We start from the raw sequence: 1,062,721 nt of genomic DNA, 5'->3' as shown, positions 1-1,062,721 counted from the left end.
GGAGAAAAATGGAAAAAAAGGGGAGAAGGGAAACAACCCTAAGGAGGAAAGGAACTGACAAAGGGATAGGGTGGTCTCAAGTAGGATAGTAATGTTTGGAGCTAGAGAAGAGTAAGGATAGCCTAAAAGCATACTTGCACAACATTTTGGAGGAGGGTAAAACTAAAGCCACTTTTTTTTTTCAGAAAAAAAGTGGTTTGTTGAACATACTATACGCAGGCTGAGCAATAACTAGAATATATATATATATATATCTCCATCCATCCTACCTTAAGCACTTATATTTTCCCAAACACTTAAAAAAAAGGTCTCTGCCTGGCCAACTGGAGAGGAATTTCTAGGATGCATTTCCCTTGCGGAGTTGATACTTGGAAGGTTATGAAGTAAAAGGGAGAAGAGGTGGACTCAGCGGGGTGAGTAAGTCCCCTGGTGTGTGAGGTCGCTGCAGCAGGCAGTGCGTCACGTGTAGGGAATGTCACAACACCCAAGCTTAGAGCCCGGCTGAGTCAAAGATCACTTCCCGGTGTTCTCATACAACATCCGCAAATGGAGCAGATGACAGTTTCAAAAGCCCCTCTGTCTGCCTCAGGTGACTCAGGAGTTCTGTTCCAACTCATCTAAGGCAGGATGTGGACATGGTGTTAGTGGAGAAACGGGCCATCTCCTGGGGTCATAAATATCAATACCTTCAAATTGGTCTTTACAAGTCCCCATTGGTTCCCAGAGTCTCCTGCATTTTAAAAAATATTTTTATTTAGCCGGGCGTGGTGACACACACCTTTAATCTCAGGAGGCAGAAGTAGGATTACCGTGAGTTGGAGGCCACCCTGAGACTCCATAGTGAATTCCAGGTCAGCCTGGGCCATACAGAGACCCTACCTCGGAAAAACTAAAAAATCATATATATATAATATATATATGTATATATTATATATATATATAGTTTTTATATAATATAATATTTTTTCTTTTTTTTTTTCTTTTTCAAGGTAGGGTCTCACTCTAGCCCAGCCTGACCTGGAATTCACTATGGAGTCTCAGGGTGGCCTCGAACTCACGGCAATCCTACCTCTGCCTCCCAAGTGCTGGGATTAAAAGCGTGTGCCACCACGCCCAGCATAATATATATATATATAATATTTTGCCGGGCATAGTGGCACACGTTTAATCCCAGCATCTGAGAGGTAGAGGTAGGAGGATCGCCATGAGTTCGAGGCCACCCTGAGACTGCATAGTGACTTTCAGGTCAGCCTGAGCTAGAGGGGACCCTACCTCAGCAAACCAAAAAATACATATTTTTATTTAATTGCAAGCAGAGAGAGATACAAGAGTGACAGGATGGACACACCAGGGCCTCCAGCCACTGCAAACGAACTCCAGGTGCGTGTGCTACTTTGTGCATCTGGCTTTATGTGGGTACTGGGGAGTAGAACTCTGCTTGTTAGGCTTTGCAGGCATGTGCCTTAACTGCTGAGCCATCTCTTCTCCAGCACTCTCTTGCATTTTGACCTTCTTAGAAACCAACAAAAACAGTATAGGAAAACAAAACAAAACAGTATAGTGGTTGGGCTATTGCCAACCTAATAAAGAACAACAACAAAAAAAAAGGTCTCCTGTTCTCTTTTTGGTTTGTTTGTTTTGGTTTTCAAGGTAGGGTCTAGCAGTAACTCAGGCTGACCTGGAATTCACTATGGAGTCTCAGGGTGGCCTCGAACTCAGCAATCCCCAATAGACTCCTTATTGAAAAAAAAAAAATGAAGCCGGGCATGGTGGTGCATGCCTTTAATCCCAGCACTCGGGAGGCCTAGGTAGGATTGCTGTGAGTTCGAGGTCACCCTGAGACTCCATAGTGAACTCCAGGTCAACCTGGGCTAGAGTGAGACCCTACCTAAAAAAAACAAAAAAAAAAAATGGTGGCACACACCTTTAATCCCAGCACTAGGAAGGCAGAGGTAGGAGAATTGCCATGAGTTTGAGGCCACTCTGAGACTACATAGTGAGTTACAGGTAGCCCAGACTAGAGTGAAACCATACCTTAAAAAAAAAAAAAATGTTACCTATTTATTTGCAAGGGAAGGGAGAATGGGCACACTAGGGTCTCTTGTCAGATGTATGCACCATTTTGTGCATATAGTATTATCAAACCCAGGCCATCAGGCTTTGCCATCAAGCATCTTTAACCACTGAACAATCTCTCCAGCCCTGTTTCTCCTTTTGTTGAGACAGAGACTTGCTATGTAACCCGTGCTGGAGCTCACTTCAATAATGCTGCCTCAGCCTCCATATCTTGTCTGCGTTTCTTACCTCCACCTCATCTGTGTGTCTGGGTTACTGTAGGAATGCTGATTGAATGTAACCCCCCCCCTTCTCTTCTTACTCATATATAGGGTCTAATGTAGCTAAAGATGACCTTGAATTTATGATCCTCCTGCCTCTTCCTCCCAAATGCTGAGATTATAGGAAGTGCCACCATCCCCAACTTTGGGCAGTGCTAGGTAGTAAACCCAGGGCCTTGTGCATGCTAGGCAGACACTCTTCTGTCGGGGTTGTATACCCAGGCCTTATCACTTCTTTTTTTGTTTTTTATTATTATTTTTTATTAACAACTTCCATGATTGTAAACAATATCCCATGGTAATGCCCTTCCTCCCCCCAACTTCTTTTTTGTTTTGTTTTTCAAGGTAGGGTCTCACTCTAGCCCAGGCTGAACTGGAACTCACTGTGTAGTCTCAGGGTGGCCTCAAACTCATGCGATCCTCTTACCTCTGCCTCCTGAGCGCTGGGATTAAAGGCAAGTGCTACCATGCTCTGCTGCCTTATCACTTCTTAATTTCACCATTGAAAAAGAAAAGAAAGTCTTGTCCTAAAATCTTCACTTCCCCTCTCCCCCAATATCAAAGCTTGTCACTCAAGGAAATCTATATTTATGCCTCTAATTTTTTTGGGAGTCATGAGAGCAGGAAAACTTACGGCACAGTTTTACTGACTGTCTACAACATCATCATATACTTGTCAGAAAGCTTAAAGAGAAAAAGATGCTTGGGCTGGGAGATGGTTCAATGGGTAAGAGCACTTGCTATATACAGCATAAGGACCCAAAAGTGGGGGTAGGGAGGGAATTACCATGGGATATTTTTTTATAATCATGGAAAATGTTAATAAAAATTTTAAAAAATAATACAGAATAATACAACATTTAAACATTTAAAAAAAAAAAAGTGAAGCCGGGCGTAGTGGCGCACGCCTTTAATCCCAGCACTCGGGAGGCAGAGGTAGGAGGATTGCTGAGAGTTCGAGGCCACCCTGAGACTACATAGTGAATTCCAGGTCTGCCTGAGCCAGAGTGAGACCCTACCTCGAAAAACCAAAAAAATAAAAAATAAAAAAATTTAAATAAAAATTTTAAAAAGTGATCCCCAGGACCTACATTTTAAAAATCTGGATGTGTGGCTGGGGAGATGGCTTAGCAGTTAAGGCGCTTGTCAGAAAAGCCAAAGGACCCAGGTTTGATTTCCCAGTACCCACATAAAGCTGGATGCACAATGTAGTGCATGTATCAGGAGTTCGTTTGCAGTGGCTAGACACCCTGGAGTGCCCACTATCTCCCCGTCTATCTATCTGTCTATCTATCTATCTATCTGCCTCTTTATCTCCCTCTCAAATAAATAAATAATTTTTAAAATTTGGGTGTGGCTATGCACATCTGTAAACCCAGTGCTAAGTGGGGGCAGAGACAGAAGGATCACTGGAGCCTCCTGGTCTATCACTTTAACCAAAAAAGAGAAATTCCAGGTTCATTTAGAAACTCTGCCTCAAGGAAATAAGGGTGAAGTATAAAATGGAGGACACCCAATGTCCTAAGGCCTCTGCATTCATGTGCACATACATACATATGCCACATGCACGTACATAATACACCCAAAAAGCAGCTTTAAAAAGCTCATTGATTTTCAGGAATGAGGTTATGATTGCGTTCATACTAAGCCTGCTTCTTGCCAGTCATGGTGTCTCATGCCTATAAGCCCAGCATTGGAGAGGCTGAAAAGGAGGATTGTGGGTTCAAGGCTAATGAGAACCACATGGCAAGATTTTGTCTCAAAAAATAAAGGGGGCAGGGCTGGAGAGATGGCTTAGTGGTTAAAAGCACTTGCCTGTGAAGCCTAAGGGTCCCGGTTCAAGGCTCAATTTCCACATAAGCCAGATGTACAAAATGGTGCTTGTATCTGGAGTTTGTTTGCAGTGGCTGAAGATCCAGGTGCACCCATTCTCTCACTCTTTCTCTGTCATTCACAAATAAATTAAATTAAATTAAATTAAAAATAAATAAATAAAGGGGACTAGAGGAATGGCTTAGCAGTTAAGGGTGGCTACCTGTGAAGCCTAAGGACCTGAGTTTGGTACCCCAGTACCCATGTAATGCCCAATGTAGTGCTTATGGGTGGGCTTATGAGTTTATTTGTAGTGGCTATAGGCCCTAGCGCACCCATTCTCTCACTTTCTATCCATATCTTTCTTTATCTCTCTCAAACAAATAAAATATTTAAACTGAGCTTGGTGGCTCACACCTTTAATCTCAGCATTGGGGAGGCAGAGGTAGGAGGATCACCATGAGTTCAAGGCCTCCCTGAGACTGCATAGTGAAGTCCTGGTCAGCCTGGGCTGGAGAGAGACCCTACCTCGAAAAACCAAAAACAAACAAATATATATATATAATTTTTTAAGCCATGCATAGTTGCACATACCTTTAATCCCAGCACTTGGGAAGGAGAGGTAGAAGGATCGTTATGGGTTCAAGGCCACTCTGAGACTACATAGTAAGTTTCATGTCAGTCTAGGCTACAGTGAAGCCCTATCTCGAAAAACTAAAGCAAACAAAACAATAAGTAAAATAGAAAAGTGTTTTGAAGTTAAGAACATTGTAATCGAGTGGTTAGGGAGATGGCTCAGTGATTAAAGGTCCTTGCTTGCAAAGTCAGCCAACACAGGTTCAATCTCCCAGCCACCCACAGAAAGCCAAACACAAAAAGTGGTACAGGTATCTGACAACTCATTTGCAGTGGCAAGAGACCCCGATGCACCCACATGCCCACACACGCATGTATGTGCAAGAATAAAAAATGAATTTTAAAATGAACTTGGTGAATTTTAATGTAGTATGGGCTGGTCATTTTGAACAACTTAGGCCAGAAACACACAAAAACTGATATTGACTGAGCACCTATTGGGTGCCGGTCACTGAATATAGGATAGTGAGCCTTAATTTCTATGTCTGTATAATGAAAGGGTTTGATAAGGAATCTGTAAAGGCTTCCAGCCACTCTAAAATCTTGATTCTGGTGAAGCTGAGCGTAATCTCAGCACTTGGAAGACTAAAGCAGGAGAATCAGTTCAAGGCTAGCTCTAGCAAATTTGAGCCCATCCTAGACCACATGTAAGAAACCCTGTCTTGGTGGCTTAGTGGTTAAGGCACTTACCTGTGAAGCCTAAGTACCCAGGTTCGGTTCTCCTATGTAAGCCATATGCATATGGTTGGGCATGCATCTGGAGTTCCTTTGCAGGGGCTAGAGGTCCTGGCATGCCCATTTGTGCTCTCTCTTTCTCATAAATAAATATATAAATATATTTTTTAAAATCCTGTCTCAAAAATAAAAATAGAGCCAGGCGTAGTGGTGCACACCTTTAATCCTAGCACTTGGGAGGCAGAGGTGAGGATTGTTGTGAGTTCGAGGCCACCTTGAGACTCCACAGTGAATTCCAGGTCAGCCTGGGCTAGAGCAAGACCCTACCTCGAAAAACCAAAAATAATAATAATAGGACCCAGGCATGGTGACACATACCTTTAATCCCAGCACTCGAGAAGCAAAGGTAGGAGGATCGCCATGAGTTTGAGGCTATGCTGACATTACATAGTAATGGGGTAGAGCAAGACCTTTCCAAAAAAAAAAAAACAAGAGAGCTGGGCATGGTGGTGCACACCTTTAATCCCAACACTCATGAGTTCTATGCCACCCTGAGACTACATAGTGAATTCCAAGTCAGCTGGGCTAGAGTGAGACCCTACCTTGGAAAACAACAAATGATGAGTAAATATAAACAAATAAAATCTTGATTCTGTTTGTAGGTGGTACTAACAAGAGCCTGGGCCTTTGAGTCCCGTTAGTCAGTCCCTAATTATGTAGGTGGTAATACACCTCCTACACTCAAACTCACTGGATTCCCAGCACCCACTTCTAACCCCCACTTGACTGAGGCTCTGATTAAAGACCAAGAATTATCAAGGAAAAGCAGGTCACACTGTGGACTTTTAGAGTGTTTACTTTTGAGTCCTAAAAGGAAGGAAATCCCATTTCAAGAGATTCCTTGTTCTTGCAAAAATAGTGAGGACAGTAATGGGGGCAGGAGGAGGGAGGAGCTGATGGGGGCAGGAAGGGAGGGTTCCTTCCTAAATACAATGACTATAATCCCGGGAAGGCTGGAATTGCTAGTCCTGTGGTTTGCCAGGTTTCTGGAACTAGTAGTTATTTCTTTTTTGTTGTTGTTGTTTGCTTGTTTAATTCTTTTTGTTGCCGTTTGAGACTGGGTCACACTCTAGTCCAGGCTGACCTGAAACTCGCTCTGTAGCCTAGGATGGCTTCAAGTTTACAATGAATGATCCTCCTACTTCAGCTTCAACCTTATAATGATCCTCCTACCTCAGCCTCCCTAGTGCTGGGATTAAAGACGTGAACCATCATGTCCAGCTGGTACAGTTATTTCTATATGACTTTGTTTTCTCACACATGGATGTGTTTCTACCCCGGGCGGGGGGGGGGGGTGAGGAGAGAGAGAATCACTGAAAGAGAAAGAGAGGAGAGAGCTCTAGGAGGACCCAAGCACTCTGATTATAGCAATGTGCAAAGACAAGTGACTCATCACTCCATACAGACTGAAACATGTTTGGAGAGCCAGTGAGTGTAACTATGGTATTTAGGCTCATGAAAAGTGCCAGAATGTTTTTCTGAGTCTGCAATTGTTTTTTTTTTTCCCTCTGAAATACTTGTTGCTGTCCTTGCTGGTGCTGTAGATCCAACCCTGTGCCTTTTGAATGCTGGGTAGATGCTCTAGCACTGAACTCCACCCACACCCCCTAAAGCAGTTTTTAATTTTTTTTTATTTTTTGGTTTCTCGAGGAGGGTCTCACTCTAGCCCAGGCTGACCTGGAATTCACTACGTAGTCTCAGGGTGGCCTCGAACTTATGGTGATCCGCCTACCTCTGCCTCCCTACTGCTGGGATGAAAGGCATGCGCCACCAGGCCGAGCGCAGCCTTTAATTTTTGCCAGGCATAGTGGCTCATGCCACTATGCCTGGCAAAAATCATATATCACTGCAGAGGTTGAGGCAGGAGGGTTGTTTCAAGTTAGAGGACACTCTGGCCTGCACAATGAGTTCTAGGCAAGATCCCCAGCTGTAAATAAGTAAAACAGAGTAAGGCTCTGTTTTAAAGAGAGAAAAGCCAGGCATGATGGTGCACGCCTTTAATCCCAGCACTTTGGAAGCAGAGGTAGAAGGATCGCCACTAGTTCAAGGCCAGCCTGATACTACATAGTGAATTCCAGGTCAGCCTGGGCTAAAGTGAGACTCTACCTCAAAAATAAATAAATAGAGTCACCAGGCTGGCGGGCGAGCGGGCGGCTATAGCAGCATGAGCGTCACGGGGAACCTTACCTTTTCCGAGTCGCTCTGCTCTCTTCCAGGTTCGGTCTGGTGATTGGCATGGCCCGTGGAAATCAACGAGAACTTGCCCGCCAGAAAAATATGAAAAAAAAACAGGAAATTAGCAAGTGCAAAAGAAAAGAGGATAGGTTGACTACCTCTCAGAGAAAGCAGAGGTGAGTGGTACTAATAGAATTTACAGATCACCAAAGTTTTGATTGAAGTCACATTCACAGAATGAAAAGTATTCTTGAAAACCATGCTGGAACTGAACCTAACCCACAGAAAGGAGCAACAGGGCTCTGAGATCATGCAGCAAAAGCAGAAGGCAGCCAATGAGAAGAAGTCTATGCAGCCGAGAGAAAAATGATGATGGACTTTTCAGAAAACCTGGGTGCTATTGCCATCGGGGTGCATCATAAACACTAAGATCAGAATTTCTCAGAGTGACTAATCACTACATGAGTTATAACTTATCCTTATAAAAGGTCTATTTTAAACTTTACTTTTTAGCTTAGTGTGATGTTTAGAACCATTCTTTTTTTTTTTATAATTTTTTTTAAAATTTTTATTTATTTATTTATTTATTTGAGAGTGACAGACACAGAGAGAAAGACAGATAGAGGGAGAGAGAGAGAATGGGCGCGCCAGGGCTTCCAGCCTCTGCAAACGAACTCCAGACGCGTGCGCCCCCTTGTGCATCTGGCTAACGTGGGACCTGGGGAACCGAGCCTCGAACCGGGGTCCTTAGGCTTCACAGGCAAGCACTTAACCACTAAGCCATCTCTCCAGCCCTAGAACCATTCTTTAATGAGTAAAATGCTAACCATGTATGTGGAAAAATAAAATAAAATTAAATAAATAAAAAAAATAAAATAGAGAGGGATGGAAAGGTGGCTCAGAGGTTAAGGTGCTTGTTTGCAAAGCCTTCTGGCCAGGGTTTGACTCCCCAGTGCCCACACATAGCCAGATAGACAAAGTGGCACATGTCTGGAGTTCATTTGTAGTGGCAAGAGGCTCTGAAGTGCCTATACATCCTCTCTCTGTGTCTCCTTCCCTGTCTCTCTCAAATAAATAAATAAAACTATTAAAAAGAAAGAAAGAATAGCACAGTAATGAGAAAGAACATTTAACTTTGTTGGGAGAGTGATGGCCTGAGTGTTTTATGGAGGAGGACTAGGCCAGGTGGGAGGCAGTCTAGGCAGGGACTTCATTTGTAGGTTAATTTACATCATGATTCAAAGCACAGAATCAGGAACAAAGAAAATGTTATTTGTTTAGTCTAAAACTAATCTGGCCTGCTTTCTGAACCTTGCCAAAAACAACTGGTTCAAAGGAAAACAGTCTAATTGCATTATAGGCACTCTCCCCTTAGGTCATGTGAAGCTTCTCTTGTCTCCCTTGGTTAAGGTTGAACTGATGAGAATAAATGAGAGAGTAAGTGACCGGTGAGTACATCTATATCATCCACTGCAAGGCTTAAAGAGCACTGCAGAAGAATGGGTGGAAAGAATGTTAAGAGCCAGAGGGTGGGGAGGAGTGCTGTGGAATGCTGTCTTCTGGACATGTCCTGGCTGGTGCATTCATGACCTCACAGCCACTGCTGTTACTGCACAGACCTGCACAATATTGGGCCTATCAATATTCTGTCATGAAATGGTGAAGGAAGACAAAAAAAAAAAAAAAAAAAAACCTTGCCCGTTTTGGTGGTGTACACCTTTAATCTAAGCACTTGGGAGGCAGAGGTAGGAGTTCGGAGCCACCCTGAGACTACATAGTGAATTCCAGGACAGCCTGAGCTAGAGTGAGACTCTACTTCGAAACCATCCCCCCCCCCAAAAAAAATCCCAAAACCACATCAAAGTGAAAAGGAACTAATTGGAAAGAAGAAAAGAGAAAATATCAGGTTCTCTTCTTTGAAAGCCTCACTGCCTGGGTTCAAATCCCCATTCCCCATGCAAAACAAAATGCATAAGAGTAGCTCATGGACCTGGAGTTCATTTGCACTAGCAGGAGGTCCTGGCACACACACACACACACACACACACACACACACACACACACATTTTCTCTCCCTCCCTCTCTCTCTCTCGTTCTCTTTCTCTCTCTACTTGAAAATAATTTTTTAAAAAGTGCAGCCAGACATGGTGGCGCACACCTTCAATCCCAGCACCCCAAAGGCAGATCACTGTGAGTCTGAGGCTAGCCTGGGACTGCAAAGTGAATGCCAGGTCAGCCTGGGCTAGAGTGAGACACCGTCTCGAAAACAAAAAAAGGATTCTACTATTCTTATTGTTGTTATTATTATTATTAACAACATATTTTGTACAGATACATCATGTGTTGATACCCTCTTTTCCCTTGTCCCTGCCCCCATTCCACTGGGGACCCTCCTCAGTGAGGCTGCAGACATTCCCCATGGAGTTGTGGGTTATGCATTGTGGGAGCAGCAGTCAGTTTAAAAAAAAAAAAGGATTTTCATGTTTTTGTTTTATTTATTTATTTGAGAGAGAATGAGACAGAAAGAGAGAGAATGAGTGTGCCTGGGCCTCCAGCTGCTGCAAACGAACTCCAGATGTATGTGCCACCTTGTGCATCTGGTTTTACATGGGTACTAAAGAATTGAACCTGGGTCCTTTGGCTTTGCAGGCAAACACCTCAACCACTAAGGTATTTCTCCAGTCTCTTAATATATTTTTTTTCCAAGTTAGAGTCTCACTCTAGCCTAGGTTGACCTGGAATTCATTATGTAGTCTCAGGCTGGCCTCATATCCACTGTGATCCTACTTCTGCCTCCCAAGTGCTGGGATTAAAGGCATGCGCCACCATGCCTGGCCCTTAATATTTTTTAAACTAGGGGCTGGGCCGGGCGTGGTGGTGCAGATCTTTAATCCCAGCACTCGGGAGGCGGAGGTAGGAGGATCACTGTGAGTTTGAGGCCAGCCTGAGACTACATAGTGAATTCCAGGTCAGCCTGAGCTAGAGTGAGATCCTACCTTAAAAACCCCCCAAAATAAAAATTACAAAGTAAAAATAGTGGTTGGGGAGATAACTCAGAGGTCAAAGTTTCTCGTTTGCAAAGCCTGCCAGCCTGAGTTCAATTTCCAAGTATCCACATAAAGCCAGATGCACAAGGTGGTACATTCATCTAGACTTCATTTGCAGTAGTAAGAGACCCTGGTGTGCCCATACTTTCTCTCAAACTAATCAATACATAATTTTTTTAATGTGTAGCCCAGGCTAACTTTGAACTTCTGATCCTCTTGCCTCTGCCTCTTCAGCAAATTTCTACTGGAGTGCGCCACCACAACAGACAATTTTTTTAATTTCAATTTTTTTTTGACAACTTCCATAATTGTAAACAATATCCCATGGTAATTCCCTCCCTTCTCCTACTTGCCCCTTTGAAATTCCGCTCTCCATCATATCCCTTCCGCCTCTCAATCAGTCTCTATTTTATTTTCATGTCATGATCTTTTCCTCCTATTATGTTGGTCTTGTATAGGTAGTGTCAGGCACTGTGAGGTCATGGATCTCCAGGCCATGTTATGTCTGAAAGAGCACGTTGTAAGGAGTCCTACCCTTCTTTTGGCTCTTACATTCTTTCCGCCACCTCTTCCACAATGGACCCTGAGCCTTGGAAGTTGTGATAGAGATAAATTATTTTTAGGTAGGGTCTCACTCTAGTCCAGGCTGACTTGGAACTCACTCTGTAGTCCCAGGCTGATCTTAAACTCACAAAAAATTTCCTACCTCTGCCTCCCATGGGCTGGGATTGAAGATGCATACCACCACATCCAGCTAAAATATGTATATATTAGCTTTTTGGTTTTCTGAGGTTGGGTCTTGTTCTAGCCCAGGCTGACCTGGAATTCACTATGTGGTCCCAGGGTTGCCTTGAATTCATGGCAATCCTCTTACCTCTGCCTCCTGAGTGCTGAGACTAAAGGTGTGAGCCATCACGCCTGGCTAAGTAATATATATATTTTTAATTTTAGAGAAAGTGAGGGAGAGAGAGGGAATTGGTATGCCAGGGCCTCAGCCATTGTAATTGAACTCCAGATTCTTATGCCACCTAGTGGGCATGTGCAACCTTGTGCTTGCCTCACCTTTGCTATCTGACTTACATGGTATAGGGAGAGTCGAACATAGGCCCTTAGGCTTCACAGACAAGCGCCTGAACTACTAAGCCATCTCTCCAGCCCTAAATTATATATATATTGTTTGGTTTTGGTTTTTCAAGGTAAGGTCTTGCTCTAGCCCAGGCTGACCTGGAATTCACTTGTAATCTCAGTGTGGCCTCAAACTCTTGGTGATCCTCCTACTTTTGCCTCCCAAGTGCTGGGATTAAAGGCGTGTGCCACCACTGCCTGGCACCTAAATAATATATATTTTTGAATTTTTATTTATTTATGAGAGAGAGAGAGAATGAGAATGGGCACACCAGGGCATTCAGCCACTGCAAACAAACTCCAGATGCATGAGCCACCTTGTACATCTGGCTTACATGCATTCTGGGGAATTGAACCTAAATCCTTTGGCTTTGCAGGCAAGCATCTTAACTGCTAAGCTATATCTCCAGCCTGTAAATAATATATTTTTTTAAACAGCAAAAAAAAAAAAAAAATGCTGAAGGGACTGGGAGATGGCTTAGTGGTTAAAAGTGCCTGCATGCAAAGCCAAGTTGCCCGAATTTAAATCTATAGCACCCATGTAAAGACAGGCACAAAATGTGGTACATTTGTCTGGCATTTATCTGCAGTGCAAAAGACCCTCGCTCACCCACATACACAAACCTACATACACACACACTCATGCACACCCATTCTCTCTCTTTCATAAATAAATAATGTATATAAAGAAAATGGAAAATCCAGAAAGCAGTATGTATTCTTCAAAAAGCTGGGAAGATGGCTTAGCAAGGCCAAAGGACCCAGATTTGATTTCACAATACCCATGTAAAGCTGGATGCACAAGGTAGCGAATGCATCAGGAGTTTGTTTGCAGTGGCTAGAGGCTCTGGTGTGCCCATTCTTTTCCTCTCTCTGTCTTTCTATCTACCTCTGTCTCTAATAAATATATAAAATATATTTTTTGTAAAAAGATGAATAGAGCCAGGTGTGGTGGTACACACCTTTAATCTCAGCACTTGGGCGGCAAAGGTAGGAGGATTGCCATGAGCTCGAGGCCAGCCTGAAACTACAGAGTGAATTCCAGATCATCCTGAGCAATGGTGAGACCATGCCTTGAAAAAAAAAAATGAAGCCAGCGTGGTGGTGCACACCTTTAATCCCAGCACTCAGGAGGCAGAGGTAGGAGGATCGCCATGAGTTCGAGGCCACCCTGAGACTACATAGTGAATTCCAGGTCAGCCTGGGCCAGAGTGAGACCCTACCTCGAAAAATCAAAAAAAAAAAAAAAAAAAAAAAAGAAAGGAAGGAAGGAAGGAAGGAAGGAAGAAAAGAAAATATGTAAGAAAAAAAAGCTGAATAGGAAGACTGTGTCTTAAGGGCTGGAGCGATGGCTTAGTGGTTAAGGCACTTGCCTGCAAAGCTAAAGGACCCAGGTTCGATTCCTCAGGACCCACATAAGCTAGATGCACAAGGTGGCACATGTGTCTGGACTTAGTTTGCAGTGATTGGAAGCCCTGGCATGCCCATTCTCTCTCTCTCTCAAATAAATAAAAATATTTTTTAAAGAAGAAAGACTGTCTTAAAATAAGGCAAAATTTAGGCTGGGAAGATGGCTCAGTGGATAAGATACTTGCCTGCAAAAGCCTAATGACCTGGGTTTGAGTACCCAGGTAAATCTAGTGCACAAAGGGACATGCACCTGGAATTTGTGTGCAGTGGCTAGAGGGCCTGCGGCGCTCGTTCTCTCTCCCTACCCCTCCTGCCTCCCCATCTCCCCTCTGTCTCTCTCAACTTGCAAATAAATTAAAACAGAGCTGGCAGAAATTTTGCAGAAGAGGGGGTGGGAAGATTGTAAGAGCCTTGGGTTGGGATGTCATACCCACAGGCAATGTGCCCCCCTCCCCACTAATAACCGACTATTGCTCTCACAACACATAACCCACAACCCCATAGGGACTACCAGAAACCCCACTACGGAGAGCCTCTTGTGGAATGAGGGCAGGGAGGTAGGGAAGGATGGTACCAACACATGATGTATGTATGTTTTTAATTAAAAAAATAATAATAACATGGGCGTGGTGGCACATGCCTTTAATTCCAGCACTTGGGAGGCAGAGAGAGGAGGATCCCCATGAGTTTGAGGCCACCCTGAGAATACAGATTGAATTCCAGGTCAGCCTGGGCTAGAATGAAACCCTACCTTGAAAAACCAAAAACAATAATAATAATTAAAATAAAATAAATAATAATAATAAAAGCCAGGCATAGTGGTTCATGCCTTTAATTCCAATACTCAGGAGGCAGAGGTAGGAGGATCGCCATGAGTTCAAGGCCACTCTGAGACTACATAGTGAATTCCAGATCAGCCTGAGCTAGAGTGAAACCTTACCTCAGAAAAAAAAAAAAAAGAAAAGAAAGAAAAAAAGAAGGCTGGAGAGATAGATGGTTTAGAAGCCAAAGGACCTAGGTTCAATTCTTCAGTACCCACATAAGCGAGATACACAATGGGACTTATGATCTGGAGTTTGTTTGCAGTGGCTGGAGGCCCTGGCATGTTCATTCTTTCTCTGTCTACCTCTTTCAAATAAGTGAATAAATAAATTAACTAATTAAAAAAAAATAGCCATGCGTAGTGGTGCACACCTTTAATCCCAGCAGTCAGGAGGCAGAGGTAGGAGGATCACTGTGAGTTTGAGGCCACCCTGAAATTCCATAGCGAATTCCAGGTCAGCCTGGGCTACAGCAAGACCCTATCTCAAAAACCAAAATGATAGAGCCGGGCATGGTGGTGCACGCTTTTAATCCTAGCACTTGAGAGGCAGAGGTAGGAGGATCACCGTGAGTTTGGGGCCATCCTGAGACTACATAGTAAATTCCAGGTCAGTCTGGGGTAAAGGGAGACCCTATTTCGAAAAACCAAAAAATAATAAGTTAACTAATAATATGGCAAAATTACATTTTTATCCTAGGTGGGTCCTGTTGCCAAGAACACTGAAAGAGCAGATGTGGTGGCACATACTTGCAATTCCAGCACTCAGGGAGGCTGAGACAAGAGGACTGCCAAGAGGCTCAGGGGTTCATGGACAATCAGTTACATGATGAGTTTGACAGTAGCCTGGGCTTCATGAGACCCCCATCTCAAAATGAAAAATAAAAGTTAGGGATGTAGTTTAGTTGGCAGAGTACTTACCTAGTATACATGACGCCCTGTGCCCTATAATTGACCCCTAGCACTGTGGTGGCAATGTGCCTACAGTCCCACACCTGAGAAATAAAGGCAGGATGATCTTGTAGTCAAGATCATCTTTGGCTAAGTTCAAGGCCATCCTGGGCTATATGATACCTTGTCTCAATAAAATAAAACTGGAACCGGGTGTGGTGGCGCAAGTCTTTAATCCCAGCAGAGGTAGGAGGATCACTGTGAGTTCAAGGCCACCCTGAGACTACAGAGTTAATTCCAGATCTGCCTGGACCAGAGTGAGACCCTACCTTAAAAAAACAAAAAAATTAAAAAATTAAAAATAAATAAAACTGGACAGGGCATGGTGATGCATGCCTTTAATCCCAGCATTCAGGAGGCAGAGGTAGGAGGATTGCCTTGAGTTTGAGGCCGCGGTGAGACTACAGAGTGAATTCCAGGTCAGCCTGGGCTAGAATGAAATCCTACCTTGAAAAACAAAAGTATAATAAATAAATAAATAAATAAAAATAAAACTGGAACATCACTGGTGGAAGGCTATGTATATGAATTCATTCTGCAAACTGTAAAGTGCAGTTACAAAGGTTAATATCAACTTCTATTTCTCACACACAAAAAAATTAAGCAAGTCTAAAGACAAGGCCAATCCATGAGCTGAAAACAGGATATGAACAAATTGAAACACAATACTTTGCTGTTGAAAATGTTTTCTATTTAAGGTATACAGCTTATCTGAAAGAGAGAAAAAAAAAAAAAACCAAAATACAAAAAGAGGGGCTGGTTGGGTAAAAGGGTGGTGTCTGATCACAAGGGAAGTAGCCCATACAGCCTTTGTGACCTTTGTCACTTTTTTCCTCCACATAGTCATGTATGAAAATGACTCAGCTAGTCTAACACCAGTGGCTTATTTTTAGTAGGGACAACATAGCCCGTTGAAAACCTGAGCCTGGTATCATTGCCAGTCGCAGCCTCATCCACAGACAGACACAGAGGACAAACACTTGTTCATTCATTTCAAGTTATGTGTGACTCAAGGGGCACCAGAGAGTCTTCCTGTTTCACAATCCGTATTTGCTCTTTCCTTCTCCCATAGGGCCAGAAATTCCCAGCGGGAAGGTTACTTCTTGGGACATGAGATTTCAGCCTCATGATGTCTCTCAGCCAGCACTGAGTGGAGCCCAATTCCTTTTATAGTTGAGGAATCACCCATAGTTTATGGATGCATTGGAATTTGTATCCTGGGCCACTGACTCCCAGCTCAGTGTCCCTTCCCATTTCTGCTATTTCAAGTTCCTAAGTCAAAGGCCGAATAATAGCCTATGTTTAACATGAGACTTTCAGTCTGGAAGAGGATTTGTCTCTGGAGATGTCCCGGTTCTAATGCAAGTGAATTTTGCATGTAAGGAAAAAATAAATTTGGCCCCAGTGGCACAGGCCTATCCAAGCTACTCCAGAAGAGACAGGAGAATCATGACTTTGAGGTTAAATAGCAAGTTCTGGGCCAGCCTAGGCTACATAGTGAGACCCTGTCTCAAAAGACATAAAATTAAAAACAAAGCTGGGCACAGTGGCTCACACCTTTAATCCCAGCACTCGAGAGGCAGAGGTAGGAGGATTGCTATGAGTTCAAGACCACCCTGAGACTAAAAATTCCAGGCCAGCTTGGGCTAGAGTGAGACCATACCTTCAAAAAAAAAAAAAAAATACAGATCAGGCTGGAGAGATGGCTTAGTGGGTAAGGCACTTGCCTACAAAGCCAAAGGATCTAGGTTCAATTCCCCAGGACCCACATAAGCCAGATTCACAAGGTGGCACATGCATCAAGTTTCTTTGAAGAAGCTGGAGGCCCTGGCACATCCATTCTCTCTCCTTCTTGCTTTCTCTCAAATAAATAAATACAAATGAAATATTTAGAGCCAGGTGTGGTGGCGCATGCCTCTAATCTCAGCACTCAGGAGGCAGAGATAGGAGGATCGCCATGAGTTCAAGGCTACCTTGAAATTATAGTATGAATTCCAGGTCAGTCTGGGCTACAGCAAAGCCCTACCTTGAAAAAATCCAATAAATAAATAGATAAGTAAAATATTTTTTAAAAATATGGATCAACAACCAATTGGTAAAGGAAAAAGAAAAGCTCTGTAAGATGATTCTTCCTGAGACAGAAATCTTAGGTATATGTACATTTGGAAAGAACTTCTTTTTACGCTAGTCATCTCTTGTGTTATAATCATGAATATAAAGCTGAGTGTGGTGGCACGTGCTTACAAACCCAGCATTTAGGAGGTGAGGCAGGAGGAGTGCCACAAGTTTGGGGCTACCCTTGGCTATATAGTGAATTCAAGGCTATCTTAGGCAAGATTTTGAGATCCTGTCTCAAAACAGAAAAGGAAGAGTTGAGTTGTGAAGATAACTCAGTCAGTAAAGTTCTTGCCTTGCAAGCATGGGGGCCCCGAGCTCAATCCCCAGAACCCATGTAAAAATAGCAGGCATGAAGCTGGGAGTGGTATCACGTGCCTTTAATCCCAGCTCTCGGGAGGCTCAGGAGGCAGAGGTAGGTGGATCACTATGAGTTCGAGGCCACCCTGAGATTACATAGTGAATTCTGGGTCAGCCTGAACTATAGCAAAACTCTACCTTGAAAAGTAAAACAAAACAAAACAAAAACAAAAACAATAAATAACAACAAAAAAAGCAAGCATGGTGGTACGCGCCTGCAACCCCAGTGCTGGGAAGGTAGATCCTTGGAGCTGGCTGGCTAGCCACTCTAGTCTAGTTGGTGAGCTCCAAGCCAATGAGAGACCCTCTCTCAAAAAGAGGTAGATGGGCCGGGCGTGGTGGCGCACGCCTTTAATCCTAGCACTTGGGAGGCAGAGGTAAGAAGATCTCCATGAGTTCGAGGCCACCCTGAGACTACATAGTTAATTCCAGGTCAGCCTGGACCAGAGTGAGACCCTACCTCAAAAAAAAAAAAAAAAAAAAAAAGAGGTAGATGGAGCTGGAGAGATGGCTCAGCAGTTAAGGCGCTTACCTGTAAAGCCTAACTACCTGGGTTTGAGTCCCTAGTACCCACATAAAGCCAGATGCACAGTGGCGCATGCATTTGGAGTTTGTTTGCAGCAGTTGGAGGCCCTAGTGTGCTCATCCTGTCTATCTGCCTCTCTCCTATCTCTCTCTGCTTGCAAATAAATGAAATGATTTAAAAACAAAAGTGGTAGATGGCCTATCTGAGGTTGTTATCTGGCCTCCACATGAACATGCACATGTCTAACTGTGTAGCACCACACACACATATATATGTACATGCATGCATATCACATGCAAAAGGGCCTGGTACTCACCTTGGGATGACTCAGAAGGCACCATGATGCTGAGAAGTGGCAGACATGTGCTCAGCACTGAAATATCTCAATCACATCTTCCAAGGCTCAGGGTCCATTGTGGAAGAGGTGGCAGAAAGAATGTAAGAGCCAAAGGAAGGAAAAGATTCCTTACAATGTGCTTCTCCAGACACAACATGGCCTGGATATCCATGACCTCACAGTACCTGACACTATCTCCACAAGACTATCATAACAGGAGGAAAAGATGCTGTCATCAAATAAAAGACAGACTGATTGAGAGGGGGAGGGAAAAGGATTGAGAACGGAGTTTTAAAGGTACAAGGGGGGGGGGGTAGGGAATTACTATGGGTTATTGTCTACAATTATGGAAATTGTTAATAATAAAAATGAAGTTAAAGCCAGGCGTGGTGGTGCACGCCTTTAATCCCAGCACTCGGGAGGCAGAGGTAGGAGGATCGCCATGAGTTCAAGGCCACCCTGAGACTCCATGGTGAATTCAAGGTCAGCCTGGGCTAGAGTGAGACCCTACCTTGAAAAAAAAAAAAGAATTTAAAAATGGTTTGGAGGGATGGCTTAGCAGTTAAGGCACTTGCCTACAAAGCCAAAGGACCCAGGTTCAATTTCCCAGGATCCACATTAGCCAGATGCACAAGAAGGCACATGTGTGTGGAGTTCATTTGCAGTGGCTGGAGGCCCTGGCACAACCATTCTCTCTCCCTCTTTCTCTGTCAAATAAATAAATAAATAAAGGAATAAAGATTGTGTGTGTGTGTGTGTGTGTGTGTGTGTGTGTGTGTGTGTAAAACAGTGTTCGTAAAAAAAAAAAAAAAGAAAAAAGAAAAAGAAAAAGGTCTAGGGTACAGCTTAGTAGAGTGCTTACCTGGTAGCATGAAGTCCTGGGTTTAATCCCTAGCTCTGCATAAACTCAGTATGGACATACCTGCCTATGATCCTAGCATTCAAAGGCTGAGGCAGGAAGATTGCCATGAGTTCAAGTACCAAGCCAGCTAGAGCTTCAACATAGGAAGAACCTGTCTCATAAAACAATAATAGAGGAGCCGAGCGTGGTGGCGCATGCCTTTAATCTCAGCACTTGAGAGGCAGAGGTAGGAGGATCACCATGAGTTCAAGGCTACCCTGAGAATACATAGTGAATTCCATGTCAGCTTGGGCTGGAGCAAGACCCTACCACGAAAATATAACCAAAAATAAATAAATAAATAAATAAAAAGTAATAATAGAAACAAACCCAAAGAAAACAAATAATAATAATAATAAAAAGACCAGGCATAGTGGTACATGCTTATAATCCTAGAGGTTAAGGCAGGAAGATCAGAAGTTTGCCTCATATTGAGTTTGAGGCCAGCCTGGGATATCGAAATCCTGTCTTAAAAAAAAATTATCTGAGAGAGTGAGTAAGAGAATGGGTGTGACAGAGACCTTTAGACATTACAGCGAACTCCAGACTTATGTCCCACCTTGGGCACCTGGCTTACATGGGTCCTATGGAATTGAACCTAGGTCCTTTGGCTTTGCAGGCAAGCGCCTTAACCACCTCTCCAACCCATGAAAAATCTCGTCCTTTCTTTTTCTTTTTCTTTTTTTTTTTTTTTGAGGTAGGGTCTCACTCTAGCTTAGGCTGACTTGGAATTCACTATGTAGTCTCAGGGTGGCCTCAATCTCATGGCGATCCTCTTACCTCTGCCTCCCAAGTGCTGGAATTAAAGGCATGTGCCACCACACCTGGCATGTCTTTTTTATTATTTTATTTATTTGCAAGCAGAGAGATAGAAGAGAAACAGACAGAGAGAATGAGTGCGCCATGGCCTTCAGCTGCCACAAACTAACTCCAGGCCCACCCAGCTTTATGTGGATACTGGCTTTGTAGGCAAGCTCCTTAACTGCTAAGTCATGTCTCCAGCCCATTAGCCATGTCTCTGTCCCTGAAATCCTATCTTAAAAGCAAAACAAAAAAGACTAGAGGCTAGGATATAGCAAATGGTAGAGTGCTTGCCTAGCATGTGCAGGTCCTGAGTTTCCTCAGCAATGACATTAATGTTCATTTAGACCAGAATGTACATGCCCTGCCGATGAGCCAGGCCCATTTTTACCAAAGATTATTGGGTTCCTTTCCCAGCGATCTTTGCATCCACACTGTATTAAACTACCATAGGGAGATAGTAGACCAGTGGACCTGACTTCCAGAGGACTCATTCAACATGAACCTTCAGTATTTCCTGGGTCCACCTTTCTTTTTTTTAATATTTTATTTTTATTTATTTGACAGAGAAAGAGGGAGAGAGAGTGAGAGAGAATGGGCACACCAGGGCCTCCAGCCACTGCAAATGAACTCCAGATGCATACGCCCCTTTGTGCATCTGGCTAACGTGGGTCCTGGGGAATTGAACCTGGGTCCTTTGGCTTTGCAGGCAAATGCCTTAGCTGGTAAGCCATCCCTCTAGTCCAAAATTTTTATTTATTTATTTTGAGAGAGAGAATGGGCACACCAGGGCTGGAGAGATGGCTTAGCGGTTAAGCGCTTGCCTGTGAAGCCTAAGGACCCTGGTTCGAGGCTCGGTTCCCCAGGTCCCATGTTAGCCAGATGCACAAGGGGGCGCATGCGTCTGGAGTTCGTTTGCAGAGGCTGGAAGCCCTGGCGCACCCATTCTCTCTCTCTCCCTCTATCTGTCTTTCTCTCTGTGTGTCTGTCTCTCTCAAATAAATTAAAAAAAAAAAATTAAAAAAAAAAAAAAAGAATGGGCACACTAGGGCCTCCAGACACTGCAAATGAATTTCAGACATATGTGCCACCTTGTGCATCTGGCTTATGTGGGTTATGGGGAGTTGAACCTGGGTCCTTAGGCTTAGCAGGCAAATGCCTTAACCTCTAATCCATTTCTCCAGCTCACCGCCTTTCTTTACTCCTTTCCAAAGAAAGCATTTCTTTCTCTTATAACTCCAATTACTCTCTTCAAGTCTAGAGGATCTCCCTAGACCTATCTTAGCTGAGTAGCTCCCAGAAAACTCAATGCAAAACTAGGCATGGGAAAGAGAAAACAGAGGCATGTGAGAGAAAGAGCAGAGGCCAGTCATCTGACAGTAGTCAAAGCACTCCAAAGAGCTGAACTTAGATTAAGCTATGATTAGTGGGTGAAGAGGTAGAAGGTTAAAGTCTGAAGTACAAGTAGATGGCTTGCAACTAGACTGGGAAAGAGGACAGATTGTTGCATGTGATAGACTAGTGAGACAGAGGCTGACATTTCCACCTCACAGGAGGCCACATGTTCCCACATTTAGTAAGTCTCTCAGAGTTAGGCAGAGATATTGGACTAGTTCTGGCTAATGGGCTAAAAAGCGAAGTGATGAGAATCACCTCCAGGCCAAATCAAGTATTTAGAACTACTCGGTAGCCCTCTCTGATCTGTTGCCATGCACTTGAGCCTTGTACTGAGATGGCACAGCCACATGTTATGAGAGCTAAGCTCTCAGGGTCATTCACTGTAGGGGCATCTCACTGGAGAGGTGCAGGCCCTGAAGATGTTTCAAGGTGAATGAGAGAGTTTGGTTTTGCTAAAACCAGTCACCGATACCAGGGAATGATGGTATACACCTTTAACCTCAGTACTTGAGAGGCTGGCGTAAAAAGGTTATTGTGAGTTCAAGGTTGGCCTGAGTTACAGAGTGAGTTCCAGATCAGTCTGGGCTAAAGTGAGACCCTGCCTCAAAAAAATAAACAAAGGGCTGGAGAAATTTCTTAGTGGTTAGGGTGTTTGCCTGCAAAACCTAAGTATCCAGGTTAGATTCTCCAGGTCCCACATAAGCCAGATGCACAAAGTGGCACATGCATCTGGAGTTTGTCTGTGGAGGCTGGAGGTCCTGACATGCCCAATTCTCTCTCTCTCTCAAATAAAAATAAATAAATAGGGCTGGAGGGATGGCTTAATAGTTAAGGTGTTTGCCTGCAAAGACAAAGGACCCAGGTTCGATTCTCCAGGACTCACATTAGCCAGATGCATAAGGGGGCGCATACATCTGGAGTTCGTTTGCTGTGGCTGGAGGCCCTGGCACACCCATTCTCTCTCTGTCTCTCTTTCCCTCTTTCTCTGTCAAATAAATAAATAAATAGAAATAATATTTTAAAAATAAATAATTAAAACTTTTAAAAAGTAAACAAAAAAGATAAAAGCCAGTCACTGGGATTTGTGACTTCTTTTGCAGTGCATTATAATGGTCTATTCTGACTAATACAAAAGGTACTATAGGGCTGAACACATGGCTTAGTGGTTAAGGCCCTTGCCTGTGAAGCCTAAGGACCCAGGTTTAATTCCCCAGTACCCATGTAAGCCAGATAGAAGCACAAGGTGGCGCATGCATTTGGAGTTCATTTGCAGTGGCTGGAGGCCCTGGCACACCCATTCTCTCTCTGCCTCTCTCTCTCCCTCTAATAAAATAATTTTTAAAAAAGGTACTATAATGATAATGTTCTAGAAATAATACTTTGTATGTCGAGACACAAGTTGGAAAGGCTGAAAATGAGGAAGTGTTGGATCCACCTGGATTCGCCATTGGTAAAGACAAAAATATCACACCTATTTCAGAGGCTTCAGGTGGGAGTCATTGAGAGTCAAACCTCCTCACAGCAATGAGGGAATGAATACTAAATCACTGCCCCAAGTGTTGAGCCTCTTCATCCACACAGTCCCTTCCTCCAGCCCCAGAAAGGTCTAGCCTGAAGCCAATACTAGGGTCAGGGCAAGTGTAGAGACCGTTACAAGCTGAAAACCCATGGTTATACTTATTGTAGCTAAGCTTAGAAGTAAGCTGGGTGTAGTGGCATACATCTGAAATTTCAGCTCTCAGGAGGCTGAAGGTGAAGGAGCAGGCGGTCAAGGCCACCCTGGGCTATATAAGACCATGTTTCAAAAAATAATAAAAGTTGGGTATGATGAGTCATGCTTTTTAAAATTTCTTTTGTTTATTTTTATTTATTTATTTGAGAGTGACAGAGAAAGAGGCAGAGAGAGAGAGAGAGAGAGAATGGGCGCACCAGGGCCCCAGTCACTGCAAATGAACTCCAGAAGCATGTATCTGGCTAACGTGGGTCCTGGGGAATTGAGCCTCGAACAGGGGTCCTTAGGCTTCACAAGCAAGCACTTAACCGCTAAGCCATCTCTCCAGGCCATGACTCATGCTTTTAATCTCAGCACTCAGGTAAGAGGATTGAACTGAGTTCTAGGGCAGCCTGAGGTAGAATGAGACAGCTTCAAAACATAAAAAACTCAGAAAACCAGGGCATGGTGGCGCATGCCTTAAATCCCAGCACTTGGGAGGCAGAGGTAGAAGGATCGCTGTGAGTTTGAGGCCACCCTGAGACTACATAGTTAATACCAGGTCAGCCTGAGTCAGAGTGAGACCCTACCTTGAAAAAACAAAAAGAAAAAAAAAGTAAAAACTCAGAAGCCAGGCATGGTGGCGCATGCCTTTATTCCCAGCACTTAGAAGGCAGAGGTAGGAGGATTGCAGTGAGTTCAAGGCCAGCCTGAGACTACATAGGGAATTCCAGGTCAGCCTGTGCTAGAAAGAGACCCTACTTTGGAAAAACAAAAAGTAAAAAACAGGGGTTGGAGAGAGGGCTCAGCAGTTAAGGTGCTTGCCTGCAAAGCCTAACAACCAGCATTCAATTCCCCAGGACCTATGTAAAGCCAGATGGACAAAGTGGCGCATGCATCTGAAGTTTGTTTGCAGTGGCTAGAGGCCCTGGCGAGCCCAATCTGTCTTTCTCTTTTCTCTCTTCTCTCTCCTTGCAAATAAATTAAAATATTTTTTAAATCCCCCCCCCCAACAAACTAAATTTAAAAAAAAAGCTTCGGTAAAAGGATGGAAGCACAGCCATACTGCCACTTACTAGTTGTTTGTTTTTGTTTTTTTTTCTTTTCTTTTTTCACTCTAGCCCAGGCTGACCTGGAATTCACTATGTAGTTTCAAAGTCGCCTCAAATTCATGCTGATCCTTCTATCTCTGCCCCCCACATCCTGGGATTAAAGATGTGCTCCACCACACCCAGCTGACTTACCAGTTTTGAGGCCTGGCATAAATTAGTTAGCATTCTTTATGCCTCTATTTATCCATTTTAAAATTGTATTAAGTGGGACGGGGAGACAGCTCAGCTGTTAAAGGTGCTTGCTTACAAAATAACATTGAGAGTAGTGTCTATAGCCAGGCATGGTTGTACACGCCTATAATTTTAGCATTCTGGGGCTGCAGCAGGAAGATGGCTGTGATTTTGAGACCAGCTTGGGCTACATAGCAAGAACCTGTCTCAAAATTAAAAAAAAAAAATCCAAAACAGGGGTCTGGAGGGATGGTTCAGTGGTTAAAGTGCTTGATTGAAAAAAATTTTTTTTTTTTAAATTTCTTTTGTTCATTTTTATTTATTTATTTGAGAGCGACAGACACAGAGAGAAAGACAGATAGAGGGAGAGAGAGAGAATGGGCGCGCCAGGGCTTCCAGCCTCTGCAAACGAACTCCAGACGCGTGCGCCCCCTTGTGCATCTGGCTAACGTGGGACCTGGGGAACCGAGCCTCGAACCGGGATCCTTCGGCTTCACAGGCAATCGATTAACCGCTAAGCCATCTCTCCAGCCCTTGATTGAAAAATTTGATGGATTGGATTCAAGTCCCAGGCAGCTATGTAAAGCCACATGCACAAAGTGGTATAGGTGTCTAGAGATTGTTTGCCATCTCAGGAGGCCCTGGTGAGCCCATACTCTGTCTCTCTCTCTCTCTCAAATAAGTAAATGAAAAGTTTTTTTTTTTTTATTCCAAAACCAGCCATGCATTGTGGTGCATGCCTTTAATCTCAGCACTCGGGAGGCAGAGGTAGGAGGATCGTTGTGAGTTCAAGGCCACCCTGAGACTACAGAGTGAATTCCAGGTCAGCCTGGGCTAGAGTGAAACCCTACCTCGGAAAACAAAAAACAAACAAAAAAAAAAAAATCAAAAGCCAGGCATGGTGATGCATGCCTTTAATCTCAGCACTGGGAAGGCAGAGGGAGAGAATCACTGAGTTCAAGGTCAGCCTAGGACCACATAGTGAGGTCCGAGTCAGCCTGGGCTAGAGGGGAAACCCTGCCAAAATTACAGATTACAGGGAGGGGAAAGGCCTAAGCGAGGCCAGGGGAAGAGACTGAATAAAAGAAGGGTGGGGGGAGGGTCACTCAAAATTTAAGATATTCTGAATAAGACATATGAAAACCTACTTTTTTGGACAATGGCACATCCAGAAGCCATAGACAGATACTAGGAAATTTTCAGTACCAGAGATGGGATACCTTCCAGTGAGTTGTTGGCCAGGGAGGTCCCTGTTTCCTCCAAAACATTACAGGCTATTGCCAAGACCCTTGGTTATCCATGAGAAACAGATGATAAGACCCTATTGCTGAAGACTTCACATGCCTGGGCGGCAAGATCACTGAGAAATCAAGCTGGTGCTGAGCTGAAAACCTCTATCCTGTAGACCCGCCAATTGAAATCTGGAAAAAGCTGCTCTGCATGCAGCCCTATGGGAAATAGAGGTCATCAGCAATGAAAACAATGGACACTGGAAGCCTCCGTTTGCAGCCAGGCCAAATGACCAAATGGATGCAGTAGTGCCATGTCTGCTCTGGGGGAAACCAACTGCTCTCTAATTGTCCTGGAGGCCCGCTTTATGGGAGGGAATACATGCCTGGTACTGAAAACCTAATCAAAAGCCTAGGGCAGGGGAGATCATGAGCCTTAGGTGTATAAAGCCTGCTCTTGTCTGGCTAAATGCATATATTATGCTCAACAAACTGCCCAGTAAGCACTACACTTAATGTTCATACTCATATATTAATGCTACTCTCACTTTTGGTTACAGAAGCTTCTCTTTTCAGATGTCAGTGCCCACTGGGATGACCCAAAAAGCAACATAGTGCTGAGAAGAAGGGACGATGAGTTTCCAGCAGAACATCTCTATCACACCCTCTAAAGCTCAGGATCCATTGCGGGGGAGGTGGCAGAAAGAATGTAAGAGCTAAAGGAAGGGTAAGACTGCTTACAATGCAACTGTCCAGAGAGAAATCGGCCTCGATATCCATGACCTCACAGTGCCTAGCAATACTGTCACAAGACCCTCATAATAGGAGAAAAAGATAGTGACATCAAAATAAAAGAGAGACTAATGGAGAGAGGGAGGGGATATGATAGAGAATGGAGTTGTGAAGGGAAAAGTGGGGGAGGGTAGGGAATTATCATGGTTTATTGTCTGTAAGTACAGAAGTTGTCAATAATAAAATTTTACATGAAAAACAAGTCCAAAACAAGCTGAGCTTGGTGGCTTACACTTGCTACACTTGAAATGCAAGCACATTCTGGAGGTTGAGTTGGGAGAATCACATGAAATTCAAAGCCAGCTTGGCCTGCATAGTGAAAATATAATACACACACACACACACACACACACACACACACACAGTGGCCAGCTTCTACCTTTGCCATTTATTGCACCAGATTAGATGACAGTCCCAGTCCCTCACAGTGACTTTCCCCAATCAGCAATGACACAGAATTCCCAAAAGCTCCTTACCTCCTTCTCAGGAGGAGCCAGACTCAAGAGCACAGAGGAAGCAGCACATGACCTGTGCAAGGCTCCTCTGCAACACACAGCGATTGCCTCTTCCAGATGATCCCGCTGCGTGATTGGTCATCAGCCCCTGGAGTCAAAGGTGGGAGGGTTCACGCTTCATTCTTGATTATGGGCAGTGAAGATTCCCTGGAGGCTCATCCTCAATTAGCATTATGAATGGCCTGTCTTTGCCCTGCCTCCCAAGGTGCCCTTCTGTTTCTTGTGTGTGGGCATAATGTATTCGTTGCTCTGATTCTTTAAATCATTCATAACAGGACCTTCATGTCCTGAATCAATTCCACACTCTGCACGGTATTAGAGCTCATCTTGTTCACCTCAAATTGCATTTAAAAACAATTATGTCATATTTTCATCATCCCATCAAGATTTATGTGTATGCTATAATGGTCCCCTCTAGACATAAGACCCAGGAATATAGCCTCTTGTAATCATAAAGAACACACACGTTGTCAAGATCCCAGTACTGTGTAGATTGGCTTGACATCTTGGTTCCAGCTGCCTGAATGTGACCCAATTATTCTCCCCTTATGCGTCTCAGTTTTCTCACCTGAAAAACAAGAATAAGAGCCAGGTGTGGTAGCTTATGCCTTTAATCCCAGCATTTGGGAGGCTGAGGTAGGAAGATTGCCATAAATTTGAGGCCAGCCTGAGTGAGACAAAAATAACAATAATAATAACAATAATAAAGAAACCAGATGTAGGGCTGGAGAGATGGCTTAGCAGTTAAGGTGCATGCCTGCGAAGCCTAAGGATCCAGGTTCAATTCTCCAGGTCCCACATAAGCCAGATGCACAAGGTGGTGCCGGCATCTGGAGTTCATTTGCAGTGACTGGAAGCTCTGGCGTGCCCATTCTCACTCTTTCTCTCTTTCCCTCTCTGTGTCTAATAAATAAATAAAAATAAATCTTTAAAAAAAGAAGAAGTCAGATATGTTGGTGCATGCCTTTAATCCCAGCACTTGGGATGCAGAGTATAAGAGGATCACTGTAAATTCTGGGCCAGCCTGAAACTACATAGTGAATTCCAGGTTAGCCTGAGCTTGAGCAAGACCCTACCTGAAAAAAAACAAAACAAAAACAAAAAAATAAATAAATAAATAAAAATAAGAAGGAGAAGGAGGTGGAGAGGAAAAATGTGAGGATAATATCAGGGTGTGTGTGTGTGTGTGTGTGTGTGATGTTTGCTGGCTCTTGAACCCAGAGTTTCTCTGCATGCTAGTTAAGTGCTCTACCACTCAATTACACCTCTAGCTCAATGACAAAGTTTGTGTCATGTACTTGTGTCATTGAATGAATTGATACAAGTGAAGTATTTGTGCATGGTGGTACACAACTCTAGTCCCAGCACTCAGGACATTCAGGCAGGATGATTAGTAGTATGAGGCTAGCCTCAACCACACAGCAAGAGTTCAAGGCTAGCTTGAGCTACATGAGACCTTATCTCAAAAATAAACAGGGCTAGAGAAATTACTTAGTGGTTAAGGCATTTAAAGCCAAAGAACCCAGGTTTGATTTCCCAGGACCCACATAATCCAGATGCACAAAGTGGCACATGTGTCTGGAGTTTGCAGCAGCTAGAGGCCCTGGAACATCCACTCTCTCTCCCTCTCTATCTGCCTCTCTCTTCTCTCTCTCAAATAAATAAAAAATTAAAGCCAGGCGTGGTGGCACACGCCTTTAATCCCAGCACTTGGGAGGCAGAGGTAGAAGGATTGCCATGAGTTCAAGGCCATCCTAAGACTCCATAGTGAATTCCAGGTCAGCCTGGGCTAGAGTGAGACCCTACCTCAAAAAAATTTTTTTTAAAAATAGCCAGGTATGGTCGTGCACATCTTTAATCCCAGCACTCAGGAGACAGAGGTAGGAGGATCACCTTGAGTTTGAGGCCACCCTGAGAATACATAGTGAATGGTAAAGTGAGACCCTACATCAAAAACCACTGGAAAAAAAAAAAGGAGGTCTGGAGAGATGGCTTAGCAGTTAAGGCACTTGTCTGTGAAGCCTAAGGACTGAGGTTCAATTCCCCAATACCCACATAAGCCAGATGCACAAGGTGACACATGTGTTTGGCATTTGTTTGCAGTGGCTAGAGGCCCTGATGTGCCCATTCTCTCTCTGTCTGTCTTTTTCTCTGCCTCTCTCAAAATAAAAAAAAAAAATAAGGGCTGGAGGGACGGCTTAGCAGTTAAGGCATTTGCCTGCAAAGCCGAAAGACCCAGGTTCAATTCCCCAGGACCCACATTAGCCAGATGCACAAGGGGGTGCACATGTCTGGAGTTTGTTTGCAGTGGCTGGAGGCCCTGGGGTGCTCATTCATTCTCTCTCTCTCCCTTGTTCTATGTCTAATTAATTAATTAATTAATTATTTTAATTAAAAAATAAATAACAGGATGGAAAAATGGTTTAGCGGTTAAGGCGCTTGCTTGCAAAACCAAAAGGTCCAGGTTTGACTCTCCAGGACCCACCTAAGCCAGATGCACAAGGTGGCACATACATCTGTAGTTCATTGGCAGCAGCTGGAGGCCCTGGCGTGCCCATTCTCTCTTTCTGCCTCTTTCTCTCAAATAAATAAATAAAAACAAAATATATTTAAAAATAAATAAAGAGTGTTAAAAAAAAAAAAACACAAAATGGGGCTGGAGGGATGGCTTAGCAGTTAAGGTATTTGCCTGCAAAGCCAAATGGCCCAGCTTCAATTCCCCAGGACCCATGTTAGCCAGATGCAGAAGGGAATGTATGCATCTGGAGTTCGTCTGCAGTAGCTGGAGGCCCTGGTGCACCCATTTTCTCTCTCTTTCCCTCTTTCTCTGTCAAATAAATAAATAACCACAAAATGGCTGGGCATGGTGGTGCATGCCTTTAATCCCAGCACTCAGGAGGCAGAGGTAGGAGGATTACCATGAGTTCAAGGGCCACCCTGAGACTACATAGTGAATTCCAGGTCAGCCTGGACTAGAGTGAGACCTTACCTCAAAAAACCCAAAAAATAAAACAAAACCCACACAAATAAAGCACTTTGTGCCTGGCAAAGAACAACTCCAATAAATGTTGGGTAAGCGAGTCTTGATGGCCTAGGCCTATAATTCCAGTACCAGGAAGGCTAAGACAGGAGGATCACCTGGACTTTGAAGCCAGCCTGAGATAGAGAGTAATTTCAAGGCCAACCTGGGCAACAAAGTAAGATCCTAAAACCCCTACCTCAAACAAGCAAACAAACTAACTAACTTTACAAAAAACAAAACAAAAAACGTAACAAATGAATGGTAAGTGTCCTACCATTGAGCTACATGTGTAGCCCAAGTGTGCTGTCGGCGTTGGTGGTATAGTGTCTCTGTTTCTTTCTCATTATCTCTCTCTGAAATAAATAAAAATAAATAGTTTATTTTTTATCTATTTATTTGAGAGAGGGAGACATACAGAAATAGGCAGGTAGAGAGAGAGAGAGAAAATGAGCATGCCAGGACCTCTAGCCACTGCAAACGAACCCCAGATGCATGCACCCCCTTGTGCATCTGGCTTACACGGATCCTGGGGAGTCGAACCTGAGTCCTTTAGCTTTGCAAGAAAGCACCTTAACCACTAAGTCATCTCTCTAGTCCTGAAAATAAATAATTTTTTAAAGGGGTTAATAATCAGGTGTCCCAGTACTTGGAAGGAAGAAACAGGGAGACTGTCCTGAGTTCAAGGCCAGCCTGCGCTACCAAGTACTATCAGGCTAGTAAAACCTTATGCAGAAAAATGGGCAGGGCTGGCAAGGTGGTTCAGTAGTTAAATAAAAATTTTTTTCCTCAATTTTTATCAACATTTTCCATGATTATAAAAAATAACCCAAGGTAATTCCCTCCCTCCCCCCTCTTTCCCCTTTGAAATTCCATTCTCCATCATATCCCCTCCCCAAATCAATCAGTTTCTCTTTTATTTTGATGCCATGATCTTTTCCTCCTCTTATGATGGTCTTGTGTAGGTAGTGTCAGGCACTATGAGGTCATGGATATCCAGGCCATAATAAAAGATTAAAAAAAAAAAAAAAAGAGCTGGGCACGGAGGTGCATGCCTTTAATTCCAGCACTCTAGAGGCAGAGGCAGGAGAATCTTCGTGAGTCTGAGGCCGCCCTGAGACTACATATGAATTCCAGGTCAGCCTGGGCTAGAGCAAGACCCTACCTTGAAAAAAGGAGCAGCAGCAGCAGCAGCAGCTGCAGAGAGCAAGCAAGCAAGAGAGAAATGGCACACCAGGGCCTCCAGCCATTGCAAACAAACTGCAGATGCCTGTGCCACCTTGTGCATCTGGCTTACATGGGTCCTGGGGAATCAAACCTGAGTCCTTTGGCTTTGCAGGCAAGCACCTTAACCGCTAAGCTATCTCCCCAGTACTTATCACCTCTTTTATAACAGTTTTAATGCCTACAGATGACCTTTATTTAGATAAAGACCTGGCATCTTTTCTGAACTTAAAAAAAAATCTTTTATGTATTTATTTATTTGAGAGAGAGACAGAGAGAGAGAGGAATAGAGAATGGGCATGTCAGGGCCTCCAAGCCCTGCAAAAGAACTCCAGATGCCCCCTTGTGCATCTGTCCTGTGGAATTGAACTTGGGTCCTTAGGCTTTTCAGGCAAGTGCCTTAACTGCTAAGCCATATCTCCAGCCCCCTCCATTAGTAACTTAAAAAACAAATTATGCATCTTCTGCTCCCCTCCCCCCCCCGCCATCCATGTAGTGCTCTCTGCTGGCTCCTTTTCCCTCCTCCCTCCCACAGGATGTTCGGCCACCATGGTATTAGAGGCAGCAGTGCCCAAGAGGCAGCATTGGCATTTACAGTGGCAACTCCCACTGGCTTTAGCCATGGCGCTTTTCATGATATCCAGCAGCAGCGTTGCTATTATGGACAAAGACACCTTGGAATCAAGCAGATCCCTCCATTCCAGCAAAACCCCACAACATGACCTAGATGAGCTTCCTGAGCAGCCAGGTGGTGGCAAGGCCCCCTTCCGCCCGTCGGGTTTGGGGGCTGAAGAAAGCTTAGGTTTCTTAGATGACTGCCTGGAGGTGACCAAGTACTTCAAACTTATGGCTTCAGGTGACAAGGCTAAGGCAGGCTCCTCGGAATGGGTGGCTGTGGATGGGTCAGTGCCTCAGACACTGGCAAGGAGAATCCCTTCTCCAGGACAGTTTCAGTGTTGGAGAAAATGGATCTGAAGTAGTTTTGACTTTGATGCTGTTGCATAGGGGTGACCTTGGAAGCCATGCCACATGAGCGTTTGGATACTTTTGATGACCCATGTGATCTTTTTATCCTCCTACTCCAAGAAACTAACAAGGAGCCTCCACAGACAGTGAACCCAATTCACCAGCTCCCAGAAAGTTCAACAAAAGCTAACCAGGTTATTCCCTTTGCCTTCTGGCAACCTTTTTCCTCTTCCCCAGGGGTCCTGTCTTCCACTCCAGGTCATTCCTTTAGTTTAGACCTAGGCAGTGAAGATGATATTTCTGAAGGAGATAGGAAGCTTGACATGGCGCTTTACATTTCCATGACCCCTCAGTGCATAGAGGAGGAAGACACCCCCTCAGATAATGACAGTGGCATCTGTATGAGCCTGAGTCCTACCCTGCCTCTCCCCAGCACAGTGCCTCTACCTCTGGGGAATTTCCAAGTAGTCTGCCATCTCCAAGTGTTCCCCATCCCAAACCTTATGTCCCTCCTGGGGAGATGGCAGCAAAAGTCAAGGTTGAAAACTTGTATAAGAAGCTTTTTAAAATGGAGCAAAATAGGCCGGGCATGGTTGTGCATGCCTTTAATCTCAGCATCCGGGAGGCAGAGGTAGGAGGATCGCCGTGAGTTTGAGGCCACCTTGAGACTACATAGTGAATTCCAGGTCAGCCTGAGCTAGAGTGAGACCCTACCTCGAAAACAGCAACAACAAAATAATAAAAATAAAATGGAGCAAAATAAGATGGTAGCCGCTAGGTACCGACAGAAAAAGAGGGCAGAGCAAGAGACCCTTACTGGTGAGTATAAAGAGCTAGAAAATAAGAATGAAGCTCTGAAAGAGAAGGCAGAGTCTGTGGCCAAAGAGATCTACTATCTAAAACGTCTGATAGAAGAGGTCCATAAGACAAGGGGAAAAAAGAGAGACCCCTAGCTGGGTGCTCCAGAGTGTTTTGAGCTTATACACAGGAGTCTTGTGCCAACACTGTGTTGTAACAAATTATTTTATATTGAAAACATTATTTTATTTATTTGAAAGAGAGAGGGAGGGAAAGAGGCAGATATAGACAGAGAATGGTGCACCAGGGTCTCTAGCCACTGCAAATAACACATGTACCACCTTGTGCATCTGGCTTTATGTGGGTTCTGGGGACTTGAACTTGGGTCCTTAGGCCTTGCAGCAAGCACCTTAACTGCTAAGCTGTCTCTCCAGCCCTCCATTAGTAACTTTAATGTAACTCATGGTCCTCTAGCTGGCTCCATACTTGTGTTTTCTAATTCTGTATATATATTTATACAGTTTTATAATATACATAAAGTTTATACATATATATATATATATATATATATATATATATATATATTATATACATATGTATATACTTGGGGTTTTTTTTGAGGTAAGTTCTCACTCTAGCCTGGGCTAACCTGGAATTTCATTATGTAGTCTCTCAGGTTGGCTTGACCTCATGGTGATCCTCACCTCTGCCTCCTAAGTGCTGGGATCAAAGGTGTGCATCACCACTCCTAGGTCTGATAATATTATTAATATGTGACAATTTCTTTTTTAAAAAAGGATTTTATTTTCATTTACTTTTTAAAATTATTTTTGTTATTAACAACTTCCATGATTATAAACAATATCCCATGGTAATCTCCTCCCTCCTCCCACTTTCCCCTTTGAAACTCCATTCTCCATCACATCCCCTCCTCCTCTCAATCAGTCTCTCTTTTATTTTGATATCATGACCTTTTCTTCCTGTTATGATGGTCTTGTGTAGGTAGTGTCAGGCACTGTGAGGTCATGAATATCCAGGCCATTTTGTGTCTGGAGGAGCACATTGTAAGGAGTCCTATCCTTCCTTTGGCTCTTACATTCTTTCCACCACCTCTTCCACAATGGACCCTGAGCCTGGAAGGTGTGATAGAGATATTTCAGTGCTGAGCACTCCTCTGTCACTTCTTCCCAGCACCATGATGCCTTCTGAGTCATCCCAAGGTCACTGCCATCTGAAAAGAGAAGGTTCTTTATCAAAAGTGAGAGTAGTAGTAATATATAGGTATGAACACATATTTTCATATGAGCAATATATAGGTAAGAGAAGTGCTTACTGGGCAATTTGATGAACATAGTATATACAATTAACCAGACAGCAGCAGACGTTATACCCCTAGGGCTCATGACTACCCTTGTATTAGGTTTTCAGTATCAGGGATGTTCCCTCCCATGGAGCAGGCCTCCAGTCCAATTAGAGGGCAGTTGGTTTCCACCATCACAGATGTGCCACTATTGCATCCACTGGCTCATTTGGCCAGGCTGGCCAAATATAATAAGGCTTGCAGTGTCCACTGCTGAGTATCTTCACTGGTGATTTCTCTTTCTCCTAATGAACTGCATGCAGAATGGCTTCTTCCAGCTTTCTGTCAGCTGGTCTGCATGGAGGAGGTTATCAGCTCAGTTCCAGCAGGATTTTTCAGTGGCTTTGCAGCCCAAGTATATAGAGTCTTCAGCAATAGGGTCTTACCATCTATTCCTGGTGGGAAATCAAGGGCCTCAGCAATGGCCTGTAATATTTTGAGGGCATCAGGGACCTTCCTGGCCAACAACTCACTGGAAGGTATCCCATTCCTGGCACTGAAAATTTTCTAGTAACAATCTATGGTTCCTGAGTGTTCCATTGTCCAAAAAAGTAGGTTTCCATATGATTTATTTATATCCTCTTAGATTTTGATTCCCTCCACCTTTCCTTTACTCAATCTCTTCCCCTGACATCACTTAGGCCTTTTCACTCCCATTAATCTATTCTTCTACTTGCATATGTACAATACCATCCTATTAAGTTACTCTCTCCTTTCCTTTCTCTTCCCTTTATATCTCCTTTCTAGCTTACTGGCTTTGCTACTGAGTTTTCTTCCTACTCACACAGAAGTCTAATCATCTGTAGCTAGGATCCACATATGAGATAGAACATGCCACATTTTGCTTTCTGGGCCTGGGTTACTAACTTAGTATAATCCTTTCCAGATCCATCCATTTTCCTGCAAATTTCATAACTTCATTTTTCTGTATGGCTGAGTAGAACTCCTTTGTATAAATGTACCATACCTTCATTATCCACTCATCAATTGAGGGACATCTAGGCTGGTTCCATTTACCAGCTATTGTGAGTTGAGCAACAATAAACATGGTTGAGCAAGTATCTCTAAGGTAATGAGATGAATCCTTAGGATATATGCCTAGGAGTGCTATAGCTGGGTCATATGGTAGATCTATTTTTAGCTATCTTAGGAACCTCCACACTGATTTCCACAATGGCTGGATCAGATTGCATTCCCACCAACAGTGTAGAAGGGTTCCTCTTTTTCTGCATCCTCTCCAACATTTATGGTCATTTATTTTCATGATGGTAGCCAATCTGACAGGAGTGAGATGAAATCTCAGTGTAGTTTTTTTTTTTTTTCAGTGTAGTTTTAATCTAAATTTCCCTGATGACCAGGGATGTAGAACATTTTGTTAGATGCTTATATGCCATCTGTATTTCTTTTTTTTTGAGAACTCTCTATTTAGTTCCATGGCCCATTTTTTAATTGGGTTGTTTGATTTCTTATTATTTAACTTTTTTAGTTCTTTGTATATCCTAGATACTAATCCTTTATCAGATGTATAGCTGGCAAAGATTTTTTTTTCCATTCTGTAGGTTGCCTCTTTGCTTTATTCACAGTGTGCTTTGCCATACAAAATCTTTGTAATTTCATGTGGTCCCAGCAGTTAATCTGTTGTTTTATTGCCTGAGCAGTTGGGGTTATATCCAGAAAGTCTTTGCCAAGACCAGTATGTTGAAGGGTTTCCCTTACTTTTTCCTGTAGCAGTTTCAGAGTTTCAGGTCTGATATTAAGGTCTTTAACCCATTTGGACTTAATTCTTATGCATGGGGAGAGATAAGGATCTAGTTTCATCCTTCTACAAATACATATTCAGTTTTCCCAGCACCATTTGTTGAAGAGGCTGTCTTTTCTCCAATGAGTATTTTTGGAATTTTTGTCAAATATCATATGTCATTTATTTATTAGAGCCAGGGAGAGAGAGAGAGGGAGAGAGAGAGAGAAAATGAGCATGCCAAGGCTTCTAGCTACCACAAATGAACTCCAGATGCATGTGCTACCATGTACATCTGATTTACATGGGACCTGGTGAATCAAACCTGGGTCCTTAGGCTTCACAGGCATGTGCCTTTATGACTAAGCCATCCCTCCAGCTCAATATGTGACAATTTCTAAAGCTGACATTTATTTTTACATACCACATGCTTAAATTTTCATGGATTACTTTCTAGAGCATTCATAGAAATTCTGTGATGTAGGAGCTATTATCCTCATTTAGCAACCATAGAAAATAATGCTTACAGATGTTGAATAACTTGTCGAAGGTCACATAACTAAAAAGTGGCTGAGCCAAGAGTCACATCCACATGTTTTGAACACATGCCCATGTTCTTAAGCACTGTCATTATCATGTTTAACCATTACTATTGATATCTAATAATTTCCCAAGGAATTCTGTCATAAACATATTCCTTTGATCACTTTAACCCATGCTTTGGTTTTAATAATGTAAGCAGCCTCCTATTGGCCCCTTTTCTTCCCTGTCCAATCTATCCTTCAGGTGAATGGATGGTAGCTAGATTCATGAAAGTTTAAATAGTAGCTCTTCCCACATACTAGACTAATCTTTAATCAATTGTACCATGTCTTTAGTCTCTTTCTCTGTGATTGTTGCAGTCAGGTTCACATTGCTGATAGAAATCACCCAACCAAGAGCAGCCTATGGGCAGAAAAAGAGGTTTATTTTGGCTTACAGGCTCACGGGGAAGCTCTATGATAGCAGAGAAAATGATGGCATGAGCAGAGGGTGGACATCACCCCTTGGCCAACATCCGTGGACAATAGCAACAGGAGAGTGTGCCAAATTCTGTATTATCGCACCCACTACATTCTGCCTCTAGCTCCCATAAACTGATATCCATACATGATATAAAATACAATGTATTCAGTATGAGTTTTGGAGTTCCAATAGTTTTTTATCAATACTGATGTTCAAACATTCCCATAATCCAAGGCCTTTTACTGAGCCATAATACAAAAAAATAATCCCCCCAAAACCCATAATGGCAGAGAATAAACATTCACACTGTGTGGTGGTTTGATTCAGGTGCCCCCCCCCCCATAAACTTTGGTGTTCTGAATGCTAGATTCCCAGCTGATGGAGATTTGGGAATTAATGCCTCCTGGAGTCAGTGTATTGTTGGGTGGGTTCATGGGTGTTATAGCCAGTGTCCCCTTGCCAGTGTCTGGCACACTCTCCTGTTGCTATTGTCCACCTGATGTTGGCCAGAGGGTGATGTCCACCCTCTGCTCATGCCATCATTTTCCCTGCCATTATGGAGCTTCCTCTTGAGCCTATACGCCAAAGTAAACCTTTTTTTTTTTTCCCAAAAGCTGCTCTTGGTTGGGTGATTTCTGCCAGCAATGCAAACCTGACTGCAACACACTGCAAAAGATGGCATTGAGCACAGCAAAGAAATATTCAGCAAATACAAAATTTAAACAGGGTAAATATCAAACTCTGTAAATCCAAGTCCAACAATTCTAGCCAGTGACAAATCTCCAAGTCTGATAATTCTAACCAGCAACAATTCTCTGGAGTTCCAATTCCATTCCTCCAGCTAGGCTACTCATAGTCCTAGAAATCTTTGTTGGGCTGGCAGTTTTCTTTAACAGCCATCTTGTGGTCCCAGCATCACCACTGAGTCTTTATTGCAACCCATGGTTCATCCTCATGGCTCCATCGGGTCTCCATGCAGGCAATCCAGCAAACCTGCTACACACTACTCATGGCCATTTCCAAAACACAAGAACATGTTGCAAATTCAATGATCCTCTCTTTCCTACATTTTTAATACTCCATAATACTAGGGAGGGTGGCAATTTGTTAAAACAGAGGGGAATAAGAGATTTTGAAGAATAGAACACTCCTTGAACATTCAGTCCCCTTCAAAAGAATCTATATTCTTCTTATTGCCCCAATATCAAAGGTTATAATCGCTCATACAATTACAGCTGAACAGGCACCAGTTTTGGCCTAAAGATTTTTTTTTTTTTCTGTGCCATATCCCTCTGCACACACCAGTCCATTTCTACACAATGAAACCTTGCACAACTTCTCAGGACATGGCCATAACAGCAAGCCTCATACCAAAACTGCTTCCAGCCTAGTCCAGGCAAAGCTCTTTCACACCCTCACAAGCCAAATTTCACAATCCATAGTTCTTACTACATTCATGTCTTTCAACTCTGACCAGAATAGCCCATCAAGCTGTACTTACAGCACTGCACCACATCTCTTAGGCCAAGGTTTCAAATCCTCCCACATTCCTCTTTAAAATCAGCTCCAAAAGACCAAAGCCACACAGTCAGGTGTCTAGCAGCAACACCAATTACCATTGCAGTCAGGTTCACATTGCTGGTAGAAATCAGCCAACAAAGAACAGCTTGTGGGAAAACAGAGGTTTATTTTGGCTTACAGACTTGAGGGAAAGCTCCATGATGGCAGAGAAAATGATGGCATGAGCAGAGGGTGGACATCGCCTCCTGGCCAACATTAGGTAGATAACAGGAACAGGAGAGTGTGCCAAACACTTGCAAGGGGGAGCTGCCTATAACATCCATAAGCTCACCCCCAACAATTCACTGCTTCCTGGAGGTGTTAATTCCCAAATCTCCATCAGCTGGGAACCTAGCATTCAGAACACTTAAGTTTATGGGGGACACCTGAATCAAACCACCATAGTGATAAAGTTGCATTTCATCAAAAGTTTAGTAACTTCTGGGCTGGAGAGATGGCTTAGCAGTTAAGCACTTGTCTGCAAAACCTAAGGACCCTGGTTCGAGGCTCGATTCCCTGGGACCCACATTAGCCAGATGCACAAGGGGGCACATACATCTGGAGTTTGTTTGCTGTGGCTGAAGGCCCTGGTGCGCCCATTCTCTCTCTCTCTCTGACTCTTTCTCTCTGTCTGTCACTCTCAAATAAATAACTTAAAAAACAAAGCTTATTAACTTCTTAATTTTTTGCATTTTATTCATGTGCATGTTTATGTGTGTACATGGCAACACCAGGGCCTCTTGATATTTCAAACAAGCACTAGATGTGTATGCCACTTTATGTGTCTGGCTTACATATATGGCTTAGGAATTGAACCTGGACCAGCAGGTTTTGCAAGCAAGTGCCTTAAACTGCTGAGTCATCTTCTAAGCCATTCAATTTTTAAAAAAATATATTTTAAGTATTTTATCTACCTGTTTGTAAGGGAGACAGAGAAAGAGAGAGAGAAGCAGATACAAAGAGTGAATGGGGGCCAGGACCTCTAGCCACTGAAAATAAATTCCAGACACATGTTTCACCTTGTGCATCTGGCTTTATGTGGTACTGTGGAATTGAACCTGGGTCTTTTAGCTTTGCAGGCAAGCTCTTTAACTGCTAAGACATCTCTCCAGCCCTCAGCCCATCAAGGTTTAAAAAAATAATTTTGGCTGAGCCTGGTGGTGCACACCTTTAATCCTAGTACTTGGGAGGCAGAGGTAGGAAGGTCGCTGAGTTCGAGGTCATACTGAGATTACATAGTGAATTCCAGGTCAACCTAGGCTACAGCAAGACTCTACCTCAAAAAAAAAAAAAAATGATGGAGAATGGAATTTCAAATGGGAAAGTGTGGGGGTGGGGAGGGAGGGAATTACCATGGGATATATTTTATAATCATGGAAAATGTTAATAAACTGGGCGTGGTGGCGCACGCCTTTAATCCCAGCACTCGGGAGGCAGAGGTAGGAGGATTGCTGAGAGTTTGAGCCCACCCTGAGACTACAGAGTGAATTTCAGGTCAGCCTGAGCCAGAGTGAGACCCTACCTTGAAAAACCAAAAAAAAGGGCTGGAGAGATGGCTTAGCGGTTAAGTGCTTGCCTGTGAAGCCTAAGGACCCCGGTTCAAGGCTCGGTTCCCCAGGTCCCACATTAGCCAGATGCACAAGGGGGCGCACACGTCTGGAGTTCATTTGCAGAGGCTGGAAGCCCTGGCGCGCCCATTCTCTCTCTCCCTCTATTTGTCTTTCTCTCTGTGTCTGTCGCTCTCAAATAAATAAATAAAAATCAAAAAAAAAAGAAAATGTTAATAAAAATTAAAAAAAAGAAAAGAAATAATTTTGAATTTTAAGATTTCTTAAAAATATTTTATTTATTTATTTGAGAGAAAGAGGAAGAGAGAGACAGAGAGAGAGAAAGTGAGAAAGAACTGGTGTGCCAGAGCCTCTGAGCAAATGAACTCCAGATACATGCACTACCTTGGGTATCTGCCTTACATGGGTACTAGTGAATTGAACCTAGGTCCTTAGGTTTTGCAGACAAGTGTCTTAATCACTAAGCCATCTCTCCAGCCCAAGATATTTTTTTTTGGAGATAGGGTCTCATGTAGCCCAGAGCGAACTTATGCTCACTATGAAACTGAAAATGGTCTTGAATTCCTGATACCCCTACCTCAGCCTTCCAAGTGCTATAGGCCTGGACCACCGCACTTGGCTTTTATAATATTTAACATCATTAGTGTACTTCACTAAACACTACTCTTATTATTTTGGGCAATGAATTTATTTACTTATTTCTGTTTTTCTTTAGGGTAGGGTCTCACTCTAGCCCAGGCTGACCTAGAATTCACTATCTAACCCAAGGCTGGCCTCAACCTTATAGTAACTTTCCCAACTCAGCCACCAGTGCTGGGATTAAACCTGTGTGCCACAAGCAGTGAATCTATTTTTTTTTCTTTATCAGTTATGTACATACTCATTTTACATATTTATTTATTTTTGTGAATTTATGTTAATGACACTTTTTTAGTTAGGCCTGGTGGCAAATATCCTAGCACTTGATTGGCTGGTATAGGAGAGCTATAAATTCAAAGCCTTGCTTGGGATATAGAGTGAGTTCAAGGTCACACTGAGCTACTTAAGGAGACCCTGTCTTAAAATTAAAAAAAAAAAAAAAAAAGAGGAAGCTGGGGAGATGACTCAGCAGTTAAAGGCACTTACTTGCAAAGCTTGACAGCCCTGGTTCAATTCCCCAGTAGCCACATAAAGCCAGGTGCACAAAGTGACATGTGCATCTGGAGTTTGTTTGTAGTTGACACTGTGTGCCCATAATCACTGTCTCTGTGTCTGCCTCTTTTTCTCTGTCTCTCAAATAAATAAAATGTTTAAAAAAGTAATGCCAGGCTTGGTGGCTCACACCTTTAATCCAGAAGTAGGAGAATCGCCATGAATTCAAGGAACCCTGAGACTGCACAGTGAATTCCAGGTCAGCCTGGATGACATCGATCTACTACCTTGAAAAACAAAAAACAAGAAATAGAAAAATATGGTCGGATTCATAACTCAGTGGGAAAGTGTTTTGCCTCTCATGCAGGAAGTCATGGATTTAATCCCCAGAACCTCAAAACACACAACACATAGACTTTAGGTATGAAGGGCTGGAGAGATGGCTTAGTGATTAAGCGCTTGCCTGTGAAGCCTAAGGACCCTGGTTCGAGGCTTAATTCCCCAGAACTCATGTTAGCCAAATGCACAAGGGGGCGCACACGTCTGGAGTTCATTTGCAGTGGCTGGAGGCCCTGGTGTGCCCATTCTCTCTCTCTCTCTCTCTCTGCCTGTTGTTCTCAAATAAATAAATAAAAGTAAAATTAAAAAAAAAAGAATTTAAGTATGAAAGGTAGAAGGCCAATGATCTGCCATTGGAGATAGTCAATTCTCTTTCTGAATGTTTCAAGCAGAGTCTGATACCTTTTACTAAGGTTTCTGGAGAGGGGGACTGAGCAATATGCCGATACAACTTTCTTTCAGCTGTACGTTCTTAGAACTTTCTGATTTGGACTGTAGAATTTTTTTTGGTGGGCGGGGAGTGTTTTTTTTTTTTTTTTGAGGTAGAGTCTTCCTCTAGCCAGGCTGACCTGGAATTCACTGTGTCATCTCAGAGTGGCCTTGAATTCAGGGGATCCTCTGCCTCCCGAATGCTGGGATTAAAGGTGTGTTGGACTGTAGAAATATTTATCTGTGTTAAGTCCAGACAGGTGTGTGCAGAGGTGGGAAAGAAAGGTGAGGATGGAGTCACATAATTAGCATGGCTTCCAGGAAATGATGAAGCCTTCCTGCTTTCCAGTGCCCATCCCCTTTCCACAGCATCTGCATGGGCATGCCTCTCCCTCTCCTAATGTATTTAAAAAGTCACTTCAAAAGAACCTGGCTCAGAGATAATAACAAATACAATCAAACAAACAACGAAAATAAAATAAATACACCCGCCTATAGCACACAGCCTTTATGGAGTCTACCAATGGACAACACTGGAAGTCTCTAACTCAGGCTTGTGTCAGACCTACTGAATCCAACCTCATGTTTTAGCAAATCCTCAGGTGATATTTGTGTGTGTGTGTGTGTGTGTGTGTGTGTATGGGTGGATGCACAGGACCTCTAGCCACTATGAATCACTTTTCTCATCTTTTTTGTTTGTTTGTTTGTTTTTATTTAGTTACTTGAAAGTGACAGAGAGAGAAAGAGGCAGATAGAGAGAATGGGCGCACCAGGGCCTCCAGCCACTGCAAATGAACTCCAGATGCGTGCGCCCCATTGTGCATTTGGCTAACGTGGGTCCTGGAGAATTGAGCCTTGAACCAGGGTCCTTAGGCTTCACAGGCAAATGCTTAACCACTAAGCCACCTCTCCAGCCCTTCATCTGGTTTTTATGGGTGGCTTGGGAAATCACTAAAAAGATTTCTTTTTCCTTGATAGGGTCTTCTATAGCCCAGGATGGCCTTGCATTCACTGTGTAGCTAAGGATGACCTTGAACTCTTGACCTTCCTGTTTCTATCTCCTGAGAGCTGTAATTACAGGTGTGCACCACTATGCCTGTTTTTTCTTTTTATAATACAGAGCTAGGGGTTGAACCTATGCGTTCATGCTTGCTGTGAAAGCACTCTACCAACTGAGCCACATCTCCAGACCCTGAGCTATTTCCTTTGTTGTTGTTAGTTGAGGTAGGGTCTTGCTCTAGCCCAGGTTGACCTGGAATTCACTATGTAGTCTCAGGATGGCTTTCAATTTACAACAATCCTTCTACCTCTGCCTCCCAAGTGCTGGGATTAAAGGCGTGAGCTACCATGCCTTGCTAAATTTTAAAAAATATTTTATTTTTATTTATTTATTTGAGAAAGAGAGGGAGAAAGAAAGAAAAAGAGGCAGCCACTGCAAACAAACTCTAGACACATGTACCACCTTGTGCATCTGGCTTACATGGGTCCTGAGGAGTTGAACCTGGGTCCTTTGGCTTTGTAGGCAAGAGTCTTAACCACTAAACCATCTCTCCAGCCCTAAAAACGTTTTTTTTATGAAATAATTACAGACTCACATGAAATTGTCAAAGCCTATGTATAAAGAAAGTCTCATGTGCCCTTTGCCCTATGTCCCATATGACACTATGTGAACCCCAAGAATGTGAATTGGGAGTGATAGTGAATGCTTATAATCTCAGCACCTTGTGCAGGCTGAGACAGGAGGGTTCCTGAAAGTTCGAGGCCTGTCTGGGACATATAGTGAGTTAAAAGCTAAAAAATTAGCCTGAGTTGGGTGTGGTGGTGCATGCCTTTAATCCCAGCACCTGGGAGGCAGAGGTAGGAGGATTGCCGAGAATTCGAGGCCACCCTGAGATTACATAGTGAATTCCAGGTCAGCTGAGCCAGAGTGAGACCCTACTTTGAAAAATAGAAAATAAAATGGGAAAGTGAGGGGGTGGGGAAGGAGGGAATTACCATGGGATATATTTTATAATCATGGAAAATGTTAATAAAAATTAAAAAAGAAAAAAATAAAAAAAAAAGAAAAAAAATAAGCCGGGCATGGTGGTGCCTCAGGAGGCAAAGGTAGGAGGATCGCCGAGAGTTCGAGGCCACCCTGAGACTACAGAGTGAATTCCAGGTCAGCCTGAGCTAGAGTGAGACCCTACCTCGAAAAACAAAAACAAACAAACAAAAAATAAGAAAAATAAAAAATAAAAATTATCCTGGACTATATAGCATAAAGACAAAGACAAAGAAGAAGAGGAAGTAAAAAAAAAAAAATAGAAAATTTCCAGGCTTGGTGACACATCCTTGAGATCCCAACACTTGGGAGGTAGAGGCAGGAGGATGAGGAGTTCAAGAATAGCTTTGGTTACATGAGACTGTCTCAGGCTGGAGAGATGGCTGAGCGGTCAAGGCACTTGCCTGCCATGCAAAGGACCTCAGTTCAAGTTCCCATGACCCATGTAAGCCAGATGCACAAGTGTACATGTGCATGAAGTTCATTTGCAATGGCTGAAGTCCATGATGTATCCGTTCTCCATCTGTCAAATAAATAAATTTAAAAAAAAAAGAAAAAGACCGCTGGGCGTGGCATGATAGGAGGATCTCTGTGAGTTCAAGGTCATCTGAGATAGTGAGTTCCAGCTCAGCGTGGGCTAGTATGAAACCCTACCTGGAAAAAAAAAAAAAGACCATCTCAAAAATCAACAAAACAAATTGACATTGGTATGACCTACTGGGGTTTTGCATGTACTCATTCATGTCACGTATTTATAGTTGCTTGAATCTTTGTCATTTTGGTCATGGATAGCACAGGTGTGGTGGCACATGCAAAGGTAGGAGGATCACCATGAGTTCAAGGCCAGCCTGAGACTATATAGCAAATTCCAGGTCAGCCTGGTCTAAAGCAAAACTGTATCTTGAAAAAATAGTTTTTGTTGTGAGTTTGTGTGTGTGTGTGTGTGTGTGTGTGTGTGTGATTTTTTTTTTTTTTTTCATATAAGGTTTGCCAAGTAGCAATGAGTTTCTGGGCTAAAGTGATTCTTTTGCCTCTAGAGCACCTGGAACTATGTATAAGCAGGTATAATTGTACCCAGCTGCAATTGGCTTCATTTATTTACTTATTTACTGGTACTAGAATTGAACCCAAGGCATACTAGGTAAGTATTCTATCACTGTGTTGTATTTCTGGCATGCAAGTGGCTTTTCCAGTTAGTATAATTCCTTTGAGATCTATCCAAATTGTATTAGTTTATTTTTCATTTGCTTTTGAGACAGGGTCTCATGTATGCACAGTTGGTCTCAAACTTAATATGTACCATGGGGATGACTTTGAACTTCTGATCCTCCTGCCTCCATCTTCCTAGTGCTGGGACTATAGGCATTTGCCAACATAGCTGGTTTACACAGTGTGAGGATCAGGCTTTGTGTATGCAAGGCAAGCACTTTACCAACCAAATATACATATATATAATACACATTTTTTTCGCTCTAGGCCAGTCTGACCTGGAATTCACTCTGTAGTCTCAAGGTGGCCTCAGACTCATGGCAATCCTCCCACCTCTGCCTCCCAAGTGCTGGGATTAAAGGCGTGCACCACCACAACTGGCCCTGGAAAAATTTTTTTTATTTGAGAAAGAGGCAGAGAAAAGAGAGAGAATGCGCATACCAGGGCCTCTAGCCATTGCACATGAACTCCAGATGCATGTGTCATCTTGTACATATGGTTTCTGTGGGTCCTGGAGAATTGAACCTTTTTTTTTTCTTTTCTGAGGTAGGGTCTTTTCAAGCCCAGGCTGACTTGGAATTCACTATTTAATCTCAGGGTGGCTTCGAACTCCCAAGAGCTGGGATTAAAGGCTTGTGGTACCACACCCCACAAACCTGGGTCCTTTAGCTTTGTGGGCAAGCACCTTAACTGGTAAGCCATCTGCCCAGTCTGAAAAAAAATTTTTTTTTAAAGATTTAAAAAAAAATTTTTTTTTTTATTTTATTTATTTGAGAGCAACAGACACAGAGAGAAAGAGGCGGGGAGAGAGAGAGAGAGAGAGAGAGAGAATGGGCGCGCCAGGGCCTCCAGCCACTGCAAATGAACTCCAGATGCATGCGCCTCCTTGGCATCTGGCTAACATGGGTCCTGGAGAATCGAGCCTCGAACCAGGGTCCTTAGGCTTCTCAAGCAAGCGCTTAACCGCTAAGCCATCTCTCCAGCCCTTTTTAAAACATTTTTATTTATTTATTTGAGAGAGACAGACAGAGAGAGAAAGAGGCAGATAGAGAGCGAAAGAGAGAATGGGCATGCCAGGGCTTCCAGCCACTGCAAACGAACTCCAGACACGTGCACCCCCTTGTGCATCTGGCTAACGTGGGTCCTGGGGAACTGAGCCTTGAACAGGAGTCCTTAGGCTTCACAGGCAAGCGCTCAACTGCTAAGCCATCTCTCCAGCCCTGAAAAAAAAGTTTTTTCAAGGTAGGGTCTTGCTTTAACCTAGTCTGACCTGGAACTCATTACATAGTCTCAGGGTGGCCTCGAACTCAACAATCCTCCTACCTCTGCCTCCTGAGTACTGGGATTTAAGGTGCGCACCCCCACATCCTTTCTGGAAAACTTCTTTTTTTAAGGAGAGAGAATGGGCTTGTCAGAGCCTCTAGCCACTGCAAACAAACTCCAGATGCATGTGACCCTTTGTGCATTTGGCTTATGTGGGTACTGGGGAATCAAACCTGAATCCTTTGTCTTTGCAGGCAGGTGCCTTAACCGCTAAGCCATCTCTCCAGCCCTGGGAAAACCTTTTTGGAAGGAGGATCTTACTCTAGCCCAGGCTGACCTTGAATTCATGATGTTTCTCCTACCTCAGCCTCCTAATCAAATTAGCTATATTTTCAGCCCCTACTTTTTTTCATTTTTAAAAAATTATTTATTTATTTATTTATTTATTTATTTATTTATTTATTTATTTATTTGAGAGAGAGAAAGAATGGGTGTGTTAGGGGCTCCAGCCACTGCAAATGAACTCGAGTTGCATGTACCACCTTATACATCTGGCTTACATGGGCCCTGGGTAATTGAACCAAGGTCCTTTGGCTTTGCAGCCAAGCGCCTTAACCTCTAAGCCATCTCTCCAGCCCTCCCTTGTTTACTTTTTTTTTTTTTTTTTTTTTTTTGGTTTTTCGAGGTAGGGTCTCACTCTGGTCCATGCTGACCTGGAATTAACTCTGTCATCTCAGGGTGGCCTTGAACTCACGGGGATCCTCCTACCTCTGCCTCCCGAGTGCTGGAATTAAAGGCATGTGTCACCATGCCTGGCTCCTTTTTTACATTTTTAATCGCTGAATAATGTTCTATGGTAAAGATGTTCATAGTTGGCCTCACCTTTATTTTATGAAAGATATTTGTGTCATTTCTATTTGGGTTTTGACTATTGCTGTGAACATTTGTGCATAGAAGTGATAGACATTTTCATTTCTCTGGGATAAATGCCTGCAAGTGCAAATGCTAGGTTATTGAAGTACAAGTTTAGTTCTATAAAAACCAATAGTCTGGCCTGGTGCTGCATGCCTGAAATCCCAGTACTTGGGAGTGGGAGGCCAGCCTGGACAAAAGAAGGAATTTCTAGTGGAGGGGGGAAGGGAATTATTGTGGTTTATTGTCTATAATTATGGAAGTTGTCAATAAAAAAAAATAAGTAGAGAATTCCTATATCAAACAACCAGGGATGAGGATGTACTTCAATGGTAGAGTACTTGCCTACCATGGTCAAGGACCTTGGCTTGAGACCTAGCACCACTAACAAACCAGAACCAAAAACTACCATCTTTCAAACCCCTGCTGTTTTTGTTTTTTTTTTTTCGAGGTAGGGTCTCACTCTAGCCCAGGCCGACCTGGAATTCACTATGGAGTCTCAGGGTGGCCTTGAACTGACAGCAATCCTCCTACCCCTGCCTCTCTAGTGCTGGGCTTAAAGGTATGCACCACGATGCCTGATTTTGCTCTAGCCAAACTGACCTGGAATTCCCTATGCAGTCTCAGTCTTCAAACTCAAAGTGATTCTCCTGCCTCTGCCTCCCAAGGGCTGGGACTGAAGGTGTGCACCACCGTGCCTGGCTTGCTTCAGCTTTCTGAAAGGTAGAAGTGTTCCAACTTGAGAAAGAGAAATCACCAGTGAAGATACTCAACAGTGGACACTGCAAGCCTTATATTTGGCCAGCCAGGGCAAATGAGCCAATGGGTGCAATGGTGGCATGGTGGAAACCAACTGCCCGCTAATTGGATTGGAGGCCTGCTCCATGGGAGGGAATACATCTCTGATACTGAAAACTTAAAACAGGGGTAGTCATGTGTCCTGGGGGTATAAAGTCAGCTGGTGTCTGGCAAACTGTATATACTATGCTTATCGAACTGCCCCGTACACACTTCTCTTAAAGTTCATACCCTTATATTAATGCTACTCTCATTCTTGGTAGAGAACCTTCTTTTTTCAGATGGCAGGACCTTGGGATGACTCAGAAGGCATCATGGTGCTGAAAAGAAGTGAACGGAGTGCTCAGTGCTGTAATATCTTGATCACACCTTCCAAGGCTCAGGGTCTAATGCTGAAGAGTTGGCGGAAGAATATAAGAGCCAAAGGAAGGGTAGGACTCCTTACAATGTGCTCCCCTCAGACACAAAATGGCCTGGATATCCATGACTTCACAGTGCCTAGCACTACGTACACAAGACCATCATAATCAGAGGAAAAGATCATGACATCAAATAAAAGAGAGACTGATTGAAATGGGGAGGGGATGTGATGGAGAATGAAGTTTCAAAGGGGAAAGTGGGGGGAGGGAGGGTATTACCATAGGATATTTTTTATAATCATGGAAGTTGTTAATAAAAAAATTGAATAAAAAAGGAAGTGTTCCCACTTAAAAAAAATTATTGAGCTGGGTGTGGTGGTGCACATCTTTAATGCCAGCACTCAGAGGGCAGAGGTAGGAGGATCGCCATGAGTTCAAGGCCACCCTGAGACTACATAGTGAATTCCAGGTCAGCCTGGGCTACAGTGAGACCCTACCTCAGAAAACAAAACAAACAAAAGTACATACATGATGGGCATGTGTATGGTGTATTGGAGTGCGTGTGCCATGGTGAACGTGAGTAGGTCAGAGGGTAAAATTGGAATGTCTCTCTCTTCCTTCCGCTGTCTGTTGAGATAATAGATCTCTCTTGTCTTGCTATAGTTGCTGCTTGTGAGCTTCGGGATTCTCTTGGCACTGTCTCCCATTGCTGTAGGTTCCTTAGTATTACAAACACATGCACACTTTGCAGTAGGGTTAGCAAGTGCCTTTAACCATAAAACCATTTCCCCAGCACCCCCACAACCCACTTTTTATTTATTTGCATGCATGTGTATGGAAGTGTCAGGGCCTCTTGCCAGTGCAAAAGAGCACCAACCAGACTCCTACACCAGTTTTTTGTTTTTTTTTTTCCTTCAAGGTAGGGTCTCACTCTAGCCTATGCTGACCTGAAATTCACTATGAACTCTTACCTCTGCCTCTCAAGTGCTGGGATTAAAGGTTTGCCCCACTACGCCTGGCTTGAATCACATTTTTTAAAAAATATTTTTTATTTTCATTTATTTGACAGAAAGAAAGCGGGAGAGAGAGAATGGGTGCACTAGAGCAAACAAACTCCAAACACATGTGCCGCTTCGTGCATCTGGCTAACATGGGTCTTGGGGAATCAAACTTGGGTCCTCTGGCTTTGAAGGCATGCAGGCAAATGCCTTTGGCTAAGCCATCCCTCCAGCTCCCGACTGCATTTTCTACCTCTCAGTGTCCACTGTAACTCTCGGCTCTCACATCATCACCAGGCTTGTTGTCTTGGAATTGGACTTCATGTTAGTTGACTCGATAATCACTTTCTGAGAGAGAGGGGGATAGAGGGAGAGAGAGAGTTTTCTAAGCTTATCTTACACCGGGCTCAGTGCTTTCTTCACAGCACTTATTACACAATAGTATATATTATCTATCGAAAGTCACCTCCCGTGTGTGAATGGCGAGCACCTGAGAGAGATTGAGGCAAACGAACTCCAGACACGTACGCCACCTTGTGCATGTGGCTTATGTGGGTGCTGGGGAATCAAACTTCAGCCCTTTGTCTTCGCAGGCAGGTGCCTTAACCGCTAAGCCATCGCTCCAGCCCGGGAGTCATTTCTTTTGCTTCACAGGCCCAAGGAACGACTACCGCGTCTCAGGGTCGGACTTGACGCGGCGCGCGCGCCCCCTCGCGGGAGACCAGGTTTGCTCTCGAGCGCCGGAAGTGAGTCACAGGAAGACAGAGGCGGCCGCCGGCGCGAGCGCCTGGTAAACCTCCTGCCGGAAGTTACGCACAGGAAGGTCGCTCCCTGAAATGACTTCCTACCCCTCAGAGGAGGCGTGGACCGGCGGTGTTCCGCCAAAAGGGCTCTCTCCCGAACCCGAACTGTGCCGACGGGGTTCCGGGCGCGCGGTGCGGGCGCTGGGCGGGAACCACTAGGGCCCGGAGTGCGTTCCCGCTGCCGGCTGCTGAAGGGGTCCAGCAGGGGAGAGGAAGGTCCGGGGTCCCGAGGAGAAAGGGGGAGAACTGAGGGCTCGGGGAGGTAGCGGTGAGTTCCGGTCTGAGAGGCGGCGAGGGGGGTTGCACGAGCGAGAAGGGTTGGGAGTACCCGGGCAGGGGCAGAGCTGTCGTCTTGACACTCCACGCGCGCTCCTCGGTCTGTGGTGGCCTTTCCCTTCAAGCAGCAGGGCTGGTGCCTTCTTCTTCCAGTGCGGTGCTAGGCGCAGGGCTAGCGCCCAGGCAGTGCTTGATGAATGAGTGAGTGAATGGATGAATGAATAACGTGTGTCTGTTGGAAGTAGGGGCTGTTTCTGGCACTTTCATTTCATTCTGAATAACCCGTATTTGCCCCACCCTCCTTCATAGTTCCCCAGCCGAGTGATTGTCGTTTAAGGTAATTTCTTTGCTCATACTGACGTCTAGGTCCTATGCTTAGGTACCAAAGACAAATACAAGACATAACCAACTTTGCCCAGGTCTCAGACCAGTGGGGAAAGGGAAGTAGACACACAAGCAGAAACAGTGTACTAGATATGGAACCCAAACAAGCGTCATATGCCACTGAACTACATCCACAGAGCCATCTCTCTTCCCCACTTTTTTTAAACCAAGTATTTTATTATTTATTTATCGGAGAGAAAGAGGCGAGGGGACGAGGGGGGGGGCGGTTAGAGAATGGGCACACCAGGGCCTCAAGCCACTGCAAACAAGCTCCAGATGCATGGGCTACCTTGTGCATCTGGTTTTACGTGGGTACTGGGGAATGGAACCTGGGTCGTTTGGTTTTGCAGGCAAGTTCCTTAACCGCTAAGCCACCTCTTCAGCCCTCTTGTAATTTTTGTTTTGGGACAGGATCTTGATAATTTTCCCAGGTCTCCTTTGAGCTCATATTTGCAGCCCAGAAAGGTTTTGAACTTTTTTTTTTTTTCAAGGTAGGGTCTCACTCTAGCCCAGGCTGACCAGGAATTCACAATGTAGTCTCAGGGTGGCCTTGAACTCACAGTTCCCAAGTCCCAAGTTCTGGGACTAAAGGCATGGGCCACCACACCCCACAGGTTTTGAACTTTTCATCCTCTTCCCTCAGCTTTCAGAGTAGCTTGGATTAAAGACCCATTTTTTTTAGATAGGATCTCACTCTGGTTCCCGCTGACCTGGAATTCACTATGTAGTCTCAGGGTGGCCTCGAACTCACAGCAATCCTCCTACCTCTGCCTCCTGAGTGCTGGGATTAAAGGAGTTGGCCACCACGCCCGACTTTATTTTTTTTATTTATTAGAGAGAGAGAGGGCGAGAGACAGAGAATGGGCACACCAGGGCCTCCAGCCACTCATGGTGATCCTCCTAGCACTGCCTTCTGGTACTAACGGTCACCCCAGTCACCCCAGCCGGCCTTATTGCATCGGTTTTTTTTTTGTTGTTGTTTGTTTGTTTTCAGATTTTATTTTTTCGAGGTAGGGTCTTACTCTAGCCCAGGCTGACCTGGAATTCACTATGTAGTCTTAGGGCGGCCTCGAACTCACAGCGATCCTCCTAACTCTGCTCTCCCAACCCCAGTGCTTGAATTAAAGGCGTGTGCCACCATGCCCAGCTTCAGTCCCGTTGTTTTTGACGACTGTTTTCTTTTTCAGATCCACCCCCCCTTTTTTTCTGAGGTGGGGTCTTGCTCTAGCCCAGGCTGACCTCAAATTCACTATGTAGTCTCAGGGTGGCCTTGAACTCACAGTGATCCTCCTCCCTCTGCCTCCTGAGTGCTGGGATTAAAGGCATGTGCCACCATGCCTGGCCTGTCTTTTTGCTTTAGCTTTCCTAGTGCTTGGACCCCAGTTCCTGTCTTTTTCATTACATCTGAAGGTATCTCCTAAGTAGCATTTGGTTGGGAAATCTGGATTTAAATTCTCATTCTGGTGCTCTGGTCCAGAATCCTTCATTTTATCAAATGCAAGGGCTTGTCATGATATATTCTCTAAAATCCCTTTCAGTTGTAATACGATTGCTGTGACACGTCAAACTGGCTTGTGCCAGATGTTACTCTGTACATGAGTAAAATCATGTCAGTAAAATTTTCATCAACCTGAATTACTGAGAAAAATGTTGCTCTTTTCTCTCTCTCTTTCTCTTTTTTGGTTATTCGTGGTAGGGTCTCGCTCTAGCCCAGACTGACCTAGTATTCACTATGTAGTCTCAGGGTGGCTTTGAGCTCACAGTGATCCTCCTAGTTCTGCCTCCCACTTGCTGGAATTAAAGGTGTATGCCACCACACCCAGCTGTTTTCTCTTTTTGTGTGTGTTTCTTATTTTTAACATATCTTTATTTACATCAGAGGATTGGGGACACCATGGGTGATTAACAGGAGACTAGTATTTTTTTAAATGTTTTTAAATTTTTCTTCTTATTTATTTGAGAATGTGAGAGAGAAAGAAAAAGAGAAAGGGTGGGGGAGAGGAAGAGAATGGGTGTGCCAGGGCTTCCAGCCACTGCAAATGAATTCCAGACACATGCACCACCTTGTGCATCTGGTTTATGTGGGTCTTGGAGAATTGAACCGAGGTCCTTTGGCTTTGCAAGCAAATGTCTTAACCATGAAGCCTTTCCCCTAGCCCAACAGAATATTATTAAATCAAAGAAAGGGAAGCCAGTTGTGGTGGCATACACCTTAATCCCCGCACTAGGGAGGCAGAGGTAGGGGGATTGCATGAATTCAAGGCCACCCTGAGACTACATAGTGAATTTCATTCAGGTTAGTCTGGGCTACAGTGAGACCCTACCTGAACCCCCCCCCCCCCACACGTACAAAAAAAGAAAGAAAGAAAGAAAAAGAAAAATCCAAGGGAGGGGCTAGGGAGCTGAGTCAGCAGTTAAAGGCATTTGTTTGCAAAGACCTGCCAGCCTGGGTCCAATTCTTCATCACACATGTAAAGGCAGATGCAAAAGCTAGCACGTGTGCCTGACGTTTGTGCAAGAGAGCCTGGTGTACCCATGTACCCACACATGGGCACATGCAAACACCCATATGCAAATAAATCAGTACAATTTAAAAAAATCAAAAGGAATAGAAATGATAGTTCCTGCCTTTGGACATTCTCCTACTTTAGGTTATGAGTTTATTTATGAGGGTAACTGAGGAGGAATTGGGGTTTTACTAGAGAGACTTGGGGTAGATATGACAGGTTTAGGGCAGCTTTGAGGGGGTAATCGGCTTGGGAAGGATAATGATGTAGGTAGGAGATTGAGCGCTCTTTTGTTCCCCTGCTTACCCGCTCAGGACCATGGCCAATACTGAACGCATCTTCATTGCTACAAAGCCCGATGGGGTCCAGCTGGTAAGGGCTTGTGGGAACAGAAGGGATTCTGCCCTGTTAGTCTGAAATTTATGCAGCTATGTGGACTTCATTCTTCTTTTTTTTTTCGAGATAGGGTCTTACTGAAGCCTAGGCTGACCTGGAATTCACTATGTAGTCTCAGGCTGGCCTCGAACTAACAGTAATTCTCCTACCTCTGCCTCCCGAGTGCTGGAATTAAAGGTGTGTGCCGCCAGCTGTTTTGATTCCTTTGGAATATTGTTGGGAGCTATGAACCAAACCTTGGCCATGTTGACAGAAACTGCCATATAGCAAGTTAAGTTTCTATTTCTTCATCTAATGATCTATTACCAGAAATGAAGGAGCCATTACACCTGGGTGACAGCCTCTCCTGGTGCTGCCAGTAATTGATGAAGAAACAAAGAAATTACATTTAACCAGTAACCCTGTGATCTCTGGCCTGGTTATGATTCCTTCCCCCTACAACCCTGTAAAAACCCATGTGTAAAAAATAAACTTCGAGACCTTGACAAATACCTAGCTTGGTCTCCTTCTTGTGTCTGTTTGCCTCCCCCATTCAGGTTAGCTTCTCCCAGAGTCCTTGTTCAACTCCCCGCTGGCCGGGGCAGAATATAGGGAAACACTGGCTTAATGTCTGTTTCCCTCATCTCCTGTTTAGATGTTTCCATGGTAGGGTGTCTTGGAACCTGGAAGTCCTCAGTGAGTAAGCATGTTAGATGAATCTGGGAACAAAGCAAGTTATTTGGGACTTTCAGAAATAGCAATGTAGAATCCCACATGTTTGTTACTGCAGTCCTATCATTTCTGACTCAGCTAGGGGGCTTTTGAATTCCTGGTCTGTGGTCTCCAAAGCGCATAATTTTAGAGAACATTTCCCCCACTTTGAAGCAGGTTGTTTTTCAGCATGAAAAGTTTTGATCCACCATTTATAACCTGCTTAATTTCTGTGGGGCTTTATGGTAAAACTGTAATTTTATTTATGGCGTGGCTCCCCTGACACAGCAAAAGTCTGACACGGTTGTAAGACAACTATAGTAAATATGTATTTCTGTGTGTATACATAGATTTGCATATATTTATTTATTTGAGAGAGGGAAGGGGGAGAAAGGAAGAGGTAGAGAGAGACAGAGAATGGGAATGCCAGGACCTCCAGCTACTGTAAACAAATTCCAGATGCATATACCACCTTGTGCATCTGGCTTACATGGGTACTGGGGAAATTGAACCTGGGTCCATTGGCTTTACAGGCAAACACCTTAACCACTAAGGCCATCTCTCCAGCCCAACCATTTTTCAGCTTTTGTAGACAGGATGTCATTCTGTAGCCCAGGCTGACCTGGAACTTTAGGGATTCTCCTCCTTTGCCCACCTAAGTGCTGGGATTCCAGGGATGTGCTACCATGCCCTACTAACAGTATTTCACTAAATGCAAAAGATTGATTGATTGCCCAAGAGTCCTCTGTAAAGCAAACCCAAAAGAGAATTCTAATTCTCAAATTAGGGTGATATTCTTTTTCCATTAAAGGAATAAACTTTGACCCTTTTAGTGTGTTTTAAATTTAGTTTGATTTACAACTTAGTTTTTATATAGTATTTCATAAAAGGGGTAGGCTTATTTATTTAAGAGAGAGAGAGAGAGAGAGAGAATGAGATAGAGAAAGGTTGGGCACTCCAGGGCCTTCAGCTGCTGTAAATGAATTCCAGACGAATGTGCTACCTTGTGCATCTGGCTTATGTGGGTCCTGAGGAATGAAACCTGGGTCCTTTGGCTTTGCAGGCAAGTGTAGTAAGTGCTAAGCCATCTCTCTAGTCTTAGACTGTTTCCCCCCCTCCCTTTTTTTTTTTTTTTTGGAGGGAGGGTCTCACTCTAGTCCAGGTTGACTTGGAATTCACTGTTCACTGTTTTTTTTTTTAAAAAAAGTATTTTATTTACTTATTATTTGAAAGCAGAGAATGACACAGAGAGAGAGAGAGTGGGTATGGGTGTACCAGAGCCTCCAGCCATTGCAAGTGAATTCCAGATGCATACACCACTCTAAGCATCTGGCTTTAGTGGCTCATTAGGCTTGGCAGGTAAGCATCTTATCTAATGAGCCTTCTCTCCACTGTAGAGTGTTTTTTTTTTTTTTTTTTTTAGTTTTTCGAGGGTCTCACACTAGTCAAGGCTGACCTGGAATTCACTATGTAGTCTCAGGGTGCCTCAAAGTCACAGCAGTCCACCTACCTCTGGCCATTTTGGATATCCTGGCCATTTTGTGTCTTGAAGATTTCATTGAAAGCAGGCCTACCCTTTCTTTGGCTCTTAAATTCTTTCAACCTCAAGTGTTCATAGGCTGGAGAGATTGCTTAATGGTTAAGGTGTTTGCCTGTGAAGCCTAAGGACCCATGTTTGACTGCAGGTCCCACATAAGGTAGACACACAAGTTTATGCAAGCGTGCAAGGTTGCACATATGCACAGGATGGCACACACATCTGGAGTTCAATTTCAGTGGCTGGAGACCCTGGCACACCAATTCTCTCTTACTTTTATTCTCACTGTCATATTTAAAAAAAGAGTGCTTCAGGGCAGATGGTGGGCATAAAATGTGTACTTAGCCAGATATCAGCAGACATTACTCCTCTAGGGCTCATGACCTCCCCAGCGACAGGCTTTTGACTAGGTTTTCCATACCAGGCATGTATTCCCTCCCATGGAGTGGGCCTCCAGTCCAATTAGAGAGCAGTTGGTTTCCCCCCATAACAGACATGCCACTATTGCACCAGTTGGCACAAGGTGGCACATATGTCTGAAGTTTACTGGCAGTGGCTAAAGACCTTGGCATGTTCATTCTCTCTCAAATGAATAAAAATAAAAAATCAAGGGCTGGAGAGATGGCTTAGCTGGTTAAGGTCCAAAGAAACCTACAAAACCCCAGTGTGCATCAGATTGAGGGCCCAGGAGAATGCCTAAGAAGGAGGCCGCTTTGCCAGTGTATCCTAGGTTGGTGCTGAGTAACTAGAGGTTTGGGGACTTGATGAGGAGTGTTGTTCTGGATTGTCATCCACATGGGTGGTCACAGATGATCAGTTGGGTGCTGTTAGAACCAGTATTGTGATGCCCGGGGCCGAGATCAGCACCTCGGGGCTCAGTAGCAGTGCGCACTCATCTCAGTAGTGTACAGATGTCAGTAAGTTCAGGGAACCTTGAGGAGGGCTTACTGATTTCTCCAGAGAAGAGGCAACAGGGTGGCTGTTGGGGGCTGATTAAACCAGGGCTAGAATCTCCTTAAGCCATTTTGAGTTCGAGCTTGTGGGTTGGTTGTTTATTTTTCAAGGTGGGGTATCTAATACAGGTTGACCTGGAATTCGCTCTGTAGCTGTAGGCGAACCTTGAACGACAACCAATCCTCCCTTCTACCTCTTGGTATTCCACAGGAAAGCTACCCTAGGGTGTCAGCACAAGCCTGCAGCCACTCATCATCCAGATAGTCAGGGAGAGGAAGGGAATGTTTGACCTGGCAGGTGCCCAGTCAGGGGTCCAGGAATGGTTTATAGGAGGGTTTAGGAAATGTTGACTCGACCTGGGCTAGTTTCAGTATTTTGGGTAACACCCTAAAACATCTTTATTGTACTTGGGAATGAATATTCAAGGCCCCAGCTTGGGCTCAAGCCGGCTGGGAAAACCTTGCAGCTGGCTGGGTCACCGAGCGGTCACAGCACCTTGTAATTTTGGCCTGGACGCACAACGCAGATGTGGGCGTGGGGGTGGGAACCTATGGGGCTAGTGGTTTGTCAAGCAGAAAGTAGTAGGGATTTTAAATTGACGTGTTTGACTTCTATGAGAACCTAGAAACTTAAAAGAAATGTTTTATTTTTATTTATTTAACAGAGAAAGAGGGAGAGGGAGAGAGAGAGAATGGGCGCTCCAGGGCCTCCAGGCCCTGCAAGTGAACTCCAGATGCGTTGTGCCCCCTTGTGCATCTGCCTAATAATGTGGGTCCTGGGGAATCAAACCTGGGTCCTTTGGCCTTGCAGACAAATGCCTTCACTGCTACACCATCCCTCCAGCACCCCACTTTTTTAAAAAATACTGTAGATTGGACCCAGAGCCTCACTCATACTGGGTAAATGCTTCCAACCACTGGGCTATGTTCACTTTTCTTATTTTTTTTAAAATGTTACTTTATTCGTGGGAGAGAAAGGATGGGTGCACCAGGGCCTCTTGCTACTGAAGACAAATTCCAGAAACATGTGCCACTTCATGCATCTGGTTTTACATGGGTAGTTGGGGATTGAACTCAGGCCTGCAGGCTTTGCAAGCAAGCACATTTAACTGTTGAGCCATCTCTCCAGCTTTTTTATTTTTTTTTCAAATTTTTTTTTTGTTTTTTTTCAAATTTTTTTTTTTTGTTCATTTTAATTTATTTATTTGAGAATGACAGAGACAGAAGGAGGCAGAGAGAGAGAGAATGAGAATGGGCGCGCCAGGGCCTCCAGCCACTGCGAACGAACTCCAGATGCGTGCGCCCCCTTGTGCTTCTGGCTAACGTGGGTCCTGGAGAATTGAGCCTCAAACCGGGGTCCTTAGGCTTCACAGGCAAGTGCTTAACCGCTAAGCCATCTCTCCAGCCCTTTTTTTTTTTTTTAAAGATAGGGTCTCATACACCTGCAGGCTGGCCTCAAATTTGCTATGTAGCCAAGGATGATCTTGAACTTCTCATCTTCCTATTGGTTAATCAAGGTTTTAAAATTTTAACTTAATTAAATTTTTTTTCTAGGTACAGTCTTACTCTAGTTCAGGCTGACCTATGTAGTTTCAGGCTGGCCTCAAACTCACAGTGATCTTTCTACTTTGGCCTCCTGAGTGCTGGGATTAAAGGTGTGTGGCACCATGCCTGGCTTGGAGAATGGTCATACTAGGGCCTCCAACCACTGCAGATGAACTCCAGACGCATGCGCCCCCCTTGGCATCTGGCTAATGTTGGTCCTGGGGACGTGAACCAAGGTTCTTTGGCTTTGCAGGCTAATGCCTTAATTGCTAAGCCATCTCTCCAACCCCAAGGTGTTTTTAAAAAAATATTTTAGGGGCTGGAGAAATGGCTTAGTGGTTAAGGCCTTTGCCTGCGAAGCCAAAGGACCCTGGTTTGTTTCCCCAGGACCCACATAAGCCAGATGCATAAGGTGGTGCATGAATCTGGAGTTTGTTTGCAGTGGCTGGATGCCCTGGCGTGCCCATTCTTGCTTTACCTCTTTCTCAAATAAATAAATAAATAAAAATTATGTATTTTATTTATATATTGGAGAGAGATTGGGCGTGCCAGGACCTCCAGCCACTGCAAATGAACTCCAGATGCATGTGCCATCCTGTGCATGTGGCTAATGTGGGTCCTGGGAATTAAACCTGGGTCCCTAGGCTTCGCAAGCAAGTGCCTTAACTGCTAAGCCATCTCTCCAGCCCTTAAGGTTTTTTTTTTTTTTTTCTTTTGTTTTAAATTAATTCATTTTCAAGCAAACACTCACATAGACAGAATGGGCACGCCAGGACCTCTAGCCACTGCAAACAGACTCCAAATGCATACACCACTTTGTGCTGCTGGCTTTAGGTAGGTACTGGGGCATAGCACCCAGGTCATTAGGTTTTGCAGGCAAGCACCTTAACCACTGAGCAATCTCTCCAGCCCCGACCACCTTTGTTTTCGAGACAGGATCTCATGCAGCCCAGGCTGGCCTTGAACTGCTGATGCTCTTGCCTCCACCTCTGAAATGCTGAGATTACAGGTTTGCCACCAGGCCCAGCTCTGCTTTTTCATTTTAAGACTGTCTTGTTACATTGACCAGGCTGGCCTTGAACTCCCTTTGTAGCGGGGCGGGCCTTGAACTTTTGAAGACAAATCTTGGCAGGGTGTGTCTCGGGTTTAGTGGATAATGTGACCATAGAGGACTACAGCAGGTGGGGAGGTATCCGTTTCTTTAGAAGCAGAGTGCCTAATGGGGAATGGTATCTTCCTAGGAGTTGAGATAGGGAGCAGAGACAGGAGCAGATGGCCTGAGCAGTGTAGCCAGCGGGGAGTAACGCTAGGGAGGTTACGGGTTTAGACAGAGAAGGCTGAGGGCTTTCAGAAGGGTTGAAGAGAAAAGGAAGGGTGGATTTCAGGGGCGGGAAGGGCTTAGGGGTACCCGAGAGGAGAGAGAGAATCGGGCTGATCACCGGGTGGCACCCCGGCGAAGGCTGGAAGCCGAAGGTAGGCCCTGGGGCTAGGAACTCATGCCTGTCTGCAGGTTCCCTAGTGTAGCAGGTAGCGGGGCGCAGGGTGACTTGGGGAATCTCGGGTGGGGAAACAAATCACTTCCTGCTCGTCAGCCTTCAGCAAACCCAGCCAGGCCAGGGCGTGCCGGGCAGGCCGCAGGGCGGGGACGGAGCCGACTGGCCGCATCAGCCTTCCCGGGTTGGGCGGCGGGTCGTCCGGGGTGTGGCAGCCCCGCGCCCCGCCCCGCGCCCCTCCTTCGCGGCCCGCGCGGGGTCGGGTGGTCCTTGCAGTCTCTCCGCCTCCGCAGCGTAGCGCGTCGCAGCCTCCTGACCGCTCGCCAGCTCTCGGGTAAGCCTGGGAGGGGGCGTCCTCCCCCGTCTCCCCTTGCTCCCCGGCCTCCGGGTGCGCGGCCCGTGCTCCTGGCGAGCGTCCCTCCGCGGGCCGGGCGGGCTGCACCACGTGTCCCCGGGGCCGCGGAGGGCGGGCGTCCACGTGGCCCGCGCGGGGCCGCGGCCCGGGGCCGGCGGGTGTCGGCGCGCAGCCTGAGCGCAGACCTCTCCGCCCGCAGGACCATGGCCAACCTGGAGCGCACCTTCATCGCCATCAAGCCGGACGGCGTGCAGCGCGGCCTGGTGGGCGAGATCATCAAGCGTTTCGAGCAGAAGGGATTCCGCCTGGTGGCCATGAAGTTCCTCCGGGTAACGAGCCCCTCGCGCCCCCTGCCTGCCCCGCACTGGAGGTTCTTGCCCACGTCGCCTTTTCCTGGTCCTCGGCACCGAGTGCGCTGCCACGGGGAAGCCCTTTGAGCTGGGCCCCTCGCTGCGCGGCCAGGGTCCGCCTGCCGTGTCCCCAGCCCCTGGGGTGGACGGATGCCCTTGGGAAGAAGGTTAAGCGGAGGTAACGTGACTCCTGCCTCCGGCTGACGTCCCTCTCCTGCGGTGGCATCCGCCGTCGTCCGGCTTCGGGCCTCCGCGCCGAGCGTCGTCACCATCGCCCCGGGCGCTCCTCCTGGACCCGGCGAGTCCGTGCCCGCTCTACGTGGGGGCGTGCAGTTCTTTCTTCTTTAGCCTGAGATCTAGGCTCCTTGGCCGGTGGTGTGTTTCTTTAGCGTCGGGTAATTGTATTTGGCAGTGTTTGGGGCTCACATCCAAGCCCCTGCATTTGTTTTGTAAGGAATAAGGACTGATTTTTTTTTTTTTTTTTGAGGTAGGGTCTCGCTCTAGCCCAGGCTGACCTGGAATTAACTAAGTAGTCTCCTGGTGTCCTCTAATCATGGCAATCTTCCTACCTCTGCCTCCCGAGTGCTGGGATTAAAGGTGTGCGCCCCCACACTCGGCAGGGGCTGAAATATTGAGCCTGTGTGATGAGGAAGTTCTTTTGTCATGTGAAATGTTTAAAAGGGCCCTGCAGGGCTGGAGAGATGGCTTAGCGGTTAAGCGCTTGCCTGTGAAGCCTAAGGACCCCGGTTCCAGGCTCGATTCCCAAGGACCCACGTTAGCCAGATGCACAAGGGGGCGCACGCATCTGGAGTTCGTTTGCAGTGGCTGGAAGCCCTGGCGCGTCCATTCTTTCTCTCTCCCTGTTTCTCCGTCTGTCGCTCTCAAATAAATAATAAACAAACAAAAACAAAAAAAAAAGTGCCCTGCAGTGAGTAGGCCAGAAGAGTTGGTGATGTGTCTGGCACATACACTAAAGGTGAAGCCAACATTTTAACTTCTTAAATACTGCCTCAAATCACATGTGTAGAATCATAAAATTCTTACCATTGACATTTCAAGGGTGTCTTTTTTTTTCTTAATATTTGATAGAGGTGGGCCTCATATTGCTGCAAATGAACTCCAGATCCATGTGCCTGCCACGCTGCCATCTCCTCAACCTGGCTTTTTTTTTTTTTTTTTTTTTTTAAAAGACGGGGTCTCACTAAGCCTGGCCTCCAGCTTTTGGAGGTCCAACCTACCTTAGCCTTTCAAGTCCTGGCATGAGTCACCACACCCAAATGATATATTTGAGCATTTTTTCATTCTTTCTTAATAAAATAGTTGAGAGTATGGCACACCAGGGTCTCTTGATGCTGCAAACCAATTGCAGGCACATGCACCACTGTGTGTTTGGCTTTATTTATGTGAGTACCTTGGAACCGAACTGAGGCTGACATGCTAACTACTGAGCCATCTTCCTTGCCCCATTTCTTTAAAAATTTTTAAAAAATATATATTTATTGTTTTTTTTATTTATTTGAGAGCGACAAGCATTGAGAGAAAGAGGCAGATAGAATGGGCGCGCCAGGGCCTCCAGCCACTGCAAACGAACTCCAGATGCTCGCACTCCCTTGTGCATCTGGCTAACGTGGGGTCCTTAGGCTTCACAGGCAAGCACTTAACTGCTAAGCCATCTCTCCAGCCCTAATTTTTTTAAATAGATAATTGCTATGGCAGGGCCTCAGTTACTGTTATTGAACTCCAGACGCTTGTGCCACCTAGTGGGCACATGCAACCTTGCGCTTGCCTCACCTTTTGTGCATCTGGCTTAAATAGGATTTGGAGAGTTGAACATGGGTCCTTAGGCTTTGTAGGCAACTGCCTTAACCACTAAGCCATCTCTCCACACTGGTTGAGCCCCCCCCCCTTTTTTTAAACCTTCAAAATAGGGTCTCGCTCTAGCCCAGGCTGACCTGGAATTCACTGTAGTCACCATGCCCTGCTGTTTGAGCCTTTAAAAAATTTTTTTTTGCTTATTTTTATTTATTTGCGAGCGTCAGACAGAGAAAGAGGCAGATTGAGAGAGAGAGAATGGGTGCGCCAGGGCTTCCAGCCACTGCAAATGAACTCCAATGCTTGTGCCCCCTTGTGTATCTGGCTAACATGGGTCCTGGGGAATTGAGCCTTGAACCGGGGTCTTGAGCCCTTTTTTAAAATTTTTATTTATTTGAGAGTGACAGACACAGAAAGAAAGAGAATGGGCATGCCAGGGCCTCCCGATGCATGAGCCCCTTTGTGCATCTGGCTAACGTGTGTCCTGGGGAATCCGGCATCAAGCCAGGGTCTTTAGATTTCACAGGCAAGCACTTAACTGCTAAGCCATCTGTCCAGCCCCCCCCCCTCTTTTTAATGTGTGCTGGAGGAACACTGCCAGAGCCACGTCTGCAGCATGATGATGTCTTTATGATCAGAATAGTTTTTGTGTTAAAATGGCATCACTTTCATAGTGTGGTTAGGATTTTCTACTTTATAATTGGGCTGAAATATCAAACCTGATTTTTGAGAACCTGCCACACTGGAGGGCCCTGAGGATGGGCTACAGCCAGAGTCAAGCCTCTCCAGCCTGTTTTGTAATGTGATCCTCCTCTAAATGCCAGGCATCCGAAGACCACCTGAAGCAGCACTACAGTGACCTGAAAGACCGTCCTTTCTTCCCCGGGCTGGTGAAATACATGAACTCAGGGCCTGTGGTGGCCATGGTGAGTGCTTGTGGAGCGTCCAGGCAGGAATGAGGGTCACTGTTCAGTGTCTGTACATGCCTTTCTTTTTAGAGTTACAAAAACATTTGAGAGAGAGAAAGAACGGGCAGCCAAGGTCTTTAGCCACTGCAAACCAACTCCAGATGCATGTACCACTTTGTACATCTGGGGTACCAGAGAACTGAACCTGGGTCCTTAGGATTGCAGCTATGTGACTTAACTACAAAGCCATCTCTCCAGCACCTCCCCCCCCTTTTTTTTGAGGTCTTATTTGAGCTCAGGCTGACCTGGAATTCACTGTGTGGTCTCAGGATGGCCTTGAACTCACAGTCATCCTCCAACCTCTGCCTTCTGAGTGCTGGGACTAAAGGCATGAGCCACCACACAAAGAAAGGCTGAATTTCTTGTTTGACTTTTTGTTTTGGTTTTTCAAGGTAGGGTCTCACTCTAGCCAGGCTGATCTGGAATTCACTATGTAATCTCAGGGTGGCCTTGAACTCATGGTGATCCTGTTACCTCTGCCTTGCAAGTGCTGGGGTTAAAGGCATGTACCATCATGCCCAGCTTGACAGGTATTTTTGACCTTAATGCTACCTAGACTTAACACTTAACATAAAGTAATTTGCACCTAAGTATGAATTCTACATGAAGACAAATTCTAGTCCTATGTATCTTCCAGATAGCCTTAATGTCCCCATAGGAATGAAGAGGATGCAATAGACAGGCACTGAAATTGTGAAAGGAACTTCTTGTTCCTGGTGTGACTTTCTCTTTCTACTGTCCCTTTTATACCCACTCTGGCCCTTCCCACTGATCCTTCTGCAGCTATTACTTGATCCTTCTGTGACACACACACACGTGTGTGTGTTGACTCTTAGGTTTTGTTTATCCCCAAGTATGTATTCTACATCTGGGATGGAATTTATAAGCTATGCTGTCTGCTGGGGTTATTTGACAGCAGTGTCACTGGATTGATCCCAGTGAGTACCATTAGACAGGAATGCTTGTCCCTAACGGAAGATCTGTCTCAGTAAATCCTCTTTCTTTTGCTAAGGTCTGGGAGGGGCTGAATGTGGTGAAAACTGGTCGAGTAATGCTTGGGGAGACTAATCCAGCTGATTCTAAGCCAGGCACCATTCGAGGGGATTTCTGCATTCAAGTTGGCAGGTAAGTCCTGGGTGTGTATGTAGAGGGGAACAAAAGGGGCTTCAGGAAGCCATTTAAGTGGAGCATGAAACATTTTTGCCACATTAATTTGAGATAAGTCTGAACTCAGTAGATTAAAGCTTTCATGCAGCATAGGAAGCTGTGTGTGATGGTACCTGTGGAGAAAGGCTGTAGCCTCACCAACCTCTGCCCTCTTGGTGTTATATCTGTGGCTGTTAAATTTAACCCTTAGATTTTCTGTCTGATATAAAATCTGCACCAAGACTTTACAGAGTAAGGAGAGTCAAGTAGAATAAAGGGATTGTTGTTATTAATAAGCAGTTAAGGAAGCTGGGTGTGGTGGTGGTCTGTAATCCCCAGGGAGGCAGAGGTAGGAGGATCACTTTGAGTTCAAGGCCACCCTGAAACTACATAGTGAATTCCAGGTCAGCCTGAGCTAGAGTGAGACCCTATCTCGGGGGGAAAAAAAGCAATTAAGGTATTGGAGAGATGGTTCAGCAGTTCAAGGCATTTGCTTGCAAAGCCTACTGGCATAGGTTCAATTCCACACATACAAAGGCAGATGGGCAAGTGACAATGGCAAGAGACTGATACATGTGCATGCACATGGGAAAATGAAGAAAAATTAAATAAAAAATTAAAAAATAAGGGCTGGAGAGATGACTCAGTGGTTAAAAGGCACTTGCTAAAAAAGCCTGAATGCCTGGGTCCAATTCTCCAGTACCCATGTAAAGCTAGCACATGTTTGCATTTCCTTTAGGCCCTGGCAAAAACATGCCCCTTGCAAAAAAACAATAAATAAAACAGCTGGGCATGGTGGTGCATGCCTTTAATCCCAGCACTTTGGAGGCACAGGTAGGAGGACTGCCATGAGTTCAGGCCCAGACTGGGACCACAGTGAGTTCCAGGTTAGTGTGAGCCAGAGTGAGGCTCTACCTTGAAAAAAAACCCAAAAAACCAAAACAAAACAAAGGGCAATTAATGATATTGTATGTCATGGTTAAGTTGCATATCGGTTTTATAAGAAAATGAACGAGTCACATTTAGGAAGGCTTTCAGAGATTTGACTACTAATGTTTCGCCAAAAAAATTGAGGAAGAATTTTTTTTGTTTTTGCATCATTAGTACTTTTTTGGGGGGAGTGTGGGGTACTTGGACATAACGTGGTTAAACCTGAAGTCTTTATAGCTGGCTTTTTACGTATTACAGTCTAGGGTCATGCTAGATATTTCCTGTATGACTGAGCCAGATCCTAAGCCCCATAGTTGTAAAATAAAATACTTGGGTGCGTGTAATTAGGCCTGTTTCAAGTGGCAGTTTGACCAAGTGGCTGCTGCTGTCTCTCTTGCCTTCTAGACTATGGTAACAATAACTTTTCTTTCTCAGGAACATCATTCATGGCAGTGATTCCGTGAAAAGTGCTGAAAAAGAGATCAGCCTATGGTTTAAGCCAGAAGAATTGGTTGATTACAAGTCTTGTGCTCATGACTGGGTCTATGAGTAGAGGTGGACAAAACAAGGTCCCCTTTATTTAGCATTGCCTGATGAGTCCTTGGACGCACAGCTCTTCATTCCACTGACCAGATGTGATAGAATGCACCATTCTTTTCTAAAGCATATCCAATAAAGTACCCTTGGAACTGGGCAGTGTCCTGTATTGCTTGAAGCAGCTAAAAGAAGGGACTTAGTTCCTTGACTATAGTGGCACTATCTAAGCTTTCCTTGTGGAGGAGTGATTGATCTTTTCCAGAAACTTGGATACAGATTATAACACTGAGGTAAAGTTGTAGGTCTGGAGTTAGTATGGCACTCGTTGTTTATGCAGTTAGTAAAGAAATCAAACATCTCAAGCTGTATAGCTAATGTCCAAGTGTTTATTTCTGTAAGAAGGGTTTGTGAAAACTTGACACACTGAAACATAATCAGGTGGTCTGGATTTATAACTTTGTAATCCTTTTTTTAAAAAAATTATAGTCGGGCCTGGTGGTGCACACCTTTAATCCCAGCAGAGGCAGAGGTAGGAGGGTCGCTGTGAGTTCGAGTGAATTCCAGGTCAGCCTGAGCTAGAGTGAGACCCTACCTCGATACCCCCCCCCCTGAAAAAAATATTAGAGATGGGCAGGGGAGGGGCAAAGTGTAAGAATGGGCATGCCAGGGCCTCTAGTCACTGCAAAGAGACTCCAGACACATGTGCTACCATGTGTATCTGGCTTACATGGGACCTGGAGAGTCAAACCTGTGTCCTTAGGCTTCACAGGCATGTGCCTTGACTGCTAACGCCTCTATAGCTTTGTAATGGTAAGAGGAAGTAGAAATCTAAAGACAGGCAAACTTAAGGATAATACCATTAGAATGCAGGGTTAAACAAAAAAGTACATAAAAACAGTTAGTGGGGCTGGAGAGATGCCTTAGTGGTTAAGGCACTTGCCTGCAAAGCCAAAGGATCTAGGTTTGATTCCCCAGGACCCACGCTCCAGATGCACAAGGTGGCACATACATCTGGAGTTTGTTTGCAGTGGCTGGAGGCCCTGGTGCACCCATTCTTTCAGTCTTTCTCACTCTCAAATAAGTAAAAATTAAAAAAATACTTACGAAACAGTTAAGGTATTATCTGGCTCATAGCTGGTGCACATGTTCCAGCAATCTTGTTTCCCTTAACATGTTTCATTGGGGTAAGATATGTAATAATGATTGTTTCCTGGGCTAGAAGCATTAAGTTGTTGAAATATTCATGCTTTGTCTTTGAGGGTCATTTTCTTGAGTTGGCACTTCATAATTTGGAGGAAAGCTTTAAAACTCACGGAAATGGGTTTTCTCGTAAGAAACTGGTGGGGCTGGGTGTGGTAGTGAACACCTTTAATCCTAGCCCTTGGGAAACAGGCAGGAGGATCTCTGAGTTTGCAGCCAATGTGAGACTACATACCTCAAAGTATGTACTGAGTGAGACCCTACCTTAAAAAGCCAAAAGAAAAAAAAATCTGGTGGAGGCTGAACAATCTTGTCATTCAAGCAATTGAGGCAGAAGGATTGTCTTGAGTTGAAGGCAAGTGTGGGCTACATGTTAACTAACTGATCCTGTCTTGAAAAGTAAGACGTCAACCCATTCAAGACAGTACATACCCGTTTTGCTACAAGTAACTGACATGATGCCCTCAATACACTATTTGGTCTTTGCCCACTTCTGGCACACAGCTCCTAAAAAGCCCTTTGAAAAATTTCTATGCTGAGATGACTTGGGATGCTCCTAGATTTCCTAAAGATGAGGGTATTGGAACCAATCTGTGAATAATAGAAAGCTGAGGGTTTTCATTCCCATCTGGTATGGGTGGGGGAACAGGGACTAAACACCATTACCAGTGACCACAGACATATGATTGACCAACCATGCCTCTGTGATGAAATTACAGAAACCCAAAAGGACAGAGTTTTGGGGGTGCTTCCTGAGTTGCTTATAAGGGGGTAGGGGCCAGTGAATTCACAGAAGCTCCATGCTGCTGCTTTTCACTTATTATTTTTGTTGTTTTTTTCGAGGTAGGGTCTCTAGCCCAGGCTGACCTGGAATTCACTATGTAGTCTCAGGGTGGCCTTGAACTCACAGTGATCCTCCTACCTCTGCCTCCAGAGTGCTGGGATTAAAGGTGTGGGCCACCACGCCCAGTGTTATTTTTAAAAAATAACTTATTTTGAGAGGCGAGAATGAATATGTCAGGGCCTCCAGCCACTGCAAGTGAATGTACTCCAGATGCATGTGCCACTGGAGTTCCATGAGCTTCTTCCTCTAGCAAATCAAAACGTGGTGTAGTCAGTTGGCTAGAAGCCAACTGAAGTAGGTTTGAAAGTTAGGGAAAGGTTTGTGGTCTGATGATATCCCCTGGTGAATTTGTCAGAACTGATTCCCCTTCTCCACCCCAGTGTTCTACCAGAGTTATGTCCCTAGCTCAGGAAAGGGGAATAACTCCACACACCTGTTACCAGAAGTGTTAGGTGGGGTTGGGGGCCTAGTTTAGTGGTAGTCTGGGTGTGCCTGAGGCCCTGGGTTTGATCCCTAGCACACACACACCAAAAAAACAACCACAAAACCTAAAGTGCAATGTTCTGATCAAGATGACTTAATGTCTCCATAAAGGACACACTGACCTTTGTTCCTTTTAGGGCTTAGGGCCCTTTTCCTGTCTGCCTTGGAACCCAAGTTTAGACTCAGCTAGTTGGGACTAGAAAAGTTCTGCTCAGTGCCCACCTATTTGCTTTACTTAGTTAGATTATGGTGGGCTCCTGGCAGGAAGACCTGACCCAACTCCTCACAGGGTTTTCTGACTGCTGCTTACAGAATGCATTTTATATTTTGAATAAACTGTACACTGTTACATTTTAAATGAACTGTTCAAATATGGCTTAATTTTAACATTTTATTTTGTGTAAAAAAGGGCAAATTTAATGAATTATTTTCATCTTGTACACAAAGTTATAATTTTAATGCTTTTCACATCCATGCTGAAAATTTGCAATTTGGTAAAAATGAAAGGAACATAAATTTCTCTGAAGGAATTTTTTATGTCATTATATACACTTCATGAGAAAGTTTCAAACACTCTCTCAATGATCACAAGTTACCAGAAAATAAAAGTTTAAATTTGTACAGATATTGATCTATATATCAAATACATACAGAAATGATGTAAAAACCTTACGTAGTTTACTTTGACCTCTGTCCTCAAATGGTTTGCCCAAGGACAGATGTTTTTCATTTGTATAAATGACTGTGGCTTTATTTAAAATATGAAAATTAAAGGAAGAAACCCAGTTTAATCACAGTATATTTTAAAATCCCTCCCCAATATTAAAGGATCATTACCAAATATATAGCACCATAGTACAAATATTGATGGGTGAGGGTATTCACATCACACAAAATAATAAAAACAAACAAACACTGAAAACCCGTGTTAGTATCCGTAAAAGTTGATAACAACTTGAGCTTTCCTCAGACATAGCAAGGAAAAGGTTAAAGAGTTTACACTACTCAAAGTTCCCAGGTAATCCTAACAGGAAAACAAAAACAAGAAAAACCCAAGGTCAGCAGTACATTTTGAACCGTGAAAGAGAAATGGGGCTACTGAGTTGTACAACTGGAATTATGGCTAAGACCGAAGTCTCCTCTGCGTTAACTTCCTTTCTGGTTGTCAGGGCAGGAGGGAAGAGTTGGAGCAAAGCAGAGGGCTGGTTGTGTTTAGACTATAACATGTCCTTACCAACCCTTCAATATTGGTCACCAGGTCAAGATTAGAAATGCTTTATGAGTAGGTGGGAAAGTCTAAGCCTAGTTTTGTTACAGACTTGGAAGCTTATAAACCTGGCTACAAATGAGCATTTCACAGAATCAATTACCAGGACTGGCTGGCTCCCAATCACATCCCTCCTGGTTTCCACAGTTCCCCAGAGAGCACCTACACCCAAGGTACTGGTAGAGTACAATATACAACAGGCTTCTTGTACCAGTACCATGGAACCAGAGTTCTGAGTTTAATCCGCTGAGCCTGAGAATAAAGACTGCTGTAATCTCTGCCGTGGACCTCTTCTCTTCTAGGCATTAAAGCTCATGGAACGATTCTTCAAAGTCAAAAACACAGGAAGTATGAGGATGTCACATTTACAGTAGGTCCCTCAGCAATGTTGTTTAAGATAAATATCCAGTAATTTATAGTTGAATTCACATACACTTGACACATGAGAATTAACTTGCATTGATGTGATCTGCATTTATGCCCCCAGAGTCAGTATTAAGAAATGATGACATGCGATTCCATACATTCTTATACTATAAAGTAACACATTTACTTCCATTAGCTACTACAAAACCTTATGTTATTAACCCTTCTTGCATAGAATGAGGTAAACCTGTGCGTATTACCAATGCTATTATTCCCAAAAGTAGAGCAATATTTTAGAAAATAAACTGCTGGTTTTAAAATTTCTATGCATTTTAAAATTCAACAAAAATCTTACCTAAAATGGTCTCCTGGGGCTTTCCATTAAATCTTTTAAAGCATTCATTCCATAGGCTGAAGGACTGTAGAGGTTAATCATTTTGATTAATTCTCATTAGCCCTGCCTATTTTCTAGAGGAGATGGTCAGTATTAGCACTCAGAAGAGGCCAGGCTAAGACCCAGAAGCACTTCTAGAACAGATGCAATGAATTCCTGAGAGTTTAGTTTATGAACCTCACTGGTAAACGCTAGTGCTCTCTCATTCAGTCACAACTTGGTAGATTAGAAAATGCAGAGAGCAAACCTTTCACCAATTTACCCTTTTGTCCTACTTTTAAAGGAAGCCATGTAAATTTTAAAATTAGGGAATGTTCAAAATGGTCCAAATCAGTTATTGTAAAATAAATTCTGACAATTAAAGACAATTCATACTATATATATATATATATATAGTATATATATATATATATGCAATTTATATATATATATAGTATATATATATATATATATGCAATTTAAAAAAAATTAAATTCTCTTTTTAAACCACTTTTCTAAGAAATCCAGGACAATTAAAAGTGGAGCTGGAATGATTCTGAAATCTAAACTTATTTTGGTTTTGTGCAATCTTTAATCTAATTCTCTTGGTAATACAGAACATCTGTTTTGAGGTGTGGTTATTATAACAAGTTGAGATCTCACAGATGGAGCAGAATCCCTTTTGTAGTTGTTTTTTGTGTGTGTGGGGAGAAAAACAATAAAACTAGGATGATATTGCATTTTCCCCACTCTGTGTCATGTAGACTGAGATCTTATATACCTTTGTCAACCATTCCAGTTTAACACTTTAGTGTTAGGATAATTTTAATCATTTTGTACTAAAAGAGAACATATAAAACTATCCAGAGTTCTTCCACTTTCATGTAGAACTCCAAATAAATTTTCACAGAATGAAAACATCTCTGTACAAACATTTAAATGGGCTGCAACAAAGTGCCAGCAAGTACATTAGTGACCCCCTCCGTGATCTACATGGCGATGAGCCCTCCGTGCGGGGTTCAGTTGCATATTTCCGCAGCAAAGGAAGCTGGAGATGTGACTGGCCTGGCTTCTAAAATCCCAAAATCTCCCAAAAGGTACCAAGAAGGTTCATTTGTAATGACAGTTCTTTTGCATTTACAGCTATATCCTTCTTAAATTATTTCCTTCAATCCTGCTACCTAAGCTTTAATCTTACCAAAAAAGTTAGAATTTCAGTTCTTGTTAACAATGCACATAAATCCAAAGTTGGAAAATATTACAAAATTCTTTCAAAAGCTTCAAATACAACACAAAAATCGTCCATCTTTATAAATTGAAAAATTCCCCCACCAAAATAGTTTCCCCACCCACCTGAAAAATCTGGAACTGAAATTTTCTGTGTTTAGCAAAATGTCCCAGTAGAGTATCTAGCCCACTGTACAGCTGGATGGATTATAAATCAGTCATGTGTAAAATTCTTCCCCTCCCGCCCGTAGTTTCTGAGCGACCTCATGGCTCTTGTTTGATGTAGAAGTTGGCAGAACCATTGCTTTCCTGATCGGATGCTCCTTGGAGGAAGGTATAATCTTCTCCATCTAGCAGCTCCTCCTTTAGTTGCAATGGTGTCACTGCACAAGAGAGACAGAGAGGTTTGGGAAGTTACCGAGTCTTCTGGATATCCATATTGCTTTTAGTCTTCATGCTTTACCAACTTTACAGTTAAGAAGCCGTCTATATTTCTTCAGTAACTGTCAAGATGAACCCTGGAGAGCTGGGGTGTATGTAGCTCAGCGTTCATGCTTGTCTAGCATGCATGAGGTGTTATATTTGGCCCCCAGCACTGCCAAGAGCAAAAGGCAATGACAACAAAATCCTAGAAATATCACTACTTAATTAATCCCCTGTCCCCATCTCTTATGGTTCTGCAAGGGAAGGATGCTACCACTGGGCTCTACCCCTTAGGCCTAGTTTTAAGGAATGCTCAGAAAAGGAACAATACTGCACATTAGACACTATGGAGTGTCTTACAGAATGTTCAAGGTAATTGTGCTTACTAATTTGACTAAAATTATGATTAAATGCTCACTTTTAGGTCAATACCCATGTAAACTACAGTATTTATTGCCTTTTTTTTTTTTAAAGTAGGGTCTCATTCTAGCCTAGGCTGACATACTATGTAGCTTCAAGGTGGCCTCAAACTCACAGCAATCCTACCTCTGCCTCCCAAATGCTGGGATTAAATACCACAATTGGCCTTTACTCTTTTTTTTTTGTTTTTTGAGATAAGGTTTTGTCCTGTAGTCTAGGCTGGCCTTAAACTCAATCTTCTTGCCACTGCTCACCAAGTGCTGGGATCACAGGTGTGTACCACCATGCCTGGCTAGTTTTCCCACTGTCATTATGTATTGTTTTTAATCTTTTTTTTGAGGTAGGGTTTCACTCTACCTCAGGCTGACCTGGAATTCACTATGTAATCTCAGGGTGGCCTTGAACTCACAGTGATCTTCCTACCTCTGCCTCCTGAGTGCTGGGATTAAAGGTGTGTGCCACCATGGCCGATCTTCCCTTCCCTTCCTTCCCTTCTTACCTTCCCTTCCTTCCCTATCTCCCTTCCTTCTTTCTTTTCCTCCCTCTTTCTTTCTTTCTTTTTTGGTTTTTCGAGGTAGGGTCTCACTCTAGCCCAGGCTGACCTGAAATTCACTATATAATCTCAGGCTGGCCTCGAACTCATGGTGATCCTACTAGCTCTGCTTCCTGAGTGCTGGGATTAAAGGTGTGTGCCACAATGCCCAGCTTTTTTTTTTCTTTTTTGAGACAGTTCTCACTCTAGTTTAGGATGACCTGCAGATTTGGCTGGCCTCAAAATCTATCTACCTCAGCCTCCATAATGCTGGGATTAGAAGTGAGTTAGCATAACAAGCTGGTTTTAAATTTCTTTTTTAAAATTTTATGATTATTTACTTATTTATTAGAGACAGAGAGTGAGAATGGGCACACCAGTGCCTCTAGCTACTGCAAACAAACTCCAGAAGCGTGTGCCACCATGTGCATATGGCTTACATGGGACCTGGAGAATAGAACCTGGGTCCTTAGGCTTTGCAGGCAAGAGCCTTAACTGCTAAGCCATCTCTCCAGCCCCAATTTCTTTTTAAAATAGCTTTATTTATTTATGTGTGTGGGCACCCCAGAGCCTCTTACTGCTGCAAATGGACTTCAGATACACATACTACATTTTGTGCGTCTAGCTTTATGTGGGTACTGGGGAATTAATCCTAGCCTGGCAGGCTTTGCAAGCAAGTACCTTTGTGCACCATTTCTGTTTTTCAATATATTAATGTGGTCAATTTGTAACATAATTTTATTCTAGGTTTATTATCTGTTTATGAAGTATGTAGTTCAGTACTGCCCATGGTGGAGCTTTGGAACGTGCCATCTTTGGATAAAGGGAGACTACTGCATGTAAAATATAAATTGCAAACTGTATAGACTGGGAAAGAAAAAGTCAATTTCTAAGAATTAGGACTCCAGAGTATTTGTCCTGGCTTTGTTTTCTTTTTGTGGCTTTGGGGATTGAAGCCAGGGTCTTTTGCCTTGGAAGAAAGTGTTCCAGCACTGAGCTATGCCCTCAAATTTTTGTTTTTTAAATTTGAAACAAGGTCTTGCTAGGTTGTCCAGGCTGGCCCGGAACTTATAGTCCTTCTATCCCTCAACAGCATGGTGACACCCACAACCAGCATTGCTTTATTCATTTATCTTTGTGGTACTAGAGAGGGTACTGTTTTGCATAGGCTAGGTAAGTACTCTACCACTACACTATGTTTTCCAGGCCTTATGTTCTGAATTTAATTACAGATAATTACTTTAAAATATAATGGCGTGAAGGTATGGTGGCACACACCCGTAATCCCAGTAGTCGAGAGGCTTTATACGTCTTGAATTTGAGGCTAGCCTGGGCTATGTACTACATGGCCAGATGAATAAGACAAAACAAAATCCTAGGCTTCTGATTTTTTGGAATAATCTTTTGGAGGAATGACAATTCATCTCATCATACTTTGCAAGCAAGTGGCTTTACCCATTAAGCCACCTCTCTTGCCCTCATCTTACTTTGGTACTTGTTTTGATATTGGTGAAAAACTCAATAGTACAAAGACAAAAGGAAGGGAATATAAAAGCAAAACAAACATTGTTCTAAGTAAAACAAACACAAAACAAGCAAAAGTGTACTTCTTCCCTTCTTTGCTTAATAAAAATGCTATCATACTGAAGAATATCAAATATATAATAATCATTGTTCAAATTTAACCAACATACATTAAGAGTTAGGGACATCTTAACAACACCACAAAAATAAATACATGAAAAACAAAACCAAAGTTTCATTAAAGGTGCAGTACCCACAATAAAAGGTTGAAACGATATAGTTATATGATGATTAGATGGCTAATGAATGGAAATTACTGTGCTTCAGGATCAAACATGTTCCATTCAAACAGATGTGTTTTTAATGTAAGGTAGATAAGCTGAGGTTCTAAGGCACATCCTAAAGCTGTATTCATCTGTAGCTAACAACAAAATTCTGGATTAGAATCATGTTAAAATATGGAAATGATATACTTAAAAATCACTCAAGGTAAAGATGAAACAGTCATTCAGATGTGGAATGTTTTAATTTTTCATGGAATCTAAAATAAAGCCTATCTGGTATCATTTCTTCTTTCCAGGTCTAATTCTCAATGAATGATGGATGAAATATAATAGATCCTGTGACTGAATGTTACTTTCTATACAAATGCAAAATTTCCTTATTTGTTTTTAAAACTAATAGGAAGTCAATTTACTGACACTAATCACTAACATTTCAAGAGATAAATGGATGGAAATGACATTTTTCTCAGCTACAAAGCCCATGAGTAATAAAATCTAAACACCTAATTAAACCACAGCATTCAGATGTGAAGGCAACAGTGCAGTTCCTACAGGTTCACCAGAGTCAAATCACACCAAGTCCCACAAGGCACACCCTCAGCTCAGAAGACATGACATACTATTGGAAGAAGGAGGTTGGAGGCCATGTGGTTTTTGTCTAAATTCTTGCATTTTGCCAATCTCAGAAGTCAAGTTCAACATGTAAACATGAATCAGAATCTCTCACAAAACACAAATTATGCCTTCAAGCTTAACCAGTTTAAAGAAAATGCACCAAAAATCTATTAAAAATTCAGATCTATTCAGAACTCCTAGTGTTCATATTTAATTAGGTCAAAGAAGACTATTTTCATCATAAAGCAGCTGGAATGAAAAGAATGAAGTTAAAAATGAAATACAATGTTCTTTAGATAAACTTTCAAGGTTACTAAATTAAAAAGCAGGTAGTATTGTTATCTTAAAGCCAGGCTCTCACAGGAGGCTGACCTCAAATCCTGATTCTTAGCCTTTATTTCTTGAGTGCTGGAATTACTGGTGTGTGCCACATTTGGCCAAAACTTTGCATTTGTGATCCTAATTTGTTTTTCATGTAAAATAAATATTGAAATTTCTCCTAGGTATAAGGACATGAAAGTACTGTCAGAAAAATAGGTTGGAGAGTAGTAAGATAATCTCACATAACTGTTAGAGCTGTAGAAGTTAAGGAGCCCATCCTAAATTGAGGGGAAAAAAATAAGAGGCCAACAATCTCCAGGCACAAGCATATTAGTAAACAGAGAGAAGAAAACAGATAGGCACGAGTCCTACCTAGGTTTTTAACCTACAGAAGCATTTTAAAGAATGCTCATCAGTAAACAATTTAGCTTAAAAGCAATAGTTAAGCTATTGTTGAATATGACAAGCAGATACAAACTTGGTTTGAAGTTACATGAGCTGGATTCACGTCTAAAGTTACCATATGAAAGTGAACTATGTTTTAACGATGAGAAAGGGCAAAACTTTCTGTTGTTTTCTTTTAGTCTACTACCATGGCCTAATTGATTAACCTCAAAGTAAATGTCATTTACATAATTATTACTATTTATAAAGAAACCTGAAAGTGTGGAAATAAGATTGTATAGGTACCATATTTCCATATCTGTTATTCAGCTAAAATTATGGTAAACATTACTACCCCAACCAAAATCATTCCAATTCAACACATCCTTTCCATGAATGAGACACAGTGGAATGTTATGAACAAAGCCTTATTTATCAACATGATTACTCAGATAGACTCCTCAGGCCTATAGCTCTTCCCCAAATCCAATCAAAAAGAATTCTACAATGTAAAATGTTGAACTATTTAAATGAAAGCATGAAAGATCAGAAGTTGTCTCACAATGCCATGCCAAATTTACCCTGACTTGAAACTCACAAGTATTCCTAACCACAAAAACTTCTTCTGTTATGACTCGTTTTAGTGAAGTGACTATCAAGGACTAGTGAGAATGAATTTTTGTAGTTAAAAGAAAAAACAAAAGAAAACAAAACAACAATTAAAAAAAAAAAAAAAAAACAAAAACTTCAGTGAGTCAGCACCTATCATGCCAGACCATGTTTCTGTCTCCCACCACCCTGCCCAGCACTTGACCCTCTGTAGTACCTGTGGTTCTCTTGTGACTAGTTACCTGTTTTGAGGCTGGGCCTGAACTCTCGGCTAGTGCTGGGAGGTGGGAAGGCCTCCGGGGCTGTCTGTGCTGGCAGGGTTCGATATGGAGGAGGAGTCAACTCTTCGTCCCCAGAGAAGCTCCTCCGCACCCCGCCTGTCATTGGCAGGCTCGACAAACTGACAGGCTTCTTCCCAACTGGCATCTTCCTCTCTAAACATCAATTCAGACTGAAGTAAGATTTGACTTACGTGCGTGGTAAGAAAAGTGCATTGTAAAACTAGGGAGAGTGGGTTGCAAAGGACATTGCAAAGAGAACTGAGTATTTAAGGGTGTATTTCTGAAAACAAGGTGTATGTATGCAGGACATACACTTGTTAGGGGGTAGGTGGAGCTGCAAATGTGTCCATACTCTCAGGGTCTCATCATAATCCTAGTCCTGATCCTCAAACTTAAAACAAAACGAACTACAGACAGCAGTTGGAGAACAGCTGGATTATTTTCTTCAAAAAAAAAAAAAAAGTAAGTTTGAGAACTAAGTGAAAAGCCAATGGCAGAGAGGGCAGGTTGCCCCCTCCCCCTTGTAGTGCTAGGCATCAACAGTCTCATGTTAAGCAAGTTCTTTATCACTGAGCTGCACATCTAATTCAAAACTTGGAGGGTACCATTCCTTGGCTACGTAAGTCTAACTACTGTTTCTTTTTTAATGGAAAGATTAAACCTCAACAGCTTTACATGTATTATCTGGGTAGCAGAAATTTGATACCCAACATGTTCACCTCAGTTTTAGTTAACCATATATCCAGAGCACAACTGTGATTCTGAAAAGCACTTCTAAATTCAAAGCTCCACTTATTGCTTGTACTTTTTATGTTGTTTGTTGTCTTGAGTCCAGGCTGACCTGGACTCACTCTATAGTTCAGGCTGGCCTTGAATTCATGGTAATCCTACTCAGTCTGCTGGGATTAAAGCCATGAGCCACCATGCTGGGCATTGCCTGCACTTTTCTTTTTTAAAAAGATTTATTTTTATTTACTTATTAGAAACAGAGAGAAAGGGAAAGAGAATGAGAATGGGTGCACCAGAGCCTCTAGCCACTGCAAACAAACTCCAGATGCATGCACCACCATGTGCGTCTGGCTTATGTGGGACATGGACAATTGAACCTGGGTCCTCAGGCTTCGTAGGCATGTGCCTTAACTGCTAAGCCATCTCTCTAGCCCCTGCACATTTATTTTTAATGGGGGGAGGAAAGAAGGGAGAGAAAAAGAAAGAAACTGGCAAGCAGGGCCTTAGTTACTGCAAATGAACTCCAGATGTGTGGGCCACCTGTGCACATGCATCACCTTTGTGCATCTGCCTTACATGGGTTCTGGGGAGCCAACCTGAGTCCTTAGCTTTGCAGGCAAGTGCCTTAATCACTAAGCCATCTATTCAGCCCTGCCTGCACATTTATTTATTTTGGTTTTTTGAGGTAGGGTCTCACTGGCCCAGGGTGGCCTTGAAGTTATGGTGATCCTCCTACCTCTGTCTCCTGTGTGCTGGGATTAAAGGCGTGTGCCACCATACCCGGCTAATCTTATTTACTTGGAGACAGGACCTCATGTAGCCAAGGCTGGGCTTGAGTTCCTGATCCTCCACCATGTATCTCCCAAATGCTGGAATAATAGATCACCATACCTGGCTTTCTCAATCTTTTTTTTTTTGGTTTGTTTTTTCAAGGTAGGGTTTCACTCTATCTCAGGCTGACCTGGAATTAATTATGTAGTCTCAGAGTGGCCTTGAGTTTATGGTGATCCCCCTACCTTTGCCTCCTGAGTGCTGGGATTAAAGGCCATGTACCATCATGCTCAGCTTCTCAACCTGTGTGTGTGGAGGCTAGAGGTCAATGTCACGGTTTTCCTCAATTGCTCTACGCCTAATCTATTTCTTGGTTTTCTGAGGTAGGGTCTCACTCTAGCTCAGGCTGACCTGGAATTCACTACAATATAGTCTCAGGGTGGCCTTGAACTCATGGCCATCCTCCTACCTGTGCCTCCCAAGTGCTGGGATTAAAGGTGTGCACCGCCATGCTTGGTATGTATTTTTTGAGGCACTCTAAGCCCAGGTTGGTCTTGACTTTACATGGATCTTCCTACCTCAGCCTACCAAGTGCTGGGATTAAATGTGTCACCACACCTACTTCACTGTACCTGGGTTCACTGATTTGGTAAGACTGGTTAACCAGCAATTCCTGGGGATCCTCCTGTCTTTGCCTCCCAGCACTGGGATTGTAGGTGAGTACCACCATACTTCGCTTTTACATGGACGCTAGGGATCTGAACTTAGGCCCTCATGTTCATGCGCACCAAGTTATCTTCTCAGCCCTCAATCTCATTTTTTTTCAACCTCATTTTTTGAGACAAATTTGTTTATGTAAATTTGTCATAGGTTCAATAGCAAACACAAGCCTTCTTTGACTTAATAAAATGCTTTTACCAAGCTATAATATACTTTGAATTTTGTAAAAAATGAAACACCACCTGCAGTGCTTTGTTCAGCTTATAAACTCAAGAATACTTACATATCTTTCTTGCTGCAAGTAACAATCTATTTTACACCTAAGTATACAATGACCCAGGAAGAGTAATCAGTTATGTTTCAGAAAAAAAGAGATAAATTTGTCAGCAATATTCCTACATAAAATGAATATAGAAGCTAAGTTCTAGTGAGCTCACATTCAGCTTTCAACTGCCAGGCCAAAATCATGTGCAGTGAACAATTAAGACTTTCTAAGTAGAGTGAGAGGTAAAACACAAGGAAATATCTCCAACTCCTATCACTCAAGTAGGCCCTGAAAACTGAAATTTTAAAACTGGTCTGGAACAGGCTTGTGAGATTGGAAAGCCTCTTGGTAAAACATTACTCCTATTTTCGAAGGTTTCAGTTAATAACTATTCCTTTATAGCACAAAGTCCTTATTCACCAAGCAAGGCAATGCAGCCCATCGACTGTCTTATTTCTGTGAACAATAAAGACTACCAAAGAACATGGTGAAGAACTTTCAATGCAAAAAGACCACAGAGCTCACAATGGAACCAGAGCATAATAACCTGCCAGTCCATTTTGAGACAATAATAAGGGTTAGTAGCCTACTGCCACTGACAAGTTTGCCTGCCATGGATGATTTAGGTTTCTAAACCCAAATTTTCTTACTTTGTTAACAAGTTTTGTAGGAAAGATTTCTCTTTCTCCCCCCCTCTCTTTTTCTTTGCTTGGTTTTTTGAGGTAGAGTCTTGCTTTAGCCCAGACTGACCTGTAACTCACTTTGTAGTCTCAGTTGAAATCACATCAATCCTCCTACCTCTGTCTCTGTGCTGGGATTAAAAGGTGTGTGCCACTATGCAAGACTTTTTTTGTTCTCTCTCTCTTCCCTATTCCTCTCTCTGCCCAGGCTGGCCTTGAAATCGTAGCAGTCCTACTGCTGCAGTTCCCTGAGAGCTTGGATTACTGGCATGAGTTACTGTTTGGTAATAGGAAAAACAAACAAGAATAAAAACTGCCCCTTCTCAATACAATGCTACAATTTCTTTCTTATTTTCTTTTTTCAGTTTTTCAAGGTAGGGTCTCAATCTGGCCCAGGTTGACCTGGAATTAATTTTGTAGTCTCAGGGTGGCCTTGAACTCATAGTGATTGTCCTACCTCTGCCTCCGAGTGCTGAGATTAAAGGCATGTACCACCATGCCCAGTTTTACAATTTCCTTTTTGAAAATGCTTAAAAAAATATTCTCTTTATTATTGGAGAGAGAGAAAGAGAAAGAAAGGCAGATAGAGAGAATGGGTGCATCAGGGCCTCTTGACACTCCAAACGACCTCCAGATGCATGCACCACTTTGTGCACCTGCCTTACGGTGGTCCTGGGGAATCAAATTTGGATTCTTAGACTTCACAGGCAAGTGCCTTAAGTGCTAAATCATCTTTCCAGCTGCAGCCCCCTTTTCTTCGAGGTAGGGTCTCACTCTAGTTAAGGCTGACCTGGAATTCACTTCGTAGTCTAAGGTGGTGGCCTTGAACTCAAGGTGATCCTCCTACCTCTGCCTCCCAGTGCTGGCATTAAAGGCATGCGCCACCACACCCAGCCAGCCCCACCCCTCTTTTTTGAGGTAGAGTCTATCCGTAGCATAGGCTGACCTGGAATTCATTACATAGTCTCAGGATGGCCTCACAGTGATTCTTCTGTATCTGCCCCCCAAGTGCTGGGATTAAAGATGCACACCACCACACTTAGCTTCTGTTTTCTTAAAACTTGTTTTTGATAAAGGGTCTCATTCTGTAGCACAACCCTAAAACACCTGAAAACACACACACACACACACACACACACACACACACACACACACACACACCACTTCTTGAAATGGTCTTATGTAGCCCAGGCTAGCCTCAAACTTGTTATAAAATCAAGGATGACCTTAAATTCCAAATTCTATTATTCTTTGTAAATGTCAGATTACAGCCACATATCACTCACCATGCCTGGATAAAAACCACTGTTAATTCAGTGTCTTAGGGAAAAAAAATTCTGAAATTTCAAAGTCTTGTTAAATAAGAAGTTTAAACGAGACTGTTAAATTTGCTTTCTAGAAAGCTAATCACACCTGCTGCACTTTAGTGTCATGAAACCCACAGGGGAATGAATTCTTCCTATGAGCATACAGATAAGTTTGAGTGCACTCTAATCTCCCAATGGTCTGGCAGTGCTCTCTGAAATCCATTGACATAAACAGTTGTTCTACCAAGCAGTGGACAGATAAAATGATTCTGGGTCTGTGGGTGGTACCTACGCACAGAAGACAGGGCAAGAGAGAAGCTCTCTGTCTACATGAAGGCACAATTAATATGAGACTAGCTGGGGTTTCAGGCAGGCAGGAAACTTACTTTTCAAAGCACCATTATACCAATTAAGAGTCTTTAAGTTTCTCATGTAAAAAGAAGTATAAATGTTCCGTGGTTAAGGAGCTTGCCTGCAGAGGCTAGAGGTCTGGGTTCAATTTCCCAGTACCCACATAAAGCCAGATGTACAAAATGGCACATGTGTCTAGAGTTTGCTTGCAGAGGCAAGAGGCCCTGGCACACCCATTCTCTCTCATTCCTTGCAGATAAATAAAAATATTAAACTAAAATCAAGAGATTTCTTGTGCTACTTGCCTTACTAATGAGACAGATTAGCACTAAACATATGGCAAGTTAGCCAGAAATTGGCTAGTTGATACTTAGGTACTTTAATATTACAAAAGCATTTTTAAATGAAAATAAAAATAACCTTATTTTAGAATGAAATTCCTTCCTTCCTTCCTTCCTTCCTTCCTTTCTTCGAGGTAGAGTCTCACTCTATCCCAGGCTAACAAGTCTCAGAGTGGCCCTGAACTCACGGCGATCCTCCTACCTCTTTCTCCCGAGTGCTGGGATCAAAGGTGTACGCTACCACACCCAGCCTAGAATGAAATATTCTGACAAGTTTGATGTACAGAGAAACCTGTGGCTATCTATAGTGGGGGGGGGGATATATATATTAAAAAAATTTATATATATATTTTTTTGTTTTTTTGAGGTAGGGTCTCACTCTGGTCCAGGCTGACCTGGAATTCACTATGTAGTCTTAGGGTGGCCTCAAACTCACAGCAATCCTACCTCTGCCACCTGAGTGCTGGGAGTAAAGGTGTGTGACACCATGCCCAGAGGGAAAATATTCTTTAAACAATCAAATATAGCTGTCAACATATTTTATATTACTGTGACTAATGCCAGCCATCATTCATTGTATGAAACAATATAGTATAGAAAGGATTAAGTTTCTTTATTAGTTAGATTCCTTATAAGGATCATTCTAGAAATTTTACTTTCTAGGGAGGTTTATTAGGCTCTAAGTCTACTATAAGCATAATATGCCTTTTTTTGCTTTATTAGACAAAGTTAAAAATGGAGTAACTTTTGGTAGGTTTACATATTATTTCAAGAACCATTCTCAGGCCCTATTCTTTATCATGTGTGCTTTAACTTCCAGAGTAATCATTTCTGTCAATCCAAAGTTTTCCCATTACTGACAAGGTTTGCCTTTTATGTCATACTGCACCTTTAAGTATAATACACAAGCATCCATTCTCACAGGAATGTATTTGTCTATGCAAGAACACTGTGACCCCAACTGGTTAATAATTAGAAAATGTATGCAAATATCACATGGTGACCCACTTTTCTTGTGTCCTTTGTATTGCTGGGACTTAGCCTTTTTCTTCTGTTTTGATGAAGCTGATTGGTTTTCTCTTGATGCTGAAAAATAAAAGGGAAAATTGGTACCAGAGAACTGCTTACAATTCTAGATACAACTTAGATGCCTTTTCTTAAGCTTACCAAGTACATGCAACTTTGGAAGGGTAGACGGGCTCTCACAAAACCACGTGATTCTGCACCAGGCAGGAGTCTACTACTTACTCAACACATTTACACAAGAAGAACTTGTTTATTTATTTATTTATTATTTTTGTTTTTTTGAGGTAGGGTTTCATTCTAGCCCAGGCTGATCTGGAATTCACTGTATTCTCAGGGTGGCCTTCAACTCATGGCAATCCTCTTACCTCTGCCTCCCAAATGTTAGGATTGAAGGCATGTGCCATCACACCCACTATAAGAAGAATTTTTTTTAGGCTGTAATTTTAACTCAAATCAAAACAGTAATGGAGTTTTTTTGGTGACTGCTGTTATTCTAGGTCAGATTCTGTGATACTGTTGTTGAATCTTGGTATCTTACCTGGCAACCAATCAGACACAGGTATATTTCTTGTCCTGTGAGCTCACAAGATGATTCATGTGAGATAGTCCTCTGGAGGATTGCTGACTTTTATAAAAGGACACTTTTTCTGTATAGCAACTTACACTGTGATGCTGGAGGCTGTAGTTGATATCCAGTTAATTGACACCACCCTACAGGATAGAGGTCAGGGGACTCACAGTCTACCCACTGATCATATTCTTCTTCCCATCCATCAAAATGTATCCTCAAGAGTCGATGAATAATTCGAGTAACTGTGGCTACACATATTAAGCGTGGCTCCATAAGATCTACCGCTTCTAATTTCATTCCTACACGAAATCCATGATTTGGAACATCCTGACACAGAGAAACAAAACATTAAGATTTATGTACAGAAACATGCATGCACAAGGCTACTACCATCAAGAGAACAAAGAAAAACAGTGAAGCTAAATAACATACTTTAAAAAATTGGTTTATCTTTTTTGTTGTTGCTGTTTTTTTGAGGTAGGGTCTCGTTCTAGCCCAGGCTGACCTGGAATTCACTATGGAGTCTAAGCCTTGAACTCATGGCCTCTGCCTCCCGAGTATTGGGATTAAAGGCATAATCCACCACGCCTGACTTCCCAGAAACTTTTTAATTATGAAAACATTAGGAAGAAAAAGCATTTAAAAACTAGTAAGTACTGATTTTCATTTTACTCAGATTAAAAATGAAAGTTTATGAACAAGCAAGATTCTTTTCCTAAGAAAAACATTCATGTTCTATTGCTTTATTTATTTAATATTCATTAATAGTTCTAATCCAAGGCAAAGACATTTTGATCAAATAACAATTTACATTTGTGTATCCAAAATGCTATTATCACCATTTAAATTTACCTTATTAAATAGTTTTACTGGTGCTGCAATGGAGCCAGTTTCCCTGAGGTAGTCAAACCATTTAAAAGGAAGTTTTGTGTAACCTAAAAAAACACAACTGGTTTAAGTAGCAGTTTATTTAAAATTAACATAATATTAAAATTCATATAGGTAACTCAACACATGAATGCTCAGATTTTAGATGATATAATAAACTTTTTAAAAATTATTTGTTTGAGATAGGGTCTAGCTCTAGACCTGGAATTCACTATGTAGTTCCAGGCTGGCCTTGAACTCATAGCAATCCTCCTGTGCCTACCTTCTGAGTTCTGGGATTAAAGGCTTGTGGCACCATGCCCAGTCTAACTTTATTTATTTACTTATTTTTCTCAGTTTAACTTTAATAGACACTACAAAAAGATCACTGGGACTACTACACTATGGGTACATAATTTTATCAGATGCTATGTAACAGCCCAGCCCATTTCCACTAGTGGAAGAAAGGCTGACCTCACCAGTGCCTCAGGGAAGGCTTGTCTCCAACCACACAACATTTTTTGTTTTAAATTTTATTTTTATTTATTTACGAGGGGGGGAAGGGAGGGAGGGAGGGCGAGAGAGAGAGAGAGAGAGAGAGAGAGAGAGAGAATAGGTGCACTAGGGCCTCCAGGCACTGCAAACAAACTCCAGATACATGTGCCACCTTGTGCATCTGGTTTATGTGGGTACTGGGGAAATCAAGCCTCTCAGGGTCCTTAGGCCTCACAGGCAAGCACTTAACTGCTAAGCCATCTCTCCAGCCCCATTTTTTAAAAAAATATTTTTTGTTCATTTTTTATTTATTTATTTGAGAGCGACAGACACAGAGAGAAAGACAGATAGAGGGAGAGAGAGAGAATGGGTGCGCCAGGGCTTCCAGCCTCTGCAAACGAACTCCAGATGCATGCGCCCCCTTGTGCATCTGGCTAACGTGGGACCTGGGGAACTGAGCCTCGAACTGGGGTCCTTAGGCTTCACAGGCAAGCGCTTAACCGCTAAGCCATCTCTCCAGCCCCCATTTTTTGTGTTAGCTAAAAAAAAAAAATACAAAAGATTTTCTTATGGCTGCAAAAATATGCAATACTTCATGAATTTGCCCGTCATACTTGCACAGGGGCCGTGCTATCTTCTCCGTATTGTTGCAATATGTGCTGCTAGAGCAAGCATGACTTTATTTATTTACTTATTGTTTTCTGAGGTAGGGTCTCACTCTAGCTCAGGCTGACTTGGAATTCACTATTTAGTCTCAAGGTAGCCTTAAACTCATGGTGATCCTCCTATCTCTGCCTCCCAAGTGCTGGCATGAAAAGTGTGTGCCACCATGCCCGGCTTTTTAAATTTTTGATACAGAATTTCCTGTAACCAAGGCTAGCCTTGAACACAATATGTAGCTCCGGATGACCATGAATTTCTGATCTTCCTGCGTTTTATCTTCCAAGTACTAGGATTATAGGCATATACCATTGTGATGGTTGATGCTGGCTGCCAATGTGACAGGATTTAGAATCCCCATGAAAACACATCTCTGGGTGTATCTGTGAAGGATTGTGTGATATGAAGAATTTTCTAAACAGGTAATTGAGATGGGAAGACCCACATAGATATAAGTGGTGCCATTCCATGTCTGGGCATCCTAGACTGCATACAAATGACAGAGCCAGCTAAGCACTAGCATTCATTCATTCAGCTGTGTGCTTTCTGACTGCAACTTGAGTATAACCAGTTGCTTCACTTTCCTTGCCATGATGGACTAGATCCCCTTGAATTGTAAGCCCAAACAAACCCTTCCTCCAGAAGGTGCTTTTGTCAACGAGGAAGTAGCACATCCACCACCATTCCAGGTGACACGATAAACTCACTTGTGCTCTAACCCTGTTGGGCACTCTAAAGGTTATCTTCATTTTCTAGATGCATTGTACTAGCCTACTCTAATGCAAAAGTGAATCTCTTCTCTTCTGCTCACTATAAAGACAGACCTCTACCTTTTTCTTTGTAGCAATGATGCCTGAACCCAGGGCACTGTGTATGCTAGGCAAGGTGCTCTACTGCTGAGCTATACAACTCTGCCTCAGATTTTTTGCTTTTTTCAAAAAAAGTTATATTTAGCATTTTTATTTTTCCTTTAATCATATAGAACAAATGTGGGCTAATCAAGTCACTTAAACATTTTTTTATTTTATTTATTGTGAACAAAGAGAGAAGAGAAACAGAATTGGGCATGTCAGGACCTCTAGCTGCTGCAAATAAATTTTCAATGCATGTACCATTTTGTGCATCTGGCTATATGTGGGTACTTGGGAACCAAATCCAGGTTGTAGGAGTTTGCAGGCAAGCACTACAACCCCTGATCCATCTCTCCAGCCCCCAGACTTGCTTTTTAACTGTAGGCTTTTAAAATAGTCTAGCAGTCAAAACTCTGGACTATTTTTTCTCCCTTGTTGGAAAGATAGAAAACTAGCTGAGCAAGTATTATTTTTCTTTCCTTTTTTTTTTGAGGTAGGGTCTCACTCTGGCTCAGGCTGACCTGGGATTCACTATGTAGTCTCAGGGTGGCCTCCAATTCTCAGCGATCCTCCTATCTCTGCCTCTGTGCTGGGATTAAAGGCATGTGCCACCAAGCCTGGCTCAAGATCTTTTTCTTGAAGGTTAAGTATTCATTCAAAAATAAAAAATAAAAATAGCCTAAGTGTGTAATATCTGATATTGTAAAATGCACAGACACATGGAAAAAAAAATTCTAATGTCATCTAGTATAACTAGTTAAATACGTTACTATTTTAAAAGTGTTATTTGTTTGAAAGCATAGAGAGAGACACACACATGCCGGGATATTTAGCCTCTACAAACTTCAGATGTATATGCCACTTGTTGCATCTGGCTTTATATGGATACTGGGGAATTGAACTGGGGACAACAGACTTTTCAAGCAAGCTCCTTTAGCTGCTAAGTCATCCCTCCAGCCCTGTTTTTCTTTTCTTCCTTAAAAAAAAACAAAACAAAAAAGACAGAGGGAGGAAAAGGTAGATATAGTGAGAATGGGTGTGCTAGGGCCTCTAGCCACTGCAAACAAACTCCAGTCACATGTACCACCCTGTGCATCTGGTTTATGTGGGTACTAGGGAATCAAACCAGGATCCTTAGGTTTTGTGGGCAAGCAACTTAACTGCTAAGTCATTTCTCCAGCCCTGTTTTTAATGCAATATAATTTTTTTTTGATGCAGGCTCACACTCTAGCCCAGGATGATCTGGAACTATGTAGTCATACTGGTCTTGAACTCCTAAATCAGCTCCTGAGTGCTGGAGTTAAAAGCATCAACTACCTTGTCCTTATGTTTATGTCCAACACAAGACACCCTTGTTTTATGTTGCACAGGGTCTCACTAGTTGCCCTAACCTGTGGGAAGTCTTCCTCCGCTTCCTGAGTCTGGGATTATAGGTGTGTGCCAACATGTCCATTTAAGTTTTATGCTTTTAGATCATTCTATATCTCTTGTGTTTATACATTTGCACCATAGTGTGAATATATATGTGTATGTAGTTTTATTTGTTTATTTTTCGAGGTAGGGTCTTGCTCTAGCTCAGCCTGACCTGGAATTCACTATGTAGTATTTTTTGGTCTTGAACTCATAATGAAGTTTCTATCTATGCCTCTTGAGTGCTGGGATTTTACACACACACACACACACACACACACACACATTTACACACACATCACAAAAATTAGGGCTACACGTTAAAACTGAGCACAGAGACAAACTTAGAATGAGGAAAAAGCTAGATGTAAAAATAAAGCCAATTCTTGGGGCTGGAGCAATGGCTTAGCAGTTAAGGAGCTTCCCTGCAAAGCCTAAGGACCCAGGTTCGAAAGCCAGATGCTCATGGCATCTGGAGTTCAGATGCAGTTGCATCTGGAGTTTGTTTGCAGTGGCTGGAGGCCCTGGTGCGCTTATATCTTTTTCTGTCTGCCTTTTCCCCCACTCCACCCTCAAATAAATAAAATATTTTCTAAAAAAAAAAAAAAATTAGGGCTACATTAAATGTACACAGGTAACATGTTACAATAAAACAAAGCTAAAAACTGAGTGTTTAATACCAGGATGAAGTACCTCTAGGTGGAGTAAGTTCAATCATGTTAATTTCACAGAAACCAACAGGGAAAATAGAAGGAGAGGTTGCATGATAACAGAACCAATCAGATCCGTCTGCTGCTTCTGAGCCATCGATTCCAATCATCAGGAATCCATCAGCCAGCACCTTGTAAATAAAGAGAATCCCAAACAATGTGAAATTGCACACAAGTATTATAAAACAAACACCACACTACAGTGACAATCTGAAAGGAAGGAAAATTTATTGTATAAATATCCTTTCAAAGTGAAAAATAATTCCTTACCACATATTAAATAACAGAAATTAAAAGGAAGATTACTTAGAAAGGACCTCAGATGTTTGGGACGACCAATGACTAATGACTAATTGAGGCTAATGACTGAAATTGCTCTTTTACACTAGATTTACCCACTTAGTGTCAGCCAGGCTTGCAGTTCTAACTGAGTAATGCCTCCTTCTTCCTGGTTCAAACCTTTTTGAACTTCTTCAAGTTCCAACTTACCAATTTTGTCATGTTCCTCTTACACTAAGGCTGTATTGGTCCAATGGCATTTACTCCTTCCACCTACCTATTTACTTCTCCCTATTAATTGTCCATCATCCATCTGTCCATCTATCTTTTGTTTTTTTCAAGACAGTATCTCACTCTAGCCCAGGCTGACCTGGAACTCACTCTGTAGTTCCCGGCTGACCGAGCTCATAAGGATAATCCTAAATCTGCCTCTTGAGTGCTGGGATTAAAGATGTGCACTACTATGCCCAGTTTACTTTTTAATATTTTATACTTATTTATTGATTATTTATGTGTGTGAGGTGGGAGAGGGAGGGAGAGAATGGGTGTACCAGGGCGCAAATGAACATGTGCCACCATGTGCAGCTAGCATACACTGGTTCTGGGGAAATCACACTTGGATCCTTATGCTCCGCAGGCAAGCACCTTAATCACTAAGCCATCTTTCCAACCTTATTCATTTATTTTTTAAGTTATCATTTGTGCATATGTGTATAGGTGTACCAGAGCCTCCTGTTGCTACAAATAAAAGCCAGTTGTGGTTGGCTGAGGCACTGAACTTTGGCTGGCAGAATTAGCAAACAAGCACTTTTAACTGCTGAGCCATCTCCTTAGCCCCAGCTTACTCTGTTTTTGTTTTTTTGCTTATTTACTTATATGAAAGAGATCGAGAGTGAAAGAGGCAGAGATAGAGATAGAGATAGAGATAGAGATAGAGATAGAGAGAGAGAGAGAGAGAGAATGGGCACGCCAGGGCTTCCAGCCACTGCAAACGAACTCCAGATGCACCCCCTTGTACATCTGGCTAACGTGGGTCCTGGGGAATTCAGCCTCGAACCGGGGTCCTTAGGCTTCACAGGCAAGCGCTTAACCGCTAAGCCATCTCTCCAGCTTACTCTGTTTTATTAGCTCAGATTGTCGTACAAGCAGCAGTATCCTCTGTCACCTATATAGCCTTGAACTTAGAACTTCTTGAGTCTGTTATTATAAGTTTGTACCATCATGCCCATTTCTCTCATTTATTTATTCATATGAGAGAGAGGTAGAGGGGAAGAGGCACAGAGAAAGAGAGAATGGACGTGCCAGGGCCTTCAGCCACTGCAAATGAACTCCAGACACATGCACCCTCTTGTGCACCTGGCTTATGTAGGTTCTGGGGAATTGAACCGGAGTTTTTAGGCTTTGTAGGCAAACGCCTTAACTGCTAAGCCATTTCCCCAGCCCCTTTTTTGGTTTTCCAAGGTAGGGTTCCCCACTCTAGCTCAGGCTGACCTAGAATCCAATCTGTAGTCTCAGGGTGGCCTTGAACTCATGGTGATCTGCCTACCTCTGCCTCCCAAGTGCTGGGATTAGAGGCGTGCACCACCACACCCAGCCTATTTATTTTTTAATATGATAAACTTCTCCATGTTGACTAATTTACTATTAGGACTTTGTCTCCAACATACCATATCTCATACTGTTTCCTAATTTCCACTGTGGTAAAAATATTTTATCCTCAGTATATACAACAACAGCAACAAAAAATCATATGTTCAAGCTTAAAGAAAAGCCACAAAGATAATAAACTCTGAAGACTGTGCACCCAGAACCTTAATTTAAGGCTCATACGCATTTTTTTTTTTAACCATGTGCCACTTTGCATATGGCTTTATGTGGGTGCTGGGGAGTTGAACCAGGGCTATCAAGCTTTGCAATCAAGTCCTTTTAACCACTGAGCCATCTCTCCAATGCAAATATTATTTATTTATTTATGAGAAAGGGAAAGAGCAAGCTGTATGCTAGGGCTGCCTGACCCTACAAACTTCAGAAGCTTGTACTTTGTTCCTTTGACTTTACATGGGTACCAGGGAACTGAACCCAGGCTGTTAGTCCTGACTAGCAAGTTCCTTTAACCACTGAGCCATTTCTTTTTGTGTGTGTGTGCGTTTGTGTAGTATGCATGGTGTATGCACGCATATGTGCAGATGTGCTTGTAGGTGCGTGAAGGCCTGGAGAACATCAAATGCTCTTCTTCTATTGCTTATGTGCATATTTCCTTGAGACAGACTCTTTCTCTGAACACAGAGTAGTGGTTTTAGTAAGTCCCAGCAATTCTCTGATCTCTTCTCCCCCATAGGACTGAGGTTATAGATGTATGTGGCCATGCCCGTTTGTTAACATGGCTCCTGGGAATCAAAATCAGCCAGTCTCAGGCCTTCATGCTTATACCAAGTACTCTTACCTGCTCAGCCATCTCCCCAGTTCACTATGAATTCACCACCCCCCCCTTGGTTTTTCAAGGTAGTATCTCACTGTAGCCTAGGTTGACCTGGCATTCAATTCACTATGTTCTCTCAGACTGACCTTGAACTCATGGTAATCCTCCTACCTGTTTTCCAAGTGCTGGGATTAAAGGCATGGGCTACCATGCCTGGCTACTAACTGCAATTTTTTTGTATTTCTCTTTCTGTCCTTATCTAACCTGTTAAACTCACCCAGGCTCACACTCTAGCCCAGAATGGTCTTGAACTCCTAAATCAGCTCCAACTCATTTTCTCCAGTGAGTAAGTAGTCTTTGTGTCCCTCAGAATTTCTCTCTCTCTCTCTCTCTTTTTTTTTTTTTTTCGAGGTAGGGTCTCACTCTGGTCCACACTGGCCTAGAATTAACTATATAGTCTCAGGGTGGCCTTGAACTCTCGGTGATCCTCCTACCTCTGCCTCTGCCTCCCGAGTGCTGGGATTAAAGGCGTGCACCACCATGCCCGGCAGAATTTCTCTCTTTAAACAGAAACTTTATCGGGGCTGGAGGGATGTCTCAGCGGTTAAGACACTTGCCTGTAAAACCTAATGACCAGGGTTCAATTCCCCAGTACCTATGTAAAGCCAGGTGCACAAAGTAAAGTAGTGCATGGATTTAGAGTTCATTTTTAGAGGCTAGAGCATCTGGTGTGCCCATTTACCCTCTGTGCTTGCAAATAAATAATCAAAAATATTTTTAAAAAACCTTCAAAACAAATCATTTTGTATGTAATAAATGTAATTTATTTATCCATTTTGAGAGAGAAAATGTAAGAGTAGGAGGGAAAGAGAGACAGAGAGACAGAGAAGGGGTGTCTCAGGGCGTCCAACCACTGCAAACAAAGTCCAGGTGCATGCATTCCCTGTGCATCTGGCTTACGTGAAATCTGGGAAATCAAACCTGGATCCGAGGCTTCGCAGGATAGCGCCTTAACTGCTAAGCCAACTCTCCAGCCCTAATATATATATATATATATATATATTTTTTTTTTTTGAGGTAGAGTTTCACTCTAGTCCAGGCTGACCTGGAATTCACTATGTAATCTCAGGGTGGCCTCAAACTCACAGCAATCCTCCTGCCTCTGCCTCCCGAGTGCTGGGATTAAAGGCATGCGCTACCACACCTGGCTCAACCCTAAAAAACTTTAAAAAAATATTTTATTTATTTGAGAAACAGAGAGGGCATGCAAGGGCCTCTAGCAACTGCAAACGAGCTTTAGACACATGTGCCACCCTGTGCATCTGGTTTACACAGATTCTGGGAAATCAATCCTGGGTCCTTAGGCTTTGCAGGCAAGCACCTTAACCACTAAGCCATCTCTCCAGACCAGTAGTTATTTATTTGCAAGCAGAGACAGAGACAGAGAGAATGGGTGTGCCAGGGCCTCCAGCTGCTGCAAACCAACTCTAGATGCATGTGCCACTTTGTGTTTCTGGTTTTACATGGGCACTGGGGAATCAAATTGGGGTCATTAGGCTTTACAGGCAAATGCCTTAAACACTAAGCCATCTCTCCAGGCCGCTTTTTGTATTTTAAGTTTATTAACTTTGCTTAAGTTTGTGTATGTATGATGTCTTTTGTATATAGTTCAGAGGGCAACCTTGGGTGTTATTGGTCCTTGCCTTCCACCTTGTTTGAGACAGGGTCGCTCTTATTTATTTTTCAAGGTAGGGTTTCACTCTAGTCCAGGCTGACCTGAAATTCACTATGTAGTCTCAGGGTTGCCTCAAACTCACAGCAATCCTCCTACCTCTGCCTCCCAAATTCTGGGATTAAAGGTATGTGCCACCACACTCAACTATTTTATTTTTAAAAATTATTTTAGGGGGCTGGAGAGATGGCTTACCGGTTGAGTGCTTGCCTGTGAAGCCTAAGGACCCTGATTCGAGGCTCGATTCCCCAGGACCTATGTTAGCCAGATGCACAAAGGGGCACATGCGTCTGGAGTTCGTTTGCAGTGGTTGGAGGCCCTGGCGTGCCCATTCTCTCTCACTCTCTCTCTCTCTGCCTCTTTCTCTGTCTGCCACTTTGAAATAAATAAACATAAAACAAAAAAATTAAAAAAATTATTTTAGGGACGGAGAGATGGCTTAGCAGTTAAGGTGCTTGCCTGCAAAGCCAATGGACTCAGACCCATATAAGCCAGATGTACAAGGTAGTGTGTGTGTCTGGAGTTCATATGCAGTGGCTAGAGGCCCTGGCAAGCCCATTCTCTTTCCATTGGCCACTGTCAAATAAATAAATAAATAAATAATTTATATAAAAATATTTTAGGGCTGGAGAGATCGCTTAGCGGTTAAGCGTTTGCCTGCCTGTGAAGCCTAAAGATCGAGGCTTGATTCCCCAGACCCTACCCAGATGCACAAGGTGGTGCATGCATCTAGAATTCTTTTGCAGTGGCTGGAAGCCCTGGCATGCCCATTCTCTCTATCTGCCTCTTTCTCTCTCTGTCTGTTTCTCTCAAATAATAAAAATATGGGAGGCAGAGGTAGGAGGATCTCCGAGAGTTCGAGGCCACCCTGAGACTTCATAGTGAATTCCAGGTCAGCCTGAGCCAGAGTGAGACCCTACCTCGAAAAACCAAAAAAAAAAAAAAAAAAAAAAAAAAAAAAAAAAAAAATAAATAATACAATAAACAAACCAAAAAATTATAAAAAATATTTTAGAGCAGATGTGATGGTGCATACCTTTAATCCCAGAACTTGGGATGCAGAGGTAGGAGGATCACTGTGAGTTTGAGGCCAGAGTGAAACCTTATCTCAAAAAACAAAAACAAAAACAAACAAAAAATAGTATGACCTGTGTTTATTTCAGAAACTTTCACTGATAAAAGAAAATCTGGGACTGGAGAGATGGCTTAGCGGTTAAGTGCTTGCCTGTGAAGCCTAAGGACCCCAGTTCGAGGCTCAATTCCCCAGGACCCATGTTAGCCAGGTGCATGATTCTGGAATTCGTCTGCAGTGCCTGGAAGCCCTGGCGCGCCCATTCTCTCTCTCTCTCTCTTCCTCTTTCTCTGTCTGTCGCTCTCAAATAAGTAAAAATAAACCAAAAAAAACCTTAAAAAAAAAGGAAAATCTGAATAACCTGATAGAGCATTTAAAACATGCTAACTAGATCCACATTATTATTATTATTATTATTATTATTACTATTATTATTATTTTCAAGGTTGGGTCTAGCTCTAGCCCAGGCTGACCTGGAATTCATTCTGTAGTCTCAGGGTGGCCTTGAACTCACAGAAATCCTCCTATGTCTGCTTCCTGAGTGCTGGGATTAAAGGTGTGTGCCGCCCTGCCTGGCTACAACTTTTTCTTGAAACTCATCAGCTTTGCCCCCAGCCTCTGGAGTTATTCCGTTAGGGCCTTACTCTAGTTCAGATTGACATTGAACTCATAGTGATCCTCCTGCTTCAGCCTCCTGAGGGGTGGGATTATACACATGAGTTACTATACCTGGCAGAAGCCCTAAGATGTCTTAATTTAAAATACACCCATCTACCCACCTGATAAGAGAATGCAAATTCTTTTTAACTTTTGTTTTTGTGGTGCAGAGGATAGAAGCCGGGGTCTTGTGCATGCTAGACAACTACTCTATCACTGAGCTACATCATCCCAATTAAGATCCAGACGGACACATTTAATTTCAAACACATATGCTAGAGGCCTCCTTCTGGTCATTTCAACCTGGTTTCTCAAATTATATTTCTGCATTTTAAAACATTCTCTCTTACCTTTCTAATGGTTGCAACACATATTGTAGAAAGATTTAATGGGTCTATAGCTTCTAATTTCATTCCTTCCTTGAACCATTCTCCACTCTGGTCTACTTCTTTTACCTAAAGAAAGCATAGGTATTATTACAAATGCTATACTTTATTTTTTTTTGAGGTAGGGTCTCACTCTAGCCCAGGCTGACCTGGAATTCACTATGTAGGCTTAGGATGGCCTTAAACTCATACAGAAATCCTTCTACCTTGCCTTCTAAGTGCTGAGATTAAAGTTGTGTGTCACCATGCCTGGTTGTTTTTATTTAATTAAACTAATTAATTTATTTAACTTATGGTTTTATTTTTTGAAACATGGTCTCACTTGGCTTGGAACTTGTGGTGATTTTCTTGCCTTAGCTTTCTAAGTGCTAGGATTATAGGTATGAGGCACCATGCTCAGGTAAATGTTGTCTTCATTTTTATTTTTTATTTAATTTATTTGAGGAAGAGAAGAGAAGAGAAGAGAAAGTACATGTCAGGGTCTTTACCACTGTAAACTAACTCCTGAAACATGTACCACCTTGTGCATCTGGCTTATGTGGGTCATGGGGAATCAAACTTATGTTTTTGGCTTTGCAGGCAGATGCCTACATCACTAAGCCATCTCTTCCTCTTCAGCCCAGTGTTGTCTGTTTTGAGACAGGGTCTCACTATATAGTCCATGCTGTCCTTAACTTGCAGTGATCTGCCAGCCTCCTGAGTGCTGGGATTATTGGTGTAAGGCACCACAACCAATTTAAACATTGCCATTTTAATTATGCAAATATTTTCACATTAAAAACATTCACTAGATGTCTTCTACTATCTACCTTATGGTATGAATCAAAACCTCCATTAGGGAATAAGAGAGAATTTAGACAATACACAGAATTTAAGAATAAGGATTGTGACATGTATGGATTATAAATTTTTATCCTTTTAAGTATGCATATGTGATTGTGATATCCATAATTTTAGGAAAAGACCCACAACCCTCTTTCAAATCTAACTTACATATGAGGGTTCTTATAAAAACTTCTTACCTTAGCAAATAAATGTGGTGGTGTATCAAAATGTCCATCCTGTTTCTTTGTAATATCTACAAGGAAAAGTTACATACTAATCTGTCAGCATTTTGTGAGAAGATTAAAAATCACATTTCTTTGATGGGTTCAAGCTCAAAAGTTATGTGATACTCTCAAACATGGCAAGAAGACATGTCTTTACATTTCTGGTGAATAATATTCACTCATAGTCTTTTCTCTCTCCAGAATACATGTGTATATGATACTAAATACATTTTGGCTTATTACAATGCTGGTGTTTACTCTGTTAAGAGAATTGTAACTCCAGAAGATTATTATTATTATTATTTTTGTGGTACCAGAGATTGAACTTGGCTTCATACATGCCAGGTATCTTAATACTGAACTATCTCCTGAAACCTCTTCTCACTTTTTGCTTTGAGACAGTGTCTCACTAATTTGCCCAGAGTGCCCTGAATTTGCAAACCTCTTGCTTCACCCTCTTGTGTAGCTGGGATTAAAGGCCTGTACCACCAGGCTCAAAAATGTTTCAATGTGTAATATCATTATTTAGGCAAATTTAATCTTGCCATTTTGATTAAAATTAAGTGAACAGGAAAAGTCTATCTTTACATCTGATATAGCTTGGTTAAAGGAGACAATTGCAGATGTGACCAAAAGTGGTCATTATTATTTTTGTGGTGCGAGGTACCAAACCCACAGTGTCATGAATGAAAAGTGCATTTTTTGGGGGAGGGAGGACTTTTTTTTGTTTTTCAAGGTAGGGTCTCGCTCTAGCCCAGGCTGACCTGGAATTTACTACATAGTCTCAGGGTGGCCTTGAACTTGCAGTGATCCTCCTACCTCTGCCTCCCGAGTGCTGAGATTAAAGGTGTGCGCCACCACGGCACGCCCAGCCTACGCCCAGCTTTTTTGAGGCAAGGTTTCACTCCAGCCCAGGCTGACCGGGCACTCACTCTGTAGCTCTAGGGTGGCCTCAAACTCATGGGAATTCTCCTATCTCACTCAGCCTCAAGAGTGCTGGGATTAAAGACATGTACCACCATGTCTGGCAAAAAGTGCATTAAAATTATTTATTTCAGCAAAAGAGAGAGAGAGAAAGGGCATGCCAGGGCCTCCAGTCACTGCAAACAAACTCCAGACCCATGCATTACCTTGTGCATCTGGCTTACATGGGTCCTGGGGAAATCAAATCTGGGTCCTTTGGCTTTGCAGGCAATTACCTTAACTGCTAAGCCATCTCTCCAGCCCCAAAAAGTGCATTTTTGAATTGAGAACAAATGGAAGGAACATAAAGGACTTAGGATATTAATATGGCATAAACTTTCTATAATTATTCTGCAGAGAGAAAATGTCCATGTGGTACAATTCTGCCTCACTAACACTTACGACAGGAGTTTTTGTTTCAGATGCTTACCAGATCTTTTGAATCGATGGCCTATGCTTCGAGACCACCCGATGTGGTGGATTAAGGGACTGTGCATGTGGCACCAGAAGTCATCTGTCCTATCTTCACTCTCTTCGTAGACTAACCTTAATCTTCCTCCAATTACGCTTTCCACCACTGCCACTCGTGTTCGACATAAATGCCTCTTGTCGACCACTTCTACTCTCATGCACGGTTTGAAAGGGTACTGCATACTCTCTGAAACCTTTAAATGAAAGCAGAAATAAACAAAAAAATCCCGTTTGAAATTCATGATGAAGGTCTTTAAATAATTTTATTTCAATTTGCAATGGAGGGAGGGGAAGGAGGGAGAGCGGGAGCGAGGGAGGGACAGGGAGAGAGAATGTGAATGAATACGAGATCTGGCATGCAAATGAACTCCAAATGTATGTGTTATTTTGTGCATCTGGATTTATATGGTTACTAGGGTACTGAGCCTGCACCATAAGGCTTTGCAAGTAAGCATCTTCAACCACTTGTGGTGGTTTGATTTGGGTGTCCCCCCATAAACTTAGGTGTTCTGAATGCTAGGTTTCCAGCTGATGGAGATTTAGGAATTAATGCCTCCTGAAGGGCGTGTATTGTTGGGAGTGGGCTTATGGGTGTTATAGCCAGTTTTCCCCTGCCAGTGTTTGGCACACTCTCCTGTTCCTGTTGTCTATCTTATGTGGGCCAGGGGGTGATGTCCAACCTCTGCTCATGCCAACGTTTCCCTTTGAGCCTGTAAGCCAAAATAAACCTCTTTTTTTCCACAAGCTGCTTTTGGTTGGGTGATTTTTACCAGCAATGTGAACTGGACTGCACCACTGCTGAACCACCTCTTCACACCCAAACTTTAATGCTGTACTGAATATACTTGATATCTGTTTATTTATTTATTTACTTTGAGACAGGGTCTCACTCTGTAGCTTAGGCTGGCCTAGGACTCAATATATAGCTCAGGTTGGCTTCCCATTTTCAGCAATCCTCCTGCCTCAACCTCCCATGTGCTAAGATTACAGATGTGAGCCACTCTGGCAAGATACTAAATATATAATATAATTTATGAAATTACAACAACTCATTAATACTCTTCTTAGCAGCTTGAAGAGCTCTTTAACTCTTTGTAAAATCTTGTTTTTACCTTTTGTGAGAAATCAGGAGGAAGGGTTTTGGCACCAGTGAGTCTTTTTACTAGAAATGCTTTCCAGTTTGTATATTTATGTTGAATAGCTAGAACAAAAGAAATAGCCAGTTATGCTTTAGCAGAGAAGAATTGCATTACACATTAATTTAAAAAATTAAGGCAACAAATTTCTCTGAAAGACAGTGTTAATTAAATGCTGAAAGTAGATAAGAATAAAGGAATAAGTGTTTGTCTTGCTGGCACAAAAGTTACTTGACATCTTAAAATATTATTTTACTTAATGTATTATTTTGAGTTTACCATGTATGAGGTGGCTTAAGTACTGTGGTAGCTTGAATGTAAAGCGCCCCTCATAACCTTGTGTTTGTGATTAAGCCTCATACTCATACTCAATTCCTAGCTGGTGGCCGGTGGCATCTTGGGACTGTATAGTAGAATACCCTTGCCACTGCAAGTCCTCTTACCCTCTTGTTCCTTCCTGCCATGCCTTTCCCTTGAAACTGAAATAAGCTGAAATAAGCCCATTTTTCCTATAAGCTGCTTCCGGTCAGGTGTTTTGCCTCAGCTATGATGACAAAGTAGCTGCAACAAGTACACATATTTAAAATTACTATAAAGTAAATAAGCTACTCACTTCTAGGAGGAACAAGAGGTTTTCCACTGGCTGCACACCAACCAACTGGATGGATATCAGAACCACATATATTGCACCAGAAGTCCAGAGCAGAGTCATTTTCAAATCCTTCATATCTTAAGAGGGCATTGTAACCTGAAACCAACAAATAGGTTACTACACAGTAAGACGACGAAGCTAAAAGAAAACGACTAGAAGTGTGCATCTACAGCATGCTAACAAAAGGCAGCTCCACGGGGATCAAGTCCAGCTCCAGGGATTGGGATTTAGATATGGGACTGAGAGGCAGAAATTTCTAACAAGTCCCCAGTAATGCTGGTCCTGCTACTCCGAGAACCATTTATTCAAATGTAATCAGTTCAAGTCTTTTCAGAGCATGGTGCCTTTTAATTTTACCCATAATTTTGGGATCCCACCCACCCAAATTTAATGTAAATAAGATTGTTCTATCAAATGTGGAGTTTCTTTTTCTTTTGTTTTGAAACAGGGTCTAATGAAGCCCAAGGTTGCCTCATATTTTTATGTAGCTGAGAATGGCTTTAATGTTCTGATCTTCCTGCCTCTATTTCCCAAATGCTGGGATTACAGATGTGAGCCACTATGCCTTGCAGTAAATCTTAAAATGATAAAGAAGTAGTTTTGATAAATTAGTAAAACTCTGTCAGTTACAGAAACCCAACTAAAGTACATTTAAGGGCTGGAGAAGCCAGGTGTGGTGGCGCACTTGGGAGGCAGAGGTAGGAGGATCGCTGTGAGTTCGAGGCCACCCTGAGACTCCATAGTGAGTTCCAGGTCAGCCTGGGCCAGATTGAGACCCTACCTCGAAAAACTAAAAAAAAAAAAAAAAAAAAAAAAAAAGGGCTTAGTGGTTAAGGTGCTTGCCTGTGAAACTGAAGGACCCATGTTCAATACCCCAGATCCCATGTAAGCCAAATGCACAAACTGACACATGCGCTAGGTCACACATGCGCAGAAGATGGCACACAGGTCTGGAGGCCATGGCATGTCAATTCTCTTTCTCTCTCATAAAAAAAAAAAAGTACATTTAAAAGAAATTATGTAGGGCTGGAGAGCTGGCTTAGCAGTTAAGGTGCTTGCCTGCAAAGCCAAAGGACCCAGGTTCAATTCCCCAGGACCCGTGTAAGCTAGATGTACAAGGTGGTACATCTGTCTGGAGTTTGCAGTGGCTGAAGGCCCCGGCACACCTAATCTCTCTCAAGCAAATAAAAATTAAAAAAATCATCTAAACTAATAATTATATAGCCAATTATTTAATCTTACATTATTTGGATGTGGCTATTTAAAGAATCTTAATTTTTCTGTTGTATTTGAAAATACTAGGTAAAAAGTTCAATAACATACAAAGAAAATGCATGATAAGTCACTTAACCTAGGCAATTATGAAGCTTTATTTCCTGGGAAAACAAAAGTTACATCATATATACATACATATATATGTGTGTATAAACACACACACACACACACACACACACACACACACACACAGTTTCAAAATTAGAAAAACTCATGTTGGGGCTGGAGAGATGACTAGGCAGTTAAGGTACTTGCCTGAGAAGCCCAAGGACCCAGGTCTGATTTCACAGAGCCCACATATGCCAGATAGATGCACAAGGTGATGCATACATCTGGAGTTAGTTTGCAGTTGCTGGAGGCCCTGGCATGCCCATTCTCTCTATTTGCCTCTTCCTCTCTCTCCATAAATAAACAAAATAAAAATTCATGTTAATAGGTGATGTTTAACAATTTTTTATTTATTTGTGAGAGACAGAGAGTGAGAGAGAAAACAGAATGAACGTGGGTATACCAGAGCCTCTGGCAGCTGCAAATGAACTCCCTATACATGTCTACTGTCATGCATCTGGCTTTATGTGGTACTGGGGAATTGAACCAGGGCTGGTAGGCTTTATAGGAAAGTGCCTTTAATCGCTAAGGCAGATAAGGTAGATACCCAGCCCAGGTTAGAATTTGAGGCACAGCTGTTAGTGGAATAAAAAAGGGCCCATATGGGATAAAGAGATGGCTCAGTGGTTAATATGCTTGCCTGCAAAGCCTCATGATCAAAGTTTGATTCCCCAGTATGCACATAAAACCAGACACATAAAATAGCACATACATTTTGAGCCAGTCTGCAGCAGCTGGAGGCCCTGGCATGCCTATTCTGTCTCTCTTCTCTCTCTGCCTGTAACTAGATATGTTAAAAAGCAACCACCCAAGCTGGGCGTGGTGGCACATGCCTTTAATCCCAGCACTGAGGAGGCAGAGGTCGGAGGATCACCAAAAGTTCAAGGCCATCCTGAGACTACATAGTGAATTCCAGGTCAGCCTGAGCTAGAGTGAGAATCTACCTCGAAAAACCAAAACCAAACAAACAAACAAGCAAAAAACCCAGTAACAGCAACTCATAAAAACAACAATAAGGGACCATAAATGGCTATTTCAAGCTAGAAGTCAAATTTGGTTAGCATTTTATTGATTTATATCTATAATAAAAATTTACAGGATTAATTTTTTAAATATTTTATTTTCATTTATTTATTTATTTGACAGAGAAAGGGGGGGAGAGAATGGATGTGCCAGGGCCTCCAGACGCATGTGCCCTCTTTGTGCATCTGGCTAACATGGGTCCTGGGGAAGTGACCTGGGTCCTTTGGCTTTGCAGGCAAGTGTCTTAACTGCTATCATACCTCCAAGCCCAGGATTATTATTTTTTAAAAATATTTTTAATTTTTATTTATTTATTAGAGACAGAGAATGGGCACACCAGGGCCTCTAGCCACTGCAAATGAACTCAAGATGTATGTGCTACCATGTGCATCTGGCCTACATGGGACCTGGAAAATCGAAACTGGGTCCTTAGGCTTTGCAGGCATGTGTCTTAACCACTAAGCCATCTCTCCAGCCTCAGGATTAAATTTTTAATTAAAAAAATTCAAGGTCAGTTGTGGTGGTACATGCCTTTAATCCCAGCCCTCGGGAGGCAAAGGTAGGAGGATTGCTATGAGTTTGAGGGCAGTCTGGGACTACACAGTGAGGGCCAGGTCAGCCTGGGCTGGTGTGAGACCCTACCTTGAAAAAACAAACCAAAATCAAACCTTTTATTTTTATTATTATTATTTATTTTATTATTATTTTTTTATTTGAGGGTTAGGGTTAAGTTTTGTGTCAAGTTGATCTGTTCAGGAATCTGCAGATACTCCTCATAAATGGGTCTCTGAGATTGCTTCCAGGAGGGATTCACTAAAGGAGGAATCCTTCCTCCAAGTGAGCCCTTCCCCCAGAGTGGGTGGCTTTATCTAAGGAAGCTCTGGGAAGGAAGAATATGTATACCCCTCCTCCCACCTGGCTGCTGGTGCTGCTTGCTGCTTTCCAGTGTGGACTAAGCAGCTTCAGGGCACCTTGACTCCTTGCCTTCAAACTGTTGTTGCACTGCCTTAAGCTAATTCAATAAATTTCCTCTTAATACAATTCTTTTTATTGGTTCTTTTCCTCTAGAGAATCCTGACTGAGTGTGTGTGTGTGTGTGTGTGTGTGTGTGTGTGTGTGTGTGCGCGCGCGCACGCGCACAAGAAAGAGAAGAACGAGAAAATGAAATGTGTGGATCCAATATGTGGAGGTCAGAGAACAACTTTTTGGTTCAGTGTTCATCACCTCCCCCTTATCTGAGGTAAGGTCTTTCCTCATTCACAGCTCTATTTGTCAGAGTAGCTTGCCCAGGAGCTTCCAGGAAACTCTCACATCTCCTTTTTTTCTTTTTGGTGTTTTGAGGTAGGGTCTTGCTCTATACGAGGCTGACCTGGAATTTACCCTGTAGTCTCAGGGTGGCCTCGAACTTATGGAGATCCTCTTACTCTGTGTGCCACTACACCTGGCAATGGGTCTGCTTCCCTTCTTCTAGTAGGTGGAATTACAGAAGCTGTCACAGCTTCCAGCCTTTACACAGGTTCTGGGGATCCAAACTCAGGTCATCAGAGTTGCATGGCAAGCACTTTATCCATTAAGCCACCTCCCCAACCCTAGTTTTTTTTTTTTTTTTTTTTTTTTTTTTTTAATTTGAGAGCAATAGACAGGGAGAGAAAGAGGCAGAAATAGAGAGAATGGGTGTGCCATGGCCTCCAGCCACTGCAAACAAACTCCAGATGTGTTCAACCCCTTGTGCATCTGGCTAACATGGGTCCTGGGGAATTTAGTCTGGAACCAGGGTCCTTAGGCTTCACAGGCAGGCGCTTAACTGCTGAGCAATTTCTCCAGCCCCACCCTCCTTTTTAAATTTTATTGTTATTTATTTATTAGAGACAGAGAGGAGAAAGACAGAAGGATGCACGCGCATGTGCGCGCGCGCACACACACACATACGGGGATGGGGGGAGGGAGAGACAGCATGGGTGCTGGGTTCCAGCCACTGCAAACCAACTCCAGATGCATGTGGCACCATGTGCATCTGGCTTACATGGGAACTGGAGAATCGAACCTGGTTCCTTAGGCTTCACAGGCAAACGCCTTAACCACTAAGCCATTTCCCCAGCCCAACTATTTATCATTTTTATTTATTTATTTGAGAGAGCAAGAAAGAGGCAGAGAAAGAGAGAGCGCGAGTGGCAAGCAAGAATGGGTGTGCTAAGGGCCTCTGGCCGCTGCAAATGAACTCCAGATTCATGCACCACCTTGTGCATCTGGCTTAGTGGGTCCTAGAGAACCAAGGTCCTTTAGCTTTGTAGGGAAATGCTTTAACCTTAACTGCTAAGCCATCCTTGTAGCCATTTACAATTATTTAAATGCAAGTGACTTAAAACAATGAGGCACAAACAATGTGTTGTTGATTTAAATTAGTGTAGAGAAAAGCAGAAGCATTTAAAGATTGCTTATATTGGTTGGAAAGATGTTTCAAGGAAAAGATGGGGGACTGAATTGGATGATCAAAGAAAATAGAGCTTAGGACATCCTTGTAAGAGTTACCGGAGGCATAGAGGTAACAGAAAACATGCTGGCTGAAACAGAGCCTAGCCTCACTAGAACAGATCACTTATATTAGTGTACAATAAAACATTTTTGCAGTGGTGTACACTGTAGCTCACTGACAGCTTCAAATAGTGACCATCATGATATTTTATTTTATTTTATTTTTTTTGTGATTTTTGAGGTAGGGTCTCACTCTAGCCCAGGCTGACCTGGAATTAACTGTAGTCTCAGGTGGCCTTGAACTCACTGCGATCCTCCTGCCTCTGCCTCCCGAGTGCTGGGATTAAAGGCGTGCACCACCACGCCCGGCTCCATCATGATCTTTTAAAGACAAAGAGGCCACTAAAGGTGCTTGAGTAGAAAGGTGGACCTGAAATGACAGTATCAAGTAGCCAACACTTGTGGGAGTGCGGAGAGAAGCTATATGATAGTCTAGGCTATTGTCTGATTATTTTACTTTAATGGCCTGGGATCTACAAATGTTTTCTACATTTTTTAAATAGTTAGAAAACCTGAGCGAAGAATATTTTATAAGATCTGTCAATTATATGAAAGCCAAGTTTCAGTACTCATGAATAAAATTCTAGAGTCATACCCATACCCTTATGCATTGCTATAGCTGTTTACATGTTATAATGATGGAGAAGGGTAGCTGTAACTGACTGTAAAGCCCACAAAGCTTAAAGTGTTCATTGTTTGTCTTTTATAGAGAAAACTTGCCAATTCCTAATGTACCATTTATATAAAAATGTATAATTGATTTGGTAACACTTGCAAAATTTATAAACATGCTTTTAAAAAAGAAACGGTTTCAGATGTCATTGGCTTATTCTAGTAAATCATCATGTATGATTTTCACCTGCTAATTTTATAATTCCAGCAATCCAGAAGACTTTGGTAGGTAGGCTGCAGTCTGTATTGGGAACTTCTACTCTCACATTTTCTGAGATATCACCCCAGCAGGTCCCCATAGGCGCCTGTCATATAAAAATCAATGAATTATAATCTTATTGACACAAGAGTATAAAGCACATCATTCAAAATTAAGTATCATCATTAATAATAGAAATATTCAACTAAAATGATACTATCCATTCATTTTTTTAATTTAAAAATGTTGTTGCTATTCCCCATTATATAGAATTCTACTTGGAAAAAGTCAATGTCAGGACAAAACTCAAGATAAAAGATGCACATACTAGATTCATGTTGACTCCAAAATTCAACAGATCCAATACAGCACTTAAGTATGAACTGTTCTAAAACTCAGTAAAAAACTTGACAGGTGTCATGACATCAAGCTAATTTAAGAAATCTAGCACTTTAATGAATGAATATGCTTTAATCCTTAATTTTAAATGATCTGGCCAAAGAGCAAAAAGAATAATAATTCCAATCAGTGGGTTCCAACAACATGAACAGGAAAAATATTAAACAACTATCTAAATTTCCAACTTAAGTTAAACTAGATGTCTGTTAGACACAAGGAAAGAGCAGTGGAGAAGCTATTAAAAAGATGGAGCTGAACAGATTGTAGAGATGAAACCCATAGTAAATTGTTAAACAGTTTCCCATGCAGCAATTACTCTACAGAGAAAACTTTGAATGTTAGAACTGGTAATCTCTAGTCTCCACACCATGGGGTTAAGATGGGGGGGGGGGGGAGAGACTGAAAAAATTGACTTAAATGAGTATAACAAAGCAATTTCCCAAAAATGTTGCATATATTCCCAAGTTAACATTTTTGTGACATTAACTCTTAAACTGCAAAGCAATTCACAATCATTTGCAGTTTATGCAATGGTAAACTCAATAAGTGAGTATGAATATTCATAAATGTTGATAGTTTATGTGACCCTGCATATTCAGGATTTCATGAAATTTAGAATTTTGAACATTAACTAAAAGGATTAGGTGAGGTTCTAAAAAGATCTGCTAATATGCATAAGTCAGGAACAAACAAAATAGCCTCAAAGCTCAAAAAAAAAAAAAAAAAGGCAAACAAAGACATCTAAGAACTAGCAAATGTGGGTATCAGGCAAATGTACTCCATGGATAAAATGTTCCTCATTCGGTAGCTCAACAGGAGGGTTATCCTAAAACAGTCCCTACTCTTTCAATAGTTTATAGAGTTCCTGGAGGAGAGAAAGAGAATGTCAAATAATAGTAAACTAGGACAAATCTAGAAACAAAGACATGCTAACTTCTTATGTGCCAAGCTATTATATACCTTAATGACTTGGAGACATGTGCGAACACATGACTTTCTCCAGGAAACTGGATAAGTGGAGAGTGGAAAAAATAAAAGCCTCATTAAATTATTTTTTTTCTTTTTGGTGTCAGAGTCTTGTTATGTAGTTCAGGCTGCAACTTACTCTGAAGACCAGGCTGGTCTTGAATTTGCAATCCTCCTGCCTCAGTCTCCCAAGGGCTGGGATTATAGACTCATATCACTAGGCCCAGCTATCTTATATTGGATCCTTCAGGTTCTGCTATCTCCCATACATCACTCTAGACCATAGGGCCATCCCTATTGCCAGCAGATATGATCAGAAAAAGAGAGGCTAGAAGGAAGACAGGTAGCATAGAATAAACTGGCATAGAATAAACTGACATATGTTAATATAAATACTATGTACTCATTTCTGTGAGGAAGACCAATCTGAGCAGATAGACGCTGTTAAATGCATGCATAAAATTGCACTGAACTGAAGGAGGGCGTCTACTCCCCTCTGCTTAATTACCAAACCTGTGAAGTAGGCTAATTTTCACTAAGAGAGATGATTATGCTGATAAGCTAGCAGCACTGATACATGAATTTGGCATACAGGATTCCTTTTTGAGTTAGATATGACAGTCTGTTATGCTGATTTTTTTTTAAGTATTTGTTTGGAGAAAATATTGCTATTTTATTAAAGAAGCTGTCAAAATGTTTACTTAAAAAAAACAAAAAACAAAAGTAATGTTCTCTTGAGTGGGAGATCTTCTGTTTTGTCCCTATAGTCTGGATTGGTATAGGAGAAAGTAGCAGAAAGTGACATTTGTTCTTGCCTGTAAGGTTGTGGTTCTGCTAGACCCTCTTAAACCAATCCATATGGTTCACTCTATGAAAAAAGAAAATGCAGAAACAAAAACATCAACAAAAATGAGCACTTCAGTCATAGTATGTGCTCAATGTATTGAGATAATAGTGATTTAATAGATACATCTGCCCTTTTGCTAAAATGAATACTCTTTAAGTGTGGAAGACTAAATGACCCAGGGCTTGACAGCCATCTTCATCCAAGTCATCTGTCTTCTCTTGCTGGCAGGAGGGATACCTCTGAAAGTCTGGATTGGCATAGCATGAACTAGCAGAACCATCATTTACAGGTAACAACAAATTTACCTTCCAGACTCAGGACGCGAGGTCTACCTCAGGCTCCTCCCAAACAAGGAAGATCTGCTCCACCACTTCCTGTTCCAGGGCCACTCGTGAGAGCTATCTGGGAGCGACTCTCCTTCCCTGCAAAGTAAGCTGTCATCAGGTCCTGTAGGAGATGGCCAAATCCAAATGCTGAGGGGTCCCCAACACAAATGTATGATAACCCTCACCTGTCTGTCTACTGGTAAAAAAAAGTCTCACTTTCTTCATTACAAGAACAATCCTGGATAGTCTAACAGCCAAGATGGCTGGTATTCAAACTCTCTAAGGGCATACAGAATGCTTTAGAGCAGAAGTAAGGATTTCCCTCCAGAGCTGCCAATCTATATAATCACACAAAACCTTTGGGCTAAAGAGTATAACTGGGCAGAAGCTACACATGAAGTTGCACTTAGGAGACCGAGACCCAGAAAGAACCCATCCCCAAATAAATCCACCACTAAAATTCTAGAAGATATGATAACTAGCATGTAGCTATCAAAGACAGATGAAGTACATTTGCCCAAAGAAGAAGGAAAAAAGAAGCTGGATATGGTGGTACATTCCCAGCACATAAGGGGCTGATACAGGAGAAATGTAAGTTTGAGGCAAGCCTGGGGATACACAGCAACAATCTATCTCAACCTCTTCTCACTAAATAGAAAGAAAAATTCATTCATGCTCTCCTCTCCAAAATGTGTTTGGTACACATCTGGCATTCTAATACCAAAATCTATTTTGGGGATGATGGTATTAGTGAGATGGGGAGTGCAAGGAAGAGTATAAAGGAAAAGAGAATACTATGTATATTATATGTAAGGAAGCTGAGGCCACTAATTTGAATGGCTATAAAAAAAAAAAAAAAACCAACCCCAAAACAAAAAACCTCCATGATTTTTTTTCTGACACAAGGCATCATGCTATAACCAAGGTGGGCCTGGAACTTGCTATGATCTTCCAGCCTCAGCCTCATAAGTGTTGAGATCACCACATCTGGTTTAAAACTTCCAAATCAAAACAAAAAAACAAAGAGAAAGGCCATTATTCAAGACATCCTCAAAGGAAAAAAAAAAATCCAATGTCAGCCAGATGCACAAGAGGGCACACGCATCTGGAGTTCGTTTGCAGTGTCGCTGGAGGCCCCATGTGCCCATTCTCACTTACACCCTCTCAAATGAATAAATAAATAAATAAATATATTTTTAAAAAGTAAATTAGGATAAGGAAGGTGATTTTTAGTATATTAGAATTCACTGCTTCTGTAGAACGATATTCCCTCAAAACAACTAACTCAGATGAAGCACAATTTTAAGTTTTACTTTCCTTTAGAATATTCTACTGAAAAGTCTACCTTTATTTATAATGAAATGAAGTCTTATTATTAATTTTCAATTTTCAAAAGATTTCTGGATGGGTGTGATGGATAGCCTTTAATCCTTGCACCTAGGAGGCAGAGGTAGGAGGATTGCTGTGAGTTTGAGGCCACCATGAGACTACATAGTAAATTCCAGGCTAGCCTGGACTAGAGCGAAACCCTACCTCAAGAAAATATTCCTGAACGTGAGTCAGAGATCAAGGAGAGAAACACTAAAACAAAACAAGTAACAACAACAAAACCCCCCAAACAACTTTAGTTGAAAAAAGTTTATAACTAATATTCACCTGAGTAGAGACTCAGGAGTTTAGTGTAAGGTTGAGCCATAGCAACTGCACATATGCAAACAAAAGGCCTTTTAGGGGACTGGAGAGATGGTTCAGCAAGTAAAAGAGCTTGCTGCACAAGCAAGAGGACCTGAGGTCAATTTTTAGCATTCATTTAAAAAAGTAGGATGGTCACACATGCCTGTTACTCTAGCACTGAGCAGGTAGACAGGAGGATCACCAAGGTTTCTTGGTCAGAAAGTCTAACTGAAAAACCTAGGATCTCTAGGTTCTGCAAGAGACTCTGTTCTCAGGGAAATGAAGTGGGAGCGTGATAGAGAAGGAGACTTGATGTCCTTTTCTGGCTTCCACATATGTTCACATAGGTGCATGGATCTGTATGTGCATACACTCCTTCACACACTAAATATATTCCATACCCTAAAAGAGGGCTTTTGATTTTTCTGTTCTTAAAACCTAAAAACTAACTAATATACTCTACATTACATACGTTGCAAAGAAATACACATAACCTTGTCCCTTCAAAAATACTGCACTTAGCCAAGTGTGGTGGAGCATGCCTTCAATCCCAGCACTTGGGAGGCAAAGGGAGGAGGATTGCTGTGAGTTCAAGGATGCCATAAGACTACATAGTGAATTCCAGGTCACCCTGGGCTAGAGTGAAACTCTACCTCAAAACAAAGCAACAAACAACCCCCCACTCAAACCCCAGCATTTGGGAGACAGAGGCAGGGGGATTACATGAGTTTTACAGTGAAGTCTTTGGCCAGTCTAGGATAGAGTCAGATCTTGTCTTGAAAACTAATACCCCCAAAGCAATGCCTTCTAAAGTTATAGCATAGATAGGAATAATGATTCATACCTATGATCCTAGGGCTTAGGTAGCAAGGAAGGAGGATTGTGAATTCAGGCCAGCCCATGGGTTATGTAGCTTGTTTCAATCACACCCACCCACCTCAGCAAAAAAACCACCCCATCCCAAATCACATGAGTAAGCAAAAACTGACTGAGGGAATGAATGAATCCAGAATACATAAATGGCATAGGGTATTCTGTTATTATTCTGGAGATTCTTTTGTCTCACAGTTCATAGACATGGTTATTTCTTGTAGAAGTTTAAGAATTAAACGGATTGTGAGTTATGAAAAGTAGGCTAAAGCCTAGTTGAAAATTATTAATGTCGTCACTCAAAACAGTAGCAAGAGTTTCTTTAATAAAGAGATGAACTAGGGGCTGGGGAGATGGCTCAGTAGGTAAAGTGCTTATTGCACAAGCATGAAGATCTTAGTTTGGATCCCCAGCACCCTTGTAAAGATGCTGGGCATGGTAATGAGTCTGGAATCCCAGCATTAAAAAGGCTGAGACAGGAGGATTCCCAGGGCTTGCTTCTAGTTTGTCTAGCCCATTTTGTGACCTTTGAGTTTAGGTGAGACCCTGTTTCAAAAAGTAACTTGAAGGGGTTGGGGAAATGGCTCAGCCATTAAAGGCACTTGCTTGCAAAGCCTGCTGGTCCCAGTTTGATTCCAAAGTAACCATGTAAAACCAGACAAATTGGAATATGTCCGGAATTCATTTGCAGTAGCAAGAAACTCTGGTGTGTCAATACATACACAAATAAAATAACTTATAAGCTTTACCACTGAGAAGCTATTATTCTAGTCAGGTTTTACTTTTTTTTTTTTAAGGTACAGTTTCACTCTAGCCCAGGCTGACCTGAAACTCACTCTGTAATCCAGACTGGCCATAACTACCGGCAGCCCTCCTACCTCAGCATTCTGAGTACTGAGATTAAAGCTTTGAGTCACCACACCCAGCTCTCCTTTTAGTGTTACTTTTTTTTTTTTTTTTTTTGGTTTTTTCGAGGTAGGGTCTCACTCTGGTCCAGGCTGACCTGGAATTAACTCTGTCATCTCAGGGTGGCCTTGAACTCATGGCAATCCTCCTACCTCTGCCTCCCAAGTGCTGGGATTAAAGGCGTGCGCCACCACGCCCGGCTGTCTTTTGTTTTTCTGAGGTAGAATCTCCTTCTAGCCCAGGATGACCTGGAATTCACTAAGTAGTGATCCTCTTACCTGTGCCTCCCAAGTACTGGGATTAAAGGCGTGTGCCAACATGTTCGGCTTTTTAAAACTTTTTAATGACAACACTACTAGATATCCAATACACTTATCTTAAGTAACTGCAGTAGTACTTAGGTAAACTCTAGGCATAATTACAGCAATTACCCAAGACGACACAGTTATGATATACTTTGCAGAAACTTCTTTCCCAGAAGTTTAAAAATATGTGATGGAAAGAAAAATTATATACTTGAAATTGCATAAATTTTGTATCTAAGTGCTTAGGAAAGGGAAATATTTGGGATCTTGACTCCAGATGAGGGCAGGTTAAGATGAAGAAGCCAGCTGACACTTCCCCAAGGCCAGCTCATTTCAATCAGACAGCTCTGCTTCAACATGACACTTTGGAGTGTGCTGTGTTTGAGCTTGTAAATCACATTTGAAAGAAAATCTTCCAACAAGCAGAAAAAGGCTCCTATCCTGTGCCCAAGTGGGTGAGAAAGCAGATAAGGACTCTAGAAGGTAGCTCTATTGAGAAACCAGTGTCAGGACAGGTGTCTAGTATTAAAAGAATGACAACATAAGGCAGGGTTTTCTGCCTCCAGCATCTCCCAAAAACAAACTTCCTAAAGCCAAAGCTACCAACCCTTTTTAGAGACAAGACAAAGAAAATTACCTTTGGGGGAGAACAATAAAGAACCTACTTATAAAGAATAAAATTGAGTTTAGCATGAAGTCTGATCTTTTAAATCAAATGGTTTCAAATGAAGATGTTGATTAAGTAAGAAAGTTAGTTCTCTGTACTAAGATATGTAGTTTTCTCCATCTGATAAATAAAATGTAGGTAAAGAAAGGCAAGTGGAGCCAGCATTCAGGACGCAGAAGTATGAGGACCACCATGAGTTGAAGGCCACCCTGAGACTACATAGTGAATTCCAGGTCAGCCTGGACTTGAGTGAGACCCTAAAGAAAGGCAAGTGGAACAGGAAAGGATGGGGTCCGTAGAGCAGACAGATGCCTTATTTCTGAGTGAGAAAGTGAAGGATCCAGATTATCTTTATTAGTAAAATAGCTAAGGTTAGCTAATATAGTCTACATCACAAACATCCTATTTTTTTCTTTGAAACTGAGTTTACTGTTTTGTTTTGTTTTTTTTTTCATTTCTACTTATTTATTTGAAAGAGAGAGGGAGAGAGGGAGGGAGGGAGGATGGGCGCTCCAGGGCCTCTAGCCACTGTGCATCTGACTAACTTGGGTCCTGGGGAACTGAGCCTTGAACCAGGGTCCTTAGGCTTCACAGGCAAGCGCTTAACCGTTAAACCATCTCTCCAGCCCTTGTTTTGTTTTTTTTGAGACACAGACTCATGCAGTCCAGGCTCGTCTTGAACTTGCTTGTAAGACTGAGATCAGTTTCAAACTCCTGATTGTCCTGTTTCTGCCTCTCAGGGGCTGGGATTATAGGCAAGCATCTTCCAACTTAGCTCCTGAACTTGAATTTGTATTTATGAGTGGTTTCCTTGTAAAAAATGGAAATGTAAGACTAAAGTTCCTTGGATTAGTCAGTCTAATCCCACTCTTCTAATGCCCCTCCATATAAGCATAACTATCAGTTTAGCATTTATCTCCCCAGTCCTTTTTCAATTAAATGTTTTTCTTTTCTTTTTAAACCTGTTTATTTTTTAAACTTTTTTTTTTAATAGGACAATTAGTACCTAGCTCATAGGAAAAATAACACAAGAAAGCAGTTGCAAGGTAGACCATGTTTTTTTCTTTCCTTAGTATGTTGAGAGGAACTGAAACTTTCTATAGTACCATAGATTTACACTAATTTCAAACTGAAAAGCTATTTTAACTTGTTCTGACTGAAAGTTTAATCTTTAATTTTTTTTTTTTAATTTATTTACTTGAGAGACAGAAAGGGAGGAAGGAAGTGGGAGAGAAAGAGAGAGAGGAAATGGGCATGCCAGGGCCTCGAGCTGCTGCAAATGAACTCCAAATGCATGTGCCACCTTGTGCATTTGGCTTATGTGGGTCCGGGCGAAACTGAACATGGGTCCTTTGGCTTTTCAGGCAAGCGCCTTAACTGTTAAGCCATCTCTCCAGCCCGGAAAGTTTAATCTTTACAAAGTAAAGTTGCAAACAAAACCAATTTATTTATTATAGAGATTTTCTCACACAAAACTTCATTTAGTATAGTTCTTCATCAAAGATATGGACAGAAATGGAATATGCTTACAGGAATTTGAAATGCTATTTTAAAAATATCCTGACTACTTTTATAAAATACCTTGACCTGGTTTATGATACTAAAACATCAAAAGGAGATTTAAAGAAAGACGAAGGACATACAGAAGTAGAAAGGACACATGTTTCAGGAAACTGGGATGAAGAATTACTCTAAAGGAGAACACAATTTAATTTTGAACTTCTCAGCACCATAAAACAATATCTTGGGGGGAGAGATGAAGACCTCTTTGGTGTTCTCTCACTTCTCCTTTAGACCATAAGGCCTTATGTGCTGTGTAGATGCTCTATTACTAAGCTATAAACTCTGCTCTGTAGGTATGAATAACATGATATACCCATGTATGTATTCCACTAATGTGACATTGTTACCAATAATAAAGCAAAATAAATCACCTGCTTTATACATCATAAGCTTCCACTTCTAGGCTGTAGACAGCATGCCTTTAAGGGGTCAACGTATTTTTTTAAATTTTAATTAATTTATTTATTTGAGAGACAGATACAGAAATAGGTAGGTAGAGAGAGAGAGAATGGGTACACCAGAGCCTCTAGCCACTGCAAATGAACTGCAGATGCACGTGCACCCTTGAGCATCTGGCTTTTCAAACCAGGATCCTTTGGCTTTACAGTCAAATGCCTTAGCCACTAAGCCATCTCTCCAGGCCACTTTTATGAATTTTTAAAGAAAAATAATTATTTAATTTATTTATTTGAGGGGGAGGGGGAGGAAATGCACTACAAATGCACTACTGCAAATGAACTACAGACACATGCATCACCTTGTGCATCTGGCTTACTTGGGTACTAGGGAACTGAATCTGGGTCTTTATGCTTTGCAAGCAAGTGCCTTAACCACTAAGCCATCTCTCCAGTCTGCTTCTGTGAATTCTTTGTGAGCAGAGAGAAAAAGAGAGAGACAATGAATGAGAATGAATGGGTACACCAAGGACTCTTGCCACTGCAAACAAATTCCAGACACATGCACCATTTTGTATATTTGGCTTTACGTGGGTGCTAAGTAACTGAACCCAGGCCAGTAGGCTTTGCAAGCAAGTGCCTCTAACTGCTGAGCCATCTCCCTAGCCCCCAAGAACAAGTTTTGCATAACTAAAATTTCTCTATTATTTATTTTCTTTAGAAATTTTATTTACCCATTGAGAGAGAGAGAGAGAGAGAGAGAGAGAGAATGAGAATGAATGAGAATGGGTGTGCCAGGGCATCTGGCCACTGCAAACAAACTCCAGACACAAGTGTCTCCTTATGCATCTGGCTTACGTGGGTCCTGGGGTATGGAACCTGGGTCCTTAAATTCACAGGCAAATGCCTTAACCGCTAAGCTTTCTCTCCAACCACCTCCCTTGTTGTTTTACATGTATGTATATAGTAAACAGTCTCTTTAAACTTGTAATATGTAAAAAATATTGGAAAAGCCAGGCATGGTGGCATATGCCTTTAATCCCAGCACTGAGGAGGCAGAGACAGGAGGATCATTGTGAGTCTGAGGCCAGCCTGAGACTACATAGTGAATTCTAGGCCAGCCTGGGCTAGAAATGAGTAGAATGAAAATCTACTTTGGGAAAAACCAAAACAAACAAACAAACAAACAAACAAACAAACAAACAAACAAAAAACCTGAAAATAATCACAGATACTAAATGAAAGTGAAATAACTTGCCATAATGCATTTTGACATTACTTCATATGCTCTGAAAAGAACCTTCAATAATTTTTTTTGATGAAAAGTGATCACTTATCCAGCTTGTAATGCTATATTACTAATGGTTCTTTCTTTTTTTAGTGTGTGAGACTTTTACATTTGGAGACACAAACAAAAACTGTAAGAAAGATCATTCCTTTAAAAATCTAGTCAAATTACAACCATCTAGGAGACATATGTGATGTGCATGGTTTCTATTAGGTTGAGCCATATTGTTAATAGAACACTTTTTCTATGTCCCTGCAATGACATATATTTTAACATAAAAGTTGGATGAAACTAGTGGTTTTTCCCTATTCAAAAATCATTTCAAATTGCATTCCGCCCTCCCCCCCCCCCCAGTGTTGGGGATAGAACACAGAACCTTTAACATTCTAGGCAAGTACTCTATCACTGGGCTATAGTACTCCAAACTCTCTAAAACTGTAATTATTTTCCTTTTTTAAAAAAACATTTTGCTGACAACCTCCATACATATAACTAATATACCACGATTATAATGAAAACTGCTAGTTCTTAACAGGGATATTTTCCTTGTAATATGTACAAAAGTTATTTTTAGTTGTTGAATATTATGCTGAGTTAAAAAAATTTCCTTTTCAGGTTAAAATGAACACTTTCTAAAGGATAGATGCTTAGGTGTTAATAATGTACTTTCAGATTTAAACAGCAATTCAGCACTTCAAAAGAAGGTGAGAAATTTCATACTCACATGTTTAAAACAGGTAACTGGAGCTGCTATAAAGCTATTGCTATTGATGTAGTTTCCCCAGCTGAAACCTTCCATAGAGACTGCTGAAACAAAACAGATTCAGATATAATTCTCAAATCGTTACTTATAATAAGGCTGCCCCTGCTGTGAAACTCTGAGTGCCTGGGTTCAGATCCAGAGACCTTGTGTAAAAGCTATGGTGGGCTTCTGTAATCCTCCACCATAAATTTTTATTTTTCCTTAAAGATTAAGAACTTGCTTAAAAACCATGAGGTTTAAATCATTCAGGTTAAGTATTTATTATGAAATATTTAGGACCACAAATGTTTCATATTTCAGAGTGTTTTGGGTCTTTTTTTTTTTTTGAGACAGGGTCTTACTGTAGCCCAGGCTGACCTTGAACTCACAACAACCTTCCTACCTTAGTATTGCAAGTGGTATAACTAAAGATGGGTGCCACTACACACACCTGGCTCTGGGGGCTTTGGGTCTTGAAGCATTTGCACAGATTTTATTTTATTTCAGATTTTCTTTTTTTTTTTTAATTTTATTTATTTATTTATTTATTTGAGAGCGACAGACACAGAGAGAAAGACAGGTAGAGGGAGAGAGAGAGGATGGGCACGCCAGGGCTTCCAGCCTCTGCAAACGAACTCCAGACGCGTGCGCCCCCTTGTGCATCTGGCTAACGTGGGACCTGGGGAACTGAGCCTCGAACCGGGGTCCTTAGGCTTCACAGGCAAGCGCTTAACCGCTAAGCCATCTCTCCAGCCCAGATTTTCTTTTTTGATAGTTTTGAGGTTTAAGACTTTCTTACTTTTTTTTGTTTTTGTTTATTTTTCAAGGAAGGGTCTTGCTCTAGCACAGGCTGACCTGGAATTCACTATGTAGTCTTAGGCTGGCCTTCAACTTATAGCAATCCTCCTACCTCTGCTTCCTGAGTGCTGGGATTAAAGGTGTGTGCCATCACACCTGGCTTAACTAAGGACTTTAATGCACGCTAGGCAAGTAATCTACTACTGGGTAACAACTCCAGCCCAGATTTCAAATTTTCTTTCGTTAATGCCTACCATTTATTTTGTGTGGGTGTGCATATGAGTATTTGTGTATATTTGGACACACATGTGTGTACAGGTAAGTATACATATAAAGGACAGAGGCAAATGTCAGGTGCCTTCTTCAGTTATTTCTACCTTGTTTGTTTCTATGCATGAATATGTGTGGGCCTACATGTGTGTAGGCCAGAGGTTGACATTAAGTGCCTTCCTTGATTACCTTCTATATTATTAACAGCAAATACTTTATTCACTGAGCTAGTACACTAATTTTTTGTTGTTGTTTGTGCCAGGGTCTTGCGCTGAACCTAGAGCTCACCAATTTGGCTTGACTAGGTACTTAGTAAACCTTAACGATCCTCCTATAGGAGATGGCTTAGTGGTTAAGGTGCTTGCTTGCAAAGCCTAAGGATCCATGTTTGACTCTCCAGATCCCATGTAAGCCAGATGCACAAAAGTGAGGCAAAAGTGAGGTTGCACATGCCCAGTAGGTGGCACAAGTGTCTAGAGTTCAATTGCAGAGGCTGAGGCCCTGGTGTACCAGTTATTTCTAAAAGACTCCAGAGTAGCTGGCATTACAGGTATCACTATTATGTCCTGCTTTACTTGCTCTAACTGGCCTTACATTTTATTCTATTTATTTTCTTTCCTTTTATATTCCTATTAAGAGTCTTTAGCAGGATGTGGGGTCACATGCCTTTAATTCCAGCACTCAGGAGGCAGAGATAGGAGGATCACTGTGAGTTTGAGGGCACCCTGAGACTCCATAGTGAATTCCAGGTCAGCCTGGGTTATAGTGAGACCCTACCTTGAAAAACCAAAAATGGAAAAAAAAAGTCTACTAGGAGCCAGGTGTGACGGTGCATGCCTTTAATTCTATCAGTCGGGAGGCATAGGTAAGAGATCTTGGGGAGTTTGAGGCCAGCCTGAGACTACATAGTAAGTTCCAGGCCAGCCTGGGCTAGAGTGAGACCTTCTTCTACTAGGAATAATCCCTCCTTATTTTCCTGTCCCCAATCTTTTTGAAGACTGGCAAGTGGTCTGATTTTTGCTCATTATGTCCACAATGCTTCATATCACTCATATAGTTAACAGTCCATAAAGAAAAAAATAATAAATCAGGTAAAGTAATTAATATTAATGAATTGCCAAAATCACTAGGCTTGTTTATATATGTAGTTACTTCCCCTTACAATAGTTTACTGAAATCAAGACCATTATCAGGAAGCCCAAAGTTAAAATGTGAGTACTTAAAACTAGTATTAAAGATTTCACATTTGCTATATTCACCAGTATTACCTGCTTTTGTCTTTGCTTGATTTTGCAAGGTAGCTTGATACTGAGCATAAGCAGCTAGTTTAGCAACTAAAGGTTGTTTCTGAAGAACTTTAGCTTTCTTTGTTGGAGGCTTACCCTGAAACAAGAACAGTTAAGTAAATAGGATTCTCTTTCATCCCCCACAGCTAAAATTTAACATGACTGCATACTACTCATTTTGCTTAAGTAAATATTGAGGGTTTAGAAAATTATTAAAGCAGAAGAAATATACAAGAAATTTTAATGTAATTTTTTCTGGAGTTCTGCTATAATGTAGCTATTTAATGTGGGCAGCAGAGCTGGCACAGACTACAAGAGCAATATGCAAATTAATATGTTAATAAAAATATATCTCATAAAATGTTAAAATATAGGCTGTGGTGGATGCTTGACTTCTTAGAGTAGACAGAATCAGTGTTATTCTCTCATGCAGGTTGCCAAGCATTGCTACTTATATAGTAAGAGAAGAGAACTTAATGTTCAAGGAGCAAGTGACTGAGGTTTATACCTTTAGTGCTAATGCAAAAGATCAATGACAAAATGATCATGGCCAAATTCACAGTGTGACAAACTGCCATCCATTTGGGTACAGACCACTGCTCAGGATCTTTGGAAACTGTCTATCTGAAATATAGAAATACATCTAAGTGATGTATTTCCTTAATTTGGGGGTTTAAATAACTCATTCAGTGCTATGCAATGATCACAATGTTAAGCGAGAAAGGGAAAAATGTGACCATCAAAAAGATAATTTCAAAAATCAGTTACTTGGGCTAGAGAGATGGCTTAGCAGTTAAGGTGCTTGCCTGCAAAGTCACTGGACCCAGGTTTGATTTCCCAGGACCCATGTAAGCCAGATGCAAAGGTGGGACATGTGTCTGGAGCTCATTGGCAGCAGCTGGAGGTCCTGGTGCATCCATTCTCTAGCTGCCTTTCTCTCTATCTCATAAATACATAAAAATACAACATATTTAAACAGAAAAAAAATAAGTTACTTAATACCTTTAAAAAGTTGTTTATAATACAGTAACAACTTAGTCAATTTGTCAAGATTCTAGCATTGCGTAGGCATTTAAAGAGAGATGACTTTATTTTCATTCCATGAATTATTTTCAGAAAGGTTAGTTAGATTAACCATAAAATTTGTCAAGGTATCCAATTGGCTGTACTCAAAGCTGCCGTTGCCTAGCATGCACTAATCACTGAGATTATTCCCTAGCATTAAAAAAAGAAAAAAAAAAAAAGAGTGCAGACCAAGGACAATGGAAAAATAAGAGCGTAAATCCTTTCTATCCTAATAGTAACTTTATTTTGATATTAACTTAAAAGGAAGCAAAAGTTTGAGGGTCAGTATAAGAAAATTATTTTTACTTTCTGTATAAAAAGGTATTTAATTGTATTTATACTTATTTGGGAAAAGGTCTCCTGAAATCATTTACAAAAATAATTTACAGTTTATTTTGGACAGTATGCTTTTTCCATTTATACTATTCAATTTTATAAAATTTGGGATTTATACATTTCTTAAACATAGTACAGATGGGCAGAGCTGGAGTGCAGTGAATCACAGACAAATGACAGGTAAACAGTGATAGCCAAATAAAAAACAGATATAAAGAATGAGAAGGTTTCTGTACCGTTACCTGAAGTCTGGCCAAAATGCTTGCCTTCTTGGAGTTTGACGAGTAACTTCTTGAACAGGAAACACTGCAGAAACGTTTTGTTTTAGAGTAAAAAGCATCTCGTACACCAACCATTCCACACATCTCACAGGTGGCTAAAATACAAACATTGGTGTTAAGATCACACTAATAAAATCAAATTTTACCTAACATTTTAGTAGTTCCTCCTATATTGGCCTTCAAAGAGTAGGGATCGCACTACCAGACCCCGCTCTATTTACCTTTATTTTATTTTATTTTATTATGTATTTGAGAGAGAAAGAGGCACATATGAAATCCTACCACTGAGGCAGGATAATCTTTTTAAGTTTGAGGACAGCCTGGGCTAAGAAATGAGACCCTGTCTTCACCTAACATTTTCTGGGTGCTCATCATGTGCTAGGTAGGTATTTTACTAGTTCTTTTTATTATTATTATGTATTTATTTGAGAGCAACAGAGAGAGAGAGAGAAAGAGGGAGAAAGAGAGAGAAAATGGGTGCGGCAGGGCCTCCAGCCACTGCAAACGAATTCCAGATGCATGTGCCACCTTATGCACCTGGCTTATGTGGGCACTGGCAAAACTGAGCTGTGAACCGGGGTCCACAGGCTTCATAGACAAATACTTAACTGCTAAGCCATCTCTCCAGCCCAAGTGCTAGGTATTTTATATATGCTGGCACACAGGCATATTTCCTTGTATTATCAATTTCAGCTTTTGAAAGGATAAAAAACAAGATTAAAAAAAGTGGGCTGGGCGTGGTGGTGCACGTCTTTGATCCCAGCACTCGGGAGGCAAAGGTAGGAGGATTGCTGTGAGTTCGAGACCACTACATAGTGAATTCCAGGTCAGCCTGAGCTAGAGTGAGACCCTACCTCAAAAAACAACAACAAAAAAAAAGTGGGGCTGAGGAGATGGCTTGGTTGGTAAAAGTTCTTCTTTTCTTAAAATTTTTATTTATTTATTTATTTATTTGAGAGCGACAGACACAGAGAGAAAGACAGGTAGAGGGAGAGAGAGAGGATGGGCACGCCAGGGCTTCCAGCCTCTGCAAACGAACTCCAGACGCGTGCGCCCCCTTGTGCATCTGGCTAACGTGGGACCTGGGGAACTGAGCCTCGAACCGGGGTCCTTAGGCTTCACAGGCAAGCGCTTAACCGCTAAGCCATCTCTCCAGCCCTCGGTTGGTAAAAGTTCTTGCTGCGCAAGCATGAGGTCCAGAGTTCTTATCTCTGGCACCTCTGTAAAAGCTACATGTAGGTGGATTATGCCTGTAATCCCGGTGTTTGGAGGATAGAAACAGTAGGATAGCAGAGACTTGCTAGTCTAGCTGAACTGGTGACCTCCCAGATTCAGCGACTGATTCTGTTTAAATAAGTAAGTAAACAAACAAACAAACATAAAAGTAAAACATGAAAAAAGGGCTGGAGAGATGGCTTAGCAGTTATGGCGTTTGTCTGCAAAGCCAAAGGATACCTGTTTGATTCCCTAGGACCCACATAAACCAGATGCACAAGGAAGCCCATACATCTGGAGTTCCTTTGTAGTGGCTGGAGACCCTGGTGCACCCATTCTCTCTTGCTCCCTCCTGCCTCTTTCTCTCTCAAATAAATAAATATATTTTAAAAAAAGAAAAAAAAAAAGCCAGCTGTGGTGGCATATGCCTTTAATCCCAGCACCTAGGGGGAAGATCACCATGAATTCCAGGCCATCCTGGGACTACAGAGTGAGATCCAGGTAAGCTTGGGCTAAAGTGAGACCCCACCTTGCAAAAACATTAAAACAACAACAAAATCCCAAGATTCCTGTGCTGGGTGTGGTGATGCATGCTTTTGGAGGCAGAGGTAAGAGGATCATTGTGAGTTTGAATACAACCTGGGACTACAGAGTGAGATCCTACCTCCAAAAAAAAAAAAAAAAAAAAAAAAAAAGTCGTACTAATTAAGTTACTAATAAAACTGCTTTCTCTGCCAGAAAATACTCTATCATTGGAAGTATTTAAAAGGAAAACTTGAGCCAGGTATGGTGGTGCATTCTGGAGGCAAAGGTAGGATGATTGCCGTGAGTTTGAGGCCACTCTGGAGAATGTAGAGTGAATTCCAGGTCAGCCTGGGTTACAGCTAGACCCTCTGCACCACAAAAACAAAAGGTAAAAAGAATTTGCATTCACTTGGAATTTCAAAGGGGAATGTGGGGGGGGGGGAGGGAGGGTATTACCATGGGATATTTTTTATAATCATGGAAAATGTTAATAAGAATTGTGAAAAGAAAAAAAATTTTGCATTCTCTTGTCAGGTGGGTGGATGGGTGTATCTTAAATTAGGACATCTTAGGGCTTCTGCTAGGTATAGTAACTCATGTGTATAATCCCACCCCTCAGGAGGCTGAGGCAGGAGGATCACTGAGTTCAATGTCAATCTGAACTAGAGTTAGGCCCTAATGGAGTAACTCCAGAGGTTGGAGGCAAAGCTGATGAGTTTTAAGAAATAGTTGTAGCCAGGCAGGGTGGCACATGCCTTTAATCCGAGCACTCAGGAAGCAGACGTAGGAGGATTTCTGTGAGTTCAAGGCCACCCTGAGACTACAGAGTGAATTCCAGGCCAGCCTGGGCTAGAGCTAGACCCTACCTTGAAAAACCAAACACCCCCCCCCAAAAAAAAAAAACTTAAGAGTTGGATCCACTGGGGCATGCCTATTATGCCAGCACTGAGCAGGCGGAGGCAGGAGGAAAGACTAGAGTTCTGGACCATCTTGGGACACACAGCGAGACCCTGTCTCCAGAATAAATTAAAACAACAAAAAACATTGTAAGTAGTCATAGAGGGCAAAGCCCTATGCGAACATTTCTTTATAATCTATGATCTTTCACACTTCCAGTTTAAAGGGATATATTATCCAATTCATGACGACTAATTGTATTAGCCTTTTATTTTGTTCAACTTGCTTTCCACTAGAAGGACATACATAAAGAGATCAAATATAGGGCTGGAGAGATGGCTTAGCCATCAAGTCACTTGCCTGCCAAGCCTAAGGACTCATAAAAGCTGTAAATACTCACCCATGCCAGATTTACCATCTGGGTATGTATACACTTGCCCATTGTTTTTGATAATCGGGAGACTGGAAGGTAAAGGAGCAACCTCTTCTTCACTTTCCTCAGAGCTGGAGCTGCTGCTTGTGTCCTCACTGCAGCTATCATAGCCGTCAAACATCCCGAACGAGTCTCTGCTTTTCCCTTTGGATGGGTGAAGAATGTTCTCTTAGTAGAAGAAACCACTAACATGGCACAATACTCACTCATACATTCCCTTGAAAAGGCCTTAGCACAAATTCTGGCAAATGGTATTTGACAAATGAAGATTTAGCACTAAGAACTAGTAATGTTTTGTTTGCTTTTTGAGGCTTAGTTGGCCTCCAACCCATGGTGATCATCTTATCATATATTGAAATACTGGATTTTTGTGATAATATGGGGACAGTCACTATAAGACACAAGTCTATTCTCTATCATGTTACTGAACAGAATTAATAATGGTAGACCATGAATGTAAACCAGAAGATAATTATGTCAAAAGTTTTGTCTTTTTTTGTTTGTTTGCAGTAGGGTCTTACTCTAGTCCAGGCTGACCTGACATTCATTATATAGTCTCAGTCTGGTGTTGAACTTACAGTGATCCTCCTATCTTTGAGTGCTGGGATTAAAGGCATGCACCACCATGACTGGCTAAAGTTTTGTCTTTACATGTCTCCTCTAAGAGATTAGATGAAATGATTTCTTAATTTGCTTTTTAAAAACTTGTCTACTTTTTTGGCTTATATTTTCTTTGCAACTAAAATTTTTTAAAATGTATTTGACAGTTTTTGGCAAAGTTTTAAGTTCCTATACCAATACAGACTATCTATACAAAACATAGATTTTATTCTTTAAAGTCACTGTCAAGAGCTTATTTTTTTTTTTAACTTTTAATTTGTTCGAGAGAGAGGCAGATGGGCATGGCAGTGTCTTTGGCTGTTGTAAACAAATTAATACGCATACACCACTTTACCTATCTTATGTGGGTCCTGGGCAATTGAACCTGAGTTCTTTGGCTTTGCAGGCCAGCATCTTAACTGCTAAGTTGTGTTTCCAGTCCTTCATTTTTTTTTTTTTAAATTAATTATTTGCAAGCAGAGAGAGGAGAAAGAAGAAGGAAGGAATGGATATGCCAGGGCTTTCTGCCACTGCAAAAAAAACTCCAGATGAATATACCACTATGTGCACCTGCCTTACATGAGTAATAAGGATTTAAACCTGGGCCACCAGGTGTGCAAGCAAGCATCTTTAGCCACTGAACCATCTCTCCAGCCCCAAGAGATTTTTTTTTCTTTTCTTTTTTTTTGAGAAAGAGCCTCACCGTGTAGCTCAGGTTTTTCTTTCTTTTTCTTTTTCTTTTTCTTTTTTTTTTTTTTTGTTTTTAGGGGTAGGGTCTCACTCTGGCTCAGGCTGACCTGGAATTCACTATGTAGTCTCAGAGTGGGCTTGAACTCACGGCAATCCTCCTACCTCTGCCTCCTGAGTGCTGGGATTAAAGGCGTGCGCCACCACGCCCGGCTATCAGATTTTTCTATGTAGGCCTGGCAGGCCTTAACCTTGCAGCAGCTCTCCTGCCTCTGCATCTTGAGTGGTAGGATTACAGGCATTAACTACCTCAGCTGGCCTGGTGTTCTAAAAAGATTAGGACCCATGTGTGACTTTCCAGGTCCCATGCAAGGTCCGTAAGGTGACGTAAGCACGTAAAGTCCCTTAAGTGCTGAATCATCTCTCCAGCCCAACTCTTGTGGTTTTGTTTCTTTGGGTTTTTGAGGTTGGGTCTCACTCTAGCCCAGGCTGACCTGGAATTCACTATGTACTCTCAGGATGGCCTCAAACTCACAGTGATCCTCCTACCTCTGCTGGGATTAAAGGTGTGAAGCACCACGCCCAACTCCCAACTCTGAGGTTTTAATGAGGTCCTACAGCCACCCAAAGATGCACTTTCAGACTCCTTGTGACCTTCTGAATCCAGTTTTCATATATGCTTGTCTGTTTTACAGTAGGCAAGCTCAGTAAGCAAATAATGCATGTTTACTGAGCCTTAAATGTTAATAAAAGATCTCATTCCAACTCAATTTTCTGAGATTATCTTGAAGTTTCAAAGGAATAATATCACAAATGACTTAGTTTCAATAATTATAGCCTGTTAGTATTTTTTAAAAACAACAAAACAAAGCAATACCGTGCAGAGTGGTACACATAATCCCAGCATTCTGGAGAGGGGCAGCAGGATCATAACTACAAAGTTAGCCATGGTATTTACACCAACCAGTACAGTGCTGAAATACCTTTTAAGAGTCTTTAATATGCTTTCAGACTCTATGAAGAGGGATATATGATATGCAGGTTTTCCCAAATTATCTTGAAGGATTAATGTTTTAGAGAAATACTCTCTAACCTTTTCCATGGTCCTCGTACACAAAGAAAAGATATCATTATAATGTATAGAGCAGTAACTCCCTGTGTGCATCCAGGCCGAGACCTCTACTGCTCCAAGTATTTTTGGTTGAGTATTTTAACATAGTTATAAAATTCATGTCCCTTTTTGGGAGGTTATATTCTTAGAAAGGCTGTACTCTAAGTACATTTTATTTCACTGGGGTAGTGTACTGTGAGTTATTATTTTAATATGTAAACACACATATATAAATACAATCGATAATTGATTTTATTCCCTACATATATAAAACTTAGCACTTATAACTTAGGTGATAACTCTTATATGAGACCAAAAGTCCAGGAAAGGCTACAACTTCAATGAAAGGGTAGGTGGGAAAAAAAGCATATTTGCAAAAAGGATCTATAATTTTTTTCTACGCACACCCTAAGTGGAGAGAATTTTCAGTGTCTGGTATCATAGGTCTATTCACACAAGCAGTCTGTCCCCTTCCTTTCTATGTTCTGCAAATCATTTTAGGCAAGAAATTAAAGTGGTTGCTGGCCACTAGCATACATCAAAACCAAGTAGAAGCAATCCTAAATCATGTCAGATAACAGTGATCTACAATTAAGGTGGTTTAGCATTCCCATGGTTTTATCAAATATGAGTTTATAACCGATTTATCAAACTCACGACAAATAATCCAGTATGAGCAAGTATCATCCAAAATAGAGCAAGAATGCCACCTTCATTAAGCACTTGCACTGCCAGGAACAAATTAAAAAATGACCATACATAAACTGCTAAAGAAGAAATAAAAATATTTCTGACTGGGTCTGCTTTGCCTGTCTCTCTTTGCTCAGGCCACAGGGACACATGTGATTCTAGCATCCTCTTTACCCAGCCTGGTTTGGTTGTGGGGGGTGAGGTTTCTTGGTCTGGGGTGACTTCTCACTTTGATTATAGGCATGATTTTCCTCGGGTCTCCTAATCTACCATGTGTGTATTTTTTGCCCTTATACTCGAGATCTACCACGTAGGTGATTTCTCTAACTCTAGACCTGCTACTCATGTAATTTCTTTAAACTCAGGATGACCAAGACTGTAACATTCCTTATTACTCATTTCTCCTCTGGATTTCTTAATCTCTGCTTTGGTACTTTCCCTTGAGTCTAACCATTTGTCCTCCTAACTTCCATTCATAGGAAAGCACATGGCAGATGCCATGTGTGTTCCTCCTTCTAAGTCTCCCTACATATGCACCTAAGTTCTATCTTTCATGTGCTTGCAGCTCTACTCGTTTCCCCACCAAACCTCAATTTATCTTACATGAATCTTACAAACTATGCAGTGTTTCCATATGAGAGCTTGTTTCCTATTTCCCATGTATTTATGACTTTGCTGTAGCTCCCAATCTCCCTTAAATCAAACCCACAATTTGTGATTTCTCCATAAACAAACTTAGTAATTCGTAATTAAAAAGATATATATTTTTGGTTTTTCGAGGTAGTGTCTTGCTCTAGTCCAGGCTGACCTGGAATTCACTATGTAATCTCAGGGTGGCTTAAAAAGGCAATTGAGTCTGCAATGCTGCAAACAAAAAGAGAAAATAAAATGATAGAATAATGTAATGAATGTCTAATACAATTTTTCTCTTTTTTATTTTTTTTTAAAATTTTGTTCATTCTTATTTTGCCCTCTGATCTTGCCATATCTCCTCTTTCCTTTTCTATCATGGGACAGAACCTAAGTAAGCATAAATTGTTGAAGGGCTTATATCTTCTCTCAAGACACACAGAACACAGGTTAAGGAAAAAAAAAAAGATTTAGCAAACAGTAAAAAAGGAGTTAATTGCCATAGTAAGATACTTTAAAAGCACAAGGAATTGAGATTGCTTCAAGTTCTTTAAGCAAATTTAAAAAATTTTATCAGGAGAATATGTTCTTTTTATATGTGTGTGTGTCTATGTGTTTATGTGTGCTCATTGTACTTGCTTGTCGAGTAGTGTTTATGACTGTGACTAAAGAGATGAGACGGATGCAGGTGACACCCCTTTCTCTTATAGAGAATGATTTCAAGGAAATCAAAGACCTAAGCATAGAAATTGAAAAGGAAAAGTTAAATTTCTTTTACAGGAGTGAATTTGCTAGATATTTCTTCTAGGTCAAGTTCTTCTTACATAGAGGATTATTAAAAACAACAAAACTTCCTCTAAAGAGGTAACTTGTAATTTATCAATATTTAAAAAAAAAGATTATAATGTCCTGTTACTTAAAAGGGGAGGCAACTGATCTGACTTCTAAGCCAGCCTGCCTCAAGACAATAACACAATTTGCCTTAGTTACTTCTAATAAAATCATTTCCAAGTGTGTTATTGGTATTAATGACATAAAATTGTATTAAGACTACTTTCCTGTAGTAATAGGACTAATCAATTTGGTTTAACTTTTTAATAGCCTTATAAGAAAGATAATTAATTGCTCCTCGGCCTTTTGGCTAAGATCAAGTGTAGTATCAGTTTAATATACGATACATCCTCTATCTGAGGATAATATATTAAATGGATTTTTGGAGCTTGGAGTTGGAATAGGAGCTTGCTCAGTCCACTCCACCTATTGACCTGGTATTGTACTACCTCTAGGAACGGTGCACCCCCTCGGGAGAATAAAAAACAAGGAAGATAATTAATGATGGGGTGAGATGAATTGATTGAAGGAACTGGGAAGGAATTTTTCAATGATTACTTGTTAAAAATGCCTTTTGAGTGATGCTTAGATCAGAATGTTAAAGTATATAAATAAAGGTGTGCGGATGTAAAAAAAAAAAAAAAAAAAAGAAGAAAAAGAAAATTTCAGGCTAAACCTAAACACCATGCCTAAAGTTAAAGGTTTTTAAACTGTTTACAAACTTTAAGAAACAAAAAAACTAATTTTCAGGTTAAAATATGTTGGGTTAGCTTGCTTAAGTTTTATCAAATTTAAGTCATGGGTAAAACATAAAATTGTTTTATGTTAATAAAAATTTCTGTGGTATATAAAATCAATAGCTATCAAGTTTAAGCCAAAATCATTGGTTGTCAAATAATGTTTTTTTCTCTCAAAAAAATTTTTTTATCAAGGGTTATAGTAATATTTAGTTAACTATTTTGGCTCAGAAAATACCAGATGCTACTCTATTGTTTGTAAAGTAACTGTCTCAATTTTTGCATGTTAAGTCCAGTGCTTATAACAAAATTAACTCTTAAGACAGCCTCATGCTCAAACAATGGTCCTCATCTAAAAAAAATTATATATATATAATTCAAGCTCCATGGTTCTGTTTCCAATGTTCTCTGGGTAATTTGTACCCACACAGGTATCTGAACTGAAAAAAGATGTTTTCACACAGGTGCTAAGACCTTATACTGTCTTACTTGTTCTTTTCTGATAATTTCTAGGTTAAATTAGTTTATAAATCAATTGGTACTGTTTTCAATACTAGTAACAGGTTCTGCCTATATTTATAAATGTTAGATATTTAAAATATGAGATGTGCCTACTCCCTGTGCCTCAGATATATGGCTTATGCTGCCACAGTACAACAAAAACTTTAAAGATATTTCATTTCTTCCCGCCTACTGATTTTTGGTTTGCCTTGTTCTTCTTTTTCCAAGGCTTTAAGGTGAAGCATTAGGTCATTTACTTGCGACCTTTCTAATTTCTTAATATAGGCACTTAAGGCTATAAATTTACCTCTTAGAACTGCCTTCATTGTGTCCCAGAGATTTTGATATGTTGTGTTCTCATTATTGTTTGACTCTCTAAATTTTTTTGATTTCCTTCTTGATTTCTTCATTGACCCATTCATCATTTAGTAGTGTATTGTTTAGTTTCCATGATTTTGTGTATGCTCTATAGCCTTTCTTGCTACTGATTTGTAGTTTAATTCCATTGTGGTCAGATAGAATGCAAGGAATTGTTTCAATTTTCCTGAATTTGTTAAGATTTGCTTTGTGTCCTAATATATGGTCTATTTTAGAGAATGTTCCATGTGCTGCTGAAAAGAATGTATATTCTGGAATGAGTGCGCCTTCCTCCAACCGTGTGGCTTTTCGGGAGAAGCCATCTTGAGAGTGGGTACGTGGCGAATCAGGCTGGGTGCAAGCAGTGTGCTTGCCCCGGGCTACAGCCATGTTGCAATCGGGCCGGGGACTGTCGGCCGGTTTGCGGGCAGAGCGAGGCGAGGCGTGTCGCCATCTTTGAGGTGGGCAGGAAAAAAAACCTCCGTTGCTCCATCTTGCTTGTGGGCATGTGGCCAAAAGCCCCTGCGTTTGTTCCTGGATGACATCGTGGGGAGATGGAGGCCACGGAACCTGTGGTGGCGATCTGATACTGGATCACCCTCTTAATAGTCCTTTGCCCACCTCAGAGCTGCCATGCCCGACCACGAATGCAGGGATGGGGAAGCTGAGGCTCCGCATGTAAGACGACTTGTTTGTCCTCCAGATAATGAAATCGAGTTGCGGAGTGATCGGCCTTCTCTCCCCCACCCCCAAATTGGGAATTTCATGCCCGGGTCACAAGGTGTCCATATGTGTATCCTACCAATGGGGAAACTGAATCCTGGGAACAGTGACGATAGGCGCCTCTCCCAGAGACCATCCTAAGCCTGGAGCCAAGATCTTGTACACAGGCCCGGAGGACACCAGCAGTGGAGTGTCCCAAGTATAGGGGACAGGGGTCCCCCCAGCATCAGCTGCACCCGCGACACTACCCCAAATCTCGTCTGCAAAAAGAAACTCTGAACACGTCCCTGGTTGGGTTCCTGAATAAAATTATACGGATTCTTGTCAAAAAAAAAAAAAAAAAAAAAAAAAAAGGAATGTATATTCTGCAGCCTTTGGATGAAATGTCCTGATCTGTTAAGTCCATTCCTTCTATGACCTCATTTAGTCCAGATGCCTCTCTGTTTTCCTGGGATGACCTGTCAATTGATGAGAATGGGGTGTTAAAGTCACCCACCACCACTGTGTTTGGTGTTATCTGTGACCTTAGTTCTAATAGTGTTTGTTTGATGAATCTGGGAGCCCCCATGTTAGGTGCATATATGTTTAGGATTGTAATGTCCTCTTATTGGAGTGTGCCCTTAATCAATATAAAATGACCTTCCTTATCTTTCTTGACTAACGTTGGACTGAAGTCTACCTTGTCAGATAATAGGATGGCAACCCCTGCTTGTTTTCTAGGCCCATTTGCTTGAAATACCGTCTTCCAACCTTTCACCCTAAGATAATGTCTATCCTTTGTAGAAAGGAGAGTTTCTTGGAGACAACAAATTGTAGGATCCTGCTTTTTAACCCAGTCTGCAAACCTATGTCTTTTCATTGGGGCATTGAGGCCGTTGATATTAAGAGATATTATTGAAAGGTGTGTATTTATGTTTGCCTTTTTTTTTTTTTTTTGTGGTTCCGGTTCTACCTTTGCTCTCTTGTGTTAACTAGTATTTGAGTATTGCTTGTTTTTTCTAGGTTCCTTGTATGTGTGCTTTTCCTTTTCTTCAGCATGGAGGATTCTATCAAGTATTTTCTGTAGAGCTGGTTTTGTCTTCAAATACTCCTTTAACCTGCTTTTGTCATGGAATGTCCTTATTTCTCTGTCTATTTGAATGGATAGCTTTTCAGGATAAAGTAACCTTGGTTAACAGTTGTTATCTTTCAGAACATGGAATACATCATTCCAAGCCCTTCTGGCTTTTAAAGTTTGTGTTGAATAATCTGCTGTAATCCTGATGGGCTTGCCTTTGTAGGTAAATTGATTTTTCTCTCTAACTGGTTTCCAAAAAAAAAAAAAAAAAAAACTTTAAAGATAGGACAAAATGATTTTAGAAGCCCTTGTGCCATTCTTTAACTATTTCAGTAATCAAATGTGCTCTATATGAACATACATCCAGGCTGGTATAACTTCCTTTCTGAGTGTGTTAATCAACTAGGTAAAAGCCAATTGGAATCATTGGAGTAAAAAGTAAAATATTTTGGCCGGTGCTCCCATGTCATGAGGCCATTGTAGATGATGGGACACTTCTACACTGGGCCCTGGTAAGTCACCTGTCTTCCTGAGCAGGGAGGATATGGAGACCCAAACAAAATTGGTGTACAGTCTAAAACAGGAGAGTCACAACTGAGGAACAATCAGCCCTCCTGACTTCCCAAAGAAGGGAAAATTACTTGGCCAGTATGGCCCTGACTCATCCTAACAGGCAAGATACCAGTAAACTATGGGGCTACTCCTGTGTCCCTAAAGTCTCTTTGGAGAGCCATTAATGACCTCTAAAATTAATCCTTAATTAACTTTTGGCTATCCGCATGGTCTTAAACACTCAGAGAGAAATGTGTAACCAAAGATAAAAAAAATACCTTAAATGTATAAATGGCCCTTAACTTCTGAAATTAGCTACAGCCACGATGTTAGTTCAGGAACAACTTGCTGCAGGCCATATTGAACCTACCACCTCTCCTTGGAATACTCCTATCTTTGTTATAATGAAAAAGTCTCAAAAATGGAGATTGCTCCAGGACCTTAGAGAAATTAATAAGGCCATGGTACCTATGGGGGCCCTACAACCAGGCCTCCCCACTCCAGTAGCAATTCCTGTAGGATACTGTAAAATCATTATTGACCTAAAGAACTGCTTTTTAACAATTCCCTTACATCCTGAGGATCACCAGCATTTTGCATTTAGTTTACCTGTGGTAAATTTTAGAGGCCCTGAAGATAGTGGAGGCTGCAATTCTGAGCCAAAGGGTCACTTTTTTAAAAAAATTTTATTTATTTATTTATTTATTTATTTATTTATTTGAGAGCGACAGACACAGAGAGAAAGACAGATAGAGGGAGAGAGAGAATGGGCGCGCCATGGCCTCCAGCCTCTGCAAACGAACTCCAGACGCGTGCACCCCTTTGTGCATCTGGCTAACGTGGGACCTGGGGAACCGAGCCTCGAACCGGGGTCCTTAGGCTTCACAGGCAAGCGCTTAACCACTAAGCCATCTCTCCAGCCCCAAAGGGTCACTTTTATGTCTAATAAAAAGCCTTTTCTCGTGGTCATTTGTGCCACTGACTTTACAACCACCAGGGTGTTCTGGCAGGAGGGGCCCCTCTTCTGGGTCCATTTACTCTCCAAAAGTTTAAAATGGGGGATCTATATCCCATAAAAGGCTCTCCAAGAAATATCCTTCATCATGTCTTGTTTGTCCTAAACTTTTTAACCCTTGATACTCAAGGAAATTCAGCTGCTGATCGCTTTGGGCACACAAATACAAAAAATACCTTTGCCAAAGCCATGTGGAAAGATCCTTTAACTTTAAAATGGAATGGCCCAGACCCAGTACTCATTTGGGGCCGAGGATCAGTATGCTTGTCTGACACCAAAGAAAATGCTGTGAGATGGCTGCCAGAGAGACTTGTAAAAGAAACTGATGATCCTCCAGTGACATCTCACATATCCAGGGAAGAAACACTTTCCTGAGAGAATCTCCTTTTTTCCCTAACAGGACAAAGCTGGAAGGACCTCTACTTATCTTAATCCTCTTACTCACAATCGGACCTGTTATTATAAAATCATGCCTTTTGTACGTCAACAGATTGAAGACATTTAGATGCGGCCTTTACAGGTCCATTATCACAGACTGGAGCTGGCGGATCAGGGCATTGCCACTGAAGACCTACCACCTGCAGCTGTCACTCTCCCTTGATCTCACATTCTGTACTCATTTACTATACCGCTGTCTTCTACACCTCTGCTATTGCTGCGGTCTACCTGTCATGGCCAAATAGCTACCCCTCCTACAGGAGATGTATGAGGATCCAGACCTACGCATGTCATCTCACAATGAAGTGAGTGCGATATGGGCACCAACGTGGGTATGAGGCAAAGCACTGCAGGGGAAGGTCCTTATCTAATTGCTTCTGGATTCCCTGAGAGGTATACCTGGTTTGCATGGAGGTTGGTACCATAACCGTTATTACTATGGCCGTGCCTCACTCTCCAGCCACATAGGCCCTGCCTCCCGTCCCCAAAAGGTACCAAGGGCCAAAGATTGTGGGAAAAAGACATCCCACAGGAGGAATCGGGTCCCCACTCCCCCAGTTGGTTAATGCCCACCGCTGCAAAGTGGGCCTCCCCCTCTTTTTGTATAAAAGAAGGGAGGAGATGTTGGGAGCTATGAATCAAACCTCAGCCATGTTAACAGAAACTGCCATATAGCACGTTAAGTTTCTACTGCCTCACCTAATATTCAACTACTAAGGGATCGTATGCTTGGCTGAATACTCCAACATGCTGATGAAGAAAGAAAGGCATTGCAGCCCACCGCTGAACAGCGGGCCTCCCCCTCTCTTTTGTATAAAAGAAGGGAGGAGATGTCGGGAGCCATAGAGCAAAAGCCTCTCCATTTTGCCTGGGCCTGCTCATAAGCTGACTCATTACTCAGAAAGCTGGTCCATCCAGCTTTCTGTTAGGTACTTCTGGAACATTAGTCAGCAGACTGCTTACAGAATCTTATCTTTTGCAAAAGGCCAGTTTATGGTCAGGATGTGAAGCCTGGTGCAGTCAGATGTTAAGCCATTGAGGCAAGATTATATAAACACCTGATTACATCCCCTCTAGGTTTCCTGACAATTCCAAAGCCCCAAATCACGTCAGCCAGCTTATTCCCCCCACCCTTCTTCTTCCCCTATATAACCATTGTGTAAAAAATAAAGACTCTGAGGCCTTAACGAACATCTAGCATGGTCTCCTTCTCATGTCTGTTTGCCTTTTATCATTCAGGTTAACTTCCCCTCAGGTCCTTGTTCAACTCCCTGCTGGCCGGGACAGGGGAGGGAGGGAATTACCATGGGAAATTGTTTACAATCATGGAAGTTGTCAATAAAAAATAAATAAATGATTAAAAAAAGAGCATCTGAATGTTAATATAAGAAGAAAAAAAGAATGCTCCTTCCACTGCTGTGGTTTTTTTTCTATTTTTTTTGCAGTGCTGAGACTGGCTTCATGCCAGCGAGGTAAGAGCTCTACCAGCCCCCAAGAATTCTTTCAAAATTAAAAATAGAATTGTGTGTGTCTGTATGTATGCATGTGCAGTTGCATACACCACATGTAGAGGTCAGAGTGGAACAGGTGTCCTTTACTGTTTCTCTTCATTTTCCCACTGAGATGACCTCAACTGATGGAATTGCTCAGTGAAGTGGATGTTTGTTCAGTTTGGCTGACCAGTGAGCCCTAGAGAGCCTCCAGTCTCTGCCCTTTCAGCACTGGGGTTACAGGTGTGTATGACCACCCCCAGTTTTTTATGTGGGTGCTGGGGCTCGAATTCAGGTGTTCATGTTTGGGTGACAACTTCAAATGAACACTAGATCATGGTGTCAGTTTTTGCATCCAACTTACATGAGTGACTTGGTAACTGAAGCTGGGACAACAGACTTTACAAGCAAGCACCTGTAACTGCTGAGTCATCCTCCCAACTCCTTTTTGTTTGTTTAAGAATGAGTTTTATTAAGTCCACCTGGGCCTCAAATTATGTAGCCAAGCATGACTTAGAACTGATCCTGCCTCCATTTCCCAAGTGCTGGGTATCAATTTGCAAATTGCAGGAAAAAAGGAAGCTGTTTCTCTCCCCCCATCCCCCAGTTTTTCAAGGTTGGGTCTCATTCTAGTCCAGGCTGACCTGGAATTCATTATGTAGTCTCAGGATGGCCTCAACCTCATGGCGATCCTATCACCTCTGCCTCCCAAGTGTTGGGATTAAAGACATGTACCATCATGCCTGGCTGTCCTATAATTTGTTTCCATTCCTTTGGAAGATGTTTTGGAATACAGGTTTCTACTCTTTTATTTATGTATTTTTTTATAAGTAAGGTTTTTTTTTGTTCATATTTATTTATTTATTTATTTGAGAGTGATGGGGGGGAGGAGGAGAGAATGGGTGCACCAGGGCTTCCAGCCACTGCAAACGAACTCCAGATGCGTGTGCCCCCTTATGCATCTGGGTGGGTCCTGGGAAATCGAGCCTTGACTCAGGGTCGTTAGGCTTCACAGACAAGCACTTAACCACTAAGCCATCTCTCCAGCCCTTATGTATTATTGTTATTTTTTTGTGTGGGGAGGAGAATTTGGGCCTATCTAATGTTTCCTCGATAAATAAGAATATGCATTCCCATAATAGTGTGTGATGATGTGTTTATAGAATATTATATCTAGGGGTACTAAGATGCCTAACTACCTTTCACTGGTCATGTTGGTCATTGTAAAGTTCAGTTTTTCCACTGTATACTTACTATATTTCTCCCTGAAAGTAATTAGCAATCTGAGGACATAATTAAAACATGTACCTGTTATTATACTTCTAATTTAGCACGCAATGTTAATTCTTGCAATCCAAATTTTATCATGGTGGCTAGAAAAATGATTTTCCAACCATGGCAGTTAAGCAGTCAGCAAGAAATCCTACTACCATTCTCTTTATGTTATCCATCTACTCCATGTCTACTATTGTAAGGGTGAATTAAGTCCTCCTCCCTTCTGCCAAAAAGATTTGTAATTCACCCCTGTTCTTGATTATTTCAGTGCTCTAGTTATATCAGATTTGGTCACTAGGATCTTCTTGAAGTGGTCCTGTGATCTTCTGACATGCTACCATCAACTTTTGAGCACTTCCTTACTTTATGGCATATTAATATCCTCCAGGCTGCTCCAGCCTGAAATTAACTTCTCAAAGAACTATGGACCTTTTTAGTGGACAGTATTAGGAGTCAAGGTCTCACATTAGCCGATACTAATGTAGAACTCACTCTGTGCCCCAGGCTGGCCTTGAACTCACAGTGCTTCTCTGACTGCAACCTCAGGAGGACAGGAATTAAAGTCATGAGCTACCATGTCTGTCTTACACTAAACCTTTTTCATAAGTGTGTTTTTCTTAAGTATGTTCAAACTTTTTAACAATTTTATTTAGGGTAATTAGAAACCTTTTCCCCAGTTCTTTTTATTTTATGTAAGTATATAAACATGCATGTATGTATCTCCAAATTTTCATTTTGACCAGGGAGCTTTTTATCATGCAGGTAAAATTACATAGAGGGAGCTACCACACCAAAGCAGCCTACGGGGGGAAAAAGCCAAAAAAAAAAAAACCAAAAAAACAAACAAACAAACAAACAAAAAACCCTCAGCAAAATACACACTTTTACTAAAAAGTGTGGTGTATAGGAAATTGAAACGGCAGCGGAGAAGTAGGAGAGATCCAGAGCATCCAGAGCCCAAATAGGCTGGCAGAAGCTGCTCCAGCAGGTGCACCAGAAAGCCGCCAGGCTCTGCTGGAGCCCCAAGAAAAGTCAGGTGAGAAGTTTCCACTCATACCAGAGCTCTCTGCAAATTCAAGAAAAGTGAAGGGATAGCGGCAGTGAACAACGGAGGAGCAGATCACAAGGTAGATGAACATGTGGAACAGCGAGAGAACTAGAGCAGCATCTAGAGCAGCATCGGCTCCCTCCCCTTCCCCACCGCCAGTGCCCAGCTCCAGGGAACAGAGCAGCAGTCCAGGGACTCAGCCATGCCTACCTGAACCGACAGTGGGGACCCAAACAGGAGCAGAGGTAATTGGGATTACACCAGGGAAGGGTCTCTCTTGGTCACAACAGATCAGAAATCTTAAACCTCCTTGTTGTCAGGATTAAAGGTGTGGGTGGTGCACCACATACCCTAAGGGACAGTTAGAGGATCTGGTTGTCATAATACCTACTCTTGAATAAAAACTCTGAGAGTCTTGAGAGCCACACCAAATGCCTTAAGCACCTACCCTGAAGTTATATAACATCAGATTGATGCATCTCATAATAACCAGCTAACTAGAAAATCCAATCATTAAATAATCCAGGATGCAAAAATAATAACACAAGAAACACCAAAAATCAAGACAATATAAATCCACCAAAAAGTATTAACACATCAGAAATGACCTCTAGTGGGAACAAATTAGAGGAAATGGCTGAGAAAGATTTCAAAAAAATGATTATAAATATGTTCAAAGAAGTCAAAGAAGAAATCAAAGGAATGAAAGAGGAAATCAAAGGAAACAAAGAAAACACAGGACACCAATTTAATGAAATAAAGAGGTCAACACTATACATAAATAAGGAACTAGAAATAATAAAAATCAGTCAGAATTACTAGCAATGAAGAACAGAGTTAATGAAATAACAAACTCTGTAGAAAACCTCACCAGTAGAATGGGTGAAGGACAGAATATCTAAGCTAGAAGACCAGGTGACAGATCTAATACAGTCCAACAAAAAGAAAGACAAACTAATAGAAAAGAAATCTGAAATAAATGGATGATTTCCTTGATTTATATGACCTATGTAAATTAAAAAAAGATGAGATTAACCAGTTAAATAGACATAACAAGTATGGAGATCCAAGCAGTTATATATATACAAAAATCTCCCAACTAAAGACAAGGGTGTCCACTGTGCCCACTTTTATTTAATATAGTACTGGAAGTCTTAGCCATAGCAATAAGGCAAGACACACACATAAACGGGATACAAATTGGAAAGGAAGCAATCAAGTTATCATTCTTTGCAGATGACATGAGTCTATATTAAAAAGGACCCTAAAGACTCTACTAGCAAACTGTTAGAGCTGATAAACACCTACAGCCATGTAGCAGGATACAAGATAAATACACAGAAATCAGTTGCCTTCGTATATGTTATCAACAAACACACAGAGGATGAAATCAGAGAATCACTCCCATTTACAATTGCATCAAAAAAAAAAAAAAAATAAAGTACCTTGGAATAAACCTAACTAAGGAAGTAAAGGATCTCTACAATGAAAACTATAAAACACTAAAGCGAGAAATTGCAGAAGACACTAGGAAATGGAAAACATCCCTTGTTCCTGGATTGGAAGAATCAATATTGTGAAAATGGCAATCTTACCAAAAGCAATCTACACATTTAATGCAATCCCCATCAAAGTTCCAAAGGCATTCTTCATGGAAATAGGAAAAACAATCCAAAAATTCATTTGGAATCACAAAAAACCTCAAATATCTAAAATAATACTGAGCAACAAAAATAAAGCTGGTGGTATCACCATACCTGATTTTAACCTATACTACAGAGCCATAGTAACAAAAACAGCATGGTACTGGCACAAAAGCAGATATGTAGATCAGTGGAACAGAATAGAGGACTCAAAAATAAGTCCAGGTAGCTATAGCCACCTGATAGTCGATAAAAATGCCAAAAATACTCATTGGAGAAAAGACAGCCTCTTCAGCAAGTGGTGCTGGGAAAACTGAATATGTAACTGTAAAAGGATGAAAATAAATTCTTCTCTCTCTCCATGCACAAGAATTAAATCCAAATGGACCAAAGACCTTAACATCAGACTTGAAACTCTCAAACTGCTAGAGGAAAAAAAAAGTAGGGGAAACCCTTCAACATATTGGTCTTGGCAAAGACTTTCTGAATATAACCTCAATTGCTCAGGCAATAAAACCACAGATTAACCACTGGGACCTTATGAAATTACAAAGATTTTGTATTGCAAAGGACGCTGTGAATAAAGCAAAGAGGCAACTTACAGAATTGGAAAAATCTTTGCCAGCTATATATCTGATAGAGGATTAATACCTAGGATATACAAAGAACTCAAAAATTAAATAATAAGTCAAACAAGCCAATTAAAAAATGGGCTATGGCGTTAAATAGAGAGTTCTCAAAAGAAGAAATACGTATGGTATATAAGCATCTAAAAATATGTTCTACATCCCTAGTCATCAGGGAAATGCAGATTAAAACTATATTGAGATTTCATCTCACTCCTGTCAGATTGGCTACCATCACGAAAACAAATGATCATAAATGCTGGCGGGGATGTGGAAAAAGAGGAACCCTTCTACACTGTTGGCGGGAATGCAATCTGGTCCAGCCGTTGTGGAAATCAGTGGGAAGGTTCCTAAGACATCAAAAAATTGATCTACCATATGACCCAGCTATAGCACTCCTAGGCATATATCCTAGGGACTCATCTCATTTCCTTAGAAGTACATGCTCAACCATGTTTATTGCCGCTCAATTCATAATAGCTGGGAAATGGAACCAGCCTAGATGTCCCTCAATTGATGAGTGGATAATGAAGATGTGGCACATTTATACAATGGAGTTCTACTCAGTGGTGAAGAAAAATGCAGTTATGAAATTTGCAGGAAAATGGGTGGATCTGGAAAGGATTATACTGGAAAGGATTATACTAAGTGAGGTAACCCAGGCCCAGAAAGCCAAGCACTGCATGTTCTCCCTCACATGTGGATCCTAGCTACAAATGACTGGCCTTCTGTGTAAGAAGGAAAAAACTCAGTAGCAGAGGCCAGTAAATTAAAAAGGAGATATAGAGGGAAGAGAAAGGAAGGGAGGAGAGTACTTATTAGGTTGGTATTGTATATATGTAAGTAGAAGAACAGATTAACGGGGGTGAAAAGGCCCAAAGTGAGGTCAGGGGAAGAGAATGAGTAAAGGAAAGGTGGAGGGAGGGCTAATCAAAATCTAAGAGGATGCAAATAATCATATGGAATCCTCCAGTTTTGGACAATGGAACACTCAGGAGCCATAGATCGTTGTTAGAAAATTTTCAGTGCCAGGGATGGGATACCTCCAGTGAGTTGTTGGCCAGGGAGGTCCCTGATGCCCCCAGAACATTATAGGCCATTGTCGAGGCCCTTGGTTTTCCACCAGGAATCAATGGTAAGACCCTATTGTTGAACATTCCACATACTTTGGCTGTAAGGCCACTGAGAAATCCTGCTGGAACTGAGCTGATAACCTCCTCCATGTAGACCAGCTGACAGAAAGCTGGAAGAAACCGTTCTACATATAGTTCAATGGGAGAAAGATACCACCAGTGAAGATACTCAACAGTGGACACTGCAAGCCTTATAGTTGGCCAACCAGTCCAAATAAGCCAACAGGTGCAATAGTGGCAGGTCTGTCATGGTGGAAACCAACTGTCCTCCAATTGGACTGGAGGCCTGCTCCATGGGGGGAAACACATCCCTGATACTGAAACCTTAAAACAGGGGTAGTCATGAGCCCTAGAGGTATAATATCTGCTGATGTCTGGAAAAATGTATATACTATGCTTATCAAACTGCTCAGTAAGCACTTCTCTCAATATTTATACACTTATATTAATGCTACTCTCAGTTAGGGTAGAGAATCTCTTTTCAGATGGCAGTGACCTTGGAACGACTCAGAAGGCATCATAGTGCTAGGAAGAATTGACTGGAGTACTGAGTAACATCTCGATCACACCTTCCAAGGCTCAGGGTCTAATGCGGAAGAGGTGGCGGAAAGAATGTAAGAGCCAAAGGAAGGGTAGGACTCCTTACAACGTGCTCCCTCCAGACATAAAATGGCCTAGATATCCATGACCTCATACTGCCTGACACTACCTACACAAGACCATCATATGAGGAGGAAAAGACCATGACATGAAAATAAGAGAGAGACTAATTCAGATGGGAAGGGGATATGATGGAGAATGGAATTTCAAAGAGGAAAGTGGGGGAGGGGAAGGAGGGTATTACCTAGGATATTTTTTATAATCATGGAAAATGTTAATAAAAATTGAGAAAAAAAAGTTACATAGAGGGTTCAGCAGGGTGGTACATGCCTTTATTCTTACTTTGGAGGCAGAGGTAGGACGAGTGCTGTAAGTTCAAGGACCCTGAGAATAAATTCCAGGTCAGCCTGGGCTAGAGCAAGAGCCTTCCTCGAATATGAGCCCCCCCCTCCAAGTATAGTAAAATTGATCACTTTTTCTTTTCTGTGTTGGGAGATCAAACACAGAGCATGCTGAGCACAAATTTACCACTAGTAGTTAGGGTTAGAAAAATTTCCCTTAAAGCAATGCACAAAAAAACAAAAATGCACATATTTTCTTTCACTGTTTGTATGGTTTGCTTTTATATTTCAATCTCTTACCATATGGAGTGTGTTCTTACGTATGGAGAAGAACCTAACATTTGTTTTCAAATGGCTACCCAGTTGTTACCTCCTATATTAAGTCGTTTACCTGATTTGACACACTTTATCCTATAGCTACTTGTCACTAATAACAGGGACATGTTTTCAGAAATCCACATTTGAAATTCTGTTGTTGGACATACATCACCTGTATTTACATAAACCTAGCTGGCTTATACTACTATCCATATAGGCTCTATTACACAGGTGGTTGCTGTGCCAGAGTAATTCTCCACAATCACTTTATGTAGAGTTCACTTCTCACTCTCACAGTGTATGATGAACCATGGTTTTTAGGTTCTTAAACTATGTAGAGCAGGCCTCCAGTCCACATTTAACACTGTAGCCAGGTGCAGCCTTTTCTTTCAACATCACAAACTTTCTTTTGGCTGTGATTATCACTGGGGTTCTGGATATACTTCTGTCTAATCTTCCCAGGTCATTACATTTCTACACATTTGGTATAAAGCTTTCTTGAATTTTGGTCTTGTCTTTACTAAAGGAAATCCTTTGACACCACTGTTCTTATTCTTCAGCCTTGTGGTGATGGTAGCATGGGGACATGCCTGGCAGGTGAGCAATAATCATGACAGCCTTTTACTTTGAGTACTTAATCACCTTGAATTTTGTTTCCAGGTAATCATTTGATATGACCTCCTGTTAGTAATATTAGCAGTGGATATTGAATGGTTATGGGCCCTCATAAGCAGAAAAACACACTAGGATGGGTACAACAAAAAAATGCTAATATCAAAAGATGAAGTAAACACAAAATACCTGAGACTGTTGCCATGTAACATGGCATAGTGTTTTATAGTAAAATTTGAAAAATAAACACACTCCAAGAATACACACGCACTCACACACAAAACCAACCATACTGAAACACCACATTCTATGTTCAGTGAGGCAATGCAACTGTTGTACAGCATATACAGGAATATAAAATGGTATAAGCACACTGCAAAAGAGTTTCTTATGAACCCTTCCATTCCTAGATATTTATGAGAAATAAAAGCTTATGCCCATATAAAAGACATACACAAATGCAAATTGTGAGCAATCCAATTATCAATCCCTGGTCATGCAAAGACCATGTAAACACATAAACCAACAACACTATTATCAAGTATTATACATTTGTGCTATACTTTAATAATCTTATGGGACCACTGTGCTTATATAGCCCACTGTTGATTAAAATTGTGATAAGACATGACTATATTTCATTGATCTGTTATGTGTCAATATCCTGCTTTTAGAGTTCTAGAGGCTTTGTACAGCATTTTGGAATCTGGCAAGCTTCGATCTACTTCAGAGATCTTCTATTTTAATGTTTTGGTATATATGCATTTTTGAAATGAAATTTTAATATTAGCTCAGATCTAGACCAAAACATAAATGGATATCATTAAATTTATTAAGAGCTGGAGATAGAGCTCACTTGGTAGAGTACTTGTCCCAGCATTCATAAAGCTATGCATTTGATCCCCAGCACCACATAAACTGGTCATATTGGCTCAAGCCTACAACCCCAGCCCTCTGCATGTAGAAGCAGGAAGATCAGAAGTTCAAGGACAGCTTTCATCCGGAGCTTGAGGACAAAAAATAATTACAATGTTTATATTCATTTTCATGTAGCATTGGGAATAACTACTATTTCCTTTTGTGCTCTCTTTTGGCTTATTCTGTTCTTTCATTTAAAAAAATTTGTTTTCAGCTGGATGTGGTGGTGTAAACCTTTTGTCCCAGCACTTGGGAGACTCACTCAGGAGGATTACCATGAGTTTGAGAACAGCCTGGGGCTACAGAGTGAGTTCCAAGTCAGCTTGGTCTAGGACGAGGCCCTACCTTGAGAACACCCCACAAAAATAAATATTTTCACTGATATAAAGTGTTTAGGGCAATGAATTTTCCTCTCCTCACTGCTTTAAATGCATCCCACAGAGTATGATATATAGCATTCTATTATCATTACTTTTGGAAATTAAGGACTGGAGAAATTGCTCAGTGGCTAAAGGTGTTTGCTTGCAAAACTTGCCTGCCAGGGTTCAATTCATCAGATTCCACATAAAGCCAGATGAACAAAATATTGCACATGTGCTTGTAGGCCCTGGTGTGCCCATTCTCATTTTCTCTCAAATAAATAAAAGGAGAAATTGCAATTTGTTTGTAGCTCCTTTTAACCTAACAGTGAGGCTTTTTATTTATTTATCTTATTTTACTTATTTATTTATTTATTTTTCCGAGGTAGGGTCTCACGCTAGCCCAGGTCAACCTGAAACTCACTATGGAGTCTCAGGGTGGCCACGAACTCATGGCGATCCACCTACCTCTGCCTCCCGAGTGCTGGGATTAAAGGCGTGTGCCACCACGCCCGGCTTTAGGCTTTTTAAAATAAAGGCATACTTTTGAGAATATATTAATATTCAAGACTGCTACTCTAGAAAGCTTTCATATGTAATTTCCCAGTCAATTCTTCCCTTTATTCCAAAGTTCTCTTAGTGTTTACACATGCAAGTTGAGTGTCCTTTGAGATGCTGCTTTAGATTGGAAATATTGAAGCCGGGCGTGGTGGCGCACGCCTTTAATCCCAGCACTCGGGAGGCAGTGGTAGGAGGATCACCGTGAGTTTGAGGCCACCCTGAGACTCCATAGTGAATTCCAGGTCAGCCTGGGCTAGAATGAGACCCTACCTTGAAAAAGAAAAAAAAAAAAAAAGAAATATTTTAGTTCGTTTGGATATAGGATATATTCTCCAAAGAGAAATCAATAGATTATTATGTTAAAGACTAAGTATCTCCAGCCTGAAATGTTTGGGAGTATAAGAGTTTTAAATTTTGGAATATTTGCATATATGAAATATCTTGGGGAGGTGGCCAAATCTAAACACAAAATTAATATGTTTCAAGTACATGTTACACATGAAAGTATTTATTTAAATTTTTTGAGGTAGAGTTTCACTCTGTTCTACATTGGCCTAGAACTCATGGCAATCTTCTTGCATCAGCCTCTCTAGTCCTAGGATTACAGGTGTGCACTACTATGCCTGGCTTCTCTGTATTATTCTAACTATTGCTATGTTTTTAAAAGATATTCAATTTTAGTTGGGGGGGGAGGAGGAGGAGGGAGGGAGAAAATGTGCATCTGGCTTACATGGGTTCTGGGGAATTGAACTTGCGCCCTTTTGCTTTGCAAGCAAACACCTTAACCACTAAGCCATCTCTCTAACCCCAACTATTGATATATATTTTTAAAACTTATTTTAGAGCCGGGCATGGTAGTGCACGCCTTGAATCCCAGCACTCAGGAGGCAGAGGTAGGAGGACTGCCATGAGTTTGAGGCCACCCTGAGACTATCCAGTGAATTCCAGGTCAGCCTGAGCTAGAGTGAGAGCCTACTTTGGAACACCAAAAAAAAAAAAAAAAAAAAAAGAAAAAAAAAATTAAGAGAGAGTGAGCAAGCAAGAGAGGGGAGGGAGGGAGGGAGGGGGGGAGGGAATTGGCAGGCCAGGATCTCCGTCACCGCAATTGAACTCCAGATGCTTGTGCAACTTGGTGCTTGTCTCACCTTTCTGTGTCTGGCTAACATGGGATCTGGAGAGAAAACATGGGTTCTTAGGTTTCGCAGGCAAGCACCTTAACTGCTAAGCCATCTCTCCAGCCCTATTGCTATTTTAAAAAGTGTTTTTATTTATTTGCAAGGAGAGAGAATGGACGCACCAGGGCCTCTAGCCATTGCAAACAAACTTCAGACATGCGCACCACCATGTGCATCTAGTTCATGAGGGGTCTAGGGAATTGAACTTGGGTTCAATTGGCTTTGTAAGCAAGTGCCTTAACCTCTAAGTCATCTCTGGCATGCCAGGGCTTCTAACCACTACAAATGAACTCCAGATGCACGTGCCACCATGTGCATCGGTCTTACACAGGTTCTGGGGAATCGAACTTGGGTTCTTAGCCTTCGCATGCAAAAATGCCTTAACTGCTAAGCCATCTCTCCAGTCCCATTATTGCTATTTTTATAAAAGATCTCACTTAAGTTGTGTAGGTTGACCCTGAACTCACTCTAGCCCAGGCAGGCCCTGAGCTCAGCCTTCATCCTCTAGAATAGCTGCGGTTACAATCCTGAGCCATAAGGGCTTCTTTTGTTTATTTACTTCCTTTTTGTTCTCTTGCAATGGGTGCCACTGTAGTCCAGGCTGGCCTAAACTATTGACAATCCTCCTGCCTCAGCACATTGTCTCAACTAATAGGATAGGGATTATGGCACCTGGTTCATTCATTGAGTTTGGAACATTTCAAATTTTGGGTTCTCAGGTTATGTAAGGTCAACCTGCATTTAAGATTATAAAACTGTGTGTGGCATGTATATACTTGTAATACCAGCACCTGGAGGCTGGGGCACAACACTACATTCAAGGCCAGCCTGGACTAGAGAGACCCTATTTGAAGAAAAAGCTTATATAAATTTAAAAAAGTAATGAAATGTTTTGCATCTAATTTCTTTTTTTTTCATAAATTTCTACTGACTTTTATTTAAATCATTTGAGTGACGTAAACAGAGAAAGAGGCAGAGAAGGCAGAGAGAGAGAGAAAGGGGGGGAGGGAGGGAGGGAGAATGGGTGCATCGGGGCCTCCACCCACTGCAAACAAACTCCAGATGCATGAGCCACCTTATGCATCTGGCTTATATGAGTCCCGGGGAACCGAGCCTCAAACCAGGACCCCTAGGCTTCACAGGCAAGCACTCAAACCGCTAAGCCATCTCTCCAGCCCCCGCATCTAATTTCTTGTTATGACAAGTATAAATGGTAGGTGCATTGTTTTTTTTTTTTTTCTTAAATTATTGATTTGAGAGAGAGAGAGAGACAGAGAGAAAGAGTAAAGTGAGTACAGGCGTACTAGGGCTTCCTGCCACTGCAAATGAACACCATACTCTTGTCCATTTGGCTTCACATAGGGACTGGGGAACTGAACCTGAGCTGTCAGGCTTTGCAAGCAAGTGTCTTTAACCACTGAGTCATCTCTTCGGCCCCTACACTGCTTTTTATTGCCAAGGAATATCCTACTTAATGAAACATTCTCCATCTATATTTGAATAATGAGCAAAGTTACCCACTGACATTTTTGTGTAAAGTTTTCTGTGAACATATACAGCAGTGTCTTTGGATAGGGATATTTCAAGACTCTCAGAAGATACCTGAAATGTAGGTTAGTACTGAACTCAATGTAGATAATACAGTTTCCTATGCATACATACCCAAGTTTGTTTGTTTGTTTGTTTGTTTATTTTGGTTTTTCAAGGTAGGGTCTCTCTCTGGCCCAGGCTGACCGGGAATTAATTATGTAGCCTCAAGGTGGCCTTGAACTCATGGCAATCCTCCTACCTCTGCCTTCAGAATGCTGGGATTGAAGGTGTGCGCCAGTACACCCCACATTGATTTACTTTTATTTTTATTTACTTGAGAGAGAGCAAGAGTGAGAGCGAGAGAGAACTACACCAGGGTCTGTAGCAACTGCAAACAAACTGAAGATGCATGTGTTACCATGTGCATCTGGCTTAATTGGAAAATGGGAAATTGACTCTGGATCCTTAGACTTCTCAGGCAAGCAGCTTAACTGCTTTATCTCTCCAGCCCAGATAAAGTTTAATTTTTAAACTAGGCACAGTAAGAGAGAACAATAAATGAGAACAAGTATAGCAATATATTGTAGTAAGTTATGCAAATGTGTTCTCACAAAGTCTTATTCCATTGTGTTCACCATTCTTGTGATGATGCAATGCCTAGGTGTAAGATGAAGAAAGGTACATATATGTAGTAGATTTAGGTTACCATGTCAGGGTATTTGGACATAAGCCTATGACACTCTTGACAGGTGATCTAATAATCAAGGTGGCTACTAAGTAATGGTTGGATTATACAGTGGGTACAGATAGATCATGGATAAACTGGACAGAAGACATGACCTAAACAGAATAAACAAACTGTGATGGTGTCAGATAATAAAACTTGAATGTTGCATGCACAAAGGTCAAAACAAAAATTAAGAACAGTCTATGATAACTGGATTTAAGTGCTAGATAACTATTTAGCGCTTACTGGCATCTGTCTCACTCTACATCAGGATGAAAATCACTATCTGACTAGCAATTGAGTCCAAATTCCTACACTTTCGGATCCAATTTCTAGTTTGTCACTCTTATAAATTTGGATGTCACAATTACATGAGTCTAACTTTCCTTCTTTCCTAAGTAAGAAATGCTATCTTATTACAGAGGAAAGTATGATAATACAGTATGTAGGCATGGATTTCAGGAAGAGTAGCTATGAAACCTTAAGTGTGAACCTGACAAACTAATTAAAAATAAGATGACCTAATCACAATTATGTATGACATACACAGGCCTGGGGAATCTTTAAGATCATTATTACAGGAGCCAAGAAAAAACAAGAAGTTGAAAATACCCTTTTAATTATGTGTGTGTGTGTGTGCATGTGTGTGCTGTGGATTGACCCCAGAGATACACCCACAGCATCAAATAGCTATAATTTCTTTTTCTTTTCAAGGCAAGCCTAACAGACTGACCTTTTTTTGATTATGCAAGAGTGCGAGAGAGAACTGGCGAACCACTGTAATCAAACTCATCAATCATGTGTCACGTGTGACAGTGTGTGCTTGCATCACCTTGTGTCTCTGGTTTACGTGGGACATGAAGAGTTGAACACGTGTTCTTAGGCTTTGTAGGCAAGTGCCTTAACTGCTAAGCCATCTCTCCAGTCCAACAGCTATAATTTATATCCAAACAAGGGAACTGGTCTATAGAAAAAATATGGTTTCAATAATTAACCAAAGCCACTTATTCATGTAAACACAAACAAAATGTTACACAGGTTATTCAGTGTTATATTAGATGATACAGCCTAGAAACATTGAAATGAAATGATGACATTCTCTTGGTGTTATTTTGTGGTGCTGAGGACTGAACCACAGCCTTGTAAATGCTAGCCAAGCACTACCACTGAACTACAATCCAGTGTGTTCACCTTTTAAAAATATATTTGGGCCAGGAGTGGTGATGTACACCTTTCATCCCAGCACTCAGGAGGCAGAGGTAAGAGGATCACCACGAATTTGAGGCTACCCTGAGACTACATAGTGAATTCCAGGTCAGCCTGGACTAGAATGAGACCCTACCTTGAAAAAGAATATTTATCTGGGGCTGGGCATGGTGGCACATGCCTTTAAACCCAGCAATTGGTAGGCAGAGGTAGGAGAATTGCTGCGAGTTCGAGGCATCCTGAGACCACATAGTGAATTCCAGGTCAGCCTGGGCTAGTGTGAAACCATACCTCGAACCCCCCCCCCCAAAAAAAATTAGAATTGGCTACTCAAAAGACATACAATTACTGATGATGGCTGCAGAGTGGTCAAAGTGCTTGAAGCAAGTTTGAGGACCCAAATTCAGGGTGCCCTTGTAAAAAGTTGGGTGTTGGCGATGGAATTCTACACAGCAGTAAGAAAAAATGACACAATAAAATTTAAAGAAAAATGGTTGAACCTGGAACAGATCATTCTCAGTGAACTCACCCAATCATAGAAAATCGCTGCATAGCCTCACTCATCTACCGCTTCTAACCTGAATCTACCTGAGAGGCCGACATAGACCTACATAAGCATCTCGAGGACTGGACAATGGTGGTAGTGGTGGTGGTGGCACAAAATGACTCAAATGGCAATGGTACCATAAAATTCTACATCCTAAAAGAACTTTCACCAGGCCCTTAGAGGGAACGCCTGAATCACAAGGTCCTGGAGAGGGTACGATGAAGAATAACCTTAATCTTCTCCTGTTTCTGTTTTTTTTTTTCTCTCTCTCCCCCCCCCTCTTCTCTCTATCTCTTTTATATTACCTATCTTTTTTTTCCTTCTCTTCTTGGGCACTGACCTGTAACTCCCAGTACCAGCACGTGACCATCATACACAATGAGCTTTTAAAAATTTTTTCTTTATTTATTTTTCTTTATTTATTTGAGAGCAATAGGCGGGGGGGGGGGGGGTCGAGAGGCAGAGGCAGATAGAGAGAGTGTTAGAATCAGCGCACCAGGGCCTCCAGCCATGTAGACCCTTGTGCATCTGGCTTACATAGGTCCTGGGGAATTGTACCTCAAACTGGGGTCCTCAGGCTTCACAGGCAAGTGCTTAACCACTAAGCCATCTCTCCAGCCCCACAATGAGCTCTTGATCAGAGACCTACAAGGTTTCCAAAAAGAAGACAGATTTCTGTCAGAGTACTTGGTGACCCACAAAAGGTTAGTGGTAAGACCCTACTGCTGAAGACATCATATGCTGTTGGTATGGAACATGGTACGGAACCTGGCTGGAAACTGGAAAAGGGTCAGTCCCCAAACATTTAGTTTGTCTAGTGCCAGAAGGTGCTACATGAGTGACTGGGGGAAAATGACCAATATCTGTCCAAGCAACTCGTGGTCTAAACTACTCAGCAGCAAACAACCTGACATGATGCTCACACAAATGCAATAGCAGTGCATAGCCATGGTGGAAAACCAAATATTCTTCACTTGGCTAATTGATCTGCTCAGTGGAATGGATCCCAAAGCTGGAGCTGGGAAACAAGTCAGAACCATATTCAAAACGAGCCCATTCTCCATTACCAAGCTCCCACCAATTGTGGGCTACAAGAGGGCCTACACCTATTAAATTCTCTGTAAAAAACAAAGGTTATCCCACTTCTCTGGCATTATCTTCACTCTCTGTTGGAGAATTTGCTTCTCTTTTTCAGACGGATGTATATTCTAAGGAGAGAACCAGCCCATCACACTTCAAAAGGGCCCCAGCTGAAACTAAGAATAATTGGGTAAATGAGTAAGACTGCTGCTTTCTTGGTGAACCTGGTACCAGCACAAGGGTGAAGGAGATAGGCACACAGAACACTCAACTCCTACCAAACCAGGTGTCCAGAGGCACAAAGGCTCCCAAGACCTCATCATTGAAGCAGACCTAAAACAAACCCAATATGGCTCAGGGAAATTTGTGGGGGGGGGGGGGAAGAATATCAGAGCCACATGATGGGTCATGATACACAGAGACATTGCATCCCACTCATAACTGATGGCTAACCCCACAATACAAGACTCATATCCCCCAATGAGGAAGGTCCTTGTGGAGGGGGGAGGACAGGGAAGAGGCTAACAATGGTACCAACTTGACTGTATTAACTGAGTACAAAACTAAGAAAAAAAAAAAGTTGGGTGTTGGTGTGCACATCTGTAATCCAGTAACGATAAGGCAGAAACAGGAAGATCCCTGGGAGTTGCTGGCTAGCTTATCTAGTCTAGTGGATAAGCTCTAGATTTAGTGAAAAATTTTGTCTCAAAAAATAAGTAGTTAAGAAAATGTGTAGAGTGATCCTGGGACACATCTAACACTGACTTCCACACACAAACTTATGTACCCCTCCACATGAACATGCATACCATCTGCACATACCACACATGGAAGGCTAAATAAAAGACATGCAAGTCACATGTGGCAGCTCACATCTGTAACCACAGCACTTGGGAGGTTGAAGTAGGAGAATTTGAGGCCAGTGTGGGCTGTAGAGTGAAAGCCAGGTCACTGTGGACTAGTGAGGTTCTACCTCAAAAACAAAACAACAACAAAAATACAATTACTATAGAATATTGAGTCAGACACGTGGGTTAGAAGGTGATATTCCTCTGATAGGCAATAATCTAGCAATCAGAAACTTCAAGTCTCAATAAAGTAAAGTTCTACATGACATTAACCAACATTTATTGAACATTTTTATTATTACTATATACATTATATATATATGTATTTTTTGGTTTTCCAAGATAGCATCTCACTTTAGCTCCGGCTGACCTGGAATTCACTATGTAGTCTCAGGCTGGCCTCGTACTAATGGCAATCCTACTACCCCCGCCTCCTGGGGTTAAAGGCATGCGCCACCATACCATTTTTTTTTTTTTTTTTTTTTGAGGTGGGGTCTTACCGTAGCTCAGCATGATCTGGAATTCACTATCCAGTCGAAGGCTGGCCCCAATGCAATCCTCCTCCCTCAGCCTCTTGAGTACTAGTATTAAAGGTGTGCATCACCACCTGGCTTGAATAACATATTTAAATCATAATGTTTAGCACTACAAGGCTGCCCTACAACTAGATTGCAAAGTCAGATGAAATAATTGGGATAAAATGTAATGTGAGTGGGCTGGAGAGATGGCTTAGTGGTTAAGTGCTTGCCTGTGAAGCTTAAGGACCATGGTTCAAGGCTCAATTCCCCAGGATCCATGTTAGCCAGATGCACAAAGGGGCGCATGCGTGTGGAGTCCGTTTACAGTGGCTGAAGGCCCTGGCATGCCCATTCTCTCACTCTCTCTGTCACTTTCAAGTAAATAAATAAGAATAAACAAAAAATAAAAATAAAAAATGTGATTATGATATACTACCAGTTTTATAATAGTAGTGGGAATTTAATAATATAATAAAAAGAGGAAAGTTGGAAGACATCTTAACATTTCAATTACTTGTGTATCAACTCACTTTTATTTATTTATTTCAGAGGAAAGAAAGAGAGAAAATGAGTATGCCAGGGCTTCAGGTCACTGCAAATGAATTTCAGATGCATGTACCACCATGTGCACCTGGCTTATGTGGGATCAGGAGAATTGAATCTGGGTCCATAGGCTTTGCAGGCAAGTGCCTTTATAGGTAAGTCCTCTCTTTAGCCTGCAATTCAACTTTTTAAAAAGTCTTAATCACAGCTGAGGAGAGGTGTACAGAAACCTTAGGAAGGATGCAGAACTGAGTCTCACTCCATGTTTCATATGAAGAAAACAAAGCTCTCAGAAATTAGGCAACTTTTTTTTTTTTTAAAAGATCACAAGTTACAGGGAGAGGCCTCAGAGTTTGAAGACAGTTGCTTGCAAATTCTGCTGGCCCAGCCACCTTTAATCTCAGCACTTGGGAGGCAGAGGTAGGAGGATCACCATGAGTTTGAGGCCACCCTGAGACTACACAGTGAATTCTAGGTCAGCCTGGGCTACAGAGAGACCCTGCCTTGGAAAAATAAACCAACAAAAAAAAATTCTGCCACCCTATGTTCAATATCCTAGCTACTCATGCAAGGACAGATGGGTGTTTGTTTACAGCAGCAAGAGCCCCTGGTGTTTGTATACATGCCCAATCTCTCTCCTCCCCCTCATCCTCTCAAATAAATAAATAAATAAATAAAAATTAAAACTAGACAAAACAAAAATGCAATCACAAACCAGTGGTGGTGGTAACAGAGCTAGAGTCTAACCATTTGCTAGCTTTGTCCAGATGTCACTTGTACACTAATTTCTATATTATCAACACTCCAGTGAGAACCAGAGAGGAGCTAAAAACATCTATTGTACTATTACTTTTTTTTTGGGGGGGGGCGGTTGAGGTTGGGTCTCGCTCTAGCCCAGGCTGACACGGAATTCACTATGTAGTCTCAGGCTGGCCTCAAATTCATGGTGGTGGTCCTACCTCTGCCTCCCAAGTGCTGGGATTTAAGACCTTTACTTAACCATTTTGATAAAAACAAACAAAAAAAACTTTTTGGGGCATACATAGAAAGAGATTCCCGGCTGGGATAATAGCATACACTTGTAACTTTAGCACTAGGGAAGCTGAGGCAAGAGGATCACAAGTTCAAAGCCAGCATGGGTTATATAACAAGACCGCATCTCAGAAAAACTAAACCAACAACAGATTCCCAGACCTTACTGCAGATCTCCTGAATGGCAGGCTCCAGGACAGGGATGTGTATTTTTGTTGTTGTTGTTGTTTTTCGAGGTAGGGTCTCGATCTGGCTCAGGCTGACCTGGAATTCACTATGTAGTCTCAGGGTGGCCTCGAACTCTTGCGATCCTCCTACCTCTGCCTCCCGAGTGCTGGGATTAAAGGTGTGCGCCACCACGCCCGGCTGGGATGTGTATTTTTAATTAGCACCTTCAGGAGTTGAGTTCAGTGATTAGCTAAGCTGGGAAAACATTGTTCCTAAGACCTGCACATGCAGCTTAGAAGACACATGGCTCTTAAAACTGACACCACTAGGAAAACAGAACAAGAAATTATTGAGTCCTTCACTCTACTACCTACATTTAAAAAAAAAAATTACTTTTATTTATTTGAGAGAGAAACAGAATGAGAGAGAGAGAGGGGGGGGGGAGAGGGAGGGAGGGAGAGGGGGAATATGCTAAGGCCTTCAGTCACTGCAAATGAACTCCAGATGCACACATCACCTTGGGCAACTGCCTTACATGGGCCCTGGGGAATCAAACTTGGGTCCCCTGCTTTGCAGGCAAGTGCCTTAACTGCTAAGCCATCTCACTAGCCTCACAGCCTACATTTTAAGTGCTAAATAGTTGGATGCAAGACATTCCCATCACCGCAGAAAGCTCAATGCTGACTGATTTTAGGCCAACCCTTTAACTGGGCACTGAGAAAACAGGGCACAGTACGCTGTTCAACAAGTGCCATGGAGCTACACTGTGGCAGAAGTGCAACTCTAACCTAACCTGCCAGTGCCCTCTTACTGTATCATTGCAACTTTCTCACAAACAGGGTTTGTTCAAGAAAATTACTGTTTTTTCACCTTTTCCTGTGACTTCCAGGAAAGCAAGAAGACAAACTGTAAATTCATTAGGGGGGAAAAAAGTCCTTCATAAAAAGGTTTATTCAATAAACTTTTTTTTTTAAGGACCTGGGCATGGTGGTACACATCAGCACTCAGGTGGCAGAGGTAGGAGGATTGCTCTGAGTTCAAGGCCAGCCTGAGACTATATAGCAAATTCTAGGTTATCCTGGGTTACAGCAAGACTCTATCTAAAAAAAAAAAATAAAATAAAAATCTAAAGGTATTCATTTCTTATAGAAAATTAAGACATTTGGGCAGTAAGAATACTCTAGTAGAAGATAAACCCAACCTTGTAACCATTCAAAGTTAATCCCATTTAATTCCAGCAGATGTACAGGACTGCCAGCCTGGGACTACAGAGTGAGTTCCAGGTTAGCCTGGGCTTTAGCAAGAACACCCCCTCCACACCTCAAAAAAAAAAAAAAAAAAAATCTGAAAAAAAGTTAAGTCCTTCCTCTGTCTTGCATGCGAAACCTTGAGACTAATGTGAATATTATCTTCCTGTGAGTTTTAAGAGTTGAAGGTTAAATCTGTCTTTTTGTTGGCTTTTTATTTTTATTTTTTTGGTTTTTCGAAGTAGCATTTCACTCTAGACCAGGCTGACCTGGAATTCAGTATGTCAAGGCAATCCTGCTACCTCAGCCTCCTGAGTGCTGGGATTAAAGATGTGGCCCACCACCACTGGCTTCTGTTTTTTTTTTTTTTTTGAGTCAGGGTTTTACCACACAGCCCAGGTTGGCCTGAAACTCATTATGTAGTCTAGGCTGAGCTCATACCATGTCTCTTGAGCAGTGGGATTACAAGCATGCACCACCATGCCCAGGTTAAATATGGCCTAGTAAACATTTTAAAGATGAGAAAGTGTGTAACAAGGAACAATTCAAAGTCACTTTTCTGATTTTAGAATGTGCTCCATTCAGATCACTTGCATACTCTTGGCTTTTAGGAATTTAGTAGATTAACAGCTGTGACATTAATATGTTGTTTTTGCCCATAAACTACAATTTTACCTTCATTTGAACACTGTTTGGTTTAAACAGTTTAAAATAATATGCTTGATTTTCATTTCCAGAATAATTAAGGAACTAGGAGCACCTTAATATCTAGGAAGATTTAGCTAATAAGTTCCACATACAAGCAGTCATAAAAATACCCTTGTGGCCTCTTTAAAAATAAAACCAGTTGTTCCTGTCTAGTATGTTTAATGCAAATGTTTCCAAAGTCAGTCAACTTATGTCATGATGGTTCATGTTTGGAGTTAGGAGGAAAGCAACTTTGAACTCCATATTGATTAAAAATTTAAAAACAAAAATATATTGCTGTATTAATTTTCTTCATGTCTAGTATTCAATTTCAGTTTCAATTCTAGTGATCAGAGAAAATGGTACATGTCAAAGTTTATATAAAGTTAAATTGAATGGTTAGAAACCACCAAGTTAGTTATTAAGACAGACACTTATTCCAAGACAGCTTTCACCATAATCTGCAAGGAAATACAGGCTCTGAATATTGGGATCTAAATAAATATAAGCTATTTGCCTATTCAGAGGTGGTGGTGCAAAAGAAAAAAAAAAAGACAGCTTTTTTTTTTTTTTTTTTTTTTTTCTAAATGCTCTTTGGGTAGTGAGGCAAACAATCAAAAAAAAAAAAAAAAAAAACACAATTTAGTACACAGCACAAAGCAAGTCTCTGAATCCCAAGAGCTAGGGGAAGAAAAAATTTTAACAGAATTTTACAGGTTAATTTACTGGGAATTAAGGTAAATTTACTCACTGGCTTTTAAATCAGATGTACTACTTTTATACTATTGTCTTGACTTCTACTTCCTTATATTAGGAAGAGGGCAACATGCCCCAGGATTCTTATCACAATGAAACTTACAGGGACAGCAGCACAGCTCACCTAAAGAAAGATATCATTAGAAAAACACTGAGTGCCAGGATGTATTTGAAAGTGAACTACCAAGTGACAAATACTATTGTGTGTTAATATAGGGAGAATGATAAATACTGCATGGCAGTGCTGCATTCATTTCAAATCTCATTATGAGTTGTTTACAAAAAGGATTTGCGAAGAGTGGACTTTCTTTTTGAAGAGGAGACCAGTATGTGAAGAACACTGGTCAAAACGATGGAGGTAGTAGTTGTGATCACTCTTCTGCCAGATGATGTTTCTATCTGCTTCAGTACTATTCCCAAGAGAGCAATGTGAGGCAGCCTTAGGGAAAGTAATCGAGACAGCAAGCAAATATATGAAGATGGTGTTAAAACTTCCAACTTCAACTGTCAATTTGCAAATCCCCAGTTTCCTAGAGAATGGTTGTCAACCTTGTACAGTTGTGTGGAGCGGCACACTTGAAAATGACCCAGCAAAGTTTTCAGCTGGCCTTCAATAGCTCTGAAATCTCCATCTCCCTTCCTCCACTTTCCTGCTGTTCCTTCCTGGCACACAAAATATAGGCCAATGAGCAGTGGGTGGGTGAGGAGGATGTGAGAAAAAAATTTTGAGAAGTCAAAAAAAGGGCGGGGGGAGCAACTTAAGCAGGACATGAATGAGACTGCAGAGTCTAATAAGGAGTGCTGGGAGGGGGTTCAAGGAGAGGTCAGACTACCTACCACTTGTCAGAAGCAGGACAGGGGACGGCTGCTTGGGGTGACTTCTAGTGTCTCTTCTGACTCTGAAATGTTAGGAGTTTCATTTCACACGGGAGAACGGGGGGGGGGGTGTCTCAGAAGCACAGCCCCCCCTCCCCGCCTCGGAACCCTCTGGACGCAAGCAGCCCGGGTGGCGGTGGCGTCCCCCGCAGCTCGCCCACGGCTCCCTCCCGCACGTGCCCACCCCGCCCCCTTGCCACCTCCACGTGCAACCAGCCCAGAGCCCCGCGGCCCGGGCCCCACGGCGCCGTGTCACCGCCTCCTTCCCCCCGAGAGGCACGGCCCCCCCCCCCAAGGGAACTGAGGGGGGACTCCTCTCTCCCACCCTAGGCGGCTAAAAAAGAAAAAAGTCTCGGACAGATCCTGTCTTTCTCCTCGGCCGGAACGAGGGGGGGGGGTTGCTGGGAGTGGAAACGCGGAGGAATAACTTTCTCCTCGTTTTTTTTTTTGTTTTTGTTTTTCCTCTTAAAAGTGAACCCCAACGAGTGTGGGGGGGAACTGTGGGAGGGGGAGGGGAAGCACTGAACGTTTAACGGCCGGTAGGGGGAGGGGAGCTCCAGGGAGGTGGAGGGGGCGTGGGATGGAGAAGCAGGCCGGGCCGGGAGCGGGGTCGAGGAGCCGCGGGGTTCCCAGGGAGCTTGCGGGCGTCTCCCTCACCCCACCTCCCCACACACCCCACAACCTGGCACACAAAGCGGCTGCCGCGCTCGGCTCTCTCACCAGATCCTTTGTGTTTTCCATCAGGGCCTCATGGGTAAGGGGTTGTCCGCGCTCCCCGAGCCCGCGGCGCCCCCGGGCCCCGAGCTTGGGGGGGGCGCAGCAGGCACCTCTGCCCCCCGGACGTCGGCGACTTAAGGGGCCGCTTCCTTCCCACCCCCAGACCCCGGGCTGGGTCGAGACCCGCAACAGCAGTGGCCACCCCCGGATTTCCCCCCCCCTTTAACTCGGGTGGCCCCAGGATATCAACAACATTAGCATAGCCCTCCCTTCCCAGCGCGCCTGCGCCGTGACCCGCGCCCCGATTGGCCCACTTCCCCACTTACCCTCCTCTTGTCTCCTCCAGCGTGGGACCCTCGGCACGCTCCGTACTCTACGGACCGTACCAACACGGAAGCACCATGAGGTAAAAGGCAGGCTTGTGGTGGAGCCGAGCAGTTATAAGGTCAGGAGGAAGAGAAGTTCCTTTCGGTCACCCTCATGGGCTCTCTGGAGTATCCTTGAGATATGTTGCCACTGAGAAGTTGTGTTGGGAAAAAATACAACAAAATTTCCACTCCAGTCACGCCGCTTCCCCCTACACCCGGAAGATGGGCCCTCCCAGAGGAACTCCCACACGGGGCGGGGCCGCCGGGCCAGGGCGAGTGACGTAGGGAGGCTGAGTGCCAGTCACGTGGCCGAGGCCTGCGCACGCTCCTTCCGCATCTCCGATCCCCGGCGGCGGCGTCGGGAGAGACGTCCCCGCACATGCGCTGTGGGCCTCCACGTGAAAGACCGTGTCTGTTCTCCAACCCGACGATGCCGCCCGAACGCAAGAGCGGGGCGAAAGCAGATCGGAAAGCCGGCGCGAGGCCGGACCTTCGGAAGACCCACAAGAGGCCGGACCGGAGAACCAGGCCCGAGAGCGGCGGGAAGTTTCTAAAAGCTGTCCCGTCATCTCAGCGGACACCGTCTGCCCGGTCGGGCGCGGCAACCAACGCGGCCGCGGCTTCGGTGTCCGCGGAGGAGGAGAGCCGGCTCCGGCGGCGGAACCGCCTGACTCTGGAGGAGGACAAGCCGGCGGCGGAGCGCTGCCTGGAGGAGTTGGTTTTCGGCGACGTTGAGGACGACGAGGACGCGCTGCTGCGGCGGCTGCGGGGCTCGCGGGTGAGGGAGGCCTTACTACTTCGCTGCGACCGGGCACGCTCGGGAGGGCACGCCGTGGGCGGCGAGGCTCCGGAAGGGTGGGGCGGAGCCATCCTCGGCGACCTACGGCGGCGGGCGCTCAGGTGGGAGGGGTCCCCGAACGCGGGCGCCGAGGGGAGCCGTGGCGCGCTCCTGGCCAGGGGCTCGGGCCTGCGCGCCTGGGAGGGCGGAGACGGTGCCTTTCTCCGCCCCGTATTCGCCAGGCGTTAGGACTACACGAATTTGGTTTTGCAAACTGGAGTTGAGCATCTTTTTTTCCCGTGGTTCCGCTATCCTCTGCTGAAACGCGGCGTTGTCACCTGCCACATTTCATGCCAGGGACTCAAGGGTTGCATTTCGTTGGCAACTGTTGTGGGCACAAGGAGGGGTGGTCTCATGTTAACAGTTTCACCGCTCAGAAACGCGCTTTTGAGGAGGATCTTGTTATTCGTTTATTAATGTCTGCAAGGCTTTGGATGGCTGATACGCTCCTTAGCAATTGCAAGCTCTGTGTAATGATAATTTTTATTTATTTATTAAAGACAGAATGGGCACACCAGGGCCTCTTTCCTTTGCAAACGAATTCCAAATACATGTGCCGCTTTCTACACCTGGCTTTAAGTGGGTACTGGGGAATCGAACCGAGGACATTAGGCTTTGCAAGTAAGTGCCTTTAATCGCTGACGCACCTCTCCAGCCCTAATCGTAATTTTTGCACTGTCTGGCATTCCTTTTATTCCATGCTTGGCTTTTCAACCAAGGTAGGTTCTCAGGCATTGTTGTAGGAGCTGGAGGAGGAAACAGTGGGCAGAGTTGGCAAAAATACTCATCCTTTTGAAGCTTAGTAATAATAAAGAAAGAAGATAAAGGGTCTAAATAAAATTCAAGCATGTTGGTGACAAGTGCTGGAAAGGAAAATCAGAATCTTTGGCAAAGTAAAATATCGAGGGGGCCTGTGAAATTTTAGATGAGGTGGCCAAAGGAAACTGCATGGAGAATGACTGCCAACATTAGCCAAGTTAGTGCTGTCCTGGCTTATTCTGCCAGTTGCCAGACCTCCTTTGTGTTCTTATGGGAGAAGCTACAGCAGTCTAGTTGGGAGGTAGGTATTACCAGAAAAATGTCACTGACAGTTTTGTTGTCAAAAGGAACCCTCTGTGGAAGGAGGGCTTCGAGGGATTGTCAGGTAGCTCTAGTGCAATAGAAATCCCTTGGCCATTGCTGTCGTGTGGGTTGGGAAAGCTCAAGCTCACGTTCACTTCAAGGGATTTCTGCGGTCTGGATTTATTTTATATCTGATAGTATGTTGTCAGTTTTTTAAAGAATGTAAGTTTGTATGTGTACACACCAGTGTCTGTAAATGAGCCCCAGACACTAGGGTCACTTAAATTTTTTTTTTTTTGCTTATTTTTAGTTTATTTGAGAGTGACAAAGAGAGAAAAGGTAGCAGATAGATAGAATGTGCCACCTGGTGCATCTGGCTTACGTGGGTCCTGGGGAATCAAGCCTTGAACCAGGGTCCTTAGGCTTCACAGGCAAGCAGATAACCACTAAGCCATCTCTCCAGCCCTAGGATCACTTTTAAAGTCCCTGGCTGTAAGAGTTTGCAAGCAGGTGCCTTTAACCACCGAGTCCTCCCCAGCGTTTTAAATTTTGGGGGTGTGTGTGCATGCATGTGAAGGCCTCCTAGTTTGGTCTACTGCCTTATTTATAACCCTGACACTGAACCTGGGGTTCTTTGTTTATACTGGCTGACCATACAGCCCTAGCTATCCTCTGCCTCTGTCTCTCTCAGTGCTGAGGCTACAGGCATGTATAGTCATGTCTGGCTTTTTACAAGGGTCCTAAGGATTGAACTCAGGTCCTCATGCTTATACCACAAGTATACTTAACTGCCAAGCCATTTCCCTAGCCCCTGGTGTGAAATTTTAAGGAGGGAGAGACCAAACACAGAAAACAAAGATCTACCTTATAATAAGAGACAGCCATTATATTACCTTTGATTCTAGTTTGCCTTGGGTCTTGTAATTTTTCAACATCTATTTATTTATTTGACAGAGAATGACCGGGCATACCTGTTGTTGCTGCTACAAATGAACTGGATGCTTGTGCCATTGGCTTTATGTGGGTACCCTGGTCTGGCTGGCTTTGCAAGCAAGCGCCCATTTGGGCGACATCATTGGATTTGATAAGAAAAGCTTCCCTAACCTGATCCATTAGTTTTTGAGTTTTGATGTTTGCTTCATTTTTTTCATGTGTCCACTTGCCATTTGTTCTTGTGGAATGAGTGGTCTTTTGCTTTCAGTGTGTTGACTGTCCTTGGCTGTTCATCCATCCAGCTTTTTCCTCCACCGTTTATTGTGGTAATACTGTATTCCAATTTTTCTTCAGCAGACCATGCAAACAAAGCAACATTCTACCAGCCACCTAAGTACAAGGTGAGGATGTCTGCCACCGTGGTATAGATAAAAACTAGGTGGTTTAAAGAGTCTTGTGTTCTGTAGGGTCAACATCATGGACACTCAGATGACTCGGAAGTGGAAAATGAAGCAAAAGATAATTTTCCTCCTCAGAAGAAGCCAGTTTGGGTAGATGAAGAAGACGAAGATGAGGAAATGTAAGTTGTCTGTTTTTGAAAAATCCCTTTAGACACTTTATTTTTACTTTTCTTCTTTTCAAGGTAGGGTCTCACTGTAGCCCATGCTGACCTGGAATTCACTGTCGCTCCAGGTTGGTCTTTTAACTCCCAGTGATCCTTTTATGTCTACTTCCTGAGTGCTGGGATTAAAGGCGTGCATAAACACACCCAGCTGAGAATGTTATATGCTTAGTATTTTTTTTTCTTTTTGTCATGCATGTGTGTGTGTGGTGTGTGTGCGTGCTTGTGTGTATGTGTATGGTGTATGTGCATGTGTGTGTGCTTGTTTGTGTACTTGTGTGTGGGCTTGCATGTGGAGGCCAGAGGTTGATGCCAGTTGTCTTCCCCTCTGTTACTCTTTATCTTAATTTTGGGATAGTGTGTCACTGAACCTAGAGCTTACTGGTTTGCCTAGACAAACTAATCAGCAGGCCCTAACATCCACCTGTCTTCACCCCTGAACTGGAGACAGAGGTGCATGCTACTATGCCTGACATTTTATATGGGTGCTGGAGATCTGAACTCAGGTCCTTGTGCTTCTGCGGCAGACACTTTACCCACTAATCCATCTCCCCAGTCCCAGTATTTTAATTTGATTTTCTCTATGCAAAGTTATTTTGCAAACATTTCTTCCCACTTAAAAAAATGCAAACCTCTAAACAGTTTTTTTTTGTCGTTGTTGTTAGTTAAGAGACAGAGAATGGGTACATCAGAGCTTCCAGTCACTGCAAACGAACTCCAGATGCGTGTGCCACTTTGTGCATCTGGCTTACATGGGTCCTGGGGAATCAAACCTGGATCTTTTGGCTTTGCAGGCAAATGCCTTAACTTCTAAGCCATTTCTCCAGCCTGTCTAAACAGGTTTTTTTTTTTTTTTAAATAAAACATTTCTATTTATTTATTTGAGAGATGGCGTGGGGGGCAGATTGACAGAAAGAGAATGGGTACACCAGGGCCTCCACCCGCTGCAAATGAACTCCAGATGCCTTTGCCACCAAATCCATTCGTCTTTACATGGGTCCTGGGGAATTGAACCTGGGTCCTTTGGCTTTGCAGGCAAGTGCCTTAGCTGTTAAGCCATTTCTCCAGCTTGGGTCTAAATAGTTTAAATGGCTATTGTAGTTCCTTTGTGGATTGGTACATAATTTATTGAACAAGTGGATTTTTTCAACTTTTCCCTTTCATAGTGCTGCTGTAAACATCTTTATGAGTAAGCTTTCCCCCTAATTCCTTAATTTGAGGTAATCTAAATTTTTGAGATTTTTTTGTAATTTTTTATATTTTAAAATATTTTTATTTGTTTATTTGCACACAGATAGAAGAGAGACAGACAAAGAGAATAGATGCGCCAGGGCCTCCAGCTGCTGCAAACCAACTCCAGGTGTATGTGCCACTTTTGTACATCTGGGTTAATGTAGGAACTGGGGAATTGATCTCGGGTCATTAGGCTTTCCAGGCAAGTGTCTTAACCAATGAGCATTTCTCTAGCCCTTTTTGGGTTATTTTTTTCAAGGTAGGGTCTCACTAGCCCAGGATGACCTGGAATTCACTATGTAATCTCAGGCTGGTCTTGAACTCGTGGAGATCCTCCTACCTCCTTACCTCAGCTTCCTGAGTACTGGGACAATACCCAAGTCTATGGTTCTTGATAAATATTACCAAACTGCATACCAGCATATTTCCACATGAAAAGTATGGATTTCAAACACTTTTATGAGCAGAGAGTATTTTCCCCCAGACTTACTGGGAAAATTTACTTATTGGTGATAGGAAAACAATCTTACTTAATTTGTGTTAAGAAAATATTTTGATATTCCTACATAAGTATATTCTGTTAGGTCTTAGTAGTAGCTTGGGCTGGAGAGATTCCTGGTGGTTAAGGCACTTGCTTGTGAAACCTAAGGACCCATGTTCATTCTGTCTCCAGATCCCATGTAAGCCAGACGCACAGTCACACGTGCCTACTAGGTGGCATAAGCGTCCAGGGTTGGATTGCAGTTGCTGAGGCCCTAGTGTCCCAATTCCTTCTATCTCTTTCTGAAAAAAAGGTAGCTCATATTCCTCACATGTTGAGAATTTCAAACATTTTCTTGGTTTGCTTTTGGTGCTAGGGATTAAATCTAGGGCCTATACATTCTGAGTATGTACTTTGTCATTGAGCTGGCTATAGCCCTTAAACCTTTACATGTCATATTTATTGCACATTTATCCCAGCTTTCTGAGAGGTTCTAAATTTTCAGAGTCAAATCTTCCCATCTTTTACCTCATTGCTTTTACTTTTAACAATAAAATGTTCTTTATCAGAGAGATAATTTTTTGCTTATATTTTATTCTTCACAAACTTTTAAAAAATATTAAAACTGTAAAAAATATTTCTTTATTTTAGATAGAGGAATAGGGAGGGAGGGGGAGAGAAGGAGAGAGAATATGAATATGGGTGTGCCAGGGCCTCCAGTTGCTGCAGATGAACTCCAGATGCATGTGCCACCTTGTGCATCTGGCTCACATGGGTCCTGCAGAATTGAACCTGGGTGTGCTTTGCAGGCAAATGCCTTAACCACTAATACCTCTCTTCAGCCCTTTTTTTTTTTTGAGGTAGAGTCTTGCTCTAGCTCAGGCTGATACCTGGAATTTACTGTTCAAACTCATGGCAGTCCTCCTACCTCTGCCTCCCAAGTGCTGATATTGAAGGTGTGAGCCACCACACCCGGCTCTTTACAATATTTTAGGGTTTACTTTTGACCTATACTGTTCTATTAAATGTTTCCTCTAAATACTAAAGGGAGTACCAGTTTATTACTCTAAAAAGCACTTAAAATATGTTGTTTTTTATTTTCTAGGGTTGACATGGTAAACAATCGGTTTCGAAAAAATATTATGAAGAATGCCAGTGAAAGTAAACTTTCAAAAGATAAGCTTCAAAAGAGACTGAAAGAAGAGTAAGTGCCCTTTTCCTGTCATTTCCCAGGAGGAATATAACCACCCGTTGTTTTTTGTTTGCTTTTTCTTTTGTCTCTGTAGCGCCTTGGATAGCCACATATCCAAATAAAGAAATAGTAAGAGTTACTGCCCCCTAGGACTTCATGTAAGTGTTTATGGCAGGGGGATACAATGAAAACAATTTGAAAAACAAAAAACAAAGCTTGAAATACTGCTACTCAAAGCATAATGACTGATAATATTGGTAGCTAGCTTGTTCCTTTATATGTAGTAAATTATCTTTTTCAGCTTTATTTATTTATATATTTTTCCCCTGATATAGAATCTCATTGCATAGCCTAGGCTGACCTCAAATTTTAGGTCTTTCCTCAGCCTCCTAAGTGTTGGGTTTACTCATCAGCATGGCCTTGATCTTTTTTGTTGATGTAAACATTTCAGAAACTTAGGTACCAGTTGTTGCACTAGATGCTCTGTTTTATGTATTTGAGTGTATGTGTCCCAATCTTTATGGTATGGATATTGTAACACTTCATTCCTAAATTCCTAAGGTAAAGAGATTTTCTTTTGTGTTTATAGCATCATCATAGCTAATAAGTTACTAGTTATGACAACTCAATATTAATATATCTTGTTTTTGCAAGATTTGTTTTTCTCTTGAATCTCTTACTCTAAACTTGAGTTTTGTCTCCATGAACTTTTTAAAGGCTTGCTGTCTTTCAGAATGTCCAACATTCTGAAGTTTGCTTACTTTGTTGTTTCTGTGAGACAGGTTCTTGGCTTTGTAGGTAGGTTGTCCTTGAACATGTCATGTGCCCAGTCTGGCACATGACTCATAATCTTCCTGCATAGGCCTGTTTCACAATGACAAGATGACTGAAAGACTTTATTAATTAATTTATTTATTCACTGGTTTTTTGAGGTAGGGTCCAGATCTGACCAAGGCAAGCCTGGATTTCACTATATAGTCTCAGGACTCCCTTGAACTCACAGCAATCCCCCTACCTCTGTCTCACGAGTGCTGTGATTAAAGGCATGCTCCACCATGCCCAGCTAATTTATTTACTTTTAGATGAAATTCCCATCAACTGAACCATTTTAAAGTGTGAAATTTTTTTGTATTTAGTACATTTATTGTGCAATGTTGAAGTTTTTCAGTCTAGTTCTAAAACTTTTTTACTACCCTAAAGAAAACTTACTTACCGTTAATCATTCTTCATTTCCCCTTCCTAATCTATTTCTTCATCTTTTAAAATTTTATTTATTCTTTTGGTTTTCAAGGTCTCACTTTAGCCCAGGCTGAGCTGCAGTTGACTCTGTAGCCTCAGAGTGGCCTTGAACTCATGGTGATCATCCTACCTTTGCCTCTCAAGTGCTGAGATTAAAGCCATGCACCACCATGTCTGGCTTATTGTTTGTTTGTTTGTTTGTTTATTTGAGGTAGGTGTCACTCTAGCCCAGGCCAACATCACTCTGTTAGTCCAAGCCTGGCCTTGAGCTCATAGTGATCCTCCTACCTCTGCCTCCCAAATTGGAACTAAAGGTGTGGACCGCCTTGCTAGACTATGTCTGCATTTTGTCATGGTTAAGTAATACATGTTTTCTGTGAGTTTAGAGAATATATACTCTTGTCAGTCCTCTGGGAAGATGTATATATGTTCTTAATGCATCACTAGTTAGGAATTCCTAACTACTAGTGATGTAGAGTGTGATCACTGGGGGTAGTAGGCCACCAGGTAGCTTCCCTTTTGCAATTAGTAAAAAATCTGTGAAGTTCTTAGGCAGTGAATGAGTAATCTATTCTGCCAAGAAATATACTTAGTGGTTTTGAGCATTTATATTTGAAGAAGTGACTACAGTTAATATGTTAAGAGTTGCAAAGTTATGCTTATTTCTGTTTCTGTTGTTATTTAAGCTCCCATGTGTAGGTGCTACCATGCCCAGTTTTTACATGGGTTCTGGGGATCAAAACTCAGTTCCTCATATTTGTTCAGTTGGTGCTTTACCCACTGAGCCATCTCCACCCTTCAGGTTCTTTTTGTTTTGTTTTTATTTGCTTATTTTTTTTAACTTTTATAAGATTTTATTTTTATTTATTCATTTATTAGAGGCTGAGAGAGAGAGAATGGGCACACCAGGACCTCTAGCCACTGCAAATGAACTTGAGATACACATGTCCCATGTGCATCTGATTTATGTGGGAGCTGGAGAATTGAACTTGGGTCCTTAGGCTTCCCAGGATTGCACCTTAACTGCTAAGCCATCTCTCCAGCCCTTACTTATTTTATTGAGGGGGGTGCCTAGTGAGAATGGGTGAGCCAGGGCCTCTAGCCCCTGCAAATGAACTTAGATGCATGTACCATCTTGTACATCTGGCTTACATGAGTTCTGTGGAATTGAACCTGAGTTCTTAAGGTGTTGCAGGCACACTCTTTAATTGCTAAGCTATCTCTCCAGCCCTTGTTTTTTAAATGGTACTGGGGATTGAACTTGGGGTCTCATGTAGGCTAGCCAAATGTTTGGTTGAGCTGTGTCTCTTTTCTCTTTATTTTCTTATTTATTTTTAAATATTTATTTATTTGAGAGAGATGGGGAACAGATAGATAAATGGAGAGAATAGGCGCGCCAGGGCCTTCATCTGCTGCAAACAAACTCCAGATGCATGTGCCACCTTACGCATCTGGCTTACGTGGGTGGGTTCTGGGGAATCGAACCTGGGTCCTTTGGCTTTGCAGGCAAGTGCCTTAACTGCTAAGCCATCTCACCATCCCTTTGTTCTTTTTTAAAGTGTCCTTTTTATTTATTTATTTACTTTTTGGTTTTTCGAGGTAGGTCTCACTCCAGGCTGACCTGGAATTCACTATGTAGTCTCAGGGCGGCCTTGAACTCATGGAAATCCTCCTACCTCTGCCTCCCGAGTGCTAGGACTAAAGGCATGCGCCACCACTCCCGGCTTCTTTTTATTTATTTGTTTTAGAAATTTCATTATTTATTTGAGAGAAAGAGTTACAGAGAGAGAGGGAGGGAGAGAATATGAGCACGCCAGGGCTTCCAGCTGCTGCAAACAAACTCTAGACACATGTGCCACATTGTGCATCTGGCTTATGTGGGTCCTGGAGAGTCAAACGTGTGTCCTTTGGCTTTGCAGGCAAGCACCTTAACTGCTAAGCTATCTGTCCAGCCCTTAACTTTATGTTTTGTGACTGTATCTCGTTTAGTTGGCCAGGCTGGCTTTGAATTTGTTTGAGCCTTGGCAGGGCTCCAACTTAGATCCTCTTGCCTCAGCCTCCTAAGCAGTGATACTATTAATAGGCCTGTCACTAGGCCTGATTGATATTTGATGCAGCTGACACATTTGTACCAATTTGGTGCTTTGCTTTCTGGCATTTTGTATCATGTATTTTTGTTCTCAGACATTGGGTTTCAGCTACTGTGCACAGCTAATTAAAAAAAGTTTTATTTATTTATTTGAAAGAGAAAAAGAGGCAGGTAGAGAAGAATGGGCACACCAGAGCCTGTAGCTATTGCAAACAAACTTCAGAGGCATGTGTCACCTTGTGCATCTGGCTTTATGTGAGTACTGGGTAATCAAACCTGGGCCCTTTGGCTTTGTAGGCAAGCACCACCATCTCTCCTGTCCCTGGTATTTGTTTTAATGGTAGAAACTGGGGAAGAGATTCAAAAAAATACTCTTAAGGGTGATAAAGCCTATGTATTTTGAACATAACAGAGTCTAAAGCACTCAGTAGTTACAATCAAATATTTTTCTCTCTTCTGTCATAGATTCCAACATGCCATGGGAGGAGTACCTGACTGGGCAGAGACTAGCAATAAACGGAAAACATCTTCAGATGGTGAGTTGCTATCTCTACCGTAGTACATTTTCCATTTGCCTGTTTTGTTATTGTAGTGTAGAGCTTATTTATCCCAAGTTGAGTATCTCTAGTCTGAGTTTTGAAATGCTCTAGAGTCAGAAACTTGGGCACCAATTCTTTGAAAATTCAAGTGGAAATTTCTATCCTATGAAACTTTTCATGTGCAAAGTTATTAAAAATTGCATCAGTTTGGGCTGGAGAGATGGCTTAGCGGTTAAACGCTTGCCTGTGAAGCCTAAGGACCCCGGTTCGAGGCTTGGTTCCCCAGGTCCCACGTTAGCCAGATGCACAAGGGGGCGCATGCGTCTGGAGTTCATTTGCAGAGGCTGGAGGCCCTGGCGCGCCCATTCTCTCTCTCTCCCTCTATCTGTCTTTCTCTCTGTGTCTGTCGCTCTCAAATAAATAAATTAGAAAAAAATTGCATCAGTTTATCTGTAGGCAGTAAAAGGGTATGAGAAGCATAAATAAAATGTCATGCTTAACTTAGGCCTATCCTGTAGATATTTCATTATATATCTACAACTGTTCTTAAATCTGTGATCCAATGTACTACTTAGCATTTCAGATAAGGGATATTCAATATGCAGCATGTTAAATACTATAAGGAAAATAGAGGGTAGATTCATTTTCTTTCTTTCTTAGCAGAGCTATGCTGTATACTATGTCATATGATTAAGAAAATAATGAGTAATACTTTATCCTGATTCAGAGCCTCCTAATGACATTGGTAGCTAGTCTAGCTAGCTTTTCACTCATAAATGGGATGTCAGATCAAGGGCAGATGATAACCCATAAAAAATTGTCTTTCAATTCATTTTTTTATATTTTTAAAAACATTATATTAGTGTGTATATGTGTGTGAAAGAGGCACAGAGCATGGGCATAGGGCCTCTAGCCACTGCAAACAGACTTCAGACACATGTGCCACCATGTGCATCTATCTGTTCACGTGGGTAATGGGGAATCAGTCCTGGGTCCTTGGGCTTTGCATACGAGTGCCTTAAATCCCCTCAACTCCATTTTGAAAGTTTGATTTGTTTCTGTAGTTTCCTTGTCTTTAGAGCCTTTGAGTTTAGATATAGATATAGGTAGCTTAGCTTAGATCTGATTTGGGTACATAGAGTAATTTAGGGTCAAATTAATCTGTTCCCCCCCCCCCCCGCCAAACTTAGCCTGTAAAATCCTTTATCCTCTTACATACCTAGAAGTGGTACATAGTTTTTTTTTGCCTATATTTTATTTTAAAGGCGTGCACCACTACACCTGGCTTAAATTTTTTAATTTTCATTCATTTATTAGAGGCAGAGGGGTGGGGGAGGGAGGGAGAATGGGTATGCCAGGGCCTCTAGCCACTGCAAATGAACTCTAGACACATGCGGCACTCTGTGCATGTGGCTTATGTGGGTCCTGGGGAATTGAACCTGGGTCCTTTGGCTTTGCAGGAAAATGCCTGAATTGCTGGGCCATCCCTCCAGCCTCTTTTGCCTGTGTTTTATTGACCAGAATGAAATGAGGTCATATTAAATGTAAGGGAAGCAAGGAAGTATATGTAGATAGCTTTGTGCTCATGAGACAAGGGAACTAGCTTAAGCCCACAACTAATTAGTTTTGTACTATATAGGACAGACTAGTCTAATGTTTTATCAGAAGAGTGAGGTTAAAAGTTACTTGCCTGGGTTGTACTTTATGGGCACAATGGTGGTGAGAACCTGGTTTCATGATTCTTCCAACAAGTTACCTATAAATACCTATTTTTTTTTAAAATTTAATTTTTTAATTTTTTGGTTTTCCAAGGTAGGGTTTCACTTTAGCTCAGGTGAGAATTTCCAGAACTTTAAAAAAAAGTCATGTCAGAGTCAAAAACACTATGGAGGACTCTAGAGATGGTTCAGTAGTTAAAGGTGCTTGCTTGCAAAACTTGACAGCCCTGATTCTGTTCTCCAGTTGGTCTGCTGGATCTATTGCAGGGATTGTCTTGTTTCTTCCTTTCTGTTTTACTCAAGTATTTACTTAATGAGTATTAGCCTTCTTGTATTTCCTAATCAGTGTATTGGAAAGTATAAAGGAGTGATTAGATTTAGGACTATTCTTAGTATGTTTATTTCTGAGTTGGGAGCTAGGCTGGGGCACAAGCAATCTCATGGCCTTTTATTCCAGTTACAAATTGTGAAGATTCAAAGTGAGTTTCAGTTCATGAAAGTTTTTTCAAAAATGTAATCCATGTTCAATCCTATATATATAGTCTTGTGTGGCCCTGATTGGAAGCCTGGGATTCGTGAGAACCTTGTGAGAAACATACAGAGCTTTGTAATGCTCAGCTTTCCATCTGCTCGCTAATAGTTCTTAGTGCGTTTAGGGGCAAAGAAACCCTATTTTATCTCTCTTTGAGGTTCTTACACAGTCACTGACATTGATATTTCAGTCAGTTGCACTTCTAGTTCTTTTTTATGTGTTAAGCTAAATCTGCTGTCTGCCCCATTGCTAATTTTGTCATAATTATGAGTTGCTCTTTTTAGATGAAATGCTGGCTTTATTTAAACTTTTATCTCACTTCATTTTTAGTAGCCATCTGTGTGTGTTGGTCTTTTATTCCAGGAGTCAAGCTTCAATTTTTTTTAACTGTATACATTGTGCTGTGTCATCTTTTTTTTCTCCCTTTCAATATATTTTATCGTTTACTTTTTTTGTGTGTGTGTGTGTGTTTATTTTTTTGAAGTAGGGTCTCTCTCTAGCTCAGGCTGACCTGGAATTCACTCTGTTGTCTCAGGGTGACCTCAAACTCATGGCAGTCCTACCTCTGCCTCCTGAGTGCTGGGATTAAAGGTGTGCACCACCATGCCCGGCTTGTTTACTGTTTTTTTATATATAAACTTTACTATCAGTATTATTATGACAAAATTTATCATACTAAAATACATGGTTTCCACTTCTTTAATGGGAGACATCTTGATGAAAATTTAGCAAACCTAAATCTTTTGTCCTTGCTTCATACTTATCCATCAAGGGACTTGATTGTAATTTTATTTCATCATCATTACAAACTGCTGTAAGCCATACTGATTTCTGAGATGCAGAATACTACAAAGGGATGGTCTGAGATTGACAGTGAATATTCCTTGTCTTAAAGTATACCTCGGTTTGAAAGAGGACTGCGTTTTCTGAGATAACCATTTTCCTGATGCCACATTTATGAGTAGGGTGTACAAAATAGTACAAATATGTTTGTATCCAACTCACAGGGCAGCCCATTCCCAGAAACAATTCATTAGCATATATAGATTGTTTCTGTTGGCAGTAGAAGGCTAACGGAGACCATCATCCAATCCAAAGAATAGCTTTTTTTTTTTTTTTTTTTTTTAATTTGAGAGCGACAGACACAGAAACACAGATAGAGGGAGAGAGAGAGAATGGGCGCGCCAGGGCTTCCAGCCTCTGCAAACGAACTCCAGACGCGTGCGCCCCCTTGTGCATCTGGCTAACGTGGGACCTGGGGAACCGAGCCTCGAACCAGGGTCCTTAGGCTTCACAGGCAAGCGCTTAACCGCTAAGCCATCTCTCCAGCCCTAAAATAGCTTATTTTTAAGCTGATGTCCTCAGCACAAGGCCAAATCAAGACAGCAAGAAGAATGAAGATCTCTAAAGCTGTAGAGACATTCATCTTCACTGAGGCTCAACATTGTCCAGTACTGTTTTTAATTTAACAATTACAGCTTTCAAAAAGTGATTGGGATTGGGAGGCTGAGAGAGGAGTGGAGTTGGAAGTAGCAACATTTTGGGTAGGTAGGTAAAGGGCATTCTTGTTGATTCTAAAGATCAGCCTTGTGGGTTTATTTGACTTAGATGAAAGTGAAGAGGATGAAGACGATTTGTTACAAAGGACTGGGAATTTCATATCCACATCAACTTCTCTTCCAAAAGGAATCTTAAAGGTGAGAGTTGGTAAAGTTGAGATTTCCCAGCTTACCTCTGAAGTCTGGTCAGTTTTCTAGCTTTAGATGTATGCATTTCTTCTATATGTGGGAATTAAATGCTTGCTTTCGCTTCATGTATTCATGCAGGTTTGTCTATAAAATCCCTAGACATACTGGGAACATAATATCTCTTGATCATTTCTGAAAAAAATTACTGAACAAATATACTTACTAGTAAGTGTATTTATATGCATACTATGTAATTTCTTTTAGGTGATGGAGTAGTATGTCCCCAGTACTGTAGGGATCCTGTTAGATTTCTCCTTTGGTATTTCTGCAGTGTATTGGTAGCAGCCTTTCCTCCACTGCCACCATTTCAGCTAGCCTACTTGAGGGGCTTGGTGTGTGTGGTCTCTTCATTTCTACTTGACCTCTTCTTAAGCTATACTTCATAAAGTGTCAGGTCAAGTCAGTTGCCCTTGCTCTTTGATACCTGAATTTCTTTTGTAGTCTGCACTGCTCTCATGATCTGGCTTGTGCTAACGTCCTCAGTTTCATCTCCTGTCTTTTCCATTATTCTTTTCTTTCTTTCTTTTTTTCAAGGTAGGGTCTCATATAGCCCAGGCTGACCTGGAATTCACTATGCAGTCAGTCTCAGGGTGGCCTCAAACTCACGGCAGTCCTCCTGCCTCCTGAGTGCTGGGATTAAAGGTGTGCGTCACCATGCCCAGCTCCCTTATTCTTTTTTTTTTTTTCCCCCCCTTATTCTTTATACTGGGTTTTATGCTGCTGAGCCTTTGTCCTTGGTCTTCCTTCATCCTGTCTTCTGCCTGCTAGTGGCCAGTTGTATCTTATTTTTCTGCTTTAATAGTGTTTTAGACAGAACTGTATTTATATTGGTCTATACCGTTTATTTTTACTATGTCTAGTTTGTTCATTGTGGTAACCAAATTCTCCCTAGCACAATGTTTCAGTTAAATAACCTATCAAGATAGCAGATCTTTTTATATAATAAAATTTTTCTTTGCTGTAGAATGGTGTGTTCATGTAGATAAGGTAGGGACGTATTTTAATCACAAGGCGATAAGAGTGATGCTGCCCCCTCCCCCCAACAGTTCAGTTCAGAGTGCATTCACCTCCATTCAGGGGGCTGTGAAGATAGATAGCTCAGTTGTTAAAGGCGCTTATAGTGCATGCCAGCCAGGGTTCAAGCTCCAAGCCACCCATGTAAGCTGGAAGCAAAAAGTGGTGCAACTGTCTTGTGTTTGTTTGCAGTGGCAAGAGGCCCTGGCATGCCACCCCTTCCCCCATGCAATAAGTAAAATTTTTTTTAAAAAAAGGAAATTGAATTTCAAGGGGTTTGGAGACCTGGCTCAATGGGTAAAGTGATTGCTGTGCAAGCATGTAGACCTGAGTTTGGATCCTGAGAAACTACATAAAACCTGCGTGTGATGGTATGAGATACAATCCCAGCATTGCAGAGGTGGAGTTAGGAAGATCCTAGGGCTTGCAGGCTAGCTAGTGTAGCCAAATTGAACAGTTCTAGCTTCAGCATGAGCTCTAATCCCAAAAAATAAGGTTGACAGGCTTGGAGGGATGGCTTAGCAGTTAAGGTGTTTGCCTGCAAGGCCAAAGGACCCAGGTTAGATTCCCCAGGGCTCATGTTAGCCAGATAGACAAGGGGCCGCATATGCCTGCAGTTTGTTTGCAGTGCCTGGAGTTCCTGGTGCACACATTTTCTCTCCCCTCCACCTCTTTCTTTCAAATAAGTAAATAAAATATTTACAAAAATAAGTAAGTAAAATACCTATAAAAAGAAAAAATTATAAATGTATAAAAATAATTTTTTATAACAATATTTATAAAAATAAGAAAGGCACTTAATGCTGATCTCTGGCCTTCACATGCACACAAGTACATGTGCGTCCACACACACATGAACACATACATGGATACCACACATGTGCAAAAAGTAGTTTATATAAAAATTTAACTTGAGTGGTTCCAAATACATACAATGCTTGCTTTATTTTGTGTCTGTGTTATATGTTTGTGTGGTTGCATGTGTATGGTTGTACATGTGTTCAGATGTACATGTCTGTGAGCATGTAGGGGACAGAAATAAGTATTGGGTGATTACACATTATACATATCTCCCTCTGTTGCTCTTTATTTAGTGAACAGAGGTCTTGTGCTGAACCTAGAGTTCTGTGATTTTGGTAGTCTAGTGAATGAATATGCCCCAGGGATGCCATTTGTATCTCCCCAGTGCGGTGATTATTGGCACATGCCACAGTGTTGGGCATATTATGTGGGTTCTCAGACTTGTGTGCTAGCACTTTATCCACTGACCACCTCTCATCTCCTTGCTCTGTTTTTAAATGAACTTTTTATGTAGGGGAGGTATGCCTGTAAAAATAACAGTAGTAGCAGAAAATACATGAAGATTACTACCATAATTTTAAATTAGCAGCCCTGTGTTCTGAGAGGAGCATGGTGCAGATAATTGAGCTGTGGGCTTCTTGTACTTGGTAGGTGCCTTAGGATAACTTTCCCCAGCAGTGTGTCTTAGCCCAAATAGAACTGTCTTTGGGAAATGATTGTATGCGAGTACTCAAGTATTTATACTTTATTTATTTTATTTTTTTTTGAGGTAGGGTCTTGCTCTAGCCCAGGCTGACCTGGAATTGGAATTTGCAATATACTCTTAGGGTGGCTTTGAGCTCACAGCTGTCCTCCTTCCTACCTCTGCCTCTCAAGTGCTGGGATGAAAGGCATGCACCACTATGCCCTGCTGTATGCTAGTACTTAAAAAAATGAATGCCATTGTCTGTGTTTAAAAGTGTATTAGGTGTTTCATTATTGTGACAAAATATCTGACAGTATAATTCAAAAGGAGCAAAGGTTTTTTGTTTTTTGTTTTTTTTTTCTCTCAGTTTTAGATTTCAGTCTGTCATCCCCTAGCTTGTTTGTTTCTGGGCAGATCATCATGGTGAGGAGGGTGTGGAAAAATAAAATTGGTCACCTCATAGTGGCCAGAAAAGAGAGAGACAGACAGACAGAAGACAGAGACAGACAGATGGATGGGTGGATGGATGAAGGGGCCAGGGTGAAATACAGTCCCAGGCATATGCCCCCAGTGACCTTCCTACATCTAGGTCTCATGGTGAAAGTTTTAAGCCCTTTCAAAAATAACAATTTTTGATTTAGATGAGCCTGTGGAGAAGAGTTCACATTCAAGTCATAACAAAAGAACCTTAATGGTTTAATTGTTTCATTTCAGAAATAGTAAACATGGATTCTTGTGTAGTAAAATGACTTGCTAGTGGGCTTTTGGTTATTGTTCTAGTTTTTTTTTTTTAAATACTTATTTATTTATTAGAGGAGAGAGTGAGAGAGAGAGAGAATATGAATATATGTGGGTGTGTTAGGGCCAATGCAAACAAACTCCAGATGCATGTACCACCATGTGCATCTGGCTTACGTCAGTTCTGGGGAATGGAACCTGGGTCCTTAGGCTTTGCAGGCAAGTGCCTTTAGTGCTGAGCCATCTCTCTAAGCACCCCTTTAAAAAATTTTTATTTACTTATTTATTAGAGGAGAAAGAGTTTTAGTTCTCTATTATCAACTATATTGTTTCTTCCTTGATGCTCTAAGTAAGTAATGTTACCTTTTGAATCGATAAAATTCCAGCTTTATCTTTTCCACAGATGAAAAACTGCCAGCATGCTAATGCTGAACGGCCTACCACAGCTCGGATCACATCAGTGCAGTTCCATCCTGGTGCACAGGTGGTGATGGTTGCTGGATTAGATAATGCTATTTCACTGTTCCAGGTATGAAAATTTTAATATATTCTATTTATTTGAGTGAGTGAAAGAGGCAGAGGGAGAAGGAGACTGGGCATGCCAGGGCCTCCACCACTGTGAATGAACTCCAGATGCATGTACCCCCTGTGCAGCTGCTTTAGGTGGGTCCTGGAGAGTTAAACCGGGATCCTTAGGCTTTGCAGGCAAATGTCTTAGCCGCTAAGCCATCTCTCCAGCCCAAGTATGAATTAGAAAAAATATATATTTGAGAGCGAGAGAGAGAATATGGGTGTGCCAAGGCCTCTAGCCACTGCAAATGAACTCCAGATGCATGCACCCCCTTGTGCATCTAGCTTACATGGGTCCTTAGGCTTTTCAGGCAAGCACCTTAACTGCTAAGCCATCTCTCTAGCCCTCTCAGGTATTCTTTTTTTTTTTTTTTTCTTTTTCATTTTTCAAGGAAAGGCTTTATTCTAAACCTGGCTGACCTGGAATTCACTATGTAGTCTCAGGGTGGCCTTGATCCTCCTCCTCCTGCCTTCTGAGTGCTGGGATTAAAAACATGTGCCATCATGCCCGGCTGCATTTGTAACGAAGCCTACTCATTGCTAATTGTTACATATTGTAATAAAAGGTCCATGGAAATAACCAAAAGCAATGTCTTACTTCTTATAGGTTGATGGCAAAACAAACCCTAAAATCCAGAGCATATATTTGGACAGGTTTCCAATATTTAAGGCTTGTTTTAGTGCTAATGGAGAAGAGGTTTTAGCCACGAGTATACACAGCAAAGTTCTTTATGTCTATGACATGCTGGCTGGAAAGTTAATTCCTGTGCATCAAGTGAGAGGTAAGGATTCTGTTGGATACACTGCTAGCCATTCTCATATCCCTCTTCCCCCCAGCACTGAATTAATTTAACAGTATTTATAACTACTTTTTTCATCCCACAGATTCCTTTTTTCTTTTCTTTTTTTTGGTTTTTCGAGGTAGGGTCTTACTGTAGCCCAGGCTGATCTGGGATTCACTATGGAGTCTCAGGGTGGCCTTGAATTCATGATGATCCTCCTACCCTCTGCCTCCCAGGTGCTGGGATTAAAGGCGTGTACCACCATGCCCGGCTCAGATTCTTTTGTTTAAATACTTTTGTTTATTTGCAAGAAGAGAGAGAGGGGTGGGGCTGGGGGTTGGAGAATGGGTATGCCAGGACCTCCTGCCACTGCAAACTAACCCCAAATGCATGTGACACTTTGTGCATCTGGCTTTACGTGGGTATTGGGGAATTGAACCTAGGCCATCAGGCTTGGCAAGCAAGCATGCACCTTAGCCACTAAATCATCTCTCCAGCCCACCCTAAAGATTCTTTAGCATTTATTTAATCATAGTATTTGGAGAATGTCTTGTGTTGAGGTAATGTGCTTAAATAAAGTCAATGAACTGACTTATTGGGCACTTATAGTAATGTATCTTTCTAGACCAAAGCTGCAGTTACTAATACTTGGCCTGTTCATTTCTTAACATTTTTTTTTTTTTTTTCATGGTAGGATCTTGATTTGGTCCAGGCTAACCTGGAATTCAGTATGTATTCTCAGATTGGCCTCAAATTCATAGCAGTTCTCCTACTCTGGCCTCCCAAGTACTGGGATTAAAGGTGTACGCCACCACACCTGCCTTAATTTTTAAAATTTATTATTCATTTACTTGTTTCATTTGTTGCTGGTGGTCAAACCAAGCCTTTGGTCCTTGAGCTTCCTTTAGCTCTACTGAATTAAATCTCCAACCACTGATACCCGACTTGACTTTTTAAAAAATTATTATTTAAAAAATGTTTTATTTTTTCTTCATGTATTTGGGGGAGGGGCGAGAGAGAATATGCGTGTGTCAGGGCCTCTAGCCAATGCAACAAATGAACTCAAGATGCATACATCACCTTGTGCAACTGGCTTATGTGGGTACTGGGGAATTTACCTGGGTCCTTAGGCTTCCTAGGTAAGCACCTTAACTGTTAAGCCATCCGTCCAGTCTCTGTATAATTTTTAAAAACATTTTTGCTTATTTGCAAGCAGAGAGAAAAAGGTAAGGTTGGGTGGGAGAGAGAATAGGTGCACCAGGGCCCCTTGGCACATGGACTCCAGATGCATGCACCATTTTGAATCTCTGGCTCTAAGTGGGTACTGGGAAATCGAACCCAAGCCATCAGGCTTTGCAAGCAGGTACCTTTATCCACTGTGTCCTCTCTCCAGCCACTGACTTGGCTTTAATATTAGTGTTTGAGATAGTAGAAAGAGCATGAGTCAGGGAGCAGGATGACTTCTTTAGGACAAATTATTTCACTTTCCTGATAGGATATTTGGATGTTCTCATTTTAGTGGTCATTATTACAAATTTTGGTTTATATTTGTAATAAAGTACTACTTTTGGAGGTACTTATGTCATATATTTAAAGAAGAACTAAGTAAAAGTGTACTTGTTTGGGGCTAGAGAGATGAATTAGCAGTTAAGGCGTTTGCTTGCAAAGCCTAAGGACCCTGGTTTGATTCCCCAGTACCTGCATAAGCCAGGTGCACAAGTGGTGTATGCTTCTGGAGTTTGCAGTGATGGGAGGTCCTGGTGTGGCCATTCTCTTTCAAGTAAATAAAAATAAAATTAAGCTTTCCTTTTTACCTTCTGCCTTATTTTTTTCCTCCTCTGTATTGTCCTTCCTGTGCTTCCTCAAAATACAGTGACACCTTCATGATTCCTTAGGAAACTAAAGCCATTACAATGATGTTGGTTGGGTTAACATTTCTTGGGAGGTAGTGTTGGCAGTTACAGTGTAAGTGTTGTTGTAAAAGAACAAGAGTAGCTTTGCAAAGTTAGTGGGTAAGTCCAACTTTATGATATTTATATTGTTTATCTTTAGTGGTTCTAATATTTTCCCCATTTCTTGATACCATTAATGGTCCTTTTGAAGTAAGTTATTGGTTTAACAGTGCTTTAAGCCAGAGCTTCTCAGAAGGTGTTGTGCATGAGAGTTAGTATGGGAAGTGTCTGACTCTAAGCTGAGGTGGTACTGGATTGGCATTTCTTTTTTTTATTGACAACTTCCATAATTATAGACAATAAACCATAATACTCCTACTTTCCCCTTTGAGACTCCCCTCCCCCTCTCAATCTTTTGATATCATCATCTTTTCCTTGTATTATGATGGTCTTGTGTAGTAGTGCCAGGCACTGCAAGGTTATGGATACCAGACCATTTTGTATCTAGAAGAGTGCATTGTAAAGAGTCCTGCCCTTCCTTTGGCTCTTACATTCTTCCCACTACCTCTTCCACAATGGACCCTGAGCCTTGGAAGGTGTGATAGAGATGTTTCAGTGCTGAGCACTCCTCTGTCACTTTTTTGCACTATGGTGGCTTTTGAGTCATTCCAGAGGTCACTGTGGATTAGCATTTCTAGCATTGCTTAGGCACTGATGCTGCTCAATGGACTGCACTTTACTGAAAAGCTTTACCCCATCTCCTCATATTGAAATAGATAGCACTTTCATTAGTTTCTATTCTTATGTAACTTAAACTAATCAAAAGAATAGACCCTGATCCTTCTTTTTTTTTTTGGTTTTTCGAGGTAGGGTCTCACTGTAGCTCAGGCTGACCTGGAATTAACTATGTAGTCTCAGGTGGCCTCGAACCATGATCCTCCTATCTCTGCCTCCTAAGTGCTGGGATTAAAGGCGGTCGCCCCCACACCCTGCTTCTGATCCTTCTTTATTTTGTATCCTTTGAGGGAAAAATGTGCCCCAGAGATTGGTTAAGATATGATGACTGACCTTTACCATAGATCTGCTGGTGTGCAGCAGTATGTATCTAGTCAGCCTGGCATTTGTCTTTCCTTCTTGGTGTTTTCCTTTCTTTCCTTAGTAAGCATGGCTTGGTAGTGATGGTAACTGTAGCATTGATAAGTATTTCTTGTAATGGCTGTTGAGCACTATTTTCAGTCTTTTGTCATTACAGTGTTAAAACATAGATACTGTCACTTTAAGGGGCCCTGCTGTCGGAAAAGCCCCTCCCCTTAGAGACCCTGAAGGCCAGGTGCTATCTCCTGTATCACTTTCGTGACTTCTCCCACCTAGTAGTTAGTGTCTAAACATAGCCTCATCTTCAGAAACTCATAAAAAGCAAGAGCCTTTATCAAAATTGGAGAGAGAGACAATATATATGGGTCATGCCAGGGCCTCTTGCTGATACAAATGAACTCCAGACACATGCACTTTATGCCATCTCCCCAACCCCAAAAGAGACACTGTCTCAAAATAAATAAGTAAATAAATGAATGTTAAGCTCCCCCAAAATGCAGTGGGTGGATAGTGAAAAGTCTTTTATTTCTCCATGGCCCCCTCATTTCCCTGGAGATAGCCAATTATACCTATTTTAAAAATTAAAGAAACAGACTGGCAGAGAGAATTAGTATGGGCACACCAGGGATTTCTACTACTGCAAGTGAACTTCCAGATACATGTGCCATGTAGTGGATCTTGGTTTACTGGGGAAACTGGGGAATTGAACCCAGGCCATCAGGCTTTGCTAGCAAGTACCTTTAACTGCTAAGCTACCCCTTAAGCCCCTAAATGTGTTTATTTGTGAATGGAGCAGGCGGGGGGGATCATCATGGGCCTTCTGCTATTGAAAATGCCAGACACTTGTACCACTTTGTGCCTCTGGTCTTACATACTGTGGAATCAAATATGGTCTGGCAGGTTTTGCAAGCAAGAGCCCCCAGCTGCTGAGCCATCACCTCAGCTCAGTTGTACTTAATTTATGCAGCTTTTCCATTAGGGTCCTTTGTAATGGGATAACTTGGCTCTCAGTACTCTGATGAGTTGTTGTGGACCTTTCAGGCATGTTAGAGAGCCACGTTCCTTTTTCATTTTATTTTATTTTTTTCACTTATTTGAGAGAAAGAGATAGAAAGGGAGAGAGGGGGAGAGAATGGGCATGCCAGGGCCTCAAGCCACTGCCAATGAACTCCAGATGTGTGCACCCCCTTGTGTATCTAGCTTACATGGGTCCAAATTAGTCTCTTATTCATCATAGGTGGTTGACAAGTAGTTTGTCAACAGTGCAGTATCATTATCCTTTTAGTTAGTTAGCAGTGTTGTACTGCGACATTTGGAAATACAGGTAGTGTGTGCACTGATTCTCTGGTCTGCAGTTAAATTGCAAATGCTAACCAAGACAGTGAATTCTGTCTGGGCAAAGCCTGCCTGCCTGCCCAGGTTCAGTTCCCCAATACTCAAAGTCAGAAGTACAAAGCGGCCTATGTGTTTGGAGTTCATTTGTAGTGGCAAGAGGCCCTTGTGCTCCCATGGCTTATGTGGGTGCTAGAGAATTGAACCTGGGTCCTTAGGCTTCACAGGCAAATCTCCTTAACCATCTTAACTAAGCCATCTCTCCAGCCTGATCCTAGACATTGTAAAAGGTAAGAACTTGATTGTAGAAAATAGGCATATTGAAAACCATATTAAACCTTGATTGATTCATCTTTTTTCTTAGGTTTGAAAGAGAAAAGAGTGAGGCGTTTTGAAGTCTCCCCAGATGGATCCTACTTGCTTATAACAGGCGTTGCTGGATTTTCTCATTTGCTGTCAATGAAGGTGAGACATTATTAGTTACAACATGTTCTTTTTACATTGAACATAAGTGTAGAGCAAGGCTTAGGGTTAAGGACAGTCTTGAACTTTATCTCAGTGTAGGCTTAAATCTGCATCTCAAGTAGGGGAGCACAGGTAGAACTTTGTAGAAGTAATGGCACTTGGGAGAAATTTCCTTTTTTGGGTTGCTCTAGTGCAGGCTTACCTGAAATTCAGTATGATGTCTCAGGGTGGCCTCCAACTCATAGCACTCCTCCTACCTTTGCCTCCCAAGTACTGAAAATAAAGGTGTGCAACACCATGCCTGGACTATTTATTTGAGAGAGAGGGAGGGAGGAAGAGAGAGTGGGCGCAGCAGGGCATCTAGCCACTGCACATGAACTGCAAATAAATTCCAGATGCATGTGTCACTTTGTGCATCTGGTTTACATGGGTACTGGGGAATTAAACCTGTGTACTTAGCCTTCTCAGGCAAGCACCTTAACTGCTAATTTGTCTCTCCAGCTCCAATGTTTTAAAAAATATTTTTATTTATTAGAGGCAGAGAGAGTAGGAGCTCCAGGTCCTTCAGTCACTGCAAATGAACTCCAGATGCATGCACCACCTTGTGCATCTGGCTTACATGGGTCCTGGGGAATCAAACCTGGGTCCTTTGGCTTTGCAAGCAAGTATCTTAACCACTAAGCAAGCCATCTAGCCCCCAAATTTTTTGACAATAATAAAAACAGTCTACTTTCTAGAAAATAGAGAACAATCATGCAACAATTAGTAAATGTTTATTCTTTTAGACCAAGGAACTGATTGGTAGCATGAAGATTAATGCAAGGGTTGCAGCATCCACATTTTCTTCAGATAGTAAGAAAATATATACATCTTCCGGTAAGTTAATGACATGAGAGAAGCTCTGCATGTGTTTCTGCTTCAAATTTAATTTTAAAACAAACAAAAAATGGGCTTCATTTTTCAATTCCTTGTTTTAGTAAGATAATCACAGTTTTTGAATTCATTTTTGTTACTGTTTGTCAGATCATTTAATTATCAGAAATAGTGAAGGGCTAACCATTTGACATGTTTACCACTACTGAGAAAATTTATCAGGGATATGGTTCAAGGGACATTCACTGGCTATTCACTAGGGAATAAGAATATAAGTAAAAGGGTGAACTTCGGAATATTATGTACAGGAAAGAGTTGAGCAGGAAGAGAGTGAAGAGCCATTGGGCACAGGGTCATTATAGGTAGGCATAATGGGGTGAGAAAGGAAGATGAGTAATACCAAGTGCTATAGAAAAACTTAGATGGCCATTTCCACCATGGAAATATTTGTGGTCTTTTTTTTTCCCCCATACTATTTATCTTTTATCTTGCCTACACAAATCTTTCACCAAATGTTGTTTATCTTTAGCATTCTTCATATCATAAAGGACTTGAAAAGTAACCATACATGTTTTCTTAGTTTAAATTATAAGCCCTTTGTGGTCTGAGTCAGTTCACTCATTTTTTCTTTCCCCATCATTATGATTCAGAATTTGTTATGTATGCCTAGTCTTACATATTGGTTACTCTAATGCTTGTGGTATTTAAAAGAAAATATTTACTATTTATTTATTTATTAGAGACAGAGAGAGAGTGGGCGCTCCAGGGCCTCTAACCACAACAAACGAACTCCAGATGCGTGTGCCACCTTCTGCATCTGGCTCATGTGGGACCTGGAGAATTGAACCTGGATCCTTAGGCTTTGCAGGCAAGAGCCTTAACTAAGCCATCTCTCTAGCTCGTTGTGGTATTTTTTAACCCTTCAAATTTTTGTTTCACTAGTGTGAATGAAATATAGCAGCTTTTTCTAAAAGTTCAACTCAAACTAAGTTTGTGATTTTTTTAAAACAATATTTATTTGCAAGCAGAGGAAGACAGAAGAGACAGACAGACAAAGAGTATGGAGCATGCAAGGACCTCTAGCCACTGCAAATGAATTTCAGATGTGCATCTGGCTTTATGTGGGTACGGTGGGGGGGGGGGCTCCAACCAGGGTCATTAGGTTTTGTAGGCAAGTCCCTTAACTGCTGAGCACCTCTCTAGCCCCTAATTTTGTGATATCTAACTTTAAACCTAAGGATACTTTAGTTAAATGACTGATGTACTTTTATTTTTCTTTTCTGATGCACTTTCATGTGTATGCAAAATATTTTTGTTTTCTAGAAGGAGGGTTATAATGGATCTTTATTTGTTGTGCTTTGTGCTGTTAAAGAGAGACTAAAAGCGGTCAGTTCACTTGTCTTTAAAGTTTAAAGCAGCATTAGCTGAACCCTTCTTTTGGCTCTTTTATTCAGGGGATGGAGAAGTGTATGTTTGGGATGTGAATTCAAGAAAGTGCCTTAACAGATTTATTGATGAAGGCAGCTTATATGGATTAAGCATTGCCACGTCGCGGAATGGACAGTATGTGGCCTGTGGGTGAGTGAGACTTGTGAAACCTGAATCACATAGTGCTAATAAAGAAATGTTCTGAGCTGGGCGTGGTGGCGCTTACCTTTAATCCCAGCACTCAGGTAGACAGAGATGGGAGGATTGCCATGAGCTTGAGGCCACCCTGAGACTACATAGTGAATTCCAGGTTAGCCTGGGGTAGAGTGAAACTCTACTGCAAAAAACCAAAATACAGGTTGGGTATGGTGGTGTACACCTTTAATCCCAGCCCTTGGGAGGCAGCAGTAGGAGGATCACTGAGAGTTCAATGCCACCCTGAGGCCACATAATGAATTCCAGGTCAGCCTGGACTAGAGAATGAGACTCTACTTTGAAAAACCAAAATAAAATAAAATAAAACCAAAATACATAGGTAGATATGTGAAATGTTTAGAAATTGGATATACTAGATGGTGTATAATGTATAGATGAGTCAAACCCAGGTGGGCGTTTTGCTTTGCAAAATTGTGTGGTACCCATTACTACTAATAATGGAGTTAGGGAGTTGACCAGTTCTTTTTTTTTGGAGGTAAAGTCTTACTCTAGTCCAGGCTGACCTGGAATTCACCACTATGTAGTCTCAAGTTGGTCTCGAAGTTATAGTGAGTTTATCAGTTCTTTAGCAAAGAAAATGCTGTGCTACCTTAAATTTTTGTAAATTTTTTTGGAACTTAAAATAATTATTTGATATGTCAGATTTTCTTCTTACTGTGTTCAGCCTTTTGCGATTGTTGAAGAAGATTTAAATCTTGAAGATACTTTACCTTTTTCCCTTTTACCTAGCTAGGTGGTATAAGCCAAGAGCATACTTTTTGGGAGTACTATTGTTAATATGGTCAGCACATTAAAAAAAAAGTGCCTACTATGTTATTAGTGGATATTCAACTGAGGAAAAGATGACTTTTTCTAAATATGCAGTAATAAATATATTAATAAATACATGGCAGGAGGAAGAATTGAGAATTTACCAAATCGCTGAAGCTTCTGTAATTCTGTAAATTCAAGAAGTCATCTTTTGGGGCTGGAGAGATAGCATAGTGGTTAAGGTGCTTGCCTGCAAAGCCAAAGGACCAAGCTTCAATTTCCCAGTATCCACATAAGCCAGAGGCACAAGGTGGCACATGCATCTGATGTTCATTGGTAGTGGTTAGAGGTCCTGAAGTGTTCATTCTCTCTCTCTCTCTCGGCCTTTCTCTTTCTCTCTCAAACAAATAAAAAGATAAAAGAAAAAAATAGAATTCATCTTTTAGACTAAACACAGTTGAGTTATAAAGAAATTATAGCTAAACCTTCCTGGGGGCTAGAGACATAGCTTAGCAGATAAGGGGCAAGAATCTTTAGGTGAGAACTCAACGTGGGTGCTGGTATCCAGAAGCATCATACTCCTTAGAATCTAACAAATTGTAAATCTTTCTGGCACCATTTGAAATTGTTAAACTACTACCTTGGAGTCTGGGAAGAAAGGCAAATAGACTAAGCTGTGGACTTGAAGACCATGCCAGTCTCATGTGGGTGTGACTTATAAAAAGGGTGGTGACAGATAACTTGATTAACTTGATTGCCCTGATTAAGCTTTCCTTTCCTTTGCTCCTGCTTAGCCATGTGCCAAACCTGTAGGGAGGTGCATCTTTGCCTCTGCCAGTTAGTGCTTCTGACTTATGTGGGTACTGGGAATCAAGCCCTGGTCGTTAGACTTTGTAGGAAAGCACTTTACCCTCATTAGCTTTTAAAAAAGTTTGGTGGTAGACAGTCAGCTCTGTAGGAATAACGGATGAATGAGACACTTGACGTAAGCCTTGGGGCCAGTAGAGAAAGAGGTGATTGTAAAGGAGCTGGAAGTGAGAATTGGTAGGGTGTTGTCTTAAAATTTTTATTTATTTATTTATTGTTTTTCAAGGTAGGGTCTCACTGTAGCCCAGGCTGACCTGGAATTTACTCCGTATTCTCAGGGTGCCATCAAACTCAGGGCGATCTACCTACCTCTGCTTCCCAAGTGCTGAGATTAAAGGTGTGCACCACCATGCCCAGATTTAAGAATTTTTTTTTTTTAATTTTTTATTTTTTTTAATTTTTATTAACATTTTCCATGATTATAAAATATATCCCATGGTAATTCCCTCCCTCCCCACCCCCACACTTTCCCATTTGAAATTCCATTCTCCATCATATTACCTCCCCATTACAATCATTGTAATTACATATATACAATATCAACCTATTAAGTATCCTCCTTCCTTCCTTTCTCCACCCTTTATGTCTCCTTTTCAACTTACTGGCCTCTGCTACTAAGTATTTTCATTCTCACGCAGAAGCCCAGTCATCTGTAGCTAGGATCCACATATGAGAGAGAACGTGTGGTGCTTGGCTTTCTGGGCCTGGGTTACCTGACTTAGTATAATACTTTCCAGGTCCATCCATTTTTCTGCAAATTTCATAACTTCATTTTTTTTTACCGCTGAGTAGAACTCCATTGTATAAATGTGCCATATCTTCATTAAAGGTGTTTGCTTGCAAGCCTGGCATTCCAAGTTCAATTCTCTAGACCCATGTACCCATGTAAAGCCAGATGCAAAGTGATGTATGCTTCTATAATCTTAGTGTGCTTTCAGCAATGGGAGGTGAAGCCAGGAGAATCTTACTGGCTTGACAAACAGTAGCAAAGACAAGGAAGACCCTGTCTCAGGTGAGGTTGAAGGAGAAGGGACTAGCTCCAGACCTCTACATGTGCACTGTGGCCCACACTTGCTCATATACACACAAAATTTTATAAAGAATTTAGGGGGAGGGCTGGAGGGATGGCTTCGTGGTTAAGGTGATTGCCTGCAAAGCCAACGGACCCAAGTTTGATTCTCTAGGACCCAAGTTAGCCTGATGCACAAGGTGGTGTATGCCTCTGGAGTTCGTTTGCAGTGGCTGGAGGCCCTGGCGTACCCATTCTCTCCCTCTCCCTCTTTCTCTGTTAAATAAATTAATTAATTAAAAGTTTTAAAAAGTTAGGGGAAAATAGTTTTATAAGCCAGAAAATAAAATGTATTTTCTCATATGGTATGAACTACATACATATAGGTCTAATTAAGGAGTTCATGTGAATCAAATGAGCAAATGTATATATAAGTAGATTGGACCTTGAAGCCACTAAGTAATTATAACATGCTATTTGTGTTTTGTTATAATACCAAGGTATGAAATCTTTCATTTGCTGATTTTGAGTTCCTTATGTATTGTTACTGACTTAATCAGCAACCAGCAATTATTAAGTGAATAAATGAGTGTGTGTGTGTTTTAAGAATGAGAGTACACTTACGGGAATGTGTGTTTATCACTTTTGTGAGAATGATGGTTACTTTCTTACATCTTTAAGATTTGCATTCTACTTACAAATAAGATATACTGTGATCTGAATGTGTTTCCCAAAATTCAGTTAAAACTTATTTGCCAGTGTAATAGTATTGAGAGTGGCCTTGAAGAGGTGATTATTAACTCCATAAAGTGTTCAGGGCTAGCTTAGACTATATAAGACCCTAAAAGTCAAAATGGAAAAAAATGCTTGAGGGAGTGGGTTTAATTTGTTTTGCCACATGAGGGCACATTCTCCTGGGAAGAGGCAGTATTGCGATTTTATCATAGAAAGACTTGAACGCTGCCAGCTCCTTGGCATCTACTTTGCAGCCTCCAAAACTAAGAAATGAATGACTCAGTCTTAGGTGGTGGTACTACAGTAGAAGTGATCTAAGACCATTTTGAATTAAGTATCTGGATAACTTTCTTTTTGTATTTATGTATGTATATTTTCTTGGAGACAAGGTTTCATTTAGCCTAGGCTGGCTTAAACTCACCATGTAGCTCAGGAAGGCCTTGAACCCCTACTTCTTCTGCTTCTGTATCAGCCTTTTGAATACTGAGATTACAAGTGTGTCCCACCACCTCTGGCTTTATGAAAACCTTATTCTTTTTTTTTATTTATTTTTTAATTTTTATTAACATTTTCCATGATTATAAAATATATGAAAACCTTACTCTTTTTTTTTTTTTAATTTCTTTATTTGAGAGAGAGAGAATGGGCACAGCAGGCCTCCAGCCACTTAAAACACTCTAGACACATGTGCCACCTTGTACATTTGGTTTATGTGGGTCCTGGGGAATTGAACCTGGGTCTTTTGGCTTTTCAGGCAAGTGCCTTAACCTCTAAGCCATCTCTCCAGCCCAGAAAACCTTATTCTTAATGCTTGAGACATTAGAAGGTATGCCTATTGAGATTTAAAACAAATAAACAAAAAAAGCCTTCATTTATTTTGTTCAGTTTTGTTTATGACTGAGCATCTCACCTAGCCCTGGCTGACTTAAACTCACTGTGTTGCCTAGAATGGCCTCAGGCTTGTGGCAGTTGTCCTGTCTGAGTTTCTTACTTGCTGAAATGGCAGGTGTGAATCATCCACCTGGCTTAAAATTCTTGTATGTGAATGATTCTGTTGAAGATCTATAACACTAGGCTATTTTTTTTCCCCTTCTTTTCTCAGAGTTGAGTCTTACTCTAGCCCAGGCTGACCTGGAGCTCACTCTGTAGTCCCATAGCAGTCCTCCTGCCCCTGCCTCCCTAGTGCTAGGATCCAAGGTGCACATCACCATACCCTGCCTGGAATTTAATTTTTAAAATTTATTCATTTGTTTATTTGAGAAAGAGAAAGTGGTCACACTGGAGCCTCTAGCCACTGCGAACAAATGCCAGGCGCATGTATCTAGCTTTATATGAGTGCTGGGGAATCGAACCTGGGTTCTTAGGCTTTGCAGACAAGCGCCTTAGCTGTTGAGCTATCTCTCCAGCCCCAAGAATTTACTTTTTATTTTATTTTTATTTTTTGGTTTTTCGAGGTATGGTCTCATTCTAACTCAGGCTGACCTGGAATTCACTCTGTAGTCTCAGGTTGGCCTCGAACTCACAGCGATCCTCCTACCTCTGCCTCCCGAGTGCTGGGATTAAAGTCGTGTGCCACCACACCTGTTTCCTTTCTTTTATAATTAGCTGATTTATTTATTTATAAACACAGAGAAGAGAGTCAGACAGAGAGAAGAATGGACACACCAGGGCCTCCAGTCACAGCAAACAAACTCCACTCTGAGAACTACAAAAAAGTAGTGAACATTAACACCTTAGTTTAGCTTTACTGGGGATAATTTATAGTCAAAGGCTATGGCTATCCACTGCAAGTTTACTTAAATGCTTATCAGCAAAGCATTATATCCAGTGCTCTTAAAAAGTAAATTCTGGGCTGGAGAGATGGCTTAGCAGTTAAGTGCTTGCCTGTGAAGCCTAAGGACCCCGGTTCGAGGCTCGGTTCCCCAGGTCCCACGTTAGCCAGATGCACCAGATGCACAAGGGGGCGCACGCGTCTGGAGTTTGTTTGCAGTGGCTGGAAGCCTTGTCGTGCCCATTCTCTCTCTCTCTCCCTCCATCCGTCTTTCTCTCTATGTCTGTTGCTCTCAAATAAATAAATAAATAAATGAACAAAATTAAAAAAAAAAAAGTAAATTCTTAGCCAGGCGTGGTGGCACACGCCTTTAATCCCAGCACTCGGGAGGCAGAGGTAGGAGGATCGCTGTGAGTTCGAGGCTGCCCTGAGACTATAGAGTGAATTCCAGGTCAGTCTGGGCTAGAACAAGAACCTACCTTGAAAAACTAAGAACAACAACAAAAGAAAAACACCAAAAAAATAAATAAAAATAAAAAAAGAAAGAAATTGGCAGAAGGCTATGATGCTTTTCAGTATTATTTTGGAAGGTGCCACAAATAAAACAGTGGTCCAAAGAAGCAGCAATCATTGGGGAATGTCTTGTTATTTTTCACATACTTGAATGTTATGCAGTGTTGTAGGCAGTGGTAGAGTACTTGGAAAAAAAGTAAGGCAGTAAGCACAGTAGCAATGGCCAACTTAGTCTTTTTTTTTTTTTTTCTTTTGGATTTTCGAGGTAGGGTCTCACTCTAGCCCAGGCTGACCTGGAATTCATTATGTAGTCTCAGTATGGCCTTGAACTCATGGTGATCCTCCTACCTCTGCCTCCCACGTGCTGGGATTAAAGGCGTGCGCCACCACACCCGGCTTAACTTAATCTTTTTTTGTTCACCTTTGCATCCATCGCCGGGAGGGGTTGATACTTAGAATATATTTTTCTGAATTATTTTTATTTGAGACAGTGTGTGAGAATGGGCATGCCAGGGCTTCTAGCCACTGCAAACAAACTCCAGATACATGTGCCACCATGTGCATCTGGCTTACATGGGACCTGAAGAATCAAACCTGGGTCCTTAGGCTTTGCAGGCAAGTGCCTTAACTGCTAAGCCATCTCTCCAGTCCTGGAATATAGTTTTCAAAGGAGAAAAATAATTCTGTGCTCTCTTGGATTTTGTAATTTTATCAACAACAGAAAAGTTGCCAAGTTAATAGCTTAGCAGAACCAAAGTAGAACTGTTAGCATTAGTCTAGCTTTTGTCTTGCCAAAACTTGCCAGCTACTGGGATGTTTGCAATATGTGATTTCTGAAAATACTTGTTTGTGGTTTAAAATCTCTGTTCACCTAAGTTATGAAAATAAGTAAAAACTTTTTCAAAATCCATTTTCTTTTTCTTCGCAGCTCTAACAGTGGCGTGGTAAACATATACAGTCAAGATTCTTGTCTCCGAGAAACAAACCCAAAGCCGATCAAAGCCATAATGAATCTGGTTACTGGTGTTACTTTTATGACCTTCAATCCTTCTACAGAAATATTAGCAATAGCTTCAAGAAAAATGAAAGAAGCCGTTAAATTGGTAATAGTCTTTTTACCTTGTTAATTTTAAATTTAAATTGACAACACTGAATAGTAATGAGAAAGTAGAATGTTAGATTGTTTTATGAGGTGACTTCTGGTCCAGAGATGTCGCTCAGTTGGTAGACTGCTCATCTACATGTATAAGGTCATGGGTTCGACCCCTAGCACTGTAAAAATTGGGTATGGTAGCACATGTCAGTAATCCTAGCACTTGGGAGTTTGAGGCTATTCTTGGCTGCCTGTTTGAAGCCAGCCTGGGCTACAGGAGACTCTGTCTCACAAATAAATAAATAAAATAACATAAAAAGCATACCAAACCTAAAAAAAAATGACTTATTTTAGTCACTGTTAGGTTTCTGTTATAAAAGTTATTCATATTTGTACCTTTGGGGTGTTAAACTAGTGCACAATAGTCACCAAATTTGTATCATGTTAGTCTTTTAGGAAAGCTAGACTGTCCATTCCTAGTATTTCTTAAATAGAAGTTCTCATTTTCAGAGGTTTTTGCCAGCATGTGAATTAAGGCAAACACTTTATTCCTCCAGTTTTCTTACATACTCTGAAGATCTGTTATAAGAGTAGAGGCGGAGCTGGGCGTGGTAGCGCATGTCTTTAATCCCAGCATTTGGGAGGCAGAGGTAGGTGGATCACTGTGAGTTCAAGGCCACCCTGAGATTACGTAGTGAATTCCAGGTTAGCCTGGGGTAGAGCAAGACCCTACCTTGAAAAACCAAAAAAGAAAAAGAAAAGAAAAAAGAGTAGAGGCAGGTTGGACATGGTGGCACACATCTTTCATTCCAGCATTCAGGAGGCAGAGGTAGGAGGATCACCATGAGTTCAAGGCCACCCTGAGACTACAGAGTGCCAGGTCAACCTGAGCTAGAGTGAGACCCTACCTCAAAAAAAAAACAAGCACACAAAGAAAGAGTAGAGGCAGTTCTCAGAATTAGAACATAAATTAAGTCAGCAATAAGTTAAGTTTAAAATATTGCAATTCAAATAGCTAGAAATGACTTAAGAATGCCCATGTCAAAAGTCCCTTACGGGGCTGGGAAGATGGATCAGTGGTTAAAGGTGTTTGCTTACAAATCCTGATGGCCTGCGTTCAATTCCCCAATACCCACATAAAGCCAGAATTACAAAGTGGTGTGGATATCTGAAGTTCATTTACAGTGGCAAGAGGCATTGGTGCATACTCTCTTCCTCTCTCAAATAAATGAATAAAAATATTTTTTAAGAAGTGCCTTATGGGCTGGAGAGATGGCTTAGTGGTTAAGTGCTCGCCTATGAAGCCTATGGACCCCGGTTCGAGGCTCAGTTCCCCAGGTCCCATGTTAGCCAGGTGCACAAGGGGGCGCACGCATCTGGAGTTTGTTTGCAGTGGCTGGAAGCCCTGGCGTGCCCATTCTGTCTCTCTCCCTCTATCTGTCTTTCTGTGTTTGTTGCTCTCAAATAAATAAATAAATAATGAACAGAAAAATAAAAAAAAAAAAAGAAGTGCCTTACAGGGCTGGAGAGATGGCTCTGTGGCTAGGGTGCTTTCCTATGAAGCCTAAGGACCCATGTTCGACTCTGTAGATCCCACTTAAGTCAGACACACAAGGTGACACGAGCATGCAAGGTTGCACATGTGCACAATATGGCATATGCCTGGAGTTTGATTGCAGTGGCTGGAGGCCCTGCCGTGCCAATATGCTCCCTCCCTCTCCCTCTCTCTCTCTCATAAAAAAAATTAAAATAAAAAAAGATCCCTTATGGCACCTTCAAGTTTGGTGATTTAATGAAAGACATAGGACTCAATATTCGGTCATATTCATGGCTTAGATTTATTACAACCATAGAATACAAAACAAAATCCACAAAGATGGTGAGGCATGGTGGTGCACACCTTTAATCCCCATATTAGGAGGCTGAGGTTGGAGGATCATATGAGTTTGAGGCCAGCCTCCTTCAGAAAATAAAAAAAAATCAGCAAATGACAAATGGTACAGGTGAGATATCCAGGAATCCTTTCCCAGTGGAGTTGCACAAGGCACATGTGGTGCATCCAGCAAGGAAGTATGATCACACACATCCAGCATTTTCTTCCAGGGAGGATTACTAGAGTGTCCCAAGGTTTTGGTTGGGGGGTTATGTAGGCACCCTCTGTGTATCACTTGCATAGATTTCTAGAAATAATGCCAGATATTTTTTGTTGCTGTTTTTTTGTTTTGTTTTGTTTTGTTTTTTGAGGTAGGGTCTTACTCTAGCCCAGGCTGACCTGGAATTCACTATGGAGCCTCAGGGTGGCCTCGAACTCATGGCGATTCTCCCACCTCTTCCTCCCGAGTGCTGGGATTAAAGGTGTGCGCCACCACACCGGCGAGCCAGATATTTAGCATAAATCACTTTGTTGATACAGATGGATTAGGCCAGGTGCACCTTTTTCCCATTCAGTGAAGGTTTCATAGCTACACAGTGGAGTGTTTACTCAGGCCTTGATGAGAACACCAGCCTTAGGCCTATGTGAGCTCTTTTCAGTTCAGTTTAAGTTACCTTTAACCCTGAAGTTTCCTACTCTTTAGACAGAACCAATTTAACAGTATTTTGTTCTTGTATACTAGCATGTAACTTAGGAAGGGTCACAAAGAACTCTACAAAAATAGCTTTACTGTGTATATAAATCTTGGTTGGCAGTTATTTACTTTCAGTACTTGAAATATATCATTCTATACTTCCCTTGGTGTTAGGGTTGCTTATGAGAGAGAACTGATGTCATTCTGATGTATTTTTATTTGTAGGTGAGTTGGTTTTTTATTCCTTACAGCTCGCCCTTCCTTCCTTCCTTCCTTCCTTCCTTCCTTCCTTCCTTCCTTCCTTCCTTCCTTCCTTCCTTCCTTCCTCCCTCCCTCCCTCCCTCCCTCCCTCCCTCCCTTTCTCTCTTTCTTTATAGTATAGGGTTCTTGCCGTTGTCATTAGGGTTGCTTGCATGAGCATGGGTGGAGAGTTATTGATTAGCGTGCAGACAGCTTTCCAGTGGCTACACCACTGAAGGAAATAGGTCTTCCCTCCACCACCAGGTATAAACTGCTAGTGGCTCCTTTATTTGAGAGAGGGTATTTGTGTATAGGTATGTCAGAACAGAGAGAAAGAGAGAGGGAAAGAGTGTCTGTGTATGGGTATGCCAGAGCCTCTTGCTGCTGCAAACAAACTCAAGATGCATATGCTACTATGTGTGCGTAGCCTTATGTGGCTACTAGGGAATTGAACGTAGGTTGGTGGATTTTGCAAGCAAGCACCTTTAATTGCTGAGCCATCTCCCTAACCTTTTGCTAAGTTTTTCATTTCTTTGTTTATAAGGCAGGATCTCACTCACCAAGGCTGACCTGGAACTTACTATGTAGGTCAGACTGGCCTCAATCTCATGGTGATCTTTCTCCCTAGTGCTGGAATTAAAAGTGTACACCACTGCACCTGGCCATTCCCCCCTCCCCCAAATAATCTCGGTTTGCTTGTTTTTGTTTTTTTTTCCTTCGAGGTAGGGTCTCACTGTGGTCTAGGCTGACCTGGAATAACTGTGTAGTCTCAGGATGGCCTGGAACTCACAGCGATCCTTCTACCTCTGCCTCCTCAGTGCTGGGATTAAAGGCATACGCCACCATGCCTGGCTCAGTTTTCTTGTAGATTTTTTTCTTCCATATTGCAACATTGTAGCTATATTTCTGATTTTCTCATCACTTTTTCCTATCCTGACTCTCCAGGTTTTGGATTGAACTCATCTCCTTCCTTATTTATGTCCTGTCTAGGTAATAATCATTTTTCCTGTACACCTTTGAAGTGTTCACATGGCATTTTACCTATTCCAGTCTCTCACTTGAAGAGTTACAATCTTTTGGAGGAGTCATGTTGCCTTGCTTTTTTGTTTCTTGTTTTTTTTTTTTTTTTCCTGCTGTTGTTAAGATACACTTATCTCCTGATTTGTATATCTCTTCTGATTATATTCAGAATCTTTTTATTGAGCACTTGAGGGCTGAGTCCTACCCAGTACCATTCAGAGAGGAGAAACCAAAGTTCTGTTGACAACTGCATCAAACCTTGCAGTATACAAAGAACTGAAAATAGATTAAAGACCACTAGTGCATCACCAATGACCATAAAACAATGTAGTATATGCTATGATGTTGAACATTATTTGTTAATAGTAATGAATATATAAATTTGAGTACCTTATACTTTAATATATAAGTAGTTATGAATAAGATAAAGGAAGAAGGGAAAGAGAAAATAGAGGAGAGAAGCAAGGTTAAAGGAAAAAGAGGAAGAGTAGTGGAGAAGAATGTTGCAGAGTGGAAAAAGTATAAAAAATTTAAAAAAGTAAAAGAATACAATGAGAAAACAAAGATTTCTCAATAATGAAAAAGTTCAAGAAACAAAATTAGATAAATGTAAGAAGGGGAATGAAAAATAAAAACATGAGGTACAACAATAAATGCTAAGGCAGTACCACTTTTGGATAAGGTTTTGGGCATCTCTTTCTCCCTCACAACCAGGAAACCTTGCAGCCAAGCTGTGTTTGGCTTGGTTTCTTTTCAAAGCATTACCTGTCTTTTCACTTTGCAAGTGTCCTGTCAGTATCTCTGAAGTTTTGAAACTCTCCCTGCCTTGCTGTCTTCAAAATGTCTATTGTTTTCTTACCTGTCTTTCAGCGGGTCACTTGGAAGCAGCTTCTGTCAGTCATCTTCCCCAGAACCAGCATTCACACACATTTCATTTTCCCCCACTCTTTTTTTTTTTTTTTTAAGGTAAGGTCTCCCTCTAGCCCACACTAACTTGGAATTCACTATGTAGTCTCAGGGTGGCCTCAAATTCCTATCTACCTCTGCTTCCCAAGTACTGGGATTAAAGGTGTGCTCCACCTCACCGAGCACTATTACCTCTGTTGAGTGAATCATTTGAATGAAAACGTTCTAATTTAAAGCAGCTTTCAAGCCCTTGCTGTTCTAATGAGAGTGGAAGTTTGCTGGTTTGTATTCACCTTTTATCATTCTAATACTAATAAATTGCTTTGGAAAAGTGTGAGCTTTCTGTTTTGCAAAGGTACAGGGTAGTTAGTTTTGCGTAGTTTGCTTCAGTGATCATAAGAACCTTTATTTTTTTGTTTTTTTTAAAATTATTTTTTTTTTTTAAATTTATTTATTTATTTATTTGAGAGTGACAGACACAGAGAGAAAGACAGATAGAGGGAGAGAGAGAATGAATGGGCGCGCCAGGGCTTCCAGCCTCTGCAAACGAACTCCAGACGCGTGCGCCCCCTTGTGCATCTGGCTAACGTGGGACCTGGGGAACCGAGCCTCGAACCGGGGTCCTTAGGCTTCACAGACAAGCGCTTAACCGCTAAGCCATTTCTCCAGCCCTATTTTTTTGTTTTATTGTGGCACAAATCATACAAGGAATCATTAGTAATAGCCAAATCATATTTTTTAAATGGTAGTCAACCATAATATCTAATGGAAAGAAGCCAGCCATAACAGCTTCAGTATGCCTGTGAAACAGTGTGTGTGTCATTAAGTACAATTGCTTATAATGATCCAAAGCATTTTGTTAGCCCAGCAAAAAGCAGTGAATATAAATATAAGTCAGTGCACCAGCAGGAGACCCTGAATTCAAATTGCTATCACATGTACAATCTTAGAGAAAGTGTAGAACTTATCTAAAAAGAATTTTGATGTCTTGACCCTTAAGTATTCTGGCAGACATGGTGTTGGGGATTGGGATGGTTTGAATGTAAAATGTCTTCCATAGCCTCAAGTGTTTGAGATTAAGACTACCTCAGAAAAACAAAAAACAAAACATCCCCCCAAAAAACAAATAAATAATAGAAATACAGAGGGCTCCAGATTGCCACAATTAATAGCTGTATGATACCTCTTCCTTTGAACATGAAGGTACTCTGTCTCTTGGAAAGAGTTACCATCACCATCTGCTTGCATTAGCTGCTTCCGTGCCTGTGTGTTACCATCCAGAAATGGGTATGGGCCCATTAAGGCTGAAGGTGTAGGTTTGTCTTGCCTGTCTTGGATTCAGACATCTTTTCCTCAGACATAGACTTGGGAGAAACAGGTGTGCTCCTCATAACATGTAGGCCAGCTTTATTCTGAGATTTTGGTACTTTAAATCTGAACACAATTTGATTGAATGAATAGGTTTTTCATGATGCCATCGTCTTTGAGAGGCAATGACAAAGAATTGATGATACTGTTGAAAAATAGAAGTGTGAAGAGGAAATTTTATGATAACAGGGAGTTTTTTTTTGGGGGGGGGGTTGAGGTAGGGTCTCACTCCGGTCCAGGCAGGCTTGGAATTAACTATGTAGTTTCAGGGTGGCCTTGAACTCTCGGCAATCCTTCTACCTCTGCCTCCCGAGTGCTGGGATTAAAGGCATGCACCACCATGCCCAGTGCAGATGTTTTTTAAATCAGATTTTTTTTTGGTTAAATTGTTGTTTTTTTTTTTTTTTAATATATTTGTTTACTTGAGAGAGAATGCGTGCCATAGAGAAGGAAAGAGAAAGCATATGGGTGTGCCAGAGCATCTGCAGTTGCATACTAATTCAGGATGCATGTGCCACTTGGTACATCTTGCTTTATATAGGAACATTAAATTGAACCCCAGGCCAGCAGGCTTTGTGGAAAAGTGCCTTTAGCCATTGAGCCATCTCTCCAGCTCCTTAAAATCAGATTCTTCATGATGTTAAAATGTCTATTCCCAGTGATCAGATTTTACTGTTTACTGTGGGTAGTAAGCTAGAGCACTAATGGGTACTGCCAACGTTTATTTATTTTTTCAGTTTTATTTATTTTTTTAAATTATTTATTTATTTATTTGAGAGCGACAGACACAGAGAGAAAGACAGATAGAGGGAGAGAGAGAGAATGGGCGCGCCAGGGCCTCCAGCCTCTGCAAACGAACTCCAGATGTGTGCGCCCCCTTGTGCATCTGGCTAACGTGGGACCTGGGGAACCGAGCCTCGAACCGGGGTTCTTAGGCTTCACAGGCAAGCGCTTAACCGCTAAGCCATCTCTCCAGCCCTTCAGTTTTATTTTTGAGGTAGGGTCTCACTCTAGCTCAGGCTGACCTGGAATTCACTCTGTAGTCTCGGGGTGGCCTCGAACTCACAGCAATCCTCCTACTTCTGCCTCCTGGGTGCAGAGATTAAAGGTGTGTGACACCATGCCCAGCTGACCTTTTGTTTTCAGTTTTTTGAGGTAGGGTCTCACTCTGTTCAAGTTGACCTAGAATTCACTATGTAGTCTCAAAGTGGCCTTAAACTCATGGTGATCCTTCTACCTGTGCCTCCTCAGTGCTGGGATTAAAGGCGTGCACCACCAGGCCCGGCTGACTTTTTTTTTTCTTTTTTTTGAGAGATGGGGTCCCACCTTGTAGTCTAGACTGGCTTCAAACTTGTGTTCCTCCATCTTCATACTTCCAAGTAGAATGCACCATTGTACCCACTTCTGTTGAATTTTCAATTCATTCCTTTATTTGTTCAGCAAACATTTGTATCTTATGGCACCAGGCTAGATACTTCATTAATACACTTTTCTCCCTCCCTCTCTTCTTGATAACACATTAAAGATCAAATTTTAATTTTGGACTAGTTGGCTAGTGTGGGGGTTTGGTTCAGGTGTCCCCCATAAACTCAGGTGTTCTGAATGCTAGGTTCCTAGCTTGATGGAGATTTGGGAATTAACGCCTCCTGGAGGGAGTGTAATGTTGGGGGCGGGCTTATGGGTATTATAGCCAGTTTCCCCATGCCAGTGTTCGGCACACCCTCCTGTTGCTGTGGTCCACCTTATGTTGGCCAAGGGGTGATGTCCACTCTCATACCACCATTTCCCCTGCCATCGTGGAGCTTCCCCTTGAGCCTGTGAGCCAAAATAAACCTCTTTTTCCCAGAAGCTGCTCTTTGGGTGATTTCTACCAGCAATGCGACCCAGACTGCAACAGCTAGTTTTAGAGAATAGTACTTCCATGAATGCTATATTTAATGGATTTTATGTTTAAGCAAAACACAAGATTAAAAGAAATTTTTAAAAAGTAAGTTCCCAATTTTTGTAATTTAAGGATTTTTATGGTCTCCTGCAGGTTCATCTTCCCTCCTGTACAGTATTTTCCAATTTTCCGGTTATTAGGAATAGTAATATTTCCCGTGTTCAAACCATGGATTTTTCTCCCAGAGGTGGATACTTTGCCTTGGGGAATGAAAAAGGCAAGGCCCTCATGTATAGGTAGGTATTATTTATGGTTAAAAGTCAGATGCCTTATAAACGGTTCTTGAAAATGTGAAGAGTAATATGTGTCCCCAATTCTACAGTTACATACAATTAATTAACAATTGTAGCACATGTGGTGTGACTCACCTCATCTAACTGCATCTTTCTCCCATAAAATGTTACTAGCAGAAAAGTTCACCTGAGAAGTGAAAATGTACATGCACGTCTATGTGTAGTTTGTATATTATTTTTCCCCAGTTAGTGGTAGTTTTAGAAATTCAAATTGACAAAAAGAAGCCACTTTAATAATATTGCCACTTTGTTGGTGGTTTATGTTGAGATTAACCTTTGCTGATTTGACAAGTCACTGTATACTCCACTAGATTTAAGGGATTTTTGTTTTCCCTGCAGCTGTGAGCTATAAATATAAGGATGTTAAGCCCAAAGATATCTAAAAGTTATGTGCTCTGTCCTGGTTTCTTTTCTTCACCCACCATATTTGGCCGTAAAACAGGCACAAACAGAATCTAATTGGATCATTGCTAGAAGATATAGGTGACAAGGTGGATCTTTGGGGAGAGCTAAAGAGCTTTCAGTAGGAAACCAGGGATTTAAATCACAATCTCTTTGCTTTCTCCCTGGGTTGGTTGTGAGTGCTACAGAGAACCTGTATTTATGTTTGAATGCTTTAGGGAGGTCCTACAGGCTGAAGAAAAGGTGCAGTGTAAATTGGTAGTAGGATAGTTGTATAAAAAATATCGTCAACAGTGTGGTTTAAACTTCTACTTACTTTGAGGATAGAATGAATAATACCAGGACAATTCTGTCAGTCTGATTTGAGGATTAATACAGATTTTGTAAAAAGGAAGTAGCTTTTCTAAGTTTGGATTTTTAGCTGAGATTTTACCTCAAAGCCAGTAGATTTATTTATTTATTTATTTATTTTTTGCCAGAGCATTGTTCTCTAGAATGCAACTCTCCTAACTGTACTAGTGAGTTGGCTTGAAAGCACATCTGTTAGGTGTGGCTGATAAGGTGTTTTGCAGATCTCAGCTTGATGCTTTGGATCTACTTTACTGGTTTTATCTATTATCTGAGGTGTTAGGATGCCGCTAACTAAATTGAGGGGTATGGAGATACCTGCTTGCTGAGAATGACTCAGATCACCCCCATCTTTGTAAATGCATTTCATGATGAAGCTAACTATATTGTACTGTGGGTAATTAAAAGTTGTTGTTTGCTTTCTCAGGTTGCATCATTACTCAGACTTTTGAAGACATTATATAAGGTAAGAAAAATATATGTATATTTTTTAGTTTTTTGAGGCATGGTCTCACCTTAGCCCAGGCTGACCTGAAATTCACTATGGCGTCTCAGGGTGGCCTTGAACTCATGGCGATCTTCCTACCTTTGCCTCCTGAGTGCTGATATTAAAGGCGTGCGCCACCATGCCTGGCAAGAAAAAAATATTTTTAATAACAGCTGTAGATTGTAGAATTACAGCATTAGTTGCATTTGGCAGAGGTGCTACTTTTTCCCAGCTTTGTTTTTCTGCCCCGAGGCTGGCTGCATCCTCAGTTTAGGGGATTGGGTGGAAGTAGATCAGGAGCTGTCCAGCCTGACCAGAGCCTTCCTTGGAATTATCCCAAATCACAGCAGTTGACCTCTCTGAGGTCAGATCTCTGCTGTTGTATTCAGTGATTGCCATCAAAACTGTAATTACTGAATGTCTTTATCCACACAAGAGAATAGGCTTAGCAGAGAGATAGGAATCTACAGAATCAGCTGCAATATGCATGTGCTTATACCTCCTGCTATGTATTTGTTTCTTGGGAGATTATTAAGTGGCTCACCCTTTCTTATAGAACCTGAGAGTAGCTGGGCAATAGTTTTAAAACAGGGCCTGCTTCCCGTAAGGCTGCATCTTTGGCCCAATGCAGAGCTGGTCTTGAGGCTGAACTTTAGGTCTTCTCAGGTTCTCAAGGATTGAAGAACTTCTAAAGGTAGAGTAATTTTGAGCAGTGCTATATCCAAGAGGAGAAAAGTAGTCCAGCCACTCTGCCTTTCAAAATTGTGACAGCACATGTTGCTTGTGATGACCAGCAGTTGTTAATCAGCTGTATAATTTTTGTCTGTTCTTCCTCAGATCCAGTTGATCCCAGCAGAGAATGTCTTGGAAATTTTCCCAAATTGTGATAATATTTGGATAATGGTTTGTGGAACTGGCTCTTTTTATATTAACAATGATGTCTTAATAAACACATGACAACTTTGAACTGAAAATAACTGTATGTGGTTCTTTCCTTCCAGATACACACACACACACACACACACACACACAGAGAGAGAGAGAGAGAGAGAGAGAGAATGAAAATTTGGATGCATTTCTTTTAAAACTAAACATGAGAAATTAGAAACCTAGTCAAAATAATGTAGGAAAAGAAGGAAAGAGCAGGTGTGGTGATACATGCCTTTAATTCTAGCACTTGGGAGGCAGCAGCATGAGGATCCCTGTGAATGCAGCTCTAAATACATAAATACATAAAATCAGTATATAAGGGCTGGAGAGATGGCTTAGTGGTTAAAGTACTTGCCTGCAAAGCCTAGGGACCTAGATTTTGGTTCCTTATTTATTACCCATGTAAGCCAGAGTGGTTCATGTATCTAGAGTTTGCTTGCAGTGGCTAGAGGTCCTGGTACACCTATTCTCTTTATATATGTCTCTCTCTCTCCAATAAATAAATGAAAATAAAATTTTTAATTAATTTATTTGATAGACTGGGTGTGACAGTCCTGGGGAATCAAACCTGGATCCTTTGGCTTTGCAGGCAAGCCCCATAACTAAGCTAAGCCATCTCTCCAGCCCTAAAACAGTTTTCAACAGTATACAAATGGTAAAGTTACTCCTGACTTCCAGCATCTTTCTGAAATACCATTCTTTATTACAAGGAGTGATGGCTGTCCACAGCATAGACAGCAACGTGCCCCAAGTGTGGCAGCTTCAAGTTTCTGTGGCGTGTTAGTGCTTTTCTCTGTTGTGCTGCTAGAGGGCAGCGGTGGATCGTTCAAGTGAACTGACGGGGTGGGGGGGGAGGGCTTTTGCTTGTCGCCTTGTTTTTAGCTTCACCTAAATTACTGCTTTTTGTAGAAATTATACCAAGCTATATATTTTGCATGTGCTTTTCAGTTCCAGAATGCTAAGATTTACAGGAATTTGTATTTCTAGAGAACATGAAAAAAGTTTTAAATTCTAACTGTACTTTGTTAAATTCTCTAGATCATTTTTATACTAGAAGCAGAGTTTTAAAAAAGGATTACATCTCTAGCATCTAGTTTAATGGTTGGTTCATATATGAAATACATAATTTTATGAGCTTGAGGTCTGTTCTGATTCTATATAAAAGAAAAGATTATGTATAAAACAAAAGGTAATTGTGGGGTAGTAACTAAAGGCACATTTTATGTAATACCAGGGTGATACATGGAGTGGATGGAGCAAGCTCCTATTCCAACTTCTAATTCCAAAAATCCATTTAGTAATGGATTTAAAAAAAATCTTCAATTAAGATTTTGTTTGGCTGATAATACATGGAAGCATTGTTCTATTTTCAGACATGGAAAGCTATCCTAGAAATCTAACATGAATGCAGAAATTATGATACCTCTGAAATATTTTGATGTTTTATATACACAGCAGGGTTAAACACATTTAGAATTGGGACTCTTTTAGGGGTTAAATTGTAAAAAAGAGCTAAGGAAGAATGTTAAGGCATAAGGAGACATGGACTGTAGATAGCTAGAGGCAGAACTCAAGTCATTTTTAAAAATAGATGATGAGTTGAAAACAAACCATGAAATAGCAGCTGGCAAATGCCTTTTCTCATTGACAGTTAAGGAACAATAAAATTCCTTCATTGTATGTCCTGCCCCTTCTTCAGGAAGCATGTATGGACTTGGCATAGTAAACTCAAACCAAAATCTCAAAAGTCCCAGTAAGATTATTTGCTGTTACTTTTATATGGCCCTTATTCTTTTTAAAAAATATTTTCTTTTTATTTATTTGAGAGAGGGAAAGAGGCAGAGAGAGAAAGAGAATGTGCACACCAGGGCTTCCAGCCACTGCAAATGAACTCCAAATGCATGTGGCACCTTGTGCACCTGCCTTATGTGGGTCCTGGGGAATCGAACCAAGGTCCTTTAGCTTTGTAGGCAAACACCTTAACCACTAAGCCGTCTTTCTAGCCTTATATGGCCCTTCTCTTGCTCAAGCTTCCCTCCTCCTCTCCTGTCCGTCCTTCCTTTCTTTTTTCGTTTTCAAGGTAGGGTTTTGTTCTAGCCCAGGCTTACCTCTGGAATTCACTATGGAGTCTTAGGATGGCCTCAAACTCAGTGATCAGACTACTGTTCTTTTGGTGTCTAGGGCAAACATTCTGCCACTGAGCTACACACCAGCCATCTCTGGCTCTTCTTGGGTAATGCTATAATAGAACTTAGGAAAGGAGCAAAAGTAAATGATTGATTGTAAAGATTTTCTTTTTAAAAAGGTAGAGAATGGGTGTGGCAGGGCCTCCAGCCACTGCAAATGAACTCCAAATGCATGTGCCGCTTTGTGCATCTGGCTTTATGTGGGGAATTGAACCTGGATCCTTAGGCTTTGCGGGCAAGTGCCTTAACCTCTGAACCATCTCTCCAGCCCCAGGATAGCTTGTCTTACCATAACTTTGCCAGGCTTATAAGTCATTTAGTACTAGGTGCAGCACAGGGTAAAGTCTTCATGTATGTTGCATTATGGCTGATTATTCTTAAAACTCTGACATGGACTAGGGAGGTAGCTTAGTTGGTCAAGTGTCAGCCTGGCATCCATCTCCAGCACTGCATAAGTCAGGTGTGGTGGCACATGCCTGTAATTTCAACACTTGGAGGTAGAAGCAGGAGGATAAGGAGGTCAAGGTCATCCATGCTTATATAGTGAGTTCAAGTACATCCTAGGCTACATGTGATCCTGTCTTTAAAAAAAAAAGACACTTCACATAGTAGTAGTCTCTTCATAAATGCAGAACTCCTTCCTTTATCCCAGTCCTCATAGGCCTGTCAGGGCTGAAAATACAGAGCTGTAGGCAATGATGCGAAAGACCTTGCTGGTCCTCTGGCCTGACAGTGGGAGTGACTTGTCCAAGGTTACTTGACTTCTTAATGTCCGACCTGCACTTGGGATCAAGGCCTTGATACTCAAACCTAGGAGTCTTGAGTTGCACTTTAATGTTCTGTCTATTATAATAACCCGTACTTTTTCAGTCTCTGTGGGTACTGTCTGTGGTGCCTTGTCTCTCATCACTGAGAGGTGGCAAAGGCCTTTAGTGTGCTCTGAGAAGTTTCCTCTGTAAAAAAGTGTATTAATCTCCTATGATCTTAGAAAGTCCCAGAAGTTTCATTGTAAAATCTTATCTCTGGTTGTCTCAGGGATGGGGTGTGAGTAGAGACTATGCTTCTCCTGGTCTTTCCCAGAGGCTGTCCTGTCTTGAAGGTTTAAAGGACCTATGTACCAAGGTCTTCCTATATCCCTCAGTCTTTGCTTTTAGGTGTCCTTGAAATAGCTTTGCCTAGTCTGTGGGGTGATTGCCTCCTGTCGTATGTGCTCCATTACACAGTTGAGTACATAGGATCCTTCTAGAGATGTGCTAAGGACACAGAAAGCCAGCTAACTTGGCTTTCCTATCAGCCTTCATTTGGGAATGTCATTTAATCCTTCCAAGTCTCTGTTTCTACTCCTGAGAACAGGGAGAACAGTGGAGGCTACTGTAGGGGATTGGTGGGGAATTCAGAGGTACTACATCATATAAGCACATGCTCACTGTCTGGCACAGAGCGAGCATCCGCCAGATGCCAGCTGTTATTATTTGCTCCTCTGATCCTTACTGCAGCCTTGGGAGGTAGGAGGGCAGGTGCTATTAGCCCTCTTATACCCCTGGGAAGGCCCAGTTTCAGAAATGTTAAATGACTTGATCTGAGGTCACAAAGCTAGCAAATGGCAGTCAGGACCCCAGGTGGCCTGACTCCATCCACTGCTCCTTCCCCTTCTCACAGTGGCCTTTGAAATGAATGATATTTCCCTTGGGGACCTGCCTGACCGACATTCAGGTCTGCGAATTCTCTCTCCCAGCTGCAGTTCCTTTTGTCAGAATTCTGCCTGGTCTTAGTCTATGTAAACCCTTGCTATCCGTTGCAGTGAGAGTAGACATGGAACTCCTGGGAGGACTCAGGAGAGCCACGCAGTCACTGCAAGGCTGGTGGCTCTTCATGTGTGAGCTTTCAGTTGATGTTAGCTTAGCTGTCTATTGAGTGGAATTAACGCTGAGTCTTTCTGACTAGAAATAGAGCCCATCATATGTTTATGCATTTGAAAATGGAAGTATGATTTGAATTTTATAACAGGCATTATATATACAATGACACTGAAAAGATACTAATGAGTTTTTATGCTGTTGAACTCTATAGAAAGGATAACTTCTCATGCAAGGCCTTTCTTTGGGCATATTGCTTTCATAAATTACCAACAACAGCCCCTTTCAACAAAAACTGAGTTTCATTCTCTTTGCTGTCTGGTAGATAGTGGGTAGTGATAATTTCTCATTCTTTTATTTTCCTGGAGTATTAATTTCTGAAGTGAAGGGCTCTTTCATCTGTCTGATGGGTGACTGGGTATTTGCTGAGTCTCAGTTGCCACATCTGATATGATATCACATGTATAAGGAGTTCAGTGAGATGTAAAGGACTTTGCATATTACTGTGTTTGACCTCTGCTAGGTGTTTTGCCAGCTTGAGTATATGTATTTATTTTGCTGTGCTGGTGATTGAACCTTGGGCCTCATGAGTACCGGGCAAGTGCTCTACCATTGAACTGCATGCCTAACTTTATTTCTCTGTCTCATTTTCTACAGTCATTCACACTTACTCAGCCATAGTTACATTTATTATTTTGTCTATTCCTGAACCTGTGAGACATATGGGACAAATACTAATTTGAAATTAGATAGATGTAGCTACATTATTGATATAATCCTTTATAAGTTTCATTCCCATCAATTCTGTGCGAAAGGCCTCAGTTTATTATAGCAGTACTTTAGCTTTTTTTTTTTTTTTTTTTTTTGCTTTGTTTTGTTTTTTGAGGTAGGGTCTCACTCTAGCTCAGGCTGACTTGGAATTCACTGTGTAGTCTCAGGGTGGCCTCAATCTCATGGCGATCCTCCTACCTCTGCCTCCCACCCGAGTGCGCCACCAAAGTCTTTAAAAGCTATGCATAATGGCTCACGCTTGAAATCCTAGCATTTGGGATTACAACTGCATAGTGAGTTCAAAGTCATCCTGAATTACATTCGACCCTGTTTGTTTTGTGGACATGACTTTCTGGTGTGCTGCTTCTCCTGTGTGTGTGGCCCAATCCTAGATCTAGGGCAGTCCTTAGTCCTTCCCACAGTCCTGGGGAGGGCCAAAACCTTCCCTGCTTCCATATCTCCCAGTGAGTGCCTGGGGCTGATTTAGGGATCTGTGTGGGGCTGACCCTCTGCTTCCCTCTCCCCTGTCCTGTTGGATGATGGTATTAGTGGCTGTTGGTGGTTTGTCCCCACTTACTTGTATTTTGGGGTTTATGGGTATATCATGTTCAAATTTTGATCAGTGTTGCTATTTATAGTATTATCTCACTGCTGTGTTATTAATTTAGATGTGTGTTTTTTAGGATGTAGATACAATGTGCTTACTAGTTCTCTTTAGTAGAATAAAATACTGGGGAATTAACAATAAACATGTTTCTGATTATATTCTGCCAGATACTGAAATGATCCCAATGAAATAGGAATAGGTCCTTTGGTTTTACCTTATGTTGTCTTATTATCTCCATGTTTCTAGGCTAGTGTCAGAAAATTTATGGTGTCTGAGATTCTTTGGAACATTGGGACTAAGTTCATTTCATGACATCCAGAGAGGTCTCCTCTGACCTCCACCTGGATGCTGTGGTATGCACACACTTCTCCCCCCACCCCACCACCACACACAAATAATAGAAAAAAGCATAGTTAAATGAGATCATGTGGGTGAGTTCTAATGATTGACACCCTTATAAAAAGAGGAGATGAGGGGTTAGGAGAATGGCTTAGCTGTTAAGGTGCTTGACTACAAAGCCAGAGGACCCAGGTTTGATTCCCCAGGACACATATAAGCCAAATGCCATGTAACTTATCTCATGCATCTGGAGCTCATTTGCAGTGGTTAGAGGCCCTGGTACACCCATTTCCCCTATCTGCCTATTTTTCTCAAATAAAAACAAATTTTAAAATATTTTAAAAAGAGAGAGAGAAGGGATGCAGACACAGCCAGAGAGATGATCATGTAAGGACACAGCCAAGGAGGGGACCTCAGAAGAAAATAATCCTGTTTGCATCTTGATGTGACCTCCAGCCTCCGAAACTCATAAAATAAAATTCTGTGTTTAAGCCATTTGGCTGTGTATTTGTAATGACAGCCCTGGAAAACTCTCCACCATGGCGGTCATTTTCTTCTGTACGTAGATTCTAAGCACACATAAGTGGTCTATAAGTGCTTATTGAGTGCTTGCTAGGTGCAGGCACTTGGTAGCTCCTGGGGACCTGAGGTTGAAGAAGTTAACTTTTGCAGAGGAATTCATGGTCCTTGAAGAAAGTACTTCTGATGACAAGTGGGCTAGAGAGGTATCTCGGTGGTGGAGGACTTGCCTAATATGTGTGCAAGGCCCTGGGTTCAATCCCCAGCACTGCAAATTTAGAAATTGGTTCATGGGAAGCCCAATAGCTAGACAGCTGGTATCTCAGGTTATCTTGATGGATCCCCACGATATTAGGAGTCGTTATTTCCATCTTCCCCTAGCTTTAGAGACTCAGATACTAAGGTGGTAAGTTCAGAGGTTCAAGGTAGAAAGTGGCAGAAATTTGGACATTGACTGCTGCATCCCAACCACACCGTCTCTGCGACATGTCAGCTCTTCTGATGCGCTTGCCAGCTTTGACATATCAGCCAGTGGGAACAGGCTTCCTTGAACTGTCTTAAGCTCTGATAAAAGGCATCTGATATAAGAGGACCAGATCTAACAAGAGCTGTCTACCAAGAAGTCGTAGGTCAATGCCTCTTTAAAATAACTTTTTTGGGTATTGTCACAGTTGGAAAAATAATCTTTTGGGGGAAGTTCTGAAGACCACACTCAGACTCCATCCTCCACCTGCCAGGAAACTCAAGCCTTAATCATTTTTTTGTTTGTTTGTTTTCAAGGCAAGGTCTCATTCTAGCCGGGCTGATAGGGAACTCACTCTATAGTCTCAGCGTAGCCTCAAGCTCAGTGATTCTTCTGCTTCTGCCTCCCAAGTGTGGGGATTAAAGGCATGAAGGTTATCACTTACCTTTTTTTTTTTTTGTTCCATCACTGACTTTTCCCATGATGGGCAGATATGCCTCCTGCCCCCATCAAGCCCATGGAATGGCAAAGCTTGGCATAAGATGTTCTGACCCATGAAGTTTCTGATTAATAAACCTTGGGGTGCTTGAGGGATGGGTGACAGTGGCAGCTCTGCTAACAGAGACAAGATGTATATAATTGCCACTGACATTTGCCGCCACCCTAAACCCCCTCATTAGTATCTCCTGATGTTAACAATCACTGAGATAACTCTCCAGGGGCTAGTGTCAGCCACCTGAACTGGGTGGAAAAGGGTCAGGCTGTGAGGGCTCTTGTCAAAAGGGAGGGACATGGCTTGTCTCCTGTTGAAGCAGATCCCTTGTCTTGCTTCCTTGCTGCATCCATTGCTACAAGGCAAGATAAGATTAAAGAAAAAGAGAGAAATAAAACCGTGAGTAGTAAGGGAAAAAGAAAGGGGGAAGAAAGGGAGCTGGTATCTCTGGTACACTCCAGTTCCTTCTTACCTGTTCTGGATACCCTGAATCATCAACATAGCCTTGGTTTTCTTCAGGTTGGGAAAAGAAATAGACACCCAGGGAGGTTAAGGATCTTGTCTGGCTGCCCAGGTTAAGGGCTGTTAGGAGGGAAAGTTTATGCTCTTTACTATTCTAACACATCCCAACTGCGTCACTCAAATTCAGGGGTCAGAGAACCCACAGGCCAAACTCACCTGCAACCTTTGTTATGTATGGTTTGCAACCTAAGGGTGTTGCTATTGCAGTCACGTTTGCATTGCTGGCAGAGATCACCTGAACAAGACCAGCTTTTTTGGGGGGGGGGAGGGAAAGGGTTTATTTTGGCTTACAGGCTCAAGGGGAAGCTCCCTTCAGGGGAACATGATAGCATGAGCAGAGAGTGGACATTATCCCCTGGCCAACATAAGGTGGACAATAGCAACAGCAGAGTGTGCCAAACACCGGCTATAACACCCAAAAGCCCGCCCCCAACAATACACTGCCTTCTGGAGGTGCTAATTCCCAAATCTCCATCAGCGGGGCACCCATCATTCAGAACACCTGTTTATGGGGGACATCTGAATCAAACCACCACAGTTCCTTACTTTTTTTTTTGCATGTGTATGTGGTGTACTTGCATGGATGTACATAGGTGTGGAAGACAGAGGCTAAGATCAGGTGTCTTTTGTCGGCCTCCCTAGCACTGGAATTACAGGCACATGCAGCTTTTACATTAGTCCTGGGGATCCGAACTCATGCTTGTACAGCAAGCACTTTACCCACTGAGCCATCTCCTCAGCTCTGTTTCTTAAATTTTAATGGTTCAAATGATAACGTGATAGTATTTCCTGATACATGAAAATTATATGAAATTCAACTTCTGGTCTCCATCAGTAAAAGTTATTTATTTTTTTGCTTGTGTGTTTGTGGTATGTAGTGTGTGTGGTATATACACGTGTATGTGCACCTGCACTAACCCCTTGCTCCTGCTTGCAGTGTTTGCTTTTGTCTCAGGTGTCCAGAGCAGAAGGTTGAGTGTCCTCCATTGCTCTTCCACCTGTTCTTATTTGAGCCAGAAACTCTTACTGATCCCAGAGATTGCCCTTCTCTTCCACCCTCCCTCCCTTCGTCCCTTCCTCTTCCCCTGAGCTCTGGAGTTCCCTGGGTCTCTGCTCCCATGGCCATATCCAGCAATTTAAGAGAGTTCCTCAAGCTTGAGTGGTCTCAGCCTTCCTTAGGCCCTCATGTTTGCGCAGGAAGTACATTTGCCCACTGAGCTCCTGTCCTCAATGAAGTTTTCTTGGAACACATAGACCTTCTCATTCATTTACAGGTCGACTATGGCTGCTTTTGCCTTTTTATGACAGAACTGAATAGTAGTAACAGACTGGCACCAGAAAAATTAAAAATATTTACCAGTAGGCTTTTCACAGAAAGTTTGCCAAGCTTATTCAAACTGATAACTGGTTGTCCTGAATGACAGGAAAAGATGGGTCGAGTTCAGACATGGATGCACCCTCTATTGATAAATGGCTTTGTTAAATATGATTATGTATGCCAAGTTCCAGAAACATCAAATACTGTTCCATTAGTCAGGAACAGCTCCAATAAAGGTTTTAGGGTGTATAAGCATTGTGAACATTGCAGGAGAGATTGTTCATCTGCTCCAATGATTTGCCTTGGACGTACTTAAATTTTCAAATAAATGCCAGGGAGGGATTCTGAGTAGCTTGCTAATATTTTTGTCCCTTGATTACTATGTGTGTGATTACGGAGAGAGGAAGAGGAAAGAGAAGAAGAGCAGCTCAGAGTTTGTGGCTGTTTGTTAGTAGTGGTAGTACACATCATGTCTGCCCATTTCAGGTAAAAGGGAGGCAAAGGAAGGAAGAAAAGACAATCCCTGCATGCTGCTCCCAGGTTTTATTGAATCATGCTTTAGAAAGAACATGCATGAGTGAGCTGTCTCAATTTCCAATCCAAGAATGTTTGACTTTGTGTGATGAAAAATTCTCTTACTTGACAGATAACTAGCCAAAGAGAAGTGGAAGGGGAGGGTTCTTTCTGCCATCGAATGCTGCCTTCAACTGCTTCTACTTATGACCCCAGGGAGCTCACGGGCTCAGGGCCTTTGCCCCTTCAACCTTCAACCTTCAACCTTCACCTGGTTGATGAATCTCCTAGTGTCCCGGTTGACTTTCTCCACACAGTTGCTGGTTTACCTCATCCTAGGATACCTAGCTGTTTCTTCCCTGTCCATAGGACTCCCAAGGGCTCTTGCTTTTTAAAATAAATTTATTTGTTTTTTGAGAGAGGGAGAAAGGTTGAGAGAGAGATTGAGAATGGGCACACCAGGGTCTCCTGCCACTGCAAACAAACTCCAGACGCATGTGCCACCTTGTGCAGGTCCTGGGGAATCGGACCTGAGTCCTTTGGCTTTGCAGGCAAATGTCTTAACCACTAAGCTTTTTCTCCAGTCTGCTTTTTTTTTTTTTTTCCCCTTCCTTGAAGTCGGGTCTCACTCTAGCCCACGCTGACCTGTAATTCACGCTGTAGTCCCTGCTGGCCATGAACTCACAGCGATCCTCCTATCTCTGCCTCCCGAGTGCTGGGATTGAGGGTGTGCGCCACCACGCCCAGCCTTGCTTTTCCACTTCCATGTTCCCAGCATTCAAAATGGTGCCCATGCCAGAGTTGATTCTTACTAGTTACTAGATGAATAAATAGATGGGGCCCAAGGGTCCTTGCCAGGGAAGGATCCTACTGGGTCACCTAAGCAAATGATTCCCTTCACCTCTGGATGAGTGAGAAGGGGCACAGTATGCAGGCCTGTAGGGAAGTTGGTTGACCAGAGAGGGCAGAGGAAATAAGTCTAGAGAAAGTGAGAATTTAAGGTGTGAGTGTGTGTGTGTGTGCATGCATGCATGTGGAGGCCAAAGGTCTATATTGGGTGTTTTCCTCAGTTGCTCACTTTCTTTTTTCTTAGTCTGTGTAAGATGTGTTATGATTGTGTGTGTTGTGTGTGTGCACACACGTGCACATGTGCATGCCACAGCTTTGTGTGGAGGTCACAGGATAGCTTTTTCTGGGCTTGGGCCTCACCTTCTACCTTACTTGAGGCGGGGTCTGTTCTACTTGCTCACTGCTGTGTTCACCAGGCTAGCTGGTTGGCCAGCTTCCAAGAAGTTTGTTCCCCCTGTCTGCATCCCACCTTGATGTAGGCATACTGGGATTCCAGAAGCCTGCAACAGCTTCCGGCTTTTATGTGGAGTCTGGAGATGGGAACCCAGGTACTTAGGCTGGTGCAGTATGGGCTTTATCCACTGACCCCCCCCTCCATAGCCCCCTCTACTTTACTTTTTGAAAGAGCCTCTGGCGCTCAATGTGGAGCTCTCCAGTTTAGCCAGAGTAGCCAGCCAGCAAGTCCCAGGGATCCTCCTGTCTCCTCCACAGCACTGAGAGTACAGGCATAAGCTACCATGCCTGGCTTTGACATGGGTCCTGGGATCCAAAGATAGGTCCTCATGCTTGCTTAGCAAACACTTTACCCACCAAGCCATCTGTCCAGCTTCAGTGGAAGCTTTTACAATGAGCCAAAGTGTGGTAGGGCATGCCTGTAAACTCAGCACTTGGGAGGCTGAGGCAGGAAAGTTTGCAAGTTCAAGGCCAGCCTGAGCTATATAGAGCCTGTCTCAAAAACAATAAGACAAAGGCTTGCTGGTTGTGAGAAGAACCAACTTTGTAGCACCCAGGGGCTGCCATGACCCCACTTGGTCCTCATAATGGCCTGTGTGGAGAAGACAAACCACACTCAGATAATCTAACCTTTCTGATTATCACTTACTTGAAGCAACAACTAAGTGGAGATTCGAAGGTGACCTTTTCTCTAGAGCCTGGTAAACATTCTTCCAGGAGAAAATCAATCTATCTTTTTTTTTTGCTGGCAACTATACAGAAAACACACACACACACACACACACACACACACACACACACACACACACACACACACAAACCACTTCTCATTCCTGCTTTCTGGTAGGCTTGGGTCATAGGTAATTTTTTTTTTCGAGGTAGGGTCACCCTCCAGCCCAGGCTGACCCAGAATTCACTACATAGTCTCAGGGTGTCCTTGAACTTACAGCAATCTTCCCACCTCTGCCTCCCAAGGGCTGGGATTAAAGGCGTGCACCACCAGGCCCGGCCATAATATTGTTTTTATGTTTACTTTTGTTGTGTCAGAGATTGAACCCAGAACTGTGCACATGCCTGAGGTACACCGAACTCCAGCCTCATCCCCTGCAGGGTTTTTGGGACTACCGAGTGAGATCCAGGTCAGCCTGAGCTAGAGTGAAGCCCTAGTTGGTTTTTTTTTTTTTAAAGAAGAAAACAGCAAGTGTGCCAGAACCAAGACTGGGAGGGGCTTAGCCAAGTGTGGTGGCACACACTTTTTAAACATTTTTATTTTATTTTAAAATATTTTTATTTATTTATTTGAGAGAATAAAGAGAAACAGAAGCAGAGAGCGAGAGATATAGAGAGAGAATGGGCACGCCAGGTCCTCCAGCCACTGCAAACGAACTCCAGATGCATGCGCCTCCTTGTGCGTCTGGCTTATGTGGGTCCTGGGGAATCGAACCTAGGTCCTTTGGCTTTGTAGACAAGTGCCTTTACTGTCAAGCCATCTCCCCAGCCCAGCACACACTTTAAATCCCAGCACTCTGGAGGCAGAGTTGGAAGGATCACTGTGAGTTCATGGCCAGCCTGAGACTACATAGTGCATTCCAAGTCATCCTGAGCTACAGCGAGACACTACTTCAAATAACCAAACCAAGGAGACAAAAAACTGGGAGGGTCATTAGGACCAGGTACAAGGTGTGCCTGAAACGGGGTCAAAGTCATCCATAAGAAGCTTCCTGAAGCAGGGAAAGAATAAATGCCGAGAGCAAGGCCATAGCCCAACCAAAGGGTCTGAGCTGGTGGTTTCAAGTGGACTTGTGGGTCAGGGTGGACCATGATGCCTGTGGGAAGAAAGGTCTGCTTCTATACCATTGAATCTAGAAAGAGGCCTGGCATTTTCTCAGACAGTGTGTGGTACTCACTTTGGCTAGCATTTAGATCAAGGTCAGGGAAGTGGTGGCATTCACGTGGACCTAAAGGACTGGGTGAAGTTTGCATGAGAGACTGTGGAACCTGGCCTTTGTCTGATATGGACATCAGGAAGGAGTGGGACCAGTGCTCTCTTGGCATCACTCACAGTACTAAGTGCTGCACTATGCTGGGCACACAGTGGGTGGTAAGTTCAATGCATGGCACCACCGTCCATGCCCAGGCCCCAAACCAAGAGGCAGTGTTGGCACCTGCTCCTGACTCCCTCAGGTCATAGAGTCTGTCAGTGTTGTGGCTAGAATAACTGGAGTTGGTTCATTCTTCACCTCAGAGCCAATTGAAGGAGGGTAGGAGAAAGCTAGCTTTTGGTAGGTAGTTTCCGTTAGGGACTGAGGTCCAAAAAGAACCATAACATGCCACCCCCACATGCTGCCAAAAACATAGAACTCATCTGATCAAGACCCCTGCTGTCCACAGCCGAGTGCACTACTTGGAGAGATGGCCCAAACCGGCTGGCTCTAGAATCCCTCCTCCTCTCCCACAAAGGCTGCTGCCGTCTTCCCGTCACAGGCCCAGATCAGCCCAGCCTCACCTGAAGACACACAGGAGTCCAGCCTCGCCCACACGGGGGTGGGGGAGAGCATAAAATTGTTTCTTGGTGTGGATGGCTTTTCTGCTTGTCTCTGCTTTATAGTTTGGGGTAACTTCTCTCTGATTACATGCATGATTTTCCTCTGGTTTCTGAATCGACCATGTGCATATTTTTCTTACACTCCAGTTTCACCACGTGGTTGCTGTCACCAACTCTAGGCTTGCCACCTGTGTAGTTTCTGTAAACTCGGGGTCACCATGAGTAGAACTCTTCATTACTCATTTCTCCTCTGAGTCTCTTGGTCTCTGCTTTGATATCTGCCCTTTCAGTTTTTTTCCTTGAGCCTCACCATTTGCCCTCTTAATTTCTCATTTGGGTTCTTCCCAAGTTTCCCTACACTAGCTTCTGGATCCTACTTTCCAGTACCAGCAGCTTTACTCTGATCTCTCTTTAAAATCCTCAGTTTCTCTTAAGTCCACATGCTTGTGGCTGTACTCCAGTTTCCCCCCACACCCAAACCTCAATTTCTCTTAAATGAACCTTATAAACAGATGCAGTATTTTCACATGAAAGCATGTTTCCTAAATCCCACAATTTGTGATTTTTCCCTTAAACAAACCCCACAATTTGCAATTTCCCCCTAAATAAACTTAATAATTCATAATTTATCCTTCTTGAGTCTGTCTTTATTAACTCTTTATTTTTAAAAATATGTATTTATTTATTTATTTGAAAGAGAGATACAGAAATAGGCAGGGAGAGAAAGAATGGGTGCACCAGGGCCTCTAGCCACTGCAGACAAACTCCACATGCATGTGCCCCCTTGTGCATCTGTCTTACGCTGGTCCCGGAGAATCGAACTGAGGTCTTTTGGTTTCTCTCCAGCCCAATTCTTTATTAATAGTAGGACAGAACCCAAAAACTTGGGGTTCATAAATTCTGGAAGACCCCTCCTGAACCTCCAAATCCTGCATCACAACCATCCTAGACCATCACAGTATCTCCTACCACCGCTTAACCTGTTCTACATCCTGTATCCAGAGGCCTTTCCAAAATGTAAATCTGACCATATCCCTGCACCCTCCAGTTTTGCTCCATTCTTTAGTTCTCACCATGAATCTTGTTTTCTTTCTTTCTTTTCTTTTCTTTTTTTCAAGGTAGGGTCTTACTCTAGCCCAGGCTGACCTGGATATCACGATGTCATCTCAGGGTGGCCTTGAACTCATGGCAATCCTCCTACCTCTGCCTTCCAAGTGCTGGGATTAAAGGTGTGTGCCTCCATGCCCAGCTTTTTTAGTATTTTTTTTGTTGTTTATTTTTATTTATTTATTTGAGAGCGATAGACAGAGAGAGAGAGAGAAGGAGGGGGAGAGAGAGAGAGAGAGAGGGAATGGACGTGCCAGGGCCTCCAGCCACTGCAAACGAATTCCAGATGCATGAGACCCCTTGTGCATCTGGCTAACGTGGGTCCTGGGGAATAGAGCCTTGAACTGGGGTCCTTAGGCTTCACAGGCAAGCACTTAACCGCTAAACCTTCTCTCCAGCCCATTTTTTAGTATTTTTTTAAAAAATAGTTTTATTATTTATTTGAGAGGCAGATAGAGAGTAACTGAGTATGGGTGTGCCAGGGCCTCCTGCCACTGCAAACATTCTCCAGGTGCATGTGCCATTTTGTTCATCTGGCTTTACGTGAGTACTGGGGAATTGAACACAAGCCATTAGGGTTTGCACAAAGTGTCTTTAGGCGCTGAGCCATCCTTTCAGCTCTAAACCTCATTTTCTTAGGTAGGTCAGGTCCTTTTGTTATCTGCTTTCAAAGCATCATATGCTAGTCCTTCCAAGCAATTTTCATGGCTTTAATTGTACAATTTTTTTGTATGTGATTAATAGATTAGTTTCCTTGTGTTCTACAAGGCTCTAAATTTCATGAGGAAAAGGACAGTGTCTATTTTTTGCTTATCTATGACCCTGTTTCCCAAGCAACCAAGACATCCTGTAAGTTGGTAGCTGTTAACTGAACAAACAGATAAATCTGTTTTAGTGAATGAAGGACTTAATGAGTAAATGGATAAGATGATGCAGTAGGGAATAAGAACTCGTTGCTGGCTTGGGATAGAAGCAAGACAGAGCACCAGAGGAGACTTCCAGCCTTCTCAAAGGGCATGGAGACTCATTTTTACTTAAAAAAAGAGAACATCTTACTAATACTTTTAAAAAACATTTTCTATTATTCTAAGATGCTTCCTTAAAATGGAAGTAGTGAATAGCTGGGAATTACAGAGCCTTCCAAACACACACAAATTAGTTCCTATCTGAGTACAAATGCACAGACTAGAAATGACAGCATCTGAAGACTGTTTAGAACACAGAAGAGGGAAGGTGAGGAAGCAGGCGGCCCAGGATGGGCCTGTGCAGTAGAATAGGAACTTCTGTGGCCACTTACTGCCTTAGTGATTTTGGCTCTGGACCAAAGCCACCTGCTTTCTCTGGAAACTTTTCCCTCCACCTGTGCAGCTCCAAGGTGTCGTGCTCTCAGGGGCAGTGGGGTTTGCCTTGCTTCACAGATGGACCAGTGAAGCTAAGTGAGTATCTTAACTAGCCAGAGGCAACAGATCAGTGTTTTCACCTTAGCACAAGCTCTCCCTTCTCCCTTCCCAGGTGCACACATATAGCTCCACACTGCCCTTTCCTTAGCTGCTGCCCAAGTCCGTCCTCACCTTCCGTATCAGTTACTTTCCCATTGCAGCGAACAAACACCTGGCCAGAAGCAACTTATGGGAGGGAAGGGGTTTAATTCAGCTCCTAGTTTCAAGGGAAGTCTCATAGAAGGGGGAAGGCAGGCACCAGAAAGCCATAAAGCAAGTGGGCCAGGCTACTTGCTCCTAGTCACCTACTTCCCAAGTGACAATCTTCCCAAACAGCCCAACAGCTGGAGACCACATGCTCAGACAGATGAGCCTTTGGATGTGGAGGACCTTTCGCGTTCAAACCACATCACCTCACCTGTCCCACCAGGCTGGGATAAACACTTGGTTCCCACACCTCCTCTTTGTTCCTGTGCCTTCTTTTTCTTCTGGAGCAAGCTGAGGTAGGACAGGACATATGAGGTGGGGGTTATGGAGAGGGGAGAATCATGTCAATGTGTATAAATGGTGTGGTGGAAAGTCGCCAGGCTTTGGAGTCCTACATACCTGAGTTCAGATCACAGCTGATCTTGGGTTGTTTATTTTTTCCTTAGGCAGGTTCTCAGGCCCAGGCTGATCTGGAATTCACTCTGTATGTAGCCCAGGTTAGCCTCAAACCCACTGTGATCCACCTAACTCAGCCTCCGAAGTGCTGGGATTGCAGGTGTGAGCTGTCACATCTGGCATGAATGAATTTGTATCAGTTTACTCAATTTCTCTGAGCCACTACTTTCTCCTGTGCAAAGCAGTGCAGGGTGGTCACCCAGCAGTGTTGCTGTAAGAACTGAACACGTGGGGAGGCCAGCACAGATGCTGTATACTCAGGTGGGACTCCTGACTGTTCCTGTTCCTCTTCCTGTCTCTCCTTCAGGAACTAGCGTGGTACAAGAAGATGGACACATGTCTTGCAGCCAGACTGACCTGGGTGAGATTCTGGCTTGGCTATGGACTTGTGTGGTCTTGTCCAAGTAGCTTAGCTTTCTGGATCTTCCCTTTCCTCACCTATAAACTGGGGCTAGACAGTGGGGGAGGGCTCACCTTGCAAGTTGAGCATTGCACAAGGTACTGTGTGCTCAGTACACAGAGTAGGGGGCGGGCACAATTCATTGCATGCAGATTTCCTCTGCTGTTTTTTGTGAATTGATGGCGTGATTCACAGTTATTTGCCCATCACGTGTGTGTGTGTGGGGGGAGGGAGGGGTTTATAAAGCTCTCTCTTTCTATCACTCTCACTGAAATGTGAGCCCAGGAGTAGCCCTGAAGAATATTAACTAAGACATCTGCTTTCACAGCCTGTCTGCACAAAGGGCTATTTTGCCTTCTGCCAGTGTTGGGATGCCAGTGGTGTACCAAACCGTGGCTTTGTACAAGGCAGAACCTCAGCTGCTGACGGACTGCTTGCTGCTCTGTCTGAGCCACACAGCTTCCAAGACATCCTGTATGACACAACTCTCCCTCTGTTGTGGCAGGAAGCATAGTTCCTGGCACTTCATTTATAAAAATGGCCATTAAAAAGAAACCCAAGGGCTGGAGAGATGGCTTAGCGGTTAAGCGCTTGCCTGTGAAGCCTAAGGACCCCGGTTCGAGGCTCGGTTCCCCAGGTCCCACGTTAGCCAGATGCACAAGGGGGCGCACGCGTCTGGAGTTCGTTTGCAGAGGCTGGAAGCCCTGGCGCGCCCATTCTCTCTCTCTCCCTCTACTCTTTCTGTCTGTGTCTGTCACTCTCAAATAAATAAAAATTAAAAAAAAAAAGAAACCCAAGCCTCGCATCCTCAGCTACCCCTGGGGGTGGTTTTCACATCTGTCCACATATGGGGTAACGTATCCCACCTTTGACTTGCTCTTAGCAGCTGGAAACATGGAAAGGGTCGAGTGTCCACGTGTGAAGAGATAATGCCTTCTGCTGTCCGCTCACACCATCAGCTCCCCAGAAGCGCCCTGCATACCCAGTGTTGTAGACAGCTCCGTGTTGCTGGGATGAACTTCCGAACAGACACAAATTATGAGAGGAAGGGATTTATTGAAACTTGCAGATCCAGGGGAAGTTCCATAATGGCCAAAGAGACTGGCCCCCTTTTATAGATCCAAGCAGAGAGCAAAACCACCACTAGCAGCCAGGGCCACTCGAAAGCACAGACAGCAAAACAACAGGGGAAGGCAGCGAGCAGCCAGAGCTCCAACGGCTCTCCGCATACCTTGGGGTAGAAGTGAGATCTGCCTCCAGTGATGCCTCCTCCAGCCTGGCAGCTGGAGATGTGCTTTTTAATAAAAACACCTGTGTCTTGGGGGCATACATTCAACTACCACACAGGTGGAGAGTGGAGAGATTTCTACCAAACATGTTTAAACAAATCCTGGGTATTGGAGTCAGACCTATGTGAATTTAAGATCTAGCCCTGCTATTTTCTCACCTGGAGCGGGTGCCTGAGTCTATTGAAATCCCCTCTGTGTCGGCCGTGAGGTGGGAGAGGAGGAAAGTCAGCGCCGCAGAGGCTGCTAGAGCCGAATGCTAGCCTGTTGGCTCAGCATCTGGCCTCGGGCTCCTCCCCATCATGTTTTTCAGAGGTCTTTTTTTCTTTTCTTTTCTTTCTTTTTTGGTTTTTCAAGGTAAGGTCTTGCTCTAGCCCACACTGATCTGGAATTCACTATGTAGTCCTCAGAGTGGCCTCAAATTCATGGCGATCCTCCTCCCTCTACCTCCCAAGTGCTGGGATTAAAGGTGTGTACAACCACACCCAGCTCAGAGGTCTCTTGCAAGGGTAAGTTAATTAAATATGATAATGCTAAACTCTCTCCAACAGAGAATAGTTGGCGCTGGCCACCTAGCCTTAGGCTAACAAATCTCTAGGTCACTTGTAGGTAGTGCTCTAAGCGGCTTGACATTTATCTGTCTAAGCACATCTGCATACCTGTGCATACACTACACCACACACACACACACACACACACACACACATGCACACGCACATGCACCACATGCACGCACACACCACATGCAGGCAGTGAGCCCAAAGCTATGTTCTGACTGGAAGACCCATGCTCCGTGCCTTTGCCATCGATCCACTCTAAAAGAAAGGGCAAATATTATTATCTGGGGAGTAGGCTGGGGATGGAGTTGCGGAGAAGTGGCTGTAAGCATGCATCACCAGCTGCTGATCAGGACTCAGCCAGTCAAAAAGCAGCCAGATCCATATCTGAAAGCCCGGGGTGTGTCACCTGAACACTGGCAGTGAAGGAGGACTCACCTGATACAGTCACAACTACACAATGATAGTTAAGACATAGTACTACATGTAGCTTAGTAAGGAAGTGAGTGCCCATCCTAAAGTGTGTGACTAGGGCATTTACAATGTCCCCTTCCTAAATGCCTTGCTTTGCTTCTTACTGAGGATTAAATCAATTTATCTATCTATCTATCATCATCTATCATCTATCTATCTATCTTATATATGCCAAACAGATGCTTTACTACCAAGCCACATCCTCAGCCATTCATGTAATCTCTGGTAATTATTTAACCCAAGTCTCACCTATAGGATTAAGGAGTTAATTACTCCTGTTTCCATTTCCTGACATGTTTCTATGGCACCCTGGGTTGCAGAAATGTCCTTTTCACAGTTATATGATCAGATCAGGATAGGCAACACTAGGTCAGACAAAGAGAAAGGTACTTTACTACAGGACATTGTTTCCTGCCATGTGAGTCCTTGACATTTCCAAAATCATGTTACCACGTTTTTTTTTTGTTTTTTTTTCCCCCAGTAGGATAGCCACTTAGACTCGAAGGGTGACGCGGTGCCATGGTTCAGGATGCAGGCTTGAGAGCTGGACTGCCTGAGAAGCAGCCTTGCTTTGCCTCTTGCTACTTGTGTTCGATATTAACTGTCACTGCCAGCGCCACCATGAAGCATTTAGCTGCTTATAACACCACACCTGGTGTGTAACAAATGACCCTACACACGTGGTGCTTGAAACATGTGACAGGCGTGTTTGCTCTCTCACAGTGGCTGTGGGTCTGGAATTCAGGAGAGTGGAGCTGGGCCATCGTCTCCACGTCACTCACCAAGCCTTGGCCCCCAATCTGGGTAGCATCTGCCCCTTAGTTCACTTCAGTGCCAGCAGGATTCCTGTGGGCTGCTGGCAGGAGACTTCTCTTTGTCTCTTGCTCCATGGGTCTCTCCAACACAGCAGCCCGCTCCATCAAAGACAGGAAGGGAGAATCTGCTAGCTCGATGAAAGCCATGCTCTTATGTAACTCAATCACAGAGTGAGAGCCCGTCACTTTTGTTACCTTCTGCCGCTTCAAAGTAGTCACTAGGGCAGCCCACACTCAAGGGAAAATACTATATAGGTTATAGTTACCAGGGGACATGGATCAGTGGAGGTTGAGAGTCTGTCTGTCGCACCAGTGTGTGGCATGCAGTAACTTCACTCTTCTCAGCTGAAACATATATGAACCATATGATAATGATAATATATTCTTTATAAGGTTGTCATGATTAAATCATCATATATCAAATGACATTTGGCAAATAGTAGTACTTGTATAAATATTTTCTCCTATTATCTACGCCAGCATCTGGCACATAAAGAAAGCAGTGTGGTAGTTATTATCCTGTTGCTGGGACAAAACATCCAAGCAGAAGCAGCTTATGGAAGTAAAGAGTTTATTTCAGTATTACCGTTTCGAGAGGAAGCTTATCATGGCAAAGAAGAGCACTTTAGAGCAGACAACCAACTCACATCTTTGTTCATGGGCAGTGTATGTGAGAGAGCTTGAGAGTGACATGCCAGAATGAGCTGGCTCTGAATTCCCAGTGGGCTGGACTAATAAACCTCACAGCTCTCCCCCAGTGACACACCTCCTCCAGTAAGACTCTACCTCCCAAAGGCTCTACCAGCTAGAGGCCAAGCAGGAGACTTAATCATAAGGACTTGAGGGAAGCTATGAGGGACATTTTACATTCAAGGGACCACACACAGTAAGCTCTGGCTGAATGAATGCATCTAGGAGCGGACTTGAGTGTCAGGGACCACACTCTGAGAAAGTCTGCCCTCCTTAAGACGGCAAGGGCTATATGCAGCAAATTGTGTCGAAAACTAGAATAGTTCCTGCACTTGCTCAGTTCCTGGTCAAGGTCAGTTCCAAGGTCAAGCCTCCCAAGTCCCGGTTTGGATATCTGGGTTGAGATTTAAAGCTACAGAGAGATTAGATTGAGCTTCCCCTGTATTCTCTTTATCCCCCACCCCTTGTGCTTCTCTTCTCTTCTCCCTCTCTCCTCCACTTACAGCAATTCTCTCACTACACTGCCTGGTACACAGTTAATGCTCTGCAATGGCGCTGAGTGAGGCTGAGGATGACAATTAAGAATACTTCGGGGGCCTGAGTAACTTCAGAAATGAGGTGAATGGAAGGAAAGACATAGATGTCTACAGATGTGGGGAAAAAAAAAGACACAAAAGAGCTGGGCTTGGTGGCGCACGCCTGAATCCCAGCACTTGGGAGGCAGAGGTAGGAGGATCACCGTGAGTTCAAGGCCACCCTGAGACTCCATAGTGAATTCCAGGTCAGCCTGGGCTACAGTGAGACCCTACCTCAGGAAACAAACAAACAAACAAACAAACAAACATGACACAAAAGGACCACATTGAAGAGCCATGTTACTTTTTCCCTCTATATACCTAAGACTTTTGAGATGTTTTAATAATTGCTCTTGGGGCTGAGGCGATGTCTCAGTGGTTAAAGGTGCTCGCTTGTAAAATATGCCAGACCAGCTTTAATTCCAAGTACCCACGTAAAGCAAGATGCACAAAGTAGTGCATGTGTCTGGAGTTAATTTGCAGCCACAAGAGGCTTTGGTGCTTGCTCTCACTCTGTGTACATATAAATAAATAAATATATATATTTTAAAATCACTCTTAAAATCTTAACTATCTCAGTTTTTTTTTCTTAGTCACTGTATTCAAAGCAGATAGTCCTCCCCAGCTTTCTTTTCTGCAAATGGTTGCCTGCTATTTACTTTTAAGCAAATTAAAATTGATTTGCAGTTTGACTTTCAAGATATCTCTTGAGTTGATAAAAACAAGCGACATCTGCCTGGCGCTCTGTATTTGCAAAATGCTTTCCCAGACATGGCTCTTGGTGAAGTAGATGCTTGCAGTTTCCTTTATTTGGGGGTGGCTGGCACTCTAGTGTGGCTGGCTGATGGGAAGTGACTAGAACAGAGCCCGTATCACAACCTCATCATCCAACTCCAAGCGGACTTATTCTTCTTGCTCCTCACTCACTGTGGGGGGTATTGACTGGAACTTGTTTGTAAACCGTGGGACTTGATCTCAAGCCACTGTATGTCAGTGTCATGTGCTGGTTGGCACTGGGGGAACGGTGAGTGTCTTCAGTTTGAGGAAAGGGTCCTAGTGGGCTCCATGAGTCTCATAAGACACTCTCATGTTTTTTACTTGTGTCGCACAGTGTGGGAATGATGGAAACCAGGCACAGAAAGGGAAACAGTGCCGGGAGTGGTGGCGCACGCCTTTAATCCCAGCACTCAGGAGAGAGAGGTAAGAGGATTGCCGTGAGTTCAAGGCCACCCTGAGATTACACAGTGAATTCTAGGTCAGCCTGCATTAGAGTGAGACCCTACCTTGAAAAAAGAAAAAAGGAATGGCATCCTTGCTTGTCAGGAATGCTCATGTCTGTTGGCTTCTATCCCTTATGCTGACTCCTCCACAGCAGGCTGGGCACATGAACGTGACGTCAGCCATAGGACAGTTTGTCCTGGGTCTCAGATCTCTTGCTCTCTCAGTGCCCAGGGAGGGGCAGCGGTTACACCTCTGAATGCCATTCTCTTTGCTGTCTGGGATAGGCCAGTATCAAGCAGTTTTCCCTTGAAGATATGCTGGATCCAGAGACCTGGTCTCCCATATCCATACTGCTTCTGCCCAGAGGTTCTTAACCAGGGGTGATTTCTTAGTCCCTGAGGATGTATGGTAATGTCTGGAAACAGTTTGATTTGCCGTAACTTGGTGGAGAAGAGAGTTTGTTATTGGCATCAGGGATGTTACTAGTATGTCCTACACTGCTCAGGGGATGCCTTACCACAAAGACTTGGTCAGTACACAGCGCCGTTGTGCCCAGCTTGAGCCAACCAGTTTAGCCTTACGCTTAGGAGGTCCAATGGATCTGGGTGTCCAGATGGAAGAAGCGAGATGGGCGGGGCCATCGTCAACACCTCAGGGTGCTCCTTAGGGACAGACTTCCACTACTAAATAGGTTCTTCTCTCCTAGACATCCTGTTACTCGCCCTTTCCTATTACACAACTCCCCTGCCCCCCACCTAGCCTGCCCTTTTAATTCTGTTTGAAGTCAGTACTGTTAGACAGGGTGGAAGTGTCTTCAAAACAAGTCCTGTGTCTGGCCTGCTCTTGGCCGTGGTCTCATGGCTCTGGGTGGGAGTTCATGTGCTACTGTTTGGAGATTTAAAAAAAATATATATATATATATATATATATATATATATATATATATATATATATATATATATATATATATTGTAGCAACACAACCCATTTTACCTTTATAGTAATTGTTTTGGAATACAAAGTAATCATCCAGGACTGACCAACTTGCTTTACTAAGCGCTCCTTTCTCACTCCTGGCAAATTGCTTTGAGAATTGAACAAAGCCCGGCTCAATCATGCAGGATATCCATTCCAAAGGATGCCAGGGAAGTAAATCTCTGTTAAGCCAGCCCCAGTCATGCCTCCTTTGCCTTTTTCTCAGGGATCAAATGGGGAACATGTGCTTCATCCCACCTACCCCTTGTGTGGGGGGGTGGGCGCCTTAACCTGGGGCTTAACCTGGGCATTTGTGATGCTCAGGAGGGTGAATGGAAACTGTAACGACAGACTGTCTTATGAAAGAGCCTTCGCTCCTTGGGGCTTATGTCGGAGTTGGCACTTTCCACGGAGCTGCTGAACTTAATTTAAGAAGGAAGTCTTTCCCTGTCGTATATTCTGTGGAATGCTAAGTAGACACTGATTGAAACAGCAGTCAAATAAGTTGGGGGACTCATGTTGTTTACTGCAGGATTTCTCAAGGGCTTCACATTGTTCATAAGCTATATAAATTTGTTTTGGTTGTCTTGGGGTGATGCTAAGACATATCCTTTCTATTCATTTTTGCACTTGTTCAACACATACAGTTGAGCCTGACCTTGAGCCAGGCTCCATCTGTGCTGGTGCCAGCGATACAGAAATGAATGAGGCAGGAAATATACCCTGGGAGACCATCCTCAGTTTCTCAAACCAGAAATACCAACTGCTTGCTACTGCACCCCAACCTGCATGCTTGAACCCATTCACTGCCCATCACTGCAGTCCTTACTTTAGCTCATCTATGTCTCTTCTCGCCTCAGTGCTCCAGTCTCTTACTTTACAGATGGAGAAATACCTGTGGGAGGCTCTTTCTCCTCCTCTCTCCAGGACCCACCTGAGCCCGTAGAAGGGTGGTTTGGCTCTCGTGTCTCCTGCTCAGGGAAGTGTTGTAGTCGTCCATGTGGTTCCCCCTCTGCCTCTTCTTTCCTCTTCACAAAAATTGGCATAGTAAGCCGGGCATGGTGGCACATGCCTTTAATCCCAGCACTCGAGAGGCAGAGGTAGGAGGATTGCTGTGAATTCGAGGCTACCCTGAGACTACATAGTTAATTCCAGGTCAGCCTGGACCAGAGTGAGAACCTACCTCGAAACCCACCCCCCCTCAAAAAAGGAAAAAAAAGGCTGGAGAGATGGCTTAGTGGTTAAGCGCTTGCCTGTGAAGCCTAAGGACCCTGGTTCAAGGCTCGGTTCCCCAGGTCCCACGTTAGCCAGATGCACAAAGGGGGCGCACGCGTCTGGAGTTCGTTTGCAGAGGCTGGAAGCCCTGGTGCGCCCATTCTCTCTCTCCCCCTCTATCTGTCTTTCTCTCTGTGTCTGTCGCTTCAAATAAATAAATAAAAAATTAAAAAAAAAAAAGGAAAATAAACTGGCATAGTTGTATCTTACTGGTAGGCTATTGATACGGGTAGGACAGTGTCAAAGCTTCATGATGCTGGGATGAACATCCAGCCAAATACAGTTTGTGGGAGGCTGGTGTTTATTTCAGCTTGCAGATCCAAGGGAAGTTCCATCCATGGTAGAAGAAGCTGGCTCCCTTTCGCAGATCCGAGCAGAGAGAAACAGCCAGGCAGCAGACAGCAGCAGGCAGTGGGGGCCCTGCCAGAGCGCTAACCTCTGCGCACCTTTGGGCTGGAATTCAGTGCCAGGCCCCCGTAGCAGGGGTCAGCCTGCTAGGTGCTGAAGCCGCAAACTCAGTTTTTGTTTTTCGAGGTAGGGTCTCACTCTGGCCCAGGCTTACCTGGAATTCACTATGTAGTCTCAGGGTGGCCTTGAACTCATGACGATCCTCCTACCTCTGTCTCTCGAGTGCTGGGATTAAAGGTGTACACCACCACGCTTGGCCTGCAAACTCATTTTTAAAATACATACATAGACATATACATACATACATACATACATACATATATATTTATTTATGAGAGAGAGAGAGAGGAAGAGAGAGAATGGGTGCAACATGGCCTCCAGCTACTGCAAATGAACTCCAGATGCATGAGCCACCTTGCGCATCTGGCTTTATGTGGGTCCTGGGAAATCGAACCAGGGCCATCGGGCTTTGCAATAAGTGCTTTTAACCACTGAGCACTCTCTCCAACCCCCTGCAAACTATTTTTTTTTTTTTGTTTTTTTGAGGTAGGGTCTCACTGTAGCCTAGGCTGACCTGGAATTCACTCTGTATTCTCAGGGTGGCCTCGAACTCATGGTAATCCTCCTACCTCTGCCTCCCGAGTGCTGGGATTAAAGGCATGTGTCACTATGCCTGGTCTGCAAACTAATTTTTTTTTTAAATTTTTTATTTTTATTTATTTATTTGAGAGTGACAGACACAGAGAGAAAGACAGATAGAGGGAGAGAGAGAGAATGGGCGCGCCAGGGCTTCCAGCCTCTGCAAACGAACTCCAGACGCATGCGCCCCCTTTGTGCATCTGGCTAACGTGGGACCTGGGGAACCGAGCCTTGAACCGGGGTCCTTAGGCTTCACAGGCAAGCGCTTAACCGCTAAGCCATCTCTCCAGCCCTGCAAATTAATTTTTAATGATACACTCGAGTCTATGGGGCCGTGCATTGAAACTACCACAGACAGTATCCTCTAAAGCCCATGTACTAAAGCTTTGAAACTATTGGATTCTTTATGGGATGTAGCCTAAGTGAAAAGAAGTTAGGTCTTGAGAGTGTGCCCTTGAAGTAGCTGCTGAGGCCTCAGCCCCTTGTCCCCTTTGCTTCCCAACCACCTTGACATGAGCTGCTTTCCCTACCATTGCTACCAAAATGAACCTTTTCTCCTTGAAAGCTAATTAGCCCAGGTATTTTGTCACATCTTGTCACTTATGCTGAGCTGGTGCAGTAAGAGTGAGCTTCTAACAGCTAGTGGGGTTTGATTAACAAACTTCAAGTGACACACCTCTTCGAGCAAGGCTCCACGTGCCCAAAGCTTCAGAAGGGGTTTACGTATGAGGCTTCGTCCCACACACATGACGCTAAGGGGGATGTTTTCCTTTAAAACCGTCACATCCATTTTCATCTCATATCAAGTGAAAACAAAAACAAAAACCCTACAGAACCTCCAAGTTAGAAGAATCTGTCCCCGATTGGGAACCCAGTTGACACATAATACAGCGAGGCAAGTCCTTGTGAGCAGCCTCCAGCTAAGCTTTTGGGGAACAGTAATTCCATTTGGTGTTTGCCTACTCCTGGGGGCTGTTCCGTATTGACAGTGTGTCCCAGGCTGAGAGCGCTCAGCTCATACATCTAGAACACTGCCAGTGCCGCTCTCTGTAAATAAGGAGGAGGCCATAAGTGAGAGCTCATTAAGTTTCTCACTGACTGCCTAAAAGTAAATTAGGAAAAACAGAGTCAAACATTTGTGTGAACCTCAATCTTTTTGATGGTTTTTAAATTAGAAGAGCCAGTTTTCATGTGAAAAATTAATGGTTGCCATGTGCCACCTGACTATAGGACCAAGTGACACATTTGTTTTAATGGCCACTGTCATGTCTCTGGCTTCAGTTATAGGGCATCTGGGCTAGGAGGAGACAAAAGAGAGTGGGCCCTTGGGGAGCAATGCCGTGTTTCAGGCACTGTGCTGGGCTCATAACACACACCATGCTTGGAATCCCAGACACCCCATGCTACTGGAACAGCTATTTATTTAGTTATTCATTTATTTATTTGAAAGAAAGAGTGGTGGGGAAGAGAGTGGGTACACCAGGGCCTTCAGCCATTGCAAATGAATGCCAGACATACATGCCAGACAGATACACCACCTTGTGCATCTGCTTACATGGGTTGTGGGGACTTGAACCTGAGTCCTTTGACTTGTAGGCAAGCATCTTAAAGGCATCTTTCCAGCCCTGCTCTCTTTTTTCTTTTTCTTTTTGTTTCTTTCCTTCGAGGTAGGGTAGGGCTTCACTCTAGCCCAGGCTGACCTGGAACTCACTAGATGGTTTCAGGGTGACCTCGAACTCATGGTGATCCTCCTACCTCTGCCTCCCAAGTTCTGGGATTAAAAGTGTGCACCATTATGCCCGGTTCCTTGCTGTCTTTTTTTTTTTTTTTTTTTTTAAACAGGCGAGGTTCAGAGAGATGGAGAAACTTGCTCAAAGTCACACGGGAGATGTATAGGGCAGTCTGATTTGATAGTCTGTATATTCTACTAAACCCCACTGTGCGGAGGAAGAAAGGTTGGGCAGGAAGGTGGAGGTGTCTGGTAACTTCTGGCAGGGAGCCTGCAATGGAGGTGAGGCTGGAAGGAAGCAATGGCGGTTGAAGTGGGCATCACCTTCAATCCCCAAACCAAGTCCAAACACAAGAACTACCATTCTTTATATATATATATATAATCTTAATTTATGAGAGAGAGAGAAAGAGAGAGAGAGGGAAAGAGAGAGAGAGGACACCAGAGCCTCTGGCTGCTGCAAACAAACTCCAGATGCATGAGTCACATTGTGCATCTGGCTCGCTCACTCTTTCTTTCCTTCTCTCTCTCTCTCTCTCTCTCTTTCTTTCTTTCTTTCTTATTTATTTAAGAGTGACAGATAGAGAGAGAGAATGAGGCAGAGAGAGAATGGGTGCACCAGGACCTCCAGCGCATGCGCCCCCTTGTACATCTGGCTAACGTGGGTCCTGGGGAATCAAGCCTCGAACTGGGGTCCTTAGGCTTCTCAGGCAAGTGCTTAACTGCTAAGCCATCTCTTCAGCCCTTGCTATCCTTTTTTTTTTTTTTTAATTTTTTATTCATTTATTTGAGAGCGACAGACACAGAAAGACAGATAGAGGGAGAGAGAGAGAATGGGCGCGCCAGGGCTTCCAGCCTCTGCAAACAAACTCCAGACGCATGCGCCCCCTTGTGCATCTGGCTAACGTGGGACCTGGGGAACCGAGCCTCGAACCGGGGTCCTTAGGCTTCACAGGCAAGCGCTTAACCGCTAAGCCATCTCTCCAGCCCGGAAGTGGGATTTCATGGGCACACATGAACTCCTTTTTAGCTCCAGGATGGGGCTGCTGGACCCGACGTTTGCAGCTTATCCTCCTTTGGGTCATGTTTGAGCAAGAGAAGTAAAAGAAACGTCTTAAGCACATTTTTTCTCAGGTGCAGCAATACACCCATGGAACCCATGCCTTGGTGAGCTTGACTCCAGAGAAAGGGCAGGGCAGAGCAGGGACGTTGGTGGAATTTGCTGCAGCTGCAGGATCCTTTTAGGCATTTTGCTGATTGGTTTGAACTTTCCCTTGAACTTGGTAGTAGATAGAGGTGTTAAGGTTTCTCACAGGTCTCTCCTTTCATTTTGTTTCCTAGTTCTAATTACCGAGGTTCATGGTTAGTCATTTTGTAGCTGGGTGATTGTTATGTATGTTGCTTTCTTTTGGAAGCTTGAACCTCTTCAATGCACCTCAGGAGGCTCCCAGAAACCATATTTTTCTTCCTAATGGTGTTTGCTCCAGCACTGGCCTCATTGGTTGACTTTTAAAGATAATTCTTGAGGCTGGGGAGATGTTTTAGCAGTTAAGGTACTTGTTTGCAAAGGCCACCAGCCTGGGTTCAATTGCCCAGTATCCATGTAAAGCCAGATGCACAAAGTGGTGCATGTGCCTGGAGTTTGTTTGCAAGCCTAGTGTATTCATCCTCTCTCTTTCAAATAAATAAATAAATAAAAATAAATTTTAGGTCAGGCATGGTGGTGCACGCCTTTAATTCCAGCACTTGGGAGGCAGAGGTTGGATGATCACTATGAGTTCAAGGCTACCCTGAGACTAAACTATACCCTGAGTGAATTCCAGGTCAGCCTGGGTTAGAGTGAGACCCTACCTTGAAAAAACAAAAAAAAAAAATTTTTTTTTCCAGGATTGCAGAGATGGTTCAGTGGTTAAGGTGCTTGCTTTCAAAGCCTGTCAGCCTAGGTTGGTCTAATTTTGATTCTCCAGTATCCCTATAAAAGCCAGATGCACAAAGTACCATATGCATCTGGAGTTCATTTGCTGAAGCAAGAGGCCCTAGCATGCCCATTCTCTCTCTCACTCTCAAATAAAAATAAAGATTTTATCTTTCTGTCCCTCTCTCCTTGTATTGTAATGATCTTCCAGTTCATCCGTTGGTTAACCCATTTTTCTATGTATGTATACTCACATACACCATGGCTCTGAATTGGTTAAGGGCTGACCCTCACAGGTCCCTCATGTGCGCCTTGTAGTCACAGAAAGTGGAGAGCTAAACAGAAAATTAAAACATTGAGTTTATTGTTTCTCTCTCCCTATAGTGTTGTCCCCCTTCCCAGTGTGGGAGAAAGCAAGGAGGCCAAGTTTGTGCTTTAGAGCCCCAACTAGAAGTCAGACTGTAACACTGAGGAAAGGAGGTCTTGTCCCCTGTCCTTGATCTCTTTTATGGGTCTTGGGCCATGTATGCTGGCTGAAGGCATGGGACGCGTTGCTCGTCTTAACTAGCTTGTCCCTGGTCTATAGCACAGTCCCTAACAGCTGTTCCCAACTCTGCGATAAGCACACTGGATCTTAGCCAGAAGTCTGAAAAGTGACACAACTCTATGATAAGTAATTGTGGAATGGGAAACTTCTGGAAACCTCTCTGGGCACTTATCTACCTTCTTTCATCTCCTTCATCTCCTTCTTCCTTTCTCCCTCCCTCCCTGTCTTCTCCTCCTCCCCCCCCCCCTCCAAGGTAGGGTTTTACTGCAGCTCAGGCTGACCTGGAATTCACTCTGTGTTCTCAGAGTGGCCTCGAACTCATGGCGATCCTCCTACCTCTGCCTCCTGAGTGCTGGGATTAAAGGTGTGTGCCACCACGTCTGGCTTTCTCCCTCTCTTCTTCCTTCTTTCTCTTTCCCTCTCTCCCTTCTTCTTTTTTTTCTCTCTCTCTTCTTTCCTCAGATTTATTTATTTATTCATTCATTCTGGGAATAAAAACCTTGTGCATGTTCATGTTTTTCACCATTGAGTTTCATCTCCAGCATCTATTTTTAATTATTTTCTTTTGAGATAGGGTCTCACTTTCTATCCCACTATGGCCTGGTACTCTTAATTCTGCTGCTCCCATCTCCTGGGTGCTGGAATTATAGACATGGGCCACCATGTCTATAATTCCATGTATTTTTTTTGGGGGGGGGTTGAGGTAGGGTCTCTCTCTGGCTCAGGCTCACTATGAGTGAAGAATTCACTATGTAGTCTCAAGTTGACCTCGAATTCCCAGTGATTCTCCTACCTCAGTCTCTTGAGTGCTGGGATTAAAGGTGTGTGATACACATCTATGAGAGAGAGAAAGAGAGAGAGGGAGAGAGAGAGAAGGAAAATAAGAAGAAAGGAGAAGAGAGAAGAGGAGAGGGGAGGAGAGGATATGAATGGGCTCACCAGGGTCTCCTGCTACTGCAAAGGAACTCCAGATAGGTGCACCACATTGTGTATCTGGCTTAACATGGGTACTAGGGAATCGAACCTGGGCCATCAGATTTTACAATCAGGTGCCTTTAACTGCTGAGCCATCTCTTTAGCCCCATTTTTTAAAAAATTTATTTTATTGACAATTTTATACATGCATATATTTTGATTATTTTTACCTCCCATTACCTTCTGTTGTTCCCTCTTTCTCCCATTGAACCATTTCTTCTTTCCAGCTAGTCTCTCATTCCTACTTGTGTGTGTGTGTGTGTGTGTCTTACTGAGTTTTATTAGGGTGCTTGCATGAGCACAGGTGGGCTAATTCACCAGAGCACGGGCCCCTTACAGGGGCTGCACCACTGAAACAACTGTCTTGCCCGCTCCTAGCAATCATCAATTTCCAATAATGTCTCCGGGAGGAGTGGAGAACCTCAAAATTTCTGACTAAGTCTCACTTTACCCAACCACCAAATGGAGATGACAATATCACCTAGATGTTGAGGTGACAGGTCTAAGATACTCTCTGTGGGACTGGTTGAGTGGGTGGGAGGGAGTATTAGTGTGAACTGTGTTACCCTCCTGAATGACTTCTTAGTTTGGGCATCTCCTGGGAGTGGCTCCCTAGATCTGCCTTTCCTTCCCCACCCATCTTCACCTCCCTTGGTACATGTGGTCCAGCATCTTTGGCTACCAGGTGAGAAAGAAGAGTCGGGATAACACGATGTGCAAACCAGGGCCCTTTCTCAGGGAACTTCTAGATTCTCTCCTAATTCAATTTCTCTCTGGTTGGCTGATAGCTTGCTTATCCCTCCCAAGTGGGCACTGTGTGAGAATGGCTCCAGCTAGGGGGAGTCTCCCTAGGGGCATGTGACAAGGGGAAACCAGACAGGGATTTAGACCCACTTGGAAGACACAGGGCTGATCACCTGGAGATCCAGGAACTCCCCAGTTCTGAGGGTCAACAATTAAGGATTTCTTCTCCCTGTTCTTTTCATGAACACTTTTTAATTTTTTTTTAAACTGAGAGAGGCAGAGAGAGATAGAGAGAGAATGGGCTCGCCAGGTCCTTCAGCCACTGTAAATGAACTCCAGATGTGTGCATGTCCTTGTGTGCATGTGTGACATTGTGTGCTTGTGTCATTGTGCATCTGGTTTATGTGGGACATGGAGATTCGAACATGCGTTCTTAGGCTTTGCAGGCAAGCGCCTTAACCACTAAGCAATCTTTCCAGCACTCATAAACACTTTTCTTTCTTTCTTTCTTTCTTTTTTTTTTTTGAGGTAGGGTCTCACTCTAGCCCAGGCTGGCCTGGAATTCCCTATGCAGTCTCAGGGTGGCCTTGAACTTACAGTGGTCCTCCTACCTCTGCCTCTTGAGTGCTGGGATTAAAGATGTGTGCCATCATGCCTGGCTATGAATACTTTTTAAAGAAAAAGTATAAAACATAGTTAAGTATTCCTCTTCTAGACCTGGCTGGAATCTGGAAGAAAGCCAGTCAGTCCCCAGGCAGTTGGCCCACCTAGTGCTGGAAGGTGTTAGATGAGCTACTGGGGGAAAGTGGCCAATATCTGTCTGAACAACTCGAGGTCTAAGTGACTTAGAAGCAAACAGCCTGACATGATGCTCACACAAATGCAATAGTGGCACACAGCCATGGTGGGTAACCAACTGCTCTTGGATTGGCTAACTGATCCACTCGGTGGAAAGGAAACCATATCTGGAACTGGGAAATAAGTCAGAATTATATCGAGATAATGAGCTTGCTCTCCAATATCAAGCTCCCACCAATCTTGGGCTACAAGAGGGCCTACACTTATTAAATTCTCTGCTTCTCTTTTTCAGATGGAAGCAGGACCTGAGGAGAGAAAAAGCCCACCACACTTCACCAGGGCCCCAGCTGAAACCATATAGGAGTTGGGGAAATGAGCAAGAGTGCTGCTTTCTTGGTGAACCTGATATCAGCACAAGGGTGACGGAGATAGACACTGAGGACACTCAAGTCCTACCAAACCAGAGATCCAGAGACTCCTAAGAGCCCATCACTGAAGTAGACTTAAAACGAACCCAACATGGCTCAGGGAAATTTGTGGCAGACGAGGTGGAAAGATTGTTAGAGCCACAAATTGGGACATTACATACAGAGACATTGTCTCTTCCCCATAACTGATGGCTACCCCCAGAATGCACATGATAACCAGCATCCCTAATGTAAGGAGCCGTGCAGACGCCATTACAAGATGGCGCCGGTTTCTGGTTTCTTCTTGGTCACAGTTGAAGTAAATAAGCACAGTGCGCATGTTCACTTACGCAAGCGACCTGGTGTGGGCAGATGCTAATGAGGTATCCAGGGAGTAACCAATCACTGGCGGTCACATATCCTTTGGTAACCAATCATTAGTGGACATGCAGTCAAGAACCCTATATAACCCGTGGCCTTTCCTGGTTCGAGGTCTTCGCATCTAGCAGCTTGGCAGTTCCCAATAAAGTGTGTACAGAAGAATCCTGATTGTGGCGTCTTCCTTGCTGGCGAGGTGGGCACAACACCCTAACAAAGAGAATCCCTTTGTGGGGGGCAGGGATGAGGGTAAGGATGGTACCAATATATGCTGTTTACATACTGAGTATGTTCATAACTGATAAAAAAAATTCCTCTCCTAAAAGTACATGCCATTGTCTATTCACCCACCCATTATAAAAGTGGCCAACACGCATCAGTTTCCTACGTCTTCCTAGTGATGCTATGTTGACAGGAATGGCACTATTATCCTTATTTCCTCTCCAAATTCCTGTTTCTCCTCTTGTCTCTTTTTACATGCCCGTGGTATGTGTGTATGAATGTTCATATAAGTGTGTGGGTGCACACATATAAGTGTGTACGTGGAGGCCAGAGGTCAACCTTCAGTGCCATCTTCAGGAACGCCATCCACCTCCTTCTAGACAAGCTCTTGTTGGCCTGGAGCTCACCAGTTAGGCTATGTGGCCAGCTAGCTTCAGGGATCTGTGTGCCTCTTCTCTCCAGCACTGGTATGACTAGAACATACCACCGGGTCCACCATTTTACATGGGTTCTGGGGATGGAACTCAGGTTTTCATGCTGGTGATGCAAACACTTTACCAACTGAGCTGTCTCCCCAGAACCCCATTCCTGTTTCTAAGATGAGAAAATAAGATACAAGAAGTTGTAACTTGAGCCATAGGAGTGTAATGTCTGCTGCTGTCTGGCTAAGTTTATGCACTATGCTTATCAAACTGCCCAGCAAGCACTTCTCTTAATGTTCATACCCTTATATTAACGCTACTCTCGCTTTTGGTAGAGAATCTTCTCTTTTCAGAAGGCAGTGACCTTGGGATGATTCAGAAGGCATCATGATGCTTGAAAGAAGTGACAGGAGTGCTCAGTATTGCAATATCTCTATCACACCTTCCAAGGTTCAGGGTCTAATGCAGAACAGGTGGCGGAAAGAATGTAAGAGCCAAAGGAAGGGTAGGACTCCTTACAATGTGCTCCCCCCAGACACAAAATGGCCTGGATATCCATGACCTCACAGTGCCTGACACTACCTACACAAGACCATCATAATAGGAGGAAAAGATAATGACATCAAAATAAAAGAGAGACTGATGGAGATGGGGAGGGGACATGATGGTGAATGGAGTTTCAAAGGGAAAAGTGGGGGGAGGGAGGGTGTTATCATGGGATATTTTTTTATAATCATGGAAATTGTTAATAAAAATTTGAAAAGAAAAAAAAAGAGACTGATTGAGAGGGGGACAGGAGATGATGGAGAGTGGAGTTTCAAAGGGGAAAGTGGTAGGAGGAGGGAATTACCATGGGGTATCATCTATAATTATGGAAGTTGTCAATAAAAATAAATAATTAAAAAAAAAGAAGTTGTAACCTGCCCAAGGTCTCAGGTAGGAAGTGGAGAGCCGTCCAGGAACTCTGACACCTTGGTATTAGACACAACATGCCAAACTGTATAGGCCACATTATTTCTCTGCTTGTGGTGGCACAGTGACTTGTCCCAACACTGCAGTGACTAAGCACTGATGCTGGCTTGCTGAGTGACTGGATTTTGGATGACTTGTGGCTGCTTTAAAGTTTTCAACAGTGTTTTGTTTATTTTTTAAAAATATTTTTGTTCATTTTTATTTATTTGAGAGCAACAGACAGAGAGAGAAAGAGGCAGGTAGAGAGAGAGAGAGAGAATGGGTGCGCCAGGGCTTCCAGCCACTGCAAACCAACTCCAGATGCGTGTGCCCCCTTGTGCATCTGGCTAACGTGGGTCCTGGGGAACCGAGCCTTGAACCAGGGTTCTTAGGCTTCACAGGCAAGCGCTTAACCACTAAGCCATCTCTCCAGCCCGATTTTTTTTTTTTTTGAGGTAGGGTCTCACTCTAGTGCAGGCTGACCTGGAATTCACTTTGTAGTCTCAGGGTGGCCTTGAACTCATGGTTATCCTCCTACCTTTGCCTCCCAGGTGCTGGGATTAAAGATGTGCACCACCACGCCCGGCTAATAGTGTGTTAATTTTAATTGATGTTCATTTTTTAATAGCTTAAAAAATTTTTTTTTAAAATTTATTTATTCGAGAGTGACAGACACAGAGAGAAGGACAGATAGAGGGAGAGAGAGAGAATGGGTGCGCCAGGGCTTCCAGCCTCTGCAAACGAACTCCAGACGTGTGCGCCCCCTTGTGCATCTGGCTAACGTGGGACCTGGGGAACCGAGCCTCGAACCGGGGTCCTTAGGCTTCACAGGCAAGCGTTTAACCGCTAAGCCATCTCTCCAGCCCTGATGTTCATTTTTTAATTAAAAAAAATTTTTTTAAGGTAGGGTATCGCTCTAGCCCAGGTGACCTGGAATTCATTACATAGTCTCAGTGTGTCCTAGAACTCACTGCAATTCTCCTATCTTTGCCTCCCAAGTGCTGGGATGAAAGGTGTGTGCCACCACGCCTGGCTTCATCTTTTAAATTAAAAATATTTTATTTATTTATTTATTTATTTATTTGTAAGCAGGGAGGGAACAGAGATGGAGAGAATGTGCACACCAGGGCCCCCAGCCGCTGTAAATTAAGTACAGATGCATGTGCCATCCTGCGCATCTGCCTTTACCTGAATACTGGGGAATCAAGCTCCAGTTGTTAGACTTTGCAGGCAAGTACCTTACCCGCTGAACCATCTCTCCAGCCTATCAGGTATCATTTTTATAATGAAATAAGACAGTGAGTTGCACATAATCCCTTAGGCATATAATTTGCAGGATGCAAAACAGAAAGCCGGGACTTGTTTATGATAGGCCAAAGACAGGGCTTTGAGAAGCAGTGGGGAGAAGCCACGTTGACTTTCACCTTCATTTATTTCCCTGGCGCCTTCATGGTAAGTACCGGAATGTCCGCTGCCTTGCTCCACCTCTGCCACAAGATGGCAGTCACAGCACAAGGATGGGCCAGGCGGCAGCCTCCACGCGGACCGCTGAGCATCTGTCTCCCCAACATAGAGCAGGCTCTCCAGGGTTCAGAGGGAGGAAGGGGCCTTTAGAACAGAATTGCAAAGCCCACATCCCCCGCCGACCCGAAGCCCCGGCAGCTGGACACTCAGATGCGTCCATTTACAGTAACCCATCCCTCTTCCCAGAACACGGCAGCGTAGTCCATTTTGCTTTCAAAAGGAAAAGACTAAGAGACAGAATGACCCAGAGGCTTCTGGGCATAGGAAGGGTACTAGAGAGCCCAGAACATGGGCTGTTTATAGCCCTTGGAGTTGTCTGATGACTTGTGTAGATTCTTTTTGCTTCGTGGAAAGAGATCAGTGCTGGCCTTCAAGGTGCAGAGGGAGGAAACCCGTGACTTGGGGAGGGAAAGTGGATTCCTCACCTTACTACATTTCTGCCACCTGTGCTGCTCAGTGGAGAACTGGATTCAGGTGTGGAAAATGAGGGAGGGGCTCTCTCATCAGTTAAGGCCAGCTGCTGCCACAGATGAAATGTCAGGCCTCAGTGCTTTAGCACAAATAGTTCATTTCCTCGAATAATGTTCACCCTGGCTGATTGTGAACCAGCAACAGAAGTTCATCACAAATGGTGATTCAGGGACCCAGGCTTCTTTCTCTGGTGGCTCTTGCATGGCTAGCATAGAGCGTGGAAAGACTCTTAGAAGTAGAAAGATCACAGAGGAGCAAGCATGGGAGGTTTTATGAACTGTTCCATAGCTAGAGATGAGTGGTGCTATTTGGGAGAGAGCTCTGGGTGGGATTGGAACTCCCTAAACCAGTAACTCTCAAAGAATGCTCCAAACTACCAAGCGGGTGGCTTTCAAGTTCTCAAGTTCTTGTCTACAATTAGCAAAGAATTGAAAATGAAAGATTTATTGACACAGAGAGAAAACAAGAGGGAATTTGAAAAGCAGGAAAGCTCCCAAGCCAGGAAGAGTTCCCTGAGAAGGGAGAGAGGAAAATGGGGAAGCCTCATGTGGAGACTTGTGTCAAGTCTTTTCATAGATTAGGCATCCAATTAGAATGCGCCTCATGGCCAAGTTCAAATATATAGGAGGGCTATGATTAGTTGCTGGGTGCAGACTCAGGAAGGGCCCACACATAGGCGCCAGTCCCAGGAAAGGTTCAAGAGGAACTAGGAAGGACCTTTGTCACCACCTGGGGTCAGACTGAATCAGACTGGGGTTCTAGTCTCACCAGGGCAGGGTGGCATCTATGTTCTTTTGGGCTTGTGTTCCTGACTGTAACAGAAGGCTACCTTGCTCCTAATCGGTATCAGTACAGAAGCTGGGAAATGTTTTGTGTTGCTACCTCAAACCCGTTGTTTAGACTATAAAGCTCTTATCCTAGAGAAAAAAATCATTATTGTATAGATATTCATGGACAAAGATGTTAATTATTATAAATACCAAGCAATAAAGGATTAAAATATATGGTCTGTTCAAACAAAGTAGTACTATATAGCCACCAAAAATTGTGTGGTGTAAGAATGTTTTGGCCTTACAGTAATCTTGGTATTTTATTAAGCCATCATGGTGCTTTATTAAGCCATCATGATACTTTATTTCGTCGTGATGGTGTTTTTATTATTGATTAAGTGCTTTAGTATGTAGCAATCCCGAGCAGCTTCAGGGTTTGTGTGAGCCAAGAAGAATAAAGAACAGAGAAACATTATCTATTTTCATTTAAATGTTCTACATCTTGGAGTCATATATAAAGTATTTATTTGAAATATAATTATAAAGTATTTTTGTGTGTGCACGCACGTGTGTGTGTGTGTGTGTGTGTGTGTAAAGGTGTGTGCCCTATGTCCTGGAGGCCAGAGGCTCGGTGTTCTCCTCTATTGCTTTCCCACCTTGTTTCTCTGTGACAGTCTCTCATTGATCCTGGAGCTCCCCGTTGTTTGGTTAGATTGGCTGGCCAGTAAGCCCCAGTGATTCTCCCGTCTCCCTCAGAATTGAGCTTACAGGTATGTGTGGCCATGCCTGGCTTTTTACATAGGTGCTGGGGATCAAAGTCAGCTCCTCATGCTTGCACAACAAGTGCTGTTATCCACTAAGCCATCTCCCAACCCCCCTTTCTCTGTTTCTAGGAACATATTTCCCCAGAAGCGAAGTCTGTGATTGAATTATACCGCAGACTCTGTAGGCGACTGTAAATAGTCACTTCTTATCTCTCTGGTTCAGTGTCTGACTCCCTCCCTGAACCCCAACATCCCAGGGCAGCGGCTGTGTCAGGCTAGTTTACTGTGCTGTACACAGTGCAGAACCTGGAGTAGACCTTTGGTAAATATTTATTGACTAAAGTTGAATTGCACAAGATGATGATGTCCAATGCAAAAACAACAGGAGAGAGAAAACCAAGGAAGAAAGTGAACGTTCAGCGTGATCCCAGCCATGTGAAGGGCACTTTGTGTCTGCATATGAAAGCCTGCAAGAGAGCATCTCAGCACGACAGGATTGTGTCATCTTCTTTTATTCAGAATTTCCTCTACTTCCACCTCTTTTACAGTGAGTCATTTGCATAATCATTTACAGCTATCATTTGTAGTAGAGTTTAAAAGAACAAGCCATTTCTTAAAAAAAAAAAAAAGGCTCCTACCGGGTCTGGGAGATGGCTCAGCCCGGAAAAGCACTTGCCAAACAAGTGTGGAGGCCTGAGTGGGCCTGAGTTCCACCCCCAGTGACCGCCTAAAAAGGCAACCCTAAGCTCTGGGGCTAGCTTGTCAGTCAGTCCGTCAGACTGAAAAATGGCACCTCCAGGTTCAGAGAGAGACCAGCCTCAAGGACACGAGGCTGAGTGACAGAGGAGGGTGCCTGTGGCTTTTGCAGGCGTGCACAGATGGCACACACATCTGCACATACACATGTGTGTACTATGTATGCATATGCCACATACAGAGCATGCCACACATACTATACATATGTTTAAAAAAAAACTAGAAATAAGGGCTGGAGAGATGGCTTAGTAGTTAAAGCACTTACCTGGGAAGCCCAGGGACCCAGGTTTGGTTCCTCAGTTAGGCAAATGCACAAGGTGGCACAGCTGTCTGGAGTTTGTTTGCAGTGGCTAGGGGCCCTGGTGTGCCCATTTTTTTCTCTCTCTCCATCGTTTTCTCTCTTAAATAAATAAATAAAATAAAAACTAGAAACAAAATGTCTCTTCAGGGACCAAAACTATGACCATTTCAAGGAGGGGCATGCTGGGCAGGTGCAGGGAGCTGCAGAACTCCTGCGCCACGGGGTGCAGGTGGAGGTCAGAGGGTCACTTCAAGTACTGGTCCTCACCTTCCACGTTAGGTGAGGTGGGTCTCTTGTTCACATGTGCAAAATGGTCAGTCATTTATGCTTGGACCCCTAGTCTGAGAGCTGGGTCCGAGTCCAGCCTGGATGGAAGGGCCGGGGAGCTCCAAGGCAGGGGTCCTGGGGCCGAGGCGGGGAGAGGCAGTTCTGACACACTTCGTCCTGTGCCTTCCTGAACATGAGCTCGTCTGCCCTCTGTGCACACAGTTGCATGCAGCTCTTTCCTCCTGGAAGGAGAAGGGAGGCTTGTATGGCTCAGGAAGTTCAGGAAACTTATAGGACTGAGGAAATTCAGGTAGATGTCTCAGAAAATAAGATTCTGCAGCAACCAACCCTCAGCCTCGGCAAGCAGCCCTTGGTGGTTCAACACTGCACACAGGTCTATGGGAGGTAGGCAGAGGTTAAAAAGAAAGAAGTGGGGCTGGAGAGAGGGCATAGTACTTAAGGCGCTTGCCTGAATAGCCTAAGGACCCAGGTTCGATTCCCCAATATCCATGTCAGCCAGTTGCACAAGGTGGCACATGTGTCTAGTTTGTTTGCAGTGGCTAGAAGCTCTGGCATGTCCACTTTCTCTCTGTCTGTCCCCTGTCTCTCAAATAAATAAGTACATATTAAAAAGACAGAAGTGGAGCCGGGCGTGGTGGTGCACGCCTTTAATCCCAGCAGTTGGGAGGCAGAGGTAGGAGGATTTCCGTGAGTTTGAGGCCACCCTGAGACTACATAGTGAATTCCAGGTCAGCCTGGGCTAGAGTGAGACCCTACCTCAAAAAAAAAAAATAAAAAAATAAAAAAAAAAAAAGAAAGAAGTGGGTAGTAACCATAACCAGGCTAATACGTTTGGGCCCTCGGGTGCTGACTATGACATCTACCTGGGGCAGATCAGACCCTTCCAAAGTCTTGTAGGTGCTTTTAGAGTCTCTCCTTCAGGAGCAGTTCCTTTTCTCTGGAGAACTCCATTTTAAGCAAGTGCCTTTAACTGCTGAACTACCTTTCAGTTCCCTTTAAAAAAATATTTTTATTTATTTATTTATTTGAGAGAGAGAGGCAGATAGAGAATGGGTGCATCAGGGCTTCTAGCCATTGCAAATGAACTCCAGATGCAAGCTCTACCTTGTGTGCCTGGCTTACATGGGTCCTGGGGACTCAAACTTAGGTCCTTTGGCTTTGCAGGCAAGCGCCTTAACCATGAAGCCATTTCTCTAACCCCCTTGTTTGATTTTTTTGAGGTGGTGCTTCACGCTGTAGCCCAGGCTGGCTTTGAACCCCTGGTAAAACTCCTGCCTCAGCCTCCCGAGTGCTAGGTGGGAAACATCACATCTGACTTCTTTCTCTGTCTTCCCTCAGGCTCTCAATAAGGTTGTGAGGCTCTCAGCTTCTCCCTCATTGTAAATGTCTTAGATATTTAAAACCATGTGCCAAAGCCATCCTGCCACGAGCTGGCTCTTTATGAAGGCCAACAGGGAGGAAAGAGAGCCATGGAGGGAGCGGGAGCAGGGAGGACACACACTTCAGTCTGGGAAGTCCGGGGAGAGCGGCCGGCTGAGCCCTGAGTCCTGAGCTGTCGCGGTCAGAGACAGAGAAAACACTTGAATCTCAGAACAAACAGAAGCAGAGAACAGGATAATCTTCCCAGCAAATGAGGCAAACAAGTTCAGAGTCGAACACTCCGGGGTTGGCTGGGTTCTCGCTGCCGCCGCCTTCGGTAGGTTCCCCGCGAGCCGCTGCCGGAGCTGCAGGGAGCTGGGTGTAATTGGGAGCGCGGCCCGCTCTCCCAGGCCCCGTCTCTTCCACTTGTCAACTGAAAACCTAATCGTTCCTCTGTGCTGCTTGTTGGTTTTGAAAAGCACATTTTCAGAAAAGGCTGGTGAATAAATCTTTCATGAATATAGAATTTTCCAGTTTTCAAAACATTAGATTTGAATCAAATGAAATGGCTAATACCTCACTGCTTTTGGACTTATAAAACCCAGGAATTTAGTGTGCCACAGTCATAAATCTGAGCACGTACACAGCCCCCCAACACACCCATATGCACATAGACACACACTGCTGTGCACAGACACTGCTGATGTCAGGGGCTGGCAAGTGTGTGGCTTGGGACAGACGACTGCTGCGGCTGACCTGGTGACAGAATGTCTTCTGGAGTTGTTCTCAGAGTTTTTACGTGGAGTTGAAGAAGCTTGCAGCATCTCCCGCTGGCTCAGTATCTTCTTCTGGAGGATCTGCTCTGCTCCTGTTTCCTTCACAAGAATCCCACCCCGCCGAGTCTTAGTGTTGAACCAGGCACCCTTGGCCCACCACAGGAAGCCAGGCCAGAGTCCTTCTGCGACCAACTTCTCTCTGGTGCAAATTAGCTTTTCTTTCCCTCTGCATGGTCACGTGTGTGAGTATGCCACAGCAGGCATGTAGAAGTCAGAGGACAACCTCAGGCATAGGTCCTGACCTTCCACCTTGTCGGAGGCCAGCCTCTTGTTGTCGCACTGGCGCTTGTGCCCGGGCAGCTGGCCTGTGAGCTTCTGGGAGATCGTCCTGTCTCCAACTTGGATTGCATATACCCACCACAGTACCAGGCTTCTATATGGGTTTTGGGGATCCAAACTTAGGTACCTATGCTTGTGTGGCAAGTGCTTTATTATCTGAGCTATCTTCCAGTTCTCTCGCTCTCTTTTGAGACAGGGTCCTATGTAGTCCATGCTGGCCCTCTTTGTAGCTGAAGATGACCTTAAACTTGTGATGCTCCTATTTCTACCTCCTTAGTGCTGAAACTACAGTGAGTGCTACAATCCCTGACTTGATGTGATTCTTATTGAACCCAGGACCTTGTGCATGCTAGGCAGGCACTTGATGACTGGGCTATATTCCCAGCCCCAAATTAGCTCTGAAAACATCAGCCACACCTGGAATTATTTAGTATACCAATGCCAATTTATGTACTCACTGTTACTGTATGGGGGATTCATTAGGTTCTGGTTGTTAGGTTCAGTGCTTTTCAACCAATGTCCTATGCTTGCAACCCTGTGACCTCTGGAGATGTCCATGTAGGAGAGGAGTAGAACGGGAAGAGGCTAGATGTCCTCAGGAGCATGGGCTCCATGTGGAAACTGCATCTAGGAAGGTGAAGCTGGGTCAGGGCTCGTGCCAGCAGAGACAGAAAGCAGCACAACATGTTCCTGGCATCAATAACAGGATGAGCTGGCAAAGTCCAGTAACCAGGAGTGCTCACAGGACAGCAGACTGTTGGTTTAAGGTCATTAGTATGATTATTATATGGTTTTCTGAGGTAGAGTCTTGCTGTAGCCCAGGCTGACCTGGAATTCACTATGTAGTCTCAGGATGGCCTTGAAGTCATGGCGATCCTCCTACCTCTGCCTTCTGAGTGCTGGTATTAAAGATGTGTGCCACCACACCTCACTTGGATTTAAAGTTTTTTTTTTTTTTTTTAGGTAGAGTTTTACTGTAGCTCAGGTTACCCTGGAACTCACTGTATAGTCTCAGGGTGGCCTTGAACTCATGATGATCCTCCTACCTCTGCCTCCAGAGTGCTGGAATTAAAGGTGTGTGCCACCATGCCTGGCTTAAGGAGCTTTTTACCCCTGGTTATTTTACCTGGTGATTATGGAGCCACAGGCATGTTATCTAGACCTTCTGAGCCTCAGTTTCCTCATCTATGAAATAGAGAGAATAATTTGTGTCTTGTGGGGCAGCAGTGGCATCTGATGGAGAAAGGTAGGCAAAGCATGTCTGAGACTAACCCTGCATTAGAATGGTGGAGGTGAGAACAGTGAGAACCCTTCCCAGGGGCAATTGAGATAGGAGGGAGGGTGGTGTAGACTTTGAGAATCCAGTCACCAGGGAGTGGTCCCCACAGCTTAGAGAGGAAGAACAGTCAGCAATTCTGGGTGGGTGGAATGGAAGGGAACAAGGTTGCTAGGGAACTAGCCTGGGACCTGTAGGGATGAAGGATGCAGGATGCTAAATGAACATAAGAAGTCCAGGCTTTTCTGAGCTGCCAACTACTGGGGGTCACTTTGCACCATCTACTACCACCGACAAGACATTGTGTGTCTGGTGTCACCAGTCTGCTATTCTACAGGGGTCTGGAAATTGAGGCCCCAGGAACTTCTCTTTAAAAAAATTTTTTTTTTAAATTTATTTGAGAGAGAGAGAGAGAGAGAGAGAGAGATTGAAAGAGAGTGAGAGAGAGAGGAAGAGAATGGGCGTGTCAGGGCCTCTGGCCACTGCAAACGAACGAACTTCAGACACATGTACCACCTTGTGCATCTGACATATGTGGGTTCTGGGGAATCGAACCGAGGTCCTTTGGCTTTGCAGGCAAATGCCTTAACTGCTAAACCGTCTCTCCAGCCCAGGAGGAACACCTCTTTATAGACTATTCTCCAAGGGCTTGGAGACAATACGTTATGTTGTAGTGTTTTCCAAGCATCAGTGACTATCAAACATGTTAGAAACTATAGTTTGTGATGTACAGAAACAGCAGTTTGGGTGTAAATGGTCAATAGTCAAGCTCATATATGCATATAAATTATAGGACAAATCATATCACATAACCTGTGATCTTCTAATAGATATGCTTGCTGTGAACTTCCCTGACACTTGACACTTTCTTTGCCTTCGTTGAAATGAAAGAATCTCATAACACAATTGATAAACTGAGCACAATTCAAATCTCAAAGGAGCTTTAAAAAAGCCAAGGTAGTTTCTTGGGGTTTGATCATTGATAATCTCAGTAGGAGGCTAATTTAAGGCTCACACAGACAGACAGACAGTCTCTCTCTCTCTCTCTCCTTCTTATCAGTTATCTCCACACGATAGTCAAGACAACCACTTACATCACTCACTTGCATCCTCTCACTTAGCGACATCAGGGGAAAGTCAGAGTTTTTCAAAATATTGATGGCAAAATAATTCCAGAGAGATTTTGGTTGGCTTACTTTTGGCCACATGCCCATTGTTGACCAAATGGGAGGATGGGAGCATTCAGACTGAACTCCTAGGGAGAGGGTAGACTCAACCTCCTTTCTGTATTTCAGAGAACATTTCTGCTTGGAAAGGTAGGAGTTGGTTTGGAGGATGACTGCAGTGGATGCCTCCTGCAGTGCCTCAGTGTTATGGTTTACCAGCTGTCTACTTTCAGCTCTCTAAGGCAAGAGCTGTGCCTGTTACCATTATATCTTTTTTTTTCTTTTTTCCTGAGGTAGGGTCTCACTATAGCACAGGCTGACCTGGAATTCACTCTGTAGTCTCAGGATGGCCTTGAACTCATGGCAATCCTCCTACCTCTGCCTCCCAAATGCTAGGATTAAAGGCATATGCCACCATGCCTGACACCATTATATCTCTATTTGTTTTTTAAAAATATTTTAATTTATTAATTTGCAAGCAGAGAGAGATAGAAGAGAGGCAGTATGGGCATGCCAGGGTCTTTGGCCACTGCAAATGAACTCCAGATGCATGTGCCACTTTGTGCATCTGGCTTTATGTAGGGACTTGGGAATTGAACCCCTGTCCTTAGGCTTTACAGGCAAGCACCTTAACCCCTGAGCTGTCTCGCCAGCCCAATATTTTATTTATTTAAGAAAGAGAGTGGGGAGAGAAAGAGGCAGAGAAAGAGAGAGAGAGAGAGAGAGAGAGGGAGAGAGAGAGAGAATGGGCAAGCCAGGATCTTTAGCCACTGCAAACAAATTCCAGACGCATGCACCACCTTGTGCATTTGGCTTACATAAGTACTGGAGAATCAAACCTGGTTCCTTAGGATTCATAGGCAAGCACCTTAACCACTAAACAATCTCTCCAGCCCCCATTATATCTTTAAAACACGGTGTTGGGGACATAATATACATAAAATGTACATACGTACATATGCATATATGTATGTGTTTCCATTATTGGAGTAATAAGTTAGACACTTTAGCAAGTCAGTTGGCAAATTCTGCATCTATCATGGAACTTCATGGTGTTTATAGGGATACCATTGATTTTTAAAAATTGAGGTGAGAACTGGGGAGATTGCCCAGTGGTTATAGACACTTGTTCTAAGGGCTGGAGAGATGGCTTAGCAGTTAAGGCACCTGCCTGGAAAGCCAAAGGACCTAGGTTTGATTCCCCAGGACCCACATTAGCCAGATGCACAAGGTGGCGCATGCATCTGGAGTTCATTTGCAATGGCTGGAAGCCCTGGTGCACCCATTCTCTCCCTCCCTTCCTCTCTCTCTCCCTCTTTCCCTCTCTCACATAAGAAAAAAAAAATCTAAAAAAGAGATACTTTCTCTACACGCCTGCAGGGCAGAGCTCAGATTCCCATTAGCCATATAAAGCTGGATGTGAAGAGACATATGCATCTGTAATCCCAGTGCTTCTAAGGCAGAATTCTGAAGCCCACAGGACCAGCTAGTCTGTCCTTCCCAGGGGTAAAACAACAAGAGAGACCCTGTCTCCAACAAGGTGATAGGAGAGGACCAACACCCCAAGGTTACTCTCTGGCCTCCACACGTGTGCTGTGTCATGTGTGCAACCATACCAAGAACATATACATGTACACAAAAAAATCATAATTAAAGCAAACTGTCTTAAAGTGTATAATTCAGTGATACTTGATGTATTCACATTGTTGTAAAACCAGCACTTATATTAAGTGTCAAAACAGTTTCATTTCCCCAAATAAAATCCTACACCTCTTAAGTAGTCACTTCTCATTTCTGCCCCACCATCCTCTGACAACTGCTAGTATGATTTCTGTCTTCATGGATTTACTAGATATTTCATATAATCTACTATTCCTTAATAAAAGCAACTAATTTGTATTTGTAATAGGTATTTTTTCTTACATTTACCACAAACAGAAAATAGAATCATTTATTTTTATTTTTATTTTATTTTATTCTTTGGTTTTTCGAGGTAGGGTCTCACTCTAGCTCAGGCGGACCTGGAGTTCACTATGTAGTCTCAATGTGGTCTTGAACTCATGGTAATCTCCCTACCTCTGCCTCTGAGTGTTGGGATTAAAGGCGGTGCCACCATACCCAGTTTTTTAAATATTATTTTAAAAAATTTTTATTTTAAAAACAGACAGCAACAGACAGAGAAAGAGGCAGATAGAGAGAAAGAATGGGTGCTTCAGGGCCTCCAGCCACTGCAAATGAACTCCAGATGCGTGCGCCCCCTTGTGCATCTGGCTAACGTGGGTCCTGGGGAGTTGAGCCTCGAACCAGGGTCCTTAGACTTCACAGGCAAGCGCTTCACCGAGAAGCCATCTCTCCAGCCCTTTTAAAATATTTTTAAAGTCATTTATGTATTTAAGAGAAAGAGAGAGAGAGAGGAAGGGGCAGATGGAGAGAAACAGAATGGGCAGGCCAGGGCATCCAGCCACTGCAAATGAACTCAAGATGCATGCGCCACCTTGTGCATCTGGCTTATGTGGGTCCTGGAGAATTGAACTTGGGTCCTTAGGCTTTGCAGACAAATGTTTTAACTGCTCAGCCATCTCTCCAGCCCTGTTTTTATTTTTTTTATTGATAACTTCCATAATTACAGACAATAAATCATGGTAATTTCCCCCCCTCTACTTTAACCTTCACAGTGCCACTCTCCATCATATCCCCTCCCCCTTTCAATCAATCTCCCTTTTATTTTGATGTCATCTTTTCCTCCTGTTATGATGGTCTTGTGTAGGTAGTGTCAGGCACTGTGAGGGTATGGATATCCAGGCCATTTTGTGCCTGTAAGCAGTTCCATCCTTCTTTTGGCTCTTATATTCTTTCTGTCACCTCTTCTGCAATGGACCCTGAGCCTTGGAAGGTGTGATAGAAATGTCTCAGTGCTGAGCACTCCTGTCACTTCTCAGCACCATGGTGCCTTCTGAGTTATCCCAGAGGTCGCCACCATCTCAAAAGGGAAGCTTCTCTAACCAAAAGTGAGAATAGCATTAATATATGAATATGAACATAAACAGAAGTGCTTACTGGGCAGTATATACATTTAACCAGACACCAGCAGGTGTTATATCCCTAGGGCTCATGATTACTTCTGTCATAGGTTTTTCAGTATCAGGGATGTATTCCCTCCCATGGAACAGGCCTCCAGTCCAGTTAGAAAGCAGTTGGTTTCCCCCCATAATAGACATGCCACTATTGTACCACTTGGCTCATTTGGCCTGGCTGGCCAAACTTAAGGCTTGCAGTGCCCACTGTTGTTTATCTCCACTGGTGATTTCTCTTTCTCCCATTGAGCTGCATGCAGTGTAGGTTTTTCCAGCTTTCTATTAGCTGGTCTACAAGGAGAAGATTTTCAGCTTAGCTTCAGCAAGATTTCTCAGTGACCTTGCAGCCCAAGTATGTGGACTCTTCAGCAAAATAGGGTTTTACCATCTATTACTGGTGGGAAACCAAGAGCATTTGCAATGGCCTGTAATGTTTTGGGGGCATCAGGGACCTCCCTGGCCAACAACCCACTCAATTTTTTTTTTTTTGAGACAGGAACTAGAAATCTACATTTGCCTCAAACTGACAATGTAACCAAGGATGACCTTGAACTCCTGATCCTCCTGTCTCCTCCTCCCACATGCATGCACCACCCTGATATGTTTCAGAAAAAAAAAAACAAAAAACAAACCACAACACAAATTAGTTTAACTGAGAGAAGGAGGATTATTGACCCAGCTAAATTCCTTCCTGAAGCCAAGCCCAGTTGGGGTCTGGGGCCGGGATCTGAAGACTCACTGGAGCTCAAGTTTCTGTTCCTGTTTGTTTTCTCAGCTCAGGTGGGGCTTCCCTGCAGAAGAGAACCGTTGGCAGAAGTGCCTTCTCTGCACTGAGCAGAACATTGTCTCTTCTGTTCTTCCCACATTCCAAGGCGAACCAGCTCCTGGTCTCACTTCTCAACCCCTAGGAGAGTGAACCGGTCCATCCAGGTGGGACCCGGTGTCCACCCCCATGCTATTGTGTAGTCTCAGGAAAGTGCCTTCTGTCATCTGACACAGAGCTTTATGGGGAGCCAGGGGTGACATGGATGAAGGCCAGCAGGGAGTGGAACCAGCAGCGATGCCAAGGCTGGGGCCTCTCTGGAGACCTGCCTGTTGCTCGTAAGCCAGAGGGCTGCTCTGGCCTCCCTGAGCGTGGCTGTGATTGATTTTCTTTTAGAGGGTTTCATGGCCCTCCTTGAGATAATAAAAAGGACTAACATAGAATTCTTCCAGACAAAATCAATTGCTTTCTTTCCCCCCCGGCCCCCCTGCGCACAGAGGCAGTCTGCTGTTCCTCTCACTGAGCAGACTCCTGGAGCCTGGAGCCTGGGGACCCCGGGAAGCGGGTGGCTTGCTTTGGAGGACATTTGCTGCCGTAGTGTGTGTCTGAGTCTCAGGCCCCTCCTAGACCTTTGCTCCATTTATTTTGGCTCAGAAGTCTTTAAAGTTGGCTGGTCTCTTAGTGCCAGAAAAGAGGGACTAAGGTATGGTGGCAGCCAGTTACTACTGTGTGTGTGTTTATGTGTGTGTGCGTGGGGAGGGGGTGCTCCCACCTACTCCCCTCACAAAAGTCACCTTCTGAGAAGCAGTCAGGAGAATGGCTTTAGCTTTTTTTTTTTTTTTTTTAAATTGTTTATTTATTTGACAGTGAGAAAGACAGACGGAGAGAGAGAGAATGGGCGCGCCAGGGCTTCCAGCCTCTGCAAACGAACTCCAGACGCTTGCGCCCCCTTGTGCATCTGGCTAACGTGGGACCTGGGGAACCGAGCCTTGAACCAGGGTCCTTAGGCTTCACAGGCAAGCGCTTAACCGCTAAGCCATCTCTCCAGCCCTTTTTTTTTTTTCCCCCCGAGGTAGGGTCTCACTCTAGCTCAGGCTGACCTGGAATTTGTGATGTAGTCTCAGGGTGGCCTCGAACTCATGGCGATCCTCCTACCTCTGCCTCCCGAGTGCTGGGATTAAAGGCGTGCGCCAGCACGTCTGGATTTAGCATTATTTTAGACAGGATGTGGCATCTAGCTGCTGCAGGCTGTGTTGACAGCTAAGCAGAAGAGTCCCCTCCCCACCTCAGGAGAGCATGCAACATGGTCAGTCATTTCCCCAGTGGGACCTCAGGCTTACTACAGGCCTTGGAGCACACTCTGATATGGCTATGGACCAATGAGTGTGCTGGGTGACTAGCAGGGATTTTTGGGTGCTGAGTGAGAAGGCTGTTATTGTGTAGGAGGCAGAACAGTGGAGCTAGAGATGGGAGTTCCCAGTCCTTAAAAAAACTTTTTACTTTAATCCCAGCACTCAGGAGGCAGAGGTAGGGGGATCACCATGAGTTCGAGGCCACCCTGAGATTACATAGTGAATTCCAGGTCAGCCTCGGCTGAAGTGAGACCCTACCTCAAGAAACAAAAACAAAACCAAACAGAAGCAAAAACAAGAAACAAAACAAAACAAAACCTTGATATCGACAACCTGTATACTTATATACAAGGCACCATGATCACAATCCCCTTCCACCACTTTCCCCTTCCCCCTACCCCCTCTCTACTGAATCCCTTCTTCTTTCTAAATAGCACTTGTTCCATTTTGATATTATCGTTTTTCCTCCTGGCATGCAGGTTTTGTTTAGGTAGCATCAGCCACCGTGAGGTCACGAATGCCACGGCCATTTTGAATCAGGGAGATAGAATGACAAAGCACTCTACCCCTTCCTCTGGGGACTCCTAGTCTTCACCCTTGCACATCTCTTTTCTAACTACTTGGTTGGGACCAATTGTGTTAGCTCTCTGAGCTTCAATTCTTTGGGCCTCTAACACAATGAAGTTGCTGTGTATTCCCTCTCAAGTGAGGCTGCCTAAAAGAGGACTGAGATAATGTGAGTTTAAAATGATTATGAATAGAGAAAAACACTCTGTCTGGCTATGAGAGGTCTTCAGGTTATCGCCACACATTTGCTAGCTGATTATGATAGTCAATAATAATAGTAATCGTCACCAGTGATGCTCCACACCATCAGACTTTGAGGTAAAGGATGGGGATTCTGAGAGGGACTGGAAGACACTAGGGGAAAATTCCTTGTTGTACATTTTATATGTGGTCAGCTGTCAGGAAGTGGAGGGTCAGGCTTTGACCTTGTCTCCTGTGCAAACTCAAATCGCCCCATGAGTGTGAACTCTTGTTCTGTGGAACCTTACAATGTTCAGAGGGCTACAGGGAATTTACAGATATCTGATGAGCTCTGTCATGGATGCTGGGAGTATAGCAATGTTATTATTAGTTAGTGGTCCCACCACTAACTGGTACCACCGGGAGGAATTTAAATATGTATTTACCGCTGGCTCAGTGTTATCCTTGGGTCCCTAGGTTAATCTTTGGTACAAATATCTATAAAGGTTTACAGTATTTGTAGTTAGAAAAAGACTGGTCCTGTTGGACCATGTAAACTTCCCCTTCCATCTGCCTTTCCTGGGGTTTGGTGATCAAAAATGCTGGCTGTAAGTTGCTTAGGCTGTGTGGGGAGATGGATGCTTGACCTTGCAAAATTCAAGAGTAATTAACATGGGGAGGGGGTGGAAAGCAATTTGGATTTCTTCCATTGGCAGCTTTGCCCCTTGAGGATGTCTTGTGGTTGGGGAAATGACCCTCTAGGCTCCCTGTAGCATTTTTCTTTGAATAAATGACAAATATCCATCATGTAATACATCCCTTGCAACATGTCAGCCTGTCACTAATGACCTTATTGAAAAGAACATTTGATTTAAGATTTAAACCTTTCGTGACAACCGCTTTTAGCTTGGATACATACATTTGAAATAAAATTAATATGGTTTTAGCCTGGAGTCAAGTAGTAAATCCATAGGTTTAAGAGTCAAAATCTCCTCCCTCCCTCTTCAGTTTTTTTTTTTTTTAAACATATGTGCTTAACTCTTGTTGGGTCCTGGAAATATATCTGGATGGTTTCATCCATTTTTGACCAACTGATGGAATGTTCTCTGAGGTGTCAGAAGAATTATTATCTTATTTTAGGACTCAAGGTTGAAGCAGCAAGTGTCTTTTATTCTCTTTGATAGCTGTACATCATATTCTGACCTGATGATCTCATGGCTGAGGAAATGATTTAAGTCAGGAGAAGAGACAATGAATATTATAATGACATGTGGAAGCATCTGTAAAGCTTAAGAAATTTTGTGTCCATTAGATGCTCTACTGTACATCTGTCTGCAGGTCCTTAGTCTACACTCTCTTAACCCGTGATGGACAAGATACAGCTTTGACCTTGGCACCTTGCCTAAGGATGCTCAAGCATGTGCAGTGGTTTCTTAACTTGGCTCATTTGAAGGAATCAGACACATAAATGCTAACAGGCTTCGCTTTAGAACCATGGACACTGAAGCTACCTCCAAGTTCCTGGCAGCTTCTCAAGGAGGCCCTGGCTCTGAAGGGAACTGGCTGTCTGGAGAAGGTAACTTCCCTGAGAAAGGAACTTGGTCCCTTGGAATGGAGAAAGTTCCTGCACTGTACCATGACCCACCAGGTTCCATTGCAGGTGTTGGGCATACAACAGTGGACCACACAGGCATGCTTCCTGTACACTTGGTGGCTCCATCCAGTGGGGGAGACAGATAACTAAACAGGAAAATGTTAGAAAGAGAGGGAAGGAATCACAGGGCTTTGTAGGAATATATGACAGGGCATTTACAGAAAGCTTTTATTTTTTAAAAAGTATTTTTGTTGGTGTTATTTTTATTTATTTGAGAGTGACAGATAGAGAAAGAGGCAGAGAGAGATAGAGAGGGAGAGAGAGAGAGAGAATGGGCACACCAGGGCTTCCAGCCACTGCAAACGAACTCCAGATGTGTGCACCCCCTTGTGCATCTGGCTAACGTGGGTTCTGGGGAATTGAGCCTTGAACCGGGGTCCTTAGGCTTCACAGGCAAGCGCTTAACCACTAAGCCATCTCTCCAGCCCTACAGAAAGCTTTTCATTGACAGATTCCTAAGTACAGATAGCAAACAGTGATAATTCCCACCCCACCCCCACTCTCCCCTCTTCAAACCCACTCTCTGTTGAATCCCTTCTTTCCAACTCATCTCATTTCCCTTTTGATGTCATCATCTTCTTGTGATAGGAGATTTTACTTCATCTGGGGTTCTTGTAGGCCCTCTGGAGGAGGGCACATTTATGCTAAAGCCTGTGCTATTCACATTGGAAGTCTGGGGATGTAAGCTATGAGGCAGAGCAGGCTTATGCTCACACCACCTTGACTAGGGTGTCCAAACTGCTGTTACTGGCACAATGGAGCTGCCAGTCCAGCCACCCCTCTTCCCAGGGCTGTAGTCAGCACCAGCCACCCTCACCAGCCTTTCCAAAACATTCTCTTTCCAAACATTTATCTATGTTTAAAAAATATTTTATTTATGTATATGCAGAAAGAGACAGAGAAGAGAGAGAGAGACAGAGAGAGAATAGACACACACCACCATGGCCTCTAGCCACTGTAAACAAACCCCAGATGCATGTGCCATTTTGTGCATCTGGCTTTATGTGGGTACTAGGGAATAAAAATCCTGGTTGTTAGGCTCCGTAGGCAAGCACCTTAACCGCTGAGCCATCTCTTATGGCCCAAATATTTATCTATTGTACTTCCTTATCTCAGAGGCCAAAGTCCATATACCCTAGGAGCCCCCTTTTTCTTCTCTGTACTGGCCTTGTTGAGTCTTAAGATTTCCTGCGTGTGTTCAATGCTGGGGATAACTCAGGGAAGCCACTGAGATGAGGACTTGTCTCAGATGGAAAGTGTGTGCGTCCCGGAGAACTGCTACTGGGTGTTGGAGGAGGAAAGCCCCGCACAAGTGCGTCAGAACTCAGGAATGGTTCTAACCGTAGCCCTGAGCCTTCTTGGGAATGCACTATGCCCGTGGATGGCAGGACCAGAGGGACACGGCCGAGGACGGGGAACCGTGCACTGCCGGGATGTGACTCACTCAGGGCACAGAGGCTGAGGCCAGGCCCCGACTGCAGTGAGATTTTGTTTTGAAAAATATATTACTTTACTTTCTTTTTTAAAAAATTTTTCTTCTTCTTCTTATTTTTTTATTGACAACTTCCATAATTGTAGACACGACCCATGGTAATTCCCTCCCTCCCACCACTTTCCCCTTTGAAACTCCACTCTCCATCGTATCTCCTCCCCTTCTCAATCAGTCTCTCTTTTATTTTGATGTCATGATCTTTTCTTCCTGTTATGAGGGTCTTGTGTAGGTAGTGTCAGGCACTGTGAGGTCATGGATATCCAGGCCATTTTGTGTCTGGAGGAGCACGTTGTAAGGAGTCCTACCTTTCTATTGGTGCTTTTCTTTTTAAATTAAAACAATATTTACTTGAAAGCACAGAAAGAGAGAGAAAGAGAGACAGAGAGACAGAGAGAGAGAGAGAGAGAGAAAGAGAGAGAGAGAGAGAGAGAAGATGGACATGTCAGGGCCTCTAGCCACTGCAAATGAACTCCAGACACATGTGCCACTTTGTGTGTCCAGATTCATGTAGGCACTGGGAAATTGAACCCTAGTCATCAGGCTTTGCAAGAAAACACCTTAATCACCGAGCCATCTCTACAGCCCTGCAGTGAGATTTTGAGGGGCACTGTCTTTCCTGTATAAAGAACAGCCTGACTTTTCCCTTTTAACCAGGAAGTGTTTTCCTGAGGCTCTATTTCAGTTCAGAATGACTTCCTGAGAGATCTTCTAGGGTTCCCCCCCCGTGTTGTGTGTATCCCTCTGATCAGAGCCGTCTTTTCAAGGACCCTTCCCAAAGGGCTGTCAGATCTGTGACATCCTCTCCTTGCATTGGGCCTGATTTCAATTCTTGTCCATTCCATCTACTGTAGACTCTAGGGTGCTGGCTCTTCTTTGGATGTCCTGTCACACTTTCATCTGGGAAACTGACTAAGGTGCCCTCACTCTGAATCTAATTCACTTCCAGCCAGCACTTCACTTTGAGCTCCCAGTCCTGCTGTGAACAGGGGTCATTGTTCTGGAAAGCATAAGACAGGCTCATGAAGTGAGAGATTGGGTGTGGAGAGACACCACTGGTGGCCAGAAAGAAAGGACCTGTGTGAAACCCAGGGGCAAGACTGGCATCTGAGGAGTTGGAAGAAGGGAGAGGAAGCTTGGCTTCCTATGGCAGAGATGCAGAGGAATGAGCTGTGAGCAGATGCTCTTGGAACACCAGGGGCAAAAAGGAATGAGCTCTGCTTCCCTCGTTCCTTCATGATTGGGTAGAGAACAGAACCTGTGTCTGAGATTATGACTCCAATTCAAGAGACCCCCTAAAGGGATCAGTCTATGATATTTCCTCTTCACATAGGCGCCTCAGTATCTGCCTTGGCATTTCCTTCTCTCTCCTTCCACAGCCCGTCCACGCTAGTGGTGATTCTTCTGCCCAAGCAGCTAGAGCTCTCTCACACACCACCTCAGCCGCCTCCAGGATGGTGGAGGTCAGAGCCACTGTCAGCTTCCTCTCATCTCCATGGTAACCGATGCAAACCTGTCCCCTTTTCTGCTGTTACTACATTCATTGGACAGTATAGAACATGTCCTCCATTCCAGAAAGTTCTTTGGGACTGTGTGGTTAACTGGGATAATGGATAGAATATCCATCCATTCACTCAGGTAGTCAAGAAGTACAAATTTTATTTTCATAAAACTGAGTTTAGTATTTATTTCAAACTCTTATTGTTTTAGGTGAGAGGAGCTTAATAGTCTTTCTGGAGACCTTCTGCTTTTCCTTGTGGAGGCACAGATTCTAAGAGTCACAGGTAATGCAGAGGTCTGTCGGGGGAAGAGTGTGGGGCTAGCCCTGCTGGCCCCCCTGAGGTCTCTTCTCCTTGCTGGATTAGTAGTCCGTGAAGGACAATTGGTGCTAGAAATCTTGTGATAAAAAGAAGAAGCAACCACAGCCTCCCTTCTTCCCTCCTCACTCCTTTGCATTCCCCAGGGTCATTCGTTTTCATTTTTAAAATGCCATTTCTCCAGTCTCATAAATAATGTGCGTATATGGCTCTCTTGAGTTCCCCTCTTTAGATGTTCTCTGCTAATCTCTTCGAATGGTAGAGGAGAGGTGTTTTCACTTTTGTTCAACCACTTCAACTCTCTCTTCCTTCCAATCCAGTGTGTCACACACTTTTGCCAAAATGAAGTGTTTCATTATTCTAGTTATCCTCTCATTGTTCACTCTTGAATGGACTATGATATTTTCTTGACCAACTCTCCTAAAATGTTAATAGCTGTGACATTTTACTGGGCTTACATTTCCTTTGCATTTCTGTCTAAGTTTCCTCATTTCATCCAGTAATTATACTAAATACTTTGTGGTATGTATGAGCGTGTACACATATGTTCTTGGGTGTGTATGTGTACATCTTCATGTATGTGTAATGTATGTTCATGTGTGTGCGACACACATGTGGAGGTTAGAGAACAACTTTTGGGTGTCTGTTTTGGCCTTTCACCTCATTTGGAGGTAGGATTTCTCATTGTTTCCTGCTCCATTTACAGGCTAGCTGGCTCATGACCTGCCAGAGTCTCTACCTCCCTTCTATCCATAGGCATGCTGGGATTGCAGGTGCCCACCATGGTGTCCAGCTTTCCATGGACTCCAAGGACCCAAACTTAGGTACTCATGGCTGTGTGGCAAGTGCTTCATCCACTGAGCCCTCTCCTAGTCCTCTAAACAATGCTTTCCTTATAAATTACCTTTTTTTTTCTCTTATAAGCAGGATGTAAAGTTGTTTCCATTTACCCTTCTTTTTTAAAAAATTTATTTGCAAGGCGAGAAAGGGAGTAAGTATATGGGCACATCAGGGCCTCTTGCCACTGCAAATGAACTCCAGACACAAGTATCTCTTTGTGCATCTGTAGGCTTTGCAAGCAAGCACCTCTAAACACTGAGCAATCTCTCCAGTCCCTTTCCAGCCCCCCTAAAAGTTTCCATGTAGCCTGACTTTTTCCCCTTACCCTGTAGGTCTTTCTCCTGGGGTCCCCAGTCTTCCTCTCCAACTGGTGCCTTGACCTGTTACATGGCCTTATGCTGGATTGAGTCTTCCTTCTCTCTTGTGTCAGAAATTCTGCCTCTTCTATCTCAGAGCTCCATTCTCCATGACTAAGTCATTCATTTTGGTGGAGTACAGTGTCAAGCGGTTTTCCAAGACAGGTGTCCATGGAGGTGCAATTCCTGAGTATGTGAGTGTGTGTAGGTTTCTTTTGTTCTATTAGACCTGATGGATAATTTGGTTCAGGCAAAATTTTTCAGCTGAGGATAATTTTTAGTCAAACTTTTAAGATGTTTCTTCACTATTTTCCAGCTTTCAGTGTTGTTATTGAGAAGTTCTATACTACTTTATGGAGTTAGTGATGTGGGAGGAAGAGAAAGGAGAGACAGAGGCCGGGGAGAGGAAGAGGGTGAAGGAGAGAAGAGGGGAGAATGGAACAAAACAGAAAAGAGTAGGAAAGAGAAAGATGGGAACTGCAATGTCTTTTTAAAAAAATGTTTTTAAAATTTATTTTATTTATTTGAAAGAGAAATATATATGGAGAGAGAGAGAGAGAGAGAGAGAGAGAGAGAGAGAGAGGGAAAGAAAGAAAGAAAGAGAGAGAGAGAGAGAATGGGTGCACCAGGGCCTTTAACCACTGTAAACAAACTCCAGATCTATGCTCCACTTTGTGCATCTGGCTTATGCGGGTCCTGGGGAATTGAACCTGGGTCCTTAGGCTTTTCAGGAAAGCATCTTAACCTCTGCAGTGTGATGCTTGTTGTTGTGAGGTTATAAATGTGGCAGCTACTTCCTGACTTCCTGTTTAGAAGGCATCATCTCAAAGCTCTCCTCCCCATTTTCTGGCTTTTGCAGATATGTCTCATGTAGTGCTGAGCACTCAGCAGTCACTTCTCAGCACTTTGATGAGCTGTGGATCACCCCAGTAGTCACTGCTATCTGCAGAAAGAAACTTCTCTGACCAAAGGTGAGATCAGCACTAATCTTTGGGCATAAAAATAAATATTTAGGGGACAATTTTATGGGTACAACTTTGATGGAGTAACATATCCATTTACCAAACAGCATTAGTAGCTTCTCATATCTATAGGCTTTTGATTAGGTTTTCTTTACTAGATATATATTTCCTCCTGTGGAACAGGCCTCCAATCCAGTCAGAGAGTAGTTGGTTATTTCTGTGACATTCATGCCACTATTTCTCTTACTAGTGGACACATCTTACCTGGCTGGCTAAGTGGTGTAGTTCATGAGGGCCCATTGCTGGTTAAGACTGTCAATGACTTTTCTCCTCCAGCAGGCTGAATAGCTCAACACTCAGCTTTGATTTGCTCCTCATGTCCTTTTCACTCTTTCATATGTGATGCTTTAATTTTACAGATAACTTATAGTCTCATTAAGTAGGAATTTATGTATTTTTCTCACCTTGTTATTTTGGATTGTGTTCTGAGGCAGGAAAGGAGTAGAAAGGGTTTGCTATTAACCATTTTGAACCAGAAGTCTTTCCAGGAAATTTCCAGCTAGTCTAGGTTTATTCTTTTTCATACATTTTCCATGCCCTAAATCCAAACAGGTTTAAGATTTTCATTAAGAAGCCAAGAACTGGTACACTTCTCTATTTTGCTATGTGGTTCCTTCCCCAGAGATGGTGACTATAGAAAGAATACCCAGGCTCAAGGTAAAGAAGGACAAAGATGAAGGAAATGTGTGGACTCAAAATGATATTCTGCTACAAGAGTTAGATAGAAAAAAAAATTAAGAATCAGAAATTCCAGAAACATCAGAGAGGAGCTGGAAACAAAGTTGAGAGGCATGCTTTGAAATTTGAAATGGTAACAAGAAGAGTCCAACCTGAATGGCAGAAGAGAAGAACCATGGGTAGGGTTAGTAGGGAAAATCGTTCAGGAATCTTGCTGTGCCAACAATCTGATGACACAGGGAATACTCTAAAGAGATCATCTGACCATTCCTTTTACAAAGAGAGAAATGGAGGCTAAAGCAGGGAAGGGACCTGATCAAGATCACCTGGCCAGGTAAGAGCTGAGATGGACTCTGAACCTGGGTTTCACCTTTGGTACATTATCATCTTATGAAGCCATTCATCTACATTTGGTGACACTTCTCTTTTTAGCATTTGATAAATATCTTGGCTAATTATTTATTAACCTCTTTATTTCTAGAGCATAGGGACATGACTTTTACTGACATCTAGATGGCCTGCTGTCTGTGCTTGGTCTCCATACTGTCAGCTCTGGACAGAGAATAGATGCAGAATTGAGCTTGCAGCATAAAGCCAGCAGTAGTCTGCAGCAGGACTTTGGAGCCATTCACTTATTGTGAACAGTGTGGCTTCGTGGAGACATGCTCAGTCATATTGGGATGCATAAAGAGTACACCTTCTAGGCGGCTTCAGCAATAGTAATTTATCTTCTCACTGCTCTGGAAGCTGGAGGTCCCAGATCGAGGTGCTGGCAGGTTTTATGTCTCCTGAGACCTCTCTCCTTGGCCTAAAGATGGCCACATTTGTGGTGTGTCCTTCCTTTCCCTTCTTTTTTCTTCTCCTTCTTTCCTTCCTTCTTTTCCCTCTTTCTTTAATGGTCAGATTCCTAAAGACTAAAAAATTTTATTAAGGGACTCATTTTAACTTAACACCTCTTGAAGTCTTCATATATTTTCTTCATATATTTTCCATAGCCTAAATCCACAGAGGTTTAAGATTTTCATTAAGAAGCAAAGAACTGACACACTTCCATATTTTGCTATGTGGATCCTCCAGATATAGTCACACTCAAGTCCTGTGAGTAGAACTGCAGCAAAAGAATGATGAGGGACACAATTTAGCCTACAGACGTGTCTCCATCTCAGTGGTTGATGGGAATTTGTGTTTTAGGGAATAGTTTTTGGGAAATGGTGTATCATGTTAGCACTATCAAAGGGCCACATCTGTGAAGAGACCTGGACTAGTACCAAGGTCCATAGATTGTCTATGTCATGGAGTGATAAAATCAAGAGTATATGATGGAATGCAGTCACCGTTTCTCTGTTTCTTGGCTTCTCCCTTAGCTCTCCTTCTCTCTGCTTGGCTGTATTTGGTTTCATTTCCTTGTTTTCCTTGTAGAGAGGTTTTCTTTATGGTCCCTAAGCAGGATAATATTCCTTGTCACCTGAAGAATAAAAGACTCAAATGTCCTCTACTTGGATCACATTTATTAAGAGATACTTGCTTCCATTATTGGCTGAGCTTGCTACAATCCAGAAGTGGGAATGAGAGACATGAAGCATGTAAAGATAACACTGCAGAGAAGAGAGGAGCCTGTCACTGCAGTGATATTGAAGGACACACTGTCTGACCCCAGGGGATGCAAAGATGTTGGGAAGGGAAGGGTCTTACCTTTTTTTTTTTAATGTGGTGGTCAGTGCTGGACAGATGGCTTAGTAGTAAAGGCACTTACTTGCCTGAGAAGCCTATGGACTGAAGTTCAGTTCCCTAGTACCCACGTAAGCCAGATGAGCATAGTGGTACATGTGTCTGGAGTTTGTTTGTAGTGGCTAGAGGCAGAGGCCCTGGCACATCCATTCTCTCTCCTTTAATAAATAAACAAATAAATGTGGTGGTCAATGAGGTGTGGTCATGGAGAGGAGACTCAGGAGAGGCTCAGAAAAAAGCAAACTTCATCCTAGAAAGAGGATACCTGGTCTACTATACAGAACTACTTGAGAAAGCAATGGAGTAGTCAGGAAGCAGGAGAGGCTGGAAGAAGGAGACTCCAGGCCCATGCCTTTGCTGGAGTTTCTTCAGGGAAGGTGAGGCAAGACAGGTCAGGTGAAGAGTTTTGGACTGGCTATTTTGAAGAGTTACAGAGGTTTCAAAGTTATAGAGGTGGTCTCTAATTGCCTGGTATGTGACCCTGGGATAATTGAGGCAGAAGAATATTGCCTCATGGAATACATGGGCTAGATAGACTAAGTATAGTACTGAATTGAGAAATTTCCATGTTAAAGACATGCTCAGGGATGAGCATTTTTCTTTGCCTAAAGATTGCTAAACTTTAAGAGGAACAACCTTTTCCTAGCCAGAAAGGATTATGAAATTATGATTATGAGATGTCAAAATGCTACATATGGAAAATAAAAGACAAATAGACAACACAGTGTTCAGTCAGAGAAGCAGAATCCCTGGAGATGTGCACATAGGACAGAACTTGAGCTTTCTGAGTTGTGTGAGTTGCCTGACCATTCCTTATTAGGCTATTGTTTTGGGGGTTTTTGGGGTTAATGTCATATGTTACAGCTTGAAGTTCTTAGGGTAGGAAGTCAGGAGGGAAGATGGGTTTAAAGTGTGTTTGAACCAATGAGGGCAGATGAGAACACAGTTCACTCCTCACTGTCCCCATCTTTGGTGCTGTGGGCATCTTGTGGAATCTAGGGCTCTCCATCATAGAGCTAGACACACTCTGGCCCAGGGACAGGAGGATGTGAAGGAGAACTCAAGGGAAGAGGGGTTGGTCGTTGCAGATCCATCTGCTGTCCCAGTGCCAGGTAAATGACAATCTGCTGAGCTACAAAAGTAGTTGGTGATGTGCCCTAGCCTTCCACGTGTCAAAATACAGTATGATGTTTGCGTTCCTCATTTCAAGTCCTCCATAAAAATCCTTCTCATGGTCCATTCTGATATGAAGCACTCAAGGGGTGAGATTCTGGGAAGTCAGACCCAGCTTAGGTAAGCTGACACATTGCCGAGCCAACACATTGGATGGGAGGAGTTCTGTGTGCATGCATGTGTGTGCATGTATGTGTGTGTGTGTATGCACATTTGCAATATAGCCACAGCTGTTGGGGGATGTGTGGACAGTGCAGATAGGAGTTCTGGGAAGAGTCATTACGGAGTGGAGGGAGTGGTTCTGAGGATTGACATGTAGGAATTCCCATTCTCTGCTCACCTTCCCCACAAACCATTGTGGACTGCCTTTGACCTTAGCTCCTATGGAGGGCATGGGAATAGTGGATCAAACATTTTTCTTTAAAAAATTAAAAAAAATTATTTTTTATTTGCTTGAGAGAAAGAGGCAGATAGAGAGAATGGGTGTGTTAGGGCCTTCAGCCACTGCAAATGAACTCCAGATGTATGTCCCCTCTTGTGCATCTGGCTTATGTGGGTCCTGGGGAATCAAATCTGGGTCCTTTGGCTTTGCTGGCAAGTGCCGTAACCACTAAGCCATCACTCCAGGCCTCTTTTTTTTTTTTTTTTTAAAAAAAATTAACTTTAGAAAAGTTTGAAGTTGGGCTAGGGCAATCAAGATGATCATGAATTTATGGGTAGAGGTCACAAACACTTCAGATGCTAAGTGATGGCTTATGAAATAGCTGTGGTCCTGCTCAGCACTTCCTTCTTCAAGGCTTCCTGCCTTTAGAACTGTCCTGAAATTTGTTCTTCTTAAGAGCTCTGAATAGAGAATATTAACACCCTGATTTCTTTGTATCTAAGAGTAGTTGACCTTCAACATTCATCCAGTTGACAGCTGAGAGGTGATTTCAGGCTCGGTTCTGTGTGAGATTCTGGGAATATTGTTCCTAGACCTTGGAGAACGCACGGAGACTGAGCGGGTGAGGAAGACACAGAGTGGTTTGGAGAACAGCTTCTTAAGTCACGGCATGGTAAGAGGTTCCTCGGGCGGATGTTCCAGCCTACTGGTCTTGTTTCGCAGGGAGTAGAATAAGTACCAGCTTCCCTCTTGCACCCAGGACTGGTTTTCTCATCCATCATTGCTCATCCATCCTCATGAGGCCCTTGTCATCTGGACAATGAACCAAATAGGTTGTAAAAGGGAGATGCCAATTTGGGTGGGCTTTGAAAGGTGGACACTTTGTCCACCTGAAAAAGATGAGAGAAGAGACCAAAAAGGGCATTAGAGGCAGAGCAAGGAGTAGGCTGAGTGTATTTTTCACATGTTAGGCTGCTGGGCCTGGATTTTGGTTTCTCTGTTTCTACTGGTTTTATTCACTTGGTCCATCACTATACCATGCTGCCCATCACCTGTGAGAATATACTATTTTTTTTAATCTTTCTTAGTCAGCTTTGTAGAGCTGAGTCTCCTTGTTGCTCTATTTCTAGGAAATCTTGTCCTTAAAGGCAACAGAGAAGGATATAAATGAACTTTAGAGGTTCACTTAGCATCAAGACTGATTAACCTGAGAAAGGTACAGAGATGAATGTCTGTGTGCAAACAGGGTTGTTTTCTACACGTGTGTGTGTGAATGTCTCATGGCCTTATTTCCCTCTATAGAAGGTTGAGTTTGCTTTCTTCTTTATCATTGTCAGCTACCTTCTTGTTGCTGGGACCAGAAGCAGCTGATGGGAGGAAAGGGCTTATTTCATCTTACAGTTTCATCATGGTGGGAAAGACATGGCAAAGGAGGAAGCCTGGGGCATTACATCCTGTCACAGCAGCATGAGTGAGCTAGCTAGTGAACACCAGTAGGACTGGACTAATACACCTCAAGGTCTTTCTCCTGCAGCACACCTCCTTTAGCAAGGCTCCACTTCCCAAAGGTTCCACCAACTGGTGATCGAGTATGAGGTTTAATCATGAATGTATGTGGGTATAGGGATTGTTTCATATTTAAATCACACTCAAGAGTTGATCAAACTAGATCTCTTAAAAATATTCTATTTATTTATTTGCAAGGAGAAAGAGAGAGAGAGACAGTGAGAGAGAGAGAGAGAGAGAGAGAGAGAGAGAGAGAGAGAGAGAATGAGAATGAGTGTATGCTAAGTCCTCTAGCTACTGCCAATGAACTCTGATGCATGTATCACTTGGTACATCTGGCTTTATGTGGGTACTCAAGAATCAAACCCAGGTAGTTAGGCAATGCAGACAAACCTAATTTCAGAAACACTGATGCAGTGTGCAAGGAGAAATGCCTTTGGCAGACTCACAATGCCATCTCATATAGGGCCCAGGATGGGGAAAAGAGAGCAGACTGGCATTGGATTTTGCAAGAATAAAACCTATTTACCTTGAAAAAAATTAACTTAATTTCTCTCTTTGTATTTGCACATTAAATGGGATCAAATTCTGATAATCCATTTATGAGACACTTGCCAAAATGTACACTTGGCATTGACTGAGCATGTAAACTTCTTGGAGCTGCATGTGGTACTATTTCTTCCTACTGATAAAAATCCATCTTTTAATCCTCATAAAGTAAAACTCAATCCTTCACATCTGTAGATAGCATGTAACTTCTGAGAATGCATGGACAAAGGTACTAGAATGCATAACATAGGGCAACATAAAAGGTATCCATAAATTCAAAATATCTAAAATCAATGTTTACTCACAGTTATAACATGATGTATATATATATTTTGAGGTAGGGTCTGACTCTGGTCCAGGCTGACCTGGAATTAACTATGTAGTCTAAGGGTGGCCTTGAACTCATGGCAGTCCTTCTACCTCTGCCTCCTGAGTGCTGGGATTAAAGGTGTGCACCACCATGCCCGGCCATTTTATATTTTGATGTCCATTTTTGTTTTTTTTTGTTTTTTTGAGGTAGGGTCTTACTCTAGCCTAGGCTGACCTGGAATTCACTATGTAGTCTCAGGGTGGCCTCAAACTCATGGCGATCCTCCTACCACTGCCTCCCAAGTGCTGGGATTAAAGGCGTGTGCCACCACGCCTGGCTTGATGTCCATTTTAACTGCCATTGAAATTTTGAGATCCCATAGAAGTAACATTTGGTTCCTTTTTGCCACTCTAGAGAAGATTCTTTTTGAAAACTAAGAATCTATTTTCATGGTGTCCCCAACTCCAGCGATAAGCAAAGTCTTTTCCTAAGAATCACCTGGGGATGGACAATTCAGAGTAGATAACTGTTCAAGAGGGGAAATGAGATTTCTCCAGATACCCTGTCACCTCTAGAGCATGGTCAGATGGCCTTTATTGGTTAGAAATCAAATACCCTTTTTGGGGGAAGGTGCAAGAATTTTGGTTAAGCCCGGCTGGGCCTTCCTGCTGAGGCTGATGGTTAATGGAAGCGCATGGGGTTCGTTTATGTGCAGAGCTGGCTCACCATGCCTGTGTTCATAACCTGTGACTGCTCTAAAGGGACAGATTGAAATTCAAAGCATGCAGATCCTTGGATGTTTGATTTCAGGCACAAAATTGGAAACAGGCTGATAAACATACGCAGCACGAATCTCACTCCCCTTTTCTCTGTGTTCCATCACTCTGGGCTCAGCGGTGAGGCAGAACCCTGTCAGCGGTGGCCTACGACACCCCCCTCTCCAGCTTATGATGGAAATGAGCTCCACTGTCCCAGTGAAGAGTCCCTTAAGCTACCCCACGCCTGTGTGTTTGATAGATGAGCCGGATCTGAGCAAGCTCACATTCACTTGGCTACTTCTCTGTGGGGAGAGGTTGGGGAAAGCATACCTACACAGGACTATTCTCACCAATCTTTTGTGAGAACAGCCATGAGGTCATGGGACCCACAAGATATAAGTTATATTGACACTTTTGATACTTCTGGGGCACTATGACATGCTCCTTACAATTCTGGTCTTTCATTGATCAAATTCTTTCTCTGCCTGCTTTCTAATTCTTGGATTTTTTAGGGGCAGCCCACTTTTGCATCATTGAATGCTCAGACCACAGGGATTGTGTCACTTGTCTTGCTGCACAGTTGTCTCATATATTATAACGTGGAGTCACAATGAAAAGACATCCCAAAGTCCCCAAATCAACCACTCCCATGCATGCTTTGGGCTTCCTGAACCTTTGGAGGAAATGAACATTTTCAGCTTGGAGAGGCACAGTAGCCTGAATGGTGTCTTTTATTATAATATCTGGCAGCTACAGGGCAAAGAAGGTGGGAACTTGTGAAGTGAATGTGATAACCACGACACTATGGAAACCCTCCAGAAGTGAGGGCTTGTGATGAGAAATTCATGGAATTTAAAAAAAAAATTTAATTCAATTTTTATTTATTCATTTGTGAGAGTTAGAGAAAGAGGGAGGGAGAGAGAAAGAGAGAGAGAGAGAGAGAGAGAGAGAGAGAGAGAGAGAGAGAGAGAGAGAGAGAGGGAGAGAGGGAGAGAGAGAGAGAATGGGTGCACCAGGGCCTCCAGCCACTGCAAATGAACTCCAAACGCATGCACCTTCTTGTGCATCTGGCTAATGTGGGTCCTGGGGAATCAAGCCTCGAACCAGGCTTCACAGGCAAGTGCTTAACTGCTAAGCCTCCAGCCCAGGATTTTTATTATTAATGACTAGGTAGATCATTATTAAGGGTTGTTGGTATTCTAAGAACTAGTAAAACTAAATGATTATTTTTGTGTTTTCTGGGTCCTTTTGTACATGGGTGGTTGGAAATACATGTTTTAGAGTGAGTGTCCAGCCCTGATTGCCTTTTGTTTTTGTTTTTGTGTTTTTGGAAAGGTGTGGACTCAAGAGCCTAGGTCTTGCCTTGTGAACTCAGCTCTTAACTGCACACAGCCAAAGAGGATCTATGATGTGTTGAGGAAATCCATTCCCTAAACCCTGATAAATTAAAGGCTTCAGAGACTAGCTGAGTGGAATGGAATTGGACAAGGGATAATCATGCCATTTGGGACCAGGATTGGTGCAAAGGCTATGCTCAATTGCTTGGGGTAACTCTATAGTGAGCACCATCTAGCCTGAAATGGTTTCTTTTTCTTGCAAATGATCTTGGGCCAGAAGAATGCCCATGTGAGATTAGAGGTAACTCATCACACAGCTAAGAACAGGGTCTAAAAGAGAAGATGACCAGCTCTAGGGGGTTCAGTGAGTCTGCCCTGGAGGCAGAACATGTTTCTTACACCAAGCAAGGCACATCATGCAAGGGGTTCGCTGGGTATCGGTGTCCTGGAGGCAGGAAGAAGAGAAGAGGATGGATAGTCACCAAGGGCCTGCTAGATCCCGAGCACTGTTCGAACCATTTCATATGCATGTCTTGTTTGTCCTGTAGTAGTTCTAGTAAGCTACATAATGACCACCACAAATGTGTCCATATCCATCTATGTCCCCATCACGTCTGTGATGGCTTTTTCATTGCCAACTTGTCTGAATTTGGAATCATCTAGGAGACATACCTCTTGATGTGTCTGTGAGGACATTTCCAGAGAGGCTTACCTGAGGAGGGAAGATATACCTTGAATGTGAGAAGCATTAGTGTGTGGACTGGACTCCATAATAAATGAAGTGGGAAGACGGAGGAAGCCAGCTGAGCACCGGCATTCATCTCTCTCTCTCTGCTTTCTGGTTGTGGATACAATATGACCAGCTGCTTTGTTTCTGGAGCCATGCCTTCTTACCACGATGGGATGAATCCCTTACCTTAAGTGACTTATTTCAGGTGTTTTGTTGCAGCAATGAGAAAAGGAACTAATACATCATTCTAATGCCCAGAGTCTGGGAATATTACCTTAATGACAAAGAAGACTTCAGATGACATTAAAAGTTGAGATGGGATTGCTAAAGGATTCTCTAGGTAAACCTTGATAAAATCCTGAGACAGCATCAGGAGGGTCAGAGGATCACATGAAGAAGGAGAACTTAGTGTGAACTGCTCTAAAGATGGAAGAGGGGACCATGAAGCAAGAAGACAAGCAGCCACCAAAACTTGCAAAATAAAAAAATAAAAAAAGGAAATAGGTTCTTGGATTTCCCCTCGGAACTTCTAGAAGAACCACCCTTGCTCACACCTTGACTTTTTTTTGTGTGTTTTTCTTTTCTTTCTTTTTCTTTAGTCTTTTTTTTTCCCCCCCAAGGTGAGGTCTCACTCCAGCCTAGGCTGACCTGGAACTCACTATGTAGTCTCAGGGTAGCCTTGAACTCATGCCAATCCTACTACCTCTGCCTCCCGAATGCTGCGATTAAAGGTGTGTATCATCACACCCGACTCTTTTTTTCTTTTAATATTATTTTATTGACAACCTCCATACATATAAACAATGTACCCTAATCATAATCACCTCAGCTTCCTTTCCCCCTACTTCCTCATCCTACCTCGACTGAACCCTGTCTTCTTTTCAACTAGTCCCTTTTCTATTTTGATGCCTTTCCCCCCCTCTCTTCCATCCTCCATGCCAGCATGTTGATGGGCCCAATATTATGCAGGTCTTTGTGATGTCTTGACTTCAGTCCAGTGGAGCTTGATTCTGAGCTCCAGAACTGTAAGAGAATACATACATTTGTGCTATGTTAAGCCAATAATTTTCAGTATTTGTTAGAGCAGCAATAAAATATTATTTATTTATTTATTTGCAAAGAGAGAGAGAGAGGGAGAGGGAGATTGAGAGAGAGCATGTCAGGGCCTCTTTTTCCACTGCAAATGAATCCCAGATGCATGTGCCACTTTATACATCTGGCTTTATGTAGGTACTGGGGGATTGAACCCAGATTGTCAGGTATTGCAAGCAAGTGCCTTTAACCATGAAGCTACCTCTCTAGCCCACAATACTTTTTTAAAAAATATTTTATTTATTTATTTATTTATTTGAGAGTGAGAGAAAGAATAGGTGTGCCAGGGCCTTCAGCCACTGCAAATGAAATCCAGTCACATGCACTACCTTGTGTATATCTGGCTTATGGGGGTACTGGGGAGTTAAACCTGGGTCCCTAGGCTTTGCAGGCAACCACTAAGCCATCACTCTAGCCCCACAATATTTTTTTATCATTTCCATTTTTACTTAGTGAGGTCAAATAACTTGCTCAAGTTCACACAGATAGTAAGAGATGGAAAAAAGACTAAGGCCGAGCTGGAAGCCTCTGCTTTCTTCATTATGTGATTTTGCTGCCTGAGGAATCTGCTTCTCAGGCACATTGTTGGACACATAAGACTGTCTGGATCCAGTGGGGCAATGTGGGGCTATCTGGAGCCATAAGGATAGGTGGGATGACCGTTCAACATCCAACTGGGCAGAAACGCATGTGACCCCTACAGGTGCAGCAGCTGGCTCTGCCCAGCTAGATCTGGTCTCAGGATCACCTAGGTGGCCACCTCTTTCATGATGCAGAAGTGGGCTTGATTTATTATGGTGCCTTCCCTAATTTCATGCCGAAATGATTCAATTACAGCCACCCTCAGTACTTAGGAGAGGCTTCCCGCTGGCTCACGAAGATGAGACTGTGGGTGGCCTGGAGCATGTAAGGAAATTTCACCTTATTATTTATTAGAGGGGAAAGTAGCATTTCTCCCACTTTGGAGTAGGATAGTTAGTCATAATATATGGGAGAAAGAAGAGGGAGAAAAAAAAATCTATATTCACACCAAAATCAGACAATCATGAAAAAATATGACAATGTTTTGACTGTTTTCCCGGGCTGCTTTTTTGCCTCTCAACTCAGGGTTCTTCCTGCTTTGTTGAAGGAAATTTACTGACTTTTTAAGAATTTAATTTAATTTTTTATGTGTGTGTGAGAGAATTGGCATGCCAGGGCCTCTAGTCACCGCAATCAAACACCAGACATGTGCGCCAGCTTGTGTGCATGCGTAGACTTGTACACGTGTGCCGCCACGTGTGTGCCTGGCTTACGTGGATTCTGGGGAGTCGAACCTGACTTCATAGGCAAGCATGGCTTAATCGCTAAGCTATCTCTGCAGCCCAAAAGTTTACTGACTTTCTATCACTAAAACGGTGGCTCCCAGGTTTTAGGCATGTACTATGAGCCAGGCGCCTAAGCAACTGACTTTGAACTGAACACGCAAAGTGAACGTTGCTATGCTCATCTCACAGACCAGCTAACAGAGGTTCAGAGACTTTATGAAGGCAACATGCATAACTAGTAACCTAGGGTTAAAACCTAGGTTTTCTGATTTTGGAACTTTTATTCCCTCTAGAAGTGATATCATTTCTTTCTTTCTTTCTTTTTTTTTTTTTTTTTTTGAGGTAGGGTTTCACTGTAGCTCAGGCTGACCTAGAATTCACTATGTAGTCTCAGGGTGGCCTTGAACTCATGGTGATCCTCTTACCTGCCTCCCGAGTGCTGGGATTAAAGGCATGCACCACCATGCCTGGCCTCCTTTTGTTCTTTTTAAAAACTTTTCCTCCCTTCCTTCCTTCCTTCCTTCCTTCCTTCCTTCCTTCCTTCCTTCCTTCCTTCCTTTCTTCCTTCCCTCTCTTTCTCCCTCCCTCCTTTCTTTCCTTCCTCCTTCTTTCTGTCTTTCTTTCTTCCTTTTATCTATTTTTTCTTTTTCTTTTTTTTTTTTCGAGGTAGGGTCTCACTCTAGCCCAGGCTGACCTGGAATTCACTATGGAGTCTCAGGGTGGCCTCGAACTCACAGCAATCCTCCTACCTCTGCCTCCCAAGTGTTGGGATTAAAGGCATGCGCCACCACGCCCGGCTATTTTTTCTTTCTTAAAAAGAAAGAGAGAGAGAGAGAGAGAGAGAGAGAGAGAGAGAGAGAGAGAATGAATGGGCACACTTGGGCCTCTTCCACTGAAAACTAACTCTAGACACATGTGCCACATTGTGTATCAGGCTTTACGTAGGTACAGGGGAGTTGAACCCAGGCTGACGGGCTTTGCCAACAAGCACCTTTAACCAGTGACCCATCTCCCCAGTCTTCTTTTGTTCTTTTTTGAAGTACTGGGGATCAAACCTAGGACCTTGCACATGCTAAATAAGCCCTCTTCCACTGAACTGACCCAGCCCTTGGATCTTACTATGTAGCCCAGACTGTCCTTAAATTTATGATCTTCTTACTTCTGTTTCCTGAGAGCCTAGATTGCGGGTTTGTGCAACTACACACCAGGAAATGTGATGTTCTTTGTAGATATGTATGTAAGCACATAGGTGTGTGCATGTGTGTAATCTATGTATGTGTGTGAGCACATGGGTGTGCATGTGTGTAATATATGCCTGTGTGTGAGTGCATGGGTGTGAGCAGGTGTGTGCATCTGCAGGTTAGCAGGTGGCATTGGGTTGGGTGTCTTCTTAAGTATTTTCCACTAGATTTGATGGCAGGGTCTCTCACTGACTCCAAAGCTTACTGATTTGGCTGGTCTATCTGGCCAGTGGGCTCCAGGGATTCTCTTCCTTCCCAGTGCTGGGATCATAGACATGCACTGTCACACTCAGCTCTTCCATGGGCTGTAGGGAGCCGAGCTTAGGTTCTCAACAAGCACTTCATCCACCACATCACACTTGCCTTCCAGTACAATGCTTTTACTTGGCTGTTTTGTGGCTCTCTCCATACATATGGGTATCAACTGAGCTGTTCCTTCATGCAGCCAGCCGTCCCTCACCTCAAGTCTAGGTTCTCCTTTATCCTGGGCACTTATCCCACTCAGTGTCACGCATGCCAGTCTCTGCTCCTGCCTGTCTGGCATGGTTGATCGAGAGTAAAGGGTACATGCTGAGTGTCCAGTCCAGAGCAGGCCCTCCATCATGATTTATTGACTATATAAATGAATGAATGGCACACACACAAATATTGTCATGAAAATTGCCATGAACTTTAGATAGCATTTGGGGACAGCACTATAATTTGCAAAGTACATTCTAATATCACTTGAGAAATGTAGAATGCATGAAGGGTGGTGCAAGTGACTGGTTGTGATGAGTTTATTGGACAACCTATTGGTGCTCAGCAAACCTTTAAAAGATTTACTGTATCATGTGCAAGAAGGTTCCCTAAAATGATCAAATTAGTTTTCTTAACACAGATGTTCCCTGCAGATTGTCACAGAAGGCTGTAAAAACATTGCTTTGTTTCCAGATTGTATTTGAACTTTGTTTTCAAAGCATTCCTTTGTATGTACTTAATCTTTTCTTTCTTTCTTTCTTTCTTTCTTTCTTTCTTTCTTTCTTTCTTTCTTTTTTTTTTTTTTTTGCTCAAAATGTATTCTTCTGGGTCCATATGGGTGTAAGCAGTGAAGGGCAGGATGGTGTCTTGTTCCCTGCCATGTGCTGCTGGCACCTGGGACAGTGTCCAGCTCAGGAGGCTCTCGGTGACTATTGACAGCCCACTGATGGGCTTCTTTCTCCCACTCAGTGCAGTGACAGGATCTCAGTGGGACAGAGCGGTCATGTGTTGGAGCAGGGGGTGGTGCGGGAACCCAGCAGTGTCTCACTCCCAGCTAGTGGGTGCTGTCTACTTGCTTTGTTTGCCACTCCTGGTCCAGAAAGCCAGGTGAAACTCTCCACACAATATTCCCTGTATTTCTTTTTTCTTTTCCTTTATCTTTTCTTTCTTTCTTTTTTAATTAATTTTTTTGTTTATTATTTATTTGAGAGCAACAGACAGAGAGAGAAACAGGCAGAGAGAATGGATGTGCCAGGGCTTCCAGCCACTGCAAACGAACTCCAGACGCGTGCGCCCCCTTGTGCATCTGGCTATCCTGGGAAATCGAGCCTCGAACCGGAGTCCTTAGGCTTCACAGGCAAGCGCTTAACTGCTAAGGCATCTCTCCAGCCCTCTTTTTTTTTTTTTGATGGAGAGAGAGAGAGAGAGAGAGAGAGAGAGAGAGAGAATGAATAGGCACCCCAGGGCCTTTCAGCTGTTGTTAATGAACTCCAGACATGTGTGCTCCCTTGTGCTTATCTGTGACACTGCATGCTTGCCTCTGCGTCTGGCTATGTAGGACCTGGAGATTAGAACATGTGTTCTTAGGCTTCACAGGCAAGTGCAGCAAGTGCCTTAACCACTAAGCAATCTCTCCAGCCCCTCATATTTCTCTATAGCCTCCAAACAGGAAGCTCAAACTGCTCAAGGGTGCTCCAGTTAGCTTACTCATACCCTCCCTTATCACTTTCCTTTGCACCTGACTTCCTTTCTTCTCTTGTCTCCTGTCTCAAACTCCTTGGCCTGACCACAAATTCCATTCCTCCACACTGTAATCCTGGCTGTTTTTTTTTTTTTTTCCCCAGAGATGAAGACTCACCTGGATTTGAATTTCCTTTTCACCTACAATCTGACTGTGTGGTCTTGGTAAAATTTCTCAATCCTTCTGCTCCTCAGTTTCATCATCTGCAAAAGGAGGACAAGATCTGAGTCTATCAGAGGGCCCCAAGGAGTAGATGGGGCTGATACAGGGCTTAGACCAGACTAGAGCCTTATTTGCTACAGTTATGATCATGAAGATGAGTGTACTGTACTGTCCTTGGGCTCGCAGTGGGCCATCAGAAAGTGGCAGACAGAGTTTCAACAAAGGACAGAAACTTTGGCAATCTCCATGACACATGCAATGCAGTGGTGATGCAGACTACTTCCGGAAGAAAGTATTATTCTCTGTCAAGCAGGCAGAGCACCTGGAGGCGGGAAGGAGAAAGACATTCCCCCGCAGCCACTGCTCGGTGGGTACTGAACTGTGCTTGCTGGGTGCCTGGAGGCTCTTCCTGGTCTGACCATTTTGTTCTCTTTCTCCTCCTTTTCCCACCTGGGAGACCCTCGGGCTTTCCAGGGTCTCTATTCTCCTTACAGAGTCAGGGCTGCATCCTGAAGAACTTTCTCATAGATAACGTTCTAGGCACCACATGTTCTGCCAAGTCTTTGGGAGTGAAACCTCCATGAGACTCTAAACCTGGCTTTGCTATCATTGACAGCTTCTTAGAGGAGAACCCAGGGTGTTCCTGTCCTAATTAAGTGCTTCTCTTTCTGCCTTGCTAAATACTCTTAGAGAAAGGGTGAGTGTGGAAAGAAGAGAAGAGGGGAGCAGGTGAGCCTCACTCCTATCTCATGGGTCCCAGGCAAAGCAAGCTCATTGGTTGTGTATGATGTCAGCCTAGAGCAAGTGAATTGCCTGGATCCAGCTGCACCTTGGAGTGTGATTTCCAACCATGCAGCCAGAGCCTGACTCTGCTACTAAAAACCACCTGCTCTCATCAACATGCAGACCCTGATGAAAAGAGGCACTAATTTACAAGAAAGGTGCCAAGTAGCAGACATGTGTCAATACGAGACTTTCAGTTCAGACGAGGAAATAAATCCCTCTTAGGAATTAATGTCATGATTGACTTTGGAGCACATCAACTTGTTATGCAATTGCTCTCCATGCAGAGTGAGAATGTGGTGAAGAGGTACAGGTTACACACTCCAAACTTTATCCACTACCTTTCCTTGCCCAGCTTCCCTCCCTTTTCTTCTCCAGCTCATAGAAGGCTGGCCTGAGCTAGGGAGATCTGATCTATTTTTCTTTTTAGTGATGACCTGGAGTAAAGTAACTTTGATCCTTCAGCTCGCTGTATTAAAACTATGGCTTTAACGGGGTGTGGTGGTGCACATCTTTAATCTCAGCACTCGGGAGGCAGAGGTAGGAGGATTGCTATCTGTTTGAGACCACGCTGAGACTACATAGTAAATACCAGGTCAGCCTGGGCTACAGTGAGACTCTACCTTGAAAAACAAACAAACAAATAGACAGAAAACTATATGGCTCTAGCCACAAGATATGCCTTAGGTCTAACTCACATCTCTCAGGCTGTTCCCAGGTCTGTTTCTATGAGTTCTGATTACTATGGGGATGAAGGCTCAGGGTCTGTGGTAGTGGTTGTTTCATGATCTGTACTCAGACACATGTGCCACCAGTGACATTGTGTTCCCTCCCTACTTGTGGTTCCTATTTCCATCACGATCCTTCTCACCCGAGTTAAACCAGTGAGTAGTGATGGAGTGCAGAAACCTAGGCCCAGGGACCTTGCCTCTGGGAAGGAGGGGTATGCTGCGATTAGAACACATCACTAAGTCTCAGGAGTCTGAGTATTGTGGCTTCGAAGCTTTGATGTATTTATGGGCTGGCCTCTGTCACCCAGAGTACAGCATTATATCAGCCAGCGTGTTGAAGGTGCCCCCAGTGGTTTATGGCTGTGATAATGGAGTTGTTACGGGCCCCAGTGAGCTGGAATTTATCAAAGCTCAGGTTCTTTGTGTAGCTGGCTCTGAGATATTACAACCTTTTCCAACAACAGGGATAATAATGAAGATGAGAAGGAGGAGGAAGAAGAGGAGGAGGAGGAGGCCTGCTCAGTTTTTGCTACATTCCTGGCATGATTGTTAACATTGCACATCTGCTTCTTAAGTAGTCTTGTCAAGCTGGCATCATTTTATCACCGATTTATAGGTGGGGACACAGGCAGGTTGAAGTTAAGTGGTGTCCCCAAGGCCGCACATTTGGAAGGATTTGAGCTGTGTATTCAAAGCTGCGCAGTTAGAACCTGGAGCCTGAGTTCTCCCAGCTCTGCCTCCAGACACAGCAAGGGTGGGCCGTTCGTCTTTGACGCTGTCAGGCCCAGAAGACTCCGCTGTTCTGCGCGCATGTGAGCGTGCGTGCCGGTGCTCCTATGCGTGTGGAGCGTGGGGAGCGGGGTGCTGGTCCCCCTGGCCTTTGCGCAGCCCACCCTCACTCCCTGTCCTCTACTGCGGGTTTCCGGAGCACCTTCGGCGCGGAAGGCCAAGGAGAGAGGGCTCGAGGTCTTCTCCACCGCACAAGCGTTTCGCGGGCAGGAGCAGCCTGCCCTTCCCCGGGGACCGTGCTCAGCGCAGGGGCGGCTCGAATGCTCACACCTCATTTAGACCGCGGAGCGCGCTGCGAGGGAAGAGCAGGCTCAGATGGGGAAGGCAAGGAGCATGACTAATAAAAATAAGCCGAGGGACTAAGGGACTCAATAGTTTCCAGGCCAAGCTCTAGTCAAATTGGTGGATATTAATGCAGCTAAAGAAAGAAAGAGTCCAGCAGCAGGGGAGCTGGCTAAATGAATTATGGCACATACTTATAACAGGCCGCCATGCAGTCCTTAATTAATGAGCAAGAAGGATACCTGGTAACATGAGAAGTTACTTCCTAGAGATTTTTTTTTTTTTTTAATGAAGACAAAATGACCAGCAAATATGCACAACGTGATGCCATTCTTATAAAAGTGCATTGGTGCACATATGTATATGCATATTATGTATTTATGTGCATGGAAAGAATCTGGTTGTTTATATTCCAAAATACTGATTGTGCTTATCCTAGGGTTGTGGAATTGTGGATGGTTTAGAACACATTTTTTTTTTTTTTTTTTGAGGTAGGATCTTGCTGTAGCCCAGGCTGCCCTGGAATTCACTATGTAGTCTCAGAGTGGCCTTGAACTCATGGTGATCCTCCTACCTCTGCCTCCTGAGAGCTGGGATTAAAGGCATGCGCCACTACACCTGAACTAGAAACATTTTTGTTTTTTTGAGATAGGGTCTCACTCTAGCCCAGGCTGACCTGGAATTCACTATGGAGTCTCAGGCTGGCCTCGAACTCACAGCAATCCTCCTACCTCTGCCTCCCGAGTGCTGGGATTAAAGGTGTGCACCACCACGCCTGGCCAAATGTGTAGCCCAGTCTGGCCTCGAACTCCTGATCCTCCTGCCTCCGCCTCTTCAGCAATATCCTACCGGTGTGTGCCGCCACAACCAGCTAAAAACATTTTTTAAAACTGTTTTCTGTAGTAATTCTATGTTTGGAACAAATAAAAGTTTGTTAAAGAAAGGAAGCACAATCTATTCAAAGGGAAGTATTTAACATCAAGCTCAGGAAAACGGAGCTGAGGCAGAAACAGAAAAGAACTTCATACAGAAATGTTCTAGTCAATGAGCTTTGAATATGGGGCATTAGAATTCCAGGCCCTATTGTATTTTAGCCTCTTGGCTAAGTACTGTTGGAGAATTCCAGGCTCTCTGCTGGGACCAGAGAGGGAGTATGTGTTTTTAAATTTTTATTATTTATTAGAGACAAATAGAAAGACACAGAGACAGAGAGAGAGAGAGAGAGAGAGAGAGAGAGAGAGAGAGAGAGAGAGAGAGAGAGGAGAGAGAGAGGGAATATGAGTGAATAGGGGTATTGGTATTCCAGGGTCTACAGCTGCTGAAACTGAACTCTAGCTGCATGTACCACCTGGTGCATTTGGTTTTACATGGGTACTGGGGAATTGAACCTGGGGCATCAGGCTTTGCAAGCAAGTGTCTTTAACCACTGAGAAATCTCTCCAATCCCAACACGATTCTTCTTAAAAAAGTATTTGTATTTAATTTAATTTATTTATCTGATAGAGAAAGAGGGAGAGAGAAAGAGACAGAGAGAGAGAGAATGGGTGCACCAGGGACTCCAGCCATTGCAAATGAACTTCAGACACATGTGTCCCCTTGTGCATCTGGCTAAAACATGGGTCCTGGGGAATCAAACCTGGGTCCTTTGGCTTTCCAGGCAAATGCCTTAACTGCTAAGCCACCTCTCCAGCCATGATTCATTTTTGTCCTCACGGTTGTGTCTCACTCTAGTCCAGGCTGACCTGGAACTCATGCCGATCTTCCTATCTCTGACTACACCTGGCCATGGTTCTTTATTAAGTTGAGAATTTTAGCTGGGCGTGGTGGCACACACCTTTAATCCCAGCACTTGGGAGGCACTGGTAGGAAAATGACAGTGAGTTCAAGGCCACCCTGAGACTACCGAGTGAATTCCAGGTTAGCCTGGGCTAGAGCGAGACCCTACCTCAAAAAGGAAAAAAAAAGAAAAAAAAAAAAAGAAAAAATTGAGAACTTTAATATATGAACATACTATAATTTGATCACATTCTCATCCCATTTTCCTCTTTTGTCCCCCCTTCCTCCACCCCTATTCCACTGTGTAGCCTCCTCTTTCCCAGGAGTCTTTCCTCCATTTTGTTGCTTCATTCCTTTTGTCTTCCTCTATCCTCCATGTCAAAATGTTGATGGGCTCTTTAGAGCAGGATTTGGTAAATCATGGCCCAGGGGCTGAATCTGGCCCACTTCTTGTTTTTGTAAGTAATGTTTTCTTGGGAAACAGCCATGTTCATCCATTGATACATCTAGGGCTAAACAACAAAGCTGAGTAGCAGTGTAGCAGTCCGCTTGGCTTACAAAACCTAAAGAGCTACTCTCCGTTCTCTTAAAAACGTTTACTGATCCCAGGTGTAAAACATCATTGCCTTAGATGGAATTTCAGTGTGGGGAATCATAGTGTCAGAAAAGCAAGGAAACTCTTAAAAGGTTAAAGAAGGAAAGATTTGGGAGGATATATCACTTTTCAGCAAAAAGAAGGAGTTAATATAGACTTTTCACAGGCCTGGCAATAGCCCTCAAAGACCAGCCAGGAAATATTAGGAAATCTATAAATCTGCTTTCTTTAATTTCTTTGACTCTTTGGGGGATACAAAGCCATTTGAAGAGATTATGAGAAAATATGTATTGAATATCTGGCAAAAGGCCAGGTCTCAAGACGGTCCTTCTAAAAGCCTGGCTGGCGACAAGGCTTTCATGTATTATTTGTCCTTCCTGCCTCTGGCTCTGAATTTAAGTTCTAGAACTTGATGTTTCTTGTAAATCCATCATCTTCTATCGCCAATTGGTCCCTAAGCCTTGTCTACTCTGACTCCTCTGATATCCTTCCAGTCTGCTCCTGCCTCTCTGTCCCTACAGCCTCCGTCCTAGTCCATGTCTCATCTCTGTCTAGGATTGCTACAATCAATAGGCCCATCCACTCACTCACCCCTCCCTCCCTTCTCTGCATCCATGCATCATTCCGTCCACTTGAACTGTGACCCTGCTGTGCACCGTGACTAAGTCCAGCGACACAGTGCTGCACGTGGCGTGCTCTTTACCCTCAAGGGCTTTCATGACTGCATTTTGTTTCCAGCCTCACCTCTATCCAAGTTCTCTTTGCTTCCTGTTTGCAGGGAAATCTTTCAAAAGAAAACATTTAGGCTCCTTTGCAAATTGTAGGCACCCCTTGCATTTCTAGCCTTTTCTCTCACACATTTAATTTTTCATTTAAAAAAATTATTTATTTGAGAGCGACAGACAGAGAGAGAAAGAGGGAGGGGGGGAGAGAGAGAGAGAGAGAGAGAGAGAGAGAGAGGGAGACAGAGAGAGAAAATAGACACAGCAGGGCCTCTAGCCACTGCAATTGAACTCCAGATACATGTGTCACTTTGTGCATCTGGTTTTATGTGGTTACTGGGAAATCGAACTATGGTCCTTAGAGCCTGAACCTCTGATCCATCTCTACAGCCCCTGCCATTGGCTGTTTATAATGTCAGTAGTTTTATTCTCCCAACTCAAAGATGAGAAGTGCGAGGCTTATAAGGTGAAGTGAATGTCCAAGGGCTTTAGAATTGTCCCACAGTCCATTGTATGATTTGCTTTCAGGCTTGTTGTTCTATGGACCCATGAGACCCATGCAGGCAGGAGCCTGGTTTTACTCATCCTCACTGCCTCAAATATGACACATCCTCAGGAATTATCTATCGTATGGAGAAAGGTTGCTTTTCAATGTTGATGTACTTATCGATTGGTGAATTTACTTGGTACTAACCCATAACGGGCATACTCCACAATGGTTTAAGAACTGAGTCATGAGTCATTGACGGATGGATTGTTCTTTTAGGCTGAGTACATGACCAGCTGGACTTCCCAGTGGTATTTGCTGATGCTGCAGTGGAAACCTGCAGCTGACATTGCACTTGCCTTGCAAGCTGTTCTCTTTTGGTTGTTGTGAACATGGCACGATTGTCTTCACACAGCTGGGCTGCACCGTGAGCTGTCACCTGTCAAACACCAATGTGCTTGCTCCTGAACCCAAGATTTGAGACCCACCAGAAGTCACATGCTTTAATTTCACCTTTGGGAAATCTTTGATTTCGTCATTCAATAGGATAGGCAATAGCCCTGTTTGGGCTCAGAGAACCTGCAGTGCAGTTAGATTGATCCAAGTGAATAGAGCCTCACTCATGTGCTAAGCCCAGAGTGAGGTGTCTGTCAGTGACATAGAGATGAACAATTCACGGAGGGTTTGTACCTTGGAAAAAAACCAGCTGGGGTTGGGAGGAGGAGGTGGATGGTCAGCAAAGCCTGCCCGATGGGGTTGCTGTGAGGAAGGGATGAGATAGTGCAGGTAAAGCACACAGCTACCATGGGGCATGTGAGTAAGTGCTCCCTTAGGCTTAGTTTATGAATGCAGTACAGTGTGATGGGTGTCATCAGTGGTGACATGAACAAAATGCTATAGGATCACAGTGTCCAGTGGTGCTTGGGGAGACAAGGGGGACATTCACAGAGGCAGTGAGGCTTGAATAAGAATTCAGCGGGTGACTAGGTAAGCGTTGCAGTCCGGTTCACATTGCTGGTAGAAATCACCCAACCAAGAGCAGCTTGTGGGAAAAAGAGGTCTATTTTGTCTTACAGACTCGATGGGAAGCTCCACAATGGCAGGGGGAAATGATGGCATGAGCAGAGGGTGGACATCACCTTATGGCCCACATAAGGTGGACAACAGGAACAGGAGAGTGTGTCAAACACTGGCATGGGGAAACTGGCTATGATACCCATAAGCCTGCCTCCAACAATATACCACCTCCAGCAGGTGTTAAGTCCCAAATCTCCATCAGCTGGGAACCTAGCATTCAGAATGCCTAACTTTATGGGGGATATCTGAATCAAACCACTACATTCTGCCCCTGGCCCCCATAAACTGATATCCATACATGATATGAAATGCAATGCATTCAGTCCAACTTTAAAAGTCCCCATAGTTTTTATCAATTCCAATGATGTTCATACATCCCCATAGTCCAAAATCTTTTAACTGGGCCATAATGCCAAAAAATAACCTAAAAAAATCCATAATGGCACAGAATACAGACTCACACTACAAAAGATGGCATTGGGCATAGTAAAGAAATATTCAGCCAATACACGATTTAAAACAATCAGGGCAAACATCAAGCTCTGTAGCTCCAAGTCCACCAACTCTAGCCAGTGACAAATCTCCAAGACCGATAATTCTAACTAGCAACAAGTCTCTGGCATTCCAATTCCGCCCCTCTAGCTAGGCTATTCACAGTCCTGGAAAACTTCATCGGGGCCAGCAGCTCCTTGACAACCATCTCAGGGTCCTGGCATCTCCACTGGGTCTCCACTGCAATCCACGATTCATTCTCATGGCCCCATGGGGTTTCCATGCAGGCATCCAGCAAATGTGCTTCACTTTGCCCATGGCCATTTCCAAAACACAAGACCGTGTTGCAAACTCAATGACCCTCTCTTTCCTGCATTTCTTATACATCTCAGTACCAGATAGGATGCCAATTTGTTAATCCAGGGGAGGATAAAGCAGACTTTGCAGAACAGGACACTCCTTGAGCACTCAGGCCCCTTCAAAAGAGTCTACATTCTTCCTGTTGTCCCAGTGCAGGTCAGCTGGGCCAGTCTCAATGGTTGTAATCTCTCAAACAACTTTCAGGTGAATGGGCAGCAGTTTACCCAAATATTTTTCTTTCTGTGCCATATCCCTCTGCTCACACCAGTTTATATCTACGCAAAGCAACCCTGCACAACTTCTCAGGACCCAGGCATAACAGCAAGCTTCTCACACAAACTGCTGGCCCAGTCCAGGCAAAGCTCTTTCTCACCCTCATAAGCCAGACCTCACAGTCCATAATTTTTACTGTTTCAGGTCTTTCAACTCTGACCAGAATAGACCATCAAGCTGTACTGACAGCACTGCAAGGCATCTCTTAGGCCAAGGTTTCAAATCCTTCCACATTCCTCTTGAAAATAAGCTTCAGAGGGTCAAAGCCACACAGTCAGGTGTCTAGCAGCAATGCCACTCCTCGGTACCACTTTACTGTTGCAGTCCAGTTTGCATTGCTGGTAGAAATCAACCAACCAAGAGCATCTTGTGGGAAAAAGAAGTTTATTTTGTCTTACAGACTCGAGGGGAAGCTCCATGATGGCAGGGAAAACGATGGCATGAGCAGAGGGTGGACATCACCCCCTGGCCCACATAAGGTGGACAACATGAACAGGAGAGTGTGCCAAACACTGGTAAGGGGAAACTGGCTATAACACTGCCTCCAGGAGGTGTTAATCCCCAAATCTCCATCATCTGGGGAACCTAGCATTCAGAATGCCTAAGTTTATGGGGGACACCTGAATCAAACCATTACAGTAAGACAGTGGTGAGGGTAGAAGGGGCTTTAGAGAGTATTGTGATCAGCTTCTGGAGAGATGGCTCAGTAGTTGAGGCACTTGCTTGTATAGCCTGATGGTCCAGGTTTAATTCCTCAGTGCTCATGTAAAGTCAGATGCACAAAGTGGCACATGTATCTGGAGTTCATTTGCGGTGGCTAGAGGCCCTGGTATGCCCATTCCCCCTCTCTCTCATTCTCTCCCTCTCTGCTTGAAATAAATAAATAAATAAATAAATAAATAAATAAATAAATAAATAAATACTATTTTTAAAAAGGGAGTGTTGATATAAGGCTGTGCCCTGTTCTAAGTGACTCCATAGATTGTGTAAAAGAGTGGATTTTTAGACCATGCCCTGAACCTCTTAGTGGCACACACCTTTTAATCTCAGCACGCTAGAGGCTGAGGTAGGAGGATCACTGTGAGTTCGAGGTCTACAGAGTGAGTTTCAGGTCAGCCTGGGTTAGGGTGAGACCCTGCCTCAAAAACACCAAGCCAAACAAAAACAAAAACAAAAACAAAAACAAAAACACCAAACAAACCAAACCAAGCTCCCACCCCTAAGCCCCCAGACAGACAAAAGTCCAGACTGTGCCTTGCCCTGAGGGAATTCCATTTTACAAGCAACTTTTGGTTCTATTTTTAGGGTGAGGATAGCTCTGCTTCTGAGTGCACTCATGAATGGTGTCATCTGTCCATACCCGTGTGGCGCAGAGTAAGTGACCTGGGAGTAGAAAGGTGCCACTCTGTGGATTTATCAGATTGAATTGAGACTATAGATGTGCATGGTTATATTAACATCATATTAGGAAAATCAGGCCCAACAACTTCTTTTGGCTTTTCAAGGTAGGGTCTGGCTGTGGCCCAGACTGACCAAGAATTCACTATGTAGTCTCAGGCTAGACTGAATTCATGGTGATCCTTCTATGTCTGTCTCCATAGTGCTGGGATTAAAGGCATATGCCACCATACGTCTTGGCCCAAGAACTTATTGGAAACTCCAGACTGAGGAATGGGTATAGCTCTCTTACCTGGACCCCGTAAAGAAGTGGACACCCAGCACTGCCATGGTGACAGCCCCCAGTGACCCATCATCTGGCCACCTTGTATGTGCATCAAGGAGTGCTTGGCTGTTGTCGGGGCTTCCGCTTTGTTCGGTCCCTGCTGTTACCCCTGCTTACTCAATTGTCATCTGCCTGTCTGCTTGTTTATCTGTTGGAGCCCATCATTCTTTCATCTGTTTGTCTGGACTTAACCTTCACTTTACCTGTCACCTGTTGTTCAACTCCAGCCTCTCCTCAAGCAGATCAATACAGAGACTTGTGTATTTCTTTCATTTTCCCAGCTCTGGCTTTCTTGCCTCTTTTGAAACTTGTCATTTGAACCTTTTGAAGTCATTCTGTAACCTACACACACACACACACACACACACACACACACACACACACACAGAGGTGCACATATATTTTCTGTGTGATGTTGTGTGATTTGGAGTAAAAGCACTGTGTTTGCCTGGCCAGGTCTATCAAGGAGAGCAGGAGAATCTGGAAATTTGCGTCCATTGAAACCACTGTGCCTTGTGAATTTATTGCTTTTCAATAAATTATGACGTTGTGGAAAGACATAAGAGTGTTCATCTCTTTCTGACAGCACACTCATGACAGAGGTAGAGGAAACTACAGATACAAAAATAAATTTTGTTCTTTGAGAATAATAGGCATCTTTGGTGAGAATAGTAGAATGTACTGCAGGAAGAAGGAGGGGAGATGGAAAAGATTCTGTGGTGGGTAGAATGAGCTCCCCACATATCCACATTCAAATCCCCAGTCTTTGGGACTATGTTACCTTACATGCACAGGGAATTAAGGTACTAATCAGTTGGTTTTTCAGGTAATCTCAGTGCCAGTCATGGGTGTCCTTCAAAGTGGACGACAGATGCAGTGGAGGGAGTCAAGGGAAGGTAAAGTGAGAAGCATTTCCCTCACTTTGAACTTAACTAGCTTTGGAGATGGAGAAGATAACCCAGAACCAAAACTGTAAGTGACCCCCAGAAATAGTAGCAGGCAAGGAAGTGGATTTCTCCACAAGAGGCTTTTTTTTTTTTTTTTTTTTTTGTGTGTGTGTGTGTACATTTAGCCTCCAGAAATGAAAGGTCATAAACCTGTCCTAAGTCACCAAGGTTGTGGTTCTTTGTTTCAACAGTGTCTTAGTTTTTTTTTTTTGGTTGGTATCAAAGCATACCCAAAGCTGAGTAATATAAAAAGACAAGAGGTTTATTTTGGCTCATGGTTGTGAAGTTGTAGTCATTTGAACCAGATGTCCCCCATAAATTAGTGTTCTGAGTGTTTGATCCTCAGCTGATGGCAATTTGGGAGGTGGAACTTTGCTGGATCAGGTGTGTTGCATGGGGTGGACCTTGATGGTTTTGTAGCCCTACCTTATCAGTGTTAGTTTGGCTCACTCTTCTGCTGCTGTTACCACTTGTGAATGTCCAGCCTCTGTTTGTGCTATCCTTTCTTCTGACATTATGGAACTTCCCTTCTAGACTGTAAAGCCAAAATAAATCCTTTCCTTCCATCATTTGCTTCTGGTTGGGTGTTTTGTGCCAGAAAAGAGATGGTCACTACAACAGAAGTCTAACATTGGATGGTTGTATATGTTCAGCTTCTGCCAAAAGCCTCATGCTTCACCAACTTGTGGCAGAAGGGAAAAGGAACAGCAGGTGGCTTCAGGAGAAAGGGGCAAATAGGATTGACCGGACACTCTAACAGCCTCTTCTTGTGACAACTAACCAGTCCTGTGAAGTGGAAATAATTCATTTGTCAGGATGATAGCCTCTTGCTTGGATATCAAATAGTCTGTTATAGGCTTATGTGCTTGAATGCTTGGTCCCTAGCTGGTGGACCAGCTGGCAAGTTGTGGAACCTTTGAAAAGTGGGGCTTACCTGGAGGAAGTGGACCTCTGGAGATGAGCCTTGAGGTTTATAATTCAGCCTCATTTCCTGTCCCATCCTTGCTTCCTGATCCCAGAATGTGGCCACCCTAGGTAGAACCCTAGATAGCACAGTTCCCCCCAAAATGAAACTGGGAGCTAAAACAAATCCTTCCCCTAAATTTCTTTTTGTCAGATATGAATGGCATTTGGATGAGAGTGTGGACTGCAAACAAGGGTATATTTATGTTTAATTGATAATAAGAAATGGCTTCAAGGGCCCCAGAAGACACAAAATGAGGGAAGAAATGGCTGAATTCTGGACAGTGCCTTTATGTAAGACCTGGGTAAAAGTAGAAAAAAGACAGAAAAGAAATTGCCAGTGAAGTGGCTGGAGAATCAGGCATTCTGTCACAGACACTAAAGAAAGACAGAATTTTAATAAAGATTCAATGTCTAACAGTGGAAAAACTACAGAGAGGTTAAATATGCAGCAAGCTGAGAGGAGAAAGCCATTGGATATGGCATAAGACACATGATTACCAGTGACCTTTGTGAGAATAGTTTCAATAGAATGATGAGGTCAGACCTAGATGACAGTGGCTGAAGCATTTATGGACTAATGGAACAGCAAACGAGATACTCAATCCAAGCAAATGATACACATGAACTATGATTTTTTAAATAATTAATTAACATTACTTTAGAACACAAAGAATACATTAAAAATTAGAACAAAACAAAGCTTCCTATAAATAGGAGAGCTTTAAAAAAGTACAGGAACAGGGAGATGAGAGCAATAAGCAAACTCAGAAATGGAGCATATGTGATGTCAGTTCTGCAAATGAGTGGTTAGGTCTTGGAATCTAGGCCAAGGAGAGGAAAATCTTGCAAAAATACAGCATCCATTTATGATGTTTTCACCACCCAGTGCCACCATTTCATAGTTATTCCACTAGAGCTGAGAATCTGTCTTATGGACATAAGAACTTGTTTAGAGTCAGCATGACATAGTAGAAAGGGTTCTGGATTTCAATCAGAACCTTGCCTTGGCCCTCACTCCATGACTGAATAAAGGGTTGTGAACTTAGATGAAATTCTTAAGATTTTGTGGGGGCTGGAGGGTGGGTGGGGTGGGACAGAGACCCGAGACCCATTCCCTGAGATACCTCCTATTTTTTACATTGTCTGAAGGGCTCCACTTTGCCAGGAACCTCAGCAAAACATGATAATCCCAATGCAATGAGATCAGTTCTTTCCTGTATCCCAACTCCAGCCTTGTCCTGGAGATGGGATGAAGCAATTGATCCTGAGACACTTGGTAACTGAAACATTTGTTGTATCCATCTTGAGGTTGAGTAGCAGTGCTTGCCAACATGTATCTCAGGGACACTAGTCATTCCTCATGCCCTCTTAGCCATGCTCAGTTAGAAACTGATGACCTGGAGCTGAATAGGGTTATGACTGGATAGCACCAATCTTCCAGGAATGAAATAAACATTCTTAAGGGTTAAAACACAATGGATCACCAGACCCATGCTGTGGGCAAGAAGACAGGGAAGAGCTGGTTCGTTCCTTTTGCCCTTAAAAATAGCCTTTGGAACTGGGTGTGGTGGTGCACGTCTTTAATCCCAGCACTTGGGAGGTAGAGGTAGGAGGATCACCATGAGTTTGAGGCCCACCCTGAGACTATATAGTAACTTCTAGGTCAGCCTGAGCTAGAGTGAAACCCTACCTCGAAAAAACAAAACAAACAACAACAAAAATAGCCTTTGGTCTCAGGACAGCAAGGTCTAGAACTTGAGGATGGAGTCATGAGATAGAATGGTGGCAAACTATGGATGGAAAAGGACCTTTTCTAGTGAAAGACTGTTTCACTGAGGGACACAGATAAAATCTTCTTTCTCAGTAGCAGTAATTATTAAAGTTTTGGAGTCAAACAACTACAAGTTAACAAGTTATAGACAGTTGTAGGTGGGGTTGGAGATAAGAAGGTGTTGAAAACACCTTTTGGCTGGCTGAACAGTAGCATTCTTTTGTGGAGGAGGGGCTGGATGTTTGTGTGTACCTACTTGTTCTTGTGGATTCAAGGTGGTGCTGTCTGAATGGTTTTTCTTGGCTATCCTCATCTAAACACCAGCAGACTGCCTGCATAGTACCAAGGTGGCTGCTTACAACTTGCCAGCTATTGTGGTAACTTCTGGGGAAGGTGAAGGATGAGTCAGATGAGGCCTTGCTGCAAAGACATTAGAATCTAGGACTGACCTTGAACTGATGATCCTCCTATCTCAGGCTTTGCTGGGATTAAAGGCATGATCTACCTTGTCTGGCCCAAAAATTGTGTTAGAAGATCAAGAAAAAATATTATGTCTAGAGAATAACAGCATTGAGGAGAAAATAGGTGAATTAGAGATGAGTCATCCCTGTGTTTTTGGAAGGATATGTGTGAGGTGGAGCAGGGGAAGGGGAGACACTGTTATTAGGTATAAAAGGAATAAGGGACAATGTTCAATGTTTATGAAGAAGGCCAGAGATGTCTCGGGGACACTGTCCAGCTTTTAAAGAGCTCAGATGGGAAAGATGGAAAATGGGAATCAGAATGAGCCTGATGTTAATGTCCTAAGTAGTGGGATTTGTGTTTGTTTCTTTTTAGAGAGAGAGAGAGAGAGAGAGAGAGAGAGAGAGAGAGAGAGGTGTATGTACATGTGTGGGCAGATATATGCATGTGCATACATGTGTGGAGTCAGAGGAAGCTGTTGGCATTCTCCTGTATCACTCTTTCTCCTCATCTCCTTGAGACAAACTCTGTATTTGGAGCTCCCTACTTTTTGGTTAGACTGATAAGGGAGTGACAGTGATTCTCCAACCTCTGCTTCCCTCAGTGCTGTGGTGACAGGTATGAATGGTTATGCCTGGCTTTTTACATGGGTGCTAGCAGTTCAACTCATATATGTATGGTTTTCTGAGGTAGGGTCTCACTCTAGCCCAGGCTGACCTGGAACTCACTATGCAGTCTCAGGGTGGCCTTGAACTCAAGGTGATCCTCCTACCTCTGCCTCCTGTGTTCTGGGATTAAAGGTGTGTTCCACCATACGCAGCTCTTAAAATTATATTTTTAAAAATTTTGTTTCTTTATTTGAGAGAGAGAGAGAGAGAGAGAGAGAGAGAGAGAGAGAGAGAGAGAGAGAAAGAAAGAGGCAGATATAGATAGATAGAGAGGATGGGCATGCCAGGGCCTCCAGTCACTGCAAACAAACTCCTGATGCATATACCACCTTGTGCATTGGGCTTATGTAGATATGGTGATCAGCTCTCACTGTGTTGAACTACTAGGCTGAGAGGACCTTTCCTTGGCTTTCTGAGTGCTGGTGTATGCCATGGCATCTGGTCCCATTCATTCTTTTATAATGCTGTATTGCTCTCCTCATTGCATTGTTCTGTCCTATCTCACACTCAAGATTTCCAAATTCAGGGTTGGAGAGATGGCTTAGTGGTTAAGACACTTGCCTGCAAAGCCAAAGTGCCTTGGTTTGATTCCCCAGAACCCACATAAACCAGATGCACAAAGGCATGTGTCTGGAGTTCATTTTCAGTGGCTGGAGGACCTGGTGCCCCCATTGTCTCTTTCTCTTTCTGTCTGCCTCTTTCTGTCTCACTCTCTCAAATAAATTAAAAAAAAAGAAGATGAAATAAAAGAAAGATTTCCAAATCTAAATGCCAACTCACTTCCCTTGCAACAGGCAGGAGCTGAGCAGTCTCCTCCTTTCCTCCCATGTCTCCCAGTGACCTCAAAGCTGGAATTTCTCTTGCACCCTGGCACCTCTATGTTATGTAGGTAAAGTTCTTCTCCTGGCAGTTGGCATGCCAGAGGGTGCTTTTTTTTTTAAATATTTTTTTTTGTTCATTTTTTATTTATTTATTTGAGAGCGACAGACACAGGGAGAAAGACAGATAGAGGGAGAGAGATAGAATGGGCGCGCCAGGGCTTCCAGCCTCTGCAAACGAACTCCAGACGCGTGCACCCCCTTGTGCATCTAGCTGACGTGGGACCCGGGGAACCGAGTCTTGAACTGGGGTCCTTAGGCTTCACAGGCAAGCACTTAACCGCTAAGCCATCTCTCCAGCCCCAGAGGGTGCTTTTTAAAAAATTTAATTTAATTTGTTTTTGAGACAAGATTTTACTATGTAGCCTCTGTTGGTCTTGAACTTGTGATCTTCCTGCCTTCTGAGTGCTAGGATTACAAGGTCTGCCCTACCATGCTGGGATGCCAAGCCAGAGTTTTGACATGCAATGTGCCTATATCTCATGGGAACAAAGTGCTTGGAATCTTCTAAAGGAAGGTTCAGCAGAAAGGCTTTGTGGAACTCATAAAGGGCACAGTGACTAGTGGCTGTGGGACGCTGAGTGCTCTTCTGCTGGGGACACTGGAGAGAGAGCTTACTGCACGAAAAAAAGAAGAGCGTTTGAAAAAGCATTTGGCAAACATATTTCTAATTTCAGCACTTGAAAGAGATGTGAAGGTGACAGCAGATTTGTCCCAATCACCTCTCCTCACAGGTGACTTGGAACCATAGCAGTCAAGGCGCTGATATGTTCGCTGAAAAGAATGGGAAGGTCTGGGTGAACTGTGGAACACGGGTCACCACAGTACCACCAGCTTCTCCACCCACATGCTAATGGAGGAGTTGTGTGGGCTTATTTAATTGAAACAGTCAGAGTGGAAACTGTTGAAAACCTGCTGCTTCTATTTATTCTCTGGGTTTCTATGGAGAGAGGAGCTTTGAGTGGCGATCCTTTTCAAGTAGGATATGTGAGGAAAACTGCTTCCTGGTGGTCAGAGAGGGATCTGGGCTCTTGGGTGGAGTTGGTGACTGTACTTGAGTACTAGGTGCCTATGGGAAGGGGAAGAAAATGGACCTTTCATTGGGATTTGATTAATAGCACTGCTAACGATAAAATAATAATAGAGCTGGGTGTGGTGGCACATGCCTTTAATCCCAGCACTCAGAAGGCAGAGGTTAAGCAGATTGCTATGAGTTTGAGGCTAGCCTGGAGCTATATAATGATTGCCAGGTTAGCCTGGGTGAGAATGAGACCCGAAAAAACAAAACAAACAAACACAAAAAGTAAAATAATAACTTACACCCGTTTATTTATAGTTTTAACAATTTGAAACACATGTATATAATATAGTGTGTTTTGACCATATAGACTTTCTGTTAACCTCTCTTTTTCCCATCCCACTCCCACTGAATCTCTCCCCCCTCTTGCCATACACCGCAGAAGAGAATGACCCCCTCCCCCCGCAGCCATTAACTACCATTAGCTCTTCAGAAGCAGGAAGGCTTCATGTTTTACCCCCATCCATATTGTTTATTGGCCCCATCTTGTGCAGGTCTTGTGAGGTGACCATAGCTTTTAGGAGTTTATGAATGCAATGGGCATGTACTTCCCAAATGGCAGAGCACCATGGCGTTCCTTCCCACCTTCCAGTTCTTACATTCTTTCCATCCCTTCTTGTGTGATGCACCCTGAACCTATGAGAGGATTTTAAAATGCCCCATAGAGGACTGATCGCTCAACAGCCACGTACTTTCAGTGCTTTGACCAATTATAAGTATCTGCATTAATCACCACCCATTGCAAACAAACAAACAAACAAACAAACGAAACCAGTTTTTCTACCCAAGGCTAAGAGTAGAATTAATTTGTGGGTATAAACCTAAGTACTTAGAATACAGTTTGACAATACAACCCTAAGCTATGGACTTTTGGCCTGTTTTATAGCACAATTCTTTTCCATGGGGTGAGCTTCAAATCCAACCGGAGAGCGGTTGGTTCCCTTCGTAGCAGTTGTGCCACCATCGCACCAGCAGGTACATCTGGCCCTGCAGGTCAGTCTGGTAGCACGTGGGCTCGCCGCTGGGTGAGACCGCTGAAGACTCTTCTTCCCCAGCAGCTTGTACAGCAACTTCGGACACTATAAAAGCTAGACAGGAGGAAGAAGGCTTTCAGCCTCGCTCAGCGCTGGATTTCTCTACATCCCACAGCCAAGTGGTGTGTATTACCTGCAGCAGTAGGGTCTTACTGTTCAGTTTTGGTGGGCAATCAAGAGCAATGGTAATAGCCGGTAGTGTTTTGGGGGGCCTCTGGGGCTCTCCTGACCAACAACTCACTGGGGAGGAATTCCACACCTGTCATTGTTATTTTCATTTAATAGATCACCCATGGCCTCAGGGAGCAGCGTTCTTCATCCATGCAGAGCACCTCTGTTCGTTCATTATTTATTTGGAGGTAGGGTCTCACTGTAGCCCAGGTTGACCTTGGAATTTACTCTATAGTCCCAGGCTGATCTCAAGCTCACAGAGATCCTCCTACCTCTACCTCCTAAGTGCTGGGTTTAAGGGCATATGCCACCATGCCTGGCCTGGCCTCTTTTTTATTTTCTAGTTTTTCAATGTAGGGTCTCACTCTAGCCCAGGCCGTCCTTGAATTCACTTTGTAGTCCCAGGCTGGCCTCAAACTCACAGTGATCCTCCTACCTCTGCCTCCTGAGTGCTGGGATTAACGGCGTGTGTCACCATGCCTGGTTTATTTTTTAAGTTATATTTTAAATTAATTTGTAAAGCAGTAGATTTTCATATGGCCTTTTCATAGCTTCTACATTTTGATCAACCCCAGCACCCTCCCATCTTCCCCATTGCCCTGCCCGCATCCTTACTTAACCCTTTACATGCCAGGTGTACCCCCATTTCTTTCATGTCAGTTGTGTTCTATTAGCCTCTCCCCACCCCTTTTAAAGATTCTTCCTCCTCCTTTGGCCCTTTTCTAGCTTCCTGGTCTCTATCTTTGAGGCCATAGTCTAGAATTGTCAGAATTCTTCCTTTTCTTTCCTTTCCTTTCCTTTCCTTTCCTTTCCTTTCCTTTCCTTTCCTTTCCTTTCCTTTCCTTTCCTTTCCTTTCCTTTCCTTTCCTTTCCTTTCCTTTCCTTTCCTTTCCTTTCCTTTCCTTTCCTCTCCTTTCCTCTCCTTTCCTCTCCTTTCCTCTCCTTTCCTCTCCTTTCCTCTCCTTTCCTCTCCTTTCCTCTCCTTTCCTCTCCTTTCCTCTCCTTTCCTCTCCTTTCCTCTCCTGTCCTCTCCTGTCCTCTCCTGTCCTCTCCTCTCCTCTCCTCTCCTCTCCTCTCCTCTCCTCTCCTCTCCTCTCCTCTCCTCTCCTCTCCTCTCCTCTCCTCTCCTCTCCTCCCCTCCCCTCCCCTCCCCTCCCCTCCCCTCCCCTCCCCTCCCCCCTCCCCTCCCCTCCCCTCCCCTCCCCTCCCTCCTCCCCTCCCCCTCCCTCCCCTCCCCTCCCCTCCTCCCCTCCCCTCCCCTCCTCCCCTCCCCTCCCCTCCCCCTTCCCCTCCCTTTCCCTTCCCTTCCCTTCCCTTCCCTTCCCTTCCCTTCCCTTCCCTTCCCTTCCCTTCCCTTCTTTTTCCTTTCCTCCTCTTTTCTCCCCCCTCTTTCTTTTTTGACTGGGTCTCATGTAGTCCAGGGTAGCTTTGAACCCCGGGACTCCTGATCCTCCTATCTCTACATCCCAAGTTCTAGGATTTCAGGCCTGTATCATCATGCTTGGCTAAGCCTCCTTTCTTTCTTAGGGTCAGGAAGACATCAGAACAGAGTTGTGTGTGTGGGTGTATATGAGTGTGTTTGTGTGGAGGCCAGAGGGCAATCTCAGCTGTCACCCCCAGGAGCACTGTCCACCTTTTTTTTTTTTTAATTTTTAAAATTTTTTTTCTTTTTCAAGGTAGGGTCTCACTCTAGCCCAGGCTGACCTGGAATTCACTATGGAGTCGCAGGGTGGCCTCAAACTCACGACGATCCTCCTACCTCTGCCTCCCAAGTGCTGGGATTAAAGGTGTGCGCCACCACACCCGGCTGTCCACCTTTTTATTTTGAGACAGTTTCTTTTTTTTCTCTTAACTTTTTATTGACAGTTTCCATAAGTATAGACAATAAACCATGATAATTCCCACCCTATTCCCATTCTCCCCCTAACAAGTGCACCCTCCATTTAATCCCTTTTTCTTTCCAAGTAGTCTCTCTTATATTTTGATGTCATATTTTTACTCCTCTTATGAAGGTCTTGTATAGGTAGTGTGAGGTACTGTGTGAGGTCATGAATAGCAAGGTCATGAGACAGGATTTCTTACTGGCATAGAGTTCACCAATTAGGCTGGACAGGTTGGCTACTGAGTTTGAGGGATCTGCGATCTCCATCTTCCCAGTGTGAGATTACACTATGCCCGACATTTTTAGGTGGACATTGGGGATTGAATTCAGGTCCTCATGCTTTTGAGGCAAGTACTTTACCCAGTGAGCTATATCTCAAGCTACACACACACACACACACACACACAGAGTTTTTCTTTGACATGGGGTTTTGGTTTTAGACTCTTGAGCTCAAGTGATCCTTCTGGCTCAATCTCCTGAGTGATGGGATTAGACATGTGACGTCATCTCTGACTCTAGGCGGTATCTTGAGTGGGAGAATTTGGTAGTCCTGGGCAGTTGGAGGCCCTTTATGAGGTGATCTGAGATACCATATGCAGGGAGGACTTCATAGAACAGAAATGGGGACAAGTTCTTATTATTCTCTCTTCAGGGGAGGAAAAAAAAGAGTAATGGTGCCATAAGGCTTTGGGGTTTGGAATAGGCTGGAATGCGGTGTGGTTGGACAGGTAGTTCTGACGCTGTGAGTGGAAGTGAAGGTGAAGGCTCTGCTTAAGATTGTAGTGCCTTTATGGCATGGGGGACAAAATTGGATTAATTCTATAAAAAAATTTATTTATGTTTATTTATTAGAGAGAGAGAGAAAGAAAGAAAGGCAGATAGAGAAGAGAAAAAGCGTGGGTGCACAAGGGCCTCTAGCCACTGCAGATGAATTCCAGATGCATGTTCCACCTTGTGCCTATTATGTGGACACTGAAAAATTGAACCCGGGTCCTTAGACTTCACAGGCAAGTTCCTTAACTGCTAAGCCATCTCTCCAGCCTCAATATTGCATTCCTAAAGGGATGAGCAGGCAGGACAGGCACTAGCACATACCTTAAATATGGTGTTATAGATACCTTCTCGTTGCTGGGACAAAACAGCTACCTGAGAGCAGCTGATGGGAGAGAAAAAGAGCTTATTTTGGCTTACAGTCTGGAAGGGGAAGCTTCATGATGGCAGGAAAAGACGGTGGGGCAGAAGTTAGACATCACTTCTTGCCATAGCAGTTGGTAGAAAGCAGCAAGAAAGTGAGCTGAACTCTGGCTGGCTATAATACCCCCAAGCCCACCCCCCAGCAACATGCCTCCTTCAGCAAGGCTCCATCTCTCAAATTTCTGCCAGTTAAGGACCAAGCATTCAAAACACATGAGTGTATGGGGAACGTCTGATTCAAACCACACACACTGGTATTGTGATGGCTGCAGTGTTTATGGTGCCTTTCATGGTACAGAACAAAACAAGCTCAGAACTTCCTGCCACAGGGAATCAATAGAGGGACAGTCTCTACCGTGGGTGGCCACTCTCATATCCAACCCCACAAGCCTTTTGTCTGGTTTTCTCTCATAAAAATTCCTTGTCTGGGGACAACATAGGCTCATAAGTGTTTCTTTTGCTAATGGGATCCAGGATTTCCTTTGGGTTACCGCTCTCTCCTCAGGCTTAGGTTGAACTATCTGGATGAGGAGTGGGTGTGGGTCATGTGATCACACCTGACCAGTTAGACCACTAATTCCTCTAGCCTCAGTGGTTGGCTCATGTGTGGGAACATGGCTGGGATTTTGGGGGAGATACAGAGAGTGACTCTCTCTATACTGCCTTGGCCCTTGACAATGGAAAAGTGAGAGGCTCTAGTCACCCGCATCCACCTTGCTGCCATGAGGAGAGAACTTGCTTGAGAGTCAACAGATGTTGCAAAACCTCAAGCAAGAAACCAGTTTCTCATGTCATCAACTGAGTTCCTGGCTTATGTCAGGGTCCCAGCAGGAAGTGTTGCATGACTTTTCTGGGGAGGTGCAAAATAAACGTCTATTCACCTCAAAACAGGAAAGGTGCTGACAGAGCAAAGAAACAGTCTGTCAAATCCAGCTTGGAACATAAATGAATTTATTGACGGGAGCATGGGGGACTTCAACCACAAAAAAAGTCCCATCCCCTAGTGAATTATTATTTTTTATATGCTCATAAACTTTAATAAAAATATTGTTATGACAAAATTTATGATACTAAAATTCATGGTTTCCACTTTAATGGGAGACATCTTGATGAAAATTTAGTAAACCTAATTCTTCTGGCCTTGCTTCAAAGTTATCCATAAAGGGACTTGGTTCCAATTTTTATTTCATCATTGTTACAAACTGCTGTAAGCCATACTGATTTCCGAGATGTAGAACACTCCAAAGGGATGGTCTGAGATTGACAGTGAATATCCCTTGGTGTAAAGTATACCTGAGGTTGAAAGAGGACTGCATTCTCTGAGATAACCATTTTCCTGATGCCACATTTATGAGCAGTGTATACAAAATGGTACAAATATGTTTGTATGCAACTCACAGGGCAGCCCATTGCCAGAAACAATTCAGCAGCATGTATGTATAGATTGTTTCTGTTGTCAGTAGAAGGGCTAATGGGGACCATCACCCAATCCAAAGAACAGGTTATTTTCACATTGATGTTCTCAGCACAATGCCAAACCAAGACAGCAAGAAGAATCAAAATCTCTAAAGCCGTAGAGACTTTCATCTTCACTGAGGCTGACTTCCAACTCAACATTGTCCCTAGTGAATTATTTTTAACTTCATATAATTTAGTTTATATTCATGTGGAGCAGAAAAGAATGGTCACTGGAATCCCAGAGAGGGTCATGTGAAGGTCTTGTGACCTTTTCTCTGCTTCTTCAACAGAGACTGTTAACAGCCTCATTATCATAGACCTAGCTATGCAGGGTACAGTTGTGTTTGTTTTGTTGCCATGACTGTAGGCCAAAGTCTCCTGTAGGTTACCATAGCTACTCTGCTTCAAGATGGCAATAATCATATCAACCCTGAGGATGTAGCTATTCTACAAGATGGGACTCTCAAAAGGTGTTCTTGAAGAAAGGAATGAAAAAGCAGCATCTAGAGACAAGCGGCAGTAGGAAGCTCTTAGCATTCTTAGTTCTGAAGGAACAAGGTGTAGGTAGCAGTTTATCTTCTTGTTGTGGGACAAAACACCTGACCAGAAGCCGCTTATGGAAGAAAAGGATTTATTTCCAGCTTACAGTTTTGAGGTTGAGTTTCATCATGGCTGGGAGAGAGTGACAGACAGCCATGTGTCAACGATTCACAGCATCCGGAGGCAAGTAGAGAGAGTGACCTGAGTGTGGCAAATGGGGTTGAGCTATGACACCTCAAGGCCTGCGCCCAGTGATGTACCTCCTCCTGCAAGGCTCCGCCTCTGAAAGGCTCCACAAGGAATTATGTGTGAGGCTTTAATCACAAACACATGAATAGAGGGGACATTTTACCTTCAAATCACCCCATGAGGGAATGGAACAGTATTACTGAAGCCATACAAGAGGATGGTCTCCATGGAGGAATGCAGGCATTGTCCAGGATAAGGTGGTGAAGAAATTGGGATGGGCTTGGGGAAAGCAAATACTCTAATGTTACCTTCTGCAAGTCTTCCTGTATCTCACTGGTGCCTGAGTTGAATGGACCTAACGCCAGAGAGCAAGGCCAATCTCTTGGATATAGAGCAGGAAGAGAAAGGCAGGTCTGGAGTCATGAGGCAAGTAGAGAAAACCAGCACAAAGATGCTCTTGATGTCCTGTTCAAATCTTCAGGCCCAGGGCTGAATATGGCTCAGTGGTTAAAGGCAGTTGCTTGCTTGCAAAGCCTGATGGCCTGGGTTTGATTCCCTAGTACCTATGTAAGGCCAGGTGCATGCATTCAGGGTTTGTTTGCAGTGGTGAAAGACCCTGGCATTCCCATTCTTATTTTCTCTCTCTGTGTCCCTTCCCCTCCTTCTTTCTCTCCTTGCAAATAAATAATAGAAAAAGAAATCTTCAGTCAGGAGAGCCAACTTTTTGTATAAGCCAGCTTTGGATGCCTATTATATCATTTGTACTACAGGAGTCTTATGCGAAACATCAAGCTTACTAGCTAGCTCTTATTGCAATTGCTGGTTACTTTTTATTTTTCCTACTATGTGTGAGTTCTTGCAAGTAAAGACTTATTCCATATTCCTGTGTTCTCTGTGTGGTGTCTGGCACATTTCCGGCAGTTACTCAAGAGACTCTGGTTGAAATGCACTGAACTAATTTCCAGGCAGAGAGAACGCATGTGGGAGAACAACAGGTATGCTCCATCCGGATGCTTATTGCAAACTGGTGGACCACGCTGAGCTGTTTCACTCTGCTGTGCAGGCCAAGAAGTCTGGAACCCTTGGAAAAAGACTTAGGGCAACTTTGTGGGAGGGTAGATGGGGAGAAGACAGAAGCTCATCAGTGCTCCAGGCTATGGGGAGAGAGTCTACCCTCATGGACTTTGATAGCAGAGTAGCCAAGTTGCTATTTCTTAGGGGGCAGTGAGGTGCATATTCAGTAAGAAAAGCTGGAGCAGAATATCTGGGTTAAAACAACGTTACAAAGCCAGGCATGATACGGCATGCTTGTAACTCCAGCACTTGGGAGGCTGAGGCAGGAGGATTGATGCAAATTTAAGCCAAGCCTGGGCTACACAGTGGGTTTCAGGCCAGTTTGGGCTGCAGAGTGAGACCCTGCCTCAAACACACACATGAGACACATAGGCACACATAGATGCATGACAAAGAAATACAGCAACACGTGTATGTATACACCCACCCACCCACCCACACACCACTACAGATCAGCTGGTAGAATTCCCACCATATGGCATCTTAAGTGTGGGGTTGGGGTGTGCAGGTAGTGGAAAGAAAGAGTAAAGTTCCAATATAAAGTTGAGAATCCCGTCTAACATGAGCACCATAATTCAGGGGGAGAAAGAGTTTGTAGATGAGAGTGAACAAAAGTTCAGGGGAAGATTTTGATAGGCTGGGCTGAATTTGATGCTCATCCCTTCCACCAGTCACGAAAGTCAGAATGTCTCATGCTTTTTGCTCTACCAATGACCAGAGAGGTGGAGGAAAGGCTGGGAAGGCAAAAACTATGTTTTCTGATATTTTTACCATTCTCGCAAGTTAGGAGCCAGCATCTGAATCATGTTTCTCACAGATTGCATTGTAAAGTGGGGCAGATTTGGGCTCTGAGGAACCATAAAATGCTATCGGCCAGAAAAATGTAGGATATTTGTAAGCCACAGACTGAAAATACAAAAGGAGCACAGTTAAGCTCTGAAGGCATTCTGGGCCTTTAAGTGACTATAGCTTGAGGCAGTGATTCTCCAAGTGTAGTCTGGGGGCTCCTGGGGGGATTCTGAGACCCTTTCTGAGGGTCCTCAAAGTAAAGCTATTTTTATGATAAAACATTGTTTGCAGGTTGGAGAGATGGCTTAGTTTTTAAGGTGCTTGCCTGAAAAGCCCAAGGACCCATGTTTGACTCTCCAGTTCCCACAGAAGCCATACACACAAGGTGATGCAAGCACGCAAGGTCACACATGTGCACAAGGTGGTGCACACATCTGGAGTTCAATTGCAGTGGCTGGAGGCCCTGGCACACCAATTCTCTCTCTCTCTCTCTCTCCCTCTCTTGCATAAACAACAACAACAACAACAAAACATTGTTTGCTTTCTTCACTCTCATGAGCATATAGTGGAAAAGAGTGAAATGTTTTAAGGGCTGCCTGGCATGAGATAATGCTATATGCTGAGTGCAGAAGACAGCTATCAAAGATGTCTGCCAACATGTAGAAAAGTGCTACTAGATTACCATTTATTTATTTATTTTTATTTGTTTTTTTTGAGGTAGTGTCTCGCTGTAGTCCAAGCTGTCCTAGAATTCACTATGTAGTCTCAGGGTGGCGATCCTCCTACCTCTGCCTCTTGAGTGCTGGAATTGAAGGTGTGCACCACCACACCCAGCTATTTTTATTTTATTTTATTTTTATTTATGAAACACAGTGACAGAGTAAGACTGACAGACAGACTGAGAGAAAGAGAGAGAGGGAAAGAGAGAGAGAGAGAATTGATGCTCCAGGGCCTTAGCCACTGAAAACAAACTCCTTGAGCATCTGGATTATGTGGGTTCTGGGGAGTTGAACCTTAGGCTTCGTAGGCAAGTGCCTTAACTGCTAAGCCATTGCTACAGCCCTAATTTTATTTTACTGTTTTTCATTTTTGAGGTAAACCAACAGACTGGCCTTTTTTTATGCAAGAGAGTTAGCGTGAGAGTGAGTGAGTGAGAGAGAGAGAGAGAGAGAGAGAGAGAGGGAGAGAATTGGCAGGCCAGGCCTACAGCCACTGCAGTTAACTTCCAGAGTCATGTGCCCACTTGCGTGTATGTGCAAACTTGTGCACTAGCATCACTTTGTGTTTGGCTTACATGGAACCTGGAGAGCCAAACATGAGTCCTTAGGCTTCACAGGTAAGCACCTCAGCCACTAAGTCATCTCTCCAGCCCCTAATTTTGTTTTGTTTGTACATGTGTGTGTGTACATTTTAGATCTCTTACTAATATAAAGGAATGTCTGTCTGGCTTTATGTGAGTGACTGTGAAACTGAATCCAGGCTTTGCAAGCAAACACCTTTAACTGCTGAGTCATCTTTCTAGCACTTAATTTTTTTCTAAGTAGTTATTTCATAAAAATAGATTATTTACATCAGCATGCTATAGATTTGCTATTGTTCAGGATTAATAACACTGTTTTGGAGATTTCAGTTTTAATTTCTAATATGGTAAGCATTGATAGATTTAACTTACATAAACAAAACCTTTTTTTGTGTTCTCATGAATTTTTTTTATTTATTAATATGAGAGAAAGAGAGATACAAAAATAGATAGGCAGGGAGAGAGAGAGAGGGAGAGAGAGAGAGAGAGAGGGAGAGAATGGGCGCACCAGGGCTGCTAGCCACTGCAAACGAACTCCAGATGAGTGTACCCTTTAGTGCATGTGGCTTTCGTGGTCCTGGGGAGTCGAACTTAGGTCCTTTGGCTTTGCAGGCAAGCACCTTTAACTGCTAAGCCATCTCTCCAGCCTACCTCATGAATTTTTTAAGAGTACTAAGGGATCCTGGGATTAAACAGTTTGAGAGTTGCTGCCATAAGGTAATCTTAAACCCTTAGCAATGAGCCAGGGATGCAATTCCATCTTTTCCTGCTCATGTCTTCATTTCCAGCAATCTGTTTTAATACCAAGGCTGTACCGAGTGAGTGACAGTACTTGTCTTCCTGTGAAGATAGCCCCATGGAGACAGGAGAATCCTTCTTTCTGGGAGAAGCAGGAAGATCATGTATAGAATTTGGTCATATGGTTTTGTCTTAACTTCTAGTTCCTCTGGGCAAGTGATCACAATAAAAGCACTGTTTCTAAGCTGCCGTTTTCTCATTGGTAAAATGTAGGTGGTAGTGACTCACTGAAATTCTGTGAAGAGTTCATGGAATGTTTGTGAAACCATTGAGTCTCATAGCAGCTTCATAATAGGTGATCTGTTTACCCTATTCCTTTTTCTTCCCATCTTGGTCAGGCAAGGACCAGTCTCTGCAGAATTTTTTTGTCTGAAGTGGGTCACAAAGGTCGTTCATCCTGATATCTGGCCTGACCTTCTTTTTTTTGTTTAAAAAAAAACCTTAATTATTGTATGTGTATGTATGTATGTATATAAATATATATAAAATATAAATATAAATATATATAAAAATAAATAAAAAAATATATAAAATACATATATATATTACAACAGTCATACTCTTTTATTCCCTTGCCCTTTCTCCTATTACCTTGGGGGCCCTGCTCAGTGAGGTTATAGTATTTACTATAGGGTCATAAAGGCCTCATTCAGTCCCTGTGGATAGTGGGGTATGGGTGGCGGGTGGGACCATGCCTCAGAGTATTCCTACCTACTCTGAGGCTTTTACAATCTTTCTGCTCCCTCTTCCTCAATGCTCCCTAGGTCTGGCCTTTCTTTGCCCATGCATCTTGTCCTTAACAAAGCAATTCTCTGACTCATGGGACCCCCTGTTCTTTAGCTTTATTGACATTATGTTACATCTCTGGTTTTGTTTACTCTTGGTAGATGTAGTGAAACCACAAGGGGTAAGATATAGATATGCTTTAGTGGAATTCCACAAGCACTTATTTATCCTTTGAGATCAGCATTGGCTTGGATGGGATGGGGGAAGGCCGTGTTCTTTTTAAAAAATATTTTTAAGCACCTATTGGAATGGGGGTTAAATCTGCTAATTCAATTTATAATGGAGTATGTTTGGAAAGAGTTGTAGAGAAAGTAACAGTCTCTCTTGGACCTCACCACAGATTATGGTGGACCATATTCTATTGTCCCGTGAAGGGTTTTCCCTCAAAGTTGCTTACTCATAAAAAATTTCCACCCAAATTATCCTGATATATTCTTTAAAAATGCTTAAAATTTTTTTATGAGATATATATATATATATATATATATATATATATATATATAGAGAGAGAGAGAGAGAGAGAGAGAGAGAGAGAGAGAGAGAGAGAGAGAATTGTCACACTAGGGCCTTCAGCCACTGCAGTTGAACTCCAGATGCATGTGCCATCCTGTGTGCATGTGTGACCTTGCACACTTGTGTCACCTGTGCGTCTGGCATATGTGGGATGTGGAGAGCTGAACATGAGTCCTTAGGTTTTGCAGTCAAGTGCCTTAACCGCTAAACCATCTCTCCAGCCCTATCTTTTTTTTTTTCCCTATCTTGATATATATAGTCTTATTCCCTCCTCTCCGTATATTTTTTTTCTCTATAACAATCTAAAGCAGGCATATAAAGTTGAACTTCTAGAACATCAAGACCATTCTGTAGGCAATTAAATTTGAGTTTCTAACCTATTGTGCCACTCACTGGTTTTGTGAGTTAGATAAATGACCACCTCTAAGGCTTGGTTTCTTTATCTATGAAATCGAACATCATGGAGCTCAGGTCAGAAGGCTATTGGTTAAGGTTTAAATTACACGAGACCCAGAGTAGTTGGCATGTGGTGATTATTCAGTGACATTTCTTTTCACTCCTTTTTGCCAATTAGAATTTCCCCAATGCTGTATGGAATCAACCACAAGGGCTAAAGGATTAGAACTGCGTGCCTAAAATATGAACATTATAGAGGAGTTGTCGCTGTTTAATATTGTGTTTTAGTCTTCCTCATCCACTGAGCTGTGAACAGGAGCCTCATGCTCCTGCCACCATAGGTGCGAGCCACTCTTGCTTCCAAGCCTTCCCCACCATGATGGGCTGTGTCCTCAAATTGTAAGCCCAAATCAATCCTTCCTCCTCTAAGTTGCTTCTTGTCAGGTAGTTGATGACAGTGACAAGAAAAATAACTAATGAAGCAAAGTGGCACTTAGTGGTGGGGTTGTTGCTATCTGACCATGTGGATTGCAACCTTCTGGAACTGGTTTTCAGGATCATCCACTGATCTCTACTTATACCGTCATTCTAAGACTTCTTTAGTGTGCAGTGGATGATTCTGGTGGGGGTGTGAAAGACCGGAATGCTGATAGAAATGTGCACAGACAAGGCTGAGATCATGGGGCTTCAGAGGAGAAAGAACACTCCACCGGGAAATGGACTAGAGGTCATTTGTGTGGCATTCTGGCCAAGCATCTGGCTATACTCTGCTTAGATTCTGTAATTTTGAGTGGGGCTGAATTCAAAAGTAATGGACAAGTTTGTTTAGTGGAGGAAATTTCCAAACAGCATAGCACTTGGGCTCTGCAATGGTTATTGTTCACTGCATCTAGAGTAAAAAAAAAAATAATTGGCAGAAAGATGTGACAAATGCTGTTTGGTAAGGAAGATCCCAAGTAGGTTTAAAATTGTGGGTGGGTGTGGACAAAGCATCTGTACTTCTTAAAGATAGTAGTACCCTGGGCTGGGGAGATGGCTTAGCAGTGAAGGTGTTTGCCTACAAAGCCAAAGGACCTCAGTTTGATTCTCCAGGACCCATGTAAGCTAGATGCACAAGGTGGCACATGCATTTGGAGTTTGTTTGCAGTGGTGTGACCATTCTTTCTCTCTCTCTCTCTCTGCCTCTTTCTAAAATAAATAATTAAAAAAAAAGATGGTAGTACCTTTAGGAGACCTTGTTTGGAGGTTCCCACAGGGGAGCACAGCTGCTCTACACCCTTGCCTGAAGAACAGTCCTCCTGTATTCAGGCAAGGTTGTCCTCCTTGATGGAGAGCAGTTTTGGTAGAGACACACATGTAAGGGTGAGGCAGGAAGGGGACACCCATCTAGCTAGCTTGATCAGCTGAGTCAATTCTGGTGATCAGTGGGGTGACTGATGCCACAGCCAGATTGTCCTCAGTGCAACATTAGAAACCATGGACTTTGTTCTGGGTCAGCAGGAGAGGTGCCTTGAGGGTGAGACTCTACCCACTGAGAGCCTCAGGATGTAACAATGCTAATTCATTTGAAAGGAGAGTGCCTAGGAAGATAGTATTCAGGGTATCCTGCTAGAAAATGGCAGCCCAGGGAAGGGTTTACCCACATAGGCCAGTGCAGCTGTGGCTCAAAGAGGCCAGACTACCTTTCTGAAGGCAGTGGGACTTGGCTTTACCCACGTGATTCTGATTTTGCAGACAGGCATGAGGTGGAGTGAAGATGCCATGGAGACTTACACCCAGGTTTAAAAAAGCTGCTGTGGCCAGGTGACACAAGGCATCACCAGAGTCCCCAGTGAAGCTCCTGAGTGGGCTGTGAATGAGGCTGTGAAGGTAAAGTCCAAGTTGCAGTGGAGACGCCAGGACGCCAGAACGTGGGGTGTTTTACAAGGAACACTGTGGTCACCACGTGGAGCTGGCCCTTGGGAGGCCACGTGGGCTGCAGACAGTAGAGCTGCAGTATGGCTACCCAAACCTGCTGGAGCTCCGATCGTGCCACGAAGAGCCCCAGATACATGCTGGACATGAGATTCAGGCTTTGGTTTTGCCCTGATGAAGTTTGGTCTTGTTTTGTTCCAATCTCTCCGTGCAACTCCCTCCACCCCTCCCATTGGAATTGGCCTGTTTATTCTGAGTTATTGTCTGCAGGAAGTCTGAACTAATGTTTTTTCAGTTTTTTTAGGGGCTCATGGTTAAAAGCTTGCCTTCAACCTTGGAAGGGACTTCGGTCTTTTCTTTATTTCTTTTTCTTTTTTTTTTTTTTTGAGGTAGGGTCTCACTCTAGCCCAGTCTGACCTGGAATTCACTATGTAGTCTCAGTGTGGCTTTGAACTCATGGTGATCTGCCTACCTCTGCCTCCTGAGTGCTGGGATTAAAGTCGTGCCCCACCATACCTGGCAAGTTTTTTCTTATTATTGTGTGTGTATGTGTGTCCTATAGTGCACATATGGAGGTATGAGGGAAACCTGGGAATATAGTCCTAACAACATCTTTTTAAAATGTCTTCAATATTTTTATTTATTTATTTTCCAGAAGAGATATGTGTGCGCACGCGCATGCGCGCGCACCCACACCCACACCCACACCCACAGAGTAAGAGAATGCGAATGCCAGGGCCTTTCGCTGCTGCAAACAAACTCCAGATGCATATTCCACTTTGTGCATCTAGCTTTACATGGGAATTAGTAGGGAATTAAATCTGGGCCAGCAGGCTTTGCAAACAAATGACTTTAACTGCTGAGCCATTTCTCTAACCCAGTTAACAGCAGCTTGATCTTAGCTCAGAGAGAGCCATCTTGGAATTGTGTTATTTTTATGCTATAAATTTCAGACAATTTGTCATAGGAAATGCCTAGAGATGACTTTGAGAGTTTGGAGGGGTGCTTAGACACCTGGAAACTTGCACCCACAGTGCTTCCATGGTGTACTTGATTAGTTGAGTCAAATTAATTTCTTTGAACTCCTATTTTTTTCCATCTGCTTATTGAAGGCACTGCATTAAACCAGGATCTCTCTTGGGCCCCTTCCAATGGAATGTTTATATGTCTCTCTGCCTCATAACTGTCTAGTGGAGACAGTTGGAATGAGTAACTCAATGCTATCACTTGTACTTTGGAAGCCACCTTACATTTATCCAACAAGGTGGGACTTGCTGTGCTAATTGCTGGGAGTATAGAGACAAAGGAACCACTTCTGCCCTTGAGGAAACCAGAGTCTAGTGGGAGAGGGCGTGTGGTGATTTGGAAGGGGAATGGACTCATGCTCATCCCCGGCTGGCGGAGCCTTTGGAAGATGGGGCCTTGCTAGAGGAGGCCTATCACTGAGGGTAGACCTACAGGTTTATTAGCCCAGCTCTACCGAATATTCACTAGCTAGCCTACTCGGGCTGCTGCCTCCCAAATGTGATGAAAGGACGTGATGTCCAGCCTCTGCTCTGCCATGCTTTCTCAACCATGATGAGACTTCCCCTCAAAGCTGTAAGCTGAAATCAGCTTTCACACCCATAAGCTGATTTTGCTTGGATGTTTTGTCTCGGCAATGAGAAAGTAACTGCTATAGGGAGGAAGGTTAGAGCATGAGAGCTAGGCCGAGGGGAGTCAAGGGGCAGTGGGGGCAGGACTGTGGTGGCTGACTAATGTGAAGGTGACAGCGAGGCTACCAGAAATGGTGAGGGCAAGTGGTATTTAGCAGGAGGTAAGAGCGAGGGCCCCTTCCTCTAGCAGAGCCTGTGTGCAGAGACACGGGACTGTGGCTGACCGAGTTTATAGCCAAGAAGAAGGTTTAGGTTGTCTGGATGAGTGGAGGAGGGACCAGGGAGCTCAGACTATAGGCAAAAGCAGTTGTCTGAGCCTCAAGGATCTTGCCAGCCATGTCGAAGCCAGCAGAAAGCTCCAGTCCTCCATGGGAGCTTGGTAAGATGCCTTTTGTGTGTTGTGACTGTTTTTTACTTTGATATTTTAAACTAGTGAGGTTATGGGACATGCCAAGTTATTATTATATTATAGGCTTTGAACAGTGGGAAGTCTAGAGAAAAAAAAAATCTTAGTTCATTGATTCTGGAACTAAACTATCCAGAATTAAGTTTTGGTCCTACCATGTGCTAATTGTATGACTTCATGCAAAATGCTCAACTTTCTGATGCATTGGTTTTCTTATCCATAAAATGGGAGTAGAATTTCCTCTGAGAATTAGGTGAATATAATGGAATGCTTAGACTACTATCTAGTATATAGCAATTCTTGTTTGTACATGTCTGTTTGTTCTTACAATTTCTTTATTTTCGTTTAAAAAACCATTCTATTTTTATTTATTTATTTGAGAGATAAAGGGAGGAGAGTGAGAGAGAGGGAGAGAATGGGTATTCCAGGGCATCCAGCCATTGCAAACGAACTCCAGACACATGCACCACCTTATGCATCTGGCTTATGTGGGTCCTAGGGAATCCAACCTGGATCCTTAGGCTTTGCAGACAAGCACCTTAACAGTTAAGCCATCTCTCCAGCCCTCCTGTTCTGATTTCTGATAAGACCCCACACATCAGAGTCCATTTTGACATTGACTATCAATGACATACTTCGGTGTGAGAGAGGGATTCTTTTAGGCGCTGTACCAGGGGTCTCATTACTGTGTAAGGTCAGGTACCAAGGGGACCTTGTTAAAACACCACCTCTGTTTGGCAGTAAAGACTCCAAGGAGACCATTAGGATGACACTGTGAGGTTTTCGTGGCAACATTCTGTGTGTCCTCATGTCCCCAACCTGAGGGAGCTGGCAAGGTGGCCACTGGCAAGCTTGTGCGCAGACCCCAAGTGCACGGCTTTCTCCATTCTCCCTTGAGCAGGTCTGCCTGGCTGTTTGACCATGGGCAAGACTCTGTTTGATGCTTAACTTCTCACCCATAAACAGGGGATAATGATAACACTGCCTTTATCTAATGGAGAGAATTATTCACTCATGGTGTTGAATGAATGTGCTCAATCGGTGGTTGTGTTGTTCAGCTAAAATTTAGTAACTTGTAACCACCAATATTTTATTGTGTTGCTGTTTCTTTTCTATTTTTTAAAATACTTTATTTTTATTTATTTATTTATTTGTTTGTTTATTTGACAAAGAGGGAGAGAGAGAGAGAATGGGTGCACCACGGCCTCTAACCACTGTAAATGAACTCCAATTGTGTGCGCCCCCTTGTGCATCTGGCTAACATGGGTCCTGGAGAATCGAACCTGGATCCTTTGGCTTTTCAGGCAAGCGCCTAATCACTATGTCATCCCTCCAGCCCCTTGTGTTGCTGTTTCTTGTGACTGGGAATCTGGGCATGGCTTATGTGAGTCTCTCTGGCCTTCATTCCCTCTAGGGGCTGTAGTCAAGCTGTGATGAGGTGTGTCATCTGAAGCTCAATGGGACCAGATGGCTCCCCTGCTCCTGCATTATTTTGCTAGGATGACCATAACAAAATACCACGGACTTAGAGGCTTACACAATAGGAATCTCTCTTATCACAGGTCTTGAGGTCAATGATCAAATCCAAGATCAGGGTTGCAGATGTGCCCGTTTCTCCTGAGGCCTCTCTCTTTGGCTTCCTGGTGGCCGCTTATTGCTGTCTTCTCCCATGGCCTATTCTCTGTGCCTGAGCACCTCTGGTACCTCTTCTCTCGGTAAGGATGCCGGCTCTATTGTGGCAGACTTGGATTACTCACATATCCTCATTTAGCCTTAATTACCTCTTTAATGGTCCCTTTAATGGGGTAAGGGTTAAAGTTTCAACGTATGAATTTTAGGGGATGTAGCTTAGTTCATTTTGTACCACGGGGGCAGTTCTTTATAAGCTGGATGAGGGTTCTCATGGTGTGGCAGCTGGTACCACGGGGGCAGTTCTTTATGAGCTGGATGAGGGTCCTCATGGTGTGGCAGCTGGTACCACGGGGGCAGTTCTTTATGAGCTTGGATGAGGGTCCTCATGGTGTGGCAGCTGGTGACTTGGGAGATGAAAGTGCTCTCCAACCACTATTTGTAAAACTAATCCTGGAATTTCATCCCATCTCTTATGCTTTGCTCTACTTGTTAAAGCAGCCCACATTCAAGGAGGGACATGAGTTACATGAGGGTAGATGCTGTGGTTGAGTGAAATGTCTCCCATAGGCTCATGTGCTTTGAATCCTTGGTCCCCAGCTGATGGCAATTTGGGAGAGTTTTGGAGCCTCGGGGAGGTGGAGCCTTGCTGCAAGCTGTGTGCCACTGGGGGTGGGGTTTGTTAGTTCAGCCCACTGGGTGTTCATCCCCCCCACCCCGAAGTAGAGTCTTGTTCTAGTCCAGGCTGACCTGGAATTCACTTTGTAGTCTCAGAGTGGTCTTGAACTCATGGCAATCCTCCCACCCCTGCCTCCCGAGTGCTGGAATTAAAGGCATGTGCCACCATGCCTGGTTTGGGTGTTCATTTGTAACACACACTACTTCCTCTGAAGTGATGTGACACTCTGCTACCTTGCTCACATATGTTTTCCCTGCCATGATGAAACTTCCCCTTGAATCTGCAGGCTGAAATAAACCCTTTCCTTCCATAAAATACTTTCGGTTTGAGTGTTTTGTCCCAGCAATAAGAAGGTAAGTGCACAATAGATATTCCAGGAGGAAAGAATATTGGGGGCTGCCTTTGAGTCTGCCTATCACAATCCTTCACTCATGCACTACCCATTCATTGTATCTTCATGTGTTGACTGTTTTTCATTTTGATATTTTGAACTAGTGAGGCTATGCCCACAAGCTGCTATTATAGTGTGGGCACTAAACCATGTGAAGGCCTACAGAAAAATTTGTTAGTATATTAACTCTAGAGCTAAACTACCTGGCATTAAGTCATAAGACAAATAAAATTCTGTATTGCCTTCTGGCCAGGGAGAGAGGCCACAAATCTATAGCTATATCTACCATGTGAACATTCAGTATAAAAAATAGAGTTGTTGATATCATACTCACTAAAATGGAGTTGTGGGCCCATGGGAAAGAAAAGGTAATATTTGTGTCATGGATGTCTGCTCTAGGAACTACCTCACAGAACCAATCCAACCAAGTAGCCACTCTATCTTTATGACCCTTTTTACTTAATAACTGATGGTAGAGCTGTTAGCTATGACCTTGACCAGCTTTGGATATGAACTGCCACAGCTTACCAACCAGAGCCTTCTGGCTCCCACAAACACAAAGGTGCCAAGGAACTTTCCTTCAAAACAGCTTTATAGATTTCTCTGTCCTTATAAAGCCCCCAAGCTTCCCTTTGTGCTTAAACATGCAAGAAGTGGACTCAGCTTATGAGTCTTGGGTTACAAACTTATTCATATATTTTTAAAAAAATTTTATTCAATTTTTATTTATTCATTTGAGAGAGACAGTGACAGGGAGAAAGAGGCAAAAAGAGGGAGAGAGATCTCTCGGAGATCCTCCTACCTCTGCCTCCCGAGTGCTGGGATTAAAGGCGTGTGCCACCACGCCCGGCTAGCAAAGGAACTCCAGACGCGTGCGCCCCCTTGTGCATCTGGCTAATGTGGGTCCTGGGGAATCAAGCCTCGAACCGGGGTCCTCAAGGCTTCACAGGCAAGTGCTTAACCACTAAGCCATCTCTCCAGCCTACAATCTTATTCATTTATTATCAAATGAAAGATCATTTATTGGAGATTCTTTTCTGTTTATATTTTATTTATTTGAGAGCAACAGACAGACAGAGAGAGAAAGAGGTAGGTAGACGGAGAGAGAATGGGTACACCAGGGCCTCCGGCCACTGCAAACGAACTCCAGATGTATGCGCCCCCTTGTGCATCTGGCTTACGTGGGTCCTGGGGAATCGAGCCTTGAACCGAGGTCCTTAGGCTTCACAGGCAAGTGCTTAACCACTAATCTCCAGGACCTATTTTCTGTTTTTAACTTTGACAGAAGAAATATCTACTTCTTTATAGATATTCTGGATAATACCTCTATAGAAGTAGACACACCACAGTATGGTGTATTTCCATATAAGTATATATTTCCACTTATATTCCTATGTGTTTTAGGGTCAGATAGGGATTGGTACTCTGAAGGCAGATGGGACAGGATAAGAACTGGTGCAATGAAGAGAGGTGATGGAGAAGAGTAGTGGAGAGCTCCTTTGGGGGCTGCTGGCTTGCGGTAAGACTGAGCCAAAACCACATGTGTGAAAGAGCCTATAAATAGAGAGATGTGATGCACATCTGAGGATGTGCTATTGTTATTGTGGTCTTTTGTTGATCCTTTTCCCTCCACTCCTTCGTATAATCTGGCTTGTTAGGATACTAGTTTATGGTGTATATTGTTAAGACATAAATTTTTGTGAAGTGTCTTTTTATCATTTGGAATCCAGCTTCTTAGACTGTGAGTCACAATCCCTCATGGGGCTGTATAAATCAAGGTGGGGGGGGTCATGAAAAATTAGGTGACAATGAAAGGTTTTGAACATGCAATGACCAAAAATTAATCCAAAAATCAAAGATGTAATAAGGCTGCAGCAATTACCTTCTTTTTTTTAATTTTATTTTGAATTTATTTATTTATTTTATTTATTTTTTTGGTTTTTCGAGGTAGGGTCTCACTCTGGCTCAGGCTGACCTGGAATTCACTATGTAGTCTCTGGGTGGCCTTGAACTCTCGGAGATCCTCCTACCTCTGCCTCCCGAGTGCTGGGATTAAAGGCGTGTGCCACCACGCCCGGCTAGCAATTACCTTCTTTACCTTCTTGTCTCTGAGACAGAACATCTGACCAGAAGCAGTTTATGGAAGGAAAGGATTGATTTCGGCTTATAGTTTCTAGGGATAGTTTCATCATGGCAGAGAAAGCATGACAGCAGATAGACAGGTGTTCTATATTGACACACTGGGAGGCCACAGGAGTGAGCTAGCTAGCTCTGGCAAGTGGGGGCGGATTATAAATTACTAAGGCCCATGCCCAGTGACACACCTCCTTCAGCACGTTTCCATCTCCCAAAGACTCTGCCAGCTAGGGATTAAGTATGAGGCTTATTCACAAGGACATGAGACTATGGGGAGCATTTTATATTCAAACCACCACAGGAGCCAAGGTGTCTCTGGGAGTGCTTATCCCTGTTACTTCGTGCAGCTTCACAGTAGCCTTACTTCTGAGCACCCAACACATACACTTCACTCATGCCACGTAATACCAACGAATGCTGACTGAGACCTAGGCTCAGATCTGAGACTAGTGAATGTTATGAATAATTGGTTTTTTTTAAGTAGTATATACAATGCTTTCTGCTCTTATACAGACATAGTGGTTTAATTACAGAAAATAGAGACTGAACATTTTTCAACCATCATTCCTCAGCATGTAAGTAGCAACTTATTACGTCTTTGGATTGTGTTGTGTTGCAATGTTTGATTTTTAAAAAATTGCTGTTTGAGTTGCTGATTTAAGTTTTATAAAATATTGTTAAGTCAATTTTGGCTTAGAATTAGGACAGAATTTCCAAAATTTCTGGAATGGCTCTAAACATACTTCTGCCATTTTGTACTACAGATTTATGCAAATGATATTCTCAGCATAGATGATTATAAAATCAAAACATCTCTCAGCTCTGAAAATGTTGAAGATGCTCTTCATCCTGCAGTATCAAATATTCAGCCAAGATTTTGTTCTTTATCTAAAAATAAAGAAGCATATCTATCTCAGTATGCAAACATGCTTTCTCCTTGAATAAATGGTAAAATTACATGCATACTGAAGGATTGTTTCTAATGTAGATTTCATGTCTTAAAATATTTTATTCATTTATTTACTTGAGAGAGAGCGAGCGAGAGAGAGAGAGAGAGAGAGAGAGAGAGAGAGAGAGAGAGGGAGAGAATGGGCATGCCAGAGCCTCCAATCACTGCAAATGATCTCCAGATGCATGCACCACCTTGTACATCTGGCTTACATGGGTACTGGGAATTGAACCTGGGCCCATAAGCTTTGCAGGCAAGGGACTTAACCATTAAGTCACCTATCCAGCCCTGATACAAATTTCTTAGTGATTTTTTAAAATAAATGTTTGCCTTGTACCTATTTTATATATCTCTCTGGTTGATGTCACATAAAAATTTCTCAGGGAAAAAGGGTCATGAATAGAAAATATCTAAGAATTCCTAGGGTAGAATATCCTTTATTAAAAAATCTATTTATCTATCATCCATCTATTTTCATCTATCTATCTATCTATATCTATCTATCTATCTATCTATCTATCTATCTATCTATCTATCTATCTATCAAGCTATCTATCTGTTTCTGTGTGTGTGTGTGTATGTGTGGCATGTGTATAAATGTTAGTATATGTGGGTGCATGTGTGCATCTGTGAAGGTGCATGTGTACATGGGTGCGTGTGGTTGTGGAGGCCACAGGTCAACATATAGTCTCTTCCTCAGTCACTCTACGCCCTGTTCTTTAGGATAGGATCTGCCACTCTACCTAGAGCTCACTGTTTCAGCTAGACTAGCCCAGCCAGTGGTTCTCTAGCTGTGCCTCCCCAGTACTGGAATTTCAAGCAGGATCCATCAAGCCTAGCATTTCCTATGGGTGCTGGAGATCTGAATTCAGGTGCTCATATTTGTGCAGTGGACACTTTATCTACTGAGACAGATTTCTAGCCCAATTTAGGTATGTGCAGGCATACAAGCAACTCTTGGCTTGGCAAGTGAACACCAGACATTGGCACCGCTTTTTGTGTCTGGCTCACATGGGTGGCTTGGGAATTGGATCTGAGCTGGCAGGTTTTGACTGCAGCACCACTAGCTACTGAGAAGTCTTCCCAGCTTCTTTTTTTTTTTGAGAAATGTCTCATATATCTCAGGCCGGCCTTGAACTTTCTGTAGTTGAGGATGATCCTGCACTCCCTACTCTCTTGCCCTTACTTCCCGAGAGCTGGGATCGTAGGTGCGTGTCACCGCCCGGGACTAGGACATCCTTTAAACAGTCTCCACCTTTGGCCTGAGTCCTGTCTTTTGCCCTTGGTGTCTCCAGCCCTGTATTCTTTTTGTTTGCTTTTGTCTCATTGATGTTTGCTTGTTAATGCATCTTTTTCAACTTCCTGGTGTCATTTTATGTTCTTCTCTTATAAACAGACTATAATTGTACTTTTTCAAACCAATTGTAGGGTTCTTAGTTGTTCGTGGTGGCACTCAACCCTCTCACATATATTTGGAAGGCAGCTATACCACTAATCAACCAAACCACGCCGCTCACATGTATAGTTGTTATCCAGGATGTTTGTTCTCATCCCTGCCACTTAATTTCATGTGTTCTATTTGTTACATTTTTTGAGGGGGGGTACTCATTTATCTTTTACTTATGCTTGTTAAATTTAAAAAAGTTTCTTTATTCATTTTTTCCCCTCTGTGAATTTATGCTCAGTTGATGTTTATACTTAGCATATACTATTCATATTTAAGCATATTTCTATTATAAAATGAAGTGATTGTGTTCCACCAGTTTTGTTGGGATAATTGAAATTTTAATTTCAGTTTTTTAAAAATGCATTAAATTTATTAACTTATTTTTATAAAATGCTTCTTATATATTAAATATCAAGCTTATTAACTTGTTTTTGGTATTTCAAGGTAGGGTTTCACTCTAGCCCAGACTGACCTGAAATTCACTATGTAGTGTCAGGGTTCCTTGAACTCACCATGATCCTCCTACCTCTGCCTCCCAAGTGCTGGGATTAAAGGTGTGCACTATCATGCCTGACAACTTGTTTTTTGATGGAATACTTGTTTTAAGAATCCATTAACACTTGCATTGAAGCTGATTCCATTGAATTTTTTGGGACAATTTTGATCCCTAACTGCTTGATTACACCGATTATTTGGAAAAGTTTCTTTCTGGGGATGAGAGGCACACACACCTGTGATGCTAACATTTGGGAAGCTGAGGCAGAAGGATTGTAGCTGCTCATCCGAGGCTGGAGGCATTAACAGTCCCAACCTGTCCCTGAGGGCCTGGAGGATTCCTGGAGAGCTGCCAGTCTTAGTTACAAGTTGGAAGGCTGAAGAAACTGGGATCCCATGCCAGTAAAGGCTGGCTGCAACAGGGTAGATGTACGCACCAGCAAGGAGCAAGGGCAACTATGCCAACACACGGCTGCTTTTTCTAGAAACCTTTTTATAGATAGACTGTAACCAGAAGGCCTACCCAGTCTGAGGGAGGGTCTTTTTCACTCAGTGAATCCTTCCTAGAGATCTTACTTGATTCCAGAGCCAATCATGTTGTAAAGAGAGATTATTTATCATACAACCAACCAACCAACCAAACAAACAAACCAACAAAATCTATTTCCCCAGAGCCTCACACTTGGTGCACCATCCAGTAACAATGAAGGGGACAGATCACCTGCCCCGAGGTTTGACCTGTGTTTGACCAAGTTCTGCCTCTTTAGCCTAATTAGCATTACATGTCCTTGGCTTCCTCAATCTGAAATAAGAAGGACTTGGTTTTCAGCACTACATGGGCTTTTTTTTTTTTTTTTTTTTCATTTGGGAGCTGACTTCCTTCCAGACACAGCCGGATCTCTTGATCTCTGTGTAGGCAGCATATGTTGTTCTTCAGCAGTAAGGTCTGTGGTGGGGCAATCCCACTAAGGGGCCCCTCAGTGGAATGGGGCAGGGAGGAGGGGAATGATGGTACCAGCACATGATGTGTCCATGCAAAGTTTCTTCTTAATGAAAAAGAAAAGGACTTGGCAGGCTAGGGAGCAAGGTTAGGAGACTGAATCTGCAGGAATCTTGGGACACAGCATACACAACAGCTGGATGAACAGCTGGATGGGTGGAGAAGGAAGAGACAGAGTCAAAGCCAGACTCTCAGGTGGGTCCCGGATGTGAAGACTCTCAGGTGGGTCCCGGAGGCGAAGCCGGAGTTTTCTCTGCTTTTGCTTTTCAGCTGACAGGTGGTTTCGGTCTGTAGGTGGGGGTGGGGGGTGAGGGTGATGGGGGCAGCGGGGGAGGGGAGCTTTAGGATTCCCTCTTCAGCTAGGTGCCCCGGGAGACCCAGTGTGCTTCCTATGAGGATTTCCGGCCTGGCCTATGTGGTTTAGCTGTAAGCCGGGGACAGAGAGCTTGGAAGGAGGATTTGGGGTAGGGGACAGCTGGTTTCCTGGGAGCTCGTAAGCAACTGCAAGGGTTTCTGCTCTTGTGCTACTAGGTTTTGGGTTCTCTCTCCCTTCACCACCCTTTATTTGCCTGACCTTTTGGCTTTCTTTTCAATGCAACTTTAAAATCTTAAGATTTTCCTCTATTAAAAAAGTATAGTACTTCTTTCTTCTTTGATTTTAATCTGGGAGTTCAACACCTGAGCCGGCTCAGTTTGACGTGTACGTGAGTTGTACTTTTCCCAAGCATAGCGATGTCCTTGTGACTTTGCTTGGCTAGCTGCTGGCACATCTCTCGGGCATTCTCTTTGCTTCCTTCCTGTGGCCTTTCCACCGACAACGTGGTTCTGAATGCTCAGTGCCTGCATGAGGCTGAGCCAGGCTTGTTGTTTAGAGCCCCTCCTTCGAGGCTCATCTTTGTCCTGCTGGGCCTAAAGTGAGGCTTGGTGCACCCCTGGATTTGCCTGAATTCCCCCATTCCCACTCTCACAAGCTTTCTCTGTTGGATTATCGGAAACATTACAAATGCAGGGCCAAATCCCCATACACCCTTATGCAGCTTACTGTTGACGTCTTTTGCAATGCCACACTATATAGAAGCACTCTGAACACCAGGGTGTTCAGGGCTCACTACCTTTGCTACCAAAGCCTTTTTTTTTGGTTACTTGATCCAAGCCAGTATCCCACATGGTATATGGTCATTATAGCTTCTTAGCCCCCTCTCATCTGGGAAATTTTCTGTTTCCTGTTGCTTTTTATGGTCTTGAACATATTGAAGAGGACCCCAGTTTAAGTTAGGAGGGATGCAAGCTTTCCTGCATCCGGAAAGAAGCCCCAATCTCTTGAGGAGCTTCTGTTCGGTGAAAGTCCCTTCTTGCGTAAGCCATGTCTCAGGTAGCAGCACCAACGTCCTTGAGAAAAAGTAATCAAGGAAACAAGTTTTCTTCCTCATTCAGAAGCTAAACCTGGCAGTATTTAATTTCTTGTCTTCTCCACCTTGACTCAGCTTATGCACAGGGAGGGCATGGGCTTGGCAGGTTAATGATGCCTTTGGATAATGCTCTATGTATCTGTGTTCACGCTCACTGTAGGCTACCCAACTAGGCTAGAATTGGAAGAAAAAGCCCTAATTAAAAAGTATATTTACTTATGTGTGTGTGTGTGTATTGTTGCACCAGGGTCTCTTTCCACTGCAAAAATATGCCTATCCAGCTTTATTCGGGTTTTTGGAATTGAAAGTGGCTGAGCCATCTCCCCAGCCCCAGCATTTTTTTTAATAGGAATTGTACCTCTGGAGCCTGTTTATCCTTGTCTCTGTAGAACAAAGAGTCTAAATTACAGCAATAAACAATGGAAGCCCACTTGTTAAAACACAAAGAATGAGAGCCCACAGGTTAACAGGGAGCTTGTTTGCAGTCTCGTATCTGTGTGTGTACCGCCACCCCCCTCCTCAGCATGCTGGGGAATCTAGTGATGGTGACCGTCAAGGGAATCCTGAAAGAAAAGGACCCAGCAAAGGAGAAAGACATGTGCGGGGGAGGAGTATTTTGAAAAGTAGAAAGGAGCAGACAGCAATTCCTCCATTGTCAGATCTGATGTGTGTGTGTATGTATGTCTTGTGGTTGGCTGATCGATTGCAGTTTCTTTGTGGTTCTCTGTCACCTCTACAGATGTCGCTGGCTGGTTCCAGGAGAAGAGGTCCCTCAAAGTCTACAGCAGGATTGTGGTGGTTTGAAGGAAGTGTCTCCCCATCAGCAGAATCACGTGCTTTGAATACTTGGTCTTCAGTTGGTGGTCACTTGGGAGAGTTGTGAGTCTTTGGGAGGTGGAGCCTTGCTGGAGGAGATGTTTTGCTGGTGGTGGGTCTGGGGTAATACAGCTCAGCTCCACACTTAGTACTAGGACAACTTCCTTCCTGCTGCTGTGGAGGTGTGATGCCCGCCCTGCTTTTCCTGCCATGATGAAGCTTCTCTTCAAAACTGTAAGTAAAAATAAATCCTTTCCTTCTATAAACTTCTTCTGGTTGGGTTTTTTGTCCCAGCAATGAGAAGGTAATTGCTACAATAACTAACCTATTTTTCCAACCTTAGAAAAATCTCTGGGACTGCGTGAGGCCTGACTTGGAACATATAGATGGTGAACAAACTTTAGCACTTAAATATAACACACTGGACTGGGCTACAGAGCCCTTTGTTTTCACCCTGGCTTTGCTACTGACCCATGATGAGATTTTGGGCAACTCCTATCTTTAGTTTTCACACATTTAAAAAGTAAACGAGGGGGCTGGAGAGATGGCTTAGTGGTTAAGTGTTTGCCTGTGAAGCCCAAGGACCCTGGTTCGAGGCTCGATTCCCCAGGACCTACATTAGTCAGATGCACAAGGGGGCGCACACATTTGGAGTTCGTTTGCGGTGGCTGGAGGCCCTGGTGAGCCCATTTTCTCTCTCTCTCTCTCTGCCTCTTTCTCTCTCTGTAGCTTTCAAATAAATAAATAAAAATAAATAAAAAAGTAAGTGAGGGCTGGAGAGATGGCTCAGTGGTTAAAGTATTTGCCTGCAAAGCCTAAGAACTTGGGTTCAATTTCCCAGTACCCACATAAAGCCAGATGTACAAGGTGGTGCATGCCTCAGGAGATGATTTGCGGTGGCTAGAGGCCCTGGCACACACATTCTCTCTCTGTCTGTCTCTTTCATGCTCCCTCTCTCAAATAAATAAATAAAATATTTTTTAAAAAGTAAGGGAGGGCCAGACGTGGTGGCACATGCCTTTAATCCCAGCCGATGTAGGTGGATCACCGTTGAGTTCAAGGCCAGTCTTAGACTGCATTGTGAATTCCTGATCATCCTGGGCTAGAGCCACACTCTGCTTCAAAAAACAAAAAGAAAATCAACAGAATCAGCAACAGCAACAAATCTTAAAACGTAAGGGAGGAGGGAAGGAGAGAAAACTCTATGGTTCCTCCAAAGTTTAACAAATTAAGATTCATATTTAGCTCAGTCATGCCCAAAGAAAAATGTTCTAATGTTTCTGTCTGATGTCAAGAAAGCTGGACAGATTGGCCAACATCACACACACACACACACCGGTGAATTCAAGTGCTTCCTCTCTGCAGGATAGCTTGCCTCACCTCTCACCACAGGACTCCTTTCATGGTGGGCCTTGCAATGAGAAAGCTTTGCAAGGCCTCATTGTAATGGCGAGCGTGTTTTTGGGCTGTCCTGTCCCCAAGAACCCCGAGACCCATTGGAGACAATTATCTTCTTACCAGTAGTGCTAGTCTGGTCGGGTGCTGACCTCCTATAAACAAAGCATGGGCATGTGGCCCCAACCGGGGGAGTGGACACCCCTTTCCTGGAATCAGAAAAGGCCACAAGTGTTTGATGCTGCCCAACCCACTTGACCTGGCTCTTCCAGCTGTAAAATTATTGCTAGGCTTCCTGCTTTTGGAAGCTGCTTGTGCTCCTAAGTAGGATCCAGGCCTGGGGCCCAGACTTCTAGCTGATTCTGAGAGACCCAGTCTCCTGCCTTGCTTATGTTAGGTAAAATAAGCTTTTACTGTGCAACCAAAGAAGAATTTGGAGAAACAGAGAGAGGTAGAGAGTGAGAATGGGCATGCCAGGGCCTCTTGCCACTGTAAATGAATTCCAGATTCATGTGCCATTTTGTGCATCTGACTTTACATGGGAACTAGGGAATTGAACCTGGGATGGCAGGCTTTACAAGCAAGTGCCTTTAACTACTGAGCTGTCTCTTCAGCTCCCCAACTTCTTAAATGTGGGCTTGTGGTGAGGCTATTTGCTCGGAGACTCAGTTATTTCCAGGACTGCTGGCAAGTGCAAGCCATGCCATCCACTGATATTTAGGCTTTGGAGTGGACAGACTTAGGTCAAATCAGATTCGATGTATAGTGGCCTGTTTGATTACTGGCATTCTTGGATAACTATCCCAAAGTCCCTTAGCTCCAATTTTCATATGCATAAAATGAGGAAAACAATATTACCAGCTACAGAGATTGTCATGACTAAAGAAAACACATAGTAAGTGCTCAATAAACACTGATGGAGACTATGCTTGCAATTGTGAAAGCTTGGATTATGGAGCTGTGTTGGGCCCCGACTAAGGAGACACAGAGACTAGAATGGTAGTTATAACAGCAGAGTGCACTTGCGTAACACTCTATCCCAGTTACTGTCCTAAGAACTCTGCATATTAATATCCTTCCTCCTCACAACCGTCTACAGGGCAAGGTACTTTTATTGCTTTAATTACAAGTGAGGGATTGAGGCAGAGAGCAGTGGCGCTACTTTGCTCTGATGTTTTCTGTCTGTCCAGAGAAGGCTGGGCAGACAGGCTAATGCCACACAGGCCCTGCAGAACTCACGGGCTTCCTCCGCAAGCCTCACCTGGTCTCCAGAAGGCCTCGTCACGGCAGGCTGGATGGAGGCTCTTCATCAGTAGGCATGACTCAGAGGCCAGTCTGGGCTCCTGGTCTTGCTCTTGAAGTGAGACGATGCTGCATTTAGCACATATAGACGGGCAGCCCTGTGTCCTGTTGGTGAGTTAGGGGATCGCAGGCAAGCAGGGAGAGGCAGCGAGGTGAAAGAACACCGCTTTCAGCAAGTAAGGAATTCCCTGGTGGTGGTTCGCACCAGATGGGTTGAGATGATATGAAGACAAGCTTACTTGGCTACAGCTCTGAAGCTGAGGTGTATACATGCCACATTGTGTGTGTGTGTGTGTGTGTGTGTGTGTGTGTGTGTGTGTGTGTGTAGGTCAGAGGACAACTTTCAGGTCAGCCCTCATCTTTCACCTGGTTTTGAGGTTGGATCTCTCATCACCCCTTCTATCTCTGCCTCCCTGTCTTGCCATAGGCTCCCTGGGATCGCAGAAGCCTGCTGCAGCTGCCAGCTTCTCCATGAGGTCTGGGGACTTGAACCTAGGTGACTGAGTTGTGCAGCGAGCACTTTATCCATTGATCCACCTCCCCAGTTTGCTAAGTGCCTCGGCACTCCACAGAGCAGAGTGTTTCTGTTTCGTGGTGGTGGTGAGTCTTCTGTGGTTGAAGGGAGGACTGGCATTCCAAGCCCATTTCTTCATACCTTTCCTGCCCCTCCCCTGCCCCCTTGCCACCCATCTGTCATCACGCTTCCTAAGGAAATGATTCAAATACTCTTGTGAATGAGGCCATCTTGTTACCTGTGAGTGATGATGAGAAACACGCACTTTTACCTGGAGGAAGGGGAGAGGTGACATCGAGCTGCTTGCTCTGGTTGCCAAGACTTCTGGTGTCTGTGTAATTTTCATTCCCAGCTTTACCATGTCCCGTTCTCATGGTTGAAGGTGCCTGCTGCCAGCTGTCATGGACCCCAAGTCCCCAAGGTCTGGATTGCTGACATTCTCTGCTCTTTCCTGGATCTGCCAGTCACCTTCTCTTTGCTGAGCCCCAGGGGCTGATTTGCAGCTAGCTCATCAGTAAGAATGGATGACCAAGGCTGTGTTGTGTAGATCCCATTCCCTTGACCACCGAATGTCCAGGGGGAAAATTACAGAGGCCTGGCTATCCCTTTGGGACAGTCTGGTCTGGGCCTCGCTCTTGGGCAGGCCAGGGCTCCTGCACTGCGTCCGGTACATACGTATGAGGAGATCGGTTCTCCTTTCTCACAGTCCTCGGTGAGAGCTCTGGTGTCTGAGTCCACGCTTCTTGGCATGTTTAGCTCCCTTTGTGAAGGTTGTTATGCACTTGGCTATGGGGACCTGATGCTTCCAGGCAGCTGCTGGCTTCTGAAGCAGGTACTCTGAGATCCATTGTCAGTCTGCGCTCTTCTGCCTCAGGGCCCTGCCAGTGAGCAGCGTTTTCAGATCGTATCTCACCACACATTGCAAGGGTCTCTTCCACACTCCACATTGCCTTCCTTGAGAGATCCTACTTGTGACTGGAAGCACATAGCTTTTATCAGGGAATTCACTACATTGTTAATTTTTTTCTTGAGGCAAGTCTTTTTTTACATGAGAGAGAGAGAGAGAGAGTGAGTTGGTGCATCAGGGCCTCCAGCCACTGCAATCTAACTCCAGACATGTGCACCACCTTGAGTGCTTGTGCGACCTTGCACACATGCATCACTGTGCATCTGGGTTACATGGGACATGGATTCTCGAACATGGGTCTTTAGGCTTCGCAGGCAAGTGCCTTAACTACTAAGCCATCCCTTCAGCCCTGCATTGCTTATTTCTTTCTGGGCCTCATCAGCCAGTCTGCTCTAGCTCTTGCCTGGGTGGGTGGAGCTGGGTAGGAAGTACCATCATTCTAAGTATAACACTGTGTCTACAAAAACTGATTTTCATCACCAACTCCCAGGGACCCCTTTGCCTGTTCTCAGAACCTTACCCCTCAAGCCTGACCCTCTGACAGTATACACGGTCCCTTGTTATCCCCAAAGGACTGGGTTCCGGGAATCCCTGTGGATACCAAGATCCATGGATGCTTCAGTTCAGTTCTTTGCATAAATTGTTGTAGAACTTGTGTACAACCTATGAGCATCTCCCTATACCCTTCAAATCATCCTCATCTTTACATTACTTATAGTACCTAATACAACACAAATACTTTGCAAGTAGTTGCCTCAGGGTTTGATTTAGGAAATAATGAGAAGAAATCTGTACATGTTCAGTACAAATAAGACTCTGTGTGCACAAGTGTGTGTACGCATGCGTGTGCATGCGTGTGGGGAGGGCAGAGGACAACTTTCAGGTGGTGGTACTTGTCTTTCTGCTGTCTGAGGGACTCTCTCGCTGTTCACTGCTCAGTTTGCCAGGCTGGCTGCTCCATGAGCTTCCGGGAAGTTCTCCTGTCTCTGCTTCTCATCTAGCTGTAGACGTGCTGGGATCACCGAGGCTGGCTGCGGCTTCTGGTTTTCACGGGGGATCAGGGGACCTGAATCAGGTCCTCATGCTTGCACAGCTGGTGCTTTATCCACTGGCCCATCTCTCCAGTTTCTAGGTGTTACTTTAAACATATTTTCGATCTATATTTGGTCAAACTGGTGGATGCAGAACTGTGAATATGGAGATCTAATTATATGCACATTTATAAACACATGCATGCGATCTATATATATTAATGTATGGATTATGAAAAAAACTTCAAATTTTCTCTGTTTCAATATATTTATACCTTTCTATACATTATGGCTTAATTCTGAGATGTTCTCCACAGGCTATGTTTTGAACATTTGGCTCCACGTTGGTGGTACTGTTTTGGGAAACTGTGGAACCTGTAGGAGGGGGTCCTGGCTGGCATATCTGGATCACTAGGGATAGACTTTTGAAAGGTCTAGTCTGGCTCCACTTCCCGAACCACCAATATGTGAACAAGCCACAATTCAGGTTCACACTACTATGTACAGAGGTACTCCAGCCATCAAACCTTCCCACCATGATGTACTGATGTCACCTACAACAATGATATCAGTACCATTGTTGGAGGTGACCGAGGGAAGGATAAGCTTAGATTTTGTGCCTCAGTGTGGTGGAACTCTTTGAAAGGTTTGAAAAAGGACACTTAGAGTGCCAAGAGAGTGCATGTGGTCCATATGGCTAAGTGGGAGAGAAGGTAGAGAGGCTTGTTTCAAATGTTTGAAAGTTCTGAACCCAGGGATGACATTGGACTGAGGACAATGGAAACCATCATATATATATATATATATTTTAAAGATCTATTTTGTTTATTTATTTATTTGAGACAGAGAGAGGGAGAGAGAGAGAAGAAGAGAGAGAGAGAGAGAGAGAGAGAGAGAGAGAAAATAGATGTTCCTGATTTTAGTGGAAAAGCTTCCAGTTTTTCCCCATTTAGTAATATGTTGGCTGTAGGCTTGTCATAAATAGCTTTTATTATATTGAGATATGTTCCTTCTATTCCCAGTCTCTGTAGGACTTTTATCATGAAGGGATGTTGGATTTTGTCAAATGCTTTCTCTGCGTCTAATGAGGTGATCATGTGATTTTTGTCCTTCAACCCATTTATATAATGTATTACATTTGTAGATTTGTGTATATTGAACCATCCCTGCATCTCTGGGATAAAGCCTACTTGGTCAGGGTGAATGATCTTTTCTATATACTCTTGTATTCTGTTTGCCAATACTTTGTTGAGAATTTTTGCATCTATGTTCATGAGGGAGATTGGTCTGTAATTTTCTTTTTTTGTTCTATCTTTGCCTGGTTTTGGTATCAGGATGATGCTGGCCTCATAGAAGGAGTTTGGTAGAATTCTTTCTTTTTTTACTTCCTGGAAAAGCTTAAGAAGCAATGGTGTTAGCTCTTCCTTAAAGGTCTGGTAAAATTCAGCAGTGAATCCATCTGGGCCTGGGCTTTTTTTAGTTGGGAGATTATTGATAACTGTTCGGATCTCCACGTTTGTTATAGGTCTATCTAAGTGATTAATCTCATTTTGATTTAATCTAGGTAGGTCATATAAATCAAGGATATCATCCATTTCTTTCAGATTTTCATACTTTGTGGAGTATATGCTTTTATAGTATGTCCCTATGATTTTTTGAATTTCTCTGGAATCTGTTGTGATGTTACCTTGTTCATCTCTGATTTTATTAGTTTGTGTCTCTTCTCTCTTTTGGTCAGATTTGCTAAGAGTTTATCAATCTTGTTTATCCTTTCAAAGAACCAACTCTTTGTTTCATTAATTCTTTGGATTATTTTTTTTTTGTTTCTATTTCATTAACTTCTGCCCTAATCTTTATTATTTCTTCCTGCCTACTGATTTTTGGATTGCCTTTTTCTTCTTTTTCCAACGCTTTAAGGTGAAGCATTAGGTTGTTTACTTGTGACCTTTCTAATTTCTTAATATAGGCACTTAAGGCTATAAATTTACCTTTTAGAACTGCCTTCATTGTGTCCCAGAGATTTTGATATGTTGTGTTCTCATTATCATTTGACTCTATAAATTTTTTGATTTCCTTCTTGATTTCTTCATTGGCCCATTCATCATTTAGTAGTGTATTGTTTAGTTTCCATGATTTTGTGCATGCTCTATAGCTTTCCTTGCTACTGATTTGTAGTTTAATTCCATTGTGGTCAGATAGAAGGCAAGGAATTATTTCAATTTTCCTGAATTTGTTAAGATTTGCTTTGTGTCCTAATATATGGTCTATTTTAGAGAATGTTCCATGTGCTGCTGAAAAGAATGTATATTCTGCAGCCTTTGGATGAAATGTCCTGTATATATCTGTTAGGTCCATTCCTTCTATGACCTCATTTAGTCCAGATGCCTCTCTGTTTATTTTTTCTTGGGATGACCTGCCAATTGATGAGAGTGGGGTATTGAAGTCACCCACTACCACTGTATTTGGTGTTATCTGTGACCTTAGTTGTAATAGTGTTTGTTTGACGAATTTGGGAGCCCCCATGTTAGGTGCATATATGTTTAGGATTGTAATGTCCTCCTGTTGGAGTGTGCCCTTAATCAATATAAAGTGACCTTCCTTGTCTTTCTTGACTAACGTTGGACTAAAGTCTACCTTGTCAGATATTAGGATAGCAACCCCTGCTTGTTTTCTAGGCCCATTTGCTTGAAATACCGTCTTCCAACCTTTCACCCTAAGATAATGTCTATCCTTTTTAGAAAGGTGAGTTTCTTGGAGACAACAAATTGTAGGATCCTGCTTTTTAACCCAGTCTGCAAATCTATGTCTTTTCATTGGGGCATTGAGGCCGTAGATATTAAGAGATATTATTGAAAGGTGTGTATTTATGTTTGCCATTTTTTTTTTTTTTTTGGTGGTTCCAGTTCTACCTGTGCTCTCTTGTGTTAACTAGTATTTGAGTATTGCTTGTTTTTTCTAGGTTCCTTATATGTGTGCTTTTCCTTTTCTTCAGCATGGAGGATTCTATCAAGTATTTTCTGTAGAGCTGGTTTTGTCTTCAAATACTCCTTTAACCTGCTTTTGTCATGGAATGTCCTTATTTCTCCATCTATTTGAATGGATAACTTTGCAGGATAAAGTAACCTTGGTTGACAGTTGTTATCTTTCAGAACTTGGAATATATCACTCCAAGCCCTTCTGGCTTTAAAAGTTTGTGTTGAATAATCTGCTGTAATCCCGATGGGCTTACTTTTGTACGTAACTTGATTTTTTCTCTCTAACTGCTTTCAATATTTTTTCTTTGGTTTGTGTGTTTGGAAGTTTGATTATAATATGGCGAGGAGAGGTTCTTTCCAGGTTTTGTCTGGCTGGGGTTCTAAAGGCTTCCTGTATCTGTATTGGCACCTCTTTCCCAATTTGGGGGAAATTTTCTTCTATGATTTTGTTGAAGACACCTACTATGCCTTTTGAGTGAAATTCTTCTCCTTCTACTATGCCCTGAATTCTAATCTTTCTGATCTTTTCATAGTGTCCCAAATATCTTGAAATTCCCACTCAAACTTTTCTATAAGTTTGTCTTTCTCTTTTTTGGCCTGTATTAGATCTGCCATCTGGTCTTCTAGCTTAGATATTCTGTCCTCTCCTTCATCCATTCTACTGGTGAGATTTTCTACAGAGTTTTTTATTTCATTAACTGTGTTCTTCATTGCTAGTAATTATGACTGGTTTTTCTTTATTATTTCTATTTCCTTATTTATGTCTTGTATTGCCTTCTTTATTTCATGAAATTGGTGTCCTGCATCTTCTTTGATTCCTTTGATTTCCTCTTTAAGTTCCTCTTTGACTCCTTTGATTTGTTCTCTGACTTCTTTGAACATATTTACAATCATTCTTTTGAAATCTTTCAGGCATTTCCTCTAACTCGTTCTCACTGGAGGTCATTTCTGATGCATTAATACTTTTAGGTGTATTTATTTTGTCTTGCTTTTTAGTGTTTCTTGTGTTATAATGTATATATTTTTGCATCTTGGATTAAGTTAATGCTTGGATTTTCTAGCTAGCTAGGTATTCTTAGCTGTATCAATTGATTTGATGTTATATATTTTCAGGGTAGGAGCTTAAGGTGTTAGGTGTGGCTCTTAAGACTCTCAGAGTATCTACAAAGGTGCTCCTAGGGGTTGAGTTTCCCTGTTATGAGAGTATTCAAGTAGGCTGAGTGAAATAAAATACAGATAGATTCTAAAAGTTAACTAAACACTGTACCCATTCAATCAAAAACAGCCGCAAGTATGTATGCCAGAGTAGTTATTATAATAACCAGATCCTCTATCAACATAGAGGTTAAGATTTCTGGTCTGTTGAGGGATCCAAGTCAGCTTGTGACCAAGTGAGACCCTTCCCTGGTACAATCCCAGTTACCTTGGGTGATTTTGGTCTCAGTCAAGTTGCTGCCTGGGTCGTTGGGCTGCTGCTCTGATTTCTGGAGCTGGGCACTGGCTTTTCCTGCGGGGCAAACCGAGCCTGGCAACTGTGGCCCTGCAGATCAGCACCCCCGCTGCTGGAACTGCTGCTGCTAAAGGTGCCTCTGCTTGGTCTGTCAGCAGCTGAAGCTCTGCTGCTGGGCCCACCGCTGCTGCTGTCTCTGCTGCTGCTGCTGAAGCTGCCACTTCTGGAGCCACTGCTGCTGCTGAAGCTGCTGCTGCTGGGTCCACTGCTGCTGCTGCCACTGAAGCTGCTGCTGCTGGGTCTGCCATCGCTGCCACTCCTGGGTTTGCTGCCGCTGGGTCTGCTGCTGCTGCCGCTCCTGGGTCTGCTTTTGCTGGGGCTGCTGTTACTGGTGCTGGAGGCACTGATGTTGCTCCCGGACTCTGCTCTTGCTTGGGTCCCGCTGTCAGCCCAAGTTGGCATGGCTGGGTCCCGGCCGCTGCTCTGTTTGCTGGAGCTGGGCTCAGGCGGTGGGGGAGGGGAGGGAGCTGCAGCTGCTCTGGTTCTCTCGCTGCTCCACGTGTTCTTCTACCTCGCGGTCTGCTCCTCCGCTGCTCGCTGCCGCTCTCCCTTCACATTTCCTGAGTTGCGGAGAGCGCGGTGTGAGGGGAAGCTCCCGCACCTGGCTTTTCTTGTGGCTGGAGCCGAGCCTGGCGGCTTTTTGGTACGCCGCCACGGTTGGCAGAGCTGCTGGAGCTGCTTTTGCTGGCCTGTGCGGGCTCTGGATGCTCTGGATCTCTCCTACTTCTCTGCTGCTGCTTCAATTTCCTATACAGCTCACTTTTTAGTAAAAGTGTGTATTTTGCTGAGTTTTTTTGGTCTCCCCCCCCCCCAGGCTGCTTTTGTGTGGTACCTATGCCACCATCTTAACCGAAGTCCTCTGTTTTGGTTTTTGATAGTCTTTGTTGAAGCCCTAATAGCCCTAGCTATTAGCCCATTTACTGTGGGCTGTGCTGGGCCAGACTGATTGCTTTATGTATATTCTTTCATTGAATGCTCATATAACACTGTATGTAGATACTCTGAAATTTTTTATTAGCACATGTTAATTATACATAATAATGGGTTTCAGTATGACATTTTCAAACAAGTATATCTAACATTTTTTAATTGACACAAAATAGTTGTACATATTTATGAACTATAATGTGATAATTTGATGTATGTGTAATATTTTGATCAATGTGTAATTATTCAAATCAAGGTAATTGGCATGCTTGTCACTTCGTTTATCCTTTTTGTGTATTAATAGTATTCAAAATCATATTTTGAAAAATACAGTTAATTGTTATGAATGACAGTCATCCAACTGTGCTGTAAAACACTGGACCTTGTTTCTCCTATTTTGCTGTGTTTTGGTTGCCATCAACCATCCTCTACCCTCCTTCCTTTTCCTTTTCCTTTTTTTCCCCCCATCTCCTTCCAAGCCTCTGCTGGTAGATTTTCAGATAAAGACACTAAGATTCAAGAATGTGCCAAATCCAACTAGGAGAGTCAGAACTTGAACCTGGCCTTGAATGTTTAAGAAAAGATATCTTTGGAGTTAACCACTGTGTTTTACTTCCCACTGTCTGCCAGACCCTCCAAGGGCTTGGGACTCTCCAGGGGCTTGCAGTCTGGTGAGGACAGAAGAGCTTTCTGTTGGTAAGGTAAGTGCTGTCAGAGAAGAAGGCTTGGGTCCTGGGGAGGAAGCTCACATCAGTCTGGAGGACTCTAGAACAGCTTTGCTACTGAGCTATGGTCCAGGAAGGCTTCCTAGTTCTGGCTTCATGTGCCCAGAAACAGGCCTCTCCTCTCCAAGGACAGCATGTGCAGAAAGTGAAGAAGGAAGTGATGGCCATGTTGAAGGCAAGCAACCATATATATATATATATGTTTAAAAATATATTTGTTTTTATTTATTAGAGAGAGAGAGAGAGAGAGAGAGAGAGAGAGAGAGGGAGAAGAGAAGGAGGACAGAGAGAGAATAGATGTGCCAGGGCCTCTTGCCAGTGCAAACAAACTCCAGATGCATGTGCCACCATGCCTGTTGGGGGGAAGACCAAAAAATCTCAGCAAAATACAACTGGCTTATGTGGGTACTGGGGACTTGAACCTGGGTCCTTTGGCTTTGCCATCAAGTGACTTAATTGCTAAGCCATATCTCCAGCCATAATTTTTTAAATTTATTATTTGCAAGGAGACAGAGAGAAAGAATGAAGAAGGGAGGGAGGGAGAGAGAGAGAGAAAGAGAGAGAGAGAGAGAAATAAAGGAGAGAGAGAAAGACTGGGTACACCAGGGCCATGTAACACTACAAATGAACTCCAGACACATGTGCCTCTTTGTGCATCTAGCTTTATGTGGGAACTGCAGGATTGAACCCAGGCCTCCAGGCTTTGCAAGCAAGTGTCTTTGACCACTGAGCTCTCAAGCCTAGCAACTATGGTTTTGATCATTGGGACTTTTCTTTTGTTAACCAAACTATAGTTTTTATTTGAATTTTATCAGTATTTTTCCATTTCCTATGTAAGGTTCCATTTTTAAAAAATTTTGACAGTTTTATACATGTGTAAACTGAATTTTTGGGGGGTAAGCCCAATAGACTGGCCTCTTCTCCTCTTCTTTCTTTCTCTCTTTCTTTCTTTTGATTCTTTTTTTGTAAATTTGTATTTGTTTATTTGAGAGTGACAGAGAGAGAAAGAGGCAGATATATATATATAGAGAGAGAATGGGCGCACCAGGGCCTCCAGCCACTGCAAACGGACTCCAGACTTGTGCTCCCCCTTTTGCACATGTATGCCACTGCGTGTTTGTGTCACTGTGAGTTTGTCTTATGTGGGAACTGGATAATCGAACATGAGTCCTTAGGCTTTGCAGGCAAGCGCCTTAAGTGCTAAGCCATCTCTCCAGTCTGTAAAATGTATTTTAATCTTATTCTTCCTCCAATTAACTTCTCTTATTCTCTCCTGCTTCTACTAAAACCATTTTCCCCCCAATAAATCTCTCTTACTGTCATTGCATATTCTTTTGAAAAATGTTTTATTTATTAATGTTTTATTTATTTGAGAGAGAGAGAGAGAACAAATAGACATGCCAAGGCCTCCTGCTACTGCTAAGAAACTGTGGTTACATGTGCCACTTTGCACATCTGGCTTTATGTGGGTACTGGGGAATTGAACTTGGGCTGTTAGGCTTTGCAAGCCAGTGCCTTAACTGTTGAGCCATCTCACCAACCCTTCTTTTTTAAAAATTTTGTTTGTTTATTTATTTATTGAAGAGCAAAAGACAGAGATAGAGAGAGAGAGAGACTGGATGTGGCAGGGCCTCCAACCACTGCAGACAAACTCCAGATGCATGCACCCCCTTGTGCATCTGGCTAACGTGGGTTCTGGAGAATCGAGCCTTGAACTGGGGTCCTTAGGCTTCACAGGCAAGCGCTTAACCACTAAGCCATCTCTGCAGCCCTCACCAACCCTTCTTTTTTTCTGACCCACTGGTGAAATTAAGGTGTTTTGCATGAGCATGTGTGGGAGGTTATTTACTGGCAAATAGGCAAATTATCAGGGGCTTCTCCTCTGAAGAACGTGAATTCCCCCTGTAGCAATTACCAATAGCTATTACTAGTCTGTTAAGTGTGGGGTTCCATAAGCCCATCCCCCATTGTGGTGGTTGATTGTAAAATGTCTCCCACAGCCTCAGTGTTTGTGATTAAGCCTCATACTTAATCTCCAACTGATGGAGCCTTGGGGAGGTGGAGCCTTGCTGGAAGAGGTGCATTGTTTCAGATGGGCCATGTGGTAATATAGCCCAGTCCCGCTTGCCATGCTCAGCTCACTCTCTTTACCCCCTCCTTGCTTCTGTGGAGATGTGACACCCTGCTGTCTGCTCCTGCCGTACTTCCCTGCAATGATAAGACTTGCCCTTGAGACTGGAAACTAGAAACAAATCTGTTTCTTCCATAAATTGCTTCTGATCAGCTGTGTTGTTCTAGCAATGAGAAGGTGACTGCTACATCCACGTTTATGGAGACTTCTGAGAGAACTTTTCTTTTTTTAGATGCTTTGGCTGTATGGAGATAATACAGGATCTCTGAATGAGTGGCAGCTCAATTGCTTTCTTCCCTTTCAAGCTTCCCTAGAACAAGAGCTGTGGTTTCTAAGAAGGGCATGCTTGCCCCAGGAACCCTCGAGAATTCTGCATCGAGAGTGCAGCTGTAAAAGAAAATGCCTTTATATGCAGCTTGGCCTCTTTGGGAGGGCACCTCCTAAGTCACTGTGAATTTACTGCATGTGCAGGGAGGAAGGACACATTTAGGCTTCCCGAGATGGGAAGCTAAAAGCGAGCATCGCTCAGTGTGTCATCACCTTATATATCATAGCCAAGATGGCACTGATGTCATTCCGACTACAGGAGTTAGTACATAATAAGCTCCGAAATTGCCAGACCACAGGCTGCTACTCAACGCCTGAGATTTATGACACAAATCAGGAGCTGCTACATTAACTTTGCCACTGCCCATTTTATGCTTGCATGAAGTTCAAAGAGGGAAGGAGAAGCCTAACTCTGTCCGACGTAGCCAGCAACACCAAGGCCTCATAGGAAACCATGTTTGCTTCTGTACCTTTCAAGTTCTGGTCCTTGGTGTTGCCTCTCAATGGGCAAGACATCTTTGCATTAACTAACTCTCCTCTCTGCTCTGTCTTTCAGCCTGCTCAGGGGAAGCAGCTCATCAACAGGTTTAATTGAGGTTCCTGAGAAGTCAGGGAGTTAAGAACTCTTTATTTGAATGCAATAGCTATATCAATTTAGGATGCAATTACTGGTCAAATACACAGTTTCATACAAGTGGTTCTCACCTATTTGCAGGCTGTTTTTATTAAGTGTTCTGTTAGTGAAATAAGTCAGGGTTAAGATCTTAGACATCCAACACCAGAATGACAGAAAATATTGGTGTTTTATCTTAGTTCAGACTATTGTAACAAAATACCTTAGCATAGTGATTTATAAGCAATAAACATTTATTTCTCACAGTTCTGGATGCTGGGATGTCTATGATCAAGGCATTAGAAAACTTAGTGTCTGGTAAGGGCCCATTTGTCTTAATAGTACATTTGCTGTGAATTCCTGAGTTAGAAGGGAACACTGGTTCTCTTGGGTGTGTGTTGTAAGAGCACCAGCCTACAAATGAGGTCACTGCTTACATGATCTAATCACTGCTCCAGGGTTCATCCACTTCCCCTACATCATCACCATGGGAGCTAGGATTTCAACATACATTTGGGGAAGAGGACCACAAATATTCTCATCATAGCATATATTAAAATTAGCCAGGTATGGTGGCACATGCCTTTAATCCCAGCACTTGGGAGGCAGAGGTAGGAGGATTGCTATGAGTTCGAGGCCAGCCTGAGACTACATAGTGAATTCAAGGTCTGCCTGGGCTACAGTGAGACCCTACCTCAGAAAAACAAAAAGAAAAAAAAAAAACAAAAAAAATTGATCAGATATACAGAACTGTAAGAATGTGATTAACACTGAAAGGAATAATGTCAATATTCACTTTTTTTTCTCACCAAGTGAAGAGATTCATGTCTTAAATTGTTATAAACATTTTTCCATTCATTAATCAACAACAGGTCATCTATTATGCTAGGATTAGTTATTCTGAGATGAATAAGATGATGTCCCTGCCTTCAGGAATATTAGAAAAGAGTCAGTAAACACAGCTTTTTAAAGGTATGCAGTGCTATTATTGAGAATGGGGGAAAAAATCTTTAAAAATAGACCTTACAAAAATCATTCCAGATGAGCGGTGAGAGTACTGAGTAGGGTGAGGATTTAATGGAAGATGAAACTTATCAATAACTCTTTAAAATTATGTACTTTTATTTATTTGCAAGCAGAGAGAGAGAGAGAGAGAGAGAGAGAGAGAGAGAGAGAGAGAGAGAGAGAGAGAAGAGAGGCATACACAGAGAGAATGAGTGTGCCAGAGCCTTCAGCTGCTGCAAAAGAACTCCAGATACATGCGCCTTTTTGTGCATCTGGCTTCATGTGGGTACAGAGGGCTCAAACCCAGGTCACTGGGCTTTGCAGGCAAGTGTGTTTACCATGGAACCATCTCTCCAGCCCAATAACTCTTTCAAAAGGTTTGAGGAATAAGACCATAGGGAGGTAAGAAAGTAGCTGGAGGGCATATGGAAAATAAGAAGGGGGCTGCAGACATGGCTTAGTGGTTAAGGTGTTTGCCTGCAAAACCAAAGGATCCTGGTTTGATTCTCTAGGACTCACGTAAGCCAGATGTGCAAGGAAGCACATGCGTCTGGAGTTTGTTTACAGTGGCTAGATGCCCTGATGTTTCAATTCTCTCTCTCTTTCTCTGTCTCTTTCTACCTCTTAAATAAATAAATAAATAAATAAAATATATTAAAAAATGAGAAGGGCAGGATGAAAGGGATGTTTGTGTCCTTCCCAATTTCATATGCTCAAAATCTCCAGTGTGATGGTGAGCTTTGGGGGGCGGCGACGAGGTCAGGAGGATGGAGCCCTCATGAATAGGATCAGTGTCCTCATAAAAAGACAAAAGGGAGTTCACATACTTGGTCTGCTCTTCACCGTGAAAGGGTACAATGAATAGACAGCCACCTGCAAACCAAGAAGTGGATCCTCACCAGCTTCTGGATCTGTGAGCACCTTGGTATTGGGCTTCTGGCCTCCTGAACTGGGAGGAATACATTTCTGTTGTTTATGTTACCTAGTCTCTGGCATTTATTTATTTATTGTTTCATATTTTTACATACGTGTATGTGCATGCCACGGGTGTATGTGTGTGTGCGCGTGGAGGCTAGAGGACAGCCTTGGGTATCATTCTCAGATCTGTTGCCCACTTCTTTTAGAGACGGCATCTCTCACTGGTATGGAGCTCCTCAGTGGGGCTAGATTACCTGTCTCCATATTCCCAGTGCTAGGATTATAGGCATTTTTTTTTTTTAATGTGGGTAGTGGGGATCACTCTCAGATTTTTATGCTTGTAAACTAACTACTTTATTGACAGACATCTCCCCAGCCTCCTCTCTGGCATTAAAAAAAAATAACAGCCTGAAATAAGGCAGAAGGCTTTTAAAGATTTAAAGAAATGTATGTTTATTTTAATGTAGAAATTGGTAAGGAGGACAAGAGGAAGGAAAAGAGAGACTGAGAAGGAGAGAGAGAATTTAGATCTAGAGTGAGAATTATCATAGGTAGAAGGAGATGGCATCTATTTGATGGGTTGAGAGGTTTGTTACTTGGGATATTGTGGTTGCAAACCCTCCCAAGCTGCCTCAAGTAATGGAGTTTCTGGACAGTTGGTGTCAGGCATGGAAACCCATGAACAGTTGGATGACCAGGCTCCGGAAGGTCAGGCCCCAGCGGAACGGAGCTATGGATCTTTACTCCAGCGTCCACTGTAATAAGATGAGCAGCTCTATCACAGTAGATCACAGCTTTTTCCAGAGCCTCTAGTTCACATTGTGAGGAAAGAAGCCCGTTCAGCCCAGTTCATCTTTCCCTTTATGACCACTTCGTAGACTGCTGGCCAGTCTATGAATTGACTAAGCTTATGTCAAGAGTCACTTTGCAACTTGATGCAATAGTGGGATGTGTGTAAGGGGGGAAATCAACTGCTCTGTGATTGGACTTGAGGCCTGCTCCATGGGTGGGGATTCACATCTGACACTGAAAACCTAAATAAAAGCCTACGGCTGAGTAGGCCATAAGCCATAGAAGGGAAGCTGCTATTGTTGTCTGGTTAAATAGATCTATTATGCCCATGAAATGGCCCTATAAATACTTATGTCTACTCCTATATCATAATGATACTCTCACTTTTAGTTAAAGAAGCTTCTGTTTTCAAAAAGATGGTGGTGACCACCGGGTAAACTCAAAGGTCACCAAAGTGCTGAGAAGTGACAGTGGTGTGTTCACACTGAGTGAGACATCTCCCTCACACTTTCCAAGGCTCACGGACCCTTGTGGAAGAAGTAGTGGAAAAAAAGTAAGAGCCAAAGGAAGGGGAGGAGTGTTTTGCAATATTTGTCTCACAGATACAAATAGCTGTGGCATTCATGACCTCACAGTGGCTGAAGCTACCTACACGGGACATGCATAACAGGAAGGAAAAAAATGATGATGCCGAAATGGAAGAGGGATTAGCTGGAAAGAAGAAGGAACTTGGTGGAGAGGATACAGAGGAGGGGGAAAAAGGAAGGGCGTGGGAAGGAATTCTGATCATGTTATATTGTCTATATGTATGGAGGTTGTCAGTACAAAAGCTAAATAAAAAATTATCCTGCAAAACAACCTAGCAGTGTAGTAACAGAGAAACAAATGAGCACAATAAAGCAGGCATATTTGTCTGAATGATGAAAAAAGAGAAAGGGAGGGAGGAAGGGAGGGAGAGAGAGAGAGAGAGAGAGAGAGAGAGAGGGAGAGACACCTTTGAGCCAAACAGTGACTATTTTACCGTCTCCCTTCCAAAGAATAGGTGACTAATTTCCAGGGGATGAGGAGGATATTCTTAGATAGGTTCAGTTATAAAAAGAAGTTAGCTCCATCAATCTTTGTTTTTTTTTAAAAAGGCAGTTTCTCTAATTTTTTCTATTTTTATTTATTTATGGGGGGGGGAGAGGGAGAGAGGGAGAGAATGGACATTCCAGGGCCTCTAGCTACTGCAAATGAATTCCAGATGTATGCACCACCTTGTGCATCTGGCTTACATGGGTTCTGGGGAATTGAACCTGGATCCTTAGGCTCCACAGGCAAGTGCCTTAATCACTAATGCATCTCTCTAACTTTGTGTTTCTTTTATGTTAGCTTCCTTCCTCCCTTCTTCTTTCCCTGTACCCCTTTCCTTCGTTCCTTCTTTCCTTCCTCCTTCCTTTCTTCCTTCTTCACTCCCTTCCTTCTTCCCTTCCTTCCTTTCTTCCTTCTTTCCTCCCTCCTCTTTTTCTTTGGTGCTAAGGAGTGAACCTAGTACATGACAGGCAAGTACTGTACCACTGAGTTTCATCCTTCCCACTTTAATTTTAACAACACTTAGAGATAAACTTACTTTTATTCCATACCTGATTTTATTTCCTTCCCTAGCTTTGTCCTTTCTCTCTTCAGAGATACAATCACTGCTATGATCTTATGGATTGTATTGGAAAAAGGAATCTCTGTGGGATTGTGTCTTCCTATCCATAAACATGCTGTATTTCTTTACTCAGGTGTTCTATTAGGGACCTCAATAATGATCTATAATTTCTCTATAAAACTTGCACACACCGGGCTGGAGAGATGACTTAGCGGTTGAGTGCTTGCCTGTGAAGCCTAAGGACCCCGGTTCGAGGCTCGGTTCCCCAGGTCCCACGTTAGCCAGATACACAAGAGGGTGCACGTGTCTGGAGTTCGTTTGCAGAGGCTGGAGGCCCTGGTGTGCCCATTCTCTCTCTCTCCCTCTATCTGTCTTTCTCTCTGTGTCTGTTGCTCTCAAATAAATAAATTTAAAAAATTAAAATAAAAAAAAAGGTGTGTGCCACCACACCCAGTTTAAAAAAAAAAACTTGCACACACCTTGTTTACAATGTTGAATAGGAAATGTGATAATAATGATCTATTCTGGACTTCAATATGAATACTTCAAAGGTTTTATTAGGAGTTACAATATTTTTGTGGATTTTGGTTAAAGTGTCTTATTAGGTTAGGAAAGTTTACTTCTTCTTCTTCCTCTTTTTTCTTTCTTTCTTTTTTTTTTTTGGTTTTTCGAGGTACAGTTTCACTCTAGCCCAGGCTGACCTGGAATTCACTATGGAGTCTCAGGGTGGCCTTGAACTCATGGCAATCCTCCTACCTCCACCTCCCAAGTGCTGGGATTAAAGGTGTGTGCCACCAAGCCTGGCTCAGGAAAGTTTACTTCTATTCTTAGTTTGTGAAAGATTTTAATTCTTTTAAAATTTTATTTACTTATTTATTTGAGAGAGTGAGAGAGGGAAAGAGGCAGACAGAGAAAAAGAGAGAGAGAGCAAGAGAGAGAAAGAGACAGAGAGAGAGAGAGAAAGAGACAGAGAGAGAATGAGCATGCAAGGGCCTCTAGCTACTGCAAACAAACTCCAGAAGCATGTGCAACCTTATGCATCTGGCTTATGTGGGTCCTGGGGAATCGAACTGAGGTCCTTTGGCTTTGCAGGCAAATGCCTTAACCACTAAGCCATATAGACTTTAATTTTGAATGTGATAACTTCCAAAAGGATACAGATTATATTTCTTTTGTTCCTAAAGGTACCTAGTGTCCAATATATGGCAGACCATGAATAAATTATTTGTTGAATGAGTAAATGCATTGATTAGCTGAAGTTTATAAAATATTTTACTTTATGACATATTTATTAGCATAACTTGTGTGGTTTCTGTCTCTTGACTGGATTCTGTGTGATCCACTAGCAGTGTCTTTAGGATAGCTTGAGATTTGGTCCTGGGTGAGGTTTGGGATCCCCCGGGGTTGGGGTGGATGTTCTTAAAGTCCCCCACTTTAGGATTCTTTGGCATTTTATTATGGTGAAGTTTGGTTTTCATTATGATATTGAAATATTTGATGCAGGCTAACCTTATAAAGCAAAGAAGTTTATGTAGCTTAAAGTTTTGGAGGCTTAAAGACCCAGGGGTATGGTGTGTAGCCTCTGGTGGGGGTTGGTAACGTGGGAGGAGCACATGAGGCACAAAGGACTTATTACAACAGAGAAAAGCAGAGAAGTTAGGGTTCCTCAGTCCCTTCCACGGCACACTCCTAGCTAACCTAAGGACTCCCCTTATTAGGACCCACCTCTTAAAGGTCCCACAGTCTTTAAATACCACCACCTTTAGGACCAAGCCTCCAAACACATGGTCTCTTAGGGGACATCCTGAAACATATCCAAACCATAGCACATGTCCACTTAACCTCTCACCTTCTGCATGGCCCCATGGATGTGGGGGACCTTGTGGGCTTTCTACTCCATGGATGGCCTGGACTGTAAGGACCTGTGGTGAGGGGAGACTGTCCCTTTCTTTCTGGAAGTGCTTCCTGCTAGCTGTGTACTGTCCTGGGCTGTGCATGTCACCAGTGGGGTTCTTAAGCACAGCAGAAATCCACCCATTTACACCCAAACCTCTGAGTGAAACCCTCCCTCTTAGTCAGAATGCCTTTTGCCACTATAGCCTTTCTAACTTGCCTTGTCTTCCACTAAGTTTTAAGCAGTCTTTTTATTTCTATTTTCAGGACAGGAGGCAGGGGAGACGGCTCAGTGGGTAAAGTGTTTGCTGTGCAAGTGGGAGGGCTTTAGTTTGGGTGCCCAGCATCCATGCACAGCCAGACATGGTAGCAGTCGTCCAATCCCAGCAAACCTAAAGTGAGAAGGGAGGTGGGAGAAGGCATCAGAGACCACTGGGTCAGCTAGCTTGGTAAAGGAGATGGTGATGAGAGTCTCTGCCTCAAGTGAGGCGGAAGGCAAGGACTGACAGTGGAATACTGTCCTCTGTCCTCCACAGGTGCGCTAGGGCGAGTACATGCGCGCACATGAACATGTACACACACATAACACATTTTGTTTTCAGTGCCGGGTATGAAACCCAAGTCTTCACACATAGGCAAGTGCTATGGCACCGAGCTCCACTCAACCTCCTCTTTGTCTCTAGGCCTCTATCTTGCCTCAGGGTGCAGGAAGAAAGATCAATTCTTCCAACTCACACGTTCTTTCCTGTGACTTGTCTTGTCTGGCCCACATAGTCCATTGTACCTCCTAGTTTAGGAGGTACATTGTGTCTCCTTTCCCTCTTTTTGAAGGTTCTTTGTGGGAATTTTTATACAAACATTCATTTTTTTTTCCGTCTCCAGTTATCTACAGATGGACTTATCTCCTTTTCTTATACTAACTATGCCTCCAATAGTGATGAGTGAGACTGGAGGCAGAAAGATGGTGTGAGCTCAAGAACCCGGTGAGTCTATCATATGAGTGGATGTTGGGGAATCACCCACACTGCTTTGTGGATTTCATCTCACTGTGACAGAACCCCTAAGGAGACTTCAGAGTCAACTCCCTTAAGCATTATGTCCAAAGCTTAACTTCCAGTCCTCCTCCTCCAATATGCACCAAGCTCAGCCTCTTTTCCAGGGTACCTTTCTGCCCCAGATGCTAATTCCTTTTAACTAATCCACCAGCAAAATGTCCACACAGAATTCCATTTTAATTAGCGTACCACACTCTTTGTGCAAATTTACTCTCAGAGGAGTCTCATTGCAGCTGCATGGAGAGGCTAATGACAGGGCCCCTTGATGCTTTCCCAATAGCTTTCAGCTGCAAAAGCACTTAGGCAGAATGCCGCTAGCATCCTGCCCAACTGTATTACTATGGAACATCTGATTGGCTAGAAGTTGTTCCTCCTGTAACTTTTCTATTTCCTTACATTTCCTCTTGAACCCCAAATGTACCATTTCCTATCAGGATGCCTTGGAAGGTAGTAGAGTTTAGGATGAAAGAAGAATTAGGCTATGGGGTATTTTCTTCCCTCTATGCCTTGAAATTTCAATGTTGAAAGTGATTTTAAACTTATGTCATCCACCTGGTACATTTCATAATCAGGAAAGGCTATGGTGAACACTCTTGTAGCTTGAACAAGACCCAAGTCTTCACTGAGTTCCTCTCTAAGGGTTCTTCATGCTGGACACACATTGAAATCACCTGGGAGCTTGAAAAATTCCAATGCCAGGCCTCATCACGATTTTTTTTTTTTTTTGGGGGAGGAAGGGAATTATTATTTCTCTAAAGCTTTTTTTTCATGCCTCAAATTCATATGAAGTTCTTGCCCTCAGTGCCTTAGAATGTGACTGAAAAATGAAGTCATATAGGTGGCCCCACACCATTGCTGTCTTCACATGGAGTTTAGGACACAGAAAGACATGGGAGATGGACACGGGAAGACACTGGAAGAGGACAGTCATCACCAGTCAAGGAGACACCGGCCTTCAGAAGAAACAATTCATGCCAACGCCTTCATTTCATACTTCTAGCCTCCAGACTGCACAAGACATTTTTTTCTTATTTAAGACAACCAGCCTAGGATATTTTGTTATGCATCCCAAAATAACTAATACATTGTCCAAGCAATTAAAATGGGTATCCAAGGCTGATCATATTGTGCTGGTATAGAACTTAGACTTTAAATAGGAGGTGCTCTGCTGAATTTATTTTTTAGTTTTCTAAAGATCTATTATTTATTTATTAGAGACAGAAATGGAGAGAGATAGAGAGAGAGAGAGAGAGAGGGAGAGAATGGGCATGCCAGGGCCTCTAGCCACTGAAAACGAACTCCAGACACATACATCACCATATGCATCTGGCTTACGTGGGATCTTGAGAATTGAACTTAGGTCCTTAGGCTTCACAGGCATGTGTCTTAACTACTAAGCCATCTCTCCAGCCCCTCAATTGAATTTTTTTTTCTTTTGGTTTTTCTGAGGTAGGGTTTCACTGTAGCCCAGGCTTACCTGAAATTCACTATGTAGTCTCAGGGTGGCCTCAAACTCATGATGATCCTCCTACCTATGCCTCCCAAGTGCTAGGATTAAAGGCATGTGCCACCATGCCTGGCTCAATTGATGTATTTTTTTCTTTTTCTTTTTGAGGTAGGGTCTCAGTCTAGCCCAGGCTGACCTGGAACTCACTATGTAGTCTCAGGATGGCCTTAAACTCTTGGCAATCCTCCTACCTCTGCCTACTGAGTGCTGGGATTAAAGGTGTGTGCCACCACTCCCAGCTTGTTCAATTGAACTTTTAAAAATATATATATATATGTATATATATATATTTTTAATTTTTTTAAATTTTTTTTTAAATTTATTTATTTGAGAGCGACAGACACAGAGAGAAAGACAGATAGAGGGAGGGAGAGAGAGAGAATGGGTGCATCAGGGCTTCCAGCCTCTGCAAACGAACTCCAGATGTGTGCGCCCCCTTGTGCATCTGGCTAACGTGGGACCTGGGGAGCCGAGCCTCGAACCAGGGTCCTTAGGCTTCACAGGCAAGCACTTAACCGCTAAGCCATCTCTCCAGCCCAAAAAATATATTTTTATTTAGTTATTTGAGAGAGGGAGAGAGAGAGAGAGAGAATGGACATGCCAGGGCCTCCAGTCACTGCAAACGAATTCTAGATGCACATGCCACCTTGTGCATCTGGCTTATGTGGGTCCTGGGGAATCAAATCTGGGTCCTTTGGCTTTGCAGGCAAGTGCCTTAACTGCTAAGCCGTCTTCCCAGCCCCTCAATTGAATTTCTGAATAATGGACTGAGTGCTCTAAATTTTTCCAATATTCTTCCCACTATACCAGACTTCAGACTTCCACATCTACCAGAACAACTTAGAAGTAATAATGGCAAGTATTTCCCAGAAGGAAAGCATATCCTAACAGAGGAATTCCAAACGTGAACACCCAGGTTGGCAGGGATGATTCTTCTCATACCTCTCAGAGTTGTTTCATGGAGTTTCTCTGTCAGGCTCTGCATGGAAGGAATTTGTGCTTCAGTGGACACTTATGAAGTATTTTGAGCATACAATTTCAGATGCTTTTATTCAGGTTTGGGTTGTTCACCAGTTCTGAACTGAACTGTGTTCCTCCCAAATTTCTATGTTAAAGTCCTAATGATTAGTACCATAGAATGTGACCTATTTTGGAGACAAGCACCATTGCAGATGGAATTAAAGATGAAGTTATCTTGGAGTAGGATAGTCCTCTAATTCAATATGACTGGTGTCCTCATGAGGATGAGAAGTTTGGACACAGATGAACACAGGAAGAGAGCTGTCACATGACGCTGAAGGCACACATAAGGGAGCTGCTCTGCAGGTCAAAAAATGCCAAAGGCTGCCAGAAGCTAGTTGAGAGGCAGGAGCAGAGGCATTCGTATAGCTTCCAGAAGTCCACCTTTGTTGTAGACTTTCCACCTTCACAATTACACAACCATACATTGCTGCTTCTAAAACCACCCAAGCCATGGCATTTTAATGCAGCTGGAGCAAGTAAACTCTGTAAATCATAGTTATCTTATGGCAACACACTAATTCTTGTTTACAAGCATATAATGTCTGTCCTGTCCATACAGATGTTTATTTGCCTTTCTCCCTCCACTGGGAAAGCAGACAGGTAAGCACATTTGCTTTAAGGACAAAGGATGGGTGGGTATGAAGGAACTGGCCAACCATCACTTCTATAACAACTATTTCTTCAAAACGAAGTGATGGGAATTAGTCAATAGGAACTTAGGAGGAAATGGGACAATACAGAATCCTGTTGAAGCTATAATGGAGAAAAGCCAGGAGATGTTGCTGATTTGCGAAAGATGTTGGCTGGTTAAGTTGGCAATCCACTGGGAAAGGAGCCAATTTTGCTCCTATTTCACATTGGTTTCAACATTCCTTATTTACAAATGTGTCTGTTCTTTGATTTTATCCTTTGACTTGGTTGCAACATCTTAACTCATTTGATAATGAGTTAAATAAAACTTATAATGTATTTAGGTATATCAGTATGAAGCTTTGACATGCCTCATGGAATTATTTTATACACTGATTATTTCAGTAATCCTCTTTTCTGTTTTGAGGAAGTATTTTCACTTTTATTGTGCTCATTAGAGATTGGGAAGGGTCTGAAGAGGGAGAGATGGAGTGAGAATAGACAACAGATGCCCAAACTTAGTTGTTATAGGAGGGATTAGTTCTGGTGTTCCATAGCACAATGGGGAAACTACAACAATTTATGACACATTTTAAAATATCTAGTCTGTGGTTCCATGGTATAATGGTTATCACTCTAGACTCTGTGTCAAAAAAAAAATATATATATATATATAAGCAGGGTATGATGGTCTCCATCATATAAAAATTTATATAGAAATAATAAATACTATATATAAATTTGATCATTATGTATTATTCACATGTGTTGAATTATTGCACCATACTTTACGAATATGTACAAATATTGCTGGATAATGATATTCCAATGGGTCAGAGATAGACAGAGTCATTCCAAATTGTGGAAATGTAGTCTGTGGATATGATGCTTGTGGTGGTTTCGATGAAAAGTTCCCTATAGGCTCATGTGCTTTAAATACTTGCAGTTGAGCTGGTGGTAATTTTGGGAAGTCGTGGAGCCTTGCTGTGTGACTGGGGGTACTCCTTGGGATTTTATCATCTAGTGTCTCCTTGCCAAAGCTGGCTAGCTCACTCTTACTGCTTCCTCCAAGCTGATGTGCCAAGACGTGATACCCTGGCTGCTATGCTTTCCCCGCTGTGATAAAACTTCCCCTTGAAACTGGAAGCCCAGATAAACCCTTTCCTTCAATAAACTGCGCTGGGTAGGTCTCTTGTCCAGCAACAGGAAGGTATAGCATTTTATCAAATATTCATCAGGCTTTTACTAGAAGGTGGGGTGAGGTATTTCTTTTTTTCCTCTAGAAGCTGTCAGTTATAGGGCGAGATTTTGGTGAACTCGCTGATCATTAGAGGTATTCAAGGTAGGATGGGCTGCTTTGGAAGTGGTACATGTTTGTGGTTGAGCTTGTGGCAGGGAGGGAGTATGGAGTCTGGATGCCCTTTTGGTGGGATGTTGCAAAAGTGTTTAAAGGATCAAAGTAATGGCTTGGTTGAAAATGATTCAAAGATATAAAGATAGACAGGAACATTATCTCTACTCTGCCTCTCTCTCTCTTTTGCTTTTATCTTTAGCATTCTTTTACGTTATCTAAAAAAAAAATCCCTCTCTAGTCCCATTTTACAACCTTTTAGTCACTCTCTATTTTCCCATCAATCCTGAGAGGGCAGGGATTTTTTTTTTTCCAGTGGAGGAGACTGCTTTCTCATCATTAGCTTAGTGTTACTTGGCTTTCCACCAGATGGAAGCAAGATGGGACACTGAGTGTCTTTGTCCTCAGGACTGAAGGACTTCTAAGTGTAGTGGGCTGTGGTGACAAAGATGTCACTGGTAAATGGCTATGAGACATCGTGGAAGGGGAGTGACTGCCTGACACTCTGGGGCTGTAATCTAGCAAACCCTGGAGGGTATAATTAATGTCATATGCATATTATCTAATGTCATAATAATCTGCCTATGATGGCTTCTTGTGGGCATTTTCTGACTCTTGGTACTGAGCTTCATGAGTACCCGTCACCATTTTCAAAGCGTGCCATCATTTTTCAGGTTATAATTTGCAAGGCAAGAGAGACACCTATTAGTTAAGGTTACACCAGTGACTTCATTATACACTGCACCTCTTGCAGGTTTCTAATTATGTAGATAAAGAAATCACCAAAAGCAGACACTTGACATACATAAATAGTTCTAGTCCACAAGATTACTGACATTATTTTCTTTCACATTTTTAAAAATAAAAAATAATCAAGCAGGTTTATAGTGGCACATGCTCATAATCCTAGCACTTGAGAGGTTGAGGTGAGAGGACAGTGAAATCAAGCCCAGCCAGCCTGAGCTATATAACAAGGTTAAGGCCAGCCTAGGCTGATAGCAAGAACTTGTCTCAACACAATAAACAAACAAAAAAGTGAGCTTTAAAAAAAATAATTTATTTCCGAGGAGAGAGAGAGAGAGAGAGAGAATACAAATGTATGTCTCTTAAATGTTCTTTGATGGAATGTGGGAAAGACTGGGTATCAGGTAACCTGGGTATCAGACCTGTTTCTGTTGCTAGTTTGGAATAGATTCTGTATTTGCAGATATTTGACATTCATCCTGATATACTCTTTGTTCATGGTAGACATTTCTTAAATTTTTTTTTTTTGCATTTATCCAGCAGTTTTCCTATTATTTCTGTATTTATTTTGGCTTTACAGTGTAGGGCCTTGCTCTACTCCAGGCTGACCTGGAATTCACTATGTAGTCTTAGGTTGGCCTTGAATTCACAGTGATCCTCCTGTCTTGGCCTCACAGGTGCTGGAATTAAAGACATTTACCACCATGCCCTGCCCTTTGTTCTTGTGTGTGGTTTTTCTTTTCTTTTTTTTTTGGTTTTTCAAGGTATCGAGGTAGGGTCTCACTCTGGTCCAGGCTGACCTGGAATTAACTCTGTCATCTCAGGGTGGCCTTGAACTCATCATGGTGATCCTCCTACCTCTGCCTCCCGAGTGCTGGGATTAAAGGTGTGTGCCGCCACGCCCGGCGCTTGTGTGTGGTTTTTCAATGAAAGGTCTCACTCTAGTCTAGGCTGACCTGGAATTCATTATGTACTCTCAGGGTGGCCTTGAACTCACGGTGCTCCTCCTACCTCTGCCTCTCAAGTAAGGCGTGCGTCACCAGACTCAGTCTCTTTTCTTTTTTAATGCGTTTGTGCATGTGACGTGTGTTGTGTGCATGTCTGTGTTCAGATGCACATGTGTCATGCATGTATGTGTGGAGGCCACTGGAGAACATTCTTCTCTGATGGCTTATCTGTTTCTTTGAGGTGGGCTCTCCCTCAACCTGGAGCTGCTGTCCATCAGGAAGCCCTAGCCATTCTCCAGTCTTGGCCTCCTCTGCAGACTGGGATTGCAGACATGTGGCCATGCCCAGCCTATTTTTTAAAAGCCTTTTGCTCTGGGGAGTTGAATTTGGTGGTCTCTGGCCCAAGAGGCTCTCATACTTAAGTGACAAGTGCTTTTAACTAATGAGCCATCTCCTCAAACCCATGGCAACATTTCTAATAGATCAAGATCTCTAACCTGGTTTATACCTGGCCTCAGAATTCTTCTCAAGATGGCCCTCTAGGCAGCCCCTGCTAATTAATTAGGCTTCTAGAGATAAAAACAATTTGTCACTCTGGGGCAAAACAATTTTTTCTTGTCAAAAATTCTATTTCTGGGCTGGAGAGATGGCTTAGCGGTTAAGCGCTTGCCTGTGAAGCCTAAGGATCCTGGTTCGAGGCTCGATTCCCCAGGTCCCACGTTAGCCAGATGCACATGAGGGCGCAAGCGTCTGGAGTTCGTTTGCAGTGGCTGGAGGCCCTGGCACGCCCATTCTCTCTCTCTTCTCTCCCTATCTGCCTCTTTCTCTGTCTGTCACTATCAAATAAGTAAAAATAAAACAAAAAAAAAATTAAAAAAAAAATTCTATTTCTGAGCTGGGAGTGGTGGCACATGTCTTTGATCTCAGCACTTGGGAGGCAGAGGTAGGAGGATCGCCAGGAGATCAAGGCCACCCTGAAACTACATAGTGAATTATTCCAGGTCAGCCTGAGCTACAGTGAGACCCTACCTTGAAAAACAACAACAAAAAAAATAAAATAAAAAATTCTATTTCTTAACACATGTAATTACTGCCAAATTTTTGGAAAAAGATTGAGCAACACTTATTTCTTTCTGTCTGATGAACTGTGGATTTTCATACAACAGAACTCTGATGGCATCTTAATGGGATGTTCTGGAACCTTAGGAACATAGGTCCTGGTCAAGTGCAGGAAATTGGGGCTCAGTAGAGCAAAGTGGGGGGCACTAACCTAACCATAAGTTGGCAGATTCATTGAGGGTGTTTTCAGAGATTCAACACCTGATGCTGAGGTATCTGAAAATTTTGAGCTATTTCTGCTGGGGTCAGAGTTCAGGGAGCCTATTTTGGGTAGCAAATGGGCACATAAGCAGACCATCACAGATACTTCAGGTGACCATTCTCACCTCTGTTCAGTTGTCATCTAGTTTACAGACCACAGACAGCAGGGTTTGACTTCAGAGCTGGAGAAAGAGGAACTGCAGATGCAAGGTAGATGTGTGATCCACAGCCAAGAGGATAGCTTAAGTCAGCATTGAGATGGGGAAGCTAGCAAGGACATCTGCAATCATAGATCTACTCCAGGACAGAGAGGCTAAGCCTGGCATGAGAGTTCAAAGGGAGAGTCCAGGACAAGCTATGGCAAGGCCAACTGTGGCAACTGTTTTGATTTTGCAGCTCTCTCTCTGTATGTTGGTGTGTGTATGTGTGTGCATACATGTGTATGAGAGTGTGCATGCACATGTGTGTGCATGCGTGTTACGATCAGAGTGCCAGGTGTCTTCCTCAATTACTTTCTACCTCATTTTGTGAGATAGGGTCTCTCACTGAACCTGAGCTCACCATTTTGGCTAGACTAGCTAGCCAGCGAAACCTAGGTATCCTCCTGTCTCTGCCTCCCCAGAACTGGGGTTACAGACATTTTCCACAGCCCCGGGCTTTTACACCGGTGCAGGGACTCTGAACTCAGCTCCTCATGCTTGCACAGCAAGCATTTTAGTGACCCCACATCTTGGCTCCTCGCAGAACTCTTTTCTAGGAATTGTGTGTGTGCATGTAACCAAGGCAATCCTGTCTGACTTTCAAATACTTCCTCCATCGTAGCCAGCTCTCTCGGTCAGACTTAATAAAAAGTGCCCAGATTCTGGGCTCAGGTGTCTTTCACAGGCTATTTTGAAGCTCTGAAGACTGAGGGCATGCATCTCTTATAAAGCTTGTGGGAAAAATTCTTTGATTGAATTGGGTCTGAAGATTGAGTCCAATAGCAAGTCTTGATTATGGGTTTCTTCTGGCTGTCTGTTGATGGGCTCTGGGGACTGAGCTCAATTAAAGTCCTAGTGCTGGAGATGGAGCTGCACAGAAACCTAAGTAGCCTGACATGTGGTTTCATAACCATTACCACTTAACAGGGGGAAAGCCCACCCCCTACCTGGCCACAGCCTGCTCTAGGAACAGGAATGCTCTCTCTCTTTTTGTATCCAGTCTTGTGCTGCCCGCTTTGAGTCTGTCTGTGATGGGATCTGGATCAGACTCAGTGTCCTTCTGCTTGTCTGCTAGCGCAGATCTTACCCTTGGCTGCATGTGAGAATCACGGGAGAGCTTTAACAAACAGCCCTAGGCCTGGACCAACACTGAGGATTCTGATGGGATTATCTGTGATGGGGCCTGGGCATTTGGCGCTCTGAGCTAATGCGAAGCAGGGCTGAGAGAGAGAGAGAGAGAGAGAGAGAGAGAGAGAGAGAGAGAGAGGGAGTGTGTGTGTGTGTGTGTGTGTGTGTGTGTGTGCGTGGGGGCAGAGGACAACCTCTGGTGTCATACTTCAGGTGCTGTCTACTTTTATGTTTTTATTTATTTTTTTAAATATTTTATTTTTATGTGTTTATTTGAGAGAGATAGAAATACAGAAATAGGCAGGGAGGGAGGGAGGGAGGTGGGGGGAGAGAGAAGATGCACGCACCCCCTTGTGCATCTGGCTTATGTGGGTCCTGGGGAGTCAAACCTGGGTCCTTTGGCTTTGCAAAGGCCTTAACTGCTAAGCTATCTCTCCAGCCCCACTTTTATGATTTTAAAAAGATGGGATCTCTCACTGGGCTGGAACTTCCCAAGTAGGCTAGGCTGGCTGGCAAACAGGCCCCAGGGATCTTCCTGTCTCTGCCACTCCAGGGCTGGGATTACAAGTATGCAGTTATGCCCATTTTTTTTCTTAATATTTCTGGAATTGAACTCAGGTCCTCATGCTTGGAAAGCAAGCAATGAACTATCTCCCCAGCCCATGAGAATCTTATTAAGCATTTCTTTTAAGGAATTTATTTGTGTGTGTGTGTATGTGTAATATATATATTAGCTATATTACTGCAAATGCCTCAGTAGCTTGGTCTGGGCCAATTTAGCACAACCTCTGCTCCTGCCACTGGGAGAACAAGGGAAGCAGCCTGTGTTCAGGAGTTTAGCTGTGTGTCACTTGGGTGTCCAGGCTAGTCAGAGGGGCAGGTACCAATGCCCCTCTTCATGTCCTTCCTTTGTCCTATAATTAACTCATTGTCATAATGAACCACTGATTCTAGAACTCAGTATCTAACCCAAAAGTTCTTAATAAGAGCATCTGGAGTGATGGCTTGCAGTTAAATGTGCTTGTTTGAAAAGCCTGATATCTCAGGTTCAAGCTCAACCACTTTTAGAGTTAACCACTGATTCTAGAGCCCAGTAACTAATTCAAAACTTCTTTGTTTTTTTTTTTTTTTGGTGGGGGGTGTTTCAAGGTATGGTCTCACTCTAGTCCAGACTGACCTAGAATTCACTATGTAGTCTCAGGCTAACCTTGAACTCATTGTGATCTTCCTACCTCGGCATCCCAAGTGCTGGGACTAAAGGCATGTGCCACTATATCCAGATAACCCCAAAATTATTAACAAGAGCATCTAGTGTGATGGTTTAGCAGTTAAAAGTGCTTGCTTGCAAAGCCTGATATCCTGGGTTTAATTCCCAAGCCACCCACATAAGTTAGACACAAAAAGTGATGCAAGCATCTCCCTTTCTTGTTTCAAATCAATATTTGACTACCCATACTTTTAAATTATTGAGAAAACTTTCCACCCTTAAAAAAAGGCATGCAGAGGCTGGGGAGATGACTCAGTGGTTAAGGGTGTTGCTTGCATAGCCTGCTAACCTGGGGTTCAATTCCCCATCTACCCATGTAAAGCTGAGTGGGAATTTGTTTGCAGTGCCTAGACTCCCTGAGAATATCCCGTCCCCACAACACACATGCACACAAATAATGTAAATAAATCAAAAAAGGCACACATCCCAAGTGTGCAGCTAGATGAATTTTTACCATGTGATCACCATTCAGATTGAGATGCAATTACAGAAGAGTGTCGATATCAGCCAAATATTTTTGTGCTGCAACAAAACAACTTGAGGGAGGTGGTGTTTATGAGCTGAGGGTTCTGTCCCTGATTGCTTGGTCTCCTGCACTAGAGCAGAATGTTGAGCAGCGGGCGTTACAGCTGGGGAGGTCCTTCACTCCGTGGGGGACTCTAAGAAGGGAAGGGACATAGAGAAGTTGGGGGGGAGAACTAGAGACTAGGTGTACCCTTTAAAGTATACCCCCAGTATCCTACTTCCTTCATCCTCCACCTAGACCCCACTTCTTTTTTATTTTTTTAATTGTTAAGAATATACTTTGAGGGCTGGAGAGATGGCTTAGTGGTTAAGCGTTTGCCTGTGAAGCCTAAGCACCCCGGTTCGAGGCTTGATTCCCCAGGACCCATGTTAACCAGATGCAAAAGGGGGCACATGCATCTGGAGTTCCTCTGCAGTGGCTGGAGGCTCTGGCATGCCCATTCTCTCTCTCTCTCTGTCACTCTCAAATAAATAAATAAAAATGAACAAAAAGAAGAATATACTTTGAGCTGGGCAGGGTAGCGCATGCCTTTAATCCCAGCACCCAGGAGGCAGATGTAGGAAGACCGCCGTGAGTTTGAGGCCACCCTGAGACTCCATAGTGAATTCCAGGTTAGCCTGGGATAGAGTGAGACCCTACAGAGAATATACTTTGTATGGACGCATCATATTCTGGTACCATTCCTCTCCTCCCTGCCCCCATTCCACTGAGGGCCCTCCTCAGTGGAGCTGCTGGTGTCCACCACAGGGTTGTGGGTTATTGGTTGTGAGAGCAGCAGTCAGTTCATTGGGGTAGGGGGTGGGGGTGGAGGGCAATGCCTCTGGGGATGCCCTCCAAACCTGTGGCTCTTACAATCCTTCTGCCCCCTCTTCAGCAAAATTCCCTGAGCCGTGGTGGGTGTGTTTTAAGTCTTCGTCAGTGATGAGCTTTCAGGAGCCTCTGGGTCTCTGCTTTGGTAGGTGTTGAGTGTCCTCAGCTTCTGTTTCCTTCACCCTGGTGTTGAGTGTCAGGCTTCCCATGGAAGCAGCTCTCTTGTTCATCTCATCAGATCCTCTGTGGTTCCACCTTGGCGTGGACTGAAGTGCGAGGGGTGGTTTATCTCTTCAGGCCTCAAGAGAAACATATTCCCCAGCAGAGAATTAAATCAGCATACGCTCAATGGGATAAGCATAGCTAATTTGGGGAAATTTAATAGATGTAGCCCCTCTTTTGGCCAAAGACTAGCAGTAGGAGCTTGTCTTTGTAGACCATAGTCTTGATCTCTGTAAGATTCTGACCTGGTTCGCAGTTCCAGCTGCAGGTTCTTTCCACTGAGTGCATCTTTTAGCCAATCAGACAGTCACTGGTCACCCACCAAGGCTGGGTGCCACCACTGCACAGGTGTGTACATCTTGTCAGGCTGGTTGCTTTTGAGCAGCTTTGACCCCTGCTTGCTCACAACATTGTTGGCCACTTTCCCCCAGCAACTCATGTAGTGCTTTTTAAGTGCTAAATGAGCTAACCATCTGGGAACTGGCTCCCTTTTGGTTCTAGCCAGGTCTCTCCATGTTCTGTGTTGGCAGCATGTGGTGTCTTCAGCAATAGGGTCTTACCTTTTACCTCAGGCAGGCAATCAAGTGTTTTGACAGAAGTCTGTCTTGTTTTGGGGATCTTGTAAGTCTCTCTGATCAATGGCTCCATGTGGGTAGCAACCAATTTCTGCTACTGGGAGTTACAGGCCAGAGCCAAAGTTTTAAAGGTTAGGCTGCATCCCACCCTCTCCAGGGCCATTCTTGCTGCACAGGTATGATCATTCTTACCCCATGCTCCTTTTGAGGATTACATCTTTTAGTTTACTATCAAGGAGAAACATTTCTATGGTACCAATTTATTTTGTGTTTATTTTCACCAACCTCTCCCAAGCCCTTCCATCCCTTATCTGGGCCTCAAGTTGCCTGTCAGGTATGCCAGCAACTCAAGGTATTCCAGGTTAGGATACGCAGATGAGTGAGAACGTGTAGTGTTTGTCTTTCTGTGATTGGGTGAGTTCACTGAGTATGATCTATTCCAAATCTGTCCATTTTCCTACAAATTTCATTATATCATCTTTTTCTTACTGCTCAGTAGAATTCCATTGTGTAAATGTACTACCTCTTCATTATCTATTTATCCAACGATGGGCACCTGAGTTGATAACAGTTCTTAGTTATTATGAATTGAACAGCTGTAAACATGGGTGAACAAATATCTCTGCAGTGAAGCATGGAGTCTTTAGGGTTAATGCTCAGAAGGGGAATAACTAGGTCTGTTGGTGGTTCTGCTTCCATCTTTTTCGGGAGTCTCCATGCTGATTTCCATAGTGGTTGTACCAGTTTGCATGCCCACAACAGTGAATGAGGGTTCCTCCTTCCCCACATTCTCACCAGCATTTATTGTTGTTTGATTTTTTAATGATTGCCATCCCGTCCTTCTGCCATTTTAGTTCCTCAACCAAGCTTTGCATTTTTGCTGTATTCTTCAGTTCTAAAGTTGCCACTTGGATTTGCTTTATGTTTCATTTCATTGTTGAGGCTAATTCCTTGCTAAGCCTGTATTTATCTTTTCCTATTTGTTTCAAGAGCAGACAAAATTGCTTGTTGATTTTTACAAATTATAGTGGCATTAGGATTTTTAAAAGATTATTTTGATATCTCTGTCATCATGGTCCTGGAATCTGTTATCTTTTCTTTTTCTCCCCCTCATTTAGTTTGAGAACTTCCTGGTTCTTGGTAGGGGAAATGACTTTTCATGGAGAGACATTTTCATATTATTATATGCGACTCTGGAATTGATTATACCTTCTGTGTGAGTTGGCTTTCTGTGCTATCACTCTAATGGGACATGGGGAAGCCCTAGGTGATGGTAGAAATCCAAGTCCCAACGACCTCCATAAACATTCACTGGGGAGGAAGAGAAGGTTCCTTGCTATTTCTGTGTTTGAGGACATCCAGGATTCCTACATGGCATCCTTTGACTCTGGAGCAGAGCTTATGACTGCTTTAGGAGTGAACATCCTGGCTCCCTTCTTTGCTTTCACCAACCTCACCCTGGCAGGCACTGGTGGTTTAATCCGGTCTCATGAAGTCTAGGTACTCTACTTGGCCTTTACAGATGCAAGGTGTCTTTTAGCCTTATGTTTGCTTTTAAAATTCTCTCTTTCTGCTCCTTAGAATTTGAGTCTGATATGCCACGTATACATTTCTTTGCACTTAGACTGCTTAGGACTTGCAGATATTGCTTCTATAGGCTGATAACTTTAATTAAATTTGGAAAAATCTTAACTGCTATTTTCAAACATTAAAATGTTGGTCTTTAAAAAATATATTTTAATTTATTATATTTATTTGAGAGAGAGATAGGCAGAGAGAGAGAGAGAGAGAGAGAGAGAGAGAGAGAGAGAGAGAGAGAGAGAGAGAGAATGGGTGTGCCAGGGTCTCTTGCCACTGCAAATGAACTCCAGATGCATGCACCATCTTGTACATCTGGCTTTACATGGGTGAGTACTGGGGAATCAGTCCCAGGTCCTTAGGCTTTGCAGACAAGCACCTTAACTGCTGAGCCATCTCTCTAGCCCGAATATCCACAGATTTTTTTTTTTTTTGGTTTTCTTGTCGAGCCGCAGGGGAGCTGCAGTTGCTCTTTGACTTTGGGAGCTGCAGGTGGTCTTTAATCTCTTATCCTACAGCCTAGGCGAGAAGGCAGCCCAGGTGAAATGACGTCAGGCATCATTGAACATAAAGCATAGGCACCTGATAGAGGGGCGTTACCACATGGCCCTGGGCACTGTATATAAGCCTGTGTCTGCCTGAATAAACCTGAGCCTTGATCAGAACTTGTCTTGGCTCCATTCCTTGTGTTCTTGTCTCAGATTCATTCCCACTTCCTCCTTTGGGGTCTGTTTCGACCTTCATGCTGCAGGCCAGCACATTTTCTGAGGTAGGGTCTCACTCTAGCTTAGGCTGACCTGGAATTCACTATGGAGTCTCAGGGTGGCCTTGAACTCACGGTGATCCTCCTACCTCTGCCTCCCGAGTGCTGGGCTTAGAGGCGTGCGCCACCATACCTGGCTATCCACAGACTTTTGATGGTACTGTAGTACTTCCTATAGTACTGGTAAAAGCAATGGTTTCTTAAACTTTCTACATCCTGCCCATCCACAGTGAGGAAGATGTCAAGAAAAAGAAGTCAGTGGACACTCCTTTTTTCTTTGCAGGCTTTAATTTGCTTCTTAAAATAAGGAAGTGAGTCAATGGTTCAGAACTCCAAGAGGCAGATATTCATCCTTTTTTTTTTTTTTTTTTTTTTTTTTTGAGGTAGGCTCCTTCTCTAGCCCAGCCTAACCTGGAATTCACCATGCCCGGCTTTCATCATGAGGATTTTGAAACACGTTCTTCATTTTTGTTTTTTCTTAAATTTTTTGTTTTTATTTATTTATTTGAGAGCAACAGACAGAGAGAGTAAGAGGCAGAGAGAGAGAGAGAGAGAGAGAATGGGCGTGCCAGGGCCTCCAGCCACTGCAAATGAACTCCAGACGGGTGCGCACCCTTGTGCATCTGGCTAATGTGGGTCCTGGGGAATTGAGCCTCGAACTGGGGTCCTTAGGCTTCACAGGCAAGTGCTTAACCACTAAGCCATCTCTCCAGCCCACGTTCTTCATTTTTGACTTCAGGTCACATTAAGTAAAATCAAATTCCACATCTGTGCAGTCTCAGCTCTCATAGGTCAGGTCTCTCTCCTTGATCATTTCCAGGATCCACATAGAGCTGCAGAACCCCCTAAACTCAGGTCCTGTTACAAGGGTCACACAGGAGGTGGTCAGTTACATAGGTATGACAGGTCACTGCTGCTGCTTCTCTTTGTATCCGGTGTGTTTTGCGTCCAAGGTGACGCTAATTGGTATCATCTAATCACACACAGATTTTTTTCGTTCTTATTTTGGACCCTGAGAGTTCATTTCTAATTCTTCAAAAGAGATTTTACAAGTTAAAACAATGCATGATAGAATGACTCTAGATGCATAGGCATTAGTGTGCTTTACTGTTGTAATTTACATAAATATACTAATTAGTCTTTTCATCACTTGCAGAGTACTTACCAAGTTAAGAAAGCCAAAGTACGGTCATGTGGCAGAGATTCAAGGCACCGTCAGGGCTCCTGTGCTGCTGACACTGTGTTTTCAGGATCCTCACCGGACTCTAAGTGCCTTGAAGGCAGACTCTGTAAGTCTTCATCTTATATCTCCTGTACCTGGCACACGGTAGGGGATCAGTAAATATCTGTTAAGTAAATTAGCTAAAGACTTGCATCACTGTTCAGGAAGAGCAACTCCTATGGATTTAGGTTTCAACAGTTGCACAAAACACTTACTATGAAAAACCCAGCCTTCCCAAGCAAATAAAGGAAAGGCTACATGGCATATATGCCCCACAAAGATTACTGTGCATAGCTTTTCTGACTTGAGGACAGACTCTATGTACACGTGTATTAAAAAAAAAAAAAAGAACAAATTGCCAAGATAATGACTAGTGCATTTTAGGGGACATTTTCCAAGCCAGTATATGTTTCTGGGAAATTATCTACAATAACTCGACAGCTGGACATGAATGTGAAGTAACTTGGTCAAAAATCCAAGGAAGATCCAGAAACACACTGTGTAAACCTAGGAGAAGTCTTAGGCACATGTTGTAGATGAAACCCAAGAGGCTAAGTGTGATAAATTCCTTCCTGTAGTTGAATCAAGAATGATATCAGGACTGGAGAGATGACTTAGTGATTTAGGTGTTTGCCTGCGAAGTCTTAGGACTTAGGTTCAATTCTCTGGTACCCATATAAGCCAGATGCACAAGGTGGCACATGCGTCTGGAGTTGGTTTACAGTGACTAAGAGGCCCTGGTATGCCCATTTCCCTCTATCTCTGTCTGCCTCTTTCTCTCTCTCCAAATACACACACACACACAGAATGATATCAGAGTCATCACATGATCTTACAAGACAACTGCTTGCCATAGTGCCCATTTGTGGGCACTCTCAGCTTCACACGTTATTATTTTAACTGTACGGATATTATTACATACAAGGAATATATTTCATATATATGTGTGAAATTCAATAGAGGAAACTTATTGCTGTTTGCATTTCCCTGGTCATCATTATTGTTTATTTTGTCTTATGGTTGTTCATGAAATGAGTTTGTTTTGTAGGGAAGGGAGGGTATTCCCTGCACCAGAGGCAGCACAGCTTCTTTCCCGCTTGTGAGAAAATGGCAAAAAGGAGAAGTTTCTCACAGGGAGAACTTACGCAGACGACTGCGCATTGTGGTGGGGGAGGGTAAGCCTCTCAGTTTTAAAGATTTCGCCTTCTCCGGGAATAATGCCTGCGCGTGTAGGCGCGTGATTGGTGACGGCTCATGTCACAAAGCAGTGTACTTTGCAATATAAAGATGACTTCAAGGACCTAACACAAAACGAAAAAAGAAAAAAGTTAGCAAGTGAATAAATAAAGTGGTTGAGTAGTCACTGTTAGATCTTGGGACTCATCCCAGCGCCGCCACCGTGTGGATCTCTTGACCACTAGAGGGAGCTGTTTTTGAAGTGATAGTCAAGTTATCAGAGGCTCTGCTCACTGAGAGACTTTTAAAAAAATTTAAAAATATTTTTATTTATTTATTTATTTTCTTTTATATTTATTTGTTTATTTACTTACTGGCACATTTAGTATGGACACATCATGAGTTGGTACCATCCTTTCCCTCATCCCTGCCGTCTTTCCGCTGGAGGCCCTCCTTAGTGGGGTTGCAGGTATTCCCAGTGGGGTTGTGGATTGTGCCTCGTGGCAGCAGCAGTCGGGTGTTGGGGGAAGGGAATGCCTCTAGGTGTGATGTCCCAACCTGTGGTTCTTACAGTCTTTCTGCCCCTCTTCCGCAGAATTCCCTGAGCCATGTTGGGTGTGTTATAAGTCTGTTTCAGTGATGAGCTCGTAGGAGCCTCTGGATGTGTGCTTTGGTCGGTGTTGAGTGTCCTCAGCGTCTGTCTCCACCCTGCCACTGGATGCCAGGCTCACCGTGGGAGCCGCATTCTTGCTCATCGCCCCAATTCCTCTGTAGCGTCAGCTAGGGCTTGGTTGAAGTGCGAACGGTGGTTTATCTCCTCGGGTCCACTTCCTTCTGAAGAAGAAAAACAGATTGTCCAGTGGAGAGTGAAGTCAGCAAGGTTAAATGGGATAAGCATTATTAATTTAAAGAGGCTTTGGTGGATATACCCCTGTTTTAGCCAAAGACTAGTGGGAGCTTGACACTGGAGAGCATAATCTTTCTCTTCATAGGATTCTAACCTGGTTCTTACTTCCAGATATGGATTCCTTTCCACTGTGGTGATCTCTTTGCCAATCAGAAAGCTATTGGTTACCCACCAAGGCTGTGTGCCACTATTGCACTTGTGTGTACATCTTGTCAGGGTGTTTGCTTCTGAGTAGCTTAGACCCCGGTTGCTTGGACCATTGTTGGCTATTTTCCCCAGAAGCTCATGTAGTACTTTCTAGCACTAGATGGGCTGTCTGGGGACTGGCTCCCTTTTGGATTCCAGCCAGGTCACTCTGTGTTCTGTGCTGGCAGCATGTGGTGTCTTCAGCAATAGGGTCTTACTTTTTACTTAAGGTAGGTAATCAAGTGCTTTGACAGAAGCCTGTCTTGTTTTGGGGACTTCATAGGTCTCTCTGATCAATAGCTCATTGTGGGTAGCAACCACATTCTGGAAGTGGGAGTTACAGGTCATAGCTAAAAAACCTTTTAAAATTTTTATTTGAGATAGAGAGAAAGAGGCAAACACAGAGAGAGAATGGACACATCAGGGCCTTCACCCACTGCAAACAAACTCTAGATGCATGTGCCACATTTTGCATCTGGCTTATGTGGGTCCTGGGGACCCCAACCTGGGTCCTTTTGCTTTGCAGGCAAGTACCTTAACTGCTAAGCAATCTCTCCAGCCCTAAAAGCTATTTTAAGGTTAGACATCATCCCATCTTCTCCAGGGCGCTTCTGTTCAGGTGCTCCCCCCCATATTCCTGTTGAAGTTTCAATCCTTTGGTCTATCTTTAAGGATCAAGGTTTTTATGGTACTAGTTCATTTTGGGTTTAGTTTTATGTTACCTTCCCCTCCCCCCAAATCCTTTTATCCATGTTTTCTGGACCTGGAGTTGCTGATCAGGTATGTCAGCAACTTGAGCTGATCCAGGTTAAGAACCACAGATGAGTGAGACCATGTGGTAATTGCCTTTTTGTGATTATGTGAGTTCACTGGGTATGATCTGTTCCAAGTCTGTCCATTTTTCTACAAATTCCATTGTGTCAATTTTTCCTTACTGCTGTGTGGAATTACACTGTGTAAATGTAGCACAACTTCATTATCCATTCATCCCATGATGGGCACCTGGGTTGACTCCAGATCTTAACTATTATGAACTGAGCAGCTGTAAATGTGGTTGAGCAAATATCTCTGTAGTGACACATGGAAGATTTAGGCTAAATGCCCAGTAAAGGAATAGCTGGCTCTATTGGTACCTCTATATTCATCCTTTTCAGGAATGTCCATATTGATTTCCATAGTGGTTGTATAAGCTTACAGTCCCACCAACAGTGAATGAGGGTTCCTCTTTCCTCATATCCTCGTCAACATTTGTTGTCATTTGATGTTTTGATGTTTGCCATCCTTACTGGAGTAAGGTGGGATCTCATAGCTGTTTCAATTTGTATTTCCCTGATGGTTAAGGATGTTGAATATTTTCCCAAGTGTTAGCCATCTGTGTTTCTTCCTCTGAGGACTCCCTATTCAGTTCTCTGCCCTTATCACCTGTGTATACGTACTTGGAGGGTTACTGTGGGCAAGAGGTCACCTGAGGTACAGCACCCTCAGATTTTGTGAATCAGAGACCTTTAACTTTACAGACATGGCTACTACATGGCAGAATGGGTTGAAGAAAGAAAATCTGCAGCTGCCAGTTAATCAAGACCTAACAGACTGATGTTCTCACTAGTCAAGGTGTGTTTCCAGGGCCACAAGCACCTCCACCACCACAGCACATACTCTTCCCTGTAAGTATAACTGACAACTTTAAGTGACTCTTACAAAAATGACTTATTGCTCACTCAATGAGCACTTTTTATTTCGCATTGGCTATAAAGCATCCTGAAGCAGTTTTACAAATTGCCTTTATTGTTTTTATATAGAATTCATGGTAGAGTCTTCTAGAATATAACTGTTGTCAAATTCAACATCCTACCCTGAATATAGCCAGCATGTTGAGTCTCTAGTAGGAACTGTGACTTTCTCAGGTGTCTTTTCTATTTCTTCTTCCCCTTCTCGCTTGCTCTCTCTCTCTCTCTCTCTCTCTCTCTCTCTCTCTCTCTGTGTGTGCATATGCATGTGTGTATGCATGTGTGTTAAATATGGTGGTGGCTTGTGGTGTGGTGTATGCATGTTTATATGCCTATGTAGCTCTCCATGAGCTCTCCTGCAGTGGCATGCATTCGCCTTTGGTGGCTGCAGTGGGAATTGCAGATGTCCTGCCCCACTGCTCTTCTACCGTTTTTTTTTTTTTTTTTTTTTTTGGGTCTTCAAGGTAGGGTCTCACTCTAGCCCAGGCTGACCTGCAATTCACTCTAGTCTCAGGGGGTGGCCTTGAACTCAAGGTAATTCTCCTACCTCTACCTTCTGAATACTGGGTTTAAAAAGGCATGTGCCACCATGCCCAGCTCTATTCATTCTAACTTGAGCCAGAGTCTCTTACTGATTTTGGAGCATGCTGTTTTTCCAAGAGCTCTGACCATTCTCACGTCTCTGCTCCCTGATGGTACTGGGATCACAGATATGTGGGGCCACACCCAGCACTTGATAATTCCAGTGATTTCTCAGACCCCCATGCTTACACAGGAAGTGAACTTAACTGTTGAACCATCTCTCCAGCCCTATTTCTTCATTTTTGCTATAAGCACCGGAAGATTTTTTTGGGAGGGGCTTTCTTTTCTATTCACTTTGCACACAGAAGCACAGATTTGGTCACTTCTTAACAGTTATGACATAGGTGACAATGGATGGACTCCCATGGACATGCAGATTCCAGAGCTTGGATAAGTTTATTCACTAGCTAAGATGGTGACTTGGCCCAGACCTGGATCTTGTGGAACATAATATTGAAACATGCATATCAAAGACATTGCAAAATCACAGGTCCTGTGGACCTTTAGTGCCAGTCAAGTAAAGTCAAAACTGAACACTCAAAAGTTGCAGGACAGCTGTCTTGACAATCTCTCCTGGCTTTGTGTCCTGTGTAGGAAATAGGCACACAGGAGAAGACTCCCCCCATTCTCTCTTGTTCAGGGTATTGACAAGCAGAGTGATCTGTGTCGTGCCTGCGTGGTACAGAAGGAACTGAGGCATTCTCAGTAAATTGTTTTGTTGTCACAAAGTTTCAAGTGAAAGAATGTTGGCCCAAGGGTTGACAGTTTCCATTTGGCAGGAAGACTATGTTTGAGTGATCTATGGCACAGCATGGTGATGGGTAATAATGGTGTATTGGGCATTTCAACATTGTTAAAAGTACAGAACACCACAAAAATAATGATGACCGGGCTGGAGAAACGGCTTAGCGGTTAAGCGCTTGCCTGTGAAACCTAAGGACCCCGGTTCGAGGCTTGGTTCCCCAGGTCCCACGTTAGCCAGATGCACAAGGGGGCGCATGCGTCTGGAGTTCGTTTGCAGAGGCTGGAAGCCCTGGCGCGCCCATTCTCTCTCTCTCCCTCTATCTGTCTTTCTCTCTGTGTCTGTCGCTCTCAAATAAATAAATAAAAAAAAATTAAAAAGAGGCAAAAACATATGTATGCACACCATATACATTTAAAAAAAATAAGAGTGATGATATAAAATGTTATATGTTAATTAGCCTGATTGAATCAATCCACCATGTGGACATAAATCAAAACATTACATCATATCTCACAAATGCGTACAAGTATTTGCCACTTATTAATATATATCTATTATCTATCCATCTACAAGAATCTTTTCAGGTATTTTATGCAGACAACGAACAGTGGGGGGGGGAATTTAACAGCGATTATTGGAGTCAAGATTCTAGTCTCAATAGGGAAAAAATGACTTGTGTTTGATTGGGGTTTCATTCTTTTCTGTCTGGGAGGCTCACTTACCCCACTTATTCCTGTCTCCAGCAGCAGCTCGGGTACCAATGCTACAAGCAGTCCTTTCTACTTGTGTATTTGTTTGATTTGCATTAGGAAAATAAATTAGAGATTTAAAGTTATGCCACGACTCAAAGGTATTTTATATTACAAAAGAGTCCTTGAAAAATCATGCTATGCATAAAAAATGTTTGGTTGACCAAAATTCAAGTTTCAAACGGTGCTGTTTTTGTGTGGCGAACTTTGTCTGTTGTGTCTAGCACACGGCTCCTCAATGCCCTCCATTCACCTCCGATCACAGGCCGGTGTTCTCTGTCTGCCTTGTTGTGGTCCAGATGGGCCTCACACCCTGAATCAACCCAGTGACAATGATACCAGCTGCCGCTTCCGAGACAGCTGAGACCCCAGAGTCCAGAGGGTCTCAGAATCCTCCATGGTGCCCTTTCTTGTTCAGAGTGGGGTCTGAGGGCTCTACAAGCATCTTCCCCTGTGAGCTGGAGTGGGGGCCTCTCTCGGCACTGCCTTCTTGTCTGCTGCTCCATCTGGCCTGTGTCTCCGATGAGAACCACAGCTGTGACTGATATGGCCTCTGTCTGCTTCCTTAGACCTCAAAATCCGGAGGGTTCCTTTTTATTATTTTTCCCTGTGCCCACTGTCCTTGGCTTATGCTATGGTGAGAACATTTGTGTCCCTCAAAAGTCATATTAAAATCTAGCCCTCAGTGTGGTGCTTTTAGGAGATGGCCCTTTTGGGAGATGGAATAGTCATGAGGGTGAAAACTTATGCGTGAGATTTGTGCACTTTTATAAAGGTGGCCCTTGAGAGCTCCCTTGCCTTTTCCGTCTTGTGAGGACATAGCACAAAGATTGCTATCTTTGAACCAGTAGGCAGGTCCTCATCTGACACTGAACTTACTGGCACCTTCATCTTGGACTTCCCAGAATCCACAACTATTAACACAAGATTTCTGTTGTTGAGAAGCCATCCAGTTAGTGGGATTTTGTTATAGCAGCCCAAGCAGACCAGCACAGTATTGCCTCCTTTCTGTTTCTGAATTTCACTGGTATGTCTTCCTTATCCTCATCACCCTCTCAGGCGCTCCTGAAACTCAGTCAGCGCCCCATTTGTCTAGGGTGACTGCGAGGGCATTCTGGGCTCCCTGGTGCTTGTGGTTGCTGATCACATTAGTGCTATCTCTAGAGTGGGAAGCACACGGGAGAATGGGTGATAGAGCTGGTCATCTGGGTTCTCCTCAGGAGCAGAGACCAGGTCCCTGCCGGCTCACACATCACTCACACTTTCAATGTGGACACTGCTGGGAGGGTTACTGTGGGGGGGGCTTCTGCACCAGGGTGAGTGGCCCTCTGCACTTCCTTCACATACATTTATCTGTAATTAAGGTTTCCAGTGAAGTCAGCTTGTCAAATTGAGGGGAACTTTCTGTGTATTAAATATCACCCATTATCTATCTATCTATCTATCTATCTATCTATCTATCTATCTATCTATCTTTCCATCCATCCATCCATCCATCCATCCATCCATCCATCTATCTTCTATCATCTGTCCTATCTCTCTCATCTATCTATCTATCTATCTATCTATCTATCTATCTATCTATCTATCTATCTATCTATCTATCTATCTATCCATCCATCCATCCATCCATCTATCTTCTATCATCTGTCCTATCTCTCTCATCTATCTATCTATCTATCTATCTATCTATCTATCTATCTATCTATCTATCTATCTATCTATCCATCCATCCATCTATCTTCTATCATCTGTCCTATCTCTCTCATCTATCTATCTATCTATCTATCTATCTATCTATCATCTATCTATCTATCTATCTATCTATCTATCTATCTATCTACCTACCTATCTACCTATCTACCTACCTACCTACCTACCTTTTATCCATCATCTTGGAATTGTCTCACTCCACTGGAGTTTTCTTTCCTTTATCCGAGATTTCCCATCTGAAGAACATAATGGAATCTGATTCTTTTAAAAAATTTTTTTTGTTATTATTTATTTATTTATTTGAGAGTGACAGACAGAGAAAGAGGCAGATGAGAGAGAAAGAGAGGATGGGCGCGCCAGGGCCTCCAGCCACCGCAAACGAACTCCAGTCGCGTGTGCCCCCTTGTGCATCTGGCTAACGTGGGACCTGGGGAACCGAGCCTCGAACCGGGATCCTTAGGCTTCACAGGCAAGCGCTTAACCACTAAGCTATCTCTCCAGCCCAGAATCTGATTCTTTTAGCTGGCAGATAGGTTTGGGAGGCTGCTGAGAGTGGAGACTGCTGTTCTTTTCTCTGTCACACACTTACTGCAGTAGAAAATGTCAGTTTGAGACACGGTCTGCCCACCACACTGACTTCCCTTCAGACTTTGGTTCAGGTCAATGGCTAGCTGTGTTGTCCTTAGGCCAGTGGAGTACCATAAAGAAAAAAAATAAGTCAGCCGTGTGTAGGAACATGGAGCTGTTGAAAATATTTTGCTACCCAGAAACATTGTTGACATAGAAACTTAAAAACTGCCAAGCGGTTCACTTGAGACCCAACACCCTCAGTCTATTTGAGGGATGCAGTTGGGAAGGTGAAGAAGTAAGTAAATTACGTAGTGGGTTAGATGATGCTGCATGCCCCAAACCATACGGCAGTACAAGGCATCTGGAGAGCGCTTGGAAGGAGTGAAATTCAAGTAGGGTGATTGGGGCAGACCTCAGCTCCTGACAAGGGAGTCCTGGGGATACATGAATTTCTAAAAAAAAAAAAAAAAAGTGGGATGGCTTAGTGGTTAAGGCATTTGCCTGCAAAGCCAAGGGCCCAGGTTCAATTACCCAGGACCCATGTTAGCCAGATGCACAAGCGGGGGGGCATGTGTTTGGAGTTCGTTTGCAGTGGCTGGAGGCCCTGGTGTGCCCATTCATTCTCTCTTCTCTCCTCTCTCCCTCTTTTTCTGTGAAATAAATACATACAAAATATTTTTTAAAAAGTTACAGGGAGAGGTGTCTGCCAGCTCTACCAGTGCAAAGGCTCTGAGGTGGGAGCGGGCCATGCCTGAGGAACAGGGGGGACAGTGGCTGGGTAGTCAGCGGTGAAGAAGGTAGGACACATAAGGACAGAGAGTTGATTGTGGGAGGGGTTCCCTAGGGTTTGAGCCCAGGAGAGCAAGGCCTGTGACCATGTGAATATGACGTGGGAGTTTCCGTACAGGTTAGTTTTTCCACTGTAACCTGTGCTTCTTAGACATGCCACTTTTGAGGGAGGAGGGGGGTAAAGCTGTATTTCTGTGGCTCTGCTTTTCTCTGCTCTTCCGGAAGCCACGCCCATTTTAAAACTATCACAATGAATTCAGGAAGACATTCTTCAGGATTTACTCCAGTCATCAGAGCTGCCATGTCCGTTCTGTTTCCCTTTGCCCCTGTTCTGACCATGGCAAGGAAATGTTTTCCAGATCTTGCCAAGCCCGGGTCTCCTGGTTCTCTCCTAAACCTTCAATCCAGGCTGTGCCGCCCCCAGTCTCTGGTTCAGTCAAGCATCTTAGTTGCAAACAATAAAACCCGCCATTGCTAAATAGAGCAGAAAAGGAATTTATAAAAGGGTGCTGGGTAACTTCAAGACATACTAAAGGGCCAGGGTGTCAGGCTTTGGTTCACACAGCCAGGCACTTAACCCTAGCTCCATGGACCAAAGGCTTATGTTCCCTGCTGTGAGCCATGCTGCAGCTGCGGGCCCAGCCTGCTGTGGGATTGAATGTAAAATATCCCTGCAGCCTCATGTGATTAATATGCATACTTAATCCGCAGCTGGGTGGAGCCTTTGGGAGGTGCTTGGATGGCAGAGGTGTGTCACTGGGGGTTTGGCCTTGGGATTTTATAGTTCAGTCCTGCTTGGCGATGCTAGCTAGCTCAGTCTTGCTGCTTCTTCCCATTCACGTGGCAAGATGTGATGTCTGGCTGTTCGCTCATGCCATGCTTTTCCCGCCATGATAGGAATGTGCCTGCAAAACTGTTATGTCAGAAACAAACCCTTTCATTCCATAAGCTGTTTTGTCCTGGCAATGAGAAAGTAGCTGCAGCACCTGCTGGCTGGGGAGACCTCCCCTGCCTCAGATTGTTGGCTGTCAGCCTCGGTGTGATGTCAGAATGGCTCCTGTGTGATTGATGAGTCCTTTCTCCTGTCTCTTTCTCCCATACTGAATCCTCATGTCTTTGCCCGGGCTGTAAAGAAGACTGGGAAACTGAGGTTCTGACATAACTTTGGGGAGCGCTAGTGATCTCATGGTAACTTTCTTTTTATAAAAAGTATGTCTCTGTGCATGTGTGTGCACGCATGTAGGTGTATGTGTGTGTGTGTGCGCACACAAGAGTGTTTTACTACTACCAGTGAATGCTTGTCTGGCTTTACCTGGTGGCTGGGGAATTGAATTGGGTTGGAAGATTTTGAAAGCAAGTGCCTTTTACCACTGAGCTATCTCTCCAGCCCCTCATGGTAACTTTTTAAACTCACAAACTTTGGGCAATTTTGGGTTCCAGAAATTATGAAGAATAACCGTGGTCCTGGTGTTCAGGCTGTTGGGTCTGCCCTGTCTTCCACAGTGACTTTGCAGTGGAGAGCATGTCTTTCACCCCTCATTAATGCCTTAGGTTCCCATTATCTCACACACATTTATTATCATAATTAAAAATTACTAGATGGAAGAAAAAGAGCCTGCAAAAAAGGCTTACTTTTAGTTGGTAACTTTTCTTTTGTGAGGCAGGGTCTCACGCTAGCCAGGCTGACCTGAAACTTACTCTTGTGGCCCAGGCTGGCCTCGAACTCATGGAGATCCTCTTTTCTCAGCTTCCCAAGTACTGGGATTAAAGGCGTGTGCCACTGTACCTGGCAAGAAGACTTTCTTTTATAAAGAATATTTTTATTTTTGTTGAAGTATGTGCCTGTAATATTTAAAAGCTGAGTAGTGCTAAAGGACTTATTCTTTAAAGAAATGCCCAGTTTGCCCTTGCTTTATAGTCTTTATCTCTCCAAGATTCTTGGTTAACTGTCTTCTTCTGACATTTACCTCTGGATTTTAAAATAATATGGATACACAATTCTCTCTTTGTTAATCACATTTATTTATTTGTTATTTATGGCAGAGAGAGAGGGGGGGGGGAGGGAGAGGGGGAGAGGAGAGAATCAGTGTGCCAGGGCCTCCTGCCATTGCAAACAAGACGCATGTGCCATTTTGTGCATCTGGCTTTATATGGGTTCTGGGGAATTCAAATGGGTCTGTCAAGCTTTATAAACAAGCACCTTTAACTGATGAGCAATCTCTCCAGCCCTGTTAGTCACTTTTAGACAGGCTTTATTATGAGAACATGAGAAATTTAAAACTCTCTCATTCTCTCAATATCATTAGAATGCTGTATAAGTGTAGTAAAATCTGTGTTTACCGTCTTTAGTGTGCAGGTGACTACTCCTCATTCTTGGGATCAGAGCGTACTATTCTATTTCCTTCTTGAACAACTTGTTTTTCCTAACATTACCAATTGTCTCATTTGTTTTTACTTCCTTTACTTTCTAGAATTCTGGTTAACCTTCTTATCTGGTCATACCTCTACAACATTCCACACAGTGCAGCTGTTCATCTCCTCTTCTTGCTCAGTGGTAACTAGCTGTCCTCCGGCGGCTTCCCAGCGCTCATTCTAGGCATTCTCTTGCCTTTCTCCTGCTTGAATTCTGAAGACCTTTTGGGAGGTCTATGCCAGGCATGAGATGCAAACAGCAACTCGGCTGTCCTGTTCATGGCTTCTGGTGCCCTAAGTCCTTATCTGGAGGCATTGGGGATTCTTTTCCACTTCCTGCTCTGGAGTGGTTCTCAAATCTTTGTCCCAAGTAGTTGTCTAGACCTCCAGGCTCCTTGGGCACAAGATTGACCTTTAACTTTGGTAGGTACCACGTTTAATGTTTTACCACAGAATATTGCAGTTCTCCATGTTTGCACTGTCTCAAACAGTTTCTTATTGGATTGACACAATTGCTAAGATAGCACTGTGAGGTTTAGGTTGGCATTATGTCAACATTCTTCTATAAGTTACCAATTTTGGTATTGAGTAGAGGGATGCTGGTTGTTGTGAGCAATCTCCAAGTCTTAGTGGGTCATCACAGGGGGGATTTCTTTCTGTTTCATAGACAGGGGGAATGAATGTCACAAATCATTAGGCAGCTCTCTCCAAAACATATGTTTAGAGTCATACTGCTCATGGGTCTTAGAGTACCTTGAATGTTAGCCAGAAAATGCAGGGATAGTATGGGAAATGTTTATGGACCACTTGTACTTCTGTTCATATGTTATTGGCTAGAATGCAATTATTCTTGTTTGCAAGAAAGGTCATACCTAATAGCAAATGAGGTGAGGAATGCCATCTAGCTATGGCCAGAAGAAGAAGAAGAGGAGGAGGAGGAGGAGGAAGTGGGTTGGGTGACGAGAAGCAGTGTTTTCCAAGTGTTGGTATTCGAGGTCCTGTTGGAAACAGACATGTCAAAATTAATTTGAAAAGTCAAAGACATTTGGGGTTAGAGAGAGATGGCTCAGCAGTTAAAGGCGCTTGCTTGTAAAACCTGCCCATCCACACATGTTTGATTCTCTGGTACCAGTGTAAAGCCAGATGTGCAAAGTGACATATGAGTCTAGAGTTTGTTTGTAGTGGCAAAAGGCTCTGGCATACCCACTTTCTCTTTCTCTCTCTTAATAAATAGGAATATTTTCTAAAGGAAAGACATAATTTGTCTCTCTTTTTCAAAAGACATTTTCCTTGTAAAATACAGGGTGGGGAACAATTATTTAATGGCTTATTGTCAGTTGGGAAAGGACAGAACAAGCAACAATGTGCTTGGCTTTTCTCTGTTGGGTGGTTTGGGTCCATGACAGTGGTAATAGTCAGACTGCAAAAACTTTCTTCTAGGGGCAGGTGGCAGTAGCAGGCAATGGGTCACCAGTGAGATGCTGAAATTAAAAGGTTAATTGGGGGCTGGAGAGATGGCTCAGCAGTTAAGGCACTTGCCTGCAAAACCTAACGACCTGGGCTTGGTTACCCAGTACACACATAAAGCCAGATGTGCAAAGTGGCACATGAATCCAGATTTCATTTGCAGTGGCTAGAGGCCCGGCTTTGCCCATTTCTTTCACTCTTTCTCCTTGCAACGGAAATAAACAAATTTAAAGAACGTTATTTGGTACAAAATTCAGTATTTATTTCCTGGAGAAGGTCAGAAATTTTGAAGAATGACATAAAAATTAGGAAATTTACTGCATTTGTGAAAAGTTATGTGTATTTACAGAAATGTGAAAATCATGAAAATGTTTGTGAGCCATTCAAAGATGGTAAGGGGCTGGAGAGATGGCTTAATGGTTAAGGTGCTTGCCTGTGAAGCCTAAGGACCCATGTTCGATCTCTCTCCAGATCCCACATAAACCAGAAGCACAAAGGTGATGCAAGCGCAAGGACGCACATGTGCACTAGGTGGCGCAAGCATCTGGAGTTCAATAACAGTGGCTGAGGCCCTGGTGTGCCAATTCTCCCTCCTCTCTCTCTTTCACTCTCACTCTTAGTCTCTCTCTAAAAAGAAAAAGATGTTAAGGCTTAAAAATATAATGAATGATTTTAATTTTTTATGTATCATATAGATCTTGGCTCAAAATACAACTTTTTGGATGAAATCACATATTAAAATGTTAAAGAAGCTTCTTTAAAGAACATATGATCAAGAGCAAAATATTAAATACCTGCATGTCTTCCCCACAGATAGCAAAAGTTTTCAGTTAGCACAAATTTCTTCCATAATTAAAATATAAAAGAAAAATGCAGTGCTTATAAACTAAAATAGAGAAAAACACATTCTTGGGCTGGAGAGATGGCTTAGTTGTTAAGATGCTGGCCTGCAAAGCCACAGAAAGCCAGATGCAATAGTATAAGCATCTGGAGTTCATTTGCAGTAGCTGGAAGTCCTGGCATGTGCATTCTATCTCTGTCTTTCTCTGTCTCTCTGTCTTCTCTATCTCTCTCTGCTTACAAAGAGATAAAATAAAATAAACACATTCTTTATGATATTTGGAATCAGTCAAGAAGTGTAACACTTCAACAGGATTTGAAGTAGTACAAAATTATGATAGGTTAGCTTTTACTGTAAATTTTAATCTTATGCTAAAATCCTAGTACCCTTTTTTTAAAAAAAAATATGTTTTCTCCATGTGTAATTTAATATGTAACAAAAATCAAGAAACAAAAAATTTAGGCCAATTTATATGGAGCAAAATAATTTTCCCAACTGTAAGAATAAATTTTTTTTTTTTAAAGTTAAAAAAGAGCCACTGTATGGTTTTCTCCAGGGTCCATTTCTTTCTTTGCATTTTTCTGCATTTCCTTTGTCCCTGACTCCTCATCTACCTTGCTTTGAATTCGGGGGTAAGGCCATGGTCCATACGCTTTTGCTTTGATTCAGCCTTGGTGTTTGAAATTCTAAAACTGTGCCTGGCTACCACTCTCCCTCTGCCCCAATCTATCTGGCATGAGGGGGATTTTTAAGGGCTCGAGAATTCCCAGATGACCCCTCCTAGGCACTGTCCTTGTGGGCTGCATCCTTGGTCTCAGCGCCTGCTCCACTTTCCTGTCCCGGTCCTGTCCCTTGACCTTGCTGCCCTTGCATCACTCAGGGGCTGCCCAGCTGCTTCCTGGCGGGCCACCTGCAGGCACATGTGCTTTCTGGAAAACTTCCATGCATAAGTAGATTTTGAGTGTGATATGTGTGATAACTGGGTTTCAGATTTTCATGTTGCATCCTAAATATTTACCATCCCTCTTGGCTCACTATTTTCTGCAAAATTGGAACCCTTTCCCCAGTCAGTATACTCTTTTAAGTCTTTTACAGAACAAAAAAATCTTGGCTTTCAGCATTCATCACTGTGATTAATGTGATTCCACTAATCACCTTTTTCTACTTGGGAAGGTACCAATTATGGCTATATTTTCACTTTGGGCTTGGGCCAGTTTCTAACTTAGTGTTGTTGGTTTTATGATACCTCAGCATGGATGTTAGCCTCTCCATGCTCATGTTCTCTGTAGATCTCACTGAGCCATCTTTCCCAGCCCTTATCTCTGTAGATTTCAAGCAGAGCCCATCCTTGGGACCTTCTGCTGACCTGCTCTTGGATAAAATGAGTCTGGCTGCTTGGGGAGAAAGGTTTGCCTTCTGAATGGTTCAGACAAGGCTATTCAAGGATTCTGATGTTTCCCCCAAGGTGATGTCAAGCCACATTCAGGCTTCATTATTTCTTTGGCTCACTATTCGCCCTTATAATTAATAATGGAACATTGCCAGAAAGATATTTTTCACATTGCTCTTCAAGGAGAATACTCAAAGTGCTTTTCAGTATAAACTCTTCCTAATCTCTAGACTCCTTTTAGACACAGTAGAGGAAGTAGACTGGCTCTTTAGATAGGTTATAAGAGATGAGAGACAAAATATGGTCCTCAAGGTCAGACAGCATTAGTTGTATGACCTTGAGAAAATTGTTTAACTTCTAGGAGTTTCAGTCGACTTATTTGTGAAATGGGAGTATGATTATCTTTAGGCTTGGGATGAGGATTTAATGGGATAATGTATCTATTGTGACAGGTAACTCCATTTTTTTTTTTTTTAAATTTTGAGCGAGAAAGAGAAAGAGAAAGAGAGAGAGATAGAATGGGCATGCCAGGTCCTTCAGCCATTGTGAATGAACTCCAGATGTGTGTGCCCCTTGTGTGCATGTGTGACACTGCACACTTGCACCACTGTGCGTCTGGCTTATGTGAGACCTGGAGATTCGAACATGAGTCCTTAGGCTTCCCAGGCAAGTGCCTTAACCACTAAGCCATCTCTCCAGTCCAGTAACTCCATTTCTACTGCTAAAAACCTGCTAGAAACTAAACATGCATAAATGATATCTAGAATATATGGATATTACTTTACTTTTTCATTAATAGATTTTATTCTTAAATTTTGTATCTATTCTCACAGTGGTATGGAGAAGAATATTCAATAGCCATATGTTATAGGAAAATTCAAATGTCCATTATGACATTCAGAAGCTATATTGTAAGATACTTGTTTATTATATGCCAGGGTAGGCTCACTACTAATTTTCAGAAAAACATTAGCCCCTAATTTTTATTCATAATCATTATGCATGATCACAAGAAATACCTAAATGTAGTCCATGCAAACATGTTCTCAAATGCCTAGACATTAAAGGAGGAACCCTGAGGAACCAAATCAGAGGCAACTGAAAGGTAGGCAGTAAGCTTGGAGAGGCTACAGTTTATTGATTCCGTTAAATCAGAGACTTTTGTTTTAAGCACATATCAAGATAGGAGACAAGATCTTAGCCCTTCATGTGTTAGGGTGCAAGAACAGAGAGCACTGGGCTCCTCAAAGGGCTGCACTTTTGGATAAAAGCCTCTCCACTGGCAGAGACAATGTAGAAAGACTTAAATGTTTCCCCCTGAGTGCTGAGTGGGTAAGTTTACCCTTTATAATAGATTATATTCATTCATAACCAATTCTCCACAGCTTGGGAGTCTAAGTTACACTACCTGCATAGTCTTAGGACCTCTTCCAATGAAAACTGAGCACCTCACTGGTCCCAGAAATAATACACAACGATTCTTGCAAGCTGGATGGACCTTTAATGCAACCTTTTGTATATGCAGAGAAAGAGCCCCAATAGAATTGAATTGCATAGACAAAATCACAACAACAAGCAATTCAGTGACCATAGTTAAGTGTCAATAAGTAAAAGCAACAGTTCAAAAAGCTTCAAATAACAGAGTTATTAATGTAGACTATGAGGTAAGTTCAGTAGCCACTGCTTCTTTGAAGAGGACGTGTTCCAAGACCCTAGTGGATGACTGAAACTATGGGCAGTACCAAACTCTTTTTTTATATTGGATTTTTCCTATATACGCATAGTTTTAAAAATATTTTATTTATTTGTGAGGAGAGAGAGAATGATGAAGAGGGAGAGGGAGAGAGAGAGAGAGAGAGAGAGCGAGAGCGAGCACAAGCACTAGGTCCTCTTGTCCTTGTAAACCAACTCCAGATGCACATACCACTTTGTGTGCCTGGTTTTATGTAGGTCCTGGCAAATTGAACTCAGGCCAGCAGGCTTTGCAAGCAAGCGACTTTATCTGCTGAGTCATCTCCCCAGCTCCTATATACACACATTTTTTTTTTCAAGGTAGGGTCTCACTTGGGCCCAGGCTGACCTGGAATTCTCTATGTAGTCTCAGGGTGGCCTCGAACTCATGGTGAATCTCCTACCACTGCCTCCCAAGTGCTGGGGTTAAAGGTGTGCACTACCATGCCTGGCAATATACACACATGTTTTGAGGGAAGCCTGACAGACTGGCTTTTTTTTTAAAGAGAGAGAGAGAGAGAGAAGGGTGGGGGGAGACTTGGTGTTCTAGGGCCTACAGACACTGTAACCGAACTCCAGACAGATGTACCACCTTGTGCACATATGCAGCCTTGCTTGCTTGCTTGCATCACCGTGTATGTCTGGCTTACATGGGACCTGGAGAGTATAACATGGGTCCTTCTCAAGCAAGCACCTTAACTGTTAAGCCATCACTCCAGCCCCACATTTTTTGGTAAGGCTTAATTTATAAATGAAGGACAGTAAGAGAGAACTAGATGCTAATAATAAGAACAATTATAACAATATACTATGACAAAAGTTATGTGAACATGCTCTTTCCCTCTCATTGTACTTCCACATTTTCACTTCACAGAAGCACTCGAGAGCTTCTCTCTGGCATATTCAAATCACCTGTGCACGCACTCTTGTCTTTTGCAGCCATTATCAAGAAAGATGATGTCTGCTTGAACAAAAGTGTTCTATACCTTTGAAAACAAAATCTTATAACCAGCTACTAAGTGCCTGAGGGGTGGGTAGTATATGTAGCATGAACACTCTGGATAAAGGGATGATTTACCACATGGGTGGGATGGAGCAGGAGAATGCAAGGCATGCAATATCAACCTCTGCCCACCATATGCATGCAGGGTGCATAGGCCTGCACATACACGTATGCTCAACACATATATGCAGATTCACACACACATATACACACACAGAGGAGGGAAGGGTAAAGGCACAGAGGTAAGAAGCTGAACAACCTTTGGAAATACTTGACATCATTACATGCTCAGAAATCTAGGGATTTTTCTTTGGGAAACATCTTCATTGGTTTATGGAACAGTAAATTATTGTTATATTAATAAGCTTTCTTTTTTAAAACAAAATTTAAATCTATTTGAGAGCGACAGACAGAGAAAGAGGGAGAAAGAGGGAGAGAGAATAGGTGCGCTAGGGCCTCCAGCCACTGAGAACGAACTCCAGATGCGTGCACCCCCTTGTACATCTGGCTAATGTGGGTCTTGGGGAACTGAGCCTCAAACTGGGGTCCTCAGGCTTCACAGCCAAGCGCTTAATCACTAAGTCATCTCTCCAGCCCTTAATAAACTTTCTGATTTTAGAGTGGTTCATATCCACAGAAAAATTATGAGGAAAGTATAGGAAGTTCCTTTCCCCCCATGTTCCTTGATCCTATACAAGGCTTCCCCATTATCTAAGCCTGGCACCAGAGTGGTACACTTGTTATAAATGATGCTTCCACAGTGACATGCCCTTATCGCTCCAAGTCTATAGATTACATTAGGGTCCACTCTCTTTTTGTAAACTTATTTATTAGAGAAACAGAGAGATAGAGGGAAAGGAGTGTGTGTGTGTGTGTGTGTGTGTGTGTGTGTGTGTATGTGTGTGTGTGTGAGAGAGAGAGAGAGAGAGAGAGAGAGAGAGAGAGAGAGAGAGAGAGGGAGAATGGGCACATCAGGGCCTCTTGTCACTGTAAACGAACTCCAGATGCATGTGTCACCTTGTGCATCTGGATTTACATGGGTCCTGGCTGTTGGCATTGCAATAAAGTGCCTTTAGCCATGAGCCATGTCTCCAGCCCTAGAGTTTATTCTTGGTGTTGTACATTCTGTGGGGTTTGGCAACTACATAATGGCTTATATCCACCATTATAGTCATGTTAGACAGAATAGTTTCACGATTCTGACAAATCCTATGTCCTTCACCCAATCTTCCTTCTTTTACACTGACCCCTGGAAATCAGTTATCATTTTTAATTAATTTCAGTTATGCTTTAAAAAATATTGTGACCCCACTGTATTTAGTCTCTTGAGATCAGCTTCTTTCACTGAATGGTATGTATTTGATGCTCCTTCATGTTCTCCAAGGTTTAATAGCTCATTTCTTCTTGGTACTGAACAATGTTCTTTTGCCTGGATTTACCATGATTTATTCACATACTCACCTTCTGAAGGTCATGTTGTCTGTTTGTGAGCTCTGGAGATTATAAAGAAAGCTGCCATTCATGTCCAAAGGCAGGTTTTTGTGTGGCTGCACGTTGTCCATTGTTCAGGTGGGTATCAAGGAGTATAATGATGTCTGGGGCAGGAGGAGCATCATTCATAAGAACCTGCCCAACTCTCTTCCCAAGTAGCTCGACCACTTCATCATTCTGCCAGCGGTGAATGGGAGTAGCTGTCATTCCATATCCCCACCAGTATTTGCTGGTGTTTAAAAAAATATATATATCATTTATTTGTTTATTTAGTCACAAGCTGAGAGAGACAGGCAGAGAGAGAGAGAGAGAGAGAGAGAGAGAGAGAGAGAGAGAGAGAGAGAGAGAGAGAGAATGAATGGGCATGCCAGGGCCTTTAGCCATTGCAAGCAAACTTCAGATGCATGTGTTTGCTTTTAATATATTTATTTCTTTATTTACTTATTTGGAAAGAGAGAGAGGTGTTGGATTTTAACCACAATGAATGTGTTGTGTTACCTCATTTTAAAATTTCTTTGAATGAAACTAGGCGTGGTGGTGCACGCCTTTAATCCCAGTGATTGGGAGGCAGAAGTAGGATCACCGTGAGTTCAAGGCCACCCTGAGACTCCATAGTGAATTCCAGGTCAGCCTGGGCTAGAGTGAGACCCTACCTGGAAAAAAATTTTTTTTTCTTTGGATGAATTTACTATATCTTTACTTTACTCGACTACTTCTGTAGGGTTGAACTTTTATCTTATTTTGTTCTGTTTACTTTGTTATTATTTTTGTGTGGCCTCAATGGCCTCATTTTCTCACTTAATACCTCCTGCCAGAATGCCATCTTATCTTTTTTTTTTTTTGGCAAGCCCAACAGACTGGCCTTTTTTTTTTTTTAATTAAAGATGACTCTTTTTTTAAATTATTTATTTATTTATTTGAGAGCGACAGACACAGAGAGAAAGACAGATAGAGGGAGAGAGAGAGAATGGGCGCACCAGGGCTTCCAGCCTCTGCAAACGAACTCCAGACGCGTGCGCCCCCTTGTGCATCTGGCTAACGTGGGACCTGGGGAACTGAGCCTCGAACCGGGGTCCTTAGGCTTCACAGGCAAGTGCTTAACCGCTAAGCCATCTCTCCAGCCTCAGACTGGCCTTTTTTATGAGAGAGAGTGAGAGCAAGAGCAAGCTTGAGAGAATTGGCAAGCCAGGGCCTCCAGCTGCTGTATTTGAACTCCAGATGCATGCACCACCTTGTGTACATGCGCAACCTTGTGCCTGCATCACCTTGTGTGTCTGGCTTACATGAGATCTGGGGAGTTGAACATGGGTCCTTAGGCTTTGCAGGCAAGCCCCTTAAGTGCTAAGCTATCTCTCCAGCTCCAGAATGCTATCTTAAGAAATTTACTGACCCTCTGTGGGGTGGTTTGGATGTAAGATGTCTTCCATAGCCTCATGTTTCTGTTCATGATTTTATGATTTAGTGTTTAAGTCTCAGACCAAATGTGTAGGTGGTGGAGACTTTAGGAGGTGGAGATTTGCTGGAGGAGGTGTGTCTCTGTGAGTGAACCTTAGGATTTTAGAGCCTAGTCCTGTTTGCCAGCGCTCACTCTTGCTGCTTCTTCCCTGATGATGTGACATGGTGTGGTTCCTGGCTCTCTATCCATGCTTTTCCCAACACAATGAAGCTTCCCCTTGAGACTAAGCTGGACATAAACCTTCTTCTTCCAATAGCTGCTTCTGGTTGGGTGTTTTGTCCCAGCAATAAAGTAACTGCTATACCCTCCTCCACACCGTCTAGAAATTGAACCAAAAAATATAAACTTGAGTAATGGTTTAATTAAAGCAATTGTATTTATGAAATCTGAATCACATGCCTTTTTATTTTGAGTTATTGACAAGATCTATTAGATCTTGTTGTCATAGTATCTTACAAATGGCAAAACTTCATACAAGGTTATGAAATTGCTAACATTACTTATATCAACTTATAACTAATTAGAAGTTCCAGGGTGAGTTTTGCATGTCTATTAATTTTGCAAGGGAAATCTGTAAGCCAAATGAACAGATCTCTAAATTGTGGGAGCTCAGACAACTTGGTATGCATTTTTTTCTGACCTCTTTAAGAAACTGAAATCATACCAAATAGATATTTCTCTCTTCAATTTTTTTCCTTTCCAATTTTTATTGACAATTCTTATACACATTATATAGTTCATTTTGATCATAATCCCCTACCATTATCTTCACTGGACTCTCCTCTCCATCTCCCTTCTGCTAAACTTTCTTCTTTTTAAATCATTCCTTTTCTACTTTAGTGTCTTTTTTTTTCCTGTGGGGTGGAAAACTTTTATAAAATGGCTGCATGTCAAAATTGATTTTCTGAAACCAAAGTTGGGCCTCAGAAACAAAAGTGTCTGTACCTTTGTTTGCCCACCCACAGCTGAGATGCTCGTATTTGAGCATTTTCCTATCTGTTACCTACTTGCCTTACTGGTCAGTGCACAGTTACTCAGTCAATAGTTGTTGGCTTTTTCCTCTGTTGGACTGCTGGTCTTATTGTCTTTGCAGGTGCTCTTTATAAACTCAAAGATTGTACCTTTTATCTGTGATATAATTTACAAAATTTTCCCAGCTTGTAATTTTCTCTTTGCCTTAGCTAACATTCAAAGATCTAGAGCCATTCAAGGATGTGGCTATTAGTTAGAAGGTAAAACTCTCAGGTTTTGTGCAGTTCTTGCTGTCTTGCTTGCATTCTTCTGAAAATTTAATGGCTTTCTTTTTTAAAGATGTGAAATATGGATTCAACTTCACTCTTGTAAGACTTTTTGGGTCTAGGTGAAAGTTCCTTGGAGTCTTCTTCCCTTATGGCGCCCTGCAGATTTGTGACATTTTACTCTAATTCTAGAAACTTCGGCATCTCTCAAACCTCAGATTCTTTAGTACATCCGATTCTAGCCAATGGAATTTACACTGGAAAGGGGACAAATTTTATTATTCTATTTGTGGTACTCCCTTGTGAGTTCTTTCCAACAGAGGCCAAGTTCTCAATTATTATATATCTAAAGAATTTAGTGGGTGATATAAAGTCATAGATGCATTTCAAAGCCCAATTTATTAGCTAACCAGAGGCAGCTACTGAAAGTCTCTATTCACCAGTAAATTTGATGTCACCAGAGGGTGGGTAGGTTCTGCTGAGAGAGGTAGAGAGTCAATTTTCTCTGGGTTGAACAGGCTGTGCTCACAATAATGTTACTAGTAAAACAGGCCCCAGATGCAAAGGATGATCAGCCCTTCTTATGCATGTGACACATGTAACACTCTTCTTTTTCCCAGTAGGTTTAAGCTAAGTAAGCACAAAATTTATGAGTGAAAAGAGTAGGAAGAATTTTTCCTCTTTGGTGATATAGATTTACCAAGGACAGCACTGTGGACCCCAGTGTGACAGATCTGAATAAGACTTCCTTACCCTGAGATTCTCCTATCCCTCCCTTCTCCACACTCATCCATCCCCTTTCCTTTCTCATTTCCATCAATTTTCCTAGAAATTTCTGGGCAATCACGGTTGAGAAGTTCATGTCATCTGCAGACGTCTGTTAGGTGCCTTCCCTTTGATGGGCCATTTCTCCTTTGATTTCCACAGGTGACCTCTCCCAGCTGTGCTAATCATCAGAAGCCTGGGGGCCTTGCTGAAATGGGGCACACATACCCTCTTAGCACCACTTTTGCCCTCCAGCCTTTCCTTTACAGAGGGTGGAAGGAACTGTTTTTATTGCTCCAAGTGAACATGATGCCTGAATCGCTCATATGGCAATGTTCCCTTGTCTAGCAGGAGCAAAGGGAGGGGCCCAGAGTGCAGAGCAATATAGCCTGGATATCTATCAGGTAAGGCTCTAAAAGGGAAGCAGAGGATTTCAGAATCTTTAAGCTTTATTTTGCTAATTAGAAACAAAAGTAGATGTCTTACCTTCCAGAGGTCACAGAGCTAGTGGCTGAGCCACAGCTGGCTCCCAGGCATTTTGACATGAGTGTTGTTGTTTTAAATGACAGAGTGTGCACAAATTTCTTCTCAGAAGCCTAGATTTAAGGCTGCCTAGTGGCTAACACTAAATACCAGACTTCTTGATTGGGCTGGATGGAGAAGCAATGAAGACAGCTGCCTACTCAGTATCCATTCCCATTTCTATTCTTAACTATTTTTTTTACTTATGAGAGAGAGAGAGAGAATGGGCATGCCAGGGCCTCTTGCCACTGCATATGAACACCAGACACATGTGCCACTTTGTGCATCTGGCTTTATGGGAGTACTGGGGAATTGAACCTAGGCCATTAGGCTTGCAATAAAGCATGTTTAACTGCTGAGTCATCTCTCCAGCCCTCTCCTTTCTTTATTAGCAACAGAACTCTAAGTGAAAGATTATGGTATGCCCACTAAACACTGTATTCCAAAGGGTTCTTTTTCCCTTTCTTTTTCTTTCTTTCTTTCTTTCTTTCTTTCTTTCTTTCTTTCTTTCTTTCTTTCTTTCTTTCTTTCTTTCTTTCTCCCTCTCTCTCTCTCTCTCTCTCTCTCTCTTCCTTTTTTTTGGATGCAGGGCTTCACTGTAGTCCAGGCTGACCTGGAATTCACTATGCAGTCTCAGGCTGGCCTCGAATTCAAGGTGATCTTCTTACCTCTGTCTCTCAAGTGCTGGGATTAAAGGTGTGCACCACCATGCCCAGCCACAAGGTTTCTTTGTAGATGAGATGACCATATGGCTTCATTCTGCTTAACAAGAGGAAAGCAAATGTCACTAGGTAGAACCTGTGAGAAGGTTTCCTTACAGCTGGAGAGACCCAGCAAATGTGACACTGGAACCCATTCTCTTCTTCTTGCCTAGAATTTAGGTGCCATATGACCCTTACCCAAATTTCAGCTTTGACACAGGGAGCCCCTGAAGTAATGTACTAGCACCTCTTTTCTGACTTGATGAAACCATTAGAAGCTGGGTTTCCTGTTACTTACAGTCATATTCCTGTGCCATGGTCAAGAAAGAAATCTTCATTTGCATATCCTAATTCTTCAGGAAATTAGCCTTTTACATTATTAAGCAGAACTTACATACATTAGCAGACATCATTTGAGTATGGAATGATTTGTATTACCTGAGGATATTTTCAAATCATGAAAGGATCACATTAACCATTTCAGGGGCATCTTTAAATTTTTTAATATATTTTATTTATTTATTTATTTATTTGAGAGAGAGAGAGAGAGAGAGAGAGAGAGAGAGAGAGAGAGAGAGAGAATGGGCATGCCAGGGCCTCCAGCCACTGCAAACCAGCTCCAGATGCATATTCCTCCTTATGCAACTGGCATACATGGGTCCTGGGGAATCGGATGGGGGTTCTTTGGCTTTGCAGGCAAACACCTTAACCACAAAGCAATGTTCTCCAGCCCCATCTTTAAATTAAAAAAAAATTATTTTAAGAATAAATTTATTTCCAGCCTCTCTCTCTCTCTTTCTCTGTCTCTATCCCTATCTCTCTCTCTCTCTACTAATGTGTGTGTGTGTATGGATTTTTCAAGGTACACTATATATAGGTATTATTATGGCATTTTCAAATACAACTTGTTATCATTGATTCTCCTTCTTGCTTCAGCTCCCTAACCTTCAAATCACTTATCCTCTTTTGTATCTCTCTCAGCTCCTTTCTGTTACATGTCACATGTGTCCTTTTGCCCTTCCCCCAACCCATTTCTTGTCATCTCTTATTACCTGGTCATGGTCACCATTCTAACTTTTTAGGTTTTACCCCTGTTTTCCCTCCCTTTATATCAGTTGCATCTTTTAAAGTGTTTATGGATCATGTCAGACCAAATTGGGCATATTTAGGGTGATATGAATCACTTCATCCTCAACAGAAAGAAACTAAAAGCAGAGATCTGTTATGCTGATTGAGAACCAATCTGAGCGGCTGGGGAGATGGCTTAGTGGATAAAATGCTTGCCATGTAGTAGTCTGAATGTAGAGCATCCTCCATAGCTCATACCTTGGTGAAGCTTCATATTTTATCCCCACATGGTGGAGCCTTTGGGAAGTAGAGCCTTGCTGAAGGAGGTATGTCACTGGGGATAGACCTTGAGGTTATTTCTGACCATTTATATTTCCTTCCATAAAACCTACTCCAAGTATTTCCTTCCTATTTCAGTTGCAAGTCCCTTTATTGTCCTGGGTACCCAGCCTCAAGTTTTCAGCACTTTTCTTCCTCCAACTCCAACACTCAACTGGTTGTTAAACCTTGGGTATGATAGGGGCATGGAAGAAAGCATTCCAAAGTGGACTTCTCCAGTTGTTCTCCCTAACCTCAACCACACACGGTCTTTGCTCTGGCCACTCATTAGTTGCTTGCATGGGAAATGTCAATTTGTATGATGGTGACATTTGAGGCTTATGTGATTGCTTTGATCTATTAGTTTTGGAGACCAAACACCCCAATTACAGCCAACAGAACTCTTTTAATTAGGACACAGAGGTAAAAGGACTTTAGGTTGCCATAGTTTCAGAGGCACATATGTGGTCAGCTGCCTAATGCTGGATTTATTTTCAGACGTTAGACGCTGCTTGCAGTGAGCCCTGTTGACTCAGGGACATCTGCTGTTCTGGAAGGAGTAGACCGTGGTCCCACAGCTCAGCTGAAGCAGGGATCTTAGGCAGAGCACGTTTTGGAATGGTGTTGTTTTCCATGTTTAGTTTCAAATTCTCAGATTATGAGTACACATCTGAAGAGGAGGTATTAAACTGTCCCTTAATGAGCACCTTGGTAATAGGTTGTTGTTCCTAGTGGCAGGTGGAAAAGGAAAGAAAAGAGCAAAGACAGAAGGGACTTGTAAGCAAGCTAATGATTTCAGTCCCTGGATCTCCTACTGGGGAATCTCGTGAAAATAACCCTGGGCATAAAAGGAAGGAGAAGCCTGCCTAGGACACTGGGATTTCTTAATGCCCCATACATGCCCACAGCCATAGGCTGTCTGATAATATGACTCAAAAGGACAGAGTGTATTCATGGTTTCTTTTATGCTTAGATCCAGTTTGCCTGAGAGGTGAGTGGCAGATTTCATCTGAATTCAGGAATATCTTCTCATTCCAAGGGAAGAAGTATGAACTTCAGGCAGCCAGAGGGGCATGGCTGGATCTTGCAAGAAACAGCTCAGTAAGTGTCCTGGGCCAGCATGGCATCTACCCATGGATTGCAGTTGGCATATATGTCTCTTCCAGGCAAAGTGTGGGGGCATTCCACAGCCAATTCTTGGTGGTTACTCCAGCATGGCAAAGAAGTCTCTAAACATAGAAGTTAAACCTCAGTTGTTGGCTAGTGATATAGCTCAGCCATAAGGCATTTGCTTAGCATGCTGAACTGCTAAGTTCAGTCCCTATAACAATGAAAACAACCCCACCAAACCCTCAGTTATAGTATCATGCAGCCTCAGATCCTTCAGGCTGCTGGATCTCTGTATTCTGCAATAAATTTCAACATATCTCTTTTTGTTTCATCAGAATTGCACTGGTCACCTTCAGCTGCAGTGCCATTACATAATAAAGAAAAGTTGATCTAAAACCTCAATCACTTAAGAGTGAAAATTGTAGGTTAGGGAGAGGGCTCAGTGGATCAGGTGTTCCCAGCTCAAGCTGGAAAAGCTGAAACTGATCTTCAGACTCCATATAAAAATATGCTCAAATCCATAGCAAGTGTCTGTAAATTGCCAACAGACTGTAGGCACATGTGCCATTTTGTGCATCTGGCTTTACATGGGTGCTGGGGAATTGAACCTGAGCTGTTAGGCCTTGCAGGCAAGCACCTTAACCACTGAGCCATCTCTCTAGCCCCCATTTCAACTCCTTTTATGTGAAGAACTCAGTGGTACTAAGTACATTCACTATCAATGATCTTAACTGCAGCAGACCCTGCAAGCTATACAGCTGGCCAGCCAGTACCAAATGGCACAATGGTGCCATATCTGTTATGGGGGAGGCCAACTACTCTCTGATTGTATTTGAGGCCTTCCCTATTAGAGGGAATTCCTGTCTGGTACTGAAAAACCTGATCAAAAGCATATGACTGAGGAAGCCACAAGCCCCAGGGGTGAACTACTACTGTTGTTAGCTAAATGGATATATTATCCCCACCAAACTGCCTTCTAAATCCTTATGTTTATACCCATATAGTAATGCTACTCTCAGTTTTGGTTAGAAAGGCTTATCTTTAAAGAGAGCAGTGACTACCAGGGTGACTTAGAACTCACCGAAGTGCTGAGAAGTGACAGTGGAGTGTTCAGCACTGAGTGAGACATCTCTGTCATACCCTCCAAGGCTTGAGGATTATTGTGGAAGAGGTGGTGGAAAGAATGTAAGAGCCAGAAAAAGGGGAGAACTGCTTACAGTACTGTCTCCAAGACACAAAGTGGCCATGGTATTCATGACCTCACAGTGGTTGACATTTTCTACAGAAGACCTGCTTAATAGGAAGGAAAAATTATGATATCAAACCAGAAGAGAGCAGCACTTGGGAGGCAGAGGTAGGAGGATTTATTTATTTTCAAGCAGAGAGAGACAGAGAGGGGAGAGAGTGGGGGTGGGGTGGGGAGAATGGGCACACCGGGACTTCCAGCCATTGTAAACAAACTCCAGATGTGTGTGCCACCTTGAGCATCTGGCTTAAGTGGGTCCTGGGGTGTTGAATCTGGGCCCTTTGGCTTTTCAGGCAAGTGTCTTAACCACTGAGCAATCTGTCCAGCCCAATAATAGCCTCTGAGTCAGGACTCCATCAGTGGATTAATCTTTTGGTGATGTCAGGCTCCTCACTATACAGTTGGTTCCCAAATTTTTTCCTCTGCTGCAGCTTGTAACAGATGAACTTTTGGAGGGAGCATTTCAGATTAATACCGCAATAGCACAAAGTTTGAGTGGGAACTTCCTTATAGTGAAGACAGCCACAAAGTCTCCCCCAGGTCATCGACCCCCAGCACTGTCACAGCGGGCTTCAAATCACTGTATGATTAGTGTGATTTTAATCTCGTTAGGGTAGCTTGAGGATTTATAGACTGTGTGTGTACTGCCCCTTAGAGGAATGACTGTTTCTAGTTTTCATATCTTTCCTTCCTTGCCTTATGTTAATTAAGCATCTTACTTATGTCTAAGCAGCTATTGCAAACGGGTAGATACAAGCTTATAGCTCAGTTATTTGACAGCCATCTGGGTTTCAAAGAAGTCTTTTAACAATGTTGTGGCACTGGAAATTGATGGGCAAACTATTGCGAGCTTTCATTTGTTGGATGTGTGCATCCAAGTGGAACAGACAGTGCTTTTCTTTGTGGTAATTGTCCGCGTTTCCCCTGCTTTCCATTTACTCCAAATTGCTGGGGGTTAGAGCAGGACAAGCCATTCAAGAGACACAGTCCATTAGCAATCTCTGAAAAAGACGAGAAAATCAACTAATGTTTATTAAGGATTTACATGGTCAAGCATTTTACATGCCATTGAAGTCAGGTGCACTCTTCTAGCTGTTTTGGATCTAGAGTCAGTTGATCCAAAATGCTATTCCATGAACTATGAAAAGCCAAAGTACCCAAAAGTTTTGCAAATTTCCTTGGAGCTTGAATTCTGAACAGTTTATTTTTTGAATCACTGAGTTTTCTGTTATACATGATCAAAGGAGATGTGAGATGGTTCTCTCCATCATCTTCTCTCCACCCTATCTGTATCACTTACTTTTTTATTGCTGGAACAAAAACACTTGACCAGAAGCAGCTTTAGGTAGAAGAGGGGTTTATTCTGGCTTATAGTTTTGAGGGAAGTGTCGTCATGGTGGAGAAAGTGTGGCAGGATTAGGCAGAGGGCATCACATCTTCATGTCAGCCCAGAGGAAGTGGAAAGAGTGAAGGAAATGGGTGCAACACAACACCGCAAGGTTTGTCCCAGAGACACCCTTCCCCTGGGAGGGCAGTGCCTTCTAAAGGCTCCACAGTCTTTCCAAATGGTGCTGGCGGCTAGGGATTAAGTACTCAATTGCATGAATCTATGGGGGTCATTTTGCCTACAACCCACTATCCCATCCCATGCTATGAAGAGCTTTACTTCATAAAGTCCTTGACTTCATGAACAGCAGACTTCATTGCAGGTTAATGGATCAATAAATTTTCTCTAGTGAAAAAGAACACATAGATACATAAACTCACAGTGAGAAATTATCATGGGACATTGGCTTACATGTGCTTAGCCCCATGTTCTTCCATCCTTATGTTGGAGACCCAGGGTTCAAGCCCAGAAAACCAAGGGAGCCTTTTTTTTTTTTTTTTTTTTTTTTTTGGTTTTTCGAGGTAGGGTCTCACTCTGGTCCAGGCTGACCTGGAATTAACTCTGTAGTCTCAGGGTGGCCTTGAACTCATGGCGATTCTCCTACTTCTGCCTCCTGAGTGCTGGGATTAAAGGCATGCGCCACCACGCCCGGCTCCAAGGGAGCCATTTGTATAGTCTGAATCTAAAGTCTTGAGAATTGAAGTCTGAGGGTCTAAGTCCTTTCCCAAGTCCCAAGGCCCAAGAATCAGGAATGTGGATATTCAAGGGAAGGAAAAGATAAATGTCTCAGCTTAAACAGAAAGACAATTCACTCTTCCTCCATCTCTGTTCTATTTAGGTCCTCCCATATTGAATGATGACCTGCCATGTTGTTGAGGGTGATCGTTACTTAATTCTTTAATTCAGAAATAGCCTCAAAACACCCCAACATATGGCATATATATTAGCAACACACACACACACACAATTTTACTAGCAATCCTTAGTCCGGTAAAGTTGACATGTAACATGAACCTTCACAGTTGGAGAGAGAAGAGCTATGCATGGTAAAAATTCTCTCAACTTTGTTATTACATCTCCTATTTTTTATGATTCTTTTGACATTACTATGAAGTTGGTAGTCAAGCCAGATCACATTGCATTTGCAAGGTCACTGACTCATCCTTTCAAGTAGATTTCATTAACCTCAATGGTTTAAGTATCTCATCATCCCTCCCAATTTAATTACACACAAGCTAACATATCCACAGCACAGCAATTGCATAAAGCACATACAGTGGTTTGCATTTCATAGATGCTGCCTTGGATTTCTGAAAGGGTAAATAATTTAATAGAGATGTCATATCTGAAAAATTGAGAATGAGCACAGTAGGGCCTTTTCTACTGTAAACAAACTCTGGGTGTATGCTCCACTGTGCATCTGGCTTTACTTGGGTACTGGGGAATCAAATCTGGGCTGTTAGGCTACTTTACAGGCCAGTGCCTTTAACCAGTGAGCAATCTCTTCAGCTCATCATACCCGATTTTCGAGAAGATGGTTTTCCAACAAGTTTATTCAGCTCCAAAGTGAATTCTCCTTCTTACTTTTTTCTTGTAGTTACAAGTGGATTGTCTTTGAAAGCAGCCAATAGTCCTGGATGCCACTGGGATCCACCCCAAGGAAGCCCAATCTATATTCAAAGCCCTCGTGCACACCACATTGCTGTGTTGGTTCATTCACCCACTGGTGTTCTTGTTCTATGATGCAGCTCCTGAGTGCCTCCCACTAGGGTGGAGCTGTGCACTGGAAGCCAGGTACGCAAACATTCCATGAGGTACGACTGTTGTTGTAGTCCGGTTTGCACTGCTGGTAGAAATCACTCAACCAGGAGCAGCTTCTGGGAGAAAGAGGTTTATTTTGGCTTCTAGGCTCGAGGGAAAGCTCCATGATGGCAGGGGAAAACGATGGTATGAGCAGAGGGTGGACATCACCCCTTGGCCAACATAAGGTGAACAATAGCAACAGGAGAGTGTGCCAAACACTGGCAAGGGGAAACTGGCTATAACACCCATAAGCCAGCCCCCAACAATACACTTCCTCCAGGAGGTGTTAATTCCCAAATCTCCATCATCTGGGGAATCTAGCATTCAGAACACTTAAGTTTATGGGGGACACCTGAATTAAACCACTACAGAAGTATATCTTGGGTGGGATTGGATAACGTTGCTCTGAAGCCATGGCTTCTTTTAAGCAGCAGAAGGTCACCTCATCAAGTCTGCTGCCACTACATCACCAGAGCAGAACTTGTGAGTGGGACATTAGTTCTCAGGGGTCTTCAGTCATGCTGCATGAGAAGTGGGGTAAAGGGGCTGTGGAGAGGGTGACTCAGGCCCCCTGTGGAAACTTGGATTGGAGTCAGGCCCAACCTGTGAAGGAGGGTCTCACTGCCAAGTCCTAACCCTGCATTTCTGCCGTGTACCAGTCAGGCATTGCCAGAAGAATTTTCTGGGTCCTCTCAGGTTTTATATACCAACCCATAAGCACCACCAAGTAGTGGAAATAAAATTGGGTGAACTCTTGGGCACCTGGGTCTGGGGAGGTGTACAGGAAGTTGTAAACATAGTCGGTAGCTAAGTATAGGTGAGCTTTTTACAGGGAAACACAAAAGCTAGATTGTTTAGCTTGAGAAAGAAGATGGTCTGTGTATAGTGATGTAAAATGATGGACTGGATTTTTTGTCCCTTCTTCATCTACTTCTTTCTTTCTTTCTTTATTTATTATTACTTTCTTTTGTTTGTTTTTCTGAGGTAAGGTTTCATTCTAGCCAGGCTGACCTGGAATTCCCTATGTAGTTTCAGGGTGGCCTTGAACTCATGGCAATCCTCCTACCTCTGCCTCCCAAGTGCTGGGATTTAAGGCATGTACCACAGTGTCAGGCTTTTAAAAAAATTTTATTTACTTATTTAAAAGAGGGAGAGAGAGAGAGAGAGAGAGAGAGAGAGAGAGAGAGAGGAAGAGGCAGAGGCAGATAGAGAAAAATGGGTGTGTCAGGACCTCCAGCCACTACAAAGGAACTCCAGATGCATTTGGCTTATGTAGGTCCTGCGGAGTTGAACTTGGGTGCTTTTGCTTTGCATCCTCCATCTCTCCAGCCCTATTTCTTTCTTTTTTTAAAAAAGTTTTTTAAAATTTATTTTTTATTATTGACGATTTCCATAATTATAGATGATAAATGATGATTACCTCCCCCTCACTTTCCCCTTCACAACTCCACTCTCTGTCATATCCCCACCTCCTCTCAAATAGTCTCTCTTTTATTTTGATGTTGTCGTCTTTTCCTCCTATAATACTAACTTTGTGTAGGTAGCGCCAGACACTGAGAGGTCATGGATACCCAGGCATTTTTGTGTCTGGAAGAATGCATTGTACAGAGTCCTATCCTTCTTTTGGTTTTTACATTCTTCCTGCCACCTCTTCCACAATGGACCCTGAGCCTTGGTAGGTGTGATAGAGATATTTCAGTGCTGAGCACTCCTCTGTCACTTCTTCTCAGCACCATGGTGCCTTCTGAGTCATACCAGAGGTCACCACCATCTGAAAAGAGAAGCTTCTCCAACCAAAAGTGAGAGTAGCATTAATATGTGGGTATGAACATTAAGAGAAGTGCTTAAAGGGCAGTTTGGTGAGCATTATAAATGCGTTTAGCCAGACACCAGCAGGCGTTACACCGCTAGGGCTCATGACTTCCCCCATCAGTATTCTTCATCTATTTCTTCAAGACTTGTCAAGAGTCTTGGTCTCCAGCTGGGCATGGTGGCGCACACCTGAAATCCTAGCATGCAGGAGGCCAAGGCAGGAGGCTTGTGAGTTAGAGGCCAGCCTGGGCTGCATGGTGATTTCTAAGTCAGCATGGGCTACATACTAAAACTATATCTCAAAAACGAAAAAAATTCTTGTTCCAAGCATCAGTTTTATTTGAAATGCATAAGAAACTCAGAACCCTTGTAGATCTGGTATTAATTTTTTTTTTCCTACAAATTCTGGAGACAAAGATCCTTGGCCACTACTGACTGGGTAGCCTCAGTGCTGTGTTGTTACATGGCGACATTCATTCTCCTCCTTGGTTGTTTGTTAGTTCTGATCTCTTTTGCCTGCTGATGGATTTCTTGTCTCTCTGCTGGAATCACCCTCCATCTATTCCTCCCTAGTTCTTCTTTCTTTGCCCTCCTATTGACAAATGGGGGAGAAATAGCCCCATGGCAGGAATCAGAGCTTCTTGTGGCTGAAGGAGGCTCTGCTGAAATCATTGTGAAGTTCTTAAGCTGCTTGCCTGTGGAAGTATTGATTCTGATTTTATTTTCTCCTTTTGGTTAGGAATCTTAATTGAACAGTGGGCAGCCATGATTACCACAGGCTCACCCCTATTAAGCCCCAAACACACTTTCCTGAAATTTCTACTCAATCAATATTACCTAGTTTCAATGAAAAGAGAAAGGTTACAAATTTTATATATAAAAGTGTGTATTGAAAAATTCCTCTGGTCAGCTTCAGGTCAGCATACAATTCATGGCACTTTATGGGAGTAATTCTTTCAGAGAGTGTTTTTTTTTAGGCCATGAATGACTTCCACAAGCTATGGGGGCTAGCCAGGATGTCAGTGTGAAAACTCTGTGTAAAAGGCTCATGTGGTGGGAAGATGGCAGCCAGACCTGTCTGTATCTGGCTACGTTTGGAGGGAGGAATGGGCTGGTAGTGATGTGGTCCTATGGACAATCAGGTGGGAATGCCATGTGCCTGGAGAAACCTTGCTTCCTGCTGCTCTGACCTCTGTTATTTTTTTCTGGGAGCGGGGAGAGAGTTCAACAGACTGCTTTTTTTTATGAGAGAGAGAGAGAGAGAGAGAGGGAGAAAATTGATGTGCCAGGGCCTCCAGCCACTGCAGTTGAACTCCAGATGTGTGCGCCCCCTTGTGTGCATGTACAACCTTGCACTTGTGTCATTGTGCATCTGACTTACATGGGACCTGGACAGTTAGTTGAACATGAGACCTTAGGCTTTGCAGGCAACTGTCAAGTGCCTTAACTGCTAAGGCATCTCTCCAGCCCTTCTGTTCTTTTTTTTTTTTTTCAAGGTAGGGTCTCACTCTAGCTCAGGCTGACCTGGAATTCACTATGTAGTCTCAGGGTGGCCTCAAACTCATAGCGATCCTCCTACCTCTGCCTCCCGAGTGCTGGGATTAAAGGAGTGTGCCACCACGCTGGCATCCTCTCTGTTCTTTTTAACTTCCAGTTGCTTCTAGCTAATGGTTATAAAAACTTTACTTTGTGTATGCAGTAACTGTTCAGTATCTACTACAAGCCGGGGAACCCACTGGTAATTTGCATGTGTTAGGGAGCCTAGTCCTCACAACCTTTTCTGTTGGATATTATCATCTCAATGACTCAGATTGCTCTCTTATTGCAAAGCTTATGAGAACTTGATTTCTGCAGTAAGATGTGTTGATCTGGGTCCTTCACAAAGCAGGCCCTAAAATGCATTCACTGGGGGCGAAGATTTATGGGGGGGGGGTGAGAAGGAGCTGGAAGATGTGGGAGAGCCCTAAGACTGTGGTGGTCTGGTCCCATGAAGGTGAAGTGGAAGGAAGAAAAGCAGGAAAGAGGAAGGAAGAAAGGAAGAAAAGAGAGAAGGAAGCAGGAGGGAGGAGAGGAACGGAGGAGTAAAGGAAAGAGCTACAGTATGGCTGCCAAGACCCATGCTGGAGGAGAATCTAGAGCCACAGCTCCCCGCAAGAGGAGTCTGTGCCTCCTGAGAACAGGTTTGCTGTAGGACCCCTGCCATACTTAGGTGTTGGCTTAGAGCAGTCCATAGGTGTGTGACTTTGTGGGATTAACCGCCCCGCAGGACAGGATCTGAGAGGTGCCATTGTCCAAGTCCTGGTTTGGCCACTTGCCATCTAGATGATAGTGGGCAAATCAAGCAACTTTTCTCAGCCTCATCTTTCTCATGGTTCAGTAAGTTAATTCATATCCCATGGAATTAGATGGATGAATAAATGAGAGGAGGCATATAAAGAAAGGATTTTGAACAGTGTTTGACATGCAGTAGTAGGCTCTACAGGCGTTATTGTATCAATAATTTGTACTTCATTGTTTCAAACGAAATATTTCTTAAATTTAATTGTAAAGAAACAGATGACAGTAGCACTTTCTAGCGGAAGTGGGATGACAAGTTCTGTTTGGTCCCCATACTTCAGCCTAGTCTACAGTCCCCTGGCCTACAAGGTGAACTATAGGATGGTGCTCTGGTTCCCGAACTTCTAATCCTAACTCTTGGAGGCATTACTGAGGAAACCTAGGAATTAGAGGAACATAAGGTGAAGTCACATCACATACATTTTTTATTTTATTTTTGAGAGAGACAGAGAGAGAGAGAGAGAGAGAGAGAGAGAGAGAGAGAGAGAGAGAGAGAGAGAATGAGCAAATGAGCATGTCAGGGCCTTTCAGCCACTGTGAACGAACTCCAGACACATGCACCCCCTGGTGGCACATGTGCAACATTGCATGCTTGTGTCACTGTGTCTGGCTATGTGGGACCTGGAGATTCGAAGTTGTGTTCTTAGGCTTTGCTGGCAAACACCTTAACCACTAAGCCACTTCTCCAGCCCACACACATTTTTGTGTGTATTTTTTTTTTGTGAGTATGTGTGTTTGGCATGTGTGTCTGAAATAGATGGCATGGATCTTCCTTGATCACTGTTTTATTTATTAATACAGGGTCTCTTACTTGAACCCAGGGTTCACTGGTTCAGCGAGGCTAGTTAGCCAGCTTTCCCTGAGAGAACCTGTCTCCACCTCCCAAGTACTAGGACTACAAGCAGGTTGCCCCACCCATCTGGCATTTACGTGGGTGCTGGGGATCCAAATTCAGGTACTCACGCTTGTGAACCAAGTGCTTTACTGACTGAGCCAAAATTTTTGTTGATGCATTAAACTGTATTTTAAAATTTATATACAGTTGACCTTTTTGAGGCTATGCAGTTTATTATTTTTTTTTGAGTTTAATGAATGTATATGTTTGTTTGACTGAGTATCCCAGGCTGGCCTCAAAGTTCAAGCCGTTCTCCTGCCTCAGCTGCCGGAATGTCTAGGATTACAGAAGCACGCCACTGCACCGTGCTTCTGTGTTGTAGAACCGCCACTGCAGTTTTGTCAGTTACCCCTCATTGCCACACCCTCCTGACTCCTAACCCCAAGCAACTGCTAATCTGTTCTCCATCAACATGGTTTTGACTTTCTGAAGCTATCAAGTAAATGGAACTACTAAATCTTCTGGGACCAGCTTCTTTAATTAAGCATAATACCTTTGAAGTTCATCCAAGTTTGTGTAGCAATAATTGGTTCCTTTTAATGCCACGTACTGTTCCAATGTATGGAAGTACCATGGTTGTTTAAGTAGCTGGGCTGTTTCCAGGCTAGGATATTACCTGGCACATAGTAGGGGCAATCAATTCATGCAAGCTGCTATTATGGAGGCTAAGAATAGGAGCCCCACTATTCAGTATGCTGGGTGGGGATTTTTCTTGTTTTTGCATACGTGTGTTTGTGCAGGTCTGTGTGTGCCGCAGCTTGTGAGAAGGTCGGAGGACAGAAAACATTTCACCACACCTTCCACATTATTTGAAGTAAGGTCCCCCAGTTCATGGCTGCGTCCACCAGGCTGGCTGACTTACCAGCTCCTGGAGGGGTTCTTTCTGTGCTTTCTACCTCACCATAGGTTTGGCTTGGATTGCAGATACCTGCCACCACATCTGTCTTTTTATATGATTCCTGGGAATCTGAACTCAGGTACTCATGCTTGGGTGGCAAGCACTTCATCTGCTGCATCTCCTCAGCCTTCGTGTTGGGCCCTACATGTCTGCTTTTTGTTTAGAGCTCATGCTTTGGTTTTTTGTTACAATTACTGTTTGTAAGTCATTAGGTGCAATGAGTCAACATTTATCTTGGAGGCTGGCGAAATGGCTCATGGGGTAAGGGAACTTCTTGCATAAGCATTAGAGCCCAAGTTTGTCTCCCAACACCCCCTTAAAAAGCTGTGTATGACTATGCCTGTAACCTAAGCCCTGAGGTGGGCACAGACAGGAGGATTGCTTGGGCTTCCTTGTCAGAAAAATGGCGAACTCTAGGTGTGGTGATGGGATCTGTCTCAGGAAAGTAAGGTAGAAGTGTGATGGCGGAGGGCACCCTAGGTCCTCCTCCAGTCTCTACACATGTGTGCACAGGGCACACACATGTGCATGCACAGCAGATGCATGTGTGAGCATAAGTGTGTGCACACATCACATACTGCTATAGATACACGAAGAAAAAAAAGCTCAGGTGACTAATTAGGGGAAGCAGCCCTCTGACAATATTATTTTCTTATCACTTTTTTTTTTTCCTCTGGACAAGTGTTTCTCCCCAAGATCAGACCCCTGCAGAGGTAAGCAGTGGCTTTAGTAGTACTAACCTGCATTACTGATTGGCATTTCATGTGTACTCAGGACCACAGCTTCCCACCCTTAACTTTCTCTCTCAGATGCTTATAGTTATATTTCTAAAGCACTCATCAGCAGTGAGCCCTTTCATCCATCCCTCCTGACACTTCTCAAGCATTTTGGCAACTTTGACCTCATTCTTTATTTAGCAAATTCATCATTTCGGTCTCAAGCTGTTCAACACTCATCTTCACTAGTATCAACATCATTAGAGTTTGTTTGAATAATGAAGACAGCAACATGACTAAAACAGTTGGAGTCTGAAGAAAGTGGAGCAAGTTAGACTGAAGGCTGTGCATTCAGTTGAGCCCTCAAGGGGAGTGGACTGGCTATTCAAAGGCATTCTAGAGCAGGGTTTGTCACTAGGAGCTGTGATGAGTGAGAAGAACTGTGAGTTCCCAGGGGTGTTTTTAGAGGGTGACTCAGGATGAACAAAGGGAGGGAAAACAAGAAAGGAGACCCCACATTGTGGGGCTAGGATTGGAACCACATGGGATGATGTGGCCTGTGAAATGTCCCTGGGGGGAGATTTATCACTAGCTCTGTGTGTTTTAACTTGAGACTTTTAAAACTGAGAGCACTCTGTCTTCCTTCTCTTCCTCCTCCTCCTTTTAAATATTTTTTTGCATGTGCATGGTGTGTGAGGTGTATATACGTGTATATGCTGATGTGGCATCCCGAACACTTGCCTATGGTGCCCTGTGGGTGCACCTGCTATGACCAAAGGAGAATGTTGGGTGATGGCTAACCAGTGAGTCATATCTCAAGCCCAGGAGCACTATTCCAATGAGCTGGAAATAGATTTTAATACTTACAGGTCCTGGGGCATACACAGCACACCCGAGGCCACACACAGAGAGGTCAGGGAGCTCAGGGAAAGGGAGAGGAGGAGGGACCTGTGAGCCAAAGCCTTGATTTGGACCAGAGCCTTAGACAGCTTCCTGCAGGATTTTCATTTTTTGTTTTGTTGTTGTTTTTGAGGTAGGGTCTCGCTCTAGTCCAGGCTGAACTGGAATTTACTATGTAGTCTCAGGATAGCCTTGAACTCACAGTGATCCTCCTACCTCTGCCTCCCATGTGCTGGGATTAAAGGTGTGCACCACCATGCCAGCTTCTTTATGGGTTTAAAGCAAGCAGGTATGAGTTGCAGGTTACACTATAAAAATGTTATGGTGTGCAGTTCATATGAGGTGTGAAGGTCAGCAGGGCCAGTTAAACGGGTTTTATCTGGCTGTCCTGTGGGGAGATAGTCAACAGTGGGCAGTTGTGTTCACACTTCATGATGCTGAAAGCATATGCTATCAGCTGACCACTTTGCTTGTCCTCTGGGTTCTAAATGGTTGAAAATAGATTCTTGGGGTCAAATGTATTAAGATTTTTCTTCTGAGAACATGGTTGTCTGAAATTTCTCATTTAAATGTCTCTTTTATGCTTTCCGACTTAGACTTTTTGGCAGTATCTAAGACATACTTGAGTGACTTCTAAGAATGAATTCACCTTAAAGAACATGTTTGGCTCAGAACTGGATGGCAAGACCCTATTGCTGAAGACTCCACATGCTTGGGTTGCAGGTCACTGAAAAATCAATCTAGAGCTAAGCTTGATTAGTCCTCCCTGTGACTAGCTGTCAGGATTCTGGAAAGAGCTATGCAGCCTGAAGGAGAAAAGTCATCAGTGGTATTAACCAGCAGTGGGCCCTGAAAGCTCTATGGCTGGCCAGCCAGGCCAAATGTACCAACTGGTACAATGGTAGCATGTCTGTTATGGGAGAAATCAACTGCTCTCTGATTGGACTTGAGGCCTGCTCCATGGGAGGGAATTCCTGCCTGGCACTAAAAACCTAACGAAACGTCTATGGCTGGGGAGGTCATAAGCCCTAAGGGGGAACTACTCATGTTATTTGGTTAGATGGATATATTACTTCCCTCTGAACTTTTATGTATATGCCATTATGCTGGTACTACTGTCACATTTCGTTAGAGAAGCTTCTCATTTCAGAAAGTGGTGACCACTGGGATGACTTCGAAGTCACCAAAGTGCTAAGAAGTGACAGTGGGGTGTTCATCTCTATCCCAACTTTTAAGGCTCAAGGGCCATTGCAGGGAAGAATGTAAGAGCCAAGGAAGGGGAGAAGTACTTACAATACTGTCTTTCAGACACAAAGTGGCCTTGATGTTCATGACCTCACAGTGGCTGATACTACACAAAACTTGAAATATAGGAGTTAAAAAATGACATCAAAATAGAAAAGAGACTAGTTGGATTGAAAGGATTCAGTGCATGGGGAATTGGGAAGAGGAAGAGGAAGGGTGGTGGGAGGGGATTGTGATCATGGAATATTGTTTATGTATATATGGAAGTGGTCAATATAAAAGTTAAAAAATAGGTCAGGTGCTCATTTCTATATCAACAGGAAGTGGACAAAGTCGGTGTTGGATTGGAGCACGATGAATCAGGTGATTTAGTCTGTGAAAGCAGGAGTCTGGAGCTGGGGGAAGAAGGGGGAAAGTTGTCCTTCTTGATTTTTGAGACAAGCCCAACAGACTGGCTTTTTATTTTTATGAGAGAGAGAGAGAGAGAGGAAGAGAATTGGTGTGTCAGAGCCTCCAGCTACTGAAATTGAACTCCAGGCAGATGGGCCCCCTTGTGCACATGTGCGACCTTGCCCACTTGCAGTCACTGTGCATGCGTCTGGCTTATGTGGGACCTAGAGCGTCCATAATAAGTCCTTAGGCTTCACAGGTAAGTGCCTTAACTGCTAAACCATCTCTCTAGTCTCCTTCTTGCTTCTTACCATGTCACCACCTCCTCACATTGAGGAAGGATGAGAGATGTTGTAGACTGAATTGTGTCCCTTAAGATTTCATGTGTTGTAGTCCCAAACCTTAGTCCTTAGAATGTGGCTGTACTATAGATATGCTCTTTTGAGAAATAATTAAGATTAAATGAGGTCAAAAGGCTGGTGTCCTAACCACTAGGATTAGTGTCCTTATAAGAAAAGAAAGAAGTATCAGGGTGCATGAGTATATGCTGGAAGGATGTCTCCAAGTCATGAGAGGGGCTTCAGAAGAATTCAACCTCACTGGTACTTTCATCTTAAGTGGCAGGGGACCTCAGCTGATACTGGGGTAGATTTAATAACAGAAGGGATCTCCATTCCATATTAATTAGAGCACGGCAGGGAAGAGGTAGCTGAGGCGTTGGAGCAAAGCACTAAAATAGAGCCAGAAGATCTCATTGGTTGTTGACTCCACTGGGAGGATGGAGAGAAGAGTAACCCTTGTCCTGACTGCCTTATGGAGCTCTCTTGATCCAGAGGGAGCTCACAAAGGCTTTCTATGACTTGGAAGGCATGACTGATGGATTGATAACTTTCCTAACTTCAATTATCTTCTACCTGGGACCTACTGGAATCACTGGGTTGTTAGACCAGAAATCATGAGAAGCAGATGACTACCGTTACAGAGGTTCAAAGAGGTTCTGAGACCACACATTTTTAGGAATGGGGGGTTTATTAATAGCTCAGCTGGGTCAAAGGGGGAGGGTGAGGAGCAGGAGAAAGAGCAGTGGGCTGCAAGCTTCTGGCCCAGAAGTACAGCAAGTGGTGGGAGAGGAGCCAGGTGTGAGCGAAGCAGGCTGGGAGAGAGAGGGGGAGAGAGAAGAGAGGTAAGAAAGAGAAAGGTACATATATGAAAGAAAAGCAGAGAGAGAGAGGCTGAGGCAGAGATACAGAGGAAATATATGCACCTTATGTTAGAAGAAGTGAAAAAAAAGAAAAAAAAAACAGGACTAGGCATTTTATGTCCATGTTTTCGGGCATGGAAGACTGGCCAGTAGGAGAGGGGCTTGTGGGGGCGTGGGTCAACGCTTAGGGAAGAAGACAGGTTGGCTAGATCCCCTGCTGAGTGAGCCACCAGACCTCTGAAGAAAGACCTCAGTCTGGGCCAGCTGGGAGGGGATGGAGCTCTGAGACTCACAGCTACCATGTTGAGGATGACCAGCTTTGGAAATGCCCCTGCCATTTCTTTGATTATTTATTTATTTAATAAAAAAAATCTACATCATTCATATGTACACACAGTTTTATATATGATATCTGTATTGTTACATATATATTCGTAGTCTAGCCATTTGTTTAATTGCTAAAGAATTTTACATTTTTTAATGTTTTACATTAAACAAATTGTATGTATTTTATAAATGTTTAATAAAGTATGTTTACATTAAAAAAATCTGTTGTATTTTATGTATTAGTGTGTGTGTATGTGTGTGTGCAGGATCTCTTGTTGCTGCACACGAACACCAGACACTTATACCACCTTTTATGTCTGTCCTATGTGGGTGGCTTAGGAATTGAACCCTGGGCTGTTAGGTTTTGCAAGCAAGTGCCTTTAACCACTGAGCTATCTTCCCAGCCTCAGCTCCCCTTCATTTCTTACAGAAGAAAGGCATCCCTAAAGGAAGGATGAAAAACAGAAGTCCCTCATATTTCTGAACTGTAGGTGAGACAATGTGTGTGAGTTGTTACCAGTAATGAAAACTCCCATGTTTTGGCTGCTTTCATAAATAATTATGGTTTCTTTTGATAAAAATCTTTTCTAAGAAGCAGTTTGGAAAAAACATGTAACAATCTTTAAAAATCATCATGCTGTCTGACATAGCAGTTCCATTTATAACAATTTATTCTAGGAAAACAATTTGAAATGCAGAAAGATGTAGACTTAACACAAGATGTTCCCTTGCAGCTTAACTTACTAAAAAAATTCTAAACACTGTTAGAAAAAAAATGGTTAAATAAATTCACATGATAAGAGATTGTGTAACCACTAAAATATGCATATAAAGTGTATATCATTAAGCGCAGAATACAAACAAAATTAGAAGTTAATACAACAAAATGGTAGAGGCAGTTGGCATTGTATTTCTAATTTTTTCTTTTTGCTTGATATTTCTGATTTTGGTAAATTTTCCATGGTGAACATGCATTATTTTTATAATCAGATAAAAGTAAAACATAGAGAAATAAAGGTCAAATAGGGAGATAAGGATAACACTGTATTAACAATTTCCTTCTCTGTGGCAAGAGAACTACTTTGTGTACCCATAAATCATGCAGGAAATGTTGTGAAATGTACTTCAAATAAAATAATATATAAAATATGTTGCTCCCATATTCCAATTGATTTGCTATAAATTGTGGTTTCCATGACCATTTCCTGGGATTCAATTAATCTGTTAGGGTGGCTCACAGAAGAACTCAGAGAAATACTTTGTTAAGTTTACCCATTATTTCCAAGGACATTAAAGGGTTCAGATACACAACTAAATGGAAGAGATGGGTAGGGCAAGGCTGGTGGGAAGGATGGTTGAAATGGCTTGGGTGAGAACTATTCCCTATAACCTCATGTGTTTTCAATATTTGTTCACCAGCTGGTGGCAATTTGGGAAAGTTATGGAGTCTTTGGGAGGTAAAGACTTGTGGGAGGAGGTGTGTCACTGGGGGTGGCCTTTGGGGCAGCATAGCCCAGCTCCAAGGCCAGTACTTAGACTACTTCCTGCAGTTACGGAGATATGATGCCTGCCTGGCTGTTCATACCACACCTTCCCTGCTGTGATGAAGCTTCTCCTCCAAACTGTAGTTTGAAATAAACCCTTCCATTGGCTGCTTCTGGTCAGGTTATGTTGTACCAGCAACAAGAAGGTAACTGACACGCTAGTGGAGCTGCCATGCCCTCTGCTGGTGTTCCCTCCAGGAACCCCCACATGCTCAGCTGCCCAAAAGTTTACTACAGCCAGTCTTCTTGGAGCTTTAATGGAAGCTTCATTACATTAACTCATTGGTCACTGTGATTGAGTCAACCTTAATCTCCCCTCCACTTCCTGGATGTCAGAAATGGATGTGAGGCTCAGAATTCTAACCCTCCAGTAATATGGCTGCTTCTCATGACCTTCAGCTCCGTTCTAATGATATAAGAGCCCATCATAGAGTCATGTTATTTGAGTAAAAAGTAACCCAGAAAATTCTGAGGGATTTAAGAGCTCTGTCAGGAACTGGGTTCAAAGACCAAATGTCAGAGGAAGAGACTGTCCTAGCCCTCCTATCTGAAGGTTTCTGTGCCAGGAAATGGGGTTATGGTAACATCTATCTATCTATCTATCTATCTATCTATCTATCTATCTATCTATCTACCTACCTACCTACCTATCATCTATCTACAATCTACCCATCATCTCTGTATGTATGTATGTATGTATGTATGTATGTATCTATCTATCTATCTATCTATCTATCCATCCATCATCTATCTATAATCTATCTACTATCTACCTATCATCTATCTATCTATCATTTATCTATCTATCTATCTATCTATCTATCTATCTATCTATCTATCTATCTATCTATCTATCTACTATCTACCTGTCATCTATCTACCTATCATTTATCTATCTATCTATCTATCTATCTATCTATCTATCTATCTATCTATCTATCATCTATCTATCTTTCATCTACATACTATCCACCCATCATCATCATCTATCATCTATGTATTAATCCATATCTAGATAAATCTATCTATATAAGTTCCCAAACCTCAGACATATAGTATGACAGTTTTATGACTGTAGGACGGAGTGGACATTTGGAGAATGTCACATGAGATTAACAATGTATATTAGGGTCTTGAATGGCATGCTAATAATTTTGAATTCTTCCCAGGACAACCATTAGAAAACTATATGCAGAGATCACATCTGAGGTTCAGTGGCCAAGGAAGACAGTGCTGTGGGCTTGCAGCCTGTGTGTAGTATGACCCCAGGCAGGACTGGAGCTAAGATTTTCCATTCAGTGTCTACTTTCCCTTACTTGAAAATTCTCTTTCATCTGTCAGCCTCTTTCTTTCTACAGCAATTTAAAGAGGAAATGAGCTTTCATAGGCAGACTCCTTGCAAGACTGACTGCAGGCACACCTGTCAAGTGGAGGTTTCCAGTGATACCTTCAGCTTCCTCCAGCCTTGTCACACTTGGCGGGCTCCTCTCCTCATAAAGACATTCAACTGTCTCCCTCTATCAATACTTTCAGAGAAGGAGCTGGTTGCCGTTTTCACTGGGACAAAAGCTGGGTCACATTTGAAAGCTTTGCTTTCCAGCTGAATACTATCCCCCCCCCCTCCAAAACTAAACAATCACAACAAACAAACAAAAAGGAAGACTGAAACCTCAAACAAGTCAAGTGAGTATTGGTCTTAGCAGTAAGTAAAAGAGGAAATTATTCAGGCAAGAAAACACTGTCTGTGTCCTTGTACAACCCAGAGGCTGCTGCTGCTGCTCGGGCAAACCCCAAGCCAAGATATGGGTGAGCATGTGTGCATGTGCTGTGAGTGCACATCCACCCGTGGGCAGTACCTGCAGGCAGAAAACTGCGGAGTACAAGCTTACCTGCCCTGAATGGGCGTGTGAGTTTGTGGTTGTTTCTCAGACCTGCTCAGCATCGAGAGTGAGAGGCCCAAAGGAATAATCCCACCCCCTCCTCTTTCCCCCTGATTTACCACACTCCTTTAAGCTATCCCACAAGAAGCAAACATTGTTGAAGGGAAACTTCAACACAAATGCATCTTCCAGGCTCTTTCTTTTGGACATTTCTCACATGTAACTCATGTAGTGTGTGTGTGTGCATGCATGTGTACATGTGGTACATGCATGGGCAGGCCTGGGGCTGTTGCTGGGTGTCTTATCACTTCTCCATCTTATTATTTGTTAGGGTCTCTCATTGAACACAGAACTCACTGATTTGCTTACACAAGTTAGCCAGCAAGCACCAGTGATGCCCTTTTCCTCCCCAGTGCTGGCATTACGAGCACGCACCATAATGCATGGCATTTTGTGTAGGTGGTGAGGAACAGAAGTCAGGTCTTCAGGCTTGCACAGCAAGCAGTTGACCTACTGAGCAATCTCCACCCTCACTGTGTTTTTGAATGTGTATGTGGTGTGTGCACATGTGTGTGTGCCTGCATGTGCACATGTGGAGGCCAGAGATCACTGATGGGGAGTCTTCTCAACCATTCTCCAACTTATTATCTGAGGCAGAACCCAAAACTCACCAGTTTATCTTATCTAGCCAGCCAGTGAGCTCCAGGAATCCCCGTCTCTGCTTCCCCAGATCTGGGACTATCTGTATATGCCACTTTACCCAGCATTTTTACATGGCTTCTGGGGCTCCAAACCCAGGCTCCCATGTTTTCAAGTTAAGTACTTTTACCAACTGAGCCATCATCCTAGCTCCATCCCTGTGTGTTTAAATTTAGGATCTATAAAGCTGAGAGCACTCCTTCTACAATGCAAGGGACACAAGCCAAAAATAGATGTTGTTACTGGGGCATGCACAACACACCTGGAGCCACATACAGAGAGGTCAGGAAGCCCAGAAAGGTGGAGAGAAGGAGGGACCTGAGGTCAAAGGTCTTGATTGGGACCAGAGCTGTATTCAGCCAGGGTTTGCCTTGTGGATTTATAGTAATCAGGCACGAGCTCCAGGTCCCACTGTGATTCAGAATGTCACTATAGCATATCTTCCCAGCCCATGTGGGATTTGAAGGTCAACAGGACCATATAGATAGGTTTCGTTTAGCTGTCCTGTGGGGAGGTAGTCATGAGAAAGTAGTTGTATTCTTGCTTTATGATGGTGTTGAAAGCATGAAGTACAATTGTGGGTCTTTAAGTGCCAATTGATGGATGTTTGTATCATTTCAGTTTTCTGATATTATGAATAATCTGTTAAGAATGTTCATGTCTGTGGGTATATACATTTTCATTTTTTCTTATGATACCTAAAAAATGGGATTGCTAGATAGCCAGAAAATTTGTATTTTACTTTTTAAGAGTTTGCCAAACTGTTCTCTAAACTGGCTTGCCATTTTATATTCTCGCTAGTAGTGCATGAGGGATTCTGGCTTTTCACCATCCTCACTAGCATTTATTATTTCTGTCTTTTTTATTATAGTCATTACTGGGGATGAAATGCTATCTCATTGTGTTTTTAATTTGCACTTCCCAAATGACTAATGATGCTGAGCATTTTTATGTGCATTAAATTTTTTAAATTAAAGATATTCATTGTAGAAAATTAAAAATATCCAAAAGAAATCAAGGGAAAAATGCCTGTGTTTCCACAGTCTAAATATAAACACTGTTACCATTTGATGGGATTTTCTTCATTCATATATATGTATATTTATCTTTATTTTATTTATTTCATAGAATTAGGGTCCTATTGTGTACCCTGCTTTGGAAAAAAAGTACTCATTTCTCTATATTTACTGATATCATTGGATATTGTAGGAGTTACTTTTTCATTGCTGAGACAAACACTTGACAAGGAGCAGTTTTATGGGAAGAAAGCGTTTATTTCAGTCTTACAGATTCAAGGGGAAACTTCATGGTGGTGGAAGAACCTGGCTCACTTCATCACACATAGCACAGGGAAAACTGCCGACATTGGTGAGCATGAACAGCCAGAGCTCATGTTGGCTCTCTTCACACCCAGTAGGGCTGGGCTCAATCCACCCCAGTGCCACACCTCTTCCAGCAGGGCTCAGCACACTGGAGACTTAGGTAGGAAGCTTAATCTTTTTTTTTTTTTTTTTCAAGGCATGGTCTGACCTGGGATTCACAATGTAGTCTCAGCATGGACCTCGAATTCATGGTGATCCTCCTACCTCTGCCTCTCAAGTGCTGGGATTAAAGGCATGTGCCACCATACCTGGCGAAAGCTTAATCTTGATTAAAAGTATCTCAGGCAATGGGGATGTACATTTATATTCAAACCACTACAGATATTGTTTTATAATTCTGTTGCCCCACCCTCACCCCAGTGTAATGATCTTACTCATTTTTACAGATGAAATCTGATGTAGAATCCTGATATGCAAAGTGAAAATCAGAGCTTCTCTGAATAGGGGGTGGGTGGAATGTTGATAGATCACTTGGCCTCTCTGCTGCTTTTATTTTATTTTTTCTTCTTATTAGCTATGGAGATACTCAGTATGTAAACAGCACATGTTGGTACCATCCTTATGCTCATTTCTGCCTCCCCGCCCCTCCAAAGGGACCCTTCCCATTGGGATACCAGTCATCCCCATGAGGATTGTGGGTTGTGCATTGTGGGGGCAGCCATCAGTTATGGGGAAGAGGCAATGTCCCTGTGCATAATCTTCCAATTTGTGGCTCTAACAACCTTTCCGCCCCTCTTCTGGAAAATTCCCTGAGCCATGTTGGGTTTGTCTTAAGTCTACTTCAGTGATGGGCTCTTAGGAGCCTCTGGGTCTCTGGTTTGGTAGGTGTTGAGTGTCCTCAGTGTCTATCTCCTTCACCCTTGTGCTGATATCAGATTCAGCAAGAAAACATGTACTGCTTTAAAATTTTTTTTGTTTATTTATATTTATTTATTTGAGAGCGAGAGTGAGAGCAAGAGCGAGAGAGAGAGAGAATGGGCATGCCAGGGCTTCCAGACACTGCTAACAAACTCCAGATACATGCAACCCCTTGTGCATCTGGCTAACGTGAGTCCTGGGGAATTGAGCCTTGAACCAGGGTCCTTAGGCTTCACAGTCAAGTGCTTAACTGCTAAGCCATCTCTCCAGCCCATGTGCTGGTTTAAACAAAATTAATTAATTAATTTATATGCAAGCAGACAGGAGAGAGAGAGAGAGAGAGAGAGAGAGAGAGAGAGAGAGAGAGATAGAGAGAGAGAAGAGAGGGAGACAGACAGAGAGAATGGGCAAGCCAGGGCTTCTAGCCACTGAAAACTAATTACAGATATATGTGCCACTTTGTTTATGTGGCTTTATGTGGGTTCTGGGGAATTGAACCTGCATTGTTAGGCTTTGCAGGCAAGTGCCTTAACTGCTGAGCCATCTCTCCAGCCCACTGTATTGCTTTTGAGACCAGGTTTCAAGGCTCTTATATGCCATTTTAAATAAATTCTTTACTGTTGAAGGCTGAGATTTCAAGGTGGTTAAGAAGATGGAAGCAAGCTTCTGGCATTGATCTTATCTTTACCCGTAGGTTAGCAATGTCCCTTCCTGGGACTTGTTTGTGAAATGGCAGTAGTGATGGTACCCACTGCCCGTGGAGAGTAGTATAGGCATCTGGGCTTGTTTACAATAATTTTGTGTACCTCAGCTTCAATTAACTTACTTTCACAGTTATATAACATAAAGTTTGAACAAACAATTTGAAAAAGAGCCTTTAAGTGAACATGCTGACAGGAATTGCTTCTCTTGGGAAGCCATATGAACTGGCCCTACGTATAGTTCAGAAAGAAAAAAATAATCAGTTTATACTATCTTGGTACACAGCTATGATATGAGCTCTTGGATAATTTATCTTGAGTGTCATGACAATTTCTGCAAAAGCATTTTTTCATTATGATTTTGTAAAGTGAGATTGCAAAATGTTTACGTTTAAAAAGCATATTGAAAATGTTGACTGTGGGGTCCCTAATGTGGCATACTGAGGAAAATCTGCCCCAGGACACCTTGGTGACGCTGCACGATTTCTTTTGTGTGTGTGTGGGGGTGCATGCATGTTGATATGGGTGTAGACAAACAAGTATGATAAAGTGCCTATTCACATGTGTGCACACGGAGGCCGGAGGACAACCTTGGGTATCGCTCAACCTTTTCTTTCTGAGACAGGGTCTCCTGTTGGCTTTGAGCTCACTAATTGGGCTAGATTAGTTGGCTAGTGAACCCCTGGGATCCTCCTGTCTCTGTCTCCCCAGTGTTGGGATTATAGGCATGTGCCATTGCACCTGTTATTTTTATATGGAATCTTGGGGTCAAACTCAGCTCCTCACATTTGTTAAGTAATCAGTTTACTAAGTGATCCATTCCTGCCACACTTTCCTTGCAGCCCAACAAAAGTGCTTCAAAACCTTTTTTTTTTTTTAAAAAAGAAGGGTTTCCTCCCAAAGGGGAGTTTTAATACCAACATATATGGCTTGTTTTGGAAGGAGACATATTTTATCATGCTTGCTTGTTATCATATAGAATGTAATGCTATCTAACCATATCTACCATTCTAGTCACCTTCCTCTTATATTTTTGTGAGACAAATTTTCAACCAAGGGTTTTTTGACTAATTATCTCTTATTCATTCAAATCTGTTTGCATTTTCTACAATGATAATTTATTGCTTCTATCATGTAAGTCCTGTGTGTTGGATATATTTGTGCATACCTTATGGCTTAATTATTAATTTGTTTATTGTTAATACTACTATAATTATTAATATTATAACTGGATATTATCCTCCATTATTCCATTAGCTTTTTAAAAAATTACTTTTATTTGTTTATTTTAGAGATAGAGAGAAAGAGAGGCAGATAGAGAATGGGTGCATAAGGACCTTTAGCCATTGCAAACAAACTCCAGATACATGTGTCACCTTGTACATTTGATTTATGCGGGTACTGGGGAATTGAACATGGGTCCTTAGGCTTCATAGACAAGCACCTTAACCACTAAGCCATCTGGCCAGCCTTCCATTACATTTCTAATTGGTTGTTATTGCTATCCAAATATGCTTGGACTGCCATATGGCAGGCTTTAGCAGTGTTACACTTAGCAGAACACAAGCTGTTACGTCAAAGCACTAATGAAACAATTACCAAAAGCAATGGCAGTAGTCAGTATTACTTTAGGGGGTCTCCACGGCCTCTCACATCTTCCAGAAAAAATAGTGGTCATAGATGATTGCTGGGTGAGGGAGGGTTATGTCCTTTAGTGGTAGAGCCACTGGTGAGTTGTCCATTCTTCTGTAAATAACCTCCCACACATGATCATGAAAGCAACCCTAATTTAACTCAGTGGGTGAAACCCAAACAAACAAATAAACAATGCATGAAAGTAGAATGGGGAATCTAATTAAAAGATGAAGCATTTTAGTGGAAGGGAGAAGGGGAAGAGGGAGGGTAACTGGGGGAGAGAGTGAGGTCAAAATACTATATATATATATATATATATATATATATATATATATATATATGTATACATACATGTACACACATCCATATATATGTGTGTGTGTGTATGTTGTGTATATGTGCATGCAAGTGTCAACCCCACCCCTCCAAAAAATTACACTCTTTCCTAGCAGCTAGAAAAGTGGTAAGGGGTAGGAGGACACATTACTTTGCACGGTGCACATCAAAGCAGGCTAACTGCTTCTCCATCATCAATCTTATCTAAGCATCATGCCAGCTCTGTATCTTTTTCTCTGAATTCTCTTCCTCTATATCTTTGCTTCTCTTGCCACCCAAACTTGTGCTTACGACATTACTCCAGCTCTGCTTGTAAGAGCATTTCTCTGATTAGTACCACTCAAGCTGGGACCTTGAGTGAGGAAGCATCCTAGATTAGTTATCTGTTGTGGAGTTTCAATTGAGCTAACATTAGTGCAGTATGGCATGTGTTTTCTCACAGTTTCTGTGGGTCAGGAGTCTGTGAGCAGCTCTGCTGATGGTCCTCATGTGAACTCTCTCATGAGGAGTCTGTCAAACTATTTCCAGGGCTTTAGTTCTCTTGAGACTCAGTTGGTAGGAAGGGGATGTTCCCATGCCTGCTTGCAGGATTTAGTTTTTTATTACTCTGGTTTGAATATTTTTGTCCCTTCCTAATGCAAGTGTTGGGAGCTTGTGCCCCAGAGCAACGTCACTGTGATGTGGGTATTTAGGTCATGAGTGTGCTGTTTTTATAAGTGGGTTGATGTCAGTATAAGAAGAGCTTATTGAAATATATGTGCAGGTATCTGTTCATATGTGTGCACATGGAGTCTGGAGGACATAGTGTTTCCTCTGGAGAATGCAGTTTTATTAATTATGGACTTTACTGAATGAACAATTTGTGTGTTGGCCACATTCTCCTTGAGTTATCCTCCTATATCCTCTTTCCCCTGACCCTATTCCACTGAATGCCTTCCTCTCTGGGGTTGTTGGTATTCACCATAGGGTCATGAGTGGAGGATGCAGTACCATCTCAGAAGCTGAGACTGAGCTCTAATCTTGCACTTCCTCTCCTGAAGAACTGTGAGAAATAAACACACATTATTAATTGTATATATTAATGGGATTCAGTATGATTTTTCTATACTTTCAAATAGTATTTACTGTTCAAATCCACTCTCCCCCTTTTTTTTACCCTTTTACTCCTGAACCCTAGTAATTACTATTATACTTTCAGGTCAACAGCTTTTAGCTTTCACACATGAGAGAATATTCCTTGTCTTTCTGTGTCTTGCTTATTTCTCCTCACACAGTGTTTTCTAATACTATCCATTTTTCTGCAAATTACAGGCTTCCATTCTTCTTTGGGGCTGAATATATGTAACGTCCCATTGTGTATATTTGTCACATTTTCTATGTGATATTCTATTATAACAGCACTGAGGGGACTAAGATACTTGCCAGGTGGCATCTACAGAACCAGAGTGTTTTCAGGCTATAGTAGCTAGCTTTTCACAAGGCAAGAGAGTGAGAGTGAGGTAGAGATACAGGTGAGAAAACCCAAGCCAGAAGACAAGGAGGATTAAACTTTGCCTCTTAAGAGAAATATTAGAGAACCAAGGACATATCTTTAAAACCATCACAGAATTTTTCTTATTGTGCTTTGGAGAATAATGTAAGTCATTAAGCTATTTTTTTCATGCTTAGCATGCATAGGAGAATTATTGATATCTGTGTTTGCATTTTATAATTAGCCAGCTCACTAAACTTTTATTAGATCCAAAAGTTTTCATCAAGTTCTCTTGAGGTTTCTAGGTACATACAATGTATTTCCTTTCCTCCAATGTTTATGCTGTTTTTCCTTCTTGTTTGTCCAATTATTGACTAGAATTAGCCAAATGATAACAATAAATACAAAGATAAATAATGGTGGTGGTAATGGATATCCTTGTTTCATTCCTCACTTTAATGGGAATGTCTTTAGTATTTCACCAATAAGAATGATGCTGGCTACCTCTTAGTTTATGTTCAGGAAGCATGTTTCTTGTGTGTTCACTAATCTCTTTAGCTCTTTCTGGTGTTTGGAGCTTGGTTACATTGTAATGTTTTAGGCATTGCACAGTCTTGGATTTCCTGAAGCATCAAGTGAAGGATTTCAGACATGTAGCATCCTGGCAGCTGGCTAGGTCCAAGCTTACATCCAATGGGAAGGCAGGAGAATGCTATGCTTTGCTTTGCTTTACTGGTTTCTGGTTCTTTTCTGCCACTTTTCCCTCACAGAACTCTGTCATATTTCATTTTCTGTCCCTGAAAATCATAGTGTTAAGAAAAAAAGAATCATATAGACAGAAGAGTGATGTTGCCTCAGTGTATACAGATCAGATCAAATCAGACCATCTGTGGATGGTGATCATGCATCCACCTCCCCACTCTCTCTTCCAGAGAAGAGACTGGTTGACTAGCATAAGCCTGCAGAAAGGAGACCTCAGGAGGAAGATTAACAAGTGGTGGAACAGCTGAAGTGATGGCCAGCAGATTGTGATGGGTATCACAGCTGCAAATGTCTTAGTGCCCTGCTTATGGAGAGTAACATCCTGACAGCAAACAATGACCAGGTAGTTTCCATGCAACCCAGTGGCAAAGGTCCTTTGTTCTCCCCTGCTGCTGTCGACGTTCAGTCATTTCTCATGGCCACAAGTAGGTGTGTGCTGTGCAGCTGCTCCTCCAGCATCATGAATATACTGGGTCAGGAGTAGTTCATGGCCTCTGGCGGCGTTGTTTCCGGCTTTGTCGGTTATGTGTGTAACGCTGCTGCAGGAAGATATGGGTCTTCACTTGGTGCACTGGGCACAATCATGGGTGTGCTTGCAGCATTGTGCTCTCAGATCCCAAAGGGAGGCTCACTATCTCCTCCTCCTCCCCATGTTTGCCTTCACAGCGGGGAATGCCCTCAAAGCTGCCTTTCCCACAGATGCAGCTGGAATGAAATCTCCTGATCATGCAGCACATCCCGGGGGAGCTGTTTTTGGTATGGTACATTACTTATGGTCATGAACACATTTGGAAGAATAGGGAACTTCTAGCAAAAGTATGACACAAAGTGAGGACTAATGGCGCCAAGAAAGAAAGTGGCTCTGAGATCTAAGTTGACCACTGGGAAACTGATCTAAGAGGGGCTGGCCAGTACTGGTGCATCTGACCCATGCTGCCTGGGAGCCAAAGGCCCATAAGCCTCAGAGGTCCCATGGCCATTTTCCCCCCTGTGAGTCATCTATCCTCTCTGGTGTTTTAAACTGTCCCCAGTTCATGTCTTCTAAGAGAAAATTATGACAAAGTTGTGAACTAAAATTTGTATTTTCAGTTTTTAATACAGGATGGAGCCTTCAAGGGGTGGGGTCTGGGGGGAGGTTATTAGGTCAGAGGGGGCCTTGCTCTTTGAAGAGGCTAAGGTAGTTCTTAGAGTTAGCTTTTAAGAGAGGGTTATTATAAGAGCAAGCCTGTTTCCTTCCTTTGCTGTGTCCTTCTCTCTCCGCCATGTGGGCTCTCTGTCTGGTATGTATTGGTGCCACTGTAATGCTGTGTACCACAAGGTCCTAACCAAAGCTGAGCCTCTAGAGCCATGAGACCTGAGCCACATAAACTTCTTTTCCACAGTGTAAAGTGTCTAGCCTTACAGCCTTAGTTATTCTGTCATGGAAACAAAAAATGGATTAATACACTATCCATTGTTAGAGATTCCTTTGTCATTGGGTAATGTGTAGACTGCAGTGCAGTGTTTAGGGGAGCCTGTATTATCACTGTCAGGGTACTGAGAGTGTGTCATTTACCATTCAGGCGGGACTATAATGAAGTTGGAAGTAGACTTAACTGGTGGCTTCTCCAGCAGTTTTTCCTGGAAACCATTTCTCTAGGAGGTTGGCCACTGAAAAAGTGATCTTGATAACCCAAGATCTTTTTTATGGAGACTGTCAGTATCATATTCACTTCTGACCATGTTTAACCCATGCACTGTGATGATTTCTCCTTTGTTGACTCAGGGGAAATGGATTTCCTAACCAGTTGGCTATAATAGTTGGATATAACATCCAGAAAACTGGTAAACAACCTGTAAATGCCCTTGTGACTGGCCCAGTTGAAGTACCATCATTAGTTGTGCTGCTTAAAGTGTTGACCAATAGTATTAGTGTTAGTGTTTATTTGGGGTTTTCTGGACAATCAGATTCCATCCCAAGGTACAGAATCCAAAACTCCATTGAATAAAATTCACAGTTGAGGCAGGGTGTGGTGGAGCATGTCTTTAATCCCAGCACTCAGGAGGCAGAGGTAAGAGGATCAGCATCACCATGAGTTCTAGGCCACTCTGAGAATACAAAATGAATTATTCCAGGTCAGCCTGGGCTAGAGTGAGACCCTACCTCAGAAAACCATGCTTTAGACATGCTAATCTAATAACCTTAGGTCACATTAAAATCCTCTGGAGGGCTTAAAAAGATGCACAGGGTAGTGGGTTTTGACCATGGTGACTCCTTCCTAACCCTGTTCAATACATGCAAATCAAATTCTGAACCCTTAGGCATCAGGAGGCTATAGAAACATAGTAAAAGATATCAAAGAGAGAAAAATTATGAAGAGGAGCAATATTTATACTCTGTTCTGGAATGTTCTGAGAATTTGGATACCATCTGTTTTTGCACCTTTTTTTTCAAGTTGTCACCATGACACTTATCAACTGTCAGGGTACTGATGGTGTGTCATTTACCATTCTGGTGGGATTATAATGAAGTTGGAAGTGGACCTAACTGGCTTCTCCAGCAGTGCTCTTAGCTCTTAGACACAACCAATTCAACTAGCACACCTGAAGGGGAACTTCTAGCCTACAAGTGTCCTGTTCTTAAAGAAAAGATTAAGGTAGGGTAGAAATTCAGCTAGGGAGAACTCAGGGTAATACATACCCTTTGCTTATTTTCTCTGCTCATTCTTGAGGAAAGCTGAAGGATGGGGGTTAAGTTTGTATAATGTGTGTGTGAGTGTGTGTGTGTGTGCTGGGGATGGATTTGAGGGCCTTGTGTGTACTTGGCCAGCACTCTATCACTGAGCTACATCTCTAACACTTTGTGTAACTTTCCAATGTGGAATTTGAGAGTCATTAAGGAGCCCATGAGAGCAGTGAAAGTTTTTCCTAGGACCTATCTGGTTATGCCCGAGTAACTTTAAAGCCTCCACTCTATAAGGCTTTTGGGTGGACATTGGTTGGTTTTGTCTGAGGAAGTGGTGTCATAAAGGGAAGAAGTATCAAGGTGAAAGGTGGAGATACCACTCTGGGCTTGAGCAGTTTCCAGTTTCTGTTTCTGAGAGGGCCTTTGCGCATTTGAAGGTTAGGGTTGCCAGTGATGGCTCCGTATCCCACCATAATATACTCCAGCTTCCCTATATATCAGAGTGTATAATACTGGGGACTGTTGGCTATTGAGAAAACTATCTATACTAAGACTCGTTATGTTGTTACTTTAAATCTTTTCCATTCTTTTTTTTTTTTAAGATTTTATTTTTATTTATTTTTTAGAGACAGAGAGAGTAAGAGAGAGAGAGAGTGGGAATGGGTGCACCAGGGCAACCAGCCACTGCAAACGAACTCCAGACCCATGTGCCACCATGTGCATCTGGCTTATGTGGGACCTGGAGAATTGAACCAGGGTCCTTAGGCTTTGTAGGCATGCGCCTTGACCACTAAGCCATCTCTCCAGCCCCATTCTTTTTTATATAATGTAATTTTTAGTTAACATGTGGAGTTTTAGGTATCAGGGCATTTTCAAGTACTATTTATTTTAGTGGGTTCCTCTTCCCCTTCTTTTCTTCTCTCTGCTTATAGTCGTTCCCTTCTGTTTACATGTCATATGTGCCATTTCACCCTGTCCCCACCACCCACTAGGATATACTAGTTTTTCCAGCACCTTTTTATCATCTTATTACCTTCATTTGGTCACCATTTTACCTGTTAGATCTTACCCACGTTACTCTACTTTATATGCATACAAATAGATATGACATGCTAGAATCTGTATATGAGAAAGAACACGTGTTTTTGGCTTTTCTGTCTTTGGATCACCTTGTTAATATAATTCTTTTCAAATCCATCCATTTTCCTGCAAATTCCATAATTTTACTTTTCTATGCTTCTGTGTAAAAGTTCATTCCTTTATTTATTTGTTTATTTGAGAGAGAAAGAGCTAAGACAGAGAAAATGGGTGTTCCAGGGCTTCTAGCTATTGCAAATGAACTTCAGATGCATGCACCATCTTGAGCATCTGGCTTTACTTGGGTACTGGGGAATCAAACCTGGGTCCTTAGGCGTTGCAGGCAAATGCCTTAACCTCTGAGCCATCTCTCCTGCCCTAAAGTTTCATTTTATATGTACTACCTTTTTATTATTAATTTACCTGCTGATGAGTCCAGTTAGCAAACACTTTTTCTCATTACGTGGGCTATTTGTTTTGCTGATGGTTTCTTTCATCATACAAAAGAACTGAATTTCATATAGTTTCAGTTGTTAAGTTTTTGGTTATTTCCCATGTTGTTGGAGTCCAAATTTTCTTCAGAAGCTTCTTGCCTATGTCAAGTTGTAATGTGTGTTCTCTGTTTTCTTCTACCAGATGCAATACTTCACTGTTGTTTTTTTGTTTGTCTGTTTTGTTTTTTTTCAAGGTAGGGTCTCACTCTATCTGAGGTGGACCTGAAATTCACTCTATTGTCCTAGGCTGGCCTTGAACTCATGGTGATCCTCCTATCTCTGCCTCCCAAGAGCTGAGATTAAAGATATGTGCCCCATGCCTGATTCACTTCAGGTTTCGATTAATGAATTTGATTCACTTTGAGTGGGTATTTGTGCAAGGTGACAGATACGGATCTGTTCTCACTCTTCTGCAGCTGGATACCTTAGTTTTTCTAGCACCATTTGTTGAATAAGCTCTTTTTTTTTCTCCCATGGAATGCCTTTGGCTCATTGGTTAAAAAAAGAAATTAGGTGACCAAAGCTCTGCGGGTTTACTTCTGAGTCCTCTATTTTTGGTGCCACCGCCATGCTATTTTTTTGTTTTGTTTTGTTTTTTTGGGGTAGGGTCTCACTCTAGCTCAGGCTGGCCTGGAATTCACTATGGAGTTTCAGGGTGGCCTCGAACTCACACCGATCCTCCTACCTCTGCCTCCCGAGTGCTGGGATTAAAGGCCCAGCTCCGTGCAATTTTTTTCAGCAACATTTTTTATTAGATATGAACATATTTTGTATATAAACAACACATGTTGGTACCATTCTTTCTCTCCTCCTTGCTCCTTTTCTGAAGAGGCCTTCCTCATTGGGGATGCAGGTCAACCCCATGGGGATTGTGGGTCATGCATGATGGGGACAATGTCTCTGTTGAAAATGTCTCAACTTGTGGTTCTAACAATCTTTCTGCCCCCTCTTCTGCAAAATTCCCTGAGCCATGCTGGGGGCATTTTAAGTCTACTTTAGTGATGGACACTTAGGAGCCAGTACCAGATATGGGTTCCTTTCCACCGAGAGGATCTGTTATCCAGTCCAAGAGCAGTTTGTTACCCACCATGGCTGTGTGCCACTATTGCACTTGTGTGAGCATCATGTCAGGTTGTTTGCTTCTGAGTCGCTTAGATTTTGAGTTGTTTGGACAGATGTTGGCCACTTTCCTCTGGTTGCTCATGTGGTGCCTTCTAGCACTAGATGGGCTAATTGTCTGAGGACTGGCTCTCCTCCCGATTCCAACCAGGTCTGTCCATGGTCCATGCTGACAGTGTATTGTGTCTTCAGCAGTAGGGTGTTACCATTAACCTCTGGTGGGTAACCAAGTGTCTTGTTTGTTTTGGGAGATCTAGTGGGTCTCTCTGATTAATAGCTCATTGTGGATGTAGACCTCATCCTGGCATAGGGAATTAGAGGCCAGTTCCAAGGGAAAAGAAAAAAGGAAATGACAGAAAAGAAAGAAACAGGAAAAATTGGAGGTTAGGTTTCATCTCATTCTCTTCAGGGCCCTTCGATTCATGTGCTCCCCCTAAGGTCCTCTTGAGGGTTCTACCTTATAGTCTGACTTCCAGGATGTAGGATTCTATGGTTCCAGTTCAATTTGGGTTAAATTTTGTGTCCCTCCCCCATCTTCTCCCTCCCCCAAGCCTCACCCTCCCTATTATCCAAGCCTTGAGATCTATTCGGGTATGTCAGCAACTTGGGCTGATCCAGTTTAAGAACTGCAGATGAGTGAGACCATGTGACAGTTGTCTTCTGTGATTGTTTGAGTTCACTTAGGATGATCTGTTCCAAGTTTGACCATTTTTCTACAAATTTCAATGTGTCAGTTTTTCTTACTCCTGAGTAGAATTCTATCATGTAGATATACCACATCTTGGTTATCCATTCATCCAATGATGGGCACCTGGGTTGATTACAGTTTTTAGCTACTATGAATTGAGCAGCTATAAACATGGTTGAGCAAATATCTTTGAACTGAGATGTGGAGCTTTTAGGGTAAATGCTCAGTAAGGGAATAACAGGGTCTGTTGATAACTCTATATTCATCCTTTTCAGGAGTTTCCATAGTGATTGCCACAGTGTTTGTACCAGCTTATGTTTCTGCCAACAGTGAATGAGTGTTCCTACTTTTCCACAGCCTCACCAATATTTGTTTTCATTTGATTTTTTTTTTTTTTAATGTTTGCTACCTTTACAGGGGTAAGGTAGAATCTCACAGTTGTTTTAATTTGCACTGATGATTAGGGATGTTGAACATTTTCATAAGTCTGTGTTAGCTCTTTGTAATTCTTCCTCCAAGAACTCCCTGTTTAGTTCTCTGCCCCACTTTTGGAGTGGGTTGTTTGATTTTTTTATTGTTTAGTTTTTGAGTTCTTTGTAGCTTCTAGGTATTAGCCTTCTGTCAGTATAGCTTGCTAAGATTTTCTCCCATTCAGTGGGAAATCTATTATTCCTTGCTATTTTTGTCACTGTTGTTGGGTAGTATAATTTGAGATCAGGTATTGTGAAATCTCCAGATAAGGTCTTTCTTCTTATGATTGCTTTGGCTATTGGTTGTCTTTTGTGTTTCCATACAAATTCTTAGATTGCCTTTCCTAGTTCCATGAGGAATAGCATTGGGATCTTGATGGTCATTGCAACAAAATTACTTTGGCAATATAGACATTTCCACAATGTTAATTTTCCCAATCCAGGAGCATGGAAGGTCTTTCCATCATCTATTATCTTCTTCTGTTTCTTTTTACTCAGTGTCTTTGTCAAATACCTTTTCTGCATTGATTGGGATGGCTATGTAATTTTTTCCTTAGATTTATTTTTAAGTTTATTTACATTTTTTGATTTGCTTATATTGAACCAACCTTGCATTTCTGGTCATGATGAATGATATTAATAGTTAATGTGTTTGTGAGTTCAGTTTGCAAATGTCATGTTGAGAATTTTTTTAAGTTTATTTATTTGAGAGTGACAGACAGACAGAGAGAGAGAGCCAGATCGATAGAGAGAGAATGGCATGCCAGGGCCTCCAGCCATTGCAAATGAACTCTAGATGCATGTGCCACCTTCTACATCTGGGTTACATGGGTCCTGGGGAATAAAGCCTTGAACCAGGGTTCTTAGGCTTCACAGGCAAGTGCTTAATTGCTAAGCCATCTCTCCAGCCCCATGTTGAGGATTTTTGTGTCTACGTTCATCAGGGAAATTGGTCTGTAGTTTCATGTGTGCATGTGCACATGTGTGTGTTTTTATCTGGTTTTTGATTTGGTCTTTATAATGGCTTTGTAGGTTGAATTTGGTGATGTCATTTCATTTTCTGTCTTATGGAACAATTTGAGGAGAGTTGGCATTAAATTTTCCTTAAAAGTTTGATAAAATTTAGCAAGGAATCTTTTTGTGGAGAGACATTTTTTGGAGGCAAGCCCAACAGACTGACCTTTTTTTTTATGCGAGAGAGAGAGAGAGAGAGAGAGAGAGAGAGAGAGAGAGAGAGAGAGAGAGAGAGAAAATTGGCATGCCAGGGCCTCCAGCTACTATAATTGAACTCCAGATGCATGAGCCACCTTGTGCGCATGTATGAACTTGTATGCTTGCATCACCTTGTGTGTCTGGCCAATCAGGACCTGGAGAGTTGAACATGGGTGCTTAGGCTTTACAGGCAAATACCTTAACTGCTAAGCAATCTCTCAGCCATTGTGGAGAGACTTTATAGATTTAATTTCATTGATGGTAATGGGTTTGTTTAAGTTACTAATACCCTCTAGGTTTTGAAAAATATTTTTATGTATTTATGAGAGAGAGAGAGAGAGAGAGAGAGAGAGGGAGCGCACAAGCATTTCAGGCCCTCTTGCTGTTTTAAACAAAGTCTAGACGCATGTTCCACTTTATGAATCTGGGTAGTAGGTGAATCCAACCCAGGCCAGCATGCTTTGCAATTAAGTACATTTAAAATATTGTCCGTAGGTTGGAGAGATTGCTCAGCAGTTAAGGCATTTGCCTGTAAAGCCTAAGGACCCTGGTTCAACTCCCCAGTATCCACATCCAGAAACACAGAGTGGCGCATGGATCTAGAGTTTGCTCACAGTGGCCAGAGGCCCTGACATGTGCTAATTCTCTCTCTTTCTCTTTTTGCAAATAAATACTAAAATTTTTAAAAAAGAAATTACAAATTTGTCCATTTCTTCTATGTCTTCTAGCTTTCAGGCATATAAATTTTCAGAGCATTCTCTAATGATGTTCTTGATTTCATAGGGCTGGTTGTGAACTCTTTCTTTTGTCTCTGATTTTTGTTAATTGAGGTCTTCTTCCTCTTTTTTGTTAGTTTGGTTAAGGGTTTATCCATCTTACTTTTTTAAAGGGTCAACTTTTTGTTTTATTGATTCACTGTATTGTTAATTTAGTGTCTGTTTCATTAATTTCTGTTCTTATCTGATTTATCTGTTGGCATCAGCTGGGTTTGTGATTAGTTCCTTGTTTTTGCCTTTCTGGGGACCTCTCACTCCACCAATGCCCTGATGTTCAAGTTGCCCACTTGGGCTTGACAATTCAGTCTGGATCAGAGGGAGATTAACAAAAGACAACCTTAAAGGTGACTTGGCCTTCTGATACTGAGTGCATTAGTTCTATTTCTTGTGGCTGTGACAAAATGTCTGACTAGAGGCCACTTAAGAAAACAAAGACCTACTTAGGCTTTCAGTTTCAGAGAATACAGCCCATCATGGCAGAGAAGCCATGGCAGTAGGCATGGCTAGTCCCCTTGTATTCACAGTCAGGAGCCAGAAAGAGAAAAATGTTGGTGCTCAGCTCACTTTCTCCTTTTTAAAAATTTTTTTTTTAGCTTATTTTTATTTATTTATTTGAGAGCAACAGGCAGAGAGAGAAAGAGGCAGACAGAGAATGACACAGAGAGAAAATAGGCATGCCAGGGCCTCCAGCCACTGTAAATGAACTCCAGACGCATGCACCCTCTTGTGCATCTGGCTAAGGGGGGTCCTGGGGAATTGAGCAGTAAAGGGGCATGGTGGTGCATGTCTCTAATTCCAGCACTTTGGAGGAAAGGGCAGGAGGATGACCCGTTCAAGGCTCTCCTTAGCTGCATAGTGAGTCTGAGACCAGCCTAGGATACATGAGACCCTGTCTCAAAAACACCAAAAAGCATTAATTATATGTGGATCTTTCTCATCCTTATGTTACCCCTGTCTTTGCTGATTGTTGTGACGGTGGTGTTCTTCCTGTTTTTATGCTTTTAATGTAGTTATGATTCCATAAGCAATAATGTATATAATACATGCCACTCTCAGGCTGGGGACATAGCTCAGAGGTCGAGTACTTGCCTGCATGCACAGGCCCTGGGTTCAATCCCCTGCACGGCAAAAGAAAAAAGAGAAAGATACGAAAGGACCATTTCCTATATATTAATAGAAATTTTGAAAGAAGAGAAACATGATACTTGAAATTTTAGACAAGTAAAAGGAAAGATATGGGAAGAATCTTGAAAATCTCAACTTAAGGGATTTAAACACTGCCCCTTTACTCTTGAAACATGGGTGCTAATTGCAGGGTAGGAGTAAAATGATCACTAAAGCAGAGGATTTTCAACATTTCTCTCTGTGTTTAAATCACCTGTGGAGCTTTAAAAACACACCCATTTTGGGTGCAGAGATTAAAATTTAATTGCTCTGGGCTGGAGAGATGGCTTAGCAGTTAAGCACTTGCCTGTGAAGCCTAAGGACCCTGGTTCAAGGCTCAATTCCCCAGGAATCACGTTAACCAGATGCACAAGGGGGTGTATGCATCTGGAGTTCATTTGCAGTGGCTGGAGGCCCTTGCGCTCCCATTCTCTCTCTATATGTATGTATCTCACTTTCTCCTTTTTATATAGTCTAGGACTGCAAGTTCATAGAATGGAACTTTAGGATGGACTTTCCCACCTCAGTTAACACAATCTAAAAACTCCTTCACAGACATGCCCAGAGGCTTGTTTTCATTGTGATTCTAAATCCCACCAAGCTGACAAGCTTAACTAGGTGATGCCATTTAATATGTATCAACTGATGAATATGGACTAAACTGATCTTTAGGCTGTGGGCATCCTCTGTTTATCTTGAGGACACCTTCAAACATGTTTTGGGCCTGGATTTCAGTGAATTACTTGTCAGGAATTCATGTTCTGACCATGGCAGCAACAATACTGAGAACCTAGTTTTCTGGTCCAGGTGATGAGATCCTGGTCAAATCATTGTAGGTAAAACCTTTGTGCAGAACTGCTCAAAGCTTTCTTGAATTGCGAGCATCTCTTATTCTACCCTGTTCTCTGATTCTCAGAAGTTCATCTCCCATTTTCCCATAGTTTCTGATTATATAGTGGGGCTCATAAATGGCATGTGTGTTTCAGGAGTTAAAGCCTTCAATACTTCCATTTCACCTCTAGCCCTATAACTCCAACCCATCACTGTTGAAAGTGATGTCTATTGATTCCGCTGTGGCAGACATGGACACCACTACCCAGATCATCTTTTAAGAAAAGGATTGCCCCTGGCCGTCTGATTTGTAAGGATGACAACTGTGGAAGAGTCATTTTGTTTGAGGCAAGCTGTGCCAATGACTGAGAGAGGTGACTGTTAAATATTATAACCTAGACATTTTGGGTACACTCCAAAAAAAAGTACATGATTACTACCTGCACTTAAGTTTAACTCTTACCAAGTCTGAATTTCCCCCTTTTCCCCTATGAAAAACATACAACCCAAACTTTCTCTCTCAGCTCCTGCTTCTAGAGAGCTCTTTCTGTGACATGATGGGGATCTTTGCACCACAGGAGAATGTTTAGTTCACTGCCTACTTTTTGAGAAGCTGATCATGGCTGCTGTATATTTTCCAGGTTGCTGAAAATACTTCCTGGCGATGAAGGACAAGGTAAGGTAAGGTAAGGTAAGATAAGGCAAGGCAAGGCAAGGCAAGGCAAGGCAAGGCAAGGCAAGGCAAGATAAAACAAGGAGGTATTTTCTTATCAAGGCAGCATTCAATGAGGTGTTGTTTGATTATTGCCTTGGATAGTCAAGGCCAACTCAGGGACTCCAGGTTATCAGTGGAGAAAATGGACTTTCTTGGACATTTATTTTAGTGTGACTACGTCCCATCATGGAGCAAAGGGTTGTCTCTCTAACTCTCTTTTAGCCTTATTTCTTTCTACCCTTTGCCATTTTCTCAGCCTACCTCCTGCTTCTCTTTCCTTCTGTAAGAAGTGTGTCATTTCAATTTGCAATTTCAACATGGGATGAGGAATTTCCAAGTAAATCTGGGTTTAGTGAGACAAATTAAAATCCAATTAAAGAACTGAAAGAGTGAATGGTGGAGTGTCTGTGAGAGGTTGCTGGGGGTTGGGGTGGGGATTGGCTTGAGCTCATAAAACAGTTGAAAATTATTCATGGGGGATGAACTCCACTGTGAAGGCTTAGAATGCAAAGCTGAAAATAGGGGGTAATTACAGGCGAGAGTCTGTGACCCGCTCAGTAGACAAGATGTGAGGAACAGGTTGCAAGGGAAACACATTTGATTAAAAAGCAGCTTAACCTCTCTAAGAAGCCCGGGTTGAAAAAAAAAAACAGGAAAAAAGAAAAGGATAAAGCTGTGGTTTAACCTCAAATGTGGCAAATGAGAGGCAGAATGTGAGAGTGGATGTATTTGTTACCTATTCTCACAGGGACTCAGAGGAATTTAAATTTTTTTGTTTATTTTTATTTATTTATTTGAGAGCGACAGACAGAGAGAAAGAGGCAGAGAGAGAGAGAGGAGAGTGGGCGCGCCAGGGCTTCCAGCCACTGCAAACGAACTCCAGACACGTGCGCCCCCTTGTGCATCTGGCTAACGTGGGACCTGGGGAACCGAGCCTTGAACCGGGGTCCTTAGGCTTCACAGGCAAGTGTTTAACCGCTAAGCCATCTCTCCAGCCCATGGAATTTAAATGAGCTGAGCAGCTCTGGTGGAGACCTCACCTTGTTTTGGATGCTGAGCTAGGGGTTAGGGACACAGGCCATGCAGAGAGTGGGAAAGATGGCCGGAAGGACGGGGAGACAGGCAGCTGTGACAAAGCGTCATGGACTGAGTGGCTGATAAGGTCAGATATTTATTCTTCACAGCTGTGAGTGTTTGTAAGTTTATAAGCATAGTCAGCTCAGGATGATAGTTTTCTTCTGGACTGTAGACAGTTGACATTAAAATACTGTTATATATATGCACATATGTATATCTGTGTGTGAGTGCTGGCATGTGAGTGCCTTGGTATGTGTGTGGAGGTCAGAGGCCAACTTTTGGGTTGGTCCTTGTCTCTCTGCCTTATTTGAGGCAGGGTTTCTTGCTCTGGATTCTTTCTTTCTTTTTATTTATTTATTTGCAAGTAGAGAGAGATAGAGAGGAGTAGAGAGAGAATGGGTGTGACAGGGCCTCCAGACACTGCAAACGAACTCCAGATGCATACACCACCTTGTGCATCTGGCTTACATGGGTACTGGGGAATTGAACTTGGGTCCTTTGGCTTTTCAGGCAAATGCCTTAACTGCTAAGCCATCTCTCCAGCCCTCTGGATTCTTTCTTTAAAACATTTTTATTTATTTTCAAGGGGAGAGAGAGCAAGCAAGTGTGAGAGAGATATATTAGGTTGTGCCTGAGCCTCTTGCCACTGCAAACAAACTCCAGATGCATAAGTCACTTTGTGCATGCACTTGTAGCTTTATGTGGGTGCTCAGGAACTGAATCTGGGCTGGCAGTACAACCAAGTATCTTTAAGCATTGAGCCATCTCACCAGCTCCCTTGCTCTGGATTTTTTTTCTCTGTTTTTCTTTGGTGCAGTCACCATGGGCTTCCAGGAAACTCTCCTGCCTCCGCCTCCCATCTGGCCATCAGTGTCAGATGCGGGTATTACAGAAGCCCATCAAGTCTTCTGGGCTTTTACATGAAGTCCAAGAACTTAACTTGTGCACTTAAGCTTGAGCAGTGAGTGCTTTATCCACTAAACCATCTCCCTAGCCCAGGACAGTTGATTCCTCTCTGCATGTGGCAGAAACAAGCTCCTCTTACAAGGATGCTAACCTCATTCATGAGGGCGAAGCCCTCATTTTCCAGAAACTGACCTGGAAGTTAAGATTTCAACACTTAACTATGGGGACATAGGGAAGAAGCAAACATTCAACTCAGACGCCTCACTCCTCTGCTTCCACAGGGGCGACCTCTCTCTGATGAGCAAGTGACCCTTGGTTATCAGTTGTGGGGGAGTGGCTGTAGGTCTGAACAAGAAGACACGATGAAATACAGGATCAGGGCAGGGCTAGGGAGATGGTTCAATGGTTCACACTTGCCTGCCAAGCCTAAGGACCCTTGTTCAATTCCTCAGTACCCACATAATGCTAGGTGCATACAATGTTGTACACATCTGGAGTTCATTTGTGCTGGCTAGAGGCCCTAGCATGCCCATGTTCTCTGTCTGTCTCTCTCTCTCCTTGCTTGCAAATAAATAAATAAAAAATATTGAAAAATAAATAGAGGATAAGGGCGAAGACTAAGGTGATGGGAGTGAAGCCCCTAAGGAGGACACAAAATGTAAGGGGCTTCTAAAATTTTTTTAAAATTTCATCTTAGGATTTTTTGCATAAATTTTGATTTAAAAATATTGTATGAAAACATTTATCTTGACCACTGAGTTTTTTAAACAAAATATTTATTTATTTGAGTGAGATAGGCAGAGATTGAGAGAGAGAGAGAGAGGAAATAGGCATGCCAGGGCCTCCAGCCACTGCAAATGAACTCCAAGTGCACACAGCATCCTGTGCATCTGGCATACATGGGAACTGGGGTATCAAACCTGGGTCCTTAGGCTTCATATCTATTCCATGTCTGCCTCATGGAGAAAGGAAATGATGCCTGGGCTTAGGGCTCGTAGGCTTGTTCTGAGCCTCCTGAGACAAGAAGCACGGTCAGTTGGAAGTGAAGGAACTGTTTGCACGAGTTTGGGGAGGAGAGTGACATCAAGTCCTGTGATGAAGGGCGATGGAGCCTTGGGCAAAGGGCATCCTGCTTGTCTCTCAAGAAATCCGGGGTGGAAGTGTGGGGGAGTGGAGGGAGGGAATTACCATGGGATTTTTTTTTTTATAACCATGGAAAATGTTAATAAAAATTAAATAAATAAAAAAAGTAAAATTAAAAAAAAATCCAGGGTGGGACTGGAGAGAAATGCTCAGTGGTTAAGGGCATTTCCTGCACAAGCATTACGGCCTGAGGAGGTCTGAGAGATGCTTGGGTTCCATTCCCAGGACTCACAGAAACAGTTGGGTGCTCCTGTAACTAGCGCCACATGGCAGCAGAGATCTGAGGTTCTCTAGAGCTCATTAAAAAAAAAAAAAAAGCCAGGCGTAATGGTGCACGCCTTTAATCCCAGCACTTGGGAGGCAGAGGTAGGTGGATTGCCATGAGTTTGAGGCCACCCTGAGACAACGTAGTGAATTCCAGGTCAGTCTGGGATAGAGTGAGACCCTACCTCAAAAAACCAAAACACAAACCAAAACACAAAACCCTCTGGGATCAGCAAAAGACTTCTGCTCAAATAAGAATGGACTGGGACATCTGACATTCTGCTCTGGCCACTGCAAGCAAGTACATGAAGCATAGAGTGTGCACATACATGTACACACACACACACACACACACACACACACACACACACACACGCACCCCAAACACAAGGAAAAAAAGAAGAGAAAGAAAGTGAGGGTGATTGCATATGGTAAAAGTAAAAGGTCAGAACATCTCAGGGCTGGCATCTGCAGACAGCACTGCCTCTTTGAAGCATGGCCCCTGCCCTTTGTCTTTGCAGCTTTATTTCCCAGTGCACACCATCATTGTTCACTCAGTGAAAGGGTCCATGAAGCTCATGTACGTCCTGTGCTTGTCAGCTTCTTTGTCTCCTGGGTGTGGGGACCCCTGGACAGGAAGTGCCAAACTCAGTGGTCACAACCTTAGAGCTATATATTTCACAGTATCAGAAATGGAACCCCATAAGAGGATTTTGAGGTCTGGTTACTGCAAAACATTATTTCTTTCTAAAAATATTATTTATTTATTTATTTAACAGAGAAGGAGGGAGGGAGGGAGAGAGGAGAGAGAGAGAGGGAAAGAATAGGCGAGCCAGGGCCTCCAGCCATTGCAAACGAACTCCAGATGCATGTGCCCCTTTGTGCATCGGGCTAACGTGTGTCCTGGGGAATCGAATCTGGATCTTTTGGCTTTGTAGGCAAATGCTTTAACCATCTCTCCAGCCCTACCATTGTATTTTAAACATATATATATATATATATATATATATATACACACACACACATATAAAAAATATATATATATATGTGTAATATATGTACACACACACACATATATTTACCATTTTAGTATGGTTCAATGGCATTAACTATCATGCGTTATTACACAGCCATCACCACATTCCGTCTCTAGAACTTTCATCTTTCCAAGTTGAAACTCATTAAACAATAACTCAGATGCTTTTTAAAAACCAATTTCCCCTTTCCCCCATTCCCTCCTTACTCTCAAGTCCTGGCAATCTCCATTTCTGCTTTTATGAATTTGAGTACTTTGAGAGACCTCACATAAGTGGAATTATATAATGTAATTCTGCTTACGTGGGGTATCTAGCTTGCCATTGCCTCACTTTACTTAGCATGATGTCCTCAAAGTTCACTCATGTGTCAGAATTTCTACTTTTTTAGGGCATTTTCATGTTCCAACATATGCACATATGTCATTTACTCATCTAGTCAATTGGTTGCTTCTAAATTTGGGCTCTGAGCAAGTGAGTACTTTCCCACTTATCCTGAAAGGCAGAGCTGATGGGTTCTGGAGCAGTGGAGGACTTAATCTCCGACCCTTTGAAAACTCATTGGGTTCTATATTCTGGACTTGGTGTTGCAGATACAACATTAGCTAAGACAAGCCTTTCCCCTTAAAGTACTCAGCTTAGTATGTGGGGTGGGTCAGATGAACAGTAGAGGATTCTTTGGGGATCTATGTTTAGTCAGAGCAGCTATTTTTTCTGTTTATCGTTCTGGTCCTTGAGTGAATAGAGAACTCCCGGAAGAAGAGTAGATTTCACTAAAGTGGGTATTGTAAGAAATGTGGACTTGAGGTGATTTTAGAGATTCAATCAATATCCCCTGTTGAATTTACAGACCATTCAGGTGAGATGGGTATTTCTGATACTATGATTTATATAGCTCTAAGGTTGTGACCATTGACTTTGGCACCTCCTATCCAGTGATCTCGACATCCAGGAGACAAAGGAGCTGACAAGGATAAGTCTCAATGCATTATTATTCCTCCACTCTTACTCATAAACACATGCCTGTCTTCTGAATGGAGACAGGCTTCAGAAAGTCCTTGAAGACAAGAGTCCACTGGCTGATTTCAATGGAGTGCTTCATGGCTGAGAGCAAGCCATTCAGCCTATTAAAAGTCGTATCCCTTCTTTAATATGGGTGATAAAACTTTAATTAAAGTGGTGATTAGAAACAGAATAATAATGACCACTAATAAAGTAGTTTATAGGGATCGATAGCCTTACAAAGATCAGCCCATCTGGTTTCTGGCAGGTGGCCGCAGGCAGTCCCAGAGCATGGACTCCGGGCAGGGTGAAAGGATTAGGGAAGGGTTTACTGGAATAGAGAGATAACATAAAAGGCAATTTATAATGTGTGACTTGGAGCAATGAGCTAGGGAAAATGGAAAGCTACGAAGTGGATGGAATTCGTTGTGCCTTTGCATTATGAATGAGCCTTACAAGATTGCAGGGCACAGTGAGGATTTGGTTACTTATGTACAAGTGAACACTGTCTGCATTGTTTTTTGTTTTCTGTTGTAGTCTATTTTAGGATGAGAGAGGTCAGCCAAATAAAACCATGTCAGAGAAAGCCTTCAGCAACTGGTTCCTGTTCATCATGGTAATACTAACACAGGTCAGAGTGATAATAAGAATGACATAGCAATCACTGAGCACCTACTGTCAACCAAGTTCATATTTCATATCAGTGACTCTGACACGTGTACAGGATTAACGTACCTTCCCCAGATGATATAGACTGAGAAACAGGATTAGGAAATGAATTCCAGGGAAGATTCCACAGAGGGTAGCATTTTAATTTATGATTAAAAAGGCAGTGAGAAGTTTGGTTCAGTTGAAGGAGAGTGGAGGAGCAATTTAAAAAAAATATATATATATATATACACACACACACACACACACACACACACACACACACACACACATATATATATATATATATATATATATATATATATATATATATGTTTATTAGAGAGAGAGGGAGAGAAAGAGAGAGAATGAATGGGCATACCAGGGCCTTTAGTCACTGCAAACAAGCTCCAGATGCATATGCCACCATGTGCATCTGGCTTATGTGTGCTCTGAGGAATTGAACCTAGGCCTTTAGGCTTCACAGGCAAGTGTCTAAACTGCTAAGCCATCTCTCTGGCCCTGGAGAAGCAGTTTCTTAGTGGGAGAAATTTCTGAAAGATACTATTTATCTTCTCCCTCCCATGCATACAGCACAATTCTTTCTACCATAAATGGAACATGAGGTGCCGAAAGTGCCTGTCTGATATATGGGGTCAGAAAACAGCTCTAGGAAACACTTAGCTTATTTAAGCCTCAGTATTGTCATCAACAGAATGGGAATGATATTTATCTAATTTTTTGGTAAGACTTATGCGAAGGTTTACTAATAGGATACTTATCAGGTATCTAGTAGACTTATGTTTGATCAATGTTATTTTCTGAAATCATTTTTTTCACCTAGGCTGAGGGAGAGAGGTTATTTCACAGAACTCTGGAAACAGAGGTAGTGGTGCTGTGGTGACCAAACCCTTGATGGCTTGAATAGACAGGGAATAAAGAAAGGAAAAAGTGAACCTGGGAAGGTGATTGTATAGAGTCTTGGAATGGACCTGACCATTTATTTAGGAGTGGGCCAAGTGCTGCTGAGAGGGCCGGTCAAGTTATCTCTAAGAACTGACCTTTAGTTGTAGCTGGCTGCTGTCCCTGGGAGTTTCTATGGAGGATTCAAGGTGGCCACCCACCTGCTTGGGAAGAAAACTGAAGGCAGGGAGCTTGAGACAGTGAGTTGTAACCCACTTGTCTTAGGAAGAGAAGCAGAGAAGCAGGGTAAGAGTTGGAGGGGGTCTGGAGTAATGGAAGGGTAGGACCTTTAGCTAGACTATAAAGATGAATGATATAATGATATGTTTGTGAGTTGGTGAATAGGAATTTATAGACAGAAATCAGTCACATAGAGGAAAGGGGAACATTTCTGGAGCAAAGTGCCTGAGGGGACAAGAGAGGGTAAGCTACGATAGCTGAGTGGAAGTGTTGAGCCTTCAACAAGGACAGCATGCTGCCCCGCAACGTAAGGCCCAGCCTCAGCGGGTGTAGAACATGAAGGGGGCATGTGGCATCGGCGTTCTGAGGAAATCATGTGGACCAGTGGTTCAGGCGAAGCACGCTGGACGCAGAGCAAAGCTCTGCTTCTTTATTTATACTTTAACAATACATTGTTATTATTATTATTTTTTTTTTGCAGGCAGGACATAACAACTTATTCATGTAGCTTCTATTTTCTAAGAAATCTTGCACAATATTCCCCTTTTCCCTTGGTTTCCCCTGCATCTGCTTAACTCATGAACCTCTTGCCCCATAGACATTCTGCTAACATCTTAAACAAGGAAGCCAAGGGTTGTAAGCTGGTTAATATCTTCCCCAGCCTCATGGAAACTAGCCAAGAGCCTTGGCAGGTAGTTCTTGTTGCTATAAGGTAATAGACATTTTCTTTAACCTCAGAAAGAGCAGCGTTAGCCACTCTCTACATTATATTATCATGCAGCCTGAATAGCAGTATGTTTCTCTATGTAATCCAGTACTGATTTAATTGTCTCTCTATGACCTTTCTTTGTTGCTCCATTTTACAGTTTGGTCCTGATCTTGCAAGCTCTCCCTAAAAGTAAGATTTTGATATTTAACTCTTTTCCTATCCTGCTAGATCCTTACTTTATTAATGTATGCCCCTTTATATGGTAAAGGTTGATCTATCCAGCCAGTGTTTTTCATTGATGTCTTTCCTTTCGGAGCCCACCAAACTCTATTGTTAATTCTAAAAGTTACATATTCTGTTTTACTTCCTTGCGTGGGCCCAACCCGTTTATTTGAAAGATACTTACTTTTGCTCCCTAGAATTTCAGGCTCCCTTTCTAGTAAGTCATCTGTAGGTTCAGGAAATGTGCCCATTAGTTCCTGTAATCATAAGTAATGTTTCTTGGGAACGATTGGTAAGGCATGTAGCATAGCATTGCAAGGAATGTCTCATTAGGTAAAATATACATTTGTGGTGTTGAGAAACTTTGTACTAGTCATAGTTTCAGGATCCACAATCTGTCTAAACATTACAGCCTCAGAAATTTCTGTTTAATCATTGGTGACTATATAAACACATCTGAATTGGGTTCCCCTATTACTACTGAGAAGGGGAAAATGAAAGCATAAATAAGTAGTAATAAACATAATAATTCCAAAAATCCCAAGGAAAAGATAACAATAACACAAACTGTCAGACAACGGGCACTCCAGGAGGTCGCTGAGAGACTTCTTGGCCCTGCCAAAGAAAGTCTTGGATACCGCAGCCCTGCTGAACGGTGGCCCAGCAGCGTCACGCTCCAGAGCTGACTATTGATGCTGTTTGGCCACCGTCAATTTGCAGAGGAGGTCTATAGACATAAGAAAAAAAAAAAAACAAAAGAATCAAGGATATAAGCAAGAAAATTCCCAAGAGTGATCAGTATTATAAAGAAATCATGATGTGGCAAGGCGCCCTATTTTTCTCATTGCTCAAGCTCCAACTATTTCTTCCATTTACACATTTGCAGTGCATTACATCAGTATATCCCAGGGACTCTTTTCCAGGTTTTTCCATTCCTACTACTCTGTTGCTCAGACAAAACAATTGACCAACTGACTAGAAGCAGCTGATGGAAGGAAATAATTCATTTTGGTTTATGGTTTTGAGGGGGACGGCTCCTGGGGGCGGAAGCACAGCTGGCACGGGAAGCTGGCTCCCATCGTCACAGCCCGGGAGGGAGGCAGCAGAGAGGGTGAGCTGCGCTGGCATGGGCAGGGGAGGCTGGACTATGGTATCCCAAGACCCTCCCCTAAACACACGCCTCCTGCAGCAGGGTTCTACCTCACCAGGCTCCTGGGATTAAGTGTGAGACTTAATCACAAACAGGGGGCTATGGGAGACATTCTACATTCAAATCACCACACACAACACAGCTCAATTCATTACTGTTTCTTGCTGGACTTTCTTACAGCACTGGGAATCAAACCCAGGGCCTTGCATATGCTAGGCAAGTGCTCTATCACTGGCCCATGTTCCCATTCTGTTGCTGAACTCTTAGAGCAGACTCCTAACCTCCCAACTGGTTGCTTTGTCCTATTTGTACCTCCACCCTGTGTAATTTCCTTCTTAAGGGGATGGCTTCCACTTAGGAAACACACACACACCCCTACACCTAGGTTTCATGATCTAGCAGGTTCTATAAAATCTGGTTTTTGCAGGGCATGGTGGCGCTCGCCTTTAATTCCAGCACTCGGGAGGCAGAGGTAGGATAGCTGTGAGTTTGAGGCCACCCTGAGACTACATAGGGAATTCCAGGTCAGCCTGGACTAGAGTGAAACCCCACCTCAAAAAAAAAAAAAAAATCAGGTTTTTGTATCTCTCTACGATTACTTGTCTTATTTTTCAATCTATACCAGCTTTCTTTCTGACCCTCAAATATACCAAGTTCTTGGCTGCCTTCACTAATGTGTCCTGGAAGTACAGTGCCTCTTTGAAATACTCTTCTCTCAGGTCTTTTTCTCATTGCTCAGCTCTCAACTCAAATGCCACCTCCTTAGAGAGGACTTTCCCATCAACTCTACTCAGCTCTCTTTCTCCAATCTCCTCTTTATCTTATTACCCTACTTTGTTTTCTTGATTGAATTTAGCACCCCAAAGTATCTCATTGATTCATTTTTACTTGTTTGGCTTCTGGCCAGTGAAGCCTATACTTCTGAGGGACTATATTCCTGACCACTGGAGTATTTAATATCTTATACACAGTAAGGGGTTCATAAGTATTTGTGGAGTGAGTTAACAAAGAGCTGTTTAAGGAAAGTGTTTGCCCTCAGGTAGGATAGGAAATTCCACTCACTTCCACCCTACTCTCCTCTCCTGCCCACATCTTTCCTGCCCGCTCTTTATTCACTGAATACAAATTTCATAATGACTTGGACCACAACACAAAAGGGTTTGGGAGGAAACACTCTTTAATCCAGTGATTTTTAAGAGTCCCTAAGTTCTAATTAGCATGGTGGATAGCAATGATGCTAAATGAACTGTAATAGTCTTATCAGGTCAAAACCCAGCTTTGTAGGGCATCCCAAAATAGAGGCTGTGCTCTTTTTGTCTTGAGTAGGCCAGCCCACTGAGTCTCCAAAGGTATATGAAGGTTTAATAGACAAATAATGTACTTGGTAGGTTTGTGTACTGGGAGAGATGCTTGCTGGCTCTCTGGGGTGTGGCTTCCGGATATTGAAATTTCCTTCAGGTGCACTTGGGGCCTGGATGGATGGTTTCAATTAGAATCCAATCAACATCAATCAAGGTAAACTCCAGGGGCAGCAATTTATCCTAAATGCCCCTACCCCAGCTCCTCCTTGGTCCTCCCTTCTGTCTGGGCAGTTCTGAATCAAAACTTGGTGTAAGAACAGGCAAGCAAAGGAAATGTCTTCAATTGGTTCAGTGTGGAAGGAGGACTATTCTCACGTTCATGGTCATTTTGGAGACTAGCTGGCCCTGGCCACCCTACCTGACACTTTAATGTCCTTTAAGTGGTTGAGCCTGTTCTGGGTGACTCAGTGACTGTCATATCAATGTGCATCTCTAGCATCTTCTCCCCGACTCATAGCATTGCTTTTGTGCTATGTAGCAGTCTGCTAACAGTCCTCCATGTGTCTGACTTAAACACTCTTCATTCCTACGTTGGACTATGAAATTTCCTCCCACTGATTTTGAGACCTAATTCTTCTAGATATTTCTAGATTTACATAAATATATGACTATTGTGTGTGTAACTATATAAGTGCAGTGTGGTTTTGAGGGAGGAATTTAACCCATTTGCTCAAGTGGAAACTGTGGCTCAATGGAGCATGTATTTGGAGTTCTACTTACCTGGTAATTCTATAGACCTCTTGAGGTATTAGAGAAAACCACTTTCAAGACAGTGGCTGAAACTTAGAAAACCAAGATGAAGTCTGTAACTAAGGGGGAGGGCAAAACTATATCCCTCCCCTGGGGGATACTGTTGACATGGACTATATTTTCCCTTTGAAGTTGAGACACTTTGCCTATGGCCATACCATCCCAAATGCACCCATTCTCATCTGGAATTGAGACACTCATCACTTGATTTGGAACACAGAGTTTGGGTGTGGCACAAGTGATGACTGTCCAACCAGCTTCAGGTGGGAGCCTGTCTTGGGCACCTAGTGAAGAACAGTCACAGTTGGGCCCTTTCTTGTAAATTTAGGAAGGTCATCTTTATCCTGGGAAGAGAAGGCTCTGTCTCCCCTACCTCTATGGGGCCTGAGGAATATGGCGACAATCGCTTGGGAAGTCTAAAAGTTTCCTTGTGTTATCATTGGTAGTTCATTAAAATATCTTCTAGCAGAACAGAGTGCACATCCCTGGCACAAGGCAGAAGGTTTCCAGTGGTCCTGAGGGGATGTTAACATCCCAGAACCTACTAGATAGGAGGATCTCCAAAACTGCATCATGAGAGTTCCTGGCCTTACTGGATTGCGTTTATTCTTTCTACTTTAGCTGGAGTTTCTACAGATGTCTTTATTCAACTTTAATATTTTATTTATTTATTTTCAAGATGGGGGGAGAGAGAGAGAGAGAGAGAGAGACAGAGAGAAGGAGAAGAAGAAAGAGGAGGAGGACAGAGAGAGCGAGAATGGGCACACCAGGGCCTCTAGTCACTGCAAATGGACTCCAAATGCATGTGTCACCATGTGCATCTGCCTTAGGTGGGTTCTGGCATAGATCCTTAGGCTTTGCAGGCAAGTGCCTTAATTGCTAAGCTATCTCTCCACCCCACTGTATTCAACTTTAAACATGCCAGCCTGTCCTTTCCCCACTGTCTTCTGCACCCCTCTCTGTAGCCATGCTTTAGCCATGGCTCTGAAACAAAAGGAGCAAAATCTGCAATAACTGCTGCTGCCCAAGCTGGGGGAGACTTTATAGATTTCTTTTTTTTTTTTTTTAAAGAAGTAGCATTCTTTTTTTTTTTTTGTTCATTTTTTATTTATTTATTTGAGAGCGACAGACATAGAGAGAAAGACAGATAGAGGGAGAGAGAGAGAATGGGCGCGCCAGGGCTTCCAGCCTCTGCAAACGAACTCCAGACATGTGCGCCCCCTTGTGCATCTGGCTAACGTGGGACCTGGGGAACCGAGCCTCGAACCGGGGTCCTTAGGCTTCACAGGCAAGCGCTTAACCGCTAAGCCATCTCTCCAGCCCAAGATTTCTTAAGCAAGTTTGTCATTGTGGTCCTTGTGGACTGAGAATCGTGGGTCTACCAAAATGCCTGCCTAGCCGTTTGTATACAGACAATAAATCTATGCTCATAGCAACTAATGCAGGTTTGGGTTTTTTCCCTGCTGAATACTCCTTGAGAAAACTCAGAAGATGCGAATCCAGGGGATTCCAACTACCAGCTCTCTGGCTTGCAAAGGGTTAGCTCCAGAAAGAGGCAGAAAACACAGGTTGGCAATTAAAGAGAAAATGTCAAGCCAGGCGGGGCAGGCCTAAGGCGTCCTGTGCTCTTAGCAGGTGTGATTGTCCAGATTGGAGCCCTGGCTGCCAACCTCGCCTGGCCATCAGGTGGTGAGGGATAGTGCTCTTGACCTTTCTGTTCTGTGACAGAACCCTTTGCCCAAGGAGCTGTCAGATGGAATCTGCTGTCTGTGAACTGAGGCGATGGAAGGCGTCTGAGAGATAGGAATTTCCCTCTTTAGGATGTGAGCGCAGTCCTCCTCTGGGACCTTCCTTTAGGACATGTGCTTTCCCTCCTCAAACCTCCCTGATCTTGAGCTCCAGGATGGAGAATGCTGACCCCACTGTTGGGACTCTGCTCCCCAGCCCAGTGCTGAGGGAGGTCTTTATGGAGTCCATTAGTTTCTTTTCTTATTTATTTGAGAGGGAGAGAAAGGAAGACACACACACACACACACACACACACACACACACACACACACACACACAGAGAGAGAGAGAGAGAGAGAGAGAGAGAGAGAGAGAGAGAGAGAGAGAGAGAGAGAATGAGTATGGGTGTGATGGAGCCTCTTGCTGCTGCAAATAAAACTCCAGATGCATGCACCACTTTGTGCATCTGGCTTTACATGGGAACTGGAGAACTGATATTATCCCCTTTCTCATCTTACGTGTTTTCCTTACTGGAGTTATCCGGACTATGTGATGAGGTTGCTTTCTTGGCAGAACTGTGCCTTCTCATGGGTCAGTGTTTGGTGTCCACACTATGTCCTGTAAAAACAGATAAAGAGAAAGAAAATGAGCATCGGCTGCTGCCACCACAGAAGCCCCCACTGATCAAGTGGGAGGTGACTTTATAGGTTTACTAAGCAAGTTTTACATCATACTTAGTGATATATATTTTACCTTCTCTTTGGGCTCCTCTGGCCCTTGGCCTCATTGGAACTTTCATGCCCACTGACCCTCATCAAATCTGACTTCTTGTAGCTCACCTTCTTTTATGTTCTGGATAAAAACAGGAAATTGCCATCCATGTCTCATTCTATTATGAGTTCCTATAAAGGGATAATGAGACTTTCACTCTTTGCTCTAACCCAGAAATGATATCCATGTGAGACTATTTGCTACTGGATGGCTCTGAGCATTAACCAGGGTTTGCTAAGGGCCCAGGAGCCCAAGGCACTCAGAGGCATGGCCTACCATTTAAACAGCATTGCCCATTCTTCATAGTGCTTTATGCCTTGGTTCCCTGTTTTCTACAATTGCCCTAGGGCTAAGGTCTGGTTCTGAATCTTTAATGTAGCCCCCAGTCCCTTCCAGATATGGCAATTTTTCCTCTGGAAGTTGGATTTCCTTCCCCATAATGCTTGATGATAATGCAGGTGCTTTTCCTAAGGGACTTATTGCTTGGTTCTGTGTATTGTTACTGCTGTGTTCCACCTGCTGTCATATCCTGTACTCTTCACTGGAGTCCCTGGCACTGCAGCTCCAGCTCAGTCAAACATGAGACTACCATGTCCTGTGGGGTTATGGGTTACTGACTGGTGCTTTTCCCTTCAGGAGATAGTTCTAATGCTGAGTCACATTTCATAAGTCTAGCTCTATTTATCATGGCTCTTCAACTTGTCTATACTATGGGGCCAAGGGTTCAGAATACCTCATGTAGAAGCATATGAAAAAAATATCCTACCACTAGTCTTTATGACTTATATCTACTACCTCTTTCCTAATACTTTCAAAGAATTTCAGACATCTTTCAATAAACATTACTGATGGTGGATCTACACAAATAAGAAAAAATACTGAATCACTGAATGGAGGAGGGGCTTAGAGGGATGTTGGAAGTTTAGTCAAGAATATTCTTGTCCTTGGAACATCAAATTTTCAATTGAGGTTTTAAAACATTCATAGCAAAAGAATAACATGAGTTGTATGGCTCTCTTGTGGTTAATGGTAGCACACTGAACCCCTATTGAATATTAATCCATATCTTTATGTTAATATAGTTCAATTTCAGTTGAAAATTTCTTGACTATTCCTTAAGGAATAAATTAGATGGCAAGCATTTTAAACATCATGATAGATCTGTTTAACTTAACCAACACTAATTTTAATTAAGGGAGTTTATTGAGTATATAGTCTGAGGTAGCATAGATGGGTTAATCTATGGAACAGGAACACAGAATGCATTTCTGTGATCTGCTCATTGTGTAGAAAGGGAGGTGAGAGCTATAAAAGACCAAGGTTCTTGGGCTGGAGGGATGGCTTAGCGAATAAGGCATTTGCCTGCAAATCCAAAGGACCTCTGTTCAATTCCCTAGGACCCATTTTAGCCAGATGCACAAGGGGGTGCATGCATCTGGAGTTCATTTGCAGTGGCTGGAGGCCCTGGCATGCCCATTCTCTCTCTCTCTCTCTCTCCCCCTCTTTCTCTGTCAAATAAATAAATAAAAATAAAAAAAATACTTAAAAAAGACCCAGGTTCTTGATGGTACACCTGAACTAGATGGTAAGACCCTATTGCTGGACTCCACATGCTTGGGCTATGGAAGAGTCTAAAAGAGGAATAAGGGAACCAAAGATTTATGAAAGGATGTGTTTGAGATATTCAAGATCTGTGCACTAAGAGGAGGTAGGAGGGATAAATAGAAATCAAGCTGGAGGTGAATTGAAGCCACTTCCCTGTTGACTAGCTATCATGAGGCTGGAATAGAGCTATGCATCCTATTGGGAGAGAAAGGTCATTAATGGTCTTAACCAGAGTAAACCCTGCAAGTTCTACAGCTATCCAGCCAGGTCAAATGTATGAATTAGTACAATAGTGGCATGTCTGCTATTAGGGAAACCAAACTGCTCTCTTGTTGGACTTCAGGCTTACTCCATGGTAGCAGCAGTAGGTGGTGGTGGTGGTGGGGGCAGGGAACATGCCTGGTACTGAAAACCTATCCTGGGAAGGTCATAAGCTCTACTACTGTTGTCTGGCTAAATAGATATATTATGCCCACCAAACTGCCCTCTGCATACTTATTCATGCTTATGCCTATATATTGCTACTCTCACTTTTGGTTAGAGACACTTCTTTTTTCACATGGTAGTGACCATTGGGTTAACTCAAAACTCAACAAAGTGTTGAGAAGAAATGACAGTGGAGTGTTTAGCACTGCAATATCTCCATCACACCCTCCAAGGCTCAGGGAACATTGTGAAAGAGGTGGCAGAAAGAATGCACGAGCCAAAGGAAGGAGAGGAGTGCTTTCAGACACAAAGTAGCTGTGGTATTCATGACCTCACAGTGGCTGACACTACCTATCAAAAACCTGCATCAGGGCTGGAGAGATGGCTTAGCAGTTAAGCACTTGCCTGTGAAGCCTAAGGACCCCGGTTCGAGGCTCGGTTCCCCAGGTCCCACGTTAGCCAGATGCACAAGGGGGTGCACGCGTCTGAAGTGCATTTGCAGAGGCTGGAAGCCCTGGCGTGCCCATTCTCTCTCTCTTCCTCTATCTGTCTTTCTCTCTGTGTCTGTCGCTTTCAAATAAATAAATAAATAAATTTAAAAAAAAACCTGCATCATAGGAGGAAAACTGATGATATCAAAATAGAAGAGAGACTAGTTGGAAAGAAGGGAGTCAGTGGAGGGTGGATTTCGAAAGGGGAGAAGAAAGGGTGGTGAGAGGGGATTACGATCATGGTATATTATCTATATGTTCAGAAGTCATAATGAAACATTTAAAAAATAAATGTTTGGTAACCTGATAACTAAAAAAATAGTGTCAGAGAATTGGTGTGGAAGAGTCCAAAAGGGGAATAAGGGAACCAAAGATTTATGAAAGGATGTGTTTGAGACATTCGAGATCTGTGCACTAACAGGAGGTAGGAGGGATAAGTAGAAGGAATGATTATTTAAGTTGAAGGGTTACAAAGTATGGATTCAAAAAAATCATGGGTTATGTTTGGGAAATTACACTCTAGGAGGCTTTGGCTGGTTGCCTGGATTCTATAACATCCACTTGATGGGAGGTCAAAGACCATGAGGTCAACATGATGACAATCCATGTGGCTTAGGAAGGCTGTGTGTAGAAGTTGCAAAGGACCAGTTAAAGTAACATAGGTAGCCTGAGAGCCATGTTTCCTGAATGTGAGGTTTTACTCTGTAGCAAAGCAGAACTAGTAGAGTATTTTGATCCAGAAAGGGATTTTGCCAAAATTGAGCTTTAAGCTAATAATTTTGTCAATTGAATTCTGGAGCTAGATAACCTAAAGAGCAAGTCTGTGCTTCTGCACTAATCAAGATAAGAGAGAATGAGGAAAGTGGAGCAGCAAGGTTGGAGAAGTAGACGGATGCTAGGCATTGCTTGATGACGTCCCATGATCTCCACTTTTGTGCACTCTCATTGCCTAGGCTTTGTATGAGATAGTAGAGAGAAGAGGGTTGAGTAGGTCTAGAAGCCAGATAGAAATGCAGGTTCAAGTCCCTACACTACCACTCACCAACTGTGCAATTTTGTGAATTACTTTTATCTTTTTTTAAAAAAATATTTTATTTATTATAGAGAGAGACAGAGACAGAGAGAATGGGCATGCCAGGGCCTCCAGGCACTGTGAACGAACTCCATGTGCCACCTTGTGCACCTGGCTTACGTGGGTTCTGGGGAGTCGAACCTGGGTCCTTAGGCTTCACAGGCAAACATCTTAACCACTGAGCAATCTCTACAGCCCTACTTCCTTTTATTGAAGGTACTCCCTCCTAACTGGAGAGTAAAAATGTTCACCTCACATGGCTAGTTTCAAGATTCAGCAAGAGAATGAATGTGCAGTGCAGGTCCTAAGCAAGTAATTAATGCTGAAGCTGGTTTCTGCTCCTCAGACGTTTTCTTGAGTCCTGGACCATGGTCTGCTCTTGGTACTTGCCTAGATTTCCATAACTTTTTTACTTTTGAACTTTTCCTTTCCTGACTCCCTCTGGCTGGTATATTTGGATCTGCTACATTTCTGGATTCTGACAGTTACTGCTCTTACTTACCTGCTCTGGATTTGTGATGTCCCATATGGTGGCCACAAGTTACAGGTGGCTGTGGAACACTTGAAATATGAGATGCAAGTGTAAACCATAGCCTGAATTTCAAAAAGACTCAGAATGAAAAAAATGAATGTATAATATCTTACTAATGATTTCCTTATGTGGGTTACACATTGAGATGATAACATTCTGGCTGTAATTATAAGTAAAGCATATAACTAAAATTAATTTTACCCATTTATTTTTATTCAAGGGTAATAACAAAATTTACTGACGACTTTCTACGTGATAGGAACTTAATCATCATGTAATTAATATATGATATGTAACATATAACAATATAATTAATAATATGTGATATATAATAATATATAATTATGAGGTACTTAGTAAATTGTAACTAGGAGTTGCTAATATTAGCCTTATTTTACAAGAAGCTGGAACCTAAAGAGTTTAAGATAATTCTTTTTAAGTTTTCAAATTTGTATTAATTTTTTAAGTCAGTATTCAAAGTGAGGGGTTTAATTAAGGCATTTTTCATGTGTATTTGTCATTATAGTTTATCTCATTTGCTTCCCTCCCCTGCATTCCCTACTCCCCTCTGTCTGGTTCTCTTCTTCCAACCAGATATTATCTCCTTCTGTTTCATTTCACATGTGTACTATTCTCTCTCTTTTACTTAACTTCCTCCTTTAATAACTCTTCCTCCCCTCTCATGGTCACTTTTCTAGTTTCCTGATCTCCTATGTGTATATAAACATATACATTTATGTAGATCTCTACATATATTCTTTTATATTTCTTCTTTTTTGTGTGCATGTGCATCCATGTGTGTATGTGTTTATGTGTGTGTGTGTGTGTGTGTGTGTGTGTGTGTATGCATGTATGTGTATGTGTGTGGAGATCAAAGGCTGATAATAGGCATCTTCCTCAACTCACTGTTCCAACTTATTTTGAGATATGGTCTCTCATAGATCCTGAGCCCCAAAAGTTTGATTAGATTTGGCTAACCAGCATGTCTTGGGGATCTTCCTGTCTTTACTTCCACGGTGCTTGGCTCACAGGAGCACACCATCATGCCCAGCTTTTCTGTTGTTGTTTTTGAGGTAGGGTCTCATGGTAGCCCAGGATGACCTGGAAGTCACTCTGTAGTCCCAGGCTGGCCTCAAACTCACAGGGATCCTTCTGCCTCCCAGGTGCAGGATTAAAGGTGTGTGCCACCATAGTCGGCTCAGGTCTAGCTTTTATGTGAGTGCTGGGGATCTGAACCGGGTCCTCATGCTTGCACAGAAGCACCTTGTCCATTGAGCCGTCTTTCCAGCCCCATATGTGTCATTTTAAGTCTAGATTCCACATGTAAGAGTAAGCATGTAGTAACTGGCTTTTTGAGTGGTTTCCAGTTTACTCATTTTCCTTTAACTCTTATGATTCCATTTTTCTATAGCTGCATGAAATTCCATTGTGTGTTTTTATCACATTTTCTTTATCTATTCATTGGTTGATGTATAATAGCTTTTTAGTTATTTTTTATTTTTTAAATATGGCTGGCTACAGGCCAGGCATGGTAGTGTGTGCTTTTAATCCCAGCACTCAGGAGGCAGAGATAGGAGGATCACCATGAGTTTGAGGCCACTCTGAGACTACATAGTGAATTCCAGGTCAGCCTGGGCTAGAGTGAGACCCTACCTTGAGAAAAATATACATATGGGTACTAGAAAACTTAAAATTCATCTGAGGCTTGCATTTATGGTGTTATTGAAGACCAGAGTTTGGAAGATATGTTCATGAGTTAGATCTTGTCCTCTCTGTTTTTATAAGCTATGCTCTAAAAATGGGTCTTATATTTTTTCTTTTCTTTTCTTTTTTTGTTTTTCAAGGTAGGGTCTCACTGTAGCCCAGGCTGACCTGGAATTCTTTATGTAGTCTCAGGCTGGCCTCGAACTAATGGCAATTCTCCTACCTCTGCCTCCCGAGTGCTGGGATTAAAGGTGTGTGTCACTTACATTTTTTATCTGAAGAAACACTTTTTAAAGGATAATATTTCCTGAACATTACCAAAAAAAAAAAAAAAAAAAAAACCCAACAACAACCTTGAATTTCAGTGTCTCCAGATACAGCTTTATTGTAACTCCACCATGCTCATTCATTCATGGCCACACTCATGCTATGATGTTGGTCATGCAGACACATCAAAGCCTCACAGGCCACGAAGCCTAAGTAATTACTGCCTGGCTTTTGCAGAGTTTTCTGACCCCTGCTCAAGGTCATTCTCTTGATGTTGGACCTTTCCTCTTTCCTGACTACTAGCTTCTGTATCATTCTCTGCTCTCCCAGATGCCCCACCTGTCCGCACCTTGTCTTGGATCCCAGCTTAATCAAAAGCCCAGCATACAGTGATTTTGCCTCTTGTGCATAACCCCACTCCGAACAGGATTCTGTCCCCTGGGTCACTTGCAGCTGCTGAGCTAGCCTCGCATGGAGGTGAGACTTGTATGTGATTACTAAGTGAGCCATTCTGCTTCGGATTGTGTCACTGATGTTGCCATCTTGGTGTTTTGCTTCATGTGGGTTGTGATTTGCCATCAATCAAGCACAAACATGCTGGAAACACCAGCGTCACAAACAGCTGCAGAAGACAGACGGTGCTGCCACCTCAGTGATGGGACTAGCCATCTGCCTGTTATCGGTGTGGGGAGGGCTGCATGGGAGAGAACACAGAGGGCAAGTAACACACGTTCTAAGCTTGGATGAGGTGCCTGAGAACACAGGACAGTGACAGAGGGGAGGTTTTTGGTCTCAAGGGAAAACCTTACATAGAGTCCCTCCTTTTCCTTGGTAATCTACTACCACCACAAATGCTCTTTCTTTAAGAAATTTTAATTTTTAATTTATTTACTTGAGAGAGTAAGAGAGAGAAAGAAGCAGAGAGAGACAGAGAGAGGAAGAGAGAGAAAGAGAGAGAGAAAGAGAGAGAGAGAGAGAGAGAGAGAGAGAGAGAGAGAGAGCAAACCAGGACCTCCAGTCACTGCAAATGAACTCCAGATGCATGTATCACCATGTGCATCTGGCTTACGTGGGTCCTGGGGAGTCAAACCTGGGCCCTTTGGCTTTGCAGGCAAGTGTCTTAACCACTAAGCCCTATTGTTTATATGAAAAAGAAATGTGTGCGTGTGTATTTGTGTGTGTGTTGATAAGGAGCCTTGTTTGTGATTGCGAATCCCATGCATTGTTTGCTCTGCTGGTTTGAGCCATCCTGCGACTTTGTCATTGACACCTTCAGTATTTGTCCTCCTGTCTCAATATGGAGACTACAAGTCAGAGGCATGATGCTGGTATGCTGTACCTTTGTGCTAAGAGAACTGATCTTTAAAAAAACAAAAACAAAAACAACCAGCATTGATTTCCAGTCATGTCTTTTGTGTGGCATCTGACTTGCTGGCTAGGGTAAATCATCTTGCAGATACCCATGTTGCGCTTTGGATGTAAATGGCCTCCCATAGGCGTAGGTGTGTGTCCACTTGGTCTCTGGCTGGTGGCTCTGCTTGAAGAGGTTGTGGAACTTTTAGGTGGTCGGACCTAGCTAAAGGAAGTGTGTCACTGCAGGGCTGGCCTTGTGGTTTATAGCCTCACCTCAGCTCTAGTGAGACCTCTGTCTCTCTCTCCTTCCCGTTTGGCCAAGATGTGAGGAGGTGAAGAGAACCAGCGACACACTTGTGTCACCAGGGAGTCACCCACTGCCATTGCTTCCCTGTGTCCCCTCAAGCCATGAAGCAAAATAAGTCTGTTCTCCTTTAAATTGCTCCTTGTCAGGTGTTTGCTCACAATGACAAGAAAAATAACTAATACAAAGCACTTTGGGGTGAGGACTGATTGTTGGAATTACACATCCCTTTCCCTGAATATTCTAGAAGGATTTCATCACCAACTCAGGCTTGTTAGACCAGTATTGTTACTACTTCTTTTTGCTCGGGTGCCAATCTCTCCTCTCTGCTAGAGAGCAGCAGAGAGCAGTAATTAGGGACAATCCACATGGAGAGGCAATGAAAGGCATTGTTTGTCTAATCCACTTGTTACTCCTCTGGTTCACATGTTCTGTAGAAAGCTAAAAAAAAAAGCTAAGTGCTGATTTTCTCAACCTTTGTTGCTCCTGAAAATGAGTCTATTCATGAGGAGATGAGCACAGCTGGCATCATCTCTGGTTCTTCCTTCCTGGAACATATGGATACAATGCTCGGAGCAGAAGCAGCTCACCTGCAGCTTTGGGAGAAAGGCGAGGAAGATTAGCACATTAGCCCTGCAAGCCAGGCATTGGTGGCTCATGCCTTTAATCACAGCATTAGGGAGGCTGAGGCAGGAGGATCACTGTGATGCCAGCCTGGGCTAGAGTAAGTTGCAGGCCAGCCTGGGATAGAGTAAAACCCCACCTTAATAAAAAGAAAAAAAGAGAAGAGAGGAGAGAAAGAGGGAGAGAGGCAGGGAAGGATAAAAAGGAAATTAGCAAAAAAAAAAAAAAAAAGGAAATTAGCTTCACAATCACTAAGAAAAAAAGAGAAGAGAGAGAAAGAGGGAGAGAGGCAGGGAACGATAAAAATGAAATTAGCTTCACAATCACTTTCTGACTTTTTATGTGAAAGGAAATCCTGCTTTCAGCTGGTGTCCTGGATTCTCTTACTTGCAGCCTACATCATTGCCCAAGTGATATAGGACCTGACTAGTAACAACGGTTACATAGTGGCTTGACACAGATTGGACAGATTTAGAATACTGTCCTGAGGTAATCCATGAGGGGCCAATGTGTGTGTGTGTGTGTGTGTGTGTGTGTGTGTTGTCATAGTGTTGGAGGAGATGACCAGCTTGTGTGCAGAGCTGATAGAGAGCTGAGCAGTTGCCTGGCATGTTGAGCTGGGGAATCATGAGTCTGTCTAGATGCTATCCTTAAACCACATACTCATTGCCAGCTGCTCCCAGCTGGGATAAGCCTAAGGTCCTTCTCTCTTACTAGATGCAGAAGTTCTTACTTGATCAACACCATAATTTACTTTTTTCCCTCTTTCTTTCTTTCGTCTTTCCTTCTTTCCTTCCTTCCTTCTTTCCTTCCTTCCTTCCTTCCTTCCTTCCTTCCTTCCTTCCTTCCTTCCTTCCTTCCTTCCTTCCTTCCTTCCTTCCTTCCTTTCTTCCATTCTTTACTAGATAGGGTCACATGTTTGTACCATCCTTCCTTCCTCCTTGCCCCTTTTCTGAAGAGGCCTTCCTTGTTGAGGATACAAGTCAACCCATGGAGATTGTGGGTCATGCATTATGGTGGGGTGAGGGGAAAGGCAATGCCTTTGTGCAAAATGTCCAAACTTGTGATTCTAACAATCTTTTCACCCCCCTCTTCCACAAAATTCCCTGAGCCATACTGGTAGCAATTTAAGTCTACTTTAGTGATGGGTGCTTAGGAACATCTGGGTCTCTGGTTTGGTATGTGGTGAGTGTCCTCAGTATCTTTCTCCATCACCCTTGTGCTGATATCAGATTCGCTAAGAGAGCAGCACTCTTGCTCATTTCCCCAGTTCCTCTGTGGTTTCAGCTGGGGCCAGGGTGGAGTGTGTACACTTGGTCTCCCACATTGAAGGTCAGTGCTTTTCAATGTGTGGGTTATGTTGTCTGTATCAACCCTTGGGGACATTTGGGAACACCTAGAGACATTTTTAATTGCCACGATGTTGAGAGGCGGTTATGAGTAGCTAATGGGAAGTGGTAGCATTTCTAGTGAATGTCCTCCACAATCCAGCCTGAGCACATCACGAGCACTGGGGTAGGAAGCTTTCAGACTCAGGTATCAGTGAATTATTTTGGTTTAAATCCTTTATTTCATACTCAACTTCTGTCTTGAATGACTTTTGGCTGTGAGGAGACCTGCCAAGCATAGCCCCTCACCCCAGAGTGTACACAGTCGGTGTGGCCATCACTAAGCCTGAACTCAACCCCTGACAAAGAGAGGGGCCAGGAGAGGAGTAGGCTTCCCAGAGCAATGTCATCTCATTTTCCAAGCAAGCTCTGGGAGAAAGTGTTGAAGACAGAAGCTATTAGAGTAAAGTGAAGGTCAGTTTTGTTGGAGTGGTAGAGGGGCAATGGGATCCTGTCTCTGTCAGGCAAAACTAGGAGGCTGGCTACATGAGAGAATGGGAGGAGGAGAATGGCTGCCAGAGCTGAACACTCAAGGGTGAGTGGTATGAAGTAGAACACCAAGAAATTGCGTAGCTGTCTTTATAGGAGGTTAATTCAACTGGGATGTTGCTCAAACCATGGCATGGGAAGTGGAGGCTGGGGGTGGGTGGGTGGAGGAGAGACTGAAAGGTTAGGGGTGTTGGACAGAGCCACTGGGGCCAGGGGTCTTCCAAATGGGAGCAACACTTCCCCCGGCAGACTTCTACCATGGCACAGCACAGTGGGATGTCTTTGGCCAAATAAGTCCTTGGTTTGGACAAAGGTTCTGGAAGGAAATCCCTAGCAAGACCAGTTCTTCAAGGAGATAAAATGAATTTCGACTCTCTCCAGGTCCACTCTATCATCATCTTGGATAAATTTTGTGATACACTATGTAGCTTGGAATCTTTTGTTGTTATTAATTGGACATTTTGATTAAAGTAGAATTCAGCTGAAGCTCCAGAATGATGGCGAGAGGGTAAGAGTCCTGGGCTTAGACTCAAAGCTCAGCCCTGCTGACTCCTCCTGAGCCAGATTCATTACCTGTTGCTTTGAGACCAGGTCTCACTCTGTAGCCAAGACTAGCCTCAGAGTTATAATGCTCTTGCCTCAGCTTACAGGATGATAGCTGAGGAGTTATTTAGAGGAATATGGGCTCCTTACCAGTAGCTACAGCACTGAATAAAATGTCTTTCCATCCCTTAGTCGCCATAAACTTCCTATAGATACTCATAGAGGGGTGAAACCTCATGAGCCCCTCCCCCAGCTACCATTATTGGACTATAAAGACCTTAGGGTGGAGTGGGGCTTCATAGGACTCCTCTACCTCCTGTTAGGATGTTGTTGGGCCCAATTTGTGAAGGTCTTGTATTAGTAATAACAACTTCTATGAGATCAAGAGTGAAAAGTGTAATGTCATGTATGCTCTGAAGACAGAATTCTATCTTATTCCTTTCTCCAGCTCTTAAATTCTTTCTTCCACTCCCACCTCCCTTCTTCAGTGATGGCCCCTGAGTGGAGGAGGTGATGCAGATGTCCCATTTATGAAGCACTAGGTTTTGGATCTGATAACTTGGTGTGGTGGTTTGAATGGGAAATGTTTCTTATATTTGTGTGATTACAACTCATGCTTAATCCCCAGCTGGTGGCCATTTGAGAGGCTAAGCCTTGGTGGAGGAGGCATGTTGCTTGGGGGTGGACCTTAAGGAGTTGTTGTGCAAGCCCTCCTTGCTAGAGCCCAGCTTGCTCTTGATGCTTCCTCCCCAGCTGACATGAGGAGATGTGGTGTCCAGCCTCTGCTTTGCCATGCCAGGAGGAAACTTTCCCACAAGACTATGTAAGCCAAAATATGCCCTTTTCCTTTTGTATGTTGCTTTAAAAATATTTTTATTTTATTTGAGAGAGAAAGAGGGAGGGAGGGAGGGAGGGAGGGAGAGAGAGAGAGAGAGAGAGAGAGAGAGAGAGAGGGAGAATGGGCATGCCAGGGCCTCTAGCCACTGCAAACGAACTCCAGATGAATACACCAACTTGTAACTCTGGCTTACTCAGGTACTGGGGAATTGAACCTGGGTCTGAAGGCTTCACAGGCAAGTGCCTTAACTGCTAAGCCATTTCTCCAGCCCTATATGTTGCTTTTGATTGGGGTGCTTTTCCCCAGCAATGAGAAGGTAACAGTTATGTTGTGCATTATACATATATTCTGTCTGTCTGTTAGTAATGATACACTGATCAAATGAGGGGATGTGAGTAGAAGCATTTTGAATACTGTGGTAGTTTGAATGTATGTCCTCCCAAAGACTCAGCTGTTTTATTAAAACTTAAATTTCCAGTTGCTTGGCTGGAAGAGGTAGTACTGGGGGCAGATCTGATTTCTAGCCCAAAGGTATGCAGAAGGTCTGAGCTTTGCCTGGGCTCCTGCTGGTCGTTGCTTTTGGTGTGTGCTTGCTTGTGATGCTGGCTGCTTGGTGGTCTCTTTCTCTCTCTCCTTGGATTTATGAATGGGAGCCAGCTTCTTCTACCATTGATGGAATTTCTCCTTGGATCTGTAAGCTGAAATAAGCCCTTCTGCCTATAAACTGTGTCTGGTTTGGAAGTTCATCTCAGCAACACGGGGCTGACTACAAGTATGTGCTGAAATATACATATGAAGATAGTATAATAATGGCACACACACACACACCAACCAAGGATTGTTTATTTCAAAGAATTAAAGTGCAGGACTTTCAGCTACCTTGGAAAAGTCATTGGTCACTCTCACCAGGCATAGGCAGAGGAATGAGACAATTAAAGTCTCTAAGGACAGGGTGACATCTTGTGTACTTCAATGTTTAAGTTAATAAAGCCATTTAATTGAAAGAGACAGAAGTGATCACAGTCTTACTGTCTCCTTTGATATATGTGAACTTTCCCTGATCTTGAAATTGTCTGGGCTGGTTTTGCTTTGGCCCATCTTCAAAGAAAAATTTCTCCAAGGTTTGTTTTAACATTTTCATTTGTGAATGATCAAAGCAACTTGAAAACTTAAGTACTTATGAGAAGGACAAAGACAAATCCCTTCAAATAAACCAAATACGGGCTGGAGAGATGGCTTAGCAGTTAAGGCATTTGCCTGTAAAGCCAAACGACCCAGGTTCAATTCCACAGGACCCATGTAAGCCAGATGATCTAGGGGCACATACGTCTGGCATTCGTTTGCAGTGGCGGGAGGACCTGGAGCACCCATTCTCTCTCTCAAATAAATAAATAAAATATATTTTGTTTTATTATTTATTTATTTATTGTTGGTTTTTCAAGGTAGGGTTTCACTGTAGCCTTTCTCCTGCTATCACGAAATGTCCCCTCTAGACTATAAGCCACAATAAATCTTTTCTTTCCATCAGTTTATTTTTTAAAAAAAACATTTATTTATTTGAGAGGGAGAAAGGAGGAGAGAGAGAGAGAGAAAGCGAGCGAACACACCAGGGCCTCCAGCCACTGTAAACGAACTCTAGATGCATGTGCCACCTTGTGCATCTGGCTTACGTGGGTTCTGAAGAGTTGAACCAGGATCCTTTGGCTTTGGAGGCAAATGCCTTAATGGCTAAGCAATCTCTTCAGCCCCCATCAGCTGCTTTTTTTTATAAGAGAGAGAGAGAGAGAGAGAGAGAGAGAGGGAGAGAGAGAATTGGCATGTTAGGGCCTCCAGCCACTGCAATCAAACTCCAGACATGTGTGCCCTCTTGTGCGTATGTGCGACCTTGTGCACTTGCATCACCTTGTGCATCTGGCTGAGGTGGGATCTGGAGAGACGAACATGGGTCCTTAGGCTTCACAGGCAAGCCCCTTAATCTCTATGCCATCTTTCCAGCCCTATCAGCTGCTTTTGGTTGGGTGTTTTGTCCCAGCAACAAGAAGGGAATCTACAACAGCCTCATACTTGATTCCCAGCTGGTGGAGCCTTGGGAGGTGGAGCCTTTGCTGGAAGAAGTGTTTTCTGGGGGTGGCCTTGAGATTTTATGGTCTAGTCCCTCTTGCCAGCACGAACAAATGAGCTCTCTCTCCCTCTCCCTGCAAGGCTTCCCCATTGTGATCAAACTGCCTCTTGAAAGTGTAGACTGGAAATAAACCCTTTCCTCCCATGAGCTGCTTTGGGTGGGGTCTTTTCTTTCAGTAACTAGAATATGACTGCTTCACCATCCCAGAATATCCTATACCTGATTCTCTGTCCCTCTCATGGAAGTGTATCTGGAAGCAGCCAATGTCCATTCACCCCTCACTGACAATGCTAATGCTAATGCTAATTCCAGTCAAGGAACTTGTCTGATTTCTGCTTTGTAGAATTTTTTTCCTCATTCACATTGTTCTTAATTCTAAGTACAGATGTTACACTTGACTTCAGCCCCACACTTTCCCTGAATTCATGGGAAGGCAGAAGTATGCTCTGTTTTGGTTTCTACTTGCATTTCAAGAAAAGGTTTTTATATTGTTATTTTTACTTCATACTCTGTTTCTGGAACCAAGTCAACCTCTAAAGAGTTCTTTGTACTTGAGTAAAGAAGTGAAAAATAAAACCAAGAAATCAAATATCAGAACAAAAATCCCAGAATAAAGCAACTTCACCTCAGTGTCTCTGTTTCCTCCACTAGAGGAGATGATTGGATTCCACAGAGCCAACCATTCTCAGAGAGCTTCATGTTTACCACATCTTGATGAGAATTTGACTGAAAGAGCTTGGCAAAAATAGAAGAAAATTAAGCCAGGCTTGGTGTTGTATGCCTTTAATCCTAGCACTCAAGAGGCAGAGGTAGAAGAATCATTGAGTTCAAGGCCAGCCTGAAACTACACAGTGAATAACAGATCAGCCTGGGCTAGAGCAAGACCTAGCCTCATAAGAAATACAAAAAGAAAGAAAGAAAGAAAATGGAAAAGCAACATCCTAGTGATGAAATAGCAAAGGAAATACTATATTTTTCCTAGTTATAAGTTCTCATCACAGGAATGATGGTGGTTCTGATTAGCAGAGTAGCTTTAGATAAAATAAATGCAGAGAGCCAATGGTTAGTGAAAATAAGTTTACTTCCAGCATAAACAAGATTTCTGTTTCTTTAAGGGATAACTGGGCTTAGGACATCCTTGTAGAGGTTCAACATAAACCAAGACCTAGAACTGTTTTTCTTACCTGCCTTTTCAGGGTTCTTTCCCACTAAGTACCTTAACATTGTAGTGTCCTGTGGTGGCCCATGACCTTGTCTCTTGGTGACCTTTCAAAAAATTTTCCCTCTTGGTAAACACTTTTCTAATAGACTGATCACTGGCAACAAGCCCCTTACTTGGCATATGCCTAGGGCATTTGATACTTGCATATTAATCTTTTTTTTTTTTTTCACGATAGAGTCTCACTCTAGCCCAGGCTGACCTGGAATTCACTATGGAGTCTCAGGGTGGCCTTGAACTCATGGTGATCCTCCTACCTCTGCCTCCTGAGTGCTGGGATTAAAGGCGTGCACCACCACACTCAGCAACTTGCATATTAATCTTATGAGCAGTTCAACATGACCCTATGGACTCCAGGTGGCAAGCCTCATGAGCTGACCTTGCTGAAAGAGTTCCATTACACCCTAACCCCTGACACGTTTGACAGTCTGTAATTCTGTCCCCAAATTAAGCTCACCACATGGTCCCTTTAGGGGTTCATGTAGCAAAGGAACAAATTTGTGCCCCCCAAAGATTGAAGGAATCTAGATAATCTTAAGTGAGTGATTAGCAAAAAGAAACCAATATTCAGAGCTAAGGTTTCAATATAATTGGGACCAGAACATGGCAAAAGATGAAACTAGGAAGAAGCAGGGTCAAATTAGTGAGCAACATGTTCCTGGATGACTTCTGGAGATGGGGCTATTAAGTCAAATTTCATTTTTACAGTGTCAAAGTACATGTTTCTAGATTGGGTTGGGTCTATTTAACAACCTCTTTAATGCCACATGGATGATGTGGTGATTGATGGATTTAAGCAGAGAAGCTGTACATCAAAGGAACACTGAGAAGTCAAAGCTAGTGATGAGGCTTGAAGACAAGAGGACTGTAAAATGTCTTGCTGATTTAAAATTTTCTTAGGAATACTGGAAAGTTGGACAAGAGAAAGGCACATGCGAGGGAGGCACCAACGTCCTGGTCTTTTCAGTGTGTCATTGCAGAAGGTTCAGCTTGAGGTATTGGGACAGTGATTTATTAAAAAAAAAAAAAAAGTCCACAGGAGCACCCACACCTTCCTTTGTCAGACCTGGGAATCTGGATTGTTCCAGATCTTTCTAGGAGTTCAGGTTACTAAATATCAGCCATACCTGAGTTCTCCTGGCACCAAGTTGGAAGGTATTCTTTGATTTGATTTTTATAATACCCTCAAAGTAGTTATGGTTTTTCCTTCTTTAAAGAAATAAGAACGTAATTGACATAAAGTCATAAAACTTGCTCAAAGTTAATACAGCAGGCAGTCAAGCTGAGATTTAAACCTGGGGCTTTTAGTTCTGTGGTCTGTTGAAGGGCTTCTTAATCCATTTGTTGACATGTATGCTCTCAACTATATGTAAGATGTACATGCTCTTCCCCCCCAAAAATATATGAGGAATTTTATCTAAAAAGATTCAGAAGGATCATAACCAACTGGGAATCTATGGATGACCTAACATTAAGGTTTTTTTTTGCATGTGTGTGTTGTGTGTGTGTGTGCACATACATGTTCATATGTGGGTGGGTACACCTGTATGTGAGGGCATGCATCCTCATGTGTGTGAGTAGGCATGTGGAGGCCAGTGGTCAACACTGGATATCTTCCTCAGTGACTTTCCACTTCACTTTTTAGATAGGTTCTGTCACTGAAGCTAAAGCTCCCTGATTCAGCTAGACAGCTAGCAAGCCCTAGGGATCTGCCCGTTTCAACCCCTCTGCTCTGGGATTATGGGCGTGTGACACAATGCCTGAGTTTTACATGGGTTCTGGGGATCTGAATTCAGGTCCTCAAGCCTGGTGGCAAGTACTTTACCTATGAGTCATCTCCCCAGCCCATGTCCAGAACTTCTGAACACCTGTGTTGTACATACACAAATAAATTTTTCTTGTTGAGCAAAAGATACATTTTTAAAATTATTTATTTATTTATTTATTTATTTATTTATTTATTTATTTATTTATTTACAAGCAGAGAGAGATAGACATAAGAGAGACAGAAAGAGACAGAAAAAGAATGGGCATGCTAGGGCTTCTATCCACTACAAACAAACTAGCAAACAAACTCCAGATGCATGTGCCCCTTGTGCATTTGGTCTACATGGGTCCTGGAGAATCAAACCTGGGTCCTTTGGCTTTGCAAGCAAATGCCTTAACCACTAAGCAATTTATCTCTCCAGCCCTACATTTTTAATTTAATTTTTTTTTTGAGGTAGGATCTCACTGTTTACCTGGAATTTTCCTTGTAGTCCCAGGCTGCCCTTGAACTCACCACAATCCTCTCTCCTCTGCCTCCCAAGTGCTAGGATGAAAGGCATGTGCCACAACACCTGACTGTTGTTAATTTTTAAAGAAGAATATATTGCAAATAATTCCAAATCCTACTTGAAATTCATGACTACACCCCCTGAATACTAAACACTTGGAAATTAATCTAAAGGTCCTTGGCAAACCCTATAGTTAGAAGGTGAAAAATAATTAAGAAAAATTTTAAACCACTTACACAAACAGACCTAACATATATGAAAGGAAAGATCCAAGCTGCAGAGTCAATACTTCTCAAAATCATTATGTATATAATGCAAACCCCAAAAAGGTGAGAATTATTTCAAGTGGACAAGATAACTTCCAAATTTATTTGAAAATGAGAAAGGGTTCCTAGCAATAGCCAAGATACTTGAATAAGAAGAATCCAGGACCATAATGGTTAATCTTTTTTTTTTTTTTCTGCATGTGTATGTATATGGTGTATGCATACATACTTGCACTTGCATGTGTTGGGCACCTGGGTATCTCTCTCTTTCTCTCTCTCTCTCTCTGTGTGTGTGTGTGTGATTACTTTTCACCTTATTTTATACAGGGTTTCTCACTTGAATGTAGACCTCACTAAATCCTCTAGTCTAGCTCCCTCTGTGTCCTGAGCTCCCTGTCTCTGTCTTCTGAGCAGTAGGATATAGACAGGCTGCTGTGCCTACTGGATTTTGGGGACCAAAACTTGGATCTTCATGCATGCATAGCAAGTGCTTTCCAGACTGAGCCATTTTCTAGCCCAGACAGTTCAACTTGGTTATCAACTCAATAGCATTTATAATCACCTAGACAAATGTTTGGGAATATCTGTAGGGCATTTTCTAGATTGAGTTAACTGATATAAGAAGGGCCACCCTAAATGTAGGGGGCACTGTCCCATGAGCTAGGGTCCCTGACTAAATAAAACATGAACACTAACAGACAACAGCATTCCTCTCTCTCTCTGCTTCCTATCTGCAGATACAATGTGACCAGCTGCCTCAAGCTCCTACTGTCCTACCTCCCCCATGAGCCAAAACCAACTCTTTATTAGAGTTGCTTTGGCCATATATTTTGTCAAAGCAATGAAAAAAGTAAAAAAAAAAAAAAAAAAGATACAAGGGTGTTCTCATTATGTATAGTAAAGACTTTCAAAACATGTCCAAGAACTAAATAATAGTAGTTGGACCAGTTGCTAAATTATTGACTTGATCTCCGGATCCACTCTTCTTTTCTCCACTACTGATCTCCGAGCTGGACCCTGGAAATCCTTGTCACCCAGTGGTGAAATGCAAGGCTTAGTCATCAGAGAGCACTGAAGTGGCAAAGCTCGTCTGCGTTTTGGGGTGTTTTTCTTTTAGGTTCAATCCTATGGAAGACGCAGTGGTTCAGGAGACTTAGTGGTGCTCACCCGCAGCTTGCCAGCTCTGTGGGATTCAGCTTACAGCCCAACAGTCCTTCCCTGCTGGCTGCATGCAGATCTTCCTGACCCAGGTCTGCAGTGACTTCAGCACCACTCAGTGGGCTGCAGCCACATGTCCGCCAGGGAGCCTTTGCCTCAGATTTGGTGGAGGACTCCATTTCCAAGTCTATCCAAGTTTGGAATGGCTTCAGCCCTCAGCCCCGCTGTGCTGTTTTGGTCTTCCTTAGCATTCTCTTTAAATGATTTGAATAGTAGAGCATCTTTTACAAGTTAGCTGGTTTTATAAAAATTTCACTGTGCAAATTACTGGTGTGGTTTCTGTCTGCTGACTGGCACAGAGGGATGGTCACAGGTCGGGCACATGGGCCAATGGAACAGAATAGCAGGGCTCATGTCAACTGAGGACACCTGATGCCTGATGAAGCTGCCCCCCTGCAGAAGAGTGGGTGACATGGGATTTCCGTACTCAGAGCCAATCTCTGCATCTCTTCCTTTCCTCTGCTAAGTGTGCGGTGCTGCAAGCAGGCTCATGTCTCAGGACTGTGGTGGCTGCTGTTTGTCTGCACGGAGCATTCTTCATTTATCTGTGAACAGTTACCTTCTCATTGCTGGACAAGGTATCCAACCAGAAGCAGCTTACAGGAGGAAAGGGTCTATTTGTAGATTGAGTGGAGGTTTTGTCATGGCAGGGAAGGAATGGCAGAGCAGACAGCTGGGTGTCACATCTTGTCATATCACCTTGGAGGAGGCAACAAGAGTGAATGTGAGCTGGCAGTGGCTGGGGGTGGAGGGAGCTGAATGATAAAATCCCAAGGCCCACTCTAAGTGATACATAGCTTCCAAGGTTCCACCTTCTCAAGGTTCCACAGTTGTGGATTGAGTGAGGCCTAATTGCAAACACATGAGACTATGGGGGGACATTTCATATTCAAACCATCTCAAAGTGCCTGCTCAAAACTCATTTCTCAGAATAACTTTTTTACCTAAAAAGAGAGAAATAAAAATATTTCTACTTATTATGTAATCCTTTGTGTTATTTTACATTTCTCCACAGTATCTTTATAAAAATATTTCTACTTATTTGGCAATCCCTTGTGTTATTTTACATTTCTTCATAGTATTTTTAGCACTACCTTAGATATTTACATACTTGTTTATTGCTTGTCTCCCTCTTAAAATGTAAGATCTGTCATGAGATGGATTAAAAAAAATTTATTCATCTATGACTGTCATTGAATTTTCAATAAATATTTGAATAGACAATGGAATGAATGAGTGATATTGACATGGGGCCAGCGGACCCTGAGACTTACTTGGGTTTCAGGTTACGTTCTCCAGTTCTATTTTAGCCTCACAATAGAAGAATAGCTGTTTTTACTGGCTTCAGAATCTTCCTCTTACAACACCTGTCAGATTGACTCCCATCATCATGTTGATGATTTTAAGATGTTGAAATGTAAGTCAGGTTATTTCACTTGCACACTTGAAGCCTTGCATGACTTCAAGTGTACATGGGATAAAATTCAAACTTCTATTCCTTGTTACAGTTTTGGGCACAGCATGTTAGAATATAACTTGTGTTGTTCCAGTATGTAACACAGAAGGCATTACAATGACATTGCAATGGGCTTTTGCACTGTTATTGTTTTTCCTTTGGAATGTGAAGGTCTGAATGAGGGTTTTGATTTTGAATATTTCAGTGCTTTTGACAAGCCTTGTTTACATTTTATGGCATAGTCATTGGAAATGGAAATGGAAAAATGGCATTATGTATATTGTACATACTCTCCTTACTTTATTTCAGTTACTATCCTTATAGAATTTGATAAGAATTGCTAAGATTGAAAGGTTTTGAGTCCTACAAAAAATAACTTTATTTATGACAGTATTCATAATTAGCATGAAATTCTGTATGTAGTCTCTCCCATTTCTGGGATTTTCCTTAGACTTTTTGATGTGCAGCAGCTTATATGCCTGAAATTATTTAACATCACTTTTTTTAAAAGGTTGTATATTTATTTGAGAGATAAAGGGAAAAGTGGGGGGAGAGAGAATGGGCACATCAGGGCCTCTAGTAACTGTGAACAAACTCCAGACACATGTGCCACCATGTGCATCTATCTGGCTTATGTGGGTATTGGAGAATTGAACCTGGGTCTTTAAGCTTCCCAGGCAAGTGCTTTAACCACTGATCCATCTCTCCAACCCAACAAAGGCATCACTTTAAAGAAAACTTATAATTGGGCCCTGTATCATCCAAAATCCTCTTGGACACTTCTGCCATGATTATAAAAGGTACTGAATCAATACTGTTACCATTCTTTGCTGTGGCACAGGTTTATAAACTTATGTGGAGTTTACCAGCAGCATTAAATGTTTCAGCTTAAAAAATAAAAATCAGGGTACAAGTTACATGTTTAGCTCTAGAAAATTTGTGCAATATGTTCATAGCAATGGCTATGGTTGCCACAAAGTGTCTCATTTACTTTATTTATTTATTTATTTTTTCATTTACTTTAAATGCTATTAATGTGTCATGCATGCCGTTGGAAGGGGTAGAACCGTGCACTAAACTGGAGGCTTTAACTGCAGTATTTGCAAGTTACCTTCTACCTGCCAGTTCAAAAGTTCAGTCTGTTTTCATATAGAACGTGTATACTCAAAAGATTCAGTCTGTGAAACAGCCTTACTCTGATGAATCTTCAGATGCACTCTGGCTGTGCAGCAGTGGCCGTGCGAATGCTGTGCACTAAAGATACACAAGTATGATATACAGGGAAATGCCTCATACTAATAAGATGTTCACTTGTAACTGTGTTTGTTAACAAGCCTTTTTTCTCTTAGTATTATAAATTCCACTGAAAACTGATTAAAATCTCATTCTTGTAAAAAAAAATTTGAGCTCCCTCCACTGCCCATTCTCTTGCTTTCCTTACCTCTTTATTTGTCCTCTTTTTCTACTCTTTGTCCTTTGGTGGCACTTGGCTCTCTTGGGCTCCTTGAACACAGAACCTACAGCTGGTGTGTCCCTTTGATTACAACACTGTCCCTACGCTGTTGCTTGCTTAATCCTTTGTCATCCAGTGTGAGCATGACCTTCTGTCTCTCTCCCTCGTTCCCCCGTTCTGTCTTTCTGTGGAGCGCTCAATATGATCTTGCATTTTTAATTAAAAATTGTTCATTGTGTATGTGCTTTGTATATGGTGCTGTGTTACACAGGGCATGTTACTGCTAATGTATTGTATGTTGTGCATCTTCCTCCCCGTAAATCCCTCCCCTCCCCTTCATTACCCCTTTCCCTGCTGTTAATCAGTTTTGTTTATTTTTCATATCATACACACATACATGATTTTATGTGTCTATATAAAATCTAGGAACAAAAATGAGTGAAAATGTACAATGTTTTTTTAATGCTCTGTCTTCTTTCTTCAATGGAACTCTGTTTTATTTTATTTGCTAGAACATTCCAAGTGCCTGGACAAACAGTGCCTGATACTGAATAGGTGCTCAGTAAGTATTTGCTGGATTAATCAATATTTCATCCCTAACATCATTTGCAGGGTGAAATGCTAGCCTTGGGGACATAGATTCTCTTAGAAATAATGTGAGCACTTGGGGGGAAACTTTCTGTTTGCAGTAACTTAAAGTAAATTGACTTTCTTCACACTTGTGCTCTTCTATAAAAGCCTTTCTTTATTAAAAAGGAAGACACATTAATTTCTGGCTGCTGCTTATGAAGAAGGTGCCCTTTGTCTCTCCTGCTCTTTCTGTGAAGGCTGCTTCACTGTGCTCTGTCCTTAGGTGAACACTGCTCTTCCATTATGATTGAAGGAAGGCTAATGCCTGCCTCTCATCCACAGGGTCTTTTCACTTGGCTTCTACTCTGTCAACTCTAGGCACTCTCACCTGCTGTGAAGAGAGAAAGTATTAATCTTCTTTGTTTATTTTATGTATTATTGATGCTCCACCTGCTTCTCAAGCAAGCTGAGATGACTAACTTCTCTTACTTTCTGTCTGGTCTTTTGGAAGTTGTGGACTTCATCAGGGGTCCCAACAGTATCATTGGATTGGATGATCTTTGGGCTCTTGCAGTTGTGAAATTCTGAGCCATCCTTCACAGAGTAGAGGCAGTTGATGACTGGTTATTTTGGGATGCTCCTTCACTGTGTTTCCCACTTCTTCTGGTTTCCCACTTCTTCTGTAGTTTGTATCTTCACCCCTTCTGGTTGATATTCTTAGAGAAACCCGAATCCATCAGTTCCACATCTGTGAGTCATCCAGCCATACACGTTGAACATATTTGAAGGAAGTTGCATCTGCAATTAATGTGCAAACATTGATCTACTAACGTCCCCCTAAATAACAGAATATAACAGTTCAAAAATATTTTATTTATATATTTCAGAGAGAGAGAGAAAGAGACCGAAAGTGGGTGCATCAGAACCTCCAGCCACTGCAGACAAACTGCATATGCATGCGCCACCTAGTACATCTGGCTTATGTGGGTCCTGGGGGATTGAACGTGGGGCCTTTAGCTTTGCAGGCAGTGCCTTAACTACTAAGCCATCTCTCCAGCCCCAAGCACAACAGTTTTCTAGATAGTATCTTAGTTGGTTTTGTGTTACTGTAACCGAATGCCTGACAGTGGGGATTTTAAAAGGAAAGAGTGTTTTATTTATTTCACAGTGCTGGGAATTCAAAGCATAGTACTGGTATCTGTTTAGCCCTGGTGAGGCCTCACGGAGGACAGATCTACAATGGTAGGAGCATATGTGGAAGAAAGGCCATGTGGCAGAACAAGAAGCAAGAGAAAGTCAGGGGAGATGTATCTTTAATGAGAACAAGCAGTCTAGTGAACAAAGATTTAATCTAATTGAAAACCAAACCTCATTGCCTCTCATTAGGCCCCCCCTCTTTTGGTTTATTTTTATTTATTTTGAGAGTGACAGAGAGAGAAAGAGGCAGATATATATATAGAGAGAATGGGTGTGCCAGGGCCTCCAGCCACTGCAAACAAACTCCAGACATCTGCGCCCCCTTGTGCATCTGGATAATGTAGGTCCTGGGGAATTGAGCCTTGAACTGGGGTCCTTAAGCTTCACAGTCAAGCACTTAACCATTAAACCATCTCTCCAGCCCCCCTGCCTCTTTTTTTTTTATTAGTTATGTACACAGTGTGTATACAGCCATGTTGGTACTATCGTTAGCCTCCTTTCTGTCCTCTTCCCTCCAAAGGAACCCTCCTCATTGGGGAATGTGGCTCATGCACTTTAGGGTTAGCCATCAGTTATGGGTAAGAGGCAATGTCTCAGTGTATAATGTCCTAACATATGGCTCTGACATTCTTTCCGCTCCATCTTCCCCAAATTTCCCTGAGCCATGTTGGGTTTGTTTTAGGTCTACTTCAGTGATGAGGTCCTGGGTTCCTCTGTGTCTCTGGATATCTGGTGTGGTAGGAATTGAGTGTTCTCTGTTTCTATCTCCTTCACCCTTGTACTGGTACCAAGTTCACCAAGAAAGCAACACTCTTGTTCATTTCCCCAATTACTCTATGATTTCAGCTGGGGCCCTGGTGAGGTGTGTTGGGCTAATTCTCTCCTCAGGATCTTTGTCCATCTGGAAAAGAGAAGAAAATTCTCCAATAGAGAGCAAAGTCAGAACCAGATAAATGGGATAACCATTATTATTTTAGAGAGAATTTAATAGGTGTAGGCCCTCTTGTAGCCCATGATTGGTGGGAGCTTGATAATGGAGAGTGGGCTTGATTTTGGGATATGGTTCTGACTTGTTTCTCAGATCCAGCTATGGGTTCCATTCTACTAAGAGGATCCATTAGCCAAATCAAGAGCAGCTGGTTACCCACCATATCTGTGTGCCACTATTGCACTTGTGTGATCATCATGTCAGGTTGTTTGCTGCTGAGTAGCTTAGACCACGAGTTGCTTGGACAGATGTTGATCATTTCCCCCCCAGTTACTCATGTAGCTTCTTCTGGCACTAGATGAGCTAACTGTCTGGGGACTGACTCTCTTCCACATTCCAGTAAGGTCACTCATTGTTCTGTACCAATAGCATATGGTGTCTTTAGCAGTAGGTCTTACCATTAGCCTTTGGTGGGTCATCAAGTACTCTGACAGAAGTCTGTCTTCTTTTGGGAAACTTTTAGGTCTCTCTGATCAACAGCTCATTGTGGATGATAACCACATGCTGGTACTGTAGGCCCTGTCTCTTAAAGATGCCACCATCTCTCTCAGCATCACCATGGTGGGAACAAAGTTTCCAACACAGGAGTCTTTGAGGGACACATTTAAACTATAACCAGACCACACCATGCCACATAGCACTTGTATTCAATTAGATGATATCAATAATATAGAAATGTTTAAAAGCGTATGGGAGAATGTGCATAGGGTTACATTGGAATAATACACCTTTTGCATAAGGGACTTGAGCATCTCTGGATTTTGGTATCTTCTGGGGACCCTGGAGCCAAGGAAACTGCATCTACTTAAAAAAAAAATGTGAACTTTTCACCAGGTATGATATTGCACACCCATAATCCCAACCCGTGGAAATGAGTACAGGCAGGAGGATTGTGAATTCAAGGTTAGGCTGGTTCTATAGCTAGACTCTAGTTAAAAAGAAAAACACATTAAGGGTTGTAGGGATGGCTTAGTGGGTAAGGCATTTGCCTGAAAAGCCAAAGGGCCTTGGTTTGACTCCCCAGGATCCATGTAATCCAGATGCATAAGGTGGCACATGCATCTGGAGTTCATTTGCAGTGGCTGGAGGTCCTAGTGTGCCCATTCTATCTTTCTCTCTATCTATCTGCCTCTCTCTCTCAAATAAATAAATAAAGAAAAGAAAAAAAGAAAAACACCTTAAAAACAACAAAAATCCCCTAACCATTGAACTTTCAAGTCATTAACATGTGAAACATGTATACCATTTATTGAATATCCACATGTGCCAGACACTGCTACTTACCTTATATAAGTCATTATTAATTTATATAATATTTCTATGAGGTAGCTGTTAGCACAGATCTCTAGAAGAGTAGATCACAATAGTTGTAACTTTTGCAAGATTAAATAATAATAAAGAAGCCGGGCGTGGTGGCGCACGCCTTTAATCCCAGTACTCAGGAGGCAGAGGTAGGAGGATTGCCGTGAGTTCGAGGCCACCCTGAGACTCCATAGTGAATTCCAGGTCAGCCTGAGCTAGAGTGAGACCCTACCTCGAAAAACCAAAATAATAATAATAATAATAATAATAATAATAATAATAATAATAAAGGATGGGGCCAGGATTTGAAATTTGCTCTATCTGGTCCCTAAATTGGACACTATGAGGCTGGCCTCTCCAGATTTATTTTCTCCCATGGATATAAATTGTAGAGGGAGAGAAATTTAACCCTAGCATTGATACAGGGATGATTAAGAGAAGTTGAAACAGCTATGGGAGGAATGATACTGTCTCGGTTTCTGGGTCACACATATTTATATAAAGACACATATTGCTGAAGACTCCACATGCTTGGGCTGCAAGGTCACTGAGGAATCAAGCTAGAGCTGAGCTTAGAACTTCCTCTCTGTAGACCAGCTGATTGAAAGCTGGAAAAAGCTATGCTGCATGCAGCCCTGTGGGAGAGAGAAGTCATCAGTGGAAATAAACAACAGTGGACACTGCAAGCCTTAAGTTTGGCCAGCCAGGCCAAATAAGCCAATGGGTTCAATAGTGGCATGTCTGTTATGGGGGAAACTGACTGCTCACAAATTTGACTGGAGGCCCACTCCATGGGAGGGAATACATGCCTGGTACTGAAAACCTATGATGGGGGAGGTCATGAGCCCTAAGGGTGTAACACCTGCTGATATTAAGCTAAATGTGTAAATTATGCTCACCAAACTGCCCAGTAAGCACTTCTTTTAACGTTCATACTCATATATTATTGCTACTCTCACTTTTGGGGTAGAAAAGCTTCTCTTTTCAGATGATAGTGACTTCTAGGATGACTCAAAAGACACCATAGTGTTGAGAAGCAGTGACCGAGGAGTGTTAAGCACGGAAGCATCTCTATCACACCCTCCAGGGCTCAGGGCCCGTTGTGGAAGAGGTGGTAGAAAGAATGCCCGAGCCAAAGGAAGGGTACAACTGCTTGCAATGCATTCTTCCAGACACAACAATGGCCCGAGTATACATGGCCACATAGTGCCTGGCACGACCTACACAAGATCTTCATAATAAGAGGAAAAGATGATGTCATCAAAATAAAAGACTAATTGAGAGGGGGAGGGGATATGACGGAGAGTGGATTTGTGATGGGGAAAGTGAGGGAGGGGAGGAAAGTGTCATGGATTATTGTGTATAATTATGGAAGTTGTTGATAAATATTTAAAAACACATATATGGCATGATGGTGAGTGTGGAAGGATGGCTGAGTGCACAGGGTCACATCTGGCTGGATATTAGGGGTTGCATAAAGGTGAGTTTTCTCAACGAAGTGGAGCTGGGGCTGGAAATTTGCTTTGCGGGCAGAACAAATAGCATACGAGAACCCCTGGAGGCACGGCACACTTGGAAACCGTGAGTAGCAGATTACAGGCTCTGTCTGCAGATCGCAGGAAGACGTGGGAGTGTGGCTGTGAAGGTCCACCGAAGACAAGTTATGAAGAGTCTTAAGCAGCTTGGAATGAGTCCCAGAGGCGACAGGGACCACTGGAGAATTGGAGAGGAGTGATGGAATAGGTTTTATTTTAGAAACCTTGTTCACCTTGAGCAATTCCTCTGACTCTTGTGACCTAGTGAACTATTGTTTGCCAGGTATGCAGGGAGAGCTCCCTCAGGGAGGACACCTTGTATTTTTCTTGTTGGGCCAAGATTCTCATTGTGGTACCCCACATTTGTACATGGAAGGTGATATATCAAAGCCAAATACTGACAGAGCCTGGAGGGTGCTCTGTGAATGGAGGCACCCTCCCCCCCCAGCTAGCCATTGAAGGACATTTTTCTATGGCTGTTTAGATGAGTAGGCAGGCTGCCTTTTGCCTCAAATACTAGGGCATTCTGTGGGTGAATTTTCTGCTAGAGGTGAATCAATGCCAATTTGAATTCATCCAATAAATTCTAGAAAAAAGAAATTAAATTATTGGCCCTCTTTCCCCAGCAGCAAAAGCGAGTTGAACACTTTGTCTCATGCTAGGACACCTGGAGGGAAGAACGCACAGCTTCTGGGGTAAACGAGAAAAGTGAACAGAGAAAGGGATGGGACCCTCGAGGCGGAGTTTTGTCTGTAGTTTTTCAAGGTCCATACAGCATCTTAAGTACAAGCACAGTGGTCCTGGGGCAGCGCTTTTAACTAGAAGTGTAACCATCATTTGCAAACTGTTGCCGGCTGGGAAAATATTTTCCAAGCACACAGCCTAAGCTATCTTCACAGATCTCATCCGTTATCAGCTTAAGAAAGTTCAGTAAGAAATCCTCAAAATAAAATAACATGTAAGAATTTTATTTTAAAATAGAATTCTTTTGATTACACAAAGTCATTTTAGATTGAAAATTTGAAGCTATGAGGCAATTATTTTTTAAAAGAATATTTTTATTTATTTATTTGAGAGAGATAGGGAAAAAGAGGTGGATAGAAAGAAAAATTGGGCACACCAGGGCCTCTAGCCACTGCAAATAAACTCCAGAGTCATGTGCCCTCTTGTGTATCTGGCTTACGTGGATACTGGGGAATCGAACCTGATCCTTAGGCTTCACAGGCAAATGCCTTAACCACTAAGCCATCTCTCCAGCCCAGGACAATGATTTTTTTGTTTGTCTTTTTTGAGGCAGAGTCTCTCTTTAGCCCAGGCTGACTCAGAAGTTAATCTATAACACTGGCTGGTTTTTCAAATCATGGTGATCCTCCTACCTCAGCCTCCTAAATTCTGGGATTATAGGTGTGAACCACCACTCTGGCTCAAACAGTGAGGTTTGTTTTTTTTTTTTTCCAAGTCCCTGTGCCCTGTGTGGTAAAGATACCCATTGCTCTGTAGAAGCTGTGTGTGATGAGTGTGATGACCAGGGTGATGACAAAAAGGTTTCATGGACTTTGGAGTCAAAGTTGACTTGGATCCCAGTCCTGGAACTTGAGTGACTTTGGGTATGTCCCTTTGTCTCTGTAAGCTTTAGTTCCATCTCAAACATGGAATCAGCCCTACCTACCTCACAGAGTTGCTGCTTGAATCGGGGGGACTGGAAAGCACTCAGGATTGTGCTGGGCATATACTGAGCACTTGTTTAAAGGCAGCTGCTATTATCACGGTTGGTGCTTTCAAAGCTCAGCTGCATCAGCACTCACTCTGAACCATGCCAACTCACTCCCTGCATCTCGCTTGCCTCTGGACATCACTTTACACTGGCCCCGGCCCATCTACCCATCCCTAGTTCTGCCAAGTCCTTTCAGTTCTGCCACCCATTTGTCTGACCAGAACCCTCAACACTAACCTCAGTTTACCCTGTGGATGTCTTGGTCATGTCCTTCCGTCCTTCAATTGCCTGTCACCTCCTTCCTGGTCTGGCAAGCCCTAAGATTGCCTTCCTAGTAAACTGTCCATGTTAAATGCAGAATGAGGTTCTTTCTCCGGCCTTCCCGATCTGTGACTCCACTATACTGTGTGGTAAAGGTTCACTATTGCAGTCAACCTTCTCATTGCTGGACAAATAGCCAACCAAAAGCAGCTCTAGAGGAAAAGATTGATTTCAGCTTACAGTTTCAAGGGGAAGTTTCCCCAGGGCAGGGAAACCATAGCAGGAGCCAACCAGGCATCACCTCTCCATTGCCAAAGAAAGAAACAGTCCAAGTCATGGGGCTTGGAGCTGGGCTATATTAACCCTAAGGCCAGCCCTAGCAACACACCTCCCAAAGGTCCCATGTTCTCAAATTGCCATCAGCTGAGGATCAAATAGGAGGCTTGATCATAAACACTTGAGGTTATAGGAGCATCACCATTAAAACCATTAACCTGGGCAGTAAGGGTGAAAATGGAATGAGGTGGAGGGGTTATCCTCCATTATCTGGGTGAGCCCAATGGGTACACAAACACCAATGTAAAGAGTGGGGCAGGAAAGTCGGAGCCAGAGAGATGCCTGTGAGAGAGATCCCATGACCATGACTACCTTCGAAAAATGAAGGAGTTGGCAAGCCCAGGAACCCACGTGGGGCTGGGAACTGGAAAAGGAAAAAGAATGAACTGTTCCTTGGAGACTCTGGGGTAAAAACATTTATGGCTCAGCTGGAGAGTAAGTGGTTAAGGTGCTTGTCTGCAAAGCCTAAGGACCCAGGTTCAAGTCCCCAGTACCCATGTAGGCCAGATTCACAAGGTGGCACATGTGTCTGGAGTTTGTTTGCAGTGGCTGGAGGCCTTGGTGCACCCCTTCTCTCTCTGCCTTTTTCTCTCCTCTCTCCCTCTCATAAATAAGTAAATACATACATAAACTCATAAATAAATAAACAATATATATTTTAAAAACCCTTCTGGCTAACATCTCAATTTTTGTAGAGTAAGAGACCTTTATCAGACTTCTGACCTTAAAAAATGTAACAGAATAAAAACATATGTTGTTTTAGATCACTGAGTTTATTGTAATTTATTAGAACAGTGGTAGAAAACTAACTAATACTGTACCACTTCTTGGAGGCTATATGCCTTGCAGGGGATCAGCCCAGATTTAATGATCCAGTGCATGGATTTTAGAACATTTCCAGAAAGACTGGTGCAGACAATTGTGACAGACAGTACCATCCTAACACTCACCCCCGCTATCCACTTTGTGGGCATTTATGCATTTACGTATACCTGTGGGTGTGTGAGTGAACAGGAGTGTGTATGTATACATGGTGTGTGCTTTTACATATATATGCATATATATAGAGGCCAGGGGTCAGGTGTCTTACATGATCACTCTCCACTTTGGAGACAGGGCCTCTCTGAACCCAGAGCTCTCTGACTAGGCTAGAATAAGCCCTAGGGATCCTGCTAGCTCTGCATCCCCAGTGCTGGGACTACAGGCACACAATGCCACACCTGACATGTTCACATGGTGCTGGGCATCTGAACTCACATCCTCATGCTTGTGTAAACACTTTACTCACTTAATCATCTCTCTAGTAGTTCCTGATATCCACTTACATTTATAAAAAATTTATTTATTTATTTGCAAATGGAAAGTGGAATGTAAAGGGACACAATAGACCTGGTTAAAGATCCTCCTGTGCGGCCCTTGCCTTTAGGCATAAGTAATGGAGGCCACCACCCAAGTTGAAATTCCTGACAAAGGAGAAGTTTCAAGAATCAGTATCACAGGACTTACTGTAAAATGCAGGTGTTCTCTGTTATCTAAGAAAGGGGTTGAACCCCCTCTGTACAATATACCATGATCTTCCTGTACCTCTCAGTTTCTAAACACCTTCACAATCACATAGCACAGAATGCTTCTTGCCTCAGTTCCTTCTGCCTAACTTTGTATTTTAACTTCCACCCTGTTTTTACAAGGAGCATCCTGTGGTGTTCTTCAATAAAAGCTGACACTCCCAGCAGTTTGAGGATGCATCCTGAGATCCCGAAGTCTGGGATGCAGACCTGGTACACTAGCTTTCTTCTTTTTCTTTCTTTTTACCCAATAAAACTTTGCCTCACATTCTGTGAATCAATGGTCTTACTTCTGCGACACCAGACCCCATAACACAAGCAGAAAGAGATAGAGAAACGAGATATAGAGAGAGTGGGCATGCCAGGGCCTCCAGCTGCTACATATGAACTCCAGACACATTGTGCATCTGGCTTTATGTGGGTACTGGGAATCTAACCTGAGTCATTAGTCTTTGCAGGCAGGCACCTTAACCACAGAACCATCTCTCTAGCCCTTCACTTTTATTTTGAGTAAAGAGAACAAAACTTTATCATTCTCCACTGAACACTTTAATATTTTCCCTGATGCCTTCTTTTGATGTTAACATCAAGCACTCAATTTTCACGAGACAAAGATTTTAGAAGTGATTTAAAGAAATTACCAAGTTATAGAAGCATACAATAATAATGAGGGTTTTCAAAGTTATTATCTTCTTAAATAATGGTCCCTTTTATCCAATAAATGGTACTTGACCTGGAGATACATATAAAATAGATGATGAGACATTGTTTAGGTGGAAATGCATTTTGCCCACAGGGAGAGAGGCCACCCCCACGTTTAGCTTCATTCACTGAGGACCCTGTGGCCTCTCACTGCACTTCCAGAGAAGCCTTCATCCTCAATGGGAACTTGCATCCCACAGGTGGCATGGCAGTGTCCTGCAAAGAGTACATTCACCACACAGGCACCATGTGGGCGATTGATGCCAGAGTGGAGATACGAATCTGGGCTATGTTAGGTTGGGCCTCAGGCATGGTGATGGCTTCACCTCCCTCTCTCCTTTCCTTCCTTCTTTCTTCTAAAGGGTCTCACTGTCTAGTCAAGGCTTACCTCAAACTTGCAATCCACCTGCTTCAGCACCCCACCCCCAAAGTGCTGGGATTACAGGTGGGTATCATTATGTCTTGTTTGGTTGGGTTCTCTTTGACCACACTGGCTTAAAACCAAATTCTGGTTTGTTACTGATACAATGAGAGACATAGGAGTTCTCTTGTGGGTGAGTGATGGGATATTTCTCATCTAGGAGCTTCAGACTTAACACACTTATCAGCTGCTAAGATGACTTCTTCATTTTGCTATACCCACTCTATAGGTAGGAAACTGTGGTTCAGAAAGATTACTAGAATACTTTCGGTCCATTCTAAGGTCAGACCTCAGCAGGTGTCTGTTCTCACTGAAAACCCTCTTCCTGTGTTTTTTGTGTGTATGTGTGTGTGGTATGTGTGCATATGGGCACATGTACACATGTGGATGCACGTGGAGACAGGGATTGGTGCTGGCTTTATTCTTCAGTTTTTCTTCACTTTGTCTTACTGAGGCAGAGTCTCTCACTGGAGCTTAGAGCTCTCCAATTCAGCTAGCCTATCTAGCCAGCTTGCCTTGGGGAGTCCCTGTCTCTGTTTTCCTCAGGCTAAGATTACAAGTGGCAGTCACGCTCACTGGCATTTATATGGGTTGTGGGGGCCTAAACTCTGATCCTCGTGCTTACACCGCAAGGGCTTCATCCACTAAGCCATCTCCCCAGCCCCAGTACTCTTCCTCTTGCATAGTGTGGGGACTGCTGCCACCTGAGGATTCTGGGGAAAGTGAGTCAGAGATATAGAAGGCTTTCCCATTGATAGAACATCGATTGTTTATGGGAATGTTGTACTGGAATGCAGAAAAGTATTATCTTCTATGGAAATGAGTGGAAGGTGATTAAATTCTTCCTGATTCCTTTCTGAACAGGTAGGATTAGGTATATGGGCCTGCAGGAAGAAACATATGTGGTTCTCAGAGCCTAAGGGAAGAAGGATCCATCCCAGGCCAGCACTGGGAGTCATCTCCCCGCTCTTTCTGCCAATACCTTGTGCAGAAACACTTTCCAGTTCACTTCATTTACATGTAAACAGAAAGCAGTTCTATTTCAGAGTGAGGATCTGCCTTGTTCTTCACAAATCCACCCCTGGGGAGGTGAGAAGGTGGCAGGGGGCAGGCATTGCTCTGTCTCATATAGGGGCAAACTAAGACACCTGGGATCACCAGCAGATGTCTGCTCTGATTGGCAGGGGTTGATGCCATAGATGTCCTTGGATATTGTGAATGTCACTGCTGACATTAATACCAGGATCAGTCAAGTACTGATGCCTACAGTGAGCCTATCCAGACAAGCAAGGGTCATTGGTAGAATTTGCTCCTAGCAAAGTGTGTGTGTGCATGCATTTATTAAGAACATGCTAAGAATGTATGGATACATCATGTATTGGTCCCATCTTTTCCCTCCTCCCTGCTCCCATTCCTCAGGGGCTCCTCCTTAGTAGGGTTGCTGGTGTTCCCCATGGGGCTGTGGGGTTATGTGTTGTGGGAGCAGCAGCCAGTTATTGGGGGGAGGCCATGGCTCTAGGCATGGCGGACACAGTGTGTTTTGACGTGGGTGTAACTAGGAAGTGATGGAGCATGATTCAAAGCTCTTTCTCACTGGTGCTTGCTGCTTTGCACGTCTTACCCCCATGGTGCTGCTGCATTTCAGGTGATGAAAAGCATTTTTCAATTCGATAGGTTTCATCTGCATTTTATTAGTCTATTTCTAGAAAAAATACTATTTGTACATCATTTCCCTTGCAGTCTTGTCTTTATTATTCCCTTCCCCAGGTCAGGTGGTGGGCCCAGGATTTGATTTTCTCTTAGCTCTTGGTACATTTCTCATCCTCAGAGCAATTTACTCCTGGTGACAGTCCATTCGTCTCTCCTGTTCCCACTTATGAATACTCTGCCTTTTCCACTGTTCCTTTCTTCCTCTTTCATGGCATCCACCTAGTCTCCTCTGCTTCCCCAGCTCTTCAGATAGCCTGTTCTTCCTGCTGAGGTTGCTGGTTGGGTGAGACCCACTAGATCATGCTGACAGCGTGTCTCTCAGAGCTTGCTCTGTCCTCACTTCTTCACTTTCTCTTATCGATCTCATTGACCTTCAGCAATGTTTTAGTGTCTTCCTTTCTTTCTCTCTTTCTTTCTCCCTTTCTCCCTTTCTCTCTTTCTCTCTCTCTCTCTCTCTCTCTCTCTCTCTCTCTCTCTTTCTTTCTTTCTTTCTTTCTTTCTTTCTTTCTTTCTTCTTTCTTTCTTTTTCAAGGTAGGGTCTCATGCTAGCTCAGGCTGACCTGGAAATCACTATGTATTCTCAGGGTAGCCTCGAACTGAGGGCGATCCTCTTACCTCTGCCTCCTGAGTGCTGGGATTAAAGGCATTCTCTACCATACCTGTCTAGAGGTTTGTGTTTTACTCTTATTAAAAAGAAAGAAAAGGGCTGGAGAGATGGCTAAGCAGTTGAGGTGCTTTCCTGTAAGACCCAAGGACCCATGTTTGACTCTTCAGATCCACATAAGCCAGATGCACAATGTGATGCAAGTATGCCAGGTCGCACATGCATACAATGTGGTACACATGTCTGGAGTTCAATTGCAGTGGCTGGAGGCCCTGGTGTACCAATACTCTCTCATTCTCTCTCTCTCTCTCTCTCTCTCTCTCTCTTTCTTGCTCTCTTGCATAATAAAAGCTAAGTCTGTTGGGCTTACCTCAACAACAACAAAAAAAGGAAATAAAAACATAAAAATTCCAGTATCATTCTTCTCAGAGACAGAAAAATGATTTCAAATTCCTATGGAATGGCAGCAGGCCTCAGATATCCAAATATATCTTCAGCAAAAGAAACAACTCTGGGGCTGGAGAGATGGCTTAGCGGTTAAGCACTTGCCTGTGAAGCCTAAGGACCCCGGTTCAAGGCTCGGTTCCCCAGGTCCCACGTTAGCCAGATGCACAAGGGGGCGCACGCATCTGGAGTTCGTTTGCAGAGGCTGGAAGCCCTGGTGCGCCCATTCTCTCTCTCTCCCTCTATCTGTCTTTCTCTCTGTGTCTGTTGCTCTCAAATAAATAAAAAATTAAAAAAAAAAAAACAACTCTGGAGGTATCACCATACCTGATCTAGAGCTATGCTACATATCCATAGTAACAAAAAACAGCATGGTCATGGCATAAAAATAGACATAGACCAATGGAACAGAATTGAACACCTGGACCTTAGTTCAAGTAACTATAGCTACTTGATCTATGACAAAGAAGCCAACAACATATGCTGAAGAAAAGACAACATCTTCAACAAATGGCACTGGATAAACTGTACAATCACATGTACAAAAATGAAATTAGACCCACTCATCTCACCATATACAAAAGTCAAGTCCAAATACTGGAAGAAAAAAATAGGAGGCACTCTCTATGACATAGGAGTGAGGAAATTAAACAATCACTCGACCAGTGGGATCATAAACATACCATAATCAGAGTCAAACCCACAAAATGGGAGAAAATCTTTGCTAGCTGATAGGCCTAATATCTAGAATCTACAAAGAACTCAAGAAACTAAACAATAAAAACTCAAACAAACCTACTCAAAAATGGGGCAGAGAACTACACAGGGAGTTCTCAAAGGAAGAAATGCAAATGGCAAACTTAAACACACTTAAGAAAATGTTCAACATCCCTAATCATCAGGGAAATGCAAATGAAAACAACTGTGAGTGTCTACCTTACTCCAGCCAGGATGGCAATCATTCAAACAATAAAACGGTTAGTGAAAATGTGAGAAAAGACGGACCGTCTTTCACTGTTGGTGGGAATGCAAACTTGTACAACCACTATGGATGATTCAATATGGTGATTCTTGGCAAAGATGAATATAGAACCACCAACTGACCCAGTTATTCCCTTAATGGGAATTTACCCAAAAAGGCTGCACACTTCACTGCAGAGACATTTGCTCAACAATGTTTACAGCTGCTCAATTCATAATAGCTAAGAGCTGGAATCAACCCAGGTGCATGCCCATCATTGGACAAGTGGATGGTGAAGATGTGGCACATTTACACAGTGGAATTCTACTTAGCATAAGAAAAGGTGATATAATGAAATTTGTAGGAAAGTGAAAGGACTTGGAACAGATCATACTCAGTGAACTCACACAAACACAGAAAGACACAGGCTGCATGTTCTCACTCATCTGTGGTTCCTAACCTGGAACACCTTGAGCAGCTGGCATACCTGAGAGGCGATTCGAGAGCCAGAAAATAGGGATAGAAGGGCCAGAAGGGGAAAGGAATGGGATATTGGGGGGAAATAAGCACAAAAACTAAACCTAAAATGAACTGGTACCGTTGAAACCTTTCTCCTTGATAGTAAGCTAGCAGATATAACCCTCAACAGGAGTATGGGGGGATCATCTGGCAATAAGGGCCCTGGAGAGGGTGAGAGCAAACCTAATATTAAAATATTTGGCTCTGGCTTATAACTCCCAGTACCAGAAATTTGTTGCTACCCACATTGAGCTCTGATCAGAGAAACCTGTAGGGTCCTCCAAACAAGACAGGCTTCTGTCAAAGCACTTCACTACCTGCCTAAGACAAAAGGTAAGACCCTATTGCTAAAGACATCACATGCTGCTGGTACAGAACGCTGAGAGACTTGGCTGGAATCTGGAAGGGAGCCAGTCCCCAGGTGGTTAGTTCATTTAGTGCTGGAAAGTGCTACATGAGCTAGTAAGGGAAAGTGGCCAACAACATTGTGACCAACCAGGGGGTCACAGCTACTCAAAAGCAACCAGCCTGACAAGATGTACACACCTGTGCAATGGTGGCACACAGCCGTGGTGAATAACTAATGACTTTGTGATTGACTAAAAGAACCCATGGCTGGAGCTCTGAACCAGGTCAGAATCCAATGACAAGCTCCCAGTAGTCTTTAGTCTAAATAGGGGCTACATTCATCAAAGCTTCCCTAGATTAGCAATGCTTATCCCATTTAACTATGCTGACTTCATTCTCCATTGGAGAATCTGTTATTGATTTATTTTTTTTTTACAGACCCAAGGAGATAAACCACCTCTCACACTTTAGCCAAGGCCCAGGCAGAACAACAGAGGAATTAGTGAGATGAACAAAAGTGCTGCTTCCATGGGGAGCCTAACCATCAACACCAGGGTGAAGGAGACAGACCCTGAAGATGCTCAACACCTACCAAAGCATAAATCCAGAAGCTCCTGAGAGTTTAACACTGAAGTAGACTTAAAGCACACCCACCATGGCTTAGGGAATTTTGCAGCAGAGAGGGCTGGAAGATTATAAAAGCCAGAGGTAGGGAGGGCATACCCAGGGGCATTCCCTCCCCACCAATGACTGACTTCTCTTACAACACATAATCCGCAACCCCATGGGAAACACCAGCAACCCCACTGAGGAGGGCCCTCTGCGGATTGAGGGTAGGGAGGAGGGAAATGATGGTACCAACACATGATATGTCCTACAAAATATGTATTTTTAAACATTTTATTTTTATTTATTTACTTATTTGACAGAGAGAGAGAGAGAGAGAGTGAGAGAGAGAGAGAGAGAGAGAGAGCGAGCGAGTGAGCGCCAGGGCCTCCAGCCACTGTAAATGAACTCCAGATGCGGGTGCCCCTTTGTGCATCTGGCTAATGTAGGTCCTGGGGAATTGACCCTGGGTCCTTTGGCGTTGCAGGCAAATGCCTTAACCACTAAGGCATCTCTCCAGCCCGAGTTCTTTGTTAATTTGAACAAGGAACCAAAAATTGGGGTCCATGAGTCTCATGCATCTTTATGGACATTTAATTCACCCCCCCCCACACACACCCTGGACTTCAAAATCCACATCACTAAGATTATAGACTTGCACTATCATGCCTAGCTTATGTATTTCAAAATAGAAGATGGTTGGAGAGATGGCTTAGCAGTTAAGGTGCTTGCCTAAGGTTTTACTCCCCAGTACCCACATAAGCCAGATGCACAAGGTGGCACATGCATCTGGAGTTCATTTTCAGTGGCTGGAGACCTTGGTTTGCCCATTCTCTGCCTCTAACTGCCTCTTTTTCTCTGTCTCTCTCTTAAATAAGTAAAAATAAAAATATTTAAAATAGTTATAAGAAAGCAGGCATGGTGGTGCACGCCTTTAATCCCAGCACTCAGGAGGCAGAGGTAGGAGGATCGCCATGAGTTTGAGGCCACCCTGAGCCTACATAGTGAATTCCAGGTCAGCCTGGACTAGAGTGAAACCCTACCCCCAAAAACCAAACAAAAACAAAGAAACAAAAAGCTAGAAGAAAGGAGTTTGAATACTATCAACAAAAAAATTGATGAGATGCTGAATATAGTAGTTATTCATTATGCATGTGTGAAAATATTAAATTGTGCCCATAAATATGTTCAATTATTATGTTATTTTAAGTTTAAAAATATAAGTTTATAAAACCCAGGTACATTTTCTTCTATTTTTTCTGTGTCTCATTATATACATATATAAGACATATTGTTTTGGAAATGGCTGTGTTTCACTTGGCAATATATTACAGCTACTTTTCTTGTCGATGTGTACTCATCTCAGCACCATTTATAATAGCTGAAATATCCCATTTTATGTATACCACATTTATATCTGAGTATGTGCTCATATATCTTGCTCTGTGAGACAGTGTTGTTATCCTGCTTTGCCCTGGACATGACTTAGTTTGAGGCCATGTAGAGCAGCGTTCCAGAGTGTGTGTGTGTGGGGGGGAGGGGTCTGTTATATTTAGGAAATGTTTGCATTGTTCTGCATCTTCCATTTGCAGGGGATATGATTTTAGGAATTCACTCTAAATCTCTTGCTCTCAGTTTAACCAGCAATAAAATATGTATAATAGTGCCATCTTCGCAGCTCTGCTATGAGGATTAGTAAAATATATTCCTTATCAACTGAGACGTTATTCAAAGGTGAACTAGACTGAGCCAGCTTTGGATCCCTGAGCCAGCTCACACCAACCAGTGAGCCATAGAGCTGGCAGAGCCCCACCCGCCCACCATACAGGAGCTATTGGAACAGAGCTGCATGAAGGAGCTTTGGAATTAACAGAGGAGGTGGGTGGGGAAGGGCAGAGCTCTGTAACTCGCCTGAGAAATAGAGGTCCATGTGGAGAAATAGTTTTACACCTCAGAAAGATGTTTCTGGTACCCAGGGGACATACTTTGAAAGGAAAGTTGAAGGAGAATCAGAACAACTAGTCAAATTTGTGTATGCATGTGTGTGTGGAGGAGGGAGAGAGAAAGAGAAAGAGAAAGAATTTGTATTGAAAAGATTTAATTTGATAAGTCCTATTTCTGTTTGAAAAGGAGGTGATGCTTTCATTTGGGCAACTTAAGATGAAGTGAGCTCCCTGGTTTAGGAGGGAAGCTGGGAACAAGTTAAACATCACAGCTTAATGTTTTTGAAGCCACATCTAGAGATGGATACGGCCTGACTTTCATCTAAGGATTAGGGGTTGAGCAACCTTCCTCTATTTTAGCAACACAAGACTGAACCAGGATTGTGATTGTTTCCTTATTACCAGCACCTGTGAGGAATTCTGGACTATTTACCTCTGCTGAGATCAAGGACCAAGGGAGATGTTCCTTTGCACAGGGCCATCCTTGAACGTATGCTATATGCATTTTATAGCTGATGATCACATCAGATTACTTTCTGAAGACAACTTGGTTTTATTTATATTATCTACCTTGAGCCTTGCACTGGTGCCAATTCAAGGGCCACATTGAGGTTCAGTAGGATAGAAGGCCTCAGAAAGGGGCGGTGCTCACGCCTATTCAAGGAACGTAATTAATGTAGGCAGATGGCTGTTTGTAGGGATCCTTTGTATGTTATTAAAAGCAGCCCTGGATCCATTCATTGAAGATGCTTTTCCCATTTAAGCTCTCTACTCAAAGAGGAAAGGAGGCAATGAATTAATATGTGTGAAGGGCAAAAGATTGCTCATAATATATAAAGATCTCCTACAAACCAAGAAGAAAGTTAGCACGATAGAAAGAAATATAACAAGTACAAATGTGCAATTCACAGGAGAAAAAACAATTAACAAATATTTGGAAATTGAATACCATTCCCAATAATTAGTGATAATGAATGACATGTCATTTAAAAATATTATTTATTTATTTGCAAGTAGAGAGAAAGAGAGAAGAGAGATAGAGAGAATGGGTGCACCAGGGTCTCCAGCTGCTGTAAATGAACTCAAGATGCATGTGCCTTTTTGTGCATCTGGCTCTAGGCTTTGCAAGCAAGCACCTTAACCACTAAACAGCCTGAGTTTTTTTTTTTTGTTGTTGTTTTGTTAAGTTTTTCAAGGTAGAGTCTCTCTCTAGCCTAGGCTGACCTGGAATTCACTATGTAGTCTCAGGGTGCCTTCAAACTCAAGGTGATCCTCCTACCTCTGCTTCCCAAGTGCTGGGATTAAAGGCGTGCACCACCACACCCAGATTTCTGAGATGTCATTTTAAAAAAAAGTGTTAGTTCAGGGCTGGAGAGGTGGCTTAGCGGCTCAGCGCTTGCCTGTGAAGCCTAAGGACCCCGGTTAGAGGCTTGATTCCCCAGGACCCACGTTAGCCAGATGCACAAGGGGGCACATGTGTCTGGAGTTCATTTGGAGTGGCTGGAAGCCCTGGTGCGCCCATTCTCTCTCTCTCTGTCTGCCTCTTCGTCTCTTTGTCACTTTCAAATAAATGAAAATAAACAAAAAAAATTTTAAAAGTGTCAGTTCAGCAAAATTTAAAAAGTGATAAAATCTAGAATTGAGGAAGACTGTGAACAGAAATAGATATTGTAAAGAAAGTTTGAGTCTTAACTAGAAGGAAGTAATTTTTTGAGGGCATTTTGGCAGTACTGGTTCTGATTTGTTTCCCCATTCCAGGTATGGGTTCCATTCCACTGAGTGGATCCATTAGCTAAATCAAAATTTAAAAAATGTTTTTACTTATGTATTTGAGATAGAGATATAGAGAAAAAGGCAGACAGAGAAAGCAAGAGTGAGTATGGGTGCCCCAAGCCTCTTACCACTGGAAACAGACTCCAGATACATGCACCACTTTGTGCATCTGGCTTTATGCGGGTACTGGGGAATCGAAGCCAGGCTGTCAAACTTTGCAAGCAAGTACCTTTAACTACTGAACAATCTCCCCAGCCTATATTTTTGTTTTTATTTTTATTTATTCATTTATTTGAGAGAGAAAAAGGCAGAGGGAGAGAGAGAGGAAGAGAGAAGAAGAGAGAATGGACATGCTAGGGCCTCTAGCCACTGTGAATGAACTCCAGAAACATATACCACCTTGTGTATTTGGCTTATGTGGGTACTGGGGAACTGAACCTTGGTCCTTACACTTTGCAGGCAAGTGCCTTAACTGCTAAGCCATCTCTCCAGCCCTGTTTGCTAATATTTTAATGTCAGGTGATGTTACTACAGGGGGAAAGGTGTGGGAATGAGATCAGGCCATGGGTTTGACTTGGACACCAACTGTTTAGCTATAGGTAACTTTTCTGATTCCATGGTCACTCAGGGAAAGCAACCGGGATGGTAATACTCACTTTGCAGGCAGGGTTGTGAAAATCAGAGAACTATATATCAAGTGCTTACTGTAAGGCCTGGCACAGGCATGAACTGAAGTTTTCTTTATTATTTTCATTATTCAATCTCTAATAAGGAAGGAGTCTGCTGGTAATTTTAGTTCAGGCTTCTCTGCAACACAGGCTGACAGCTCCTAGGCAACATTTTTCTTAAACAATAAGCAATTTGAATGGATTTCTTATCCAGATCTACTCTCTGCAGACAGGTAGCAATGCTCTGGGGACAGAAATCTAAGTAGGTCGGTAGAACTTTGCTTTTTAAAGTGCCCAACTTGAGTCTATCTTCTGGCATATATTTTTTTTTTCAAGTAGCCTGTATTCTAGTTTTCCTTCCCTGAGATGTTGCTCCCTCCCCTAAACATCAGAGAGGTTCACATAGGTGTCCTCCACATGTCCCCTGGGCCTTGCCCCTGACTTTTTTTTTAATACCTAAATTCTTGGGGGAAATTTTCATAGATATACATATTGTATTTGGATTATAATCCCCTTTCTTTCTTTTGTCTCCTTTCCCCTAATGTTGAAGTCAGGTTCACGTTGCTGGTAGAAATCACCCAACCAAGAGCAGCTTGTGGGTAAAAAAGAGGTTTATTTTGGCTTAAAGACTTGAGGGGAAGCTCCATGATGGCAGGGGAAAACGATGGCATGAGCAGAGGGTGGACATTGCCCCCTGGGCAACACAAGGTGGACAACAATAGCAACAGGAAAGTGTGCCAAACACTGGCATGGGGAAACTGGCTATAGAGCACTCCTCCTCATCCTTTGGGTCTTACAGTCTTCCTGCATACACCTTGCCACAGCGCCCAGACTCACTGTGGGTCCAAAAGCAACAGTTCTAACTGACAGTGGACAGAAACCTCTAAAACTATGGGCCAGGGCGTGACAGTTAGAAGTTGTGTAAGGAATGTGAGGGGCTGACTGTGGTGTTCTGTGACTGCACTGGACATTCAAAGAGACTCCCTCAACCAGGCAGCTCTGTTATCACTGCAGTCAGAAATCCCCAGCATAGAAAATTGCTTACCCCACCTCCCTCCCGAGGTAGGATCGCTCTAGCCCAGGCTAAACTGGAATTAACTATGTAGTTTTTTGGGTGGGGAGGGTCTTGAGCTCCCAAGTGATCCTCCTACCTCTGCCTCCTGAGTACTGGGATTAAAGGTGTGCACCACCACACCTGGCTTACTTGTTCCCTTTTGCATTTTTTTTTTTTTTTAAATTTTGAACAAAATTGTAAGAAAATGCTACCTATACTCTGATGAGTGTTTTTCCAGGTGAAGAGTTGAATTTCAGATCCAGCCTACTACACAGGAAGAGGATCAAGTGTGGTGTTTGGTGTGAATAGATAATCGATTGTCACATCTGGTAAAACACCAGGAACTTCAGACCTGGATTCCTTCAGGGGCTGTTTCTCATTTCCCAGGCTGGACCACTGCTCTCTGAACCACGCTCCCTTGGTGTCTTGTTCAGGGACTACAAATCTGGTTAGCTCTTTTCTGGAGTTTTGGGCTTTCAGGAAGCAGTCACAGGTCTTACGTCATGGTGTGCTCTCCTTAGCAGGCTGTAGAGTTGCTTTGATATGGTAGATGCTTAATTATGATGGGTTGTTTGAGAGTGGATTTTTCTTTAAACAAACTTCTTTTGTTACTCAGATGAGGGATTTAAAAGGCAAAAGAGCAAGAGAGAGAGTGCAGGAGGAAGGGAGGAAGGAAAGACAGAAGGAAGGAAAAGTAGCTATTTGATGGACATTGAAGGCTCTTCTGTGCTAGTCAATTATGTATATATAACATATATATATATTATTATATATACATCACATATAACCATATATGATGATGTATATATAATATATAATATTATACATAATATATAATATATTATATATACATCATATATAACATATATAACCTTATATGATGTATATATATTGTCATATATATATCATATATAATATAGTACTTATTTATTTGAGAGAGAGGGGGAGGGAAATAATGGGCACACCAGGGTCTCCAGCCAGTACAAATGAACTCCAGATGTATGTACCACCTTGTGGATCTGGCTTACTTGGGTCCTGGGGATATGAACCTGGGTCCTTTGGCTTTGCAGGAAAGCACCTTAACCACTAAGCTATCCCTCCAGCCCCATGTATAACTTATTACATATATAAAAAAGCTCATTTACTCGTCTCTGAAAAGATAATATCACTTTATTTTTTAAGACATTTTGTTGACAACCTCAGTATACAGTGCCTCCTGATCATAATCCTCTCTCAGTAACCTTCATTGTTACCTGCCCCCATCTTCCTTCCACTGAAGCTCTTCTTCTTTACAACTCGTCCCTGTTCCATTTTGATATCTTCCCCCCCACCCCCGTTATGCAGGCCTTGTGTAGGGAGTGTCAGTCACTGTAAGGTCATAAATGCCACAGCCACTTTTTGTCCAGAAGATATCTTTGGCTCTTACATTCTTTTTGCCACCTCTTCCTTCCACAGTAGTTCCTGAGCCTTGGAGGGTATATCACTTTCTTTTTATTTTTAAATTTTTATTTATCTATTTGCACATGTGCATGTGTGTGTACACACACATGTGCAAGCATGTGTGAAGGGAGGTGCTCCAGGGCCTCTTGGTGCTGCAAATGAACACCAGATGCTTGTGCCATCTTTTCTGTCCAGATTATATGGTTGGCTTGAGAATTGAATGCAGTTTTGCAAACAAATGTCTTTAACTGCTTAACCATCTTCCTAGTCCTTCAGTTTATTTTACTTTTAAAAATATTTTATTTATTTCAGACAGAGGAAGAGAGTGGGGAGAGAGGGAGAAAGGGAGAGGGAGTGAGTGAGCCAGTGTCTCCAGCCACGGCAAACGAAATCCAGCTGCATGTGCCACCATGTGCATATGGCTTAGGTGGGTACTGGGCAAATGAAACTGGGTTCTTAGGCTTCCCAGGCAAACGCCTTTACCACTAAGCTATCTCTCTAGCCCACTCACTTTATTTTTACAGATGGGAAAAATGAAGCTGGGAGGGACCAAGAAGATCATGTAAGGTTGTGGTGCAGATTGCTGCCCCAAGTGGGTCTGAAACTCAGAGCTCATTCTTGCTGCAGCTACCCCCCCCCCCCCGACTGCCATGGGTCTTCCAGCTTTGTGACTGAAGTTCGCATTTGGCCTTTGGAGCTTTGGCATGGGCCAAGGCTGCCATCTTGGGAGGGTCATGGTGTACCCAGGCACATACAATATTACATGCCATAGCCAAGGGGACATGGTGGAACCTAACACCATCACGGGTGAATAAACTCACGGGGTGAAGAATGAGCAGCTCCTTCTAGCGGTCCGAAAGGCAGAAGCACCAACTGCTGGAGAGTATGGGCATGGCAGGCTCATGCCTGCGATAGACTGGGGATAAATAGCTCCACCATACCACCCTTCTATGCTCTGGCCTCTTGCTTGTGACAAGACCCACTGCTGGTCTCAAGTGGGAGTGACAGAACCAGAGAGCCTGGCAATGGATCCACAAGGTCAGTCTCCAGGGGCACAGAGATGAGTAGTGAAGAAGAGTCTAGAAGAGCAAATGAGTGACTACTCTGGGGAAGGAGAGGAACTTCTGCCCCAGGACTTGTGGAGGGACATGTCCAGGACTCAGGTGTGAACATTCCTTCAGTGATGTTCACATCCATAGGAGCCCCTGCCCTTGTCATGTGAGTCCAGTGTCCGTCTCCCAAGGATTGCACAGGTTGAAGGGTAGGTCTAGCCAATACTGAATGAGTTTCTCACCTCCTGCTTAGGAGGCCCAGCTTTCCATCAGCACAGATCCCAACAGATCCAGAGCAGGCAAATTTTCTTAAGAGCAGGCTGAGCCCTTCAGTGTGGCAGGGTTGACGTCCCAGAGAAGGAGTGGCAGATGCTTCTGTGATCAGCAGGTAGAATGCACTAGCATCTCTCCCTGGCTCTCCTTCCTGACTGTGCTGGAGACATTGCCCATGCTCAGGGAATCTATTTTCATCTCTCTTCTGGTCACAGATAAACCACATTTCCTTAATTTATCATTTTTTATTACCTTACATATTTGTACTTAGAGTGGAATCATATGACTGGATTCTGTCCAGTAGGATATGGATAGAAATGACATGTCATTTATAGGTCTGGCCATAACCTCTTGAGTCCTTGTCTTCAAAATCCTTTTTTTTACCCTTTTTATGTGGCCAAACCAAGGACTCTCTTCACAGTTGACAGCAGTGTGGCGATATGAGTGTTCTCCCACAGCCTCATGTGCTTTGAATACTCTGCCCATAGCTGGTAGCAATTTGGGAGAGTTTGGAGCCTCTGTGAGGTGGTGCTCAGGAGGAGGGCCATCACTGGGGCTGAGCCTTGAAGTTTATTCATCATGCCCACTGGGTGTTCAGAGCTCACTCATTCTTACGGCTTCCTCCCAGCCGACATGTGACTATGTGAACCAGCTTCCTGCCGTGATTTCCTGGCCATGATGAATCTTCCCCTTGAAACTGTGATCTGAAATAAATCCTGTCTTTCCATAAGAAGCTTTTGTTGGGTGATCTGTTTCAGCAAGAAGAAGGTAACTGTTCCAAGTGGTTGTGTTTAACATGACAGGATCCTAAGGAAAAGGAACCTGGCTCCTGAGTCATTCTTTGCATGGAGAAGATTTTCCGCATGGAGTTGACATTGGACTTGAGCTGTAAAGCAAAAGGCAGGGGAATCTTTATGATGTTAAGCCAATGTGATTTTGGGCTTGATGCTTATAGCACCTAGTTTTAATTGACAGTACTAATCAATACTTTCTTCCCCTCTTAGTCATTGGCAGACACTGTCTAGTTTTTACATATTCATGATATCTTGGATGGACACTTTACATGCTTAGCCCTGGAATGTAGATAATCAAGAAAACATTTTTATTAGTGTGTGGGGGAAGATGTGCTCTGTTGGAGTATTCCACTCAGAAAAGAATGAACATAGTACTTATCTATCTCAGGGTCTGTGAGCAGTGTTTTGCTAGTGTTTATTTTATATGCTAGCCGTTTTCATATAACTAAACTCACATAAGTCTTTAAATAATCAGGAGAGTTGGACATTATTTCATTATTCATTATGCGTGGCTTTTTTTTTTTGGATAGAGTTTTATTCTAGCCCAGATGGCCTGGAACTTACACTGTAGCCCAGGGTGGCCTTGAACTCACAGTGATCCTCCTATCTCAGATTCCTAAATGCTGAGATTATAGCCATGTGCTACCACATCTGGCTACATTATCCGGTTTTGCAGAAGAGTACACTGTGGTTCAAAGAAATTAATTAACTCTCCTATCACTACATAATGAGAAAGCTATCAGTTTACTAAAAATCTGGAAGAGTGGCCCCTCAGATGAAATAATATAAGAAAATGGCATATGAAGAAGAATTAGATGTGAAGAAAATATTATCTGCAGTCAAATGCTCCACCACTGAGCTGTGCTCCCAGAAAGTATTATCTGTAGTACAAAGGGGACTTCGAATAGATGAGCTGTCAGAATTCAGAAAACTTCAACAAGTGCTATATAGAATGTGTGTGTGCTTGCACATGTACATGTGTATTTTTTGTGGAATTATATATATGGAGCAAACTTTATGACACATATGATATCATAGATCCATATATGCATAAGAAGATAGATAGATAGATAGATAGATAGATAGATAGATAGATAGATAGATAGATATTGGTCATAGAGTTGAGCATTTCCATTTTTCAAAAGTCATCAGTTTTCATAGAATGCCCTTTAGGGCTCAAACTATGTCTTTTTTTCTCACACATGGGCCCAAGTGGATGGTTTTCCACTTCCTTTTTGAGGTTTATTCTAGCTTCCTCAACTCTCTCTTCTCAGTTATTACAGTGTTCTACTAAGCTTGCCTTGGTATCATTGCTTCTCTCTAGTGCTGACTTTTCCAGAAAGCCTAGGCTGTTTATCACCTTGAATGAGGGTTGAACTGTGACTTCCCACAATTGGCTATTTCTCCTGTTTTCTCTTGTCAGTGCCCAGTTTCCTCTTGGAAGGATTTATTATCCATTTCTTCATCTGTGGCTTCTTGTTTGCGTTTGCAGATCCTCTGTTATCCCTCATTACTCACGCTCTCTGAATGCTGCAGGAAGGAGTCTGGGTTCTCCCTGGTGCTCAGCTTCTCACACTAATTGGTGTGGGTCTTTATCATACAAGCTCCCTTCTGAAAAATTTGGTAGCCAGAGTCTTGGCAATGGCTTCCATGGCTTGACAGTTGTTTTAATTTATCAGAAACAAAACAGTTGCACCAATGATTGTCTTGTGCCCATCTGTAGTTGGGAAAGAAGATCAGAAGTGGTGTGTCTGTTGCCTGTCCTCCCTCGGAGTCCCATGGCTGCCGGGCAGCATGCTCCCGTGCACACCTGCTGGTGGGAGAGTGCGCACCCCTCTCCGCGCCCAGAGTGTTTAAAGCTGGATTGCCTACAGTAATGACCTTTCTGGTCTCAAAGTAACCCCAGTGAGAAGAAACTCTGAAGTTCCTGGAACAGAGGGATGAAGATAGTAAGGTACACCGTTGAACACTCTGAGAGACTCAAAGTAGGCTATTTAGGGTAGTTATTTAAACACTCAGAAGTTCAAAAACTTCTGTTTGGCTCAGTGTGTTGGGAATAACAAGTATTTTTTTTTTTTATTACATAAACTATTGGAATGTTAGATAAGTTGTGACTGCAAAAGGAATCACATAAGGCCTGTAAATGAGAGGTATTCGGTGATCATCACTGCCATTTGCTGTATTCTGCTGCCAACAGAGTGGCACAGCAAGATGAGCTTTAAGCAAGGCTGTGGTGCTTTGGTTCAGGTGTCTCTCCATAAACAGGTGTTCTGAATGCTAGGTCCCCAGATGAGGGCACTTTGTAAATTAAAGCTCCTGGAGGCAGTGTATTATTGGGAGTGGGCTTATGGATGTTATAACCAACCTCCTCTAGCCAGTGTTTGGCATACTTTCCTGCTGTTTTTGTCCACCTGATGTTGGCCAGGAGTGATGTCCATCTTCTGCTCATGCCATTGATTCCCTCTGCCATCATGGAGCTTCCCCTCAAGTCTATAAGCCAAAACAAACACTTTTTTTTTTTTCCCAACCAGCTGCTCTTGGTTGGCTATTTTCTGCCGGAAATGAGAACCTGACTGCAACAGTAAAGTTGGTACTGAGAAGTGCTGTCATTACTGTTTGAAACTTGACTGTAGCTTTGGCCTTTTGGAGCTGACTTTTCAAGAAGAATATGGAAGGATTTGAAACCTTGGGCTAAGCAATGCCATGCAGTACTATAAATACAGCTTTATGGTCTATTCTGGTCAGAGTTGAGAGACCTGAATGCACTATGAAGTATGGACTGTGAAGTTTGGCTTAGAAGGGTGAGAAAGAGCTTTGCCTGTACTGGGTTAGAACAATTTGTGTGAGAGGCTTTCTGGTATGCCTGTGTCCTGAGAACTTGTACAGGGCTGCATTGAGTAGAAATGGACTGGTGTGAGCAGAGGGTTATGGCATAGACATGAACTATTTGGGCTGAAGCTGCTGCCTGTTCAGCTGCAATTGTATGAGAGATTACAACCACTGAGATTGGGCTTGCATTAGGAGAACAGAAAGACTTCAGAATCTTTGGAAGGGGCCTGAATGCTGCAGGAGTGGCCTGTTCTTCAAAGTTTGCTTTATTTCTTCCTGGATTAACAAACTGGCACCCCACCTGGTATTATGGAGTATAAGAAATGCAGGAAAGAGAGGGTCATTGAATTTGCAACACGGTCTTGTGTTTTGGAAATGGCCATGGGCAGTGTGAAGCAGGTTTGCTGGATTGCCTGCATGGAGACCCCATGGGGCTATGAGGATGAACCATGGCTTGCAGTGAGACCCAGTAGAGGTGCCAAGATCATGAGGCAGCTGCTCAGGAGAGCTGCCAGCCCCAGATAAAGTTTTCCAAGACTGTGAGGAGCCTAGCTGGAGGGGTGGAATTGGAAATCTAGAGACTTATTGCTGGTTAGCATTATTGGACTTGGAGACTTGTCACTGGCTAGAATTGTTGGACTTGAAGCTACAGAGTTTGATGTTTGCTCTGGTTGTTTTAAATCTTGTATTGGTTGAATATTTCTTTGCTATACCCAATGCCATCTTTCGCAATGTGAATGTTTATTCTGTGCCATTTTTTTTTTTTGTATTATGGCTCGTTAAAAGACCTTGGACTATGAGAATGTTTGGATATCATTGGGATTGATTATGTATGGTTATTAGTTTGTGGGGGCCAGAAGCTGAATGTGGTGGTTTTATTCAGGTGTCCCCCTATAAACTTAGGTATTCTGAATGCTAGGGCCCCAGCTGATGGCAATTTGGAAATTAAAAACTTCTGGAGGCAGTGTATTTTGGGGGGCAGGTTTATGGGTACTATAAGCAGCTTCCTCTAGCCAGTGTTTGGCATGCTCTCTTGCCACTTTTGTCCATCTGATGTTGGTCAGGAGTGATGTCTATCCTCTTTTCACACCATCATTTTCCCCTGCCATTATGGAACTTCCCTTTGAGTCTGTAAGCCAAAATAAACTTTTTTTTCCCCCCACATGCTGCTCTTGGTTGGGTGTTTTCTGCCAGCAATGAGAACCTGACTGCAACAAAGGTTGTGGTTCACAAGCCAGAAGCTGATTACATGTATTCTATATATGTAATATATATATATATATTTCCTATAATTTCCTCTTCTCAAGTAGGCACCTTCACTCATAGCATTGCCCACCTAGAGCTTATAAATTGAGTTGAAATTCACATTGCATAAAGTTAACCATTTGAAAGTGAACAAATCAGGGACACTTGGTCCCTTCACAGTACTGTACAACCATTACCTGTCTTGTTCCAAAGCATTCAATCATTTCAAAAACAAAACAATGCAAAATGAATTTGTACATGTATGTCTCTATGTGGTGTGGGTGTGAGTGTGGATATAGGTCATGGAAATAAAGGGGGCCATGAGAAGGGACAAAAAGGTTTTAAAGAATGGGTGTGGAGAGAATGATAAAATACGTATTGACATGAAAATGGAAAGGGGACTTAATGATGACAGGAGGGTACAAGTGTGGGAGAGTGTGGGGAGATGGGGGAGCCATCAAAAAAAGCTATGGGTGAAAGTCGCATCATGAAGTCTATTGCTTTGTATGCTAATGAGACAAAAGGAAAACAGTGGGGCTGGGGAGATGGCTTAGTAATTAAGAGCATTTGCTGCTCAAGCATGAGGGCCTCCCAGAACAGAGACTGCTAGGTTGAGCTAGGCATGGCCACACACCTCTATAACTCCAGTCCGAGAGGGGTGGAGACTGGAGAATTGCTGAGGCTCACTGACAGATAGCAACTCTGGGTTCAGGGAGAGGCTCCATCTCAAGGAAATATGTGGAAAAGCGACAAGAGAAGGACACTAGATGATCTCTTTTGGCCTCTGCACATACCTCACATCCCACCACATGCTTACCACACAACACACGCACTCGCTCACACACACACACGCACACTCCAAAACAACTCTGTGCACACCTTGTACCCACTAGCCCTGGTTCTCTTCTTTTCCTAGCCTCGTAACCATGGATCTGAGCTCAGATTTATCTCTGTGCTATCTGTTATATCATTGAAATCATACAACTTGTGGACATTTGTACAACTGGTTTCTTTCATTTGGCATAATGTGTTTGGTGTGCGTCCGTGTCGCAGCATATATCAGCGGTTCATTCCTTTTTACTGATGGCCAACAGTCCATTGCAACAGTCCATTGTACATCTGTGCCACGGTTCATTTATCCTCTTGATGGCATCTAGGCTGTAAACGCTATCACCTCGAACATGCTTGTACATGTATTTACTGGAGCACCTGTTTTTGCTTCCTTTTGCATACAGTGGTTACTTACTTGACTTTTTTTGCCGTGAGAGGTGCTGTGATGGACTGATGCAGCAGAAGGGCTCTGGCCTAGGCTGTGGTCTTTGTTGCTAGTTGGATGATATTGATATCTCTCTACCTTTTTGCTACCCGCCCCCCTTAAATAGATCCTGTAACAACAGGAAGATTGTGCAAATTAAAGGAATTGATATCTGTGTAGCACACAGTCTGTGGTTAATGACAGTTAGCAATCATTTATATATATATATATGCATTCACACATATATATACATATACATATACATATACATATACACATACACATACACAAACATATATATATATATATTATATATATATATATATATATATATATATATATATATATATATATATGGTTTTTTGAGGTAGAGTCTCACTCTAGCTCAGGCTGACCTGGAATCCACTATGGAGTCTCAGGGTGGCCTCGAACTCATGGCGATCCTCCTACCTCTGCCTCCCCAGTGCTTGGGGTTAAGGGCGTGCGCCACCACGCCCGGCTACTACTATCCTTTGTGCCACAACTTCCTTCCTGGAATCTCCTGCTTTAGCCCTTGTTTTGGGATCTATTTCTCAGAGTAGTTAGCAGCTGAAGTTTCTTCTTCTTGGAAAAGGTCATTGAGTCCTTGAATACAGGGGTTTGGGGCATCTGGGAAACTCAGGGTGTATTAAACAGGAAGAAGAGCCAGACATGCCTTAATCCCACCACTTGGGAGGCTGAGGTAGGAGGATCATTGTGAATTCTAGGCCAGCCTGAGCTGACACAGTGAACTCCAGGTCAGCCTGGGCTAGAGAGAGACACTACCAAAAACAAACAAACAAAAAAAAAACAAAATCCAGGAAGAAGATACCTGTCCACTGCAAAGATCTTGGTTTTGCGAGCTTTGCAAGGAGCTTCCTGCCTCCTGACCAGAAGGACCTCCACACAACTGTGCCTGCAGCTGTAACCGGGTACATTCCCAGACCCCAAAGTCTACGTCATGCTCCTGCTCAAGACTCTCAGTTGCTTCCTATTTTCTGTTGTATTAAGACAATTTCTTTAAGCCTCTGTGTAGAAGGCAGTTCTTTTTCTTTTTAGTTTATTTTTATCTATTTATTTAAGAGTGACAGACACAGAGAGAAAGAGGCAGATAGAGAAAGACAATGGGCGCACCAGGGCCTCCAGCCACTGCAAAGGAACTCCAGATGCACGTGCCCCCTTGTGCATCTGGCTAACGTGGGTCCTGGGGCTTCACAGACAAGTGCTTAACAGCTAAGCCACCTCTCCAGCCCAGGGCAGTTCTTTTTCATCACTTTATTGCTTGCAGAAGACTGAGGGAGTTTTCTGTATACATACATATATATATATATATATATACATATATATATACACACACACACACACACACACACATACATACATACATATATGTGTGTGTGTATATATATAATATATATAAATTTATATATAATATAAATATTATAATTATATAAATATATATAATTATATATATATATAAATAAATGAATGAGGAATCTCAGACTGAAAAGCAGGAGGGTGATCATCAAGTGTCATCAGCATGTGAGCTGAGAAGCTCAGACTGGATCATGCTGTCAGATCCAGGGGCACCTGCTTCTTCAGTTTTGCACACTGCTACCCCTCCTGGTTTGCATACCAGCACCCCCTGCCCTCCTACTACCAAATACAGCTGATGTTCCCTTGGGCCACCTTCATCTGATCTGTGTTAAGCCAGTGAATTCTTACCATCCCCAGGGCACCTGCTGGGGCTCTCTGTAGCCTCAGCTCTTAGCTTTTCTGTTCATTTGGGTCACCATCCTGCTCTTCCTTATTCTAATCCTGCTACCTGCAGGTCCTATTCAAACCCCTCTTCCTTCCCTCCAGCTCCCCGCTGAGCTTTTCAAGACCTTGCTCTTCATTTCTGAATTTCCTGTCATCCTTAAAGTTGCTGCTCCCTGGGCTTCAGCTGGCACAAGCAACCTCTTTAGATGAATTACAAGTACATGTTCCTGCCCTGTAAGCTAATGAATTGCAAAGTGTTGTCCTCAGTCATCTTCTCTGCTGGGCACTTTCGTGCAGTGTTCAGGCTGTACAATCCTACTGAGGCAACTTGCCTTTCATAGTTTTTGCTTGCGTGTGTACGTGTGCATAACGCGGTGTGTGTAGCCGTGTGTGCGGTATATGTGCCTTTGTAAAGCTTTATGCATCCCCGCCAGTAGGGGGCGCTTACCTGAAGAGGGCAGAGCAGAGTCCTGATCCATTGCTCTTCCACCCATCCTCAGTTTGAGCCAGAGTCTCTTACTGATTATGGAGCTTTTTTTAAGTTTTTTAAGTTTTTCCCTCAAGTGTGGGCAATTCCCTGGTCTCTGTTCCCCTTTGTGGGACTGGGGTTACAGGCATGCATGGCCATGCCCAGCTGTTTATGAGGGATCTGAAAATTCAAACCCCACTTGTTTTGGGCCCTCTTAGGACTTCATGCTAGCTCAGAAAGCACACTTAACCTCTGAGCCACCTCTCCAGCCCAACAGTTTCTAAATAATTATGATTTAAACATCCCTATGTCACATAGATGGTAAAAGTTGCTTCTTGTTCATTCACTACCCCAAGTGGATTTCAAGCTTCTTAAAGTCAGGAAGCAGGGCTTATCCTTCACTTGTCCTTACTGTATCTGGTCCTGAGTCAAAGGCAGGATCTCTAACATCCAGCAAATGAAGTGAGTGAGAGGAAATGGCCACACTGGCCCTTATGTCATCTTAGGATATCACCTCAGCTGCTCCTTCTGGAATCTTCCTCTCTGGAATGCTGGCTCTTTCCTTATTTGACTCACTATGCTTTGAGCTTTAGCAGCTCAAATGAGTTTCTTAGGGCAGCCTTCTCTCCCAGGAGCCACTGTTGGAGTTGGTTTCCCCTCTCTACAATCAATACATGGCCTTTCCTTTCCCATCCAAAATTGGTAACTCTCAAAGGTATTTTATTATTATTTTTGGTGTGTGTGTAGTGTGAGTATGTGGTTTGTGTATCTAGTATACGTGTATATGTATAATGTATGCACATATGTGTGTACATGTATACTACTGTATACATATATTTGTGTATTCAGATAGGCAGTCCCTATCTGGAAGCCAGAGAAAAATCACTGGGAATCCTTCTCTTTTCCTTTCCACTTCATTTCCTTGAAACAGAGCCTCTCACTTTACCTGAAGCTGCCATTTTTTTTTTCCAGTCAGATTGTCTGAACTCCAGCGAATCTCCAATCCCTATCTTCAACAGGACTGGGGTTACAGGCATGTGTGACCATGCCCTGCTTTTTTTTTCTTTTAATTTTTATTTGTTTGTTTGGAAGCAGAGAGAGATAGAGAGAGGAGAGAAACAGATAGACATAGAGAATGGGTACACTAGGGTCTTTAGGTGCTGCAAACAAACTCCAGATTGATGCACCTCTTTGTGCTTCTGGCTTTTAGATGGGCACTAGGGAATTGAACTTTGCAGGCAAGCACCTTAACCACTGAGCCATCTCTCCAGCCCTGTGCCCTACACTTTATGTGGGTGCTGGGGATTGAACTCATATGGTCACAGGCCCTCTCGGGTCCACGTACTCGAGGGACGCATGCTTTTACCTGATGAACCATTTCCCCAGACCCTTCAAAGGTATCTTTAAAGAGAGAATTCAAGCTTTCACCTCTAACATTTGTAACATGGAAGACACATCCCAACATAGATTGGGGCTGCATGTTCCCTCTTTTGGAAGTTCTTGAAGGACAAGGCTTATACCTCACACACAGGTGGTGCTTGCTCGACGCCCGTGAAACCAGTGTCCCTCAGTGTTCCTAGCTGTGCATGGTCCAGCATTGCCTTTGTGCCCTGCAGAAGATGCTCCTGCATCCCTTCAATTAGCACTTCCTGACATTTGTTTAACACTTGCCCCACATCCTCTTTGATTTTGATTTTACAACCTGTTAGGATATGAAAAAGAGAAATGATTCTATCCATTTCTCTTGTGAGGTGCCAGGAGCACCTAATCTCATTGCCTGGTGACAGTGAGGCACCATTCACTCAGGTTTAGGGCACACTGACAGCCTGGCTCTCCTTTTGTCCTCCTAACTCTTGCTTGAAGTTAACCATTTGTTGTCCATGGAATCCCCATGACTCTGAGGCCTGAGGTGAAGAGACCCATCTGGTTGGGAGGGTTCAGTATTCCCACTAGCTTTAGATATCTTATCAGTGCATCTTTTGGTATCTGGTTTTCAAACACTAGCAGTCTGGGGGATTGTCTCTTTTCTTTCCTCCATGGTACATTCTGCCATTGTACCTGTATTTCTTTAAGAATCAGGAGCCTGGACAGATACTGTTGTATGGAATCGTGGGTTTCTGCTTTGGCTGACATTAAATTTGCCTAGTGAAATTTTAGAACAAGGAGTGCTGGCCAGATGCCTTTATGTGCATCCAGGGTGATTCCAATGAGCAGCCAACATTGCAGATGGCAGAGTGAAATCACCTATGGCTTTAAAAAAAAATCCACCATGGGCAGGACTCATTGTCAGAGGCACTGATTTAATTGTTGTAGAGCCAGGAGTCACTGGCTCAGTTTCCTGTACTTTGAGACCCATTGCTATCTATTTGGATTGTTTTAACTAAATACCATAGACAGGAGGCTTTACAAGCTATAGGAATTTATTTTTTACAGTTCAGGAGGCTGGGAAGGCCAAGGTATAGACAGATTCAGTTCTGGTGGGACCTACCTTCTGCTTATAGATGGCTCCTTCTTGCCGTGTTCTCCATGGTAGAAGGCGTGAGCGGTGTTTCAAGGGCCTGTTTCATAAGGGCATTAATCCCATTCACGGGGCTTCGCTCCCATGACCCAACTCCCTGTAAACACCTTATGTCTTGATACCATCACCTTCCGGTTTAGAATTTCAGCGTATAAATTTGGGGGCAGAGCACAAACATTCAGATCACAGCAGGTTCCTGTAAAGGACAGAGCTACATGACTACACTCCTGAAGGGGAGAATCCTTTCATTCTGCCATCAGCCAAGAGCCTGTCACCTGAGGCTTCTCTGGCTTAAGTGAGAAGTTTACTACAGTACTCCCCAGTTCAGTGATCTTGAATGTGCATCTTTACCCCTCTGAAAATTGACTTCTTTGTTCATAAAATAAGGCCAATAATTATTTGGCAGGCATTCTAGGTATACAAAATTAAAGCAATGTTTTTAAAATATATGTGAAAGAAGTCGCCCCCATGCTCGATGCGTACGTGGTAGGCAGCAGGAGCTCGGAAGTTCTGAATCGAAAAGAATCAAGTGCTATCTTTCCTCTTCTAGGAAAATTCTATATCTCAACAATTTCTTTTGACTACCTACTATTTTTCAAACACTGCAACATGACTTCTTTCTCTTTATGTGCCTGGTATGAAAAATGAGTGGAAAGAGCATCTTTTGCTGGCAGAATCTCCAAATTGATGCACAGAGACAGAAAAAAACATAGAACCATATGAAGTTCTTTATGTAATGTTTTTCTAATGTGTAAATATTATAATTGGGGTGAATTAGACAACCCAGGATGACATTTGAGCTGAGTCTATTTAAAAATCTGTAGCAATTCCACAGGTGAGGAGGAACCAGAAAGGGTGTGCCAAGCTGGGTAATGACATGGGTTCTGGCCAGAAGGCTGAAAAATACAAGAATAGGGAGTCTGGGATTACTGGTGCCCAGTCATCATCAGGAAGGCCAAGTTTTGCATTTATTCCTCTCTGCTGTGAACTCACTGAAGAAGGCTTTGCTGAAGAGCTGGTCATTTAGTATGAAAACCCCAGGGGACTATTGAAAGTGTGAGGTTTGGGAGATGTGCTCTAGTTAGAGGTTTTTGTTCATTGGTTCTAGTGGTAGGGCAAGTAGACGATGTCTGGGTGGGTATACGATTCTCCGCCCTTTCCCTCACCTTGACCATGGCCAGGTCCTCACAGCCCTCTGAAGAGTAGCTCAGGAAGTCCCTGGGCACTGATTCCTAGTTCCAGTCCAGCTCTGGGTCTAGCTCTGTCCCCTTGCTCAGTGTGTGCTGAACCTGCGCTCTGTTTTGTGACCAAATCAACTCAGACTGCTGCCTCGTGGAGTCTGCACAGCATTGAATTTTAGTCCTGCCCATGGAAAGTATCTCGGATTGCCCTCTCCACCCGACCAGGCTACACTTACTACATTCTCCTCAGGTACACTTAGGATCTTGCTACCTGAGAGCAGTGTGAGCACTTCTCATGCTCATTGTCTGGAGCCTTTCACTGACCTGGAGACTAGGGGCAGGGGGACCTGTTGGGTGGGTGTTGCTGTCATCTGGACCTGAGATGATGAGGTGGGGGACTGAGTTTGTCAAAGGGCTGAGTTGGTGAAGAGAACACTGCATGGGAGAGACATCATGAAGTTAAAATCAGCATGCTATGCCTTGTTCTTGACTTTAGTTATGTATATAGCTTATCTTCCCAACTGGTCATTTGTTCAGAATAGTTTGAGGTCTTAGAAACTCTGTGTCCTAAGTAATTAGGAGTGATGACCTGTGGTGGGTTTTAGAAGGCTTGTCCACTGAGATTATCTGAAAGGTGATCAGAAAGACACTTACTTTTTTAAAAGATTTATTTTTATTTATTTATTTGAGAGAGAGAGAGAGAGAGAGAGAGAGAGAGAGAGAGAGGGAGGGAGAGAATGGGTGTGGCAGGGCCTCTAGCCACTGCAGACGAACTCTAGATGCAAGTGCCACCATGTGCATCTGGCTTACATGGGACCCGGAGAATCGAACCAGTGTCCTTAGGCTCCGCAGGCATGTGCCTTAACTGCTAAGCCATCTCTCCAGCCCAGAAAGACACTTATTATTCAAACTATGCACTGGTTAATTGATGAATCTGTGAAAGGAGGAAGGGACTAGGGAACATCATAAGACTCTCCAAAATAGTTGATCTGCATTCTTATATGGGATGTGATCCTGCAAAAGAAATGTCTGTTTGGCCTCTTGGCTCCCATGTCCACACTTCAGAGGTGATGCCTCCTCTGAGAAGGCCCCCAAACCTTGCTGAAATCATCTGCAGATCTTTGCAAAGCACTGAAGCTTGATTGCCACCCCAGGCATTTAGATTTAAGTGGCATGCACACTGAGATTTTAAAAAAAAAATCTTCCCAGAAGAATATTTCCTAAAGTTATTTTTCCACAAATTTATTGAAGTATGAGTGACATGCCAAGAACTTGCACATACTTAATGTATGCATTTTAATGAGTTCAAAAATAAATATACATCTTACTACCGTCCATGTATACAATGCCATATGCTTAATAATCACCTTTGAAGGTTTCCCCTCCTCCTTTGTGTGGTAAGAGCTTTGAACATGAGGTCTCCTTGTTAGCAGCATTCAAGTTTTTCAGTACGGACAGCGTGTTGTGCAGGAGCGCCCTAAGACTTACTAATCTTGTATAACTAAAACTAAGTCCCATTTCACTCACCCCTCCCTGATTCTCCCACCAGCCCCTAGTCACTATCATTCTACCTTCTGCTGCTCTAAGGTTAACTGTTTCAGACCATAATGCAAGCAGAATAACATAGTATTGGTTCTTTTACATCACATAGCACCAGTATAACCCAATAGCAAAAGCCCAAGTCGTCCTGTTAAAATGTGAGCAAAAGATCCAGTGGCCATTTCTCCAATGGCAACATACCAATGGCCAACAGATATATGCAAAGGATTTTAGCATTGCTAATTGTCATGTAAATACAAGTTGAACCTGTAGAGATACCATTTCCTGCTTATTACGATATCTCATTAAGATGACAAAATATAACAGGTATTGACAAGGATATGAACAAAAGAAAACCCATGTGCACTACTGGTGGAAACATAAATTAGTTTAGTCACTATGGAAAAAATGGGAGGTCCCACAGAATATTAAAAATAGAGCTGTTGTATTGGAGAGATGGCTTAGTACTTAAGGTGCTTGCCTGTAAAGCCTAAGGACGCAGGTTTGATTCTCCAGGTCCCATGTAAGCCAGATGTGCAAGGTGGTGCATGTGCCTGGAGTTCGTTTGCAGTGGCTGTAGGTCCTGGTGCCATCCCCTCTCTCTCTCTCAATCCCTCTCTGTCTATAATAAATAAAAACAAATAAAAAACATTTAAAAAATAGAGCTGTTTATATGATTCAACTATCACACTTCTCAATATATACAAACCAAAGAACTGATATTAGGACTATGAAAAGATATCTGTACCCCCATGTTCATTGCAGCATTAGTAACTATAGCAAAGACACAACAACCCTTAAATATCCATTGACAGATGGCTGGATAAAGAAAAATGTAACAATAGATGGACAGATAAATAAAATGTGGCACATATTTTATGGTTTCATGTAGCTGAGGATCATCATATTATGTAAAATAAGCTAGACTCAGACAAATATTGTGTGTTTTCATATGCAGAATCTATATTTAAATTCATGTGCATTGGGGCTGGAGACATGGCTCAGTGGATAAGGCTCTTGCCTGCAATGCCTAAGGATCAGCTTCAATTTCCCAGTACCCACATAGAGCCAGATGAATGTGTCTGGAGTTCATTTGTGGCAGTGGCTAGAGGCCCTGTTGTTCCCGTTCCTTCTCTTTCTCTCTGCCTCTTTCTGTCTCTCTCTCAAATAAATACATTCATATTAAATTCATATGCGTAAAATATACATCTATGCACCTGTGTATTTGTAGAAGACAAAAGATGAAATTGGGACAATGAAAGGAGAAGAAGAGACATAATGAGAAGGGAATGGGATAAGAGGGTATAATAGAATATGTGTGATATGAAAGAAAGCACCAGGAGGTGCTGGTGGAAGGAGAGACAAACAAGAGCAGGGAGGGAAGATATAAGCACAGAGCATCATGATATACAGGAATGAAAATACCACAATGGAACCCATGCTTTTGCATGCAAGCTTAAAAAATAAAAAGTTTTTCCACTTGCTAAGACTTGGGTGACTACGGAGGATGTTGTCCTGAGGCGACTGTAATGGATAGCACTTTGGGAACTTGTAGTGTTGGGCTTGAATATATGACTTACAGTGGGTCTCACAAGTGAGTTCGCGTCAGAACCCCCTGGGGCTGGCCGGGCCTCCCCCTCAGGGTCAGGAGCCCTGCAGTGGAGCTGAAGAACTTGCCGATTTGCCAGTTATGCTGATGGTTGGAGCCACACTTTGTGAACACTGGTTTGGAAGAATTGGCTCTGGCCTTCTCAGTGATTAGCCTTGTGACCGTGAACCCTCTCGCCCAGTCTTTAGGAAGCCAATTCTGAATTTACCATACAAGTCCAACTGTGAGGATCGTGTCTTGGGTCACCAAGCGTATGAAATGAAATGTGCAACCAAAGGTGGGGTTTTATTAGTGTTTTCTTGGCTGAGGTCCTTATGTTCAACCTCCTAGTTGTTCAAAGTATGAAAGTGAATTTGAGCTCAGAGTCTGACTCTTAGGCTTCCTGGAGCAGGAAAACTGAGACTCAGTCAAGAGTGTAAGTATTCTGGCCTCCCGCAGGCAGGGTCCTTCCCTGCTGCCATGTATCCATGACTCCCGCCTGATGTGGCTCGTGTGGGCTATGACAGAGGACCGTTCTGCATTCTATGTGACATTCTTGCTTTCCCTCCCTATGTTCCAGGCACATTTAGTGTGGCCAGTTCTGGTTGTCCTGATGTCACCATGGAAACCAAAGCACTACCTTAGGGAATGGCCTTAGAAGCCACAAAAGGTGTTCCCCGGTGGGGACTGTAGATTTCTACACCACGTTTTCTCTTCTTTTCCATCCAATTTACTTGGCCCTCTGTGGTGTGGGTATTTACCATTCTCCCTGCCTCCCACCCAATAGGAGGGAAAACAAAACTCTGCAGAACTTTTTCAGAAGGGAGGGACGCCACGTCAGCTGGGGTGGTGGGCAACCCTGTAGAGCACAGTGTTCCGCCATACCACCCCACCCTTGTCCCTCCCGTCTGCAAAGCGTCTTCGTGGACGTTTGTTCCTTGATGTCTTTACCAGTCCACATCCTAGAAGATTTCGGATGCTTTGAAACCTTTAGTGTTTTTAGACCAATGCGGTGGTGCAGCCCTTGGTTAGGATGAGGCAGGAGACTCACCTAGACCCTGCCTCAAAACAAATCAAACTAAACCCCTCCAAAAGTCAACTTTAAAAAATATTTTATTTATTTATTAAAGAGAGAGAGAGAAAGACAGAGAGAGAGACAGAGAGAGAGAGATAGAGAGAGAGAGAGAGAGAGAGAATGGACACATCAGGGCCTCTAGCCATTGCAAACAAACTTGAGACACATGCATGCACCACCTTATAGATAAGGTTTTATGTGGGTACTGGGGAATTGAACCTGGGTCCTTTGGCTTTGCAGGAAAACACCTTAACCACTAAGCAATCTCTCCAGCCCTAAAGTCAGCTTTTTAGAGAGGCTATTAAATTACCACACCTGTGTGGCTTGAAGGTAAAGGGGTCATCTTTCTACTTTATCATTTAGGAATATGGGTGGGTATGGAGAAACAGCCATTAGAACTGCCCTGGAAGGTGGGAGACATGGGTGGTTTACTCCATCCTGAGTTCTTCTCAACCAGAGTAAAGTTTGGACCTCATAAAATTCTGTCCCAGGCCTAGGTCCAGGTACTTTAGGGGTGGCTGTGGGCTTTCCTTCATCTTCCTGGACTGTAGGACTAAGTGAGAACCACAGCTTGGAAACAGCATGTGTAAAGGTTCATGGGAGGTTGTCTTATTCAAACTGTTTATAAAAAAGGACTCAGGCTGGGGAGAGGACCTGCCCAGCTCAGTGTCACAGAGAACAGTTGTAGCAGTTGCATTCTTGTTGATGGGACAAATTCCCAACCTAAAGCAGATTAGGGAAGGAAAACCATTTATTGATAGCTTACTATTTATTTTTGTTTAGTTATTTGAGAGGGAGAGAGAAAGAGAGAAAGAGAGAGAGAAAATAGGCAGCCTTCAGCCACTGTAGACACAAGTACCACCATGTGCATCTGGCTTATGTGGGTCCTGGGGATTCAAACCTGGCCCCTTTGGCTTTGCAGGCAAACACCTTAACAGTTCAGCCATCTCTCCAGCTGCAGCTTACTATTTCTTAGGAAAGTTTTATCATGGCAGGAGCAGACAGCTAGTGCCACATTGTCATATCATCAAGGAGGAAGTAGAGAGAAACCTGCTGCCCAAGATATGTGGTTGTTATTTGATTGCTAATCTAATCAAGCTGACAACAGAATTTAACCATCACAGTAGCTTCTTGTCTTCCTACCTCCCTGTGCTCCTTCTTTGATACTGGTTTGTGCCTTCTGCTGATTATCTATACTTCTAGTTTCGCTAGTCTGTGTCCCTCTGGGTCCCATGACAACTAGCCCTGCCCCGTGAAGGGGGAGGCATGGTGTGATTCGATAGACTGCTGGTCACTGGGCCATGCCACGCAAATGCTTTTTGGGCACCACTTTGAGGGTTGTCAGTTACAGGCATTGTGCTTCCTTAAGAAGCTACAGAGCATTTAAGCTGTGTAACTCACCGAGACAGTTGGCATCTCTAGAACATAGATTCACAGAAGTAACCTGTCCAGGATCACAAGGCAGGTGGGTAACAGAGAGAAGTAGATTCATTCTTCCTGTTTGAGAATCTTCATGTTGTTATAGACTAGGGAAGATAACCAACAGAGGAAGCAAAAGGCCACATGAAGCTAGACTGCCAACTGTTCACCCTAAACCTTTGTAAATATTTGTGTTTTTTTTTTAATAGAAAAATAGAGTTGCCCCATACCTATTTAGCTAAGGATATCCTATGACAAATATGTAAAAAGCAAAAAAGTAAATTCAGTTCAGTGCATTGGTTTAACTATGAAATAACTGGCTTTGAATTTTCCATTGCCAATCTGCCTTGTCTCTAGGTGGGGTTTCGATAGATATCTCTGTGAATGTTTCCATTTGCACAAACTCTCCACACCTGTGCCTCACCTCTTGTTAGAGACTGTGACAGGAAGGAGAGATGAAAGTTAATTTTCATTTGACCACCAGCCGAACATCCAAATCTTCCCTTGCAGCAGGTAAGCGTGTATGTTTGCTCAACAGGGTATTAATTACCTGGCTCTGGGACTCGTCAGACAGGCTCTGACTGCCCCACTGGCTGGATGGAATTGTTTGTGGACCCAGCAGGACCCAAGGACTTCAGCAGGGAGCATCTTCTTTCTCAATAAACTCAGATGTGGCCACTGGACAACTTGTTAAACACATTTATTGATTTTTTTTTGACAGTAACCAAACACAGTGAGTGACCATTATAAACAAGAAAAGAAAGGCATTCGTTTGTACTTTGTGAGATCTGGCTGCACCTGGAGAGAAAAGACACCCCTTTCCCAGGAATTTACAAGGCAAAGTGCATTCCTTCAACGGGAGCATCACAGGGAGGGGGAGGGAGGATGGCAGTTTTGAAACGCAAGGAATCTGTCGCCTGCTAGGTCAGGCCTAAGCTCACCTTAGGTGAATGATGGAGCCATGGAGTGGAATTAAAGTTATACTTGCTTAGCAAATGCATTCCTGATTGCCACAAACTCCATAAAACTGCAAATAAAACAAACAAACCAAACGAACAAACAAACAAACGTGGAGATGGAGGGACATGTGAAATCCAAGAATGGAACTATATGGAGCCAGGGCTTAGCCTGTCAGGAAGGAGAACGGATTATAAAGCCAGGAAAATGAAATTAATGCATTAAACACATTTATTGAGCTGTTAACAATAACCAAACACAATGTATAACCTTTGGGAAACAAGAAACAGCAAATGGATCGATTCTGATCTTGGCAAATCCTACTACAGATATGTGACAAAGAGGGAAATAATTCCCTTTCTTACAGTCTGTGGTGATATATATATACACAATGTGTAGCTCTTCCATGTCTGTTGCTCTTTTTTCTTTTTTAAGTCGTTGAGTAAACAGAAGAATTGTAATCTAGAAATTAATGTCCTTGGTCAACTTTGTCCTGGCTCACCTGTCATCAGCATTCTCAGAGGGTCCCAGGACATTATCAGAGATGATTAGATTCCGAGTCCACTTGATGCTTTCACTGCTGTTTTCTCCTCTCTCTCTCTCTCTCTCTCTCTCTCTCTCTCTCTCAGAAGAATGTTGTATGTACAAAGTTTGAAAAGTCTCATTGAGTAGCTTTATTAGTTCAGGAAAATGGTATCAAAATTGTAATCAGGTTAACTGGTTATTTCCTTTTAAGACCTTTTATGATTCAGCCTTTTGTTTCTGAGACTTGATTTTCCCATCTTGAAGGTGGTTTGAGTGTGTACATATGTTTGCATGTATGTGTGTGTGTGTGTGTGTGTGTGCTTGTGTGTGAATGTATAAGAGATGCGTTCCTCTGTCATGGTTTTGCAGATACTTTTAATGAAAAAGGGGCCAATCCAAGGAATGAATGAGGCTTGGGAAGGAAGGGAGAGCAGAAAGAAGGGGGGCATTCTGGGTTACGTCAATTCACAGTTGTAGCATTTCACTGAGGTGGGATTCTTCTTGGCTTGGTTCTCTACTTTAGAAGCCATTCATTTACTGGAAAGAGAAGAAGGAACAAAACCAGACACACACACACACACACACACACACACACACACACACACACACACACCACAAAACAAGGTACAATTGAGTTAATGTTCACACAGCTTGGGGGCTTACTCCAAAGGGGGGTTGTTCAATAAATGTTTGCTTCCTTATTTATGTCCCACCTACTCCTTTTTCCAGGACCCACTAGACTTGCTAGCCCCCTGTGGCCTCCAAAAAGCTAAAATGAATTAAAATAAAAAGAAAATTGCTTGCACCAAACTAGCCACACTTCAGTTGTTCATTAAGTACATAGGCTCAATAGTACTGTATTGGATAATGTTGGTATAGACCATTTCTATGATGCAGAAAGTTCTAGTGGAGGGCACTGATTTAGATTGAAGATGGGCAAACTTTAGCTCACAGCCCAAATCTAACAAATTATGTTTTTTTAAAAACTGAAGTTTTATGGAAGTACAATATAGCTATTCATTTGCGTATTGTCTATGGCTGATTTCATATCGCATCATTAGAGTGGGTCAGGGCCTACAGGTCACAATAGCTAAAAAGAAAATAAATAAAATAAACACCTCATTTGCAGCCCCTTTACAGAAAAAGTGTGCCAACCCTGACCAAGACTATAAGCTCTGGTATGGTCAGGGCCATATCTATCTTCATTACCACTATGTTGTCACTGAAACCTTAGTACCTTCATATAACAGGTGTCCAATAAATAGGCGTGGAATAGAGTAGTGAATGAACGAATTATGTATCTATTTATACAGTAGTACAAGCTGGATGGGAGCAGCAGATTTAGAGTCTAGGTACTCTGTGACTGTCCAAAGAGAGAAAAGAAAGAAGGGAATGTGGAGGGAGATAAGTGAGGGGTAGGGATCTCCTAAAAGCTGCCTGTAATAACCGAAGTCCTTGTATGGGGAAGCATCTTGTTGTTACAAAGGGCTCCCCATGCAGGCCCTTGTTGTACCCTTACAACAAGCTGTGACAATTGCTAGGCCCTCCAGGAAGTTGCCAGGGCCAGCTGGGCAAAGATCTGTGTAGGTTTGCATAACTTACTAGATCCAGGTTCAGCACTTGGGTATCCTAAACCTTTTTCCTACCTGTATTTCCCTTTCCACATTCAGAGTTTGTCAATTACTATTTAATCAGTGTGTGGAAGAAAAGAGAGAGGGCTGGGTGTGTACTGGGTGGTCAAAGGAAGCAGATATTATTTTAAACAGATACCCCCTTTAGTAGGAATAATAACTACTTCTAGGAGCATAGCACTGAATAAAGGTTTGACCACCCACATTCTTTCACTAGACCCCAATAGCCTGACACCCTTAGCATTGGATCCCTGTTCAGAGGACACATAATCAAAACTCGGATGCTTCCTTATATCTGCAATAAGAGTTAGTCTTGGGGAAACCATCTGTTGTGAGCACTTCTGTAAAATGACAGTAAAAAGGTTTGATACATGTAACATGGAACCTTCTATATGCATGTTGATACAGACCACATATATCAAACATACAGGCTTCACCAACATAAAAGTGCTATGCAAATGGGGGAGGTGATGGTCCTACTGTCACAGTTTCTCTGGTGAGAGATAGTGCCAGGCCTCTACGAACAGGTCTGAGCAGAAAGAACAAACTCTGGTCTGCACTGTCTGTTCTCTGAGCCTTCTGCTCTTTTGAGTTTCTGCACCTACCTCTATACTGGAGCTTCTGGGCTCGGTTGTTTGGACAATCCTTCCCCTGCAAACTGAAGTTGATGTTGGTGCGGATACAGCGGTTGTTGAGTGGTTGGACAGGCCTGAAGTTGTCACTCATGCTCAGAAAGATCTGTGATGGCTGATTCTGGCTGAGTAGGCGTAAGGAATGCATCTGAGGAGAGAAACAGCGGTGAGATCCAACCTGTAGATTCACTAGGGAAGAAGTAAAGCCAAGTAGGCTGTGGCCAGGCCAGGTGGCACTGGCTGTCTGGGAAAGGCCATGAGTCCCTCTGAACCTCTCCTCTGCGCACAAATGAGCTGAAGGGCTCCTGAAGTCTCTAGGCATGGAGTGACTGTGTGCATTGATTCTGACCCTCAAATGCATGCAGTTAGCTGTTCTCAAGAGCTCCTGCTTTCTCTGATGCCCCATGGCTCAGTAATTCTGTGGCCTCATATGGATATTACTCAGAGCATAGTGCTTGGCCCAGGGTCAGTGCTAAGTAAGCTGGACCAATGCAGTTCCTTCTCTATGAATATCTGGGCCATGTTTTACCACAAGGTGAGAAGCAAAAGAAGATAACTGTCTGCAGAAGAAAAGAATGAAGTAAATGTGCTGGAAGGAAAAGAAGAAAAGGAGGAATAAGAGGAGGAGAAGAGGAGTAGAGGAGGAAAAGAAAGAACAGAGATGAATAGCTTCTGGCATTCTGACTCCAGTGACTTCTCTGCCTCAGAATCTGATGTGAAACTGTAAGATACCCTGATAGTTCTTGAACAAATCCTTTCTCTAAGCTTAAGCTATTTACAGGAGGTTACTGTTCTTGTTATCCAGTGAGTCCCAACCAGTACCTACAGGATTAGGATCTCACACTGTGGTTGTGAACACCACGGATGTGGGGTTGTGTTAAATTTACTCATCTTTGTTTTAAATCTTTAAAAACACCCGCGATCACAGAGCACCAGACCAGGAGCAGATGCATGGAACATGCCCTTCATGGTAAAGAGCAGAGCAACGGGCCTGGAGTGTTCAGTGAGCCAGAGGGCAGGCCTTGTTCCTCTGCAGTTCTGAGCACTGGATCGTCTGAGAAGATCTGAAAAAAGCCCACATTCAAGTATGCTTGTGAAATGCTGCATATGGTGATGCTTCTACTTGGGGTCTGACACATGCATTATTTCAAAAAGCCCTGAGAAGTCACTCCATCATGAAATCCATATAGCTTCATATTTGTTATTTTCTTCAGTGCTGGGGAGCAAACCAGAATCCAGTAACAGTCAAGCACTCTATCACTGAGATGCACTCCAGCTTACACAGCTTTTTTAAACCTGGCTTTCCTAAGCTTGTGAGGTACTGGGGGGAATTTAACCTGGGCTAGTAGACTTTGCAAGCAAGTGGCTTTAACTGCAGAGCCATTCCAGCCAGTTTTTTTTTTTTTTTTTTTGAGGTAGGGTCTCATTAGCTCAGTCTGACCTTGAATTTACTATGTATTCTCAGGGTGGCCTTGAACTCATGGCAATTCTCCTACCTCTGCCTCCCGAGTGCTGGGATTAAAGGAGTGCTCCACCACACCTGGCTTCAGCCTAAGGTTTAAAAAAATATTTTTCTTTATTTATTTTCAAGGAAAGAGACAGTGAATGAGAGAGAGAGAGAGAGGGAATGGATGGGCATGCCAGGACCTCCAGCCACTGCAAACAACCTCCAGATGCATACACCACTTAGTGCATCGGGCTTTATGTGGACACTAGGGAACAAACCTGGGTCATTTGGCTTTGGCAGCAAGTGCGTTAACCACTAAGCCATCTCCCCAGCCCCTAAGATAGTTTTGTTTTCTGAGACAGGGTCTTATTCTGTAGCCTGAGATGGCCTGGAACTTGTGGTAACCCTCCTGCTTGAGTCTCCTGAGTGTTGAGATTTGAGGCATGAGGCACTCACCCAGCTGTTTCGTAAACACTATTGCTGTAGAGTATGATTTTGGAACCAGCTCTGCTATCTTCTCTGTCTCAGACACGTGCCATGACTTCTATAACTAGTTCATGCTAATCCATTTCAGTTCATGACTCTGTATTGGCTCAGGGAAATTTGTAGAAGAGGGGGCGGAAACACTGTCAGAGCCACACATTGGGTCATGATACACAGACACATTGCATCCTATCCATAACTGATGGCTAACCCCACAATGCACAGGGAGGATGCTAACAATGGCACCAACTATACTGAGTACAAAACTAATAAAAAAAATTATTTGTGTGTATGGATAGGCATGTATGCCATGGCATGCATGTAGAGATCACAGAATGACTTCAAAGTGTCTGGGCTTCACTTCTTTGAGGTAGGCTCTCTTGCCACTACAAAAGACCTGCCAGACTACAATTTAACATCAGACAAGTTTTCCCATAAGCTTTGAATTCTCCTGGTCCCACCTCCGATTGTAGTGGGTATACTGGGATTGCAGCTGCATATATCACTTTGCATCCAGCTTCTTGTGGTTGTTGGGAGTTGGATCTGGATTGACAGGCTTTGCAACAAGTGCCTTTAACCACTGTGTCATCTCCCAGCGACCCAGATGCCGATTCTTTAAATGAAGGCGCCTTGGTTGTAGACGTCAAAACTCCCAAGTAGAAGGTACTGGTGACCCTCAGTACCTCAGATTATGACTACCTGGAGAAAGGGTCACTGTCGGTGTAATTAGTTAAGTTAAGAAGAAGTAATTAGGGTGGGCTCTTCAAATTCAATATGACTGGGACCTATTTAAAAAGGGCAGATTCGGACAGAGACTGGCACGTGGGGAGAACAGCATAAGCATGAAGGCAGAGATCGGGGGTGAAGTATCTCATCCCAAGAACACTGGTTTCCCTGCAAACCACAGATGCCAAGACATGGGCAAGGAGCAGTATCTTTCTCATAGCTCTCAGAAGGAACTAGCCCTTCTGACACTAGCCCTGGGCATCCGGTCTGTGGTATGTGGTTACAGAAATTCTAGTAAATGAACATCCTAGGCACTACACCAACCCAGCCAGTCCACTCATCATCATTCCTCATAAGCTAAAGAAACAAAGGGCAGCTCACCTGCATCCTGGTTATATACACAGGCTTGTTCATTATTATCCAACTTGCTGTCTCATAACAAGGTGGGATAGTCATTGACCCATCGTAAGTGATGAAACTAGAGGTCTCTGGATAGAGTTCCTCTATATTAAGTCCCTGTAGTAAATATGCATCATCTAAAAAAGAAGTTAAGAAAGACAAAAGTTGGTACATTGAGAAAGTGTGGGTATTGCTGTTAGGTGTATATTATACATTGAAATATGAATGTTTGAGTGCAGAACGTTGTATCTGTCAGGATAGGTGCAGTAACAAAGATTCTTATTACTAATCTCCCCATTCAATCAATTCATTTTCATCAAGAAATCTCGTATTTTAATTATTTTGAACAACTAAATGTATTTATTACCCACAAGCATTCCGGGCATTGGAGGGCTTCCCTCTGTGTCATTGTTGTTGGTTCTTGGTGATCCCGACCCTTAGAACAGTCACTGTATGTTTGAGTTGTGGTTTGGAAATCACAATGAGAGAAGGAAAGGGAAACACTTTAAAATATAGGGACTCTTAAATCATCCACCTCAGAAGTGGCACACACGAGTCCCTTTTGTCTACTACCCATTGGTAGCAAAAGAACTCCCATAGCCAAGGCTGATGTCAGGAATCTAAAGAAGCGAGGTGAGACTGCATCCTGATGAGCTGAAAACAATGTCTTCTCCCACAGAGATTGTTTGAAGAGTCTCTGATGAGGACCCTGAGACCTAGGTGCGGAGTGTTATGGCTTGAATCTGAATGTCCCCCATAGGCTCAGGTCTTGTAGGCTTGGGCCCCAGCTTGCGGCACCATTTTGAAGGGTATGGAGCCTCTAGGGGAAGGGGCCTGGCTGACAGAAGGCCACTAAGGAGCAGGTCTTTGAAAGTCTTCTCACCCCTAGTTCCAGCCTATTCTTTCTGCATCCTGTCTGGCACCACGTGACTAAACTTCTGCCTCAAGCTCCTGCCACCACAGATGGATGGAGCTGATCCCTCTGCAATCTCTTTTCTGCCACCATGGACTAAAACTTCTGAGTCCATGAGCCAAAATAACTTTCTCTTCCCTTAAGTTGTTTCTATTGGGTACTTCATCCCATAGACAAAACAAGTAATTAGTATAAATAGGTATTACAGTCACAATGACATCAACAAATGGAGGTGTCAGGGCCTATGGAAATAGGGTCTGGCTACCATTTTTACTTATTAACAAAGCTTGATTCAAACTATGTTAAGAAAATACATCTAGAAAGAAACAGAACCTGACCACATCTTACCATGATGTTCGATAATCAAGTTTAACAACTGGTTCTCTGTTTTGCAGCTCTCTCACTCATAGGCACATGCGGATGGCATTTTCTTTCACATCTGCTTGACGTATTCATGCTCTATATTTGGTATTAAGTGTTGCTTTCTAATCACGTAATAGAGTGTGGGGCTGGAAAGATGGCTCAGTGGTTAAGTGTGCTTTCTGTGCAAATGTGAGGGCCCGAGGAGAATGCCAGAGTTCACATCTGTAGAATCCACATAAAGTAGCTGGATGTGGCCACACCTGCCTGTAACCCCAATCTTTCAGGGGAACAGAGACCTGAGAATAGAAGGAGCTCTGCAAGTTCTGGAAACAGTAAGAGATTCTGGCTCAATAACAAGACCAGGTAGAAGAGTGACCTTCCACTCCAGCCAACACAGGCCAGCAATCCCCACCTCAAGCCGATGTAGGGGGCGCTGCAAGGACATATGCATGTGCATATAACACACACACACACACACACACACACACACCATATTTCCTATACACACACACATGCAGATACACATAAGCAAAAAGAAAAAAAAAACAAAGAGAAAAAGAACTTGTATATAATAAGACAATATGGATGAGAGAAATAAAGATACCATTCCAGTTATCTAAAACAATTAGTATTAGCATTTTGATATATTTCCTTTTTTTTTTTTTTTTTACTGTCTTATGTAGCCCAGTTTGGCTTGAACTACTGGTTCTCCATCTCCCAAGTGCTTGGGATTACAGGTGTGTGCTACAACACCTGGAAACAGTTTGATTTTTACTTTCTATTTCAGTAACAACACTTTGTGCTTGAGCATTGAGGGACTGGACAAGCCCAAGAGGAAAGACGCAGTGGGCATATGACTGGGAAGTCTGTCCAGTGGCCCATGTGGTCAGCTGCTCCTATGACAAAGCAGTGGTGTCCAGGTTGCACACTCATGTGCTGGTCCTTGTGAGCTGGGGCAGTCATCATCAGCTTCTGCTGAGTTTTCTGTGTTTTTAAAATGCATTTGTTAGGGCTGAGGAGATGGCTTGGTACTTAAGGCACTTGCCTACGAAGGGTAATGACTTGGGTTTGGTTCCCCAGTATCCACATAAAGCCAGATGCACAAAGTGGTGCATACATCTGAAGTTCATTTGCATTGGCAGGAGACCCTGGTGTGCCCATTATCTCTCTCCTTGAAAACAAATGAAAGATATTCTTTTAAAAATTATTATTATTTTTATGTGTATATGTATTATTTGTGTGTGCTTGGGCATGTGTGTGGAGGGCAAAGGACAACTTCATTGTGTCTGTCCTCTTCCTCCTTCTTTGTGACAGAGTCTCTCTTGGTTTTGCAGCTATGTGCATCAGACTAGCTGGCTCCTGAGTTTCTGGATTCTTCTAGCTCCACACCCCCCCCCATTGTCACAGGCAGATTGGGATCACAGAAGTGTGCATTACTTTGTGTCTGACTTGTCTTTATATGGGTGCTGGGGAGACTGAACTGGGTAGCCAGGCCGGCCAGCAAACACCTTTAATTGCTGAGCCATCTTTGCAGCCCTTGTATTGAATTTTCATTCGTCTTGCCTGTGATTGTTTCTTAGGCTTTGAATATGTGTCAGGCACTGAGCTGAGCAGGTCAGTTAGGGGACTGCATGTTCTAGCCACATGCCTGATGTGCAGAAGAGAAAGGCCAACTCCGTCTGGCGTGGGGAGATGTGGGAAGGGATAAATGGATGAACTGGCCCGAGCTGTCTTGAATGACAGGCAGTAATCAGTGTGGGGCTGGCAGGAGGTGGAGACGTCAAGGGTGCTGTGGACAAGAGTCATGCTAGAGAAAGCACAAAGACGTTTAGAGTGCTGTGTGCCTGGGGACAGCTGAAGTGTGGGCAGGATGCAGAGGAAGGGGCACTGTGGGAAATGAGGCTGGTGGGGGTGACACAGGCCACATCCGGAAGGCCCTTGTCTACACTGCTGGGAGTTTGAGCTTCATCATGGAGGCAGTTTGGAGCCGCTGATGAGTGTGAGGCCAGGGCAGCACCATCAGATTTGCGTTCAATGAGGCTTGCTCTGATGGCGGCTTGGCCTGAAGATTAACATACTGAATGAAAGAAGGAAGCATTCGGCACATTTTTATGAAAGGTCAATGTGATTTGTTTAACCAAGCTTGCATGAGGAGCATATTGGGTACTCTAGCATGCTGCTATGATTGTATTTTATTTTATTTGGAGCAGTGGGGAGGAGGGAAGGACGGAGATGGTAGAAATAAGGGGTAACCTGGGCACAAGTGGAGCAAAGAAAAAGAATATCTGTGCTTTTCTGAAAGTAGATCCAATCCCTATGCTGCAGCCATCTTTTAAAATCATTTATTTTTAAAAGTATTTTGTTTGCATGTGCATATGGGATGTATGTGTGTGTGGGGGGTGTTATGTGCATGCATGCATGTTCACATGTGTGTGCAGGTGTGTGTGGAGGCCAGAGGTTGATGTCAAGTGTCTTCGTTGGTCACTCTCTATTTACTGAGGCAGTCTCTCACTTGAACCCAGAGCTAGTTCATTCAGCTAGTGTAACTGTCCAATTTGTCCGGAATCCCTTGTCTCTGCCTTCCGCCATGCCCACCCAGCTGTTACGTGGGTGTGGCGAGCTGAATTCTGGTGGTCCTCACATTTGCAAGACAAGCACTTCATCCACTGAGCCATCTCCCAGCCTCTATTCTTAGCATTTTTGCATGAGTATATACATGCTGCATGTTGAGCATATTTCCTCACACCCCCACCTTCCCTTCCAGTACCCCTTTCCCACTTCTGTTACTTCTCCTTTATCCCCCTGGACAGTTTTATATCTATTTCATATCACATATACATGCAGGATTTTATATAGCTATATAAATCCAGGGACTACAAATGAGAGAAAACAAATGCTATTTGTCTTTCTGAGACTAGCTTAATTCACTTAATATGATTATTTCCAGTTGCTTCCATTTGCCTGCAAACCGCATGACTTCATTCTTCTTTATGGCTGAAAACAAAATTCCGTTGTGTATAGATACCGTATTTTCTTTATTCCTTCCTGTCGTTGGATACCTAGGTTGATTTTTGTCATTTATCTCTTGTGAATAGTAAGGACAGGGTTGTGGGAGGGGAGCAGACTAGAAGCAAGAGGCAAAGGTGATGTTTATGGATAACCTTGGGCATCAGGGTAGCAGCGCATTTTCAAAACACCAGAGAGCCACTGCGGCAGGCCTGCTGAGATCTTGTGGGGACAGTCCGCCTCCTATTCTCTTCTGCCAGAAGCTCAGGTCATCTGAGGGCACACACAGATGCCACCCTCCGAGGATCCTCATTCACCACCATGTCCTTGCCAACGGTCTTGTTAATATTCATGCTTGCTCTCTTGCCCTTTTTATTTCCTACTCTCCCCAACCAGGAGAGATCAAACATGAAGCATCTGGGCTTTGAACTCTGGCCTAGTTTGAATACTGACGTTGCTGCTCAATGTCTACATGACCTTGGACCTGTAGGTGACCACTGGTGCCTGAGTTCTCATACCTTCAAGCGCACAGATGGTTGAATGAAGTACCTGGCTCACAGGTTACTGGAGGAGCGATGCTTTACAAGGACTGCCTAGCACCAGGCTCGGCCTAGGTCAGTACTTAGTATTGCTGGATCGTATTGGTGTCACCATCTGACGTTCGGTGTCCTTGCTCAGTTGTCCTGGGACACCCACTGCACCTCCTTCTCATGAGTCTCCCAGCTGGCTTGAGTACACTCTCCTCACATATTTGCTGAAGTAGCTTGCCAATAACTATTTACCTATGTATGCTGCGAACCTGTGAGGAAAAAGTCTTCACCTTTTATCTCAGAATCTCTGCTCTTCAACACGAGGTCTGCCACATCCAAGAATGAATGCTCAATAACCATGGATCCAATGAATGAATGAAATCGCTTCTGCCCAGCAGCGCCACCTGCTGGTGGTGCTGAGCAGAAGCCAAGAGAGAAAGGCAACATCCCACCGATGATGGGAAACATCTCTAAGACTCCACCTTGCTTTTAGTGCATTCTGCCCTCCCCACCTTATAGATCACACCCTAAGTGTTGGCCACGTTACAGTTCCATATGGCATTACAATGAGTCCACACCAAACATGCACATACCCTCATATTTACCCTCAAATTGACATGCATATGACAGTATTCCTTCTTTTAGGTACTAAAATTTGAGGACCCTGTAATATAAATAAGTAAATAATTATGTTAGTATATATTGGTATTTTTCTCCCCTTGGAAACTTGCTGGGTAAACTTTGTAGAACAGAGGTAGTGGGACCCAAGGGAGGGAGGAATCTAGGTCAGTCAGACATTTTTGGCCATGGTGTTCAGGCACAGTGACGTGTTTCCCACAGACAGAAACTAATCATAACCCACGAGCTGTTTTGTCTATCAATTATCTATCTATCTAATCTGTCTATCCACTCATTTAATATATTATCATCTATCTATTATCTATTTATCTATCATCTTCTATCTATCTATTGATCTCTATCTGTCTATCTATCTTTCATCTATCTATCATCTTTCCAACTATCTAGCTAGTATACCTACCTTATAAGGAATTAGTTTATAGAGGTCAAAACCCTAGACTTCAAGTCAGAAGTCTTAATACAATTCTAAATTCCAGTTTTGGTTATGCTAGTAATTTACTCTTTCTTTGGGGAGATTTCACATACCTTCTGCACATCTGCGGATAATCTCCAAAGCTATCTTCAGGTAAAAATATTTCACAGATGCCAAAGCATGTCTCAACATAAAGAAGTTTGTATAGCCAAATTTATCTTTAGTAGGTCAAACTTTTGGTATGACCACACCGTATACTTTTGTGTCTTGGCTACATCTTTACAGGATGGGATGACCCCTTGGATGATCAATATGTATAGAGTTTTGCTATGTTGAATCACTGCAGTTGATAGCTGCGCCTTTGGTTGTATTACATGCTACACTGTATCTATGATTTATCTTATACCGAGTTCTTCCTCATGGTTACAACTGCCCAGTTAACATTTTATTTATTTTTTCATTCAAGAAAAATACACTCTGATGCAATGCTTAGGGCCACACCATGGTTAATATTTCATTTACTCTGAGTTTTGACGACAGCCTCAGTCAAGTGCATGAAGCTGACACATGTGGACCACTGGCTGAGATTTAACATTGTCTGCTTCCTGCATGCACAATCCCAGTCAAAGTGGACCACGCCGGGGAGCAAATGGTGCGGTGCTTCCAGAGATCGATACTGTTGCTGATCAATATGGGACTATTTGGCAATTTTATTATATGCAATGACATTTCCTCTTGTAATCTGAAGCAAATTTAACTGAAATGAAAAAAGGTAATTACTCAAGAATAAAGTAATATGATTTTTCTTTGTTTCACACAAACAATAAATGAAAAAAAAGGCCTCTGAGAACTGGATTTTTGGAGGTAAACTGCTCCTTTTTTTCTGTTCCTCACTGACAAGAATAACGACTTAGACTGCGACATGGGAATGATGTGCGGCATTGCGTGCTTTGTGAAGACATTTCCAAAGCTAGTCCTTGGAAGTGAGAGTACGAGTTCAATTAAGCATAGAGAAAGGCACCCCAAGCAAAATGCTTAAACTCCGTGGTGATATTTCATCACATTTAACACTGTGTCCCCTCAGGAACTGTGTGGAGAACACTTCCTGACAACTGCCAAGTAGAAGGCACTGACAGTCTGACCTGTCCTCCCCAGTACATCTACATCTTACAGGGGGAGGGGATCTGTAGAGGAAGGGCCAAAGCAAAATCACAAACAGGTTAATACTGGAAAATATCTTTTCTTTTGTTTGCATGTGTATGTGTGTGTTTATATGCATGTGAACATGTGTATATGGACACATGTATGTGTGTATAAAGGCCAGAGGTTGACATCAAATAGCTTCCTATATTGCTTCTGCATTCTAGTTTTTCAGGAAGGGTCTCTCGCTGAATCCAGGACTCACCAGTTTGGCTAGATAAGCTAGTCAGAAAGTCCTCCTATCTCTGTCTCCCCAGCACTAGGATTTCAGGAGCATACCACCCCGTGCAGCATTTTACATGAGTGTTAGGGATCCAAACTCAGGTCCTCATGCCATAAACACTTCACCCTCTTTGCCATTTCCCCAGCCCTGGAAAATATCTTTTCAGGGGTTTGCTCCATGTTTATAAGAGCTTCTCTAAGTGCCTTCATTGGCATGTTTTTATTTCCTTGGAGAAAATTTATTCATACAGCAATCAAACCTTTGTAAATTTGTACTTGGTGATTCTCTGTTTTCTCATTGTATTGAAACTCACCATTATATTTACAAACCATGACGTGTATGTGGCATGAGTTGCTTTTCTTATTATTGTGACTGAATATCTGACAGAAGCAACTTACGGGGGGAAGGATTTATTTAGGCTCGCAGTTTAAGAGGATATGGTCCATCACAGCAAGGAAGGTGCTAGAGAAGATGTGAGTGGTTCACAGCTGTGGCAGCAAGAATGCGAGGTGGTTTGTTCATTGAATCAGCAGTCAGGAAGCAGAGAGGTCAGGCCAGGACCTGGATGGAGTAAAGCCCACCCTCCCAGTGACCCACTTCTTAAAGGTTCTACCACCTCTGAAAGCAGTTCACCAGCTGGGGATCAAGTACTGAAGTATATGAGCCTATGAGGGACATTCCATATACAAGTTATAATGAATGTGTCACATGAAACTGGAAGAGGATGGTGCTGCCAAAATCATTCACTGACGATGCTGGAAGAGTGTTCATTTACAGCCATGCTGTCATAGCTACTTCTTATTGCCCATTTAAGAAGGCTATTTGCAATCTATTACTTATTAATTTTACTACTTGGAAATACCATAAAATCTCTTTAAAAAATAATGCTGGTTCAGTGAAATCAGGTGGATTTTAATATGTTACAAATGTTACCTTTATGTAATTGAGTGTCTGCGTCTGCTAATTAATTAACACAAGAAAAACAGCGATATAGGCATTATTACAATACAGTACATTAAAAAATTAAAATATAGCAGGAAAATTACCAATAGCTTCTGAAAATATCATTTTTTTTCAGTGTCATGCTTTCAATCTTGACCCTCACTCTCTAGAAGGGAATTCAACTTTAATAAAATGGATTTTCTTTAGAAGACTTTCTCAATGCAGCCTGAAATTAATTCAGGTGGGTTTTTTATATTGTAGATCCTGGTTAGTGAGAGTATTTTATCAAATTTACTCAGACTTATGAAATCCATGCTTCTGGAGGAGGTAGTGGAATCTCGTGAAGTCAGTGTATGCACTCCACAGATTCAACCACAATAAATGAGCTCCATTGAAAATAAGCAAATGGCTCCGGTATGCCTTATACTGTACTCACCATTAGAATACTTTAAAAAACCAAATATTTTTACTTTTATTCATTTATTTGAAAGAGAAAGAGAGAAATCAGAGAGAGAAACAGAGAGAGAGAGAACGGGCATACTATGGCCTTCAACCACTACAAACGAACTCTAGACACATGTGGCCCCTTGTACATATGGCTTACTTGGGTCCTGGGGAATCGAACCTGGGTCGTTTGGCTTTGCAGGCAAGTGCCTTAACTGCTAAGCAATCTCTCCAGCCCTAGAATACTTTTAATTAAACACTATAATGACCTGTCTTCTACCTTCAGGAAGTTGCATACAACAATTTAGGAACACAAATAGATTGAGTTTATCAGGCATTGACCCATTATCTTATTTAATCCTCACCTCAGCCCTTTCAACATTAGCTTGCTGGTGAGATAATTATATCTCAGAGACAGAAACCTGCCTGAAGTCACACAGCAAAGGGGGAAGGTGGTAGAATCAGGATAGGAACCCGGATCTGATCAGCTCTGTCTCTTATCACAGTGCAATGGCACTTATGAGCATGGTGACCTTTACCACAATTCTCCCATCCTCTCCATAAGAGTCCTTCCTCTTCCTACAGTATTGCAGTTACCATCGAGTTGCTGGCACAGAGCACTTGACCAAAAGCAGCTTGTGGGAGGAAAGGGTTTATTTTGTCTTATAGTCTTAAGGGGAACCTCCTTGATGGCAGGGGAAAGGATGGGATGAGGAGAGGCTGGAGATCACCTCTGCCATAGCAGGGGGAACACCGCAGCATGAGAGTGAGTCAAACATCTGCAAGGGGAAAGAAGCCCTCCCCCAACAACACACCTCCTTCAGCAAGATTTCAATCACCAATTTTTGCCAACTGAGTACCTAGCATTGAGAACACATGAGTTTATGGGGGACACCTGACTCAAACCACTGATTATGAGTTCACTGGCATTGATTTTTTTTTAACAGCTCAAAAGAGTAACTTTTCTCAGTTTCCCTTTTTCCTAGCTATCCTCTCCATCCCCAGTCTTACATACCAGGTGTATGGGTCTACTGGCTGCCATGCTGTGCCCATCTCTCCCAGATTATATGCTTCCTGCTCCCTCCCTGTGCCTCCTGGGCTGGCTTGTGAGATGGTCACACAGGAATCTTTCCATGGTGGGATTGCAAAGATATCTTTAGAAGTAGTTCTCAACTCCAAGTCATGAAAATCTGAGCTGCTCTTTCAAAAGTGAGGACATGCCCCTCCTCTCTCCTCTATTTATTCTCACTCCCATGACTTCACCCAAGTTTAAATACCATCTGGATTCCAGTGTCTCCCATATTTACATCTCTGGTTCGTGGTCCTGAAATCCAAACTCATACATCCAACTGCCCACACCACACCTCCTCTTGTATGCCTGGTAGGAATCCCAAGCACGACATGTTCAAAATTTGCGATCCCCTTTCCACCCACAGACAAGCTTCATCTGAATCTTTCCCATCTCAGGAGATGTACATGTCTTCCTTCCTGACGGGAATCCTTGGCTCTGCTCTTTCTCTCTGGTTTAGCAAGAAGTCTGCTTTTTGTTTAAAATATACCCAGTCATTTGTCATCACCTCTTCCCTGTTGACCTGGTCACCACCAGTGCTATGGTCTCATCCTCTGGATGGCTGTGGTTACTTCCCATGTTCACCCTTCCCATGGTGCAGCCTCTTTTCAACCAAGAAACAGGGTGCTCTTGTGACAGCAAACCATGTCACTCTGATTGAAGAAAGTCATAGATTGACTTCTTGTCATGATATGGCTTCCAGGTGTGTGTGTGTGTGTGTGGGGGGAACACAAAGAGGACTGGCTGGCTCCATCTGAAGCTAGTCTGTGCCTTCTCTAGTTACTACGCATGCAGTTATGGTAGTGTCACTGTGTCCATCTACAAGACATGGATTTCCACTGATGGCCCCATGCCAGGGAGCACAAGCATAGGAGCTATAGAGAGCTTGGCTCGTGGTGAGCCCGTGCTATGAAAGTCTCTCTGTGTTTGGTGGTTAGTTGATGGAAACAAATGATAAAAGCAAGGAGATGGCTCTGGAACCTGAACCCAAGTTACAACAAAGAGGAAAATGTGCTGGATGAGTTTCATGCCATGGCAAAGGATATCAGGATTATAACTTGATTTATGATCCCATAGTTTACTTTTCTTTGCTTTGCGGGGTTGTGTAGCAGTTACTTTCCCACTGCTGTGATAAAACACCCAACAAGAAGCAGATTACGGTAGAAAGGGGTTTATGTTAGGTTATAGTCTCAAGGGGAGGTTTCGTCATGGCAAGGAAAGTATGGCATGAGGAGATGGCTGGGTGTCACAGCTTGTCATGTCAGCATGGAGGAAACAGCGAGAGTGAGTTCACTCTGTACACACAGCGGGACTGGACCAGTAAGCCTCAAGACCTTTCCCAGTGACACACCTCTTCTAGCAAGTCTCCACCTCCCAAAAGCTCCACCAGCTGAGGACCAAGCATGAGGCTCAATCGCAAACACATAAGGCTGTGGGGGTCATTTTATACTCAAGCCACCATAGAGAGGAAGCACGAGAGAGGAGGAACAGTACTCAGGACCTGTAAGCAAATCCTTGCCCTTCAGTATGGAAGGATGGATTGTGGCCTAAGAACTTCCCTCCCTTCCCACCCCCATCTTCATGAGAGGAGTTGATGTTGAACTTGAGCATCTTGTTCATGTGATTGGCATTGGGAAGTGTACGGCAGCGATTGTCAGTGTATTTCAAGTCTAGGCCTTAGGTAACATCGCTGTGAGCTCATGGGCTGATGGCAGAGATCTGCTCCAGATCCTGGAAGGATGAGGGCCACCCGGAGCAGCCTTCCTCAGCTGACCTGTGGACCTCCAGCCTGCCGCAGAGCCAGCTTTGTCCAAACCCTCCCACATAGTAGTGAGAAAAAAGTCAGCCCTTTCTGCTGAGTGCTTGTTCGTTATGTGGATGTTGCTGACTCACAGAGCTGCCTACTAGATGTGCAACCTTAGTTTCGTCTGCAAGCTGGGAACAATGGAATCTGCACTAAACAGGCAAAATGCTGCCTGCGCAACACAGGCCCTGTGGTAAGGAAAATGTTCATTTGGCATCAATTTCATTTCCTAATACTTAGCACCTTGCAGGGTGGACACACCATGAGAGTGAGCAAAGCAAATTGAAGCCCTGTTTGGGGTGTCATTCTGAGTAGCTGCAGTGGAATGAACTGGTTGGGAGACTGAAGAGGGATGGCCCTGGGTAGTGTGGAGGAAATGGCTGTGTGTGTGTGTGTGTGTGTGTGTGTGTGTGTGTGTGTGTGTGTGTATGTGTTGGGAGGAGAGGGTTGATTTTTCCCTGTCTCACTTAAGAAAAATGGAAGTAGAATATCCTCACAGACCCTCCCTGAGTTTATGGGTTGATGCCAGCATAACCCACTGCCTCTTACAGAGCTTTGTGAGAGATGTCCAGGCTGCTTGCTTCAGAATGACTTCTGTTTTCAACTCCTCTGCTTGCCCCAGGGTCAACCATCCCTCTCTGGGGCCCCAGGGAGTTTAGCTGGAGGGAAGAGAGCTGTGGGTTCCTGCTGTGTGAATCAATCCCTTTCTGTTAGTGTTCTGGGCATAGTGGTGTCTATGTCCTTCCTGAAAATCAGGCCATCATTATACCTGCACTACTATTCCCTTTAGGTATGTGACAAAGGTTGCTAAGGGGGATGCCTCTATTATTTCCTGCTGGCGTGTCAGGGCATAGAACACCTGCTATTAGGGGATCTGTTTACACTTCTCTCCATGCAGGTCAGGGTCTCTTTATCTTGTTTAATTCTCCTTTCCCCAGGGGCCTGGCAAGTATGAAGCATGGGATCCAGATGGAGAAGAGGGTATACCAGTTGTCTTCTCTTCATGTTTCTAGGAATATCTTTAGAGGTAGAAAGAACACAAGCTCCTTAGCAAGGCCTTAAATTTGGCTCCAGACCTTTCTTGGCCCCTCTCTATCATTGTGACACAAGGGAGAACACTTATTCCTCTATCAACATTGAGATGAGGAGCTGATGGAGAGAGAGAGAGAAAGAGAGCTCCTCCTTCTGAATGTTTCTATTACCTTCAGTGTCCCCGAGCCTTGTGGTGCTGTTACTCTTGTCTGGAATACTTCTGTTCTCTCTTTCCTTCTTCCTCCCTTTTCTTTCCCTCCCTCCTTCCTTCTTTCCTTTCCTTCTCTTTCTCCTCACTTCTCTACTTTCTTATTCTCTCCCTCTTCCTTGCTTAACCCCTGTGCCAGCAGCTACATCACTTAATATTAATCAGAGCAGTGCAGGGTGTGGGAAGGGGATAAAAGGCCCCCTAATGATTGACAATACAAACAGCAATCTGACACATTGTGTGTTGGGTCTTAATATGCAATTTTGTGGATTTTAATGGCCTCTAAACTGCAGATTCAAGATTATTTGAAAACATTTTATTTAATTTTCATGCTTTTTTAATCAAAAAGTTAAAAGAATAATAATGTTTTATGGGCAGTTATAAATTTGCTATTTACACGCAAGACAGAAATATCTCCCTGAGCTGAGCAGTCTAAGTGTGTTCTTGGAGAGGGCTGTACAAGAATACTGATGAGGAAAGGCACGATGCATGTGGAGAGAATTTAATTCCTCCCTCTGGGTGATGTGCAGATATCCAGGAGTAGTGATTCTCTGGTCTGTTCATCAACCCACCACCCTCCAACCTCTCTTTATGAGCGTTACCTGGCTGTGAGGAGGGCTAGTGCCTGGGCCATCTTTACATTCTTGCAGGAGATATTTGTTAAAGGAGGAGGTGGGTAGATGAAGGCAGGATTCTCAATACCCTGCCTCTAGCTGTCCAAAGTGAGGCTTGTGAACAAGCAGACTGCCTTTTCTGCATCATCTTGGAGGCAAGAGCTAGACACAGCTGAGCTCCTAGCATTAAAGGGGATGTGGGAGTTAGAATGTTTGCATACTTTTTTTGTTTAATCCCTCAGCAACGATTGTTAGTTACCTATTGCTTGAGTCCCAACTCCATATTTACAAGATTTTTAGAGACCCGAGGTTGGACTTTTTCACTTTGCTGACAAGGAAACAGGGTCAAAATAAGGGGACTCCTTGATGATGCTTAAAGAAAAGACTTGAATTTGTTTCCTGCTCACTCCTAACCAAGAACCTCATAACCCCTGGACTTTTGCCATATTGATTTTTCATCTCTTGTGGTGTGCCAGCTCACACAGCTTCCTCCAAATCCTTCAGCTTCTATAAAGGCTGCAAATGGTGGCAGAACCTCCTTTACTTTTCCTTCTTCCGCTTGGCACTCTTCCGTCTTCCTTACTGAAGTAGTTGAGTCCCAGGGGCTGGCAGAGCCCTATAGATTCATGGACCACAGAGAATGAAGGATACTATCCAGCCTTCTCTTGGATCTCCAGTCATATATAGAGAGGGACACTTGGGCCAGCTGAAGGCCTCTGAGAGGGTTGAGGTTGTGCCTAAAGTACCTGGTGGGTGCTTTTTCAATCACACAGTTGGCACAGCCTCAACCTTGGACAGCTGACGTGGTAGAGTTAGTCAGCCAGTAGGATCCCCCAGCTCATTACTAGTCCATGGGATAAGAATGACCACATCATCATAATCATTATTGCCTTAGGCAGGCATGGACGGCACAGGCACCGTGGGGACTTGTGTTTTAAATGGGCTGCTTTTGGCCAACCCTGACTCTCCAGAGTGACTTTTTGCAAAATTAAAGGATCATGAAGCTGAAAGGGGCCCACGGAGATCATCAGTTCTGGTTTCCTGCCTTCCGACAGGACTAACCTTTATAGAATAGTTGCTGTAAAGGAAATTGAACCAAACTTACTTTTATATGTTATTCTTGTGATAGTGTCTCTGTTGAGCATTCGATTAAGAAATGGGTTTGATGAATCAGAAACCTACGGAAGAAAAGAAAGTATCAATGTCTGGACAGCACTCTCCTAGGGCAAACATCTCTGTACATTCTCTTTCTTGTTCTTTCATATTGATTATCTGGCAAGTACCAAACTCTGTGAAGGATGGACATTGAGACCCCTTGTGGTGGTTTGGATGTGGGATATCCCCCACAGACTGATGTGTTTGAATGCTTGGTTCACACCCAGTTGGTGGCACTGTTTGGGAAGTTTGTGGGACCTGTAGGAAGAGGAAGAAAGAGCCTTGCTGAAAGAAGTGTGTCACGGAGGGGAGAGAGGCTTTGGGGTGTTACAGTCCAGCCCTCCTTGCATTCTCTACTTCCTTTCTGTTGATGTGAAAATGTGTTGCCTAGCTGTCTGCTCCTGCCAGTCTTTCCCTGCCATGATTAAACTTCCCCTTAAAATTTTAAGCTGAAATACACCCATTCCTTCTGTAAGCTGTTTCTGGTCCAGAATTTTTCCATAGTAATGAGAAAGTAACTGATACACTCCTTGTCTAGAGAAGGAAAACAGGTAGGTAAACAAGTTCTCATAGCGTAAGGAGTGTTTTGATTGAGTTAAAAGTATGATGGGGGGAGGGAGGGTATTTTTTGTAATCATGGAAAATGTTAATAAAAATTGTGAAAAGAAAAAAAAAGTATGATGATAGTAGGGGAACCGCCCACTCCTAGGGAATTAGGGAGTTAGGGACTGAGTTGGTCTGGAAGGATGGGCAGAAGTTAAAGTGTTTTGGCGGTAGAACAAGAAAAAGGATAATAAGGCAAGGAAAAATATTCCATGCAGAAGTCTTATCGTGGGAACCAGAATACTCACCCAACTATTTCAAGGTAGTTGGAGGTGACGGTGAGGGGAGAAGGGAGGCTAACTAGGCAGGCACAGGCTGGCCCATACTAAGCTTTGAGTGTCATGTTATGACACTTCAACTTGATTCTGTAGGAATGAGGAACCATCACAAGGTAGGGAGTGACATGTTAGGGGAAAGATATTTACCTAGTTAGAGTATTCTGTAAAGGGATTTGGAAAGACAAGTTACATACAACCTTATTGTATGTACTGAATATATCATAAGCCATATCATTCAATTACCTATTTACCCATATACCCATACACCCATATAGTCACCCACCCATCCAATCATTCATGCATCTAATCTATCCACCTACCTACTCATTGATCCACCCATCCACCCATCCATGCATCTAGTAAGTATTTATCTAGTACCCATTAATTACAGGCTGAACATTGTTCTAGGTGTTTGGAGAGGAGTTCCCATTTTATGCTATACCCTTGTATTTCCAAAGACCTCCTTTGGAAGAAGAGGCTAAGCTCCAAGAGATCACCACTTAGGAGACCATGATGTGGCCCCATACAACTGTGCTTGGTTTTCTTAGCGCCTGTTTTTTCTTACTAAGCCTTTTCTCAGAACCGCTGCTCATCCCAATCATTTCTCTCCTACCTTGCTTAGCTATGCTCTGCAATTTATGCCTCAGCTGCTAATGGGATGTTGTGACACATCAGCATTTTGAATCTGATTTATTCTAAGGGTTGGAAAAATTGTGCCAATGATTATTATTATTAGGTAAGCAACAGGTAATTTTAGTTTGGAGAAAGTGCAGACTGTTTATTTTGCCTCCATCTGTCTTCTTTTTCACACAGTTTCCTGGGTATGTTGTGATGAGACATACCACTAATGGGTGCTTGGAGAGTGACGATACTCAATGGAGGTAAAAATCCACCCCAAAATGGAGAAATCCCACACTGAACACTGTCGCTCCCTGGGAATATTTGTGCCAACTTCAGCTTCTTTTGTGACATACATTTTATCATTTTCAAAGAGAGTTTGGAGCCACCTGTGTACTATGATGCTGCCCTGACAGGAGGAGTGCCATGGGCATGAAATGTGATGTTGGTCAGGTAAGGAATCTTCTATGGCTCTTAACTGCTGGGGGCCTGGGGCGCCTAGTACCTGGTGAAGTCCTGGAAACACTGATGTTGTGACCAAACCCCTTTGAGCTGATTAAAAATTACTGAAACATTTTCAAAGTGCACACAGATGATTTGTGGGCACTAGTGTGTTGGCTGCGTGGGTGAGAGGATAAAATATGTACTTGGAATAAGTGAGCTTAAGTGGGAAGCTAATGGTGTGTGATTGAGCAGCAATTACAGTCAAATCTCAGCTTTCCATGGTCACAGGAAGGGTGGGGGAGAGGTGGAGGACAGAGATAAATAAAACCTAAAGATAAACACATCTCTTCTTTGATCACAAACCTCAAGCCTCTTGTGGATCAATTTTTTGAGCAGGGGGACCTGTATTTGGGTGAACTATCTACATGTGAGAGGATTTCTCATCTATTTTTGCCTAACCTGCAGGGAGCTGGGGATGGGAGGCAGGGATGTCAGGAGGGTTGACGACTTCCAGAGTCTGCACCTCCTTGAGGGTCAGTTCATCTCATTCCTGGGTACCAGTGCCTAGCAGAGGGTGGGCCTGTACACTATATTCCATTGGAGATATTTTTACCTTTTTATTTTATTTTATTTTATTTTATTTTATTTTATTTTATTTTATTTTATTAGTTTTATGAGGTTGGGTCTCACTCACTCTATCCCAGGCTGACCTGGAGTTCACTATGTAGTCTCAGGCTGGCCTCAAACTCACGGTGATCCTCCTACCTCTGTCTCCCAAGTGTTGGGATTGAAGGTGTGTGTCACCACACCCGGCTTTCCTACTGGAATTTTAAGATGAGGGACAGTCACAGTTTGGATCAGTCATGGCGGAACTTGTTATCTGGGAGTTGAATTTTTGGAACCGAGAGCAAGGCTGTGAAAATTGAGCCAGAAAGCCGCGCATTTTCTCAAAGAAAGAACAGTAGCTTCCTCAGAGGCCAAACAGGTTTTAGGAGATGCAGGAGCTGGCCATTGTTCCTTCCCAGGTCTTAGATTCTGGGACATAAGTCTTCCCAACAACCTTCAAGGGAGCAGCCAGGCCCTATAAACTTGACTGTTTCTCACAGTTTCCATGGAGCCCACATTTCTGCAAGAGCTTGTGAAACATGCCAGTAGTTTGTTGTTGAGGAAGCTGGCTACCCAGTGGTCCATCAGTCACTCTGTCAGTTGTAATGTGTCTGTGCCTCTGGGGTTGACATGTATAGACTGTGCAGCTTTGAGGAAAGGGAGCAAACCATAGGGATTATGGGGGAGGGCAGGCTGGCCTCCAGGAGTTGTTCATGGAAAGACTGGCATGCGGAAAGCCTCAGAGGGAGTTAACTTCTACATGTATGATCATATGTGGTATGTTTTCAGGCTTCTTGACAATGAGAGTGGCCCAATTCCAGAAGGCATCTGTGAGCTATCCTCTCTCTTGCTGTTGTATCCTTCTGGGATACATTGTGGCAGGCAGGACTTGAAACCTGTTCCTTCAATTAGTGTTCCCTTTCTCTCCAAGACAGGAGCCTCCTGAACCCACACACCCTCGTGCTCTGGGATGGATCCTGACATTTCTGTATTTCCCTGCAGGGAACTGAGTTCTTCATGAATCTCAGACTATCCAATGCCATCTAATGGCTGCTGGGAGACAGGGAGTCAGGTTCATCAGTGGTGTAGACACTGGTAAGTTGCCAACTCCAAAGTAAATAATCTTCCACCCATAGTGGTGCAAAAAAAAAAAAAAAACCCTCATTCAATTCAATGGGTTGAAATAAAGGCATGAAAGTAAGACAGGGCTTAAATGGGGAAGAAGAAAGGTGTTCACGGGAGGGTGGGGAATAAGGGAGTAGTGGGAGGGAATAAGATCAAAATGCATTATATACATGTATGCACTTGTCAAAAATGGAAAAAGTAAATAAAAAATTTAAAGTCCTATGAACCCACAGATGTCTTAGTGTTAATAGGCATCACCCTTTGTAAATATTGTTATCACTAACAGGGAGTTTAGACTGACATTCTGGTTAGGCAAGAAGAAAGAATGAATGCAAGACTTACTTTTATAAATATAGAAACTACCACCAATCCATTTGGACTCTTTGCAGCTTCTGTGACATTTGTATATAACTCATGGTTATAGTGAATGAGCTGCACCTGGAGAAAAGGAAAAGCAAGAATCAGAACCAGCCAGCAGTGAAGTTGAGAGGCAAAGCTTGTGCTCCCATGAAAGCATGGACTGCAAAATATACCGAAGAAAAATCAGAAAAGATAAGCATTTAATTGAAAGCATTTCAGAGGGATATGCAAATTTATCTGTGTGGAATGCACACAAACACAGACACACACACACACACACACACACACACACACACACACACACACACACAAATACCCATGCATATTTGCAAATGTTTTCTGGTAACAAGTATGCTTTTAATAAACTTAGTGCCCATCTGGTTCTATCCTCCCAGGACATTTCCTCTAAAGTGTGTGGAAAGTGAATTTTCCTTATTAAGAAAGGAACAACCCTGCAGGGCCTGACACTCTCCCAGCTGCACCAACTGCCACTGGGAATGAGTAAATTTTCCTGGCAGCCTTGGGGCCAGTGGGGAGCTGTTATGTGCTGAGCCAGTCTTGTGACTCTGAGCAGAGACCAACCAGTCTGCAGGATGCAGGATTCTGATGAAGAGAAAGTGCAGATGGTTCAGTCTCCTGATGCCCTAGTGGGTCCAGGTCACCTAGGTGTGTAAGATTTTACTTCCTCTGTCTCCAGTAAGGGCCAGTAATCTGTCTTTCAAGCTCTTGTGCAGCAGGCAGTCTGGGGAGCTGAAGAAAAAAAATACCTATATAGTTTTTTGATGTAGGGTTTCACACGAGCCCAGGCTGACCTGGAATTCCTATGTAGTCTCAGAGTGGCATATATATATATGTGTATGTATGTATATGTATATGTATTTAAAACAACATAGAAGAGGTAGAGAGAAGGACACAGATTTATTTTTATTTGTTTATTTGAGACACAGAGTGGAAGAGAGAGTATGGCCAGATGCATGTGCTGCCATGTGCATCTGGCTTACGTGGGACCTGGAGAATTGAACCTGGGTCCTTAGGCTTCACAGGTATACACCCTAACCACTAAGCAATCTCTCCAGACCCCCAAAATATTTTTAAATAACAATATGAAAGTATAATTTTTTCCTAACAAATTAAAAAAAATGTCGAAGTAAAAAAAATGTCTCTTACCCCTGTCCAATCCCAGACCAAATGATATGGACACTAACGATTTAGTGTAAGTCTTTGCAGATATTTTTTCTGTGCTTATATATTATACAAATGCACACATGCAAATAAAGGAAGGCTTAAAGAAACAATAGGGATGGAGCCATTTACAAGTAGGATGCTGAGCCTGATATTTTTTTTTACATGTTAGGATAGGGCTGCGAAGATGTTTCAGCAGTTTCAGGTGCTTGTCCTGTCTGCTTGGGTTCTGTTCAGAAAAAGTGTCCCTTTAAAATTCAAGGGGTAGGTTCACTTCTTCAGCCACCCATGTAAGCTGGATAAAAAAAAAAAAGAACCAAGTGCTTGCTGTTCATTTGCAGTAGCAAGAGGACCTGGTCTGCCCTGCCACACACACAAATAGATAAATGTCAAACAATGTCAGACTAGCTTGTGGCCAATCTTTTAAGTTGATTCATATCCATATACCCAAGTCTTCCTATTAGCTATAACAGCCTCCCTTGCAAGCATGCCCCGGGACATACACAACCATCTCACTCTCTTGTTTTTTTTGGTCTCTTACAACATTGTCACAGTGCAAGCATCATTTTTCTTTCTGTAATCATGATGGTGCATTCCAGAGGCTGACTTGAAAATCTAATGAAGTAGTCCATGTGAAAATGATCTTGACTCTCAAAGTATAAGAGAATATTTGTTATTAGTCATATCCCATGTTGTTTTCAAAAAGAGGTGAAGTTTTTGAGGTTAAGAAAGGCAATGACCAAAATGGAAACTTTTTACTGAATTTTAATTTTATTTATTATGTATTTGCAAGCATCTTTCTCTCTCCATACATATGGAGAGTGAGCGTGCACAAGAGAGAGACGGAGAAAGAGAGGGAGGGAAGGAAAAGAGTATGGGTGCATCAGGGCCTCTAGCTCCTGCAGACACCTTAACCATCAAGCAGATGGTTCTCTTCAGCCCCTCTTTCCTCAGAAAGCCTTGCTCAGGGAGGACTCTATGAGGCATATGCTCTTCAAACCCTGGACTTCCCAAGCACACATCCAGGACACCTTACAGGTAGAACAGTGTTGTCACAAGGAAAAACCAGGAGCCAAGGCTCCTCACACACCCTATATACTTTTTTTCCCCAGTGTCACGTGAACTCTTTAATCATGAGACACAAGTTGCCGTTGGGTTGATCTTCTTTCTTCCCTGTCCCCTGGCTCCCTGACTGACATGGCCTGCAAAGCCACCTGGAGATACCACTGCTTCAAGACATGCCTTGAAATTGCAACATGCTTCAAACACTAGAGCAGGGAAGTGGAAGTCAGGCAGTTTAGGGGGTATAGGACCCTGAAATGAATAGCATTCCCCTTCAATAAATGCAGAAATTGTTCTTGGGCCTGTAAAAGGAAAGCTAAGTCATTATGCTTTATTACAAGTTAGAAACAACAGAAAAGTCAAGCCTTTCCTTATCTCTGCCCCTTCAGTACTCCATCCTCTCCTTTCTGAGAAGGCCCTTCCTAAAGAATTAAGATTTCTTGGAAGAGTGCCCTATTCCACTAATCTTTACTGCAGACGTCTGATGTCAGGACTAGATGGGCTAAACCAGCCAGCGATCCATGGGGCTCACATAAAAACCTCCAGTATGAGTCTTCAAGTTGTCTTCTCAAACCTTATCTTGCCTCTTTGGCAAGAGCTTTGCTTTCTTTCTTCTCTTAAATTCTGGGCTTCTCAATGCCTTCTTTCCTTTCTCTAGCCCCCCTCCCTTTCTCTTAAAGTTCTCCCTCTTAAAACTCTAAGCTCTAATGAGATCTTTCTAAACCTTATCCTCTGCTTTGGGAAGTTCATTCTTGAAATTCATAAGACAAGAACCTAGAGATACCCCCAAATCACTGATGCATTGAAGTGTTGTATTGGTCCACTGGCAAGGAACCCCCAAATTCCTGTATCAGAAGGCAAGCCAGTGGAGCAAGCCTTCTCTCCAATTTGCAATCCAGAAAAAGGCAGGGAGAAGGTCCTGGGCCATGTCCTGCCCCATGGGTTGGGATGCTCTCTGGGGCAAAAAACTGAGAACAGGCTTGTGAATATATGAACCAGATTGTGCTCTGCATTACATTGTTAAAATGAAACATTTAGTACTTTGATCCAAAGCCTTACCTCCTCTTTGTTCAAGGGGAAATGGTTAAGATCCTGATAATCAGAAGCTTTGGTTTCTATTAGCAGTCGGCTGATAGACTGCAGGTTGTGTCAGGTTGAACCATGTAAAACTAACCTTCTAATTTGCAAAAGTGGTGATTTTATAGAGCTTACATTTTCTTACAATAAAGACACTTTGAATTCAGCTAACCTCTCCTCCCTCCACCCAGATGTTAATGACAAGGCTTAATGTTTTGCTACTCACTGTGTGGCCAGCAGCAGTCAGTGTCAGCATTTGGGAGCTTGCTTGAAATATAGAACCTAGCCAGGCATGGTGGCACACACCTTTAATTCCAGCACTTGGGAGTGAGTTCAAGGACACCCAGAAACAATGTAGTGAATTCCAGGTCAGCTTGGACTAGAGTGAGACCCTACCTCAAAAAAATAAAAAAATAAAAAGAAAGAAAGAAAGAAAGAAATACACCTGACACCTTACCTCAGACCTACTCAATCAACATTTGCTTTGAACCAAATTCCCAGTGATTAGAATGCATAATCAAGCTTGAGAGGTTCCACTTTAGCACCCAGCTTTCTTTCTTTTTTTTTTTTTTGGTTTTTGCTCTGTGCGTGTGTTCATGAATGTGCATACCCACACAAGTGTAGACGTGGAAGACATGTCTACTAGTGTTGCTAGTGAAAGGCTCTTTGGAGAGCTGAGACCTGCTGGTGAAGAGGAGCCAGGCCTAGGGTAATCAGAGGAAGGATCATTTCTCACACAGAGCACAGCCTTACAAAGAACCCGAGGTAGGAACAAGGATGAGAATGGTTAGGCAGGGACAATAGGGACTCAAGATGGTACCAGTTTATTCAGGACTTTATAGATTAAGGGGAGAATTTCTGATTTTATTCCAAGTACAGTAGAAAAGTCACTGGGGTTAAGGAATAAATCATTTGACCGGATTTATGCTTTTGAAAACTCACCATGGCTCCTCAGTGGAGCAAAGTGGAGACAGGAGGCCTTGCTTGACATTTTTTCCTTCAGTCATCTTCTGTGAAACACTGGCACTAAGTATTGAGCCCTTCCTTCTTTCAATGTTGCTTTTACTTAGGAAGTAAACTTGTAGTGGTTGATTTTATATGTTAACTTGACTGAGCTAATGTATGCCCACATAGCTGGTAACATTTTTGGGCAAGGCAGTAAAAGGTTGCATAAATGGGAATCAGGTATAGAGATGTTCCAGTACTCACAACTATCTCATTTAATTCTCAAAGCAATTAAATAAATTAAAGTGTATCTCCATTTGACTCATGAGGACACCATACCCATGGTCTCCCACATACTCAAGAATGTACTAGAGCTGAGCATGCACCCGGTTCTTATGATGATAGTTTACATGTAAGCATCATGTACATTGAATTTTTTTTTCTTTTTTATGAGAGAGAGAGAGTGAGAATTGGTGTGCCAGGGCCTCTAGTCATTGCAGTCGATCACCAGATGCATGCACCAGTTTATGCACATGTGTGACCTTGTGCACTTGCATCATCTTGTGTTTCTGTCTGAGAGAGAGAGAGAGAGAGAGAGAGAGAGAGAGAGAGGCGGGGGAGGGAGGGAGGGAGAGAATGGACACATCAGGGTCTCAAGCCACTGCAAATGAACTACAGAAGCATGTGCCACCTTTTGCATCAGATTAATGTGGGTACTGGGGAATTGAATCTGGGTCCTTAGACTTTGTAGGCAAGTGCTTTAACTGCTAAGCCTTCTCTCCAGCCCAGAAATGGGTACTTTTCTTTTTTTTTTTTTACCATCATATCCTTGATACGTATGCAATTTGGCTCAGAAGAGAGTTTGGTGAGTTCTTGCCAAGTGAATATCCATCTCAGAGTCTTAATCCTGGAAAGGGCCTTAGTGAAAATCAAGATCAGCTTACTTCTTTTGAAAACAAAGGAACTGAGGATTGAAGAGGGACTATGTCTTGCCTATGATGATATGGTCTTTCATACTCCATCCATCCACTGAGTACTTACTGAGCAACTGTTAAACAAGGATCATGGGTCGCCTGTCACATCCAGGCTAGCTTCTGTTTGAAGGGGATGGAGAGCAGCTTCCACATCCCAAAACTTTCTTAGGACAAAAGGCAAATCTCGCTTCACACTGAAGTGAGAATCCTGACTCAGCTTCAGGCTAATGCATAAGCACTTGTGTTTGCTAAATAAACCCTTTGTAAGCAGGCTTCCAAGTTGACAGCAAGTCTCTTATAGCTTTAACCTTCTCCTTGCTGGGATAAAACACTGCCAGGAGCAGCTTATGGAAAGAAAAAGAGTTTATTTCAGCTTATAGTTTTGAAGGAAAGCTTCATCAAAAACCAAAAAGCGTGGCAGAGCTTTGGCCAAATCACCTGCCCATCCAGGGTGTTACATCTTGTCACATCATCTGGGAGGAAACAGCAAGAGTGAGCCAGCTAGCTCTGGGAAGTGGGGCTGGACTAATAAACCTCAAGAGCCATGTCCAATGACACCTCCTCTAGCAAGGCTCCACCTCCCCAAACCTCAGACACTGGCTAGGGATCGATTATGAGAGTTAATCACCAACACATGAGACTACGAGGAATGTTTTACATTCAAACCACCACATCACCTTTGTCATTGGTCCAGCTGGGAACAGCCTCTGCTGCACAGGTCTCCAGCACAGTTTTCCCTTTGTAGGAGTGGGAAGTACTGGCCCCTCGTGCATCCGGTGACTCTCTCCTCTGCACATGCCTAGCCTGGTCCACCTTTCTCAGTATGATGCTCCACCCTGTAGTTAACATAACAGAGCTGCACTGCCTTGTGATGGTATTTAGAGTGACAAGGCCACCATGTTCCCATTCTAACACTGAAGTGACTCCCACTGCCTTTTAGTGAAAGCCTTGAATATGAGCCCAGCCTTTGTGTGGCCTTGACTTTCCCACGATGTCTCTGGTCATTATGCTTTGGCTGCAGTGAGTTTATTCCAACCTTCCCTACATGCTGCACTTCCTCCTTCTCTAAAGCAGATGCATGCTATGCTCCTTCTCCTTAAAATACCTTTCCCATCCCCTCTGAGCCTGGCTCCTATTTGTGAATCTTTGTGGATCCCAGCTCGAGAGGGTTCTCCAGAGCCCACTCTCACCACACTCCCCCTGTTCTTGCAATATTCATCATAATAGTACCTCCACATGAATTGTGAGAATAATTAGTGCTCTCTTCTCACCATACTTGACACTTCCTCTGGACAAGGACCATACATGACATATTTAATACACAGCTTGGCTTCCTCACACAGTTCTTGGGCAACACAAGTTCTCATCTTTAAATAAGGATAGTGATACTGACTCCTTCATAGAACCATTGGGATGACTTTATGAGCTAGGACAGATAAATCCTTTAATCAAGGGTCTGGAAGGCTCACTGTGTTTACCATTAGCGTTGATGCTTTGCACTTTTGTGTCTATATATATTTATAGTGTGTGTGTGCATGTATGCATGCAAGCTTGTACGTGTGTGGGTGCATGTGTGCCTATATGTGCATGTGGATGCCAGAGATGTCATTAGGGGTCTCCCTCTATTGCTCTGCACATTATTTACTGAAGTAGGGTCATTCACTGACCCATCTAGCCTAGCTAGCTAGTGAGATCCAGGGGTTCTCTGTCTCTGCCTCCTGAGAGCTGGGATTAAGGGTGAACACCACCACTCCAGAATTTACATGCAGCTCCCTCATCTGCATCTTGACTTTGTGTCTGTCTTTCCAAGGGAGCTTGAGGAAGGAGTAATCTACTAGGGGGAACTATGTGTGTCACCTACAGTAGATAAGATGAGAACTTCCAAGAGAAATGCATCCCCAGTGGCTCAGAGTGTAATCCAAAAGCCAGTGACTCTTTAATGCAATGACTCAGATAGCAAATGTCCCTATCCATGGTGGCTGTGGGATTTCTGTCACAATGACTCAACTCTGCTTTTCCATTAGGAAAGCAGCCATAGAGAAGATAGAAGAGAATGGATGTGGATGACTTCCCATAAAACTATTTATAAAAACACACTGTGGGCTGGAGTTTGTCCATGACTATAGTTTTCCAGCCACTGCTTGTTTAAGCTGGAAAATGAGTAAGCAACTTCTGACGCATGCATTTTCTAGTAAGCATTCTATACATATTGGGGCAAACTACAGCCTGAGAACCTGTCCCTTCCCAGAAAATAACTGTCATTCTCACATTTTCAGTGTCCTTTAAACTTTTCAAGGCATCATCAACTCAAATGGGTTTAATTCCAGTTGACACTTTGGTCCTGAGTACCCATCCTTATGCTAGACTCCCACCCCCAGAAATGAAAGCTATATATTGCATGTCTCTGAGGAGGAACTTTTTTTTTAGGGTTACATACCCTAACAGTGACAGTGATGCTGGTCTACTTTGCCTTTTCATAAGAAACTAGGGAGAAAAGAAAGGTATTTTGTATTTGAAGGGAGATTACATTTCAGCAGCTTTTGCTGGAACAACAGTTATAAGCTAGAACTTATTTATAGAAAGTCATTAGCAAGTTTGTCTTTATGTGTAAGAGCACACAGTCTGCAGAGAAGAACAGAGAGTGATGTTTATCATCCACCACCATCTTCACTCCGAGGTTGACAATTATCACACATCTGCCTGGTCATAAGGATTCCAGTTTTCTAAGACATGAATGCAATTACAGTTACAAACAAAAAGAGGCATCCACCATTTCATTGATGAAAGACCCACAATATGGTCCAGTTATCATAGCATCCAGAAAACTAGAGTTAAGTGGCTCTCTCCCCTCCACCCCAGAGAAGAACAACACTTGACATCTCTGCATCTTAGTTTCTTCTATAGGAATAGGGGAACACATCTGAGGACTGTCATGAAAATTACACAAGATGACACTGTTTTTCAGGACCTAGGCAGCATCTAGTAAGCAAGCAGATAGATCAGGCAACATTGTGGAAGAATCAGGGATGTCACCTGGCATCCACTTCTTATTGAACCATTCTGAAATAGCTGCTTCTAGAAGCTGAAATTTCTGTCTACAAACCTTTCCCCAAAATATCTGTATTCCTTCTTCTCCACACAATGAAGATGACAAAATATGGAGCAGGATGCATCTCCTACATTCCGAAGTGGCCTCTAGGTTGGCACCATTGAGCATGCAAAGACAAGGTCTGTGGGTGCACTCTGAACCTCAGCCAAGTTTAGCGCGTGCTCTGTCTACCCCCGTGCTGAATCCTACAAACCCAGACTTCTCACTCCTGTCCCTTTTCTCTTCATTCACCCACTTCACCTTATGCTCCCACAGCTCCACACACTCATCCCAGTGCAGGGTGAGGATGAAGACGGATCATTTGCTCAAGACAAGCATCCAGCATTCAAGTTCTGTGTTATTTAGTCTATGTGAGCCCCAATTCCTTCACATGAAAAATTTTATTACAGCAATAGCACTCAAAGAATAGTTGTGCTGAGTAAATGATCAAAACATGCAAATGAGCTCTACTGTACAAATGTGATCAAGCAGTGTTTGGCACTAAGTAAGCATTGATTAACTGGGTGTTGAGATGCTTATTGTTAGAAATGCGTGGCTGCTGGTGTTCAGATAGTGTGGAGTGATGATGTGACTTCCAAGTTCCAGACAGGCCAGAGAAGCCAGGACACTTTTGGATGGTAATGTTTGAGAGAAATGCCTATAGATTATTCATTTTTTTGTATCTTACTTTGTCTAACTGATATTTGACTGCTGAGGTGATTTTGCCAGTCTCTTCTCTCTATAATCTATAATTATAGAAGCAGTAGTTCTACTAAACACACTGTTTCTGTTCTGCTAGGCTGTTATCATTCTTGCAGAAGAGATGGTTCCTAGATGCAAATCTCTCTATTGGCATGTCCAGGTCACTTTTGTCAGCGAGTTATTGAATGGCTATTGCAGAGTCCATGTTGATAGAATTAATGAAGGCTCCCTTCCTTTTAATTAATGTAGATGTAAATATAATGTAGTTCTTTGGAACTAAGACAAGAATTCTTTTTTCCTACTTTCTCCAACCCTCAAAAATATCAAGTGCAAGTTAAGTTTACAGTTCCAGGAGATTTTGAGGAGCAGATAGGTCAATGTCTCTTATAATTATACTTAAAAATATTATATTAATATAAAGGAGAATTTTATTATAAATAATTTATTGTGAACAAGTAGGTTTCACCATTGGAATTAAATCAGGTCAATATTAAGAAGCTTCGTCAATAAAATTTAGTGCATCGGTGGAATAAAACAGAAAAAAGGGGCTATGAACATCTGAGTAGGAATTGCCTAGTTTTGATCGTACCTATATCAAACTTGACACCCATTCTAGTGGAAGTACTGACAATTCCATGGTAGTAACTGTGCATGTGTGTGTGTGTGTGTGTGTTTGTGTGAACATGCACAAGCTATAGCACACCTGTGGAGGTTAGATGCCCTTAGGTGTTGCTCCTCACCTTTCACCTTGTTTGAGGCAGGGTCTGTTTGCTGTTAATTGCTGACTTTAAAACTAGCGTCTGTGAGCTTCCAGGAGTCTCCTGTCTCCACTGCTTATCTTGCTGTAGATGTGCTGGATTACAGGCACATGCTAATGCATCTGGCTTTGTTTAGGTTCTGGAGATCCAAAATGCAGGTCCTTGCCTTGTATGACAAGTGCCATCTCCCCAGCCTAAAATTTGTTCTTTAAAAATTTGTTTTTTTAGTTTTTATTTTTCAGAGAGAGAGAGAGAGAGAAAGAGAGAGAGAGAGAGAGAGAGAGAGAGAGAGAGAGAGAGAGAGAGGCAGAGAGAGAGACAGAGAGAGACACACAGAGAGAAAATTGGCATGCCAGGGCTTCCATCCACTGCAATAAAACTCCAGACTCATGTGCTACCTTGTGTGCATGCAAGGCCTTGCACATGTGTTACCTGTGCATCTGGTTTATGTGGGATATGGGGAGTCGAATATGGGTCCTTAGATTTTGCAGGTGAGTGCTGTAATCGCTAAGCCATCTCTCCAGCCCTAAATTTGTTCTTTCCATATAACTATTGTCGAGGGGTAATTTACATACCTTGGATACAGTTGAAAATGTTACCTCTCTGCACTGGGCCAAAGCATGTCTGACGTAGGCTGAGAAAGGTTTTGAAGGTTTCCAAGAGTGTAATGTGATGTCATTACAGGGGCTAGGATGGAAGGCTGTGTTGTCCTCTTGTGGCTATTCACAAAGGCTTATGGCTTTGCGAGTTTATATGTAATTACACTGGAAAGACATGTACCATGTCAAAGACCCAGGACAATGACTATCAGTGTCTGCAGGGGATGTACACTCAAGGCCTGACCCAGAAGACCCTCCTGCTTGTACTTGGCCATTAGCCCCCATGAAGGAGAAAAGAGACAGCAAATCTCCCCAAAGCCAGTCAGGCTTTCATTCCACAAAGTCACTGTAGATGACGCCTCTCCTCCCTGCCCCGTCAACAGATGCCAAACTCCTCCTGTCACTCAAGCTGCTTGAATAAAATGAGCCTTGATTATACACTCATTAATTGAATGAAATATGATAGTTAATTACCAGAACTTCATACCAGTTAGTTTCAAAGCTATTAAATACACATAGATACCATCTACCTAGATTAACTCTGGAGATAAAATTTAGAGAGTGCTGAGCTGAGAATCAAAGGGATTATTTGTTTTTCCCTTCAGACAAGGTCTCATGATGTTGCCCAGGTTTGATTTGCCCTCCCAGGCTCCAGTGGGTCTCCTGCCCTCAGCCTCCTGAGGAGATGAGACTACAGGCACGTGCCATCTCATCCAGTTAGGAACTGGATTTTAAAATACAGGTCTGCCATGTGGTAAGACAAAGCCTCTTTAAAATCTTGAAGTCTTGGGCTGAAAAGGTTACTCAGAGGTTAAAGACACTTGCTTGCAAAACTTGAAGTCCTGGTTCAATTCCCCAATACCCACATAAAGCCAGATATACAAAGTGGCATATGCATTTGGAGCTGTTTGCGGTGGCAAGATGCTCTGCACACCCATTCTCGCTCTCCCTCTTTCTCTCTCTCTGATTCTCTCTCTATCCTTACAAATAAATAAATAAAATAGATCTTGAGGTCTTTATTTGGAAAATGTGGAGATTTTAGGGACAACATTTTATGATTCTTCTAAAAAAAAACAAACATAAAGCTTGGAGGGAAGGAAGGATGTTGTCAGCTGAGTTTCCCTCAGAATAAATGAATTGCATTGAATTGAAATCAGGTATTTAAACCAAAGGTCCAACAGGCAGCATGTTTTTGTTGGGGTTGTGCATGGATACCCAGGGTCGGGCTGGTCGCATGAACAGAGAAGGAGGCTAGTCAGGCACTGTTGCCCAAGAATACATGTGTGCAGGTCAGGAGCAGCCTCGGTTTATGAGCTGTGCTTTCTCCGTTTGACAGAGATGGAGTAAGACCAAACCACAAGCAAATGAAATAAAATATTCTGAACCTGAGGATTGCCACAAGCGCTCCCTTCCATTTGCTCTTCCAGCACATTTGTGCTTCCCACATGCCCAGCAACTTGCTGAGCATGTGGAGCTGACATAGGAAAGATTTTAAATGCAGAGGGATGCACGTGTCCAAAGGCCTGGTGGCATTGCTGAGTGAGAGAAAAAGACTGGAGACCAGAGGATATAAGGCACTGGGGTAGGATGTCCCAGGAGAAAAGGGAAGGGACAGAATATACTCAGTCTTGAGGATTCTGGTAAGAATATTACCATCATCTCAAGAACAATGGCAGTCAACAAAAGCTTGAACATGGGGAGGGAGGTACATGTAAAGGAGGGGAAGATGGTGAAGGTATCAGATCACTGAGCCAAAATCTTTAGCAAGAAGTGACCACTTACTGTTACTTGTCACTGTGGTGCCTAACTTCCAGAAGTCACATGGTCAATGGCCGCCAGCTTTCCCTATTTATGTCCTTCGAAAGCTTGTCTAGGCTCTGTGGACCAGGTATACACACTAGGACTCAGATCACCTAAATTCAATAACATATCTCATGCCATGGTACTTGATAAGTTAAGAGAAATTTGAATATCTGCCAAAGTATTTTAATCATAAAAATCATATTTTTATTGATATTTTTCTTAATAAAAAAGAATAAGGGTTGGGGAGATGAATCAGCAGTTAAAGATGCTTCCTTATAAAGCCAGCCAGTCAGCCTGAATTCAATTCCCCAATATCCATGTATCCCTAGTATCCACATGCACAAAGTGGCACAAGTGTCTGGAGTTCATTTGCAGTAGCAAAAGGCCCAGGTGCACCTATATTCACTCACACACACTCTTTTGCATAAGTAAATAAATAAGTATAAAAAGAAAAAATGAATCGTAAAATTGTGTATCAACATAGATTTCTAAGAAAGGTGATGCCTGATCGGGCTTATGAAAAAACATGGAACAATGATTTTTAAAAAATGATTTTAAAAGATGAATACAAAATGACTGTTTTGGCAATCACAGAAAAGCATTAGCTCATTCCAAGAAATACGATGCAGGTCATCCAATTACTGGAAAATAAATGGCAAGAAAATACCAAGAAAATGCCCATACTTATGTGGAAAAGTACGAAAGCAATAATTCAGAACTGATTTGATTGATCCAGAATGGCCACATGGATCCTGGCTCCTCAATGCATTCTGAGAAGAAGCCAGTGCTGAAGACACTGGGGTCTGCTTTCAGGCTGGTGTGGGGCCTGCTGCACAGGAGGAAGGGAGCCATGAGGAAGAAAGGGATTACTAATATGTGCAAGTGGATTTAGGAGCCAAGTTATTATAGTCATGGGATCTATCTAGCCCAGGGCCTCCAGCCTTGGCAAACAAACTCCAGATGCATGCGCCACCTTGTGCATCTGACTTACAGAGGTCCCGGGGAATTGAACCTGAGTCCTTTGGCTTTGCAGGCCAGTGCCTTAACTACTAAGCAATCTCCCCAGCCCTCAATCCTAATTTTGAGGCAAGGTCTCTTGCTGAAGCTATAGCTCACCAACTTGACTAGGCTAGTTAGCCAGTGAGCCCCCAGAAAGTCCCTGTCTCTGTCTCAACAGCACTGGGATTATAGGTGTGCACCACAAACCCACCTAGTCATCGAGACAAGCTGATCAGCAAGTCCCAGGGATCCTTCCTGTCTGGGCCTACCTAGTGCTGAGATTACAGGTGCATACCACCATGCTCAGCATTTATGTGGGTGCTGGATATCTGAACTCAGGTCCTACCAATTGAACCATCTCCCCAGCCTTCACTCATTTTTAAACAACCCTGGTGAGGTGTGTGGAAGTGCATGTGCGTGGGTCACAGGTAGGAACATGAGTTTCCTTATCTGTGAATTGTAAGAATGATAGAGATCTCATGCTACACACATCTGTGCTCTGCATTTTCATGTGGGGGTCAAGCTAAAGTGACCTTGGGTGGGAAGTCCTTCCTGCTGCGCCTCTTTGTGGTCTATCACTTGATGCCAGTTCAGTGCAGGATGACATTAGTTCTTTCTTCTAGTGGATTTTGTTTTACAGAAGGGCCCTTTGATCCTGCTTCTGAGAGGCGAGTGGAGGGTGATGGTGGTGAACGGAGACAGAAGGCAGGAAAGCCAAATTATTTTCACTGTACTGCAAGGAAGCCCAGATGGTGCCCTTGTCCTAGGCTCCTAAAATATACCCAGGGAGGGAAACAGAGACAGCATTTTGCTGACAGCATTTGGGAAGAGGCGTGTGGGCAGCCTATATTAAGACTTCAACATCCATTCCAAGCCTGTCTGTGAGCATGTGACAACAGCGAGTCTTTACTTGGAAACCCCCGGGCCTGATGTCTCCAGGGTCGAGCAGATCACAGCCCTCAGGAAGCTTTTCCTTTCAATCTCTGGAACCAGGGCCCAGCTGTTCAGCAAGGGGCTTGCCTCAAATGTCACGGCTCCATCTGGGACCACTGCCACTTGTCAAGGCAATGTTTCCAATAGAACCGGGTAGCATGGGGTGGAGTCTTTGTCGCTTGTACAGCCAGTGCCTGGAGCATTGCCAAGGCGAGAGAAGTGAGAAAATGCAGGGTGGTTCCTCTCTGCAGAGTGGTGGCATCCACTCTGTGCCAAGACCTGTGTCGTGGAGTGGTGACTCCAAGACGAAAAGCCAATGTTGACCTCGAGCAGTTGGAGCGAGATACCAATTCATACGTGGCAAGCTTTGTAGGTTATGATACATTTTCACCTTTACTTCCTCTTTGGGCCACATAATGACCTTGCTATGAATTGGGCCAGACAGATTTGAAATCCTCCCTCAGACAGGGGAAACTGAGGACCCAACTTCTCTCTGCTGGTAAGCAACAGACTCTAGACTCAAGCTCAAGTCTCTTATTCCTTGAATAGCTATTACCCATCACGAGACTTTTGTCCAACTCGCTTCTTTCATCTAATGTGCCTGCCATCCTTATATCTATCCATCTTATGTTGCTTGATCTTCTGTTACAAAAGTGTCAGAAGTGTCCTAAGTATTCTACAGATATCTTCCATTCAATTTTTTAAGAATATTTTATTTATTTATTTGAGAGAGAGAGAGAGAGAGAGAGAGAGAGAGAGAGAGAGAGAGAGAGAGAGGGAGGCAGATAGAGAGAATGGGCATGCCAGGGCCACTGCAAATGAACTCCAGACACATGTGGCCTCTTGTGCATCTGGCTTACATGGGTCCTAGGGAATAGAACCGGGGTCCTTAGGCTTTGCAGGCAAGTTCCTTAACCACTAAACCATTTCCTTAGCCCTCCATTCAATTTTTGCAAGTGAGAGTCTTGTCTTCATCTCATGAAATCCTTACTAGAAGGCAGAGAGCCTCAAGTGAAATAGAGTCTTCCCAGGGGCCATGGGAACACCCTCTGCTTACCAAAGAAGGAGAAGAGCCTCTGAGCATTGCAGGCTACATTACCTTTTCTTCCTGAGCTGCTGGCTCACCAACTCATGTGTGAATTCAGGGAAGCCACTTGCCTTTTTGGGGAGCTGGCTAAGGGGTTGAAGGGTGCCTGAGTCCTGTTCTAGCTTTGCTTTTCTCAGACTCTGTCCTGCCAAAACTACCACCAAGGAGTCTCAGCTTAGGTAGGATCTTTTGTCCACAGTGAGCAACAACAATACTATTGAACACCATTGAGTGGGCTGTGGGAGCCAGGACTGTGTGAGCCTATTCAGACCATATGCATGATCTTTGATCTTCATAAAATCCCACCTACTTACCATCACCTCCAATCTACAGACAAGGCAAGTGGGGCATAGTGATGTCAAGTAATGTGTCCAAGTGATAGACTTATTAACACACAGGTCTTGTGCCTGATGTCCAGGATGAAGGGTTAACTGCTAAGCTATGTAGTACCCCCCAATAGATGTAAAGGCTCTGGGATTCAAGATTTTCTGTTAAACTTGAGGGACTGGCTTTCAACACTCACCCCTGTGGAGTGAAGCCTCTTGCACTGGAAAGCTTAACTTCATACTAGCTATGGAGGGCTTGGGGGACACAGTGATCCATCCCCCGCAGTGTTCTTCTCTTCAGGCCTCAGCTTTAGCAACATCTGGGATCCTGTCCTCCGAGGCTGGAGGGAGCTGGCTTGGCACATGGATCAGTACTGGTGAGTGACAGGTTGTGTCTGCTAGGACAGCTGCTACTCCTGACTCACCAATACTCCCCTGCAGGTGCCAGTGTCTTGGCTTTTCCCAGCTAATATCATCATTTCTTCTTTCCATTTCCACACCTCACTGCCCTGGGCTGGCCCTCCAGGCTCTCTGAAGTCCTATCCTAACTTTTCTAGTCCTTTCTCTTCCATTGCTCTGTGAAACAGCCTGTGGTTTGGAGGGCTCCTTGCTGTTCTCTGCGCATGCCTCTACATAGCTTCATACACCTTTTTTTTTTTTTTTTCAAGGTAGGGTCTCACTGTAGCCCGGGCTAACCTGGAATTCACTATGTAGTCTCAGAGTGGCCTCAAACTCATGGCAATTCTCCTACCTCTGCCTCCTAACTGTTGAAATTAAAGGCATGCACCACCATACCTGGCTCATAGCTTCATACATTTTGACCTTTGCTTCTTTTGTTTGTTTCCACTTAAAATGATCCTTAATTTTCAAACAATATTTTTATTTATTTATTTACAAGAAGAGAGGCAGGGAGAGAGAATGGGTATACCAGGGATTCTTGATACTGCAAAAGAACTCCAGATGCACGCACCACACTGTGCATGTGGCTTTATATGGGTCCTGGGGAAGCAAAATTGGGAACACAGGCCTTAAAAGCTGTGCCTTTAACTGCCAAGCCACCTTCCCAGCCCAACCATTATGTTTTTAGCTACAATTTCTGGACCTTTTAAATTGCCATCTCCTCCAGGCTGGCTTTTTGAGTTTCCTTGTTAAATTTCCTCTTTTCTTTTTTTAAATTAAAATATCATTTATTTATTTATTTATGAGAGAGAGAGAGAGAGAGAGAGAGAGAGAAACAGAAAAAACTATGGGTGTGCCAGGGCATCCTACTGCTACAAATGAACTCCACATCCATGTGCTACTTTGTGCATCTGGTTTTCCATGGGTACTGGGGAATTGAACCCAGGCCAGTAGGTTCTGAAAGTAACTGCCTTTAATGACTGAGCAATCTCCCTGACCCAAATTTTCTCTTTCCCTCCTTTCAACTTGTAGTATTACTATGTATAAATTTTATTCTTCTTTAAATTATGGATCTGAAGTTATTTGATGCTCTATGTTACTCTTGCCAAAGCAAACTCTGTCTCTCCTCTCTCTGTCACACACACACACACACACACACACACATACACACCATCAGGACCACCACCATGGAGATGGCTCAATGCATGAGTTCACAGGAACACACAGAGATATGTATTGTTTTAGTCACTATTTTATAAGTGAGTTGCTAACACCTGGTTGGGGGACAGCTACACGGAATCAGAACAGTGATACAGCTAGTCTTCACTGAACCCTGTACCATGTGACAGGCACTGCACTTGGAATTTTATAAGTATTCTCCTATTTGACCCTCCTAATGAATCATTTATGAGGTTTTGTTATCATATATTTTTAATTGATATAAATGTTTTGTCATATTTACAGGATATAATATCATCATATGATTCATGTATTTAATGTATAATGATCAAATAAGGGTTAATAGAATTTCCATCTCCTCAAATAACATTTGTTTTACAAAGGTGTCTCATGATAATGTCCAGGTTGGTCTCAAACTCCTAAGCTTGTGATCCTCCAGCCTCAGCCTCCCAAGTGCTTCCTACAATGACATTTTCATCATCTCCATTTTACACAGGGAAGCCCCCAAGGCCTAATGATTTTAAGTAGTTTCTTCAGTATCTCATTTTTTTCTAGTAAGTTGGAGATTCAGAATTTGGGACCTTAGTTTCAGAGCCTGAATTGTAAACAGAAGCCAAGGTGAAGGTGAATGCTGGGTCTCCTGCATTGTTGATAGCGTCTCCTCAGATCTCAGGAAGGACTGAGGAGACTTTGGCTGGAGGGGAGACAAAAAGAAAACAAATCCCACTTCATGACTCCTGTGCCAGCGCTGCTCAGAGGAACATAAATGGAAAGAGGCATTTCACTGGGCTGGACCCCTTGCCTTCCTTACCTTCTCCCTACATAGCATAAACAAATCCCTGTCTGATCTGTGGTGGGGGTTTCCAGTGATCTTTGTAGGGCAAGAGACTTGGAGAGACAATTATGATGATTAAAGTCATACACATGATGGCTTTAAACATGGCCAGGAGACAGACTTGAGGACTCTGTCTTGGGTGGAAAAAGCTACACTTCTCTTTGTCCTTCTGAGTTAAGTAATCATGTAGCCTCAAGACCTATGGCACTGGATGGGGTCAAAAACTTTTTGCTTTCAGGTCCTTGGATCTCGAGCTAAGGTGAGCAAGGATGGGAAAACCATCCTCCTGGTCCCAGTCCTAGAGGTTCTCCCATGCTAATTCTCCTCTGTCATTTAGTAAGAAGCACCTCTGTTGTAGACAGTTCCACCACGCTGGGTTGGACATCCAAACAAATGCAGTTGTATGGGAGGAAGGGATTTATTTCATGCTTACAAAATCCGGGGGAAGTTCTGTCAATGGCAGAAGAAGCTAAATCCCTTTCATAGATCTAAGTGGAGAGTGAAACCACCAGCAGCCAGCGAGCACCAAAAAGCAGCAGGCAGGACTCCCAGAGCTCAAACCTCTCTGCACACCTTTGGGCTGGAATTCAGATCTGCCCCCAAACATAGCTTTGGGCTGAACTTCAGGGTCAGCCTCTAGTGACACTTCCTCCAGCCAGGTGGCTGAAGACTGAAGTTACAAGCTTTAATAAAACACCTGAGTCTATGGGGGGGGGGCGGGCATACATTCAAACTGCCATGACACTACATGGTCCAGGATAGCCCAAGGTAGTCTTACACAACTACCCTGGCTGCTGGTGGGGGGAGGTTGCCATGTCTAATTCAAGGACTCAGATACACCAATAGAATTTTATGCCCTGAAGCTCAGCCACTATCAGGCCAAGTTCTTTGTCCTTCCACCCTTGACTGCTAGAATCTGCCTATCCCCTCTTGAATCCCCTCTGATAAGATGTCATCCACTTAGGTCTGTATTTGTCAACTTGGACACCTAGGGAAACTCTCGGCTCTCTTCTTTGTGGGATTCCATTAATCAGTAAGTCCTGTGAATGTTACTACAGTATCCAACAGGCTTGGCATTGTCCCTGTCTTCTGTGTTCCCAGAGCTACCACTCTCTTCAGCTTAATTGACCTGGATGATTGCTTAACTTCGTACTTGGCCTGACGGCTTGAAACCTCGTGTTCTCCTGAGGCAGTCACCTCCACAGCATGGGGTGGTTATGTCACTTTCCAGCTTGGGAACCCTTCTGTGGCACCTCACTTTCCTGGGGGAAGCACCCTGGCTCTTTTCCATGGCCTGAAAGGCTCCTCATGACGTGTAGCCTCCTCTCTCACTCTTCTGCCCAGGGTCACACACCAGCTGTACTAAGCCACTACAGCTTCCTGAGCAGACCTGTCTACTTGCACGTCTGTCTTATGTTAGTATGTGCACGTATGTGTGTTGTGTGTGTGCATGCATGTGGAGGCAAGGGGTTGACAGTGGGTGTCCTCCTAAGTCATTCTTCACCTTATTATTATTATTTTTTTGAGACAGGGTCTCCTGCTGAAGCTGGACTTCACTGATTCAGCTAGGCTAGCTAGCCCTGGGAATGTTCCTATCTCTGCCTCCTCAGTGTTGGGGTATATCGGTGCATGACTGTACCTGGCATTTTATGTGGATTCTGGGGACTCTGAACTCAGAGCGTCATGCTTGTATCGTAAGGACTTAATCCACTGAAGCATCCCCCTACTCTCCCTCCCATATCTGAGTCTTTGAACAGATCGTTCCCATCACCTGACATGTCATCTGATAAACTGTTACCCTTCAAAACCTGGCTCAAACTTCACCTGCTTAGATACGGTGCTCACATGTAACTCTGCTTCCAGCATCACGCCTGCTGCACACCTCTCAAGACAGGCGCTACTCTGGATCTTAATAATATGCTCATAGGAACATCTCCCTAGTGGCAGGGGAGCTGCCTGAGGGTGGGGATGTGACTTATAGAAACCATTATTCTGGGAGCTTCACCAAAAGCCCCTGACACATCCTAGGCACTGACTATACTTTGTTGATATGGATGATCACGCCAATTTCTTTTAGCAAGCACAACCACTACAGGGAAGAAAAACAGTCTTTTTACTTAGGGGAAAAGAATGACTTGACATGTCTTAAAACTGCAAAACCCTCGAATGGGCACTTTATTCTTCTTTTGTGTTTCTTTTTCTTTCTTACTGTGTGACAGTGGTCTGGATGAAGCTGCTTGCATTTGGCCCATTTCCCACCTCTGATCCTTATCTTGGGGGTGAGGTGGGGTGCCACAACTGACAATAGACTGCTTTGTTTCTTGCCACAGACATACACAGAGCAGCCTCCAAAGAAGCATCAGTATCAGGGGCAGATGCTATTATCGGCATTTTATTAATTAATCCATACATCTACCTGTCATTTTCTCCCCCTACGGCCTTCCTCGCAGCGGTGTGCACTGCTACTGTTGGTAAATTGGCACAATAAATCTGGCCAGACCACCTCTATTTCCAATGATTCACTTAACATTTTATCACATGGCTGTGGTCTCACGATTGAAGTCAGTTAGAAAGATTAATACCATCTAATACCACCCAGAAGGGAGATGCCAACCATGTGTTTAAGGTCCTGTTATTCATGTCTTCATTTCCTTTGTGCGTGAATTGTGATAAGCGGAGCTCTCCTTTTTAGGCGGCTGTTAATAACTACTTAAAATGATTAAGGTAAGTAGTTATTTCCTCTTGGAAAATTGCTCTGCTGTCATTAACATGGAATTAACACGGCTCCCAGTTCATCTTCAGAACATAGCCTTTTGCCCTTACCTGCCTGCCTTAAATAAACAGAGAACCACCTTCTTCCTAAACGATGACCTCCTAGGAGGTAAGTGGGTGCAAAAAAAACCCCAGAAAACAAAACAGAAAGCTTTGCAGGGCATACTCCCTACCGGGCAGCTGCTAGGAGGGGACACTGGCTTTCTTCCACGTTGTAAGTGCAGCCCCCAACCCACTCTAGGAGAGGCGGGAGGATCATCATGTTTGTGTGGCCTGAGCACCTGAACTAGGCTTATAATGACCATAATCTTCTCCAGCAATGGTTCTAAAATTTTCTCTATCCTGGACCCATGCATGGCTCTCACTTGTGGACCTAATCCTTTGGGTATGCTCTGCTTTTGAGAAGGACCCACAGATTTCTCATAGAGCACAGACCATTGTGGCCACTGGTAGTGTCCTAAGTGTTCATGGTAAGTCTGTCAATAGCCATGGCTGGATCATAGAGATTTCAGACGGAGATACTAAGAATCTACTCTGTAAGCATGCATGTATAGGTTATTTTTGCTTTGTTTTTATGAGAACATAGTTTCAGTTGTTTTAAGAATATGCCTAGGAGTAGACTTGCTGGGCTTCTCAGTCAGGAGCAGCTAAACTGTGTTCTTGTGTTTATAAAGTGAGCATTTATCCATAGTGAATACTGGGTAAAAAATGTATAAGACAGGGCCTGGGGAGATTGGTCAGTGGTTGAAGGCTCTTCCTTGCAAAGCCTGCTATGCTGAGTTCGATTCTCCAGCACTGTTGTAAAGCTGGACACAAAGTAGTACATGCGTCTGTGATCCCAACATACCAAGGACAATGGGAGGCAGAGCCAGGACAGTATGAAACAAATGGTCCAGCTAAACTGCTGTTCATTTACAGTGGCAAAAGACCCTGTCCCAAAGAAGATGGAAGAAGAGAACAGATGCCTTGAGGTTGTACTCTGATCTCCATATACACACATATGTGCACATGCGTGTATACACCTACCCACCCCCACTCCCCAGGACAGTGCCTTTGGATAACACATTTCCAGAGATGTAGAAGGAGAGTGGAAGAGATTCAGGAAGTGTTTAGGAAACTGCAGTTGCCTTTGGGTGAGCTCCCTGATTCTCATTATCTCTACCCTGCTTTAACTTTTTGCTATGAGTGGCAGTGTCAGCTTCAGATGTCACCTGGGAGATGATTAGAAACACAGAGTCCATGGCCCTGCCTGACCTATTGCACAGGGCCCTCTGGGCTGAGGCCCAGGACTGGTTTTGAAGTCTTCCCAATGACTTGACTCATACTCAAACTTGCAGAGCTCTGAGATGGATACGTGTTCAGCGTTACAGACACTCAGTCTCTGCTTTGCTCATATTAGAAAACCCAACACTGGCAGGCTGGGGAGATTGCTCCGTGGGCATGGTGCTGCCTGAGTTCAGATCACCAGCACCCTTGTAAAATGCTGGGCATGGTAGCACATGTCTGTAATCTCAGTGCTGAGGAAGCAGAAACAGGAGGATCCCCAGAACTTGCTGGCTACCTGGTATAGCCAAATTGTTGAGTTCTGGGTTCAGCGAGAGACCCTACCTCATAAAAATAAGATGGAGAAATGATTGAGGTAGACATCATGTGTGAACCTTGTCCTCCACATATGCATATGTGTTCACCCCCCCAAATGTGTCTATATACATACTACCATGAACATGCATACATGTATGCACAGACATGTACACATGCAAGAGAAAGGAAAACCTACTGGCTACAAAGTGGGTAAGAAATACTATGTTCAGGACAGACCTAAATCTGCTCTAATTTACAGAAAATGAAGCATGTCCAACACACCTCTCTTTCAGGAAATCATGCGCTACCATTTTAGTGACAACAAGGATTCCCTGCCAATGCAAGTGGTTCTTCATGGGTGGTTACCTCTGCATAGAATGTTATCTGTTCCATGCCCTGTCATAGGTTTCTCTAGTCTTTTTTAGTAATTCCAGAGCCTGAGCTAATCTACACCGCCCATGTCAATCTGCAAGGACTGGCCAGCCACAGGGCACCTGCCACCCATGAGCCTTCTGTATTCTCCAAAAGCAAAGAGCAGCTGTGGCATCTGATGTTTGCTTAAATCTTTCACATTGTTTATGGTCAAGAGGTGGCAGTGTATCTGTGTTGAAAGACAACACATTTTGTCAAATGGACTGGGGCTCAAAGGTTGGCTCTGCCACTTGAAACTGAATATAGTTCTTTTAGGGTTTTTTTTTAAAAAATACTTATTTATTTATTTGCAAGCAGAGAAAGACAGAGAGAAGAGTGACAGACAGAGAAAATGAATGCGGTAGAGCTCCAGCTTCTGCAATTGCACTCCAGATGAATGCACCACTTTGTACATCTGGCTTTACGTGGGTTCTGGGAAATTGAACCCTGGTCATTGGAGTTTGCAGTTAGTGACTTAACTGCTGAGCCATCTCTCCATCCCCACCCTCTTCTTTTGAAGAAGCTTCTCCCTCTATAGCCCAGACTGAGCTGGAACTCACTCTGTAGCCTAGAATGGCTTCAAATTCATGCCTCCTGTGCGCTGAGATTCAAGGCATGAGCCATGTTCAAGCCTAACATGAATATGGTTCTTAATTTTGCAGGTCTTCCATACTCTGTCTGCAAAATGGGTTAATAATATCTACTAGATGGACTAGTATATATGAGATAAATATTAGTTATGATTGCTATTAATTGTTGCTGGTGATGTATGGGGTACTTTTCTTAGATCCTTTTGTCCCTTTTGTCTCCTTTTAATTACTAATAAAAGAAATACCCAACCAGGAGGTTTGGGGTGAAAGTCAGGAACCATGAACTGAGCTGCTGCTGAGACTGGTTAGCTTGAGGGATGAGGCTACAGGGGGGGCTGGATGCAGTCAGGACGGAATTATGAGGGATGCTGGCATGTCCTCCCAAAAGGCACATTCAAGGCCACAAAATGAGACATTCTTCCTCATAAAATAATTTGGGATGATCTTGTCTCCTCCACGTTACTTCCTCTCTCTTTATCTTAATTAGCAAAGCAAAGTCTCTCCTAGATGCCAGCAGGGTCCTCATGAACAAACTCAGGCTGGGGACTCTTTGGAGGTACTGAACATTAAAATGATTTGGGCGAAGGGAATGCAGTCATTAGATACTGATGGCTGGAGACCAAACAACAGGGTGTGATGGTGTGAACACTTTATGCTTAGACTCCAGGACTCCTATTTACTTTCCATCCTTCCAAGAAACTACAACACTACAACATTTTTCAAATCCAAAGAGAGTCTATGCTTTAGGAAATATTTATAGTGCCTATATAAGATATGATTTCTGTGTGGAGGAGGTCAGTTGAAGGTCATGCATTATCATGGTCTCTCAAGCACCTTCACAATGACACAGTAACTAAGTAGCAGGCTTGGAATCTTGAAGAGCTGGGTATGATTTAATCTATGTTTCTTCCTAGCTGCAAGACCTGGGCATTATTGACTTTTCTTCTTCTTTTTTAAAAAACAATTATTCATTTATTGGTGAGAGAATGAACCAGGGCCTCCAGCCACTGCAAACAAACTCCAGACCTATGCACCACCTTGTGGGTGGTGGGCATAGGAGAATTGAACCTGAGTCCTTAGGTTTCATAGGCAAGGTACAGGGGAATTGAACCTGGGTCCTTAGGTTTCATAGGCAAGGTACAGGGGAATTGAACCTGGGTCCTTAGGTTTCATAGGCAAGGTACAGGGGAATTGAACCTGGGTCCTTAGGTTTCACAGGCAAACACCTTAACCACTTAGCCATCTCTCCAACCCAATTTATACTCCTTAACTTTAGCTTTCTTATTTGCAAAAATGGATGAAACATTGAATTGTTGTAAGAAGAAGAAGTGGTAGAGAAAGACATCTGGGTCAACCTCTGGCCTCCACATGCACACACACGTGCGCATACACCCACACAGCCGTGCTTCCTCATGCATGATCCCAGTGGTGAAAGTCAAAAACCACGAACTGAGCTGCTACAGAGACCGGTTAGCTTGAGAGATGAGGCTCTAGGAGGGGCTGAATACTGTCAGGAGGGAACTATCCTTTAAACTATCATCCACTGGGATTATGTGGGACAAGTGTAGCCTAATACTAGGCCCATTGTGATGCCCAGGAAATGTGTATCTTTCTGCCTTTGCTTCAAGGAGCATAGAGTGATTTTCATTAGCAACTGTGCTATTTTCACAGGACATGTGGTAGGGTAGTGTGAGTGTAAAATGTCCCCCATAGCCTCATGTGTTTGTAATTAAGCCTCATATGTAGTCACCAGCGAGTGGAGCCTTTGGGAGGTGGAGCCCTGTGGGAGGAGGCGTGGCACAGGGTGGGACTTGAGGTTTTATAAACATGCCCACTTGCCAGTGCCAGCTGGTCACTTCATTCTTGCTGCTTCCTCCCAATGCATGGGACAAGATAGGCCACTCAGCTGCCTTTCATGCTTTCCCTGTCAAAATGAAACTTCCTCTTGAGGCCCTAAGTAAAAAGACACCCTTTCCTCCATAAGCTGCTTGTGGTTGGATGTTTTGTTCCTGCCATGAGAAGGTAACTGCTACAAAGACCATATAAAAAAAATCCAAGGGGAACTAACTTCAGCCAAGCATGGCAACGGAGTTAGCTAAGCATGCTTTCTCAACCTCGTCACTGCTGACATTTGGGGATGGGTATGTTCTTTGGGGTCGTGCTGTCCTAGCATTGAAGATGTCTTCTGTAAACATGTTTGGTACCTTCTCAGTGGATGCCAGCAGCACTCTATCTGTTACCATCATCATGACCATGCAGGCTACCTCTCCAATGTCTGACAAATGTCTGCTGGGATGGTATGATTACACCTGATTGAGAAGTCCTGGCTTAAGGTGGCAGAAGAATACATTGTGGCTGTTTTGGATGAAGAGCAAAATGTTTTTTTTTTTGCTTCAAAAATCTCAAACCTTTAGTCTCTCAACTCTATGTCATTCTTGCCACTGAGTCCTGGGGACAGATAGCAGCAAGGCATAGTTCTTGATTTCCAGGGTGGGACAAATGTCTTTTGGTAGAGTTCCACCTGGGGAAGCAAGTTCTCAAGGTTGGCTGTACAACAGCCAGCCATTGTCTCGTTCAGCAGGTAGTGTGTGTGTGTGTGTGTGTGTGTGTGTGTGTGTGTGTGTGTGTGTGTAGGGCTCCTATAGGGGTTCTCTGGAAATCTGTGTCTGGGGCAGCCAGGGTACTAAGACGAGAGGCTGGGTGGATTTATGTGGTGCTTATTCTGAAAGCTTGGCCAAGGCACAACTAAACCTGTCGGCAAAATGAAAGTCCCCCTTGCCACTTTGGGGAGACTGATTTATCTTAGGGGACACTGTTTGGTTGACAAGACTGATTGGAGGGAGGGTGTTTATATGAGTGTAGTGCACTCATGGCTCCTGGTAGAAGGTGGGTTTTATAAACCCGCAGATAAGTAAAATAAATGCATTGGACTAGATGGCTCTGCTTCCTGGATAAAGGTGAAAGGAGATGGTGAAATATGATCACTCCATGCAGGAAAATGAAGGGAACTCAATAAACTCATTGGATTCTCCCTTAAACTATCATCTAGTGCAACCAAGTCAAGGGTCCCTTCACCCCAGCCAAGACTGCATTCTCTATGAGAAAGTTCAGTAACTTTGTATGAGCACTGGAAGAGGAACACCAGCAATGAAAAGTCAGGAGTAGAAGGACAATACCCTCCAGTACAGGGGAAGCAAGCACAGAAACTCATCATTCACGGAGGGCAGGAGCACGGGCAGGTGCTCAATGCTGACAACAGCTCACTTAATCCACGCAAACATACTGTAGGCAGTCAGTTTTCAAACTTGTCTGCTTATAGCACTGGGGGTGGGATGGAAAGCTGGTTCAGTGGTCAGAGATTCTTGGTTGTAAAGCCTGCTGGCCTGGGTTCACTTCCCAAGTCGCCTGTATTACTCAGATGCAAAACATGGCACAAGTGTCTGTCATTCATTTGCAATGGCAAGAGGCACAAACACACATACACATACATAGATGGAAAATCAAACAACCAAAACATCCACCAGGCATACTGATCACAAGTCTCAGTATCTTTGCCCCTCCTACAAACCTAATGAACCCAATGTCTAGGTAAACATCAAACTGTATTTTTTTAAACCATTACTTCTATAGCTTCTGATGATCTGATTAGCTTGGAAAATATTTTATTAAACTATAAATCAGCACCACTGCATTTTAGATGTGGAGGCTGGGCTTGCCTGGCCCCAGTACTAAATCCTTTTCATGGCTTCCTCCTTAGAAATGACAGGTCCAATTAAGACTCAGACAAGGTAGGCTTAAAATTTCTCACTGCTTTGCATCTCAGGTCCATGAGGGCTTTGAGAGTCAGTGTGGCAGAGTCGGCAAAACTGCTGGGACTGGAGTCCAAGGACTTGCGTTACAGCTCCGGAGTTTATTAGCTCTGTAACCTTGGGTGAGCTGCTAAAGCTCTCTGGTCACAGTTTTGTCATCTGTAAAATGGCGATAAAATTTCTTGCTTCAGCTGCTCCAGACTCACTGTGTGGATCAAATGGGATAATGGATGTGCAGGGGTTTTGCAAATGGGAAAGCTGCCTTGGGAAGTCTTAATATCATGGAGTTCTGATGGAGTCGATGCCAAATTATCTGTGTAACTAGTTTGTGTGTGTGTGTATGTGTGTGTGTGTGTGTGTGTGTGTGTGTGTGTGTGTGTAACATGTAAAGCTTGGAACTTTCCTTTTCATCTTAGTGTGGATGATGAGAGGACAAGAAATTCACACTTATTGACAGGTTAAATGGGGGAGGAGAGTGCTCTCTATCAAAGGCTCCCACAGGCCACCCCAAAAGACATGTTTGCATGTTCAGAAACTCCTAATAAGTGACAGAGAACGGTCCTCTGGATTCGTTTGGATGAGTGAGATTAACCAGGCTACCATTCAGCAAAGGAGCTCAAGGTTGCCCCATAGCATGTGAGGCCGCCCCCTAGTGGTTTTCAAGATCAGTGCACCTTCAGACACCAATCCCTGGTAGGCAGAAAAATGGCTCTTCAAGGAAGCAGGTTCTAATTCCTGGATCCTGTGAATATGTTATCTCATGTGGAAACAAATAAATTTGCAGATGTGATTAAGGATCTTGAGAGATGATCGTCGATTATCTGGTTGATTTTTAATGTAATCACAAGGGTTCTTATAAAGAGAGGGAGGTGGGAGAACAGAGAAGGAGCTATGATGTCTGGAGGTAGAGGCTGAAGTGATGCAGCAAGGGAAAGTCTCAGCCTGTCATTGCCATTGTCATAGATTCTACTCTATAGTCCCTCCAAAGAAGGCGGTCCTACCAGCCCCTGGTGTTAGCCTCATGAAACAACCTTTCAGACTTCTTGTGTCTAGCGTCATAAGATAAAGGTATTGTTTTAACCCACAGGTGAGGCGTTAGAGTAGTCATATGAAACCAGCACACCACCCATTTTGTGTGCTTATTTATTTATTTATTTATTATTTTTTTTTTTATGAGAGAGAGTAGGAGAGAAAGACAGAGAGACAGAGAATTGACACTCAAAGGCCTCCAGTCACTGTAATCAAACCCCAGACTCGTGGGCCACCTTGTGTGTGTGTGTGACCTGCATGCTTGCATCACTTTGTGTCAGGTTTATGTTGGATGTGGAGATTCTAACATGGGTCTTAGGCTTCTCAGGCAAGCGCCCTAACTGCTAAGCCATCTCTCCAGCCTTGTATTTATTTATTTTGAGGTATAGTCTCACTCTAGCCCAGACTGACCTGGAATTCACTATGTAGTCTCAGGGTGGCCTCAAACTCTCGGCAATCCTCCTACCTCTGCCTCCCGAGTGCTGGGATTAAAGGTGTGCATCACCATGGCTCCCTCTGTTTATTGGCGAGGTGAGATGTGGAAGGATGGCCCCATGCACTGTAGGACATCTGGTGTCTTTGTGTGTGCACTCATGTGTATTCATATATGTGTATGGACACCGGAGGTCAGCATCAGGTGTCTTCTTCAATTGCTCTCCACCTTATCTTTTTGAGACAGGATACAAGATCTCTCACTGAATCCAGACCTCACCAATTTGGCTGCACCACAAATCCCAGTGATCTTCCTTTCTCCTTTCAGTGTTGGGATTACAGGCTTGAACCACCATGCCTGGATGACAAGTACTCTAGCAATTTAGCCATCACCCCAGCCCTGGTGCCTTGCAGTTACTAATGACCAGCCTCTATTCCAAGTCACTGTGCCTACCTAAAAATATACCCACTCCTTCCCTAAGGTCCCATGGGGGCTGACATTACCTGAGTTGAAAAGAATGACTGGGACATTTGGAGAGAAAAAAAAAACAAAAACATTTGGGGAATAGGCTTCAGAAAAAAAAGAACTTAATAAATATATTTGTGGTGCTTTGAATGTGAAATGTCTCCCCCACCTCACCCCATAGCCTCATTTGTTTTGAGTTTTGGTTTCCACCTGGTGGCAATTTCAGAGAGTCGTAGACCTTTGGTGGAGAAGGTGTGTTTTGAGGGGCAGACATTGGGGTTTATTATTAGGTCCAGCTCTACTGGATATTAGTTAGCCAGCTCACCCTTGCTGCTCCAGCTTCTGTGACAAGACGTGATGCCCAGCCTCTGCTCTTGCTCTGCCATGCTCTCTTCACCATAATGAGACCTCACCAAGGGTATGCCTGAAATAAACCCTTTCCACCCTTAAGATACCACTGGTCAAGTGTCTTATCTCAGCAATGGGAATATAACTATAACCATATTTTAAGCTTCTCCTTAATATTAATATTTTAACCACAAGACTGGAACTCTTTGCTTCTTATTTTTCTTCTTTTTTTCTTTTTATAGCTTTTTGGATGAGGGTCTCATATAATTCAGGATGGCCTTGAACTTGTTATGTAGCTGAGGATGATCTTGATCATGTAGTCCTTATGCACACACCTCCAAAATGTTGAGACTATGGGCATGTACCACCATACCTAGTGCTAAGATAGAACTCAGGGCTATTTGCATGATAGGCAAGCACTGTACCAACTATGCTATATCCTCTGCTGTGCCTGCCTGTCCTGGTACCTCAGGATTCATCCTCTGTCCCAGAGTAGGTGCTAAGTATCAGTGAAGAAACAAACAACCAATTTTAAAAAATCATCTTCAGGCTTTATGATACCTTCAAATATTCAAAAAAAAAAAGTTAAGTTGAAAGTATTTTAATAAGACCTCATTAAGAGAAGCAGAACCAGGGCTGTTCAGGGAAGTTTCAGTGAGTGGAGGATTCTTTGGTTTTTGAGCTCCACCCATGGCCTTGAATTCCTACTTACAAAAGTTAGTTAGCTAACATCCTAGTAACCACCCCTCCCTCCCCAGCTCTTACATGTGGGTTGAAAATGAATCTTAGAGGGAATTAGGAAGGTCAAATTGTTTATCAGATATGAGGGCTCACATGCAGAAAATGCCAAGGTATGATTGATTGCCAGAAATGTCTTACGTTTAGGCCACAGGTGATGAGAGAATGCACCCAGCATGAGTAGAAATAGCCTGAGGTGTGCTGCTGTGAGCGGTTAATTACCGAGGGCTCTGGGGGATAAAGATGCTGGGGAGGGTGGCGTGAAGACTTGGAGCTAGAGCCTGCAGACCATTTGAGACAACCTCTCAGTGTCATTGCCAGCACAAAGGGAGGCCATGTTGGCAGTGCTCAAGAACGAGTGCTGGGAGTCGCTGTGTTTTCTTGGCAAAGGGAAAACAGACGTGAGTCCAGCCTTTCTCATCCCTTCCTGCCTCCACCGAGCCACAAGGTATAGCCATCCCATATTATTGATGCTAATGGCCCATGTAATGGCCCTGCAAGAAGCATTTCAAATCTCCAAGTGACAGCCTTTGCAGGCACCACAAATCATCAAGCCTTACAATCCAATGCAGAGGGCCCCGGATCATTGGAGGACTTGGGATTGGGAAGATAAAATGCAATTTAATGTGGACAAATGTGGAATAATAGGTCTTGGAACAAACAATCAGCAGGAGGAACAGCTGCTAAATGAATTGGTTTGCATTCTGCTGACTGGGTAATAGAAATGGCCCTGAGCAGTAGCAAGCACACAGTTTACAGAGGGAGGCAGAGAGATCAGAAGAGCCAGAGGGCAGGGAATGACCAGTGAGGCCTGGTCTCACAGGTGCCCAACAGGAATGGAAATAACATTGACCACTGCTTCTCAAGTTCCTTGGCTGGCTTCTCTGCTTAGCCTTCAGATGTCCAGGTGCCAAGGACTTAAAAATGTCCCAGGATTGTGACCTTGACCTCTTTTCCAGCTCATGGTCTCCTCAGGGAATTTCAATCAAATCTTTTTTTTTTTTTTTTAATTTTATGGAGAGAGAGAATTGGAGCACAGGGCGTCAGTCACTTCAATTGAACTCTAGATGCTTGTGCCACCTAGTGGGCATGTGTGACCTTGCACTTTCTTTACCTTTGTGTGTCTGGCTAACATAGGATCTGGAGACTAGAATATGGGTCCTTAGGCTTCACAGGCAGGTGCCTTAACCACTAAGCCATCTCTCCATCCCTCAATTAAGTCTTTGTCTTTAAATATTGTCTAGGGCTGGGAGATGGCTTAGTAGCTGAAGGCATTTGCTTGCAAAGCCTGCTATCCCAGGTTTGACTCTCTTGTACCCATGTAAAGCCATACAGAATGATGCATGTGTCTGGAGTTTGTAATGGTAGGAGGCCCTGGAGTGCCCATAGACTCTATCTCTTAAGTAAACAAATAAATATTTAAAAATATCTATATCTATTGCAATCAGCTTCGTGTTGCCGGCACAAAGAACTAAACAAAGGGCATCTTGTTAGTGGAAAGGGTTCAATGTGGCTTATAGACATAAGGGGAAATTCCATGATGGCAGGGAAAAATGATGGCATGAGCAGAGGGTAGATATCACCTCCTGGCCAACATCAGGTAGACAAAATAGCAGGAGAGTGTGCCAAACACTGGCAGGGGGAAGCTATCAATAGCACCCATAAGTTGCCTCCCAACAATTGGAGAAGGCTCCAATTCCCAAATTACCATCAACTGGGATCCTAGCATTCAGAACACATAAGTTTATGGGGGACATGTGAAGCAAACTACCACATTTTGCCCCTGACTCCATAGACTGATAACCATCCATGATGTAAAATGCAATGCATTCGGCCCAACTTTAAAAGTACCCATAGCTTTTTAAAAAATCAATCTCAATGCTGTTCAAAAATCCCCATAATCCAAGGTTTCTTAACTGAGCTATAACACGCACACAAGACAACAAATAAAACATAATGGCACAGAATAAACATTCACACTGCAAAAGATGGCATTGGGTATAGCAAAGAAATACAAGATTTAAAACAAACAGGGCAAGCATCAAACTCTGTAGCTCCAAGTCTAACAACTCTAACCAGTAAAAGCTTTCCAAATCTGATAATTCTAATCAGTGACAAATCTCTGGAGTCCCAATTCCTCCCCTCCAGGTACGCTACTCACAGTCCTGGAAAACTTCATCTGGTGCAGGCAGCTCTCCTTGGCAGCCATCCCATAGTCATGGCATCTCCACTGGCTCTCCAACTGCAACCCATGATTTATTTTCATGGCTCCATTGGGCCTTCACAAAGGTAATAAGCCTGCTTCGCATTGCCCATGGCCATTTCTAAAAGCACAACCATGTTGAAAATTCAGTGACCTTCTCTTTCCTGCATTTGTTATACTTCATAATACCAGGTGGAGTGCCAGTTTGTTAATCTAGGGGGGAATAAAGCAGACTTTGAAGATGAGGGCACTTCTTTAGAATTTAGGCCCCTTCAAAAGAGTCTGCATTCTTTCTGTTGTCCCAGTGCAGGTCAGATAGCCTAATCTCAATGGTTGAAATCTCTCAAACATTTGCAGCTGAATGGGCAGAAGTTTCAGCCCAAGGAGTTTATTCTTTTCTGTGCCATGTCTCTCTACTCCATTTCTATGCACCACAACCTTGTACAAGTTCTCAGGACACGGGAATAACAGCAGGTCTCTCACACAAACTGCTTCTAGCCCAGCTCAGGAATAGCTCTTTCTCACCCTCATAAGCCAGATCTCACAGTCCATAGTTCATACTGCATTCAAGTTACCAGAATAGTTCATCAAGCTGTACTTACAGCACTGCAAGGCATCTCTTAATCCAAGATATCAAATTCATCCACATTCTTTCTGCAAATAGTTCCAAAAGGCCCAAACCCACACATTCAGGTTTCTAGCTGTAGTTACATCACTTCTCAGTATCATTTTTTAGTGCTGTAATCAGGTTCACATTGCTTGCAGAAAACACCTGACCAGGAGCAGCTGGTCGGAGGAAAGGGTTTATTTTGGCTTACAGACTCAAGGGAAACTCCACGATGGCATGGAAAACTGATGGCATGAACACAGGGTGCACATCACCTCCTGGTCAACATCAGGTGGACAACAGCAGCAGGCCAAACACTGGCATGGGGCAGCTATCTATAATCACCATAAGCTGGCCCTTAACAATACACTGCCTCCATGAGGCTCCAATTCCCAAATTGTCACCAGCTGGGGTCCTAGCATTCAAAACACATAAATTTATGGAGGGCACCTGAAACAAACCAATCTCTTAAGCCCTACTCATTTTACTTATCCTCTCCCTAGAACTAGTTCAATTGATCTCAAAGTTTTCTATACAATAGAATCACCTGTTGTTTTTTAAACCCCAATTTCCATACCCAAGACCAACTAAGTCAAGACTGGTATGTGTGTGTGTGTGTGTGTGTGTGTGTGTGTGTGCATGCACATGTGCGTGTGTCTCCCAGGCATCAGTTTAAATTCTACAGCTCATTCTGATGTGTGCCCAAGTTTAAGAACCACTACTTTGAATATAAAATTTGGTGTTTGTACACATGGTTCCCATATGTGGCGCTGTTTTGGGAGGTTGGAAAACCTCTGTGACTAGCTAATGGAAATGGGCTGCTGGGGGCAGGCCTTGAAGATACTATCTACCTCTGGTTCCACCTGAGCCCTGTGTATCCTAGTCTGACACGATGTGAAAAGTTGCACTGCAAGCTTTCACTATGATGGATGGAGCCACCCCTACTGCCAATGCATTCTCCACCATGATGGACCATATCTCCATGGTGATTAAATCCTATTGTCAACTCAGTCAGATAAGGAAGTAAGTAAGAGACTTGCTTTTTGAGCAGGTCCGTAAGGACACTGCCAGGAAGGTTTAATGTCAAGAGGAAGACCTTCCCTGACAGTGGGTGCCCCTTCCATTGGCAGCCTATATAAAGAGAAGTTCCAGGAGAATCCAGTGCCTTTTGCCTAATTGCTCTTGGCACTTGCTGGCCTAGCCTGTTGCTGCTATCCTTTGCAGACTTCAGGATCCTATTCCATCGGCCTTCCAATGTGGACTGATGACTAGTGGCTGTCCAGGCCTTCAGTGCCTGATTGGAACTGCTAAGGCATCTGATCCCTTGGGCTGAACAGCTTCCTGTTCTCAGACTCCCCAGGCTTCAGACAGTCATTTTTGGACTGTATATCCCATACCATGTAAGCCAATATAATAAATCTTCGTTATAATATATGTTTATTCTATCAGTTCTGTTTCTGTAATCCTAATACACCTCCTGACCTCTCTCTTTAGGCATTTGGTGCCTGAAAAGTAATATGGTCAAATAAACTTTGTTATTGTCCCCAGTCCACACATAGTCTTCCTAGTCTCTGAGTGATCAAACCCTAAATCTAGCCTTGATTCTAATTTTGTCCTTTCCTCTCACTATACATCTGAAGCTATCAGCAAAAATTTCAGGCTTAGCTTGAAAGCATCTAACATTATCCTGCCATCAAGTCTAACAAAGGCCACTGCAAATCTTATTAGTCTTGGCCTACGTGGGGTTCTCTGGGCTCTCTTCTCTGCCACAGTGGTCCTTGTGAAAAGCAGGGTGTGCCGTGCTTCTGCCTCAAAATCTCCAACAGCCTCCCTCCCACACCGTGCAATGCCCACATTCATTATTTTAGCTCCTGAAGTTCTCGGTGACTTCCTCCACCTTACCTTTCTGACCTCATTTTTGTATCATTCTCTCATTATCCATCAGACCCACTGTATTCTGGGCGGAACTAATTCTAGCTCATTCCCCTCTTTGGGAATTTCATCTTACTTTTCTTGATCTTCACAGGGCTCATGGGGTCCTGAAATTTAGAGTACACAATGAATGTCATCTTAGATTGTTCTTACTTACTCAGTTTTAGTCATTTATCATCATTTAGTATTTTGTCACTTTTCACCTATCAGTCCTCACTAGAATGAAAATTCTATAGTATTTCATTTACTGCTGAATTCTCAGTGCCTAGTAGAGAGCTTGGCACATGACAGATGCTTGATAATTTCATGCTGAATGAATAAAGAAAATTAACTAATATTTTTATTTATTTCTTTATTTGCATGTGTGAGAGAAGGAGGGAGGGAAGAAGGGATGAAGAAGAAAGGAGGGAAGGAGGGAAAAACGGAGAGAGAGAGAGAGAGAGAGAATGAGTACACCAGGACCTCCTGACATTGCAAATGAATCCCTTACACACTGGCTTTACATGGGTATTGGGAAACTGAACTAGGCCACAGGCTCTACAAGCAAGTGTGTTTAGCTACTGAGCAATCTCTCCAGCCTGAATGAAGAAAAATTTCAATGAATAAAGTAAAGCTCAGAGAAGCTGGCTTAAGATTTTATAGTCTGTGGCAGCTGAACTCTATCATCTGCTCCAATAGTTTATAGAGTCTTACTCAGAGTAAAATTCTTGTCAGTCCAAGGTTAAGTGGGAAAAACAAGGTTATGTGGTTCTATCCAACTTATATGACTTGTTTATAATTTAAGACCATTTCCTTCCTGATTTTCTGTGTGAAATGTCCTTGTTTTTATAAAATACAGTTGCTAATATGTGAGAAGCTATGTGGGGGTTTATTTTACTCCTTGACAAACTGAAAACTGTGACAACACAATAATGTTCTTAATTAAAAACACTATGATAGTTGTCTCTAACCTTCAAGAATGCCCCCAATAATCTTAACCTCTTAGTGTTTAAACTCTTCTCATGTTGAATAGAGTCAAACTGTGAAGCCAACAGGCTGTTGAGTAAATGATAGTATATAACACTGTAACAGTAAATAACACTACGGCTTCCTCCTTCTGCTTTCTTGGGTCATTCACTCTGGGTCAAAGCAGCAGCGATGTTATGAGTATACCCAAGCAGCCCCACAGAGAAGGCAAGGGCCTGAGGCTGCCAGTTACCAAGTGGTGCTGACTTCACCGTCCATGGTCCCTTGGAATAAGATCCGCTGCTCAGTCAAGCATGTAGATTAATGACCTTTGTGACATCCCACTGCAACCTCTTGCAATGAAACTGTGCAAGACAATACATACTTATCAGTTAAGCCATTACATTATATATATATATATATATATATATATATATATATATATATATATATATATATATATATATGGAGAGAGAGACAGAGACAGAGAATGGGCACGCCAAGGCTTTCAGCCACTGTAAACAAGCCCCAGACATATGCGTCACCTTGTGCTTCTGTCTTATGTGGGTCCTGGGGAACCAAACCTGGGTCCTTTGGCTTTGCAGGCAAGGGCCTTAACTGCTAAGCCATCTCTTCAGCCCATGTTTGAGGTTTTATGCAACAACAGGAAACCAACAAACTGACATTGACTTACAAAAGCCCAAGTCTGAGGAATCTGCATTGCCCTCATTTTTTGAATCACGTTTTGTACTGATTAGTTGAATTGCTAAATGTCTCTGAATGTTAGCTTCCTTGAAAGTATAATAGTAACAGCATTCATCTCCATTTTGTTTTTGTTGCTGTAGGGAATACAGGAGATGATGCCCATTTTGAGACTGCTGTTCACTGTAGTACATGTTACATGTTATCATTCTTCTTGCTCCACGCTGTTGTTAGGGACTGTTTTATGCTTTCATGACTTTGTAGTACCGTTTCTCTGACTGAACTGCAATCCATCACCATCTGCTTGCAGAACACTTCCTTTTCCATACCTACTGCAGGAATCTCATCCTCTGTGGTACTTTCCCAAATGCCCTAGAGGGACTGACTCGTTCCTGTTTAGTCTCTTTACTCTCATCTCTACTGTAGCACTTCCCATCATCTTGTATACCTCATCAGTTATTTCCATCCCATTTTTCTTTATCACGTACTTATTTGTCCCTCACAACTGAACAGGTATTGTTCTAGTACTGTCATATGCATTGACTCATAATTTTTAGGTTGATGAAGCAGATGATATTGTCATCTATTTTATAAGAGAGGAAACTGGGATACAGAAAGGTTAAGAGTCTGGCCGAGCTGGGACTCAAACCTAGGCATGTTAACCAGTGATCTAACCACACCGCCATGCTCCCTCTTCATGGACAGGGACCTTGGCTTGCTTTTGCCATCCCTTCCCCAGATCTGCTGCAGGGTTTGGAACATGGGGGAACTTGCAATAAAAATAACAACAGCCATGTATTATCTGCCATATAAAACCACTACCCTGGGTACTGGTAGAGCAGGGAGTATTGACAGAGAAGTTGGGATCTAGCCCAGGGCCACCTGCTTCCAAAGGCCATTTTCTTTTAGCATTAGGGTATGCCCAACAATCTTTATGGAATGAATGAAGATGTTTATGGAATGCCATGTTGACAAATGGAAGGTGAAAGAAGTGAATGGTCCATGTGCATTTACTTCTTTGACATCAATGCAATTCGATGTACTAGTGGAGTTGCTGAGACATGGGGAACTGATGTCACAGGATGGAGACTATGGAACAACTTTCTATTTTAACTGACCTGATGAGTGCCAGTGACTATTTTCAGCACATGGGCTTGATGTTCTCTGTGCATTTTAAGGGGTTCCCACCTCCCATAAGAATGTAGGCTTGATGTTCTGAGTGGTTCCCACCTTTGCTATGCCCCATAGAAACAGAATCCTCCCTTGCCCTTCCTCTCATTTTTCCTTACCTCCTCCTTTTTAAAATTTTTCTTTCTTTCTTGTCCCTCCCTTCCTCCTTCAGTCTTTCTCCTTTCTCTTTCCTGCCCTCTCTTATTCCTTCCCTCCTTCTTGCCTTTTTATTAACATTATTTTAAATGCATTTATTTTTATATTGAAAAATAATACATTTTATGACATGCAGCATGTTGCTTCGTTTTATGTATATGCTGTTGAATGACTAAAACTATCTAAACATATGTATTACTTCATGTATTTATCATCTATTTGTGGGGAGAACACAAAATCTACTCTCAGATTTTTAAGAATACAGTGTGTGTAGGTAGCATTAGCCATTGTGAGGTCATGAACATTTAGGTCACTTTATGTCTGGAATACAATATTGTAAGCACTCCCCTTCCTTTGGCTCTTACATTCTTTCTACTACCTCTTCTGCAATGGTCCCTGAGTCTTAGGGAGTGTGATAGTGATGTTTCATTTAATGCTGAACACTACACTGTAATTTCTCTGCATTTTGGTGAGTTTTGAGTCACCCTAGTGGTCACCACCATCTGAAAGGCTTCTTTAACCAAAAGTGAGAGTAGCATTAACACATGGGCATAAACATATTTAGGTAAAAATTTTGGTGGGCATAATGTATCCATTTAGCCAGACAACAGTAGTACTTTCCCCCCTAGGGCTTAAGACCTCCAAAGCCATAGGCTTTTCATAAAGCTTTCAGTACCTGGCAAGAATTACCTCCTGAGGAGTGGGCCTCAAGTCCAATCAGAGAGCAGTTGGTATCCCCCATAACAGACATGCCACCATTGCACCAGTTTGTACATTTGGCCTGGTTGGCCATCCATAAAGTTGACAGAGTCCACTGCTAGTTAACATCATAACTATTCCCCAATAGGCTACATAGGTCTTTCTAGCATCCTGACAGCTAGTTAACAGGGAGAGGTTTCCAGCTCAGTTCCTGTTTGATTTCTCAATGACCTGTAATCCAAGCACATGGAGTCTTTAGCAATAGGGTCTTGCCATCTAGTTCTGGTAGGCAACCAGAAGCCCTGGCAATAATGTTTTGTTAATAATGCTTGTTAATGTTTTGTTGTTTTAACAAATATTTTGGGGGCATCAGGGTTCTCCCTGGCCAATATCTTACTGGCAGATATCCCATCCCTGACATTGAAAATTTTCAAATAACAGTCTGTGGCTTCTTTGTACAAAATCATCCACCTCTACAAGCTCTTTCAGACTTTTTTAGTTAGACTATTTGCTTTCTTACTGTATGTACTTTGGATATCAGCCTTTCTTCAGATATATGACTAATGAATATTTTTCCAGTGCAGTAGGCTGTCTCTTTACCCTGCTGACTGTGTCCTAGGCTTTGCAGAGAGTTTCAGCTTGATGTGTTCCTTCTTATCTATTTTTAATTTTCTTGCCTACAATATTTTTATATTAATATCTAAAAAAAATCATTGCACATACTAATGTTCTGAAACATTTCATCTGTGTTTTCTTCTACTATTTTTACAGTTTCAGAACTTACAGTTAACTTTCCCCCTATATTTTGAGATGATTTTTATATGTGGTATGAGACAGGGCTCAATTTCATTCTTCTGCATGAGGATATCCAGTTGTTCCAATACCATTTATGAAAGAGATCATCCTTTCTCCATTGCATGTCCTTTGCACTGCTGACACTCTTTTTTTTGTTGTTTTTTTGAGGTAGGGTCTCACTCGAGCCCAGGCTGACGTGGAATTCACTATGGAGTCTCAGGGTGGCCTCGAACTCATGGCAATCTTCCTACCTCTGCCTCCCGAGTGCTGGGATTAAAGGTATATGCCATCACACCCAGCCAGCTGACACTTTTGCTTCCATACCGCCTTCAGTCACTCTCTGGTATTATTAAAGAAAAAAGGCCCAAGCAACAGAAATGTTTAAAAATGAAATATGGCTTTAAAAACTTGTTCTAAAATAATGTGTACATATCTATTTCTTTTGGCTATGGGGAGTAGTTTATCAAACCACGCAATCTGGATTTGAATGTGCATGGGTAGCATGGGTAGGTATCAGGCAGGATCTCCTAAGAGGTGCTATTGTGATCTAATGGAAAAAGCATCACACTAGAGTCAGTCTGTTCCATCACTTACACGTAATCTCCATGCAGGCCAATTACTTAAAGCTCTGCAACTCTGTCTTAGCTCTAAGCTGTGTGGCCTTACCAGATATGGATGCTCATTCTCCTTTGAGCTTTTATCCTATACCCTCCCACTTCACATTCCTATTGCTTGGTCATTTCTCAAGTTTATTAGGCAAGTGCCTGCCTCGTGAACATTTGCATCAGGTCTTCCTTGCTTTCAAATACCTCCCCATCAGAGACTCAGTGGCTCACCCTTTTGAGTCTTGGGTCTTAGGAGGACTGTCCTGATTCCACTAACTAGTTTTTGACCCTGTTCTTTCTGTTCATGAGACCCCCTTCTCTTCCCTTCCCTTCCCTTCCCTTCCCTTCCCTTCCCTTCCCTTCCCTTCCCTTCCCTTCCCTTCCCTTCCCTTCCCTTCCCTTCCCTTCCCTTCCCTTCCCTTCCCTTCCCTTCCCTTCCCTTCCCTTCCCTTCCCTTCCCTTCCCTTCCTTCCCTTCCTTCCCTTCATAAGTTTCTCTTTTTTCTCCCTTTTTCTTTCCTCCCTCCCTCCCTCCCTCCCTCCCTCCCTCCCTTCCTCCTTCCCTCCCTCCTTTCTTTCTTCTTTCTCTCTTTTCTTTTCTTTCTTTTTCCAAGGTAGGGTCTCACTATAGCTCAGGCTGACCTGGAACTCATTCTGTAGTTCTAGGCTGGCCTCAAACTCACAGCAATCCTCCAACCTCAGCCGTCTGAGTGCTGAGATTAAAGGTGTGCACCACTTACCCAGCTCATGAGGATGTCATCATGGAAGTGTCCCCCTGTTCTGCCTTGGATGCTGCTGTCTTCTGTATGAGGGAGGCAGCTTCTCTACCTGCATGATGGGCAAGCAGGCGCTGCCCCTACTGCTGCTGTCCCCCCCCCCCCTTTCTGACTGCTGTCCCTGGTGCTCTCTCCAGACACTCTGAAAACACTCCCCTTTGGCCTTGCATTGCTCCTCTGCATCCTAAGGTGTAATGGCATGATCCCACGACCTCTCAAGGTTGCTGGACAAAACTGATCTCTGAAGTTTCTCTTAGGACCAGTACATGATGAAGGGACAAATCCTGTCCTCTAGTTTTTCAGTTCTATTTAGGTATACTGGACAGGTAGCCCAAGATGTATAACTTGATGCATTGATTTTTGTACAAATGGTGAAATGACCACAACCAAAACAGTTAATATACCTTATATGTCAAAGTTGGTTTCCCTTCTTTCCCTTTCTCCTCCCTCCCTCCCTCCCTCCCTCCCTCCCTCCCTCCTTTCTTTCTTTTTCCTTCCTTCCTTCCTTCCTTCCTTCCTTCCTTCCTTCCTTCCTTCCTTCCTTCCTTCTTTCTTTCTTTCTTTCTTTCTTTCTTTCTTTCTTCTCTCTCTTTCTTTCCTGGTGAGAACATTTAAGATCTACCCTGGGAATAAATTTTAACTATACAGTATAGCACTGCTCATGACAGTCACATTGAAACTCCTGAACTTCTTTATTTCACACAACCGAAGCTTTATCCTTTCACCAACATCTGCTCCCCTCAGTCAGGACCTGGTAACAATACTTCAATGAGTTTAATGATCTTAGATTCTGTATATAAGAAAGATTGAGCAGTATTCTTCTTTCTGTACTTGTTTTATTGTACTTAATGTAATGCACTGGAGCTCCTATGTTGTCACAAGTGGAAAAATTTCCTTATTTTTAAAATATCTATCTATTTTCTTCCTTCCTTCCTTCCTTCCTTCCTTCCTTCCTTCCTTCCTTCCTTCCTTTCTTTCTTCCTTCTTTCCTTTCTTTCTCTCTCTCTTTCTTTCTTTTGAAGAGACAGAGAAAAGAGGGGGGGAGAGAGAGAGAGAGAGAGAGAATTAATGAATGAACATTAGTGCGCCAGGGCCTGCTGCCACTGCATATGGACTCCAGACACATGTGCCACTTTGTGCATCTGCCTTTATATGGGTTGGTAGGAGTGTTGATATCTCTTTGAAGTATTAAATTTCATTTCGTTTAAGCATATATCCATAAGCAAGGTTGGTGGGTCATAGTTAGGCTTTTTGGATCATAGCCAATTCTATTATTTTAGCTTTTTAACTGACAGTTTTTATACATGTACAAAATGTGCTTTTTTCATAATCTCTTCTTTCCAAGTAGTTCCTATTCTACTTTGTCAGGCGAGGGTGATGACCACTACACTAAGAAACACCCCTCCTGTTCTATTTTGATGTCTTTGTTTGTCTCCTCCCTTCATCGTCCATGATAGAATGTTGATGGGCTCAAGATTGTGCAGCCCTTGTGCAGGTAAAGGCAGATGCTGTGAGGTCATGGATGCAACATCCGCTTCATGTCTGGAGGACAGTGTTCCAAAGCACTCCTCCTCATCCTCTGGCTCCTACATTCTTTCAGCCTCCTCCTCCACAACATTTCCCGAGCCTTGGAGGATGTGATAGAGATGTCTCACTTTAGCACTGAACACTCAATAGTCACTTATTCTCAGATGTGATTTTAGTCTCCCCAGTAGTAGGCACTTCTATTTTAATGTTTTGAGGATTCTGTATATTCTTTTCCATTTTCTTTGAAAACACCCCCCCTTTTTTTTTTTAAATCAGAGGAATGTGCCACCCTACAGATTTTTGCAAATGTGTATGTGTCAGCAGGTGTCCTCTGGTTCTTCCACATCAACCTTTTCTTAACTTCAGCCGAGACATCTCCTTTGAGCACAACCACTCATCATTTTTAAAAAGAAACAGCACTTTAGAAGAATCAGGTGACTTGATTTATTGCATATTGGTTGACTGCTGTTCCTCTGGAAGGTCCAGTTCTGCATGACAAGGATACTTGCATCACTCAACAGATGGCCCATGGTAGCAGGGCATTGCTAATCTTGTCACAACGAAATCTATTAAATGAAAAAGTTTTCCCAGCAGATGCATATACCAGTTTACTTCCCACGTGGGAATCGATGTCTCAATGGCTTTGTGAGACCTTGCTTTTGGTAGTATTTATAGGCTAACAGTTGCAGAGTGAAGAGATGGTGACTGTTATTAGTATTAATTACAATCACTTGCATTTATCCAGTGCTTTATGCTTTTCAATAATGCTTCCACAGATGTTCCCTCATTTAATTTTTGCAATATTCCTGTGAGGTTGTCATCTGAATCAAAGGCAAAGAAACCCAGGAAGGCATGTAAGGTACTTTCCTCCCTCTCTTCCCATGTCTCAAAATAAATTTGCATTGAAGCTGTGGTCAGAGGGCTGACATTTGGGTACTGGAGGTCACATGATTCTATGGGAAGAGCCAGTTCTGCTCCCTCACTACAGGTTGTCCTTGGAAAGCTGGTGGGTGTCCTTGACCATGGAATACTCTTAGCTGGGCTGATGCAGTGGCTCCTTAACAGGTCTTCCTGCTCCTGCCCTTGCCCTGCTTCCATTTGTCTTCAATGCAGCAGTCAGGGCAGGCATTCTATTATCTTTCTATGTCTTCTTTGGTTTCTTGAGGTAAGGTCTTACTTTAGCCCAGGCTGACCTGGAATTCACTACATAGTCTCAGACTGACCTCAAACTCACAGCAATCCTCCTACTTCAGCCTCCTGAGTGATGGGATTAAAGGCATGCACCACTATGCCTGGCAGGGCAAACATTCTAAACCCATCATTCAGTCATATCACAGCACCATCCAGAACCCTTCTAAGTCTCCTGTGGTGGTTTGAATGAAATGTCACCCATAGGCTCATGTGTTTTGAATGCTTGATCCTCAGCTGGTGGCAGTTCGGAAAACTTATGGAGTCTTTGGAAGGTAGAGCCTTGTTGGAGGAGGTGCGCTACTGGGGGCCAGCCAAGTGTTTAGATTAGTTCCTTCCTACCACTTTGGAGATGTGGCACCCACCTGGCTGGTTTGTTTTGTCATGTGTTCTCTGTCATAATGAAACCACTCAAGACTGTATGCCTTTGCTTCCATAAGTGCTTTAGGTCAGGCATTTTTTCCCAGTGAGGACAAGGTAACTCATCTGTGCCCACTCAAAGTCAGAGTGGAACCCTGGTGATGCCTGTAAGACCTCCCATGAGCCAGCCCTGCTGGATCCTTTAGCTCTGTTTCCTACCTCTGCTAGCTCACTCTCTGGCCACACAGACTTCCTGGGTGCTCTTTGCATATGGTATATGCCCCCCTCCAGACTTCCATGGCATCTGTTTGCTCCACCTATCTCATCCTGTCCCATTTCCACTTGGCTTACTCCTGAGCCGACTTTTCACCTCCATGGAGCCTGTCTTAACTATTCAATTCCTCCCTACCTCATTTTTTTTTTTTTTATCTTCCTCACCCTGGTCCATATGTTAACCTGTTCAATAGCACTTGACATCTATGTGCATGGTATCTCCATTAGGCTCTTAGGGATGCTGTAACAAATTACCACAAGCTGCTTTCATGGTTTACAAATGTCAGAAATTTACTTTCATAGCTCTGGAGGCCAAAAGTCTACTAAATAAGGAACTGAGGTTTTAGAAAGGTTGGTTCCTTCCAGGCTCTCATTGAGAATCTGCCATGCCCTGGCTTTTAGTGCTGCCACAAACCCTTTGCATGCCATCTGTGGTGGGCCCACATTTCTCTCTTCTTGAAAGGATGTCAACCTACTTTCAACTTTATAGAATACAGTTACAAAGACCTTGTTTTCAAATAAAAACACACTCACAGGTTCTATGTTTGAATTGTGAGGACACAATTCAATCTGTAGCACTATATCCTTTATGCTCAATTGTGTTTATTGTTCTTTTTTGATTAATTTTGTTAAGTAAGCTCTTCAAAGTCATGGACCTTTGTGGTGCATTCTAGTTGAACCCCAAGGTACTCAACAAATGCACAGTTCTCTACTTCAAATCCTTCATCTTCTAAAGATTATTTACATTCCAAAGTGATAGTTTCATTATAGGTAATCATCAATTATCTGCCCATATTTGGACACTGTCCAAGAGAACAATGTCAACCATTTCTAACCACCAAGAAGAATTCTACTGGGTAAATTAGACCTTTCAAAGTTCCTAGACTTACATTCAAGTTCCACTTCCATAGAGGCTGCCGTAACCTCCAGGAGGTGATACAACTTGAGACTAAGTTCTTAGGTGCGTCATCCCCACCAGACTCTCTTCTTTCTGTGGATCTTGCAGTCATTGTATGCACCTCTGCTACCCATCTTTTTCTTGGTCTCAGTTTACCCTTAGCATTTTTTTCAATCAAAACCCTTAATTCATTTTTTAAACCTTTATATTTCATTTTATTTGAGAGAGAGAGAAAGAGAGAGAGAGAGAGAGAGAGAGAGAGAGAGAGAGAGGGAGAGAGAGGGAAAGAGGGAGAGAATGGGCACACCAGGCCCTTCAGCTGCTACAAACAAACTCCAGATGCATGTGCCACCTTGTGCATCTGGCTTTCATTCCCGGGGAATGGAACCTGGGTCTTTTGGCTTTAACCACTATGCAAACTCTCCAGCCCCACTGGCATTTTCATTAGATATCCCAAGTCCTTCTTCAGACTGGAGAATAAGACTCCTCCCATCTGACATCCAGAATCTGAGCAATAGTTCACTTAATCCATAATTCATTTATTGAGCACTTATTATGTGAGATGCATATGACTCTCTCCTTTTAATTTCTTTATGCATTATAATACTTGGTGAGCCAGCTTTATGGTCTCTGACTTCCAAATGAGGGCATAGAAGCAGAGAAAGGTTAAGAGACTTGCCATGGATACTCAGCTGGAAAATTGCAGAGTCAGATTCTCATCCAGGATGCTTGGATTTGGAGCCCTCTCAAATGAGACTTTCTTTAAACTCAGATCTTTATTCAATTGGAAGAGAAAAATGGAGACCCTACCCAGTCTCTTCCTGTAGATCACTCTTCTCTCCTTTTTGTTGACACACTAGATAGCTTACAGATGGCTGGTGACAATTAGTTCTTATCTCCAGTTAGTAGATGACTTGGTATGCTAGCTTGGCACCCTATGTTTTACAGGGTACATATACCTCCATTTACTTGTTCTACTTTCATTATGTTACTTTCATGAAGGCAGAACAGGTGTCATGTACTGGTGGGTTCCAGCCTGCATCTCTACCTTTTTCTATTCTGCTTAGGGAGATCAACTCCACATACTACAGTGACCTCTGTCTCTGAGGTTCTGATAGGGACCACCCTGGAAGAACATCAGAAGGAGGAGGATAGGAGTATTAGGGTCCTTATTCTTTTTTTTAAATTTTTTTGTTCATTTTTATTTATTTATTTTTTTTTTGAGAGCAACAGACAGAGAGAAAGAGGCAGATAGAGAGAGGGAATGGGTGCGCCAGGGCCTCCAACCACTGCAAATGCTCCAGACAGGTGCACCCCCTTGTGCATCTGGCTAACGTGGGTCCTGGGGAATCGAGCCTCGAACCAGGGTCCTTAGGCTTCACAGGCAAGTGCATAACTGCTAAGCCATCTCTCCAGTCCGGGTCCTTATTCTTTTGGTTCCTACCTTGTAATAAATTGTTTCAGTCTGGCTGTGTCTCAAAGATCATTGTCTTACTCACAGATGCTACCTCCTCAAGAATCTGTGTCTTCTACTTTCTGTGACCTCTCCTGTTCTACTAATTTCCTAGATATCTCTGAATTTAATAATATTGACAAGCTGAAACATCACAGCATTTAAAGGTCAAAAAGGAATTTCTAGTTGACCTTAACTAAGCTTTTAGTAACACACAGTAGATGATCAATAAAGTTTGGGTGATGACAAGTTTTCTTTGTTCATTAGTTAAATGATTGCATTCTGAGTAATTACAACTAGAAAGTCATCCTATTTGGAATATCATTATCCTTGAAAGAAAACTGAACATGACTCCAACAGAAAGAGCTCAAATTTTGGGGTGGGTTAGCCACTTAGATGCTATAGTCTCAATCTCCTTGTTTCTAAGGTTGAGACACAATGCCACCAAAATAGAAGATGGACTAGCTAAAAAGAAGAAGGGGTTTGGTGGAAAGGGAACAATGGGGCAGGATGATAAAAGTAGTGGGAGGGAATTATGATCAAAATATATTCTGTAGGGCTGGAGAGATGGCTTAGAAGTTAAGGCACTTGCCTGAGAAGGCTGAGGACCTAGGTTCAACTCCCCAGGACCCACATGAACCAGAATCACATGGTGGCACATGCATCTGGAGTTTGTTTGCAGTGGCTAGAGGCCCTGGCACAAACATTCTCTCTCTCTAATAAATAAATGAACACACACACACACACACACACACACACACACACACACACACAAATTGTCCATAAAATTTAGGTTAAAAAATTTAAAAAAATAACATAAAATTTAAATTTATGTTATGTAGTTCACTCTAATAGTAATTGAACCTTAATATACTTTATGTTTGTCTGCTCAGTTTATATGCTCACTTAGAATGAATTTAAATGTGTTATATGAAACCTAGCTGTTCCATATGATGATTGAAGTTAAATATTTCTAAACTGTTTTTAGCTTTCTGCCATCTCATGTTAGTCATCTGCAAGGTGAGGATAACATCACCTGCTTTGTTGTTACCAAGAAATAAGTGTTAATGCAGAGAAATGAAGTTGCTATGAACACTTAAAGAAAACAATAAATAAAATTTGGGCAAGGGTCCATCCTCATTCACCCACCCATACCTTTGTGAGAATTAAAGGCTATTACTCAAGGGTGCATTTTGGAAACCATTCCTGAGTCACTTCTCCAGCACCCCTAATCACTGGAGATATTTCACCAGCATTCCAGAGACCTACCTTAACACGGTACGGATGAACAGTGCTAGTTGGGTGGCATAGGACAAGCTCCTGAGGAAACACTTGGGAAACTGGGCTTTCTGCCATGAAGAAACCAATCTTTATGGTGACCTAATTAAAGTTTTTAAAATTCAATTTGGGCAGTTAGCAAGCGAGGCTCTTTTCCAGGAGGAATAAGGAGACAGTGCATGACCTAACTGATCTTGGGCAGCTTGCCATCCAAAACAACTACAGTGGCTGTATCAGCTTCTTTCAGGGCCATAGGCTGCCCGAGCAATGACTTGGGCAAGGCAGTGTGTCTTCAAGGGTCACAATGCCATAGTGGCTCAAGAGAAGCTGCCATGAGTAGAGAGCATGTATTTTAGGAAGGGAGATCATGAAGTATGATTCTTAAAAGTAATTCACTTCCAGCTGTTGTTGAGAAGCTTATGGAGCATAGAAGACAGCATGTTCCTAAATCTATGCCTCCATCTATGCTTTTATCCTCCCAGCCATTCCTTCTTCCTTTCCTGCATCCATCTGCCCATCCATCCATCCTTCTCTCTTTTCCTCCCTCCCTCCTTTCTTCCACCCAACCATTACTTCTTCCCTCCCTTACTCCATTTGTCCATCTCTCCTTCCCTTCATCCATCTATCATCCTTCCCTTCTTCTATTCATCCTTCTATCCCTTCATCCATTCATCCCTCTCCCACTCCCTTTCATATATCCATCCATCTCTGAATGCATCCATTGAACACTGAGTATGTTCTTCCACCAAATACTGGAGGTCCAATACTAAATACAACAGAATCAATATGCTTAAGGAGCCCAGTTTTCATGCAGATGTAGATAATTGGATCAGTGTCATAAGGCTTTAAGCTGAAAAATCTGTATACATGAGTGTTGACCTTGTGGTCTTGGGTAAACTATTTCTCTAGATCAACTTTTTGTATTTAAAACAATGTGAGTGGTCTATAGGAATGCTAAGATCCCTTCCAGGTCATATACACTAAGATTCTATATCCATACAAATAAGATCATCATGTAACTGCAGGCAGTGCAAGAACCTTCTCAGTTGTCTCCTCTGTCCACCTGCACTGCAGTCTATTCCCTACCATGTGGAACAGAGCCATGCTCTCACAAGCAAGCCCATCATGTTTCTTTTCACTTGTCCCTCTAATGATCAACATTCTTAGTGCTCTTATGTCCCCTCTCAACTCTTTACCTCCTTTGACATCAAGCGTTGACTTTCTTTCCTCCTTAAGGTTGCCTTAGCCCTAGACCATAATGTCTTTCCCCATTCTCTACTCAGGTAGAGTTATTCATGCTTCAGAGGCAGCTCATTCATCATTTCTCCAAGGGCACTTCTCTCTCCTCCCATGTGAAGCCCAGTTATTTTGTTGTAGATAACAGAAGAGAGTATTTCTTTGCTCTGGAGCACACGCCTCTCCTCTAACCCTAACCAAGAGGTCTCTGGTTTAACATCTGGCTTCTCCACCAGCTTATCAGCTCACGAGATCAGAGATAATTTAGTTGGTTCATTATTACATTCCTAAGAACAGTGTCTGGCCCATAGGAGGTACTCAATAGGTACATTTTGGGGGGCTCAGATACAGGGTATTTAATACCAATAGTTAATAGCATTGACCAACAGACGTGGATTCCCCCGCTCCTGGCAATGAGGTTGGAAATTGATTCAAAGAAAGGCACTTATAGTTGAAAATTTGTTGCACGTAAGAACAAGGTGTGCTCTAAACATCAATTGCTCCACAGTGTCTCTCAAATGTCCAGGGAGAGGGACCCTAAATGGATGTGACATCAGACACAACTCTGTAACCTGCAAGTTATAGCCAGTGACAGAACCCATGCAGGGCTGTTGATGGAGAGGGCTTAGGTAACAGGTATAAAGGGTACAAACAGAAGGCCACATAGCTAGGATTGGACCGAGGGTCTCTGCCAGTGTTCAAGGTGGGGGTTGTTTCACAGTCTAGAGAGGTGATAGCTTTCTAATACCTTAGAGCTGGAAAGCACAATGCAGACTTTTTGTGAGCTTGGTTAAAAATCATCAAATAGTTTGGCAGTATAGGGCTTGAAAGCCTGAGTCTGAAGCCAGACAGACCTGACTAAAGATATGCTGCCACTGTGACACCAGGCAAGTGTCTTTGCTCTCAGCCTCAACTCCCTCATCTCTGCCTTTGAGTCATCCATGCTCCTGTAAGGGAGCCCAAGAAAACTCATTAGTTCACCAAAGTTGGATTTCGGTACATTTGTGCTTGTCTGTTATGTGTGCTCTATCTAGGGTGAATAGACAGGTCTTCATGTCTCTCAAGGATAAAAGTTTCATGCAATACTCTGTCATACTTAGAACAAATCCCAAATCCCAGATCTCATCTCTCCCAAACTTCTGGATCTTCAGCAGCCAATCTTTCTGATGTTATTCATCCTCCCCTAACACATGTGTTTTGGCTGGAAGTTTCCAGGTACCAGGCATGCTTCTGCCAAAGATCTGGTCCTCTTGTGCCCTTTAGACTTTTATTTCATGTTATATTCTCAGTGAAGCCTTCCGTGATTGCTTTGGTAAATGCAATTCCCGTTTCACACTTGGCACTCCCCCAGTACTTGGATCTTCATAGAAACAACATTCTAGGCACTTAGTGGGTAGTTATTATATGAACTAATGAGTGGACATCACAGTCCCCGGGATATGTGTGCCTTCTGTGTATAGATGTTTCTCATTTGTGATGGTTCACCTTGGCAACTTTTTGAGCTCATGTTGGTGAGGAAGTAGACTCATATGACCATCCTGCTTTTTACTTTCAGCACGGTGGTCAGAAAATTTCCTGAGATATTCAACACTTTGTAAACTAACAGGCTTTGTGTTAGATGATTTTTCCAACTGTAGGGTAATGTAAGTACTCTGAGAGTGTTTAAGGTGTTCCACAGTAAGCTATGATCTTCAGTAGATTAGGTGTATGCAATGAAAGGTGTTTGCAACTTAAGATTTTTTTTTTCAGCTGACAGCAACTTTATTAAGACATAGTCCCATTATAATCCCCTATTCATACATATGTGCACTCAGAAACTGTCCTGAGGTTGGTGTGAACCTTCTCTTTGCAAGGGCGATTTTGCTACCACCAAATTTCAGAATCTGTTGGGATGCAGAGGCAACCCTGGACCTTAGATGTCCCTGATATCTGTTCAAGCCTCAGGCACCGGGACACATTTCCACAACGGTGGAGAATGAGTGAGACTCTGGTGTGGGATAAACATGCTAACTCCTTAGCCACTCACCTCCTGAATGTGAATTAGCTCCCTCAGTTACCAGGCACATCTCTCGGAGCAGAAACGTACTTGCTGGTGGACATGAATAGCCAAGACAGACAAGAGTAAGCATAACTTGCTGCCTACCCTCTTGTTCACTAAGCATTAGGCCTGCTTGACAGGAAAGTAGGTAAGTATATTTCTCATGTTCTCATTCCAAAAATGGAATCCCTTTTGGACAGCTGGATAGTCAGATTTGAAGCTCAACCTTTCTGTCTTGAAAAACAGTGTATTGGCGTTGGTTGGACACCTGGAGGTAGTCCTGAGGAAGGGGGCTATATTTTGTTATTTATTTAAAAATATTGCCTGGTCTTATTTATGTACCTGTCTGCCTTTCTTTCTTTCTTTCTTTCTTTCTTTCTTTCTTTCTTTCTTTCTTTCTTTCTTTCTTTCTATCTATCTATCAGTCATCTATGTATCTGCTTATTTTTGAAGCAGGGTCTTACTCTAGCCCAGGTTGACCTGAAACTCACTCTGTAGTGAGGCTGGTCTTGAACTCATGATGATCCTTTTACCTCAGCCTCACTAGTGCTTGGATTAAAGCTGTGAGCCACCACACTTGGCTCTTTTGTTGTTTATATTATTTTATTATTTACATCTTCAGGTTGAAAATCTCAAAGTGATGACTGTCTGCAATTAGTATGTTTTCCCCAGGTGTATGAGTGGTGGCTCTTATAAAAGGAATAATTTGGACTGTAAGAACAAAAGCTCATTTATTCATGTACTCATTCATTTATTAATTCATATATCTATTCATTTATTTATTTTCTCATCCAGCAAATATATTTTGAGGATTTACTGTGTATCAAACATATGTTGTGATGTGGAACTCAACAGAATGACCATGATTCTTGATCCTGTGACAATTGAGTTGCAGTGGAAGACAGATATGATCTAATAAACAAAGATTAGGAAGAATTACTTTAGACAGTAACGAATGTGAGAGATAATAAGATGAGTGAATGATGTGGAGTTCTAGAGGATAAAGATAAGGCTGCTTCAGACAAGATGGCCAGGAAGTGCTTCTCTAGGAAGAGACATTGGAATTGAAACTTGAATAGTGGGAGGACTGAGCCTCATAGAGATCAAAGGTTATGGGTCACAATGTTTGAAATGCATTAAAACCATTTGGGAACTTTCAATGTATACCAATGGTGAACTATGCCTCCATAGTTTGTAATTGACCTGGAGATGAACCCAAAGATTTTTATAATGTGTATACAGGGTTGAAAACCATGTATTAGACAAGAAAGAGAAATTACTAACTGGAATAGCATGTACAGAAGCCCAGAGACATAAAAAAATCTTGGAGTGTTCCTGAAGCAGGGAGGAGGTGGATGTGGTTGGAACAGAGAGACTGAAGTGGATGGAGAGGCACATTTGGAAAGAGGCAGGGGCCATACTGGCTTTCGTGAGTGGGTAAGCATGCTGTAGTCTAGATGTGGATCCCTGAAGTATGCAGGAAGCAAAGGCCTGTGGCTGCATGCAGAAGCATTGTCTCACAGGCAGCTGGGGAGGCTGGGTAGACATCAGGGAGAAGCCCCCATCCATTCCACTTCATTGGGGTCATCATATAGTAAATTATTCTCAACTTGCAGAATTCCTCTGGTGATCAGCTGCCTGTTTTCCTGGGGTGATCAATCTCTGAAAAGTTTCCAAATTGTGTTAAAAACTGCCAGTGTCTTAGCAAACAGCACGGAGTGTGCTTTCCAGGGAGAGGAGTTCAATAATTAAAATGAGCCAGCACTAAGGAACTGGAGGGCGGTTTGATCTAGTTTAGCAGCTGACATTTTCTTAGCAGAAAAATGCAATATCCATAATACATTATTTTGTGCCCAACAGAAGTCAACTAGAACAGAATTGTCTCAGGAGAGACCAAGAGCAGCTTGCCAGAAAACCTTTTTGAAGGCAGTAAGCAAACTTGGTACTCAGAAGCTAAAGCTGGGAGAGGTCTTAGGACCACCTTCAGGGTGAAGATGCTTTCTGAGCAGGTCTGACATGGGCTTCCCTTCCACACAACTCAAAAGGTAGGTAATCATAAAACAAGTCCCAAGCTTTCTGAACATCTGGAGCTTAGAAGTCTCACCTCTCTCATCGCCAGCAGAAGAACCTACTCTTTCTTACTCCAGGGGGTGAAGTTTGCATTTGCCTAGGGTGTGTCTTAAGGAGGTGGTTTGTGGGGTGCTCTTTTATTTTCTTTCTAAGACAAGAGCTGTTTAAAGAGGAAATTGCTTTCTGTTGGTGGTAAACGTCCCTGCAAAATATACCGTCCTGCCCTTGCCCAAGCCGAGTTTCCACCAAGAGTGAAAACTGCCAAATCTGAAAGTGGATTGGCTTGAAGTCCGAGTCCTGGTGAGAGGTTGTTAAGAATTCCCTCCCTTGGCTTGCTGCACTCTCTTCCTGGGGCTGCCTCTCCATCTTCAAGGGGAGCAGAGAAATTGGCTTCATTCTGGTCTCCTGAAGTTCATGCAATTATGGGCCCAAGTAAATTTGTGTTAGATTATGCCAACAACTAAACAACATTTTGCTTTAAAAAATATTTTTTGCTTCACTGACAATAGTCCAAGAAGGAAGTCTTCAATTAGAGTAGCAGAAAATACTGATTAGAATCAATCAACACTTCTAGAAGTTTAAACACTTAAGTTAATTAAATGGTTCAGTAAACTCAAAGCTAAACTTGCAAACAGAAATCTCTATGAAAGGATGCTCGGAATTTTTTTTTTTAAAGCAGATAATTATCCAACAATCTTAACACCAACCTCACCAAAGACTCTGTGGCAATGATTAGGCAGACAGTCCATTAATTTTTACACTGAGTCTAATGTTACTCAAAGCCAAAAAGCTCATGGTTCCTATAAGCAGATGGGGTGTTCCCACACAAGCCGGGTCCAGAGATGTACTGTGGGGAAACTGGCAGTGGCCGTATGTGTTGTAGTATTCCTGAGCATTTTCAGGCATTGCAGTTTCCTTGTCCTCAATGCAAAACAAAACCCGCATAGACATAAATAACTCCAGCTAGTTCTGTTTAACTTTGAGAGAAGACCCGATCTGAATGAGTAAAACATGATAAAAAGTCAGACTAGGTCTGGAGAGATGGCTTAGCAGTTAGGGCACTTGCCTTTGAAGCCTAAAGACCTAGGTTTGACTCCCCAGTACCCAAGTATAGCAGATGCATGTGGTGGCATATATGTCTGGCGTTCATTTGCAGTGGCTGGAGCCCTGGTGTGCCTATTCTCTCCCTTTCCTCCTCTCTCTTTCTCTCATAAATAAATAAATAAAATAAATAGAAATAAAATATTTTACTGTATTAAAATTTATTTTATTTTTTCTTGAGGCAATACCAACAGACTGGATTTCTTCTTTATGAGAGAGAGAGAGGGAGAGAAAGAGTGAGAGTGTTTGTGTGTGAGAGGATTGGAACACTAGGGCCTCCAGCTTCTGGAATCCAACTCCAAACATGTGCAACACCTGTATACATGTGCAACCTTGCACATGCATCATCATGTGTATCTGGCTTATGTGGGATCTGGTGAGTCAAACATGGGTCCTTAGGCTTCACAGCTAAATGCCTTAACCACTAAGCCACCTCTCCAAACCATAATATATATATATATGTATATATATATATATATATATATGTGTGTGTGTGTGTGTGTGTGTGTGTGTGTGTGTGTGTGTGTATTTAAAGTCAGACTACTTCACTTCGGTTCCTTTATACAATATCTGAGCAGGGGAGTCCAGTTCAGAAGGAGTTGTTGAGAATGTGTTCCTAGATGTGACAGCAAAGTCAGGATAGAGTTGGAGCCAGTGTCTAAGCAAGGCTTTCCACTCAGTGAGAGATGTGCAAGTCCTGAGGCTGTGCTGGTGGATGAATTACACACTAGTCGTAGCCAAGACAAGGAAAGTAGCCTTGTGATGTCCCAGTCCTTTATCATTTAGTTGTTGGCATTGGGCTTCTGCTAGTGTTGGGTTAGGAATATGGGGTGTATGTCACCTCCAGATGACAACCCCCTCCTAGAAAAAGGGCAAGAGTGGAGTGTGTGATCATCGTCTATGCAGGTATCCACTGATTTCTGGGTGGGGGAAGACTTCTCTGTTGCTTCTGCCTCAGAGATCACTGGGTGGTTTCAGGTCAGGCCCTAGGCAAAGTTTGCCTGAGTTGAGCAAGGTAATTTTTTAGTGTTCATTCCTCACATTTCAATCCCTGCCTTGTTCACCTCTGAATATATTAATGAGGCAGTCAACAAATATGTGTTTAATGGATGGTGAATAGATTCCATTTAGTGTTAGCTGGGCATGAGCACTTTTCATGGCCCTTCCAAATGCTTTGCCAACATCCTTTGAAAAGTCATCTGCTCTTTGAGGTGCCGTCTCACCAGAAGGCTGGGGCCCTAGCTCATTTGCTCATTAGGCATGCAGCCTTGCACCTCACTAGTCTAATCTTTAAGACAGGGGTGATGCAAACCTCATAAGGCACTTGTGCAGTATAAAAAAAATGGCACATGAAAATGCTTAGTACTTTAGCTGTGTGTGTGTGTGTAAATACTTCTCTTTGGCAGAGAGGAAACAGTACAGGGATAGACACTTGAAATTGCAAGATCAGATGTCTCTAAGAATAAGTTTACTTTATAAAGATAAGGCAGTCCGGGACCAGGGCTGTGCTGTTGTTGATAGGCACCGTGGATTGCTATTGATTTACAGGAGGAAAGCAGCACCATAAAGCAAAGGAGGCCCAGTGAGACCAAAGCACATTGCTTTATCCCCCAACACTGTTTGTAGGTCAGGCTCTGAACTCCTCTTAACTAGAGAAACTGTGAGCTGCAAATAAATCATATGTGCAGGATCTTTTCTGAGGTTTCTGTACACAGTGGTCACTGTCTGTCAGATCATGTGGAGCGACTTCTCTGTTGCAGTTACCTTCTTGTTGGGACAGAACACCCAGCCAGAAGCAGCTTATGGTTTACTTCAGCTTACAGTCTTGAGAGGAAGTTTTATATGGCAGGGAAAAGCATGGCAGAGCAGAGGTTGGACTGATGCCACATCTTGTTATACCAGTTTTTAGAGATAGCATCAAGAGTGAGCTAGCTCTGGCAAGAGGAGCTTGGGCTATTGTTATAGCCTCAAGGCTCGCCTCAAATGACATACCCCCTCCTCCAGCAAGGCTCCACCTCCCAAATTGCTACTGGTTTGGGATTTAGTATGAGGCTTGATCATAAAGACATAAGGGGACATTTCACCTGCAAACCATTGCAAGGTTTGTCAAAACAAAGTAACATGCTAATACTTGTCATGAATGCAAAGCACTGAGTGCTCCAACGTAGGGGGTCCTGGTGCCCCTAAGGAGATAACTGCTATCCCTCCTTGCTTATTTTCTTTATGTATGTATGTACACTTGTCTGAGAGATTCACAAAATCTGTTTTAGGAATTTTCTGTGTTTGGGAGGAAGGGTGTGATATACCTTTCATTTCTTTCTCAAAGAGGCAGAATTCCTTAGGGAATCAACAGATATTGTTACCAAAGGAAAGTAGATTTGATCACTGGTTTCATCAGTTGCAATTTGTATCACTTTGGTGAGCTAAGTATCTCCTAACTTTCTTCAGCTGTTAAATGGAGGCAATGATACATAACTTCTCACAGGGGTGTGTGAAATTTAAATAAAGCTATGTATAAGAAGGACCAAGTACAGTGACTTGTCCTAGAAGAGTAATTGTATTTTTTTTCCTGTTGGCACTCTTTGTGAGGTGGGTTGGGATCCTCATCTTCATTGTTGTCATACACTGTTGGGCCTTCTTCAGACATCTGCTGGAGCCTCATCCAGACAGCTGAGTAAAAACCCTCTGTGGTTTCCATCATTGAAGACTGCTGCAGTCACCTTCTCAGGGCTGAGACAAAATACATAACCAGAAGCAGCTCATGGAAGGAAAGGGTTTATTTCAGCTTACAGTTTATTTTGATGGTGATTTTCTTCACAGTGGGGAAAACAACAGAGCAGACAACTGAGTCTCACACCTTGTTGCATCAGCTGGGAGGAAGCAGCAAGAGTGAGCTGTTCTCTGAACACTCAGTGGGTTGGGAGTAATAAATCTCATGGCCCACTTCCAGTGACACACCTCCTGCAGCAAGGCTCCGCCTCCCAAAGGTCACCAGTTGGGGATTAAGTATGAGGTTTAATCACAAGCACATGAGGCTATGAGAGACACTCTACACTCAAACCATCACAGTGACATGATTGAGAAGGCCATGTGGAGTATGGATACAAGGTAAGAGTATGCTCAGGTGGAGAGAGAAAGAGTATACCAACAGAAGTAATCTGCAGACAGCAGGATTCTTATCCAGATCTCCATGGGACTAGTTCAGGTCCTTGCCTGAGAAGAGACTGGGTAGGGAAGGATGAGAATCCATGGGCTATATCCTACATTTGTGAATCCAGCTAGATAAATGTTCATTATCTAGAGAATGGAAAATATAGCACAGCCTGTCAACCCACAAGCTCTTTTCTCAAAGTATTTATACATTATAAGGGTTCTAGATTTTCAATAATCATGGTTTTAATATATTTTGTTTTATTTTATTTTATTTTATTTATTTATTTTTGGTTTTACATGGTAGGGTCTCACTGTAGCCCAGGCTGAACTCACTATGGAGTCTCAGGGTGGCCTCGAATTCACGGCAATCCTCCTACCTCTGCCTCCTGAGTGCTGGGATTAGAGGCATGTGCCACCATGCCTGGCTAGGCTTTTATATTTTTATATTCTCATATTGCAAGTTTATTATAGTAACAGGAGATTAAAATAATTTGGGAAAGGAATCAGTTTCCAAATCATTTTACTCAGAATTCTGTGTTATATTCCTGAATCCACAAAGCAGAATAGATATAGCTATGACATTCTCCTCTTCAGTTCCTGGGAAAGTCCCTTCATCACCTCATTCAGGGCTTCTCCATCTAGATTTGATCCAACAAATGAGGTTGCATGACAGAGTATAGTCCTTGAATCACTGCAGAGGAATTTGGCTGTGATGGGAGAGTCCTGAGCCTGGAGTTGAGTAGAAATGATCAGCGTATTCTGAAGAGAAGAAACTCAGCTGAGGCAGGATATTGTCTCAAAGAAACCATGATTGCAGTGTTCATGGCTCCTTCTGACTCAAGAGGTTACACTTATTCAGAGAAAAAAAAGGGCCCTATACACCTCCCTGTGTCTGTCTTAAGCAGGGCTGAGCCCTGGATGCACTTCATGTGAAGGCAGTAATATGATTAAAGTCATATCATTACATCTTTGCATGTATTATGTCTGTGTGGTATGTGTGACTATGTGTGTGGCTGTACATGCATAGGCCAGCCAAATGTCAATGTTGGGGTTGTTCTCAGTTATGTTCCACCTTATTTTTCAGACAGCATCTCTCACTAAATCTTGACCTCAATAATTTGACTAGACTAGCTTGCTAGTGAGCCCCAGTGATCTTCCTACCTCTGCCTCTGCCTCCCCAGAGCTGGGATTATAGACATGCCATACCTTGATTTTGCCTGGCTGGGTTCTGGGGATCTGAGCTCACATTTTCACTTTACCAAACGAACCACCTTTCTAGCCTCACCATTTCTGGGTATTACAGTTCCTCCATTTTATCTTGTAGAAAATTTATGTAAACATATGCTGTCTCCCCATAGAACTAAATTTGCCTCAATAAATATTAAATATAATTTAAAATTCTTTCCACATATATCCTTCATCATTAAGCTCTGCTATTGGATAGGGGATTTTTTTTTCCATGCAATAGAAACCTCAGAGTTCACCAGGGTCATGGTGAATCTCACATTTATTCATCAGGTTTAAGCTCTAAAGACAGCTTTGAATTCACATTGGGGATGCTAAGTAGAATGGGACATGGAAAATGAATTATGGTACTATTTAAATAATCTATTTATTAGTTTGCTCATATCTTTGGAAACCTATTTGAACCTACTAAGAAATATACATGCTATTTTCTGACCCCAGTCCCTTGTTTGAAAAGTCTTACGGAAATTCTATGATTTCCAGAGTGATAATGATCCTAAGAGAAATGTCTACTGCTTAGTCTCTGCTGTGCTCCCAAAACAAAGGTAAGAGATATGACTATATTTTTCTAGAATATGACCTTTGACTCGAGTTCTGGTGCAGATCTTCCAGATCCATGGGATCCTCTGAGTACTAGAAATATTTTTTATTCTAATAAGATTATTCTTTTGTTAAAAATATTTTATTTTATTTATTTGAGAAAGAGAGATAGAGATAAACAGAAAGAGGCAGAAAAAGAATGGGCACACCAGGGCCTCTAGCCACTGAAAACAAACTGAAGATGCTTGCACCCCTTTGTGCATCTGGTTATGTGGGCACTGGGGAATTGAACCTGGGTCCTTAGGCCTTGCAGGCAAGCACCTTAACCACTAAGCCCCATTAAATGATTATTGGTAGCTCCTGGGTATCCCAGAATGAAGGGTTGGTTACCAGGCCAACAGATCATGTAACTATAATGTTGGGAATTTCAGCCCTACCCCTAACTTCTACAGATGAGAGAAGGGCTGAAGGTTGAGTTGATCATCAATGGCCAATGGTAAAATGGTTTAATCACTCATGCCTATGTAATGGAGTGCCCATGAAACCTTCAAACTATTGGGTTTGGGAAGCTTCTGTATAGTGGACCTGGAGAATGGAACAGCAGGAGAGGCCAAGGAAGCTCCTTGTCCCTTCTCCAACCTCTGCTCTCTGTATCTCTGCTCAATGAACCCTTCATATATACCCTTTGTAATATCTTTTTTTTTAAATTTTTTATTTATTTATTTGAGAGCAACAGACACAGAGAGAAAGACAGATAGAGGGAGAGAGAGAGAATGGGAATGCCAGGGCTTCCACCCTCTGCAAACGAACTCCAGACGCGTGCGCCCCCTTGTACATCTGGCTAACATGGGACCTGGGGAACGGAGCCTCAAACCAGGGTCCTTAGGCTTCACAGGCAAACGCTTAACCGCTAAGCCATCTCTCCAGCCCTGTAATATCTTTATAATTACATGGTAAGCGGTGTGTGGTAGTTCTTTGCCCATAATCCTAGAAGTTAGAAAATTGAGGCCGGATTGTTATGTGTTCAGATCATCCTGAGCTACATAGTGAATTTGAGGGTAGCCTGAACTACAGAGTGAGACTTTGCCTAACAAGTCCATCACCCTTATCATCCTCATCATCTGGTAAATGTGTTGCCCTCTTTTCTGGGAGCTGTTCTATCAATTCTGTGTAGGAGAGAAGACAGTTGTGTAGCATCCATCATCAAGGCCATAGCTTGTCTTTGTGACTGACAACTGAAGTGGAGGCAGGTGGGACTGAGGGGGATTGAATCCACAAACTTTGCAATCTGATACTGTCTCCAAGTGGACACTGTCAGGGTGGAATTGAACAAGAGGACACCCAGCTGGTGTCTGTGGTAGAACTGACCACTTGGTTGCTAGTGGGGAGAAACACATTTTGGTGTTTAGAGATCATTGAAATATTGAGTGTTGATGAAAGAATAGGAAAAAACAATGACTTCACTCATGTATCTCATACTACCATAGTGAGGAAGCTTTCAGTATCTCCTGGCTAGAAGTAGCACAGCATCATAGACTGGGAGCAACTGTGCACTTTCAGCAATGCTCATACCTTTGCCTCTGACCACCCTCAGTCTAGCCCCTGATAGCTCAACTGAGTGTTCCGTATGTCAGTGTGTATACCAAACGACATTGCAGAGAGGACGGATTTGATGAGTCATAAAATTTCATACAGTACTGGAAAACATCCAGGAAAAATGGGCTTTGAATAAAACAAAAACCACCAAATCTCTACATGAAAGATGCATGCCACCACTTGCAAATTGAGACATGAAGGCATGAAATTTTATATTCCCAGATGACTCAGCCTCTGTGCTTTTCAACTTGTCTACACAAAATTCTCACAAGAGCAGTACCACTCACCATTCAACCTAAGAAACACTTGAATTTGGGTGATTGCTGAAAAGTGGACCAGAGAGCTGGACCCGATGCTATGTCTCTGTTTATTTACCTGCTATAGCCCCAGCACCTACTATAGGCATGGAAATAGTCTCAGGGACGCTTCATACATGTTTTCAAATATAGACAAGAGCTACCTTTGTCCATGAGGGGTTAAGATTTACTATGCAGGAGGGCTGGAGAAATTGCTCAGTGGTTAAAGGCACTTTCTTGCAAAGCCTTATGGTCTGGGTTGGCCCGAGTTCAATTCCCTAGTTCTCATGTAAATCCAGAGGTGCGTGTGTCTGGAGTTCATTTATAGTGACAAGAGGTCCTGGCATGCTCAATCTCTCTTTATATTAAAAGATTCACTAAGAATTCATGTTATCTTGGCCATATAGTTGAGTTAAACACTTGTCAATGGAAATTAACCTGAGCTTTCCAGCTTATAAGGAAACTTGTGGCCTTTGAGTTTGTTTTTTGCCTCTGGAATGTAATAAGCATGATATCTCTGAGTCTTGACTTTCTACACTGAGATGACTATGATGATGATGATGATGATAATAATAATGATAATAATGATTGTGGCACAATAGGACATGCATTTGACCTTTGTCTGGTTCTTGGTGCAGAACTCTCAACTATTGTAATTTCAAACTATTGTAATTTCTATTCTGAATGTGAATACATACAGACACACACATATGCACACACATAAAATATAGACTGTTCATTTATTTACTTATTTATTTTGAGACAGCATCTGTCTATGTAGCTCAGGCTGACCTCAAACTCACTATGTAGCCATAGCTGTCCTCAAACTCATGATCCTTTTGCTTCTTTCTCCTGAGTGCTGGATTTTAAACATGTGCCTGAAGCCTTGAGTATATAGGCAGAGATATCTCAAGTAGGATGGGACAGGGAAAAATGAATTGTATGTAGTGTCACTTGAGTGATCTTTGCAATATATTGCTGCCATTTTGGAAGTTTACTGAGGCGCAGCAGTCTTACATGCCTCCCTTCATAGCCCGGGTTTGTAACTGGAAGCAGAGACACTCATGAGTGGTGGAAGCATCTGTTGTTATTCACAAAGAGCCCTTTGAGGGTATCTGAGCTATAACAATGAGGCGACTTATAGCAGGAGACCTAGACTGGAGAACGTCAAGATGGGATTGAACACCAGAAAGAACACCTCACACAGGCTGGAAGTTGCAGTCCCATTTGTTGACCCAAGACTGAAGCTAGAAGCCTTACGAAAGGTCCTTCACAATGAGAGTTGGTGAGCATCTAGGTTGGTGATTTCCTCCAGGGGCTGGTAGTGTGCTGTGTCCAGAGGGAGCATGAAGGCCCCTTTCACCCCTGCTCCATGGAGCAGAGCCTCGCCCTCAATAAATATGCTTCACCTGGCTGTGCCTGAGTCATGTCCTTTCTCACAAATTGGCCAATACAAGTGAAATGTTCCTTTGAGATCTCTGAGGCATTCTAGCAAATCACAAAACCCAAGGAGATGGGAATGTAACAACCTGGATTTATAGCTGGTCACTCAGAAGTATGGGCTCCCTGGAGTTATTATGATTGGCATCTGAAGAGGGGGTAGTCATGGCATCGGGTCCTTAATTGTGGGATCTGATGCTAACTCTAGGTGCACAGTGTCACCACAGATTAAGCTGTGGGGAACTCAGCTAGCATTTGGAGAACTGGCAAATTTGCTGATGCTGGAAAAAATTCAATAATAGCATTACTACTAATAAAATAACACCTTTATGGCATGATTTAAAAGACTGAGCTAAATAGTCTAACATACTCAGAGTGACTAGTACATAATGGGCACTATATGCATGCTTGTTCTCTCATGTTATCTCTAACTCATTAACAATCTGGCTTCACTCCAGGGGTCCAGTTTTATTCTGCAACATCAAAGACCACTTTGACTTTGTGGATATGTAACATCTAACTGATAACAAGCATATTTTTCATCAGGACAACTGAAGAGCATATTATTAATCCAGGGATATATTTTATGCTTTAAAAACATTCCTTTTTTGTATGTGTTGAGTACATTGGCGTGCATGTACTGTTGGCTGTCACCCTCCGTCACCCATCAGCATGTTTCCTTAAGATGGAGTCAATTAGAGTCAAGAGATTTCTGTTTTCACATGCTCCAGTCATTCTCTTTCCTCTATTCCCCACAAGACTGGGGTTGGAAGTATTCTGTAATTGGAGAAATGAGGAACAGGGATGTACTTGCACAGCCACAGCTCGAGTGACTTGACTCGGCGGTAGCTTGGTAGGTTGATGGCTGCAGGGACTCCCGACTCCCTGCCCACTCACCAAAATTAACAACGTGCTATAGACTTTCATGCGTTTTCTTATTTGACACTTGTAATAGCCCCTAGGAGGAAGTTTGGAGTAGACATATTATCACTATCACTATTTTCCAAATGAGAACATGGAATTTCAAAAAAAAAATCAGACTTGTAATAGAAGAACCAAAGCATATTAAACCTAGAAGGCATTTCTGGATGGCATGTGGCACAATCTCTTTTATTTTATGAATGGAAAATGGAGCCTATTCCAGCGAGTGACTTGCGCAAGGCCTCATGGTCATTGGAAGAGTTGAGATTTAAACTCATTTGTCTTGGTTATTCGTTTGGTCCTTTCTCTTTGGTTAAACATCACTTAGCTCTCAAAGGCAGATCTTTGTTATAGAACATCTGGGGCTCACCTCCTCTTTTCCCCTCAATACCATCATCAATGACATACAGACTCTTCATGAAATTGGTTCTTCTGTAGACATAGAGTAGTTGAGTGATTGGATAAATGCAATTGGCCTGTCCATAGTAAGTCAGCTTGTGTGTGTGTGAGTGTGTGTGTATGTGTGTGTGTGTGTGTGTGTGTGTATGTGCGCACACAGTGTATACATGTCTGTATATGTCACAGAGGACAGTCTTGGGTGTTGTTGTTCATTCAGATGCTATATACTTTTTTTGGAGACTAGATCTTTCACTATCCTAGGCTAGATTGGCTGGTCACGAAGCCCCAGAGATATGCCTAGTGCTGGGATTATAAGCATGTACCACATGCCTAGCATTTTTATTCTTTTAACATGGGCTATAGGGATCAAACTCAGGTCTTCACATTGCTAACTTTGCTATCTCCTCAGCCCCCAACTTAGCTTTATTGATGAACTTTTAAAGGGTCTTCACTCACGAGGCTGGACCTAATGGGAGTCCAGCAGTCAACCTGGGAGAAGAAGAATGTTAGGAGGAGTCAAACCTGGGCATGCATTTGTTCAAGCTGGCTTAGTACATGTGGGTGTTGGGATAACTTGAACTGTGACAGGGAAGATCAAGGTTGTTAGCTAAAATGTTAGTGTAGAATGGCAAACCCAAAGGGTGCAGTTAGAGGATGAGTCATGATGTAGAAGCCCAGAGATTTAAGAGCAGGATGTATTTAGTATAGGATATGAATAGCCAGTAAGTTTGATTGGTATTTGAGATGTGATGTGGGGTCAGATGTCACCTGGTACCATGCAGGACCAAGCATGCTGTCTACTGAGTGATTCTATGGTTACCTGTGGAAAAAAAACTTATATTTTAGGGAAGTAATGCCTTATAATTTCAAAGAATTACATATGTACAGATATTTTTCTTTCTGTTTCTTTTTTTTTTAGGTCACTGGGGAAGGTTTTTGAAACTCGATCAGTTCATCTTTCCTTTGAAGTAAGAAAAGCAGAATCAGAGTGAAATCTTTTCTAACCTACTTGCCATTCATGGAGGGTGTTTGTTGACCCTTCAATCTTTGGTGAAATCGGAATCCTTCTTCTGCTTCAAGAGTGTGCTGGAACAATGCTAGCTGGGCTTCCTTGTGAGCTTGTTTTTCTCCCTCTGTCCTCTTCCCCATCTGTCCTCACATTTCTGAGCACAGATAAAAAGCCTGGCACTCATTAGCAGAGGACCACTGCAGCCAGTCGGTCTGTGTTTACTGGGTGTCCACAGGCTGCACGGCATCGCCCCAGGCACCTGTGAGAGAAGCCAATGGGTTTGATATCCCTGCCTCGAGTCCTGGCTCCCCATAGTCCCTAAGAACTGTATGGGCCTGGAGCAGAGTGGCTACAGCAGACAGGCCTGGCGAGCTATCATCAGCAGTATGAGGCAGTGGGAGTCTGGATAGAGGCTGAATCAAGAGTGAGTTTTTTAATGGAATTAGAGTGTATGAGAGATTCTGAAGAGGGCTACTCTGAGTGAGAGAAAGAGCTGCCAGTAAGTATAGTCACATAGCTGTCCTTGCAGAATGGCAGACACAACCATTTTCATGAATTGATAGACTATGAAAGTTGCCTGATAAAAGACACTCCTCTGCTGGGACACGTGTTGAGACTGCATGAATCTCCCTACTTGTTTTCTACTTAAAGGAAATTGTTTTTCCTATATGTTGTAGGAGGGTCTAGTTGAGATATGCACCATTTAACAATCTGAATGATTGGAATGTATTTATTCCATAAACATTAGCCAATTGCTAACAAAGGCATAGGATGGGTCAGCATTACCTTTTTTTTTTGGATGTGGTAAAGAGGTCTAGATGCATTTGAATGAAGTGCCATGACATGCTTCTGTCTTTAAATAATGTACTCTTTACTAAAACCTCTGAAACAAGAAACAGTTTGATTTGTTGGGGTGGAGGATTTAGCATAAGTTTTTCTTTTCATTTCATTTGCTTGGAATATAATCACGAGCTCTGTGGAATGAAGAACAATTACTTGTTCTTTAAACTAATGGTTTTGCAACCGAAAATATAATGATGTAACATACTGACTTTAGAGTGAAAGTAAACCATGCCTGGCTCTGAGGACCCATGAGAAATCCCACAATGGACAGCCAGTAGAGGAAGTTTCCATAGTCTGCATCTGGAACGATGACCTCAAGGTCAATGGGTTAAAGGCTTGGTCCCTAGCTATTTGGAGGTGGTGGGAACTTGAAGAGGTTGAACACACTGAGGAGTGGCCAGGATGTTTAATGTGTACTTGGGAGGTGCTTGTAAGGCCTCCGCCTCTCTCCTCCCTGCCTCTTTCACTTCACACGTATGAAATGAGCAGCTTTCCTCACATGCTCCTGCCATCATGTGCTGCTTTGCCCCAAGGGATTGGCGCCAACCTGTCCTCTGCAGAAACTTCCACAGCTGCCAGTCAAAATAAACCTTCTCTTCTTTGTCAATTGATTATCTGGGTTATTTGTTACAGTGGTGAAAAGCTGACTAACACATATTTACATACCATTCTATAAATGGCCAGGCTGAGATTCAAAGAGATGAAATTCAAGGCTACTCAGAAGGCAGCCAGGATCGGAATTTGACTCCAGGTCTCCTAGATTCCAAAGCCCATACTCTGTCAGGAGATCTCAGGGTACCAGTGCCTTCTGAGTGGGTCAGGATACACATGGTTATGACTGGTCAGTGTGGTCCCCTGTCTTCCCACCTGGGCAGATCTAAGGACTCATGAGCATGTCACAGCTCTGTTGAAAATAGCTCTTGAACAACCCACATGAGAAAGGACCTATGAGTCCACCTAGTTTCTTGGTTGAGATTTTAATAGAGTGCACTTCCTCTTTTCTAGTTTCACTAAATGTCGGGCTCTCATTGGTATGGATCATGCTGTTCAGGGAGGGAAGTGTGTATAACTATTCAGCATACCAACAAGGCGAGGGAGAGCTTTCCTGGTAACCTCTGCCCAGCAAGGCCAGCAGTGTAGCCTTCCAGGGTGTCTCCATGCTTCCTCGGGATGTAGGAGTAGACACTTGGGAGTGCCCAGTAACGACTTGCTACATAATAGGTGAAAGATTATTACTTTTTCCTTGCCTAGCATCAAAGCAATGAATTTGCTCACTGAGAAAGACTTGTTTTTCCTCGCAGTTTCCCTGTGTGTGTGTCTTTCATTTATCTTGTATGCCTGTTCTTCAAGTTTGAATAGAAGGCAGATGCTGATGGAAACTTTTAATTCAGAGCTTGTTCCCACAGTTTTTATTCCTGTACTTGCTTATTTGTGCATCACTTAATTATTCTAGAGTGTCTGTCTTCTGCTGGATACAGTGATCTTTACTAAAGACAGAAATAATAAATACAGGGATCTTAAATGATCTTGAGGATGGAAGACACTCTAAGCCGTGCAGTGAGAACACACGTGCACGTACACAGGAGTTCCAAGGAGCCATGCACCCTGTCTGGGAGAGGACATGGGACACTGGAGGGGCGGGGACTACCTGGGATTTTATGATGCATCACTCTTTATACACTTCCTAACCTTTCCCTACTTCTCTGTGCAGTGGATCATCTTCCACCAGGGCCTTAAGAGCACCTCACCTAGAGCAGCTGGCATGAAGGGGAAAGGGAGAGGGCAGGAATAATGATGTAATTTCATGTTGTCATGTTCAGTTCATTAACAGATATTTTTGTTTGCGTGCGTGTGTGCGTGCGTGCGTGTGTGTGTGTGTGTGTGTGTGTGTGTGTATGTGTGTGTGTGTTAAGGGCACACCAGGAGCTCTTGTCACGGCTAATAAACTCCAGATGCATGTGCCACTTTTTGCATCGGGGTTTTACATGGGTACGAGGGAATTGAACCTGGGCTGACAGACTTTGCAGTCAAGCACCTTTAAATGCTTTAATCTCTCCAGCCCTTTGCTTTCAATTCTTCAGGAATAAAGGTCTTCCCCTTGTCTTTGGCAAGGGCTTTCAGAGTCATTATCAGCTATAGAATAGGAGGGGTACCCCAGACGTTTTTATTGGACCCAGATTACTAAATGTCACCAACATGATGAAGAGAGTGATAATAAAGCTTTTCAATGGAGTTTTCCTTATCTCAGAGTCTTACATTCAGCTCAGAAATGACTTGGTCATATTCAGGAGCTCCCGATTTTTGCAACTATGCTTCAGGAAGTGGTCAGTCCTTTCCATATTAAAAAAAGTCAAAATGGGATAATAATGATGATTTTCCCCTGTATTTGTAAACAGCTATTTTCACAGTACTTTGCACTTGGCAGAGTGTTTTAATTGCTTCATTTGTTCTTTTAAAGACACCATTATTGAGTTTACTGAATATCCACTCCATTTATTTATTGAATATTAGTTAAGCAACTATTACCCATTTAAACAATAGGGATACAGAGAGAGAAAAAAGATGACAGTGTCCCTGGTAACTCAGTTACTTTGTGCATGTGTGTATGGCAGCCAGAGGTCAATGATCACTGGGTGTCTTCTTTCATCACTCTCCATCTTATTTATGTAGTGAGACAGGGTTTCTCTCTGAACCCAGAGGTCACTGATTCAGCTAGTCTAGCTAGCCAGTTTTCCCTGGAAAGTTCCTGTCTTAGCCTCCCAAGTGCTGGGATTGCAGGCAGGTACCACCATGCCTGGAATTTTACATGGATCCTTGGCATCTGAACTCAGGCTCTCATGCTTATGCAACAAACATTTTACTGACTTAGTGATTGCCTCTCAGAAATCAATTAAGAAAACCTTTTGTTTAAAAATAGTCATAGGGAGCCAGGTGTGGTGCCACATGACTTTAATCCCAGCACTTGGGAGGCAGAGGTAGGAGGATCGCTATGAGTTTGAGGCCACCCTGAGATTACCTAGTGAATTCCAGGTCAGCCTGGGCTAGAGCGAGACCCTACCTTGAAAAAACAAAAACAAAACAACAACAACATAAATAGCTGTAGGAGCTCCCAAAGTGTGCTGTGTGGTGTGGCTCTTGGCTTTGGCCTTGTGGCTTCTCTCTCTGCTTCGACCTGTGAAAGCAGGCTAGCTTCTTGTGCCATTATGGAGCTTCCCCTGGATCTGTAAACTTCAATAAATTCCTTCTTCCATAAAAATCAATAAATAAAAAGAATAAATAAAAATAGTTGTAGATATACAGTTGTTAAGGTGTGACAGAGAGCTATGCATTCTTTTCATCCCTTCTCCTTTAAATGTAATATCTTATATAAATTCATGGCATTTTTGTTGAAACCAAAACAACAACATTGCACCACACTATCAGGTAGCCTTTCTGACACGGCCCTCTTCCTGTTTCAGGATCCAGTCCAGTATCTCTCATGTGCACTAGTTACCATTTCTCCCCATTAACCTACAGGTCTCCAGTCCTCCCTGTTTATCATGATCTTCAGGCTCTTGAAGGGTACCTATGAGGTACTTTGTAGACTGTGTCTAATCTATGTTCTTCTGATGCCATCTCAGGATCATAATGGACACATAGATTGTGTTCACGCACATCACAAAGGTGAAGGTCCTCTTGAATCACGTCCTATGGGGGTATTCTAGCCCTACCACATCCCTGCTGATGTTCACCTTGAACACTTGGCCCAGGTGGCATCTGCCAAATTTCTTATAAATTACTGTCTTCCTTTCCCATCGTCTCTTCTCTGTAAATGTGTTTCTGAGTACTCCCTACTCTCAAAAGGACAGAGACTGGTAGAGCTTGCTTTTAGATGAGCAGAGACAGAAAACTGTAAGTAAATGGGTAAATGGACAAGAATCCATAGCTTTGTATGCTAACTTAAAACTTAATGCATTGTTCAATACCAGTAGCTCTTACAGAAAATGGTCAATGAGTGATTAATATTAAAGCAAGGTGATGTGGTAGTGAGTGCCTGGATAGTTAGGGACAGCTGAGCCCGCGCTGGGCAGTGAAGATCCGCTGAGGTCTGAATAATGAGGAGCCAGCGAGGAAAAGACATAGGCAAGGTAGGAGGGGCTTCCTAGGGAGAGAAAACATTTCCAGTATAGGGACAAGAAGCATTGTCAGATCTGCTGGTATCTATTCAAACCTTCTCGTCTTACCACAAAACCTGCTCAAATGTGTCCTTTCTACTCTGCTACTCAGCCGCTCTGATCTCTTGGCCCCTCTGCTCAGGATACACTGAGCACCTTGTTTTTCTAAGAATATGTCAGGCGCACTCCATACTTAGGCCTTGACACTGGCTTATCCTCACAAGGAAACTATTCTCTAATCAACCCTCATGGTCAGCTCTCCCATTTCCTCATAAAGTTTGGCCAAATGTTATTTTTTTTCAGTGATGCCTATAGCAGCATATCCCTAAAATGCTGAGCCAGCTCTCTTCCTTGTATCATCCTTAAACGTGCAAAACACGCATGTATGTGCAAGTGCACACCCGCCCACACCCATTTCTCAGTATCCGTGTCTCTGCATCTCCAGACACTATATTATCTGGTGCATTAAGAGTAAAACTGGGGAGCCTCAAAACTCATCAAAGTACTTAGAAGAAATGACAGTTGAGGGTTCAGCACTGAGTGGGACATCTCTATCACACCCTTAAGGCTCAGATCATTGCAGAAGAGCTCGTGGAAAGAGTGTTAGAGCCAAAGCAAAGGAAGGAGTGCTTGGGATGCTGTCTTCCAGACACAAAGTGACATTTGCCTTATGACCTCACAGCAGCCGTCACTACCTGCATATAACCTGCATAATATGATGATAATAAAAAGCAGAAGATGGGCTGGAGAAATGTCTTAGTGGTTAAGGCACTTGTCTGCAAAGCCACAGGACCCAGGTTCAATTCCCCAGAACCCACGTAAGACAGATGCACAAGGGGGTGCATGCATCTGGAATTGGTTTGCAGTGGCTAGAGGCCCTGGTGTACCTCTTCTCTTTTTCTCTCTCTCTGCCTATTTCTGTATCTCTCTCTCTCAAATAAATAAATAAAAATAAAATATTAAAAAAAACAACAGAAGAGGGGCTAGTTGGAAAGAAGAATGGATTCAGTGAAGGGGCAAAAGGAGGGTAATGGGAGGGGATTATGAGTGAGAGAGAGAGACTAGAGAGACTGTTAGTAAAAGTCGTTTAATATTTATTTTTATTTTGAGACAGACAGACAGAGAGAGAGAGAGAGAGAGAGAGAGAGAGAGAGAGAGAGAGAGAAAGAGAGAAAGAGAGAGAGAGAGAGAGAGGAAGAGAATAGGTGTGCCAGGACCTTCCGCCTGCTGTGAATGAACCACACACATGCGCCCCTTGTAGTACATATGCAACACTGTGTGCTTGCATCACTGTGTCTGGCTACGTGGGACCTGGAGATCTGAACATGAGTTCTTAGGCTTTTTGCAGACAAGCACTTTCTTTATCTGTTGAGCCATCTCTCCAGTTCAGTAATTATTTTTTGTTTGTTTTTTGAGGTGGGGTGTCACTGTGGCCCAGGCTGACTTGGAATTTACTATGTAGTCTCAGGGTGGCCTCAAACTCATGGTGATTCTCCTTCTTCTGTCTTCTGAGTGCTGGGATTAAAGGCTTGTGCCACCACATCCAACTCTAATAAAGTTTTTAAAATGAGAAGTCTACTGTATGTTACCTATGTCCTGGGCACTCACTTTTCCTAACTGGGCTCCTTGACAAGTGAATGGGTGATTATGACTCTTTAGTACCCATTCAGTTAATGCTGATATTTTCTTTCCTGACAGTAACACTCCTGAGTTTACAGGCTTCTTTACTTGCTTCAGAGGGTTCAGGCAATAATGAATTCTGTTGCTCTCTCTTCAGTTGCTGGGTACCAAAGAGGCATCTGCATTAGGCCCAGCTGGCATGTGTTGTAACATATAATTTCTCCTAAATCTCATTAGTCCATTTTTTTCTAACACTGTGAATATTAAGGTTATATAAAAAGCAAATCAAGCCAAAAGTTAAAAGAAGAAGAATTAATAGAAATTTCTGTCAAACAATCAGGACAAAGGGTGAACTAATGAGGCATAAGCTGCTACCACCAATGCTCCCATTTTATAGGTGAGGAAACAGAGGCAGAGTGTGGTAAATGATTTGCCCTGGGCTGGTACCAGAAATAGGACCAAGAATTAAGTTCAAGCAATCTCATTGTGTTCATACCCGCCCCCTCCACTAGCAGCTCTAATGCAAAGAATAACATTTCCTGGCCACTTCCATTGCAAATAGTCCTTTCTAGCATTGTATGAAGCAAGAATATGCAATGGAATAGACTGTCCTCAGAACATGGTTTGAGCATTGTTCATACTTGAATCTAAAGGTTAGGAAAATAATTCATACATAGGATTTCAAGTATGTTTCTGAAGGGAATAAATATAATTCACTGTACCAAGTTTTGAAACTTTAAACATTTTTGATAGGGCATTTTCTTGTTTCTTTGTTGAAGAAGATATTAGACATACTGTTCAGACTTTATTAAACTCTTTGAGGTAGAGATATATTTTTCTTGAACTGGATTATTTTTCTGAACTTTTGGGTCATTATTTCCTGGTAGAAATATTTTGTAAATCTGGCTAGAAAATCAGCAGGGACTTAAGGGAGGTTAAAAGGATTACAGTGTATTTGCAACAAAGCAAGTCCTACTACAGCTAAGGAAGTAGTTAAACCTAATCCCCAGCTCCACTCAGGCAAACCTGCCTTTGTTTTTAGAAAATAAATCAAATACATGCCTATGTGAAAAAAATGTGCCTTCAATACTAAAGGTCCATTGAAACTGAACATTTCTTTTAATTAAAATGAGTATGAAAATAAAATAATATAACCTGCAATGTTAATTAAGCCTAGCCTCTGCCTAAGAATGTCAGTGTTCCTAACCTATTAGCATTTTCCAAAACATTAATAATGGGAAAACTATTCCAGTGAGGGTATTCTGGGTTCATATATTCAAAGGCTGTGTGTGCAGGCATGCATGCATGTGTGGTCAGAGGTCAAAGTTGGGGGCCTTTTTCAGTCACACCTTTGAGATAGAGTCTCTCACTGAACCTAGAGCTTACTAATTGGGCTATACTAGCTGGCCAGCAAGTTCCGGGGATTCCCATCTCTGTCTCCCCAGAACTGAGATTACAGGTACATAGCACACCACCAGGCCCAGCATTTTGTGTGGATGCTAGAGATCTGAACTCAGGTCCTCATGCTTGCGTGGGAAGCACTTTATCCATTAAGCCTTTTTTCCAATCCCACATCTGGGACTCTTAAAAAGTTAAGTTAACCCAAGGAGCAGAGTAATTCCTTAGATTGTTCCATTGCCTACTGACAGATGCCATAGACTTATCATCTGTGGTCCCTAACAGACTTGGGCACTAGGGAGTTAAGAAGAATGTCTACATAGAGTTGCTCACACCCAAGAATCTCAATAGCAAAAATATGTAAACAGAGCCTCATCCAAAAGTGACTGGGAATCACAGACACAATTCTTTTCCTTTTTGCTTTGAGTTCTGGATTCTGACAGTGAAACATGAAGTGAAGACATGTCTGGAGGGCCACTGGTATTATTAGAGGTATTCTCTCCTTTATTCTTCTAGGCAAAGGTGATATATATATATATATATATATATATATATATATATATATATTCATATATATTATATATATATATGTTATAATTTTGCCCATATGTTAGATCAAGGTTTCTATCTCTGAGCCTGCAGCTTTCAAAACAAATCCATTTTCTCATCAGCCAACTACTGGCTAAGAAAAGAGATGGACAGGAGAGGGACTAGGAAAAAAGTTACCCTCAATTCTTATTCCTGCCACTGGTGAACCGCTGTTTCCACACCTCATACCATCTCATTTAACTTAATAAGAAACCCACAGAGGTTGATATTTATTATAATATCACTGTTGTTTTCATTTGATAAGAGCTCACATAACTTGCTAAAGAGCATACAGAAAGTAATAAAGTTGGCATCCACCTGTGTGTTTGCTTGGCACTCTGATGTTTGCATTGGCAGACAGGAAGGACGAAGAGAACAATGTTAGCTGAAGGACGAGGAGGGACAAGGCTGGGGATTTCTATTGATGTCCCTGTGAAGAGTAAGGCTATTTTGACAATCATAGTTGGGGGCACTCCATCATAAGACAATGGACTCTTGGAGCACACACTATAGGTTACCTATGGTTATTCTTTCTGTATTCACAGAGGATTCTCCTGCTTCTGCAATGCTCTTTCAGCCACATGCATACTTATTTGCAAAGATCATGCTTAGGTCAGTGTGGTGGTTTGAATGAATATAAAATAACCCCCATAAGCTTGTGGATTTGAAGACTTAGTTTCTAGCTGGTGACACTGTTCTGGAAGGTTACGGCACCTTTATGAGGTAGAGCTTTGTTGGAGGAAGCATGCCACTAGGGGAGAGGCTTGACACTTCATACTCAGCCCCATTTGCTGTTTCTCTCTTTCCCTTTCACTTTCTCTCTCCTTCCTCCATACTTACACAATGATGTGATACTGGTTTCCTGGTCCTGCCATGTCTTCCCCTCCATGGTGGACTCTACCCTCTGGAACTGGAAGCTGAAATAAACTCATTTCCTAAGCTGCATTTGGCCAGGAATTTTGGCCCAGCAATGAGAAGGTAACTGATACAATTAGAAAGCAATCTTTGAATTTAAGATTTGGGCTAGATGTGTGTAGTACATCAACTTCTAGATTTTGTGAGGTTAATTAGAATAGGAAAATAGATATATCTTTCCCACCATTATAGACATCTTTTGGCATGTTCATGTACCTTATAGTACCAGTATCCTCCAGATAATTGCTCTCCTAATCATATAGGCAGATCTCCAGGACCTGTGGACATATATCACTTCATTCCACACACAGAGCTGATTAATTCAGAGGAGTACATTGGATTTAGGTTGTAAAAATCAAACCACTTCTTTGGGCAACTTGGGATTGGGTTGAAGAACCAACAATCAGTCCCACGTGACCTTGTTCCAAAGGGACAAGTGCTGAAGGAGGAAAATTTCAGCCATCCAATAAGCACTGAGCAACACTAAAGGACAGTTTGTGGAGAGAACTAGAAGGAATGATAATGAAGCAGCCAAGCAGAACCAAAAGCTGCAGTAGGAACAGTTCCTGGTTTTTCAGTTTTGACTACCTGTTTCTTTACGGGCTCAGCCATGACATGTTTCAAAGGTCTTTAGTAAGTTCTCCTTGTAGTTTACCCTCTGCTGAGACTTTCTGTTATTTACACCCTGAACATCTTACCCAGGTGTGCCTGGTGACCTGAGATCTGTGAACACAGAACACCTGTGGTTCATTCCAAGGTTGGCGCAGCACTTGGCTCAACTCTGGGAATATTTGCAAAGTTGTACTGACTGGACATAGCTTTTCTCTCTTAGTACATGTCCAACTTTCTGGCCTTTCTGGGTCAGAATGGACAAAAAGTTGTCTTGGGCCACACATCCAGGGGCTTCTAACTTGCAGGTTGTAAGAGCATACATACATATTTATAAAAAAATACTTTTATTTATTTGCAAGCAGAGATAGATAGAAAGAAGAGAGACAGAGAGAGAGAATGGGTACACTAGGGCCTCCAGCCACTTCAAATGAACTCCAGATGCATGTGCCACTTTGTGCACATGGCTTTACATGGGCACTAGGGAATGGAACCTGGGTCATTAAGCTTTGTGGGCCCTAACCACTGATCCATTTCTCCAAAGAGCATATATCTGTTTATTTTGTGTGACACTGAGGCACAACATTGTCATCTATAAAGTTCATGCCTGAGAACTGTGTGATCAAGTTACAAAAAGAAATAATCACAAAAGTCTCATATTTCTTTAAGTAAGTTTATAATTTTGTGTTGAGTCACATTTATAACTTTCTTGGGCTGTGGGCTGGTTTCTCACGCAGGAGGCAGAGAGAATACTACCTGGACCTTGCCCAAACTGGTGTATTCTCCAGAAGCTAGAGAGATAGCTCAGCTGATAGAGCGCTTTCCTAGCACTAGGTTTGACCCCCCACCCCCCCGCACTACATAATCAGGTGTGGTGTGCACAGCTGTACTCCCAGCACTCAGGACTTGGAGACAGGAGGACCAGAGGTCAAGGTTTTGCTAACAGATGGCTCAAGGGTTAAGTGTGCTTCCTGCACAAGCATGGGTGGCTGAGGGTGCCTTAGACTGCTGGAGTTTGAATCTCCAGATCCCATGTAATCACCTGGGCATGGACATGCACACCTGTAACCCCATTCCCTCAGGGGAACAGAGACCCCTGCAAGCTCTGGAATTACTAAATATTCCAGTTCAGAAAGCAAGCCCAGCACCTCGGAAAACAAACGAACAAACAAACAAACAAGCAAACAAACAAACAAACAAGCAAGATCAGGCAGAAGAGTGATGATCAGGACACAGTGGATGTTCTTCTCTGGCTGCCATGGTGAGCACCCCCGGCCACAGACATGCAATAGGGTGACAGACTCCCTCACACACCAGCAAAATGAAAATTAAAAAAGAAATTAAGTTTAAGAAGCCGGGTGTGGTGGCACACGCCTTTAATCCCAGTACTCAGGAGGCAGAGGTAGGAGGATTGCTGTGAGTTTGAGGCCACCCTGAAACTATGTAGTTAATTCCAGGTCAGCCTGGGCCAGAATGAGACCCTACCTCAAAACAACAACAACAACAACAACAACAACAACAAAAGCTGTATGCTCTAAGAAATTATATGAATTGAAATCATGGGCTGATGAGTTGCATGGAAAGATGCATTTCACTTGGTCATTCCATTTCCTGAGTGAGAAGCTGTGAAGCACTCGAGAGGGAGAGAAGCAGGGGAAATGATGAGAGAGATGGAGATGGAAGGGACTGGTCTTCTTTTGAGTGCTTTGGAATCAACTTGTTCTTTAAGGGGGGATAGTCACCCTCCAGTTAGTAAAGACACCCTTAAGAAATTAAAATAATGCAAATTAAGCAAATGAATGCTCTAGAAATGCCATTACAGCTTGGTGGGATCCAGTGTTTAGATGCCCCCAAGGCTTTAAAAACAAAGCCTGTAACTGCTTTCAGGAGCAGAAAACACCCTCCCTTCCAGGTGACTGAGAAGGAGGCTGAGTCCCAGTGTCAGTGGGGAGTCGTAGAGGAGTTTAAGGTGACAGAACCTGCTTGCTGTTTCAGCTCTCTAAAGACTGGAGTTGAAACAAAGCCTAAGTGGGTGATGATGATAATTCCTGGGGTTTCTTCCTAGGGGTTCTCAGTGCAGAGATCATCTAGATTATAATTAAAGTAGACAAAACGAAATAGGTCAAAGGGAGCTCATAGTTTCTAGTAAAATACCTTACTAACCAAAAGGGCATTTCCCTGGGCAGCCAGTGACTGAGGTGTGACAGAATGTGTGTGTGCACACCTGTGCGTCACATGCTAATAATATGGTGGTGGCAGCAGGGACAGGAAGAGGAGGTTCAAGACTGTAAGCTAATAGCAAGAGGCTAGACACTGAAATGAGCACAGCAAGCTCAGCTTCAATTTTTGGTGCTACACAAAATGACTTCTTAAGGTTTTTACCTTAAAGGAGAGATGAGGGTGGCTGATTATAATAAAGTGCATGTCCAATCCTTGTGAGACCATCTCCAGGGTAATGTGGAGATTTTGTTCCTGCTCTAGGTAGCACTGATTTTACTTCCTGTCAGGTGTGGTGGTGCAATCCCCAGCACTCAGGAGGCTGAGGCAGGAGGATTGCAAATTCAAGAGCAGTGTAGGCTACATAGCAAGACTGTCTCACACTTATTTTTTAATTTCCACAAGCTTCTTGGTGCTAGAAAGACTTGATTGACTTAGTCTAATACTTTAATTTTCTGGATGAGCCACAGAGGTTAAACTGTGTAGACCTAGGGTGACCATATGTCCATCTATTGGGCAAACCAGGGCACCCCAGAGAGTGAAAGAAGGTACTTTTTAAGTAAGTCAGGTCTAACTGCATCAACCTGGACTGTCCCAGGTGAGCCAGGGCAGCGGTCATCCTACTTCACAAGTGGGACTCACAGGGAAGGGGAAAAATACTTTGTACACTGGTGCCCTTTGCTAGAATAAACCACTGTCAGGGGACTTGGAAAGGTATTCCGGGGAAGTTGGAATAGATAGGGTGTATCAGTTACTTTCTTGCAACTGGAAAAAAAAAGCCACACTCAACCAATATATCAGCTTAACAAAGCAAAGTTTTATTTTAGTTTTGAAAGGAGTCTTTCATGGTGGGGGAAGCATGGCAGGAGCAGACAGCTGACATCACAGCATCATGTGGTAGGAAGGAGAGAGAGAGAGGAATGCTGAATGCTTAGTTTGCTTGCTTGCTTGCTTTTGTTGGGAGCTGCAGCCTCTCTTCGACCTCAGTAACTGCAGCTTCTCTTTGACCTCTTGACACAGAGGCAATTAACGTGAGGTAGGCACCAGGCACGGAGGCCTTTTCGTACAGCCTAGAAGAAGCAGGTGCCAGACACAGAGACAAAAATTACCGTACAGCCCTGGTGAAGCTGACTTTAGGCATGTAGGCATTGTCAAGAGATTTTTATTCTGTATATAAGCTTGTGTCTGCCTGAATAAACCTGAGCCTTGATCAGAACTTGTCTTGGTTCCATTCCTTGTGTTCTTGTCTCAGATCCATTCCCACTCCCTCCTTCAGGGTCTGTTTCGACTCTTGTGCTGCAGGCCAGCCATCTTTCTTTCTTTCTTTCGTTTTTCTTTCTTTCTTTTTTTGTTATGCAGTCCAGGAACTCTTGGCCTTGTGACGGTGCTAAACCAAGTTAGGGTGGGTCCACCCACCTCAACTAATCTCATCTAGAAAGCCCCTTATAGATATGATCAGAGACTTGTTTCCATGGTGATTGCAAATCCTGTCAATTGATAACCAAAGATTAACCAGCACAGAGGGCATTTCCTTGAATTCCCTCTCATGGATGAGTCTTTCCACCATCACACACTGGAATTATCAGAGGCTTGACTGTCCTGCTCAGGTCTGAGTAAGTGTCTTAGCCTATTTATGATGCAACCACAGAATAGCCAAGGCTGAGTACCTTATTTACTGTTACTTTTGGAAGCTGAGAAGTTCAAGAACAAGGTGCTAGTCGGCTTGGTTGTTGGATGAAGGCTGATATTTCAGGTGGGATGCTCCAGCCTCACATGGCAGAAGGTCAGGCTGGCCAACCCTCATGGATCACCTGGTATAAGGCCCTTAAATGCATTTAGGGGGAGAAGCCTTCATGTCTTTGCTCAGTACTATTACAACAGCAGTGAACCGAATGGGATCCATGTAATCCACTGGAGTGGGTGTTGGCTTGAGGCAGAGTCCTGAGGAGGGTAAGTGTCCCAGGGGATTGCATCTTTTCCAAAGAAGGTAGGGCCTCTTCCTTTAGTCACCCCTGCTACAGACATTATTGACATAGGAAAAAATGATAATCAGTAAAAGGCCCTGGGCCAGTCTTCTTAGAGGAAGGGTGTTTGGAAGCAACTCATAATGCCTACTAAGGTTTTAACTTCCTGTAGGGATGACACAATGAATCTTAGTGGGTGTGAGTGGAGGATTGCTGATATTGGAAGAGGAAGTTTGAAGTGTGTCTTTGCTAACAAAAGCTATCATTTTTGGAGCACTCGTGGTATTCCAGGTGCATGCGCGCATGTGTGTGTGTGTGTGTGTGTGTGTGTGTGAAGTCTCTTAATCCTTAAAACAACCCTGTTAGGATAGAGTGTTTTGTGTCCTGATTGCCATGGGTGTAGGCACAACAGCTGAGAATTCAGGCGCTCAGTGTACATCCTGAGTCAGAGATCTGAGTTTTAAATTCTAGCTCTTCTCTGCCATGTGATGAAAAGGAAGGTTCTTTAACCTTTCCAAGTTTCTTTTCTCTATTGATCTATTAGGATTTAGACATTCAAACTCCAAGAGTCAACTTTACTGTGTATGTTGCATGGATTTTTTTCTTGGGAGAGATGAACAAACATGAATTCTCCATAGATGAGGCACCAACTGTAGACTAGAGAAATGATTCCACCCAAGTATAGCTAGGTGAGCCGGTAAGTAGACTTGTGTATACTTACAGGAGCTTCAGTGAAGGGATACTTATAGTAACAGGGGCAGCTTATGGGCTGCCACACCATCAAAGAAAAGTTCCCCTTCTCAGCAGCATCCTAGCCATTTATCTATTCTTAGCAAGAGGAAGGACCTTGTGCCTTTAGTATGCTGCCTCCTGAGCCCCTTTCCAATCTTCATGATGAAATAAATGTTAACGTGCCTCATCTTGTGCAGGTATCATGGAGGTAGTCATAGCTGCTGAGAATTCAAGAGGGTGGCAGTAATGCCATGTCCAGAGGATAGCATCCCATAACAGTACAACAATGTGAATTTAAAAAGAGGAAACTCCATGGTATATAAATCCACTGACAGAAATTTAACAAAGTCAGACTATAGTGATATCTGATAAGCAGTTACCAGAGGGTGAGTGTGGGAGAGACTGGTTGCAGAGGGCCATGGGGGATTTATATGGGGTTATTAAAGCAGTGTAGATTGTTGTAGTAATGTTTAATAAATGTACTTGTGAAGCCACATTGAGTACTATTAGTTAAAAATCACTGAATATTTTTGTACATGGTCTAAACTCATTAAATCTGGAGGAGGGACACTCTATAGCATGGGCCTTAGTGTTTGATTCATATTACTAAGGAGAAAACTAATTAGTGAGGAGATTGAGTTACTTGACCAATGTCATAATGGATAAATAATAGAGCCAGGATTCAAACCCAACAATGAATAACTCCACCAGGTGTGACCTCTACAATGAAAAGCTGCTCATGGAAACCCATCACAGCTCCTCACTGGGGCCAGGGGAACACATCAGCTCTAAAGAGGCAGGTGCAGTGGGCAGGAAATGCTTGGCCCCATGGAGGACCTTACAGAAATAGCAGCTGTGGTTGTGTTGGCGATTTAGGTCCATAAACAATTAGTCTTTTCTGAAGCAGATAACATGGTTTGCTTTGAAACTATGGTGCAGGGGCACCATGCCCTAGTACAGATATCCATGATCCCAGGGCCTTCTCCCTTCTTCTGGCTGGAAATGTGATTTAAAACCTCATGGCTAAGCTCATTTTGCCAAATTGCTCCTTCAGGATTCATTTTCAAGGCAAAAATCTAGAGATTTCTAGCTCAGCAAACAGATTGAATGTGAAAAAATGTATCCACCCAAGCTACATAAGAAACTAAATAGTTTTCATGCTTTGCAGAAAGCAACAGATAAGCTTACAAACAAATTCCAAGATAATAGCGCCTTGCTTATTATACTATAAAGAAAAAAAAAAGAAGAATACACAACTGTACATCTGTATAAAGCTTCCCAGTTGCTATCCATCAGTTAGGGGAAGGTGAATGGAGCAAGGTCTTTGGCAGGCATACAGAAAAAATAAAACAAAAGCCCCCAAATCCAGAAAACTCTTGGTCTCATTTCATGTTGCAATTGAATTGCTTAGATATGTAAGCTCCTCTCCCTCTCTCCCTCCCTCTCTCTCTCTCTCTCTCCCTCTCTCTCTCTCTCTCTCTCTCTCTCTCTCTCTCTCTCTCTCTCTCTCTCTCTCATTATCTCTCTCTCTCTTTGCAGCCAGAAAAAATACACACTGTTTTTAAAACAGAATTTGGGGAAACCAGGTCTGTGCTAGGTGCCAGAGTAGGACATTTAGGGTTGGAGATAATGCACTTAACAGCAATCAAGCAGCAACTTGGAGCCAGAGCCAGGCAAGAGAGGTGGCTGGTCCAAGACCATTTAGTACCAGCTCTTCCCTGTAGCAACCACGTGACTGACGGCAGGTTCTTTAACCTTCCCAAGTTTCTTTTCTTCATATGTAAAATGGTGCTGACTTGTAAAGCCTGACTATCTGGGTTTGATTACACAGTACTCATGTAAATCCAGACATGTGACATGGTGCATGCATCTGGAGTTCATTTGCAGTGGCAGGAGGCCCTGGTGTGCCCATTTTCTCTCACTCCTTCTCTCCCCCCTCTCTTTCTCAAGTAAATAAATAAATAAAATAAGAAAATGGTGCTGACTGCTATTTTACTCATTATTCTTTGTGAGGATTGGGCATTCATATATATACATATATTCATATATATATATATATGCCTAATAAATTACAAGTGATGGTAGTACTCACAGTAGTTCATCATGGTTATCTCACGTACTTTCTTTGCAAGGGACTGGCACTATTTGAGTGCTGGTTAGACTGAGTAATAACTGACTTGAGCAGCACATTATAGTTCAAGAAACCCTACCATAGTTGTTTCTTTGTCATTTGATTTTTGTTTAATAATTTTATTTTATTTTCAGACTTTCTACCTTACATTTATTTATTTATGAGAGGGAGAGAGAGATAGAGGTGGGGGGTAGAGAGACAGTAGTCTTCTAGCCACTGAAAACAAACTCCAGACGCATGCGCCAACTGGCTTATGTGTGTCCTGGGGAATTGAACCTGGGTCCTTTGGCTTTGCAGGCAAGTACCTGAACCACTGAGCAATCTCTCTGGCCTTGTCATTTGATTTTGTTTGCATTGTACCATGAACCTATAGCATACACAGGGCCAGCATGATTGGCAAATCACACAATTTAAAATGCTCAGGAAGGCAAAATAACTCAATCCTTCCTTTACCAAAATCATGTAGCTACTACATGACAGAGCACGCTCATAAAATCAACTGTTCTGACTCAAAATGCAGCTCTGCCTCTGGTGGGGTAAGTGGCTGGCTCTCAGGTCAATGCCCTGTCGCATGCCTTTTCTGCTCATCTCTAGCTCTCTCCAGTGGTAGCAATGCTAGTTCCTTCCCAGAGATGGCCTTAACAAGCCCACCCAGTGAATGAATAATCACAGGCACAATGCAGTCTGAGGGTTGCCCTTTCAGGGCTGAGATGGGGATAGATTTATTGAGGCTGACTCAGGCTGAAGTTTGGGAATGGATAATTACCTTCACTTGCTACATCCTGGGCTGCTTTGTCTGTGTACTTACTGCCCAGAATTCTTGCCCCTTTCCAACCAATTTCAAATGTGCACAAGCCACAGGCAGCTAAGTGGTATAATTCATTTGGGGGTGATCATAAATCTACAGCTTCCACCAGAAATGATGCAAAAAAAATTAATGGAACATGAAATCAAGTAAATGAAATCGAGTACAGTAATTAGTTCATATTTTAATCCTCAGGTCTGTTTATTATCTGTTGACTGGCGAGCAATTAAATCAGCACCATTGAGATGATTAGCTTTGTTTCAGCAGAAGTTTATCAATAGGTCAGAGCAGATGAATGCAGCAGTTGCAAACGGCTTTATGTTGAGTTGCATAGTAGCACATGGTGAGATGCTGGATGATTGGGTTAGGCAGTATACGATCTAAGTTGCTGATATTTAGTATTACCGAGCCGCTATGGAGGTCACTAGAAAGTACAGGTGGGGAGATTCAAATGGGTCCAGCGCACTGGGCACAGCTCCGGGCTCCTCATGTGATGGCCTCATTGCTTTTCCCTACTGAAATGCAGGAAGTGACTTCAAGGATGACACTTTCCATTTTTAGTCTTCCAATCTCCAATTTCCACATTGCTTGCAATCAGACACTATTTATGGCTGGCTTTTTATGGTGGTGGTTCTTTTTTTGGGAGGCATAATTTGGTGACTTCTGGATTGATTTTCTTATGGATGTTCTTCATGGCTTCTGTTTGAAACACACACAAATACACACACACACACACACACACACACACACACCAAAAACTCGAAGCTATGGAGATGGCTTAGCTGTTAAGAGAACATGCCAGTTAAGCATGAGAGCCTCTTGGCCTGAGTTCATCAAGTTCAACTTCCTAGAATCCAGGTAAAAAGCTGGGTGTGGCCATATTTGTCTGTAATACTTTTTTACATGGAGAAGGGAGAGGGTGATGGCGCACAGAGACTCGAGAATTATGGGCCATGAGATGATGGAAAGCAGCTCTGGGTTGAGGGAGACACTCCTGTCTCAAGGAAAGAAAAATGAGGAGGACACGCTGTGTTCTTTCTCTTCTGTCTCTGAATCTACATGTATTGGGCACATGCATCTGTCATCTGTGCATACATGTACATACACTACATGTCACATGCCACATGAAACTCATAACACACACACACACACACACACACACACACACACACACACACACACACAGACCCATTTGGTCCTTGTGTCCCTGTCTCTGTTTTGAGCAGATTCTGTAAATGCCCTGGTAAAGGGGGCTCTGCTCACTGATGCAGGAACTATGACTTTCCGGCTACACTTGCTCTCTGGGGTGACTCAACCAAATGACTCAAAGGACCTTTTGAATTCTGAGATTTGGAAGAGTTTTAAACTATATTTGGAAACTTTTAAGTCTGAAACTACAAGCAAGGAAGCTCAGGTTCTTGTGAACCTGATGCTGTTACCGAATCTTAGTCACCTTGGGCAGGTCTCTGCCTCTTCCGGCACTTGCGGTTTCTTTGTCTGTTCTGTGGGTGTTGGAGGAGATGACTTCATAGGCATGAGCTCTGTGCTTGGGAGCTCTGAGCACTGCCGCTCTTGCCAAGACCAGGTCTGATTTTGAGCGGGAGGTGTGACCTTTCCTGGAACCTGCACAAATTTTCCTGAACTAGTGACCTGGGGTCAGACCAGCAGTGAAAAGGCCATTCCTGTTTAAGATGTTCTTTTTCATTTGATTTTATCCCTGTGGCTTTGGAAATGAGTTTTTTTTTCTTTTTACCCTTTGGCCCAGTTGGTTCACTGAAGTGATATGAGAAGCACTCATCCCTTTAGCTGGGGTGACACTGGTTTCTGAATAAGCCAAGACCTCAGTCAACACTTGCAAAGTGATGATCATGATGGTCTCCATGGTGACCGTTAGGTCTGAGACTGAAACCCTAATCAAGCAGCAGCCTTTAAATTCATGTCTAAAATTTTGTGTGGTAAAAACCCCCTCTCTGCTTTAGGGGAAACACTGGGAGGAATGACATGAGTCCGAGGAGGAGGAACGGTGACTGTCATAATGTCATCCTAGTGAGGCCTGGGCCAGAGCTATGGTGCAGGTTAGGATGTGATTAGGATGGAGTCAATGGGATGATGACTCAGCAGGTTGTCTTCGCCCCTGCGCCGCCTCACTGTGTCCATCTAAAATTGGAAATTCAGGAAGCTGCTGACTACGCTGAGCTGCCCTTTCCCAGATGTGATTATAAAGATATCCGAAGGGAAAGCTTTGTACCCGTACCTCAGAGTCACCACCCACTTGCTGTTCATTGTTTACGCTGTGCGTGACCACCATCTGGGCTCCGGACCCCTGCTTGTTCTGCTTCTCAAAGGCCGATTTGATCACTTTGGCTTCTGGCATTGGCAAAGACAAGTTCCCTAGTTTGATCCTGGAAGTCATTCCAGGGCTAAGAACCTAAATGAGTTATTCTAGGGTACTTGCACTCAATTATTCCATTGCTCCTCCCAGGCACCCTGAAGAACTCATTCACCTTGAGTTTGTGAATAATTCAACATAAAAATTCTAGAACTTCCATTAATATTGACATTATGACTATAGGATTTTGTTCATGATATACTGAACATAATTTAAGCACATTGAAAGCAACAGTCTTTTACATTATCTGCACTGACTCACTCAATCTCTTTGTTCAGTAATGTTTACTCACAGCCCATTATGTATATGGGGAGATGTTTAAAAGCACAATCCACTGTGGACCTGCTAGGAGGTCCTACTGATTGAGAAGACAGATTAATCTGCTGGTTTGTAGACTCCATTACTTATCAGTCTTTGAATTTCCCCATTGGGTTTGGGCCCAAAGTAGGAACATAGCCATCAGTGTGGGATGTGTGTGGGAAACCATGGCTTATCTTGAGCTGCGTTGTAAATCAGAGGACCCAAGTTAAGTCCAGCCTTGGTCATTATTATCTGGATGATCTCAGGTCTTAGCTCCTGTAGGTAAGGCAGTAACATCAAGAAAAACTTCACTGAGTAGGTGCTTATTGATTAAGTGGGTGATTTTTTTTTTTTTTTGTCAGTGCACTTTAGGATTTATTCAGGGTTACAAACAAGGTGTGCACAAAGTCAACGTGAGGAGGATTCATGTGTTCTGCACCAGCCCCTGGCCCTGCTCTTACTTCTGGGACCTTATGCCCTTGCATGCATGCTCATACTGCTTCTACTCTTGCTTAAAACTCCTAGCTTTCTCCCACTTCAGTGCCACAGTGCTGGGTGCGATTCCTTATGTAACGTCCTCTTGAATGTCCCCTGTTTGTCAGATTCACAAGTACCATCCTTTCAGTGAGTCTCACACTGGCGACTCTGGTAAAACGTAACTCATGCCCCCATTCCTTACCCTCTGACCCTCTCTTGCTGCTCAGTTTCTGCACTCATAGCCTTGATCATATTCCACTATTATTAATCTACTCACTAATTACGCTTATATTATTATTATCTATAAAACCCCAGTGGATTTTAAACACCTTACAGGTAGGGATTTTTATCTGCCTTATTCACTGTAGGACATAGTAGATAGCCAAAACTTATTCCCCGGATGAATGCATGAAGGCATGTAACTCTCACAGCAGGTGCACAGGGGCCAGGTGTTGCCAGTGAGATTCTAAAGTCACCTCTGGGCATGATGGAACAAGGTCTGGATTGAGCTGCACAGTCATAGATTCAAGTCTGTGCCTTGTCCCTCCAGTGGATCTGAAATCCCCCCAGGCTGTCACTTAATTGTCCAATCCTTTTATGTCCACCACCATGTTTAGGATAGCACTAGATTGGTGTTTTATAAATACGTTTTGAATTTCACAAGTATTGGCTTCCCAGAAACATCCCAGAGGATGCCTTAGCGGTAATTATGAACTCAACTGCTCTCCTTTCCCAGTTTCCAATGGAGTTTGATGCTTAGGGAAGCTTTTATTGAAGCACTCCATCTTCATTTTAAATGGACTTCTTGTATACTTCTTGTATAGCCAATGAACACAATACACTTCAGAGTTTCAGGGGGAAAATGCCTGTACTGTTTTTGTTCCTGCGACACCATAGTTGATTGGATTGCTGATTCAGTGACTGATGATTCGGTCCACAAAACACTTCCTGTATATGGAGTACATGATGTACAAATAGGAATATATCTTGTGCTTTAAAGGTTTACCAAGGTCATTCATTCCTTCACTAGTAAGCATCTGTTGACTTCCTTTATGTACCAAGCAATGTACTACACAGCTAGGAATGTGACACTGGTCAAAAGAAAATTCCAATTAACAAAGAACGGTGATTCTAAATTAATGGAAGGGAGAGTCAATAGGTATGGGATCTGCAGTGATGGGTAATGCCATAGCTTTGGGTTAGCAACTTTTTGTAGATAAATGACTATGGTAAATACTTTGACCTTTTCAAGCCCATATGGTTGCTTTTGCACCTACTTCTCTTCTCCTGTGTTGTCTTTTTAAGTATCTTTAAAAACTGTAAAACGTGGCTCATGGTTGGGCTTTAACTCAAGGTATGGTTTGCCTGGGGAACCCTTAAGAGCTCAGCCATAAGATATCGCTTGTAAGCCCCCACATAGAGGAATGTACAATGTTCTCTGGGAGCCAAGAGGGGCAGTACCCTACTGACTAGAAGGAGAGTAGGGAACTTGGGGAGAGGTTACAGGAAGACAAGTAGTGAAAGGTAGGGAGATGGAACTACATGCAGAGTGGTAGGCAGAGTTTTCTCCCATGTCCCATCTGAGTCATCATGGCTTCAATGGAACATCTCTACCAGAAGATCCCAGCCACAGAACAAAGTGGATTAAAGATATTACCTAATTAACACCATACCCTGGTGCACCTCAGGGAAATTTGGTATCAATTGTTTATTTTTATTTTTAATTTTTTGAGGTAGGGTCTTGCTCTAGCTCAGGCTGACCTGAAATTCACTATGTAGTCTCAGGGTGGCCTCGGCCCAGCTTTCAGTTTATTCTTACCAAACTGCTGCTTTTGTGAAGCCAATCTCAAAGGATATAAACAACTGGTTCCCTAAAGAGGATGAAGTTGTATTATTTTCTGTTTCAATTCAGTTGCTGATTCTGTAGCAGTTAATCTCTTTTCTGATTAAGAGGTACCAAAAGAGAATGGACACCTTCATATTTTGATTTGACTTTTATCTTCTCATTTTAATGAAAAAGTAATACCTACATCACCATAGCAACACCTATGGACTTTTCCCTTCTTGTCTTTTGAGAAGAGTGGGATACTACAGCAGCTGAGGTTTAGGAAGGTCTACAGGTCTCTGCCTTCAGAGGGAGCAGCAAGTGTGATCCAAGGATAGCTGTTTCATAACCTTCCTCTGAAACAAACTTCTTATATATCCACATTATTAGTGTACATTACTATGCATACTCACTATGTATAAAATATATCCACAATTGATGGCTTGAATGTAAAGTTATACCCTATAGCTTCATGTGGTTTGAATCCTTAATCCCTACCTGGTGGGAGCCTTTGGGAGATGGAACCTTGCTGGAGAAGGTGTGTTAGAAAGGGTGGGCATTAGGGTTTATTAGTCCAGCCAACTGGGTGTTCAACACTTAGCTCACTCTTTTTTTTTTTTCTTTTTTTTTGAGGTAGGGTCTCACTCTGGTCCAGGCTGACATGGAATTAACTCTGTAGTCTCAGGGTGGCCTTGAACTCACAGTGATCCTCCTACCTCTGCCTCCTGAGTGCTGGGATTAAAGGCGTGCGCCACCACGCCCGGCTTAACTCACTCTTGGTGCTACCTACCAGCTGATGTGACAAGATGTGATGCCCAGCTTCTGTTCTACCATGCTTTCCTTGCAGCCATGATGAAATTTCTTCTCAAGACTGTAAACTAAAATAAACCCTTTCCTTCTATCTGCTCCTTTTGCTCCAGCAATTATGAAGTAAATGCTACATCATGCATGCCCAATATGTGTATTTCTCAATAGACTTTAGGCTTTTTCTGGATGGAAGCTGGGCCCTGGCCCATACCTAGCTGGGAGCCCAGCACACAGCAGGCTACAGTAGATATGCAGAGTGGAGAAGATGAGCAGAAGGATCAGACACTCTGTGAAGGAAATGGTGCAATTCTCAGGGTAGATACCACTTTATACCTTTAGAAAGAAGAATTTATGGTTTTAGAAACAAATATGTCCATTTTCTCTTCCAATGAGATTTTCTTATCTAGTCTCATTATTACAACTTAATCCATAAGCATGGTTCTTCTCTAATAATATCTTTTTCCTGGCTTACCTATTTATTTTTTTCACTCATACCCTACTTTATGCTAGATATTAATCTAAACACTTAGACATGACTAGCAACCTAAGGGTCTCACTTATTAAAAGCAGTTAATTTTCCTTTTAAAAAATCGAGACATTTGAATTACTGAATGTGCTCATTTATCATTACCTCCCCCCCCAACACGGCATCCAGGAGTTTTCCATGTAGGACATGAATAATTTTTATAAAAATGCAATTGCTGACTGTGTCATACATCCACACAGCTTTATAAAACAAAGCAAATGATTACCATCAATTATAATAGCCTCACCAGACAAGACTGCAATTAATCTACAGCTCTTCAGATAACGACTGCTGCACTGTGCCAAGGAAAATGCCTGGTGTTAATTGACTTATCACGATCAGCCATGATAGATGGGGCAGATGGCAATATGATTACTCAATGTCAACAAAATAAACACATGTTTTGTTGTGACAAGTGTCTACTTGGTTCTTCTCAAAGGATAGCCAGAAATAGAGACCAAGAGTGGCTTTGAAGGCAGTATAAAATGAAAGTTAAAGTTAAGTTACAAATGTATACACATATACACACAAACTATATATATATATTGGTTACAGAGGCTAACTTTTAGGGAAATCCGATTGAAGGTAATTTCTACAAACAAATCCTAGTCTGTGCAGAATTTAGTTATTAGAAGAAACATTAAAGCTAACAGTTCACACACTCACTAGGATGTAACTCATTTTTATGAAAACATCACATTATGTTAAGTGCCTAATAATTTCAACAACATCATGCCACTATTTTTAGGAGCAAACTCTTTTTATCGATAAGGATTGGTAGGTCTCATTGTGAGAACATATTTTTAACTGAACACCTTCTGTCCATAGCTTACACATATTGGTTCTAGGCCTTTCCTTTCATGCTATGTGGAAAACAGTAAACTCTTCTTGCTCACTAGAGCCATTTAAATATCCAAGGCCAACTGGAAGTCCAATGATGTTCATATCACATTACTTTGGAGACTCCAAAATCCTGGTTTCTTTTGTTGAAACACATCAATGTGTCTATAGATCATTCATACTGCAGAAAAGAAATGAGATACAAGTGGTGTGATTTGCCCAGGGCAAGGTATAAATGTACTTATGCTGAGATTGATGCTCAAGCCAGAGAGGGAAAGGGAGAGAGAGAGGGAGAGGGAGAAGAATAGGGAGAGGGAGAAGGAGAGGAAGAGGGAGAGGGAGAGAGAGAGAGGAGAGATTGCTGCTTAGAAAAAGTCTCATCAGTATAGACAGCACCCCAACTTGCCATATCCAAGAGGCAATCACCATTGAGTCCCTCTTGTTCCCTCTTTTGCAGTAAGGTATGTTTAGTCTTTTATGGCTAGAAACTTGGGATAACTCAGGCAGAGATTTTGAAATCTGAAATTGGTGTGGTCCCTACGTAAGATCTCTTAGGTAAGTTCTGACAAGTGTACACATCTGGAACTCAAACCCTGAGTCTCTGATTCAGCTGGTTGGGTGAGAGTCTTAGACACCAATATTTTGAAATCTCTCTGTATCCTCCTAGCTACTACTTATTTGTAACTCATTTAAATGCTTTCTTCTTTGAATGCTTCTTAATTGAGAAGACTTAATAATGTACCATTGATTGTATGTCCTGGTAACTTTTTTTTTTTTTTTTCTGAGAGATTCTTGCTGTGTAGCCCAGGCTGTTCTTGAACTCATGACCAACCTGCCTGTTTCTCCTGAGTGCTGGAATTATGGGTGCCTACCATCATGCTTGGCTTTCTGGGGACTTTCAAATACAAAATCTCTAAAGTATCTAATCCCCGTGGTTTAAGAAAATTAATGTGCTAAGAGATCAAATTATTATGTATCCCTTAAGGATTTGAGAAGCACTGGAAAAACTGTAACCTGTTCATGGACACATTGCAAAGCCCTCTAATCATGTATTGAGGTAACAAGCAACACAGAAGAAACTCTACAATGTAAAAATTCTAGACTAGTAACCAGCTACAGTTTTCATCTAGTCAGTTAAATAGTGGAAATTTTTCTACTCTGAGAGTGTTGTGATAGGCATTGGAATATGGCAGACCAGTAAGGGAGAAACAAACCAAGAAATAACAATGAGCAAATAAGTGAGCAAGTGAGTCAACAGATGACATAATCACAAACCTTCACAAACCTGTATGATCAAAAGGAGGAGTTTAATCTACCTTTGAATATTCCATACTTGAGACTGGCCCTCCCCAGTTACTCTGAAATGGTGAGATTTTGCCGTTTTCACCATGTTCCCACTGTGTTTAAGCTTAGGATCTCCAGTGCCCCGAGAGCTTTCCATTCCTTGCTTGCCATTAGCAGATATTCCTCATCAATTCCAGCATTTGCTTCTACACTTCTAGGACAGGGACTCATACTGGCACTCAACCTCATTGTCTATACAGCCATTACTAATAGATGACAGAGATAATGCTGGATGAAATCTAAGTGCAGCCTCTGAAATCTACAGAGCCCTGCCATGTCTCAGGACCTTATCCTATTTCCTCATTTTCTGCTTTATGCTATATTTTATTTTTAACATTATTCTATTTATTTGTTAGTTCATTAGAGAGAGAAAAAGGGAGGGAGATAGAGAGATAGAGATAGATATATAGAGAGAGTGAGAGAGAGAGAATATGGGTGTGCTAGGGCCTGCAGTCGCTTCAAACAAACTCCAGATGCATGTGCTACCCAGTGTGCCTGGCTTACGTAGGTACTGGGGAAATGAACCTTGGTCCTTAGGCCTTACAGACATGAGACATAACCACTGTGCCATCTCTCCAGACTGCACCCCCAAAATTTTAAAGAAATTGTGAGCAGTAACTAAATTATATTTTAGAAAGATCAAGTAATATCCAAAGATAACACGGCATGTATCAAAGCAGGGGCTACAAATGCAGGTCCTTTGGCTCAAAGATGATGCTTTTAAAATTGTTCTTCATTGTTTCCTTCCACAGCCCAGTTCAAAGGGCAGCATCTCTGTGAAGCTTCTCGTGACCTCGTCAAGTAATATTGTCACTTCTGCCTTTGAGGTTGCCAGGGCCTTAGTGTATCTCCATTACAGTGTGACACTACGCCTTAATGATTTGGATATAGTCCTCTGAGCTCCTCAGGGGTAGAGGCTCTTTTCTCTTTTCCTTTTTTTTTTATTTCCCTTAAATCCCTGTATCCCTGGTAACTAGCAAGGTCTCTAGACAGAACCTCAGTCCATGTATTTTGAACACACATCAAAATCTGGCCAACGGACTCCTGCAGGTTGTGGATCTAGTTTTTAGCATATGGCCTTGCTGACACTGTCAGGTTTAAACATGACCTTGACTAAAAAAATAAATAAAAGACCTTATAAGATGCATATCTGTAATTTCAAAGCCCTCTTCACATTGGTTATTAAGCATTATTTTTGTGTGTATGTGTGTGTGGCTTGCATAAATGTACGTGGACACACATTTATGCACAGGTGGGCATGCCTGTGCATGCCTGTAAGTTGTGGAGGCCATAGGTTGGTGTTCAAAGTCTTTCTTTATTGCTTCTCAATATTATTTTAATGAGATAAGGTCTCTCAGTGGACCCAGAGCTTGCCAGTTTGGCTAGTCAGGAAAGCCAGCAAGCTCCGTGTTTCTACTTGTCTCCGCCGTGCCAGTGCTGTGATTGCAGACATGTGTGTGCCACCACACCCAGTACTGTAAGAAGGTGCTGTGCATCTAAACTAGGACCTTCATCTTTGTGTGGCAATTATATTACCCATTTCCCCAGCCCGATGAGGAGTCTTACCAGGAACACAGCTGGGGGGTATTTAGCATGTGAGGATTCCTGATCATCAGTTTATAACTGCCTGTACATGTAAGGGAAGCATAACAGGTCATATCTGCTCCCCTGCTTGTCGAGTGTCACAACACAGAGGAGATCCGCGTCAACTGTATTGCCTGTAATTGTAACTGTGGACGATCCCACTGCTGTGAGTTTTGTCTGGGTTGATGGTGGCACACAGTGACACTCACCATTAATGGTGGCACACGATGACATTTCGCTCTGCAGAATCGTGCAGACTACTTAGTTGACTGACATTTGTTTCACAGTATGTTATAGCTTTAGGCAAATAAGACCCATTCTACCAGAAGGGAAGCTGTGCTATCAAACACAACAGGGGAGGTTGCTGCACCTGAGACGGTAAGTGAAGAGGTGTGTGAAAGGCGATGGCTCGGGGGCTGAGGAGATGGTTTAGTGGATAAAGTGCTTGCTGTATAGGTGTGAGAACGTGAGCATGGACCCTCCCCAGCACCCACATAAATACATGTCAGGTGGTTATAGTGGCTGCTTGTAATCCCAACACTTGGGACTCAGAGACAGGGATCCCCAGGACAAGCTGGCCAGCTAGACTAGCTGAATAGGTGAGTTCTCAGTTTATGTGAGACCTTGGATCAGTAACTAATGTAGAGTGTGATCAAGAAAGACACTGATGTCAACCTCTGACCTCCACATGTGTGCTCATACAGGTGCACGTGTGTCCACATACCTGTGTGCCCACATATACAAACACACACACAGACATATGCACACGCCAAAAGGCAAGTGTTTGGAGTTGAGTAATACTGCTACAGAGAAACATATGATGGCATGAATCCCAAGAGATTTGCACCTTTAGAAGGAAATACAGTTTCACTGCAGCCTTCCCTGCAAAACTGAAAGCCAGCATGCGAAAGACACATGGAGAAAGGAGAAAGACCTTCTTCTTTTACAGACAAAGGGTCACTTCCTTATCTGCCCATTCATCTGTGGTCGACACAGGCACCAAACCTTCTAAGTTGACACTTAAACTTAGTACTGCAGCAGACCCACATACCTCCCCAGAGAAGGCCTGTCCATTGAGGAGGTGCTCCGATCCTTGGCTGTCCTCACTCCCGAAGTGTAGCCGGACCTCCTCCAGCCGGTGGCTGTATGTCATGGGCCCTCCTGATATGTTGACCAAGTGCTCTTTGTCCAGGCGGAGGGACACGTGTCTTCCTGTGTTGTACATAGTCCCACTGACCTGCAAGGCAATGGCACAAATCAAGCAAGGTTTTCCTCCTGTTTCTCCCCCAAACCAGCAAGCAATGCCTTCCCCTGATGGGAAGGAATGAGGCTAAGTCATCCACATGTGGCATGTGTGAGGCAAAGTAGCCTCCTCAGAGGGTATTCCTACCCTCCCTGACTTCCTAGAGAGTTCCTGTGAGGCAGAAACCTCATTATCATTCAGGAACTCGAGATGGGAAATCAAAGGGAAATTTTCACCAAGAGTGACTACTCTTTTGTACATTATACTTAAATATTAACCTGGCCTCACCATAAATGTTTTGGAGGTAGGGATGTGTAAAAGTTCAGAATCTCAGGTGTGACACACTGGAGAAAGCAATTAGCAGGGTAGAGATGCTATGAACTACCAAAAGACAAGAAAGCCACAATGCATGCTCAGGAGCACGCGAACTTTGTTGGACTGCCAAGTGTCAAGATCCATTCTGGAGTTTTGGTAACATCCTCTTGCTGTCTCTGCCAGGAAGACCTCTGATTCTTCCGCAGAGCGCACAGTCACAGCACTAGCTTAAATATGCAGACAAGTGTCCTGGTTTCCAGATCCTCAGACTTTTTCCTTATTCTCAATTCCATCTTGCTCCAGTCCCTTCATATTGCTAAGCATACTGCTTGCCGGTCCTTCCCCTTCTTTGTTTTCAGTTGGTACTGGATGTTCAGCTTCATTTTCTGAGCCAGGACCTTAGCACTTCTCTAGGACTGACTTTGCAGCAGACTTTCCATCCTGTAGTTTACTCCCTTCCTATCTTGGGTTAGCTCTGAGGACTTAAGGGAGGCTGCAGAAATCTAGGTGGTTTGTTCTGGGATCTTGGTTACTGACCTACTTGGATTTTCAGCCTGTTTACTTTCATTCTTTGGGCCCAGGCTTTTTACCACAAACTTATTAATGATTTGATTTAACTTTATCTATCTATCTATCTATCTATCTATCTATCTATCTATCTATCTATCTATCTATCATCTATCTACCTACCTATCTATCTATCTATCTGTCATCTATCATCATCTATATCTATCTAATCTATTATCTCTCTCTATATTTCTACCATCTATCTATTATTGATCTACAATATATCACCTACCTGAATTCTGAATTGGTTAATTTTTCTTTCCTTTTTTTTTTTTTTTTTTTTTTTGGTTTTTCAAGGTAGGGTCTCGCTCTAGCCCAGGCTGACCTGGAAGGTATTCACTCAGTAGTCTCAGGCTGGCTTCAAACTCATAGCAATTCTCCTACCTCATCTTCCCAAGTGCAGAGATTAAAGGCATGTGCCACCACACCTGGCCTTGGAATGGTTAATTTCTTGATCAGATCAGAAATAAAGCAAGAGACATACTTTTTGGGTAGGTGTGTGAATGCATTTCAAGGAAGGATTATCCAAGGGAGGAAGACCTTCTTGCAGAATGAATTTCTGGGAAAACACAGTGGCTTTTTGCCTGGCTGACTTACCTACTTGTGGGTGAGTTCATCTACCTGGCTGCTGTCGTCCTTCATGGACTTTTGAGCACAGCCTTGCAACATGGACTGAAGACCAGCAGCTTTCCAGAAATCCTCCAGGCCTCTAGTGCCCCATTGGGACTGCTGAGGTGAGGTATTCAGTCTCAGTCCAAGAGGCTACTAGGTTCTCAGCCTCTCTAAGGTGCTGATGACCATTACTGAACTGCCAGGCCCTTACTGTGTCAGCCAATCTAATCAATACCCTTTTATCATATATATTAAAATCTATTAGTACTGTTCCTCTAGGGGACACTGATTAAAATTCTATCTTCTGTCTATTTGTTAGTTTATCTATCTACCTACATACTTACCTACCCACTTGCTTATTTAGAATGAGAGCTTCCTTATGTAGCTCATGCTGGTCTCAAACTCCTGACTCTTCTGCAGCAGCCTACTATGTACTGTGATTGTAGGCATGCACTACCATGCTTGGCTTGATGGAACGTCTGATTCCTTCATTTGACTTCATCTTTAAATATTTGCTCTGTAGCACTAGCCTTTCCTGCTCCTCCACCTTTCTGACCTTGGTCTTGTGAATGAGTAGTTGGTTTAGTGTTTGGATGGCTCACTGTGACAGTGGCACTCATCAGATGTATCATTAACTTAGTTTTACTATAAGGTGGAGTCCCTGGGACATGTTGGTCATGGGATCTGAGGGGTCATGACCAGGGTCACATCCAGACTGAAACAGTGACAAGCTTATGGGCACCTCTCCAGTCTTTCTCCTCCCATACTACATGAACCAAGGGCATCATATAGAAATGTATACATGGTGCAGTGACTACACAGATGGAGCCCATGCCAGCCTGAGTTCTTTTATGGTTATAAACAGTTTACAAAACTGGCCATAACTCTTCATTCTCTACCATTCTGTAATTGGACCCCTCACACGTGATATGTGGCTGTTCACATCCAGAGTTCCTTCCCTCCATCCTTTGATTATGGTATGACCTTACACTTATTTTGGCATGCAATGCTGCCCATGCTGGCTTTGAGAGTAGGCTTTGTGAGGCCTTGCATTCTTCCTTTCTCCTTCCTAGAAACTAGAGACTACTGTGTAAAGAAACCTGTGCCAGCCAGCTGGAGAATAAGACCTTAGTGAGAAAAGCCATTCCAGAAAGGGCCACCCTACAATGGCCACTCTATGACTGATGCCCCAGCTGATTATCCTTGTCAAGAACAGTTTGGCCTGGGCCAGAGAAGAGCTAACTGCCCACTGACTGCATGGCCTTGGAGATAAATCTCTAAGTTAAGATCTCTAGGTTCTGGAGGGCAGGCAGGTAAGGGAGAGAGAGAGAGAGAGAGAGAGAGGGAGAGAGAGAAGGAGGGAGAGGAAGAGGGAGGGAGGGAGGAAGGGAGGGAGGGGGAGAGAGAATGAGAATGAGAGTGAGAATGAAAATGAAAATGATGGGCGATCCATGGCCTCTTACCACTGTTAATAAGAGGATACTTAATAGGTTGATATTGTATTTATGTAATTACAATGATTGTAATGGGGAGGTAATATGATGGAGAATGGAATTTCAAAGGGGAAAGTGTGGGGGTGGGGAGGGAGGGAATTACCATGGGATATATTTTATAATCATGGAAAATGTTAATAAAAATTAAAAATTAAAAAAAAATAAGCTCCAGATGTGTATAACAATTTGTGCACCTGGCTTTCTGTGAGTACTGGGGAAATAATACTTGGGCTGTCAAGCTTTGCAAGCAAATGCCTTCAACTGCTGAGCCATCTCCCCAGCTCCACCTTTGCATCCTGTTTCCCCCCCCTCCAGTTCTCTTAAGAGACATGCATTGCATTCTTTCAGGTAATTTACATCTTTTTCACAAGTTTCCTTTTTTCCCCTTTGAGTTATCTGTTCTTTGTAGCTCAGAGATCTGTGTGAAAGGCTCCACTCCTCTTCTCTAGCCTCAAGTATGTACATAGTTAGTAGCTATGGGGTAAGAACTCATCTTCTTTTAGGGCCCAGCTCAGAGCTCTCCTTCTGGTTTGTTCTGAACATTATTTCTACCTTAAAAAAAATTTTTCCCCCCTAGGAGCTGGGCAGATGACTGGTGAGTAAAATGCTTGCAATGTAAGCATGAGAACCTGAGTTCTGATCTCTAGCATCCACATAAAAATGCAAGGCATAGGTTTGTGTGCTTGTCATCCTAGTACTGGGGAGGTAGATACAGATGATCCCTGGAATTCATGGCTCGGCTGGTCTAGCTGAATCACTAAGCTGTACATTCAACAACAGACTTTTCTTCTTCTTCTCTTTTTTTTAAACACAATAGGGTGGAGAGTTACTGAAGAAGATGCCTAATGTTAATCTTTGGCCACTGCATGTATACACATAAACACATTCATGTACCCACACATATGGAGATGCAACATGCACATACACCACACATATGCATACAGAAGTTTATTTTTCTACTTATTAAGGTATTAGAAAGACATTATATATAGGTTCAGAATATATAGGACAGCTCAAGGGAGAAGAACTAGCACCAATTTCAAAACTACCTGATAACCACTACCAATAATTTGGCACATGAGCTTTTTGTATTTTTGGTTTTTCGAGGTAGGGTCTCACTCTAGCCCAGGCTGACCTGGAATTCACTATGGAGTCTCAGGCTGGCCTCAATCTCACGGCGATCCTCCTACTTCTGCCTCCCAGTGCTGGGATTCATACCCGGCCCTGGCACATGAACTTTTTACACTTATGACTATATTTTCATGAGATCACTTTCTATGTGTATATAAATACATACTAAGTTATTTTCACACACACATGCATGCATATGCTGCTTTCTATAATGTCAATTTTATTAACCCAAATATGTTCAGGACATGACACATTCTCCTGCAATATCACTTTGAAATGGCTGCATAATATTACAGTGTATATAGCTTATTGTGGAATCTTTACATTCCTCCCACTACAGTACATACCCTTTTGGATAAACTGTTTTACTGATCTAGGAGACTTCATTAGGCAAATTCTGGGTCGGATGGCATACACATCCTGAAAGCATTTACTACGTACTCAATTCCATCTGCTACGAGGCGTGGATCCCACAGACAAGAGCTGTAGCTCTGTAACTCTCTTCCATGACATTAAGCACAGAATCATGGGATTGAATCCTGCAGCACCCATGGACATTTGTGGTGTGCGACACTCCATGTAAAGAGCTGCTCTGAGTTCTAACAGCACGCACAATATGTACCACTGGGATTCCTTGCAAGTTTAGAACTTCACTCATCTGTACAATGTAATGTTTTAAGAAAAGCAGTGGCCCTCTGGAGAAGCATAGGACCATGCCCTGTACTTATCTATATCCCCAGTACTGAGAGAACACATGGACACACAGCAGCTGGCAGAATCAAGGGCTTTGGAGCCGAAAAACTTCCTCATCCACTTCTTGTTATCTGTGTCACCTTGGGCAGTTTACTTAATTTCTTTTTTTTTTTTTTTTTTTGGTTTTTCGAGGTAGGGTCTCACTGTAGCCCAGGCTGACCTGGAATTCACTATGGAGTCTCAGGGTGGCCTTGAACTCATAGCAATCCTCCTACCTCTGCCTCCCGAGTGCTGAGATTAAAGGCATGCGCCACTACGCCCGGCTATGTTTACTTAATTTCTTAAAGCTTCAGCAACCTCAATCATAAAACAGAGCTAACAAAATTTTCCTCATGAAAATGAGGGATGAAAAACTAAAAAAGCTATCAGCTATCATTAGGGCAGGTAGTAAAAATATGACACAACTCTCGCATAATCAAAAACTTGAAATATAAATGAATTCCATTTATACGAGGTATCTAAAGTAGTTGAAATCACAGAGACAGAAAGGAGAATAGAGATTGAAAGGCTTGGGAAAAAGGAATATGAGGTTTAGCAGATAATACACTTTAAGTTTTGCAAGATGAAGAGTTCTGGAGATGGATGGAGTGAAGATTATGCAACAACATGAATGTATTCAGTGCTACTGAACCTAAAGATGGCTAAGGCGGCAAATTATATACTATGTGTATTTTACCATAATTTGAAGAACTGAAAAACATTACTCTGTGTAGTTGTTGCATTGCATAAATAATATGTGCACTGATCAAATAGGGTATTCTCTTCCCTCTTTTGTCTTTTGCCTGAGTACCTCATTGTTGTGGGACAGTCCTTCTCAATCTTCTCCCACACATCCTCCCTACATTCTTGATCCTGGTGGGATACAATGGTGTTTGTGAAATGTCACTTCTGCATTTGGATGATCCACCTGTCTCTCACTTTTCACTATAATGTGCTAGATCCAAAAACATTTTGAAGGCTTGAAGCCCAAACAAAACTGGGAGAACCATGAATGAATGACTGTAGTGTCTAAGTCATCTACCTCTCTCCCAGACCCCGTTCTGTGTACAAGGCTCTGTGTTCACTGATTGACTGATTTGTCCATTCATTCTGCCAGTCCATTCCTGAGAAGGTATTCCATGCACGTGACTGTGCTAAAATTTTGGGATAGTATGGGAACATAGCCCCAGACCAGGTGGAACTCAGAGTTGCTCATGCAGAGATCTGAAGGTGGGCCTGCAGCTTGGCGAGACAGGCACCACATTTACCATGGTGTTGCTATTGTTAGATGTAACATTTCCTTATCTCTGCTCTTCCCCTAGACATTTTAATAAAATTGATTTTTTTTTTATTTTACAAAAGGTGTGTATCCAGGGTATGGTATATTGTTTGAAAATGTCATGCATGATACCTGAATCTGCTTGTACATCTGTACTGTAGTGACTGACACCACAGCAGCAGAATTTTACCTTCAATGCTAAGTACTGAGTTTCCAATCACTTTGGTGCACAGTCACTTGAGCAAATGTACGTGTGCAGACGAGGAGGCAGAGCTGCACGAAGAAGTTGATGCTGCAGGGCATTTCCAGGTTGCCTCCGGCTGTCCCGCACTTAGCTGTTGTCTTAGTTCACTGCAACCCAAGGCAAGAGTAGGGGTGCACGTGCATGTGCGTGTGTGCGTGTGTGTGTATACATGTGTGATGCCAACTTACAAATAAGGGAACTCAGGGGGTTTGGCGGAGGTTCAGTGATACGTCCAGAATCACACAGCTGGCAGGTAGCAGGTCTAGGACCAATAAACTTGGGGTGGGTAAAGGCAAGTCTATTAGTTCATTTCAGATAAAAACTATGTAGGGTGTTTTCGTTTCTTCTGCAGTATGTAGAGGCAAGTCTTAGACAGTTCTGGAGGCAGGAGGATTTAAAAAAAATTATTTATTTATTTATTTATTTATTTATTTATTTATTTATTTATTTATTTATGTGCCACAAAGCCTGTTGCCACTGCAAACAAACAAACAAAAAAGCCAGATGCTTGCACCACTTTTTCCCACCTGGCTTACATGGATGACTTGGAACTTGAACCCAGGCTGGCAGGCTTTGCAAATGTTTTTAACCACTGAGCAATCTTCCTAGGATGGGAAGCAGGATTATTTTTCAGGAACATAAAGGACTCAAACTAGATGCCAAGGGGCAGAAGTTTGTCCCAGGTGGCAGATAGGAGGAGACCCTTGATTTCCCCGCTTGCAGACATTTATGCTGCTCTAAGACTCATGGGAGCTACATGTGTTGAGGAAAGCAGGTCAGAGATGCTCTGTGTATATACCTCTCAAGACTGTAGGCCAATCAATATCATTGGTAACTCAACACCAGGCAATAGCAATGTTCTATTGCAAAGCACAAACAAATGAATAAAAACAGCAAATGAAACCAGAAACCTCAAACACACAATGTTCATTTTATAAAACTGGATGTCCTTGTATAGCAAGCACATTTCTTGTATAAGCGTTCAACAATCTGCCAAGGCCCTTTTGTAGGTGAATTCAACTTCTCTTTCATTCTGGGGACACAAATATATTAGAGGGATGTGAATTTGGGCAGTTCGTTTTTAAGGTAAGAGAAATGCTCACTCTTTGAAAGGCAAGCATCATTCTGCACATAGACAATGGCTTGGTTTGAACTCTTAGCTGGTGTTAGAGGGATCTCTAAATTCTGAACCCCTTTAGTTCTCACAATTTATTACTCATCAGACCTAGTGCCACTTATGGTATAGTATTTATCCCATTCCATTTGCTTCCCCTTGGGTGGGATGATGATAGATTAAATCTATATGTGGGATGTGGGCTCCTCACAGAGCAGACCTGTCCCACATGCCTTCCATGGTGCTTTGCTGATCTGAAGCAAACTTCCATGAGTATTACCCAGTATGTGATGTCAGGTATTGCCAGCTCTTTAGTCTGAGTGCTCTCTGTCTCTCTCTCTCTCTCTCTGTCTTTCTGTGTGTGTGTGTGTGTGTGTGTGTGTGTGTGTGTGTGTGTGAGCAGGGCATGTGGGGGATGGATTCAGGTGTGCATGCCACAGCACATGTGTGGAGAAAACTGTCGAAGGTTGGTCCTCAACCTTCCACCTTCTGTGAGGTAGGCAGAGTACCTCATTCACCACTGTGGTCACCAGGCGAAGTGGCTTGAGAGATTCCGGCGGATTTTATAGTCTCTGTTTCCCTTCTTTCAAAGGGATACTGGGATTATAGATACATGCTACAGCACCTGGCTTCAAGAGGGTGCTAAAAACTTCCAGCCACTGCAAACAAACTCCAGATGCATGCGCCCCTTTGTGCATTTGGCTAACGTGGATCCTGGGGAATCAAGCCTCAAACCTGGGTCCTCAGGCTTCACAGGCAAGCGCTTAACCACTAAGCCATCTCTCTAGCCTCTAGCCTGTGTTTTTAACCACTGGGGGTTACTGAGTTATTTATTTTCTTTTAATTTTTTTGATTTATTTTTATTTATTTATCTGAGAGTGACAGACAGAGAGAGAAAGAGGCAGAGAGAGAGAGAGAGAGAGAGAGAGAGAGAGACAGACAGACAGACAGACAGACAGACAGAATTGGCACGCCAGGGCATCCAGCCACTGCAAATGAACTCCAGATGCGTACACCCCCCTTATGCATCTGGCTAATGTGGGTCCTGGGAATCGAGCCTTGAACTGGGGACCTTAGGCTTCACAGGCAAGTGCTCAACTGCTAAGCCATCTCTCCAGCCCATGACTGGTTTATTAGTGACTATTTGCTCATAACATAACTATGATTATGTAACATAATATGCTTTCTTTAAGAATGAGGTCAATAATGTAAGGATTCCACAGTGGCTTGGAGTTCAGGATGTTGGGGATTTCCGACTACATTAGCAGGCTTCTCAACCCATATGTAAAATAGTTTCATAAAATAGCTTCATTTTAAGGAATTGGCCTACATGATTGTGGAGGCTGGTGATTCTGAATTCTGCAGGATGGGCCAGTGGTCTGGGGGAACCCTGACAGGAGCTGAGAAATGAATGCTTAAAACAGTAGTCCACGGAGGGCATTTCATATTCAAATTATAACAATCTTTATTTATTTTTCTATATGAAATTGGCACATGGGCTCCCTTCACCTGTCACATATGAGTGCTGAGGTTCTCACTGTTGAGATATGTCCTTATTTAGCAGACTGTCCTTTCCTATTGCATGAAAAACACAGGACTATGAACACACTGGGTGCAGGATGTATATAGCACTCACAACTGAAGCAGTGACTAGTGCATTCTAGGCAGTGTACTTACCTTACACATATCATCCAATCCTTTCATGGCCTTTGTGAGGAAGGCATTATTCCTTTTAGCTCAAGATGAGCAGATGCAAATAAAGTTACACAGTAAAAAAAATCAGCAGAACAATAATTCTAACCCAGGATTGTTAGATTCCAAATTATTCAGCTCTTGAAAAAGGCAGAGGTTGACAGTAAGAGCTTTGGTGAAAACACGTCATTTATATGCAGCTTTTGGAGGCATCATGGCAAGGAGTCAGCTCAGATGAAATGTAATGTTGATGTGGATATGCCAGGATGCATGTGATTTTTCCTGGCCTGGGATGGACATTTTGGGGGGTTTCCCAGACCCAAGGTAGCAGGAAAAATTTTAGTTCCCATGTTCTGGGAATTGAGAGATGGGTGGTATGTGTTGAGTGTAAACATAGCAATGGAATGGCTTCAATGCCAAGAACGGTTAGTGAAGAATGTCTGACAGCCATATCATAAGTCAGGTGTCCTTTCTTTGTAACTGAGCTTTCCTATTACCTATTTTTGACCGCTCTGCTGAGGTGTGTAATAGTTATTCGCAATGTAATTAGTGAGCCTAAGAGATTTAAGAACACGGTTTTGTCTGGTTTCCTGCAGAGTTGCCCTGGATACCAAGTGGCTGATCTGTAAAGGATGAATGCAAAATGCTGGCGGGCTGCTTGTTCATATGGGCACACTGGAGGCATCAGTGCAAGGAGAAACGATGTGGCAGGATCAAACGGAATGCAGCCATTGGCAATACTGCAAAGTGGCATATACATGGATTGGAAAATTTAGGCTTCAATAGATTCTAGAGCTAAAAAGGACTTCAGAAATAATCAAACTCAATTTCTTATTCAATAAAGGGAGTTGAGACATAGAGAGAATGAGTGAGTTTTCTAAGCTTTATCAAGCAAGCCACAGCCCTGAGACCAGAAATCACCTCACTAATTTTGTTCCATGCTCTAGGAGCCTGTGGTGGCTTGAATGAAATGTCTCCCACAGGCTCATGTGCTTTGGGTACTTGCCTCCCAGATCATGGCAATTTGGGAAAATTGTGGGGCCTTGCCAGAGGAGGTGCGTCACTTAGGGTGGGCTTTAGTGTAACATGCCCAGCTGTAAGCCCGGCACTCAGATTACTTCCATCTTGCTGCTGTGGAGACGTGACACCCCGCAGTCTGCTCATGCTTTCCCTGCCATGGTGACACTTCCCCTTGGGACCGTAAGTCAGAAATAAGCCCTTTCCTGCCATCAGCTGCTTCTGGTTGGGTGTTTTGTCCCAGCAACAAGAAGATAAATGCTACAGAGATCATCTCCTCTCCTTCTTTTTCTTTTTATATTTAAATTATTTTATCCTGAATAGACATTACCATACAGACTCAGAGAGTGGCATACTGAAGTACTAAGTGTATGCATGTGCCTGTGGTTCTGGAGCATTAAGTGCATGAATGTGCACATAGCACTGGAGCACTAAGCACATGTAGCACTGGAGCACTAAGCACATGTAGTACTGGAGCACTAAGCACATGTAGTGCTGGAGCACTAAGTGCAGGCATGTGCCTGTGATACTGAAGTACTAAGTGCATCTATGTGCATTTCACACTGAAGTACTGAGTGCATGTCTGTCTAAAACCTATAGCCTGTACCAAATAGAAAAAAAAATCATCCTGACAATCACATATTTCATTTACATGAACATTTACATTTACTGCATCTAGGCAGTAGGCTTTGCTCAGTTTTTTTTTTTTTCCCAGATGGTTTGTCACTGAAGTTTTATTGTAACGATCACAATGGAAGGGGTTCACTGAGGGTAAAGGGTGTGGAGCTTTGGGAGTAGGTGATTTGCAGTGGGACTTTCAAAGCAGAAGGAAAACATTTGGAACTTATAGGTCAGGGCTGTGAGGGAGGAAGTGTTTGAGAGGTAAGGAAGGAAATGGAACCAGACTGGAGGGAAACACTTACAACTACCAGCCATGGGACCCCATGGGAGAGTTGATATGCTTCCAAGATCTCACCCCCCACTCTTGTTTTTTTTAATTATTATTATTAGTTATGTGCACACTCAGTATGTAAGCAGCACATGTTGGTACGATCCTTTCCTTCATCACTGGCCCCCTCCAAAGGGACCCTCCTCCTTGGGGATGCAGGTCATCCCCTTCGGGATTGCCCACCCACCACTCTTAACCCCTGCAGGGGAGATAGACACTCCTTCTTCTTCTTCTTTTTTTTTTTTTTTTTTGTTTTTTGAGGTAGGGTCTCACTGTAGGCCAGGCTGACCTGGAATTCACTATGGAGTCTCAGGGTGGCCTCGAACTCATGACAATTCTCCTACCTCTGCCTCCCAAGAGCTGGGATTAAAGGCGTGCGCCACCACGCCCCGAGGCGCTCCTTCTTTAGCAATGCTAAATTTGATCTTTTCTTTTACATCTGAACCACTCTGCTTTTGGTCTGTGAAAAGACTAAGAGTTATGAACCAACACTAACGAAGCAGATGAAATTATCCTATATGCTGCCTATAGTATATTAATCCTACTGTTATGAAAAATTGAACCAAATTTCAGATCCTGGGAATGTTCTTTGAAAACTACAGGGGCGTGAAGCAGTACCCCTGCAGAAGGCCTCCTTGGACTTGACTGCAGCGGGTGCTGAGGACGAGTAGAAGGAGGGACAAACGTGAAAGACTCTGCCCGGCCCACCAAGCTGTGCGCTCAGCGAAGAGAGGGCTCTCTGTCCCCTCTCCTATCTTCTTCGGGGGAGGCCCATGGGCTGGCGTCCTACCTTCAGCTGAGTATATTTTTGCCACACATGGCTTTTGGCTCCGAAGCCCTCACTTGTGCCTCAGCATGGTCCAAACCCTGAGCAGGGGACAGGCCCTCGCAAGCACGTGTTGGGAGGAGTACCTTCTCTGTAATTTTGGTCGATGAGTTGCCGGTTTGAGTCCCATAGGCTGCTCTCCCCACGAGCCGCTGCTGCCAACCAATGACTTTACGTTTCTTATTATTTTAATACTCAAGTAGGGTAACTAAAATGTAAACTTACTAGTTTCTCTTTTGTGTCTGCTTAGGTAATTTCTGAACATTGCAAATGCCTACAGCGTGCCCAAAAAGGAAGGCACATTCTTCCCGTTTTCGAGTTGAGGTTGCTGCAAAGAGCCAGAGTTCGAACGCAAACTGACGCCACAAGGCTTTACTTTCTGCTACACTTCTCCTAACCCTGTGGTAGAAAGGAATACGATTCGGTTTGGGTTTCTGGTTCAGTTTTCCAATTCCCTTACATGGACTGAAACTCTGCTTCGAACGTTAGCCTATTAGTACAATGAGTGCCTGCATAGTTCTTGCAAAGTCACTCACTGCTGGTTGCTGAGATTTCATCTACTGACTCCCCAGTGAGCGGCTGCAGTCCTGTGTGAATGAACGGAGCAGCTGGAACCAAATGGAACTGGGTGATTGACAGCACAGTGCCTCCAATGGGAATGTTTCTTTCTCAGTCGCTCTAGACTAAATCAAGTTGGGGTGGAGCACACCCCTTTCCAGCATATGTCTGTATTTAAAATTATATATATATATATATATATATATATATATATATATATATATAATGTGTGTGTATTATGTATATATATGTGTGTGTGTGTATATCATACAAAATATTTTATATACATATTATTATATATTACATACCTATAGCATATAGTATAGTCTATATGTTTAATATATGAAAATTTTCATCCCTGACACATTCTTAGTGGCTGAATGAGGCTTGGTTTCTCTTTGTTAAATCAAAGCGGCCCAGATTTTGCTCTGAGCTTCATCTGGGTGCCTGAGCCAAGTTACACTCCTAGTCTGATTTAGTAGGTCTGAGGTGGGACTGGGGAATCTGGCTGCTTCATCTTTCAGGCCTCTTTTGATGTGCCTTTGAACTGAATCAGACAGATATTCAATGCTACAGGGTGGGGACATAGCAGTATAGAGTAATTTTCTTTATTCTATCTCTAAGCCTTAAAAGAGATTGCTTTGATAATTATAAAGACATAACAGCAAAGCCCCTTCTAGATATAGGCAGTGTGCTAAACATTGATTCATCTCTGGACCACCACTTTTCCCTAAACTGCGAAAATTCAAGGTTAGGCCACTTTAATTAACACATGAAAACTTGCTTTAGAAAGCTTATTTCTAGTGTAATGTCATTTAATTCAATCCCTTATTCCCAGCACTTTAGACAAATCACTCCAGATCACTAGTTATTTTGTTTCCAAAAAGTAGAATACCTTCAAAGGGAATCAGTCGAACACAATGGCGCACACGTCCCCATGGAGTGGAGTGTGAGGGTCACCTCCTTAAATTCCCCTAAGTGGGCATCACCAGAGAGATTATAAACTGCAAGTATCTGAAGTGTACTAGACAGGAAGGCCCTTTGCTTCTTCATTGCTGTATGTTAATTGTGGGGCATTTATTTCCCATGGTGTTGTGGTATGGATGCAAAGTGCCCCCACAAAAGCCTCATGTGTTGAAGCTTTGTTCCTAGCTTCTGGATCCAGTGCCCAAGAAGTGATTAGGTCTTAAGGGCTCTGACATAATCAGTGGAATAATCCCTTGATGGATTCACTATTTGATGCATTACTGGGAGACAGAAATAGTTGTAGACAGTTGGCTACTAGGGTCACATCCTGAGATTACACCCCTGTCCCTAGCCCTTTAACACACACAAACATACTCTCTCTCTGAGCACTTTTTCTTACCACCTTTCACCATGATGCCCTGCCTCACCACAGATCTAGCATCAATGGAGCCAATCAACCGTGGACTGAACCTCTGAAACATGAGGCAAATTAAGCATGCATCCTTTAAACTGGTTCTTTCAGGAAGATGTCAGTCACAAGAGCACTAACACACATGACAAGAAGTCCTTGCTTCTACAGACTCTGACTCACCTAAGTAGCCAGGCTGTAAGCCATGCTCAGATGCCCACAGTGGTCAGCAGATGACATAAGACGGCAGGTGTGTGACAAGAGGGAGTGACGGAGAGTGGGGAATGATGCTGGGGAATGGTGCGTCTCATGTCTTGGGTGTCTGGAATACAGAACACTGGGAGGTGACATCTAAAGGGAGTCTCGAAGGTTTCTGGGAACAAAGGAGGGTCTAGGGTGAAAGGCACACATTCCACTGTGTGGGCTTTTGATTTTTTTTTTTTTAAAGTAAAGAAACCAATTTTTAAAATGAAATGACATTGCCCTTGGAGACCTCATATCTGATGGTACAACCTGCCCAGCAGAGCAGCCCCCAATAGAAACTGACGGCATCTACAGCTGCTACTGCTCAGGGCACAGTGCTAAAGAGGGTCAGAAAGAATCTAAGGGTGGGCTGGAGAGATTGCTTAGCGGTTAAGCGCTTGCCTGTGAAGCCTAGGGACCCTGGTTCGAGGCTCGATTCTCCAGGACCCACGTTAGCCAGATGCACAAGGGGGCGCACGCGTCTGGAGTTCGTTTGCAGTGGCTGGAAGCCCTGGCATGCCCATCCTCTCTCTCTCTCTCTCTCTCTCTCTCTCTCTCTCTCTCTCTGCCTCTTTCTGTCTCTGTCATTCTCAAAGAAATAAATAAAAATGAACAAAAAAAATTTAAAAAAGAATCTAAGAGCTAGAAGAGCAGGAGGAGTGCTTTAGAACACCATCTTCTGGGACATGAAGTGCCTTTTGCGTCATGACCTCACAGTGACTGACATTATCTGTACAAGACTTTTACCATCATGGGCCCTTTTAACACTGAGAATGGCGAGGGGCAAAAGAGAAAAAAAATTACAGTAGAAGAGAGACTAGTTGGAAAGAACAAGGGGTTCAGTAGATGTGGAATGTAGACAGGGGGCTCAGAAAAAGTAACAGGAGGGAATTATGACCCAAATACATTATATATATGAAAATTGTCAATAAAATATTTAAAAAGAATACATTTCATATAATGCAATATACCAAAACTATTATTTCAAAATATGATCAATACAAAATTATTGAAATATTTTGAACTTTCTTCACAAGTCTGGGAAGTTCAAGGTGCATTTTCCGTGTAGAAGCGTATCTCAATTTGGACTCAAAATATGTCATATTTCAAGTATAGCCAGGCTTCTGTCTCCAAGAATTTTGCATCATAGGATCCAACCAATCATGGATCATCAGTATGGGAAAAACTATCTTTGTATTGAGCAATCAGAGACATATTTTTGTCATTATTCCACAAACAATACCTCACGACAACTATTGATACAGCCCTTACATTGTATTCGATATTATAAGTAATCTAGAGGCAATTTAAAATATATGGGAGGATAATGAAGGCACCTGGACATTTGTGAATTCTGTGTCTGAGAGGTGCCTGGAACCAATCCTCCATGGATACTGGTGGATAAGTGGACTCAATTACCACCAGAGGTCAGTGGCCACCATACTGGACAAGGAACTCCGGCCATCTTCCTTTCAGATCTGTTCCCCCACATGCAAGCAAAGCTGTGTGATGGAGTGGGTCAGCTGGACAGCTGCTGAGGTGATCAGGCTCTGAGGAGCATTGAACATTGCAGGAATAAATTAGCAATATGGTGCCAATAACTTATATTTGTTTCCTACCCACATGGACAATTGTCCTTTTATCTGTTGCACATTTTCCCGTTTTGGTTTGTTCATATTATAACTTCTTGGGGGCAGGTGTACCTCGAGCAGACAAACGATTGTCACCTGGGCTGGTTGAATCTACTGTTGTTGGAACCCAGCAGTATATTTTCTAGTGCTATTAATTTGCAATACATAATGCATCCCATTATGTAAATTATGAACCTCTTTATACTGAAAGTCATTACTTAACTAAAAAGACCAATGGCATAAAAATGGGAGAACTTTTGTTCACAGGTGTATTTATTGGGGGGATCAAGAGGAAATGGCTCTGTCTCTCTGCTTCCTCCCACTCCCTGCAGGAGTGCATACAAGCTCTGTTTCCATCTCCAAGGTCAGACATTCACACTTTGTTCACCCAAATGACTCGTTTTGCCAGTTAATGATTGTGAATCTCATATTCTCCTTTCCCGTCTGGTTTTCACATACTTGGCATTGCTCTGCGGGTCTGCAAGTTAATGAACACATCCTGTGCTCTAGAAGCGAGGCTCAGGGTCTTATTCTCCACAACCCAAATCCAAACAGATGCATTTGTGACTGGAATGACCATTGCTGCTATTTCCCTACACAGCTCTTCTTTGCATGTGCGCATGAGTTTTGCATGCACGTGTGTGTACATTTTCCTGTGTTTTGGGTGCCTGTGCACATGTGTGTGGAGGATACAGTTGATGTCGGATGTCTTTCTCAATTGCCTTCCACTTTATTTTGGAGACAGGGGTCTCTCACTGTGCTACGAGCTCACTGATTCAGATAGGCAAGCTGGCCAACAGACTCAGGGACTCCCGGGTCTGCCTCACCAGTGCTGGGTTGTAGCTATGCCCTACATGTTTGGCATTTTATGTGAGTGCTGTGGGCATGCTTATCCAGTAAGGGCTTTACCGACAGAGCCATCTCCCTCGATCTGCTACTGCAGCTCTTAACAAGAGAGCATGCTTATGGGCTGGGGGCCAGGAGCACTGATTTCCAGTAGCCTTATAAGGAGCCAGTATCCAAGGAGATTACATTTTCCATTGTGGGGTCACATCTAGATATGGTACTATGAGTAATATATGAATGCCACTGCCCTCACTAGGGCTCTATGTCTCCCAGTGTGCATACATTGGCAATTTGCACCTTTCCCAGGAAGCATATATTTTTATTATCACTATTTCATGAAGAAACAGAGTCTCTGTGAGAGTAAATAGGTCACAGAGCCATAAGGGTCAAGCACAATGTACGTAAAAGAGCCTGTGTGGTCCACACAGACCTGCCACATTGGTTCTAAGAAGGAGAGATGATTCTGTTCATGGGAAGCACAGTAATTACCTAGAGAAGTGAGCATTTGCAATGGGCCATGGGAATGTCAGAGTGTCTGGAATGGTGAAGATGTGAGAATAGTAAATGCGAGACATGCAAAAGAAATGGCACTAGACCTGCTCAGGCGTTGGGACAGAAACAACCCTGCAGTGGCTGCACAGGATGCCTGTGACAGCAGGTACCACATCCCACAGAGTAATAGACTGCTGGTATTTCACACAGGCTATATCACTTATTTTCCACCAAAATCTGAGAGGTAGGTAGTATCCATATCTCTTTGTTACTAAAAAGAAAAAGGGGGTTCTAGGAGGTTCAATCAGTTGCCCGGGTTGCCCAGGTATTAAGAAAGGGAGAGGATTTGAATGCACATCTGTTCAACTCCTTCTATTGCAATATGACATAAATCACGTTTTCAGTGGACAGTTTTCCCAAAGAATAATTTCCTGCTGGCTTGCTCTGCCTTTCCACATTGTCTCCAAATTTGTCACATTTTTATATCAGAGATAAGTTTCCCTTCATGCCTCATCTGTAGTGCTCAGCCCCCACACTACACCACCCTACTGACCTCTTTCTCCCTCTTCTCCAGCCTTTGGCTAATAGGAATGAAATCTAAAAGTCAGCAATCAAGTAAATCCCAATGACATGATACCTGACAATGGTAGCTCTTATGTCACCCTCAGGGTGAGCAGATATATACTGCCATACTTCAGAGATACGTGATTCTGTTTTGTGTAACTGGCATTTCGCATCATGGCCTCAAAGCAGTGGCTAAGGCAGTTGGCATGTGTCTTTAGCCAAGTCAAATGCCTGCTGAGGGAAGCTGGTGGAGTGTGTGTGATGGGGTGAGGATTTCCTTTCTCTTGCCATCTAGAAATGCTAAAATCAACTCTCTGGGGATCCGGTAGGGGAACATAAATGATACCCTTTGATCCTATCCCTGACAAAGCATCGAGGCGCTCTGAAGTTATTTGTACAATTGATCCGACTGATACCAGAGAAGCCTGCACACCAGATGAATGAGAGCCAAAGAACAGCAATGCTCAGCTTCAGCTTTCTACAAGCAGGAGACAATCAACAACGCAGAGGGCTAAGAAGAAACCATCCAACCTATTTCTACACTCCTGCGCCCCATTCCCAGCATTTCAGTCCGCGGGAAACCTCTACTCAGTGAGGTGACTTCGTGGTGGCTTTCTGTTACACACTTTCCTCTCTTGTTTTGCTTCCCCCCGCCCCAACCGCACCCATCAACGAACTCCAGACTCATGGCAAAACTTGGTTTTACTAGTTCTTTCCAACTGAACACACACACACACACACACACACACACACACACACTACAGAGGAACCCTCTCATCTCCTTCATCTTCTTTACCTCTTACATATAATTATTATTTTTTTTAGAAAGAACTGGGTCTCATTACTACATGGAAGTATTAACAATTTTGAAACATTTGACCTCCTAAATCTATAATCTGTCCCATTCTGTATTTAGCTATTCTTATTCTTTCCTTCTCTGTCTTCTAGCTATCCTCCCCCCACTTAAGCTCCTTATTTCCTCGAATCTCAGATGCTTCAGATTGTAAATTACACAGCGGTTTCGTGTCCCACTGTGTGAAGAAAAAAAATACCACAAATAAAACAATGCCATGCTCTTTGTAGGAAAAGCATCCCAAAGAGATGTTACAAGATGAAAAGGTGTCTTAGGGTTGGCAGACCATCTCCATGAAATTCCTACGATTGTCTATCTGCAGAGGCCAGGCTTCTGTAGAGGCACAGCCGGCTCTCGACCAGAGTCCCTCAGATGGCCCTTCTCATTCTTCACCATTATCTCCTCCAAATCCTTCCAGCCCCCACCCCAAGCACCATGCCACGTGAGCAGGCTGTTCACATTGGGCACCCTGAAGTTGCTCATGTGCAAAAAAACACATCAGCATTTCCTTATAATCACTTTCTTCCATTTTCCTCCCTACAAGGACTGGGAGGAATTGGCGAGGATGTTGTGTGTCTTAATGGCCTTAATATCTCCCAGCCCCGCACATTCTGCAACTCCTCCCAGAGAGAGCGTTGGAATCCACTGTGCGAGACATACAGCTTCTGAACATTGCCACTAGAGGGCAGTGTGGAGCCATCCCAGTCCCTGAATGGCTGCTCCCCAAGAATCTAGGTTGCAGAGGTGGAAGGAAAACTGGCCTCCTGTGGGCAAACTGGCGGCGAGCCTGGAGCCCGTATCGCTCCAAGGGCACAGTACCATTCTGCAGAATCCACTTGGAGGATGCTTTGCGTATCTCCTTTCCTTTGCCACTAGGTGCATGCGGGAAGCTGTTTCAGCACATTCTTTATAAAGAGCCAGACGCTCTTCCCAGATTCCTACCCTGGGCAGAAGTGGGAGGAGGCCACCAACCAGGACAGAAATGTCTCCCTAACAGCTTCCTTCTGGGTCCCAACAAATGCGGGCTTGCTGCGAAGGGTCTGCAGGGGTAATTGCTCCACTTTGAAGACCAACAGGTAGCAGCATCAATATTTGATTTTTAAAAGGTTGTGTGAACAGTTTTAAATATTAAAGATGAAGGCAGAAACTCAGATCATCTTTTCATCTCAGCAGTTGAAGCATTTTTAACGAAAAACGGTGCTAATGAGCAGAGTAAGACTGTGTGCCCATCAAATAGGGTCTGGTGGCAAGAAAGTAAAATTATTTTGGGGTGTGCATGGAGGTGGTGGTGGTGGAAACAATGGGAAGCGATATATGTACCAGGGAAGTTTTCTGTTCATTATCTCTGTAATGATAAGGGAAAAAAAGCAACTGCTGGAGTAACTTTCTCCCATGTCCTCCTGAGCTGCTAAGCTCCCTCAATGACTGGACTGGGACAGACATGAGAAACCTCATAAATTAACTATCCAACTTCCTGGCTAATGAGCCCAACATGTCAATTTCCAGTGATCAAAATGATGCAATTCAATAAAGCATAGTTCATTTTGTAAGAAAATATGCTTTTAATAGGGAGAACTGGAGGGTCACAGTCCTCCTGAGATAATTATGGGGCAGTAAAATGAAAGGCGTGGAGCTGTACTTACTGTCTGGAGATGCCCCATGGGATTTGTGTGAAGGGTATTGTCTTTCAGGGACAATAAATTCCTTCATTATATTTCCATTACTGCATGAATACAGCAATCTCCGATTTACTTGTTAACCAAGAAGGCTAGTTGCTCCTGAAACTTGGCATTAAATGGTAATGAGAGCTTACAAGACAGGCAGTGTTCTCCTCTCGCTCTCTCTCTGGCATAGCCAATCTGTATCCTGGATGGAACATCAGAAACCTGGAAGAGCACTGGGCTATCTATGTCCAGAGAGATGCTCAGGCCAGACAGACAGACAGATGGATATCTGGAAGAGTTAGCAGCAGATAGTAGATGCCAGTAGAGCCGAGAGTGAATTGTAGTTGAAGAGAAGCTGAGATCACGGCTAGCTAAGCAAGGTCAAGTGTGAAATCCAGTCTACAAAGGCATGGAACCCTGTGGGCGAGGCAAGCAGGAGTATTGGACAAAAGGGGCCCAGGGTCCGGGCCCTTAGCTGTGTATTGTTGGGCAAGTGTTTGCTTCTCTGAGCTGTAGTTTCTGTAAGTGACATTTAATTTGCTGGCCAGTCTACCTACTGGTAGAAAAGTTGGGAGATAAATGAATGCGTTCCTTACCTGGTTTTTATCTCTTCAACATAAGACATAAGACAAAGCCGGTTAGAATCAAAATTCTTTCCCTTGTAGGCATTCTTATTGACACAGACTTTTGGAAAGTAAAGATGCAGTAATTTTGAATAACTTGGACATAAGTTGAAAAATAAATGATTTTCCCATGAATCACAGAGGGCTTGTTATAATAACATGATGTTAGTTAGGAAGTGTTTCCTAAGGGTGACTCCCTGCCCCAGGACTCAGATGTGGATCAATAGCATTCATAGGTTTACTCAGTCCATGAAATGACACTCCTGCTTGTCCAGATATTGTACAAGGGGTGTGGCTGGGTTTTCCAGCATTTAAAAAAAAAGTCTTCTTTGGTTTTGACTAAATACAATTATTGTACACTGAGAATTTCAGTGCAAGTTCATTTTACATGTATTTAATGTGTTATATAATTTTATTTTCATGACAATTGTATATGGAAGGCATAATTTTGACTGCTTTTAGAGGCTCTGGAAGGTTAACAAGGGACTCAGAGGCACAGCTAACAGCAGGAGTGGGGAGCTCTATACTCAGGCCTTTGAGTAGGTTCCGTATCGTCTCACCTTCCTCTTAATGCTTGGTTTTATCCACAGTGACCTCTGGGCTTAATCATCTTAACTTTTAAATATAAGCTTTATATTTTGGAACAATTTTAGGTTTTCAAAATGTTGTAAAGATATTATGCTAGAGAGTTTTAGGATGTTTTCCATACAGCTTCTCCTCATGTTGACATCTTACAGAATCATTATTTATTGGTCACAACTAAAAATAAATTAATGCTGGTATATTGACCTATAGTCCTCTGGTGTATACCACAGAGATACTTGTGCATCCACAGGTATTGCTGGGCTATTCACAGTAGTCAAGAAGTGGAAGGTCTGGAGAGATGGCTTAGTGGTTAAGCACTTGCCTGTGAAGCCTAAGGACCCCATCTCGAGGGTCCATTCACCAGGGCCAACATAAGCCAGATGCACAAGGTGGCACATGTGTCTGGAGTTCGTTTGTAGTAGCTAGAGGGCCTGGTGTGCCCATTCTCTCTCTCTCTCTCTCTTTCTATCTTCCTCTTTCTCTCTCTGTCTGTATGTCACTCTCAAATAAATGAAATAAAAATAAAAAAAGAAATTAAAAAAAATAAATGGAGCAAACTTAGATGTCCACCAAAAGATGAATGAAAAAAGAATATGTGGCATACATTCACAATGGAATTTTATTTAGGCACAAAGAAAAATGAACCTGTGATATTTTCAGGTGAATAGATGGAACTGGAAATCATTATGTTAAATGAAATAAGCCAGGATAAGAAAAACATATGCCACATGTTTTTTATGCAGAATCTGGATTTAAAATTATAGAGCATATATACATACACATATACATAGGTGTATGTGTGTGTGTGTGGGGAGAAAGAGAAAGAGAGAAGGGAGGAAGGCATCGTAAGGGAAAGGGAAAATAGGATAATAGAACCCATGCATCATAAAAGCAGAAGCAGGTATGACCTGGAGAAAGGAAGGTGCACTGGTTACTCCTCTCACTGCTGTGACCAAATACTGATGGGAAGTATCTTAATGGAGTAAGGGTTTATTTTGGTTTGCAGTTCAAGGAGTCACAGCCCATCATGGCAGGGAAGACATTGGTGACAGAAATGTAGGGCAGATGGTCACCATATTCAAGAAGCAGAGAGAGGACAGGAAATATAGCCAGGTAAAGAATTTTTAAAGTCTGACCCCAGTGACCCTCTTCCTGCAGTGAGGTTCAACTTCAAAGCTGAGCATCAGGTGTTCAAGCACATAATCCTCTGTAGACCATTTTACATTCAAACCACAATGGAAAGGGAGCAGTTGGGGTGGGGGGAGGCTTGGTGGAGGAGTATGAATGAGAGTAAAATATAATGACACGTGTGGGCGAAAATGCACTGATGAAACATATTAAAATTACACTGTTTCCGAACTTTATTTAGAATTAAAAAAAAAAAGAAATTAACATTGATATGTTACTGTCCATTAAATTACATTGACATGTTACTATCCATTGAACTACAGATTTTATTTGAATTGCACCAGTTTTCCTCTTATCCATTTCACATTCCAGGATCCAAGTTGATGACATTTGATGACTGTCAGTTTTAACCTGATTATTTGCTATAACTTTATATGAGAAGCAGATGAGGTAGGGCTAAGTTAAAAGGCCTTTCTCCCCCCCCCCCTTTTGGTAACCAGACACATAAACTTGTACTAGTTTTCCATTTGTTCATTTTAGATTTGCTTCTGGTAGAAACAGTTTTTAAAACTCATTGCACTTGACACTTTCATTTCAGCTCAGGATCTCAGCTTGTTTGTACACTGGCTGGGAGGGTTGGGGATTGCGATTCCATTTTCAAAAGCAATGCTCCATCATTGTCTCTGTTCAAGGGCAGGAAATTTCAAATCAACTCTGGGCCTTAGCATTCACTGCACCAAACATTCCTGAAGTTTCCACGATTGCCAATAAATAAGACATTCCATCATCTTTAAGTCATGAAATCTTCTGATAAATTGAATTTCATAAAATATTGCTTTATTGATCTTAGTGCTCAACTTTCAATAAGGTAAGCTAGCCAGAATGGCTGGCTGGGATTTTTTTTTCTGCAAAGAAGGTATTGTTGTTTACATGGGGATGGACATTTATGAGGCCAGGATCTTTGACTCTAAATTTGAGTTCCTAGAACTCCATCAGACTTAAACCAACTCTAATGACCTTCTGTCTCCATCACTGAGGCCTTAGCATTATAGTAAAATTTCACTGGTATTAAAGTATTTGGAGAGAACCCCATAAAGTCTACACTGTGGGTCGTTTAACCTTGCTCTTGGAGCACCATGTGTGTGTTATATGTCCTAATGCCTCCTTTGTTCCCTACAACAAAAAAAAAATAAATTCTGAACTCAATTTTGAGGGTTCACTCCATGCCCAGACAGGAAAACCTATGGCCAGAAAGAGACAGTATACCCAGAACAGGCAAATGCCTGGGTATGGCGTTTCTTTCTCATACCAGTCTTCCAAGGGCTGATCTTGAAATAAGCTGCAATGATATGCTTAAATCATTTTTTAAACAAATAACATGTTCATACTTTCATCATGAAAACATATCTTGAATACCATCTGTTATTGCCATGTGTCAAGGCAATTCAATAAGAAAGTACTGTTTGTATGGCTAATATTTAACCTGCCCATAGTTTCCTTAAATGGGTGAGCAGCTTCTCTTGAGGGTCTACAGCAAGCTTGTAAGAAGGGGCAGTTGAAGGCAGTTGGTTCCACCATTGGGTATACTGAGATATTGTCGTATCTTGGGCAATTAATGTGTTCCAGGTAGAAAGAGAAAAGACCCTCACAGGCTGGGGATTGAATGGAATATCCCCATTATTATACAAATGTCAAGCACTGTGACAGAGGTTTGTAAAGGGTGCTGTAGAATCCATAAAGGAGATTTGTGATCCATGGTGTATGGTGTGTGCGTCTGGGGTTCCAAGAGTGGCAAAAGGATGCTGGGGAAGGTTTCCAGGAAGATGACGAAACTTGATGGTAGTCTAACAGCTTTGGATGACATTAGCCACGTAGAAAAGTGGAGCTGTACAGCTTGACTGCATCTTGTGAAGTCAGCCATGAGAACACAAAGTAGCAACAAAGCATATTCAGTCACCATGCTGCTATAACTTGACCAAGGAAAAAGAATACTCAGTATAACCAATGTGGTAAGCACTGTTCTGGGCACTCCCTGGCATATCTTAAAACAGTTGATCAATGAAAATTGATTGCTTGTTGCCAGTCCAAGTGAAGGGGGTTAGTATGACATATAAAACGTGGCTTACGATAGGAGGGCAACCATATGCTACCTACAGACAATTGTTACTTGGGTGAGGGGCACTGTGTACAATATAGTTCATTTGTGCTTAAGAGAAAAAGTATTTCATGTCAGTCTGAGAGCATATACTTGTTACTCTGGGTCTTTTGGGGGCTCATTGCTGGAGGGTGTGGTGTGGGGAGGCTAGATAGGAGATAGGTTAGAGGCCTTCCAAATATAAGAGGTTATATTTCTACTGTGCTCTTAGGAGACAAAAAGTAAAGATTTTCAAATAGTTCTTATAATTTAGTATTATTTTTTCCCCTAGAGTTATTTGGGAGTACCTGCCTATGCTTCATGCATACAGATGCTCAGTACCTGCACATTGTAAAATGTGTTTGCCACCAGAAACCATCACAGCAAAAAAAGCTTTCTAGGTACCACTTCTATGTGACGCTCTGCATCTCAGTTACCTGTGGAGAGCAGCAAGTGTCTATAACATCTTGAGTACCTCTCTAGATGGTGGCAGATAAAAGAATCCTAACACAATAATGCAAAAAAGACATGAGGTAAGCCCTCCTATACCTTGAAAGGTCACAAACAATAAAAAATTACTACTAATATTTTTTAAAGTGTACCAAATGCTTCCTAGGTGTTAGATCCTGTGTTGGCTGAGTACGGGACTTCACTGGATTATCAACAGTGATCCTATGAGCTAGACTGGTGCTGTAATTACTTTATAGATGTGAAGCCCGAGGCTCAGAGAGGACAACTCATCCACACAAGGTCACAGAGCTTAGAGATAATGGAACCTGGTCACCAATACAGGATGGTCTAGGGGAAAGTCTTCGTATTCTGTCATGTTCCCTGAGATCAGCACAGGGAGTTGTCCCATGCTATACAGGCAATGCCTGCCCTGCAACAGCTAGATGTGGCAGATGTGGTGACCCTTTGATATGCCATGATACTCAGCAGTCATACACTTGGAAGTCTCGGAAGTTCCATCTTTCCCTGCACTGTTTTACCATGGATGGCTGTCCTACTATGTCACTGCTCTATCGCACATTTTTCCCCAAGTTCTGGAAAGTTCTTGGTTCACTGTGCAAAATCATTTTGGCCACCCACTGTCCATTTACATTTTACTTAGCTCCTGGGTCTTGGAATGGGGCAGACAGGGGAGGAAACCAGTGAGGTGTGATTCGACCAGTACAGAGCTGGTGAATATAGATATGGCTTCTTATTGTGAGCTTGCTCACACACTCATCCTCCTGTATTTCCTAACTGAAATCTCTGCATCAGGAGCAGGCATTGTACCTCACAAATGGAGTTACGGCCTCTCAGGTTATAATGCCACACCTGTGGCCACATGGCTGAGAATCAAGAGGCAGTGCATGAAGTCCTTGCCCTCCTCTTACTTTCTCCCTTCTTTTTCATTTTTAGCACAACTTGACCTTTTTGTGCCTTGCTTTTTTCATCTACATAAAAGGGAAGAGTCACAGTGACTATTGCTTCATTGTAAACTTAAATAAAACAATGCATGTGAAGATATTTAGAGGAATACCTGAGGTTTAGTGGTTATTGAATGAACATTAAATGCTAATAATTAGTTACTAGTGTTATGTATGATGCCCACACCTCTCTGGATTATCAACAGTGATTCTGTGACTTGTGCTGATATTACATTTGCTTTGTATGTGTGAAACCACATTCTGAAGAAAGCAACTATAAATGAATATTCTAATAAATGCAAATGAATATCCAACTTTTTGTATTACTTTATAATGAGAGTGCTCAGTGGTATGGGACAAAAGTGACCCCATATTATAATCCTTCCCAGACTTAGTTGTTTTTGAGACACATCCTTAATATTTCCTGTTTTAGTAATGAAGGCCATAAACTAGAATGTTAACTACATTCTGGAGAAACTCATAAATGGGAAAGAGAGAAAGACAGACACATAGAAAAGGTGACCAACTTAAAAGGAGGCAATGTTTAGAATTATCACTGGAAAGGGAGGATGTAAGGGAGAAAGATAAAAGTAATTGTTTTTAGTCAATCAGCTAACAGGCATGTAATTTAATTCTCCTAACTGTCATGTGAGATAAGTGGTGTTACCCACATTTTACACTGAGGGCATTGAGGCTCAAAGAACTTTCAACAACCTGGTGAGGTCATAGAATGGAATGGAATGTTAACCCCAGAAATTTATCTCAAAATCCGGGTTTTCTATCTCACCAATACCCTCAAAACAATATGCGGGGGGCAGCATATTGTGGTAACTTGTGCTTTCTATTTTCTCTGAACTCTTTCCAGCACTTGGCCTCTCTGGGATCTGCACCCAACACACATACAGCTTGCATTACCTCATGTATGATGTGCCCTACCACAACGTTGTAAGTTTTCTGAAGGTAGGATCAGGGCCTTGATTGCTTTTAGATTTGCTACCTGCCTAATAAGTGATCTTGTTCCCAGTAAGTATATACTGAATGGCCTGATGGGAGACTGTGGTGAACAACATGAGGCTGCAGCAAGAGCTACTCCATGGAGGGAAAGTCAGGTGGGGCTACAGGTTCCCGCCTCCGGTTACAGGCCATGCCCCCAGTTATGGATGCTTTCCCTAAAGCCAGATGGCTCAGGTTACTTTCTTACTAATTTGACAACAGGAGTTGGAGCTTCTGGTGGATGGAGGCTGGTCTTTAACACACAAGAGGTGTAAACTCAGGAGCTATGGGCCGGCTCTCTTCTGTCTGAGAAACAGAGAGGAAGGATGAGGAAGCAGACAGTGAAAGAGAAGTCACACTTTCGGCCTGGTGAAGCCATGAGGTTTCTGAAGGGTGCTACGGCATGCAGAGAGCCTCTTTGGCGCCAGATTGCTTGAGTTTAAGTCTTGATTCTGCAACTTGCATGCAGTGTGACGATGGGATGAATATTTAATCACCCATGCCTCAGTTTCCACCCATGTGTACCCTCCTCAGCATCATGTCATGGGTTTTAGCACAGTCATGAGGCATAAAATGAATCGTATCCATCAGTGGAAAGTTGTGCCTCTTATTATGTGTGTTTTTTTTTTTTTTTCAATTTGAGTTTTTAGCATCCTGGATGCTTTTCTTTCCTTATTTCAGAACTCCCGGAGGTCTAGTTGCTACTTTCAATACAAAGCAAATCAACACCCTCTCAGTTGCTGGTAGGAAGATCTGTCTCCTCTGCAGCTTCTGCCTGAGCAGCGTTATCAGTTACTAGCCAGAAACACACACCTGCCTTTTTGTCAGTGACACCGCAGGCCAGAGCACACTTCAAAGCACACACCTCTCTCTCCTCCCATGGAGAAGGAGCTCTGTCTGTTTGTTCTCTTTGATTCTTGGAGCCTCTTATTAACTTGATATAGGGCTGGGGACATTAATGTCCTCCCATTGTCAGAACAATCTCCAAAGTCATGAATAATCATGTTGCCATACCTGTATGTGACTTAAAACACAAAAGGTGCAATTTATGCATGGTTGAAAGTTCCTTTTTCAAAAGAGTTCAGCCAATGGAGCTGTCAGGCTGTCAGAATGGAAACACCAAACTGGGATCCTTCACTGTTACTTATGAATTTTCAAAGGACTTTAGCACATTTTTAATTGGAATCCTGTCCCCTTCCCCATTCCAGCAGACTGCAAATCCATCTGAAGATGATGTTCTCTGAGTGGAGTGGTGACTGAATGCTGAGTTGGTAGGAGTTAGGAGGGCTGGGCCAGAAACCTTGTTTCATTCACTTAAGTCTCCCTTCTGGGCCCAAGGCTATGGACTAGAGCCCAGTTTTCTTAGATCACAAATAATTTTACTTTTTAAAGGAGGGTGAAGAATAAAAGGGCAGGGCACAAGCCAGCCAAGGGGCACTTAAGGTTCTCAGTATACGTACACTTTCTAGGTCTATAAGCACTTACATAATCCTTAATCACCTCATAATGATGGTGGCTAGTCCTGCGTTCTTGTGGGAGAGAAAGCAGGGTTCCCAGAATATGGGAATAATTCTGCTCTCCCCTCCCTATTCATGAGCAGAGAAAGGATTCTGATCCCTTTGACACTTTCTCACTCCTTCCTGCACAAAAGCATTTCGTCTCTTGGTTGGTGACTTTGGTACCCATGAAACTTGTATCATATTCCCTGTTCAGAAAAGCCTGGCCACAGGGAGCAGCTCCTGTGGTTTGTTTCCTTGGCCATTAGACCTCGCTAGTAAAGCCTTTGCACATCTGAGGCTGAGGAGGATAATTCCGATTTGGAATGATGTGGTAGATGGCATTCTCAAATCTCTCTGTAGTCCATCATAGCCACACCTTGTATTATACTTTTCATCATTAATGAAGCTAAAGTTTGGATCCCAACTGACTTCTGGTTCTGTCTCTTTCAAAATTTACATAATCTCGGGGCCCAGAAGATGGAGAGAGAAGCTATTTATTAAGGCCCTGAGACACAAACAAGATGGGTAAAATCCAAAGACTGGATGTGATGTGGTGGCTCATGCCTGTAATACTTACACTTGTCAGTATGAGGTAGGAAGATTAACTTGATTTTAAGACCAGGCCAGACCATGCCAACCTTGACTACACGCTTGGTATTTACAATGTGTCATGGCATAGGTTTTAAACATGGTCCTTATCAAGCATCCATTGCAGTGATGGAGATAGTCCACAATTAAAAGAACAGTCAGATGGTAATATACAGGAGGGTAGGAAAACTTCTCGGGGAAGGGGGGGAACTGATAGTGGAAGGTTATTATTTTTTTGTAAGCAAGTGGCATTTAAATTGGGCTCTGAGGCACTAGCAGGAGAGAGCTTTAAAAAGTATTATAAACAGAGGAATGAAGGATAATCCCAGCACATGGGCCCAGGGAACCTGAGAGGATGAAGGTATGGCTAAAACAGAGAAGTGGAGGGGCACACGCAGAGAACAAGGTGGAGCTGGCAAGGAGGAGTCTTTATCCAGCCTCTTAAGGGCCAGATTTATGATCTGCCAGTAGTGTTTGCGCTTGGTGGGGAGGCATCAAAAGGTTTAGAAGCAACAGTAGAGTGTATGGTGGTGATCTAGATCTCTAGCTGCTGTGTAGAAGGTGGATTAAGTTGAGTAGTAATAGAAGCCAAGAACCTGGTCAGTGGGCCACGGCTCTAGACCTAACATAAAGTCAGAGACAGGGACCCATCTTGTTGCAATAGTGATGTCTGGGTCTGTTGGTCTGGGCTGCTGCCACAGCAAACTCTGTGATTCCAGGACAGTAAATCCTTTGATGATGTTGGGAATCGCCAGTGATGGAAGGCAAAGTGAGAGAGGGGTGGGAAGGTCAAAACAGAAGAATAATCAAGCACTGTTATCTGAACCTTAATCTTGCAAGGACACATGTTTTATAACACTACTAACTAATATAGATAGAAGGCCAATCACATATGCAATTAAAATTCCTATAATACTACGATACAGAGTGCAAAAGAAAACAAGTAAAAATTTGTGTTAAGGGTATCCATATTATTTATTTCAAAGATCCTAATGATTATTTGAACACGTAGCCAGAAATTATTAGCGAATTATTTCACTAGGTCATCAAAATTCAGGGCTTATTTTATGCTCACAGCACAATTTGAGCATTGAATCTTAGAAATACTTGTTTTGGGTTTAGATTTCATAAAATTTATAGTTGAAACAGTGGTTTCATACATCAAAGTGGTTGTAATAAACTCTTTTGGCTTCCAGTGACTTGTATATCAGTAAATAAAATGAACATTTCGGTTACTCACTTGCATATGTACTATTTCAAGAGCTCAGAAGCCTCTTGGGTAAGTGGCTACCCTGCTGGATTAGCCTGTGCATGTGGGGGAAGGGAGTCAGGTTATTTCTACACCAACTACAGCCATTGGATGTTGGCTGCTCCTGTCATTCCAGGCCTGTCTGGGATTGGGAGTAGTGGACCGTGGCCGCCACAAAGCCCTAGGCAGTTGCTAGTTAGGTGGTTAAGAACCCTCATGTGGGGCCCAAGGGTAAAAAGAGCATTGCTGCTGAGGGACTCATGTGAGACAGTTTATGTACTTTCACATTAGGAGAGAAGGAGACAGAGAGAAGGGGAGGAAAGAGAGAGAAAAAATTATGATTTGTAAGTTTCTGCCTTGTGATTGTGTGTATTGTAGTAGCATTCATTTGAAACAGAGAAAGGTGAGGAGGCCTTGGCTTGAGAAAGTGATAATTTCTTTTTTTTAAAAAAATATTTATTTATTTGAGAAAGAGGAAGAAGCAGACAGGGATAGAGAAGAGAGAGAGGGAGAGAGAGAAAGAGAAAGAGAATGGGCACTTCAGGGCTTCTAGCCACTGCAAATGAACTCCAGATGCATATGCCATCTTGTGCATCTGGCTCATGTGGGTACTGGGAAATCAAACCTGAGTCCTTAGGCTTCTCAGGCAAGTGCCTTAACCACTAAGCCATTTCTGCAGCCTGAGTAAAAGATTATTAATTTGGTTTTGGATACATAAGTTTGGAGTTTCTGTTGGCTTTGGGAGAAGTTGCCTGAGAGATAAAGAACAAATTCAGGATAAATTATAGCCTGAGGAATAAAATTACATATAATAAGAATGATATGTATGCAAAGGTTTCCTAAATATTATAAAGTTGCCTCCTAACTGAGCATAAAGTGGCAACAAGGCCACATTTACAGATGTGAACATGTCTAATGAATGAATGTGGTTATGGTGGGGTCTCATCTGTTGAAGGGCAGATTCAGTTTATGGCTTTGAATGAAAACCTCTATTAGGAATTCATATCCCCTTTGCTCCCATCCAGGCTCCTCAGGCACCTTTTCTTGGCTAATGAAACTGGAGAGAGCTGTAGATAAAGGACAGATCTTCACAAAGGATGTTCTCCTTCCAATGGTCACTGCAGCTTCATCTTTTTAAAATGATGCTTTCTTACAGGTTTTTGTTTACTTTGGGTAAGTCTCCCTGGGGCTCATCCATCCTGAATATGCTTCCCCATAGGAATGGCACAGTACTTGGCCCCCAGGAGTCCCTCTGCAGACTCAGCTGATGAATGTGAGGAAGGACCAGAGGCCTTCAGTGCTTCTGACCCAGCTTTGGGGACAAGTCAGGCTTTAGCTTGCCTTCCTCGTAGGCTTGTTCAGGGACATGAATTGTGGCAGACAGTTTCTTAAGGACAAGGGCATTGGATAAGTGATCCAGATGATGAAGTCTTTCAGGATTTCATACTTTGTTAGGAGGTTTTGTTCCATCAATTTAGATGGGATTGCAGAAAACACACCTTGGCCAAATGGTAATAGCCCTGGTAGCTGTAAAATCACATCTAACACCTTTACACAGAGGAAATAACACAGTGCTCACACATTTCTTCAACTCAAAGTTATAAGGCACCTGCATTTTCTCATTGTCTGTAGGAGGCCCCGGGACACAGAGGTGAGCAGGACATTGCATTTTTTTGCTTCTCAGGATGGAAGAGACAGTGAACAGATATTCTGTGCAGAATGTACTGCAAGGTGTGATGGAGCAATCACAAAAGGCCATCTGTAGCAGTTCCCTTCTTGTGGGACAAAACACCCAGCATATTCAACAACATGAATAAGCAGTGGGTCCTGAAAACTACAAAATCAACCAGCTGGGCAAGATGAACCCACTGGTGCACTAGTGGCACACAGGCTCTGGGGCAATAAGCTACTCTCTGATTGGATATGAGGCCTGCTCATTGGAAGCGAATTCATACCTGGTACTGAGAACCAAGTCAGAAGCCTATGGCTTGGGAGGACATAGACCCTAGAGGGAAGCTTCCTCTGCTCTCTGGCTAAAATGAGAGGTTTTGCCCCTCCAAATGTCTTCTATATGTCTATTCTATCTCCTTTGATCTGTGATAGTCTCCTTCTTAGATAAAATATCTGCTTTCTTTTTTACAGATGACATGAATATTGGGGATACCCAAGAACCATCAGGATGACAAGGAAAGAAAGCTGACTGCCTATCAAAAGATGTCACCTCTTCCACATCTGCCAGGGCCCAGGAGACATTACAGAGACAGAAGTTATGTAAGCACAAGTGCTTCTCTCACTACTGGCCAGAGAACCTCCTCCAAGGAGATTGGGGTAGACCCTAAGGAGACTCAAAACTCATTAAAGCAGAAATTCAGAGGTCTGCTGTGAGCACTCAACAGTAAAGAACATTCATAACACACCTGCCAAGGCTCAGGGGAACATTGCAGAACATGGGGGCAGAAAAAATGTAAGAGCCAGAGAGTAGGAAGTTGTACTCAGAAGCATTTTCTCTCACCCTGTAAATTACTTGTTTATTCACAAGGACACAACGAATACTAATAACCACATGAGGAGGTCCCCCAATGAAATGGGGGCAGGGGAGAGGGAACATAAGGATGTATCACCTGGTGGGAATATGACCAATGCTCTATATGTTCCCATAATAAAGTTCTCAATTAAAAATATACCATCTGTGGCTGGAGAGATCGCTTAGTGGTTAAACGCTTGCCTGTGAAGCCAAAGGACCGCAGTTCAAGGCTCGATTCCCCAGGACCCACGTTAGACAGATGCACAAGGGGGCAAATGCGTCTGGAGTTTGTTTGCAGTGGCTGGAGGCCCTGGCGGGACCATTTTCACATTCTCTCTCTCTCTCCCTTTCTGTCTGTTGCTTTCAAATAAATAAATAAAAATAAACAAAAAATACCATCTGGCTACAAGCAACATATAAAAGAAAGGATTTATTTAAGCTTACAGTTTAGAGGGTGAGTTTTATCATGGCAAGAAATTCATGGTATGAGCAGGAATCTTGCTCACATAGTCACATATTAGCTTCATGGAGTAGTCAGAATGAATTGGCTGGTGAACCCTCAGTAGGACTGGACTAATAAACCTCCAAATCCCTGTCCAGTGACATACCTCCTCCAGCAAGGCTCCACCTCCAAAAGGCTCCACCAGTTAGGGACTGAGTATGAGGATTAATCACAAACACATGAGAGTATGGGGACGTTTTCACATTCAAACCAACACAGAAGCCTCTAGCTGAAGTCAGAGGTGAAGAAGTTTCCCTGGAGAAGTCAACTTCTAAGCTGAAACTGTTTGTGGGAACAGAAACACGGAAATGTTGTGTTCCTGGGTCGCAGAGTCAAAGAGGAGAGAGGGATGTTGGAGAATCATGCACCCAGGACCATGCCTCCAGAAAGCTCCTGTCCTCCACAAGCCAGATGAACGTGGCATATTTCATTCATAGCGGGATCAAGAGAGTGTGTAGTAAAAGTGTAGGACCAGGAGGGGAAATAGAAAACTATCCCTGAGTCAGTCAGTGAAGGAGGGGTTGTCTAGAGGAAATGAGGCATGTGTTTGAAGCTGTTTGGTCATGAGCATTGCTTTCCCTTTTCCAAACACTGAGAGAGGTGTCTCTAGTGAACCTGTTTCAGTATCATGTTCTGTCCTTTATCTCCCCAGACAGGATTCTGTCCACAGGTCATCTGGCTGCAAAGGAACAGCAAAAATGCCTCATTTTATTTTTCTTCCTTTTAAAAACTCAAATCATTTCCCCCCTAGAATGACTCATTACAAATTCTATGTCCATGCAAGGCATTAATATTGATTAAGAAACAGGTGCTCTCAGATTCAATTAGCCAAACTGCAATTATTCACAGAGGGTTATACTGGAAAATTGGGGGAAAGATGCAGGTGTGCAAATGAGTCCAACCTAAAGGTGCCTGCTGCAGGGCTTGAAGGATGCTTCCTGCCAGCAAATGCTTTCTTGGAATCACCTTTTGTTTGGGTGACAGATGGAGTTGCCATTTCAACTAAACAGTGGTGATGAACCTGTGGGGCTTAGGAGTCAGTAGAACTGCGCTTCATGTCCGATTCCTAAATGTGGATTCTCAGATTCCTGATGAAGTATGGAGGGTGCTATAGAGATCCTATTGGTCCATGTCTCAGAGACTCAGGCACGGTGAGTTCAGGCAAGGGATTGGGAAAAATATACCTTAGAGAGTTACTCATATGACTCTTGATATGAGACACATTTGTGCTTCAGGTGAAATGTCACCTATTGGGAATGGAAGACCGGATGACACCAGAATGACATTTGCTAGCCTTTTCCTGATTGGTGTTGCCTTAGCCAGCATCCCAATCACTGCATCTCTCCTGTAGATGCCATGTCAGTATAGCTACAATCCAATAAGCTGAGTAAAAACAAGGGGAATTCCTGACTTGCCAGTGAGTACTTATTTCTGATAAAAGAGAGAGCAAACTTATTAAAATAGTGTTCAGGCTGTCCTGAAGGACATCTCAGCAGGACTTTTGGAGTCTTGTTGGGATCTGTTCTAGCAGAATTTCCCTTGACAATGAGATAGAAGAGTTGACTCACCTGCTGGCCTGGTTGACTAGATTTCTAGTAGCTGAATGTCAGTCATGAGCATCAGAGACTCACAGGATATTTAGACTGGGAGGGAACATTTGGGATTATCTAGATCAACCCCTGCAATCTGCAGATGAAGGCATGCAGACTCTGAGAAATGAAGTGTCCTACCTAAGCATACTTGGGTAACAATACAAAAGACCTCCCTCAGTGGGACAAGAAACACCATGTTTCTAGAATCTTGGCTTTTTACTTGCTGTCGCGTATCACGTGGCTTCTGAGACCCTCTCATCTTAAGGCTGCTTCATGGTAGAATGATGGGAGGCAGTAAGGGTCTCCATGCCTGTCATCAAGTACTGAGAGTTCAAAATGTCCAAGCAATGTGCCCCGGTGAGCTGGAAAATCCTTAAAGCAAGCTACTGTTCTTTCCCACAGACACATAAATGAACAACTACAGCTCAAGGTGGCAAACTTAAACACAAAAGTATACACAGAACCCCACAACTCCAGAGAAAAAGTGACTAACTCTTTGAAAGATTACGGATGTCTTCTTAGAGAATTTCAAATCCAAAGTCAAAACTTATCCTGCTGAAAGAAATGGCATATCTGGCAGGAAGAAAAGCAGTGATTAGAGCTGGAGGCTTGAAACAGCAAAGCAGGTATCAATAAATATTTATGGTGGAGAGCATGAAAGTAAAGATTTAAGGTGTTGTGATCTGGGTAGGTCCGAGTTTGTTGTGGTTGTGAGAAATGTTTGTTGTTACAAACAATATGCAACCAAATAGGCATGGAAATGTGCTATTAAAACTTTGGTTACAAAAGGAGGGATAAGTCAAATTTGGTTAGTGGGCTGCAGTTCATTGACCCTTGCTCTAAAGTACTCCTACATTTTGGATATTGAATATTCCCCAAAAGTTCTTGTCTCAAAGGCATGGCCATCAGCCCATAGGGCTATTGGTGTTTAGCTTTTAAGAGGTTGTATTTATTTGTAGGGCCACTACTGGTGTTTAGTGTGTAAGAGGAAGTAGTGTGAGGAGCTAGACCACCATGGCGTGCCTTTGAAAGAAATATGGCCACCTCATTTCCTTCTTGTTTCTCTATCATTTTCTCTTTCGTGTGTGTGTGTGTGTGTGTGTGTGTGTGTGTGTGTGTGTGTGTGTGTGATAAGTAGTACAGAATGGCTGGTGCAAAGAGGTTGGGAGGAAGAGCTTGGAAAGAAGGTATGGCAGAGTTGGAGAGGTTGCTTAGTGGTTAAGCTCTTCCCTGTGAAGCCCAAGGACCCTGGTTTGAGGCTCGATTCCCCAGTACCCACATAAGCTAGATGTTCAAGGTGGCATATGCATTTGGAGTTCGATTGCAGTGGCTGGAGGTCCTGATGCACCCATTCTCTCTCTCTCTCTCTCTCTTCCTCTTTCTGTCTCTCTCAAATAAATAAAAAAAAGAAGGTATGACAAAAGATTTATCTACTCAGCTTGGTAAAACCAGATCACAAAGGGACTGATATGGCAAAGACAAGTTGCACTGTGGGAACAGTGCTTCCTAGAAGGGCTGTTGTGGATATTATCTGAGAGAGCTGCAGCATACCCCTGGCATTTTACAGGTATCATAAACCACTGGCTGCTGGCAAAGCCACTTTGTCCACATGGGATGCATTTAGAAAGGGGGACGTGGACCTGTCATGGGCTGAACAGATTCCAGAAGCAAAGGTGCCTTGTTTCCTTGCAGTGGGTCAAACTTGAGAGGTGCTGTTTAACCACAGAGGAAGTCAACAATGGGATGCTTTCCTGGAGGCTCCTGGTCCAACCATGTCTTATTATCGACCTGATTTATGCCAGTCTGAGTGGAATCTGCTTGTTCATTTCCTACATCCGACTTCAAGGGCTTTGAGGGTGATTGTTGAGTTCTTCTTCTGTGTAAACAGAGACACAGCACACTTAATGAGTGTTCGATTAAGAGCCTGGCTGTCCAATGAGCCACATGGATTAGTGTGTTTCTGTCTCCCCTGCAGTGGGATAGAAAGTGTGCACCACCCTGCCACACACTTTACTTTTAAAAATTATTTACTTGTGTGTGCATGTGTGTATGCTTGTGCAGGGCACTCATAAATTATGACCACAGATGATAAGCCACTTTCTCATCCAGTTTTACATGGGTGCAAGGGAATTGAACTCTTTGTTAGCAGGCTTTGCAAGCAAGCAAGCAAGCAAGCAAGTGCCTTTAACTTCTGAGCCATCTCCCCAGACGCCTGCTTTTTTTTTAACATGAGTTCTGAGGGTCTAATTCAGGTCCTCATACTAGCATGGCAAGTATTGATGGACTAAGCCCCCGGTCTACTACAGCTAACATCATATATATAATATATATGTAATATGCATACATAATTTTATCCTATAGAATGCTATAGGTATTACAATGTAAATAACAATAAGATAGGATACTATGATTATTCCTTCTTTATAGACGAAGAAACCAGTCTTGAAAGATTTGCTACAGGTAATAAGAGGCAGGACTGGAATTTGAATCAAGCTTATTAAATTCTAAAACTCAACTTTGTGTACTGCCTTCTGAGGTTGTAGTTATTACCTGTAATTTAGTCTTTTCTCCCAATCAGACTCTCTCTCTCTCTCTCTCTATGTATGTATGTATGTATGTGTGTGTGTATATATATATGTTCCTCTCAAGACTCAATTGAATGTGGAAAGTTGACATTTACTAAATGCCTGCAGAATTAACTTGAAAAGACCTTTGTCCCATGGTCACCCATTTTTCCAAAGAATGTACTGCTTACTTGTTCTGGCCTTTGGGAATTACTGCTTTTTTGACACACAGTAGGAATGGAAATATTTTTCTGTTTTTATGCTCAATAGCATTATAGCAGCTGCCTGACATTGATCACATGGGCATCTGGATGCTGTGATCACAGTTGATAAGCCGGCCCAGAAGAGTAGGCCTGCTGTAGGAAGATTCATGGAGAGAACACTTTCTTATTCAAACAGAGATCACGTCCTATTGGACTGGAGTCTCCCTTCTAGCAAGAAAGAGCAGGTGCATCCAGAAGTTAAGGCAAAGCTAGCTTATTTCATCTCTCCATTCTTCTTTTTTTATTTTTACTATTTTTCTTTTTATTTGAGAGAGAGAGAGAGACAGGAGAGAGAATGTGTGTGCCAGGGGGTCTCTGGCCACTGGAAACAAATTCCAGATGCATGTGCCACCATGTGCTTCTGGCTTACATGGATACTGGGGAATTGAAACCTAGTGCTTAGGTTTTGCGGGCAAGCACCTTAACTGCTAAGCCATCTCTTTAGCCCTCATCTCTCCAATCTTGACAGAAGAAGAAAAACAGCAGGGTCAGGATAATGGGCCTGTATTACTCTCTGACTACGCAGAGTGGAACCCTTGAGGCTGTCTTGCTCTCCTCTAGCATAGGTGGCCTTGGAGGAAAGCAATGCCCAGTGCCTGTCTTCCACTCTGATAGTCAGGAACTCAGGTCCTGTATATGCAACAAGCAAGATGTTATATCTCGAGTATGTGACAGCAAAGGGGTATCTTGGTGGAACTCAGTTCGATCTGACAATGTTAGCGTGGCAAATGCAGCAGAGGCATCACAGGGTCATGGATGGCCTCCTGACCAGCGATATGCCTGACGCTTGATACACCTCACTGCAAGCCTGGACCTCTTGCATCCTTCCATTAGATATCCCTTGGGCTTCAGCTGGCCAGAGGTGGTTTCTTTTGCTTATACTCATGACCCTGAGTGACACTATGGAACCTAGAGTTGCATCAACAACCTCCCAACTAGCTGGTAGCAAAATGTTTGACCTTTTACACAGAGCTGCTTGTTCACTGGCTGGAAGAAACCTATCATTTCCTTCCTTCCCACAACGCAGTGGAACCGATAAGCAGGAAGAGCAATCTGGAACTGGATTTTTTTACTGAATACTTCCTGCATGCCCTATGAAAGAAGTGTGAAAGCCTGTGATTTCAGATACTGCTTCATCCTCAAAAAGTAGAATGGTACCTCCCACACTGAACACTGACTAATGGATGAATTAATTAAAAAGCACTCACTAATGGCTATGTAAAAACAGAAGCTTCTTCACATTTATTCTTCACAATACATATCTGTTGAACATCTCTACCCTGAAAACCTGAAACTTAAAATCAGAACTGACAGGAGGGTGTCACAAGTGGAAAATTCCACACCCTGACCTCATGTGCTGGGTCGCAGTTAAAATGCAGGTGCATAGAAATATTATATGAAATTGCCTTCAGGCTGAAACACAAATGAACTTTATGTTTTGATCTGGGTTTTATCCCCCAGATATCTCATTATGTATATGCAAATATTCCAGATTCAGAAAATGTCCAAAAGCCAAAACACTTCTGGTCTCAAGCATTCTGGATAAAGTCTACTTACCCTGCCCGCATCCTAGCTACCATTACCACATTATGTAAATGAAGAACCAAACCTCCACCAGGTGAAATGGATTTCCCAAGGTCTCAGAACTTGTCATTATTGAAATTCCCAGTAAGAACTGTCTAATTCCAATCCACATCCTGTCTATTTCTTACACTGAGACAGGCAAGAGGAAATGAGAAGGAATTAAAATACTACAATGAGCCAGGAGTGGTGGCGCATGCCTTTAATCCCAGCACTTGGGAGGCAGAGGTAGGAGAATAGCCGTGAGTTCAAGGCCACCTGAGAATACATAGTGAATTCCAGGTCAGCCTGAGCTAGAGTGAGCCCCTACCTTGAAAAAAAAAACACTGATAATGGAAAATAGGGAAAAGAGAAAAAGGAAAAGAAGAGAAGAGAAGAGAAGAGAAGGCAGTGAGTTGACATGCAGATTCTAGTTTGGGTTCTTTTTAGGGAGTGTGTGTGTATGGTGTGACTTGTGGATGGTGTGGTGTGTATGTTGTACATGCATGTGTGTGGGGACAGATACACACTCCATGTACATGGATGCACAGGCTAGAGGAGAATGTCAGGTGTGCCCTCCTCCTATTGCTCATCTCACTCCTTGCGATGGAATCTTTTACTGAGCCTGGAGCTACCGTGTTCCATCAGACTGGCTGGCCAGTGAGACACAGTGCTTCCCTGGTCTCTGTTCCCCACAGGATTGGGGTTGAAGGTGTGTGTGGCCACACCAGCTGTATATGTGGGCGTTGGAGAATCAAACTCAGGCAGTCTCAGGCCCTTTCAGGTCCTCATTTCTTGCATAGCACTCTTACCCATGGAACCATCTCCCTAGTCCCACACATCCTAGTATGCATGTGTGTATGATGAAGCACATACTATAAAACTATAAAAGGAGCCACAATAAGGTAAAAAGAGATGTTGAGAAAGGGGAGAGGGCAAGAGAACACTTGTGATATAAGATCAGAAAGAAGGCCACTGGGTTTGGGGGGCAGAGCAATGCAAGGGAGAACAAGGGGATAAGAGAGAAGAACAAGGAGAATCAGCAACAACAATTAAAAAAAAAAATTATTTATTTATTTGCAAGCAAGGAGTCAGAGAGAGTGTAGGAACCCAGGGCCTCCTGTCACTGTAAAACGAACTCCTGACACATAGGCCACTTTGTGCTTCTTGTTTTATGTGAGTCCTGGGGAATTCAAACCTCTGAGCCATCTCTCTCATTCACAAATTTCGTCTTCAAATGCCATAATGCAGCCCAATACTTTGTATATTGACTAAAACGAAGATGTGGTTCCCTTCTTTAGATAACAAAGATGCACTGAGGCTGTTCTTTCCTGGATGCAAAATAAGGGAGGTGGCAGTGCTGCCGTGGGCGATGCTGGGATTCTGCAGTGGGAACGCAGGGCTGGGGCTTGTCCCAGCTTAGAGAGAGCAAGCAGGTGAAGGGAGCCTGAGCAGATGGCAGGCAGCTCTCAGAGCTGGGTCCGTGCAAAGCTAGAGTGTTGGCTCCTGCTCACCTTCACAACCTATCTGTTCTCTGGGCTCCTTGGAAGGGTATGAACAGGGGGTCTTTCTAGAGGAAAGGGTTTGCTTGGCTCAGCTGTGGGGATAATTGGAGCCCTGTCTCCCCCTCTCTTTGCTCAGTGGGCTAAGTACTACTAGTCCCATTTTTTTTTTTTCACTCAGGTACTTAAACCAAAAAGCTTCTTATGCTTAAGGCTGGGTACCAAGAATAGACAACTAGGCAAACTCAGAGAAGTTGGCTGGACCCCATGGTACTGACATTTGTGGATTGTGTGAATGTGTGGGGCAGGGAGTGACTGTTATCTTCTCAGTTAGGAAGAAACACCAAATCTACCCGCTGACCAGTGCCTGTAACCTGCAGGTAAAGGGGCCTTGTGGTGTTGTGATTCTCAACAGAACCTGGAAGGTGTAAGGAGGAAACTGGAGGCAGTGATGAAAGTTAGGAAGGATTTAATTTAATATGCCTGCTGTGGAGTATTTCCATGTACAGCCTCCTTTCTTCTTCTCCATGAACATCCCCCTATCAGTTCAGTAGGGGTTAGATGTGAAGAGCAGCCACTTGGGGACTGAAAGACACGTGGGCTCAAGCCCTGGGCAGTTGTTTGGGTATACTGACTTTACCTCCCCAAGCCTCAGAGCTTAAACGCCCATGTCACATGTTCTATCCTTGGATAGAATGCACAACTGCAGAATGGCTAAATAAACCGAGTTCCTTCTTTTTCCCCTCCCTCCTTTCATCTGGAATCCAATGGCACCTATAGTGTTTTCATACAATTTAGTTTTTAATTGCAGTTTTCTAATAAGAGATGTTTACATGATGATAATGCTACAGTGCTACGTTTACTTGCACTCCACTTCATACCAAAACATTACAACATACAGCTTCAAGAAAGAAGTTCAGTGTACTTTTTGCTATTTTCCCCCAAGTGCCACTGACAAGCCTGAGCATGCAGAATTTTCTTCAAGGTCATGTCCATGACCCTGTCCTTGCACAAAACTCTCTGGAGCATTTTGCATGACTTGCAGCTTCCTGAGTTCACTCCCTCCCCCAGCTCAGAGTGTGTGCCCAGTGTACTTTCCCTGCTTGGAAACCGGGTCCTCTGCCCAGCCTTCTCAGCATTGCATCTGGCCAGTGTTTCTCTACTTTCATGGGGAAGCATCGTCTGACCCCCACTCTGTAATGGTGCCCAAGCTTTTTCGCATGCCAAGTGTCCATATGCAGAGACACTCAGGGACACATTTACTATTCTAAATGACTGTGACAGTAGGCCTAACTCTTCTTTTACTCTTGTAACTAGAGCCTATGAAACCCAGAAAACAACACTGGTTCTCAGCCTTGGGATACACTGGGGAGATGGCTCACAGAAAAAAAAGGTAAATAGCATGCACTTCTAGCCCCAGAGTAGTAATTTTTTTTTTCTTTCCTGAATGGGCCATGGATCTCATATACCCATTGCTTCAAGGGTCCTCTAAGAGTTCAAAGGTGTGTTGTCAGAAGGCCACGCTCTGCTGGGTGACTTCTCAATGACCTCCACTGCTGCTGGCAATGAGAAGAGGTATTGTGCATCACATGCTTGGCTGACCAAGGAGAGGGGACCTAAGTCTCCTCCCAGGTGCTTGCTTTCTAGATCTATAAAAGCTGGAAGACTAGTTGGAGTTGTTGAGCCCAAGGCCCTGCTTTAATGTGCTGCTCCACCAGAGCCCTGGCCTCTGATTTGCCTCGCTTGGTTGGGCCTGTGATGTCTGTGACAAGAAGTGAGTTGAGCACAGCGAGAACGTGACAGTCTGATGTACCTGCAGCTGGAACCCAGCTCCTGCCTGAAGCAGGATGGTGTACTGCTTTAATAACTGTCCTCTGAGTTACAAGTGATAAATCTTTGGTTTAAGTGACAGCTGGTTGGTACAGCACCTCTTGTATTTGGCAAAGCTACCATGAGTCACCCTCCCTCCCTGCCACTTTCCTAGCTCAGGTGGACATTATTTACTTTCGGCTATTTCTCTACCCTGAGCACATCTCTCTTCCTTAATTCACCAAAAATAGACTGCAATTTATTTCCTTGCAAGTATGTCTTCCTTACTAAGCTAAGAGCACCTTGAGGGGAGGGGTTCTTTCTGTTCATCTTCATTCTTAGAACCTAAAGGGCTCAACTAGTGTGTTTGTTGCCTCAAAAGTGTCCTGATAAACTCAGTCTCAGATTCATTTTGTTACCATGAAGAGATGAGTGGGTGGATCAATTTTCAAGGCTCTACCATCTGTGCATCTCACTCATATTAATGTTTGTTAATAATTTACTAAATGCCTCTTTAAAGTATTAACCCACAGCTGTACAGTGTTTTGCAATACTCCATCACTTTCATATGCATTATCTCCAATAAGCAAGGAACCTTACTCAGGAGCCAATCAGCTTGGAAGTAGGGTAACATTGGTCAAGAGGACTTCATGTGGAAATGAAATAGATTATGTTTAAATCAAGACCCTAGTAGCTACATGACATGTGACTTTGGGTAAGTGAAGTGACTTTTTAAGCCTCTGCTGTATTTGTAGAACAGGATCAAGAAGTGTATGTCATGTCTAGAGATAAGGCATAGTGGTTAAGGCACTTGCCAGCAAAACCAAAGGACCTGGGTTCAATTTCCCAGTACTCATGTAAAGCCAGATGCACAAAGTGGCACACATGTCTGGAGTTCTTTTGCAGTGGCTAGAGGCCCTGGTGCATCCATCTCTCTATCTCTCTCTCTCTCAAACAAATAAAATATTTAAAAAGTCATTCATCTTTAAGAAGTGTGTGTCAGAGATAATTAGGAAGAATAAGTGAGGTCATGCATATAAGTATGCAGAATATTGTTTATTTTCTGGGCACAGTAATGGTGATAGTATTCTGACCACATGTCTAGTATACAGGTGAACTGGCCTAAATCTTAGGCATTTCAAATTTCATGTCTGGTGTACCTAACTAGTCCAGGGTGGCTAAATAGAGCAGTCTTCCATTATGAATTTCTAGTTTGTGTGAGCAAATGATAATATGACTATTCATTCACACATATTTTTATAAAGATGCTATTTATCTATCTACCTATCATCTATCTATGTACATCTATTTATCTATGTATCTTCATTTGATCAAAAACCAAAGGATCATCACACAGTAGCTGTGCAACTATTGCTTTTTAATGGAAGGTCCCATGGATTCTTTTTTTTTTTTTTTTCTTCTGGTAAGCTCTTAATAGGCAGGGAGAGCAGAATATTGACATGATCTTTTGGATTGCCTGGTCCAACCCCATTCTTTCTGGGCCATAAGAGGGACTGTCCATGGTTAAGAAGCTGAGGATACTCATCTGTGGTTTGTATGAAGATGGAGTGCTGTGTCTGAGGAAACATCAACAGTGAGATACTTCAGGCCCTGATGATTGTGCCTACTCCCATTTCATGCAATATGCCAGGTAAGCTACAGGCATCACTCAGGTAATTCTCAGCTCAAAGACAGGTGTAGTTTTCGTAATTTTACTAAAGAGAAAACAGGCTTAGAAAGGTTAAGCAACTTGCTCCAAGTGACAGTGGTCGCGAATGGGAAAGTTAGAATTAGAACTCAGTTCTGTTTGGACTCAAAGGTTACTAGGCTTTGCCTGCTCTATCCGAATGTTTTGCATGAAATAAAGGCTCAGTAATTGCAGAATCAAGACCCAATAAACCCAATAACAATCAGAGGGGAGGCGATCATCACTCGTCATAATCAAATCTCATTGAACGGCTTCAAAGCACTTGAGCAACAGAAGACTGCATGTTTGTCAGACTAACCCCATTATAAGAAGTCAATTCACTTAAGATTGAGTTAATGAATTAAGTGTCTTGTAGGAGCCCAGAGTCTGATGCAAGATTCATGTAAGACAACTATCAGAGCATCCTATTATTTTCAAATCAGAAATAAATTGACTGGTTGCTTCTATGTTTTCATGTATTTGAAAAAAGGAAAAACAATCCAAATTGAGATTAACAGATCTAATAGAAAAGCTGGTCTGCATTATTCAGTGAAGCGACAAAACCATGTGTCAGTGAACTTCGGTGATGATCAATGTCTTGTCCACTTGGGTGATTACATCTATAATGATACAATATGTTAATGTATGTCATTGTAAGTTAAGCATAATCCCACAGATTTATTAAATTTTATCTTCAAAGTAACACTCTAAAGTATGTATTATTATTATTGGTTTTTTTTTTTTTTTTTTTGTTTTTTGAGGTAGGGTCTCACGGTAGCCCAGGCTGACCTGGAATTCACTAAGGAGTCTCAGGGTGGCCTCGAACTCACAGTGATCCTCCTACCTCTGCCTCCCGAGTGCTGGGATTAAAGGTGTGCGCTACCACGCCCTGCTTAAAGTATGTATTATTGCCCCCCACTGTTTCACTGATGAGAAAATAGAGTTTCAGAGCTTCAAAGAACCTGTTCCAAATTGCTCACAATTAGTGGAAGAACAAAAAAAAAGAATAGAGATCTTCAAAAATCCCTTTTTTTTTTCAAGGATTTTGGTGGTCGTGGTTGCAGTAAAGTCCATTGAGAGAAGATGATTGCTGCTCCAATCACTTTATTCATGCCCTATGCTGGTCTTTTTTATGTCTCTCTCTCCATGGTTCCTGCTGAGAAACCAGCATGTCCTGCATCAGATGGAAAGCAATGGGAATGTTAACTTCATGATCTAAGTTCACTTGGGGTAAAGGGGTCAGAGAGAATGCTGGGCCAGGGAACTTCATGTAGTGCTTATAATTTCCTGATAATACCTTTGGTTATAGTTGCTACTTGGGGGAAAATATTCAAGATGCCTATCATGGAAAGCTTGTGGCTGTGGTTTTAAGCAAAGGGAGTGGGTCTATAATTTATCTCCCAGCCCCCACCACCTGGATTAACCACATGCAACCGCATACTAAAATCTTGACACCACTATTGGATGAAAGGCGAAAAGTACAGATGGCACCAAAACGGAATCATGAGCTAAGGCTGGGACTCTCATCCTTAGGGGCTTGCAACGGGCTGCAAACATGTTATATTGTTGCCTGGGAGGCCTGGTACCCCATGGGAATCAGGTTTTTGCCTTGTGTTGAAATCACTGGTTGAGATGGAAGGATCAGAGTCGTTTGACGTGGAGTGTGGATAAATGTGCCTTGGCATGATAATAAACTTGTTTCCTACACAGTGGACACTGGCAACATAGCACAGCTGCTGCTTAGGACGTTAGTAAACAGATCCACACGGTATCTGTAGAGCAAAGATGATTTCTCTTTCCCTTGTGTATTTTAAGACAGATGTTTGGAGTTCCTCGTGCTTTCTTACCTTACCGTCTCATTTCTGACCGTTCTTTGTCAACTGTTCGTTTGGTGTCAGGTTATCATTTATCTCCCTGCTGTGCCTCCATCTGCCTTCAAATACCTCAGCAAGCTTAGGTTCTCGACATCCAATGCAATGTGATGAGGATGGGCTGCATACAGTCCCTTTCTCTTTGGACACAATATATCAAGCCTCAAAGGGTTGACCGTGGGATCCACGTTGGCAAAGTCAACAGATGCCAGGTACTTGTTTGGAAGAAGACTGAATTGAAAGAGGCAGGACATATATTTGCAAATTAAAACAACTTCTTTTCTGCCAGGGTTTTGTTGGGCTCACAAGGCCCATGGAGAGAAGTTAATTACACCAGTCACCTTGAATTTCTTCAATATCACAAGAGAAAAAGATAAGTTTTTACTTTGTCTTTGGTTCCATTCTTAACAAGAATGAACCTATAAACAAGGCCATGAGTGGGACTGGACATCCTCAAATGTCAGAGATAAAAGGGGAGCTACTGAAAATGTCTCTTCTCCATGTTACTGCTATAAAGTGGAGGTCATAGATGCTGGGTGCCTTGGCTCAAGGTCATATGGTTAATTGGTGGCAAAAGTGGAAAAGTAGACTAGATCATTTTACCCATGGGTGAGCAGGTGTTACACTATGATATTATATTACTTTTAATTTGTATGGGTGCTAAAGTACCCACTCCTATTCAAGAAGGCTTCTGTTATATCATAAATTCAAGTGCATGCTACTGAATAATTGATATGAAGCAAATGAAACCAAATAATTATAATATGGCTTATATACACACAGCAATATGACATGTAATATCATTACAAATTTCTCATTTTTTCAATAAATATTTATCTAGGACCTTTATGCAAAGCACTGGGATAGAGTGCCAGAGTTTCAAAGATAAATATAATAAATTTACAATAAAATGGAAGGGTAGAGAGAAAACAAGGAAAATAAAAAGAATACAAAAGAGGAAATGTATTAACTAAAGTTTAATCCAGAATATTTCCATGCAGATAAGGGGAAATATGTGAGACTCTTTAAAATATCTCTAATCTTCACCTTAAATAGTTTTTAAAAACTTTATTTAATTTATTGATTTTTTTTGGAAACAGGTTTGCATATAGACCCCCTCTCCTCAACCTCAGTTCTGCTGGGGGTCTTTGGTGGTGTTATTGGTACACATTATGGGGACCAAAAGGCCTTAGTCTCTGCAGGGATGGGAGAAAAATGGTGTCTCAGGCCATTTCTACCTACCCTGAGGCTCCTAGAATCTTTCTGCTCTTTCTTCTGCAGTAGTTATTTAAGCTATCTTGTGTGATCCACACATAAAAACTGTACATATTTCTGGGGTACAGAGTGACATTTTGATGCATGCAAACATTGTGTAATAACATGAGGATACTTACTATATCCATTATATTAAACATTTATTTATTTGTGATGAGAATTGAATGTTTTGTTATTTTAAGTATTGGTGCTAGGTATCCTACTATGCAAAAGAACATGAGAATGTATCCCATCAAAGTACAACTTCATACCTCTTGATCAATCTCTTCCCTCCATCCTCTCACCTAGGTTTCCCAGCCTCACTACTGTTGTGCTCTATACTTTAAGCTCTGCCTATGAATGAGAAGACATGCAACTTGACTTTCTGTGATTATTTTACTTTAGGATAATGTACTTCAGGTTCATCCATGCTGCCACACATTTCAACATTCCATTCTTCTTTAAGGGTAGATGGTATTCCACGGACACATGTACTACATTTTTAAGGGTATTCCGTGGACTCATGAACTATATTTTCTTAATTCATTTGTTGATGGGTACTTAGGTTGGTTCATTTTATTTTCTACTGGAATCTTGTTGACTTAAACACTGGAATACAGACATCTTTTCAATGTACTGATTTTACTTCTTGTACATTAGCACTCAGTACGTGGCATTGCTGGGTCTAACTTGAGACAAACTCAGTTAATCAGAACTGATTTGACTAGTTTTATTGTGGGAGAGAAAAATAAACTATAAAGAGTAAAGTATATAGGCAGGAGGGTATCTGAGTAGACTTAAGCTCAGACCCAAGTTTTCCAGGATGTTTAGCTTCTCTGTGGTTCAGCGTCATTTTCTAGAAAGGGACAATGGAGTGGGTGCGATGGTAGAGTGTGTGGGATTCCCACCCAGAGTCTCCCAGTCAGTACCTGTGCAGTTAGGGCTCATGTCCTTCCTTATTTCTAAAAAGGCACCTACAGAGATCCTTCATGGGTTTCTTTCATATTCAGAGCTGTCTCTGGTACCATATATATCAGAGGATGTCAAGAGTGAGGACCAACATCTGGGATGATGGCAATGAAGTGCCAGGACAGCTATGTAAAAACCCTATCTAGCATGTTCCAGTTAACCAACAAAGAACAATGGATTCACACATTCTGGAAAGTCTTTTAAGCGCGAGAGAGAGAAAGAAAGAAAAGCATTTCCTACATAGTCAGCCAGGAGAGCTAATGAGCCTGAGCATTGTTGCATAAGAGATGTGGGTGACGAATGAGGTTTTGTTCTGTGTTAACAGAACAAAGGTGCCTTTGGTGCATGTCTGTGTTTCTTGGCATCAGCTTTCTCCAGGAGGTAAGGACCCTGTGCCCTTGCTATAAACAGCTTCTCCTGGATATGTCCAGTGCTGACAGAGCCCAGGGCTCAGCGCTGCAAAGAGCAAGGTGACTTGTTCCTGGGGGGAGGGGATGTTGCTCACCTACATTCACAGTGATCACAGGGTGGCTTGCCCTTGACTGATCTAGGAAGGAACAAGTGTGGATATGAGCTAATGCTTGTGAATTTGTCTAAGCCCCTTGCTTTCAAAAAATGAATGTGTTAAGCTGGGTGTGTTGGCGCACGCCTTTAATCCCAGCACTTGGGAGGCAGAGGTAGGAGGATTGCAGTGAGTTCAAGGCCACCCTGAGAGTACATAGTGAATTCCAGGTCAGCCTGGACTAGAGTGAAACCCTACCTTGAAAAAAAAAAAAAACAACAAAACAAAACAAAACAACAACAACAAAATGAATGTGTTGTCTATGGTTGGGTGTGCAAGCAACAGTGTCCATGTGGAGGTCAAGGACAACCTTAGCATATTGATCTTTATCTTCCACTTTGCTTGAGACAGGCTTTGTCTTGTTGGCTGCTGGGAATGCCTGTGCACTTTGGGATTCTCCTGACACACCTCCCATTGCTGTAGGTTCATTGGGGTGGCAGATGCACGTGCTGCTTGAGCCCAGTTTTACATGGGTTCTGGGAATCTGAACTCCAGTTGTTAGGCTGGCAGTGCAAGCATTTTTAACCACTGGGAAATCTCTCTAGCTCACAAATGGATTTTGGCAGTAAGAAGGGAGTAGAGGAGAATCCAATGCAAAAGAAAATCATGCTGTAAAAAAGTTCTAGATGTGAGGGAGATGAATCAGTCAGCCAAACATTTGGTTGGCAAGTGCAAGGGCCTGAGTTTGGATCCCCAGCACCTGTGTAAATTCCAGGTGTAATTGTATTTACCTAGCAAAATCAGTGAGACCTGAGTTCAGTAATAGACCTTGTCTTAATAAATAAGGCAAAGAGTAATTGAGGAAGACACCTAATATCAAACCCTGGCCTCTACATGCATGCATACACCATGTGCACACACACATGCACATATTCACGAACCCACATGTCAGTGAATGTGCATGCACACATTACACACACAGCACACATACACACATGCCAAAAAGGTTTCTAGAAGCCAAACCTATTTATTTAGATGCTGCTTTACAAAATGGAAACCTGCTATGGCAGTTTGGATGTGAAATGTCCCCCATAGACTCATGTGTTTGGATGCTTGATCCCCACCTTTTGTGTGATTTTGGAGTCTTTTGGAGGTGGAACATTGCTTGAGGAAGTGTATCACTGGGGCAGGTCACTGGGCCTTTATAGTCCAGCCCTGCTTTTTGCACTCAGTTCTCTCTCTTTCTTTCTCTCTATATATGCACCTGGCTGATGTGAAGATGTGATGCTTGGCTGTCTGCTCCTGTCATGCTTTCCTGTGTGATGAAACTTTCTCTCAAAACTATGATTGGAATAAGCCTTTCATTCCATGAGCTTCTTCTGGCCAAATATTTTCCTGCAGTTTGGAGATGAACAGACATTTCTATCATCAGTGGGAACAGAACTTAGGGATGCTGCTTTTTATCCAGTGTTCTTCCCACCACTTCTCTGACATTCTGGCTCTTGATGGTCTTTCCAGAGGTTATTTTCTGAACCATGTACCTGGAGTTGCAGGTGAAAGTTGCTAGTATGAAAGCACCACGCAACTTGCTTCAGTATTTTTTATTTTATTTTTCTCCCAGAGGACTCCGAAACCCTAAAAAGGGGAAATGTTCTGCCCAGGAACTCACAGATATTAATTAGACCCAAGTTCAAGCTCACTTCCCATCATAGGATCATACTGTTTCTACAAAGGGTGCATAAGTCATGGACTGACAGATTCCAGAGGTTCAGCATGCTCCCGTCACTCCCAGGAAAAGCAAGTTCAGACACCACATCTGTGCTACTCTCAGGTCATTCTAGATATCTAGAACACTGTGCTCTATGGGATGAAGGAGATGGGAAGGAGACTGGGACAACAGAAAGGATGAAAATTCCTAGCATTTCTTTTTTTCTTAATCATAGATGCCTTTCTCCTAATTACAGTGTAGTATCTGTCATTTCACCTATTTCCTGCCCAACTCTCTGAAATCTTGTCCATTTTAGGACCTGTAGCATCCATGTCAAAAACACAGCCACTTTCACAAAAGCTACCCAGCCTGGTAAAGTCACCACAAAGTCAGTTCACATAGCTGTTAAAGACACTGGCACATTTTTCTTTCTATAAAGCACAGAATGGATGTTTTTTCAGAGATGAAGATGGTGACCTTGCTAACAACTATTGTGTTTATCATTAACTTTATTTTTCTTCTAGAAGCATATCAGATGCTAAGTCTCTTAGCAGCATAACATCTGCCAACTGCTTCTGCCACAGCAGCTGTCCATCAGATGGAAGAAGGACCCAGAAAGCCTCTCAGAATATACGAATATTGTATATATGCATCTATGCTTGTTTTTGGTTCATAGTTTTCATCCGATGCTCAGTGACATCCATCTCTGTACCCAAAATGGTGAAGACCTCTGGCTTATGATATCCATCATACAAGTTACTTGTATAGTTACATACTCTTTTTAAGGATATGGTTCAGAATTTAAAAACTAAAACTAAAGGGGAAAGAAGTCTATTTTAGAGACTCAGATTCTGTTTCTATATTTTGGCCCATGTAGCTATACCAAGCATAGAGAAAATGTTTTCAAAAGTGTCAGTATATAAGGCATAATCATAGAGGCTTGCTTTGAGGATTTTTTTTATTGGCCTAAATTTGCATCATCACTAATGTGAAGCCAACGTATGGCCAATCCAAAATGCTTCAAGGAAATTGCAAGAGAAGCCAGAGGAGGCTTAAGGCAAAGACTTGGAAGGATAGTAAATGATTTTATCAGGGTAGGGCTTGGCAGGAATATGAAGCAGTAACTTTCAATTAAAGTTATGCTAGTACACTAATTTGGACAACCAAGATTCATAATTAAAATTTTATGCCAAGTCTGCGCATCACCAAACATTTTTAATGGCTCCAGGAGAAACACGATGTAAGTACAAGATATACTATGGTGAACATCAAGGGAGACTATCCAATGCACAATGTAGAGAAACTGGGGGTGGGGAGAAATGATTAGAAAGTTTTGCCTTTTGAACCCTGAAAACTGGGCAGTTACCTGGTCAAAGTATCCAAATATGTTTCACAGCAGAGACTAAATGCCACATTAACTGCCTGATACTTTTCTGCTTTCCCTAATTCATTATTACTCCTTGAAGACCAGAACTATGTCTTTTATTTTTCTGTCTCAGTACTCAAGATATTATCTTGCATCAATTATCTGGACCATAAATTGTTGCAAAATACACAACCATAAATCCTGGTGGTTGGATAACAATAAACATTTGGCCTTTGGGGTTCAGGTGATTCAGGCTAGATTTGCTTATGTGTCTGTGGTGAGTTGCAAGTCATTTAGACAGCTCTGCCAATTTTTCAGAATTTGATAATGTGTCAGGGGGTTGACTGGCTATGAGCTGATCTAGGATTATCTTGGTTGGGATGACAGAACAATTTGGTTTTCACCAGTCTCATTCTTCACCAGACTTGCTTGACATAGTTTTCTAAAATCTCACTGGCCAAGGCAAGTTATGTGACTAAGTTCAGAGTCAGCATGAGAATGTACTCCTGTATGACTTAGCAGAGACTATGGGTACAGAGAGGATTGAAGAATTGGGGCATTAATGCAATTTGTTTCACCCATGGCTAGAATGTGATAAAAACTCAGTTTATCATAAAATATGAGTTAAATGCTTTCTGATGAAGTTATTTCAGGTAGTTTGGTGAATGCATTAAAAGATGCTTAACATTTTTAATGGCTCCAGTAATGAGGTAACTGCAAATTAGACCCACAATGATATGCATGTCATATGCAGTGGGATGGTAATCATAAGAAGTCAGATAATGGTCTAGGAAGCTGGCTCAGTAGGCAAGAGCACCTGCCATGAGGGCTTGAGAGGACTGGAGACTGCTTGAGTTTGACTCCTCAGCACCCAGGTCAACCACCAGGTATGGTCACTCTTGCTTATACCCCTGGTCCCATGGAGAATGGAGATGGAGATGGGGCCTGTTCATCAGCCAGATGGGCCAAAACCAGCAGCTCTGAGTTTAGTAATAGATTCTGTCTCAAGGAAACATGCAGGTAAGCACCAGAGGGAGACACTAGTTGTTCTCCTGTGGTCTCAGCATGTGCATACACAGGGCCTGCACGTCTGCACACACAGATGCATACAAAAAAATATAAGCACAAGTGTTGATGAGGATGTGGAGAAACTGAGACCTTTTCATAGGGCTTGTAGGTATGTAAGATGATGATTCCACCTGGAAAATATTTTGACAATCCTTCAAGTTACCATAGAATTACCATTTGATGGATCAATTCTACTCCTATGTATACACATGAAAGAAATTTAATAAACCATATCTGGCAGAACAACTTATACATACATATTCATGAAATAACTTTTTGTTACAGTCAAGTCGCTATCAGCTGATGAATCGATACAAAAAAACAGCACACTGAAATAATAGAATATTACTTAACCATTAAAGCAATTCTGTCTTGATGCATGCTGCATCAATGTAGAACTTTGGGAACATTATGTTCAATGAAAAAAATCAGACACACAAAAGGCCATATATGCTCTAATTCCATGTACAACAAATGTCGAGGATAGGTAGAAAAAATAGTTGTTCTTCAAGGCTGAGTGGATCGGGACAAGAAAGAGGATACTTTAAAAAATACTTTATTAATTTATTTTCAAGCAGTGAGAGATAGAGAAGAGACATATGGAGAGAATTGGAACACTATGGACCTACAGCTGCTACAAATGAACTCAAGATGCATGCACCTCTTTGTGCATCTGGCTTTATGTGGGTACTGAGGAATCAAACCTGGGTCATTAGGCTTTGCAGGCAAGCGCCTTTACTGGTGAGCAATTTCTCCAATCCCCTAAAGTGGGGATAATTTTTAATGAATATGGGAAAGTTAAAAAGGCTACACAACTCGGGGAATATACAAAATTATGCACTGTAATTGGGTAATTTATGGCATCTCAATAACTTTTTACAAAAAGAAAATTAAATAAGATAACTCTTATTAAGCTACCTAACATAGTACTTAGCCATGATAACTCTATTTTATACAATTTATGATGCTGTAGATGGTAAGAGACACAATTATTTAATATACTCTCTAGAAAGAAACAAAAGTAATTACCAAGTAAGCTATGACAGATTAACTATATAAAATTGCAGAGATGTTAAAATATGGGAAAACATGCTTTAGAATTAATGAATATGTTGAAGAAATTTTTGCAGCATCTGAAGTTAAATTTATACCACTGAGTAGGTCCTTCTGTCTTCAGATTCAATTTAGGTTTGCACACCTTGCCTCAATTAATAGCTTTCTGAATTCTTGCCTCCTACACTCCCTCAAGTGTACCCAGCACAAGTGAACACTCTCCTTGGTCCACACTGTCACACCAACCCTCTATAGTTCTGTACCAGGGCGCCCCAGTCTGGTCTTCCTGATTATCCCATAGTTTTGTAGAGATGGGAGGCTAGCAAGGAATGTCTCTTCCTTTCCTTTGGGACAGAAGACCATGTATTTTGCTCTTTCAGCCATCTTTTTCTTCTTTCCATGATGGGCTGTGATCAGGAAAAGCAAGTTGAGTGTTTTGTTGTGGTGCCCCAGGTGGGCAGAGTACATGGAAGACAGGGTGAAAATCCACACATGTGTCTACTTTTTTGGGGGTGACGAGTGGTCACAACTGTGACTGACAGATGGTGGAATGAATAAAAGCACAAAACATCCATCTTTTGGTTGTCAGTAAATATGTAGCTACACTTGGGAACTAGGGAGAAATCTTTTCTCCTTGCAATTTACCAGTATCATCTAAAAAGATAGAATAGCTTCATTGTTGGCAGTCTCTCTGTGCTTTCTTAACAGCATGGATGTGCTTTCAAATTTCCACACCAGAAGGGGAAAAGGCAAAATTAAAATGAGCTCTTCAGCCCTATGTTCCATATATATGCGAACCTTATGTGAGCTGGAGAATTGTTCTGGTGGGAAAAGGCAATGAAGGAGGAATGATCAGAAGCTGTCTTCAGAAACAATAGACAGAGAACCAAGAGAAGAATGGTGGATGCCATACCTTTGTCACTGGGTTCTGCTGGTGCCTGAGGTTTTTGTCTTGGTGGTTTCTGAGTTAGAATATAACCTTACAAAAACCATTGTGAGATGAGAAGGCATTGCAGTGCAGGGTGGGGCTGGGGAGATAGCTCAGTCAATAAAGTTCTAAAACTGGAATTAAAAAAGCTTTGCATGGTGGTGCTGGTGATGGGAAGACAGGCAGATCATTGGGGCTTCTTGGCCAGCCAGTCTAAAACTTGATGAGTTTTAGGTCCATGAAGGACCCTGTCTCCAAAAAAAGATGGGTAGTACCTCAGTAACAACATCTGAGGTTGTCCTTGGGTCTCCACATGCACAGGTATACATGTACACACACACACACACACACACACACACACACACACACACACACGTGTGTGTGCGTGCGCACACAACTAACAATGTGGACAATACTATACTCTTGCATGAAGGCTATCTGGCCAAGGCATACCAAGAGGATTTTGATTATGGTATACCAGGTGTGTAACTTTGTAGTGGTGCTTGTAGTTGAAACCAAGACTGGAGACATGGATTAGGGAACATTCCTAATAGATGACAGTGGGTGAAACTTCATGAGAAGGAGTATTGTCAAGTGGGGTCCCCAGGGCTTACATATGCCTAATCTTTGGATATTGCAATTCAGAGATGGGAAAATAGCTTCATTCTTTGGTCTGAATGTCAAAGGATGGGGAGCTTATGCTAGGAAAACCATGTGAGAAGGATTCTAGGCCTTAGCCAGAGCTCCAATTGAAGAGCTCCACGTTGCTACAGATCATATCTGCCCTAGGCTTCTAGCTAGTGCTGGGGTACAAGCTGAGTTCTACCTGTTATACTTTTTATTACCCTCAACTCAGTGAGACAACATCCCAGAAGGGAACGGTTTAGAATCAGGCACACTGGTTTCCATGCTGGTTCTGTTTCTCATTGCCTAGCAGTGGGGCAATGTTTGGAGCCTCCCAGTCTCCATTTATCCCATGTGCAAAATGGGAAAGAGAATATCTCTTGCAGACAGTTCACTTTGTGCCTTGTTATCATTCAAAAGGGCTTCAGGTGTCTTCATTCAGGTGATTCTCCCTAAGGCCAGGCTGAATCAATCCCTGGCTTGAGGGAGGAAGACCCTGTCCATATGAGAAAGCTCTTTCCAGGCTGGCACCTTCGGACTGTGGATGCTGTGCTCTTCAGGCTGTCTTTGCAGGGCTGGTGCTTTAATTTTTTGTTAAAAGAGTGCTTCCCACATTTGAGCTACAGAGCATCTGGGGATTAAGGCTAAAGCGAGAGGGGGTTGCTGAGCCTGGATTCAGTTTGAGAGGCAGATGGTGGAGGGCATCCACAGGGCTCCCTACACCAGCTCATTTGTGGATGATGCTGACAGCTGTGGGGAGGATGGGCCTGGCCACATCCGTCCCATACTCAACAGGACATGGTACATATTCATCGGCAGTCAGCTCTGAGCCCATGCCTGCCTCCATGAGCTGAGTCTGTCTGCTTCCCAGCTCTGCTGAATCTGCCCGGATTTAAGTGCCCAGTTCTCCACCAAGAGCAATAAAATCATGATCTTCTTGACATTATGTGCAGAGTCGCAAACAGCAGGACTCATATCTAAAAATCTAAGGACTCTGCCAGCTGTGCCCAGATACACTCCTGGCTACAGAGATCACATGGTCCTCCTGGATTAAATCAGGGAGGGGGGTGGAATTCGTTTAACATGTAACAAGTTGGGTGCTCATTTTCCTTTCCCTGACATCACTGAAAGTGGTCCGGAAAACAGTATTCACCTCTCCGATTTGTAGGCAACTGGAAGCTTCCCACTGAAAAGTGGGTTTGGGGTTTGGGTCTTTGGAAGCTTGTGAGGCTGGAGCGCTATGTCTCAGAGGTCCTGTAGCAGAGTGGCTCTTCTGAGATGGAGCCTGCTTCCTCACCATCTCAGCTCCAGAATGCCAGGTGGACAGCTCCCTTCCTGCGTCTGCCAATCCACCTGTGCCATATGAAGCAGCTAGCCCTGCCATCCTCCCCCCCTTACTGCCTCTTCCCAAAGCCCAAGATCCATATCACTGTCCCAACTTGTAAGCTTGAATCAGCCTTTTGAATCAGACTTTTCAAATCATGGAAAAAAATCTGTGCTTTTTATTTTTATTTTGTCTGTGGTGTGGAGGAAAAAAAACAACAACGTGAGGGAATAAGCCAAGAAACGCCCTGTTCTAGGAAAAGTAGAAATCCACACCATGCTTATTAGCCACTTTTTCTCAATTTAAAAGCATAAGGTTCTCTTCTGCAACTCACTTTGCTAATTAAGTGGTGATTGGTATATTAAATTTTAAAGTATAATTTAGTCAGACAATAATTACCAGTGAACTAATTAAATCTGCTTTCCCATGTTTTAAGTGTTCACCACAAATGTAGCTATAAGTTTCTGAGATGCAAGGCTATACCATCTTTCCTTTTGTCAGAGAATAAAGGCAGGCAACATGATACTATGAAGGGTTCTTATTTTTCTGTATTCCATATGAATCTCATAGTACTAGGTAAGTCTACTGTAATAGCCCAGAAGCTGGGCTATTTAGTTCAAAGATTGACTTAGATAACCATTGGCTACATGATCTTGACCACGTTCCTAAACCTCTTTAATTTGTTTATTTATTTTAATGTACTTTTAAATTTCAATTTAGTTTTTATGAGAAAGAGAGAGACAAAAGTTGGTTTGCCAGGGCCCCTAGCCACAACAATTGAACTCTAGATGCATGCACTACCTTGTGCGCCTGCATCACCTGTGTGTCTGGCTTACATAGGTTCTGAGGAGTTGAACCTGGGTCATTAGGCCTTGCAGGAAAGCACCTTAACTATTAAGCCATCTCTCCAGCCCTTAATGTACTTTTGTATGTATGTGGGTGCGTGTGTGGTTCTGAATGCACACACACACATAAATGAACATGGGCATCTTACTCAGTCCCTCTACACCCTATTCTTTGGAACAGGACTTTTTTGCTTAGCCTAGAGCTCACACATTCTGTTAGATCAGTTACTCAGTTAGCCACCTCTCCAGTTTTGAGATTACAGTTGTGTGACATCATACCTGACATCTTGTGGGAACTCGGGACTCTAAACTCCAGTGCTCATGTTTGTGAAACAAGGACTTTACTTGCTAAGCCATCTCCCCAGCCCCCCAATTTATTAAACCATTTGGTGCACCAGTTTTTTGTGTAAATCAGTGCCTCTCTTACAGAATTGTTGTGATGAATAAATGAGTCAGTTCTTATAAAATGTTAGAATGGAGCTGGAGAGATGATCCAGCAGTTAAGAGTGCTTGCTGCTTAAGCATGAAGCTATCTTGTGCTGGAGACTGCCAAGTTCAACTCCCCAGAACCTAGATTAAAAAAAAAATGCTGGGCATGACTACACCTGTCAGTAACCCAAGTCTAGAAGGGGATGAAGATCTAGAACTGCCCTGATTTGCTAAAGGATGGCAGCTTAGAGTTGAGGGAGAGACCCTGTCTCAATGAAAATAAGCAGATGAATGATAAGAGAAGGGCACCTAGCTTTCTAGTCTCTGCATGTATGTGCATGGGGCACATACAACTGCACACACACACATGCATACGCCATGCCACTCACCACACACACACATGCATGGGCGCTCACAAAAAAAGATGTTTAGAATAGTGCTAACTACTAAACCAGTCTTACCTATGATGGCTTTTAACCAGCCCTAGTGCTTCCTCAGAGAGCACTTCACCACTGAGCTTAACATTCCCAGACCTTCGTCTCTGTGCTTTCTAAACTCATCCTCTCCAATGCCAAGTATATTTGGAGGCACACACTTCTAGAGATGGAGCTGGAGGAAAATAGAGAAGGAACCTCCTTGAGACTGACAGTGCCTCAGGAGATCAGCAACTGTGCTTCTGTGTTGGCCCATCAGCCTTCACAGTTCCATTTCCAATGCCTCTCGTTCTTCCCCTTCACAACTTTGACAACTGAAGTTTTATGAGTTCTGCAGTAGCTGGTTAATTTTGATTTAGGTCAGGCTATGACCTTCTTAGAAATAGTCATAGAGGTCCCAAGAAGGCAGAAACATTAAAATTGGACTGAGGAGATGGCTCAGGGGTTAAAGGTGCTTGCTTGCACAGCTTCCCTGGGTTCAATTCACAGTATCCACATAAAGCCAGATGCACAAAGTAGTGGGCACATGCATCTGGAGTTCATTTGCAGTGGCAGGAGGCCCTGGTGGATCCATACACATGCACTCTCTTTCTCTCACACAAATGAATAAATAAAAATATTTTTAAAGAAGAAACATTAAATATGAGCCTCATATGATAGCTTCCCATATAGACATGTTATTTTAAAAATATGCTTCAACATATGAAAGGAAGTGAAGCTGGTGGGAACCATAGAAAATGAAGTTGGTAAAAGTGATGGTTACCTTCTCTGGTGAGAAGAAGCCAGTGTAGTTGTGGACTCTCCCTGGCTCTATTCCATGTTCTTGGCATTGGTACTTCATCTTTCATGTGTCAGGTGCAATTGTGCTATTTGCTTGGTAATCCACTTAGCATAACTCAGTTAATCAAATCATTTTGGTCCCCCAGAGTTCAAGTTCTTTCTGTCTGTCTGTAAAATATCTCTGCCCAACTGCTTATCCTCATAGGTAGGATAAACACTGATATAACCACACCTGGATGGATCCACGAGTATAATTTACCCATTGTCAAAAGAATATGTGTTTCAGGCAGGCAAACATAGGGAATAGTTTAGCCACCCAGGACACTGTTTGTCTTGGGCAGTAAACACACCCTTCTCATGCACCTAGCAACCTGTTGCCAACCTGAGATTCCCATCTGTACTGAGCTGCATGTATCCCCTACTCCACACAATGAGCTAGTTTTCTTTATCCATTAGCGGCCATCATTTATGATCAGCACCTAGTCAAATATGTTCTCAGGGTCTTAGATGGAGCAGCAGGGGGCATCCAACCTGTACTGGATTTGGGAGCATGCAAATTAAGGCAAACTGTGGCCTCTAAGTGAACTTTTAAGGAGAAGTTCCTATTTATCTTATGCCTATGTTTGAGGGACTTCGTATGATCAGAATAGATGCATCATGGAAAGCAGCATGTGCAGTAGGGGAGGTGTTATATAACTCAAGCTTGTCAATAAAATCAGAATACCACCCCAATCATACTACTAAAAACTGGCCCATCCTCTCCTAACAATCCAATAATATGAAGCCCTGGGCCACTTTCTTGAGTCATGGAGTACTTTCCATTTGAATACTCTGTTGCCCCTTTGATAATATACTCAAACCTCTTCTATCCCTTTGTTCTTAAAGTTTCTTACTGCTTAAATACTAACATGCCTTTCTTTAATTCTTTGATTAAGGCATCAATAATCTGGAAATACTCAGAGACCACCTATAACATGTTCATGTCCCATACCACATTAGATATTCATAAACTTGTATATTTAATATATGAAAATATAGCCTGTTTCTTCTGATATGTTATGACTCAGTTTCTCATGCTATTAAGCAGGCTTTTTGTAGGCAAGATCATTTTTCTATTGATACCTGGTCTACTTGCTCTAGTTTGTGAGAGCCCTTTAAAAATAACACACTATCATTGCAGCTTTCATTTACTCCTGTTTGATCTTTAACATGGCCTTGTTTGGGTTTCAATCATAGTTTTTCACTTAGAGACACTCAAAACACATGGTATCTTAGTTCCTAAAATTGGCCAATGATTCTGCTACACAATAGCATACTTGATCCACTATGTAGTGCAGTGAAAATTACAATCACTATTTGTCACAGGCATCTTCCAAAACATAACACATATGGGATTGTATTCACTGACTCTGTTTAGGAGACCAATTTGTTCTTATCAGTCTGCATTTCTAAAATATTTTATGAGATAGAGACAGATAGCGATAGATAGATAGATAGATAGATAGATAGATAGATAGATAGATAGATAGATAGATAGACAGACAGAGAGAATTGACGTGCCATGGTTCTTGCTGCTGCAAATGAGCTCTAGACACATGTGCCACTTTGTGCATCTGGCTTTAGGTGAGTACTGGGGAACTGAATACATACCAGCAAATTTTGAAAACAAGGATATTCAACTGTTGAGTCATCTCCCCATCCTAGAAGTCTTTACATTTCTGCTGCTGGAGTTCCAGACCAAGTGGTCTGTAGTAGCACAAAGAAGCACAGCCTATTTCTTTTTAGTGCAGTGTAGCAGTTACCTTGTCATTGCTGTGCCAAAACATCCAACAAAAACAGCTTATGGAAGGAAAGGGTTTGTTTCAGCTTTCAGTTTCAAGACAATGATGTTTCATCATGGTGGGGAAGGCATGGCATAAGGGGAAAGTCAGGCATCTCTTGGCATCACATTGTAGGAGAAAGCAGCAAGAATGAGCTCCTGAAAACCCAGTAGGGATGGACTGATTAACTAGAAGATCTGCTCCCAGTGACATCCCTCCTCCAGCAAGGCTCTGCCTCCCAAAGGTTTCAGCAGCAGGGGTCCAAGTATGAGGCTTAATCACCAACACATGAGGTTATGGGAGACGCTCCACATTCACATTACCAATAGACAGAAAACTAACATGAGGCATATCACATGAGATTCACATGTGCAGGACAAAAGGCTGCATTCTCATTGAGTTCTGGACAAGTTCTATTATCTTACTTCCATTGTTCTTCCAGGTCTGGGACTCTCACTTCTGTCACTGGCTCCTCTGCTTGGAAACCTCCCTGTACATATCTTTCATGGACAACTTTTGACCTCAAGCCAGATATCCCAGCTTCTCCTTGTTGAACATGGCTTATGTTTCTCCACTTTGCTTCTTCAGAAACTTGATTTTAGTTCATAACTTCACTCTTCCAACTTTCATGGTGCACCAAAGAGAAAAATGAATTAATTTTCCTTCCCAGGAGATGCAAAGTCACACCACCTCATTGAGAATGGGAGAAATGGGAGGAGAACCTGAAAATGTGCTAGTCAATATTTGTATCCATTAACTATGTATATGATGCTATTAATATCATTTATTAAGCTATATTTATTGTCAATTCATAAACATCTACATGGGCTTGCATGGTCTTATGGTACTGTCTTTAACACTCCTTTTGCTGTTGGGTCTTAATTAGCCCAGTTGCAAATTTTGCCATTGGGAGAGTAGAGTGTGCAGGGAGAGACAGTACTTTCTCCAAATTTTCCATTCCTGTGGCTGGACTTCACTGAACACTGGCATTTCTCAAGTCTGGCGTTTGTCAGGATTATGTACCCATCTGCTTGGACCTATTCCTTCACAACTGGCTGAATTTCTAATAAAAGATCTTTTAAAAATATTCTTGACTTATTTTCAAGGAGGGGGAATGACAGAAAGACAGGGAGAGAAAGAGTAGAAGAAGAAGAAAGAATGGGCATACCTGGGCCTCTTGCCACTGAAAATGAACTCCAGATGCATGTGCCACTTAGTGCATCTGGTTTTATGCGGGCACTGGGGAATTAAACCTGTGACATCAGGCTTTGCAAGCAAGCATGTTGAATCACTAAGCTATCTGTGCAGCCCCTAGATGAAGTAGCTTAATCCCAGCTATGGTTATCATTCTTGGCAGCTCTTTGTTTCCATGTTTAAGTACGCAATGAGGGCTTTCCCTCTATCTTGTACTTTGTTATTTGTAGCAGTTATCCTTTTGTTACTGGAACAAATTAGCTGTACAACTTACTGTCGTAAAGAGCTTATTTTGGCTTAAAGTTCCAAGGGGAAGCTTCATCATGAGTGGGAAAGCATGGAAGGAACAAACAGCTGGGTGTCATATTTCCAGAGCTGCATGGAGGGAGTAGAGACAGTTAGCTTGTTTGCAAGCTGAGCTGGACTATGAATCCTCAAGACCAGCCTCCTAGTGACATACCTCCTCCAGTAAGGCTCCACTATCTGGGGTCTAAGTATGAGGCTTAGTTACAAACTCATGAGGATATGGGAGACATTTTTACTTTCAAACCATCACATGATTCATTTACATAAAATCATATATTAAGCAGCTACCATATTAGATACCAGAGACTCAGAGGTGATCCTATACAAGTCTTTCCCTTCAGTGAATTTTCATTACGATGCATGAGATGGATAATAATAAAATGGACAAATGAGTTAGTAAGGTAATTAAATTTCTATGAGGGTAATAAAGATAGAGCAATGTTTTTTCCCCTTTGCTTGTTGTTTTTTGAGGATTCTCACACTAACCCAGTCTGACCTGAAATTCATACTGTAGCCCCATACTGGCCTCGAATTTATGATGCTTCTCCTACCTTAACCTTCCAGGTGTTGGGATTAAAAGCATGCACCATCACAGCTAGCAAGAGCAATGGTTTTGAATTATGGCTATATATGCAAATCAACTAGAGAATTTAAACTTATGGGAGCTTAGAACCCATCCCCTTATCAATTAAAGCAGAGACTTTGGAGATGGTGTTCTACATACAGGTGGTTTTTAAAAGCTATCCAGACAAGATTTAAACCAGATATGGGGATATCATCTATACAGCATAAATTTCACTCATCATAACTCCACAATTAAATGATTTTTAGTAAATTGCAGTATTGTGTCATCATTCCCACAGTTCAGTGTAGAGTTGTTCTACCACCCAAATCCCTCCTTCCCATTGGCATTCACTTCTTAGTCTCACTCCCAGCCCCAGGCACCACTGACTTGCATTCTATAGATTTGCCACTTCTAGACACCTTTCATTCCTCGCGGTGTTTTTGTGTAAAGAATGTACTGAGAACATTTAAGATAAAAATGAGGAGGTGGTTAAATTAGACAAGTAGGATAAGAATTAAGCAGCCATTTAAAGAATGTGGAGAAGAGGCACCTCTGGTGGAGGGAGCAGCAAGGATGAGATCCCGGAGGAGGAAGGGAATGTGGTCTGGTGTAGCAGAAGCAAGGAGGCTAGATATATGATTAGGGGCTGAGAACAGAGCAGAGTCCTGAGCATGTGAGGTTTTAAAATGTTTTATATTTATGTATGAGAGATGGAGAGAGGGGGACAGAATGGGCACAGCAAGGCATCTAGCTACTGCACACAAACTCCAGATGTATGAATCTCCATGTGCATCTGGCTTATGAGGGTTCTAGGGAATAAAATCTGGGTCCTTAGGCTTCTCAGGCAAGCATCCTAACTGCTAAGCCATCTTTCTCTCCAGCTGAAGATGTGAGGCTCTGTGGCATGGTGAAGATCCTGGGTTTTCTTCTGAGAGTAACAAGAGATCACTGAGGTTAGAAGGATGACACAACCTAATTCTCATTTAAGGGAGAAACTTCATAGGAACTAGGTTGGAGGGGGCTAAGGAGAGAGGCAAGAAGGTCAGTTAGAAGGCAAGTTCGGTATGGCCTAAGCATACTCATTCTTTAGGGCCTGGATGCAGGACCTTTCTCAGTGGCTTTCTCAGCGTCCCTACTTGTGCTCTTTTAGGCTTCTGTCACATTTCTGATAAACAGCTAGTTATATTGGACTGTGAACAATCTGTATACACATCTGTCTTTCCTATTGGTTACCAACTCTTTTGATGGATTACATGGGAGAAAATACTCTTGGTGGATAAGTAAATTAATGAAAAACACAACAAACAAAACTGAAAAAGGAAAAAGAATGATGTGACATTTATCCCTCTATTCCCAGCACCTGGCAGTATGCCTGGTGCAGTAACAGGTGTTCAGGAAACAAATGTTTGTTGAGCTGAATGATGCATCTCTTCGAGGGCGGAGACCATGCCACATGTTTACATCCCCTCAGCAAGGAGCATAGTCCAGTTCATAGAGGAGGCAGTTTATGATTTCACTCTGTGTACATGAACCTACCTGGAGAGGGATTCTATCAGCTGTCAATATATTGTGTCTCCTGGGTATAGACCTAAAGGACTTGCTCTCCTACCATAGAGATACTTACATATCCATGTTCACTGTTGCTCTATTCAAAATAGCTAGGACATGGAATTAGTCTAAGGTGTCCATCAAATGATGACTGGATAAAATGAAAATGTGGTACATATCCACAATGGAATTTTATTCATCTGTGAAGTAAAATGAATGGAGATGGAAAAAAAAATATACTAAGTGAGAGAACCCAGGCCCTGGAAGACAAAAATTGCATTTCTCTGTTATATGTGGGTCCTACATCTTAATGTATATATGTATATAAGTATATAAATAAGGGAATGTGAGAGTGGGCATGGGTATGATTTGCGATAGGAGACCTTGAGAGAGGAGCAAGGGTAGGTAAGAAAGGGGGAGAGGAGAACAAAAGGAAACATGTAGTAAGAAAAGTGGACCAGAGGCTATAGTAGGGAGGGCCAAAGGTGCAAACATAGATAGGAAAGACAAGGAAAGAAAACACAATACAGAATTTGTTCAAAGCACAACATAATGAAACCTAATTCTCTTTATGCTAATAAATAAAAAATATATCATGAGTAATCATGAAAATTAATATTCATAGAATGATGGACAGTTTCTAAAGCACCTTCATTTGTCTAAGTAATGGTTGCAGATTCCATATCACATACCAATCCCTATGTTGGGTGTAGGTGTAGGTGTGGGTGTGGGTGAGATGTGCAAGGTTCAATGAGAGAGGAAGAGTTTTCCTGAGTAGCTTATGGTTTTGCTGGAGGAAACTGAAGAGCAGAGATCATACATCAGGTTCAATGGGGAGGTGCAAGTCAAATCTCCTTTTGCTTAGATGTCTAAGGTATCAGCTGAGGTTCAAACCCGTATCTTCAGCTTCCAGTCCCTTTGCTGGATTGTAGCCCCTGGGCAGGGCTGCTATATCCTGGACACTTGGGGCAGTCTAGGTGCAGGTGCATTCTAGGATGTGCACCATGCTCAACCCGTTTGAAACATGGAGTCTGCTCCTGCAACAGGCCTCATGGAGTGCTTTCTTCAACAACTTCATTTATAAGGTAAAGAAATTGAAGTTCAGAGAGATGAAATAACTTTCCTTCGGGTTATTAAGGTATTTAACAACAAAAAAACCCATGTGTGCTCAGAATGTAAAGTCTTCTTTTATTGTTGAAGCTATTTGGAAACATAGACATGAAATGATTTCCATAAAATACATAGTTAACAACAGAGCTCCATGGAAAAAAGGAACTCAGGTCCCTAGTTCTTCATTTGCTGTTCTCACTAGTACTTTGTAGCACACTTAACATTTCACATTTGTTGGCTGCCAAAATAAATCTAAAAATGTCCACAGGAACTTTATTCATGATAGACATACGGTAGAAATAATGAAAACATTGGTAGAATGAGTTAGTACACTGTAGTACTGTTGTAACATGAACTATTTGACAGGAATGAAAAAAGAGGAGCTGTTTCTCCACAAAATATCGTGGACAAATCCTTATGAATGCAATGATGAACAAAATAATTTGTAAAAGAAACTAACAGTGAATGACTGAGATTATAAGAAGTCCAAGGACAAGTGATATAGTGACAGAGGTTTTAACAGTGGTTACATTAGGCAGTTTCTTAGGGAAACAAAAGATTCCCTCTGAAGGTGCTGGAAATGTTGAAGGTAACATAAGGAAGGTATAAACATGCACCTCAATCTAGTCTCTTACAATCTTGTAGGTTCCTGAATGTTAGCTCTATATCCATAAACTTAATGAATGGAAAAATTTATGTGTTTCCTCCTATTTCTCTAGCATCTGAGAGGTTACCACCAGACTCAAGAGCACGAGGCTCAGGGAATTTGCTGACTGGCCCCCCACCCCCACCCCAGCCCAGAGAACAAGCCAGCCAAGCTATAAGCTCTGTTTGTAAAAGCTACTAGTTTTCAGTCAATAAAAGGAAAGCTTTAAGTTTCTTTGAGAGTTTATAAATGTGTTAATTACAGTCATCAAGATTTTGTATTGCAATAAATGCTTATCTAATGGGTTTAGATTAGGCAATTTATTCAACTTGCTTGTTATTTCCCAATTAACTTCTGAAATCCTCTTTCTCTGACTTTTCACCCTATGCAGTAGTGTTTGGATGTGAGGGATTTTTTTTAAGTTTTAGCATGCTATATAACTTTATTATTGTAGTTTTTTTTTTTATTAGCCAAGAGTTCTGGAGGCAACTTCAGATACATACCTGCACTTGTTCAAGCTTTTGGAGTCTGTTATGTTTTTGAGGAAGAATCTTCATTCACCAAATACTCACTACATCATTGTTTATAAAACAAACTAACATGAAGTAAATAACTATCCAGTGATAGGGAAGGTTGACGTGAATGATGGTGCATCAACTAGGTGGAGAATAATGAAACCATTAAAGGGAAATGATCACTTGGAAAGTACTTATGAGACACTGAAGTAGAAGAAGTGGACAAAATAGCCCATACAGTGTGTCTTGAGGAAACAAAATTATATATATATATGAATGAAATATACTCACAACAGTAATTATGTTTATGTGGAAGAGCTGGGTATCGTTTTTCTCTATTTTCCAAATTTTCATTAATGAGTACATATTACATTAATAATTTCAAAAATGGCATCTTTAAAGAAAAAAAGATGTTTAGTTATAATATATTTTGTTTCTCAAAGCCATTGAGTTACCCCTATTACAGAAAACATTGTATTTTTAAAGCAGTAAACTGAGGTTTATTAAGCTTTAACTTAACATTCAGGACTTAAAATATCTTCATGTAGGAAAAAAATGTAATGTACAAATTAAAGGGTCAACATTGGTAGGACAAAAAAAGTAGCTAGCATAAGAATGACAATTACCAGTATATTTTGACCTATTTCCTATTATATACTTGAAACTATATTTAAACACATAACTATTTAAACACTTCCTGATGAGTGTTATCATTTTCATTTCCATCCATTTAGCCCATAAATATTTACAAACACATTATATGTCAGACACTTATTTCCATGCTGGGGTTACAGAGATAAATAATATATAATCCTTGTGACTATATGTAAATTATACCTGAAAAACAGCCCTCTCTCACAAGGAAGCTTGCCCACTGAGCAGATGTGACAGACAGATTTGGAAAGGTTAAATGAGTTGTCAAGCTTCCTACAGAATGACAATGTTAGGGGCAGAATTTAAATCAAGGCCTTTTGGGCTTTACTGATATGTTTCTTACACCACACAGTTGCTTCTCCGCAGGATTGGTACTGAGGACCCTTGGTAATACAGGATGTGGATGCTGCAAGATGTATCACTCTGCAGCAGCTGGTCAGCATCAGGACCCCCATGGGGTGTCCTAAAGTGGGTAAGGTTTAGATTTGTGATGGCAGGAGGGTCAGAAAGACAGAGAGGTGATGATGGGCCCACATTCATGGTGGGGGTGGTCACTTCCCTTAAGGAAACCACAGGCTAATTTAGGGAGTAAGTTCAGACCATACCTGCAGGGAGGAAGGACGAAGTGTTCAGGTATTCACTAAACATCCATACCTGAATAGATGTGAAATAGCTAAGTCATCAGTCAGGCTTCCTGAATTTGACAGTCTTACGTAGGCAATGGGCCCATAATCAGAAAACATTACAGCATGGGACAGGATCTCCTGCCATTCATATTTTAGCCTCAACTAAGCAGTTTTGCAGAATGACTCAGTATAAAATAGCCATCCAATTATTTCCAGAGAACCCAGTCTTAAATCTGAATAGAGTCTTATCTGTATTGGTTGCATTTCCTTGTTTCATGACTTTTAAAGAAAAAAAAAAAAGATTGCTCATTCCACTTCATTGGAATATAAAATTCAAGAGAGTAGGGACTAAGATCCCACAGGACTGAGGCTTCAGGCATGTATAGACATGCCTAGCTGTTTACATATGTGCTGAAGAATCAAACCCAGTGCAAATCAGGCCTTCTCTGACCTCATGTTTACACAGCAAGTGTTCATACCTGTTTAGTCATCTCTCCAGGCCCTCGCTATATTTTTTGACAGAATGTTTCTCACTGTACTCAAAGCTCATGAATTCAGCCACACTCATTAGCCAATAACCCTGAACTATCCTCTGTCTCTGCCTCCCCAGTGCTAGAATTACAGGTGTGCCACCATACTTACAAGGGTGCTGGGGATCTAACTGAGGTCCCAACGCAGGCACTTTACTGACAGCCATTTCCTCAGGCCTGCATGAGGCATTTTAAGAGCTATGACATGATCTTGTCTATGGTTCAGAAAGTTGGGCAGCTGTGGAAGCTACATTTCAGGACATAAGACTGGTGAAGATCCCTGTTGAGAATAGAAGCTCAGAGGTGGGCTGTGCCATCAACCCGACTGTGGTGAGCTCCTAATTAACAAAAATGGTCAAACCATACCAGGTCAGGCTGGTATGTTATGGGTTAAGTGAAAAACAACTTGGCCCCATAATTATGTCTAAGCATGAAGGAAAAATGTGAGCATGCCCAGATTATAGAAATGACCAAATCCAAGTCTTTCTTTGCCAAATATGTTTGCAAAACCACCATTATAACATCTTTGCAAGCTATTGTAGTTACCTTTACATTGCTGGGACACAACATCTGACCCAAAGCAACTGATGGGTTACAGTGCCAAGGGGGAGCTTTGTGATGGGAGAGAAAAGATGGTAGAAGAGAGGCTGGACATTGCTCCTTGTGAGAGCAGATGGAAGATAGCAGCAAGAGAGTAAGCCAAACTCTGGGAAAGTAGAGCTGGGCTAGAACACCCCTCATCCCACCCCCAGCAGCCCACCTCCTCCATCGGGGCTCCACCTCCCAAATTGCCACCAGCTGGGGACCAGCCAGTCAAAACACATGAGTTCATGGGGACATCTGATTCAAACTACCACATATGTCAATAAAGCAATAAAAAATATATAATAGGCTTGTTTGCCATTTCTCTGTGTGTAGACGGTAGATTTGCAAGGAGTCAAATTTATTCCTTTTTAAAAGCCCAGTCTAGATAGTCCTCTTTCCTCGAGTTGGCCTCCAGAGTCCCAGTCCTGGAAGCCTCAGTCCTAGGAGCCCTTCATCACACCTCCTGTGGAGCTGCCTGTGGTGCCCCACAGTGCGTGCACAGTCTCCTCACTGGATAGAGTAATAACCGAACTTGTTAAACTGCAGATGAGCTTCTAGTGGCTTTAGGCTGGAACATAATGTAGTTAATATACACTTTAACCCATTCCTATCAGCTCATTCATGCTGACTGCTGTTTTTTTTTTATTAAGAATATTTGTAAGCCAGTTGACTAAATAGACCAACACTTAATTCTATAAACTTACAGTGAAATAAATTGAAAAAAGCATGAAATACATTGGTGATTCTCCCTCAGACTTATGACTTAATTTTTTGTTACATTTTACTGTTACCTCTATTCTGAGAAGCATTAGTAGTTATTGTATCCAGATGGCAGGAATTGTATAAAATGGCATGCCACTGTGCACCTCTTCCCACACACAGCTTCGCTCTCATGCTGCACGGAAGAGTGCCACACTCGGAGCGCTTACACTGTAGAAATTGGTGCGCCCTAGGAATCAAAGCCGGTGAGTTTCCTTTCCTCCAGCTGGTGGGCCCACAGCTACCAGCACATTCCTGGTCACTACAATGCATCCAATAATGCAGAGGCTTTACACTAACATGTGGGTAGCAGAACTGATGATCGATTCAACAACTACGTAGGTGACAAGATAGTTGACAGGGACAATTAATTTTCTGTTCTCTTCCATTGCCCTTTGCTGTGCAAAGTGTGGAGTTTCATGTTTCCCTTTGCCTAAGAAGCTCTGTCCTCAGGTACCAAGAAATCCTTTCCTGCCGCTCTCTGTGCTGTCTGGGGTTCCACCTTCTTCACAGCTGACTGCCAGCCCATGCACTGAGTTCAGAGAAAGGAGGAAACAGCTCAGTGAAGTTCTGATAACTGTGCTTTTGGGGACTGGTAATAACCATGGGGATGAAGGAGCCTGAATAGATATCTCTGAAATAGCTCTCCATCCTCAACTTAGAAAATAATCACATAGGTGAATCTTAAGGTCATGTCAGAGCCTATTTGGAAATTAAGATGCATAAAGTTTATTTACTTAAAAATGTTCTCAATACCTCTAAATTTTCACTGAGATGAAATCATATAGCCCAGAAGCGCAAAGCGGAGAGGACAAAAAGTCATAGACAGCAGATTAAAAATTTTAGCAGTGGGAGAGGAACAGCAGCATCGTGCTCTGAGGAAAGCAGCGTCCTCCCGTAGCAGAGTCTGTCACATCCATACTGGAGATGACTAATGGATCTGAACTACTTCAGAAGCAAAAGCATTGCCTCAGTACAGAGGCGTTGTTGTGCCATCCTACTGGAGTGCCTGCTTCGTTATGAACACTCACCGTGAGGGTGGTTCTTAAGTGGGAGCTGTCTGGCTTCAGTTGTACTAATTCTAATGGGTTTCCATCACGCATGGGTCTGTCCCACTCCTTCACCCAGGCTGCACATCCAGGGTCAGAGGTGTGTGAAGGGCTAAGTCTTCACTTACAGGTGTAACTAGAGTTGGTAGTATATGCCTCACCTCTCCTGAGAACACCTCCAGACAAACCAGACCCTACACAGAACACCAGAAACTCTCCCCTGTGTCAGCATTAATTTCTATGGTCATTTACAGGTCTCATCTAGAGGTCTGGGGTTATTCCAGTTGTATCTCCTCCCTCTATGAAAGGTTCTGCCCATCGGTGCTGCTTTAAAGCTGTGTGTGTGACCATTTAACCTTGCGTATCAGTTCCTTTCTCATTGCTGTGAACACATACCTGATCAGAAGCCACTTAGGGAAAAGGAAAAGTTTGTGTTGCCTTACAGTTTCAGAAGGTAAAGTCCAATGTGGCAGGGAAGTCTTATTGATAGGTATGGGAACAGAGCTGGTCACATTGGCAGGAAGCGTGGACAAACAGGATGCGGGGCTGGGCTATCACACCTCAAGGCTCAGCTTCAGTGACCTGCTTCCTCTATTGAAGATTCACTTCCTAAAGGTGCTTCAACCTTCCTAGCAGTGCCACCACCTGGGGACCAAGTATTCACACACGCCAGTCTGTGGGGTACTTTACATCCAAACCACAACACCACTTCTTCACCAATCCTGATTCGCCAACTCCAGAAGATGAGTGTTAGGAAAATTCACATTTTGTACACTGGAAAACAAAAGCTCAAAAAAGTCAAGTTGCTTGCTGAAGGACCCAGCCTCCATATCTAGTGCCCTTGCCTCGTTCTTTCTCAATTCTTGGGTGGTGTGGGTCCCTCATTGATTTCCCATTGCCTTGTTTGTCTCTAAAGTCAAAAGCGCAGCCATTTCAACAACAAAAGGAGCTGGCGCTGCACAGGGCTCTCTCCCGCCGCTCAGAAAACTTCTGTGCTTCGAACTGGGTTTTGTTTTACTTTCATGTGTGTGTGATTTGTATATATTTATTCTTGCACGTGTGTGTGTGTGTGTGTGTGTGTGTGTGTGTGTACATCTGCATGCGTGTGTAGACCAGAAATTGATGATGGGTATCTCTGTTAATCACTCTCTACATTATTTATTGAGACAGGGATTTTATTTCTTATTTTATTAGTTATGTACACAGTGTGTATACAAGCATGTTGGTACCATGGCTGACAGAGAGGAGGCTAACAAGGGATTTTCACTTGAACCAAGAGCTTGCTGATTTGGCTAGTCTAGCTAGCCAGCTTGCCCTGGGGGTTCCTTGTCTCTGCCTCCTGATGCTGAGATTACAAGCATGCTGCAATGCCTGCGTGGCATGTACGAGGGTCACGGGGATTCGAACTCAGGTCCTTATGCTTGTACAACAAGCACTTTACCCACTGAGGAATCTCCCCAGCCTCTGTGCCTGTAATTTACATAAACTTGTGCTATGACACCAGGGCTAGCAGTATGACCTTGGCCTTTAACTTCTTGGAACCTCTGTTACTTCAATGATCACATTCGTCAACTCATCATCCAAGTGAGGCAGGGAACATCTCATTATTAGTAAATTATTAATAAATATGCATTAGTAATGACTTCTTAAACTTTTATAACCTTTCAGAGTTTACAAAGCACTTTTTCAAGTGTTTTCTCATTTCTTTATTCTCCCCCCTCTGGAAGGTCTGCAGGCGAGATCTAACCACACCATTGTGAGTATGATTTCCTCATTTCTTCTCCCTCTGGAAGGTCTGCAGGAGAGATCTAACCACCACATTGTGAGTATGAAGCAACTGAAAGGAGCCAGAACATTTCATATAAAGCACAATTGGGGAACACATTAGCCTTCGGAGATACTCATTGGGAAAAAAGGGATGAGTCATGCCCCATGCTGAGAAAAAAAAAAGTGCATGAAAGGGCTGGAGAGATGGGCCATTTAACAGAGTAGTTGCTGCTCAAGTGTGAGGACCTGAGCTTAGATTCTCAGCACCCAGGAAAAATGCTGGGCATAGTGGTTCATGCCTGTAATTCCAGTTCTTGGGAGATGGAGACTTGTGGATCCCCAGGACCAGCTGGACAGCTAGTCTAGTCAAATTGGTAAGCTCTAGGTTCAAGTTAGAGAAACTGTGTCAATAAGAGTGAGAGGGAGACACCCATGTTGCCTCTGAACTCTACCTTCATGAACATGTGATATGCGTATACACACACGCACACCCCCCCCCATATGCATGCACATGCACACATCAAAAACAGGAAAACAGTGTATGATACATTAAAGGCTTCAATAACTTCTATAGTAAATAAAGCTACTTCTTATTATAAAAATTATGCTAAAACATAGAACCATGAAAGAGAATCTTCCTTCCCTAAACAACTATTGAAGTAGTTTTTCCTTTTTTCTTTCTTTTCTCTTCCCCTCCCCTCCTGTCTCCTCTCTTTTTCTCCCCTCTTCTCACCCCCTTGCCCTCCCCACCGCTTCCCTTCCCTTCCTTTTGTTCCTTCCAGTCCCTTCTCTTTTCTGGGGCTCATTCATAGTGGAAATGACCTTTAGTATCATGTAGGTGAACAGCTGAGTGAAGGTGAATCAGCTGGGACACCAGGTTGACACACAGTTGACTTCATAATGGCTGAATCACGTCTCTGTCTTTGTGGCTCAGTGTGCTGTGTGCTTTGGTCAGATGGAGCTGTGAAGCCCCTCCTGTCTGTATTGACTTCTTTCAGCTGCCAGTGAAATGCCTGTGCCGAGTGTGTTTCCCCTTGCTGTGTGGCGGGCACAGGCTTCTCCCATTCCCTCTGAATTCCCAGCCAGAAGGCCAGGGTGGGTTGATGGCTCAGAGAAAGACATGTTGAAGCATCTTTGTTCTGGTCTTTCCATTCTAAAATGGGTGTGTATTGAAGACGCAACTTGTGGGATCTTGTTGCTCTTGTTTCTGAGTTTTCCTGAAAATTCCAAATACTAAATCCCAGCAATGAGTGGACTAAGGCTGTGGTTCAAGGTAAGAGAAATCCCAGCGGCATCCCTGTCCATGTGTGACACGTGAATAGGACATGCAGCAGTGTTTGGTTGTCACAACTGGGGCGGTGCTACCTTCATCTAGCCAGTAGATGCCTGAGTCTTGACAAGCGCTCCGTGGTACACAGAAAGAGCCTTCATAGCACAGGACCATCCCATCCAGGTCAAAATGACTGCTGTATAGAAGCCTTGAATGGAAAGTACTGAGATGATTTAGGCTGTGTGATAAATTATTGAGACAGCTTGGATTAGCTGTTAAATGGAGCACTGTTGGGTTGCCTGAAGGTCAGGGTTCAGATCTTGCCTCTGCTACAGTGAGGAAGGCATCTGTGGTCACTGCCATACAGTTCTCCCTCCTTTCTGGCACACAGATGAAATGCATATAAGCTCCAACTTGTCCCATACCCATGGTTTCTTATAGGCCAGTGACTCAATACCTGGCTATAGGCGTTAGGTGAGGCAAGGTGGAACATCTGGGCCTGGCCCCTGACTTGTCCACACTTCATTATTCCACCAGTACACCCTCTTCTGTCACCTGCAGGTGGAGAATCTGGTGCTGGTGCTCGAGCTAAATAGCGGATTAGGATTCTCAGATTTAGTTCCTTAAAACTCCACGAGGTCTGCAGATGTTGGCACTGGAGGGGGGAGAAGAACTTCTTTATTTTCATGAGCCCCTAGTGGAAGACAGCATGTTGAGGAATGATGAATGCCAACATCAGTTTTCTATTTGGCTGCTATGTGTATCATCACCAAAGAGCCTTTGCAGGTGTTTACTGAGGACAGTTGTGATAGACCCCTGCCACAAGTCAGTGCAGACTGGTTTTCAAATGAGACACAGCCATCTCTCTTCTTTGTCCTCTGGGACTATGTTGCTCTATGATCCTAAGTGAGGCACTTAACCTCTCTGAGTTCATTCAACTGCAGTACAGAATTACAACCCTGATTCTATATCTTGAATTCAGAATTAACTCAAAGAAGAAAGGAATTAGCTGGCTAGATTTCTCTTTCCAAAATCTCAATTAAAAAATAAACACATCTTTATTTGAAAGGGTCATGATACTGAGAAGTGCCAAAATTAGCACTTGGGTCCTTTATTTGTATGTAAAAATGGCCCTTATTTACATCCCTTATATTGATTGACACATCATCAAATGATATAAGGCTGGAACTGTAAGGGAGGCAAACAGATTGACCTAACCCAATCTTTTGTTGACAGTTGAGGAATCAGGAGCCTGTGGTGACACACTGACTTTCTCTGGGTCCCCTAGGTAGTGCTAGCTGAGACTAGAACTCTGATCCTTGATTCCTTAGGGTTTATGTTCTCTGCTCTACTGTATTTCATCTTGGAGTAGTGACTGATCCTGGCTTTGATTTTGTGGCTTTGTTTTGTAAGCACAGAAGTCATAACTGATGCATTTGTTTGTTTTCAGGGTTGTGCAACACAAAACCTTCTAGATTTGGCTTTAGAAGGACCTTAGTTTGGATGGTGCTCCTGTCACCGAGACACAATGGGACCTGTAACTGATTTCTTGGACTTTTATAGGGTCTTAGTGTCCTGTCCTGCTAACATGGATCTGAAGAGTCCTTACTTCACCTATTGACAAGTTAAAAGGGAAGAGGGAGAAAAGCCAGGAATTAAAGTCCTGGGCATAGCAGTGAGACTAGATGCATGCCAGCTGTCATTACAAGTACTGTTTTAGTAGTGGTCACCTTCCACTACTGTTCACCTGTAGGGCAGGAAAGATATGCCATCCAAAGTCCCTAATAAGGATGTTGAAGAAATATGGCATTAACAGCCATCTGTACTTATCTGCTCAGCTCTGTGATAGAGAAAAAAGTGACATCCTAGGACATTATGGCCAGTTGGGGATTTCTTGCTTAGTATCACCAATGGTGAGCTTAAATAAATATATATATATATATATATATTTATATATATTTAATATATATATTAATATATTATTTAATATAATATATTAATATAATATATTTAATATATATCTCTAGTTTACTTTCTGGAGTCAGTGAGTGAGGATATTGAGGAACTCACCCATAAACACCTCACACTTTACAAGCTAGGTTTCCAGTGGGTATTTTCTTTCTGGCCAACACTTGGTGCTCACCTTTTGATTTAGTCTCCATTATAGCACAGCCTTCTCTGTGGTTGTGAGCTAGTCTCAGCACTTGGTGGCTTAGGGACCCAGGGTAATGGAAAACCCGTACTAACCATGAAATGTCTTTAATCATTAAGCTTTGATGAGGTTGATGCCCAGAAACCAGGTCTCTTAGCCACTCTCAGAGGTCACAGGCTCACTTGCTTATATGTAGCCAAGCTCTGAGTGGAGCCCCTGCAGGGTTGGGAGCTGTTTGGGGCTAATTAGCCTCATTAAGAAACTGCTGATGAGCTAATGGAACTGAAATGTGGTCACCTCCTGAAATCACTTAGCAGATTTGCAACCTAAAAATAAAGCAGCTTTAGAAAACTTTTCTAAAGCCCCAAAGCTCTATGTTCATACTTCTTCTAGGAGAAAGGATAATGCAGAGTGGTTGGTGTTGGGGAACCAGAAGGGTTTCTGACGTTTTGTTTACACATTCTTTTATTTTGGATTGAGAGGTCCTTCAGGGAGAATTCTGCCCCTTCTCCTTTGCTTGCATCAGGACCCGACTTCCAGAGCTCTGCTCAAACCCTGCTCCCTATCATAGTGTGCCCTTTCTGTTTCTGTTGCTCAGTCTCTCTCTCTCTCTCTGTTTTTCTTTCTATCCTTGCTTGAGGGTTTGCTCTGTGAGGAGGTCTCCTATGCATTTTCTCATTTCATCGTTATAAGGATCTGTGGAGCTGGCTACTGCCATCGTTCCTGTCATACAGACTAGGTGCAGAAAGCGCTAGGGAACTGTCCCAAGTCCCATAAGATTGCAGGTAGCACATTCAGAATTCACACATGGGTTCCTAGAGCCACTGAGTGGAGACCGGTGCCGTACCCAGAACCTGAACTAGAACCTCCCCTGTAATGTAGCCTTCAGCTCCGACTTCTTAGAGTGTTTACACTGACATCCCACTTCAACGTGTCCCTACCCTGAGTGCACGTGCAGGGACAGCGGGCCTCCCTGAGCAGCGTACTAGCCCTCAGTCAGCACTTGCTGAATGTCTTCGTGTCAGGTAATGATCTTCTTGTGACTGGAACGCAGCCATGACTCAGTAAACACAATGCACCCTCCTCCACCTCAAGCTCTTTGCATATTTTTGAGCTTGAGGTTTGGATCCATTGCATTCTTCCTGAGTATCTGGTAGTTATGCTTATTGAGTAAATTCATTCTTAAATCTAGATGAAATCCCTAACACAGAAGTTCTAACTTATTTATTTTAGTCTGAATTATATTTGAAAATTTGTACCTACACCTAAAGATTCTGTAACACCAAGCCACCTGACATGGGGAGAAAAGTATGGGGAGTGGGAGTCTTGAGGCCTGCATTTGTTCCCAGGTCTATCTCCTATTAGCTGGACCCTTTTCAAATTGGCTTAAGATTCTTGAGCCTCAATTTTCTCATCTGTTAAACAGGTATAATAATACTTATACCTTCACACTCCCCCACAGGTTTAGTGTGAAGGTCAAGTTAAATAATGCCTTACATCACCTTGTACATGCATTATTCTTCCTGACAACGAGTTGGTAGAAGAACTGCCTCTTTTGGTAGAATAAGTGAGTAGGGATTCATTTTGTATAGCAAATCCAGAGAAATATTCAAGACAGCGCTGGGTAGGTAGGTTGGTAAAATGCTTGTCTTGCAAGCATGAGGACCTGAGTTCAAGCCTCTCAACTAATTATAAATGCTGGGTGTGCTAGTACATGCTTGTAATCTCAGTGCTGGGAAGGTGGACACAGGAGAATCTCTGGGGTTCTCTGGTCACGTAGTCTAGCTTAATTGGCGAGCCCTATATAAATGAAAGATCATGTCTCAAAAAAAAAATGTGGGTAGTGATCCTGAGGAATACCACAGATGCTGTCCTTATGCATGCATACCTATGTACATGCACGGAGATGCACATATGCATACACACAAATTATAAGTACTGCTCTCATGGTTCCAGGGACATGGCAGTAGACACTGAGAAGAATCAAAACTTATCAAAGCAGAAATTCAGAAGCTGTTGAGAACTCAACCCCAGAGGACATTGCTAACACACCCTCTAAGGCTCAGGGAACACTGTGGAAGAGGGGGTGGAAAGAATGCAAGAGCCCGTGTACCCTGAGACATTCCCCTCTCCCCCAAGACTGGTGCAGTCATGATCCCATGCTAATTACTGAAAACACCACTGAGGAGGACCCTCAGTGGAATGGGAGAAGATGACCTGACAGGAAGATGCCCAAATTGTAATATGTTTATATATTAAAGTTCTCAATAAAAAAGAAATATTAAGAACTATTTATATATTTTAGATAAAGAGAAGAGATAGATGAGAGGGAAGGAGAGAGAAAGAATGGGTGTGTTAGGGCCTCCAGCCACTGCAAACAAACTCCAGACACATGTGCCACCTTGTGTACCCGGTTTATGTGGGTCTTGGGGAATTGAACCTGGGTCCTTTGTCTTTGCAGGCAAGCATCTTAACTTCTAAGAAAGCTCTCCAGCCCTCATATATCATATTTTAAAGCTCCTCCCTGGACCATGTTCTCTGATTGTCATTATTCTCATCACCCACTGTTACCATTCTCTGCTTAGTCTGCCTTCAAAGGTCAGACTGAGAAGAAAGCTTAGTGTCAACATTTATTTCTCTTTGCTTCCTGGCTGTGGATGCGATGTGAGCAGTCCCCCTCTCCCCCCTGAGTTCTTACTACCATGGCATTCTCACCATGATACAGTATAATCTCAAACTGTCAGCTGAAACACACTCTTCCTCCCATAGGTTGTTTTGTCTGGCACTTATTTTTAGCCTATCATCTCTTCTGTACATCTAGTCTTTCTTCCTTTATGTCTGGAAAGACCAGGAAGATACCCAAGTGTGCTCACCATGGAAAAAGACATGGTAAAACTTATCAGTGAATTCCCTGTTCTGGGCCTCAGAGCCAGAAAGCTCATGTTCCTGGACTTCCTGAATTATTATTATTACTTTTAATATTTTATTTATTTATTTGTTTAACAGAGAGAAAGAAGAAGAAGAAGAAGAAGAAAGAGAGAGAGAGAGAGAGAGAGAGAGAGAGAGAGAGAGAGAGAGAGAGGGCACGAGAGAGGGAGAGAATGGGCATGCCAGGGCCTCCAGCCACTGCAAACAAACTCTAGATGCATACACCTCCTTGTACATCTGGCTAATGTATGTGGGTCTTGAGGAATGAACCTGAGTCCTTTGGCTTTGCGGGCAAGCACCTTAACCACCAAGCCACCCCTCTAGCTATGGATTGTCTAAGTTATAAATGGTCACTTATAGACATGGTGCTGGCAGAAGAGCCTTCCAGCTATTTTATCAGATTGTCCATACCGTTGTCCACAGTGTGCATTGCCCATTGAGCTTTTACTGGGTGGAGGGGGAGGGTGATTGCATTTCCCATGTTACTTGTTCTGAATATGAGTAAAAACAGCAAAATGAAAGAGCTGAATGTTGCAGAAGGAAACATGAGCTTTATAATCTAGTCTAATCAAAATAGAGGTGGGAGTCACTGGTCACTCCAGAAGCATTGTTTTATCAGTCCATCAGTGGCTTGTATACTTATCTACAACTGCATCTACATGCAGGATACATATTGTAAAAGACAGTGGCAAAAGTTGAACCATAGTCATGATTCTATTCTTTCTCAAATACACTCTCTTTTTCTCCTCCCTCCTCTTCCTTCTTTCTCTCCCTTTTTCCTCTTTCTGCTCTTCCTCTCCTGTTCCTCTCTCCTCCTCCTCCTCTTCTTCATCTCCTTTTTCTTCCTTATCTCCTCTTCTTTATCTCTCTCTTCTTTTGAGGTAGGTTCTCACTTTAGCAGAGACTGACCTGGAATTCACTATGTACTCTCAGGGTAGCCTAGAACTCATGGCAATCCTCCTACCTCTGCCTTCCAAGTGTTGGGATTAAAGGTGTGTGCCACCACACCCAGCTTTTTTTTTAAAATCTCTCTTGGGACCATCTCCATAGTAATATTATAGCTATTAATCCTGACTATACTTTCTGTTAGATTCTACAGCACTCCACTTGTACCCTAGAAGTGAAAACAGGCATCATCTTGTTTTTATTATCCTCTTTTTGTACTACTTATTACAGACCAAGACATAAAGGCATAGGTAAGCTAGGTAACTTCCCCAAGGTGCCACAGGTTCTTAGTATCAGAATCAGGTGAAAACCAAGCAATCTGATTCCAGAATTTTACCCAGGACACCAAATCTCTTATGTATCATGTAGGTTCATTGGACTTCAAATTGGGTGCCCTCCTCAGTAGTTCTCCTCCTTATTATTTGAGACAGTGTCTCTCACCAAACCAGGAGCTCAGTGATTTGTCTAGATAAGCCCCAGGCATCCCCTGTTCATCTTCGCAGTACTGGGATTACAGGTGAGCACCTCCATGCCTGACATTTTATGTGGGCATTGGAGATCCAAACTCAGGTCCTCATGCTTGTACAACAAGCACTTTACCCACTGAACCATTTCCTCATCTCTCTACCTCCTGCTTTTGCTTTTCTATGGCTCAGAAAAAAGCCATCATTTCTGTATTTCTTTCCCAATACACTAAGATAGATACTCTATTCTTCCCAAACGCCTTGTAGCATACAATATATTTTATTCATTTGTTTACAAGCAGAGCACGTACATGCATGTGTGCAGATGTGTGTGTACGTGTGTGTGTGTGTGTGTGTGTGTGAGAGAGAGAGAGAGAGAGAGAGAGAGAGATTGAGAGAATGGGCATGCCAGGGCCTCTAGCCACTGCATACGAATCCAAATACATGCACCATGTTTTGCATCTGGCTTTGCATGGGTACTGGGAAATTTAATACAGTTCAGAAGACTACAGGCAAGTGCTTAAACTACTGAGCAATCTCTCCAGTCCCCCTTGCTGTATTTTATCTCTCTACCTCTCAAGGTAATTTACTGTTCATATCTTAGGCACTTGTGTACTCTCTTGATTGAGCATGTGAACACCATCTTTTGTTGAGCAAAACAGCATAGCAATGAGTGATTTCTGATGAGGAAACAGCGGTGTGGGCTTCGGCCTGTAAAAATGGAGTTGTAGCTCCCAGGAGCAGAGGTTTCCATGGATCTGCCACTGCTTTCCTATGCAGTGGATAGAAAGTAAAAAGTGCTACATAAATACAGATGAAGTTATGGGTATTGTGTACCAAGAAGTGTAGTTGTATGTGAGTAATGATGGCATGCTTTCATAGAGATGACCCATGTGGGACACAATCAGCAAGAGATACCACTGACATGGTGAAAATGGAATCAGGTTGGCTCCTGAAAAATCTGCCTTCAAGTCCTAATGTGACATTTCCAGCTCCAGTGTGGGGAAGGCAGCTTCTCATGGGAAAAGATGGATAGTTACTCCTGCTCTGTCTACTTCACAAGTTGTGGGAGCAGCAGATGGAAGGCTATTTGAAAGGGTTTCCTAAGTCTGTATACAACAGAGAGTTGGGGGGTGAGGAGATCTTCCTTGAGTGAGTTTATTCACACTCCATCCACTTTCCCAGACTCTCAAAGACATACCTGCTGGATGCTCTGCTTTAGTCCTATTATCTGGTCACCACCTTTCCCTACCTGCCTATACTCCGGACGGCTGACCTTGATGGTGAGCAATGACTCCCTTTTGCTCTAGTTTCTGGTTTTACTTGGGCAATGAGAGTCCCTTGCAGGAGAACCAAGCCGGGAATGAGCAGGTAGGACCCCTCCCCAGCAGGGGTCTTCTTGATTGGGTTGTGTCCCTCCCACGAGGCTGATGCTTCTCATAAGGTGGCCTGCTCCATGTGTCCCTTTCCTTCATATGTCCCTTTAACCTAAGGTCAGTGGCAGATGTCCTTAGGCAAATGAAAACCATTCTGGGGTTAAAATTAGGGATTTGCTTGCTGGGTGAACACTGCACCCTCCCTGTGGTCTTCCTACTTTCTGTACAGTACTCTGCAATCTCTCTAGCACGCCCTCGTCACTTGCTCTGATTTGTGTTACCATTGCCTCCTGGGACCCTCACAGATGCACCTGCCCAAGGCTCTGCCGTCTTTCATAACCTTTCAAGCAAACTCCAGCTCAGCAGATAGCTAATCTGCCTTGCTTTGAACTCAAAGTTGTCATAAAAAAAAGCAGTTTTGTCAAAATGAACAACATGGGATCATTGAATCTACTGGATATTGATAAGTGGCATTGTGGGGGGGAGGACACGTTCCAATATCTTCAGGAAACACAAGGTTAATTACATTACACTACATCAAAAACCTGTTTCTTTTTTTATTTCCATCTTCGGGACTTTTCAGAGTATTTAATTTGTATGCAATTATGCATATTATATAAAGGGGAGATAATTTGTCTCCACATATGCCATATATGTAAGTTGTTAGAAGACATACACTGTAAAACATTATTTCAGAAGTATTAAAATGCTAAAATACATTGGTCTTAGAATGTTATAGTATGCATACCTTCCAAATTTTCTTGGTTGACAAACTTTTCTGCGGGGACAGAAAATTCTCATAGGAATACAGCTGTCGGGACATATTGTGGAAACCCTGACCAACTCCTTTTGTCAACTAAACATACATAATACAATACCTACACATTTATTTTATTTTCACATTATTCTGTAGCTATAAGTAGATTATTAATCCCTTCCTGGTTTGTGCAATCCACAATGTGTACCCTGATCCTTTTGTACAATAAGCCTTTTGTCAATCTCTGCTTTGGGGGGTAACAGCTCAAAGACCGACCCCCTTGGGTATGATGAGAGCTCCGTGAAGAGCGCCTTGACACCGTCCTGCACTTTACTCTGGTGACTTCTAAAGCCTTTGAAATCTTCACCAAGGCTGCAGCTTCTGTGACTACGGAGATTCATTACCCATAGGGACCCTCAGAGCTGCTGCAGAAAGTGCAGCGGTGCCTGAGGCTGGGTTCGGTGGGGGCTCCAAGGACTCTTCCAGTAACATCTTGCTCGGCATTTCCACACAAGGCACAGTGGCAGTGAGGCACTATATTTATGAAGCTTCATACTGAGTCTTCCTTAGCAAACACCGTGAGGAAGGAGGTAGGCAGTTAAAGTAAAAACCTGCCCACCTCTAAAGGCTAAGGGAAGGAGAAAGGTTACTAGCACTTATTTGGGTACCTACTATGTGCCGGATATTCTGAAAGATGCCTTCATTAGCATGGCAGCATTTTAATTGTCACAGTTGAGCAAGATACTTATAATTATCATGCCAATTTTACAAACTGGGACAGTGTGGTCCATAGAGGTGAGAGGCTTGTCCAAAGCTGCCATCAGATAGGACTGGCGTTCAGGCCAGGATGACTTTTCAAGTCTTTGTCCTTTTCCTAGAACAGAAGTTGATTAGGCCATGAGGACTGCATTATAAAACACAGAAGTAGCCCAAAGTCACAGGGACAAAGAGTCAATGTACACATAACTCAGTGAAGAGCAAGTGTGTATATGGGTTACTGAGTGTGAAGAGGTCCGGGACTCCTAGAACAGTCTCACATCTCTACAAAAAATCTTGAAGCTACATACAGATGAAAAAATGGGAGGCAGAGACTAGAGAGAATCTCAGCGCACACTGCTTGGATTTGCATATGATGCAATTAGAAGGTCTTTCCTTGCTTCTCCTCCTTTCCCCTCCCCCTTTCCTCTTTCTCCCTTGATTCAGAAAAATTACACTACTTCCTAAGAAACATTTTTAAGATTCATTCCAGCCTTAACATTGTGTGCTTCCATGTTTTATAGCTCCTCAAAGGAGGGTTTATAATGAATTTAATAAGTTATAATTCTTGAATCTTTTCAGGAGGTCACCTCATTAAATGGCTTCCATAACATGATATGGTTGGGCCCCTGTTATTCTTGGGATAAAATGCAGATTCTTCTTAACTCCTATAAAGAGACCAGTGTGAAACTTCTCTGCTTACCTTACCCCTGACAAAGGAGAGAGGGAAAGAACATGACCTGGCTGACACTGGACTAAGGGATGCTGATGTGTGCTTGTCCCTAGCTACTGGACATGTACACTTGTGGCTGCTCTCACTCTCCTTGTAATTCATAATCAACCTCCCTGTCTGCAGGTTCCACATCTGCAGAATCAACCAAACAATGGGCTGAAAAGGTTCAGGAAAATATGTGGCTGTAATGACCACATCAGGCTTTGTTCCTTGTCATTATTTCCTAAATGACGCAGTGTAACATTTCACAGAGAATTTACAGTTTACTAAGTACGATATGTGATTTAGAGATGTGCAACGACTTTCCATTTTCATCAAAGGATCTGAACATCTGCTAATTGTGGGATCCACAGAGCAAGTCCTAGAACTAATCATCCACATATCCAGAGATACCTATATCTCATGCTACAAGTCCTCTTTGGTTAGAGATAGAGAGTAGAAAACTGGTCTTCTTTGACTCTCTTGCAGCTAGAATAAAGACCTGAAACGTGTTTTGGTTTTTTTTTTTTTTGGTGTGTGTGTGTGTGTGTGTGTGTGTGAATGGGGCTTTACTCTTTACTAGTACGGAACCTGCATCTGAAAGTGGTTAAATGTGGGGAGATGGCCAAGTAAGGGGCACTTGCCATGCTGACATTTTACCATGGAGGAAGTTTTTGCTTTCTCCAAGAGAAGCTGGAGCTGAGCTTTTAGCAACCAGGCATCAGGAACCTGACAGAAACAGTTTCTATGGTAGCCTCTGTCTCTTTCTCTCTCTCTCTCTTTCCCTCTCTCTCTCTCTCTTCCAGGGCTTTTACATATTATGTAAGAGCTATAACTCTCTTTTTTATTTTACTTTTGGTTTTCAAATAGTGTCTTACTAAGTTACCCATGATAGCCTTGAACTCACTCTGGAGCCCAGACAGGCCTTGAACTACTTAAGATTTTCCTTCCTCAGTCTCCCAGCTAGTAGTAGCTGGGATTACAGATCTGCACTACCAGGCCCAGTCCTTGTCTCTACTCTTAAGATCTGGCTTTCTAGCCTCCATGCAGAAACTATTAGTCCCCTAACATGCTTTGTTTGGTTGCTTTATTATTATTATTATTATTATTTAAATTATTTATTTATTTATTTGAGAGCGACAGACATAGAGAGAAAGACAGATAGAGGGAGAGAGAGAGAGAATGGGCGCGCCAAGGCTTCCAGCCTCTGCAAACGAACTCCAGACGCATGCTCCCCCTTGTGCATCTGGCTAACGTGGGACCTGGGGAACCGAGCCTCAAACCAGGGTCCTTAGGCTTCACAGGCAAGCGGTTAACCACTAAGCCATCTCTCCAGCCCCTGCTTTATTATTTTTGGAGACAGACTGGCCTGGTATTTATTATGTAGGCCAGGCTGGCCTTGAATTTGTGGTAATCCTCCTGCCTTAGATTCCTAAATGCTAGAATGACAAATATGTGTCACCAAACCTGGCCTCTATCTTGCTTGGATGCTGTTGTTTCCAACTTATATTTCTGACCTTTTCTGTCAAGTGACAAGTAGGGGGCCAGAATTGATAATTTCATGGTTAAGTGTTGAAGCTTAAAATATCACTAAGGATTCAGCCTCTATTGTCTCATATTTTTTTGACATTCCATCTCAAGTTTAGTTGTCTCATGGCCACTCTCAGTGACAAGATGATGGTTGTTCTAGGTAGAAAAATGAATGAACAAGAGGACCTTCCTTCCTTGCTTGCTTTTTAAAATTGAAGATAAAGTATTTTCTAGGCACTTTCTCATGTTTTTCTTTTTTTCTTACTGACCAGAATGCGGCAGCAAATGGAACATCTGATCAAAGGGAATGTGGTGATGATGTAAGCACAGACCAGCCACAACTCGATACCAGGCTCTGGGAATCCCATGTTGTACTTCAAGGAGGATAGAGGGTCTCTATTGTTTTGGGGACCTCATGGGCCTCCAAAACCAACAAGTCACTGAGAGAGATACTACCTTGACATTGCAATTTTCCTGTAGTTTCCACGCTCACAGGGTATTTCTACTCAAACTATTTTGTGAAACTATATTTGATTATTAGACAGTGAGGATGTAGATTTCCTTATGGCTTATTCATAATGCCCTTAGTTTTGAGTAACCCTCGCTGTCCCTCCTTAGTAGGTAAATGATAGCTATCAAAAACACATTCTAAGCTCATCCCTTCTTTGCTAGAGTGGCAGTGTGAATATGCCACTTTAGAACAAAGGTTGTTTCTCATTTCCATTTCTCCCAGACATTTCTGAGTCTTCTGCTGGACCCATCATCAGAGCAACTAGAGTTTGAATTCTGGCTCTGCTACGTGCCCCATGTTGACCTGGGGAAGGGCTTTCTTATGATTTTGTTTTTTCTGTCTTTGCCTGTAAATTGTGGTTAGCTTTCAGAGATTTAGTTGCCATTTATTTTAGCATTTTCCTAAATTTCTGTAAGCCAGTAAAGAATCTCTTAGCCAACAACAGCAACAGCAGAAAATATGGTCAACAACAGTGCTGCCTAGCGACTACTGTGCACACGTACACCTTAACACACCACTGGCTGTGTTACACACATGGCCGGGGAGATAGCTCAGTTGGCAAAGCATTTACCTTGCAAGCGTGAGGACCTGAGTTTTATCCTCAGGCCCCATGGAAAACAACCAGGCATAGGGTGCATACCTGTCACCCCGGTGCTGGGGAGGCAGAGATGAGTGGATCCCTGGCAGGTTAGTATTGTTGACTTGGTGAGTTCCAGGCTAGTGAGAGATACCATCTCAAAAATTGGTGGGGTTAAGCTGGGTATAGTGCAGCACGCCTTTAGTCCCCACACTCCAGAGGCAAAGGTAGGAGGCTTGCCGAGAGTTCAAGACCACCCTGAGACTAGAGAGTGGGTTAGAGATTAGTCTGGGCTAGAGTGAGACCCTACCTCAATAAACCAAAAAAAAAAAAAAAAAAAAAATTGGTGGGGTAACTTGAGGAATGACAACTGAGGTTGTCCTCTGGCCTCCACATGCATGCACACACACATGAATGCATACTCACACATATGTGTGCATGTGTGAATACACATACACACACACACTTGATGCACACCCAACCAACCATAAAGCTAGGTAAAGAGGAGCAAGAGTACTGGTGTCAAGTGTAGAGTATTGGTTATGACATGTGGACCCCTAGGTAGAGTGACTTCATAGCATATGTATATAACTCTAGATTTTTTTTAAAGTTTTTATTTGTTTATTTATTTATTTCATTAGACAGAGAAAGAGGATGAGAGAGAGAGAGAGAGAGAGAGAGAGAGAGAGAGAGGGAAAGAGAGAGAGAGAGAGAAAGGGTGCCAGGGCCTTCAGCCACTGCAAATGAACTACAGACTCATGCGCCACCTTGTGCGTCTGGCTTATGTGAGTCCTGGGGAATCAAACCTGGGTCCTTTGTCTTTGCAGGTAAGCACCTTAACCACTAAGCCATTTCGCTAGCCCAAACTCTAGATTTTTCAGTTGAGTTAATTTGATACCATTTATATTGTGTATCAATGTGCATTTCTTGTAAGAAAATGTTACCTGTGTCATTTTATTTAATATTCCTTCTTTTTTATATCTAGTTGAGGGGTCAGGAACTTAAAGATTCACAAGTGAAGGCACATACCTGGTTAGTGCCTGGGCAAAATATTACTCATTAAGGTGTACCTGAGCTTTTTGTACCTGCAAACTAAACAGGCATGTCAACAGTGGAGCAAACCCAAGAGCATAAAGCTTTCTGTCTTTAAATCTCAGAAGGTGGGTTTGTGAAAGTGTGATTCCATGTTGACATTTAGTCTCCAGAGACTGATGATAAGGCTAGTACTACTGCAGAGAGGCTTGGAACAACCGAACAAGTGTGCGGCATGAGTTAGACAACAACGCAACAAGTGGTCTTTGTGGCTGAGAAGCGCGTTTCTGGGCAGGAGGTGCTCTGGCAGCACTGGTGCCCTGCAGAGCCCACTTGTGTTATCAACAGAGGCAAGTAAGTAATGCTGGCTGGTCCTGTGAACCTTTCAGTTCTGAGATTTGTGAGAGATGGAGGCAGGGTAACCTCAGCCTTACCAAAGGTTCTGGAACACATAGGGGCTAACCATCCATCCGGGACAGGTGAATTTTGCACCCTTCTGAATTTAGAAGGGTGCAATGGAACCAAATGGGTGTAGATTCTGGTGATCTCCTTACATGGCCCCTCCTGGGAGATGATTGTTCAGTCCTTCAGGTACAGGGGCCTCTGCCTTGAGGTTGAGTAGGCGTAGCTTGTACTCAGAAAAAACTTGGTGACCATTTCTGCAGGTCATCCCAGTAAGGCAGCCACCCTTGAGGCCAGAAAGAAACCAAAGCAGCTTGTCCTCAGCTCAGCACTCTTTCTCTCCAACGTGACATAGATTAAGAGGTTATTTTCCAATAGCCTTTGATGCATTTTTAAACATTCACCTTCAGGATTCTTTCTTGTTTCTTTCCCTTCCTCTCTGGGTCTCTCAACTTCTAGCAAGCTGATTAAAATTCTAGTTAAGTTGAAACACTCTTTCAAAGTGGGCCATTCAGAATTAAGCAGAAAGCACTGAACTTACTAGAGGTCTAGCTCTTTTGATTAATCTTTAATTAATATGTCACTTTAATTTTCAATGCTACCTTTCAAACACAGAGCTGTGTTCAAACCACAGACTCATTATCTTATCATTCTGAAAGACAGGACTGTCTGCCAGAGAATATAAAAAGAATGCTGCTTGGTAGTCTCTTCCAGTAAACCATCTTTGTAAAACCTAATAGATGGTAGGACTGAAATAGTATACATCTATATGAAGACAATAATCTTCTAAGCTATCTAACTGGAACCAACAGTGGAAAAACTTATTATAATGCAGGGTAAGATCATATTGTGCTGCGTTGACATTAATTTATCTTTGTTATTTATCCTGATGATTTTATGTTTTTATTTGTGTGTTACATTGCAGAAAATATGGTGTATAACGTTATTTCCACAACTGAGCAAACAGAAAAGCCACTGGAGACACCATAATGAGCAAGGAACAGCCACGGCGAGGCCACCGAGAAGGATATGAAGATGATTTATGTAATGTTCTTTTCCTATTTGCAGTTCATTAAGTCACTGTCTTCTTGCAATGACCGAGTGAAAATTAAAGCACTTCAGAAAAGAGCTGGGGTTCAGCATCATTAGGGGAAGAGAAATGGGTGCCTTGATGAACTTGACTGCAGAAATCTATAGAGCACAGCTTAATCAGCCTCTACATTGATCTTGGGTTCTCCGAGCCAGGTTCAGGATTGATCAAATCTTTTTAATGTTGATGCTTTCCTTTTGAAAAGCCACATATGATACATGAGAATGATTTAGAAATTATCCCAGATTTCAATTCATAAGGTGAAACTACACACAGCCTTTTCCGAATTTTCATGGCAAAATATAAAGAAAGTGGGTACTCTTCATGAAAAATAGTCCTCCTTGGACTCACATCCATGTCCCTGAATAGCATCATATCTACAATGGCAATCAAATTTCTTGCCATCCAGATGGCCATAATAAAGTTAGGCCACTGATATTTCACTCCCTCTTTAGCTGCAGGTTCCAACTGACTAGCAATCTGTGTCCTGGGTTGGAAGAGGCCATGAGAAGGACCCTTCCCCCCAGTAGTGCGTAACCTCCCACCTCTATAGGGAGTGAGAGCTGCTGTGTGAAGCACTAAGACCTTGAGGTCAGATCAGGTTGGTCTTTGCCTTGGTGAGGCCTCAAGAAAATTACTTAAGTTAGGGCTGGAGAGATGGCTTAGTGGTTAAGCGCTTGCCTGTGAAGCCTAAGGACCCCGGTTCGAGGCTTGGTTCCCCAGGTCCCACGTTAGCCAGATGCACAAGGGGGCGCATGCATCTGGAGTTCGTTTGCAGAGGCTGGAAGCCCTGGCGCGCCCATTCTCTCTCTCTCCCTCTATCTGTCTTTCTCTCTGTGTCTGTCACTCTCAAATAAATAAATAAAAATTAAAAAAAAAAAGAAAATTACTTAAGTTACCTGAGCCCCAGATACTCAAGGACTGAAAGGCGCTGGTGAATGATTTAAGATGCTGTCAGAGAATTAAAGTGTAGTCTCTGATGGGGACTTGGGGGATAGCTACCATCCCAGTTCATACATTTTTTTTTTAAACTGGGGAAGATTACAAATAACAGACCCATTTGGTAGGTACCCATTTTTCTCCTTAATCATAGAGAGGCTTCTGGGCCCATAGTGGCCAGATACAGTGTGATGTTGTATTCTGCAAGTGGGATTCAACTTTCCCCAATGATTCTGTTTATTTTTAAATTTAATTGAATTTTTCAGTTAGCATAAGAGATTTAGGTATGATTTATTCTGGCATTTACAAATACTGTATATTTTTAGTTGATTCTCCCTCTTCCTCCTCTCCCCAGCTCCTCTCTTCTTCCCTAATTTCTATCATCACCCCAATATCCGCTCCCTTCTGTTTATGTATCACATGTGTCCTTTCTCCCTTCCCTCACCCTTTTTCCCAGTCATTACTCACTCTTGGTTACATTCTACCATTACAGATATTACAAGCTAGGATTCACATATCACAGAGAACATGCAGCTGTAGTTTTTCTAACTTTGGGTCATTTCTTTCCAGGTTTGTCCATTTTTTGGTAAATTTAATTTTATCATCCTGCTGACTAGAATTCCACTGTGTATATATACCATATTTTCATCATCTATTTAGCTGTAAATGTGCATCTAGGCTGATTCCAATCCTTAGCTAATATAGACAGAGCAGCAATAAACATTGATATGCAAGTATCTCCGTAGTAGAGTGTGGAATCCTTGAGGTATTGCCCCGAAGTGATACAGCTGGGTCTTATGGGAGTTCTAGTTCTAATTTTCATTTTTAGCTTTTTTTTTTTGAGGTAGGTTCTTGCTTTAGCCCAGGCTGACCTGGAGTTCACTACATAGTCTTAGGCTGGCCTCAAACTCACAGTGATCCTCCTACCTCTGCCTCCCAAATACTGGGATTGAAGGCGTGAGCCACCACGCCTGGCTAGCAATCATGTTTTTGAGATACCCCCATTCTGCTTCTATAATGTCTGTGCTAGTTTGTACTTCCAAGTGCAGAGGGTTCCCCTTTCCCTGTATCCTCACCAATGGGTGTTGTCGATTTTCTTGAATCAGCCATTCTGATTGGGGCAACAAGGTACCTCACAGTGGATTGAATTTACATTTCCTTGATGGCTAGCGATGTCGAACACTTTTTAAAGTACGTATCAGCTATTTGTGTTTCTTTCTTTCTATCTTTTTTTTTTTTTTTTTTTTTTTGTGAAGAGTGTGAGAACCCTCTATCCCTCAAATGGCCACTCCAATCTGCTCTTGTGCCTAGCCACTCAAGGGAGTCCTGGATACTTATCTGGCAGTTGACCTGGACAGACATAGTGCCACCTTGTGGGAAGCCCAAGTCCCTTATACCTGAGGAAATAATAGTCATTCGCAGAGACTGACATAGGACCTTGAAGGAGAAGGCAAAATGATTATTATCACAGTGGAGGCTGTGATTTGGAAAATAAGGTCAAGAAGAGAGTCCACTTTCTCCTAACCCATATTTGGGAGTTGAGGTTTACTGTAGGACCTCAGAGGGAGCGCTGAGGCCCATACTCTGTGAGTATCCCATCATCGACAGCACAGTACTCCCCGTTAGCCATTAAGCTTTCTTCTGCTGCTATAGTCTGAATCCTGCACAGGGCTGAAGTGAATCAGCACAGGAAAAGACGAAATTAGATTTCTAAGAGATGTTTTTGCTATGGCTAACATTTAATTCAATGAAATATATCTCCTCGAAAGCCTGGGAATGTAGCAGTGGGAGGAAGGTGAAGAGCACCACCTCCACCAATTCCTAATAGTTACTGAGTTTTACTGCCTGAAGACAGCACTATAAGGACTACGCATATTTTATTAAACATAATTCACACATAATGACTGCTTTCGAATCAGGTGGAGAGCCAGGCACTTGATCAAATAAACGGGCAGCACTATTACTAAAGGCCATCAGGGTGCTAGCCTGGCATACATAGTGGTACGCTATGAGGCCTTGCTTGAGGGAAGATTGTGTGCACCAGCACCTGAGGTTGTCCTTTGACTTGCACAAGGTATCATGGAGTGAAGGCACCTGAACTTGTACACGCCAACATACACATGCATGCACCAAGATTTAAAAAATATGATTTAGCACCAATACTTTATCAAATGGAACTTTTTAAATGTACATAATCAAGTATGAATATGTAAGATACCTTATGCAGGTCATGGACTATACCGATATGAGGGATTAATGGGATGATTTGTTATATTTCTGAGCAGTTGGAAAATTTCCATTATTTATAAGTATGCTAAATTTTATTTTCCAGACTGGTCTGTAGGAGTCTAGAGTGTTGGGGTTTCCATGCCACTAATTATCTAATAAAATACAATATAGCATCTGCTGTTCAAGTCAATATCTCTTTTCTTTTAGTCAAGGGCAAATTTGGATGATGAGAGAATCTATGTTTCCAGACACTGAAATCAAGCAATATTTATCGCTACTGTTTAAAAATGGAGGGCAAGTGTCTTGAAGCATTTTATCTTTCCAATGTATAATTAATCATCTTGTTTAAAACTCACACGAGGTAGGTGTTGCAGGTGTTATGATCCTCGCTTTACTCATTTATTCATCCATCAATTCTCTAGCTGACAAATATATATTAACAGATTAAAAAAAATCTGGCTGGGCAGGCGTGGTGGCGCACACCTTTCATCCCAGCACTTGGGAGGAAGAGGTACAAGGATTGCCATGAGTTTGACGCCACCCTGAGACTACATAGTGAATTCCAAGTTAGCCTGGCCTGGCTAGAGTGAGATCCTACCTGGCAAAAAAAAAAAAAACAAAAAAAAAAAAACATCTAAGCCCTGAAGAAATGGTTGTTTGCCTCCAAGTGAACCGAAGCAGCCAATGGCAGCCTGGAAGTGGAGTTCCCAGCTCTGGGTTCTGAATTTGGTGCATTTTGCACTAAACCCTCCTGCCTGGATCTTGACTAGCCTGTGTCTTTCTGGTACATATTCTTTTTTTTTTTTTAATTTTTATTAACATTTTCCATGATTATAAAATATATCCCATGGTAATTCCCTCCCTCCCCACCCCCACACTTTCCCATTTGAAATTCCATTCTCCATCATATTACCTCCCCATTACAATCATTGTAATTACATATATACAATATCAACCTATTAAGTATCCTCCTCCCTTCCTTTCTCCACCCTTTATGTCTCCTTTTCAACTTACTGGCCTCTGCTACTAAGTATTTTCATTCTCACACAGAAGCCCAGTCATCTGTAGCTAGGATCCACATATGAGAGAGAACATGTGGTGCTTGGCTTTCTGGGCCTGGGTTACCTGACTTAGTATAATACTTTCCAGGTCCATCCATTTTTCTGCAAATTTCATAACTTCATTTTTCTTTACCGCTGAGTAGAACTCCATTGTATAAATGTACCACATCTTCATTATCCACTCATCTGTTGAGGGACATCTAGGCTGGTTCCATTTCCCAGCTATTATAAATTGAGCAGCAATAAACATGGTTGAGCATGTACTTCTAAGGAAATGAGATGAGTCCTTTGGATATATGCCTAGGAGTGCTATAGCTGGGTCATATGGTAGATCAATCTCTAGCTGTTTTAGGAACCTCCACACTGTTTTCTTAATAACTCTGATGAATTATTTCTGTTGTAGGAAAGATCCTGATGGAACCAGAGCTGTGTGAATTAACTTCTGTTTGCACCTCGCCTCCTCTTGCTCATGGATGTGTGGCTCTTAGAAATGCTACAGCTCCAGAAATCCCAAGAAGCAAATATTTGAGGTGACTTGTGTGCTCACCCAGTTATATGGTATGGAATTGCTAAAGTGCCTCAAGGAGCAAATGCAGTTGCTACTCCGTTATTATACTTATTGTCTTTGAAGACTAATAATTTTTTTCTGAAATGACTTGATGTGTTATCAAAACATGAGAGCAAATGCCCTCTATCTTTATATACCTAATGCTTCTACATACATACACTGCACTTAGATACACACACACAAAAAAATGGTAAGCACATGACTATGCTCGTGAGCCTATGGGTTATCTCTCTGGTACCTTCTATAATTGTTCCTGCCTTTATATTTATTTCCCCATCAAAGATTGGCTTGCTCTTTCTCATCAACCATCAGTGTGACCTTTATAGGCCTCTGTGAATAATGAAATTATTTTGTTTTCATTCTTGTTTTTCCTCTTCAAAATTGTGTGCTTACCAACATTAGAGATAGATTTTGTAATTTACGTTTGTAGTCTCCAGATCTAACAGCACCTGGCACAAAGCAGGCACTCAGAACTGTTTGTTGGAGGAGACACAAATGCATGAAATTAGGTCCTTGATTATATACACATTTATTCTTGAACAAAAGAAAGAACAGGCTTTGAGTATACCCAGCACTTTCCTCCCTTGCACAGCTGAAAAGGCAATGCCTTATAGAAGAAATATGCTGGAGTATAAATATTTGTTCACCAGTAAGTATCTATGCTGGTCCAAGTACCAGCTGATGACCACACATATTAGAGTGACAAGGACCCTGGAAGGACTTACAGCTTGGTAAGAAGAGGTCAGCCTATGGCTAAGTTACTCAAATAAAGTAAACCAATGGCCTAAATGGGAAGGAAAAATGAGATAAAAAATGAGAAAGCATCAAGAAAAGATACAAATCCAACTTTAGTAAAGGGATCGCATGTAAGTCAATTACAAGAATTAGCATCACATAAAGCATCAATAGCAATGGGTTCCCAAAATTTAGCTGAAATGTTACTCAGTATCTGGCAGTATCTAGTGTATTTTTTTTTAATTCCTTACACATACTGTGGAATGTATGAACCTGACTCCTTTTACAGATTGGACATTTGGAATCAAAAAGAAAAAGTAGATGGAGTATAAGGGTTATACACACCAACTTCAGAGTCTGGTAGAACTGACTTTGAATGTAGGATCTATACCTTAACCATGAGGCCTTTAGCAAATCAGGTTAGGCCTCAGGATTTTCACCTGGAATAAGGCAAATAACGGCACCCGGCTCCCTGGGGAGGCAAGCAAGGTGCTCATTGTTATTAGCATGACTCCCAACACAAAACCCTTAAAAACTGTTTGTTTCTTTAGTTCAAGTCCACACAGCTAGCAAAGGGTCAAGGCAGGGCTTTGTACTACTCACATTTGCTTTACTCTAAAGCTCATGTGGTTTCCACTAGTTTGCTGCCTTTCCATGCAAACTGGGGAGCTTGGCACTGGTATATATCTAAAGGCAAAAAGGTAGAATGATGTTCTGATCATATCATTAGGACATTCTGTCCCAATGATAGATATTGATGAATTTTTTGATCTTGTAGAGCAAGAGATAAACCACAGTTCGGTACCATGACCCATTTCACCAGAACCCTCTCTTCTAAGTTTGCTTTGTTGACAGTTTGAGGCATTGCACCCAGACATATGAAAAGGTATGCCAGGCCTAGAGGAGGTGGGCTGTCTCCCCCTTGCTCTCCACTTTAAAAATTAAAAAATAGTTCCTATGGGCTGGAGAGATGGCTTAGTGGTTAAGCACTTGCCTGTGAAGCCTAAGGACCCCAGTTCAAGGCTCGGTTCCCCAGGACCCATGTTAGCCACATGCACAAGGGGTCGCACACACGTCTGGAGTTCGTTTACAGTGGCTGGAAGCACTGGCGTGCCCATTCTCTCTTTCTCTCTTTGTCTGTTGCTGTCAAATAAATAAATAAAAAAATGAACAAAAATTAAAAAAAAAAGTTCCTATGAGCAGCCTAGCTAGGTTATATGCTTGCCTCTAAAGAAGTATCTCATGTGGTGTATGGAAATTCTATGATGGCTTTAGACCATTTGAGATCCATCCTTCAAATGAGAAATGGTCATGTTTTCAGAGAAGGGCCACCTGAAAAAGACCATTACTTACTTCATCAATGGCGAGGAAGAAAATAATAGTTTTTAAATGGATTGATAATAGAGTCTGCTACAACAACTCTCTACATATCATACATTTTATTTTAAAATGGAAAACTAGGGGCTGGAAATGTGGCTCAGTGGTACAGCACTCAGTGTGTTCATGAGAAAAAGAATTAGGAATGAGAGAGAGAGGGAGAGAGAGAGGGAGAAAGACACACACACACACACACACACACACACACACACACACACACACACATTGGGGGAGGGGTTATAGAGAATGAAGTAGGTTCTAGAAGATAGATTTTGGGGCAAAGGACACCCTGGCTGGCTATGGAAAATGTGACACTGTAATAAGGAAAATGTAGATATGAAATAAACCAGTTTCCTCTGTGATACAGCTGCAGAAACATCAAAGCATCTTCTATATATCCACAGACCACGACACTGTGGAGGCCTAGCAATGTCCTAAGTCCTCTGTACTCAGGAAGCACCCAGCTTTAAAGGGGACAGCCACTATGTGCTGTGTTGTGTACAAAGACTCTGGGACACTAGTTTCCTTGCTTGAGATAAGCCTTGTAGAAAATAAGACATCACTGGTGTGTGACACTTTCTCAGATATAAGGTAGTACAGGAAAACATATAGTGAATCATATATTTTTCACAAGTGTTAAACCAAGTCTGCTTTTCACAAAAGTCATGTGGATAAAACAATAAGTAATCAAAATGGAAACTTGTATATGGAACCATATGACCTGATCCCTACTTTCAACATATAGAAATAAGCAAAGCTTCATTAAGTTTGCCAAAAAAAAATTAACCAAGCAGAGTAGAGGTTACAAGTAGGTTGTTTGCACAGGTTAGGCAAGAGGAAAAACTTACATGCAACCTTGTTGAGTGGATTAGAAATGGTAAGTTAACTACAGAAATTATATCCATTATAATCACTGTGTATGCACTGCACTCGGGAATTGTTGGAAATACTGAAGGGAGCAGCTATAATTCACCCAGAAATAAGCTTATGTGAGGTGCAAAATCAACTTCAGAAGAAATGGACCCCAGAGACATCTGCAGCTTCTGAACTAGTTTGCTCTTTAAAGACATTGAAAAAGTCCAAGTGCCAAGCACAGTTCAAGTGGATAGACTGAGACTGGAGTGGGTTGTAGGGAGGGCCCACTCTTTTAATGATCGGTGGGAAGCTTACTAGGGCTGGACCTCTTACTTTTGGCTCAGAAAACAAATTGACAATTCTAACCACACAGCCTTTGAATAGAGCGTGGCATTTGTAAAACCAGATATCCTTTCATTTGTTTTTGTTTTACTAGGTGTGACTTTGTGCACAGGTTTAAGACTCCATGGCACTCTTTAATTATAAATTTTAATTTAATGACAATTTTTATGCATGCATCTGATGTATTTTGATCATAATCCCCTTCTATCTCCTTATCTTGTCCCCTTCCCTATTCCCCTTTGGCTGAACCCCTTCATCTTACCAACTAGACACCCTTCTATTGTGACGTTTCTTTTTTTCTTATGTGTGGCTATGACACTAATGCATTCCAGATGTTTGCTGCAGGTTAGGCTAAACTGGAATCGTCCAGTGCTAGTCTGCTTATCTCATGGGGGAAGACTTTCTTGGAATCAAAGTATCCAATTCACTCCTGGTTATCTGTGGGCCCCCTTTTAGTAAGTGGATTTGTGATGAAAAAGTCTTGATAACAATTTTTAATTGTATATGCCATATCTTCACTACAACAACATACCTCCCTTCAAAGTAATTTTGTCTAGTACTATTTTTATACTATTGATACTATTTTGTTAAAGAAGATGATATCTTGATATGTTTAGTGGGACACAGAGAGGTGAATTGCAAAAAGAAGAGAAAACGAATCAAGGAATCTTTGTTATCTGGGTTTTCATGATTATACCTTCCACATTTGAAAGATTTGGGACAGGACTAATTTCACAACAGCAAGAAAATAGATATCACTGAACTACTTATAAAAATCAAGCTCCATTCAGAATCAGTCTCACCACTGGAATCCTGGTCAGCTTCGTTGTCTCTCATTGATTCATGCAATGCAGACTTACAAAATACTGTGCAAACTGATTACAAAGTAAGATTTTGAATTTCCCCAAGGATGGAAGATTTCATGAATCTAAGGTGATGGTAAAGAAGTACTGGAATCAAATGCAGGCGCATTGGTATGTGATAATGTGGCAGAAACACTTCTAGATATCACCTGAAGAAGAGGAACCTCTCCAGGAAAATGTGAGGCACCACAGAGGAGAGTGTTATGAATACAAAAAAATTAGAGACTACTGTAATTCTGCAAAATAATCTTCCATATGATTGTGTTCAGAAATTCAAGCTAAAAGTGAAGGTTATGAAATTATGTGATTTTAGAAAAGAGAGAAACATAATGAAATAATTCATTTTTTTTAAAAAAATATTTAATTAATTTATTTAAGAGAGAGAGGCAGATAGAAATAGAGAGAGAGAATGGGTGCTCTAGGGCCTCTAGCCACTGCTAACAAACTCCACATGCAAGCATCACCTTTTTCATCTGGCATATGTAGGTACTAGGAAATCGAACTTGGATCCTTAGGCTTCACAGGCAAGCGGCTTAACCACTAAGCCATCACTCCAGCCCCTGACTCATTTTTTGAGAGATCTCTGGCTAGCCTGGAACTAGCTATGTAGACCAGGCTAGCCTTGAACTTGTAGCAATCCTCTTCCCCCTGCCTCTCAAGGGCTAAGATTACAGGTTTGTGCCACTCTACTTAGCCCCATAATTTATCCTTTGTCCCAATCAATAAATGGGCTAATAAATTCAACAGACAGTTTGAAATATAAAGTAGAAATGGATAATAAACATATGAAAATATGTTCAACATTCTTAGCCATTAGGGAAATGCATACTGAAAGTGCGTTGATATTCTCTAACTCCAGTCAGAATGGTTATTATTAAGAAAATAAATATCAACAAATGTTGGTAGAGCTGTGGGAAAATGAAACCCTTTTGTACTTATAGTAAGGATATAAATTAGTCTAATAACCATGGAAATCAGTGTGGTGGTTCCTCAAAAACCAAAAATGGAATTACCCTATGAATCAGTTATGTAACTTGTGGGTCTATATCCATACTCCAAGTCAGTATTCCACAGACATACCAACACATACATACTTATTGTAGTATTATTTACAATAGCCAAGCTATGCAATCAGCCTAGGTGTCCATCAACAGATGAATGGATAAACAAACTTTTCTACATATACAATAGATTTTAAATAGACATGAAGGAGAATGAAATTAAGTCATTTTCAGGAAAATGGGTACAAATTAATGACAGCATATCAAACAAAATAAACCAGCCCCAGAAAGACAAGAATCACATTTTATCTCATTTGTGGGTTGTAGCTTTTATATAGACACATATGTAAGAGAGAGAGAGAGAGAGAGAGAGAGAGAGAGAGAGAGAGAGAGACAGACAGACAGAGAGACAGAGAGAGACAGAGAGAGGGGGGAGGGAGAGGTAGAGGGAGAGAGATAATGCGAAAGTAGAAATGAAACTGTCTTGGAGGAAGAAAAGGATTTATAGTAGGAGAAAAAAAAAGCTTATAAGGGTTGATATGGTCAAAGTACATGATGTACTTGAATCAAAATATCCTTATGAAACATGTCACTCTGTATAGTGAATATCTGCCATGAACATTATGAAAAAGAGTTAGTGGATAGTTATATTAGTAACTTGATTTTTATTTAAAATTTAAGTAAAGTATTCTTATTGTTATATTTTCATTGGAAAATTCAAGCTGAGCACTTTCATTCATTTCAAAAGGCATTTTTGGTTTCTCTTGTAAGAGAGTTTGTTTCAAATGGCCTTTTCTAGGTATTTGTTATTAAATAACGCAGAACATCTATCAATGTTCTCTTTTCACTGAGAAATTATGACCTCATACAAGACAAGAACATACAAGCTTCCTAAAGGGCATCTGGAATGGAAGTCTAGTATTATCCCAGTGACAGTTTACACAAAAATGAACTCACACTATTTTTGATACTTCTGTCTTCAAAAGGCAGAGAGCCCATCTCCCATCACTGAGAGTATGGACTGTATTTTGTAGCTTGCTGCTAATGAATGGAGTAAAACAGAAATGATGGCAGGTATACTAAGATGCACAATATTCCTTGTGCCTTCTCCCCCAAGATCATGGCATTCTATAGAAATGGGGCATTTGCGGATTCAAGTAGTTAAAATGAAGACACACTGCAATTTTCAGTGGGCCTTAACCCAATGACTGATATGCCTTTTTTTTTTTATGAAGGAAAAACAAACAGACTTAGATAGCCATGTGGAGATGCAGGCAGAAGTAGGAGTGATGGATTTATAAGCCAAGCATATCAAGGTTCTTAGAAGCTAGTAGACGCTAAGGAGGGGCGACAAAGGATTCCTTCCTTAGAGACTTCGGGAAGAGCACTGCTGATACCTTGATTGTGAAGTTCTGGCCACACAGTATGTGGCACCTTGCTATTGAAACTTGGGAACACTTACATAAGGATGACTTTGGAGTTTATATTGTAAGGCTGCTGTACTTCCTCTCTGCTCACTCTCTCAGATTTCTTGTTTCAGGAGGTGTCAGGTGTCATATCATGAGGAATTAAGCTCTCCTGCTAATGTCCAAGTGCACGACTGCTTGAAAGTGGACTCTTGGGTCCCAGTTATGATGTCCCATGACTGTGGCCCCTCCAGCGAAGATGGCATTCCATGACTACAGTCCCTCCAGTGAGAACGTCCCATGACTACAGATAGCTCCTTCCAGCGAGAATATCTGATGATTACAAATTACAATGCTTCCATTGAAACTGACACATGACTCTACTCCCATGACTCTAACCCCTCACATGACTAAGGCCCACCTATTGACTGCATGTGTGAGGAGCTCTGAACATGAACTCCAGTTAAGGTGTGTCCAAATTCCTGACCACTGACACTGTATGATGATAAATATTCATTGCTCTAAGCCTCTGAGCTTTGGCAAAACTTTATATCATGACACACAATGAATACACACTCCCCTTTGTTCTCTCACATCCAATTTTCCCATCTGCAAAGGCCTTGAAGCTCCAACTACATTCAAAATGCCCTGAGAGTTGAAGAGTGATTTCTTCTCCCAAGGTAATCTGTGGTAACTTTTAATACTTCATGCTAACTCCTTACCCAGCTCCTTTCTCTAGCAGTTGGAAATGTCTGCCTCTTTCTTTCACTGGCTCAGGGTCACAAAGGCCCATTATCTCTGAGATGTAAAGATGCTAAACAAAGAACGATTGCCATTTTCACAAGTGAGATTTACTAGTTTTATTAGCTCAGATATTTCCAAAATGATCTGAGGCTTTTCAGATCCCTTGGAAGTACTCTTAGAGGCAGGTCCCAGGCCTGACATTCTACCAAGTCAGCTTTAGAGGATGCTCAGGGATGCATAGAAGTGTGAAGTTGGTCCCTGGCTTGCTGTTTCCTTTCAAGCTCCAGGAAGCAACTGTTGGCCCCGGATAGCTGTCCCAGCGAGGATGCAAATGAGGCTGAAGATCTCTGAGAAAGAAGTAGAGAGAGAAGAAGGACTGCTTGGAGAAGCCTCCGGTCTGCGCAGATAGGTGCTGGTCATTGCCTGAGTTTAAAATATATATATATCCACTGTGCACTGGACACAGAATGCTAAACTTTAAAAAAAAATCACACAGTATGGTTAAGGACTGGAAGCTGTATCTTACATTGAAATCACATGTCGAATTGCCCATTGTAGCCTGAAAAAACACCTTCTTTGGGGCTGGGAAGATAGTGCAGTGGTTAAAGGCCCATGCTTACAAAGCCTTCAGGCCCAGGTTCAATCCCCAAGTCACCCATGTAAGCTTGATGCAAAAAGTGACACAAATGTCTGGTGCTTATTTTCAGGGGAAAGAGGCCCTGGTACATACATACATACACACACACACACACACACACACACACACACACACACACAGAGTCCACTCAAAATACAATAAATAAATCAAGTAACATCTACTTTAGTTCTGCAATAGTGAGAAAACCTAGGAAATATATTTCCATGGTGTAAGTATATTAAAAAGTACATAAGGGCTGGGGAGATGGTTCAGTAGTTAAAGGTGCTTGCTTGTAAAACCTGCTGGCCAGGGTTCAATTTCCAACTTACCACATAAAAGCCAGACCCACAAAGAAGCCCATGTGTCTGGAGTTCACTTGTGGCAGTATCATGCCCTGGCATACACATTTCTTTCTTGCTTTCTCTTAAAGTAAAAGTACTTAATATGGGCTGGAGTGATACTCATCAGTTAAAGGTGCTTTCTTACATAGCCTGCTGGTCTGGGTTTGATTCTGCAGTGCCCACATAAAGCCAGATGCACAAAGTGGTGCATGTGTTTGGATTTTGTTTGCTGTATCAAGAAGTCCTGGCATGCACTTTTCCTCTATCTTTCTCTCAAATAAATAAATAAAAATCTAAAAGCAAAGCAAATCCTGAGAAGGGACTGTCTATGATCAGAAATGGAGCTACTCTTATGTGTCAAATGCTGGCATGCATATTAGCTCATTAAGTTCTCATTACTCTTTAAGAGGTAGGTGTTGTCCCCATGTTTGAAATAAAGAGACAGAGAGAGGTTCATATCTAGGCCCTTTGGCTCTAACCTATGCTCTTCTATATTAACCTGTCAATAGTATTTAAAATCAGCAAAGATGGGATTTCTTCTTACTATAGCTGATTTGGAGTTTTGATTTGAAAAAGGGCACAAGGCAGAACTGCAAGCAAATCACAAGGGTCTCATGCTGGTGTGCTTGCTATAACACCATCGGGATGATTTGTGTCTATGCTTGGCAGATGCATTTTCAAAAAGTAAATTGTGGGAGGCAGACTCAGCTGCTTTTTTTTCCCAGAATAATACTTAGAAATTGTTTATCCCTAGATTTTTTTCTTTTAATATTTTCAGGCAACTACTGGCCACTAATAACTGAATCTATGAAAAGTAAAATTGTGGGGATTGGGGTGATGGATCAATGGTAAAGTGCTTGCAACCTAACTGTGCTAGTCTGAGTTCTGATTCCCAGAAGCCATATAACAGCAGCTCTAGCATGCATCTATACTCCCAGTGCTTCGATGGCAAGATGGCAGCTGGCAACAGGAGACCCTCTGTAAACCTGTGGGCCCACTACTGTCATATGCAGTGGAATACAACCAGGACTCTGCCTCAAGTGAGGTGGAAAGCAAGGACTGACATCAGAGCTTGTCCTCTGACCACGTGCATGTTGCAGAACATGTGTGTTTGTACTCATACACACTCAAACTCACATATATGCACACACACAATTTAGGTTAAACTGTGGATGGGAATGTTATTGTAATAAGATATTTCTTTTTTTTTTAACTTTTATCATTTTATAGTGTCATTCAGAAGTCAATGGCTGTCTTGGACCCATGCATCACCATACACATTTCAAGCCTAAAGAAACTTTGGAATGCACAAAATCAGTGTGCTCATCATTGTCTCAGGAAGTGGATGTGGAGCAATACAGACTGCTTGTGTTAGATAATAAACTTGAGGCAATTCTTTGAGACTGTGGATACCAGCTAGAGAATCCTCACCGCTCCTCATAGACATACTCTACCTCAATGGAGACTAAGGAAAGCGCTTTAGAGTCCTTCATCAGCTATGTTATGCCAACCCCTTCCTTCCCAAGTCCATCTCTTCAAATAAGTTTGTAAGTAGATAAAATCATTAGCCTATCCTAAAATGACATAACCAGACAGTGGATACTGCGATCCTTCCTCTCTCAGGAGGCAAATGAAGTAGACTCCTTCCTAAGCATTTTTCTGCCTTGCTGCTGGTTCACAGTTTGTCTCACTGCAGGGAGGGCAGTAGCTTTTGAGGGGTTGGAAGTGGTGGATGGATGTCCAGGCATCTAGAAATGTGTGTAATACTCAAATCCCTTTATGCTTGTGATTGCATCATCCCCTTAATTAGCATCTCCTCAACCTTTTTTTTTTTTTTTTTTTCCAGTATCAGGATCACTTGGGATGGAAGATATTTTCAAAAATTTTACATACCATAGTCTCTGAAGTTGGGATATATCTTACAGCTGTTAGCACCTTAAAATTGCTGTTATCTTGGTGGCAGCAGGAACATAGTACATAAAGTCATGCTGCTTCTGATAATGACTGGAATCTTGGGATTCTATGGAATATGGTGTTCGTGGAGTATGCTGAGGCAAATGCATGAGGCCACTTCTGGCTAGAGGTAGCTATCTGGGGACCTCCAGGATTCTGGGCTCCGGGCAGCATCTGTTGGAGTCTAAGAAACTCAGTATCTCAGGCACATCTGTGATCCATTTGTGTCACCCCAGGAAGGCAGCTTTACCTAGTCATATCTCAACTGCTAGGTCTGAGAAACAGATTGTCACCATTCCTTCCTGAGGATAAACTTTCTGTTAATTTTCTTATACTAAGTACCTTTCACAGAATTTGACATCAAAGAATTTTCATTGTTATTGTTGGTTTCACAGAGCCAGGAGTAAGGTAAGCAAATGAGAGGATTTAATAGGCATCAGAATTTTAGAGAGCAAGATAAACAGTATTTTGATGCACTATTTAAAAAGGAAACAAGGCTAATGAACAAAAAGGAACAAAACATTGAAAAGAAGGCAGGTTATAGCTTTTCATCAGGAAGATGACCCTCATTTCCATACGCTGATTGTGACTTTGTTGGAACCTGTCTTGATTATTTAAAATACTGCATTAAAATAGAATTTATCTTGATCACTAAGGTTCTTGGTGCCCCATGAAATCGTATAAGTTTGTCATTGCTGGGACAAAATACCCAACCAGGCGTAGCATATGGAGGGAAAAGGGCTTAATTCAGCTTAGAGTTCCAGAGGGCAGAGTCCATGGTGGCTGGGCATGGCAGGCTGGAGCGGGAAGCTATGGTTACCTCATCAGGACAGGAAGCAGAGCAAGAACAGCTCGTGAGGCTGGACTATAAAACCTCAAGACTCATCCCTAGGGACCCACTTCCTCCAGGAAGGCTCCATTGCCTAAAGATCCCACAACCTTCCTGAATAGCTCCACTAGCCGGGGGGCCCAAGTGTTCAAACACACGAGCCTATGGAGGCTATTTTATATTCAAAGCATCACCATGACAAAGATCTTTCTTTCTTTTATTTTTTTTAACTGTTTTATATTTGTTTATTTGAGAGAGAAAGTAACAGGTAGATATGAGAGAGAGAGAGATTGGCGTTGGGGAAAATGGGTGCACTATGGTGTCTAGCCACCACAAGTGGACTCCAGACACATGTGCCACCTTGTGCATCTGGCTTATGTGGGTCCTGGAGAATCAAACCTGGGTTCTTTGGCTTTGTAGGCAGGCACATTAACTAATAAGCCAGACTAAGTTTTTTGAAGTCTTCTCAAATTTCACTGTGGGGGTGAGTGCCTTACTTTCTTCCTCCTTACTCTGTATTCTGGTTTGATTTGTGATACTAGACTGAATTTTATTATTTATTTATGTATTTATTTATTTATTTGCAAACAGAGAGAGAGAGAGAGATAGAAAGAAGAGAGACAGAGAGATATAGTGGGTATGCCAGGGATTCCAGCCACTGCAAATGAACTTCAGATGCATGCGACTCTTTGTGTGTCTGGCTGTACGTGGGCACTGGGGAATTGAACCGGTGTCATTAGGTTTTTCAGGCAAGTGCCTTAACCACTAAGTCATCTCTCCAGCCCATAGACTAATTATTCTAACTGTGCCTAAATTGGTCTACTATGGTTGATCCTTTCACTCAGGCACTTATTCAGCAAGCCTCAGGTGGATGTGGAGCTCTTTGCCAGGCCATGAGTGGACACGGTGACAAAGCACAGCTCTGACCTGTGAAGAACATAAGTATGCAAACCAACGTGTATGATATATTCTTCAGGGCTGTGTAAATGCACTCATTATGAATTCATTCCTAAAAGTCCAGGGAGGGCCTCCTTTGAGTTTTCCAGAGGCAATAGGAAACACAAGAAGATTCACCTGTGTGTGCTGGTATTTCCTTACAGAAAAAGCACTCATTTGCTAATCTGGCCTCACATGCTAATTTGACATAGAGGAGGTAGTGAGAAATCTTTCTGAAAGTCAAAAAAAAAAAAAAAAGAAAAAAAGAATTTGTTGTGTCTACCTCAAGTGCAGCACTCCACACAGTGTCTAACACACAAGACACATTTGGTAAGTAAATATTTTTACAGTGATGGTTCAAACAAATACAGAGCTGTAAGCACAGCGAAGATAGCATTGCCCTCAGCTCAACTGGGATCCCTTGTGAGCCACTGATGCTGGGGGTTCCAATTCCCCAACAGCTTTACCACTCATTTGCTACATGGCCTTGGTCAAGCTTCTGAAATGTCCAGCTACTGTTCTCTTTTATAAGGCCAATGACAACAAATGTACATTGGTTTTCAGCAAGATCATAGAACTGCACAGTGTCTCGTAAAACCTCTGGTATTGGGTGCATGTGCATACCTTGTACATTTCTGTTGTGTTTTGATGGAATTTCAGATTTGAAAGACAAAGTCAACTTCAAGCAAAGGAAGAGAACCACTTGGGAAAGGGGCCATGAGATTTCAGAGCTGCTGCTGTGCACAGGGCTCTGACCACACACAAAGATGGTTATTTCTTTGCATCAACACTCCATAAGCAAGGCAGATATGGCATTTGAATAATTCAAGTCCATTTCTGCAAGGCAGTCACAGATGGATTGGATTTTCCAAGAAACAGTGCAAACTGGGGTCTTCAAGCGACAGCTTCCTGAAGAAATGCAGCACGGGCAGGAGGAACATACGTGCTGTGAGTGGGGCAGTCTTAAAGGCTGCGGCAGGGATGCAAATTGGGGCTGCACCACGAAAACAAAAGTTAAGGCATAAAATGTCACTTCACATGCAATTTAAGAGAGATCTATGTGAAATAAACTTTAGAAAACTGCTCATATATATCAGCGTATTACAGGTGCCTGGCAAAACATTTTCATGAAAATATGTAGCGCAGTCTGTGTGTAAATCTGTCCTGAGTTTTATGGTTCCATATACAGAGTCATAATGTATATAAAATAGAGGAACATGGAGAACTAGCTCATTGCTTTATCCCATGCTGGTCAAATGGACTTGGAATCATCCATCAAGCCTATACAGCATGAAACAGATAGAGTTTACGCATAAGGATGCAGGCAGCAAAGACAAGCCTAGTCATGTTCATTTTCAATGGCAAATAAGGAAGAGACTAAGATTATACTTTATTTTTTTATATAAATATTTATTTATTTGGAGAGAGAGAATGGGCATGCCAGGGTCTCTAGGTAGGGTCTCACTCTAACCCAGGCTGATGTGGAATTCACTTTGTAGTCTCAGGGTGGCCTCATGGTAATCCTCCTACCTCTGCCTCCTACGTGGGATTAAAGGCATGCACCACCATGCCCAGCAAGACTAAGAATTCTTGACCATTCCAATGAGCCAGGTTTTAGCTAAGCAAATTGCATTCATTACATTACTTTAAGGTGTCATTAAATCTCTGAAGCAGGTACCACTGTCCTCATTTCATCGGTGGGGGATTGAACTGATACCCAGAAAGGCTGAGTTATGCATGAAAGACATACAGGCATAGATACTACACTGGTGGCACAGAAGCCTCATGAAATCAAGGCCTTTATACATCACTATATCCTCAGCTCCTTATATAGTACCTGGTACAGAGAAAGTAATAAATACCAGTGGAGCTAGTGAATGAAGATGGCACACCCAGGTTCCTCTGGCTTTATGTCTGATGCTCTCCTCATAGGGTCTTAGCAGTGAGGTTGGAAATAATAAAGCAGCTCAATTGTGTGGAAGACAGGCTCATGGGGGAACAATAACTGTTACAGCCTCTGAGAGGAAAGGCAATGCATGGAATGGCAATGCAAGGAATCTCACACCTTCGGAAGTTATCTGCATGTTTTGACAGTATTGTGAACTTTTAGGAAGTGGAGCCTTACTATAGCAAGTGGGGCACTGGGAGAGAGTCTTAAGGTTTTATAGTTTGGCCTTACTTCCTGTTTTCCCTCTGCATCCTTACTACAATGTGACAAGCTCTACTTCATGCTACGGGTGCCATAGATCATGTAAATTTCCCCATGAAACCATAAGCCAACATAATCTTTTTCCTACCTTAAGTTGCTTCTGGTCAGACACTTGTTCACAGGAATGAGAGAGTAAATAATAAAGAAAGTCAGTACTGAGAAACAGGGCCATTGCTGCAACAAACCTGGCCATGTGATTAATAAGCTTTTGGAACTGATTTACAGGAGGAATGTGGAACATTTTGAACTTTGAGCCAGAGCTACCTTACAATGCTGTAAGAAGAGCTTCATGTGACATTGTAGGGGGAGTTTGGAAGACCAGAGGCCAACATAAATGTGGAGGCTTGACTTATAAGGTTTCAGAGGGGACTGATGACTTTATTGGTAACTGGGCTAGAGGGAGTTCATATGATATTCTGGCAAGGAAACTGAATGCATTTTGCCTGAGTCATGAAAACTTGAGTGAGGTTGAGTTTAAAAGTAATTGATTGGGGCTGGAGAGATGGCTTAGCGGTTAAGCGCTTGCCTGTGAAGCCTAATGACCCCAGTTCAAGGCTCGGTTCCCCAGGTCCCACGTAAGCCAGATGCACAAGGGGGCGCACGCGTCTGGAGTTCGTTTGTAGTGGCTGGAAGCCCTGGCACGCCCATTCTCTCTCTCTCCTTCTATCTGTCTTTCTTTCTATGTCTGTCACTCTCAAATAAATAAATAAAAAATGAACAAAAAAAAATAAAAAAAAGTAATTGATTAATGTGTTTGGTAGAGCAAATTTCAAGACAGAATAGAATTGAGTCTGGGCATGGTTTATCTTCATTGCTATTATCCAAGTTTACAGAGAATGAGAATAGCAAGTAGAGTGAAATAATATGAAAAAAAGTGTGCCATTTGGCAAGGAAAGGAGCAAGTCTGAAAGTTCCCACAATGAACATGCTGGTACTGAGAAAGAAACTGTAATTATTAAAGAGATTAGCATATGAATGGGTACAATAGGAATGATTTACTTGATTGCAAGATCTCATCCATTGAAGACTAGCTTGTGAGAATTCAAATAATTTTGAAAAGAGAATACCTGAAGGGAGAATGCTGAAGGAATTCCTTGTTCCCCACAGTGAGTACATAGAGGCTGCTATAACTGTGGTCCAAGGGGGTCAAGACTCATCCTGAGCTGGCATTAAAAGCTGTCAGCATAGTTCAGATGTTCCTGATTTTATTAGCATGAAGGATACAAGTAAAAGGAATCATAGATTATTTTGCTATGGTTGTAAAGAAACACCGAGCCAAGAAATTTCCCTGCAAGGAGTCCCTGGTAGATCATTGCATGAATCTATGAAGAGTAACCCTAATGGAGACCACAGAATGTTGGAGATGCCCAGACCATTGGGTGTATTATAAGGAAAACGACAAACTCAGGATGAAGATGGCAAAAGAGAGGGGGTATATGTACTACAGGCAGCAGAGCTGGAGGGGCATGCCTACCCAAGCCTCTTGAAGCCCAGATGAGTTGATCACTAGCCCAAGATATGGGACACAGAAGTACAGGATTTGATGTTTGTTCTGCTGGGTTTCTGTCTTGCTTTAGTACAGCTTTACCTTGCTGTTCTCCCATTTTTCCCTTGTGGAATATGTGGTAGCTTAAGTGTAAAGTGTCACCCAGAGCCTTGCGTGTTTGTAATTAAGCCTCATACTCCATCCCCAGACGATAGCCCTTTGGGGAGGAGGATCCATGCTGGAGGAGCTGTGTCAATAGGGACAGACCTTGAGTTACATTATCTCAGTTCCAATCCCTGTACTCAGATGACTTCCACACAGACATGTGACCAAAGGTGAGCCATATCAGTCTTTCTGCTGCCTTCCAGCTGATGTGGCAAGACATGGTGTCTTGCATTGGCTCTGCCATGCTTTCTATACCATGGTGAAAGTTCCCCTCAAAACTGTAAGCTTTTCTACCATAAGTTGCTTCTGGCCAAATGTTTTGTCCCAGTAATGAGAAGATAGCTGGTACAGAGTATAAGAGAATGTTTACTCTGTGCCATTCTATGGTGCTGGAAGTATGAAACTTTTGTGTCTGATTTTATAGGGAATTCCAGTACAGAGATTGCCTTGAGTCTCAGAAGATGCTTTGGACTTTGGGTTTTTGAAGAGCATTGGGGTCCAGGTGAAACCACAGAGGAGCTGGCAAGTTAAGCAAAAGTGCTACTCTCAAGGCAAGCCTGAGAACTTGAAACTGGGTGATGGCAATAGACACGGAGGACACTCCAAACACACCAAAGCAGAAATCCAGACGTTGCTGAGAGGTCAACACTACAGCGCACTTAAAACACTCCCCACCTAAGGCTCAGGGAATTTTGCTGAAGCAGGGACAGAAAAACTGTAAGAGCCACAGGTGTGGATGCCCTGCCCCTCCCCACACAATGACTGACTGCTGCTATCACAACTCATAAGCTATAATCTCATGATGAATACCAGCAGCCCCACTGGTAATACCAGCTACTTCAGTGGAACTGGGGCAGAGAGGAGAGGAATGGTCGCAACACATTATTTGTCCATACAAAATTTCCACTTAATACAAATAAATACATAGGTAAATAATATGAGCAGATACTACTTCAAAGAAGCGAGCATGGCTGATAAATACATAAAAAGATGGCCACCATTTTATCCATTTGGGAAATGCAAGTCAAAATGACATTGGAATTCCATCCTGCCCAGCCAGGATAGCTATTATTGAAAAACAAAACACAAAAAACAAGAAAACAAACAACAAAAATGACAAATACAGGTAAGAACATGGTCATGATAGAAAAGGAACTCTCATAGATTGCTGGTTACAATGTGAATTATAAGTCACTATGTTAAACAGTGTGAAGGATCCTCATAAAAGTAAGAATAGGCTCACATACATTCCCACCATACCACTCTTGGATATATACCTTAAGGAAATGAAGTTTTCATGCATAATAGATACTTGTATACCCAAATTTATTGCAGCGCTATTCACAACAAACTATGCAGCCAGTGTAGGTACTTGTTAACAAAAGAATGAACAAAGGAAGTCTGATATATAATTATATGTACAATTATTATTCAGCCATAAAGAATTAAATCATATCATCTGTAGAAAAACGGGTGAAACTAGAAGTCATCATGCTAAGAAAAATAATGCAGACCCAGAATGGTAATTGCATGTCTTCTCTCATATGTGGCGATCAGGAGAGGAAAACAACAGATGAGCTGAAAGTAATAGACAGACAAATAGGAAAGGGTAAAGGGAGTAGAGAGACGAAGGGGAGAAGAAAATAACAGGGTAATTGGAAGGATGGATATTAATAAAGTATGATATATACATGTATATAAATATCACATGATACCCAGTAATATGTATATTTAATATTTTAATATAATAATAATAATTTGATATTTAATATAATATAAGTAAAAAGTGCTCAAAGATTTTATTAATTTATAACATATTTTCCCACTTTGGATTTGCTAAATTAATTTTAAGTTAAGGTACAAAATAATGTCACTCTAATTCATCCAGCTCATCCATTGCCCCTGCCCTCCTAACTGTCCTTTCTTGCTGACCTTCCTCCTCATTTTACCATTAAAAACATCGTATTGTGCAGGGCACAGTGCCACATGCCTTTAATCCCAGCACTCAGGTGACAAAGGTAGGAGGATTGCTATGAGTTCAAGGCCATGCTAAGACTACATAGTGAATTCCAGGTCAGCCTGGGCTAGAGTGAGACCCTGCTTCCAAAAGCCAAAAAAATTATATGGTTAAACAATATCCTTCAGATCAGTTTTCTAAACTGGGCTGTGAACTTTAAAAAAATACTTATTTTTTGCTTATTTTTATTTACTTATTTATTTGAGAGTGACAGATAGAGACAGAAAGAGGCAGAGAGAGAGAATGGGCATGCCAGGGCCTACAGCCACTGCAAATGAATTCCAGATGCTTGCGCCACCTTGTGCATTTGGCTTATGTGAGTCCTGGGGAATCAAGCCTCGAACCGGGGTCCTTAGGCTTCACAGGCAAGCACTTAACCACGAAACCATCTCCCCAGCCCTGGACTGGGAACTTTTGGAATTTAAGGATTATGCCTGCTTTTCTATGTGTCACTCTTTACCCTAATACTGAACCATCAGTGACTATTTCTTGAACTAATAAAAAGCAACTGCTGGAAAACAAAGTCTTGATTATTTTTGACCATGTCTCCTCACAAATTGCTTCCTTCTGCTGCAAACACTGGGAAATTTGAGCCAGATACCTCTGAACTTCTTTTCATTAGAAGGTTAAGGTTTTACTATACTTCAGATTTTACTAAACTTCCCTGCCCCCATCCTTATTTTGAGAGACATTAAAGAAAATCTTTCCATCTGGCTGTCAGCCAGTACTCCTCACACAATAAAGCCTCCTATTTGAAAGGATTTTTTTTTTTTTATCTGCTGCATTTCTTGGGGGCATGTAATTAAGTAAAAGAAATATAAAAGCAACAATGTCTATGCAGGCCCCAGCACAGTGCATCCTTTAAACCTCTCAGAGCCAGCATTGGAATCCAGGTCACATACCGCCTGTTTGTTACTTGCAAACTTCATTTGACCATCATCGCCAAGACTGCCTGAGGATGGTTGGGTGGCCATCCATGATCACAGCCTAGCTCTCTCTGTGAAGGTTTCAGCTTCACTGAGTGAGAGGGGAGGAGGTGGAGTTTTTCAGTGGTCTTCATGCAATAATGGTGAGTAGACATGATCAAATGGAAGAGAAGTTGTAGACAAAAATAGGGCCCATAGATTTTTAGAATCATGTAGGAATTTGGCTAATTATTTCTAAGTAGTGTGTCAGTTCTAAGACAAATGCAATATTGCTTATATAGCACTTAATTTTGTCATCACAGAATTTAAGGCAAGGATAATGTGGTAGTTTGAATAGTTGCCCCTGATATATTCAGTGTTTTATTAGCTTGCTCCTGCAGCAACCTGGCTGGAGGTGGTGTCACTGGGTGGATCTTAGGGTCCAGCCCTAAAGTGTGGTGGTGGGTTTGAGATTCCAATCTAAAGACATGCAGAGTGCCTAGTTCCACTTGGAGTTCCTGAAGTGTGTTTGCTGTGTGGCTTTTGACTTAGCTTTGTGCTACTCTGTCTCTCTGCTTGGAACTGTGAAAGCAGGCCAGCTTCTTCTGCCACTATGGAACTTCCCCTGGATCTGTAAGCCTCAATAAGTATCCCTTCCTCCATAACTGTGCCTGGTCTGGAAGTTCATCTCAGCAAACCTGAAGCTGTCTGCTACAGATAATGACTCTCCATATTATAGAGTCAGAATCAGAAAGGTGAAGTGTTCTCTTTTTTCCTCCCCCTCAAAGTCACACAGCAGGAGGTCAAATCAAGGTCTAAGTGCATCAGGTAGTTGCATTCTGGAATCTGAAGGATTTAAATTCTAATCCCATCTCTTAAGAGCTATGCTGCAATGAGGACCCCACCTCTAAGTCTCCGGTCTACTTCAGAAGAGGCAGCTGGTTTCCTTAGCCCAATGTCACAAAGTAGCGGCTCGATTGAGTTTCTTTCTTTACTATTACTTTCTACATTTGCTATTTCCACATCATACTACTTCATGACCAGATATCACCCGCTCCCTTAATACTTAGGAAAGCAATGGCTTTACAAGAACTTCACTTATGGGTGGGTATGGTGGCGCACACCTGTACTCCCAGTACTTGGGAAATGGAAGCAGGACAAGGCCAGTCTATACTGCACCACCTAGACCCTGTCTCAAATATGTAAGTAAGTAAATAAATAAAAGACAAAGCAATAATACAAAACTCCAAATGTTTAATTTAAAAATATTAATATGTCTAAACCATTTTATTTAACTGCAAAGCATCCACCTAAAAGCTGACGGAGGGTCTTTATCACGTATTCTTGGGAAAATATCGGAATGGAATAAGCAGATAGCTTACTAGAGCCCGAGTCTACTTTACTGCAAGACATTAACCTGAACACTAATATCTTAGCTGTATAATAAAAAGTGAATATTAAAAAGGTCCTGGTGATGATATTTAACTGTAAAATAAAACCCACAGAAATTGCTAGGTGGGGAGAAGAGTTATAAAATACTGTGGTGAGCTATTAATGCTGCAAAGTGCGGTGTTGTGGGCTGTCCTGCTTATAGATGGACAGGTTTGGCCAGTGGCTGCATTCACCTTTGAGCTCAGTTGCTGTCCCTAGACAGGTCAGTGGCTTTTACTTCAGATGCAGAGTTCGGGCTGCTGGGCATGGCTGTTCCACTGAGCCCTTTAAGCTGATGTGGCCTGCAGACCCTGTGACATGCCCCTCTCCAAAGTCCTCTTAGGGGCTCCTGTCCATCATCTTGACATAGCCTGAGTCACTTCCTGCTGCATTTGCTCCTGCCTGTTCTCTTTTTTTGTTCCTGGCCTGATGTTCTCCACACTCACTAGCTCTTTGTGACCATGCTTCTCTGGCTGTGGTGACCTGATTTTTTTTTTTTTTTTCTGACTCACTCTCTGCACTGCCTTCATACATATATTAGATATCCACCTTTGCACATGATATGGGTGAAAGGTCCACTCCTGGCAGAGTTCTGAGGAAATTTTTTCAGTTGGCTTGCTCAGTAGTTCCCTTTCATCATCCTACCTAAGGAGGTGACTCTGGCCAAGCTGTGTTGTAGAATGAGGACCAGAGGAATGAATTCACATAGCAGGGAGAGGCAAGAGCTTCACCTCTGTTGGGCATTGCCAATTTTAAGTGAGGTATCCTGGTTACTTAGGATATGTAGAATTAGGGCCAGACATTTGGGAAGCCATAGCATAGTTGTTGGCTAGAAAATACTCGTGTCTTTCTTTGCTTTAAAAGGGCAGCACACAATAAACTCTTGGACTTATTGAGACAGGCATATTAGTTACATTTTCTCACTGCTGGAACAAATGCCTGACAAGAAAAGCACTGATTTATTTAGGCTCACAGTCTAAAGGTACAGTCTATCATGGAAGGGGAGTCGCGGCAGCAGAAGAATGAGGCAGCTGGTCACATTGCATCTGTACTCACGAAGCAGAGAGAGATGAAAGCTGGTGCCTAGCTACTTTTCTTCCATGCCTGGACCCCCATGGAATGGTGCTTCTCACATTTAATGTGGGTCTTCCCACCTTAGTTAAACTAATCTAGAAACTCTCTCATAGTCAGACCCAGCAATTTGTCTTCTTAGTGATTCTAAACCCAAGTAAGTTGACAATCTAGATTAACCATCAAGACTGGCATAGGTATTTTCTGGGGCTACTTATTTGGGCAGCTTCCATTTTGCCTTGGATATTTGGATGAGCAGAGCAGATATCTGAAGCATTCTTCCTCAAGGGCACCAGCCTCTGAAGGACGCAAGCTCTGCTCAAGCCATATTCCCAGGTTTGCCAGAGTAGGGGGAGGGGGAGGAGTCCTCGAGAATATGGTTCCCCCATGCTCCTCTAGAAAGAAGTCTATAAAATAGAGCATCGCAGAGGACTCAGGGCTATGGCTCTAGGAATGATAACCTGATAGATGATGTTGGAAACAATTCGTGGAAAAAGCATTCAAGCTGGTGGGTTTTCAGCAAGCCAGGGGACAGGATCACTCACATGTCCCAGAAACTCCATGTTAGTGTGCCAGGGCTCCAGAAGCTCTCCACAGCTCACCCCACAGTCAGAGCTGCTTTGTGACATTTTGATCTCATTTTGAAGATAAGTAAATGAGAAAATGAAAGTGTAGGGAAGTTGGAGTAACTGGTCCAAGAACACTCGAGATTCTGTGTTCTTGTGAGGCCCACTGAGTTATCCATTTAGACCTGAGTGAAAGTGACAGCAAAGTTTGTTCAGAAGGAAAGGAGTGAAAACACTAATTTTGGATTAAAATCATTCTGGTTGTGTATTTGACTGTGTCCTTCTGTCTTGCAACTTTGGAAAAAACCACCATACCTTTTGTCTCATCTAAAAATGGGAAATAAGCCCACCTTGAAGAATTACTGTGAAATGAGGATAAAATAATTAGCATAGACAAGCAAGCCCACTGTGTGTGATCCATAGTGGGCATTCCATATATGTTCAGTCTTATCATTCTGTAAAGAAGCACTTTGTGAAATGCGAAGTGTCAGGGGCTGGGGATATGGCTCAGTGGTTCCAGTACTTGTGTAAAAAGCCTGCCAGCCTGGGATCAATTCCCCAGCCATCCATGTGAAACCATATACACATTCATTTGCAGTAGGAAGAGACTATGGCAACACCCACACTCTCTCTCTGTCTCTCTCTCTCTTTCACACACACACAAATAAAAATTATGAAAAGTGAACTTAACATACAATTTTAAAATCTACCATGGTAAGATTATAATATGCATCATCATTTAACAGACTGAAGAATGCTAAGAATCAAGCTATCAAATACCACAGAATATAAGACATATGTTAATCTCAAGATACTAAATCCAAAAAAGCAGTATAATTTACCTATATACAAACAACCACATAACCATTTTAGATCCTCTTCTATCTTGCCTGCTATTCTTCAAAGGACATAAATGCAAAGCAATAAAGACAGAGGTAGTGCCTGGGCCACAGGAGGTTGAAGAGCTACACACACACACACACACACACACACACACACACACACACACACACGGGTTCATCTGGGCTGGTTTTCTGCTGGTGAGTAATACATGGCTACTAGGAAATGTCTGGTCCTTCTTCATTCATGGAGCCACAACATTTAATAATGTTGAAGTCTAGTACCACCTCAGAGTGAAAGATAATGAAAATGTGTGATTAATTCTTAACTGGATTCTTGCAGTACATGGGAAATTGGTGAACGCAAGAGGCTATATGGATAGGAAATAACAGAGGACAGGAGTCTGGAGACTGTCCTGGCCTCTCTTTATACATTAACTATGTCCAGAACATGGGCTGGTAAATTTACTTCTGGGCCCAATTTCTCATCATTGACAATTAATTTCTACTGTCAACTTGATTTCATTATGAATCAAGTAAGAAACACACTTCTTGGGTGGGTTTGTGAAGTAGTTTCTAGGAAGGACTGATAAAGGAAGGAAGCCCTTCCCCCCAGAGTGGGCGTCTCCTCCAGTGGTGGACTATACATAAATGAAGCTCTGGGAGGACGGCACACCTTTTGCCTGGTTGTCCGTGCAACTTGCTGGTATCTACATCTACCTTAGTGCTGCCACCTTTCATGGACATGAGAACTCCACTTCATGTGCCTTCCAATGTTGACTGGGACCAGTGGCACTCCAGGAATTCCCTGCGCCTTAGGTGACAGATTGGGATTGCTGAGGAATCATTCAGCCTTGACGGTTTAGCAGGTACCTGGTTCTCCAACTCTCCAGCATGAAGACAGCAATTGTTGGGTGGCCCCAGTGATATCCTGTAAGCTAATCTAATACATACTCTTTATAATGTACATTCATTCTGTTGGCTCTGTTTCTGTAGAGAATCCTGACTAGTACACCATCCACAGTGAGAGACTGGAGGAGGGGAAAGTATAAGTTTTTTCCAGTTAAGAACTAGTAGGTACCTGTACCTTGGGCAAATATGTGAGGATTGAGCTGGTAATAATATTAGAACACTGGACCTTTTAAATATTTTTTTTCATTTATTTATTTGAGATAGAGAGAGGAGAAAGAGGCAGATAGAGAATGGGCATGTCAGGCCTTTCAGCCACTGCAAATGAATTCTAGACACATGCATTCTTTTGCACATCTGTCTTATGTGGGTCCACTAAGCAATCTCTCCAGCCCAACAATGGACTTTTAATGCTTCAAACATTTTAAGTCTGTCACCTAAACAGCTGTGGTCTTTTTATGTTAGAATCTTCTACCTACAGAAAGTCTCACATATTGTTTAAGGCGTTTTCCTAAAGCAGATCTAATCCTAAGGTATTAGAAAACATTCTTTCATTCTATGCAGCACAACTGGCAGAAACTCTGCAGTCTAAAACCCTTGGTTTGTTTTCTGATGTTAATTCTGGTTATTTAAGGGGTCACCCATACAAAAATCGGTCAGAGAGACATTTCAGTAAAATGACAAGTCCCTGAATGTTTTACATGAGACCACAAGGAGTCTAGAAATGCTTAGTATAAAAGGACAGATAGTTGTAAAGTAAGTGGCCACCAAGGAGCATGAAAATAACAAGGCACAGATCACCAATGAGTGACTAGGAAACTCAGAGCATTGATATGGCATTGCGAACACTAAACTGAAGCTCAAATTATCATCCATGGACTTGGTCCACAACTGAGAGGGAAGCAAAACTGATTATGCCACAATCCTTGTCCCTCAGGGGTCCACTCATTTTCACTGGCAGAGGGAAAGGTGCATGTACTTTCCACAGGCTGCCTGTGTGGGAGGCTGGGGTGGAGATACAATGTAAATTTAGGTCTTAGCGATTTGAAGATGGGGCTTATGAGAGGCTGTATGGATGGGGAAAGTTAGCTAAATAGGGGGATAAAGTGGTTCAACATCTGGAGACAGGAACTGCTGTTATAAGTGCCTGGAATGACACAGTCAAAATCTACAGTTCAGGACAACAGTCTATATTGGTGGCTGGAATATGGAATTCATATGTGTGTTGGAGGAGATAGACACAGAAAAGTTGATTTCATTGAATATTCAATGAAGAGCAACTCATTTTTTTGAGGGGGATGGAAGTAGCATGATCATTAGGTACATAAAAGATTTAAAGAATTATTTTGTTTGCCTTTTCTCTATAATCCATGATAATGTAAATTACCATTGGCTGAATGTCTGACGTTGCCAGGTTATGTGGAATTGTGATCTCTTTCACTCCTCCTCATGGCCTCTTGAATACACAGTATCATCCCCATTTCATAGCTGAGCACACTGAAGGTTCTGACAATGGATGTGGTCCGCATGCCATGTAGGACTAGGATAGAGGAAAAGGCTACGGGATTCAAAAGGCTGTTCTGTTCTCACACGCTATAGGCTTCCACTCTGTGGGGCTGTTTTTTTCAGCCAAGAACACGACCTGCATTTGAACAGGAAAGCATGCTCTTCAAGTCTCACTCGTAGGTGTCCCCAGCACCACACTGTGAGATGCTACATCCAAAACTCATTTAGGTAATGATGACAGATACACCTTCCTACCATATCATGCTGTGACAGGACCAGACACAGTTCTGTGTTCCCCACCCCCACCTTCGTTATTCTTTGCTACAAATTACTATTGCGTTTAGCGGAAGAGCAATATTCTTACATCTTACTTCAATAGCCATTCTCCTAGGAAAGTGCTGAAAATACAACAATCAGTCTTTATGGTCCAGATGATATAAGCAGCAGATGACACTAGCATCATGTTCGGCCTTCATAATTTTATGATTTCATGTCTTGTCTGTGAAGCAAGCACAGTAACCTGCTTCCTGATTCCGTGTAATGTCTCTCCTTACAACACGCTCATTTTTAGTACAGTCAGGGTTGAGATTGGATGAGAAACTCCCGAGGACTCTTACTTTTTCCCAAATCATACCAACTTTGGATGGGGATCACTATGAAATTCAAGCAAAGAAGGGATTGGTAATACCCGGAACTGTGGCCTACAACTAAATTACATTACTGAGCTGCAGAAGAGGAGGACTGTCTCATCCTCCCTCTCTCTCTCTGGGAACCTCCATCAGGAATGCAAGTCATACTCCTTCCTGGATTCCAGGTAGGCACCTAGGATCCTCCACTTCTGGTTCTCATTGAGGAAAATTAACCAACTGTTCCATTTTAGGAAGCAAGAGTAAAGAGATATCGGTATTAAAAAAGCGAAATGGGCAGATGAAGGATTTGTTCCATGTTGAGAAGGTATGGGCAAAATTTACCTCATGCTCTGACTCCACTTGGTTTTGTATAGGCCAATCCCATGAGGAAGTGAGGAAAATGGGCACACGCAGAGATGAGAAGTCCCCATAGCCTCCCTATTCCACTGATTTTGCAGTGTTTTCCTCAACAGATTTTAAGGCACGAAACACTCAACTGCTGCATAATAGCTACAGTTCCAGCTGAAAATGTTAGTGATTTCATTAAGCGCCCCCTGACAGGGGTGCATAAAAGTTGTTTACGAGGGCAGAGTGAAGGCGGGCTTCAAGGGCTTCTTGTACCTCGCCACATTTTAATTCTTTGAACCTACAGCAACAATTACATTTTTATAACTGCTGGCAGAGGAAGTTATTAAAATGCTTGGCTCCAGTGTGCCTCGGTCCCTGCCTCTATTGGAATGCTGTAAAGCGTTATGACTTACATATTTGTGCAAACCCACTGAGAAAAACATCATATTGACATAATTCCAGTGGCTAGTGGGAAGAAGTTAAAGGCAGATTTCCACATTTAGGTCATGTGATGATACAGTGACTGGGAGGATGGGTGCTGGACTCTGAGAGACCGAGCTTGATTCCCAGAGTTGCCTCCTCATTCCTATGTGATCAGATAGCAGGAAGTTTTAATGTTTCCATCTTCTAAGTGGGAACACAAAGGAAGTGCCCAATAAAAGTTAGAAATCTCTATAGAATGAGATTTCATGACCATATCCTACAAGAAAGTGATATGATCATTTTTCTTCAAGGTACCAGTAGCAGACAATGGCTCATTCTACCTCATTCTTCCTTCACTGGGGAGTACCATCCTATAATAAGATTGACACTTTTTCCTACCCGTGTCTGAGAATGAGTGAAGGCAGGTATGTAGTTGCCGGCATTATATAGTAGTATGCTGATACTTCCCATGTTGCTATGTTTGTCATCTTTCCCCTTGTCAAATAATCCTTTGACCTACAAGAGTGGCCAAGACTGTTCTCTTGACTGGGTTTGGAACTAAGATTGGGAAGCCCATCCATCCAGTGAGACACAATTCTTTGTGCCATATCTTATATGGATCATAGAAAGCTTTATGTGTTGGAGTCCAGAGAACTGAGTCCAAGCTCTGGCTTAAATGCTGACATTAAGAGTATCCCCTGTTGTTCCAGGCATGGCAGTATATGCCTCTAATCTGAACAGTTGACATTAAGAGTATCCCCTGTTGTTCCAGGCTTGGCAGTATATGCCTCTAATCTGAACAGCTGAGAAACTGAGGTTAGGAGCATCTCCTGAAGTTCAAGACCAGTCTTGTCTATATAGTGAGGTCAGTCTGCTCAGTGTGGGCTATAGTGCAAGACCTTATCACAAACAAATAAACAAAAGTGATGAGGTTTGACATATATAGAACCTCTAGGTCTTAGTTTTCTCATCTGGAAATGAAAATAGTATTTTTTTTTAATTGCACAAAGCTCTTATGAGGACTACAGGATAATACAAATAAATAAGGAAAACTGTAATGAGTTTCCTGTCATTTAACTTTTGGATGTAAGGCCATCTATGTCTGATCATTTACTTACCTCAAAGACTCTGTGGATTCCTGTGACTGAAGATGTCATGAAACATGTAATATTAATGTTGTGTTTTTACCCAAAGGTCAACACTGTGGGATGGGGGGAGTACAGTGGTTAGAGGCAAGGAAGTGTTTGCTCAGGACTATGCCAAGCTCTAGGGATGCAGCAAGGAAAGCTCATGGTAAAGACAGAAGTTCAGTTACTTCTGATTTATTTGAATTGAGCTTTAGAAAAAACAAAATAAAACATGTTTCCTTCTTCTTTATGGATGGATCCCATTTCATCCTTATGTTCTTTCCAATCTCATTCCTGGAAACCCTTTCTTGGGTCTCTTGAGACACTCTGGACTTAGTAATCATCAAACATTAATTTTTAAATGGTAGATGCTTTTACGGGACCCAGCACTGACCCCATGAAATTAGCCATTCCTATTTAGAACTATCCAATTACAGGGAGGTTTGAACACAGCCAGCTTTGCAATTCTATTTGCCTCACTTGTCTGTCCTAAGGCCCCAAATACAGCATCTTCCTGTCTTCTTTCTTTAAAACTTCCAGCAAAGTAAGAGGCTGACTGCAAAGAGTGGGCCAAGGATGTGCTAAATGTGGAGGAGGTAGGCCTGCAATTTCAGGGTGCAGAGAAGTGCCCAGAACCAGAAGGAAAGGTCTAATTGGTGGGGGATGGTGGGCTGCTGACCACACTCACTTCTCTTTGACATTGTCTGGCAGATGCATTCTCTACAAAACTACCCAATTCTCACTGACCTTGAATTTGGAGAATTGGCAGCAGTAGGAGATCTTTTCCTCTTAGACTTTTATTCCTGCAACAGAATCGGGCTAGAGATTTTTTTAAAGTGATACATTTATATATGCCACTGGGATACACACATATGTATCTCAATGATATATAAATACAACCCAGAAACTATTGATTTTTCTTCCCCCCATTAAAATGCCTTTGGGGTTTTTCAGAATAGAAGCTCTGACAGCAGCCATCTTGATGAGCTGAGATTTGGAAACCATGCAAAGATGAGGGTACGACTAAGCATGCCCTAAGTACTCGATCTAGTCCTTTCTCAGACTCTCCACTTCTTATGGGCTGTAGTTTGTTGATCAATCAAGCTAGTGACAAAAACTGGATTCATTGAAATTTTGACAACAGACTCCGCAAGTTTTCTCTGCTGGATCCTTGCCCCACGCAGCCATTAGGTGGCGCTCGAGGGAAGGTGCGAGGCAGGATAGGGCGCCCTTGATGCCAGCTCAGCGCTCCTGGAAAACTGTTATTGGCCTGGCTTTGCCACTTTGGCGGCGGCGGTTTCTTTCTGAAACAGTGATTGGATCCAGAATGTTTTTTTCCTCCAACAAGGCAAAAACATCCGAATCATGTCTCCTCAGACACACCGGAACCAGCAGGGGCTCCTTGGGAATTTGGGTCTTCTCAGTCCAGAGACACCAGCCAGGATTTAATGGCATGCACTTCTCAGAGGTCCGTCTGACTGCATTGACTAAGTTTCTTGGATTTTTTTTTAAAAAAATTCAAACACCTTCTTTTTGTTTCCCTTGACCTAGAAGTGACATTTGTTCTTTTAAGTCATCACCTCTGTGGTACCCCAACATGATCTCTAGATATTTCTAGACATGTAACACCTAGTCAGCTGTCGTTTATATTAAATTCTCTCCATTAACTGCTTGCTGTGACTAGTACCTCCTGATGATACTGTGACTGATAACCCACTTGTGCCATCTAACATGCCAGGCATTGGAAACCAATAGTATTTCCCTTCAGTCAAAGACACAAATGCATGACCTGTGGGTTTCCTGTTGAAAGCCCACAAGAGACAGATTATATCTGAGGGGTATGAGCTAGGAACTCAATATGCATGAAAAGTTTTCATATGCTTAATTGAGCTATGTCCCCTAAAATTACATATTTGAATCATGGAGTTCACGTGTATGTCATGGAGCTATTGGGAATGTGAAATGTGATAATCGAATAAAACACTCAGACAATTATCAAATTTCAAGGCATACTAGATAATATTATATGAATACTTTAAAAATTATTTTCATAAGTGTGCGTGTGTGTGTGTGTGCCATTACACATGAATGCCTGGCTGGCTTTACATAGGTGGTGGGAGAATTGAACCTGAGGTTGGCAGGTTTTGCAAATAAGTACCTTCAACCACTGAGCCATCTCCCTAGCCCATTAGTACTTTTATTAGCAGGACAGGTGACTATGCCATTTTCTGCAAAGTTGTCATTAGAAGTGATACAATTGTATTTGGAGTTGTAGAGAAAACAGATTGGAAGTCATCTTCCTTTCCTGATTTCCACAAAATTAGAAGGAAAAGAAAGGATATTCTTTTTAACTCCACAAAAGAGAAGGAACAAAACAAGTTAAATCTGCTTATCTTCAGAACTTGGCAGTAGATGAGAAGTGAGCAAGCTTCTCAAAGACCAAGAGATCAAAGACACATTGCGTTGCAAGGTGGGGAGGGGGGAGGGAGGAGAGATTTCTGTTCGATATAAAAATTAATTTTGTAAAAGTGATAACTATTCAGAGGATGTAATATCTGAGGAGGCAATGAGCTGCCCATTTGATAAAGGGGCTGCTTGGTTTAGAGGAGGCAGGATTGGAGCAGCAGTAGCGATGATTGTTGAAGTAAATTCCCTCCACACTCAGGCCAGGTCTCTGCTTTTGTTTATGCTTCTAAATTCATGGGTTAAAATTACAAAGTTGGAAAAATGAGGAGGTGTATAGAAGAAAAAGAATATGCATACAGAGTGTACTTCTGGTAAAGCATTAGGTAAAGTTGCACCTGTGAACAATTCTTTCCCGTCTTTGTCTATTGCATTTTAAACCTGCTGAACTGGAAAAATGAGAAATAGGTCATGAGTGCAGATGTGTGGGGCTTCTCTTGTTAAATGAGATGATTTGGGTCAACTTTCTATACACTAACCTTACATGCTGTTCTTTCAAAGACAACTCTTGGCATCTCAGAGAAAGAGCATGATAAAAAATTCATGGGGAAAAAAGCTGTAATCAGTGTAGAATGAGTCTTTGAAAATTAGCCAATTAATCTGGCTTTGCTTTGTTTCCCTCATATTGGGGGACTTAATTTACATAAAAGAAGCCTTAACATGAACAATGAATGCATACACAGAAAATAAGAGTTGAATAAAACATTACTTATGTAGATGACTAGACTAGACACTTCAAAAGCTCATAGCGAAAGGCAAACATCACAAGCAACATCTGAAAAGAACTCCAGGTCCATGACTCTCTTAAAATGAGCTGTGATGGACTCGATAGGACTACAAAAGATTCAAAATGGAATTTGCAAGACTTCCTATATGGCCTGCCATATGCAATAGCCACCGTCTTGCTGTTGCCATTAATTTCAAACCTTAATTCTCTGAGAGAGTAAGAACCAAGAAATGGAAAACACACAGGGATACATTTCAATTATCTGAAGAAAATTTCTGATGAGCTGATCTCTATGAGTCAGTCCGCTATGTAGAAAGGCAATTAGTTCTCTCCATAGCTAGTGTTACTCAAGAGTTCCCTGTTGGATAGCCTGAATCTAGAATCAGATGAGAAGACTCCTTCACACACTACCATTCTTAAGATCCTTTGTAATGAGTCCAGTGAGCAAGAACGTGTTGCAATAGGCATTTACAAATTCTTTCCCACTAAGATAAGGTAGATTTAAAATGGACCCAGGCCTTAGCAGGATTGTTATCTTATTTTTGTTGCAGTCATGGCACATTCCCACACCTCCAGATATGTCATTACACCTACAGAAGAGAGGAGGGACCAATACTAAGCACTATTTTCAGTAGCCAAGGTAATCCTTTCAAAGCAAATATAGAGAAAGATAGGCTGGAGGGATGGCTTAGTGGTTCACGTATTTGCCTTCAAAGCCAAAGGACCCAGGTTCAATTCCCCAGGACCCACATTAGCCAGATGCATAAGGGAGAACATGCTTCTGGAGTTCATTTGCAGTGGCTACAGGCCCTGGCAGTGCCCATTCTCTCTCTGTCTCTCTCCCCCCTACACACTTTTTCTGTCAAATAAATAAATAAATAAATAATAAAATATTTAAAAAAAAAGAAAATATGGGACTGGAGAGATTTCTTAGTGGTTAAGTGGCTTGCCTGCAAAGCCAAAGGACCCAGGTTCAATTCCCCAGGACCCATGTAATCCAGATGCATAGGGAGGTGCAATCATTTGGAATTCATTTGCAGTGTCTGGAGGCCCTGGCATGCCCATTCTCCATCTCGCTCTCTCTCTCTTCCTGCCTATCTCTTTCTCTCAAATAAACAAAAATAAAAAATAATTAAAAAAGAAAATATAGAGAAAGAATGAAGCATAAGAGCCCCCCCCCCCCCCCGGGGTTTAAGAACCATCCTAATATGGTCTGGTCTCCATAATAACACAGTGTGAGTGGTTAAACAACAGCAATTTACTTTTTCAAGATTCGGGATACTGCTATTCCAACATCAAGGTGCCGGCATGGTTAGGACCTGGTGAGGGCTCTCTTGCACTTACAAGCTCTTTCTAATGCATGTCTGTCTGAAAGGAGAGAGGGAAAGAAGGGGGAAGGGAAGGAGTTAAGGAAAGAAGAGAGAGGGAGAGAACAAAAGTATGAGTAAGCTCTCTGGCACCTCTTGTAACATCACTAATTCTATTTTGAGGGCCCTAACCTCATAACCTTTTCTCCCATCTAAGTATTAACCAGGCTGGACCTTGCTGAGCTTCCAGTGATCAGACAAGACAGGGTGCATTCAGTGTGGTATGGCCATAGGCATCACAAAATTTTCTGACTCTAATCATTTTCCTTAAAGATGCATCTCCAAATATTACTATCTTAGGCATTAGGACTTCAGTATGTGAGCTGGTGGGCAGAAGAGGGAACACAAACACTCAAGGCTTCTCACAAATCAGAATCGGTAACAAAGGTGTGGCATCCTATAGCTGGGTAACTTTGGCCAAAGCATATATGCTTTTTAAATCTCAAACACTTCACTGGAAAAACAGAAGCAATATTGAATGCGATAAGGTTATGCATGGATTATATAAGTCGGTGAAATTTAAGCATATTTCACAAAAAAATTGACCAAGGAGTTTTAGCCATGATTATACCTATTATCGTCATCATCAATTTAAGCTATTGAAGGATGACTCTGCTGTCACACAAGTCTCTAGGTCTTCAACACCTCATCCTCGCCTTGCTTGCTTCATTTTGGCTCAAGTTTTACTTTGCCCAGATCACCTTTAATTATCCCTAATTGTAACAATCCTCACCTCTTTATTTGAAACCGTGCCTTGCTTCCTCTGCCTTCCTTTTGCCTCCTGACAGTACTCTGCCCTCCATAATCCTTTTTGCTCAAGAGAAGCCCTTCCTTAGGTTTTGATGAGCCAGCAGATTAGAGTCCTCTGTGTTTTCCCTCCAGACAAAAGAGTCAAGAAAACACGCCTCCGGGTGAGGAAGACCTTGGCATCACACAGACCTCCTGCTCTCTGTCTCTCTGTACTCTGTTTTTTATTGAGATTTGAGATGGACGGTCTGTAACTTCCCTTTTTCCTTCAACCCATTTTCTTCTCCCAGGACTTGAGAGGCAGCTGGCACTCATTTTATTCTTCCTTCACACACCAAGACACACTTGGTACAAACTGTTTTTTCCTCATACTGTGAGTGAGACCTTTCTCCTCTGAAGCTAGACAGAGCTTCATGAAGGATTTCTAGAGTTAAACCAAACTTCACAGTTATGGACACAGTTCTCTACAAGACAGCCCTCAATCAGTCACTAGCCATATAACTTTAGGGGAACCCTCACACCATTCTTTTTTTTTCTTCCTGTTAATCTGGCTATAAATTCAGTTCCTATGCAGGTATAATAGTTCATCTAGGAAAAGCACTGGAAAAATCAGAACCAACATAAGGAAGATGAGATCCAGAAGGGTTACAGACAGGAAGAGGCCATCCCACTCAGGGACATACTATATTTGCATATCAGTCCCTGGTAATACACACAGTAACTGAGAAAGCTTAACTAGGTTTCGGTCTTTAAAGTTTTCAGTGAGGAGGATGGCGCTGATATCAGGTAACCCAAAGCCCCAAGTGGCTGATCATATACTTGGTTTTCTTGGTGTGGCCAGCACCCATCCTGAGTAATCTTGTCATCAGTTGTGTGTTACATGGGGTCCACCATGAGTAGCAAAATTATTCCAATCACATAGAAAATTCCAATGTTTAATGAATATGACTCCAGAGCCAGTCCAATGACCAACTAAATTCTTTATTACACAAGGACATCCTGGTTTCTTATTAGGGAACTTCAAACATAGTATGTGGCAAGTAAATTTGTTGAATAAATAACAGTGGATGATAAAGTTATCTAACTCCATGGAAAGACAGAGTTGGGCAATTATTTCCTTCCTCCCCTTTTCTCTCCATCCCTCTCTTTTTCCTTGTCTTCTGCCTTCCTCCTTCTTCCCCTTTCTTCTCCTTCCCTTCCCTTCCCTTCCCTTCCCTTCCCTTCCCTTCCCTTCCCTTCCCTTCCCTTCCCTTCCCTTCCCTTCCCTTCCCTTCCCTTCCCTTCCGTCTCTCTCTTTTTTATCTGTGCTTGTCTTTCTCTTTCTCTCTGTCTTTTTGGCATTGAAACTATCAAATTCTTTGTTCCATGTCCTTCTTTACATTTAAAAAAAAATCGTTAATTTCCCTCCACTAACACTATTCCTTACTACTGTAGAGAAGATTGTGAGTTCTAATCTAAAACTGCCTTTCATACCTTTTCAATGAGACTTTGGAGTTCTGAGAGCCAAGGAAGTGAAACGGAAAACATTGTGCAAGAAAATCAAATTCCTCCTTTAGTAGCAGAGGCGCCTTGATGCACAAGAGCATTGCAATCCCAGTGTTCATTCCTCTGCGCATAACATTAATGTCACTTCAGTTGCCACTCCGTTTCTTATTATTAGTCAAATCAATAAGCCACCTGCAGGCTTGAAACTCACTGCCTGTCAAACTGAAACATGGAGGTAGAACTGTTAATGTAAACTGATACTTCAGGTGTCAAAGGGTACACTGGCTCCCCAAAGAGGTTTGAAGAGTGCAGTTTGGTTCAACAAATAATTGCTAGGTGCCTAGCATGTATGAGAGTCTGTCATGGGCTTAACACACCTGTTTCTTCTCATGTACCTGGTACCGAGGGGACAATGGAGACAAGGGCCAGTATGGACTTTCATTCTTTTAGGTCCTTTCTAAACAACAAAAATTCTCCATATATGTGATATACATATCAACTTTCCTAGTATGTGAGCATTTGTGGTTACAATTCTTCCACTGTTCATAGCCCTCCTGACCATGCTTCTGTGGCTCACTTTCTACATGCATTCCTCAACATCTGACACACTATATAATTTATCTACTTGTAAGTGCCACAACCACAAGGATTTGGGGGTAGTTTGTTTCTTGGCTGTATCAGTAGCTCCTCAGTTGATGCTTGGAATGTACTAGATATTTGATAAACATGTGTCGGATGAATGAATGATTCTACTAAATAGAGATCTTCCTGTTCACCCATGTAAGACTCCCCTCTGCTGATGAAAAGAAAATAAAAGTTGTGTTATGGTAAAATGGTTCTTCCAGAGTGGGCTGGGCATAGTCCCTAAGATGACATGCCTAGGGGAGCGTTCGGGGCCTTGGAGATGAGGAACAAGGAACCAGTTGACGCCCAGAGCCAGACAACTGAATGTTCCCTTGGCATGTGTTGTTTCGCTATATTCTTTACTGCGTCCTTGCAAGATAGAATTCCTGATTCTTGTTTCAGAATTAAAGAAAGGGAGGGGCCATGAAAGAACTCACCCATGGCTCCACAGCTCAACAGTGTTAGAGGTGAGGTTTAATCCATGCTTATAAGTATCCATGGTCCTTCCTCCCATCTGTGAGGTAAGCTGCCTCTACAGCAAGTCATGCTGAACACAAAGTTTGGCAAGAAGGATTTCCTCCACTGGAGGCACGCAGAGCCCATGCTTGACAAACCCTCACAGAGAAAGCCATGTTGGTCTAATCACCCCTCACACATCAGCCAGGGCCCACATGAAACCATGGAGGAATTGGTAAGATGGGCAAGAGTGCTGCTTCCATGGAAAGCCTGTCAATCAGCACCAGGGTCATGGAGACAGGCACTGAGGATACTCAAAACTCACCAAAGCAGAAATCTAGAACCTGTTGAGAGCACAACTCTAAAGCATACTTAAAATGCACACACCATGGCTCAGGGAATTTTGTAGGAGAGGGGGCAGAAAGATTTTTTAAAGAAATGTTTATTTATTTTGAGTTATTTGAGAGAGAGAGAGAGAGAGAGAGAGAGAGAGAGAGAGAGAGATAGAAAATGGGCATGCCAGGGCCTTCCGCTTTATAGGCAAATTCCTTAACAGCTAAGCCATCTCTCCAGCCTTGGTGGAAAGATATATATATATATATATATATATATATATATATATATATGTTGGTTTTTACTTGCTATAGCCAAGGTTGACCTGGAATTCACTATGCAGTCTCAGGGTGTCCTCAAACTCACAGTGATCCTCCTACTTCTGCCTCCCGAGTGCTGGGATTTGAAGAGCCACAGAGTGGAAGGGAATGTACCAGAGCCACTGCCTCCTCCCTTACAATGAACTAACTGTTGCTCTCGCATCTCATAGTCCACACCCCCAGGGGAAATACCAGCAATCCCACTGAGGGGCGCCCTCAGCAGAAGGGGGCAGCGAGGAGGGAAATGATGGTACTAACATGGTATGTTGAAACAAGTTTCTTCTTAATTAAAAACCTTGAGATCATGCACTCCATTATACTATTTGCAGAAGGTGGACAGAGCAGAGGCCAGTGTGAGCCCATGTCATGGTTTGTGTCTTCAGTTTCCCAGATGTGCCTACACCAGCGGCACTGCTGGGAGGGGATAGAAACTTCAGGAGCTGGAGCCTAGAGGGAGGAAGTTAAGTCACTGGGGAATGGCTTCTCTCTTCTTTCTTTCTTTCTTTTTCTTCCTGGCTATCATGAGGTGAGCAGTCTCCTCTGGCATGTGGCACCACTGCCTCACCACAGGTGCAAAAGTGAGCAGGTCAACCCCGGACTGAGAATGACAAGCTTCTTAAATCTTTCCTCTTTTTAAGTTGTTCCTTTTAGTTTTATTTTATTTTTTTTATAGAAATATAAAGTTGTTAACACAGCTTCCCTCATTTCCATGTTGACTCTGTTCTGGTGACTTACTGTTACCAGAGAGAAAAGAGAGAAAAACAAAAGAAAACAAAAGGCACTAACAAATAAACACAAGGTGATGCTTTAAAGAACTTTTATGCCCTGCTGGTTCCTAAATGCCTCCATGAAACCCATTTCAACTGTCCATAATGCTTACCTGGCTCCTTCTAGTGAAAGATTACTCTTCCCCATGTCTAAGCCTACAAAGCCCCAGCGAGGAACAGTGGATCAGAAACCATCCCGTCCCTGTAGAAGAATGAAGGCTTTGAAAGTAACATGACACCGAAGCACCTGCCACAGCCTCTCCCCTTGGCATCCCACCTGCACCCTCCTCCCATCTTGTGGCTGTTACTCTCGGCTGCTAGTTTCTATTTCAATCACTCCCGTGTTCTCAGATGGCTCTTCTAAAGTGTTTGCTCAAGTCTGCATCATGCTTCCAGTATCTCCCCAGATGCCTCAGGAAGGTTTTCTGAACGTAGAGCCTAAGGGAAAGCTGATGGTGAGGCAGTAGAGTTCCTCCCTGGACTCAATGACTCCCTCCTGTTCTTTGCCAGTGGGTCCAACCCGTGGCCTAAGAGCTGTATGTCACCAGATTCAGCCATAAGTGTGGCCTAAGTTTTTTAAAAATATCATAAACTTAACTTAAAATATTATGAAATTCACAGAGAATTTTTTACTCACGTGCATGGCTCTTGAGTGTGAACTTTGTAGCAGGTCACATTGTGCCACTATGTCAAAAGGTTGGACATGCCTACAGGTGGGAGCAGGACCTCAGCTCCCATCATCCCTTTATCAGGAAGGCTGGCCTGTTTGTCATAGGGTCAACCACAGAATGTCTTGTAAATATGTTTCATATTATTTTGAGGCAGGGTTTCACTCTAGCCCAGGCTGACCTGGAACTCATTTTCTAGCCCAGGCTGGTCTTGACCTCATAGTGATCCTCCTACCTTGGCCTCATGAATGCTGGGACTGAAGGTGTGAGCCACCTTACCATGTTGATGTTTCACATTTTAAAACTCAAAAGGAATGGAGTCCCAAGCAATAACTTTTAAGATCCTGGAAAATATTTCCATGTATTTTAGACAGCTATTAATATAATAATAATAATTAATAATGAAAAGTAGAGCCAGGCATGGTGGCACATGCCTTTAATCACAGAACCCCTAATTCTAGGTGGGAATCTGGGTATGGTGGTGCATGCCTTTAATCCCAGCACTTGGCAGGCCGAGGCAAGAGGATTACTGTGAGTTTGAGGCCACCCTGAGACTACATAGTGAATTCTAGGTCAGCCTAGGCTAGAGTGAGACACTACCTTGAAAAACAAAACAAAACAACAACAAAAAAGTAAAGACACAATTTGAAAATGATAGCTAGAAGCCCGGCTTGAGTTAAACCCATCATGACCTGGATGGCACTTACCTGTTGGACCCCCACTTTGGGAATGATCATGGTGGTTTATTTCTGTTCTGTTGGCAATAAGATTGACATATGTTCCTGGTTCATCTTCACTATTAGAAGGAGCCTCTAAACTGACAGTATTACCCATTTCTGTAAGAAATGAGGCCACATGTCAATAGAATATAGGCGATTAGACATTTATAATGCTGGATAGTGGTGCAGAATTGATTAACAAGTGTCATTGAGGTAAGTAAGATACTCTGGGCTCCTGGTTATAATTCATGGCATATTGAGAGGGGGGAAAAGCATGATTTTTTCAAGGAAATGAGAGTATCAATATTAAGAGTGGGTCTGAAAGGAAGTGTCTACATGGAATTGGAAATAACTATTGAATGAGGGTGTAGAGTATAATGGTTAAGAGCATGGGCTTTGGAGGGCGTCTGTTGTGACGTTGAACATTAATGCTAACATATATTAAGGTTTATTGTGGTGTGTGTGTGTGTGTGTGTGTGGTTGCGCTCCGCCTTAGTTGTGTTCTTTCATTTATTTTTGTTTTTTTTGAGGTAAAGTCTCATGATAGTATAGGCTGAACTAGAATTCACATTGTAGTCTCAGGGTGGCCTCAAACTCACAGTAATCCTCTTGTCTCTGCCTGCCGAGTGCTGGGATTCAAGGCGTGTGCCACCATACCCAGATTCCCACCTTAGTTTTTGAGATAGGTTCTCTAATTGATCCTGAAACATACCAATTTGGCCAGACTAGCTTGCCAGAGTGCTCTGGGGGTTCTCCTGTTGCTGCTAATCTGGCACAGGGATTACAGGATACATACCACCATGCTTGGACTTTTTATGGGTACTAGGGATCTGAACTTAGGTACTTACACTGGTGCAATAAGTTCTTTACCCCTTGAGCCATCTCCCCAGCCCATGCAAGTGCTTTAAATTCTTGGTCTCAGTTACCACTCTAATGAAACAAGGATACCAACACTATTTACTTCCCTAGTTGGTTCTGGGGATTCAAGAGATGATGCTTGGGAAAGCAAACTGTGCTTGTCACAAAGCAAGTGAGTGATTAAAAAAAAAAAAGCACAACAAACAAATGAAAAGCAACCCATATTGTTTTATTTCACCATCAACACTAGTTACTGCAAGGTAATCAAAGAGTGATCTCCTGAAGCTGTCAATCTATGGATGAGATGCAGACCTAGAAGCAATAGACAACCTGTTCCCTGGGAGAGAATATGGGGTGCTGCCTTGTCAACCCCAGCTGTAAATATCACAGACAGTTTCTCCATAAAGAACAATGTAGTAGAGAAATACCAAAGGTGCCTAATTATCTCTAACAGATTCTAAAGACTTCTCACGATGAATTTTGCATAAAATGTATATCTAAACAGTTTGATGATTGACAGTTCCTACATTATTCAGTCGTTAAAAATAAATAAGCCTGAGTTTTCCTTAAACAATTCTATCATAGCATTCAAATAAAACAGGTGTAGGACACAGACACATGCACACACAGTCAGGGAAAGATATTCTACTTTGGTTTTCTGTTTATCTGGAAGCCATTCATCTTATCTGCTGCTCTCTCTCCCTCTTTCCCTTTTTTAGTAAACATTAATCCGCACAGATGGTGAACCATGGTAATCTCTGCTACCAGCTGCAGAGGAGAATTTTTAATGAAATGGGAATTTAAAGGTTTTTACTCAAAGCACCAGAGTCTTTTCGACTCTTCCTCATAATACTCAAATTATTTTTACTGCCATGAGTTACAAATACGTGATTGTCATGCTACTTCTAGGAGAAACCGACCTGTGACCCTGGTGCTCTCCACCTGCTGTCTCCCGCCCGCTCAGCGTCAGGGTGAAAAGTCTCCAGTAGAAGACATTTGATAGCTAACATGACAAGACTCAGCTCGGAAGCAACCTCATTCTATACTGCAAACCCTGTCCCATTACTGTCTGTTTCCCAATCTCCTGCTCTCACTCTTAATAAACTAAAGGAGGAGTGACCTTGACTTAGCTGATTCTCCTGTTGAGAAACAAAATTGCTTCCTTTCTTTTCTTTCTTCTCCTGTCGCCTGCTTATAAAGCCTCGCACCAGTCCCACTTCTTGCCCAAGAGGGTTGATATTGAACAGTTATGATCATTCTTAAAGACATTTCATAGGAAGAAATTCCAAGTTGCCAATGAAGTTTAAGTTTTTGTCAAAAGATCTTATGAAATACTATATACACAAAATACCACGCACCAAATTGAAAACTATACTCAATCTAAGTTATACTAATAACCTTCAATAGAAATACATTAGTTTAAAATATTTTACTTATTTGCAAGGAGAGAGAGAGAGATAATGAATAGGCGTAGCAGGACTTCTTGCCACCTCAAACAAACTCCAGATGCATGTACCACTTTGTGCAAATAGTCTCACCTGGGTACTGAGGAATAAAACCCAGGGTAACAGGCTTCATAAGCATCTTGAACTGCTTAGGCAATCTCTCAAGCCTGAATCACATTACTTTAAAAATACTTATGTACAGCTAAAGACATTAAAAAAAAAACAGATGCTTTTTTCACTTTACAATAATTTCAAAACATGAAACACAAAGGGTGAAAACTCAAAGGAAATTCAACTTTTCTAACTTGAAAAAGGACCATCATTTTCTACTTGAGGATAGACACAAAAGAAAAAAATAAATTAAGGTTAGGCATTCTTCTGTACTGATGCTAAATCATGAAAATTTTAGTCTTGAATTCTGGCTCATCATGTGTGCATTTTTAATGATCACAAACAGCTACAAACCATTTCAGATGCACATTTAAGAATCCAAAGACAAAAGGAGATAAGAGTGAATTCACTACCATGAAAACAATATAGTAATCACTGTCTAACTAAGGGGAGCATGGCCCAACACCCCTGGGGGTATCTGAAACCATACCTAGTATTGAACCTTATATATTCTGTGTTCCCCAAACACACAAATCTAATGCCCTTTCCATCTTAATGAAGTACTCATCACACACCAAGGATCTAACTTTTGTAAAGATGTGACAGCAAGCCTAGCTTGATTTTTCTTTATCTTCTTCCCAATTCCAAGAGTCATAATTCTGGCAACTTGGAGATGACAAAGACAGATCATAACATGCTTCAGGTGAAAAGGTGAATGTTCTTGAGTTAATAAGGGAAGTAAAACAGTTACTTGCTGAAGTTGCTAAGAACTATAGTCATGATAAATCTATCTAGACAATAGTGTGTAAGGCCCTTTGAATCCAAGCATGGAAATATAGATGCAATTGATCTTATAACTGATGCAGCTACTAACAAAGGGCAGTGTATACAGGGTGGACACAATGAGCAAAGGGATGGTTAACTTCCCGGGTAAAGCAGAGTATTGTGTAAGGAGTTCCTTGGGATTGAAACATGCCCTCCTGGAGAAAGAAGGAAGGGTCATGCACCGAAACAAGCCTGGGAATGCTGAATTTACAAGACCCACAAGTCCCCTTCCCCAAGGTTAATGAAGCAGTAAGCAACTCTTTGGGGAGAGACTTTCCTACGAGCTAAGTTGCCTGCAAGACATGCGGTGAGCTCCAGAGAAGTTGCTTCTGTGTACTGTCACTTAGGCTCTGGTGGTCTTTTTGGTGATGTGGCTGTTTTATTTCTCATCACACTCATGCTTCTATAAGTTACCTCACCCATGTTTTAGTAACCCCGATAAACTCCTATAAGTAACCTCACCCACGTTCTGTTAGTAACCCCAATCAACTCATTGGCTCAGTAAGTTGGACTTTGGTATAATCATTACTTTGGTCTGCTGCCTGTGTCCTATATCTAGGTGAACAGATGCCAGTTCATGTTTTCCCAATAAGTTACTGTGACATAGAAACAAGTGGCATGACTTTTAAAATCATACTTAGGAGAGTATATGTTTTAAAATTTATGAATCATTTATTCTGGAGTTTTCCACTTCATATTTACAAAGGGCAACGGAAACCATAGTAAACAAAACCAAAAATGTGAAGGTGCCATTATGTCGACTTATCGGTCAGAAAGCTGGGGATCTAGCTGTGGCCCCACCACACACTCATTTTGTGATCCAGGTTGGGTTATTAGGCTTCAAGCCTCAGTTTCCCAGTGTGCAAATGTACCCATGTGGCCTTCAGGTCAGATTGACATAAGAGATAGCCAAAAGCCATGCAAAACTCATCAGGAAATTTAAATGGGAGTTTCCCCTCCAGATTCTGATAATGTTTCACAGCATGGTTATGGAAAATGCAGATTTCAGGACCATGGACAGAGTGATCTTTGTCAGCATGAATCAAATAGAGAAAGCAGCTTATCCACCAAAGATCAACAGTATAGGGAAAAGAAAGAGCCTGCCTGTCAAATGTTAGGGAACGCTGGCTTCAACTACCTCAAGTAGAGATTGTCACTACATTCTTTGTGATACCAAAACAGACTAGCGCTTTATAGAGATGCCAATTTGAACCCATCATATTAGCATCCCGTGCAAGACCATGGGTGCCTTGGTTTCCTTCTCATTGCTGGGACTATGCACCTGACCAGAAGTAGCTTACGGAAGGAAAGGGATATTGTGACAAGTAGTCTCCAAGGAAAGTTCCACTGTGCCATGGCAGAGCAGAGCCTGGCATCACATCTTGCCAGAGCAGATGGGAAGTAACAACAAAAGTGAGCTAGCTCTGGCAATGGGGAGCTGGGATATACCACCCCAAGGCCCATCTTCTTTCTGTGAGACTCCACCTCCCTTGGGGTTGAGCATGGGGCATAATCACAAGCTCATGAGTCTCTGGGGGACATTTCACAGTGAACTTCTTAAGTCAGATTCATGAGTTTTGAGAGCTCCATATCTGATGGTTGTATTTTTTCACAATTATTTTGGTGATTGCTACATGCCCTGGTGTTGTAATGGATTTAAAAACAGGATTCACCTTAGTAATCTTAGCAAGCACCTGGTTCCTAGTAAACTCCAAAAAAACAAATTAAAAATAATGCTTATGGGCATGCTGAATGAAATAATAAGTCTCAAATCTGGTAATATCATGTAGATACTGACCTTTACAGGATGGGTCATGCAGGCATCAGACAGATTTCAATAGACCATCATCAACCCAAGAACATTCTACAATGGACACCCATCTAACCCAGGCAAGACCTCCTGAGGTGACAATGTGATGGGAAGGAGAGACAGTAACATCCCACCACATAGGTATGCCTTGTCTTATTACCATAAGATAATCTCCTTCAGCTGACAAAACCAAGGGCACCAAAAAAATGATGACGTAAACCTTACCATTTAAGCCTGTGTTCCCCAAGTTGTAGATCAAGCAAGCAGACAGGAGTTTTCGATGCTACGTCACAGACTTCCCTGGTCAGATTATTCCTTGACTAACATTGACTAGGACCAGCCCATTGCTCCATGATCTCTCAGGACTTAAGAAATGGACTTATGCTCATAATGCTCTGCCTCACAATGTCCCTATCAGGAAATTACAAGTCAGAAGAAAAGAAGCACATGGAATGTAGACAGCAATGCAATTCCAACAATGACTTATACTTACACAGATCCTCCTTGGAGACTACCCTGTTGGTTCGGGAATCACCAATAGCTTTTCACGGCCATCTCTTTAAAGTGCACACTATGCTATTTTTCCCATCATGAAAGAACTGGCAGTCCACAAATCACCTGAGGGCAGGATAACACTCTAAAGTGACTTGAGCAAGTGATTTGTGCGGGTTAATGTGCACCACCTATGGCTGTGCTGTCATCAAAACCCTGGGTCAAATCAAATAAGTCCATCAAGGTACTATAAAATATGCATGCAAAGAGAATAGATGTGATGTTGTTGGGAATAATAAAAGAGTCCATAAAAGCTGCAAAATAAATCAGCTGTTCTTTCAGGCATGGCATACCAAACACCACAGACATCCATATATTTTATATATGCTGCAAGCATACATATATTATATATGAGCACTTATTGACATGCTCAGAGAAACACAAAGTGATTAAGGTGTTTGCATTATGCAAGCAGTTGCTACCAAGGAGGTGTGGGCACACATACTCAAATGATGCTTTGGACACTGATCAGCAGCTTCTCCAAGGACAAACTCTCTGGAGAACACTTCTGGTGGCCAGCATGTGCACCCTTAGAAAGGATGACTTGCACATAGGTCATCCAGGGAGATTGCTGTCATACCATGACTCTGGCTGGTAGCTGTATCATGTTCTAAAGAGATTTTGCCCTTTCCTCTAGCCTCAGGTCACAGGAGGAAATGTACCATTAAGCTTCAGGTTAAACAATATGTATATGGGGGGTAGAATTTACCTCTCCCTCTCTCCTCATATCATTTCATTTCTTCTCTTTAAGTCACCCTTCATCTAATTATATATTTTTGTTTCTTTTATATGTGAACTACAATGCCACTTGATTCATTGCATACTTATTAACAATTCCAGCATTACCTATGAGCATCATCATATGACAGGCCTTTTGCTATGTACCAGTAAAGTGGTCACAGACATGAAAAAGCCACCATCTTTGCCCTCAAAAATTCACCACCTGTTGTCAGAGACTGAAGTATAGGCAGAAAGTAATGATGACAACAATAAACATGAAATATGTGCCTTGGCAAAGGATATGAGCAAGGGACAGAATGACTAATTTCAACTGTAGAAAGTTCTGGAAAGTGTCTCATCCAAGATGAAATTTGAACCTGGAGTCATTAGGAATTTCAACAGCAGGGAAATAGAAAAAAGTAGTGTCCCCCAACCAGGGAATCACATATTAAAGACATGGAGAGGAGAGAAATGTGGTGATTGCACTTGGTCTTTTGTTTAGTTTGGAGACATGGTATTCTGTGCTGCTCAGACTGACTTTGAACTCTTCTTTTTTAAAATATTTTATTTATGAAGGAGAGAGAGAATGGGTGTGCCATGGCCTTCAGCCACTATAAACGAAATCCAGACACATGCTCTACCTTGTGCATCTGGTTATTTGGGTCCTAAGGAGTCCAACTTGGGTCCCTTGGCTTCACAGGCAAATGCCTTTATCACTTAGCCATCTCTCTAGCTCCTGGTTTTGAACTCTTGGTTCTTCTGCCTAAGCCTCCTAAGCCCTGGGATTACAGGCATGTGTGTAGAGCTGTAATTATAGGAACATGTCACCATGCCTGGCTTCACTCTTAGTCTTATTTTCAGGGCTCAGAGACGATGCTGGTCCTTACACGAGTCTCTGACTATAATGGAAAGACCCTTCCTTGCTTCTGACAGCAAAATACAGAGGGACTCCTCCGCAGAGTGACCTGGAACCTTAGTCACGGCATTTGCCAATTATATTATTTGTATTATACGAAGGAAAGCTCACTTGCAAAGTGTGTTGAATCCCTAAAAATGTTATTTTCTTTCCTTCCTCATGGTCATGGTTTATTCAGAAGACTGAGATCAAGCAAGTTCAAGAAAAGTACTACAAATCATTGTTCTCTGAGAGATCATCAAGCCCTTCCCATTACAGCGCGCCAAACTTATGGTGTTTTTCTCTCTCAGAGATATCTTAGTTTCTCCCTGCTGTTTGCCTTCTGTCAGGAGATTTACAGTGTCCAGACATCTCAATATGTGGAAAGGATTCCAGTTTCCTTATAAGGCTATTCTAGGCAAATAGCCTTAGTGCTCTTTGGAGCTGGGCCATACTGGCTTGCAATATCCAATTGTTATAGATTCTCAAAAAGTTTGCAGTTTCGGAGATAGCAAAAGAAATTTTGATGTTATATTGGTAACTAGAAATTGATCACAGTAGGAAAATTTATAGTATGAAAATTGGCAAAGGCTACAAATCAGACCTGTGTTTTCAGCAAGCTCATTGCTACATTTTTTAAATCAGTACTACATTAAATATTTCTTTCTTCAGAATCCCCAAATATGAGGTGGTCAAGAACACAGAGGTGGATTTCAGAAGGGTTAACACCTTACTTCATAAATATGGAATACCAATGTCTCAGGAAGTGTTGTGTATATATCAGGAATGTTTCTGATTAAAAAAAAACACAAAAACTAGAGTTCTATGTACTGCAGAGAAAAGAAAAGAGGAGTGTAGTTTAGTAACTAAGAAAGCTGCTGTAATTATAATTTACTGTGTGTGCTGTATAAAAATTAACCTGAAACTAAGGGTCATAGTAACAGTTATAGGAAAGATTATATAAGGGGCGCATACATCTGAAGTTCATTTGCAGTGGCTGGATGCTCTGGCACACCCATTCTCTCTCTCTGTGTTATATAAATAAATAAATATACAAAAATAGTTGTTTAAAAAAGAAAGAGAATATAATGTAGGTAATGAGCAAGAGTACTCCTTTCTCAGTGAACCTGGTATCAGCACAGGGTGAAGGAGATAGGCCCTGAGGATATTCAACTCCTACCTAACCAGAGATCCAGAGAAACAGAGGCTCCTTTAGAGCCCATTACTAAAGTAGACCTAAAATGAACCCAACATGGCTCAGGGAAATTTGTGGAAGAGGAGGCGGTAAGATTGTTAGAGCCACAAGTTGGGACATTACTCACAGAGACATTGCCTCTTCCCCATAACTGATGGCTACCCCCACAATGCATGACCCACAAGCCCCATGGGGATAACCATAATCCCCAATGAGGAGGGGGCAGGGATGAGGGTAAGGATGGTACCTGATTATATCCATAATTAATAAAATAAATAATAAAAATAAAAGAAAAAATATTATATCTAGATAAGGGTTGATGAAATGGTTTTGTGGGCAAGAGTGCTTGTTATGAGCAGGAGTGCCTGAGTGGATACCTGACACCACCTGAGTTTGCTTTCATAGGACCTAGATGAAAAATCTGGGCATGACCATATATGTCTGCAACCTCAGTCCTATAGAGACCCGATATCAGAGACTCACTGGGATTTGTGAAAACTACAATGAGAGAGAGAGAGAGAGAGAGAGAGGGAGAGAGAGAAAACTCCATCTCAAAGAAATATGTATTATGAGCAATATTTTCCTCTGGTCTCTACATGTGCATGTGCATACTCCACACACACACAAGATAAAAATTATAATTTGCAGACACCCTTGTAGCTAGCATTAATAAGTGACTTAAGTCTTCTCAATAACATGTTCTAGTTTAGGGTACAGATGCAAGATAAAAGTCAATCTTTCATGGCTTTTTCTCCCAGAAAGCAAGTTTGTAGCAACATTGAGATTTTCTTCAGCTCAGTTCCACTATCTATGACTGGCATAGGGGTGCTTTTGTTACCATTCTGATGATGATAATAGGAGAAGCTTCTGTTCTAAGAATAGATGTGCAGATGCAGGTTTGAGTTTTCCTCTAGCCTTTTAATGATATCATAAAAACCCAGTTCTAGGAACTTCTAGGCGTCAACATCATCAAATAACAAGTGTGTTTGATCTTAGCTCATGGTCCAGTGTTTTCCCTCCTGTGCTGAAGCAGCATCAAAGAATGGAGACTCGCAGAATGGGGACAAGTGCTGCCTCTGTCACCTCAGGGCCTGGAGGTCTACTCTGTGTCTTGGTGCCTGCTATTTTGTGTTTTATTTTTACTCATTTTTCATTATAGTGTATTATTTACATATACTAAAATTCACTTATTGGAGCAATGCAGAGTGTAGTGAATTTTAACACAGGTGCACATTCAAGTAACCACCACCAAAATCAGGACACAGAACAATTCTATCATCCCCAACACTTCCTGCAGGCAATTCCCTTTGATACAAACTCAGCTCTTCCCTCTACCTCTTTCTAAGTTTGGAAATCACAGATCAATTTTCTATCCCTATAGTCTTTCCCTGAATTTTACATGAAGGAAAACTTACAAAGCCTAACGTTTTGAGACTGGTTTTCTCCACTTAACATAATGTTAGCCTTTGACGTTTATTTGGTTTTGCACTTAATAGTTCATTTCCTTTTATTGCCAAATAGCATTCCATTATATAAGACACCTCAGTTTGCTCACACATTCGTCTATTAAAAAACAATAGAGTTGTTTCCAGTTTTTGTTGATTATGAATAGTAATGCTACAAACGTCCACATATAGATTTTTGTATGGACGTAAGTATACAGTCCTTTGGTGCAGAATTCCTTACCCTTGACTTTTTTTTTTTTGTTGTTTTTTTGAGGTAGGGTCTCACTCTGGTCCAGGCTGACCTGGAATTAACTCTGTCATCTCAGGGTGGCCATGAACTCATGGCAATCCTCCTACCTCTGCCTCCCGAGTGCTGGGATTAAAGGTGTGTGCCACCACGTCCGGTTCTTACCCTTGACATTTTAAGGTGAGTTTTCTGCTGTGAGGAGCCAACCAGTGACTGGCAGGATATTTAGTAGCATCACTGGATCTCCCCACTAGATATCAGTAGCTGCTTCTGGAAAAACTATGACAACCAAAAATTTCTTCTCACATTGCCAAGTATTCCCTGGGGGGCAAAATTGTCTTCAGTTGAGATTCCATGTTCTAAGGTGAAAACACATAATGTGGGGGCTGAGGATGTAGCTCAGCTCATTGGGTATTTTCCTTACATGCACAAAGCCCTGGGTTCGATTCCCTGCATGGCATAACCCAGGCCTGTTGGCTCATACCTGCAGTCCAAGCACTCAGGAGATGGAGGCGTAAAAAATAAGTTTAAGGTCCTTCTTGGGTTCATAACATGTTGGAGTCCATCCTGGGAGACATTAGATGAGACCCTGTCTAAAACAATAACTATAGCAGCAATAAATATGGTCAGAGTATGTGTTTAATCATAAAAGAAAACTGCCAAGCTATATTTTCAGAGTACTCATATACCATCTTTAATTCCTGGGAGCAATAGAGGTCTACTTACTCCAAAATTTTGGCAACACTTGGTATTGGAGAGGTTGCAAAATTATTGCTGTTCTAGTGATAGAGTATCTAATCAGGTATAAAAACCTTGCAGCAGATATCATTCCACCTCACCATTGTTTCTGTTGCTACAGCAGGAAAATGACATTTTTTTTTTTGCTACCCTTAAATTGCATGTGGCTATGTGGACTAGGTCACTTCACAGTGGACATGTGTGAAAGCTGAGGTACATTACTTTCTCTTCCCTTGCCCCAACTTTGGCAACCTGCTACATTCCAGATGGTGAGGACTTCATCTGCCAATGTCTTTGAGTGAAAATTATATGGAAGACAGTCTCCTGCCAAGACTCAAATGGGCATGGGGCATGAGTGAGAAATAAACCTTTGTTATTTTAAGCTACTGACATTTGGGGTTGCTTGCTAGCTCATCATACCTAGCCTATGTTGTACAAACTGAATTCCTACAGAAGTGCGTTGTTGTGAACATTTAAGAGGTAAAGGTAGGAAATAAATTTAGCATGATTATTGCCTCGAAATAAATGCTCAGTGAATGGTTGTAATGATAAAATTTCTCCTGGCCATCATACTTGCACTTTGATTCCACCTTTTTATTAATTCATATCTTTTAGTCTATGTAATGCAGTAATGGCACTGCCTAGCTTCTTCTATGAATCCTGGGAATGAATTGTTTTCAAGAATATGGAATAGAAAGGCATGGTAGTGCATGCCTCTAATCCCAGCATGCAGGAGGCAGAGGTAGGAGGATTGCTGTCAGTTTAAGGCCAGCCTGGAACTAGAGAGTGAGTTCAAGGTCAGACTGGGCAACAGGGAGAAAGTACCTCAAAAAAATTTTTTTTTAAAAAAAATATGGACTAGAAGAAGCAAACATTTCACTGGCAACCTGACACTCAAGTGTGCTGGCACATCCTTCCAGGATTCAGGGAAGCAGCATCAATGTTTAGGTAGAGGTGGAAATATATTCTTTGTAACAGCTGACATTACAAATTCATTTAAAAACCTGTCTGCTAATGGGTCATTTTATATTTTGAATGTCTTACCCAATTAGCAACCCCTTCTACTATTTTCTAAGAATGTAAAGAGAGGTAAGTATATCTAAATATACAACTCTTATCGACACTAAAACTTGAAAGTTCTCATTCCAAGATCTAACTCTACCTAAGTTTTGATGCAATAGATTCATAGTGAAGACTAAGATGTAACACATTTAAAAATAATCCTTTAAAAATCCCAATGAGCAGGCAAGCTCATTAGTTACTCACTAACTATAGAAGACCAGAAAGGGTGGCCTTGAGAATCCCAAGACTCAGGAAAAAATATTTTCAGATCACCCCAGCTCTGCAGGAATGTCCACAATATGCAGCATGGACTTAGTGAAATTCCAATCTGCCATGGAATGCTTTTCTTACTATGGACTAGTATTGAGCCCCATCCCTGGCTTGGAAGTAACTGGCAGAAGGACTTTTAGCAGATAACTTGGCTCTGTAGGTACCATAGGCCAAAGCATCCGACGGAGGTTCCACACCTGTACCACCTCCTTTACTGGACTTTTACTCCAGGTCACTCTCCACCTGCTACAGTTACTCCCTCATTAGGTACCAGACAGCTCAGGGACAGCCTCCATGACCATGAGTCTACCAAGGTCACTCCACACAGTCAATGCTTTCCTTGCTGATGCTGCCTTCCCTTCCTGCAGATATCACCACCAAGGCTCCTGCCTACATTCCTCCTCTCTTCTCTGTGTCCTGAACATTGTCTCCTTTCTATGGCCCTGGCTGATGAGGCATAACCTTTCTTTTATAACATTTTATTTATTTATTTATTTTGGAGATGGGGGAGAGAGAGAGAATGGGTATGCCAGGACCTCTAGCCACTGCAAATGAACTCCAGACACATGTGCCACCTTATGCATATGGCTTTTGTGGGTACTGGGGAATTTGAACCTGGGTCCTTAGGCTTCACAGGAAAGTGCCTCAATTGCTAAGCCATCTCTCTAGCTCCTTTCTTTATAAAAACTGTGAGTAGCATCATTTCTTCATCTACTTCCCAAATATCAGATTATCTTATTAGCACACTATGTTTTAGAATAGAAAGCTTCCTTACTGTGGAACTCTTAGTGTTCCTAAATTGACTGTCACTCAATTCCAACCACCTATAAGAAATTTGACTTAGCATTAGCACACTCAGTAGGTTTCAGCAACAAACAATAAGTAGAAAAAAGACTGACAGATGCATATGGTGCTTTGAATATGAAGTGTCCTCTGTAGTTTCATGTGTTTATGAAGCCCCATACTAATCCCCAGCTGGTGGGTTCACTGAGAACTAAAACCTTGATAGAGGAGGTGTCTTGCTGGGGGTGGATCTTGATGTGTTCACACTCTAGCTCGCTCTTGCTGCTCCTGCCCTGCTGCTGATGAATGAAGATGTGAACCAGGCGCCTGCTCTGCCATGGTTTTCTCTACCCCATTGAAACTTCCTATTGAAACTGTGAGCCTGAAATAAACCCTTTTGCCCTCATAAGCTGCTGCTGGTTGAGTGTTTTGTCCCAGCAACAAGAAGGTAACTGCAACAATCCATGAAGGAATTAAAACATGGGGGATGACAAAATGGCAACAATTAAACCATATGGTATTGGCACATAAACAGAGGAAGGAGAAAAGAGCAAGAGTGAGAGAGATAAAGCAGATGCATGAATGTGCAGGAACTTAGTTGCAGTTCAAATCAGTGATGATGGGATTGATTCAATATTAAGTAACTCGAAAAAGATCTGTTTATCCAACAATAGACTAAAATTTTTAAGATGGATTATAGTCATAAATCTAAAAAATTCCATAGTGATTAAATAAATAGGATAATGCTTTTATAATCATATGCTAAAGAAGGCTTTCCAAAGCAAAGACAAATCCTGAAACTACAAAGGGGAAGATTTATAGATTTTTAGGTCTTAAAAAATGGAAGTTTTTGTGTACCAGAAAAAGTCACTGTAAACATATCTAAAAGACAAATGATAAGACACAAAAATTGTAATACCAAAAACTGAAAAAAAGTTAATATTCATATTGTACAGAGAAGTCATAAAAATCAATAAGAAAGGGCAACCTTCTCTACTAGAAAAACAAAGCAAGGGATGTGGATAGGCAGTTCACATAAAAACACAACAGGCAAATAAACGTATGCGAAGGCGAGGAGCCTCACTCACAGGTGGCAAAGCTGAGGGGAGGAGGAGCGGAGACGTTGTGGATAAGAAGGAGACAGCGTTGTGAAGGACCACTAGTTTGTTAGCTTTTGGTTTGGCAATATCACTTCTAAAAGCACGCCCCATGGGACTGCTAGCTCAGGTGTTGAAGTTGGGTGCAACACATGAGCTTTGAGATTACTTGTAATAATAAAGAGGTGGAGGCATTCTAAAGGTCCATAAAAAGACATGTTGGAGTACTGTGGAAAACGTCAGTGGCTGAAAATAAAGCGGAAGTCTATACGGCTGGCTTTAAAATAGGTGAAGTGCTTGCTGCTAAGCAACTGGAGTTGGGACCATCTAATATCCACATAAAATGCTGAGTGTGGCCGTGCATGCCTGTAATGTAATTCCAGAGCTGGGGAGGCAGAGACAGGGGGATATCGAGGGCTTCCTGCTTAGCTAGTCTAGCTGACTCAGTGCTCAGTGAGCTCTAAGATTATTGTGAGACACTGTTGCAAAGATTTAAGGGGAAGTGTGTTTGAGAAAGAGGATCAATCTCAATCTCTGTCCTACATACACACATATGCACAGACACACACACACAAATCTCTGCCTCACATATGTATGCCAACACACATATGAACACACATACAAAAGCATGCATACCACAGACAGACACAACATACCAAAATAAAAACTAAAAAGATGCCTATGAAAAATGAAAGAAAAGGGAAAGTTACATGTTACCTATGACATATGCATACATATATAATATATATGCACATGTACATACAAGTAGATGTAATCAAAGTCATTGATAAAAATATGTTCCATAAATCATATCATCACTTATCATTTTTTCCAACTGATCACTTGAGCCTCCATCATTTTGCTGTGTTATGGAAAACCCAAGGCACTGGGGCAAAATAATCATGATGGAAGCATGTGTAGCTGTGTTTACATTCCTGAAAAAGTCAGAGACAGTTTGGGGTCCAACAGTCCATTCTGAGGGTAACTCTCCAGTGAACAAAAATAAGGACCTATAATGAGGTTCACTTTCTAGTTTCACCACCTCTCAGTACTCACATTCCAAGGGCCCAGTACACAGCAACAATGGACTCTTGAAGGAAACAAATGAAATACTTATACCATTAGTTCACTCTAAAGCCCAGGATTAGAGGATGCTAGTACACCCTCCAAACTGAAAGGATGGAGTTGAATGAGAACGGTGCCCACAAGGTGCACTGTGCAGCCCAGCCTCACACACTCTGGTGCCTGATGACAACACTTAGCTCTGAGCGTGACCCTGACTTAGGCACTGAACTTGCTATTTAAAGAAGGCTCCCCGTGTCAGCTGAGCTGTGGTGATCCATCCTTGGCTCTCTCAATTCATACAGACCCAACTTCCGGGGCCTTTGCCGAGCAGAAAGCACTGAATCAAGAAGGCACTGCCAGCTCACAGGTCTAGCTTTCACCTCCTTCCTTCACCACAGAGCCCACTGTGGGGTCGAGGAAGGTTTTCTTCTTCGCAGTCTCAGGTGCTGTTATCCTCCTTTCCCTGGAGTACATATGGGTAGTTCTCTCTAGGAAAGATAAGTTGTACACTCAACAAATATACTCCTGGCTGTGGACATCTTAAGCACAGTGTTGGTGGAACTTTGCTGGTGGTATAGGCTCTGTGTTCATAGTTAAGGTCTTGAGAGATGCATAGAAATGTATTAGTGATTGATGGTCTTCTTAAAGAATAAAAGTTAAATAACTACGGGGCTGGCCCATTATGAAGAGTCAATGGAATTACAGTGTGAAATCATCTAGTGTTGTAGTTACCTTTGTGTTGCTTGACTAAAACACCTGACCAAAAGAAGCTCATAAAAGGAATGATTTTTTTTTTTTGGGGGGGCTTACTTACTGTCTTGAGGAGAAGCTCCATAATGGCAGGGGAAAACGTAGCATTAGCAGCACTTGTGCCATAACAGGCAGAACACAACAGCAGCAGAGAGAGCCCACTCACACGGGTAAGCTCTGGCTAATAAACAATCAAGGTCCACCTCCAGCAGCAGATCTACTCTAGAAAATCTCCAATTCCTAAATTTCCACCAGCTGAGGACCTAGCATTAAGATCACATGAATTTATGGGGAACACTTAATTCAAACCACCACCCCTAGAATGGTAATTGACACTTATGAGGTCCCTGAAATAAGACTTCTCATATTCCCTGCTCTTGTCCCTAGTAAGGTAGAGTCTGAGTTAGAATTGACTTAAAAGGGAAAGGAGAAGGAAAAGGAAGGTAGAATAACAAAAGGAAGGTAAGAGGATAGAAGAGAGGATAGGAGATGGAGAGAGACAAGAGGGGGGGGGGGAGAAGAAAATAAATAATAGTCAAAATAAAGAAAAAAATAGCTTGATCCAGTTTGGCAGAGAAAATAAGCAACCTGCAAATAAAATGTTTCACTGCACATTTCAATTAAGATCTTTAAAGAGTACCTTACTCTATTGCAGATTGCTCTAAATAGCTAGACAGTTGGATAAGGACTTTTTTTATAGCTCAGAGTGAAATAATATGAAAGTAAACATTGAAAAGCTCTTAAAGCATCCTAAATTGTTTCTCCTTCCTTCAAATGTCAAAACACCTATCTCAACTGATATTTTTAAATTGCATTTCTCTTTCAAGATTCTTCTATCCCCAGTATCTCACTTAGCAATGAAAGAAATAACTTGTTTGGAAATGGCACAATCTTTGGAAGGATGGGAAGAAAGTTTAAATAAATTTCACTTTGACCAACTTCTAGATATTGGTAAATATTGATTATGTTTTGCCACTGAGATTTGGAGAAATTAAAGTGGAAAATAAACTTTGAGTATGCCTTACTGCTCCCATTATCTTTTGCTATATAACTCATCACTAAAACTTTGTAGTCTCAAATAGGGATATATTATTATCACTCAGCTCTGTGGATCGACTGTCATCAGCTGGATAATCTTGGGTCTTTCATGTGAGTGTTGTCTGAAGGCTTTCTGGGCCTGTTGTCAAAGATGGCTTATTCTCAAGATTGGCAGCTGCTTTTAAGTCATTGGCTGGGATTTTTTTCTCTTAGTTTTTTAAAAATATCTTTTTTATTTATTGAGTTATGAGTAGAGAGAAAGAGATAGACAGGAGAGAAAGAAAGAAGAGAGAGGGAGAGAGAGAATGGGCACCATGCCCAGGACATTTTTTGTTTTTTTGAGGTAGGGGATTCTTCTAGCCCAGGCTGTCCTTGAACTCACAGAGATCCTCCTATCTCAGCCTCATGAGTGCTGGTATTAAAGTTGTGTGCCACCACAGCCACCTTCTTTGAGGGGGGGCATAGCCTCACTATTGTTAGAACATAATTGTTAAACTTTCCCCCTCCCTCTTGGAAATCCATAAATACAAGAATCTCCTTTGCCCGTTGGACTTCCAGAGCTTCTCTCATATTTGGACCCACCAAGATACCTCTGGTATGGGCTACAACTTTTTATAGTACTTTTATTAGGCAGGGTCTCGCTCTAGTCCAGGCTGACCTGGAATTCACTTTGTAGTCCCAGGGTGGCTTCAAATTCACACAGATCCTCCTACCTTTGCCTCCTGAATACTGGGATTAAAGGCATCCTTCATCACTCTGGGGTGAAATAGTTTTAATTTTATTTTAACAGGGTAACTCATCTCAACTGCCTCTCATTGAAACAGACTATTTCCCACTGCTTTCCTTTTACTTCATCTATCAACTATTGGGATATTTATTAATCAGATTTCTGTTGCTGTGAAAAAAAAAATTGATGGAGGAAGAGCATGGCTGACGCAAGCAGAGAGAAAGGGACCAGGGACAAGATGTATGTGTGAACAGAATACCCTTCCCCCAGTGACCTACTTCCTCCAGGTAGCAGATCTACTTCCCCCAGCTATTAGGTCTCATGTCCTAGTAGCTCATCCAGCTATGAATTCATTAACAGACTGATTTCTCATGATCCAATTGTTCCCTGTGGTCTTTAGATGTTTTCAGGTGCTTGGCATCTTACTCAATGAATGAAACAATGCACATATGAGTAACTAAGCAGTAAGAAACTTTATTAAGAGCAAAGTGGCAGTAAATGTTTAGATACATCTGCCAAAGTTATAGCCAGACACCCAAGTAGACAGCACTCAAGTGGACCAAGAAGTGCTCTGGGGCTTTTATAGGAGTTTTGGAGGAGAATGGGTTTGTTGCATAGTTTTGGTGGTCCTCTGGTCTGATTGAAAGGTCTGTGTTATAAAATGTTTTCTCTTTTGCACATGTTTCTTCCCATGATGCATCTGTTGTTAATTATATGTAGGTCTAGTTATACACATAGAAGCAAAACTAAATAGGGGTTTCTCCCTGCAAGTTCACTAGTGGACATAGCCTCTCTTACTTACCGAAATCAGTCCAGGCTGGATGGTTTCTTACTGTTCTAATCCTGGATATATCTAATATCCAGGGAAGGAGAAAACTAGTTCATTTTTTAAAGCATATTGTGCATGCAGCTCAGTATAGATGGGGGCCCCAGATTGCCAACAGGTTACTAGGTGCATTGCGTAAGAGAAGGGTGTGTTTACTGCTCCAAGCAAGCAGTGTCCTGAAGTAGTTAATAATGGCCTCCCAATAGCATGAATGGATGGGAACCAAGCCTTCAACACATAAGCTGCTGGGGACATTTTCTATCCAAACCCAACAGCTGGGGACTCAGCTTGGACTGTCAAATCTTGACACTTCCACATGGTTTCCCCAGATAGCTTTGGCTTCTTGGACGTGGCTGGATTCTGAGAGCAAGAGCCCCATGGGTGAACATTTACACGTTTACTGCAAGGATTCTTATGACCTTGTGACTTTGAAGCCACACATTATTACTTCTATCACATTTAATTGCTTGTGTAGGGCCAGCCAATAATTAAGTTTGCAAGTGTTTGCATATGTGAGGGGCTAACTTCTGGTTAGCATGTTTCATTGAAGAGCTATCTTTGGAGGCTAGTTACCTTCTCATCTTAGTCCATGACCCCCGCTTTAAAAAACAAGCCACCATTTCTAGCATTGCTTACCTCGGGACATCCCTCTAATATGCCAGTGGCTAAAAGTTTTGTAGGGAATTTCACAGAACAGAATTATCTCAGTTAATTTATATCCAATATAATGTATCTGTACTTAATAATTGAACTTTTTGATGTTGCGGTTTGGTCATAAGGACAGCATAGGCAGGGTGAGGAAACTCCTGCCTTTGTCTCATTAAACTACCCCACTCAAAGAAGCATTTCTACTTTTAGAAAATCAATAATTGAGTCATTTACTGTCTAACCACAGATTGCAAGTGGAAGTTATACCTGTGTGCATAAAAACAAAGTTACCATCAAAAGTTAAAAAAACAAACAAACATGTGATCAAACATTTCTTGCTTGGAAGGTGTCTGTGAAAGTGCTTGCATTAGATAAAGATTCACTGGGAACATGTGATATTCGAGAGTCTCTGATTCCAATGTTTGACAGAAAAGGCATGCACTGACATAGATGAATCATTTTCATATGAAATGTCTTGAGAAATTCAATTCTCCCACTTTCTTTATGTAGGAAAAAAGGATGGAGGAAAAAGACCATTTTTCTCTCTCTCTTTGGTCATATTTGGGTCTGTGCATGTATACATGTGTGCATGTATGTGGAGGCTACAGGATAAACTTGGGTGTCATTTCTCAGGTGCACCATCCATCTCTTTTAGAGACAGGGTTCTGTAGTTCTCTGGAACTCACCAGTTAGGCTAGACTGTCTGGCCGATCAGCTCCAGAGATGCCCCTGTTTCTACTTCCTCGGCACTGAGATTATGGTATTTTGGCGTGTGTCATCAAATCTGGAATTTTACATGGGCACTGGGGATTGAAATGGTCTTATGCTTGCAAGGCAAGCACTTTACTGACTTAGTCCGGCCCCTCCCCATTTAAAAAACAAGTCACTATTTCTAGCATTGCTTGCCTTGGGACATCCCTCTAATATGCCAGTGGCTCAATGTTTTGTAGGGAACTTCACAGAACAGAATTATCTCAGTTAATTTATATCCAATATAATGTATCTGTACTTAATAATTGAACTTTTTGATATTGCGGTTTGGTCATAAAGACAGCGCAGGCAGGGTGAGGAAACTCCTGCCTTTGACATGGTGTGAGCTGAACGGAAACAAATCATGATGTCAGCCAGTGCTGGGCTTCAGTCCTCTGATCTGAGAGTCACAGGTGCTAGTTCTGCTCCCATTGGCTCAATCTTTCTGACCCTTGGTTTCTTTGTTTATGCAAAATACCTAATGTATAGTTTTTGGATGAAAAAGTGATCTGAACTTTAAAACCCTATCCTAGGTCTTCTTACAACCAAGTCGTTTTTTTTAAATGTTTGGTTCTTGTCCTTTTAAATCTCACATGAAAGACAAATTGGTTGTGGTGTTCTTGTAGCTTTTAGTTACCACAAATCTTTTTGAGAAGTAGTCAGGGTATGAATAATATTCATAAATAAAAAATGAGTGAACAATATTTCAAAGCCAAGCAAGCCTTGAAAATTTGGACACAAACCATAGTTTCAAATGGATCAAAAATATTTATTGGATGCGTAGCATATGGAAAGCCCTGTGCTGGGTTGTGGAGAGGAAAAGTTTCATGCTTGCTCCCTATTTGCAGAGTTTCCACTTTACTTAGACATGGCTGAATTTGGAGCTGGTTGGCAGCTATGCCAGAAGCACGGACCAATCTGCCTGCCTGCCAAGGAGAGAATTAAAAACTTGCTCCTGCTCAGTGCACAGCAGACAGCTTGGAAAGAGTTCTACAAACCAAACACTGCAAACAAGGAGATTTCTCCTCCTTCCCAGGCTTCCATATTTTCCTAAGTAGGTCAACAGCAGTCCAGGAAAGATGGATCTAAGAAAACTACTGTGATTAACAAAGATGTGAACAACCCCCAGGGATGAATAAGACAAACAAAATATTACCTTTGCTGATTCAAACAAATAGGAAAAACTCAGAGCAACTACATAAACTATTATCTCTCCATCACCACAGAGGAACTGAGGATCTACCTGGTCTGGGTGCTATGTGGGGATTGAGGTGGCATGTGTATACATAAAAGTGTGCTAGACATGGTGCAAAATAAGCTGCAAGATGGAGATAAGACATGCACCTAAACAAGTCTAATCCAAGAGAGAAAGTTCTGAGTATTATGGAAGATTCAAATCCTAAGTAATGAGCATGACTCCAGCCAGGCAACATGACAACTTGTTAGAGGGGGAAATTTTCACAGCCTGGTCTTGAACTGGCAAAAAGAAAACAATTTTGTTTGGAATTTGTGAATGATAGAAATGGAAGACAAGTCTAGAAGGAAGGCAGAAGACAGGTCTAGACTGTGACAGTTACTTTCCCCTTGCTTGGATAAAACACTTGACCACAAGCAGCTGATGGAAGGAAAGTGCTTATTCACCTTGCAGGTGTGAGGGGAAACTTCATCACAGCAGGGAACACACAGCAGAGCAGAGGCTGGGCATCACATCAGCTGGGAGGTAGCAACAAGAGTGAGCTGACCTATCTAACACCCAGTAGGGTTGGACTAATAAATCTCAAATTCTACCCACCCCGTACCTCCTCCACCAAGGCTCCACCTCCCAACTTGCCACCAGCTGGCCACCAAGTATTCAAAACACATGAGGCTATGGGAGGAGGGGCATTTCACATTCAAACCACCACTTTGACCTAACAGATTTGCATTTTACTTGGTGAGGAGGGTGATTTTTTGTTTTAATCACTAAGGATATATTCAGCTTTAAGTGAAAGATAAACATAATAGTATTTTACATAATAAAGAAGTTTGTTTATTTTATATAAGTGTCTCAAGGTGACATAAGAAAACCCAGGCCTTTCCATCTGCTCTTTCCTGTCATTCTCCTGGGTGGGGTGGGGGGCTTTTGTCTTCATGCTTCCTACCTCCAGGCAGTAGGGCTCCAGCACAGACCGATTGCTAATGAACATGCTGGTTTATCTTCTTCAAAGACTGTCACTTCTCAGTGGCCAGGAATGGTAAGTCATTCTATCTTTAAGGGTGGGGAAATCGAATATTTCACATCTGACTTTGGCAAAGAAAACTAAATGAAAACCATGCTATAAGTTCCTTTTGAGTAGTCAATTCACAAAGTCCACTGTGGGCCATGGATTTTTTTTTTTTTTTTTAAAGCTGAATTTCACTCCAGCCCAGATGACCACACTCTGTAATCCAGGCTGTCCTCAATCTCACATTGACCTCAGCCTGCTGTGTTCTGGAATTAAAGGCATGCACCACCATGCCTGGACAGTAGTGGACTTTCTTTCTTTCTTTCTTTCTTTCTTTCTTTCTTTCTTTCTTTCTTTCTTTCTTTCTTTTCTTTCCTTTTCTTTTCTTTTCTTTCTTTTTTTTTAGTAGCATGATAAAGGAAGTGAAATTGTGCTTCCTCACAACGAATTTGGCTGGACCCTTTAACTGAACTTCGAGAAAATGACCACAGAGAAGACACGATGAGCACTATGGGGTCTAGGGAGGGTTGGAAACAGGTTTGCAGCTATGCATTAGCAAGTGGTAGAACTGGAATTGTAACTCAGACTGATGTTTCCTCAACTCTTCCCACCTGTGTTAGTTACCACCCAACAATGTGACAGAATACTGGACCAAAGCAACTTGAAGAAGGAAGGGCTTACTGTTATTTACTCAAGCTTGATGCTATAGCATCACGGCAAGGAGGCCATTGTGGCAGGAACATAAAGCAGGTGGTCACATTGAGTTTGCAATAAGGAAGCAGAAAGAGATGAACATTGGTGCTCAGCTCACTGTCTTTATTCAGTCCAGAACCTCAGCCCATGGAATGGTTTTGATCACATTTAGGGTGGGTCTTCCCACCACAATAAACCTAATTTAGAAACTCCCTCACAAATATACACAAAGTTTGTTTCCATGATTATTCCAAATCCTATCAAGTTGACGAATTTAACAATCACACCTCCCATTTCTCAAGGCTGAGTCTGTAGAGCCTTAACAGACATATCTCTTGTACGGATACATGCACATGGGCGTCAAAGCTGGGAAGTCAGTCATTCATTTGTTTCTTCTTCTGTTCTGCTTTAACTATGTTTACCATTACCTTGTAACATTTCTGGAGGGAGGGTATGGTAACTGAAAAGAATGTGTGTTCAGAGAAAGATAGGGATGCCATTAAGACTCCAGCTATTCCTTGCCCAGTGTTTTGGTTATGATTTAGTTACATAAGTTCTTAGATCTTTGATCTCTTTAGAGGAATCCAAGTGACAGGGATGCATGAAATAAGATAATATGGGAATGGCAAATATGGCTGCTGTTAGGCTAACCTCCATTTTCAAGTTCATTTATCATTGTCTGCTCAAGCCAAGGTGAGTCTGTGTCTCCTTACGATTTTTGGATATAGGTTACTTTCTATTTTATTTCTCTCTTATTGTTGGTGGGCATGATAGCTGGAGCTGATGCAATCATTATAGCATAATGAGAAGAATGTCATGCAAATACAGTAGGTTTCATCATTGGTAACAATGAATAACTGGTCCATCACCAGCAGCTACAAACTCCCAGATTGCTCGTTATGTGACAAATATGTTATTTACAAGACTCAAAATTTATGTGATATGTACAAGTACTTGTTACCTAGTTTACACTCAATAAATGGTGCTTATTATCATTATTGTCACTAGCGATAGTGGTATTGTAAGAGTAGAAAACATCCAACCTATGGGCCAACTTTCAGTAGAGAAGGCTGGTATCAAAATAAACAAATATGTGGTCTCTTATTGGAAAGATGGGAACAAAGTTGCAATAAGGGAGTGAGAGTAACATAAAAGCCATATTGCTTCTGCATGGGCAGAAACTGTCTGTCCAGATGTTGGGGACATTTAATGTATAAGCCCCAAACTATGATTATAGGAACAGATTCTCAGTCGAGGTAGAGTAACAGCAGACATGGCAGGGGAAAGAGGCAGGGGAGGAAGCAATTCTGCTGGAGAATTCTGAGTAATGACTATGAAATTAGCTTTCTCTCAGACTCTGTAAGAGGCATTCTGTCACTCAGTCTTAAATTCACTGCTCATTTTTTATGAGGTTAGAGAGCACAAAAACTAATAGGCAGACCTTGGTTTTCTGGTAAAGAATTTAGAAATCACGGGAGTCAAATGAATTTTCTGACCTTCAGAATTCTCTAGTCAACTATAGATCAAGATAAATTATTCATCCACTATGCATGTTAAATGCCAGTATGAACCAAAAATGCAAAATTGAGTGCTACAAACAGCAGACATGATGAAGAATAGAGAGGGCATACTTAAAAAATCCTACCACATAGCCTGATCTAGGCACAGACATGTTTAGGATGTGAATAGTCAAATACCACCTGATTATTCAAACAGAATCAGAAATCCTATATTTAGGATGTTAATAAGTCCATTATGTCTACTGCCTATGTAATTTTACTGACTTTTACATTTTAAAAATATCTGTTGCAATTCATAGGAACACACACACACCAGAAGATAAAAACAATAGAGCAAAGAATTTAGTGTTCACGACATGTGATTATGCTTATGCAAATCAGACAGAAGCCATAACATTCATGGAAGTGTAGAGCACTTGTGTTTGTTGAACAGAAAATTAGGAATTTCTAAAAGGCATAAGGCAAATGGTAACATGCTAAGAATCCTAAATAGCTAAATAATTTACCAAGAGAAATTTAGAAAAGAAAGGACCAAGAAAACAGTTTTTTTTTTAGTAAAATTCTTAAGGGACCCCAAGAGCAGGCACAAAGAAAAGGTATGGGTTGAGATAACCATCTAATTCAGAAGGCTAATGTAGCATTTATTCCCCACATCAACCTGAAAGAAGGGCTCTCTGAGAATGACCTACGATGAGTTCTCAGCAACATTAAGGCAGAAAGATATTCAGTGTTATGTCCCCAAGTGTCTATATTTATCATAACGAGCCGCTGGAGGGTCAATTTCCACTCCTCCTGAACAAAAACACTTCCCAGCCATTACTTCCTGTCCCATTACTTCCTGTCCTGTGAGGAGAGTCAGAGCTTCTGTCTCCAGACTCCATACCAACTTTTGGGTGAACTGGAAATCATCAATGATCTATGCATATAATGAGAATTTCATTTTCAACTCCAGGTAGTAATTCTATTTATTGCATCCTAATTTACAAATGCAAACCAATAACTTGATCTCAGATCTTATATGTAAATATACAATTTGAAAACAATCCATAGAAGGAATAAGTGTAGAAATCCTCCAGGAAAACAATATTAATGGGAAAAACTGAAAGAAAATTAGCATAAATAAAATGAGTATTTTAGAGACCAATGTGAGTTTTCAATCAGTTAAAATTTAAGTAGTTGAATTAGAAATCTTGAAAATTAAAAAAAAATGCTATAAATAAAATCTAGGTGGGTTGAAGAGATTGCTTAGTGGTTAAGGTGCTCACCTGCAAGATATCTGTATCTCTGTGCTTATAAATGAATGAATAAATAATGTATTATATATATATATATATATATATATGCATGGGTACATCTCTGAGATTGGGGGGTGACATCTCTCCCCATGGTCAGAAGATAGAGAAATTGGCTAACTTTCAAAAGAGTAAAGGAGTGGTTCAGAAGGCAGAATATAATAACTCTTGCTTGCTTCCTAATCCCAGAGAATCATGGATTCTTTCCTCTGTGGATGTGGTTAAGAATCTTGAGATGGGGAGAGTACCAATTTCAAAATTTCAAGTATACTGACATAGTAAAAGAACTGAGCAGGAGAATCCAAGTCATATATTAAAGATGCCATACTGATTGAGTTTAAGCTATAGAAGGCCACCAGACAAGGAGGGAAGACAACCTCCACAAAGCAGAGAAGGCATAGCAGTGTTTTCTCTCAGAGTCCCCAGAGGATTGTCACTCTTTTGAAGCAACAATAAGCTGATGCCCTGGCGAACAGTAGATCCAATAGCTTTGTGATCATAATTAATAAGGAAAGAAAGAGATATGGGTATGAACCATATACCCCAACAAGGAGGGTCCCTGTGGAGGCAGGGAGGCATGGAGGAGGCTAACAATGGTACCCACTTGACTGTATTCACTGTGTACAAAAACGACAAAAAAAAAAAAAGAAAGAAAGAAAAAAGAAAGAGCTATGGATAAAAGATACAAAGATACGAAGTAAAATATTAGAATACCTCTGAGATGAAAATGGACCTGAGTTTTCTTAGAGGAAAGGACTAACTGTATGTCAAGAGTGAAAAAAACTGGGTTCCCTAAGTATGGAAAACAATCTTATTGCTTTTCAAACATGATAATAGAAGTTTGGTATAAAGGAGTAGTTGTTCTCACCACTGAATTCATTCTTTGTGGCCTTCACCTTAATTGGTTCTGAAGCCCATGAGCTTAATTGCTGGCATCAAACTTTTTAGTCAATATATTTAAAATAGGGAAAGTTGGGATAATACTTATAGAGAGGTAAGGAAGTACAATTTGAAGTTCTCATTACATTATTAAAGTGTGGGACTAGAGAAATAATTTTAGATATACAAGAATGTAAAAAGTTTAGCACCTACATAATCTTTTTTCAAACAAATACCACTACTTAAGAGAATTTAAGGAAGATAAAGCCCAGAACTAGAAATACATTGTGTGCCAAAAATAATGAGCAATGATATTAGCAAAATTTCTAGTTAACACTAAGTAATTGTTGAAAATATGGCTGTGAAATTTAATAGAATTGTTAAGTAGGCATTCATAAAACAGAAGAGCACAAAATAAAAAATTAACTATCTGTAACCAAAATTTAAGAGAGTTTTTAATCATAGTGGGGAGGTAGTAAGGAAGAAATAAAGGGAAGTTATAAAATACCTAGTGATTCAACAATTATTTTGTTTAAGTGAAGTTGTACATACTATTACATCTTTATAGGCACAGGGAAATAGTTTTTGATTGTAAAGAGTTTAAGGATGTCCACTAGCAGACCAAAAAAAAAAAAAAAAAAAAAGGCAGAATATTTAAACTGCTAAAGATAACACATAAAAAAAGAGAAAGAGGGCTGGAGAGATGGCTTAGTGGATAAGCGCTTGCCTAAGGACCCCGGTTCGAGGCTCGATTCCCCAGGACCCATGTTAGCCAGATGCACAAGGGGGCGCATGAGTCTGGAGTTCCATTGCAGTGGCAGAGGCCCTCGCGCGCCCATTCTCTCTCTCTCTCTCTGTCTCTCTGTCACACAGTGGTTACCAATACCCACCAAAGCCATGCACTGTCCCAAGCCCATCAACATTTTGGCATGGAGGACAGAAGAGGACAAAAGAAATGAAGCAATAAAAGTGAGGAGAGACTCCATAGGAAGAGGAGGGTTTTCTGTAAAATAGGGGCAGGGGAGACAGGACAAAGAGAGTATAGGCCAAGAATCTGATCAAGCTATAGTATTTTCATATATTAAAATTTTCATTAAAAAACCTCATGTATCTGCCACCCCAGTGCACACCTGTAATCTACACACTTGGAAAGTGTATGCAGGAGGATCAGGAGTTCAAAGTCAGCAAGTACTGAGCTACATGAGACTCTCCTCTTAAACAACAACAGTAACAATAAAATGCATGCAATTGACCTTAGCACCTCTATTCTCCCTAAATAAATACCAGCGTGACATTTTTAAAAAACTTACTGTATAGTTATTTATACAATAAGAACCAAAGTCCTTCTTTGAGAAAACATTACTAGTAAGACCAAGTTCTTCAGACTGGTAAACTGGGAAACATCATTTTTTCTTTAAAAAATCACTATAGGGTAGGTTGGCAGATAGAAAAGTGCTTGCCTTGCAAGCATGAAGACCTGAGTTTTTATCTCCAGAATCCATGTTGAAAATGCACATGTTTGTCATCCCGGCACTGTAGTGGAAGAGACATGTGGATCTCTGGGGTTCATTGGCCAGCTAGTTTAGCTCAATTGGTAAGCTATAGTGAGAGAACTTGTTTCAGAAAAGGGGCATAGCCCAGGAGGAATGGCACTCATGGTTGTCTCTGGCCATTATGTGCATGCTTTGCCTCTACACAAGAAAAGAAAAAAGAAAAAGAAAAAAAACATGTCACTACTTACTTGCATGAAGTGAAGAATGAAGGAATGAAAGAAAGGCCAGGTTGGAGTTCCTACATATTCCTTCCTCAAGGATTAAAACAAAATTTAAGATCAGAGCTGGATAAACTATTCATACCTACATATAAGTAAATATAAGTGATTCATTTCTTTTTTTTTTTAATGTTTGCAAGCAGCAAGTCTGTTGCTGAGGAGAGAAACAAAATGCAAAACCTATTACTTATAAAAACAATCAGGCCAATAAATTCCAACCAAGAGGCGTCTGTTATCTTGATGTCCCATTTTCAGACAATCACTAAGCAGGCTGTACACAGAAGGCATGCTTCAAGCCTAAATGGCGTGGAGTGTTTATATTGCCCTTTCTTTTTTTTTTTTTGTAAAGGGTAGGATGTAATTATTACTGTCAATATCACATTTGTTCTTTTGCCTTCTGAGCATATGAATCAAATTTGCCACTTCGTGAAGCACGAAATTACCTTTTCAATACTAATCCAATAATAATGCTGAATAAACTGTGAGCAATTATCACCCATATAAGGAGATGTTTTATGCCTCCTCCCTGCCAGAATTGTCTTCTTTTCACTAAGAATACTTTTCTTTGCTCAAACCACAGAAACTGATGCCATGGATATGGTATTTTCAAATTGAGGTAAACACCAACATTCCAAATGTTTAGAAAGTCAATGACTCCTCAGTATTTACTGTATTCTTGCATCTGTTGGAACAGTTTAGAGTGCAGATGTATTTCTTATTTTTAAAAGTACTTAAGTTATCCACAGGGAGTAGAGATAAAGGATTTAAAAATGAGATTTGTGGTCATTGTCTAATAAGAGCATATATTTTTCATAGTCACAAGATTTCTTGCAACCAAACAATAGAAACTTAGACAGAATAGCATTAATAACATAGTGATTGTCACTTACTAATAATTATGGTCATAACTATTACAAAAATAACAACTTCTTATTATAGTTTGGATCCTGAATGTCCCTGCAGAGGCCAATGTGTTAAAAGTCTTGATCTTTGGGGTGGAGATATTGGGAGGTATTAGAGCCTTTCATGTAGGACCTATGGGGAAATTTCAGGTTATTTGGAGGGAATCCTCAAAAGGGGTAAGGGTAGTGGTATCCCAGCCTCTTTAGCCCTTTTTCTTCCTGGCCTTGAGGTGAGTGGTTTTTCTTTGCTACCCACTTCTGCTGTGATGCACCACCTTGTCACAGGCCTCACACAGCAGAGACTATCGATCATCAACTGGAGCTTCCAAAACTGTGAACCAAAAAAGAAAAAAAAAAAAAAGAAAGAAACACACCTTTCCTCTTTGTAAGATGAGTTTCCCAACTGGTGTTATAAAAATCAAGACTGAGCCGAGCATGGTGGCACACACCTTTAATCCCAGCACTTGGTAGGTATAGGTAGGAGGATTGCCATGAGTTCGAGGGCACTATGAGAATACATAGTGAATTCCAGGTCAGCCTGGGCTAGAGTGAGACCGTACCTCAAAAATATTTTTAAAAAAATCGAGACTGATGGGCATAGTACTCTGTGGGGCAAAGTTAGTATATGCCAGACATTGTGTTAATACCTATTCGTATTATTTGAGTCAATCTTCACAGGTACCTTTCTTGGTATAGAGGACAACAGGGGCCCAGGGAATGCAACGAAATGAATAGTTTTGTCCTTTTGAATTTATATGTTGAAATCTCATACCTGGTATGATGGTATGAGCCTTTGGTAATTAATTGGGTCATGTGGGTAAAATCTTCTTGACTGAGATTAGTGCCTTATAAGAGGTCCTGGAGAGCTTTCTGACAGTCTTTTTGTTAAGTGAAGATACACACAGTGGGAAGGTGACAGTTTTAACTCAGAAAAGTGCTAATCTGGTCTTGAACTTCCAGCCTCCAGAATTACGAGAAATCATATTCTGTTGTTCGTAAGACCCTCTGCTTGTAGTACTATTACAGCAGGTATAAATGACTCAAAGAAGTGTGGAAACTTTCCCAGGCCCCAAAGACATGAAATAGTAGAGTTGAGAGTTCAATGGAGACATGAGTAGATCCTGTACCTATTGTACTCTTCCACGCTAAGCACGTTCATAACCTTGGGTGGAGATGGTGCACAGAGAACTCCAGGCTCATAACCTTGGGCGGAGGTGGGCAATGGGAGGGCACGCTGACACTCACAAGAGTCATCCTCATGCAATCAAGCCTAGAATATACTTCTTCCAAAACATTATTTTCTCCCTTCCATCTGAATGGTAGTTCTTTACCCATCTATTTGAACCTTAACTTATTTACTAAATATAAAATCTCTGCACTTAATGAAGTACATGTGACTTTCTTTTTTTTTTTGTCTCTAAATGATTCAAGTTAAAAATCAAGCTTTAAAGGGCTTCACTTTAAGATTGAGAGCATGCAGGTCTATCTAATATACAGAAGGCAACCTACACCATAGTCTAAATTCCTCATGCAGGGAATACAAGTTACTGTTGGTAGATTTTTTCCTTCAATATTTTATGGCCTAATATATATCCTGTTTATTTTCTCAGCCCATCTGGAAACAAGGCTCCTTATATTGGATGCCTCTTACAGATAGCTCATTCATTCTGTACTATACATGAGTAGAGGATATGCTGATACTGGCTGGGCAATAAAAGAAAAAAAAACAGAATTATTACAATCTTGACACTAAATGACTGTGTGTATATATATATGATATGTATATAGGTAATATACATATCATATATATATATATAATATTATATTATATTATATAGTATTACTGGTGTTACTGCTCTGGAGATATTGCTTAGTGGTTAAGGCACTTGCCTTGGAAGCCTAAGGACATAGGTTTGATTCCCCAGTACCTACACAAGCCAGATGCCCAAGGTGGTGTATGTGTGTGGAGTTTGTTTACAGTATCTAGAGGCACTGACACACCCATTCTCTCTCTCTCTCTCTCTCTCTCTTTCGCCTTCTGTGTGTTTTCTATCTGCCTCTCAAAAATAAAATAAATAAAAATTTTATAAAGAAGTGTTACTATCTAGTTATAATCATGTGGTTTCTTTTAGATTTTCCAATTCTGAAATGAATTTATCAATCAATGCCTGTCATCTATCTAGCCCCTATAAGCTCTCATTATCTATCCATCCTTTAAATAAAGAACAGTACTCGTGGTGGCTTGATTCAGGTGTCCCCCATAAAATTATATGCTCTGAATGCTTAGGTCCCCAGATGGTGGCAATTGGGAGTTGAGTCCTCCTGGAGGCAGTATATTGCTGAGGAGCGCTGGCTTATGTGTGTTATAGCCAGTGTTCCATTGCTGGTGTTTGACACACCTTTCCTTACTGTTGTCTGCCTGATGTTGGCCAGGAGGTGATGTCCACCCTCTGCTCATGCCATCGTTTTCCCCTGCCATCATGGAGCTTCCACTTGAATCTGTAAGCCAAAATAAACCTTTTTTCCCACAAGCTGCTCTGGGCCAGGTTTTTCTGCCAGCAATGTGAACCTGACTGCAACAGTGCTCTATCAGTACAATAGACCCTGTGGCCAGTGGATCAATCTGAATAGAAGCCAAATAAGAACACAACTTTCATTGATGTACTTGTCCCTTTCATCATCTTGGTCGTAACATCTCTCTGTAATCTGCCCGACTTTTTATCCTTCCGTCCTATGACAGGCGCTGTTACTCATGTTCTTAGTTCTTCCCCTTGTCTCTCCCTTAAGATCTCATACTTGATATCTCTTTGCACATACTATTTCAGTCCCTTTATCATAACCACATGATGATTTGTGGAAGTTAACTCTGGTCCTCTAGGAAAGGAAGAGGAAGAGAATGAGGGGCGGGGGCACTGGTCATAACAGCAGTAATGACGACAAAGCAGGCTGACACCTGCTGAGCCTTGGTACTGAGCATTGAGCACATGGTGACCAAGCTTCACTGTCCCATGTGGGAAGTATTGCTGCTATCCTCATTATAAACAGCAGCAGACAAAGCTTAGAGAAGTTAAGTGACTGAAGACCATGTAGCTAAGAGGTAACAGAATGGGATTTGAAATAAGAAACTGTTTGCTTAGGCACTGGTACAGTTCCTTTGGTGAGCCCATTCTAATCTTTCAAGATCCACGCAGGCAGGATCCATCTATATATACTTCCCTATGAATACAGAGACTCAGCACACAGTGAACCCTTATTTAGTGATGCTTTGTTTCAGAGATGAGGATAAGAAATCAAAGATCTAATACACATAGAATGACTGTAAGGTACAAACATCAGCAGACAGACTTAGGAGGAAGCATCCAGAATCTGGTGTGTTTTTACAGGCTTTCCAACACTCTACTTACAACACCTATGTACATTACTTGTGAGTCCAAAGTGAGATTGAAAGGCATAAGAATTACTAGCATCATCTCACTTAATATTTTATTTTTACAAACTTTGCATTTTAGAGGGTTTTTGATCCTCATGCAATAGTCAAATGTCACGTGAGCATTTTAGAGAAGTTTGTTAAGAAAGGAGTTAGGAACAAAAACATATTCCTAATATGCAAAAATTCAAAAACACTTCGTATTTGACATAAGAGAACCATAATTAAGCCATGGTCATCTCAGTTACAATTTTTGAGGTTGTTGCTAGTGGAAGAAGGAGCTAATGGTTATTGCACCATCATTAGGAACCATTAGCAATAGAATCACACTCTCATTTTATCCTCACAACAACATTATGAAGCAGAGTTCTACAGTTAGTGCTAGATGATATTATCAGAGTTTATATAATGAAGCAAAGAAAGTGGAAAAGCAAGATGTAAAATTTTATCCTTTTTTTTTAGAGAAAACCACTTGAACAAAAAAAACTGGAAAGAAATGGGGTAGGATACTGCTAGAGTTGGTTTTCAAAGTTAGGATTATTTGTACCTTCCCCCTTCTCCTTTGCTTGATTTCTAGTTTTACTCTAATAAGGTCTTGATACTTTTTCAATGAGAGACCAAAAAAAAAAAAAAAAAAAAAAACCAAACCAGGAAATTTATTTGGAATAAACAAACAGTAGAATTCCTTTGTGGAGGCTACTAACTAGATGTTGTTTCTGCTCAAAGGGTCTCTTGGGGCTTCTAGGAAACACAGGTTAGATTTAGTTTTCCTCAAATTCCCTGCCCCCTCCCCCACACTCAAAAATTACTGGTCTTTCTTGGAGGCACTATTTCAGGATCCACCAAAGGGATGCATGGTTCCAGGTTTCTCAGAAACAGAAAGACGCCTCTGATGAATCACAGAAGAAAGGAAATCAGTCACCTCAGGGGTCTGTGGCAATTCATGCTTTTCTCAGTTAATATTATTTTCATCTGTTCCTCTCAAGAGCACCAAGAAACTAGGACACCAGGCTTTGCCGATGTCCATGTTAAAGAAAATGAGAGACAGTGAAAACAGTTACCTACCCAGGCTACACAATGAGCTCATAAAAATCTAAGCATGGAACCAAATCTCAGCTTAACTCTTCAATGATCTCTTCAATGACAACAGTTCTCTGTGTGGAGTCCTGATTATTCATGTCAGGAAAGACAAGCCCATCAGTTTATCAGCTGGTTAGAATATTGACACAAAAAGGCCCTGTGTAATGCCTGCTGTAAATCCAGTGTATTGTACCACACAGCAAAAGCTAAATAGTACCAGTCATGCTCCTCGTTTACTCGGCCATTCATGTAGCCTCTTGGCAGAATACCAAGCATGAAGAGATGCTAGTGGATTTAGCAAAGGTGGCCTTTGGTTGGCTTACAGTGAAGAAGCAAATAATACATTCTATCATGTATGAGATAATCTTAGGTGAATATAATACAACTGGATGAGTAATGCAAACAAGACATGATGAGGTGTGCAGCTCTCTAAAGAGGAGCATTCTGCTTCTCACTCATTGCATCCATTGACCCATTTTTATTCATAGTCATTCACTGAATTTTATGGCATTGTGTTGGGTCCTAGGACCTACAATAAATAAGAACACACTGTCTGTATCCTCAAGGATACTCACTTAGTGAATAACTCAAAATAAATGAAATGAGTATGTAGGCCTATATTCTATCAGAGGTGATATGTTACAAAGGATAGCTAATTCATGCTATAAGAATGCACATGCTTTGACTCAAGGGAAAGAACCCACCCTTTGCAACCCTCCACTGAGAGTTTGAGGCCACCCTGAGATAACATAGTGAATTCCAGGCCAGCCTAAGGTAAAGTGAGAGTCTACCTCAGAATCCCCCCTCCCCCCAAAAAAGAGAAATCAGTCCTGGCACGCTCATGTATGTGTGTGCATCCATGGCACTGTTTACATGGGTGAGGATTCCTGAGTCTAGCACAGTTGAAAGAGTTACAACTTCCGTGCAGATGCTCTGTAGATGCATAATGGAATGAACAACCCTCTCCATTTAGCTGGCATGGAGGGGCTTTCTGGAGCACAAAAAAATTAATTTCCAAACTGGAAATTCCTAGATAAGATGAGATATTTGTCACTTTTCATGCATGAAAACTATGATTTATATAAAGAGAAAACTCTACTATGAATTCAGAAGGTTTTACTGATTAAGTCAGCCATGTCTCCTTTGACTAGTTTGGAAGTGAGACTTCTTGTTCATAGGAACATTGGAGACCTTTCCTGTTCCGAAAATGGCACATCATTCCAAAGCTCGCAAGCTTCTCTCATCATCTTTCTTATCCTCTCTTGGCCTCTTCAGCTGACACCCTCATTGCTTTGGGGTTGTATACTGTCTGGAAGCTTCTGAGGCATAATAAGAGTACCCCAGGTTCATCTATCCCTGTCCATGAAGCACTTCTAGAATTTCCTATGTGTTTCCAAGGAATTATTAACCAGGGGACAAAAATCATAGGTTAAATTTATAAGTGATAAATAAAACTTCAAAAATCTCTCAAAAATTCTGTATCTGGAAATCTATCAACAGGCAGAGTAAATTCTCTATCAGTTTTCATATTTATTAAGTGCATAACCAGGAGATCATCCCCTCCTCTAATCCATCTCTAAGCCCTCTTTGCCTCTATCACGGGCAGGCTTGATGAGATACTGTCTATCCCAGGCTGTGCTTCTTGTGGTCACAGGAGCCTATGAATGTAAAATAAAGCACATGGATTTTTTAGACTTTAGCCTGCCCCAGTGCTCATTCTGGTCCTTGCTCTGTCACTTCGTAGCTGAATATGCTTAAGTGATTTATTTAGTCCCTCTAAGTCTCAGTTTACTTATTTTGGTTTCAAAGCGATTTACAAAGAGTGTTACTCCCAGTCTTCTAAGGCAACTGCTTTGCTGCCTTAGATGTTTCATGTGATTACAAGGCACAGAAGAATCTCAGCTATCAGAGATGTAGCAATTTATCTGTTGTCTCTTCAATGTGGCATGTCAGTGGTTAATGATTTGCCCCTACAGTGTCTGGAAATTGTAGCTGACTCATGCTTATGTCACTGGTACAATTGTAGATTTCAAAAATGAGGCTCAGGCTCAAAGTTCAAAGGGTTGTGGTGGATGGTTTTCACTGAAGACCAGATGGAGATAATTCCTCCTGACCTTGTGAGTTGGAGGGATTAGCTGAGCAGGGATCTAAGAGTGTGTGGCACAGAGTAAGTTCTCAATATTGACTGCTTTGTAGGTTGTACATTTATCTCTCTTGGTACAAGGAACCTAAGGGTCACATGGCTAAGTAGTATTTCCACCACTCCCTGACTTTCCTCCTTACCTGTTTAGAATTCATGGACCATCACCACATCAAAGCCTCTTATGTCCCAACTTCTTTTAACTCTCTCCCTTAATCAGACTCACCTGCCCTGCCCTGCCACTGACCAGTCCCAGCCCCCTGTATTCTTGGTTTCCATCTCCTAGCCGCTGAATGTAATTGCATAAAAATAACCACGTTCACACTCCCACAGTCAAGAGCAGTTATTTTACCCCCCTCCTCTCACTGCTCCCCATTCCTTCTCCACACTCTTAATTGAAGACCATCATTCTCATTTTATTGATTACACCAGGGAATCAAGCATAGAGCATTTCCTCTTCCACACCCAACCTTACCCAGTTGTGTGCACCTCCTTCATGCATTCAGCTATGATTCACCCTCTCCTTATTCCACTCTGTCCACAACGATTGTCTTCCTTTTTCCTGTATGTGCCAAGTTTGTGCCAAGCACAAACTAGTTTCTTTGGGCAAATTGCTATTTCCTGGTCCTTATACTCACTCTACTTTGAGAATGGCTCAAATACTGCTATAAAATCCATTGGTCTCTCCCTAGATATGCTATCTAAAATAGCAACCCTGTTCTTTTCACTTCACTGTGCCTTATTATAATGATCATAATCATTTTTATTTTTCTATTTATGCTTACTTTATTTGCTCTATCTTATTTAAAAATATTTACATGTGCATTGAATTTTTTTTTAAAATTTGCCTGTTGAATGTCTTTTATTGGCCAGAGATCCTTTCAAGGCTGACAGGTTTGGGATTGCTGCTGCTGGAGACCTCAGTTGCCACCTTTCCCCACAGTTAGCTCCATCCTGTAAATCCCCTAACCAAATGTCCTGCAGTCAATGACTGGCCTATGCACTTGTCTAACAGGGAGCATTCTCCCATCTCTGTGGAGGAACACTTTCTCAACTTCAGACCTCCCCACAGGGTCAGCTATGGACTTTGTGGAGACTGCATTGCAATTTACTCATTTTTTTCTTCTCTTTACCCATAAGAGTTAGATTCGAGATCCCTTTCAATCAACTTCATGCCCATGTATGTCTGCCTCAGAATTTATTTCATAAAGAAGCTGACCTGTAAAAACCTCCATTAAATGTAAGCTTCACCAGCAATGTCTGCTAACATCTAAAAATAAAAGTCTCTAGCACATAGGAGGTGTGATACTTTGGATGAAGAATGTCCATTATGAGCTTGTGTTTTTGAAGAGTTGCCCCCAACTGGTCGTGCTGTTTTGGAAGGTCGTGGGACCTTTAGAAGGGAAGGGGCCTTGCTGGAAGATGTGGGCTTTATGAATTATAGGCTAGGCTCCAGTCCCAGGTGAGTTACCTCTGATAGGATAGAACCAATTGCTTTATTCTCATGCTGCCACAGCCTCCAGCTGCTATGCCCTGCTTCAGACCCTCTGAGGGATGAGGCACCACCACATTAAGTTCCATCCAGGCATTTTTAACTTCTAAAATGAGATCTGGTTCCGTATGAAATGTTGTCTTGCTTCTGCATGCACCCAATATCAGATGAAGCTTGCAGTTAGCTAAGGCAAGAATATTAATTGAATCAAAACTCATCCCCACCAATGTTGAGCCTAGAGGAGCTCATGTATGACGGTGTAAATACTTTGGTGTATCAGCAGATCTGAAGGCCCCCAGAGAGCAAGAATCAGGCTAGGTTCAAGGTTCCCATTTTTACTTTGAATTTCCTTGGGCCTCTGTCATTTGAAGTCAGGCAACGTCATTTTAACAAATGTTGAGTGTGTGAATAATTTCTTCTTTTCTTCTGCCCTGGTATGTAAACTGATATTAAAGACTGGAATATTCATCATGTTGACAGCTCCTGCTTGCTAGATTAGATTTTGTTAGGAAGCAGTTTTCCTCTGAGAGCGTTCAACTCTGCATCTTCCTATTCTTGACTTGCACTTTAAATACGCTTGGTATTAGCTATCTTAATGCCAAAATAAAATAGGAGGAAACCAAGAGGAATGTTTGACTATATTGGCCACCTTCATTCACTACCATTGGGGAAATACAAAATTTACTTACTGAATAAGACGTCAGTTCAGTTAAAGAGAAATGTCGTGTCTTCCAAATGACTCCAATTTCATCCTCTGGATTAAAACCTGCAACATCCCAGCTCTTATTCCAGTGATGCATTTAGTACCTACTTTACCAAATCACTAGGAAAGCTATGTACTGTGACATCTGTCCAAATGCAAAGCGAATCAAACTCTGATAATGCTAATCTGATATGGACATGAAATAGTAAATAGGCCACTCTCACTGAATAAAATGTTCCATTTTTTAAAAACTAATTTCTTGATTTGACTTCAAGTGGATCTCTGCCGAAGCCAGCATTACAGTTGCCTTTATGTTTCAGGGAAGGCCATTATTCAAGCGAATGCATGCACCAGCGTACACTTATGCTGAGCAACCACACTGTTTCTTGCATCATCATTATCAACCTGCAGGCTTTTCCTCATCATGGGTATATCAGTCACCTTCTCACTGCTGGGACAAAATACCTGGGAAAAATAAGCTTAAGGGAAGAAGGGTTTATTTCTGCTTACAGTGCCAGGTTACAGTCCATCCCGGCAGGGGAGGCGTGGCAGCAGGATCTGTTCACATTCAATGCAACAGCGAGGAAGCAGACACATAAATGCTGGAGCTGAGCTATCTTTCCCTTCTTTATACAGTCCAGGGTTCCCAGCCCGTGGGATGGCACCACTCACAGTGTGGGGCTTTCTGCCTCAATTAATCTTACCTAGAAAATCCCTAATGGACATGCCAAAGAGGTTTGTCTGCATGGTGATTCTAAATTATTTCAAGCTGACAACTGGAGATTAACCGGCACAAAAAGGTGAGTCAGAAGGTAAAAAGTGCACTGATGTTTCTTTCCTGGATTCTGTTGAAGATAAAAAAAAAAAAAAGTCATGTTCCCACTTTAAGTGATAGCAAGTGGTTTTGCAGAAGTGCCTTGAAGAAGGGCAAGGGTTCCTCCAAAACTGCCAGTCAGGTTTGCAGAATGAGTCACTGCTCATCTGACTCTCAAATATAGAGCTTCCTACCATCATCTCAGGAAAATGAAAGCCTCACAAGTCAGGTGGCATTCAGAGGCAACTGCTGAAAGTTTGCAAGAAGGAAACTTGGCATCTGCTGCTCTTGCTGTGGAGCTATTTTGAGTCATGGTAAGATACTGAGGAGACATGGCAAAAATCAGAAATGAAAAGCAGCCTTTTTTAAAAATTAAGTTATAGTGTTGAGATGAGATCAAGCCTGTCAACTTCTAATAATGTATTCAAAGGGCAAAGGCCCTATCTCAAGGGATCTCTACAGATGTTTTTTGGATAAATTTTTATTGAGTAGTAGTCAGCTAGAGGTTTAGCTTTTTATAACTTGGTTTCCCAGAAAGAAGAAAAAGCTTCGCATTCTCCTAGGAGACTATTTAGCACCTCTGAGATTTACAGTCCACTCTTCTGTCATGCAATTATCTCACTGATGTTACCCACAGAAGATAACAAGAGTACCAAGAAAATCCATTCTACTGAATAGTCTAAAGGTAAACCCAGAGTCCCTTCCTCCATTTTTACTGCACCAACTTTTGAACTATGGAGAGTGTTTGCATTGTTTTAGCAACTAGGAATATTTTCCTTAAGTTTTTGAAATAGTAGACATGATTAAAATGTCCTTTGTTTAATCGGGTTCTGCCAATATTCATTGCCTTATCTTTTCAGATCTAGGGAAGGGGCTCTATATAAACCAGCCCCCTCCCTGAAGCAGAATGATGGGGATTAACCACATAAGGGTAAGCACATGTCCTTTTGTGGGTTCAGGCTGGTTGGGGAAGAGAGGCTTAGACAGACCTGGATGGTGTCAGAAAGGAGCATTAGAGACAATATACTGAATCCCTTTTGATCCTGACCCTAAGCTCTTTTTAGAAAAACTTAATCTCCAAAGATGTGGCTTAATTTTGATTATAAAGGGAATACCCATCTACCAATGATAATTAATAAAAATGGAAGGGAAATAGATGAGCTGATTTTCCTCTTCCTAATCAGGTGCTCTTGATGTTCCCAGCTTCATTTAATTATTTGTTTTGTTCTTTCTTCTCTCCTGACTCATTACACAAATGACTTGACACAGATAACAGAACATAGCAAAATATTGCATCCAACGCAGCATATAACTGTGACAGCAATAATGATCTAAGAAGGTTGAAGACAAATTAGAGTGGAGGAACCAGAAAGTAATTCAGCAAGTTTTAAAATCCTTCCTGTTTTATGATAAGTAAAAGTTTGGCTCTGAAAGTCTTGGCACTAGAAGGAAAACCAACAATACAGATCTTCAGGAGGGAAAAAGCCATTGATTGTTCAGGGGAAGAAAGGTTTCCCTAGAACTTAGAATTGAAAAAAAATTCTCTCCTGGGGCTCCTTCAGGAAGGCCCCAGGACACAATGGACATTACAAAATGCTGACAATTCCCTCAATGCCATAAATTTGAATTTCTTAAAGCACAATGCATCTTGAAAGTATGCATCACTGGGGGAAAGGGGAAAATGTGGTCTATAAGTTATTACCTTTCAATATATCCATTTTGTTAACTTGGAAGTATTCTTTAAATTTTCCCAAATAAAGCTTGCTCTGAAATGTGGGAAGAATACAGTTGGAAGTCACAGTTGGTTATCTATTTTTGGACAGTGGAATGTGGTAGAAGTGACAAAGGGCCAAAGTGGGACTTTGTCGTTCCCTTTTCTGCCTTCTGTTTGCTGATAGATGAACTAACCTGGGATAGTAACAAATACAGGAGAGTAGTATAAAAAGTTGGGAGCAAGTAAAGCATCAGAGAGACTGTCCATTCTGCATAGCATTACCAGGCTGTCAGCTGTCATGTTACATGAAGCTTTGCATACAGCAACAGATGCTGCGTGTTTTTGATCAGTGATGAGGTATGTAGGGATGGGGTGAAAATGCTGGCAGGAATGATGCATAAAGTATTAAAAAGGGGAAAAAAGTAAACTCTGGAAATGTGAAGTAGTCAGCACATTAATGGGAACCTTTCAATAAGCTATGGTCATCACCACAGTTATTTTTCTATGTGTGTATATGTGCACGGTATGGATATGTGTGTGCATGTGTATATGCATGTGGGTGCATGTGGAAACCAGAGGTCAGATTCGAATATCTTACTCAATTACTCTCCACACTGTTTCCGGGGCAGGGTCTCTTGGTGAATATGGAGCTTACTGATTCAGCCAGACTAGCTAGCCAGAGATCTCCAGGGATTTCCTGTCATCTGACTTCCCAGGGCTGGTATTACATGTATGTGCCACCATACTGGCTTTTATCCAGGTGCTGGGGTTCTAAATCATGAAGTCCCTTTACAGACTGAGCCATCAGCCTAGCTCTCTGCCTCAGCTCTTTAGTGTTAACTTCACTTTATAGAGCAGGAAGAAGACTCAAAGGTGTCAAGTAACTTGCTTTAGGACCACTGAAGCTCAACTCCATTTCTTTCTTTTTTTTTTTTCCCATGCATCCTGCCACCTTCACAGTTTATTTACTGTGTTCCATATGGTACCATCACTAAAAAGCAAATGGTAACTGGGAAAAAATACATAAACTTGTCTACCATTTCTCTTCTTCATAGCTAGAGAAAGAATTTACTAACATCAGTGTCAATGATCATAAAGCAAACACATCCTAAGCCTTAAATTTGGTTTTCAAATACTAGTTTTTCAGAGGAAGATTAGCTGACTCCAATAATACGCCTCAATCCTGAAACTGTGTGTGCAGTGAGAGGGAGTATTTCCATCCGTTATAAGAAGCTGTCAGAGGAAAACATTTTCCCGATATCATACCCAAGAGAACAGCATGTGAAGCAACATTATAATATTTTACTGAACTTTCATATACTCCATGCAGAATAATGTATATTTTATCTTTTGAAAAGCCTTGATAACAAAAGGATAAAATATCCATCTAAGCCTCATGGTCCATCTTAATGCTACGCTCATGTTAAGAGCAGTAAAATGGGAAAGAAGAAAGAGGGAATCACAGGAGTCTTAGGCATCATAACCAGTCTAAGATTGCACCCTAGTGTGCAGGACAAAAACTCCACCTACTCCCTTTGCCTGCTCTGAGACAAGGTGGGGGCTGAGGAAGGGAAGGATCCTATAGGAGGGTGTCCTTTTACAAAGGCAGAGGATGTCAGGGAGCTGTTTTTTCCCCCCTGTGCAGAGGGAAAGAAGTAGAGCTCACTTTCATTATTCCCCTGCAACCACAGGGTAGTGGTCCTGGCTTCTCAGAACCTATTTATATAAAGGTTTTGGGACACCCCAAGGAAGCAGCAAAGGGGATTTGGGAGTTGACAGTGAGAACCCCAAGAAACGTGGGAAGAAGTGTCACAATAATGCTTAGGTGGAAAAAGTGGATGACTTAGCTCAGGACCATCTACAGATGAGGCAGGGCACCCTTTTGTCGGTGACTGAACCTTACCTGGAAAGTTCACTCAAAGGAGCTTCCTAGAGAGCCCCCAGGGGCTGTTGTTTTAAACTTTTTGTCAGAGACATCTAGGAAACAGAAAAACAAAAGCCTCGTGTCCCCCTGTGACACTCAACACAAGACTGGATTCCCTTCAAGGTCAGCCCATTCAGGTATAGGTAGAAGGAGAAATACTGCTGTCCAGATGGGAGCAACAGAGCCATGCTGCAGCAGCATGTGCAAGCGAAAAGCAAGATGCTAGCTGTTGGGAGAAGCAAAACTGCCTGTGCCTCCTCATGGACCTTGCTCCCACAAAGCCTGGAATCCAGGAACCTGGAGAGGGTGGAAGGCTGGGGTAAGTTGGCAGCAATGGTATTGAGTGGACACTGAGCCAAATATCACAGCAATTGTATGCCTTTGCCTTGCTTGTCTGACTTTAGCATGTCTTGAAAGCTCAGGGTCATCATCTGTGCATTAACATCCCTAGAATTCCCATTCATTATTATTACTATTCACAGAGAACTAAGGACTGACAAAGAAATGAGTGGCAGGGATGTGTCAGCTTTGCTCCTGTTAAATTATGCACATGATATGAAATGATTTAAAGGATGACTGCCCAGGAGAAGCAGGGACAAGCCATTTACATTGGCTCATGACTTTAAAAGTTATTGCTAATCTCTTCTGAGCACTGTGGAACTTGGAAATGTGTCTGAAGAGTTTCCAAAATGTAACTCATAGTCTTGTGGGGACTATACCCGATGCAGCACACAAAGGTATCCTTATCAAGAGAGGCAATGTCCAAGGGGCTGGAGAGATAGCATAGCAGATACGACATTTGCCTGCAAAGCCAAAGGACCCAGGTCAAATCCCCAGGACACACATTAGCCAGATGCACAAGGGAGCACATGCGTCTGGAGTTTGTTTGCAGTGGCAGGAGGCCCTGATGCACCTATTCTTTCTTTCTCTTTCTCTCTCTCTCCCTCTTTCTCTGTGAAATAAATAAAGAAATGAAAAATTTAAAAAAAAAAGAGAGACAGAGTCTAAAAGATAGAGTCAGAGAAGGTACCACCACACTCTACATGTACAGAGATAAAAAGTTATGTATTATTCCTGTAAATTAAGACTGTATATCTTTCCTCAGCACTACAAATGATAGAACTATTACAGTGATAAAAATCACTATGTTGAGCATTTTAAGTGGCACTTTTTGGACAAAAGGTGTAAGAAAATTAACTATACATTCAAAAATGCATTTAGTGTGTGCTTTACCAGCATGCTGGAGGTGGCAGCCGGACAATTAAGCAAACCTATGGCATCATATACCAGGATAAAGGATGCATGGTGCTGGACCTAACAGCAAACAGGACTGTAATCAACAGACAGAAGGTGGAGGAACTAGATAGCACACCAGCTCCTGTGTGCTCAAAATGTGGCAAAGGGAAAGAAACATGCCTGAAAGTCAAGGTTCTTCAACCCTCCTTGCCCTCTTCCACCCTAAACCGTTGATGTAGACAGGAAGCACTGTACTCAGCTTTGATGCATCTTTCTGGGAAGAATGAAGTGTTGGAGTCAGTGAACCTATGGTTGAAACTCAGTTCTGCTTCTCTAGATAAAGTCCTGCACAACTGTACAGTTCAGTTTACTGGTTTGTACCATTAAGAAACTCAGTAAGACAAGCCATACATGTGTAGGTGGATGTAGTAGGTACTTAAACTGTTTAGTTCCTTTCTCTTTTCTCAAGTAGTTGAAACCTCTAGGAACTAAGACTTTTGTTGACTCATCTATTTATTATTTCATTCAATACACATTCTCAAGTTGTCTGATAAATTATATAAAAAAAATGGGTCAATAGGTTAAAAGAACCATTCTCACACAGGATCCTCTACCTCCTAACTGTTGATTTATTTTTTTAATTACTTATTTAATTATTTGATTAAGAGAAAAAGGAAGAGAGAGAGAGAGGGAGAGAGAGAGAGAAGGAGAGAGAGAGAGAGAGAAAGGGTTACCAGGGTCTTCAGCCACTGTAAATGAATTCCAGATCCATACACCTCCTTTTGCATCTGGCTTATGTGGGTACTGGAGAATTGAACCTAGGTCCCCCTAGGCTTCACAGGCAAGGGTCTTAGCCACTAAACGGTATCTCCAGCAACTAACTGTTAATGTCTTAATCACAAATCTGTGTGCAAAAATACTAGACTGCATGATTGCTGGCAAGTGCCATTTGTTCAACTGAACAGATTTTCTTGCCCCTGCTTGAATACATCCATTGGAGAACTCCAGGTGTCATTACTTCACCTTGCAGAGGTGATCAACATATGCATATTCAGTCTTCCTTTCAGTTATGTTGGCCTCAACCCATTAAAAGTCAAATTAAAGGCCTTAGCAGATGTGCCATCCTAGCTGTTTGTGTAACATTCAACTTTTTTCAAGTATTCACAAGCTTTTTAATTTTATACTTCTAATTATAGGGGGCCACAACATAGAGCACACAGTAAAGTTTGACTATATTAGTAATGTTACTTCCTTATATCTTATCTGTGACCATTTACTTTTCCTCCAAGTGGGTAACTTACAGTTATTAACTTTCAGGAAACATCTATATATCATTGCATCATACCATTAAGCCTTTTGGAAATTCATCACAAATCAGTATACAGATGACATTGATGTCTTATTGCTATTCATTCCTCCTGGGCCATTTCTAGCAGTTCATTTTTTATATCCCCGCAGTGCTGAAATATGACTCGCCCCAGTCTCTGTCCTTTTTGTAATCGCAGAAGGAAAGCTTGGCAGTTGTCGTATATTATACTCTTGAGGAAAATGCTGGTAATACTTTGACTTGATTGGAAAGCATGGACTCAAAGCCGCTTGCAAAAGGGCTATTTCCTCACTTTGATTCAGATCTTTTTTTTTTTTCTTCAAATCTTTTTAAACGTGGAAACTGAAATAATCATTGTGATGCAATGTGTAGGACAAAGATCTCTTGCTTGAAAGAGATTAAGAGTTTCTTCTCTATTTCCTTGCTTCAGGCTTTTAGACATGTATGCAGCATTCATCCCTAAGTATTCCAGGGCACGTAAGATCATGGAGAGGAAGCTTGTGATGGAGTGGGACTGGAGGCATGGCATGCAGGAAACAGTCCAGGACCATCTTGGTTCTGAAGCAGACATCACTTACACTGGCAGAGAAACTGAGGATGCTGCTTTATGACTGCAAAGGCAGTGGGAAATGGCCATCCCCATAGGCAACCTAAACTTTTCAAGGATGTCACTAGGAGTCATTGCCTTCAAGAGGCAAGCAAGTAAAGAAGGTAGTTGAATTAGAATGAAGGTAAGAGAAATCACAGATTCTCACTTTGTGGAGCAGCTCAGGGGAACTGGAGCTGGAAAAGTTGACGTACAGGAGGCTAGCAGCTCAAACTGTATCGTTTAGCATGAGGCCATGCCATGGTCAATAAGGTTATTTCCAATATGAATATTTCTTTTTTTAGTATTTTTATTTATTTATGGGGGGGGGAGAGATAGAACATGCCAGGGCCTCCTACCACTGCCAACAAGCTCCAGAAAGCATGTGTTACTCTGCATCTGGCTTTAGGCGTATACTGGGGATTAGAACCCCAGACAGTAAGGCTTTTCAAGAAAGTGCCTCTAACTGCTGAGCCATCTCCTCAGCACTAATGGGAATATTTCTAATAAATCTAAAACATACTGGGAAAATAGACATTATGTTAGTGATTCACCTGCACTTCTACAAGTATTGGTTGCCATCGACTCTGGGAATACCCTTGATCGAGGAAAGCAGTGGTATTCTGGAAAGCTTGAGCCAAACAGCTGTGCAGGAAAAATATCACCCTTACAGGTATCACTAGCAGTAGCACTAGGGTGGCAAACCTTCTGCCATGACGGGTTTTAAGCTACCATCCTACTCCTCAATGAACAGAGAAGTTGAAAGATATGCAAGGGTCTCTTAAAAGTTGCCATGAGATAAACCCTTTGGTAATTCCCTATGCAAATGTCACTTTGCTTGGAATTGTGTGCAGGGTTGTGTGGCCCCTGTAAAGCTACTAATGGCTGGTGGTATAGCCCCAGGGAAGAAGGGAAGATGGTAGCCTTAAGGTGCTATTCATACTCAAGAGGTCCCTGTGGGTGGAGGCTGTATTTGGAAGTGCCACTCAACTCCCCTTGACTTGCATCTTCTATTTCCTAGGCAGTTTTCCCCCGAGGAACCTTCTTCAGAAAATAGTTTCCATAAGAAATTTGCAACCTTGTCTTAGAGAAAAACCCAACTGTGAAAAGGTGAGGTAATTTTGTAACCGATAATTTTTTTTTTTTCAAAATCCTAGCCAATGCTGTTTCACACACTTTGAATTAATAATTTGAGACTAACCATTTGAGAAGAGTAATCAACAAACACTGAGTTGATTTTTATATTTAACATTACTCAGCAGCAGAGCATTAAACAGCAATGTGCTTCCCATAATGTGTGCCTCTTTTCTTCATGATAGCGCAAGTAATGCTTGGGCTTGTATTGAAAAAATAGTGGAACTAGATACTTGGCTTTGAAGTAAACAAAAACTGTCCTTTTCTCAATTGAATTAAAAATTAATTTCTAAAAATCTTAGAGAAAAACAAAAATTAAGAAAAATCTCTGCTCCTTAGATGTGACAGGAAAAACGTTTTTAAAATATTTATTTTATTTATTTGAGAGAGAGAGAAAGAGGAAGAGAAAGAGAAAGAATGCATGTATCAACTTGTGTATCTGGCTTACGTGGGTCCTGGGGAATTGAACGTGGATCCTTTGGCTTTGCAGACAAGTGCCTTAACTATTAGGTCATCCCTCCAGCCCAGAAAGAATACTTTTTATATGAACAAAGCAGAAAATATCTTCAGGCAAGTAAGATGCTGCTAGTTTGATAAGACCCTATACACTGTGGTGGTGCTTTCACTGATTGAGAAAAAAATATACCATACAGCTACATGATATTTCCTATGTAAAAGCTTTGGGTATGAGATAGAACATCTGAGGAATATCTGATTATAAATAGGAAAATGATGTAGACTATCTGGTAAGCATTGACTTGCTGGCTTATGGAATAGACACTGGGTTTAAGGTAGAAGCTAAACACAAGAAAACTAGAGTGGTGTTAGGTTGTGGTGGCTATATAATTTATTAGATTCCTGTTGGATTTTTTTTTTTTTTTTGAGGTAGGGTTTCACTCTAGCCCAGGTTGACCTGGAATTCACTATTGTAGTCTCAAGGGTGGCCTCCAGCTCATGGTGATCCTCCTACTTCTGCCTCCCAAGTGCTGGGATTCAAGATGTGTTCCACTACGGCCGGCATGGACATTCTTTATTTTAGAAATTCATTTACTTACAAATTAATTAAGCATCATAAGTTAATTTTCCCAATATTCTCGTACAAAAATTATGCTCAGGGGAATAGAGAAATGGGTCAGTAGTTAAGGCATGTGCCTGCAAAACCTATCGGCCCAAATTCAGTTCCTCAGTCTTCACATAAAGCCAGAAGCACAAAGGGGGCACATGCATCTGGAGTTCATTTGCAGCAGCTAAAATCCCTGTTGTGCCTATTCTCTCTCTGTCTCTGTCTCACTCTGCTTACAAAATAAATAAATAAAAACATTAAAAAGTTATTTTCAGGGGTTTGGAGAGGTGGCTTAGCAGTTGAAGGCTCTTGCTTGAAAAGTATGATGGCCCAGGTTTGAGTCCCCAGTACCCATGTAAAGCCAGATTTGCAAAATTGTATACATGTCATGGATGAGGCTTTGGCAAGCCCATTCTCCTCCCTACTTCTCTCTTTCCTTCTCTTTTCTTCTGCTTGCAAATAAATAAAAATATTTAGAAAAATATGCTCAGATTTGTGATAAAATTCTCCTTATTCAAGTATTTTCACCCAAAACATACAACTATTGATCTTTTTGTGTTTAGTTAAAATATTCTATGAAAGAGAACTGATTCCATTCTGATGGGGAAGTGAGAAGGTTTCTTGATCATGTGTACTCAGGACCAGAAGAGAGGAAGGAAAGGAAAGAGAATTGGGGGCAAAATGGAACGGGAGAGGGCAGCTTGGCAAGGAGAAGTTTAGAGCAGAGAAAAGATGAGAATAGAAATGAGAAATGGAGTAATAGCAAGAGAAGAATGAGGAGAAGCATAGAGGAAATGAAGCAGGAAAGCAGAACAAATCTGTCTGAATCTGCCCCAGAGGAGTAAAATGAGAATTAGATACATTTGTAAGATATGAAAGCCAACAACCAGGTGTTTCCTTGGGAGACTTACCTAATGACTACATTGATTTTTCTGGATGATGTCATGAGGTAAGCATCGTGAGAAACTGCCAAAGCAGTGAGCAGCAATCCTGCCCCATCTAAGCTTGGCAACAGTGCATGGGGGATCTGATACCCCCAACAGAATATTGTACATTGACTCCACTTTCTGGTTAGAACATTGCATTGTAGTCTTTCCCATTTTCCTTAATCCTTCATAACTTCACCGCTACCCACTGCTTCTGCTCACCTCAAAAAAGATTTTGTTTGAGGAATAAACACATTATCTTGGCCTGATTTTTTTTTTTGGGGGGGGGAGGTGTCGGGTTCAAGGTAGAGTCTTACTCTCTAGTCCAGGCTAACCTAAAACTCACTCTGTAGTCTTAGGCTGACCTCAAACTCACAATGATCCTCCTACCTCAGTCTCCCAAATTCTTGGATTAAAGATGTGTGACACCATGTCCGGCCTTATTTTTTAACTGTCATCGAAGTCCTTTTTTGGTGTAACATTCACTTTGTCTTGAATCTGTCATTGTAGCTAACTCAGAGTAAATGATGGTCAAGGATAAAGAGCCTTCTATGGGGAATTCAGAGGAGTAATTTTAATTGAGGTTGAGAGGAGGATAATGCAAATTTTTCCCAAGCATAAACTAGTGCTTTAAAGGGAATTTGCCTTTGCAGTGGGGGAGGGGTGTTAATAATCCCACTGTGTTCTTATGACAAGGTCAACTTCAAGGAAATACTGCCCATGTGTCCTGCCTCACCAGTGTTCATACAGAACAATGGATTTCCAGATTGGACTTGGAAACTCAAAGCTCTTAGCTGATGATTTAGTATGTTTTTATAATCTCAACTAGCCCTCAGTGCTTGTCAGGACTCTGATTCTGCCTGTCATCTTAATGAAACACATCATTCAATTTCCCATTGTTCTGACCTTTTCTTTAAATTGAAGTCCGGTCCTAGGCATGCCCAAACACCAGGGCCACTTCTCTATATCTGAGGCTTTCTAAGAAAAGTAAGACAAAATCTGAAATGACAGTTGATACATTTTCCTTTCAGGCATATAAATGCAGGTAGATAAATAAAAGGATAGGAACACGAAGATCATACATTTGATTTTTCTACTCACTTTGTTGCTCTTCTGTACTTGGCTCTGTCAATGACTTTTCCAGTAGCTAGTTTTGCCCTCTATATGGGGGCTCTGACTAACATCCCAGATTGTGTCTTCTCAGTGAAGGCTACTGCAGAGCAATGGCCTCACTTATCATGGGGGTGGTCCTTTATCTCCTAAGTAATTAGAAGGAATTCTTTTCCTTGCATCTTCTCTGCTATTTATTCATACTGAGCACATTCATTATCCATGAACTTTCTTTATGTGTTTCACAGTTTATCTTGCCTGATGTGAACTTGTGATTCTTTCCATAAACTCGCAGTGACAAAGAAAGCGTTACCTTTATGACTGCGAAATTTCAGTCTCTTGGGTTGAGACGCTCTAATGATATGTCTGTGAATTCTTAATCTGTTATCTAAATAACCACAATCACTTCACTTCTTGGCACATCTTACCCCCATTCTAAATGAGCATTAGTATCTTTGACAGAAAAATTCAACTGGGAGTTGTGTTTTCCACTAATACTTCTGACTGTAGCTAACTATTATTGAATATATTCTTTGCCAGTCACTAGCATAATACCCTGCATCTTGACTTGCCTGAGAAGCATATTTTTTCATGTAAAAGGTTGGCCAGGATAATCTTTTTCAAATGAGGAAACCAAAGCTGAGAAGAGATAATCAATCAATGTATGTCTGCATATATATGTGTGTGTGTGTGTGTGTGTGTGTGTGTGTTTGTGTGTGTGCGCATAATATACACATGGTTGATACAAGATTTAACATTCACACCAATTTATCTATTAACATCAATTCTTCCCTCAAATGGATGTCTGCATAGTCATACTGCTTTTACTTTCTCTAACAGCAACTTTTTAAAGCCTTTCTTATTTTGGAAGCCTTGACCCATTCTAGACCTTAGTCTCTCTGAAACTGTTTTTATGAATCATTCCTCTCTTTGTCCTCCTCCATAGCTGAAAGCCTTGCTCTCACATCTCTAATCTGCCATTTAAAACATTATTTCTCAAAAAAACCAAAAAAACTCCCCACACAGCCGCTTCCCTATCTTTCACTCCTACTAGTTCCTTTTTTCATTATCATCATTTGTAATTGTATTACCATCATTTCCTTTTAACATCACCCAAGTCCTGTAGTGTCATCGTCTATGAAGCAATGAGACCATATCTCTCTTTCAAGGATAACATTTAAAAATTCTGCCATTTGAAGTTTTGATAGCTATATCTAAGCATAGCATTTTTTCCCCCACTATGGCTATTATACTCTCTAGGATATTACCCCACTAACTCCACCAATCTTTTCCTTGTTGGTCAGAGGTTGATTTATATAAATAGACCTCTTACTAATTTCTTCCAAGGGAAGATATGATCAATTTGGAAAATCAAAAAAATTATCAAACTACAAATAACAATGAGTAGGACTTTCATTTAATTCTTCAGTAGTTCTCAAGGAGCTACTTTGTCCTATATACATGAAATTACAAATGCCATTTCCATCGCAGTGCTTCACTGCAAAAGGGCTGTGATGTTTAAAAGTAGCTAGTGAGTGGTGGGTGAACATACTTACCTGTGGAAGTTCAGCGTCAGTTATCCAGTACAAATCAACACAATGGCAACATACTTAGATGACAAAATATGCCTGCCTTTTCTTTTTCTTTCAATCTTACACACTTGGATCCAGATCGCTTGACTTTGAAAGACTCTCCTTCAGTGTATATTTAGTCCTACTTTCCTTTTTATGCTAGCACGTTTCCTAGCACTTCTATAAAGCCTGGTTTATCCAACCCAAGTTCTTACACTCAATAAAAATTAGTGCCAAAATAATGGGCTTACTAATTAATCATTTATTTTTATTTATTTATTTATTTATTTTGATTTTTGAGGTAGGGTCACACTCAAGCCCAGGCTGACCTGGAATTCACTATGTAGTCTCAGCATTGCCTCAAACTCACAGCAATCCTCCTACCTCTGCCTCACAAGTGCTGGGATTAAAGGTATGTGCCACCACACTGGGCTTCTTTTTAATAGTTTATTTATATTTACTTATTAAGAGAGAGAGAAAGTGAGGGGGGAAGGAGAGACTCAGGGACCACCAGGGCCTTTAGCCACTGCAAACAAACACCAGTTGCATGCACCACTGTGTGCATCTGGCTTACATGGGTTCTGGGGAATCAAACTTAGGTCCTTGGGCTTCAGAGGCAAGTGCTTTAACTGCTAAGCCATCTCTTCAGCTTCTTTACTAGCCATAGCTTCTTTACTATCTCTTCCACTATTACCTCAAATGGTTATTTGAATCACTTACTGCCATGAAACTTCAGTATATCTATATTTTCTCCCAAATGTATTGTAAATTACCTGAAGGAACATAAATACTTCACACATGAAGAGGTTCAGAGCACAGTGATGTACATATGTCCTGCACATCAATGATAATTATGGTCAACTGGATTATATCATGAGATTCATGGTAAAATTTGAAAATGAGAAAGTAACATTTTTACATATAAACTCAATTCATATGCCTTATTTTTCATCTTATTCAACATTTCTTGATAGACACAATACTTGTAAATCATTTTTAGTGACAGATTTCTCTATTGGTGACAAAGTTACTATTCATCATGGGTACATCCCACCTTTTTCCCACCTGGAATCATAGCAACTTTTTTATAATTTCATATTAACCCCTGCATTGATAATCTTCGCTCAGCTCAAATTAACCAGCACTATCAAGGATAACCCCCAGGATATAAAATAAAAATACAGAAGGATAGTTATCTTGAAAAAAATGTCCTGATCCAAAAGCCAAAATAGTATATAATGTGGCCCACATCCTTGAAGAAATATAAGTAAGGTGGGCCAAGAAGCAGTGAGCAGAGCAGGGGCTGGGTAACCTTCATAACCACATCCACAGTGCCCTAGCTCCATCAGCTAGGATGGAAGCAGGTTCTACAACCTCCCAAAATACTACCACCAAGTAGGGTCCAAGAGTTCAGAACAGGAGCTTGTGGGGAAACTTCTCAAAGTCAAGGCAGAGCAACTAAGCCGGCTGCTTCTCTCACTGACGTTCAGATGTGACTTACCACAGCTGTTTGTCTCTCATTGCTGGTAACCACTTCCTTTTCTTGTGCCTTTAGGAACAGTGCTGGCTCAGAAGCATCCCTCTCTGTGTCCCATGTCTCTGTAGAGAGGTTCCCTCATACAAGGTTCAGTTAATAAACTCATAACAACGGTAGGCAAGTATTATGGTGCCTTTCCCTGAGAAACGTACTTGTAGATTCCACTGAATAAAACTCAAGATAGAAGAAGCCTGCCTCTTTAAGAAGACTGAGATGAGTCCATGAACTGATGGTGGTCAGTCCCCTGTCTTTTGCTTGTTGTATCTCAGACTGTGTTACTAAGTGAGGTCAGGTATCTCCATATGCCTCTTCTCCAGAGGCTCCAGATTCTGGAAGTTCCACTTTCAGGGACTAGCCAAGTTGTCACATCCCCCAAATTGGAGTTTGATGTCTTTTAAAATCTGTCAATCATTTTCTTTTCTTTTATCTTGAGTAGCTTTATTAACTTTATCCAGAACAAATTAGTTAGCTGCAAACTACTTAGGGTAGCAGAAGTTGTTTAAGAGGGTCAAAGGTAGGAGATTATTTCTAAGGTAAAAATTTTTAGACTCACAGTTAACCAACCTTTAAGGAGTGTTAGTTAGAAAACAGCAATTACTTTTGGATTTCATCTTTAAGAATCCTATGTCAGATGTGGACAAGTAGATTAAAAAGTACTACCTTTCAAGAAGAAGAATAACAACAAAATATCCAAAGCAAAACATTATAACATTATTCAAGAACTATAAGTTGGGACTGGAGAGATGGCTCAGCAGTTAAGGTACTTGCCTGTGAAGCCTAAGGACCAGGTTCGATTCCCCAGTACCCCTATAAGCCAGATGCACAAGGTAGCACATGCATCAGGAGTTCATTTAATGTGGTTAGAGTGCCTGGCACACCCATTCTCTCTCTATACATACATTTGCCCTACCTCTCAAATAAATAAAATATTTAAAAAGAACTACAAGTGATGGGCAGGGAAGATGACTCAGTGAGTAAAGTGCTTGATGCTTAAGAATAAGAATCTGAGTTTAATCCCCAGAGTTCTCATAAAAAGCGAGGCATGGCCACACACTTCTGTAACTCAGCTCTGAAGGAGCCAGAGAAAACAGGATAGCTTAGGGCTCGTTGGCCAATCATTCTAACAAAAACATGGTGCAAGCTTCAGATTCAGTGAGAGACCCTGTCACAAGGAAATAAAGTAAAAGTGATAGATGAAGACATTCGACATTCTCTTCTGGTCTCTATACACCTAGCTTATACCTGCATACACACATGCATACATTACATAGACACATATGCACCCCCACACGACATGTGCTACACATACACACATACATGCACATACACATGCTACACACACCCACATAATAACCAAAAACCTTATCATTAAAAACAAGCATCTTGAAAGGTGAAATCGATTTTTTAATTAAAAATAAATATTCCCTATTATATTTGAGTCATAGTGCATTTTGAATTCATCTAATCATTTTTCTTTGTTCTTGCACTGAGGTTGGTGGAATTTCTACCCTAGCCTAATCTAAGAAAAGCCCTCATTTCATTATCTGAGCTCCATGTCAGGTCAAATATTTTAAAACAAACACAATAAACCAAGAAAGAGGCTGTGGCAGAGCAGCTTCATGGTTTTGTGCATAAGACACATTTAAATGTCAAAAGGAATAATGCTCACAGATAAAAATGTGACACAAAACACATTTTACGGAGGTACATTTAACCTACTGACATTCCGTTGATCTTAGTCTTCAAAATGTGGCACCTGGCCCAAATTCTACAACATGTCCTATATAACAGGCTAGGTTTTAAACCTTTTGAGTTATTTTTTAAGGCAAAAACTAAATCCAGACCAATGGTTTGAACCTTCATATCCAAAACAAGTCTCCAGCTCATTAAGCACTATCTTTATAAAGCTGAAAACGTTGTTTAGGTGTTGTAGATCCAGATTAGGCATTGCATTATCAGGGAGCTTATTCAGCTATCTAGACTCTACTTTCTATCTTCTGTGAATGCAGAAGGTGCCATCAGTCAGTTCTCATCTTTACAAACCTCTGACAACACAAATCATGCCAGGTATAAATATTTTCATTGTCAAAAGTAAATGTTTCCAAAAACCCCATACTGCAGTCCATTTGCAAATTGATTTGGATCAGGTACAATTTACTAAGTTGAGATGATTAAAAATAACACTTTCAAAAAAAAAAAAAAGAAAGAAAAAGACCCATAGACAACAACCAAAGTCCTAATATATGGGAGACTTTTGACATGAGTCTGTTTCCCAAGCCTCAGGTTTCTTCCTCCCCAGTGAACTTTAGAAAGAATTTTAGTGACATAACCTTGATTCTTTCTGTCACATCAACAATTTCCTCTCAGATGACCTCATGATAGGTGGAATGTGAATTCACTTTGTGTAAGCGCATCATCCTTTATGTCACCCATCCCACTTCCCATGTGCCCTTTACCTAAAAACCCTTTAAACACATGGTGTAATAGTTTTAAACCTGTTTTCACAATGTCATATTTTTAAGTAGCATCTAACAAAATGGTCTTCATTTTTTGATAATTTCATACTTATATATCATGGTCATTTGTTTGTACTTATTTCCTCATTTTCCTCTGATTCTCCCCACATGATGCTACTAGTCCCCTTTACCTCCAAATCAAATGCATATACATTCTAGTTTCTAGAGAAAACATGCAATATTTTCTTCCCCCATGACCTTCTCTTAATCCCCCTCAAAAATTATATATGAAAAAGTTATACTCAATGTTACTGTCTTTGGGGAAAAACTGAAAGCATTTCCTTCAAATGGGGACTGAGACAAGGATGTCCACTTTTTCACTCTTATTTAACAGAGTATTTGAAGTCTTAGCTAGAGTAATAAAGCAAGAGAAATAAATTACAGTAACATAAATACAAAGGTAAGAAATCAAAATATCCTTGTTTGTAAATGATATGATCCTTTACTTATAAGACTCTAAAGATTCCATCTAAAAACTTTAAAATCTGGTATATAAGTAAAGTAGCAGGATATAAAATCACATGGTCAAAATACATGATATACATGTATAAAATTGTCAATAAATAGAAAAAAGAAAAACATCAGTAAATTATCTATATACCAACAATGGACAGGGTGAGAAAGAAATCAGAGAAACAATCCTATTACCATCACCTAAAATAATAAAATACTTAGAAATGAGCCCAACCAAGGGAGTAGAAAATCTATATACAGTGAAAACTATAAAACATAGAACACTTTGCAGCTCTTAAGAAATGGATCGAGTTCCTTAACACAGCCACTGGAATTGTCTTCTGCAACTTGTTTCATCCTAAACCCCTCCCACAAATCCCTGCCTGTGTTAACCACCAGGCTGCATCCTTGTTGGGTATCTTGTAGGGGATTTTTGGAGCACCAAAACCTTGGGTTTGGTGATTTGATTTTGTTTGATTAATTTCATTTTCTTTTTCTGTTTGTCCATACTACAATTATCCCATCATCTTCTCCAGGAGAGAAAGGATTATTGAGTATTAAATCAAAACTGCAACTTCTGCCACTTAAGTGCTGACCAGGGATCTCATACATGTTCTTGACTTTAAATGAATGATTTACCTTTTTTGGAGAACGTGAGTGTAGGAATTATGCAAGTTCCATTTAGAGTTTAATGAAAAAAGAAAACTGCAAATGGGACAACTAGAGCAGCCAAGAATCTATACAACAGAGCAATCAGTCAAATGACCTACATAAGACCTTTCTACAAAAAGAATGCTTCTCAAGCCATATTTTAAACAGCATAGCTAAATGGTCTCACATGCAATGTCTTTCAAAACCTTGCTTGAATCCTGAATCAAAGGCACTAACAACTTTTTGATGAGTCATGAAGTGTGGGTGATAGTTACATAGTTGAAAACATATTCCAATATATTAGAAGGAGGAAAATAATATAAAAATTATATGGTGAGGCTGGAAACATGGCATAGAAGGAAGGGTGAGCAGAATGAGAACAGCCCAAGCCCAAGAGAGTCAGCAACAATAACAAAACTTGCCCATAATTTAAGCCCTAATGTTGTACACAAGTGACTCTTCATTTCTCTTGAATTCATAGTAACTAAATTGACTTCAAACATAACTTCCTATGTGTGTGGTGTGCATTTTTTCCACCTTCGATATCCTAGTCAACAGCAGAAGGTAGCCAAACAGAAAGGAGGCAGCAAGAGAAACACTGGTTTCCAGCAATGAGAAGAGCCCGAGGGTACTGTGCCCTTCACAACTAAGAGGAGCTCGTGGGGGGTGGGGGGGTGGGGGTGGGGGGGTGGCGGGCAGGAAGGATTCGGCTAGGGAATCATGAAGCGCAGCTCAGCATTTCTGCGCAGAAGGGAGGATTCTTAAGCCAGCATTATGCCCTTAGGAAGATTAATTATTGATTTTCTTATAAATCATCTAGGGTGATGTTTGTTTGTTTGTTTTCCTTCCCAGGATGATAAGCGTCTGATTTTATTTTTGTTAAAAAATTTTTTTGCCCTCTACTTCATTAGAGTGACATGAAGGTTTGGCAAAGTGTCTCAGAAGCAAGGGTTCTGCTGATATTGTATGCAAGGGAGGCAATTGTTTTCTGACCTTCATGGGGTACCAAGGGATAGGACCTCAGGCAAATTCCAGGGGGTCCACAGTAATTAGAAGCATGAGAGTGTGACCAGCTAGGGAGAAAAGAAACACACAATTTGGAGATAATTATATTTGCTGGCAGCAGGCCTGAGGTCTGGGGTATTTCAGGTAGAAAGCCAAAGTCGTCACAGAAAAGAGGACCAGCTTACAACCAGCCAGCATCTCCCCAACTCTGAACTTCACAGTGCAAACAGCAGGCAGCTTACCTTCCTGCCCCCTGTGTTGATGCGAAGGGGTGTCAGAAAGGGGTCGAAGATCATGTGACTGGTCTCTATGTTAACAGGTGACTGCCGTTTCCCCACGGAGCAAAGGTTCCAAGCTGAGTTCACCAATCCCCAGAAAGAAGGAACTAGAAGCAAAAAAGAAAATTTAAAATTAGCCTTAGTAGGGTACCTTAGAAAGGGTACATAAGTTATATATATTATATATACTATTATACTTTATGTATTATATATACTATTATACCATATATACATATACATATACATATACATATACATATACATATACATACATACATATATATATATATATATATATATATATATATATATATATATATATATATAGTACCACTCAAAATGGTAAAATCGAAGAAGGCCACCTAATGTCCCCATTTGGAGATCCCTGTGTATTAACATGGTATTTTACAGGCTTGAATCTTGGTCTGCTTATCTTAACATCTATATTTATGATCTCTTAAGGTCATATTTTCTTGTTTAGGGCCTATCTATCCCATGACTCCTTTGGTACATTTTACACTCATACATTAGTATGTGTGCTAACTTGTTCTTTTAAGCCATGCCATGTTTGCAACCTGACAAGAGTACACTAAATAGTTAGCCATTCTAGAGTTGATGCTCTGTTTTTCTCCTTGGCAGGAATGATGTGAACCTTGTCCTATCTTGAGGGTATTTGAAGCTTTTCAAACTTGTGTCATTCAACATATACAAAATGTTTTTCTTTGGGTTGTGTTTTACTTTGGGTTGTCAAGACTAAACTGAAGGAATGCATTATTTTGCTGACACCCTCCCCCCAAATCCATGCTAGACAGGAGCTTGGCAACCTGACTCTATCTTTGTTTGGTTGGACACTATGTCATTAACCTAATGTTCCAGCAGCTGAGGAACGTGATCATTTGATAGGCAGAAAAAATTACATCAAGTGTTGAGTGCAAATAACCAAAGGAAAACCATCTGCTCATTTTCAGTGTCACAATGCAACATCTATCAGGATAAATCACTCTGGGATTTCCAGTCCTGTTTTCTTCATTTTAACCAAGTTAGTAGGGTAAGGGGAAGAGCCAACTTAACTAATTTTATATTTATGAAGAAACCATACCTTTTTTTTAATTGCCTTTTTCAGTATTTCCACTAAGGGGCAGGAATCATGCTTCCTCTATTTTCCCCAGACTTTATATGGACATTCATCCACTCATCCACCCACAGTATGTTTAGAGAGCTCCTACCTTATGTCCACTTACAGAAGGAAGAAAAACCATAATGAATGCCAGGGAGGCAAGGGAGGTGGAGTGTGCGGTGAGACTGTAAGCTAGGAAAGGACACTTGATTCGTCTCCAGAGAGTGGAACCAGGGAGCAACTTCTGGAGAAGATGATCATAACATTCATGCCACAACCTCCTGTGTGCACTTCATTAACTATTTTATTTTAATAATTTTATTTATTTGTGAGGAGACGGAGAGAGATATGAGTGCCCCTGGACTGCTTGCCACTGTAAATGAACTCCAGATGCATGTGCCACTTTGTGCATCTGGCTTTACTTGGGCACTGGGGAATTGGACACAGGCGAGTAATCTCTGCAAGCACAAGCCCTTACCTGCTGAGCCACCTCCCCAGTCTGCACATGATCACATGTATTGGTTGTCAGTTTGAAAGTATCTTGAATCACTTGTGAAAGATTGCCAAGATTAGGTTAGCCTAGGAGCATGCTTGTGAGGAAATATTTTGATTAGGTTAATTGAGGTGGGAAAACCCACCTTAACTGCAGGTGAGACCATTCCATAGACAGAGTCCTGGACTGCACAGAAAGGAGAAAGCTGGCTGAGCAGTGGAGGGGCATTAATGGCTCTCTGTTTCCTCACTGTTGTACAGCTTCAAGGTGCTTTGAGCTCCTGCTGACATGCCTTCCTCACCATGATGGATTGTAATGTGGAACTTTTAGCTAAAATAAACCATTCCTCTCTTGAACTGATTTTTGTCAGGCATGTTGTTTCAACAATGAGAAAATAACTAATAAAATGTGCTTACTGTCTTAAGCTGAAGTTGAATGCAGCATTTACCTTACAGCACACATTGTGTACCACAGTGAAGTTAAAACCCATGGAGGTGGGACAGGAGCCTTGCAAGCACTCGCCAAGCAGGGTAACATAATTCAGAAGAATTAGATGGATGGCTTAACTAGTCACATCCAAATCCTAGATTTTATTACCCTCTTTTTTTGATCTAGTCAACACTGGCCTGAAGCAGATTTCCAGACAAACACTTCAATTTGAGCATAAGATAGACTTCATTGTAAAAGAAGTAAATACCTCATTTGATTTAATCCATGCCTGTGAGCCTCTGGTGTGTCCCTTTCCCTTAGTTTAGGGAGTTTGACTTGGCTTTCTCACCATTAATAATTATCAAAACCGCAGCAACAGACAGTTACGGAGAAAGAGAAAGAAAAGTAGGCCCTAAAGTCACTGAACCAAATGATAATGAACTAAACCATGATCCTATGTACTCTCTGCTGACTGTAGAGAAGTTAAAATCCTCAAGAAGGAGAGATTATTTGAGTGGGCCCCAATGTAATCATAAGAGTCCTTAAAGAGGATGATGAGGGGAAAGAAACATAAAAACAACATATGATGGAAACAAAAAAACAGTGTAGAGAAGATAGCAGTCTGCTAGCTCTGAAGATGGAGGCAGGGGCACAAGCTGAAGCACGCAGGTGGCCTGTTGGAGCTGGAACCCAGGAGACCACAGTCCCTCCACCTGCAGCCTCTAGAAGGCATGCAGGCTTGCTGACCCTGATTTTCAACCTTGTAGGGGGTCATCTTGGACTTCTAACCCGTGTACCTGTAAGGCAACACATTTGTATCGTGTTAACTCACTTGGTTTCATTTGTTATAGCTACAGCAGAAAACTAATACATCTCTTCTTCGTTCTTTAAAACTGTGAGGTAAAACGCCTCTTCTCTTCGACGATGGAGACATAAGCCTATGGCGTGTGTGGGGCGGGGAGGCGCGGCCACCTTCTCTGCAGAGCAGCTGCAGGATAAACGTAGCTACAGCTGGCGCACATTGCATTTCATCTACTCCCATGAAAATCATCAACAGACATAATTCCTACCCCATAAATGAGCAGTGAGAATGCTATTATGTGACAATGTGGGTGGGCAGATGCTGCAATGCTTTGCTAATAAACTTCATACCCCAAATGCCCCTCCCCCCACCCACAAAAACACAAATAGCAAAAACTTTATGTGAACATCTGCCCTCACTTTTATTGGGCATAGCATTCTTTATGACAAACAGTTTTGGGGTTTTTATATCCCCACTTCACTATGGAGGCCTATGTCCCTGTTTCTAACCACCTGCTCAGGAATCAGAGAACAACAGAGAAACACTCTCCTAAGCTCACTTGTGCCCGGTCAGGGACTCTCCTCCTGAAGGGGCACTATAATTACTCACCACTGAATTGCTCATTTTAAATCAGCCATACATAGTTTTTCAGAGATAGACGCTATCTGGCAGATCATGTCATCTAAATGCAAACGTGGCTTTGCATGAGTGAAGTCCCCCAGCTGTGGCCACGCTGACAAGCGGAGGCAAGGACTGGCCCAGCAAAGGTCAAGTTCAGATCTTGACTTCCACGGCCCAGGGGCTCCAGTGCTCAGAACTTCCCTCTGCAGTGGACTCCAGCTCGGTTCTGGAGCAGATCATCACGTTGAGGGCATTACGGAGTTAATTACTGCCAGGGCCACTTGCTTCTGTTTTCTCTTTTGGCAAACCAAGAGTAACGTTAGTGTCTATTTTGCAGTCTAAACAAATCTCAAGAGCAAAAGTTCAAATCAACTGAATAAAGATTTTAAAGTAGCCAAACATTTTCGAGGTTAAGTAGGCAAAATGACTAAGAAAGGGGAAAAAAAAAATCTTTTGGTTAAAGGAAGTCGGCTATCTTTGGGTCCCATCTGCAGGGCCCTAGGAAGACCTGATGGAAGAGAATGAGACAAGGAGATGCTCTAGAGATGCGCCCTGGGGCTCTGGCTGGGGTGGACCAGGTACTAGTCTCCTCAGATGAGGTCAGGAAAGTGCTGGCTATTTAGAAGCTGTGTTAAATGCCGGGGCAAGAATTACAATGTTGAAGCTAATCCAGGAACTGGAATGCCTAATGGATGAAAAGTAGATCTGCAATGTAATCTATCCGACCGTGGTGGTGCATGCCTTTAATCTCAGCCCTCAGGAAGCATAGGGAAGAGGATAGCAATGAGTTCGAGGTCACTCTGGCTAGAGCAAGACCCTACCTACCTCAAAAAAGAAAGAAACAAAGAAAGGAAGGAAGGAAGGAAGGAAGGAAGGAAGGAAGGAAGGAAGGAAGGAAGGAAGGAAGGAAGGAAAAAACCTAGAGGCAAGGGTAATGTGGTAGGATGAAGGGTGTAAAAAACAGGAGTGTGAAGTACATGCTTGTTGGAACCTAGGAGTGAGCTGGCTGACTATGTGCAGAGCAGAGATGTACACGTGGACTAGAGTACAAGATAGTGAGAAACCCTCCCATGGGTTTTGTGCAGAACTCTCCGTTGTCCCCAACGTTCATTCTTTTTTTTAAAAAAATTTTTTGTTCATTTTTTATTTATTTATTTGAGAGTGACAGACACAGAGAGAAAGACAGATAGAGGGAGAGAGAGAGAATGGGCGCGCCAGGGCTTCCAGCCTCTGCAAACAAACTCCAGACGCATGCGCCCCCTTATGCATCTGGCTAATGTGGGACCTGGGGAACCGAGCCTCGAACCGGGGTCCTTAGGCTTCACAGGCAAGCGCTTAACCGCTAAGCCATCTCTCCAGTCCCCCAACGTTCATTCTTAACTTCCCTCCTTAGCGTCATCTCTTAGGCTTATGGACCCCCGACGCCAGCAGTGTGAGCAGAGGTGGCGCTGCAGAAGGCAATAGCACTGTTTCTGCTTCCAAACTTTGAGAATCCAATTCTGTTTTATCCTCTTAGATGCCATTTACCAATAAATCAGATTTTCAAACTTAATTTCATTTGGTAAATCATCAGTTACTATGGTTTATCTGATAATGCTAGTTTTTTTTTTTTTAAGATAGCTTTATCAGTACAATTTATTGTGGAGAAAAATGTCATTGACGGGAGATAGAGTGAGAACCATTTTAACTAATTAATGGACAACTGGTCTGAAAATATTGGAATCCCATCATCCCTGGCATCTTTTTCACACAATCTTCTAATTTACATATAAACCAGAACACACAAATAAACCTGAATAATTAATTTTCACGGAGACTAAACAAGACAACTTAATGGCTGCATCACAATCATGTATTTATCTTGCCAAACTACTTCCCCCACGGCAATGCTGCTGCCATTCTTACCATGAACGACAAATCCCTAATGGTCTCTTGGCTCTGGATACAGTGAGCCATGGAAGACGTTGAGTGAGTCTGATTCCAAATGCTTAAATCATGAACCTTGGCAAGACCTATTAGCTGCTGTTCAATATTGAAACAATACAGGTCTGTGCAGTTTTGCTTATTAACTCTACCCTAGCAATTTCCAGATAGAAGCATTCAAGTTCCAATCAAGAATGAGAAAGAGCTCAAGATCATGAGGCATCAGAGGAACTGACTGTGATATTGAGAGTTAAAGTTTACCTTGATTACCTTTGTGTTCTGAAGATTTTCCAAACCCATTGCCATGCTGCTAGGCATCCTTCCCCACTATTTGTCTTGAGCCAGCAGAATTTGTTAGAGATGATTCTGCTACCAGCAGGGTGCTCTGCATTTGGAATTAACTAAGGCATTTCATAAGAATTTGTGAAACTCCAATGGAGCAAAACCAGCTCAAAGGTTCTACTTATCAGCCTAGGGAGTGTCAGGTACTAGGCTTGAAACTGAGAATTTGCGTAGCAAATATTTATTGAGGCCCTTAATGTGCTACCCATGTCTTCAACTCTTGGTTGTCAGTAATGAATTAACTAGACATGCTCCTGCCATCATGGATCTTAATTGATTTTTATTTTTACTTTATTTATTTGAGAGAGAAAGAAAGGGGGAGAAAGAAAGAAAGTGAGAGAGAGGGAGAGAATGGGTGCGCCAGGGCCTCCAGCCACTGCAAACTCCAGACATATGTACCACATTGAGCTTACACGGGTCCTGGGGAATCAAACCTAGGTCTATTGGCTTTGCAGGCAAGTGCCTTAAACACTAAGCCATCCCTCCAGCCCACCATCATAAATCTTTCAGTCTAGTGAAAAGTATGAGAAACAAAGAAGCTGTTCCCACATAACAACTAGAGACATAGTTTTTATTTATTTTTACTTTTATTTTTTTTGTGTGTGTGCATTTCATCCTACTGCTTAGGGTATGTTAAAATTCCATCTCAAAGGCAGAGATAATTGAATGTTTTGAAAACTATTCTCTTCAACATATGTGCCAATAAAATACCATTTCCACCCCTCTGGGATCTAAGTAGTGTTTTACAAATCATAATTTGAAGCAAAGAATATTTTCATGAAAAGACTCAGTTGAGGCAATCTTTTTTTGTTTCCAAGCAATAAACTAAACCTACAACTTTTTGGTCAAAGGAAATAAAATAAAACTTTGGAAAATGAATACTAGCATGAAACATATATGTGGTGAATTTGATTCTACAAAGAAAGCCTTCCATTTCAATATAGCATTTTCTTCTTGGAGTTATAAACCATATGAATACATTTTAAATAAGAACTCATACCTTTCCCTTGCTATTTCCCACACCAATGCTGATTTACTGTCCCTTCCCCTCTTCTCCACTGTAATAAATCTGTACTTTAAGCCATTATTAATGAGCACGTTTAAAATACCCAGTGCTGCAGGCTTTTTCTCCTTTCTGATTTCAGATTTATTTTATAAAGGGAATTGGCCTTGAAACTAACCCTTTGCTGTTGGTATCTTTCTGTACAGCAAGGACTCTGGTTCACAGAACACACAGGGCTTCTAGGGCCTCACATTATCTTAGCTAGGCATCTCTGAGGAGTTGCATATATCCTATTGAACACATAATCATTAATTTGTGCATTCATTAAAGAAATTAATGGTCCATCTCTTAATGAGCCAGGAATAGAAAGATAAATCAAATATTACCACTGCTAAGGGTAGGATGGTGGAAAGATGGACAAGCTTACAAATAGTTCTAACAATATACAGTGTTATAAGAGAGGCATAAGTGCATCAAAGTTTAAATACACAGAAGTAGCAATTCCAACCAGTCTCTTCTCTCTAGCACTAGAGCACATCTGTTTTGTGGTGATGCCATTGTTGCAAGACATGAGCTTCTCACAACTAGTTAAAATGCTGAAGCTTATACAGAGATATAGGCTATATATCTATACTATACTATATATTTCCTATACAGAGATATATACTAGTCATAACAATGGAGATGGACTGTTAGTAGAATCTGAATGCTATTGAACTGGTAACATCTAAACCACTGGAACTTCTGACTTTCCCAGCTGTGGCGGTTTGAATGTGTAATGACTACTACAGGCTCATGTATTTCCATATTTAATCCCTTGAAGGTGCAGCTGTTCTGGAAGGTTACGGAGCCTTTAGGTGATGGAGGTTTTCTGGAGGAAGTGTGTTACCAGGGCATGGGCTTTGAAATGTTATAGCCCAGCTCCACATGCTGTTCTCTCTCCCTGCTAATGTGATGACGTGAGGCCAGCTTATCTCTGTGGCCTGCCGTGCCTTCTCCACCATGATAGACTCTATCCTCTGGTAACTGTAAGATAAGTGAAATATTTTCCTTAACAAGCTGCTTCTGGTTGGTTATTTGTTCCCAGCAATAAGCAAGTAACTGGGACACCAGTTTCAGAGAGTTGTTATCATAGAAGGAAAATGTGAGCTCACATGTCCTTACCATGGAACCATGAGGTCAACTTTCCATACTTTAGTTGTTCAGTCTTTAAGATGGGATGATGGCTTCAGAGATATCATTGGAAAGACCACGTTAGAGCATATCTGTTATGGTCTGACGTAATATTTTTATTTATACCATTTAATAAACACTGGAGAGGTGCTATGGGAAAAGTGTTGGGCACACAGTGACCACCAGGCCTGTGAGCCCACTTGTGTACTGTTTCTGGGACAGAGTTAAAAGAGGGTGAGGGATCTAGGTAGGAGGAGTCCAAAGAGGCAGCTTTCAGATGCAAGCTTTGATGGTTTATAGTGATTGTCAACTTGATAGAACCTAGAATCACCTGTGAGGGGGCTGTGTAGATCAGGTGAGCCTCTGTCCATGTCTGTGAGGGATTGTCTCGATTAGGTTAACTAAGATGGGAAGACCCACCATGACTATGGGCAGCATCACTCCGTGGTCTGGGACCCTGGACTACATAAAAAGAAGACATCTTAGTTGAGCATGAACACTCATCGGTTTCTGCTTCCTCCCTGTTGACTGACTGTGACAGCTGCCTCAAGCCCCTGCTGCCCTGCCTTACCTGTGATGATGGACCATAACCTGGAAAAGTAAGCCGAAATAAGCCTTTCCTCCAAGAAACAGCTATTTGTCAGGCATTTTGTCTCCACAATGAGAAGGTCACAAATACACCCACATAACCCAGCTTGGCCTCAGATTAGGTATCTCTGAAAGGAGCCTACATTTGTTCAATTAATTTCACAGCTTTTTGTTTGTTTGTTTGTTTTGTTTTGTTTTTAGAGGTAGAGTTTCACTCTAGCCCAGGCTGATCTGGAATTCACTATGAAGCCTCAGGGTGGCCTTGAATTTAGGGTGGTCTTCCTACCACTGCCTCCCGAGTGCTGGGATTAAAGTCGGGTGCTACCACACCTTTATTTCACAGCTTTGATGAGGTGCATGTGATTATTTCTTGGACCTGAAACCTTTGATGTCTGGATGGATGGAGGGAGTGTGCAATAATATGAATCATCCAAGAAGGTTTAATTACAAATGAAAGTATCACTTTAATTGAGCACCTGGAACTCATCAGATTATGCGTTTGTACAACAGTAGCATGCACCTCCCATATGTGCTTGATTCCAGTGCGCTGACTGACTTGCATCCCCTAGGATATATGAGTTGAGGGTGAAGAGAAAGGAAGGGAGGGAATTTTCCATTTGCTGATCAGCCTCCCTTAAGTTCTGTGTTAGGACCTTGACATCTTGCTTAATTCTTCCCTGAATTCTGTAAGAAAATACTATTGTGATTTTTATAGGTAAGAAGAATAAGAGGCAAAGAAGCAAAATAACATTCCAAGGTCACTTAGCCAATAATTAAACAGACTATAATTTGAGATCAGTTTATTTCTAAAAAGTAAAGTAGAAAGGGAATTATGAAAAGGGAAGAAGAGATCTTAAGGGAGGTATGACTGAGAATCTTGGAATATATGTGCCATGAAAGCAGAAAAGACACTATTTAAGGGAACAAGAAGGGGAGCGGGGGGGGGGGGACAGGAAGTAGCAGTAGGAGAAGGAGTTGAATAAGATATGACTATGTATATATATGTATGTATATATGTGCATATATACACATGTATATGTACATACACACACATATATACGTGCATACATACATACATACATATATATATATGCATATATGTGACTAGCATACAAATTAAAAATCAATTTAAAAAAGTCAACATAATGTATGCATGATGTAAGGTAACCTGTAAGACAATGCACAGATGTATAAAGCAAGTTGATCAATTTCATTCAGTGATGACCAGTGTGAACAATAAATTAGGCATCTTTTAGCATTTTAAATTTTGCTGGTACACACATATGCCAGTGGATATACATATATTCTCAAAGGTTCTATTTTATATGTCTTTTATTTCCAGTAGCATTATGCCATCGATGCTTCCTTATGTAAATACAAATAGAGCTGCACTTTGATATGTAAAGCTACATGGTTTTCGTAGTTTGAATGCCCTTTATTTTTCTCATCCATTCCCTAAATGGAAGACATGGAGGTTATTTCCCTCTTAGGTTACCATTAAAACCAATGCTGCGATAAAGAGTCTCAAGCACTGTCTGCTTGGTAGCAGCACTTTCATCTCTGCAGGACAGAGTCCTAAAGGCAAGATCGCTTGGTTAAGGTGTGCATAGGATTTACTTTAACAGATGCTATCAGGTTACATGAGAAGACATGGGCAATGTCTATGAATATCTACACTGAAATTAGCTGTGTGGTATGTCCATTCCTTGCTGTTGCCGTAGCTCTGGATGATATTCATGATTTATTTTGGCAACTGAACAAAAAAAATTGAATTTCATTGATTTAATTTATTTGCATTTCCTAACTATGGCAAGGTTTCATATATTCTCACATGCTCCTTGGCCATTTGAATTTCTCTTCTCATCCTATTCACAGATTTTTCTCTGGGTTATTTATTTATTAATTTTTCATCTAAATGTTAGTTATCATTTGCATTGTAAAGTTATGGACCCTTGTCATGTGGTACAAATGATTTCTCCTGGTCTGTTAGCTGGTTGTTAACTTTGCTTTTGGTAATCTGTTACATAAGTGCTTTGAAATTTTATATTATTGTGTTTATTAATCTGGTTTTACTCTCTTATTCAAGATCTAATCTAACTATAGAACATATATATATATATATATATATGTATATATATATATATATATACACACACACACACACACATATGTTTTTATTTTATTTATTAGTTTTCTATTCTGCAAGTACAGGCAGTTTGATATCATAATTAGGCTCATCCGTGACCTGCCCCTTCCCCATTGGCCCCTCCTTGTTCAGGTATATGGGTCGTGGATTGTGGAGTTAGTCCACAGTTATTGGTACGATAAATGTCTCTGCATATCAGTATATATTTTTTTAAAAAAACTTCTTTAAATACTTCTGTTACTTAAAGTTTACCTGTTAAGATATACTAGTGACTATTATTTATATATACTATGAGACAAAGGTCTAAGATGTTTCCCAGATTAAAAGTGAATAATACCAGAAATATTTCTTTTCTTTTCTTTTTTTTTTTCTTTCTGAGGTAGGGTCTCAGTCTAGTCCAGGCTGACCTGGAATTCACTGTGTAGTCTCAGGGTGGCCTCAAACTCACTGCGATCCTCCTACTTCTGCCTCCTGAGTGCTGGGATTAAAGGCATGCACCACCATGCCTAGCTCAGAAATATTTCTTAAGCAAACTACTTTTGCCTATTAATTGATGTCATTTCTATCACATATTAAATCTCTGTATTTATTGGATGTGCTGATGGTATTTCTAGCATGTTCTGTCCACTTGTATACCCCTGTCAGTGTCATACTGTTTGAGTATCATAACCTTTAAGACAATGCTTCAGCTTCCTTACAAAATAAAACGTCTATTCTCTTCCCCCTGCTTACAGTGTAGGAACCTATAGACACCTAAACTCCAGGGAAATCTATGAAGATTATGACGCTAAGAATGCTACACGGTTGTCATATTCTTGTGAGCACAGATTGCTGGTTTCATCTGGACCTCTTTCATGTCTTTAGGCAATTTGTTATAACACTTGAATCATACCTGATAGAGGACATCTTGTTTTCAAAGGATTCACAGGAAAATTTCACTCCTGGAGACTTGTCTCTAGTGTAGAAAGCTCACTAAAGGTGCTCTGAGGGTTTCACTGGAAGACAGTACAGTGAGGTAGAAATCACATGGCACTGAGAGGCCAGGAGAGTTGGTTCTACGTCTTGATTTATTGAGTGCTTATTCCATGTTGTACACTATCCTAAGTATTTTCAACACATACTCCTCTCATTTAATTATCTGTGAGCTAGACTTTGCTACAACCTTGATTCTTATATGTCATATATGAATCTCAGGCATAGAGATGTTAAGTCACTTGCTCACGATAAAGAAACTGGCAAGTGGCAGAGTCAAAACTCAGGCTGTCAGGGTCTACATCCCTTTTCTTACAGAAGCCTGCATTGTGCTTCTTTTCCCTCTGTGTGTTCTGACTTGAGCCCCAGTGTACCCATTTGTAAGCTGAGGCACTTTAATGAGTAACAGTGAAAAACAAGTTAAAGTTAACAGTAATTCCAGCTATTGGTGGTCTGTTATAAAGATGGTAGCTTTATATCAAATTATTCACCACTGGGCTGGAGAGATGGCTTAGCGGTTAAGCGCTTGCCTATGAAGCCTAAGTACCCCGGTTCGAAGCTCGACTCCCCAGGACCCACGTTAGCCAGATGTACAAGGGGGCGCACGCGTCTGGAGTTCGTTTGCAGTGGCTGAAGGCCCTGGCGCCCCCATTCTCTCTCCCTCTCTCTATCTGCCTCTTTCTCTGTCTGTTGCTCTCAAATAAATCAATAAATCAATAAATAAATAAAAATATTTAAACAACTAAGAAATAATAAATAAAAAAATTATTCACCACTATGACTCACTATGAAAATGCCATTCATTTCTTTTTAATTTTTTTGCATGTGCATGCTGTGTGATATGGTATGTGTCATGTATGCATATGTATGTACCAATGAAGTGCTCTGGGTGCTCACTTGCGGAACAGAGAGAAGAACGTCGGTGTCTTCCGTCATTGCTCACCAGCCTGTTCTTCTCTTGCTGATTCTGTAGTTCGCTGTGCATGAGCCCTGGTGATTCTCTGCGGGACTCTACTTCTCCACAGGATTGGGGTGACAGTTATGCATGGCCATACCCAGCTGTATGCATAGATTTTGGAGATCTGAACTCAGGCAGTCTCAGCAACCCCACTTAGAAAACTAACTTAGCTGCTGAGCCTTCTCTCCAGCCCAGTGTGTCTCATTTATATATATATAAGAAACAGAAGCTTAGAGAGTTGAGTAACTTACCCAAGGACATCGAGCTAGCACACAACTGAGCTGAAGGTTTGCACTGTGCTTTAACATACGCTCTCACTCCTCTCTCGTGCACTGCACATACCCAGCACAGAACTATGCTGCCATCACCTTCTCAGTAACTCTTGCTCCACAATTAAGGCAACTATGGCAAGGCATGGTGGCACACACCTGTAATCCCAGCACTCTGACCAGTGAGAAAGGAGGATCCTGAATTCAAGACTAGCCTGGGCTGCATAAAGAAACTCTGTTTAAAAAATAGATACATAGGTAGCTGGTAGATAGATAGATAGGTAAATAGATAGATGCTAGTAAAACAGGTGATTTACACGTGCATCTGGCTTTACATGTGTTCATGGGTACTTGGAAATCAAACCTGGTCATTAGGCTTTACAGGCAAGTGCCTTAACCATTGCACAATCTCTCCAACCTGATTTATTCTTAAGATTGTACCAAAAGGCATATAGTATAGTCTGCTTTATGGAGGCATTAAAATCTTGTGTGTTTTGTCTTAGGTTTAAAATTTAGTCCAATTACATTTGTTAATTTTCTTGTCCTATATAATTACTAGTGCTTCAGATAAAATCTGAAATTAGAGTATTGAATCTGGGAGTGAAAACTACAGAGAGAATAATATCTCACTGTGTGTTCATAAATGAGTTCATTAATTCATTCATTATTTCCACCTACTCAACTTGAAGGGGACTGCTGAGCTGATGTCTCTGGGTACCCATGTGACCTACTTGAAATTTACACAAAAGCAAAGTCCTCCTGGCTTCCAGGCGCTCATGCTAGTAATGCTGAAACTATTTGGGACACGGGAATTGAACACCAGAAAAAATAATACAGGCTCTAAAAGTAGGTGATCTTCAGCATTTGGAGATTCTGAAAGTGCACTGAGAGAATGTCAGACAATGATTTCTTACAAAATTTCAAATATCTGGTGAAACACTTTGAAAATTCTGCAAGACATCTGGATATCTTAGAATACATTGCCCTCGATCTATTTGGGTATGTAAACATTTTACTCTCTGTATCTCCTAACTCTCACTCTCTGTGAATGTGCATGTAAAATTATACCCTTATATACAGGTCAAAAGTAGGCACAAGATGGAAGGTTAAGGTGATAATGCAAGCCCTGCCATGCAGATGTATACAAAGATCAGCTGAACCCAGACTTATGGCACATTCCAGCAGTGGGTATTTTAGGTTTTTTTTCTTTGTAATTTCCTATTGTGTTCACATTTGTGTAATCCTGCAGAAGCCTCCAGCTGTTTCTGTCTGTCTTGAGATTGACGTGTATTTAGGGCATTTTCTTTATCACTTTCAAAAATAACAGAACTCTTTTATCTTCAAGAGACATCAGGAGACATAATCTTTATACCACCACAGAGTGCTGGAGCACAGACAGAATATACTCAGCCCCTAAGTAGGGAACAAAACCAGGAAAATGATCTGTTATCTTGCATACTAGCTTGTATTGTCCAAAAGGCCTGAAGTATGCTTTACATTGAGATGTAAGAGTTAGCGTCTGTGATATAATGACTTTACATCTAACTTGCCTTCTTAACTTTCTTATTTACATAATCATACTTCGTGTAGCCAGGTGAGGGAAACTGTGACCATTTAATGTAGATGTCTATCAACTCTAAAGTTTTGTTTGAGGCAAGGTCTTTGATGTGTTTGTGTGCCTTTATGGCATATGTGTGTCTCTGTGTGTGCATGTGTGGGTGCAGATGCATGTATATATGGAGGCCAGAGGTAGATGCCTAGTGCCTTCCTCCGTTGCTTTCCACCTTACTTTTTTGAGGCAGGGTCTCATACTTAGCTCATCTTATTCAGCTAGACTAGGCAATCAGCAAGTCTCAGGTGTCCTCTGTCTTTTACTCTCCAGTGCTGGGATTACAGGCATGAGATGCTCTGTCAGCGTTTTTTACATGGGTTCTGGGGATCTGAACTGAAGTCCTCATTTTTTTTTTAATTTTTATTAACATTTTCCATGATTATAAAATATATCCCATGGTAATTCCCTCCTTCCCCACCCCACACTTTCCCGTTTGAAATTCCATTCTCCATCATATTACCTCCCCATTACAATCATTGTAATTACATATATACAATATCAACCTATTAAGTATCCTCCTCCCTTCCTTTCTCCACCCTTTATGTCTCCTTTTCAACTTACTGGCCTCTGCTACTAAGTATTTTCATTCTCACGCAGAAGCCCAGTCATCTGTAGCTAGGATCCACATATGAGAGAGAACATGTGGCGCTTGGCTTTCTGGGCCTGGGTTACCTCACTTAGTATAATACTTTCCAGGTCCATCCATTTTTCTGCAAATTTCATAACATCATTTTTCTTTACCGCTGAGTAGAACTCCATTGTATAAATGTACCACATCTTCATTATCCACTCATCTGTTGAGGGACATCTAGGCTGGTTCCATTTCCCAGCTATTATAAATTGAGCAGCAATAAACATGGTTGAGCATGTACTTCTAAGGAAATGAGATGAGTCCTTTGGATATATGCCTAGGAGCGCTATAGCTGGGTCATATGGTAGATCAATCTCTAGCTGCTTTAGGAACCTCCACACTGTTTTCCACAATGGCTGGACCAGATTGCATTCCCACCAGCAGTGCAGAAGGGTTCCTTTTTTTCCACATCCCCGCCAACATTTATGATCATTTGTTTTCATGATGGTGGCCAATCTGACAGGAGTGAGATGGAATCTCAATGTAGTTTTAATCTGCATTTCCCTGATGACTAGTGACGTAGAACATTTTTTAAGATGCTTATATGCCATTCGTATTTCTTCCTTTGAGAACTCTCTATTTAGCTCCATAGCCCATTTTTTGATTGGCTTGTTTGATTCCTTATTATTTAACTTTTTGAGTTCTTTGTATATCCTAGATATTAATCCTCTATCAGATATATAGCTGGCGAAGATTTTTTCCCATTCTGTAGGTTGCCTCTTTGCTTTTTTCACTGTGTCCTTTGCGGTGCAAAATCTTTGTAATTTCATTAGGTCCCAGTGGTTAATCTGTGGTTTTATTGCCTGAGCAATTGGGGTTGTATTCAGAAAGTCTTTGCCAAGACCAATATGTTGAAGGGTTTCCCCTACTTTTTCCTCTAGCAGTTTCAAAGTTTCCGGTCTGATGTTAAGGTCTTTAATCCATTTGGACTTAATTCTTGTGCATGGCGAGAGAGAAGAATCTATTTTCATCCTTCTGCAGATATTTATCCAGTTTTCAAAACACCATTTGCTGAAGAGGCTGTCTCTTCTCCAATGAGTATTTTTGGCATTTTTATCGAATATCAGGTGGCTATAGCTACTTGGGCTTACATCTGGGTCCTCTATTCTGTTCCACTGATCTACAGGTCTGTTTTTGTGCCAGTACCATGCTGTTTTTGTTACTATGGCTCTGTAGTATAGGGTAAAATCAGGTATGGTGATACCACCAGCCTTATTTTTGTTGCTCAGTATTATTTTAGATATTCGAGGTTTTTTGTGATTCCAAATGAATTTTTGGATTGTTTTCTCTATTTCCATGAAGAAAGCCTTTGGAATTTTGATAGGGATTGCATTAAATGTGTAGATTGCTTTAGGTAAGATTGCCATTTTCACGATATTGATTCTTCCAAGCCAGGAACAAGGGATGTTTCTCCACTTTCTAGTGTCTTCTGCAATTTCTCGCTTGAGTGTTTTAAAGTTCTCATTGTATAGATTCTTTACTTCCTTGGCTAGGTTTATTCCAAGGTATTTTATTTTTTTTGATGCAATTGTGAATGGGAGTGATTCTCTGATTTCATCCTCTGTGTGTTTGTTGTTAGCATATATGAAGGCTACTGATTTCTGTGTATTTATTTTGTATCCTGCTACATTGCTGTAGGTTTGATCAGCTCTAACAGCTTGCTAGTAGACTCTTTAGGGTCCTTTATGTATAGAATCATGTCATCTGCAAATAATGATAACTTGATTTCTTCCTTTCCAATTTGTATCCCTTTTATGTGTGTCTCTTGCCTTATTGCTATGGCCAAGACTCCCAAAACTATATTAAATAGAAGTGGGGACAGTGGACACCCTTGTCTTGTTCCTGATTTTAGTGGAAAAGCTTCCGGTTTTTCCCCATTTAGTAATATGTTGGCTGTAGGCTTGTCATAAATAGCCTTTATTATATTGAGATATGTTCTTTCTATTCCCAGTCTCTGTAGGACTTTTATCATGAAGGGATGTTGGATTTTGTCAAATGCTTTCTCTGCATCTAATGAGATGATCATGTGATTTTTGTCCTTCAACCCATTTATGTAATGTATTACATTTATAGATTTGTGTATGTTGAACCATCCCTGCATCTCTGGGATAAAGCCTACTTGGTCAGGGTGAATGATCTTTTTGATATACTCTTGTATTCTGTTTGCCAATATTTTGTTGAGAATTTTTGCATCTATGTTCATGAAGGAGATTGGTCTGTAATTTTCTTTTTTTGTTCTATCTTTGCCTGGTTTTGGTATCAGGGTGATGCTGGCCTCATAGAAGGAGTTTGGTAGAATTCCTTCTTTTTCTATTTCCTGGAAAAGCTTAAGAAGCAATGGTGTTAGCTCTTCCTTAAAAGTCTGGTAAAATTCAGCAGTGAATCCATCCGGGCCTGGGCTTTTTTTAGTTGGGAGATTATTGATAACTGTTCGGATCTCCATGTTTGTTATAGGTCTATTTAAGTGATTAATCTCATTTTGATTTAATTTAGGTAGGTCATATAGATCAAGGAAATCATCCATTTCTTTCAGATTTTCATACTTTGTGGAGTATATGCTTTTATAGTATGTCCCTATGATTTTTTGAATTTCTCTGAAATCAGTTGTGATGTTACCTTGTTCATCTCTGATTTTATTAACTTGTGTCTCTTCTCTCTTTCTTTTGGTCAGATTTGCTAAGGGTTTATCAATCTTGTTTATCCTTTCAAAGAACCAACTCTTTGTTTCATTAATTCTTTGGATTGTTCTTTTTGTTTCTATCTCATTAATTTCTGCCCTAAACTTTATTATTTCTTCCCGTCTACTAATTTTTGGTTTGCCTTGTTCTTCTTTTTCCAAGGCTTTAAGGCGAAGCATTAGGTCGTTTACTTGCGACCTTTCTAATTTCTTAATATAGGCACTTAAGGCTATAAATTTACCTCTTAGAACTGCCTTCATTGTGTCCCAGAGATTTTGGTATGTTGTGTTCTCATTATCATTTGACTCTATAAATTTTTTGATTTCCTTTTTGATTTCTTCATTGACCCACTCATCATTTAGAAGTGTATTGTTTAGTTTCCATGATTTTGTGTATGCTCTATAGCCTTTCTTGCTACTGATTTGTAGTTTAATTCCATTGTGGTCAGATAGAATGCAAGGAATTATTTCAATTTTCCTGAATTTGTTAAGATTTGCTTTGTGTCCTAATATATGGTCTATTTTAGAGAATGTTCCATCTGCTGCTGAAAAGAATGTATATTCTGCAGCCTTTGGATGAAATGTCCTGTATATATCTGTTAGGTCCATTCCTTCTATGACCTCATTTAGTCCAGATGCCTCTCTGTTTATTCTTTCCCTGGATGACCTGTCAATTGATGAGAGTGGGGTGTTAAAGTCACCCACCACCACTGTGTTTGGTGTTATCTGTGACCTTAGTTCTAATAGTGTTTGTTTGATGAATTTGGGAGCCCCCATGTTAGGTGCATATATGTTTAGGTTTGTAATGTCCTCCTGTTGGAGTGTGCCCTTAATCAATATAAAGTGACCTTCCTTATCTTTCTTGACTAACGTCGGACTAAAGTCTACCCTGTCTGATATTAGGATAGCAACCCCTGCTTGTTTTCTAGGCCCATTTGCTTGAAACACCGTCTTCCAACCTTTCACCCTAAGATAATGTCTATCCTTTGTAGAAAGGTGAGTTTCTTGGAGACAACAAATTGTAGGATCCTGCTTTTTAACCCAGTCTGCAAATCTATGTCTTTTCGTGGGGGCATTGAGACCGTTGATATTAAGAGATATTATTGAAAGGTGTGTATTTATGTAGGTGTGTATTTATGTTTGCCATTTTTGTGTGTGTGTGTGTGTGTTACTGGTTCTACCTGTGCTCTCTTCTGTTAACTGGTACTTGAGTATAGCTTGTTTTTTCTAGGTTCCTTATATGTGTGCTTTTCCTTTTGTTCAGCATGGAGGATTCTATCAAGTATTTTCTGTAGAGCTGGTTTTGTCTTCAAATACTCCTTTAACCTGCTTTTGTCATGGAATGTCTTTATTTATCCATCTATTTGAATGGATAACTTTGCAGGATAAAGTAACCTTGGTTGACAGTTTTTATCTTTCAGAACTTGGAATATATCACTCCAAGCCCTTCTGGCTTTAAAAGTTTGTGTTGAATAATCTGCTGTAATCCTGATGGGCTTGCTTTTGTAGGTAACTTGATTTTTCTCTCTAACTGCTTTCAATATTTTTTCTTTGGTTTGTGTGTTTGGAAGTTTGATTATAATATGGCGAGGAGAGGTTCTTTCTGGGTTTTGTCTGGCTGGGGTTCTAAAGGCTTCCTGTATCTGTATTGGCACCTCTTTCCCAATTTGGGGAAAATTTTCCTCTATGATTTTGTTGAAGATGCCTACTATGCCTCTGGAGTGGAGTTCTTCTCCTTCTACTATGCCCTGAATTCTTATATTGGATCTTTTCATAGTGTCCCGAATATCTTGAAATTCCCACTCATACTTTTCTATAAGTTTGTCTTTCTCTTTGTTGGACTGCATTAGGTCTGCCACCTGGTCTTCTAGCTTAGATATTCTGTCCTCTCCCTCATCCATCCTACTGGTGAGATTTTCTACAGAGTTTTTTATTTCATTCACTGTGTTCTTCATTGCTAGTAATTCTGACTGGTTTTTTTTTTATTATTTCTATTTCCCTATTTATGTCTTGTATTGCCTTCTTTATTTCATTAAATTGGTGTCCTGCCTCTTCTTTGATTCCTTTGATTTCCTCTTTGATTTCCTCTTTGATTTCTTCCTTGATTGTTTTCATGTGTTCTTTGACCTCTTTGAACATATTTATAATTATTCTTTTGAACTCTTTCTCAGGCATTTCCTCTAACTCTTTCTCACTAGAGGACATTTCTGATGCATTAATACTTTTAGGTGGATTTATATCGTCTTGCTTTTTAGTGTTTCTTATGTTATAATGTATATATTTTTGCATCTTGGATTAAGTTAATGCTTGGATTTTCTAGCTAGCTGTGTATTCTTAGCTGTATCAATTGATTTGATGTAATATATTTTCAGGGTAGGACCTTAAGGTATTAGGTGTGGCACTTAAGACTCTCAGAGTATCTACAAAGATGTTCTTAGGGGTTGAGTTTCCCTGCTTTAGGAGTATTCAAGCAGGCTGAGTGGAATAAAATACAGGTAGATTCTAAAATTTAACTAAACACTGTACACATTCAATCAAAAACAGCCCCGAGTATGTATGCAAGAGTAGTTATTATAATGACCAGATCCTCTATCAACAAAGAGGTTTAGATTTCTGGTCTGTTGAGGGATCCAAGTCAGCTTGTGACCAAGTGAGACCCTTCCCTGGTGCAATCCCAGTTACCTTGGGTGATTTTGGTCTCAGTCAAGTTGCTGCCTGGGTCGTCGGGCTGCTGTTCTGATTTCTGGAGCTGGGCACTTGCTTTTCCTACGGGGCAAACCGAGTCGCTGCTGCTGCCTCTGCTGCTGCCGTAGCTGCCACCACTGGAGCCACCACCGCTGCTGAAGCTGCCGCTGCCGTGTCCACTGCCGCTGCTCCCCCCGAAGCCGCTGCTGCGGGATCTGCCACCGCTGCCGCTCCTGGGTCCACTGCTGTTGGGGCCGCTGGTACCGGTGCTGGAGCCGCTGAAGTGGCTGCCGAACTGTGCTCCTGCTTGGGTCCCACTGTCAGCCCAAGTTGGCGTGGCCGGGTCCTGGGCCGCTGCTGTGTTCGCTGGAGCTGGGTTCAGGCATTGGGGGAGGGGAGGGAGCCGCGGCTGCTCTGGTTCTCTCACTGCTCCACGTGTTCTTCTACCTCGTGGTCTTCTCCTCCGCTGCTCGCTGCCGCTCTCCCTTCACTTTTCCCGAGTTGCGGAGAGTGCGGTGTGAGGGGAAAATCCCGCACCTGGCTTTTCCTGCGGCTCGAGCCAAGAGTCTGGCGGCTTTCTGCTGCACCATGGCTGTGGCGGTTGGCCGAGCTGCCGGAGCCGCTTTTCCGCCTGTGCAGGCTCTGGATGCTCTATAACTCTTCTACTTCTCCACTGCCGCCTCAATTTCCTATACACCTCACTTTTTAGCAAAAGTGTGTATTTTGCTGAGTTTTTTTGGTCTTTTTCCCCCCTAGGCTGCTTTGGCGTGGTACCTACGCCGCCATCTTAACCAGAAGTCCGAGGTCCTCATTTTTGTATGGCAAGCATTTTATCCACTAAACTATCTCTCCAGCTCTATAACAGATGTCATTCTTCAATTCCCAGTAAAAATGTCATAGGCAATGCCATTTGAATTATAAAAAAGGCACAAAACTTAGTTTCAGCATGATGTAAACTTGTGGAAGGAGACCAAAAGGGTGGGAATGGGAAGATTGTCTATACTATGTGAAAGGCACAGTGTGAGACATTTGCTTAGAATGGCTGGTCGCCACCTCCAGATGATTTGGGATGAAGGACCACATCCCAGGGACTTGTTTATCCTTATTGTAAAGATAGATACCAGGCACAGTGGGGATTTCATGGCATTTTGAGTAAGACAAAAGGCCAAAGAAATGAAGGAAAGAAAAAAAAAAGAGTGATTCATTCCCTCATTAGTCCACCTCATTCCCTCTTCTATGCATTTCATTTGGATCACAAAACCTTTCCTTTGAAAGCGCCTTAGCTTAGAGAATCAACCAACTCCTGAAGCATTTTGCATGGGCCAGAAACCTGTAGTCAGGTCTAGGACATATTAAATTCCTGATCTTAGGAAGCTTGCTTCTATTTACAGAAGGGCACTGATGCATTTGCAGACAATGACTAGAAGAAGAAACTTAGTGTGTGAGGTTTGCAGTGAAAGGTAGGAACTTTATGACTTGGACGATAATCAGGAGCTCTCTTTTTATTTATTTTTATGTCCATGATCACAGTAAACTCTGAGTTTTCAAAAATAAGCCCTCTAAGTCAGCATATTCTGAACTCTAAGAATAGACCATGGAAATTTTTTTAAAAAGCATTGTTGCTGATATTCACAATGCAGCTAGGCTTGTGATGTTTGTGTCTATACCATATATTTACAGATTCCTTTTCTTGTCATTATTACCTAAGACAGTATTCACACAGTATTTATAGCACATTGGATAAGATGATTTTAAATGGGAGTATGTGTGGATGCGATGAGAATTCTGTGCCATTTTATGCAAAGCATTTGAAAATATAAGGAATTTAGTATCCACAAAGAGTCCTTGAACCAATCCCCTGCAGATTACAAGATAAATGTATATCCCTGGGGTGTCATTTGGCCCATCCTTCTACCTATCATGAAAGACAGATTTAAGCTCACATCAAATTGTCAGACTGGAACTGGAAGTCTAGTGGTACCACCTCAGGTGATCCTGACACCGTGTCTAGATTAGAACATGAGTGCCTAACCTGTTCAGGTACTTATGTTTCTCCTTTTACATACATTCTTCATTTACACACAGTGCTCTACAAAGACTCCATGGTAAATGAATGTAGATGTATTTTGAGAACTGATACCATGTGTGGTTTCTTATTTATCCTTGTGTACATTGCTTATCAAATAAGCTTATCAATGACCACTTGTCTTTCAGTAAGATCTCTGTACTTCAGTAAGATTTTGCTCTTCAGGGGAGACAACCATTCAAGCTCATGTTCTGCATACAAGGAATGTATCTTTGTCATAATGGTTGTTGGCACAGGTAGGATAGATGTTGGCATTTTCCTCTATTTGTGCTTCCTAAGGAGAGAGTCAAGTGCTTAACAAACCATACTTCAGTTCTCAGCCTCCCCAGGCCATCCCTAGCAACCTAGCAAAAGTTATTCATGCTGATCTAAGCTAAGCCTTCTTTTAGAGACTGATGAAGCTTGGAGGACTCTCTTAAATCAATGGCTCTGGACATTAAAGCCCAACATTTCCTTTTTGAACTAGTGAGAGTCTGAAGCTTTCTCATTACAGTTGGCAGCTCCCTGGTTTTCACTGGGAAGAACTCAAACTGCCCCGAGGAAACACCAGCTCATGGTGACAAGAGATTAAAAGAGCATTTGAGTTTTAAAGGCTGAGATGCTTAAGAGACTTAGCAAGGACTACTCTGAAATTTAATCAGCAGTGAACATATCCTGAAAAGTTTCTTCTGTAAACAGTCTGAGTGTCAGAAACCTGTTTACTATGAGAGCCATTCCTCTCCATCCTTTGACTGTAGTATTTATTTAGCTATGTATTCATTTTCACATTGGGAAACTTGGACAAAATTGCAATACCCTGGTTTCTGAAATGGTCTGAAAAAACCATCCACAACACATGCAGGTTCTTCCTGGATTCTTCCTGCATTTAATACAAGTTTGATCAAAAATACTTTGGATCAGAAGTATTTCAGAATTTGGAAGTTCTTATTTGATTTTGGAAAAGTGGTATAGACTTCTCGATGAACATCCCTAATCTGAAAATATCAAATGCAAAATGCCCTGTGATCTAAAACTGTTTGAACATCATGTTGGTACTCAGGAATCTTTGGATTTTAGATCATTTCACATTCCAGAGCATTTTGAATTTTGGACATTTGGTTTGGGGTTCTCAGCCTTTACATATTTTCATTTGCCAGTTTAACAAAAAAAGTGGGATGTCTAAGAACCCCACATGAGACTGTACACCACCTTCTTCCTGAGAGAAACAAGTCACTAAATTTCTCTGATCTAGGAAGCAGCAGGTAAAGCCATAGTCCAGAAGCAATTGGAGGTGATGATGGATCATTGATAGCTATAGATATGCCAATGAGGTTGTGATGTTGTGATGAAATTTTAATTTCAGGACATGGCAAGAAGTTATGAACAGTGGTGGCATGAATTAAGTGAGGGAAGCCGAGTAGGTTAATGTTTGAAAAGAAAGGGAAGCCAGGAAAAATGGTTAAAGGGTCAAAGATCATTTCAGACTGTCCTAAGCAGAGAGTTGGTCTAATGTTGTGGTTGAATGACTGTCATTTAATAAATGCCAAACTTGCTCTAGGCTCCATCCTAAGTGCTTACCCATGTGTTAGTTCAGTGCGTGCATTCTCTCAATTACTAAGATGTGGATTATATTATCTCCATTTTACAGTTGAAGAAACAAGAGGTACAGAGAAATTTGATGCAAATCACCTGAAGAATGGAGCTGGAGAGTAGTTGTAGAAGAGCTCAAAGGCAGGTGACCAGGCGTCAAAGCTTGACTGTCTTAACTACTGCGTGATCCCTTAGTACTTAAATGATGTACAAAATTCAGATGGGAAACTTGTCACTAGAGCTATCTGGGCCTCACACCACTGATTCTGATTAAACAAGTCTGAAGGTGGGAACTTACGTTATTCACAAAGCCTGAGTGCATCCAAGGCAGACTGTGTGCAGACCATAATAATGTAATAATGCAGCTTATAAAACTAACATGTAACAGAAGGGAGAAAGTTTTCCAGATTCAAAAGATCAGCAATGTGACCATAATCCTGGCAGAGCTAAAGAATAAAACATGCCAGCTAGTGGGTTGATTATAAAGTATGCATCAGAGAAACATTCAGACTTTGCTTCCTGTCCAGCCACAGAAGAGAGGCATGTACAGAGGCTTCTTGGTAGGGACAGAGATATTATACTCACTATCTCCTGCTATAAGGTTTTCCAAGTCTTCCAAATTTAAGAAAGAAAGAGGTTGCTTTAGATAGTAGACATTTCCTATTTGCTCCCATTATGAAGAGAACTGTTCTGATTACTTTTTCTTACTCATTCTATGTAATTTAATTTTATATTTTTGTAATGTGTGTATGTGTGTGTGTGTGTGTGTGTGTGTCGTGCACATGACTGTGTGCATGCTTGTTCATATGCATGTGTGTTAGTGTGTGTGTATGTAGGCCAGACGTTGCTATTGGGTATCTTTCTAAATAGTTCTACACCTTATTTTGGGGGACTGAGTCACTCAGTGAATATGGAGTTCCTCTATTTGGCTAGACTACTTGTCCAATAAGTATGGGGAGCATCCCGTCTCCACTTCCCCAGCATTGGGATTACAAGCATGTGTCACCACATATACTTCCATGGTAAGCACTATACTGACTGAGCCATCTCCTCAGCCCCATCCTATGCTATGTTAATGACCACCCGTCTTCCCCAAGGAATGGATCATAAGTGCATATGCCAAGAATATCCCGTCTTTGGGCTCAAGAATCTGATCAAAAGACACTGAGTTCAGTATGCGTGAACCACTCCCAACAGACAGCGTCAATCCCCCAGCCTTGCTTCTCAGTGCTCTGTTCTTCAGTAGCTGCCCTTGTTTCGCCAAAAGAGTGTACACCAGTCATTACTTAGAATTAACACGCTCAGTGTAAAATCAAAAGTGATTTATGCACAAAGACATTCACCAGAACATAATTTATAATAATGAAGCAATGAAAATAAACTAAATGTGCAACAATAATAGGGAGATGGCTTCTTCAATTACATACACCCACATAAGGAATAATTTGTAGTCATTAACATAAATTTTAGTGACGTAGCCTTTTAAAGCATAGAATATCATCTTAAATATACAGAACAGCATAAACTGGAAGGAAAAACCAACCAAAATGTGCATAGAACTCATCTCTAGATAGTGGACTTTCACAGTTTAAAAATGCAAGATGGGGAGATGGCTCAGTGGATAATGTGTTTGTCACTCAATCATGAGAACCTAAGTTTGGACCCCCAGTACCCACATGAACAGCAGGGTGAGGCACTGGACACTTACTGCAGAGGCTGAGACAGGAGGATCCCTAGGGCTTGCTTATTAGCTACTCTTATAGGTAAAAGGTAGCTTCAGGTTCTGTAAGAGACCCCCCCTCCAACTCAAAAATATGTTGGAAAGCAATAAGGAAGATATCCAGCAGCAATCTCTGGCGTCCATACACACATGCAGCTCCACCCCACCACATGTGCCCACACACAGAAACACACATACACACATGCACACATACACACATGTACACGTACACATGCCATTTTATAAAGACTCCTTGAGACAAATTGCCATTGTCTAGTGTTATATTCACCTAAACAGAAGTTAATTTTCTCGTATCTTTTTTCATTGGCAAAGAAAGGATAAATAATGTCTATGTCCCTGTACCTACTTGACACATTTTTAGCCCACCTATAGTGATCTAGGTGTGCACAGGCATGAAATGCAGATGCATAGCATTCCTCTTGAAGGAAAGGAGAGGATCTGCAGTCATATTTGGCAATTGGCAAAGAGGAGACCTGGAAAGCTTCAATAGATTGAGCAAGAATTTTTCCTTTTCATCCTTGCCCTAGGACATGAGAAGTTAATAGGGATTTAGTTAATTGGCTGATTTTCATCCTAATTGGCTAACAAATCTATTGCAACCTCCAGAAAAATCAGAAAGGAGGAAACAAATAGCAGGAGGGTTCAGCTGCTGATTGATGTTTAAGAGATGCTGGATTTTGTGTGCCAGCAGGTCTCAGGTCCTGAGGCTCTGACTATTAGCTTCCCTGGAGCCTGGGGACTCCATGAAAAAAGTCCCTGGTGAGAAAGACACCATGGGTGTCAATGCTTCTTTGAAGAAAGAGGGGGTCCTGATAACATACATCTGACTGTTATCTAATACTGAATTCATGAATGCAGCGTAAGCAAACAAGAGCTTTTTCTGAGCTGAGTACAGAAGACTTGATGGATCTCTGAGTGTCTTGTCCCACACATGGGTGTTGGAGCCTTTGGAAGGTAGGAGTTAAACTCCTCTAGAGCTTAGTTTTCTCTGTCTTCCCCCTACACTAATTAGTTCTGCCATTTAACACAGGGATTAGCGATCTCATTTCCTGGGACTGTCATCAAAGGATTGGTAGAAAACCACTTAGTGCAGCTAGCCTTCTGCAAAATGTTGAGGTAGGCTAAATTGGTTTTCAACACCTTTTCATCTGCCTTCTAAGCCTTCTTCCCCTCGGTTCCATTACCTGGTAGCCTGAGTTGCCCTTTCTCTCTGTCAGGGGCCTCTTTTGCTTTCCATAAAAAGATTGCATTCCTTACCATCCTGTAGCCTAAAGTACGGATGGGTGCCATGACACACACACACACACACACACACACACACACACACACACACACTCTCTCTCTCTCTTAAAAAAAGAAGGATGGCAGCATGCCTGACACTTGTGCTAGACTAGACATTAAAGCCAGAAAACAAACACTCCAACCAACCTGAACACATGGCAGGAAATGCTGTAATTTGTGAAGATATGCACAAACCTGAAGGATATTCTGTTCAGTCAAGTGTAAAATACAAATACATATGACACCATCTCACCCATATGTTGACTCTAACAGCAGAACTCGTAGTAACTGAGAGTATAATGATGGTTACCATGGGCTGAGATTGAGTGCAGACAGAGGATATATTACTCCAAAGATACAAAGTTTCAGTCAGATAGCGGAAAGGAGTTCAAGAGATCTATTGTGTAATATGGTGGCCACAGTTAAAAAGACTGTACTGGGCCAGGCATGGTGGCTCACACCTTTAATCCCAGTCCTCGGGAGGCAGAGGTAGGAGGACTGCCGAAAGTTCTAGGCTACCCTGAGACTACATAGTTAATTTCAGGTCAGGCTGGACCAGAGTGAGACCCTACCTCGAAAAGCCCCCCCCCCCCAAAAAAAAGACTGTACTGTACTCTTGAACATTGTTGAGTAGATTTTAAGTGTTTTCAATGCACCAAAAGTATGTGAAGGTAATACATGTGTTAAGTAGCTTGACTTTGCAATTAATTCCTCAGTGTTTACATGAATCAAAACATCACCCTATAGAGTATACAAAATATAATTTTCTACATTAAGTGATTAAATAAATAAATAAATAGCTAAATGAATCAATAATTTAATATAAAGGGTATGATTCTAAATTTTTTATGTAATAGCAAAATGCAAAATAAAATACTAAAATATTATTTCCTACCTTCAGAAAAAAAAAAAAGAGTGACTGAAAAATGATGGCAAGAGGGCTGGAGAGATGGCTTAGCGGTTAAGCACTTGCCTGTGAAGCCTAAGGACCCTGGTTCAAGGCTCGGTTCCCCAGGTCCCACGTTAGCCAGATGCACAAGGGGGCGCACGCGTCTGGTTTTCGTTTGCAGAGGCTGGAAGCCCTGGTGCGCCCATTCTCTCTCTCTCCCTCTATCTGTCTTTCTGTCTGTGTCTGTCACTCTCAAATAAATAAATAAAAAATTTAAAAAAAAAAAGATGGCAAGAGAATAAAAACTAAAACTGAAAGAGCACAGAGCACATGGTGAGAACTGTCAGGTCAACACTTCAGAGCTCAGTGGCAGGTGACATGGGACCCCACACTCAGGACATTAAAATGAAGGCGCTCTGAGGACAGGAGGCACACCCAGGATTTACAGATGAAGAAGACAATCTTCACTTTTCATACATTGCTGTGTGCGCTCTTACAAGGTGTGCTTTCTCTCCGCTTCCTCTTCCTGGCATCAGCTCTGATTGCCTTGTGCTGATTTGTTTGATGCTTGTGGGATCTGTAGGGATCAAACTTTCATGGGCTCCCACTGCCTGGTGCACCAGGGTCTCCTGTGTAACCTGGCTCTTCAGGTTCCCTCTTCCACCTGGCAGCCATTTACCTCCAGAGCTTCTCCCCAACCTCTCTCCTTCATGAACCTTGGCCTCTGGATGAATGGAAGCTGTTCTATTTCCTGTATGCCCTAGGCTCTCCTCTCTTCAACATCCAGGTCTGTTACTAGATTCAAGCATCTCTTCCTATGAGAATGTTCCTCAACATCCCTTTTTGCCTTACTATGTGGTATCCTCTGAAGCCAGTGTTGTATCAGATATTACTCATATACTACACTTTTGCCCTTATTTTTTTTTTAAATCAAATTTCCTTTTAGTTGGCTTCCAGACATTTAGGTGTCATTCACTCTCAAATTTTCACATACAACTTGTTTTAGTTGATTCTCCTACCCCTCTCTAATTGCCAGCTCTCCTCATCCCCACCACCCTGTGCACTAAACACTTCCTCCTCTGTTTACATGTCACATGTGTTGTCTCATCCTTCCCTTTTCCAGCTCATCTCTTTACTCTTGCTCCTGATCATCATTCTGCCTTTTTAGGTTTCACTCACATTTGCTGTTCTATATGTACACATACTTAGAGGTATTACACACTAAGACCCACATATCAGCAAGAACATACAGGTTTGGTCTTTCTGCATTTCATTCATCTCATTTAATATAATTCTTTCCAGATCCATTCTTTTTTTTCCTGCAAACTTCATAATTTCTGTTTTCTGTAGTGCTGAAGAGAAGCCCATTGTGTCTCAGTATTGCATTTTTATTACACATTCACCTATCAATAAGCATCTAGGCTGATTCCAATCCTTAGCTATTATAAATGGAGCAGCAATGAACATGGATGTGTGTCAGTATCTCTATAGCAATGTGTGGGGTCCTTGGGGTGTATGACCAGGATTGGTATAGTAGGGCCATATGTGAGTTTTATTTCCATTTTAGTTTTTGTTTTTTTTTGGTTTTTCGAGGTAGGGTCTCACTCAAGCTCAGGCTGAACTGGAATTCACTATGTAGTCTCAGGGTGGCCTAAAACTCATGGTAATCCTCCTGAGTACTGGGATTAAAGGTGTGCACCACCACACCCAGCATTATTTCCAAATTTTGAGCTATCTTCATACTGATTTTCATAATGGCTGCACTTGTTTTCACTCCAAACCATCAGGGAGTAAGGGTTCCTCTTTAGCCACATGCTCACCAGCATTCATACACCACATCTTTAAAAAATATCTTTGATAACAATAGTGGAGACCATGTTGCTATGTTGTATTATTCCTTGTACCTTGTAGCTCATAGCGGCACACTAATTGTATGATGAAGAACCAGGAACCAATAATTTTCATGTATCGGGTACACAAACTGAGTAAATAGCAGAACTGTACCAAGATGGATCTTTCTGCTGTTCTTACTTACTCACTCTTGGTCTTACTTCTCTGTCACAGAGAACATTGCAGCAATCTTAATTTGAAAGTAAGAGATTATTTACACTGAAGTAAAAGTAGTAAAAACTGATTAATGTTTTTATTTTCTCAAAAATGACAATTAATTTTCCACTTTGTACACAGATTCTACTCTGCTCCCCAGAGGTCTCTGGGTACTCTTTTACAATGCAAAGCCTTCATTTTAGAAAGCATTTTAATGTGGGGAAAAGACTTTGTTTAGACTCTTTGCTCCACATTTTTTAGTGCATTGTGGAAGGAGTAAAAGCCTAAACTGCTGTAAGCAGTGAGTGGGAACGCCTCAGACAGTACCAGCGAGGCTTACCTACCTACGTTTGTAAACAGAGCATGTGTTCCTGTCGGTGTAGACACGACCTTGTGGGCCTCTTTGCAGACTCTATTAGTGCTATGCAAATATTCCAACTCAATTGTAAAGGCACATAATGCTCAGGGAAATTATTCTCCAAGCAAACAGACAGATGTTTAACTTCCCTTAATATGACATTATAGTCTGAATTCTTAATGTAAGACAGGGGTCCTTTTGGATGTACGGTGAAATTACACATGCCTAGCTTTAACAAGACTGTGCTTTGTAGCAGCACATAGATTGTCATATCTTTTCCACACTAAAAACTTTCTGCCCCAATTGTCAGATTGTGTCCTTACAAAATATGAAATAGTCTAGAGATACGATGTATGCTTAGGAAATTTGAATAAGAGCTGGAGAGATGAATTAGTGATTAAGGCGCTTGCCTGTGAAGCCTTCATGTTCAAACCTCCAGGTCCGGTGTAAGCCAGACGCAGTGACACAAGTGTTCTATTGCAGTGGCTAGAGGCCCTGGTGTGCCAGTTCTCATTCTCTTTCGCTCTCTCTTGCATTAAAAAAAAAAAAATCTGAATAAAAGGAAAGGTAAGTTGGGTTAGATCAACCCTGCATATCTAGATTCATTTGGGGGGCCTCTGACACCTAACAGACAGATTCACTTTCAAGTTTCTGTTTCCTGTCAGGAGTAATTGTCCTTTAGGCAATCAAGGAAAAGAGGCTCAGGAAGCTGAACTTGACCTGGGTTTGGACACCACAGAATTTCCTTTATTTCCAGGGCTTAAACAAGAAGACCACCACCTTGATAAGGCTCTCACGGTTTTCACGCTCCACTCAGATGCTGCATGTCTATTGGTCAGCTGACATTTGAGGGCTCCCTCCTCAAGCGCTCCCAACAGGGAAATATAAAGGTATTTCAGGGGCTGGAATCAGAGGGCAAGGACAGTCTCTTTCCTGTCTACTTCCTGTTCCTGTCCACATTCCCCCAGCGATGGGTGTCACCTGACAACACTTGCAGGCGCAGCTTTTGGTTCCATTTCGCAGGTTTTGCCTCCCACATTCCTCCAACCAGGCTCATTGTGCCCATTTGAAGACTTCGGCTTCAGGGAGCAGCCTCACCTCCCCGCAGACCTGACTTCCAGTTCTCAGGGGCCTCCTCCGAGCCCCAGAGCCCTCACAAGCCGGGGTGGAGAGCTATGCTTCTGAATTATACTCCCACTTTTAAAATATTTTTCCTGTTCTAATATTTTCTTTCATTATGACTCTCTTAATACACAATTGTTGTTGTCATCTGAGCCTCTGGAGGTTTTTATTTTAATTTTTGCCTGTCTAGCCCTCTAAAAATTTGTATTACATTATCTTAGGTGAAATAATTGCACTTTTTTCTTGACTAAGTTTAACTGATATATTTTACTACCTATAATAAAATTAAACAGAGTATTATTTACTACATTGTTGATATTATATTTATATTTTGGAATTAAAAAAGTATCAGCCTAGAAAAAAAGGAAATTTCAATATCACTGTCCTGGAATATGCCCAAGACATATTGAATGCTGTGAATAAGTGCTGTTTTAATAAGCAGCAAAGATTTGTTTTATAATTAGATAAAAATAAAAGAAATTGGTAAGGGGCATAAGCATGATAGTCTGAGCTCTATCACAGTGCTATTAATATTATCCCTATAAAAATAACTTGCGGGCTGGAGAGATGGCTTAGCGGTTAAGCGCTTGCCTGTGAAGCCTAAGGACCCCGGTTCGAGGCTCGGTTCCCCAGGTCCCACGTTAGCCAGATGCACAAGGGGGCGCACGCATCTGGAATTCATCTGCAGTGGCTAGAAGCCCTGGCACGCCCGTTCTCAACCTCTCTCTCTCTTTTTAAAAAAAAAAAAATAACTTGCATTTAAAATATATGCAAATACGTACACACACACACACACACACACACACACGTATATATATGTATATATAATCAGGACAGGACAAGGTGATTTTCTTTCACCCAATATTTAGCTGGTATTACAATCATTGCTATGGCTTAGATGTTCAATAAATTAATAAATTCATTGTTTAATAAGCTAGTTAATATTATTTCTTAGTTGGTAAATAGTTATGATGCATTGTGATACTTTCCTCTTCCCTAAGTCCTTTTACAATATGTGTGATTCAAAAGCACACACTATTGCTTTCTACAATTTAAGGTTTTAGTTAAATATACCTAAAACCAACTTGCATTAAAGTCCACAGCTGTGAGGAGGAATTAGCAAAACCTTTAATTATGGTCCCATTTATGCTTCTATTTTCAAGCCTATTCACGAATCACTTTTCTTTCTGTTTTTGCCTTCCATCAAGCAGTTAAGTACCCATCAGAAGATAAAGGTTTGAATATCTGCACAAGTGCTTGAGATTTCTGCGTTTTATTTCTTCACCAGAATTTCCACATAGAGCTTTGTGTGTGATATGCTAAGACCCAGGTAGAGAGATTAGAGACTTAATGTCACCAAGTTTTCATATCCAGGGAATGTTCACTTGGTGTGTGAGGCAAAATAGAGTTCCTCATTCAGGCAGTTGACCTTCCCATTATAGAGCCGGGGGCGGGGGCGGTGGGGCGGGGGTGGGGGGGGGGGGAGAGCCTGACAAGCAAACACTGAACAGGATCTGTAGTATTTCTGAGTTCAGGATGATGATCTACAGAATGACTTTGGGCTAATCTTGACCTGTGAAGTTGGGCATTGGATTAAGAGAACTTTGTTACCCCTATGCAGGCTGTGACTATATCATATTGCAAAGCCTTAAAGCCACTGATTGCAAAAATTTGGACAGACTGACACTATCAATGAATAAGCAACAATTGTGAAATCCCACTGTATGAAGATTTGTCCAGGAATTTCATATAAATGTTGCTACCTTCCAAAACTGAATATCTGCCAATGCCATGTGTCATTTATTTGAACCACTGACCTGTACATTGGTCCTTGACCTTGTCAAGCATGCCCCACTGCCCAGTCTCTGAACTATCTGCTTCTCCACCAGCCACATGCTGGGTCAAATCCTCACAAACCTCAGGACTTTGGCCAAATGTTCCTCCTGGCGACTTTCCCTGACCTTCCCTGACACCTCTGGCCCAGCTTTCTACAGACCAAGGTGCTTTGTTTCTCCATTCAACCTGTACATGCATCTTCTTCCTCCTTGTTCTTTTTTCCTCTACTGTACCTTGGGATGCATAAATTATCCATTGGGTTCCCCTATACTTTGTTTCCTATTTGAATTTGGTCAATGGGAGGTGTCAGAATGGTACTGGATATCTAGAGGAGAGAGATCTCTTGTTGCATATATATATATATATATATATATATATATATATATATATATATATACATACATACATAGACACACACACACACATTTGTGTTGTGTGTGTATGCATGTGTGGGTGCACATGTGAGTGCACTGAATGCATTTTTATGCATGTGCATGTGGAAGCTGGAGGTTGACCTTAGCTGCCATCCTTTTGTTTTTGAAACATGGCCTCTCAGTGAACCTGGAGCTCATTGATGTGACCTGCTTATCTATACTAGCCATCCAACAAACTGCAGGAATCCTCATGTCTCCTCTTTCCCAGTTCTGGAATTAAATATTTATATTTTATCTATTTATTGGTTTGACAGAGAAAGAGGGAGATGGGGGAGGAGAAGAATGGGTGTGCTAGGCCTTCCTGCCACTGCAAACGAACTCCAGATGCATGCACCCCCTTGTGCATCTGGCTAATGTGGGTCCTGGGGAATAGAACCTGCGTCCTTTGGCTTTGCAGGCAAATGCCTTAACTGCTAAGTCATCCCTCCAGCCCCCAGTTCTGGAATTAAGACACACTAAAGGCACCTGGCTTTCACGTGGGTGCTGGGTGTCTTAACTCAGGTGCTCATGGCAAGCACTTGACTTGCATGGCACTTGCATGGAAAGCACTTGGATGACTGAGTTATCTCACCAGCATGCCCTCACAGGTGTTCATTCCATCAGCATCAGCAGCTATCCACCAAGACTGCAGGGCCAGGGAGGAGGGTAAATGGTGCTCTTCCTTTCCCAAGGCCGTATCTCCTGCTGAGAACCCTTCGACATTCCTAATTCAGTGACTGTTCTTCTTAATTTGGGTCTCTGCTCCCTCCCTTTGGGGAGGATAGCTCACCACCTTTGTAACCCTCAATGTTCCACCATTCCTTGCCTATCTACCTTTCTACAAATAACTATTCATAAATACACATCTGAAACTTTATTTAGTCATCTGTTTCTATTTGAGTATAAAATCCCGGATGGCAGAAAATTTTCATCTGGCACTCAGATGTTCTGGTCTCAGCATAGTAAACAGTAGTAAGCTTTCAAGTTGATGCAAAAAAAAAAAAAAAGATGAAAAATGCTTTCCTCTGGACCCCTATGTACTGTCTTCAACATTTTATTTCAGAGTCACTAGCTTAGGGAACAAGCTATATCATTTTCCACTTGATTTTACTAAGTCTTAGACTAATTTAGACTAATTCCCATCTAATAGAAACATCTGATTATTTTTAAATCACAAGAAATATGTTAGCATCAGACCCTCCTGGAAAATCATATTTTACTCCCACAAGATTTTGTAATAACAGCCTCAACAGATAATGGAGCAGGGCATAGTAAAGATTTCATTAGGTCATCTTTACTTGCTGATTTTAAGAGATCTTTCTCCCTTCTGATTTCTGTCTTAAGAATTTTCTTCCATTCTTTCAAGAAGGAAAATTAAAAACTGCCCAAGGATGAAAACACTTGGTTCATTCCCTTTGTCCCTACTCACAACAGGAGAAAAATCAACCCAAATCCTCTTCCTCAGTGCAGTCAGTTAATTTGCATATAGTGTTCCATTATTTAATTAACTTATAACTCTGAGGGCTTAGTTCCTCAGATAAGACTTGATAACTGTCTTTAGTAACAATGTCCCTTATAGCAGGATAGATAATTTAAAGGAAAATTATTATTTTTTAAATCCAGAAATTCATATACATCCTTTTTTGTCCTTGACTGAAAATTTGTGTGATTGCTTCTACCTATTAAACATGTCCAGTACTTAAATTGTCGATAAATTGGATCCTTTCTCACATGCCTGAGGTTCTTTTCTCTGCATTAATCAATAACTGCAGCAGCTGGATTCTCAGAGCTGCTACTGTAATGAACAGAATATGATCTTCAGGACAACCTCGAACCTGCTGAGGTTGCCTTGGGGATGGGGCAAGAGAAGGGGAGTGGAGAGAAACTGCTGACTCACATCTAGGAGGAATTCTATAAACATGATAACTTCCATGCGCACGTGGCTCCTTTTAAATGCTGTGCTCATACCTGGCTATATATAGTGGCATGAGTAAGAGTTTTCTCATGTGGTGTTAAGTTTCTTGAGCTGGAAGTCAAAACATTATGATGTTCAATCTTTTGGAAGAAAAGGAAATTAACTGCCAAAGCCATTAAAATGGAGCTCTGCTTTTGATTGCTACCAGAACAGTTTACCTTGTACAAATAGATATATTCAAAATTATAAATGCATGTATATGCACATATATACGTGTGTTTAATAGGTATATATGCATATGCATATATAATATGTATAAATTTAATTTGAACTTCACTTCTATTTTTCAATTGGTAGCAGTGGTCTGCCTCTTCAGACTTATACTTCTAGGGATGATATAATAGTTACCACAGAATGGGTGGCTTAAATAAAAGAAATTCAATAACTATCTCACTGTTCTGGAGGCTGGAAGTGTGAGGTCCAAGTATCTACACGTTGCTTCTTTCCAAGGATGAAGGAGTCTGTTCCATGTCTCTTTCTCGACTTCTGTTGGTTTGCTGGCAACCACTTGAGTTCCTTGGTGTCTCTGTCTCCCTTCCCTGTATGCCTTCACCTTCACGTGGTGCTATCCCAGCATGCATGTCTGTATTCAAGCTTCTATCTCGTAGGACAACAGTCAGTCATATGGACTAAGAGTTCACCTGGCTCCAGTATGACTTTCTTGTTTCATTTCAGCATATCTAATTACATCTGCACTAATCATATTCCCAAATAAAATTACATCATGAAGACCTGAGAGTTAGGTTTTCCAAACATAAAATTTGGGAAAGTACACTCAATAATAAATTATTAAAAACATAACAAGTCTGGCCGCAAGAGGATGCTATGAATATCCGTGGTCAAATCCCTTTCTTTTTTTGGAGAGAAGTAAGATGATAAAGTGACTCACTCAGGGCTACACGGCCGAGTGAGAGTGACAGGCAGAGCTGTAACACAGGATGCCTGGCTATATTCTGGTCTATCTTGCTACCTTTCTTTTTACAGTCCCCAAAGCTGTGACATGAATTTGCAGAGAGGAAGCAGAAGCTGTAGCAGCAGAAACCCCACCCAGAGGTTGATGTAGCATGCCTTCATAAGCTTGCTTAGTGGGGGTGCTTTGAAACCAGCTCCATTTGATTACTGGAGAATAAAATCTGAGCTGATCGCCAGTCATAATATTGTACTTGTTTTGCATTCTAACAATATTTTAATTAATAAGTCCCATGATTTTTACATATTTTATATATTTTTATTTATGAGAGAGATAGAGAGAATGGGTGCACCAGGGCCTCTAGCCACAGCAAATGAACTACAGATGCATGCGCCATCATGTGCATCAGGCTTACATGGGAACTAGAGAACTGAACCTGGATCCATAAGCTTTGCACACAAGAGCCTTAACTGCTAAGCCATCCCTCCAGCCCATGTTCCATGATTTTTAAAGGGAGAGAAACTACTTGCATGTGCTCACAACTCCCATCCTATGAAGTGTTTTCATATCCATCTTCTCACGTGTTCCCTACAAACTCTGAGTGACAGTGTTACTTCCATTGGGCAGGAAATAAAAACAAAAAAAAAAAACCCAAAAAAAACCCAAAAAAAACCCCTCAAAGATAACTGATTTCTAAACTAAAGCATTCCAGCTCTGCTGATCAAACTTGCATTCTATCTCAATTTTGGGTTCAAATTCCTGTGCTCTTCCCTGCATCCTTATAGCTTTGTGTAAAATCAAATAAAAAAATTTAAAGTTCACTTTTTTTTTCTATTCCTCTCTTGGGAGATGATTTCACAGGCCAGCCATCTTTCTCTAAGCTTCTGCAAGTACTCTAGACATTCACTGCTTTGCACTCAGCAGATGGTCATAAAATATGAACAAATGATGACGGTTCATCTTCAGACCCTAGGGAGTCACACAGCCACAAATGCAGAGGATTTGAATGGGCTTAGAGGATTTCTAAATAATGTCCTCTGCTTCACAGATAAAAAGCAGAGGCTTTAGGTCCCAGAGCAAGTTAAAAACTCTGATAGCCTGACTCCAATCCAGCCTTCAGATGGCTTACAGGACCTGGCATTGGTTCAAGCAGAGAATGACCAGCTGGAAGAAAGTCCTGATCAGATGTTTTTATCCCACTTTCTCCGAAGGCAAGAAAGGTCATTAAAAATGCACGAGAGAAACTACAAACCAGTACAATACTGAGCAACAGTGATATTAAAAATTATTAAATTGGAAGCCCCGATGCCCTTTGCAAGCACAACGCAGCTCCAGTGTGAGGGAATGAAAAGAGGTCTCATGTTGTGGAGCGAGGCTTCTTTCTATAGACACCCCATTACAGCTCAGGAGGAAAGAGCATCATTTCCTTCCAGGGAGTCTGTATAAAAGATAATGTATGCTTCTTTGCTGGCTGTCAAGATTCACAAAGGAGATAGGAAGTTTGAGGCTCTATTACTGATGACCTCTCCATGGAATATGCTGTATCTCATTTTTAAAAATAACCTAACTCCTGGGTAGAGTATTTGATAGGCTTCATAAAGGAACTGAAAGCTTTAGGAGAAGTCTTGGTCTTAGAAGGAATAAAGAACAAGAAAGAAGGAGAGAAAAGCAAGAAGAGGAAAAAGTTGAAGGAGGAGTTCTGGTTTCATTGCCCTTGGGTTCTTCTGGTCCTCAGAGCTGTCATATTTTGACCTTGCAACTTCTTCACCTCCAGGTGGTTTCGCAGGTAGCCAGCACCCATCATATTCCCCACACTGCTGAACAGTAGCCATCACCCGCAGAGACCTGTGTGATCTCTGTGTTGTCAAATCCTCGTTACTCAATATGGTCACGGGCCCTTCTTAGAAACTCATACAGCCATATTTCTTGCCCCCGTAAGTCCAGGTAATTCATGTCTTAGCTACACCAGGCACTTGTCACTCCTCAAATATGCCACTCTGCTCATGTTCTTGGGCATGCCATTCTTTCTTTCCTGTGTCAACCAATATTCTCCCCTGTGGATCAAGGGTCAGTTCATCTGCGAGGAATATTCCAGAATGAATCACCAGATTCTTGTACTACTCTCTCCATCTAGCTTCACTTGAGGGACTGAGAGAATTGAACCCAGGCAAGCAATATTTGCAGATAAGTGTCTTTAACCAGAAGCAATCTTCCCACTCCCTCATATTTTTTCAAGATAAAGTTTTTTGTCTTGTGTGTATGTGCATTGTAATATAGCGTGTACAGGCATGGTCTAGGGAAGACAGGAATATATTTCCATGCCCATTTGTTTCACATGGGATCTGGAGTTTCAATTGCAGGTGGTTTCAGGGCCCCTCTAACTCTTAGGTTTTTGCAGGAAGTGCACTTAGCTGCTGAGCTATCTCTCCTAAAGATCCATTTTCTTTTAAAGATATAAGACCTCCTTATTTGCAAAGTCCTTTGTATATATCTCCCTGATTTCTCCTTTTCCCTCTGCTTCCTCAGAACCCATCACTCCGAATTTGGTGTTTATGGTTAATTAACCACTTTTACATGTTCACTACATAGATAGATATGTGTCCTTGGAGATACATATGGTTGCTTTGTATGTAGCCAAACTTTATACATATGGGGCTCATTCTGTATATACCAATCAGCTGTACATGTTTTATTGTTTTCACTCAGCATGGTTGGTTGTGTTCTTACAGTTCTGGTTCATTCACTTAACCCTCAACATAGTGTATTACTGAGTGAATACATCTTCAATTGTCAGGCATCCTAGTTTTCATATATATATATTTAATACAGTCAAAGAGAACTGTACAGTAATCTTCACTGTAGTGCTGTTCCTAACAGCAAAAAATAGGAAGTGTAACTGGATTGATCCATTACCTGCTAAACTTTGTCACTTGAACATTATTTCAGCCCTTAGAGAAACAATTACAGTGACATCAAAATAATATTTTGGTAGTGGTAAGAGGTTTCCTACTTCTGGTTCAGTAAAACACCCTTCTTTAAATTTAGATCTATTAAAAAAAAGCAGAAGAATTTTTAAAAATATGTTGCAGGAGCTCCCTTAAACCTCTGCCAAACTCTTTCCAATCTCTCAAGCAAGGAGGCAGACGATGTTATACAACATAGGAGAATTAAGTCCGAAGGGTGCTCTCTCTCTCAACCTAGTTTTCTGTATTCAGCACTGGTCTAGGTTGCTTTAATAATTAGTTGAAGTAATAAACTCTTGAAAAAAACAAAATCAGACCACAGGAGACATGATTATTTTTCCCCAAGCAGTTTTAAGACATGTCTATAAAGACTTCTGCACAATAGAAGGAAATAAACCAATTCAATGATTGTGTGGGCTAATTAAAGGGGAACCTAGGCGTTTATTTCTTAATGGTTCTATGCAAATTGAAAGGCATGTAAGAAATATTACCAACAAGGTGTTTCAGTAGGATAATAGATGCCTTGTACCCATTTAGTTCCCTGTTTTCATTAGGACATTTGCATTTAACTCTGTTTTATTTCTGTATGTGGGTGTTTACTCTCATGGACATGGCAGGAAGACATTAAGGTGAGTAACGTGGTTCTGTCTCTTAAGATTTTATTTGCTACTTTCTGAGTACCTGAAGATAAATGTATAGACAGAATAGATGATAGATAGATAACAGGTAGATACTTCCTGGTGGGGAGAAAGGAGACTGAGTAGAGCATAAGAATTACAATATACACCCATTCTTTCTATCTGTCTCTTTCTTTCTCTCAAATAAATATTTTTTTAAAAAGAATTGTAATGGTAATTGTATTCCACACAAAAGATCCATGTGAGTAAAGGCATCATGTAGTAACAAACTTATCTTCTTCAAGGAACATCTACTAAGAACCCAGTTAATGGTTTCCATGTTCTGATCAATTCTATCATTACTGCTCCCAACCCCCACCCAACAAAAAGCAGTGTAAGGAAAAGAACGCAACTTGCTTCAAAGGAATGAAAACAAAAACCGCAGTGTACCACACACGTGATACATTGATGTATTTTATATTACCCAAGAATGCCATATCTTTTCAAGCTCCAAGGTTTGTTCATATACCTGCTTTGAATCTCCATTTCTCTGTGGCCTTATAAATCCTTCAAGTTTGCTTGACGTTTGAGCACTCTTAAAATCTGCGCCATGGCCCTCTAAGAGGTGAGTCATCCCAGTGTGCGCATCCCAGGAAAGGCTTTTTTGCCTGTTTAAAATATAGTACTCTGGCTGGAGAGATGTCTTAGCAGTTAAGGCACATGCCTACAAAGCCTAAGGACCCGGTTAGACTCTCCAGGTCCCACGTAAGCCAGATGTGTATGGTGGTGTATGTGTCTGGAGTTCATTTTCAGTGGCTACAGGTTCTGGCCCATTCCCTCTCTCTCTGTCTAATAAATAAATAAATAAAAACTTAAAAAAAAAACGTAAAATATAGTACTGAACACAGTACAACAAACAACCTTGTAAATTGTTATTGTGTGTGTGTGTGTGTGTGTGTGTGTGTGTGTGTGTGTGTTCTACTCTTAGAAGACAGGGACTCATCTAATTAATCTTTGTAGTTCCCTCAGTACCTGCGCAATGCCACTCTACATTCAGTGCCTAATGTGGATTGTTAAGTGTCACGCATAGTTGAAAAGAAAACAACATTAGGATGAATTAACATATCTTGATGGTGTATAATTGCCTGAAAATTCATGCAAGTTTGATTCCATTTAAAATAGCATCCCTTGCTCTCCTTTTGCATTCTCTTTCCCCCTCATTGGCATTAATTTGCTTGGCTGTGCCAAAAGGTCTTAGGTTCAATTCACTGGGCAAGAGACCAAATTGTGCCCATTTGAGTGGAGAGTATCCCTCATTAATCTCCTTTACAAGTTATGTTGAAAGCAGGCAATTCTTTGCCAAATTCCTCACCTTTTCTAGATAAAAGAAGGTGATGTGTTTGCTTTTATTAAAGTAAATAAAGAGCTCAAAAGTGTAGGCAGCAGAGTAAACTTAAAGGTAAAAAGATAGAGCCAACATAGAGTTTAAAATGATGGTATGCTTCCCTCAACTTTCTGGATTATTATATTTCTGAAAACAATTACTAGTGTCTCTTCTTTAAATAAAGATATCTTTGAATTTTAGGTAATTTATATAAAAGCAATAAACATAAGTGAGGCAAGCTTGAGGAGAATTATTTTAAAACTTAGACATGTTACAACAATATATTCATGATATAAAATGAGCAAAGAATTAAATAAACAATGAAAAATGAATTACGAAATAAGAAATGACAGTGTCCATTGAAAGAAAAAAATATAATACAATTGGTTTGCTTCCTGTTGTGGCTATGATAGATAAACCTCTACTTTCCCCTGACTACAAGTAAAAAAATGTGAAGAACCTAGTGAGGATACAGTCTACTAAGTAATGAGATAATTTCGGGAAAGACATCAAAATAGAATATACAGCCAATATTGGATTTTCTTTTTAAAAATATTTTATTTATCTATTTATTGGAAAGAGAGAGTGAGAGAGAGAGAAAGGGAGAGATTTAGAAAAAGGAAGGCAGAGAGAGAATGGGTATGCCAGGGCCTCTAGACACTGCAAACGAACTCCACATGCCCGTGTCACCTTGTGCATCTGGCTTATGTGGGTAATGGGGAATTGAACCTGGGTCCTTAAGCTTCACAAGCAAGTGCCTTATCTGCTAAATCATCTCTCCAACCTGTATTTTCTGTTTTTATTCCTACTTTTTAGATTTCTTAGTCTCTAGGACACCACAAACCTCAGAACTGTGGACAAGCACAGGCATTGAAACATGTTAAGAGGACCAGGAAGAGCCTGTGAGGTGGAGTTCAGAGAAGGACATCTCTTCTTATACACTATTTAATTCTCACCTAATGGCATCTCATAGAAACCCAGCTACATGAATATGAACTCATGAGAGAAATAGCTATACATACACTGGAAAGTCTAAAAGGTGCTCTTTTAAGGAGAGGAAATAGAAAACTGAGTCCTTGCAGTAGTGTGTATACATGTGCATGCGTGTGGGGTGTGTGTGTGTGTGTGTGTGTGTGTGTGTGTGTGTGTGTGGTAAATACCCATTAATGTTCCTCTTCTTTCTCATAGTTTTCCCTCAATGTGACCCAAATCATAAGAGGACAGAAGAACAGAGAAAGGGGTCCTTGGGTGATCAGACAACAGAAGGATAGAGAGAAAGGAACTCTTTAAATGAAAACAAAGGCAATATACAAAGCTCCAAAGGCCCAAATAATACTTAATGGAGAGAGACTGGAGGAATTCCCATTAAGATCAGAAACAAGACAGGGATGTCCTCTCTCACCTCTGCTTTTCAATATAGTACTGGAAGAACTAGCTCAAGCAATAAGACAGGAGAAGGAAATAAAAGGGATACAATTTGGAAAGGAAGAAGTTAAGTTAGCTCTATTCACTGATGGCATGATTGTATATGTAAGAGACCCGAGAGATTCCATCCCAAAACTCCTGAAGGTGATTAACTCCTATAGCAAAGTAGCAGGATAAAAAATCAATGCACAAAAATCAGTAGCATTTCTATATGCAAATGACAAAGATACAGAGAAAGAAATAAGGATATAGTCCCATTTTCAATAGCAACAAAAAAATAAAATACCTTGGAATAACATTAACCAAGGAAGTGAAAGATCTATACAACGAAAACATAAAAACACTCAAAAAAGAAATTGAGGAAGACTTGAGAAAATGGAAAGATGTCCCATGCTCCTGGATAGGCAGAATTAACATTGTGAAGATGACAATCCTACCAAAGGCAATATATAGATTTAACACAATTCCAATCAAAATCCCTACAGTGTTCTTCACAGAGACATAAAAAATGATCTCGAATTTCATATGGAAAGGCAGAAGGCCTCGCATATCCACATATATCCTCAGCAAAAGAAATACCTCTGGTGGCATCATCATACTTGATCTAAAGCTATGTTACAAAGCCATAGTAATAAAAACAGCATGGTACTGGCATAAAAACAGGAGTATAGACCAATGGAATAGACTTTAGGACCCAGACTTTGGGTCAAGCAACTATAGCTACTTGATATTTGACAAAGGCCTGAAAAATACAGGCTGGAAAAAATATAGCATCTTTAACAAATGGTGATAAACAAACTGGATAAACACATGCAGAAAACTGAAACTTGATCCACACATTTCCCCATACATACACTCAAATCCAAATGGATCAAAGACCTCAATATAAGACCAGAAACTCAAATACTACTGGAAGAAAATTTAGGAAGTACTTTCCATGATATAGGAATGGAAAAAGACTTCCTGAACAAAACTCCAGTGGCTCACGATCTTAAACAGTCACTCAACCAATGGGATCACATGAAACTGAAGAGTTTCTTTACAGACAAGCATACAATAAGCACAGCCAATAAATTACCCACAAAATGGGAGAAAATATTTGCAGGTTATCCAACTGATAGAGGCCTAATCTCTAGAATCTACAAAGAACTCAAAAATCTAAACAGTAAGAAGTCAAACACCCCACTCACAAAATGGGACAAAGAGCTGAACAGGCAGTTCACAGAGGAAGAAACACAAATGGCAAACACACGCTTAAGAAAATGTTCATCCCTAATCATCAGATAAATGCAAATTAAAACAACTATGAGATTCCACCTTACCCCAATAAGGACAGCAAACATCAAAAAATCAAACGAAAATAAATGCTGGTGAGGATGTGGAGAAGTAGGAACACTCATCCACTGTTGGTAGGAATGTAGGATGGTACAACCACTTTGGAAAGCAATATGGAGACTCCTGAAAAAGCTGACTATAGAGATACCAACAGACCCAGTTATTCCCTTACTGGGCATCTACCCTAAAACCTTCAAACCACAGGCCAGAGAAATTTTCTTAACCATGTTTGTAGTGGCACAATCTGTAATAGCTAGGAGCTGGAATCAGTCCAGATGTCCATCGCTAGAAGAATGGATAACTAAGATGTGGTATATCTACACAATGGAATTCTATACAGCAGTAAGAAAAATACACAAAGAAATTTGATGAAAAATGGTTGAGCCTAGAATAGATCATTCTCAGTGAACTTACCCAATCACAGAAAAAATATCGCCACATAGTCTCACTCATCTACAGCACCTAACCTGAATCTATCCAAGATACCTTACATAACCAGCAAGCATCTCATGGACTAGACACTAGGATGGATGGGGAGGGAGGGAAGGGCATTGAAGGGGTGGGAAACACTAATCTAGACATAAATGGCAATGGTACCATAAAATTCTACTTCCTAAAAGGCAGACCAAATGGTTGAACCTTCACCAGGCCCTTACAGGAAACACCTAAACCACAAGACACTGGAGACGGTAGGATCAAGTCTAACCTAAATGTTCTACATCCTCCCTTCCCTCCTCTTCCCCCCTCTCTCTCCTCCTTAACTCTTGTATATTAGTTATCTTTTTCCTCATTTTCTTAGTGGGCACTGACCTGTAACTCCCAGTACCAGCATGGGGCTATCATCCACAATGAGCTTTTGATCAGAGAAACCTACAAGGTTTCCTAAAAGAATGATCGATTTCTGTCAGAGTACTTGATGACCCACCAAGGGTCAGTGGTAAGACCCTATTGCTGAAGACTCCATATGCAGCTGACATGTAAAATGGAATGGCATGGCTGGAGGCCAGGAGAGAGTCAGTCCCCAGACAGTCAGCGTGTCTAGTGCCAGAAGGTGCTACATGGGTAACTGGGGGAAATGACCAATATCTGTCCAAGCAATTCATGGTCTAACCTACTTAGCAACAAATAACCTGTTGTGATGCCCACACAAGTGCAATAGTGGCACACAGCCATGGTGGGGAACCAGCTGCTCTTGATTTGGCTAACTGATCTCCTCAGTGGTACGAGACCCATAGCTGGAGCTGGGAAACAAGTCAGAACCATATCCAAACATAAGCCCACTCTCCAATATCAAGCTACCATCAAGAGGGCCTACACCTATTAAACTCTGTATTAAAAAAAGTAAGGGTTATCTTATTTGTTCTGGTGCTAACTTATTCTCTGTTGGAAATTCTGCTTCTCTTTTTCAGATAGATGCAGATGTTAAGAAGAGAGCCACCCCATCATACCTCAAAAAGGCTCCTACTGAAACTAAGGAAAATTGGCAAAACAAGCAAAGGTGCTCTTTTCCTGATGAACCAGACACCAGCACAAGGGGCAAGGAGACCAACACAGAGAATATTCAACTCCTACCAAATCAGATAGCCAGAGCCCCAGAGGCCCCCAACACCTCATCACTGTAGCAGACCAAAAATGAACCCAACATAGCTCAGGGAAATTTTGCATAAGAGGGGGCAGAAAGAATGTCAGAGTCACATGTTGTGTCATGATATGCAGAGACATTTATCGTACCAATAACTGTGGGCTAACTCCACAATGCACAACCCATATACATCAACAAGGAGGGCCATTGGGGAGGGGGTAGGTTATGGATGAGCCTAATAATGGTACCAAACTGCCTACATTGCTGAATAGAAAACTAATAAAAAAATTAAAAAAAATAAATGCATATCCCAAGTCCCAGGCTCAGTATTGAGCTGCACTTGCATTGAAGTTACACAAGGCAGTAAGTGTCTGGGCACTCCAGCTATGCCAAAGAGGTACTTTCTATTTGTTTCCAGTAAAGAGGATTGAACTGTCATGTGGAACACTGTGCACAAATTACAAATAAATTATTCCTAGTGAGAAAAGCAAAATGAGAAGGGTTTACATTCTGTGGTTTCATTATATGCTCTTCTAGCAAGTGTAACACTATAGAATGTTATGTAATAATTGTCAAAGATCAGAGGGTGGGTGAGCATTTTGACCACAAGAGGAAGCATCCCTGGTGAGTGAACTGCTCTCTACCTTAGTTGTGATGGTAGTTATATTACTGTACACTTATTAAAATTGATAGAAATATATGCCACATATATAAGCCAATTTTCTGTTACTACAAGGAAATAACGGAAACTTTATTACACAAAGAAGTTTATGTATCTCACAGTTCTGGAAGTTTGTGAACATACTAGTGAGGATCCAAAGCACAGTGCATTGTATTATAGGGGCATGGATGAGAGGAAGAGATCACATGGACAGACCTGAAGCCAAAGAGAAGGGAGAAACCAGGTACACTCTGATAAAACAAAACTCAGTTTCTTCTTTGCTTGTGTAGTATGTGTGTGTGCGTGTGGTGTATGCATGTGTATGTGCCTATGCCATGACCTATGTTCTTGTTTGCAGTTCATCGCATATGACCAGACCCAAGTGTTTATATGGGCCCTGGACATTGAGCTCAAGAAATCTCTCAGGGCTCCTGTGGCTCTCATACTTGCATAAGGATGTGGAGGTCAAGATCAAGTATCTTCCTCAAGTATTGCTTCCCACATGATTTTTTTTTTTTTTCAGACAGGATCTTCCACTGAATCTGGAGCTTGCTGACTTAGCTAGATAAGCTCAACAACAAGTCCTAAACACACTTCTGCCTCCCCAGCACTGGCATTTCAGGCACACGCTAATGTAGCGAGCTTTCACGTGGTGCTGGGTATCACTGTTGGCAGACATTGTGCCATTTCCCCAGCCCTCATGCTTTTTTCAGTCACCTTTGATTAGAAAGAAAAAAAAAAGATGAAAAAGTAATGTTTATGGACATTCTTTTTCAAACTCTGATATGTCTTTTAAACTTAAATATGTTTTCTGAGCTGTCATATCCTGCCACTTTTTGCCTAGCTTGCCATTCAACACTCATGCCACAAAAGACGAACAACAATAGCAATGATAATATCATGGTCATTATCAGTGCTATGGAAAAAAAAAATCACACCTGACAATAGAGCCTTAAGTATGGAAGTTCATTTTGACTCACATTTTATGAAGGGACATAGTCAACCATGGAGGGAAATTATGAAGGCAAAAGTATGTATTTGGATAATCACATTGTGTTTGTTTTCAGGAAGCAGAGAGTAGACGAAGTTGGACTGAGCTACAGAATTTCAAGACCTGGCCCTTCTGACATACTTTCTCTAGTAAAGCTGCATTTCGTAAAGGTTTAATAACATCCAAAAGGGCCAAGTGTTTTACCACATGAACTTGTTGAGGACATTACCTGTTCAAACCATCACATAGCGTACCAGTAATTGACTATCTTTGATGTGAGAAGTATTGTGTCAGATACTTTCCATATGTCAGTATATCTCACAGAAATATGCGATTCCTATGCTACTGATAAGTGAGTTTCTAGATAGAGCAACTTAGCTAAGGTTACTTATTATGTAAGTGAACAGCGCTGGGGATTCCTGGTAAGAATTCAAAGACTGTGCCTTTTTACATTTGCTTATAATGTTGTATTTTTAATCACTATTTATAAAAACTTATTAACTACTTCCAAGTCTTAGTACAATGTCAAAATATCTTTCTAGTCAGCTATGAGTGCATTGAATTAAAGAACACATTTGAACTCCAAGGAACAGCTCCATTCATATTTGAACTCAAATTTGCACTCATTTGTCTTCCCAGGTGGGTATTTACTGAATATGCTCTGTGTGCAGGAGAAGGTCTCATCTTAATAAGCACCACTTAAAATAAGTAAAGAAATAAAGGAATCCTTAAGGATCTTTTCACATGGTTCTTACAAGTAGGAAATAAACAGAAAAGTCTATTGCAGAAAGACATAAATAGTATTAATGAAGACAGGGTACAAGAATAAGAAAGCTTACCCTCTGACAAACTAGCCTTTCTGTCCCTGAAACACCCTGTTTCTTCATAGGACTCCAACTCTGAGGAGATGACTGAGTAGGGCAGTTGTACAGGTTTCAGGGATGCAGGCAAGTTGTTGAGTGGTCTGTCTGCAGAGTAATATAAGTTCACAGAATATCTAGCCAAAGGAGTAGAGAAAAGAGATGGAAGACACACCTCAGGCCAATGGAGGTTGTGCTCTCCAAATAGAAATTTTATAGTCACTTTAATTAAAAAGATACTATGCAAGGCTGGGTGGAAACTTGTTCAATTTCAAGCTACCAAAGCTAAGTTTTTATTCATTTAAATCCTATTAAAGCCTAATAGGCTCAAATATCCTTTTATGATATCTAGAAAGTCTTATTCTTCCAATTTAACCTTTTAGAAGTACAGATTAAAAATACATATAAGATAGGGAATTATCCATAAAACTATTTTCTTGAGGAAGGGAGGGCTCCCCACAAAGTAAAACAAAGTCTGAATTGTATAAATTCATATTTTTTCTTTGTATCCATAAGGAAAAGAAAATGAGAACTACAACAACTGCTGTCAAATATTTCCGGCTTTATCCTGCATGGTTTCTATAGATAAAAAGTGACTCTATGATTTTCCTCCACATATTTTGTAGAGTGAAATATAGATAATTGCTACTCCAATGGCAAGATAACTACATTTGGCCTACGATGAATTATTTGGCACATTAGCTCACAAAGATTAGTAATAAGTCTTGGCGGGCATGGGGTACAAGCCTGTGGCCCAAGCACTCAGGAGGTGGAGGGAGAAAGGTCAGGAGTTCAAGATTAACCTCAGCTACTATAGTAAGTTTGAGATACACAAGAAAGAGATGGTATGTTCTAATCCATCCACTTTTCTACATTACTGAAGCAAATTCCTTACACATTCTTTAAATTTTATTGTTAAAAACCATTCATTGTTTTGTTTACCCAGCTTACATTAGGACAAAGATACAATTTTTTTCTATGCTAATAATTTATCCTAAAAATAAAGCAACATTCACTTCCTCTTTAACTCTTTCTTTCTTTCTTTTTCAGTTTTTTGAGGTAGGCTGTCACTCTAGCCCAGACTGACCTGGAATTAACTACCTAGTCTCAGGATGGCCTCGACTCATGGGGATCCTCCTCTCTCTGCCTCCCAAGTGCTGGAATTAAAGTTGTGTACTACCACACCCAGCTTAAAGTAATGTTTCTATTGAAAGGTAAAACATCTACATTCTAAGAATGGGCTAGAGGTAGAGAGGAGGCAATAAGTAACCAGCAAGAATAAGTGGATTTTTATTTTCCCAACATTCTGTTTCTTCTCTCATTGTATTGGTTTTGTTCATGATAGGCAAATGCTCTACCATTGACCTGTATCACCAACATTAAGTAGATGCATCCGAGTCTGCAGAAAAAGAGCAGAGTATATAAGAAGTGATGAATATTTACTTGCCAACAACATGCACCTCACCTGAAAGTCTTACCCAAAATATTCCACATTTTGTTGGGTATCACATGGAAATGGAAGTTAATTTATTCATAGGTATGACATAAATATATATTTCAAAATATGCTATAAAGGAAGTTCTGGATCATATTCTTGACTTGATTTGACAATTTACATAAATGATTTAGTGACTTAGGACCTAGAGCCTTGGGTCAATCATTTTGTGAAGTCTTAAAAATAATGAGGAGTCTAGAAAGAAAGAAATTTAACTACAGCATGCACATATTATGGGCAGCTGTGAGCTTACAGTTTCTTATCTCTAAATGACAGCATAATGGTAATTATCTGTATAGACTTAAGAGCAAAAAAAAAAAAAATCATATCACACTTCGACTGAGCAATTTCTTCCCCAGGAAGCACAAAATGCATAGTGAGATTATGTTCAAATTTGTCTTTGGACATGATGAATCCAAAATATATCATTGTGTGAAATATGGATCCTTTATTGTAGAAGGAATATTTAGAAAACCTAGTCTTTTCTTCTTGCAGGAGAATGTGCAGCCAACATCCTTTGGGAAATCATCCATCTGACAGCCACTACAGAAAAATACCATTTGCTTATCAGAGGTTATGCTATTTCAGATAACATTGATGTGAGAGTAAATAGTTCCCATTTTTATTAGTTTTCATTAATAGTGAAAATAATGATTTTACCTTGATATTCAAACTGTTCAAAAATATTTATTGAGGGTGGGAGAGATGGCTTAGCTGTTAAGGTGCTTGCCTGTGAAGCCTAAGGACCAGGTTTGATTCCCTAGGACCCACATAAGCCAGGTACACAATCCTTTGGCTTGTGTGTCTGGAGTTCATTTGGAGTGACTAGAGGCTCTAGCATGCCCATTTTCTCTTTCTCTCTCTCTCTCTTCCTCTTTCTCTCTTTTAAATAAATAAAAAAAATTTATTGGTATATTTTTTAACTCAGCATCTTATGCTAATAAAAGCTATGTTTACTTACTTATACATCTTATAAAATATAATAGAAATCTGTTTTAGTAGCCTATGTTAACATATCATTTATTATAAAATTATACATTTTCCTTAAAATTATAAAAATTGTGATTATAAGTTTCATTAAGATGTTTCAGTTTTTAATGTTTTTCCTCATTAAATAATATTGAATTTTTGTGTTTCTTTTGATTTTTTTTCAGGCTTATTCACTTGACCAAATCTGGAGAGAATTAAAATATGTATAAACATAATTGTTTACTTCACATATCTTACAGTCTTGGGAGAAGGATAATATGAGTGTATGGAAATATCAAATCAAATGAAGGAAAAAAACATCATCAAAATATGGCCTATTAACTATATACAGGCAATAGTGTTCAGACAATCAGAAAAGGTGCCAGGATACTGAAGTGATTTATTCTATGTTCTCTCCCCTTTTCAAATGAAGGACAGATTTATACTGAATATACATTTTGGAGAGTATGAAAACAATAATGTGTTCACACTTTGTTATGAGCTATTTTTCTATTTATTTATTTTATTTAAGAAAGAGAAAGAGAGAGAGACCATGGTCTCCAGCTGTTGTAAACAAACTCCAGATACATGTGTCACCTTGGGTATCTGGCTTTAGGTGGGTATTGGGGACTAGAACCTGGGTCCTTAGGTTTTTCTGGCAAGTGCTTTAATCTCTGAACCATCTCTCTAGCCCATGTTTCACTTCTATACAAGAATGTAACTACTACTCTGATTTAAATCTGGGCATCTGATATATCTGAAATATAGGAGCAATGTCCATCACCCCTGTTCACAGAGGTGAATATGACCATTGATATAGAGACATAAGCCTTCTTTATTAGAAGAATACAGACTTGGAGTAAAGGGAGGAAGAGAGGAGGAGGAAGAGGAGGAGTACAAGAAGAGAAGGGGGAAGAGAAGAGGGAAAGGGAAAAGAAGGAAGGGGAAGAAAAGCAGAGTAGTAATCAATACTGAGGTAAAGTGTTTAAACACAATTATGAACTTAGTTTTTTCTGTGTATATTATCATCTATGGCATGTGAGGTTTTAGATGAAGGGATCCTTTGAACACTACATATATAATAAGGAAAACTCATATGAACATAGTTATTGAGACTCAGAGAGGCAGATTTGAAGTCACATCATTTTAAACTGATATGATGTGCACTGCCTGGTTAGATCTGCTACAATCCTTCAAAATATTTGCTAGTTCAGGAAGCAGGATTCTGTGGGGTCTAAGTTTAAAATAAAAATTAGGATTTTTAGTTCCTCACATGAATGAGGAGCAGAATATCAGATTAACAATCTTCCTTCCCTAAAGGATACTATGACTATAAGTATTTTTAGGCACTGCTCAAGGAAAGCACAAGTCTGTGATCTTTGAGAGGTGAAACACATACAAGGAAAGTCCCATAGATCTCTTGCATTTTTTCCAGGGGACACATTTAGACATATGAAGTAGAGCCCATGAAAAGAGCAGCATCCTCACCTGGGTGAAGAGAAGAGAGATTGTGGCAAAGGGGTAGTAAAGGGGCAGGAATCCTCAGGGAGAACAGCGAGGACGTGGAGACTACAGATAAGGAACTTCAGAAGTCTGCCTGGCATTTCGTAGGCATCAATGAGAACCTGCAAGCATGTGCAAGGTTAGAGGGGCAGAGTGCAACTTACGCGGACTTGTGAGCTGCCATGAGAGTCTATCATAAGCCGGGCGTGGTGGCATGTGCCTTTAATCCCAGCACTTGGGAGGCAGAGGTAGGAGGATTTCCCCGAGTTCAAGGCCTCCCTGAGACTACATAGTGAATTCCAGGTCAGCCTGAGGTAGAGCAAGGCCCTATATAACCTCCCCCCAAACAAAGGCCATCATAAATATGTTCATTATGTTTGAAAAGATGAACACAAAAAGTAAGTATACAAAAATTTCAGTGAAGTAGAAGCTATAATAAAGCACAAAATGGATATTTTACAACTGAAAACTACTACAGTAGAAATGAAAAGGAAAAATAATGGTAGCTTTAACAGTGGAAGGACAGTACAAAAGGAAATACTGATGGATATGGGGCATAATAGAAGCTATAAAACTGAAAAAAAAAACTTGGGGAAGGGAAAAGAGTATTGATTTCTGAGATAACATTGAACATGTGTGCTATGTAATATGTATTAAAGTGCTTCAAGGAAAAGAGAGATCGTGTAAAAAAACATTATTTGAATAATTTAATGGTCAAGCTACTGAAAAAACATTTTATTAACAAAACAAAAGCAGGCAGAAGAGACCCATAGGTTCATTATGTACAAAGAAAAATGATAAAAGTAATTCATTCTCATAAAAATAGAGGAAGTAAGGAGATATGGGACATACATAAATAACCAAAGAAAAAAATGATCCCATGATTCTAGATTTTATATACAACAAGATTGTGTTTCAAATACGAGGATGAAAAACAGTTCAAGAAAAACTAAAGATGAAAGATTATGAAACACATGAAATATTAAAGACTTTATGTTAAGGGTTAATGAAAAACTATTACATAACAAATGGAATACACAAGAAAGAGTAAGAGGTATAGGGAAATAAGATACTTTTCTTATAATCATGTATGTAAACAAAAATCCTGGATTCTTTTTAGCTTTGTGTAGAGAGCTATAAGCTGTGTATATCATCCTCTTTAAGTTAACAACTAGGTCATAGTATAAAGTAAGAGGCATCACCAGAACATCAACATATAAGAAGGAGCAGAGTACTACACCATTCATTTCACCGAAAAAAGCAGGTAAGGAAGGTGAAGTTGAACTAAAAGACTGGATAGGACAATTGAAAGACAAAATGAAATAAATATAAAATATTAAAAATAGAATACATAACCATAGTACATTTAATATAAACTTATGATAAAGCACATTATGTGGAAATAGCCTAAATGCACCACCGAAAAGTCAAAGATTCTCAGAATGATTCAAGTATGAGGATCAAATATATTCTGCTGATAAAGTTATACTTCAAATATAAAAGCACAGACAAGTCAAAAGTAAGAGGATGGAAAAAAAAATCATACAGACAGTAACCTGAGAAAGCAAATGAAATTATATAAATGTCTGGCACGTGAGACTCAAGCAAGTGATGTACTACTACAAGGGATAGTTAAACATATTTTATAATGTCAGAAGTGACAATTTGTCAAGAAGACTAAAGTGTTTTGTATGCATTAATTTTATAAGAAATCTTGCCAATATATGGAGGAAAAGTTTAATAACCAAAGGGAAAATTAGATTAGCCCACAATTGTACTTGGAAGCAGTAGCATTTGTCTTATAGATAATTGTTGAAAAAACAGAAGTCACTAAGTCAGAAGATTTAAATAGCACCATAAACTTCATCTAAATAACTTTATAAAACATTATACCTACTGAGAGCAGAATACATATTCCTTTCATGATGGATCAAATACCAGTTTATAAAGTGAATACTAATAAAATTCAGAATATCACATCATAAGGATTTTTTTCTTTGACTGTATGGTATTAACTTAGATTTAATAACATTGTAAAGAAAAATTTACACATTCATAAATTTAAAAAAAATACACCATCTTAATCTGCTTATGTGGCAAAAAAGAAACCATAATGAAAATAAAAATATCAAAACTTGGGCTGGAGAGATGGCTTAGCAAATAAGATCCTTGCCTGAAAAGCCTAAGGATCTGGGTTCAATTCCCCAGTACCCATATAAGCCAGATGCACAAGGTGGCACATGTGTCTGAAGTTCATTTGTAGTGTCTGGAGGCCCTGGAGTGCCAATTCTCACTCTGTTTGTCTCTCTTCTCTCTCTATCTCTCTGCTTACTAATAAATAAGTAAATGTAAAAAAAGAGTTTTTTTTTAAAAAATGCTGACAACTAATTTCAAAACATTACATATTAAAAGTTGGGGGATGTATATGAAACAGTTCTTATGGGGGAAATTTATAGTATTAAATGGTGGTACTAAAAATAAATGTGAGGGTGGGGATAGGGCATAATGGGTAAGATTACTTGCTGCCTTTAACTCATAATCTTCTTTCCTCTGCCTTCTCAATGTTGGGATTTTCTTAAGAAAATTTCAGTTCTTTTATCCTGAAACTAGAGAACGTACAGATATGCACAGACAGAACTTCTATTTAACATTTTACTAGAAGAGCTGGACTGCATAATAAATGAAAAAGATGGCATACAGATTGTAAAGGAAGACTTAGAGCCACCCTTATGTGAAGATGACACGATCGTATGTATCTAAAATTCCAAGAAACGTACAGAGCAAAAATGTCAAACTAAAAATGAACTTATCACCATCACAAACTAATACAGAAACAAACTAATATTGAACTCCTATCGTTTGGCAATAAACATCTGAAAAATAAATACAAAAATGCCATTTACAATGTCATCTAAAATATAAATTTAATGGGTGATTTGCAAGAGACCTTTGCTGACCATATAGCTGAAAGTGCCTGAAACACTGAACAGAGAAATGGAAAGCATAAATAAATGGAAAGACATGTTGTGCTCTGGGTTTAGGAGACTCAATATTGGGAGCTTTTGTTCTGTCCAAGTAGAGTTAAAACTAAAATGCAATTCTCATGAAAGACGAAGCAGTCTTCTATTTTAATGGATCAACAAATCAATTCTAAGTTTTATGTAAGAAATACAAAGTGTCTAGAAAATAGAAAGAACAAAGTTGGAAACTTAAAAACTTCAGACTAAAAATGTAATAATCATAACAGTGAGATATGGCAAGACATAAAGATAAACAAATAGATCAATGGAATTAAATTGTGATTCTAGAAAAAAAAGATCTACTTATAGAAGCCTCTGCAATATAGATATGTTTGTTGCCTCAATGGTGACTTGAATGCTGGCAACCCATCCTTACTTTGAACATGCACCTGGTCACACCTATCTCTGGGGATTCATTCAAATGATATGGCTTATGATAAACTCACAATTTTACCCCTTTCCCTTTCATGACCACTCAGTTACATTTCAGCTACATATACCTACAGCTACTCCAGCACCTCAGTAGAGCCACTTGTCCATAATCTGTTGTTCTGAACTCTCTCCACCTGTCGTGAGCACACTTCTGACTCCCAGGTGACTTCATGAGTGCATGGGCATGAGCTACTCTCTCCATGTTTTATGAAAATAATGTCTGTTTTTTCTGGTTTCATATGACTGTCTCAGGATGATTTCCATAGCCACGTTGGAGTGATCCCTCAAAGTGGACTTTCAAAAAGTTGAGATACATATGGACAATAAAGACATGAAAAAACTGCTCAACATCAATAACCACCAGGGAAAACATAAATTACCACAAAGAGGGTTATCACTAAACACCTAATGGAACACTTAAAATTAAAAAAAAAAGTTAGCACCAAATGCCAGTTGAACAACTTTCCTTCCCAGCTTATTTATTTCCTGCAAGTATATAAAATGGTTCAATTTTTGAAAATTATTTATTTATTTGAGAGTGACAGACAGAGGGAGAGGGAGAGAGGGAGAGAGAGAGAGAGAGAGAGAGAGAGAGAGAGAGAGAGAGAGAGAGAGGAATGGATGTGCCAGGGCTTCCAGCCACTGCAAACTCCAGACAAATGAGCCCCCTTGTGCATCTGGCTAACATGGGTCCTGGGGAATCAAGCCTAAAACTGGGTCCTTAGGCTTCACAGGCAAGCACTTAACCGCTAAGCCATCTCTCCAGCCCCAAATGGTTCAATTTTTGTTTTGGATGCATGTCTAGCAGATTCTTAAAAATGTCAGAAATAGTTAAAAATAAATCCAGTCTTTTCATTCTCATGTATTTACTAAAGGAAAATGAAAATATTCATTTGCATAATGATATGTATACAAATGTTCATGACACCTTTATGCACATGGACCCAGAATGGAATCACCCCACACAGCCATCAACAGGACAGACGCTCTGTGATAGGGTCAAACCATTGGAAAGTACAAAGCAAAGAGATCTTCACATTTACAACCAACTAGATGAATCTCAAAAACATTATGCTGGACCCAAAAAAGCAAACAGAAGACAGCATACATCCAAATTCTCCACTGCATGGGGTGCAAGAAGAGATAATAATCTAGGATGAAAGGGATCAGGGCATTCATTTCTTCTAGAGAGGGTGATTGACAGCACAAGGAAATTTGTTGAGGTGCTGAAAATATTCCAGATGTCTATGAGGGCTATTACAGAGGTATTTATACTTGACAAGATTTACTGAATTTTTAAATTAATATTGATGTATTTTACTGTTCATAAATTATATCTATTTCTTACATGTGATGAGTAATAAAGGCTGCTATTTGTTTCTGTTTTCTCTATAACACTCATTAGGGTTCTTTTCTCTCCGACTAATGAGATGTACATTAATTAACAAGATGGCAGATTTGGGTCATGCTGAAATTGAATTTCACTACTGAGAGGATATTTCCTAAGACAAAGGAATGTTAAAAAAAAAAAGGAATGAGTTAGATTCAGAAGATATGCTGAATTGTTATCATCCTACCTTTAAATATTCCACAGGTGAGCAGAACATAATGAATCAAGGTATTAGGGATTTAATGCATGCCTGGGAAGTTGCCATCCAGGCTTACAAGAGATTAACAAATACCAGATATGGGGTTTGAATCAGAAGCATGAATTTTAACATAATTTACTGCCATAAAATAAAAATAACTCTTTTCCTTCAAATATTTAGAACTACAGTGATTTGGTAAATATCAAGGAAAAACTTCTGTACAAGTAATACATATACTGCATCTTTCACAGATTTCTGTTTTTAAACACCTGTCAGCATTTCCACTGTGTTGGAAGTCTGTCACTTGTGTTTTTACTTTACAGGGCTCACAGTTAAAGAGACTGCCTTGAGTCTCAGATGAGACTTTGGACTTTTGAACAGTATTGGGAGTGACAAAGACTTTGAAAGTCGGACTGAATGAATTTTGCATCATGAGATGGCCATGAACCCAAGGAAAGAATGGGATGGTTTGAATGTAAAATGTCCCCACAGGCTCATGTGCTTGTGATTAAGCCTCATATTTAATCTCCAGCTGGTGGAGACTTTGGGAGGTGGGATCCTGCTGGAGGAGGTGTGTCACTGGGGGTGAACCTTGAGGCTCTTTTAGTCCAACCATGCTGGGTTCAGGGCTCACTTTGTCTACTTCTTCCTTGCTGGTGTGAAAATGTGATGTACGGCAGTCTATTTTTGCCATGTATTCTTTGCCATGATTAAACTTCCCTTTGGAACTATAAGCTAGAAATTAACTCATTCCATTAACTTCTTCTAGTCTGTTGTTTGGTCCCAGAAGCAAGAAGGTAACTACCACACATAGTATGTGCCAACATCCCCTATCGTGGAAATGATGAGTATGAAAGATTCTAATCACTGTTAACCACCACAGTGCATTTGGTTTCTAAGTGCCTTGTGTGATTAGAGTCTATGCAGATACTTATTTATCTTCTTACAAACACTATGCCATTGATAAATAAAGGTGTCTATGAGTTAAAGATATCCAAGAAGGAAATTTAACGTCTTGATCCATCTTCAAGGACAAAGCATTAAGTTAAAGAATTCTAAAGAAGCCCCCCAGGTTGTTTCCTATGTTCAAACTCTGCTTAATTTGATTTAAGGTGCAAAGGTCATTCTGAACTCTGCATGATGTTCAAGTCTGTTCATGCTCTTCTCTGTGCACTCTTTTTGGAATGTTCTATCTCCTTTCCCCTGCTGATTAATCCCACACCCTGAAAATATCACAGCTTCTGCCCAAAACATTACCTCCCTTGAGGTATCTTAAGGAGATTTACTCATCACTATCACTACTAAAGGACTTGTAGCTCCTTGAGAGTTGTTACTTTGTAAAATTAGTCTTTGTGTTTGGTCTATCCCATAATAAGTGCTAAATAACTGTGATGGAAGATCAATGAACTGTATGAAGTGGAGAGTTTGGAACACCTGCCCTAGAATTTGATTAGGTGTCAACTTCATGAAGACAGTTTTGGTTCAAGATACTGAGCTTTGTTTGAAGTTTTTTTTTTTTTTTCCAACCTGAGTTGTCCTCCACAGTGATATTACTTTTATCCCCAGCCTAATCCAGTTTTGCATCTTTGAGTCTGCTTTCAATTTTGCAATAGGGAATGATAGATATTTTTCTGTTTCCCTGATTCCAAACTTTTGTGTTTTATATTTGGTCACCCTTAATAGTGTGTGGCATTTATCCATAATGAAACTGACTCTGTCCAGATTACTCATCGTCTAATGTTCCCTGTCAGCTTTCAGGGCATCAGTAAAGCTGAACGCTTTTCAAGCTATATTCCAATCTAGGACATCCATAACCGAGAGTGCTTTCTGGCACCACAAATAACTTCCCCTCCTCTCCTAAAAACAAATTGGAGATTAATGTACACAATCTTTCTCACATCAGGCTTTCTGATTTGTTTGATTGATTTCTTCCAGCATACTGTGCAATATCAAAAGTACTGTGGAAATCTCAATAAATTATGTGTTCTGAGAGTGCCTTTTCTTTGTCTCTTGAATGCAATAATATACTTTACTTAAATAACTCAGACAATGGATGGCGGAACTTATTTGTTTCCAAGGATCCTAGCTATACTAGTTTTCTGTCAGATGACTGCATGAGTATTTCACCTTTTATTGTTTTCTTTGTATTGATTTGAAATCTTATGCAAAAGCAAAGCAAAATAAGACACTGCCTGTGGCTATACATCAAGTCTGAGAAGATTATTATAATTAGATAAAATTCTGGCAAACAAAACCCCAGGAGCAAGATGGTGTAAAGCGACTGAACACTGACAGTGAGGAAGTCAATGTCTTTGGTACTCATGCTCTCATGATTCAGGAGATAATTTTTAAATGATTCTTTACCAACAAATTCAGAACACTGAATAGCAAATTACAGGAAGTTTGCCAGACAAGAAGGTAGAAGAATTCCCTCAACTATTTTGGTGACAGCATCCTGAATTCTATTCTCCTTAGCAAACATTTCCAATGTCATTTCTACATAACAGCTGATCTTAAATAGTATGATTTTTGCACTTGTTGCTTTTTGATGGTAAGTCCCAATTAAGCTAAAAGAGAAGACAATTTCATGGGTGAAATCAAAATTTGAAAGTGTGACTATTTACAACTTTTATGTGCCAAATGACTCAGTATAGAAATACCTATAGCAAAATGACAAAAAAAAAAAAAATAGGAAATTTCAGAAAAAGGTAAAAAGGGGAATTGCACTAGAAAAATTTATACACCTTTTCAGCTTTTGACTGAAATACAGAAAGCAAAGGGAGAAATGACACAAATGAATGGCATTATTCATAGATTTCCCTAATATGTGTTTGTAGTTATATGTTCATATGATTCTAAATCCTGAAAGTATTTCCCAATTGAGTACCTGTGAAATGTTCACAAAATTTGGTCATTTAGTTTTCAGTACCCAAAACTTCAGTAAACAAAAAAGTATAGAATTAAAATAGGGCTGGAGAGATGGCTTAGCGGTTAAGCACTTGCCTATTAAGCCTAAGGACCCCGGTTCGAGGCTCAGTTCCCCAGGTCCCACGTTAGCCAGATGCACAAGGGGGCGCACGCGTCTGGAGTTCGTTTGCAGAGGCTGGAAGCCCTGGCGTGCCCATTCTCTCTCTCTCCCTCTATCTGTCTTTTTCTCTATGTCTGTTGCTCTCAAATAAATAAATTTAAAAAAAGAAAAGTAGAATTAAAATAGACATCACTATATTAGCTACTCAGATCCCAAACTCATCTGCTAATTCTTATATCATGAAGGAAATTAGCTTAAAGCTATAAATGACTTAGATATGGTGTATTTAACTCATGAAATATAGTGAAGGCTCTGCTTACTGAAAAATTAAGAAAATTATTTACTTTTTGAGAAAGCTATTTTTTAATTTATTTATTTACAAGCATAGACGGGGGGGGGGGGCGGTTATGGGCTCAGCAGAACCCCAGCTACTGTAAACAAACTCCAGACGCATATGCCACTTTGTGGTGTGACCACTTAATGTGGGTACTGAAGAATCAAAACTGCACTGTTAGGTTTTGCAGGCAACTGTGTTTAACTGCTTTGCCATCTCTATAGCCCCAGAAAATTAATTTAATAATTATATCCTAAGGGGACATAAAGATGAGAAAATAAAATGAGTAAAGATTTGCATAAAAATATAATCCATATTTATTATCAAATGTTGTGCCAGACAAAAATAGGAAACAAGAAAATGGAAAAGAAAAATGATAGATTTAAGGACTAAAATCTGCTACTTTGGTCTATGAAAAAGAAACCCTAATAGCACCATGTTAACACAGCAATAGAGGACTTGTTCACCTGCCTAAGTAAGGAAAGAAGCAAAGTGAAAACCAAAAAAAGTAAAAAAATTCAAACATAGATATAGATACATGCAGAGAATTTGGTTTCAAAAGACCTGAAGAACACTGAAATAAGTTCACCAGACAAAGAAAAGTATATAGATCGGAAGCTCAAGGATACACAAAAGGATTGTTGGAGAAAAGGAAATAATCAGTGGAAGATACATAAAGTGTTTTATTTATTTATTTTTCTTTCTTTATTTTAGAGTAACAGAGAGATAATGATGCAGATAGAGAGAGAGAGAATGGGCATTCCAGGGCTTACAGCCACTGCAAATGAACTCCAGATGCATGCGCCCCCTTGTGCATCTGGCTAATGTGGGTCCTGGAGAATCAAGCCTTGAACCAGGGTCCTTAGGCTTCACAGGCAAGTGCTTAACCACTAAGCCATCTCTCCAGCCCACATAAAATCTTTTATGTTCTTATTGTTGTGTTCACAAATAATTATATATTTGAAATAATAAGAACAGTTATGTGTTTGGTGGCTAGAATTCATAGAGTAGTAAAGTGGATGGTAGTAGTGTTGGAAGGGGCAGGATGGAGGAGCTGGGGGTGCTTAAAGCATCTAGCACTACCTGCCACGTGCTCTAGACTTATTAGAAAGCAGACTCAGATTACTTGTAAATGTATTTCATGAACCCTAGAGCAACTACTAAGAACACAAATAAACTTTAAAACAGTAATTCTGCTAGAGACATAAGTGAGCATTTGGGTTTTCACACATTAACTTTGAAAAGCTTCACAAACACATAAGTCCAATAAATGTGGAGGATGAAGAGAACTCAGGTGAGGAAATGAAATGTAACAGCCAGTTAGAAAGGAGAAAAGGAAGAAGATGGGGCCCAGTTTCCTCTGAAGAAAGATCGTCCTATACAAGAGTCAAAAAAGCATATTCAAGACTCTATGAAGGGCTGGGGATGTGACGAAGCAGAGCGCACAGCTAACATGGGCAAAGCTGTGGGCTCCATTTCCCGAGCTGGAAGCAAACCAGCCAACCACGAATCCATATTAAGATATTAAATACAAGCCTGAATTTGAACCATGGTTGTTTCAGGGTAGACATTTTATGGGTGATTTCAATTCTTCTATTTCTATTTCTACTTTCCATAGTACTTTTTCACCTTATTTTTTACTGCTAAAGTGAGAAATGAGTCGAAAATTGTTTCTTTAAAAAAAAAAAACAAAAAACAAACAATGTACCCAAGGCTGTGCATTACTTATTTCTATTTTTCTATGTGTGTCTCTCCTAGGTAAGCACTTTAGGACAGCCACACATTATATGGAAATCAGTTTGGAAAATGTCTCAGAATAGCCCTGTCTAGTAGAAATACAATGGGAATAGCATGCATAATTTAAATTTTTCTATAGGCACACTGAACAAAAGTCAAACAGGGAAAAATAGCTTTAATCACATATTAGTCTACACAGTATATTAAAGTATTGCAATTTCAACATAAGCAGTGGTATTGTATGAACCTTCATGAGCAATTGACCCCGCTTCTCCAGTCTTTGAATGGTGACAACAGCACATCCTAATTCTTACTAGAGTAGCCATGTATGGCTAGTATTGCCCGGAACAGAGAGTACAGCTCTAAGCCCTGGCTGTTTACAATAGAATTCACAGGTCAGCAGCACTGGGAATACCCAGGAATTTGTAAGGGATGCAGAAACTCTGTCCCCACCTTGGATCACCAAATCAGAGCATGTGTTTCTAATAGTCTGTCAGCTGGTGCCAATATAACATAACACAAGGAGGTCCACACCTCCTTGCTTGAAGTGAGACTCTGAATGGTCCCAGATGGTTTTACTTATAATTATATAATTAGGACATAGCACTTCAAATTTCTAAATTAAGACCTTTCCTCCCCTCCAGGTTAGAAATAAGTGGTCTTATACTCTTTCTCAACACTGAGCGGTAGTACCAACCCTCAGCTCCTCCTCAACCATGTGACCGTAAGTGGACAACAGATATTCCATATTATACTCTGCTGCTGATCCATGGGATCAGGTGGGGTAGCTATACTAGATAAATTTTTTTTCTTTGTTTTGATACAGAGTCTCAGCCCATATATGTAATGTATTATCTTGAACTTGTGATCCTCTGGTCTCTATCCATGTGCTAGGATATACAGGAATGCAGTACCACACCTGGCTGTTTGGTGAACTTTGATTTAGATTACTTTAAAGTTGGCATAAAACACCATCATGAGCATCTGTACATGTCCAACTCAATCTTCCTCAAGAAAGTCTACAGTGCTTCCCCAGCCTGCTTCCTGGCACCACTCTCTCTCTTCATTCTCCAAAGACCACATTGTACAGGCTGCTTATGTGCCATTGCTTTGGAAGTCCTATCACACACCTATTACAAAAAGGAAAATAGGGCCCTGGTTAAAAGGTGGTATTTTTTATTAAGTTCCTCCCCACCTACTGACAGCACTAATTAGAACAAAGATACAAAAAAAAAAAAAATCATGCAGGGTTCAGCACATGTAAACAAGCTCACATTTTCTTATCGTTCTTTCCCTACCTAGTACAGACTTTTAGGACTCAGTTTGATACTAGCACTACTTACTTGGGCTTTCTAATGGCTACCCACGAGCATATACATGCCACCTTTAACCTTCACACATATCTCCTGTTAGATAAAATGTGTACACAATGCTTATTTAGTTTTACTCATGAACAGTTGTTTTATTTTATTTACGTACCCAAAACTATATCATGAATATTCCTAGGACAGGCTCTGGGCCAGTTTCATTTTCCTTTTATAAAAGAGTATTTTATTTACTTATTTGTTTTCAAGGAAAGAGTAAGAGAGAGGGAGAGAGGGCATACTGTAAACAAAGTCCATATGCATTCACCACTCTGTGTATATGGTTTTACATGAGTACTGGGGAATCCAACCTGTGTTGTTAGCTTTTGCAGGCAATCGCCTTAACCACAGAGCAATCTCATCAACCCTACATTTTCCTTCTTGAACATCTACGGCAAGGCCAAGAACAAATGGATGCTTGCAGAGGCTTTATGCTGATGACAGATGGCCTCAATGTCTTCAGAAAACTTCCCACTGGTAGCCCTCTTTGTTACTTTTCAACTCTCCCTTCATACCCTAGCATCACAGACCAAAGAACAACACTATTTTCAGTCCTCACATACTGAAAACTGTGAGTTATTCTTTGGATTTATCATAAAATAGTTTAAAGATACAGAGAATGAAAGCATTTACATCTGTGATACTCATATTTCATGAGTATTGTTGTTTAAAGAAGTATGGTTCACACAGTTGGTAACTTTCTCATCCTGTTACATTACTCCAGAACACTGTCATATGATGTCTTTATTGCATTCTATAGGCTCCAAGCAGAATGTATAATGTGCAGGCCAAGAGTGAAAAAGCATAGCAGTTGGAACTATTGTCTTCATCACCACCATTGTCATTCTCAATCACTATTTTCATTTTTGTGTGCTTAATCATATTTATCGGTCTTCTTCAGTTGATGTTTGCTTTTGGGGATCTGGGGCTGTCACTGCCTTCTATATGCCCACAGCTTGGCCCTGTTCCCATACATGGTCAGTACTCAAACATAAAGTAAAGACATGCCATGAAGATCGGACTACTTCCCTTTGGCACATTTCAGGAAAGCTCTCAATATACACTGGGCACCATTCTTTATCAATTCCTGAGTAAGAACATGACTAGACTATGAAAACAAATTTTCTTTCATCTTGAAAACTCTGAGGATCATGATCTCCTTTGCTTTCTATGAGCCTGATTGATCACCCACTTGTTGGCATTGGGCATTCTTCACCAAATCTCTTCAATTGGAACTCTGAGGTGCATAATAAGTTATTCTTGAATTCTGGAGTTGATTGTGATGCTTTGGCTGAACCAAAGCATACTGAAAACTTGCATATAAAGTTGTCTATCTATGATCTCCTTTCAAGATCAAGGTGGCATTTTCAATGATTACAACCCTACTTGCTACCTCTTGGTCAATCGCTGAGATTCACAGAATTTAAAAGAAGAAAAAGAAGAAGTTAAACTTGCCACTTCAAACTATTTGCAATAAAATTCGATTTTGTTTACTCGATGCTAAATACTGATAGTCAAGACAGCAGCAAGCAATTGCATCCACTTTCCCCCATACACTAATTAAACATTTTAGTGCAGATATCAGCATAATTAAAGAATTAGGAAACAATAAGAAGTGCTAGGGATAATTTGTAGTATCAGTGCGGTGATGCATTGGGTCCAGATACCGGAGTTTGATTGGCAGGATTTTATTAAGTTTTGGCAGCACTTAGGTAGACTGGGAGCTCCTTTATGAGGCTCCTGCACATTAATCCAGGCTCCTGTTCTCGTTAATACTGATGAGTGAAGGCAGTTAATTGAATTATGCATGAAGCACTGCTGATTAAATAATATTTCACTCCCCACGACAGAATTAGCTCTGCTGGATTAACATCCACTGTGTTTCTCACACTGAATGTCATAAGGACCTCTTCTCAAACATACACTTTGCTTCTTCCCCATCTGTTCAACCCGAGAAGCTTCTCAGTCACTACTAGAACCAGCTACCCTTCAGCTCTGATGTGAGGTCACTTTGGAGAGCTGATACAGTTTATGTATTAGAATCTGTGCAACCACGTGCAAACGTTCTCCCTGGTGTCATCACAGTTCTACGTGTATTGCTATTTAAATCGACCATGGACTGTGAAAAAAAAATCCAATAATTTATGGATGTACTCTGCTGAAAGCAATAAGAAGAAAAGATAGTGCAGGGTCATTCAAATCAGCCTTGAAAATTAAATTATTGTTCTGAGATTCCTATGTGCTTGCCTCTTTTCATGTAAGAAGAATGGCTGCGATCAAGTAAGCAGAATTTTCTTCCAGTGGAAGATGCACTCAAGTTGTTTTTTACCTATCTTCCCTCCTTCTCTCTCTCTCTTCCCTTCCTTCATCTTTCTTTATACTGCATTCTTGTTTTATTGAGAAATTCCAGAGTGCTTAACATGTGAAGAGTGCCGGTATTCAGACATAGATGACCTGTAATTACTCTTTTAGGAAATCTCCCATCTTAATAGGCAATAAAGTATGTAGGAAGAAAATTGATGTCTTGTGATAAGTACATTGTAGAGACATGAATGGATGGAAGAGGGAGTGAGTATGCCGACTTAAAGCAGCTGGGGTTATTTTGACATTGGAAGTGACAAATGAGATAGATCTTGAAAAGTGAGTAGGAATTTAGTCCATCAGGGAGAATAAAGTGAGAAGCGTGGATTGAATTATATACAGATACACTCTACTGAGGTGTGGGTGTAGATATTTGACTGACAAATAATCCAGAAGAATCATATTCCCCTGTGGTTTGGGTAAAGTGTGTTGAACTACAGCCCAAGTATTTCCATGATGCTACAACATAATAAGATGTCACAAGGTACAATGGAAGAACCACGGACTCAACAAGAGGCAAAACTTGTATCTGGACATAGTAAAGTCACATCATTTGCCTATGTTTTGATTTCTTCCACTAGGTGAGGAGTTTTTGTCAAGGCACCTTCTATTGAGGGTTGTCAGAAGTCCTGACAGATAGGTAGATATGCCATTGACTTGTGTAGAGAGATAGGCTGGAAGGTTGTGGTTGACTTGATAAATTTATTATAGTTAAGCATCTCTGTCCTAAGTTTGCAAATCAAGATACTTTCTCTTGTCATTGTCACAGAAAACTGTACATGAATACCTGATTTACACAGGCTACATTTCTAAGTCATTAAGGTGTGAACTTTATTCATTTATCATAAATGTTGTCAGCCTATCTTGAAATGTTCTCATGGAAAAACTATAAGCAAAAAATGCATTTTAATCAAATGTTATTTAGCATGGACACAAGTCAAAGGGAATTGAATGATTTAAATGTTTTATGATAATAGATCTTGAATGTATCAATCTCTAAGGTAGAGTTTTATCTATCAAGCATAATGGTTCAGTAGGATGTTGTTATATAAGAGCACTGTTAAATAGTCATATCTCAGAAATTTAAACTCTCATCAATCATTTTTAATACAGATCTTTCTTCTTCTGTATAAATTTCTATAATACATATAAGTTATTTACAAGCACTAATCCATCAATAATACCTCTATTACATTCAATGGCATTTCTATTAAGATAAATACCTTTTTCTAATAGTCTGTGAATTGATTTGATTACACTTGAGTTGGGAAATGTTTCTTTAAATTCTTAGAGGCTCCTTGCTATTATGGAATAGCTTATCTTTCTACTCTAGAATTCTAAGACACATAATAACTTATTGTCTCATGGCTTGCATGACCATGAGACCTACAGAAAATTCTTGTATTGGACTTGAATGTGATGGGGACTTGAATTTGATGGTGGTTCAGACAGCAATAGAGAGACATAAGAAGGTGTAGAGAGTATAAAGATGATAAAATATCAATGTCATGACTAATTCACAAGGAACTGAAACCACGTAATATATTTTATTTCTAAGATCACAAATTTGTAAAATGCTAAACAACCACAAACAACCAAGAAATGAAAAGAAAACCTAGCACCCAAAATTTGTGTGATTAGAAAAGCATCATTCTTTAATTAAATTGTTAATTGCTTTTATGTTTTGCTTCACTTATTACAAATAAGTAAAAAAATTCAGGGAATAAAATGCTTGGAACATAAATGATGAATCTTCAGCTAAGAATTTTATTTGAATGCTTAGGAATTTTTAAAGCTTATGCAAATGATGATTTAACCAAGTAATTGAATTTGGATCAATGTGAAGACATTGTTCAACCACTGGAAAAAAATCTAAAACTCAGCAAGCCAAATTAATATTTTCATGAAACTTATATTAAATTTTTACATTAATAAGGGAAAGTGGATACTACAAATAAATTTTAAATAGAGAAAAGAAGAAAAGTATAGCTTAGGTTAATTCTGAATTTCTATCCTATGTGAGAGAGCAATGTGTGCTTTGTTGTGAAGTTTCTCTGTCCATCCAGACCTAAGGATGACTCAGCTGTGATGGCTGGATTTTCAGAACTCATTTCCTGTCCTATTCTTGCTTTCAACTCTTTCTCATACCTGCCTTTCAGCATTGGGAACCAAACTGGGTCAGCTATTGTGTCCCCTCGCATATTACATTTCTTCTTCCCCAGGAGCTGTCACTTTTCTTCTCTTTGAAATAAATTCATCTAAAGAGTCAAATCCATTTCTCTCGATCAATTTCTCATCATTCTTTCTGGAGACTTCAGAACTCACTTATTACACTGTCAAAAGTGTGTCATCCATGCATTCACTAAAACACAACTATTGAAAACCTAATAATAATAGTAGTTACTATTTACTGAACTTTTCAAATGTATCTTGTCAGTCGTGCTGGGAATTCAGTAATAAATAAAGCTTTTTTTTTTTTTTTTTTAATTGTCTTGAGAAGCTCTCAGTCAACCGGGATAGGCAAATATTCAAGTGAAGGTCCATTTTGGTGGAAGAGCTGTGTGCTCTTGGATCACAGACAACAGTGTTGCTCATTTCAGCAGACGTGTGGTGACCGTCCTACCATCTCTACCCCCCAGCACTCTGAAGTCACAGCTCTCTCATCTTTTACCCTTTCACATAAATGCCACTTTCTCCTTTGGATATATCCTTCATATCTCTTCTTACTATCAATGAAGTAGGTCTTCAATATTTAGAGTGTGGACAACTATACTAAACTTTTTGCAGTAGGGTCTTTACTCTCCAAATTATTATTGTTGTTTTCTTTATTTTCAGGCAACACTGACTAAAAATATACCCCTGAACTATTAGAAATGTTCAGAAGACCACCAAACATATCTGGTCTCCCTACACCATGCCATGTTCTTTAAATTCCCTCTAGTTTACAGCAGGCCCTCTTCTGTCCCTTGGTGTGACCTTCTTCCCAAGTCCATCTTCCTCATGTCAGCTCTCATCAAGAGAACCCAGTATTATGCCCATTTGCCCTTTTTAGCACCTATCCCTAAGAGGTTACCAAATGGCTATCCGTCCAACAATGAAGGCCACTCCACACAATGGCAAAAACTTGACTTTTGAATAATAGTTGCGTCTTGCCCTCATGCCAGGCACAAAAAAAAAAAAAAAAAAAATCACACGTGGTAAAAATGTCAAGAGAACTAGAAATAGGCTCTGCTATTTTGCATACCTTTAAAGATGTTAATGCACATCTCAAAATATCTAACTTTCATCAGCAGGTGCTGCCTGCTGCCTGGGGTTTCTGAGCTTCTAAGTGATAGATGGTGGGTTATACCTTAAAACCCCTCATTTCCAATCTTTCTGTGTGGATGATCCCTACTTATCCTTGAGTTTTGGGTTGTATTCAGCCTCCTAAGAGTTTTTCTTTTGAGGTAGGGTCTCACTCTAGCCCAGGCTGACCTGGAATTCACTATGTAGTCTCAGGGTGGCCTCAAACTCACAGTGATCCTCCTACCTCTGCCTCCCAAGTGCTAGGATTAAAGGTGTGTGCCACCATGCCTGGCAAGAGTTGATTTCTTAATGGGCAGCCATGATTGCCTTCATCTCTCTTACAGAATTCGTTCCTTCATCACAACTGTATTATTTGTTTACTTTCTTTCCTTGGGTAAGTTTGCAATCTTCATAGTGACGGAGACTACTTCTGTTTCATTCATTCCTACACACCCAGCACATACCTGTCTCAGGGTGAGACTCAGGTATGTATGGGAGGGATTGGTCCCTATTTGTATCAGCAGCTAAGAGCACCTGCCACTTAAGTGTGAGCGCCTCTCCACCAAGTACAGCTCCCAGAACACGCCCAAATCTTGGTGTGGCCACAATCATGTTTATAACCAGGCTGGGAGGATGACTGCATACGTGGAAATCACTGTAGAATCCCTGGTTCTTGCTGATTCACAGAAGCTTCCAGTTGAGGGAGGAACCACATTTTAAGGAAACACACAGAAGAGAGTTAAGAGGATACCCTATGAGGGCCTTCACATGGATGCACATGGAACCTAGCCATTTGCACCACATAAACAACACATACAGAAGAGGAGGGAAAACCTAGTTGATAGATGGTGTGTTTCTAAGAGTTTCAGCCTAAAACCTAGAAAAATCAATTATTGGTGAAGAGCTCTTAGCAGAGTAGCTACATTGGTCAGTTTTCCATTACTATCACAAAGCACTGAGATATTTCAAGGATGCAAGTTTCACATTAATTTTTTTTTTCAAATGTCTCAGTTCATGGTCAGTTCACTCTTGCTTTGGAGCCTGTGGAAGGAAGCAAATCATACTTAGGAGTTATAATAATGTGACAAATCTTTTAACCAGGAAACACAGGAAAGAAGAACACCTCCTATTCTTCTTAAAGACCATGGATCTAAAATATCCCATAATATGCCACGTCCTAAAGAATCTGCCAGTTCCCAAGTGTGTCATGGGACCAGGCTTTACACATGGGTCTTTCCAGAGCACTGGAGGTGCAAAGTATGGCAGCAGGTAATTTCTTTCTAAGTATTTTGTCTATAGGAAGAACATATGGAAACTCTGACATAAAGAGGGGCAAGAAGAGCTCTGAACTATGCAATCATGCTCAGAAAAACATCTCTCTAAGCTGTTTGTTAGGGACTAGATAATTCATCCTGCTGTGAAACAGTTAGGCTGCTCAGTCGCCTCCCATGAAACACATTGATCTTTTATGAAGAAAGTTTTCACTGATAACATAATGCAGGGGACAACACACTGTTATCTGATCTACCTTGTGAGAGATTCTCATATTTAACACATCATATTCTAAACAAACAACCAAAAATAAAACAAAATAAGACAGTTTTTTCCAGAGACCCCCAAATGAATTGATATTACTGAGATAGCACCTTACTAGAACCCTAAGTGAGAGCAACACTCAGGGTAATAGAAGGTTACCAACGTAAACTGGCCTAACAAGGGAAGCCTTCAATGGCAACCCCAAGGGCATGTTCCAAGACGAAACCCTAAGATTATCAGAAATTAGGGATTGTGGTTACTGTATGGCAGAAAGGAGAGGACTGCATTAACTCTAACATCAGTGAAAGTAGAAGACCAATAATTGTGGATCAAGCGTGGTAAAGAAAGTGCAAAGTGTTGGGGGCTCAGTTCTTCATTAAGTAGGGTCCCAGATCAGTGTCCATATTCATAATCCTAAGGATCAATTTTGTTTTATTTACCCCTACACACCCAATCTTAGTACAATCTGGTACATGGTAAGACTCAACAATTCTATGTTGTTTGAATACATTATTTTTTGTATCATCATTTGACATTTTTTTTTAAAGTAGATGTCAGGTCATAGAAACCCGTGTTCTTTATTCAATGACCCTGAACTCTTACGTCTTGGTGAACAAGTATTAAAGAGACACACCATATGAAAAAAAATGAAGGAACAATAAAAGTGATGTAATAATTTTGTGCTCAATTACATGTTCTAACTGCAGGTGTTATGTATATTTAGAGACATGGAAAGAGCATCCAGAAAGGGATGCATGCATTTGCACTCCTGCAGTTCCTCATTGACTGAGTCAGCCAAGGATAAATTTAACTCAGCTTTCACTTAATGCCTGTCCCTGGAAATTCTTTATCCCATAAAACACAGCCCTCATAAAATTAAAAAAAAATATTCCAATCTTTTTTTGATATATTTCTCTTCTTTTCTATTTTACTTTTTAATCAATTAAAAGATACAATTCTTAACTCTGACAGGATCACCTGCCACTGTGGACTCCCTTGGGCCTTTCCCCTGAACAGCACAACAACTCATTTATGTTTATTTTTCCTAATATATATGTTTTCAATTGGTTTGTATTAGGTATCATACTATAGGGAAAGGGCCTTGTATTAGAATCATACTGTGTAGTTTAATTTCATTTCAACAGCAGGACTCCAGTTTTAATCAACTTATTTTAGTTACAGAATAATTTTCAGCAATCACCCAGTGGTGTCAGGTAGACCATAAGCTTAGAAAACTCAAATGAGTCTCTCAACCCTTCCCCTTCCTCTCTTCCATATGGAATAGCACATTCCTTCCACTCCACATAAATTGGAGCTAAAGCCAGGTCCTAAATTGGCCTGGTGAAATTGTAACTGACTCTCCATTATCTCTTTTTGTAATGGGAATCAATGGAGTGGGTAATCCACAGTAATGGATGGTCCTGCATCAATGACACTTGTCACAAAGAATACAATATATGTTCCTACCCTCCCAGAGATTTGCCTCTAGTATTAATTATGTTTTCTTGGTCCCTAAATAGGTATCAAGAAAAGGAGGCAGCACTTTTTAAAAATGCTATGTGTTGTTTGGGTCACTTTATAAACATTATCTCTTACAATAGCTCAAGGAGGGAAGTGTTGTTATGACTATAACTGATACAGAAGGGAATTCAGAGGCAGGAGAGCATCATGGGAAAAATCTCTGTGAAGAATTAGAGAAAAGAGGTCGAGTTCTTTTCTCTGCTTACTGAAAATGGAGGACTGTATTATATTGATTTAGCTAATTCAAAGGTTTGTTTTTAATTGTAATTTTTTTTGTACTGCAGTGTTCTAAAGTAATGTAGGGCACAAGAAACATTGGCATGGGATTTGGGAGGTTGAAGGGCAATTTTATCACGTGGGCAAGGTGAGTTCAGGGTGTGATGTGCTGTTGGAAGAAGAAGACAGGGTGTGATGCAATGTTGGAAGATGAGGACAGGGTGTGATGCACTGTTGGAAGGTGAGGACAGGGTAGGATGCACTGTTGGAAGGTGAGGACAGGGTGTGATGCACTGTTGGAAGGTGAGGACAGGGTGTGATGCACTGTTGGAAGGTGAGGACAGTGTAGGACGCACTGTTGAAGGTGAGGACAGGGTGTGATGCACTGTTGGAAGGTGAGGACAGGGTGTGATGCACTGTTGGAAGGTGAGGACAGTGTAGGACGCACTGTTGAAGGTGAGGACAGGGTGTGATGCAATGTTGGAAGGTGAGGACAGGGTGTGATGCACTGTTGAAAGTTGAGGACAGGGTAGGATGCACTGTTGGAAGGTGAGGACAGGGTGTGATGCAATGTTGGAAGGTGAGGACAGGGTGTGATGCACTGTTGGAAGGTGAGGACAGGGTGTGATGCACTGTTGAAAGGTGAGGACAGGGTAGGATGCACTGTTGGAAGGTGAGGACAGGGTGTGATCCACTGTTGAAAGGTGAGGACAGGGTAGGATGCACTGTTGGAAGGTGAGGACAGTGTAGGACGCACTGTTGAAGGTGAGGACAGGGTGTGATGCACTGTTGGAAGGTGAGGACAGGGTGTGATGCACTGTTGGAAGGTGAGGACAGGGTGTGATGCAATGTTGGAAGGTGAGGACAGGGTGTGATGCACTGTTGGAAGGTGAGGACAGGGTAGGATGCACTGTTGGAAGGTGAGGACAGGGTAGGATGCACTGTTGGAAGGTGAGGACAGGGTGTGATGCAATGTTGGAAGGTGAGGACAGGGTGTGATGCACTGTTGGAAGGTGAGGACAGGGTAGGATGCACTGTTGGAAGGTGAGGACAGGGTGTGATGCACTGTTGCAAGGTGAGGACAGGGTAGGATGCACTGTTGGAAGGTGAGGACAGGGTGTGATGTACTGTTGGAAGGTGGAGACAGGGTGTGATGCACTGTTGGAAGGTGAGGACAGGGTGTGATGCACTGTTGGAAGGTGAGGACAGGGTGTGATGCACTGTTGCAAGGTGAGGACAGGGTGTGATGCACTGTTGGAAGGTGAGGACAGGGTGTGATGCACTGTTGGAAGGTGAGGACAGGGTGTGATGCACTGTTGGAAGGTGAGGACAGGGTGTGATGCACTGTTGGAAGGTGAGGACAGGGTGTGATGCACTGTTGCAAGGTGAGGACAGGGTGTGATGCACTGTTGGAAGGTGAGGACAGGGTGTGATGCAATGTTGGAAGATGAGGACAGGGTGTGATGCACTGTTGGAAGGTGAGGACAGGGTGTGATGCACTGTTGGAAGGTGAGGACATGGTGTGATGCACTGTTGGAAGGTGAGGACAGGGTGTGATGCACTGTTGGAAGGTGAGGACAGGGTAGGATGCACTGTTGAAGGTGAGGACAGGGTGTGATGCACTGTTGGAAGGTGGAGACAGGGTGTGATGCACTGTTGGAAGGTGAGGACTGGGTAGGATGCACTGTTGCAAGGTGAGGACAGGGTGTGATGCAATGTTGGAAGATGAGGACAGGGTGTGATGCACTGTTGGGAGGTGAGGACAGGGTGTGATGCACTGTTGGAAGGTGAGGACAGGGTGTGATGCACTGTTGGAAGGTGAGGACAGGGTGTGATGCACTGTTGGAAGGTGAGGACAGGGTAGGATGCACTGTTGAAGGTGAGGACAGGGTGTGATGCACTGTTGGAAGGTGAGGACAGGGTGTGATGCACTGTTGAAAGGTGAGGACAGGGTAGGATGCACTGTTGCAAGGTGAGGACAGTGTAGGACGCACTGTTGAAGGTGAGGACAGGGTGTGATGCACTGTTGGAAGGTGAGGACAGGGTAGGATGCACTGTTGGAAGGTGAGGACAGGGTGTGATGCACTGTTGGAAGGTGAGGACAGTGTAGGACGCACTGTTGAAGGTGAGGACAGGGTGTGATGCACTGTTGGAAGGTGAGGACAGGGTAGGATGCACTGTTGGAAGGTGAGGACAGGGTAGGACGCACTGTTGAAGGTGAGGACAGGGTGTGATGCACTGTTGGAAGGTGAGGACAGGGTGTGATGCACTGTTGGAAGATGAGGACAGGGTGTGATGCACTGTTGAAAGGTGAGGACAGGGTGTGATGCACTGTTGGAAGGTGAGGACAGGGTAGGATGCACTGTTGGAAGGTGAGGACAGGGTTTGATGCACTGTTGAAAGGTGAGGACAGGGTGTGATGCACTGTTGCAAGGTGAGGACAGGGTAGGATGCACTGTTGAAGGTGAGGACAGGGTAGGATGCACTGTTGGAAGGTGAGGACAGGGTGTGATGCACTGTTGAAAGGTGAGGACAGGGTAGGATGCACTGTTGGAAGGTGAGGACAGGGTGTGATGCACTGTTGGAAGGTGAGGACAGGGTGTGATGCACTGTTGAAAGGTGAGGACAGGGTGTGATGCACTGTTGGAAGGTGAGGACAGGGTGTGATGCACTGTTGCAAGGTGAGGACAGTGTAGGACGCACTGTTGAAGGTGAGGACAGGGTGTGATGCACTGTATGAAGGTGAAGACAGGGTCAGATGAACAGTCTTAAGTGTTTATGATTAAGCCTTTTATTTGAGCCCCTGTCAACAGAGCCTTTGGGAGGTAAAGCCTCATTGGATGAGGTGTGTCACTGAGGGCAGACTCGGGACTTATTAGTGTAGCCCTACTGTGTGTTAGCTAGTTAGCACATTCAGACTACTTCCTTTCCTTGCTGTCTTGCTCATGCCATGCTCTTTCTGCCAAGATGAAGTTTTGCCTTGAAGTTTTAAGCTCAATTCAGCCATCCCCCTCCCACCCCCAAAAGCTCTGGTGAGATATTTTATTCCAGCAATGAGAACATAACTGCCAAAGTTGCTTACATAATGATACACAAGCTGTGGGCATCCTTGTGGCATTAGGTCCTAGAAGAAGGCTTTCTGATTTCCCTGTAGATTCCCCCATTGTGTTGGAAGCTTGGAGGTAAGGAGAGACTAATGAGGGGGTGCAGCCTGTATTGGATCCTATCCCATCCTTTTTGGTCTTTCCTCTCCCTCCTCATCTCCATCTGCTCTTCTCCACCACATCACGTGCAGTCATCCAGTCTCAATGCCACATGCAGACGCAGTTGCCTCTCGTAGGCTGCTTTCCCGGTGTCCCTGCTTGCACTAGGCCCTATCTCTATCCTCCATATTCTTCCTTTCTCCACAGCCCTCCAAGACCTGTTTCTCTCACCGAACGCTCACATGGAGCAATCCTTGGGAATTACTACTCTCTTCAAGCTATTGTGTCTTCATAAAGAATTAGTCTCTCTGACACTGAGATGAAAATGAAAAGTGAACTGCAGCTGTGCTCTGGGCTTAGCTGTTGTTCCCACAAAGTTCACAAATAGGTACTTTGCATTGTATAATCTTTAGCTGAATTACAGAGGTGGTGCTGTGAAGTGAAACCATTGAAAGTTAGGTCTTCCATATCATGATGCAAATTTAAGGGGGTCTCTAATCCTCGAGTCTCTGGTATAATGAGGACAAAGGTCACTAGCAAGATCGATGGTGGCTGAATGCTCCAAAGAAAGTGATAGTCCCATATGCATGTCTATTTTCATTCACTTGCTTTCATACCTAGTGCCAGCACCTGTCAAAATGTCTAATGGAGTTCCTGTGAGAACCACTTTGATACAGAGCTCTTAGGATGAAGCTCAGCAATGTGTGAGTTAATGATAATTAGTATTTCCTTCAGTTGTGAGTCTCTTTGCCTTTGCTAGCTCGCTACAGCAGATCTTAGAGGTAATTTTGAAATGTTATTAGCATCATGTGCAGTGCAAAAATGACTTTTCTCTGATCATATGGCTAGCAATGAAGACTGATAACTTAATCTATTGAGATTATGATGATAAAATAGATATGCTAAATAGACCATGGCCTACACATATTTACTATTTAATCCTCACCAAATCACAACCTCCAGCATAAAATCTTTTATTTTATTTATTTTTTAGAGAGAGAGAGAAACTTGGCACCAGGGCCTCAGCCAATGCAACCAAACTTCACATACTTAAGCCACCTCATGGGCATGTGCGACCTTGCACTTGTGTCATCTTTGTGAGTCTGCCTTATGTGGGATCTGGAGAGTTGACCAGGGGTCCTTAGGCTTTGCAGGCAAGTGCCTTAACACCTAAGCCATCTCTCCAGCCCCAAAGAAAAATCTTTTTACAGAATTATAAACTGTTGCTTAATCAATGGTAAATCTCAGCCTCCTCCCTACTGACTAACTGTGTGTCTCAGGGTCAGATGTCCATATCTTGTTTGTATGATTACTGTCTTTCTATAATGAAAGGGTGTTGAGGAGGTTAGATTTACCACTATAAAAAAAGAACAGGAGAAACTTGTGGGAATATTCTAGTCACTCTTTCTGTTGAGTGATTCTGAAACTACAGCCATGCTGAGCTTTGAAACCATAGATGTGGATTCTACATAGAACAGGAGAAGCAGCAAGAAACACTTGGCTTCCATGCACCATTCATTAAAACTATGACTCTCATGGAAGTGTTTCTTGGTTCGTTCACTGCAGGGGAGTGGTATAAGTGATGGAGAAAAGTAGTGATTGAAATCAGGACAAGGCAGGAGACTAGAAGCATTATAATACAGATAGATCTAAAGGTTCTCTCAAAGCCATAAGTGGCCTTGGGTTATTCGAGTACTATTTTTAAAAAGTGACCACTTTTGGACCATAGAACAGAGGGTGAGGTGGAGGGAAGAGGACCATGATGGATACAAATAAGGATACTCAGTATCTAAGTGCATTATGGGATTTCTGTGTGCTCTTAATTGATCCCCCAATATATGATGGCCACACAATATATCGGTTACTTATTTCTACACATGATTTTATTTGATTCTTAAGCCATCAATCGAGAGTCAGGTTTGAGAAGTTAGTAGGAAGAAAGAAAGGCTACATCTATCAAGTGTCTTTGCTCTGAAAGTCACTGTCTTAGACATTCCACCTTCTCTTGTATAAGCATCATAGTAACCCTACCTCCTTTATTACCATGTGCATAAACATAGCTTCTGCTGCCTTCAAGTATATGAGAAGATTGAGGTTAATTGTTGAAGTTTCTTTAGTAGTAAGTTCTAAAATTGGAGGCTAAATTCTAACCCACAATCCTTTGTTACCAATGACAGAAACAGAGAGTTGGAAGGAGCATCCTACCTTATGAAATCATGAAAGTGAAAATTTTTCAGGACCCAGGTGCATTGTCTCCAAGTGAAGCCAAACAGCTTTCATTTTGCTCTTCAGACTACATTCTGTACCTGTCAATAAACTGATGCCCTCATCTGTCCCAGAACATACTCCCTTCTTCCTGAGGACCACGGGCATCCTGATCAGCTCTTCACATCTCTTAAGCTTGAGCATAACTTCTCCTGAAAACCTTCCTTTACTTTCCTTTCCAACATGGAAACTATCCTAGGCCCTAAGGTTGCCCTCCAGCTTATATAAATGTCCTTCCTACAGATGCACATGATACCCATGCTCTCAACTGAGGACGCATCACACTATATGATGACAGCCATTTTCCATTAACTTTTCTTACTTAATGTGACCTTGAAGACAGATAGTATGATTTGTTCAGTCTGTTTCCCTGTATCAGCCTTGTCTCCAACATACAGGAGGTCAGCTAACGTCTGAAATGAGAAGATGAAATCCATCTTCCTCTTTCCTTCCTTCCCTCCTTCTCTCTCTCTCTCTCTACCAGTTCAATAAATTTCAGTCTACAGTTTTAGATATTAATTGTTGGAGGAAACACAAAAATGATCATTATGCTTTTGTCCTTTTAAAGATATCAGGGGAGGAAGCTGGAGAGATAGCTTAGCAGTTAAGGCGCTTGCCTGTGAAGCCTAAGGACCCAGGTTCTATTCCCCAGTACCCACATAAGCCAGATGCACATGGTAGTGCATGCGTCTGGAGTTCCTTTGCAGTAGCTAGAAGTCCTGGTGCGACCATTCTCTCTCTCATCTGCCTCCTTCTCTCTCAAATAAATAAATAATAAAATATAAAATTAAAATTCTAACAAAAACTTTATTTTATTTTATTTTTAATTTTATTTATTTATTTATTTAAGAGCAACAGACACAGAGAGAAAGACAGATAGAGGGAGAGAGAGGGAATGGACACACCAGGGCTTCCAGCCTCTGCAAACGAACTCCAGATGCGTGCGCCCCCTTGTGCATCTGGCTAACGTGGGACCTGGGGAACCGAGCCTCGAACCAGGGTCCTTAGGCTTCACAGGCAAGTGCTTAACCACTAAGCCATCTCTCCAGCCCAACAAAAACTTTAAAAAGATATCATGAGAGATGCTTAAAACTGCATGATTTTATATAGAGCTTTGCAACTCACTGAGTTTATTCATAAGGGAAATAAATGTGGTCAGTAGCAGTGGCTTTCTTTAAGGCAAAGACAGAGACAAAGGCTTCCCAACTGTCATGTTTACTTTTGTCAGATTTTAACTGTTGTGGTACTGAGCACATCAAATTAGCATATATTCTCACTTTCATAGGCAAGGAAGCTTATTTCTAAGAGATAAAACATCCTAAAAATATTCAGAATAGTTACTTGTAGGGGGAAACATCACAACATAATACAACACATAAATAAGTTAGCTGTCTCCGACCAGGACAACCACTGAAAATAACATGCACATCCCAAGGGGCTGCTTCTTGGTTATATTAATAAATCAAAATATCTACTTATGATGATTTATTTGTAGATCTTGATGCTGAAAGCTCATTTATCATTTCCAATGCAATTTGCCCAGCTCTGCAGATCATAAAAATTCATTGAATTATGCTTGTTCATGTGGTATAATTTAATATTTTGTTTTTTCAGCACAAGAATAAATTCCCATTATAAGTATATAATTTCCCTTTGTTATCTTATAACAGCCAATCACATATAATGCATTTTATATATTTATATACACACAATGTATTTCAAGAGTTAATGAAGCAAATTTCTCACATCATAATTTCTTAACTAGAACTCAACTCAAAAGAAAGCTATCCTAATCTGTTTAGGAATCAGAACAATGAAATTTCTCAGTTAAAAAGAAAGCTAGCTATATGTTTCTGGAATAAATGCAATATCTTGCTGATTCAAACAAAACTGTAATTTATAACTAAGAGTCTAGAGGAGATATAAGATGTATTTTCTTTGTTTTAAATATTTTTTTAATTTCTATTTATTTATTTGAGAGTGACAGACAGAGAGAGAAAGAGGCACTTAGAGAGATAGAGAGAGAATGGGCGTGCCAGGGGCTTCAGCCACTGCAAACGAACTCCAGATGTGTGTGCCCCCTTGCGCATCTGGCTAATGTGGGTCCTGGGGAATTGAGCCTCGAACTGCGGTCCTTAGGCTTCACAGGCAAGCACTTAACCGCTAAGCCATCTCTCCAGCCCATAGGCTGTATTGTCTTAGAGGTTGGCAGTTCAGATTCCTAGTGCAGCCATTCTGTGCCTTAAACATTAACAAGAAAGTTATGAAAATGCTGTGACATTCAAGATCTGAACTAAATTTATACATTTTATATGAAACATCATGATACCAGCTTATATGAATTTTGTATCATTTCTGAGGAGTTGTGCAAATAATTAAATTTTTATTAACAATTCTACTTCTTTTCAACAATATAATAGTAAATCACATTCTATAATACAAATTTTTCTTTTTGAGGTAGGGTCTCATTCTGGCCCAGGCTGACCTGGAATTCATTAGTAGTCTCAGGGTGGCCTTGAACTCATGGTGATCCTGCTACCTCTGCCTCCCGAGTGTTGGGATTAAAGACATGCCCCACCACACCTGGCTTCTATAATACAATTTTTTGTCTTTCAGATAAAAATTGTTAAAACATCAAATATTTTTTAAAAATATATTTTATTTATTTATTTGAGAGAGAGAGAGAGAGAAAGAGAGAGAGAATGGACACGCCAGGGCCTACGGCCACTGTAAATGAACTATGCATCTTGATTACATGGGCTCTGGGTAATCAAAATTGGGTCCCTCAGCTTTGAAATGTAAATGCCTTAACTGTTAAGCCATCTTCTCTAGCCGAACATCAAATACTTTTTTTTTTTTTTGACCTCTGGAGAAATTGGCTAATAACCTCAAAGCCATGGTGAGAGCTATATTATTAATTTTTTCTCATTCAAATCCTCAACTTGTCTTGAAAACAAAACAAAATATGAAGAAATAAATCATCCAAATGGTCAAATACTTTTGCACTTCTATGGTTATTGTAGTCATTCTGACAAATTTAGTTGAGAAACATTAGAAACTGGACTTTCAGCTCCAGTTTATGAATTATGAATACCTCTACAGCACAACATTTTCTTCATGAACACAGCAAAGTATAAAAAGTAATTGACTTGACCAGTCAGACCCTTCATGAATCTATAAATATGCTAATAAAATGTTGTATCAAGCCATAAAATAATTTATGCCCAAAATAAATGTTATGCTTCATTATCTTTGCACATGTAGCACTAATTATAAATTGTAGCACTAATTGTAAATTTACTAGAATCTTAAAAGCAACATTTTGATCTCCATTAGGTGTTGGCCACTTGAGAGTAATTCTCTGAACAATGAGAAATGAACCATTTCCAAGGCTATAATTAAGATAAAGAAGATGGGTGGACCATGAGAGACACACCCACCAAAGGAACAGTTCCCAAGCAGTTCACACTGAGTTTCCTGGATGTGCCTCAGTAACACTGAGTAATACTGTGGGTCCTCAGGGCACTTTGCCGATAGTACATATCATGAGTATTTGTGTAGCCTAGAAGAGCTCTGTCTCATTGGTTTTGACAGCAGTTTCCAGAGACACTTCAATGATGGACAGTTCTGTACTGAGATACTCACTCACAGTACAGAATGGTTGTACTTGTAGGCTGCTGGGGATTTTATCTATTGTCAGTATAATGATGCTATTTCTGGAAAGATCCTACTATGTCCTAACAACTATCAGTTTCAGTGGTTATCTAAAATACAGTGATGTCTTGGCTCTATTGACACACATTAACCAGACACAGGAGAAATGACTACAGGCCAGAGAAGGGTGTACCATAAACCAGAATGGCGTTCAGAATTAGGACATGGAAAAAAAAAAGATAAGGGTAACAAATGAAGAGAAGTGAACATATTTCAAGTAAAAAGAAAGGATTAAAATAATTTCCCTTATTCATAGACGTTTTCATCCTATGGGCTAGAGAAATGGCTTAGTAGTTAAGGTGCTTGCCTGAGAAGCCTAAGGACCCTGGTTCAATTCCCTAGATAACCCACATAAGCCAGATGCACAAGATGGAACATGTGTCTGGAGTTTATTTGCAGTGGCTGGAGGCACCTATTCTCTCTCTCTTTCTTTGTCCACTCTCCTGCTTTCTCTCTCTCTCTCTCAAATAAATAAATTAATAACAATAAAAAAGTTTTCATCCTACATAGAGCTTAAAGCTGATGCCAAGTTATGATTTTTATCTGATGTAACCTGTGAAATCAGAGAAGACCCCAGGAAAAAAGATGCAGAAAGCACAAACTTCAGAATCTGTGACTGAGAGCAATTTGAGATAGATTGTGGTCTTAGTCACTGTGTAGCACATTAATGTGCCCTATGGTTTTTGCTCCTGCCCAAACAGGAAATTCTATATACAGAGAGATTAGGAATAGTTTCTACAGAAGAAATGACAAAGTCATGATGTGCAGCATATTCTATTTGGTATCTTACTTCCCAACCAGTTAAAAGTAGGAAGAAAACGAGGCAAGCTGAGACCGGGGAGATGGCTGAGTGATTAAGGTGCTTGCCTGCAAAACCTGCCTGGTGCCTCGGTTCAATTCTTCAACAACCACATACTGCTGGATGTAAAAAGTGGTATTTCTGGGGATGGAGAGATAGCTAAGTGGTTAAATCTAAGGACCTGAGTTTGATCCTTAGTACCCACATAAAGCTAAATGCACAAGATGGCACATGCGTCTGGAGATTGCTTCCAGTAGCTAGATGCCCTGGCATGCCCATTCTCTTTCTCACTCTATCTGCCTGTTTCTCACTCTAACTCTCAAATAAATAAATAAAATATATTTAAGGTGGCCTTCTGGCATTTATTTGCAGCAGAAAGAGATCTTAGGTCACACACACACACACACACACACACACACACACACACGCACCATAAATATTTATTTAACAAAAAGAATGGAATGAAATATTATAATAAAGCACTGTATAAATACAGTGAGTAATGTAAACTTGCTATGTATTGTCACCAAGATTGAACAAATTGTTGACATTTTCTCATTTTTTAACCAACCTTATTATGAAGAAAATGTAAATACAGTAAAAGGTCCATTTCATCATTGTAAACCAATTTCTTCAGTCTCTCAATAGATGTAATCAACAACCCAAAGCTTTTTATATCTTTGGTGATTATTGTGAGTAGATTTTTGACATATGCATTGCCACACAGAACAAAGTGTTTCTTGAGTTTTTTTTATGCCTTACATAGATGCAATCAGGTAGTATTTATGCTATAACTTGCTTTTTCATACAAGATTTGTTGATGAGACATTTTAGGGGTGTCAGGAACCCAAAAGCAAAGGTGAGGAATGTTTTTGAACCTATAAGGAAAATCTAGGATATTTTACTTTATTACAAGTCAGAAATGTCAGAAGGACCTGGCCTTTCTTATCTCCACCAGCTTAGGAAGTCCTTCCATCCCCTTCTGAGGCCTTTCTTGGAGAATTAAAATTCATGAGAAGATTGATCTTTCTTAGAAAACCTGACCCAAATCATCAGTCACGACTCTACTGACTAGACCAGCCTCCCACCCAGGGAGCTCACATAAGACAGATCTTGGGGTAGCTTCTCAATTTCCAAACAACCCCCTCTAGACCTCTTGGGCATGAGCTCTGCATAGCTTTCTTGTCTTAAGTTCTGGGCTTACTCAATTCTGCGAAATCTCCTCTTGCCTCCTCGGGCAACAGCCCCTACCTTCCTTTTTCTCTTAAATTCTATTTATAGATAGAATAATAAAACCTGGAAATATTAGCCTCTGGCCTGTGGATTTCAGTTCTTTAAATTTATAAGACAAGAATCCAGAGGATACTAACTCAGCAGAAGTTTTGTGTGACCATTAATTTTTTTTTTGCTATTTTACTTCTGAGTTATTGCCTACAAGAAAGCTAAAGCCCTGACACTCTCAGACACTCCAAAATTCTTGTGTGATCTATATGAGCAATTCTAGTTCATTTCCTAAGTTTATAAATGCATTTCTTCAAGAATACCCAATGCAATGAAAATCATTACAATATTTGGAGTATCTTGGACCTTAAATTACTTCAGAATTGATATATATATATTGGAGAATTAAAATACCTATTATGTTAACTTGTGCCATTCATGCACATTATCATTCTTTGCCTTTCATCTAGCCTTCTAGAACCTTCAGTCACATGCAATAATGGGAGGTGTTCCTGCTAAAGGCCTTTCACACTTACCCACATACTTATAGAATCTATATAGTATTGTTAAAGGTTCTGTGTAGTATTGTCACAAATGGTATTTCTGTAATTAAAATCTCCATTTTGTTATAGTTGACAGGAAATGCTCTTATTTTCTTTATACTGATCTAACATTCAGTATACCTACTCAGCACTCTTCTAGAAATTTAGGTCGAAACTTTTACACTTCCATAAAGATAAGGATAACCTGATTATTAGTAACACTTCTTTTCTAATCATTCTGCAGTTTATTTCTTTTCCTTTGATGGAACCATCAATATAAATGTAACGTTCTAGTAGTGGTACTGTGTATTTTACCAAATAACTATGTTTAGCATAAATGGTTTCTATAGTTCATTCATAAATAAGCTATTTGTTATAGATCTTGTGTAGATAATCTTCAATATATTAAGCAAGTTTCATTGAATCCATAGTTTTATAAGAATTTTTTGTGACAAGACTCATGCTAAAATTTAGAAAAGTTTTTTTCCTCTTACTATTGATATAAGATTGTGATTTTTTTCTTTAATCAATGTAGGGAATTATGAGAGATTTTTATGATGATGTCCACTTTCACTTTCTGATGGGGGAATCTTTAAAGATTGTATAGTTTGTTTTTTATATTCTATTAGGCTTAATTTGCTGATATTTTATATTATTTATTTGAATTTGGCATGCATGATCCAAATAGCAATAGCTTATACATTTTCCTCTTCTCTTTTTATTTCATTTTGTGTCAAGATTGTGTTAATCTCATAAAATAAATTGAGCAGTAGTCCTTGCCTTCCTGATCTCTGGAAACAGCTTGCTTTATATAGAGGTTATCTAACATTCATAAATCTGTCCATACCAACAATTTCTTACTATCTATAATGGTTATTGCTTCATTTTCATTATCAAAAATTTTAAAGAAAATTTAAAAATGTGTATTTTTCTAGAAATTATTCATCTCCTAAAAATTTAAGTACTTGATTTGATAAAATAGTGGATCAAAACAATCTAATTTACTTTGATCTCTCTATTGTATCTGTTATATTTTTATTATTTACACTATTTATTTGAATAACCTTTCATTACTTTTTACATATATTATTTATTTATTTAAAACCAGAGAAAGAGAGAGGGAAGGAAAGAGAGAGAATGGCACACCAGGGTCTCTTGCCACTTGCAAACAATCTCTAGACATATATTCACCACTTTGTCCAACAGGCTTTATGTGGGTCCTGTGCAATCAGGCTTTGTAAATGAGCACCTTTAAGTGCTAAGCCACCTCTCCAGTCCCAACTTCTCAATTCTTAATCACACGTGCTTATTTTTAAAAAGATCACAATCTGAGTTATTTTCCAAAGGGCTGGTTTTGTTGATTGAATTCTATTTGTTTTTTCCCTAATTTATTTACAGAAGAAACTCTAAAATGCTTCTATGACTTTCTAGAAAACCTTTTGTAAAGGAAGTCAATGAAAGCAGCAGTTAGGAAACAAATTAACTGCAAACCAAGTGAAAATAATAGTGAAAACTCAAATGTAGAATAAGAATGCTCTGAATCTATAAGTAGATAAAATATTGCAAGAATTATTTCATATTGAAGAGATAAGGCTTTAGACAAAAATTACTAGGTCGTCAGGGTACAAGAAGTATCTAATGCATACTTTGGTGGAAATGGGAAAGACACTGAATAATTTACTCATTGGTTAAGTAAGTATGTTAATAATTTAAGGGAGTAATCTCTCTTGTCTCTCTCTATAAGCTTTTCTAATGTCACTTTCCATATTTTTTCTTCTGTTGCTGCTATGTGCTTGGGACAGAAGAAGGTGCTGAAATACAAACATACAATGTGATCTTGACTAGAAATCAGTAGCAGACATTACTTGGAGTTTCTCATACTTTAGTAACTCCTCACTTAAGGAGTTCTTGAAAAGTAACCTCACTCTCAAAGAGCATGTCAATTGTAAATACGCAAAAACTCTGAATGAGCTAAAGGACAATAGAACAACTAAAATTAAACATGGATGTGGTGGCCTTCTAAGCTGAGCTTATTTTCTGATTCTGTTTTCTTGCCTTCTAAATGCATACCATTTTACAACCCTCAGCATTTTTCTGTCTTAATGTTTTTGTCTATATTCTTTCCTCTTTGCCATGGCCCTCACCTGAACACAAGTCCATGAGCTCTCAAAGATGGGAGGTGCTTATGCTTGTGACTTTGATGACTCTTATAGTGTGACACAGTGTAGCCCATAACTATTTCCCTCACAGAGAATGTTTATGTACCTGCTATTGGCATCAGCTTATTTCATTTCTTAAACTATGAATACTAAGCTTACACACAGTAAAAATCTAAGTTTTACTTCTTCTAGAATCAGTGGTCATTTAGTTCAACGCCTTCTTCCTTGTCTTCATAACTAAAAATAATTTTCTGCCTCTTTCAGTTTAGAATATTTAAAAGTATCACTTTAAGCAAGTTATAATTCTCTATGTTACAGAATAGTGATGTATTGACATTTTCTCCCTCTCATAAGAGTATAAACTCTCTTAGGCTGGAAAATAAATAAGTTTGAGTTTATACATACCAAAGCAATGTATAAATACTTACTGAATATTTATAATGTGCAGCTAAATGAAGCATTTTCAATTGCCCACTTGCTCACTACTTATTTGTGTTCACCACAACTTTCTGAAGTTTCCTGTATTGTGGTTATTGTATAATATGTAAAGATGTCCTATGCTTATTACATATTTTCTTTCCACTGAAACATGAATTAACCCCTCAACAATGACTTTGGTTTATGAACAATTCCCCAACTTTTGAAATTTTCTAAAGCATTTCTCTTCTATATGAAAGATAATAAATACTTATGATTCAAACCTCACATTTGAAAACCAAAAAACAAAATTCCTGAAATACTGTTATATTTTAAGATGCACTTATTAATATATTTTGACTTCAGAAAGGTGCATGCAAGTACTACTTCAAAGAGAGTTGGCAAATCTGTCAGAATCAAATCAAGGTTCTAAATTTATTCTACCATAAGATAGGTAATAGAGGTTTAAGTTTAATGACCAGAGCATGCAGTCAAGTTTCAGTTGAGTTTGCTGAAAAGGGTGATGGAAAACTGCAAAAATTTGGGGTGCTCCAGTGTGGCCAGAGAGAACAAAGCTCCTGTATTTTTTCAACCTACTCCCTACCTATGAAGGTCACTTTGCCTTTATTGTCTGTGGTTGAAAAATCTGCATTGTAATTCTGACCTTTATGGCATACTGAGAGTGCTACAGATAGGTGTGCATGGTTCCTAATACCATGTTCTGTACCTGTAATGTATGGCATAGTAATGGTCAATAAACATAATGTCATTAGTTATCATGATAGCAGCGATGATAATGATAATGATTGCTCACAAATTCAGCAATGTCTCTTAGTACTACAGATTTAGAATCTGTCCTGTAAATTGGAACTCAGGGTCATTAGCATGACAGTGTTCTCTGGGGAAGTTTCAAAAATTACATCCTGAATGACTTGGGCATTAATCTTTTATACATGATCATGATGAAGTGGAAGAGTCAATCATAAAAAGAAGATAATGCTAAATAATTCTGTGGAGTTATATTAACCAATATATAAAACATGAGATGCTTTATTAAAGACGATGAGGAAAATATATTTAATTTGCCAAAAGTACATTTAGATTTCCCTACCTTCTTGTTCTTCACTATACGTCAATGGTCTGTAATTCAGAAGAGCTATTTTTCCAACTTTATGATATAACAGTATATGTCATGCACCACAGAACCTATATTATATGTGGCATGAGCTGGGAAGAACTACAGGATATCATTAGAAGGGTCCATGAGCTTGTGGGGAATAGAGTCATCAGGTGGATGGGGAGCAAAAATACATACTGATGGGAAGACAGCTTCAGCATCATGGACCAACAGAGAAGAGACTTAAAAAGGAAACGAGTACCACCACCCCAGCTGACTAGCTCCCAGGCTATTTAGAGCAATCTATGGACAACAAGGCACAACTGCCCAGAGGCCACACAGTACTGAAAGTAAACACACGTCCACGGAGAAGAAGAGGCTACCTTAGGATAAAGAAACTTGGCTAGGAGACCTTTCATCCTCTAGCCCTGACAGCCCATGACTTGGGTTAGTTACAGTAGCTTGGGATTTATGAAGCTCTACACTAAGCAGTTCACACAGACTTTAAGATAATTCTGTGATGATCATTATCTCAATCTTACAGAGGGTAAAACTGAAGTACAGAAAACTAAATGTTTGTGCCAATGTTCTTAAATCTATTATCACAAAAGGCTGACAAGTTAAGGCTGACTTACTTTATTTTCAGATAAAGAAAGTTAGAAAGACAGAGTGACTTAACAAGTGTCTCAATGATGATAGATAAAAGGAACAAAATTTGAACATAACTTTGTGAATGAAAAGTGCAAGAATGGAATCACATATATGTGTATGTGAAAACCTGACATACCACCCTGCCTCCTTACTATACTAAGAGCTCCAACATGGTAAGGCCTGTGAGCTCTGTTCAGCTTAAGTAGTAATGTAGTATTACTATGGATCAAGTCCATAATTTTATTCAATTTTAGAAATGAAAAAATATGCCATTTATTTATTGTATTTACTTTACACATGGAGAAATACTCCACCAAGAGAAGTACAGGATTTAAAACTGTATCTGATATGTTCAGTAATTATGTGAATATGTAATTAATGTATAAACAATAGTCAATATACTTCAGAGTTAATCTTCTTCATAGATCAAAAGAACATAATAGACATTGACTGTGTGATCTAGTCAATAAATGTTGATGATACATTCCTCTCAGAATCTAATGGAAATAATTTTGGCTAAAATAGACCATACATTAGACCATAAAGCTGCTCTTACAAATACAAAAGTGTTGAATCATTTCTTATATTTTAGCAGATCATTGTAGAATAAAATTAGATATTAATAGCTACAGAAACTGTGAAAATATTTGTAGATTAATCAGCACACTCAAATTAACAATGAGTTAATAGAAGCCAGGGAAGAAATTTGAAAAAGTTCTAGAATCAAATGAAAATGAAAGCATGACTTACCAGAGCTTTTGGGATGTGGGAAAGGGAAAAGAGTACGGTTGAGAGCTACCAGAGCTGAGACTAAATAACAAGACACATTTCAAATCAATAACCTAATATCCCACACAGGTTTTATGAAAACAGAAATAAATCAAACCAAAAAGAAGTAAGTGGAATTAAATAACAAATATCAAGAGGATTGGGGATTGGAGAGATGGCTTGATGGTTAAGGCGCTTGCCTGTAAAGCCTTAAGACCAAGGTTGAATTCCCCAGTACCCACATGAAACCGGATATACAAGGTGGTACATACATCTGGTGTTAATTTGCAGCAACTAGAAGCCCTGATATGCCAATTCTATCTCTCTCCTTTCCTGCAAATAAATAAATAATTTTAGAAAGGGAAAAAGGGTTGGAGAGATGGCTCAGAAGTTAAAGGTGCTTGCTTGCAAATCTATGTTGCCCACCTATGTTCTATACCCAAACCACCCTTGGAAAGCTGTACAGGTGTTCATTTGCATGAGAAAAAGATCCTGGTATGTATATGCAACCATGCACACACTTTAAATAATAAATCTTAAAAAAAAAACCAGAACGGGTAGGCAGTTCTATTGAAAATTGCATGCCTAACAAGCATGAAGACCTGAGTTTGATTCCCAAATAACCTACATAAATGCAGGGCATAGTGGCATATGCTTATAATCCCAGTGCTAGAGATGCAGAGACAGATGGACTGCTGGAGCTTGCTGGCCAGTCAGTATAGCCTACTGGGTGAGCTCCTGACCAATGAGAGATCCCCTCTCAAAAATAAGGTAGACATTATTTCTAAGGATGACATCCAAGATTGTCCTCTGTCTGAACGCAAGTGCATGCATACGGGCCCACACATATACAAATATGCATATATACACATTCACACTACTTACCCATAAACACAGAAAGATTATTCAGAAATAATGAAACACAGACTAAAAGAATAATGCAAATAATTAGTCAAACAAAAGTGTTTCTTCTTTGACGAAATAAAAATGAGATTTGGGTGGAGCAATGGCTTAGCAGTAAAAGGCACTTGTTGGGAAACCCTGATGGCCAGGGTTAGACTACCCAGTACCCATGTAAAGCCAGAAGCACAAAGTGGCACGTGTGTCTGGGGTTAGTTTGCAGTGGTAAGAGGCCCTGGTGTGGCTATTACTATTCACTCTCTCTATCTCTCCTTTCATATAAATAAATATATCTTTTAAAAATTGAGATTAATAAAACCAAACTAAGCAAAAGAAGCAAAACAGGATCTGGAGAGATGGCTCAGTGGCTAAAGGAACATGCTTGCAATGCACGATGGCCTGAGTTTGGTTCCCTAATAGCCACCTGGAGCCAGCCCAAAGCCAGATACACAAAGTGACACATGCTTTTCTCTCCCCCCCCCTTCTTTCTCTTCTTGCAAATGTATAAACAAGAGGGCTGACCAGAGGCTTAGATATGAAGGTTCTTGTCTGCAAAGTCTAATGACTTAGGTTTGATTTCTCAGGACCCACGTAAGCCAGATGCACAATATGGTGCATGTATCTGGAGTATGATTTCAGTGGCTGGAGGCTCTGGCATGCCCATTCTCTCTCCCTTTTTCTCCCCCGCTCTCTCTGTCTTCTTCTCTCTCAAACAAATAATTAAAAATATTTTAATAAAAAGAAAGATAAAAATACATGAATTAATAAAATTAGAGATGAATAAGAAACATTACATCAACTCCAGTGAAATCCAAAGGATCATTAGTGAAGACTTTGAAAACTTATAGTCTAGCAAAACTGAAAAAAGAGCAAAAATTGGGTAAATTCCTAAACATATATGAACTACCAAAATAAGATCATGAGAAAATAAACAACTTATACTAATCCATAGCAGGTATGAGATTGGAGCAGTAACAGATTCTCTCAACAAACAATAGCATAGGATTAGACGAATTACTTCCAAATTCTATTACATTTTTAAATAAGAGCTAACACCAATGCTCTTCAAATGTTCCATGAAATCAAATGGGGAGGAACACTAACAAACCCATTCTATGAAGCCACTATTACTGATACCAAAACTAGGGAAGGACACAAAATGAAAAGAAAATTCTACACTAACTTCTTTAATGAACATAGTCACAACTGTTCTCAGAATGATACTTGGAAACTTAATTCATGAATACTTTAAGAAAATCATATACTCCTTAGGATCTGCATCTATCTGAAAAAGTGAAGCAAATTCTCCAAGGGAGAGTAAAGTTAGCACCAGATAAATGGGATAACCGATAACCTTTTTTTTTTTTTTTTTTTTAAGAGAGAGAGAGAATTTAATAAATGTAGGTCCTCTTGTAGCCCATGATTGGTGGGAGCTTGATAAGCGAGAGCAGGCTCATTTTGGGAGAGAACCATCCTATCATACCTCAAAAGGGCCCCAGCTGAAATTAACAATAATTGGGGAAATGAGCAAGAGTGCTGTTTTCTTGGTGAACCTGGTACCAGCACAAGGATGAAAGAGATAGACACAGAGAACAATCAACTCCTACCAAACCAGATATCTATCCAGAGACAAAGAGTCTCCCAAAATCTTATCACTGAAGCAGACCTAAAATGAACCCAATATGGCTCAGGAAATTTTTTTTTGGTTCATTTTTATTTATTTATTTGAGAGCAACAGACAGAGAGAGAAAGAGGCAGATAGAGTGAGAAATATATAGAGAGAGAATGGGCGTGCCATGGCCTCCAGCCATTGCAGATGAATTCCAGACACATGTGCTCTCTTGTGCATGTGGGTAATGTGGGTCCTGGGGAGTTCAGCCTCGAACTGGGGTCCTTAGGCTTCACAGGCAAGCACTTAACCACTAGGCAATCTCTCCAGCCTGGCTCAGGGAAATTTGAGGAAAAGGAGGCAGAAAGAAATGTCAGAGTCACAGGTTGGGTCATGATACACAGAGACATTGCCTTCTGCCCATAATTGATGGCTAACCCCATAATGCAAGACCCATATTCCCCAACAAGGAGGGTTCCTGCAGAGAGTGGAGGTCAGGAAGAAGGTTAACAATGGTATCAACTTGACTATATTCACTGAGTACAAAATTAAAAAAAAAAAAAAAAGAAAATCATACACTATGATCAAGTTGTTTTTATCCCAGGCATGCATGTTCAACATACATAATACCACATAAGTAGAATATAGTACACCAACAGAGTTAAGGATATAACTTATGATCATCTCAGGAGATACATAAAAAAATCTTTTGACAAAGTTCAACGTTCCTTCTTGATAAAATCTCTGAAAATCTAGGAATAGAAGAAATATACTCCAAAAAATAAATAATAAATAAATTTCATTTTTAAGGGATGAATAAAATTTCATTTAATCCATTCATTCTTTGAAGAGTGCTACAATAAACACAATTAATTGAGTTAATACCTTTAGCTATAGACCCATGAATAGGATTGCTGAATCAGTATATTAAGGAAAATAATACAGACAAAGAAAGCATGTGCTGCACATTTTAACACAACTAACAAGGTTGATATAATAGAATTAGATGCTACAGTAGCTTTACCACAAGCAAGGTAGAACAGCAAGGAAAATTGGGAGAGATTATAAGTAGGTACCACATCACGGGTAGGAGGAATATGTTAATCTATTCTATAGGCCAGTACAATAAATATAGCTAAAAAATGTATATTTTAAAATAGCTGGAAGATTTTGAGTGTTTTACTACAAAAAATAATGATACATATTTGAGGAGATAGCTAGGCTAATTATCTTGATGTGATAATTATATATTATGCATGTGTTAAAATATCACACTGTAGGGTTGGAGAGATGGCTCAGCAGTTAAGGCACTTGCCTGAAAAGGCTGACAACCTGATTTCAATTCCCCAGTACCCATGTAAAGCAACGATGCACAAAGTGGCATGGATCTAGACTTAGATCTTTGCTGGAGGCCATGGCATGCCCATTCATTCTGTCTGTCACTTTTCTATTTCCCTCTGTATGTAAATAAATAAGTAAATACACATTTTAGACTATAAATATGTGCAGTTATTAATGTAAATCAAAAAAATAAATAATGTGGTATATACATCTTAAAAAAAGAAAACAGAATTTGTTCCAAGAAGTACTGATTGGCAAAGTTCATGAAACTAGGGTTGACAACAAGAAAATGAAGGAATGACCAAATTTCATAGCTCTTGAAAGAACTTGAAAGGAAATGATATAAACTGAGAACAAAGTGTAAAGGGAGATGGTCAGGTGATTAGCCAGAGATAAGGTTTTTATAAGTCAAAATTCACCAGCTATTTTGTCTCAGCCAGTGATATTAAAATTCTTTGTGTAAGAACTCCTTGAAAATCTGAAGGAAATCTAGAGTCTCTCTTTCATAAATAAGCACATGGATATAAAATTTTCATATAACTTCTGAAGACTAAAATCTGCAATCCAGCTCAAAGAGTGTCCATTTTTAAAAATTTCTGCTGTGAGCCTGTGATGCACCACGCAATCCTGGCCACCATCAGTACCCTATGATCTGATGCTACTTTTGTGGAAATGGAGACCTTGGATGTGAAGAAGAGTTTTAGAATTAATTGGTATATTCCAGTTGGGTGGGGATGGCCCTGGAGTTTACAACCAAGTGAGGATGGGTTGAGATAGGAGAAAATAAACATGGGGTGAGGCATTACAGCACACTGCAGTGATCTGGAACAGTCAGACAACAGGAACCAAAGGGGCTCAGAGCATGTCCATGTAGAACATCCCATAGTTATCTCTTCCCAAGACACAGAAGCCTTTGTATTATTATGCAATGCATAATTTCCACTGCGAAAGTAGGGCTACAAAGAAAAGCTTTACAACTACAAGAAAAGGATAACTTAGAGAAGAGCACTTAACATTTTATAAACTTGATTTCCCCAATGCATAGGAATATCTCGTATTTCAATCACCACTCAGTAAGCACTGCATCAATAGGAAAAATCTAATTCTAGCTCCCTTTCACAAATGCCACAAATGCCAAGATTCAATCATTTTAGTGGTTTTAAAATGAGGGTTACTTTTTTTGTGTGTCATTGTGCTCTTTAATAATGAAGGTAATCTTGGTTGCAATATTATCATTTTTTCAAAGCATTCAGTATAACTATTTGTTTTAACTTTATCTTGTAAACATTTTTATGTTTCTTTCAATAGACTTTCATGCCAAAATGTTGCCTTTTTACTATTTCAGCCATTCTGAATACTAGAAGAATTTTGTTTTGTTTGATTTAATCAATTTCCAGAAACAACTTCCAGCAGCTGAAAGCAATTTGAGGATTTTCTTACTAGGAACAATCTGGGCACACATCTTATAGTAAATTCTATTTAAATTTGATGTAAAGCATATGTACAGATAATAAGAGCATAGTGTGATGAATTTTTCAAAGACAGCCTTTTTTTACCCATAAAATCACCACACCATAGAATACTACCAGAAACCACAAGTCTCTCATAGAAGCAAGATATGCTAGAAACACTTCTGAAATAAGAATGATATTGTTTTAATTTTCTAATATTTGAGGACTTTCTGGGTATTTTGCTGTTTTTGTTAGCAATACAGTATTACTTACACTGTACATAAAATATATATTGAATCTCTTTTATGTGGGCTGAATTTTAAATAGATGTTTGCTGTGAGATGTTGAGAATTGTTAAAGTCTTCCTTGTACAAATGTAGGTTCCTCTATTTTCAGTTGTGTTTTATTAAGCTTGACACTGTGTTATTAAGTCAACCTTAAAGCAATTATATATTCCTAGTAGATTAACCCTTTTATAAACATAAAAAATTCACCTTATTTCTAGTCATAATTGTTATCTTCATAACTAATCTCTATATGGTAGTATATTTTTCAACATTTTATAGCATTATTTCTCACATTTCCCATAATTTGTTATAATGCTTTCTCTATTTCATTTCATTTATTTATTTGTTTGTGTGTGAGAGAGAGAGAGAAATAAGGGGAGGGAGGGAGGGAGGGAGGGAGAGAGAGAGAGAGAGAGAGAGAGAGAGAGAGAGAGAGAGAGAGAGCGCTCTAGGGTCTGCAGCCATTGCAAACTCCAGACACATGCACCACCTTATGCATCAGCCCTTCATGGGTACTGGGGAATTGAACTTCAGTCCTATAGCTTTGTAGGTGCCATCTCTCCAACACCCCTATAATTTATTTTTCATGCATGTCTTTGCATGTGTCTGTGTGCATGTATACATACATAGGTGGGTGCAGGTACATGTGGACACGTGTGTCATGTTTGTGGACCCCAGAGGACAACCTCAGGAGTCATCCTCAAAAACTCTCTCCTCCTCTTTGGGGACAGACTCTCTTATCTGCTTGAAGCTCACCTTTTAGGCTAGGGTGGCTGGCCCCTGAGGCCCACAGATCCTCTTGTCTTTGGCTTTCTAGTACTGTGATTTAAAGCACTTGCATCACCAGGCCCAGCAACTTCATGTGGGTGCTAGGAATTGAACCCAGGTCTTCATGCTTTCAAGGCAATCACTTTATCAATTTTGCCATTATCTGCTTCTCCTCAAAGCTGTTTATTTTCTGAGAGTTTCATGTATCTTAGGCTGGCCTCAAAATTGCTATGTGGCCAAAAATGGTCTTGAAATGTTGAACCTCCTTTCTGTGCATTCCAAGTGCTGGGACTGTAGGGTTGCACTACTACCACATGAGCTCTAGCTACGAGAGCCAGTTTGTGCATATGGCCTATGTGGGAGCTGGGGAAATGAACCCGGTTGTTGGGATTTTGCAGGCAAGCACCTTAGCCACTGAGCCATGACTCTAGCCCTATTAAAATATTTTTAGCATTGTCATATACTCAATATTATTTCAGAGACACATATTTTAGAGCCTCCTGAATTTTCTTGCTTTTATTGAAAATCATTTTCTTCTGTTCTATAATTCACTTTGTATTTTCTTAACTCTGTTTTTCTTCTCAGAGATGGCTCAGTGGCTGAGAGTGCTTGAGGGAAAGTTTAACGGAAGTACACTGAGGGGTGGAGAAAACTTTACCCTGAAACCATATGATCTTGCTGGTAAATATGAATGCTAGAATTTGGTCATGCCCCCAAAGTGAACTGTTGGTCAAGGAGGCCCCCCAAAACAATTCAGAACTTTGCAAAAGCCCTTGTATACTCACCAACACTAAATGATCAATCCCTAATTTCTAAAGACACCATGGGCTGTGGTCCCAGAATATTGTGAAATCATGCTAGAACTGAGAAGGAAGCCAGCCAGCTCCCTGCTGGCAAGCTCCCGTGGTGCTAGAAAGTGCTATGCAAACTGCTGGGGGAGAAGGGTCACCAACAGTGTGAATAAGCCATGCATCCTGCAAGCTACAAAGTCAATGAGCCAGACAAGAGATACCTACTGGCGCAGCAGTGGCACATAAGTAACGGAGTAATCAACTGCTCTCTGATTGGCTATAAGGCATGCTTACTTGAAGAGCATTCATGCCTGGTACTGAGAACTGAGTTAGAAGCCTAAGGCTTTGAAGACCATAGGCCCTAAATGGAATGATTATACTGTTCTTTAGTTAAATGGAAACATAGTGCCCATCAAAAATTCTTCTACGTGTACATATTTATCCTTTCTGATCTATTCTTCTCCCACTGTTGGGTACAGAACCTGCTGTTTACAGGTGGCTGCAAACACCAGGGAGATCCAAGACCCATCAGAATGACAGGAAGAGAAAGTCAAGGGTGTAGCCTAAGACCAGTCATCTCTGTGATCCAGGAAACATTACAAAGGAAGTGGAGGAATACATATGAGTGCTATGATCACGGCTAGCTTGAGAACCTCCTTCAGAGATTGTGGTAGACACTGAGGAGCCTTAAAACTCATCCAAGCAGAAAATAACACTGGATCTTAGCAATAAGGTTGCCTTTTAGCAAGTCCTCCAAGGCTCAGGGAACATTACAGAAGAAGAGGTTGAAAGAATGTTAAGAGACACAGGGTGGGAAAGCATACTATGAGGGATCGTCTTACAGACACAACTGACAGATGCGTCCATACACCACAGAGACTACCAACACTCCTACTGAAGAGGGTCCTCAGTGGAATGGGGGCTAGGGAGAGGGGACATAAGATGTTAACCTGATGGGAATACAAAACCACTTTCTGCTATGTATATTTATTAACATTCTCAACAAAATGTAAGAGGGTTTTAATTGGGAGGAAAGAGGTGTTCAACAGGAATAGGAGAGGTATAAGAGAACATAATGGGAACGGATATGATCAAAATACATTATTAACCTTGTGAAATTCTAAAGAAAAATAATAAAATATATCAAAAAATAATGTTTTCTGCTTAAGTATGAAGGCCTGTCAGATGGGGACTGCCACATTTGTCTCTCCAGAAAACATGCAAAAAGCTGGGCCTGACCACACATGTCTATAACTCCAGTGAGGATATACAAGGGGTGGAGACATATGAACCAATGGGCTTCACTTACCAATAGCAGCTCCAGATTGGAGGAGAGACCCTGGATCAAGGACGTACCCAGATGAACAATAACAGAAGGACACCTGACATCCTTTGCTGGCCTTCACACAGATGTGTATATGGAGCACACCCATCTGTGCACACACACATGCATCTACCTCACACATGATTCATGCACCCATATAAAAAAATTTAAAACCTTTAAAAATCTGTTCCATTTATCAACTAATATCAACTAATAAATCATAACAACTAATAATGATAATGCTTTGTTTTGCCATTATGATGAAATAATATTCCCCTCTGGTATAGAATTTCAGAATTTCTGTGATATTTTTTGCATGGGTGTGTATGAGATATGTGCATATATACATGTTCATACGTGAACAGGTGTATGTATGTGCAGGTACATTTGGAGGTCAGAGGACAATCTAAGTTATCCTCAGGAATGTTATCCAGTCTTTTTGAGACAGGGTCTCTCATTGGTCTGGGGTTCACAAATTAAGCTACTGGTTGGCCAGTGAGCTTCAGAGATCTTCATGCTTCTACTTCTCAACTGCAGGGGCTGTGGACACCTACCACCTCACCTGGCAGTCTCCTGAGTACTAGATATCAAATGCATGTCTTCATGCTTACAAAGTAAGTGCTTTACTCACTAGGAAATCTTCCCAGTCCCAATTTCTGTGATTTTTAGATTTATTTAAAAATGTTATCCCATGTTTTCTCCTTTCCATAACTCCCATTTTAATTATTATTTGAATATTATGTCTTTCTTTCCTTTATTGAATTCAAACATTTCACCTGATCATTGCTTACAGTTTGGCTACAGTACATCTGGGAGTGACTTTTCTTGTTTTTATTCTGTTTGGGCTGTCCCGAGTTTCTTAGAACTGGGGGTTGTGCATTTATCAGTTTTAGAAAGTATCTGGGCTTTATCACATTCAGATTTACTTACTTTTCCTTTATCCTGTATCACATTCCTATGTGAGCACAGGGATGTTTAGGTCACGGAATGCTTATTCCCACTCTATGATCCTTTCCCAACTGTTATGGATCTGTGTTATGCATGTTATCTAACTCTCAGCAAAGAAACCAACCTAGTCAGAGCCAGACCAGGCCCAGCTCCTTCTCAGCCGGAAGGACAACACCTCTGCAAGAGGCAATATAACTTGACGTTCTAATGATACCGCTCATGTATGGAACACAAAATCATTATAACTTTACTTAGACAAAGTCACTTGTGGGAAATGGGAGCCAAATTTAGTGTATACAATAAAGTTTCAATGTCAGGGTTGGTGGCATAGGTCAATGCTCAATGGAAGAGTGTCTGGCTGGGTTTCATCCTCGACATTAGCAAGAAAAGCAATACCAAATGTTTTCAACACAATTTGAATCTTTTGACATATTAGTCACCCAGTGCCTTTAGAGAGGGCATTAAGGATTCTTACTGAAAAGCCATTGGTGCAAGAAGGGTTATCAGATCACAAACTAGGATCAGGTATGGCAAAGTCATTGTCAGAAACATGCCCAAGAAAAGGTGGCCAGGTAAAGGGAGAAGTCCTGAGAGGTAGATAGACATTAAATACATCCAGCCACTTTCAGGCCCATGGATGATTTGCACACTTCCTGTGAAAAACAGATGACATCTATTTGTAAGCCTACAATGACAATAAGGCTTCCTTTTTCTTTCTTTTCTTTTTTTTTTTTTTTTTGGTTTTTAGAGGTAGGGTCTTTCACTAGCTCAGGCTGACCTGGAATTCACTCTGTAGTCTCAGGGTGACCTAGAATTCATGGCAATCCTCCTACCTCTGTCTCCCAAGTGCTGGGATTAAAAGTGTGCACCACCATGCCTGGCTCAATAAGCCTTCTTAAGAAGACAATAATGATAAACAATTATCCACTGGTTGATAGCGATTGGAAATGATAGATATGCAGAGGACTTAGAATAGTGTCTGGTTCATAGCAGTTGCTTAAGAAGTCAGAGCTGTGATGAAGGTGATGGTGATAATGACAGTGACTGAGGTGAGGACACTGATGATTGTGATGAGGCTCGTGGTACAAAAGCAGTTAGTGCTCTAGTGAGGAGGAAGGCAGTGATGTCAGAGCACATGTCCCTGACATGTTGAAGCGCACTTTCTCTCTCTTTGTGTGTGCATATGTGTGTGAAAGGGGACACTTAATATTTGTTGGTTTTAGAATATTAGTTCCATCTTAAAGTCATTGAGCTTTTGAGACTCTGTGTGATTAAGCTGTTTAAGTTCTACATAGAGACCAGTGCTCTAGACAAGATATGTCACAGCCATGAGTCTGATCCATGGTTCCTCATAACTTAATCATGCCAGAGAGAGATTGAGACTACTAAGTCATTCCCTGTCACACAGTTTGAAGAAGGGCTCCATGCTAGTTTATGTAGCACAGAATTTGAGGATGAGTCATAAATAAAGTTTCCAAAGAGAAATAGCACATGTGGTACAAGGGACATATTTCTCATTGTGGCTTTGCCAGAAAAGATTGGTAATAGAAAGCAATTTTCCTAAGGCTCATTCGCAGAGAATTGTATTTTTTGCTTTAAATACACTTCATTTTTGAAAGTGGATAATTTAAAATATCTAACTGGTGCTTAAACCAAATGGCTAAGGTACCTTGGTGGGAATAGATTTAATCAGAACACTACTGCTTGCATTCATGTATACCTTTCTTGTTATCATTTATCTTAGAATAGTTTTCATTGCAGAGAAATGAAAATGTACAAAACACTAGCCTTTAGAGCATATGACAGACAACTTTGTTGAAACAAATGGATTCCATGATTGCTTTTCAACCTGTGGGTAAAGAGGAAAATGATAACAGGGAAGTGGTGGGACACACACACAGTGGGAGCTAAGAAATAAATACCAACTAGAGAAACCCCAAACCTGGCAACCTTGTACTTACTTCTAGATATGCTCATATAGAAGGACAATAGAACATATGGATGTGTAAATAAATATGTGTATAATATTGCAAAGAAAAGTGTCTTTTATTTTATTTTATTTTTTATGTTTTTCAACACTTTAGCCCAGGCTGGTGATCCTCCTATTTCTTTCTCCCAAGTGCTGGAACTAAATGCATGCACCAACTTCATTAAATATCATTTATTTATTTTCAAAATATTTTTATTTATTTATGTGGAGAGACACAGAGAGGGAATGGACATGCAGGCCCCTAGCCACTGCAGATGAACCTCAGATGGATGTGCCACTCTGTGCCTCTGGCTTCATGTGGATTCTAGGGAAGCGAACCTGCACCATCATGCTTTGCAAGCAAGCACCTTTAACCGCTGGGCCATCTCCTCGGCCCCTTAAATATCTTTTAAATTGAGGGAACAATGACAGATTTTCTTTGAGCTGGCTGAAGTTACTACACTGGATGTTACGGGCTCCTATACAGGCTCACTCTTTCTTCACAAGTGAGCTTGTCTCAATGAAGTCCAGATGAGTTTTCAGCTGAGTTAAGCAGAGTGGTGGAGGCTGCGGGACACACACAGTGAGGGTCCTTCTTCACCATAGGCGATTTCATCAGTGTTACTGAAGTGAAATTACATTAGTTTGTGACTAACCCAGAGCTGGGGAACTTCTCTTTGTATTTCTCTCTCTGTATCTGTCTCCTCCTGTAGTTCTAGTTCTCTATGGCATCTTCTATTGTTCCATTTTCTAGATGAATGCTCTCAATGACACCGGTTTTGAAAACAAGAATAGATGGCAGGAGGAAATTTAGAGAAAAATAATACCACTGCCCGTCTTTCTTCTTGAATTCCCTCCAATTGATATTTTTTCCCTCCAAATAGACAAGTTGAATAATAACTTTCTAAAATCTATCCCAGCGGAGTACTCTGCAAGTCTAGGATCCCACAATGTTTTGAGCTATTTTTTCCTCTTTCCATTAAGTATGGTGTCTGAAACCATTTCAACCACTTCAAACCAGCAGAATTCCATTGTTCAGTATTCTAGGATGGGATCATGTGCAAACTGAAACACATGATAAATTAGTGGAGAAAATACATGTACATAGCAGGCACTAAACTTTTAAGAACTTTGCATGGTGCCAGCAGGAAGAAACCTTGAAGTCGTGAAACACTGTAATGACTATGTTCCATAAGAAAGACAAGGAGCAGACACAGTTTGCTGGCTTTTCCTTATCATGCCCCTCCTCCAGAGCCAAAGATAATACTTCTTAGAAAACAATGTACATTTGGGAATGAAGGTGGGTATTATTTTCTGCCATTTTCAAATGGCAAGGCTATACAAGGAGCTGAATACTTTTTTGTTTATTTATTTTTATTCATTTGTTTATTTGAGAGTGACAGACAGAGAAAGAAAGAGGCAGCGAGAGGGAGAGAGAATGGGCACACCAGGGCCTCCAGCCACTGCAAACAAACTTCAGATGCATGTGCCACCTTGTGTATCTGGCTTATGTGGGTCCTGGGGAATCAAGCCTCGAGCCTGGGGTCCTTAGGTTTCACAGGCAAGCACTTAACCACTAAGCCATCTCTCCAGCCACTGTCCCCCTTTTTATTGGTTTATTTTTATAGAAGCTGAGTAGTTTTACAGAGATCCTTAATAAGTGGCTAAGTCAAATAAGAGACAAGAACAGTCATTTGACAGTTTTCTTGTGTCCTCTGTCTATAGCTTCTGGGATCACTCTTTTACAGGCACTGCACTTAAAATCTCTCTTGAGTTCTCTCCAGTTCTCTTACTGACCATTGCTTTCTGTTGCCTAAGCTCTCAGAGTTTCCCCTCTCTGTTACAAGTGACAAAATGAAGAAATAATGGTAAGACCATATTCTCCTCCAAATAATGCTACCAAAATCTCCATGGATACTATGAATTTACTGTGGAATATATTAATGAGAAATTAAAAATAGATTAAGAATGATACTGTCAACAATGTGTTCTTACTTTCAAACAAAGCTATTAGATGCAAGCCTTGTTGATATAAAAAGCAGATGAGGGCTGGAGAGATGGCTCAGCAATTAAGGTACTTGCTTGCAAAGTACAATGACCCAGGTTTGACTCCCCAGTACCCACATAAAGCCAGATGCACAAAGTAGCACATATGTGCCGAGTTTTTATGCAATGGCAAGATATCCTGGCACACCCATATAAACTCACCCTCTCTTTCTTCCTCTCTCTCTCTTTCATAAGTAAATAAAATATTTTTTAAAAATAAATATTTGCCTTTTCCTAAACAGCTTATTATTATAATTCTCTGCCAGTTTGTGGCTGAAGGAACAGATTTTTTATTACCATGACATTCTCTTCAGACCTTATTTTTCAAGATGTTCAGTTGTCATGTTCAGAACTACAGAATCAGTCCTTCTGAGGGTGTTATTAGATCACATATATATCGATATCTAAAGTTTTTTTCTATCAAGTAATGAATAACTTCAGTTTCAGATGATAAATTATACGTACCACTTAAGTCATTAAATTTATTTGTGTCTGGGGATCCTCTCAGGTTATATATTATCCTGAGTCACCTCTGTGCCATTCAGAGAAATAGTGAGGACCCATATTGGCTTCTCGGACCCTACTGTTGTCTAATTTAGGGATAACTATTGCAGCAGTTGAATGGCCATTTAAAGGTTTAAAATGTTTTCATAAGATGATGTTAAATATTCTCTGGTTGGGCTGGAGAATTGGCTTAGCGGTTAAGCGCTTGCCTGTGAAGCGTAAGGACCCCGGTTCGAGGCTCGGTTCCCCAGGTCCCATGTTAGCCAGATGCACAAGGGGGCGCATGCATCTGGAGTTCGTTTGCAGAGGCTGGAAGCCCTGGCGTGCCCATTCTCTCTCTCTCCCTCTATCTGTCTTTCTTTCTGTGTCTGTCGCTCTCAAATAAATAAATAAAAAATTAAAAAAAAAATTCTCTGGTCAAAAAAATTCAACCATATTCAACAATGTTCCTGCTGCATCAATAACAAAGCCTAAAACTTAGGTTTTAAACGCTCAGAGGACATAGTCTTGGCTAGGGTAGCAGTTACCTTCTGGTTGCTAGCACATAACATCTGACAAGAAGCAGCTTACAGGAGGAATGGGTTTATTATATGGAGCCTGCAGTTCTGAAGGGAAGCTTCATCGTGGCATGTAAAGCAGGGCGTGAGCAAGACAGCAGGGCACCGTGTCGTGTCAAGTTGACACCCCAGTAGGGCTGGGAAAATCGGACTCGAGGTCTGCCCCCAGTGACACACATACTCCAGCAATGCTGCACCTCTCAAATGCCCCAATAGTTTGGGGTTTATTATGAAGTACAATGACAAACACACGAGGCTGCAGGAGACATTCCACATTAAAGCCGCCACAAACTAGGTTGCTTGATATGCCAAAGGCTGAGCTGTTTTTCATTTGTGAAACACCAGAGACCTAATTCTCCTACATCATTGTCACAGGGGAATCAGCAAATTAAAAGTTACCCTCTGGGCAACAGGAGAAATTACAGTCACCTGAAATCCAAGTCTTTAAAGTGAAGTAAGGAATTAAGAAATATGAGGCAAAAGACCTTTATCACAAATATCCTAAGAAACTTGCAAATTCTTACCTATTCAAATCTAAGAATAAAGAAATAACTATATTTTTAGATGAAAAGACTTGTTTATAAGTGTAGAGATTTTATATCAAGTGCAGGCATTTTGCTCCATTGTACTGAGGGCATAGTGCTTTGTTCTAGAGTTCACAAGAAGGATTTGCTCTTTGTACCCTAAAATTGAGTCTAACAGGGCTGGAACATATAACAGAGGCTTCTCTCCACTGAGCAGTAAATTCTGCCTCCCCCCTCCCCCATGGTCACAGGGACTGGTTCTTGGTAATAATTTTGATGTCATTATCTTCATCTGAAAAGGCATGAATGATTCTGGCCTTTAAAAACAGGTTTAAGAGGATGCATTTATCTTGACATTACCAGCCTTTTAAAGATCATGCAATAGGGCCTGTTGACCTTTCAGTATTAATGATGTGTTGCAAAACAGTTGGATAGCATTAATGGGATGGAGTGAGAACAGGAGCATGCTCAGAGGAGCCTCTGTGTGCAAATGGGATCTTAGTTGCCAAAGGCGTTAGTCCTGTGGGAATTAAGGGATCACAGGTAAATGCAAGCAAGGAGGTACAGATTATATTCCATTTCCATCTGTGATGCAAATATGTGCTCTTTGGGTGCACATCAAGGCATGAGTCAGCAGAAATAATTTAAATGTTTTGCATATGATGAGGTGAACATCAGTGACTCCAACTCTTGGTCATGTAAACTCAGGTGCATTTACCTAATGACATCACTAGTGGAAATTTCTACACTTTTAAGACATTCATTGCCATGTACTGGGAATTCTGGCAGAAATCTTATGAAAGATTCAGACAAAACTCTTATCTATTCTAGTTAAGTCCATATATGGGCTTTACACACACACACACACGCACACACACACACAGACACACACAGTATTTCTCACATTTAAGGGATTAAAGGCAAAATGAGTATAATATTTTTCAGACAGTTTCCTGGTATTACCACATGTTCAGTAAATGCTGCTATCTACCCCCTACCCTTGCCATTCCCCAACCTTCCTCTTGCCACTAACTTGTGCAATTCACAAATCAAATGATGAACAAACCAAGTAGAGCCAGTGAAAACTGAGGGTGTCTGTCTCCCTTGCAATCTCTGAGATATAGTGACCATGAGTACATTTTCAGTGTAACACAGTTTCAACACAGATACCAGAATTTGAAATTGGAAGCACTCTGAATAATATATAAGAGCTGCCACACGCACAGCAAACATCTCTAATCTCATACACACAAATGAAAGAGATGAAGTTAGAAGAACTGACTGCTCTGCCTTCTAAAACCAACAGGGAGGTCATAAGACACATAATTCAATGCTTACCCACTACCTCCTGAAGCCCGGTGAATGTTTTAAAACCCAGACATTGTGAAACAAGAAAATCGCTGGGTATATGATTTTCTATTCAACCTAATAATAGTGAAAAGAACTGCAATAATTATCAGGAGAGGTGAGTCTGTATTTCCATAGCAACCAAAGACTATCACTATTACTTTATTATTACTATTTTCATTTACAAGGCCCTTTCTTGAAGAGCAATTCCTTTTATGTTTAGGTCCACTTGATAGCTCTCTGAATAGTGAGAATCCATATGGTTTTGCACCATATTTTCTGATGGAAATAAAATGACTTATTACAATTAGCTCATGAATTTGACTCAATTAAAAATTTGAAGCAAAAACAGAAATCATTCTCCTTCCTTTCCTTTAGCCATGGAATGCATGGCCCGACTCTTGGCAGAACGCTCATGAGGAAATTGGATATGTCGCTGTAGACAAAGGATTCGATTCCTCCTTTACAAGGGGAAAAAAAGTGGGTTTGAGTCAACTAGAGTCCTATAAAAAAGAGAATAAAATGTAAATGGCAGAAATCTTTGTCAGTGAATGAAAAACCATAACTGACTTCGAAGTAACCATAATTGGGTAACTTGCAAGTCAAGCACTTTGAATGAAGAGATCAGCAATCCAGAAGATGACAGGTTCATAAGTGGGTAAATGGGCATCATGAATTTTAAATGTGATCCAATAAAGGCTATAGTGTACTTAGGATTGGGTCAGCATTGTCTCATTATCCAAATATAGTTTGAAGGGATAGAGAGAATAATTATGCAAGAATAATTCATATAAATATTATTCCAGTTATGATCAAAGTGGTTTGCATCACAAAAGAGAAAATAGCAAAATTCATCAATAAGAAGTGGTACCAGGAGATTCAGAATCCTTTTGGGATTGAGTCATAATATATATATACACACACACACACACACACACACAGACATATTTTTGCATTAGGGCCTCACTCTAGCCAAGGCTAACCTGGAACTCAACCTGTAGTCCCAGGCTAGCTTTGAACTTAAAGAAATACTCCCACCTCTGACAACCAAGGTCTGGGATTAAAGAAATGCACCACCAGACCTGGCTAAAAACATGTATTATTTTTAAGTGCAGAAAGAAATAAATACTCCATGCATAAGGAAGCAACAAGTACAAAGATACAAATTCTAAAATGGCATAGTACAGTTTCATATTAATATGTCCCCCCAAAGACATGACCAGAAGAATCCATTTCAGCCCTGGTAGCTTAAGGAAAAAAAAAAACAACCCTGAAGCTATACCAGGTGCTGCCAATGATGTAGGTTATAACCCACATATGTGGACTACCATCTTGAAGAATAATACTGAGGTGTCTAATAAAAACTAAAGATGCCTTACACTCTAGTCCAGAAATTTCAAGAAGAAATGCAGAAAATGTCTTCTACATATTGTCTGACAGAGTGAAAGCTTAGTGATAACTTGAGTACATGTGGGAAACTGAGTGGAAAACTCACTGGTAGAAGAGTCATTTCATGGAATCGCATTCTGCAGTCAAGTGCATAAAACTCTATGTGTGTATCAATGTAAATAAACCTCATATAAACAAGGAGCAGTAAAATAAAATAAGTTGTAGAATGGCATGTGTTCGAGCATACCCCCTCAATAAAGATTAACAGCACTGGTATAGGGCTATAAGTTGTTCAATAAATACATTTATACAAATGTTGTATATATATATATATATATATATACATATATATATATATATATATATAGTAAAAATCTTACATAGATATTACAAATAATGTTGCAATGAACATAAAGGTGCAAATATCTCCATCAGATCATATGCATATAACAATATTATTCACCCTTAAGAAAGAAAGATCTCATAGCATTGATGAATCTGGTTGACACTACACTAAGTATAATAAACTTGACAGAAAAAGACAAATGCTATACAATCTCTCTGCATTATATGAACTCCAGAACACAGGATGACCTCACAGCATAGTGGTGGAATCCAATATAGAAAAATTCCTTCATCAATTGTGGCATGCATCTATGGTCCTAGCCCTCTGGAGGCTGAGGTAAAGGATCACTTGAGTGCATGACTGTAGGATAATCCTATGAACACAGTGAGAGTTTATCTCAAAAAAAAAAAAAAATAGAACAAGGAAAAGGAAAAATAGCCAAATGATTAGAAACATAGAGAGTAAGGAGTGTTGCCAGGATCTAGAGTTAGAAATGAATGGAAAGATATTGGTTAAAAGATACACAATTTTTAGATAAAGACAATAAATATTTTCTAACAATCTCTGTATACCATAGTGATTATTACATTGTATACTTAAATATTTGTAAAGGAAGAGGATGGCCATGTACGGTGGTGCATGCCTTTAATCCTTGTACTGGGAGGCAGAGGTAGGAGGATCACCATGAGTTCAAGGCCACTTTGAGACTACATAGTGAATTCCAGGTCAGCCTGAGCTAGCGTGCGACCAAAAAAAAAGGAAGATGTTAGGTTAAATTCTCTTACTATACAAAGAAAACAATAATAATTATAATAAGAATAATAAAAACAGGAATAAATTAAGGAAGTGATGGAAAGAGATGTTATGGATTGTTGTGATAGTTTCAAGGGTTTATATCTCACCCCCATAAAGCATTCCTTTTTATTTTTTGAGGAAGGGTCTCACTCTAACCCAGGATGACCTGGAATTCACTATGTAGTCTTAGGGTGGCCTCAAACTCATGGCAATCTTCCTACCTCTGCCTCCTGAGTGCTGCCACCACACCTGGCCATAAAAGCATTTTCTGAAAACTTTGCATGAATGTGCTGAAAACAAAGTTTTGAATAGGTTTTTGTTCTAGGTAGGAAAGAAATGGAAGAGGGTTCAGAATATGCATATGCTTTTAATCTTATGAAGTTGGGCTGCCGAGTATAAAGTACTTTGGATCACAGAAAGGTCAAGAAGATGACTTAAAACTCATGATTGAGTTCTCTGGCAATGCATTGTCAATCAGAGCTACCACGCTGGAAATGTAACACTGGAAGAGACCTCTATACTCCTTACATTTATTGGGATGTTTGAAAAACAACAACAACAACAATAACAACAAATAAAAAACCTTTTCTATATAAAAACAGACCCTGGATAGGATTAGACCCATGGGCCCCAATAGCATTGTTTGCCAATTCATGGTATCCTGATTCTCAACTTTTGACATACATTGGACTGTTACCTGCAGCACGCATTATACGCAGGTAGCCGAGTCTCACTCTTAAGAATTTCCGCTTCAGTCATTTTGGGGTAAAGCCTGAGGATTTTTCATTTCCAGCAATTTTTCAGGTGATGTTGATACTGTTGGGCAGGAATCAAACTTGGAGAAACCACTGATATAATCCATTTTTTTAAAATTTTATGCTTGAAGAGAAAGAGGTCAGGGACATTTCAATTTTTTATGTAGGGTCACATCGCAAGTGAAAGAATCAGAGATTCATTCGACACCCTATTTATTCTCTGCTCTCAGTCTGCAGGTGAAATTTCAGTTGTATCCTGCGTGCTGGGTGAGGTACTGGTCATAAAAAGAGAAATGCTTATATGACCCTTGCCTTTAGAGATGACACAGTGTTTAAGACTCCTGAGAGCTTAGCAAACGATGTAGCCCCAGAGAAGTACCTGGATACATGAAGGAGGTAACACCTAAGGTATCGCAAATGGTAAACAGCAGTCAACAAGTCAAAACAAGCAGGCGGGAGGAAGTAAATTCTAGGCAAGGGGAAGCAGGCCGGAAGCAGCTTATGAGAGGAAAGGGTTTAATTCAGACTTATAGTTTTGTGGGAAAGTTTCATCATCGTGGAGAAAACAGGGCAGGGGAGAAGCTAGTAGGCAGCAGTCTGAGTGAACTAGCTCTGAAGAACACCCGGCGCTGGAGTAATAAACTTCAAGGTCTGCCCCCGGTGCCACACCTCTGCTAGCAAGGTTTCCCCTCCTAGAGGCTGTACCAGCTAAGGACTGTGTCTGAGGCTTACTTACAAACACATGTGGTTTTGGGGGTGCTTTACATTCAAGCCACCACAGTGCCTGCAACACAATTAGTGGTAATAACTAGCAGCCATTGCAGTTAGCGTCATCACCATAATACAGTGGCTCATCAGAATGTGGCACATTCATAGCAATTAATGAACTTGACTATGAAATTCAGGGGAGCTTCTTAAGTAGGCAAGGTGACTCTGTGAAGGGTATTGCCCATGGTGCCTTTTCATGTGAAGAAAATGAGTAACCAGTAGTGAATTTAGACAAAGTGATCTTGCAGTATGCATTATGACTGAAGGAAGGAACGAAGCTTAAGATGGATGATGTGGTGACTTAGGAGGGAGGGATAGATGTTGAAGAAAAGGTGATGAGGTCATCAGTTGGTATATCTAAGTGGGAATGTCTAGAATTTGAAAGAAAAATCCTGCCCATGCAAATGAGTAATATCTCAATGGACAGTTAAGTGGAGAGAAGTAAAATAAATCACCTAGTGATATTATGTGGAGATAAGAAGATTCCCATCAATGTTCAGAGTCATCATAGAGGAGACAACATGAAGACACATGAGATAGTGTCCCCAAAGCTGAGAAAGCTTCAACAAGCAGATGTGGTGGGCAATGAAGAATGTCCCCAAGATGAAGCAGGATAAGAACGAGTGAATGACACCTACCTTAGGAACCAGGGATACAATGTCAAAGCGATTTACATTTGGACATTGCATACATCCTGTACAGAAATATAGATAGGCATATAGGAAGGTAAAAGGAGATTGCCAGTAAGTTGTTTAAAGAATAGTTCTTCCCCAAGAAGAATAGAGATTTGAATGTTTTACCCTCACCTTCCCCTGGAGCCTGGGTGGAATTCTAGGTGCTCTGTGTCATCCAGCCTCACCTCCTGTGTGCTCTGGACATAACACCCAACCTGAAGCAGATTATGGGAGGGAAGGACTGGTTTCATGCTTACAGTTTGAAGGAGCTTCATCATGGTGGAGAAAAAATTGGCAGCCAGTTACAACTTAACATATCCATGTTAAAGAGAGATAGCGCCAAGAGTGATCTGGCAGTGAGAATCTAGTGGGCTAGAACAATCAACCCTATGGTCTGCCCCTAGCATCACACCTCCTCAAGCAAGGCTCCACCTCCTGAAGTCTCCAACAGCTGGGGACTAAGTAGAAGGTTTAATCCCAAATGCTTGAGGCTATGCAGGACATTTTGCATCCAAACCACCACACCACCTAAGCATCCTTCCATGAAGACTGTCTTGGGTATGTGGCTAGTTTGTATATTTCCACCCACACAGCATGGCCTTTTATCTTCATACCTTTGGTCACAATACTTCTCCAGTTAGATTACGATGTGAACAGAGCTAAAGGTTGGAAAGAGCAGGCATCAGGGGACTAACAGAACATCTTATAAGCACACTTGTCTTGAGGGATATTAAAACATCAACTGTGGAGTAGTGTTATTTCTCCCTTTTCACAGCTCAAAACACATCAGCTTGGAGGGGCTACTAATCTGTTATGCAAATCTGAGAGCATACCTTGCATTAGTGCTGAAATGAATGGGATTCCAACGATACTAAAATGTTCTGTGCTGCTATGCTGCCTTCATGCAACAGAGCAAACACTGACACGAAGTGTAATTTTGAAATAAGCTGTGAACAGAGACACCTCATCTTCAAATTGATTTAGTAAATGGATTTGAATGCACTACTGATGTAACGGTCATAAACATACACAGAGGTAAAAGGTTGGATCAAAATTCATTATTTTGTGGACAGAATTGTATGGTAATACAAGCTTGCACTGGGTTTCATCACAAAGATGCTAATCAGATTCTAGCCACTTACTGTTATCTTTTAAAATAAATATTTATTTTTCAGTACAATTTTATGGCATTTTCAAATAATGTTTTGCTCGATTCTCATCTCTCTTCCTACCTTCTTCCCCTCTTCTTCTCATTCCCTCCTCCCTACACTTTTTTTCCTTCTGTTTATATGTCACAAGTATCTTTTTACCTATCCTTCCTCCTCTTCTAGCTTAACCCTTTATATTTACTTTTGCTTAAAGTTTGACATTTTTAGGTTTTATCCATATTTGTCCCTCTGTGTATACATACTTATAGATATTACAAGTTAAGACCCACATATCAGAGAGAATATGTGATTTGGATCTTTCTGAACAGGACTCCAATAGCACAGGAATTAGCCTCACAGATCAACAAATGGGACTACCTGAAATTAAAAAGTTTATTTATAGCAAAAGAAACCATGATCAAAGCAAATGGGAACCCTATGGAATGGGAGAAGACCTTTGCCACACAGACCTCAGATAGGATGCAAATGACCAGAGTTTACAAACCAAAAAAAACTACATACATTAAAAATTAAACTACCAATTACCAAACAGACTAATACACTAAACAGATAGTTCACGAATGAAGAAATACAAATGGCCAGCAACTACTTAAAAAACAAAAAAATGTTCAACCTTCTGCCCCCAGCCATCAGGAAAATGAAAACCTGAACAACTCTGAGATACCTACCTTACCCTAGTCAGAATGGCTAGCATCAAGAAAACAAACAAGGAATGCTGGCAAGGAAGTTGGGAAAGAGGAACTCTCATCCACTGTAGTAGGAGTACAAATTAGTACTGTCATTAGAAACACCAATATGGAGATTTCTCAATATGTAAGACATGAACCTACCATATGACCCAGTCATACCACTCCTGGGCACATCCCCTAAGGACTTCACATTACAGCAGATACCTGCACATCCATGTTTACTGAAGCTCTGTTTATAAGAATTAGAAGCAGTTGAGTTACCTTGTTCAAGCCACTAGCATTTTTTTTTAAATTGTTCATTATTTATTTATTTGAGAGTGACAGACACAGAAAGAAAGGCAGAGAGAGAAAGAGAGAGAGAGAAAAAAAATGGGCATGCCAGGGCCTCCACCCACTGCAAACGAATTCCAGATGCATGCCCCCTCCCTTGTGCATCTGGCTAACGTGGGTCCTGGAGAATCGGACCTCGAACCAGGGTCCTTGGGCTTCACAGGCAAGCATTTAACCACTAAGCCATCTCTCCAGCCCTCATTAGCATTCTTTAAATCTGGAGGAATTCCTCACTGATGAAGGAGAGAAAACAAATTTGAATTTTGTAAGATAATACAACTTTCCAGCAATTTGCAAAAAAAAGAAAAAAAATTGTATATTCCTAAGGGGCATTAATTATAGGCTTTGACTTCTTTCCTACACTGAAATATTTCTCTCACAAAATTCTTGCCTCTTACTTTGTTTTCACTTTAGTCATAATAATGTGTTTGCAATTAAGTCCATGTTATTTGTACAAGTGATGGTTAAAATTAATTTAAAATAGTTTATTTTTTTTCAAGAAATATCAAAAGTATAGTAAAAATTGTAGCAGAGGCACTGGAAGATTTGATCTATAAATCAACTATGCAATCACATGAAAATAACATTCTTTTTTGCCCTAATTTTTTTAACCTGGAAAACAAAGGAACAAAATTAAATAATCTTTGAAATCTTTTCCAACTCCTTGGATTTGATAATCATGTATTCTCTAGACATTCCTATGATGAAAGGAATATACCTTAATAATTCCATTTCTTTTCCATATGGTTCTTGATAATCTGCATATGTATTTATTTTCTTGTCTCAGACATGATTCACGGACAGGAAATGCATATTACTCCACTATTTCTGTGAATATTTTTACAGTACGAAAATCCAGGATAAGTAACTCTTCTCTAAGTCTCAGTTTGTCTCCCTTCTATCACTGTTGATATATATGTATGTGTGTGTATATATATATATATATATATATATATATATATATACAATTTTTAATTTTTTTTATTTATTTATTTGAGAGCGACAGACACAGAGAGAAAGACAGATAGAGGGAGAGAGAGAGAATAGGCATGCCAGGGCTTCCAGCCTCTGCAAACGAACTCCAGACGTGTGCGCCCCCTTGTGCATCTGGCTAACGTGGGACCTGGGGAACTGAGCCTCGAACCGGGGTCCTTAGGCTTCACAGGCAAGCACTTAACTGCTAAGCCATCTCTCCAGCCCAATGTACAATTTTTAAAGCACTTGTCTCTATAGAACCTTTTATCAGCTAGAAACTAATGGAAAATTTTAGAGAAAAAAGTAATCATCTTAACAGCAGACATTTGCTTAAATTTTAGAGAATGAAACTAACACTGGTTTTTCTTTTCTGAAGCCAGCATGAATCCCCAACCAAAGCCAAGGCAGATGGATGAACCAGTGAGTTTCTTAAGTTCATTCCTGCTACTCCTATATTAATAGGATTTTTCAAAGTGTTTTAAATTACCTGTAGTCCAAGATAGGCCTGGAATTAAACCTCTCCACAATTGAAATAAGTTAATACAACCAATTTCTGCATTAATAGAAGCCTAGTTTCCTTGTCAGGGGAGATAACTAACTCATTCACATTATATTTAAACTTGAGTATTGGACTCTGATAATCATATGCCAAATATAAAACAACACATTAGTTTATCCAAGGAATAATGGCTGGGACAGTGAGAGGTCCTAAAAGCCATGTTTTCTATAAAAAGCCAGGAGACTTTAGCCCATATAAAAGGACTTAACAGAAACCTTACAATGGTTGTAAATTATTTAGTACAATAGAATCTATGCTATTCTGGAGAACTAATAGGAGGGAGATATGTTTGGCTGTCATGACATGAGGTGATATGGATGGAGAATGACTAATGTCCATCATATAGCTTTAAGATTCATTTTGGAAAAAAATTGTTGTACTCATCCTTAACCATCAATAAAATAGAACAACTACCATTTTGCTAGAGGAAAATGTATCTTTCATTGCTCATATGTAAACATGAAGTTCTAATATCAAACAGTGTACATCCCAAAGCAAAGTTAATCAATGGAAGTAAAAGAAGAATATACATGATGGAATTAACAGAAAAACTGAATCAAATCCTGTAACAATTACCCATTTGTGTAAGAAAGCAGAAGGCAGTGTTAACATGATGACAGTAAAAACATGGAGGCATTTCCCTCAATTTTACTAGGCGTAATTGAAAAAAAATTCATACATTAATGGTATATGACACAATAGTCTGATATACAGTATACTGTAAAATAATTAGTATAATAATCCAGCTAAATAACACATTTCTTACCTCAATGCTCTTCGTGAATTTTAAGACAATAAAAACTATAATTATGCTTTGCATTTGATCCACAGAGTACATTTATTTTATAACTGAAAGTTTGCATCCTTTGACTAGCATCTCTCCATTTCTCACGTGCCCTGAATGTAGCTTTTGGCCACCATCATTCTCCCTCTTCCTTTATGACTGATCTTTTGGATTTCATATAAAGGTGAGATAATATAGTATTTATTTCTTTGTGCTGAGCTTATTTTTGTTAGCATAATGTCCTCCATGTTCATGCATGTCATTATAAACTGCAGTATTTTCTTGTTTGTAACCCAACAATATCCTGTTGCATACTCACACACTATTCATTATTCACTCTTGGAAAGTTGTATGTTTATGGAAATATATTCGGAAGAATGCAAGCTTTCCTGGATGATTCATCTCTATTATACCCACCAGGGCTTGGGGAACATTGTAGAAGAAGTGGTAGAATTATCCATGGAGATTGTGGTAGACACTGAAGAGATTCAAAACTCATCCAAGCTGAAAATAAAAGGCTGCTGAGAACTTGCCACTAAATAGGATATATCTATCATGCCCTCCAAAACTCAGGGAAAGAATGTAAGAGTGCCACGGGATAAGAAGGAATACTATAGGGTAATGTCCTCCTGATATGAACTGATGGGTGCATTCATGACTCCACAGTGTTTACCAGAACAACCACAAGACCTGAACTGTTCTGAGCCCACCAGCATTTTGATACAGATGAGCGAGGACAAACGAAACAAGGTAGCAAAATAAAGGAAGAACTACTTGGAAAGAAGAAGGGCTTTAGTGGAATGGTCATGGGGTCAAATGAGAAAATGAGATGGGAATAAAGTCAAATTACAGTATATTCATACATTAAAGTCCTCAATGATAAAAGCATACAAAGAGATCTAGACATGAAAAAATATCTGAATTAATAACTTATAGAAAAGCCAGACATGATGGTCACACACATAATCCCATGATTTGTGAGACTGTCAAAGGAATAAGAACTAGACAGCTGGGCTAGTGAGACCCTGCTTCAGAGCAAAAAGGAATACAAAGAAAGATTTGTGGACCTGAAAACAATAGCAGCAGAAATCATCAAGTTTTAAATACACAGAGATAAAAAGAACTTGAAGACAGAACAGAATTTCAAGGGCTTGTAAAACAGTATAAAGCTGTCTAAGTGACATGTCACAAGAACCCCAAGGGAGTTAGTGTAGGAGAGCAGGAGTATTGAAAAAGTGAAGAAATCCTAGCCAAAAAGTTTCCACATTTTATGATAATCCACATGTCTGAGAAGTTACATAAACCACCAGCCACTAAACATAACAAATACATGAGAGGGTGGATCCTAAGAGAATCCATATCCAACTCATTTAAAATCATGCAAGTCAATATGACATAGCATTGCATAGCCACATTTATGGCACCAGTATTCACAACAGCTAAGTTATGAAGTCAGCCTAGGTTCCTATCAATGGATGAATGATTAAAGAAAATGTGTCATATATATACAATGGAGCTTTATTTAGCCATGATTTTAAAAAAATGAAATTACACTATTTGTAGGAAAGTAAAAGCAACTAATGATCATCATGTTAAATGAAGTAAGCCAGACTCAGAAAGACAAGTACTGCATATTTTCTCTCATATGCATAAATCTGGGGACAGGCATGAAAATAAAAGAGGAGACTAGTAGGAATATGGAAGGGGAAGACAAGGTGGATGATAAGAAAGGGTGATTGAGGGAGTAAATATGACCAAAGTAATCACTATAAAACTGTGTGTGTCTGTATATGTCATAATGAAATCCCATGCTTTATACAATTGATATACACTAATAAAACTGAATACGCTTAAATTAATATTAAGTTAGCAATATGAAAATATTTATCTAAGAAAATCAGCCTGACAATGTAGATTTTGTTACTAAGTACAAACATATTTTATAAATAAAGTTTGGTTGATGAAAGTCTTTTCAGAAAAAAAGAAAGAAAACACAAGAAAACATTCACTGCTGGTAGACTTCTAAGAAAGAAATATTTGACTAATTTCTTCTGTCAGATGAAAATTGATAGCTGGTAGAAATTTAGACTTACACAAAGGAATTAAGGCCACCATGAATGTTTAATGTGTGGATAAATATGAAATAATATTTTCTCATTTTTTTCAATTTATTTTTATTTACTTTGATATTTTTATTTATAAGAGAGGGAGAGAGAGAGAGAGAACTGGCACACTTGGACCTCCTGTAGTTGCAAACAAATTCCAGATATATATGCCGCTTCATACACATGGCTTTATGTGATTACTGGGCAATCAAACCCAGGCTGGCAGGCTTTGCAAGCAAGTGTCTTTAACCACTAAAAAATCATCCAAGCCTAATTTTTCTCTTTATTACTTTCTCTCTTGTTTCTTTTTTCTCTCTTTCTTTTCTTTTCCTTTGTCTCTCTTTACATCTTCCTCTCCTTAATTTGTTTTATAAGATAGACTTACTCTGTAGCAGACACTGGCCTGAAACACACTATGTAGCTAGAGATATAAACATGAGACATTTTAAGCAAGTGGCTCATGTTAATTCCTTTAAAAGATAACTGATAAATCAATGTGAAAGTAACAATGCATTTTCTTTTAAAAATATTTAATTTATTTATTTCAGAGAGAGAAACGGGGGGGGGGAGGAAATGGGGCTGCCAGAGTATGTGGATAATGGAGAATATAACCTGGGTTGTTAGCCTTTGAAAGCAAGCACCTTAACCACTGAACAATCTCTCCACCCCACAGTGTATTTTCTTATTAGTAATTCATCTAGGAGTAAAACCTATGGCATCAATTTCACGAAGCCAGGAGAAGAAAATGTCAATATACTTTTTTTTTTTTTTAATGTGAGAGTTTTTTTTTTAATTTTTTATTTTTATTTATTTATTTGAGAGTGACAGACACAGAGAGAAAGACAGATAGAGGGAGAGAGAGAGAGACAGAGAGAGAATGGGCGCGCCAGGGCTTCCAGCCTCTGCAAACGAACTCCAGACGCGTGCGCCCCCTTGTGCATCTGGCTAACGTGGGACCTGGGGAACCGAGCCTCGAACCGGGGTCCTTAGGCTTCACAGGCAAGCGCTTAACCGCTAAGCCATCTCTCCAGCCCTCAATATACTTTTGTAAGGTTTCACAAATAACAAATCTCACATACATTCTCAAATGACAAAAACTAAAAGGAGAAATACACAAATCCACAGTTATAACTGGAAAAGGCTTTACCACTCTAGTTCCACTGGCTAGCATAACAATAAATGACAAACTATATGCTAATAAATACAAAACTTTAGTAGCATTTTCAGATAATGTGATGTAAATGACAATCAAAAACACTATACCAGGGCTGGAGAAGTGGCTTAGCAGTTAAGGCACTTGTCTGTGAAGCCTAAGGACCCAGGTTTAATTCCTCAGTACCCATGTAAGCCAGATACACAAGGTGGCCCGTACATCTGGAGTTTGTTTGTGTATAGAAAAATATATATTATATATACTATCCTTATGTTTTTCATCTTTCCAGGATTTTTCCTGTATAGTTATGAAAGTGTATAAAATAAAATTGAATCATACTGTATTTGGCTTAATATCTTGCTTTTATTACTAAAACCATAAAGTTAAAACTTAATATAGATAGTGTTTATTAAGCTTATAAGTATTGCAGCTATATAGGTCATAATACTCTTTTTTTCTTTCTAACTTAAAAAAGTTCCACTTAGAAATATGCTTTATGGTTAAAAAACAGTAAAAGGAAAGACTTTTAAAAAGTTGAAGTTGTTCATAGTTGAATAAAAACAAATTCCCCCAGTGAGGAGGGTCTTTATTGGAATGGTGGCAGGCGGAAGGACATAAGAGGATAACCCGATGGGAATATGACTGACTTAAAATATGTTCATATATTAAAGTACCCATTAAACTTAGAAAATATAAAATGAATATAACATCCAACAAAATTCCCCAACAAGCTGGGTACTGCGGTGCATGCTTTATTATCAGTACAAGGAGGCCAAGGTAGAAGGCTTGGTGTGAGTGCAAGGCCAGCTTGAGACTACATAATGAATTCCAGGTCAACCTGGGCTAGAGCAAGACCCTACCTCAAAAATCAAAACAACAAAACAAAACAAACAAACAAAATAATTAAGAGTTTTCAGGACATGGTTCCCATCTAATATACCAATAGCTCCTTCAAATATCCTCTAACATTAATTAAAAAAAAAAAACCCTTAGAGAGATATTTTCTTTTCCTGAAACATATGAAATGTAGTTTACTAAGATGAAGGAAGAAAACATCTGGATTAAAGCTTCTCCTCTCTGCAAAAAGTTTAATCTTGGAACCAGGTGTGGTGGTGCACACCTTTAATCCCAGCACTCAAGAGGCAGAGGTAGGAGGATTGCTGAGGGTTTGGGGCCACCCTGAGACTACATAGTGAATTCCAGGTCAGCCTGAGCTAGAATGAGACCCTACCTTTTAAAAAGTTGAATTTTGGAATCAATCACTTAGACTTTTTGCTTTTACTGTGTTTGGGATGTAAATATACTAATTTACCCCATGATATGAGTGCCTTTGGCAAACAATTGTTCCAATGGAAAGATGAAAAAAGTGGCTGTGCTCTTTAGGTACTAATAAGATAGGAAAGCAGCTGAGAGGGAATCCTGCATCTGCTCATCACGTGTGGGAGTAGTTTAAGCACCAACTCCTAGCCAGGTATGGAATGATACAGATGATTTGCCCTCTAGACCTGACAGTCTGTACACACATATTCCTGTAGTATAATGCCACCATAAAGAGTAAACAGTGTAAGGACTCAAAAGAGGGTTTGATTATTTCCAACTGGATATCAAGGAACCGTGCAAGTGCAGAGAGGTGTCCTAGACCCTTAATGCAGGTTTGTATAGGATGGGTGAGATTCCAAGTGGCAGAGAAAGTAGGTTGTTGAGAGGCAAAACATGGCTGCTAAGCTGAGATTTCCAAAGATGCACTGAAAGAAGAGTTAAATAGTCCATTTAGCAGTAGCTAAATGCAGAGGAATTTTGACTGATGAGCTTGGAAGTGGAACCCAAATTACAGATGGCTTGGGATGACACCAGGAGAGGAATGCAGGCATTGCCCCATGACAAGTGTGAGGTCACTGAATGTTTGTGTTCAAGGATAAAACAGAATATGATTGTGTTGTAATTAATGTGGTTGCAGTGAAAAAATAATTCAGATACGAAGAAAATAAAAACTGGAGTGGAATGTATTTTATTATTCTGAAAGTCAGAAATCAGGATGGTAGTATAAGGAATAAAATGAAATGGCAGATGCGAGAATGATTTTGTAATTGAAAGCTACAGGGTTGGGTAAATTTGGATATGTCAGGACTCAGAAAAAGTCGAGATGTAGAAGTTCAAATGAGTACAGAATACCTCCACTCCCTCTTGTTACCATCTCTTACATTGGGTCTAATTGAACCCACTGGATGCTCACAGAGATATCACAGCAGCAAACTTAAGTGTTCATTCTTAGGCTAGCCTGCTGAACATGAGTTCACATTCTGCCACTTATTAGCTATGTGGCCTTAAGTATGTTACTAAAACTCCACATGACCTCATTTGAAAAATGAGGAGACTAATCCTAACCACCTCGTGGGATGTTGCAGGGAACAAATAAGTTAACAACTACAATAATGCCAGGCACAAAATGTCATGAATGTTGGTTAAACAAGTCTTTACCACATTCATGCCAGGCCTGTATTGATGTGAGTAGTCATGGTGGGCAAAAGATTTTCTTTCTTTGCAAATCTTAATGTTGGCTTTTCTTTGGTCTTCATCTTATGTTTGCAAACTATTCATTTCTCTCTAGTTCCATTCTGTGGTTTCTAAATATCAGTTGACAGAAGGCAAATGTGCTGATATGATGTTTCCTCTTGCACATTTCACAAAGATATCAAAATTAACACTGTTAGAATATTTAACTCTCCATATACCAACCCTGGATTTTCCATCCTTCACCAAGCCATTATCTGATAAGTTGCTGAAACCCCAAAGGTGTATGTACATACATATGTATGTATATATACACATATATGTGTGTATGTGTATGTATGTATGTATGTATGTATGTATGTATGTATAAGAGAGAGAGAGAGAGACAGACAGACATTTGTACAGGGCATAAGAAACCACACCAGTACCTATTGTCCAAGAATAAGGTCTTTTGTTTAAAACAAAGACAAAAAGCCAAGGATAACCAGATATTTGATGGAAATCAGTCACATAAAAAAAGAATCAACTAGATGATGCTGAAATGATCAAAACATTGGAGAAAATTGTCATGGTTGGTTCATATCTTAGCATAATAAAGGCTATATATAAAGCTCCTTAAGCCTAAGTAATACTTAATGGAGACAGACTGGAGATCAGGAACAAGACAGGGGTGTCCACTCTCACCTCTGCTCTTCAATATAGTACTGGAAGTCCTAGCTCAAGCAATAAGACAGGAGAAAGAAATAAAAGGGATACAATTTGTAAAGGAAGAAGTTAAGTTAGCTCTATTCACAGATGACATGATTCTATATGTAAGAGACTTCATCCCAAAACTCTTGAAGTTGATTAACTCCCTTAGCAAAGTAACAGGATACAAAATCAATACACAGGGCTGGAGAGATGGCTTAGCGGTTAAGCGCTTGCCTGTGAAGCCTAAGGACCCCGGTTCGAGGCTCGGTTCCCCAGGTCCCACGTTAGCCAGATGCACAAGGGGGTGCACGCATCTGGAGTTTGTTTGCAGTGGCTGGAAGCCCTGGCTCACCCATTCTCTCTATCTCCCTCTATCTGTCTTTCTCTCTGTGTCTGTCACTCTCAAATAAATAAATAAAAAATGAGCAAAAAATATTTTAAAAAAAATCAATACACAAAAATCAGTAGCTTTTCTATATGCAAATGACAAAGATACAGAAAAAGAAATAAGGGGCATGGTCCCATTTTCAATAGCAACAACAACAACAAATACCTTGGAATAATGTTAACACTCAAAAAAGAAATTGAGGAGGACCTGAGAAAATGACCTGAGAAAAGACTTCCCATGCTCCTGGATAGGCAGAATTAATACTGTGAAAATGGCAATCCTACCAAAGGCAATATACAGATTTAATGTAATTCCAATTAAAATCCCAACATTGTTCTTCACAGAGATAGCAAAAATGATCTCAAAATTCATATGGAAAGGCAGAAGGCCTTGGATATCCACGCATATCCTCAGCAAAAGAAATACCTCTGGAGGCATCACCATATCTGATCTAAAGCTATATTACAAAGCCATAGTAATAAAAACAGCATGGTACTGGCATTAAAAAAAGGAGTATAGACCAATGGAATAGAATTGAGGACCTGGACTTTGGGTCAAGCAACTACAGCTACTTGATATTTGACAATGTCCCTAACAACATAGGCTGGAAAAAATGACAGCATCTTCAACAAATGGTGCTCGACAAACTGGATAACCATATGTAGGAAACTGAAACGTGATCCACACATCTTGCCATGCACAACACTCAAGTCCAAATGGATCGAAGATCTCAATATAAGACCAGAAACTCAGCTAATACTGGAAGAAAATACAGGAAGAACTTTCCATGATATAGGAATGGAAAAAGACTTCCTGGATATCTGTGACATCTATGTTCTTTGGGCCCTGTGTCTCTAACTGAATACCTATAAAAGAAAATTATCTTGCTCCTAATCTTTATCACTAAGAAAAATGGTCAGCCAAAATATAAGGACTCTTGTTGACAAAATGAGCTAATATTCAATCCACTTCTTAGGGAAAATTTCCTCTATTATTTCTTTGGATATTTTCTTTTATCTGTTCTTCTCTGTAATTATTGATTTGTAATATGTAGATCTTTCTTCCAATTCATTTCTTGAATTTCCATTCACACTTTTCCTTCCCCTCATGATTTTTAATTGTCTCTTTCTATTGAGTTCCAGGAAATTTTCTTTATTTAATTCTACAATTTTACCTTATATTTCTGCAATGGTCACTCTTTAAAGATATTTTACTTTTATTTATTAGAGAGAGAGAGAGACCCTATAATTTTCAAAATCCCATAACAGAAGCATTTATAGACCAGTGAACAAGTGAGGGGAAAATTTTTCATCTGTTGAAACATAGACTTCAGCATATTGAATACAAGTCATAATAAAAAATGCATAACATATTTAAGTATACTTCAGTGATATCTCTGAACTTTTAGTTAGGGTTTGTACTAGTGGGGAATATTTATTGACACCAGCATTAGATTTCTCATCCAGGACATTCATTATTTGCAAGCTAATAGGAGAGCAATGCCTAGAAAAAAATCTGAAGGAAGGTAATTTTGCAACTAAAGTTCTATTACCAGACAAACTATCATTTAAGTGTGAGGGCAAATGAAAAAACATTTATTGGACACTCAACTGCCCAGAATATTGATCTTCCATTTACCTTTTCCATTAAAAAGAAAAAGCAAATGTAAATATGGGGTTCCAAAAATTATGACATAGATTCAAGGGTATGCCATGGCATATCAAAAGGAATAGAGATAATCCAGAGAGCACAACAGAATCAAACTGTCAATGTGAGAGCTGTGCAACACACTTAGACAGCACCCTGTCTGAACGATAGAGAACTATGCCGTAACACAAAGTGCACGATTAAACATCAAGAGAATAAACAGAAGAGTAATATGATGCAGTGACATAAGATGTCCACACATTCGGAACATAAAGTTTTAACTAGGAAGAGGTTGGATCTAGCTGGAGGTTTGCAGTTCACTTAAATCTATGTGAACTATGTGAGGCTGAAAGAAGGGCTGAGCAGGTAGTGGATGAGGCTTGGAAAACCGTCATTTAGGGAGTGAAAGGAGGAAGAGCTGGCCATGGGGAAACCTTCAGATCTCAAAACTGTCCATCTGGAATGCACTCGCTTACAGAAAAGGCAAAGAAGTGTCCAAAAGGAGAATTGCAGGTGATTGGAATAAGGGGTATAAAGGGGGCAAACTGTTGACACTTGTCAGGATCTGGAGACCTGTTGTGTTAGGTGAGAGGAGAAGACAGCTAGCGGGATGAATAAGAGTTCACATGCAAAAATCATGACAGTTACTATGGTAGTTTGAATGTGAAGTGTCCCCAACAGATAGACTCATGTGTTCGTGATTATTCCTCCTTTGCATCCCTGTTGCTGGTGATTTGTGAGGTGGAGCCTTGTTGGAGGAGGTGTGTTGCTTGGGGTGGGTTTTGGAGTATTCTAATAAAAGTCATCTCACTCTCACTGCTACCTCCCAGCTGCTGTGGCAGTATATGATGCCCAGCCTCTGATGTGCCATGCTTCCCCACCATGATGAAACTACCCCCTTGAGACTGTAAGACTGAAATAAACTCAATGCTCCTATAAGCTGCTTCTGGTAAGGTGTTTTGTCCCAACAAGGAGAAGATAACTATTGTAGTCACCATGGTTGGGGTCCTTCATAAGAAGGCACAGAGTGGGTTGAAGAGAAAGATGCTCCTGTTCCAATCCTAGCCGTTATCATAGGAATGTGACCCTGCAGCCTGGGATGAATGGGTAAGACATAGCTCATGCTGCAAAATGTCTAAAGAGCAAGCATCCCACATTGGGTGTTTGATGCATAATTCCTTTTGCTGCATAGTTGTTTTTTTTGTGAAAATATTATAGGCTGTTAGATTACAGAGTCCATAGGTACCAACCTGCCATGCTTTTGTGGGTAATAGAAGTAAGATTCTTGGTTGGGGGTTATAGCCTTGCTGACTTTGATTACCTTCCACCTGACAAAAAGGCAAAACCTGAGGTTAAAGCATCCTGCAGAGTGTTCTGTAAACACTCCCATTATCACACAACAGTTCAATGAGCACTATTTAACACTAGCACTCCAAGCTGCCAAGCTGAGGTTCAGCAAAGCTGTGCCTGTGGCTTGTGAAAGCAACCAGAGTGTGCATTTCCAGGGGCTTTGTCACACGACGGACAGGGTGAGTTTCCGTGTAGCTGGCAAGCCCGGGAGTTATGGGCCTACATAATGGATGTTAACCCATTTAGCATCACCTACAGAAACAAAGTGTATTTCATGATCAGATGGCAACTAGGAACTCTTCTCTTGGGTGCCTGGGATGGAAAATATTGATTTTCAGAGTCACAGGATCTCTAATCATCTATGAGACAAACTGCTGAGCAGGTCTGTGAGGGAGTTTCTTCATTAGATTATGTGAGGTTGGAAGACCCACCCGAACCGTGGGTAGTCCTGACCACTGATGCAATGTGACCAGCTGCCTCCATTACTTCATTGCCACAATAAACTATGCCCTAAAATTGTGAACCAAAATAAATTCTTCCTTAAGTTGCTTAAGTACACACTTTGTGCAGCAATGAGAAAAGTCATTAACATAGTGCCCAGTCCTTAGATGGGTTTCAATGAAATGGAAAGCTACTAGGTCTAAGGCTATCTATAATGTAACACCTAAAATATTTGACCTCAGATACTCTTTTAATATTATCTGTCTAAACAAAACAAATTATTTTTGTAGTACCCACATGATGACCAATCATAAAAAATAATCATTCTCTTGATCTGTCCTTAATTTCAAAACAAATTAAAAAAAAAGTTTGAATATCTAAGCTGTTGTTTTATAGCCAAGAAAGCATTCTGTGTATGAGGTGAAAATAAACAAAAATAAACCTTACAGTTTATACTCTACTTGAATGTTTTTTTAAAATTTTTTTGTTTATTTTTATTTATTTGAGAGCAACAGAGAGAGAAAGAGTGAGAGAGGGAGAGAGAGAGAGAAAGAATGGGTGCGCCAAGGCTTCCAGCCACTGCAAACGAACTCCAGATGCGTGCGTCCCCTTGTGCATCTGGCTAATGTGGGTCCTGGGGAATCGAGCCTCGAACCAGGGTCCTTAGGTTTCACAGGCGAGTGCTTAACTGCTAAGCCATCTCTCCAGCCCTTGAATGTTTCAAAATTTAAGCATAAATAAAAACTCTAAATAGCTACATGTTATTATAGTGATGCCACTGAAGTAATGCAAGTTATTTTGTCTGTGTCTATAGTCATAGTGCTATTTTTGTTTATTCTGAATAACCCAAACTGCATTCAGGAACCTGGAGGACTACTGGTATGGAGGCAGGAAGTAGCCTACCAGGACACCAAACTGGAGCTCTCAGGAAGATGCTCTTGAAACAAACATGTCTGCATGAATCTGCATGAGCAAGGGCTCACTGAATCCAACTGATTTTCACATAGTTGGCAAATAAATAACAAAATGAGTTAATTTGCATGTTACACATATACTACTAAAATTCAACAGTAAGTTCAGCTGCTACTCAAGGCTTGGGCAATCCAAATATTTCTGGGGATATAGGAAGATTTATCACTGCTTGGCAGTTTTAGAATTTCAAACACCTAGGTACAACAAAAAAAAGTCAAAATTTCAGTGCATTTCATTACTGTGATCATTGGCTATACACAATGTACCTTTGGCACATATATCCAGGATGGAACAGTCCCACTGTGCCTCCCCTGGCTCCCCAGTCCAGATAACCCCCAAGCTCCAGAAGCACACCTCATGTGGTTCATTAGAACCACCTGTGTTGGTGGGTCAGGCATTGGGGTATAACACTCAAAAAGCCATGTATTTCTGAGAAGAACAGCTTCAAAAGTTACTCTACAGGATGGGTGTATGGCTGAGACTGTACCCAAATAACCCTTGTCCAGGCTGAAGTACATATACAGATTTATATATACCTGAACTAAAGTATCTCTATATGCAATGTGCTGTAGTTAAAATGTATTATTAAAAAAAAAAAAAACCTTACAGTGGGTTTAAAGTGCATATCAGGAACTCAGTGTAGTGGTAAGCCTGAACAAGTCTCTTCCATGCAACCTTAAATAGCCGTATGAAAAATTTTAGCAATAACAAAACTAAAAATACTTTGCAAAAGACTCACATGTTGAAAAACCTTGATCTCTGCCTGTTAGTACTACTGAAGGGTAACTGGATCATTAATTTCATCAATGGATTTGTTTCTTGGTGAGTTAATCGATAAATAGAATAGTACACAGAACTGATTGGGGGAAGTAAGACACTAGAAGTGTACTTTTGAAGGTTGTATCTGTCCCTGACTCCTTCTATTACTTTGTCTGTGCTTCCTGGCCATCATGAGTGAACACTGCCCTTTGTTACATGGTCCTTGTGCTGTGGTGGTCTACTTAAACTCAGGACTATTTCAATGGGCCAAGTTGACGATGACATACAACCTCTGCAATCATGATCCAAGAAAAAAATCAATTCCTTCCTCCCTTCCTTCCTTCCTTCCTTCCTTCCTTCCTTCCTTCCTTCCTTCCTTCCTTCCTTCCTTCCTTCCTTCCTTCCTTCCTTCCTTTCCCTTGCTTTCCCTTCCTTCCTTCTTTCCTTTTAAATGGAGGTAGGGTTGATTTGGACATGCAGTTCCAGGTTATATTCCAACATGGCAGGGAAGACATAACATCAGGGGTTTGAAGCAGCTGGTCACATTCAGTCAACTGTTAGGAAGCAGGGCTAGGTCAATGCTCCTGCTCACCTATCTTTCTTCCTTTTATACAACCAAGACCCTCAAGCCCATTGAATAGTGGGTCTTCCTATCTTAATTAACCTAACCAAGATAATCACTCATGGGCATGCCCAGAGGCTTTTGTCCTAGATAATTATAGTTACTGTCAAGTTGACAATATAAACAATCACAGCTCCTCTACTAGGCATAAGGCATTTCTTATCTTAGCAGTAACTATTACATTGCTGACCTGTCTTCCTGAAATTGCCCTGTAGTGTTACTTCTGTCTTTCAAGTTATATATGCAGAGTGCTTTGTCATAGCCACAGATGGTTGACAAAACACATATTGTTATCACTTATAAGGCACAAATAGTTTTAACACATAATTTTATTTTTGTAAAATATGTTAGAAACACAGGTCTTGTCCTTAAAAAGAAAAAATACACAAGTGAGTAAAATGAGGCTTAGAGATGTTAGGTGATTTCCAACCATCACAGACTTGGTACATGATGGATTGGGACTGTAAGCTTGATATTCTGAATCCAATGCTTTGTCCATTATACTGCTCTGAAGGAAAGTAACACTACTGAGCATCACTGATGGGCTGATGAATACGACTGCTTACTGCCTGTAAGAAGCTTACCATCTATTCAGTAGTAGCTCTGATCCCATTTTGTTTAATCCATCAGCAATGCTTTCTTTCACCTTGACTACCTGGAAGATACCTTTATATTTTCTAAAGTCCTAGCTCAGAAATATTAGTGGTGTTCATCTGTGAAACCTTTTCAAAGAAAGAATTACTTGCTTTCTCCTTGTGTAGCCAATGGATCTTGCCACACCTGTCTCCCATACCTTTTTGGGCTAAACCATAACTTCTGCTTGGCTTTTAGGTCTCCAAATTCAACTCTGAGCTCCTAAGATCAGAAGCTGTCATTTATTTCTAATTCACATTCGCAGTATCTAGCAAGAAGTCTGGCACATATCATGTACAGAGTAAATTCTGAACAAGATGCATCCAGTTTCTGGGGAGAAGACATAACTGAAAATATTTATAATTGAGGGTTCCCAGAGAATATTAGAGCTAGAATGTATCTCCGAAATTCATATAGTTCAATAGCCTGAATTTATATGTGAGCAAACTGTGAATCCCACGATACTAAGTTGATTTGCCTAAGAAGCCAAGCCAGTGAACACTTTCCAGCAATCTTTGCTGCTTCCATTCTCCAAAGGAGGAGGAAGATTGGAACACTGGAAGCAGCACTCAGGGCTCAGAATACTAATGTGCTTCCTCCATGCCCAGTCCCTGCTCAAGAAAATATGAGGGTCCAAACAAGAACTTAGGTTTCCTTATACTGCCTCTCACAGAGTTATTTCCTTGACCAAACAGTATGACACATATTTGTTTATGTGTTTGCTTTAAATGTCAGACACTATCCTAGAAAGCAATTTAAACAAATTTATGCTTGCCTACAGAAAACTTAACATATACTTTTAATTTAAAAATTATTAATTTGTGTGTGTTGTATGTATGTGTCGGAGGGGGCACACCAGGGTCTCTTGTCACTTCAAACAAATGTCATATGCATGTATCATTATTTTTTTTTGTGTGTGTGTCTGACTTTATGTGGGTGGCTGGGAAATTGAACCCTGGCCTGCAGACTTTGACAGCAAGCACATAGCCCCACTAAGACATCTCCTTAGGCCCCACATGTGCATTTGAAGCTTAGAACTTGATTTCAGAATGTGACCATTCAGATGGGCTTTGGAGTGATCTAATTGAAGACATACTAGGGATAGTGCAATTCACCGTTCTCCTGGTCTATCTTCCATCATTGACACATCCTGAGCTTTGCTGAATCTTTCACAGCTGCTGATTAAGAGAGCACACACTTTTTTTAGTCTACATATCCTCACAAACATGACACAGCCTAGGTTATGGTCATGTACCACTGAGCTGATGTATGGAAAACGGCAGTGCTCCCCATGGAGCTTCTCCCAAAACTCAGCATTCCAGCTGAATCATGAGACAAGCATGAAACAAACCCCAAATGAGGGGCAATCTATCCACTAGCTAACCAACACACAGAAAAACTATGTCATGAACAACAAGGAAACATTGAAAAACTACTGTCACCTAGAGAGGACCTAAGAAACAAAATGGCTAACTGCCAAGTGGCAACACAGAACAGAAAAGAAACTTCTGTTGGAAATATTGGGATATTTAGACCAGTTTCAAAATTAGTTAACAGCTGCATACTCAGAATAGTTTTTTAGTTGTGACAATATACATATTAATGTATGATGTCAACATTGATGGGACTTGGGTATATGGGATCTCACTATATTATCTTTGTAAGTTTTCTATAATATAAAATTATTGCAAAATTTTTAAAAAGTTTATCTTAAAAGATGACAATTAGGAAGGGACCCTAAAGTGTAACAGTGGTATTCAAATGCTAGATGATTCCCAAAGAGATGCTAAACTTCAATATAAGATTTTTAGGTATATTAATTTTGACTAGTATTTGATTTATGTTTTTTTGTGTTTAGTTTGCATCTTAAGCAGAAACTCTTGTGGATCTGAACTACATATTGCATCCACAAAAAGTGTCTGCTGTAAGTCACATTTAAATAATTTGAAATTAGAGGAGTACTAGGTCAGAAACAAAGTGTCCAGGTTTCTAGACCTGCTGTGATGCAATGCACTGGAAATGTAGTAATTTTACTTGGCTTAGTTTATTTTCTCATCTGGAAAAAGAGGACTAACAGTGCAAATGTGTTTCAGGTTGAAAGAAGTAGCCTGTAGCAGACAGATTCAGGTCCGCTGAGATGAACTGCCAGACCAGGCACACTTATGGAGGAAGGGATATTTAATGAATCTTACAGATCCAGGGGAAGTTCCATAATGGCAGAAGAAGCTGGCCTACTTTGATAGGACCAAACACACACAGAGAGAAACACAAGCCTAAAGCCTCACAGCACAGCACACTTCAAGAACTCCAAGTAGGCACACTTTGCCTATCTTTAGATTGAAATCTCAAACCCACCACCAGACTTTAATGATCTGCCCAGTGACATTCCCTCCAGCCAGGTGGCTGCAGATACAAACTACAAACTAATAAAACACTTAATATATTGGGGGCCATCTATTGAAACTACCACATACCCTAAGCAACAACTCTACAATAGTACATGTGATGGGTCATTATGTTTTTATGTGCTATGGAGACAATGTGTCAAAGAGAGACTGAATAATCATCTTCTCTACTTGTCTGTATCCCATTCAGACCTGCGATGGAAAAGGAGACTTTGTTCTGAGGTTATATACATAGATGGATGCAATCTGATCAAAAGGAGTTTTTTGTTTGTTTGTTTGTTTTAGTTTGCTTTGTTTCAAGGTGAAGTGTAGCCCAGTGTGTCTTGGAACTCACTAGATGGTCTCCAATCTCCTGAGTGCTGAGATTATTTGTGAATGCCACCATTCCCAGCAAGGGTTCTTATTGTTAGAATACAGATACTGGCTCTTTAAGAGGTCCTATTAATTAAGCTGAGGTAAACTTGAATTATAACCCTCTTATCTAGAACCTTCCCTTTAACAGGAGCACAGGGCAGAACAGCCCTTCTGCCTTAGAGACCTCGAAGGGCCAGATGTCTTCTTTATCTCCTGCTCTCCCCTCTCACTGTCTCGTGACACGTCTCTCGTTGTCTGAGTGCAGGTAGAACTCCTACCCCCCACTAACTCATACAAAGGACCACTGTGCTTCGTTCCTTGTGTTTCTGCATTCCTACACACTCCTTTCTTGCATTTAGGCCATACAGTACCACCTATGGCATGTTGCTATAACTGTCCTAGTAAGGATCCAATTATTCTAAAAGGGTAATTCATCTGACAGCCTCTTGCCCAGCTGTTATAAATGAGAAACAAAAGTTTTGGGGTGTGTGAAGGAAAGGTGATAATGGAAAAACAGGCTAGTCATGCCAGAAAGGAACCATGAGTCCAAGAATGCAGTGGCCTCAAGAAGGTGGATCAAAGAACAAGTTTTGCCTCATAGCCTCCAGAAAGTATGCAAGCCTACTGATACCTTGATTTCATTGACTCCCAGTCTTCAAAACCTCAAGACAATATGTCTCAGCTTCCTGTGGCTTCCCAGGGACTCACCCTCTTTCTGGCCCCCAGCCTGTTTCTGCTTTTCCTGGACCTCGCAGTGCCTCTCCTTTGCAGGATTCAGTAGTGCTTCTGCTCCTCAACACCCTCATCCTTCTCATTATTATTATACGATTATTATTTTCACATACATCACTTGAAGTGGTGAGGAACAATGTTTTGCAGAGTCAGACCTTCCTTTTTGTCTTTTCCTTTCTTTTCTGAAATAAAAAGGAAATACTGGCAAGATCTCACTACAGCCTACATTGGCCTGATCTGGAACTCACTCTGTAGTTCCAGGATGGCCTTGAACTCATAGCAATCCTCTGCCTCTTGACTGCTGGGATTAAAGGCATGCACCTCCACAACCTGTTCCCTGCCTGCCTGTTTCCTCCCCACTCTTTCCTTTTTTCCTTCTTTCCTTCCTGTCCTTACTTTCTTTCTCTCTCTTTTTTTTTTTTCTGAAGCTGAGTTTCTCTTTAGCTCAGGCTAACCTAGAATTCATTATATAGTCTCAGACTGGCCTTAAACTCACAGAAATTCTCCTACCTCTGCCTCCCAAGTGCTGGGATGATAGGTGTGCACAACAACAACTGGTCCTTGTTTTCTTTCTTTTCTTAAAGTTTTTTTTTTTCTTTTAATTATGCACAGGCAGAAGGGGAGATAATAAGAGAGACAGGGAGAGTGGGTGTCACAGCAAATGACCTCCAGATGCATGTTCCACTCTTTGCATTTGGCTTTACGTGGATACTGGGGATTTGAATCAGGGCCATAATGCTTTGCAAGCAAGAACCTTAAACCACTAGGCAACCTTTCCAGCTTTCTTTTTCTTTCTTCAGTGTCTGTTCTGATTTATTAGCTACTGAGTTACTCCTGCATTTAAGACCTGGGTTGTGCCATGGAGGGCTGGGGCCGTAAGAGTGCTCCTCACTGTACCTTCCTTGGCTTACACCACATTATTTTACTTTTGCACTTAAATTCTGTAATCCTTTAAAGTCTCTCCAGAACCTTTAGGGTAAAATGCTAATTACCAGATGGTAAGACACTCATGATCAGGTCTCTGCTACTATTTTGTAATTATTTCTTCCAAATTGAAATTTACTAGTCTCATGAAATTCCTGAAATTTAGAAGATTCATAAGGCTCCCCTCTCCCAAAATTCATATCAAGGGGAACAAACTCTAGGTAGAAGAGAATCCCTGACTATGCTGCCTGCAAGGCATGCAGGGAACTGCAGGGATACAATTTTCATGTTAGGATGGGCTTCACAGGGATGCAGCTGCCTTTGTCATCCATTCTCCTGTACGTGTCCCATCACCCAGACTCTGTCAGTAATCCCCGTAAATGCACTGGTTGACCTAGTTGCACTGTGATGCAATCTTTACTTTGGTCTGCTGTTGGTGTCTTCTCTTGGGTGAGCAGATGGTTGCTCATGTCTCCTTTGGAACGGTCACACAACAGCTGCCCTCTCAGACTTACGTCACTGAACTCCTCTTGCTCTAGGAAGCCACAACTTTCCATGTCAATCCATCTTGTTTCCCTTTCTGATATTCCACCTCATGTCTTCTTCCCCCATGGAATGTGCCTGATCCTTAGAATACTGGCTGCCCTGTGGTGCCCTCCTTTCCTTCTATGAATTGATAACTTTTGAATGCCCTCTGTGAGGATCCTGGAACCATAGTAAGATAGCAGACATTTATGCGTCTCTGGCCCACTGCCTCCAGCTCTGGGAGGTCATAGGGAGCCACCTTTTCCAACTCTCTTACCCAGGGCCATGTATGGATAAAAGCTGAGGGCAGGTCCAGGAAGAGCTTCCTGGTCAGGTCCAGAGACCTGGAGTTAGCAGAATATAAGAGGGTCTTTTGACTTGTATAGAGGCTTGTAAAATTCTGAGTCATGCTTCAGAAGGGATACAAGTACCACATTCTATTTTTCCAGTCTGCGGAAAAGGAAAAAGTCTTCCCTTCCAAAAAATACCACATAGGCTGGAGAGATGGCTTAGTGGTTAAGTGCTTGGCTGTGAAGCCTGAGGACCCCAGTTCAAGGCTCGATTCCCCAGGATCCATGTTAGCCAGATGCACAAGGTGTCCCATGCATATGGAGTTCATTTGCAGTGGATGGATGCCCTGGCATGCCTAGTCTCTCTGTCTCTATCTGCCCATTTCTCTATTTGTCTATCCCTCTCAAATAAATAAATAAAAATAAACAACAAAAAAATTCCACATAAAGCAGGGACTGGGAAAGCAGTGGCTGCTTTATTTATTTATTTGGCAACTGGCTCTCACAGGAGATTGTCAGCTCCCAGAAGTTAGAAGTCATCTTTGTTTGCAATAATAATACTTGATGCAATGTCTCTTTCAGACAAAAAATACTATTTTTTGTTACTGCTTTGGGTAAATATGCTTTGAGAGACAGTATTTCGCACATTTTTTGCTGAAATGTATTAAGTGCATGTGTGTAATTTTGCTCAATTGCAAATGTGTTATATACATATATATGTGATATATATTTATAATAAACACATCTTATTATTTTTATAAATATGTTTAAAATGGTACCAAACAACCTGTTAGTTCCTCCACAACATAATTAGCACAATATTCTTACTTTTACAGCCTTTGTTTTAGAAATTTTCCATCCCTCATCTGGACAATTAAAAACAAAACAACTCACTGATTTTTGTGTCTTTGTTATCTTCATTAGAATGACATTCATTCCACTGTGGTCATAACTAGTTTTTCAAAATGTTTCTCCATAGCTTAGAAATATTCTATAATTCTTCCCTTTTTAGAGAAGATATCTAAAGTCCTTTATATTACAGAAGACTATAATAATCTGGCTCTTACCAACCATGCTGGCTGGCCATTTCATTCATCATAACTACCTTGTATGCTTTCCAGACAGACAGAAGCATCCACCATTCCCCAGAGCCAATGTACATTTTCACTTTTCCTTGCCTGTGTTGTCTGGCATTCCTCATACTCTCCTGTTTTTCTACTTGGAGTGTTCACGTCCTAATGTCCTTCCCTCCTTCAGCCTTGAACACTCAACTCTGGAAGACTACTTTAGACTGAAAATAACAGAGCCCAATATCAAGTGCCACAAACACTACAATATCACTGAACAAAGTCCACGATAAAGTAGTTCCCCAGTTAATTCAACCCTCAGCTGGGCCATAAAAGATATGATCTCTTTTCTGCTTTTCATTTTGCCATCTTGAGTGTTGCTGTTGTTCCCACATTTATTCAGCAACTTGCCTTCATAATATTCCACGGATAGAAGGACAAATCACATGTCATGTCTGCATTCGTTTTCTGGAGAAACAGAACTAATAGATTGTGAGGAGAAGGATGGAGGGAAGGGAAGAGACAGAGGAAATTGGTACGCATAATTTTGGAAACTGACTGATTTAAAAATTGTCCTCATTTAAGGTACATGCCCAGTAAGAGAATAACTGGGTTTTTTGGTAACTCTATAGTCATCTTTTTCAAGAATCTCCATATTGCTTTGCAAAGTGGTTGTACCATATTACATTCCCACCAACAGTGGATTTAATAAATTCTTTTAATATCAACATTTAGACACATTTGGCTAGACACCTGTTACCATGGGCTAGTCAAGTAGATACAAAAATTATCTGTAATAATATTTCAACTAATTATGGAAAACATTAGCTATGTGAAACTCAAGGCCTGAGAAAGGCCTCACTCCACGAGTACGTGGCTTTATGGAGGTGAACAATTAAACAAAATCAGGACTTGGTCTAAAAGGCTGAAACTGCTCAGGGTTAGGTCAGATGAAGGCATATATGAGCAGGCAAACTAGGAGATATTATAAACCCCATGTTAGCAGAATCATGATTTTTAAAAGTTTTTATTTATTAGAGTCAGAGAGAGAGAGAGAGAGAGAGAGAGAGAGAGAGCACGCCAGGGCCTCCAGCCACTGCAAACAAACTCCAGACACGTGTGCCCCCCCCCCGTACATTGGCTAATGTGGGTCCTGGGGAATGAAACCTGGGTCCTTTGGGTTTGCAAGCAAGCACCTTAACTGCTAAGCCATCTCTCCAGCCCATGAAAATTCTTTATTAAATCAACATTTAGAAGAAAGAAAAATTCTTCTCTGTGGTTGTCTTAGCATTAGCAACCAAATAAAAATAGTGTCTTGAACATATGTAAAGAGGGAATATGACAACAGAAGGGAAAATATAATAGAGGGCAGAATCTTGCAGCGACCACGTGATGCTCTGCTAGAACACATCGGTGACTAAAGTCCAGGTTTCCTTTGCAGATGTAGAAGTAATTTAAGGAAGATTTATGACCTGGAAGGAATCTCCTTTGTTGCTTTAGTTACAAACTCTCAGGTGCAAAAAAAGAAGAATTATAAGTGTAATGAATGTCTGAAAGATCTTGAATATGAAAAACAGATTCTCCAGAATAACATGTAAATACTTCGATATGTTTTAAATGACAGACATCTGTATCACTTTATAAAGACATACTTCATGTGGCTTACATTGTTATGAGATTAGTATTTAAAAAGTTTGCCCATTTCTTGGTGAATTAAGTCCAGTTTTTATGTACACTGGGCCAAAGAATAAATGTGCCATGGTCTACTTATCAAGTTAATAACATTAATCTCTGAAGCTGTCAGCCAGCTGACTTTTTCCCCAAGTCACCCACTCTCCTTTCACCCTGACTATCTTCCTCCTATTGAAAAGCTACAATAAAATAAAGCTACAGTAATACTTGCTATCGTACTATGATACAAATGAGAAAAAAATGAGAGAGAAACTCAGGTGTTTGGTACACTGCTTTATCTTTATAAAGCTTATGCAACAAATACTACAGAAGAATAGAAAAAAGATGGGGCTGGAGAGATTGCTTAGTGGTTAAAGACCCTTATAGGCAAAGCCTTATGGTCTCAGTTTGATTCCTTAGTACCCATGTGAAAACAGTTGGCAAAGTGGTACATGTGTCTAAAGATTGTTTGCAGTGGCTATAGGCCCTGGCATGCCCATACTGTCTCTCTCTAATAAATTAATAAAAATATTTTTAAAGACATGAATAAATCCTGTGACCCTGATCACTATATGTTCTACCTGGTCACTAATTACAGAAACCTCAGAAGACAATCTTGTTTATTCTCAGTACCAGAGGTGAGTGAGGACCACATATTAACTTTCCTTGAGATCTTCCTTTCTGTCTCTCACATCTAGTCAGTAAAAAAAATCTTGGAATATGTCACCTTTTCCTTCCATTACCCTTTAACAGTCTTGCTGCATTCCCTTTGCCTCTCTCCATAGAGGCCTTGTATGATAAGGACCATAATTAGGGTAAGAGAGGTAGAATAAAACATGGGCCATCCATCTTCCTTTTAAATTAGTCATGATATGTTGCTGGCTCTCACCTGTCTTTGGTTCTCTGTGCTCTGACCCCATGCTGACAGCATCCAGTTCACTTGTTATTTTTTACACAGTGCTTGGCTGGATCTCCCGGGTCCTGTCCAAATGTGGATGTTGCTGAAGTGACATCTGCAATGGCATGCATCCCTGCAAGCTTTGTTGCCATGGTCAGCCTTTGTAGTTTCTATTAATTTGATGTTTAGAAATAGTCCTTCCTCTCTCAATCACATGTGGGCAGGCAGAGCCACTGCCTCAATCTCCCATTTTCTCTTTCCAGAGGAGCTTCTTGTAGATGGCAGAACCTTGGTATTATAGGCTCATGTGGATAAAATGTGTTTCTGATTAAGTTACTGCTCATTTAATAAACTTTCTTATAATGAAATATTCATTCAATGGGAAAGTTAGACTCGGTTGCATTTTAGGATACATTTCATTCCATTTAGCAAATGTGAACTTCTAGAAATGGCACCAGCTTTTGTGTGTGTGTGTGTGTGTGTGTGTGTGTGTGTGTGTGTTACTTTTTAACCTTATTAATTAAATTACACATATATAGGGCTATATCATATGATACTTTGATACATCAGGACATTTAGTATTTCTATCTCCTAAAAAAGTTTAAGGAAAAAATCCTTTTTTTTTTTTTTCTTTGCTTAGGAAATAAAAGACAATAGATAACAATGAATGTGTAGTTACCTGGAACAAAGCTTCCCTGGACCACCTCCTTGTACGCCCACCAGCCTTCATGGATTTTTGGTGAATTCTGTTGAGCTAAAAAAAAAAAGCAAACAATAAGAGAGACTAAGATAGTAGTACAGAAACTGCTCTGGATATTAACACAAGAAGGATAAACATCCACAAAATTACCCTTGTCTATTCTAAAGAATCCTTGGTAAGCCAGTCAAGATGGCATATTCATTACCATGGTAGAACTTCAGGGAAGAAAGGAAGAAAGGTTTGGGGGCTCTAGTAATCCTCTTTATTCTTCCCCATTTCTTCAAAAACATCACCCATGTCTCATAAATTTTTATTAAAAAGTATTTTGGTTAAAGGCAGTAATTATGTAATTAGTAATCTCTGCTACTAGTCTGAATTCTCTTTGCACCTGTCCCTGCTCTCACACATACACATATCACATGACTCCTGCTGAATTCAAGGACAGGGAGCAAATTGTATGTAGTGGTCACGCAAGAATGCCGGATCTGCATAGAGGCCTGTATTTGGAGAGGTGGAGAGTTTGCTAATGAAGTGAAGCTAGAAGACTGAATGTCAGATGGCTAGCTTTCCCAGAGATGCAAAATAACTGAAAATAGAAAGATACACAACAATGGTGTAGGTCTGAGATAGAAGACAGATATTAGCGAGGTAGTCAGGGTAACAGAACCCCCAAAGTGAATGGATTTTATTCCTTGACTAAAAGCAGGGAATGTCACTAAGCTTTCCTGGATATTACACCTCCAGGAAAGATCTGTAGCTAACACTTATACCCTTCCTAGAGGACAGAAGCTCTGACCCTTACCTATGATTACTGGCAAAGCTATAAAATCTTGTCTCTGTCCACAGTGACCTGCCAAACTGTGCTTCCTCATGTAGCCATTTCCAATAATAATAATAATAATAAACCTCATATCTGCTGGGAGTGCTGGCACATAGCTTTAATACCAACACTGAGGAGGCAGACATAGGAGGAACTCTGAGTTACAGCCCTCCCTAAGACTACATAGTAAATTCCAGGTCAGCCTGGACTAGAGAGAGACTTTATCTCAAAACAAACAAACAACAAGCTCAGATTTGAGTCCCAAGGTGGGGTTTTCAAACCCCCTTTTGCCTCTGGGGAAGAGCTCTGCCCTCTTCCCTCATGGAGTTTCTCACAACCCCTCATTTCTCCCTGGGCAAGATCTCCACCTTGCTTCCTTCTCTTATGTTCTAGGCTTAAGACCCCTTCTCTTTGTCCTACTAAAGCTTTATGCTATAATAAAATCTTTCTGTACCTTATCCTCTGGTACCTAGATTTCATTGTTTGAATTCATAGGATAAGGATCTGGGGGCATCCGAAATTATTGGTACGTTGGTGTATAAGGAACCTACAATTCCTGTATTATTTTGACATCACAGAGAGATAAGTTGGAAAACTCATGATGCTGAGAAATACATGAATATGTGAGATCATATTGATATGGCGTCAGAATAACCTTTGAGTTTATGACGGGAATTGAGAAATTCACTTGTGAATTCATATATTCCTCTAAGTATAGCTTGCATGTAAATGTGTGCTTGTCCTCTTATTAATGAAACTGCACTGGTATTTCAATTTTCAGTCCCATTGGAGAAAGCTAAAATTGATCCAATGATACCTGTAGTTTGACTTGTATAAGCCAAATGCTCAACTTTTAATTTATTTATTTAAATCCTGTGATTTATTTTCAGCCTCCCTAGCTTTTGGGTACATCTTATGGATCATAGAGAGCAGGTATAAGACCATGGCTTTCAAAGCAACTATCTGTCGAGAGAAGTGTTGCTAAATTCCTCTGGCTTCTAGATGCACTTGTAATACTTAACTCCTTGATTTCCCAAAGCATAGGGATAATCTGTTGTTTTTATGACTATGACTCAGAACCATGAACTCTGTAGTTGATGGAGAGTTATTGATATAGGATAAATATAAAAGAGAAGTCAAATCTGGGACTGATAGTGCAGGAGAGTTTAGGAACATAAACAAAGAACTTATTTGAGGTTCTATGGACAGCTATTGCCTGCAAGCTCTCAGCACAGATCTATAGAATGACTCCATTAAAGTGCCCTGGATTTCCCGGTATGCTGGGTCCCATGCACTGCAGAATAGATGTTTCTACTGCACTTGAGGAAGATCCTAATCATAGCAGGAGTCCAGATCAAGAGTTATAAGTGGTAGAATTCACTAAGTGATTGGACAATGGACATTTCTCTTAGAGGGAAATGGATTAGAATTCAGAAAGTATTCTGACTTCTTCCTCTGAACCTTGGCACTTCAGGATACAACCTCTTTGTCCTCCTGAATTAATTGAAGGGTCATTGTAACTGAAACAAGAGGAGATTCTCAAAGGCTTAGGAATTCATGAGATCAGAGGATACATAATATACTCAGAGGCTAATAATGGTCCTTTTGTGAAACACTCTGTAATGCTCATCTGGATACAAATTAAATGCAATTTATAGACAGTACCACCCATCTGAACAAACCAAGTCAAAACTAAATCTTGATATTTTAACAAATGGTCCATGAACCAAACACTGCTGGTCATAGAGCCTGTCCTGAGCCTGGAAAAGTTGTGTATTTCTGCAAGCCTGAGAGCACCAGTTCAGGGAACATCACCTCCTAGCTTTGCATCAGAGATAAGCCAGGAGGTTTTCCTTATTTCAGCCAGGAATTGCTCGATGATATAAAAACTAGCATGTTTTATCCAATCAGGTTGTTATTGAGAAGTTTCAATAAGAAACACAGCTCTCCTCTTTAATATCAGAGGGTTGTTGGGGAAGCTGCACACCCTCTTGCATATGTTCCATTCTTTAAACACAGATTCATGTGGCACTCAACAATTTGTAGTAGCTTATGCAATTTTTTTATCTAAGTATTTTACAAACAACTTTGATTACAGTATTTATGCACTTCATTTAAAAAATTCAACATAGTGCTTTTCCTATAACATAATCAAGAAATGAAAATAATATAATTTATAATGAAACATATTTTAATGTGTAAAAGCTTATGCACGGCACACTGGACTAGAGACTGGCAAACTAGTTCTTGTTACTCAAACATGCCTACCTTATTATTTTGTTAAATTTTATTTATTCATTTGAGAGAGACAGACACAGAGAGAGAGAAAGGTAGAGAGAGAGAGAGAGAGAGAGAGAGAGAGAATGGGCATGCCAGGGCCTCCAGCCACTGCAAACAAACTCCAGATGCGTGCACCCCCTTGTGCATCTGGCTAATGTGGGTCCTGGGGAATCAAGCCTCGAACTGGGGTCCTTAGGCTTCACAGGCAAGCGCTTAACCACTAAGCCATCTGTCCAGCCCCCTTATCAATTTTTTTAAGGCCCAGAAGCTAAGAATAGTTTTGCAATTTCAAAGTGGTTGAAAATAAAATAAATCAGTGACAATACTCTGCAACATGAACAAATTTCAGTATTCACTCATTATTTTGGCTTATAGCCAGGTCCATTTGTTTACCTATTGTCTTTTGACACATGCAGTGGCAGAATAGTCAGCAACAGAAACCATTTTTCTATCTGGTGGTTTGATATAAAATGTCCCCGCATAGCTTCAGATGTTTACGATTAAGCCTCATCCTTAATCCCAGCATGAAACCTATGAGATATGGAGTCTTTCTGGAAGAGGTAAGTCACTGGAGGTGGGTTTGGGATTTTATAGCCTGTCCCTACTTGCCAGTACTAGTTAGCTCACTCTTGCTTCCTCCTCCCAGTTGATGTAATGAGATATGACACATGTGTCTATTCTTGTTAATGCCCCCCCCCCCCCCGCCATGATAAAATTTCCCCTCAAGACTCCAAGCCAAAATAAACCTTATCATTCCATAAACTGCTTCTGGTTGAGTCTTTTGCCTCAGCAACAAGAAGATAACTGTTACACTTTAGGTCTCTACTGAAAAATAAATAAATAAATAACAGGTTGACTGCTAATTTACACACATAATTTCAAACAAAACAATATGAATTTAATCCTTGAAATATAAATGAGAATTCCAAGAGATATAGTTTAGAATAAAGTATTGTATGTTTCCATATGTAAATAGTTAGGCATGACACATCTGAACATAAAATGAAGATGGATATTTGACTCAAACATGAATAAATAAAATTATAGCATTATATGGGAGATTTAAAAATACATGAATGACATTGGTCTCGTGGTTATGATTTTCCAGAATAAAGGAAATAATCATCACAAAGTATAGACAAAATGAAGTGCCACACTCTCAATTCTCATAGTATTTGCATTGCTGAAGAACAGAATGTATTAAAACTTCATAAGAGAAGCTTTGTGCTCATATGCAAAATGGAATTTGTAGGTTCAGATGCTAAAGCACTTTTCCACTGGAATGTTTGCTGGGACTGTTTGAAACTGTCTGCTATATAAGAGAACACATGGCACCCATGCCTCCCCTCTTCGCTGGTACTAATTGCAACTTTTTTATTACTGTATTCTCAAGAGCCCTCATTAATTTCCAAAATATTTCCCTAGGAACTGTGACACCTTGTTGATATCCATTGATCTCTGGGACTATTTATAATATTATTTATGTATTCTAAATGAGCTGGAGTAAAACATTAAAATTGAATGTTAAAAAGACATGAAAAATATGAGTCTACTGCTTTGCAGTTTGGCTTATTTTTGTTTTTCAAAGATCTGAATGTGCACTGTTATTTATCTGTCATCTTTCTGATTTTTTTTAAATGTAGGCATTAACAAGTATTAACTTTCCTCTTACAACTTTCATTTTATACCAAAAATTGTGGTATGTTGTGTTTGCATTTTCATTCAATTCTAGGAATATTTCAAACTTTGAGTCACAGCCATGGAGTGTTCCATGCAGTGACAATCTGGCCTGGGCCATAGGATGATGTTTTACTTAAATAGGTAAAAAGTTATTCTTTATGAGGAGAGAAGATGGATTCAGACATTCATGTACATATTGCTAGATACTCAGGAAATAAGGTGGGGATAATTTGAGAGAAGTCATTCCCTGAGGTGGGTAACTCTATAAAAGCACTGAACTTTCAGTTCAGAAAAAGAATGGAACTTTTCAAAAGCAGAACAACATAAGAGAGAGTTCACAATTCTTTCCAGGGGATTCAGTCCTAAGTGCTGAGTGAGTATAAATACAGGGACTACAGCCATGGCTTAAATCAGAGAACCTCAGAAAATACAGGCTATACTTTTAGTACCATATAATCTCAAGTTCAAAAAGTGGAAGCAAGAGAGGAAGAAAGGGAGGGAGAGAAAGAGAGAATATATGAGTGCAAGCAAGTGACAGAGGAAGGTAGGTGAATATGGGACAGAGACTCAAAAACACATGTAGGGGCTGGAGAGATGACTTAGTGGTTAAGATTCTTGTCAGCAAAGCCAAAGGACCCAAGTTTGGTTCCCTAATGCCCACATAAAGTCAGCTGCACAAGGTGGGACATGTATCTTTAGTTTTCTGTTTTGTTTTTTTTTGTTGCAGTGGCTAGATACCTTGGTGCACCCATTCTCTCTCTCTCTCTCTCTAATAAATAAATAAATAAAATATTTAAAAGATAAAAGGAAAGAACAATAATTAGTATTGGATGGATCACTGAATAGAATTTCAGTCTGACCACACTAGAACCTTGGAGTCCACATACCATAAAGGTACCTAGAAAATATTCTCTTCTTGGTATTAAACTGGCACAGTGTCAAGAAGCCATTTAAAAAAGGTTTGTGAAGTCAATGTCTAAGCATCTGTAGAGGTAAAGGTCCCTCTCTGCTTGATATACTCTGTGAAAGAAAGGACAATGTCAGGAAATGGTATTCTGAGTGTTTGCCTGCAAAATCCCTCCACCTAGAGGGGAGAGATGTCAAGTCGGAGCCATGGAGTATCCCATGCAGTGACAACCTGGCCCGAGCCTCAGTCTAAAGTGAGACTCACTGGCTCCCAGGAGAGGGGTGTATAGCCACAAGTGTACAAAGTTTCCAATGCTATGGCATGTCATTAGAAACCTCACGGAAAGATCCATACACTTCCAAGAGATAGAAAGACCACCTAGAACGAGAGTACCTACTGCCAGGCCAGCAGACCACTTCCCCTGGTTATGTGGCAAACAACACGGGAAGCAAAACACCACAGCTTACATCTCCAAGGCATTTCCCAGTGATCCATGGAATTTCATTTTCATCCTTGGTAATGTCTTCATTTTCATCTATAATTATACTAATATGTGTTTTTTGGTCATTTTTGCTAAGAGTTTGCCATCTTATCTTTTCAAAGAAATGTCTCTTTGCTTATGTGGGTGTTGAGGAAGCAGACCTGGGTTCTTTGACTTTGCATGCAAGTACCTTGACCACTAAGACATTCTCCAGCTCCGAGAATGCATTATTCTTCACCTGACAACTTTCTAATTTTTTAATGTAGGCATTAATAATTATTAATTTTTCTCTTACAACTATTTTTTTTTTCATTTTTCATTTTCATTCAATTCTAGGAATATTTAAAATTTCCCCCTGATTTTTCAATCAACCACCCATCATTCATTACATGTTAGTTCCTGGGATTCTCTGTTCCATCCAGAGAGTGTGTGTTTTATGCTCTTGTCATCTGCAGTCATTGCTGCTTTAGCTATCCCCTCCAACCAGAAGTGCAAGTAGAATTATATAAGATTTTAGCAGATAATAGGAGAGCTGGACAATCTGAATAAAATCCATTATAAGGGATGGGACCCCAGAGTTCTTGGTAGCTGTATTGTTTCAAAACATGTGTTGTGAAACACTAAATTCACCCTCCAGAATCAATCAGCCCAAACTGAGCCTATTTTATGTTTATTAATTGCAAGCTATGAGAGCTGCGGGATGAAGTTAAGAAAATGAAGATGCTTTATGTGAACATTTTGAAATGCCCCTGGATTCCCAGTCTGAACTCCCCCTGGATGGAGATTTTTAAATGACAGGAGATGCAGTTAAGAGACGCCTTACTCAAACTTCTGTTACACGTTACAAGTGGCTTCTTTTAGAGGAAGGATTCGGGAAAGTGTAGAATTCCCATTTTGACACCTCCTGCTCCACCCCAGCAGACATTTTGTACACATCTGATTTCCTGCAAGCAGAGAGCTGATTGAGAATTCCTCAGAGCAAAAAGGTGAACTGAGAACAAACTTAGCTTCCACAAACTTCTCTCTCTCTCTTTGCCTAGGGATTGAAATTTCTTTATTTAATGTGTAACCAGCCCCTGGGAAGAATCCAGGTGTCTAATCAAAAAAAAAAAAAATGTGTTGACAATAAAGGCTGTCATCGCTGCCAGATGAGGAGATATGCATAGCCAGAGAAAACATATTTCAGTTTTGTTCACCTTTTGTCATTCTGGCAGCTTGAAAATTTACGAGATTCAAAAGAAAACTCAAAATCTCAGAATTCTGACAGAGACACAGGACTTATTGCACTAATAGCTTCTTTTATTTGGTGGTTTGAATATAAAATGACCCGTGTTACCTCATGTGTTTGCATACTTAATCCCAGTTAGTAGTACCATTAGGGAGGGCTGTGGATGGAGGCTTTAGCTCCAGGTGCTACTCTCCTCTCTCTGTCTCTCTCTTTCCCTCTGCCTCTTCCTTTTCTTTCTTCTTTCTTTCTTTCTTTCTTTCTTTCTTTCTTTCTTTCTTTCTTTCCTTCTTTCTTTCTTTCTTTTTGGAAATATTTCATTTATTTATTTGAGAGAAGAGAGAGAGAGAGAGAGAGAAAGAGAGAGAGAGAGAGAGAGAGAGAGAGAGAGAGAGAGAGAGAGAGAGAGAATGGGCATGCCAGAGGCTCAGCCACTGCAAATGAACTCCAGATGCATGTGCCACCTTGTGCACATGCTCACGCGGATCCTGGGGGAATTGAGCCAAGGTCTATCAGCTTTGCCAGCAAGCGCCTTAACTGCTAAGCCATCTCTCCAGTCCTGCCTTTTCCTTTCTGATGTGATGTTGTGACCCTGGCTTTCTGCTTCTGCCACTATGGGCACTTTCCCTTGAATCTGTGAACCACAAACAAAGCATTTCCTTTCTTAAGCTGCTTCTGGTGTGGTATTTTGTCCCAGTAATGAGAAGAAAACAAACAAGTCCCATAGACTAAGGAAATGGGATGTAGGAAACAGCGGTCACTTAATAAGGGTTCGCAGAACGTTTCCCGTCCAAGGACAGAAAGTAAATAGTTTTGGCTCTGAAGACCATGCTGTTCCTGTCCCAGGCACTCAAGTCTATTATTGCACTACGAGAGCGCATGCAATGTAAATGGATGTATGTGGCCATGGGCCAGTGCAACACTATTTACAGAACCAGACAGAAGGCTGAATCTGGTCTGCAGGCTATAGTTTCCTGACACTTGTCTCATACCTTGCAGGTTTTTGTCATCCTGTTGTACTTGTCACTAGATGTTTCGAAGCTAAACTAGAAGTGATTCAAAAATTTTTGCATTTATACCTACATGTATAGGACATTTGATCAATATGTACTATAACTATTCCAGGCTTCTGAAATTGGGAATCAAATTCTATGCCAAATGCAACATGTCATTCTTATACCTTGTTTCCACTAGGTTAAGGCAAGAAAGTGGGGGTGGTATGATAAAGATAATTGAACAATCCCAAGGTGGGTTTTACAAACAAATCAAAGGGATCCAAATTACTCTTTTCTCCCTTATTTCTTCCACAAGTCTCCAAAGCATGTTTCTGGAAAATTTTAGGGAATCTTACTTGTCTCCATGGACAAAGTAATTATATTTTCATATGTGAATATTTTCACATCATTTTAAAATTAACACTTGCAATTTTCCTGCTGTAGTTACCTTCTCATTGCTGGAACAAAACACTTGATAAAAAGCAGCTTATATGTGGAAAGTATTTATTTTGGCTTACAGTGTGGAGAGGAAGCTCCATGATGGCAGGGAGAAGATGGAATGGATAGAGGCTGGACATCACCTCTGCCTCAGCAGATGGAAAGAGCAGCAGGAGAATGAGCCACACTCTGGCAAGAGGGAACTAGATAAAACACTTGGCTCCCAACAACACACCACCCTCAGCAAGGCTTCATCTCTTAAATTGCCATCAGTTCCTGAGCATTCAAAACACATGTATTTCTCTGGAACACCTAATTCAAACCAACTGTGGTGATTTGATTCAGGTGTCCCCCATAAACTTAGGTGTTGTAAATGTTAGCTCCCCAGCTGATGGATATTTGGGAATTAATGCCTCCTGGAGGGAGTGTATTGTTGGGGGCGGGCTTAAGGGCTTTATAGCCAGTTTCCCCATGCCAGTGTTTGGCATACCCTCCTGTTGTTGTGGTCCATCTTCTGTTGGCCAGGGGGTGATGTCCACCCTCTGCTCATGCCATCGTTTTACCCTGCCATTGTGGAGCTTCCCCTCGAGCCTGTAAGCCAAAATAAATCTCTTTTTCCCAGAAGCTGCTCTAGGTTGGGTGATTTCTAACAGCAATGCGAACCGGACTGCAACAGTAAAGTGGTACCGAGGAGTGGGGTTGCTACTAGACTCCTGACTATGTGGCTTCGGCCTTTTGGAGCTGATTTGCAACAGGAATGTGGGAGGACTTGAAACCTTGGCCTAAGAGATGCCTTGCAGTGCTGTAAATTCAGCTTGATGGTCTATCCTGGTCAGAGCTGAGAGACCTGAAGGCAGTAAGAACTATGGACTGTGAGGTTTGGCTTATGAGGGTGAGAAAGAGCTTTGCTTGGATTGGGCTAGCAGTTTGTGTGAGAAGCTTGCTCTTATGCCCATGTCCTGAGAAGTTGTGCAGGGGTTGCTTTGCGTAGAAATGAACTGGTGTGTGCAGAGGGATATGGCACAGAAAGAAAAATCTTTGGGTGAACTGTTGCCCATTCAGCTGCAACTGAGAGATTACAACCTATGAGACTGGGCTAGCTGACCTGCGCTGGGGCAAGAAGAAGAATGTAGACTCTTTTGCAGGGGCCTGAGTGCTCAAGGGGTGTCCTGTTCTTCAAAGTCTGCTTTATTTCCCTCTGGATTAACAAATTGGCACCCTACCTGGTATTGTGGAGTATAAGAAATGCTGGAAAGAGGGTCATTGAGTTTGCAACACGGTCTTGTGTTTTGGAAATGGCCATGGGCAGTGTGAAGTGGGTTTGCTGGTTGCCTGCATAGAGACCCCATGGAGCCATGAGGATGAACCGTGGCTTGCAGTGGAGACCCAGTGGAGATGCTAGGACCATGAGATGGCTGCCGAGGAGCTGCCGGCCCCGGTGAAGTTTCCCAGGACTGTGAGTAGCCTAGCTGGAGGGGTGTAATTGGAATGCCAGAGACTTGTTGCTGGTTAGAATTATTGGACTTGAAGATTTGTCACTGGCTAGAGTTGCTGGACTTGAAGCTACAGAGTTTGGTGTTTGCCCTGGTTGTTTTAAATCTTGTATTGGTTGAATGTTTCTTTGCTATGCCCAATGCCATCTTTTGTAGTGTGAATATTTATTCTGTGCCATTATGGGTTTTTTGAGGTTATTTTTTGGTATTATGGCTCAGTTAAAAGATCTTGGACTATAGGGATGTATGAACATCATTGGGATTGATTAAAAACTATGGGGACTTTTAAAGTCAGGCTGAATGCATTGTATTTTACATCATATATGAATATCAGTTTATGGGGGCCAGGGGCGGAATGTGGTGGTTTGATTCAGGTGTCCCCCATAAACTTAGGTGTTGTGAATGCTAGCTCCCCAGCTGATGGATATTTGGGAATTAATGCCTCCTGGAGGGAGTGTATTTTTGGGGGCAGGCTTAAGGGCTTTATAGCCAGTTTCCCCATGCCAGTGTTTGGCACACCCTCCTGTTGCTGTGTTCCACCTTATGTTGGCCAGGGGGTGATGTCCACCCTCTGCTCATGCCATCGTTTTCCCCTGCCATCGTGGAGCTTCCCCTTGAGCCTGTAAGCCAAAATAAATCTCTTTTTCCCAGAATCTGCTCTAGGTTGGGTGATTTCTAACAGCAATGCGAACCGGACTGCAACACCAACATACCTCCTCTATTTAAATATATGTTTTTCAGTCTGTATCATTACTTGTGTGATGACATGAGAAGCTTAACTAACATACTCAAGGGCAATACAACCATAAAATACTTCTGTATGGAAATTATAGTTGGTCTCTTGACAATATTCAGGACTCAAAAGCAACACCAGGGCAACATAGGAAAGAACAAGGTGTAAGAAGAAAAAGGAGAACCTTCACCAAGGGATCACCATGGGAGAGGAGACTCCTTAATGAAACTCCAGTGTCAGTCAAAATAAATCAAACCCTAAGCATATATGCTGCAAAAATGAAAGCTGAGCTCTGGGAGTGAGCACCTGTGTTAGATGTTTCATGTCTAAGAAGATGCATGGAGGGGGCCTTCAGGGCACAAGCTGAGGTGGCTTCTTGGTTTTTATGTGATTGTAAGAGCCCTGAGCAATAGTTTCCCTGAGAAACTTCCTGATTCACCTGGGAGGTAATGAAAAGGAGGAAACATGGTGCCTATTGACCAAGATAGCACCAGTTGTGGAAGGTCACACAAAGTCCTTCTGGCACTGGACACATCCATATCCCCAGGATGTCTCTGCTTTCCCTTCCATGGCCATTCTACCTTCTAAGTGAGAAGCAGGTTGGTCGAGAAGGGCATGGCTCCCCAGAGGAAACAGATAACTGCCCCAGCACACTGTGCAGTACCCGCTAGACCGGCAGGGATAATGTCCTTCCTATACAACTTCATATTTACAATACCTCGTATGTCTTCCTCCCCTTTGTACAGCCCCAATTTAATGTTTCATTCTACACTGACATATCTAGATAGTGCCTGAGATGTTACCTCTTTTTTCCATTTTTTCACACTGCATTTAAACTTTCTTAAGACCAAAGATGTATATTATTTAAAAGTTCTTTTACATATACAAAGCTTGGCATATCATAAGGGCCCAGTAATAGCTAAGAGGATGAAGAATACTTGCTAGAATAAAGTTGTGTAGTCAGTAAACTTACTGTCCAGCCGGCACAGTCCTTCGGAGGTTTTTGTCTATATCCAAAGACTTGTTACTGTGTTGCCAGTATTTTTATCACAGGGAATGTGAACAAAAGTATTTTCAAATTGGTTGACAGGCCCACACCCTCCTGACAGATGGAGAAACACCAGGAACTGACACCCTGCCTAGGGAAATCAAAGCCATGGCAAACCCACTTTTATTTCACGCAGTGTGTTTCATTTAAAAGCAAAAGGGGAAATGCCATACCAGAGACTGTTTATATATTTGTCACTCTTTACTTTTCCTGAATTTTTGAGACAAGGACAAAACTCACTTTGTCCTCTTTACCATCTGTGACCTCCCCTCACACACTTACCATAAAAATGAGACAGAAAACTCAGAGTGTCAAGGTTTTGGGTAATGGGTGACCAAACAACTGCACTATGAAGAAAGGATGGGCATAACCTAGAATCTCCATACACATTACATAAGACCTACATCAGATGATGTTCAAGTTATAATTGAACCATAAGACAAGGGGACACACACACACACACACACACACACATATGTATGTATGTAGGTATATGCATGTGTCTATACAGACAGTATCCTCATATCTGAGCAAACATTTGGTTTTGGTCTTCCTGAGCTTGGGTCATTTTAATTCATATAATTATTTCTAGGTCCATTCATTTTCCTGCAAATTTCATAGTTTCGTTTTTCCATGCTGCTGAGTAGAATTCCAGTGTGTATACGTTAACACATTTTCATTATCCATTCATCTGTTGATGGGCATTTAGGATGACTCTAATTCTTAGCTGTTGTAAGCAGAGCTGTAATAGATATGCATGTGCAAGTATCTTTGTAGTAGAGTGCAGGGTCCTTAGGGTATATGCCCAGATGTGGCATAGCCATCCAAAAGAAATATAAATATAAATATAATATATATATATATATATATATATATATATATATATATATATGTATGGAGAGAGAGAGAGAGAGAAAGAAAGAAAGAAGGAAGTAAAGAAAGAAGATGGGTAAAACCTAAAGATATAATAGTTGCCAGGAGTGAGTATAAGCGATGGGTAGGAAGAAGAGTGAAAGGAAAGCTGAAAAGACCCATGTGACAGGTGAAGAGAAGTTGGTGGGGGGCATGTGGGAGAAGAAACATAGAGGAAGAGCAGCACTGGGGAGATAATGGAGGATGAGAATCAACTTAAACAAATTGTTTCTTTAAAATGCCAGAATAAATGATACCTAAATCTCTATAGGCCAATTGAAAAAAAATTAAATTAAATTAAAAAGTAGTAAGAGTTGAAAATCAATGAGTAAAAGTCCCCAGTGTGGTTAGTTATTACCTGGTATGCTGAAATTTCTACAATTTGGACTGAATAAATCTTCCAACCTAATTTCTCTAAATTTTAGATTGGTTCTACATAGTACCTAGCCCAGAGGCATACAATGTTTATTACTCAGAACCTGTACTTCCTCAGCTCTTTATTTTTCTGGCATTCAGTTTTTTCTACAACTTATTCACTTGTCTTACATATTACTCAAAGCTTCCCAAATTCCCACTCCTTTCAAGAAACCTCTACTGATTGTTCTAGCTTCATTACAGTCCCTCAATGTCCTAAATTTCAGAACTTTAATCTTTCTTTCATTGTCACTCTCATTAATTCAGCATCTATTGTGTATCTGTGACAGTGAGGCAGTGTTCTAAGAGAAAAAAAATGAAGCTACTGTTTTCTGAGAATTTACATTGTACTGTAAGGAGAGGGGAGAAAAGAAAATAATGGAGTTAAAATACAAGGAGGATATTCGATGAGGAAAAGCACTCTACATAATAATTGGAGAGGATGTGTAAGTTGTGAACAAAAAGACTTCAATTTTGTAAAAGTGGAGTATTTCAGATGGACTAAAAGATAAAGATTCAGGTAGGTAAGAAAAAAGGAGGGTTTTCTTGGTGCGTTTGTGTGTGTGTGTGTGTGTGTGTGTGTGTGTATGTGTGTGTGTGTGTGTGTGTTTGCAGGCACACAGACACAGTATTTGTGCGGAGACCAAAGAACAACTTTGCTGTGTCCTTATCTTCTACCTATTTAAGGCAGACACTCTGTACATTGCTGTATTAGCCAGGATAGGTGGACCATGAGCTTCTGGAAAATTCTCCCGGCTCTGCATTTCACCTCACAGTAAGTGCACTAGGGTTTCAGATGCCTGTTTCAGCATTTAATATATGTGGATACTGGGGATCAGAAATCAGATACTCAAGTCTGTGCAGCAAATACTTTATTCACTGAACCATTTGGCCCCAGCCCTAGGGTTTTCAAAGGAACATAAAAGTGAAAATAATTTGAGAGCCATAGAAGATGTAGTCAAAATGAGAGAGAGAGAAAGAGAGAGAGAGAGAGAGAGAGAATGAGAAAGATTCCACATGATGCCTGAAGGTATAGGAAGTAGTTAGGAAAATGATGGTGCTGGCTTCTACTAGGGAGGTATTGGTGATGTTTGCAAATAGGACTTGCTCATGAGCTGGATAAGGGAAGTTAAAGACCACCCTTAAAGATAACTTCTTTTTTTCTTAGTGACTAGACATTGACAACTGTTACATTGACTAAGAAGACTGGGGTACAGTGCCTTTGGAGCATAAAATAAAGTTGAGAGTTCCACTTAAGATGGCAGTGACATTCAGGGAGAAATGCCTAGTAGGTTATGGTGTAAAGTGCACTCAAAGAAGAGATCAAAATGATACACACATCTATGGCTCTTTAACTTACAGATGGTATTTGAGGCCATAGGTTTAGATGCCATCATGTAGAAAACTACGAAAATGTGAGCAGAGAACAAATGGGAACTCAGACCAGAGTTCTGGGATGTTCAATATTTAGAGATTGCATAGAGTAGCAAAATTTACAACGTGAGCTTGAGAGGAAAAGGCTAATAAGAATGGAGAAAGAAGGTAAGTAGGAGAAAAAGAATAATTGTCTGGTATCAGTTTTTATGTCTATATTTCTTTCTCCCCTTCTTAATTCTACCTTTCTTTGTGTCTTTCACTACCTCTCTCTAAGTCTTTTTCTTTATATGTATATGTATACATATTTTATTTTCAAATGGTTTTATAGTTATTGAAATTTATATTAATTTATATGTATAAATTATATATATATTACACAAATAGGCCTCCCCTATTATTAACATCCTATGTTATCATCATACATATGTCACATTAATGAATAAATATTAACATATTATTAACTTTAAGCCCATATTTTATTTGTATCCCTTATGCTTTTAACCTAATATACTTTTTTATGTTCCAAGATCCCTTACTATGCTTACCTGTCATATCTCCTTAGTTTCCTCATGGCTATAGAAATTTAATATCTTTATATATTTTTAATTTCTCCTTTTCCTACTAGCCTGTCAGCCCAGCCAAATTAATTCCATTTCAAGAGTAAATGTTATGGCTTGCCCATCACAATACAACACACTTAAAAGGTGCATTTTTGTCTACCAAATTTTTTGTTTATTAAACCTAGGAGAGCTAGAAAGACATGTAAAACTCATTTTAGAATTGTTTTCATATCCTGTAAGGAACACCCACCTTAGACCTCTGTTCAGTTTTTCCCTGAGTTAATTTTCATGATAAACTGCCCTTATAATGTAGAAATAATGTATGTCAAACTATATATAACATTAGCAGAACACAAAAGAAAATGTGCAAAAAATTTTACTATTAATCTTTGTAAGAGGATAGTTATAATTTTGTTTCTTTCAATAAACATCACTTCTTTAGTAATTGACCTATTTTTATTTTTGCTGGTAATAATGCCATCTGCCAATTTATCTTTCCTATTGGCTGCTAAGTTGTTTGAGTTCTGTTATTAATTCTGTTCAAATCCTGAGTTTCCCTTCATTCTTCTTTTTCAGGACTTCTCTTTAAAATACTGATGTTAAGAGAAGGTCAAAAGACCTGAATGCGTAAGTCAAATTACATTGCAGAATAAAGTATTATAATAATTTTTATTGAAAGGAAAATTCTGAGTTCACTCAAAACAATTAAATCATCATAGAAAATTCACTTCAAAATAATTTCTCTGGCAAAATCAGCTAATCAAGTAACATGAGTGTTATGTCTAAGGGATGTTTCCTGCTGTAATGAACTCATGAGATTAGCATTTCATCAGCCAGGATACATTTTATATTTTATTTTTATTTTAATATGATTTATCACTGTGGAGTTAGGGATAGATGGATTATTCATGAGTAATAAAGCTCAATTTGGTAGTAGGGTCTGTCCATATTTTTAAGCAGAGGAGTGAACATCCTAACCTCAATAAGTTCAAGTCTATGGCCAGGTTCACTCAGAATCCCATAATCAACAGTAAGGAGAGAGATTGGGTGGATGTGTGTGCATGTGCTGTATCCCGAATACTGAAAAGGCACTTTCTGTATTAAGCCTGTAAAGATATTTGTGTGTGAAGAATCCATGTTATCACTGCAACTGACAAGAAACAACTGACAATTTCTAAAATCAATGGCTAAGTCAATAGCAGAACTACTGTCAGAACTACTGTCATGTCATGTGAAACTTTCAATCATAGCTAGTAGCTCTGAGTGAGGTTAAAATTTCCTTATGCCTCCATTAAGCTTGAACCCATGAAGGCTAAAGTAAATGAAAAAAAGGAATCAAACAGAATTGCCTGTCTTTTATGAGAAGCAGTGTCATATAATAGAAAATTATATTATAAAATTAATGGAAAATATATAGCAACCTGGAGCTGAATCCTAAATTTTGTACAATTTCCTATTGTATCATTTTGGGCAAATTATTTCACTGCCTCTCTCTCTCTCTCTCTCTCTCTCTCTCTCTCTGTGTGTGTGTGTGTGTGTGGTCTGCATGATGGTATGGATGCTCCTGTGTGGGTAAATGTGTGCTTGTGATGTACATATATGTGTGTGTTAGTATGTGTGCATGTAAGGCAGAGGTCTATGTCCGTTGTCTTTCTCAGTCACTCTCTGTCTTATTTTGAGACAGTTTGTCTTACTGAACTTGCAGTTCACCAAGCTAGCCCATAAGCCTGGGGGACCCTCAATCCCCATTGCTGACAGACATGAAGTGCTCACCTGGCTTTCACCTTTGTGCTGTCGATCTGAACTCAGGTCCTCACAAGATTACTGATTCATCTCCTCCAACCCTATTTCATCTTTTATATGCTCCATTAAAACAACAACAAAGGAAGGCAAAAAAGCAAAACATTCTCAGTGAACTTACCCGATCACAGAAAAAAAATCGACACATAGTCTCAATCATCTACAACACCTAATCTGAATCTACCCAAGATACCTTACATACCCAGCAAGCACCTCATGGACTAGACAATAGGATGGATGGGGAGGGCAGGGAGGGCATCGAAGGGTGGAAACAGTAATCAGGACCCAAATGGCAATGGTACCATAAAATTCTACTTCCTAAAAGACAGACCAAATGGCTGAACCTTCACTAGACCCTTACAGGAAACACCTGAACCACAAGACACTGGAGAGGGTAGGATCAAGACTAACCTAAATCTTCTACATCTTCCCTCCCTTCCTCTCCCCCTCTCCTCTCTCTCTCCTCCTTAACTCTTGTATATTAGTTATCTTTTTCCTCATTTTCTTAGTGGGCACTGACCTGTAACTCCCAGTACCAGCATGGGGCTATCATCCACAATGAGCTTTTGATCAGAGAAACCTACAAGGTTTCCTAAAAGAATGATCGATTTCTGTCAGAGTACTTGATGACCCACCAAAGGTCAGTGGTAAGACCCTATTGCTGAAGACTCCATATGCAGCTGACATGTAAAATGGAATGGCATGGCTGGAGGCCAGGAGAGAGTCAGTCCCCAGACAGTCAGCGTGTCTAGTGCCAGAAGGTGCTACATGGGCAACTGGGGGAAATGACCAATATCTGTCCAAGCAATTCATGGTCTAACCTACTTAGCAACAAATAACCAGTTGTGATGCCCACACAGGTGCAATAGTGGCCCACAGCCATGGTGGGGAACCAACTGCTCTTAATTTGGCTAACTGATCCCCTCAGTGGTACGAGACCCATAGGTAGAGCTGGGAAACAAGTCAGAACCATACCCAAACATAAGCCCACTCTCCAATATCAAGCTACCATCAATCATGGGGTACAAGAGGGCCTACACCTATCAAACTCTCTATCAAAAAAGTACTTGTTATCTCAATTTTCCAGGTGCTAACTTACTCTCCGTTGGAGAATCTGCTTCTCTTTTTCAGATAGATACAGATCCTAAGGAGAGAGCTGCCCCAACATACCTCAAAAGGGCTCCGGCTGAAACTAAGGACAATTGGTGAAACAAGCAAGGATGATGTTTTCCTGATGAACCAGATACCAGCACAAAGGGGAAGGAGACCAACGCAGAGAAAAATCAACTCCTACCAAATCAGAGAGCCAAAGCCTCAGAGGCCCCCAACACCTCAGCACTGAAGCAGACCAAAAATGAACCCAACATGGCTCAGGGAAATTTTGCGGAAGAGGGGGTGGAAAGAATGTCAGAGCCACATGTAGGGTCATGATATGCAGAGACATTTATCGTACCAATAACTGTGGGCTAACTCCACAATGCACGATCCATTTACATCAACAAGGAGGGTCCAATGGGAGGGGGTACATCATGGATGAGCCTAAACAATGGTACCAAACTGCCTGTATTTGCTGAAAAGAAAACTAATAAATTAAATTAAAAAAACCTAAAAGTAAATAAATAAATAAATAAATAAATAGAAAAAAAAAAGAAAAGAAAATCCCCAAACACTATATCATCCTTATCTAAAAGTTGGAAACAAGTATCTTGAAGGGCTGTCCAAAAGACCTAATATGTTAATGTATGCAAGACAAGAATCTGTGCTCCATAAATAGCATCTGTTGTTGCACTATTATTCGATGTTTGTGATGGTTGTACTGGAGAGTGGATTGTGCAGCCAGTGGAAAATAAACAAGTAGAATATTGCTGAAAAAAAAAAAAAGAAGAGGAAGGAGGAGGTGAAGGAGAAAGAGGAGGAGGAGATGGAGAAGGAGGAAGAAGAGGAGGAAGAGAAGAAGAAGGGAAAGAAAGGAAGGAAGGAAGGGAGGGAGGGAAGAAGGAAGGAAGGAAGGAAGAAACTAGGAACTATGGCATGACTTAACTTGAATCCAATTGAAATAAAATGAAACATCAAGCATGGTCTAAGGAAGCTGGGATCTGTAACCCAAATGTACTTCTTCCCTGAAAACATTCAACTAACTTGCATAAAGAAAGATAGAGCCCTGGTCGACTACGGGAGAGTTCATGAGCCTCTGTGGCCACTTGTGATTCCCAGTAAAGTCACTGAAGAAGAAACAGTGCCCAACCTTGAAGCAGGAAACCAACAGAGTTCATGAAATTTATACAGAAATCCTAAGCTTTTTCCACAAAAGACCAATACCCAGTGGGAAAGCAGATAAAGTAATTTATTACAATCAATGTGCCTGGGTGGAACATAAAGTCGCATGCAAACCTTGCATAAAGACTAAGGTTGTCTTCTTCACTGATATTTTCATTTACTATAAACTCAACAGTTATTAGCCCTTCAGGCAGATTCAGGACATGCAGAACTCATACTGGATGGTAGGTTCTCTCACACATGTGGAAGAGGTGAACTCAGTGTGTGATGAGCATGTCTGGGATGTCTGGTCCATCCAATCTAAGATTCTATTGCATGAATGACCAAAACCAAAGGAAAACCTGAAACCTGAATTATCTAGATGGTTGAGCCTGGGAAGACTTGATCATTTCTTAGCTTCTATATTTTCAAAATATTTTTTTTTTTAGAGAGAGACAGAGACAGAGAGAAGTTATGCCACGGCCTCAGCCATTGCAATCGAACTCCAGACACTTGTGCTACCTAGTGGGCATGTGTGACCTTGCATTTGCCTCACCTTTGTGCATCTGGCTTATGTGGGATCTGGAGAGCTGAACATATGTCCTTAGGCTTCACAGGCAAGTGCCTTAACCACTAGGCAATCTCTCCAGCCCTCAAAGAATATTTTTATTTATTTATTTATTTGCAAGGAACAAGTGGGAGTGAAGAAGGTAGGGGTAGAGAGTGGGTGTGTCAGGGCCTCTTGCTGCTGAAAACAAACTGCACACACATGCTTCACTTTGTGCTTCTGACTTTATATAGGTGCAGAGAACAGGACCCATGCCATCAATCAGGCTTTGCAAGCAAGTATCACAACTACTGAGCAATCTCTCCAGCCCCCATCAGCTGCTTGATGGTATCTTAATGAAGGGACACACACTTGTATTCCTCACCTCCATTTTTTTTGTTCTAGTTCTATGCAAACTTTCTAGCATTACATATATCATATTATTATTTCCCAGGACCCCATCATCACAATTGTCTTTTGCAACTGTGTCAAAGACATTGCCACTAATCCCCTAATATCTATTTATCCATGAATTTTAGTAAGTCATATGACTTACCAGAATAAAATCTACATTTTTTTCTGAATTGAAGCTAGGTTTATAGATATGTGACTTGAATATATGACTTGATTCTTGCCATGAGATATTATAGAAGTATATAGGATTTTTCATAAACATTAAGAGGAATTGCTATATATCTTTCAACCCTTCAAGAATATGGATATACTAACTGGATATGGAATGTGGATATGCTGATTAGATTTCAAGTAGTCATGTTGAACCATGAAGCAACCTAATTTTCAGTAATAAGGTAAAAAGAGCTTGGATCTCTCTCCTGTCTACATTTATATGAGAGAAATCAATCTTAATCTTAGAATTGTTACTCACAGTTAAAATTAATTCTGACAGGTATGAACTTACCTTAGATACCTATAGACTTAAGACTATTATTCTACTTATGCTGTAGTAAAACTTTAAATTCTATATATTTATACTTCATACATAATAGATCCTAGATACAGGCCTTCAGTAAATAAATAATTATTTCAATTGGCCATTAAAACTATCCAGTGACTGTATTCTTGAAAACTGCTTAATGATCTATAATTATGTACAAAGCAATAGCCAAATTCATGGGCCATCTTCACATCTCTCCACAATAACACTCTGATAGTGCCCTGTTGGTTATGTGGTGACACACAGGTTCCTGAAGGAGGTTTTCAACCACAAGTGTGGTGTGGGTAATTTGCTCGACTTTCGAAACTCATTATAAGGGCTGGGGTTGTAGTTCTTTCATAGAGTGGCTGACCTAGCATGTGCAAGACTCTGAGTTTCAGCCTTAGCTCTACAAAAATAAATAAATAAATAAATAAATAGCAAGGAAAAACCAGTCTAGTCTTTTTCTAGGCATCTTTTCTTCACACTTTTAAAACACTTAATATATATTTGTGCCCTTTTAATTACTTCTTCATAGGTTTGTAGTCTGGCACTAAAAGTTGCACAGTGAATGTGCCTGAAATGAAGAAAGTTTAGAATTTTTTTTCCTCACTGATTGAACAGTCTGGTCTTGGTCATGATATATATATATATATATATATATATATATATATATATATATATATATATATATATATTGTAAAATATCAGTTTACTTTATACTCAAATTAACATCATTTCTTTAAGTACCAGCTCAAGGACCTTGAAACCTCTTGTCATCTCTGCAGCTGAAGTGGATGAACATCTTCAAGATTTTTTTTCTATTTTAGGTATAATTTATTCAATTTCATTTCATTTCAAAATGATTTAAATAAATTAAAAAACACTTAAACCATTCTTACTACATTTGAATACCTACTGTGGATTTCTATTCTGAACAGGCTCACAGACTAATGAGAAATAAAGAGATATTTTAAAATATATGTTTGAGGTGAATGTTGATTCAAAATACAAATTAAGACAATGTGTTGCTCGTAACAATACTTTACTTGGCATAATAATAAATTCTACACTTTTTTAATGAATTTATGAGATTAAGAGAAGAGACGAGGAAGAGTATGAAGAGCTCCTGCCCATGGGAAGACAGTGGGAGGGGGAGTTAAGCCCACATAGAGACTCACATTGGGGTCATTTATAAGTTCTGAATGGGGGCTGAGCTAACCATCCATAAAGCCAGCTTTGGGTTTAATCTTTCCAAGAATCTTAATTCTAGAAAAAGGGAACTTCTGTCTAGGGAGGGACACAGGTTGATTATGGAAAAACATATCTACTGAATTCCTTTATGAAAGAATTAAGGAAAAGCCAAATGCTTCTTTATCTCTAGCAAAAGTGAAGACTGCAAGGGCAAATCAAGGACATTCCCTGCTTTCACTTTGTGTGTGTGTGGGGGATGGGGGGGCTGTTACCCTAAACTGCCCCAATCCCCTTTCTGAAGAATCAATCCTCACCACTGTTAGGGAATTGGGGCAATGACTGATCTGGTTTATTCAATATGAATCTGGCAGTTGGCAAACTTCTCCAATGGGTCAAGCTAAGAGACCCTGAAAAGATATTGGTAGAAATAATAAAAATTTGTAGTGTGGGGTAAATTCATTTATCACACACATGAAATCTCAAACTGGATTCTAGGTAAGTATTAAGTCTCTCTCTCTCTCCAGTGCACTGACTCTTTCCACCTTATCACACCCACAACATAGGACATCAAAGTACATTGTTCCATGAACATAGAGCCAGAAGAAAGAGTAGACAGGTCTCTCATAAAGTATTCTCATGGCATAAACCTAGAAATACAACTCATTACCTCCCTACATCCCCTTTGCCTAGAGCTTAGTCTCATCAATTCACCCAACTAAACAAGGCTGGGGAGAAGCAGTCTCGCTGTGAATGTGGTATGTGATCAGACAGAACTGATGCAAGACTTGTCAGATCCCTTATGTTCCCTTTGATACTTCACAGCACTGGAAAACTTCCATTCATTCCTTTGAGATAAGCCCAGAAGAGGAGCAAGTATGTTTTGGAGAAGACATAACTAGAGTGAGTACATCTTATAATTGGCCTGTGAGATCCCCAGCATACATGTATTGATTGGCCCAGTAGGATTGAAAAAGAGCACTCTTTCACTCTCAGCAGAATCCCCATTTAAATTCTAAATGATATGGTGTTCTCTGCACATAGATAGCATCATTGCTATATGTAGTTTTGGCCACCTTGGAGAATCTGCCCGCAGGGTAATTATATTTATTTCCAATATTGACTCATAGATGACTTGTGTGCATAACGTCTAACTTGACCCAGGATTTTGCAGAATTCTTCCATTCCTCTGCCTTTCTCATTGTCATTTGACAGCTGATAAGTCAATAAAAACAATCTAATTAGCTACAGAAAAGATACAATGACTAGAAATCTGATTATTTGGATACTTTCCCTTTTTATTGTTATATGCAATGTGGTAAGTGGCAAGGGCAGAGGCTTATTGATGGTTTCAAAGGCTGGGTGGTAGAATGAGTGTCTGGGGCTTCCCCTTCTCTGAGAAACTCTCTCCATCAGTGAAATTCAACATGACCTCCTGTGCTTTCCTCAATTTCTGTTCTATACAGTGAGAAAAGCTGCTGGCATACTGAGTGCAGTGAAGTATAATTACATTATTTAAAAAGTTATTTCATTCCACTGAGCTTTCTTCTAATTATAGGCCCCCATTTTTAGTAAAATGAAAATATGTCAGAATTATCTATAGGAAAGGAAGCCTTGAAATTCCATTATTTTTAATCTTTGTGTGAGGGCTTGGAGGGATGGTTTAGTGGTTAAGGCGTTTGCCTGCAAAGCCAAAGGACCCAGGGTTGATTCCCCAGGACCCATGTTAGCCAGATGCACAAGGGGGCACACGTGTCTGGAGTTTGCAGTGGCTGGAGGCCCTGTCATGCTCGTTCTCTCTCTCTCTCCTTCTTTCTCTGTCAACTAAATCAATAAATAAAAATAAAGTAAAACCATTAAAAAAATGTGTGTGTGAGTATGGGCATGCACATATGCACGCTATGGCATGCACGTACAGATTGGAGGAGAGCCCCCAGTGTTGTTCCCCCATTCCATCTTGCTTGAGGCAGGGTCTCTTATTCTTTACTGCTACGTATACCAAGCTGTCTGGTTCATGAGTTTCTGGGAATTCTCCTGTCTCTGCCTCCCATCTTGCCATAAGAGTGCTGGGATTACAGAAAAGCCCTACTGTATACTGTGTTATATGGGCTTTGTGGATCTGAACTCAGGTCCTCACAGTTGTACAGAAAATGTTTTTGCCCATTGGGCCATCTTCTCAACCCCCAAATCCCATTTTCTTCCCACTATTTATCTGATGGGGAAACCAGAGATCTCAAGGAAGAAAAGCCTTCAGCACAGCAGGAGCAATATTGGGACTGAGGGCTTCTGCTGATTAAACTGTTGCTCTTTTAAGCACACATAAAAGCTTTCTAAATAAGAACTGGGAAAGAAGAGCTTGCCAATTCAACAGGGCATCCAATTCAGTTATTCTAGATAAGTATTAGTCAGTAAAGTCCCACATCAGTAGATTTTTATCTTATTGACTAAGTGGGTCCTGAAACAGATGTACTTTTTCTTTCTGGGAAAACAAAGTAGAAGAGCTTGGCAAGAACCACAGTTTTAAGTTCTGGAGATTGTCTCCAGAACTCAGTGATGTGCCTTTGAGGGCCACACAAGTGCAAATCAAAGACAAATACTTATGAAGAATGAGAGCCTGCATTCTGAGATCTCATCCACCGTGTAACTAAAGAAACAAAGGAAAATGCCCTTTAAAGTGACCATAATTTTTAAGTGATAGATTTTCTCAAATTCATTGGAATGTCAAAGGACATCCAATTTCTGTCATAAATGTTGCATGTAGGCTCTAATTATAAAATAAAGAAGAAAGAAAATGGGCAGGGGAGGCTGCCCAGTGGTTAAAGATACTTGCTTGCAAAGCTTGCTAGCCCAGGTTCAATTCCCTGGCCACTCATTAAAACCAGAAGGGCATTTGATTGCACTGGCAAGAGCCCTCAGTATGAACACAGGCACATAGAAAAATATATAAGTAAATGAATAAATAAATTCACTCAAAAAAAAAAGAAGTAAAGGAAAGAAACAGTGCCCACACACACACCATCATAATTTTCCCACACAAGTGAGATAGATGTCACTCTTGGGAGGCACAACATTCTTGATATTCACAAAAAATAATAAGGATTATATAGAACTCAGTCAATAAAATGCTGATATCATCCTTCCCAGAGTTCTCTAGATTATATTTTGTTTAAAAGAAAGCAAATGCCCTTTCCTCATTAGGTTAATGCTTTGTAATTCTGTAAATCCGCTTCCTGTGGAACATGTAGGACCATGTAATCATGAATTCAAAAGGTAGACAAATTCTGACACAGAAAAGTTCTTCCTGCTGCTGAGGCAAATCTGTGCTCTGATTTTCAAGGTCAAAAAGATGGGAAGATTGACGAGGTTTGCACACAACACATGAATGCTGACTTCTTCTGAGGCCTTTGCGTCACTCATGGACTGCGGCACTCACTGAAAAGACATGGGGCATGGTGAATGGCCAGCACTAATGGTAACATAGGGGACCATGAATGGAGGGCTGGCATTAGGTGTGTGAGGCTTGAGTTGGATAGAAGTTGTTCTTAACAGTCAAGAGAAGATACAATAAAAATTCCTAACTAATATCTTTTACAGATAATACTGTATGAAAGATTTTATGTTACTAAACTCATATCAACCCTTTTATGTCACTGTTTTCTCCCTTCTTCTCTCCTTCCTCTATCCCTCTCTGTCTTTGGTTTCTCAAGGTAGAGTCTTCCTGTAGCACAGGCTGACCTGGAACTGGAATTTACTGTGTAGTTTCAGGCTGGCTTTGAACTCACAGTGGTCCTACCTTTGCCTTGTCAGTGCTGGTATTAAAAGCATGCACCACCACACCTGGCACTGTTTCTCTTCTTGCAGGGAAGAAAACTTAAGATGTTAGAGATGTTCAATGATTAGGTTAAAGTTTTCTTTAGTAATTGGGTGAAACTGAATGTTTTGTTCTGGCATTTTGGTTCCCAAGTCTGTGTCTTTGACCACTCTGCCTACTTTCTCTAGATTCAGAAAATTGTAAGTTATTTTTTTCCTTCAAAAAGAGGGAACCGGGCATGGTGACACACACCTTTGATCCCAGCATGCGGGAGGCAGAGGAAGGAGGGTCACTGTCAGTTGGAGGCCACCCTGAGAGTACATAGTGAATTCCAGATCAGCCTATGCTAGAGTGAAACTCTACTTCGAAAAATAAAAACAAAGACAAAAAAGAGGGAGTTCATTAAATCACAGGGAATATTACTCAAAATAGCAACAGAACTAAGAGGTCACCAAGATTAGAGAAGTAGTTTACAGAAGGAGCAGGCAGAAGCTAGAACAATACAGCGGTTGTCTGGGATACATTGAAATATTAATGATAGACAGGTGTAGGTCCAGATGGATGCTCAGAGAAAAGACCAAACCATCCTTCCACAGACACTGTCCTCCTTCCAGATGAGCTAATCATATTTAGGATACTACATATATGTTCTTATGAATGGGGCATCACTGTGTCTATGAAAATTCTTTGGGACACACCATAGAAGTGACATTACTCTAGCCAGTGGTTAGAAATACATATATTAATAGAAATTCCAATTCTCAACAGAAATAAAGCCAGGATGATCCGTAAGCTCATTGGTAAGGAGGAACAAGGAAAGTCACATGGACAAAACATAAAATAAACTTGGGAAATGTATCCAGATATATTTTAGTTGTCACCACTATAACAGCAAATGGAGTAAACTCAACTTTTATAGCATATAGACTCACTACTCAATTTTACAAATTGAATATTCTATAATGTAGGGCTAAGTGTAAAATACCACCAACACATGGAAAATGTGAAGTAGACACTGGAAACAATCTAAATTTTAATCCATAGAGGAAAAAGATGAATTGTTATATTCATACTGATGAATGCTGTACAGTAGTTAAAATAGGTGTATTATGCCTAGAAATATCAATATAGACTCAAAAATAAGTTGGGTACAAAAGAAATTTGAAAAATGATATTAAAGACCCTATGTAAGGATTAGTTGTAAATATACATGGTATTGGATAATATGGGGTATTTGTTTTTGAACTGAACTGGCCAAAACCTTAGAACAGGTGAGAATGATTGAGACAGCAATCTCTAAAACAGCAATCAGAAGATCCCTCATGTTTCAGAAGTGAAAGACTACATAGATGTCAATCTTACCAAAATGTTGATATCACCAAGAGATTCTGTATTAACTTCAATTGTTTCTAAAATTTACATGTAAATAAATACAAAGCACTTTAAACACATTGATCCAATGTACATATCACTTAAATATTATGTTAGGCCATCAAAATATATACTATTATGTGTCAATATTTTTAAATAATAATTTTAATGCAGAAAAGCATTATAATATATCTAGTTATTAACTAATAAAACACACTTTTTCTATTGTTCTGAATAAAGTAGATTGTTCAGCACTTATCTATACATATATTAAAATTTCGTAAAACAACAATAATTTATCAGATGAATTATTGGCAAGAAATTAGCAGGTAACCAATGATAGAGCATTGATAATGCTTAATCATTCCATTACATGTTTGTTAATAGATATGATAATGAAATTTCCAAACTCTATGACAAAGAAGTGGCTCATTAAACAATTATTAAGACACTGGGTAATAATATAATGAAAAACATAAGCTATATTTTTGATAAATTCTAGATGGATTAAAAAGTTAAACATGGGTGGGAGAGATTGCTTAGTTCCCCAGTACCCGTGTAAGCCAGATGCCCAAGGTGGCTCATGCCTCTGGAGTTTGTTTGTAGTGGCTGGATGAACTAGTGCTACCATTCTTTCTCTCTCTCTCTCACTCTCTCTCTCCCTCGCTTGCTAATAAATAAATTAAAATTAAAATTTTAAGTAGTTAAACGTAGAACAAATATTTTAAAGTAAGGAGATAAAATCAAGGCATATACTTTTTTTCTATGTCAGAAGTTAAGGCAACTTTAAGATAGGTCATTCTTTTCTAAACTGTGGGTGATTTATGCACCCTAAGTAGACCAGCAACCAAACTCTTATGGACACAGAGAAACTGAACCAAATGCTGACTGTACTCCCTGGAGAGATGAACTGAACCCTGGGTTGTAACTGGATGCAGCTCTGTGGATTACCTAATGAACTAGGTTTCTTGATGGAAAGGAAAATGGACTCCCTGGGGTAGACTGCTGTAAGCCAATGAAGTTAAGGACTTATGAAGATGGTTGCTGAGTACACTCTTATCAATAAACCTACAGGTAAGCTAATGTGTGCGATAACACATGAGCTAAATGCATCATGGGATCACTACATGAAGTATACTAAGTCACGTTTTTTTAAAAAATATTTTTTATTTATTCATTTGAGAGAAAAAGAGGCAGAGAGAGGGAGAGGGAGAGAGTGGGTGCACCAGGACCTGCAGCCACTGCAAATGAACTCCAGGTGCATGTGCCCCCTTGTGCATCTGGCTTACATGGGTCCTGGAGAAATGAACCAGGATCCTTTGGCTTTGCAGGCAAACAAACGTCTTAACTGCTAAACCATCTTTCCAGAGCAAGTCACGGTTTTTTGAAGATCACTTAAAGACAAAAAAGGTCTTGGGCTGGAGAGATGGCTTAGCGGTTAAGCGCTTGCCTGTGAAGCCTAAGGACCCCGGTTCGAGGCTCGGTTCCCCAGGTCCCATGTTAGCCAGATGCACAAGGGGGCGCACGCGTCTGGAGTTCGTTTGCAGAGGCTGGAAGCCCTGGCGCGCCCATTCTCTCTCTCCCCCTCTATCTGTCTTTCTCTCTGTGTCTGTCACTCTCAAATAAATAAATTAAAAAAAATTTAAAAAAAAAAGGTCTTAACTCAAAGTAGGATAACAGCAAGATTTTGAAAAGCATATATAATATGATGCCAATTTTGAGAAGAAACAGAAATATGGAAGAAAATAAACTATAAGTTAGGCCATTTTTTCAAGTTTCAATTTTGCAGGTTTTTTAAATATTGTGTGTGTATATGTGTATATGCATTTTCCCATGCCTGTGTATGTGTGTGTGCACATATATGCACATGTATGTGTGTGTATGGAGGTCAGAGGACAATCCCAGGTATCATTCCTCAGGTACCATCTACCTTTCTGTTGAGACATAGTCTCTCAATGGTCTAGAACTTGCCAAGTAGACTAGTCTGGCTAGCCAGTGAGCCCAGGTATCTGACTTTTTCAGCCTCCTCAGGGCTAGGCAATATGTGTATATCACCAAATTCACCTCTTAATGTAATTTCTTGGGATTGAACTTAGGTCTTAATGCTTACAAGGCTATCTCCCCAGCCTGAAACAGTAATTTTTATGATTAAGATAAATACATGAAACAAATATCACAAAGGCAAAATTTCTCACTGTGTTGAACATCCTAGAGCCAGTGAACTATGTTTTACTGAAGACTGTGACAACTTCTCCCCTGGTGAAATAATGAGTTTCTTTAACATTAATATTTAATTTTAGCCCTATGGATGGGAGAAAAAAAACCCAAAGGACACCAATGGTCCCTAATAATCCTCCCATTCCCATACATTGGCTGCTGTGCTGCTGGCTAAACATTTTCCCCTCATTCTTAGTTACTCATTTTGACTCATGCATAAAAGATACATGTCAAATCAGAGAAACCTCCTTAAGGGTGATTATTAATGAAGGGAGCCTGGAGTGTTACTTTAAGCCCTACACTCAGGAAACTTGATAACATTTTGGACTCAATTTCACATTGCTGCTGTAAATGACAATGGGTGTCACTGCGAGGGACCTCATTGTATATGCTGGTAATTTCCCCGGAAATCTTAAATATTGTTAAGAAGGCAAAGCTCATCTCCATGACTCAGGGGTCTTCTGAGCAAGACATTCCTGCACAATGAAGTGTATCCTGGAAAGACGTGTTCTGGGCACAGTAATGAGAGTCCATGAGGCAGATAGGAAATGCGATAGATGCTACCTAGGCAAAAGCTGTTGAGGGCTGCCACACACTCCCATGCTTCTGAAACAGCGTACACAATTCTACATGCTGACCCATATCTCAGTAGCAGGAATGGATTAGAATCTTGGGGTGAAGAAATGAATCAGCAGGTAAGAGAGGTTGCTCTGCAAGCATAAGGCCTGAGAATGCTTGATTCACCCTGAGTTTGATTTCCCGGTTCCATGTAAACAGCTGAGTATGGCCATATATGCTTGTAACTAGGGTCCTGTGGGCAGCAGAGACCAGAGACTTGGAGCTTTCTTGTCACTCAGTCTGACCAAAAATGGCAGTGCTGGGTGTAATCGCAAAGAAACAAATGGATAAGTGATAGAGGAAGGACAGCTAATGTTCTCCTCTGGCCTCCCCACTCAGGGTACTTGTACACACATACATCACACAGACACACACACACACACACACACACACACACACACACACACACACACACACACCACTATCTTTGTCTGTCTTACCTTCTCTCTGTGTCTATCTCTTTCAATGTCTCCTGTCTTTACTGTATTTCTGTTTCTGTCAATCGGACTTTATTTCTTTGTATTTTTTTTTCATTCTCTCCCTGTCACTCTCCCCTCTCTGTCTCTTTTTCTCTCTGCAACATTCTTTTTTTGTTGTTGGTGGTGTTGTTAGTAGAATTTATTTATGTGTGTATTGGTTTTTTGAGGTAGGGTCTCACTCTAGCCCAGGCTGACCTGGAATTCACTATGAAGTTTCAGGCTGGCCTTGAACGCACAGAGATCCTCCTACCTCTGCCTTCCAAGTGCAGAGATTAAAAGTGTGCACTATCATGTCCTGCTATTAATAGAATTTTTAGAGGGAGAGTGACCGATACAAGATTTATTTTCATATTTGTTGCTTTTATTCATTGTTTAATTCATAGCATTCAGCAACCTGAAGTGGAAGAAACAAGCTCACAGAGGATTGTAACAACTGTCTACTCACAGAAAAATGGAAGGCAGATGGAAGAGAGAGAGACCCTGGGGCCTCCTCTGTACTACCTTCTCAGTATGCTTGAGGGCACCTTCTCTATGTTGCAAAGGTGGACAACTAGCTTCATATGTTTTCTGCCTCCATACGCTTCCTGTTACTCCCATACTAACTTTCCCAAGCTGGTTTTCATTCCTAAACAATAGTAACTTATCTTTCTAAGGATTTGCTGCTTCTGGGCAAGACCCCAGTGTCCATCACCACACCTGAGGAGTGAGTGCTATAGAAATGGTGCTTCTTTTTTTTTTTTTTTAAATTCTTCTTTGTTTTTCCTGAGATTTTGTAATACATTATATTCAAATTTTTCCATTTATTATCTTCAAAAAACTAAAGACAACCTAAAGATAAACTGGAGTTAAAAGTTAAATTAAAATAGTATTAAAAATAAACTAATGATAAGTGTCTGTGTGCATATTTGTATGTATATGTATATGTAAATGTAAATGTATATGTATATGTAAATGTATATGTATATGTATATGTATATGTATATGTATATGTATATGTATATGTATATGTATATGTATATACAATAAAGTTGACATGGTGGCTCATGCCTATGATCTCAGCACCTGAGAGGCTGAGGAAGAGGGATTGCCATAAAATGGTAGTCAGCTTGGGCTATATAATGACTTACAGGTTTGGCTATGTAGTGAGATGCACACACACACACACACACTCACACACACACACAGAGAGGGGGGGGGGGAGAGAGAGAGAGAGAGAGAGAGAGAGAGAGAGAGAGAGAACCTAAAGGAAAAAGACTCAGAAGAAAGAAAGAAGCATGATAGAGTTGGAGATATAGTAGCTCTAAATGTATCTTGTTGAATTAATGAACTAGTCCAGTCCTATTCTTATTTCCCAATCCTAAACTCAACAAATCTTTCACTCTAGTGAAGTAGAAAAGTGACTCCAACCTATGCTCTTTGTTTTCTGCTCATCGTTTTGATATCATCTGAGATGACTCTTCCTCTTCCATGAATGCCATTAATGCCCTACCATCATCAGCCCAGGGATGGCCTCCTCTGTTACTGTCTCCTGAAACCACTCCTTTCTGGATGTTTAGGGAGAATCTCACTTCTTGTTAATTTACCCTGTGCTCTTCTGTGGCTAATTTGTAATTGGTGCTTTTAATTATTACTTAACCTACCTATTGCTAATTCACTCATTGCTGTCATTGATTCTTCACTGAGGAAAGGTTAGATTTGTGTCTTTTCTGTTTCCTTCTAGAAGTAGCTGTTAAATAAGTGTTTAACAATATTTGTAAGTATTGCCAACATTCACTTACAGAGTGGGCAAGAGAGAAATAGCTACATTTTCCAGGGCATTCCCTACATGGTTCATGTTTTACATACATCCCTTTAATTCTCACCACAATTTATTAGGTGGGTTTAATCTCACTCATGAAGAAACTGAAGTTCAAAATTGGTTGGTCAGATTTATTTCTCTGCTAAGTAGAAATGCTGGAACCCAAAACCAAGGTTCAAGTTTTGGTTTCTTTTCATCATGTACAAGCACTTTATTACTTATCAGTAAAAAGAAATGGGTAACTGCAACCTGTGTGGATCTCACAATTTGTTAAGTGACAAAATAGTGCATTCAAATAGCATTTTTTCTTTTTTGAGACATGATCTCATGTAGCCAGGCATGCCTGGGACTTGCTGTAAAGCAGAGGATGACCTTGAACTTTATTTTTTTTTCCAGAGCAGCAAAGAATTATCTGTTGAAATGATGAAAATGTTCTCTATTTGGTCTAGGTGGCAGTTACATGGGTGTATACATATTTTAAGATGAATCAATCTCTGTAATTAAGATTTTGCATTTTAAAGTTAACCTTAATGAAAGCTCCCAATCCATCAAACAATACTCTATCTCCCAATGAGCACAACATTGGAAATGAATATGTAATTACAAGTATACCAGTGTCCTTATGAGAATTTATATGATCTCTCCCTTTGATAGACAGGGTCCAAGGAGACATTTTTCATATCAGACACCCTGAGAAGATTTGCTTGATCACTAGCCATATATCTTGATGGGCCTCACATTCAACTAATCTCTCTCCTGGCATGATTTGTTGCACCCATTTGCATTCTTTTTGTCTGCCTCCTGCTTCTACACATAACTTCCATCCTGATAAGCATCCATGTTACCATTTCAAAACCCTGTTGGATATAGGTTAAGGTATAATAAAAACACTGCAGCAAATGGAAAAGGTCTTGAGGATGATTGAAAGGTATAAATAAGATAATGTTCACTACTGAGATAATATCAGAAAACTTGAATCAGATATGGTGGCTCCTGCTTATAACCCCAGCACTTGTGAGGCTGGCGCAGAAAGACTTCAAGACAAGCCTTTGCTATATAGAAAGCCTCAGGCCAACCTGTGCTGCATAGTGAGACCATGTACAGGAAGGGAGGAAGGGAGGGAGGGAGAAAGAGACAGGGGAGACAGAGAGAAGTACATTCATGATCTCCTTATCTACAATATCCTGGGCAAAGCCTTTCATTTGTTGGACCTTTGTCCATCAACTCTAAAGTCCAGGATACCCGTATTTACATAACATATTGTGAGTGTCTCTCAGAATAATCATGTGAACAGTACATGGTGAGGTTTAAAGCATGGCAGTAGGGCTCACCTGACTGTGAATATGGGGTGTGAGGGAGAGGCAGTGAAAAAGCAGGTCTCAGTGTCTCCACCACAGTTTTACGATCTTCTTGCTCTCTGTCTGGCACTTTCCCCCAACCTAGGTTTCCTCTCCGGAGCTTGGTGGCTATTTCTACACATGAACCCAGAGGTTCTGCTGTCAGGAAGGAATGTTCAACAGGAATCCACAAATGTGTCTTAAAAGGCTTGACTGAATAATGACCAGGGAACTCAGATCCTCAGGTCTGCCTTCTTTTATCCTTACAGAGTAAGTTCCAGGTAATCCTGACATGTCTGATCACAGAAGAAAGAGAGAGGGAGAGGAACTGGCTCAGAGGGCACAATGAGCTGTCCTTTATACTCCGTACCATCCACTGTAGTTCTATATAAATCCTTTTATCTACCACCTCAACACCTATCATGGAAACTGTTCTCTTCAATTTACTTTATTTTTATTATTTTATTATTGTAATACATTATTATTATTATTATTTTCAGTGCTGAAGATCTAACACAGGGTTTCACACATGCTAGGCAAGTACTATACCACCAAGTTATATTCCTAGACTTATTCCAATTTTTGAAAATTACTGGATATTGTCAGACACTAACAAACTCAGGTAACAATAAACAGACACTAATGTTACCACCACCTGTTTGAAAGAGAAGTTGGTAACATGTCTCACTTTAAAAAATAACTACATAGCCAAGAGTGGTGGCACATGTCTTGAATCCCAGCACTCGGGAAGCAGAGGTAGGAGGATTGCTATGAGTTCGAGGCCACCCTGAGACTCCATAGTGAATTCCAGGTCAGCCTGGGCTACAGTGAGACCCTACCTTGAAAAACAAAAACAAAAAAAAAACAAAAAACAAAATAGTAATAATTATAAGTTGGGCAGAAGTTCAACCCTTAATCTTTTCTCATTTTGTCTCCTCTTTATTGGTTAGTTCACTTTCAAAGTTGGTCCAAATGATTTGCATTTATTCTTTTAGTATTTATCAACAATCCTCACATACTACTATTTAGATTACTATAAAGTTATATAACATACATCTAGCCCTATTCTTGCTTATCATTAAAGGGATTCAGTTCATACATTTTAACTGTTATGTATAAATGATTATTTAAATGACCATTGAATTGTCCATTATCCAACAAATAGTTGAATGCCCTTTGTTTTTCAGTCACTTGAAGTTCTGCTATAATGGATATCCCTATGTGGATCTCATTGTTTTATGTGCCAGGGTATCCCATTTAAAATTTTGGAATAGTTACCAAGAAGTGAAATTGTTGAATGGTAGAGTATGACTATTTGGAAAAAAATTAGATCTTTCTAAAGTGATTGTAACAATTTAAACCATCACATCTTTTGCCTACAGTTGGAATAATCAGATTTTAAAATGTGTGCTTATAGGATAGATTCAAAATAGCATGTCACTATGATTTTAATTTCTGCTCAATCCCAGCGAGGCAGAGCAAATTCTCCATATATTTATGGCTGTTAGAGCTGCTACATCCACAAATAGTCTTGTTTCTATGGTTTGTGTATCAAGTTGTTTATTAGATGGGTTGGTTCTGGTTCCAGACAATTTGACCCCTTCCCAGCAAAGCCCAGTCCTTTGTACAGACCTTTATTTTACAGAGTCTTACAGGGTTGATATTTCTATCTAGTACAGGAGACCTGCATTCTCTGATGGCACAGTATTTGTCTAGTCTCTCCTTTTTATTTTAATTTTTTTTGCCTCTGTATTGTGTGTGGGGTAGTTATGTCTGTGTATATGTGCTCATATGTGCATGTGGGTATGAGTGTACACATGTGCATATGGAAGCTAGAATTTCACTTTAGCTGTCTCATTTCCTCCCCATTTATTTATTGAGGCAGAGTCTCTCACTTGAACCCAGAGCTCACTGATTTGGCTAGTCTTGGTAGCCAGCTTTCCTCTGTGCTGGTCTCCTAAGTGCTGGCATTATAGGTGGGTGTGAGGGATCTGAACACAAGTCATTACACTTGTGTGGCAAGATCCTCATCCACTGAGACATCTCCTCAGCCTCTTGATATTTCTTTTATATGACTACCTTGCACATCTATCTGATCATTCATTCATTCATTCATGTGTTCATTTCAGCCCATAGTAATTGAATCCTAACTAAACTCGGGAATAAGACACAGATCATTGGCATCAAGGAGATAGAGTTTACAAGGAGAGACCCACATAGAGTCAGATAGTAGCACAGTAATATGGCAAGCCTGAAAATTGTGACATGCACAGAAACAAAGATAGCACATATAAGGAAGATTTTTGCAGGTATTTACCATCTCACCTCACTATTTGGTAAAATATTGAGACATTTCTCTATAAAAAATGCACCTGTGAGAAGTAGCCATTGTTATGAACCCCTTGGGCAGCTTTTAACATCACTTGGCCATTCTTCCAGGGATAGGCCCCAACATCTCTATATTAATTAAAGTTTTTCATGGTCTGGGAGGCTTTAAGAAGATAAGCAGCAGCTGGCCTATCTTCTGCCTATTTGGTGCCCAGAATTGGTACTTATTTTGACTGTCTCCTCTGGAAGTGTCTACCTTCTGTTGTGATCTGGCTTCATGTATTTTAACTAATATGCTTTATTTTCTTTTACAGTGTCTTGTCACATTGAAATGACGGTGCCCCCAAAGATACCTAAGCCTATGAAGAAATAATTTTATCACAATGCTAATGAAAGGTTAACACATGTATGAAGTATTTAAAGAACTTGTTAAAATGCAGAGTGTGGTTGAGAAACTGGACAAAGTCTGGTAATGTGCTGGGTGGACATATTTTGAGTAGCAAGACCCTCACACATTTAGGAAACCTTTCAATTAACATTGTTTTAAATTCTAATTTAATGCTCCCAACCCAGCCAATGTCACATTCGCTTTTGGGCAACTGTGTCATACTAAGGCTATATGTTGACCTGAGTACACTCAGACCTATAAAAAAAGGCTGACGGTTAGAGTCAACGTTTATTCATCTTTTGTCTGCAATGATACATCTTTGTACCAAAATGTATTGCTTTGCAGCCACACTGGAGATGAGTGATGTTGGAAAGGGTCACAATACTCATCTGTCTGTCATTCACCCAAGTCAGCTCATAGGGAAAGCATACCCAGTGTGCATTTTCACACCAGCTAGCTCATCAAAGACCCACTTCTGAACTCAAGTAGTGCTCCAGGGAGCCAAAACCCCAGGTGGCTCCTACAGTGTGTCTCTTCATTAGGCGGTGTTTGAGCACTTGGATCGAGACAAGCTGCCTTACACCAAGAATGTGTGAATAAACCAACAATACATACAACTCTTACATGGTTATAAGGGTTGTGCTCAGAATAACAAGAGGCAAGAAAGTGGCAGATGGTGATAGGGAATTGGGTGGTAAGGGAAAGCCTCTTTGAGTCGGGATAATCTAGGCTGAAATCTGAACAACTAGAAGAAATAAGCCATGTCTACATCATCATCATCATCATCATCAGAAAACTTTTTTTTATTAATTAGTTTTGTATTCAGCCAATATAGTCAGTTTGGTACCATTATTAGGCTAATCCGTGACCTACCCCCCCAATGGCCCCTCCTTGTTGAGGTATATGGGCCGTGCATTGTGGACTTAGCCCACAGCTATGGGTAAGATAAATGTCTCTGCATATCATGACCCTACATGTGGCTCAAAATACTTGTAAGGATATAACAGGTTCACAGACCAGGGATATCAGTGAGCTTCCCAGAGCACAATGAATAGAGGCACAGAACAAAACATAATTGATATTGGAAATATAGAAAGGGCTTAGAGCCCATTTAACTGTGCAAATCAGGGTCAAGAGTCTGGATTTCACTCTAAGTATACTGTGAAGGGTTGAAAACCTTTGAAGACTTTGGACTTGCATGAGAGGAAGTGTCCTTGAGGTTTCAGAGGGAATTGCTAAGCATCTGATATTTTTTGTTAAAATTGGGATTTAGCAATCATTCAGTTATTGAAGCTATTTACCTGGTTGGGAAACATTGCATTGTGCTTCATGTTTAAGGAGGGAACATTTAACTGGTAAGTTTGAGATAGGTGGTAGACATCCATGTGTTGGCATTAAGTTGGCTGGTGGATATAACAGTCCTGCAGAATCAGCTTGGTGTCACAGCTAGAGTGAAAGGTCTGTGTACATAAAGGATGGTCCCTAGGGCATCCCCATAGGGGATGCTGCACACAAAGACTGCTATAGGCAAACCAATAAAGGACTTTGAGGAATGGCTCCTTAAGAAAGAGGAAATAAAAAGATTTGGGATTTTATGAACTTTAAGATATTTTCAGAGGTTTAAGAGCTGATGAAATCTGATGCTACTGTAAGATTGAAAGAGGAATTTTGGGGTTCCTTCCCATTGTCCCAATATCAATGCACCAATATGAATTGGGAGTTTTGGGATTCTTCATCAGTGTACCAATATGAAACAAGAACTCTGGAGTTCTCACCAACATATCCCAATATACCAATAATTAGAGGTGTCCCTGCATTCTCATTTTATGAATTAAAAGAATTGAAGTCCACAGATCAGAAGTCAAGGTTAACATATTTTATTAGATTATAGATATAACCTAAGAGAAGGAAGCAATGCAGAGCTTGTGCCCAAGAGGCATGAGCAGTGTTCCCAGAAACAGAAAAGCCTACAGCTTAAGAAAAAGAAGGAATAGAGAATACAAATCCCCTGCCTATGAGAAGGTGGGGATGGGGAAGAGCCCACCCAGAGACCCAAATCGGGGTCATGTGTAGGTTCTGAATAGGGGCTGAGGTAATCAGTCACAACTCTAGGTTCAGGTTTAATCCTTCCAGGAATCTTAATTCTAGGAAAGGGGAACTCCTTTCTTGGGAGGGCCTGAGGATGGGTTTATGGAGAAGCAGATCTATGAAACTCCTTTAGGCAGAAAGAGATAAGGAGAACCTTCTTTTAAAGTCTGGCAAAGTGGAGGTGACAAGGGCAGGCTCAAGGACAGTTTTTGCTTTAACTTTTGAGCCTAGTCACTCAACTGTCTCATGATTATGACATATAAGAACAGTGGCAATACCCATCTGTTATTACAGGTGATTTTGATAGTAGTGGCCCTGGTGGAATTGTCATAGGTAGGCAGACATTGGCCTGAAGGTCATTGAAGGACAGACCCTACCTTCTGTTTCCCTGGTAACATTCGAAAGGGATATACCTCAATTGCCCCCAACCCCCAAAGGGAAGGGGCACTTCTTCTTGACCAGATGAATAAAGTCTTCTGGTCCTAGATGGAGCCTGTCAATCACCTGGTTAACAGACCACACCTTCCCTGCGGACATGGTCAAGAGGGGGAAGAATCATTTATCTCATTAATGAAATAATATGCTACGCTCCCAGAAGCACCTCACTGGGTGAAAGTTGATCACAGATCTTGTGGAGCCTGCTGGCTTTTCTGAGATCTAACTCAAAACACATAAGTTTTCCTTTCCTCCCCTGCATTTCTTCTCTTGTGATACCAGACTAAATCCTAAGCATACTTGCTCTGACACTTTTGGCTTTTCCACCTTTTTCTCAGTAAATCTCCTTTTCCTTACTCATACCTTGTCATCCTGTGCCTAACTGTTCATGGTTGCAAGACAAAGAGCTGGACAGTATGAAAACCTACCACAGAATGTGAGGAGGGATGCCTTGGCAGACGGACTGAGAGGAGGATGCCACGTGGAAGGAGAAAGAGTGACTGAAGGAGGATAAGAGAGAACTAGGCTTTTTAGGCAGTTTCACTTACAGATTGAGGCCCAGAGAGAACCAGGAAATGCCACCCCACATGCCGCCTTGCCCTGGCACAAGATTGGAACTCTTGGCAAGAATGGAACTTGTGTCTTCCTGAGGCTCATCCACAGCAGTCCCTGCTGCCCACAGTCTAGCATGCTATTTCAGTAAAATGGCTCAGGTGGGCTGGCTCTGGAATCCACCCTCCAAATTTACAAACCAACTAGGTCTTTCTCTTGTATACCTGAATCTCATGCTATAAAAGCTGTGGCCTTCCAGCTCCTCCCTTTCTTTCTTGACACATCCCCTTGGTTTTGTATGAGGGGTTTCTCTCTGGATTCCCTCTCATCCCTGCTCAGACACACGTGTGTCTGGCTTCTACCTCCACCCAGTCTTCCACGTGGCTATTAGAGGAACCAACATTGTTTCTTGATTTGAACTTGTCTGCTTGTCTCTGTTTTATACTTTGAAATAATTTCTCACTTTGATTACTCATATGATTTTCTTCTGGTCTCCAAATGTGCCATATGAGTACTTTCCTTACACGCCAGATCTACCACATGGGTGCTCTCACCTACTCTAAGCTTGCTACCTGTGTAATTTCTCTAAGCTCAGGGTAATCATGAATATAATTATTTATTACTCATTTATCATCTGAATATTTTCTCCCTGCTATTTTTCCTTAAGTCACAACCACTTGCTCTTTTAACTTTCTTCCATGGGGAAACCCAGGGTTGATGCTATGGGTGTTCCTTCTAAATCTTCTCACACAGCTCCTAAATTCTATCCTCCTATAATTAAAAAAAAAAATGCTTGCAACTTTACCCTAATCTCTCTTTAAAGGCCTCGGTTTTCACATTCTTGCAGCTATACTCTAGTCTCTTGTTAAAAACCTCGTTTTCTCTTAAATCTCATCTACCAAAAATAAACCCCACATTTTGTGATTTCCCCCTAAATGAACTTAATTCCTAATTTATCTTTCTTGAGTCAGTCTTTATTAATTCTTTATTAAAGGTAGGACAGAACCCAAAACCTGGAGTACATAAATTCTGAAAACTCCATCCTGACCCCAAAAATTCCACATCAACTGTATATAGTCAGATCAAGATTTTAAATGGAAGGAGTGAAGAGAGTGGTGAGTTGAGGGAAACAAGAGAGCAATTTTTATGTGAGATCAAAGAAGATATTTGTATGATAATGAGGATGAACTAGTAGGGAGGGACAACATGATGATTCAGGAATAAAGGGAGCTATAATTGTAGGAGCAAAGACCTTGAGAAAGTGAGAGATACCTGGATCCAGACCAAAAGCTTCAGGGCTGGGATTTGATAGATGCACTGTCACAATCTCCACAGAAGCAGGATGAAGGAAAAGAGATGGCATGAGCGCAGACAGGATGCTCAGGCCATGAGTAGTTATAGGAATTCCGATCTGACTTATGTTTACTCCATGTTTCCCATTAAAAAGACATAAGCAAGTCTCAAGAAAAGCAGGCATGCCAACACCCTGCTGGATCCATCATAATTACACATAGATAAATTACAAAACTCTACATGAAAATGAGCAGGAGAAGGGCAAGCAACTTCTAACAAAGAAATTAGGGATAGAGGCTGAAGAGATGGCTCAGCAGTTAAAGATGCTTGCCTGGAAAGCCTGCCATTTGATTCCCCAGGACCCATGTAAAGCCAGACACCCAAAGTGGCACTTGTGTCGAGTTCATTTGCAATGACCAGAGGCCTTGTAACAACCCTTCTTTCTCTCTCCGTTGCTCCCTCCTGCCTTCTCTCCATCTTTCTCTTTCTCCTCACCAATAAAAACATATTTTAAAAAAGAACAAAATCAGGGAGAGTGAATCTGCTATTTTCTATAGCATATAAGCCCTTTATAATTCTCAGAACATTCCCCATCCAGTCCCACTTCTCCATTGCCCGTCTAGACACTTAAAATTGTCAGCTTTCTTCCAGGCTGCTTTTCATTTTGTCATGTTGAGATCCCACTTATTCTATAAGGTCCACTTAGACCTTATCTCCTTCATCAAAACCTTTCCTGATAGTCACAAATGTCCCCACCACTGATACCTGTCTTGTCTGCTTTGTCTTGATTTCATTACATTGCTCCACATATTCATTTCTTGTCATTTGGTTTATTGGGGTTTTTTGAAGGGAATAATAATACTTATAACCGAAGATAAAGTCAACATTTTTTTTCTCCTACGTTTCCATGGTTCATATATTAGCTAGCCCCTTGCCCAAAGCATGCCTTTTTTTGGGGGGGGTTTAAATCAATATGGTTGCAAGTTTCAGACCTTTTACACATTTACACAAAATATCAGGCCTGGACAAAGCTTAGGAGGATGGGATCCAAAGGTATCCTTCACAGATGGTGGAATCTCTTGATTGCATGTTAATGGTCTCAAGTAGTGAGATACATGTGAGAGTGAGTTTCCTTTCCTAACAACCAACAACTAGCTAGGATGTCACAATAAAATATAACTCTTAATTATACTACATGCATCCCATAATTTTATTAATGGGAAGGAACATGAAATTTTATACGTTTTTTTCTGAACTAAAGAAACATCATCTCCATTCTTTTAGACTTTCTCAAAATGACCCTGTATAAAAGGGTTCTTTGAGGCAAATATAACATTATGGCAATATAGACAGAATTAAATGAATCTTCTCATTGGAATTGCGTAGCATTTCTCTTGCTAAGTAACACTATCTAAGATTTGAAGGGGTTCTTTAGTAGAGGCTACCCCCAGACAGCAGTATAAAGCTTCTGAGATTACCAGATCCTCATAACTCATTTATTCAAAGGCTTAAGGAATTCCTCCAGCTTAGCTACAGGTCTCCAATATTATTCATTTTACCAACAAAGAATCATTTCCAGGGCTGGCAAGATGGCTCAGTGATTAAAAACACTTGCTTGCAAGTCTTCCAGGTAGAGTTTAACTCCCCAATATCCACTAGCTGGAAGCAAAGTGGAATGTGCATCTGTGATCCCAAAGTGCCTATGTCAGTGGGAGCTGGAGCCAGGGGGATCAGGAAACTCATGGGTCAGCTAGACTGGCATACACACAGCAGCAAAACAACCAAGAGAGAAGACCCTGCCTCAAAACAAGAAGGTGGGGGGAGCGGTGGGAGATGTCTCAAAACGTCAGGTTGCTTATTCACAAAGCCACCAGCCTGGGTTCAATTCCTCAACACCCATGTAAAGCTGGACACAAAGTGCTGCATGTGTTTGGCACTCATTTGCAGTGGCAAGAGACTGTGAAATGGAAACACACACACGTGTGTATGTGTTTGTGTGTGTGTGCATGTGCATATTCACAATTGTATAGATAAAAAATAAAAATATAGGCTAGAAAGACAATAAAAACACCCTGACCTCCATGCAGCGTATGTACTCCCCACTCCACTGACGCATGTATGCATGCACGCACACACATGCACGCCCCCCAAAACAAGAATCAAGGGGGGAGAGATTTATTGCTCAGTGGTTATGAACACTTCCTATGCAAGCATGAGGGTCGATGGGGCCTGGCATTGCCCAAGTTTAATTTCCCAACACCCACAGAAACAGTTAGGCTTGGTCACACATGCCTGTAGCCTCAGTCTTGTGGGGAGCAGAGAACAAAGGATCAGTGGGTCCCATGAAAACAGCAGGTTTCTGTTGCTAAAGAAACAATAGCTGACTGACAGAAACAGGGACATCTGACATTCTTCTTTGGCTTTTGCATAAGCAAGTATCTGCACATCCTTGTGTATATACCTCACCACCACGCACACTACACATGCCCATGCCAAAAAATAAAAAATAAAAAAATCACTCCCAGCACCTCTTAGGCTAATCAGCAAAGTCATTAGATGTCCATTTAGACATAGAAAATTGACTCCTTGGCTTGCTGCCTTTGAACTGTAGACTTATTAGTATTTCCCAAATGCTGCCTTCTGAAATGTGTATTCTTTTCTAGTGCACTTCAGATGTTTGCTATATCTAGGAAATAAATAAAATTAACAAAACACATATATAAGAATTTAAAGAGAAATACCCCAATGTATATGAGCGAGGCATGAATTAAAGAATTCCTTAGTTCTCCTCTCTTTTCCTCATTCCATTTTTCTTACTCTTTTTTTCTACCCTTTACCCTCTTCTCTCTCTTTTTTTCCATACTTTTTATCCTTCCTCTCTTTCTTCTTTGCTCCTTCTCCTGCTAGTTTTCCTCTAGGTAATATGTTCTGAAAAGAGCTAAAGTCAGGGGAATAAGTCATGTTTTAGTGCACAGCATTTCCACTGAAAGCTAAAATTCACAGCTAATTCTGTTCTCCTGCATTCTCTTTAGTCCATGGTGTGACTTACAGCTCTCTTTTTCTGGATACCATTTGCTCCCTTGTGGCAGTTCATATGACTTCTCTATGTATTCTGCTTCCTAAGATAGCACATTCTCAGCTCTTACTTGCAAACTTAAACACCATGGTTCTTAGGAAAACAGTCTCTAACAGGGAGCAAGGTCTGGCCTCTTTGGAAGGCTGCTCCTGGAACATCTCTGATAACTTCAATATGTTCTTAAAGACTCTATCTACCCAACCCGACCTCTCACTAAGTAACTTTGCCAAATGGTTTTCCTGCAACAAATATGTTGCTACAAAGAAGAAAAATGGAGACCATGCATGAAAAATTCATGAACAGATATAGCCAGTAAGGTTTGCAACTATAGGTGAAGTTTAACTTGATCTATAGCTTATAAATGTCATGTTTTAGAATAACAAAAGTTAATGTAAGGAATGGGGAGATGACTCAGTAAAGGCATTTGCTTGCAAAACCTGTGGTCTGGGTTTGATTCCCAAATATCCATGTAGAGGTGGTTACAAAACGTGGCGTAACCATCTAGTGTTTATTTGTAGCAAGTGGTAAGAGATTCTCTAGCACGGGAGCACACACATGTAAATATATACTTAATAAAAGAAAAACAAAGCTGAAACTTAACCAATTGAAAGCTATCATAGAACTGAACCTCAAATGCAGTTGTCATGGGACAGATCATCATAACCCAATAATGCAACTATTTAACAATGCATGCACAAATATTTTGCTAGCCTTGCTTCTGCATTGACTTTGGGAAAGCCTTCACCTTAAAGTTTCTTCAACACAGCCTTTCGTAGTACTTTTTGCCAAAATCATGAATCACTAAGCTTTTTTGTGACTTCATTTCCATTTTAACAAAGTATTCTCCTCTAGAATGTTGGTAAATAGAATGTTCTCAATGCTACTACAGACTCAGGAATAAACTGTGCAGCAAGTGTGGTTTGAATATAAAATGTTCCCCCATGGACTCATGTGGTGAATACTTAATCCACAGTTGTTGATGCCATGTGGGAAGGCTGCGCAGCTTGCAGGAGACGGAGTCTCGCTGGAGGAAGTGAGTCACTGGGGTGATTTGTCCACATATTCAACTGTCTTAGCACACTTGCTGCCGCCTGCGAAGGTTAATATTTTCTATGTGACATGATCGAGAATAACCCAGGAAACAAACTCTGGGCACATATGTGAGAGAGCTGCTAGACAGGGCTCACTGAGGTGGGAAATTCTACCCTACAGGTGTGTGGTACCATTCCATCAGGTGGGATCCTGGACTGAATACCAGGAATGAGGCAAATTGATTGAGCATGATCATTCTTCTCTTTGTGTTTCCTGACTTGTGGATGCAATGTGACCAGTTGCCCCACACTCTTGCCGCTATAACTGTATTCTCAAACTGTGGGCCAAAATTAAAATTAGCCTTCCTTCCTTAGGGTACTCTTGTCAGGTACTTTGTCCCTGGAAAAAGTAAACTAGTTGTCGGGTGTGGTGGCGCAGGCCTTTAATCCCAGACCTTGGGAGGCAGAGGTAGGAGGATCACCATGAGTTCAAGGCCACCATGAGACTACAGAGGATTCCAGGTCAGCCTGAGCTAGAGTGAAACCTGACCTCAAAAAATAAATAAATAAATAAATAAATAAATAAATAAATATAAATTAATACATTACCCCAATATTATTTCTGCTCCCCCAACAAAGTAGGAAAATGGCCAGTTGTGCTCAAGGTAAGACAAACCCTTTCCTACTCACAGGGACACAGTGGCCCATGCCAAGGCTTTGACAGCTGATCCTCAAATTAGGGGAACTCAACCTTTGCTATTTTCCCACTGAACATGGAGTGGATGGTGTCCTCTGACTGTACAGCAAAGCATTGCCTTCAAGAACTGTGATGATTTCAGCCTAGAAGGTTTTCTTTAGCCACAGACCTATGGGCTACTCTCTGGTGAGTGACTCACAGACACAACAGAGAATGTAGCCCATCACTTTTCTTCTCCTGCTGCCTCATTTGTCCCAGGCACGTGGTCCCGTGCTTTCACAGCACAGACTGGACTCCTCAATGTTCGGGAGTTGGTTTGGTAGCTTCACTCGGGTGCGAGTATCTCTTCATGCCTTAGATATTTTCATGTGCGCAGGGAGCCAGCCTGGGTTGGTGGTGGCTCAGACATTGGTGCCAGACTGATATGAGCTCACCCTGCCATTTTCTGTTCTGTAACTTTTGGCCCATAATCACACTTGTTCATAAGATAGGGAGCACCATAAAACAGTAATATCTACTCTAATGGAATTCAGTAAGATGATGCTAATGCACTTTAGACATCTAGTTCATACTCAGCTCTCCTTACAAAAGACAAAGTCCATGTCATACATCCAGAATTCTCATTATTTCTGACTTTAATAAAGACACACCCAATAGTTACTGGAAGAGCTTTGTAAAATTATTCATTCCCCACCTCAAGGACTGGCTCTTTTCAAAATCTCCAACTTGCCCTCCTCTCTTGGTGACGTATCTAGTTGTCTCTTTTGTGGGTAGGTTCACACCAAGTGAAGCTACCAGGGCACATGATTCTAAGCACACTCACTCCAACCATCCGGAAGGGGTTGACCTTGGGCGCTGCACTGCCTTGCTCCAGTCTTAGCTTTGCTAGGTGGAATGGTTGATTGATATTTTCACCTTGACAGGATCTAGAATTAGCTGTCTTCCCTGTCATGATTGACTGTACCCACTTAAGCTATAAGATGAAATAAACCTTCCCTCCCTTAATTTGCTTCTTGTCAGGTATGCTGTCGCAGTAACAAGGAATGTAACTTATATACTATTTTTCGTTACATTTCCCTGCCCACCCTCCCTTCCTTCCTTCTCCTTTCCTCTCTCCCAGTCCCTCCTTCCCTCCTTTACTTCCTTCCTCCCTCCTCCTTGTCTCCCTCTTTCTTTCCTTGCTTCCTTCCTTTCTTTCATCCTTCCTTCCTTCCTTCCTTTCTTTTCTTTCTTTCTTTCTTTCTTTCTTTCTTTCTTTCTTTCTTTCTTTCTTTCTTTCTTTTTTTCTTCTTTCTTTCTGTGCTGGGAATTGATACCAGAACTTTGCCTGAGCTAGGCAAGTGCTCTACCACAGAGGCACATTCCCCAGTCCCCCTTGCTATATTTTTTCATTCTATCTATTCACCATCTGCTGCACAATTTCTTTTCTCTCAGTAGCTGAAAGAGTCGAGATTAATTAACAGAAGAGATCTGTAAGCAACTTTTCATACAGAATATTGGCAAATTATATAAGCTCTAAATACAACAGAGATACTCACACATTCATGTTTATTGCTACACTATTCACCATAGCTGAGATATGGAATCAGCCTACATCAGTAGACAAGCAGGAGCTCGGGAGATATATGAGCAGTTCAAGGTGTTTGCTGGCAAAGCTTGCCAGCCCAGGTTTGATTCCCCTGTACCCATATAAAGCCAGATGTACAAAGTGGCAAATGTCTGGAGCTCATTTCGAGTGGCAAGAGGCCCCAGTGTGCCACGTTCTGTCTCCTCACTCTCTTGAAAGTTAACAAATAAAAATACGTAAGGGCTGGAGAGATGGATTAGTGGTTAAGGCACTTGCCTGCAAAGCCAAAGGATCCTGGTTCAATTCCTCAGGACTCACATAAGCCAGATGCACAAGGGGGCACCTGAATCTGGAGTTGGTTTGCAGTGGCTAGAGGCCCTGACACACCTATTCTTTGTCTCTCTCTCTTATAAAGAAAAATAAAATATTTTTTAAAAATATTTAAGAAAATACAAATAAGATGATCAGATAAAGAAAATTTGGCACATATGTACAATGGAGCTTTTTATAAAAAACAAAATTATGACATTTGCAGAAAAGTGAATGGAACTAGAGATCATCATTGTATCATTGTACAAAATGAAACAGACTCAAAAAGACAAGTATAACATGTTTTCTGTCATTTTTGAAATCTAGATAAAATATAATAAATGAAAGTGCAACAGTTACTATTTGGGAAGAGAAAGGAGACTGGCAAGAAGGGGTAGGGGTAAGAGAAGGTAATGAAAGTAAGTAAATATGATCAAATCTGCGATATATGTGTATAAATTACTCATGTAATAAATAGAAGCTTTAAGAAAAGACTAAAGAAAGGTCTCCCTCTGAGTCCTCAGCATGTAATTTATTACCCTGCTGCTACATTGTGCTCCCTGAAGTCTGGGCCCACACCTCCAGAGATTCGGGCTCAGTTCACCTGGGGTGAGGCCAGTGGGTAACTTTATAATTCCCTGGTGATTTTTTAAATTTTTTTGTTAATTTTCATTTTTTATTTGAGAGTGACATTGAAAGAAAGAGGCAGACAGAGAGAGAGAGAGAGAGAGAGAGAGAATGGGAGCACCAGGGCCTCCAGCAAGTGAACTACAGATGCGTGGGCCCTTGTGCATCTGGCAAATGTGGATCCTGGGGAATCAAGCCTCAAACTGGGGTCCTTAGCCTTCACAGGCAAGCGCTTAACTGCCAAGCCATCTCTCCAGCCCTGATTTTTTTTTTTTTTTTCTTAATGATCAAGGTTGAATGGCTGGAGCAGAGTCAAGGAATCTGTGTTCAAGTTTGTCAGTGGTTGATTCTTAAACACTAAAATCCCTTGTCTCCTTGTCGAACTCTTTAGCTCTGGAGTGAGCCTCATGTTCAAATTCACACTTTATAATTACTTCTACATTACTGTGAACAAGGTACACACTAGATTTTCACATATAAAATGATAGTACGTATGCTACCTACCACACAAGGAGAAGTGTTCGTGAGCATTCAATCAGATCCGTATCACTTAGCATGATATGTCAGACCTACATAGTATCTCTCATTAAGTGATAGATTTTTTTATTTTCATATGGAATGTATTTATTGAGCCCTTGTAGGTGAGCACTTTATGAACACAAAGCACACACGTGACATGAGTATCAGCTTTCCAATTTTGAGATCGTTCACTATTTTCTTAAAATCCTTGTACATCAGGAGTTTATATATACAACATAAAAGAAATGAGGACTCAAAGAAACATTATATATAAAATAGTTAGCAGGAGACTTTAAAATTTCACATATTATGTCAGTAGGAATTAGTAGATTTTTTTTTTCTTTTAGTTTTTCAGGGTAGGTTTCACTCTAGCTCAGGCTGACCTGAAATTCATTATGTGGTCTCAGGGTGGCCTCAGACTCACAATCATCCTCCTACCTCTGCCTCCCGAGTGCTGGGATTAAATGCGCGTGCCACCACACCTGGCTGAATTAGTATATTTTTAACAAATGTTGATAATCCTTAAATATTTTAATATACTTCTTGCCCAAGAATAAGGTCTAATCAGCTCCTCAGATGGAGACAATCATCTTACCAGTACTCACCTCCCAGCATTGGGTATGACAGGCTGGCCAGCATCAGAGCTTCGGAGCCTGTATCCTAGATGCACAAATGAGTGAATTTCGAGGGAATACAGATATATGCCTTCACTCTCCAAGCTGATCTAGTTCATATCTGAAGGCTAAGAAACCCTTCCTTGACCACGACGTCATCCATTCCATTTCCAGATGCTGTAAACCTGTCTCTGGCACTGATCAACAGCCTCCCTGGTCTACCCTGCCTGTGCAGTATCCAGGGAGGTGGAACCCTCCTACGCCAGTTAGATTCTGGCTAAGCCCTTGAAAATTACACAAGGAGGAAGAGGGAGGAATGAGAGAAATGAATCGAGCCACTCCCCATTCCATGGATATGAGGCCTTTGCACTCTGGCAGAGGGTAGCTTTTTGTTGTTGTTAATGAGAAATTACAACTGCTATGAAAACACATGGCGTCCCATGCCTGTCTTCTACTGATGGTACTGGGCCTTACAGTGATGGAGTAGTCTGCTTGTTTCTTGGGGCTTAATGGATGTTTACAGGCTACACTGTAACTGTAATACTCCTTCAGGAATGACTACTGTGTATAAAACAAACCGTGTTTCCCCCAGGTAGTGGATATTGATTAAAGGGCTTGTCTTCAAACATTTAGGCTAACTTGGTTCTTTATTTATTCATATCCATGCATGAATTGAGAGCCTAACAGCTCAAGAAGATTGCATTAACTTGTTCGCCCTCTACTGGCCACAAACTGGAGTACAACTCTGTTTTTGACCATACCCTACAAATACAACAACTATTTTTAGTAACTGGGTTTTTAAGCTCAGGCTCACTTTCTAAAGGTCAGTTCTGAGTATGGCAGAAAGACTTGCATCTACTAAAACCCAAACTGTCTGCTTTATTTCTGAGTATCTTCTCTAAAGGAGATCTGATTTCATACATTTGGTGATTTATGAAGAAACATGGTCATGAGCCCAGAGCCTAGAGTTCTATGAGCCTGTGTTCCCATCTGTGGAAGGAGAAGGTTGGAGGGAGACATGCAGGGATGTCTTTTCAGTCTCTCAAGCTGTTGTGGTGTAAGAACTGTATTCCATGGAAAGCCAGGTACCCCAATTTCTAGTCCTAATGCCTTTCCATGTTTGGGTTCCTTTGAATTCTGATGAGTCGAATTCTGATATAAGATGTCATGGTCAGGTTCATGTTGCTAGCAGAAAACACCCAACCAAAAACAGCTTGTGGTAAACAGGGTTTATTTTGGCTTACATACTCCAGAGGAAGCTCCATGATGGCAGGGGAAAACGATGGCATGAGCAGAGGGTGGACATCACCTGGACATCATAAGGTGGACAACAGCAACATGAGTATATGCCAAACATTGGCAAAGGGAAGCTGGTTGTAACAACCATAAGTGTGCCCCCAACAATACACTGCCTCCAGGAGTCTCCAACTCCCAAATTTCCACCAGCTGGGAAGCTAGCATTCAGAACACCTAAACTTATGAGGCCACTTGAATCAAACCACCACAACATGCCAAGCTCAAACACATGTAAATGACAGGTGAAAATTTCCAGAAGAATAATTCCCCTATAAAATTCTTTTAGTGGTTTGTCTTGGCTCTCATGATACAGACGCTTGCACCTCCCTCTTTCTCATTCCTCTTCTCTCTCTTTCTTGCAAGCACCTCATTTCTCATTTCTCTCTCTTCTCTTCTTTCCTTTTTTCTATCCTTTCTGTCTTTATTTCTCCCTCTACCCATCACAATAAAGTATTAGATTAAAAATAAATGAATAAAACTTCTTTTTGTCTCCCATACCTATGAAATTTCCTTAGAAGGTACAAGGGTTTATCCCATCCATAGCTACTGAGAGTTGTAACTGAAATGATTATCTCCACATGAACTGTTTGAACAAATGTTTGCTTTTCTCATCTAGAAAACAGAGGAGAAAGGAATCCATTGGTAGATGCAGACCTTTTGCAGGTCCTTATAATTTTAAAAAAATATTTTACTTCTTTATTGATGAGAGAGAGAGAGAGAGAGGAAGAGGCAGAAAGAAAGAGAGAATGGGCATGCCAGGGCCTCTAGCCACTGCAAATGAACTCCAGGCACACACGCCCCCTATGCATCTGGCTTACGTGGGTACGGGGAATTGAACCTGGGTCCTTAGGCTTCACAGGCAAATGCCTTAACAGCTAAGCCATTTCCCCAGCCCCAGGTCCTTATAATTTTGAAACAATGAAATGATGGATTCTTTCAAGTCCACGAGAGAACAGCTGCCTGAGTTCCTGAACAGAAACATTTTTATAAAGCTGAACTCCTTCCTTCTGCAAAGCTGACCTGCTATGTGACCAGTAACCTTTTGCTTCCATTAGTTTGTGCTCAACTTCCCCAAATGCAGTCACAGTTCATAGGAGACATTTTCTCAGACACAGTGAGCACAGAGCAGTCCTCCATCCTTGAAACAAATGCAAAGAGGGTTTGAGAAAGTCAGAATGAAGTAGTCTTTTCCCACCATGAGGGATGGCAGAAAATGCCACATAAATCAACGTAAAATTGATTGACCCAGCTTAGTGAAAAGTCACTGAAATCCAAACATAAAAGGAAAATAATAAGCCACCACTACATTTAATTAGCCATTTAGTCTTCCAGGTACTTTCAAATGTATGATTTGATTTGTTTCTTAAGGCAACACTGAAAAAGGGTACGAGGATCATGACTGAGCTCATTTTGTGCATGAAACTGAGATCATACACCTTGCATGCAAAGATCAAATCATACACATGTAATACTCTCTTCTGATTGTCACAATACTTCTCTCATGTATTTGTGAGGAAACATGCAAGTCATTCTAAAGCTATTAGGACTCTATGTTGACACACATGTATGTGTCTTCCTTTCTAAGCAGAGCCAAAGTAAAACATACCATGGCTTACTAAGGAAAAGAACATAAAAGCATGCAGAAGTGCAGAATATTTGCATTCGATTTTGTCACTGTTTTTTTTTTCCCCAAAGTATGAGCTCTATTCAATAGGAAGATCAGCCCCAAGGCACTGTGTGGAGAGAAACATCACAATGTTGGCAGGCATAATCCCTGCCATTTCCCAGTGAGGCAATGAACTACTGCAGATTAATGCACATTAGTTCTATTCTGCATGAAACCTGCAGACAAAACAAAAGATATTAATTTCTAAGGGTGGTAAAACAATGGAGAGGGAATTTGATGCCATTCACATCCAATCCCATGAGCAAGTTCCTTAAAATCTATCATCGCTAGTTCACAATACATCCTAAAATACATCATCTTCTTCAGTCCTGTTATTCTTAATCTATCCTGGATTGCTTTCCACAAAAGTCAAAATAGGGTCATCTTAGATGTGTCTTGTGACTTTTAAGCCAATTTCAGAGGCTGGAGTGTCAAAGAATAGGCCTCTTATTTTATCACTATTAAAACACAAGGGGTAGGGCTGGAAAGATGGCTTAGCAGTTAAGGCACTTGCCTATAATGCCTAAGGACCCAGGTTCAATTCTCCAGATCCCATGTGAAACAGCTGCCCAAGGTTGAACATGTGTCTGGAGTACATTTGCAGTGGCTAGAGGCCCTGGCATGCCCATTCTCTCTCTCTCTCTCATAAATAAATAAATACTTAAAAAGAAAACAAGGGGTATGGAAATGACTCAGTGGCAAAGTGATTCTTGCATTAGCATGTGAACATGGGTTCAGATTCATAGTACTCAAGAAAATATCAGATGTGATGGCTCATGCCTGTAATTCCAACCTTGAGGAGGAAATAAGAGAATCCCTAGGGTTTGATGGCTAGATAGTCTAGCCGACTTGGTGATCTTTAAGTTCTCCAGGAGACCCTATCTCAAAAAATAATGTGGAATATGATTGAAGAAGACACCCCAAACCAACCTGACAGCCACATGCACACATGCACTCATATACATAGCTGTGTCTACACACGTCCTAAGATGCAGAAACAGTATGCACACCACACAGATACGCACATGCAAAAAAAAAAAAAAAAAAAAAAAAAATATGAGTCCCTGTCCCTATTATCACCAGCAAGACAGTGGCACATCTCATGCTACCTTTGATATCATGATATCATGCCAATAAAAGTATCAACAAGTGTATAAGGAGTTAATATTTTGTGACTGTGGTAGTTTGAATATGAATGCATACCCCCATAGTCTCGGTTAATTTTAAGGTTATGTTTCTGGCTTGCTAGGCTGGAGCCTGTCACTGGAGGTGGTTTTGAATTCTAGCCCAAAAGGCTGGAAATAGCAGTTTGAGCTCTGGTGTTCCTACTTGCCACTTTTGGTGTTTGCTGGCTGTTTGTTTGTTCTGTCTGCTTGGATCTGTGAAAAGATGCCAGTTTCCTCCACCACTGATGGAATTTACCCTGGATCTGTAAGCTGAAATAAACCCCTTCCTCCCATAAACTGTGGCTGGCTGGATATGCATCCCAGCAATGAGAAGCTGACTGGAGCAGTGATCGATCAGACCCCTCCATCTTATCCAAATGACTACTCTAAGTCCAAACCATGAAACACACCAGAGCAGCTTGAGCCCATCTAGAAAACCTGACAGACCAGGATGGTCTTTGTGTAAGCATCTGATAAAAGTTCCATAAACAGTCATGCTTTAAACTGGATAGGAGTGTACCCTTCCTCTGAAAGCTCATAGCCTTTTGTGCATCTCTGTGATCGTGGGTTTTTCATTTGTCTTCTCTGTCAGCTAAATCATAGCTCCTGTGGGCAGCAACACATGATTCATGCATCTTACTTGGCTCTGGCAGCAAGATGGAATGTGGCCCCTGGAGTCTGATAGATGAGAAAGCTGGTTCTTATACCTGGAAGCACTTAACCTCTCTGAACCTGGGCCTATTTCAATGGTAAAATAGTAATTATAAGGCCCCAATGAGACAACACATATAAATCACTTAGCTGGGCCACGTCCCTGGTAATGGATGCAAACACAGCACTGCATCCTAGGTTGGGCTTTCTGGAGATGGTCTGAGACAGGTATGCAAGTGCCTGAGATATAACTGGAGGATGATCTCAGGAGGGAATGAGGAAGACAGGGGAGACAAGATTGAGCAAAGGGAGGAGCTAAGCTGAAATCCAGCTCCAGCCAGATTCCATAGGGAGCTTTGGGGCGCCAGTTGTACCAGAGTTAGTTCTACCTGGATGTGGGTCCATATCTTTATATTCTCTTACCATCCCAGTGCTATGCCAGCTGTCTCTCATGGCAGAAGGGAAAGAAACACTCTCCATGGCCAGGCAGCTCCCATTTGGTCATGGCCAATTTTCTGAAGAAGAGGGCAGCTGTGAGCTGACAGTAGATAATACTGTGATCAAATAAAAGAGATCTTGGCAGGGCACCAGTGGTATCCACTACACCATTATTATTCTATTTGTATCATCTTATGTCCAAATCTGAGCTTTTGATATGACAGGGACTCAATAAATAGTTGTTATATCAAGCTAAATTAAAGGTCTAAATTATGGGGAGTTTGTAAAATGAGCGTGAGTCACTCATGCCTTGTTTGCAGGTCCAAAAGCTTTGGAGGCAGCTCTTACATTTCTCCCCTTCACTGGTCCTCATAATTACTAAGACTACACAAGGTTGTAGCACATCCCTAAATTCCCTGGCATGCTGATTATGTCTGAAGCTGACTTAACTGTTAATTTCCTTGCTTCCCTTGTTTCGGAGATTTTCCAGCATTAATTACACCTACGCTTACATCCAAATATTTCATTGTGATGCAGATTATACTTGTAAGTGCATGAATTATTCTTCGAAGGCAAAAGGAATTAATAATGTTTCACCACTCACTGTGACATGTTTCCAAGCACGTCAGTGGCAGATGCACTTTTAAGTGATGCAGTTTTTTCTTCTTTTTGACATGCAGGGACCAGATTTGAAGAGACAGAAGATGTCAAAGTATCAGCTTCTAGATATACTGATGTCATGCTTGAATTTCCATCTCCAGCAGCAAATGTATGAAGAAGTAATGTGCTTAGGTCCCAGTACCTGCTCATATGAGATTGTAGCAGAAGCCTTACCACTCTGAAATGGCATTAGGACCAATCCTCAGGCACCTCAGGTGGAGATGGCTTGGTTGGTAATTAGTAGGGAAGGGGGAATGTATTTTGTAAAACACATGACACTATATAACGATCAATGACTAGTATTAATAGTAGTTCTTCTACCATCAACTTTATGTTCAATGATTCTGAATTCCATATCTCCTCCTGAATTAATCGTTCATTTTCAGAGAATTTACTTCTGTTCTTGATCATTAGGAACAAATAAAATGGAGCCCAACTTAAAGGGGGAACCAGTTCCTTTTCTTGTCTTGATGGCCCCTGACTTATGACAAGGTCATTTTTGACTTTGCAATGATACCCAAACATTATAACTTCAGTTAAAACTTTATTTCAACCTTTGAAATTTGATCTTATCTGACACTAATAGTATGTGATAGAATGCTCTCTCATGTTTGCTGGGCAGTGAAAACCAAGTGCAGCTCCTTGTAGCCATATCATAACGTTGTTAAAGAATGGACACTCTACAGCAGATGCATTGCTCTGCTACCAAGTTCAATAGTTTAGATGTTTTAAACTCAGTTTGTGAATATTTTCCCTCTACAACAGGTTTATGAAGATGTAAAAAAGAGATCCTGGGTTTTTGTCAAATGCTCTCATTTTGGGTAAAAATCAACCTGAATTCAGAAAACAAGTCTTAGCAGGCATAAGGATAACGCTAACAGTGAGAAGCAAAAGATACCATATGAAAAAAGGAAGAAAAATTTTACTGGAATGGACATACAACAACTAACTGTGGAGTTTGAGAAAATTAAATGAAAAAGTGGACATATCACCCCAGCTCACCATATTTTCTTTTAACTCAGTGAGCATCATGACATATTTGAAGAATGGGTATGTGGACCCCAGAGGTAGATATCAGGGGTCCTCCTCAGTTGTTCTCCACCTTCATTTTTAAGACACGGCCTTTCTCTGAACACAGAGCTCACCTATTCTGCTAGCTAGCTGCCCTGTAAGCCCCAGGGATCCTACCGTCTCTACCTCCCCAAGTACTAGGATTATAGCCACATGCCACCATGCTCCCCTTGTTTGTGGGTGTGGGGGATCTGGACTCAGGTCTTCATCTTTGGTTGCAGCAAGCACTTTACCCACTGTGCCATTTTCGTGGTCCCCTTTATTTTTTTTTTTTGTTGAGATAGGGTCACACGATGCAGCCTTGGCTGGCCTTGAACTCTTAATCTTCCAGCTTCAGCCTTTCAAGTACCAGGGTTATAGGTGTATGCCACTGTAGCTGGCAGCATAGATATTCTGTAAAGGCCCAGATGAGAAAGGTCTGTGAGCCAGGATGGTCTTTGTCTTTCCAGCTAAGCTCTGCTCTTGTGTCATAAAAGCAGCCGTGGACGAAGTGTAAATGAGCGGACAGTCCAGTAAGGCTTTAGGAAACAAATAGAGGCACACACTTGCTCACCTCCTACTCTGAAGCTCAGCTGTAATCGTTCCAAAGTTAGACCTTTTTCTCATTTTGTAATTACTATGGATTTTCATGTAAGACATTGATTGCATCATTGTGAATTATCCACACCAAATAATCTATTTGGCTTTTTCTTTCTTTTTTCAAATACCTCATGGTCCTCATTGAAGCCACATATACACATCCATCCACATACATGTGCTCTCTCTCTCTCTCTCTTTCTCTCTCTCTCTCTTACACACTTTTAATCCCAGCACTCAGGAGGCAGAGGTAGGAGGATTGCCCTGAGTTCAAGCCCACCCTGAGACTCTACATAGTGAATTCCAGATCAGCCTGGACTAGAGTAAAACTCTACCTTGAGAAACAAAATAAAACAAACAAACAAACAAACAAAACTCATGCAGTGGTTTTAAATCTCCTGTTGCTGCTGTGCTGTCTCCTGCTTAAAAAAAAAAAATCCCCATTTAAACTATGCTGACTTCATTCTCCATTAGAGTTCGGTTTCAGAAGCTAGCGAGACCAGAGGAGATAAACTACCCCTCACACTTCAGCCAAGCCACAGCTGAATCCACAGAGGAATGGGGAGACAGTGCTATCTCCATGCTGTTCCTGATAATCAGCACCAGTGCAGGAGACAGACCCTGAGGATACTCAACACCTACCAAAGCAGAGATCCAGATGCTCCTAAGCATCATCACTCATCACTGAAGTACACTTAAAACTCACCCACCATGGCTCAGGGAATTTTGTGTAAGAGGAGCAGAAAGATTGTAAGAGCCACAGGTTGAGACATCATGCTCAAAGGCATTCTCTCCCCCCAAAATAACTGACTGTTGCTCCCACAGTGCATAAACTACAACTCCATGGGGAATACCGGCAATCCCACTGAGGAGCGTCCCCAATGGAACGGGGGCAGGGACGAGGGAAAACAGGGTACCAACACATGATGTATCTATACGAAAGATTTTAATAATAATAATAAACATAAACAACACATGAATGCACTTGTGTGTTTGCATGCGTTTCACACACACACGCACACACATACAAACACCCTCTAATACTTTACCAGTAGTCTTTGAAAACAATCATAAAACAGCTTTCTTGAACTTTCTTGAAAAAACACAAACATATGAATGGATTATACTTCTTTTTGCCTCTTTTAATTTCTTTTCCTCTTTCCTTCCCAGCCAGTGTTCAGTATTTAAAAGAATAGTGTTGTAAGTAAACATTTTGTCTATCTATTATCTGTCTATCTATCTGTAGGCATATAGATATAGACAGATATACAGATATGCAAGGCATTGCCTTGGGGGCCATGAAGAAAATCGATGAGTGAAAACTCTCATCCTAGAGTGTTAATAAACCACTCGGGAAGACACGACAGACCCATGAAAAGTTAAGTAGCAGCTAATGAGTTCAATGACAGTACAAGACAACAATGGGAAAGATACTGCCATGTAGCAAGTAATTAGGTGCTAAATGTTTTCCTAGATAGTTAGTGTTATAGAAATTTTAGAAGAGAATAAAGTCCACATGACACATGAATAAGAGGGCCATTTGTTATATGAGACACACAAAAAAATGGCCCTCTTATTCCTACTAGTAAGAGAAGATTAAAAACCCTAAAGTTAAATATATATTTTCAATTTAAGTAAGTCGTTCAAAGTGCTTTAGTTTAAAATGAACGTTAATTAACTAGCTTCCCAGGCTCACAACGTGTTCTAATCAGAGTGTTGTTTCTCAACAATTTTGGTTGTAACATGTCGTTTAGACCAAAAGGTTCAGATGGAAAACAAGACACATGGTACAATGAAATCTTGAGACAAGATGTGATCCTGTATTTAGCCTAGGAGGATTGAACAGGGGCCTGAACAACATCAGTGGAGCCGAGAGTTGACACAGCCTAGCGGGACTCAGAGGAAGCTTCCCTTAGTCAGGATGAGTGAGCAGGAGCAGCACCATTCTAAGATGCTATGCAAAGACCACGTTGAAGCGCCTGCCACGGAGTTTCCCCAGCGAAGCTTAGTCACCGCATTCAGCAGCTTCTGGTGGGCACTCTCCCTCCCTTCTTAGGTGTGTGGGGAAAGGGCTTCTTCCCAGGTCTGCCGCTAGATTTAGTTTGAAGCTTTCACTCAGATACAGATACAGAAAACCACTTGAATGCTTCTTTGGGTAATTCTGTGATCTGTTTATACAAACTCCATAGCAGAGTGGTGAAGAACATGGTTTCAAAAATCAAATTGCCTGGGCTCAAAGCCAAGCTCTATCCCTGTGGTCTTGAACAAGATGCGTATTTTTGTCTGAGCTTCTGTGTGCCCAGTCACAAGCTGCGGGTGGAAGGTCTTCATAACTCACAATGTTCTCAGGGCAAACGTGAAACTTTTAGAACTATCCTCAGTACTTATTAAGCACTTACACATTCTTAACACTAATTAATATGTCAGCTACAAGGGTAGCAGTGTCTCCTTCACTAAGAACATCACAGAAAACCATAAAAAGTCAGCTTTACTCTTCGGGCCATGTGTATTATACCCCACCTCTGCGTTTAAAAACAGGACCTTATTTCAGCAACTCAGTTCTAACTTCTCCTTCTGTCTAGGAGGTTCTTTTGCTAAGTTCACTGTCTGTTTTTATGATAGACATCCTGTAGGTTAACCAATGTGAGCAGTCCTAAGACCCAGACCTTGTGTCCCAGCCTGCTCCACCTGCTGGAGTGTCTACCCAGACACCTCCCATTGTCCTGTTGAAACCTTCTTTGTCACCTCATGTGCTTCCAAGAATCTCACTGGTTTCAACATCTTTGCTATTTGTGGCTTGGCATTGAGTTCAATCAAGTGTTGCCAGAGTTTTCCTTATGGCAGATAGCCCCAAAAGGCTGAGTCACCCACTCTCCCACAGACATGGCAGATGTGCTGAGAGCTCCTTCTAAGCACCTCCGAGGATTCATTTTCCTTGTTTTGCCTCTTGGTCAGTGGGTTTGTCAAAATGAAAAGACACGACGGTATCCAGAACTCCTGCTTCTGCTATTATTAGCAAGACTGTCTCATCAGCATGAAAATAGGGAGAAGACAAATGAAAAAGGATATTACTTTTAAAAACAACTCACAAAATGACTACTGCTTAGCATGCAAAATAAAGTCTATTGCTTCATATGTAGTGTGTAGCAAAGTTGCTGAGTAGCTCTTCATAAATCACTCTCCAGAGCCATGAACCCTTCCCATAATTCTCAGTACAAAGGGACCTTCAGCATAAAAAAGGTTGGAGAGATGGTTTAGTGGTTAAGCGCCTGCCTATGAAGCCTAAGGACCCCGGTTTGAGGCTCGCATTTCCCAGTACCCACATAAGTCACATGCACAAGGTGGTGCAAGCATCTGGAGTTCATTTGCAATGGCTAAAGAGGCCTTGGTACACCCATTCTCCCTCCCTCCCCCCCCCCCCGCTTCTTCCTCTCTCTCTCTCTCTCTGTTTCTATTAAATAAATAAATAAATACAAAAAAGACAATTCCAGCTATTCATCAAATGTCACATGAAAGGGAAACAATTTGGGACATTATTCTCTCTCTCTCTCTCTCTCTCTCTCTCTCTCTCTCTCACACACACACACACACACACACACAGAGAGAGACAGAGAGAGAGAGAGAGAGAGAGAGAGAGAGAGAGAGAGAGAGCGAAAGACAAAGAGAAAGAAAGAAAGACAATCGACAATCACCACATTTAACCAGAATTACAGGCATCAACCTCCAACCACAACTGCGAAGGCATCTTGTCAGTCACAGTGACTTGCAGCTGGGAACATACAGAGCAAGTTGTATTACAAAAGAACACCTATTTCTCAGACACTGCTCCAGGTCTTCCCAACATATGCTGTGCTCCCATCCAGTGTCCTCCTGGAGTCTACAGGCAAGACCTTGGCTATTGGGAGCCTTACTCTCACCCCTCTCCACCTCTGATGCACCTCTCACAGTGAAACCATTACATTCTACTACTTCCAAAACCAGATTCCCATTCACAATGCACTTTTTACTCTCTTTCGTTCTGTAACAAGCATTCCTTTATGTACATCACAAAATAGAATGACCCAGATAGCCATTAAAACAGCATGTAAATGGAGAACAGTAGTAAAAAGTTCAAAAACCAGAAACACAAGCCACAAAGTCAGATGTATAGAGAGAACCCATAGATGCCATATTTGGTAGTTTGAATATATGGCCCCCAATATATTCAGGGTTTTATTAGCTAGTAGTTTGGATCTGTAGCCACCTGGCTAGAGGCAGTGTCACTGGGTAGATCTTAGTGTCCAGCACTCAGGTGTGGTGGTGGGTTTGAGATTCCATCTAAAGATATGCAAAGTGTGCCTAGCTGGAGTTCCTGATGTGTGCTGTATGGTGTGGCTTTTTGCTTTTGCTTTTTGGCTTGTGCATCTCTCTCTTCTTGGACCTGTGAAGGCAGGACAAATTCTTCTGCCATTATGGAACTTCCCCTGGATTTGTAAGCTTCAATAAATATCCCTTCCTCCATAACTTTGTTGGCTCTGGAAGTTCATCTCAGCGAACCTGAAGCTGTCTGCTAAACCATGGGCTAGGGAAATGGAGCAAAACAGAATATATGGTGCTTCAAAAACCCAGTAATTTAGATAGATAACATTTTATTTTGACATAAGATCTTTACTAAATACTTATATTGCAAAAACATCAGTGGTAAACAAAACATCAAAATGTCAAATAGCATTCGACAGTGTCTTGATGGCTCGTTTTAAATCTGTGGCCAAAGGAAAAGCCTACTGTGCTGATCCTGTCTAGTAAAGATTTGGAGCCTTTAACCCTAGCACTCAAGAGGTAGAGGTAGGAGGATTGTTGTGAGTTTGAGGCCAGCCTGCGCTAGAGTAAGACCGTACTTTGAAAAACGAACAAGCAAACAAAAAGATTTGATTATTTCATTTGTCATGGATTTTGACACAGATTTTGATTTTCAGTAGGGTATTTCATTAGAATGTTGCTTATCTCAGCATCTGAGTTTTAGGCACCATTTTAAATGCACATCGAAGGCAAGCAGCTCACTTATCCCAGCCGCATTTCTGTCCTGCTCCAAATCACCAAGTCTCTTGTCCGTGCAAACAGCAAAGACATTGCTTTCTTTGGCAGCCTTCTAGAATACCGTTTCTGACTTGCATTTTTTTTAAAAAAGAAAAGGACTAGAGAGAGATGGCTTAGTGGTTAAGGTGCTTGCCTGCAAAGCCTAAGGACCTGGGTTTGATACAGTACCCATGTAAAGCCTGCACAGTGGTACATGCATTTGGATTTTGTCTGCAGCAGCTGGAGTCCCTGACAAGCCCATTTTCTCTCTCTTCTCCCTATCTCTCTCTGCTTGCAAATAATTAGAATATTTTAAAAATGAGAATAGAAAAATCAGAGGCCTTGGAACTAATGCAAATGGGTTAGGGACCAGTTGTTATTTAAGCATCATTAATGAGGCTAAACATTCTTCTTGGACTGTGATGTTAGGTCATTTCTTCAACAAAGAGTGTGGTTGGAAAGACTTCTCCATCACTGCATTTTGTCAGTTCTTGCTTGGAAACAAGCTTCTTTCCAATCACTAATTTCCAGTCTTTGTACCTTCAAAGTCTATATCTCCCCCTTTTAATCACATGCTGAGCTTTTAATTTGATTTTTTCATGTGTATGAATGTGTGGTGTGTGTCTGTGTCTATGCATGGTTGTATATGCTTATACATTCTTCTATACTTGTGCACATGCCAGAGATCAACACTAAGTGATTGTACCTAACCACTCCATACCTTATTCTTTGAGTCAAGGTCTCTTGCTAAATCTAGAGCTCACCAATTCTGCTAGACTAACTAGCAACTAAATTCCCCATACCCATGGTTCCTTGTTTCTGCCTCCCCCATGCTAGGAATACAGGCATGTGCCATATATGGTACTTTACATAGGTTCTAGGAATCTAAGTTCAGACACTCACTCTTGCTTGTGTGGCAAGCGTTTCTACCCACTGAGCAATCTTCCCAGTCTCCTAGGCTCTGGGGTTGTAAAAAAAAAAGACTTTTTTCTCAACATTTGCTCAACCTAAGTTCTCTCCACCATGGATCAAGCCAAGATAACTTTATTTGGGATACATGTCAGTCATCGGATGAGTGGAGAGACCCTGCCATTGTCACACTGAGCCAACACATAGGCATGGATATTTGACCTTAATGCTGGCCTGCCCAGCTTCATCAAGGACAACAAGTGTTTGTCAGCTATTCTCCAGTTTTGAAGACTTCTCAAAACTGTGATAAAATATTAATTAGGAATGACAGACGTGTCTCGTGGATTCATGTAAGTTTTTGCAGTGATGACTGGTGTATTAGTGACAGGATTACGCATTGGTGTAATATTTACCTTTCAATTAAAAGCTGGGAGGAAAACACACACACACAAACCCCAACAATCCAGGATTCCCAAGATAGGAACTTAAGTTTTGTTGAAAAAAAAATCAGCTATGAGACAACTGAAAGACACATGGTCAAACAATGAACTTCTGAGCAAATATCCAGAAGTACATGACAAGAAGTCAAGAGACCAGCAGTCATTGACTGAAGCATGATTTAGTACACTGAAATTACATTTGCAGATGCTTTTCAAGGTTATCTACGAGGATGTATTCTTTCTAAGCTAAAGACTGCCAGTATGTCCCACTATCCTGCCAAGACCTTTCTAGGACAGTCTCAGCAGCTGTTTATTGAATGAATGAATGAATGAACACATATGTTGTTTGTCATCAGTGTAGAGATATGTGCCTTTAAGACAGATAGGGGTCCTGTGGTGTCTTTGAGACAGATATAGGGTATCTTATGAGAGAAGAGCCTTAATCCTCTTCCTGTAAAAAGGTCATCTTGTCAAGAAAAATCATTCAGAGACATTATGAAGCACCTCATTCATCCATGTCCGTTGACAAACAGCGGTGATTTGTTCCACAGAATCTTTTTACATTTGTCCCACACAGACTGCAATCTCTTGCTCTACTTACCATCTGATCCTACCCACACTCTTTTTTGCTGTAAAGCTTCACCTTGTCCATCCCTACCATTCAACATGCTACCTCAAGTCCCACATTGATCCTCTTCTTTGTCCAAAATCCCCCCACAATGCACACAACTGGGTCCAGTGTGGATAATGGCTTCCACACTTACTTAGCTAGTTCTCACAATGAAACAACAGAAGCCAATTGTCTCATATGAGGGATAGGGAAATTGAGAGTCAGAGAAGTTAAGGGTATTGGTCCCAAATCTCAGGGAGCGATAGAGATATGATTCAGAAATGTATCTCCTTTCCCCAAAGTGAATGCTTTCTCACTGTCTTCATATGTGTCCAGAAGTCTATCCCATTTTCAAGGAACATGTCCTGGTATGTAACGTGCAGCCCCTCCAAGCCTGATGCGAGAAGTCACAGGTCATACAAGAAGGTTTAGATAAAACTGGAGAGCCCAATCCTTTCTGTCGCTGTGAAATTCAGTTATAACTTTTCAGCATGGTATAGTACTACTTCCTTATTCATGATTTCACTCTCCGTGGTTTTAGCTATCTGTGGCCAACTATGGGATGAAAAGTATTGAATGGAAAATTCTATAAATAAGAAATCCTTTAGATTCTCATTACATGTCCTTTTGCACGGTACAAAGAAAAATCCTGCCATCTCATTCATTCCCACGTGGGACATGAATCATATCATTGTTCAGTGTGCCCACACTGTATGCACAACCTACCCACAGACCAACTGGCTGCCTCAGTTGTCAGCTTTCTGCCGTGTAATTGTGATGATTGTGCTCAGGTAGCTTATTTTAGTTAACAGCAACCTCACAGTGAAATAGCAGTAATAATGGAAATTTGGATATGACAAAGAGAATTTATTAAAAGTGATTTTATAAGTGAAAGGGTGAAAGGGTGTCAAAGGATGCATATTCAGAATAAAAAGACCATTGCATATGTAGAATGTGCTTTGTGGCTGGAGAGAGTTTGCTCAGTGATTAAAGGCACTTGCTTGCAAAGCCTAACAGCCTGGGTTCAATTCCCTAGGACCCATGTAAAGTCAGATGCACATCTGGAGTTCGTTTGCAGGATCAAGAGGCCTTGGAGGGCCCATTCACCCTCCCCTCATCTTGCATAAGTCAATAAATAAATATTTATTTATTTTTATCTGACCCCCATGTGGGGGCCTTAGGACATGTGCCCTGAGGAGAAGATGGGAAAGCTCTCTGCAAGGTCCGCATTGTATCACTGGGTCCTGAGCTGCTTTCCTGCCGTTCCCACAGTGCCCAGCTATGCCTGCCTGGCAGGTTCTCCAGCCTCTTTCTTCATGCCTCTGACCCTTTTCAGGTATTGCTCCCTCTGCAATGCCCCTCCTGCTCCATTGAACTGGAAAACCCCTCATCCAAGAACTTATTTAATTTATACATGACTTGTGAAACCTTATCACTTGAGGCATGGTCTCCTCTCCCTCTACACGCTGTTAGTTTAAGTGCCCATCAAGGCCCTTCATGATCTGGCTCTTGTTACATCTTCATACTTGTCATTACCCATGCAATCGTGGCCTTTCTCATTCCATTTAGACTGAGACACCTTCAGTTTTCACATCCACATTGCAGACTTCTCTCTCTCTCTCTCTTCTGAGCTTCTACACATTCAGCTCCTCATCCATTTTGCTAGGAAAATTGCAACTCAGTCTTCCATGAGATCTTCACTGTAATGTCACTGTCTTCCAGAAATCTCCTGAGTTTGGGGTTGATGCTGTGCTTACAGCCTGAATGCTTCCACCATCCATCCCCTTGTGGTGCCCCCTCTCCAGTGCCTCACTGATAAGGTTTGAGTGGCTGACTCTCTCAGTGCAGTGCTTAGTTTTTCTTCCTTGATACAACCTTTCACAAGACAGCCATGTTCATGTGCCTCTTAATTTTGAGATCTGTCTCCGTCTTTATGTTTTGGATGTGTTAATTCATGCTTTGGTCCTACCCATTCATTGACTGATAACTGGTCTTACTCGTGCACTCAACAGCCGTATAGTACATTCTGTCTATGCACTAGATTCTATTTTAGGCTATAAAGGGAACAGGGAAACCTGTGTCCTTGTAAAGTTTCTGTTCTAGGGAAGGAGTCAGTCAGACCATAATAAAAAAAATGATAAGCATACAAAGTTATAGATGCTAGTGATAAGTGCTACAAGGAAAAATGTGGCTTTAATATTATCCATTCTATCTTAGACAATCCTATTAACTATCTCTTAATACTCTATGTCTCAAAATGATGGTATCAAATGACACAAATTACATCTGTTCTAAATAACTAAATAACCAGCTGAGGGTTGCTATGAGGCCAAGGTACAAAGAAATACAAAGGTATTGTGTGAAAACATATCAAGTATATGGTTTTATTATTTTAATTTGTATGGAATATGATCTCTACCCACTCTGAGAGACAACACATGAATTTTTAAAAAGTCTATTAGTCATTCGGGTATTTGAAAAATGAGCAACTGTTGGACTGATAGCTTCAGTCTTCATCTGAACTTTTAGTTAACCTGTCTGCATGCTGTGATCTTGAACACTTTGACCACTAGGATCATTATTATTTTTCTTGTCCTATTGAGATAAGGGTGATTTTCCTGTTTAAATGTGAATTCACATGGATATTTCCATGCCTACTTTGAAAAACAAGCTGAGTGTGACTGTCCATCTCACATAAATGTTATTTATACTTCTGTGCAGCTCATTTTTACTTGGGACATATGTGAATGCTAGCAATGTGTGGGAGAACATCAAGTCATTCCCCATGAAACTTAGACACCAAATTTAATCCTGTGACTTCTTACAAAATTGGAAAAAAAATGGCAACATACTTTTTTAAAAATAAGCTTTATAAAGGATTAGGACATGAAAATATGCTAAGTCAGGTCTTTTCTATATTGCATTTACTAAAGCCTCTTCACCATTTCGAATGGTGTCTTAGAGTAAGGAAACACTATGACAAATTGGACTGAGTATAGGCCTCTTTATTTTACAAATGTGTTTGTGGATTTATTTGCTATTATGTAATAAGATGTGACCACCACTCATGGTAATTCGGAGAGTATGTAAAAGGCTCCAGGTCTCCTTACATACTACTCTCCTCTCCCATAACACCTTAACTTTGAAGTAATTGTTATAAATTTTGTGTGCATCCTTCTATAATTAATTTATGATTTTACATATAAATGCATTTTGTATAATATGTAATACAGAGTACATATTTTCTAGCATACTTTTTTTTCTCAATATATGTCCTGGGGTCCATGCCATACAGTAACATGGAGTTCTACCATAGTTCTTTTTCACTGTTGTATGGTATTATATATGTGGATCTGTCATGGTTTATTTACCCCAGTCTTGTTTAGTGGACATTTGGACTATTACCGACATCTTCATGTTATGTATACTTGCTAGTGTGCATATTCGTGTGTGTGTGTGTGTGTGTGTGTGTGTGTGTGTGTTTTCATATGTCTCCAGAGTATACACTGAGATTTGTAATGCTGCTTTCAGAGCACTCACTTATTTTTTTTTCCATTTAAGTTTTAACCAACACTGTAGACTGACTCTCCAGCTACAGAATAGCAATTTATTCTTTCCCCAAGTGGATCTATTCCAGTTAAGAGCCATTTCTCTAATGACCTATGTAGGGAAGGAGAATCTGGTATCCTGATCCTGGATGCCTATTCACTAAGCAAGCCCTCAGGGGACTGAAGGAGCATTGTCTGTCATCTTTCTTCTTACTGTATTTGAGTGGTTTATCCTTGATGCTGCTTTGTCTTTTTTTTTTTATTTCTAGATCTCTACTATCAGATATTATTTGGACCTAATATTCCTTTCACCCTAACAAAGTAGTCCTTTAGAATAAATACCAATTTATATACATACACATCAGAGAAAGAGGGAGAGACAGAATCATCCCTCCAGGCCCCCAGCCACTGCAAAAGAACTCCAGACGCATGCACCCCCTGTGCATCTGGCTAACATGGGTTCTGGGGAATAGAACCTGGGTCCTTTGGCTTTACAGGCAAATGCCTTAACAACTAAACTATCTCTCCAGCTCCCAAATACCATTTTTTAAGGGCCCAACATTCTTCATGACCTATCTCAGTTAATTTTCAAACTAACTGTAAGGCAGGTACTTCTTAGATTTATATTTTCTTTTTTCAAAAAAAATTGTTTATTTTTATTTATTTATTTGACAGCAACAGACAGAGAGAGAAAGAGGCAGATAGAGAGAGAGAATGGGCGCACCAGGGCCTCCAGCCACTGCAAATGAACTCCAGATGTGTGCGCCCTCTTGTGCATCTGGCTAACGTGGGTCCTGGGGAATCGAGCCTCGAACCAGGGTTCTTAGGCTTCACAGGCAAGCGCTTAACCACTAAGCCATCTCTCCAGCCCAGATTTATATTTTCAAGAATAGGACATGGTCAAGCATCTGTGTCAGTCTACCCACACTTATAGTACCTATCAAGCATGAGGACAGAATTTTGGTTCTGTTCTGAGTGACCCCACTGATCATTTTTGAACTATCAGCTACTGGGCTGTACTGCCAGGACTCAGTTCCAGCTAAGGTAAGTCTCTTTATATCTATCACCTTTGTATCAAGCATTGCTTCCTATGCTGTATTATTTATGAACAGGAATTATATTTGCAACTGTCAGCTTCTCAACCACAAGATGCATGCAGTCATGTATCTTTTAGTGTGTGCTGCTATGTAGATCATAGGTTCTGAAAAACACAGAACCTCAAGTACAGTAGGAACTCCATAAATGTATGTTGAAAGAAGAATGTATACACCATCCAACACCATAAAATTTCTTATAAACAATTAAAATATTACTAGGTGTGTTCATAAACTGAATTTGAAAATGATCTGCACAGGTCACTAACTGTGGCTCTTTGTAGGAGCTAATTCCCACAACAGAACTTTCAGACATTCACAGTTTTTAATTCTACCTCTATTATTGGGAGCTGTTTGTTATTCTGGCCCGTTTCCCCAGGAGCCTACTGATGCAGGATCTAATGCCAAACATGAATTAATTTACCTGGTTCCCTAATTAGAAATTATTTGCTTTAATTTATCAATTGAAGCCCTTTGAAACTTGCTGCTCCATACCTCTATGCTTTGTTTTCTGTTGTTTAGTACAAGTCTTCCTTTTCTGGATATACCTTTATTTTGCTTTTCCCATTTCAGCCATTGATGGAAACCTGATGCGACTACCTTCTTTTCTTGCCAGCTACATCTTTGGACACAAGCTTTTGAGTAATTTTCCAATCCATGCTCAGCTTCCCAAGTATGAGTCACGCCTTATGTATGATCCAGGCAAGCCTCCTCCACTGCAGCTTCCACCCAAAATCCCTTGGCTCTCACTTATTAGGGTAACTTATAGTAATCACTCTAGCAAGAACAATCAGTGCTCTGATGAAGGAAGTAGTTATTGGGTCAAACAGGCTAAGCCATTGCCTTGCCCTTACAATACATGCAGTCCCTCATCTTGAAAGCTGCACTTCTTTTCCCAGTTGTCCTCAACAATTAGTGGGAAAAATATTAAATGTCTGCTGTCACTCAACCTTGCATTTTATCATATATGTTTTCATTTTTTTTTTTTTTTGAGAGAGAGAGAGAAAAGCAGATAGACAATGGGTGGGCCAGGGCACGGCAAATGAACCCCAGACACATGTGCCACCTTGTATATCTGGCTTAGATGGGTACTAGGGAATCAAATCTGGGTCCTCAGGTTTCTCAGGCAAGTGCCTTAACCACTAAGCAATCTCTCTAGCCCTGTTCTCATTTTATGTTATGTTATGTGATTTATTGCTTTCCTTAATAACCTTAAAACTTCTTAAAGCAGGGATTGTATCGCTGTATGCTTTATTGCCACCATACCCAATATTATTTAACTCAGTGCAAAAGAGCTCCTGTGAATTTATTCATTCAATGAATTCACAAAAAACCCTATGAAATATGCGTCTTTATCATTATTCCCATTTTTAGGTGAGAAAACTGAAGCATGGAGAGGACAAGTATCTCACACAAGGCTTCACGGATACTGCATGGGGCATGTATTCAAATATGGACTCCTTGTTCTAGAAAATATGAACTTCACTGAAACCTTTCTTCCATGTGATCCCTTTACGGTACTGAAAATGGCAAGCACATGACTGTCGTGTAATCACTACTCATTAGCTGCTTGATATGCAATCGGACACTAGTGGTCCTTTTAGTATCATTAAGTGCACTCTGCAATCATCTCAAGACTCAACTGCGCATAATTTAATTACGTACCATAGGCCTGGGCAGGGAGGTCGAGGCAAGACAAGAATAATATTTGCCCACTATTTTATCAAGCCAAGGAAACAATCAAGAGTGAAAATAAAAACCTCCAGAAGGGAAGTAAATATTTACAAAGCATACCTTCCATGGAGAATTGTAACAAAAACATACAAGGAATGCAAACGAGTCTTCAGTAACAGAGTAGATAACCCCATCTCACAAAGGGTGAATAGCCTGAATTGCAGTTTGTCTAAAGGAGGGACATAATGCCCAGCAAGAATATCCCTAATTATTAGAGAGATGAAAATTAAAATAGAAATAAAATATCACCTCAGTATGGCTATTATCAAAGAGACAAAAGATAGTAAGGAGGCCTTGTGCATAGCTGATAGAAATGTAAATTAGTATAGCCTATTGCAGTTACTTTCTCTTTGCTGGGGTAAAGAACCCAACCCAAACCAGCTGACAGGAGGAAAGACTTTTATTTTGGCTTACAGTCTTGAAGGGAAGCTTCATGGTGGCAGGGGACAGTGTGGCATGAGCTGAGGGTGGATAGTGCCTCTGCCACAGCAGGCAAGAAACAGCAGCAGAAGAATGAGCCAAACTCTAGCAAAGGGGAGCTGGCTATAACACTCAAGCCCATCCCAACAGCATACTTCCTACAGAAAGTCTCCACCTCCCAAATTGCCTCCATCTGGGGACCAAGCATTCAGAACACATGAGTTGACAGAGGACATCTTACTCGAACCACAACATAGCCAACAATATGAAGGGTCTGAAAATATAATACCTATAATCCGGACATCTCTGCATTAGGTATATAACCAGAGGTAGTGAAATCAGTATATCAAAGGGACATCTGCATGCTAATGTTCATTGTAGCATTGTTCAAAGTAGCCAAGGTAAAGACACAGCCTCAGTGTCCACCAACAGATGAATGAATGAAGAATCCATGACACTGCCCAACCATCTGTTATCTGCATCCTGTTATCTATCTGCAATGACATTGGTTGACCTGGAGAACACTGTCAAATGAAACCTGAGGATAAATACCACTTAACCTCACTTGCATGTAGAATCTGAAGGCAGAGAATATAAGGGCAGTTACCCAAGACTAGAAGGTTGAGTTCATGTTGGTCAGAGGACATAACATTTCAGTTAATCAGGACAAATATTTTCAAGAGATCAATTGTATACTATGGTTACTCCATTTTTAAATCAGACATGTATACGGAAAATATCTAGGACAGAATTTAAGTGTCTCATCACTTAAATTAAAGATAAGTATATTAAATTAAATATAAGTATATTATTTAATAAATATATTAAATTAAAGATAAGTATATTAAACAATACCCATACTTATTGATTTAATTGTTCTACAACATCTAAATGCATGAAAAGACCTATACTGCCAATAGTGACAATTTTTACTTATCAGTTAATAAAAAATGGCTATCCCCAATAAGTAGAGAAGCATTCGAGGGGCAGACTAGGGAAGTTTGTGGAGGACAGTGCATGGAGCTGTGAAGGCACTGAGCATTTAAGATGTCACGGTCCACCTGAGGCAGCCAGGAGAGCTGAGAAAGAGAGTTCTGGAGAAAGGGCGTATGGATCGACTAGAATCCTGACTCCAGAGAGGGCTTTGCTCATGGAGCTCCTGTGAGACTGTGCAGTCACAGGCATGGGAGAGGCACTGCCATTGTTCACCACTATATTATTGAAAGGCATTTCTATAAGAACTCTATTGGACCCCAGATTTCCTGCCTTATAATATGTGGGGAAAAACAACAGAGAATGGGAGAACAGTGGAGTTCATGAATTCAGCACATCTTTTCTTCTAGATCAGGCCACCTGGGTCCAGCTGTTTTAGTAAGGTCACCCCATGAGTAACAGAATCAAATTTAGGGAAGACACTAGGCTAGACTCCAGGAACCCTGTATAAATTTGTAGTTATTTGAGTGTATTTTCTCTGTAGACTCAGGTGTTTTATTAAAGCTTGTAGCTTTGGGTATCCAGTAGCCTGGCTGGAGGAGGTGTCATGGGGGGGGAGAGGGGTGTATCCTGGGGTCCAGCCCAAAGGTGTGTTTGGGGATGGATCTGAATTAAATCCCAAAGCTATGCAGAAAGGTCTGAGCTCTGCTGGATTTTTATGTCTTCTTTTCTTTGCTTTTTTACTGGCTGGTGGTGCTTTCTCTCTCTCCTTGAATTTATGAATGGGAGCTAGCTTCTTCTGCCAAAGATGGAACTTCCCCTGTATGTGTAAATGTAACCCTTCCTCCCATAAACTGTGTCTGGTTTGTATGTTCATCCTGGCAATGTGGGGCTGACTATAACAAAGCTAGTACATCTGAAAGGTCAGCACTAAGTATAATGAGAAGGTCCTCTCATCAGGGCAAGGGCATGAACAAGAGACTGAGTCTATGACACAGATGAAATCTTATCAGTTGAAACACAGGACCACACTGAAAGAGCAGGAAAGATGTCTTGATCAGAGCCCAAAAACATGGGCTGTAATAGCTTTACATAACTCTGTGTATTCTCCGGTTGGGAGTATCCCAGAGAACAAAAGGCAGGCTGAGTATGCATGCACGGGTCATGTGACATTGAAGCTAAGGGAAACCTGGAGCCATATTGCATGGGGCTGCTTCACTGCCCTGTCCACACCTTGTCCTGTGGGTGAGCAAGCAGTCTGGTGCCATGCCCTTTGCTGAAGGCTGGTGCCTGGCAGGTGACTAAGCCTGGGGGGTGGAAACCAAGCTGTTGTCCAGCACTGCCCATGGTGCAAACCTCTAAGGCAAGCGTCAGAACCTTCAGGGTCCCAGCGGTGGGGTATCCATCCTCTGGGCAGGTAGTCTCGATTCACACAGCACGAGAGCCATAACATAGCATGAGATCCACAGAAGGCTTTTAAATGTCTATTTTTTAAAGTGGTTAGCCAAGCAGGAGGGAAACTGTCAGAGGTCCCCAGTGAAGAGTTTAATCCAGAGAGTCAGTAAAGAGGAGAAAGAAAAAAGAAAAAAGAGACAGCAGAAGAGGCAGCTTTGGGATTTTGGAAAAGAAAAGCAAAAAGTGGGAACAAGGCAAAAAATACAAACCTGTCACATGTCAGAAAATGCTCAGGTCAACATTTCCATTCTCCAGGAAGCTTTTGAGTTTTTAGGAATATTTATTTCCTCTGCTGGAAGAGCCCAAATCCTCTATCCACTTGAAAATCTCTACTTCTTCTCAACTCTAGCGCAAAGTGTACCTCCTATAGGCAAAACCACACCCATTCAAGGTCCCTGTTTTCAGTAGATGCAATGCGTGCAATGGCATATTTCAAAGTATAATGCAATGAATTATAGACGTTATATTATAACCATCTATCATTTCCTCAAGGGTGTTTATGTTTATATACCAAAGATAGTTCTGGAACATAACAGGCATGCAGTTTATAATCTCTTCATGAATAATGAATGAAACAATGAAGGGAGAGTGGAACAGCCCTTTGGAGTGGGGTGCAGAGGGAAAGAAGGCAAGAAGTGAGACTGTAAAGTTCTATTAGCATTGTTGTGCTAGATGATGGGTTGGGCTAAGCCTTTGTACTGTGTCTTATTAGCAAAGAAGAATAATCAAAAGTAGTAAAGTAGAATGATGTTTTTAAGAGCTACTTACCATGCCATTCCCCAAGTGGCTTCTTCACCTTAAATGTTATTAATCTCATTTATTTGCTCTCTACTTGAGCCTAATGTGTTTTTACCCAAAGGTTTAGCATCTATAGCCTCATTCAAAACCAAAAGACCACTACTTCTCTGAGAAATATTCTTACAATGGCCCCCAATCATTCTCAAGACTTTATTCTTAAGCTCCATCATTCGACTCCTGCATCTGTTCATTTATTCCTCAGAGTGACAATTTTCCCTAAGAGAAAAGATATATTCTTCAGAGTCATAAAATGTGGGAGTTTCAAATTCTAGCTTGTCCAACCATTAGCCTTCTAACTTCAGTATCTCTGTACTCAATGTTCAGCTCCCTGAGGATAATGTATGATACTGATCCTCAGGGTTTGTCTATGAAGTGAATCCTCTTGTAAGATTTAGATACACGTAAGCAATCAATATTACCTAATCAAGATAAATCATTTCTTATGATCTCCTATACTATAGTACCTTTATCAACTCCTTATTTCCCTCCTCTATTCAAGGTATTTTTTTTACAATTCTTGGAATGATCATGGCTCCTGCTTCTACTGTGCCCTTGCTCCTAGAATACCCCTGCTAGTGACACAGCTCGTAAGCCAAGTGCAGCTAGGACCACTGGGATCTTTTGATCATATGCCAAGGATCCAAAGCCAGGCATTGAAATGCACACTAGTAATCCCATCACTTGGGTGACTGAGGTATGAGGAATTGCTTCAAGATTGAGGCCATCTTGGGCTCTATAGTAAGATCTTGTTTTACTATAAAAAGAAACTTTGATTCTGTCTATTGCACCCCTCCCCAATATATATGCTACTGTCTTCATCTGGTGACCTCTAACTCTAACCCAGACTTCCACAAGAGTATTCCAACTATCACTTTCAACGTCACTGGTCTGCCTCTTTCCTCATTACTTTCAATCAGTTCTTAGACTGTATAGCCAGGTGAGTCATCTTATTAGGGCAAGCATGAGGATGTGAATCTCTCAGCTTTAAGACCTGTTGCAGTCAGTTCCTTGGGGCTGGGATGAACATGCAGTATATGGGAGGAAAGTGGTTGATATTAGGCTTACAAAGTCCACAGGCACACCACCAATTGCAGAACAAGATGGCTATCATTCATAGATCCAAGCAGAGAGACATCAGCAACAACCAGCACCACAAACCACCACGACCTGCCAGGATTCAAAATGCTCTCTCCACACCTTCGGGTCGGGATGAAGATACACCCCCAAACACTCTTTAGGGCTGGAGCCCAGGATCTTCCACCAGTGATACGTCCTCCAGCCAGGCAGCTGGAGAGCCAAGTTGCAAGCTTAGTTTTAATAAAACACAAAACACCAAAGTCTATGGCACCATGTATTCAAATTATTATATTCAAACTACCTGCAGGCTCTCTCACTGCTTTTTATTGTTCTTAGGACAAATACACATTTTAACCTGGATTCTTTGGCTTGTGCTTATTATCTGTACTGTAGCCCTGCTGGCTCTATATTAGACCCCATCTTTGCACAGACACTTTTCTTTAAACCAGCTCTCTAAAAATAAAAATACATAAACCTTCCCCTATACTGTCTCAAATACAAAGTTCATCTCTGAACTTTGGACTAGGAAGGTCTCTTTTTGGATCAGTGTGTTGCATGTCACTGGCATAAAACTCTTCTTAAACAAATTCTCAAAAAATGAAATGAAAATAAATAAATAAATAAATAAAGAGCCAGGCTGGCATACTACAAGAGAGAGTGATGGATGGAGGAGCTTGGTGCCTAAAAGCACTTCACTTCACTTTTCTAAATGCGCCCTGTCGACATGAAGGCAGCAGATGTGGTAAGGCTTCAGTTAGTGGACACATGATGGTGGAGAATATTTATCTTCATGCTCTTGAGCTGCCGACCATTCAGAGTTAGAAAACACAACCAAGTCTGTCTCCTAACATGCCCAGGGCCCTTGGCATGGGGAGGGCTCTGATTTAATGAGCAAGTTCTACCATCTGTCAGCAGGACTGCTGAGCATGGATTGAGCAAACAGCAGCTCCCAGAGCCTAAGCAGCAGAACACTTAGGTGCCATTTGTGCAAGATGCAGCCCCCTGGCTCAGTGGTCAAGCACTGTAATCATGCACTCCCAATGCTCCAGCTAGGAGTGACAGTGATAGCTGGTGACCAGATACCCTTGGCATTTTCTATGTGGTGGTTTGATGACCCACTGCAAGTAAAGTGGCTGTTAGTTGAGGGAACTAGAAGGTTACTCTGTCCACGTTTCTGAACAGTATGCTTTCTAGAATGAAGTCACAAGGGGTAATGTAAACAGGTCCTTTGATTAAAAGGATTTGCATAGCTATCAGTAAAGGAAAGGAGGGGAAACAATAGCATATTTATGCACATTGCTTATGGAATATGAGTTTTGCAACTGAGATAATCTGGGAGAATAAATTTTGTACCCAGGTTACAGAAACCTACATAAGAGTGGCTCCTATGCTAGGCTGTGAAATACCCTTTTACCAAACAAACCAGAAACTACATAAAATTGAGAGAATTTCCCTTTAAAGATACTTAGCTTGGAATGGTATGTAATTTTTTGTGTACTTCTTTATCTCATTTTGCCCACTCAAATTTTAGGTTAATTCTCTTCACAGAGTATATTTCTCGTTTTAGAACTCATTCTCTATCTAATTGGTTATACAAATTGGATTACTAAGTTCTTTTTTATTTGCAATTAAAGAGAGAGAGAGAGAGAGAGAGAGAGAGAGAGAGAGAGAGGGTTGATGATAGATAGATAGATAGATAGATAGATAGATAGATAGATAGATATAGATAAGATAGATAGATAGACAGAAAGATGAGTATGGGTGCACCAGTCCCTTTAGCAGCTGCAAACAAGCTACAAATGCCACTTTGTATATTTGGATTTATGTGGGTACTGAGGAAATGAACTTTGGTCATTAGGCTTTGCAGGCAAAAACCTTAACTGCTTAGCCATCTCTCCAGCCCACAGTAATTATTCTCGTATGCACTTAAATCTCTAGCCTTTAGTCCAGGGTGTGGCACAAAGGACAGGCAGAGTGACAAACTGTTTGGATTCAGAAGTCCAATGGCTAGGTGGCCTGAGGTTTAATTTTAAGCTTCATATCCCATCAAAGTGACATTTGGTCCAATTTCCTAAGGGTAGAGTTCCTTCATCTGAAAAATGGGGATGTGAATTGTCTATTATTCTTGGGATTGATATGATGAGAATACTATGAGACATATAAAATATTGCAATTATAACCTTGAACACTAAAGAATCATTCAGTGTTGACCACCTTTGTAATGTATTTTGAATTTAAAATGTCCACCCCAATGTAATGCGTTCATAAATAAATTGTTGGCACTCTTTATATGGAAGTAAACATGATTTATCCTCTTCAGGACACCTCAGTCTCTGGTATTAGAGAAGTACATAGCCACAACCGGGTTTTTTTTCTTGGGTTCTGGGGAGTCAAATTTGCTAGTATCTGGCTCAAGAGACCCTCATGTTTAAGCAGCAACTGATTTTAATCACTGAACCATTTCCCCAGCACTAAATGTGGCATTCTTTTTTGTGACAGTTGATAAGCAGTAATTGATGAAAATCCAGATATGGTATCTATGGAGTTTTTGACTTTTGATGTTAAGTCTGATTCTGCACTTTTCTTTGAAACCACAAAATCTTTCCCAGTGCTTGGCACTTAAATCCAGTAAATATTTATTTAATGAATAGAACATTTGTTGAATAAATCATGGAATGAATAATATGAGTGAGCAAACTGAATAACCACAAGCAATTTTACTCAGCATGTTCGCCCAATTTAGCTTCGGGACTCTTAGAATGCTCTCATGGGGTGAGCAGGTAAAACCCCAAGAACTGAATGTGGGAGAGAATTTTCCCAGCATCCTTTCCATGCTGCTGTGCTAAGCATTCACCAATCTTCACTTCCCTTCACATTATGAATAGCTGTTCTATGTGTGTTGGCTTTGCCCATAGCTGCTGTAAGAAATTACTACAAAATTTATAGGCTTAAAACTCACATTTATTGCCTAACAGCTCCAGAACTCAGAAGTCTGAAATGAGTCTTAAGGATGAAAGGTATCATCAGTCCTGTGTTCCTTCCCGAAGTCATAGGACAACACCCAGTTCTTGCCTTCTCCAGGTACTACAGACACTGTATAACTCAGTTCATGAACCCTGTCCTCCATTCTCAAACCCCATCAGTCCAGTCTCCGCTTTTGCTGTCACATCTCCTCAGCTGAATCCAAACTCACCCGTCTCCCAGTAACGACCCTTGTGATAGCCTTGTGTGTGTCCAGATAATCTGGGAGAGTTTAAAATCCTTAATCATGCTGTAAAGTCCCTTTTACCAAGTAAGGTCATTTATTCACAGATTCCTGGGATTATAGTGAATTCATTTTTGGAAGGTTACTATTCAGCCAGTCCACTATGCATCGAACATTTCCTTACCTTTCAGGTCCCATTCCACCTGGCTGGAATCTGAAATGGAGCTTTATTTTTCTTTTCTAAGAAAAAGGTGCTGGGCATGAGATTTTAACTGTAAAATAACCCGAGGAAGCAGGTGTGGTATAGAATCCATTCCTTAGTGATATGGGTGGCAAAAGTTACCAGCTTTCTTGATACCAGAGGTTCCACCAGCAATGAGATATGGTCTTTCTGATCAAAATGGAAGGAACTAGAGTCTTTTAAAGTATAGTCACATAACATATTCCTATAAGTATAGCCTCCTATCCTCACTTTTTGATTCCATGAGTGCTTCAAATGCTGTAATAAATTTCTTTTCTATTTTCCCTGGTCTTGAAGAGGTTTTGTTATTCACAGAAGAGTGCTCAAACAGCTACAACCTCCTGTCCTGACCCCACAGAGAGGAGGATAGAATGGAAAGTCCCCAGTAAGCTGTAACTGTGAATGATATTTGGGGGCAGCACTTAGGAGCTCTGCACTTCATGAAAAGACTCTGAAAATACAATGAAGATTTCTAAACAAAGGGTGGCTCAACTGAACCAGCTTAAATTATAGTAGAAGAAAATATAGAGAAAGAAAATATTTTTATAGAGCTTTCTTTAGAGATTTCTGTGTTCATCTCAATCTAGAAAGACCAAGGCCGAGCTGGGGAAATAGCTCAGTGTGTAAAGTGTATTAATAGTTAAATGATATGGAGCATGAATAAGAATGCATTTGTAATTAAAGGATATAAGTGGAAGGCTCTGTGCACAGTACCTGTTTGTTAGCTTTCACGATTAAGAATAGTTAAGCGGCTGCTTAGAGTGGGCATTTGAAGTAAATTAAGGAATTACCAAATGAAAGAATAAACTTCTGTTTTTATGGCCCTCCAATATCCTCCCTTAACACAGGCACAAATGATTTGAAAAAGCTCCACAAAAGCATTTCAAAGCTAAGACTAGTGACACAAATCAGATCCTTGATTGTTCAAGTTCAAGGATGAAAAAGGAAAAATGAGTACAAAGTAACTAACAGGGAAATCTGAGAGGGACGGAACCTTCCACACCTCGATAATGGTTGTACTTAAAGGATCATTTTCTTTCTTTAATCCCCTCAAAAAGAAGATATAAAATTAGATTTTATTTTATATGTATGTGTGTATGTATATATATATGTATGCTTCAATTGAAGAGAGTTCAATACAGTAAATTTTAACTGGCATATTACTTGTATGTTACAACTAATGTTTGCAAATATTCTTCTACAAAGGGAAATATTTGTTTATTTTCAACTTGTTATTTCAAAAATTATTCTCCTGGTAATTTTAATATATATGAATATAGTATGACTTTCATTCTCCAAAGAGGAGTTTGGGTATTTTTTTTTTTTTTTTTTAACATTGGTAGCAAAACAGTGGTCTCAAAAATCTTTATTTTTTTCTGCCAACTTAACATCCCTAACACAAACTTCCCTTGGGAAGTTTTCACCGGAATGCTTGCTGGGGCAGGAGTAGAGCAACAGCAAACTCCTCTGACGGCAAAGCGGGCATCTGGAGCCAAAGGAGCGTAGACCAAGATTTCCTTTTGTTTGTTTGTTTTTTTCTAACACTTACATCCTGATGGTAAAATAATGCCAATATATTTCCAAAACAAAGTAGATTTGAGGTTCCTAAAGCCCCCAGACTGAAAAAGTTCAATGATTCACCAAAAAGTCAACTAATTCTTTACTGAAGAAAGTGGATTATCCAGGTCACCAGTTTATTCTTACATCTGCTGGAAGAATTTGAACCAACTGCACATGTTAGGGACTTTGTGGTTTGAATGAGAAATGTTGCCCCACAAGTTTATGTGTAGAATGTTTGTTCTCCAGATGACTGGAGAGATTTTGAGAGGCTTTAAGAGGTGGGGTCTAGGTGGCAGAAGTCTGTCTTTCAGGGGTGGGCCTTTGAAGGTTATACCTGGACCCCAATACCTGTCATACTCTCTGTTTCCTGGTCCACCATGATGGGAACAGCTCCTCCATGTACTGCAATTGCCAAAAACTTAGTGAGCTAGTCCATCATGCCTCCCCATTACTATGGACAGAAACTCTCGGAAACTGTGAGTTTTCAGCTTTTTCTGTAAACAACTAATATCAAAAGAGTATGAGGGTGTCCACATACTCTTTCTGTAAAGGCCAAGAGAGTGAATATTTTAGACACTGCAGGCAATGAGGCCCATGTTGTAACTTCTCAACTCTGCCTAGTGGTGTAAAAACTTAATGTGTTCAGAAAACACTCTTACTAAACCAAGCAGCTTTTGTTTGTGAAGCCAAGTCTGGGATCTAGTATCTCTACAAGGAAACAGTTGGGTCAGGAAAGAAGAAATACAACTTCTATCACCAGATACTACCTGTGAGGTCTCCTTCCAGACTGGGAGGTACTTTCAACCAATCAGCATATTGTATTAGGAATGAGGAAAGGATACCCCAAAACCCACATGAATACCTACCAGGATAAATTATCATCTGTTAAAGGAAGAATATCTGTGCTTTTCTTTCATAAGGTCAGTTCATTCTTATCAAAAAATCAATAAAGTGTTTATTGTAACCTGGCCTTCTAGATTAGAAAATGAAGATGAAGAAATCAACTTCCACAAAACCTGCTAGCTTCTAGGAGGTAGAGGATGAGTTTACTCCTATCCAACAATCATTTGGAATGTAAACTTGATGGCTTCTTAGTACATTTAAACATTTAAGCATATTTATGTATTTTAATAAACACAGGATTTTTCAAATCTCATTTCTCTATTGCTCCAAATTTAGTATTTCTCCTAGTCAAATATCTCCAATGCTATTAATACATTTCTCCTTTTTAGCTTTCTGCTAATTATTTTGAGATCACTGGATTAATAACAACAAATAAATTTTGTTCAAATTTCATACATTTGGAACCTGTTAATTTTGCATAAAATAATTATCATCAATGCTATAAATATTTTTTCCTGTACCTTAGGTAGAACACAAGCCATATTTTCATCTCACAAATTTGGGAACAAATCGAAATATTAGCAACAACTGCATTGATAATTCGTCTAATTTCCCTGACTCATTTAAAGTTTGGTTATATCAGTGTGATTATTATATAAGGCATGCATGTGAAAGTGTTTTTACAAAGGAACAACTATTGAACAACACAGTGGTATCTACTAAGTCACAGACAAATCCTTGAACACATGAAGTAATGATATTCCATAACACTTCCCCGATTCTCACTTACATGTTTTGTTAGGCCTCATTAAATCACACAGATCTAATACCAGACTGTCTGATGTGGGTCTATGTTCAGCTTCTCTAAGTTCAATCAATTTAAGAGAAACAGGAGTAGGAGTTTAGTGGATTAGTCACAACAGGCCATTAATCTCTGCATCCTCAGTTGTAATCCACCCTCTGCCAATGTGATTGGGGGAACCCCCTCACATACACTTCCAGGACAAAACCCTGACGGCTCAGAAAATCTCTAAAGTAGGCTCCCCAGAGACATACTTAGGTCACAATTTACTTGTCTTTACTTAACATCAACCTAGAATTTATCTGCTGTCCTATTTCTCATTGGTTTTTCTTTTATACCTTTTGCTAAAATTCTCAGATATAACATACTTGAAAATGAACCACACCAGAATTCTAAGAACACCCAACATTTAGCTATCATTAAAAGATCCTTCTCTCAACAGAATAGTAAATATAATTCAAAACTATGTTTTCATTTGCAAATAGGTTGAAGAAAAGTATGGCTAAGGTTACCTGCATTAATTAATTAGTGGTTTGACTTACCTCCACGTGCACATGTTAATTCTTGGAAGAAAGCTTACAAGAGTCAGCAATGAAAATTGAGGATAGTAGTCACATGTCAGTAAAAGCAAGTGACAGCTTTAAGAACTCACAGAGTAAATGTTTTGCTTTCTATTATAAGTTGATTGGAGATGGATATTTCCTTATTTTGTTGTTTTGGCCAATAAGTCAATATTGACTCACTTATTAAGCAGGAAAAAATATTAAGGAAATCTTTGGAATAGGGTTTTGCTTATGCTATTTATGCCAAAGCTAGATTTTTTTAAATTTTATTTATTTATTTGACAGAAACGGAGAAAGAGAGAGAGGGAGAGAGGCAGATTTAGAGAGAGAGAATGGGAGTGCCAGAGCCTCCATCCACTGCAAGTGAACTCCAAGTACATGTACACCTTATGCATCTGGCTTATGTGGGTATTGGGGAATCAAGCCCTGGGTCCTTGGGCTTTGCAGGCAAGTGCCTTACCTGCTAAGCTATCTTTCCAGCCACAATATTAGATTTTTAATGGATGATATGAGACCATGCACACAGGAAAACTTGTTAAGTTTAAACCATATTTATTTGCTGAAAAATGTGTAGCAATAAGTTAAAACAGAAAGAAAAGTTATGTCTTAGACTTAATAAATTGTATCTGAACCTCATTCTAAGAAAAGACATGATTGTTTTCCTTCTTATTACCTTTAAAATATCTCCCAAGTGAATCAAATTCAACCAAGCTTAATTGATTATGTACAAGTATTCTGCTAAACACTCTCACATGCATTATTTCATTTACTCACCATGTTTGACTTGATATTACCAAATTCTTTCCTAATTTTGCTCAATGTGACTTTTGTTCTTTTACCTACATATATAGCAATAGCAAAATCTGTCATGTATCAACACTTGGGAGGCCAAGAAGGAAGATTGCTGTGAGTTCAAGGCCACCCTGAAACAACATAGTGAATTTGAGGTCAGCCTGGGGTAGAGCAAAACCCTACCCCAGAATACTAAAATTAAAAAAAAAATAATCTAGGGCTAGAGAGATGGCTTAGTGGTTAAGGTGCTTGCCTGCAAAGCCAAAGAACGCAGATTCGAATCTCCAGGACCCATGTAAGCCAGATGTACAAAGGGGCACATGCATCTGGAGTTTGTTTGCAGTGGCTGGTGTCCCTGGTGTGCCAATTATCTCTCTCTCTCTTTCTCCTGCCTATTTCTCTCTCTCCCAAATAAATAATTAAATAAAAATAAAATATTAAAAACATCTACCATGTATCAAGTTCATTCTATAGACCCAGCACCATATTACTGTAAATGAAAATCCCCCTAACCTTGAGAGACAAACACACTCACTTACAGTTTGTACATGGCATCACCAAGGCTTACTTAGGGATATTAAGGAACACCTCAAGGTCACACAATCACTATCAGAAAAGCTGATGCAATAATAAAAGAATACACAAAATTTCCAACAAATACTTTCATGTAGCAGCCAATAATGAGCCCTATACTTTTCTCTAGGATCTGACTAGTAGGCTAAAATGTTATCTCTTTGCAAAATAGGGTTTATGCTATTCTGTAACAATAACATATCTCATGCTTTTCCATCTAGAAAGTCACTTATCCCTTTTCTGATATAGTCTTGAAAGTTCTTCTTGTACTTTAAGTTTTATAACCTTAACTGAAAAAGCCAAGCAAAATCCAGTAAGGTGTGAAATTATCTATAAAAATCTCTTACCACCATTGTGGTGGTTTGATTCAGGTGTCCCCCATAAACTTAGGTGTTCTGAATGCTAGGTTCCCAGCTGATGGATATTTGGGAATTAATGCCTCCTGGAGGGAGTGTATTGTTGGGGGCGGGCTTATGGGCTTTATAGCCAGTTTCCCCTTGCCAGTGTTTGGCACATCCTCCTGTTGCTGTGGTCCATCTTATGTTGGCCAGGGGGTGATGTCCACCCTCTGCTCATGCCATCGGTTTCCCCTGCCATCGTGGAGCTTCCCCTCGAGCCCGTAAGCCAAAATAAATCTCTTTTTCCCAGAAGCTGCTCTTGGTTGGGTGATTTCTAACAGCGATGCGAACCGGACTGCAACAACCATCAAGTTCCCATGTTAGGATAAGATGCTGGTTTAAAAGGGAAAACTGGGAGCCAAAGAAGTGACTGGCCCTTACGCACAGTACTAGGGGTAGCAAACTAACAGTAAATATGAAAGGTTCTAACTTTCATTCTAATATTTTGATCTGAAGACCAATTTTTTTCTCTCTTCCCTATAACTTAATAAAAACATACTTGAGGAACACTACCTAATTCCCCAAATTCTAGATCCATCCAAGAGAGGCACATACTTGCTTTTACCCACAATTTCCTATTTCTGACATGAATTTTGTGAAGCACAACAGCATCATGTGTGTGTGTGTGTGTGTGTTGGGCAGGCACATGAACATACATGTGCATTCATACATGTGGAGGCCAGAGAATTGCTCCATCTATTATGTATTGAGACAGGGTCACTCACTGAGTCCAGAACTCACTGATGTGGCTAGGCTAACTAGTCAGGTCACTTCAAGAATCCTCTATCTTTGTTTGCCAACTGCTAGGATTATAAGCCCACCTGGCATTTACCTGGGTACTGGGAAGCCAAACTCAGATCTTCATGTTTGCATAGCAGGCACTTTACCTGCTGAGCCATTTACTCAGCACTATTAGCACTCAGTTTATGTTTAATGGTTTTCAGGAGGTGGTGGTAAATCCTTCTTAAAGGATCTGTGAAAGCTTAGACACTGTCCTACATATATGTTTATTCAAGAAATTCAGGTGTGCTTCTTAAAGGTTTTTAGTAGTTTATACTTTAGTTATGGGTATCATATGACAAAACCATAAAGAACTTAATACTACATGACTCAGTAATTACAATATTTGAATTATCTTAAAGAAATAATTCAATAGAATATCTATCTGTCTATCTATCTATCTTCTATCTATCTGAAAACAGTTGTTAACTATAAAGCATATAACACACACACACACACACACATCCCAAAATAGGGCATACAAATATAAAATGCTTTTTTTGATAGATTATAAAGTATGATGAATAAAGTGGCAGACACTAGCTAACTGTTGAGCTAACCTCTTCCCTTTGCTGCTAAGTACAAAGGTAGTCTACAAGTCTTTTTCTCCTTTGGAATAAGATATGGCCATGAGACTGACCAGATTACTTCTTGGCCTGTCAAAACCTCTCCCAAAATTATCTATGGTCATTTTCTCAATATGTTGATGTTGTCACCTGGAAAACCTCAGAAGCCATAACTTGAGGTAATTTCCTTCATCAGCTTTCAGATACCTCAGTTTTAAAAGACAGGAAATATTTTTTCTTTTATCCCTTCCCTCTACCAACCTTCCCCCGATACACACTGATCTAAATTGTAAAAGGATGAAGGATGCCTCTACTGTGCTATGTCACTGGATTTGGGGGTTATATGTTTCTCCCAATTTTTCTTTGACACTCCAATATTATGGTTGGTTTTCAAATACAACCAATGATTCCTAGCATCAATCCATTTTATGACCCTAAGAAACTTCTGCAAATACATTCCTCATCTTTCAAGGAATACAGATTAAGGAAGAGAATCTAATTTAAATATACATTTAGCCTAAATATCCAATGCATCAACATAGTACTCATTCATTAATTTACTCAACACATCTCACCTATAAATGTGGTACAATACAAGCATTCAATTGACACAGTCAAGCTGTAATTCCAGCAGTTCCAGAAGCAGGAGAAAGAACATTCAAAGGTCACACACACCGACTCATACACCTGGCATTGCATTTTTCATTTGACTCCCACAATACTACACTAAAGTTAAAAAGCCACAAAAACTACTTCACATAGGAGAAACAGGGGCGCAGCTATTACACATATTAAAAATGACGACTTTCCTCCTTTTATTTTATTCTGCAAGGGTTTGAGTCACTTGACTTGAGAGGTGAGACATAAAGGGGTGCTATGAGAATTGGATGGCAAATGACACATTTCTATTCACATTCAAGACACTTCAGAGAAGTAGAATATCCAAGATGCTTTGATTCCTGTCAGTACAGTCCCAAAACATCTTATGTGGTCAGAAGTTATCAAGGGGGACAGTTTTTAATTCCTCCTTTTCCTACCCCCTTTCCTATAATTAAAACAACAAACAAACAACAAATGTGATCTTACTGAATTTTCTTACAGTTGCTAAGTGATGAGACAGAGAATTTGCATCCCAAACAACAACAACAACAAAATCTGTTGTTTCAAATTCCTAGATTCCTGACTCTTTCCTCTGGTAAGGACTTGTCAGTTATAACCTTATTACTATTTTTTTGAGTTATTTATTTATTTATTTATGAGATAGAAAGAAAAAGGCAGATAGAGAGAGAATGGGCACATTGGGGCCGCCAGTCACTGCAAACAAACTCCAGATTCATGTGCACCTTTGTACATCTGGCTTCCATGGGTACTGGAGAAGTGAAACTATGTTCTTGGGCTTTACAGGCAATCGCCTTAACCACTAATCCATCTCTAACAGCCAATATAACCCTATTCTGTGCAACAGACTAGAAGAGAAGCAAGTCTTCTTCTTTATTTTATTGACACAATTTGAAAACACTATAGAGAAGAGTCATTTCTCATATTTCTTTGCATCAATAGTCAAGGAGGGAGCTAATTCTTCTGAAGTATTCCCATTTAGTACTAATTAAAGGACAGTGAGCTCCTCTAAAGTATCAGTTTTCCCACGCTGAAAAACATCAAAGCATTGTATCTTTTATTTTTCATGTGTATATCATGTGTGGTATATGCATGGATGTTTGTATGTAGGTGCACATATTGAGGTGTGCATGTATGTGTGTGCATGTAGAGGTCAGAAGACAGCCTTGGGTTTCTGTTCCTCAGTAATGCTGTGCACCTCTTTTTTTGATACAGGGTCTCTCATTGGCCTCGAGTTTACCAATCAGGCTAGTCTGGCTAGCTAGTGAGTACTAGGGATACTCTTATATCTGACTCCTCAGCACCTGAGACTCAGGTAGGTGCATGCCACCATTCCTGGCACTTATGTGGGTTTGGTGGCTCAAATTCCAGGACTCACCCTTAAGACACAAGCACTTTACTAACTGATCTATCTTTCCCAGCCTGAAAACCCATCTCTGAAGTGATCACTTTTACAAAGGACCAAGATGCTGTGAAAAAAGGAACAACAATGAATCTGTTGATCCTCAATGATCCCAGTTCAGGTGTTTAGTGTGGTGTCACAGAACACAAAGAAACTGAAATACATCTTAAACAATTTATCACTTGTTGAGTTGAGTCTGAGAAAACTCAGGCATTGATAGGAAACTATAAAACCTTTTGTTCTCTTTCTCTCTCACTTTGTGTACATTGGAAACCTACAGGTAGCACAGGCAAGAGAAAAGCTGGTGAGGAGATCTGCTTTGTCTTGCCTTCCCACCACTGTCTCACAACACAATTCTACATCACTCCTCTCTATTAACTTATATATTCATCCATCTATTCATTAGTGCAAATCTTCTAAATGTCAAGCTCTGGGCTGCATAATGGAAATAAACCCAATACTATTTGTGAATCACTACATGGATATTCTACAAAGACAAAGATCAAAATGTTTTGTTCACCACATTTTACCATATGACTGGCCCAGTGCCCACATCACAGGAGGCATCCTTTCACTAGCCTGTGTGGAATGAATGAACAAACACTGGGGGAGAAAAAAAGTAATCACCTGCCATGGATTTATTGATTTCAAGAGTCTGATGCAACATTTATTACTATTCTAACCTCACAGAGAAAAGGGCTGAACTCACTCAGCAAATGCCTCCATCAGAATTGTTTTTCTTGAGGGTAAAAGGTAGCAGAGTGTGTACTGGGGAGAGAGCAGGGAGCGGAAGGGAAATGTGTTGACTCATATCCTTCAGTAAATGTGTTTATTCCAACTCTGGCATCGTTGCCAAATGTGTTGCAAAGCCAGCAAAACTTGGCTCTGGAATACTCACCTGAAAGTCACAGGCCTCATTTCCTACTGCCATCCCCTTTAGTCACTAGGCATGAGGGATTCAACAGAATTAAAGACTAACTTTGCATTTGATATGATGAAAGTGCCACCTTTCCCAGTTCAGGAGGTGTTTATAGGAATCCTCTTTCCTAGCCACTGATCATCTCTCCACTGCCATCCTGATAGTCCTTCATGCAAATGTTATCAAATACATAGGCTGGGTACCCAATTACCAGCCTGATTATACTAATATGGAGTAATTGTAGCTTTGTTATAAAGGCTGTCCCACCCCAGTTCTTATTACTGGAAGAGCCACCCCCAAACTATGCAAGCTAGAAATCCTTTAAAGTTATGATTTAGGTTATTAGGGACAAAAACTGTAAAAAAGCAAGGGAAATAGTCAATAATCAGAGGATTAGATGATAACTGGCACATTGCAAAGTATAGATTTCTGGCTCTCTTTCCTATGTTTTAAATACCTAGCAATAAATAAAATAAGGTTAAACTATACCTGAGTTCCCTCAAAAACTTCTGGGAACCCCCCTGGAACAAACCAGAGACAACACTGGAAAATGCTTAGTGATCTCAGGCCAATGGAGCATGGCTGGACCAGAGCCATCAGCTTTAACCTGACTGGTCTGTTTCCAATAAAGAGAAGGATGCAGGCACCGTGTCTTCAGGGCCTCACAAGGAGGCCTTTCCTGAAGGGAGAGGCACAATGTGTTTGTGTTTTGATAGCATTGTTACGTGCAAGGAGTCACTTCTATTGAAATCATACTCTTGAACACTCTCATCTCAACCTTGTCTGTCATACTCCATCCCCAGTTATTTCCATATTGCCCTTGTGCACCATTCATTGAATGTATCACCTCCTGCCTCATCTCTCTGTAGTTTCCTATGACCATCCATCCTTCACACTCAGCTTAATCAGCCAATTTTCCCAAGCCAACAATGTAGCATTCTTCAAGACCCAGCTCAGTAACCTCTAGCAGCAGTTACTACACTTTCTCTACCCTTCTTATTACATTCTTTCATAACTGCTAATATTTTAAACCTCCAGAAGCTGGGGAAATACCTGTTCAGTAAAGTGGGAATACCTGAGTTTGGATCTTCAGCATTCACATAAATGACAAGTGTGCTTAGTGCTCTACCTAGAATACCAGTACTGGGGAATCAGAGACAGGGGATCCTTGGGACAAGCTGGCTAGCTAGATTATCCAAATCACTGGGCCCTTGGGCTCAAGTGAAAGACCCTGTCTCAACAAATAAGGAGGACAGTGATTGAGAGAGAGATGCCACATCAACCTCTGGTCTCCACATGCATGTGCACACATGTATGAACACATATGTGTACACCACAGCCATGCAAATATACATACACATAATGCACACATACCACATATATGTACACATGCAAAAATAATGTTTAGCTAGATTATAAATTATAACTTTAGCACATCCTCAATGAATGTCACATAAATAGGTACATAGCAGTTTAATTTTAGGTCTGTATACTGTCTCATTAGTAACTGGATCATTGAGAGGTTTCAATGGGTATATAATTTGGTGGACTACTAGTGTGTTCTCCCAAATGATCATGTCATGGACTGGAAATAAGAGTGGCACATAGTGAAATTAAATAAAATCTCTTCAAACTATTTGGTAGCACTTCAAGCATCTGTTTCATGCCATGCAGTGTATGTACTGCTTAGCCCACAGTTAATCTTCATGACACAAATACTATGAATGGATCCATTTTCTTGGTTTTCATATGACATTAAAGACACGGTTGTTTTCATGATTCAAGTACAAAATTGAAGATATTTGCTTAGCACGCAAGTACCAAATTTCAAAGATCAAGGTAATGCAGAGCCAGATGAGTTTGGAAAAATGGCTTCTTGTGTTTTATCTCACACAGAATGTCACATAGACTGAACTAGACTAGGTTTTTAGTTGAAAAACTGGATTTTCTGAGTTCTGTGATCAAGAATAGAAGTTGATAGGAAAGGGGGCAAAGAGTTTGGTTTGTAGGTTACTGCTTATTACAAGTGTTTATTATTAGGTTAAAAACAAAGGTTATTACATCACTTTCCTTGGCTTTTTCTAACAAAAAGATAAGGTTTAAATTTCTCATCTTGGCTTGAGAACATTTTCATTTTGACCCCAGGTTTTTGCTATAATTCCAGTTCTAGCTACTTATAGCAACCCATTGACTCTAGATGCTCACTTAACCAGAGTTTTGATTTTTTTTTTTTTTTTTTTGGTCTACGCTTGTTGAAAAACAAAATAGCTTTACCTTATGGCATTTCCCTTACTCCTACCCTGTTATTTTGATGTTGCATATATTCTAGTTTGAATGTTTTCTCTATAAATTCACTTTTTGCATCCATCAGTCAATTGCTTCTATTTCATATTTCCACTACAGTCTACATACATCTCTATCACATTACATATGCTGTTTTATAAAAGACCAGAAACCAGATGTACATTTGTGTGAGTCCAGTACCTCATATACAGGCATTTGTTCATACTATTTTGTTGAACAGAGTGGAAATGAGTGAATGATTAATTAGCATATACAAATCCTGACCCCAAATGTTACCACAGTGATCACTATTGGTGTTAGTCATGAAGATGATGGCAATAATGGAGTCATAGTTATTTTATGGGAATACTTTTAATTCATTGGGCTGCTACCACATGCACAGCATGGTGGCAAACTGTGTAGTTCTCCAATCCTCATTTTACAGATAAGGAAGGGCTGACTCACTGAGCCTAAATTACTTCTCAGACACTATAAGAGAATGAATGACAAAGTTGCAATTCACAAGCAGGCCCATCTTTGTTCGAAGTCTATGCTGGTTCTCGTATGCTATCTGTAATTTGACATTGGGTTACTATAATCTAGATATTGTGCTAGGCATTTTATCAATAGTGCTTTGTTATCTTTGTACCTACCTTGCAGAAACTAAAACCTGTAGTGGTATTGCTCCATATTGTATATGAGAAAGGTGAACCCCTGTCCCCCATGAAACCCCCCAACTGTCTGAAATCCTAAATAGGATATAAACTATGTCAAGTATAGCAGTAGTTGAAGAGATGTTATACTAACTTGAGATCCAAAGTAGTGTGAAACTTGCAAGCAAGTTTTAATTAAGTTTCATCCATTGTATTAAGATGATGATCTACATTTTTTAAAAGAACAAGAATGAACATAACTATGTTAAAACTACTCTACATTTTCTAACTCAGTAGCTTTCTAAGAAGGTTTGTCCCAATATTCCAGCATCTCCCAAAGAAAATCTTTGAATTCATTTGCAGAAGTCTTCCCAGTACTTCCCCTCATGCCCTTTCGCTTGCCATGTAATTGCCCCAGCCTTTTATTTCCACTCACCCCTGCTCTTTCCCTTTAGTATAAATGTTCTCCATTTCTTTCATTTCAAGGTCTAGAATTCATCCAATGTCCTTATTTTCTTTCATGCATTATTTTTCCAATTTATAGAATTTATGTCCTATATCAGACAATTGACATTGTTTCCATTATGCACTAACATAATAAATATTAGCAAAGACATAGACATGTTACATTTGCAAAGCAGGAAGAATATTTAGGATATTTTCTGACATTTCTCTCAACAGTCCTTTATAAATAGAGAATGTAGATCTAATTGTCATTTTTGAAGGGAAACAGACTGAGAAGTAAAGACAACCACTTACATCATGTAGGTGGTTAGAATAGTGTTGGATGGTAGAATGAAATTTCTGAAGGGGTTGACTACCATACACTTTTATGGCACTTTTCTGATGGATACCTTAGGCCAAAATATGTAACACTTAGTGAAAATGGTGAAATAAAGTGTTAGGTACTGACTTCTTCAGATGTCAGTCAAACCCTTCTAAGTCAGTGAAAGGTTTCTCCACATTTACATAGCTTTTTGTCTTTGGTAATTTTTTTATTACTCAGGAAGACTCTCTCCACTTACTGACTTGAGAGTTTCATCTAAGATGAGGGTTTGCATTTTGGCTGTGTGACATCACATAGGAAAAATAATTGAAACTATCTTGCTAATGAGATAATCTGATGAGTAGTCATTTTGGGTGGGGCTCATTTATATTTAATGGGCTGTTCTATTTCAAGTCATATCGAGTGCCTAGGCCATTTGCCAACTTGGAAGGTCTTTAATGTTGGGTCTGCACTGAACTATAATATATAAGAAGAATATGAAAAACTCAGTTGATCCCATGGTTAATATGCTGTACATAATGACCAAGTGATATATCAGATGTTCCAAGTTTCATATCAATACTGAGGAATAGAAATAAGCTAGGATCCATTCATCATGATGTACCAAAGCTTAATGCTACTGGTTCTATTAAAAGAAAACAAAAATGACACATTTTCAAAGGCTATAGTCAAGACTTCATTGGAAGTAGAATTGATGCTCTATATTATGAAATGCTCTGGCCAATGAGTATTCTTTTAAACAAGCCAACAGGGAAAAAAGATTTCTATTCTACCACAGCTAAATCTATATCAACTGGGACTTTTGGGAAATAAATAATAATTGATACTACTGAATGCTTATGTGTCAGACACTGTCCTCACTGAAACATCACCAAACACATTTAATCCATCTAAAAAATATGCAAGGTGTTATGTTTCATAACCTTTATATACATAGGTAGATAAATTTATAGTCTTTAGATTAGGAAAGGACTATACTAGATAGACATTTCTTGTGTCTGGGGAGTACATTTTTTTTTTCTTTTTTGGTTTTTGAGGTAGGATCTCACTCTAGCTCAGGCTGATCTATAATTCACTATGTACTCTCAGGGTGGCCTTGAATTCACTGTGATCCTCCTACCTCTGACTCCCAAATGCTGGGATAAAAGGCATGCACCACCATGCCTGGCTCAGGAGTACTATTTAAAGTATGCTGGGGATATTTGGGTAATAGCTTTCTTTATGTGCTAGATTGAAAGAATTATGTCCAACTAAATGTTACCATATTTCTAGCTTTAAATTATATTAACTTCCAAATTTTAATACTAGTACCCATTTAACCAAATTTATTCTTCAATGAAAGATATCAAAATTAAAAATAAACACTGAATTAAAAAAATCATCTGAAGGACAACTTGAATGAAATGATATACTAATTTTTAGTTCACTTTGACCTGGGTATGAGTTCTGGATGGTTTGCCTCATGTATAAAATTATCCCCTACAAATTCTAAGAAGAAACAAACTAAAATACCTGCATTATATTTAAAATGTGAAAGTGTATCTCATAATTCAAATTGTTATTGCTGTTATTATGAATAAACTGACAAGGAAGCAAAGTTACATAATAGGAAAGTAAGGTACACGGTATGAAGGAAACCAAGCAGCTCTCTTTGACCAGGAAATTCTCTCCTCATGCTGCTAAGCTTTCTTTCTCACTCATCTGAGAGGCTTTTGTAGGGAGGGAATGGCATTCTTGCTAGCTTAGGGAAAAACCATGTCTCTCTGTCTCCATCTCTCCCTCTCTTCTTTCCTCTCTTCCTGGTCTCTTTACACATCCCAGCTACCTATCTTACATTTTTAACAAAATAGACATCTGGGTTTAATGAACGCCAAGGAGAATTCTCTGATCATGGCATTCCTTCTTCATCTTTTTTTTTGTGTTGTCCCTAAGTCACCAAAATTATTTATATGATCTCTCAAATGGAAGACACACGTGCTACTTGCTCAGCAGCAAACTAACCTAGACACAGGGACCCCTGGTCCCTTTCCTAACCAAATTACTTCTGCACAGCCACCAAGTCGATGAAGCCCAGGTATCTTACCTAATGTAAGGTACTAAAACAAGCATGCAGAAAAGTATTCTCTCTCTGTGTCTCTTTCTCCCACCATCCCTCCCTCCCTCCCTCCCCCCCTCTCTCTGTCTCTGTCTCTGTCTCCATGTGTGTTGGGATGGAGGGGCTATGAGTGGGGGTTGGAACATTTGCTTAACAAGACCGTAAGCTATAAACCTAGAGTTTTCTTAGAAGAGACCATCAAATACAATCCACTCTACAAGCGTTCCACATAACATTTCGTTCGGCAAAATGTTTATACTGCAGGCTTTTTTTTTTTATACTGGCCTTTCCCAGACCCATGTTTCTTAGGATTGAAGTTGACCCTACCAATGGATCATTCATCACTGTCTGGTAATGTGATGCAGATTATTACCATTCACTGTTTGGAATATCTCTTTCTAAGATGGTGAAGAAGGGCTTAGTTTTTATATATTAATTTTTTGATTTAATAGATTCTATGATCAGGTTTTGTTCCTTTTGGTGAAGCTCAGTCATGAGTAAATTAAAACTACAAATCATGGGGACAAAAATGAAAGAGCCACTAAACCCTCTCTGAGGCACGATTATTCAATCTTAGTGCACTGCATTCCTACACATCCTCAGGCTGTCAGATGGGAAGAGAAAGGAGTTGAAGATCCACACTGTGGCAACTGTGATTCATGATTATATCACTAATCATAATTTAGACATAGATGAGCATCATTGAGTAAGTGGTTCTGTTTATAGGAGGAGAACACATAGATCATGGAGAAAGAATGGCCTTTTGAAGTTAAGTATAATGTACCTAATGCTGAATCTTTGTGTATATGTCTTCATAGAGTGCCAACGAAGGCAGCTCTTAACTAAACATGTGGAAGGCTAACCTAGTTTTCTGTGTTTTGCTAATAACGAGCAATTTTTATAACACTTTCATCCCCTCATTATATAGCAATGATGATTATTTCCTAAATACATGAAAAAGCACACACACACACACACACACACACACACTCCATAGCACTTCTCCTGGCCTGGAATTATTATTCTGTTTGAATAATTTAGTTGCTGATCTAGCGAATCAAATGCAGCTATGACAGGTGTGTGCCACCAAGACCTCTTTTGGAGGCTCAGGACGCATATTTGCTCTTCTTATTCTCCTATGTCATTTCCTGGTACAGTTCAGAGCATTGGGCCAAAGAGGATTCTGGGGGAAATCCAGAGCCTTAGCCAATGTTTGCCAGTCTGAATGAAACTCAGATGGCTGGTCTGACAGAAAATTATTTATGATGCTGGAAACAGGTTTAAAAAAGGCTAGTGAAATATTCTGGAACAAGAGAAGAGTCTGACATAAAGATGCAAAATGTGGCCTTATAGGATGCCATTTAGTCTAATCTTGGACAGAGAACTTATGTAAACCTCTACAAGCAACCCAGGTTGTTTTACTGGAAAAGCAAGATAAATTGTGAGAGGCAAAAGGCAATGACCCTGAAGCACTTTCCCTTGCCTGCCACGTGAACACTAGAACTCAGTAAAGTACTACTGAGTTGCATTTTTTAGTTGTATGGCCAAGCCAATATGATTTCAGGTATCAGATTCCATTCCTGTTTTAGGAGGAGAACACTGACATCAAACAGTGGTGTTTGGAAATGGGGCCAAGATAAAGACAGATGAAGGGTTTTTAATAGTCAGAATCAGATCTGAATTGGGGGGAGGGGGTGGAGATTGGCAAGGCTAAAGGAAGAGGCAGAAAATCTGTCCTACCCCATCCCCATAGCTGTTCAAATGTATCAGCTGGCTTACAGGGGGCAGGGCTCCTGTTTATCCTCCCTTGGTGACTTCATGGGAAGTTGGCTCAGTCCCCAATTCTGCAGAGGGAATGCAGGCAGAAGGGAACACAGCAAATGGGCTACACCCTGGGTGTTTAAATGGCAGGTGCAAGGGAAATGGAGTGGGTGCTGGTCAGTGGGAGGAGCCAGGGAACTGGGGAATAAAGCTGGTCCTGGGCTTTTCAGGCAGAATTCCCTCCCATTCCCAAATTCTTGTACCAACAAAGACACAGCTTAAAAATGACAACCCCCCCCAATACACGACCACTCGGGTGCAAGCATGTCCCAGCCCTATCCTGTTCATCCTCAGCACCTTGGAACTATTCGCTCCTGAAACCACAGGTTGGCACAAGCAGCCCTGGGCCAGCATCTGAGCCAGCACAACCTTACTTCTGGGAATTAAGACCCATAATTCTAAAGTGGCTTTTGTAATATTTTGTTGTCTGAGTGGGTTTTTCTTTTACTTGGGGTGGAGGTGGGCGTGCCACCGAATTTCTAACATTCTAAATCTACCCTAGGTATCGAGGGAATGTAAGGAGGATTTCTCCATCTCTCCAGATCTCTGCCGGCGCTCCCTAGCCCCGCATACTCCCGCAGTCCCTTGAAAGTGCCTAGATGCCAGCGCAAAGCTCCGCGTCCATTTTGCCAACCTGGAACCACCGAGTTTGGGAACTTTGAAAGCCAGAACATGGGGGTGGGGGTTGCCAAGGCTCAGATTTCGGCGCCAGAGTTCTCAGGCAGGAAAACAGCAGAAAATCAAATATCTACCTCCCTCTTCTTTCTTGGATCCTATCCTTTCCCTCGTCCCTTGGCAGGAGATTCTGACCCCACCACACACCAATACACACACACACATATGGGGGGGGGGGTCAGGGAGGGGGAGGGAGGGAGGGAAAGAGAGAGAGAGAGGCACTCACACACCCTTGGGCTTACATGGCTTTCAATTTCTAAGACAGCAAAGCCACAGAACCGAAAGAGGCTGTGCCACCCCCTGGCTTTCCTCGCGACGTCTACACACGCTAAAACCCCAGACATTCCAAACATCACCACATCACCCAAACCCTCCCCTTGACTTCACCACGTCCCGTACCTGATATGCAGACGATGAAATTGGCTTGAAGAAGAAAAAGCACCTCCCAGACTATTTCCATCCTCCGATTCTCATTCCAAGTGCATCACTCGACGGGAAAACAGGGGGGGAAAGGGGGGAGCCCGACACGGCACACACATATACACACTCGCACACACTCCCGAGAGAGCGCACACTCGCGCTCCCACCCGACAGCCGCCGGCCAGGGACAGTCACCCCCCCAAGATCAATATCGCAGTTTGTATTGTTCCAGTAAATCTCCCCTTGGGCTCGACGGATGTGCACCCCAGATGTGCTGACACATGTCCGATGCCTCGCTGCCGCCTCGGAGGTGTCCGCGCTCGAGCGTCTCCGCTCGTCTCACCAGGGGTGGAAATGGCACCGGCCGCGGACACCTGAAGCCACCGGCGCTGGGCTCTTCCTGCAAAAACGAGACTCCGCTCCGCCGGGCGCCCCAAGAAGACATAGACGACAGCCCCCCGCCGGGCCTCGCGGTGCAGTTCCGTGTGTTGGGGCGGGGGGGGGGGTTGGAGAGGTGCTCCTAGCCGCTGCTACTGCGCTGGCTAAACCCGGGCGGTCGGCGGAGACAAGTTGCCCTCGAAGTCCGTTCCCCTCACCGCGGCATGGTCACCGAGGGCGGCTGGCTGCAGGCTCTGCTCGGGGCTGTCCTCCTCCTGCTTCCGGAGGGCGGGGTGGGCGGGGGGGGGGGGGAAGCGCAGACACGGCACCCACAGAGAGAAAGAGAAGCGGGGAGATTATTGTCCGAAACAGCCGGCAGCCTCTGCTGACCCTCCCTGCTCCCGGAGTCCGCCACCCAGAGGGTTCCTGCCCGCGCGCCTCGGATCCAGGGCGCCGGGGACGCGGGGGGCTGGCGACTGGGGCTCGCCGCGGACCAGGCTGGCTCCCCGCGTTGCACGCGCGCTTTCTGCTCCTCCGCTATTTTCCAGGGTTCCCTAGAACCCCCAGTTGCCTCGCTTCCATCGCCCGCAACTAGCGCCGGCGCCGAGATTTTCCGCAATGCAACTGCAGGGGTCGTTATTTCCTCGCCTACGGATCCCGACGCTTTCGGATTCGGAGAGGAGGAGGAGGAGGAGGAAGAGGGGAGGAGGGCAGGTTGGGGCGGGAGGCGGAGGAGGAGGAGGAGGAGGAGGCTCCGCCAGGTGAGCGTCCCCGACCCCGCCACGAGTCCCCGCATCAGCTGAGCCGAGCGGCCCCCGGAGGCGGAGGCACTAGTCGGTCCAGGTTGGGGCGGTGAGGCACAAGGCAGCCTTGGAGCTTCGGGCCTGGGTGGCGGCCGCTGCCTCGGCCGGGGCCCCAGGCTGCATCCTCCGCCCTCCACCCCCCTTCCCCGGCCGGCTGCCTCCGGCCGCCTCCACGATTTGGAGTTTCTTTTCTCCTGGAAAAGAACTTCGCGCCAGCTGCTTCGGCGCCAGAGACCCGTGAGGGATTCATCCTGGGACCACGGTGCCACTGTGCCTGCCGTGCGCTCCCCCTCTGCTGCAGAATATTGGGGATTATTTATTTATTTGGGCATCTTTTTTTTTTTTTTTTTTCCCTTGCCCTCTCCCTTTCGTCCCTCTTCCTTTCCTTCCGTCCCATTTTCCGCTCTGGTGCCAGAGTACTACTTACCCCAGAGTTCTCTCTGCAGGTGCCCAGACCAGATGCAACTCTTGCCCGCAAGTCGCTCTCCTCCCTCCTCCAGCAAGAGGGTGAAAAATGGTCTAGGTCGGGATACCAGCCATAGACAGCCGCACCTCGAACTCGGCTCCCCGGAGGAGGATCCGAGACCACTGGAACCCGGGCCTTCCGGGAATGGATTTCCCCCTCGGGTTTCTTTTTCTTTTTCTTTTCCTTTTCCTTTCCTTTTCTTCCTTCTTATTTATTTATTTTTTTTCCTTCTTTTACTCTGTTTTTCTTTAAAGCAGCTCTCTTTGGAGGCTTTTACTCGGCCCCGGGATACTATCTCCGCCGGAGACACCCAGCAGCTTCCAGGGAAGGTTTCCCCACCGGGCCGGCGCGCGCGCACACTGGCCCGGGGCTAGGAGGGGGCGGCCCGAGCACCACCCACCGAGCCCGCGCCGCCGCCGCCAGCCCGTCCTTCCGCACAAGGTCTGGGGTGAGGCGCACGCCCGCTCTGCAGCCACACAGGGACCCGCAGCGGTTGCAGAGTGGATGCGGAGAGTTGGAGGTGGGAGGTGCGCGGAAATGATGGAGAGAAACCCTGCGCTCGGGACTGTCCGCCTACCAGGACGGCGAGCCACCTTTGTGTGCGTCTATCGCAGCAGGAGTGTGTTTACAAAACCCCAGTCCGACCTACCTCTTTAGGGGTGTATAAGAGGGCAGGGTGGAGGGAATCCCTAGAAAGGTCTCGGGATTTCTCCATGCACTTGTCCGGATTCAGAACAACTGTGACGTTGGGAGTTTTTTAAAATTTATTTATTTTTATTAATTAATTTATTTTTGCATAAGCGCGGATGAACACACACCACAAACACAAACTCACGCGTAACCCGCAGGGAATATATTTTGCACTTTCAGGTGTCTCGTGTTTAGAAGCCATTTCACCGTGAGTGTAGGTCTAATAGGAACAGAAAGAGTGGGTGAGTGGAAAGGAAGGACGCGAAAGAAACGGGGCTCTTTACACGCACGGTGCATGCAGCCAGTCTTTCCGAGAGAGAATCAAGCGCTCCGAGCGGATAACATCTAGGGTGCGGCATGAGCGCCAAAGGAGTCTCACTCCAGGGATCCCAGGATTCTTGTGTAGGATGGGAGAACTTTACACTGAGGTTGGGGGGAGACCCCAGAGGAGGGAGGGAGAGAGGAAGGGGGGGACGTTGAAACCGAGAGAGACGGGTTGGGCTGATCACTGGAGCCAGAGCCCATGGAACTGCTGCTTCCGGGGATTCTAAAAAAGAAACCCCAGCAGGCTTGCCTACTCTTTAAGAAGGAGGTGTGGCCGAAAGATCAGTTCTCTGAAATGACTGCCATGGACTCTAGGTAGCCAACACACTAAAAATCCAGCCTTAGATGAAATGAATCCATGGTTTTTCGGTAGAGAACTTTGAGGCTCCGCGGGAAAGGCACTGGGGCTCCAGAACATTAAAAGAGTCAGAGAGAGTGAGAATTAGCCCATTTGGGAAACAGATGCGGAGTGTTTGTCTCTGCGCCTTGCAAGTAGACTGCTTGAAAGGGATTCTGGAGCGAGAGGAGGAAGAAAGCAGCTTGCTGAATTTGAACGGATTGGTCCTGGGGAGAGTTCATTCAGCACCGCGGGCAGAGACCTACCTTCTGTCCTGGGGTGTGGATTTACAACTGTGTCCTCTGGAGTCCACGTGGGGTGCCTGGATTTTTAAACCACAAGAGTCATTTATTAATGAATTCTTAAAAATATTTAAGGGAGTGCCGGGTGTGGTGGTGCACTTAATCCCAGCACTTGGGAGGCAGAGGTAGGAGGATCACCATGAGTTCTGAGTTCGAGGCCGCCCTGAGACCACATAGCAAATTCCAGGTCACCCTGAGCTAGAATGAGACCCTACAAAACAAAAAAACAAACAACAACAACAAAAAAACAAATTAAGAGAGTTTATATGCACCATAAGTACTAGCATAAGCAGTCGCACTATTCTGTGGTATTGTAATTGAAAATGCATGTTTGCTTCTCAAAGCTTGCAGACTGTATATCCTTAAGCATTTTGCCTTAAAACCCATGTCAGTAAAATAATAAATCTTTCATTTATTTTCGGACTTTGTACATGTCTTTAGTACTGAAAAAATTAATGTACTCTGTGCTGCAAAGTACTTTCAATAAGAAAATTTATGAAAAAAAACTTAAATGTGTACTTTGGATGTGTTGATTGATTTCTACACGGCAGGCACTGCTGGATTCCTAACATTGACGATCTTACTTAGTTTAAAATCCTGTTTTAGGGTGGGGAGATTGCTCAGTGGTTAAAGGTGCTTGTTTGCCAAGCCTGGCAATCTGGGTTTGAATCTCCAATACACACACAAAACCAGATACAAAAAGTAGTGCATTCATTTGGAACTTGTGTGCAGTGGCAAAAGACCGTGGCAGACCCATTCATTCTCATTCTCAGTCGTCTCTCTCACTGTCTCTTTGCAAATGAATAAGAAAACAAAACAAACAAAAAAACCCACCTCCTGTTTCAGTCCATTGATACTGCTTTAACAAAACAACACAGGGTGATTAATTTATAAAAAGAAGACATCTTACAATTCTGGAGGCTGTGGGAGGACCACCATTCATGAGCCTACATTTCAGACTGATGGGGACCATATTTATATGTCCTCACATAGTAGAAGGTAGAATGACATAAATATCCTAAGATCGTTTTCTCTGGCCCTTTTATAAGGCTAGATACTTCCCCTCATGTGAAGCAGTGTACTCATGACTTAATCCCTTCTCAGAAAACCCACTTGGTAATACAAGCACAGTGTAGATTGAGTTTCAACATGAATTCTGGAGGGGGCATATTTAAATCTCCATAGCAGATCCTTGTGAGATGGACATTGCTAAGATAAAACAGGTTCAGATTAGTTAGTTGTCTAAGGTCTCACAACAGTTATTTGGTAGTGTAAAGATTATTAGCAGGGGGCTGGAGGAATGGCTTAGTGGTTAAGGTGTTTGCCTGCAAAGCCAAAGGACCCAGGTTCAATTCCTCAGGACCCACGTTAGCCAGATGCACAAGGGGGCACACATGTCTGGAGTTCGTTTGCAGTGGCTGGAGGCCCTGACGGGCCCAATCTCTTTCTCTCTCTCTCCCCCTTTCTTTGTCAAAAAAAATAAAATAAAATTTAAAAAAGATTATTAACAGGGCATTGTAAACATAAGAGTCACGTCACACTATTTCCCTATATCCTTCATAAAATGAGAAAAGTATTGTGTCTGGGGAAGTATTTAGTACTTCATAGGAGCATAAGTACTCATTTGACATAGCTATGATCAGTCAAAGTCTGGCAAAATATGTAAGGGTAGATTATGCACTTTAGAAAGTTCCTACCTTACAACTGAGAGAAGGAAATTTTCTCTGGAAATTAGGAATAATGCAAAGCATTTCTGATAAGGGAAGCTGAATGCCTACTGAATGCCATTCCTGACGGATTTGGAACACAACAGTGAGTACAACAGTCCTTGAAATACTTCACACTACCATTTTCTGGAAGAAATAACAACGTATTTTCTGGGCTTTATGTATCTGCTTTTTCTCTATGAACTATTCTTATTTAATTAATATAAGTTGGTTATAAAATTATTAAGTAGGAATCTTCAAATTCTTTGTTTTCTAAAACATTATGAAGCTAGAAAGATTATTTTAATGGTCTCCATAGCTTAATGAGCTTGTACCCATATTTTTTGATATATTCACATATATTTCCTCATTATACTTACCTTCCTGTTTTGTCTTTCCTATCTATTCCTTTGCAATTCTCTATTGCAGAGACAGTAAAAACATTTTTACACAACAGAGAGTTGACCAAACCCAAGTGTCAGAGGCAGTATCTGTTACTTCACAGAGAGTAGAAGAAATGAAGTTTCATTCCCCAGAAGAATGTATTAAATTTTGTGGAGTTCCTCCTTTACTTTCCCACACATTCAACCTTGTCAAAGAAGGACGGAGTCATCTGACTACTAAAGATGGTAAGAACTTTACATGTATTAGGGCACTTAGTATATTTTTTCATTGTCCGTGCCATATCTACTTACCTTGAGGAAAACATTATCAGTAAGACTTTTGTTTTCTTTCTGACTGCATGTCTGAGGGCTGGTCACATTAAGGCATGTGTCTGGAAAAGAATATTTAGAGCCTACTTTTTCTACCCAACCACTCATAGAAGTGAGATTCTAGTTCTGGTTAGAAAGAAGTAATTGGAGAATGCTATTTTTAATTTTATGTCTAAATAATTTTATCCCGTGTATATCAAATATTTTCAAAAGGTTGAAATTACTTAAAAGAAAGGTTTGCCATGATCATGAATAAGAACACATGCTAATGTTAAAATGGTAACCCAACCTTATTTAGAATTAAGTCAGGCCCAGTCAAAACCTCAACTAACATTACACATGGTGGTGCACAACAGTACACCAGAAGATCATTGCAAACTAAGTGATTTGACACAGATTTTTTCATTTAGAGTACTGGAGGTCAGAAATCTGACGTGAGTGCACAAGAGGGCTCTCCTTCTTGAAACTCTTATTTTTCTAGTTTAGTGGAAATTATTTTTATTAGGTTCAAGGATCTCTTGCAGAAAAGGGTTCATCCTATCCTCTGCCTAAGCTGGGCCTGATGGCGCAGGCCTATAATTCCAGCTACCTGTGATGCAGAAACAGGAAGAACTGAAGTTCAAGGGGTGTTTGTGATCCACAGTGAGTTCAAGGCTAGCCTGGGAAACTTTGGTGAAATCCTGTATCAAAATATAAAGTGAAAGGAATACTGGAGATGTGAATCAGTGGTAAGGTGCTTGTCAACCATGCTGGGCACTATAGGTTCAATCTCCAGTATTACCAAAAAATTCCTTAATAATCACATTTGTAAAAGTTCACTTGCCATGTAAGGCAGCATATTCCTTTGCTCTAGGAGATTGGGTTAGGATAATTTCTTTTTTTGCTGCCTAACAAACACAAGTAGGTGTATTTGGGTCTCATGAAAAATATCAATTGAGCCTTTTGTGAAATAAATTAAAATGAAAAGCTTATTGCTTTTCAATCTACATAGAAATATACTTTATATCTTTGAATAGCAAGTTTATGTGGATAATTGGTGGTGTTGGTAGGAGCATTTGTTCTCTTTATATGAGACCACTAGAAGGAGATGTGAAGGTATTTGAGTGGATGTAACATGCTTCTCTAGAAAAGGAATGCCAAATGCTGAAATAGGCATACACCACCAGGCTAACATTATTTTCCTCTCTTTACTATAACACTGAATAGTAGGTTAGTTACCACTAGCATTCATGACATTTTGAAAGGAGGCTCTCTTCTGAACCATGCTTCAATTTATTACCAACCTGGGGGAATTTTATTCTGTAAAGAATAAGAAAGCATCGGTTTCATTCCTATACATGCTGTGCCTAATTTTTTATGTAAAGTTTGGTAGATACAGGCGGACCAAGCTGTGATATGTACAGAGATTGTAGCATTTGATCAAGGCTTTGGGTATCATTTTACAAGCTAGTGAAACTCATCTTGCATCCTTTTTTCTTTCATTACTGTTAACATTTTCCTGATGTCCAGACTTCTGAACTCAAGCTCTGATAAATGAAGAACTTATTTTTAGCAAATAAGTATCAGGCATTTTGTAAATTATTATAGAAACATCAAATAGGTTCATTTGTTTATATTACTAAATCCAAATTTCTTGCAGTTTTACCATGAGTTTGATAACAGATGGCTTTAGGACATTGCAAATACACATTAACGCATATCTATTCCTGATTTAATCTAATCTTATGTTTAAGCTGAGGATGAGGATACTTAAGTGAGATAACGGATGTATCCAAGTTCAGACAGAGGTCAATTCAGAATTTGAATCCAGCTTTGTTATTATTATATCTTGAAAAGCTTGCAATTACACTATTCTATTCATTATCATGCAGTACAATGCAATAGCTGAAATGTAGAAAGTTAGTGTATTATTTCAAAGAACACATCTCAGTAAAAGATTCTTTGCCTAGATTTTCTCTTTTCTGTCCAATATGCTTTCAAGTCTACCCTGTTGTGTGTGTATGTGTGCACATGTGCACACACAAATGAACATATTAAGCACTTTCCCATGGAATTCTATTTCTGTCTTCATGAACCAGCTGCAGGACCATCAGGTTGCAGTTATGGAATGATATAGAGGACTTGAGCTTCATAATGGTTCTCAGGCTTAAAGAAAGGCTTTAATTAGGACAACAGTCTGCTTCCATCTCAACTTGTATAATTTTGGAATTAGCAATTAGTGCATTAAGCTTTTAAATTATTTTCTAGGATTTTTTTTTTTTGCATTGCCTCTCTAACGATTAGCCTTAAAGCTACAAGTATTGCTTTATTTTTCATTTTATACAAGAAAGACACCTTTCAGTTCTCTACTCAGCAATGTCTTCATGACCAGTCATAGAGCTATGTTGAGTCCCACCCCCTTTTCTTTCTACTTCTGCATGGTGGGTCTCACATTGCCTGGAGTATCATCTCAGGTCCTTCTTGCTTGTATGTGATATTTCAAGATCAACAAGTTTAAGACCATACGTCTTCTACACATACATACTTAAGAAACCATTCTTTGGCCACATCTCATCCTATGTGTTCATTCACAAGCATTGCATTATACTTCAGGGAAAAGGGATCTAAGTCATAGCTAACAGTAGCAGTTATCAAGTGCTTATATGAAATAGCATTTATACCTACACTTTGTTAAAGCACTGAAAATTTCATTAAATAAGAAATGCTTCAGGGGCTGGAGAAATGGCTTAGCAGTTAAGGTATTTGCGTGTGAAGCCAAACGACCCTGGTTCAACTCCCCAGGACCCACATAAGCCAGATGCACAAAGGGACACATGCGTCTGGAATTTGTTTGCAGTGGCTAAAGGCCCTAGCATGCCCACTCTCTCTTTCTCTATATCTGCCTCTTCCTCTCTCTCTCTCTCTCTCTCTCAAGTAAATAAATAATAAAATAAAATATTAAAAAAAAGAAATACTGCCACGGTAAGTTCTGATAAATTCTTTTTTCAAATAAACATAGAGGTTTGCAATTCACTATAGAAACCTAACATATTTTGTTTTTCAACCAATGAGATTTCAGCATTTATATTCTAATTCAGCAACAAAATTTTCTCCCCTGTATGACTGTGAGACTTAGTAAAACAAAAATTGGGTTACCATCACTGGGAATCCACAAAGTTCTGGATATATTCTCTGATTGCTGCTAGGCAGACAGAGAAAACTCATTAAAACCAAAAGTACCTCCTGCCAAGTAGAACAGGAGAGATATGAATAGCAAAAACCCTACAACAGAATTAACAACAGTGAACCCAAACAAAGTTCTGAGACTATAGGTCTTACTACAAAAATATAAAGATGGAATTGTCAAGCACTGCACAGTATCAAGGTGGCCTCAGATGTCACATAAACTTATCATCAAATACTAATTGTCATCTTACCCATTCAAATACTTTCCCTTGCTGAATCTTTTAAAGTTCTTATGAGTTGATAGGATCTTATGCTGGAATTTTTCTTGGGCAGGGGGGAAAGGACATAAATACTACAGGTGAGAACATGGTTCTTTTTAACCTCTCACAAATTATTGTTTGCTCAGGAAAATACATTCTTAATGAATGAGAATGAAAATTTAAATGTAATTTAAATGACCAGTTATTAAAATGAAAATTGTATACTTCTCAGTTGAAGTCACCAGCTCTTCACGTAACGGAACAGAAGTCCCTAGTGGTGGTTTTTCACTTTTTTTTCTCATGAAATGAAATGAAGAAATTAGAACCAAACTGGTATCCTGTCCTTTTCACTTTATTTATTTTATTGGAAAGAAAAATGGGAAGCACCAGCTCAATTTTTTTTCCTCTCCATAAGCACATATCAGAAGTAGGGACCGAGTGAATTTTGAGGTATTGCTTTAATGACATTTGGGCTTTTGGATTCAGTTCAATATAATCTTTGGTAACCAGAGAGAGCTAGATCTCTTATGAAGCAGTACATGGATGGTGTTCCAAAGACTTCTCATGAACCTTTAGGAGTGTCATTACATTTGCAAATGAAAATTGTTCTTAATATACTGCAATGACAATGACTCAAAGGAGGTGCAAGATGAAAAGTATCAGGGAATCCAATGATGAAAAGTTTGGGTCATGTTCACTCACAGAAGGAAGAAGATTCTGTGATGATTTACTGGTAACCTCATCTCACACTTGTCTACTAGTTATCTATTTGATAATGGCAGTGTGCAACCTTGACTAAGCATGTTGGAAAAGCACTGGTTAAACGTGAAGGTAAGTGACATCCTTGTGGGTAAAGGAACCTAACCATTTACACGGAAGGGAAGACATTTCTAGTTCCTGTCATGGAAACTCTACATAGAAGATGACAGTAAGAACAACCAAGCAAAGTTCTGTCAGGAACACACACAATACAGTAGTAATTTTTCTGAAAATATTAATCTAAGTCATTGATTAACAAGGCAGTATAGTAACTGTAAGCAAACAGAAAACAACCAAGTTAACACACAGAATAAATCCAGCAAATAGTCACCACCATGGTGGATGGGGAGACAAGACAGAGATAGCAGCGTTATCAGAGCCTGGACGCCTGGTGGGAGTGAGTTACTAACCTTCTGGAACCTGTACTCATGGGTGCTCCTCTCCTTGCCCCGCCTCTGGCACCCCAGAAGCTCAGAGGGGGAGGGAAGTTTGCTGCTTAGCTTGTACTGCTACCTAGTGGAATGTTGGGAAAAAATAAAGGGAAGCAGAACCAAATACTATTTGCAGAAGAGGGGAGCTCTTCTTGTGGGGGCCCTTGTAAAAATCAGATGTAAAATTGAAGTCCATTTTTCATTCCTGCATTCTATATTTTTTTCATGTTGACAAAAACTTACTGGAAATCATTCACAAAAGAGAACTATGCTTAGCAATGCCTAGAGACAAGCACTCCAGAGGATGGAAGGTTGGGGACTAAAAGATGACAGGCTGATAGCTGGCACACCCACTCATTACAGAAAGAGAAGTGATCCTCTTGTGTTTTAGACTCATGCTGGCTGCCTGTAGTCCAAGATTTTGAAAGTGAAGTGTGCCTCATCTGCTTCTCACAGCACTTGATAAGACTGAAGCAGTACTTTTCTCTCATTCACCAGCAGTTCCGATACCCAACCCATAATTTCATCTGCGTTTGACTTTCTAAAAATCTGCTCTTGTATTAAGCTCTTGCTGCTCTATAAAAGTAAAAGGCCTTGCTCACAGTATTTTTTCCTTTCTTCCAATTTGGCGTCTCCTACATGTGGTTTGTTTTACTGTTATTTATAACTGATCTCATAATCATATAACTCAAACAACAGGAACTCAAATAACCAATGCCATCAAGGATTTCACTTCTTTCCAATGTTCTTAGAACCTAGCAGATAACAGTATAAGTGACCAAAAAGAGTTGTAACATAGTTTTTTGTTATGCAAACTTAACTCTGGGGCCATCTGCATTAGAGGAATAATGCAGTTCACCTGCAGATTTAGAAGCCATACTTAGCACCCAGAAGGGGCAACCCAATATAAATCGTGACAGGTGGGCAAAGTTTGATGAGGTCCCTTGAACCTAAGATGTGCTAGTTCAGACACTACGGACAACACAATGGATAAACAGTATTCTACCCTGTGTCAGAAGGCTGGCTTTTCAATCTAACCATTCTGTTCACCTGCTCTGGTATTTCAAGTCTCTTAACTGAGAGCTGGAGCCACAAGTTCTTTTTTGATATACACAAAAAATATATTTCATAAAAATTGTTGAAACAGTGACATGAAATAATATATATACACAAAAATTCTTGAGACAATGACATGGAAATATATATGTATATTATATATAATATATGTATAATATATATATATGATTCAATACATCTTAAGTACTCAATAATGATTAATTAATCTAAATCTAAAATTGTAATTATAAAATGCATTGTTTTCATAAAGCATGTCAATTATTTTAAAATACTACTTATCAAACAGTTAATACATATGAGATTATGACTCTCAGGTATCCTATATTAAATCCCTTCTTCCCTAGACAAGCCAATGGCTTTTGATCTGCTGGAAGGGGTAGTGTTAAGGAAAGTGAAACAAAGAAAATATGAAGCTGTATAAATATGCATTTGTCTTTTAAACACATATTGATATGGTATCCAGTATTCATCTTTTCTTATTATCAGAGGATGAATCTTACCAGGAATGTATGATTCAGCACAACCAAAATCAGAAAAGGATCCAAGTAACTGTCCACTATTCCAAAGAGATTAGAGCAAGTTCTTCAACCTTCCCTAACCCAAGTCTGTTGCCATTGTTTTTATTTTATTTTACTTTTTTTTTTTGACTCTGTAATGAATGGATTAATATGTACCCCACTGGACTGTTCTGAAGAATTAATGAGATAATATGTGCAAGTTGCCCGATGCTTTAATGCTCACATGTCATCAGTGTGAGCAAGAGTGTGAGACTGAGCACTCGGTGTGGAGGGCTTTGCCGTCAGTGAGGTCAGGGTTTCAGCCCTGGCTTTCCCATCGACTAGCTGCGTGATCATCAGTAAGTTGCTGAAATTCTCAAGTCTTCTTAATTCTTCATCTTTAAGATGAAGACATACTGACTTCCACACTCATGTTTGTGCTGTACTATTCATAATAGCAAACAAGCACACAGAATCGGTCTATATATCCATAAGCAAATAAATGGATAATGAAAGTGTGATACATATGCACAATGAGATTTTATTCAGCCACAAAGGTGAAATTAGAGTATACTAAATTAAGTGAGGTAATTCAGGCTCAGGTAGACAAATACTTTCTACTCTTTCTCATATGTGGATTCTAGCTTCTCATATACATGTGTGTGTGTATGTGTGTGTGTATATATATATATATATATATATATATATATACATGTATGTGTTTATGTACATGCATATATATATATTTCTGTGGGAGTGAATGTGAATATGAAAGGGGGCCATGCTATAGAAAAAAGAGGTTTGAAGAAGGATGGTAGAGGATGGTAGACCATGTGTACATGAAGGAGGAGTATTGGGGGCATACGTGTGTGAGTGTGCAGGGAGAACAGGGGTGGGAGAGAGCAGTTGGGGAGAAAGATCAACTGAAACAAAGTATGTATGAAATTACTATAAGAAAGCATGTTACTTGGTGTGTTAACTTAAGAAATGTGAAGAAAGGAAAATGCTGTTTTTCTACCTTACAAGGTTCCTGGGAAGTGGATCTGATTAAAACAATCAATACAAAACACTCTATATGTATATTGCTGTATATATTTGTTCATATGTATATGTATGCATGTAATATGTCAATGTATGTATGTTTGCATGTATGCTTATTATACATGTATGTGCTCATATTCAGGTATGTTTTTATATATATGTACGCCATATATTTCTATGTATACATATACACACAGACTTATTTTAGAAAAATATCAATATTTCACAACCTATATATAATAATCCTGGGATTGGAATTTACTGAGGAAGGTAAGGAAAGGGGACCAAAATTCAGGACCTGTGGTGATAATTGAGAAAAGCAAATGTAGCTTTTTGTTTGTTACAGATAAACATTAATATCTTTATTCTGCCATTAATAATTAACTGCCCCAGCCTCCACTTCTTGTACAATTGTACCTTATGAAAGCCCACAGCAGAGAAATATTGTATATAATGCAAAACACCAATTTTATCATGAGTAATAAAAATTCAATTAAGTTTAGAATAAATGTGTGAGTTAGTAACCCAGGCTTAACATAAAGCCATGGAATGTAAATAGATTTTTGGAAAACAGAATAACAAGGGTGTAACAATTTATAAACTGTATTGAAAATCCATCATTGCTCTCCTTATGCTGGCAAGGGAAGGCCCCATTACAGGAGCAGAGAATAATTTTTGACATTTTTATTGTGCTTTACAGCTGGAACATTCCAACAAGGATGCAGGAAAGGAAGCCTTCTAGTGGTGTGGCCTGAGGAAAAGCAAAGGCAAACCTCCGAGAATTATTTCTCCCCCATATCCTAGGTGAGCTTGGCATTTTGCAAAGCTGGTGGAGGTCGTCCATACTAGAAGAGCAGAGGTTAAGCACTGCTGTGGATCTAGACCTGGAGCTGGAGACTTGGTCCACACTCTCCCTTTAATTTGCTGTTGCAATATGGGCCAAGTCGCATAGCATCTCTCACTGATAGCCAAATTGAGCACTAGTAATAGTTACTGCTACAAAACTTGTTGTGAAAGAGATAACATCAGATACTCAGTTCAAGTACCTTAAGTTATTAGTGGGATTAATCTATATTATGTGAGAGGTGAGGTTATGGTGCTATTTAATAATGACTTTATTATGCCTCATTTTATCTTTCTTTTTCTTTCATATAGATCACAATTTGCAAGTTAAACAAATTGCTTTCTTCAAAGGAAGAATGTGAGAATTGATTCTTCAATAATTCTATCATTTCTCAAAATGATATGGGAATTATGTGATACATGGATTTAAAATTCATTTCAAAATAAAATAGCTTTATTCAAGTCATAGTATATATTTTTTTAATTAGAAAACATATCAATGACTTTTATTGCTTTCTTCAAAGCACAAATTTGTTTTGTAGCAATAAGTCATAGGGTTTGAAAGCAATTTAGAAGAAAGTATTTTATAAATGTTCTGAGGAATGATAACATGGGAAACATTCCCATATTAGAGCTCCTTGGCTCAGGACAAGTCAGTCCATCCCCATGGCTACCCATTTGGAGTTCAAGCAGTTTCTGCAGCTGGGCTCATGGATGCCTGGCCAGGAGGTCTTACAGATCTGAATGAAGAGAGTCTGCTATTCCACATGACAGCTTTTTCCACCCTCAGTTATTTATACCAGTTGAAGTCTTTACCTACAATGGAGCAATAATCTATTTCCTATAAAATACCATTCTAAAATTCCCATTCATCCTGGTCAAGACCTATGTTCTATTTACTCTTGTAAGTGGCAGTTTTTAAGGTTTTCAAAGAAATTTTCATCATATTCTCTCTGGATCATTTCTCTCTTTTAAAGACTTATTTGTATATTTGTGAGTGTGGGGTTGGGGTGGGGTATATCAGGATCTCTTGCCACTGCAAATAAACAACAAAAACAGGTGCCAATTTTTGTATGCAGCTTTATGTGGGTGGCTGGGTAACTGAACCTAGGCCTGCAGGTTTTTCAAGCAAATTCCTTTAACCACTAAGCCATATCCCTAGTGCATCTCTCTGATAATTTTTTAAACAATATATGGCTCAACCTATTAAAGTATATCCAGAATTAAATATCATACTTAAAGTGTGGGCTACCTGAGAGTGTGTGTGTGTGTGTGTACGCATGCATGCACACTTGCACATGCATGCACAGACATACACAGACACACATGCACACACACTTCTGCTTTTGCCACACAGCAAAAGAAACTAGAACATTTACTTATGTACAGCAAATACTAACTGAGGTCTTAGTATGGGACAGGCACAGCTGTACATATTGTTGCATTGGAAGCAAGTGCTATAATCAACTTTTGTTCTCATTAATCTTATATCATTTTCTAATCAATGGTATTAATGTATGAACATGCTGTAATTTGACTGTACTTGTGTCACATTATCCTCTTTTGTCCCTTTGCCTCCATTCCATTGAGGACCCTCCCCTTTCCAAGTAGTCCTTCCTCGGTATTGTTGTCTCATTTCTTTTGTTCTCTGTTCTTGATGTTAAAACGCTGACCAACCTCAGAGCAGTGCAGGTCTTGAGGGAGTTCCACCAACTACTTTGAGGTTATGGAGATAGCATTTTGCTCAAGTCTGGATGACAGTGTCCCCAATTACATCTTCCTGCTCTGTGGCTATTATATTCTTTTAGCTCCCTCTTCTTTTTTAATGTTTATTATTATTATTATTATCAATATGTTTTGTATAGATACATCAAGTGTTGGAACCCTCTTTTCCCTAGTCCCCCATTCCATTGAGGTTGCTCCTCAGGGTTCCCCATGGGTTGTAGTTTATGCATTGTGGGAGCACAAGTCAGTTATTTGTGGGGGGGGGGTGGAGGGAATGCCTCTGGGCATGATATCTCAACTTGTGGCTCTTACAATCTTTCTGCCCCCACTTCTGCAAAATTCTCTGAGCTGCGGTGGGTGAGTTTTAAGTCTACTTTAGTGCTGAGCTCTTAGGAGCCTCTGGATTTCTGATTTGGTAGGTGTTGAGTATCCTCAGGGTCTGTCTCCTACATGCTAGCACTGATTATCAGGAACCGAATGGAAGCAGCTCTTTCTCGTCTCCTCAATTCTTCTGTGGATTCAGCTGTGGCTTGGCTGAAGTGTGAGGGGTAGTTTATCTCCTTTGGTCTCACTACCTTCTGATAAATAAAAACAGATTATCCAATGGGGAGTGAAGTCAGTATAGTTTAAATGGTATAAGCATTAATAATTTGTCATTGTTGGATTTTTTTAGTGATTGCTATCCTTACTGGAGTAAGGTGGAATCATGGTTATTTCAATTTGTATTTCCCTAATGGGTAGGGGTGTTGAACATTTTCTTAAGTGTGTGCTAGCCATTTGTATGTCTTCCTCTGAGAACTCCCTATTCAGTTCTCTGCCCCACTTTGGGAGTGGGTTGTTTGATTTTTTTTTATTGTTGTTCAGTTTTTTGAGTTCTTTGTAGATTCTAGGTCTTAGGCTACTGTCAGTGGTATAGCTGGTGAAGATTATTTCCCATTCAATCTATTAGTTCTGCTTTTGGTGTGTTTGTCTGTGGAGAAACTTTTTAGCTTCATGAGATACCATTGGTTGAGTGATTGTTTAATTTCCTGGGATTTTGTTTAGGAAGTCTTTCGTCATTCCTATATTGTAGAGAGTTCCTCCCATTTTTTTTTTTTTCCTCTAGTAGGAGAAGAATTTCAGGTCTTATGTTGAGGTCTTTTATCCATTTGGACTTGATTTTTATGTATGGAGAGATAAGTGGGTCTAGTTTCATTTTTTTACATATGGTCATCCAATTTGTCCAATACCATTTAATGAAGATGCTGTCTTTTTACCAGTCTACATTATTTCCTTCTTTGTCAAAGATCAAGTAGCTGTAGTTACTTGACCTAAGGTCTGAGCCTTCAATCTGTTCCATTGGTCTATATTTATGTTCTTATGACAGTACCATGCTGTTTTTGTTACTATGGCTTTGTAATATAGCTTTAGATCAAGTATAGTGATACCTCCAGACCAGTGGTGTCATTTTTCCCCCTGAGGATATGTTTGTATATCTGAGGCTTGTTGCTATTCCTTATGAATTTGGAGATCATTTTTTCTGTCTAGGTGAAGAATAATACTGGTATGTTTTATTGGTATTGCATTAAATCTGTATATTTCTTTTGGTAGAACTGCCATTTTCACAATATTAATTCTACCTATCTAGGAGCATGGGAGGTCTTCACATCTTCTCAAGTCCTCATTGTTTTCTTTCTTGCTATTTTTAATGTTTTTATCATATAGTTCTTTCACATCCTTCATAGTGTTATTCCAATGCATTTATTTTTATTTTTTGGCTGTTGAAACTGTAACAGCCTCACTGATTTCTTTGTTCCCATATTTGTACCTTGCAAATATGAAAGGCTACTGATTTTTGCCTGTTGATTTTGTATCCTGCCACTTTACCGAATGAATTAATCACCCTTAGCAGTTTTGAGATGGAGTCTTTAGAGTCACTTATATATAGAATCATGTCATCTGCAAATATGGCTAACTTGCCTTTTTCATTTTCAAGTTGTATCACTTTTATCTCATTCTCCTGTCTTATTGTTTGGGCTAGGACTTCTAGTACTATGCTGAGGAGCTGTAGTGGGAGTGGTTACCCCATTTTGTTCTTGATCTCAATGGGAACACCTTGAGTCTTTTCCCATTAAAATTATTTGGGATTTATGCACTTTATATATAACCTTTATTATGTTGAGATATAAACCCTGAATGCCTATCCTTTATGGCTTAATATATGGTATATTTTGGAGAATGTTCCATGGGCTGCTGAGAAGAATGGGTATTCTGTAGAGAAGGGATGGAAAGTTCTGTAGCTGCCCATTAGATCTAGTTGATCTATGGTGTTGTTGAGCTCTATTATTTCCCTGTTGATTTTCTGCTTGGGTGATCTGTCTATTGATGTTAGTAGAATATTAAGCCTTCGGCTATGATGGTGTTGGTGTTTATTTCAGTTTTGTTGTCAAGTAGGTTGCTTTTTTTTTTTTTTAAACTGTGGTGCACGTGTGTTTGGCACATATATATTTGTGATTGTGATGTTCTCATGTTTGATCATTCCCTTGATGTTAGCTCCCACTTCTGCAATGTTCCTTGGGCCTTGCAGGATATTTTAGAGATGTTTCCTTTAGTACTGAGCTCTTGACAGCCTCTTATTTTCAGCTTCAATGAGTTTTGAGTCTTATCAGTGTGTACTGCCATCTCCATAGAGAAGTGTCTCTGGCCAGTTTTTTTTTAATATTTATTTATTTATTTATTTGAGAGTGACAGAGAGAGAAAGAGACAGAGAGAGAGAGAGAGAGGAGAGTGGGCACGCCAGGGCTTCTAGCCACTGCAAACAAACTCCAGACACATGCGCCCCCTTGTGCATCTGGTTAACGTGGGTCCTGGGGAATCGAGCCTTGAACCGGGGTCCTTAGGCTTCACAGGCAAGCGCTCAACCACTAAGCCATCTCTCCAGCCCTCTGGCCAGTTTTGACATTAGCACTCATGCTCCTTCTGCCACCTCCTATGCAGTGTTCCCTGAACTGTGGTGCATGTGGTAGAGATGAATGGCCCTGTGCTAAACAGTGGGCTTTCTGTCAAAGCTTGTAGTTTATTGTGGAATAATAAATATATCAGATTATAATTAAATATCAGACAAATCAATGCTACAGAGAAGAATAAATCTGAACAAGGGGAAAGAGAGGGATAGTGATAGACTAGTTTTGCTTGAGGGAGGAGAATTTCAAGAGACACATGAGCCAGTAGAGCTGAGAGAAGAGCATTAATAGCAGAATTAATACCATTTGCAATGATACAGAAAGCCGTGTGTTTTGTACATGTGAACAGTCACCAAGAATCTTCAGGTTCCATTTTAACAAGCAAGAAGAGGGATAGTAGCAGATGAATTCGAGATATAGATACCATCTAATCTTTTAGACAATGACAGTGTGTTTGGATTGTATTATAAATGGAATATGGCATTAATTTGAATGTTTCAATAAAAATATTCATCATTTTGAGATTATGGGCCTTGGTTCCTGTGATGGTTAATTTCAGGTTGTCAACTTGGCAGTATATATAATCACCATGAAAAAACAATGTCTGGTCCTATCTGTGAGGGATTGTTCTAGATTATGTTAGTTAGGGAAAGAAGAACCATCCTAACTGTGGGTAGCAGTATCCCATGAGTTGGATTCCTGGACTTTATAAAAATGAGAAAGTAGGCTGAAGAGACAGCTTAATGGTTAAGAGTACTTTTCATGCAATCATGAGGACCTGAGAAGACCATTAGAGTTTGGCCCCAAGGATCAGCATATACAGTTTGGCATATCTATCCATATCTGTACCTGACTCCCATAGGAGAGTAGCCACACAAGAATAACTAGAGCTCTTGTGAAATATGACAAGCTCTGGAATCAGTAAGAGATTCCAGCTCAAAATAAGAATGGAATATTAGCAACAGAGTGGGACACACAACATTCCCCTTCAGCCACAGCAGGTGAGTGCACAACACCATCGGCAATCACATGGAGTGCTGCATGGACACAAATGTGTTCAGATACCACACTCACCATATACATAACACACACATACACACACACACACACTCCACATTACATGCACACAA

The 1,062,721-nt window shown here is 41.7% G+C and overlaps 4 protein-coding genes, 1 non-coding gene and 4 pseudogenes across 14 annotated transcripts; 5 read left to right on the top strand and 4 right to left on the bottom strand.

The window, feature by feature from the left end:
- The first annotated feature begins 31,976 nt into the window (after nt 1-31,976).
- LOC101595921 lies at nt 31,977-33,177 on the top strand (annotated as a pseudogene).
- Nucleotides 33,178-60,547: 27,370 nt separating this feature from the next.
- LOC101604065 (nucleoside diphosphate kinase B) lies at nt 60,548-66,573 on the top strand. Its single transcript, XM_045159652.1, has 5 exons — nt 60,548-60,653; nt 60,874-61,003; nt 63,661-63,762; nt 64,817-64,929; nt 66,316-66,573. The coding sequence occupies exons 2-5, from the start codon at nt 60,878-60,880 to the stop codon at nt 66,431-66,433; spliced, it is 459 nt and encodes a 152-aa protein (XP_045015587.1). The 5' UTR covers nt 60,548-60,653; nt 60,874-60,877; the 3' UTR covers nt 66,434-66,573.
- Nucleotides 66,574-71,452: 4,879 nt separating this feature from the next.
- Nucleotides 71,453-159,037, bottom strand: Mbtd1 (mbt domain containing 1). Of its 9 annotated transcripts, none has more exons than XM_045159302.1 (18): nt 158,840-159,037; nt 157,758-157,819; nt 123,971-124,147; nt 120,889-121,028; nt 119,234-119,348; nt 116,880-116,962; nt 105,938-106,055; nt 100,102-100,236; nt 99,465-99,553; nt 98,312-98,546; nt 96,892-96,947; nt 95,834-95,938; nt 89,308-89,455; nt 85,184-85,266; nt 84,424-84,658; nt 83,743-83,820; nt 77,532-77,723; nt 71,453-72,560 (listed from the first exon to the last, which is right to left on the bottom strand). In XM_045159302.1, exons 3-18 carry the CDS (start codon nt 124,122-124,124, stop codon nt 72,442-72,444), a joined length of 2,085 nt encoding a protein of 694 aa, XP_045015237.1. In that variant the 5' UTR covers nt 124,125-124,147; nt 157,758-157,819; nt 158,840-159,037; the 3' UTR covers nt 71,453-72,441. The 9 variants fall into 9 exon arrangements, with proteins under 9 accessions (XP_045015237.1, XP_045015236.1, XP_045015241.1 ...); XM_045159301.1 differs by lacking the exon at nt 158,840-159,037 and adding an exon at nt 158,517-158,668; XM_045159306.1 differs by lacking the exon at nt 158,840-159,037 and adding an exon at nt 158,517-158,668 and having other exon boundaries at nt 116,880-116,959.
- LOC123463799 lies at nt 86,271-86,374 on the bottom strand. The gene has a single exon (XR_006639182.1). It is a non-coding gene; the product is annotated as a U6 spliceosomal RNA (small nuclear RNA).
- On the top strand, nt 128,843-129,023 carry LOC123463660 (annotated as a pseudogene).
- Nucleotides 159,038-159,215: 178 nt separating the features above from the next.
- On the top strand, nt 159,216-202,283 carry Utp18 (UTP18 small subunit processome component). Its single transcript, XM_045158733.1, has 14 exons — nt 159,216-159,659; nt 162,182-162,294; nt 165,156-165,254; nt 169,036-169,106; nt 172,968-173,056; nt 176,749-176,874; nt 177,523-177,697; nt 182,381-182,481; nt 183,267-183,357; nt 184,809-184,932; nt 191,572-191,746; nt 199,873-200,015; nt 201,250-201,288; nt 202,147-202,283. Exons 1-13 carry the CDS (start codon nt 159,261-159,263, stop codon nt 201,272-201,274), a joined length of 1,731 nt encoding a protein of 576 aa, XP_045014668.1. The 5' UTR covers nt 159,216-159,260; the 3' UTR covers nt 201,275-201,288; nt 202,147-202,283.
- A 95,072-nt stretch (nt 202,284-297,355) lies between these two features.
- LOC123463545 lies at nt 297,356-297,881 on the bottom strand (annotated as a pseudogene).
- A 111,840-nt stretch (nt 297,882-409,721) lies between these two features.
- Nucleotides 409,722-410,454, top strand: LOC101596805 (annotated as a pseudogene).
- Nucleotides 410,455-498,706: 88,252 nt separating this feature from the next.
- Nucleotides 498,707-1,044,945, bottom strand: Ca10 (carbonic anhydrase 10). 2 transcript variants are annotated; one of them, XM_045159300.1, is made up of 10 exons: nt 1,044,741-1,044,945; nt 1,043,112-1,043,788; nt 946,273-946,347; nt 808,091-808,233; nt 617,265-617,450; nt 523,394-523,489; nt 519,328-519,400; nt 504,806-504,960; nt 501,742-501,916; nt 498,707-500,042 (listed from the first exon to the last, which is right to left on the bottom strand). In XM_045159300.1, the coding sequence occupies exons 2-10, from the start codon at nt 1,043,170-1,043,172 to the stop codon at nt 500,020-500,022; spliced, it is 987 nt and encodes a 328-aa protein (XP_045015235.1). In that variant the 5' UTR covers nt 1,043,173-1,043,788; nt 1,044,741-1,044,945; the 3' UTR covers nt 498,707-500,019. The 2 variants fall into 2 exon arrangements, with proteins under 2 accessions (XP_045015235.1, XP_004655682.1); XM_004655625.2 differs by having other exon boundaries at nt 1,043,112-1,043,785.
- Nucleotides 1,044,946-1,062,721: the final 17,776 nt, after the last annotated feature.

This window comes from Jaculus jaculus, chromosome 9 (assembly GCF_020740685.1).
Source record: "Jaculus jaculus isolate mJacJac1 chromosome 9, mJacJac1.mat.Y.cur, whole genome shotgun sequence".
Lineage (NCBI taxonomy): Eukaryota > Metazoa > Chordata > Mammalia > Rodentia > Dipodidae > Jaculus > Jaculus jaculus.
The sequence above is the reverse complement of the archived record's forward strand: the minus strand, read 5'-3'. Positions and strand labels throughout refer to the sequence as shown.

Excerpts from the sequence above, each read along its gene's own strand:
- LOC101604065 (XM_045159652.1), top strand. The coding sequence starts at position 60,878 with ATGGCCAACCTGGAGCGCACCTTCATCGCCATCAAGCCGGACGGCGTG. Across the intron at positions 61,004-63,660 it reads TGGCCATGAAGTTCCTCCGG|GCATCCGAAGACCACCTGAA; the intron begins GTAACGAGCCCC and ends TCTAAATGCCAG. Across the intron at positions 64,930-66,315 it reads TTCTGCATTCAAGTTGGCAG|GAACATCATTCATGGCAGTG; the intron begins GTAAGTCCTGGG and ends TTTCTTTCTCAG.
- Mbtd1 (XM_045159302.1), bottom strand. The coding sequence starts at position 124,124 with ATGTTTGACGGCTATGATAGCTGCAGTGAGGACACAAGCAGCAGCTCC. Across the intron at positions 100,237-105,937 it reads TGGAATTATAAAATTAGCAG|GTTACAATGCCCTCTTAAGA; the intron begins GTGAAAATCATA and ends TGTTGGTTTCAG. Across the intron at positions 83,821-84,423 it reads ACAGCCTCCAGCATCACAGT|CATCAAGAGAAAACCAATCA; the intron begins GTAAGTTGCTAT and ends TTTATTTTTCAG.
- Utp18 (XM_045158733.1), top strand. The coding sequence starts at position 159,261 with ATGCGCTGTGGGCCTCCACGTGAAAGACCGTGTCTGTTCTCCAACCCG. Across the intron at positions 176,875-177,522 it reads ATGCTATTTCACTGTTCCAG|GTTGATGGCAAAACAAACCC; the intron begins GTATGAAAATTT and ends TACTTCTTATAG. Across the intron at positions 183,358-184,808 it reads GAAAATATATACATCTTCCG|GGGATGGAGAAGTGTATGTT; the intron begins GTAAGTTAATGA and ends TCTTTTATTCAG.
- Ca10 (XM_045159300.1), bottom strand. The coding sequence starts at position 1,043,172 with ATGGAAATAGTCTGGGAGGTGCTTTTTCTTCTTCAAGCCAATTTCATC. Across the intron at positions 946,348-1,043,111 it reads TTTCATCGTCTGCATATCAG|CTCAACAGAATTCACCAAAA; the intron begins GTACGGGACGTG and ends TTTTTTTTTTAG. Across the intron at positions 523,490-617,264 it reads GACAGGCCTTCTCTGGGGAG|GTGCAGCTCATTCACTATAA; the intron begins GTATGTGGGTCT and ends CCTTTTCTCCAG.